We start from the raw sequence: 836232 nt of genomic DNA on the forward strand, positions 1-836232 counted from the left end.
TCGCATTGTCTTGGCTTAAAGTTTTTTTTTAGGGGAGTGGTAGGGGAGAGGGTGGGGGGATAGCCAAGCTGGCCAACAACTTGGGATGTTGCCTGAAAATATTACAGCGATTCCTACTTATGCCTCAATTCGTTTGCCTTGTCACGGCGAATGCACAAAAAGGGAGCGACAGGATGCGGAGGAGGCGCGAGCGAATGGAACTGAGGAGCGGGTGGTGCGACTGTGCGACATGACAAAGGGGCAACAAAAAGGACACCCGGCGCATCCTTGGACTCTCGTGCATCACAAAACATGACATGGCACGAGCCATTTCGTTTGTTTTTTCTATTCCCATTTTACAGCAGTCCCCATCCGTCCCTCCGTCCTTTTGGCCAAACAAATTTTTTTTTCTGCCCTGTTTTTTTCCCCACCGTTTTTCGCTGCGATCCTTGAGTAAAATATTATGTTACCCAGCAGGACAAAAGAAAAGGACGAAACTTTCAGCCGTTCGGCTATTGTTATTGCTCCTCCGCCTCAGGCCGCACAAAAAATGCTAAAATGAAATGAAATGAGTGCGGAATTTGAAACTTATTTAAATGCAATTTCTATAAACAAATTTAGCGAGCGTTATGCATATGCAGGGCGAGGAGCACACAAGCAATTCATTAAGCGCTCCCCGCCACACAAATCGCAAATACAAAATAGAAAATAGAAAATTACTGACAAAATGCTGTCCGACAGTTTACGAGCCGCAGACACTGTATAGAGGAGGCTACAGCGTCGACTGGCAGGAGCATATTTACAACTTTCAAATGCTTCATTTTATTGGTCTCGAAATGAACAAATGGCGCACAAGCCGCAAGCACTGAGAGAAATAAGAGTGGCAAGGAAATGTACAAAAAAAAGGTTCTATAATCAGTAATCTTTAATATATTTTCCCTCATAAACTGCACTTTGTTTATAAAAATATTTAACAAAGAAATAAATAAACTGATAACTCACGCTTATCATCTTCAAACATATACTCCAGTCACGTTGTCTGGAAATCGGGAACTGTATTTTTTCCCAGTGCCTTTTCCCAATTCGGTTGGGGGGAAAAAATTTTGCATAATTTATGTGAAAAACGAACGGCGGCCACACACGAAGAACTGGGTAGCTTGGAAGCCAGGCAAGGATAGAAAAAAACAACGCAGGAGCACACGGCCAACTGATTTAAATGCAATTGCATTGAAGTATCTAGTCGTCGGGTGGGGAGGGGGAAAGGAAAGGATATAGAGACATCCTGTGCACGTGCACTGGAGACCGAAGAAGGCAAGAACCGGCGGGCGACCTCAAGCCTCCCAGGGTAGGACAGGCAATTTCTTTTCATTTGGCCGAATAGGTGTTGAGATGCACCACCCGTCATGGCCAAAAGCCAGGAGCTTCTGGCCAGGCCAGGCCAGGCGGTGGTGGCTTCCTTGGCCACAAGTGTCGTCTATTTGTCGCCGGGGCGCCCAAAGTGGGGATGCCCAAAGACAAACAACCGACAAATTTAGTGTATTTTGTGCATTCTTGAAATTGTTCAAATTTATGTGACACGCTGCGCCAATTGATCAGATTAAATAAACATGAGTTGCCACAACGGAACGAGTTTGCTTTTCGGCCAGAAGACAATGCATGCGACAGTCTGTATTCAAATGGGAATCGCCTGACAGTGGCTCCTGGCTAAAAAGGACTATCCTGAGGAGAGGCAGTACAAGTTGATAATGGAACTTTGTATATTTCATCACATAAAAGTTAAAATATAGTTAAACAGGCTTACTAATAATAATGGTTCTTTATAGGCACTGTTTACTGTACTTTATAAAAGGACCAGGTAACCCAAGCCTCTTCCTAAAAGCTTCTCCTATTGATTGGTGAAACAAATACTTTTCAGACAATTCCATCTTCCATCGCAAACGTGATGTCCGGAAAGAACTTATACTGCATATGATATTATATTCTTGTCATGGCTTGACTTTTATTAAGATCAGGTTGTTATTAACTAGTTGTTACAAGCTCTTCCAAATAAACTATCATAATATACATATTATATACAAACACGTTTATTTTACCAGGTAGATCGCTTTTATAGATTATGCAGATGCGTTTAATGGTCGGTCGGTCTGTGGAGCTAGATAGGGGTGTGGGTCAGTGTAGCAATCTTTTCAGAAATTCCCGATCGCACTGCCATGTCAGATCGGAGCGGTCTGACGTTTGGGAAATTCTGAGCCATATCGCTGTAAACAAGATTGCCGGCCCGCTAATTTCATCGAAACCCCTGGGGCAATAAATGGCAAGCTGGCGCTACTGCGGTTTGTCAGTCGAAGCCGAGCTTTTTAATCGATCATAATGAAATCTTTCCTATTAATTGCCATCTCTGCTTGCGGATTGTTCTGCATTGGTGAGATTTTATAAATAATTTAAAAATAAAACTTGATTATATAAGTTCATTCATTAGCTGCGGATCCCCAACACACATATGATGGCCGAAATGGTCCTCACGTCTTCGGTTCACCTGGCAATCAGGTCTACATTAGGGGCCAAAACGAAGGCTCCTACTCGGTTCCCGGGGTGGGTGGTGTCTTCGAGAACTCAGGATCAAGGGGCGAGCATGTGTACACCGATGAGAGCGGGAACACCTTTGTAAACCGCAAGAATCCTGGTGAGAATCGCAAAACTTTTCAAAGGGTTTAAGTTTTAACTAAAAATATTATATTCCCATTCCAGCCTCTCACACTATTAGCGGCCCCCGATTTACGGCCCAAAACTTGGGTCCCGCCCGCACGGATGCTCCCTATGGAGGACCAGCAGGATCAACAGGTTCTCGTCCTCCCCGCAGCCCTCAATTCCACATAGAGCGTCCCGGTCGCACTGTGGATGTCGGCGATGGAGGATTCTACATTCAACGCAGTCGCCGTAGCCCCCAGATCGTTGTGCAGCGTCCGGATCGCGGAGTCATCATTGGCAACGGTGGCATCTACATTCATCGCAATCGCCGTAGCCCCCAGTTCCACGTAGAGCGTCCTGATCGTACTGTTGACTTTGGACCCGGAGGATTTGTGGTTCAGCGCAGCCGTCGCAGCCCTGCCCGCGTCCAGGGTGAAAACTTTGTGGCTCGGGATGATCAGGCTGGTGTGTGGAATAGCCAGGTTTCAGTTTGGAAACGTCCGGATGGCCGCACTGTTTCTGTGGACCAAAATGGAAATGCTATCGTCTCTGGGCGACGTGGTACTCAGCATGTAAGTACCCATAACCCGAAAAGAAATCGAATTCCCTTTTTAATGCTCTTTTTTTTCTTCTTTATAGTACTCCGGTTGATAGAATCGGTTGAAAAAACAAGGTGTCTAGACTATAAAGATTGTGTAAATACATACTACGTTCATAGCTACTTAAATCACATAAAGTCTAAATGTAATAAATTCCATAGAAAAACTAAGAGTATAGTTTTGGTTTTGCTTGCACGTAATAGCATCCTCAGAGCTTCAAACAAAGCACTCCTGGCCGGAGCAGCGAGTCAGATTATTGAGCCTCAATCCCAGCAAGGCTCTATCAATTGGCAGCAAATCATAGACACCGTTCGTCATTTGGTAACTGTCCAGGTCGAGATCATAGGCCTCTTGAAAGTTCTACAATAGAGAGCAATAAATAAAAGCGTAGCTTTTCTTTTAAAATATCATACCTCGTTATCCCGAAATTCGCAGTAAATACGATTCAACTCGTAGCGAACTTCCCGAATACAAGCGTACGTATTGTTCCACGCATCCTGGCAATGGCAATCCGCCTCCAGGGTGCACTCCGCCAAGCGATCTCTGTAAGATCCAGGGCATTTTGGATTGTAGGTTCTAAAGTTACCCTCACCCCAGTATTCGATTAGTAAGGAGCGCTCCACCAGCGGCACCTTCTGGGCAGGACCTTCCATGAGCATCTCGTGGAAGGTGTGGCCATCCATATACGATGGAATAGATACATTAGCCCAGGACAGAATGGTGGGCGCAATGTCCACTAGACTGACGGCACTATCAATGCGTCTACCGGGAGCGATTCCAGGTCCACGAATTAGCAATGGTATGTGAATATCCGTTTCGTACGGCTGACGTTTGTCGAATGGCTGTGCAAACTGCCCCACATGGTAGCCATTGTCCGATGAGAAGATGACGTACGTGTTGTCCAAGACGCCTGTCTGGTTTAGTTTGGTCACCACCTTCTCCACCAGTTCATCAACAGCTAGGAGCGTTTCCCAACGCTTGCGATAGTAGGAGTCAATGGTGTCGATGGTCTTGTCCTGCAGGGGCCAGGATGATCGCACCAACCAGTGTTTATCTGGAATTTTAAATAAGATTAATTAGTACAATCTTTAGAGACCTCTTGCCCCATTCCTACCATCCACTGGCTTATTAAAGCTGGGAGTTCGTAGAGCCTTTATTTTGTTGAAAACCCCGTCGTGACGCGGAGCTGGTGTGAATGGAGCATGCGCCGCCGGTGGAGTTATCATAGCAAAAAACGGTCTCTCAACCTCTTTGGATTTATTCGCAGATTGGGAAACACTTTCTAGAAAATCAACGGTCAGATCTCGTAACTTATCCGTTAGGTAGACTTCTTTGTAGTGAACATTGTTCTTATTTTCGCGCAGTGTATAGTTGTAGTAGCGTGAGTTTCCCTGTAGGCCATAGAAAGAATTCCATCCCACAGGCGTCTCTAATCCAGAATATTGATTCAAGTACTTTCCGGCAAAGAATGTGGTATAGCCCCGACGCTGCAGGTGCATCGCCAATGTTCTCGGCTCCAAGGACTCACGCCAGCGCGAGCCATAACAGCCTCCACTGACGGAATTGTTCCGGGTTCCATGATTATGGGCGTACATTCCGGTCAGGAGGCTGGCCCGGGCCGGACAGCAAATGGGCGTAGGTGTGTAGGCATGATAAAAAGCTGCACCTTCGAGACCGATCTTTTGTATGGTTTTAACCATCGGATGCATCCCGTACAGCTCCACATCCTGGTCGTCGGTGAGGATGAGCACGATATTGGGGAGATTTTCGGAAACCCCACAATGGAGCAAGACCACCAGACTAAGTGGGATTATGAAGAGTTGTAAGCCAATCTAAAAGCATACAAACTTTGATTAAAATATTAAAAAAGTTGAATATTGAACTTACCATGGAGCCGTTTTAAATTATTTAATGGTTTATCGTTAATCAATGAAGTAACACCGGCTCTGACGGCCAGTGTTGAAAATACCTTGATTATGGATCGTTTAGTGTTGAAAATTTAACGATATTTAAATTAAAGTCAAGCTTAAAAGCATATACGCAATGGGATTACTTTTATATGAGTATAATTATGAGACTATGGTTAGTAATAGGCTATAGTACTAAGCTACACGCCCAAAACAAGGCGCTGAAAATCTAAACAGGACTAGAAATATGCTTCTACTAGAAGAGGCTTACCAACTTTTTCGTCCACCACTGTTATAATAAGCTCGTCGCTGTTAAGTACATTTGACAGTCTCCGTGCTGTTAGGCGCACTGTTAAAAATGTTGGCGCCATAATACGAACTTTTATTATCCGTTAAGCTTTCTTGAAATCAATAGAAAACATTAAAAACATCCCTAAGATACGAGAAATATGATTTATTTTCTGTGAATATCAGTGGGTCAGTGACCGAAAAATACAGAATCTTTGACGACATCAATATGTTGTTGTTGTTGTTGTTTAATTCACAATATGTAATGCATATATGTAGGTACAAATGTTTACAGTTTACTTAGAGATAGATTTCCTTTTAAAAAACGAATGCAAGTCTCATTATCCGTATCACATAGCAGTGCCAAGGACAAGGATAAGATACAAATGACCAAATCAAATTTTAGCCTCTTTATAATATACTTTTTTTTTTGTTTATCGATTTTTCTACCATATTTTGCGATCTTACAAAATAAATAACAGCAAAGATAGAGAAATATATGCGATAATATTCAATGCTAGGTGAATTCTACAAAAAATGTTATTTTGTTACTTTTTTTATCGATCGAGTACTGAAGTTGTAAGACACGTAGAGAATAAATGTAGTGCGAGTTTTTTTGGCCTACCAGAATAGAGTGATTGCTGAGGTGCCTCTACTTCCTTCTGGCTAACACTAGAATCACTTAAATCAGCCATGGCCACGCCGTACCTTCGATATTTATAATTATAATTATATATATATAGTATGATGATGGTGTTCCGTTGAATTCGGGATTTCTATATACATTCGGCTCCTCGGCAGGTGAGATACGGATACCTGTTCCGACTAGTTGCCTTCGGGCTTTGGCAGATTCGTATCATAAGCACGTATGATAATGGACTGGGGCACAGCTCCACCCTCCTCCTGGGAAAATGCATAGCCATCTGACGGGGAAGGATAACAAGGACATGGATTAATATCATTTACGATCACCTATTCGGTGGTGTCAATGTGTGTATGGTGGATCTGTTGTTTGAGTGTGTCATGTGTGTTGTAGCGTGTATTGGTCGTGTCAACGTATCCTTCTGAAGGAGCCCCGGACCTATAGTAAGCCTCAAGTCCTAGCCTCACTAGACGCCTGGACGCCTGGAACTTAGTGGTACTCACGCGATAGTTCTAGCTCCGTTTCGACTCTCGTGTTGGAACGACGGGTAAAGACATTACGTAGCAGCCGGGCCGTTTCCGTCAATCTGTTGGGTTAATTTTTGAGCGGGTCGGATATTTTGGTTTTAGTAAAGGATATCAAATTTCTTTAGCGGGACATTGTTATTTTCTAGGAGCTAGGAGCTAGGTCTTTCCATTTTGAATTGTTAGCACTTTACACAGTTATACTTTACAATAATACACAAGATCAAGATCCGAATACTATCGGGGGTAGTAGGGTTGGACCAGGTCGGTTCGGTTCGGGTCGGATCATACATATATATATTTTGATGAAATATCAATTATTCAATTATTGGGATGAGCAACGAGGTGTGTACAGGTGTGTACCAAATTGAAAAGGGGCATGCAGAATACATACGTAATAAATGGAGTAGAGCCTACATACTTGGAAGTTGGCAAATAAAACGAATACGATGCGAGTCTCGATAATAATGTTATATATATAAAAAATATTACAACGAATCCTTTGACGCTACATACAAAATGGTAAATAAAAAGTCCATAAAGTGTAGAAGTTGTACAAGTTTGGGGTTCCCCCATATAGCAGTATTCTATCCCTGACATTATCCTTCTCAAACGATATTCATTTCCTCCCGAAAGTGACGTTGTGGTATGTGTGACAAAGTGGGTGTTGTGTTGTGGTGGTGTGTATGGTGGGTGTTCTTTTGTAATGAATTTTTCAGCTTTTTTTTTTTTGTGGTTTCTACGATTTCTACTTACACCGAATTATAGATCCCAGGGCATACGCGGTACTGCGCACACAGAAAATTGAAACATTATACGCAGAAAACGTTCAGAGAAATTTCAAATAAACATTTTTCAGAATTTTGCTGTTGACTCTTTGACTTTTTATTAAATTAATATATTGATTAGATATTGTATTTGGGTGTTTGGTTTTTGGTGTGTGGGTTGGTGTGTGGTGTGATCGGTTAAGTCGCATTTGAGTTTGAGGTGTCGAGTAATACAGAAATAAATTATAAAAGTAAGTACAAGTGCAGAGAGCAGATCGGATCAGTCGCTGATCAGATCGAACCAAATTAGCAGCCATTCAGTTAGTATTAATATATATTTCATTCATGGCCGGATAAGATTGCATGCGGGCTGTGGAGGACGGTGCGGGTTTACACAAATAGATACATATATTCAAAACAGATACATACGTATCGACTGGAGGGGGCTGGGTAGGGATAGTACCATCACATTCCATAAACGTTAACGTTGGGATGATTATGCATAGTTCGGTTGGTTAATCATTTTGCAATTTTTGGTTGATTTTTTTTTTTTAGTAGAAACGAACAGAACGGAACAGATTCGTGGGGGTGACACACTCTGAAGAGTTCTCGTTAACTTTTTCGCTTTTTTGTACAACCTTGGCAAGTCTCTTATTCAAAAGTCTAAACAATATTATACATCCAGCCATAGAAAAGAGATATAGCTAAGAACATATAGGTACATACGATTATAATAATTTGTGGGAATGATGTCATGTACACATGGCACTCACAAAAAAGCCATTCCCTGATTATTGGCCTATCCTACCATACATATACATATATATAGGTATATATGTGTCTATATATATCTGGCTAACTACTCCTTAGACACTATCACAGTTGGCAAAATAGTTTTGATTAGCACATACTAACTACCTAGAGACAGGGCTCCGCATATACTCATGGAGTTTTATGATTCGGTTTTTTTACGATATGAATTCGACTTTTCTTAGGAGGTACTCTGGGATGCGGATCGGGAAATAGTCCCGTGTCGGAATGCAGATTACAATACTTTACAATGCATACACACTCATCACACTTATCAGATACGAAATTACACTATTCAAATAATAATTCCATTTGATTTGCCTTCTTCGGGTGATTTCTTTGCCGGCTCACATGTGCAGAGTGCCGGTGAATGGCGAACTACCTGAGGGGGAGCTTTGGTTCCTGCTTGGCGATGACGGGCGTCCACCCCGCCACAACTGCCGCTGCCTGTCCCGCTGGGCTTCCTCGGTGTCCACCTCCATCTCCAGGTTAACCACCCGCAGCCTCGTCTCGTTGCCTATCAGACGGGGAGCGGGTCCTTTGAGTTCGCGATCGTTGGTGGGTCGTTGCTTTGAGCGGCGAAGTTTCCGATAAGATAGCAGGACCTCACTGGAACGTACTAGCTTGCTGAAGTTTCGTCCAAAGTTCGACTCTCTATAGAGGCGTCGTCGCATGAGTGCAGGGATATTGAATGGGGTTTTTGGAATGGATCAATTGAATGGTGAATGGTTGTGGCAAAGGTGGCGAACACATCGTCGTGGGGAATGCGGGTGATGCGGGATAAATAGGAAGACAGAGAGATTACATTTTAGGGATAGACATTCATTAGTTACTTGGCCTTGTGTTGTGGATGGAGGGCTAGTCCATTGATTCTGATACATGTTGCTTCAGTCTCGACTGAATTAAATTGTGTTTGTTTCTTTAAATGCGCTTTAAATGACAAAAAGCGAAAGGCGATAGTACCTCGACTCATGTTATCCAATTGTAGTTCCAATTTAAAAATTTTAATTGCATTCAAAATTGCTCAACAATGTCTACAAGATGCGTAACAAACTAGAGTAATACATAAATAGTAGTCTATAGTTAAACAGAAACAGGTATTTTACATATTCTAGGTGTGTGCACCGTTCTTTCTTTTGATTTCTAAATAGGTCACAATTATCACTCATCAGACGCAAATACCGCAACAACTTAACTTAGTTAAACTCTAATTCTATGTACACATTTATCCTCTAAGGACTATGTCAGTTTCCTTACTTCCTTTACAATTGAAAGTAGTTTTCATAACATTTTGTGTGTTCTGTTGTCTTTTATATCATCCTGTGTGCGTAGTCTTCTTCTAATTAGTTAAGTTTTGTAGGATTCGAGCAATTTTTTGTAGAATATATGCCAATAGAGCTAATAGTATACTTTGGTTTCACAAAATACAGCATTATAAGCAGCAACTACGAACATCAAAAGTTGAACAAACACAATTCGAGGAGGACGTGGCAGTGCGATTACGGAATGAACTTCATGGCATTTGAGTTTGGTTTAGTGGAACGCATAAAATGACCCAAAAACAAACGCTAGGCAAGGTAACTAAAACAACTACTCGTAGTATCAAAAATAGTATTTGTGCAACGTCTACAAAAAGCAGGATATACTGTGTGTGTTTGTGGGTGCAGGCACTTATGTTCAATCAGCCTTCGGTTCGGCGTTGATAGATATGATTACTGGGATAGATATATCAACGTCTTAGGGGTCTAGTTATTATATATAGATAGGTATATAGATAGTTCAGCAAATGCGCAACAATTCAAATTGAAAATATATAGTTTCGATTCTCGTTTTTGGACAAACAAAAACTAAATACATATATGGAGGTATGTATGGAGGCCTCCTGTCCGGAGGAGGTAAGCGTGACAACACGAGGTCTGGGAAGGCCCTGATTCGCTACTTACGAAGATCGCGGCTCGGCCATCACTTCTGAGACGTCGCTGCGTCGGATCTCCGTTTCCCGAACAGCCTCCGTCAGAGTCTTGAACACGGTGTTGTGTATCCTGTTTTAAACAATACATAATATTTAGTTATTAATTAATACAAATATAGCAGTTACTCACAGTTTGCATATCACATCCACCAGGAGTGTGGTAATGGGCACCAGAAAGAGTCCGAAATAAAAGACTGGCGTCGAAAGCAGCTGAATATCCATCCCGCGGAAGTTGCTGGCCAGGTTAAATGTGGGCCATACATGGCTATAAATCACCAGGAACACAAACCACATCACTATGGAGCCCCAAATGGCCAAGTGCGTTAGCCAGGTCCAGGAGTTGGTGATGAGTCCAGCCTTCAAGCAAACTGTTACAATAACGTACTGGAAAATAGAGGAAATATGTTAAACATAAGTCTTGATCTACAATGTATGGTAGTCCAACCGTGTACACCAGATTTCCCATCATTAGATAGTCACTGGTCAGCCCATCGCTCCAGATTACTTCTCCCGTAAAGGCCACCAGTGGCAGCCAGAAGAGGAACACCGAATGCAGCAGGGCGTTGAAGATCCAGATCCAGAAAACCTTCACATTGAAGAGTTTCGCTTTCTGGGACGTCTTGTAGAGCAGTGGATACCGCAGCATAGTATCCGCCGTGCAGAACTTCTCGAAGAGACCCATGGCAAATGGGGGCATAGCCGTGAAGAGGACATTGTACAGGCCAATGGTCCAGCGCTCGAAGAGGATCTGGCCCGACCAGCCGGAATAGACGGCGAACCAGAGCTCAATGACATACAGACACACGTTCTTGTAGAAGCTGTACAGGATCAGCTTGGAGATCCTGGCATAATTCCAGGCTCCATGCACCAACAGCAGCCGTTGCAGATACCTGAACTGGGCTATCGAGTAATCCGAGGCGCAGGCCGCCTGGAGACCCTCTACGCCGGAGATTCCAATGCCCACACTGGCCTTCTGGATCATGGCCACATCATTCGCTCCATCACCAATGGCCAAGGTAACAGCTTTTGTGTTGAGGGTCACCATCTCAACCACCTCGGCCTTTTGCATGGGCGAGACCCGGCAGCAGATAACCACGCGGCAGAGCAGGCAGAGTTCCTGAAAATCATTGCGCAGATCGCAGCTCAGGGCATACTTCAGGGTGGTGCCGTCAATCACCAGCGCCACGTTGGCGTCCTTGGCCATGGAGCTCTTGAACTCGCCATAGTGCCGCTGGATGACATCGCGAGTGGCCTAAAGAAAGTCATTCATTAATATCCGATATGAACTTCAAAGTTATCTACTTACGTCCAGACTCTCCTCATTGAGGATTATTATGTCCATGGAGTGCGATATCAGGCGACAGGAGTAGCCAATGTTAATGGCCGTCTCCTGTTTATCTCCCGTGAGCACCCAGATAAAGATGCCGGCGTCCAGCAGAGAAGCGATGGTTTCCGGCACGCCATCCTGCAGCCGATCCTCAATGGCAGTGGCTCCCAGGAGGCGCAGATTGTTCTCAATCAGATTGGCCGCATCCTCCAGTTTGCTTTCTCGATTCTGCAGTGCTGTGGAGGCCTTGTGGAAAGTCTGACGCCACTCCTCGTAGACATCCGGTCGGATTTCGGTCACCGCCAGACAGAGTGTCCTCAGGCCGTCAGATGCAAACTCCTCGAGGTGGCGGAGCGTCTTATCCCTGAAAGCTTGACCCTGTGGAGCCAGTCGTTCGTAGATCACCGTATCGGCGCCCTTGCAGAAGAGCTTGATCTTGTTGTCCGGGGTGCGGACAATCAAGGACATACGTTTCCGCGTCGAGGTGAACTCCAGGACATTCAGGACTTCATAACGCTTGCGCTCGCCCAGGGCATTGATCTCCACATACTCCGGGGTGCGGGTGTCAAAGATGTAGCCAAACTTCTGGGCACCCTCGACCAGGGCCCGTTCGTCCGGACTGGCAGCATGATAGATGATGGAGCCATCGTCCTTCCTCTCGGGTATCACCGTATGGCAAACGGATAGAAGTACCAGGAACTCCTCAATCACAGCGGCGGTCGGGTGCCGACTCAGAATGTTCTGCACCACCAGTGACTCCTCCGGAGTGCGTTTCGGCACATAGCTATGGCCCGCAATGGAGCACTTCTTGAACTCCATCACGTTCTGGGTGAGGGTGCCTGTTTTGTCCGAGAATATGTACTTGACCATGCCCAGTTCCTCGTTGAGATTCGAGGTCCTGGCCATGGCCGGCGTGTTGGACTCCTGGTGATACATTTCTATGTCATAATTGATGAAGATCGCCTGCAGGAAGCGGACCAGCTCGAGGGTCACCTGCAGCGAGATGGGTATCAGATTGTTGTACAGGATGAAGAAGGTCAGCAGGTTGTAGCCCAGGCTCATGCTCTTGAAGTCATTCAAGCCCAAATACCAATCCGTATCGGAGTGCTCCCGCGTCCAGAAGAGATTACACAGACCGCTGGTGATGCACAGCGAGATGAGGATCATGAAGAGCATCAGGATTTGGGTATTGGTCAGCTTGTCCACGGTGGAGCGTTTCAGTGGTGCCGAGGTAGAGTTCTTCATCAGCTTGGTCTCCTGGCCGGAGTAGACCACCACTCCGAATATCCACGCCGTGTTCCGCAGCATAGCACCACGCTGGAGCACCTGATCATTGCCCAAGGCCACGGTTCTGGAAAGACAAACGGAGATTAGCTTTTTTTTCAACAAAAAATAAATAATATGAATAACTTACGGCTTCCCTGTTTCCTTCAGCACTCCATTAAACTCGTACAAGTGCCGGTTGGGCAGCTCACACTCGACTTTGCCCTCCAGACGCAGCAGGTCCTTGGTCTCCAGCAGGCCAGCGGTAGCTGTGACGCCCTGCCGGATCTTCAGATTCGTTTCACCATCCAAGTTGGCCGTTTCAATGAAGCACATGGCTTGCGGTTCACTATTGAAATTATTAAAAAAGGTTAAAATTAATATAGATCGTGGAATTGAGATCAATTGATGGGCAGTGTACCTGGAGGAGAGCAATATCAGATCGGCGGGAAAGAATGTGTTGATGGTGACTTTGATGATATCGCCCACAGTGAGCTCCGACCATCGGACTGTGATCCAGGCGCCACTGTCCAGCCGTTCGATGCTTCGATGATTGATCTCATTATCCGCCCGATGGCGTTTCTGGAAGGGATTCAAATGTTATCTGTGACTCCTGTGACTTAACTATCTATGAAACACTCACAATATCCTCGATTATCTCCTTAATGGCGCTCACCGAGAGGATGAACATCAATGGCACCAGGGTGGTGTAGCGTCCCGTGGGCGATACTTCCGGAATTTGCTGCAACATGGCAATTAGCAGGAAAAAGCAGTTGGAGTACCGCCGGAACTGCTCGAATAGGAACGCGGGCAGAAAGCTAATGAAACTGTAAGCCAAGAGGATAATGGCAGGCTTTAGTGTTATCTTATCGGGGTGATGGGAGTTGGTAATTACCTATATTTGGCCGTCGTTATGCGATTATTGCAGTACTTGGTGGTCTGCGGCGCATTTAGATTTATGACACGTTTCTGTCCATCGTCCGGATCGTAGCCGGCCGAGGAGGTAAAGTCCTCATCATCTGGAAAGATAATTAAGGGGTTTACGATAAGGTCATTAGGTATAATAAGTGTGATAAGGTGGATACATGATGGATAGCCCAGTAATGAGTCTACAAAATCTTTTCAAAAAAGAGTATTTTTTTTAATAAAATCCAGAAACCCCCTGAAAATCACATAGTTTACAAGCCAACCTCCCCGGAGGCGAAAAGTGACGACCAGCCCCACTCCCACAGCGCACAAAAGAAATTACAGGCTATGGGATTCCCCAGAGCGTACTTCCGGGCGAACTCGGCGCAGTTGAAGTTCGCCCGAGATTCGGGATCGGGACTGGGTATGTCCTGTTCGTAAAAGTCCAACTCGAGGTACTGTTGGTAGGCCAGAAAGACGATTCGATGCACGGGGTCTCCCTCCTGGCCACGTAGATTGTTGTACGGCACCAGGGTTTGTCCCGGCACCACATCACAGCCCTGGATGTTGCCCACCATCCAGATGAGGTAGTCCTTCTTCATGGGTATGTCCAGATCAACCATGATCAGGGTGTAGTACTTCTCTGGATCGGCACGATACCGGATGATGGGCTCCTTGATCACCTCGCTGATGATGACCTGCATGCCGGTCTTAATCTCGGTGTTGCAGGGATACAAGAGGTCGATGACGCCCCGCGGCTTGCACTTCAAGAGGCGCGGAATGATTTTGTGCTTCTTGAGGAGGTAGTTCAAGGTGTTGACGGGGTCAATGGGCTTGCATTGGACAATCATTGTTTTTTGGGGGCGGGGGTCTTTTGAATTTTGAATACAAATTTTGATAGACCTGCTAGGGTTTCGAGAACTTACGACTCCAGCGAATGCGCATCGACTTGTAAACGTTGCGAAAGTCCATGTTGCCACGACGCAGTAGTTGCAAGAACCGGATCCGGAACCGATCTCCCGATGCTGTCCCCTCCTCTTCCGCTTCCTCCGCCTCCGCCAATCCGTCGGCTTCCTCTTCCCCGGGTCCGGGTAATTCGTCGGATCCAGAGTCGCAATCGCCAACGGGCACAAAGGCAATGCACTCGCCTGGGGACTCGTCCTGATTCCGCTTGGGAAAACCCAGGATGGACGGGACTTCTTTGACTCTTTGAGGGGATGGAGAGAGGCAGCCACAAGTGGGCGTGACAACTGGTATAAGAGTGTAAGAGTCCTGCGAAGGACGCCTGCGCTACCGTTTTCAATCAGTGCGTATAAGAAAACATATATTTTCCCTCCCTTTGGCGGGGCGGACTCTGTGGCACGCACATTAGCATATGTATACACACGACGATTAATGGGTTTTCTTTTCCACCAGGATTATAGCATATCCTTTATTATCCAGATAACTGCTGGAGAAGACATGGCTTCCGGGTGTGTCACCTGGGCAACGTGTTCAATTGTTTTCTGATATCGATTTGTCGCAAGTTCCTCCTCGGCTGCGTTTCCAGCACGTGACTGATTTATGGGACTTCTTTCGCAAGAACCGCATCCATTGGCACTCGATTTTATGGCCAACTGCTGCCAAGGATATGTAAGCACTTTCACAAAAAGGATCAAATAAAATATAACAATGGACACAGCTGCCGAGCCAGTTTTTATTGCGAACTTTTGGATACAACGTGCGCTCTCCTGAGCTCCGATACTACGACTGAAATAAATTCCTACGCGCCCCGAGGAACTCGCAAAGGACATCGGTGTGGCAAGGAGGATGGAAAAGGGAGGACAATGTGTGGCAGGGGGAGTGTTAGAGAGATAGCGGGGGGAAGGTGTCAATCGCCCAGGTTGGGAACCCCTTGAGTTTAGCCCACATCCCGCCCAAAGCTGCGTGGTGCATTCCAAGAGAAGCTCTCCGAAAGCCATGCGTAGTTATGGGTAAGGGGGTGGTTGCCCCAAGGGGGGCACGGCTTGTAAGTTGCAGGAACAAAAGCGAAAGCGAAAGCAGCGAGCAAAACAAAGACCGACAAAAGAGTGGGGCAGAGAGAGAGTAAACAAAAAGGACGACGCCTGCGCACTGAAAGTAAAAGCTTCCAAGTGCCACAACAAATCTTAAATGAGTATTTTCAGCTAATTATATACCCTAACTTTTAATATTAAAAATAAAAAAATAAATACACACTAAGCACCTTTTTTGTGTTTGCTCCTTTTGAGGCCCGTCTTGCTAAGCAGATACTTCAGTGAGATCTTGCTGTCCTTCGTGGTGGTGGCGGACAGTCGGCGGTGCTGGATGCTAGCATCCGTCTCCGTGACACCCGCTGCCTGCGGCTGCGGCTGCTGCTGGTGCTGTTCCGAGGGAGCCGCCGCCTCCCGGTCGGCATTCGGACCAGCCTGCGTCCCCTGGTCCACGCGCTGCGGCCTGTCCTCTCCGCCGGCCAGGCCCACCTCGGCCCGCGAAGGTCCTGTGGTGGCTGTCCGGCGCATAACTTCGCTCCTCATCCGCCGGATGCGGTCGCCCATCCACGACTGGACACTGGACCACAGTCGATAGCCATCATCATTGGCATTCCGATGAAACGCAGGTCGCTGGCCATGGCCGTTGTAGCCGTTCTGGGCGGGATTCTCGCCGCCCAGGTATCTGCCAGTCGGTGCCGGTGGTGCATTGTTCTTGCCGGAGTCCGCCATGTTAACATGGCTCCGCAACCCGACTAATTGCACTCACGTTCCAGATCTTATCTAGCGATTCGACACGATTCAATTAATTCTTGAATTTAATTTAATTTAAAAACCGCAAAAGGGTTTCGCGAAATTCTGTATTGCACTTTGGATTTGGCGTTGTGTCTGTCATTTTGCAATTTTCATCAATTTTTGGTTCGATTTTCAAATGCCTGCTCAGTTGGCTTGAAGTGCTGATGCATAATACTTATTTTTGAATAATATATTCATAGAAAAACTGCCTTGGAAACAGTGATTAATTTTCAAAATTGGTTTCACAATCGACTTTATTTCTAATCTCTAACCAAAACCACATGTCCCCAAAGTTATAAAAAAAAAGCCATAAACGAAGGCTTGTTCTTATTTAATCTTTTCTAAAAACTCCTCTGATTGAGCGTCCAAACAGCCAGCTCATAAAAATAGTCTGTACACTTCACTTTGGATTAATTAAGGCTGGACAACAGACTGGACCCTGGAGGGGTATCCTGGGGGACCTGGCACTCGTGCCGGCAAGGTAAACACGCCAGGTAGACCGTCATAAAGGAATTAAAATGTCATATTATTAAGAGTCAGGGAGGTGAGGAACGAGCAACGACCTCGGAACGAAATCCGGAAGCTAATGAAGCCCCTTTTTTGGGGCTGTCCGCGCTAAACTAGTGATAAAGACCAACATATTCAATATGCGTGCTATGCGACCATAAATACCATCCATCCACTGGTCGGTCACTCGATGGTACAAAAACAGAATACAAACATCAAGAAAATTATGGCAACCGCAGAGTCATTAAACCGGTCATTGGGGAACATGACAGTTAAAGGATTTTCCGGTTATCCACAGGGGGGACTGCCGGACTGGACTATAAATTCAATTTGAAATCCCAATGGCAAGGGAATGGCAAGTGCAAGGGAGACTCGAGTGAAGTTTATCGATTGCTCCAGTTTTTTATATTTTCTTGAAAAGCAAATGCCTTGCAGTCTGGGAACATGTGTACTATATGGTGGCCACCAACCGACAATCAAATCCTGATGGCCTTGGACAAACACACACGCACACCCACAATTACACCTAGGGGCTGGGGCTGGGGCTGGTGCTGGAAAATCGAAAAAAATTATATACTACATAGGATCAGAGGTAAACCGATTGCCGGTCGAGTGAAAAATTAGTCTTTAATATTTATAGGCAATGGGGCAGCACCAATAATTGCAACAATCCGGTATTATCAGGGATTGCAGGGACTATCCGGAACAGTATTACCCCACTATGGAGTCTGACGCAAGTTCGGATTTTTGTAAATATCTTTCAAAACATGGCCCATGTTGTATGTATATTCTGCGACGCTATAAAAATTTATTCCGCCGGACACGACGGCATCTAAAAATACCAGCATAGGAATAAGTATTTTGGATTCATTCCAAGCACATTTACTTATTTGTGGATTTTCATATAAATCCAAAACAAATTCCGTTGAAATGCCTAATAAAGTGAGTTCACAAGGGGAATTGGAACTGGTAGTTATAGTATTTGGATGTCTGGGTTTCTAAAATAAAACACTTGAACTGTTTTGGCACGCTGGGAAGTCGAGTTTTTCTGTCAAGTCACTCGATAATTATGAGAAAAAGATACAATGCATTGTATCTGTACTCGTAGGCACTCTGTACTCGTCTTATCTGTGAGATAGCGCGGGCATTAGCAAAAGGTAAACAGACACAGATACAGATACTTGGAGTGTAGGATCCACAAGAGAGTGCCTGACTGTGTCACCGATTTTGGGGGCGGGCCACTGCCACTGCCACTTCCACTGGTAGTCACATCCGCAAGACGACAGCTCAACAAAGACGTCCTCAGACAATTGAGAACCGAATCGATAGAAATTATTGGCAATCGACCAATAGTGGGTCGGCGGTCGGCGGTTGGAGCCCCTCGCAGATGTCATCGTTGAGGGCTACGTCCCCTTACCCCCCCACAGACGGAATCCATGAAACACCTCCTCCAAGTACAAATACGGGGAGTCTATAAAGTAATTCTAGGCTTGATTACCTCAGTTGGTGTGTTCTTATATAAGTGCCCTGGAGGTGGTTGGGGGAGAGGTGGATATAAATGCGAATTAGATGTGCATTCTAGTATGAAGTGGAACCCTACATGGAAGGCGCTCAGGGCGGCATGACGAAACTGTCAAGTCACTTTTCTTAATTTATGGGTATTTTTAGAGAAGCACGTTAGTATATCTCTCGCCCTTCGCCTGTCAATTAATGCATTTTCGTTTGGCAAATGAAAGAAAAAGTGACGAAAATTAATAAAAGATTGAAACAACTTTCTATAGCAGTTTTTGGCAGTTGGCAGTTGCCAGTTGCCAGTTGGCAGTTGGCAAGAAAAGTGTACAGATCAGCTGGGAATTTAGATATTAACTATACACACTATATAGTATGACTTTCTCACAGCGATGACGAATTGTTTACCTTCGGGCCTGTAGAGTCTGTATCTCTGGGGACTTGCAACACACCGAAGCAGTGGCATAATGCCTGGCACTAAATGGATCTCACTAACCGATCGGAGCAGCCCCCGCGATTTTTGTCAGCCGAGTGCAATTTAAGAGTGAATTGTTTCACACATGCACTCCCCACAGCGGCTAATGTCTGATAATATTCAATCTAAAAGGTAAAAGAGCCGCGAAAATTAACAGAAACAAAAAAAAATCAAATCAGAAAAAGCAATAAGAGAGCGGAACCGATGACGAAAACATTTTTTGTGTTTTGTGAAGAAAACCGGTCTAAACAGCATTTACATTGCAATTGCAATTGTAAACAGACTGAGATATAGGAGAAGACGGATCTTTTTCTCAAACTCTCTAGAGAGAGAGTGAGAATCGGAGATATAGAGATACTATAGCTGTAGAGACAACAGAGTTCCATAAACAGACAATGGCAATAAAGCGACCTCCTTATAGGCCTCTTGTTGGGGGGGATTGTGAAACCATATTTCTATAAATATTTTTATCATTTTTGGCAACTATTTCTCACTGTGCATGTACAAATTGTATACACGATTGTACAGCTGCTATTCTTCATTGAGCACAAGCATATAGCATAGCACATAGCACATGAAAATCAAACGATAAATTGACGCCGCGGCACCACTTGTCCAAGTCCATGCAGCAAATGTCCCACCTAGGCAGTCACCAGCAGTAGCGCAGTAGTGGTACCCAAAATAATTACATTTGACCTTTGGGGAAGTCGTTTCCCCATTAAACCACTCACTCACTCAGTCAGTCAGTCAGTCAGTCAGTTAGTCAGTTAGTCACTTATGTGTATCCGAAATAATGGATTTACGGATGACTGTGCATCGCATAACTGAACTGAGATCACCCGAAAAAACTTTAAATATTTGCTCCTCTGACTAAGTATTCAAATAGCCAGTATTTACTTTTGTCAGTAACGACGAATCGCGTTAACAGAGAACACGTCGACCTCGTTAACCGGTCGAGTCCAAAACGCCGCCCGCTCGCACGTCTTTTTGCTCGGCGATTCGAAAAGCGAATGAGCAAGCTGGCGGGCCAGCTAGCAAGCAACAGAGCGAACTGCCTGCCTGCCATCAAGTGTTTGTATTTACGTTTTGCGAGGCGTCCAGCAGTGGGTGGGTAGATGGGGGGTTAAATTTTGATTTTTATATCAACGTGGCGGGGTTGCCATACCGCAGCAGAGGTTTGTTGCCCCAAAAGAAATCAATTTTACCATGGAGTCACTATGCCCCCCCATGTCACTAGCTGCACGCCACATGCTAAACTTAGTCCCTACAACTAGCAATTAGTTATCAAGCATCTAACTTCTGTCACAGCAATGACACTATCAGACTGACAAATGAAGGATATGAAAGGACCTGACAATCCCAAGAAAAAGGACTATTAAAAAAATTAAAATAAAAAATTAAAGCTGGCCCATGAGGGGATCGAACCCGCGACCTTCGCGTTATTAGCACGACGCTCTAACCAACTGAGCTAATGGGCCTTGTTGACAGTTGGCGCCCAAACTGAATCCAGAATCTAGGCATGTGTCTAGATATTTTTATTTTTGTATTTATTTATTTTTATAAATATTACATAATAATATTTATTGTAAAGAAAATAAAAGAATAAAAATAAATAAATAAAATATAATAATCATTGTAAAATAGAACAAAAAATTTTGTCAGAAGTGGGATTCGAACCCACGCCCTCAGAGAGGACCAGAACGCTCACACACTTTCGTTCAGAAAGCAAGATTCTATATCTTGAGTCTGGCGCCTTAGACCGCTCGGCCATCCTGACATATGTTAGTTGTGCGTCCGAAGCGCTAGTTGTGTGAGCGCAACAGAATGTATAACAGTATTAACAGAGAACACTTCTGTTATACCACTGTTAAACATAACATAGAAGAGAAATGTTATAAATAACATAGAACTTCTACTGTTGCCTAACAGCTTTGTTCTAGTACCAATTTTGACCGCCAGTCTCACATGGCCCATTAGCTCAGTTGGTTAGAGCGTCGTGCTAATAACGCGAAGGTCGCGGGTTCGATCCCCTCATGGGCCAAGAACTACCTTTTTTTTGTCCCTTTTATTAAATTTCCTTTTTTTATCTGCACTTTGAAAATTAAAAAAGTGTCCATTTATTTAATGGCATCATATCGCGCAAACTTTCTCAAACAGACACAGACAAACTATTGCCAATTATGGGCCTGGTTAGCTAACTGGCTTCTAATGTTATCTCACGCCGTGCACGTCGGGATACCACCAAGTACCGAGATGATGTCACAAGGATGATCTAACTCGCTCTACTTCCTCCAAGCCAAGCAAAATGTCAATTTAGTTTGCAATCAAGGATGATTGAATTACCCATCCCCATCCCCATTCCCATGCCCCAAAATCCAACTGCGCGTGTGGGGTATCTTAATTTGCTGTGGCCATCACGCTAAACGGTTTATTGAGCGATCTTATCATCGCACGGAGCTGAAAATGGTTTTATAGACAATATAAACTGGCAGTTTATTGTTCCTTTTTTCCTGCCATTACTTAAGGCTGGCACTTTGGGCGGACGGATCTCAAGTGTCAGGATGGCCGAGCGGTCTAAGGCGCCAGACTCAAGATATAGAATCTTGCTTTCTGAACGAAAGTGCGAGTGAGCGTTCTGGTCCTCTCTGAGGGCGTGGGTTCGAATCCCACTTCTGACAAATCTTTTTCTCGAAATCTTTTCAAAACTTTTTGAAAATATTTAGAAACCAAATAGCCATTTTTTTCTAGTCATTATTATAAATTGTTAAGTTTCATTCAAACCCGAACTATCAATCTATATAAAGTTTAAAAAGATCTCTGCTGAATATATATTTTTTACAATTTTCTTATATTTTGCTACCAATTACAAGCATGTCTCAAGCGGAGTCAGAAACCTATTTGATAAAATCCATTCTTATTCTAAAGGGTAAGGAGGAGGGAGCACCAACAGCCGATGGAGGCGGAGATGAGGCTGCAAGGCCCAAGAAACGGGTGACCTTTAACCGGGTCGTGGAGTACTACACCTACTCGGAGAACCTGACCAGCTGGAGAAGACGGCTCTTGCCCGACACCGATTTGGTTAGTGGATGCGGGTTCATTTCTTGAATTATTTGACATTCCAAGGCCTTCTTTTAGCACCACGGCCTGCCCCAGGACCAAGAGACTTGCTTCGCCAAAGAGCAGAAGCCAAATTTATGACTCGTCCGCCATTTATACAGAAAGGGCCAGCGGAAGTTGTAAACCGAACGTGACACTTTTAACCTAATTGGGAGCAAATAAACTAGTGTCCTTGTGGACTGTCATTCGAGCTTAGTGGGACTGTCATTCGAGCTTAATGCACTTCCTATGGGCTGGGCGGAGAGGAAATTGAGTCCACGGACCAGCGGGCTATTCCATGATTTGTATTAATATATATATTAAACGTAGTATTCTATATTAAATTGTCATTACTTTGTTACGTGTATTTCGCCCTTGGATGCAATAGTGGTCTAGAAGTTTACAACGCCTTTTGTTTGGCGTTGACTGGGGCGGAAGGAGTAATCTGCATTTGAAATATTTACAATTGGGTAATTTCCAGGCAGGCGGAGAAGAAATGCGAGGATTATGGCCTTGGAGGGCCCCTGTACGTCAAAACAACACATTCTCGATAAGGCTAAGCTCTGCCACTGACCTATGCCACGAGATTTGGTCAGATAATACCTGCCAGCACCTGAAGACAATTGTCCGGCAATCAGCTCCAGATACGGTTTGTGATATACGACTCTTGTTATCCGCACGGGCCGAAAATTAATCGCCTGCCAGAAGGGTATAAAAGGCCCTCGATGGTCGGTAGTTGGCCATCGAGAGACTCCAAGCAAGACATCAAATGTTCCTCCTCCAGATAGCTGCTCTGCTGGCCACCCTGGCCCTGGGATATGGCGCCGCGATACCCACCGGCATGGAGCCACAATCGCCTCTGGGGGGCAGGATAGTAGGAGGAGTAGCAGCCACAATTGAGAACCATCCGTGGATGGTTTCCGTGCAGACATCGGGATCTCACCACTGTGGCGGCAGCATCATCAGCAACAACATCGTGGTGACCGCCGCCCACTGCCTCAAGTCTCCGATCACAGCGTCCGGGCTCCGGATTAGGGCTGGCTCCAGTCGACGTTCGTCCGGAGGAGTTCTCGTCCAGGTGGCGGCCTTCAAGGCGCACGAGGGCTACAACTCGGCGACGGAGGTGAACGACATTGCAGTCCTGCGCCTGCGGACGTCCCTGACCTTCGGCTCCACCATCAAGGCCATTCCGTTGGCCACCGTCAGTCCCGCCAATGGAGCAGCTGCCTCAGTTACGGGCTGGGGCAAGATCGGCTACAACAGCTACAGCTCCACCTCGACACTGCACTACATCGACACCCGGATAGTGTCACGCTCGCAGTGCGCCAGCTCCTCCTACAGCTACGGATCGAGGATCAAGGAGAGCATGATCTGCGCGGCGATGGCCAACAAGGACTCCTGCAATGGCGACTCTGGCGGGCCACTGGTATCTGGTGGCCAGCTGGTGGGAGTCGTCTCCTGGGGAGTGGAATGTGCCCTGGCCAACTACCCAGGCGTGTACGCCAATGTGGCCGAGCTGCGGGCTTGGATACTCCAGGCCCAGAAGACTGTCTAGAATCTAGGCAGGATCTATAAGAATATGTGCATTAAATTTAAACCCAAGTCGTGGCTGCAGTTGGTTTTATTTCGTTTCCGCTCATTTGAGTGCTCGACAGAAGGGACTTTTTGAATCCCCAATGCCACACATGCGGCAGCAGGACGTGCCCTTCCTGTGGGCCGTGCCACCCGAGAACATGCAATCTGGGTCAGTCCACCGGGGGTTAGAAGGCAGAAGGCCTAGGCTGGTTGGGTGGAGGGCTAAGCCAGTTTGCATACTCAGCTCGGTACTCGGCACTTGTCACATATGTATCTGAAAAGGGGCTTACATCTCTGACTTTTGAATTTCATTTGTTGAGGAGTTTATTTTGCATTACTTGCATTAAAGGTCAATCTGGTTTCAGGACTGGTTTCAAGTAGGTCATTTAAGTCTAAAATATAGAGTTATGATTCAACATACTACACGATGAAGAATATCCGACTTTAAGCTCTCGAAAATTAACAAAAAGTTCTACAAAATCTTTTCAAAAGGAAGAGTAAGACGAGTTCCTCCAAAACTTTGGCAGAAACTTGAAACTTTATTCTCTGGGAAGTCATGTCTCAGCCCCCACCTGCAAGATAATTATTATATTTTGGCACAAGTTCCAGCAACTTTTATATAAAATTCAAAGAAAGCAGTCTTCAAAGTTCAACTTAAACAGGTACATGATATTCCAAGCCGATAAAATACAAAATTACTTAAACAAATATTTATTTTTTGCTAAGAAAAAGTCTCTGAAAAGTAAACAAAACGTAGAACACCCCCCGGGGCTGTTGGCACTCGCTCCACCAATGTCCGGACTTCCTGGCGCCTGCTATATTGATTTAAAACGGATGTGGCGACACTCGCCACAGATGCTCGCCCCATGGATGCTCTCCCCCTGGCCACTAGCAATATCTACAGATGGTTGGGACTAGCCTAGAAAGAGGACTGACCACATCCCACTCACCTTCATACTCCGTGCGCTTCCTCCGCAAGAATGAGGCGGTCATTCGCAGGCCGCGATTCGCCAGCACGGAAACGCGACTCCTTCCGCTCTGACGCGACAGGATGGATCCTTTGGAGTCCTTGCGGTAGCCGGAGCGACGTCGCGAGGACAGAGTGCCAGCCGCCGATGTGGACACCGAGGCCGGGGCGGGCTGAAGCCCCGAAACGGGGGTCACTGGCGTGTTCGGGGTGTCCGAGTCGATGAAGCCCAGGTTGCTGTTGGCACTGTTCAGGTGGATGCTGGAGTGATCCGCGGTTCGTCCGCAGAGTGTTACGCTGCCGCCGCTGTGGACACTGTGGGACACGGAGGCCGCCAGCTGCTCGTCGAGGCCGTCGGAGACCCGGGGTGTCAAGTGTTCCAGTGACTCGAAGTCCCGGTTGATGGCTGGCGGCATGGAGTGCCGGAACCACGAGTCCTGGCGCTGCTGGGCCACACGTTGCTGGCGTCGCCGCTGGCTGGCCGTGGAGCCCAACAAGTTGCGGTCGCGGCCATCGGCATCATCCACCGAACCGGATCCGTTGTCCGGACTGCGAAGCTCCAGACTCTGGCGCTGGTAGTTCCCCGACATCTTAGCTAAGGCACTGCTTGGTCAGGATTCAATGTCTGGAGGCACTCGAAAGGCACATGTGGGCTGCTAACCGCTTTCCCTAATCTCGAATCTTGGTGCGGTTATGTAAGGCGCTTAACCTCTGACTTGGTGGGGGGTTTCATGGCCTCCGTTCTTCCGTCTTTCCTGCTTTCCGTCTATCCGCCTCTCGGTCTGTGTGGACTATTTCCGTTTCCCGAAATTCACATTCCCAATTGGTTGTGGGGGCCTTGACTCTGACAGGTGTTGAGAACCGGAACAACTGACGAGCCAGACGCTGCCATTAGTCAAGCGATTTTAAAGGACCTCACCGACTACCGACTGCGGAACATCAAAAATTCATTGCATTTTCTGACATTCAGGGGCAAAGGCTAATGGAGTTTGCTTGTCACGCATATGCAGCGGAGGAATATAAATACCAGCCACGATTTCCTCAAATCTGGTGATACCAAAATTTCAAGTAGCCCGAAAACACACGCCTTCGCCTTCGCCTTCGCCGTCGTCGCTACGAATCTGTGCCAGTTTAAATAATTAAGGGCTTTGTTTAAAGCGGAAACCTTCGAATTATCGAACTGGCACGACACTGCTAAACCGAGAGTTTACACCTCTTCAATTACGTCTACGCGGTGTAATTGCAAAAAAATGAAAAAACAAACACGCAAAAATGAAAGCTAGTCCTGGTCCTGGGAACTTGCCGCCTTTTAAACTGGCACTGGCAATGGCAATCTACTTGCCACCGCATCCGCATCCGCATCCGAATAACACGTCCTAACCGAACCGAAGCAAAAAGCCAACTGCGAATCCTATACAGTTATAAAAGGACAACTCTCAGCTCCCTGTTCCGTGCTGTCCTGTCCTGTCCCGTTCGCCTTTTTAGGTTCGTCACGAGCCGAAGCGGCAATCGCCAAGGATGGTGGCAACAAGGGTGAATCGGAAACGGGGCAGGAGACCGTGAAAAGTTTTCAAAAATCGTATATACATATGTCGTCGAGGAATACACGCGCATATGTAGGCCAGGCACTAAATAAACTGTCAGATAAATTGGCCCTCTATGAGAATGGGGAATGGGCGATTTAATATTAAATGTACCTTCCTTAAAAAAACCTGAAAAAGTATGCAACAAAGTTGGGGGACTGCTCCCAGAGCTAACTTAAAAAGCTTTTAAACGCAGCAGACCAACACGGCCCATTAGCTCAGCTGGTTAGAGCGTCGTGCTAATAACGCGAAGGTCGCGGGTTCGATCCCCTCATGGGCCAGTTTCTAACTTTTTTTTATTTATTTATTTTTTTCTATTTTTCCTTTTTTTTTATTAGCTACTGTTTCAGTATCCAGGTGTAGTAAACCCATATCTTATCTTTTTATTGAAACTGCCTAAGATTTAAAAATTCGTTTATCAATATTTGGAAAGCAGGTGGGTATTTTTAGAAGGCCCTTTCAGAATTCGAACAAAAAGTGGTTCACCAAACTGAAAGCCTAAAAAATTCAAGATTAAAATATGGAAGAAATAGATGACTAAGTCTACAGCTAACGGCTTAGTAATAACAGTTACTAACAAGTAAGAACTTAGAGGGCTTACAGGCTTACAGGGGCATTGAAAGAATACTCACAGGTGTTGAGAAGACCTGTTCCGGCGGCGTAGTCGTTGCGTCTAAAAGACAGACGAAGGCGTGATAGGGAGGGCATCGCTTCCAGGTGAGCAACTGGTGAACGAACATCCGAGACGGAGACAGCACCAAAGAAAGCGCGATTTGTTTGGCTTCTATTTTCACGCACTCGGTCTATACTCAGTTCGCGGAATGTGAATAAACATTTATGCGAGCAAACATAAATGCAACGCCCATAAACTCAAACACTATTAATGCACTAGAAATATGTACACCAATGTGTGTATATATTCTGATTGTGTTGATTCTATTTAAGCGCACAATGAATAATGGCCACAACTGATAAGCAAGTAAACAATACTGCAGCTTTTGCGATAAGAAACTATTCAAAACGAAACGCCTAGCCCGCTTTGAGCTTAGACTTTGAGTAAAATCTTATCTTCCAAAAGTAAACAAGCCTCAGTTGATAATGTTTACTTATTTTAAGCTTTGTTGTTTGCGACTATGCGGCACGGTTGCCATTTTATAAATAAATTGGAAGTGGTCTGGTATCTCTGCCAAAATCAGCTGTTTGCCGCTAAAAGCCGTTACACTTGGGGTTGCCACTTGGTAACAGCACACTGAGATAAATTATGGGGCTCATAAGTGACGTTCAATATTTGTTAGAGTTACAGTTGCGAAAAAAAAATAGCACCACTACATCACACTTCGATTGGGCTTTAAAAAAAATAGTAATAATGTTACCAATTTATTCAAATAAAATTTTTTTATGTAGAATGATATTCTTACTAAACAAAAAAAGAGTTATAGTTACTCAAATTCTTGTTTTAATATTTTTTTTTAATATTTTACTAAAAAAGATCGCAAAAGAAACGAAAATAAAAATAGCACCACTTTCCATCTCTAAAGAATTCACAAAGAAATGGTCACATTTCAGCGACTTAAAGCACGTGTTTTACAAATTTGTCTTCAATTTAATTATTTCAATTAAAAAAAAAAATTCAAATGGGTCGTGGAAAACACTGCACGGATGAAAAGCGTGACCTGATCAAAAAGTTGATCAAGGATGGAAAATCCTTTCGAGAAGTGGGTCGACTTGTTGGATGTTCAAATAAAATGATAAGGAACGCCATAACCTATAAGAAAAACCAGGAAACACGCGGTAGGAAGCCTTCTATGACCCCTCTAGAGGTCAAAAGGTTGGTTCGCCATAGCAAAAGGGAACCTTTCAAGCCTGCTACAGATCTAAAAAAGGACCTGAATATTGCCCACTTTTATCCACTTTTAAAAAAGGACCTGAATCCCACTTTTAAATGCCAGGCATATTGCTAACCGTATTAAGTTTGCTAAGGAGCATAAAAATTGGACCCCCCAGCAATGGAGGAATATTTTATGGTCCGATGAGAGCAAGGTGGTCATGTATGGTGGTAAAGGATCCCGATCGTATGTCAGACGTCCGAAGAATTCAGAATACAAGCCCCAGTACACCACAAAGACTATAAAGCATGGAGGATGCAGCGTCATGCTATGGGCGTGCTTTTCATATAATGGAGTAGGTCCTATACACTGGATAAAATCTATAATGGATCAACACGTCTATGTGGATATTTTGCAATCTGTAATGTTACCCTTCGCAGAAGATGATATGCCTCTTATTTGGGTCTTCCAGCAGGATAATCACCCAAAACACACAAGCAAAAAGGCAAAGGAGTGGTTCCTCAACAATGCTGTACAAGTTTTGGAGTGGCCTGCGCAGTCGCCGGATCTAAATCCAATTGAAAATCTGTGGTCCGACGTTAAGAAGGCAGTTGCTGATAGCAAACCAACGACTATCGATTGCCTTTGGGGTGTTATTAAGGAGTCCTGGACTAATATACCCAAAAAACGCTGCCAGGACTTAGTAGATTCAATGCCAAGACGTTGTGCAGCTGTTTTAGCCAACAAAGGATGCGCTACCAAATACTAATCAACGCATATAGATATATTTTTAATATATCAATATTGTTTACTAATGAATCTCTAACAAATTAGTCATTATTAGCATTTAAAATCCATTTTTGAAAAGTGGTGCTATTATTTTTTTCGTTTAATTTTATAGACTTTAATAAATTTTGTTAAATAACTTAAGAACATCTAAAAAACTTATGTTTTTTCGTTAATTTCTATTATCTTGAGGGTCTTCGATTTTGAAAAAAGTATAAATCGATTTCCTAAAGTTAAAAATATGATTATGATGGCAATTGAAAAATTTTGTCTGGTGGTGGTGCTATTTTTTTTTTCACAGCTGTATATGTAAATATTTCAAAAGTCAATACATTAACTTAAATATATTCATTAAGAAAATAATGAATATATAATGAATATATTCATATTCATTAAGAAAAGCCAATAAATGTTATGTCTGTATCTTGATCAATTTTCCGATTCGATTCCTAAGCGGAATACCTTAAACGATTTGTAAACAAAATATTTTTTAAATTATTTGTCAAATTTTGGGAAATTTGGGACAAAATGGGGAAAGTGCATGGGGAGGACTATATGGCCCGCTTCGATGGGTATATCTTTCCCAATTTCCACCCGATTCTTGAGCGGAATACCTTAATCGATTTGTGGATCGATTCTCCATCATTCTGCATCAAAATCTAACAACAAAATATTTTTTAAATTTTTTATCAAATTTTCTGGGCTATCCCCTTCAAAATGGGGATGTGCATGGGCAGGACTATATGGCCCGCTACAATGGATATATCTGGGTTAATTTTCATCTGATTCTTGAGCGGAATACCTTAAACGATTTATAGATCGATTCTCCATAATTCTGCATCAAAATCTAAGACCAACATTTTTTTAGATTTTTTTTAAATTTTTCTGGGGGATCCCCTTTTAAATCCATCGGATGTCAATAAAACCCCCAGCCATGGCTAAATCTTAATTTTCTGAAGGGGTCTTCTGAAGATTTCAATATAAGCTGGTCTACGCCGACCTATCTTTTTCGTTAGTCATTTAATTGTAACTTCAATGATTTCTAGATAATTTGTGAATAAGTATCAATAATTAAGATAGTTTTACATTTAATAAGGATCTTTCTTCAATTTTCTGGGTGCTCCTCTTAAAAAAATAAAAAAATGCCCCAGATAATGTTAACCATCCCCAGCTTGACCAACAAGAACCTTGTCCTTCCCCTCTTTCTAAAACATTTGGAATAATATTCAAAAAAATACGTATAAATGTATATTTAATTCTAACTAAATGTTTTATTCATTAAACGACAAAATACAAATGTCTTAAGTTCTAGGTCTTGGTTCTCCGGACACCGCACACTACTTTTTACACATTGTACAAGGGGGCTTTTGGATGGCAACGTGGTTAAACCATGGATCGTGGTGGGTAAATCAAACAATTATTTCAATATCCGTTTCGATGATAAACTGAAATCAGGGATTCAGAGCAGTTGAGCAGTAAGTTAATAAATTAAACAAGCAGCACGTGCACGGGAGACGGTAGTTACAAAAAAAATTAATGTTAAATGGACAAATGTGTTGTGGGAGTATGCTAACAGAATATGGATTAAAGTTTAGGTACTAAGAGGATATATATATATACAGTCTAATATACATATGTCATTCAATATGAATGATGGCGACAGGTAATTAGATCATGATTAGATACAGTTTGTCAGCACACTGTTTCATTGTTAACTTTATGCGATGGTGCTAAGAATAGGTGTGATATTTCGTTAATTGATTCAACGCACATTGGTGTGCTGGTTTTAATTCCCTAAAACAGTCTTCAGAAAATGCATGGGTATATTCCGTATTAAAACCTTCGTTGTTTACGTTCCGCTACAAACACAATGATTGGACAATAAATTAAGTTAGTAACGCGAGTAACAAAATACAAAGTTGACTGACAAAAAAAATATTAAAATGAAAATGGCAAGAACAGTGGAAGTAAGGTATATTAGCAAATCAGGATGTGGATAATGATGGCCTCTCAGGTTAATGCTGACTGATATGCTGGACGTCGTTTCAATTGTTATAACTCATTTTCCATGTTTGAGCGAACATTTCGCAGGACGTTGTGCGTTTTTAGTATTTGATTTTTGATGTCTTTCTCGACTTGTGCTTTTGCTTTGTTAGCCAGACGCAGTTTTTCGTAGGTGTCTTCGAATGCGCGCTTGGTGCGGATTAGTTTGCGCCTCAGTTCGGCATTTTCAAGATCTACCTTGGCACAGTCGTGGTCTGTGGTGGTAACAGTGCCCTTTCCCTCTGGAGAAGCATTTTCTGTTTTGGAAAAATATATTATTATCCTTCTTTGTTTAAAAATATAGCTGACTTACCTTCTGACTTGGTCTTCTCGCTCGTAAGTTCCACTGTCTTGAGCAGTGCTCGCTGGGCATTGGACAGTTCCACGCTGGAAATGCGTCCTGCATCACTTTCTATTCCCAAATCCGGGGATGAATTGTTCAGCCTCTGGGCCACCACAGCAGCGGCAGCTGGATTGGAAGCGGCACCCGCTTGGGCAGCTCCAAGAGCCCCCGCACCCATAGGCACGGCCACCTCCTCGGAGGTATACCCTGATTGGGAGACATCGCTGCTGTTGGAGCGCTTCTGCTGCTGCTGAAGGTTGCGTTGCTCCTCCTTGAGAGCCTCCAGCTGCTGTTTCAGTTCCTCGGAGCGCTTCTCCAACTGCAGCTTGTCGTTGTAGGCCTTGGTGCGCTCCATCACCGCCTTGGAGGCCTGCAGAGTGCTTTCGTCTAGCTGTTTCTTGAGAGCCCGTGTGGCCAGCTCATTCTCCACCAGAGTCTGCTTCAGCTCCTTCTCGTTCTCCTGGTGGTAGTCTAGGGAACGCTGCAACTCCAGCAACTGTTGAGCCTGCTCCTGATAGGTGCTCAGTGCCACCCAGTCGCGTTCGAGGGCCTCCTGGTGCAGGCGCTCGTGCTCCTCGAGCTGTTCAATTGCCTCCACCTTGTGCTTCTCCAGCTGGGTCTGCAACTGATCCACCGACTCAGAGTATTGTTGCTCCATCTCGTGGATCTGCTGCTGTGCCGCTTGTAGCTCCATATCGGTTATTTGGGCATCGGCTGTCAAAGTACTTTGGGCGAGCTTCAACTGATCGATCTGCTGACTCTTAACCTCCAGCAGCTTCTGTAGCTCCACCATTCGCTGGTCCTCGTGGGTTCCAATGGCTTGCAGATCTGCTTTGAGAGCTTCGTTGATGGCTCGAAGCTGCTCCAGTTGCTGGGTGAGTTCCATGCAGCGCAGTTGCTCTTGTTTGTATCGGTTGTCCAGATCCACTAGTTGGCACTGCACGTTAAGCATTCGTTCGTCCTTCTGGGCGATTTGCTCCTCCAGCTGAGCGATGCGCTCGCTGTTGCGGCTTCGGTCTTGGCGAGTCGAGCAGGCGCGTCCTTCGCTTTCGGACTCACTGCCAGGCTGCTCGGGTGCCGCCAAGCTATTGGAGTTCTCCTCCAAGCCGATGCGCGCCAAGGAAACCTTGCGATCTGGCTCCGACCAAGCCTCTGACTCGCTGTGGTTGTCCAACTGCTGGCTGGGAAGCGGCAGCGAACGGCGCTCCTTGCGCAGCTGCTGTTGACCATCGGTGGAGCGTCGCTTCTCCAGTTCCCGCTTGAGAGCCTTGTTCTCCGCCTTCAAGTTCTCCATTGTTGGACTCATTGAACTGGCGGCATGGATCTCTTCGTGGGAATTGAAAGTCTTTTGACTAAGGTCACCTTCGGTGTACAGAATCTCGGAGAGATTGCACAGCTGGGCCAGACTCTGGTCGGCCAGGGAGGTGCCCGTGATGTTAAGAGTCATGTTGAGGCTCTTGGACAGATCCAGACTGCGATCCACGGCCTTTCGCATGGCGTGACGACGATCTGCGGCAAGCACCCCTAGCACATCCTTGTGCTTCAGCAGGGAGTTGAGGAAACCGGCCAGTTCCTCCAGGCGATTGGTCAGCACACCGCAAACGTCGGCGCACTCCAGGCGCCACTTGTCCGCACTCTCCACATCCGCGTGGGCTTTCTTGAGCTCCATACGCAGTTGGCTTATAACAGCGGAATTCTGTTGATCATCGGTCAGCCGCTGGAAGAGTACGTCCACCTTACGTTGCAGCAGCTTGTTGCGTTCCACCGCACGCAAGTAGTCTGCCTCAGAGAATGACTGCTGGAGATCCGCGACAGCTTCACCGGAGGACTCCTCACCGATCTGAGGAAGCGACTTTTGTTGGTTCGCCAGAAGCTTGGTGAGGCGCTCCACCTCACGGTTCTTCTCCCAAAGCTCTCTGTTCACCAGGTTCTGCAGGTTGGTCGTCTTCTTTTTAACCTCTGCTTTCAGCTGCTTGATTAGTTCCTCCTGCTCGGAAATCTTAAGCTCGTAACGATCCTTCAAGCTCGAAGAGATGTCCGGGGAACAGACCTCGTTGTCGCTCAGGGATCGGCCAGTTGATGAGGGCGAAGCAATCGATTTGGCGGTGTCGTTCTAAGAGATTTTGTCTTGTAGTGATGGTTGGATAAAAAAAAATGCATTAACTCTTACCTCCTTGTTAACCGACTGCTCCTTCTGCTGCTGATTAAGCCGCTTGATCTCCTTCTCTTGGCTGCTCAGCTTCTGCATCAACTTCTGGATGGTGCGACAGGCCTGCTCGTGGATGCGCTCTCGCTCCTTCAGCTTCTCTTGGGCATCCTGCAGCTCGCACATCCTGTCGGCCAACTGGGCGTTCAGTTCTCGCTTAGCCTGAAAATAAGAGAAGGTAACTAAAGAGTTCCAAAACAAACCCAGACCAACACAGAGTAACTTAGGCTCATGCTATGGTTAGCATTTAATGGCGGATATATACAACAACATTGACTCAATTGGGACGTGGCCATAAAATTCGATCAAATTTAATACACCTTAACGAAAAATTTGTCGATGTCCCAGGGGAGTGACATCGTTTCGATGGAGTACAATGCGAAAAAATCTTTTGATCCGTCTACTTTTTTTTAACGATCAACGAAATTGAAAACAGGGAACGATAGGAGATAGCGTTCCCAGGTCAATTGGCAATCATGGGCTCATCCAGACGTGCAGTGCTGATCCTTCGACAGTTTGGACATAGCAGCGACGTCAGCACGATCTTGGCAGAGGCGGTAGTTGCCCCCTGGCAGTCCACATAGATCGGAGTTCCGGTGCTCAACAGGCAGGTGTGCAATCGCACCCACAAAAGGGTCAGTTTGAGGGCGAGGTGCCCCATCGCCAAAGGAACTGCCGGAACCCAGTCAAACTTGGCAGCGAGTAATTGTAAAAGGCCGTGCTGGGTGCAGCAACAGTTAGGAGCGCCGCATGTCCACCGGGGTATCGCTGCCTCCGGCTGCTGTGGATGCTCGTTGGTAGATGGGTCGGTTGCCTGTTCACTGGAAGCTGTTGCAATGGCTGAGGTTGTTGCTGATGCGTTTGACGCTGCTGCTGCTGCTGCTGTGGACGATGATTGGTGTTTAGGAGCTGGGCATCCGGGTCGGAAGAAAAGATCACCTGGGCGGCACTCCACTGGCAAAGACTTTCGCGTACAGGGCCCCGTCTGCCACATAAGACACTGAGCGATGAGAAGTTTGAGTTCAATGAGGTACTGCTCCCACTACGTTCAATACCAACCCCGGCATCCGCCACCGTGCGCATCGGCTGCACAATGGCCACGCGTTCGAGCCGCTGCATTTGCACCTTCTGCTGCAGATTTTCGGTGAGATCGCGGTAGTATTGAATCTCCTGTCGCAACGAATCCATCTCAGTGGTCTGCTTGGCTATCAGCGCCTCATAATCCAATACACTTCCCAACAGGCGGCTGTAATTGGCATCTTTGTGCTTGATATTGCCCTTAGGGTGTTATGGTTATATAGGCGAGATGAAGGATTTTGGTGTTGGTTGGGACAGACTCACTTCCATTAACTGGATGGCCTTTCGCTGGACGTCCAGCGTATCGGTGGCCTCCCTGATCGAATTGTTCTGACGCTTTAGCTCCGTCTCCGCCGCACTGACGGCGTTCGTCAGCCGTCCGTTCTCATCATGGCAACCCCCTAGTTCGGCCCTTAGCTTCACAATGGTCTCCTAAACGGGATGGGGTTTAGGGTATAGGGGATAGAAATCCCATTACTCCGCCCCTCCCCGGAACCACCAAAAGTCCAAGCTACTCTCAGGGTTAATAGATAATAGATACTTACATTGGCCGCTTCGCTGGATTCTGTATCCTTTTGGAGGCGTTCCACCAGCTCGGCATTCTTGATGGCGAGCTCCTCGATCTTGGCCTCGCAGGCCATCAGTGAGTCCAGGCGCTCGGCCAGCGCGAATTCCAACTGACTCTTAGCTGCCGTGTGACGCATATCGCCCTCCAGCAGTTCGTTCTCCAGCCTCTGGATCTCTTGCTCCAGCCGCCTGAGCTTCTCAGCGTCAATCACAGCACTTGGGTTGCCAGCTCTAGATGCAGCCTGTTCAGAAGGAATAAGGAATGAACTTTAATCTTTAATAGTTTATGTTTATCTCACCTGATAGCCGCGTATTTGTTCCTGCAGATGATCAATCATGGCCTGACTTTCCATATCCGCCTTGCGCTGTATCTCCTCGTGATGGGAAATGGCCCTGGCGGCATCCTTCAAGAGCTCCGTCTTCTCCTCCACCGTTTTGCGCAGCACCTCGACCTCAATCTTTGACTCAATCAGCTGCTTGGATGCGGATTCGCCGTTGTGATTGGAACGGGCACCTGGCTGGCCTTCCTCCATAAAGTAGATGCGCAGCTTCAGATTGAAGTTTTCCTTCCGAAGCGTCGACATTTGTTCCTCCAGTTCACGCACCGATCGACCCTGGACAGCCATCGGCGAGTGGCTGCCACCTGGTGGTCGAGATGGATCAAAACTGGCATCTATAAAATAAAAAAAGAGAGTTAATTCAAGTATAAGGGATATCCATCGTTCGACTGACTCCACTGAACATCGAAAGGGGAATTCAACGTAACCCGCTTCTGAGAGATCGACGAAGATGATCGATTTCTTCTCATGGCTTTGTTTTTAATCTCCTTGCCTATCGGGCATAACCATATATAAAATATATAAAGGCAAATTGATCGGCCAAATTGTTGTGGAAAACTCTTGGTGTGTGTTGCCAAAACGAAACCCTAATTGTCTATGATTTTCATTATTTATCTGACTACGGTTATCGCTACGAAATTTTATACACTGCCGACTGTGTTTGTTTCGAAAGTGTTTTCCAAACTTACATGAATTCTCCATGGTGACATCTTGCAAAGCCCCTGGACTGGTGCTGGAAAAAAACAAGAGAGGAAATCTGTTAATTGAAGCAACTTTTCAACGACCTCCGAGAACACAACCAATAAAAACGCAAACATCTCGAATATCAACGGTAATTATCATTTTAATTTTGCATAAAAAAATTCACATATTTCGGCAGTGATGACATAATTGGTAGCCTGACTATCTTCTAACAACCTCTGACCTCGTCGTCCGCCAGCTCGCTTGATTGCTCGCAATCTGTGGTATTGCATCCAGAGTTCCGTTGCAGAACTCCGAGTAAACAGACCAGGCCGACCAGCCCTGCCTCTTCTGGATGAGCCGGGCACATTTTACGGACATTGTAATGTCGTCGCTCAGCAGACTCGAGCAGTTCACATTGCAATCATTGAATGCGTAGTATTCCGTTTTGTTGGGCGGAGCACACCAGAAACGATCACTGATCTGGAAGATCCCATAGTCCCGGGAACCATCCGAGTTTCCCTGACCCACGACATGCGTGTTGAAACGGCTCTCGAAATCCGCAATACAGAGCCACAGAGGAAGCTCCGATTTGGGGACATCCAAGATGTAAAGTTGGCCGGCCAGTTCGCAGGGCTTCAGGCGAACGGCGAACAAGGAAATCCCCTGAAAGAGGAAGCCCAGCACGGCCAGCACTCTCACTTTCAATACCCCCGATGATCCGGCCATTCCAAGTTGAGTTCCAGTCACGAAATGCGACTCTCCAACTCCGACCATCAAGGTATCTACGTCTAATATCAAACATTCTGGCGGCTAGATTCTAGTCGCTTAATTCGATTCTGAAACCGGTTTACATTATTTGGCCCGAGTTATGACTTAAATTGGTAATAAAAATACTGGAAAATAGACGGACAATGCAACAAGGTATGGTGTTTTCAGTGCACTTTGCTCCGGGCATCTATCATTACTTAATGACATTTCTTCCTTATTTGAAAGTGAACTGGAACCCCGATCGTCGAATTCAAATCCAGAGGCTAATTAAGAAACTGTTCTCAGTCGGGCGTGAAAATGATAGATCTCTCGGTGGATTCTCAATGATTCTACATTTCAATTAAAGCTAAAGATTCTTCAAAGTAGAATCTTTCATTACAGGCACACCCAAAACATTCAACAAATCGGCAATTAACCTCTTTTTTGTTTTTGGCAAATCGATCTGTGAACTGAATTTCAGTTAAAGTCACACTCGAGCGATCGCACTTCCAAAAACCACAAGTCCAAATGGATGAGATTACACTTCCGCGCCTTAAATCCGCCGTGAAACGGGGAAGTGGGTGTAGCAATTAACCCACTATCCAGTATAGATTACATACAGTAGTCTCCCCCCCTTGAGCTGAGAACAGAGAACTTACCAGAAGGGTCCGTTGTGGGCGTTCAGTGAATAGCGTTTGAACGGCGAACCGATACCCGGAGTATCATTTGAGTTGTTCAGAGAGGTAGATCGAAATATCCCCGCCATTTCTTATCTTTCATTTACATTTACTTCAGACTCTAAATTTAAGAATTAATTAGTTGTTTTTAGTTTTAAATACGAGGCGGTGGACACGTCACCGCCGATGGCCGATGCACTTGTTTCTCTTGTTGTGGTTGTTGTTCTTGGCTTTATTCCCTAAATACTTTAGTGGCGCACGCCAGCCAGACTTCGTTACGTATCCGCCACGTCCTCCACGGGGCAGTCATGACTCATGATGGGTGGTGGGTCTGCCTCGTCGTACCGGCAAACGTGCAATCAGGAGCACTCAGCCGTAGAGCGGAAGAAGCTTCAAAGGGTCTGGGTATGGTATGGATGTGGCAAGGGGACAGACAGTGTCCCCGCTGCTGCACATCTTTTGAAGAAGAGACTGCAGAAGATTCGGCATGCAAACAAGCACACTCTAGATCTAGATATATTTTAATTTATTTTGGGAATTGAGCAAAACTGCAAAATCTGCGACCGCAATAGAAAATGCAAAAATGTAAACCGTCCACCACCGGGTGAGAATTTTCATACTGAAACCATTTGTTTTGGCTTTCGATATACGGTTACTATGGTGGTAATGAAAATCAATGGCTTACAGTTGAGGAACGCCAGCTGGCCCACAACAGGTGGATCATGGACTGCAGGCTGGAACATGTATGTACATTTCTACTTAACACCTGAACCCTGTTGTTTAGAGCCTTTGAGACTGCAGGTAAGCGCAGTAAACAGCCCATTTTCACTTCGCACTCGCTACTTAGGATCTACCTGGCCCAATTACCTGCCTGCTGGCGACCTGGCGCGCCTATAGTGGGTGTCAAACTATGGCCAATGACATACAGAGGCGCCTGCATTCGAGGCATTCAACAAGGAATTACAATAACAATAAACAGAAGTGCCCCGAATATACGGATATCGAGCGGGGCAAGTGCCATAAAGAGTGCCACAAAGAGGGAAATTCAATGAACAAATATAACAATCAGCCTTGTTCTTAATTTTGAAATTAATTGCAGCTGCCAATAATGTGTTGGGAAAAAGAATATGTTTATTGGGTTTCTATATTATCACCTGAAGTTCTTAAAACTTTACTCATTTATGAATTATTGAAAAAATTTCTAAAGGTCTATTCGTCCTAAAAAATAATTTTAAAATAATTACTAAGCTTTGAAGGAATCAGGGGACTATATGGCAATAAAACACGTTAAAAATTATTTAAAAACTACTAATTTATATAAAAAATTCTGTACTATTAAAGTAATTATTAAACTTTGAAGGAATCAGTGGTCTATTAGACATTAAACTACTTTAAAAATTATTCAAAAACCATTAAATTATATCAAAAATTCGGAAATATTTAAGTAAATAATAATTTTTGAAGGAATCACGGTTCTATAAAGCCCAAAACCACTTTAAAATTAATTAAAAAACCTCTTTAATTTATCAAAAACTCTGTAATATTCATAATAATTACTAATCTGTGAAGGAATTCGGTCTTTTTTAAGCCTTAAACCACTGAAAAATCATTTAAAAACCACTAAACTATATTAAAAATTCTGTAATATTTAAGTAATTACTAATCTTTGAAGGTTTCTGCATCATACTATGTGTAATAGTTAGATTAAATAAATTTTTAAAAAATTTATTTTAAATAAAACCCATTAACTCTTACTCCTTAGCCCCAAATACTTTAATAAAATATACATTTTAGATATAATTTTTACAAGATCAGCCGACACTGTACTTATCCAGACAGGATGCTTATTTTTGTTTCTTTTTTTCAGGGTTAGGGAGGAATGCAATTTTGTTAAGGCAACAAAGAGTGCTCCTGTTACCACCATAGGGGTTAATTTGGTGAGTAAATGACCCCCGACGTAGGCCTGCACGTGTGTGTGCCAGTGAGTGTGCTTCTATAAATCATAAAACAAATATGAGACATAACTGCAGTGTGATAAGACGAAGATAGCCCTCCTACTGGTTGGGATATTTGGAATTTATAATTTAATTGTGGAATTCTCTCTCTCTATATTCCACAACCAAATTAATTTCTATAGTGTTCCGCTACTAAAATTAGCCGCAGCATCGCTGGCGACATAGCCACACCACAGCGAACAACAACAACAATCACAACAAAAAAGAATATTATAGCGCACTAATACAGCCGTATTATTCCCAAGTATATATTACATTGTATAGTACATCCGAGCTATATACTATGTCTCTGTTCACTTGAGAACCACCAGCATCCTCAGAATCATTTATCCACACGTCCACCGTATGTACAGCAGCAAATCAATCTATCTTTCTATCACTTTTGTATCTTTGTATCTTCTATGGCAATATAAACAATTGCACTTATATATCTTAATGTTTATTGTACAATCACAAACACACGTCCGCCGCTTGACCCGCTGATTGCTTCTGCTATTTACATATGGGTATTTTTGTATGTGTGTGTGTGTATATGGCACGACTGATAGGCGAGAGGCAAGCAAAATAAACGGAAAATGCTCCTGATAGTACGTCCAAATAAACCGAAAGCCAGAACTTAACTGACTGAAAGTACGCCGTACAGCTGAGAAGAGGCAGACGAGAGCGAACGGAGGAAAACTCGGACTCATCTGCTCCGAAAGGAAAATGCGTTCGCTCACCAGATGTCGTCAAGCATTTTCCACTGCGGAATAAATGCTACACAGTACACAGTGAGAAATTGGCAAATTAATTTAGTTTTAAATTAATAATTCAACTAAATATCTCACTTATAAAGATTTGTCTTATACTACATATAATCAGGACTATCTTCTATATGATGTGGATTTCAGCTTGCAATCAGCTGGCTGTTGTTTATAGCAAATTTTTCTCAGTGCAGATGTCAGGCTACTGCTCTCCCAAAAACTTTTTGGGGTGGGTTAACAGCGTCGTACATCACCCATGAACATACATATGTACGGAGCTGTGTGCTTGTGAGCAGACCTCCCCCAATGAGGCAGAACGCTCGGATCTCCAGCCGCGGCGAACTCTTGCCGGAGAGCGTTTAGTCAAGATCACAGTGGGCACCATCGTAGTAGCATGTGCCCATCATCTGCTCGGCACTCGGGGAAAGTTGACAAAATTCGAGTTATTGTTTATTTATCTCTTATTGGTCAAGGAAATATACTTTATTTTCTACTCACTCGTCTATGCTCTTGGACAGAGCCTCGGCCAGTTTGCGGAGCACCTTCCTGTCAATTTCTGCTGCGCCATTCTCTTCCAGGAAGCTGGTCACGGTTTCGATCAAGGTTATCTCCCTCAAGGACGATGTGCAGGTTCCATTGCCATCGCCGCAATAGTCCCGCAGAACCTGTTTTGATTGGTCCATGCGTTTTACTTTCCTAATACACCTTGTTTAAGACAATTCTAAACAATTCACAAAAAACAATACTTTAAATAACAATTTCGTAAGGACGCGAACAATTGGAAAATGAAGCGCGCTTCGACAGCTGTTCTTAGCGTCAGTTATCGTTATGCAGCCCTGCGTCGTCACAGGGCTGCCAGACTGTTGGAAAGAGAAGGGTGTGGCGGTGTGGCAGCACTGTCAGCTCATATCAAAAGTTTACAAAATTTACATTTTTCTGATAAGCAACTAGCACACGGCGGACGGAGATAATCCGCAATGCTATAAACGCGCAGCGGGCACGTTTTAATTAGCCCCAAAAATAATTCAGTCGAACTCCCGCTATCGGGGGTTTCGGAAGAGCCAAACCAACTACCTCCAATTGGAAAAGCTACAGTGGGCGTGAAAATGTTTGCCACGCTGAAAAACAAAATCAAGGAGGAGACTGGCGAGGATGTGGCGACTACGGCGGCCCAACAACAGCAGCGCCATCCCATAAACAACAACAACAACTACCGGCTACGTAGCCGCCGTGTGAGCATTAATTCCAACTCGGCTGATGATGTGGGCGGTGGCGGTGTCGGTGGAATCTACAACGAGGTATGAAAACAAAACAGTCTGTGTATACATCTTTATTTAACACCTGTTTTCTTTCGTCGGCGCAGTCGGAGCAGCTTTGCCAGCTCCGTAGTCAGTGCAATGAGCTAAACACCAAAGTGTCCACCTTGACGCAGGGCCTCCAGCAGTTGCAGGAGGAGAAGTTGCGGGTGGACAAGACCAATGAGATCCTGCTGGAGAGCGTACGCGTGGCCCAGACGCAGAAGGACATGTACTGCGAGGAGCAGGAGAAGATCCAGAACCTGCAGCAGGTAGAGATCGACAAGCTGAAGAATCTGCTGAGCTTTCGGGAACAAGAGTCTGTAGATCGCATGGGCGCCATGCGGCAACAGAGCCACCAAATCGAGTCCCTCAGCGAGGAACTGGAACGCCTGCGACCCATGGAATCCGTTGCCGAAGATCTGCGGGACGAACTGGAAAGCCTACGGCATGCCACGCAGCAGGAGAAGAACCTGCTGACCACCACCCTGGCGGCAGTGCAGGAGGAGAACAACCACCTTAAAAAGCGCATGAAAATCGTCGAAGAGTCGCGCCTTGAATCCCTGTCCAAGCTCAGTGCTGAGCAGCAGGTGCAGGCTCTGATTCGCGAACACAAGCTGCTGGAACAGCACCTGGAGGAGGCGCACCTGCAACTCTCCGACATCAAGGGCTCCTGGAGTGGCCAGAACCTGGCGCTGGAGACTCAGGTTAGCCGACTATCAAAGCAGGTGGCCGAGGAGACGACTGAGAAGCGCAAGGCCCTCAAAGCACGCGACGATGCCATTGAAAGCCGCAAGCAGGTCACCTTCGAGCTGGAAAAGGCCCAGGACGAGGTCAAGCAGCGCAACGATAAGGTGGACTAATATTAATTTATAAAGAACCAAACTAACCCCTTGTATTCTCAGGTCAAATTGCTGGAGGAGGAGATCGATGAGCTGAATCTGGCGCTGAAGGAGTGCCGGGAGGAGAACGAGCAACAGATCCTTTTCGAACGCAATAAATCTGTGAGTATGCCTTCCGATGCGGACGATTTCCATTGGGACTTGTAACCCTAATTAACTCTACAATGCAGTACTAACAGTAATCACCTAAGTTCCTGGTTTATTTAACATTAGACTTGGTAATGAAATTTCCGAACCACACATACACACCTATTATGTATTTTTCGATTATAATTGTTTTTCTTTCTGTATTAAAATGATTTCCTAAATGATTGGTAACCTCTTTCCTTAAACAATGCATGAGCTTTCATAATTATATCCTTATTCGTATGGCGACTTTGTAAACAATAAACCGAATGTTCTCAGCAAAATCTGGAAACAGAGGTAAAAGATCTCAAGAACCGCCTCACGGCAGCGGACGACAGGTTCACCGAATACGCCACGAATGCGGATCAGGTGGCCCAGAAGCTGCGCACCCAAGTGTCCGAGAAGCAGGAGCAGCTGGAGGAGACCATTATGCAACTGGAGGTGGAACGGGAGGAGAAAATGACTGCAATACTTCGCAATGCGGAAATCTCGCAGAGCGAAGACATTCTGCGCCAGCAACTGCGTTTGGAGCGCAGCGAAGCCAACGACCTGCAGGATAGAAATAAGGAACTCGAAAAGGATATATCAGTGGCGCGACAAACCCTGCAGGAGGTGAATAGCACAGCGCAGGAAAACGCCCAAAAACTGGCCGACTACGAAGGGGTTCAGTTGGAAATAATGGAAAAGAATAAGGTGGGTAGCTCGCAGTAGATATGAATCACTTACTAATTTATTATTTCATTAATTAGACAATAAAAACATTGAATCAACGACTGGTCGACCTGAAGAAGACCATACAGAAGGAGCTGCGCAGTGCGCAGATCTCAACGGACAGTGAATCTCTAGCGACAACGATCTCGGCCCACAGGAATGCGAATACAACTCTCGAAACGTTTCCGGGCGGCGACAAAGGCAACTGCATCATAATGGACGAAGTGAACTTTCAGTATTTGAAGCATGTGATTGTAAAGTTCTTAACCAGTAGGGAGGTCTGTTAATGGTTTATTATTTGATAGGAAATTTAATATAAGTGATATAATTATTTGTAGGTCGAAGCCCGTCACTTGGTTCGGGCCGTCTCAACATTACTTCAGCTAACTGCCGAGGAGGAGAAGCTGCTGCATGACACCTTGAACTGGAAAATGAGTTGGTTCGGCGTGAAGCCGACCTAATCGAAGCCCCCGCAATAAATCACATTTGTATTTCTAGTTTTTAGTCAATTCATACAGTTCGTGTATATACCAATTACATGCGAAGCACTGTGTTATTTTGTTTACCAACCGACATTCCATTTTGTTAAATAGTATTTATTTCTACCGTTGTGATTTTTATAATAAAATACCTTTCTGTAAATCAGTGTAATTAATTCTGGAAAGGGTCTTCAGGAAAATGAAACACATTAGATATAGTTTTGTTAAAAATACTGCATTTTACATTTAAAAATATTTGTTGTATGGTTTTTGTTACAAAGTTCGCTCTCTAAAATTAACTATAAATATGATTTTACTTCCATTTAATTATTGCAAAACACTACTACGTACGCGTAACTAACTATTATTTGTATTATCTATGAATAAATGATATAGGAGAATTAAAGAATAAACAATAAAACACACGTATTACTGAGGCACTTTTTGGTGTTTATAACAATTAAGAAGACAGTTGAATTATTTGCAAATTTGTCAATATTGCTTGTTTTTTTTTGTTTTGTTTTTTTGTAAAAGAGAATTATCTATTTACATTTTAGAACTTAGTTTAAATCATGTCTAGATGTTAAATGCATTTTAAATCAATAATTTCCATACACTATAAGTAGGTATATAAGTAGGTTTAAATCAATGTGAAAAATGTGAATTTCTCTGTCTGGTCTGCTGTTTCGGTAAATTTGGCACACAGAATTACAAAAGACTTACGACTTATCGAATATTTGATAATTTACGACTAATTTAATTGCTAATAATTGCATTTCGCTTACAAAAATCTGCAGTCTATTACATATATGGTTGCCATGCATCGTACGGCTGCAATCTACATAATCGGGTATCTGTATCTTCTGGCAAAATGAAACTTAACGAGATCGAATTAGTCCGCCGGGCATGGACGCTCTCTCTTTACGAGCTACGATTAAAATTAGTTAAAGCCTTAAATGACCAATTAAACACACATACATATTTACAAATCAGTTTTAGAAATAAGAATTTTGACAAAAAAAAAATAATAATAATAAAAATCCGTAAAACGATCAACTCCCCAAGCGATGAAAACAAACAAAAGTATAATGATATGTTTCTTCCTTCCGCGCCCTTAGATATAAATCTCAAAATGTTACGTGAATCCCCGACTGGGCGATTGCACGGGCGATGGTGGCGGCGGAAGTGGCGAAAAGTACGTGGAGCTCCGCGAAGAGGGCGATGGGGGGCAGGAGGACTCCGGCACGATGCGCACATCGCTGTGGTAGTGAGAGCGCGGCGTCGGCGGCGGCGGATACGGCTCGCTGTCGTAGCCGTACTGGAGGCAGGCGGCCGCCGAGCTGGAAGAATGCTTTGTGGCGCCGCCGTTGCTGTTATTGCTGTTCGACTTGCTCGTGTAGTTCGAATCGGACTCATCGCAGATGTCCGTGGAACAGGGCGTCGGTGGCGGCGGCTGGTTGATGATCTTGTAGTGCCTGTACGGACGACGTGATCTGGTTGCCGGCGAAGGCGGCGGATTAATGGGATATGCCACCATGCTGCTGCCGTTCGTCGTCGAACTGGATGCGCCCGTAATGTGGTTCCGATCGTAGGAGTTCATGCTGTTGCGGGAGTTCAGAGTGGACATGCGGACAGCATCCGCCACGGAGGCTATCTTGGAAACACGCTGCGACTTGCTGAGCGTCGAAGGCGACAAAGGATCGGAGGCCTGGTCGTCCTTGGGCTCGGTCCTGCTGCGGCGGCAGAACTGCAGCAGATAGACAATGGAGAAGATGGTGATCATGGTGGCCCCGATCAGAATCATAAAAGCGCGCTTGTCCGAAGCGGGTGCCATGCGGCGTTGCAGGCAGATCTCCGAGGATTCGTCAGCTCCATCGGCACAGTTCTCCCAGCCATCGCAGAGCAATTCGGCGGATATACAAAGCTAAAGGATATGGGACATTAATGACTGATCCTTCCTAGAAGAAAGTCCATGGAACTCACCTTATTGATGGGACACTGGAACTCGCCAGGACGCTTGCAACAGTCCGCTTCGTCGTGGCCATTGGCGCAGTTGGTGGTGCCATCGCAGACCAGGGACTTGTCGATGCACTCGCCCGACTGGCAACTGAACTGATCCGCCCGGCAAGTAGGACAGCCCACTTCGTCGGACTTGTCCGGACAGTCCTTTTGGCCATCGCAGCGCCAGGATGCTGGTATGCAGTCCTTGTTCACCTCGCCGATGCCCGACACGGGAGCCGCGCACGTGAAGTGGTCTGGTCCGCAGGCCGGGAAGGCGCCACAGTTCTCCTTGTCCTCCAGCAACATGAGGTGCTTGGGGCAGGAGCAAATGTCCCTCGAGCGACCCATACCCTCGCCACTGGCAATGCAGATGTGGGAGCACTTGGTGCGACTTTGCAGGCAGGTGTGATTCCGCAGCACCCTGGGATCTGGTGTCCACACAGCCCGGATGTCGGTGATCTGGGGCAGGCGTTGCAACTCAGCAGAGCGACTGCCGCCATTGACGGTGATCCGCTCCACGCCAGTTTTGTCATCCAGCCAGTAGACGAAGCCACCCAGGGCGGCAATGTTGATCACCTGGGAGATGTGCATGGACACAAGGGTTTTTCTGAAAAAAGGACATGAAATGTTAGTTTATTTCACAAAAGAAAACCCAAGAACCTACTTATTTTTGCCGTTAATATCGATCACATCGATTCGCTTGCCGTGGGCGTAGTAGATCATGTCGGATTGCTGGTCCAGGGCCAGGGCAGTCACTCCCTCCAGCTTGTAGGCCAACTCCATGCGCTCGTTGCCGTCCACCCGGGCGCGAATAATAGCCTGGTGGCTGCCCACATCTGTCCAGAACAGAAGACGCTTCATGGCATGAACGGCAATGTTGCGGGGCTTCTCCGAGTCTCCAGTGTCTATAACTCCCACAGACTCTCCAAGGAAGCTAAACAAAAAAGGAGTTTAAAGTAAGGACATAATCATAATCTTTTGTGAAACCCACCTGGTAACATTAATGCTATTGGAATAGGAGCACGTCCAGAAGAGTAGCCGTCCAATGATATCGATGGCCAGGTCAAAGGGCTGCCCGGAATTGGCCAGCTGGCTCACCTTGGTTCCATTCACCAGAGACCGTTTAATGCTATGACTTCTGCCCTCAATCTGCAATAGAAACTATTAATATTCTCCTTCCAATTAAAGCTTCTTCTAATCCTACCCAGTAGATGTGATGAGTTATGGGATCATAGTCCACGGCTCGAATATTTTTGCCGGAAACTGGCAGCGGAATATTGGGACAGTCGGTGGTGTTGGGCAGCAATCTTCCAAAGCTGTTCCTCTGGCTGAAGATGATGTAGTTCTTGGGCGGAATGCAGGAGACGCCGTCCTTGGCCAGCTGGTAGTGGGTGGGGCAGGCACAGGTCATGCCACGCCTGCCGGGCTGGGCCAGGCACAGGTGCGAGCAGCCGCCGTTGTTGACCTTGCAGGGATTCACGCCCGTCTGCCGCTTGTCGTTGAAGACCAGCAGCGAGGTGATGTACGTCATGCCCGAATGGACCAAGCTTCGGTTCTGCCCGGTGGTCTTGTGCACCCGCTCTATGTCGCCGGTGTTCCAGTCACTCCAGTAGACGTAGTCCTGGTAGAGGGACACGGCATAGGGCTCGTCCGTGTCGCTGCCGACGAGAACCTGCCGCCTCTTGCCATCCCAGTCGGCGCACTCGATCTTGGCGGGCCGGGATTGGGTGGCCCAGTAGAGGCGCCTGGTCTCTTGGTCGAATGTCAGGCCTGCGGCATGATTGGCTCCCGTCACAATGGTCTGCAAATCGGATCCATCCATGGCGGCGCGACGAATAGAGTCCGTCGGAGACTCTGTCCAGTACATGTATCCCCGCTTCGGTTCCAGGACCAGAGATCGCGGCTCCTCCACCAGCTTCCAGAGCAGCACCTTGCGGCTACTGCCATCCAGACGGGCCACCTCGATGCGGTGCGCCTCGGCATCCGACCAGTAGATGTTGTTGCCCAGCCAGTCCACGGCAATGCCATCCGGACCGATGAGCCCCGAGTCCACGATCCTCTGAACATAGGAGCCGTTGAGGAAGGCGCGGAAGATGCACTTGCTCTTCTGATCCGTCCAGTAGATCCTCCGCTCGGCCACCGAGACATCCAGCGCATGGGCATCCCGCACATCCTTGAAGGGAATCCGTTCGTCGTTGTGATTGCCCTCGTTGTACTCGATGGAGATCCGACCGATGTGCTCCTGGCGGGAGAAGAGCAGGAAGGCGGCCGGCACCACGCAGGTGCGCTTGTCGTTAGCCAGCTCATAGTCGATGGCGCACCGGCAGACGTAGTCCCTGGGCCGGTTGAGGCACAAGTGGGAGCAGCCACCGTTCCGCACGGCGCAGGCATTCTGGCCGCGCACCTCCCTCAGGCGAGTGACCTTCAGGCCCATCAGATCCGGGTACTGGTCCACCACAACGATCCGGTTGTTGCCCGTAATCTTGTGGGCCCGGTCGATGGAGCGACGCTGCCAGTCCGTCCAGTACAGGTAGTCGTCCAGGATGCTCAGGCCAAAGAGGTGCTTCAGGTTCTCGCTGATCACCACCCTCCGCCCGGAGCCGTCCATGTTGGCCACCTCGATCTTGTCCGTCTTGCCGTCGCACCAGTATATGGCCTTGGCCTCGATGTCCAGGGCGATGCCGTTGGGCCAGCCCAGGTTCTCGGAGACCAGCACCACCCGCTCAGATCCGTCCAGGGAGGCGCGCTCCACCTTGGGCTTGCGCTCGTTCCAGTCGCTCCAGAACATCCAGCCCAGCGACGGGGCCACTGCGATGGCCCTCGGCTCCTCCAGGTGCTCGTAGATCAGCACCTTCCTGGCGGAGCCGTCCAACCGGCACACCTCTATGCGATCCGTCGACGTGTCCGTCCAATAGAGGTTGCGGGCCAGCCAGTCCAGCGCCAGGCCATCTGGATGTCGGACTTCGGAGGTCACAAAGTCGGTCACTCCCGTGCCGTCAGTGTGCGCCCGTCGGATCGTGAAGGTCTCCACGTCGGACCAGTAGATGTACTCCTCCACAGGGTCGTAGTCGATGGCGATGGCGTACTTCACTTTCCCCACCGACAGCGGGAATATCGTGTAGTCCGGCGAGTCCAGCGAGATCTTGCTGATCTGCGTCCGCTGCACCACGAAGAGCATCTCCTGGGAGCCGTTGGCGCAGGTGTTGGGCGACACCAGCTTGACGCCCGTGGGACAGGCGCAGCTGTAGCCCTGCGAGTTGGTGGCCAGCAGGCAGAGGTGCGAGCAGTTGCCGTTGTTGTGGGCACAGGGATTATCCTCGTAGGGCTGCAGCGAGGGATCCCAGGCTCTGACGGAGTTCGGAGCCTTCGGCGTGTCTATCAGCTCCTTCAGCTCGCGGGTTTTCAGGTCCAGGGCGTTGAGGGAACCCCTCTGCCAGTCCGTCCAGTACAGGCGGTTGTCGAAGAAGGTCACGCTGAACGGATACTTGAGGTTGTTGACGATCGTCCGCCGGTTACCGCCGTCCAGGCGCATCACGTCGATGAAGTGGTGCTTCCCGTCCGTCCAGTAGATCAGCTCGTTCTTCAGGTCCACCGCCAGGCCATTCGGCCAGAAGACGTTGTCCTTGACGAGGGTCATCCGCGACAACGGATCCCCGTCCATGCTGGCCCGCTCTATCTTCGGGTACTCGCCCCAGTCCGTCCAGATGAGCAGACGCCGCGCGGGCACCACGGCCACCGCTCGGGGTTGGTCAAGATCCGTCCAGAACAGTACCTTCTGGTAGCGTCCGTCCAGGGTGGCCACCTCGATCCGGTTCTTCTCGCCATCCGTCCAGTAGATCTTGTCCGTAAACCAGTCGATGGCCAGGCCCTCCGGCTTGTCCAGGCCCGTCGATATCACAGTTTGCTTCGGTGCCCGCGACAACGGCAGCAGCGAGGAGGCATTGGTGTGGGCACACTCGATTATCTCCCGGCCGCAATCCGTCCAGCAGACCAGGTTCTTGGCGTAGTAGAAGTCTATGGCCATGGCCTCGGCCAAATCCCGGACGATCACATCGATCTGGGGTCCGCCCGTGGGCCTGGTGATGTTCGCCACCTGGATGTCGTGCCGGGTGGTGAAGAGCAGGGTGGCCGGGGTGTTGACGAAAGCACTGGCGGGCGGGCTGGCGATCAGCGATGAGGAGCTGGGGCCATGAACTGCAAGGTAATCAGTAGATTAGTTGGGAAGTTAATAAACAGACTTAAAGCTAGCGATGTGATGTCAGTTTCTGATTCAAGCCGGCTCGAGAGCCCACTATTGTTGCTCCAGCACGGCTCAGTGCATGGTTCTAATGATTCCAATAGCAACTACGCCCCGGCTGGAAAAAAACCAACAACGGCATGGGCAGGTCTTTGTTTACCATTTATGTATGTGCACATACCCAAAAGGGGGGGCGGGGTGTGGGACGGTGCATTCAGCTAGGCCGGGTGGGTGGATGGCTTGGTGGCATGTGGGCCGAGCCAGTGGCACTCCACACCGAGCTGCTGCCCTCGTTGCTGATCTAATTGCGTATGAATAAGCGCATGGAGGCGCACCAGGTGGAACAAATGCGAGATGCCCCCCGACTATGTAGTAGTCGGGGGGCATCTCGCATTTGTTCCACCTGGTCGTGGATAAATACCCTAAAAAAGAATGTGATTCTTCCACCTCCAGTCTAATGGCTAATCTCCAAGTTCTCCTAGTTTTGTTTCAGATATTTCGGCTGGAATATATTCAAGGGAGATCCACTCTCAGTGGCAGAATGTTGACCCACAACAGGAGCTGCAGAGGCAGTGGCAGTGGCAGTGGCAGGCATTTGCAATATTTATGCAACTGGGCGGAGAGCTGGCTTTCGAGTAATCCATCAAGCAGAGAGAGGGAGGAGCAGGAGGAGCTTCCAGGTGGTATGGAAAACAAAAATGGTGACATTTTGCAAAGTGGGTTGGTTGGTTGCTTGCTTGGTTGCCTGCTCATATGTCACCAAGCGTGCACAAGCACACCACCGCTACTTGCAACCCTCCCACCAGCCACCATCCCCCAGCCACCAGCCACCTTCCGCCCACGTGGAAGTTGCCCCCGGGTGCTGCTGCAACAGGATTTATGTGCCAAGTGTGCAAATTCAACAGTATTTACATGGAAGCTACCCCCATCCTTCTAGGGAGGTAGGTTGGGAGGTAGATGGTACATATATACCCTCCACCATACGCGGTTAAGTGCGTTTAGTTCAAATATTTGCATAGAAGCTGTGGTCTCTGGTTCGATAATAGTGCTAATGCGGGAATCCTTGTGGCATTAAATTGAAAAAATGCCCCGTAATGCCCAGAGGCTGGCTCAGACAATCAGCTCAGATGACGTTGCAACCGGGCTTCTCCTCCTGCTCCTGCTACTGCTCCTGGGGAAGCACTTGACTGCAAATCCTTCTATATTATTCACATTGTTTATGCTCCTCCGCAGACGGCAGTGAAGCGTTAAGAAATCAACATCATTACCAACAAAAAAAAAAACATAAAAAATATGGAAAAAAAACAACGAAGCAACAGCAACAAGAACAACATAAGCAGACATGCTCATCAAGTCGAGTACCAGAGCCAAGAACAGGGTTACCATTCCTCCAAAAAGAAAAATACCAGCAACCCTATAAACCGGGAAGAAATAATATCTTAAAATAATACTCCATTAGAACAGTTCTATAATGAAAAATTAAATATAAAAATCATATTACTTCATAACTAGTTCTCTTTCCAACTCTCTACTTTAATAATTGAATAATAATTTGAAATAAAATTTCTTTCAGTGGAGGCACACACACTCGACCGAAATTGAAATGCAGACGAAGCCAGACCAGAGAGATGGAACCGTGGCGTAACCCGTTGATTCCTCCTGCCTGCACTTCATTCAAACTTGGGAAAATATTTTAATTATTAATGTATACAACTGGGGATGGGATCTGAAGCGGGACCAGAAGCGGGAGATCCCCCAGTCGTGGCTGGAAGTCAGGAAGCTATGGGAGCTATAGAAATGGGCAACGGATGCGCATGTGAATGATGCGGATTGCTAGTCTGGGTGGTGGAGGTGGAGGTGGCTTTGGTTTTGGTTTCTGTACGGACTCTGGATTTTTGCAACAAGCCCCACCACGCTGCTGGTGGCTGGTGGCCTGGTGGCTTGTGGCAAAATGGCATAATTCGGATGACCGAGTCGACAATTCCAACGCCAGGCGAGGCGGAGCAGTCCAGATCCTCAACTGCACTTAAATGGTAAATGAGTGCAAGTGCTGTTATTGTTAGCCATGGCAGGAAACTTTGCGAATCCGGGGTGCTAGAGGCTGGGGGCGGGCGATGGTAGAAAACTTTAAGTGAGCACTGGTTGGAGCTGGGGCTTCAGGCTTCAAGCAGGATGTTGCCACTCCGCTGCCTCCTCCATCCCAACACCGGGCAAGGCAGCACTCGAGTTGGGCTCTGGCGGGTGGCAAATGGCAGGTGGCAGGTTGCTAGGCCGGCGTACTAGTTGCAACGGAAGTTGCAGCTATTTAAATGTGTTGAAGAGTCGGCTGCTGAGTCTGCTGCTTAAGCAGCCACCGGGTGGCACCACCACCACCAGACCAGTTCACCAGTTGGCTGCCATCTTGTGGCATCTAGTCTCCAGTCTAAGTTTAGTTTTAGTTGCTCACATTTTGCATTTGCTCATTGTTGTTCTTGTTGCTGGTTAAGGACATCTCTCTCCGTGTCCTGCCTCCTTCCATAAATAATTTCATATTAAATATACAAAAAACCAGAGAGTCAGGACCTTCTGAATCCTTGCCAGGCGAATTCATAATCAAATCGCAACTGAATAAATAAACTGGAGGAGATCAAGAACCTGCCACTGACTCCTCTCGAGGAAGGCACTCGGAAATGTGGTGTTCAAGGACCCAAAGGACTGTACGTGCATTTTTTATACACACACACACACACACACACTCATACTCGTAATCGAGCCTGTTATCAACTGTCGTCCATTAGGGGTCCAAGCCAAGACGACACATACATCATGCCCTGCCTGCCTGGCTGCCTGTCGTGGAGTGCCGGCTGAATGCTCAATAAATTATATATGTAACATGCTTTTTATCAATTACTCGCACCTTCAAGGCAGCTCCTTCTGACGATGACAACGACATCAGGCAGCCATGTCCATGGCAAATTGCGAGACAAAACGTGGCAGAGACACAGGGCCAGGTCCAGAGGAGCCACTGGAGCGTCCAACTTTGAAACTTCGTTGGCAGCAAATGCAATTCCAGGCTGCCAGTAAATGGAGCTGCCAGCCATCCGAGTCCAAAGGCGTTAACAACTGTGGCAGGGACAAGAGGGTGGAGAGTCCAGGCCAGAAAACTGGACCAGCACCTCAGAGGGCTCCTGTTTCTGTTACTGCCTTGCTCTGGAACTCTCAGACCAGAGATTTGTTTAAACTTTAAACACAGAGTTTAATGTTTAAACTCGCTTAGAACTCTGCACTTTAATTAAAAGAGTGCCTGTGTCCTGTAGGACCCTGTTTAATATTCGCAACTTATTCATTGTTTCGTCAATCAGGCGTTGACATGCCAGTTCCGCCCTAATGGCCGAGCAACTGCATCTGGCCGAGGAGGCACTCTGCGAGGAGGAGGAGGAGCACCTGCCAGAAAAGCCAGCCACAAAGTTATTCAAGCAAAAAAAAGGAGTCTAGAGCCAAGCCAGGGCAGGGCAGGGCCGGCAAACAAAGCCAAAGAAAGAAAGCAATTTTGTGAAAATTTAAGATGTGTTGCGGGCAAACTTTGGCTGCCTTCTGCCACTGCCTCCTGCCTCTTGCCACTGCCTCCTGCCTCTTGCCACTGCCTGCCTGGTTGGCCCTGTTTTTTGTGCCCTCTGCATTTTACATACAACACGATGGAAACATGAGAACGAACAAGCCCACGAAAAAAAAGGTAAAAGATAAAAATGCGAAGATGCCAAAGGAGAGGTTTGAGGATGGGGATCCACAGGCAGGAAGGCAGTCGGGCTGGCTGGCAGGCATCCAAGCAGGAGTTCACTCATTTAAATTATCAACACGACGGTCCAGACCCAGGCCGGAGAGGCAGAATCCTCCAGCGAATCCACTTAACTTCAAGTTAACACATATGCTTGGTTGCCTGCGTACGATAATAATAATCACGGTCCTGATGATGAGGTTTGTACTTCTCTCCTTTCCTGTTTCTTTAGCATTTTGTTGTGCAGTTTACCAAATTGTTAATGGCTATCAAGGACGAGCAGGGGACTACTCCTTCTCCCTCTCCTCATCCTCCTGCAACCTGAGATCTCTCTCTCTCAGCCTCCAAAATGGCAGAGTTATTCTGGGACTTGGCTGCTGGTTTTTAATTTTGTTTCTGTCCTCCTTTCTGGATAAAAAAAAAGCTTTGAAACCAGAGACTATAGTTACAGAATTGCAAGACTCTTTTTTTTAAATTATTTTCAACAAAAAGTACAAGGTGGAATACTTCAACACTTCATCCATCCATCCCGTATCCGTCCAGTATCCAGCATCCGTGACAGCTTTAAATTAAAACCAAAAACCACTGACACGAAAATGTTCACACACCTACTTAAAATGTAATCGCCGCGTGTTGTGGCAAGCTGAGATGGGGCAGCAACGGGGTGTCGGTGTCTGCCAGCCAGCCAGCCAGCCAGCTCACCCGATATGACAACTGGCCATTAACGTTAAAATAAATACGCTGCGATGGCCCCGAACAGGCTGCGACTCTTGGACCATAATGATTATGTTGCCCGGCAGGAAGGGGGCATGTGGCATGGGGCAAGCGATGGAGCGTTGAATGAGAAAAATCAACAAACCACAAATCGTACGTAGAGTACGACGGATGCGGGAAAAATGCTTAATAATCTCTATACCAGGAGGAGGAGTCGCAGTAGGAGTCGGAGGAGGAGGTGGTGGCCACCAAGCACACACCAAAATGGAAATCGACTTGTCCTGGTCCTGTCCCAGGTCCGATAATGTGCATGAAAAATCACCAGCAACGAGTAGCCGGCAGCAGCGTGGCGAATTTTGATGGCCTGTCGTCCAGTGGAGCGGAGGAGGAACAGACAGGAATTGGCCAACAGCACCACCATCATGCCTGTCTGCCTGCCCACTCCCGGCTTAGGCCATGTTGGCATTAAAATGTAAAAACAAAATGAGAAACAAGTTAAACATAAACACGACTGACTGCATCCGGATGGGAGTCCACACATCCTCCTAGGAGTTTGTCGAGGCAGTTAACAAGCTGTCAGTTGGAGCTTCGAGCTAGAGCCTTAAGTTTATTATATTTTTGGGTTTAAAGCCCTCATAATTATTAAAACTATTACATTTTGGGGCCAGAACTGATGCAACAAATCATAAGAGAGTGTTGGAAACAGATTCGGGCCAGCTTGCCAGGCTCTTGATTGCATTAAAATTTATGCCACAAAAAAAAAGGGTAAAGATGCAGACCCGGAAAGGCAACAGCAACAGCATCTGCAGCTCTGATCATCATCATCATCAGCAGGAGCAGCAGCAGCAGCAGCCCATCCCAGCTCGTTGAAAATTGCCCAGAGCTCCTCCAGTCCCCAGTCCTGGGCCCACTTATCGGGCAAACATCATCAACCCGGCTGGCAGAAAAACAAAACAAAATTCACAAGGAGGATGTAGGATGGAGGAAGGAGGAACGAGGACGTAGAACACTCTCTGTGGATGCTGCAGCTGGCTGGCTAGGATGTTGTTATGGTTGCCAGTCGAAGCCAAAAGTGGAAATTGCAATTGTGCCCGAATCCCGAGACCATTTTTGCTCAGGCTCCATTGTTTTCCGTGTGGAAGGATTGAGGGGCAGGCAGAGAGGCATGCCTCATGTTTTATTTAAAAATCTTCAACATTATATTACAATGGACGATCCTCCATTTGCTTGATGGAATGGAGCATTTAAATATTATGCAGATGGATATGGGCTGGGATGGATGGATGGGAAGGTCGTTGCAACCAACCCCAAAAAAAAAACAAAACCGATTTCCATCTTCCGATGTGCCACTCTTCATAACTGAGGCAGTATGTGGCAAGGAAGCCATCACGAAGCTCCACAAGACGTGCCGGAATACAAGAAGAAAAAAAAAAAATAAAGTCATGAACTTTATTTTCTCTCAACTCGTTAGCATCAACACCCGGGCCATGGTAGACCATTCCGAATCCCCATCCACCCTCTGGGAAACGCCATTAACTCGCACAGCATGCAATTTGCGCGTTTGGAAGGGAAAGACTTTGCCAAAACTCCACTCGTTCACGCTTCGGGGGAGCGGCTGAAAAAGAAGAAGCTGGCCAGGCCACAGCTCCAGCTACAGAGAGAGAAATTAAGGGGGTTTCTATAGAGAAACATATAAGGATTTCAAGACAAAGAGCCTACACTTCCCCCAGTGCATATCCAAGAGCTATAACAACAACAACAACAACAGTATTCTGCAAATTGGTGGCACACTGAGAGAGATAGCGTGCCACAAAAACCAGCAACACAGGCAGACACAGAGGCAGAGGCACTGGCAGAGTACGAATCGTGCCAAAACTGTTGAAAATGTTGCACAAACGATTGGGTTTGTTATCTTTTCCAAACGGAAAACGTGCCATGCCCCCGAACTGGCAAACTGGCAAACAGACATGCTGCTGCAGCAGCAGCAGCAACAAACTGTGGCCACAACCGGGTCCGGGCCCAAAACGAGTCGGAACAAGGAGCATCTATCAGCCAAATCGGGGGCGGAGGCCTTCCTCTACTGTATTCTTTACATTTTTTCTTCGCCAGAGAATGTTTCCTCGGCTCATTGGTTAGAGTCGCCTGGAGGGTTAAAGGGGCCAGGCCACCAACTCGAAGCTCGAGTGGGCCAAGACGAAGCCGAGTCTGGGATTCTGCAAATGACAGTGGCCTCCAGTTTATACCGAAAAGGTGTGGAGAGGTCAGTTGCTGCTGCTTGTGGCTTCGATCCTGCCTCTAGACTACCTTTTTGGCCAACAAAATTTGCATCAATTTCGTGTCAAGGAAGACGAACTTCAACTTTGAGAAGAGGTCTTGGACTAAGAGCTCCTCGAGAAGAATATCTTTCGAATGCCAATTATCGTTTCACGATTGAAATAATACTCAGATTCATGAATAATATTCAGATTCAGATGCAGATTCAGATGCAGAGTCAGAGGCCTTCACTAAACGTTGTTGCCACAAAAAAAAAAACAAAAAAAAAGAAAAGAAAATATGTGAAAAGTGCTTACTTAAAGCGCTTACACGTAAGCACTTCCTAATTAAATACTTGTCCCAAATACGTGACAACGATGCCAGGACGAAATGCAGACGCAGCAGCAGGCACAGCACCAGCCAAGGATAGTCAGTGAGGACACCAGCCTAGTCAGCGAATAATGTGCTGCATCATTATCTGGTGGCAGGATGCACTGGGCTCTGGGCCAAAACGAAGGGGGGAAGCACAACAGCACTGTACCCACATGTCATCAGCAGTGCTGGGGACGACCTGGGATGGCCCAGTGGATGGGGGACATGACCATGTTCAATGTTCCTCCTCATAATCAAGCTGAGGTAGAAAATGGAGGTGCTACACCCCACCCCCAGACCTGCTACGCCCACACAGCCAGACCTGCCACCATCCAGCATCCCACCATCCACCATCTACTATCCCTCCATTCATATTATGATAACGATGTGGGCTGGTCAGAGGAACGGCAGCATCATTACACTTGAAGAAATTATAGAAGAAGACAGTCTATATTTTAGAATTCTATTCGCTTTGTTGGCTTTTACTCTCAGGGCGATGTGAACTTTAAACCTTTAATATTTTCTATACCTATGGCAGCCTCCTGGCACCGCACCACCCACTACCCACTCGTCCTGCCACCAACCAGCATCCGTTAATTTTATGGCAATATGCCCCTCGTACACGAGCATAGTTGCTGTAGTAGTTGCACTCAAGTGTTGCCCATCAAGATGGCGAGGCTGTGTGTGCCTCGCTGGGTATGAATTGCAACCAAACCGGAGCTCACAATGCAAGGGGCAGGGGCAGGGATCCGACAGGCAGGTGGGCGGGCTTGGAGCATGGCAGAAAAAAAAAAAAGAAAACTTTTAAATTTAATATTGCTGCGCGCCAGCACCATGATTTAAATTAATTTGCAGCCAGCTGAGCGCAAGCTCATTAAAATCATTACTCGGCAAGGGGAAACTGATAATGGCAATAATCCCATGGCAGTACGAAGCTTTTTATATCAAATTTTATTCTCAGCTCTTTCATAAAAGTTTCAACAATAAAATAAACAAAGAACGTTTTCTAATAAACTGAATTTATCTCTAAACTTCTTATCAGTGTAAAGATAAGTTTTCAAGGGGGTAAGCGACTTTAAAATTGATTTTTAAATATAAATATTTTTTATCGCCTTTTGTATCAACAATTTTTGTTCCAAAATGAAGTATAGAGTAGAATAATTGAAAAAGGTTTTAGTTTTTAGGGTTTGTTTTTTAGTAATTGTTGAAATCTTTAAATCACTCCCACTTAGCCCTGAATCAGCTCTGAATCACCCCTGAACCATCCCTGAAAGCTAGAGGAAACGGAACTGAATTTTGTATTTCAATTTGGGGAAAAGTCCTTCTGGACTTGATTAAAGTTAAAAAAATGAAACCAACCAATTTTAAAAAGAAAATTGAAGCTGAAACCGGTGTGATTCACGTCTGAAATTCTCTCCAGAATCGTAGAAAATTTTTTAATTTTTTTCTTAATTAACAAATAATAGTTTTAAATTCCATTTGAACTTTAAAGAATATGAGAGTTTTTTTTTGCCAAAAATCGTGTTTTCTTCTTTAAAGTGTTTCCAAAACTTGAAATTTCAAAAAAATCTCCTAGACTGTCCATTTTCTAGGCAGATAAATTATATAAAAGTATAATTTTTTATATTTCTCCATAAAATTGTCACACAATATTCTTTAATATTACTAGTTTCATCAAGAATTTTCCCATACATATTAACCCTATCCCCCCTTAATTTGATTAAATTTATAAAGGGGAGTCCTCCTTTTATCGAAGAACCCCAGCCAAAACCTGATAGCTATAATATTTATATTTGACTTTAAAAAAAAAAACCAAAATCTACTGCAGAAATGAGTAATGAATATTTATACAAGCAAGTTTCGCTGCAGTGGCTGGCCTGGCTTATAATTTAAGTTCAATATTGGGCTTGTAACCGGCAGTATGTTAATGCAGATGATGGAGTTTGGAGGCAGACGCGTCGCTCCCTGACAGGCATACGAAATGAGGAAATGAGTAACAACGTACAACATACAACATACAACATCCACAACATGTAACATCCCATGTCCTCCAAGAAGTAGGCTGCTGGCGTGGAAAGCAACAAACAAATTGACATTCAATTAGTTGCCCAGCCCAGCCAAGTCGGGTGTTCTCAAGTGGCGTTCCAACCCCCGCCCAAGCCCCAATCCCCTCCAGAGCTGTCAGAGGCAAACATTTGTGCAAAATAAAAATTTGTACACATGTCTGTACATTGTACATAAAAATACGAGAGAGAAAAAAACGAATCGACAACTACAAGTTCGAGTACAGAAGAGGCCCTGGAAACTGTGGGAGCTCAGGGCACTGCCAATTGAGACGACTGACTACTCCACTTGTGGCCATTAGCACCGCATGGCAGATGGAATTGATTTATATTGAATTATTGAACTGCCTGCCTGGCAGCCTGCTAGCCGCGGCACAAGTATTCGCACACTGATTGAAGTGAATTGGAATTGAAATTTCTGCAGTGCTACAGCAAGATTTACTTTTGGTTAATTGCCACATGCGGTCCAAAGTCTGGGCCATGTATGGAAATGTTGCCAGTTCTCTGGCCAACACTGTGCTGGCTGGTTATAAATTGCAGCATAAATTATACCGCGACGGGCCAGGGCCCGGGCCTGGACCTGGACCTGGACCAGGGTGTTGTAAAAGTAAATTGCCGGAGAGGAGGAGAGTCGAGTCGAGTCGAGCCAAGCCACAAGTCGCTGCAAACAAATCACTTTTGCAATTGGCCTCCACCAGGGCTCTAGACTTGGCCAAAAAGGAGCCCATGACGAGTTATTCGACTCTATGATACCCGGTACTACTTTCTTTCTCTTCTTGGCCTTGCCTTTAAGAAAGAAATGAAATTTGTTGCCTACTTCTGGGTGCTAAGAAAGAAGCCATCTAACAAGAAGACTAAAAAGCCTCCAACTCCTCTAAAAATGGTCAGATTTTTATGATTTTTTGTAGTCTCTGGCTAGAAAGACTCTCTCTTAACCAATATACCCTTCTACCTTCGAATACCTCTTATAATGATGGTCAAGTCTTGCAAATTGATATTTTATTGCCATTTACTTTTTGCCTCAGCAGCTGGACACACTCACGACGGCAATTTATAAATCAATTCCAGATTTATGCAGTCGACTCTGACAGAGGGTTCGAGCCGGAAAACTAATTGCTCTGTCAGCACAAATAACTAATAAATATGTTAATAAATCTATGAATTTTTATGGCATTACTTTGTGTGGCTAAAAAGCCTATTTAAAGTTGGCCAAGCCAAGCGTCAAATCCACAAAATTTATATCTTTAAGAGTCTTTTTAGCATAACAATCCCCATCTAAGCCCGACACCAATGGCTTTTCACATGCAAATAAAATTGGTAACAACAATGTTCGCATTCAGTTGACAAATTTTAGCATTTTTAATGGAGTTTTTGGGTGTTTCCAAAAGGTGTTCCTCCGCTATAGCCTCTATAGCCTCTCTGATCTCCTATTCAACTGCCAAAAACTGCTTCTGGCCCGCTTTTCTGGCCGCCTGATTTCATTTTAATTATTATACTCGCTTGTTACCCCCTACACGCTTTTATTTATACAAATTCTCTACGCCGGCCCGTTATCTTGTCTTTTTTTTTTGTATTTTTTTTTTTGTGTTTAGGGATAAAGCCACACAAACAAGCTTTCGGACTTGGCCGGGCTTTGTTGGCTGTCTCGACCGTAAAAACAGCTTGTTGTGTGGCGAGTGCGACTGCCTCGAGGCGTTTGCCGGGCACAGCCCAAAAAAAAAATCAACAATCTGATACTGGAGGTGGGGGCAGACCTCTTCTTAGACCGTCTAGTAACCTCAGGTAGAGCACTCCTGGTTCTGTTTTCAATATTCCCAGTGTAGGCCGGCCCGGGCACATCTTTCTGGCTCGTTAGCCATTCGGTTCTGAACGGAGTCTGGGGGTCTCGATAAATTTTGGGCCGTATTCTGGATAATGATTATGTTGGCATTGTTGTTCGTAGCCTCTTGTCTGGCTGGGTTTTGTTTTAAGAAAAGATCTCTCTACCTCTACCTCCTCGTCCAACTGGCTTGTAATCGGAGCTCTTGTGATAATGAAGTTGTTGTCTTTTTAGGGTGTAAGATTACTTTGGCAATACTCTCTTCCCAAATTTTTGGCAGCTCGTATATCAGTATATCAGCATAACGAAGTTGGACATTAATGGCGCAAACGCAACAGGTTATTTACTGTCAGCTGATTTGTTTAAAGTTTAAACTTAAATTTGAATTTTGTAGTCGCAAAACGTGTTTGGAGTTGATTCGGCGCCCCGACTTGACACCTTCCTATGCATATTAACCGGCTCTGGGGTCTAGCTCTTGCCATCCAATGGTTGTCACTTGGAGGTGTCATAAGAAAAATTTATAAGCCATCGTATCTTGTGTTCTCTTGTTTTCTTAACTCCAAAGATTAATCCATTTTTGTAGCGTGTTTTCGGGCCAAATTTCAATTACAGGCCACTCAATTGAACCGTATCGTTCCGCGTTCCGGTTTCTTGGCCAAAAGGAGAGCTGTCAACGGATGCCAAGCAAATCGAATGGCCAAGTGGAAACGGAAACTTGTGGGAGCAGCCCCACATCAACCGCCGGCTAAATAAGCTGTTGCTTGCCCCTCTTGGTGTGGCAGGCATGAATGCGAAATTAGTCAAGCGCGCAACTGCATTTACCATGAAGGTGAGTGAGTGAGTGAGTGAGTGAGTGATACACTCGAAAACCTCAACCAATTCAATTTGCAATATGTGGCAAATTATAACAATTGGCAAGATCCTTCAAAGAGCCAAACCACAGTCTCCCAGTGTATGGTAGTTCGTGTTCAGCACCAAAGTTATTACGCATACCAGAGGTAATAAGCTCAAGTCATGGAAATTGTTATCGCTTTTCTTGCCACGGCTGCCCCGGCTCCGGCTGCTGCTGCAAATTGTTGAAAATTTCCAGACTCTCCGGGCCAGGCCAGACCAGACCACAACAACATGCCACCATACACACACATCTCAGCTCTCAGCTCGATATATCTGGGTATTCATAAGCTTTTTGTTGAGGTATGTAAGAATGACATGCCAATGAAGATGAATCGCTCCACTCCTGTGTGTTGCATGTGGCAGGGGCAATTTAGTACCTTAACACGTTACAAATAAATGTCATTATTAAGATGGCATGTCATGCCGCAGCAGACCATTCCCTTCTACATATGAAATGATATACATATTTGTGGAAAGAAAGTGGAAAGAAGCGGATGCTGGGTCTGGTATCGTAATTCCCTCGTTTGCTGTTAATTAGCATCCATGAGAAGGGCATGCCGAGATGGAAATTAAACACAAACGGCAAACAATTTGTGTATCAACACATTAGAGAATGATTTGTTTTTGTTCTCAGGCCAGAGACCATCGACCATCGACCATAGCCCTTTGGCTAATTTCGTGCAATATGCCATTGGCCTCGACTGCCGGTCGCTTTGTAACAATTACAAATGCGGCTATTGATAGATTTACATTCACGCGCTGGTGGCAGCAACTTCAATGATTTGTTTGTAAGCTGGCTGCACAATTCCGGCACGGAACATGACACAAACAGTTTGATTACAGAGAGCGAAAAATATGGCTTTAAATTTTAGTTTTTATGGCTTTTCCAGCGAGTCTCAAGGCTTGAGGCACAGGTTCGACTCCCATTACCTACAAATAGAAAATAAATATATTTTTTATCTAGAATATAGTTATAAGATCTAGGAAAAATTCTTTTTAACACGTTCTTTTATATATTCTTTCACCTTAAAGATGAAAAAACAACTCAAGATCCCAAAAAATGCCATTTAAAACCGATTTTTTCTATGACAGCTATATGATATAGTGGTCCGATCTTAAAAATATTCTAACTTAATCTATCTGAAAGCTATTTCAGCCTTTGTTCAAAATCTCAACTCTATAGCTCTTAAACTAAGCGAGTAAACTACTTAAAAACATATAGCAATGCGGACAGACGGACACACGGACAAGGGCAGACTTTATTGTGTTAATAATACCCTTTTCTTTAAAGTTTAGATTAAGTTTTATTGGAATCAAGTTTACTGTACTTTGTAGCTCATAAAATAAGCGACTAAAATAAATAAAAACATAAAGAAAAGCGGACATACGGACAGGTTTGCACCTTATTAAGCCTTATTCCCTCAAAGTATAGATCAAGTTTTATTGAAATAAGTAAGTAATTGGAGAAGTAAGAAATTGGATATTTTATAGACAAAACACACCCTTTATGTTAATAAAAAGAAAAATACTAAAACTGTAAACCAATCCCCTTTTTCTTTCAGTGCAATTTCCACATTTGTGTTTACTTTATTGTAGGCTCACTTTGGCGTTGGCGTTGGCGGTGCAGTTTAATTTTGCACTGAGATTTTATATATGAATTTATGGCCGTCGCTTAATAAACAATTTACATTACAATTTCTTTACAGATTTACAGAATCGCAGAAGCACTGATTTCCAGTTAAATCTTGTATTTATTCCATTTATCGAAACTCTCTTCTTCGGCCATTCAGAGGCCATTAAACAAAAGCATGAACGATCTATGTGATAAATTAGTTTTTGTGGTTCGGTCTTGAGGTTCTCGACCTATAACTAATGATTCTTGATGAACCAGAGAGATTGCTGGAATCTGATGGTATTCGAAGATATTGTGGTTTAATTTATGCGTTAGCTGATGGGGTTTCTTCTTTTTTTGGGGGACTCTACAAGGCACTGTGGAAGGACCTACACGGCATACTCGATAAATATTTAAAGAGAAAGAGCCAAAATTAATTAAAAAATCAGCAAGGCATGGGCGTATTCGCCAGGGCCACAAATCATCCAAAGTGTCACTTGAATTATGGAGGAGGAATGAAGAACCTCTCGAGGGACATCCATCCAGTCCAACACACATAGAAAGGAGAGCCCCCGGACTTGGTCTACTCGACAAATTAGTATGCACAACAGGTTAAAAATTGACAAACGCCAGTCGAAGTCGGGCTTCGACTTGGTTGGAAGAAAAAAATGATACAAGCCAGAGGAAAAATGCCAAATATAGAGGGTATAAAATAATAAAAGCCATAAATAAACTTTAAATTGGTTTTTTTCTCTCTTTCTAGATAGGAAGAGGCACAAGATCGAAATAAATTAGCAGTCTGTGGAAGGCTAAGAAGGATCTGCCAACAAGCTGCGAATTAATGTTTCCTCTCAGCTGTATTAGATAACGAAACTGGAGACTTTTTGAGGCCATCAGAGCCATCGGGCCATCAGGCCATATGGAGGAATGGAAATCTTTCTCGGGAGCCAATGAAGTGAGAGATGATGGCCAGAATGGCCAGAAAGAACGGCCCGAACGGCAGTCAGAACAATTACATGAAAACAAAGAGCAGTCAAAAAGCCAAAACAAGCGAAAAAAAAAAGGAAAACATCGAAACGAAAACCAAAAAAAGGCTATAAGAGCTATAAGAGTGTGTGCGAGTGTGTGTTTCTGACCAGGTTTATACGGATATGTGGTGGCATGCTGGGTCTGGCCTCTAAATGACCGGCTTGGAAACCAGTCACAAGTTAGGAGCAGGAGGAGGTTAGCGGGGGAGCATTGGACCCCAAAAGGGTTCGGGTTTGGGTATGGGTTTGGACCTCGGTCTGGCTCTGGCCAGAGTCTTAACGATGTGCATGTTTATGCGCTGCTTCGCTGCGTTGCAAGTAACGCACGAACGCGCAGACATTTAAAGTAGTGGCAACAACAACATCAACTCCAAACAGGAAGGTGGACACCAACAACAACAACAGCAATAACAACAATAACAAAGAGAAAATAAAGTGCGGCAAGGTGGCAGGGTTAGGGAGCTTGTTAGCAAGCGAGATACGGCCAAGATGCTGCTCAGTGATGGCACTTGGCTCTAAGAAAAGTATCGGATCTTAGGAAACTATCGAGTCTCAGTAAACTATCGAGTTATAGACTAAATCTATAGACTCTTAGAAACTAAAATATATAAAAAAAATCTACAAACTATATTCTTTCAATCCACATACTATATTTGAATTAATATCCTATCTATACTTAAATAGTGACTATCAAATTTCAGAAAACTATAGATTTTTAGAACAATAAGGCTTCTTAGACAATCCCAATCCCAATAGTATCACTGGGTAGATAATGACTATCTATTCTTGAAAAACTACGGAATATTACAAAACTAAGAAACTAAATTTCATATCACTATTTAGATAATGATTATCTATTCTTGGAAAACTATCAACTCTAACAAAAAAACTATAAAATTTTACAAAACTATGGCCTCTGAGAAGCTAAAATATATAAAAAGAAACCCCCAAACTATATTTTTTCCTTCCTTATAGTATATCTGATTAAATATCGTATCATTATTTAAAAACTATCGGTTCTTAGAAACTAAAATAAGTAAAAAAAAAACCCCCCAAATTATATTCTTTTCTTCCACATAGTATCTATATTTAAATTTCTAATCACTACTGAGATGATGACTATCGAATCTTAGACTATATACTATCGAACTATCGTGTCAAAAAAAAACTATCGGCTCTTAGAAACTAAAATACAAGAATATAAAACTATATCCTTATATATCTATCAACTCTACCCCAAAACCATCTCCCATCTCTCAAAATCAGACTCCCCTTGTTATTCTTTCCGTTTCTCGACCAATTCGTTAGTTGGCCAAAACCAATGGCCACGTTAAGTGGCCTGCTCCACACAGATACACAGATGCACACACACACAGACAGACACTGACAAACAGGGTTGCCTGCGCGCCTCCAGATATGCAAATTGCATAAAAACTTAATTACTTGCTGACATGTTTCTGGCCTTAAATTGACTTTAAATTTAACTAAATGGTTGAATTATTTCCAATTTATAGTCTACACTGCGTTCCAAATACTGTCACAACCATAGGCTGTTGAAATAAATTCAAAATGGTTATGAAAACGTGTTGTTTCTACTTTCAACTTCAGAGGGGAGTGTTCTTCATAGGCTGTTTCTACATAGGAGTTGATATCTTCCGCCTGTGCTTTCACTTGATGGTCCTCTATTTTCCATTCGATTTTGGTAGATATTTCTAGTCACTACTTAGATACTATTACTACTATATTTTAGTCCATGCCTGGTACATCCCCCAACGCATTAGACGCCGCAGAAGTGAAGTGGTCTTCGAGCGCTACGAGGACGATGTCCAACAATTGGTCTCCACGACCCTCTACCGCAATCCCGCCCAAATAATAATCATCCTTTGTCTAGATCTTGTTACAGACTGCTTCATTATTATTGGAACCAAGCACTTTAATGTGAGAGGAGTTATTAGTTCTTTAAAATAGGTATCTAATCCTTAGTTCTGGATAGTTGGGAGTGATGGCTGTGGGAGTCTGGCTGCTGAAGGCGGTCTTCGTGTGTGTAGTCTATGCAGTGGTGGTCCTGGCACTGGCCTTTGTCTATATGCGTTGGATTCTGGTGATGGTGTTCTTTTGTGTCCTGGGTAAGTAGCTCTCCCTAATGTTTCTCCTATATAAGTACTCCTCTTCCAGTAATGGAAGTCTATTTCGTGGTGGTTGTGGCCGCCAAATTCGAATACTTGCGTCGAAAAAAGTATCGAAACGAGGGAAGCAATGAGTACGAGGATGTGGACGAGACCATCGTTTAGGCCCTAAACCCTTACCGTACAAGCCATTAAAGATAACCAGTAGCCAGGAATGCCTTTAGACTATCGATGTATCCCTTTTTGCAATTAACATTTGTGGAACACACGTAATTACAAGATTACGATAAGTGATAAACGTGTGCCAGGAGGATTAAAAAGCTGGTCGGACGAGTCTCCACAGTCAGTTGCATATTTGCTGGCTCTACACCGGGAGAAAAATAATTAAGAAGTAGCTTAAAAATGAGTATATTTTGTAATATTCATTTTCCTGTGCATCCATAACAGCCATCTGGCATATCAGAGGTCAGTGCCAGGTCAGATTGCTATGACGATGATGATGATGATGATGTTGCCCCTGCATGTTGCAAACAGGCAGGCACAATACCACACTGACCACACCACAACATTATTGTTTAAATTGCAAAGTGATACATCTGTGTCGAGTAGAGTGCGATGGTTTGTTGCCTTTGGTTTTAGCCGTTTGCATAGGGAATGTGTGGCTCCGGTTCCCCGAATGATTGGGTTAGTTAAAGCCCAATTGTGTTTGCGATGCATTTGGGTGTTTGGTTGGCCAGTTGTAACTTTAATGGGTGATGGGTCACTGAGAGTTTAACAGCGACAATGGAATAAAGTGTACTATGACTCTTTTGTGTTTATTTAATCATCATTTGGACAAACTCTCAACAAATTTGGACACTATTAAATGATAGCTGGGGCAATCTGGAGAAGTCTAAGCCAATGTCGGATGTTGGAAAGTGGAACTCACACATAAATGAAATCAAAATCAATGTCAACAACAGTGAAATGTTGAGTGTCCCGAGGGTGTGTAGCCATGAAGGATTCGGGTGGAGCGGCATGGAGCTGTGTGTCAAAGGCAGAGCCTTGCCTTTGAAGTACTCCCATTACTACTAAACTGGCGTACTACGGCGTAGTAAATAGAAGCTAAAGCAAATAGCATGGCATGGCTATGACGGGTGAACAGGACGGGGGAACAGGAATCCCCCTGAATGACAGCGTTGAAAAAAAAAGCGTTAGTAGCTGCAAAAAAGGACATGCTCCAAAGGCTCGAATAGGGGGCGCGGAGCAGGCAGAAACACTTTGTGCGCGCGTCAAAGTGTTAAAGAAAGTAAGCACACCCGTTAGTCCGTCCTCCTACGCCTCCTACACAGAGATTAAAATTTAAATACACACATTTTTTGATGACTAAAGGACTCAAGGATATCAGAGATCCGAGACCATCCACTCCTCCACCTTCAAGTCTCTGAATATCTGATTTTTTCCAGAATTTTCAATCCAATTATGTTGCCAGTGTATCCCACCCACCCAGTGCTGGAGAAGATGGAGAATTTTTTCAACCGAGCTTCGTGTACATATTTGATGCGCTTTTTTTTCCCCACTTTCCCGTCGTCCTGGCTCGACAAATTTAAGTTTTGGGTTTCCTTTTCGGAGCGGCACTTGCTTTGTGCCGCTCCGCCTTCTGGATGGAGTGTGCAGTGCACACCGGATCCCGGACTCTATCCAAGCTCCAGAAGGTCCTCTGACTCTGGGAGGAGGCTTATCTTTTTGCCAAACACTCGAGAGAGAGAGCCTGCACATTTTTTGGGGGCTTAACGATGCTCGTTCGGGCCTTTTGTCCATTTGCCATTTGCCATTTTCCATATTGACTTGACCTGACCCACACCCTCCAGGATCCAGGACTTTTTTTTTTTTTGAGCCTGGGTCAATGCTTTGTGCATTTGAAATTTTCCGGACCGGACCGAATCGGACCGGCAATTACCAGAGACCTTTTGCGATATTATAACTACTGAATTATTAGTGAGCTCTGGGGTACTTTTTCAGCTCATTAGCGTCGCATCTACGCGGAAAAGTGTTTTTGGTTTGAGGGAGGCAGGGGAAAAGGGTTCTTAGGGGGGGCAGGACACTAAATTATGCGCAGTGCAATCAAGTTGAGTGCGTACTACAGTCTAAATAAGTAGTAGTTGTTTATTCATAAAAGCATCGTGCCGAGAAATTGTCGGCCCAAAGGCTTTGACAAAAAAAGACGGAAAAGGGCTTAAAGGAAAGCGCCAAGCGCTGCAGGGGGAAGGCACAAAAGTGCAGTTAAAACCACATAAACAAATGGGAGAGAGAGGGGTTAAGGGGTGGTACTATACAGAAAGAAAATTGTAACTAAATGGGAGGAATATCAAGCTTGGCTCTAAGTCTTCAGCAAGAGCTTCAACCTTTAGTAGAACTTGGCAGCACTAGTCTTCAGTATTACTTGGCAGCACTAATCTCTAGCAGGACTTGGCAGCACTAGTCTTTAGCAGGACTTGGCAGCACTAATCTCTAGCAGGACTTGACGACACTAGTCTACAAAATAAAAATAAAATATTACTTTTTCTTATTAGATTTTCTCTCAGTGTAAATACCCCCTTTCTCCCCCCGGTCTCCTTTTTCTTTGTGCCCCTGTGTGTGTTAATGAACTTGTGCTTTGTCACAATTGCATCCTTTTGGCCATCAAAGGCTTTCCTTTTGGCGTTCAGAATGCAATTTCTGAAAGTGCGCCTTGTATTGGAAACTCACCTTGTTTGTACTGCCAACTGGCTGAGATGCCGAAGCAAATCAGTAGAAAGCCGCCGATCGCCAAGTGCCGTCCCACCGCCGCCGCATTGTTATAATTTGAGCATTTTCTCGTTTTTGTCACATTTGTTGCTTTGTATTGGCACTGAAATTGAGGTTCGATTGTGGTAGACTTTGTGTGTGGCTCGAGAGCCATCTTATTTTGGCCACAATCCCGTCGATTCTAAGACATTTGGCGCAAAAGGTGACGCGTACCGATATCTATACTGTCTTTTTTGGTGTTAATCGCACATAATTCACTAGGAAAGACTGCAAGGTGGAAAAAAACAGAGATACGAATTAAAAAACTAAACACTTTTTAAGCAAAAAATTTAAAAATTGTTTTTTGTTATTTATTTTACATTTTTGATTTACAGTTTTTTTATAAATATTTTTTTATTAAATTTTTATGTCCAATCTTTTGTTTTCTTTTGCTGAACAGTGTACGATCGGTGTGCGTGTGTTGTTGTTGCCGTTAAGTAGCGAGTGATAAGCAATTGTGCAACTGTATAGAGGAGGGTGACTCCTCCGCTCCTCCGCCCACCCAGCTCCCTCCACCTGGTTGCTAAATTGGAATACTGTAAACGATAAGGCGGCAACGGCGGACTTAGTAATTAATGTTCCTTTCCGCTTCTGACGACGCAACAAGCCGGCGATTGGCAGTGGCAGTGGCAGTGGCGGGTGCCTAGGTGCTGCTGCAACCCCGAAAGAAAAAAAGGCGCTCGCTGCACTTTCCACTGGAACGGCGACGTTCTACAACCAAAACAAATGCCGCTGGAAAATTAAACAACAACAACAAACAACAACAACACTCACAGGTACACACTCACACACACACACACAACAAAGAAGCACACGCACACACCACACACACATATCTTTCGGGCAGGCCGTAAATAAATGTACATAGATGCCCCGAACTCGGAATCGGATGGAATTACTCTACGCCAGCCTGCCGCCCCGTACTCTTGTTTTGTTTTTAGAACCATTTTAAACACACATTTACACATAAACGCCTCGCATGCTGCACAACAAACCCGAAAAACACGCCAAATCCGCGTTCTTGCCCGCTTTAAGTGCTCTACGAATGCCCGTTTGGTCGCAGTTTGTTTTTTAGTGCACGCAATTCGGCCCGGGAGTAGCCATTTTGTTGTAAATTGGTAAATATTTGTAAATATTTTATTTACTTCTCACACATTACACTCGCGCTGCGTTGCGTTGCGTCCGAAACAGTGTTGTCTTTTGTCATGTGGGTTCAAGACTAGAGGTGGAGAAACATCGAAGCTAACATCGATATCATCGATGTTTACGAAACATCGATAACATCGCTGCATAACTGGGCAACATCGATGTTTTTCCATCTCAAATTGATTACTGAGGAATATAGGCAAACAAATTGTAAACATACAAACAGTATATGTAATTGTATTCATATATTTTATCAGAAAATATTAATATCCTATTTATGTAGCTATGCTAAAGTTTATTTATTTCTTGGCTTACAGCCGCGCCAATGCGAACCAATGCAAGCGAGCCAATTAGAAAGGAATTTCTGCCTCAGGAAATTTTAAAACCTGTGGTGGTGGAGGAAGCGAATTGCCTCGGATTTAGGAGCTGGAGGAGCCCACGCCAGACCAGGCCAGGATGTTTTAATAAACACTTCGAGGTATGCCGATTGCATCCGAAAACAATGGAATACAATTGGTGTCCTCAGATCCAAACAAGTCCCTACATTGGCACTCACATGCTAGGATGACCAGGTGTGGTGGGCGTATGAAGTATGAAGGCCATTGGCCAGATGTTATAGTTGAGGGACGAATGCCGGGTATCGAGGAGGACCTGCATGTCAAATTTTCAGCAATCATCGCTTGCATGTTTCACTCGTAAAGAAGAACGAAGTGGAAAATCCTTTTTCGAAGTATATTAGTCAAATTTGTATTGCCAATTGGTTATAATCATAACATATTCATAAAGGAAACTGTTATTATATTTTTTATGTTACTATGTTGAGTAAGGTTCAAGGTTCAATTTTCTTTAAATCATATTTATTTTTTCAATCAGCCATCCAGTTGAGCGCCACGGCTTTTCGTAGGGTTGCCACAACACTTAAAATTTTTTCAATTTTGCAACACTAAACGGATGAGCTAATTGTACCTAGGTTTGTGTCTTCGCTTGAACTAAAATACGACTTAAACTAATTAAGAATGGGAGGCTTAATGGTCGATTATGAAAATGGCACCTTGTTTGGCAGAATTGCAAACTTCTTTTTAAGTATTTCTATGGTAATCCTCTGTGATTTTCATTCGAGTTTGCCCTCAGGTTGCTATCAAAACCAGAATTTGAAAATGACTTCAATTAAAAGCTTTAATTAAAATAAAAAATGTAAACTACAAATACGTTTATTCTAAAAACTAGGTATGATTGTCCATGAATTGCAGCTCCGACCACAGAAGCAGGGAATTCGGGGGCAGAGGTCGTGGTTGGGGCGAAAGAACCATGACAGCTTGTCTCTCCATGTCTACCTCGGTTCTGTGGATTAAAAAATGAATGATTAAAATAAGTTATTACTTGAGATCACTTTTAACATACACGCAGCAAAAGCCGGCTACATTGGAGCCAATTACATCGTCCTCCACGGATTCTGCAAAGCTAAGTGCCAGGATATGGTGAATGAGGGCGGGCGTGGGTGTAACTGCCACCACCTTGGTCTTGTTGTCTTCGGCCTTCATGCCGATGGGCATGCAGGAATCTGGCAGTGGCGGAGCTCCAATCTTGTAAAGCCGAAGGTCCTGGAACTTCACCTCGAAGCTGAACGGATAGAATGGGGCCCGTGGATTTCCGTAAAAGTACTCTTTCATGCGCAGATCCCGCGACTCGTGTCTCAGCTCCTTACTGCGCTCCACAACACCTCCGCTTTTCGGCAGCAACACCACATTCACGCCCTGGGGTACGTCCCTTAAGAGCTCATTGTAAAGACGCTCCTGATCCAGAACAAAGATGGCACAAGCCCCGTAGGCCTGGGCAGCATGCAGGAGATGCGCGTAGCCAGAGCCCTTGACCCAGCCGCAGGTATTGATAATGATGCCAGAGCTTTTTGCTGCAAAATGTGGATAATGAAATGTAAAGTTAATGGAAAATGTTATAAAACTCACTTCTTTTATTGCTATTCAGCGACTGCAGCGTTACCTCAGCCATTTTTGAGACGACCGAGTTGTAGAGGACACTGTTGCCGCCGGGCGATTTGTGTCCAAAGTGGTAGACGAGTGGCGCTGTCTTTGGAAAGCCATCTTCCACACTAGCTGGCCGCTCGATGAGGATTGTGGCCACGTTTCCCGATATAGCAATGGCACCCTGGCCCACGTCCAAGTCAGCATAGAGGGGTCGACGTCCGACACGCACCGCATAGTTGAGTAAAATGCGGCATAAGGTACTCTTTCCCACGTCCATGGGTCCCACGACCATGGCTACAGGACCACGTTGGTCCTTGTCCTCGGCATCTGTACGGAATTGTTCCAGGGCAGCATGGCAGTTCAAGTACTGGACCATCGGCGTCTCCTTGGAAATATAGCAGACATCCATTTTGCCAGAAACGTGGAGCACGCATCCCTGATATGTGAAAATGGCCACCTTGGCGCCCACGCCGAACTCGTACTTCTTTTTCTTTACCAGCTCTGTGCCAAAGAGCTCAGCAAATCCGCTGATCAACTAAAATAAAGTATTTTAATAATTTGTAAGTGGTTGTGGAATAAAACCTACGGTGACCAAAACTTTGGCATCCTTTTGTTCGATCTCGAAGCGCAGCTCAGAGTCGGACTCCAGAGTGTAGTCCTTGCCATGACTGAGTTCTTCCGACATTTCTTTGGCGTCTTAACACTCTGTTTTTGTTTTAAATTTCACAAGTCTACGATTTAGCAAATGTAAACAATTACTAGTGTTGTGTAATTATCACTAATCAGCTGGCGAGACAGTGTTTAAGGATGCGCTATAGCGTATCTTGAGGGTCTGGTCACACTGATAAAAAAAGCGGGACGCGTCGAACTAAAATTTTTCTGTTGGTTAATTTTGAGATTTGAAGAATTATACCAATTAGAAAAAAATATGAGACCCCCACCAAAGCGAGGTGAACGTAAACGTGCCGCAGCTCCACAGCCCTCACGAGAAGATACTGACTCCGAGCACTCGGACGATGAAAGTGCGTTCCGCTCGCCTGATAACGATGATGCCACAGACTACGGCTTGGAGTTCACGACGAGTCGCCTAAATTTACAGGATGTCAGCAATCGGCGCTGCTCAACGCTCCGCAAAGACACCTCCGCTACTCGCAAAAGATTGGCCGCCAATCAAAGCACATCCGAGGAGGAGGAGGAGGATGAAGAAAATCAGTCGCCGTCAACCAGATCACGGACGTCCCTCAGAGGAATAGCTCCGCAATCGTCTCAAGTAAGTTCAGCAGCAGAGTCACCTCAGAGGCGGGCAGGACCTCAAACGCCTCAGAGGAGATCAGCAGCTCCCCAGCCACCTCAGGGAAGACCAACCGCACAACCGCTTCAACGGAGCGCTCAAACAGCCGGTGCCGGCCGGCGGAAAGGGAGAAGGCCTCTGAATCGGGAGGCGAGAATGCAGAGAGAGATTCGCAACCTGCAGATGTTTACCGGCAATTTGATACCCCGGCTACCATTTTCGCGCCTTGTAAGGGAATTACTGTACTCAGAAGGAGCTCATCAGCCGTTTAAAATAACCGCCGGTGCCCTAGAGGCGTTGCAATCCTCCTCGGAGATCTACATGACCCAGCGGCTTCAGGATGCGTACTACCTGACTCTGCATCGTGGGCGCGTAACCCTAGATGTGCGGGACATGGTATTGATGGGCTATATTTGCGACAACTTGAGGCGTAATTAATGTTAATGTTATATTTAAATATTTAAAAGTTAATTAAGAATTCTTCGACATTGATATTGCATATTAGTTAAGTTTTTGTTCCATTTACCCTGTAAAATGTTACCATTGATTTTTGTAAGATTTTAAAAAGTATATAAAGATAAAGATGATCGTTAAAATGTATCAAACAATTAGTTTAGATCGTTTTTATTCTGCAGTTTTGTCTTCATTTTCGTCTTGTACAACATAAAACATAATTCATAATAGTTTAACTATAAAGTGGTTGGGCGAGCCAGATATACAATATACGTAGGTCTTTGTCTCCACCTAGGATGCATAGTCGCACCAAATTAATTATGGCCCTATGGTCAGGATAGGTAATGCGCTTTTTGAAATGAGTCACCATTAAGAATGTCGCGGCTAACAAACGCCCGATGAGTAGCAAACTAAGCACTAAATACGAGTAACACGAATTAATAAACGGGCTAAACTGAAAATTCCATTTCTGGCTATTTTCTCTTGTCATTTCATTTCTATTTTTAGCCAATAAGTCTTGTAACTTAAACGTAAAGTTGAGCTTCCTAGCGCCAAAAACGTATTTTCTATTGCTGGGCTTACTTTCTTTCTTTCTTTTTTTTTCTGTTTTGGCATTTTTGCACAAGTTTTTAAATTAGCACAGTAAAAATACTGCAATCTAGATTTATTACAACTTACACAATTATACAAAATATATTTATGTGTATATATTTTAGCCATTTAATTGATATCGGAGTCTGCCACCGACTTGTATCATTCTCCCTGCAGCCCTGCAGCCCTCTTCTAGCCATTCTCGTATTTTGCTACAACAAGTGTGTGTAGGAATCTAAATCTTAAAACGAACGAGCAATCCTTTGCTCTTTTTTCCTTTTTCTAATGGTTTTCAATAATTATTTGTTGGTTTCTTCATTGACGGTAAATTTTGTTGGGTTGTGTTAACAGTTTTTTGTTTTTTTGTATTTCTTGCCAGCTCCGCCCGCCCGCCTGCCTGCGCTCCTCCAACGAGTATCCCCCATCATTTCTAACGACGTTAAATTGTAAAATGAAAATTCTAGTTTAAATAGTGCGGAAGGAAACCACCTAGTGCGGTTTGCTCTTCGACTTTCGATGGGTGGTGCCGCCGTTCTTGTCCGCACTGCTACCAAAGTTGCTCTGACTGCTGACGGAGGCGGTGGCCGGATGGGAGGATGATGCTGCAGCTCCCTTCGGCGCGTACGGTATGCGGAAGAGATCGATGCGCAGGTGCTGGCAGATCTCGAGGCATACCTGGGCGCAGTAGCGCAACAGATCCTGTGTGCCCCAGATCAGGGTGAACCACAGCAGCCAGATCTCTGGCACGATGCAGTTGAAGTACTGATTGAGGAACAGCAGCGATGGGCCCAGCAGGGACCAGTCCAGATACTCCATTTCCGACTTAGTCATGTGCGCGATCTGTGGGGGAAGGAAAGGTTTTTAAAAAGCTTTAGACATGACCACCAATAGTAACTTACCACCAACTTGTTGGTGACCTTAGCGGCCACCATGCCGAAGGCCATGATGTACACCGACGCGTGCTCCGTAAAGATGTTCTGCGGCGACTTCTGGGCGATCATCAGAGCCGGTAGCACCACCAAGGTCAGCGGTATGCTGGGTGACAGCACACTAGTTCCCTACATCCACACAAACACACGAAGAAAAAATTCAATTAGTCGGGCGGGTTCAGTGAAGCTCGTTGCAATCTTGCAAAGTGTCACCGTTTGGCGGCGATGTGCTCTTTGGACTTTGAACTTTCAACTGAAGGCTATTGGTTAGTCAATTATAGTGTATAGTACGGCACATTTTGCAAAGGTCACAACTGTTCGAGTGCACAGAGAAGAGAGAGAACAAAAATTCTTTTGGCTTTTTGGGTGTTTTTAGGGTACACAGGCCATTGCCCCATCCGAGGCTCATCTCGAGTGGGGCAGCGGCTTTTGGTTTATTACATGTTTTTTTTTTTATTTACATGGTCTAGCGCTATATTGGGCGGGTGTGTGGGTGGGTGGGTTGGTTTTTGGGGTGGTGAGGTTGTGGGCTGGTTTCAAAATGCATATGTAAGTCAGAGTCAGAGTATATAAAAGCCAATTACCAAAACAAGCGAATACAAAACGACATGCCGACAAGCCAAAGAAAGTAACAAAGCATTCTTAAAAGCTAGGATTCCAACAACCATTGGACGTGCACATGGATCCGGATAAACATAGCATTACTGAACGTAAATAAAGGCAACGTTTCGGGCTCTCAGATCTCTCAGGACTACAGTGCGTTTAAAACGAAAATAAATCCAATTATCATTTAATAATTATTATAATTTTTGAAAATATTTTATAGACTAGTTTTGAAAACGCACTGCACACCAGGACAAGGACAAGAGTATCTCGGACAAGGAGTTGTTATTCTTACAGCAACCGATGATCCGTTCTTGCCACAACCCTCGGTCAGAATGCATTTCGAGTAGCGCACGGCTAGAATCGAATCAATTCCGCAGGCCACATAAATTGGCAAAAATCGAGTCTCACAGTCGAAGTACGGTAGCTGGTAATGTCAGATATTATTTTTCATATATCGTGTGATTTAATGTTTTTCAAAACGAAAAGAAAAGAACAGCGCGCATTATAATTTTTGTTTTAAATTTAATTCATCAATCAAGGTGCGGCTTAAAAACTTAAAAGAAAGTCTACTACGCTCTAATGTTGCCAAGAAATACTTAGATTATAAAATACTTAAAATGAGCTTTGGCGTGCAGAGTTATTAAATTAAAGATAAGAACCATGATGCCTCTCCGTTAAATGATTAAACTAAAATTAAACCCAATTAAGTATTAAACTAAAAATAGTAATACCCAAGCCGCAGCATGCTTCCATTCCAATGGGGGCACCATTCCAATGATAAGTTAGTTAGTCGATTAGATTAGTCGAATTAGCTATAGAGAGAGGCCCAAACCAAATTCCAGAGCCCTTCACCCAAAAACTGCAAACCAAATTCAACTTGAAATTCAAATTCAAATTCATATTCAAATTCAAATCCAAATCCAAGGCAAAGGAAAAAGTTAAATGCAAAAACCGATATTATTAGTATTTGAAACCAAAAGCAGACCAGGGAGACTAGATTAGAGATGTTATGGCTGGGGCTACGTTAGTTAGTCTGGTATTGTTTTTAATCATTTCTCTCATATATATATTATTTTATTTTTTATAGATTTTTTTTTTTGATAAAATTCCGTCTCGCTAGAGAGAAGGGTGCAATGCTTACAGCAACTGAAGAGCCGTTTTTGCCACTGCCGCCTTCAGTAAACATTTTTAAGAAATTGATTATATTCAATGTATAACCGAATGTGATAAATATTAATATTGTATAATTCCATGAAAGGCCCACGACTGGTATCTAGTAAAGATGAAAGATTGCAAGAAAACAATAAAATTTAGAATATTCTACATTCAAAAGGGATGGTATTATCATTTTTTGAATCAATTTCGAAAGAAAAACTCGTTCGAATGATACTCAGAGTCGGAGATAGTGAATATTCGACAATGAATACCCTTCCAATGCGTACTTACGATCTATCCTTAGGTGGAAAATACATAATAGTGTAATAATAGTAGGATTACTGGTAGTGTTAAAAAGATATAACTCCAATACCGGAAGACAATAGACATATAGGAGAGTATATAGTTGGGAGGAACTAAAATCTGGACACTTGGACATTGCAAATACATAGAATAAATATGGTGGGCTAATCGCTAATAATTAACTTAAATATTGCATTCAGCAGCCTCCAATAATTTGGTTATTGTCTGTGGGTGTATATATTTTTTAATATTTTTATTCAAGGCATGCTCGCGTCTTTCCTTTTTTTGTTTCAGTATTTCAGTAATATAAGAAAGCATTATTATTAAGCAGCTGGGCCGTTTAAACCAAAGACACATGAACAAGAATAAAAAAACGGCACAAATTAAATAGGCAAGCATTTTTGTTTTTTTTTTAGAGGGTTAAAGAATGGGATTGAGGGGGTTAAGGGGGTTATCCTCACGCCACGCACCTTCCTCGAAAATCAGTCAGGACGCAGTCAGGACTGCCAGTAAATGGAAAGGGATTCCTTTTCTTTTCTTAAAAAATTTCATGAAGGAGCCAAAATAGTTTTTGTTGTGTGTCTGTATAGTGTGTGTTTAGTATTGTTGTGTGTGTGTGTAGAGTGTGTGTTATAAGACTTACAGCAACTGTCGAGCCGTTCTTGCCAACACCACCGGCCTTAATGACGGAAAAGACATAAGTTAAGGAGAGGAGACCGCACACAATGGTCGTGAATGCCGGCCCATACCAAAGCTCTATGCTGCCAATGCCGATCTGTGTGTGTTTTGTGTGTGGTGTGGTGTGCGGAGGTGTGTGTATTTGTTTGTTAAGTGTTTTCGGCATTTATGTTCATTGTTTCGGCAGGTTTGTTTGCAAAGAGCGCGCGCAGTACGCAATTTAAGTACATAGAAGTAGAGTATTAGACATATACCATTACTATCATGGGGTTACAGTATCATAAGATAACTTATTGGAGACATATGTGACATATATGATATGTCTATTTATCGATCGACGAGTTGCGTGTTCCCTAAAATAACCTACACATTTCCCTCCCTTGGTATTCCATGCTGAATAAATTATAAATAAATGGGCTTTTTAAAGCTTAACTCAATACAAACTTGACCAGAACAGAACTCAACTGATCTCTAGCTTAATCCTAAGCATCCTACAACGAAACGCCAACTCTAAACTCTAATATAAACGTAACAATAACAGAATCTTAAATTACTCTTAGGGCTAATAATTCTCTAAATCACTGCTCCCTCTTGGAACCACTCCTACCTTCGTTAGCCAGAACTCGGGACCCAGCACAGCCGACACCAGGTGTATGGCTATGATGGAGAACTGAGCCTCGGTGACATCGATGCGTCCGAAGCGCATCGTTCCGGACACGTACGTCTGCCAGTGGGCGCAGTAGAACAGGGCTATAGCACAGAAGCACTGAAAGAAAAGCCAGACTATTTAAAATCTCTTTTGGTAGGAAAGAAACTGTTCCACTTACCTGGAAGAAGAGCCAGTTGGGATAGTGTCCCAGCTGGCAGGATATACAGGCTGACAGGGCCACGAACACGGTGGATATGGAGTCGCAGCCATGATCGAATAGCTCTCCTAAAGGCGACGAGGTGTTCGTCCGACGTGCCTGCTTCCCGTCAATGGAGTCCAGACTTTGGTAGATGAACAGTCCCAGGGCGCACAGCAAGCAGGTCCAGCGCGGGGGTGGCTCCACGCCATTGGGACTGTAGCTAAGGGGAGGGAATAAGAGAAGACTTGGGGTTACTAGGAATTCTTGCTAAAGTCCAACATATTTTGGGAGGAAGATAAGGAACCTGGAGGTTATTCAAACACATTTGTAGTGGCCTCTGTTGATAAGAGAGCCAAGAAATCCGTCTAGCTCTCTGAAGCAATGAGTTCTATCTGACGTCATGAAACATAAGATCGCCTGATGGGCAAAGTTCCCCAACGAATGCCTTAATTATCACTACTTTGCAGCTGCTCCGATAAGCAAGTACTGTCATTTTTTTTTTTTGGAAAATCAGCTGATGTTGCGGTTCCGGGTTGGAGGGATTTTGGAGCACGATCTCCGAAAGCCACAACTAGTCGCCGCACGCGATTCCAGCTGAATCATCAACCCCGTTCCGTTTGACAATAAACTTTATCGAATCCCACTGACCTAGACAGCTGAGTATTTCGCCAAAAAAAAATATTAAAACAAATACAGAAACAGAAAAAAGTGCAAACAAATGTAGAATATTAATGCGACGGGGAGTGCAAATAAAAACCGGTCCCCTTTTAAGCAAACTTTGAGCTTTTGTGAATGAACATACAGATGATCCTACAATATATACATATGTGAATTTATTTTTGCCTATAAATAAAATAACCAGACACGTGAGCAGCCACGAAGGTGAATCACAACTGGGGGCAAGTGAGTGGCATTTTGGGACTGTTTGATTGACACGACAGGGCTCTTCTCAAGCAATTATCCGTAACAGGCACGTGGGCTTGACCAATTGGGGCATCCACATGCCCCCAAAAAACGAATAATTCATAGTTAAGACCCGTTTGCCCCTTTTATTTTTCTTTAGTTATACTATAACTTGTAGATTTTTCCACATTTTAGTGAATTTCACGCCCCAGCCGAGTGAGAAATAACAAGAAGTATACCTATAAGCTGGTCATGGCCCAGAAAATTTGCAATTCAAGGTTTTCTCTTCGCCAGCCAGAGTGAAAGTTATGTTTCTAAAAATAATTCTTGTAATTACAGAATGTTTTTAAGAGAGATTTGTAGCCAAAATGCGGACTTTAGTCGGGGGGGGCGGGGGAAGACCCATAAAAAATCAATTTGAAATGCAAATTGCTATTCTAATTCAATCAAAGGTATATATATAAGGTCCAATTGAATGGCAAACAATTGGAAAATGGAAATGTGCCCCCGGGGGGTTAACTTGGTTGAACCCCCATGCCCCTAGACTAGTGGCTCCCAGCCAGGTGCCATGTTTCCATAGAATCCTCAATCCTCTTCTGCTTTTGATATTAGAACCTGAAGCTTTTGATCCAGCCAGATTAGCCAGCCGCCTGCCTTTGTTTATTTACTTATCGTCTAAAGTTGCAACGCCTCCGCTCCGGCAATGCGTCACAAGACGACGACGACGACAAGCGGCGATGATTGCGATTACTTATATTTCGCTCAGTTGTGCGAGTGTAATGGGGGAAAAAGTGGCGAGACGCCCTCGCTATCTTATCGCTGGCATAGTTTATGTCCAAGTACTTGAAAAGGGGGGTCCGAGGCATATATATATACGAGTATGGGTATGGGTATCCGGTCCACCTTGCCACCCACCCATTAGTTTAGTTGTTTAGCTACGCATTATGAAACGAATCGAGCGGGTCGCCTGATCCTCCTCCTACTCCTAACTCTTAGCCTTACCAGATTAATATTAGAGTAGTGACTACGTTCAGGATGAGGCCCACAATGGTGATGAGATTGGGGGCCAGCCAGAGCGGTGTTTGGGCCACCAGCCAGTTCCACCACGGCTGCAGGAGCGGATCCAGCAGCGAGGCACTGAAGCAGGAATACTTGTGTTCGCTCAGCTTCCGCAGCTGCTGGGCGCTGAGGATGTGCTTGTCCCGGTAGACCATCATTTTGCTTTGGCTGTCAAATCGGTATCCGAATCCCAGGGTGCCTGTCGCACGCGCTTTTCACTTTCCTCTGACCTAGCGCTTTTCAATCGCGCGCATTTGTGTACGTGTTCCTTGCGAGTGTGTTAATGTGTGTGTGTGTCTTATTGTGTTTCTGTGTATGTGTGTGTGTTCCTTGGATTTTCTTTTTTTCTTTCAGCGCCTTTTTTCCTCACGTGGAGCTTAATACTGGCGAAAGTAAGGATACCACCGTAACACTTTGCTGAACACTTGATTGCGGGTGGTAACGGGGGTATCTTATCGCGGTTGCCGACAGCGTGCTTGTATATTTACTTAGCAAAATTAACTTATTGGACCGAGCAGCAGCGCTGTGCTTATTTCTAATCGACTAGTGCCGCTGTTCAACACTGACCGGGCCACGTTGTTGATTACTGGCAGTTGTCATCGATAACAGTGGCTAAACTGGCCACACTAATTAAAGTTATCGGGCATCCTAGGGCGCTATTTTGAACTGGCAATGCTGCTACCGTTAAAAAAAACCGCCAAATCACAAAAATTCAAATTTATTTATATTATAGTTTATTAAATAAATCAGTTTTTTTTTTGCTTTTTACTTAAAAAACTACGTCCTCAACTTAACATATGTATCGTATGCAATGTTTCATTTGTGTATTCGCTTGTCAGTTAATATCTAAACCTTGTCATTTTGCCTGCTTTATTGTTACGATTAGAATTTAAGTTTAAATATGCGGCTACTACTGGTTCTGGGCCGAGAAATATTCGTTTGCCTAATCAACGCCAGCAAAATATGCTCAAAAAGTACAAAACTGTCGCGCGTCCAGCTGCCAGCCCGGTAAATTGTGGCTTATGTAAACTATGGCCTATCAAAAGTTATTTTTGATGTGTTCTTTTCATGAGGCATCGTCGTCGTCATCGTTCTCTTTTAGTTTTGGTGGATATTAGGAAAATTGATAATTATATATGGTTCGATATATGTATAATATATATATATAGATTAAAAAAATAGGCTTAAAATTTTTCGTTTTCTTTTGTTTTTTTTTTTTGTTTCGTATAAATTATTTTATATTGGCAACTCTCATTACATTTTGTTAATGCGTATAATTAGTTATGTAGTTGAAAAAATGCTTAAATGTGCAACAACTACTTCAGTTTCGCTGTCATCGCGCACAAGTTGTGATGAAACATAGGGTTATTACACAGCTCTCAACCAATTCTAAATAGTAGTAGGTATAATTTATAGCACAATGTGTATGATATTAGCAGCCAGCCGGTCGAAACTTTATACTTTATACACTGTTACAAACGATTCCCATTATTCGTATGATTTATTTCTCATTTATCCTTGGGGGTTGGGTGGTTGGATGGTCAGAAGGATACACATAATGGCAAAAACAGAAACAGAAAAACAGGAAGCTACTAAGCGACTAAGTTTTTTTTTTGACAAATGAGGGAACAAAATTTTTCACATAATCGCCGCAAGAGTGCATGGTCTAGGCCTAATATCATTGCATTTTTTTTTTGTTTTTTTTTTTCTGCATTATGGATATACATATTTAATTAGAGATGCGTGCGTATGTATGTATATATATATATAGTAACCAGCGATGCAAAAATTAATTTAATTTATGTGGTAGGCATTCACGATAATAATATAATATAAATGTAAATTTTGTTTTAATTGTCTTCAGCTTTGAGACATTTAGGCAAATGTTTTCATTTCATAGTGAATTTGTGTTGTTTCTCTATCAATTTTTTTTTTTTTTTTCAATTTAAGCAATAGGTTGGTTGGTAATTTGTTATTCGTAATAATATAAGTGCTTCTCGCGCGCTTCTAAAAAACATTAAACATAAACTAAAGAGCAATCAATACTCGTTTCGAAGCACAGGACAATTATTCTCTTAAATTATATATTTATATCAAAAATCCGCTTGTTTACAATAATAATAATAGTGCCATCTCGTATATAGATCCATTTGCAAGTGCCTATAGTTACAGTTTAGGTATTGGGCTGCAGCTATAGGCGCACAAATGAGTCTACAATTATTGTTTAGAGTGTAAGTGGATGTGGCTATAAAACGGCTCTGTAATGTGGTTCTTTCTGGTAATTCTTGTAATTCTTGTTTTTATCAAAATCACGTCAAAACGTAAAAAATGCATTCTCAACTTATATGCTTAGAGTTGTATACGTTGCTGTCTACAGAATTGATGTCATGTTTGTATATAAATATTTAAAATTTGTGTGTTTTTTTTTAGTTTTTCATCGGATGCTGCCTAATTATTATTGTTGTGTGTGTAGTTTTGGGAGAGATTTTGCGGTGTAGGGGGTGTGGAGTGTGGAGTGGCTTCCCTCCTTAGATGTTATCTTATTATGAATGATATGGCGTCACATAAGTTGCTGGGAAGATTCCTTTCCTATTGCCGATCTCGCCGTTCCACCAGTTCTCATCGGAGCGATCTGTGACTGTGATGACATCGCCGCGTCTAAAGTCCAATTCGCCGGATTCCTGTGGCACAAAATCGTACAACGCCTGCACAAGCATCTGCAACATAGAATAAGAGAGAAATGGTTTGAATACATGAATATATAATTTGGCCACGTTTGTTTATCGTTTGGATGGGAGTGGGCGTGGGTGTGGGCGTGTTGGGCGCGTTAGCATTGATGACCTCAATGAGTTTTGCGCGAAATATTCATTTTTAGATGAAATTTTTATCACCCTCAGCGTGGGGAGAAGTGAGAACGCACCTCTTCAGGTATCATATCACGCAATTTGACATCCTGCGACCGAGACACGCTCGCCGTCCGATGATATTCGACCAGTTCGTTGAGGGAGTTGAACTTCACCACCCAGAGGAAGAACTTGCTTTGGGCATCGCGCAGAACCTTGAAATGTTGAACACCATCCGGGCATCTGCAGGACAGAGAGATAGAGATATTAGTAAGGATTATAGATTATATTTTAATGACTTACTTGACTGATAAGGAGAAATCGCCGGGACTGGACTCACTGATGCGGATCAAGAAGGCTCCTTCGTGTTTGTTCGACAGCAGTTTCTCGGCATCTGCACGTGTGATGCGACCGTAGTACCAACTAGGAATTATTATATTTGCATAAAATTAAATATATATTTTAATTAAATAATTACTCGTGATTTTTCATTTCTATGTAATTGCTGGGTATGAGACCCTCCTTTCCGTCCAGCTCGGCACGATACCAGTTCGAGTCATCTTCCATATTTAATATCTGAAAGAAAAACATCGTTTTAAGTGATTTTCTTGTGTAATTAAAATAGTAATCAATTGGCAGAGTGGCAGACTAATTCCAATGAACTGAGTTATCCGACCCCCAAGTGTTTTTTTAAATGCCACACCCCTTTTATTATCGCAGCGACAGAGATAAAGGGGGGTGCTTCTCTGGAATCCATTTTCGATAAACAATTTTCAATTGAAATCCCAAACAAAGTGTGTCAGCGAGCAATCAGTGAAGATAGGCTTATGTGCCCTGGAAGGAGAAACACTTCCATTATCTCTCTCTGAACTATTCTCATATCTCATAGAGGTTCCCCTCTAAAAATAAACAGGCGGCATTATGGCCGACATGTGATAAGAATGTTAAGTGAAACGCGGCTCGAAATTTCACTTTTGTGGCTCTTTCTGGCATTTCGCATGCCAGTGACACAACTCATGGGGCTACGTAATCGCAGCACCCGACACCTTCATTTGATTTCATTTCAATGGCCCAGGCCAGTCAGTATTGAAAATTGTATATCTGAGCCAGGGAATTCCCATACTTTAAGGTGGCTTGGCTTGGCTTGGTTGCCAATGTCAGAGAGCTTTATTATTATTTTTTTGCGCTACTGTTTGCTTTTCTGATTCCCCCGCAAAGGTCAGGGGACTAGGCCCACGCAACAGAGTGACTCACAGCTACATTCCATAGGATTACAAGAGCCCCCCCTTAACTGGAAATATGAAATCCCACTGAGTCATGACCTAAACCCTTTTTTTGAACAATAATTCCTTGTTATAGATGTGTTCATTTATCTATTTTTAACAAAAAATCATAAATACTATCGCCTGCCAGTGGTTGGGAGTATTATTTTGACAATTTAGCACCTCCCAAAGGGGGTATAGCTTATGTAAAAGTCAATTATTGCTTTCCAGTTGGCGGCAAACAGGGCCCAGCCGAGTCGAGACTAATTGCCTCCGCTCTATAGCCGTATAGCCATATAGTTCTATAGTTCTAATCCACCCCCCCATGTCCCAATAACCAGGCCCGCATCTGTCACCCACCCGACACACACTGTTCATGGCATATTTATTTTATTTTTAGACTATTTTCAGTTTTCATTCATTGAATACATTAGAAAAGAGCAAAGCAGAGCAATAGCATGCCTAGGAATTCAACATTTTTCTCGCCAGTTCGCCAGTTTGCCAGTCTAGGGATAAGTATTTAAGTTCTAAGTATTTTCAGGCACGTCTGTAGTTTCCATGATTGTTATTATCATATTGTTTTGTATTTTTGTTTTGTGTACTATGCTTATGTAATTGGTTTTCATTGTTTTGCGGGGCAAGCGAAAGTAGATAGAACGTGGCTTTGTGGCACTTCTAACCGAATTCCACTTCGAATGGAAATTAAATGATTTTCAGAAACCAGTTTTGTGGATTCTGAAAATGTATGATGATTCACAAGGCAATCTATCTTTGTATCTGTGAGGTTGTGTATCTGTATCTGTTTTCTCCATCCCGGGAGGCACTATTATCTATCAGTTGTTTACCGACTGATAAGCCTTTGTGGACAGGAGCAATGCACACTCTTCTGACTTGACCTTCTGGTAGCCGCCGATAAGGAGAATGAAGAGAAGAAAGCTTCTTTGGCGAGTCATTGACACCATCAATCAGTACCAGTAGCTGGCTGGCACAGGGCCCTGGGTTCCTGCTGTGACTAACCTACGACAAGGTAGACAGTACCAGCCAGAAGAAGCAACTGCAGCCACAGCAATACAACGAAAATCAGCTTACAATACAGGGCTAGCTAGGGCGGCTCGAGTATCGGGGGAGGGGGCACTGGCAACAAGAAACCGGAAAATTCGCTGGCCAAAACAAAGGGTCTGCTGCCTGCCAGCCAGCCTGCCTGCCTGCCACTTGCATATGTACATATTTTCCCACAAAACTAGGATATAGATGACTTCCGCTCTGAAAACACTCATTAGAAGTATGAATAAGTCTCTAATCTCGAATGAATAATACAGCTATTAGAGAGTATTTGTGCTTCGGTGCATGAGTCATCGTGGTGGTAATCCTTTCGAGACTCTACCTGGGAATGCATGCACCTTTGAACCGATTCTAGCCCTCCGACTTGCCGACTTGGTATGTGGGTTAAGGCAACGACCTGGACCAGGGCGGGGAGTTATATAGCGAATTATGCATGCATACTCGTCCTGCCACTCCCCCCACTGAATAAATCTGCCGATTTTGAAGGCTCACTCACCTTTAGGGTCTGAGTTTTGCGAAAACTCAGCTCGTCGTCGGCAGTCGCTGAGAAGTCGTGCTTGGCGATTGCTTCCATCTTTTGGCAGCTGTTTTTTGTGCGTAATTCCAGATGATTGCGTTTAACTTAAGTTTAGTTTAGATTAGTATATATTTCTATTGCTATTCTGGTTTTTAATTTTTTTTTTTTGTCAGCCTTGTTGCACCTCACACACACACACACACGCGCGCATTCGGCATACACGGCAGGTTGCGATTCTCGGTGGCTATACCCGCTCTAGTGGTGCTGTGAATGTATAAACGATGCGCTATTAGTTTAGCCGCATTATATAAACAATAACTCGTGAATTCCACGGCGCGACGCGATTTTCTGACCGAAATTCTGGAACTTGGGCGAGGAAGCGACGAATTAAAAATACACCGACGACTTGCCCAGGCAGAGAGCAGTGTTACCAGATCTGGCCTTCTCCAAAATTCCCAGCCGCTCTCTCTCTCTCTCTCTATCACTCTCAAAATGGCGGGTGGGCGTGTGTGCTGCTGGCAATGCTGCCGCGGTGACGTTGTTGTTTGTTTTAAAATTACTGGGAAACAAAGTACTATTCCATGCTAAAACACACACGCTAGTCCATAAAGATAATACCGCTTTAAAATTAAAATTTACAATTTCGCCGGAACAATTAATATTAGCGATTAAGACAAACCTCCAACACACACCAAGAGTGTTATTTTTTTTCTCAATAAGTGTTGGGAAACGCAGTAAATTCAGCTGCTAGAGACGAGTATCGTCTAGACGCTGGCCTATCGATTATTAACTGATTTCCCAACACTGGCACTGACGCTTCAAACGCCTCAAAATTTCAATACACCGAGCGCGTCCAACGCTTCGCCATTTTCAAAAAAATAAGAGTGTCCCCAGCCCACTAACGGGTACGAGTAATTGCAGCAGCTCTGTAGTGCCTCATTGGAGTAGCTTCCGGCAAGATGCAGCGTTACAAGGAACTGTACAAGGAGCAGTCGCTGGCCCTGAGCCCGCGCAATCACTGCCAGTCAAATCGGGAACGGCAGCGGGCGGCGCGCGCCAAGCAGCGCGAGGATGTATTCCATAGCAATCGCATCATCAGCATTAGTCCCACTCCAATCAAGGCCAAGCAACCGCCTCCGCCGTCGCCACAAATAGTGGAGGTCAAGGAGAACCTGGTGCCCAAGCAGGAGAAGAGCGAGGAGGCGGAGCAAAAGGTGCCACAGCAGCCAATCTGCACTGAACCAGTCCAGAAGGAGTTGCCGGGGACTACCAAAACAGCCCGACACCAGCAGTTCCTCCAGCGATTCATGCAATGGAAAAATACCAGGAAGGAGGAACGCAAACAGCAGATCCAGGCGCGTCGAGGGGCTATCTCTGCCACAGCCGCCAATCAGACAACTACATTTCACCAATCGAAAGCATTCCAGGCACCCAAAAGCGTCGCAGCTCACCCCGAGGCGGAGGGCAAAAAGGATCCCCCTGTTTTTGTGCCTCCAAAGCGAGCCTCCATATATGTTATTGCCAATCCCACAACTAAAGGCAAAGCCAAGGAGCCCAGTGCAGTGAGATTGGAACCTATAAGAACCCAAAGAGTTGCCACAACGGCAGGAAGCAGGCCCAAGACTACTATACCCACTCCTTCCAGCAAACCGTCAGCCCAACAGCTTTCAAAAACTCCCGCTTTGCGTCAGCCAGTTGGTTTTGCAGCCAAACCACAATCTTTGGCCAAACAGCCACTCAAACCTACATCTGTAAGGCCTCCCACCAACACTTTGCGACCCAGAGTGCCATCGGGGACTGCAGTACGCACCACGATTCCCAAGCCGATGCCAGCTAGACCCGCCATAGTTAGACCGCGACCTCCGTCCGCCTTGCGGATCAAGTCCCAAGCACCTTCAGCGTTAAATGCTCCAGCGCCCGCTCCAAAGCTGGCCAACGTAAGGAACCAGCCGTTTGAAAGGCCCGCAGTAAACAGAGTTGCGGAAGTAAGGGGCGCCAAAATCACAAAACCACAGCCCATTCGTGGAGGTGGAGGGGCAGCTTCGAAATTCAAGGATTCAGCTGCGACAAAGCATATGGCAGTCAATAAGTCCACGAGGATGAAGGCCGGCGTTGAAAAGAAATCCTACATGAATCTTCAAAAGAAAGCGCGCCTAATGCCCGACCTCAAGTCGGAACTGATTGAGGCAGCAACCGTTGAATTACCCCCCAACACTCCGCTAGAGGACCACCATGGCGACAATCCCTTCCTGGCTCAGAATACTTCCACACAGTTTAGGACGCATAATGGCAACGCCAGTCTTGAGGCGGCGTTTGGGGACTTGACTTCTTTGAGTCCCCTGGCTCCGGCCAAAAGCGAAGGAGAGAATTCGGCAAAGAGGCAGTTGCTTCCAGCGGAGGAGGCAGTTCAGAAGCCACTGCCAGCCGCCAAGAAAAAGTTCGACTTTACACGTTACTCAGTGGCTAACACGCCGTTGGAGGATTCTCTAATTTTGGATCCACTTCCGCAAATGAGTAAGGGGATTAGAGGTTTCATAGATACATTATGATATTAACTTACTATTTTAATCCATTTCAGTTCAGGAAGATCAACCAGCAGCTGAGTCGGCGGCGGACAGTACTTTAATATTGAAATCCCAGAATAAATTGGGTGTGTATATGATACTTTTAGTTTTCTTCTCAACATCTCAAAATCAACAGCCTTTTTTTAATGAAATCTAAAAATATCTCAAAATTATTTGTTCCTCAGGAGACTCTGTAGATTCCACTCTAGTGCCTGCGATGGAGAAGACTCCGCCACGTCGCGATTCGTTGCCCAACTATCTGAGCCCGTTTGTTAGCGTTTCGCGAGGCAAGGTGAACTCCCGCAGCGAACGTGAAAAGCGGAATAGCATGTACCTGCCCGACGAGGATGCGCCAGTGGAAGTCCGGAGGGCCATCGAGTCCGTGCTGTACTTCCGTTTGCAGCTGGAAAACGAGGTCAAGAGGCTGCATTCGCTCTGCAGTGAATGGGAGGCTTATAGCCGGGAAAATGAAACTAGATTGATGGAGACGGGTGGCATGGACATGATTAACGTGACCATTGGCCAGACCCGACTACTGACTAGTAAGAAGATGATGCAGTTTAGCGGACTGATCGATCGCTGCGAGGAGGGCGCCACAGGAAAGAACCGAAAGCCGGATGACGGCAGCGAGGACACCAAGCCAGTCCAGCCCGAGGACTTGGAGGGATGGTGGGACATGTTGCGTCTCCAGAGCGAGAACGTTGACAAGCGATTCGATAATCTCAACCATTGGAAGGCAAACGACTGGATCGACCCTGATGCAGTTGTCGAGGAAGTGAAGGAAGCAAAGCCGGAACCCAAGGCAAAACCGAAACTAACGCGCAACATGAAGATCAAATCGAAAGCCAAACCCTCTAGCAGCTTGCAGCAGTTCCTTCGCAAGGCCCACGCCGACATGAAGAAAACTAAAGTGGAGGAAGTGCAGGAGACCAGTAATGCCCCATCCACACCTAAGCGTCGCAGTTCTCGAGTGTTTGTGGTACGCGATCGAAAATCCTTCTCCCCGGCTCGCACGGTCATCCGTATGTCCACTGGCGAGGGACGTACCTCTATCGCTCCCAACGCTCTACTAAAGACGGCGCTGATTGCGGCTGCGGAGCAAAATGTGGCCAATAAAACACCACCAAGGCCACGCGCCTCCATTTTAAAAACACCCGGCACTCTGAAGCGCCAAAATCGAGGAGTCATATTCAGTGCCAAGAAGAAGGTTCGCCGCTTCGAGTTCACCTATGATGAGGGCAACATCAGCGACGGTGGCATCGACAAGCTGGAGGACTGCGAAGAGGACATGTCGCTGGAGGAGCGACGATCCCTTGAAAAGAGAAACGAATCTGGCGAGGATTCTACGGCATCCGCGGGAGAAAACGGACGAACTCCGCGATCATATACGCTGCGCAACCGAAGAGTGCATCTGCGACCCTCATCCGAGTTTATGTAGTTTTTGTGTTAAAAATTTAAATTTCATGTGTTTATACTTTTTTAGTTTTGGATTGTTTGTTAAGAAAATTATAATTTCCAGTTGTGTTAGATTGTAGTAAATTATTAATCCCAAACTGCACCTGGAAGCTGATATGCTGAAAGAGCTTACATAATGAATCGGGATTTTTTTAAATGGTTTGATATTAAAATAAAAATGCATTAATATTATTGATAACAATTTAAAAATTCGATAATAAAGGCTGTTTTTGAATACAGACTAGGGCGGTCCTTTTTCAGCGCTTTCCAGCACTAAGGACAGATTTATTTGTGAATTCACCATATTTTCAATATAAACTTCCGATTTTTATTGAAATTACATTTTAATAATTTTTAAAATTAAAATTACATTCATAATCAATTTGCAGCACACATACAACTTTCTTAAAAACATTTTCGCGCCCCGATTGGCAGCCCCGTTTTCCAACACTACTGTTATCGCACTTTTCCGATAAGCACCGTTGCAACCTTGATTTTTCAACTTTGATAAATTTTATGTCTCATCAACATGCAGTGGCAGCGAGTGGAGTAAAATTTAAATTAAATTTTGAATTTGGTGTTCGAATTAAGTGCAATCACCTGGAAATAGGTGCCCAAATGAAAGCGCAATTAGGAGTGAGAGTGTCGTGCATGCATATACATTGATTAGCTGTGACCGCTTTGCCCGTGACGCCGAGAGTTCATTCGCATTTGTTATAGCACCGGAGAAATTTTCATTTTGTTTTGCCCTGCTGTGTGCGGAATCAAAACAAAGCTGCACGTTACCTTTGGACTAACGCCACTTTGAGTAATAAAAAACGCCAATAATATGGATACTGCTGATAGCAACTTGGGTAAGTCGTTTTAATTCGTATTTGAAATTGAATTTTCAAGTACAGCGTGTACCTAGCATGGCAGTTGGCCCACGTCCCCGGGCCACTGGCGCGCAAATGTTACCCTTCCTGCGCCTGCCCCTTAGCCGCGAAATTCACCCCTGGCAGGGTTTCAAATGACCACAATGATGTCTTATTTGGACGCATTGAGGGTTTTGACTTTGTCAATAAGCTATATTTATAGTTTTTTAAAAATATTCTTCGACCTGCTGACGAAACGAAAGTGCTTTTAACGAAGTGGGAACATCCCAATCAAATATCCCATCAAGCCTTGCCAGACTGTTGGACACATGGACGCTTCTATGTGTTTGTGTGGGTGTTTTGGTGGGGTACAGTCTTGAGGTCTGTTTTTGACTGCTCTATTTAAATGCCATAATTGTGATATTTATCGAGATATATTAAATATTTCGCACATGCGATTATGCAAGAGTTGCCAAATGCTAATTGGCTAAAGACGCAATTATGTTGGAAGCTGAGAAAAACGCGCACAAAATAATTTCCCTGGATAACGTCAGAAAGAGCTGCCAATGCGCTGCAAAACAGTGAACAGTGGGCTATCGATAAATTTAAGCTAGATGGCAACTCTGTCCGCAGCACATTTCAGGGTTTACGCAATTTCTAGCCGTGCTAAGATTTTCCTTCAAGACCTGTAAAAAGGCCCCACACTAAACTCGTAAGTGCCTTGGCGTTATATTGTTTTGCAACACCATCTTTAAAAGGCACTTTCCCAGTTAAAAGCACTACAGGAGAGCCAGCGGAAGCCCAGAACCATGTCACATGCATTTGCCGCCGCTGTCTGCCGGTCCGCCGCCCCCCTGGCTCTGCGATGCAGCCGGAGGACCATGAGCTCCTCCACGGCAAGAATGCTGCGCCTAGCTACGGTCACCACTGCTTCCTCCGCTGCCCACAAGAACTGGCACCGCCAGGGACTTCTCGCCGCCAACACCGGCAACCTGCAGCAGTACCTGCGCCAATACGCCAACGAGAAAAAGGTGTTCGAGCGCACCAAGCCTCACTGCAACGTGGGCACCATCGGCCATGTGGATCACGGCAAGACCACCCTGACAGCGGCCATCACCAAGGTACTGGCCGACAAGCAGCTGGCCGAGAGCAAAAAGTACAACGAGATCGACAATGCCCCGGAGGAGAAGGCGCGTGGTATCACCATTAATGTGGCCCACGTCGAGTACCAGACGGAGACCCGTCATTACGGACACACCGATTGCCCCGGTCATGCGGATTACATCAAGAACATGATCACTGGCACGGCCCAGATGGACGGCGCTATCCTGGTCGTAGCTGCCACCGATGGTGCTATGCCTCAAACCCGCGAACACATGCTGCTGGCCAAGCAGATCGGCATCGACCACATCGTGGTCTTCATCAACAAGGTGGATGCCGCCGATCAGGAGATGGTGGATCTGGTGGAAATGGAGATCCGTGAGCTGTTAACTGAGATGGGCTATGATGGTGATAAGATTCCGGTCGTCAAGGGTTCCGCCTTGTGCGCTTTGGAAGACAAGAGCCCTGAAATCGGCAAGGAGGCTATCCTGAAGCTGCTGCAGGAGGTGGACAGCTTCATCCCAACACCCGTTCGTGAGCTGGATAAACCTTTCCTGCTGCCCGTGGAGAATGTTTACTCGATTCCCGGACGAGGTACTGTTGTCACCGGTCGCCTGGAGCGCGGTGTGGTGAAGAAGGGCATGGAGTGCGAGTTCGTCGGTTACAACAAGGTGCTCAAGTCGACGGTGACTGGCGTGGAGATGTTCCATCAAATTCTGGAGGAGGCCCAGGCCGGCGACCAGCTGGGAGCTTTGGTGCGTGGCGTCAAACGCGACGATATCAAGCGCGGAATGGTCATGTGCAAGCCCGGCAGTGTCAAGGCTCTCGACCAGCTGGAGGCGCAGGTGTACATTTTGTCTAAGGACGAAGGTGGCCGCACCAAACCCTTCATGTCCTTCATCCAGCTTCAAATGTTCTCGCGTACGTGGGATTGCGCCGTCCAAGTGCAGATCCCCGACAAGGACATGGTCATGCCCGGCGAGGACACCAAGCTGATTCTGCGCCTCATCCGTCCCATGGTGCTGGAGCAGGGCCAGCGCTTCACACTGCGTGACGGTAACCTGACGCTGGGCACCGGTGTGGTCACCAAGATCATGCCCGGTCTGACAGAGACGCAGCGTTCCGAACTGACCGAAGGCAAGAAGGCGCGGGAGAAGAAGGTGGCCGCCAAGAAGTAGACATCCTTGCAAGCAGGACGCTGTCAGTCATTAATAAAATCATATTCTTAAGCGATTTTTATGCATATTGTATAAGTTTTGGGCGCTTCAATCACAGTCGAGATAATAAACCCCAACCCCAATCGAAGTTAGATATTTATTTTTCTTTATATCACCAAGTGTTATTTTAAAGTTGGCGCACTGTCAATCGAATTGTTTGAAAATTATCGATATTAATTCGTGATATCGTTAGATCCCCTGATAAAAACCCAGTGTTGATAAACGGCTCATTGCAACCGCCTCTACAGCAGCTGATGATAAAGAAAATTTTGAAATTGAATTGAAAAATTACAAAAAATGACAAGTAACCGCCTTAGCTATACCTCGGGTATAATGTAATATAATCAACTTATTGGCAATGTGAATAATATGACTTTTTTATTTCAGAATTCCTCGATGACAACACTCCCCTGCCCGAGCTGAGTTTTGAAGATTTAATGGAACCCACGGCGGAAAAGGGCGGTCAGCACATGGACAACGATGCGAGGGGCTCCGATGACAATGTCGTCGAAGGAGAAGATGACTCCCTGAATACACCACAGTTTAAAAAAACAGTTCCGGAAAAACGGAACCACACTCCCGGAGTGACCGTTCTGAAATCGCATGCCATTAAAGTGGTCACAGCAGGTTCGGGTTCCACGGTTGCCAGTGGATCAGCAACCACCTCATTAAATCCAAACAAACCACAAATAACGGACGTAAAGATCCTGAACAAATTGAAGCCGATCGTCACTAGCAATACACTTAAAATAGGAAGCACTACTATAGCCTCGACATCATCCACTGCTGGCGGGACATCCAAAACTCTGAGCAGCATGACACAAATCAAGACACCCGACGGAAGGGTGCTCTTTGTCCAGAAGTCTATTCCCGGCACACCGTCTACATCCGCGAAAACATTGGTGACCGGCTCACCAACCGGTAGCATTCGGCGTATTGTGGCTCCGACTGGAATTCAGAAGGCAGTTCTCTCCAAAGGCGTGGCCGTGGCTGGCACGGGTTTGGTTAAGGCTGCAGTGCCGGGCCGCCTGTCGAACTCTGGCATTACCCTTAAGGGTATTACTTCAGTGGCTGGGGGCAGTGCAAAGCCATCGCCCTCATCCACCGCCTCTCCCTCAACGACGGGTCAGCCCGCCAAATTTCAGGTTGTCCGGACGGCCGATGGGAAAATCATAAAAATCAATCAATCTGGTCCATCGGTGGTGCTGAATGCCAAGCCGCAGACGACAGTTGCGGCAGCTGCTCCATCTGTTAAGCCTACCACCACTGGCAATGTGGTGGTCAGTAAATCAGGAAGTCAAGTGGTGCTCAAGACGACACCTGCGCCCAAACAAGTGCTGACTGCCAGCCCGACTCCCACGACACCCAGCAAAATGGTGGTCCAGAGTGGAGGCAAACAAATTTTGGTGTCCAGCAAAAATATCATAAAGCTGTCACCGAAGTCACCGGGCACCAGCACAGCTTCCTCCGCAGGTAGTCCATCTGTGAGTGGTTTGCATGCCATTCAGTTGCCAGGAAAAGGTGGAGTACAGTATGTAAGGGTTCTGTCCAACAAGGGAGCCACAGCCGGAGCCACTGCAGCTACGACATCGAAGTCCACTCCTGGCGGGCAGAAGATCACCTTATTGCGATCACCGGCGGGAGCAGCTTCGACCTCTACCATATCGGCTTCTCCTGCTGCTACTTCGGTAGCTGGAAGCAAGGCAGGTCCTAGCCCGGCCAACAAGATTGTCGTGAAGTCCGCGGGAGGTAGTATTGTGCCATTGCCCTCCGTGCAGACATTCGTCTCCAAGGTGAGTAGATTTATTACCGATTTAATCGTAAATCTTCTAAATCTATGTATGCTTCTTGCAGCGTGCGCTGAGCGCCACTCCCAATGCAACCAAGGTGTCAACAACTGAGGTGAACCAGGATTCCATCCGAAAGCACCGGCTCACAGATCTCAACACACAGTTAAAACATATCTCCACGGGCAGCGATGCCAACGATACCAGCGACACGGGTCCGGACGCCAAGAAACCACGCTACGTGATTACCATGCAGCAGGGCAAACCCCAGTTGCAGACTACCACGCCATCGGGTTCGAATCTCGTTGGACGCTCGCCCGATAAAGAGAGCCCCAGTGCACCGAAGAAGATATACAATGTTATCAAGTCGGCGGGCGGCAATGGGGTGAAGTACATGATTCGTAATCCGCAGACGATGACACACGCCATGCGACGTGGGTACACGGGGTATATGGACAACAAAATGCGGACGTCATTGGCGGCAACCAAGCAACGCTTAAACCAGGCGAATCCCCAGCAGAAGAAGCAGCTTCAAGTGCAGGCGCAGGCCAAGCAAAGGATCAGGCAGCAGCAGCTGCAGAATCAGCAGGCCAAGGGCCAAGACTCCGGCTCACAAGGGCTACCAACACAAGGATCGCAGTACCTGAAGGTATTGGGGCCCACCAAGCCGCTCTACGATACTCTGAAACCACCGGCCACCGGTACAGGAGCGGCCATCGATGCGCTGGGTGGTCTGGGTGCGTCTCGGAGAAAGCATTGCAATTGCAGCAAGTCACAGTGCCTGAAGCTTTATTGCGACTGCTTTGCCAATGGAGAGTTCTGTCAGAACTGCACCTGCAAGGACTGCTTCAACAATCTTGACTACGAGGTGGAGCGAGAGCGAGCCATTCGGAGTTGTCTGGACCGTAATCCAAGCGCCTTCAAGTGAGTTATCTTGCAAACCTTTTTTTGATCGAGTTTAATGATTAATTTTCTTGTAGACCCAAAATCACGGCTCCGAATTCGGGGGATATGCGGCTGCATAACAAGGGCTGCAACTGTAAGAGATCTGGCTGCCTTAAAAACTACTGTGAATGCTACGAGGCAAAGATTCCTTGTACCAGCATATGCAAATGCGTGGGTAAGTACGACTAGCACTATTAATCTGATGACGAAACTAAACTTATGGCCTTTCAGGTTGTCGCAATATGGAAGATCGTCCGGATGTTGACATGGACTCATTGGACGGTGTGGTGGGTGCGCAGCAGAGCAAAGCCAAAGGTGCCAAGGATAAAAAGAAGATCGAAAATCGTTCGAATCTCTATCTCACGAACGACGTGATCGAGGCCACCATTATGTGCATGATATCGCGAATAGTGATGCATGAAAAACATAGTTTACCCATTGAGGACACCGAGCGCGAGGTGATGGAGGAGCTGGGCGAAAGTCTGAATCAAATTATTTTGTATGCCAAGGGGAAGCACGACACCTCCCAGCTGGATGACTCCAAGGCGACTGCTGAGGCATAACTCCTATTGTTTTAGATACACGTGAATTAGTTTAAGGTTTAAAACGTTCTTGACATTTTGCAAACTATCATTTTTCTGGCTTTCTAAAAGTTGACCCTATCGTGAACAATCTACGCATATACAAAATGTATATACCATACATAGCAAATTTCAGAATTAGGACTACTATATTATGCACTCATATATATATATATATACACGCCGGACTTTACCAAGGCGCTGCGAAATACCAATTGCTTAAGTTTGAAACATGTTCTATTGAATTCGATGTAAATATTAAGAAAACCACCACCCAATAAAGTTTAAATGTAAATTGTACAAAAGCTGTAAGTTGTTTCTCTGTCTCGTTTCAAAGAATAAAAAGAGTGGAATGTTTTGTAGCTTGTTTATTCACCAACAACTTCAGTTACATATTTGTATTTAGCATTTGCAATTGTTCCAATTTTGTATTTTTGTTTGTTTTTTGTTTTGTATGATGGGCGAGTATATAACTCAACGCAATTTCGTTTGGTTTTCCCGATATCGGTATCAGCTTAGTTAGCAATATCTCTTAGTTAGAAATAAACATGTTACGTCCAATGACTAGAACATAGGTATACATATATTTAACTTTTTTGGAATAGATTATCGTATTTAAATTTAAATGTTTGCAGTATATTCTACTTGGTCATCAATTTGTCGTTACAAATAGTAGGTTCGTGTTCTGGTTTCTCCCGGTTCTCACCCTATAAACATGGCATGGCATGACATGAGTAGCTTCAAGGTATTATTTTCGAGTAAAAATGTGATAATCGTCTAAGGACTATAGTACATACATATTCGTATTGGATTATAATATTTTAATATATTTAATAGTTAGATTATTTTTGACTAATATGCTCGCGCTAAACTATAGTTTTTGAATATTTGCGGTCATTCGAAGACGAACTTTTGAGAGAGAGTATGTGTGTGTGATTATCTTAGGTTGCAAATACATACAGTAATTAGTAATTATTTAAATATAGTTAGTATATAGTGTAAGAGTAGTGATTATTTTGAATACTGTGCACAAAACGCTTTGGTTAGTTAGTTTGTAGCATTGTTTGTTTGACCCCATACCAGCTTTTTTGGATTGTTTTTTGTAATTCGTATAACACTTATGCAACATTTGAACATAGTTAGGCAACAATAACGACTGGAATATTTGATATACTGATTAATAATACATAGGATAGTATTTATTTAAGTAGTCACTATAATTATACGCTATATTGTCTAATTCACACGTTTATATGGAATGCTGAGTCCCTCCATTTATGTCATCATGGCGGAGGACCAAAGCATAAACTTACACAACAATCTTTATGAAAACCGAACAAAACCATTTTTTTATTTTCGATATTGTATTTGGATACCTGTTGCTCACCCTGTACAATGTCATTTGTACTAAATATTAACTATTATGAGAAGAAGTGCTTTTTAAAGAGTTTCCATTAGCTAATTATATAAGAACGCGTGTTGCATGATTGAATTCGGCAATTCTTCGAAGCGTGTGGAAAGTCGTACGACACTCTTGTGTGCCATCTTTGGATTGAGATATTTTCTTTTAGGGATTAGGTATCTTTATAGGTCTTCTTCACAACAATGATAATCAGCAAGTATTTCAGCTATGCGTATGTACAATTTGTCAATATAACCTCATTGTATACCTGCGATTAACTACATTTTGTTGGCCTTTTTGTCTTTTGTGTGTCAACTGACCATTTCGGCCATTACAGAGTTTTTTCTTTTTCTTTAAATAATTTTAAATATTTAAGGCTGAAGTGTGCGAAATATTGTTTTTCTAAATGCCCAAAAACTGGCAGATTTTGCATTTAAAATTTAGGATTTTACACGAACTCGCAACGCGAAAGGACACTTGCAGCCATTCAAGTGACCCGCGATTATATCCTGAGGATCCAAAGCGATCTGAGCAAGTCCTGAAACAAAGTCAGTAATACTTATGAGGGAATATCCTTCGAATTGGGTGCGAAGCTTTGAAAATGTTGTCAGTTGACACTCGGAATATAAATTTCATTTTAAATCTCTATGATAATCTCAATTTAGCGACTTTGTTCCTTACTTTATAATGTTAAAAAATGAAAATGCAACTAAGGTCTCTATTACAATATTTTGCACACATACCTCTGCTAAGATTAGGCTTTGGAAAGGATTATGTTCCTGTTCCGACTATATAGCTTACGATTTAATTCCCTTATTTTGTCAGATAACTTGTGTGTGTGCTATTTTGGGCAACAAATGTTACAAGATTTTAGTTAGTTTTGATTAAATATTTAATATTTTAGTGAATAATTTGTATAACAACTTGAAATATGAAATTGATTTGATTAAGGAAGGTTGGAGGTCCCTCCCGCTAAGGAGATTAGAAATCCAATAATGTCATCCATTAGCTACGCCGTATTGCCAAAAAGTTTTAATGGTTTTGGGTTTTTAAGTCTAGAAAGTAGAACAGAATCGAGAACCGAGAACCAAAGTTGCCTGGGTTTTCGGTTCTAGATCTATGAATAAATTATTAAATCCCCCATTTTGGAATTGTTTTGAACGTTTTCTAAATAAAAAAAATCCACTTACATGGTTGCCACGCATCTTTCAAACGCGCAATCCCTTTGGCCGAACTTCATTGGAAAGACCAAAATTATCTGCCCCCCCAAATGAATCGTGTGTTGTGTAAGTCCTGATCCGATTTTCCCACTCGATTAATCCATTTTCTGTTTGTCAAAAAAAATAAATAATAAAGTGGGAGAATAAAGTAAGAGTAACTAATTCCCATGGCCTTCTTTTTGCTTTGGCTCTATCGTTCACAGGTCCATCGCGACGTCCATTGAGCGATGTCTTCCATGGCGACCCCTTCAAAATTCAATCGTATAACTTCCGGTATGCCGACAAGCCCGTCTACCACGTCCAGCACTACCAGCGACCACCGATTGTGTCGCCTCCTGTGGCGCCACCGCCCGCCAGGAAACCCTCCTTCGAGACATTCTACCTCAATCCGAAGTTTAATCGGGATTCGGAGTATACGCCGGTGAATAGGCCACCGCCGACCAGTTCGTTTAGCGAGTACCGACGCCGGCGATTCCTGCAGGACTTCAAGGCTGTGCCCTCGCATACGATGCGGCCACCCTTGATTACCATGCCGGATCGCCAGCGCAGTGTTCCGGTGGCACCGCAGCCCCGACGTCCACCCGTTTCGCCCACTGTTACGGATTCGCCTCTCCTGAGGACCTGCTGTTCGCGCGGCGAGTACCAGACCATGCGACGTGGCCAGAGCACTTGCTCGCTAAGGACCTGCCACAGCAATGGCGGCGGCGGTTGTCTGGTCGGGAATACTAGGAGCGCCTCCGCCACCACCTTCGATCGCGGCTCCAACGTCCAGCTGCAGAACAAGCGGAGTGCTTGCAGCGGCTGCGCCATCAACATAAACATCTGCAGCCTCGACCCGGAGTCGGAGGCGGACAACAATGTGAGCATCAAGATCGAGACGGATGCCTGCCTCCTCAACAACAAGGACATGGCCAGCTCGAAGTCGGGCAACAATCGCTCGGGTAGTGCTGCATCCCGAGCCACCGGCACATCCTTCGGCATTGACAAGCGCCTGTCCAAGTTCAACGTCAGCGAGACCAAGCCCCGGACCAGTCCGGACTGGGTGCGGCGTCAACGGCAACGGGAAGTGGAAACAAAGAGGGAGCAGGAGTTGGCTCGAGAGCGTCAACACCAGGAGAATCTGAAACTAGAGAGAGAGCGGGAGCTCGAACAGGAGCGGGCGTTCATAAGGCGCCGGGAGCAGGAGCGAGAGCATCTCCGTCAGCTGGAGCGGCAGCGGGAACGGGATCATCTTTTGGCCCTGGAGGCGGAGCGAGAGCGGCAGCGTCTGAGGGAACTGGAAAGGGAGACGCAGCGGCAAAGGGAGTACGATCGGCTGGTGGAACTCCAGGAGCAACTGCGTAGTCAGCACGAATTGCCACCGATGCGGGTGATGTCCACGACTCTCCCGGGTGTTCCATCGCCTTCTCGTGTTCCCATGACCTCCCACTTGTATACACGGACCTCGGATGATCGTTTGCCCGGAATGATGGCCTTTTGTGATGTGCCCTCACGTCGGGAGGCGAGAAGAGTGCTTCCGGTGCGCCATCAGGCCGCTGCTATTCCGCTACCACCGCCACCCGGCTGGACATCCACGCCCATTCGTTCTGCTTCACGGTCGTCCGTCGGACGGACTCCCGTGAACAGCTCTCGGAGTGGCACTCCTGTAAGGAATAGCAATCGTACTCCAACGCCTGTACGGAATAGCAGTCGAACTCCAACTCCCACCAGAAATGTACCTCCTACCCGGACTTCCACGCCCATTCGGAATCCCACTCCCAGAAATCCACTGGTTAGCCGAAATCACACCCCTACTCGGCAAATCGGAAACTCCTCCCGTAATCCCACGCCCACCCGGAGTGGCACTCCCTTGAGGAATTCCAGTCGATCTGTAACTCCCTTACGGACTGACACTCCTGATCGCTTCTCCAGTCGGAATTCGGGGCACCTGCAACGCAGTAGCTCCGGCACCTCCAATGGCAATGTCCATGTGTCCATGGCGACCACTCGGATCGTGTCCAATAGCCGCTTGAGCGAATCAAAGCAAATAAATGGAAATCCTGCGATTCTGACCCGGCTAAACAATGTCCCCATACGGATAACTACTTCGCGCTCTAGGGATCGGGATCTGGAGTTCTCCATGAATCATGTCACGATGGGGGAGCCACCGGCGGCGATGCCACAACCCATAACAGTGTTCCGGCGGCGCAGTTCCAGCAGTCAGTCTGGACAGGATGCCTGCCAGGTGAACATCAACGTGTATGCCGACAATCTGCGTAGGATGCGGATCTGAAGATGCGAAACTTGTGGAGTTCCACGAATGACTCTGCCCGGACAGATTTATTCCGGCCCTAAGCTGGAGTAGAACTGTCCTGGCAGTCATTTGCGTAATTCCATAATTCCTCTAAGTTTTTTTGAATTTTAAGTGTTTTTAAAAATAACTAAATCCTAAAAATAAAGAAAGTAAATTCTTAAAGAGGTAAACTGATGATTTCTTAACTTTCTTAGAGATTCTCCAATAGATTTTAATGATTTAAAAAATGTTGGATTAATTTTTTAAGAAAATATAAACCTTCTTTTTTAATTTTAATTATAAAATATTATTATTTTTTTTATTCTTAAAAACAAAACCATTAAATCAATGCAATTGCTGGCGCCTGCTTTTTGGAAAAATCATTAAACCTTCCCTGCTGGGAGTAGAGTGTTCCGAGGAACAACTCTTCGTAGCTCCGAGAGCTCTTCTTCTATACTTTCTTCCCAAAATCCGAAGATTTCTTCTAAGACTTCCTTTTGGATCATAAATTGCCTCCAACACGTAGTAGGGTTCTTTGGCTTTAGTTTTTCTAATCTTTTTAAATCTTTCCTAATGAAATTATATCATTTTACCCGTCAAATCGAACAAACTGCTCATCTTGAGAGCCTTAACTTTCCCAATCTATTTTTTTTTCAGTGTGCTATAGTGTAACGTGTGCAAATATTTCGAGGGGGAGGTGGTTTCTTGATATGGATCGGGGAGTTTATATTAAGACTATAGCATAACATTGAACAAGAATAACTTTTTAGTTTTCAATCGAAAATTCATATGATATTGCTGATATTGTTGGTTGTGGTTATGGTTACTTTTCTGCCTCTCTACTCCATATTTTTTTTTATTTTTATTTTTTAGTTATCTTTTTTTGTTCAATTTTTGGCCGCACTTTAAGGCGACATTGCATTTTTTTTTAATCGTTTCAATTCGTCGGTTTATTCGTCTTCATCGTAGTTCTGATAGGTGACATAACGTACCTGAGCCCGATCCCGTCCATAGATCAAGGACTGAAAGATAATTAAATTTATAAGGTTAGTTAGTTAATTAATTATAAAACAAAGATTACATGCTCAAGACAAATGAAACTCAGGCAGCGCTCTTAAATAAAATTATAAACTTTTATTACAAAATTAAGCAGAACTTAGTTCTCAGAAAAACAATGATAATGACTAATAATACGAGAAAAAATTATAAACTAAAATAGAAGCTAAGGAATGCCATTCTAGAGCCGCTCGCTCTCGTATCCCTCGTTCGTCCTGCCCGCCTCTGCATCCACATTCGCGGTGGTCGGTGGCAGGGATGTGCCATGCATGATGGCTGGGCAGGATGCCGTCACCTGGGAATCCTCTGCAGCGGCAGCAGCAGCAGCAGCAGCTTCGGCAGCGGCCGCTTCAGCCGCCTCCCGAGCCATACGTACCTTCTTTTCGTCACTGGTCGGCGGATTCTTGAGCAGGGTCAGCAGCGGGGCGTACATGAAGCACAGGATGGCGATTCCGAACAGCATCCACTCGAAGCCGATGCTCTTCACCAGCGATCCGGAGAGAGCCGGCCCTACGGCGAATCCCACACAGAAGGCCACGTCTCCGAGAGCGTACACACTGCCGTAGACGGCCGAGTGCCGGATGTCCACCAGGTAGCCCAGTTCCGGCATCATCGAGGAGTCCACCATGCCAATGGCAAAGCCCAGACCGGCATTCGGGATGATCAGATGGGTAATCGAGGTGGCCATGGGAATCTGTAGTGAAAGAAATATAAATAGGAAGGTTAGTTTTGGATGAAACCATGGCTTCTATACCCTGGAAGGTATCTATATCTTGAGGGAAGGATATAATCATTTCGAAACTTACAAATATCAAACATCCTCCGATGATAACCAGTCCCAGACAGGCGGCAAACCAGCGTCCAATCTTGTGTCCCAGGGGTCCGAAGAGGTTCGTGCCAATCAGGTAGCTGATGGAGGCGGGCAGAAAGGCCACGCCCTGTTCCCAACGAGTGGCACCCATGTTGTCCACCATCCACAGAGGCAACGAAGGCTCCAGCATAGCGATGCCCATGTTGGCGAAGGTGATGGCTCCGGCAGCAATCAGGATGTACGGATCACTGATCAGGCTCTTCAGGGATGGTGGCTCCGATTCGGCCTTCTGGATGGAAGGCTGCAACATGAACAGCTGGAGCAGGCCATCGCCCAAGGCCAGGGCAGCCAGGACCAAAAACGGAGCCGATTTTCCCACAAACTCGTACATGACGCCGCCAAAGGGTGGACCGATGAGGACGCCCAGGGCCAGGCCTCCGAGGGCTATGCCCATGGCGTTGCCACGCTCCTTGTCGTCGGTGAAGCGATCCGCCAGCATGCCCATGCCCGAGACCGAGGAGCAGGAGGACCCGATACCCTGCAGAGCCCGAGCCACAAACAGGACCAGGTAGGAGCGGCCAAAGGCAAAGACTAAGGAAGATCTTATTGGAGATGGGGATTTTTATTTCTTTAGGATGGGGAACTTACTCAAGGTGGAGAGAAACATAATCACGAAGCCAGCAAACATGGGGATACTATAGCCAATGCTGAAAGGTGGAAGGGATCATAAGGATGGCAATCATGGTGCTCCTAACCAAGTTAACTTTGTGCCAGAACCTGGCAATTACCAATCTTGCTTACCGGTGCGTCAGAGGTCCCACAATCGGATTAACCAGCAGCTGGACGAAGGCCTTGGAGGCAAAGAGCAGACCCACCTCCACCGTCTCCCCCACCAGCTCGTTGTGGCGCTCCTCCAGTTCGCGGTAGTAGGTCTCGTTTTCTGCCCCAGGAAAGGATTTCAAGGATTTTCGTCAGACTCTCTAATTATGGCGCGTTGGTGGGAATAACACTTACCCTCCGGACTCATTGTGGAGATCTCGAGCGGAGCTGCCTCGCTGCCATCTTTGTTGCAAGGACACGGCGTTGGCGGCGGTGGTGTGTTGAGGGTGAGCGGTGTGCGGGGGTAGCTGTCGAGCGGTGCGTCCGGATGTCGTATGTCGTACAGGAACTCGGGTATGATGGGCACTAAACGGGGTGGCACAAACATAATTTGATTGCAACAAAAGGCATTTGCTAACAATTAACCCAAAACGCTACGCTTTTCCCATTTTTTACCCTGAAGCAATTTTAAATGGGCTGCCGCCGCCATTTAATTGCGTTTGCCGAAGCTTCTGAGATTGTTGTTGCTGAAAAGTTTTGTAATTGCCTTGCCGTAGACGATGCCACCTAATTGAGTTGCAACAAAAATGGATGGGCTAGGAGTTGCTCCTGCTATCCTACAATAAAAAAATTGCGCATACGCCACGTTAACAACGATGCGTTTAATTGACTCTCCAACATGCAACATTGACCCATCCATACCACCACTCGCCTGGTTTCAAATTCAATTTGTTTATTGCATGCTTCGACTCTGTTTATATTTATTATCAACACCAACAAGAACCGGAGACTCGAACCGAAGAGCTCTAGTCTCTGGGTCCTGGTCTGGGTCCGTAATTGCATTTCCTGCCAAAGTGCTAGGCCAGGGTTACTTTTCAATTGAACAAAGTTGGTCGGCACTGGAGTGCCGGAGTGCTGGAGTTTTTCCAGTTTTGAGTTCAGGGAAGCGTAGTTTGAAGTATTGTTGGGGTAATTTGTTTGCTTGTGGACCCAGTTATTCGTGGTTATCAGACTGACAGCTCGTAACCATATATATGTACATTTATGGACTATACCAGGGGGGAGCCTAATGAGTGCCATTCATGTTGAGGAGTTCAACTGTGGCCGTGCCGCCACGTGCCTTTGCCAGAAAGTTCAGCGAAAGTGGAAGTCTCACCTGACCTGCAACCTCATTTAACTGTCACACATGTGTCATGTGGCCATGTGGCCATGTGGCATAACATCATGCCATTTGTTGGCCAAAAACCAACCCGCCAAATGACATGCAAGCGGAAATGTATGCAAATCCGAGAACATCAATTTAATTGGGGTTAACCACTTGGAATGCAACAGACCCCAGCGATTAACGAACGAGGAGGAGATTCCTATACACTTTTGTTGCCTTAGTAATTTCCAGTCCAGTCCCTCCTGCCAGCCACAACAACTCATTAAAATGTCTAACCTGGGCCTGTGACATACAAAAAAAATATAATTCCAAAAAAAAGCACGTGCAACCGGGGTCAGAGGGTTTGGGGCATGGTGGCATGGCAGCTTGGGGCTTGGGGCAAGCGCCGGTTTGGCTGCATTTCGCGTGTCGAAGACACTTAAGCCGCCGCAATGCCAAAACGAAGGCGACTCCGCCAGTCGGTAAACAAATAGTGATCCAGGGTTGCGGTAAAGCTTCGGGTTTCCGTATAATTTGGGACTTTTAGATTCATTTTTAAAGGCCATTTAAGAACATATATCACTCGGTAATATTATTGTAAGAGGACTTCAAAAACTGACTTTAAACTATCTTTGTTTTTTATATAATTTTTCCCCATTTTAGTTTCTGATTTATATATTTTATCTAAATTTTTCTGATCTCTGATCCTTTAAAGGGAATGTAAGAACTGTTTTTAAATTTGGTAAAATATAAAGACCTTTGGTTTTCTATACTTTTTAGAGGATTTTAAGATTTCTGATACTTTGAAGGGAATTCAAAAACTTGTACAGGTTGTAAACAGGATATAAAAATGGACTACTAACGGTCTGACTCTGTTTCTTTTATAGAATTCTGTTCCATTTAAGTTTATGATCTTTTATGCTACGATTTTTAAAGGGAATTATCTTTAGTGTTAGAACTACTATAGTGGTAGGTAAATTTTAAATAGGGGTTTTAAAGCTTATTATTCTTTTCTTTACTTTCTTTTCTAGAATTCTTCTAAGTATCTAATGGGATGTATTTTAGACATTAAACCGATTACACAGTGTAACAGTGATTCTGAACTTTTGAAGTGACATAGTAGGAATTGTTCATTGGGTCGAGTATATCACAAAACCATTTTTGAAATATTTCTAACACCCTCAAAATCTTGATTTATGGTTAAAAAACCGTTTTTCGGGACTTGTTTGCGCTTAAGAATTCCTGTACGCGTTTTTTTCAACCGATTTCAAAATGTTTGGTGTTTTTTAATAGTGAAATGTTGTAGCTTTTGAAAAAAAATATATCTTCGATTTTGTTAAACAAAAAGAACAAAAATTTTACATCTGAAACTGAAGTTTTCGACTTTTGTTCGTGTTTTTCGGCTTTTGATGCCAGTTTTTCGGTACAACTTACAAAAATTCGGCCGTTTTTGATACATATCAATGTTGTCTCATTAATTCTGAATAAAATGAGACAAATTTCATCAAAAAATAATGAAAATTGGTAAAGTTATAACGCTTTTCCCAAAAAGAGTCAATTCAACCTTGCGTGCGCTCCGGAGTACCTGTGTGTATAAGACAGGAATATGCTCTTCTTCTTATAGTGCTCCCATGGTTTTATTGACTTTTTTTGGGAAAAGCGTTATAACTTCAACAATTTGTATTATTTTTTAATGAAATTTGTCTCGTTTTATTCAGTATTAATGAGACAATATTAATATGTGGCATAAATGACAGAATTTTTGTCAGAAGAAAGCAATATACTCTTATTCTTATACACATTGTTAGTCCGGAGCGTCCGCTAGGTTGAATTGACTTTTTTTGGGAATAGCGTTATAACTTTACCAATTTTCATTATTTTTTGATGAAATTTGTCTCATTTTATTCAGAATTAATGAGACAACATTGGTATGTGGCAAAAATGACAGAATTTTTGTAAGTTGTACCGAAAAACTGGCATCAAAATCCGAAAAACACGAACAAAAGTCGAAAACTTCAGTTTCAGATGTAAAATTTTTGTTCTTTTTGTTTAACAAAATCGAAGATATATTTTTTTTCAAAAGCTACAACATTTCACTATTAAAAAACACCAAACATTTTGAAATCGGTTGAAAAAAACGCGTACAGGAATTCTTAAGCGCAAACAAGTCCCGAAAAACGGTTTTTTAACCATAAATCAAGATTTTGAGGGTGTTAGAAATATTTCAAAAATTGTTTTGTGATATACTCGACCCAATGAACAATTCCTACTATGTCACTTTAAAAGTTCATTCACTTTTGTCATTTTTGTAACACTGTGTTATCTTTCAAGTTCAAATTTATCTCCAAGTCAAGGTTGTGTTTTCAGTATCTATGGATCATGTTTTCCCCCGAAGGATTTCTAAATGTTTAATGTCTTAAATATAAATATTCTCTTGTGCCTTATAATGTGACACTTTTTCCTTTCCTGCAGCCCTGTGGCGTCCGCAGGTCACCCAGATACATCGATTCGCCTTCGATGCGGCGTCGGCGGCGTCGTCAAGCCAAACAGAAGCGGAAGCGGCAGTGAGGCGGCAACTGGCAAAGCAACCAGTCATCCACTGGCGACGACCAGGAAGAGGACGAGGACAAGCACGAGGAGAACGAGGACAACTCTTGTTTATTTGATTAATATGCAGAGGATTTAATTAGAAAGTGGAACGGTTAGAACTGGAGGAGCAGGGGAGAATGCGACCCATTTGGGAGTCGGCCAGCAGGCCGCTTTTCGTGCGTTCCGTGTGGCGGGAGGCGATCGGGAGACGCCACTTCATCCTCGACTACGAGCCGCGTCAGAGGCAGCGTTGGAAGCGCCAAAAGACGAGGTTGAAAGGTGGGTTCGAATCTCAAAGACTTCAAGCCGGAATATCCTTTAAGATATCTCATTCTTGTAGCCACCTATCAGCAGACGCAATCCTGCGAAATCTACCAAGAGTCCACTGAGGGCAGTGTCGAGTATCTGGACGAGTATCTTCTGCTGGACGCCACCAAGCTGACGCTGCAACAGCAACAGTCCTTGCCCCAAATGGGCGGTCAGAGCAGGCAGGGACAAGGTGTCGCCACGACAGGATCAGGCCGGGAGCATCGGCATCATAGCAATCGCCATTCCAAGAGACGGGCCTGGTTGCTAAGCCGAGGACGCACCTACAACCTGGACCATCATCTGACGGAGAATCCCTCCCGGCGCAGTTCTCTGCAAGATGCCAGCAGTGTCCTGCCCAGCACGGCCAACAATCCCGAAGAGCGTCTGGCGGAGAGAGTTCTCCATTGGCTGGATTTGGCTGGACGCACGGATATAGTGAAGGCAGCCGTTGAACCCCCAGTGCCTCCTGCCACAAGCAGTGCCCAGTTGGCCAGATCGGCTCAAAGGATGCAGAGGAACCATCATCGCAGTCTGAGCCTCAAACGGGTGGCCGCGTCGGCTGTGAATCATCACCAGCGATCGGTGGCCGTCAGGAAGCCCAGTGCCAAGCCAGCTCCTGCCCAGCCGGTGGCCACCAACTCGACTGCATCCACCTCCGCCTCCAATGCCAAGCCCATAACCATTATTTTCAACAAAGAGGGCGTGCCCGTCCGCCTCAATCGACCCGCCCGGAATATCGATCTGTGCGCCTTGAGCAGCAGTGCCAGTACCACGAGGAGATTGGCCGGGCAACTGGCCTCGGTTCGCCTGTACAGTGGAGCCTCGGCCTCGCCGCTGCCGGAGGAGACACGTACCCCGCCGCTCAGTAGCCGGGGCTTGGCTACCGCCGCCGCGGATAGCCGGAAGCAGTTGCACATCTTCATGCCCAGTCTGCCCAAGAAGGGTCTGCTGGGAACAGAGTCCGTCAGTGGTAGTGGCATTGGTTGCTCTGGCGAGGATGCCCTGAGCACCAGCTTCAGTGAGCTCTGTCAGCTTTAGTGGAAAGTTTAGTCCTCTCTTTTGTTAAAAATTATTCAAAAATAAAAAATAGTTGAAAGTATCCTTCAAGTTACTAAAAATGTAATATTTTATCTATTTAATTAAATATGTTTTAACTGAATTTATTCCAAGATTAAAAGCTTTGTCTTTCTTTTTTAATTACCAAAAGTTCAATGACACTTATGTGGTTCCTACTACTCCTATTATCCTCGAGTGTCCTTACAAAAGTCCCTAACTTTGTGCTAAGTTTGCCACACGCGTTTTATTTGAAGGCCACAAGTTGAAATATTCATAAAGTCACAAAAAATTATATATAATTAAAGGTACGGCAGAAATTAGATAGAAAGAAACCACCTTTTGATCTATTAATATTCCTAAAACTTCTTGGCCTCATACCATATTTATTATAATTAGTTAAGCCTTTTAGAAAATTGTATAAAATGTTTAATGCTCTGCAAATATATTTAAAATAACTTGACATACTTAATTTGACAAGGATTTAAATATAATGATTTTTGAAGCAAATCTTAAATAAAAGTTGTCATTTTGCAAAGAATCCCATGAATTTTAAGAAGCTTTCTTTAGAATTATGTCGCAAAGAACTACGGGCTTATGGTTTTAAATTATTCAAGACCTATACATATATTTAAGTTAAATATATTTCTCTTCAAAACTCGTATATACCCCTTATCCTTTGTAGTGTATTTATTGTCCTTTGGAGGACTACTTATTAATATCGTACAATCTTTTCTTGGGTTTATTGATTTTCGTTTTTGTTTCGTTGCCATTGAAAGTTTCTTTTGTTTTTTTTTTGGTGAGTTTATTTTTGGATTACTCCACAAAAAGAAGAACAAGTTGGCGGAATGTGCCACGCCCCTTTTCTTTTGTTTTGATTTTGGTTGTTGATTTTAAGGTTTTTTCTGTTTAGGATTTTTTTTTTGTGGGTGGGGTTACCAAGTGAAAGGAGCGTAATCAATGTAATTGTGGATATATTGCATGTTTGCCAAAAGAAGAAAGTTTGTGTTAAAGTTTTTACCTTAATGAGTGTGGCAATTTAGGCATGAAATTATAAGGATATTTTCTTTATAAAATAAAGACTTTAAAGGAAGTCCTTTTAGGCAAAAAAGTAACTTTGAGTTTCTAGAACTATTCCCTGGCAACTATTTTATTTTTTACAGACGAAACGTAAACAGCCGTAAAGTAATTATGGACATTACATATCCATCAGGATAATGGGACAACAAACTGTCAACCGTTGCGAGGGAGATTCCTTGGATATCCATCAAGCGGCATGCCATGCCATGCAACACTGCCGCCTGCCACACGTGGCAAGTTGTCATAGTCATCGTGTTATATTCTATGACTGACGCGTCGCGGCATTTAGATTCGTTTTCAATATCTATTCGTAATATAACCAAAGTATGTGAGTATCTCCATGCCAGGATACCAGGACATACCATATAGATGGTGGGGGATAAGCGAAAGGCTCAATGAGTCATTGCGTCTGGCATGACAGCAAACGACACCGAAAAGCCGCACGATTGTGACCTTTGACTAAATGGTAAATGGTAAATGGTAGATGGTAGTTGGTAGATGGTCTGGTAAACCCACCCATCCTTTGCCAGGAAAAACTTTTATTTTTCTGCCTTCAAGGCGAAAGACAAAAGGGGGAGCAATTACTATTTTGGAGGCAAAAACTTTTTGGCCGACGTCGATTCTGTTTTTTTCACTCTCCACAAAATGCGCAACAATATATACATTCGAGCCAAAAAATTGCACACATAACAGGCCAACATTTGGCTGCCGTGACTTATTCGCGTTTCTGCAACGGACGCGGCAGGTTCCTCTATCCGGGACTAGTTACTCCAAGTTACGACTTCCAAGTTCCAAGTTCCTAGTCAAAATAACAAGCAAAGTTTTCTCGCTTTCTGTTAAGACGCATTTTAATTATCCGGCCGTGGTATGTCCACCGATGAGGATTCTTTGGGCAGTCCCCTTAAGCGGGCCACGCCCACACCACCACCGGGCGAAAAGGAGCGGGAACGGCCAAGGGGCGGAAGGGCGGCGGAGCATTTGCGGCATCAGAAGAGCTTCGAGGCCAGGTACAGCGGCATCATCCAGAAGCAGATCTGGGAGACGAGCATCAACAAGGATGTCCTGGAGCGGCAAATGAATGCCTACTTTCCCTTCTCCCGAAGTGCATCGCTCTCGAAGGAAGGTGGCTCTGGAGGATTCGATCAGCTCCTTCCCTCTGCGGCGAGCGGCAGTCTGCTGAAGTCCCGTTCGGTGGGCACCACGCCCACCAGACGGCAAGGAGCCTGCCTGGATAAGCTGGACACTGTGGATGTGGCCATGACAGACATATCATCTCTGGGAAAATAGAGTCTCCTTAAATAAGGACGCTTCTGTATCCGAAGGATAAAGCAGATTTATTCATTGTGATGTCCGTAAGGTTGAGAGTGAATTTTAAACATTTTTAAATTTTTAGATTAAGCTAGGATAGGTTTAAAATTTGTCTATTTATTGTTTAACTAGTTTTTTGATCAATTTTGATTGGAAAAAGTCTCATTCATTTTAAACTATTATTTTTGTAAGAATATTAACTCATTTTCTTCTTAGTAAACCTTTAATTTTAATCTCTAAAAGTTATAATATAATATCTATTAAGAATGTTCTATAGTTTATTTTTATTAAGCTTAAAAATTTTGTAATATCCGTTTCTTAAAAGAAAGTGTCCAAAGAAAGCCTTTATATATCAACAAAAACATTTAAAAAATCCTCTTAAACAAACGTATCATAAAAACTAACCAAAACATACAATTTACAACCTTCAGTGTCTATTTTAAATATACATCTATTTGTATAAGTATTACTAAACATGTAAGCCCCAATCTCTGTTCCAAATTAAACAATCCAACACCATAAAGATTTATCCAAAGCACCCAACAATCAAATCTGCATAGTTCGGTGTCCATGTAAGAACACCCAATAAAATGGCCATAGAGCCAGGACTGGGGATGTTTCCAGGATCAAAGCTAAGCCCTATTTAAGCTACTATTATTCAATCTTCCTCAATAAAACAAAAGCTTATTGCATATTCAATTGAGTTTGGAATCGAGTCAGGGAACGGATAAGGCCATGACCCATATAAATAAATCTCCGCAGGATCCCTGGTTAAATCTAATTTATGGGAATATTATGCGATGGAAGGATAGAAGCGAAGAGGGTGACGACGTCCCAGAGTCGGGTCAGAGATCAAATGTAATAATCAAATGTATTTGCAGCAATTTTCGCTTCAGCACCTTGGGAAAGCACTTAACTGAAAATGCCTGAAGTCAGACGCTAAAAGCTCGGGACATTCCACCCCGACAGCTAGCGGAAAAGCAAAGAAAGGAACTTCTTCCTTGGAGCTAATAGTTTTCCCAGCTTTTCTTTCTTTTCCCTTTGACTTTCACTTCCGACCTCTCAACAAGTTGCTCGAGTGGTTCAGCTATTTTCCCTCAACGCATTTTTTCCTTTCGGGCCAACTTGTTGATTTAAATTCATGAACGTTTAACACAAAGGACATCTATTTTTTTTTCAGGTTTTGATTTTTCTTTTCCCACTGCTGTATTTGTCAGACTGAAGGATTTCCACTTAATGTCCATGTGTTTGGCCAGACACTTGACACAAGCACTTGGCCGTGGACACATCCCCCTGGATTCATTTGGTTTGGTTTTTCCCCTCGGTGGGTTTTAGTGTCAAACGCAGGACTTTGCTGGCCCAGCTCGGCCACCAGTGCGTGTCCATTTAATTGACTGTCGGACATCGACTGGAGCCACTTGGAGCTGCCCGGCTCAGTCTGGTCCATTGGCCATTGTTAATGCCTAAGCAGGCGGCACTTCAGCATTGATTAGTTGCTGGCCAGGACATGGTCTGGAATGGCCTATACCTCTGATATCTGAGTCCTAATGAGGATTCCTATAACAGGGTTACTTTAACAATTAAATCTCCATCTTTCCCTGTATTTTTTAGCCAAAGTATTGTTTCATTCTAGATGGCTACCCATCCTTAATAGAATGCCTCCCAGCACTCGAAGTGATGAGCTGTCAGAGAAAAAATCGCATTGACAGGAAAACGTTCATTAGCTTAAGTGGTGCTATGTGGTAATTTAATGGGCCCACTCCGCCAACCACAAACCAACCATCACCCACCCATTACTCCTTGGGGGAAATGGACAATTTCCAGGCGATTGGCTTGCCTGGCAAAGATAACCAGGACCCCGGGGAGATAAATGTTCATGAAATGCTAATAGTCTCCCGAGAAAATAGATTTATTCGAGAATGGGGAATAGAAATAAAAGGTAAGACTCACCCACGGTGGTCAACAGCATATTGTCCAGGAGCAGAGCTATGGCAACAATGACAAGGACGAGCCGGTTAGATCCACGCCAGCTAACCATCCAGGACTTGGCGGCGGACCAGGACCCGGCAGCGCGTGGATCCTCCTGCCTGTACTGATCCGCCGGCGGTGGCTGGCGTCCACCAAACGATTGCGACTGGTAAGTGGGTGGTGGTGGGGGCGGTGGCTTCTCCTTGCCAACGCCCAGAATCCCACAATCCTGCTCCATGTTGCCATTCTGTTGATTGCTGTCCAACTGTTGCTTGAAGGGATTTTTGCTGGGTGTATTGCTGCTGTCGCCGGAATGTGCTTGCTGCTGTTGTGGTTGATTGTTGGAGTTTATGGAAAAGGAGGTGGTTTCGCTAATCTCCGACTGCTGCTGCTGCTGCTGCTGTGCTGTGCTCTGCGTGTATTTTCTAGGTCCACCATTGCCCGCATCGGTCGATGATTGCATTGCGTCGTTAGCCGCTGGTTGCTATTCATAATCCAATAAAAATAAGGGGGAAAAAAATAAGAACAGAAGTCCCTGATTAATTCTAAGCCGATTGTCGTTTTTAAAATGTAATCAAATTGTAAGCAGCTTGCTTCCAGATCCCACGCTCGCTTTATGCCTCAATGATTTTCGCTAATTAAAAATAAATTGCATGTCTTGGGTGTTTAAATTAAAATGTTTCTTTCGCACGGCAACTGGCATCTAATTGAATCATACGTAATTTAAATATTTATTTAATTGCCAGTCACTCGACACCCCAACACCCATACACTCCCTCACTCCAAAGTCAACAGGGCGTATGCGCAATATTTGTGACTTTTGATTTTCCGTTGCCTACTGCCAGGCGCGTAAATTGAATTTCCCAAAACATAATTCGTTTAGGAAAAGGACTCTCCCAAACTTTGACTTCTTTAAGTTTCCGACTCGAAATGAAATTAGCCCACAATTAAAAGAGACAAAGAGGTTGGCCTTCCTTCTTGTAATTGAAGGAAGCGACAAAGATGAATCAAGTCTTCCGCCAAACTATAAAGAAATTGTAATTGATGCCTTGTCTTGGCGTAGCAATTGATTGTTTATGACGACAATACGTCTATGGATGACAATTTGTGCCTCACAAATAGATTGAAAGTGTTTGATAAATGGACGCTCGAATTCAAAAAGCCCGTCAGAAAACACAGTGCAGCTACGAATTTGTTATTTAAATTGATTTAATCAACTTGAATTAGCTTTAGTAGCTAAAAATTGTATCTTTTTAATTATTAGTTGTATTCAGTTAAGCGGTGGAAAATTAATGGGAGTTTTTTGTAAACTAAATGGATACAGCTGGGTATCTATTTTACCTGAAAACTTTACTTTATTGAAGGACTATATATTCTCTCCACTCTGTAGGTTAACCCTTCCACTGGAGTAACACTTGCACTAATGATCTGAAACCACCACCGGACCTTGAGTATTTATAGAACTCTGATACTATATATCGGATCATCAGCAGATATTTGTGCACTTTACGCCACAGAAATCTCAATTAGCCAGTGATTCAAAAGTCAAGTGTGTTTTGCATTCAGGAAGTAAATGATTTTATCTTTTAGATTGCACTTTCTCTCTCTGGCAACGAGATCACTGAATTGTATACTTTTTTTGGGGGGATTTTTTATTCCGCGATTTCCACCGACAAGTCGACAATCTCAATTCAAACTAAAAACAGTGGCCCACGGCCCGGGGTTTATTAAACAAATTCATCATATTTTTTCGCAAACTTTGCTAATTTTTTGTTTTTGCTCGGAGAGAGAATTCCCGGAGCGCTTTTCGTTAGACAATTTTTGCATTTCAAATGAATGCACAATGAAAAGTGTGTAAAATACATTTTAATAAATATTAATTAACAATTGGCATGCAATTTCGGATTTATGGCCGTGAGAGAAATCAAACTAAAACAAAAGCTTAGCTTTATAAATTATGCTAATAGATTTTCCTATCGGGCTGATTTCGTTTCTCGAATTTTTCCAAAAAGACACAAATTTTAATTTAAAATTTAACACTAGAACTGGCATTGCGTTTTCGTTATCTCTGTTATAATAAAATATCTAATGAATTATAGGTAGAGTTTGCTCTTTTGAGGTAGAAGCTCTAATACCCTAACAATTTTGCAATTAAAAGTGTAATTATTTCATATATAAATTGGAATTTAATGGGAAAATAGACAATGATTTGTTATGGTAAAGATATTGGTCATATTGTGAGTATAGTATATGGAATTCTTCGGATAGTTTAGACTGCCTCCCTGCAAGTGCGATGAGATGCGGCGAATGCGATTGTTTAATTCATTATTTATGCTCTCTCAGATATTTCTTTAGATTCTATTGTCGCTGCTAGTAATCTTTTTTTTTTGTTTTTCAATTGTTGACTTTGTGTTAATTGCACAAGATTTTTCAACTAACCGACGGTCAAAATTTGAGCAGCTTCTAAGCTGCTTCATCGACACGCAACTTTATTTAAATTGTGCTCATTTTTCAGATTTTTATTAATTAAAACCAAGCCCGAGCTTGAGCTTGAGCTTGACATTGAAGGCAGAAGATTGAGAAGAGACCTCCTCAGCTTGGATTGTTTATTGTTCCCATCAAGGCATATAAACTGGTTTTCCTATATAATCAGGCAGGAATTGAAGTCAAAGCCCTTCGGACTTGGTTTTTATTTTCAAATTCAATTTCCATTTCCATTTAATTGCTTTACAAATTTGCTGCCAACTGCCTGCAACCATTTACCGATTATTTTATTACCTATAATTGCAGTGTTTTTATTGCAATACGGTAGCTACTTTACAGATCCAGATACAAATGTATCTGAGGCGTGTAAATGAGACCCCCTTAAGCTAATTAGTTCAAATCGAGATGAAAAACTAGAACGTGTTCAAGTGGAGAACACTTGTGGAGGGCAAATCTTATGGGGTATAGATTTTTAAATTCCAAAAAGTATAGGTAACTCACCCAAATTATTTGCTATTATAGGTCCTGGCGTCCTGTTCCTTTTCTGTGGCAAGCTTTTTGGGGGTGGCGGTTTGGGAAGGACTTAGTGTCTGGGCCTGTTCGAAAAATCTATTGCAATTTTACGGTTGATGTTGCTAGGTGGTTGTTCCAGCCGGATTTTGTTGTATTATTATTATAATGTATTTTTATTTTGTTGGTGGGTGAGGTTGTGCGTTGTTGGAGTGTTCCTGCGGGCGAATTATACAGAGAAAAAATGAAGTCGTTTAAGTAAAGAAGCTTGAAGCAGATTTGTTATGTCTCCGGTGGCCCAGCGGTGGCCCGGTGGCCACTTGTGGCATTTGTGTTTCGTGATGCCACTAGACTGGGTTTCCTTTGTGGCGAGTGTTTGCTCTTCAGATGGCTGGAAGCAAGACAAAGGCAGGGATTTGGCCAAAGAAGCTATTAAAGAATACATTTTTAAAATTTATATTTTAACTAATGGCTTTTATTCCGCACAAGTTGGTAATGACTAAAAAAAAAGACTTTAAATACAACATTTAATCACAATTATATTTGTGCACAAGAGTCGGATAAAAAACTGAATGAGATTGCGGCTATTTGTCCAAAGTAAATAAAGAAAAGTAAATGGTATTTACATCAATATTTGTTAATACTTTTATTTGCTCTGTATTTTTTTTTTTGTTGTGCTTAACCACCATGTTGGTTGGATGTCCAACCAAGCAAGAAATATTGTATGTCCCCCGGGCTGGATTCAAATCGATTAATAAATAAATACATACGAAGGTATTCAAAAGTAAACAGGCTTTTTTGTAGCGGCTTTAAAATGCAAATTTCGATTGAAACTTGATTGATTTGCGGGGCAATAATGAGATAGAATGATTTGTATATTTTTAGATTGATAAATTGCGATTAAAATGAGGAAATTATTGAAAAAACTTACACCCTTTTCTCTTTAAAATTTTCACATATTTTTTGCTGGTTTTTGTTGGCTGTTTTGCTCCTTAAATTTCAACGATCTTGCAACACACGACGCACATTTATTAAAATTTGATTTTTTAATGGAATTTAGTTGAGAATTTGTTGCTCGACAAACCAAATTAAACTAAAGTAACGGTAACTGGTGGTAAGTGAGTAGGTGCCACAAGTGTCTGGTGCTGAGGCTGCACTGCGAGAGTGGGAATCGGCACGTCCATCAGCCACGAGATCTCATCTCGCACTGAACGCTGCCGGAGATGCGTTCGCATCAGCGGCGCACGAGGCAAGCCGGCGACGTCGACGGCGACAGCGACGGCTACCGACTGCGCCCAGGATGTGGATGTGCCAGTGGAAAGTGCCAAAGGAGTGCCACAGGCTCAACCAGAAGCAGAAACCGAACAAGAAGAAGAAGAAATCAGACGAAGAAGCAGGCGCGGCAATGACAGCATCAAGTGGCGCCGGCAGCGCAGTCACCAGAATGACTGCCACTTGTTGTCTGCTGCTGCCTGTTGCAGTATATCCTTTTACATAACAAAAAAAAATAAATATTTAAATTTGAAAAAAAATATTAAAAATATTTTATAAATAAACTAATAAATATATTTTTCATTAACTTTATCTATGGAATATATGTATGTATATAACCCCTTTAATTTCTCTCACTGCATTTATCCGTTCTCCCGTTATTTTTGCACTGTCTTCCCTTTCTCCATCTTCCTTTCTTCACACTTCCTCGCTCCATCTCTCTTCCTCTGCATATTGATGAAAACTGCCAACGGCAATGATTCTGCTCAATTGCCTTCATTGTGTTGGGCTTTCAGCCACACACACACACACATACACACACATATGTGGGTCCTTTACTGTTTGATTTTATTTTCACTGTCAATTGCGTTACGCCTGTAAGTATGCAACGCGTTTTGGGGTTGCCTCTCATGGAGAACATATTATGCCTAATTGATTTTCGCTTCTTAAGTGGCAATTTTTGGGGGGGGCGGGGTTTTGTGGCAGGGGTTGACTTTTCCCAAAAGTCCAATTTCCAATTTAAGACGTTGAATTTTCCATTTTCTAGGATTTTAAGGATTTTTTTTCTATTTGGGTATTCCTTTTTAAAGACTTCTGTAGGAAGATATACTTCGACTTTTGTTTAATAAAACTTATATAACTTCTATAGATCTTATTTTTTATGTATCTTTTTTAGATCTTAACCTCAAGAATGTATTATTTTAAACGATTTGCATCTTTAATTTGAGGGTCTAAAAGTTTTTAATACACACTTTATGTAATTTATGTAAATATATTTATATATCCATATGATTTTTGTCATAACGAGGTCACAATCTTATTATCCGCCAAATGTAACAGGTGTAACATACACCCCCAGGACATTGCCCTTAAAAAGGACGTGTTGTTGCACAGATTTTGCCAATTTCCGGTTGCCGGCAAGCCAAACCACCTGATGGAGTTTCGAGACAAACTTACTTCGAAGAAACTTTCAATTAATCCATTTCAGATGTTTTTTTCTCTTTTTTAGCACTCTGGAGACAAGAATGATATATAATTCAAGTACAAGATACAGATACCGAGATGCTGAGATACTGAGATACGAAAGGCTAAGAAACTCGGTTGGACCGCTGCGATTGGAAAACGACACGCGACTGAATCGAAGATAATATGCCAGAGACCGGAGTCACAAAACCGAGAGCAGAGGCCGGACCCAGAAATATTTATAAGCATTAACGATGATTGTGTAGCTTTGCGATCACGTCTAGGGCCTGAAATTTGCATATAGAAGTGAAGATATAAAACCAGAAGCAAAACGAAACAAAATTAAAAGAGTGGATGACAATATTGAAACATGAACAGGTTAACCGGATGAAAAAAAGTCAAAAGTGGGATGGGTTTCGACCTTGAAGGCACAGATGGAGAAACCTATATTCAAGGTACTATGAGAAGTCTAGAATTTATATCTCAGGTTTTATTATAAGTATTTTTTTAATATATTACTCAGAAACCAAAACCAGAGTCCTTCTAAAAAGTTCTCTTTGGAAAATTCTTTACGGAAACCTTCTAGAAAATATCCTAAAAGCCATAAAAAATAAAAGGAGGAGAGTTCCATTGAAGTGTTAAAGTGGCGACGCCAGAATAACTTCAAAGTTAATGGACTAGAAATCGCCCAGGACTGATGGCCTTAAATAATAAAATAAATGCAGGAATGCTTTTGTGCCACAGGATTAGGCCGGGGCTGGAAAAAGGCTCAAGTGGTCACAGTTTCCATTTCGATGTGGGGCTTGACAAATTGAATTTGCCACATATGACAGCTTAACTTCATATTCTGGGGGTTAAATCGATGACAAATGTGGTTGGATAAGCGTCCCCAAAAAAATTCAAAAAAATATCTGATGCGGGTCATTTCGATGACAATCTCTCCCCTCTGGGCTTCTGGTCAAGTCTTATCAGAGACATATGTGGGAAAACAGGGAAAAACAGAGTGGAAAACGGAAAACTCATTCGTCCGCAAATGTTTAATTTCCTTTTGTTTGAAATGCTACACACAATCCTCCAGAGCCAGAGCTGTCATTAGCATTTCGCAAAATCTATTTAAAATTTACGAGTGCGAGTTGGTCCCCCCTTTGGCCAAAAGCCAAAGTTCAAATGTCATACGTTTGTTGGTGGAAAGTATTTTTCATTTTCCACCCAGAGACACCACCGATAATCCCAGTTAGGGGGTGGCGGTTGTGTCGCATATTTGGTGGCATTCAATTGAAATATCAACACGTGCCACATCATCTTCAGCTCCTGCATAGTTGTGTTCGCCTTTTCCGCTTGGCATTTGTCTTAGCCAGGGCCATCATCCGGAGACTTCATTAAGAAATTCCGCAAATGTTTTGAATTTATTATTCCGTTTTTATATTTCAATGAAGAGAAGGGTCTTGAGATACAGGGAGAGTGTAAGTCACTAGATGACCGATGGGACTGGAAGGGGTTTTAAGTTAAACTTTCTTAAGTATCTGAAGGACTAAGGACTAGAACTTCTAGAATAGAAAGCCAAAGGAACTCCTCCTATTCCTATAATTCTAAAGTTTAATATTTGACCCGATTATAAAAGATTTTAGCAAGAATATAGACCAAAGCATGTCAAGCGGATTAGGAATAAAATAAAAATTAATTTAATGGGCTTTAAGCCATTTATTTCACTTTGCCAAAGTACTAACACATTCCAGGACCCATCACCAAACTGGACAGAGGACGCAGACCTGCGCAGTATCTGAAAAGTGGGCGGGACCTGGACCGGCCAATCATAGCTTTCGGATAGCACGCACTGTTTTTATCCGCCAGTCAGAGAAGGAAGCTGGGCTCGTGGCTCGGCTCAACTTGTTGCTTCGGAAAAGCGTGTGGAAAGCGTGAAAATTGATAATAAACGCACTTCGCACGTACATACGAGTATTTTCGCAATGAGAGGGTGTGAGAGAGGGTGGTGTTGGGCACTTCTAGTCACATTTATTGCCAGCTTTTATTTTATGATTTTGATTTATGAAGCGGCTTTTACACTTAAACAATTGTTCAAGTCACAGAACACAGAGCAGAGGAGGCTTAGGTTGTCCCTCTAATCCTAATCATTCACCATTTAATGAGAAGTGTTGCATACTTTTGGGATAATTCATTTAATTTATTTATAATTAAGTATTAATTAGTTATAATACATTTTATATGCACTCCTTTTATGATTAATTTCCACTCAATTGCCACAACATCCATCATCCCTGGCAGCTCAGTTGCCACTGATTCTCAGCCTTTGAAAGCCTGTCTCCCCCCGACTAAGTGCCTCTGTTCTGGCCACAATACCCCTGCCTAGTTTACCTAGTTAATTGCATTTTTATTTGCTCCGACCTGTTGCTCAACCGGCAAACAATAGAAACACAAGGCAAGTGGATTTTGTGGCGCTTTATGTAAATAATACAGTTTTTATTACCTCCATCGAATTGTACAGATAGCGCGAGTCTGCTTAAGTACCTAGCACTCGACGCGTTTAATCGTAGATTACATAATAATAAAAACTTAAGAGCTAGGCCTAAGCGGTTTTGTTCACAAGCAACAACGGAATTTGTCTAGCTTAAACAAACATTGCAATCGTATTCAATTAACATTTAACATTTTCAACTCAACCAAGCGATTTATGATAGTATATGTATATATATAATATAAAACAGAGTATTTTGCTACAATACTAAGCCTACGAAATTGCACACGAGCAAACCCTATGAGCTAAGATCTACAACTAGGCTAATTGGCCACGCTAACAAACTGCGAATGGGGAAGGGTCTGGTTCTGGGTCTGGGTTTCCTTTTGGGTTGGACTACTACGCATCATAGATCTTCAGATTGTCAAACTCGTCGAGTGTATCGTCCGATACCGAGGACGTCAGATCGGACAGCTCGTCGAGGCACTTCTGACGCTTGCGCACATTCCAGTGCAGTCCCTCCGCAAGAGAGTCGAACCAATCGGAGATCTGGTCTTGAGAACAAATGCTGGGCACAGGATAGATGGACGTGGTCACTCGCAGGCTGTCACCATGGTTCAGCTCCTGATCGTTGCGGCCGTCGAAGGAGACGCGTGAGGTGTTCCGACTATCGGGCGAAATGGATATCTGCAATGCGAAGATTATGAAATTAGTCATTTGAAGTATCTTGTAGATCGTGACTTGTTCGTTTTTGACACCTTTTTTTATTAAATCTATCATCGAAGCCCACTCACCTTCAGTTCCACACCGGCGGGCACCACAATCGGCCTGAAGCTGAGCGAATGCGGACAAATGGGCGTCACCAGAATGGCCGGCACTGATGGATGGATCATGGAGGCACCAGCTGCTGCCGCATATGCCGTGCTTCCCGTGGGAGTGGACACAATCAGGCCATCGCCCTGCACTGAAGTGATGTACTTGCCGTCCAGAAATATGTCAATGTTGCTCAAGTAGGGCGAGGGTCCCCGATTGATCACCACCTCGTTAAGTACCAAGATGCTGTTATTGGCATTGCAATTGTTATTGTTGCTCCCGGCCGAGTGGTTGACCTCCACATAGTTCAGTTGCCGTTGCAGGCTCGGCTTCAGCAGATTGCTGCTTCCAGCTGCCTGAAGGGATTCCTTGCGGCGTTCGCCCTTGCGGTGGATGGAGCAGCGCAGGCGGCTACGCAGTGTTAGAGCAGCATGACCCTCCAGGACATTGGTCACTTGATCCTGGAAGTTTTCGCACTGGAAGGGCGTGAGAAATCCGAGGGAGCCCAGGTAGAAGGCCATCACAGGTGGCACCGACTGCTGGAACAACTGGGAGGCGTACAGCAAGGTGCCATCGCCTCCAAGGCAGACGATAAAGTCAATGCGATCGGTCAGGTCATCGCGTCCATCTCTGCGGGTTTAGGAAATGGATTAAAGTTAAGTTTTAAAATATTTTGAAAGACATGTACTCACTTGAAGGTCACTAGCTTCTCGCGTAGTGCCAGGAAACGCTCTCTAACTCCGGCGTATTCGCCGTGCACCTGCCGGAACCTGGCGCTCTCCTGGTCCAGCTTAAAGTCATCCCGCAATAGCTTGTCCTCCAGCACGGCGGACTCCACCCAGACAACCATGTGCTTCTCCTGCACCAGCCACTCCACCAGTTGGACGAAGGGGAATAGCACCTTGGAGTCCTTCTTCTTAATGACCAGGACAGTGAGTGGTGGCTTATACCAGGTCAGACGCTGACTGGCCGGATCTTGGATCTGCATCACCATGGCGGAGTTTTTCATAATGCGTCCACATGGTCCGAATTGCTGGAAGGGCGATGGGGCATTCAGACTTCGAGTACGCCTGGAATAAAGCAAAGGATTTAAAGGATTAAAATATTATATATATTAAAATATTATTATATATGAATATTTTATTATAAAAATAAAACCTTAAAACACGGGCATCGGGTGCCACCACCTGGGCCACAGGTTCAGCACTCTCAGCTGCCACCTGCGGCTGCAAGGTCGCCGCTAGCTTCAACTTTTGGTGCTGCATTTCGACAGGTGAGTTCTCAAGCGCATAAAGGTGGGGATCGCTAGTTGGTCACGCCCTTTTTATTATTGCCGCTTATTAGGTTTCTGGCCAAAACGCAAAAAAAAAACAGAAACAAAAACAGACAACGACTTGTTGGAATTTTCGCTGCGAGCGCGACTGTTGCGCGTTCGAAGGTTACAAAATCACTGACAGGCCAATTTCGGTATTCGGAAACTCAAAATAAAGGTATATAACGTATTTATATTTTTGTTTTCATTACAAAAACAACAACAATATCAACAACAATAACACGAACAAATAAACTTGTTGAGTCTCAGGCGCAAACAAACAGGAATTGCACATGCTAACCCCAAGAAGTGGAAGTGAGATGGGCAATGCGAGAGAAGAAATCTTAACGGTGGGGAGCTCCACTCGAAGTGAGAGAAAGAGAGACAAGCCATTAGCCCCCACCTTTGTGGGGACTAGTGAGAGAGCGCGGCACTATTGATGCTGAATTTTAAATTGTGCGTGTGAGTGAGTGGGAGGCATCTCGTATGCTAACTAACGGGTTTGATTGATGTGCTAATGGGGCGATGAGTCAGCACTAAGAGCAACGGGAGAGAAGAGAATAGTTAACGAGCCATAAGATAGGCTATGCTTGATAGACTACAACAGTGGGACAAATAGAGCAAAATATGTATTAAAATTTTTGCGAAATTAATTTAGATTATTTTAAGAGGCGGAAACTGTTACTTCATTTATCAAATTCACTTTTTTCATTTCACCATTTAATTAAATACTCTCCACCCCACTGTATATCCGCGACTTGACTCACTTTAGTCACAAACTTGGCCGAAAGGATGACTCATAAATTCTGATGAATGGCAGGAAGATGCTTCGACACAATGTGATCTTGTTCTCCCATTGATACCGATTGCGATAAAGACTTGGGGGTTCCTGGGGATTCATTCATTCATTCACTTACACGACATTTATTCCGAGAACGCACTTCCTCGATCAGTTATAAAAAAACGACTAAACGGAAGGTTCGATTCGAGTAAGTACACAGAGTAAGAACGGAAAGTACTAGAGCTGTGGAGTACTAGATACCCAAGTGACGTGAGCATGACACTGCTTAATAGAGCTCGGAATTCATTGACTTTACGGCAAGAGTCGAAATTCAATTCGTGCTTGGATAGTATATAGTATAGTACACTGTGCTGTCTACCCAGAAATCTATAATATAGATTCCATATAATCGATTTAACGCCCCAGACAAGCCATGCAAATGCGGTTAAAGCCACCTGACCCGCACACCTTTGGATTTCGGCACGCCGCGAATCGGTGTCTGAATCCGATTCGAATATATTTCAATATGTGTTTACCTGTTGCTTTTTGGTTTATGGCCGGCGCCAAGCACAAACTGGCACCATTTTTTGTGAGAAACATAACTGGCATCTCAAGTTCTTCCAAACAAACCGTAAAAATAGTATCTTTAAGATACTAGATGAATAAAAAACTACACACTTTGGATGGCAATAAATTAACGGACGGCGCCAATATGCGAGGTGTTAACAAACTCGTTTTCAAATGGCCAAAAAAAAAGGTGTTTATTAAAGAAAACACGCCATAGACGCTGAACTATGCAGAAAGGTCAAGGACTCCACTGCTCCCCTGCTAATAGTGACTTGGAATTTTGAAAAAAAAAGAGGCCTCGCTAGACCCCCAAAAAAAAACAAATTTTTATTGATAATGGCAGTTTGCTCGATCATGCTGATAGGTGAGAACAAGTTATGAAATTGATACCAACGTTGAATACAATTAGCTGATATTATTTGATCTAAACAGTTGGCGCCTAAATGCACACTACACTGGACGATAAGCCGGTCGACAAGGTAAACACTTGATTACAAAACCGCGATTCCCTTATCTCTCAGACCACGAAGTATACAAATGTTCGGCGACCTGATAACTTTCAAACAAACCCTACAACCCAGATAAGGTCAGTTCGAACTACTTACGGCCAGGTGCCACTGCGCCTGCGACGCGTTGTGGAATCAAAGTACCCATCATCCGGTTCATCCTCCGACTTGACCTGCTGGCTATCCGGACTGCTGGCCAAGGACTCGCTGGCCTGGACGGGATTCGTTGATTGGATGGAGGCACTCGGCTTGTTCGGGATGATTCTCTGGCGCTTCAGGGAGGCGTTGTGGCGCATCAGGAGATCATTGTACTGGACCTGCTGGTGGCCAGTGCCGCTCCAGGCCAGCTTGTAGCTGAAGCGCTCCTCCAGACGGTGCTGGTGGAGGGTGGCCAAGTCAATGTCCGACAGGCAGGTCATTTCATTTATTTATTTTTTTTAAATTTCACTAAATATCACTCAGGAGATTCTTTTTTTTAAAACATTTTTTCTCTTAAAACCTCTGGAATTGGAGGGGAAACTTTTTAGCTTGGCATGACACTTTGCACTTGGCATGTCTGGGATGGTCGTGGAACCCCGCCCTACATGCTGGTTGGCCCTGAGGCGAGCCCCAAATACAATTAACCTTGCTCCCCTTTTGCTGGCCAAAGGTGTTAACCGTTTTGGTAACCAAAATGGTGGCCAAAAAGAATGCCCAGAGAGACAGGGGATACATAAAAAGGTAACAGCTCTGGCGCGTGGTAAAAGTTGATAAACAATACTTAACCGGTTTGTGTTTCTTTTGAAATTTGTGCAAAAATAAATTTGTTATTAGCAATCAGATAGTTTGTTTTGGTCGCTTTTTGGCTTTTTTATTTTTGGCCAACCTAACGGACCGGGCCTTAGTTCCGGCTTTGACGCAAAAGCCTCCCAAATAGAGCCCCCCAGCGGGACGAGTCTTAATATGCGTCATTGGCCAGCTTCCGTCAGTGGGGGGTTTAGACCTGGCCAAGTTTTTTTTTTTTGTTTTTTTGGCCAACCCATAACGATGTCAAGTACAAATCAATTGGCAAAAAAATACAAAGACAGTAAGCTTTAAAACAATAAAAGATAATTAATTTTTGTGGCGTTGGTCAACAACCTTTTAATAAGCAAAAAAAAAAAAAAAAAAAAAGCGAAACAACCCGAAAAACGTCCACTTAGACCACAATTTAAATGTTGATCAACTCCACTTTGGCATAACAGTATCGCCAGCCATTAATCTAGAAATCGTGAGCTGTTTCTGTAACGAGCTTGAATATTTTTTGGCTTTGAATTCAGTTCGAAAAGTGCCTCATAAACAGTTCAATAACAGAGGTCGTCTGAAGATTCTGTTGAGTGGCAGGTAGTAGTTTTAAGTCTTGCTTTCAAAATAAATTTTATAGACTATTGGAATAATTATAAAATAATTATCTATAGCCCCGCTGATCGCGTGATCAGCAAGACAGTGGCTCTTCTATTTTTATTCTCTACCGACATCAGGAAGCATCTACTAAAGTACAAGTCATTGAAAGTGTTTCTGTGTAAAGCGAACAAAGGCTTCTCTATAGCCATTGCAAAAGTTACGACAATAGTCGAGTGCATATTGCGAATTTTAAATGACTTTATGGCACAAAGAACGAAACGAAACGAAATTAATTAATCAATTAACGAGCAGCCAGGCGAAATGCGCAGTCCCAGCAACTAAGTTCTAAGTGATTATCATTGAATGGATCGGAATATGGACTAGGGTTCTGCTAACCCCATGGATCAGTAGAGCCACCCAAACACAACGTGCCTGGGCCGCACACGCCAGCTGTTACTACAACATATGATATAATTCGGAATGACGCCTTTTGTCAACAATTCAAAGGTTTAAAGACTATACTCTTGCTAATAATTTATAAATCACACCCCTGTTTGTCATTGCTGTTCGATAAGGTTTGTGGTTCTCCAATCTAGACACTTCTACCACCCCCCCCATTATATTCCGTTTATACTTTAATGTATTTCGCCAGTAATTCCTCGGTTTAATCCGATTGACGGATTGATTGCTGTGGCCACTGGCCATTGAGGGAAATCGAAATCGAAAGTGGGTTGGGGCCCAGACCCCACAAATGCCAAGTCATGTCTGCACTAGAAAAGCCAGCTAAGCTACTGAAGCTCGGCTCGCTATCAAAAGTACTCTAATTACACGTTATATAATCGCTTTTATTTTCTTTTTAGCACAGACGCGAGCCAAGGCTGGAATTTTTTTTGTGCCCCAGAAGTGCAACAACAAAATATTAAACCATATGCGGCTTAAAAAAACTGACCAGCAGCAGCAGCGATCGGAGGCAGGTAAACGACCGAAACGTAACGAAACCGTTTTCCGATCAACGGCAGAGATCGGGAACTGCTAACAACTGGAGCTCTGGAGCCGGGGGAGTGAGTATGAATGAGAGACCGCGAACACGACCGTGCTGTCCGGTAAACATGCGATAACTGAGCTGGACTGCCGAAAAGGTGATTAAATTGGACGATTTGTGCACGATTCCGTTTCGAAAATAAAAGTATGCGAGCGCCAACAGAGCGTATGAGCGATTGTAAACAAAATTGTACGATCGTGTCGCTTTTAGCTGGTTTCGTTTCTGCCACATACATGCATGCAAGTAGCTGTAGAAACAGCTGATTGGCGGCGGAGATCATCAAGCTCTCAAGCTCTCGGGAGAGTAAACATGCAATCAACAGGTGCTCCGAAACAATCTCAACAATCACTCTTATGTAAATGATTTGGCTTCTTAATGGCTAATATTCAACACCGAGATGATTGATTTATGGCCTTATCACTAAGCCACAGGCGCTGATCAGGCAATCAATTAATTAACAAAGTTATAAAAGAGGATTACGACTTAATCGCAGAACAAACATTTCAATTGTGAAGAGAGTTCTAAGAGTCTCTCTTGAAGGAGCCTCTTCTGATCTCCATTAATAATTGATTGTAAACACATTTGTCACACGTGTTAGCCAAGTTATTTAAACAGCAAGGCAGTACTATGACTATCACGTGTGTGGGATTGCAGGGTTCTGGGCCCAGAACCAACTAATTAATTGGCATCGGTGTGCTAAGTGCAGCGTGTAGAGACTGTGCTGTTTCGAAGGGGAAGTACACCGTTGAAAAGCCTCTACAAAAAAATAATATTTTATCTTTGTTTCAGGTTCTACTCTGTCCTACAAGGTGCTACTTACAAGCGAATGGGGGTTCTAAGTCTAGGGTCGACCCACTTACCACCACCAGCGCATATGCATGTCGTCGCCTGCTGAACCGTTATTGAGGCCAGGTCCTGGGGCCGAGGATGCTGCAGCAGCGTTGCCCAGCCTGGCACTGTTCACATGGAGCAGCTGATTGTCATGGTCATCGTAATAGGATTGTGACTCATTGGACAGGTTGCCCGCGGTGGAGGCGGAGGAACCGACACCTCCTGACGAAATGGTGGGCTTTGGTACCGTTTGGGCGGGTGACGGGGTGGCGTTGTAGGATTTCATTTCGGTGGTCACTTGTCGTTCCTGCTGCGCATGTGATGTGTGTTGTTGTTTTGGTGTATGAGTGTGTGCGAGTTTGTTTGTGGTCTGGCCTAGTTTGACCCACAAACGCGATGCACCTGTCGTCCTGCGTTCCACTGCCCCGATAAATACGCGGACTGGCTGGCAGACTATCTGCTACTTTGCGAATTCAAATACAAATAAACTAGCTCCACCAAAGCCATGTTATTTGTTTTTTCTTGCGATTTCTTGACGAGTTTCACAGCCGATTGCCAACTAGTGTTGATAACATATCAAATATCGACAACCATTTTATAAACTAGAGCGCGGGCGCTTTCTAACACTAATTAGAGTTGCCACCCAAATCGATTCAAAAGCTAACTGCTTTGAAACTCGAAAGCGGTTACTTTTTAAATTTTCAAGAAGGTTTCTCCGCTCAAGGACTTACCTAAATTGAGTTCGCTTTTCTAGCAAAGTCAGAGGTAATGCTTTTCTCAGCGGCGAAGGTGAACCTCCCGGCGACGATGCCTCCCAGTCGATAATTTGTTGGGCTCTTTGCATATCTTCTAGATTCATTTTGTATTTTCGAAATGATTCCTTTCCCACAGCAGCAATTAAACAAACACAACCGCACTCTGGCGATGTTCGCAGCCAACTATTGTGCGGCTTTATGCATTTCACACAACCAGATAGGCACGCACCGCACACCTGTCGCCAGTCGCCGGAGCAGCGCACACCTTGAATTCTGGCTGGCAAAAAAGGCAAAAACACACGGCACACAACACGATCGAAATTAAACGAACCACAATGGCACACATCTTTGCCATGTAATGAACATTGCTTGTACGCCTGAGGGCTAAAACGCGTTTTGGCAAACAGCGTTTGGTTTGCTCGACTTTGGCCCGAGCTTCACTTTCGATTTCGATGGGAACTAATTTTTTTTTTTTTTTGACAGGCCCAAGTGCGTGGCAGCCAAAAGACAGGCGCGAGGTGAGCCACAACATGCAACAGGCGATCGGGCAAGGCGGGCGGGTGCAAAAAAAAAAAACCAGTCTAACAATAAATACAATAAACTTACAGGCTATAATCTAAATTACAAGGTGTGTTTGGCGCCGCTAGGCTATTCAAATAATACAAGGCAATGTATTTTTTAAAAAACAATTCAATCAGTTTGCTTTATGCGTTTATCTTCGGAAGAACAAAGCAATATTTTGTACATCTACCTCTACAATAGCTTATAAGTAGTGTCTTTTTTCAATGTTACAAGTGCTGATACTTGGATTGGATTTCGCCAAAGGTGCTCAAAGGAATCAAAATTGGCAAATATTCGAGTTTCACGATTTTCACGATTTTAAAGACTATTTAAGAATGAGCTTTTCTACTGCTACAAGCCGTAAGCCTATTACAATTACCAACAGAGACTTACACACTAAACATCGTACAATTTCATGTTCTCGATCTCGTCCAGCGTGTCCTCCGATCCGGACGCCGTCAGATCCGACAGCTCGTCCAGGCACTTCTGCCGCTTGCGCACATTCCAGTGCAGGCCGTCGGCAAGGGAGGCGAACCAGTCCGAGATCTGGTCCTGGGCGCAGATACACGGCACCGGATAGATGGAGGTGGTCACACGGAGACTGTCGCCATGGAAGAGCTCCTGGCGATTGCGGCCGTCGAAGCTGACCCACGAAGTATTGCGGCTCTCTGGAGAAACGGAGATCTGTAGAGGATCAGGGTTAGTGCTAGTTTAAAGTCATAAAAGGAAAAAACCACTAACCTTAAGTTCCACTCCAGCAGGCACCACGATGGGTCGGAAGCTCAGGGAATGCGGGCAAATGGGAGTCACCATGATGGCAGGAACTGAAGGATGGATCATCGAAGCACCCGCTGCAGCCGCATACGCTGTGCTTCCGGTGGGCGTGGACACAATCAGGCCATCCCCCTGCACTGAAGTGATGTACTTTCCATCCAGGAACAGATCAATATTGCTGAGGTATGGCGAGGGTCCTCGATCGATGACCACCTCGTTTAGCACCAGGATGCTGTTGGCCGTCGGCCGGGCATCTGCCAAAGGATCCACCTGCTGCGTCTTGGACTCGTGCTTCCTGTCGCTCCGCCGGTGCATCACACAACGCAGCCGACTCCTCAGAGTCAGGGCGGCATGACCCTCGAGGACGCTGGTCAACTGGTCCTGGAAGTTGTCGAAGCGGAAGGGCGTCAGGAAGCCCAGTGATCCCAAATGAAAGGACATCACCGGGGGCACCGATTGCTGGAATAGCAGGGAGGCATATAATAAAGTGCCATCGCCTCCAAGGCAGACAATGAAGTCGATCCGATCGGTCAGGTCATCGCGGCCATCTCTGGGGTTATAGATTGTAGAGGTTAGTACTTGATTTAGGTTTAAATAAGAAGAAACCTACTTGAAGGTCACTAGCTTATCCCGTAAAGCATTGAATCGCACATCCTCGTTGAGCAGCGAGTCCTCCAATACAGCCGACTCGACCCACACCACCATGTTCTTCTCCTGGAGCAGCCAGTCCACCAGCTGGACAAATGGAGCCAACACCGAGGCATCGCTGACTTTTTTGATCACCAGTACGGTGAGAGGTGGCTTGTACCAGGTGAGTCTCTGGCTGGCAGGGTCCTGGATCTGCATCACCATGGCGGAGTTCTTCATGATGCGTCCACATGGTCCGAACTGCTGGACAGGCGATGGGGCATTCAGACTTCGAGTGCGCCTGGAAGGATTACGAATTAGAGTGAGTTAAAAATATTACTAAAGGATCTATAATATAGATATCTATTTCCGACCTTAGAGCAAAGGATCCACTCTTGGTTTTTACACCCGACTTTTGTTCAACAAAGTTATTATTGGAATCATTAATGTCCTCCCACTTAACATTATTAAACTCCTCGATACTCAGGGAACTGTGCAGAGGAAATAGATCATCCACCTGCGGTGTTTCGGGTCTAGTGGGAAACATTCCTTAATTTTTTATTCCTTTTTTAAGAAATAGGGTTTATTAATAGACTTTCTGGGCTTTAGAAGTCTTTAAAATAAAGACTAACTTTAACTGTTCAAGAACTTGAATGCAAATGGCGATAAAGAAGTGGAAAAAAAGGGAGAAAAATAAACAGAATCACAAAGATGCTCTATACACTGAGAAGATTTTTGAGATTTCTATATAATTATTTTTCAATAAAAAATATTTATCATTTTTATAGAATATTATCTGTAAGTTATTTTTAGGAAAAATACTATTAAAAACCCTATATTTAAGTGCGCTTGTTGCACCACCTTAAGACTTGATTTGGATTACAGATTCCCGTCATTAATGCCATCCCTCGCCTGCCACTTGCCACATCTTATCGCTAGGATAGCCTCTTCCGGCTGGTTGTCACTTACGGCCAGGTGCCGGAGCGTCGGCGTTGCATACCTGCCGCCAACTCCCCGCTCTCGGTGTGCCGGTGGTGCGCCCCATCCACCCGATTTCCATTTAGGTCGCTCTGCACCTTCTTCAGGAGATTGCGCTCCAGACAGAGACGCGTCATTGGACTGAATCCGTCGTGGTGGTGGTGATGGTGATAGACAGTGTGGTACATGGCCTCGTTGGGCAGGCCGTAGTGCCAGCGCTGCTCCAAGCGGCTCTGATGCAAGGTGGCCAAATCGATGTCCGAGAGGCAGGTCATAATTTTTCAGCCAAATAACCAAAACAAGCACGAAAAATATGCAACTGCAGTGCTGCAGTTTCGAACAATTTAATTTTGTGGAATGCCGTCTGACCACATTGTTTGGTTTTTTTGGGCAACCGACAAATAGGGACCCAAGGTTAGTTTTGTTTTCACAATAAATTTGTATTTTTTTGTTGTATTTATTTTCCTGCTTTTAAAAATAAAACACCCACGCACTAGCACTCTCTTGTGGTTCAGGCCAGAAATTATGAGGGAATCCAGAAATAATTCAACGAAAAAGAGAAAGTATTTCATCAGCCAACAAAAAAAAAAGGAAATAAAATAAAATAAACAAACGCGGGTAATTAGGAACACATTAAGTCTGAAGTCCAATAAACTGGTCTCTTAATTTTGCTTTCAAAGGCTGGGAAAGACAATTTTCCACAGTTCCAATTTCCACTTGATTACTTCGCAACAGTTGGCCGGAAAATTTCGAAAGACTGAAGAAACAGAAACAGAGGGCCCTGAGAAACTGTCAACCGGGCGATCGCGTGTTCGAACGACAACTGAACAACCGAGCTGACAAGGTTGGTCCAAAGCGGCTCAGTTTTTATTTCTTTTTCATTTTTTTTTTTTACTCTTTTCAGTTAAAAGTATCCCCTCGAAGCCTTGCCTTTCAATTAAGAGTGGAATTGATAACGCAAATCAATTGCCAAATTCAGATCACAACTCAATGAAAATCTATCAATGAGACAGACCATTGCTGGAGTGGAGTCATCAAGACCATTTGAAGAAGAGTTCAAACGGGTTCAAGATGGTCCATTCAACTGAGATAAGAGCTGGGACGGAGCGTGTGGCAGCTACACCTAAGGTTAACCCAATAGCCATGACAAGTTATTTTATAAGAGTTGATGACCTCTTAGAGGTGGCAAGGTATTAGCAATGAGGGGGAGACATACTTTTCAAACATTTAAATTTTAAAGGTTTCAGTTTTTTAAAAGAAAATTTATAAAGAATAAACTATAACTATAGTAACTATAGCATTCCATAGAAACTAAACTCTTACAACTATTTCTAAAGTTAGGATTGTAGTCTTGGATACATTTCTTTTCAAGATTATATATTCCATTTGGGTCAACGTTCTATATCAACTATTATAAACCATATATTTAGCATCAAGACTATATAAATTAGTTAAAAGGTTATCTTATAATCTACGTAGAAGCCTCTTGATAGGTTCTTCAAATAAAAGTTTAGACTTGATAGAGATATTCTTTAAAATTATCTGAAGAAACTTAAACAAAAACGTAATTAAACATTTCAAAACTTTTTTTGTTAAACTTTAAAACATCTGCTTTAAAAAAATCAAAAAATTTCTTATCATAGAGATAACAAATTCAAATCTATTTCACTTTTCGCATAATACAGTTATCTCCCTTCCCATCTCTAACACTTACCACCACCAACTGCTGCTCATGATAGCACCACCCCTGGTGAGGCCCCCGCCCAGACCTGGAGCCGAGGTAGACGCAGTGGCTTCTTCCGCCATTTCAAGGGCCGTGGCATGCAACAGTTGCCCCCCATCCGCGACGTCGTCCTTGTCGTGGCACGGAAATGCCTGCCCCTCCGAGTTCTTCCTCTGCGCCGGTGACGATGGTGCGGACATCTTTTTGTGGCAGCACTTGTTTCCCCAATGGGATTACGGCCACATTTGCGTCCCGGCAGCACACTTTGCTATCGGGTTGTCGCGGTAGATCAGACACAAAATTTCAACTTTTAACGCATTTTTTAATGCAGTTAGAGACCTCACAGTATTTGAGTCAAAAATAAAAGCTGCGCAAGTTATCGGGGAAATGTCAAGAGCTTGGACAGTGTTGGAAAGCGAGGGAAGGCTTACAAAAGAGATTCTCGCCAAAATTGCAAACAAATTATTATTACTTTAAAATTAACTTAATTCCTTACCAACTAGTGTTTTCTAAGGCTTAGTATGACGTTTGTTAAGTATAACCATATGGAGATTTAACCATATGGAGGTAGTATCTTTCTTTTAGTACTGGATAACATGGCAACAAGGCGGGCTTTTTCAAATATAATAAAAAAATATTTGGCGAATTACCCAGCTGCTCTGCCATTCACAAATCTGTTCGTCATTCATAATTACTTTCGACAAAAAAGTTCTTAAGAATAGCCATGCAAATGCAAATTGACATGACACGTGAAACAATGTTTATTTTTAAGCCAAATATACGCAAACAAGATATAGATATACTTAAAAGTATATATTTGCTCATGTGGCTACGTAGGTATGAGTGTTAGGTGTTTGGAATCACGTACTCAGAGAAAATAGAAAATTTTTGAGAGTTTTAAAGAGATAAAGCATTTTCTAACAATGATAAATCTTAAAAGGAGGTTATTTCTTTAAGAGGGAGCTTAAAATAGAGTTTCTCTTGATGTGTTTTAAGATTAAGGACCTATAAGCTTACCGAAATTGCTTACGCCTCTCACTTATATCCAGGACTCGTCTCAAAGGACGCGGAGAGTCTCCTGGAGATGAGATTCCCGCTCCATCGTTTTCCTCTTCCAAGGAACTGGACACTGAATTGGCCACCATTTGGCGGGCTAGCTGCAAATCCTCCTCGCGCATTTCAGATTTGTATTTTTTTTTTGGGCTAAGCCGGGATTCGACGATGACAACCTCGCTGTTCCGGTGGCGAGATCCAACTAAGTGACTGCTCATGTCTACTTTTCCAAAATATATACAATGCATGCGCATATGTAATACTCGCTGGTCGAGTGGGGAAGTTGTTCAATAGATATAAAAGATGCTGTGCCCGCCCCGTACTCGTACTTTGAATTCATTAAGAATCGCCTGAGATTTACATTTCCCGAGCAACTTTTACGAACGGTCTATATTTTGACGGCCCCTCGGCGGGCGGTACCGAACGATTTATAAGCTGTGCGTGGATTAATTGGCCAGCGGCAAGGTGTGGCAAGTACCTGAACAGTTCTTAATAATATATGCCAGAAGGTAGCGCCATGAAAATAGGCCTTATGCATGGATTATTACCGGTCGTTGAATTACCAAGTGGTCTCGACAATTTTGATCCATTTAAATATTTTATTTTTATACTATATGGACTGTCTGGCATATATTTAAGGAATATCAAATAGTTATATGACCATAAAATGAAAACAAACCAAAAATGCATATCAATTTTTGCACATTTGACCTTCTCTTTTCAAACTTGGTCAAATATTTCAAAAATATGTTTTTGAGCTTAAGGTTTCTATTTAGATATTATATAAGATCATATATAGTATATATTATATGCAGTAATTTGCGTAAAATATTATTTTGTAGAATGGTAGTAGCTTAGTTCTTTAAAAAACTTCTCATTTAAACATATATGGAAGACCTCTCCATTGGTAAACTTTGACTACTTATAATTATAATTAAAAAAATATATGAATTTATACGTTAATAACCATTATGTTAATAAATGTTTAGACCATAAAATTAATAAAACACAACAAAACTATATTCCAAAAACTGTTATCGTTTTGTAACGGTTTTTAACTCAACGCTTATTATGAGAAAAGAAAAACCTGTAGAAAAAATGGTCTTAAAAACTTTTATAGCTTTTATTTTACTAATAGAAAAGTAGAGATTTTTTGTTACATTAAGAATTAAAAATTGAACTAAAACTAAATAAGATATTTGATTATTTAAATTTGAAAATTTTAACTGAAATATGCAAAGAACAAAAGCGACACCTGGTGCTTGCGTTTGCATAGTCGCAGCATGGTCACACACAATATGGGATTCTTTATCTATCAAATTATGGTATTACAAAAAAGCAGGCCGGAACCAAAGTTTCAAAGCTAAGGCGATATAATTTTATTTGAACAAAAAGGACGATTAAAATGGCAGCTAAGGCAGCATTACCTGTGCAGATCTTTGGCCGACGATTCGGCCAATTAAGAGCAGCGGTCACAGCACAGAACGTGAGGTAAAACCGCTCCGAAAGCTTCTTCTTTTCTGTGACGTAATGAACGCACGTTTGTCGGCAATCTCTCAGAGATAGTCCGGTTCCGAAATATTGTTTCTGATTATGATTTGTATGTCCACAGCGCCCTGCGTCTTGCGAGTCAAAGGCTGTACACCACAGAAAAGCAGCCGGAGGAGGCAACTGGCCAGACGGCGGAACAGAAAGCCCCAGCTGGTGCGGCGTCGCCGGAAGTGGAGAAACTGACCAAGGACCTGGCCGCTGCTAAGGAGCAGAACGCTGAGCTGTTGGATAAGTACAAGCGAGCTCTGGCAGACAGCGAGAATATGCGAAACCGACTTAATAAGCAGATCAGCGACGCCAAAATCTTTGGCATCCAGAGCTTCTGCAAGGATCTGCTGGAAGTGGCGGATACTCTGGGCCACGCCACACAGGCGGTTCCCAAAGAAAAGGTAATCGATTGTTTAAATTACTTATAATTAAATAATAATCGCAATACCTTTTACAGCTCAGTGGCAATGCTGATTTGAAGAACCTTTACGAGGGTCTCAGCATGACCCGGGCCTCTCTCCTGCAGGTGTTTAAACGCCATGGCTTGGAGCCCCTGGATCCCATCAATCAGAAATTCGATCCCAATCTGCACGAGGCTCTCTTCCAAAAGGAGGACAAGACGGTGGAGGCCAATACCGTTGTGGAAGTCACCAAGCTAGGCTACAAACTGCACGAGCGCTGCATACGACCCGCCCTGGTCGGTGTGTCCAAGTGTTGATAGAAAGCCAAGCGACTGCCCAGAAGAGCGGCATGCTAGATCAGAAAATTCCCAGTCCCGAAAGATCATATTTTTACATGGCGTTGCGCTGAGTTGTTTGCAATTTAATTTCTTCTGCAAAATTTATGTATGTTAACCCCGTGTAAATACAAAACAAACCACCCCATTTGCATCCTTCGGGCAGCGCTTGCGAATTTAGAATTCCTCCTAGCTTCTAAGTAATCTGTGACGACTGGATTTGATGGCCACAATTTATCCCACACACGTGGCCATCAAGTGTTCCAATTTAAGGTTTAATTACGATAATAAAACATGTGTTAGTTTGTTGAAAAATTGTGTGTCCTTTCTTCCTATCCCTAAATCTGTATAGATCCCTCGGCAGTGAAGTTTTCATCCTGTTCCCTTCTGGTGCTCTTTGAGAAACACGAGAAACCCTCTTGAGAAACCATTTCTTTTGTCAACAGACTTGCAGGTAGCCGAAAAAAAAACACATTCTCGATGTGTAGGTGGGAAATTCAATGGAAATTTAAGATTTTCCAAGGCCCAGCAGGTAGCACGTTCTCGAGAATTCAGGGAAAACAAAGAATGGACTTCCATGAAACCAGATTGGCCACGGATTTTGGAGTTTAGTTCGAAAGGTGGTCGAGTTACTCCGAGTTAGTTGTCCTTTAACCTCCGAAGCGGGCAGAATGACCAGTTTTCTGTTGCGCTTTCTTTGGCCTTTGGCCCTGCTGCAGTGCATCCTGGCCCGTGTGCCGCAGAATTCGCGTTTTTATGGCCAGGATAGTGCAATTATAATCGACACCGACATGAAGATGCCCCCCAAAATGGGCTCCAAGCTGCAGAATGCTTTGTACTACAACCTACCCGTCTATAGGATGATAAAGCAAACTACAACTACGACTACTGCTGCTCCGGCTACCAATTTCCAGTATCCCAAGGATCTGGTTGACTTGGCTCGCAATCGGCTGGGCCTCAAGGTTCTGCCCAGTCTGGAGGAGTTGGAGGAGCTGATCGGGACAACCACTCGAGAGGAGACCATCAGTTACATTCGAAACTTGACCGCCGATGAGGCGGGAATCGCTCTAATGAAGGAGTACCTGGCTACGTTGAACTTTGAGGATCAGGAAGTGGCAGACGACAAGGATGCCGTGGACGAAGGGGATAGCGCTGACGACGATGACAACGCCATGGATAATGATGGTTACGAGGATGCCCCCAAGGAACCCCAGACGACTTCCAGTGTCACCACCACCAGTCCTGACCCCCAAAACAGTCTCTACCAGCGCTTCAGCGGATTCATGAAACAGTACAACCTGTGGTCCAGTGATTCAACCACCACTTCGGCTCCTGCCCCTGCCATACCTCCTCCGCCTGCCGTGGTCTTCAAGCCAGTTTTTGTGGCCCCCTCCGTGAACCGTTTGCGACCCCTTCTGGTCAGGCAGCCCCTTCCCTATCACTATCCCATTCCTCTGCGTCCCGTCATGATGCCCACCGTGAAGCCAACGGAAGTGCCCAGCACAACGGTGGCGCCCAAGCCGCATCTGAACACCCCGAAGAAGATTGAAGAGGTCCAGGAAGTCGAAGCCGAAGTCACATCGCCTCCCGTGCCTCCTCACATCCGTCAGCTGGCCGAGATGGCCAATATCTCGCCCCAGACTCTCGATCGGTTCCTCCAACAACAGCCCAAGCTGGCGCAACTGGCCAAAAGGGTGAGCACTCTGGCCCTGAGCCAGGAGCAGACCAAAGCCATGGATACCCAGGTGTTCATGGCCATCCAGAAGGCTCTGTCCCAGAACGAGGAGCTCAAGCGCCTGATTGAGGCGGCTCAAACTTTAAAGTAGATTAATCCCTAAAATAGCTTTAATATTTTTTCTAAGAAAATAATAAATCCTTTTTATAAAAACTAAATTTTGGTTTGAAAAATTAATTGTTGGGAAGGTTCTAGAATCTACATCTCTGGCCTCAATGGAATGATTTTAAAAAGATACAATGTAATAATTTTAAATGCAATGGTTTGCAAATACTGGTTTTCATATTATGGAAATTATATAAATTATTATGAAAGAAATATTGAAGTTTTAAAAAAACATGTTCAGGATACTTTTCATTTCAAAATGGCTGGTTTAAAATGCAGTTTGTAGGTGCTCCTTTGGGCAAAGCTGCATTTTTATCTGGATTTCCTTAACATTCTCATTATGGAGTCATTTAAAATTAATTTATTTATTAAAAACAAATCTAAATTCTATTGTCAGAATTAATTCTGTTTAAATAAAAACTGTGCTAGTACCTCAAAATGCGAAGATCAAAATCGATAGATTTGCCACCAACGCATTATTAAATACTACCAATTTTCTCTAGCGTTGCGTGCATAACACTAGCCTAATCATAAATCAGCCAACGTTTAATGTTTTGAACGCCTAAGTATTACATAAAATCATTAATATTTGTTCGACAATTTAATGAAAATGCCAAGCCAGAGAATAAGCAAAGCACTTTGGTAAGAAAGTCGATATAATATTTCTATATGTCCTTAAAAAAATAGCACTCGTTCGCCCTGGGAAAATAGGCAAACGAGCGTGCATAGGACAACACGTGGTTCCAGAAAATAAAAATTAAGCAAAGAAATCGACTTAATTTGTAAACGTTTGAAATAAAAGTGAAAAATGATGGAAACCGGAAGTGTGACCGCTTTTCAAAATGGCACTTATTACCTAAAATAGTGTTATTAATATTACTATTATTATTAGGTCTGGCAGCGCTAATATTTTAGACTTGCCAATTTAAAGTTTAGATATTTTTAAATAATAATTGGTAAATTTAAAAATTATTTAAGTTAGAGATTGAAATATATTTCATATATTGGTGGTATAAAGCTAATATTTTTTAAAGAGACATTGAGCATTGTATTTCCAATTTCGTAAGATTATTTTTTTACTGATAAATCATATTTAGTTATTATTTTAATTAATATAATTGCGCTTATATTTCATTTTTAGTTTATATGATTGCCAATAGAATTTGGGAATTTTGATGAACGAGAAATACATAAATTCAATAATACTGATGATGGAACAACCCAAGCAAAGCTGGCAAATCCCGCCAAAGGAAACTGTAATTTAACTAAATAACTACCAATAACAGATAAAAAACTTCAATTTTGGAATCATACCTATTAAATCCACCCAAGTGTAGAGCAAATTGGTTTTGTAGACCAGCATCGAGGGCTTTTTGAAGTAGACATTTAGCCACATTCCCATATTCTGGGTGGAGTTGCTTGGAATCCAAGGACTCTGGACACTTTTTCGCATATCCGTGACCAGGGTTAAGGACTTGCAATTGTGCAGGCACTCGCAGAGCAACCCAGAGTGATCCCGGTGGACGTACGGATGCTCCTCCGGCTGTTCAAAGTTCTGCAACAAATGGTTGTGGGCCGCCAAGCAGGGAAGATCGGTGGCCCGGCAGGCGGTATAATTCGATGGCGGATAGAAGAGATCCACAGTGCAGTTGCAGTACCGGAGGAGGTACCTCTGCTGGCACTCGGCCTGGCAGTTCTCCAACATGTACTTCTGACCCTCCAAGGTCTGGAAGTGCTCGCTATCTATCTCGTAATCCATCACACAGCGCCGCAAGCTGGAGGGCAGGCTCAAGGTGGTTTCGTCAAAATAATGATATACGGCCGAGACGGCCACGTTAGTACGGAAATGTGGCACTATATCGATGGGAAAGCTGAACCACACAGAGGCCTCCAAAATGGTTAACTGGTGAAAGGTGAAAGGGCATACTACTAGAAATTGTTATAATCCTTTAGAATACTAACCAAAAATCCCTTGGGAAACAAGCTCTCCGGAGCATGATCCTCTTTCCGCAGCAATAGCCGTAGCAGTAATCCCGTATTGATTCCCGTAGCCATCGTGGGCTTTCGCTGCTCCAGCTCATTGAAGGCCAAACATAATCCAAAAGGCAGGCGACGTGGTCGAAACAACTTGCAACAGTCCCGGCTTCGTGACTGCCAGATGCAGTCCGCCAGGATTTCATTACACCTCCAGGCCATCTCGGAAGCAATCTCTGTGAAATTATAGACATTCATGCTTTCCAGATCTTCCCCTCGAAGCGAATCAAAGACATTGAATTGGTGAAAACTCAGCCCGTCGTAGGCCGTGAGGATTTTCTCGAAGAGTTTCTGCTTATCCGCCGTAATGTTGTACTGTTGCTTGATCTCCGGAAGCCGGGACCAGTTCAGACGGTTCTTGTTGCAAATTACGACCACGGGAAAGGCTATGTGATTTATGGAGGCGTGCGAGTGGGCCACTATGGTCTGGAAGGGCTTGTTGTGGTAACGCTCTCCCAGTAAGTAGCTCACATAAATCAGCACGGAAAAGGCACAAGCCAAGGCCAAGGACCAAAGTAGTCTTTAAGGAAATATATATTTTTAAAATATAAATAATTTAGGAATAAGGTAGTATCCAACTCACCTCATTCTTCGACGCATGGTGGGCAGAAAAATTAAATATAAACCATGTACATGAGCTCTGGATATGTAGCCCTCTAGTAGTTTCATCCATTTTCTCTTATTTTCCAACTTAATTTTAGTCTGGAAAAGTTCCTTCCGGCCTTTCATATTTGTGGCCAACATTTTCTGTCAATTTCTTGGTAAAAATCATGGCTTTTATAGCTCCATTTTTGGGGTTACTCCTAATCTCTGTTTGCAAATCATTTGCATTTGTTTGAATTCAATTGAGTTTATTTTCAAGCCAATTACCTTCAATATGTCACTTGGGAATAATCAATTGATTGGCAGGACCTCAAGGGTATGTTTTGAATAGGGCTAGTCTTATTAAGCAAGTCCTTTAGGGGCTAGGCTATTTAAAGAAAATCCTAATCAAAATCTTATATCCCAGTATCCCTTCACTTTCCCTGCAGTCTCGGCCTGTCTCTCAAACTTTCGGTTTCAAAATTTTAACGTATTTATTGTTTAGGCCATCTTTTAGGGATATAAACCAAAAATGAGAAGAGAAATCTTACGGCCTATTCGTTGTCTGAACCATCTGAACCTCCACAGATCGTTCGCCAGTAAGTGCGGTGGAAAAAAGAGTGATGGAAAAAAGTCTGATGAAAAAAAGAAAAATGCGTTCAGTTCGTTGATGAAGCCAATAAAGGAATTCAAAAGAAAACCAGGCTTCAAGATCACCGTCGTGGGTGCCGGCCAGGTGGGACTGGCCTGTTGTGCGTTTCTGTTGCAGCGCCGGCTGGCCAAGGAACTGGTCATCATGGACATTCAATACGAAAGGGCCCAGGCCGAGGCTAGGGATTTCAATCATGCCGCTGTGTTTCTGACGGATCCCAAGATTACGGCCTGCGGCGATGGTGTGAACACCAAGGACTCGGACGTGGTGATCGTTACGGCGGGTGTTCGACCCGGAAAGAAGTCGCGCCTGGAGGTCATGCACGACACGATCAAGATATTCAAGGAACTCGTTCCCAAATTGGTTTCGTTCAGTCCAAATGCCATTTACCTGGTCGTGTCCAATCCAGCCGACGTGATGACTCATGCTTTCCAGAAGATCGGTAAAATTCCCAAACATCGCTGCTTCAGCACTGGCTGCCATTTGGATACGGCCCGGTTTCGGTACTTTATCGCCCAACGGCTCAAGGTGCCCACAACGGCGGTGAAGGGTTTTGTGATTGGCGAGCACGGCGACAGTGCTGTGCCCGTGTGGTCCGGTGTGCAAGTGGCCGGAGCGTGCCTTAAGGATATCGTCAAGAATCCGGGATGTGGCCCGGATCCGGAGAAGTGGGCGGAGATCAATAAGGAGGTGACTTGCGGCGGTTCATCGGTAAGCAGTGTCAAGGGTTATACCAACTGGGCCGTGGCTCTCACCGCCGTGGACGTAGTGGCGGCCATAGCTGGTCCCTACGGCAGGATCATGAGTATCGGCACGGACATGAAGGGCATTCATGACATCGAGGAGAACGTCGTCCTTTCCATGCCCTGCATGGTCACCCCCTCCGGCATCAGTCACATCTTCGAGATTCCACTCAGCCATGGGGAGTTCGAAATGTTACACAAATCCGCTAAAATTCTCTTCAAAGCCCAGTGCGAACTGGGACTTTAGACTTTCTTGGAATGGTGATTGGAAAGTTATTTATTTTTTAGGAATTTGCCGAGAATGTTCCTGCCTTCCCGTTTTTTTTTTTTTGGGAAGATAGCCAAGGTGCGAAAAAAGGTTTACTGAAATTATGTTTTATTTTTTTTTTAATTCCGTTTGACAATCAAAATTTATTTTTTCCAACTTATAATAATTATTAATCCAAAAAAAGCCTATTTAATTTTAGATACATACAAAAGATACATACATAATTAGATACTGCGCGGGGGCCCGCATTTTTTAAAATATTCGAAAATAAATGTTTGAAAGAGAGACTGGAAAAAGAAAGAAGAGAGATAGACAGCTAGAAAAAGCGGAACAGAGAGGGCCCTTTGCCCTTTCCACTTTCCACTTTCCAGCCAGAAATCTCACACACTCTTCTGTCTACAAAAATAAATTTCTTGTAATTTTACAAGAAAATATCATCCACTTGAACATTTCTGAGACCCTGTCCCAAAAACACGAAAATTTTTGTAATTTTCACTAAAAATTATGATTAATTTCTTTATGAGTGGGTTGACAATTATGGTATATGGTATGGGGGGATAGTGTGCCCCAAGGTCTTTGGGGCAGGTTGTCGTAGAAATCGAAAGTCAAAGGTCTTCGAATCGAACAGGTGAGCAGCTAAAAAAGCAAGCAAACAATGAGCTCCACAAAGAAATCAAACCCCACAATGTCTCAAGAAATATATTACGAGTTTCTCTAGGTTTTTGGGGAGGCCACTATCCGAAATTTTTGGAGCCAAGGTCTTGGATTGTAGCAGGCACTCAAAAAAAAGTAGCAGCGACTGCCTTTTCACTTTCTTGATTTTGGGAGGCGGTGGAGCGCAACAAGTGCATGACCCCTGGGGTTGTGTGATTGCAGCATCCCGCATGAAATGATCCGGAGTGTAGCCAAGTGTAACAGTGCACCAGGCGAACAGAGGTCGAGCAGCAGGTGCCCTCCATCCGAATATCCAAGACTGAGATTTTCAACGCCTGGCTGCATTGTCTGGGAAAATGTTCCGCTAGGTTTTTGGTTTTTCTATTTTTTTTTCTATTATAATTTTTTTTTTTAACTAAAAAGACACGATCACGCACTCGATGCCCTTTCCCTTAGAGCGGCCTACTCACATTTCCAATTTACTTGGAACACAAAGAAAATAATCGAACAATAGACCAATATTTATTCAACTAATTAAAATTCAATAGGCGCACAGTGCGTGCGGGCAGTAGACCCACACTCTACACTGCCTATCTTGCAGTTTTCGGCTGCGATTTCTTGTCTTTTAGTTTATGTTTCCCTGTTGAAATGCTTTAGTTTTTCCCCAAAAAATCAATATTTCTGAATTTCAAGAGAGAGCGACCCCCATGGAGCTTGGATCGGGATGTTTGTTTATATGTTTATTTTGTTTGTTTTGGTTCGGAAATTTCGAATAGGCCAGCAGCACTTCATGGGCAGTGACTTGGGTAATGACCTGCCAAGGGTGGCCTGTTTCTGACCCGCATCTAGTGGGAAGATCATTTGATGCTCTACTGATCCCAAAAATAGAATATATAAAGAGTTTGCTTGAGTTTCTGTTTTCCTGTTCGAATGCGTCGGTTGATCGCATTTTCGTTTCGTGGTCCGATGCGGATGACGATCTGCATTCATCAAAAATGTTCCCACAATCAATTCGGATGCATATGAACATGCAATCGGTGCATCCGACTGTGACCCTTCAACAGGCGAACAGCAAGGGCAGCCCGAAGACTCCGTTGCACTCGATGCACTCCACTGCAGTTTTTCTAGAGTTTTTCTCTCAGTGGAGGTGCAGGGCAAAATGCATGTGAGTTTTTGGGTTCGTTTCGTTGATTGCCTGCCCGGCTGGGTGCACTTTCAAAATTAGATGCTGGATGCACGTTTTCATCCTACTACGAATTTTGTCAGCCTGTTTGGCCTCGTCATGCTTCGGTGATTTTCTAAATGGGATTAGGAGAGATGATCCTCTCTTCTCCCTGGAAAAATTAATTTGAAGATTTCCATTTTTAGATAATTTCCCCTTCTGGCAACCTGTTCTACTGATCTACTTGGTCACGCTCCATTGATTTTCTTTAATTGATTTATAGAATATTGAAGATTTCTTCTCAAAAAGGAATTGAGCATCTTGTTTTGATGCTGCCCTATTAGTTAATCCGATTTGGTCACGACTCAATGATTTTTGAAAATTATTCTTGGGGATTATCTTTCTCTTTTTGGGAAAATAAGTGTTTCGTAACCTTCTAGAATACATGTGCCCTTGTTCGAATGCTTTAGTTTTGTGACCTCTGGCATTGTTGACAATTTTCTTTCTTCCAAGAAATCTTTGGACCAAGAACTGGTTTCTTTTCACCATCCTAAACATCAAATTTGGAGAAAAACATTTACCTGTTTGGACTCTGGGTGTTCTTTGAGGCATCATCTAGAAATTCTGTAGTCCTATTCGAGTGCTACAGTTTCAGAGTTTCCTATTACATAACATTATCCCAAAATCGCATATTTCTGAATAATAATTCTTGCTCTTTTAGTTTGGTAGATTTTTTAATATTTTTATATAATGTTTGTAGCTCTTGATGATAAAAAAAGAGTTGAAATGCTTTGAACTGTAACTTTGGAATAGGCCCACATAAGCCATAAGCAGGTTGTGGGAAAAACTGAACTTGGCTTTGAATGTGCGGTTTTCAGGTGAAGCTGCAGGTAAAGATTTTCTCTAAAAGATATTATTTTTTATAAAATAATTTACATGTGATATTTTCTGTGGATCTGTTACATTTTCAGTCCTTGTTTACACATCGATGATTTTGGTATTAATATTTAAATTTTATGAATAGCAAAGTGATTGAAAAAGTCAATATGAAAGGGTTGATAAATATGTAAACTGTAGCATTCGAATAGGTGATCATCAAAATGAGAAAGATTACCACAATAGTGTCTTGAAAATCTTAAGACATAGTTGAGCAGCTGCAGGTCCATTTTCTTTAGAAGGTTTTCACTTCACCTCCATCCTTACATATGTATAAGGTGTTACCACCTAAGGTGGCTTGAAGATCCAAAAAACCCATTTTCTTAGATGGCCTAAACCTGAGGCCTTATTCTTTTTTCAGATTTATGTAAGCCTGTTATATTTGTTGATCTTCGTTACATTCGAGTGATTTCCTTGGGAAATCCCACCCATTTTCCCACAAGATGATAAGAATAGTGTCTTATATTGGTGTACTCTTGTCTAGATATTAGGGATTCTGTGATCCTATTCGAATGTTACACTCCGTTGACTTTCAACGCGTGCTTCCATTTCAGTTAAATGGCAAAAGTCATGACATAACTTAAAAGGTTAATGGAGTTGTGGTTCCTGACATGCTATAACCTACAGAGATGCTGTAGTAAATTTTCCACTTGAAGGGTTTTCATGTACCTTCTATAAGTTTATGAAAGCCTCATATATTTGTCGATCTTCGTCGCACTCGGGTGATTTTGAGTATTCTTACTTACATTTCGAAAGGATGAAAAGGTTTTTCTGACAAATTAATATCGAAAAAAATTCGCGTCAAAAAAATCGGGTATATTCATAAGGATTCTATTTTATTTTGGCAACCATTACTGAAATGAAATGATTGAAATAGGAATCCCCCAAAGAAGGATAATTTGCCGATACATTTCCCATTTCATAATTTTTTATTTGGACGGTTTTTGTACCTCTTAAGAGATTCCTTCGAACCTGTTAGATTTTTGGATCTTTTCCACAGACGAGTGATTTTTCTAAATCGATTTTTCTAAATCTATTTTCAGGTCCTTTTTACCAAAATTATGAACATTGTATCCTTACACTTCTTGTGTTTAAGGATTGCGATCCTATTCGAATGATACACTTCGTTGACTTTTATCACGTGCTTCCATTTCAGGTATTAGAACACCTTGTAACATAACTCAAAAGGTAGGTCACCGAGGTCACTCAAAAGGTAAGTATTTGAGACATCTCAATTTCCGGATGCTGCAGGTCCTTTTTCTTTTGAGAGTTTTCTTGCCACCTTTTACACTTATGTAAGCCTGTTAGGTTTGTGAATCTTCGTCACGCTTTATTTATTTCCCCAAAATGATTTTCTGGGTATGATCTCATGGTATGATTTTGGAACGAACTTAGCGTTCTTTCTTTTTGTGAATCGGTGAATCGAAGATTCCATTTAACTTATTTTTGAACCTTTTCTTAAGGACTCTGTGCATCCTGTTCATATTTCCACTTCGATATTTTTTTCAAAAAGGGAAGATCATCCTTGGCAGGTATTTTTGTGAACCTCTTTAATACAGTACCTTTTTACACTTGATTGTTTTTCTTAAATGGAATTTCTAGGAAAGACCACATATTTTCCACTAACATTACTAAAATTATTACTATTTCATGTAATATGTTGTAGTATTTAAGGATTCTGTGAACCTATTCGAATGATACACTTCGTTAACCATTAACACGTGATTACATTTCAGTATACTGGCAAAGATCATGATTTTATCTTTATGTTAAAAAAAGGTTAAGGTAAGGTTCAGGTTTCCATTTCCCAGATGCTGCAGGTAATTTTCCTATTGAGAGATTTCCTTCCACCTTTCGATACTTATGTAAACCTGATAGAATTGTGAGTCTTCGTCACTCTTGAGTGGTTTTCCTAAATTATTTTTGCTTCAGGCTGTTGTTAAAGAAGGATATATTGCCTAAAAAAGATCAGCCTTCAGTTAAAGATCTTGAAATAATTGAAATAGGTGGAAGAGGTTCAGAATGACCTTTTCCATTGATGCTACAGGTCATTTTTCTTTGTTGAAGATTTCTGTAAACCTGTTAGATTTTAGCATCTTCGCCACACTTCAGGGATTTTCCTAAAGTAAATTTTCAGAATATATGTATACATTGTTTTCTACAAAAATATGAGGATTTCATTCTTAACCTAAGGACGCTGTGATCCTATTCGAATGCTACACTTTGTTGACCTTTGACACGTGTTTCCATTTCAGTTTATTGAAAAATCTCATAACAGAAATAAAGAAGGTTAAGGTAGTTGAGGGGACTCATTTTCCAGATGCTGCAGCATTTTTCTTTTAAGAGTTTTCTTGGCACCTTTTTTTCTTATGGAAACCTGTTAGAATTCAGCATCTTCGTCACGCTTCAGTGATTTCCCCTAATTGATCTTTTGGGGAAATATGATACATACATATGTAAGAAAATCAAGACTCTTATGTACTCTATGAACCAATTTGTTCGGGTATTATATACTTTTCTAATGGATGCTGTTCTTATGTCTTGTTCATATTTAACACTTCGGTAATCTTTCTTTAAAAAAGATCATACTTGATTTTTTCTTGAACCTTTCCAATATTTATGTAAACCTGTTCGAATTGAGCATCTTCGTCACGCTTCAGTGATTTCCCCTAATTGATCTTTTGGAGAAATATTAAAGATAGAATTCCATTTCCAAATGAGAAGAAAATGGATTCTTTTCAATAATTCTGTAAACCTGTTAGATTTGTGCATCTTCGTCACTCTCCAGTGATTTTTTTGAATAGAATTTCCAGGAAAATCCATAAATTTCCTCCACAATGATTACCTTTGTATCCCTACTTCGGGTATAAATTTGTGGTGTTTAAGGCTGCTTAATGCTTAAATGTTTCAAGAGGTCTTCAAAGAGGTGACTCATTTCTCAGATTCTGCAGGTAATTATTCTTATGTCCTTCCATCCTGTAAGCCTGTTAGATTATACATTCTCGTCACGCTTCAGTGATTTCTCCTAATTGATTTTCTTGGAATATCTCATAGATATATGAGTATCTTGACTTGAACTTCCCATTCAAATACCCCTACCCCTCGTCATGCTTCAGTGGTTGTCCCTAATTGATCTTTATGCGAAATATAATACAAGGACACCTACTTTTCCGGGTATTATTTACTTTTTAAGGATGCTGGAGTTTTCAAATGTTTCAGTTTTCAAAAGTATTTTTCAGTGATCTTTTTAAAAAGGAAAGAACGTCCTTAGCAGGTGGCTTTTCTTCAACCTTTTCAATACTCATGAAAACCTGTTAGATTTGTGCATCTTCGTCACTCTTGAGTGGTTTTCTTAAATAGAGTTTCTATGATTTTCATCCATATGATAAGCATCGTATCCTTGCACATTGTTTTGAGTGTTTAAGGCTGCTGTGATCCTATTCGAATGTTACACTTCGATGACCTTTGACACGTGCATAAAAAGAATCTCATGTCATGGTTAAGAAAGATAATGGATTCCAGATGCTGCAGGTTATTCCCTTTACGAGAAAATTCCTTCCACCTTTCAATACTTATGTAAACCTGTTCGATTTGGGCACTCTCGTCACGCTTCAATGATTTCCCCTAATCGATTTTCTTGGAAATGTGAGTATAACTTGAAACTCCCATTCAAATGCCCCCCGAAGGTTCATATGCCACACTTTGGTGATGTTTATCACCATTTAAATCACCATTTATCACCATAAAAAAGAAAGATCTTCCTTGGGAGGTGATTTTCCGTGAACCTATTCAACACCTGATATACAAATTTGTGCATCTTTGTCACGCTTTTGTGGTGTCCCCTAATTGATTTTCTCGTAAAACATTATAGAAGGTATTTTCTTTTGAACTCCTATCCCTACTTTTCGGCTATTATTTTCTAGTACTAAGGATGCTGTTGTCCTGTTCCTATTTTACACTCCGGTGATCTTTATCGGGCGTATGATGACTCTTGAAAAAGGCCACCACCTCCCATCCTGGGCAGGTGGTTCTCCGGTGATGTTTTAAAAATTATGCTATCCTGTCAAACTTGTTTATCTTTGTTATGCTTTAGAGGATTTTAGTTGTATTTATTCCCATTCCCTAATAGTTTTGTTTATTTCCTTTATCCCCATTGGGGTAAATATTTCCTGGCTTTTCTTTGGAGCAGCATCATCTTAAGGATGCTGAGTCCCTATTAGAGTGATACAGTTCGGTGATCTTTAACCCTTCCTTCGAAAAGTCAATTAAAGAAGCTATCTATAGTGGCTTCCTTTAATTGAACTTCTGGGAAAACCTTACAGATGGCATTTTCTTCTATCTCCTCCTATCTCCTAATTTTCGTCTATCATTTTCTAGTCCTTCGGATGCTGTAGTCCTGTTCTTATTTTGCACTTTTGTGATCTTTATCGGGTGTATGGTGATTGTTAAAGGAGGTCACCAACAGCAGGTCCTGTGCAGGTAATTTCCTGGCGTTTCCTTGGTTACCTACTCAAGGATGCTGAGTCCCTATTAAAGTGATACAGTTCGGTGATCTTTAACCTTCCTTCGAAAAGTCAATTAAAGCAGCTATAGAAAAGGGTTAGAAAGTATCAAAAGTATAGCAATCGAATAGGCGAACATAGAAATGAATAGATTCCAAATATACTAAAATATATTTCAAAGATGCTGTGTTGTGGATCTCTCCAAAAGTAATCTACCTGATTTTCATGAAAACCTGCTAGTTTTTGGTTTCGTTTTCGCTTGGATGATTTTCATCTCAATGTAGTTTTCCATAAATGATTTTCTTCTTTCTTCATTCATCTTGATTAAAAATATGTATATTTTAATTGAAAGTTATGTAAAATGTAGCATTCGAATAGGCGAACAACAAATTTAGAAAGTTAAAAGTAAACACTCAGACTATGTATATTTTTAGATGTGGATGCTGTAGAATTTTCCAACATAGAATTTCTTGTTTTCTGTTGAAAATTTTTAGATTTCCTAATAACCTGCTAGAAAATGCTGATGACCTGCTAGTTTTTGGGATTCTGGCTGTGGTCCATTGTTTTTCATTTTGAAATAAATATCTCTGACCCCCCACCCTATTCATGTTGTGGATTTTATGAGCCACATGCCACTTAATGAATTCCCTAATTTGTGGCATCATTTCTCCTGCTGCGTTCGTGTGTTCTGGGCCTGCGTGGTAACCAGTTCTTCGGTTAAATGCGATCGCGGTTGGATGATTTTTTCCCAGCCTGGGAAGATGCTGCTGCCGCCGTCTGCCATCCGCCCTTGGGCACTGTTTCTTCTCCTTGCCACAGTTATGTGGCATTTATGTTGCTGCTGCTGCGAACCTGTTCGAAAATTATGCATCGATGCGCATCAGTGGCAATCAAAAGAAGATAATGCTGATGCTGTTGATGAGGTTTTCGTCTCACCTGGCTGCTGGCCAATTCTGTTCACCTGTTCGTTTGCTACACTTTATGCATGGTTCGGCGGTTTTCTAATTATGATTTATGGCTGAATCTTGTGGGATTAGACAAACAATGGATGGGGCTCTTGGAGTTGGCCTGGTTCCCAGGAAGCCCTCATTGTGTCACACTCAAATCCCCAGCGAACAAAAAGCCTAAAGGCTTAAATCTATAGCATTCGAATAGGAGAACATAACTCGAAAATGAGAAAAAGAAATCTGTTTAGGGCCAGGTAGCTCAGGTAACCGAAGACGAATCTTAAATCTCAGCTTCTTGGGATACTGTTCCCCTGGTCTGAACGTTCGCCTTGATTGCACTTTAAACCGCAAGACCTGGACCCCGAGGGCACTCTCTGGCACTTTCCTGGAACCAACCAAAAAATAACAAAAGGTATTCATTTCTTTTGATGGATGGGTTTTTGTTTGTTTTGCTAATTGATTTTGACCAGGTTAACAGCACGAGGGTATAGGTTACTTTAGGATCTCCTGCCATTATCCTTTCGTGACGATCTCCTGCTCCTTAGCTTGGAGTTCTCAACCCCTGTCTGATGTGTTTGTTAATTGTTTATGATCGCTTCCTGTTTATTTTAATCTGGCGTGAAATCGAAACAGGCTCTCAGACTTTCGAAGAAGTGGCTTTCAGTATTTTTTCTCCACTTGAATGGTTCTTGCCCCAATCATCATTCAACTGGCAATTGTAATTCGATGCGTGCCAAAGACCATTATTATTATTATGAGGGTCTGGGCCTGGATGACGGCCTGGTGGTGTTTTCTTGGGCCCCTCGCTGTTTCTTTTCCCTGTGAGCCTATTCAAAAACATGAAATTATCGTGACAAACATCAGGGTTCATTAAGTCGTTTAAAAAATGTACTTACCACACACAGCATGTGCCGCCACTGATCGCTGCCACACGATCGTGTTTCCTGGAAAGGGGGCCCCCTCTCTCTCTGCTTTGGAGGGCGTGTCGCCCTGGGGGACCCCCTATAATTTTCCACTTGATAATCTCGCCTGATGATCGCTAATTGGCTGTCAAAGGGACAGGAACGCAGGCCGGGCCAGCAAGTAGCCTCTAAACGTTTCTCCAGGGTTGTTGCCGACCCGCTAGCCAGCCGGCTTCTGTGGCACGTGCCACATGCCACACACTTTCTTGGCTCACTCTTGCTTTCTTTTGTTTGTAATTTGATGCTTGTAAGTGTCTTGGGTCCGAACAGGCCACCAGAGTTTCCAGAAAGAAGAGAAGACTTTGAAGAAACAGCCTGTTTCTTGGCTGTTTTTTTTATGTTTTCTTCTTCTTGTTTAGTGTGTGCATCTTATTGGAAGTGGAATTTGAAATCTTAATGGAAGGTTGGAAGGAAATGGAGATTATAGAGGGTTATTTTCGTAATTTAATTATTTGCTAAAGTTATTTAAGAACAGTTTTTTTGTAAAGTGCATACTGTTCTTGCAACTTTAATTTATTATTCTAAAAAAAGATATCATAAAATAATAATCTTAATTTAAATAAAAAATTTTTTTTTATTTATATTCAATGATATATTTATATTCAAATAAATATTTATCTTAAATTTTAACAATAAAATTAACACACAACCCTTACACTAACAAAAAAAAGAATACAACCCAATACCAGGACTTGCTCGTCCTTACCTTCCAATTCGAGTATCTTTTCGAGTGTAAGATACATTTAACCACAAGATACAAGATACTTGCGCCTTGATGGTTACAAGCCATATAAGGAAACCTTCACTGGCTTTCTGTTTTCCTGGCCAAGATCACCGCTTGAGCATAAAAAGTTCTCACGATCAGTTCCCAGGCCGGGAGAGGAGTCTGTTTCTTGTAACGGCTAATGGCCAAGAATTTCCCACACGTTGTTGACACAAGCGAACCGAAACAAAACGAACCAGGCCTAAAACACAAAAAAAAACCCTCCACATGCTCAACAGCGGAGAAAAAGAACCAGCAACAACAACAACCACAACGAAAACAAGACATTCCAACACAGTCCACATCCGTTTAACGTAACGATCGAGGATCGGATCTCGTTTTTGGAAAGGGAAGTGGAGAGAGTGGCTGGCACTTTTTCCTGTTCTCCTGTTCCATATTCCAGTGTCTTGATTCCCAGTTCTCACGCAAGCACATGCCAAGCCTGGAGAAAGGGTGAGAGTGATGGAGGTAGTCATGGTGGTGGTTGGTGGTTGAGAAAACAATTAACAACTAATTTAAGCCTGTGGATGGTAATTCCAAGATCCCTTATCTGCCAGGAGCGGTGGGAACAAAATACGTTACATTCCTGGCCAGCCAGCCGGTTTTGGTATTTATTCCCACGCCATCCTCTCCACTTTCGTTTTTGTTTGTTTATTTTTTTTTGTTCGGTTTTGGGGTTTCGGTTTCTTATTTTTTTTATTTTTGTGGCTCTTTGTTCACACGCTTAGTGCGTGAAAAAAAAATAAGATACATACATATATACATGGATGTGTGGAGGAAAAAAGATGTGGCAAGAGATGCTGAAGGGAGGGATGCTGTTACCTTTTTCTGCTCGCCTGTTGAAAGATCAACACATTTTTATTAAAATTCTCACGCTCGAGGCAAGGAATTTTACCTGCCAAGAATAAGGATTACGCCCACATTTCTTGTGGGAATTTTTTCGTCGACTTAGCAGTCGTCTTCTTAAAAGATTCTCTTCTTGTATGGAAGCTCAGTGTGCTGAGATTTCTGTCAGCCGCTTATATGAGGTGATGCTTTCAACCCTCTGGGGTTTCACTTTTAATTTCATAATTGAAGATCTCAAGACTCCTTTAAGTTTTTCTGACTTCCTAATAAATTTGAAGATCAGACAGGTCTGGTTAGGGTTTTTTCAAAAGACTTCAACAAGTTGCTTTCTTAAAGATAGTCTTACTTTTCTGATTTCCTAATGAAACCCAAGACGTCGCTTTTTAAAGTAATTTTTTGAGAATAAATTCTCTTAGGATACCAAGGATAAGTCTCATACTCTTAATAACACGTTCTGGTTTCCTAATAAAACTGAAGACATTGCAAGACCCTTTTCTTTTTTTCTTTAAATTTCAAAAGAACAAGTCCCTTTTTAAAAACGGCACACTTTCTAGTTTTTTTGATAGCCTAATGAAAACGAAGACGTTCCACGAAATACCAATATTTTTCGGTTTCTTTAAGAAAACAACCCTCTTGAAAGAGTCTTACGTCTTATTGATATTTCTGTTAACCTAGTAAACTCCAAGACGCTAAGCAAATACAAAAATAAAGAGGCCTTTGTTTTCTTCTCTACTATTGTGCTTCAAAACAACCCTCATTTATAAGAAAAGTCCTTGAATCCTGAAGTAATCTTGGCTCTGTCTGAGATTTATGTTGTCCTGGTAACAGCCAAGACATTTTTGTTTGAATAACCAATGAATACGAGGGTTGAAAAACTTCTCAAAGAAACAGAAACTATTCAGTAGTTTTTGGTGGTAGTTTTTGCCATTTCTTACCTTGACTCGCAGGTAAAAAGGTAAAGGTAAGAAAGGTAAGATCTCCTAGCTGGCAAAACTGTTTCCCTGTTAGCAATTTTAATCAATTCCTGGATGGTTTGATGAAATTTGCATATAAAATTCCTCAACAGGATATCTTTCCAACAACCCAGCATTATCCTTGTTTCTCTGCCAGCCCAGTAACTAAAAATGTTGTATTCTGTAAATAGCACATTTTGTCACGCATTCTTTAAAAAGGAAACCATAAAGTTGGTGTCAAAAAATTCCTAAGGTTTCTCGAAACCCAAAAAAAAATATTCAATGCTCTAAAGATGCTGTGGACCTAGTAGAAAACGCCTAATTAAGCCAAACGATTCTCACGCCTCGAATTAAAATCTCATGTGGCATGTGTTCCGAGAAACTCGAAACCCTAAAAAGTGAACCCAATAAACATGTGTCGATTGAATAAATATTTATTTTTTAAAGGAACAGGAAGCTGGGACAGGAAATGGAAACTGTAAGATTCAAAATCAATTTCCGGTTACCGGAAATTATGTTTCAAGTGTTAACAAAACCCACATCCTGTTTGTTAATTAACATTTCCGAAGGAAATGATCTTGCTTCCGGTAATCCCTAAGATGATCTTTTTTTTTACAAGATCATGTGTTCTATTTCTATTGGTAGGGATTCGATTCCTAGGACACTTGCCAGTTACTCTGATATCCTATTAGCTAATTGTCATTTCAACCACCACTTGAATCTTTTTCCCACGAAGAAAATTCAGCGATCGTTTTCCATTCTATTGTTATGATTTTCCCAGAACTTGTTGCTCTTTTTCAGGCTTAGGTAGAATAGTTTTCCATTACTTTCATGGCCTAGTATTTCTGTTATCCTGGTAACCTATTCATTAAGTCTTTGAAAGAGTTACCACAATTTCACACGCTTAAGCATTTTCTCACTTTCTCATGGTAATTATTATAGACAAAGATATAAAGATAATTTTCCCAGACTATCAACGAGTAATATGACTTGTAGGTTTCTTTTTTCAAATATTTTTTTAAATAGCACCCCTACGCCCATTTCCACATCAATACCTTGGTTTCATTATCACACGAATTGAAGATCTCAAAAAATATCAATTTCCCACAGACATATTCAAAAAAACCTTTCATTTGGAAAATATTTTCGCCTCTTCATTAAGCCGGAAAATGGTAATGATCCTATCGTGTGCTCCTAGCCAGATGCATTTTCCCAGGTCCCGACAGCAGGTAGCATCCCTTACTTTTCTGGACAAATTTTCCTAGCTGGCTTTTCCTTTTTCTGTTCTCCTGTTCAGTCAGTTCTCTATTTTCATGATTAGAGGCAAATTTTCACACGATAAACTGCATTTTCCTGTGAAAATTTTCTCACAAATATTCTTGGAAAATATTCCCATGCAACAGGTTACAGGAAACCGTTTTATCTTGTGCTGCCTTTTCCCAGGACAAAAAAAATCGATCGACCTATTTCGAAAATCTATTAGAATAGAAAACTATTGAATTTTCTGGGAGAACCTTTTTTAATACCCAAAAATTATTTTCCCAATGGGCTGCATTTTCTCAGGATCCGTTAGCAGGTAGGGAAACCCCGTTTTCCATGAAAAATTCTGCATCTACCACTGTTAGTTATGTTATCCTGCTGCTTTGATTTTCCTTTTCGACGCTTGATGCGGAAAATTCACACGGTTTTGGCTCGAGGCCAAGGCAGTCATCTGTCTTTTTTCGATTTTCCCATATGCCTGAGATTGGAATGTAACAGGTTACAGGAAATCATTTAATCTTGTGCTCCCATCTAGCTGTATTCCCAAGGATAAAGAATAACATTTCAAAAATCCATAAAAAAACACTATTGAATTGTCTGGGAGAACCTTTTTAAAGGCCTTCCTATGCAACAAGTCCCTGGAAAATGAGCTGCATTTTCTCAGGATCCGTAAGCAGGTAGAAAATCACGATTCCCACGAAAATTCTTTTTTAGTTAGCATTGCTAATTCTTCTGTTATCCTGGTGGTAAAATTTTCCTTTTTATCGATCGACTCGGAAAATTCACACGGTTTTGGCTCGAGGCTAAGGCAGGCAGATGCCCCTTTTCAGATTTCCCCAGCTGGATGCTGGAATGGAATGCAACAAGTCGCAGGAAACTGTTTTATCTTGTGCTGCCATCCAGCTGAATTTTCCCAGGACAATGGTTCCCATTTCGAAAATTTTATAAAAAAAAACCTTTGTGTCGGAGAGAACCTTTTTTAAGGGTTTCACGCCGTTCCCATGCAACAAGTCCATGGAATTAGAGATGCATTTTCTCAGGATCCGATAGCAGGTAGGGAAACCCCGATTCCCATGGAAAATTCTGCACCTAGTACTGCTATTTATGCTGCTATCCTGGTTCTAAGATTTTCCTTTTGGACACTCGACTTGGAAAATTCACACGGTTTTGGCTTGAGGGCAACATAGGCAGATGCCCTTTTCCAGATTTTCTCAGCTGCCTGCTGTATTGGAATGCAACAGGTTACAGGCAATCTTGTGCCGCCATCCAGCTGCATTTTCCCAGGACAATGGATCCTATTTCGAAAAAATAGTAAAAAACAATACTATTGAATTGTCGGGGAGAACCTTTTTTAAGATCTAAAAAAATTATTTTCCCATGCAACACGTCCCTGGAAAATGAGCTGCATTTATTAAGGACCCGTTAGCAGGTAGGGAAACCCCGTTTTCCATGGAAAATTCTGCACCCAGCACTGCTATTTCTGCTGTTATCCTGGTAGTTAGATTTTCTTTTTCGACATATGGCTTGGAAAATTCACACGGTTTTGGCTCGAGGGCAACAGAGGCACTTTTCCACATTTTCTCAGCTGCCTGCTGGATTGGAATGCAACAGGTCTGGCCGGAAAATGAATTGCATTTTCACAGGATCCCTAAGCAGGTAGGAAAACTCGGTCACCCAAAGAAAACCCCGTAGTCCAGCTACTTTCAATTCTGTTGGCCTGGTAATTAAATTTTTAATTTTCTCAGATAGCTCGGAAAATTCACAAGATCCTAAAAAATGGATTGAAGACAGATGAAATCTTTCCCACAGCTTCTCCGGCTGCAATTCTATTGATGATGATTTCAAAAAAGGATCGTTTTTTTAAAGAAATGGGAGGAACCTTTACAAGCAACAGGTTTCCTGGAAAATAGTCTTTTTTATGGATTTTCAATTCCAGATGCATTTTCCCATGAACATGCAACAGGTAGAGGAAAATGTTGGAAAAACTACCCAATGTGCTGCACATTTTTCTGTTGGCTTGGTAGAAAAGTTTCGAATTTCCAGAAGAATTTTGGAAATTTCACACGATCGGTGATCAACAGGCAGCTGGAGAGATTTTCCCACAGCTGCTCCGGCTGCAGAATCAAATTCTTTAAGATTCTTAAAAAAACGATGTGGGCGGGAGACCATTTCCTTTGTTTGTCGAAAGTCAAAAGAATCGAATGCCTTTGATGAATCACAGGTCGCAGCTGCCCATTTTCCCAGACACCTGCCAACAGGTAGACTGTTCTGTAGACTATTCTCTAAATAAGCTGCTAAAATAGCTGATCACCTGGTCTATGAGTCTTCTGATATCACCACAAGCTACAAATGTTCACACGCTCCTGAGAAGATTAGGGATACACGGAACGGACTAAAGCCATTTTCCCACAGCTGCTCCGGCTGCAAGACATCCTTTTGTTCTTCGGCAACAGGTAGGTCCTGTGAAAATGTTGCATTTTCCGCTCCTCTCCTTTCTTATTTTCCTGTTCTCCTGTTGAAAAATCGATAATTGAGATAAACATTTTGGAAAGTCTCCCACGGTCGCATCTGCTTTTCTCACACAAAGGATCATTTTCCCAGAATTCCCATGCCGTTTTCCAAATTTTGTCTACCTGCTCGTGTCTATTTTTCCGAGTTTTCCGAATCACCTATGAGTTTTTCTGTTCTCCTAATCAATTTTTTCCATGGTTTCCCAAGCATCTGGAATATTTCACACGGTCAACCCGTGTCTGGAGATCTTCGGCCTTTTGGACGCACTTTTCTATTCATTTTTAAGATTGTAGCCTGTGCCTTTCTTCTCACGCATCTGCCATCAAGATAATGGAATGCGGGATCGGTAAAAACTATAATGAAAACCTCACACAAAGCAGATCCCGGCTTTCGGAATTCTTTGAATTCTGGGATTGGGTTCTCTCAGCGGCTCCCTTTGAGCATCTGCGTTCTTCTGAGCTCTTGCAGGTACCTGGTAAAGGTCCACTTATGTTTTTAGACCTCTAAGGTCTGATTCTGCTCTCCTGTTATATTTTAATTAAAATTTCCTGTTAAGATTATTTTTTTTATATTTTATTTGAACCTCAATTCCATACATCCCATATGCTTATTGCCTCCATGGAATGGATTTTTGATCGTAAGACTTTTAAAATCCCTTTCTCGGATATCTAAACGCATTTGGTTGGCGCATCGCGAAGTGCAGGACATTATGCCACAGGATCTCTGACCGGCAATACAGTCGTTAATAAGACGCATCGAGGATCCGAGATTATTGCTGGTTGTGTAAAGAGTATTGAAGGCACAAACCCAGGCCATTCGAATCCTCGTCTTGGCGCTGAAATCGGCCTCATCCAAATGTTTGTGAAAGGAGCTCCAGAGTCGGGAAATATCCATATCCAACGAGGAAATCTGCGAAAAGAATTATCATTAATTCTATTAGCCTTTAAATACTACTTCTATAACCTACCGATTTTTTGATACAATTATTATAATCAGCTTGGGATTTCCTATGGCCTATTTGGCAGCTTCGTTTGTGGTTCCCAAATGTGTGAGTTGCCTGGGACTTTATGGAGGAACAGATGTGTTTGGCACTACTTTCAATGCCATTAAAATAGGTGTTAGCAGTCATTAAACACTCTGTCATGGAGGCCCCGGCCTGATAGGTCGAAGGGATCACCGAACTGTAATTTCGGACACACTGTCGGTGCCAGGAGTCGATAAACTCGAAGGGCTTCAGCTGAGACCAGGCATCCTGCACGCGGCTTTTCAAAAGATCCTTTTGCAGATCGATACCACTGAGTTCCTTGGCAAATCCTTGCCGGAAGTCAGCTAGCATATCCTCACATTTTTTCACTTTCGCCTCATAGTTGGTCTGGTAAAGCTGCAGATACTCCACCATGGACTCGGTGACATCAAAGTCCCGATCCCGATGGGTTGACACTCCAACTGCCACAATTATAATCACACCAATCACAAGTTCTACTTTCTGCATCTTAAAGTTGATTGAAAAAAGTGGAGATTCAAGCGGTTTTTATAGCAACTTCAGTTCAATAGAAAAATGTTTACTGTTTTTTCAGTTGGCTTTAAGTAAATAATAAAGCTTCTTTGCTAAATAAATAATTGAATGAATATTTGCATTTAACTTAATTCGTCTTTGTTATTTTTTAGTCTGGAAAGCCGCAAAATATATATTTCTCTTATTTATTTAAATTTTTAAATCTTTAACTGGCATTTGTTGGCTTTAAAACAGATTATTTACTTCTCTTTAATTTATAAACCATTTAACATGCTTTCTTGATCTTTAAAATTTATTAATTCCACCTCAATTCCATACAACTTGGATGCTGGTCCGTGAATTTGAACGGATTCTTGAGGGTTTCGTTGCGTAGATCGAAGTCCTTAAGGCTCACTGTCTTTCGAAGGGGACAACCCTCATCGCACAAGTTCAACCCACACACATTTTTATTTTCAATGCAATCGCTGACAAGTCTTAGAGCCACTTCCACCTTGGAGGTGGTGGAGTAAACCTGGTTAAAGGCACATTGCCAGGAGGTTCTGATCTTTGCATCTGCGGTGCACTCGGCACTTTTCAGATATGTATTAAAGTTGTTCTGACTTGTCACTGTGTACTGGTTGGTGTCAGCGATCTAAAGAGAAAAATATTTAATAATATTTTAATATTTAAAAATGTGTTTGTTACTTACCACTTTTGTCACACATATAGTGTAGTTCAATAGGGCTGTTGTGTAAACCTTGTTACAATTGGCCAAGCCAGTCTTCAGAGTTTTGTCGTAATAGGTCTTCAGGGAGTTGTAGGTACTTTCCGCATTGTTCAAAACCCCAGTGATTGCCTCCGGACATTTGGCCATCGCTGTTCTCATGACAGTCACCGTTGGAATAGTGGAGGTATAGTTCTGGACACACTGCTTGTTCCATCCGTCGATCAGGGCGATGGGATCCCACTGGGCAGATGCCTGCTCCAGTTTTTGTTGCAACAAATCAGCTTGTACGTTTATCACCTCTTGTCTCTTGGAGAATAAAGTCCGAAAGCTGGCCAACTGATCTTCGAAGGACTTAACTTTGGCATCATATTGGCGTTGATTTTGCAAGATATAGCCGTCCAGGCTCGAAGATTGACTGGCGACTAAACTGAATAGTCCCAAGCTAATTAATAATACTTGCAGGCTTCGCATTTTGACTGACTGAAGGGAGAGAGCTTGGCAGAGCTCTTTTTATATACGATTTCTTATCACCATTGTGGTTCCCCGAACGAAAGCATTATCAGCTACGACCTTATAATATATTGCATTTTTAAAAAACAAACTTAAAATATTTCTCAGCTCGGCAAATGTTTACATTGGGTTTGTAGAAAACCTTTGGAGTTCTAAAGAATTTTTTAAGAAAGTGTGCTATCAGTATTTGCTCTAGAATCAAAGATAATATTTTTCTAAGAGTTGTTAACGAAATTATTTAACTGGGAGATATACCTTTTATTTTTTTTAAAGTGGGAAAGCCCATTAAGTTGGATTTTGTCTCAAAGTGAATTACACCAAACGTTATTGTAATCATTGAAATTAGTCATGGAATAGGCATTTTCTCCCAACAAATATTATAATTTAAGTTAAACGTTGCCAATCAGATTGAATTGTTTTCCTTATAAGGTCACTACACCGCCCACGCGACCCGAACTGTCGACTCGTTTCTGAAGGTGATCATTGCACAACGGAACTTTCTAGTATTTCCATATTTTATTTGCTATTTTTTTTTATTAAGTGTACAAATAAATATCATAAAAATTAATTAAAACGAACGCTTAGGTTAGGGGGAGAGAAGTACATAGGTACAATGCGAAACCAAAAGAACAAACACAACGTGAGCAATATTTGCAGGATTAGCTTGGACTGTGGTACAGGTACAGGATCACAAGGAGTACGAATCTCAGTTCTTGATCAGTTTGAAGCGAGAGGCCTCCGCGTAATCCCGAGGATCGGAGAAATTCCTTTCCGGCTTGATGCGAACATCGTTCGGGTCGGTGACGAACTCTCCACTCCATACGGGCGGCAAAATGGTAGGATCCGTATTGTAGTCGAAGTAATCCTGATCATCGGAACGATTGCGTTCCGGCTTGATGCGTGTCTCTCCGCTCTTGACGAAGGTGCCGTCCCACTCGGTGGGCAGGACAATGGGCTCCGTGTTGAAACCGTAAAAGTTGTTGGTATTAGTGACATTCTGGTTCTGGCGCCGGATCTTGGAGACGTTGTTCACAGCTCCCTCAGGATATTCGAACTTTCCGTTCCAGCCCTCGCACTTGATCGGGATATAATCATCTTTCCTGCGCAGTGGCATTTTGGATTATTTATGTTATTTAACTTTTTATTAACTTTTAGTTTTTAGAGGTGAGGATCTTGTCACTCCGCGTTCACAAACACGATTGAGTCGCTTTTGAGCTGGTCGTATTCTAAAATATGATTTCACCTTGTTTGAGCGAAAAAACTTGTCATGTAAATGATTGTTATTTGCCGCAGAGAGTCGACCCCCGCGATTTGCCTTTTCGAATAGGTATTTTGAATTGCTGACGTCAGGGGGGCAGCTTGGTGAGCGGTTTCTTCCGACAGCTTCAAACGGGTTCAGGCACTGAGAGAAATATTTTTCTTGTTTTAGGTTTAATTAAAAAAATGAATACATAAAGTATTTTTTTTAGTTTTAAAAATATTCCAAATAAAAATTACTCATACGCTTAGTTTTAAAGTCTGTTCTGTTTAAATATTTATTAATTATTTTTTGTTTTTAGTTACTTAATATATTAGTTTATAAGTTTTAAAGATAATAAAAAATATATATATTATGTTTATTTTGTTTATAATTTCATATTTCGAAAACTTCAAAAAATATTACGTATACGAAGAGTTGGCCATTTTTTCGAATAAAAGATTTAAAAATTGATTGTATAGTTCCTTGTTTAAAATTTATTTTAAGATTTCTTTAAACATTTAAACTAAATATAATAATAAAAACAATAACCAGATCAATAAAAACACTTTATGAATAATTTTAACAAAAAAAAGTATACGCCATGTGGGCCAGTGCTGTAAGCGGTTTTGTTAAGTGCTTTTGTTTGTTTTTATTTTTAGAGTATTTGGAGCCCTTATATCTATAAATATAGTATTTTTCGCAGTGTCATGCCAGGTAGCCTCCTCCGCAGGTTCGCACCTCGCTCGGTGGCAGACAATGGCGCGTCGATCGGCGCTTCGCCTTATAAAGTCATCGCGTCTGGCAGCTCAATGGTGGAGCACGGCTTCAAGCTCCGCCGGAGAGTTATGGTTGCTTTGCCTGTCATAGGTGTCTTATGTAAACATATGGATTATATCTTGATTGCCAGCAGATTAATATGATTCATTCGACCCGGCAGTGCATAAGATTTATTCTGGAGGCGTTCCACAATTAGAACTTGCCTCCCAGTGCCGCGTTCTGCTGATTTATTTTTGGATAATACACGTTAACCGATCTATATAGATATTGATATTGTTTACGTTTATGAGGAAAGCTGGCAGTGACCTTAGAAGGTATTGCATTAATTGGCTTTTTATTGCGCAGAGCCTTTAAAGGTCATTTGGCTGGCACGACTTCAGAAAGTGATCTCTGATTAGAAAGGGAGAAGGATTTTTTATTTAAAAAATTATAATATTGAAATTATCATATATTTAGTTATTATTAATCTTATTAATCATGAATACCGAAATTAGTTAATACTTTAAAATAATATATAAACTGTAGAGAATTATTTCAGAATAAATATATTTGGTTATATACAAAAATTATCTATTTTTAAATTTTAACAAATTTATACCTTAAATAAAATTAAGAAATTCTTAAAGACTTAAAAAATGATAATTGTTTTATTTTCATGTAGCTATTTATTCTTGCTGTGTAGCCAATAAATTCCTGACCCTACTCAACCCGGTTAAGCCCACAGACCCTTCCCCTCGACACACCTGCCAGCCATTAGTCATTTGTGGCGCTGGTTCGTGTCCATGCTAATTGCTCGACTCATCGGCGGTTGCCAATTAAGCATCGAGCACGGCCATGGCCATGGCCTTTTGCAAGAGGAAAGTGGTTCCCACATGGCCGTGGAACTCCTCCGGCTCTATCTCCATCGAGGCCATCGCGCTGCTATCAGCGCCTCCTGCCTCCTGCCGCCAGCCGTCCCATTCCCCCGCCTGCTCCACAATGGATGCGTGGTTGGCTTACCTGTGGATTGGACTCCCTCGCGGGTCTATCTTCCCATCTTTGTCTAGGCGGGGTAAGCCTCTCCCCCAGCTATCTCGCTTGCTCCTGCGGTCAGACTCCTGCGCCGCCGCCTCGTTAGAAGAAGCAACAGCAGCAGCAGCAGCAGCAACGGCAGCAGCGACGGTGACTGCGACTGCGACGGTTAGTTAAACTTTCTCATTTCGGCGCTGGAAGAGCAGAATGGCCTGGCTGGCTGGCTTGGCTGGCTGGGTTTTCTGTTCAGCGTCTGCACATTGCTGAGCGCCTAGTCGAAAATCCAACTAATTGCTTATTTTAACCCCTTGAAAACGGGGCGAGCACAGACACACGCACACACAATAGAGTCCGGGTCTCCGGGCTTTCATGTTTATTAATTAACAACACAAAACCCCCCCCCAAACCAACAAAAGGCCGTACACGCACACACACACACACTCGAATACCCAACACACACACCCATACCACACTCATACACACACACGTACAAGGCTAAATCCAAGAGCTGTCTCTGGCATTCATTAGTGTTCATTAGTGAAACAAAATGCTCATTTACTTAACTACTCCCGGAGACCATAACGAGAGTTTGGCCGCACAGCCCCAACCTCCTCCTCCAGCTCTACCTCTACCTCTACCTCTACCTCCTCCACGAGGCACCTACCACTTCCCATCTCTTCCGCTCACTCGCTGCACTTATCGGCACTCGGCAAGTCACTCGGCTCCTGCTTGTTTGGCCATCAGTGCCTCCCGACTGCCCCTTTAGGCCCCCACCAACTATACACTATTCGCTCTCCACCTCTCTCTCGTGTTGCCAATTAAAATTCCACTTATGCCAAGTTAACTCACTTGGCTCGTTAATTGTTGTGGCTTTTTAATTGGACCCTTTTTTTCTCCTGCGCCCAACTCTCCGATTCAATTGAACAACGAGAGAAACAACAACGTTTATAATGAATGGCACGGCATGGCCTGGCATGGCATGGCCAAAAAAAAAAATAAATAAAAAAAAACTTGTGGGTGCTATGCATCCATTTAAGCCAAAAAACCCCGGGCTACCCCCCTCTGACATGGCCCCAACCATCTTTTCAGCCTGGCCCAGAACCAACTCCTCGCTCACTGACCAGGTTTTCCTTTTCGTTTTTTCAATGTCCCATTTCGTGTGCATATCCATCGACAGGGTTGTCGATTTTGGCAATTGATATGGATATCTATTCAAAATAGAAATAGAATATAATTAATTACCTACTTAAATATAGAAATAATATAAATTAATTAACATTAATATACATTTTTTAAATATATTTATATAAAGATATTTTATAGTTAAAACTAAGAGTTAACGGTAGGCTTTATATAGTTATTCGGGATAATAAATTCATATTAATGCTTATATAGTATATATAATATATACTCATTAAACCATAGCTTTAATTTATTTTGTATTATTAACTAAAAGGTATCATCTCTTTAAACGAAATGAAACGAATTTAAACTATATTAAATATGGTTTCATAGTATAATATTATCAATATATTTATGGGTTCTTTTTAATATTATCATTTTTTTCGAAATGAAAATTGTAACCACAATTCTTTTTAATTCACTTTTTGCATATTCAATCCACGTACAAATTTTAATCAAAAAGTGAATTAAAAAGAATTGTGGTTACAATTTTCATTTCGAAAAAAATGATAATATTAAAAAGAATTCTTTTTACGAAACTAAGAATTGGAGACTGAATTTTTAATTATGGTTGTCATTAGCTTATACAATGTATATTATGTTTACTATAGTTTAATTATGTTTTTTTTTATAAAAATATATGCAACAAAAAATCAGTTTGTGAATTAAAACTTTTAAATCGAAAAAAAATTCAAACATTATCCAGATACCCTTTAATGAATCAACTACAAAAAATCAGTTGCAAAATGTAAACTTTTGAACTTATATAATTTTCAATAATCCTCAAATATTATCTAGATACCCCTTGTCTAGATCTCCCCAAATTTGGATACCCTTTCAAGCAGCCTGACAACCCTGTTCTGCTCTGGCTCCATTCAACTAATGAATGAAACCGCAAGCAGTCGAGCAGCGGCAACAACAACTTGAAACAAAAACCCAACAAAAACCCCTAATTAAAATGCATTTTCATTTGCGACGTCAGAGTGCCTCTCCCCCCGAGCCCCAGTCCCTGGCCCACCCCAGGTCCAACCCAACCACCCCTCCCGCAGCTTCCTCTTCCTTCGAATCCACTTGACAGGGGCGTCAGTCAAGAGGGATTTCTCATTGTCTGGGCTCATTAGTTGAGTGAAGTTGCCCGCTGGAGACGCCGCTGCCAGTCGTATGAACCGCTATGCCATTGTACACACTCACTCACACGTAGTTGGTTGGCGCCCCCCATTCCACATACCCCATCCTCCTGTGGCACCCGGGCACCCCCCACCACCACTGCCACTCTGAATGGCTGCGGGCATATTTAATTACAAAAGCTGCTAATTAGGAAACGTACACACCCACGTTGGTTAATTTGTTTGCAAACCAATTAACTCGGCGCATAGTAGCAGGCGCTCAGAAAACCACAGACAGTCGACAGGCAACTCGGACGTCGACCGAGGAGGACGGTGGTCGGGGGCAGGGGCATTGGAAGGGGCAGCAGCGGCGGTAACAGCAGCAGCAAAAGAAACGCGTCAGCAGCAGCAGCAGCAGCAGCACTAGCAGCAAATGGTATATCGGTCCCTCAGTTCGATGGGGGTCGTCGGAAGCCTTACATGGACTTGGTGGCAGAAGCCACCAGCAGCAGCAACAGCAGCAAAAGCAGCAACTGGATGGCTGGCAGAAGGTTCCTCCGCTCCCGGAAAGAAAGCAGAGAAAGAACTTTCCAATCAGCAATGTGTGCGTGTGTGTGTGTGTGTGTGTGTGCGGAAAATGGCAAACTTAACTGTTCAACTAACTAACAACTGTTAACGAACCCTGGCCACAAAAGATAAGCCAAGACATAGAAGAGGGGTGACATAGAACAGAGGGAGGTGGATGGTGGGAGGTGGAAGTGGGGGTGGAGGTGGCCATACCCTAGACGCAAACCCAGAAACGTCTAATAAATAAAAACGAAATTTTAATGAAAAAGTTTCGTTGCGTTAGGCTTGCGAGTGTAATTACACTGAGAGAAAGAAGGGCTAAAGTGATCTTAAAATAATAGAAGCAGTTATATACATGTATCTTATAGGTAGAGTATCTCCATCTTCTTGAAAAGTATCTCTGTCTACTAATTGGCTTTGTAATAACAATTGGTCACTTCCTTTTCTCTCAGTGCACTTTTGTTCTTAATAAATGAGCCAAAGTTGGTGCAAAAGTTTTTGCCGTTCGTTTATTGTTGTTTCTGGCCGGCTTCCGGACGGCACAGTGCGTGCTAATGAGTAATAAACGGGGGAGGGTTAGGCAACAACCACCCCCACCACCACCCCGCGGCCTAGACGAGCGCCAGACATGAATGTCAGGCGAACAGACCCGTCGAGCAGCATTCTCTGCCAAGAGTGAGAGAGCAAAAGCCCCATAGAGAGAGAAAGGTAGTGATGGAGACAGTGCCAGAGAAAGGGGGACTGTGCTGACTGGGGGGGCGTGGCAAAGGGAGAGACCACAACCTTCTGTTCCGGCTCGGCTTTCGCGTTAATTAGTTTTGAGCGCTTTCATTATGCAGCTACATGTGGCAAGCTGGAAGGTGGGGGGTGGGGCACTGATATGCCATCCTGTCATTATCTCTCTGCAGTTCCATCCGACTCCGCTAATGAGCTTTTTAGCTGATTCTCAAATGTGCCTCAATTAAATGTTTCAACTTAGCTGATTACATTTTAATGATTTCTTTTATAATTTTAATTGAAAATAAATTGGAATGTCAGAAGACATGGGAGTACTTTAATTCAAAATATAAATAAAATAAACTGAAACTTTTTAAAAATATATTTTATACCAAAAATAGCTCCTATAATTTTTTTTATTTTTAATTTCACTTTTAGGGTATATTTTAGCCTTAAATGTGGAGTAAGCCCCTATAAAAATGGAGTGCTGATAAGGCTAAATACGATTGCATCGCATTACAAATATTATATATGTATACCCAAACACGTAGCAGCCACCTATGCCCATTTGCTGGCTGCCCGGAACACTTCCCGATCCACCAACAACACTAGTACTAAGCCAACCTTATCACAAAAGAGGTAACAGGCCCCGAAAAGTCAATGTGCATGGCACGTCCACCAACCCCCCGCAGATCCCCTTACAATTCTACGGCACGTGTTTATTTTTTTTTGGGTTATCGCCACCCGTATTTGTTTATGGTAGAGAGAACTCTTTTTTTTCCAGCCACACTCCACCTGTTGCCGGTCGCTGAGCGCCTGATGCGCTGGCAAATAATCGATCGTCAGTTATTTATTGATTTCTGATTGATGGGCAGGCCCTCGATGCATGAGAGCCACCAAGTTCGATTAATGGGGGAAAAAGGGTGAGAACGTGGGATCTTCGAACCCGCTGGGGCGGATTAGCCAGCTTTGGGCATGCGGCAAGCAGCAACCAGCAATAGGCCGAGATCGCCGTCGCCGCCGCCGTGGAAATTTGAATAATATTACCAACCAAGCAGTTACAACAACAGGGGCGCGAGCGATAAGAGCTTAACTTATCAATGCATAAATTAATTTGTATTTTTTGTTAACTTTAGTTTATTCATTTTTGAAATGTCTATAACAGAAACCCAAGAAATTGTATGCAATATACGTATAACTTTTCTAAAACATAAACACTTAGGAGCCTACGAACCCCTTTTTTGGGGAAAAGGGTATTATGGATAATATTTTTTTTCTTTGTTTTTTTTTTTTGTTTTCCATTTTTTCAATTAGCAAAAAGAACTTATGTTTAGGTACGCCTTAGGTCTAGCAATATTATTGAATCGTTTGAAAGCCCAACACCCGAAAGTATGCTACGCCCGAGCGGTTAAGTACGATCGCCCGCCGAAAAGTAGGCAGCGCCCCGTCGACTCCTGCGACTGCCCTTGCGGACCAGTTGCTGGACAGCCTGCGCCGCCGCCAAAAAACTCCGTTCCCCGCCGCCGAAGCGGCTTGGCCAGTCCTAGGATTCGTAGAGCAACCGCTGATAGTGTGGTAGCACCTCATGCCGATGGACATGGAGACTGAATTCCAGCGCCACCAGCACTGCAAACTCCGAGGATATCAGCTCTTTGCGATTCAGCCGGAACACACTCTCCGTCTTCTCGATGAGGCTCTTGAGGGCCTCGCCCTTAACGTCGTTCATCTTGGCGCTGAGCAGCAGACAGGCGCCGGCGCACAGCTTGCGGTTGCTCTTGTTGATCAGGTTGGCCAGGATGAGCTTCTCGAAGTACACGTACGCCTGAGAGATGGTCACCAGGTCGATGCGCGAGTCCAGCTTGTTAATACGACGCATTTCTCGCTTGATGCTAGAAGAAATAATTTAATAATTAGTTTTAAGAATAAATATATTAAATATTCTAAGTCACCTCCTCAGCTTGCTCAACGTGAGCTGTATGGTGGGGAACTTTTCACGGAACTTGTCGTTCAGTTCCTTCTTCAGATCCGAAGGACGCACATAATCGATCACGGAGGTCATGTACGAGGTGAAGGTGAGCAGAGTGCGATGCTTGCCGGCAATTAGTTCAGGATCATCCAAGATGCTGGCGGAGTACTAATAAGATAACAGAAATATGAAATTAATATTCATTTTTAGAAATAGAAAAGAAGAACCTACCGCTTGACCCCTCGTTGAATCTCCCAGGATAACACTCTCTATGTCCATATCTAGCTTCAAGTCTGGAGTAGGACTTGCAGCACTATTCCGGTTATTGTTCTCATACGTAAAGCACCTAAGGAGTGTTGGAGATAATATTTAATATACTTTCAATAATTGTATCTCAGAAATTTTAGAGTAAAGCGTGAGAAGGCGGGTTGGGGTTAGTTGAAGCATCATCGTTGTTCGTTGGATGTGTGTGAAGTTGAGTGGGAGAGAGTGTGTGTGTTGTGGGATATGTGAGATATTGGTTAGTGGACTAAAAGCTTTATATATTTATTCTTTTTTTTTTATGTTTGCAACCAACCACGCTATGGATCTGAGTCTCAGTCGGAATCCATAGCGCGATTGACAGTAAATTATTTTGTCTTATTAGCTGTTTTTAAATTTACCATTTGCCTTGACGTTTGGTTATGGTTTTTGTGCTGAAACGAAGTAGTGCAAAGCGTTAAATGAATTAGCAAAAGTTAATGCCACATAATGTATTAAGGTATTTTGTATTTTGGGTCAACTATTACCGAACCAAAACAATGATAATAACTCAAAATCATATTACTACGAGTAGTATCTTCTGCCTACCAAGCAAATAAGCCGTATCTTACGATTTCTGTGTTATATAAAAGCCAAGAAATGTGCTGACCTAAAGATACTCTATTCGAAGATACTAATTGTTGGGTAATTATCGCAAGCCGCGGCTCTTGATGAGTCAGATTGGCATTCTGTTTGGTCAGCCAACTGGCCCCCAGAACAAGCTAGGCTCTCCAATTACCAGGTAATACGAGGAGCTAACAATGAAGCTTTATGTAAACACTTCGGCTTCGAATATCTGATTACAGTAGTATATTATAAACTTCCATAATACTCTCCATTAAGAGTCAAGTTATATATTAGAAATCGTTCGGTTATGAGATCTTAATGAATGATTCAAATGGCACATAATGGTCATAATGGATCTGGCTGAATGGGTAGTACAAAATGATACGAAATAGGTTCCGAATACGAAGACAAAGACAAATCCGACACCAACCTTGCAATGCCGTGGTTCTTGAGGGCGGCTGTACTCGTAATCTCCATTTGGTTCTCGAAGATGGAAGGATTTGTGGAAGCATTGCCGTGCTTCTTGCGTTCTTTCTCATACTGACGCGATGGTATCAGCAGGTGGCCATAGGATATATCCTGCAGGATGTAAAAAGTTGATTAAGAAAGGGTTTCCACTTTCAAGTTTCAAAAAGTAGACTCACCTGACCACTTTCCGCCTTTTGGATGCCCAACAAATCGAAAGGATCAAAGGGGGCATCGTTGATAGAGCTCAAGGGGCGTGAAGTGGAAGGATTCCGGCGACGACGATCCTCCTTCCGGAACTCGGCCCTAGAACAGAGAGTATTAGATATTATTTGCTTGTAAAGCCAGAGTATAACTCATCTTACCTTCCATTCTTGCCCTTGTAGTACGGCAATGCGGAGAAAATGAAAAAGGGCACTTTGCGAGACACTAAGACCATCCGCTCATCCCTGCCCTGACCCAATCCCAGTCCCTGGACTCCAGTTCCGCGTCTGCCATCACTGATCTGCACCGACTTGCTCAGGCTGTTCCGGAAACTGCCCGCAAAGTTGCCCGCCGGCGTCAGGCTCTCCGTGCTGCTGTCATCCGTAATGTGGCTGACACTCGATCCGCTCAGCACATAAGTACGCTTCAGGCCGCCTCCAACGGCGATGCTCGAATTGGAGCCCGCCCGCATTCCGGGCGCCGTGTTCAAACGGGCCCGCCTCTCCGGCAGCAGGTTCTGGTCGCTGGCCCCATTGCTAAAGGTTCTGTGGAAGGTACGAGCACAAAGACCAGAGATCAGTTAGAATCAAAACGATCTAAGGAGCAACAGGCGCTCAAAGATTCAAGTAGCGTGAAAAACACGCGCCGAGCGATACAAAAACGCGTTGGGCTGAACCTTGAAGGCTGCTTTTTTGATTTTTTTTCGCCTCTTAGTTGTTGCTTTTTTCGAAATACGTTTATTTCGGTGGTATTTATAAATTCAATGACAAATGCGAGCGAAGAGCCAGCCAAATGATGAGGTTTTAGCTACTTTTGGTTAGAGTTTCAGGTTCGAAACTCTATCAGATAATAGCTTATTTTTTTTTTTTTTTTAAATTTATTTGTATTAAAATGTTAATATAATTAAAATCTTTGCAGTACTAGTACTGGGTATCAAGTACTATTTTTATAATTACCAAACATTTATCTATAAGGTCTCTCATCTGCTACTTTTGGTTAAAGTTTCATGTTCGAAACTTAATCAAAATATATATTTTTTTAATATTTATTTTTATTACAATTTAAATAAAATTAAACACTAAGCAGTACTAGTACCGGGTATCAAGTACTATTTTTATAATTCATAAAAGCATCTATCTATAAGGTCTCTCATCTGCCATTTTGGGTTAAAGTTGCATTTTCGAAACTAAATTGAAAAATATTTTTTTAATATAATTAATTCTATCCATGGTACTGACTATTTTTATAATTTCTAAAAATCTTTCTATAAGTTCTCAAGTTCGAAAATTAATCAAAAAATATGTGTTTTTTTTTAATTTTATTTATAAAGCAGTTAAATATTAAGCAGTACAGTACCTGGGTATCAATAACTATTTTTTGATTATTCCAAAACTAATAGTTAAATAATTTGTTTTAACATTTTTTTTTTAAATTATAATATATTATATACATATAAAATAATAATGTATAATATAATTAATTTTAAACGTAGTACTGTAATACTAAAGTACTATTTTTATAATTCCTAAACATCTATCTATAATTTCCCTATTTTTTTTTTTCTAAAAACCAAGCTATTTTTGGAAGTGCCACCCCCATCCCTTGGCTGCCCAGCGGGAGGCCTCGTCACACCCCTCATGCAATGATCGATATTTTCACAGGGCACCAGAGCCGAGAAAAAGTCACCAGCACCGACTGCTACCACTCCAAGATTTTCCATTTGTGCGTATACGGCGGGGTCTAAGGGCGATCAAAACCGAGTGTGTGTCTGCCTTATCGCTTGTGCTGTTGGGCTGTTGTGCTGTGTGTGTTTGTGGTTGTTTTGTGTATTTTTGGAAATCAAACACAAAAACACACAAACATATGGAAGATGAAGGGCAAGCAGCCAGCAGTGAGCAGTCAGCCCAAGACAACAAATACAAATACGAGAAAAGCAGCATAAAATAGTCAATTAGCCAAGTGAAGTCGACGTCTCTGTGGTGGCTGAGCGCCTGGCCGATTACCTTGGGATAATTGGTCTAGGTCGAGGTTAAAACCGGAAAACTCACAAAGTGTGTGTGTGTGAGGGTGGGGGTAATCCTCGAGGTGACGATTTTGCGTTAATTAGTCGGACAAAGTGCAACCAGAGCCCCCAGTTGCCCCACTCTCTCTGAGTATTATTATGATGGAGGTGGTGGCGGCGCCTAGGCTGCCATAACCCGTTAATTAGTTGGAGCATTCTAACAGGCTCGCAGAGAACCGAAGCCAGAAGCTATTTTTACGTCCTAACCATTGTTGGAGGGGGAGGGGGCAGCAGCAGCAGCAGCAGCTGAAGAAGAAGAAGCAGCTACCAAGACTCCAAAATAAATGCGTTTGTTGCCTATGCCCCACTATATATATATGTATATATGTGTGTGTGTGTTTTTTTGTTTGTGTGAAAAAGGGCCGGGCAAACATTTACTTTCATGCGTTTGTTTTTGTTGCTTTTCCGTTCGTTGGTCTCTTATTGACTCGCTAATGAGCGTGATAGAGATGGAGTTTGCTTTCAGACATGTGTATGTGCGTGATAAGAGATAACAAGCGTGCGTGAGGGAAAGAGATAAGGGGCTGCACCCAAAAAAATAACAATGCAAGTGTGAGTGTTTTGTATTTCGGAGTTTTTTTTTTCCTATTTTCTATATCTTTTTGGGGGAAACTACATCCAAACGTAGCTGAGCTCCTGTGATAAAATAAACAATATTCAAATTCTTTCAATAACTTTGATGGATTTACAAAAATTCCTCTAAAAAAGTGTTGGAAAAGTGTGATACAATGCTAATTAAAGCAAGCAAAAACAAATTAACAAAAATTCCTCTAAAAAAGTGTTGGAAAACATGCAAGTTTGGCAGAAAAGTGTGATAAAATGCAAATTAAAGCAAGTTTTAAATAAATTCACAAAAGTTCCTCCTCTAATAAGTGTTGAAAAACTTTGCAAGTTTGGCAGAAAAGTGTGATAAAACACCCTTGAAACATGTTTTTTGATAACGAGACTTTAATAATAAACCCTTCTTATCAGCCCAGTAATTACAAAAGAAAACAGCCTTGTTCTAATTTTTATTTCCTTTTCTTGAGAAACCTACAAGATACTTTTGCCAGCTGTGATTTTGAGAGGTAGTCTATCTCTTTGATTCGCAAATATTGACCAAAAAAAACCTGCTACTAAACGCCTAAGTAAATAAATATGTATACTTTTCGCGTCTGCACACGAGAGCAAGCAAATAAATCGAAAATATTTTAATTGCGCTACCACCCCTCTCTCCCAGGCCGCCCCAAAACCCATCTCAGATCGTGTCAGAAAGCTTTCAAGACTAAACACTAGTGTGTGTAGTGTAGTGTGTTTATGTTTGTGTGTGGCAATCAAATCAACTGAGTCAATTTTGCTTTTATCAGCTGAACTGAACTGGCTTTTGTCATTGTTTATTGTTGTTTTTGCTGTTATCATCGTGGTCTATAAGCAAACAGATGTTAATGGAAGCCAACTCGTTTATATAACTTCCCATACCCATTTGAATAGATCACGTGCCCGGGGGCTTTTAAGTGGCCCATCAAAACAAATCAGAGAATCAATTGAAAAGTGAATAAATGAAATGTTACAGGAGCAATAGGTCTAAAAAAAACATTGTAAAATTATTAAGAGTCTAGGTTTCAGATCCCCTATAATATTTGGCGGAATGACGCACTTGGGGCCTTTTAATCAATCGAGCTTATTGCTCCCCTCACTTCGATCTCTCGATAACGGCCACAGTCCACCTTTGAAACAAAAAGCTGGCAGTGGAAAGCGGCAAACCAGCAAAAACAATAAATATAACAATAACAATAATCATGTTAGGAATAAAAGAATAAAACGCTGGTAAACAAACACCAAAAACAAAGGGGAATATCGAAAAACGGCCTCCAGCTACGGCTACGGCTACTCTTGTTTACACTTTTAGGCCCGAAAGCAATTACATAAGGCCATAATGTGTATTGGAAGGCTGGTCTACATTTCGCAATTAATTATTTGTTTGCTATGAAATGCTTTTGTTATTCGTTAGAAATATGCAGCGATTCTCTCAACTTTGCTATTTATGAAATCCACACTTCTTCCCCACAATCACAAAAGTCACAAAACAACTTGAGGGGGACTTAAATAAAATAGAAACAATAAATAAAACAAGAAAGGTAAGCTTACTTGAAGTGGGAGTAAGCTAAAGCTTATATACTCTTTTAGTTTATATTTTTTTATTTTTTCAGAAGTCAGAAGAATTGGGAGAAGAAGACGCATTCTAACGTCTTCCAAACTCTATCTATTCTCGGGTTCGACTTCTAACATCTACCTAAGAGAAAATAACTTTTTTCGCTTTTTTGTTGTCTTTTTTGAGATTTTGCTCTCTTATTTATTTTCCAAATCATGCCTGACTTGAAAAGCCCTTTAAAAGATCAGTTAACCGAATACTTTCTTTTTAAAAATGAAATCAAAAGTCAATATATTTAAAATATTAGATATTTTACCCGAAAGTTGCTACTGTTTTTAATTTTTATCTAGTCAACGTATTCTTTGATAGTTAAAATAAATATGCCATTTTGTTTTGAATTAAATACATAATCTTAAAAAGAATACATAATAGAAAAAAAAGACGTTAAGATTTACTTTCGCGTTTATGAGTTGCGAGCTCTTAAACATAAAATTTTGAACATATGTATTCTATAGTCCTCCAATTTAAAAAATGTTTCAACTTGATCCTAACTACAAACTGAAACTGAAAAATTCAAATGCTAAAAAATGAGAAGAATCTATTTATTGTATTTTTTATTGTATATTTATTGTATTATCTATTGTATTTTCTCCTCTTTTTAATCAATATTTCTTTCTAGTATATATTAATATTTTTTTAGCATCCTTTTGACCAAAACTAGAATACCCTTTGCCAGGGTATAACAATAAAATATATACATATGAAAACCCAACCAATCCGCTTTTGGCCGCTTTTTATAGCCGAATATAGTAGTGGCGAAAGCCACTGAAGCGGCAGACACAAAATTAATGAAAAATGGCCAGATATGATGGTCGGAAATCTGTATTGTTGGTCTAGACGAGCTCATATAGTCCAAACATATATGTCATCTATGCAAATAAAGTCGCAATTGTTGGCACGATAAGTGGCTTTGTTTTTTCATCCAACAAAGAAGTTGCAATAAATATACAATTGTGTTGGAAGAGTGGATTAGCGTGCGTGTGACTGTGGCATGTTTTTATCATCGTGGAGCTTATCGTGCCCCTCCTGATAGACAAGCGTGTAAAATGGAGCTTTACGGCAGTGTCTGTGTTGATTTTTCGCAATCCTTTCAAGACACACCCAACAAGTTAAACCAGCAGGGAGTTCTAGGGTTGCATTTTCTGAAGAAAAAAAAGTGCAAAACTGCATCCTGCAACTATTCGTACTACTGACACACATATCCTTCCGTCCTGTTTGGCCAAATCAACCCTTTTGCGGCACGACCTTGAACGCCTGTTTGTGAGGTTTCAGGATTAGAACCTTTCGCACAAGTAGTTGGATCACATCTCAGTATGTATAGTTTTGCGAAAACAAGAACGAGGGAAACCGGTTCTTATTACGTCGTCGATTGCATAAAACTCCGAGTCCAAGGTTACCCAGTTTTTGGACCCAAACAGGGGATGGGGGGTTCGGACAGGTTTGCAGCCTCGACATTGACATTGTCCTTGCCCCAGAGCAGGGAGGATGAATGGCAGGAAAGCTCGAACAGCTCAAGTTCAATGTCAAGCTTTGCCGGCGGCTTGCCCCTCTCAGTGGCACGGGCATTAAATCAAATTAAGTGGCATGACGCAACCTCTGTGGAAAAAAGGAAGCCGGCCCCTCCTCTCTTTCATGGAGGGATAAAAAAAATTGTTTACGTTTTCGTTAAAGTTTTTCTGTCCATTCTTCTCGGTTCTCTGCCATTCATTTGGGGGAACCAACTCCACGGCTCAGGTTTCAAAACAAAAACTGGACTGGAGTGGTTTGTTTTGGTTTTCGAATTGCGTCGCAATTTGTTTTCATCCGGCCCTTGGCGGGGGATTCGAGCATGCGCAGCACTTTGTGGCAGGAATCTCTCCCGTATCCGTATCGCATAACAAAATATTTGGCATTGCAACAATTTGCCTACTGAGGAGGAGGAGGATGTGCTGACTCTTGCTGCTCCATTCCGGAGCGGAAATAGTTAAGTAATATTAGAATTGTGGGTATGACAATGTTGGAATTCCCTTGTTTACAAAATGCTGAAGTTTCAAAGTTTGCTATTTTGTCAGAGAAACATTAGATTTGTGGGTAAATTACTTTGTGGGGATACCACTTAGAGGCTTGAGTTTCAATAGAATTTTATAGTTTTTTGATGACTTTTCTTCTTTGTTCTGTGAGACAGACTATAGCTTTGAAAAATGACTTGAAAAATAGAGAACTATAAGCCCATTATATCACCTGACATCAGTCACTAGTCGCCTTATCGATTTCTTAAATAATCTCACAAAAATACGATCAGTGCCACATGTTTTACCCCAAAGGAGATCGTCCGATATGGAATATCAAGATCTATTCAAAGCTATCTTATCAGGTGTCTTGCCTTATATATAATTGGCCATTCAGATCTGATAAGGTAACTAATTTGGCTTTCTTCTGGTGGTTAGCAAATTGGCCAACGGAAACATGATTTGCCAGAACAAATGCCCCTGACAGGCCGATGAAAAGCCAATTGGCCGGGCTCCAAGTGCATTTCGATGACAACAATAATAATGCATCAGGTCCCAGACCCTAGACCCAAAACGGGTTAGGCCACCAGTTGAGTGACACCCCAAATCCCCCCGAAAGAAATCGAAACCGAAATAAAACAAGTGGGCTGAGAGGAAAAACAAGAAAAAATGCCGAGACGTCAGCCGAGCGCGACTGAAAAATTGAAAATGCAAAGCTGCTCAGAAACAAGGTCAGTTTGTCAAAGCAACGAATGCAGCTGGCTAACGACTATCCGTGGGTTCAACGTAACTTGTTTTGGCATTGAGGTGAAAGCTCCTGGGGATGCACTCGCCTCGCCGAGAGCTTTTCGCGAAGAAATCGCGAAAGGAGGCCCCGCCGGAAGTTCAAGGAGGTTTACGTTCCATGCGATTTACGAGCGTTTTATTGGCGTTCTTGTTCGCTTTTTGCAGTTTGCGAATTGCGCAATTGTTGCGTGTACTTTGGCTAGGCTTTTGGCTATAGATAGATAATATCCATGATTCACTTGCCGCTTCAGACACTACAACACTCTAACAAAGCGATTGTAACGCTGACAGGTCATTTGAATGCGTGACACACCAGCGACGCCACAACAAAAGCTTCAGTTTGAGGGGGTAAATGGGTTTCACGGTTCAAGAATTAGACTTTTATCCATATAATATTTTTTAATAAATTGAAAAAAAATATATAACATTTTTAGATCAAACTTTATTATAAGAATGACATTTAACAAAGAGATTTCTGACTTCTAAAGTTTCTTTTTTTAAAAAAAAGGTAAAAAATTAAAAGAATTAAACATAAATACATCTTAGGTAAAGAATTTAAAGTAAATGGTTCCTTTGTGGTGTTAATTAATAATTAAAATACTTTGTTCTATAACTAGTTTATTGTATCTCGAAGATCTGTATGAAAATTCATCAAAATCAGTTGGTGTAACCGATTTGAAAATATTGTTTTTTGAAAAAAACCGACTAATAGAACTAAAAAAGAAGAGTTACTATTTATTTCGGTTATATCTTAGAAATTATTACTCCCAAAATCCCCAAAAAATATACTCGATTTCTTGCAGAAATGAAAAGGAAAAAATATATATTTTCTTATATTAATCAACTGCCTCCTTTTAAAAGACAGAGCGCGCTGGGGGCAGCGTGGCAATTGTTGTTTGAATTGGCTGGCTTTTTGCGGGGCACGCTCTCTAATTCACGTTAATTGAGCTGGCACACGTCGCTGAATGAATGAATCGAGCAGTTTAGCTCACCCCCCTTAAACAGTAGCTACAAATTTGAGGCTTATTTTTAGCATCAGCAGAGCAGCAACAGGCCCACTCTAATTATGACCAAGCAGGCGCCAAAAACGTGCAAAAATTGGAAACCCCTCGAAAAGAAAATGGTGGGGAAAATCTAGGGGACTTGGCAGTGTTTTATTTTCTTAAATATATCGAAAATAAAACAGTTTATAAATAAACCCTGCCAGTTGTTACTAAGTTCAGTTCATTGTTTCGGAATTCGCACGGATTTCTCAGTAGTATTTTCGATCGCTTTTGAGACTTTTGTAAGCAAATTAGAAACCAAGTGTCAATTGGCCGAAAGCCACAGCTTGTTGGCGGAAATCTCAATCAACTGGGGAGGCAGGTGGAAAATGGAGACCAATTATGACGACAAAATTAATTGAATTGAACTAGAATTCCGGGAGATCCAATCGTATGATTCATTCTTGGATATACGTCTTGGATGAGGAATATTTCTTTACAAAGAAAAGAATTTCCATTTTCAGGAAATGTACAAAAATTCTGACCACTTGACGTCAGTTGTCAATCAAGTGGGGGTTTTCTTCAGGTGTTTTGAGGATTTCTTCTTGGTTTTCTGATTAATTAAAAGATATGTTGGGTGTTTTTTCTTATATGTGGATTGGCGTCATAGAAAATTATGTATTTGCTTCCCACGCCCACAAGTTTCTATTTAAATTGGGGTATTTCTATTGAATAAGAGATACTTATTCAGATAAACCTAGAAGATAAAGATTCAGAAGCTTTGTGGTATAAGATACTTGAACTTATAGATAGTTAGATAGATAGATCAGGTAGATAGATAGTTAGATCGAAAGATAGACAGATAGATACATAGATAGATAGACACAAGTTTCTACTTTAATTATGGCATTTCTGTCGAGTAAAAGCTACTCTTTCAGATATACCTAGAAGATAAAGACTCAGAAGCTTTGTAGTGGAAGATAATAGAACATAAAAGATAGTTTATAGACCATATAGATAGATAGATAGTTTATAGACCATATATATAAATAGATGTATAAAAGTTTATATTTAAATTATGGCATTTCTATCTAAGAACTACCCTGTCATATATACCAAAAGATAAGGATAAACAAGCTATGTGATAGAAGATAATGGAAATTATACATAGTTTATAGACCTTATAGATAAATAGATAGAAAGATAGATGGATAAATAGTTAGATATATTGATAGATACAAGTACAAGCTACTCTTTCAGATATACCTAGAAGATAAAGATTCAGCAGCTTCTTAGTAGAAGATAAAATAAATTATATATAGTTTATAGATCATATAGAAAGAAAGATATTAAGATAGATAAATAGATACCTTATAGACCATAACCCCTGAAAATTCCACCACAATTCTTACGAATTTCAAATCTAATTTAATTTTATGAAGCCATAAAGTTTTATGAAATCACAATTAAATGATAAAAAAAAAAGATAATTTTTGTGACTCACCTTTCCCTTAGCGGTAATAGCTTTGCTCCCGCTCCTGCTCCTGCTCCTCCTCCGCCGGTGACGCCACCGCCGCTGCCCAGATTGGACACCTTGAGCGGTATCTTGACGCTGTCGGAATCGCTGCCACTCTCGGCACCCGATCCCCCACTGCCGGCGGTGCAGCCCCGTGCCTGCCGCTGTTGCAGCTGGTTCTGCTGCTTGCTGATCATATTGCCACTGCCCGGTGCCGGAGCACTTGCACCCTGATGGGTGGCCGGATGACGACCCGACGAGGTCGGTCGCTTTATGTTGCGTCGCTCAGCCGGCGCCGATTGGCCGGCTTTCGCTGGCAGGACATTCATCAGGTGGTGACCCATATTTTCAGTTTCACTAAAATGCCCGTCACCATCGCTGGCAGCGGCGGTGCCGGCTGTGGTGCAGTCCTCCAGGCTGAAGCCACCATCGATGCCCATATGGACATCGGCGCTGCAGAGGAGCGGCGAGCATGGAGCTCCTCCATTCTGCTGATGTTGTTGGTTTTGTTGATGATGTTGCTGCTGCTGCTGATGATGTTGTTGCTGCTGTTGTTGGTTCTGGTGGTGCGGATGCTGCTGCTGCTGCTGCCGCTTTTGGTGGTTGTGGTGCGTGGCCGAGTGGCTGCGCTGGTGGTGATGCTGCTGATAATGCGGATGATAGCCTCCTCCTGTGCCGAGTACCAGCGAGGTTGGATTCCTATTATGGTTGCTGCAGAGCAGGCTGCTGCCGAATGTTGCGCCAAATTTTGTGTCCCGGTGGGTGCCATCTAACGAGATATTCGATAGGAACGAGATCGCAGCCAGTCTGCGCCTGTGTCTCGTCTTGTTTAGCGAACTTGCCATTAGGCGATTAACCCTTTGAGTTACCAAGAAAGTTTAACCAAAGTGGTAGGTGGGTGGTGGTTGTCACACGAGTGTTGTTGTTGCTGTTGTGGTTTGGGTTTCAAAAGCAATCCCCCCGTCCGTCAAGTGGTGGAATGTGAAGTTGGCTTGCACTTTTCTGGAACAGTCTCTCTCTCTCTTTCTCTTTCTCCTTCCTTATTGCACTCACAAACAAATGGATTTTGTTTAAAAATTTTATTTATTTTTACTCTTTTTTTTAACTCTTTTTTTTTACTCTTTTAATTAAGTTTTTTAGTCTCTAAATTCTCCGACGAATTAAAAAACAAACTACTAATTCGCGCCATGATGACTGATTTTTTTTAACACTTTTTATTAACTTTAAAATTGAAAAATAAATTTAGATTTATGTTTTTTAAACACTTTTTTTTCGATTTTTTGAAGAATATGCGTTGTTGGCTGCAAGTAGAAACGGAAAAGAGGCAAAAAGTGAATCAATAAGTGTGGAAAAGCTGCTTTTTGGCCAAAAACCGAAGCTTTGGCAGGGTATTCGTGGGATACAGATGAAGTCTAAGTGGGTTGCCATGGCAGATGGATACTAATTTATCTGTTAGATACTTTTGCTTTAATATTTATTTGACTTATCAGAGCTGTTTCTTAAATAAATTATATTTTGAGAACAATTACTTATAACTAGTCTTAAATTAACTCTTTTTTTTATATTTTCTTTAAAAATAATCTGTGATTTTTTGCAAACTGTTCGTGGCAGCTGGAAAACTCTTCTTGGCCCAGAGACAAAGAAAGCTTTTGCTGCAAAAGCTGCACTTGAAGCGGCCCAAAGCTGTAGAGAGCCAGCTCTGGTCCCAGGCTCACTGTGTCACTCGGATGGCAGTCGGGGGCTGTAGGTGGTTGGAGGGAAACCGGCCTCTGATTTTCCTTCTCGAGGCGGCTTTAGGTCCTACTCTGTTTACATTAGAAGCCGCCCCGGCCCTCAGGGCCCTAATAAACCGGAAAAATTTCCGCTGCCAGGTCACAAGTGCGTGGAAAATTTTTGGGACTGGATATCAGCTGATCGAAGGGCACACCAGCAACAACAACAACAATAACAGCAAGCAAGGAGGCTGATTTTTCCGGGGGTTGGTTTTCCACTTCACCCGGAAAACTGAATCTAATTGGATTTTCTGGACCAATTGGAATTGCGGCCCAAACAAGTCTGAACCTGTCGCTTTCCCATAAAATTTTTTATTTTTTTTTTAATTTTAATTTAAAAAATGGAAAAAAATCAATGCAAAAATTTATTTATGACACACACACTGACACACTCACACCAGTGCAAAATGCGTATGACGTGTGCCGAACTGCTGCTTGTTCTTACCACTTAGGATATGCGTTTTTTAGCTGATTATTTAATTTTATTTATTAATTGATTTTCATTCTATGTTGAGAAATGTTTCAAGCGCGTCATATTGGGCTATTTTTAGGGGGCTCGCAACTAATTTCGAAAAAGACTTTGATTTTCGCCTCTTGGCTGCCAACTCGCCTGCGCCTCCACAGGCCCTCTCTCTCTCTTTCTCTCTTTTGCTTCTGTATCGGTCTTGGGTCTCGGTCGCACTCACGCAGCTGCCCCTTTCGTTGCGTAAATTATGCAAAATGCAGGCCAATTACGATATGTTTACAAAAAACTCCTTCACGGATCGGTGTTAGGTTGTTTGTCAATTATGCGAGCGCGGTACGTAGGCTGGGTGAAATTCGCGAACCAAATGAGAATCAGAAAATCCGCCGCAACGACGAAAACATCAGCAGACGGGCTTCCACAAAATTCACGAACGACTGACAGTGTGACCAGCTCGAATCAAAGTAATAGCTTAGTGGAAAATTACTTTCTTTAGTTATTATTTATTTATGTAATAACCACAAAAAAAATGTATTAAAATTATATAATTAATTTAGCAAATAAACATATTTTACCAATATAAATTGACCAATTGTTGTACGGTTTTGTTACGGGTTTAAATAAAAATAGCCAACAAGAAAAGCATATGTTTTATGGAAAATCTGAATATAAATGTATAAAATTATATATAATTAAGTTGAATTTAATTCATTTTTTATAGAAAAGGAATAATTATTCTTCAAGACAATAAAGGTTTGTCTTTGTTGGTTGGTGTTATAAGATTTTCTGGTATTTTTTACCCATCTGTTTTACCCATCTGGCATCACTGTTTGAAACAGCTGTTCTCGGCAGAGACGCGCATGAAAATTTGTTTGCGGCTTTCTCGTGTTGTGAAAATCAAAAATCGCCGAAAATGGCTGCGGTAACGAGTCAAGCACTCAATCTTGAAATCAAATTCGTAAGTATGATGCAAAACACGTAAGCTGACATAAATATAACATGTAATTTCTTTCCAGGACGAGGAAGATGTGCCGTACGAGGAGGAAATCCTCAGGAACGCTTACTCCGTAAAACACTGGCTGCGCTACATCGATCACAAGGCCAAGGCTCCGAATAATGGTGTGAACCAGGTCTATGAGAGGGCGCTGAAGGAACTGCCCGGCAGCTACAAAATCTGGCACAACTATTTGCGCACGAGGAGAAAGCAGGTGCGGGGCAAGATTCCCACGGATCCCATGTACGAGGAGGTCAACAGCGCCTTCGAACGGTCTCTGGTTTTTATGCACAAAATGCCCCGTATTTGGATGGACTACGGTGCCTTTATGACGTCTCAGTGCCGCATTACGCGCACTCGCCACGTATTTGACCGCGCCCTGAGAGCTCTTCCCGTCACACAGCACGCCAGAATCTGGCCCCTGTATCTGCAATTCGTCCGGCGCTTCGACATGACGGAAACAGCGCTGCGGGTTTACCGGCGCTACCTAAAACTCTGTCCCGAGGACGCCGAGGAGTACGTGGACTACCTGCAGGAGGCGGGACACCTGGACGAAGCCGCCCAGCAGCTGGCCAACATTGTGGACAACGAGAGCTTCGCCTCCAAGCACGGCAAGTCCAACCACCAGCTGTGGAACGAGCTGTGCGACCTCATCTCGAAGAATCCGCACAAAGTGCACTCCCTGAACGTGGACGCCATCATCCGTGGCGGTTTGCGGCGATACACGGACCAGCTGGGCCACCTGTGGAACTCCTTGGCGGACTACTACGTGCGCTCGGGTCTGTTCGATAGAGCGCGCGACATCTACGAGGAAGCCATCCAAACGGTTACCACTGTCAGAGACTTCACCCAGGTCTTCGATGAGTACGCCCAGTTCGAGGAGTTGTCCCTGAACAAGCGCATGGAGCAGGTCGCCCAGAACGAAACAGCCACCGAGGAGGATGACATCGATGTGGAGCTGCGGCTGTCGCGGTTCGAGTACCTCATGGAGCGACGGCTGCTGCTGCTTAATAGTGTCTTGCTGCGACAGAACCCCCACAATGTCCACGAGTGGCACAAGCGAGTGACTCTCTACGAGGACAAGCCAGCCGAAATCATTTCCACGTACACGGAGGCCGTGCAGACGGTGCAGCCCAAGCAGGCGGTGGGCAAGCTGCACACCCTCTGGGTGGAGTTCGCCAAGTTCTACGAGGCCAACGGCCAGGTGGAGGATGCCCGCGTTGTCTTCGAGCGCGGCACCGAAGTGGAGTACGTCAAGGTGGAGGATCTGGCCGCCGTGTGGTGCGAGTGGGCTGAGATGGAGCTGCGACAGCAGCAGTTCGAGGCTGCCCTGAAACTGATGCAGCGGGCCACGGCGATGCCCAAGCGAAAGATAGCCTATCACGATGATACGGAAACTGTGCAGGCGCGACTCCATCGCTCGCTGAAAGTGTGGTCCATGTACGCCGACTTGGAGGAGTCCTTCGGCACGTTCAAGACCTGCAAGGCCGTCTACGAGCGGATCATCGACCTGAAGATCTGTACGCCGCAAATCATCATCAACTACGGGATGTTCCTGGAGGAGCACAACTACTTCGAAGAAGCCTATCGCGCGTACGAGAAGGGAATCGCTCTGTTCAAGTGGCCCAACGTGTATGACATATGGAACTCTTACCTAACCAAGTTCCTGGAGCGGTACGGGGGCACTAAGCTGGAGCGGGCGAGGGATCTCTTCGAGCAGTGCCTGGACCAGTGTCCGCCGGAGCATGCCAAGTACTTTTATCTGCTGTACGCCAAGCTGGAGGAGCAGCATGGCCTGGCCAGGCACGCCATGTCGGTCTACGATCGGGCCACTGCCGCCGTGAAGGAGGACGAGATGTTCGACATGTACAACATCTTTGTGAAGAAGGCGGCAGAGATCTATGGCCTGCCGCGCACCCGGGAGATCTACGAGAAGGCTATCGAAGCGCTGCCGGAGCAGCACATGCGGCACATGTGCGTCAAGTTTGCGGAGCTGGAGACGAAGCTGGGTGAGGTGGATCGAGCCCGAGCCATCTACGCCCATTGTTCCCAGGTAAGGTTGCTCATTCTTCCCTCTTCAGAACCCATTAACCCGTAAACCCTCTCTTCTAGGTTTGTGATCCACGCATAACTGCAGACTTCTGGCAGACCTGGAAGGAGTTCGAGGTGCGACATGGCAACGAGGACACGATGCGGGAGATGTTGCGCATCAAGCGCTCCGTGCAGGCCACCTACAACACCCAGGTCAACATGATGGCGGCCCAGTTCCTGAACAACGGAGCGGCCGATGCCGGAGCTGGAAACGGAGCCGAGCCGGATGCCATGCGGCTGCTGGATGAGAAGACGCGCCAGGCGGCCGCCGAGGCCAAACAGAAGCCTGCCGAGAAGGCAGCCTCCAATATTATGTTTGTGCGCGGCGAAACCCAGGGCGGTGCCAAGAACAAGGAGAACACGGTGGTGAATCCCGACGAGATCGACATCGGCGACAGCGACGAGGACGAGGAGGAAGAGGAGGAGGATGACGACGCGGCGGAGGGAGGAAACGAGAACGACACCGAGGCGGCCACCAAAACCGATAGCGAGGGCCTGGTGATGAAGAAACTGCGCTTCGAGCAGAAGGCCATTCCGGCCAAGGTCTTCGGCAGCCTGAAGCACTCCAATCAAAAGGACTCTGACGAGGAGTAAGGATGCGTATCCTTGATTTATATTTAAGTTTTAAAAGTAAAATAAATTTAAAACTAATAGCGCGTTAGTTTTGAGAATAAAGTCAGAGGTGGAGAGACTGGAACACCTGTCAGTTGGTCCTCATCCAACAGCCAACTGAAACGGAGTCGGCGTTCCGAACAACGTCCCAATATATGGGATTCCGGTCATGTTAGTCTACCCTTCATCCTAACGAAGGAACACACTTTGTAATTTCATTCCAAAATTGTCAGGAACAACGTGGAAATAAATTTGGTTTATTTGTCTTCTTCAATAAACTCGACTGAATAGTTGGTCGAGAAGGCGTAACCCGTAACCAGAGAGCGTGTAATCCCAAATGGCATCCACTCGCATGATGAACGCCTTCCATCGAAACGTTAATCTGTATCGTAGGGTGCAGGGCACCAGGCCGGGTCCCCCATTGCCCGGCGGTGGACCATTATTGACCCAGGGTCTTCGCCCATATGACTATCACATCCTGAGCAGGGGACTGGCGGACAAGTGCGAGGGCAAGTCAGTGATCAAGGGCGTTGTGGTGGGTGTGTATGCCAAAGAGGGTGACAAGGACCCAAAGATGACGTCCAGCGGCGAAAAGTTCGATGACCGGGCATCGGGCAAGATCTCGGAGCTGATACGCGAAACTGGACTCAAGGGCGAACTGGCCCAGGGCAGGGTCTTCATGAACGTTGATGCCGAGTACCGGGCAGTGGCAGTGGTTGGTCTGGGCCAGGAGGGAGCCGGCTTCAATGACCTAGAGATGATTGACGAGGGAATGGAGAACGCCCGCGTTGCCGCTGGCGTTGGAGCTCGGTCACTGCAGCTCCAGGGCTGCACGGAGGTGCATGTGGACTCCATGGAGTACCCGGAGCAGGCGGCCGAGGGCAGTGCCCTGGCCATTTGGCGCTACAACACCAACAAGCGCAAACAGAATCGCACCCACATCCCCAAGCTGGATCTCTATGACTCGCCCGATGTGGATGCCTGGACGAGGGGTTTGTTTAAGGCTGAGTCCCAGAACTTGGCTCGGCGGCTGAGCGACTCCCCCGCCAACCAGATGACCCCCACCATCTTTGCCCAGTCGACGGTGGACGCTCTCTGCCCGTGCGGCGTCTCTGTGGAGGTGCGCTCCATGGACTGGATCGAGCAGCAGAGCCTGAACTCCTTTCTGATGGTGGCCAAGGGCAGCTGCGAGCCGCCCGTGGTCCTGGAGGTCAGCTACTGTGGCACCTCGCCGGAGGACAAGCCCATCCTCCTCCTGGGCAAGGGCCTGACCTACAACAGTGGTGGCCTGTGCCTGCGTCCCAAGAACTGCCTGCACATGTACCGCGGCTGTATGGCCGGGGCGGCGGTGTGCGTGGCTGCCATCCGGGCAGCGGCCGCCCTGTCGCTTCCGATCAACATCTCCGCCGTGCTGCCGCTGTGCGAGAACATGCCCTCCGGTATGGCCGTAAAGCCGGGCGACGTGGTCACTCTGCTGAATGGCAAGACCATGGGCATCGTGGACGTTAGCAAGGCCGGTGTGGTGGTGATGGCCGATCCGCTCCTCTTCGCCCAGACGACATTCAAGCCCCGGCTGGTGGTGGATCTGGCCACCGTGGGCTATGGCGTTTGTGCCGGACTCGGGGGAGCAGCCGCCGGAATGTTCAGCAACTCGAACTTCATTGCCAAGCAGATGGAGAAGGCCGGCGGACTGACTGGGGATCGGGTGTGGCGCCTGCCCCTGTGGCGCTACTTCAAGCAGCTGGTGACCCCGAATCTAACCTACGACATCAGCAATCGGGGTCGCGGTCCGGCCTCCAGCTGCATAGCCGCTGCCATTCTGCACGAGCTGGTGCCGTGCGTGGATTGGGCCCACATCGATATCCGGAATGTGGGCATGCTGACGCGACACAATCCGCTGCCGTACCTGCTGAAGGATCGCATGACCGGTAGGCCGACGCGTACGATCATCCAGTTTCTGTACCAGATGGCCTGTCCGGAGAGCAAGTGATCTCCCGGCCGGACGGGATCGCTGGGATGGGACATCTGGCTTCTGGCTTCTGGTCCGTAGCTTCAGTAACGCTAGTTTCCACGTCCTCAATGTTCTTTGTTCCGTTGTTCTCGTTACGTTTTTCGTATGACATTACGTTTTTTTGTATCTCTGTCCCCCATGTCCGTGTCCCGCGCGTTTTTTGTCCAAAATTTGTTGTTTAGTGTTCCCCTGTGCGGCCGGAGCTGCCTCACAGAATGGCACCTGGATCCGATGAATGGGGCTGGAACCGATGGAAAGGATGAAGGACAAAGGAGTAGGTTTTTACAGGCGACTACCTAAATTTTATTGTTCCAATGGAATCGACTTGAAGGCCTGTGAGTCGGCTCCCAGTTGCACAGAATAAAAGGCTTTAAAAAAAATTAATTTTTAAAGGATTCTGATTCATTAAGGATTAAGACCTTGGACCAGATTTGTGTAATAATTACTTTACCCTTATGCTACTGGAACCTGCTACTGAACCCTCCACACATCAAATGTCACTTGGGTCAGTTAATTGAGCGAAAGTCCAAAATGGCAGCAAGAAAGTGTTTTATATAACTTTAACGGTTCTGGCCTTTCTCCGCCCTCTGTCTCACTTTCTTTTTGGCCTGGCCCTTTTGTCGAGGGCGGCTTATTAGCCTAATTGCGTGAAGTTGGCTTTAATGAGTCGAAAAACGGTGCCAGCCAGGGCCCGGGCCAGAAAGCCACAAAGCAAAAGTGGCCCGTTGTTACTGTTACCCTGTTGTTGTGGCTTTGAATTTATGACACGGCTTTAATGGGTTAATGCTCATCCCTCAGCTCATCAACTATCCCACCAGCCCTCCAGCTTTGTGGTCCATTTGCATAGTTCTGGCTCTCTGGCTTAAATTTTTTTTGACAATTAAGCCAGGACAGGCCGGGACATTTGGGTCTCATCTTCATTTCTATTTCGGGGAATGGCTGCCACTCGAAGGATTCCCGTTCCCCCACTCTAGTCTATAAGTGTGGCAAGTATCTTAATACGAGGACATTTTGCACAAGTCATTAGGCTCTGAAAAATTATAATTTTTCTAGGATTTTTATAATTTGCAATTTAGAGAAATACTCTTTGCAATGTGAGTTATAAAAGGGCTTATTAGAATTACTTGATATTTAAAGATAGATATGTTTTAAATTAGTATTATATTTAATTTAATTAAATACCTACAACCCCCTCATTAAATTGTAAAAATGAGAGAATTTCTTGTTCGTCCTGTTAAGTATTTTCCTTCGGCACTTAATGCCTTCTAAACTGATAAGTCCCGGCACGTCCCCTTTGGGGCTGGAGTGCAGCCAAATGAATTCGCTAATGAGCAATCAGGCCTGAAAATATGCAAGTCAGTCGTCGGAGGCAGAGGGCACTTGGGCCATAAAGGCCTCATCCCAATGAAGACCTCCTGCAAACTAATCCTTAAAATCCCTTCAGTAGCGTTAATCATTTACAGCATCGGTTGTGCCGCCACACACCATCCACAAAAGTCCAAATTATGATTATTTAAAGGCAGCACGTGGAAATTAGCGTTGGCCATTCCCAGGGCAGATTCCAGGGCAGTTGCCAAGGCAGCCCATCGGTTTCGGCCTGGTTTGTTGGCTGGACACCATCCAAAAGGCGAAAAACCAAAAAAGGATGAATGAAAATGAAATCCTTTTTTTCGGCGACTGGTGTTGCGAGGGTGTTCGGGACTAGAAAGAATTGCAATTGTGATAAAATTCAGCGTAACTAATGCCGACCACAGCAAAATGCGATAAATCGCTGGTTGGGTTCATGCTAAATACCCTGTAACTGAAGGGTCCTTTGAGTTGGTTAGGGGTTTGAAGGGTTTCTTAAATTTAAGATGTTTTTTATTAAATAATATTCTATAATTATAACTAGGAATATAACATTTTATTTTTAGTTTTAGGCAAGTTTTCTAGAAGCTTGCCTTTAAAAAGCATGTTTTTTGGAAGAAATTAAAATTTAACATTCAAAGGACTTAAAATTTATCAAAATTTCATAACAATTTATCATATTTTGGTCAGTAAATATTCTTTTTATCTTTATACTCATATAGCTCTATTTAATTAGTGTTATCTTAACCACCATATCCCATAAAAATGTCCTTTCATTTCTGATATCCCAATAGAGCATCTTTCTTGCAGTCTAATGATTTAACAACTTTTTCTTGTTGTACGTTTTTGATGGCGCTGCGGAGCGATGGAGGAGGAGGCAACTGTTGGCCCTGTCTTGTGGTCGGCCTGGACGGTTTGTCCCCGTCTAAACTTTTGTCGACTTTTGCGCGGCTTTTCGTTCCCAGTGTTCGCTTCTTCCGTGTTCTTCCCTGGCACTTCCGTTCCACTCCCAGTGTACATTTTTCTAGCACCACCTTTTGTGTTTTTTTTTTATTCTGGGTGTGGAGTGCGGGGGAGATTTAGTTTCGCTGGAAATGATAATTTTCACTTGAGCGAACACGTGAAAATGGATCTGGAGGCGATGGAGGAGGCGTGGCTGCGGCGGCGGCTGTGGCTGGGTGGGGATAGCATCGCTATAAATTGCCAATTAACGGCAGAACCTTCTCTGTGGCGGATTTCATTTGCATTTCGATTTGAAAGCAATGCATGTGCGCATATAATGCATGGCCAAGAAGAAATGCCTTTTGCCACGCGGCGTATACTTGATATTGGCAGTGCTATTGCATACTTTTTGGGGCATCCGATGGCCACTGTGACAGTCGTGCCCACTTTTTGCCGCCATCTCGCCTCGACTGTCACGCTTCACTTGCCTGTCCGGCGGTATATTCAAATGCAGTCGATTCAGGATACCTACCCCTTCCCCCCAGAATCCTTCCCCGCCCTTGCCTCCCGCCGCTCCTTGTGTTTTTTGGTCAAGAATTGTGCTAAATTCGTTGCGGTTTTTGTGGTTTCCTTGGCCCGTTCTTGTTTTTGTCCCTCTACCAAAAAAAAATGGTGAAAATAAATATACACAGCAGAGCGGTTCATTTGAAAATTGCAATTGCATCGAAGGCGGAGGCGGAGAGCAAAAAAAGGCAACTAGAATGAATAATTAAGCGTGTGTGGTGAGTATGAATGAAGTATAAGGATATACTTCCTAGCTAGGAATTCATTTAATTTGAATTCGAGTTTTTGGCAATACATTCTGGCATTGTATCCGGGGATTAGACAAATGCCAAATCAAATCGCAAAACAATCAATTTCGAAACTCAACTTGTCTCCCATTCCATACCATTTTAGAGCTAATCACATTTCGGTTATCATCGGCTTTATTTTTGGGTATTGCTATTGCTGCTTGTTAAATAAGCAGCGAGACAGACAAATAAATTATGGTCGATCTAACTAGAAATTGCGTATACGAGGCGTTGGCTGCCACTGCCACTGCCTCTGACTCTGGCTCTGGCTCTGGCTCCGTATCTAACGGTACATAAAACTGTCTGGGCAAAATGCTAAACAAATAGCCAGCAACAACAACTTGGACAGTGCATAAACATGGCATAATATTAGGAGTACCCCCACCCACCCAATAGCACACCATAGCACACCATCCAATAAATTGGCAACAACAAATTATGTTTATTTATTTATTTTTAACACTGCTGCCCCTCTTCAGTCCAGTGGATGATAAGCCTGGCAATCGGATGATTCGCTTAATGCATATATACATGCATAAATCGAATATATTTGCCACAGGATATGTACAGTGCGTTTCACTCTTATAATCTAATCAAATCAATTGAAATTCAATGAAAATATAAATCTAGAAAGGCAGACTCCAAGAGCCACTTATTCCTTCAAAATTATTATAATTTTAAATAATTAAATATTATATTATAAGTATGTCATTTAACTTAATATCTAGCTTTATATTGGCTGCGATTTATGTATAAATAAAACTGCCAAATTAAAGTGGAAGACTGGAGCCTATTCATACAAACCCATAACCTATTCCCCAGCCTTCATAGCTCCATAGCTCAATTGCATTTTTGGCATTTTCGTTTATTGTGAAAATTGCATTATTATGCTGTTCCCAGATACGATTTCGTCAAGAGATACCAACTGATACAATTAATGCTCTTCGCCGAAAAAAGAGTCTCGATTGAGGAATTTTAATAAAATATTTTTGTTTTTACTTTATACATACGCCAATGAATGTGAGCCGACAGTTAAAGGTGGAAAAAAATATATATCGGGCTTTCAAGTGTTAATACACACATGCATAATGGCATAATTTACAAATGGCTGTTGCAGGTTTCGCCTGGACATTTTTTATTTTTTTGCATAAAAGAAGCCGCATATATACGGCAAAAATAAATATGCGAATATCTTGTGCATATCCAGTCCAGACCGGCATGGAGAGTATTCCAACCATATCGATACTCTATCCGACCCACACCACCCCAAAATTGTGCCGTTCTGTTCCCCTTTTTGCCAATCTGATGCTGCCATTTGCATCCCAATTGAGCCGCACTGCGTGCTCGGGCCACAATGGAAGGCATTAAAATTAGTTTATTTGAACCCGGCTGTGCCGATGGGCATTCCCAATCGGAAGAGACTACCCATCCTCTGGAGGAGTCTTTCTCTCATTCCGGTTTATATTTATCATACGCCGTGGGGCCCAGCAGGAGTCGGCTCTATTGTTGGTTTTCCGTTTGCTATTTATTTAAAGTATTCGATGATCAACAATTAAATCTGGCAAAGGCTTGTCTTTTTCAAGAGGATTTTATCATTGCAATTTTCAATTTAATGAACCTTAAATTGCTTCTTTTTTAAATTAGGTGAACTTTTCACTGACCCGCAAAAAGTCAAGTGTCATGGATTAAAAACGGGTGGAAAAAACAGAGACTATCTCTATCACTATAAAAAATGCCCGCCTTGATTTATTGGCAAAATTTTGTTTATTTATTTAACAAAACATACATCTGCGGAGGAATGCAAATTGCCCCGGCAGCGTCAGCAACGTCATTGTCATCATCCACATGCAATTGATTAATGGCCGAGCAAATAAATTATGGCAGTTTATTTAGCCACAAAAAGTGGCCATTAAAAAACCAAAAATAAACGCCCAGCCGCACATAAATTTCACAAAAACTTGTCAAAATCAAAAGCCCGGAAATGTCACATTACATTGCCAGTCAAAAGCATTGTTCAAAGTATTCGATATTTATTAAGCAATTGATAAGAGCCGATCAAACACAGCGCCCAGCCCATTACCAGTGTTGGTTTGTTGTTTGCAGATCCATTACAGGGTTGCAGTCCGACTCTAGAGGTGCAGACACAGGCCTCCACCTGCATGCCATTCTCCTTAGTCTGAGTGTAGCACCCGTTGGTTGTATTCACTTTGGCAGCCATGTATGTGATATTTTGGACTGAAAGAGTTACGGGATTATTGTGCGACAATTGTGGAACTATTGCGTACTAGACATATGGCACATGATAATTACACAGGCCGACAAAAAATTGTAACTGCTCCACCTTTAGGCTCCCCTGAAGCAAAGTATCTAGAACTGTTAAACTAACTATATAAAAATCAATAAAATTATTTCGAGTTGTATCTTAAATCCAAAATTAAAACACGGTATGATGTACTGATTTCAATAAGATAAAAAAAATTTTCAATAGGAAAAAAAATCATGGAATCAAAAAAATAAATGTAGAAAATGGGAGATCTCAAATTTGGATGAGTATTCCACAGATATGGTAACTGCCTAGATGTCATTTTTTAATTTAGTTGGTACACATACATTTAAAAAATGAAATTTACTAAAAGCAACGCAATTTCACGGCCTAAAGATGACAATATTTTGGTAAAATTTGCTAAATTTCTTCTCTTAGATGTACCGCGGAAAATGTGGACGATGGAACCTATGTTTGTTCTGAACTTTGGTTCAGGGGAGCCTAAAGGTGCACCTGAAGAAGGTGAAATTATGTGTGGAGATTTTTAGCTGTCGGCCTGTGTTATGTGAGGTACACTTACTGCCACCCTTGAAAATGTACGAGAACTTTACGCAAGAATACCCGGGAGACATCTGGCAGAGGAACTTTTCTCGGTCTTCTGTTTGATTTTGCCACAAGGCCTTGACATCCGGCACTGTGTCATCGGCTATAAAAATCAGGTGCTTCGATAAGCAGTTCTTTTATAATAAAATAGTATTAATAACCTACGTGTCACTACCAGAGGCATCGAACAGGGGATCTCATTAAAGTCTCCCACTCTTGTCTCACAGGTTTCCGATTGAACATTCGAGTGATTTTCATAGGCACCGATCCAAGTGAAACGAAAACATTGCGGAACTGAAATATACAGTCTGTAAGTCTATTTTTTTTTATAAAAAGTAACTAAAACAGCACTCACTATCCGCCATCAAGTGGCAACTGAACAGGAGCACAGGCAGCCAAATTATAGACAACTTCAGTGGCATGACAGATAAGATATTAAATTTCGGAGAATTTTTAAAGGGGAATGTCCGATCTTGCCCCTGCGAAAGACAAACTGATATTGATATGGGTGCGATGGCAATGAAAATGAACGATTCTTTGAGTCATATTGCGACTTATCAGGGTAAGTTTACAGACACTTATCATTCGCTTGTGAGTTCAGCTGAAGAGCAATAAAATAATTGATTTGATAGGTCAGTTCGAGTGATTAATTAGTCGCATTGCATGAATGATTAAATAAAGGAAACTTAGTTGTTTTTGGCCTTAAAAAAGTGGCTTTTCCCATGAACTATGAATGAAATAAATTGTAAACCCAACCAGAAATAAATGTAATTTTTTCCATTGTCAATTTTGAGCATTTTGATTGCTATCAACTATTGATAAGATTTCGTTATCTTGACTTGAAGACCTACCTCCCGTCATAAAACAAAGAAAGTGCAATAAATTATAAACAAAACCCTGTTTAATACAATGTCTTTTTCCAGTATCGGAAAAAGGAAAAAGCTAGCAAGCCGGAAGGAAGAATTTATGCAAATGACATTTAATTAAATCCTCACAATCGTGACGCACGCGGCAGCTAAGGGAAAATGAAACAATTAAACAGGAGCAGTTGCTAAAATTTTTAACTAAACTCTGAAAATTGTATTTGTTGTTAATTGTTCGACTGTCCTCTCCTGGTCTCTCCAGTGTCCTTTAGCGTCCTGTTTTGTACTGCCCTGTCCAACAGCCTTTGCTCTTCCAAAATGAGTTTGAAAACAAATAAAAATGTCAAACGAATGAATAAAAGTTGTCTAATTTAATTTGTTTAGCCGGAGCAGTAGAAGCACACACTCTCACGTAGTTTCAAAACATTTTCCCAAATTGAATAAGCACTGAACTATGTGTGTGTGTTTCTCATTTTTTGGATAGCGCTTGTTCCAAAGTATTTTTTAAATTTAATTTTTAATTGCTCAAAACAATTAAAATTTATTTGCAATTTTGTTTTTACGTGTGTTGCAACTTTTTCAGCCATGGAGATACGTGCTTCAGAAACTTTAGAGCTAGTGGTTAACTTTTTTAAATAAATAAAAAAATGTATATATTTTCACTTTAAGCTTTTTACTTTGTATGGAATAATATATATATCCCATATCCCATCCCATCCATCAAATTAAATGCATAATCTTTGAACTTTTCCAGTCAATTCACGGTTAAGCGTTACATGATAAGCGCATTTCCCAGACTTTTTCAGACTTTTCCACACATGATAGCCTCGGAAACCTTTTAGGGCCTTTGTCTACCTTGATGGATCACCTGCCTCATTGGCGGAGGCGTTTTGGATCAATCACAGGGCGGAAATTAGCGTTAGTTACCTTTACACTTTTTTTTCCCAAAAGCTCAATTGGTATTCTCAGACATGCGGAAAAAATGTCAAGTCAGTTAGGGTTTTTTGAAAATAAAATAGGTTCTTTGGGTTTAGGAGGAAGGATAAACTAGGAAGTAGTTTCAGCAAGGATATTAAGGCTCTAGGCTTCTCTAGGCATATTCCTGAAGGAACATACTTTATATACGATATTTTTGATCAATAAAGTTCTCAAGTAACTAATTTCTTTAGTTTCTTATTCTTGTAACTTCAATCCCCACCCACACAGCACTCATTAATTATGCAAATGTTTTGATTTTGGCCATGTTACTGGCTTTCTGGCCCAACAATACACCAAAAATTATGCTCCCAAAATGCAAATGTCCTGGCGGATGAGATTGGGTCGGAGGAGTAGGAGGAGGTCGTAATCATAAAGAGTGCCATGTGATTAGCAGAAGCCGTTAGAACGGCCTTCGAAATGGCCCAAAGTTGTTAACAAAACTAACACACTCTGTCGCCCCCCCTTGCTTTCTCCGGAAAAGTTATGTTACGAAAGCATAAAATTTGCATGCGATTAAAATTGATAAATTGCCGGATGGGATGTGTGAATGGGATTGGTTTGAGACCCTCCGTTCCCGGGGTAACCCTCTGAAATGGTCTGAAATTTTCAATTATTGCTAGCAAGTACCAAGAAACGCATTTTATCTGGATCTAGACATCTTTTTAGCCACCTGGTGGCAGCGACAAGTAGTGAACATTCGCCTACAAGTGTAAGTAAGAGCCTAATGTCTGTAAATTTAATAAGGCGTGCTGGCTGGCGGATGTCCTTTCTATTCCCGATGACTTGCTAAACCGATTTGCTAAATTACAAAGTCTCAGTGGTGTCTTTTGTCCGACTCCGTACACACTCCAGCTTCCGTCCTTCGTCCTACGTCGGCCTTAGTCCTCTCTGTGTCCCCCCTCTCTAATTATCTACGATTGCGAGGCGCTGGCGAGTCCGGATCATTATGTCACCTGTACGAAAAATGGCGCACGTAATCCGGAAACGAGGAAACGAGACTCCGGGGAGTCAGAGAGGCCAGCGGGGCCCAAAGCACCCGGTGAGGAGGAGCTCATTGTGCGGAAATCGCATTTGGGGCAGATAGCAGAGCCTAACTAACGACCAACCAACGAATACGATTAGTGTCATAATGCCGGGTCTCTTCACTCGCACTGGAGTACTGGATGCTGTTGCACAAGGCTGCCAACAAAACGTTTGAAATGTTGCAACAAACAATTTCATACTACAAGCCATTTATAAACATTAACATTTGAATTTAATACAAAATTGATTTGGTTAAGCAGAGTTAATCCCATCACTTGGAAATTTGATCTATTTTGATGCCATTTTGTCTTTGATGTTACTGATGATAGTTTTCAGATCGTAATACGAAAAACGATAATAGCTATAGTACTCCGGATTCTTGTAGACCTCCTTGCGTCCCGCCTTGGGCCCGATTTGTTCGTCGGGCTGGACGATTCGATACGTGGATGCTGGTATGAACTTCGGGGTCTTGAAGGCTTTCGTGATTAAAAACTGCGGTATACAGCCGATGGGGTGATCCCGGTTGTTTCGGGGACTTGTGCCCAAACGCTTGAAGGCATTCTTGGCCTGGCAGTGTGGACACTGGCAGTCAGGACCGCATTCACAGGACCCACCATCCTTTGTACAACCACACTTTTTACCATACTTCTTTACGTTACAACGGATCCTTAAACGCCAGACAGGTGGAGGTGTAATCTGAAGACAGCGGACCATGGTCTTGCCAGAAGGTCTCAGTCCAAAATAATTTCAAGCAATAACAGTCTATGGAATGGTAAGTTCTCAAAAAATAATTAAAGCTAACAAACGATTTGGAGATGACATTCAAAATGTGTAACAAACCGACTGGAGTCTCGAATAAAATGAAATTTTGAATTCCGTACCAAGCCTATTATTTTAAACTACAAATCCCAAAATCTGTTTCTCTTGGCAACCTTAAGCTTTGGGTAAAAGGACCTAGATAAATATGTTGGTTTTCCCACGCCAACCGGAATCTAAACCTGTCATAAACATACAATTGTTCCGCCGTAAGCCAAGACCATAAACCAGGCACCAAAGCCAAAACACAAAGGGCACACGTTGAATAATTTCGATCATTATACTTATTCCACTTAAAATCCATTCCGGGATTTGTCGAGTACAAAACTTTAAGGACAACGCCGTAGAGGCAGTGGTAGAGGTTGTGGAGGCGGAGATAAATGCCCCAACAACCAGAAATGTTAGCTCCCGGCAATCAGGCATCCACCACGAGACCCCAAGGCAGTGGTAAAGTTTTTGAAACTAACGTTAAACAACAAAAGCAACGATGGGCAATAAAAATCAGCAACAACCAGAGCCGGTGAAATAAACGCTCAAGTGCTGAAAATTGTCAGCTTGTGGCCAAAGGACAGGTAACACCAAGGCACCACGATACCAGTTTACCTGAACGCTTTTTAATACACTCTCTGCCAGACCCACGCATAGAAAAATATCCATAGTGATGTCCTTAAAGGGGAAGTGTTGAGTACAAAGTGTTGGGTACACAGGAACACGTGACTTAAATTTGTAACGAAGTTTATTAAAATATTTTACTTTATCTTATTAATTACTAAAACATTTAATTATTTAACGATTGTATAAAGTAAAACTCAAATTTATCAAATAAATAAACTCCTTATCGCGTTGAAATTCCAGTGACGAATGCACATCCCATCTAATATAAGAGTTAGTGACGAAAATCACCTTAATTATGTTAAAAAAATATGATTTTTTAAGCTTATAACCTACTCAGTTTCATGCAACCAGTTAATTTGCCACATCACATATTTTCCAAACACTCTCCGTTTAAAAGATGGTGAGTTAAAACTCCAGTGACGAATGCACACCATATCTACTATGTGTGTTAGTGACAAAAACCACCTAATTTATTTGAAAAAAAATATATATTTTTAAGCTAATAATATACTCAGGTACATGCAACCAGTTTATTTGACACATCACTGCCAAACAAACACATTCCGTTAAAAAGATGGCGCACATAACAGTGGCGTCTCCACTGCGGCCATGATTGTGGCTTGTAAATTTATAGTTTCACCAAGAAAATCGCGTTGGCAAACTTTTTACCAGGTCTCTTACCACACACACACAATCGTACTTGCAATTACATTTAACCCCCACCATTCAGCCCGCAGTTAACCCGCTCGTTTCAACTTCCTCTTGTGGTAACATCCACAATCCTAGATCCCAGATCCCAGCCAGCCAGTCAGCCAGTTGGCGACATCTAATTGCTTTTGTTTTCGGGCCAGGTTGGCAACGCCACTACAAGTGGCTTACAAGCGGGTACAGTTGTGCCCGAAAGGTTACACTTGCACATGGCGGAAGCCCTTTCGTTAAGGTAATTTTCCGCTATAATTTCTATGACTCTACGACTATATGTTGTCTTTGGTGTCCTGGCACTCCTGGCTGTCCTAGCTGTCCTGGCTGTCCTGGTGTGTGTGCAAAAGAAATCGTAGAAACTTTTTTTGGGCGCACCAAAGATTAAAGTTAAAAGAGCTGTTAAAGTTTATGGAACTGTGTTTGCTTTGCGTTTACATAAGGGTAAGTTCGTTGCCAAGGATACTGGGGGATAAATTGTGAAATTTTGTTGTAAAACAAGGCCTTTTGTTATTGAAGGAGCACGTGACTCTGTTTCTATTCAAAAAAAGCTCATGGTCTAATAAAAATGAAAGGATCTCATGAAACAAGATGTAGTTCATAAAATAAGGATTATTTAAGAATTGGATGTAAAATGAGGACAATTATAAGAGGGTACCCCCTATATAGGGTACTATAAGTTAAAAGCTATAAAAATTTAAAAAATGTGAATTGTAGTTTTTGATCAAATCATTATTATGTAGATCGTTGGGGATTATGAAAAGGTTTTCCGTTCAGGAAAAGTATTAACATTGGTCTTTATGGGCCTTTATTAATGAGGATGTGGAAGTAGATTGTTGAACAAAGGATTTATCTTCCTTTTCTTTACTATTATTTTAAGGTATTGCGATTAAAATTGTACAAATTATCTAAAAATTGACGAAGAAAGATATATCTCACATCAGAAATGTATAGTTAAATAAAAGTATCCGTCTTAAATACTTTTTGAAAATGAATATAAAATACTTTACTTTCCCAATTAGTCCGTGGAATTGGCTTTTCGTATCACACCATGTATGTAAATACTCGGTAGAACTAAATGTTTCATTTCCCATTTCCATAACATCTCGAACTTTGTTAACTCCTCAAGACACTCGGTTGACGTTTTGCGGCCGAAATCAAAAACCCCAGGGCGAAACAAAGCTGCAGCTGCATCCAAACTTTATGCAAATTGTACGCGAATTCTGCGAGTGCTGAGTGTTGATGAGTACGTTTTCTGGGTGGATTTTGTGCTATTTTTGTGAGGACAAAAAAACGGGGGCAGGACGGCAGGACGGCAAGGAACAACGAACAATCCGCAAGGAACAAACCAAAAACGAACAACGTCAACCGAAAAAAGCGAGGAGAACTATAGTTGTTACTGTTTCGGGTGCTTGCTTAATTAAAATGCGAAGGCAGTGCGAGCGCTTCATTTGGGCCGCTTAATCGCCTGCCACAGATTCGCATCGGCCCACAGGATGGTGGCACACGAAGGATACCGTTCCAGGAAGGATACGATACGAACTTCTCCTCGATGCCAACCTCTGCTTTCCATTTCGGTTTTTTGGGGACGATGTGTTGTTGTTCTTCTTGTTGCTTTGCATGTAAAGTGTCAAGTTTTTCATTATAATTTGCATATTTTTCGCCAACTTTTCCTCCGTGCCACCATGCTTCCAGGACCTACCGCCCTGCCATGCCATGCCGCCAAATGACAACAATAAGCATTATGGCATGTAGCCGAGCAAAATCCAGCTCGGCCAGGACCTAGGCAACATTCTATCGCCTAGCCAGTATCTGCTAGATACACAGTATGTATCTCTTAAGCTATTTTCAAGTTTAATTCCTTGACTTGGGCTCCTTCCTCATGGCTTGTGTTTGCCCAAAAACTCCACTCTCTCCACTTTGCTCCACGCCGGCTAGGATGGGGTCGAGCCGCGGCGCATAATCACGCAAAATCTGAAAACGTGTCTGGTATAATAATGAGCACTGATTATAACTTGAAATTGTGTGTGAAAGTACAGTTGTGTGCACAAGTTATGTTACATTTTGTAACAAAAAATAATAGAAAAATAGGCAATCTTTGAAACTTTTATGAGAAAACAAAGGCAAAGAAAGAAAGTTCTTTTTGCAAAAATGGCCCTAACAAAATGGCTTTATTCTGGACTTCCTTCTGGGCTTACCAATATCTCATAGCCTTTTATTAATTTTGAAAAATTTAAGACACATATTTTTGGGAGTCAGTGTTAGGCTAACAATGTCTCACCCATCATAGAATTTTCTTTATATTTTTAAACTTAAATGATGTCTTCTTAATCAACTAGCATGCTGCAATGTGGAGGAGGGATATCCTTGCTGGGGAAAGGGGTCAGAAAACTAAAGACCAGGCAATCCACCTCATTCACGTACTACGTCACACTCCCTTCCATCCACACGTATATATATTTTTTGTATTTTGTCCTCCGGCTCCGTTGTTATGTCGTATTGTGCCAACATGTCCTTCCTCCTCTAGCCGTACGTGTTGGGCGATTCGGGTGGGAGTGATGAGAGCCTGCAGGATATTATATAATGTGTAGTAATTTGAATTTGAAGTGTGTGGCATCGAATGAAGCTTATAAGCCGCAGACATCAGACAAAGGGGCTCGACGTGTGCCCCGTTGTCCTGTATGTCCTGTCTATCCTGTGTGCAGATATTCTCTCTCCCTCCATTTATTTTTTTTTTAACGTTCGGCAAAACATCAAAAATGTCCTCTTGCCTCGGGGGACGGATTAATAAGATTTTCTTTTATGGATTTATGATGATTATTCCGGCGTTATTAGTTTAGAAGCGTGACAGGCGATTCGACAGTTTGGTCGATTGCCATTTTAAAGTAATCCATTGATATACGACTTGCCGACGCGGGGTCCTTCGCAGAAGCCAGCTCAATTCAAAAGGCTTCCACTAAATCACAAAAATTGCATGAACCTCGCCCCATTAGCCCGACTTATTTATGGCAACGCGACATTCAATGACAATTCAATATATTTCTGGGATACACAACGGCCGATAAAAAATAACCAAAAAACAAGAAAGGAAAGCTAACTTCGGGCGGAGCCGAAGTTGATATACCCTTGCAGTTCAGTCGCAGTCCGCTAGGTGGCGCCACCCATCTTATTTTATTAGATATATAGCGGATCGTTTATAGTCGGCCGATCCTTATGAAAATTGGCAGATCAGATTGTTTTCCCCAAAATAGAATCTGTACCAAATCCCATCTTTCTAACTTAAAAAACACCAAAGTTATGCCAATTTCGATCGTTCTATGACAGCTATAGGATATAGTCGGCCGATCCTTACGAAATTTTGTACATAAGATATTTTGGTCAAATATAACATGTGTAGAAACTCCCAACCCTCTAACTTAAAAAACACCAAAGTTATGGCATTTCCGATCAATCAGTTATATGGCAGCTATAGGATATAGTCGACCGATCCCGGCCGTTCCGACTTATATACTGCCTGCAAAGGAAAGAAGGGTGTGTGCAAAGTTTCAACTCGATAGCTTTAAAACTGAGAGACTAGTTTGCGTAGAAACAGACAGACGGACAGACGGACAGACGGACAGACGGACAGACGGACCGACGGACAGACGGACAGACGGACAGACGGACAGACGGACATGCTCATATCGACTCAGGAGGTGATCCTGATCAAGAATATATATACTTTATAGGGTCGGAGATGTCTCCTTCACTGCGTTGCACACTTTTGACCAAAATTATAATACCCTCTGCAAGGGTATAAAAACAGAGGGGCTAGCCCCAAAACGAAATGAAACAAATTTTTGGTATCTGGTCGTTGGTCATTTTTGGTTGGATGGCTTGGCTTGACTTGGCTCGGCGGCTAGTCGGGTCGAACCATTTTGGCCTGGCCAAAAAAACAAAACTCCACAATCGCCGCACACAATAAACCATTACAGACGATTAATTTCATTATCCGCGGCGAGTGAAATCAAAAACAGCAACAGATTTATGCGTACGACCGCAGGATCTCCATTGAAAGCGAATGCAATTGCCCCATCTTGTATATATATAATTCCGAAATTTATTTTCATATTTTTTTAACCATTTTTTGAGGTTGGTCTATCCGGGGAATAAATGGATTGTATGATAAAACTGATGATGATTTGGTTTTGCGGTTTTATCACAAAACTTCTATTGTATTTTTTCGCCAGATTTAGAAAAAAAAAAGGATTTCAGATCCCGTCCCGAAACCATAAAATATTTTATAATTTATTTTGATTTGATGTGACCATTAAGTGTTTTGTTTTATGACCCGAAGAGATAAGTGTCATTTTTTGTAATAAAAGAAATATTTAAATGAGAATAGATTCTTGAAAGAGGGCATTTACGCGTTGAGGCAACTGTTGCAAAATGTCCCTCCCCTATGGAGCTTTCTTTTTTGTTTTCTTGATTCATCTCCCAGGGGTGCATTTAATTTTAATTGTTTCATTTGTTTGTTTTTTCGCTGTATCGCCCCACTTCCTTTTGTGGTGAAAAAAATAATAATAATGTTGATATACAAAAAAAAAAAAAACGAAAGCAAAATGAAGTATATAAATAGAAGATTCAATTCATTAAGCAAACATCAGCAGGTGGAACACCACAAAAACACTCATACCCACTCGCATGTATAGTGAAATTTCCATGCTGACGCATTTCCCCGCAATTTCGCTTCCGTTTCCGCTGCGAATGTGCTTCCCCTAGATACATTTTGACTTATTTCTATTTGTATTTGCCACGCTTTATTTTCGTGGTCGATGGCCGCCACAGGAGACATGAAAGGAGATTCTCTCGTTCAGCTCCTTTTAGTTTTTCCTTTTTTTTTTCTTTTTGTATTTTGTATTTCTCCATCTGTGTTTTGTCTGTGTATCTCTCTGTGTGTCTGTGTGTGTGTGTGTGTGGATCGCTGGGGGTCATGTTTAGCTTTTTCACCCCTTTTGAATTGCTTGGCTCTGGCAGCCGACCCTTGAGGGATTGAACGGCATCTCTATGGTCTCTATGGTCTCAATGGTGTCTATGGTGTTGCTGTTGCTGTTTCTGTTGCCACTGCCAGTGCCGCCTGTTTGTTTGTGTCTCATTGAGCGTGGATGCGAAACTGAGGCGACTTCTACACCGAGAACATACATCCAGAATCAGATCAAAGGGAAACTTTTAACAAGGTGTGCCATAAACAGCTTAAAAGCTATTATTTCGTAAAACAATTCTTTTTCGGTTGAATTTTGAGTTCAAAATAGGAGTGTTCTTCTCAGAATTTAACAATATTTTTAACTTAAAATATATTATTCTTTACCAAGAATCGGTAAAAGTTCTATATTCTATATAAAATCTATATCAAGTTCTATATAAAATATTTTTCAAAAATACTATTGTAACTCAGAGCCTTGTTTTGAGAATTGAAAATTGTAGAGACTTTCACGATTCTTGTAGTATTTTTTGCAGCTTAAATATCTAGAAATCTTAAATGAAATATAATTTACTATTATAGAAGTTCTAATATTATAGAAATGTATTTCTAATCTAAAAGATATTTTTAACAAACTGTGACCATATTTAAGGGGGGGTTAGGGTCTGAGCGAGCAAAAAAAGACACATTTTCATTTTTTTTTTTTGAGGATCTGGTAAACATCTATTTATTTAAACTATTTTTAGATTGAAGTACAACATTTGAAGAATGTTTTGTAAAATTTTCAGAAAAAAATAATAAGAACTACGGCAATGGCGACCATTATTAGCAGGCTCCTCGAAAAAAAGTTGCATTGCGGCCCCTCATATATCGGTTGTAGATTATCTGAAATCAAAAAATCAAAGTTCTATCGTTAGATAGACATTTTTCCCAGGTAACCCTGGGAGGGTTTTTAGAAGTTCCGATTTTTAAATTTTTGGGAACACTTTGAAGTGAAAAACGTGATTTTTGAGGAAAAAAATCGGCTAATTTGTTATTTATAAAATAGAAATTTAAACAAATTTGGGAAAAACTCTCCAGGGATACCTGGTCAATTATGTTGGCAAGAAGTGGTAAAAATTTCAAAACGATCGATTCAGTAGTTTTGAAGTTATGATGGGCACCGACTTTGAAAAAGTGAGTTTTGGGAAAAACGCTTTGAAGTTTTTCTCTCCGTTGGCCTGGCTCGGAGGTGGGGTTGCTAAAACCGCTGTATTTTTGTTAATAATGCACCTATCCATCTAAAATTTGGACACAGTATTCTTGAAAGGTTCTTTAATAAGAAAATAAAAAAAAAAAAAAAAAAATTTTAAAACCCTTAAGAAATCATTTTAGAAAAAAGTGTCTCAAATATATAAATTACCATTCCACTTGCTTTTTCAGAAATTCTACCACTTTCTCTGTCTTCACTTTTATAAAATATTATCTTTCAACTTAATTAAAAATTAATTTAATTAAGTGTGACCATATTTCAGAAAACATTTTAAAAAAAGTATCTCAATAGAAACTAACATTTCTCTTATTTTTTCAGGTTATCTACCTCTTGCTCTGACTTCACTTCTAAAAAATATTATCTCTAAACAATCTAGTAACCAAAATTTCTCTCAGTGCACCCACAAACTCATCGGGTGAAAGCAAAGGAAGGAGCAAGGAGTTTGCGGGTGGAATGGAAAACGTTTTCGGACGGATTTATTTGCTTAAACCCAAAGTAAAAAGTTCACTTTGGCTGCGTGGCACGCGGTAACTGTAATTGTCATTATGCCCCCAAGTTACTTACTAACCCCTTGCCACTGCCCCACTTCCCATGCCTCGTCCTTATGGCTTATAGCCTTCTTGCTTACTCACTGCCTGCCCTCGGAATGTTTGTCTTTGGCTTGGCAGCAAAGTGAAGGCGACTTGAATCATTTTTACCCCCTTTGGAGCCGACCCGCCAAGTGCCTTTCATATTTAGACGTGCTACTGACTTGGCCCCCCATACCCCCCAGGGCCATCCCACTCCCCCACCCCCATAAGCCATGCATTTTGCCATCATCTTCTTGGCCATAATAATCATTTAGAGGAAGTTCGCCTGAGTTACTTGGCACACTCAACAAAGTATCTATCAATATTTGCATTTAGAAGTTCTTTGCCTTCTGGCTTATTTGTTGAGTTATTAACTGGAATTAGGAAAATTGAAATGCGTTTTCCGCATAAGAGCGTGAAATTAAGGTTTTGCCCATCCATCCAATGGCCAACTTGGGTGTACTTCAGTGTCAGGCTATGGCTATGGACTTGGTCTTGGACTTAACTTTTCTAATTATGCGACACGATAATTAACTCAATTTTTTGTCATGCGACATTGAAGGCGACAACAACAATAAAATGTCAAAAATAACAAAACAAACATCACGAGTCAAAAGGCCAAGTGAAAACAAAGGGAAACGAAACTAAACAACGAAAATGTTTGAATATCTCTGTTGGATTTTTGGCTTCTGCAATGTGCAATGGCCATGGCCCGAAAAGCATTTTGGCAACTCGCCGAAAGGGGATACAAATTTTTTGGAGGAATGGGGGTGGAGGTGGATGGCCATTTGGGGCCGTGGAATTCTCAGGGGGGCGGAGTCGGTGGCGAAATGCCATAAAAACCGCCGAGTGATGCTGAAGTTTCCAAATTGCTGCTCGATGTGGTCGGTTGGAAAAGGAGGTTTTCATTTTCATTTTATTTTATTTATATTTTTTTGTTCTCATTTTTTTTTTTTGGCAGAAACTTAGCTGGGGAAAAACCAACACAACGATAGTCCCAAGGCAGTGTTGTTTAAATCCTTTTTGGCCAAGAGCAGCTAATATCGCGGCCAATGTCAATTTTGGAAAATGCTTTTGTTTGATTTCATTAGCTGGGGATGACTATACTATTTTTAATTTAAGTCATAAAGCTTTTAGACATTTAAAAAAAATACGAAATAATTTAGAGGATATAATAACAGATCGAATATAAAGCCTTTCTTTAGCTGCTTTAAATTTTAGGATTTTCTCAGGAGGTATTATAGTTTTAAGAGTCCTTACCCCATTTCTGATAAACATTTTAGATAATTTTGTATCTCTATTATCTCACATTTTTATTAATACTCCTTTTGTATTATCCTTACCCTCAAAATCCTAGAATTGTTAGCAACTAAGCCATCACTCTTAAGTCTTGCAAATAGGCTGTACAATCCCAGTACAATCACAACCCCACAGAAGCAAATGACATTCAAAGGTTAACCACAAGTGTCTGGCTTAAAGGACTCCCAAATGTGCGTTTTGTTCTCCAAAAAGGCAGAAGAAACCCCCGCAGGATCTGCTAGAGTAAATACAGAATTAGCCAAGTCACGGCGCCAGCTGAAGCTATTAAAAATTGTGAAATAATTTCCAAGCACGCTCCAATGGAGCAATCGGGATTGTCGCGGAGTGTGGCTGCAATTACTTTGATGGCGACTGCGACACTGATGATTATGATGATGACGCGCACGTTACGCGTAGCATGCAAATACCGAAAGCTATGAATCCTCCAAGGACGCACAATGCTTCCTTGCTTGGTTGGTCGGTTGAAAGTCAGCAGTCAGGATCAAGCCACCCTCTTAGGAATCCCAGGCCCTAATCCTCTATCAGCGGGGGGCGGGCTCTCGCTCTCTTATGATGAGAGCCTTTAATCAGGACGCATTATCAGCGAGCTATGATATATAGCTATTTGGCAGATGACTCTGGGGCTGGGTGTGTTTGAGCACATCTGGCGCGATAGCAGGTACTAGCCGAAGCTCTGACGAAGTCCTGCCAGAGTCCTTGCTGACAGGAGTGCTTGAGAAGTGCTCTCGGTGGTGCAAATGTGTGCCAAGGGTTGGTCAATGTCTTCTTTGTAATTAACTTTCAAGTTTTCGAGTTCATTTAGATATGTAAAGAGATCATTTGTTTTATTGTTTCCCTCATAATTTAATGCTTGAATTATGGCAATTGTAGCAATTGTAATTTTAAAATTTACACAGAATTAAATCAAATAGTTAAAAAGGATTTATTTGCATTTGTTGGATATTTATCTTAAGGGATAATAAATTTTGATTTTCTTCTGTGGGGACATCATAAAGTATTTTTAATGAATTCTTAAAGTCTACCTTTAAAAACCTTAAAATTGTCCTATAAATTTAGTGTGAGTTTCTTAAAAGGTTATATGGTTTTCTAAGGATTGAAGTTATTTTTTATTTGATTTTTTAATAAATTACTCTAAGATATTTTACGATATTGTCTCAAAAATTTTAGGGAGATCCGGGTAATACTTTTAAAGATACAGCCAAAACAAGAAGTGCTTGACAGTCGGGAGCTAGAGTTTAAAGTTTCATAGGTTTTGTTTTAAAACTTCAAAAATAGGCAATTTCAAACCTTAAATAAGAAACAAATTTGTTAATATAGCATCTTAAAAAACCCCATTTTAATTATATATTTTGTATAAAAGGTTAGAGCGAAATAATAAATTAGAACGAATGTCGATTATTTTGATACCGAAGTATTGTCTAGAGTCTCGGCGAGAGAATCGTCAAGAACAGGACTAAAGGTATACTACAAGTCCAAGTTACAAAAATAACCTTCACCCAATTATAAATAAAATGTATAAAAATTTCTTCGTGACTGTTTTCCGGCAACGTAACATTATCGAATGTCCGCCGTAATGTGTGTGTGGGAAAATCCGGGCTTGCATCGATAACACTAGTTTACAAATTTAAATGTAATCGAGTGAACCTTAAAATTGATGATTGTTTGAAAAACAATGATGATTGAATTTTGAAAATTTCAATTTTTCAATTGGTCGAAAATGACACTATTTTTGTACTTTGTTCGCTTGTGCATTACAGAGATTTGATTCAATCTGCACATATTATATATCCACGTAAACGTTACTTCAATACCTGTCAATCAATATCCTTTTTTTGTTTGTAAACAGTTTTTTTCATGAGATATTACCAAAAAACTGAAAAAGGACCTCAAAAACACGATTTTCAAAAATATCTCAAAAACGGTTCTTAAGAAAAATAAACGGATGTCATTTTCGTGTTCTCCGACCCCAAATTACTATAAAAAACACTTTTTTATGGAGGTTCATTTTTGGTGTAAACTAGTGTAATTATTGGCGCGTACTTTAAGACGCTTTAAGAAAACCCTACAAATATCGGATCACAAAGGAAAATCTTCTCGCACCCGGATTGCTGATAAGGGGCGTGGCAGTGGGTAGGTGGATGGGTGGATTGGTGGATAGGTGGGCAAAACCCCACCCCAAAGAAGCTGTCAAGCGTTGAATGTAAATGCCAGGCAGGCAAGAGATAAGCCGCCGCCAAAAACCCCGGGTACGGCAAACAAGCCAGAGAAGTGTCGTCGTCCGGGCGTATACTCAGCGTCCTCGGTCTCATTGTCCTTGCTTGCTTTTTTTTCTTCTTTTTTTTTTTACATTTTCGCGCGCGACTAAAATTAAAAAAAAAAAGAAAGAATATGATAAGGAATCGGTGCTGCCAACTTGACACAATGAACTTAATATTAATATGAAGTAAATAAAGGCACCGCCAAGTGTTGAAGTCGAAAGGACCTTTGGCATGGGAGTTGGACTGAAGTGAACTGAAGTGGATTGTGGATGGGAGTAGGAGTCGGGGAGATGAAGTGGCTTGCCGAAGTTAACTCTCGGAGAACAGAGTCGAGTATATTATTGGGTGGCTTGTGTTGTACTATGAATGTGTTGAAAAGATTTACGAGCCCGAAATTCGAACAAAACTTTAAGAGAGTGAGCCATAAATTAGCCGGGGGAAGAAGCGAAGGACCCGCCATCGAGCCCCGTCTTTTGAGTCCAGTGTTTTGACAGGAGCACCCAACCACGCCCCCATCCCACCACACCTCGATCCCTCTCAACAGTCTCTCAACCCCTTTCATCGTTATCCTCCCGGCATCCCAGCATCCCGGCATCCTGACATCCCTATCCCTTATCCTTTTATGGTTATTGTGTGCAATTCTCGTGGTGGCTTCACCTTTTTGTTTGGATTTTTTCATGCCTGCCTGGGGAAGCATCGCTTATTGTTATTGATGTTGTTATCAGGCGCAATTATTTTTTTGATTTACACAATTCGATGCTCGGTTGGTGACAATTTTCTCGCCTCGTTTTGCGGTTGGAGACAGAGTCGGGAAAAGCAGACCGAAAGGCAGGCTCATTTGGCATGGCTTAGTGCCGAAGCCTGTCCCTTTTTCAGTCTCAGGCTCTGCATTATTGACAGTTGTTGTGGAATAATCAGATTTAAAACGTTAAATGTCGTCGCTACTTGGGCGGTCTTTCGCACCCCCATACCCATGCCTCTGATCCTGTTTCCCAACTCATTTTCCATTCAAGGGTCCTGGCCATATTTTTTGGCCGCCATTGTCTTCAGCTTTTATCTTTTATTTTCTGTTTGGCTTATTTTTGGAATATTTGCCAACAAAAGAGATTGGCTTTGAATTTAAGTAGCAATTTCCTGTTTTGTTTGTGTCCTTGTTGTTCATGTCAGGCCATCATGAAAGTGAAAATATGTTAGGCTGTGTGTCGAAGGTGTCCTGGCAATTTGGTGAGGATATTGCATAGGTCTACCGTTGATAATTGGGATTTGAGGTGGCTTCTGAGGTAATAACAATTTTATAATGGTTATGGGGGAAGGGTTTAGAAGGTTTTTTAAAAATTAAACCCAAAACCCCAACACATGCCCATGCCTAGAACCTGATATTAATTGTCGATTAACTCGAAAATACTCCTAATTAACCCACAAAGCGAACCAATCCAACTCGTCCATGTAATGAAGTATGAAGATAATGTAATCCCCGGCAATAACACACTCGAGAGCATAATTACACTAGTATGTAGTCAAATTTCACGCAATCTCAGCCGGCAGCCAGCAGTTAGAAGCATAAGCCAAGTGAAGGTGTTGTCTTATTTCAGTTAAGCCGCTTACCGTTCCTCATCTATGTGGGTGGATCTCTTGGCTCCTACTGACTACCAGACTACCTACCCCCCATAGCCCCACATTACATAATATATAATGCATTTGACTTTGGCCGGGCCATCGAAGCTATTTGGCAAAGGGGCGGTCGATGTCTTCTGCCTCGTCCTTCCAAGGAAACACGAGGCACTCACGCATATACGTATACGTATATGTGTGTGTGTGACTATGTACACCCATACTCATGCATAATCAAATTCAATTGCTCATTCAAAACATTAAACTGTTTATTTTTGGATGGGCGCTGCAACAGGGGGCGGAGCGGGGTGGGGCCAAAAAGGAGGCGACGGCTCGAGTGGCAAGGCACTTCATCATGCCGCCTAATCATTTGACCCACTTGAGAGTTGTGCAAATACTTTTTACGTTCAAGCGAGAGTCCCTGCCACCCACTTTACAGTCCAAACACTGAAAGAAATTATATAAAATTTATGATTTTTTTTATTTTTGTATTATTTTATTTTATTTTATTTGAAAATTATTTTATATAAATTATAAATTATTTTATTTGAAAGGACTTGTAGTCCTACGAAAGACATGATTTATTATTTTTTAAGAATATCCTTTTTCTCTCCCTGTGCTACCGTTCTATTTCTCACACGACACAGGGACACATGAGCTGGTCTAATCCTTTCAACTGTCGGAGTCGCAGATGTAGACGGAGAAATAGACAGAGCAAGGGCGATATAGAGAGAGAGATAGAAGGGGCATAGAAAGTGAGACAGAGAAAGGGGCCATAACCGGAGACGGACGGAGATGGAGACGGAGTCCCTGGCAGTTTTGCATGCATGCAGCAATCATTGAGCCAAAGGCAGAAGGACGAAGGACTCTGAGGGGGGGGGGGGGGGGGGGGGAGGGGAGGCACAAGTGAAGACAAGGAATTTGGAAAATCTCAGCTCAGTGTCAGGTTGCACGTTGAAAATTTGTCGTCATCGTGTCTCGCACACAAAAATGGCGTTAAGCATAGAATTTTGCCGGGCAAAGGTAAGAGAGGAGGGAGGGAGTATGATGGGGGAATGAATGGATCCTTAAGGGGTTCGAGGACATGGAGGCGGGAGGGGAGCTACTACTAGGAGGAGTAGCAGGACCACGGACCCAGGCCAAAGACAAACACATCAGAGAAAAGGACAGGAGGCAAGGAGTAACAAGAGAGGGGCGGGGCGGCGGGTCGGCGATGCGCCTTGGCTGCGGCTCAAGGATAAGGCAAGAAATAATAAATTATATTTTCCGTGATTTGTGTTCGCTGTCTCTCTCTCTTTCTCTGTATCCTTCTATCTCTCCACCTAAAAAGGGGGGGAATTGTTGTGCAAAATTTACTTTTCGCCCCAAAAACCGGAAAAACAACAATAAAAAATTATTTAACTGCGAGTACTTTGAGGCTGAACTCGGTTTGAGTTTTGGTTTTTGAATGAAATCCTGCCAAGGGCCTTTATTGTTCGAAGAGCATGCATCCGCACTGGAAGCGTCCCTGGAAGGACGATGCGCAGAGAGAGCGTTCTAACGGTTTCTCTTTCGGCTCTTCCGTTTCAGGGTTGCCACCAACATCCGCAAACAAAATGATTTTCAATTAAACGATGATAAGTGTTGTGTGGCTGTAGGGTGCATCAGTTCGATTACCCCTCGGCTGCAATAGTTCCCATATTTCCACATGACTTGGCACTTTTGAAGACTTATTAGTTGCGCTTTTAAGAACGTTTAAAAGGCAAACGGACGTACGCCAGGGGTCAGAGTTCATTCATATGGCAGACAAACATCAACTCTTGGATAAACAATTTATTGTGCACTCGTTCTCGTCGTCGATCCAGACGCGTGGCAAATTTAATTTCAAATCTTTTTCAGCTACGTCATTGGGGTTTGGCATTTTTCCTCCGCCATCCTTGCAATCGCAATCGCAAGTCATTGTCAAAGCGAAACGTAAACAAAATTGCATTTCGTTGCGTTATAGGGACTTTACGTAAACTCTGCAATTCTCAAGCTTTTCTTTTCTTTTCTTTTATTTATTTTTTGTATATACATATATATTTTTTTGTGTTTGTTAGATGTAGAGATTGCGGATTAGCAGAGTGAATAGAAAAAAAAAAGAAATCGTATATATAAGTGGCAACAATTGTCAAGCAGATGCAGCGGCAGCATCAGCAACCCCCTGGAGTTGAACCCGAAAACGAACCCGAAGCCGCAACACCAGTAACAACAGCAACAACAACAACAACACAATGTGACACTGCAATGGCAATGACATTCTGCCACCACCCCTCTACATCCCTTCTTGGCTCATTTTTCACATATTTTTGCAAAAGTTGAAACTATTTTGGAATGAAGTGCCGGCCGGGGTAGGGGTTGGGCGTCGTCCTTTTGTTGGATTTTGGGCGACAGGCACTCGAAACCGTTAATTGGGTTTTATTTTTAATGATGTTTAGGTCTAGAGACAAGTCTAGTAACTCTAGGAGTGACACTATGCGATTGTACTCCCCGGGAGCCAGTGCCGGGCCCACACGCTCCCAACAATTATTTATGTAAATTCTGGGCGTCATTGCATTGACGTGATTTATGTCTTTGAATTTTATTTAGAGACTGGAGAGTCTGGGAGCTGGCTGTAAAAACAATTAAACTGCTAATTGACCGGCAGCCAAAGAAGTGCCAGGCTATTCCCGAGTCAATTGATTTCGCTGGCTCCCTTGGTAGCCAGATGAATGGTATTCCAAAGTGTTTTTAGAAAACAAAGTGCCGGAAGCGGGTCTTCGAACAAAATACTTGAAATGAAAATTTATTTTCGGAGCATCATTGAAAGATTTGGGCAACGGAAGGAGAAACATCTACATGTGTATATTTCCAATTTCTAAAAATAATATCCTGTCATATTAAATATTATTAAATTGAAAACTACACATTAAATCAATTTAATTCAATTACATGTCATGTGCATTACCCAACGCCCTTCGCTGTGCGCAGGAAGGACACCCTTTCACCTGCATTACAGGTGGCACAACAGGTGTGTCCTTGTCGTAGGGCGGACAAAAATCTGGCGTCGACGGAGCAACTCTGGTGGCAGCCAGTCCTCCACTCCGTCAGTCTGTCACTCTGTCAAGCCGTCAGTCAGCGATTCAGGGCACATTAACACGCCACGAAGACATAATTTATAAGCAAATGCATTTAAGTTTCCTCTGGAGAATCTCCAGAGTGCGGAACCCGGAGCCGGCACAACGATGCGAATCTCAGAAATGCCGCCAAACAAACCCAAAGCCGGTGAGAGAGTATCTGAGAGATACAGATGAGGGAGAGTACCATTCTCGCCGACTGGAAGGCGTATAACACTCGTATAACAGAGCAAAATGTTAAAAGAGAAGAGTTTGCAAGCCAGAGAGTTGATGGGAAATAAACCGTAAGTCTAACAGCAGCTGTTAAACTTTCTTTTGCTATTACAGTTATGTTGCACTTTCTCCACAGACTGTTAGCATTCTGTAGCATAGAACCCAGCGTGTTGTCAGAATCCTCGATGAGAGTATTTGCGAGAGTCGACGGAACCGGACGTGCGTCGGAAAACAATTCGTGAAAATAATTCGTGAAACAGAACGCGGCGTGCGTAAAAATCTGTGGAAACTACTCCTGGGAGGGGTGATGCCATTTTCGCAACAAAGAAAGTAAACCGAAAAATAACTGTTTGCAATTGGTGTCCTGGAGAGGTGTCCTTTTGTCGCTCGTTGCAACATCCCAGACATGTTAAATACTCGCAACAAACACGAAGGACAACAAGGCAAACATAATTAATTGCCGCTGGCACTGCCGCAGAGTGTGGCGCGTGAGAAGAGCACGTGTGTGTTCGATTCGTGTCCGATTTCGTTTAAAAACAAAAAAAAATAAATAAAAATCAAAATTAATTGCGTTTCAAGTATTTTTAAATACGCATCTCGGGGGCCGTGTCAAACGGCTGGATTATCTGCGGTTTTATTGGCCTGGCAAGCAGTATTAAAAACAACCAGAAAAGTATATAAAAAAAATTAAAATATAAAAACAAGCCGACTGGGTATAGTGGTAGTGAGTGCGTCCTGGGTTTCGGTCCTTGGTCGCTTGTTGTGCGCGCAATTTCCGGCTTCCGTTTCCGGCAAAGCGACGTCCGTGTCCGGCCGACTAGGCGCAGCCTTAATTTGCCAACGCGGAGAGTAATCACAGTTCACAGAAACCGAAACGCGAACGAGTTTTTTTGGGCAATCCCCGAAAGAAAAACAAGACAGCAGTCTCAAAGAGTTCTCAGTTAATAAGAACCTTTAATCCCCCAAAAAAAAGTTCGCCTACTTGAGAAAAATATTTTTAATTGAAAATCCCCGCTGTAATGCCTGATTATTAGCATCAGTAAGCAGGTTAGTGATGTTTATTTTACATATCAGATTTAAGAACAAAAGAAAATAGCTTTTTATCTAAAGAATCTTGCTTTTTGTGCCTCACATGCCTTTAAATATTGTGGTGGAATTTGTATCTCCCAGAGAGGGAAAACGAAACAAAAAATATACAAATTTTCTTTTACAACCGAAACCGTATCTGACTTGAAGGCTTTATATTTATTTTCGTAAATTTTTCCTACATTTAATTTCATGCCCGGCGCCCAAAAGTATGCAGCTAGCATATTTCAGGCGTGGCAGGTTGTTGGCACAAGAAAGGCAAAACGGAACCAAACGAAATGGAATGACAAAAGTCATGGCCCCATATAGCTCTCTCTCTCCCAGTGTGTGTGTGTGTGTGTGTTGCTGTGTGTTTTGGTGTGTGTTTGAGTGTGTAAGACAAGCAATAAAATGGCAAAGCGAGCGCCAAGTTTTTGCGCGCCAAAAAGCGTGCAACAACGCGAGTGGCAGCTATGTTTATGTGGCACATAAAACTAGCACCGCGCTCGGCTCTCGGCGCGCCGCGTCGCATTGTTGGCCAGGAATAAAATGGAACGGAGCGAGTAAAGAAGAAAAGATTGCCGAAAACCAGGCAGTGGCAGTAGTAGTAGCAGTCGCAGTCGCCAGGCAGTTTTATTTTATGGACTTTTATTATGATATTTGCCCTAACTTCTGGCCGTGTTTTCTTGCACCCTGGCTTTAGTAAACAATAATCATAATAATCGTAATCGCAGAGCAGAAAGCAGCAAACAGCAAAGCAGAAAGCATGCTTCTACTGCCTCCCGGAAAGCGGAGAGCATGGCAAACAATGAGCAAAAGTCGCTGGCCTTTTTGTGTTGCCTGTTTTTAGGCGCCGCATTCGCACGTGTTTGTTCGCACCTAGTCAAGCGCACACACACCAGTACAATTGCATTCACACACACACAAACATAGACATAGAACACATTGGAACAGGTAGGGGTGCTGGCTCCAGAAAGAGGCCCTTTTGTTGTCGTCCTGTCGCACTAAATTGCGCACAATTGAAAGCATACTTTCAGGCGCCCAAGCATTTAGTGTGCAGTTTTCTGCTGTTTTTGAGTGTTCACTGAGGGAAATCACAAGTCTGGGGATTACTTGTATATTCTTTTTAAAGGAAAAGGCTTAAAAATTATCCTTTTAAGGAAATCTTATGTTAAGGCGCCAAAAAGTATGCTATGAATTATATTAGTTCCTTTGAATTTACTTTTTAAGCATTATTTGACTCCTCAATTAAACTTTTCTCTATGTGTATTAACAACATTTGAATGCCCTGCACTCTTGGCTCAAATCCTGGCTTTATTTATCGCACTTCTCGCCTCCTTGGCCCATTGTACTTTCTTTCGGGCCTTTTTTGCCCGCTTAGCGATGCCCGGGGGACGTCTGTTGTTGGCCTTTTCCCATTCTACTTTCTTTTCCTTTTTTTTTTTTGGTGCAGCGTGTAAAAGGTTTTTTATTATTAAGTATGGCAGTGAGCATTAAATATTTCTTGGGCTCTGGCGCCCAGCTCTCCAGCTCCCTGGCTGTCAAGGTTTCGGTTGCGAGATTACCTCGGGGAATGCTTTTTTTTTTTTGGCTTTCGGTTCTCCTTAGATTGCCAATATACTTTATCCTTTGGGATTTGTCCCTCCTTTAACGTTCACTGGAAATTCATTTAAAAGACGCTCTTCTACATTCGGCTAATTGGGATTTTTGAAATTTCTCGCTTGCCAAAATTTCTCCAGCCCGAAGCCTCGACTAATTGACCTCAATTCGTCTAATCGATAATGCTCTCGAGAAGTGCATTGTGTGGAAGGCCAATCGGGCGACCCGGGGGGACCGTTGTTTCTTTGGCAAATAATTTCATTAGATTGGCCTCGTGTCTACCGAAAATGTTTTGGATGCTCTCTCTTCGTCTACGCAGCCCTAATTAGATTAATGAAAAATAGGATTAGGCCCAGTCAAAGGCGAAGAGCCCAGCCAAGCAGCTTAAATCAATTGCGTCTTGTGTGTGCCAGTACTTTCCTTAAAGAGTCTCCTTACTTTCAAGGGAGGGAGGGAGGCCTTGAGGCAAACCGCAGCCAGTCCCCAAGACTGTTAGCTTGAGTTCTCATTATGCATCGCTTAGCTGCCATTTGCCAGAAATGGCCTCCAAGAAAATACGAAAAAATTTCCATACTGAACGGAATAGCCTGGAAAACCCCAAGACTGGACGTGACACACAACAAATTCACGGCTATTCTGGCCAGCCACCCTGCTTCTCGCGCAGCTTTATATTTTCAAATTAATTTTTTGGGGCATGCCCCCTACTCCTGCCGAGTTTGGTTCCGTTTCGACATAATCTATTATAAGAGCTTCTCATAATTTCTGTTAAAGATTCTTTTCTGTTCCCGCCCCCGATGGGGAATGCTTTTAATTGTGGGCGTGTTAGGACTTAATGAGATCGCTAGAGAACCTTAAACAATGACCGTCGGGGGAGCGATTTCAAAAGTAAAAAAAAATATTAATTAATATTTGTAGGAAGTTGGGAAGCTCTCTCACACTCTCTACCCCCTAGATCCTTCACAAATGTGTGCCAATACGTCAGCCCCAATAAATCAAGAGCAGAAGCAGCTTTTGTAAAAAGTTACCTTCACCGAAAAATCCTGTGCGGCAACATCCGCCCACAACACACACGAACTTGCAACTTATGACAGTGACTTATTGTAGCATTTATATTCGTGTATATGGTTCGTCATAAATTTTATAAAACAAGAGTCAGAAGAGCTGTGAGTTTATGTCGGGATTAGGCTTCTGCTGGAGGTTAAGGGGGTGAGATGATGGATTTTTATCAAAATCAAAGACCCGGGGGGACTCCTGATGGGGTAATGGGTTCTAGTGTTTGGGGCTCTCTTGTGCGCAAAATCTAAATTTTAAATTAAATCAAAACTATGGCCCAACACTTGATATTTTCCCATAATTTACTTTTAAAGAAACTCTGATAGCCAGTATTTACTTAATATCTCTATTTATTTGGAAGCATCTACCGTATGGTAATATTTCCATTCAGTTTAGCAATTTTTCAAAATTATTTCTATCCAAAACACTCACCCTAACACACTATATACACACATACACATCTATCTAAATATTAGCATAGCAATATTTTTCAATATTTTTGCTAACGAAAACTAAAGTCTATTGTTGGCATATTTTTCGCAATTTCATTTGTTCAACCCCCGAACTTTAACAGAAAGCATCCCAGTCCAGAACAGCCACAATGGCCTTAATGCTTTTAGCTAGCTAGAAATTTTTCGGCAGTTTCGGTGCCAAAAAATGCAAATTTAAAATGCGTTGGCATGTCAAAAATCTGCACAAACACATCCACAAGCCCACAAATACTGGGCCAGGGTGCAATTGCAGACAGCGATGGAGTGGAGCGGTGGGGGATGAAAATCGATAAACGAGACAAGAGTGTGTGTGTGTGTGTGTGTGGGGTGTATCTGTGTGTGGGGTAAGCTTTTAGTATCTTTTGCAATGCAACGCCATACACGGTTTTTGGCAAACTCACAATGCAGAGAAACGAGAAGAGAGCCCGAGCGATAAAAGAGAGCCAGCAACAAATAGCTTAATAGGAAATAGCATAAAAGCATCCTCTTTTATCCTTGCCAGTCCACCCTCACCCTCCTCCTCCAAAAAAAAGGAAGAAAGTCCTGTGAAAAGAAAATCTTTGCACGTATCGTACTCAAAAAATCAGTAAACGCATTGGCATCTCCTCCAAGACATTGTTATTGTTGTTGCTGTTTGCTTGTAAGGGTTGACTCATCGAGGGGTTAAGGGTTGGAGAATGAGGGGGAGGGGGAGTGGGAGCCAACTCCTTGTGGGTGTCCTGTGGGTGGCCCCGACGCTCTGTCGTCTCTGAATATTTGGCATTAGTCAAATGCAAATTTTTATAGCTGCCTGTCTGTTTACTTGAAGCGCCGATAAGCCCGCGCATAAGCGTATATGCCAAATGGATTCTGGATGTGGCACATCGGAAGGGGTTATGGGGTTATGGGGGCTTCATGTGGCAGCCACCGCCCTGAATAGACTGTGTCTTGTGCCCCAACCAAATTACCGAAAATCTCTCAAATTCCCATAACAGTTTGAAGTCAAATTTAAAAGGATTTTGAAAGGAAATTAAATAAGGATTTAATAAGAAAAGGAGTGTTATGGATGAAGTGATTTTTAAAGCTACTTGCTTTTAGTATTTTTTCTTAAATTCTTTAGCTTTAATAATCTGGAAAGCAGGCACTTCTGTTGTACTACCTTTTTGGCGGAAGAAGCCTTGCCAAATGAACAGCATTTTCCTGCCTACTTGTTACTGCCACTGCCACACACATGCCGCGTATCTTTGCTTTCTGCCCCGACAAGTAGGCAATAAGCAGCGTGTTTATGTATGTGATACAAACATTTTAGCGTATTTTTATTACACACACACAGGCACACAGAGGCACAAACACACACACACACACATGCGTCGACAAGCTCATTGCTGAATTTATGAAAATTTCGCGGCGAGGGATGGGTGGGTGGATGGGTGGCAGGGAAAAACATTAGCACCCAATAGAGTTTAATGCGTGCGTGTTAGACCTTCGGTCTCGTCCTGCTTTTAGGGCCCCAACGGATGTGTATCCTGTCTGTCGAGGGGGAGGACTCAGCTGCGGGCCAACATCAAACAGCCACCCAACCATCTACCGACCCACTGCCACCGCCACTGCCACTGCCAATGCCAATTTGCGGCTTAGCATCTTTGAATTATTGAGGCGAGTCGAGGTCGCAGGCTCCACTGCCACTGCCACTGCCCCTGCCACTTTCAGTTGCGACCTCCTCCTGCTCCTCCGCTAACGAGAGCTACCCGCCCTCTTGGCTTTTGCGGGCTTTCGACCAAATTAAAATTTTATCAAAATGAAATTTGCGGTTTTTGTGTGTTTAGTTTCAAAATTTTCGAAGTGATTTCGGTGGCGTACTGTTGTCCTGGAATTTGGCGGAAATCACAAGCCGAGGTCCTTCGAAAGTGGCCAGCGGTTTTTTGGATACATATTTCATGTTTCTGCGGTCTATGCCGGCTCCCAAGGGATTTCAAATATGAAAGTGGAGGGCTGGAAAGTAAAAAGGAATAGTTTTGAAAACATCTCTGGGGGATTTTCTAAATATTTTTTTATTTAAAAAAAAAGGGGGAATAATACTTCCCAAAGCTTTTGGCATTTCAAAAGGAAGAGCATTTCGAAATAAAAGCTCCAGTGACATATTTTCTTATAATCTGCACTTTTATTGTCTCATCTCTCGGTGGCCTTTCAACCGTTTTTTACATCACTTGCTTTCTTTCTTACTTTCTCCGCTCTCCGCTCTGCCCCCAGCTTTCTCCTCCCGGCTCTTGTGTTTACATTACACTTTAACTAAGCCGTCGAAAATTATGCAATAAACTTTACTTGAACTCGCCCCGTCTCTTTCCATTGTCCTGCACTTGTCTCTTTCTGTCACTGGGATGCTATCTCTCTCTCTCTCTGCTCCTACATTTATTTATTTACTTTGCTGTTTTGTTCTGCTTTTTCTAGGTATTTCCTTTTTTTTTCCGCACTTATCCTTGCGATTTTTGATGTTCGCGCATTGTAGCTCGTTAGGGGGGTGGTGGCAGGATGCTACCCGGTTTTCTTTTTTTTTTTTGTATTTTTCCTCCTCTGATGGGGGGGCGGGGGCGTTGCAAATCTTATTTGATGATGCCACGGTAAATACTTTAATTTATGCAGTAATCCTATTACAATAACAGCGGCGGCGGCACAAGTAACAGCAACAACAACCGAATGAACAATGAGCAGGTCACAGGACTAAGGACTAAGGACGAAGGACGAGCGATGAGGACGCGGGGGAATGCCAACCATAAAACAGTAACAACAACAATGCATTTATTTCGCTCGTTGAAGCGATTTTCTTTTCTTTCCTGGGCCTCTGTACTTTTTTTTTATATTTTATTTTGTTTTCATTTCGTGGGTCGCCTACCTATATAGTACCAGGATATATATCCCCCAGACCCTCCATTTTCCGCCTTTTCCATCGATGTGACTCATTTGCATTTTCCTTCCCATTTTAGAGCTCCTTCGCCGTCGCTCGTCTTAGCAGCAATTCAATTTATTTTAATTTCTGCTTTTAACACAAAAAATTACCAATTCAATTTTATGACTTTATTCTCCCCGCCTTGCCGCACGTGGCATGCCTCACAGAACCAGCTGCTATTGGCGGAGGGAGGGAAATGTTGGCAGGAAAAATAGGGAATCCCAAAGATAGATCTGCACTTTCTTGACATCGAATCGAAATGGAATCTGCAAGGAGGCGCCGACAGGCGACAGTTTCCCCCAGCTATTTATACTATAGAGACGATTGAGAGAGGGGCCATATCCTACGACTTGCTTGCCAATTTTTGCACTGTCTTAGTTTTGCGCTGGGAAACAGCTTAGGCTTAGGCTGTGTCGGGATGTCTTGTTCCCCGGAATGCAAATCAGTTTATAAATAAGTTTCTTCTCAGCTTGGGTGGGAAAAGTGCTAATGGAATGGGTTCTCGATGGCCTAATCGATTTTAATTCGATGATGGCCTGGAATTTGTAATTTATGTATGGAATGTTAATAGTATCTATATGAAGCTTAAATATTTAATATAAAATACAAGTTTTTGTTTTGCTTTCAAATTCAACAAAACAGTGTGATTTTTAGAGGAGTTATAGACATTTGTATTCAGATTCCCTATTGGCTTGTTCCCTACCACCCAAAAGTATGCATCAAAAGTGCCTGGAAAATGGGAACAGGAAAGTAACGGGTATCACAATATGATAATAATACCCATTACTCGTAGCCATGTCACTATAAGAGATAGGCTATATGATTTAAAATATGTTTTAAAACCAAACCCTTATATAGGCCCATTTACCATCAGGCTATTTTTATCGGAGTTATGGACATGATTCCCTTATGGCTTATTCTGTAGCACCCAAAAATATACAGAAAAACGCAATAAAAGTGAGTAATGTAAAAGAAGAAAGTACCGGGTATCCCATAGTCGATAAACCCCACTGTCTTTTATCTCTCTAAGTAATACCCCTATTAACTTTCCTGGAAAAGTCCAAGTCGTTCAGCCAACCAATTCCCTGATAACATATATCTCATCCAATTTCGCTAGCATGTTGCCAACTAAGTAAATTTCATTGGCTTTGTGTTAGTTTTGGTCTTTTTTTCGGGTTTGTTTTCTGCGTCTGCCATAAAAAACAGATTGAACGCCGAGTCGGGACTGTTTTCCACAGATTTTGTGTCGCATAAAAATCGCAATCGACGAAAGCCCGTTGCTGTATCTGTATCTGGTATTTGTATCCAGAGCCAGACATTTAACGTAGATATAAAATTTACATTTTAACCGAAGGAAAGGTGGACTGGGACAAGAAGGGGAGTAACTGGATCGTTTAAAGACCAAGACTGAAATTGGTTTTTGGTTATTTTCTAACTCTGAGTCTTTCCTTCTGAGCTGTGAAAAAGGGTATATAGAGTGGAATCTATATCTTAGATTTTAGATAATTAAGACTTACTTTAGATACATCACCTATTTATTTAGTTATATCCTTTATAAAGAGCATCTACTAGCCATCTTGTAAATAATTCCTATTCTTGTTAGTTTGTCATGCGGACTTGTGTCGTCTTTTTCGTGAAAAGTGTTTGTCTGAACCATGTGGCAGCCAGCAGCCTTTTTGTTTTGTTTTGTTTTCGTTTGTTGGGGGTTCTTGGGGGCCCTGGCTCCCTGACCGCCTCTGGGCATATTCAATTTTCTTTATTATACATATTTCTCTCGCTGCCAGTGGGAGATGGGAAATACTCGGGGCGAGCTTTCAATTTTTATGACTTCTGGTTCATTTTTACTGCGTTGGCGGTCCCAGTGTCTCGTGTTACCCCGATAAACGTTGCAAGTTTCCCGGCCATTTCCCACAGTCGCCCGCCTCTTTGCTGAGCTTTCTGGCTTCGTTTTATGCCCCGGCATGCGTTTTTTGTTGCGTCTTCAATGAAATGTTTATTGCCATGTACTTTTATTCCCGACCCCAACTCCTATTGATTGAATGAAGAGGTCCTATAGGACTTGCCTGACTCCTGACGTTGCGATGCGATGTGTTTTTTGTGTGAAAAGAGCCACACGTTTAGGCCAAGTCAGTTTATCTGCCAGCGTGGGCTCTATTAATGTTTCATGTTAATGATCCGGATTTTGCGAGTTCCTTTGTAACGATTTTATTCAATCCGAGTGCTGTTCACGGCGATTAAGAAAGATAAATGGCAAATACTTGGCCATTGTGCTTATTTCTTTCAGGTCTAATTGGTGCTTTGATTCAAGTAGTTGCTTCCATTAAACAAAATCATTATTTTAAAGTTTTCTAGAGCTCAGGCTGTGCTGTTTGCTTAAGACTGATACTCTTGGAAGGCTTGTTGTTACTCCGAAAAGTACACTTTCTCTGTGTTTGGACAGAAACAGTGCTTTAATATTTGCTCTTAATTAAATTCAAGTTCTCTCGAGCGTAAAGCCAAGCTGACAAATAAAAAACAAAAATAGGAAGAATAATATAAGAATACGAATACGAATATCTTGCAAAAAGCATCCACTGGGCCAGTAGCTAGAGGATGGAGTGGAGTCCCCATGGCAAAAACCCACTTAATCCAATTTAAGAATGCAACCACTTGAGTGCATACAAACCCACTTACACTAACACAAACACTCACAAACACTCACACGAGCCAGTGGGGCTACAAATGTACTCTTTTTGGCTTAAAGGAACTGGTTTTTTGTATTACGGCTTAGCCGAATATTTGTTGAGCAGAAAAATGAATGCCATGAATACCAAAAAATTACTCTTTTTAAAAAATTAGCTCCTTCTGGCTGCACCACATATTTATTGTGCGTAACGTATGTGGGGTATTCTTCTCGCTTTTTTCTCATAAATTAGAGGCCATTTCTTTCCATTTTTTTCCGCATTTTATTTTTTTCTTGGCTTGGCCCAGGACCCAGAATCAGGACCCAGACCCCAGAATCCAGCATCCAGAACCCAGATAATGGCATACCCAACGACAATGAGGAATATATATTTTGCATGCTACCCCAACACCACACCATCCTCCTGGAAATCTTATCAGCAAGGGAGGTTGTGTAGCGCACCCGCTGGTTCCTTTGTTACGGGGCGGGATATCCCCATTCTCTCCTGCCTTCTGCCCAAGCTCTTGGCTAAAATTTATATATTAGGTCATTAGGTTTGTAATAATTTGCTGGGGCCTCATGTAAAATGGCAGTAGTGTGTGCTAGTTGTTACGGCTGCTTATTGGCATCATTGTTATGCGAGCCTAATAGGCCAATTGGGGGAAGAGGGCGTGTATGGTATGTGTGTGTGTGTATATCCTTGCAGTTGCTATCCCCCCAGCGACCTATTAAAGCGAAATTTCGTTTTAATTAAGCTTCGGATCCGACCAAAAATAGGCGTCATGCATTTTTAATGACCGCTTCGGCTCAATTAGCAATCTGCCCCCGAACTATGCAACACACAACTTTGCGATGCATTTTTCATAAGTTCTCTCTCCCAGTTAGCTAAACAATTTTCCAATTAAATCATTTTCAGGATAGCCAAAAAACAACCAGCAGCAGAAGGAGCAGAAGCGGCAGTAGTTGGGCGCCAAAAAGTATGCCCAACTATTTGTGCCAAATATTCAATAGTCCTTTCTTAGCCTCCCGGATCCTGTGCTCCATTCCTCCGAAGCTGCAGAACTACACTTAATTAAGTTTGTTGCGGAACTGGAATTGGGGGAAATTGAATTTTCAACTTTGACTCCGATTTTTGTTTTTTGCTCCGCTGGACTTGGAACTCTGGACCCTGGACTGGGTCGGTTTTTGGATTTCTGGTTAATTCGCATGCTAATTCCCCCGAAAGTGGGCAATAAAATTGGGCCAACCGATGGCCATGTCCTGGTTCTTTGGCTCGCTTATCCGGAGATTCAGGTTGGGCTTCTGTTTTCTGCCGGTCTCAGCACAAAATATCTGTGTCGAACGGAAATGTCTCAGTTTCGGTGCGTAATTTCCCCCAGAATACATCCACTCTACCCACTTTCCCACCCACCCTCACACACACTCTCATATATACACACACACACACACCATCGCAATCAACTGCCGCTGAATGTCTCTTCCTTTTGCTATTTACGCTCACATGTCCGTGAGCACATGACCTCCATATAAAATAAATTACTTTAGTTATCTAAATGCCATACATGTTTCTCTCGGTGTGTGTGCGCATGTCTTTGTGTGTGTGTGTGTGTGCCAGCTACGCCCTCTATTCCTTCCTCCGTCTCTGTTCGGCTCTCCTTACTCCCTATTCGTGGGTTCTTAATTTTTTTTTCTCTTGGCGGAATTGCTAGAAATACCCTAGAAATGGGGAGTATTGGCATTTAGAGATTTTGGAAAAATTATATAGATTTTTTAGATGCTGGAGAAACATAAAATTATATTTTTACATCGGCACACTTTCAGAAATTAACAATAATAATTATTAAAAAATTGTATTATTTATTAAACTTTCTCTTTAAAACAAAAAATCTTATGAGGCTTCTATATTTATTTATATTAAAATTAAATCTTAAATCTTAAGTGTATTATAAACTTTATAATAAAGTCTTTTAAATTTTAGAACTCTTTTTGTTATTATTAACGAAAAGCTTGTACCACCTACCATTCAAACGACCAAGAGTCGCTGCTGCATATTGTACGGATCTAAGAGCAGGGAGAGTTAGAGTGTTGCTCAGATAAACCCAAAGTATGGAAGACTGAATGTTAAAAATATATAGGCGCGATTTTATTGCAATAATTTTGAATAATACTATTTGTTTTTGTAATAAAAAGCCCTCTAAATTAATATTACACTTAAATTTCATTTTCTAATATAAAATATCCATTTTCATAAAAGAATCAACAGAATACTTACATAGATCTCTCTAAAAAAAGAGTATCCCAAAATCCTTAATAAAAATGTTCTTAATTTTAGCATTTCTTGGTCTTACGCCATGTTCGCCATCTTCGTCCTGTGTCCAACGTCCTTCGTCCTTGTGTGCTGGTCTTTTTGTGCTTTTTTCCTTTGCTTTTAGCCAAACAAATGATAACAATAAATTACACTCTCGAGATTTGGACGAGCTTAAGTATGAAGTGCAGCCAGTCGATGTCGATGCGCTGGTCCAAAATAATGAAGGCAACAGGAAGAGGGGGTGCTGGGGCAAGGACGATATTCGGGTTTCGTTAGATGCCACATCAAGTGGCAAACGCACTTGGGGGATTTTTTTCCTTTTCGCTTCGCTTCTCCACCCACAATGGGTTGTGTTTCTTTTTTCTTTTCTCTCTTTTTTTTTGGCAACGCCGGGGCAGCAAAAATAAATGTTCTAATTTAGCGACTCAATTTGTGTAGTAAATTTATCAAAGGGCGGCCAGTCCTGTCCGGGGCGTGGCGGGGCAGGGAGTGAGTGTGAGTGTGAGCCACACCCACTCTGGTGTATATATAGTCACACATAGACACTCGTCGTCTTACATTTCAGTTGCCATTTGTATATGCCTGGCCGGGCTCACCTGCCATGCCGGAGAGTGTGTCTGTTATTTGTATATTAATTTTTGGTCTGTTGCGGTCAGCAGGTGATAAATCTGCTGAGGTGATAATAAGTGCCATTGGCAGCGATTTGTTTAGTTTTTATTGCATGCGTTGGGGTCCTGGGCGTGGCTGGAAGTCGTTTTTGCCCACTTTCAGATACTTAAGTGCGATGCGATGCCGGAAAGCCATAAAGTTTCTCGGAATGAGGCTGATTAAATGGATCCCACAATGATTACCAGAGTGGTGGAGGGAGGGAGCTGCCTCCATGGCATAAAAACGAAACTTATTTATATCTTTAATTTTCTTGGACAATGGCCGAAAGTTTCGCTTGGTCCACTTAAGCAGCTCGCTTTTCGAGAAACTTTTAAGAAATATAAACCGGCTTGAGCGCCATAAAGTCGGCTTTAAAATATCCACACTAAATACACGTAAAATCAAGAGCCCCGGGAAAAGTTTATTTCAAACTTGCCACAGGCATCTAAAAAAAAATGAAAAATATCAAAATAAAGCGGAAAAATGAACTAGGCAGCTCAACAAGTGAACTTTGCCGCTGCTTAGCGCCTATTTGGCCGACTTTAAACATTTTTATGGCCCTTTTTACGGCCATAAAAGGCCGCCTGCCTCATGGCCTCAATAAAAGTTTTGTTTTGTGCGTTAATATTATTACGACATTACGTCAGCACTTGGTCCGGAATCCGGATGACCACAACGATTGCACCTCAAGTTGCGCTTTATGTTGCCCGTATCCGGTATTTGATCCACTCCCGTGGGTCTGGGTTTGGCCTAGTCCTGGACCTGCTCCTGGAAACTAAACTTTCATTTATAACTAGACCTGGGGCTCAAGCCCACTAAAGGATTATGCAAATTCAAGAAAAATGTTTTCAAAAGACCAGAAGCTTAGGGCTTGTTTTTTATGATTCAGTTTTGGGAACTAAAAGTTAAGTCATGATGGGATGGTTGGAAATATTAAGAGTTTTGATGATTTATTATTTAAAGAGCGTTTAAAAATTGTTCTCCTACCTAGATCCTTAATATTTTACTTGATTTCTGTAGTTTCAAGTTTTATTTCCCCAAAAATGCACTTCCATTGAAGCCTTTTTAGACCATTTTTGCACACACTATTAAGAATGCCCAGCAGTGCCATAATTTTTTATCCGCTGCCACTGATTCGAGCAGCCGAGCGTTAACTTAGCCAAGCTAATAAACTTTTCCACCGAACAGGACTATCTGGGTCAGTTCAGGAGATGTATATATATATCTCTATATATAGTAAATTGTAGAGCTGAAGAGCTGGCTCTACTGGCGCCCAGCATCCTCGGCCATTGTTCGCGGGGCCGCTTGGAGGAGCATGGACTTGCGGCATGGGCTTTGGCTTTGGCTTGGGCATTGGTAAACGCATTTTCGACAATCCCGGCTCATTGTTCCTTAGCCACGTCCTCGTCCTCGTCCTCGTCCTCGTTGCATCCTTCTCGATTTCTCGCTCCATGGATAAAATATTATTTTTATTTGCTTCGCTGAGCAGAGCACAACTGCAGCATCAGCGGTCGAAAGGCGAAAGGAAACTGCTGACTTCACCTTGATGCATGCGCTTTTCAATGCAATCCTCACTCCTGACACACACACATACTCCCTCACACATGCATGGCATTTTTCACATCCTTTTCATTTTTTTCTCTTTCCGATTTTTCCTTTTTTGGCAACGTTGGCAAAACATTTCCGCAACCCGCTCGCTTTCTGCTCCCAAAATCAATATGCTTTCGACGCCAGCTCTCTTTGCAAGTTAGCAAACTGCCACTGTTGCAGCAACTGTGGCAGCAACTGACTTCCCCCCCCCTCCCCCCCTCCCTCGACCATCCCAGTACCTTCAGTTTGAACCGCTTTTCCGACCTACTTGCTTCTGAAGCGAATTTTCTTGTCATATTTTCAATTTGTGTCGCCTCGCATTGGTTCGCAGAAAGAAAGCAAAAACGCTTGTAGGTGTCGGGATTCTCGGCTGCTTTATGGTCCCAGTTGACAATTGCAATAAAAATGTTGCCGGGGATTATAACAAGCGTATAATGTCAAGCCACGCCCCCGCCCATCAGCCAGAGGTCAGGGGGATGGCCTCGGTGCTGCCAGTCTGTATAGCTGTTGCAGCATCGAGTTTCACCTGTTCTTTCTGCTTTCTGATTTTTCATTTTTCGCTTTTTCGTTTCGGTTTTCCAGCTATGTTTCGACTTTCCCTTCGCTTTGCCATGTCATGTGCATAATGTCAATTGTGCTTAAGGGCAAAGGTATTTGATTTCAGTTTTAGTGTTTGCGGGGGTTAAATCAGTGCTTTTCTTTCTTCTTTAGGCAGCCCAAGCCCAAGACCTCTCTCTGTCCAACCCACTCCAAGACATTGTTAAGCGTTGATGCATGAGATTCCTTCTTCCACTTTTGTTTGCTTGCCTCGGCAAAGCAAAGCAGCAAAGTATCTTCCAGATACTAGATGCCAGATGAGAGTTCTTCAGGTTATTCCTGGCTCTATGTTTCGGATTAAAATCGTTTCGTTTATTTTGGCCAAAAGGTAAACTGTGTACTTTTGACAGCATGTTTAAGCTTCAAAAACACAAGTCCTTGTTTGAACAGGAGTTTTGAAATGGACTAGCAAAGTAATTAGCAAATTTTATATTTTTGGGTTTAAAAATTCAAAAGTTATTGACTTGGGTTCTTTTTAAAGGGTTATTTGGTTGAAATAAAATAGAACATTTTATAGAACATTTTCCCATTTTAAATCGTATTTACTTAAAAATGCTATGTTTTTAGTATGTGTCTTGGACGATCTGATACTTTTTTTGCTTGATGGAAAGACTATCGCTATAGATATTAGGTTTGTTTTTAAAATAGTTTAGCTTAGTCTTCTAGTCATTATTCTATTATTGTAATCTGTACTAATAAGTCGTCTCAGACAGGGCCAGTCTTATTGCTCCTATTGAGAGTAAGGACCTCTAGGGGAGAGTTTAAAAGGAATGCACTGGGCGCATGTGCAACCATCCTTATTCGGAAAGCTATTTGACTAGTTTCTGACTAGACACTGCATTAACTAGTTAGTTCTCATAATCTAATTATTCAATTTTAATGTAACCAGTGTATTGAATTTAATTTTTAGAACCTTAAAAATCCGGCTTATATAATCTGGGTCTAGAAACTCTGCTAGCTACACAAATAGACCCTATTAGGCCTAAATAGACCCTTCCAAAACCAATCCTTTCGACAATTATTTGAAATTGAACTCTGACACCCGCAAAAAACGAGAAAACCAAAGCGAAAGCGTCGGATAATAAACAGCTCATAGCCAAATGAACTTTTTTTGTTCGTTTCTGGATGGGCAGCCAAATGGGGCGAATTCCACGAGCTTTGCGTTTTGGCCAAATGAAGGCCGCTTGTGTGTGCAGGCGCCAAAGAAGAAGCACCATTGCCAAAAAGCAAAAACTGGGGAAAAAATTTAACAAGCCACGCACAAAATTAGAAACGTGCGTGGAACACAGACCGCACACACCCAAAGAGGAGTGGGGTGTGGGATGTGGGTGTGGGTGTGGAGGCGGTCGGACAGACAACTGAGCGCCATGTTTAGCCCGGCCAATACAATTACGACGGCTATAACCCTTTCGGCGTGTAATACGCACGTAGTGACCAACAGCCCCGCTGACCGCTGACCAACAGAGCCATCCCCATCTCACCCCATCTCCACTCGTAACCCCTTGGCTTTCCTACTTTTCCCATTTACCCGCCTCATTTGGCCAACACCCCGCCATCCTAGCCATCCCCAGTTCCACGGGCAAATACACACAATACGTGGTCAAATAAATTGACGCCAGCGACGACGCACCACAAAATTCAATTACACGTACAACTTTGGGGCACGGGACTCGGTTCGGTTGTTTTTTTTTTGTTTTTTCCGTCAAATATTCGAATATTGAGTCCAGCCATCCGTCAGATTCGAATTGGGATTCATGATTTCGATTCTGATTTTCGAGTCACTCTGTACAAGCTGGAATCTCAAGTGCGGCATGCAACTTGAGCTTAGAGAAGCCCCAGGTCCAGCCCCATCCCCATCCCCGACCTCGAGCTCAACTCAATTTAACCCTCGATGGAGTTGTGAGGGCGCATTGACCCCGGTAATGGGATTATGGCCAAAGCCGAAGCAGTTTTGGCCAACTGTTTGGCCCCCCGGCTGCTTGTTGCTGTTCCTGCCGTTGTTGTTTGTGAACTCTTCAGGCTTTGTTTGGCCAGCAGTGGGCAAATCCTGTTATTAATATTTTATGCGTTTCTTTCTATTGCTATTCCTCTAACCCTTCAAAACGCTCTAACGCTTAGTTGGGCTCACCGTTCCGTCCGTGTGGGCCGGCCGCCTGGCCAGAAGGGTTTTCTGGTCAGTCGGGTCTAGTTTGGGGCCAGGTCAGAACACCCACACGATTATGGAATCAGTGCATGCGCTTCAATTGCTCTCGACTCCATTATCCAGTTAGACACATAACCCATCCACGACTGACTGGGTCTAGTCCGGGCCGGGCCGGGCAGCAGAAGTATATTTATTTTTTTCCATTCGACGCTTTGTTCTGGCTTAAGTGTTGTGTGAAAATTGGTGGATTTCGATTTAGAAACAGCTTTAGCCATTTACCCCAGTAATCGCTCGGCAAAAAACAATCTATTTCTTCACAGGCTTCGAGTGCCAGAACTCTCTTGCTTATTTATACAATTTTATTTGCCATTTCAAACGCAAAATTAATGCCTGTTTTAAGAGTGGTTTTAATGTTTGGCCCGGCTTAAGTAAATTTACAGTGCGTGAGGGAGTGATTGTGCTGGACAAACAGTGAGCTGCATAAGTCTCTGGCCGCCCCCGGGCGTGTCATAAAACGCTGTTGTAATAAAAATTATTGTCTACATATATATTTCATTTGCTGCCAAATGAAAATCTCTGGCGCAGATGCCATTTTCCTAGAGGCAACAATTCAATTTTGTATTTCGTAATGGCACCTACCTACCAACCTAACTACGCAATGAAATTCGAAATATTTTAATTGGAAAAACTACAATCGGTTATCTAAATAAATGTGGCACAAACACACACACACACACACACCATAAAAGTGTGTGCCATAAAGTATGCGGCATGAAATTGTGTGCCTTGTGCAACAAAGCCGGAGCCAGAGCCACTTTCATACTGGGACAATGAAAGCCAATTTATGTGAATTTTATTTTTGGTTTTTCCAATTTCATTGCCGGCAATCAAAGGCAAATTATATGGATCCAAGTGCCGGGAAATAAATATATACATATATACTGATAGATGGACGAGTGGCACAAAGCCAAAGCCAAACAATCAAGAAAGGAAAACGAAAAAGCCCCTAACCAAATGCAATTTAAATAGGAAACCAATTAAATTTAAACACAAAAAAAGGTAAACAATGGTCCGGCTATGGGTTGTCCGAAAACTTTTACGAAAAGCACCCATAGAAGTGCATTGAATTGCATTTGCGTGTCGCTTGATTCGCCGTCATTTTGTTGTTTTTTAGGGGAGAACTTTGTTTGATTGTTTGCCTTTGTGGCTAAAATAGAATTGTGCACAGGGAGAAATTGTTCCAAATTAATTAAAACCTCTTTTTCCCATCCATATCCTTGTCTCGCCGTGTACACTAAAGCGTTTCTGGCTTTGTGCTGGCTTTTTGGGCCTCAAATAGTTTACCCGGCACGGATTTCATTTGCTAGCCACTGGTCATTAGATGGGGCTTACCATTCACGGGTTGATTATACGGCCCGCCAGTCGATGATGTGATTTCGTTTTCCGCACCGCTAAGTCTGTTGGCATAAAGTTCGCAGACTCCGTTTTTGGGTGACAGCCCTTTTCTGTGAGGTGACCTCCATCTGTTGGCTACATAAATTAATGGCTAAAAAGGCTCACAGGATGGCAGGCAGTCAGCCAACATGCATGCGCACTAGACTATAATTTCCATTTGGCAAAAGTATGCCAACAAACCAAAACAGAAAGCCAAACACATGCCAAACCAAAAATGCAAAAAGAACCCAAAGAAAGCCAACCATCAGTGGCTAAAAAAAAAACAAAAAAAAAAACCAGAGAAATGTATAAAAAACAAAAGCGAGGCGAAAAAAACACTGAAATCGTTGTCGAGCCATTGCTAATGGAACATATTTGCGTTGAAAAGGGTTCCCAGCCATGTCTTCCAGTGGGAGTTGGCAGGGCAGGGTGTGTGGCTTGAACTGAACTGAACTGTTGGCAAAACAATAACAAACAAAGGGGCGGCGGGTGGCCCGGGGTTGTGGACTGGCAAACTGGCAAAAAACTATGCGTCGCATTCCGCATGAATAAACCCCAGTGGAGAGGGTAGCCGGGCAGAGGACGTATGGAAAGGCTTGAAATATTTCGAGGCATTCATAAAAATGTCGCAAAAACAAAACGCAGCTGAAATAAAAAGAACTTTATGTGTCATTCATTCAAAACCATGTGAAAAGCATCAGCAGCAGAAAACGGATTGTGGGTCCCCGGGTTCGAGTACAGGCCAGAATCCGTAGTGTCTGGTCTGTCCAAAGTAGCCGCTGCCGAGCGCCAGAGCGCCGAGCGAGTTCAGCGACATAAAAATTCCGTGACAACCAGGAATTCTCACTTTTTGGGTGGCGAATAGAGTGTGAAATATATATATATACGAGTATTCATACATACATATATCTTTATCCACTCAGCCTGCTCCAGCCCCCAGCCCCTGCTGTGGTTATTGTTATCCTAGTCCATGACAATAGAATTTTTAATAAATTAAAAGTGTTTCCCGGGCAGGACGAGTGTGGCGAACAAAAGTATGCAATAATAAATTGATATTCCATTTGCATACGAGCGCTTCTTGCGGTTAGAGGGGGTCCAACCCCCCTGGTTGAAGAGCTTTTGGCCGAAAAATGTTTGCCATAAATAATATGTTAAAATTCGTATGTCTGCGCCTGGCACTCGCCCAGCTAACGAAATGAATATAATGAATTAGAGTCGCCGCCGATGTCAGTGGCAGAGGTTCGACTTCAAGGGTTATTCAAATGTGGGTCATACTGTGGGGCCAACAACCTAGTTCCAACCATGCCATGGGCTAATGTATTTCAATTAAAACACTCATTCCGACCGTAGAATAGCTTTATGCATCCATATCTCAATATTTGTATAATTTTTTTGCATTTGGAAATTGTGGAAAATATGGAAAATGCGAAATGAAACTGTGGCCATATAAATGCCATGACACATAATTGGGTTTTTGGGGGAAAAGTCGAAAACAAATACAATTTGTCTTATGCCGATGGCAAACAAGCGTGTTCCAATCACAACAAGAACAACTCAAACAACAATCTACAAACAACGCGTCGTATGCGCAATCAACGACAACATTTATTTAAATATTAAAATCGTCGCGTTCCCAACGAAAACTATGACATCAAAATAAATGCAGACTCACGTGTGTTTGTCCCTCTATATATACATCGGTACAATCTATATATATACTTGTATCTCTACAGAATGGTAGAGTGTGTCTGTTTGTAAGCCCTGGGATGGCTGGCTGGTTGTTTGGTTGAAATGTTTGGTTTTGTGCGCTATTCATACGATGAATTCACGCCATTTTCAACACGTGATTTTCACACCGCACCGGAATCAGCAACAAATCCGCACTCTCACAACATGCCAAATGTTTTCGCATACAATCAGGCGCTTAATTAATCATTTAAGCCCTTTTCCCGAGGCCCATTTCCCCATTGAGCCGGGGAATCAGTAAGCACAAAAGCAAATCACCAAAGGCATTGTCAATGCTCTTATTTGTTATTAAAATTGCTTAAAAAAATAATCAAAAAAATATATATATATATAAAGTATAAATTACCGAAAGCCTCTTACTAATATAGTATTATCCCTTCCTATTTTTTTCCAGGTGAGCGATGAGATGACTGTTGGCTTTGGACTTAAAACAACAATTTACGAATTAAAGTGTAACGTTATGTAATCCATTTTTGTTTATTTTCTGGCTAGATTAAAAAGGATACTTGTTTGCATTTTTATTTATGGAATGTCCTTTGGCACTTAGGGGAAATTAATTTGATTATCCACCATGCCTATCTAAGCCATCTAGGCGTTGGGCCCACGATTGCCGGCGACACCTCCTGATGGCATTGTCACATAATTAAGATGGCACACGCACTTGACCTGACCCCGGCACGCAATGTTCACACTCGTACGCCCCCCTCCAGCCAGAAAAAGAGCACGACAAACCATTTATGGCGCCAAATTGTAAATTATACTGGCAAACAACTAGAAACGAACATGCGCCCAGGTTAACTGCCAGGCAACTTGGCTAACAAAACCGGAAACGGAAGTTGCCATGTCGTGGTGCAAAGGGAAAAACTGAAGTCAGAATGTGGGAGTGTGGGTGGAGGAGGGTGTGGCTGTTCCAAGCAGCCAGCCTGTTGCCTGTTGTGTGCCATTTAAATATGTCATAATTTCATTTATGTGTACCCTCACACCCCAGCAGACACACACACACACTCTGGAACACTCTGGCAAAAAGTCAGACATGTCATGTATTTCTGTGCGGGTGTTGCTATCCGTCCGTGTGTTTGGGTTTTGGGTTATTTTTATGGCATGCACGAAATGTTGTTGAAACACCTGTCGCCGTTTGCCGCCTGCTTGCCGACTTGTTCTGCTGATGAGACGTCATATATCAGGAACCCCCGCCGCTTGGCGGAGCATATTAGCAGGCCTGTCGGCTTTGTGCCCAAAAATACTCACAGGGCATCGCCGATTCGAGGCTTGTTCGCCGAAGCTGCTCATTTTGTTGGGCTTTTTTCGCCGCCACCTTTAAACCACACGGCTGCAAAATTATTTAATTAAGTGGTACTCACCTTGCTAATTGTTTATTTACAGCCGCATATGGTGGGCCGCCAGCCAACCTACCTACCTGGCGTTCCATCGTTTTCCGCGGAAACTTTTAGCAAACTGTTATAATTGACAGCTCCAGCCGCCGACAAAGTCCCAGCCACCGCCAACCACCCATCCATCAAACGGCGGCCTGGTGTTTCCTGTTTACGAGTAGTTTGTCTTGGTTGCGGCGGCGGTAATTGCCGTGCTCACTTAGTCGCTCTTAGGCACAAAATGCCAGGTTACAGCGCAAGAAGTATTAAAGCTAAAGGACCTTGCAGCTAATTAAATAATGTCAATAAAAATAAACAGTATTTCTTCAGGAGATATTAATAAAAAATTGTATTGAATTTAAAGATATTAAATATTGATTTTAAATATTCCAAGTCCAAATTTTTTTAATTTAATAGAAATTTATTTGACCTCTTTATTTTGGTTTAAAGCAGGGATGCCCAGTCCCATTGCTCTCGTTCCTCCTTTGTTGTTGGATTGCTCTGTCATATGGGTAGAGCAAAATCATATACGTGTGCTGCTCCCAGTATAGGCAAGGCAAATTACAATAACAATTTTTCGTAGTTTAATAACACTTAAACAGTTTCAACACTTTTCTGGCATTTTGTTGTTGGATTGCCGAAAACTTTTCACTGCAAAAAATCACTTCTTGTTGTGGTTTTGGACAGAATGGTTGACTGTGGAACGATGCATTTTTTCTTTGTCGAAAATTTTCTTTGCGAGCAGCAATGTATTATATGTAATATAATAATAAGCGGAAACAAAAAAATTAATTTGGAAAGGCATTTTATTAAATGCTATGCTAAAGTATCTGCGTCACAAGCCGATATGGAAGCGCAGTAAAAAAAATTCGAAAAATAATTGAGCATATTGAAAATAATTATAATCCTAAAATTAATTCTCAATTATCCGAAAAAAAATTTTTTTTTTTTTTCTGTTGAAAATGTTACAAAAATTTTTTTCAGTGATACGATAGAAAAAAAAAAAAAACTATCGCTCATATGTATTTGTGCTTTTGTGCATAGGTATTGGAATTTGCTCTGTCATAAGCAGTGCTTGGGCACCCCTGGTTTAAAGCTTAAAGTTGATTAACAGGTCGTATACGTAATATTTTTCTTTCAAATTACGTATACGCCACGTTGATCAACTTCAAGCATCTGCTAATTTTGTCATTTAAGTTGGACTTCTGAGATAGAATGTATATTATACATTGTATAACAGCTTTTCTAGATGTAACAGACCATCAGTGCGTATACGTAACTTTAAGTTTCTAATATGACGTATACGACCCGTTAGTCTATCTATATAATTTTTGAGGCGTTTTGATTGAACTTTTTAACATTAAGCCCTTGATTTAATTTTTAATAAACTTTACTAAAATTTTCATTAATATCTAATTTAATTTTTAATTAGGCTAATAAGTAATATTGATTCTAATAAAGATTTAAAATTATAATTGTAATTTTATTAATTTTATAGAAAAAAACCTTTACTTTAACAAACTTTAAAGTCATCATAATAGCTACAAGCTGTGAAAATTCAAAAGAGCTGACCAGAACAAAATATTCATCGACCTAATTGATTCGAGCAAAGCCGAAAATCGAATTTTGTAATGGTGTTTCGATGCTATTAAAATGAATGCCGCATTTGGGGCAGAGTTTTTGTGGATCGTTTAATTAGCAAAGGCATAAATTAGTTGCCATGTAGCGCGGGCGAGTGCTCGATTTATTGATGTGTGTGCGGGCATCCAAAATTATGCAAAATGCAGTTTTATCTAATTAAAATGGACACGACCATGGCGCAGGAAGCGGATGCATCGGCGGGGGGCTCGCAGCTCACAGCTCTCAGCTCGACTCCTCTGGCGACTAAGCCTTTAATGAGCTTATATTTATAATTTTATGCTCACTGACCCCCGGCGGAGAGCGTAGTGTGTTCTAGTGTGGTTGGTGCATATTACGTGGCATAGTTCTGGGCGCGCTTTGCTTTTAATTAACCTCGATGGCGGGTTAAACGTTTTGAAAACAAATACGAGCCGGATCCAAACATAAATAAATTCGTGCCGTGCCATGCTCCCTGGCTATATTTTCATTTGGCACGCCACAAAAGCGTTGTAAAAAATAAAAGGATAAATATATAAAAATTTGTCTCTGGTCTTCTCGTTCCAGGAGATGTTGCTTCTCTGGTGTGCTTCGAGCTTGTATTTTATTTCTTGTCCTTTTTTTTACCTGATCCACTTAGCTTTATTAAAAAGCTCACCTCACAGCGACTCGGACTCGGTGTCACTTGCTAGGGTTTTGCCTTTCACTCATGAGCCTCACGTTACTCATTCAAATATGGGATGGAGGAAGGATAGTTCACTATGACATAAAGTGATTAAAATATGAAAAATAAAAATAAAGTAAAGGTTTGAAAAACATATTCTTTAGGCCTCTTCTTGAGTGTCTATAAGTTTGATTTATATAATTATTTCTTGTATTTTTTATTAGTGTAGAGTATAGCCTCGTCCTTAACTTCCTTTGAAAAACCATTGTATTTTTTTGTTGGCATATAGTTACTACATTTTCCGTTTTATACCTTGGCCCTGTGCCATATTCCCTCTTGTTTGGCCATAAACAATTTGCGTTGATATAGAATTTCCGGTATGAAGGAGATATGCGAATGAAATGCTTTTTTAAATGTCGACTGTTTCGATGTCGCCTAGTACTTTCTGTTCGGTGCCGCCTGCCACATGCGGCTGAGCGTCTCTGGTGGCTCTACGCCCTCGCATGGCGTGTGCCTTCATTTTGATTTTGCCGGTGACTTTTTGGCTTTCATCTTTGTCTCTGCTACCTGCCACATGCCACCTGCCTCTGGTCGCCTTGCCTCGTGTGTTGTGTTTGGCACGCAAACTTTACCGCTTGTATCGAGGGTCATGTTTCATGTGGCTTCCGCTCTTCTGGCCCAGTGTTGTTGTTTGAGTTTCCTACTTTCAGGTGGGTCAGCAGTCAACTCGGACGGTCCTTTTCCCTTTTCGCTTTTTTGGCTAGAAGTTCGTGTTCCACCTGAAATTTATGACGACAATCGCGTCTAAATGTCTGTCTGTTTGTCTGGGCCTGTTGCCACTAAGCGTTCGCTCGATAAAAATCACTCTGTAAGCATAAATTGCTTTAATTTTTGGGCCAGCATGTTTAAAGGTATAGAGGCGATATTGCCGAAATGGCAAACCAAAAATGGCCAACGCCTAATAGCCACAATCGAGGCCGAACAGGGAAACTCTCTTCCACCAAATTCCTGGCATTTTTGGCCTTGCTGCCATCACATTTCGATTTGCATCGCGGCCAGCGCCTAAAAGTGGCCTACAGGGAGTTTAATGCACTCCTCTCCCGGATAGAGGTACTCCATTATTTCGCGTCCAGCCGCTGAGTTGTTATTGATTAATCGCCATTCGCTACTCCCCATCCCAGTCTCCTTCTCCCTTTCCACGTTCATCTCTTTTGGGCACTCCACGCCTTCCTGAACTGCAATCAAGCCCCTCTTTTTGGGTGTGAACTCAAGTGTGCACGGAAGCGCTGATAGCTGACGTTGGCATGTGGGCTTTAAGGCAGCACTTAACTTAACCCATTAACGCCAGCCATAAAAAGTTTAATGCTTCTGTTCCCGACTGGAAATGAAACTTTAAGACCTTTCAAAAAGAGTTATTTGAAAAACAAACCAAACCAGAATTTTAATTGAAATACATTCCTAAATATTGAATATTTTGAGGTTGATTTTGAGCGTATTGATTTGAAAAAAACTCTCGAAAATCCTCAAATTTTTGGTTCAAATATTTTACTCTGAGTGATTGGCTTTCGAACTCATCGATTCATTATATTCCGTTTTCGATTCAGCCCAAAAAACCCCAAATTTAAATGTAAAACCCTCGTTTGTATGCAGATTTTCGATGGCAATCGAGAGGATCCTAAAAACTATGCGCCATGCATTTTTCACCAGCCGCAGAAACAATGATTGCTATTGTTCGCTGCCGGGCGAGTTGTTTTGTTGATTTACTACTGACCCGATTTTCGGGCATGTCAACACAATGGCCCACTGCCACGCCCCCTCTCTGTGCTGTGTCTTTTTGAAACACACACACACACCCACACACACAGACACGTGGCTAGCCGGGAATTTGTCGCTGCTGCTCGGGTATGTGCAACTAATAGTTACATTCTGTCACTCGCCCCTCCCACTAAGCCCGCAAAAGAGCCGGCGTGTTGTATAACTTTAGGCGCCACATATGCAGGCCATTGTTTCGGCGTGCAAGCAGCCATGCAACAGACATGCCACGCCCCGCCCAGCCCCGTAGAAGCCATTTTAAAGTTGAAGGCGCATGCCAAGCGCAGGAAAATGCCTAAAGTTATGCTCTGTAATTTTTTGTGCTGGCTGTCGCAGTTTTTTCCGAGGGATACAGGACCTCCTGGGGGTGGTCTAGTGGTGGTTGGATATTTTTTTGTACTGCCTCTGCTTCAAATTGTTGCATATTTTGTGGCACATGTGTTGCCGTAATTTGGTTACACGTCCACGACTTGACAGCCGGGCTAGGAGAATGTTTCGGCATTCGGTCCCCCGATTCGGCTTGCGTAATGGAACTTTAATTTGACTTTTGCCTTCGGATCTGCATTTTTCTCCAAGCCCAACTATTTCTCATTTCCTTGCCTTGACTTTCGACGGAATTGTGTCAATTTATATAGTCGTATACTCCCCCATCGGGGGACATCCCAGGCTATTATTTCTTTTCTAATAAAAAAGGACTCTCGCTCTCTCGGCTGCAGTTCTGCTGCCTTTGCATTCTGTGATTTTTCATTGTGCCAGGCCACCCAGCCCGGCCACCCAGCCACCCAGCCAGTCAGCTAGCTAGTCACTCACACACTCAAACACTCGCACCCATATTGAAGGTCCTTCAGCTCCCTCCTGTGTGATATTGAGTGCACTTTGTCAAAAGTTATTTTGCAACATTTGCTATTATGCGCTCGATAACAATTTTATAACATTTTTCCTTCAGCCCCCCTCCCAGTCAGGCATCAGCCCTTGCCCCATTCACAGCCTCATGAACCGTCCTTGCCCCAAAGTCGCTCTTCTTTTTTTTAGTTCTTGCGTTTCGCAATTTATTGTGTTACATATATTATTATTGTGTACTGAAAAATGCATTTTTCATGACATAACAACGACCCGTTTTGGCATTGGCAGCCCGAATTGGGCTGCCATCCACCCAACACCCCATCACCCATCTCCCCAAATATATGTATTTATTTATATATATTCCCATACACCATATTACACGTCTCTGCCCCGATCTGCCCCGGCAGCGGGAAAAGTTTTTGGGTTGAAAAATGGTTCTTGGCCTGGGTTCTGACCTGCTCCGGCTCCTGCTCCTGTTCCCAGCTCCACTCGAATCCACTCCAGGACATGCGTATAAATTGTTTGCGACAGTAATTGGAACACAATGTTAAAGCATGAAATTTTAATTTGATTTTCGATCGGGCCCTTCGAGTTTATTCAGGCTCTTTTTCAGATAAAAAACACCAACAAGGTGGCTCTCAACGATGTTTGGGATGAAAGTCGTTAAGCGAAGTTTCTGATGCGATGCAATGAATAAAGTAAACATGATGGAATATATTTTCAGTTTGAATTTATTGATAGTTTTGAGAGAGAATACACTTCTTGACTTCTTGGAAAAGTTGTCAGCCGTTAGCTGTTGACTTCAATTTATTGTGCTGATTGTTTTTCGACGCTTTTTTGGCTTCTGTCTGTGGCCTTCTTGGGCCAACCAACCAGACCGTATGCCATCGCCCTTTGTGGCTTCATATGTACTATATGGATGCCCCACTCTGTGGATAACCCAAATGGCAGCATGCCAGTCACCTGCTTGGCCATTGTCTTGGCTCGGCCTGTCTGCCGACTTAACTTGACTTGACTTGACCTGGCCATTGTTTGGCTTAAAGCTCCTTTGCTGGCCTTTAAATTCAACCAGACCCCTACCCCTACTCATAAGCCCCCAATTCTATTAATCACAAATCCCACTCTGAATGGGAGTTTACGGTAAGCTGGGATAGGAATATCAATCAAATGCTTCGAAGAATACATCAGGCATGCTTATCGATTACTACAAAAACCCAAACAACACATCCTTCGGTTCAAAAAATTCGATAAAAATTCATCCCGAAGCGGAAGCGAGTGCGTAGCTTATAAAAGCCGGGCGGAAACAATAAAAGCCAAAACAGTAGCACCAAAATTCGCATCATTAATTTTTTGCAACACGAATTTATCGCCTATGATTATACAGAAGAGGAGACAGCGGAAAATAGACCCGGAATAGAGGAGCTCCCGGAATAGACGGAGAACAAAGCGCAATGGTGGGAAAATGGGGGAAAAGCATTTCCAACTTTCCGTGGGGGCTCGTTTTTTCGCCTACCAATCATTATTCAATATGTTGACTTTTGTGCTTTCCACATTTGTTTCGCTCCAAGCCACATAAGTCATGTGGCAAGGGTGATGGGCATGAGGGAATGGGGCATAAAGGGGACACAGGACTCGGGACCTAGGACACAGGGGCGTGCAAAAGACAAAGAAAAATTTGTTCAAGTGGCTTGGAGGGGGTGGGCACAGCGCGTCGATGTGGAAATTGTGATAGTGAAGGGGGGTTTGGCAAATGGTGTTGCCCCGACCTCCCAGCCTCTCAACACCCAACACCCGCATGCCCCAACAATGAACTGTGCGGCAACACTGTCGAAGTTGTTTAACTTTGCATTTGTCGCCTTCCACGAAGGACACTCAGAGAAACCGAAACGACAGGGCTCCTCCTCTACTCTAAGGATAAAATCTGAATAGACATAAACGAGAAATATTCTCACAGTGTGTGTGAACCTTCAGCTCGCTTTTCAGCCAAAGCTGGAGCTTAGTGCTGCCTTTGATTAAGGCCACATAGAAGTGTCAGCTGGGCCAATGTTTTCGAATGGCTAATGGCGTTGTAAGGGAGCCAGGTGTTGATTTTCTGATGGCCAAATCGGATCAATGGGTTAAACTTTAAAGCATTCGATGCTATTTATTTTCCACGCTACATTCAATTCATCATAAATCGGGTTTAATCTACAATAATGGCAGTGCATTAGATGTACTATTTGCCGATGGCAAATGCAATTAAAAGTTGCGAAATTAAAAGCAAATAAAAGGACCGAAAAATTTAATTACGCTTATTAATTCAGCGTTGGCGGGGAATGAAATATTAAGACTATACAGCCTCGGCACTGTTTATCTTTTTTCTTTCAATTTTATTTTTCCCGCTTTTCCAGCTTTTCCATTTGCAATCAATAAAGCGACCGCAAATGGATGGAAAAGCAAAATCATTGTTTCAACCACCCACTCCTGGTCACTGCCACCCCCTACCGACCACTCCCACCAAATACCACCCACTCCCACCCACAGAAGGTGTCAATTATTTTGGCCACTTGTCAATGAAGCGGATTTTCAAGTCAGTAAAAATTCAAGCTGCAAATGAACCTGCCAATAAATGGCTTAGCTTGGTTTGTGAATTTAATTTGCATTTGGCCATTTGGTTTTCTCCTCCAAACCCTCTCCTGGTGCTGGTTCTAGTCCTGATCCTGGCTATGTCCTTGCCCTCAACCCCCCTGTTTCTATTGCTGCTGCTGTTTTGCGGTTAACCAAAATTGTTCGTATGCAACACATTGCTGCTTTGCAAAGCTCAACGAAATGATTTCGTCTGAATTTTTCAGCATCCACCCCCAACACCACCTCATTGGGGGCGGTCCAACTATTTCCAGGGATCGTTTGCATTGTTGCGGTAAATTGGTAAAATTTACATACCATTGGCTTTTATTGTTTATGTATCAGCAGCCATCATCATGATTTTCCCAATGATGCCTTTAAAATAGTTGCATCACAATGGGAAATAGTAGTTTTGCTTTCAGCCTAATTGGTTTGTTTGCAGATACTTTTAAAATAATGTAATGACTTAACTGCTCGCCCCAGACAGTTTATAAGATTTAAGTAATTGTTGGATATCCCACTTCGTCCCACTTTAAAGCCCATAAACCACGGCCCACTTCACTTTCTGACCATAAATAATAGACCGGGGGCTGCTCTTAAGTGTTTCGCTTGGGAAACGTGCGAGAAATGCGAAGAACTCTCCGCTCTACCACCTCTTGACAGCACCTGCCGCTAATGGTCGAGTTTCCTGCCATATGTCTGATTTATTTGGTTCAGAAAAGTCGGCTATTCCGCGGCGTGAGCAGTCTGAAAAGTCTGCAAAGTTCGCAAAGGAAGCCTTCGACGGCTTCTGAGGGGTCAACCTTAGAGCTTCTGTCAACATACACAATCGGCTTGTAATAGTTTGTCACTTTGGTTTTCTTCGCTTTGTTTCGGTATCGCTGTCGCTATCGTTGTTGCTGTTGTGTGTTGCTGTTGTGTGTTTCTGTTGCTGTTGTATAACGACAGCTGTGCGACATGTCATGGGATCCCATTGGCATAGAGTGGCAGCAACAGCAACAACACGGAATAGGTGGGGCATGGCTGGGGCCGGCGACATGCAGAGTCACATATTGATGATGTGCGTCAAATGTCGATGTTTCTGCTGTCAATTTTGTGGGCCACAATGCCAGGGGGTTGCCGCACCACCAGACCACACCGCACCGCACCACCCCCCAACTTGCAGCACCATCTAGTCAGTGTATTCACCCCCAGTGTATTGCAGCGGTTACTTCATTTATGTTGCTTAGTTGACCCCAGTTGTTGTTGGTGGTGGTAGTGTTGTCGCTGTGTCGCAGATGCTGCTTTTGTTGCTCCTGTGTTGGAGTTGAGCTTGTTTGACAAATTGATCGCGTGATATGTTTGCCCAATGCTGTCATTGTTGTTTCTGAGTGCTGGCCACATAGTTGCCGTTGCAGCTCCGACAACAATTGCTGTTGCAACAATAGGTTGCGATTTAACATCCACTGAAAGATTTTTATTTTAAAGGAGTTGCAAGATAACAACAGGACCTCTCTCAGGATATTACTGTTTCTCTTATAATGATGCAAATAAGATATCCTTCTTGGGCAGAAATTTTCCCTGTGCATATCCTCCAGATTGTCCAAAAATAGCTTTTCCAAAATTCCAATTCGATGTAAATCGAAACCTCTGTGTCCTGGCCATAGCCATAGTCCATTCACAAATTGGTAAGCTCTTGTTGGGCAACGGAATCTGCTATTTCCCAGTCCAGCCCAGTCCCTGACTTTATACTTAAGCTTACCATGGCCATGGTCCTTTGGCAGAAGGATTTCACATGCATAATCAAGGCCCAGTGGCCAAGGACAACGGGGAGCGAGAAGAGAGGTACGCCACCGGATTGTGACAGTTATGAGAAGGAGTTCGGAGGTCCTGGCAACGTCAATTCGTTAACAGCTACGTCAGCTTTGCTGCTAATTTTGTTTGCCCTGTGTCGTCACCCACACACGAACTGGTTGCATATACTACATAGTGTTTGAGAAAAGTACGCGCACGCTTTGTGTGGTCCAAGTGGTGGTCCAGGACCGAGCCCATCCACCTCCGTCTCTGGTGCTGCCTCTCGTCGGGTCGCTTTGTTTGCCGTGCACTCCAAACACTGCAGACAAAATGCTGTCGAAAATGTAGCCGACTGATGTCTCTATCCTCGCTCTCCACTCTCCAGTCTCCAGCAGGAATCCTGAATCCTGAATCCAGAATCCCTCATCCTCTAGCCAAAATCCTGCATCCTACTTTCAACATCCTACTGTGCTACTATGTATGCTTCGCCCAGTTAATCCGCCTTGCGTTATGCAACAAAGTTTTTGTGGAAAATTAATTAATTTCATGTGCAAACAGTTGTTAGATTTTTCCGTCTGGCCGAAAAAAGGTTAAGGTGGCTAGGCTACCGTTTAATTGGATTAAAACATTTTTCCACACTCGATGCTAATTAAACCATCCTTTTTTTCCAGCTCCTCCACTCCACAAAGCCCAAGAGCCCTGAAAAGCAACCAAAAAAAAAAAACAAAAAAAGTAAATAAAAGTACCCATGTGCCAATCTGAGAGCTGAGCGGTTTCGGAAGGAATATTGCCGCACAGGAAAATCCAAATACCAACGAATTTCTGGACAAGTGATGAAGTCATGAGACCGACATTCGATCGACGCCTCTGGATATTATTGTTCATTATTTCAGTACAATGTAAGTAGCAAAAAACTATTCAAAATAAGAAGAGAAAAGCTTACTCGCATATGTTTTTTACGCCATACCCTCCTGGCTCTATGTGCTGGATTTAGAAATGAATGGGCCAAGTGGCCTCAGCAGGCCAAGCAGCTCATATATTGCCAGGCCGAGAGAGAGAATGGACCACTTTGTATGCCGGCAACGTGTGAAAAATAGTTCACAGATAATCGCAGTCAGGCAGGTCACATTATTTATGCGCCAGCACACAATCCTCATCCTTGGATGCCTTGGGTTCGGCTCCTTGGATGGGTTCGGCTCCTTCGCAGCCCCGTCCCCTTATCAGCTTGATATTCTATGCCACATGCAGCAAACAAAGCCATTTCTTTTATTTGATGTGCGTTTCGGGAAAGAAAGCTGACCCAGGGCGTTTCCCAGCCCCTCTGTATGTGTCCAGCCCCCCGAAAAAAAACAAGGTCTGCATATCAATGGCTATCCCAAAAATCCTCTGCTCTTCCCTACCAACTCTTATTTCTAATGCAATGAGTAATATGCGATTGTCAATGTCTATTAGGAACATGTGGCGTATGAGTAATATTTTTGGATGAGAAGATGTACAGTTTTCTTGCAAATTAAGTCATATTCTTGTGAGGAAATCTCAGTAAATGGGTTACATGGCGTATGAGTAATATTTAAGGCAGAATATTAAGTATACGTAAGAGAAGCTGTAATTTCTTCAGTCCTTGAATCAAAATCTAGTAAATAGCTGACATTGAATTGCTGTTGTCATCGATACGATTTTTATTGAGTATTTCAGCCACGACACACAACTTTATTCAACTCGAGGTCACTGCAAGGTTGCAACTTGCAACTCGTAATCCGTGGTGCAAACTCACAGCCAGAGCGAAGTGGAAAATTCAAGCACCATCGCACCCTTGCAGGAGCCAAGTAAATGCCGGGCATATTCCCCAACACACACAGACACTCGCACACTCGCACACACAGAGGGAGAGTGAAACGGAAACGGAAATGCGCGTTCAAGAATTTTAATCTGCATGCGCAATTTCGCGTGTGAGCTGTATGCCAAAAATGGCGCGCACATGTCGGCCAACTGGCGACTGTGGCACCATACCTCTCACCATCCAACCATCCAACCACCCCCCAACCCATTGCCTGCTGGCTTTCGTTCAACCACATGCCCCACTGTGGTGCGCCTTGGAATTTCACGCGTTTATTTGCAAAGATTACGAAATGCGACCGGTTGCCGCTAAAGTTTTGTATGCGTTTCCTGCGAACTGCCGGCAGTGCCTTTTCCTTCTTGTCTGCCCGTGTCTGTGCGTGGGTTTCCCCTCTTCCCCTGCTCTCTACCCTATTGCTTTTTTATCCTTTTCGTCCTGTTTGCTTGTCCGTCCGCCTGTTCGCTTCGCTGACTTGTTATGCATGCAAAAGTCTGTGGCAAATACACAGACCAGGCTTCAACCCCGCAGATGGGAGTGACATGCAAAATATTTTTGCATAAAAATGTTTGCCCACCAACACGAAGACCATGAAGAGCCGAAGGAGGGGCAAGAGTCCTGGCAGAGTCCTTGCCGCATTCTGGCAGCTGCATCTTCCCCCCAATTTGATGTGTTTTTGTGCGGAGCATGGAGTGCGGAGTGGAGAAACGTTAAATTTTAAAGCATTTCAATTTCGAATTTTTGACACACGCAAGTTGAGCATGAAATTTTCTGGATATATATTTTAGGTATTCCTCCTTCTCGTTCCTGAAACTCCATTCTGTGGCAATCCACCTTGAAGAGAGCCAGGAGAGTAGCAGGATGGCCGAATGTATTTCTTTCTCCATCATCGTCCCAGGGGGATTTAATGTCCGGCATTTTATCTCCTGTATTTAAGCGTGCTGCGTTTGGTACGTGCCGGCCATGTTAAGGACTTTGGACTCCTTTCGATGGCAATGCATAATTCGAGTCGACAGCAGAAGTCGAGCATATTTCATATTTAATAAAGTGGGGTGGCCTTATGGGGAGGAGGTTCATCCGATGATGAAATCAGATGATGATCCTCCACATTCCGCGGATTATTGGAGTGTTTCATGGCCACTTTGTAGGTTGTTAGTCCGTGTATGACCACTTTTATAACAAAACGTAGTATTATTACTTTTGAATCTCTATCCTGGTGTTGCAATAATAAACAAAATATATTTCACAGAAATTCTCAAGAGTTTTAAAGCCACTTTCCCATGAAGTATCTGTGGTTTGCTCAGCCCTTGGCTTTTGCTGCAATGTTCTGGCTTTTTTCTGTGGCTCTTTTTGGTTGTTTAAATTTCTAGGGTTCCGAATTTCCGAAGAACACAGACCGCAACCAATATTTCTTGCTCTACAAATCGCCAGGACAAGTCAGCGGGAGTGGGAGGAGCGGCTCTTCAGCTAGGAGAACTGCAGTCCTGATGATGATGATGACGGGGACGACGACGATGAGGAGGGGGGCCGGGCTAGGAGATTCGAAGCCGGCGACTTAGTTAGCCACTTTTCTTTCATAGAAAATGCGCCTTTTGTGCCTCAAGTGGCGCCCCCGACTCTTCGCCTACCCGGTGGCCAACTTCCCAGTACTTCCGATCCACAGCCCGCCCTCATCCTCCTTGGAAGAGAAAGAAAAATAGAGCTGACTGCAAGTTTATTTTAAAACTCGACTTTTGTGCGCTCAAGTTTACTTTTGTGGGGAATTACTTTTCGGTTATTTTTGTGGCCCAGTCATCGCCTTTTCGTCCCTGGTATCTCTTAGCTGATTGTCTTGTTGCTCTGGTGGTGTCGATGCCCAAACTGCACTGGACGATGATTTTTCGACTCGGGGACGGATGGGGGAGTCCGCTTCGTCGCGGAGTTTATTAAGAGACTGGGGTGGTTGTTGCCGCTGCTCTTGTGCAAAATGCAATTATTAAAAGTTCTCCAAGTTGGCCGCTTCTTATGCATTTATTTTCCTTTCAGCACCGCTTTGTGTCGCACTCTGAAAATTATAGTCAGCGCTGTCCATTTTGCTATCCATAGTTTTCGTCTTAACCTTCTTCTGCCCCATCTTTTTTTCTTTCCTCTGTGTGTTAAACATGGCATAGCAAATGTAGTCCATTGAAAAGTTTTCGCCATGAAGTTCTGCCACTAACTTTTTCGTTAAAGACGTGCTGCAAAAATTGAACTTCATGCCATGCCATGCACCCTTAAAGAGTCTCGTTACTGGCCCTTTCTGTTACTTTTTTGTGTGTTGTTTTAGCCGGAAATGTGGACGGCTCGCGAAACGAGAGGCCAAAAATACCGAAAAAGCGGAAACGCAGCTAACAATAAAAGCCGAAAAGGGCAGAAAACGCGAGCTTCCGTTTAAAATTTCCTAACGTTTCAAGCTGTTCCTCTTCTCCGAATTCGTTTCTCCCATTTCCCAGGGAAACTTTCCAACTTCACCGTCATTCAACTGGGCACACACATGGCTCACACGCTTTGGGGGCCATCGTGTGGTCGAAAAAGTAGCAGACGCCCGACCTCCTCCATGGCCACTTCCTGTCCAGACCGACAAAAATTGGCCGCACACTAAATTGCACACCTGGGAATTAATGCGCCGGCCGCTCGAAAGGCGTTTTCCGAAATGGAGGCAAATGGTTGCGAGTTGCAACAACGGCCAGGACGTGAAGGTGTGAAAGCCGTAAGCGTAAGCGTTGCAACCTGCAGTCCCAGACAAATGCAAAGTCAAATGCTTCTCGGCCCGGCTAAAGCTGCTGCCAGTTGCTGGCCGGAGGCCTGCGGGCTTCGTCTTCTTTTCGGCCCTAAAACCGGACAGTGGGCCAGCAAAGTTTTGGCTGAGTTTTTGGCTTCGAAATACTTTGGCTTTGGAGCACATTGGCTTTCAAGAGAACAGAAATGGTAGAATTTATTTTCTCATATATTTTATCCTTAAAGTCTTGAGGGAAAAAATATTTATTTTAATCCCATAACTCTCTTATTTTCTTAATCCATTCGACTTTTTGATTTATTTGTTATATTTTTAAGAGTTCCCATACAAAATAAACATGAACGGCAACTTCATTGACCAACTGTGTCATGTAAAATTCCTTTTCGGGCTCAGACAAAGTTGCCTTTACCATCCGCCCGTCGCTGGTCCTTGCTGCCCCGCCCGGAGTCCAGAGTCCGGACCAGGCCTGGTCTCGCCGCCGTAAAAGCAAGTGAAAATAAATTAAGTGGAAGTAAGTCGTAACGAAGTGATACATAATTCTTTGTATTTTTTGTGCCTTTCTTCGTTTCGGGGCTTGTCTTTCGCCCGGGACTCCTTGTGGCGCCTCCGCCTTTGTGTGCCACAACAATTGAGTGCAGCTTGGGCGGTTGGCAGGGAGGGGCTGGCTGGGAATATTGAATAGCTTAAAGCTAGGGATTTTCCAAAAAGTCTGTTAATTAGCCAGAATATTAGCTGCCGCAAAGAAATTCCGAACAAAAATCGTTGAGAACTTTAACCGAAAACTCTCCTCAACTTTTCCCCTCAAACTTTTTTTTCGTCACAAAAGCCTGGAAAAGTCAGGTGTATTTTCGTCCCCGGCTAACGGTAAAGGTAACGGTAACCTAATATACCGTAATTTGGCTTTAATGACCAAGAGGGTGTCCACTTGGCGTCTAAATAGCCTAAATAACTTAATATCAACCTGAAACGCCGTGATTGAGAGCCGACGTATTTCGGGATGCCACTGCCGTGGAGTCAGGCTGGGTCCTTTTGGCAGCTTATTGCTACTTAACTAATCCAACGATATCATTTTATTACATGGCTCTTGGCCAGGACTGCCAGAGCTACCAGGACTTTGGCCAGGACTGCAAATTTCACTTTCCATCGAGCCCGGCTTTAACATAGCCCAGTAACCTCTCACCTTCTTCGCAAGCCGGCAGCACCCCCGAACGATGCCAACAGCTCTCGGAGGCCATTAACGTGTTTCGTTTCATTTAACTTTTACGCTCTGCTACCGCCCTCCGGAGCCCTGGCCCTTGGTCTGAGCAATGTATATACATCCCGCTATTTAGCACAGGTCCGGGATCCGCAGCTCGGAGACTCCGTTATGCCCTCCCTCGTGTATTTTCTGTGAAACTTTTACCTGCTGCACGCTTGACCCAACAAAGGCGGCGGCTGACAGGGAATTGGGAGGGGGCGCCTCGGCGTGGGTCGGTAGGTGGGTGGGTGGATGTTAGGTGGCGCCTCGGCGTTAGATGTGACCTTCGGCGCTGACAGCAGTCGTCATTAACCTTTCATGATGAGGGAGCCCCGAGAACAATCAAGCGGAACAGGTGGAACAACGTCGGTCGGTAGACGGCAGCCACCCACCGGAAGTTGACAACAACGAAACGGAAAACGGGAAACTGGAAACGTGAACTGCGAACTAGGAACCTGGCACTGGAAGCACTGGTTGGTAACTGGTAGTGTTTCTGGCCAAAAGCAAAAATCCAGCCAACAAGCAAAGTGAAACTAAAACTTTTACCAAGTGTTTAAGGCATGTAGTCCCTGTTGTTTGAACTTTGACTATTTTCTAGCAGCCAGGTAATTTCGCTTTAATGCGTCTGCTTTTCCTGGCTGTGATGACCCAGTTTTCAGTTTTCCTTCTATATTTTTTTTCAGTTTTTTTTTTTTTGGGCACATTTTCGTTTAACTAACCACATGCCACGCCCATGCGACCGCAATATAATTTGGCAACCACACTGCTTTGCATTTGGCAGTTCTGGCGGGGCGAAAATGTGTTTGCCAAAAACGAATTTGTGCGACAGCACAAATAGCCCAGAATCGGGGGCACCACCAACCAACTATATGTATGGCTATGATATTTGCAGCAAATAAATGAGCTCAAAACTGCAACATGTTTGTGTGTCCAAGGTTGCAAATAGAAATTCAAAGATATGCCTTAATATTGTAAAGCTTTTAAGCTGCTATTCGAACGACAGGATATGAAGGTGCACTGAGGAAAAATGAGTAGAGTTTAGTAGTGTTATGTGCCATGTCAGTGCAATGTCCGTGGAAAGCCCAAGGCCACACAGACTTGCACTTAGAATCGCATTCGAATGCATTCCTTGCGGGAAAATCAATAACCATTGCATTGTGCCACGTGAATCGTGCAACGTGTGAATCCTGAATGGAGGACGGTGAGTGGTGAGTGCTGGGTGGCTGTTAGGATGGCAACCTCGTCCTCAAAAACGTCATTCCATCGGACTAGTACAACCGCCGCTACATAATCATAAACGTAATCATGATGAAGCAGCTTCAGTGACGACAATGTCGACTGACTGCCCTCGAGTGTTTTATCCTTGACAAATCCTTGTGCAACAATCAGCAGAAACAGCAATAGCAGCTAGGAGGAGGAAAAAACTAGCACCGACATTGTGGAAATGTTACAAGAGCAGCCGAGAAGAAGGGTTCGGGAAGGAGGAAGCCAAGGACTGAGCGGTGGAGGGGCTAGTCTGTCGAGTAGTTGACAATGGCAAATGCGCAGCAAAATGTCTAAATGAGGCCGAGCACTGGCTGAGCCAACTCCGGCCGTAGAGCTCCCAGCTAAGCTACAACTACCAGTTTTCCCACCTAACCACAAATCGAGCCTTGAAGACTATATCCACCTTGGGGTGGAGCAGGAGTGGCAGGAGGTCCTGGCATGATGGATGACAATAAACAAGACAAGCGGGCACAATTGTTTGTCGCCCTCTTCCACTCTGTTTCATCATCATCATTGTCTCTCGCCCTGTACTTAGCGGATTCTGCCGCCGCTCCTCCCCAAGGAACAATAGCCCGCCCATCCGGCCTGGTCTTTAGCTTCTTGGCCAACTTTAAGATAAGACTTAATATTCTTACAGTTTATTTATGAAAGAAACCACCTAAAATTTAACAAAAAATATGTATCTTTTTTAATATTTTTCTAGCGGCGGCGTTAGTGGGCTTCGAATTTATCTCAATCTCATAATAAATTCCAATCGAGCTCAAGGAGTTCAAGGATTTGTTGTATGTCCAGATTAAAATTAAGTAACTCCCTGGATGCTCAAAAAATGTGTAAAATTAAATCCTCGGGCTCCTTTACTCCAAGGTCCTTGGCCCAGATTTTCGGGATAACCTCACTTATCTCCTTCCTTTTCTTTCTCAAAGGCCGATAAGTATCTGTCTCTGGTTTCGCTCCCACAACTCTTTTTGCCTTTCTCCTTCTTGCCTTTCTTTTTGTCATCCTTTTTGGAGCCTTTCCGAATGTCCTCCGAACATTTCTTGAGGCGCTCCGCTTCTTCTTTCTTCTTAGCCTCTTCTTCGCATTTCTTCTGCTCGTCTTTTTTTTTTTGGACTTCGGCTGCAGCGCATTTCTTCATCAGCTGGAGTTCTTCGCATTTCTTTTTCTTCGCCTCCTCTTCGCATTTCTTTTTTGCCGCTTCTTCCTCGCATTTCTTATTCTTAGCTTTCTCCCCGCATGCCTTCTCGTTCTTTTTCTTTTCTACGCACTGCTTTACTTTGGCCTTGTCTTCGCTGATCTGTTTCTTGGCATTTGCTATGCACTTCTTCAAGGCTGCCGCCTCTTCGCATTTCTTTTTCTCGGCTTCTTCCGCGGCCTTCTTTTTTTTGGCGGCTTCTTCGCATTTCTTTTTCTGGGCGGCTTCGTCGCACTTCTTTTGGAGGGCGGCTTCCTCGCATTTCTTTTTTTGGTCAGCCTCTTTGCTCTTTTCTTTTTTTCCACCATCGCCGCATTTCTTTTTCTTGTCAGCTTCTTCGCATTTCTTTTTTTGTGCTAGCTCATCGCATTTCTTTTTCAAGGCAGCTTCTTCGCATTTCTTTTTCTTGTCAGCTTCTCCGCATTTCTTTTTTTGGGCAAGCTCGTCACATTTCTTTTTCATGGCAGCTTCCTCGCACTTCTTTTTTTGATCAGCTTCTCCGCACTTCTTTTCTTTTTCGGGTTCACCGCATTTCCCTTTTTTTGCATTTGCGAATTCTTCGCATTTCTTTTTCTGGGCGGCTTCTTGGCACTTTTTAAGGAAGGCAGCTTCTTCGCATTTCTTCTTTGCGGCAGCTTCTTCTTCCTTCTTTTTCTTGGCAGCGTCTGCGCATTTCTTTTTCTCAAGAGCGTCCTGGCACTTCTTTCTCTGGAGAGCTTCTTCGCATTTCTTTCTGAGCGCGGCTTCTTCGCATTTCCTCTTTTTTTCGGCCTCTTCGCACTTCTTCCGCTCCGCCGCCTCCTTGCACTTTCTCTTCCGCTCCTCTTCCTCGCACTTCTTTCGCTCTTCGATCTCCTTCTCCATTTTCTTGCACTTCTCAGCCTTTGCAGCCGCCTTGCACTTCTTCCGCAGCTTGGCGTCCTTCGCCTTTGCCGCTCTCTTCTTGCACACCCCCGCCCAGTGATCCCGCTTGCACTTCTGCTGGATTTCCGCCAGCAGCTTCTTCAGCTTGGCCTCTTCCCGCTTCTTCTTCAGGGCCAGCATCTCCTTCTCGTTGGAGCCCACCTCTTCTTCCGCCATCTGCTTGCAGGTCTTCTTCTTGCCCTCCATTCTGGCCTTCTCCGCCTCGGCGGCAATGGCTGCCGCATTCTGCTTGGCGTCCTTCTGGGCGCAGATCTTCTTCTGGGCGTGGAGCAGGCAGCCCTTCTTAATGCCCTTCAGCATGCAGCGGACCAGCTTGTCCACGGCGGGGGGATCGTGCGAGAATTCCTTTTCTATGTTCTTCAGGTCCTTGCAAAGCGCCCGGTACTGCCGCTCCTCGCACTGCTTGATCTCGGCGCTTAGCTGGCAGGAAAATTTCAGTTCATCGACGGCCTCATCGAGACTTTGGACGGCGTTCGCCTCGGCCTTGGCCTTCTCCTCCGCCGCCTTCTTCTTCATGTCGTCCAGGTGTTTCCGCTTCCTAGCCATCCGGCACATCGGCGGCGGCTTGTTGTCCGGCTTGGCGTCTTCCAGGTTGGCACAGTCTTCGTCAGAGTCCTTATTGGACTTCCCAACCTCCTTGCTGAAGGATCTCTGCTGGTGGAGGGACATTCGGAGGAGGGATATATTGGATCGAAGCTTCTGCCAAAACGCGAATAGCTTCAGTTTACGAGGAACATCGTAAGTATCGACTGGCACAGGACTCGAATTTGTTTTGTGGAAGTGATTGTCGTGGCATCTCCTCAGAAAGGATCTCTTGTGGCGCTCGAGTTGGGAAAGGATGTGGGAACTCGCACAGGCCTTGCAGAGCAAATGATTCCACCTGGGATGCATTAGTTGGTATTGCACAGATCTTGAGAAACTTCGCCCTATCGCCGCCATATTTCCAAACGGAGTTTACAAATTTGAATACATAAAATTTTCATTAACTTGAGGCTTAGTGTTTGAAAAGACGACAGGCGAGTAAAAAGTAAGACTGAACGATTTTTCCCTGGCTGTTGTATCTGAGTTATATATCCTTAAGTTAGAGCCTCCTGCCTGCCGCTGGCCAACATAATAAAGCAATTAAAGTTTCACACGGCCATACCCACGGAGAAATTTCACTTTCTCCTGAGCGAGCCCCCATCCAGAGTCCTGGTCTGGGCAATAAAATGAGCATTTCCCTCGTTCGTGCCACACATGTGTGCAATTAAAATGTAAACGTGTCAAACACATGCCAGACTGCTCGGGCAGAGCTTTCGCTTAAAAATTAACAGCGACAATGCCGAACAAGTTGCAGAAATTAATGACAACATAAAGGAATTTAAATTCGCAATGAGGACAAGATGGTTGGGGCGGGAGGTGGCCAGGTGGGAGGGTTACCCGGTGGGTGGTACTCGTAATTGCGGCGCAAGTTTGTTACACCAGGCAGAAGGTTACTACACACACACACACACTCTTGTACGAGTGGCACACTGTGTTGCCAGGTAAGCGAGCCTGGCAGTGCCACTCGAACTCACCTGTCTGCCGCTGTCTGCTTGGCGGCGCATGAAGTGAAAATTAATTTCTAAATGCGGGAAATTAACAAATTACAAACAACGCAATAAGGGGGAGTGATGCGCTGGAAGGCGGAAGTAGACATGCCATAATTCACCGCACACACCACCCCCACACACACATGGAAACAAAGTTCGCAGAGCAACTTCCTTTTCAGCGGAATGAAGGAGGAGAGGTATGCCGGAGTGGGTAGCAAGGTGGTGAAGCACAGGTGAGGAACATTGTCTTGCCGTTGCCGGGGGGCATGTGCCCCCAACTTGGCACTCCCGCATACTCTGGCCGCACTTCAGTTCCCAGCTCGCCCCGCTGACAGTTGACAGGTTTGCTAATTTGAAGCAGCCCGCCGAAAATGAAGTTACCGTCTGTCAGCGTCTTCCGTGCTGATGACGGCTTCCTCCTGCTCCCGCTCCTACTCCCACTCAATCCCGCAACCCGGCAACCCTTCCACCCCTGCCACACACTTCGAATTCGCACCTTTGGTTGCCACAGACGCGCTGCGGTCGCGCTTTTAACATTTAATTAAGTTGTGCTCGATTTTATGTTCGACAAAATTGTTTGTCTGCGCTCCGCCTATTGCGAAAGGGATGTGGCAAGTAGCAAGTGCCAAGTGGCAAATGGTATTTGGAGGGGTGTGCCGGTATTCCCTGTCGTGGTTGCGGCTTTGCTGCGCTGTTGTCATTTCTGAGGTTTGTGCAAAGATTGGAAAATTGTTTTCGGTAACAGGTAGAGTGTAAAGTGAGTTTTTGAATTATAGGTGGCAAGTAGGCAAAGTCCTTCGCGGAGACAGGACTCCCCGAAGGAGCTATTTAACAGCAATAGCTTAAGAGGAGACTGGAGTCTAACCTAGTGTACTTTTCGTTTCTAATTCGTAGATTTTCATTTTTAATATGGCTTTTATATGTGTACACCCTTTTCACACAATTTCGGCTCTAGCCACCCAAATTTCGGAACTAAATTTCGTCCTATTCCTTTTATGACTCACACGACCCGCTAAATTCCAAAAGTTTGGACCAAAATTGAATCTGTCGTTTCGTGGGGGCTTGAAACGGGGACTGATTGACTCGAGAGTGTTATGTGCTCAAGACTTACCGGCAATGTGCTCACCCGGTTCTGCGGTCCCTCCACCCGGTACGTGGGTCTGGCCGTGCGACCCGTCACCGTGCTGGTCAAGTACCAGCTGCGGCACTTCAGCGAACCATCGCTGGAGATGAGTGGCGCCGTCTTCAAGAGGCAGCTGGCCGAGAGCCTGCGCGAGAAGAAGGCGGCCAAGCAGCGGAAGGAGGCCCAACGAGATGCCATCCGGATGAAGGACATGCTGTACAGTTGCATCGAACAGAGGACCAAGGTCCTGAGGGCGAGCATCGAGAGCATGTCGAAGGACGAGCAGGCGGCCATGGGCGGACTGATGAACTGCGTGATGGTCGGCATCAGGTCGGTCTGCATCAGGAGGGTCCTGATGAAGTTCTGCAAGGAGCAGATGATGAAGCGACGTTACGCCCAGTTGATCAAGGAGAAGAAGATCAGGTGTATAATGCAGCAGTGTGCGCAGGACGAACAGTTCTCGGCGGAAGAGGAGCAGCAGAAGAAGGAGGAGGCTCCAGGCGGGAATCTTGAAGTGGCATCCTTGAAGGAGAACAAAGTGGAGACCGATTGTCAAGTGTGCGAGGTTGCGGAAGAGATGAAGACGTATCTCAAGACAGCTGCTGAGATTTTGGAAAGGGAGTTGTACAAGGACCTCAAGCCACAGCCCGGAAACTTGGAAGAGAAATGCGAAGCTAAGGAGGCAGAAGAGAAGAAACCCGAAGAATCAACCCAAAAACAGGATAAAGATAGGCCTCCTGAAAATAATTGTTCACCTCCCAGAAGCAAGTATGAGGAGAAACTGAAGGAGTGCTTTGAAAACGAGTGGAAGGACATCTGCCAGGCTCAGAAGTACCTGAGTAGCAAAGAAAAGAAACAATTTCAGAGTATGGTGTCCTTCATTGAAGATATAATCAAAAAGTCCTGCCGCAAGAAGGTAATCAAAGAGATGTGTGAAGAAGCCTGGGGAGTACAAGAAGAGAAGAAAGATGAAAAAGGATATAAAAAGGAGGATGGCAAGAAAGAGAAGCAAAAAATAAGGAAGTTGTGGTGCAAAAACAATCCCGAAGCCAGGCTCAGACAACGCGTTCAAGAGAGATGGAATGAAGTCTGCCCCTATATCAAGGAACTGACCAAAGAGGATAATGTCGACTTTGGAGAAACAGCCGAAGATGTGAAGAAAATGATAAGGGATTCCTGTTTGAAGGAACAGCAAGTGGAAAGCCAGGAGATGCAACTAAAAGATGTGACCATAATAGCCAGAAAATGTGCGATTAAAGCTTTGAAGAAGAAATGCAAAGAATTCAACGAATCCCTGAAAAATGGACCCGGGCTGAAGCAAAACGAGGAGAACGAAAAGCTGCGAAAGCAATGTGCTGGGATCATAATGAATTCTTCCCAAATCCTTCAAGAAGAGAGTGCGGAGATGAATGCGAAACTTTCAATAAAAGAAGGGAAGCTGTTGAAGAAAGTAGCGGAGGCACGTCAGAAGCTTCATCCGAAAGAGTCAAGGAAAAAAAAAGAAGAGAAAATACAGCAAGAAAGAAGAGCAAACTATCAAAGTGTGATGAAGAAAGAAAGGGCAATTCTTCAAATGGAAGATCAAGAGGTGATAAGGAAAGAAGAGGAGGTACATCAGAATCTTACACTTAAAGAGCCAAGGAGAATAGAAGAGAAGAATGTACAGCAAGAAAGGAGAGAAAAGTATCAAAGTGGAATGAAGAAAGAATGTGAAAATCTTCAAACGGAAGACCAAGAAATCATAAAGAAGGAAGACGAGGAACACCAGAAGCTCATACAAGAAGAGCCAAGGAGAAGAGAAGAGAAGAAAGTGCAGCAAGAACATGATAAGCAAAAAGCAGAGATCAAGATGACAGGAAAGGATCAAAATTTAATGTTCGAATGCGAAATGAGGAAGCAAGGACAAGTAGAGATGGAGAAAGAAAATACAAATCTTCAAATGAAAGACCAAGCGATCGTAAAGAAAGAAGAGGAGGAACACCAGAACCTCATCCTTAAAGATCCAAGTAGAAGGGAGGACGATAAAGAGTGTGATATGAAGAAGCGAGGACAAATAAATATGGAGAAAGAAAGTTCAAATCTTCAAATGGAAGACCATGAGCTGATAAAGAAAGAAGAGGCGGAACACCAGAAGCTCATTCTTAAAGAATCAAGGAGAAGAGAGGAGGAGAAAGAATGTGAAATGAAGCAAGGACAAATAGAGGTGGAAAAAGAAAATGAAAATCTTCAAATGGAAGACCAAGAGCCGATAAAGAATGAAGAGGAGGAACATCCTATGGAAGCCCCTGAAGAACATGAGGAGCAAAGGAGAAAAGAAAAGGACAGCCAAAAAGAACTTGAAGAGCTTATGATAAGGACAAAGGTACAAAATATGCAAAAACTTAACGAAAATGACTTTAAGGAGTTAGCGAAAGAGGAACTAAAGTCAATAAACTCAAACTTTTATAAGATTTTAAGAGAAAACTATAATGGAAATCCTTTGAATGAAAAAAAACCAGAAAAAATAGGATTGCGAGTTAGATGCCAAAAGTTCGATCTTCAGGAAAAAGGCCAAGCTCTTCAAGCCAAGTCATCTAATACAAGGAACTCTCCTCTTCGAGTCCCTGCCATGCATATTTGTAATAAATTTAAGAAAAAATCTGAAGGAGATGGTTTCACCAACAAAAAGCAGAAGACTAATCCAAAGAAGACGGATGAAAAGAGGTCAGAAGATTCAGAAGAAGAAGATCAGAAACGAAAAGGACTTAAAGTGAAGAAAATGAAAAATAAGCATAATAAAGGACCAGAAAAAGGCTCTAAGGATTCTCCGAATAAGGTAACCCTTGCAAAGTGCAAGGGAACTGGCAAACCCGAAAAGGATAAGGCTGCCAAGGACTGTAAGTCTTCAAAAAAAGATAAGTCAAAAGGGAAAAAAGAGTCAAAGGAATGTCAAGAACGTGAAATATTCGGGCTTCGAGAGCTCAGCGAAGAAATGGCTCTTGAAAAAATATGCGAAAGAGCGGCTTGCGGAGAAAGTAAGCCCAAAGTGGAGTCGTTTAAGGATCTGTGCAAAAAGTATACGAAAAATAAGCCAGATGAGGCAGCCAAAAAGAAGGATAAAGGTAAGGATAGTATAGAAGAACAGTCCATAAACAAAAAGAAAAAAGAAGAGCCAAAGTGCCCGGAAGACGAGGAGCAGAAAAGAGTTTGTTCCCATAATTTGAAAGAACTCAGTGAAGAATTGTCTCTGGAAGAACGATGCAAAGAAGCCTCATGTAAAAAGAAAGGTAATGCTGTACAGGAACAGCTCGGGAATGTTAAGTCTACAAAGGACATCTGCAAAAAGTTTCAAAAAACTGAGAAGAAAGAAACTAAGGACGGGAAGTGTAAAGAGAAACCGAAACCTACTGATACAGTGATGCAAGATAAGTCTGAAGACCCCGAATCGTGGAAGGAATCCTTCAAAGAAGACATCAAGATTTGTCAAGAAATGGGTGTTAAAAAGAGCTGCGAGGACATGAAACTTCAAGGAGGAGACGTCGCTGGAATATCCTCAAAGACAATAGGAGATTCAACGGACGCAGGATCTTCTTCTGGCCAACCCAAAGCGGCTCTTGAAACGTTCAGTAACATGGGAGATTTTGAAGAAAGTATTCTACAATCGATTAACTTCAAGACAGACCAAGGGAAGAGCTGCACTCTCTGCCAAATAGAGGATGGAGACTCCACGCGCTTGATGTTGATTCAGTCGCAAGGATCTGGCGGGAATCCTGAAGTAACCGAATACGTGCTTGGTTCCATAAAGGACACGGGGGCGGACGAGTTGTCCCTGAAATGTGCGGAATTGAACAAAAAGCTATCAAATTTGAAACAACTTTTTGAAAAACCATCCATCAAAAATGAAAACTCAAATGCAAGAATTGTAAAAAAAAAAGATCAGGATAAAAAGGATCAGGATTAAACATATCCAGTTAGTAAGGCCGTGGTAGAAATCGAAGCTAAAAATCAAGATTTAGAAGAGGCTCAAGGATGGGAAAATATCTGTTTATTTTGCGGAAGGAGATTGTCGGAATAAGCCCGGAACTCCACCAATGAGGAACACTTCAAGGAAGAAAGCTGCCGTCACCGCTGCCATCTTTTCTAGAAGACTATAACGACCGATTATCGCGACAGAACTATAACGACAGGAATAGCTTTAACGTGGGGATTGTTCTGAGTAGTTATGAAGCAATCCAGCAAGATGACAACTTTGGCCCAGAAAATGGCAACGATCGTCAAGACCGCTAGACGCTAGTTGGTGCAGTTTAGCTTCCGGGTAATTTTCGTATTTTGAATAAGTTCTATTGAAGTCGATCGATTTGGGTATAGCGTTCCATATCGCACAGGCACCATGGACTGCATCAACTGGATGCCAGTTGTCTCGACGCTCGCTGCCATCGTCTGGGCCGTCCTGGTAGGTCATCATGTGATGTCGCTGTCGGTTATCGTTTGGTGTTCGGACTGATGATGTGTGTGGGCTGATGACGGAGAACCTTCTGATGCCAGGATACGGATACCTCACATCTCCCGCCCTGCCTGTCTGCCCGTCGACCTGTTTTGCTCCATTGCTTGAGATTGAATTCGGTTGTCATGTTGTCATGAGATTTCTATCATTTTGATTACTTTTATATTAAAATCTCCCGTAACTGCCCCCACGAAAACTTGGCCTTTTTGTTTTTGTTTTTAAGTGCAACCATCGAAATTGTTTGGCAATCGTAGCGCCCTGAAGGAATCACCCCCAGCCTTGGTGTCACCTCTCGGCATGCTCCGCCGGTGCATCGGCAGGCAGATGCAGTGTCTGCTGGCTTTTCCCCGACCTCCCCCTCTCATACAGGCCACCTCCTGTTGCCAGCGATACATATCGCGAGGGCCGTTCTTCGGTCCGAGCTTCTTTCAAGGTCAGATCAAGTGGATCGAGAAAAAGCGACCGCCCCTCGGTCCGCTGCAGTTTGACCCCCCGATGTCCTGCGACATCCTCTGCACGGATGTGAACGAGCCGGGTCCAAGCGGGGTTAGTAAGCAAGTCAGACAGGTCCAGCAGCGCGTATGCCTTGTCGGCCAAGTTCGTAGACTGAGTGACAAAGGACCTGCTGGTCCCAAAAAAGTCTCAGTCTGCATGTTTAGCCGAAAGGGTAAGCTGTACCACAAGGACAACGACAAGAAAACAATGGAAACCTGCCTGGACAAGCGGAACAAGTGCTTGTGCGACAAATGGCGGCCACGTCCCAGACCCAAAAAGCGCAAAAAGGAGAAGAACATAAGGAAGCGCTTGGAGGAACTAATGGAGGAGGGTCCAGAAAGATCTTTTGAAAACGAACATCTCAAGCTAACTGCCCCGAAAAATTCCAATGAAAGACATCCATCCAGGTCCCAGTCCGATGACAGCGATTCGTATTACGATTGTGAGGAGCCGAAGTTCACGATCAGTAATTTTATAAACATGCTCCGAGAAAAGTCCGAGGAGATTAAGGATCAACTGCGCGAGGGAAAACTGGCCGATCATCGAAGAAGAAACCAACAGGAAGATGAGCTTATTTTAAAATACAAGGACTTGTACGAAAAGGAAATGGCGAAAAAGGTCAGATCGTGTGATGGTTCGTCTGTTACGAATCCTCCACCTATACAGAAAGAACCACCTCAATCGGTGAGCAACCCAAACCTCGAAGAGCCCCCGAAGAGCCAAGCCTGTGAGACAGAAGAGCCAAGAGCTTGTGAGACAGAAGAGCCCAAATCGATCCTGAGGCCCACTTCACATCAATTCGAGACAAGAAAGCAGGTTAAATTAGACCAATTGGTTAATTACGTTAGGGAGAAGAACAAGGAAGCTATGAACAACCTAAAGGGATGTGACAAATTAATCAAGGAGTGCGAGTGCCAAGTTCAGGGACTGGCTTCCGCTCAAAATTCCAAAAAACCTGAGTGTCCTGAAGCAGCAAATAAAGAAGGTAAGCATCCCTATCCTAATTACGTAGTAAAATACGAACGTTATTGGCCAAAATCCAAAGCAGCGAATCATAAGCAGGAAAAGAATGAACCCTGTAACAACGATACTCCAAGGGCACAAATTTCCGACTCATCCAATAGTGAAAAATATAAAATCGATATGGCAGATTTCAAGGGAAAACTAGAGAGATGTGAGAGACTTCAGGTTCAGATAGCGGACATGGTATCCAAGTGCATCAGCCTGGTCATGGGAAACGTAGAGAAGGAGCCCCAAGCATCTTCCCCAAAGAAGAGTGCCAAGAAGGAAGATGATCATTCCTTCCGTTATCAGCGGAACTGCAATGAACCAATTCAGTCAACCGACGCTATTGGCACCACGAAAAGTTCCGACAAGAGACTCGGTGGCAAGGAGACCTCCATTCTAAAAAGCCCCGAAACGACTTCTTCCATCAAGAGGATCCACGCCAAGCTATATTCTTCTCAGAAGGTCGACAAACCTCCCTCACAATATCTGACGCAACAGGTCGATAATATAATCAGGCAGTGCGAGGACTTGAAAAATGAGTTCGAAATGAGGTTGCATTCGACCTTTTCGAAGAGTTCCGTACCAAACGCGGGTTCTAATAAAGCTTTCCGAAAACAAAGTCCTGTAGAAATGGAAATGAGAAGACGGTGCACATTGGACGCTTTGAAAAAGAAATGTGAAGACGCGGCAATAAAGAAAGAAGCGGGTAATGATGAAGAGGACGATGAAGTTGAAGTCTTGAGGAAGAAACAAGCCGAACTGAAAAAAAGACTGGAAAAAGCCAAGCTTAAAAAACAATGTGCTCTAATCCGTAAGGCGATCGAAGAGTCCGAAGACGACAATCTCCAAGGACCAAGTGAAGTGACATTTTTGGGAGAATGCAGAGCGGCACTCAAAAGTAGATTCGCAAGAGAGGATCAGAGAAGGAAATGGGCGGAAAGCTATTTAAGAGAAAAAATTGAAAAGATAAAAAGATTCGATCGCTCCCTTTCTTCGAAGAGGAGTCCCACGCAGCTCGGCTTTACCCAGAAATCTTCAATTGAACTTAAGAAGAATCAAGTAGATCCTGTGATGTCGAAGAAATGCGACGAAGAAGAGTTTATAAAGAAATCTGCTGAAGAAGACTTCAAAAAGAAAGTTGCCCAGAAAGACTTGAAGAAGAAATGCGCAGAGGAAGAGTTGAACAAGAAATGTGCCGAGGTAGAGTTGAAGGAGAAATGTGCCAAGGAAGAGTTGAAAAATGAATGTGCCAAAAAAGAGTTGAAGAAGACAGGTACCCGGGAAGAGTTGAAGAAGAAATGTGCAGAGGCAAAGTTGAAGAAGAAATGCGCTGAGGAAGAGTTGAAGAAGAAGTGTAGCGAGGAAGAGTTAAAAAAGAAATGTGCCGAGGAAGCTTTAAAGAAGAAATGCGCTAAGGAAGAATTGAAAAAGAAATGCGCAGAGGATGAGTTGAAAAGGAAATGCGCCGAAGAAAAGTTGAAGAAGAAATGCGCCGAGGACGAGTTGAAGAGGAAATGCGCCAAAGAAGAGTTGAAAAAGAAATGCGCTGAGGACGAGTTGAAGAAGAAATGCGCCGAGGAGAAGTTGAAAAAGAAATGCGCTGAGGACGAGTTGAAGAAGAAATGCGCCGAGGAAAAGTTGAAGAAGAAATGCGCCGAGGAAGCTTTGAAGAAGAAATGTAGCGAGGACGAGTTGAAGAAGAAGTGCGCTGAAGAAGAGTTGAAGAAGAAATGCTCGGAGGAAGATTTGAAAAAGAAATGTGCAGCAGACGAACGAAAAAGGAAAAATGAAGAGATGCAGTTGAGGTTAAAGTGCTTTGAAGCGAAACTAAAAAAGAAATGCGAAAAAATAAAGAATGATGAGCTGAAAGAGAAGAACACTGAAGAGAGCTTAAAAAACAAAGGTCGCGAAGAAGAACTTAAGAAAAAAGACAAAGAAAGTTCCCAAGAAAAACTAAAAACGAAATCTGCCAAAGACGAGAAAAAGAAGAGGGCAGAAGAGGAAAAAAAGAAACTCTACAAAGAAAAAGAAAATAATAAAAGCACCGAAAAAGACTTTAAAAAGAAATGTGACCAAGCAGCACTTAAAGAAAAATGCGCTGAAGAAGAATTGAAAAAGAAATGTGCCGAAGAAGAATTGAAAAAGGAATGTGAAGAAGAAGAAATGAAAAAGAAATGTGCAGAAGAAGAAATGAAAAAGAAATGTGCAGAAGAAGAATTGAAAGAGAAATGTGCAGAAGAAGAATTGAAAAAGAAATGTGCAAAAGAAGAACTGAAAAAGAAATGTGCAGAAGAAGAATTGAAAAATAAATGCGCAGAAGAGGAGAAAAAAAAGAAAAGAGCGGAAGAAGCACTGAAAAAGAAATGTGCCGAAGAAAAATTAAAAAAGAAATGCTCTGAAGAAATGAATAAGAAGAAACTTTCCGAAAAAGAGGTCAAAGAGAAATCTGACAAAGAGGAACTTAAGAAGAAAGGCAAAGAGGAAGACCTTAAGAAAGAATCAGAAGAAAAACCAAAGACCGCTGCACTAGGAATAAGAAACAAGGAAAATGATTGCAGTGAGATCTACAAAGATTCGCAAATTCAGGAGAATCGGTTGATGGGAGAACTGAAAAGATGGTGGGAGGAAGTTGACCGAAATACAAAGAATATCGGTGGCGTGCCGCTGAACGAACACGAAAGTGAGGAGATTCATAATTGGCTGAAGAGGCAAAAGGAGAAGGACACCCAGGCCGGCAAGGCCAAGCCAAGGTGCGCTGGTCCTAAGGACAAGGGCACCCTGAAGCTCCAGAGCCTGGACGGCATTTTTCTGACATCGGGCCTAACGAGCAACCGAGCGCCCTCGAGTCGCGGCCTGCTGGACGCCCTGTGCGATCCTTTGCCCAGGCTGAGAAAGAGGGTTCATCGAAACCCCTCCGGCTTCCCTCCTCTAACTGAAAATATCATTGGTTCTGGCTGTGGCCATGGCATCATACAACATCCCGAGCCTTGTCGGATTCCTTTGCTGGGGCCGAACATCTTTGTGCGCCAGATACTGCCACGTCTGAAGCCGCTGAGTATTAACGGCAACCTGAGGGTTTACTGGCTCGACGCGATGTTCTCGTCGACCACATTTAGCAGGAGAGGCTACACCAGGGACGAATCAGGTAGATATTCGTCCTTGGTGTGGCCCTATGCTACATTTGGTGGCACGAACTCCGACGACGAGTCTCAGAAATAATTCAAAAGTGCTTCGAACAACGCTCATTGCCAACGTCAAAAATTGCATTGTTTTACCTCAAAAAATGGAAACAAAAACACTTAAATTTAAATTAAAACTAAATAAAAGATATATTTTGTGGTAATCGTACAAGATTTTCCTTCTCATGTCTATTGGAAAATGTTATGAACTGAATATATTTTGATTCAGTATTTGCTCAAGAGTATATCCCAGGTATGAACTGGCAATGCAAACAATAGGACATCTCACAATATTGATGGCTCTGTTTTATTGATGAAATAATGAATATACATACCTCCTCGTCTGTCATTGCCTCGGTTATGTATTTTCCAAAACGATAACGAAACTTATCGGGCATCGGAGAGCAAACAAGCTTGAGGTGATGGTCTTGTATTTGATCAGGGACATCAGACATGGCAAGGATATGGAGGGGAGACTGCGGTGGGGCAGCCATTCCTTATTTGGTTTTCATTTCGTATTGATTCCGAGTTAGCCTTTGCTTTCATATTGGCAAAGCAAATTTACAGATGCCCCATGCCCCATGCCCGATGCCCAATGGCCGATGCCATGGCTCCGAGTCGCCCCCGGCTGGCCTTCATCAACAGCCATCCGTTTAAATTATTAACGTATGAGTAATTTTTATGACATATAAACAAAAGTCTGAGCTGGGGCCATGGCTGACTGGTTCCTTGGTTGTTGTTTCAGTTTCTGCTACAGCTATAGCTACAGCTCCAGCTCCAGCTTCTGTTGTTTGTCATGTGTCGATCGCCGCTGTCTCTTTTCGGGTTCCTATTTCCACATTTTCACATTTCCACCCAATATTTTCCAGGCCAGGATCGAAGAGTGGGGGCCTGGGCCTGGGCCTGCCACCGGGGTCGGGGTCGGGTCCCGTGTGGCACATTCGGGTGTTGTTTTTGTGTGCGGCAAATGAGATGTGTGTAATTAAGTTCGGGCTCACAGCACAGCAGACTCTTATTTTTCGATAGCTATCAGAGCTGCCTGGGGAATTCAAGCCGAAAATGGGTTTGATAAGTAGATTCTGGCTTTGGTTGGCCAAAACAGATTGTTGCTTTTATAAAGCCATTCCATAACATACACACTATATATTCAGGGGTTGATTGAACTATGCAATATGCCTTTCACTGAATACCAACTTTAAAAACCTAAAAAATTAACCAAGTATGCCTGAAAACTTGCTCTTTAGTACAAAGCACATTCCTGACAATTCAACAACTTTAATTAACACTTTTTTCCACATTTTTCTTGTCTATTTTTAGGTAAGTACCTAGAAGGAGCAAGCTCAATCACTAATCACGGAATAGAGATGCCCACAAAAACCGCAAAACTTTCGGTCAAAGCTTGTGCCTTTAATTTGAAAACTTTGGCATATCCAAAAATAAAATTTATATGTATGTATGTATAGTCCAGTTCAGTCCACACAAAAACCATGGCCCAAACAATTCGAACACTGCATTCCACGCAATGAGAGGGGCCAAAAATCAAAGCATACTTTCCAGCGTGCCCGACACAACCGCTAAAGTGGCCAGTCAGTCGAGTCAGCCGGATAGCCTTAGCCGTAGTAGCTGCCCGTCCGCCCGGCCAACCGTACCATTCCGTAGCCAACCCGGCCAGCGACATAGTTTAAACAAAGTTTTTTGTTCGAAAGCGTAGAACGTGCAGCGTAGAAAATAAAACAAACAAAAAAATAAAAAAAAAAATAACAAACAAAAAAATAATCATAAAACAAGAAAGGAAAGCTAACTTCGGGCGGAGCCGAAATTGATATACCCTTGCAGTTCAGTCGCAGTCCGCTAGGTGGCGCCACGCATCTTATATTATTAGATATATAGCGGATCGTATATAGTCGGCCGATCCTTATGAAATTTGGCATATCGAATTATTTTGCCAAAAGAATAATCTGTACCAAATCCCATCTTTCTAACTTAAAAAACACCAAAGTTATGCCAATTTCGATCGTTCTATGACAGCTATAGGATATAGTCGGCCGATCCTTATCAAATTTTGCACACAAGATATTTTGGTCAAATATAACATGTGTGGAAAGTCCCAACCCTCTAACTTAAAAAACACCAAAGTTATGGCATTTCCGATCAATCAGTTATATGGCAGCTATAGGATATAGTCGACCGATCCCGGCCGTTCCGACTTATATACTGCCTGCAAAGGAAAGAAGGGTGTGTGCAAAGTTTCAACTCGATAGCTTTAAAACTGAGAGACTAGTTTGCGTAGAAACGGACAGACGGACAGACGGACATGCTCATATCGACTCAGGAGGTGATCCTGATCAAGAATATATATACTTTATAGGGTCGGAGATGTCTCCTTCTCTGCGTTGCACACTTTTGACCAAAATTATAATACCCTCTGCAAGGGTATAAAAAAGAAGGAGCAGTATCCACTACTATAACATTAAAACAGAAAAATAATTGCAAAAATTTCTCAAAACTTTTTCAACTTTCTCTGCTAGCTGTTGGCTTGACTTTCTTTTTTTTTTCTCGGGCCTCTCCTCTTTTTTTCTATTTCTGGCTTGCTTTTTGTATGACGCACTTTGAATAGCCGGAATTGCGAAATTTGGTTGCCATTTGCCACGCCTCAATGGCGGAACTTTAAGACGCCCCCTGCCGACGTCGCTCATTACAACTAATAATGTTAATAATCATTAAAGAGTGGAATTTGGAAATAATTCGTTTCCATCACAGCCAGCCGCAGGGAGAGTTTCCATTTCCCAGATTCCTGCTTCCAATTCCCCCAAGATTTTATTCTTGGGGCGCCGCTTTCTTCTTGGGCCGCCGTGTGGCACTCAAATTGCAAAAATTAAAATACTTTTCCAAACTAATTAAAATTGTGTTGGATACTTCGGGGCCAGCAATCCGGAACGGTCTGTCGTCCCTTTTTCCATGTCCGTAAGCTAAGCCTTTCGGGACACCTTTTCCGTCCCAGTCCCCAGTTTCCTCCTCTCGGCCAAAAAGAAAGAAAATTAGCCAGGCAACCGAATCCTTCGACGTCCATCGCATCGATTATTGTGGCTTGTTTAATGGGCGGCCTCGGCCATTCTCTCGATTTCCGTTGAAAACTTTTGCCATTTTTCTCTCGTGTTTCCATTTGGCAAGGAGCGGGCAGCTCAATTGCAGATTCTGTGGTCTTCCCGATGTCTGAGCAGAATTAAAGCTTGGCGGTCGGCTGGTGAAACCCAATTATCCATCAGCTGACAGCGGGTTTTCACATCACTTGGCCGGATCCAAAAATACGAGAAGAGTCTCCCCAGTGGATTGTCGCCTTGTTGCCACAACGGCTTACCATATACGGAGGATGTTTTCTAGGCCCGCCCTGTTGTCACACTCGCAGCATGCATTAAACTTTATGAACAGACTGCGGGGGAGACTGGGAGGAGGAAGATAGTGGACTGGGAGGCTCCACATCTGAGCCACCATCAAACATCAAACGCGTTAAGCAACTCGAAAGCTCAGCCGAGTGCATGAAATGCGTCGCTTGCCCCGCACTAGGACGCCATTCAACACGCCACGACTTTTGCAGCCAAAGCAAATCAAAAGGAAATAATGGCGCACTGGCATGGCAAACATTGAAGGCGGGGGGAGGGGAAAGGGAGCAATACACTTGAAAAAAATACAAGGCAGATCCTTAAGACTTGACAAGACTAAGCATGAATCTCAATTTGTTATGTTTGATTTTGAGAAGTTTTTTTATATGAAAGATAATTTCCAATAAAATAATACCTATTTTACCCCTTAGTTTCTCTCAGTGCAGGCACACTCGCTAACTAAATGGCGCGCACGAAGTGCTCACATGCACCTGCCGGAGCTCAGTCGGAGCCTCTCTCCCCTGGCTCTGTTGGTGTACGGATGCCTCGACTCCTGAGCCCTGAGTCCTGGCTCTGAGTCCTGAATGCTGATGCCGATGCCGATGCCGGCAATTAATTAGGATTATGTGTGTCGTCTGAGCAGCGCCTAAAAGCATGCAACACATGTGAGTCGCCCGTTACGGAGACTCCGATCTGCCTCCTCCCATATTGCTCTCAACGATTCAGATGCAGCCGGAATGCCGAAGTCGTGGCAACAGCAGCCTGACTTCCGCTGCGTGACATCCACAAGGCTGGCTAAATAGTTTGATTAAGCAAATTTATGGCTCCGCGCTTCCAGGCGCATTTAATGGCAGCTGCCAGTGCATACAGAACCCAATCAATCATCAGAATCGCAGCTTGCATATTTTTAATGATGATGACGTCGACATCGGAGCCAAAGGAGTGGCTCATTAAAAGCCTTTCACTTCACTGGGTCTCCTTCTCTGTCCCTGTTTGCCTTCGGGTGTGGGTGACCACGTTTCTTTTGACCATCTCTAATGACTTTTTAAGTATTTACACACAATTTGGTCGGAGAAACTTTCAATGCCGACAGTCTTACAGACAGTCCTACTTAAGACTTTTAATTTCCAAATACGCGGAAATAATTTCCGAAAAGTCCTAGTTCTTACACTTCATTATCTTCAAGTTTTCCAGCCAAAGTGGTTTGTTCTTGATACCCTCCCACACATGTCCTGCGGCCTGTGGGCCTTGCTACTCATTTCATTTTAAGGACTGCCATGGCAGCCTGATAAGCCTGCGCCTGTCGCTCCAACAAACATTTCCTTGTCCTGGCTTCCTGCTCTCGCTGCAACGCCTCGAGGTGTGTCACCTGCAACCTGCAACTAGCATGCCCAGATTTTAGCAAAAACTTTCTGCATTTGACTTGCCTTTCACCGCTGGCGGCTGAATCTGAAATGCTTGCTTGCTTTGGTCAGGTGGCAGAGCCAAGTTCCAAGTTCCAGATTGCTGGGTGTTGCAGCAGTTTTCAAAAGGCATTCCCTCAAGTCTGCTTAATGTCTTGTTCACTTCCCCACAGAGACACACAGACAGACAGAAAGACAGCCAGAGAGACGGAGTTCGGACACCTCGTTCCACTCGAGTTCATCTTGGACAGGAAAAACATTGCTGATTGCTTACTTCGCAGCTTTTTCAGCTGCACTCGGTGCTCTGATCCAACAGGGGAGTCCCGGCAAATCGGCACGTGCCCCGTCTATGCAAACAGGACACCAGAACTATGTAGCTCTGGTCAAATCGACAGTTGTCTGGTAGGATATATACCCACTGAAGTCCTCCACCCCTTCTGGCTTAACATCAAAGTGAAAGTCACGCATTTACGTCTATTTGCCACTTTGTCTGGCTGTGTTCTTCTTTTTTTTTCAATAGAACCACTTGCATTCGCCAGAAACTGCAAAGCCAGAAAAGTCTGGCTGTCTGCCGCCTTTTTCCCCGTTCTAGCTTGTCTGCCTCATTATGTTTTTCTTGGGATACTCACACCCCCACAGCCAGTCATCGTCATCGTCATCGCCATCGTTTGTCGTGCTTCGTCTTGGCAATATTTTTATGTAAACAAGCCAAACAGACAGCGCCAGACGAAATTGGCAAATCATTGGATAGACAACGATACAAGGCCAGACGCCGGCAGATGCTCTAACGAAGCCAGGTCCTGGCTGTTTCCTCTCGGCTTTGAGCAATTATGATTAATCCGAAAGAGGACTCAGCTAGCTGGGCAAGCCAACAGGATACAGGATACAGTGTTGTCTGGCCACCAATTGGCGTTAAAGTCACATTGACCTTGATGACTATTTTTGGGATTAAGTTAAAGCGATTTATTGAAATTGTGAGCCCAGCCCGTCTTCCGGTTCAGTTTTGCATAAAATGCACATTAAATTTCGTTATATCCCCGACAAACCATAAAGTATGCTTTTCTGTATGCCATTCGTAGCTGGCAACGCCTTGGGCAAACACTCGATCGCAGGACTCGGAGTCAGGGAGTCCTTGCTGGCGTTTCCACTACTGCCAAGGCATTTGCTTCTCCGTTTGTTTATTTACGCACATGCGAAGGAAGGACTTATTTCATATTCATAGAAAAATCGCAAACACATGTGCTTGGCTGGGAAGGTCCTCGAACGGAGGTTGAGAACAATGGGAAAGAGAGCGGTATAGAGGATGGAAAAGAGACAGCCTGATTGCCGGCTGGATGGCAGGATGGCTCGGTGCTGGGTGGCTGTGCTGGAAGTAAATCAGCAGCTAAGTAAGTAAAATGCTTCATAAATTGCTTCAAGTGGTGCAGCTGGCTGTTAGCTGCTGGCAGCTTTTTGAGGCGCCATGTCCCGGACAAGGACTCCCCGGGCATCCAGGATATGTGGCCCAGAAAATCCTTATCTCTTTCTGCCGGCTTCCGCTTTAAAGCAAATCATCATGCATAAATCTAAATCAGAGCACAAATACAGAGAAACCCAAAACCGAGAATCAGACTCATCATGATGAATCCTTACACATCCCTACGCTTCTCCCTGATGCCTGATCCCTGCGTCCTGCCCCTCCTTTCTGGCTCCAGAGGAGCATAAAATTTACGCACTAAGAGACAGGACAAGAGCCTTTGCAAAATATTAGAACCGAAAATGTTTTCTGATTTTCAATGCTTAGCCGGAAATATTTTCACAATATTTTGCCTTGAACCCTTCTCCCACCCTTCGGGCATAATTCAAACAATTGCGACAGATTTCCGAAAGGATTTTGGGTTATGGGGTAGCAGAGGCAGGACATTTTCCTTATTTATGTGCTGGCAGTTAATAAGCGGAACGTGTTGATAATTTTTGCATTGGTTCTCGTTTCGGTGGCTTGTTCGGGTTAAATTGCTTGTAACATTTAATGGAAAATTAATAAGTTGAGAAATGTGCGCAGGAAGTTCGAACAATTTCATTTGAGGTCGTCCCAGGAACGGGTCACTGATTTTTGGTTGACCGAAAAATCAAAACGAATAAATTAATTTCTAGCCAGGAACTCAAGATAAGGACTGACATCAATTTTGGAGTAATTGGCGTGGATATTTATTGGTTTATTTGTTAACTGTAAGGCAAACATAGTCTGGAGTCTGGAGGCCGGAGGAGCGACGAAAAAGTGAGCCAAGTGAAATATATTCCAGCTTGACCGCAAATATAAACTTGATTACCCAAAAGTGGGTAATTATCGCACTGCTGGGAGTGTGGGCGGCGTGTTTGTACATCCCGGGTAACAGTGCATTGATCAACACTTGGTTGCAGTCTGTTATTACATAATTGCACCTAATGACATGCAACGAAATTACCTAAAATTCAATTTCCGCACTGCTAACCCAAGCCACAGCCAGAGCCAGAGCCAGAGCCAGAGCAAGAGCAGCAGGACACACAAAAGCCAAAATGGTATAATTATCCCTCTGACAGACCGACTGTCAGTCACTTGTTCTATTGAAGTCCTGGCGTTCACTTAGCCCCCTAATGGTTGTTTAATTTTGAGCTCCTACGGCCTGCAGTTCTGCCAAATTATGATATTTAAATTGAATGACTAGCCCACCGAGGGAGAGAGAGTTGAGTTTAGTTGAGTTGCACCTGCTTTGTGGTTTAATTAATCACCTGGCCAGCAACCGCAATTAGAGCGTCACTTGATTTATACTATTTTGCGGCAATTATTCAGAACGGAGTTGGGTGCCAAAAACCCGATGCCACAAATTGAAAACTGTGTCAGAAGAACCTAAGAAGAAGTGCCCAGCCAGGCATAAGGACAATGGACATGCGAAGAAAAACAGAACTTTCCTGGCGCCAGACATTCCAACCACTCTGTGTTATGCGCACATGATTTATTATTTTTCAGAGGAGTTTGTAAAAAAGACAGGACTGGACTGAACCCTCCCATCTATTTTTTTGTTCCAGCCCTCTCATTTCTAATGTGGAAAATGACCCACTGACAAATTGTGGAGCCAAGTTTTTGGCCCAAAAATGGGTCACAATTTGGAAAAAAAAAATCCCCTTTTTGGAGGGTAGGGATCCGGCTTAAATATACTCCCACTCGCGGCTTTCCCTGTGGCCTGTTTAACTAGACTTGTCGGCCAAAATTTATGGGGTGTTGCATTGAGATTTATGTCTGGCCATGGCAAAGGGGTTTAGGGCGTGGCTCTGGTGAACATCGATAAATTATTGACATTGTCGCTGGCTTGGCGCATAAATTAAATATGCGTTTCAGCTTCTGGGAAATCTTAAGCCATTCCTTTGGCCTAATGAACTTCAAATTCGTGATTCTTGTCTGGCCGGGATTCATAATGAGCTCATCCAGCAGATTTCAGATGATTCTGGGACTCAAACGTCTCGTTAAAAATCAATTTTCAGGCCGAAATCAAAAATTCATCTGTATATTTTGGAATTTTTCGCCGAACTTTTCATCGTAATTTGAATGCAAATACTTTTTGACGTCATTATTGAGAGCGTTGGCAGCCATTTAATCATGCTTTCCGCAGCTCAGCATAAAAATATGCAGATGGACCTCTCCATCCTCTCCTCCCTAGTCCATTTCGAAGGATCTGTTCCCTGGGCATCCTGGCCATGCTCGAGTCCTGGGCCGCAGCAATTTCTTTGGGCTGTCGAGCGCGGAATGCAAATTCCAAACAAAAGTAGTTTAGAATTTTTGTGGCCCGTTCGGGGGATGTTTGGCCAGGTTTGGCCAGGTTTGGCCCGGTCTGTGCCTTCTGTGGTTTGTGGGGTGGGCAGGACTGTGGCAGGACGATTTCCATCTATCCGGGAGGACTCTGTCGACATGGCATTAAAATTCAATATGTTAATGAGGAAACGGTCGTCAGGTGTTGGGTGGGTGTTTCCAGGAGATATAAAAGGATACAGGCAAGGTCAGACGAAAACGAGAACTTTGCTAAGCTGTCGGTTGATATTTAAATTTGTTCCTGGCATTCGATTGCTTGAATAATGATTCAACGATTCCTGCAGGATCTAACATCAATGGAAATGCGAATAACACGCCCATCACCTACGCCCCTTTTTGAATTATTCTCAATCCACATTTATGGTAATTGCATTATTTTCATAATTATGCCAGCTCTATTGGCTTATTTGGCATTTTTATACCCTTGCAGAGGGTATTATAATTTTGGTCAAAAGTGTGCAACGCAGTGAAGGAGACATCTCCGAACCTATAAAGTATATATATTCTTGATCAGGATCACCTCCTGAGTCGATATAAGCATGTCCGTCTGTCCGTCTGTCCGTCTGTCCGTCTGTCTGTCTGTCTGTCTGTCTGTCTGTCCGTCTGTCTGTCTGTCCGTCTGTCTGTCTGTTTCTACGCAAACTAGTCTCTCAGTTTTAAAGCTATCGAGTTGAAACTTTGCACACACCCTTCTTTCCTTTGCAGGTAGTACATAAGTCGGAACGGCCGGGATCGGTCGACTATATCCTATAGCTGCCATATAACTGATTGATCGGAAATGTCATAACTTCGTTGTTTTTCAAGTTAGAAGGTTGGGACTTTCTATGGATTCTTATTTGGTCCAACTTATACGATCTGCCAAATTTCATAAAGATCGGTCGACTATATCCTATAGCTGCCATATAACTGATGGATCGGAAATGGCATAACTTCGTTGTTTTTCAAGTTAGAAGGATGGGATTTTCAATGTATGCTTCTTTGGTCAAAATAATTCGATATGCCAAATTTCATAAGGATCGGCCGACTATATACGATCCGCTGTATATCTAATAATATAGATGCGTGGCGCCACCTATCGGACTGCGACTGAACTGCAAGGGTATATAAACTTCGGCTCCGCCCGAAGTTAGCTTTCCTTTCTTGTTTTGCTTAACATACTCGTGCATATCTGTAAATCAATTCGCGCCAGCTAATTGCCATTTCCAGTTCATTGGCGTCTAATATGCTTAATTAACAAGCGACATAAATTAAAATGTGACCAAGCAGGGCGAAATCAGAAAAACAATAAACGCAATCACGACTTTTAATTAAGTTATCAACAAGTTTTCGATGCTAAATGGCAAAAACACAAATAACAATTGAACATTTCGTACCGATTGAAGCAGAAAGCATCGAATTGAAAAGTCGAAAGCATAACCTGTCTCAAAAATTGATTTGCAATAAAAAGAAGTGTGCCATTTGGAAAAAGTTCAAAGAACGATATTGTTAAACGCATCCTCTCCACTAAAAAAAGTAAATAAATAAAATAGCAAGAGTCATAAACAAGCGTAACAAGCATTTTCACATTTCTCTCTATTCTGCTCTTATTACCATAAAACCGGTCGCGAAAAAAATAAAAACAAAGAACAACATTTGTCAGATGGAAGGAAAAAATTCACAAAATAAAATACAATTTAAAAAAAAACTTGCAACAAAAGTAGGAATCGAACCGTATCGAACTGAGGCTAGGCGGGACGATAGTAAAAAGTGCAATCTCTTTGAAATTTCTCTTTCCCACTCAATGGAGGTGGATCGGGGTCGGTTGCGGAAATGGCCTTTGGCGGAAATCCGTTTAATTTGCAAAATGCCAACAATGCCAGTGCAATAAATGTGACAAAAGCAGAGTCAAAGCACCAGAGAACCACAAAAAAAAACCAGACAAAAAATTGTGAAATCATCAGAAAACGAAGAGTTAAAGCATGGAAGAAGATTTAGGTTTCAATACATTTTCAATAAATAAATCAAAAAATTGTTTATCAATAAAATATTATAGCCACGAAAGCGGCAACCATTTTTTACACATCGTTAAGTATTACAACTTTAATGACAGTTGGAATTCTCCCCCTATTTGATCTTGAAAATATTTTTTAAATTATTTAGCACGTTTTTGCCTATGCTCTGGCCTCTTTAATAATTTAATTTAATTGCCAAATTTGAAGGTAAAAAATAAAGAAGCGTTATTGAACGCTTTGCCACTATTATTCATCAATAAATAAAAAATCGGACCAATCTGGGGGCTGGACCCGCTTTTGCCTTTGCTTTTTGCCAGCTGTTGTTCATTTTTAATGGCGGCAGAGGCAGACACAACTGCCACGCCCTCAGAGGCGAATGGGCGTGGCAGGATAAAGGAACACCACAGGACATTGCATCTTGTTTAATTTGTATGCCCACGCAGACAGTCACAATGCACATGCATAATATTTTATATGAGTTTCCTTACTCCTTTTTTTTTTGTTTGCATATATTTTTTGTCTTTTGTCCCTTACGTTTTTTTCTACTTTTTGTCGGTGCGAGAGTCCTGTGTCTGGTGTGTTGTTATTCCAGTGATTGTTCGTTGTTGTATGTAGTTCTTTTTATTGTTATATAAATAAGCTATAAATTTCGCCGCGAAAGCAATGCACACACTCTGCGGCGGACAGAGATATTTATAGAAAATTTTAATATTTTTTTACGGCCGGATTGCATTGCTCTGACAATGGCAGGCCTTCGGCATTTCGCATTCGTATTTGCCTTGGTAAATTGAACTCCAGACTCCTTTAAAGACTTATTTTCCCAAATGAATACAATTTTTTAACCGAAAAGCGACAAAATCCCAATTCTAACCCTTGAAACGGGTTCGGGTTCTTAATTTGATCATTTATGCCCAGACAACCATAAATCAAGCTGGGATAAATCAGAGTGTCATCCATGCAAAGGACATCCTCTGGCCAGGAACTGGCGATGGTGGTGGCGATGGTGCTGCTTCATAAGCCCGGAAAATCCTCCACATTAAATGCTTTGGCGTTTCCGTGCGCGTTGTGCAACTCAATTTTATGCTTAATGGCCAACGTTCCTCTCTCTCCCTCCTTCTCTCTACCTAATCCCGAATGTGTGTCCTGAAAGGACACCCTCACCTGACCCAAACCCGTTGCATTATGTAAGCAACACGTGGCAGCAACCAGCCAGAAACCAGGGGAAGCCTCACGACCTGCCCCCTCGTCCAACTTTCGCGCTAATAAAGGTAATTTTGCACATCAGCTTCCCCGGCAACCTTTCAATGTCAGCCGAGCTGTCAAGTCGCAAGGACATCGTGATTTGCATCACAAGGCAGCCAGTTTTCGGGGATGGAATGATCGGAACGAGTTCATTTGTTGGCTTTGACAGTTTCTAATTGCATGTGTCGGGTTCTATTGTTGATATTCGTGCAAGTACCTCTCCAAGTTCTATGACGGATATCCAACCTGTTAGTAGCTCCCCCTAGTGCACCCCAATAACTCGGCATTATTCATTATCCATACTGTCAACAAATTAAATTCCATTCAGGGGCTTTAATTTAATTTTAACTGTTTCCTTTTTTTAATATGATTATGACCATCCTTTTTTAATAAGTTAGCAACTTAATGCCAGTCAACTGGGGAATGTAAATAAAAATAAAACATTTATGGTTTACCATGTAAATTCCTTTCAAATAAACCGTTTTTAGTTCGCCCACTTTAATTGTTTCAAATGGAAATTAACATAGATATTAGCACCTTGGAAATAGGTATCTAAAGTTCGAAACACCCCAATTTAGTCACTTACTTCTTTTCATTGTTTTACGATATGCAAATAAAATATTTGTTCTGTTCGGGCTTCGTTTTTTTTCAGCCAGTTATGCCAGTGTTCTTCCATGTTAATTTTCTGCCATTGTTTGTGGCGGTGTGTATGGAATATTTTACGCAGAAAATTGAAATATATGGCAAATTCTCTTTCAGTTTTTGCTGTTTTTTATGCATTTTTACCCTCGCTCCTTTTCTGGCCGCAGCTTTATTGCATAAATGTGGCGATTTAATTAATATGCTTAATGAGTTGCAATTAAACGCACATAAATAGCTGCCAAGAACACATAGAGGCGAAAATATATGTATTTGTTGAATGAAAACGGAGCTCTGCTCGCCAAAGTAAACAAAGAAAATTAGCAAAAATTTTCAGCAAATTAAGAGAATAAACAAACAAAGATGAAAAACCTGAATCGAATCGGATCAAAGTTGGGGCCAAACAGGGTTGTTAATTAAATCAAAGTGAGTTTAAATAGCTCCGAGGCGAATAAATATATTAAATGCAAATATTGAATAATTGAATAAAGAGCCTGATGGAGATTTTGACTTGAAAAATGTGTTCTCCCAAAATGAAAAGAAAAAAATGATTCTCTGATTCGGAGAGTTGGACAACATCTGGATGAATCACCTTTTTCGGAGGCCACACCAAGTCGGAGTGGCTGTTGTGGCAGGCTTGTTTTCCACCAGAACTCCTATTTTTTTTGTCGACTGTGGTTTTTCGGGATTTCCGAAGCCGGGGAAGTTGCGTAAGTCGGCTTGGAAGCCTCCGCCATCAGCCAACTTTGCATTTGGCAATCAAAAAAATTGATTAGAACCAAAATGGCAATCGCTGGCGGCGGCTCACGCAGAGGTTTCCCAGGATTTTCTCCCAAACAGACCCACACACACTTCACAAACACAGATACTGGAAACGGGTGCAGCCAATTGGCAAAATGGTATTGGACCTCCTTTTTCCCTGGTCCAAGTCCTGGTCCTGGCAAGATGAAAAGAAAAAAAATTTGCCAGGCAAAATAAACTCCAACCGAAAAATCTGAACCCGTAACCAAACCGAAAAGCAAAAACTATGCACTCGATTGCAGTTCCAAGAAGGGAAAGGGAACAAGGCGAGGAATCCGGAGTCCTGGCAACCAAAACTATTTTTTGGGGTTTATTTTCTAGGCCCAGAAGCTGGGGCTACCCCATCTGGTACCCCGCCTGCACCACCGTCCACTGTCCACATCATCAATATGAAACAAGGGACATGCATAATCGGGCGGATGGCCAGCACGGGAGCCGGCCTGCATTTATGCGTTGTCCTGGTAGGAAATCCCGTCCAGACAGGAATTTTCAAAATTCCATAGTCATGGATGTTCAGCCAGCGATATTTGGGGACTCCATCCATGCTCCTCTATCCTGTTGTTTTCGGGGGAAAAAATAGCATAAATCCAATGGCCGGCCAGCCGGCTGTCTGACAAAACAATCAGGGAATGATAATAAAAATCAGATTAGCGGCAAGTGGCGGCTGTACATCATAGTTAGTTTATCAATTAGACTTTTTTCCAATGGCCAGCCATGTAATACTTGTTTATCATTGAAGCCCACAACCCAATCAAAACTTAATCTCGAAGATCCACTTTATTGGGCAAACGACTAACATTTGTTCTCATAAAGCCCGTCCTCGGGCCCAATTAAATCCACTCAAATCTGACGAGTGTGTGCCCCTGCCACTGCCCCTGCCACTGCCCCAACTCAATGGTGTACGTGACTATTAATTAGAGAAGTAAATATTATATCTGTTCGTGTGCGATTACATGTAGATGAGACCAAATCCGGCGACGCGAAATGTCGTGTCCCGCAAATGCCGCTGCGGTTGAATGGAGTATAATGATAATACGTTGTGGGCAGGCGATGGCGGAATTGTATTTATCCTGCACCAAGACAAATAAACAGTGCGTGTGTGTACTTAATGACTTGCGTGTGGGTGTTCGATTATGAATTGTGCTCCTGCCACCAATGACCTTTGAGCCTCCGAGTGTGACATCATGTGGATGATGGCAACGCACTCATAAAAACCAGTCTTATAATTACCATAAATTATATTTTAAGTTCAGATATTTAACAAACGACAATATCCTTTATCCTGAATGGGAGTTGGCAAATTTAATCTACCACTGTTGACTTTTGTCTGGAGTTTCGGTCTGATTGCATTAATTAAATGCTCTACACGCATCCACAAAGGACTCCACTCCACTCGCCCCAAAAATGCTGTGGCATTCTCCAATTTTGCCGTCAAAGATTTGGCAGAGTTTACAAAAAGTTAGCTACAACTTAACATGCCAAGATTTGACTACCAAAAACTTTTGTCATGCAGCACACACGCCAGAAAATAAGAGCCAGCAACGAAGTTGTAATCTTCCCTTTTCTTCTCTTGTCAAGTAACCCTCCTCGTTTGTTTTCTTGAGGCAATGAGTGGGCCGAGTTAATTATAAATACATCCATGCCTCGTAATGTGTCGCCCTGGGGCAGCATCAGGGCCAGAATCGATCGGCCTGGGCTGGGCGATTCAGTGTGAAGGAGCTTCCCCCTTCCCATACCGGCTAATGCTGACAAACTGCAGCTTTGGCACAAAATTGTTGCAGAAATTTATTATTGGCTTAGCGAAAAGATAGAGCTCGTAGCCGGTGGGGGCAGGACTGAGTGCACTTTGGTGCTGAAAAGCGTGAGTTATGCTCCCACTTTGGCCCCGTTCCGATTGCCCCCGTCTTGGCCTGGCCACCTGACTAGAGACTGCCGGCATCACCTCCATCTACGTGTCTCGAAAAATTCTATAGCCAGATCTGCGACATTATGCCGGCGGAAAAAAAGGATATGGTTTTATGTGGAGGATGAAGAAGCACGGAGAGAAATGGGACATATATAGGTACAAAAATATAAGAATTTCTGTATAAGATTTGAAAAAGGTAAAGCTATTCCTAATTTTTCTCTCTGCATTTCATACCGAACCATAAAATATAATTCGTGATGACATAAAGTCGAAGAGTAGCAGTCGTAGAGCAGCTCAAATACTAACTGATGGAGTTAATCTAGTAGAAATTGTGATATAGAAGATATAGAATTTAAGGGTCACAGGACTTATGTCATTTGAGGAAACACCTCCGAGAATCGCACTAAATGTCTCTAAGCCAATGTGATAAAATTTTCGAGCGAACTACAAGCTAGAAACTCGTGTTTTTAATTAAAAAAGCAATTAATAATTGCCAAATACGACAACAGATCGCCAATATGAGACAAGGCAACAGTAGCAATTAGCAAATTTCAGCACAAGCAGGATGGCACACACACGCTGCAAAATGTTAATAAAAGTGGCATCGTTGTTGTTGCAGCCATTGTTGGTGGCAAGTTGGCTGCTGGCGCCACTTTAGCCAGTGACTTGTCCAATTACTATAACAACAGAACAACGGCGAGGGGCAGCCCGGGCAATGTTGTGGAGCGGGGGCCGGTGGGGCGGTGTGGCATTCAAATGGCATGCCGCAGGCCACACACTCACACATGTCTGGGAGGATGCAGGTTTTCGAGCGACGGAAGCGCCAACTCAAAGTTTTTTCATATCCTGTGAAAATTATTATGCGCTTTTGTGAAATAGTCGAAGCCAGCGGCTAACACACACTGCCATAGACAGGGACATGTGGAAAATGTTTGTATTGCTGGTGCATTTTTGACCAAGAGACAAGGACAACGCACACAGTCTGGGATTCGACAGGATGGCATCCTTGGGTGGAGGGGCAAAACTTTTGTCAAATTAGTTTTTTCCTTTTCTCGATTCGCATCTCTCTGCTCCAGGTCCTCCAGTGCTCCAGTGCCACTACTGCCACTGTTGCTCGTCCTGCGGTTGCAACAGCTTGTGGACAACGATGTCAGCGTTAGTTTTAATCATTATCTGTCTCCGAGCAAGGGGGTTTCATTATAGTACTGTGTGTGCTTTGCCGAATGAAATACGGCAGACATTAAGAAGAACGCGCCAATGGAAATAATTTACAGATAATTAAATGGTCCAGCCGCACGAAAAAATTAATCACTTTCGCGGCCGAGTCTCATTCCCACTTTAATAATGATTTTAAACCAGAAAAGATTGCAATTAAATTAAAACCTCTTTTCAATTTCTTTACTTTCAGGTAAGTTCCATCCTTTTGTCACTCGATGCTGAAAACATTCTGTATTAAAGCTTGGTCGAAGGTCAGTAATATTGTCTTGTGACTTGGCTTAAACTATGGAAGATGGCCAGAAAGACTTTCGGCTTGTTGAAGGGGAGTTTTATCATTTTTCAAAATGCATTTAATTTCATTCCATTTTGTCGCATTTCACTTTTGGGTGCCCGGCGCCAGGGCCCGTCCCTTTGACAAATCAGACCGAGGAGGCAGAAGTTGCAGAACTTCATTTGTAAAAGTGCTACGTCATGCCGGGACGTAGTCTGCCACAGCCAAAAGGAGGGCGGCAGTGGGCGTGGTCTGGGTCTGCGACTGAGACTGAGACTGGGTCGTGTGAAGAGTGAAGGGCACGAGTTAGACAAGTCATCAAATAAATCCCTTTTAGGTATAAAGTTCTTTGCTTTACTTTACTCTTTCCAACTTTCCTTTCCGTCTCCTGCTGCTTGTTTTTTTTGTGCCTTCATGTCTCTTTCGCAAATTTTTTCACGCTCGAGCTGTTTGAGCGGAGAATTTAGCAAGTTTTTTCCGTTGTTTGACAAACGCCATGGACAATGACAGCCGATTGAAAGACAGAAGGACAATTGAGGCAAAAAAGCGGAGGGAGAGGGAGAGGGAAAGGATAAGACGAAATGCCAAAGGAAATAGAGCTCGATTTCCTTATACAAGTAGTCGCAGGACCTCCGCCAGATCCCCACTGATTATTAGGCAAACATGGCTGTGCAGCGGGAATGGCTAGATAATCATATCATGGCCTCTTTAAGCCCGTCATCAATCAGGCCATTACAGCCAATTGGGCCACCATTGTGAATTTGTCATGGTTAAAAATCGTTTTGTGCAATGACTTTTAATTGCCACCAACAGTGCCCCCTGCATCTCTACAGTTTCTGGTCTGTAATGGGCAATGGGCGGGTATCCTGGGATATCTCTTTCACGTTTTCCTGTCAATTTCCATTTGAGCGGATATTTGTCGAACAAACTCGATTGATTTCCCAGGCTTTAGGATCCAGGCAGTGGCAGTAGGATCCTGCTGGCTGGCTCCGCTCGCTTTCCCTTCACGGCTCATAAGCCACAAAATGCATTTCTAGCAATTTCCTTGTTTGGCCCATTTTTATGGCGCACGTTGCATACTTTACGGCGCCACAGACTACCACTGTATGTGTGTGAGACGAGTGTGTGTGTGTGAATGTAAACTTCCTTTAAGCCGCTCCCTCTTCATCTGCTTAGGTTTTCATCCAGTCTCAGCCTTGATGCAAGCTTTGCCGGAAATCATTGCACCCAGAACCGGATATACCCGCCCCCTTTTATCCTTGATACCTTACGCCCCCGTCCGCCCCCGTTTGCCTTCGCTTGCACTCCCTCCCAGCTCCCAGCTCCCAGCCAGCTGTCTTCGGCACTTCAGCCGACGCTTAAGTTGCACAAAATGTAATACATTTGATTGCACTCATGCTCAAGTTCTGTGGCCAAAGTGGCTGCTACTGCTGCTGCTTTTGCTTTCTGCTTCAAAAAAAAAAATAAAAATAAAAAGTAGGAGGGAAAAAGGCAAGATACTCGACTTGAACGGATGCAAGTCCATGGCCCAGAACCCCTCGCAGCTTCACTTGCCCTTTGGGTGTCGTGGCCGTCGTCAGGTTGCACGTCCTCGTTTCCTTGTCGGAGTGGTAAGTGAATACGGTCGGTCGTGTGAGTGCATGTGTATTGGCCTGAAAATGTTACAAATTGATAGATCCGCTGGCACACTGGCGGCCAAAACAGCAAGTAACAGCCAGTTGCAAACTATCTGTTTATTAGACCGAACATGATGGACGTAAAATATGCAGGATGGATGTGCTTTATGGCTAGAACTTATTAACTTCGCTCAAAGGATTATACCAATTAATCTACCTATTTCCTAAAGACTGGAAATCAAAAAGGAGATGTAAGATTACCTTTGTTGGCATCTATTCAGGGATTGAAGGCTTTTGCGAAATACTCGTACACACATCCTTTTATGTGCCATGAGCCTTTGGCATCCTTCTCCACCCGGAACCCCGTTTCATTAATACCCATTAAGGGAAATTTGTGAGCAGCCCTGTGAGTAGCGAACGTACATCATTCACAATTAAATCAGATTAGAGAGTCAGCAGGCCCATCAAGTTCAATCAAAACTGACATGCCAAGTGGCCCGAAGAGTCCAACTGTTGGACAATCCCGTTTGGCCAGCAAAAATGAATGCCTGTCGCCTTTTTCAAACTGCCCACTGGCCACTCTCCACCCCTCAAAAAAAGTGATTCAGCCTTTAGACCATGGCTAATAGCCATCCAACCGATGGCGGCCAGTTCCATCATTAGGCAGGAAAAAGCGGAATAAGGGGGGCATAGCGTGGCGTGGCGTGGCGTGGCGTGGCGAGGCGAGTCGAGGCATTCCGTGTTCAGGTTGGAGCATCGACATGCTAATAGCTTTGAACTTTCACAAATTGCAGTCACTGCGCTTCCGCCTATCCGCCCATTCGCCCACTCCCACTCACTCAAAACTGCAACTGCATTTGCGTTGGACTGTTAATTACCGTTATTGAACTTGTTTGATTGGCACAAGTTGAAAAGTTGGGAGAGCCAAGGCAAACGCCGGAGCTGACCGCCGAGCAGTCCGCTTAACCCACGGAAATCCGATTTCCCGGACATGCGGACATGCGGACACTATGTACGTGGTTGTTGTTTGTGTGAAAGCAAGTGCTACCTGCTCTACACTGCCCCACCCCTGCCACTTGGGGGCAATACAAATACAGGCTTCATGTATGCTTGCCACTTGGTGGGGCATGTACCAGTCGGGCAATACTTCCTGCATTTATCCGAGCTCTCTGCGCTTTTACTTTCTGACTGACTGAGTGCATCCGTACGGATTGGTTTATACACGAAATTAATTTCCATTCCACTATGATTGTAAGTAAGAATTAATGGCATTTCTGTGTAAAATATTGGAATAATATCTTTGATATTTAAAAAGGTTAAGCTGTGCGAGGTTTTAATAGGGAAATGTGGGTTTTAATTTAAGCTCAAGTTTCAGAAGAGATTTGAGAGCAAAGTTTTCTGAAGAATCATTCCAGTTTTCTCTCGAGAACTAGACAACAAATTCTGGTTCTGGCAATCGACAGACCATGGCCAATCCAAAGGGAAAACTGGTCAAAACAAGATGGCGGACAGTGTCCTTATTGTCCTTGTCAGTGCTGCGCTTTTCACGCTGTCATCTCCATGCGAGTGTGTGTGGTCTGAGTCTCAGTCTCCTCCGACTGTTTTCGTTGATTTCTCCCACTTGGCTTCGATGCCATATTGTTAACGCACCCTGTACGCTCCATCTTCGGATGCTAAAGTTGACTTTTTACTGATTTGAACTGAAAACTTTTGCCATAGTTTAGCACAAGCTGTAGTTGCTGTTGTTGTTGTGAGTTTTGTGGGGCAACCGAGGAGGGATTTATGGTGGCTCAAAGTGCTCCTCGCTGCTCAGCTCTCAGTTGCGGCTCCCTGGCCCGGGTGTGAAGTAAAAACTTTGTCCTGGCATAAGTACGATATATATAAGGGAATATATATATGTAATACATGTGTAGGTGTTCTGGCACTTGGGCGTAAACTTGCCAGAGTGGGCGTGTAATCAGTTTTAAGCCAACTGTAATACCAGCAGATGATATCGATTCAATTTCAGGTCCTTGAAGCTCACATCCCGAACAGTTCTCTGAGAGGTCAATTCGTTAATATTAGCAGCCAGAATCTGGTTCATAAAACTTGCCCGAGTGCCGGCAGCTTAATCCCGGATAGAAGGGCTTTCCGGGGAAATATATCAAGTGGGTTTGTTGCAGGCTAAAGCATTTTGCAGTTCCTTAATAGCAATCAGTTGGAAGAGCTGACATTAGGGGCTAAATTATATCCTTTTTCCCAGCGCCATTTCTACTGGTTGCTGGATTCAGTTTTGTAGCGACACATTTTCTGTTTGCATCAGGGTGCTGGGCTTGTGGACTCAGCAAATGCAAATTTTTCGGCAATTTATGGCCCTGCCGTTTCGAGAATTTATTGTTCTTGCATTAGTTGTGCACCCACAGTCGGGCAGCTGACTCCCCCATCAGGGACTTAAAGGATACCCCTAATTGTTTGCCCAAAATCTCGTATCTCACTGATGCTAATCAAACGGTTGTCCTTCGAGCTCATGTGGAAAAAGAAAAGTTTCCCCCGCCCCAGCTGCGACAATTTTTTATTTCTTTCGCCAGCCCGAATTCAATTTCTTCGCCCACATTTCGTTTTTTGTCTGCTTCCACTTTGCTTCAATTTATAAAATTGAATATTGGCGAGCGAAACTCGATTTGCCCGCCCATGGCCACACCCATTCCGGGAGCAGAGGATGTCAGGACGATAAGGCGACTAGCTACTAGCGACCTGCCCTTGTCTTCGGCAAGTTGCGTAAGTTGGCAAATTATCCAACGGAAAGCAGAGCATCTGAAAGCTACTTACCTTAGTAGCTAAGGAGTACAGTGGTACAAGAAATGATTATCTTTTCAATAAACTATTTCTAGATGGGCTCTGGATGGCCTAGACTATAGAGCTCTTAGATACCCTCTTTAGGAAAATATCCTTTTTCCAACTATTTAGATGTTTTTATATTTCAATATTTTTATTTTCAAGTCCCACTGTTAAATCGCTTAGTGCTTTACCTCCAGCAGATTTTATCGCCTGACAATTGCTTCATATCCTTTTTCCCAATGGCAGGCATTTCATTTAAATACACATGTGTGTGCCTCGGTGTGTGTGTAAAAATTGACTTTTTCCCCAGTGATTTTTATTGCTCTTGCCGCTTTTTCTTAGTGAGTCCTTTGTCCTTAATATTGGTTTTTCCCCTCTCACCCTCCCAGGGAGTCCCATTTTCCATCACTCTGAGAAACTCGTTGACAGTTTTACGTTTTGTGGGGCGCACAGTGACTTACATAAGTCGAGAAAGCCACCCACCTACACCCACACACATCCTGCCAACTGCTCCTTTGTGTGTCATTTAGCTTTTGTCTCACGCGTGCCAAGCCACCACTCCTTCTGCCGCCCCTCGCGGACTTGTTTGTGCTCTTAATTTTCTTGCCAAGTTTGCAGTTTTCGCAGCGTTCTTATATGACGTTTATACATACGTGATATATTTTTTTGATGCGCCCGTTCGCTTTTTATTATCGAAGGATACAGCCACCCCACAATCCACCACCATGAGTGCGTTTTTCGTCCTTTGTTCGAGCTTATTCAATTTTATTTATTGATTTTCCCGCTTATCTGCTATTTGCTGGAGGCGGCCTGTTTGATTCCAGTTTCTAATTCGATTTCATGAATGCAAACTGGCGGGGATGCAGGGCGATGTGCTGGTCCAGCTTGTTCCAGAACTCCATCAGGATGCCGCAGTCCAGGTGCCGCTCGTGCTGCGGCAGGCTGAGGATGTGCACCTGCAGGTTGTGCAGCTCCCGGGCCACCGGCGAGTTCTTGAAGTGCAGGTGAAAGGCGCAGACGCGATGGAATATATTGGCAGGATCCCCTCGCTGCGGCCAGCCCTTGAACTGCCAGTGGGGGCCCAGGGCGAACACGGCGGCCACTCGCTCCCACTCCTCGTTGGTCAGCCGGGAGACATTGTCGATCACCCGATAGCGCACGACTTGACCCTAAAAGAGAAGCACCTTAGAGCACAAATCTTCTTAGTTGAATAAAACCTTACCTGAACCTTCCTCTCTATGATTACTTCGTCGCTGGGCTGGACACCCGATTGACGGAGTTGCTCTACGGGCACATAGCGCATATCCTGCAGGAGTTGCTTGACGTTGTGCAAGGTCACCAGGCTCTTCACGGCCGCCGGCACCACGATTATGGGTTTCCGAGAGCGACGTTTCTTGGGATCCGACCTCCCCTGGTTCTGGGCATGATTGGCCTTGAGGTTGCTGCCCAAAGGATCGATACCGAACTCTGGCTTGTTCCGGTTGAAACGCTCTTGGCCATAGCGATTGTACTTGGAAGACGAGGCCTTGGGGTCTGAGGGCTCCAGTTGCGGTGGCACCACAGGCACTTCCCGCAGCTTACCAGGCATCGGAAGCGAGAGATCCACATCCGGCACCTTTGGTGGCCTCTCCTTCGACTTCAGGCGACGCTTGTGCGAGTCGTAGACACTGGCCAGGATGCGGAGGACGCCCGGCAGCTCCTTCTCGCCCAGCAGCTGCTCTTCGCGGTTGCGATGTTGGCGCTCCCGCTCCCTGGCCCGCCGGCACACCTCTGCCTGCTTCTCGTCCTCCTGGCGCTGCTGTTCCCGCAGCAAGCGCCTGGAGTTGCGTTGTTCATCGTCCACCTGGCCGCTTTTCATGGCCAGGCGCTTGGCCTTGATGGCCGCGATGGCCTCCACGGACATGGTCTGCGACAGACTGTGCAAGTTCTGATCCATTTTCGTTTATTTTCTAAAAATTAGTTTTAACTTTTTTGACAGTTAACTGACAACCACCTTTAAATGAGGAGTGATTGAAAGTGAACTATATTATTTTTATTTTGTAGATAAATTAATTGGAAATCTAAGAAGGGAGTTGCTTCCTCCAGCATTTCATTCCATCTTCCACCCTTTTTTTCTTGGCTTCTACTCAGCTTGGCACATAAAAAACTCATAAATATTCAAACTTTTTTCAGGCATCGTTTATTTTTTGTCAAAGCCATTATTTATTTTTATTACATTGCCTTGGTCAGTTGTTTTCCCTGCCAGGACCGCCCTGGTCCAGCCCAGCCCGACCCGGCCAGGATGATTTTTATTTTTCCGCCTCAAGTTGTTTTTATTTGTAAGCTATTTTTATTTGACAAAGTTTCACCCTCACCCCCGTGGGGAAGGCGATGGGGCGGCGACCAGAGGGAATTGTCCCCGGCTTTATGTTATTGACTTTAATAACATTTTAGCTGCAAGGCACGAAAATATTTTTATAAATTGTGTTTTTGTTTTCCTCGACCTCCCTTCTTTATTTTCTCCTTTCTTGCAATCCCTCCCCCTGTTTCTCCAGTTTGGTAAATATATCCTTATATAGACCGATATATAGAGGAGTCGAAGAAGTCTGAAATTGATTTGTGCGAGGGGTGCACTTGGGGGCTCCATTATAATTTATGCATCCATCGAGTCAGCCGGCAAGCCTCAAAACCTATTAGCTGACTTTGCCCGGCATCCTGGCTATGTCCCGGGGATGCCGGTAATTGCTAAAGCGAAATTTCATTACCAAAAAGCGAAAAGCGAGTCGGGCTGTGCCGTCGGATGGGGCGGGTGGCAGACGGGATATCGCGTGTGATAAATACCATAAAAGGTCGCCGCCGTCGCTGGCATCGCCATCGCCGTCTGTGGAATGAAATTTTCATCCAGACTCTTGTGGCAGCCATTTTGTAGTCGTTGCACTAGAAAAGCGGCAGAATGGCGGCTGTGGCAGTGGCAGTGGTAGTGGCAATGGTGTTGTTGTTGTCGCCATTTTTGTTTATGGCCGCATTTGTCACGGCAAATTGTATTGCCAACTGACGGGGCTTTTCCCCGGATCCTTTCTGTTCTCTTTTTCTTTATTTTTTTGTTGGCCCCTCTGGGCCATAAAAAATAGCGATGAACCGAAGGCTCACCTTTCGTCTAGGGTCTTTGGGCATGTTAATTAAGCTGACAGGATGGCAAGGATCATCTCAGTGCCCATTTAACTCTTCACTAATTAAGTTTTATGGAATTATGGCATACCATTACTGGAGATTAAAAGCAAAGACCAGTGCTTTCTGGGTCTAGTTCTGGCCTAAAGGATATTTCCGAAAAAATCATTTGACCAGAAGAAATAGAAAAAGCTGAAAAGCTTCGCAAACAATGCCAAGAATCGAAATTGGAAACAATGGCACACTGACACAGATATGGAATGCCTTTCTGCCAGATTTCAGATTTTCACTTTTGGACTCTTTTCGGCCAGATTCAGCGGAGCGTGCCACAGAATCGAGTGCATAACTCGAAATTTAATCAGTGAAGAATGCGACCACGCGTAGTCGTTTTGGGGCCACGAGGAAATGGAATCATCGTTGCACTAAAACGCATAGAATCGTAAAAAATCTGGCCAACAAAAAAGAGCTAGAGATGGAAAGAATTTGAGTTTAGTTTTCTGGGGCTTTTTTTTGAGTCTTCCACCAGAGCAGCCGCAGCTGGCGTCTAATTTTGCTTCAGTGACAAGACAAGGCCATCAGAAATTCCCCCAAAACGGACCTTCGCCAATTATTGTTTGTGGTTCTCGCATTTTATTACGTAGCCGCAGCATTGGCCCATTTACGGCACACGACCCTCTAAGGACGAACCGTTTAATGTGCTGGCTGTTGGGGTGTAAGAAGGGAAAAGAAGCACACCCAGAGAGAAAAACAATTTTGTCAGCTTATAAACAGTAAAAATAAAATGCCGGGCTAAACAAATACGATGAGCCGAGAGCCCAGGACGAAAAGGACCAACGACATCACAATAAAGCGCCATTGAGACACGGGCACATGTCGAGAACATGCCGTATATACGAACGAATACTATATACCTTTTATATATGCTGTGTGTGCTGTGCTGCCACCAAGGCTGCCTCTTTATTACTTTCCTTGGCGAATTATTTTCATTATGTTTTCAGATTCATGGAAGGCACGAGCCAGCCTGGCTGGCAATTCAATGGAAATGAGATTGGCCACGCTGCAATGGAGCCATTGGCAGGGAATGGAAATTCGCATTTTCCCTCTGCCCCTCTTAACCATAACAAATAAGCCCCGGGGCGAGGGTGGACAGGTCAGGTCAGTGGTGCAGGCAGGACGATCAATTTCAATGACCCACTTCTTGGTCGGTCTTGGGCGTTTAACTCGAAGTTCGATCGGCAAGGCCTTAAATTCCTGCAAAGTTTCAGAGAACGCCTCCATCTGGCGGTGACAGAACGGAGATGGACTGGGAGAGTGTGCATCATTGTCAGGCTGTTGTTGTGCCAGTTGATGAGCTTGTTTCGAGTGCCAGACACACAGCCACATCTATTCCCAGTTCGCTAACCTCTTTCGAGTTCTACAAAAACTCAACAACTGCAGTACTCGCTGCCAGTTTCTTCTGTGTCCTTTCGCTTCTGGTCTGTCCACTTGGCTGTCTCTCCTCCATCTCCAGCGTGTTTGCACATTTTGATGTCTGTTTGATGTGCAACAGTTGCACTTGAAGTGGCCATTCGAATGGCAGTTGCTGCCTGTCATCTCGTGGGTTGTGGGCTGTACGATGGGAAAGTCGGGGAAAGAAACCCTTTGCGCAATATCAAGCATTCGCCATGTGGTCCAACTCTGGCACTTCCGTCCCCGGAGGCCACTTGGCCGGCAAGAAAGTTTTTTATTCAATTTGATTTGCTCAAACTGCATCTGGCAACTGGCAACTGGCAACCGGCAACTTGCAACTAGCAACTGGCATCTGACACTGCAAGCAGCTGTTGCAACTTTCTCACAAAATTGAATCCAAAGGCGGAAGTCAGCAGACGAAATTAACCGGAAGCTCTGCAATTTGTTTCTAATGGTTTATATCAAGAATATTGATATTGATTTACTAAAGCGTAATGAGCTGACAAATGTCGCTGAACTTAAGTCGTGGATGTACATAGGGAATGTAGGCCAGATGGCACAACAGGCACAGTACATAACATGTGCCAGCATGTGTTTCTTGACTCGATTTCAGGCACTTATTTTTGCCAAGTTAACAAGCCTGAAGGGGCCTGAGGGGCTGCAATTGGCAGAACGCGGAGCAAGGATTTGCCATTAAGTCACTGGAATAAGAAAAAAGGACACTGCAAGAAAATAAAAGTATTTAGCTTAAAGATTTATTTAAAAGTAGTGTATTTTTTATAATTTATCCTTCTTAGAAGCAAGGATTCAACCTTGACGAACATGTGCCTCTGCAAGGTGGCAGGAAGTGCACTTCAACCGGAAATTGCGACACACATATTGCCTTCTTCCTTTGACAAGTATACGTAATTTTTCACTCCCTCTCTTTCTCTTTCTCTTTCTCTTTCTCTTTCTCAGACTGGTTCTGTTTCAGCTTTTGCTTTCAATGTTCCCACAGCTGCTTAACAATATGTGCACGTATGCTAATCTCTTGGCCGTCCCTCTCTGGCTGCTTTCCACCTGTCTATCTACCTGTTCCGAGCCCGGCCTGTACTAAGAGTTTTCTAAATTACCGTAATTTATTACAGCAAATGGATGGTGGGTGGGGCACTCTCCAGCTCAAATGCATTTCAATTGCAAAGTGTGTCAAAAGTTTCAACGCTTTTGGCATTGGCTTTGCCGGCTTTTCGCCATATACCTGCCAACTGTTGCCCTTACCTGCCTGTCTCTGTCTCTGTCTCTGTCTCTGGATCTGGTTCTGGCTCAGTTCTGTTTCAGTTTCTGTCTCTGTCTTGGCCTCGTACCCCTCTCTCTTTCTGGGTCTGGCCAAAAAGCTCATCACATTTGCCACTTAGTCAGCTTGTCAGCTTTTGTTGCAGGTGCATACCTTCGTGTGCAGCCTCATGCAAAAATATTTTTGGGGCGGTGTGTGCAGAAACTGTAAACTGTAAAATGCTACTAATTGTTTTGCCGCCAATTACGTGCACAACTGTGCATGTGTCTGAGTGGGAGTGAGAGTGAGAATGGGTGTGGGTGTGTGCCTGTTTTTGTGGCAACATCAGTCTGACTGCCGTTTGATGTATGCGCAGTGTTTATTAAAATTTATTTCACCCTAAAGTGCCACCCACTCCCCACCTTTTCTCGCTGTTAATTTTTGAATTTTCGCGAAACATTTAGCGAAATTTTCCACATTTTGTGGCAAGTACAACATATTTGCATTTATTTTTCAGAAAAAAAAGAAACAAATATTCCAACAAGCAAATTATTTGGAAAATATTTAAAACAAATCGAATTACCCATCATATTTCCTGGTAAATAAACTATAAAGCCGAGCCCCTCTGGCTGACCTGTTTCTTGAGGCCAAAACACACACCTCCGAAAAGGAAAAAGCCAATGCAACGAGGCGTTAAGCGAGAAGGCGTTTCCACCTCTTACGGCATAACGCGCATACGCACCGTTGTACACGTTTCAGAGGAACGTGGATGGGGCCTCCATTTGTAGCGAGCAAACATACACATAAAAGCAAACAATAAGTGAAAAAAATAAGCCAGAAACCAAGAACTTTTTTGTGAAAATAAATGATTATTTAATATTTATTTTTATGTTGCTTGACGAAGGGCCAGGCCGCCTTGCCGGGGCAGTGCATCATTTTTCATGGCACTTCGACGACCGGCCGCCATGCTGCCGTTCTAAGTGCCTCGCTGGGCCCGGCTATTAATGCCAGTTGATTGGTCAGCAGAGGGCCGAGAGGGCTCCAAGGAATCTCCAGACAATACACACACTCACATGTATTTATTATTTAGCCAACGTTTGTGATTATTTACGCCTGATAGGCCCCCGTTCTGGAGGGTGTAAAAATGATTGAATGAGTCGGACCGGAGCCGGGTTCGGAGAGTTTGGGGGAAATCGGAATTGGATGGGCTTTTTGTTGTCTCGTCGGAGTTTCAGTTGTTGGCCCATGTGTTTAGTTTCTGTGTATATCTATAAATTGAGTTTTTGGCCAGACTAACGAATTACTTGGTGCCAGGGTGATTTATTGCTTTAAACGAAAATAAAAAGGAAATACGAATCGTAAAAGGAAAGAATTCCATTTTTTAAGTGAGTAAATTGTGAGATGGAAGTAGAATTAATTTGTCTTCTAAAACCAAATATTAAATAATGGTAAGTTTAGGGGAATCTGTAAGGAATCCTGCTATCCATCATCTGCTTTTTGTGCTCAAAGTGCGAGACCCAAAGAAAAAAAGCCCACTGAACCGTAGAGACAATCAAAACTTACACCCACCCACTCGGATCACTCGAAGACAGAGAGGCTGGACAAAAAAATCCAGAACCCAGACACCCGCCCGGCCGGTTGGTCGGCTTGACGGCAGGTTTAATGAATTGGAAGGTAATAAGCAAAGTATTACGGCTATTTCTTCATCAGCCTCTCATCCACTTCGATTATTGATTTTTATTGAATGTGGAATCTTTTTTCTCTCCTGCTCGGCTGTGACCTGCTCGCCCATTCCTTTCGGGCTGTCTTATTGGATTTGTGTGTGCACGTAGAAAAAGAGCCGTGTCCTGCCAAAGTTAATAAGATTTGCCTTTTTGTGTTTCTGCTTAGCTCTTCTACTTCCACGCTGCCCTTGGGGCCAGTGGTCGTCCAGTGGGCGAATTAATTAAAGTACCTCACAAAAAAAAGAGACGGTCGAGTGCGAGGAATGCAATAAAGTCAACCAGGATTGGGAAATGAGAAGAATTGCTGGTTTTGGGGGGGGAGACGGAGGACCAGAGCCAGGAAAAACTTAGAGCGGCGAGCACGCATCATTTAAGCGCTAAATTATAGCTTATTTTTATGCGGCAGGTTATAATTCACGGTACGTGCGAAATGCAGTTGCAGCCCCGAAACCGATGCGGTGCTGCGATGGTGGTGCCACAGTGGAAAATTATCATTTTAATTGCGCATTTCCCAACACAACCCCAGCAAACAAAAAACATTTGCGAAAAATTGTCTGCAAACCGAAAGCGGCCAAAGTCAAAGCCCAAGTAAATAAATTATGCTGCAGACCAAACGGCAACAACAAGCGTTTTATTGCACGATGGTCTCTGTTTTATTTGCATTAATTTGCTACTGCAGAAGGGGAACTACTAAAAAACTCAACTCACATCTGCAAATAAAAAATTGTATAGTATGAATGCCACGCCCCTCTACCCCCTGCCGGCTACCGCCCCTTTTAAATGTGCACAAATTAAAAAGCCAACGCCGCGAAATGAAAACATGATAAAGTCGGTATGGCGCATCCCCATTGCCAACAAAGTTGCCATCGAAATTTGGTCACGTGCCGCCCCGCTTCCAGAAAACAAAAAAAAGAAAAAACAGAGACCCGAAGCTACCAAAACGCTGCTGCCACTGTGTGGAGTTATTTACGTGCCGTGCACATTTTTTGGCGCTTAATTTCTGCTCCGAAAAGCAGATGTAGACAGGGCCAGGGGGATAGATACAGGGGCGACCAGGCTGATGGGGAATGGGTGGCTCAAGTGAACAAACAAACAGCAAGAGGGACGCACAAACAAAATGGAACGAACTTCTTGCTCGCACAGAGAATCGTCAGGACACTGCTGGCATTTTGACTGCCCTCCCCCCTCTTACTGCCACCCTCTCTCTGATTGTTGTCCTGGCATTTGTTTGTTCGGACTCCGGCAGGACAACTGCAGCAAACTCGGAGGCTTCGGCGAGTCAACGTCGGTGGCGCAACGCGGCGTATACTTAATTTGCGGTTGGCTCTGGTCACAGCACGTAGCCGCTAAGTATGCTACGCCTAATGACCAGCAGAAGCGAATGCCACAAAGGCGAACTCATCTTCCACTAAAAGGAATCAAGGATACCCTATTGTGTTTTTTAAATTAAATCCTAGTAATACTATTAATCTTTTAAATAATTTAGGAACAGACTGCAGCTTCCTTTCATGATTCTTGAAGGAATCTAGTCCCTCGACTCCAGAATTTATGAATACCTGTGAAGAAAGTATCCCAACCTCTATCTGTTATCATTTATTTCTAGTTAATATTTTATAATTAATTTCTCTTTGGCTCGAGCCAAGTCTGTGCCCCATTTTCTTCACGAAACAGGGAAGCAACTCTTGCCAAGGCTGATGAAACAAAGTGGCGACCTTTTTGGCAGAGTCGCCGGGCGACATAAATAATACCAAAGAAGTCATGATGGCTAGAATAGGAGCAGCGAAGAAAAAAGGCCGAAAGGAAATGGCCAGATAGGGGCATTCTCGTCTTCTGCTTTTCCTTTTTTTACGTTTTATAGATGACCCTGTGAGAAATGACCCTGTCCCGGGCAACGAGGCTCTTGCACTTAATATACCAAGAGCCGTAATGTTTTATCTAATTTTTATAATGCCACGCGTACTGAAGTGAGAAATATGGCCGGAGAACGTGGTCGGTCAAGCTGCAGGTCCGGAGGCAGCTATCAATTCCTATTAGGCCCACTCGCACTCGCAAGTCGGTGGGGTTGGGGTCCTTTAAAAGTGCAGCCTGGCCTGGGAAGGCCAAATTGAAAGCAACTGGCAGAAAGGCCAGGTCCAGGCCAGAGCCTGCAAAAGGGGCCAAATAAAAGGGGACAAACTGGTAAAAACTGGCAACAAAACGTGGCATCAGTAGCTGTAGCAGCAGCAACGGCAGCAAAAATTGCTCTTAATTGGCGGCAGCCATTAAATGCAATTTATCAAACAGACGAGAGACAGCCGCACAAAGCACACAAGAGATGGCAATATGTGTGCCAGAAAGAGAGGGCCTACCGGGGAGGGAAAGAGACGGGGCAACGACAACAGTTGACAATTAATTTGACACAATTGCAAAGCAGAGCGCACAGTGCACACTGCAGAATATAGCAAACGCACCTGGCCAGAAGGTAGAAGGTCCTGCAGCCAGGACCTGTCCCCCCAGCCTCTACTCCGTCCACTTTCCCGAGCCTTTCCTGCCCGCACTGCAGTTTAGTTGACAGTGTGTACATGGCGCCGACATTGTCCTCGCCGTCCCGGCTGTTTGTGTTTGTGTGTGTAATGAAGTGGCAGGTTAGAGGAATGCAGTGATGTGTGTATGTGGCAAGGACTCGGAGCTAAGGCGTAGCCGCAAACATTAGTCCTGTGGCCTCGGAAGGTCAGAACTTTCCAGCTTGCATAATCATAAAAAAGACCACCACGCACTCACTCAGCTCACTCTGCTGTGCCGAAAAAAGTGCCAGGAAAAAGGATCACGTAGAGCATTTTAGCTGACAGGGCAACAACTACGAGCTTGACACAGGACTTACGGAATTTAACAAATAAAATGTGGGGATAATTTGTCATATACAAGTAACCTCTAGCCAGTTGAGGCTTTCGGGGCACTAATTAGTTGCGAATCAGCATTTTGCATTCATAAACGAAGCTCGCTCTATAAAATCCACTGAAGCTGACAAAATGTGGTGGAGCGTCAATTAATTTCCGAGAGCTGCCTTCGCCTCGAATAATTGAAGCATATGTGCTGGGCCATACCTAGGCATCTCTCGATTTGCACAATAATTTTGCGAGATCCTTCACAACCGATTAAGAGGCTTTTAGTTGCCAATGGCAGTAATGAGAGCGTAGGAGTCCCTCAAACTCTGCAGCAACGGCAGCTGCTCTGCTGCTGTTTGCTGGCTTGCCACAAAAGCCGCCACCACACACCAGGCAAAGTGCAGTCGGAGGCACCTCCTCCTCCTCTGTTAGGGACTGTGAACTCAGCGCTTGCATTAAGTGGCGGTTGCCAAAGTTGTCGACGTTGTGGAACTTAAACAATGCACAAGCCAGGCAACTAGATGCATGCAGCCAGCACTCCTGCCGTTGCCAGTGTTTTTCGTCCAGGTGCAAGTTGCACCACCACCCACTCACGCACACACTTGCGACCGCACCCACACTCTGGGAATGCCATAAGCTGCTCATGACTCGCAAGAGGGAAAGGAGTTGGCCATGAAGCCGGGGACTACCAGCTGTTCTTATGCCTTAAGGACATTAACCTAATCAACGCTCAGTGCAAGGCACGAATCTCACACTCGCACACCCATACGCTTGCCAGCATCCTTTCACAGGATGCGAGGCAAAGCAGGGAAGGCTGTTGGGGGTCTGTTGACAATTGGCTCATGAGGGAAAAGGGTTTAAAAAAAATGCTTCGAATTTTAAAGTCATAAATTTTAAAGGATATTCCACATGGCAGTCTCTGCTTGGTTCTTAAAAAGGAATGTCCTGAAAATAGGAATCAAAAATAAATTAAGAATCACCAAATTATTTCCCTCAGTGCTGCTGAAACTCAAGCAAGAGAACAAGGATAATGACTGCCCCTGCCAGTTATTGTTTAATGTTTGGACTTGGGAGCCGAATGGGGAGTCCTGAATCCAGAATCCAGAGTCATAGCAAAAAGTAAACACCCTGAATTGCAAATAGGCAGATGCAATGGGAACAAGAGTTAATTAGAACCGAGCCAACCGGAAACCGGACCATTTCCAGCTACCCATGTTCGACAGCCATGATTACACCGGATGTCACACCATATTTTCTTCTCGGCTATATTTTTGTTTGTCCGAGCGATTCGATGGGATCGGAATTCGTAAAAACATAATATTGTTAAAGACAACACAAACACGGAGATTGAAGTGCATTAATTTAATGTGGAAATGCATGCAAACAATAAAAAAAAATTGACGGCAAAAAAGTGCACGAAATTAAACTCAACTCGATGTCATTTACATGTTTGCCCCAACGAACGTGAAAAAATGCCGGAGCTGTGCGGCAAAAAAAAAAATGGGGGAAAGGGAAAATGTTGTGTGGAAATCGATGAAATTTTTGCCCGAGAACGCCGCCCCCACGACCGCGATGTGCCAGTAATCAGTATGGCAGTACGGATATATCCCAGATATATCTGGGATATGTTCCCGTGTACATTCAGACGCGTGTAAGTGCGTGTAATTATGTCAGCAATTCGATTGCCCGGCTCCGCCCTTAGGCGACAGGCAGCCGTTTCCATCGTTTTGTCAGTTTATAAAAGTACATGGCTTTTTTGCATATTGATAAGGCCTGACGCTCCATCGGATCGCCATAATTGTCATGTGGAGAGTGCCAGAAAAAATGCAAAAAAAAATGCATGGAGTGGAGGGGAAAATATATGCATTTATGCCAATAATTGCGTAAAACTGCCTGATTTATGTGGGCGTTGGCAAAAACCAATATTATGCCGCAAAATGTTTGAAAAACAATGCAATTAAGCAGCCCGACACATCGCATCGAATGAAATCGCATCGCATGGCATCGCCTCGAGCCGGGCAATCAATTACTGATGCAAAATTGAACCGGTTAAAAGTGCTTGGGCCTGGCTAATGAGCACGGAGCCACCACTGGAGTGGGCCAAAACACACGTTTGGCTGCTGGGAGTGGTGCCAACTGTCAACCCGCCCCCACCCACAGTTGCCATTGCGCCCAGGGAATTTATGCGGCACGGCAAATGCCGCAGAAAGTGCGCCAAGCTTGAAGCTCGAGCATGCTCGAGTGTTTGTGTGCATTTAAGAGTGTGCAATGTGTGTGTGTGTGGGTGTGTGTGGCAGCTTCATTAAATTTGCACGCACTTGTAGGGCTAGAGAGGGGGGCTGAGATGGCTGGCTTTGAGGCAACGTCAGTTCTCTGCAATTTCCGACGCAATCTTCATTTACAACTTAAGTTACAGCGCAAACAACTACAGCTGCATGCAAACAAACAAAGCACACACGCCCACTCACACACACACACAGACTGGGGAAAAGTGTAGCCGACTTTTAAGCTGTTGTGAAAACATTTTAGCGCTTCCCTCTAATACACGTACGAGTCTGTGTGTGTGTGGGGGGGGAGTTACGACTGCTCCATAACTAACCCCTCTCCTCGGGCCACCTCCCGCCTAAGTTATGCCTATGGCTCCCCCGAATAACAGGATATGCCAGGCTGAAATTTATTAGGCGCATTGCATACTTTTGTGCGTTCACTTGAAAAATGACAACTTTAATTTAGCAACGAACACACAAAGCCAGCAAAAAGCCAAGAGCCAAGCGAAAGAGATGAGTAACGCCCAGCTAACGAGAAAAGGGCTGGAAGACAAAAGCCCAAAGCCAGCCAGACAATGTACTCGGTCGGCAGGACGATGGAGGAAGGACGATGGCGACGGCGATGGCGACGAAGGAAAAGGAGTTTGAAAGAAAGAGCGGTCGGGCGACGAGACTATTCCCCGGCACTGACTCTGCTCTTGTCAGCTAACCACAGACATTGGCCATGCATTTTTACACAAAGAAAAAACAATATACAATATTTCGTTGAATAAGAGGAGATTTGAAATCTCCAAAACGGGTGTCTGAAAGTAGGCAATAAAAATGTATGTATAAAAATGTATAAATACCGACTCTTTTCTCAGTGCACTTTCGTAGCTGCCGGCTACAGTTGACTTTCGGATGAGAAACCTGGGTCCTGGAGCACGGGGCATGGGGCACTCAGTCTGCCAGTCGTTGTCTTTTGAGGGGCGGTGTCATACCCGAAACCCATCGCAACTCCCAGTCCTATTTGCACCACCGATCCCTCCATCCGCTGCCCTTGCATCCCTGCCTCAGATGAATATTAATTACCATTTGAAAGCTTGTCATACACTTGTGTAAATTTATCAACAACAACAGGAGTGCCAGCAGGAAAACAACAGCAATGCCAGGAGCATTCTGGAGGAAGGAGGCTCTGAATCCTGCAATAGACAATAAGCAGAGTTGTCAAAGAGCAACAAACGGAGGAGGAGCACTGCTAGTGGGAGTGCCGTAGTAGGCATGAAAATTGCTTTGAATGTGCAGCAGATTAGGCCAGGATTTGCATGCATAGAGAAAACATTTCGAAGGATGCCTGGCCCACAACGGCGACGACTAGACTGCTGCTCCTTCTTCGACTTTTCGATCGGCCCTGATGACTGGCCTGCCTACTGAAATGTCCTAAATAAATGCATGAGCCCTGAAAGCATTATGGCAGCAACAAGGCAATGTAATTGATACTCTTACTCCGGTATCAATTGCCCTTGCATAATTTCCCCCTCCCCAGACAAAGTTACTGACCAGAAGACCAGGCATTCCTTGTGTGGTTAGAGCCACAAATATCTATGTCATTTCTGTTTGATGTTTTATTTACGAATGTTTGTTGTTTAATTACAGGTACCACCTACACGCAACCACAGAATATCAATCCAGCCAAGTCAGTGCAAAAAACGAAGCCCGCCGACCGCCGAGAAGCCATCAGCAGCCAACACAGCAGCAGCAGCAGATGGCTGAGCATATCACCAGAATCGCTGGAGGAGCCAGTTGACCAACGGGGCAAGCCGGCCATCAAGTGCACTAAGAACTGCCAGAAGGCCAAGGCCAAGTGGGCCAAGTGGCGGACGCAGTTGAAGCCCCACCATCAGGTCCACCGGGCGGTCAAGCGGCGACAGCGACGGGAAACCGAAGAGGACTCCGACCTGGAGTCCAGTTCCACCAGCACCTCCACGGTAGCGGCCGCAGTCCTTAGCACAGTGCAGGCCACCAGCACCAGTAGTTCGGCCACCCGGGGCCTCCATGTCAACGAGACCAAGGCGAAGCGACCTCGGTCCACGGTCCACTTGGCACCCGAGGATCTGCAGCCGAAGGCCAAGGAGCCAGTGATCATCATCGACGATGTGGAGGAGTTCGATAGCGGGACCAGCACCCGGGATCTCTTCAACCGTAAGAGCCGCGAGGAGGCCGTCGATCCCGATGGCGAGGAAGACGAGGACGAGGGACCGCTGGAACCGAGGGTCCTGCCACTGCGGCCCGTGCCACCCAATCCCTACGAGGCGGAAGAAATGTCGGTGGTCTATGCGGAGCAGCACTCGGAAATCAAGCTGATGTGCGAGGTGGACCTGGACATTGCCACCAGCATGTGGTACAAAAACGGCCAGGTGAGCTAGCACCCAATCTGCATTTTCAGGCTCTACTTTAAGCCAGGCCGAGAGGACCTCTCAAGCTGTCAGGACTGCCAACTTGTGCTGACTTTAATTGCATTCTTAGCCTTTTGCATTCCTTGCCTTCCCACTTCTCCCCTCGTATCCTTTTCGCCCGTTTCTGTTTGTTCTTTGTCCGTCCGTCTGTCTGTCTGTCTGTCTGCCTGTCCGTCTGACTGCTCCTGGCTTTATTTTTATTCTGGCCGAGACGTCTCGAGTGGCTGGGTTTTTTCTCCTGGCTCTGCCTCTGTGTCTGTGTCAGTGTCTGGGTACTTGGTCCTTTGTCGTTTAACTGCCGCATTATGCAAATAGGATAATCGTTATTATTTGATAGTTTCTGATGTCAAAAGCCCTACCATCAAGCCAGCCTGCCAGCCAGAGAGCTCATCTTTCGAGGGTCGTGCTTTTTCCACGATTGCCTCATTATGCAGCATCTAGAAGAGCTTCTAATTACAGAGTTTTTGCCACGCCGGAACGCCCACAAGTACTCAACAAATGATGGCTCGAATGCAAATTGCCGTAACAAAAAAAAGCTGCCAACATGAGCACGAAATGCGAAACAAAAGTTGGCCCGGTCCGAAAGTTATTGAGTTGTAATTGCGAACGCAAACACAGGCCACACAAAAAACCTCTCGGCGTAATGCAATTATAACAGTTTTGCAAAGTGGTTGTTTGGCAAAAAACCAGTGGTGGCCGAGGTGGAGGGTGTAGGGTAGTGTGGAAGACACCAAAGTGAGATAAGGCCCCGGTGGCACGAAGTTGAAATGCCCCAGAAGCTCGCCACACTCGCACACCTTATGAACCCCGTTCAATTTGGCTTTCAAACCTCATCGCAAACTTGTTATGCACCTGGAATACCAGAATGTGTTTGGGGCAAATATGAGGAAGCGGGGCAAGGGGATCTGGAGTGGGGGGCATAACCAAAGCTCGCTCATCCACTCTTGTTGCTCTTGTGCAGGTGTAAATACAACAAGCCGGCAGGCCAAGTTGTTGATGGGCAAATAATAGTTGCAACTAACACAGTGCCAGCAGAGCAATGCAACTATGCAGCCAGTGGCACAAACACTACACACTACACACTACACATTGTATACCACCAGCACCACCGACACTTTGCGTCCGTGCTGTGTGTTCTCCACTCCTGATGGTGTTGCACTCTCGCAGCACAACATGCAACTCGGAAAAAGTGTTGCACACTTGCGGCCAGACAAGCAGACCAGGAAGCTGCAATTGTTTGTCTACTTGCTGCTATTTGCATTTGCATTCCATATTAGATTGCGTTTGAAGCCGCTAAATTGCCTGTCAGCAGCTGCAAGTCGCTATTGCATCCGACACGTCAGCAATCTGATTGCATTCGGATTCGCATCGGAGCAGATTGTTTGCTTTTATTTAACCTGAAATGTGTCGCCACATATTGTCAGTCAGCGAAAGCGAGTATCTGCAACATAAATGGAAGCTCTCTTCTTATTTTCGCCTTACAGATTTAAAAATGTTGCAATTTTTGTTGCAATTTGCTGGCCTTATAGTGTTGGCCATATTTTCTGATGGCGACAATGGCCGGATGTGAGACCTAGGAGCCTGGCCGGAGGGCAGAGGAGGAAAATAAAATAACAGGTTTATGGTTGCATCCTGCTAGCCTTGCTGCACGCTGTCAGTCTTGCCTTGTTTATGGATCCAGGGGCTCAGGTTTAAGGTCAACAAACCCCTCTTCTCTGTCCTCTTCTCTGGCCGTCTACGATGGCATAAATTTTATCCAGCGAGGCCAGATAAGCCTCCATTAGTCAATTAGGAGGGAAGCTAAGATGCAACATTAATAGACAAGTTGCACCCCCGACGCCATAATGCAACTAGGGTGCCGGAGTAAATCACATCAAGCTGGAAAATTAATCAGTCAGCCTCAGAGATCCCCGGCCCAAATAAAACAGAGCAACAATGCGGTGGCACTTAGTGGGGCAGTGGCTGGAGTGGTTGCTGGTTGCCCCACCACCAGGGGCAGAGCTGGCTGGAAAAGCGTAGCTTAAGTTGCTAACACGCCGCCTGCACCGCCTTGTACCTTTGACAAGTTTATTAAGTTAGTTACAATGTCGACGCTGTTCCTGGACCCAGTTCCCCGGCTCATTCTCCGGCTCTGACTCTGAGTGCTCCGATGGCAAATAAAATCAACGCCAATGCAGCAGCAACATCAGCAGCAGTAGCATCCACCATCTACGTCTGCCATCGCAGCACATTTCCCAGCGGTGCAATTGTATTAGTTGTGTTAAAACAAAAGCCAGCCATGTGTAAGAGCCGAGGAAGGACGAGATGAGCGGCAGGAGGCAGGACGATGAGCAGGAGGCTGGCGACTGGAGGCTGGGAGATAGAGCAACAGTAACGAGCCGGCTGCGGCAATTACAACAATGATGCGGCAACAATGTATGTAAGTTGCAGGAGTAGGAGGAAATTGTGGCAAAGTCAGAATGCCGCCAATTGAATGCCCTTTTTAATTTAGGGAAGGCCTGTCCAGGAACTAAAATATCATTAATTTAAGGAAATATTTTTAATTATAAATAACATATTAAAAGTATCCATTTCTTGTTGCCATTTAGAAAAGTCTATTTTTCAAAGAACTCTAGACTTTTTCCTGCCTGGACTAAACTCGAAATATATACATATATAGATTTCGTCATTATCCCCAGTTACTCCCCAAACTCCTTGCCACAGCGTTGCAGCTTGCTCCCATTGACTTTGGTCCTTTGAACGAGCTTCCCACACAAGGCTGCTACACTCTACTCCACTTTCCCCTCCTCGACTCCACTGCAACTGCGGCAATGACATGCGACAAGTGTTGCACTGACAGCTTGCAACATGAGCGACTTTTGTTGTACTTTCTAGAGCGTTGCACAATGCATTAGAGTCCCAGAGCGGGAACAGCGACTAAAGGAGTTCATCCCGAGCTGTAGGATTCAGGATCCCGGCTCGGATCCAGGCTCCAGCTACAGTCCTTTTCGCATCCTTTGTCTGCGAGTGTGAGTGCCAAGGAATTTATTGTTGGAAATTATCAAGAGGCTAATATATTTGCCGAAAGCAATTTCAAGTCAGTGGCTGGGGGTGGAGGGGCATGAGTGGCAAGGGTGGCATGGCGGCAGGGTGGCTGGGGGCGCGACAGTCAGTGAGCAATGTTGCCTGACAAGATTTTTGCAATTCCAAGCTAGTGATAGATATAAGTAGCTATTTTTCCTTCCCTCTTCCTTCGACTGCACTTGACGCGAACGAGAAAAATACAGAAAGGATCTGTTTGGAATGGTCGGAGCTGAAGGAATTCCTACTTTTTTCGAGCAAGAGCATGGAGCTAATTGTCGGGGAAATGTCAATAAAGTATCTGCTTAAAAGTCCCATTTATTACGATTCTCGGAATGAAAGAATGTTGCCAAAAATAAACAAATTCCAAATACAATTATTTTTTCCCCAATAATAATAATATTTCATTATTATTCATGCATAAGGCTGCGGGAGTGAGGTAGAAATGAAATGTAAATCGCCAAAAAGTTGGCCAACAATGCAATTAGATATTACAGAGCCAACGAACCAACATTTTGCAACAAGCCGATAACGGCGCCACAAATTATGCAAAGTTATGCGTGCAAGCCTTCAAATATTCAGCAATTTATGCGAATCGACGCAGCTGACAATACAGAACACAACAGAACTGAACAGAACATTCCCCCGCCAACATTCCGCGGTGAAAACAAAAGCCACCGAATTCATAATTACCTCGCTCGAAACAGAAGCGAGAAGATCGCCATTTGGCAGGACCAACAATGGTCGAGGACGAAAACAATCGAGCGTGTAATCCGGCAAACGCTCGACGCTGTAAACAAGGATTTGCCACGCTCATTTAACGCTTTTGTCCGGCGGCCATGTTGCCAAACCAGAAAAATCCAGCGACTCGCACACACGCATTCGTCCAGGTGCCAAAGGCTTTCAGACAGGACCTACAATCCGGCCCAGGACTCGCCGTGCGAGTGTGCGGCTGTGCGTGTGCAAAATGCAGTGGATGCCAAAAAGCCTCGGATCGCCATCGACCTCATAAATTTCCAACTGAATGCCCCGCTGCACAGCCACGCAAAATCCAGTTTCCACTTTGCCAGTTTGCCACTTGGCCATTTTGCCATCCAGTTTGCCAGCCAGTTTGCCATTTTGCCAGTTGCCAGTCAAATGCGTCGTTGGTTAATAAATTTTCAGCAAATGGCCGCTGCGGCGACTGCGGCAAATGCGCACCGGAAGTCGCCGCACGCACACCCATCCACCCATCCGACCATCCGCACACCCAATCACTCCGATCCAAAAAGGAGCAAAAAATGGGGGAAGCAGCATGGGGAAGTGAAATCCATATACGCATAAATATTTGCACTGCATTTGAAAAATATACACGAAAAGAATCTAAACTGAAACAAACACTACAAATGGCAAACGCACAAACGGAACCGGAAGTGCACCAAACAAAAATATTTTTTGTTTAGTTCCGCTTACATATTTTGCGCAGATTTTCTATAACAGGTCTGGCTAAATTTTTATTTTCTGAAGAGCAAGAGACATGAAAAATGTATTTAAAAGTTATTTAAGGACTCTTAGTTACTAAAAACACGGATTATATATTTATTTATTTGGGGGATAATTTTAATAAAAATCATCAATACCTATATCATAACAAAAATCTCCTTTAAATGTGAAGCAAATATGTTAATATTTTATGACATATTAATTAAAGTATTCCGGTATTCAAAGATACCAATAACATTACCATCCTAGGCCATACCTATGCATGGAGGTCCACTGGAAAAAATTAAAACAAAAATCTATAAAAAATGTTATTTTCAAGTATTTAATTTAGAAAGATGAAGAATTAATTTAAAATACAATTAAATTATAATCGGTCGCTTAAGAATTCATATGTCCTATTTAAGCTCCCATACAAGAACCTTTTCTCGACGCCTTCCAAAAAGCACTACTTTATCATAATCTATTGTTTCTGTATTTAAAGCAAATTAAGTTCAATTAAATATGAATTTCCCCCTTGAAACGGTTTATTGAACAAAAATTCTGTTTATTTAATTTCCGCTTTGTATTTAATATTAAAATCTATAACAAAGGGAAGAGGGATGCGTCAAATGTGGGCAGTCCTGCGCTTTCAAATCCTTCTCAGACAGCCCATTTTTTGTTCGCAGCGCCTTAATCCAAGCCCAAAAGTTAATCTCTTCTGCCTGGAAATGCAATTAAAATTGTGTTTCAGTTGCCGGCAGTTGCCTCGCCCCCGCCGACCGCGCTCTTTTTAGCCAGACATTTAATTGGCTCTTAAACGCATTAAGCGCCCGAAACATTTTCATATAAATACGTGTGGCATTTTTGCGTAATTTTTTGTTTTTGTGCTCTGCATTCCTCATAATTTTTATTATTGCTGTGCGGCCGAGGCATTTGAATACGCACATAAATATCCTTTTGCATTAAGCCCCGAACTGGCAGGCAGGCAGCTGGCCAACAACTATTGGTAACAGTTTTTAAGCCGGCAGTTCATTGTTGCCACATTACCAGTGGATAACATGCGGCATGCTGCAAAGTGGTTCCGAGCTTTCGATTCAGGATGGTGTGGCAGATTGATGGGTGGGTGGTTCGATGGTTCGGTGGATCGGTGGCTTGGTGGCTTCTGCCTGCCACTCCCAGCGTCCTCATTTAATTGTCATTATTGTGTTTGTTTGAAGCGAAATGTAATAAAATTCCAACGCAGCCAGGCCCAAGTGTAAATAAATGGATATGAAAACATTAAATGCAATTGTTTCGCATGCCAAAGTAGACAGAGACGGCCAGGGATAAGCAGAGGATGGCGGGGATATTGCATTTAAGGGAGGATTTATGAGTCTTTAATGCGCTGCATTAAAAGTTTCAAAAGGCGCTTTGCATAATTCCAACAGTGACATTAGTTTTTACGCCGCACAAACTTATCCGCATCTTCTTATTTTCACCTACCCGGGGAGTACACAGAGAGCAAATTAGCTAAAAGTTCTTGTTGGCCAAATACCTAATATTCTTTAGAAGAAAACGTCCTTTAACCATCTTGTTTTCTCTCTCTGCAGGTGGTGCACGCCATGGACCGCACCACCCGGGTCACCGACTATCGCTTCATCAAGGAGGCTAATGGCGCGCTAACCATCACCAACGTCATGCTGGAGGACGACGGCAAGTGGCAGTGCGAGGCGGAGAACACGCGCCGCTACACGGAGAATGCCCGGCCCGTCAAGCTGGTCGTCCTGGGTGAGTATCCTTGCAGTATCCTTGTCTAAGAGACGCCGTTGCAGTCACGACTTGGCTGAAAGCTTAGACAAATATTAAAAAGGTCGTTACATTTGCCAAATTAGCCGAGGACCCCATCCAAGTCGGGAATGTGGCCTTTAGTGTTAAGATGCAAAATGCTCGCCTTTATGGCCAGCTTAGCAAACAAAACTTTTTCCCGAAAATGGGATAACAACATGATCCTGCAAGGACTATAACCTAAATTATGCAACAACTTCTTCCACAGATCGCCCCAAGCCACCGTATCTGCTAATCGACGGCCGTCGCCTGGATGCCAGCAACCTCTTCGTGCCCGTGAAGGAGAACTCCGAGCTGAACCTGGCCTGTGTCAGCGAGGGCGGCAACCCCCGGCCGACCCTCACCTGGGAGGTGCTGCTCAGCCCCGGCGTGGACCGGCACGCCCAAAAGGTGTCCGCCGAGGTGCTCGAGCTGGAGGAGATCAAGGGCGAGAAGGTGAGGACAACCGAGGGATGGGAGGTTCAGAGACAATCGATGGAGTCGGCGGGTATATCCGTATCTATCACTATCCGGGCATGTTGTTGCCGCAGCCCAAGCCAGGGGAAAACCGCAGCAAACACATTAGGTGTGGCTAACAGCGGCTCCTGGCTCAAACAACGGAAGCCTTCCGGACGGCTGACTAGGCGGTGGGCGGCGAGTTGGGCGGATCGGGCGGGTGTGGTTGCTAACTGGGCCCGTTTGCGGTTAGGCCGAAATTTGTTTGTCTTGCACTCGAGCATAATGAAAAGCAGACATTTCGGTCAAGCAATGCAGAAGGCCCAGCAGACTGACTCAGTTGCCCCCTCCCCCCAGTCGTGCAACCTGTCAAGCACAGCCACACAAACACATCCTATTCCTTGTGTGTGTGCCGGAGAGTGTGGGTGTTTGTCGCTCGGACCCTAAATGCCACAAATTTGCGTGTTCGGCTGGTCGCATAGCCCCGCCAAGCCCCCGCCAAGACCGCCCGCCCGATGATTGATTGAAAATTGTGCCAACAAAATTTCCATGCAGAAGCCACACAGAGAGTGGGTCGGGGTTTTTTGGGTGGACTGAGGTGGTGGCGTAGCGGATGGGTGGCGTGGGTGGCCAGTGCCCTTGCCCTTGGACTTTAATTTAAATTAATGATGTCGCGCTGATAACAGGCCTGACTAATTGGCTGCCCAGGCCACCGCCATCGCCACCGCCACCGCCAGCAAACGGGGCCTGTCATTTTGGCCCAATTTGCCAGTGTTTAGTGTCAAATTGAAATGGCATTTTATCAGAGGCTCTTTCTTCCACTCCGCAGGATAAAAATGGCTACAAAATCAACAGCGGCTCGAAGAGCGAGGCTCGACTACCGGCCGTCTATAGAGCCCATCACAATGCCCGGATTCTGTGCGTCATGGAGCATCCCACGCTGAAGATACGACAGAATGCCTCCCTCCTCCTGGACGTGCAATGTAAGTTCGATTTAAATGTTAAGATTTAAAGCATCTTTCTGCTCGGTTTTTTATCCTTATTTAGTAATGACCTGCCAACCTTTCACCCCGTTTTTCCAACAAATCATAAATATCCCACTAAAATCCCATTTAAATCTCTCGCACAAAAACAAAACAAACTTTTTAATAAAAGTCAAACAATGCGAATATCTCACCTTGTTTAATTACCTTCAAGTTGGGCCTTGGCAGAAAACGAGAGTCGAGCGGCGATGTAAATAAAAGTGAAAACCAAAAAGTAAATGTTGATTGAAAAGTTAAATTGCCAAAGTTCCAGCCTCCAGCCGGCCAGCCAGGGCCAGAAGGAGGGCCAGGAGGGCCAGAAGCCGAGGAGCCAGAATCCCTGAATCAGAATCAGACTGCCAGGTAGCCGGGTCAGAAGTAAAAATAATGAATCACCGCAGCAGAAAATTATTATCCACCTGCAGCAAAGTCGCTGGAACAGGGAGCGCGAGGTGGAATTATATTAATTGAAAGTGCTGAAAAAATAAGAAAACAGACCGGGCGGAGAAAGAAAAATAAAATCAAATTGCAATGAAACTGCATGCCACTGGCGGAGGAGCTGAGGGAGAAATAATAAACGCGACATCCGAAAAAAGGACTCCCACGTCCAACAATTGAAGTGAAAAGAACAAAAGCTGCATAAAGGACGAATCAGGCCTCGACTCAAGGGGATCGCTGGGCTTTCAATTAGCTTAAAATTTAAGAAGGTGTCGGAAGGACTTTAAGGGACAGCACCATTCCCCAAATAGACTTCCCTTAATTACTCAATTATTGACTGTGGTGCCTATCGTCCTCTGATTTCAATGACAGTTTTGATTTCGGGCCTTGCCAACTGTATGCATCCCATGGTGGCCGTGTTAGCCACAACAAAACAGGCAAATAAAGATAGGAGTCCTGTTGGCACCGCAGAAGTGACGCAACTGGAAATGGAAATCAATGCCAGGCGACAATTGGAAGACTAGCACTAATTGGCAGCAAAAAGCCGCACACAAGTCCAGCCAGGACACCAGGTATCCCGGACTCTGAACGGGAGCTCCGGTCTCAATCAGCGTCAGGATCAGAGAGGGACCGCAGTTATTTGCTTTATTAATGTTCGTGAAGCCGCATAATGCCCTGACAAATGCCCAGGCATAGAGGATCCTGCGCTGTCGAGAGGCTCCTGAAAATGATTGGAAAATATAGAAAAGCCGTGCGGGATTTGCATGGCTGGGAGAGGTAGAGAGTCCTGGCCGACAGGCTGTGAGTGTGGAGGTGTGGCGGTGCTTTGGCCAGGCATGAAAATTGCAAAAACCGCAATAACAACAGCAAAAGGCCTCTAACAATAATAATAACAACAAGTCAGGACCAACCGCAATGTTTTCCGGTCTACAACAAAAGAAAGAACAAGTATCCCGTTTCTGATTCGTCCTGTTTTTCCTTTTATTATATCCCAGCCCAGCCCAGCCCAGCCCAGCACAGCCCATTCCAGCCGTGTGTCCTGCGCTCCTGGCTTGTATAAATTAAAATGCACACACATGAAAGCACTTGCTAAGGGCACAACTGTATCTGTATCTGTGTCCGTGTATCTGAATTCGCAGCATCCGCATCCGCATCCGTATCTGTAATGGTGGGTTGCGTTTAATTTGCGCATTTTTATGCAGACAGTTGAGAGACAAATCAAGGACAGCAGAATACCTGTCCACCCCTGGCTCACTTGATGACATATTTTGCAATTCAAACTGGAAGAAATTAAAGTAAACGAGCCAAAGGAAACATTTGGGTTTCCATTTAAATTAGGGCCTTTGCCATGGCAAAGGGAATTTCCTTTTAATTTGAGCAATTGCCAAGGATGTCAGTGTGCATTGTGCATATTTTGCAGCAGCTACAGAAGCTTTTTGTCCAAATACACTTTTGCACAATAATTGATTGAAGTTGGCCAGAAAACAATCTGCTTCGCTCTGGTGTGTTCGTGCTCTGGTCTGTTGACCATCCATCGGTCCGAGGCCAAGTTAAACAATTGTGTGTCTCGTCTCGGCCCCGGTTCGGTCCCAGGCCAGCCCTTTGTGGTGCACATTTTTAGCCAACAAATTGATGGACCAATGCTCCCTAAAAGGGAACAAATATACATATATATCTATATATTCTGTATATATTCTGTATGATGTCTGACGAGTGACGTCTGTCTGCATGTCACATACGAAAATCAACGAACGATGGGAGCCAGCCGGAGTATTGAATAGTTTGGCAAACAACCGACAAACAAATTTCATTTGTCCCCTGGCATCTGCAAACTCATTCCGGGTGCCTAATCAAATTGTATTAGTTACAAAAGGCCACAAAGGCCGGCTGATGCGCCGAAAAATTGAAAAGATTGAAATGAATGCAAGTGCCCCCCAACATATACTATTCGTTGGGGTAGCATATTTTTGCCGGACAGTGTTTTCTCCGCCGATGACTACTTCGACTGCCTGGCTAGCTGTTCCCATGAGCCAAATGGCCAGCACTAATTAAAAAACATTTGATTTATGCCCATGAATATGCATTGAATAGGACAGAGGGGCCCCCAAAAACCAAAAACAGAGAAAGTCTGGACGGATGGGATGCCCCTGCCATGCCGCATCAAAGTGGCGCAGATATGGGCTTTGGTGGGGCATTCCAATTATTTGCATTTACATTTAGATTTACATTTTGTCGATGGCTTTTTGACATGCTCTGAATGGATTTCTGATTGGCAGTTTGGGATTGAAATCGAAGTTGCGTTTTGAAACGTATATCGAATTACTTTGAAACCCGAATGGAATGGAATGGGCCAAAAGGGCCAAAAAGGGCCACAATGTTGGGGCCATTGTGAGCGAGAACTTGGCCAGAATGCACTTCTAATTGACATGTTTCGGCCACTGGTAATTAAATGCTGTCATCTCTAACTAAACCGAATTAATTCATCAGTCACTACTATTCTGAAAGTCAATTAGCAAAGTCAATTCGCACAGATTAGCTTGATATAACATATCCGTGGGTTCATAAATTATAAAACAATTATCTGAGGAGCCTTGTGGCTGAATTCCCATCCGGAAAACTTCAAAAGAATATTCTTTATCCTTTCATTTAAACAAACACCTTGGGGTAACAATTCGCGCTGCCTTATTTACCTTTTGCCTGTCCAGAACAGACAAGTCCCACCACTCTGAGCCTAACATTTGCATTTAGTTTAATTATAAAAGTTTCTCTTTCTTACGTTCAGTTTTAACCCCTTTTTTGCCCCTTTTCCCACCATTTTTTGAGTAATTTTTTAATTAAAAAACTATTTTGTTGATGTTGCCGGCAACCGACTAGACTTTCTCGGTCGGTCGGTCGGTTGGCAGTGAAGAGAAGACACCGAAAATCTGCAGCCAAAGTCAAACCAAAATAACCATCTGTCCCCGTTGCAGACACGCCCTCCTTCGCCATATCCCGCACACCTGGCTTTGGTTATCCGCTCCGCGAGGGCATCGAAGTTAGCCTCAAGTGCGACGTCGACTCCAATCCCCCGAGCACTCCTCGCTGGCAGAAGGACGATGGTGACACGCCGGTAAGTTTTTTTTGCGGTACACTAAGGGAAAATTTATTATTATTTCATCTGTTAAGTTTTTAATGAAGTCTTTTATTGCCAAGAAAAAATGCAAGAAAATCTTTAGGTTTATTTTCAAGAAAGTGTAAGAACATTACAATATTTTTATAGGAAGGATTTTCTACATTTTCCAAGAACTGGTTAACGAAGGTTTAAGATATCCAGCAAACTTAAGAAAATAAATTAAATCACAACAAAACATTATAGTTTTTAGAGCCCTTAATAAGTTCTTATTTCTATCTATATTGATCAATAAACTTTATGAAGGTTGCAAAAAATTCCATATATTTTTTGAGTATGTTTTTAGAACCTTACATCCTTCTAGTTTTTATTGGGATTATATTATAGCTAAGAGCTTAAGGTCCTTTAGAAGAATACAAAAATATTAACATTGTTCCAAAAAATTGAAATCAAAGGACAACATTAAGGCTATAAGAAATACGAAATCCACAAACATTATAGCTATAAGAAGACTTTTTTTTGTAATTAAATCTAAGACAATCTATAATCTCAGTGTAAAAGAAATAAAGGTGGGAAAATGCGTAAAATGGGATAAAAGCCTGCATACGTAGGCCGCCAAAATGAAGCTTCGGTCTTTTGTGTGATTTTTGGCTAAGGAGCAAGTTTTAAATGGATTTTCGTGCAGTTGTCGCTGCCTTGAGAGGCGAAGTTCCAAGGCAAGATGGAAACTTGTGCGAAACTATTTGCCTCGCCTTTCCTTAATTACCAAAAATTGTTTACGCATAACGAGCAAAGCCCTCATCATCCCCTTCTACCTTGATTCCATGTATATCTATATAATATAGACTATATATATTTTTTTACAGGTGCCTCAAACGGGCGACGGTTTCCTGAACTTCACGTCGATACGGCGGGAACATTCCGGGTGGTACAAGTGCACATCCCGCCACCTCAACTTCCAGTACTCGTCGATTGGCTATTACCTCAGTGTGCGATGTGAGTATTACGAGTGCCGGCGAAAATAAATGTATCCGTAAATTAGACCGCGTATGCGTGAAATTGCCTCAAAAAATGGCGCGTGATAATATTTCGCCCATTAGTTTGTGCCTGTAAAATTACGTACGTAACACTCTCCGGGGAAATGAACAAAAATCAGCGAATATTTTTACGACACTGGCACATGGCACACGACGATGTCATGGCAGAAGAGCTTCCTTCTTTTTTTTTTTATTTTTTTTTTGTTTTTTGTCGGGGGATGTTCTTCGAACAATTTGGCAAAGGAGCCTTGTGGCGCCACCCTGTGTCATATGCAAAATGTGGCAAATTTCATTGGTATTGGCAGTGGCATTGAGTGGGTGCTGAGAGCTTGTCAACCCCCTGTCTGTCCCACTCCGGTCCGGTCCGCTCCGCTCCTTACCAGCAGCACCACCTCATCCTTTTACTATTTACGCTTACGCGCCATTTTGCTGTCAATATTTTCTCGTTTGCGGGTTTTTCGGGTTTTTTCTTTATGCTCTCAGCGCGTGTTAATGCTTGTAAATATTTTTATTGAATTTACTTTGCCGACAGCCGCCACTTTGTTTGCAAATATGCCTAAAAGCTGCTCCACCAGACACAAAATCAAATTACCCGCCTAGAAACCTCTAGTCTAGAAAACTCATTTGCAGGCTCATTAGGCGGCAATTGCAATTCGAAGCCAATTCGGAGACAGGTCGAGATTTGTAGTGGAAAGTGCACTGCGGCCGGAAATCCATCTTCATCCCACTAAACTTGGCCATCAATCATGGCCGAAAACGTGGAAAACGCCAGCTAGACAAACGAATAGAAGAGCAAAACGGAAATAAAATATTGGTAATAACAACTTGACAAAGTGTTGCCACTTTTTTATGGCCCCGGGGGAGGGATTCTTTTTGCCACTCCTGACAGCCGCCTGTCGTTGCTCATTATGGGGAAAACAAATGCTTTATTAATAAAAACAGAGGGGCGAAAAAAAAAAAAACACACAAACACAAATCGAAAGGAGCCCAAAGAGGCCAAAAAGTGTGGCAGGGCATTTTAGCCCTATCGATATTATCGATGATTGATGGGGGACTCCGTAGCCGCTGCCGTTGCCGTTCCCGTTGCAAAGGAAGAAAAAACTTTTCCCTACCGATTTTCCAGCGAAATCTAATTGTGAGAGACGCGAGAGCTGAGCTGGCAACATGTTAAGCACATAAATCAATTTGTAAAACGTTTTATCGAACTCCGAGCAGAGGCACAAAACTGCCGAAATGGCGAAATCCGGGCGGCAACAGTCGGCATCTAAAATCCCATTTATGACAACAGGCGTTCTCTTCTCCTCTGTATGGACGTGCCAGTATATGTATCTGCAAGTCTGCGAGAATACCTATAAGATATAGTAGAAGGAAAGACACGACTCGCCCGTCATAAACTATAAAACAGCTGCCTCCTCAAACCATAATGATAAATGGCGTTTGGAAAAATATTTTTTGAGGAAGAATTGAAAAAAAAGACACAAAAATTTCAAGTTAGCGGGGAGGGCGAAAGAAAAAACTGATAAATCGCATTTAAGGAGGCAGATGGGAGGAAGACCGGAAAAAAAAGAACCAGCAATACCAAATCCCAGACAGACGTTTGAATGCCGGCTTAATTGCTGACGATATGTTTCCTCTCTGCTCCAATCTGGCCCGAAACGTTCAGCCATTGAGCTGGAAAATGGAAGCGAAAACAGGTAGTACACAGGTGGTGGCGGCATTGGCATCAGGGGCAGTGGTCCAGGCTGGAGAAGAAAAGTTTGCTGTCGACAACAAGGAGGCCACCTCGCTGACAAACTGCAATGAAAAAGCAATCAGCGATGCCAACCAAAAGAGCGGCAGGACCTGAATGGAGAAAGTGCGGGCAGCGAGCAGAGAAGGACTCTTTGGTACATGACGTCCCACAAAAGTAGGCAATTTGACGCAGTTGCTCAAAGTTTTCTGCGCCGGCCACTTTCGCGTGATTGATTCGCTTCGTCTGGAGGAGGGAGGACTCAGGACTCAGGACACACAGGACACGGCGAGCTTGTTAAAACGTCGCTAATTTGACACGTACGTCAACAGGAGAGCAGAGACGTGATGGCAAAAACAAAAAAAAAGCATCAGAGCTGAAGCAAAAAGCTGCAAAGGATCGAAGAACTTAACTCAAAGTCGAAGTGGGCCATTTCAGGTAGAAGCCATGGCCATTGACCAAGTTTCTGTTTGCCAGCATCATTAATGAGTTAAAGTTCTCATCGAGGCTAATTAATGCTGAGTGGCTTGCATGGCCTTTGCCCAAACAATGTGCAATTAGCAAAAGTTTTGGCTTAGATTCAGGCCAGGTCCTTCAGAAACTTCACATATCGTTTATCGTTTGGTTTGTAAATACCTTTCCTTTGGGAGATCCAGTCCCAACTTAAAACGAACAATTCCTCTTCCACTAGCCCAATGAAGTTGTCAAAAAAAAAACGTATCTATGAGTTAGTTACCCGAAACCCTAATTAGTTTATCAGCTAGAGTTAGAGTCACTGGACTGGAAGACGAATCGGTTCACTTCATGTCAGTCGGATCCCCCGGAGACACTTTTGCGGCCGGAACACCGCCCCGCAACGAAATCCATGTGCAAATTGCATTCGCTTCGCACTGAACTAATTTGGCCAACCAACTGTCGTGAAAATGCATCCCAGCTATCCCAGGACAACCACCACTGGCACCACTAGCCCGGCTGGCCCCACTACTGCCACTCCGCCACAAGCACTCTGCCGCATTTCCAACCACTTCACTCGCTCCGAAGGAGAAACAAACAGAAGTCTTCAACGACGAGTCCCTGTGGGCAGAGTGGGAATGTCCTGGCCAGGAAGAGGAGGAGGGCCAAAGCTGAAGGCGAATTACAATAAAATTTAATTCTACACGCTATCGTAAGCATTTTCATTGCCAACCATTTCTTGCGCCCCAAACCCAAAAAATCGGCAGAGTGTCCTGCGTCGGGGCCTGAGCCCATGCCCTGTTATCCATTATCCTTTGTCATGCTGGTTATCGCGGTTTAACTTTATTGTTTATTTTCCCCCTCCCCCCTCCGCTCTAATCCTTATGAGGATGTCCCATGTCCTGGCCGTTGTCCTTCGGCCAAGTTGAATTTCTGTGTTTATCGGCGCGCACGATTATTAGTTTTTTTGCCTTTGTTTTTATAGCAGGCGATTATGTTTCGGTATATGTTTGGATGTCTGAGGATTGAGGATTGGGGATTGAGGACTAAGGACTCAGGCTGGAGAACTGAGGGTCGCTCCAAAAAGATTTTCAATAAAATTTTATTTGTTCTTGCCTCAAATGAAACGCAAAACTCATTCGAATTGTGTCCCCTTGTGCTGGGAAACTTGGGAAAATATTAAAAACTCGTTGCGGGCAAATGCTTCGAGTGAAAATTTTTTATGATCGCAAACTTTTGCAGCATTTCCTTCGCTTCGATGAAGTGGACGTAAATTTGTCGAGAGCGATTATCCTTTATGGATATGAAGACAAAGTATCCTTCGGCTTGAGTTCACTTGGAGCTGAAGCGGAGGGTGGTCTCTAATTTGCATCTCTGCTCCTGAACACTGAGTCCTTAAATTAACCCATCATCGTCTCCTTTGAAATGTCTTGTTTTGCCCGGCGCATCACATCCATCCACTGCAATCATCTTCAATTTCAACTCATTGCAAATTAATCGCGCAACGAAAATTCTCGAGGACTCTTTTGGCTTTCGCCTGCCGGATGCTCCAAGCTGGCAGGAGGGAGGATAAAAATTAAAATTTATAACCAAGACACAAATGCAATCACAGCAACCCATCACATCGCCCAAGTTTACTCTCTGCTCTGCTCTGCTCTGCTTCCGCCGGCTGTTTATGCAGCTTGTAAGTTAAGCTGATTGTTGCCGCGATGCCTGCCAGGACGATGATGATGTTGCAACTCGTCGGCCTCCTTCATATTCATGACTAACTGCGAAAATGAAGAGCTGAAGCTGTAGCCGGGGCGGGGGCGATGGTACAAAAAACAAGAAAGGAAAGCTAACTTCGAGCGGAGCCGAAGTTTATATACCCTTGCAGTTCAGTCGCAGTCCGCTAGGTGGCGCCACGCATCTTATATTATTAGATATGTAGCGGATCGTATATAGTTGGCCGATCCTTATGAAATTTGGCATATCGAATTATTGTGCCAAAAGAGTAATCTGTACCAAATCCCATCTTTCTAACTTAAAAAACACCAAAGTTATGCCAATTTCGATCGTTCTATGACAGCTATAGGATATAGTCGGCCGATCCTTATGAAATTTTGCACACAAGATATTTTGGTCAAATATAACATGTGTGGAAAGTCCCAACCCTCTAACTTAAAAAACACCAAAGTTATGGCATTTCCGATCAATCAGTTATATGGCAGCTATAGGATATAGTCGACCGATCCCGGCCGTTCCGACTTATATACTGCCTGCAAAGGAAAGAAGGGTGTGTGCAAAGTTTCAACTCGATAGCTTTAAAACTGAGAGACTAGTTTGCGTAGAAACGGACAGACGGACAGACGGACAGACGGACAGACGGACATGCTCATATCGACTCAGGAGGTGATCCTGATCAAGAATATATATACTTTATAGGGTCGGAGATGTCTCCTTCACTGCGTTGCACACTTTTGACCAAAATTATAATACCCTCTGCAAGGGTATAAAAATGGAAATTAATCTTGGGTGGGCATGGAGTGCTAATGAAAATTGCAAAGGAAAAAAGAAAAGGATACCCCTTTGTAGTTACACTTTAAGAGGCAAGAAAACACTTTAAGAGTCACGATAGCCTCAAGTACCGGGTATCTAGCAGTCGTGAGGGGGAAAACAAATACCAGTTATCGGCGAAGGATTTATGGATCACACTCGCCCGTCATCTTCACACATTCTGGACAGGGGATAGACGCGTGTCGACACATTGGAAGCCACCTCGATACACTCCCGATTTCCGAGTACTCGAAAGTGCTCTTGGGGGCAACTGGATTCGAAACTGGATTCTGGAACTGGCCTGCAGTTGGCAGGTCCTTGGAGGCAAAACGCAAACTTGGATGGCTGGCGGGATGGCTGACTGGCTGGCGATGATGATGATGATGAGGCTTTATGATTAATGATTGGTGGGCTCTTCAGTCTCGCCCGGCATATTGATCCTTCTTGTTTGCATTGGTATTTGTTGTTTGCCCTTCACATTTGTTGTTGTTATGAGTTGGGATTTATTCGAGTGTGCGTCTTGCCGCCTCACCCACTCTACCCCCACGAAAATGATATGCCCCGGGAATCACTTTCGCCCTTTCGCCAGGACCTTTCGTTCTTTCCCTGTATCCCAATCTAATTCAGTGTCGCCATATGGGCGGTACTCGATGCCCATTTGTTTGCCTTTGTTTATTTGTTATTTTTGCTCTCCTCTCGTACATTCTTTTCTGGAGTTTTTGTGCTTTCCGGAGTGGGCGGACTCTTTTATGAATGGCCATTGAGTAAAATATGCGTGAAACAAGTGCTCAAAATTATGAATGTGTGTATTTTGGGAAAATGTGTTGAAGGAGTTTGTTAGTCCTTTCTCTTTTTGCCGGCAGGGTGGGAGTAAGTACTTCAAGAACTCGAAAAGTCTCAATATGTCGTTTAATATATTATATCTACCCCTGACATTTCGCAACTCGATGCCATCCGATCGCCAAAAAAATAAAGCTGACATGAAACCACAAATGGGAGTCGAATTCCTTTGATTATACGGCGTAAATTTAAAAACCATTTTGATTCAAAATTTATAAAGATAAATCTCCCGCTCATGCCGAAATTAATGAGAAATTTTCGAGGGGGATTTTCCTCGCTGTGTAGACGCTTATGGACACTTTTGTTATCGCATCGCCCCGAAACACGCCGCCAGCCATCGCCATCGCCAATGACAAATGTCTGTCAGTTGAGCCGAGACAAGCTGAGCTCATTAGACATTTTTGTGCGACAGGAGGACTCTGGGGCAGTTCTTATTTCTGTCAAAGCTGCAACCGAGTACCCCTCGCGACCGCCAACCCCCTTTTTGAAGTTGTCAATTTGTGCGACGCCGCCTTTGTCCGCCTTTGTGCTGTTGGGCAATAAAAAAATTTTTTAACTACGTGATTTTGACTAAGTAACACGCCCTCCCGGCTCCCGGCTCCCGGCTCAGAAGCCGAGGGGAAGACTTTTGCGCTATTGTCAGCAATAAAAACGCACGCCGAGGGGTGGCTATCCTGCCGGTTGATTGACATCCGACGAAGGGTCCTTTTGCGACAAAGCGAAAGGAGCTTACAATTAATTGTCGTCCAACCCGGGGAAATCTCAGTTTGGCGTGGTTTGGAGTGGTGGGCACTTCAAGGCCTTCGCCATCGATTAGAGAACTTGCTTGCTCTCCGCCGGTCCCCCCCATTCGGTAATTAGTAGTTTTTGTTAATTGTGCGGCTCACTTTTGGGTCTGCTAATTTGTCGGTTGGCCCCAAGGAGTGCTTCGAGGTGATTCTGCGGCTCTTTTGTCCTCAAAAAAAGTGTACACTTTCTTGTACAAAGATTTTTTCGTTGCCTGTTGACAGTGGCGGCGGGGGCTGTGGCAGGAGCAGGAGCAGTGAGGTCGCCATGTCGCCACTTGGCAACTTATTGTTATGATATCCGGTGGCAGACAAAGGCGAGGCGTTCTAGACGGTCGCATACTTTTAGGCACATGTCAGGGCAAATTGTTATTTATACCGTAATATGAACAGCGCCATAAAGTATACCGAACCACAAAGGCGGACTGAAATTTAAAGCCATCTCCCAGCCGCCCATCTCCGCCTGGCAAGGCAAGTGGAAAATATGCGAATGGGTGTGCTTCGCTCCTGCCTTCGTCCTTGCTCCGAAATTAGAATGAAGCATCGTTATGGGTTCTTCCTTCTTCCCACCACCACCCACAACCCACCATCTTCTCCATCCCACGGAAACAAGCATAAAATATATGTATTTATGAATTTTGCGGCAAAGAAGATTGCAGCTCAGGCAATTTTCCAGCTAGCTGCGCAACGATTTTCACTTTTAGTTGGCATCGGAACGGAAGTGACAACTCATTGCGGCTCGGGGAGTGACTCAGGTGTCGGCAACGCGTCAGCAATTTGTTTCCGACTCCTGTCATTGAAATATTGTCACATTTGACAATTGCCGACAGTTGTGGGATTTGCACAGAGAAAAAAAGGATACGGATACATCGAAGTAATCTTTTTAGCTGATTGAAATCATTGAGGCGTCCCAGCCATTCAAGAAGCCATTCTTGGCTACTGCTTTAAAATTCTACCATTTTACGCTCAGTGTGTGTATGTGCCACATGTGGCCTAAAATTTGCGGCTTTAACTTATGTAAGCTCTCTACCCCCCTCTTCTGTGCCATTTCAGACGATTCTGTGGACGTGACCTCGGAGCCGGATGATCAGGATGTTTCCGTGGCAGCTGCCTCGCACAATCCCAACAAGGGGCAGCTGGAAGTGCAGCTGGGTGGCGCCGTAACGTTGCAGTGTCCGCAAGGTAAGCTTCCCTTTTAGGTCTCCCTTTAAAGGCACTCTGGCAGATACAATCTTCAAAGGAACTTGGTCGGAGGAGTATCGGAATTCTTGGCTGACAAATGCGTCTGAGCTGTAATTACATTTTACATTTTACTTTCGTTCGATTTGGGGGAGCCTCTTCATTAATTAGCGCAATTGGAAATTAATTATGCGTGCAATTTACTTTGCCCACTTTCTCCGCCAAATACCAAAAATAGACAAATGGCTGGGCGGTTGGTAACGCGGGGGCGTGGACGTGGCCTTTTAACCGGCGACGCATCAATTAAAGAAATTAAAACTTGCGTGCCGAGTCCGGGACGACTCCCGGCCGACTCCTGACGACTCCTGACGACCCTCGACCCTGGACCCCCCCTTTGGAAGTCAATTAATTAAATTATGCAATGACTTTCATGTCTTTTAGGCTCTCTGGGCTGCTGGTCTCACTTGGATCCCATTTCGGCCCGTCTCCGGGGCCTGGGCTACGGCAGCAGCCAACCCACCGGCCAATTCTCGCTCAAGGACGTCATGTACCAGGATGCGGGCATGTACAAGTGCGTGGGCCAATCGCCAGCCAACAAGAAGAAGCTGGAGGTCCTGCAGAGTGTCACGGTCTCTGTGAAGGGTAAGTGGAAATCATTTTGGTCTTCAAGCATAATAGATTCTATCGGAGTTGATATATAAGGGAGTTTTAGTGTTAAAAGTGGCAGTAGACCCTCAAAAATTAGATGGAAATTAATTTAAAAAGCTAACAAGATTATAAATAATCAAAGGCCCATCATAGCTGACAATCTGTAGTCTCTGGAGCCAGTTCAGAGCTGTTCACACTTGCTGGATTTGTGTAGCCCCTGGTGGCCCAAAGCCCAGCATCCCAATCAAAGAAATGAAGCCACTACACCTTTGTGGCATGACCATTTTGGGTGTGGCCCAGTTTTTAACATGGTCGGAAGGGAGGAAGGTAGATTTCTTTTTTATTTCCAACTGGATGGCAACTCAGGTGACAGCGAGGAGTTAAAAACATTAAAAACTTTGACAGCAGTTTCGGGACACGCCAGAGCCAAGGAAAACAAATGAAAAGTTTTATTTTCTTGCTGTCAGAAGTTCGACATTTTACTTTGCATGTGATTTCCCATCTCCCTATCTACCTAGCCCCCCAATGCCTTTATTTTTTCCAGTCCCCCTCAGCTCCTCTTTTTCTGGCTTATATATATTCTTTTTTGGTTTATAGTCTGGCTTATCGCTCGTTTGCTTGTCGCATTGACACTTGTCAAAATCTTTGCCTGGGCGTGTGGAAAACGACGCATGATTGATGACATTGCAGAAGGCAATTCCAATCAGCTTTTGTGCCTCTCTCTCACTCTATCTTTCTGTCTTTGTCTCTGTGTCTGTCCCTGTCTCTTTCTGTGTCTCTGTCAGCTGGCAGATATATTAAGTATACGACAAGTGCAAGGGAATTCAAAAGAAAAATTGGAAATCATGCTGCCGGAAATTAAGGAAAATGCGTTAGCTTTGACTTCACATCAGCCACAGTAGAAGGACTCCTCCTCAGCTCCACTCCATTCCACCTCTTTGTGAGCCTTCTTTTTCCCTTTCCGGTGACGAAGCCTTCGTCCAGCGTATTAAGTTGTCTTGAGGCGAAAGCTAAGTGGACATTGAGACAATAAAACTTGCCAAGTAGTAGGAGTATCTGACAGATACAGGGAGCAGCGGAGATGAGGACTTGGCCAAGCTTACCCTCGAGTGCAATCCAAACATGAAGTTCCCAGTACTCCGGACTCCTCATTCCGGACTCCAGGACATGCCAAGCAATCAAACAAAGTCCTCCTGTGGGTGAAATGGGTGGCTAGCTGGGTTGTTGGGGGTGGAGGTGAAATGGAGACACTTATAATGCTCCCGCATGCAATTTCAAGGTAAGACAGTTTGTCATTAAAACTGCGAAATTGAGTGCTAGATAAACAAAATGTAAAGGGGTCCCCGGCACAGGACTCGGGACACACAGGACGAAGCGTGGCTGCTAACACTTAACGCAAATAAACAACGAAAAGCTAAAGGGATGACCACGGCATGGGCATGGGAGGGAAGCGTGAAATAGTCATATTTATCAAGTGGCAGACGCCAAAAGGATTCCCAGGCTTCCACTCACAGGACAGGCGACAGGATGCGGCAGGAGAGGAGAACACGAAAGAGAGATGGCTTAAAGGAAGTGGGAGTAAGATAGTTGGACAGACATACAATAGATTATATTCACAGGAGTTGGAAGCTAAAAAGAAGCCATGGGAGCCAGAATGGTTGGGGGCTAGTTACTCACTACTTGCTCTATTTGTGTTTGCTTGTAAAATTAAACAAAATACAAAGAGCAACTGCGAAAAGTTCGCTTCCTCTGTCTGCAAAGTTTCGCGTTTCTTTCGAGTGTATTCAGCCAGAAGAGGGCCCTGAAAGAACTACCAATCTGCTCGAGTTTGAGTTTCATTACAGGCATAAACCGATTGGCAAAGGATGGAATGTAATCGGAGCAACAATAAGGCCTCCTATCCAGGATTACCTGTCCATAATTACCAAGTCAAATGGCAGACCAAACCGAAAAAAAAAAGTCCTGAAAATGATGACAAAAGAATATTAGCAGTGGCCTCAATCATTTGCTTCGTTGACATTTTTGATTAGAGAGCCAGAGCCATAGCCAGGAACGGGAAAAGCTGAAAGGAAAGTAAAGCTTACTGTGCGATTCTTCATTATTCATATGAATTTCTTCGGCCCCCTTTGTTTTTTTCGTTCACTCCCCCACCCCCATGGACTTTCCTAATGAACTCGTGACTTAAAATTGCAGCCTGTGTTGCCTTTACGCTTCGTTTAAGTTTAGTAAAGAGCAGAGGTCGGAGGGCCAGGCAGACGTCAGGGTGCTGAGGTTGTGGCAGGGTGAAATTATGCAACAAATAAGCAGGCAAGATGCAGCACCAGCACCTACTTGCATATGCAGCTACTTGAGATGGCAGGGCGGTGCGCCCAAGAGGCTGCGAATAAAATAAATGTGCATATGAATTTTGAAGAAAGCCAAAAGGATTCGCGGCGCCCCCAAATGCAAAGTGCACTTACTTACCCACACACACACACACACTTACTGGCATCCTGCCGTCTTGCATGTGTGTGTGTGAGCCAAAAATTTATGCTTGTGTTAAAGTTTAGTGCGTGTGCTGGTCCTGGTCCTGGTCTTGGTCCTGGTCCTGGGCTGGGCAAAAAGTTTTGCAACAGGAACTTGAGCAACAGCAGCTGCAAAAATGTTCAGCACTCACACAAATTAAATAACAATTTTCTCTCAGAATTCTCCTCGTCCTTTCTCCGCTTTCTTTCTTTTTTTTATGCTTGTATATTTCGTTTCTTTTTTGCCCTCTTTCGCTGTCGTTAACTTTATGTGCGTGTGTGTGTGTGTGTGGGCGTTTTCTTGTTGACAGTGTGTGTGCATATGTGCGAGGCGGGGGTGTGTCAAGCCCTGCATATGTTAACTGCCAGTTGGCGAAAGTAGCTCAGTAGTAGACTCTGCCTTCTTGCCAGCGCTCTGCCCTCCTCGCCTCTTGTTATGCATTGCAATTTTTGTTTGCGTTTTATTTCAAGTAATTTAAACAAATGCAGCGCCAACTTGTGGCAAAAAGAAGTAATTTTTTTCCAAGGCTTCAAAGTGAATTTTGATGAAGATTACCAGGCGTTCAAGTCCACAAAAAATAAGCCATTTGTAAAGTAGACAAATACAAAATTTCCCCCTAAAAAGTATATGGCATTCCATTTAAAAAATTTCTCAAAGTAAATATTTGAGGGTTTTTTTTTCATTCTTAAAATTAGGAAAATATAGAAATGAAAGCTTACTTCGGGTAGAGCCGAAGCTTATATACCCTTTCAGTGTAAGATCCTTAGAAGAATTTTAGTATCAGTTATATTTGGGTTAATTTAAATTTTGAAAAAAAATCCCAATATCCCATCTGAAGCATCATCCGAAAAGTTTCCGATAGTATGAAGTTGGGAAACTTATGGAGCAGCTTTTAGAGCAATAGGATTTAGTCTCCAGATCCAGGAGAAATAAGCAGACTTGAGTGCTATCGACTCTAGAGGCGATCCGGATCTGCTTTGTACACTTTTGATGATTTCTAAAGACAGGACTCAGGATAGACCTTCTAGTAACTCTTCTAAGACATAATAGTCTTCCATATGGAAGGAAAACATTTACTTTCCTAAAGTAAATAACTCACAATGGAGACGCATTAAAAATTACAATAACTAGATTTAAAGCTTGGTATTATTAAGATTTCCAATGGCTGAACAGCAAACACTTTGCATTTACTTTGCTTTAATGGCGTCCCCCCTTTTCATTAGGCCTCCCATCCGAAACCCCACCGTAATGATTATTTGCGGAATTTTTATTACAATCCAAGGAACCGGGAAGCAGAAAGCCACGCCTACTGTAATAAAAACCAGGGCGCCCTGAAGAGTCCTGTTATTCGGCCTGGTTTTAATAAAAGCTTCTTCTCCACGCATATTCCACGCTTAATTTAGAACCAGAAACGCACCAAGAGGCCCTCCTCCCAGGCTCCCAGACTCCCAGACTCTCAAACATGCCAAGCTGAACACCCCTCGAGCGATACAGGAACATAAATATTGCTTTATGCGCCCGCACACTCGAATCGAGTTCCTTCCGCCCTCGCCCTCGCCAGGACCTTCTCAGCCAGGACTCTCCAGGACCTCCGCCCGTTGGCCATTTCCTTCTCGGCCTTGTTTTATGCATGCTAATTTGTAATATGCATGTAGCTCGCTTTTGATCAACATATGAGCCATGAGCCATGAGCCAAGAGCCGAACAAACCAAACCGAACCAGACCATCTCGGCCAGAACGAGGGAAGGAAATATTTTCGCATTTTTTCATTTTCCATGCGTAATTTTTCTCTTCTTGGCAAATTTGCTTTCGGAATTTGGCGCGTTTGCCAGCAAATATTGCTTTGTTTCTACTCATTAGGTTGGCTCGCAGTTCGGGGTTGGCAATTTTTTGTTCGCCCCTTCCGCCCCTCGACTGGGATGGGGTTTCCATTCCATTCCCATAAAATATGCGAAAGAATTTTATTTTTTTCCGTTGGGCTGCCTTTCATTTGTGCCTCATTTAAATGGCAATTTATTGTGCCCTGTGATAAGGCTTTAAAAACGAGGCAGTGAGGAATTTTTCACAGCAGCTGCGCTAAATTGCATGTTAAATGCTTCATAGTCCTCCCACTCCCCGAAAATAACAAATATCCTTGACGATCTTGAGCATTAGATAAGCGTTTTCCAAGGGGGGTTGAAAGCACACACACCAAATTGAAATGAAAATTAAACCCATAGTCGAATGCAACTTCAAAGTTACCAGGACTTCGTTTTTTTTTTTTTGTTTTCATCCTGCCCAAAAGGATACCCCAAGGGACTCTGGAGAAAATTGGTAAATAGTTTAACCACTGTCTGAGCAACATAGACGAGGGCCAAACACTTTGAAGTTCGATTTGGGATTTCAAAATAATTTGATTTCAGTTAGCCGGAATTTTCCGGAAACGGAAACGCACTCGTCGCACCCACTTCGATTTCCAATTGATTTGCTTTGTAAATATTCGAACTTTGCCTAATTATATGCTTTCTGGAACGTGGACTCACCACCCCCTATCTCTCTAAGCAAAAAAGGGATGTGCACTTTCCAATAATTTCTTTGGCAAGGCAAAGAAAAACATTTTCCGGAATGCAATGTCAAAACTTTCCCAGGCCCATACCACTCTTATTACTACCGAATGTCATGGGTGTCCTTTCTCGTGTCCTTTCTTCCTCTCTGTGTGTGTGTGTTGTCTTTTGCACAAAATGCACTCAAGCATTAATTTTTACGCTTCAATTTTCCTGCAAAACACACACACACCACCCACTCACCCACCCGCACACTCTCTGAGACAGACAAATAGCCAAAGAGACCCAAAAAATTGTTGACTAAATTATAATTTTCCATATGTGTGTAGCCATCTCTATTCCAATTTCTATCCACCTCTCTCTTACTGTCTTACTGCTCTGTCTCTGTCTAGAGTCGTTAGTTAAAATATGAAGTCAAAAACTTGTCATCAGAAACACCCCATGAAGCTAAAAAATGGCTACCAAGGCTGCCTGTAAAAACTTTTCAGACAGTTGCAGAAATCATTTTTGGCCACTCGCTTCAAAGGAGTGAGACGGATAGACCGGGTGCAAGTGAGACGGCAGCTGTCGGTGACATTGTGGGTGTTTGTGGGCTGTCTGCAGCTGCCTGCAGCGGAAATGAGCTGAAAAAGTTGTGCAAATAGACGCCAACAGGCGTCGCAATGTCGCCAGTGGTCCGTCCTGGCCGCCACACTACCCCCTTTTCTGTGAAGGCTACACAGGAAACAACATTTTAGGGTATTTTAATTTGTCACATTTAAGCCTTCAAACTGAATACTTTCTTTGGCAAGTCAAAAGTCAAAATGTATGTAGGAAAAGAGAAAGCCTTTTAGTTTTTGAAGGTGTCCTTGAGCCTCTGTGTTTTTCTCTGTACTTTTCCCCCAACCGGATGCTGGCAGTAAAACAAGCTCACAGCCTTGTGTGACCTCTCTCTCCCAGAAATCAAAACTAATTCCAGCCACTTGACCAGCTCGCACTTCAGCTGCAAAAATATTAGCAAAATGCATTTGATTTCCGTACTTGAGCATGCAAATTCCGCACCACAAGACGTCGTCGTTGCCGTCGAGCCAAGTGCTCGATGGGCGGTGGCTGGGGTGTTGAGTGGCTCGGCGAAGGGGTTGGGTTGTGCCGACTCGAGAGTGGCATGCCACCAATTGTGCCCAGCGGCAGCCGCATTTGCTGGTTTCTGCGACGAACTAATAAGCGGCTGGATGGCAACGTAACAATGTCAACCCCCCACCAGCTTTCCTCGAGTGGATTGCGACTGCGAGAAGTTTGCAACACAGTTTGCCAGCCCAGCCCAGTCCACCCCTTTAACCCTTTGGTGATGATCTTAATGGGTTAAGCAGACGTGGCTAGTTGTATTTTAATGCCCCATTTCATTCCGTTTAATTACTATCTGCATTCCCTTCAGCAGCAATGTTTTCCAGGATAATGAGGTGTCCATGCATATATGTGTGGCATATATCTTGTTTTTTTTTTGTTTTTTTTGGGAGTTCAATGCCCTGGCCTATAACTCAAATGCATATTTTAATTGCATTTCACAGGATGTGCCGGAAGTGCGCATATAAAAATGTCGGACATTGTTCGCAGCGTGCAAAGTAATTAAACGCCGTCGCCACAAAGCTAATAAAAATGTCAAATGTCAGACCATAAAGCATAGGCCCTCCACATAGCCACACACACACACACACACACACATGGGTGGGGCTGTCCTGGTCCTGGTCCTGTCTGGTTGGCATTCGCAATAACCGCAAACACCGCTCGACATGGGTTGCACATTTTATCAGGAGCCTATGCCAGGATCTAGTTCACAGAGGGGTCATGGGTCATGGGTGCAGGAGAGAGTTCAAAGGCTCCTTCTCCCTTTTTCAATTTTGAACACTTTGTTTGCCTTTGTCTGATTGACAGACAACGCGAAATCGGTGTTCAATTCTGTGGAAATGTCACACCCAGGTACTCTAATGGGATAAAATATATCAAAAAGCATCCAAGAATCAGGTCAAGACTTCTATAAGCCCCCAGAGTTTCCAATTAACTAGTTTGTTGCCAAGCCAGTGCACTCCAAGCACTCCATCGATGTGTGTGTGTAGAAGTAGAGTCTCCAAAAGTTGCAAGTGACATTGTTGCAATCTCAAAGTCATTTGCTGCACTTTCGAGTGCAAATATCGTTTGGCAGCACAAAATGAACCATCGATTCCATCAAAAGTTTTCTGGCATTTCTCGCAACTTCACTTTCGTCTTGTTTAACCATAATTTTGTGTGTTTACCAACATCACTTAAAAGTTTTTCAAACATCTCACTTTCACAGTAGGGCATAAACAAACAAAAAATGCAAAAATTTATTAAATTTACAAGTGGCAGGTATAGGTAGGTATGGAGGATGGGTATAGAGAGTCAAGAACTTGCCGTGGCAAGTTGGCAAAAAAGCAAAAACTGCAGTGGCAGGACAGAGCCGGGCCAAAAACCGAAAACTTTAAGTGGCACATGTGAAGCGATTTTTGGCAACTTGTGCAATTTGCAATAGCTAAGGGGCGAGGAGGTGGCTCTTCAGGGGAGGCACAGAGACTGTCTCAAATTGGGTTGCTGTTTCATACGATGCTTCTCCTGCTGCCGCTGCTGCTGCTGTTCATCCAAAGTTTAGTTCAGACACAGATCCACACACAAACACATGGCTACATGGATGGGAAACTTTTGCCGGGTCGGGTCGAGGCCGAAGTATCTGCGTATCCGTGTATCTGCAAGTTGCAATCTTGCTGCCAGGCAAAAGTTGCCAACCAGCCACTCATTTGATATTGAAAGTGAAAGAGCATATTTAAATACGTAAACTACGGTCGAAGGAGTACGGCGGAGCACGGGCATACGGGTTATGCATTCAGCTTTACAAGCCAGCTTAATTTGTGTTGACAACGTCTAAAATGGGAGAAACAAGAAGGTGGAATGGTGGCTTCGAGCTTCGAGCTGGTGGCTGTTCAGGGGCGTGCTTTGTAAATTTCCAAGATTTGGGTTAGAGATATTTGCACACTCATCCGAGCTGAAAAGTGCGAGCGAAGCTAGATATAGAAGCCCCGATAAAACCGGAGCAGACTAACAAGCACTCGAGTGTATATCAATCTTTTTGTCCTCCCCCTACTTGGAGGTCACCTCTCTCGGCCAGGTCTCGGCATCAAAGTTTGTTTGGTCCAGTTTGGGGTTCTGCTCGAAAGCAATGCATCTATCCCCAAGCAATTGACTTTGAAGTCGACGCACTCGAAGGGATTTCAATTAGGAAAAGTAAAGCCATGTATAGGTGTCCTCAAGCCGGTCTGAAGTGCGCTTATCCCGGGGTTCCAATTTCGAATTCTCTTCGCCGCCGACGGGGCGAGTGCGCGTTTTAAATCGCTGGCAAAACGCGTGCTCGGACTCGACAAAAACAAAAGCCCCATCCGAGCTAAGCAAAAGCAAAGCCAAGCCATGGAAACCACACAAAACCACAAGATGACTTTGTAAAGTTTTCCATCCTTTGGCCAAACACAAATACAACACACCCCCACTACACCCACTCATTAATTTTTGAGCAATTTGGACTGAGGAGGAGCATCGTTCCTAGCCTCTTTGTAGCAAGCCGGCGCCCCCAAAAAGTTACTAAACTTGAGATAAATGTTGAAAAGTCCGCCTCTTGCTTTTGGCCGAGTTAAGTTGTCATCGCGGTAATCAATAATTCAGCAACCACCTCGCTGACAATAAATTCAATTAAAATCGCCCCGGCCGGCAGGGCCCGAAAGGTGGCTCGGCCCGTTCGCAATTGGCAAGTGACAAACGGCCAACTAAAGCCAAAAAAAACAACCCGCTAATCCCTCTTTGATTGCTCAGCCAGGGCACGTAATTTCAATTTGAGCCTCCGACCCTTTAGTCTTTGTTTGGTTTTTGTTTCTGCCAACAGGACCATGATTTCAGGACACAACCAGTACACAGGCCATCCTGGCAGGAGTTTTTGTCTCGGCGGTTGGTAATTTTATTTGCAGCTTTTTGCATTAAGTGCACACAATGTTTATTAATTATTCAGTGGCATAATATGGAGCGTTGGCTCTCTTACTTCAGCTGCCCCGTCCACCGTTCCCATATCCGTGTCCGGATTCAGGATCCAGCTCCATTTGATACTCCTTCTGGCGGCGCGTTGCATAATTGAATATTATGATTGTTATTTTCACTTGCTGCCTGTCCGACGGCCTGTTATCTTATTTAAGTCTCTGGCACCATCTACGGCTCCGACTTCGACTCCGACTCTGGCCATGTTGCTCTGCATACTTAATGACGTTTGCCGGACTCTGAGCCGGAGCTGCCTTGGATCGCAGTCGCAACCCCCAAAGGCATGTTTCACAAGGTATTTACGTCTTCAAACACCGCTCACCTGTAATTGCTGGGCACTAATCTGAGAAGCTTTGCGTTTTGTGGCAAGTTTGGGAATTCAATGGTTCATAACAATTTTATTGTTATATTACTAAGGAGCAATGTTGTGAATATATGTTCAGATGCTTTGCTCGATCAATAAATATAAAAATCAAAAGTATTAAGTGCCTTTTAGTAAATTATTTGGCAACTTAATAGGCCTTTTTAAAATCATTTCTTTTAGAACTATAACCAAAGATCGGACCAAAAACGAAAAGTATAGTCTTTTTAAATTTTTGGGGAAAATGCTAAAAAACCTCTAGAAAATTTTCTACAAAAATCTATAATCTAGAAAGTTTCCTAATGATCTCTAGTGTAGCTTCTACAGAAATCACAAGTAGATTTAAACTGTAAATAAAGTCCTCTATTTCTGTAACTATTTTTTAGCATCTAAGAGCTTTTCAAAAAATATGTTACTAAATTTAGTTGGCTTAATGTAATTACATGTTGCTTTGGTCCATTGCCCGAAGAGTTGCTTTGGCGGTTCCTCTTTCCTCGTTGGCCCAATGAAATTTGCATGTTTTTGGCCACTTTCGGGGCTCTAGACAACTTTTGCCAGCGGGGGCATTTACAGCTGCAACAGCTGAGAATAAATATTTAAACAATAACAGCAACTTTGCATGTTCTACAATTGATGCAACAACAATGGGGGTGGCGAGGACTCTAAAGTCCTGCCAGTCCTGCCAGTCCTCCCAGTCGAAAATAATAAAGTTTTACGGCTGAAAATTACTCAATTCCCGTTGCCCGAAAAAGTTAACTTAATTTTTCGTAGTTGCCTTTTGTGCGAAAAACTTGGCAAAGAGGTGAGGCAGCACAACATTTTGCAACACTTTGACTGAAGAGGGGAGACTGTTGGAGGTTGTTGCAGGTTGGGTGATGGGTAATGGGTGTTGGGGCAAGGGAGGGTTAAACTGAGTTTGCCCCATTGATTGCACGTCCCTGAAAGCTGTTGTCCTTCCTCCAGCGGATGCACAGAATGCGTTTTCACTCCAAGGGGACACAACCCAGGGCACCCAGGACACTGTCCTCGACAAACACAAAACAAAAAAAAAATGACAACAAGGATGAGGAACAATAATGACCGAAAATAATTGAATTTTCGCATTCATTCGCGAGCTGCAATTACTTTCTGGGGGACTTGTCCCTCGGCCTTGTTATTGTTTTTCCTTGTCTTGGCTTGGCTTGGAGTCCCATCCTGCTCCTCTCTGTCCTTCTCTCATGCATGCTACTTTGAGTCATCGGATTGGCCGGGAATCTCAATTATTTATGTTTCAGCGACCCGAGCCAAAAGGATAAGCATGTTCCCCTTCAATTTGATTGCCTCCCAGCCCCCCAGCGCCGCCGTGCCGGCAATCCGAAACTCATTTGTATTTGGCGCCTCCGGGAAAAACACGGCGTGGAAATCAAATTAAAAGTCGCACCAATGACCAAAGCACTGACCTTGGGGGCATAGGCGGAAAAAACCATCCCTCCACCTGGTTGGCTCTCCGATCTCCCTCCTCCGGTCTCCGGGGATCTAAAATGCTGCCACACGGTTCACTGACTGCAAATCAAAATAGAATTTAAATCTCTTTGAGTGCCGCCCTGCCAGGGCTGCCTGCCTGGGTTGGATGGGCTGGATGGTCTGGTCGGGGCTCATGCAAAAATCATTTTTGCCTGTCAAATAAATTACACTTTTTCTGGATTTGGTTTGGGGTTTTTAGTGGCGGAGGGTGTCAGGGATTCTGGGATTCGAGGGGGATCGACAAAATGGCGTTGAGAACGCATAATTTGGCTGGCAGGCTCAACCCTGTCGCACTTGCTTTAATTGATTTTTCAGTTAGTCGCCCAGGTCCATGGATATTTCGTGTTCAAAATTTCAATGGCAAGGGTCGGAACTCCAGTTCTTCGATTTGTTTTTGTTTGTGTCTGCCCAATAGACCTCCCATCGCCCATCACCACCCATCGACACTCATTTGCACTTAACACTTTCCACCATTTTGTTTGCCTTCGGTGCGCCATTCCTCCGGAAAAGTTTAGTTTGTTGGCCCCGGACTCCTTTTCCTCCGAATCGCATCTATCGGTCTCTGTCTCAAGGCAATGATGGGGAAAATTGCAAAATTTCTAGCCTCTCGATAATTAAATATGCTTCTACAACAAAAACGGGGACTGATCCGATAGATACATTGGCCTGGCACATGTGTCTAATTGGATTGTCGTTTGGAGTGCCTGGTTCTGGCCAAGAAACATGGTCGGGAGATAATCTCCGTATCTCGGCTCACGGCCCATGGCCCACGGCCCACATAAGTTCCACAAAATTCGCTTTTGGCGCAAACTTTTTAATGAAGTTTCGCCGTTCTTGGGGCCAACTTTTCTGCTCTTGGCCCTACCAAAGCCAAGCCCCAGTTGCCACCCCAAAAACGACATGTTGTTCTCTATTTATTTTGATTTTTCCCACACCACATACCCTCGGCACAACACCGCTTACTTATTTTCCCATTTGCCGGAGGTGCCACTGCGGCGGCCTTGAGGTGGTGCTGGGAGCTGGGTGCTGGGTGCTGGGTGCTGGATGGTGGGGACTGGGTGTGTGGCAGCACTCTCTGTGGCAGTAAGTGGCACATTTGTCGGGTGATACGCTTTTAATTAGTGGCGATGGCGCTGGTAACGGTGGCAGTAAACTTTTCGCCCGGCTTTAATTGCAGCTGATGCGAAGGAGTACAGTTGCCCCGGAATTGGCTTAGCATGTGCGAATGCGAGAAGAGAGTGCGACGCAGCCGGCTTAGCAGCACAGAAGTTTGTTTAGAGAAAATCTGGGGGCGAAAAGTTAACGAGCAAGGACTGGCTCTGGCATCTGAATTGCAAAAGTTTCGCCACACTTTTAATCCACCGCCTCCACTCGTTTCCACTCACATCTAGATTATGGCCAAGATTTAGTTGCAAATGCAATGTATATTTTAGAAAAAATTATCCGCGGCGACCCTGTTAGTAGTCGTGATTTAAGACCTCTAGTTCTAAAATCTTCTATAATGTCTAAGCCATAACCTTTTTTTTTCCTTATAGGTGCCCCCACAGCAGTAGCCTTGAATGCCACTCCCATCGCCTATCCAGGATCGCCCCTACATCTCAATGTAGAGTTCTGTGCCAATCCGCCGGCCCATGCCGCCCGCTGGTTGCACGGTGATCGGGTCTTCACACCCGGAAACCAGTACGGTGCCACTGTCCTGGCCTATGCGGTCAAGGTAAGGGAATATAAATAAATAATATTTGAATTTTATTCAAGTTTTAAATAAATGACACTTTTCTGGTCAGGATCTACCCGTGCCCTTCTGCAAGGAGGCGCGACTCACCTATGTCAGCATGCACGAACGAGTGCCAAGGACCTTCTACTTTATTGTATCGTCGCCTGGCGGCGTGGCCGAGGCGGTCTTCAACGTGAACTTCACCAAACGCCACCGCCAGCTCTCCAACTCCATCGACGACGACGACGAGGAGGAGGAGCTCCATCGACCCGAGCAGATCCACTTCCCCATCTTCAACGGCAAGTCCTCCAGCGGACGCAGCCGGTGGGCGGTGGTGCCGGCCCTTTTAGTGGTTCTTGGCCTAATCAGCAGCCATTAGACCCGATCGAATGCGAGTGAGTGTGTGTCTCTGGGAGTGAATGCGTGAATGAGATTCCTTTTTGGGAGTGAGTGCCTAATGCGTTCTTTACACCAAAAAATGTTCTATGTAACCAAGCCCTAACTTGTATGGATCTACCCAATTACTCGACATTACAGCGTGGACTATGCTGCACGACTACTACTCTATATAGCTATATATGTATGTGTATCTGTAACCGATTTAGCCAAGTATCAAAAATTGCCCTAGGCTAAGATCCCAGGCCCCCCCCCAAAAAAAAAATTAGGACTTTTCAAAAACTTTCCAAAACAAAAAAATGAGGATACGAAAGCACTTTCGATCCCCGAAAACTATTCGAATAATTTTACTATAACCCCTAGCTGTAACTGTAACGGTAACTGTAACCTTATCGCTGTATGTCAATGTGTATGTGTGTGCGCTTAACTAAAATGCCAAAAAAAAACAAAAAACAAAAAAATACAATTCTTTTTTCGAAAAAATAAAACATTGTTACAAGTTGATTATTACGAATGTACTTTAAGTTCCTTTTCAAAAACGAAAAAAGCAAAGGAGAAATATGAAAGCGACTGATTTTGTTAAATATTTTGAAAATGTTTAGAGCTAAAAGGGCAGAAAGGACAAGGAGTATAACCTATAGTTTAAAATGTAAATGAGGATACGAATATCGGAGAAACACTTACCAGGCACGAACAAATTCCTTCCATTTCAAAAAAAAAACAAATGTTTGCCTTCGAGCAACAAAATTGTAAGATATTTTCGGAAATGAAATTAAGCGAAAGATCAAAAAGAGTTTTTAATATATGTAATTGAATTGCGTTTCCTTATTAAATCGCACATTATTGTTTCCAATGGTTTTCCAATCGTTTAAAAGGACCAAAACAAAAACAGGATATTTTTCAATTACTACGGATATTTTTGTAACACACGAACGAAAATCATTATATATCCCAACAAACAAAAAAATATATATGAGACCCTCCACATAAGCGATAATTGTACATACATGTTCAAGTAGCGAATTGCTCAACGAGAAACATAAAAAAAAAAACAATATTATATAAAAAGTGTTAAATGTTGTTTGAAAGTAAAACTGAAAAGCCATTAACGTGTCATAAGTAGCAGTTCCACTAGAGAATAAAACAATAAGAAGTGTAATATAACAGACTACGGTCACTTAACCAATTAAACATAATTATAATTATCAGCTATTGTAAAATATTTCAGTTTCAATATGGGAGAAGTGGAGAGGATGCCTGCAACATTTGTTTGCATGCCACAGGATTTTTTGTACAAAGCCAAAGCTTTTGTAATTTATTTCTTAGTTGATCTAAGCTTAAGATAACTCTACGTATCCTATGCGCAATACAGATACAGATATACAACTACTTATATCCGTAGGCTAAGGATCAGTGTAAAAACAAGAAATACTTAGAAGAACCTAACGCCAATTTAAGCCAGAGCAAAGGATGGGCAGAGCATTTGCAGCAGAGTTCCAAGAATTCGGGCATTGTAAAATGTAATAAGTTTAAATTGAGATTTAAATTGAAATGGAGATTAAATTAAAATTAATACGGAATATACATATACATTATTTGAGTACTACATAGGTACATACATATATGCCATACCGCATATCCGTAGCCCCAATGTAAAGTTGAGTTAAGTCATTTCAGTCCTTGGGTTAATTGTCAGCAAAACTTTGCAAATTGTATGAACAAGGCAACAAGGCAAACAAACACGTCGTCATGTTAACTAACAAAATAAATTACTAAACAAATGAATGCTCCAGTGCGTATTGTATTTATGATTCATTGCGTTGGTAATATTTACAAAATATTATTTAGAACGAAAGCCAACAAAGCAACAAAGCAAACGTATATTATACTAATAACAAAAATATTAGCTCCTAAGTGAAACACAAACCGAATGTGGCAAATTAATTTTAAACCAATGAGTAATTACGATACGAGGGACAGAATGTTCATCTGTCATCTGTAGTGCAAAGCGTGTTTTTTGTGGGGGAGGTCACTCACTAATAACCCATACAATTACAATTACAAATACAAAATACAACAATACGTGTTACAATAAGGAGAAACGGTTTACATATATAAGTCATAGGCCCAAGAGAAATGTAAGCAACCACCACCAACAACCACAAAACAAAACCAACACTTTTAGCCGTAAACTTTAGCCTCAAGCCAGGCCCAAACCAAAACACTTTCGAGAGGAGAAGAAACAGAACAACCAGGAGATAAAAGATATAGCAGCTAACAGAATCAAAAACTAACTCTTAAGCCCAGAAACGCAATAACGCTCTTGGCCAGAAAACTCTTACATGTAAGCCAAAATATCGCAAGGCAGGGCAGAGCAAGTGGCCTTTGGCCAGGTGAAGAGGTAAATAGGAGGGTCAGGGCTGAGGAAATCTACCAGTTTAAGTGACAAAGCAACAAAACAAAATAGCCAATTTAGCATAAAGTAAAAATAAAAACAAAACGAAACAAATGCCGAAAGAATGCAAATAAAATGCAGATAAAAATGAAAGGACCGAGCGAGCAGTCAGACAAAACAACAACTCACACACAACACAGACAGAAATGAAAATGAACATGAAATAAAATTTAAAGGCAGAGAAATGCATAAAAAAACAAACGACAAATTGCTTTAACTGGGCGGGTGGTCCCTCTCATGGAAGGGAAAACTGGGATGGGGAAAGGCGGAAAATACTGGAAATGTCGGAAGGCGCACACACAATCAATCAGCGCCGAGGAACGCCCATCATTAAGCTGCAATGTGAAAAAAAACCTCAGACAGTCGATGGAAGAGATACTCTTTACTCTAGGGACGCTGCCGCATATCGTACGGCTAGAATCTTTTGCAGCCAATTGCATAAAAAAATGCTTCACAAAAACTTTTCCCAAAGGTGGTCTTGAAACTATAAGTTATATTGTATTAAAGGTTCTTGAGGTTCTTTCCAATATCATTTAATTTTTATTATGAAATATGTGGCTTAAATATTTTCCAACAAAACTGAATAACTTTACAGCACTGAAGAAATCTTTCCCCACATTTATTTGTTTACATTCAATGAGAAGAAAAATGAGAAGATAAATTACTTCATTCGGAATAGCTCTCCCCACTACCTCGGAATACTTGGGATTCTGCAATTTTTGGTCAAACATTTGCTGCCCTCGAAAGGGTATGAAGGGTCACACAAATTGCCAGGTTGCACTCCGACCCGAGATGAATGCCAATGAAGACCTGGTCGCCCGGCAATTGTTGACATGCCGCATCGCATCGCAGCGGCAACTGCAGTGGCAGTGGCTGTTGGTGCTGCAGCTATAGTTGCAATTTCTGTTGCTGCTGCTGTTGCAACAGTTGCATCAATATCAATCAGGGGCCAACGAAAGGGAAAGGCCACCGAATGCTGAATGCCGAATGCAGCATTTGGGTGACCGCAGGCCCCCGGTTCATTTTGTGTGAAGGAGATTCCGGTTTACGGCTTTCAGCTCGGTATTGGTTTGACTGGGCCTGGTGCATTGGCCCAATCCCATCTCCATCACCTCATCCCAGTCCAAATCCCATTCCGATTCACTATCCCAATCCCAGAGCTGCGTTGTCACTGCAACTGAAACGGCAGAAAAATAGCTGGTGCGCTGCGGCGCTTGTTTATTAGTTGAAAATCAAAATCAAAAGTACAACGACACCGCAGGATTGCCAGTTGCTACACTTTTTGGCCCAAAAAGAGCGGAGCAACCTGTTTCTCGAACCGCAAAGAGTGCAGTGCCGTCCTGGCCACAATCATCGATAACCGGGCCGGTTTTCAGGGGCGCTAATGACAGTGAAATGCTAGAGATATGCCGAGGCGCCAATAAGATTATAGCCTAGCGGGGGCGTACCGTACAGTGAAGCTAATGGTTACATTAACACTAAAGCACTTAGGGAAATTGGGCGTATTGTTACTTATGATACTATAAAGACTAAACCATATGGCTTGAAGTACAAGTTCACTTTTTTTTAGAAATAGGTAATACTAGAAATTTTATACCTTCTAGAATCTAGATCTTATATCTACGAGTACTATAATTCCATTGTTTCATTTTTGTTTTTACTTTTTAGTATTATATAAATATTTTAGATCTGTTTTTGAAGTGTGCTTAAATAACGAGTGTAGGATAATTAAAGGATATATTTATTTTCTCTCTGAAAGCACATCAATTGTTGTGAATACCCTCCAATTTTAAACCCGATAAGTAAAGCCTTCTTGGCCATAATTTGTGCAGTGTAAATTATCAATCAAAATTCCCGAACAGTGATCGAGTGGAATAAACTTGTAAGTTGTCGCAGGCTCCACGGTGGCACAATGTGGCTCGGTTCGGTGAGTGTGCGAGTGCCGCATAATGTCGACGCACGCGCCACGGCGAAAGGTGCACCAACTAATGGGTGTCCCTGCCCCCTGGGGTAGCCCCCTCTAGCCCATCTGCAGATATCCGCAATCGCCAATTGGCATTACTGTGCGCATTTCGCTTTAATTGTTGCCTTGTTGGCCAAATCCAGAGCCGCATAGGAGAGTCACATAGGAGAGCACTACACACAGCCACCCCGAAAACCGGCTGCCAATTGAAGGCCTGCACCACTCCACGGAGCTGAAACCACACTCGGCCGCACCACACATACTATATTTCAATTTGCTTATGATAGGCGCCGTAGTCGGTTGAGGAACCGAAAACTCCGCAGGCCTATAACTCTGGCCATAAAATAGTTGGCTAAAAGCAGTCGGAAAATGGGCCTGATAAGTGGGTTTTACCAAATGCTGATAGCATATCCACTATATCTCAATCAATGGAGAAGAAAGTTCACGTTTTTGGTGAAACAATGGACTTTTGTCTTTACCTCATTATCATATCCTTTACAGGACGTTCCATCCTCCAGCTCTCCAGCTCAGTTGGCGACTTTAAACGAGCATAAAATGCTGACAATTAAAATCGTTTTCATTGCACATCGCTGGGCGTCAATAATTCCAGCCCAATACGCTTGTATGAAATTTCACAGTTCAATTAATGCATTTTAATTTTAACTTTATTTTCCAATTTACTTCACACAGTTAAAATGGTTGAAAGGCAAACGCAGCACCGAAGCCAAGAGCCTGGAAAAATATGAGGGACTCGGCAAGCGAAAAAAAAAGAAAAAAAACTGAAACACAGTTTAAGGCTGAAAATTGTTAACGCAAAATTAAAAATTGTTTTTGATTGATTGTTGCATGAAATTGGCTTTTGGTCTGAGGCTCCACCGCACCGATTGGTACCATTGATTGTAATTACATTTTTTTTTCTGCTGTCATATTTCATTTGCCCTGCGCACTTAATTAGCTGACTGCCGACTGTCGACTGCCCAGTGCCACGCCCCCTTTTCCCGCAGTACTCATCCCGGCCCGGCTTTTCCGGGCGAGTGCGCTTTTTCGGGAAAGTACAATGGGAAAATGTGAGCAGCCATACCGGGTCCGGTAAAGGCAACGAAATTAAGCGAATTGCTTTTAATAGATTTTTCCGCAATTTCTGCTGATTTTTTTCTTTGGTTATTATTATTGTACAATTTGGTTTGCGGTCAAGGCATCCCAAAGATTTCCTTTAGCCAACTTTTTTCGTTAAGGCCGAGTTGCAGTTTGGTTTCCCAGCGACAAGTTAGCTCAGGCGGAAGGAAGTCGATTGCCAGCTTACATTCGACTTTTGTTACACTTTTGCCAAATGCTGATCCGGCGAAAATTAGCCAATTCCAGGTGTTGGCCAGCCCGGTCATGGCAGTAGCGCCAATTTATGGCTCGCATTTCCTTTAGACCAAAAACCAACGCCTCCGATTATGCAATCTTGCCTAGGCTTTTCATCGTAATTGTCTCCGAGGTTTTTGGTGCGACTGGTGCGGAAAATGGCAGAGGAAATGCCAACCGAAAAAGCGATCTTGGCCCCAGCTCCAGCTCCAGTTCCAGCACCAGTTCCAGTTTCGGCTTCAGTGGTGAAAGTCACAAAAATGTGTGTGCATGAGGCATGCAACACGGCTTAAATGAGATGCAAACAGATAAAGAAGCTGAGCGATTAGGGTAAGTATAAGTCACACCCCTAATGACGTCCGGATTCATATCTCACTTTTGGCTAATTGAGCTTTTAGCTTTTTTTTTTTGTTTATTGGTAGAATGAATACTTTCCCCTCATTTCCATTTTTTTAAAGCAATATTTAAACAATTTTCATTCAGTTTTGTCGCCAGACATTAATACATTTCTTCAAAGACAAACGATTTCATTTAGTATGCAATAAATAAATTGAATTACCAAAGCATTAATAAAAAAGTCGCATTTTATTAAATCAGAGAGAAATAAAAACAAGTGCAGCGCCGTGGCGTCTCCCCGCAAACCGCATCCACATTAATCAATCAGCCGAAAACGTCATACGCTCCACAGCGGCGACGGCAACGGCAACGGCGATGCTGCCTCATTAAAAATGAATGAAAATGCCAGCGGGTTGCAGTGTCGAAGAGGAGAAGAACTGCGGTGGATAGTGGGGAGGGGGTGAACAATGCAGGCGAAGGTGATCGAACCGACAGGTGTAAAATAAATGCGATAATTGCATCAAGTGTTATGAGGCAAGGAAATGCGGCAAAAACAATAACACATTTATGTCAACGGGGGCAGGACAGAGTACAGAAGAGGAAGATGGCAGTAAAGGGAGTTTAGGCCATGACGAGGGCTTTCACTTGGCCAAGAGAAGGTAATAGAAAAGGTATGGCTCTTTTATGGCCTAAATGAGGTAAAAGGCATTGCCAAAACATTGCAACTGGGAGGTAAGATAAGTCTGTCTGAGTCTGTCTAAGAGCTTTCTTATCGTACCTCCCTCCAATTGGCCTAACGGCTCATTAAAGCTAACTAAAAACAGAAAATCCCTTACCTTAATTGATTAAATTTAAACTTGAATAGCAACCAAAAATACCAACCTCAAGACTCCCTCGTCAAACACATGCCTCAGCTCATTTCCACATAAATGCCTAGGCAAGAAACCTGTTGCCAAGTTTTCCCGCGCATGTTGCTGATTTTTTTTTACCAATTTTTTATTCGGCAGGGTCAATGCTGCCGCTGTTGCTGCCACGGCTGTAGAAAGCCATAAAAAACAAAAATGTCACTGCCACTAAGGAGCAAGCGAGATGGTTGAGGCTCTTGCGCAATCGCCGACTGGACAAGTTTTATGCTACACTTAAGGATCGCCAGCAGCAACATCGGCAACTTGCAACTTACTACTAACAACTTGCAACCAACAGCAGCGGCTGGGCAACACAGCAACTGAGCAACTTGCAACCCACGACGATGAAAAGAAAACGAAATGCTCGATCCCCGACGGTTTCACTTTCATTCGCAACGCGCACGCGCAACTGTCAGGGTCGCCAAAAAGAGCACCACCGCACCACTCAACCACCACGATATTCGAATGAAAAATATATTCAAATCCTGTAAAATAAATAACAATTGCGTGGCATTTCGGAGCTCAGAGAATAAACATTACAATTGTTTTAATCGAATAGAAAAGTGATTATAAGTGAGCTTTAATTGGAAGGCAATCAACATAAATAATTGAGTGTTTTCATTTCATTTCGCTGGATACCACCCTCGCACCCCATCCTCCGACAAAAAGACAAACCCATCGCGCAATACTTAATGGATGCAGGTAAATTGGCCAAAAGGAGCAAAAAAGCGGGCAAATAAAATAAACGAAGCATTTAAAATGCCCATTTAATAGTGGAAATTAATATTTTCTCTCTGGCCGCAGAGCGAATGTGAAAATTGAGTTAGTAGACCTTTGAAACGGACTGGTGATTGATTATTGAATGAAGGTCTTTTCAAAAGGTAGAAACCGAACTATTTTGCTGCATAAAATCAATCAATCATGAAGGATTTCCTTAGGCCATAGTATAGGTTTAATAGCTCAGTTCAGAGATCATTATCCATACGAGCAATTAAAGCCACAATTTCCCTACCAGAGCTCTCGGTAGCTCCACTTTCTTGCCAACGAGACAGCTAAGTGGGGGACCGGCTCCCAGGCACCTCGGGCGACTCGGGCGCCTCTTAGCCATGAATATTGCAGGTGAAATATGTTTTGGCATGCATATTTAATGCCTATCGAAATACAAGCATCAGCAGCAGCAGCAGCAGGAGTGCAGACCAAACTATGTGAAAACCCGTACGAACCATTTTAAACGCCATCAATTTCAATTTTCCAAATTAAATGCAAAAGAGCAGGCTTCAAGGCAGCACAAATTGGAGGACTCCGACTGGGAGAGGTTGTTTTTCGGGGCGATAATTAATAATTCATTACGTTGCCACTAGCAATGACATAAGCCCAAAGCAAACGCAGCCAAGTTCAACAACTTTCGACGACGTTTTAGGGAAAATCTCTCAGCGATAGAGAAAGAAAAACGCCAATGTGCCAAAGCAGTCGTTTAGGAAAAGTCATCATCATCATCATCCTCTTCCACGACGACGACGACGACGTATCGGTTGAAAATCAAACAGCCCGACAAGTGAGTGGCTATACTGGAGGCCATATAGTGGCCATAACGCAGATCGGAGCGCAGTACAGCGGGATTGGAGTGCCTTTTGGATACGGAGTGGGCCGAAACAGGCTTGACGACTCCGCGCCAGCATCCTCCGCCGAATGTTTTGTCGCTTGGAATTTTTCGTGGCTGCGGGGTTATTCACACCAGTCCCCCCACCCCCTTCCAATCAAGCCATCCTGGCAGAAACACAACTCTTTCCATTTTTGGACATTTCCGCAAACGTACACAGAGAGAAAAACAAGTTCCCTATTGATAGCTACTCTTGAGGATTAAATAAGCAATGATAAGCAATGACCTACAATTGTTTAAAACTTTAATATATTTTCTAAGCTAATATTAAAAAAAGAAGAATTTAATTAGAATCCCAACTCACCTCTTATTTCTCCCTGTGCCGCAGCAACTCCATGTGGCCCAAACACAAGCATCTGCTAACGGCGGCAGCGACGATCTGCTGTCTTTTGGCCATCATCCAACCGGCCCTTTTAGCCAATCCGCCAGATACCCAGGCCCCTCCCCCCCGCAATGACACAGAGGCATTCGACCATGGGGGCGTGGCGGCGGATGGAGGCATAAACTCCGGACTAAATGACAGCAGCGTCAAGGAGGTGAGTTTTTGGGGAGTTAAGTGAAAGATTTTGACAGGCAATGAGCGTCGCTTTTGACAACTTAATAAGCAGGCAGGCGGCGGACTTGAAAAGGAGGTCATCGAAGGTCTCGGCTCCAAGGAGGTCAGGGATCTGGACAAAGAAGTCTCCACCACCGGCGACAGAGATGCGGAGTTTGTGGGGTGAGGCATAATCTGTTTCTTTTTAATCAAGAAAATGCAATCTCTTTTGAATTAATGTTTCGCCTTTCAGAGTGCCCGGTTTTCTGCCAACGGTTCTGCCTCCCAAGGACACCACCAGTCCCACCAATGGCCATGGTTACATTCAGTTTGAGGTCGACGAGGAGCTGCCCGTGGAGGTGGTTCGCCGACAGAAACCCATCCAACAGACCCTCACTCGCTCCCGGACGGAAACTGTCAACGAAGTCCTCTCCAATCTGTTTCCCAATGGATTTTCCGATATCTTCCGGTACAGTGGCAAAGATGGCAACATGGAAACAGTTACCACAACCACTAACAAGGCGGTGGTGCGACCCACAGTGGATGTAACCAGCACCACCGAGGCAACAACCACTGAGCCGGAAACGGAAACTTCCACAAAGGCAGCCAATGATACGTATTACTCCTACCAGACCACAGTGACCAAGGAGTATCGCCGGGAATTGGGTCCAGGACACACGGAGATTGTGGTTGAGCAGATCCGGGAACCGGGCTTTAGAGATGGCAGCAACCACATTTCCAGGGACGATCTCCTGAGGATCAATCGCGCCGCGGTGGCAGCCCCTGTCCTGCCAAGTTTGTTGCTCCGTCCGGAGTCTGATCCCGACGACAGTGAGACTTTGGTGGCGGCGGAGAGTGCTCCCATTATTATCCTGGGTGAACATGAGTCGGACTTTGAAATGCCAGGGCAGGAGATTCAGGACAACCAAATAGCCGAGACACGGCATGTGAGCCGGGAGGCGTACCAGCAAAGACTGCCACCGCCCAGTTCCAGCAAACAGAACGGCATTGAGAGTTACACCAACCAGAAAGGTCCTGGCCAGGATCAGGAGATAAACGTTCACATCATCCATGATGAGACGCTGGGCAAGAATCAGGATAAATCAAAGGATAAGGCGGCCCAGGAGAAACCCCAACAGGCACTGGATCATTATCAAGCTCACAGCGAGCAGAGATTCCAGCAGAGGCATCAGAGTCACGAGGCACCTTCCAGGCAGTTCCTCAAGAGCTTCAAGCCCGTGGTCTCGGGCAGTGGCGACGGACCCATTCCCAAGGGCGCCTTCCACTACGAAGTGCAGACTCCGCCCCAGAAACAACCCCAACCGGAGAACCCACACTTTTTGCGGCCTGCCGCCCAGTTGGCGTACCAACGGGAACTTGGTCAGGTGCAAGTCCAGCATCCGCAGCCTCAGCAGCTTCCCCATCATCATCCGATAGAATCCCTGCACACCAAGGCCATCTCCTCTCCTCCATCCCCGGCTGTTCAGGACTACTCTGGTTATGCAAGACCCACTCCCGTATCCGTCACACCTAATAGTTTGGTTTTTGTTACCCTGAACACTCCTTCCCCACCTGCTGCCCCCCACTCCTCGCCCGCTCCTCACATCCCGCATACGCCCCTTGAGCCAGGAGTCCAAATCACCGTGAGTCATCCTCCCCCTCATAGCTATGTCCCGGAATCCGCTGCAGAATCCTCACAGCAACATGCCCAACATGCTCCAGCCCCTGCGAAGGCCCATTCCTCCCAGCCGAACGGCTACACCTTTGTGGAAGTTCAGAAGTCCGTGAATATCCACAACAAGTTGATTACGGAGAAGGATGGCCGCTTGGTGGAGCAACACGAGACCATTTACCATCAGCCTTATCTGCCGGCAAGTGCTTCTCCCGCTCCAGCGAAGAACTACGCATCTCTGGCCAAGAATCCCATTCATGTGGAGTACGATAGCTCGCCCCAGGAGGTGGCCATTTCACATGCGGCGGTTCACTTGGATACGGGACATAAAGGACACTCTGATAGCTCGAGTAGTGGTCACCAAATTCTGCATACTTCTGCCAGTTATTCGGTTAAGGGGCAGCCGGGGCAACACGATCAACATGTAGTGCACCATGATCAGAAAGGGCATCATGAAACACAGATACAACACGTGGTGCATCATCAGCAACCCATTCATCAGGTTCATCATGAAGAACCCATACAACATGTAGTACATCATGACCAACCAATTCATCAGGTACATCATCAACAACCCATTCACCATGAACAGCATATAGTACACCATGAACAGCCTATACACCAAGTACATCATGAGCAACAACAACATATAGTTCATCATGACCAGCCTATACATCACGAACAACCCATCCACCAAGAGCAACATGTAGTACAACATGAACAACAGGATAATCCAGTACATCACGATCATCAGATACACCACGAACATGAAGTCCATCACGAAGAACCCATCCACCACGAGCCATTAATCCATCATGAACATCACGAATCACACGACCACCATGAACCCCTTCATCACGAGCTTCACGAGCATCATCCTGTGAAGCAACATGTTGTGGAAAAACATATCCCTGTTCCATACGCCGTACCCCAGCCAGTGCCCGTACCCGTTCACGTGGAGCACTACGTCGATCGTCCGTATCCGGTAGAGACCATCGTGGAGCACGCCGTTCCATATCCCGTGGAGAAAGTTGTGGAGAAGATTGTGGAGAAACATGTGCCCGTGGAGGTGGAACGCATTGTGGAGAAGCCCGTGCCGGTGGAGAAGATTGTGGAGAAGTTCGTGGACCGGCCAATGGCCATTCCCATCCATGTTCCTGTTGCCATACACATGCCCATGCCACCGCCGGGCCACTCCGCTCTGCCCTTCTCCCATCCCAACGCATTGACCCCGTGGGGTCACCACTCGGTGGCTCACATCCCGCCGAAGGTGCTACAGAACTATTACAACCGGATGCTGAAGAAGCTGCTGCCGCAATTGGCGGCCAAAAGCCCGGCTCTCCAATCCCCGAAAGCCGTAAAGCTGAGCAAGCCCGTGGCTGCCCTGAAGCAGCCCGTGAAACCCGTTCGCGGAGAGGTGCCCAAAGTGGCCACTTTCAGCTTGGCGGACATGCGCTTCGACTTGCGACCCCCGCCACCGCCCCAAGGCTCTCCCTGGCTTCAGGGTGCCCGCTACATCTACAACACCCTACCCGCCGACCTGGCCACCGCCGCCGCCTCTGCTCCGGCCATGATAAAGTCCTACATTGGCTCCGTGCCCGCTGCCACCTCGGGAGGTGCTCCTCCAGGCGGAGACACTGCACTTGGCGACGATTTCGACGAGTTCCAGCGCTGGCGGAATGGGCACTCCCTCAAACGAAGCCCCGACTTTGGTCGCAATCTCCAGCTGGAGTACGGATTCAAGCCGCCTCTGGTGCCGTCCATGGAGATCGACGACAAGGGGAATCCCCTGAAGCAGGCGGAACAAGCGGAGACGCAATGAAAAACTTGAACGAATGCGTTGCGAAGAAAAAGCGTGCCAAAATATAATGCTATAGTTATTGTAACCTATTTATGTAACATATTTAAATCAATGAATGCATTTAATGAAATCTTATTAAACACACTCTTAATAAAGAATTAAATATTACCTAAGTACCTGAATTATTCCTTTAAAGAAGTATAGAAGCCACTGCCAACTCCAAGACAGGCACTTTGTATTATTGCTGACAATAATCCCTGAAGAAAAATACACATGTGTCTGCACATTACTGCCCTGGGCCCGGGTAATGTACATAGATGTGTGTGTGAACCCTGCTTAGGTGCAATATTAATTAAACAAATGACAGTGACAACCCTGGCAGTCAGTCGCTACGGCGCGGGTCTGTACTCAATTAAGAGGGAAAGACATGGCAGAAAAATATTATGAATTTCCTTAAGTAGCATTTATGTAAATGAAAAATTCACGCACTTGGGGGCAGAAGGGTTTTGGCCGCCAATCCCTTATCTGTGGAGAACAGGCGCCACCCCAAGGCCACGCCCCCCCAATCGGAGGCTCACACGTCCCGGCTAGCAAGCTGGATGGGTGCCCAAGTGCAAAGATTTATATGACAGCTAATAAATTTACAACACATGTAGCGCCCGGCAGATATTAGAAGATACGAGTATTTTTCGGTGACAACTCAAGGCCCTGCACGTCCCGAGTTTTGAATGTTATTGAGGCATGTTTTTGCGAAAGGAAAAATACAGCCTTGCAAAAATACAAACATGTGTGTATTCGAGAAGAGCACGTCGGTGCTGCTGCAGTTGACATCTGACGCTTCCAAGGGGGAACTGGGAACAGTTTAGAGCACGTATCGAACGGAAACGGAAACGAAAAACTCGGAAAAGGACAAAGGCTTCTTGAGAAAAAGAAACATGGCTATCACATCCATATTTGTTTCTCAAAAACACCAATAAATTATTCATTTGCTTGAGTTTTGTGAATAAATTATAAGCTTATTCATTAATAGCTCATTTGTTTGGACTATTATTTTTGGATATTTATTTCCACACCACGCTGAGCATTATTTATGCATTAAATTCAGACATAAATCTCGAGACACGTGAGGTCAGCAGAAGTCCTTCAATCTCTAATCTTTAAGCTCCACTGCCAGGTTTTTGTTTAACTTTTGCCAAAATCACAGAGCACAGAGCAGTAAATCATAAATTGTTGGAGATCCGACACGCCCACAGATATCAAAAATCAATTGAAAATGCAACTGAAAATGCAAATGCAATGGATATTCAGCATTTTGATAGACTCCTTGGGGTGGGAAGGTCAAAAGTAGCTGGTAGACCCCCCAAAAAAAGGGAGTAAGCCAACAAGAAAGATAAGCAAGGGAACAATTGAATAATTTATATGCAAATAAATAAAAGTACTTTCGACACAAAAGCCGTGCAGTTCAAAAAACAGTGTGTGTGAAATAAATTCTACGATCTGGCCACAAAAGGCGTGACACACGCTACAAGAGGCGATTCCAGGATGCTGATTTTTTTTAAAGGGGGGGACCCAATTCGAACCCCCCAAAAACACCCAATTGCCAACACCCCCAAAAAGCTGTCGGCCTTTTCTGGTTTGGCTGAACGCTCGCTGCATGTCATTGTCAGGGGCTGCCAACTCTGCATTTGATATACGATGTGTTGGCAAGCCGCCCAAGTTGGCGGCACTCCACCATCCGATGGGCGGAGGGCCGAGGGGTTCGAGGGCGTGGCATTGCGAGACAAATGCAGCTGAACCGAAAATTGCATTTCCGCTTTGGAAATTGCGCAAACTTCCGCAGCGAGAGGCTGGCGCGCAAAAAAAAAAAAAAATAACCAAAAAGGCAAAAAGCAAAAGCAAACATGGCAGGAAAAAAAATAGTCGGCTAACCACGAATACGTCGGATCGTCGCCAGACAATTGGCAAAAATTTTCTATAAAAGTGTGAAATAGGCCGTCACCCCTTGGCCCGTAAAGTTTTGGGGAAGGGAAGCGGGAGGCGCCACAGATGAAGCTGACACGCCGTAAAGTGGCCCCAGTGAACCACAGAAAACTTGTCACACTAAAATGAACGCAAAAATGTCAAAAGCACACAGAGATAAGGCCAGGAAAGTGGGGGGGCAGCGGGGTGGAAAATTCAGGAAACTCTTGGCTAAGAAAAAAAATAACTTGAACCATAAGAACCGAATGAATGAAATCTGAATTGCACTGCAAAGTGCCGGAAAACGTGGTCGAGTTGCACCTAACTCTTGGGCATTGAAAAGGGATTTTCTTTCTATTTCTTCACTAAAAATAAAAATATATTAAAACTATAAACAAACTCAAAGTTAATCTTAAACCTTGGAAATAAAAAACATATTTTATTTTATATTTATACTCCCACATACCCCCTTTTATAACCCATTCCCAGGTTACAGTTTGTTGACAAGGGTTAGTTCCGAGTCGCTTAACCCGCTAATGGGCGGAAACGGAAACTCCTGCGGCTGGTAAATTGATCTCCTAAGGACTACCAAATAGTCAAAGGTACTAGCTTAGAGGGTAAATATTTGGGAAAAACCCCCACACAAATGCCGCGATTTCGTCTAGACTTGGTTTTCCATCGGCAGCCCAGGAAAAAAAATATCCTGACACTTGCCAGGCGACAACCGAAAACAAACAGGAAACCAGCAAAAATTCTATTGAACCAGGCTGAGAAAAAAAGGTGAGGCGTCTGCACGTACTCGAAGTGCAAACAATCATAAGTTTGCCGCAAAGGAACATGAGCAAATATTTTAAAAAATATATTCAAAGAGTGAGGCTTTTTGCCGGCAAGCCTAAAAGTAGTCACTATCCTAATGTTTAGTTTGCGTAGATATTGTGTAAAAACTATCTAGTTTGATGTAACAATTGTGCAGCCTGAAAAAAACCATAAATTCATGATAAAATTCCTACCATTTGGCTTATGATTATTACCTTATTTTAGCCAAAGAAATCCTCGAGAATGCACAATGAAAGGGGAAGGATTTCATTGCGAGCCCTTAGCTCGAAGCTCACTGCTGGTCAACAATAAGAATACGCAATCAATGGCTCCCCCTTGGAATGAGCAAGTAAAAACTAATCAAAAACCTCAATTGCAATACTGGAATTAAGGCAGGAGCAAAATATTGCCAAGTCTGTGGGAGAAAGCTCGTCGGGCTTCTGTTGTATGGCCATTTCAATGGCCAGCCAAACAGGCAGCATCAATAATTAGAAACGGGTTCAGCTCGCAGGATGAATGCCCTCTCAAAAATGTTATTTTAAACAGAAAACAAGAAAATAATAGTTATTATTAGGGCATAATAATAATAAAATGTTAAGTAGCTACAACAATTTCAGCCATCATTAACCAAACAAGTAGAATATACTATCCTTGGCTATAATGCCACAAGAGGCAACACTGCAACTGACAAGAAGCAGCCCGCTGCGACGCAAGAGCCATATGATTCTGATAGTAATAACAATAACAATAGCTCTAATGAAAACTATCGAAGGGCCAAGTTCCGATCCTGAAGATGAAGCTGAAAATTATAAGCTGGCCGAGGAATTTCAATCAGTGGCGAAGACGACCGACTATGACGATGATGGTGGCAGCAACTTTGTGATTGCATAACTGCGTTGTGGCAAGAATTGTGGCAAGAGGCAGGTGGCACGAGTACCTGGCATCTTGGCTCTCGGCGGGAGATTTCTCCGCAACCGTTGCAACATTCTTCTCCGTGTGCATCCCACACACACACACACAAACAGGCGGTTGGCCAGCAATTTTCTGTCAAAAACAACGGCCCAGAACAACAAACTCCTGGCAGAAACTTTTTCCTCGGCCACAAAGTCACCGGAACAGTGCTGACAGATGAGCTATTTTCGAGACAAATAAGGATATATTGTAAGAAAATTTATAATTTGAGACTTAAGTTATTGGATTTTTTTAAAGTAACTAATAAGATAATTTTATATTACAATCATTAAGTCTTTTAATCCCAATCCTTTATCTCATTCATATCCTTTGAAATAAAATTATTGCATCATTTACTCACCTGGCAACACTTGACCGAACATTCCACACCATTTTGGGAGGTGCGGCCACACTTTTAGCATGCGTGTGGTTACCGTGCGTAGTGGTGCGGTCATCCGGTCGTGAAGGTGGTGCGAGAAAATGGCGATGGTGATGGCGATGGCGATGGCTGGTGGCTCCTAGTTCGGTTAAAAGTGCAAACTGCACAAACTGGCAACTGGAACTGCTGTCAGTATATTGGCAAAGTTTTCGTGTTCTGGACTCTGGAGAGTCTGAGGGGGCAAGTCCGAGTGTTTATTTTGCTAGTGTGTTGTACCATAAAAGCAGAGTGCTTGTTTGCTTGTGGCAAATTATTTAGATTGCAAAATCTCGGCCAAATGAAAAATAAAACTACGAAAAAATATATACGTAATGCGAGTATATTGAAGCAACTTTCAGTGTAGAGCAACTAATTCACTTTATGGCTTTTCCCTTGACTCAAAATCCGAACTTAATTCGCAGTCGTGCCCCAAGTTTTCCGGGGGTGCATTATCTCGATTCTCATTACCGGAATAATCTGCTTTGTGCGGGCGGACGAGGCAAATAGTTAAGTATTTAACGACCCTTCTCAAGTCGGGCGTGTCAAGTGCAGTGCTCCCCTAATCCGCAGGACTCACAAATCCCATCCCGGCAGCTACGAACTCCGCCAGCCAAAGCCAGCAATTGCTTTAAACTGTTTACACTTTAGGTCGCTGCTGCATTTGCCGCAAAGGAGAACTCTGAACCTCACATTTGCCAAGTAATTTTCACGTAAAAATCATTTCCATTTCCGCCGAAAAGCTCTACATGGTTGAGTGTGTCGTGTGTGGGTGTAGATGTGAGTGTTGGGGTAAGGGTAGCCATTTTGACACTTAATTATTTCAATTGAGGCTGAGTCCCATTTCTCGTTTTGGGGGCTTTTGTTTTTCGGATATCCAAAGCGAGGGTCCTGGCCCTGGGTCCTTTTATGGGAATACCTTTTACCTTTTTTGTCGCCCCCTTTTTCGCCCAGTATGTGTATCTCGTTAACAGCCCTTCATTTATATACGAATATTTATATGTGTGTTAGGGGGGAACGGCGCTTTGTTCCAATCTTGCCTTTGTCTGACGATTTTGTCGCAGTCTCATTTACAATATTTGCCTCCCTGCCAGCGGAGCAGAGGGCACAACAAATGAAATCAGCATTAGCTGCATTGGGCGCCCGGTTTCGGGTTCGGCACAAATCCCAGCCCGAAATCTAGATTCAGACTCAGATCCAGACCCAAAAACCAGAACCAGACCGAAGCCCAGACGACAGGCGACAGACGACATCGTACAATGCCCGAGGACCGCAAATGATAAAGCAAATCACTGCAAACCGTTCTCATTTCACTAAAATCTAGGAGCTCTATCTGGAGTTTTAGAAAAAATTTCAGATACTCTAAAATCTAGAGTCTAGATATAAGGCATTAAAATAAAAATTTATTTATGAATATAAAGAATAAAGAGTTGCCTAAAAACTAAATAATTTTATAAAGTTTTATTTATTATGAATATTTTTAATATTAAATAAAAGTTCAATAACCTTTCTCTGATACTCTTTCTTAGGGTATTTAAAATATCCACTTATGTTACCGCCACCCCACTGAGGTTTGGCAAGTGAGGGAAGCGGCATTTTAACAATTTTAAATAAAATTGGATGTGATTCCATTGGATTACACTTTGCGGCCGAACTTTGCCTCCTCCCTTGATCGGAATAAAGCTAGGTAAAGGCCGGAAGCTTTACGGGTAGAAAAAAAAATAGAAAATAGACGCCAAAATGGCAAATCACCAAGTTTCCGTTTCCCTTAAAATTGTCAACGAGAGTTTACAAGAACCCTGGCTGGCTCCCCTGCCACGTTTTCGAACCAAATTGAGGGCGTGGTCGCAGACAAAAGACAATTGAAGTTAATGTGAGCCCAAAACACTTGCCATGCCCACTGGAGAACCCAAGACCAGCCACGCCCACATCCAATACTGTTGGGGGAGGGGGCGTGGCACGAGTGGTGGGGCATGGCAGATGGCCATTTCGGATTCGGTATTTTACTTTGGGATTATTTTGTGATTTATGCGGTCTTCGAGTTGACATGCAGATTTAGATTAGGAGCCGGGCGAAGGACATCTCCTCTGAAGGATACGGGATCGGAGATGGAGATGGAATGCAGGACGCGCATAAATCTGCTCTAGGCCAAGACCAAACATGCTTCGGGAGCTAGTACGGATGGGCTGGGTCGGTGGCGTATGAGTGATATTTTAGTTTTGTCGTTTTGCGGCTGCCATTTTGTGTGCGGCATTAAAAGATTTCGGTTTCTCGTCTCCCACTGTCCTTGGAGCACATATAAAGTACAAGGATTTGCTATTAAAGGAAATTAAATGCCCCACCCCCAGCTCTCCCACTCCCTATCCCACTGGCGATAAAAGTTTAATTAATTATATGGTCACCAGCCAGCGGGGGTTTTTGGTTTATTGTATACGCATTTGATTAGCCGAGGGGCTAGCCCGTCCTGGCCCTGCTCGGTCCTTCCTGGCAAATGCATATTTATCACTTGGCCATTGGCTAATTAATTTCCTAATCAATCTGATGAGTGTTGTGTTGGCACTGCATTGACTTTGCATTTGCCCGGAGGCCGAGATATAGTTATAAATTTTGTTAAATTAAAGCATAAATTGTTTCTCAAATAGCCTGCACTGCCACTGCCACTGTAACTTAATTTTGACTCCCATTGTTGGAGTCAGTGTGTGGGTCTCGTTTTTCCTTCCAATGAAAAGCAATCATTCGCACAATTAGAAATCGTACTTAATATCAAATTGTTTGCAATTACAAAGCATTTTAGTGTGTGGACCAGAGGACATGGACACACAATAAATGGAACGACACATGAGGCTAGCACAGACACACACTCAAATTGCACCCTTTTGGCCACAACAACAACGATAACAGAATGTGGCAAAACAAGGGACTAGACCAGGCCAAGCTAGGCCACAGACATAGCCAGAGCCGGACACCAGTTCGGTTCAGAGGCAAGTCGAGAGTGAATTTGACTTAAAAATGGGCAAAAAATTGCGGCAATTAAAGTGGCAAATTGTCTCGAAGAGGCAGCTACGTTCGAACGAGTCTCTGACATTGTCATGCCACTCCCACAGCCCCAGACCCTACCCACCGCCCACCACCCATCCCCATTTCACATTGTGAAATGGAGCCTTAAATGAGTTTTCAGTTGACTTCGTATGGGTCGTCTTCCAGTCCATCTCCACTCTCCATCGGGTTTTGATTGAAAACCCCTTCGATTCCCCAAACAGAGTCATTAGCAGGAAAATGGGAGAATTACAAATAAAATGCAACGCATTTATATGGCTTATTTAAGAGCCTCCACAATCCGAAAACTATTTTCCCCGACAATAAAAGAAAACTCTTGCCAGAATTTATACGTTTGGGGGTCCAGTTCAGGGGTAGCCTGGCCACAGATTACCCATTTTGCATTTGGGCAGGACAACTCTTTTTCGTCCTTTTATCTGCTTAGCCGACCGCTTGCCGACCTGCCTCCTGGGGTTGATTTTTATGTGCATCTTCGGGCCGAGATAAGCCCTGAAATATGGCCAGAAATGGCCTGGTCAATGTCTTAAAGGGAATCGAATCGAATAACGACGAGGAGCAGCTGCACTCGGAGGCTATCAGCCACCGAATCTCAATTAACATAATTCACCTAGACCAAAGGTGGGACGCATCCGGAAGAGCCCGGACCACTCAACTACCAAACCCGCTCATAAACCAACAGTTGCGGGAGGAATTGTCGCTCCCAGATAGCAGCTTCCCTAAATAGGAGCCAAATATTAGTGCAAGATTGTTGTAGTTTTGGCCATTTTCTGGCAACACTTTTGGCTAGAAATAAAGGGCTTTTGAGAAGATGTATGCTTGAGGCTAAATATAAAATTGTATTCATTTATACTGAAATTATTTTTGAGAAAAAGCAGCTTACATTTGTGGAATTAGCATTCCAAGTAGTGTAGTTTATCTAATGAAAAAAACTACTACCTTCACTCATTTTTCTCATAACAACTTATACTACTACCCATCTCACCCCATTTTCAAGCCAAAAACAGTCCCATTATTGGCTTAGAAACCTGACATCACTTTGACCCGGACATGAGTTCAGTTTTCGGGATAAGGAGTACCGGGGAGCGGCAACTGGGGGCTCATCTGCTTCTGCTTGGAAGCCAGCTATCGGCGAAGTGCTGGAGTACTGGAAAGTTCGCTCATTGTCAAAGTGGAAATTGTGTTCATAAATCAGAAACTGTCGCACATGTGTGACACCCAGCCCCGAAACGAAGACCCCCGACCTCTGAACCCTCGGCTGTGGTCTCCTGTTTATTGTGTTGTCAATTTGCTGCGCTCGTTGGCTTTCTGGCTGGCGATGGTGATGGCAACGGCGACGGCGATGGCGATGGCGATGGCGTAATTAGATTTCGGCCTGGCCTGGTCTAGTCTGGTCGGTCGCCCCGGCCTGACTAAGATTCATGGGGATGGGAGATGGGTTTCCAGATGGGAAGCAAACCACGAAAACGGGAAGTGCCGGACAATTAAGGCAGTGCTGGCGACCAGGAGGCGACCGGAGATCCTGATCTGGCAAATGAAGGAAGCTGTGAACGAGTCAATTAAAACACTTGCTACCCCCCTCCTGCGATCGCAATCGATGCTGCCAAATGGCGTGGTAATTTCCTCAAAACCAAATGACCAACTGTCCAAGTTATAAGCAACAAAACAATTTAATGGCAATTAATTGGCTGGCTCGGCATTGTCAAAACTGGAACGTGTTGGCAAGCCGGTGGATCGATCCATCGAATCCATCGGGGCAACCAGTTCCCAAGATGAGCGGCTGGAAGTGTCAAGTCAACACACTTTTGGCCAGCAATTGTTGCCCCTGATTCCAAGTCACTTTGTTAGTTGGTTAAACTCCAACTTCCGCACCACACACTCTGGCGATGGAGATGTGGCGATGGAGCTGCATCCGCAATGCAACTTTCTGTGTGAGATTTCCGCCTATTGCAGCTGCAATTGCCGACGCATCTGGTGGGGCACTAACTGGCGGGAGGGGCAGGGCCGGATGGATTCTCCAGAAGATGTGCCAGACGACAGTGTCTGAATTTATTACGAGATTGTGAATCTCCACCGCGATTACAGCAATTATGTGGTGGCTTTCGGGAGGAGGTTGGCACATTGCCCGAAAGTAGAAACAAAACAGAGGTGTAGTCGGAAATAAATGGATAAAGGGGGGCTAGTATAATTATTACATAGAGGCTTGTGTGCATATTCCAAATATAAGGCAGAGAATATCAATAAGTTACCCCCTTTCCCCCATAATCCTCCAAACTACGCTCCTCTAAAGCTTTTCTCTAATAACTCAATTTCAACACCAGCCACTGTACCGCCCAGTCCCCGCCCAATCCTCCTAAAAAAACAAATGTGAAAGTGCCAAGACCTGCCCTCCTCCGCCGCCCCATTTTTTGGTAACCAACAATCATAGCCGAATAACAAAAAATCCGGCAATCGTCGCGGCATCAGACCAGGTTTGATGCACTCGGTTAGATAGTTCGACCTCAGGTCTGGGATCTCCTCGCCACAGCCACCACTGGAATATCTCATGGGTTGCAATAAAATAAAAATAATCTGTCAGATACTTCATCGGTGGAAGCGCGTGCGTGACAGTCGAAGAGCGCGTGCTGAAGTGGCAACGGCGGTTTGTGCCACCGCCTGTTGCATAATATCTGCAGTTGAACTTTCACATGGATCTCTGCTCCTCCCGCCTCCCGCCACCCCCTGTGGGATTGTTTTGGCATTCGGCCAGGTTCTTCCTATAAATCACATAATCAATCTGGTGGAAACTGGGATGGATGGAGGCTTGTAGGAAATGCGTGGAAGTGCATTTCACTTGCTTGCCATTAATAAATTAATTATACAACCATGACGGGGAGCAGAGAGCTAAGCCTGATCTCCCAGAGCTGCACGCACATGATACGCGTAAGCACAAGCGTACAAACTTAACTGTTTCTGTCATCTATTGCCAACAAGTTGATGGTCAAAAGTTGGTTGACGCCTTGGCCAAAGCCATGGCCAAAAAAGCAGCTCCCAAAGACAAACAAAAATCTGGTCTGAGACTGAATGTGAAATGGGGAATTTCGAATACACTTCCCAGCCAAGTCGAACTGAAATGCATTTCCCTAAAAAATGCATACCAAGTAGATGCAACTTCCTTCTGAGCGTTGCAAATTTAATCACTGGCTTAGCGATATGCCCACTAAAAACTAATATTAAAAATGCAGAGTCCCACCAACACCGCCGACTACACCACCTCCACCGCAATACAAGTCCCGGCTAAGACAGGGCTCAGTCGGGCCAAGAGAGAAGCCAAAACAACAAATGCGAAAACTGAAAACTGAAAAGCCAAAAGCAAAAAACAAACACAAAACTGGCTGTCGCCGTGAAAACTGCCAGGCCCCGAACACACACAAAACTCAAGTGGCGCGAAAATTCGAGGCACAGTTGCAGCAACAGCGCGCAAGCGTGCGGTTTTCCCTCCACCAGCTTTTCCAGCCAAAAGTAAACTGAAAACTTAAATTAAAACTTGCATTAAATAAATGAGAAATCAGCCACGAACAAGGACGAAAAGCGAGTTCAAACAAAATCCAGAGACAAAGTTTAAATCGAAATACCAAGATATGGGTTGTGTTTTCCACGAAAAGGATATTAAAATTCATTTAATTTGAAAAGAGTGTTAAGGAATATTAAATTTAAAAAACAAAGTGAATAGCTGAGAATTAAAATTTTTTTCCTTTGTTGTATTTTCAGAATTAAAATAAACAAATACCAAAGTCAAAATTTTGAAAGAAAAACACTTGCAGTTGAAAAATACCTGCCAGCTTGAGGAGAAGAATTCGTTGTGAAAGAATAATAAAAGTTAAACAACAATTACAAATTGAGCTGCCACTTTCGTGAAAACGCGCAACGTGCAACGTGCAACGTGCTACTTGACGCCTCATTTGGCCGAACTTCCGCCGACATCCCGACCGACCAGGCCCAAGGAAAATGGCTATCTGCGGTGCTGGCACCACCTTAATGGTAAGTGCAAAGGTTCATCATTCTGAAATTTTAACATAAATAACAGACAACTGCAGGGGCAACTGAGGCGTGAAAACAACAACCGCCAATGGAAGAGACACCACCTTCTCCTGCCCCCTTCTCCACCTCCTCCTCTGCCCAGTGCCTCTGGCCAAGGGAAAATTTTTGCAGCCATTGAAGCGATTTTCTGGCCAGGAAATGGACGATCCAGTCATTCCATATGGCTTGCAGCTTTTTAAACACATTTTGTTTTTTTCTCCACGCACATTTTGCGAATAATTTATTTTCATGTTCATGGGCTGGCACTTGAACTTCAATTAGCCAGGAAACATTAACGGCGGGGTCTTGGCCAGGCTTTTTCCACACCGCCTTTCCCACCACCACTCATTTAATTAACAGCCATAAAAAATCATAAACCGAATGCGAATATTTCAAATGCATTTTGTTGCATTTTGTTGCATTTTGTTCGGTTAAATTCATTACGCAACCGGCATTGGCTGTTTGTTGGCCGTTTGGGGTGTCTTATGGCATGCGGCATGTGGCATGAGGCATGGGGCGGTGGAAAGTGTGGAAAACTCTTTGGCTATTGAAGCCGATTTTATGACCTCGACTTCATAAAGGCCCGTAACCGTCTTGGTTATCTAACCGAATCGCAATCGCAATAGGAATCGGAATCCATATCCAACTGGTAGTCGAAACTGGAAATTTGCAATTTAAGTGGATGAGAGAAAAAGTTTGCGGCCATTTCTTGCATTTCTTTTGAGCCAAGTTTCCTTGTGGCCAAGGAAGTGTAGCTGCACCTACATACCCTCCCCACTCCCAAGTCCAGTCAAGTCTCCTATGTGCATTGAACTTGACTTTGCTTCGGGTTTCTGGCCAGGCCAAATAAGAAAAAACAGAAGACCTAAAACTGGTTCTGCTCTGCTGATGTTGCAGCTGCAGCCCAGGCCGCAAGCAGTTGGTAGCTTCCATGCACCACCCACCCACCACTCGCACTGCCAACAATTAGCCCAAGCTGTGCGCCTTTTTGCTGCTCCAATTTCTTTTGGTCGCCCGGCCCTCACAGTCTTGGCCAATTCTAGCCAGTGCTGCTGCTGCTCCGAGCCACGTTTTTCCGCCTTGTTGCATGCAACAACACAGCCAGTCAAGGAAGCCGTAAGCGCATATTGCAGGCAACAATTATACAAACTTGTGGCCAAACAGCAATTACAGAAACCATTTAATGAAGCAACCTGCCCCGACACGAAACAAAAAGGAAATGAAAAGGACACTAGGGAGTGGGCACTAGCCCCCAGTTGCTGGAAAAGGATGTATTGATTGCTTCTTTGGGGTATTTGATTCATTAGCCTTACAGTGCGGCCTTACTTTTGAATTTAATACCGGAGTAAATGCACATTTAATAGCTTGTGTCAATTTACAAAATGGCTTCTGATATTTTCAAACTGTAAGCAAAATCCTGGAATGCACAGATACAGATATATGCCTCAGAAAAGATCCAACTTTCATTTGAAATGAAATTCTTAGAGCCCGAGCTCTGGGAAAACACTCTTTTTATTTATTGTTATTTATTTTTGGGCAAGCTCTGGCAATTCCCTGGCAAGGAAAACTCGTAAATAAATATAAAGCCAAAGAAACCAAGGAGCAATAGTAAAATGTAATTTAATCAAACTTTAGCTGGCACAGCAAATATTAAAGTTTCAATTTGAATCTAATGTCAAAACAAACGAATGCCGAAAAACGAGAAACTTTTAGAGCGCCATCGCAGATAGATAGAGTTCTTGAAGTGGTGCGCGAGGACGGTTCCTTTTGGCTCTTAGCGGATCGTAAAAGAATTGTTAACTAGTTTTTCGCAGCACTTTTAAGGCCATAAAATCCGGCAGAGCAAACAGAAACAGAAACGCAAATAGCAACAATTTTTATCGCTGTTTTCTATTGAATTTTAAAACGAATCCAGCGCGTGTCCCAAACTGAAATGAAAAGACACATTTCCCCGAGACCTGGGGAGATGGAGAATCGGAGGAGGAGGAGGCCCAGCCGTTACAGGGGCATCCTGCATCCGGCAAAGTGTTAAATAGAAAGCACATAAAATTTTATGCAACCTACAGTTGGGTGCTCTTCCATATAAAAGTTGTCGGGGACGGGGCGGAGGGCACTGCAGAAAGTGCAGTTCTCGCCTCAGTCGGCCAGGTTACTAGGCCCAAGTGGGCGGAAAAAACGCCCCAAAGAGGGGGGACGGGGCATCAGTCTGATGTCCTTGCTATCCTTTAGCCCTCTGGTAGTGTGCGAGTGTGGCAAAGTTCATAAAAATTCACTCAGGCGCAGTTTTAACGGCCGTTAAATGTTTACGCGGTTGCATTTTTAACGACCGTTGACAGTTCATTTGGGCTTAGCTCGATGGGCTTAGTTAAATGGCTTCCAGCGGCGAGGCGCTAGAGAGACCCGCGAAAAGCCCTAGATCCCAAAATTGAGCCATTCCGTCCACGTTAAAATTGAATTATATTGCATTGAAGTTGGATAAGTTCCTGGTGGTGTCGTTGCCGCTTCTTATCGCAGTCCATCGCGAAATATAAGCCAATGATGCAGCTGGATCTGGTTGCATCACCGCACCAGTCGACTGCAATTGCAATCCCAGTACCAATACCACTATTATTACCAATACCATAATTGGTCTTACGTAAATCGAGAGTGGCAGAAAAGCAATTGAAATCGCCAATCGATGAGTTTAATGGCCATAAAAGCCAAGTTCAACATGTTGACGTGAAAGTGGTTGGCTCAATGAGCAGACCATGTGGCACCATGGCACCATCGCGCAGAATCACTGGCCACAATTGCCCCAAGTTGCACAGAGCGCGTGCTCAACTTGTTTTCTGTTTGCTGTAAATCAACAAGTCTGAGAATAAGCCAGCGTCCAGCCAGATTCCAGTCTGGCTTGGAGCTTCCGTCCAAATGTGGCAGCAACATCTTTGCTGGAAAGTGAAAGTGGGCAGGCGGCTACCAAGATGCAGGTGGACGGGTGGACATATTCGGCTTATTTATGGTTTCGGACGGCATTTCGTATGTAAACCAAAGTTGGTTCAACCCTCGCCGATTTATGAGTTTTTGTGCATTCATAAAAATGAAAATTATCAAACCACTTTGATCGCAAGCGGGTATGAGATCTCCATCATTGCCAGCTTTCCTTACTTGTTTATCGCAAAAATTGCAAAATAAACTGATTCAAAGAGTTTTTATATGAAGATATTACATTTTCGTTAAAGGTATATAACTTGAGAATGGACTGTACTTTAGAAAAGAGTGGTTTGTACCTCGGTTGTACACATAATCTTAGTGGAGCTCAATACTTCATTACCACAGAACTATTCAAGTTAACAAAGAAAACTTTCATTACATAAAATCTTTTAAAAAAAATGTATGGTGATCTTTCAAGCCGATGGGTAAAAATCGAATTTTGACGAAAATATAGTGGCTAAAATATTTTCCAAAATTGTCTTCTGAAAAATGCTTTCTTCTCTTTATTTTAGCTATGGTCTCTGACTGTAATTCTAACTTCTGGTGAAGCCACGGAGACATGGCAGAGGCTGCCTTCCCTGGAAACATTCTCCAGCTATGAGGTAAGGATACTCCATCAAAAACCATAAAAAAAGTAACCACCCAACCCTTGATTACTTGCAGGACATGCAGCGCTACTTTGATCAGCGGAACATGCGCAGCATGCGACACATCGACAATCCCACGGATGACAGCTACTTGGAAGCCTTCAACCAGTACAACGAGCAGCTGGCGGAGCAGTCCCATTCCAGGGTAAAAAGGGAACAAAGGGATGTGCCCACCGCTCCAAGGATGCTGCGCTTCGAGGTGGCAGATGCCGTGGAACCGAGTCCCGAATTGAAGCAGATCCTGCGTCAATATCATGCCAGGGCTCTGATGGAGAATCCTCCCAAGGTTTCGAGTAGCACCACCCAGGCGCCATCAGCGGCTAGTAGCACCACCGTGAAAAGTGTGCGAAACCGAAAACCCCGCCGCCAAAGACGATCCACATTCCCGGGACAGCAGCCGGCAGAGTTTAAAGTCCAAATGATTCCCTTCGAGGAGACTGATGCCCGGGAGCCGGATGCCCTGACAGCCCAGCTGATCAAGAAAGCCCGAACCTTGGACCTCCAAAGTCAGGCTACCAGATCCTCTTCCCTGGGCCAGCAAGTGAAGCCCCAGGTTGGGAAGAAGCAATCCTTTCAGGTAAGAATCCGGAAAACAAAGCGCTCCAAGCGATCGGCTCCTCCTCCGCAAATGATTAAGTTCGAGCTGGCAGATGCCAAGCCCCTGCCCCAGAGATCTGCGAAGCAACTCCATCTCCCAGAGGCACCCACTCTGCTGACCATGGAAACAGAGGCCAAGAACCAGACCCAGACCACCACGCCCTTGCCCCGTTTGGAGGAAAACGACATAATGACGGGAGAGGCCACGGCGGAGACCAAGAGGATGTATGTTTACAAAGAGGCTCCCCACAGTTCCGGGCACTTGAAGACCAAGAAGTCCCTCAGCACCCTCCCCCACGAAGTGCAGAAGGTAATCAGTCATCTGATGAAAGATGGCCATGGCGGAAAGGCCTACGTCAAGTATCTTCCAGCCCAAAAATCCGACTACGAACACTTCAAGGCCAAGTCAGTTCCCTATGGCATTAAGCCCTTGGGTAATTATGTGAAATATGTGAAGCCCACAGATCCGGCTCCAGCCCCCACACCGGCGGTGCAAGTCCACATCCAGCCAGTGCCCGTGGTGGAGCAGCTGCGATATGTCTACAAGCCAGTTTATGCCGTGCCTGCCCCCACCATCGCCCAGCCCATTGTGGTGCAAGATGCTCCGGCCACCAGCAGCGTGGTGGAGGAAGTGCATCACACCTACACGGCCGAGCTGGCGCCTCCGCCCACGCAATCCCTGGATGTCGTAGTGCCTCAGTTCCGACCCTCCAAGCCGGACCCCCTGCTGTCAGAAGCCCCAGCCATTTACGGAAAGCCAGCCGGCCAGGAGCCATACCAATACGAAATCCAACAGGAGGTCTCTCCCCTGATTAAAATCGAGTACCACGCCCCTGCGGACAGCATCAAGGAGCACTACAAGCAGCTGCCGGAGTTCCAGCAACTGTCCACGCTGATTGGCAAGTCGCCGGATGACCAAATCCACGGGCTAACCTACCTCTTGGCCAAGGAGATGCAGGCCAAGATGCAGCGACAGGGCAAGCAGTTGGTGGATCCCCGTCCCCAGGACAGCACTGCGCCCATTCTCTTCCATCCGGCGGTGCAGGCCCCTGCTATTTCGGTGGCACCCACTTTAAAGACTCTTCTGCAGGATCATGGCTCCCTGGGCGTTCAGCCGGGACGACTGATCGGCATGGCCAAGACCAAGCAGTACGTACCCATCATCGAGCCGGGAAACAACGATGTGAAGGAGTTACCGGCCGTTCCAGCCAAGCTGCCCACCCCCAGCTCTTACATCGACTACACCCACGGCCATGGCCTTTCCAACGGCTATGAGGGCGTGGCCGATGTGGAGGAGCCAGTGACCACGGTGGAGCATGTGGTGCACCATCCCACGGTGGCCACGCTGCATCCACATCCGCATCAGCACCACCTGCACGAGCCCAGCCACAATCTGGTGGCCACCGTCCTGCCGGCCGAGCTGGATGCCGACAAGGGTGTGAAAGGATTGCACTTTGTGCACGACCAGGACGATAAGTCGGTGAGTTTTTGGGAATCGTAGATTTAATCACGTTTTAATGGGCAGTACAGTTAGAACTCGATAAGAAGAACAAATTGAAGCAAGTCCTTCAAGAAGGACGTCCTCTCACCTGCCATCCAATTAAAGTCCATCTTATTGAATCCATACTGTGCTGGTTAATATTGGAAAGTGTTCCTGCCGCAGTCGGGTTGCGGGGGTGGAATATGCACTTAAATTAAAGCATACCTTGGGGCGCTCCACAGAAGGCTCGGTGCTCCCGAAAGCGTGCCCCATTGATTGGCATTGGCGTAGGCAAAAACACAATCAACATAAATAAGGGGGGAGACTTCTGCGCCCGTGGCAGAGGGGGGGCTGTTGCCACAATCACAATCACCAGCACAAGTACAAACTCAAACAAGCCGGGACGTGGATGCAGTAGACACTGCACGACACTGCCGCAGTCACAACAATAGAATACCCTGCAGCAGGACTTTCCCCCTTTTGGTCCTTTGGCACTGCCCCGCCTTCTGCCCTCCGCCCTCCCCCCGAAAACTTGGCTAGTCTGTGTGCAATTCAGTTTGATTGCCGATCCATGTCTCGCCGGTAATGCACTTAATCGAATAATTTTCAAGTTCGACAAGCATTTTCAATGTCGTTAGCCAGGCCCCGAGCACCCTCTACCTCCCTACTGCCCCATCCTGCTGGCTGAATGAGTATATAGTATATATCCTTATGCATGTACGTGTATATATTGAGTGTCTGAAGACCCTTGTGCCATATCGTCTGCTACCTGGCAACACAGCCACAAAAGCGATGCAAACGACTTCGCTTTTCATTACTATACTTCACCCATCCAGGACACAGAACGCAGGGATAGCTGGGATGGCGGTCTGTGTGTGCATTTTGGGGCGCTGTCTGGACCAATTGATATAGATATATAGTCGCATGGCAGCAGTGCCGATGCGATTCAATTCGATATAGATTCATTTGGCTAACCACAAGCACTTGGAGCGTGTGCCGAGAAAGTGCTTCACTCCATGCGTCTTGGAATTAACATTTTTTTACCTCCCATGGCTGGCTGGAAAAGAAAAAGTTTTCACCTTCGCGGGGGTGGTTCAAGGAGTCCTGCATTTAATTTATCTGTATTTCTTTAGCGAACCGCAAGGCAAAGAGTTTGGGAAGCGGCGGTTCTTTGTGCTCAGCCAGGCAAAAGGCCACAGGAAAGTATCTTCAAGACTGTCAAGGGGGTGTGGGTGTTTGGCTGGAAGCGACCAGACATACCTGGGGCGGGGAAATTAAAGGGAGTTAGCAAGGATAGAGGATAAAAACTTGCAACAAAGTATCACTTTTTTAAAAGCGAATATTTGTTAAATGTCATTAATATCTTAAAGCTCTAAAGTTACATAGGACTTGGGAATAGTTTCTTAAGAGATTGGCTAGAGTCTCAGAGCCTACTGGGCCAGTTATTTCATAATTTGATTTAAGCCCCAAAGAAATACAAGATACACCCTAGGATTACTAATACGCCGCGCATTATATTGTACTTATAAAAAATGAAAAATACAAATTACTCGTAAAACAACTTGGCTGCCGTGATGCAACCATCACGAGTACTCCTCTCACTTCATTTCGGGACAAGCTATTTGGTAGACGAACTGCACCAGAGTGCGCGTGGGCCGTCCGGTCATCCGTTTCGCGGTAAGATACGGCACCAGCCCGTACTTGGTGAGAAGCCCTGTGCCGCGGGTATCCAGATGAGCCCAATCCAAGCAGGGCACCAGCTCGTGAAGGATGGCAGCCGCCAGGCAGGATGAAGCCAGGCCGCGGCCATTGTTGCTCAAATCGAAGGAGCGCTCATCGGTGACCTGCTTCTTGTAGTAGTGCCACAGGGGAAGACGCCACAACCGATCGCCGGAGATGGCACCGGCGCGCTGGAACTGCTTCCAGATGTAGTGCGAGTTGGAGAAGATGCCAGTAGCACCGCCACCGAAGGCCTTCTTGACGCCGGTATTGAGGGTGGCGATATCGACGACCAGACGGGGCAAATAGGTCTTCTGCCCGTACAATAGGGCGTCGGCGAGCACCACCACGCCGGCCTTGTCCAGGTCACGCACGGCCATTGTTTTGCCATTGAGGAGCGTGATCACGTCGCCAGGCTTGGCCGACATGCCAGAGGGCATGTTCTCGCACAGGGGAATAACGCAAGTGACATTGATGGGCAGGGACAGGGCGGCGACGCAGCGCATCATGGCCACCACGGCGGCAGCGCCGGACATGGAGCCACGGTATTCGTCCATACCCTTGCAAGGGCGCAGGTTGATGGCGCCGGAATTGAAGGTGATTCCCTTGCCCACAAACAGGATGGGCTTGTCCTCGGGAACGGTGCCGCAGTAGCTGATCTCGAGGAATACCGGCGGCTCGCAACTGCCCTTGGCGATCATGAGGAAGGCGTTCAATCGCTGCGTCTCGATCCAGTCCATGGTGCGCACCTCGACACTGATGCCGCACGGGCAGAGGGCGTCCACCGCGGCCTGGGCGAACAGGGTGGGGGTCATGCAGTTGGAGGGGGCATCGCTGACGCGTCGGGCCAGGTTCTGGGCTTCGGCCTTGAAGATGCCGCGCGTCCAGCCCTCATTATCGGACGAGTCGAACAGCTCCAGTTGCGGTACCATGGGCTTGTTGGCCTTGGAGAGGTTATCGGGGAACCGCCAGACGGCCAGCTGAGAGCCTTCGGCCGCCTGTTCCGCATAGTCCATGCCATCAACCGAGACCAGACCAACGCCCTGGCGCTGCAGGGCCCGTGCACCCACTCCGGCCGCCACGCGGACAAACTCCATGCCCTCGTCAATCATTTCCAGCTCGTTGAAACCGATGCCTTCGAGACCCACTCCCACAACGGCCACCGAAGCAAATTCATTGTCGATGTTGCTGAAAACCTTGCCGCGTCCGAGGCGGCCGTCCAGGCGGGTCTCGCAGATCACCTGCATCAGCTTCCCGTCAGTTCGGTTGTCAATCTTTTGGCCGGCCGGAGTCAGCTTGGGGTCCTTGTCCCCCTCCTTCTGATAGAGACCGACCACCACGCCCTTGGTGAGGGCCGAATGCTCGCCACAGCCGCTGGTGAAACGTACGCCGATCTTTCCCAGGTTTTGGGGCTGGCACAGGACACGCACTGTCTTCAGAGAGCTCTGGAACTGACGTACCGACTTCATCCTGCTGCTAGTTGAGGTTTTGTGGCTATTTGCTTTTTATGTATGGGTTTTGCTGTTTGGCTATCGTACTTGACGCTTCGTTATTTCGTTAAAACACGGTATTACCTAATTTCGAGTCCAAAATACAATTTTTTTTACACGTACACTGAAAACTTATAAATTTTGTGGTAAAAACAAGTCCGTCTGATAGACTAATAAAAATTTATATTAATACCAAAAGTATAGTCAGTAAAGTACAAACGAAATAAAAAAAAAAAAAGTAGACGGATAATTTTTCTGGGGACTTTTTAAAACGAACTCTGTTCTTTACCGGCGTACGAATAAAATTATACTGAACATACCGGACCAGCTCCTCTACAAGTCGATCTGTCAGCTGTCAGATTTTGAGTTAACATTTCAAGGAGTACCTGATTGGGGTTTTAGGATGTAGAGTTTGTTAGAATTTTGTGAGTGATTCCCGGACTCTATATTAGTGGTAATTTAGCAAAGAGTACCCACTGCATATCATTTCTTTGATAACCCGAATCCTTTAGGTTTTTATTGCCAATACCATTGACGATGTGGAAAAATGTTTTCCAAAGACTTTGTATTTTGTATTTAAGAGGAAAACAACTTTATTTGCCAATAAGAAGAACAGCCTTTCTACCATTCACACTGTCAATCGCCTTAAAATTGTTTTCGATTTGAGGCAAAGTGTCTCGCTTTTTATTCGATTCTAAAACGAGAGACAGGGCCGAAGACGGGTGGATGGTGAAAAGCTGATTACATTTTATTTATTGGCGTCACCGAATTGCAATGGGCGGATGGAGGGCGGAGGGCGGAGGAGGATATCTGGCATCTCTCCGGTCAAGTATCCAAGTATCCGACTTTTGCGTTAATGCGCATTAAGCTCGTTTTCCGGAATGCAACAACGCCAGGCAAGGATCAGATCCGCCAAACAAGCAACCGACCAGCCGGCCATCCAACCAGCCAACCAACCAACCAGCCCAGTAAACAAGGAGCCAGTTGGAGAAACTGGAAATGGCCAGAACAGGGAGAGAGCCTGGTCGGAAGCTGGTGCTGAAGCACACATTGTTTTACTGCCGTTTAGCATGATTTTTAATAGGCTTTTGCCTTGTTCCTGTCGGAGTTGTCGTCATCGGACTAATCCTCCCCCTTGTGCTTCGGTCCGGTTTGTTAAGTCCCCCTCCCTTCATCCCCTTTCAAAGCGACGCCTGATGGTCCTGATGGCGGGTGAGAGCAGGATACCAGGATACAGGACATTGTTCGCCTGGTCCTCAGTGTGATGTCCCTGGTCCGTTCAACTCTGACAGCCAAACGACACTTGTTAGGCTCAAGTTTAGGTTTAGGTGGATGTTATGGCCGCTTTTGCAGCGCCGACAAGGGGGGATGCAGAGGGGCGTTGAAAATCCGCCCAAATGGGGGCCCAACATGCCGTTGCAATGCTCGTCATGGGACTTGTTTGACGGCATCTGCTGCTGCTCCTGCCCCTACACCACCGGCTACTGCTCGTGCTCTTTTTGGTCCTGTTCCTGTTCCTGCTCCTGGTGCTGGTGCTGCTCTTTCTAACGTGTGCGACATGGTCTGATTTTTCGGGCATTTGTCATTTTATTGTGGTCGAAATGGTTGGTAATGGTCGTCACTCAGTCCCGGAGAATCCAGACAGTCTTACATTGATATAAGGGATGACTTGGGGCATCTTTTAGTCTCAAACTTTTGGTTGAATCTTATTTTGAAAGCCACTTAGTTCTAAGTTGAAGTTACATCTAAGCCCCATCATTCATCAATTCCTCTTAAGGATGCCTCACTGTACTTGGTTTGCTTTATTTGTGTGTTTGCTTGCCATCTGCAGGTGCAATATTTTTGGGTTCCCACTCACATATTTTAATTTCATTTTTATATCAACCCTTTTCCCCCTCCGCCGGCTTGTTTTCTTAGCCCATCCCCCTCACTTCTTGGCCAAAAATGGTTTTGGGCGCCACAGCTACCATATAACATATATATATGTTTTTTTGGGCCAAGTGTTGAAAAGAGGCTGCCAGGGATTTAAGTTTCATTTAATGGAGCCCTCGAACATATGTTTTTGGGACTGTAAGTTCTGTGTTCCGGCATTGAAAATCACTTGGACTCAGCCAGAAGGTCCAAGGGTTTCTCTAGAAGCTTTTATGGCCTAAAAGGTTACCCTCCTGGTTCTTTGGGGCATGTGTTGCTAATGTGTTTCGGGTTTTCCTGTCGTGCAATTTATGGATTTTCACTTATTCTATTTTAAAATTTAAGAAAATTTGCAAGCCAGTTGAAAAATATATGTGTAAACTGGTTAGGGAGGTGCTGCCTCAGCACATCTGACCCGATAGTTGACTTTAAATTAGCTTCACTTCATTCGCTATCCATAATAAACCACATCCACCCAAGCCCACAACTCCAACAGCTAATATCGCAGAGAAAAAAGTGTATGTGGTAGGGCGTTCTGCCCATCCTGTTGGTGGGTCTGGGTCCTGTTCGTATCCCTATTCCTATTCGTATTGCCATTCGTATTCCTATTCCTATTCCAATGATGTTTGCAGCGTATTGACAGTCACATTCGCATAAAAATCACGTAGTTTGACATTTTTCTTGCTGCTCTGCCATTTCGTTAGATGGATTTTTTGTGCAGGTCCGATTCGCCCAGGCCAGGATGAAAGTGTAGGAGCACCCCAGCTCAGCCCAGCATAGTCGGGAGTAGAAGTAGCAGCAGCTGTCACGCAATCAGCCCGAGAGCAGAGCCAACAAACTGATAACTCAATTTTGGTTAGAGATGCCTGGCCAAGCTCTGAAACGAAAATTGCTAACAAGCGAGCCATAAAAAGTGTGGGTGCTGGTGTGGGTCCTGGTGGTTGCATTTAAAATTTTTACCCACTTTCCACTTTAGCCAGCGCATTTTCCGGCACTCACCTGTAAATTATACAACAATTTTCGTAGGAGGTCCGGTGGTCCGTTGGTCCGCAGGTCCGTTCCTCTAATCATCGTACTGCTCTTTTTCGAAACTGCTCCTCCAGGGCTGTCATAATTGCGTGGCCAAAAGTTTCATACACAGAAACAAAAAGCAACACTCAAAAAATATATATTTTTTTATAACAAAGGAATAGTCCGTAGGTAACCTTTTCCATTCAGATCTACCAGAGACTTTCCGCTTAAAATATATAAAAAATCTTGGCTAGCAAACTGATGATATTTTATTTTCAATGCACCTTCAATTGTGTCAATGGCTGCCGTGTGGCATCAACGAGCCCAGGACATTCATTTGCCTGACGAAAGCTGTTGAACACGTTCCATTTGAAGGGGATTCACACGCCTGCCAAAGCCTCTCCGCCTCCCAAAAAACACGCCCACCCAGCACAGACACCCACACATGAAAGTGAAGCCCTGAACGCATTACATTGTAAAATTGGTTTTTGTAAATTGTTTGGACACAACATTTATTTCCATTTAAATGCGATTTGCCTCGACTCGGTGCTGACCATCGCCAGCTCTCCCAACTCTTGTTCAATTTTAAATGAGCATGCAGCTGCAGCTGCCACATAAGCCTGCCTCCTTCCACAGTGCCGGACCGGACAGACCCCTTTGCCGCTTCTGCAGATTCTCTGGCTGGGTGTCCCTTGAGGTTTTTGGGTTTCGGTACGAGGTGTTTGCAGCGCTTAAACGAATTGTGTGAATAATAAACGCAACACACTGGGCAAAGGCATCTGGAGCTGGAATCGAGGCACACGAGACCATGGTTAGAGGGGGCATGCCAGCTTTAGTTACCCAACAAGGATTAGCGTTATGGCACTGGCGGGAAAGGGAGTCCGGGCTTCGGAATCCTGAATCCTTTCCGGCTGAGTGCAAATCATGAGCTAATTGAAGAGGGTAGCTAATGCAGCGCTTTGAATGGCTAAGAATCGGCTTAGCAGAGTTGGGAGTGGAATTTAATTTTTATAAATTTCTATACCTCACAGGGGTGATGGATGTAAAAACGATACACTTTCAAGGACATCAGAGTGCCAACAATTGTCTTGCCCAACCGCAAATGATCAACTCTTCCTTGACATTTGAACCGCAGAAGTATGACAGCCCGCAACAAATCGAATTATGTGGAAAATCACAACAAAATCAAGTCGGGCAATGATTGGAGACTCGCCCACCGCAGTTAATGAACTTCCTGACCCCCTCGGGTGGCCGCAGGGGTTAACCACAAGGGCTGTGGCAAGGTGGTGTAGGGAAGGGCATACTGTTTGAGGAGAATAGGGTTAAGGCCAGGCCAGCCCAACCAACACCAACACCTCCACCGCCGCGGGCTAAACAAAAGGCAAAAACATTTTAATGAGCGCGGATGAGATGACAAAGCCAAGGGGAAGCCGAGTGGTAGGAGGGAGGGGCGTTGAAAACAATGCTGATTACATGAAAATTAAAAGAAATAAAAGTCAGCCAACACCAACGCCTTGGATGTCCAATGTCAAAGGCATTGCTCGTTACGCCCCCAAGCCCCTTCAAGGAGCTTCCGCCGGGCCGAGAGTGCCATGAGCTGGGAGGGTTTTGGAGAATTTTCGCATTAAGTTACCAGAAGAGTTGTGCTCCCCCCGGGCTTATTGCTTTTAGCAATGAAAAGAAAGTTGTGAGCTGGCCGGCATGCCAATTCGGACATAGTTCGGCCATCGGATCGCTTCCTCCTCACAACTAAACGAACTCACGTACTTCTTGCCTCAAATTGCATTTTGCACTCGATTCGCTGCACAATCCGCTGAAAGCCAATGTCCTGGCGAAAATGCCTTAAATGCAAAAATAAAAAAGTGTCCCCCCCCCCCCACAAAAAAAGCACTTTTGTCATATTTGGCCAAGCTTTTACCTTCCCATTGACATCTATCTTATTTATCCATCCATCGAAGTCCAAATCCAATGGCGACGGGGCACAAAAAAATGGCCACGTCATCGGGACTCACGGTAGACTGTCCCGGGTCCTGTTCAATATGGTACGTGATCAGATTCGGGATTCCAGTCGGCTTGACTTGCCAGGACCGCCCTGGACGGGGCTCTCGATACTTTCAGTACAAACGTTTCCCAGAATCTGCATTGTAATTATGTGCACTTTAATCAAATCAAGTTGTAATGAAATTCCAAACTGCAGAGCCTTGCAGTAAATTTTTACATCTTGTCTGCAGAGCCACCAGGCACCAAATAATTTGCATATTCCCCCCACGGTTGCGGTTTATTTGAATTCTCTTTCTATATTTTTTCCCTTGATGTATGCTTCCTGGAGGGAGGGGAGACCCAGTCGGGTATATTGTTGCAATCTATTAACATTTTTTTTCTATAACCGCGCTGTTAATGAAGGACTCGGGACGCCCCCATCCGTCGGAACAATTCAGAAATATTTTTTGCATTTCATTAGTGAATGGAGAAAGGAGAAATTAAGTGCAAATGTTGGCAAATTGCTGGAGCAAAGAATTTATTAATTATGATTAACGCTGTGGCGGAAAGTAAATTGATTTTCATTTCAGTCAAAGGCAAGTGACTTCTTCCTGGGCCTGGCCTGCCCTTGCCTGGCAAGAACTTGGTAAAACAAATGTCAATCAGGCCTGTAATCAAAAGGAGCTAACACCACCTCGCCAAGTCTATAAATTTTCTAAAGCTCGCCGAAAACTTTTGTTCTGTCACACGGAATAACATTTCCCTTCGGCAAAGTGAAATCTAGTCAACAATGTAACTTAATTAAACTTAATTTACAACTCATTAACATATCAAAAAGTTTGCCACGCCCCCCACTTCTGGCACTCCGAGAGTGCCGGTACTTCTGGGCACAAATCTTCGGGCCAGGCCATAAAAACCGCAAAAGCAGCCCAAAACATGTAGCGAAAGTTGCCAACAATTGTCGTCGAAAGCGTCGGCAACGAGATCCTGAACATTTGAATGAGCGGAAACGGAAACGCACACCCCCAACCAACACACATCCCTACATACACACTTCCCCTAGAATTCCACTTATTTTATTTTATTTTTCATTTCGCTGCGAAATACTTACAATAAAAAGGCAAAACCAAAATTGTTCACGACACAACAAAACGAAATCTACGCTGCATACAGAATGTCACATTTGAATTTTGGGCGAGATGGGGGTAACTGATCAGGGGGCTTGGGACTTGTCAGGGGCGGGGGTGGCATTGTTGGAAATATATATATTTGTAAAGAAAAAGCTGCTCTTGTGCCATATATTGTTGCAAATTTCATTACGCACGCGCCTCCTGCCTCGATACAATTTACAATCGCATGCATAACAAACTGAGCCGTGCGAGTGACAGACAGGCAGGCGGGTAAGGATGGTGACCCCCTCCAAGTCAGCACCAATGCTTTGTTTTGGCCCCCTTTTTTGGTCTGATTCCCTTGCCCCACCCTCGGCCCTATCCACTGTCCAATCATCATCAGATACTCTGCCTTCGCCGAAACACTTCCACTTCCACTCGATTGCCTCGATTTCGAACTGATTTCCACGTATTGGGAAAGTAATGTTGAATTGAATTTTACAAATTTTTTCGACTTCGAGCTTAGACATTTTTTGTTTAATTTATCATTGTATTATATTGGTTCTAAGACAGCTATGTTTTGTTTCCATAAATTATAATAACTCCATTCAATTCTATGATTTTCTAAGCAGTTAAAGAGCAGTTACATGTTTCCCCAAAAACTCTGAAGAAATCTGCAGTAATGGCCCAGAAGTACCTAGAGTATACCCCATTTAACCAAATCAAACTCTATATTTTCATTTTGAGTTTGCCTGCAAGTGTCTCCTGGCAATGCAACATCGCATTTTCCAGTTGTCGCCGCCTTCTGTCTTCACTGTACATGACAGTGTGCTTAATGCATTTTGCAACGCATACTTTTCAGCATGCGCACGAATTCTCGGCGCCAGAAAATATGCATATGGGCGGGGGAGTGGGTTGGTTGACTGGCTGACTGGGTGGCTAGATGGGTGCTATGGCCAAAATCCGAATTGCAACATATCGGTTTAGTGAACAATCTAACGATAATATATACGAGTAACTTATTTACCAACTTTCCAATCTGCCTCCGGGTATTTCGTTGCAGCTGCAGGAGTATGCCTCAAAGTATGCGTTCGGTTATCGCATACGTGATTTCCATACCGGCAACGATTTTGGCCACAAGCAGAACCGGGACTTGCACGGCGTGACACGCGGCCAGTACCACATTTTATTGCCGGACGGACGGATCCAGAACGTGATATACCACGCCGACGACTCGGGCTTCCACGCGGATGTCAGCTTCGAGAGCGGCGCCAAGCACTGAGTCAGATGTTGGGAGATGTTGGGAATAAAAGTGCGACCTAATGTGCAATCTAGAGTCTAAGCCAGAATAGTTCAGTTTCGGCCAATCACAGTTCTTGTTAAAACACTAAACTTAGATGTAAGCAATTTCCATCTCATTTATGGTTATTGAGCGAGAGCTCAAATTAGTTTAAGCTCATAAAAAATGCAAATTTAAATTAAGAAACCAATGCAATAATGCATGCAAACAATGCCAACCAATGTGTTTAATCGATGTGCAATAAAGTGAAATCAATAAATTACATACAACATTGGCAGTCTCCGAACAGTCTCTGTCCGGCTGGGACTGGACGGCAGGAGGCCTCTGACAAATTGAGGCAACTTTCCACAAGGCAGCGTGTAAAATTCGAGATGAAACCTTCGAATTGGCAGATGAGCTCGACGTATTTTTTTGTTCCGTTCATTCCGTTTGCCTTTCGTCCATAATTGACTTTAAATGTTCGTTATTGTGCGTTTAACGCACAACCTGAGCAATTATTCAAGCCTTGCCAAGTGACCTTTCGCTTCCGCTTGGCCTTTTTCTGATTTCAGATGTCGGATTTCTGATTTCAGTTTCATTTTTTGTGGCTCCGTTTCGGTTATTGTTATTATTGCTCTTCTATGGCTCTTGTTTGGCTTTAATTAAAATTGTAGCAAAATTTCTTCTTGCGATCTTCGCCCATCCACTTATCCATTTATCATCGGACGAAGGTCAAGGTGTTGCTTGTGTTTCTTGTGGATCTGGCTCTGACTCTTGCTCTTGGCAATTTGTATTGGACTTGCACTCCAAAAATTGTACTTTAATTAATTTGCCTGGTTGGAAAATCGATCGCAATGATTTTTTTATGCCCCATCATCACCGTCATGATCATCAATGTTGGCTGTAATCATCACCCCGGCAACATCACGTACTTGGCCCGAGAGTCCGGGCCATTGGCTTCCAGTTTCGATGTCATCGCAGATACAGATACGCAGATGCAGATACAGGTTAGAAGGCGAAAAAAAACCGCAATCACATGTGCTACCTCTGCTACCATTTAAAGTTCAATGTTGCCAACAATTGTAGAAACAAATTCGAGTCTCAGTTACTTCTGTTGTTCAGGTTGTTTCTGTCGCTGTTGGCCAATTTGCTTGCCACTTTCCGGCTCCGCACCTTTAAATTGCTTTTGGCATTATTCTCTGTATTTGTTCTGTTTTTTTTTTTGTACATTTTGCTTTTGCATTTTTGTGTTTTTAAGGCTGTGCGGATTTTCATGACGAACTCATGCAGAGCTCATTAACTAATTTAAGTGGCAAGCTCCAACAGTGGGCGCCATCAGTTTTCGGCACTTCCAAAACGTATTCATAGTTTCCCCAGAAAAATGATTCCTTCTGCTGAATTAATCAAAAGAGCTTAACGAACTATTTGCGAGAATTTCTTATTATATATTCGGTGAGGGAGTGCCTCATTATCATAATTAATTCATCAACTTTTTGCTGCCACTATGCAATAAACAATTTGGAACATGATCTTTTTAAGCTTTTAATTTTTTCGATACTTTAATTGTTTTGACATTCAAAGGTATGAAAATGATTTGTTTTTTTCGAGTTCCGAGTCACTTTCAGAAGACCCAAAAAAAAAGATGTTGAGAAGAGACGTTCTCCTTCTAAGACATTTTGGCTTTTTGGATGGCCTGGCCAAGTTGGTGGGTAACTTGATTGACATTAATTGCCATCGCGACCGGGCCAAGAGATGCACACACATCGCTCACATCACTGCACTTGTTATGACTCTGTCTGATTTCTGTTTTTTTCTGTTTTTAATTCACTTGGCAATAAGGCAATTCGCGAGTTAATTAAAACAAAAGTTGAAAAGAATGCACAATTTTGACAAGATTTATGTGGGGTGACCTCAAAAATGGTATGAATTCGGTGGGGCAATCCATGAGAACGAAGTGCATTATAATTATGGTATTATATATAAATCAGCGCATTAGTCGTGGCAAAAAAGTCCAAAATAAAAGAAGAATCGTTGAGGGAAAATTATACTTCACGCCCACGCCCTCGCGAGTCGCGACTCTCGAAACTCTGAGACCAAGCCCATTCGCAATTCTCAGGCTGCATGTGAAGCCCAAAATAATAAGAAAAAAATAAAAACTAAAAAAAAAGATGGCCAAGAACTCGGGAGGCAGGAGGAACGAGCCGAGTTGAAGTTTTTGGCGACGATAATAAAATCCCATTTAAGTTTGACGATAAGTTTTGACCATTAGTCGCTTGCCAGAGGCTCTGCGGCTCTACGGCTCTACGGTTGTGAGTCTCCGAGGGGGCTGTCATTGCAAGTTAAATGCTTTGGATTTTCTCTTTACTTTTCAGTTTTTTTTTTCTCCTGGATTTCAGTTTTGGTAGCAGCAAGTTATGGAGCCAACTTGGTGCGCCTCACATTGCAATTGATAAGCGATGAGGGCTCTGCCTATGGGCGTGGCGCGGCTAATGCGTTGCCAGAACTTGGCTAAATGCTGTCGCCTACTGTTTTTGATAAATGTTCAACCGAATTTATCTCCTGGTGATCAAAGTGTGTGAACATTTGGCAGCCAAAATTCTGGCACGGAAGTTGCGGTTCAATTTCCACACGAGGAAGTGGTCGAGGAAGCTGATTTTTTAACAGTAATATTAACTTTTTAAATCAAATTTAACTTGATGCTTGAATTTATTTCCTATTAATAACTATTTTTTTTTACACAGCTTTAATCGTAATACATGGCGTATGATTGATTTTAATAACATGGCGTCAAAATGGCGTCTGATGGATTTTAATCAATCATACAGTACAGTATGCAGTTTTATAAATCACTGTTTTTCACAAAAGTATGTTTAAATATTTTTTAAACTTAGCCTTTACATGATTTTAATTTCAACCTTTTATATTTTAAGACAAAGAGGTGCACATATGTGGTATGATTAATATCTTTGAAGACTGTGATTAATCATACGCCCCGTTGCCATTTAAAATTCATTGATCCTCTGATATTCTAGTTTGAAATAAAAACTAATCTTGTTCAAAATGCAAATAAATTCCCCTTAATTATGTGAAATTATTTGCAATTAAATTGATTGTAAAACCTTTCTAAATAAGATGTAACCAGCGATAGTTGTTTTCTTGCATTTGGCCACCAAGGGAGCCTAGAATGTATCTGTATCTGTAGGTGCACCCTTTGCAGGACTTAGATAAGCAACAAGAAAAAAAAACATTAAACACGTAAACAAGTCAGTCCAGGTTACGGCTCAATCGCTCAAGATCCCGGGAGCAGAGGAATTTCCCTCTAGCTGGCTAAATAAAAATTAACAAGGATAAATGATGCGAGGATGTCAGACAATGCGGGTAATTGTTCAGCAACCTCCTCCACTGTCTCCCAGTGTGTGTGTGTGTGTGAGTGTAAATTGATTAAATGCGAAATTGGAATATGCAAATTCGAATGCAGCCCTGACATACACAAGCCCAGATACAAATATATATGTATCTGGGGGATACAAGAAACCGGGACTCGAAGTGGGCGTGGTCGAAAGACGGAGGGCGTGTGCTAGGATGTGATTTATGTTAGGTGCAAAGTTTTCCACAACTTTTTCCTCCACTTCGTCGCCAGCCTTATTATTTTTTGCACATTTCTTTCCCTTTTTGGGTGCAATGAACGGAAGTGCAAAAGATGACGATGACAATGAGAGGAGAGAGAGATGGATGCACAGCTCCAGAAAGAGACAGAAAAAAGGTGAGACGAGAGGCAAGGCCGGAGGAGGAGGAGAGGGTGCAAAAAATTCGCTTAATTTGTCTCAAGAAAAGCCAAGCGCATGAAAATTTCCATTAAGAAAAATGGTGGCAAGTGTGGCAAGTGACAGCGAAAGCTCGACGAAAGCTAGCCAGAAGAAAAACTTATCACAGTTCCGTGGCGGAATAATGAGAGCAATCAACAGGAAACTCCGGCAAAGAGATCAAATCAAATCAGGGGCAAGTGCCAAAGGAGATTGCAGTAATGAATGCAGCGCAAAAAAAGTTCCCAACTTGCAGAAATTATCATAAGGCAACAACTTTATTAATGAGAATCGCTCAAAGTAATCACCTGTCACCTGGTAAGGAATTTTCCCAGAGAACTATTTCCAGGCAACTACTCCATGTAAGTGGCCTGTCATTTTTCATCAAAATCGCACCAAAAGGCACGATCGCGGGGAAATGCCAAGCAAATCGAACGACATTTGATGCGCCTCCACCGCCGGTCTATCAGAAACTTTATTTAAGCCATCAGAAGTCCAAGACATTTACTCTATAAATAGCAAATAACAAAAAAAAAAAGATTCCGAAAAAAATGCAAATCATCCAGCGCGTCTGGACCCGAAATAAAACAAAAAAACACGATCGCCAAAACATCGACCACTTCTCACACCAAATCCAGCAACAAAACAAGCCACAGAGCCAACCAAAGCCACCGCAGCCACATCAGAAGCTGTAATAACACCAGTTTGCAACAATAGCTCTAGCTGCAACAGCAACAGCAACATTCATTGCTGGTGGCAATAAAATGCGGCAATTACATAGTTGGCTATTCTAATTCACTCATTTTTAGCTTGAAAGAGGTGCGCCTTTGCCGCGGCGTGGAATGTCTTTTGGTTCTACTCTGGTGCTGCAGCAGAATAACCTGCAACAGCAACAGCAGCAGCAGCAACCATCAACAGGTGATTCGCCTGAATGTTGCACGAAATGGGCAAAAAAAATTCGAAGAAAAATCATTTTAAATGCTTCTTCTGCTGCAGAATTTGAGTCTGTTCTTTTAAATGTTAATTTTTTTTCTTTGCATTTTGCATTTTGTTGTTTTTTGCTTTTTCTGTTGCCTGCAACAATTCAATAAACTGCAACAAAGCCAACTTTAAAATGTCAACAGCTATGAGCCAACGAAAAAAAAATTTAAATAAAATTTGAAGTATTGGAAGCCCACGAGATGTTTGAGTAAGTTTTGCTTCCGTTTCGCTTGAAGCTCTCAAGTGTCCACTTGATGAATTAGGCGGGAAATTTGCAAAACTTTATTGCCTTGGACATTTTGAAAAATGATCGAAAATTGAACAAAACTGAAAAGTGCAACAAACGGCAGCAACAGCAGCAGCAGCTGCCAAGGCGATGACAACGAAACAAAAGTTTTCGGCCACCAAATGTTGCCCAATTGATGTCAAGTTATATATTGTTGAAATGAATCAAAAGAAAATTTTGAAATATTACTTGCACTTGGGAATTATATAAAAATTCGCCCCATCATATTGCTCTAATTACTTTTTTTTTTTTTTTCATTTGGATGAAATATTTTCGTAATCGCAGCTACCAGCAAATGCACTTAATAAATTCAATAGCGGCTCAAAGAAATTTTAATGTGGATCGGAGTGTGGGACTCGAGTCTCGGTGGTGTGTTGCCCCCAATTGTTGATATTGTGGGGTATTATGTTGTTAAGACAGTTTTGACAGTACGAAGATGTGCGTGAATATGTGTGTGTAGTGTAGTGCACTTATACATGTTCACCGTTCAAGTGTCACGGAAATCAAAAGTTAAAAGTAACCAAAAAGTTGTTCAATTACTTTTCGTACACTGACGATCGATGGAGGTCCATGGGAAGCTGGCAGAAGCAGGTGTAAGATGGGTGATTTGATAGGGTACACATGTTTCGGTTGTTGGCAAGATACACTGGGAAAAATATTAATAAAAATATAAATAAATAAATAATAACGATATATAAGTAATTTTTTATAGATTACAATTTTTCTTATATGCTTATAATATTTATAACTAGAGAAAGTGTAGGCTTTTTAATCGGATTCTCTACTGACTTGTTTCAATGGCTTCTGAAAAAGTACCCAAAAGTATGCAACCAAATATTATTTAAAGAATATTAAAGTGGCAGTGAAGGGTACCGGGTATCATATGATCGAGAAACTCTAATAAAGATTTTCTTACTTGATTCCTCTTCAATCAAACCCTTAAATAATATTTCTCTCTCTGCATCTTTATATCTAATTTTAATATTCCGCACACGCACACACATCATCACCTCGAAAGTGGTCTATAAAAATGTGAAGAAACTTTGAAATCAGTCATCAAAAATAGATTGCTTTTAATTGTTATTTAATCTCGAAGTTCGGAGGGTAAAAAATATGATATTCCCAAGGTTAATTGGTTTGGGACTTTGATGTCTGACGGAAGGAAGGAGCCCAACCACAAGACCCTCGACACACGTCCGTGTTGTCGAGCCTTGTGCAACAACAACAACGGCGGCCAATACTTGGTAGATAAGTTTTAGGTTTTTCGGCTCTTTGGCATGAGCCTCACGTCATAGATTGCATTTTGGCCAAAAAGGTGGTGTGGTGGCAGTGGTGCCTGGTGGTTGTAGGAAATTGGGACGCCACATGAACACGTTTGCAGCTTGTGCAATTTTCACTGGCAGCCGCATCACGTTTTTCTCGCCTCTCCGAAAACTTATTCTTTGGGGTTCTTCTCGGCTGCTTTCCCAAAAAGCCAAACAGAAACCAAAAAAAGCAAAAAAAAATAAAAATATAAAAGAATAAATTTCAAAAAAAGGGCTCTTGATATCTTGGGGACCGAAAACTGAAACTATCTGACATTCCCAGTGACATTTTCGTCTCGATTTCAGCTGCATTGCCCGAGGGTCGAACTTCATAAGAAAAAAAATGAGAAACAACAAACAGAAACTTAAATATCAAATTTTGGCCGTCTTTTTTTGGCCAACTACAATATTTAATGAAGTCATTTGGGGCGTTGCAGAGTTGTGTTTTTTTTTGGCTGGAGGTCTTACATCCGCCTGAGACAACTAGCTTCATCATCTTGGCCGTTAAATTCATTTATCAACTTGTTGTTGTTCATCAACGTAATGATCGTGTTCAATTGTTTGCAGGTTGCCGCTTGGCGGCGATGATCTGCAACATTTTTCACTTCAACACTCTCGATTTCTAGAGAGCATCATCGACTCGACTCTCTCTCTGGGGGTCTCTGTTAACTTGGCCAATTCTGAGTGGAGAGTGGAGAGTGCAGAGTGGAGAGGCACAGAGGCAGATGATCTAGAAGTCAGGCCCCAGACTTGCCTCAATTGTTCAAACCACTTCGTTTTTTTTTTTGAGGTGCAGTTGGCAACGCGAGCGTTGCTGCCGCAGTCGCGGCTGGAGCCTCTGCCACAGCCACTGCCGCTGCCAGCGCTGACGTTAACGTGGCCAGCGTTTATTATAAAAAGCTGGCGCATCTCCATTGTCTAACCTAATTCAAAACGTTCGTGTACTTCGTGCGGTTGGCTTGGAAAATCAAACACCGAAAACTGAACATACAACTCCTCGAAAAGAGTCTCCCCCACCGGCCCAGGAATACACCACATCCATCCCCCCCTATTCCGAGAACAACATAAAGTGAGAGTCAATAAAATTTAAAGACCCCCCCTTAAGCCACAAGCCATCAAAGATAAAGGACTCCCCCACATCCAATACAGACTCAGTGCAAAAATCAATCCCAATAAACACTTGATCAATTCAAAAAAGCAAATCAAATTTGAAAAGCAAACATAAAATAAAAGCTCTCTAATAAATTTAATTCGATTTCAACTTCAGCCAGCCTTGTGGATACAATATTTTTGCCGTTTTGACTGAAATTGATTTGAACAAGAAATCGAAACTTAAACAACAAAATGATGTCCTTCAAGGCGTTCATGTTGCATGTAAGTATTTATAAAACATTTCCATTTTAAGACCGAGCAAACACCAAAAAAAAAAAGAATAGGATGAATCCTAAGCCTACATAAATCAGTTGGCAAAACAAATCATACGAGATTTGGCAAGCGTGTCCTTTGGCTAAAACGAAACTATGCGGAAAGGACAACAAGTTAAGCTGGTTATATGTCAAATTTGTTTATCGTCGGCGGGCGAAATGAGACCAAAGGACATGGTCACTTTGCGTGTGTGTCCTTTCCGACTCCAATGTCATTTTTCTTATGCGGCTTTCGCCCAGTCCGCTCATCAGGCACTTGTTTAGTGAACTTTAAATGGTTTTTTTTTTCTTGCCAAGGAAACTGGTAGTTTGAAGTGCCTGGCAAACAGCTCCACTTCCTTCAGAGCTACACTTGCCGTCAATGGCAACGAAAACGATTGCATAACTTGCCAGGATACAAATACAATATTTGGCAACATCTGTTCGTTGGAAGTGCCACGTAAAATACTATACCATACGCCCCCGAAATCTAGGCAGCGCCCAATATTCCTTGATTGTTTCGAGAAAGCCAGAGGACATGTGCTAGTAATATTTTTTTCATGTTCGCATTTAGGCCCTGTTCGAGTGCTGGCCCATATGTGCAGTAAATTGCAAACCTTTTCTCCCCCATCCTCCAGTAAACTAGAAGATCTGAAGTTCTTTAATGAAGGGTCTTGCTTTACAAGTAAAAATTTGAGAGTCTTAATAGCTTAAACCCGCAATCAACTGCTCACTTTCGACCTGCCAGGATACTTTCACTTTTGCTCCTTTGTTAAAGCTTTGAATCCTGTTTTCCGGTTACGCCCTCCAGCTGGCAACAAAATAAAACAGACGCGAGGTCCTGTGGCATCTACTGGTACTCCCTTCATTATTTTTTTGTTGTAACTGGGGCGTGTTAAATTGTTGGTGCGACACTCGGATGCAAGGCAGACCAGACATAAGTCCATACTGTCTGGTATCTACAAAGAGGTACTCTTCCCATAATTTCAAAAAAAGAAACACGGAAATGAACAATTTTATTTTAAAAACGAATCAGGCTCAGAATACTGTTCTTTGGAATTCAAGTAAGCCCTCAAAATGTGGGTTTTCAAACTCAGTTCTTGAATAGTTTTTCAAATCGTTGGTTTTTTCGAACCAAAGCCGGTCCAATCGCAAAGAATTCATGATTTATTCATAAGTTTTTTCTCTCTCTGCAATTTGCGTGTCTGGTCTACCAAGCAGATAACTGGAAAAAGGTATCCCAGACACCGAAAGAAGGACTCGGGTGGTCCTGCGAGCGAGAAAAAGAGAGTGCAGAACTCCAGCCAGACGCGTGTAATTTGCCGCTTGTAACTTTTTGACTCTTCACCAGCGATTCCTTTTCCCCAATGGACGTTTTTAGCCATTTCTGTTTTGGCCAGGCCCACGCCCCAAACAGACCAGGCCAAGTGGTGCCAAAAAAGCAAAAAAATATTAAAAATAGAATCAGGAAACCAGGGGCCACCAGACACTCGATAGACAAATGGCCGCTGGACAGTCGAGTGGCCGGGCTTTTGAGAACATCATGGCGAGCATGTTTTACATGTTAATTTCTGCAGTGCCCCTGCCCCCTATTGAGGCCGCCCACTCACCCACCCGGCGCATACCGCCCAAGCACCCCCAAGGCCGCAGATGCTGCATATTGATGGCCAGAAGATCCAGCTGCTCATTTTCGCACGCGAAAATACCAGAAATTCGCCAAAAAGTACGGAACAGAATGGCAAACTGAAGAAGTCTGACGTTTTGGGCACGCTTTTGAATTTCAAATGACAAACCTAAAATATTCACAGTCTGATATTTGACTTTGTTGCTGATGAGCTGGCAAATCTGAAAGCTGGCAGCTGAAACCGAAACGGCAATCGGCATTCTGCATTCTGTAAATGCTGAATTATTGCAATTTGGCCAATGCGAATCGTGAATGGGGCATGCAACGAGGCGCAACGTATGGCGGCTCAATGCTGCCCCAGCCTCTGTCTCTGCCTCTGCCTATTGTCTCTGATTAGAACCGCCTGATTACGGCCAATATATCGCATGCCTGGTCGAAACAAGACCCTTTCATTGGCTCTTTGCCGCCGCTGGCCGCTCGAATGCTGGCCAACTCGAGTGTGAGCAATTGCCCAATGAATGATGGATTTCTGCATAATCAGAGGGGTAAGGATGGCAAGGATATGAAGTTTAGGAAAAATTCAATAAATAATCTATAGTATAAGGAAGTCCAAATCATAAGTCATAGTTTCTATAATTCCACCATAGAACTTCATCTAACCTGCTGGAGAAGTGCATTCCCCATTCGTTTCTTTTCCAATTGCCTTACAAATTCTATTTTAATTGAAATAATTTGGCAGATCCAGCAGATTTCGTTTGTTGCCGATTGCCATTGCCTCAAAAGCTGATCTATGCTGAGGTAATTGAGCCTCGGGTCGGCCCATTCTTCTGACTTTGGGGAGGGGAGGTATGCGACTTTGTGGTTTTGCAGATATTCTCTGCATCTTTTTGCGGTTTTTATTGTCTTTGGCAATGGCTTGAATGCTAAGGGGGTAGCTTACACAAAAAGAAATAAAAAATGTAAAAATTCAAGCGAGGAAAACCCAAATAGCAAAAAAATTAATGACGCTTGAGCAAGCGGCAAGTGCAACGGCAGCCCAGCGCCAGCGCCACAAAATGAGATGTTGCAAAGTAACAAGGGTATTAGGGGGGATGGTAACCATCCAACCATTCCCGCTTTTGTGTGTGTGGTAATCTAATTAAATCGAAATTTCAGATGATTACAAAAGCCCAGCCTCCGCCTCCTCGGAATCTGAATCTGAATCCGTGTCCGAAGGCAGCGCCTCTAATTGCCCAACCAAAGCCAAAGCGTTAAACGCGGCGTATGCGCAATTTCCAAAATAGTTGGGGGGAGTTTTTAATTGCCGAGTCCTGGATATCCTATCCTAGAGGCCATCACAGATGGCAGTTAACTAGGCCTTTTAGGCAACTAATTATTTATAATTCAAATTAAACAACCAACTACTAATGGAAACTAGTCACTCTTTTTATAACATTTTAAGTAATTGTGGTTGAGCACAATTTTCAAATTCGTAGCTGGCCATAAACAACTACTTGAAGTACTCGATCGCAGTATATAATTTATAAGTTTTTTTTCTCGCCCATTATGGATATTTGAAAGGTTAATATCTTTATGGGGCCGCTGGCGGCTTTGAAGTAGAGAAGTGGGTGTGTGTGGCTCTTTTCGGGTTAAATAGGGTTAATGTGGTGTGGGGCGTAATTTACAATCTTGTCAAGATGACGGACGGAACAGGCTTTGGGTTAAATTGACTTATCACCCAGGAGTCCCCAAGGAGAAGCCCAAGTCGTGATCGCAGCTTGCCAGCCGACCTTTGATCTTTGGCATTGTCCTTGTCGCCAAGAGGCACGTGACAACGGGGAAATGTGCAACAAAAACTAAAGAAAAACTCGAAATTGTTGTGTACATTGGAAGTTACACAAAAGACACAAGACAAGGGAGAAAAAACAAATAAGGGGAGTTGATTGAAATCGGCTGGCAAGTTGCAAGTTGCAACGAAAGACTGAAACAACAAACTGCGAGCCGGCAATAAAAGTCATTTCCCATTGCAGACAGATCCCCCCGGGATCTCCCGTTCGGCTTGCCATTCACATGGCCCATTAACTTTTATTTTGCCAAATTTGCATTTCAATGCCCCAAACTAGAGGAGAGCAAAAAGCAAAAAATAGCGAAAAACTAAACACTGAACACTGAAAACCACACACAGCAACATGCAACATGCGATGCAACAGAGCGCGATGCAGATGGGAGATGGCGATGAAAAGGTCAACCAAATGTTTGTTGTTCTACTGAACGAAGTCGTGTCGTGTGTTGCAAGTGCATGTTAATCTAACATCTATGTAGGGGACTTTTTCTGTTCGGTTGTTACTTTGGTAATTGCTGGGAAACAGCTGCGGCTGCGGCTGCAATACGGTAACACAAATAAAAAATTTCAAATAAGCACAACACAAAAAAATGGCAGAAAATTCCATAAATTAAGACAGCAGTATGGCATCCATAAGTAGGAAGCCCGAAAACCAAACCTTGTTAAGCTTCATCATCATCGTGGGGCTTATATGTGGGCGTTGCAGAATGCTGCTGCTGCCGCTCTGTGGTCTGAGGTGCTGCCGCTCCAAAAAATGATGCAACCTGCAAAGAATCCATACATGCTTCCCGATGATGGCTTAATAACACAGTTCCCCTTAAATTCCAGCTGGAAAACAACAAGCTGATCAAACAAAATGCCATGGGAGAGACTCAGAAATCATAACTCCTCGCGCAGACAGCCGCCAATTAAATTAATTAAAATAAATGCAACTGGAAAACTGGATAGGCAACTGCACCGCATCTCCGTCTAGATTTTTATGAAGACATTTTGGCGTAAACATTTTTATTGCCACCATAAAGCGGTTGACTTGACTTGACTTGACCAAACCAATCCAATCCAAAGCAATCCCATCCAATCCGATATAAAAATCCGAAGCGAGATCCGATGCGATCGGCTTAGCATATTAAATGCTAAGCTTCCATAAATCACCTCCAGCGCCCCAGACACTCGCGTTTGCCATTTAAGCCGCATTCAAAATGCAATTGTCATAAATTCATCTTGGCGGATCTCTGCAATTTGGCATCGGACTCTGTTAACTGGGTCGTGATCTAATGTGAGCGGGGACTTGAATAGTTTCTTTTTTCTATAAATATCATATATGCAAAGCGGGATGAGACTCTGATTTATAATGTGGCATCTATGCAAACCCTTGGGCACAATTGATTTCGCTTAAAAAAAATATAGTCATAATAAAATATTTGATTATACAATTGCTGTTATTAGCGGACAATTCCCATAGCCTAATGGCCAGGCTTTGAAGATACTTTATCCGACAAATAGCAATCATCAAGTCGATCATCATATTTATCCTAAGCGGCTCACGTGTAATTAATGTAAGCCATCTCGGGCCAACCTTCGACTCGAATGGTCAGTAGCAAGTGGGCGGGTTCTGGCCACAAGCTACACGTCAAGACCTGAAGTACAAGCTCGAAAAACATTTTTTATGTTTTCGCCGGCGACTTCCGACAAACTTCGATGCTCAGTGATTAATTATGGAAATGCTTGAGCGAAACTTGTTGATTTAATCAAATAAATTCAATTATTCGCACAAAAAAAAACAAAAAGCAGTTGATGTAATTAAAAGAGACAGCGGCGTGAGCGCATCATAATAGATATTTAATAATAAGCCGGACAGAGCAAACAATTGTTAATTTATTAGATTGTGCGCGATTAATGATGCTTCAATGCGAGCCGGCTCGTGCCTCTGGAATTTACAATCTGCGTGCCGGGCACTTGCTCTTGCCTAGAAATCTTAATCACAGGCCTGTGTACTGGGGAGGCACTACTGTGGCAAGATCAATGTCTGCTGCTCAGACACCAAGTCAAGGCTGCGCTGGCCACAGACCATGGCAACCGCGGAGCCCACAAACCATGAAAAGCCAAGCCACAAAAATAAAGGCCTTCAGTCCTATGAACATTTTCTGACAATGAGAACAGAACTCGGATCCGGACCACATAGAAGTGCTCATTTATTGTGGTTTTGAGTCAAAAATATTCAAAGAAAAAATAAGGAAAAATATTATATAATGTTACTTAAATAGTACCTATAAAATCATACAAATTTGTATTCTTTAGGCACAGTTTTTTGTCTTAAACCACCAATTTTCTTACAGTCTTAGCCAACTGTATTTTTTGGCCAACTTCTTCGGCTGTCGTCAAGTTGCCGCAATTTATTTTGCGGCTCTCGTGTCTTTAATTTAATTTACACGCAAATTATTTGTAGTTTAGTGCTTTTATTTTTATTTGGGCTTCAAGCCGCATTTGTTGCAGTTACCAACCCGACTCCGGCTAACGGCTAACGGCCAACGGTAATTACATTTGTTTTACATGAAAAATTACCGTTGACATGCTCATTGGCCAGCACTTTTTTGGCCAAAGAACCCGAAGGTTAGGACCACCCAGCTAAGTAATTACGGAAACTTAAGTGAAGTTAATTAATTTAAATTTCAATTAAAGTGATGGGTGTCTGTACTGCAAACATGGCATGATGAAAAAAGATAAAAAGACGGGAAAGGAAGTCATTTTTGGGAAGTAGGAAAGTGAAAAAGTGTTTATTAGCCTTCATCTCAAGGAAAATGCTTTGGAAGCACTGAATATTAATTGAATTTATTTTATATATTTTTCACGATAATAGCTCCGTAGATAATAGCCATGAGAATCCCGCTTTCCTTGACCAAATACATTCCCAAGTGGCTCCACTTACACGTTCGACCCACATGGCGTATGTGTAATTAAATATTATAGATACTATACTATAGTTCTCATCGAACAGCTAATCAGCAAACAATGATGGCTTCTATAAGCTATAATATAGAATATTTCTAAATAGTGAGTAATTTAGTGCCTTCTGTTGCACTTCCGCAATCCGTTGCAGCATGTAAATTGAAAAGTTGGCTAGAAAAAAGCGATAAAAGCGATAAAAGCGAAAAAGTTACATACTAGCATGACAGGCAGAGATGGCCCGAAGCCCCTGGCTAGAAGCTGAAACTGAAGCTGGGCCAAGTGGTTATGGCAACTGGCTGACCGGCGGCTGTCAGCCCGCTGATGGATGGCTGCAATGTGGCTGCGTTGACGAGCTGCCGTCATCATCATAGTCGTCGTCGTCGTCGTCGTCGTGTGCATGTGTCAATTAGCCGTGTTTAAAGAGCGGACCGAGGCGGCTAAATCAACTGTAACCACTCGGCCTAACCTCCGCCATTTGATGCCCTTTTGCGGGCGATGAGCAAACGCCTTTCGGGCACGTTCTAAATAAATTGCAGCCGCCGCTTTTCGGTTACCCAGATAGATGCACCTGCTCCTCGCCACCTGAATGTCAGACGCGATCTTATCGCGACTTCTATTTCCATTTGCAACCGTTCACTTTTCAGTTCGCCCTCTTAATGTAACCTTTAAGCCATTGCTCTAATGTCCCACTAACTACCAGAAAAAAAAATAAATCTATAAAAGCTTAAAAGAATTACATACTAATTCGGAAGTCTGTCAAATTAATCTATCTTTTGGCATATCAACCTGACACGAGTTTATAAATACCAGATTAATAAAATTAATTGCTTTTAAGTAGTAAAGTTTATTATTAATAAAATCTTATAATACTTATTTGCAGAGCTTAACCCTCGCTGCCATCAGTGCCTATGTCTACGCCCAGATCGCTCCTGGATCCAATGCGTACCTTCCGCCCACAAAGAACGGATACGATTACTCCGAGCCCAACACCCCTTTCGTGAGTTTACCCCATTTATTTATATATGTATCCTCTTTTTTCCCAAGCCAACCGCCACAAATTGAATCCCAGTCAACGGACTAATTACGGTCATCATTTTGGTAGCCGTTTCAGCCGTTAAGGCAGCCAGACCAGGCCAGACCAGGCCGGGCCTGGCCGACTTCAGAGTCGGCGGCAGAGATTTGTCGCCACATTTATCACCCGGAATGTTTGTGGCCCAACTCAATAAATGCTGCCACGTCATGTTGCTGAATGTCGGCCCAAAATGATGGCAACATTTTTAATCGGTCGGTGAAGGGCTTTGGCAGTTGAAAATGACTGCAACTTAACCTTTTGGTAGATCTCTTAACTGAATGGAAGATCGTTGCGAAAAATAAAAGTGGGAAGTGCAGAGTTTCTATCAAAATTGGAGTTAAAACAAAATAAAAAATTTACTGACATTGCATTTTTGTTAGAAATCCTAAATCTTTAAAATTGTGGCTTATTTTTTTGTCTCATATTTTAGAAGCCCAGCCCACCTGGCCGACCTGCGCCTGGACCCCGCCCACCAGCACCACCTGGCACGCCCCGCAACATTCCCGGCCAGCCTGCCGATGTGAGTACTTGATAAGTTTAATGTCCCATTGAAAATTAAATATCAAAGATCATCGTTTATTAAAAAAATCAATTACCAAAAATAACTATTTTTATTTTAATTTCAGGACCATGTCCATGTTCCCGGCATGCCATACGACTTCGAGTACGCCGTCCAGGACCCGGAGACTGCCAACGACTACGCGCACAAGGCGTCCAGCGATGGTGATGTGGTGACCGGCGAGTACCGCGTCCAAATGCCCGACGGCAGGACCCAGATCGTCCGCTACACCGCCGACTGGAAGACGGGCTACCATGCGGACGTCACCTATGAGGGCGAGGCCCAGTTCCCCCAGGGACCGCAGCCGGGTGCCCGAGGCGGCGGTGGCGGTGGGGCCGGTGGTTACAAGTACTAGGCTTGGGTAGTGCTTCGACTGGGTCAGCTGGGGTCACATACTTTGCGCAACGTGTAAGCCTTACGATATACCAATAAAAAGTATTGATAAACTAAAGCGGCATCTGGTGTTTCATTTGGTCAAGTGTCCTTTTAAAATCACGGTTTAGGCACTCGGACGCACTCTATTGTTCAAGTTTGAAAGCTTTGTTTACCCTATTTTGATTTGAAACTTGAAGGGTGTGCTAGAATATAGGACTAAGTAGGCATTAGGACATAAGTGCTAGCAAAAAATTGTATTTAACAAAGATAATAAAACAATATAATAAAAATTTACCTTTTCCTGGCAAGAATCGTTTGAAATATAAGAAATAGGGATTCTCCTTCCTTCCTAAGCGTATGAAACTTAAACAAAATAAAGGTATGGCAGTAATCTAGGTACAACTGAGCATCCTTCTTTTTTATTACACTTGAAGGATTCTAAAAAGAAACCATACAATGCCTTAAAACATAAAAAAGATGCAAAGTCGCCCCTGGTGTGCATTCTAATAACTAAATTTTGAATGGAAAGTGTGCCAAAGTATTGGAAGCTCCTGGCGGGGAAAGCTTTCTCCAGGGCGAGCTTTTTTTCTGGTTAACTGTCAGCGAGCATCAGCTGAAGCAACAGATGTGCCCCCAGCTGGCAGAGGCAGCACGTAAACAAGGCGAGAGCGCCGACGCGGTGGCAGGTAAACAAACACCTGTGGGACTCCCGCGGAGGTAAACAAAGCCAGTGCGCCGAAGCGCCAAACGTCAGGACACGCGCACTGCCGCCCCAGAAGAGTGCGGCGAATGGCAATTAAGGTGGGAGCATGGAGGTCCCTTTCCGGCCAAGGGGCGTCCAATGGCGGAGCTTTAAGCTGCCCCAGAAACGTCACAGAAACGTCAAAACGGGCCACGACAGTGTAGAGAGAAAAGTTTTCGCTGGCCAACAACACACACACACCAAAAAGTGCTGGCTCGCGGAGAAAATTCCACCAAAAATTAAATATATTTATTAATAAAATCACAATTTAGTGGAAATTAATGAAATTGTGCATCCGGTTAGTGAGAGTGGCCTGTAAGAATGTGCCGTGAATGAGCGAGGTGGCGAGGAGAGGAGCTATTGAATTGATCCAGTGATTTTGTGACCCCGGGGGGAATATGTTTTCGGATGGCCAGGACAGGTGGCCAAAGCCGAGCTAACGGGATATGTGGAGCAAGTGCAAATGTTAGGCTATAAAAAAAACGGATCCGATTGGTATTTATGTCGCGCTCCCGCCCGATCGTCCTCCACCATCATCAGCAATTAGTACATAAGCAGCAGCAGCAGAAGGAGCAGCAGGATCATCAGGAGGAGTACCATGGCGTGGCCGAGGACGAGGACACTGGCCCATTGGTGGCGCCTCTGCCTGGGCCTTTTCTCCATCGTGGTCTGGCTGGTGCCGTGCGTCAACCTGCAGCCAGCCGAGAACATCAACTACAATCTGTGAGTGGCATTCGTTTAGTTTTCTAGATTTCTGCATCTCTTCCGGAGGACCCATTTTGAAGACCCATTTCCTAATCCTGGCCCATATTCCACATCTATGTGTCTCTACCTGCAGCGTTCATTCGTGGGCCGACAAACTGGGCATGGAGCTGTTTCATCTGGGCGATTTCATCACCAGGCGCAAGGAGGTGCAAGAGGTGAGCCACCAGCATTTTGTTTTATTGATTTTTCCGCCGCTTTCTATGTTTTCAGTTCAGTTTCTGTTTTCCTTTTTTCCCCTAGTTTTTTTTTTGTGAGCTCCTTGTTGACGTCTCTCAGCCTCAGCGACGTCAACTTCGGCTCCGTATGTGGGTTAAAGGCTAAGGGCTGCCCGAGCGGCAATTATAAAAAATGTAAAGCAAGATGGCCCAACTCTGTGTCAGTAGGTCGAACTAACAATGCTCTAGGAAAAAGCTGTTTGCCCAAACACTGGCCTGTTCACTACAACTAATTACAAAACAAGTGAGGGGAATAAATTACATGGAAACTAATTAGTTTTCCAATAAAGAAACTGAAGCATACTTTTTTGGGCCAAAAATATTAATTAATCTTGAACCTTTAGTTAAAGAGCTCTGAAAGTATATGAAGCAAGTGCACTTTAATATTAATATTTCTTTGCCAAAAACTACAATTATGTAAATATGATTAAGTACCATCCGCCTTTGTGTCTCCTCCATTATGAGGTCAGATTTTGCCGTCAGTATCCCCGGGACCAGGACCAGTCCCGGCTACTAAATTATTTTTAGGCATCGCAATTGGATTTGGAAATGGAATTGTTTTGGTGCCAACTGTTTATAATATGCCGTATGCATGTAAATGTGCTTGTCGATGGGTCCGCTGGGGCCTCTTAATGGGTCTTATGGGGTGGTTACCCTCGCCCATGCCCTGTTCCATGGCTGAAAGACAAAAATATATGGTATTTTTCAAGGGTTGGGGGCAAGCTGATAAATAAGTCTAGTCCAAGCTGAAGGCTTATAATTTTAAATTAAAAATTACAGAGCTTCAAGGAAGCCAAAGTTGTGTCGCGTAATGGCGCCTCCATTGTGGACTCGATGGCCAAGGAAATAGAAATGATGATGGATCTCAAAGTTAGCGCCGTAAGGGTAAGTAGTTCTTAAGGAAGAAACTCTTAATATTTAAATTTAAATATTTAAAAAAAATTTTTTTTTTTATAGCGCATTATGGATACCGCCGAGAATACCGCTCTGTCGCATCAAAACGATCTGGCGGACAAGATGTTCTCCTACTACAACGCCAAGGAGATGCTGGAGCCCGGCGATCCCTTTCCACCCATTCCCACCCCGGCCCCCGACATGGACAAGGACATCGGTGAGCCGCTCATCTACGTCCAGCCGAAGGTGGTGGTCCTGGAGAAGCGGCCGGAATTCCACAACACGCCCGTTAACTTCAGCGTCAGTTCGGTCCATGTGCCGGTGAATGTGTTCGATCGAGGTTTGAACCCACTAATGATCTTCATCATCATAATCCGTGTCTCTTCTCTCCGCTCTCCACCTGTATCTTTCTCTGACTCTATCTAACTCTCTCTCTCTCTTTTACTATATGTAATTGTAACTGTAATTGTACTTGTCGCCTGTGTGTGTTGTTGTCTCTGTCCAAGGCCATGGTTTTGAATTCTCATTTTTATTGAAAATGGCGTCCTGAGGTCCTTTTTGAGGTTAATAATTAAACAATTGAAGTTTAAAATTGAAAACATTACTTATTTAAAATGCATTTGGAATGTATTTGAAATCTGTTTTAGTTTTTAAATTAAATCCTTTAAATATCTCTTCCGCCAACTTCAATGAAAATCAGGATTTTAAATTCTGGCCTTTAAGTAATGCTTTTATGTAAAACACCAAAAAAAAAATCTACTCTAATCTAACACTTTGTGTCTCTGTCTAGCTGCAGAAAGTAGTTAAACCCAGAAATCGCATCTAAATCGCTCTTACTAACTCTCTCTCTATCTCTGTCGCTCGCTCGCTCGCTCACTCGCTCTTTAGCTGTTTGCTAGCTCGCTTGACCGTTACTATATATCCTTTTTTTGATATGCCATATTGAAAAAAAAAATATATATATCTTTAAAGAGTATGCCATATGCCGTACGCTGCGCCTCCTTATTTTTCAATTTTCAAACCGCTTGCGTCAATGCGTGTGTTTCCACGCGGGCACGTGTCATAACACCCATTGTGCCGCCCGGCCCGCCCGCTCTGTACCTAATGCCACTAATCCGCCGGAGTCTCCACCACTCCGGATCTAATGGGCCGTTGGCGGTGCAATGTGTACGTTGACTACGCGCCCGTGTTCCTTCTGAGAATGCGAATGCTCCACTGCCGACACACGCGGAATGCTTTGCCAAAAAACCGTACAACACCCAACTTGAGCCACCAAGCACACGTAAAATGAACTAACCCACTAACTATAAACAACCACCACCAACCACCAGTACAAGAGAGACACCTGTCACCCGTAAACACCTGTGCCTGCACTTCAGCGGAAGAGAACCCTAAAAAAAATAATAACAAAATATAGAAAAAAAAGTAAACCAAGTTTAAGACCAAAAACTAATTCGAATTTCTTACCAAATTTTTCCCATTTCTTTTGAAAAAAAAAAATAAAATAAACAACAAACTGCACAACACACAAACAACAAACACACATACTGTACACAGCACCGGATGTGATAAAAGCAATTCAGTGGTCGGAGAATTTGGATCAGATATTCCGCGACAATTACAAAAACGATCCGACATTGTCGTGGCAATTCTTTGGCAGTTCGACTGGCTTTATGCGTCAATTCCCTGCATCGAAGTGGAACAAGGACGTACCGGTTGATCTGTACGATTGCCGACTACGATCTTGGTACATGGAGGCGGCAACGAGTCCGAAGGATATTGTTATCCTGATGGATGGATCCGGTTCAATGTTGGGACAGAGGCTAGATATCGCAAAGCATGTTGTCAATACGATACTCGATACATTAGGTACAAATGACTTTGTGAACATCTTCACCTTTGCTAAGGAAGTGAGCCCAGTGGTCTCCTGTTTCGAGGATTTACTGATTCAAGTATATATCAATTTTCTTTCAAATACTATTACTTATTATTTATATTTATATTTATATTTAATTTTTGATTTATTATTTTATTTATTTTTGATTATTAATCATGATTGATTTTTCGTCTTTCCCCCGACCAAATTCTGAATACGAATATCATCACCAAAAAACCAACCCCAATTCGATGCAACAAAACAACAAACCCACAACAAAACAACAAATAACAAAACAACAAACAATACAAACACAACACTCTATCCCGAAAATTCAAACCAGGCGAATCTGGACAACATACGTGAACTGAAAGAAGGGATTGAATCGTTTAAACCCAAATCGATCGCCAATTACACCGCTGCATTGACATTCGCTTTCGAGTTATTGGAAGACACCAAGTCGTCTTCGCGCGGGGCGCAGTGCAATCAGGCGATCATGGTCATTGGCGACGGGGCGCCGGAGAATAATCGGGCGGTCTTCGAGCTACACAACTGGCGGGATCCGCCATACAAGCCGGTGCGTGTGTTCACCTACCTGATCGGCAAGGAGGTGGCCAATTGGGATGATATACGGTGGATGGCGTGCGAGAATCAGGGCTACTATGTCCACCTCAGCGACACCGCCGAGGTGCGCGAGATGGTCTTAAACTACATACCGGTGATGGCCAGGCCATTGGTATTGGGTAGACACGATCATCCGGTCATTTGGTCGCAGGTCTATGCGGATATCGAGGTGGGTAGCGCCATTATCTGGTGCGATACAAACTATACATATGGCTATTATTTGCCCCCAAACAACACGGTTTGCCAATCATTCAATCCAATTCCCAAAAATCCCCCCTATGATTCTCTGACACAGGACACCAAGCTATCCGACTACCTCTGGGAGATCAAGCAGTGCGAGGAGCAGAAGGCCGATGTCCTGGAGTACTGGCAGGTGCAGGACAGGATGCTGGAGCCCAGCGAGATGCACCGCCGCGAATACCGGCGTATGAAGGAGGTGAGTTTTGAATAAGACTTTCATAATGCATATCACTCATACGCCCCATATCTCTCTAATGCTAATGATAGACCTGGAACCAGCCCGTGGACTCGAATGTTTACCAGTTCATGACCACCGTCTCGATGCCCATTTACGATCGACGCGAGAATGCGGTAAGTGAAATCGACACAGAACCATCGTGCCCCGTGTGGCACGACCCATCGATCCAATAGCAATCGAACTCTATCAAGCGAGTTAGAACTGAAAAATTCTTAGCGGAAATCAATGAAAGAAAAGCAATTAAAAAGCAGCCGCCGATGCAGCGCCGAATTCATTTTATCCCCCAACTCATTTACGATCGAAGCAAGAAATCGAAATACAGCAAAAAAAATAAATAAATCCAATCCGAATCTATGTAACAACTCACTTTATACTACTACTACTACTACTACTACTACTGTATTAATAATTTATGCGTTATATATATAAAACACAACTACTACTACTACCTACTACCAAACTATACACAACTATACCACAGAATATCACCGAAGAAGTTTTAATAAATGAAGCACTCTGGGAATTGCAAACACGTGAGGTACAAACTATAATGCCAAATTCTAACAAATACCAAATCGAATTCAAACTTAAATTTAAATTTAAATAAATTTCGAACGAAATTTCTTTTGCGTAAAACGTACTCGTACATATTTGCTCTTGATAATAATAAAAGTTTTATATACGCCACAATTAATTGCATATCGTATTGAGCTCTACTATATACTCGTATATATATTACCTCTATATATATATATATATAAATATTAAAAAAAAAAAAAAGTAAACAATTTGTTATACTTTGCGCTACATACATGCATACCTAATCCATATTTAACCGATATATCGTATACTCTAACTAACTATACTATAACTCGTATATAAATCTAGCTAAACATGGTCTAGGACCATGGCATTCTTTAGCAACCTTTTGACATTATAGTTGACCACGTACCGGGTTTTCTAGTTCAAAATATATTCAATATTCGAATTGAAAATTTCAAATTGAATAGAAATTGTAAATCCAAAAGTATAATCTCATCTAACAACGAATTCAGTTCGCAATTGGACCAGTATTTAACGATATATAGATATTGTTTTCTTATTATATCTAAATACCTATAACCGTACTCGTATTATAACAAATTATCGAATTATAGCTATGCCTAGTTGATTAATTAACGTATAAATAGAACATTTTATCTAGCATTTTGAGTAGTAGAGTTAACCATTTGTTGTTTTAACTAAGAAAGATTGGGTTGAGCCGCGATCGACTAGACTATCTCCACTTTGTACGTATATATATAAACATAATAGTGCTAATTGGTAGCCCCGCCTCCTCCGATAAACCCCTAAAAGCCTAAGCCCCACTATTTCCCCTAAAGAATATGTGTTAGTGTAACAATTGATGTTTAGTAAGTACAATCATTGAATCAAAGCGAAAAGAAGGCCAATAATCGGAGAAACCTAGGCTACGGCTGAGGACCTATAGAGCACACAAGAACCATCATCACAACAGATCAACGATATACTCCAAAAAGATATCCAAAAGACACATCCAAACACCATTCAGATAATAGGCTACCAATGGAGTTTTTATACCCTTCGTCGGCTGGACAGGTACTAGTGTACTTTAGTGTGTGAGGAAGATCTGTTAGGGAAAGGACCCTTCTTAACGCACCCCGCCGCGCTTCCCGCCCACCCACACTGACACCGCCACGCCTTAAACTCCACCCGCCCATAGACTAATCCTACTTAAGTTGCTTCCGTTCCTAGCGATTGATTTATTAAAAACTACAAATACAAATTCACAGCTCATTAATCTAACGACCGATATAAATCCGGCTGCGAAAAGTATCCTCCAAGTTGTGAGTAAATTGTATCTAAATCCATACGAAAATACCAAAATTGCAAAATCTTATGCAACTGCCAACGCAAATCCCTGTTCCATTTTTTATGCAAAATTCTTAATATTTATTTTAATATTTTGATTCAAACCGCATGTGTGCCTTGATCGAAATTGTCTTTGGTTTTCAACTAATTTGGTTCTGAGCACCCTCAAGATTTAACTATTTGAATTATTTTTTGTTCAGTGTAATGCCACCCACCACCCCAGCCGCCCAAGGATATGATTTTTGATTTCTTAGCCAGTCCGCTCAAGTGCTTGGTACTAACCCGAATGATTTTTTTTAATCTAATCTGCAAACTAAAACTAAGATCTCACTCCGGCACTTTCTTCCTCTCTGTAAGCCTCTGTGTGTAAGCTTTCGCTGAAAGGACACTCCGTCGATCGGAAGATCGAAGATCCTATGTCTGTGCTCCTCTCTCTCTCTGTAACTCTCTGTAACTCACTTCTCTTGGCCAACGGTATCCTGTAGATACTTGGCCAAACCTAACCACAAAAGGGTATAAAAACTGTGAAAATCAACACCGAAACACCGTAACACCAACAACGCAAACACAGACATGCACAACTGTACTTTCTTTGCGGAGAAAGGTGTAACAGCTTTTTTCACATTTTCTGTTTAATTTTTGGTTGAAAACTTTCCGATTTTGTAAAGAATATATTGTAAAATACACTCTCAATTCAACTTACCTTCGAATTAATATTTTATTTTGAAAAAAGTGTCCTTTTTTCATGATTTTCGTTAACACTGCCTCCTAAAACTTAACGCTCTCATACGCTCTTAGTACAACTCTGCTAGCCATGTAATTAGCTGCTAAAATACAGATTAAAACGCTTAACAAAATTCCTTGTAAACATCAATACAAGAAACAAAAAATTAATAATAACAATAATTGCTAAATGAAAATAACTTTGAAATCGACTTTCTTGACTGTACTCGTAAGTTCTTGCGTAGTAACGATGCTTCTCATATTTGCATTCGACATTGTTTACTTTTTTGATTTACATCTTTCGTATTTTCCTTTGAGATGCCCTAAGGCGTTTTGTACTAGCAATGCCATTTATCGAATTCAAATTTCAAATTCATTCTTCAGTATTTGATTAACATGCAAAACCAAAAAACAATTAACTATCAATTCGTCTGTACTTGTAAACATTTAAAGTCCAACTTGTGTATATGTTTCGTTTTCACTCACTGTATTTGAAACAAAACCCATTTAAATGTAACCTCCAAACTTCTCACAGACAAGAATTGCGAATATCCTGGGCGTGGCTGGCACCGATGTGCCCATCAATGATATTAAAAAGCTGCTATCGCCATTTATGGTAGGTCTCCTTAACTCAATTTATTTTTTATTTAATTTTAATCCATTTTTTGTATGAAATTTTCAGCTTGGCGTGAATGGCTATGCGTTTATAGTAACCAACAATGGTTATATACTATTCCATCCAGACTTTCGTCCAATTGTAAGATATATAATATCTTAATATTTTATATTTATTTAATATTTGTTTAATTTTTGTATAGTTCCAAGGTTACATATTAAAACCATCATACAATAGCGTTGACATGATTGAAGTCGAACTATTGGATGACGACAAGGGCGCCAGAGACTTTAATCCAGTGCTGTTGACGGTAAAATTTATTTCAATTTTTAAATTAAATTTCATATTAATATTATGTTGTTTTTAAAACAGATAAGAGATTCCATAATCAATCAATCGACAGGCAGCAAATGGATGTTGGTCAAAAATCATTTCGATGAAATGGTAAGATTTCAAACAATTCTATAAAAGATAACTATAAATGACTTATTTTTTAACCAGAAACGGGTGATTCGCATTAAGCGGCAGTATTACTGGACAGCCATCAAAAAGACACCTTTTACTTTGGTCATCTCATACCCAGAGCAATACGGAGTGAGCCGGATGGACATAAGAACGGAGCAGGAGATCCATAGAGTTAATATCAAGGGCACAAATATACGCAGCTTCTTTGATGGCAAGCGTTGGAAAATACATCCCGATTGGTGAGTTTTACTATCTTCTACTCTTCAGGACAATTATTAAATAATTTGACTAAATTCCAGGCTATTCTGTAAGCACAGCAACCGGACATTCAAAACGCCAGAGATTGAACTTTTGTACTTTCTCGAGCGTATGTCCGAGCCTGGCTGGCGATGGCCGGGAAGTCGAAGCGCTATGCCCCCGGAGCACGCAGCTGCCATGTTCTGTAAGTATAGCCCCACTCATCCCACTATCCCATCCGAAATTTTGCCATTTTCGAAACTCGAATCCGATCGCTTCGATCCGATCGCTTCGCAAGTCGCTAAAGCTTTCCCAGAACTCTGTTATGCGTATTTGTGTTCGATGTTAGATGCGATTCAATTACGATTACGATTGCGATTTCAATGTTCATGCAAATTCACAGCTAACAACTCATCAACTGGCCGCTATCCATCAATCAATGAAAAAGAAAGCTACTATTGTGAGTAACGAAAGTCAAAAGTCATCAAAAGTCACTGTGTTGTGCACCCAATCATATTAATAATAGCACTCGGTAGCACAATTCCCATCAGCACATCCTGCACCGGATTAATTAAAACGATACTTAATCCAAAGAGAAATTAGGATATATACTTAACTATGGATAGATAAACCTATCCACCTTAAAAATAAAATATTTATATGATCCATCTGATTTGGCCTAAAAAGAGAAAACTTATTAAAAATTTACTATTGATGGAGTTGACTTAATAATAAGCTAAAAATATTTTAAACTCGTAGTTACTTGTAGCACTGTAGTTAGCTGAGGAATTTGCACTTTCTACGATGCATGCCTGAGAATATGTTTTGTTGTCTTTTCGAAATGACTCTTTTTTGGAATACAATGGGTTCACAAATAAGCTGCTACCATTACAATAAAATTTACTCAAATTTAAAACAAACTCAGACTTATTGGAACATGTATTTGAGCATTTATTTGAACTTGTCTTCCAGGTGATCGGCAGCTGATGCAAGCCTTGGTATTCGATGCCCGAGTCACCGGGTGGTTCTCCAACAAAACCAGCTGGCACTCCAAGGACGAAAAGGGGTAAGTGTTCGATCTATGGATCGAAGGGAATGATAGGCATTAGGCTTGACTTGATAGACACCCAAAAAAAAATGAATAAAAGTACAGTCAACGCCATGCACTCGCCCAACAAATACAATCGATCGATTTCCCGGAACCGGAAGCCAGCACATATTAACCGATTTTTATTTCTGTGTACACCCTTCTTTTTCTCACTTTTATTTGCATTTTATACGAATTCTTTGTGTCGTCCCTTTGTATCGCCGTTTTGTCGTTTAATGTCTTTCTCATATTGAATTTTTGCACCCACAACTCGTACTACAACAACTATGAACTATGTACTATGAATATGTATAATTACTTGTTGGAAAATCTTATGAACTTAATACCACAAAACATATTGCCTTTCCATTGTGAAATACCAAACCATTCACGAATCTAGCACAAGCGCATCAAGCCCAATAGCTGTTCTAATGGGTTTGCTGCCAAGGTAAACAACGAACAGTAAACTTCAATACTCCACCTATGATCTAGTCTAAAATCTAATTTATTTTTTGATTACAAAAATATAGTTTAAAAAACATATTGTGTTTTGGGTGATAACGATTCCCTTTCGTTTAAACAGGAACGAATTCAAGCAGCGCTTCGGCGTCACTTTGGCCTTTCTGGCCACCCACAGTGGCCTCACCCGCTGGCACGAGTTCCATTCCAACGGACTCGAGGATACTAGAATTGGGTACGTACTCTGCCCCTATGAGAGTGGTAATCTAACTAATTAAACTGGACACCTGCAGGGAGGCCTTTAGTCAGAACAACACGCGAGCCATCGATGAGATTTGGTACAAACGAGCCGTGGACCAACATTTTGTACGAGAAGAGAGCTTTGTTTACTCGGTGCCTTTCGATGCGGGTGGTAAGTTAGTCCTATTAACTATATTAAGCATAATATTAATAATTAATATTAATATGCAGAAAGCAAATCGGAGATTTTGGTAACCGCCAGTCATGCCATTTTTCATAACGAGGGCGGCAAGGCAGCTCCAGCAGCTGTCGTTGGCTTCCAGTTCCAGCACTCGGCTCTCTACAAGCTCTTCCACAACATCACCGGCAATGTAAGAAGGATTCAAGGATCCTAGCCCACTCTAACTCTAACTTAATCCTACTTAATCCTTAGGCCTGTGCGATGGACGACAAAGACTGTTATATTTTGGACAACAATGGCTACGTGGTCATCTCGACCCGGGTCCATGAGACGGGAAGGTTCTTTGGGGAGGTCAATGGAGCCATCATGAAGCGGCTGCTGGAGGAGAATGTGTACAAGAGGGTGATTGTCTACGACTACCAGGCAGTGTGCTTCAAGTCGAAGAACGACAACAATGCATCCAGCATGTTGCTATCGGTGAGAAGAGCTTCTACTTTAGATAGAAACTAATGCTAACCAAATGGATCTATAGCCTTTCATCCATGTTCTGCGTCTGGGCAAATGGCTGCTGCATACGGCGCTGTGGTATATTGTGCAACTGATGCAATGGGCGCCCGGAGTGTCCGCCCATTTTGCCGATATGCACGGCGACCTGAACGGCACCGAGCCGAGACCGCCGCCAGAACACCATGAAAGGAATGGCCATGGGAATGGGAAGAAGAAAAATGATGACACATGGCTGAGATATCTGACGTTGCACCGGACCAGGCTAAAAACGTGCGACATGCAACGCGAACTGTACACACTCTTTAACGAGAAGGACAACGTTGTCTACAATATGACAGCGCACGCATGCGAGCGGCCATTTGTCGTCCTGCCCATACCGAACAGCAATCTCATTTTGCTGGTAATTGACCAGCTGTGTCCCCGGGACGCCTCCCTCATCCTCACGGTGAATCCCCAGACGATCGACTACCACCTGCCGGTCAACGATTCCTTGGCCTGCTTCAAGCAGGCCAATGAGTTCAATCGCGTGCGGCCCCAGAGCTGTATTAGCCGGCATGCGAACGTAAGTACAGGTCCTTGGGCAAGGATATGAAGGAGTATGAAGGGGAGGGCTTAGTTTTCGTGTGAAATAAGTAGTAGTTCCTTTAAGTGGAATCTATACTTTTCATTCATTATTAACTTAAGTGTTGGTAAGATTACTCATACGCCCCGCAGCTCACTTATTTTTCGAATATTACTCATACGCCTAGTAACTAATTTAAACTCCCCATTCCAGGAGAGCGCCATCAAGCTGTGCGGCAAAGGATGTGCCGTGTACGCGAACCTGGGCCTGCTGCTACTCTGCCACATACTGAGTCGCTGGCTGTAACGGCGGCCGATGGGTTAGCTTAGATCTAGGCAATATTTTGTATTATATATGGAAGAGCGATCCGGAGGAGGGGATTCCGACAACATTTTTTACTCTAACGCTTGAGCGCAGTTCAATATTTTTGGTCACCTAGAGAGAAACTTTTCCAAATTAGTTGTTAAGTAGCTAAATATCCGTTTTGAGCTCCAACGTGAAGAACACGGACAGTGTGTGCTGCCTAAGACGGACGGACGGACGGACGAATGGACAGGCGGGCTTATTGTAGACCTTCCAGTAGATGACAGGAGCAAATGCGAGAAAACAAAAACTAAATTAATATATATATTTATTGCATATGTATAAACTGAAAAACCAAAAAGAAATTCCAACAACGGCCTTAAACGACTTGCAACCATCATATAAGCTGAACGCAAAGCGCCGTCGACTGGCGACAAAACTTATGGCACACACTGTTCCAATGCCGACTACTGCCCATGGTTATGCGTGTGAGTGTGAGTGTTAGTATGTGTGTGAGAGTGTCGAGTGTGACCGAATGCGTGTTTGAGTGTGTCTGAGTGATATTCCTAATCTAAGACGGCCACATTTGTAAGTAACACTTAGCTACAAGTTTATGTTTAATGAACGGATCAAGAAACCTATCGGTGAAGGTGGCGAATAACGGAACCATTTAATTATATATATATACACACACACACATATACCATAATACGATATATACCTACGAGTACGGCCCGGTACATGCTAATTAATTTAAGTAGCTTTTGTATATTTGCTTAGCTTAGCCCAAATGAGACAAACTAAACGAAAGAAAGTTCAGCCTTGGAAGTAACTACATAAAACTTTTATAGACATTCGTTAAATGATGATAAACATAAAAAAATAAAAGAAAATTGTAAGCCACTAAACAGAAACCAAAAAAACCAAAAAAACTAATACAAAAATTTAAAGGCATTGTTTTTTTATATACACTGATGACGATACCTAGCATTACCCACAAGTACCTACATATATTGACAAAAAAAATGAGAAAATGAGAAAAAAAAAACTTTTTATTACTAAACTACTTGATATGAGCCACAGAACTGAGCCGAGGACGAGATGATTGAGTAGAAGCAACAGCATCTAGCAACTAAATTATTATTAATACTACACTTAACATTGAACTAGTTGAAATTTACCAGAACAAGCTCCAATGACACAACCCACATACTATACTATACCATATATCTCTCTTGGCCGGAAGGCCGATCTCTGCTAAGCTTTAGCCCCCAACCCCCAACCCCCACCCCTCATGGTAGTGTAATCAACTTGTGCCATTCGAACTGCCTACAATTTGTTATTAACTATTTAATATTTAAATCATAAAAGCGTAACCAGATCTCTGTTATTCATCTTGAAGAGTCCTCTCGCAGGTTGTTTTAATCCTTAATCCTTAATCCTAATTTTGTATATTCCGATTGAGCCCACTTGAGTATAAGGCTAATACTAATTCCAAAACTAATACCAAGCTTGCATGCCACCACACCACAGGACATTAATCTCTGGCCCGATCTCTGCAACTCTCCTCGAAAACAAGAAAAAACAAGACACTCGCTGACTGCCACAATTGTACTACATACATAAACATATTTCAAATTCAATCAAATACAAGTAAAAACCATTTGTCTAATGTGCTAAAAGAAGAAACTGATAATAAACACAAAATAATTTCAAAAATAACATTAATTGTTTGTTCTATAAGATACTAGATACAGTTTTGGGGAATGATACTCATAGCCTTTTTTTTTAAATATTCTTTATGCTTAACAATTTATTTTAACACAAGTTTATATTATTTTACATAACTTTCATTGTATTACAAAAAGCCTTAACTCGATAATTAATTTCTAATTTAGCTAAATGACGAGTTTTTGTTGTTTTGTCCAAGTAATCTGTTATCTGTTTTTTTGTTTCAGCTATTCAGTTTTTGCCGTTTTTTTTATTAAAAAAAATCATAAATATGTAGTTGGATTTGGAGTTGAATTGAATCCGCGATGATCTCGATCATTACTTTGCAAGTATGCCGTCTTCTACATAGTCCAAGTCGTATGTAAGCAGTGACTTTCATAGAATTCGCGTAGCAAACAAAATGATAAACGTATTTTACAAGACGAATGGATAAAAAAATATAAAACAATTTAATATGATAGATTAGATTATTAGTTGAAGTCTCTCTCTGTTCTGAAATCTCAATTCACAAAAGTAAACGTCAGGAATTAACGATCGATATCGATATGAAAAAAATCATAAAGAGGGCAAGGATCGAGGGGCAAGGACTCTTCCTAAGTTGAATAATCGACGGCCCCGCTTCCGTTCTGTTGCATCCGAACCGATCGGCGACGCGTCAGGATGCGGCCTGGTGCCGCAGAAGCGGCATCACTAGCTTCGTTAGCTGCCCCAACTCCCACGCCCGTTTCCGCGCTTGTTCCCATCGCCGCAGCTGCAGCGGCCGCCTCCTCACTGGCCATGCCAGCCACTGCATTGTCTACAATCACTGGCATCACTGCCACTGGCGTTTGGAGTTCATCCTCCAGCTGGGAGTTGCGTCGCGTGGTGAGGCTTCGCAGCTTGGACTTCTTGGGCGGCAGAGTGCGTGGAGCAGTTACTTCCCTCAGCGGCGCCACCTCCTCCACATTGTAGGCCACCGGATTGGGAATTACGGCCGGAGTTGGTTCCTCCTCGTAGTTTCGTTTGCGAGCTAATCTGGCCGCATTGTCAGTACCGTTTCCGTTGCCATTCGTTCCATCCTCGGCGACTGGTGGGCTGACGCCAATCGGGTTCTGTTCGTTGTTGATTATGTTGCTTGCCGCGCCATTGAAGGCCTCCGGTTCCGGGGGATTTGTCGACAAGCACGCGTTCTCCTCAATGGTCTCCAGCTTGGATAGGGTCTTTGTGTTGGTGCTGCCGTTGGTGGCTGGCGTGGGCGGCACAGGCTCGTCCTTGGGGCTGTTGACCTGCTTCAGTTGGGCGTTCTCCTTCTCCAGCGTCTGGATCCGGTCCCGCGTAGTCTTCAGTTCCTGCTGCAAGAACAGTATAGTGCTCTGCATGCCCTCCACATCTTCGTCTAGTTCCTGCAAAAAGTCATCCAGTTCTGGGAAGGGAGGAGGTATAAGCATGTGGTTGAAAATATAGTAGATCCTTTGTCTTACCCGACTGAGACTTCTTGACCTCCTCGCTGAAGCTCTTCTGCATGGCCAGCTCGGTCTCCAGCTTGGCCAGCCTGCCGTTGGAGGTCATCTTGCCCAGCTCCTCGTTCTCCTGGTAGAGCAGCCGGCACTTGGCCATCAGACGCTTGCCTGTGTTCGAGTCCGGGGTGAACTTCCATGCCGAGAGCTCGTTCTGGGTCTCCTCCAGCTTGGACTTGGTGGCCTTCAGTTCCTTTTTGAGGCGCTCGAAGAGCAGATTGACGGCAGGATCGAGGAGGGCAGTGCGAAGAGCAAGGGCAGTGGGCGCCTGCTGGGCCTTGTACTCGGCTATTTGGCTCTGAAGGGAGAGAGTGATGAACTGGCATGCCAGGAGATATAACAAGAGAAGTACTTACCACATAGTCCTGGAATTCCTGCTCCTTGTTGGCCAGTCGCCGCATAAGAATCTTCTCCCTTCGCTGGGCATCGGCGCACTGCTGTCCCATTCGGATCTGCTCCAGCTTGAGATTCTCGATCTCATCTGTGAAACGAAGTAGAAATCGGATTAGTTATGGGATTCTGGATAGAAAGACGAGATATTCGAAGCTGAGTAAGCCATTCTATGCAACGATAAAGCAGCAGACGCAGTTCTATTGGATTGTCTCTGTTTGCACGATATATTACAAGTTCTTATGGGCAAAGTGTGGTTTAAGGTGGAACTTAATACGAAATCATACCAATGCGTTGCAATCATTCGTGTAAGTTCGTGACATGGTCGGTGGACGAGGCCGCATCCCGACGTCAGGCCGATCCTGTGGCAGATACGATGCGATGGTCACATAAACTATTACTTGAACACGATTTGGTTATCTCTCGCACTTGACTTGGCACAACACCACCCCCAGGCATTCTGCTCATACTGGGATTAATTAGCATTTCATGAATTTCATGGATTTCATGGATTTCTTGAACTGAACTGAATTGGAATTGCATTTCGAACTGAGAGATTGCGATTGCGACTTGCGACTTGCGATTGGATTCCGTTTCCGGTTCCGCTTTTTGGATATATATATATATTTATATATATATTATTATTGCTTGCTTTTGGCTTAAACACTGTGGGAATTGACAATATCAGATGATTTTGTGGCAAAACTGAAAATATTTTTGAAAAACACTTGCAAAAAACTCGACGCACACCACACACTGCGGCTCAAAGCTCTCGCGCTCTCTCTCTCTCTCTGCTCTGGCTCTCAGAGAGCTTTTGGAGAGTGAGCTTTTTGACATTTTGGGACATTTTCGAACACTCTTTCGTCTTACAAAAAGTTTATTGACTTCATATATTATTTTTTTTTTGTTGTGCAAACACCATAATTAGTTTACTCGGGTAATTATTTATTTATACAATATGAAATTGCTTTGGCGGCTCTGGCACTCGATTGTGTGTGTGTGTGTGGACTGGCCTGGCTAATAAACTAATTACAAAATAATAATAAACAATTAAGCGACAAAAGCTCTCTTATCTTATCACCAGGCCTCTCTCTCTCTCCCACACACGCACATTCTCCGCCATTTGGCGCCTTTTATTCCATTTATTTATTTGTTCTTTCTTTCTTTCACTTTTCGGCTTCAACACAAAACTTGAACATAAAAATAATTATATATATATATTTTTTTTTCTTAGTTATACACTTCACATTTTTATTTTCTTTTTTATTTCTTTTTTTTTTTTTTGCGTTTTTGTTATTTGTTGACGTCGACGCATGAGCATAAGAGCAGAACAGAGACATTGAGGGGGAGGGGGTCTGGGGGCCTGAGACACGTTGGCTCTCTGGCGCTCTCTCTTCCTCTCCGCCTGGCACGTAGGCAAGCGAAGAAGAGATGGTCGAAAAAAACGAAAAAACTGTACACCGAAGAAGTTTGGCGTTTTTTTTTTTTAATATTTTACATAAATTTTTTATTAATTTATTTGATTTATTAATTTTGTAATTAATTGTTCTGTTGCACAACACTGGGAGATCACTTTATGCTCTTTCAAGCACTTTTTTCAGGGAGTTCTTCTCTTTTCTTTTCTTTTATTTTTTTTAGATTTTCTTTTGACTTGCAGTTCATTATTTCGAAATCACTTTTCACAATGGGCCGATTTTTTTGGAGATTTAATTTTGTGTGGTTTTGAAAAAAATACAACTTAAAAGGTAAACAAATGTCCGAAGAGTGTTCGCTTCAACTTGGCACACACGTGGAGTTCTTTCGAGTGTTTTTCATAAACAATTTCTCGTTTTTTTTTTTTTTTCTTTTCTTTTTTTTTTTGCACAAAACCCAACTAAACCCAGAGATTAAGGCAACTAAAAAGGATACAGGATAACACAGGATATACATATGGTAACAACACTTTTTTTTTTCATCATTTCTTCATAGTATATGTGGTATATGTGGTATAGGGGCTATAGTATATAGGGTCTCTGATTAGCAGGTGTACCAAAATATGCAAAATACCTTCGAGCAACCGCTGGCGCTGTTCGGCTGCTGCAACAGCCTCTGCAACTGCATTTTGTTGTTGCTGCTGCTGCTGCTGTTGTTGTTGTTGCTGCTGTTGTTGCTGTTGTTGTTGTTGGTTCTGTTGATCCTGGCTCTGATTGTGAGGATGATGATGATGGTGGTGATGATGATGATGCTCCTCAGGACCGGATGGCGTGGGCGAGGCGGGTCCAGAGGGCGGGGGAGCTGACTGATTGGTGGCACCGGCACCCCCTACTCCCCCTCCTCCCCCACTGACACTGCCACTGCCACTGGCAGTGACGCCACTGCTGTTTAAAAGATTTAAATTTTGCTCGTATTTCGAGGTGGGCATTTTATCGTAACTGCTCATCAAGGGTCTTTGATCGTCCATAGTCATTGCAGCGACACTCATAACTCGATTTAAAAAACGCTCTAGTTACGATTCTTTGTTGTTCTTGTTGTTGTTCGTGTGGGTCCTTTGCTGGCGCTGTTGTTGTTGTTGTTTTTCATATGGAAAATGGGGGAAAGGGAAGAGAAGAAATACACACACACAAACACGCCGCTGCTGTGCGCGCTCTCACCAATACAATCACACCAATACCAATGCCCCTGCGCCACTATCAAATGGCGAGACGCGAAAGGCAAACTTTTTGCAGACGCTGATTTCGATTATATTTCGCGTTTTTTCAGCGCCCAATTAACAACTACGCCGTCGACTGTTCTTTCTTAAACACTTTTTCAATATTTTCGGTCGGTTTTGGACACTTTAACGGCGTTATTTTTGGATTTTTCGACGCTGCGAAGCGGCCAAGCTGAAATTTCTCGAATGGTGCTGCCAACTTTCTGTTACAGAATCCATCATGGCGATTTTAGTGTAACCGAGCTCGCCCGAAAATACCATGTCCAATTGCCATCAGTGGGACCAGGTTCAAATTGTGTAACTTTCTGTTGAGATGTGTTTGAAAACTATTTAGCCCGCTTTGGTGACCTACAATATTATATTCGTAGTCATTTTTTGACACTTTTTTTAACACCAAACATGCGGAACAGTTTTGTACGCATACTTTTTCTGGCAAGTGTACATGCGAGGGAAGTCTGCTGCTACTCAAACTTTCAAAATCAAAATCTTGTTTTAATATCTTATATTTCTAATATAGAACAAAACTTAATTTTAAACCAAAGAGAAGAGGAGCCATTAAAACAACACGTAAGCCCAAATAAATAACGGGATTTTCCCTTACTCATTGACTTAATTTCTTACTGGAATGCCAAAGATTGTCCGGATTAAAGAACCTTTGACATGAAAATCCTGAAACAACCTGGATATTGACTGACGAGATGGACGCGATCTCGTCCAGCCATCCAATCACCATTCCATAGGTTTTCAGGTTCATGAAACAAACGCGTTGCAACTTTTTATATGTTTTTTCTTAAAGGCGGTCTTAAAAGTTAAAAAGTCTGAAGAAAACTGAAAATTTGAAAAATCGCAAGTGTTGCCAAAAGAGAAAGTAAGACCTTAAATTGCCGTGGCGCTCCTGGTGGCGGAATAAAGAACTAAATTTTTTTACTAAGATGTAAAAATCAGCTGTTTTATCAGCTGCTTTTTGTGTTTTAGTTTGTTTTGAAGGTTTGTCTTATTTATTGTAAAATAAACTGCGAAGGAAATAAATATTTTTATTGCTAGTAGACTTTGTGCAAGCGGTTCTTAAATCTTGAAACAAAGCCAGGTATAAATCGGAGGTACACTCTTCACAGGATAGCTGCAACCATGGCGGAAGGTGATTCCTCGCAGGTGAGGGTGAAGTTGGAGCAGCAGAATATCAAGGAACGTCTTAATTTGCACGTCAAGCGGCGCCTCCAACAAGATCCGGACGTGCCTGGGGACAACTTTGATTTCCCGCCTGGAGACAACAACGGACCTACGAACCTGAAGCGCACCAAGGTTAAAGAAGCCCCAAAGCAACGAAAACCCTATCAGAAACGCACTGATAAGGCCAAAACTGACACTTTAAAGTGCAAGAAAGGTCTTAAAACCCTAATTAGTTTCAGTGACTTGATAGTAAAGTATTTAATTTATTTTAGGTGGACAACTTGGCAGCCCGGCAACAGATGTACCGGAACCCCTGGAGGAACAGGAGCTGGAGGGCGGATCTCCAGAGGCAGTGGAGGTTAAATCTTCCACTCGGGATCGCTACAAAAACGCAGATATACTGAACATGGTGCTGAGCGTTAAGAAGTGTGCTCTGATGCAGGATCCCGAGGTTCAGGCCTTTTGGTCGAAAGTTATGGCAGCCATCAAGAGCTAGGCTTACATAAGGATATAGTGCCATAAAGACATAAGGTTTAAGTAAATTTAATTTTAAGAATTTGATTTGTTTGTAAAGTACTATGTACAAAAATAGTTTTTGTTTATAAGCGTTATATTTATAAAGATTTATTCCAAATACTTGAAATATTTCTTCGAAAATATCTTATGGTTCTCCATGTCCAGTGCGCAATCTCTCTCCGGTGGTTGAGAATCTCTCCCGCTAGCCTGTGTCGCCGGCCGCTGGCGAAGCGGCCTCCGGACAGCTGCGGATTTCGAGGAGCGCTCAGAAAGAATTTCAACGTGTTTGGGGTTGCATCGCGTCGCGTGACCGCAGCAGAGTCCACAAAAAAAGGAAGCTCATTAAACTAAATACCGATTAGTGTCTCAAAAAAACAATAATTGTGAGAAACGCAAAGGTAGACGAGAGTAAAATTAAAAATCGTTGGATCTCGTGGCGATTTGGTGATTTGGTGGGGAAAATCGGACTATAAGGCCGTGTTAGATAATCCCGCTTTTGTGGCGCGGTTCACTATCGATTTAACTTTTTTCGCTTGGTTTCTCAAAGGGCGCTCTCTCTCTCTCTCTCGGACTCTGTCTCTACCACCCCCTGCTTTCACCGCCCGCTCAGGGTGACTGCCACTCTCTCTCTCTCTCTCGCTGTCTCCATCTCTCCTTCTGTGTGTTCTCTTTGACTTTGTTCTTCGTCCTTGCGTGAGAATTTGCACTGAAATCGCACTCACCTTCGTCCACAACCCCCTCCCCTGTGAGCCCTGTGAACCCCACCCCCACTTTCCCTGCACCCCTGTGAGCCCTTTTTCCTTGCATCCGCTTTTCTTTTCGCTTTCAACCGTTTTCGTTTCGATTCGTTCGTTCCGGGGCTTTCATTTGGACTTTGGTGTCATCAGCTCGAAATAGTTCGAGAGCCAGGAATATTTTGCATTCGCCAAGTGCGGTCGTCGTCGTCTCCCCTCTTACGTAAATAAATAATAGAAGTATCCTTTTGAAGCAAGGATTTGAGAAGTCCTTAAAGAAGTTCAGTCCTATCTAAAATAGTGGCTGGCTGGGCTAACTATTACATAACGGTTTGACGGCGAAAGTAAAAGTGAAAAGTGACTCCACAACAATGGAGAAGAAAGTGCCCAAGTGATTATAAAACCGATTGCGAAAGGAGAACGTTGAAAAAAGGACATCCCTTTAAAAAAAATATAATATATTCTGTTATAAACCAATTAGAGGAATGAAATCTTAACCCTTTAACCTTTTAGTTAGAATGACTAAGCCAAGTAGTTGAGCTACTAACTAATTTTAGATTTGAGAACATAATGTCCTTTAATCCTCGAGGTGCATTACACAACGAACAAGTGCAGACCCAGCCCCTACCTGGGGGCCGCTTACCTGAGTGACTTTTTCATACCACTTGTTCGGCTCATTTTTGTTCTTTCTGGTATTTTTTTTTTTTTTTTAATGGCTAAATCGATATGGCAGATTCGTGTTCTGCCAATTGCCTGACTATTACATAACAACACAAGAGCCAGCCCGCCGCTCAAAGGAAGCCCCATTCAGGAACCGAACTGAAACCCATTTCCCGCAGGAAATGCCACAAGACGGAGACGGTTGACAACAAAAAAATAAAGGAAAAACAGGAAAAAAACAACAAATACCTGGGGAGGGGAACTGAACTAGGTCAGTTATTGAATTTTCCGAGTGGGAGGAAAAAAGCATAAACCGGATGGAGAAGCACTGGAGACGGAGTGCTATACTGTCTGTCATGTAAAATGCAACCGATCCAAGACTGCACATCAAATATTTATGGGGGAAATAACATAAAATACTATAGACCCACTTAGCCTACACCCCCTCACCCCTGGAATGGCCTGTCAATTTCAACTCTTCTGCCTTGCCTGTCAGTTGGCCAAAACCAACAACAACAACACGAACATAGCCATTTTGTTGTGATTGAGTGGCCGACATGACAACGGCCCCTTGACTACCATATTGATTGGCTTTTCATTCGTTCGCTCAGTTTCAGCCATCTTACAGTGCACTGTGCCGTCTGTGTGTGCGAGTGTGCCAGAAACCCAAATTTTCTGACTACAACGGGGCGTATGCGTAATAATTCTTACTCTGATCTGTCTCCCCTGGTCTTCCTATTTGGCGAGTTGGAGTGGTCTCACCTGCACCTCTCTGCAATCGAGCACAATTGGTCAGGCTTCAGGGCATTGCACTTCGGGGGTTCCTCAGAAATGGCCAATAGAACGGCAGGGAGTCTGAAAAATGTTCAAAAGCCAATTACTTAAGTGCTTGGGTAATTGCATATTTAGGAATTTTAAGTGGGATTACTATCCAGATATGTCAAAGGATGGTTCTTGATTTTATTTAATATAATATACCATCTATAGTTATGAATTATAAGAAAATATTTCAAAGCAAGCAACTCTTGGAATACCTTTTTTTAATGGTCTATCTTAAGTCCTTGAGATAAGAAATTTTTAGAAGAAGAAACATTTAAAATACCTGTAATATTTTAATTTGTTATAGAAGTTTTAATACGAAAACTAAGCCTTTTTTATATTACAAATTTTGTTTTTTAATTAGACCTTACCTAAAAAAAGCTGGTCTAAAAATAAGATCAGATAATACAGACTTTTCTCTATTTGTTTGAAAGTGATTCATAATTCAAGTTAATCATTTTATCTACTTTATTTGTATTTATTGTGTTCAGTAGTCTAATTAAAGCATTTTCATATCGTAGTATAGTATATACCATGTTCCATTTCTTGGTCTTGGAATCAATACACTGTCTTCTATTGAATCTATTTTAATTTTTCGAAAAACTGTGTATAGAATTATGGAGTTATTACCAGAAATGTATGTTTGGCATATCTTCTGTTCAGTTTTTGCGAAAATATTTTCAGCAAAAGATTTTGGACTGTTGGGAACTTAATTCGATTGAGCCGGTCGATTTGAATCGAAATCCCTTAAGCCTGGCCTAAAAAAAAAGCCATCGAGTGCTCTTCCGGGCGGCAAATGAAAAATAAATTGCTCGGCCGTATTGAACCATCAACTGGCGAATCACTTGGCCGCAAATCGCAAAACGATGACAAAACTATTAAAAGCTTAAAGGCGAAGGAGGGTCGTGGTGGGGGAGCGTTGGTAATTTGTTACCTTAGCTACCGAATGTACCGCTAGCAATTGCTAACGGTCTCGTTGGGGAAAATCAATTGCCGGGCCCCGAAAGTGGGTGTGGGTGTGGGTGTGGGTGGGAGAAGATGGCGATGGCGTTTGAGCAATCATTGCAATCCAATTAAATGGACAGTCGAAGCCAAGAATACAGTGGGAAAGAGAAAAGGAACTAGTTTAGTTTCTAGGATATGGTTTAGACAAAGGAATACCTATTATACATAAATCATTGCCTAGTTTAGGGCTTTTAGAAGGAAATTTCTCAGTTCATGTCCCACAAATGTTAAAGGCTCAGAGGAACTGATCATAATTTACTATTAATTTCTAACTAAGGGATATAACGGTAAATATTCCCTGCATTCGATTAGATTCCACCCACTGTATCCGCTCTTGCGTTCCACAAGCCCACTAATTGGGTCGCCAGTTGGCATCCATACATGGAGCACGTCATCATGGGCCGCCAGAGAGCGAAAATGCAACGGCTGAGAGGATACACTGCGCCGTCGCCTACAAATTGCACTTGTTTTTCCCCACTTTTTTTTTTGGTTTTTCCTATTTGCGTCCCACTTTGTGCAGTCATTCTCCTTCTTCGTTCCCCCATTCAGTTTTGGGTTTATTTTTGCCAAGCAATGCGATTTTCACTTTTCATCGCAATGGGCCAGAGATGTTTCGCAATTCGCACACGGGTTATTGGCCAACATAAAATATAAGACAGTCTTTTTTTGATTTAATTACTTGACAAGATTTTGTTTCATTTCTCGATCGTTTCCAGGCTAACATGCTAATTTAGCATAGCAAAAAAAATATATAAGACACATCAATAAAATTGTCCAACGAAAGCGAAGCGCGTGTAACGCCAGCAAATTGTTGCTCCAGCCGCCGAGCAAAGAGCAGTGAGCCACACACAGCTGCATACATATTTAATTTCAATAAACCCAAATACATACAAAATGTCGCCTTTCATGGAGAAGACGCTGTTGTTGTTCGGCGTGCTTTGCTGCATACAAGGTAAGCGCCGAAGTTTATGCAACGCAAAAATGCAAAAATAGCCCCACACACACACACACGCACGAACACACTGACATTGCTGCGAGCCATGACATTTGGTGGCAGGTCCATTATGGTGTGCATAAGTGAAAGTGTTTGAAAATTTGTTTAAAAAAAACGCACAATTTAAGGGGTTACATGGTTTTCCTGGCATCAAAAATATATAGAAAATGATTGTTTAAATATTAAATTTTAATTTATTTTTGCTTTTCTTCATCCAATTACGTATTTTGCAGTTATGTATTTTGAAACCCGATGAACCTATTTTACTCTAAAAATAGACCGCTATTGAGCCGTGAAACTCATGTAACCCCTTAAATAAACCCGTTTCCGGAAATCTTTAAACTCCATTCCAAAGCAAGTTTGCCGCCATAATATTTGCATAAAATTAGCAAAATGAAGTATAAATACATACAATAAATAATGTTAAATTAATAGATAACTATATAAAAAGATGAAATATTATATTTAAAAGTTTGCAAAACTCTCAAGAAATTGTTTTTATTTTTAAATGGATTTAGAAGCGATAATCCCAAACCAATTTAATTATTTTTATTGAAACCTACACACTTGAAATCTCTTCATAAGATTTGAATAACTTTTAGGTCATCGATCAAGTTGTGTATTATCCGCTAATCATTTTTGCAAACTTAGACACATTTGAGTTAAGTTAAGAGACCACTAAAGGCTAGACCTTAAATCTACTTTGGCCATAAAAATCACAGCCGTAGACACGTTTCCCATCTTTTCGATTTATGTCTTTTGTTACACAAATATGTAGATTAATGGAATGGGTGGAGATGCCATTAATAAGGAGAAAAAACCAGACACCTGTTTGACGGCTTTTTTTTTCTTACAATTTTCGAAATCTTACATTGTAGTTACCACAAAATATTATGCTTTCTCTTAAAAATTTTTAAATAAATTACAGTCTCCACTGCCCTGATGTGCTATGATTGCAACAGTGAGTTTGATCCTCGCTGCGGCGATCCCTTCGAGCCATACTCCATTGGCCAGGTGAACTGCAGCAAACAGGAGCCGCTGGAGCACCTTAAGGACAAGTACAAGCCCACCCTGTGCCGCAAAACTGTTCAGAAGAGTGAGTTAATAAAATCATTAACTTTTAAAATTCAAAAATAATAATATTTATTATTTTTAGTTTATGGGAAGACCCGTATTGTACGTGGCTGCGGATATATTCCGGATGAGCGCACTGACGGCGAGTGCGTGAAGCGCTCGGGAACCCACGACGTGGCCGCCATATACTGCTCCTGCACCAAGGACCTGTGCAACGGAGCCACCACCCCGTTCGCCCAGTGGATGATGCTGCCCGTCGTCCTTGCCGCCGGAGTGGCGCTGATGCTGAACTCGAGGCACACAATACGATTCCAGAGCTCGTAAATCCAGCTCGATCTAGCATTTTTCATTGAGTTTATTTTTATCTATCATTTCCGATATGATTTTAAACTGTTTCCTGACTCAAATCAGAGAACAATGTTCATTTAGTTGCATAATTTCATTAATGTATAATTTAATGTGTTCGTAAGCGTTAAAATAATATATAAATAATAATGAGATCCGTTTATGAAAGCAAAAACAATAATACATATTTGGGGGCAGTAATAAAGACACATTTTTTAAAACCCTTGATTAAATAATAATTTTCAAAATACAAAAAAACTGCCAGAAAATGTCTCCGCCTAAAAAATTGTCTAACTTTGATCCTGGATCGATAGGAAATTATCAAGTTCTGCACTTTATAATCATTGATCTTTTCTTGTATTTTTATTAAATATTTTAAGATTTCTGATAAGCAAAATTCAACTTATTTCTCCACTTCTGATCAATGAAAATAGTGCTTCTGAATGCCACAGATATCGTTCCCTTACTAAAAAGTTTTATTGACTCAAAAATCATGTTTTTATGGTTATGGTTTGTTTATTTTTCTTTTCAAAAAGACAGCAATATGTTAATCACTTTCGAGAACACAAAAAACATAATTTTTGGGTTGAGATGATTTCTTAGAATGTGAACGATTTATGTTTTTTTTTGACTCAAACATGTTTCAAATACCATTTCCGCCATAATTCTTCCAATGTGATAATGCACCATCCATTAAAGAGAATTAAGATGGATTGGGATTGGGGACATGTCTTCTCAATAATATTTCTGACATTTCCTTTATATTTGGTTACAAATTAACTACCCAGTAAAAAATTAATAACTTAATTCAGAGGAAATATAGGAAACCCTTAGAAGGCCCAACCCTTCGTTAAACCTATGAGAAAATAAAATTCTAAAAAAGAACATCTATAGAGCATACAACTTGCAATAATTAGGATTCAAATCTCATACGAAAACAAAAAAATTGATTTATATAGAAAAAGAGAAAGTAAGAGAACCATATTAAAAATATATATATATACATAATTGAATAAATGGAAGAAACTATTTACAAACCAGCAGAGAATCCATTAAATATTAAAAATTAATAGGAAGAGGAGATATAACATTTGTCCATTTTAAGCTTCATACAGACAAAACAAATAAATCTTCCTAATATATTAGATGACAAAATAAATGCAAGTTTTGATTTCAATCTTTGATTTTAACAAAATACCCCGAAGAGAACAGAAACACAGCCACAAACCAAAAAGTACAGTCAACACAAAAAGCATGGCAGAATATTAATTAACGAGAACACTAGCCAACACATACCGAACAGTTACAAACACACATCATTTTGTGTAGAAAAAATTATATCTATACATCAGATAAATTGCATAAATTATATAACATATTTATTTAGTTAAATATTATTAAGAATTATACGGAAAGATAATAAAACCGACAGAAGCGTGAGCATATGTAGATAAACCTAACTAATTTAAATTTATAAAAAGATTAAAAAAATAAAAGAAAACAAGAACAAAACACTAGCCGTTGTATCGTAATTGAGACAAAGAAATTAAAAAACCAAAACACCAAAATACAAATAAAGCTATAAAGAAATTGCAAATCAATAAACCATTACCTATTCAAAATACTTACTTAAGATAACTGGGCAAAATCGAATCGAATCGTGGCTGGATTTTTTCAAAGCACTTACAACTTCACCAATTATTAATTAAACTCCAAGTACATCCTTTGAGAAAGACACCAAATCACGCAAATTAAAAATCCGACAACTATAGAAATAATTAATGAAAGAAAAAAAAATTCATGAAAATTTGCGGGAATCATATCATTGAGCTTTGCTTCACGGAAGAAACATTCTAAACTAAAACTCATCCAGAAACTAAACGCAGAATTCAACATATATTTCAAATTATATAAAGCAAATTGATATATAATAGAAGAATAAAACTAAAACCAATAAAACAAAGTTTCAAAAACCGTTGCTGAAACTTTCGAAAAAAGTTTCTCGAAATGAGCATGAAGACGCAGGAAGAAACTCCTGTTTATGTCTTCACCGAACGAGTCGCATACTCTATAAACATAATTATAATAAAAAAGGATATATCAATATCATTTCCATTTGTTTTTTATGTTTTTAAACCACTGCAATAAGAACAGCAACCAATATTGTATGCATAATATGCAAAATAAAACCTATAACAGAAAAAAGAAACCAGCAAAAAATAATAAAACAAAATCCATGAGCAAAAATAAAAAATGGCGAAAAAAACAAGAAAATATAATTATGTGAACTTGTTAATTTTTAGTACTTAAGTCTGTAAAGCTCCGCTTGTAGATGAAAAATCAATAAATAAACTAAATAACAAAGATAAATTCAATAAATCGAGAAGAGCTATTAAAATTTAAACAAATAAATACGTTTGGAGGGGAGTGTTTTAGTTAACATTAATTTTATTGATCGGATTTCTATAAAATAAAATAAAATTAGGCAATTACGCTGGGGAAGATGGCATTTTTGGCCAGGGGTTGGTTGTCCCTTCGGACAATCCTGATGTAGCCATTCTCGCCCCAGGTTGTGCCGAAGGAGTTCAGGCATCGCCAGTAGTCCAGATTGGTGTCCGCATCGTGGTCGAAACCCACAACCACCAGGAACTGGGAGCTCTTGGGATTGGTCAGGGCCGAGGTATCTTGCACATAGACGCCACTGGAGTACTGCATGAAGCCGAAGGTGGCCGGGTTGTATTCCACCACCACAGGGAATCCACTGGACACGTAGCGCATTAGGGAGACATCGTCGCCATCGGCTATGGTGGAATAATTGGTCAACCGCACGCCCACGCCCACGGACGGAGGGGGCTGGCACATGCCCTGGGACTTCCATGTATTGTTGTTCGGGTAGTCCACTTCCGGATACAAATACGAGTCCGAGTACTGAGTAAGGATATCCAGGGCTGCCTGGGGCACTTGGGTGGAGCAGCCGGTGCCCATGCCGGCACAGTCGATCAACTGCTGGGCGGATAGCGATGCAGGTGCTGCATTGGCAGCCTGTATGGCGTTGAAAATCTCCACCGACTTGGCCACGGCATAGGCCCAGCTGCTGCTGCAGTTCACGCCCTGATCCTCCACATTCACGGTCAAACCAAAGTCCGTGATCATGTCGAAGGTGGTGGACGATGCCTGGGTAGCCGGCGGGGTACTGGCATGAGAGGTCAGGGTATTCACTGCCCGAGGAAGGAGGGCAGCAAACTGGATCAGTCTGATGTCCGAGAACTGGTTAACCGCCTCCCTGTAGGTGGTGCGATTCCGATCCGCCAGAGCATTTTGCTGGGCCACCTGATTCCTGTTGTAGATGAAGTAGTAGTTGGCGAAGGAGCGGGCTGAGGTAGTTGGGTAAGTTTTATTAAAAGTTTCCTGAAAAGAAAACATTAGAGATTCATAGATTAGTTATGAATCATAGGGTTTATCCAAAAGTGTATCTTTGATTCGAAAACTCACCACATAGGCATTAAAGTCAATCAAGTCCTGGCCATGATTAAAGGCCCATGATCCTTGGCCGGCTGCCAGGAGGAGATAGGAGAAAACCAGTAACTTGAACATGTTGAAAAGCGAAAAACCTACACAAACTGATGCCACCAAGAACCATGGAACGGTCTTTTATAGGCGTTTGGGGACGGAACTCTTCTTCTGATTGAAAAAGCAAACAGAAGTTTACCATACCATACCGACTTACTTTCGCAAGAAAAGTGCAAATAGATTTCTATCAGGCCTTGGATTCGCACTTGGCCTAGAGCCGCGATAGAGGCGTCGGGTGAGTCGGCTCGATAAGCCCCCATTTAGAAGAAAAAGTCGGGGTGTGCTCTGTTTGTCCAATAAACTTGTCAAATGCGCTCTGTTTTGGATCGTTGCGATTCGTTAGGTTCTCGTATCTCTGTTAATTCGAAGTCCCCACTGGCCCAGAAATAAAACCTGTGGTAGCATCGTAAAAATATCTCTCTCTCTAATGCCAACTTACCCGTATCTTTGTAATCACGCCCCGGCAGTCGGCGTTTTGTCTTCGCCTCATGATTAATCACATTTATGAGGTGCCCATAAATATTGCAACACACTTGCAGGCTCGTTTGGAGTCTTTCCCAAATGATCATGTAAACGAAGTGCTAAATGACTTGTTGGGCAATTTCAATCGAAAGAGAAATAGTTGGAAAGTTACCTGATTTTCTTGAGATTCGATGAATCGGAGATCCATAATTGATATACCAGTCAATGAACTCTAAAGGTAATAATCCCCAAAAATCCATCCAAAAACTGTTAATTGAATGGCAAATAAATTTGGTGAGGCATCCCGGCACTATAAATTCGACAGCTTTCTGCACAATTTCATATTCAAAATCAACATTCAGAAACAGTTAGTTGCCACCTGATTGACTGATTATTTATGTGACAATATTTATTAAAAAATGGTCAAAGTTTTCCTATCAACCCTATACGAATGGGCCAACAAACAATTACCAAATTACTAAACATGCATAAAATTAAGGGATCCCTATTATAAGCCCATAAACCAGATAACCAAACCATGAATATTAAAACATTTTCATTATTTGTCTCGAAAATATGTAATACTGAGGGCCTATCTGGTTTTGGCCAGATGGCCAAATCCCAGGCCCGATCCCCAGCCGAAGATCGAACCCCGGACCCTATAAAACCGCGATGTACGTGTCGATCGCCGCTTATAACCCAGCCGGTCTTCGGGTCTGCACCATCTTCGCTGAGATTTTCGATCGCGGAAGATCCATCCCACAGATACTCGTTATAAAAGGTGATTGAGTCTAAACCCATGGCTTCCAACATGTGTCCATTGTGTCGTGTGTGCGTTTCGTGAAGAGAATCATTACGGGCAAATCGATTGCAATTGCAATTAAAGCCAAACATTCAAGTAGAAATCGGGAATCACGCAAACATTAGAAACCCGGATCGAGGGCCCGTGTTGTAAGAGGATCGCCTTTCACCCGGGCCCAGCATGTGATGAATATTTACAGCATCGAAAGTGAAATTGGCCAATTGGCTAATCTAGATTTATTTGGCCCTCGGCCATAAGACAAACCCACAAGATGATGAATATTCCGCCGAAATCCATCCCAAAGCATCGATATTGAGTGTGTCTTCTGTGTTTTAATTGGACGTTCGATAAAATTATGCTAAGCATATGCAAATGGGATTATTCAACCGATAGTTATTAGATGTCATCAAACACCGAATTGGCAAACACAATCGCTCTGCTTGTTCCAAAACCCAATGGGCTAATCCAAATGAAGATGGATCGGTCCAAGTGGTCCGAGTGGCCGGAGTGTAGGAACTGAGGTTGTGAAATTAAGACACTGGTTAACGCCAATGGGTTATTAATTACCAATTAATGTTTCCACTGACAGTTGGTAGATGATTTGCGGAATAGGTATTTTTGTTTACTGATCATTAAGATGTTTAGTTTTCACTTTTTAAAAAGCAAATAACATGCTGGTTAAACATAGATTAATTAGACCATTTTTTAGTTATTATTTTGATGGCATATGGGATATAGTTTCATGTCTTTATAGTTTCTCCTAAGAAAAGATAGTTTTGATTACAAAAAATCACCTGATTGCAACCATAAATTAATATTTATAGCGTGATTCCCCTTGAAAAGTATACAGATTGGGTATAAGTTATTCCACATGCCCCGATACGAGCCTCAGTTCGATTCGTGTCGGAGGTGAATGGACCAACTAAAGTTTAGTGCGATTAACGTTGACAGATGAGGCTGAACGAAGAGGGAAGACTTTGAGAGTTGGCCAAGTGGTTACTTAACACTTTCCACTATTTTCGTTTCTTTTTTCCCCCCACTGTGTTCCAGATGCGGATGTGCTCACCGATGTGGCTGCAGCTGGCCATGTGCCTCGTCTGCCTGGGTGCTGTGTCATTGCAGCAACTGCAATCGTTTCCCAAGCTCTGCGACATCCAAAACTTTGATGACTTTTTGCGGCAAACGGGCAAGGTGTATTCGGATGAGGAGCGGGTCTACCGTGAAAGTATCTTCGCCGCCAAGATGTCCCTCATCGCCTTGAGCAACAAGAACTCCGACAGTGGTATCTCCAGCTTCCAGCTGAGCGTCAATCCTCTGGCCGATATGACAAAGAAGGAAATCGCCACCCTGCTGGGATCCAAGATCTCGGATAATGGAGAGTGAGTATTTATAAACAAAGTTAGTTTCTTAGTTAGATTGATTTGTTTTTATTCTTGAATACTATAAAAGGGCTTAAGACGTATCAACTTTATTATATTAGGTCACATGTGATAAAATCTTGACGTAATCATTAAGGGGAAGTCCATGGAACTTGGATAAATTATCACCCGAATCCATAACTTTTAAACGGGTTTTTGTCTTTCTTTATTTTTGGTGCTAACCAAAAAGGTTGTAATCTTTATGCTGGAGATGTCACTTACCAGATTATGCTAAACCAGTTCATTCCAAGTATTTGAACATTAATAGCTATTCATTATCGCCCTGAAATGAATCATTGTTTTCGCAACTACACATATTTTTTATGAGTAAATTTTGGGAACGAACGATAATTAATTTATAGTTTTGTTAGTTTTGGGAGCAGCATTCTCATATTATTTGTTGAAACCATTAGACACCATATCGAAGAACTTATATCACCTCAGAAACCCTTACCTTTTATCAATGAAAACATTCTGAAATTGTTTTTATGGCAGTGAGTGATAAAAACATTTGATGTTTTGATGACTGGGAAGTATTTAAGAATCTTATCAGAATTTTTGAGGTGACAATTAGATGACGTAGGGGAAATTATAATTTTTTCCAAAGAATCCAAAACAGTAAAGTAAAATCTTAGGTCTATATCATTAAAAAGTAATATTTTGTTAATAACTCGGTTTTTTTTCTAGAAAATACACCAATGGCCACATTAACTTCTTGACTGGCCCGAGGACATCCAACGTAAATCTGCCCGAGAAATTCGACTGGAGGGAGAAGGGTGGAGTCACGCCCCCTGGTTTCCAGGGTGTGGGCTGTGGATCCTGTTGGTCTTTCGCCACCACCGGAGCCCTCGAGGGCCACATCTTCCGGCGCACGGGCATCCTGCCCTCGCTCTCGCAACAGAACCTGGTGGACTGCGCCGACGACTACGGAAACATGGGATGCGACGGCGGTTTCCAGGAGTACGCCTTCGAGTACATTCGCGATCATGGCATCACTCTTGCCAATAAATACCCGTACACCCAGACGGAGATGCAGTGCCGTCAGAACGAGACTGCTGGACGTCCACCACGTGAGAGCATCGTGAAGGTGCGGGACTATGCCAGCATTACACCCGGAGACGAGGAGAAGATGAAGGAGGTGATTGCCACTCTGGGTCCCCTGGCCTGCTCCATGAACGCCGACACCATATCCTTCGAGCAGTACGGCGGTGGCATCTACGAGGACGACGCCTGCAATGCGGGCGAGGTCAACCACTCGGTCACGGTTGTTGGTTATGGATCGGAGAACGGACGGGATTACTGGATCATCAAGAACTCGTATTCCCAGAACTGGGGCGAAGGCGGCTTCATGCGTCTGCCCCGAAATGCCGGCGGCTTCTGTGGAATCGCCAGCGAGTGCAGCTACCCCATCCTGTAGGCTCTCTACCAACTAAGCCTAGCTTTTAGTTTAGTCAATTACAAACCACGAATTTATAACTTTGTTACTCTAGTTTGTAGCTTTCCAGTAAATAAAGAAAAATGAGCCTGAAGTTGTACTTTCTTCTGGTTAGGTTACTTTCTTCCCGAAACTATAGCAATGAATAATGAATCTCTACTAGAGGAAGTACCATTTTTAGCAGTGGGATAAATGCAAACCAAATGTTGATATTATAAGATTATTATTTGCTTCATACTTGACATTCAAAAGAATTCTCAGTATGCGAAAAATCTTTGAAATGCGATCATCTCGTGAATTTGGTGCCGAATAAAATGGTTTTGAGGTACACCCATCCACTACTCTATAAAGGTCAATATTAAATATTGTGGTTTCTTTTAAATAGACTATTTTCTTTAAGATTATATCTTTTATACTATTCAACATGATATTAAAATCATAGTTTTTTAATAATGTTTTTACTTTAATCTTCAAGTATCCTCAAGAGTCATTTATATATCTTGAAATTCTTTCTCGAACAGAGTACTTGTAATACTGAGTAATAATAATTACTCAGTTCTTTGCGTCATAAGATCTAATCCCATTAAAAGCCATCAAGAGAGAGTATTTATATTTGCTATATAATTGGCATTACTGGGCATTCGCAGCTCAGTACTCGAATAATCTTCAAGATGCGTTCAACTCAAAGTGCTTTTGTGGTTCTTCTAGTTGTGAGCCTAATGGAAAGGGTCTGGAGTACGCCCACTAACTATACCACCCAGGCTAATAATGATATAGAAACAAAAGGGGCTTCCTCTCCAGACAGTGAAACCTTTGAACCTATAACTGAAACAACCGAATCGGAATCCTTAGAATCAACAACTGAAGATGAAAATGCAACCACCGATGAACCAACAACAGCGTTTATAGAAATTGAATTACAAATAGAAGCCGACTGGAAGAAGTTTTTGGTATGAGTTTTTAAGGAAAAAATAAAAAGGATTTAGATACATTTCAATATTATTTTAGACGGACTATAGCGTGACTTATAAGAATGAATCGGAGGCTGAAAAACATCGCAAAATATTCATTGATAACTGGATAATGATTCAGGATCACAACGAGCAATACGAACAAGGAAAACAGTCCTACAAAATGAAAATAAACCAATTTGCTGACTTAAATCGGGCAGATTGGAAGGCTACGTTGGGAAGTCATTGAAATGTATTCATGTATTTTTTTATCCAAATTAAAAAATAATATATATACATAATATAAATAAATACCGAGAGAGCAATTATCCCATTAAGAATTCATCACTGTGGAAGGCTGTATCTTCTATATATATATGTAAATGGCAGTTATGGTCAGTTCCATCTCAGTAACTAAAAAATTTTAAAAATAAAATACTCATCAAAGTGTTCTCTTAATCATGGGCTGTATAAAATAGATATGGAGGTCAAAAATGACAGATTTATTGCAAGTACCGGATATTATTGGCCCATCATTATAAGAAGTTCAGTGAAAGATAAATTCTTTTAATATGAATTAGGATTAATATAATTATTAATAATTATATTTATATAAACCAATAGAAATGCAAAATGAAAAAACGAGAAACGAAACTCATTAGGTTGGTTATAAAAAAAAATGTATGTATGTTTATTTTCGGGGTATCCAGTTTTAGGACTTTGTTCGAGGATCTTTTCTATTACAATAGTGTGTTGCAAATGCTGTAGCCTATTGTCGGCTGGGATCGCTATTTTGTATTCCACTGGCGGTTCGTTAGTGTTAATTAAATTGTTTCTTGAAATGAGTACATTTGGTTTTGTGTTATCTTTTTTTTCTATATTTTTAACGCACACGAATTCTACACGATTAATTTATATTTGTGTATATTTACTGAGAGCCCTATCTCATATACAATCCGTAATATATATAATATATAAGTATATATATAGTATTTAATTTAACAAATACATCTGTAGGTTATCGCAATTTGCTGCACTAAGTGAACATTTATGTAATCAATATGTTTACATTCATTGATATTTGAGTATTTCCAACAAGGAGCAATCGCAACCTGCTCAGAAAACTTGGAATTGTTGTAAGGATGCGACTGCCCCTTCGCACAATGCATAATGGGTATTGTACATATAGATTTTATTTATTTATTTATTCTTTTAGGTATTTATATATATACTATACAAATCTTTGGTTGGGAGGGGCAACAACAAGCCTGAACTGCGTTAATCCAGTTTAATTCCGGCAGCAATCTAATTTGCAATACTGTGTTTTAGTTATTTTTTTTAATTATATATTCACAACAAATTCAACGACTTGGAGTTTCTTACTGCTTAGAATTTACAAAAATTTTGGCGTTTTATTGTTGCGGTTGCTGTTGTTCTGTGTTAACGAAGCTTTCCGACCCTGGCCGCCAGTTTTGAATTTGTGGGTAGTTTTCCAAACGTATATCGGTTATTGGATATGTTGTTCATTGAGCAGTGTAATGGTTTCTGAGCCTCCAAGTTCTCCAGGCTGCCACCTCAACTATTTGCATTGCACGTGTGTGTAAATTTATCTAAAAAAAACCGTATGTTTCCCTCAATTGCAAACTATTGCCATTCGTATTAATCGAGTGTCGAGTTAAGAAGCTGATCAGGGAGACCAGGGCCCGGCATTGAATCCAAAAATAAATACAATTACGTACACATTAACACTAAATAACTAACAACGTTGAAAGCATACTTCGAATGGGTTAGCTATGCATGTATACATATACTCGTAATATAGGATATATTTATATATAACTATTTGTATATCTGTATAATATCTGTATAATATTGCAACAAATTTCACTACAAAAAACTGCACACTCAACTTAAAGGGCTAGCTTAAGAGTTATTCATACTTTTCCGACAAATACAAATTATGTATATCCTTATATATCCTTCTAACTGAGTTTGCCTTTTTGGTAGCTAAAGCTTGGAATTATATCCGAATGCTGCTGCTGCTTCTGCTTCTGCTTCATTGCTTGCTGGTTTTAGGTTTTTTGTATCAATTTTTTATTGTTTCTGTTACTTTTATTTATATGTACGACATCGGTGTATTCTGTTGTGTTGCTGTTTAGTCGTGTTTTTTAAACAAACAATTGTTTCAATTTGCCATTTGCACTGCAAAATCGAGGTGAGTGTGTGTGCGGACAACGGAGGAGCAGGTTGTGAAGAGTCCTTAATAGGTGGGCTGCTGGTACTCCATTCCAGATTGCTGCTGTTCCATTCCTGATTAACAAAATAATTAAAATATCTATTTAAATGAAAACAGAGCTCCTGAACTTACCCTGCTGTGGCTGACCGAAGGGCGAGGCGCTGTACTGATCATTGTCATTGTCCATGGAATAGCCATAGGCCTGTTGGTGAACCACGTTGGCCGGATCTGTCTCAAAGGCCGAGGTGAACTCATCGCCAGCTCCGATCAGGAAGCGTTTATAGGCCATCAAGGCACAGAGACCCTACATAAAAAATATAAAAAAATGTGTAGTAAAAAGGATAAAAGCAATAGTGATTAGTCATCCAAAGGATAATAAAAGATTGAATATAAAAAACGCCTTTTGTATAGTTACCCACCCAGGAGACTATCGAGAAGAGACAGAACCAAATGGCTGTCTTCATGCTGCCACCTCCAATTCCCAGCGGTGGTGGGGGCGCCGAGCTCCACTGCGACCACAAGTAGAAGAATGCCACAAAGTACATGAAGGCCCAGAAGGCTAAACAGAAAATAATAGATTTTCATCATCATCGGGCAAAGACAATGGCAGTATATAGAATGATTAAGACATACCCGAGAAGGCCATATCAGCCATGACGTAACGCTTTCTGCTCTTCACCGACGACATCCGCTCGAAGAGGAACTCACCGCCCATGAAACCCATGGAGGCCAGGAACCCGAAGACACCAACCATATTGCCATACTTGCAGGCCATTCCGTCCCCATTATAAAGGCAGTATTCCTTGCCCTCCTTCTCCGTCCATCCTTCCGAGGATATGCAGCCGAAGACCACCACTGAAAAGAGCTAAAAGGGGGTAGAGGGAGAAATTCCAATTGAGTGAAGACATGCCAGGCATTATTTTTATACCCTTGCAGAGGGTATTATAATTTTGGTCAAAAGTGTGCAACGCAGTGAAGGAGACATCTCCGACCCTATAAAGTATATATATTCTTGATCAGGATCACCTCCTGAGTCGATATGAGCATGTCCGTCTGTCCGTCTGTCCGTCTGTCCGTCTGTCCGTCGGTCCGTCTGTCCGTCTGTCCGTCTGTCCGTCTGTCCGTCTGTCTGTTTCTACGCAAACTAGTCTCTCAGTTTTAAAGCTATCGAGTTGAAACTTTGCACACACCCTTCTTTCCTTTGCAGGCAGTATATAAGTCGGAACGGCCGGGATCGGTCGACTATATCCTATAGCTGCCATATAACTGATTGATCGGAAATGCCATAACTTTGGTGTTTTTTAAGTTAGAGGGTTGGGAGTTTCTACACATGTTATATTTGACCAAAATATCTTATGTACAAAATTTCGTAAGGATCGGCCGACTATATCCTATAGCTGTCATAGAACGATCGAAATTGGCATAACTTTGGTGTTTTTTAAGTTAGAAAGATGGGATTTGGTACAGATTCTATTTTGGGGAAAACAATCTGATCTGCCAATTTTCATAAGGATCGGCCGACTATAAACGATCCGCTATATATCTAATAAAATAAGATGGGTGGCGCCACCTAGCGGACTGCGACTGAACTGCAAGGGTATATCAACTTCGGCTCCGCCCGAAGTTAGCTTTCCTTTCTTGTTATGGTTTTTTTTGCAAATGAAAGTGTGATTTTAAAAGGATTTGGCTAGCTAAGGATAATCCCCACTTCTTGACCATTTTTCCTTCACTATTAGCCAATAAGAATCGTAATAGATTATGTTTTTTTCGGCACACCCTACCCCTTCCTTACTCAGTTATTGATTTTCTCGAGCAGGTGCAACAAACCAGAAGTTCAAGTACACAGACAACGAGGCAGACACGTCCTTATGCTTCTGACCCAATTTGCGAAATGAAGGCCAAGTTTAGTTTGTTTGTCCAGGAAGGGGGTGGTAAAGTGGATGGGGGATGGGACTATAGAGTGACAGAGTCCTTGGTTAAGTGAGTGGGCAAATATTACGTATACGTATAAATGAAAAGCAAACTAAAAGCCAACCTCCTGGCCGCCCACGAAGGAATCCCATGGAACTTTTTCCACTTCGCTGGTGACGCACATCGCCCTTGGCTGGTATATATAATAAAGTTCTAAGCCTAGTGGCCAATTGCCCGAACACTTTATGACATTTAATTATAAGACCTTTACGAACGTGGGAGTTTTTATGGTCCTGCTGCAGCTGATCCATGTGTCCCCCCTTAAGGAGGAGCTACTTTAACTACGTCCCTGGCACTTGGGTAAACAAATCGGACACAATTTTTTATTTGCAAACGTTTATGGGGAGAGTTTTACGAAGTAATGAGTGGTATTATCATAAACTTTTCAAAAATAAACATTTAAAGCAAAGTTTTAAAGATAAAGGGGGTGTTGTTTTTAGGGCAAGTATAAAGTAAAATAATGTCAATTTTTCTCCAAGTGCTTAGTGAGTGACAATTCGAGTAAACAACGTGACAAATACGACTGACTGTATGTGCCCACAAAATCGCAGCAATTCCCAAAGCGATGCCCACACGTATTCTACTCCCGCCCTTAATAGAGGGAGCCCTGAAGGAGGAATTACTTACCCAGCAAAGGGCCCGGATGACCACTTGGGGCTTCATGGCAAATGTGAGGGGATCAAAGGCGCCGCCAGCCTTCCCGCCCCCGTAGGCGCCACCATTGTTGATGCTGAGTATCTGGTTGAGTGTGTCCATGTTTGATGGCTCTTAAGGTTTCAGTTTTCTCAGCTTAACAGTATATAGTTTTTCTCAGCTTTTCTCAGGCTATCAGACCGTTTCAGTTTTTCACGTCTTGTTGTGAAAAATCGAACGCTTCTCGGTGCCAAGGGCAAAAAGCGGGGGTGTGTGTATACCGTCAATGTGAGTGCGATTCTATATATCTGTCTTTGAGTGTGTGTGTGTTTGTGGGTCTTTGCAATTATGGATTACAACACATCAGACCCTGGCGAATGAAAAAATGAGATATATATATAGGTACACGTATTTATATCTCGCACTGTTAACGGTTTAATTTTGAAATTCACTTCCGTTAGGCTCCGAACCCTGTTTCCGTTAAATGTTTTGCGTTTCCGTTTGTGTTTTGTGTTAGCGTCTGCCTGAATCAATGCATAATTGATGAACAAATTTCAAGGGCCTGATTTTCACTTTTACTTTTTGCCAGCTTCGCTCTCAACGGACTGTCAACGCGCAGGACACTTTTCGAAAACGTGAAAAAAGTGCGCAAAGGTACAGCGAATATTACGGTGCGGCGAATTCGCCGCACTCTGTTACGTTAACAGTGTGCTGTTAAGCGCAATGACCGTTGTGCGTTGTGCTGTCGCAAAAGTGACATATACTTTGAAATTTAATTCAAATTCGGATTTCTGGTTTTGTGAATTAACTTAAATTGTTTGTATAGCGAATACTCGCGTATAAATTGACACGCTATGGCGTCGTTTAGAAAATGCAAATGTTGTTGGTCGCTTGGCCAATCCCAGCGTATGAAACAGGACCCCACCACTATTTTATGGAATTCGTCAATAACTCAGGTAACAATAAATTAAATATTTAATTGTGAACAGAGAATTTAAAAAAAATAAAAAAATTCATAGCTTACTTTTAATTTTTTTTTAAGTTTAATAGGAGTGTCTAATTTGTAAAGTTTTTATTTTTAGAACCCCCTACACGAATGCAATCGCAGGCAAATCACCCTTGAAGAGCTTTATAACACCTGTTGCCGTCCAAAATCCAAAATTAAAAAGGATGTAGTGCCTGAAGAAAAAGCAATTTTGAAAAATGTCCCCATTCCTGTCCGGTTACGAAAAACCGGATATCAAAACCCACCAACGACTCCAAAATGGCGGCAAATGCACGAAGAAAATGAAGCTCAGGATGAGGATCAAAAACAAGAGGAGGCCAAATGGCAGGATTGGATAAAAAAGCGACATGCTCTGGACCTTTTCCATCGCCTTTGGGAGAAAAATCGAAGAATTTCGGCACAAAGACGAAGAAAAATGGTTCAAGATGCCAAAGAGGAGGGTCGGGATCCAAGCCTGAAACCCTATGTACACTTAGACAAAAACACCCCAGATCCACGGAAATCTATAACGAAGCCGAAAAGAAAACTCATTGATGCCGAAAAAGCTGTCCAACAATTCTTTCCCACAAAGAAATGCAGTAAGACCTCCGTACTAGGCATACCTAAGGGTCAGATAATGTCAACGCCATTTGGAATTTATCGGGAGGCTAGGGAAAATAGACAAACCCGAATGATTATGCCAACTTTCGATCGAATGCTTAAAAATTTGAGTGTCCCAGAACATCATCAAACCCTCAAAAGCCGTCACCAAATAGACTCAACCCCCCGTTTTAAAAGAGATATTGAAATGGTTTACAAAAATGCCCCTCGGCCTTCCAAACATGTTGATTTTCATGAAAAAGAACAACTGGAATCATTTAGAAAGGAATTCACAAAAAGTACGGAGGAGTCACCAAAAAAAGGAGGGAAGACCGTAACTATAAAAGATGATCAACCACAGTTTTCAAAAGCGTTTGGAGAACTTCTAAAGAGCAAAAAGTTTAGAATTCCGGAACATCATACAGCCTTACGAAGTCACCATCACATAAAACTCAAGTCCGAAATAAGTGCAGAAAATTCCCAAATGACGACACGTTCGTCAGAACCGGATTGGAGTCTTTGGGCTCCAGAGCTGGCAAAACAAGCCCAAAGATCAAGCTTGAAAAAGCAACTGAGCTCCAAAAGTTTGTCCTCAAAACGTCGCAAATCAAGTGACAAAATTAAGAACGTAAAGCCGAAATTCACACAAGACTTTAGAAAAATGCTAAAGGGAGTAACCGTTCGAAAACCAGAACTTCATACAGCTCTAACAAGCTTACATAATTTAGTGGTCAACCCGAAAAAAGGCCATGAAAAACAACTGGGATCTGATGATGATAGCTTCTCCTCGGATGAAGTGGTACTCAAAACGGGCACGTCTAAAGTCTTTCCGGACAAAAAAAGTTCTATGAGCGGCGATGTGTCCTCGATAATTACAAATTCTTCATTACAAAGATCAAAAAGACTCAAGGGACATCTGAAAACATTTTCGGATTATATAAGGTATTCAAAGCCAGATTTGTTGCTCCATAGAAATAAGAACAAGGATACTAATCCTTCCTATCTGGCCGACACCTCGAGCTTACAAAGCAAAAGAGAATCTCGGGGTACTAAAAATAAGAGCCTGGAAAAGAGCTCCGATATAGGAAAAGAGGATTTCGATTCAGATAATTCAGTTTCGTCCGATAAGTCCGGCACGACTGAAAAGAGAGACGCGAAACGTACCACTTACAATGCCATGAAAATCAGTCTCAAGAAAATGGAATCTATAAGATCGGTGCTACTGGATCCCACTCTGCTCACCAGTCCTAGTAACGAAGCCGGAGATATGGACTTGGACGCAATCATACGCGAAAAACGGAAAGCTGTAATGGATAGTATTAAAAATTTTTCCAAAGTGGGAATAGCACGCGAGGACTACCGTCCACCAAGGGAGGAAAGAAACTTTATCCAGGAAAACATTGAGAATATCCGGAAAATGTCGAGAAAAATCACCGAAGCTTCTAAAGGGATACAGAAGGGTCCGGATGTATTCGCAACCCATTACTTTTATCTGCCATGGTATCAGAGCCCCAAACGAGATCAACTTGAAGAGAGCCAGTATGGTTTCTCTTTACAAAATATTACGGATAGTTGGGCACATCCTATAGTGGCATCGATGAAGCCCATGCGAATCCGTCGTTATTCACTCAATGGGTGGCGTAATCTCATGGAACAGTACTGGGAGAAAATCAAACTCCTGCGAAAAGACACATCTCCTGATGTGGGTGATGGCTTGCACAAAAAACCGGAGAAATGTGATTGCTGCGTATGCTATACTCTTGCTAAAGGTAAAATCTCATTCTTCCATGAAAATTGAAGAATCCTTAATATTTTTATTTTTTCAGGAACCGAACCAGACAGCGCACTCATTAAGAAAATCAAAACCCAGTGGCGTCGTATCGAGCTCAGAAACTTCTACTCTCAAATGCGTGAAAAGGAACGTTTAGATTCCAGTGACTGCCGGAAAGAATCAATTTTATATGCCCATAATCATACCTGCGATCAGTAAGATCAGGGGACTCAGAATAATAGTAAATTCATATATTGTTTTGAGTGTCCAGCGCTTACTGTCGTCTGTATGATTTTTAAGTTTTATGATCCATCACCATAAGTAATATCCGTTTTCTGTGGAGATCTTGTCAACACCATTTGGATATAGGTTAGTTCTGACATTTTTAATTTTATTTTTTGGTTTTAATACAAACAAATTTGGGTTTCTTTTATTAATATGCTAAGTGGACTGAAAATAGCGAAGCTTAATAGCGAGAACACCTGCACTTCGTACTACGACTTTCTCACCTGTGGGCCCGCCTACATGCAGTCTGTGATTTGCAAACCGGAACCTGTGCCGGCCAGGACTCAGCCGGAAAATGAATCGCCATCTGGTCTCCTTCGAAATGGGAAGAAATTCTACGGTGTGGAGGACACGGCGACGCAATGGTATGTCCACAAAAGGAGACCTCAGTACGCCAAGTGTCCCAAGCCGAGGATGTTCGGCTACAAGTTCCGCATGCCCATCCGGAATGCCCTGAAACATAAGAGTACTACGGCGCCTTATCGTTTTTCGGGGCGTAGAATTTCTCCGGAATTTTTGTGCCTTCTCAACCGACACCACGCCAGTCTGCCAGGAGTCAACCGGGTGTCCAAGCGGTATCTCGTCCAGAAGCCCAGCTTCTCCTACTACAAATTCGATGCGGAGGAAAAGAATCGCCCCATGCGTCCTGGCATTGAAACGGCAGCTCCTGTGACATTTCCCTGCTGGAGTATGGTCTGTCCTCGGCGGAAGCCGATCTACGATTGGTACGTTGCGAATGATCCGTATCAATGGAGGTCCCACGATCAAGAGTCACAAGACGACCAAGAGACGGCTAAGCCAAAGGAGAAGGATACACAGGATAAGAAATTCAAAGCAGTGGCCCAAGATGAAAGAAAGCAGGAAACTAAAAGAGATCGTAAAAGTTCTCCTGGAAGCGCTCACAGTTTACCGAAACCGCAAAAGATCCGGGAGCCCTTGCTACATGGACTTTATACCACCAAGGAACCAGAAGAGATCGAACCTGGAAAGAAACCTTCTAGACATAAGAGTACTAAGGCAGCAGAAAAGAAGTCGTCCAGCCTCAAAAGTACTATAACGGTAACTGAATCTTATTGTTATCCTGCCGAAAAGATTAAGGAACCTACTTCATCTCGGACATCCACAATGCGAGCGTCCAGTGAGCCTGCCTGCGCCGATCCCAAGAAGACAAGAGATCCTCGACGCATTGAGTTTGAGAATCAACCCTTCTTCCAGGCTCTTAAAGGATCCAACTATGATAGAGTTTCCCGCCAATCAAGTAAAGATTTGGTGACATGTTCGGCGCCAAGGATGCACAGCGTCAATTCCCAGGACGAGGACAACTGGGAAGTATCCCTGGAGAGGGAAGAACGCAGGGAGAAGGCGGATTACGAGCGAACCGGTTACCGAGTACGTCCAGAACCGGAGAACAACTTTTTCAAGTCCATGTGTTGTCCTCGCCAAGTCGGCGTCCAACGCTCGGAACGTCCCGATTTCTATGATGGGACTGATGTGGAAATGCCACCGGATCACCCATGGGGTTGCTGTGGCTATGGGTACGAGGGCTTCATCCACCGCTCTGAGTTTCAGGATCGCTATGAAAAGAAAACGAAACGAAAGAAACCCCCACCGTACTGCTACCTATGGTCTGCCGTGGATCCGAACATCCGGGAGGAGGAGAAGAAGCGTCTTGCGGAGATTAAGTGCCAGCACCGGAGGAAATCTCGTCACTCAAGTCCATATTTTTTCTACTGGTCCACCCCAAAGCAAAATGTCAGAACGGAGGCAAAAAGTCAATTGGAAGAAATGGATAGAGAGTCGGAGGAGGAACCTTATCCCCCGCCACCGTGTTTTCCGAACCCCAAGCCAAAATGTTCCCATGATCGATTCAATAGAGCTTCGGCCGTTAGCTTCGGAGAATCAGGTTTATGTGAATCGAGTGCTGAACGGACTAAACCGAAGAGATCAGACTCCTATTCCACGTGGAGCACTGGAAGAAAAGGACGCCTGTGGCGTGCCAGGAGTCACAGAAATACAGATGACAGTCCATTTCCGTGGGGGGAAGATCGAGACTCGCCAATAGAGGAGCATGGACGGAGTGATCACAGTGAAAGGCACATGTGGGGCGGTCCTTTGCCCACAGAGTTGGGCCGGGGTCTGCGGGAGAAACCGCGATTTCTGCCTCGGATTCATGCCTTCGCAAAGCGATTCCTGTTTCCTGGACCCACCGGCATGCCCTTGAAACCCAACTCTGATCGCCATTTTTCGGAGAGCGAGAGATCCAAGCCCTCCGCCAGCTGCAGAAAGATGGAAAATGAAACTCCCTACTGCATCCGAAGATCCAAGAAGGAAGCGGCACAATCTACCTTGGCATCGCCCTTGGAAACGATGAACAAAAATTTCCGAACACGCGCAAGTGAACAGCCCAGGATTCAGGATGTAAGAGGCACCAGGGATCCTAGCTATTGGGAAAGAGCCATGTCTATGAAAAGACAGGGAAGCTCATCTCCCAAACGAAATCGGGAAACTTTCTATAATCCATATGCTAACCAAAGACCCTCTACACTGTCCCCCAAAAGGGAGAAAGCCCGAAAAAAAAAGAAAAGGATCGAGCCAAGGAATCGAGCTTCGTCAGAAGGACCGTCTACATATCAGAACTATCAGAGCCCCCCACCCCCGACACCTACGGCACACACGAAGCACGTTAAGGAAACCAGTGACTTGGATGAGATGCCAGAAAGGAAAAGAGCCCCCAGTCCTACAAGCTTGAGTAGCGACTCCAGCGAGGACCAGTCGAAGAATACATGTAAGAAACGGGAGTCCAGAGCCCAGCGCGAATGGGAGGAACGCCGTCAGCGGAGAAAAGCCAAGAAGTGCAGGGAAGGATTTGCGAGGACCAGTAATGATTGGTTCCTAACCTCCCGCTCTCCAGACCAACGACACCCAGATCCTCCTCGAGCGGGAGTTCTAACCCTGCGCAACTGTGAATTTCCCAGAGAACCTAGTGACCCGGCATTGATTGAACCCAGAGGCGATCGATTTCAATTCCTCCAACACCGTGCCATGTGTGGACGAGGGCGGGCAGATAATCATCAATCTTCTACGAGTCACTGTAATTATGACAGAAGCAGAAGCAGAGCCCCCGAGCCAAGGATGCGAGGAGGAATTGATTGTCGAAAGGGCGACTACTCCCGACGAAGGAGACGTGGTGAAGAGGCTCATGGTTTTCCGACCGCGTTGCCGGTTCCGGTCAACAACAAGCGGGTGCATTACACGAATTCTTCAAATTTGCAAAAACATTGTTTTTGTTTCGATTAGGAATTAGGCCATGCAGCCTGGAGCCAGACTGCCAGGTGGATATTCCACAAGTGACAAAGTGGAATACCAACTGGCAGTCAGGCTGACATGCTGCATACTGTGCGTTTCAAATTATCACGATTAAATTTTTAATTGCGTAAAACAACATGGTACTTGTTACGAATATAAATGCAATGCTGGCTGGGAGGGATCTGGTTGGTATATCCGTCTTATTCATTGGTGAACTTGGCTGGACGCTTCTCGGCGAAGGCAGTCATTCCTTCCTTGCGATCGGCCTGAAAAATAAAGGAAAATTAATTAAAAAATAATATAACACTTCCAAGAAATGTGTAGCTTACGGTGGAGAAGGTGGCATGGAAGGTGCGACGCTCGTACTTGAGACCCTCCTGGAGAGTGGTCTCGTAGGCTGTGTTGACGGCCTCCTTGCACAGCTGCACGATCAGATTGGAGTGGGTGCCGATCTTCTCTCCCAGCTTGATTGCCTCGCAAACCAGCTGATCAGCGGGAACCACCTTGCTGGCCAGACCCAGCTTCTCCGCCTCCTGGGCGGTGATCATGTTACCGGTAAGGCACATCTCCATGGCCTTGGACTTGCCAACGACGCGGGTCAAACGCTGAGTGCCACCGGCTCCGGGAATGGTGCCCAGCGCGATCTCGGGCTGACCGAACTTGGCCTTATCGCCGGCATAGATGATGTCGCACATCATGGCCAGCTCGCAGCCACCGCCCAGAGCGTATCCATTAACGGCAGCAATGATGGGCTTCTGGGTGCGGGCCACCTCGGTCCAGTCGTTGAGGAAGTTGCCCTGGATGCACTGCGAGTAGGTGTTGGGCAGCATCTCCTTGATATCGGCTCCAGCAGCGAAAGCCTTCTCGCTTCCAGTCAGAACGATGGCAGCAATACTCTTATCCTTGCCAAAAGCCTGCAGGGCGGTGGACAGCTCCTTCATCAGGCCATTGCAAAGGGCGTTCAGAGCCTTGGGGCGGTTCAGCGTGATGACAGCCACGTTCTTGCCCTCGCCAGCAACTTCAGTCTTGATGAACTCCCAGTTACCAGCTGTGGGGGTGAGAAAGAGATGGCATTATGAGGTGATCGTGTGTTACGCAATCAATGTTTTTCGCCGGCAAGAGATCAGATATGTACATATATTCGACTAAATCAGCAAATTCTAGGCAATTTAAAGTGATTTAGGCAACGAAGAATGCTGCAGTTGGACTTTGATCTCTTGTAAATAGATTCTATACTTACAGGTGCTGGCAAAGCGGGTGGCCACCTGTGGCTGGCGGGCGGCTGTCAGCAGGACACACTGGGCACGGGAGGCGAAGAGCTTGGCAATGTTGGCCATTTTCAAGGTTTCTGGACCGGCTAGAAGGCATGATGTTATCTAATCGGTGCTCTGGAGGCCTGAGTGGGCGATACTTACTTGGAGAAGCACTGGAGCAATATTGGCGCACTTGAGCTGTGGTTAGTGTGACCGCACTTCCGATGGACCAGAATAACAGAGGACAGTGGCTTAGTTCCATTTTATAATTAAGTATTAAGGGGGGTTTGAATAGACCCAACATTTTTAAAATTTTAAAACAAATAGGTTTTTTTGTTGTTTTTATAAATTATTATTTTTGGTAAAATTATAATACATATCATATTATCACTTTTTTAATCACATATGAACCATCTCTAACAAGCATGTTGGGCCAAGCAGCCACCAAAAGGTGCATTTAAAATAATCATAAAATGCTAAGCTGCAGCTGTTGTTATCAGCATGTTTTCGTCTCTGTTTTGTCTCCCAGTTTCGCATGCGCTTTATTGTTATTTGTAGAGTATGCGCTTTGGGGAGCTTTGGTTGAGCTTCTGCGCAAGCTCTTAGGTTTTTATGACTTGTAATTCGGCATTGTTTTGGACCGGTCGCGGAATTTGTTTTGGGGTTAAATTGACCCATAATAAATTGATTTGTAAAATTGAACCTGGTCTATTAATTTGGCCGCTATCAAAACGCTGATAGCTCAACATTGGTGACCCCGACGTGATTTCATCCCGGTTTATTATTGTTATCAGCATTAAAAGTGCCAAGAAAACGCCCTTGTTGTTGTTGCTACAAGTTGCATTTTAATTGAAGAATGGAGTCTGGATCTGAGATTATTGGAGCTGCTGCCGCAAACCGGGAAAGGATGCTGCGGAGAAGAGCAGAGGTGGCCTGCCAAGAAATGGAGGCGCTGCATCATAAGGTGAAGGCTGCGGCGCGGACTGAGGATTCTTCCATTATGGCGCTGGAGTCGGTGGAGAAGCGTTTGCGTGAGCGGTTCACCGCGCTTCAAGAAGAGTTGGAGGAGCTTAATTTTAGCGAGATCGGGAGTGATCTGTATTGGAGATTCTCGCAGCTGGCGACTGATGTGGAAGTGGAAATTCAGTTGGAGGTTGCCAAGCGCTCCATTAGAATCGCTGCCCACTCCACACTTCTCGACGGTGCCAGTGTATCGCCAATGCCAAACAAGCTAGCCCCCTCCTTGCCACCGTTGCCGATGCCAACATTCAGCGGCGGCTATGCCGAGTGGCCGGATTTCTGCGCCCTTTTTAAGACCACGATCGACAGCCATCCTCATCTAACGAAAATGGAAAAGCTCCGGTGGCTCATTTCATGCCTGCGCGAGTCAGCCTTGGATACGGTGAGAGCTCTGGAAATTAATGACGCGAACTACGATGTGGCCCTTGACCTATTGCGCAATCGTTTTAGTAATCGGCGTTTAATATTTCAGTCTCACATTAATGAGATCCTGCAGCTTCGTGTGGTCGAGCCAGGATCTGTTACTACTTTGCGGGAGCTATCGGATCGGTTCAATGGGCATATGCGGGCTCTTATGAGTTCCGGATCAGCTGCCGAGATCCAAGGATGTTTGCTTATCCAGATTATCCTGCAGAAGTTGGATCCAGCCACAAGGGCCAAGTGGGAAGACACTCTCGCCGGAAGCAACGACAGCATTCCGTCTTGGGAGTCCATGGCACGATTCTTGGAGCAAAGGTGCCGGACTCTTGAATGCGTCGAGTTTTCTTTGGCGGCGTCTCCCCCAGCTAACCAAGTGGGCCGAGGTAGATCTTGGAATAACCGATCTTCGTGCATGGTTATTAACGCCCGTCCTGCTCTATGCGCCCTGTGTGGCATTTCGGAGCACGAGCTTCCTTCTTGTCCAAAATTTAGTGCTTTGACAACTGAGGAACGGTACGACGAAGTGCGGCGTCTGGCTCGATGTTTTGTTTGTCTGGAGGATGGCCATCTCGCTCGTGGATGCTCAGCTTCCCGCTGCTCGACGTGCAATCACCGTCATAATATTTTGTTGCACCCTCGCGGGCAGATTTCACCCGCACGAGTCTCCCGTCCCATCGGTGCCGTTACTGTTGCGCACCCATCCCGCTCAATCAACCCTGTTATGAACAAGGATCGCAATGCTGAGCTAGTGCTCCTGCCAACAGCCAATGTACTCGTTCGTGGTCGATCTGGAGCCTTCTTGCCTTGCCGAGTTTTATTGGATTCCGGCTCACAAGTGCACCTCATCTCGTCGCGGCTGGCGAATGAACTTCAGCTTGGCCGTTCCAAATGCTCCACTACGGTGGCAGGTTTCGGCGGCGCTGGGTTTGATACGGATGGAGCATCCGTCAATGTGTGCTTGAAGTCCCGCCTTAGCACGTACTCAGTGGAAATTGAGGCTGTTGTAGCTTCACATATAACGGACTATCAACCTAGCCAGGACATAGATGCTTCGCACTGGAAGATTCCTGGCAATTTGGATCTAGCTGACCCTAACTTCTACAAAACGCAGCGAGTGGACCTGTTGATTGGAGCCAGCTTATTCTTTGACCTATTGTCGGCTGGTCAAATCCAATTAGGTCACGGGCTTCCCATTGCCCAGAATACGCGATTTGGCTGGGTGATTTCTGGACGCGGTGAACTATCACGGGATGTGTCGTCGCTCTATGCTAGGAAAGACAACCCAAGGAATACCCACTGGAATGATGTGACTGCTGCCCCTTCCAACAGTGTTATTGAAGGCCCACCCTTCAATGGGGGGAGGATGTTGGGCCAAGCAGCCACCAAAAGGTGCATTTAAAATAATCATAAAATGCTAAGCTGCAGCTGTTGTTATCAGCATGTTTTCGTCTCTGTTTTGTCTCCCAGTTTCGCATGCGCTTTATTGTTATTTGTAGCGTATGCGCTTTGGGGAGCTTTGGTTGAGCTTCTGCGCAAGCTCTTAGGTTTTTATGACTTGTAATTCGGCATTGTTTTGGACCGGTCGCGGAATTTGTTTTGGGGTTAAATTGACCCATAATAAATTGATTTGTAAAATTGAACCTGGTCTATTAATTTGGCCGCTATCAAAACGCTGATAGCTCAACAAAGCACTTTTAAGTATTCCCTAAAATCCGTTACAATTTAAATTTAAAAACCTAACTTATATTCTTAGAATTTTGGTAGATTACTTTCCGAGGGTCGACTAGAACTTGTTTCTACCAACCAAATATTTTCCTCCCGTCGCCGTCTAGTTACACTGTCACGGCGCAGCCGCCACAGTAAGAAAACCAGGATCACCATCAGGAGGGAGAACAAGCATATTGTCAGATTGAAGAAGAAGGCGGTTGGAGCTGCTGGTAGAAATATTCGTTAAATAAGTATTTTGAAACATTATCAATTACTTACTTTCACAATATGGAAACTTTTGGATCCACATGGAACCATGGCAGGTATTGTGGGTCTCTCCTTTCAAGGTATGTTCCGCCGGGCAGTCATAGAAAATGGAAGTGCCATTGGGAATCCTTGTTCCGGCGTGGATAACAGCACTGTTTGAATATTTAATTATCACATTTGGCAAGTCCGGCACCAGGCATCCATCCTCCCTCTGGGTGGTGTTAGTTGATGGATCATGTTCTGTTTTTGTCACACCCTCGCACAATGTTGCATCTTCATCATCCCCATCGGTGCAATCCGCGGTGCCATCGCACAGCTTGGAGTATGGCATGCACTGGCCGGAGGAGCAATGCATTTCCCAGAGATCGCAGTTGGCCTCCAGCATCTGTGCCCGGCACAGCCACCGCTCTTCGTCCGAACCATCCACGCAATCCGTAGTGCCATCGCACACCGCCGCGCTGGCGATGCAGGCTCCGTAATTGCACCGGAAAGCGTAGCCCGGACACAAGACTTTCTGGCACAAGGCTTTAGTCTCGTCCGAGGCATCCTGGCAATGGGCAATGCCATCGCATAACCGGTCCAATGGGATGCACTCGCCGCTCGCACATCGATAGCCGCAGCCCGTAGTGCCAAGAAAACCCCAACTACCGGAGACGACCGTGGTGATCACAAGCAGCCGCAGGGAAAGATTCTGATGCGCGGTGAACATTCTCATCTGATCTCGTTGTAGAGACTGGCCCCTCCATGCCGTAACATGCAGTACAATTGCTACTCAGGCATATAAAAAACCCGTTTTATGATGATATGCCGATCTCTGAGAACATACTTATATCAGGGCTTTTCCTCAATTTGATTATTATTTTTAATATAAAGAGTCACTATTTAAGATTATTAAAATCAAAAACGTGCTGTTATCAAGTGTACTTTTTTCAAATCCATTTCACTTTATTTCCCATTCGGGGGTTATTTTTTATACTTAGGTTAGTACGAGTAAGGTGCTTCAGTTTATAATCGAATACATTAATTATAAAGAAAAACTACTCCTAAGCGGGGTTAGTTGGGTACAAATATAATAATTACAGCTCGAGAATGGCTGGCCGGAAACAAAAAAATGTAAATACTTGAAGTAAACTTAAGTAACACGTCAAAAGCTTTCAACAAGGAAAGTTATCTTATTTCTTGTGGGCAGAGGCTGGCGGTGTTCCGTAAAACTTTCGCTTTTTAATGGTGCCCTTGAAAGGAGTAGCTAAAGAAAAATAGGATAATAAATAATTGGATACATTTATTATAAATTATAATGCTCACCGTATAAGGACAGCAAGTCCTTGTTGCTGCTAGGTACTCGCTTCACCACTGTTGCTGGCGTCCGGGTATGATCTATGGCTATGTACTGCTCCCAGAAGGACACGGGCAACTCCAGGAGAGCCTTCATTACCTGCTTCTGGGTAAAGACCTCCGTGTAAATCGCATGCTGGTCTGGATCTGGCGTAGAGTATCCGACAATAGTTGGACCGAAGATGAGCGACAGATTGTCGATGGGCATCAGCACCTCGCGGCACTCTGCGATCCGCTGGAAATGAAGAATCAGGAAGGCCAACGTGTCCCGATTGGCTTGTGGCAGCTGCTTCACCGACTTGTACAGCATTTCCTGAGCATCTTTGGCGTCCGGATCCTGAACGGCGTTGGCAAAATCTTTCCACTGGCTGGTCGGAATAAGGGGCTCTGTGAGAGACCTGAGGAAATCCTTCACACAACAGCACAGCACATAGATATCTGTGTTGCCCAAATGTGGCGTAGCCTTTCCTCTTAAAAACTGTTCCTTAAGAGCCTTGTACTCCCGCTCCGAAGAAGACAACCTGTACAGTCCCACCTCCTTTAAGCCTCGGGCCTCAATCTCGTTCACACAGTGCACAATCAGAGCAGGAATCATGGGCGCTACCGAAGGTGCAAAGTCGCTGACATAGCCGGTCATGGTCTTAGCCGTGGGGGTTCCTGTCTGTGGCACACAGCTGACGGTGAGAAGATACCGACAGTCTATGTGGCAGCGCACAGGGCAGTCCCGACAGCGAAGGCCAACTGCTCCAAAGCGAATTCTGAAATGCAAGATGAGGTGTTAGTACCGTCCAGAGAACCCCTTCCATCCTACATACCGCTTCTGGCACTGAACGCAGTTGTCGCCGCGCAAGAAGGTCTTCTGGCTGAAAGTGTGCTGCCTCATCAGGGGACGGTGTTGAATCGGGGTGCCCGATTCAGCGGCCACATGCGGGGCCATTGCGTTTACTGGTGTCAGGGGCGGAGCAGTGGCCTCCTTCATGGCTGAGCGACGCGGCGTTGAGGACAGACCCTCGCCGATCCTCTCGTGACCACCGATCACCGGGAGCGACTCAATAGTTGACTCTGCTCGGATCACTCCTTGCCCGTCCTGGGGTATGGTGACCTTGGTGGTGGCGCAGAAGCGCTCAGCGCCCTGACCCACATCCACTGTGTGCTGCTCCACGCCAATGCCCAAGCCAGAGCGACGCGACTTGGTCGTCGTTGGAGTATTTGCTGACATGCTGCCATTAAGACCCGAGCTTAGCCGGGATCTCTTATTGCCCACACAGGGAATAGGATTCTTGGGCAACGATGGGCGGTGCTCTCGCCAGGATTTTGATCTGCGCACATCCAGAAAATCGTCCTCGGAGTGTGTGATGGATAGATCCGACAGCAGCGAGCCCGTCGAGTTGATATCCCCATAGGATTTGTCCTCCCTCACCGCGTTCAGTGACTTCCGCTTCCGGGAAGAGGGCAGTGTGTGAAGAAATGCCAACTTATCTCGGGTCTCGTTGTTCAGATTACGTTCGTGGCGCAGCAGATCGGCAACGGCCATGATCTTGCTCTCCATAGCATCACGTTCATGCTCGGCCTGGCGACGGGCCTTGATCTCCATATCAATGATACGGCGGGCGTGGAACAGCTTGCCCTCCAGATCGCCCATTTTGGTCAGCGACTTGTCCAATTCGCTTTGGATCCTCGCCGTTTCCGCCGCATATCCAGCACACTTTTCATAATACTGCTCGAATATTCGCAGAAAGCGCAGGAACTCTGGAAACAAACTCAAATAAAGCAAACATTTACCCATAAATATAAGCCTTTACTCACCCTCCTCGGCAGTTCCGTCGGTCAATACCTGCATGCAACGCCGAAGATCATCGAACGACGCCAAGGCAGAGAGCGCCATATTCAATTATTCTCTTTTTATCCGCTTATATATTTCACTTTACTCGTACTGCCTGGGCACTAAACTCTTCGTTCCAACACAATTTTCTATTGTAGATACGCTTTCCTCTGAATTATTCCACAATAAGCGCGATCGAAAGGAAGCACGCTGCAAAGGACGCTACAAATTTTCCGGTTATTTTCAATTTCGTTAGAGATGACACTATCGGTATAGGAACTGAAACCAGTGTTGCACAACTTGCCCGGGTTTCGGTACTAGTCAACACTACTGGCATTCTTGGATTTTGTATGACTGCGGCTCCAATAGTAAATAATGTCGGTCCATTCGCCTAATCCTGCTTTGATTTTGCAAAATAAGCGGTGGAACGGTCTGCGCAACGTTCTGGAGCGAGAAGGACCCTTCTGCAAAGATGACTTCTCCGCCTCGTCCGACAATCTGGAGTTTCTCCAGACCAATTGCAAGTTGTTGGTGATCGGAGCCGGCGGTCTTGGCTGTGAACTGCTCAAGGATCTGGCTTTGATGGGTTTCGGCAACCTGCACGTCATCGACATGGACACCATTGAACTGTCCAATCTTAACCGTCAGTTCCTCTTCCGTCGCACCGACATCGGCTCCTCAAAGGCCGAATGTGCTGCCCGGTTTATCAATGGAAGGGTGCCGACTTGCCGGGTGACGCCTCATTTCAAGAAGATCCAGGATTTTGACGAGACCTTCTACCAGCAATTCAACCTAATCGTGTGCGGCCTGGATTCGATTGTGGCCCGTCGATGGATCAACGGAATGCTGCTCTCCATGCTGCGCTACGAGGATGACGGCTCGATAGACACGACCTCCATTATTCCAATGATTGACGGCGGCACTGAGGGATTCAAGGGCAACGCCCGTGTGATCTTGCCTGGGTATACGGCCTGCATCGAATGCACATTGGATTTGTTCCCACCCCAGGTTAACTATCCACTGTGCACTATAGCCAATACGCCCCGTTTGCCGGAGCACTGCATCGAGTATGTGAAGATCATACAGTGGGACAAGGAGAGCCCCTTCGGAGTGCCGCTGGACGGTGATGATCCCCAGCACATTGGATGGGTCTACGAACGGGCCTTGGAGAGGGCCAACGAGTTCAACATCACCGGAGTCACCTATCGCCTCGTCCAGGGCGTCGTGAAGCACATCATTCCTGCCGTGGCAAGCACAAATGCAGTCATAGCAGCTGCGTGTGCTCTGGAGGTGTTTAAGCTGGCCACCAGCTGCTACGACTACATGTCCAACTACCTCAACTTTAACGATCTGGATGGTATTTACACTTACACCTACGAGGCGGAGAAGTCGGAGGGGTGCTTGGCCTGCAGCAACGTGCCGCAGACAGTGACCGTCGACGATCCCAACACCACAACGCTGGAGGATGTGATAAAACAGCTGTGCGACTCGCCTCGCTTCCAGCTAAAGAACCCATCGCTCACCACTGTGATGAAAGATGGCAAACAGAAAACCCTATACATGTCCACTGTAAAGAGCATCGAGGTTGCCACACGGAAGAACCTCACCCAATCGCTTGGCGAACTGGGGCTACAAGATGGCCAACAACTAACAGTCACCGATGTCACCTCGCCTTCGGCCATGATCGTACAGCTCAAGTTCCAAGGCAATGAAATCGAAATGGTTTAAGTTATATTTGATCACATTGGAAAACAATTTGTAAATAACAAATAAAGATACAGGCTCAGCCTGCACCTACTTGCTCATGTCCAAAATAAATTTCTTGCCCGTGAATCCTTTAAAGTTCAGGGCCGCTGCAGCCGCATCTTTGAACTTTTCCAGCGGCACCATCTCGTGCGCGGGAGCGACAAACTTTCCATTCTCCATCAGCCCAAAGATTTCCTTGAACATTTCCGATCGTTCGGGAGCATTGTAATTCTCCTTGGACCAGCGAGTCATCCAGAAGCCTCTAAACGCAATATCCTTAAAGATTAGGGGACCAGTAGCAACAGTTACGGGCTCCCGCGACATGCCACCGTAGGTGACGAGGATGCCTTTGTGGTCCAAATGGCGCGACACTTCCGTCGCACTCTTACCACCCACACAGTTGAAGGCCAGGCGCGGCTTTTTCACCTTTCCCGTTTTAAAAATGTCACTGGTACGGATCTCCGCCTCTGTCAGAATCTCAGTGGCTCCAAGGCACTTCAGCATCTCCTTCAGTTCGGCTATCTCCGGGCGATCCCTAACGATGCCAATGCTATTAATGCCCCATGCACGGCACAGCTGATGCACTGCCTGCCCCACTGCACTGTTGGCTCCGTTCTGGATGACCGTGTCGCCTGGACAGAGGTGAACAAAGTCCTTCAGCATACGGTAAGCAGTGCAGGGATTCACCGTCACTGTGGCCGCCTCCGCTAGGCCGACTTTCTTGGACACAGCCAGCAGCTGGTCCGCGTTGTAGACAGCATGAGTTGTCCATGTGCCGAGACCAGTAGCCAGTGGAATGACATGTTGACCCTCCTTCAGATCCTTTACATTTTCACCCACGCAGATCACTTCGCCCACAAACTCGTTGCCGGCAACGGCTGGAAACTTTGGTTTCACTGGATATTTTCCTGCAATGTCAAATTATGATTAGAATTCTTTGCAAAATTTGTATTTCTTACCTTGGATAGTGTTTATATCGGCTGGGTTGATAGGAGCAGCCAGGATCTTTACCAGGACCTGTTTGCCCTTTGGATCCGACAGTTCATCCTCAACCAGCTTGAGCACATCTTGCGGTTCGCCATGCTCTGTGTATTTTAGTGACTTGGCCACTACCGACATATGTCGGCTCCATAGGGCAGGGCTTAAACTTTGAATCCGCGATCTACGCAACATCTTTTACCGAAAATTTCCAGCCGTTCGAGAAACAAACTTGTCAAATTTTATAATATATTTGTATTAGAGTGACCAAAGTTTTTAATGAACAAAATATTAATATGACGAAAGGTTAAATGAAAGTCTTCATGGAATTAAGAAACGAATGAGACCTCCTAATTATCACAAAGTTAAAACATAACCAACAATCAATGACCTTGTTAATTTTTTTCTTATCAGATTTTGACAATTTCAAATTAACCGCCACTGCAACCAAAGTTATCGATTTGATAGTAGTAAGACCATTTATTGCCACCCCTTAGGTATTTTTTGGCCAACAGTACACGGCCGCAGTGTTTGTCGCAAAATTCAGGTCTCAAAATCGATTTTTTAAAACAAAACCTCACAAATACTCAAGTTTAGAACCGCACTGATAAAAAAAATGGATGCGTAAGTTAAAGAGCACACGAAACTCGATCACAACCAACAGGTGTTAACTATTGAGGTTTTTCACAGTTTGCAAGATGAGGTCGAGTCGCTGGAGGCAATACTTATGGAGGATGTTATCATTAAACGAACACCGAGGTATTTAGTTCTTTATCGAAAAGTCATTGAATTGTAAGGCTTAGCTTGATTTTTTTTGCACTTAAAGCGGCGAGGTTGACTTTATTGAGACTACTGTGCTCCCACTGACGGGTGAGGAGGAGGAGCAGCAGTACGTGTGTGTGACACTGCAGGTGTATCCCCCGCAAGGATATCCCGATGTTAGTCCTTTATTTAAGCTGCTAAAACCCAGGGGACTGGATGACTCCAGGCTAGAGTCCATCAGGAGCGCCTGCAATGCCAAGATCAAAGAGTCTCTTGGTTTCCCAGTCGTTTTCGACCTCATTGAAGTGGTGCGAGAGCACCTGACTGGCAGCAACCTACCCTGCGGGCAGTGCGTGATCTGTCTTTACGGCTTCGCCGAAGGCGACGAGTTCACGCGCACCGAGTGCTTCCACTACTTACACAGCTACTGCCTGGCCCGACATCTAAATGCCATGCGTCGTAATTACCAGGAGGAGTTCGAGAAACTGCCAGCTTGGCAGCAAAAGACCGCCGATCCCTTCCAGGCTCTCTGCCCCGTTTGCCGTGAACACATCGGTGATGATACCGACAGCCTGAAGTGCGCCATGCCGCCATCAGAGCTGACCAATGCCCCCGATTTTAAGGTTACCCAGGAGTTGCGGCAAATGCAGCAGCGGATGTCACAGCTCTATCTGCAGCAAAAGAGTCGCGGTGCCATTATTGATGTAAAGGCCGAAGGAGCAGCCGTTATTTCCATTGAGACCGAAGAAGATATTCGTCGGCGTCAGCGTCGAGAGGAGGCAGAGGCTGCCAAGAAGTTAGAGGGCCCGGCTAAGGAGGAGCCTCCCAAACCAACCACCAGCTCCACCTTTGCGCCGGTGGTGCAGGAGACACAACGCATTGCTCCGGAACCGACAAACAACAACTACCACCACAATAGGCGGCATTACAGAGGCGGACGTCGGCATCATCATCACCACGGCCACCATCATCGTGTTGAACGCGATCGTGAACAAAATTCGGGTGTTGCAACAGGATCGGCCAGCGGCGGAGGCTCCTCATCGAATACAGGAAGCGGCAAACAGGGAAAGGCCCAGTCAGCCAGCTCTGGGCTTGCCAGGTGACGATGGCTTCCAGAAGAGATGGGGATCCGGATACCCATTGCATTGCCATGCTGCTAATACACAATGAAGCACCATCCCAAAACGGCCCAGGTTTAGTTTTATGAGGCGGACTCGTTTCTGTGAATTCCTACTTTCTTATTAAAATATGTATTTATTTTTAGTTAGCTTTAGCGAGCCGGGTTAGCTAATTTTCGACGAACGATGATATTTAGTTGTACATTAACTATTGTATAATGATATTTGTAATGGTTTACAAAAGACTTGCGGCACCATGCCGAGACGATATTACGGTTACGAAGATGGTTTAGGGCTATAGGGCATTTAGTAGCTACCAATTAGCAGCATGTATTTAGCAGCACCAAATGGCAGCGCTGGCGTTGACGAGACCACACCATAATACACATTGGTGATCGGAGTAGAGATCACGACGGAGACGAAGACGAAGACGAAGACAACTACGATGATATTGATATCCAATTACGCATAATCTGAAACTGCACTTCAAACTATAGCATAAATATTTCTCTCTCAATGGACAGCCTGTAGCACAAAAGACAAGTAAAAGTGACAAGCTTAAAAACGAAATAAAGAATCGAAGTTGGAGCGCCATTTCTAGTCAGTGAGTGGAAGGATGGCAGTTGCTGAAGACGAAGACGAAGAACCCGATACAGGGCATTTGCATTAGCATGCATGCACACATATTTAAATATCACAATTAATTGAGTGTTTTGTGTAGAGACCCGACCCGAATAGTGATTCCTAATGGATCGACCATGGTATTATATAAACAATTCAATTTCAATGTGTCAAATAAATACTACGATTGAGAACTATACCGAATAAATCAAATTTCCAAATCAACAAAACACTATTTTTTACTTAAAATTATTTAAAAAAAAAAAAAATAAAGAATTAAGAAAAAGACTCATTTGTTTATGTTATTATTTTTTGTAAATTTTTATTTCGCATTTAAATTGTTTTAATTTAATTGAATTACAAAAAACGTGTTTTAATGCACTTCCTTCGTTTCGTACAACAAAATAATTTAGTATTAGTATTTTACAATATTTATATAAACGGGGGATCGATTGCATTCCGCCCTTCTGCATCGTAATTCATTCGCTGCTGCCATTGCATATAAAAAAACAAAATAATTATGCAATACAAAATCTGCGTGTTTTTGTAGCTTAACAGTTAAATATTAATTAAACTTATAGTAATGACTTTTAGTATATAATTAAATATTTTTTATGCGGCTTACAATTTTTCACTTTCCTATTAGTTTAATAACAGAACAAAATCAAATTTTTTTCTCTTTAACGGGTTTAGTTATTTTTTGGGTCGTACCACCCCTCTGCCACGCCCCGTTTCCTGGCCAGGTATCCACCAAACTGGCGATTCTGATGGAGTCCCCAGACACAAGATGGCTTGCAGCAAAGGTCACGACATTTCATTCGAATGTTTTATTTTTTTCTAAATATTTTTTTCGTTTTTAAGTTTTTTGTATTTTTTTTTTTGTTTGTTTAATTGCCTTAGAGCACTTGGAGTGTATTTTTCATTAATTTACGTTTGCTTTCCTCTTTAGAAGTATATACAAATCATAATTTTGGAAACGTGTATAACTAGTGAATAAAGGTAGTGGGCATTACAAATTAGTAGTAGCAAAAGGTAGTATTAGTATTAGTAGTACTCGTAAGTAGGTTGCTTGTCTGATCAACTTTGTGTGCTAGCTATATGTCTGCATTCCGTCTCTGATCTCATTTGTTGTGTGTGTGTGTGGTTGTCTTTTACAAAATATATATATATATAGTATAAACATCTATAAATTGTCTCGCTCTTAAACTCCTCTTTCCTTTTTATAGGGCACTTTAAAGTTAGTCTCTTTAGAACTGTGTGCTGATTCTGCTACATTTTTTTGCTAATGTAGACTTTTTTGGGGAGTTTTGGGGGTTTTGTTTAGAACTTCAGTGCGTAGTTAGTAAGTAGAGTTGAGTGTGGGGGATATAAGGGGTCCTTTCCAATATCATCCTTGACTTAAAGCCGGAACGGTTCGCGTTTTTCCGTGGGTGTGGTTCCGCGGGATGTGCGCCGCATTGTTGAGCTGAACGTTGGCTCCGCCGAGCTCTTCCTCGGCGTCTGCATGCCCGATGGGGTTGAGCTGCCGCTGATGTTCCGCCTAGACAGGGACATAGTTCAAAGGATTAGTATCTCTTCTTGGGATGAACGGCAAGAACAATCATATAACGTGGTAAAAATAACATAAATAATTGTATTATAATCTGATTATCAAACTTAGGGATTAGTCGAAAGCATTATGTTGCTTGTTTCTTTTCAAAAATTTGGTTTCATGGACAGATGCATGGACATGCACGGATCACAGAATTACATGCTAGGAAGGGTTCTTTTCAAACAAGGGAACAAATTATAACATTAGACGTTTATAAATCATAATTACTTGCTATAGACTGAGTGTTGGATATTGACTAGTTAATGTCTGTGGCTGATTGCTTATCAACTTTACCCCAAGCTGGTTGGATTCGTAGTCGAGCTGGTGGGCGATGTTGACTTGGAATCGAATGAGGGTATCTTAATCGGTATCCGTGATGGCCGGCTTTTTGGTAATGGGAGGGTAGTAAGTATACAATAGTTAGCATAAAGATTAAACCATAACCGCCCTGCCTACTCAGGATCTTAACTCTAGCCTACTCTTATGTATGTATGTAATATTATGTTTAGTGTTTTCCAACCAACTCGTGGATTGGTAGAGGTATTACCTAATTGGTTTGAAGCCGAAGCCTGTTAGTGCTGGTATACTGGATGATCTACTCATGCCTCCATTGCTATTTATTTTTATTTATTTTTTGGGAGGGATTTCAGGCACAAGATTAGTTGCATTTTTTTTTTAGTTGCGTTCAAGCAAATTTCAAAATGTTTTCAAATGCCAATACATATTGTTTGTTGTAAGTTAGCGTTTCATGATGTTGTTTGGTTGTGTGAGTTGGTGTTGATCAGTTATTAATGCGGTAAACCGAAAACATGGTGTGGAAAATAAAAATTAATAAATTATTAAGATTTTTCATAAATTTTTTTGTATTTTTAAATAGACCCCCGTTTCTTTCTTCTCTCCTCCTCTCTGATGAAGACTATCTGTAACCCAAAAACCTACCTTGTGGGTGCCGGACTGGCTGAGCCGGAGGCGGTCTTGCGGGTGATGGTGCTGGTGCCATTGAGGCGACTACCCGGCGTGGTGCTGGTCACCGAAAGACGAGCCGGACGCGGTGTGGTTCCACTAGTGGTGCTGGCCGTTGACGGTTTGCGTTGTGGAATGCGTGAGGGTGTATGGTCGTCTAAATGATAATAATTATATTAATTTAATTAAATTTATTATTTATTTTATTATGATTAACTCACCTGTGCTATCCAGCGATAGAGTGGAGCCTTGTCGCGACGGTGGCTTCGATCCTTGTCTGCTGAGCGGGCGCGAGTTGGGCTTGGAGCCGGCACGAGAGCCTCCTGGCGTGAGGCCTGTGCGCGTGCTCGTGTAGGTGACCTTGCGGGGCGTGTACCGGCCCGAGGGTCCTCCGTGGCTGCCCTCGTTGTCGCTCAGAGAGTCCGGAGTGCTGGCCGAGAGCGACGAGCGCGATGGTCTTGACATGGGAATAGAGCGTACCGAACGCTCGCGAACCTTTATTATTTTAAGAATAAAAATAAAGACATTGTTAACCAAGTTATTTGTAATTAAAAGACCCATGGTAACCCCTGAAAATGCAACCAATTTGGATGATATACTCCTGCTCCTGGGGCACTTCTCCGTCTGTTCAATTTTTTTGTCGTTCTGTTAGACTTACCCAGTGTGTTGTTGGATGACAATGCAGCACATGTGGACTCAGTGGGACCGAGCGGCTGGTATTGCAACGGACGAATACCGTACCGCCGGCGCCCATGTGAATGGGAAAGGCGCATGGAACCTGGTCTTGAGCACGGATCTTTTCAAAGATTGGCATTAGCTCGGCCAAGTGCTCGTCAGCTAAGGGGATTAATTTCGATACGTTTAACCAACAATGGACATTTGATATTCTCGCAATTTGTGGCAAACGGTATATGATCATTTAAGCCGTGGACAACAACCTAACCTGGCCTAATCGCTTCAAAAAAATCGCTCAACAAAATCACTGTGTGGGGTGTACTTTACTCTAGCAATAACTAAAAAATGGCACTCATAATAATACATCAAATAACATCGGTTCTCATGCAAATACTTGGAAAAATAAAGAGTCGGCGGCGCAGCAGCAAGAGCTATTCATTATTTTTTTTTTTTGTCAACAACACACACAACAAACCCATAAAAAAATATATAATATGGTACATAAGGAGAGCTTACCTCGTGCTCTTGGAGGATCTTTTGGATGGGATGGGTGGAATGGATGGATAGATGGGATGTGGGAGTCAGGAGTGGAGTAATAATTTGATGATACACGCTTATATTATAACTCCTTCTTGATGATTTCTTGTTCAAGTTGGTGGTTTGGAAAAATATTGAATTTTAATTTTTTGAAAATAGGATGTGTTTGGATTTAATTTTGAATAGTTTTTTAAACTCCAAGATGGTAAAATTGCAATATTATTTCCACCAAACTGTCAAGAATGATTATTTTGGGGAGTCCTGTTTTATTTTTGATTTCCCTTGAGATTGGCTGTTTGATTTACCTTGATGATGGGACCCTGTCCACTCATGTATGGCGGCAAGTTGGAGCTGCCGCCATTCTGGGCATTGGGTGAGGAGGAGGCAGTGGCTGCTGCATTGGGCGTGGAACGTCTGGGCGTGAATGCGGCCATGCTCTGGGAGACGCCATCGGCCAATATGAATTGCTCGCGTAGCTCAATGTTAGTGCGTCCCTTGGCTGCTCCCGAGTAACATTTTTGTGGCATATTGTATTTGTGGCAGCGTTTTGCAGGTGGTTGCAAGTATGCAATGGTATATGCCCCAATGCATATACAACACACAACATACAACATTGACCATTTTATGCAATGTTTTTTGTTTGTATTTTTTGTTTGGTTGTAGGGCGAACATATAAACAACAACAATAACAACAAAAGTATTTGTTACCGCAAAGTATTTGTCACAGTTTTTGTATCAGTTTTTTTTGTGTTGTTTTTTTTGGTTTAGTATTTGGTGTATTGTTTTTGGTTTTTTTTTTTTTTTTTTTTGTGGGCACAGGCGGGTGCATATCGGGCGTGGGCGTGGTCGTGGGCGTGGGCGTGGGCGTGGCGAGCGGGCAGCGCAAGCGCAGATTATACACAGATTATGTATAATATTCGGGATCGATTTTGTCAACATTTTCATTCAATATTCGGATTATAAAAGGAAACCATTTTTGAAAAAAAGAAAAAGGGGGAAAAACATAAAGTTTGATTAGTAAAAAACGAAAAAACAATAACACAAATTAATAACAAAAGTTTTTAATTCCAAATTTTGCAAATAGAGGACAACGTACAACGAAATTTGTGGAGCTTCAAACATAAAAGAGTGTGTGACATGAGGAGGAAGTACAGTCAGCAGGCCGCTGTTAGTTAACAGTGTCAGTTAACAGTGGCTGCTACTCTGTTACACAAATAAAGCAGGATGTTAAAAGAAAGGTTAGGTTAACAAAAAAGCATGCTAAATAGCCAAATTAGTTAATACAAGTACTAGTTGTTCTTACTACCACTAGGCTCTTGTTGCAACAACCTGGTTAATACTACAGATCACTAATTAAAGAGGTACAGTAGGTACAGGAGAGGAAGGATTCTTTTTTTGGTGGGCTTTTGGCGTATGTGTGTGTGTGTTTTTATGGACAAATATCAACTAATTGTTACGCAGTTAGATAAACGAAGCGACGAAAATGAGAATGAGTAGAGCAAATGGCAAACCCCTGACCAAGTTCGGGTCCTGGGGTTCATTGGGTTCCGCTGTTGATTTCTTATTTTTTTTTTATGGTTATTTTATGAGGCTCTGGCTGAATGGTAATTAAAAAAAAAATATTATGCGCTCTGTTAATTAGGCAGCTAGCTTTTGGACCAGAATTAATAATGAGGTTGAATTAAAGGTCAAAACTGGTTTAAGGTATCTCGTTTTATTTTCCGGGGATCTATTTTAGGCACAGTAGTTTATTGTTGGTTGGCTGGTTGTTTGTTGGTTTTTGGTTAAATGACCATATCCGTTTGGTATTATTAATATTTAGCATTATAGAGTAATTAGTTGTTAAGCACAACTGTACCTAGGTGTGATATGAATGCGTTTATTTTTGAATGAGATGATCGAACGATGCACAGCATCTCTGGGTATATAGACAAAATGCATGAGCTTGGGTGGAATGGAATTCTTAAGATGTGGACTACAAGATTACACTATATATAGTATATATTGTTTTAATATGCATGGATAATGTAATAATGTGACTTGGTACTTTGGTAATGGAATGGAAGAAGTCCAACATATTTCGAAAATGTGTTTTTTTTGTGTGTGTACGCAACACAACTAAATAAGTATGGTGTCTGGTTTATAGAATCAGATTAAATGGATTGACTTACCGCGGCAAGGATCGTTCTTCTGCAGGAATTCGTCCAGGGCTACCCAGCCGCCGCCCACACGCACCATGACAGTGCTGCGAAGGATGCGGACCAGGCGCAGTTTCTGGGAGTCTCCAAACTAGATGGGTTATTTTATTATTATATTTTTCAAAGAAATATTATTATTATTGTATAATCTTACTCTGTATTTGCCTTCGCCCACTTGGAACACTCGGAACTTCTGTCGGCAGGTGCAGAGCATAACCAGGCGCTTGACTTCGTCATGAATCTTATCCGAGTCGGTGGCAGGTTTGCGCTCCTGCCAGTCAGGACGCAGGGCGGCAATGAACTCCTGCCAGTCAATGAGACCCTCGCCATTGCGATCGAATAGATCGGCCACGGCCTTCATTTCCAAGCCAGAAGTGTCGAATTCTGAGAGATACAATAGAGTTAGTTTTTATAAACCAGAAAAATCAATAAAATCTTACTCGTGTTGAGAATGCCATCGATGAAGACATCGCGTGGAATCATGCCATTGTTGTCCTTGTCCATTTTGCGGAAGAGGTCCGTGAGACGAGACTTCTTGTGGTTCATGTACTTCAGGAACTATAAGGGGATTGTAAGAAATAAGTTTAGATATTCAGAATTTTTAGTTATGAGATACTTACGCGTTTGCGCCAATCATCCCAGCTGAAGTTGCGAGCACGCTCCACATCCTTCAGATACAGGAGATGATCGTAGAGCAGGCGCTGACGCTCCCATGAGAGCATCCAGACATCGCGCCACTTGGTCCACAGAAGCTTGGCGCGAGGCGAACGGAATTCCAGTTCGGGTCCAGCAGTGCTAAGGATCAGAAACAAAGAGTTATAAAGTGTCTCAAATACTAAGAGTAAACTATCCAAACTACGGACAAAACTTTTGGACATGCACAGCTTTGGAGATGATGATGATGGGAGTAGTGTGTTCTGGTCTAGGACTTACCTTGGCGAGAACCTGGGGCCGTAATGCGGCAGGCGATCTCTGTCGGGCGTGTCTCGAGTGGGTGTGACACGACTGCTCAGAGATGCGGTTTGTATATTGTTTATATTTTACAGAGAGTGGCAAATAAAGCGGCAAAATGCATATAGTTTTTGATATTCGAGCGGTATGAGCAACGTTTACGTAGTAGCGGAGTGTAGACAAGATGAAAGTAGATTCAAAAAGAGACAAAACAAAATGGTAAAGTAACGAACAAAATACGCAATACACAAAATATATATATACATATATAATAAACAGATAATATATAATAATTTATTTAAATTTCATTTGAATAGTTGTAGACGCAGCATTTCCAAAAAGTAGTTTGAAAAAGTTGAAAACAAAAGAGTTTCGATTTGAGAATTTCGAAGTACATGCGGAATCTATCTATTCTTGAGATTTGAGATCCTTTAGGATCCGCAACTTACCTTCCCTTGCGGGCGTTGAGTCCTTGATCCCGAGATCCCTTGAAGCTGTTGAGAGAAAACATAGTTTTAGTTAAAAATTTTTCAAAAATTCGTACGAAAAGCAAACAGTTTTTAGCAGCAATGATTAAGCAAGGTTCGAGAGTGCAGGATCGATGTGATTTGTGGGTTAGCTGCTACAGATTTTAGCGCTACGGGGGGGTATCATGGGTTTGTTTTTCGGGCGGGAGGATCAAATGTTAGACAATCCATTCGAGTGGAGTGAGTGTAAGCACAGTCGCCACAATGGGGCGGCGGGATGAGAGAGAGAGAGAGTATAAAGTTGCGGCCAAACCTTTGACGCCTCAGAGTGCCGTCGGGTGACGTCTCGCGCAGATCGTGACTGGAGCCACGACTGGTGGGATTCGTTGATTGGTTGTGTGGAGTTTTTTGGATAGGCAGAGAAAGTAGGTGTGCAATACGTTGCAGGGTATATTGGTATTTTTGGTTTTTTGGAATATTGTAGCAATAAGGTGGTGGATACAACAGAAAGTATATAAAAAAGAAAATGGCAAAAATAAATATACAAAATCAAAATACACAAAAGAAATATACAGTAGAGCTTCGTTCTGGCTTGAAGCTTCCACTTACACTGGTGTCTTGCCGCTACGGGATGGCTTGCGGGCTCCTGGGGGCAGTTGGCGTGGCTTGCAGGCGCGGTCCACCTCGTTCTGGCGACGAGCGGTGTTCTCCATGAACTCCTTGTGGTCCTCGATCAGCTTCTCCACCGGTGGAATCTCATCCGGCAGGCGCTCGTGCTTGAGGTCTAAAAAAAAGAGGTTTATTATAACTAATCCAAGCACTTTAAGGCAGAAAAACTTACTCAACAGAGTGCCCTCGAGTCCGCTGAGCCAGGCTAGCAGCTCCTCAATGGTATCGTCCAGATCCTTGAGCGACTGCAAGTGCTGCTCCAGCTTGGACTCACGGTTAATGGCCCACTGGCGCACTTCCTCCCAGCGCTGTTGGATAATCGACAGCCAGTTCTTGATGATGGGAATGGCGTCCGGATAGGCCTTGCCGATAATATCCTCGGCATATTCGAAGGTCTCGGTCTTCTCGCGCTCGCGGACCCGCAGATCCTTCATGAACTCCATGTGGATGTCCATCATTTCGCGCGACACCTTCTCATCGTCGGGGGCGTTCTTGGCGTAGCGCAGCTTGTGCTCGGCATGATCCAACCAGTCGAACAGGGCCTGGACGCGGGCATTCAGCTTCTCGGCATCGACCAGAGCCACCTGGAGGCGATCGCCGCGCTTGGCGACGGCATTCTTGACCTCCTCCCAAATGGACTGCATCTCATCCAGCTGGCGACCGACCTCCGGGTTGTTGCCCGAACGTTCCAGGTCGCGACCCGTCTTCAGGACGCCCTGCATTTGGGCAGCGCGCTTCTGCAGATCCTGCTCGATGTGTTTGTGGTGCTCGCAGAGTCCCTGGACCGTCTCCAGGTCGCCGTGCACCGGCCCGTTCTCGTTCAGACGGCTCTTGGCCTTCTTCAGCCAGTCGAGCAGCTCACCCAGAGCATCGCTGAACTGGCCGGACAGCAGCAGAGCCTCCTCCAGCTTGCGCTGGCGCTCGATGCTCTTTGACCAGACACGCGTCCATTGCTCCTTCAGCTCCAGCAGCATCTTGTCCAGAACCGGGCGATCGCCCTTCGGAGCACGCTCCATCAGGTTCTTGCCGGTGCGCATGGTGCCGTCGTAGACGGACTGCTTGGCGCCCAGCTGGCGGTGAGTTTCCTTCAGCTTGCCAATGTACTTCTTGATCTTCTGCGGCTCCTTGGAGGCGGTGGCCTCCTCGATGATCTGATCCAGAACCTGCTCGGTTTCCTGCAGGTACTGCATCATGCCGCTCCAGGCGTCGTTGAACTCGCGGGCCTCTTTGTAGCCATGGTCCAGAGCACGGGTGCGTTCCGCGGCCTTGCTCACCACTCGCTCCCAGCGATGCTGGACGGAGACGAGCAGGTTCTTGATGAGGATCACGTCCTGCTTCTGGCTGAAGTACTTCAGGTGCGTGCCCTTCTTGTCCAGCAACAGCATGGCCTCGCGATGTGTGCTCACATCCTTCTGCAGCACCTTGTGCTCCTCCATTTGGGCCTGGATGGTCTCCAACACCCGGGACACGGGCTCTGCATTGGACAGCAACTTCTCGGCTTGGGTCAGCCACTCCACGAAGGCCTGCAGGGTGTCGTGGAACTCGGTGGCTTCCTTGAGGGCAATCTCCAGCTTGATCTTCTTGTCGGAGGCCCGGGAAACCACAGCATCCCAGCGCTGCTTCAGCGTTCGCAGCGTGTGCTGCAGATTGCTGGACGAGACCTTCATTTGGTTCTGGCGCTTGATGTACTCCTGGCCCTGGGCCTGAATGGTCTCCACCTTGGGCCTGTTCTCCTCCAGCTCGTTGTACACTTCCATGAAGCGCTCCAGCTGCTCGGTGGCTGTTTCGGGCAGACCACCCACTGGCTTGCTGGCTCCAATAACGGCATCCACGTCGCCCAACCAGCCCAGAATATCCTGGACCTCGGCTATGTAACCGTGAGCCTCGCGCAGCGCCTCTTCCAGTTCGTGCTGGCGATCGCTGGCCTTCTGGAGCAACTGCTTCCACTCGTTGTTGAGCTTGCGCAGCTTCTCCTGTGTGGTGGAGGCCTCGAGGGAACCCTTCTCGGTTTCAATCAGCTGCCTGCCGGCGTCGTTGAGAGTATCCACGGAATTCTGATGGGCCTGGATGTCGTTGGCCAAAACCTTGAGCTTGGCCAGCTCGACCTCCAGCAGTTGGGGATCTCCAGGGATCTATATTAAGAGATTAGTTAGTATCCAGTAGTAGTAGTATAGTTCTGGTCTGTTTATAAAAACTTACTGGTTTCAACTGATCCAGAGTTCCATCGGTCTTGTTGATCCAGACCAGCAGTTCGTTGAGGGCGTGCTGGAATTGACCCAAGTGGAGCAGGGCGTGCTCCAGCTGCTTCTGCCTCTCGACCATGCCACGGAGTAGGGCCTCCCAGCGGCGGTTGACCACCGACAGGGGCTCCCGGATAGATGCCGCCTGCTCGGGTGAAGTGCGTTCCGTCAGTTCCACAGCTTGTCTGTAAGATTATCCAAAACAATGTTAGCCAAGAAGGATAAAGAAGTCCAATTCCAAGGAACAAGTGCTAACAGCAAGCGAAAATAATAATAATTTTTTGGCAAAAAGAGTGGGGCATGCAACCGGTTCGAGAACTGTGGCAACCGAAGGAAACAAAGAGAACATGCTGGCTCAGCTTTCAGCTTGGGGGAGATCTCCGAGAGAAATCCCACTGGAACAGCAGCAGGCAACAGGCACTTAACAATATTCAATATCACAACAATAACAACAACGAATCGGTTTAACAAATTTAACTTTTTTGGAACCATCTTGCCTTTGGAGACCTCTGCCAATTCACGAGTTGAGATGGAAGACACGACCCACGCGGAAACGGAATTGATTGGATTTAGAAAGTCGGATATATAATAGATCTTAGGGAGGATTATAGGACAGACATACCTGTTTAATGCTTCTACTTCAACCATGTGCGGATCGACTTCATCCTTGAAGGACTTCAACTGTTCAATCTGCCGCTTGACGGCATCAATGTCCGAGCCAACGGCGCCCAGGTGGGCGAACTTGTCCTCGGCCTTGGTGAGGAACTTCAGCAGGTTCTGCAGAGTCTCGTGGAACTCCATGGCCTTCTCCATGGCATCGATGAGGTTCTCCTCGCGCTTGGCGTACAGGGCGGTGATGTTGTCCCAAGCATTGTCCAGGTCCTCGATGTGCTTCTTGACCTCCGGCTTGTCGGGCTCGCCGCACATGTTCATCAGGTTGCTGCCATGGCGACGCACCTGCTCCACCTCGGGCTTGGTCTGGTCGATCTCGTGACGGATCTCCTGCAGGGCCACCTGCTGCTTCTTGATGTCCTGCGGCTGGGCCGCCGGTGGCTCCTGGCACGAGAGGGTCTCCTCCAGATCCTTCAGGGTCTTCATCACGCTGTTCAGCTGCTTCCAGAAGGGCTCGGCCACACTGAGGATGTCGTCCAATGAGCTGCCACGCTTCTTGGTGGCGTTCTGCACATCGTTCCACAGGTTGTTCAGCTTCTCCAGCTTGGCCTTGATGTCGCGCACGGCGGGATCGGACTTGTTGCCCGCCTTGGCAATGACATCGTTGGCCGCCCTTTGGACGGCACTGAAGGCATCCTGTCGCTTGTCCAGATCATCCATCAGCGCATCATTGTCCTCGATCTGCTCGCGGATCTTCTGGGGCAGAGCCGACAGAGGATCCAGTTGGTTCACCTGATCCACGGTATTGGCCAGGGCACGGAGCATGCCCTCCAGCTTGTCGGAGAACTGGCTGGACTCCTGGAGAGCACTCTCCAGGGCCTGTTGGCGTTCGCGCAACTCCAAACGGAGGGCGGCGTAGCGGGCATTGTCGGTGTCCAGAATCTCGTTGATCTTGGCACTGTCCTCGTCGGCCACCAGAGCACCCAGAGCCTCACCCGTCTTGTTCAGCTTGTCCAGGAGCGGTTTGTGCTCGGCAATCGATTGCAGGAGGCGCTCGTTCTTGTCCTGCTGCAGGGTGATCTGATCCGGACGAAGGGCAGGCATACTGAGGCGCGATATCTGCTGCTCCATGTCATCCAGCCAGGCTGTCAGTCCCTGGTGGGAGTCGGCAAAGTGCTCGGACAGGGGCAGAGCCTGCTCCAAGATGCCCAGACGCTCGCTGCACAGTTGGGCCACTGTGTCGACAATCTCCTTGAGGTCGTCCAGCTTCTCGCGCAGGGTAGCGGTGTTCTCACTCTGCGGCGACTCGCGCAGGACCTTCTTGGAAGCGGCAGTCACGTCGCGAACGCGTCCCTTCTGGCTGGAGATGTCGTCGTTGATGGAGCGATGCTCCTGCAACTGGGCACGCACCAGCTTGGGCTCCATGGCCGGGGGATCGGCCTCGCGCAGGGTGGTGTCCATTTCGCGGAACCATTCGAGCAGTTCATCGATGTCTCCAGTGACTTCCTTGGCGCGCTGGTTGCTCAGATGCAGGCGCTCGGCCTTTCGCTGGATTTGCTCCACAATGGAGTCGAAGCGGCGGTTGTCCCGGGTAACGATGCTCTCGATGGTGGCGGCACCTTCTCCCGGCGACAGCTGGCACAGCTGGGGTCCAATCAGATTGATGGTATCCAGGATGGGACGCATGTCGGCCAGCTCACCCTCCAGCCGGAGGACATCCGACTGGCGGGGCTCACTCGGGGCCAAGGCGGCCTCGGCGCTCTGCATCCATTCGACCAAACGGTTGTGGGCTTCATGGAACTGCTGCACCAAAGGCAGAGCGTTCTGGGCGCTCTTGAGCAGATCTCCACCACGGTTGGTCAGGTCTCCGTAGCGACGCTGCAGGGAGTCCAATTTATCCTTCAGCTGGATGGCCTCGTCGTTGGAAATGTGCTTCATGAGCTCAGCACCGGATTCCACGGTGGACTCCACATTGGAGGCATGGCCGGCAATGTTCTCGTTCAGCTCCAGCAGATGATCCATCTGCTCCAGCAGCTTCTCGGCGTAGACGGGCACGGACTTGAAGCGTTTCAGCTCCGCCTCCATGCTCTCCATCCAGGCCACCAGGTCCTGGTAGCTGAGGACCAAGTGACGCAGTCCCTGGCGGGACTCGGACAGCAGAGCTCCAATGTTGTCGCTGGCATCCACCAGGCCCGTGTACCGTTCCGTCACACCACGAACCTTCTCGCCAAGATTGACGGCCTCCTCGTCGCTGACCAAGTGCATCAGCTGGGCGGCCACGTCGGCGAGGTCGGTGAAGTCGGGCTTCTTGCCCAGAATCTCGTCGTGCAGGCGATCGTGTTCGCGGATGCGCTGCTGGATCTTCTCCTCGTCAGTGGGAATGAGTTCCATGGACTTCACCGCGCGCTCAGTGTTGTCGAGCCACAGTTCCAGGGGGCTGATCTTGTCGTGGAATCGCTTGGCCACCTCCATGGCCTCCTCCAGGTCCAGTTCACGCTGCTCGGCTCCGTCGGTGAGGGCATCGAATCGCTTCATCAGGTCGTTCAGTTGCTTCTCGATAGAGGCCCGTTCGGCGGGCTCGCAGTGGTTGGCCACCTCCTTGCCGAGATTGGCCAGAGAACCCATCGAGTTCTGGCGATCCAGGAGCATCTTCTTGAGGAACTTCTGTTCCTGCAACTGGGCCTTCACCACCTTGTAGTCGGAGCTGGGCGGCTTCTGGTTGGCCACCATCTCCTCGGTGTCGCTGAGCCACTTGGAGAGACCGGCCAGAGCTTCCTGGAACTTGCCAGACTGCAGCAGAGCCACATCCAGGCGGCGGTCCCGCTCGTTCATACGCTCCTTCAGGTCGTTCCAGCGGTCGTTCAGCTTCTCCAGATCCTTCTCAATGGCCGTGGTGGAGACACCACTGCCGGCGGATCGCACCAGATCCCGTCCGGCCACGTTGACCTTGTCCACGTTGACGGCCAGCGGCTCCACCTTGCGCTCCCTGAAGTTGCGGAAGTCCTCCTGCTGGCGGCGGATCTGATCCAGTTCCGAGCCCACAGGCTTCATGCGCTTGAACTCCTCGCTGACATCCTGAATGTCGTCCAGGGTGGTCGACTGGTTGTCGTAGAACTCGCGGAGAGCCTTCAGAGTGGCCTGCAGGTTGTCCTCGTGGTCGCGCACCCGGTTGTCCAGGCGTCCCAGAGTCTTGCGCAGCGTGGAGATCTGCTCGCGGGTCTGAGTGGTGTCCGCAGCGAATCCGGCATCTACAAGGACATCGGCGGCACGCTCGGCATCCTCCAGGCGACCCACCAGGCGATCCAGCTTGTGCTGAATCTTGCCCACATCGTCCAGCTGCTGTTGCACGATCTTGATTTCGCGTGCCGGCGGCGACAGCTTCTCGATCTCAGTTTCCAGGTCGTTCAGGTCGATGCCCAGGCTCTTCATTTGTTCGTTGAACTGGGAGACGGCAGTGGCGGCGGATTGCAGTTCTCCGCAACGGTCATCCAAGCGACCCTGCAACTCGGACATGCGATCGGCCAGGCCATCGACTTCGCTGGTCAGGTGGTCGGCGTCTCCGCCGGCGGCTCTCGCCTCGGCACTGATGTCCTTGGCCAGAGCCTTGAGGGACTGCAGAGGCTTGCTGAGATTGGTCAGCTCCTCGCGAATGGCCTTGACACGCTCCAGAAGCTTGGGATCCTTGGCAGCGCCACCCAAAGCGTCGTGGGCAGCAAGGCGATCCTCGCAACGACCCAGAGAATGGTCCAGGTTGCGGAGTTCATCATTGAAGTCGCCCAAGCGGCGGGAGCAGTTCTCAATCTCGTGAGCGCGGGCAATCAGGTCGTTGTTCAGGCGCTCCCAGCGGTCGCGAATGTCCTGCAGCTCCGCCTTGATGGGCTCCTTGTCGATGTCGCAGCTGGTGAGGAAGGTCTCACCCAGGCCCTTGGTGTTCTCGAACTCACCCGAGTGCTTCCACACTTCGCTGCGGAAGGTCTGCAGGTCGCGCAGACGAGTCTCCAGCTTGGCCTTGGACAGAACTCCGGGTGTCAGATCCGACAGCTTGTCCTCGGCGGTGCGCAGCCAGGCGAGGAACTGCTCCGAGGTCTGGGAATACTTCTTGCAATGCTCCATGCAGGTTTGCAGCCTGGTGTGACGGTCGACGGCCTCGCGGCGCAGTTTCTCCCACTGCTGCTGGATGCGGTCCAGGTCGCGTTTCACTCCACGGTCCTGCTGGCGGTCGGACAGATCCTTGCCCTTGTTGATCAGCATGATGACCTCGTGCTCGCGAGCCATCACCTCGCGGTAGATGGGTTCGTGGGTGTCGATCTGGTGCTGCAGGGTGGGCTTGTGCGCGGAAACCAGCAGGCGGTCGGTGAGATTGGAGAGCTCTCCTCCCAGCCAGCCCAGAGTCTTGGAGCAGTTCTCGGCAAAGTGGCGGCCATCGCGTAGCGAGGCCTCTGTCTCGGCCTTCTTGGTGTCCAGTTTCTTCTGGAGAGCCAGATACTGCTTCTCCAGGGCGGCCACGCGGGAGTTGACATCCGCACGAGAGGCGGGATCGCCCAGAATGTTGCACAAAGTGGCGGCGGACTGTTCCACGTCGGCCAGCAAAGGACGCTGACCCTCCAGCTGGCGCTCCAGGTTCTCGATCTTGCGCAAGTTCTCCTGGTGGTCACCATCCGTGGGCAGGGCATCCAGATTGTCGCTGATGTTCTGGAGGGCCTCTCGCAAACGGTTGACTGCCGCGTCGAATTCCTTGGAACTGTCAGCAGCGCCACCCAGACTGTTGGCCCGGTCGTCCAGTTTGCCAACCAGATCCTCCCACTTGCCCAGGATGTCCTTCAGCTTCACTTCGACAGCCTGGGCGTCGGGTGTGCCGGCCAGGTGGTCAACAACATCGTGTCCCAGCTCTTGGAAGTGCTTGAGTTGCGGTTGTTGGGTGCGGAACTCCTCGCGGAGCACCTGAACCTGTTGCACCTGGCTCTGGACCATACGGGGATCCGAAGAGATGGGTCCCAGCACCGTCAGCATGCGCTCCTTGCTGTCCAGCCAGCTCTTCAGGTTGCCGTGGGTGTCGAGGAAGTCGCGCAGCTTCTCGGAGAAGGCGATGCGGTTCTTGCAAATGTCGTTGAGATTCTTCCACTTCTCCTGGATGTTCTCGTTCTCCAGGCGTAGTTGCTCCGCTCCGGGAACATCCGACTTGCGACGCAGGATGTCCTTGATCTGGGCCTTGGTGGTGTCCAGAAGGCTCTGCTTCTCGTACATGTCCTCGAGTATTTTGCGCGCCTGCTTGATGCAGCGCTCGGCCTCGTCCTTGTTGGAAACGGACTCCTTGGGTACCTGGCGCTGGATGCGCTCCAGGAACTGGGCCAGTCCCTTGAGGTTGTCGTACTGCTTGCGCAGCTCTTCGCTGAGGTTGTCCAGCTCGTGCTGGCGGTCGTTCAGCCGGACGCCGATCAGGCCGTACCGGTTGTTGATCTCGCTCAGCTGCTGCTGTACCGGAGACAGCTCAGACAGCTGGAAACCGTCCTGGGAGGACCTGCGGCTACCGAATCCACTGGAACCAGTCGATAGTGGCGACAGGATGCCTCCCTTGGTGGGGCTGGGGCTTCTGGCGTCTCCGGACATGCGGCGCAGCGGGCTAGCTCGCTTGATCGGGCTGTAGGTGGACCTCTTCCTGGCCGGACTCTCCGGACGGATGAGAGCATCGTACTGGGCTCCAATATCGTTGATCTTATCGATAGTGGGGGCATAGTCGCGGTAGTCCTTGCAAATGGGCTTCAACTCATCGTGCTGCTGCTTAATCCTGTCCAGATCAATGGCCACCGGTGGCAGTCCATTGACGCGCGCCTCCGTGCTAGCTAGCCAGGAGAGCACCTGGTCCTTGAGTCCTTCGTAGGCCAGCTGCTGCTCGGCCTTCTGCTTGGAGAGCTTGGCCCGCTCGTCGATGCTGATGTTGATGTTGCGCCACTGCGACTCCAGGGCCTTGATGCGGTCACGCAGCACTCCGGTGTCGGTGACGTCGCGCAGACCAATCAGATCCTTGCCGTTGCGCACACAGTCCTCGAACTGCGGCGCCAGGTGGTCCTTTTCGCGCGACAGGTCGTTCATGCGGCGGGCCAGCTCCTCGGTGGACAGCAGGCTGGTCTCCCTGCTGTCGAGGGCTTCCTGCAGACTGGCCATGCGCTGCTCCACGTTGCTGATGTCATCCAGGTACCTTCCAAGGCGGTTGTAGACGTCGTCCAGGAACTCGCCTCGCTTGTTGGCCTTCTCGTAGAGCTTCTCGAACTTGCCGGTGACGTCGTTGAGGTTCGACTCCACCTTCTTGGCGATGCGGGCGTTCGAGGCACTGGCCAGCAGATGCTTGGCCGAGATCTGGACACTGTCGATGCTGGCCTGGTGAGACTGGAGATCGGCCAGCAGCACCTTGTGCTCGCGGATCTGCTCCTGCAGGCGCTCCTTGATCAGGGATGCCGGGCGGAGGTTGAGCTTGAACTTGTCCTCGGCCTGGTTGACCCATCCGACCAGACTGTCCAGGGCGTCCTGTACGCCCTGTGACTGCACCAGAGTCTTGTCCAGGTTCTTGCAGTGCTCGCCGAGATTATCCAGCAGCTGCTGGTAGTTGTTCTTCAGGTCGGCAATGGGCAGTTCCAGTTGGTTGATTTCCATCGGGCTCAGTTGGCCGCCCAGGCTGCGCAGCAAGTTATCCAGAGCCTGCTGGGCATTGTCCACCAAACGGCCGCTGGAGAGGAGTTCATTGTGCAAGGCCTTGGCCTCGTTCATCTGGTCCTGCACGCCCTTGGGATCCCCGGCAATGGGTTCGGCAATGATGCGCGATACCCGAGGGGCGATACTACGCAGCCACTCGTTGGCCTTGTCCAGGGCATCCTGGTACTCACGCTGGCGTCCGCCCAGCCCAGAAACACGATCCTGCAGAGCGTTGACACGGTTCAGCAGATCCTTGTACTGGGCCGACACCAAGGAGACCTCCTGGCGGATGGGACTCTCGGCACTGGACAACGGCTCCACATGGGGCAGACGCTCTGGCAGCGAGGTGCGGAAGTCATTGAGTATGGCCAGGAACTCCTTGCTCTCGTCCACGAACTTCTGGGCAGCCATCGTGATGAAACGAAGATCGGCCTGGTGTCCAATCACATCGCTAACGAACTCCCTCACCGAATCGGCCTGGGAGGGCAGACGGGTCAGATCGGACAAAGAGCGCTCCTTGTCCTCCAGGGTGCGACGTGCCACTTGCAGCCAGTCGGAGAAGACATCCAGTTCGCTGCGCAGCTTGGTCAGCTCATCCCGACCAGCCTCGAGGCGGCGGAGCAGGCGAACAGTGCGGTCGTTGACGCGATCCACACGAGAACGCAGCTCCCGGCCGGAGTTCTCCAGGGTGGTGACCTCGGGGGCGGACAAGACATCGCCGCCAGTAAGAACGATTTGACGGATCTGCTCCAGACAAGTGGCCACAGGTCGCTGTTGGGATTCAATCTCGTCCTTGATTTGCTGTTGGATTAAGAGTTATCTTGTTAATAATAGAATCTTTATGGATTTCCAGGGATAACCAACCTTGAGAGCATTGATCTGGTTGCGCAACTCATCGATCTTTTCACGTGGTCCGCCGACACTTGAGATTTTCTGTTCCACAGTGGTCACCCACTTGAGGAGGTCGTTGACGTTCTCCTCGCACATGTTGAACTTCTCGAATACTGCTTGCTATATTGGTAGAAGTCACCAGGGGAGAGGGCAAAATAGAGCCATTAGAATACTTTTAAAAGACACATTTCTTAGATTTTTAGCTCGTTACAGGTCGCTAAAGAGGATTCATATCATAGATATTGTTTTGTATTTTTAAGAGATAATATTTCAATAGATATAAATGGAACACAAAATATATATAATATTTAAAACACAAAATTGGCTGAAAGAACACATTTGTTGATTAAAGCAAGGCAGATAGACTTAAGCAAAAAGCGGAATTGTTTTCATTGGCAGGCAATATAAAAAGCATTAAACATAAACCAAAATTATAAAATCATAAAATAATAAAGACATCCAAGCACCAGAGTTTTTTTTACAACTACGGGGGGGAACGAGCACTACTTTGGGGACTAGCAACTACAAGTTGGTTTTACTTTTAGTACGAAACTAACTACGTTTTAATGGTTTTTTTCAGTTTGATTATTATTATTATTGTTCTTGTTTGTGGTTAGTGTTAGGGTTGGTTTCTGGTTTGTTTTTTATTTTGTTTTTCAAATCAAAACTGCAAACGAAATAATATATATTTGTTTAAAAAATGTATGCTGAAAAATAGGTAGAAAATTGGTATTTAAACAAAATGTAATGTGTACAAATAATAAGGACTAAAGCCTGGTTTGGAATAGGAAGTAGTACCTTAGTCCAAAACTTAGAGAGACTAGGAGATCTGATACTAGGAGAGTATCCTTAATCCTACAAACTAAACTGCCTAAAATAAGGGCTAGCTAGGATAGAACAGGGCGAAAGTATGGGGTGTGTGTGCAGAGTTCGAATGGAATATAGAAGAAAATCGTATGCTAGTGTTATAGACAAATCGATAGAGTATATATAGAGTATGCTGCATTGCTTCCTATTGCCGACGTCATTATGCGGAGGAGCTTATGAGACTCAGGAGCTGAGTCTGCGGCCTGAGAAAGCGCGATCGATGGAGTACGATAGTTATGGGATGCATGTTTGTTGGATGTGGATCAGTGATCTGTGATCTGTGGATGTACTTGCTGATGACTGATCTGATCGGATCGGATCTGATCTGATCTGATATTTTTATTTGGCTTCTGCCGCTTGAGAGCGAAAAATATATAGAACATAAAACTGAATGCCATGCGCTGCAATATAAAGAGATTTGCAAAATAATAATAAATATGATTTGCAAAGTTTTTGCCGAAATATTCTCACACATCTGAGCGGGTTAGTCTGAATGATAGAAAGTAATGGACTTTTTTAGATATAGAGATAGAGACAGAGAGATATAGATAGAGAGAGACAGCGCGCAGATCAAAAACTTCTCAACGAAAATCGAAATATAAATCGAATAATAAATAGAAAAATATGATAAAGTACCAAACATGCCACGAACAAAGCTTTTAATTTAGAATAATTTTGCTGAAATAGTTGCTTTTTGCATTCGAATTTTTGTAAATAAAATTTTGGATCGAAAGAAATCAAAGGAACGGACGGATCTGGTCTGAGACTTACCCTCTGTTCTGCCGGCAGGAGCAGGCCCTTCTCGGCGGCCTTCACCAGGTCGATGTTGTTCTTCGGGTCACTGGCGTCGGTCAGGCGACCCTCGGCGGCATCAATAAGCCCGCTGCCGATGGCAGCCGTCAGTGGGACGATGACCCCGCTGCTGGGATCACGCACCACCGTCGACGAGGGATCCACCAGACCCGAGCCAATGGCCTCCGCCAGCGTGAACTTCCGGCGGCGGATGATATCGGGATGCATTTGGAAGGGATCTACGAGGCATCCGTTGGTGGGATTGTACAGGTTGAAGGTGATGGCTTCAAGCAGGCCGAAGGAGCGCTTGGGTGTGCAGATCAGGCCACTTTCGTAGGCCTCCTGCAGGGTGCAGAGCTTCGAGGTCTGGGTGTTCAGCACGTTCGCCTTGTTGGCGTCCATCAGACCCTTGCGGAAGGCCTCCGGCAGGCGGACCAGCTTGGCCTTGGCCAGATCCTTGACCAGCGCCGAATCGGGATCCACAACCCCAGCACTGGCGGCCTCCTTGAGCGTGTATACCTTGGGCGTTTCGATGACAGTCAGTGAGTCGTTTGCACTATCATCGCCCGCTGGTGCGGATTCGTTGCCAGTTGCACTGGACACTGGGACATAGGTTAGGATTCCGGTCTGCAAGTCCAGGCACTTGGACTCGGCCGCCTGGTCAAAGGTTATCGGTTCGCGGACATAAACAATCAAGGTGGGATCGAAGGCAAAGTACAGGGCCTTCGGGTCCACGAGGGTGCGCTTGGTGGTGTCCACGAGACCGCGTTCCACTGCCACGGAGTACGGCAGGAACTTGAAGCTATCGAAATCGCGTACGAGCGCGGTCTTCGGATCGATTATATTGTACCGGATAGCCTCCTCGAGAGACATTTCGCGCGGCTTGCTGATCACAACGCTCACGGGCGTTTGTCCCAAAAGTTCGACGCTGTCCTGGCGACGGACCACCTCACTGCGATCGGTTAGAGGACGGGCGACGGTCACCAGGATGCCGCGCGCGAGTGCCACGTCGTAGTTGTAGGCCGATTTGGACTTGGGATCGAATACCCGACCCTTGGACACATCGATGTCCCCGTTCTCAATGGCCTCGCCCAGAGGCAGCTCCTTTCCGGTAAGCTGGTTCTTGAACACCGTGGTCGCGGGATCTATAAACCCTGAATGAATAGCCTCGATAAGGTCGAGGTACTCCCCGGTTGTTGGATCGCAGAACTTGCCCGTTTCGGGGCGGTAGAGTTGCTGGCGCAGCACCAGCTCCAGACTTAGCAGGCGGCGGTTGGAGACAATGAAGCCTCGTGCTCTGGCGGCCTGCAGGTCCAACTGTTCGTTACCCAAGTTATAGCAACCCCTGTTGTCATCGATCAACTGCTCCTTGATGGCATTGGCCAGGCGCAGATACTTGCCGGTCTCGTGGTGCTTGACCAGGCTGGAGGACAGGCTAACCACGTCCTCCACGCAGGCCTCGTTAAGATTCAGCTTGCGGTTGGTCACCGGATGGAGGACCTTGCGCGTGGGAGTGTCATAGAAGCCCATGGACAGAAGTTCGTAGAGCCCGAAGCCAGCGTTCTCTATGTCCACAATCAGGCCGAGACTCAGGGCCTCGCCCAGAGGCACAAAGCTACTGCTGCCCGGCTCCCGGAAGACGCCTTCGCGCCTGTTGATGATACCGTTCCTACAGGTCTCGCTGAGGGAATACATGGTTTCGGTTTGCTCATCGAAGTAGCAGGAGAGATGGGGATTGATGACGAAGCTGCGCATACCCTCGAGGAGAGTGATCTGGCGACCACTTCGCGGATCGCTGAGCTTGCCGGTCTTGTCGTCAAAGAGTCCCTGGTGGATGGCTCGCTGAATGCTAATCGGGGCATTGACATCCATGAGGATGCCAATGTCGAAGGCGTGCTTGAGGGTCATGGTCTGGTTGTTGTACAGCAACTTGGAGTTCTGGGCATCAATGACGCCAGAGTCCTTGGCGTGGGTCAGGTTAAGCTGCTTGTAAAGTCCCGTCTTGAAGTCCCTAATCTGGACACTGTGCTCGTCCAGCAGATTGGTGTTCAGGGCCTCGGCAAAGTTCAGTTTCTCGCCCGACTTGGGATCCACAAAGTGTCCGTCCACCTCGTCGTAGACATTCTTCACCACCGCCTCGATGAGACGAAGTGGTTTCTTGGCCTCCACCAGGACACCCCGGTCGAATGCCTCCTTAAAGTCAATCGATTTGTCGTCCTGGTCCTTCACCGTGCCCTGCCTACTGTCCACAATGCCCGTCTCTGTGGCCACCCCGAATGGTATGATCTGACCCGAACCCACATTGACGACCGTCGAATCGGGATCGAGGATGCCCCTGCGAATGGCACGTTCAGTTGTGAGCTTCTCGCGGGTCACCGTGTTGCTGAACTGACCCGTCTTCGGGTCGTAGAGACCCCGGTAGACTGCATCCGGCAGGCTGCGCTTGCGCTTGGGCGGAATGAGAATCCTGTTCTCCAGGGCTTCGTGGAGCGACAGCTTGGTGGAGGTGTATGGATTAATCACATACCCGCCGATCGGATCGAGATAGCCCTTGGCTATGGCCTCGGTGAGGGAAATAATGGACTCCGTTTTGGGGTCGAGCAGCACCAGCTCCTCGGGATTGATGAGCTTCTGGGCAATGGCGGACTTGAGGTCCAGCTGCTTGTCGTCGATGGTGAACTTGGCTGTCGACGGATCGTAGAGACCACGCAGCAGACAATCGACCAGGGACAGCGGCTTCTTGGTGCTGATCAGGTAGCCCTTGACGAAGGCCTCGTCGAGGCTAATGTTGGGCGAGCTCAGTGTGCCGCGCACCGTGTCCAGCAGACCCACCTTGGCCGCCTCCTTGCCCGGCACGATCTTGTCGTGGTCGGCGTCTTTCACCAGCGTAGTATCTAGCTCCACGAAACCCATCTCGATGGCCTGCTGGAGGAGAATCTCCTCACCGGTGACTGGATTCAGGACCTTGCCAGTGCTGGGCGTGTAGTACTCGCGCTGAAGCACCTCCGGCAGGCTCCAGGTCACACTGTCTGTCTTCACCAGACGCTGCTGTACACCCACATCGAACGGCACCAGGGTGTTGTTCTTGTTGTCCTTGATTTGGCCCGTGGAGGGCACCACCAGCTCATCCTCGATGGCGCAGTCCAGCTTGACCTCCTTCTTGGTAACCGTATCAACGATCAACGAAATCTTGGGGTCAACTAGACCGATCTCAATGGACTTTTGCACATCGACCTGGTTCTGACTCTCCGAGTCGAAAAGTTTTCCCGTCTCGGGGTCGTACAGACCCTTGCGAACAGCCGCCTCCAAGGAGATGGGTTTGCGAGCACCGGGCACCAGGAATCCCAGCTGGAAGGCCAGCTCCATGGGGATCTCTTTGAGAGTCTGGATATCGATCACCGTGCCCGCCTGCATGTCCACCACCCCCAACTCAATTGCCATACGCAGCGGAATCACTTCACCGCTGACTGGGTCGCGCACCGATATCGACTGGATGTCCAGCTTGCCACTGTTGATGGCCTCAACAATGGAGCAAACCCGACCATCGTCAAGTATCACCTGTCCGGTCTGTGGGTCAATGGTCACGTTCTCCATGCCCGTCGGTTTCTGTTCCTCCGGATCGGCACGGATTATCCACTGCCGTTCAATGCACTCAAAGAAGGGAATCTTCTTGCCCGTCTTGGGATCCACCATGTGACCTGTGTGCCTATCCAGCAGCGGACGCTCCAGGGCAGCTGTCAGTGTCTCGTACTTGCCCGTGCTGAAGTTCTTCACCAAAATGGTCTCTGGGTTGAAAATGTTCATGTCGAAGACCAGGGTCTGGAAGGAGATCTTCTGGCCAGTAGTTGGGTCGATGAAGTACTGATTCTCTGGATCGTAAATGTTCAACTCGCTGAGCTTTTCGGGCGTCAGTTCGGTGTCCACGTCCACCAGGTAGGATATCTGCTGGAGGATAATCAGTTTGTCGTCGATTATCTGCACTTCATCCAAGGGACTCAGCTGCTCCTCCTTGAGCAGAGTGGAGACAGTCTGCGATTGCTGCTCGCCGTCCACAATAACCTGGCACTCGTCCGGGCTGATGAGTTTCTGGGAAATGGCATCGCCAATGGGCAGAGTCTTGGGCACTTCCCGTTTGATTGTTGGTTCTGCCGACGAAATTGGAAGTTCCACAACATCGCGGGCCTCATCTTCGGGTGATCCCTCGCCGGTCGTGGTGGTGGTAGTGGTTGTGGTGGTCACCTTGGTCACAATTGTGCTGGTGGTGCGGGATATATCTGCTGGCAGCTCTTCCACGATTTCAGTAACCACATGGGTCGTGGGCTGACCAGTTTTCGTTGCCTTATCTGAAGTGAGGGCATCCACCAGAGCCTTGCCGGCCAGGACAGGAGCTCCCACAATGGCCAGTGCTCCCAATTTGGCTGCATCCTTAACATTCTGCAGGACCTTACTGCCTTCTGACGGTTGAGTGTTCTTTTCAGCCTGAATAAAGTCGACAACTGACTGGTGTTTGTTGGTTGAAGTTGGGGGCTGGACAATTTGTTCTAGATCTCCTGGCTGTTGGGGTTTCTCCTCCTGGATAATGGTTGTCGTTGTGGTCACTGTCTCTGTTGTCTGAGTAGGCTCAGTGATTGGTTGGCTTGCATCCTTGGCAGGCTCTTCCTTTACTAGCTCTTCCGTGACTACAGTCTTCTCTGGTTGAGGCGTATCCTTCTTAGGTTCCTCCTTGACTATCTCCGTGACCACTGTTTCTTGTGGTTGCTGTTCTTCGCTGGAAGTGGTAGTAGTGGTTGTGGTAATAGTGGTTGTTACTGTAGATTCTGTAATAGTTGGCTCTTCCACAGTGATCACCCTTTCTTCAACCACTATCGAGCTAGTTGGTTCTTCAGAGACTTCATCGAGAATCTCACTTGGCTTATCGTCCTTAATTGGTTCTTGGACGGCAGGTTTTTCCACTTCAACTTCCGTAATCTTTGCTGGCTCGGATTTGTCCACCTCAGTGACCTCCTTTGGCTGCTGATCGATTGTTGTCACTGTGGTCGTAATGGTAGTGATAGTTTCAGTGCTTGAGACTGGCTCTTGCACTTCAGTTGTTACTTCTGTGATCTTTGTCTCGGCTTTAGGTTCCTCGAATGGTGCCAAAGGAGCTGTGAAAGGTGGCTCAAAAGCTGGCACTTCCTCTTTAACAGCAGTTCTTGGTTGAGGTTCTGGCTTGGTTGGAACTTGAGCAGCTTCCCTGGGTGCTGGCTCAGGAGTTTTCTCTTTTTGAATCGGCTCAGGAGTTGGTTCCTTCGTTACTGGAGCTGGCGTTGTTTCCTTCGTTACTGGAGCTGGAGTTGTTTCCTTCTTGGCTGGCTTCTCCACTGGCTTCTTCTCCACAATCTTCTCAGGCGTGGGCTCTTTTGTGGTTGGCTTTTCTGGCTCCGAAATAGTTTCTTCTCTGGTCACCGTGGTGATGGTTTCAGTTACTTGAACATCCACTGGCTTGTCTTCTGGCTTCTTGGCAATCTCTGGCTCCACTGGAGTTGTCTCCACAGTGGTGGTAGTCTTGACATCCTCCACCACAACGGGTTCGGCATCTCCAGTCTCCGTGGTTGTCTTTGAGGTAGTAATTGTTGTGACTGTGGTGGTGGTCAGTGTGTTGGTGGATTCAACTTCCTGACGCGACACCTCCTGAGGCTTCTCCTGTTGCTGTTCATTTATGATGAAGTTGGCAGTTGTGGAGCTTATGAAATTCTCGGTTTCGTTGAGGAGATTATCCACCTCACTTGGCACTTGTTGTGGCTCTGGCACATTGCGGCGCTCCTGTTCTATGAAGCTGCTCTGAGGTTTCTCTGGTTTTTGGGTCGTAGTCTTGGCATCTTCTGCGGGAGACTTCACAGATTTGATAAGGCTCTTCACGCCGCTGACAAGGGCTCCTCCGGCCAGCACTGGAGCAGCAATTACTCCCAGTGCTCCCATCTTGGCAGCATCCTTTACATTTTGCAGAGTCTTTGATGGCTCCTTGCCGACCTTGGTCTCGGCTTCGCTTACAGTCGGAATAGCAGGATTTTCCTTGGTGGACTGCGTGGTGCTGATCACTTGCATCTCTTGCTTGTGCGTATCTGAGCTGACCACCACTGTCTGGGTGCGCTCCTCCACCACAACCGTCTGATCGCTGCTCGTGGGAAGATTCTGAACGGCTTCTGGGCTTTCTCCGGCCGCTGCCTTGGTTTCCCGGGTGGTTGATTCCTCGCGCAGGATACCAAGCTCCTTGGCCTCTTCCAGGCTGACCACCTCACCGGTGTTTACGTTCTGGACTTCGTTGTTCGAAATCAGTACATAGCCCTGCATCAGTTCAATGGTTTTCGTCGTCACTGTATGCACGGCTCGTACTGTTTCCATGATTTCTGTCTTGGGAATAGGCTTCTGGGTGACCACGAAGTCGGACAGTTGCTTCACTACCAGTACTCCATTCTCCATTGCCTGGCGGAGCGGCAAGCGCTCTCCCGTAGTTGGAACGGTGATGGTTTGGGCGGCCACGTCGATCAGATCTCGCTCCATAGCGGCCACCACTTCGATGGCGTCCTTTTTGGGGGCATATGGAATAGACATGATGAAGTTCTCGTCGATGGCTTGCTTGATGGGCAGAGCATTCTTGGTGCTCGGATGCAGGACCACTCGCTTCGACGGCTCCACAAGACTCTTCTCAACCGCCACTGGGAATATCATACCCACCGGAGGGATGTCCACCTTCGACTTTTGCTGATCGTAGCTCGGATCGAAGAGCCTGGCTTCGATGGCTTCGCTGATGTTGAGGTTCTTGTTCTTGTACTTGAAGATGGACTCATCCGCGTCCACGATGCCCTTCTTGATGGCCGCCTCCAGGGTGCACTTCTCAGGCTTGCGGAGTGTAGAGTGGGGGTCCAAGACCTCGCACACGATTGCCTCGTGAATGCTCAGCGGATAGCCACTCTCCGGATGAACAATGGTCTGAGTTTTCGGGTCAACTAGTCCCTGGGCAGCCAGTCGCGGCACCGACAGGCTCTTGGCCAGCGGCATGAGTATGTGATTGGTCTGCTCGGGATCGAGTATCTTCTGTTCCACGGCTTGTCGCAGGTTCAGCACACGGTTGCTCTGGGGATCGATGATCTTGCCACGACGCCCATCAATCATGCCCGTGTTCAAGGCCTCGGTTATGTTCACCACCTCTCCCTGAGGATTGGTAAAGTTGTTCGTGTCCTCGAGTATCTTGCAGGTCTCCTCATCAATGATTCCCTTGCGCAACGCGTCCTTCGGTTTCAGAATGATCTTTCGCATCCTCTGAAGCACCACAACCTTTTCCTCCACTGTTGTCGTCGATGGTTCGCTGTCGAAGGACCGTCCACGCTGGAGTTGATCTCGAGACACGATACCTCGTTCGTAGGCCACCTCCACTGGAATCTGTTCGCCTGTTCGTGGATCCGTGACAAAACGGACCGTTCGCAGGGCTCCCTCGGCAGCCACCAGAGGGGCTCCCACCACACTGAGCAGGCCCAGCTTGGTGGCGGTGATCAGATCGACAGGTTGTCCCTCCGCATCGAGTATGGTTTCTGTCTTGGGATCGTAAATGGAACGGGCTATCGCCTCTGTTACGGAAATGGGCTGCTTGGTTCTCGGGTCGACGATTTTGATGAGCTGCTCGTCTATGAGTCCCTGGCGGGCGGCATCGAAGATGTTCTCGGTCTCGCCGCTCTGGGTGAAGATGACCAGAGCCGTGGACGGATCGTAGATGGCGCCGGGAGCGATCTGCAGAGGCTCTGGTGAGGCGAGCTCACGTTGGCAGGTACTCACCTCCACGAACTTTGGCGGCGCATCCTTAAGGGGCGTAGAGACCTCCAGTACATCTGGCATGTTGTTGACCCTCGTGATCCGAAGGATTGTCTTCTGGCTGGAACCTCTAGTCGCCGGTACTGTCTCCAGAATGATCTTGCCCTCGTCAATGGCACTGCGCATGCCCAGGACCTGTTTCCGGCTGTTGGTGTAGTTGCCATAGCTGTCCAGAATATCACGCTCGAAGGCCGATTGCACAGAGATCTTGTCGCCGGTGCTGGGATCGATTATGGAAACCGACAGGTTGTTGATGATCTGCTTGTTGATGCACTCCTCGAAGTTAACCAAGCGATCCGTGCCCTGCACGTGGAACACTCCGGTATCCGGGTTGAAGATACGCTGCTCGATGGCATCCTTGAGACGCCATCCACCCGGAGGCAGTTCCATAATCTGTCGCTCCGTCACATTCTGCTCGATGTAGCTGCTCTTCTCCATGTTGATGAAGTCGGAGACCACTCGCTGTGGCTTGATCAGCTCCTGGGAAATGGGAATCTCCACAGACTTCTCCACGTACTTTGTGTGCTGGGTGTTCAGCTTGATGGGTTCTGCTTCTGGGATGATCTGCTTGGTCACAATGGTGATGGTGGACTTTGTCTTCTTCCTATTCGTTGGCTCTGGAACAGTCTGGTTGCTGTCGGGGACGAGCAGTCCGTAGTTGAGAGCCTGCTGCACTGAGTAGATGTTGCCCGTTTTGGGGTCCTTGAACAGCTGCCTTTCTTCGTCGATGAATCCCTGACGCACTGCCTCCGTAAATGTTAGCAGCACCTGGTCGCCTGGCTCCTGGGAACCCGCCCTGATTGTCACGTATCTGTTGATAGTCCTGGTCACAGTCTCAGTGGTCAAGGTGATGTTGAGCAAACTGCTCAGAAGCAGAGCTCCCTCGGCGGTGATAAACTTCCGCTCGATGGCGGTGTCCAAAGGAACTGTCTCACCTGTCTTGGGGTCCAAGAGGTAGCCTGTCTTCGGGTCAATCAGATTATGATAGACCAGATCGAAGACACTGAGCTCCTGGCCACTGGCGTTCTGTACCCCGATACCCCGATTGAACATCTCGTACACCTCTTGGCGCACCAGACCCTCGCCCACCGCCACCTCTAGGGGCACCAGACTATCCCTACCCGTTTCCAAGGCAAAGCCCGTGCTCTTGCGACGCAAAAGGTCACGCGAAAGGGCCACATTAAAGCTAACATAGTCGCTGCTCCTCAGGTCCTTGAACCCATCGATATCGAAAATCGACCGCTGCGCCACCGAACTAATCAGACCGCGCTCCACCGCCTCGGGTATGCTGATCAGTTCCCCGGTCATAAAGTCACGGTACTTGCATTCCGCCGGCAGAACGATACCGTCGGCGATGGCCTCCTGAAGGGTGACCAGTTCGCCCTTCCGTTTCGTGATGCATTTCAGATTATTGCCATCCAAAACGCCCGCCTCGATGGCCTGCATGATGCTCAGTTTCTCGCGGCGCATGGGACTCGTGATCTGGGCCTGCTTGTCGAGCAGGTTCAGATCGCAGATGTCCTTCAGCGTGTACGGCTTAACGATCAACTGACGGTTACGCGCCTCCGCGAATGTGAGCTTCTCCTTGGTCACCTCGTTAACGTACCGACCCGTCTTGGCATTCAGAACGCCCGACTGCAGTGCCTCCTGCAGTGTGATCTTCGTATCGCGTTTCGCGTCCACCACCTCGCGCACACCCGCGTCAATTAGCTGATTGGCAATGGCCGAGTCCAGCCGGAACTTGTCGCCGGAATTGCGATCCGCTATCCAGCCGGCGCCGTCGACCAGGCCATGGGCGATGGCATCGCTCAGGCACAGTGCATTCGACTTGATTGTCACCGACTCGTGCCGGATGAGGTAGCCCCGCTCGTAGGCCTCCGCCAGGCTGATCGTCTGGCCCGACTTGACGCGATACAGGCCCGTCTTGGTGTCCACACTCCCCGCAGTAATGGCGTCGGCAATGTTGCGCGGATTCTCCGGCGAACCGGTGCTCTCTACGGTCACCGTGCTGTTTACCTTAATCCTCTTCTCGGCCGTCTCGTAACCGGATTCCGCTTCGTTTATTTCACGCTGGATAACCTCCAGCAATGACAGCTCTCTTCCACTGGCATCTCGTCCGGCTCCGGGCTGGAGCAGCTGTCTGGCCAGCTGGGCATCGATTAGTCCCTGTTCGGCGGCCTGTTCCAGGCTGATGCGGCGGTCGCCCACCAGCATCTCTCCCGTTCGCACATCCAAAATGCGCAGCTGGATGGCCTCGCCAATCGTCAGGACGCGGCCCGTACGCGGATCACGTATTCCGGCAATATCCAGCACAGAGTTTCCGCCCAGCTGCTGGGAGCGCTTGAGCGTCCGAATTTCGTTGAACTGGATCTGAGAGGGGGGCAGGTTGGAGGTGATGACCTCCTGACTAGCGGCGTCCAAGCCATCGCTACTGTAGACGCTCTTCGTAGAGCTTTTCGTTGTCTTCGTTGAGCTGAATCTGTGGAGGGAGAAAGGGGAAATGAATATAAGAATGAACACTAATAAAGGAGTGAAAAGTGTTCATTTTAGAAAGTGAACAGATTCATTTTACAAGAAAGTGAACTAGATTCATTCTGCAAGAAGATGAACTAGATTCATTCTGCAAGAAGATGAATATTCATTTTAGAAGTGAACACTATTCATTCTATTATAACTGAAAACTGATACTCACTGTGTGGTGCTGTAGGTGGTGGTGTAGAGATCCTCCGGGCGTGCAGCGTAGCCATCGCCAGTTGGCACGCTGCCCGCACTGAAGTCAACCCTAAAGGTCTTGAGCGGTTTCTGTAGACTCTCAGCGTATTGCTAAATGCCGGAAACGAAAGCAAGTTAGTAAAAGTTGGTAACTACGATTAAATGTAAAATATCTTCAAATGCAAGTCGTTGGAATCTTTGCGAGGCAGAGTCGAGGGAAATAAAACACAAAAAAAGATAGAAGTGGTAGGAGATTTTGGAGCATTACCTGAAACTCGAACGCAAAGTCGTAGTCACTTTCCTCTGCCACTTGGACAGTCGTGGTTTGGGTTTTGGATTTGGTCGTCTTGCGACCCGATCTATGCTGAGGCATGTCTAAGGCTTTAGTTTCGTTCAGTTCAACAAAGTCATAGTCAGCAATTTGATTGGTTTGTTTCGTTGGCTTAGTAGGGGCTTCTTGAATGCACTGCGCGAGATTTAATTGTGACAATAGCCGATTAGAGATTACGATAGACGTGATTGGTTTTTATTTCTTGGACGCGTCACTTTGAAGTTAAGAGGGCCACAGTTGAGTTTTGTGGAATGTTTTGTTTATGGCATGCGTGAGAGTGATATGGCCCGAAAGATAAATACACCGGCGATAAAGCAAACAGAAATGGTAGAGCCTCCGAGTCTCCTTCACCTTCGGTTGTAACGAATCTCAGCTCGTAAGTCTGACTAAATCCACGTTGATTCACTCAAAACTCAGTCCATTCACTGGTCTCGGGCTGTGCACTTCGACTTGCCCCGTACCAGAAACAATTATTATTATCAACCCGTTCCAAAGCACACACAAGTCACATAAAGCACGCCAAAAAAATGGGGGAAAAAGTACGAATAACACAACCCAAAGCCTTTATGAAAATAGAAATGACGCTATATATGGAGAAGGCCTCAGTCGCTCTGCAAATATGTAGTCCAAACACTGACAAGGGCTCTATATGTGTTTTTTTCTTTTTATGAATCGGGTTATTACCCGGGAAGAGGTCTTTCCCTGTGCCGGTGGTATCCGGAGTGCATCTTATCTGGCAGATGGTAATTTATCTTTCCAGAGTATGTGGCATATGGTTGCAGGGCCATAACTTCAATATTAATTGCACTGACGTCACTATTAATTCCTACGAAAAGGCTGCAGAATCAATTACCAGATGAAGTCACTGCGAAAGTGATTGGTATTTTCGATTTGCATTTTTTAAATAAACAAAACAGCAAAAATTGCTAAATTGCTATTGCTATTCAAGGTTGACCTAGAGTAGGTAGAAGCAACAAATAAATTATAATTAACTAAAATACGCAACAACACCGACACAAAAAAACACAGAAATACGAGTACGGGTACGGGTACGGGAACAATGATGTCATCAGGCGATGAATATTTTTGATAATAAATGAAACAAGTTTTGTGCCGAAGCAGCAAACATAAATATATTATTCTCAATGATGTTTCCTCCGTAACATTCCCTAAGCAGATTAAAATGAATCTTGGCCCTAATCGACACTGATAACATGACTAATACGCCACGTTGTGCCGGCTGGTGGCTGATGGCGAGAGCGCAGTCGATACTGAGAGCGTTGGTGGCACATTCACAGAGAGAGGGATGGAAAGCTTTCTCAATGAGAACGTGCAGCATGCAGCAGGGAGGACATGCCTCGCCTATGCGGCATCACGAAAATAGGCGCCCACCTCGCCCCATCTTCTTAAGACTTGCAGTTGGAGGCAAAGACCCCGAAACACTCGCTTTCATTCCTGATTTATCGTGGCACCAAAATATGTTAGAATGCCACTAAAAATATACGTTTGTTTCTCAACATATATATATATATCTTTTTGGGTGTCCCAGCGTATCGAAGGCAAACAGGGCCAAACACACAAAAAAGCTACAGCTAAGGCGGCACGAGTATTAAATCGATAAAAGTCAGATGGGAAAGTGCAGGGCCGACGAAAAAATGGGAAACAAAAAGCCACAAACACACCCACTTTGTAAATCTTTTCAACTCTAAAATGTTACTAATTATTTTGTCTAATAAATATTCAAGTCTAATAAATATATTTTGTTTTCCAAGGAAGCTAGACTGTCAACAGAAAACTGATCGCTCAATCCCCTAGCAGCGTGCCTGATGGATTGCACCTCATAGATTAGATTGTAGCGCCAGCTTTCTGACTTTCCGGCGATCTGAGAGCGTTGATAGGAAGTCGTATTTCATGTCACTCATCACCGAAATAATTGAGTGAGAGATTCCACTAACGGCTTTCCCTTTAACTGCACTCCATAATGCTATAATTTTTGGTTTAGAGGCAACTTTTAACGAGCCAAGCACAACCCGTTTGACTCATGGCTGCTACTAGACTTTTATTTTATGATTTTAAGAGTGTTGCTGGGTTTTCATTAACACCCGACAGACCCGACAGTCGAAAATATAGAAGCCAAAGAGTCGAGTCAACATTCCGATTCTTGCGACATGTTCAAGGCTATATTAATAATGTATTTCTTTTATTTTCGTTTTCACACTCTTCACGATTCAGTTTTGTTTGCTTTTCGGTTGTTTACGGCAGTCTTTTTATTTAATTCTTAAGAGTCAGGCATCACTGAGGAGTGACTTCATTTTAGGGCTATAATAGAACTCTTATGGGGTGAAGCACTACTTTTTAAATTTAAATTTCTATTAGTGGAATAAAAGCGGGACGGGGGCAACGCGATTCGCATTTAATTGAAACGGCACCAAGACCAGTGCACGGACACACTTTCTATACGGCATTCAGGCCGTATGTGACATCACGTCTGCCCATGCGGCGTATGAGCAATATATTCCTGGCAGGTCAGGAACAAAAAAGATGAAGTAGCTACTATTTGGTTATTTATTTAACACCACTCTATTCTACGATAATTACACGTTCAATTCAAATACACTCCGACCAGCGATTCGGAGGGCTTTTGGCCTTTGTTTGGCTTTTCAAACACACCGGCAGCAGTTCACAGCAAACAGCGACACACGGAGCGTATACGTGATTACACAACCACGTCGCATTCGGAACTAAAATGCGAGAAGCGAAACAGAAACAGAAACCGAAACCGAAAGCATGCTACTCGCAAAAGCCGAGAGCGCTCTTTTTCTCAGAGAATATATTTTGTATTTTTTTTTAAGTTGGAGAACCGAAAGCAGCTATGCCGGCTAATAAAGAAAAAAAAGATACTTTCCAGCTGTTGCGCCAAAACACTTATAAACAATCCATTTACAATGGCTTGTCAGCTTAGGAGTCCCGGAGTTCTGGGCTCCACATTAAAGTCGAAAACAATACGCGGAAGTCAAAGAACAAAGTAACTCCAGCCGCCGTTCATCCGACTTGTTTGTCAAAAAGATACAAAAGCCCAAAACCAGTTTGCGAAGCGATCTAACCTTCTAAATAACTTACTTTGCGATCCAGTCTATTTAAGCCAACGGAGCTCTCGCTCGACCCGCCCCTGCTATGCATATCAAGTTGGCCCGAAGGCAAAAACATGGCAATGGTAATGGTAGCAGTTATGATGTCACTCTCCCAGCCCCGAAAAACACCTTTAAAAAAAGTGTAGATTCTGAAGATAATATTGGCAGGAGGAGCATACCAGAGATAGAAGTATCTCAGCCCTAGTCTAGGCCCTAATATTTGTCTTTTTTAAGAAAAAGATTCGAGGTACTTTGCCTATTCATTAAGGTAATTGCCAGTTAAATATTTACACGCCATTATTCAAACAGCAGGGAATACTTCTTGCCCAGAAATCCAACTATTAATTGAATTTCTTGGATCGCGAAACTCTAAACCAGTCTAACAAAAATAGTCAGATCGAGAATAACAAAAATTCGGAGGAGTTGACAGATGGCGACAAAGATGTTGATGACGTCCCCTGGCATTGAATTCGGACGGTCGTTCCTCATTAATATTTATAGAGTTCCCATCAGCGTCGTCATTCTTAATTCGAAATCTGTCTCCAATTTGCCTAATTGGTCAAGCGAGCTTATCTTTTTCATTTATTGTTTTCTTTGGCTATTCGATTTTTTTGTTATTTTTTTAATAGAAACTCTGGCCTGACATAATGCAATGTTTATTTTTAAAAATTAAACAAACTGCTCCATCAATTGTCAGCGCAGACAAACGACAGTCACGAATATAAAACGATGAAAATAGTTTAAATTTTTATAAATTAATCAAGCCGTGATTAATGGCAGCAACATTTCAAGCGCTGACACTCCACCATTGACGGAATTTTGTTACCCGATCCACTGACTGAATGACTGTGATGTCATTATAGAGTAGTATAGTACTGCCGCTGTACACCGATTCTGAAGGTTAATTTAATAATGCTAAACGGCCGCCGGTTAACAGATACACTGATACAGTTACAGATACACCACACATTCACGTTGAGATACAAAAGCACAGATGGAGATACAATGATACTGCCACTATGAGAGCTCGTATTTGCATTTGAAAACTTGGTGTTTGAAAAAAAATAAGAAACGAAAGCGCCAAACTCGTTTTCTGAACTTGAACCCCGCGACTCACGCGATTACGACACTGCCAATCGAGTACTTTAGAGCCTAACCTTTTGTCCGAGTATAGAGTCTGATGTCAGGGTACCTCGCAAAGATCCTTCATGGGAGGGATCTACTTTAGGGGGATTACTCACCAGACCGTCGCTGCCATTCACTTCGATGGCCGTCTTCAGCCTCTGCGACAGTTGTTCCAGCAACCTGTCGTACTTCGTATTGAGATTGTCCAAACGCTGGCTGTAATACTGTGTGGCACCCGGATCGCTATCCGCCGGACGAAGATCCCGTCGTGGCGGCGAGAACGAGGGCCGGGCCTCAAGGAGCCAGTCCACAAACCGTAGACATTTACTGTCGTAGATCTATATAGTCCCAAGTCCCACGATGTTTCGACGATTGTTTTTTTTGTTTGTTTGTTGATTGGTTGGTTAATTTCGGTTAAAGGTTAGTAATTTTTGTGTTAAACAAGTTGGTTTTTGTTTTTGGTTTTGTCGTTGGGGAGTAGAGGGGTTTATATATTTAGTGCTTTTTATTTTATTGATTAATCAATACGAATTACTTTTTTGGCTAAAAATTGCTTTTTAATTGGTTTGTTTGTTTGTTTGTGGTTTGTGTTTTTTGTTGGTTGGTCAGGCTGTTTTTTGTTTCTGTATCACCCAAGTGTTATTCACGCACCTTTAACCCTTTTCTAGTTTTTTGGTTTTTGGTTGGACTTCTTGAAAGTCCGTTAAAAAGCATTAAATATATTGGAAATAGATTTTGATAGAGAGGCAGAGAGAAACAGCTAAGAGGTGTTTATAGAGTAATATCTTTGGGATATCGTGTCTTTGGTCGAAAATATTCACAATCACACAGAGTAGAGGTGCTAACCTCTCATGACCTGACCTATCTCAACCGAACTCTTGGCCCAGTTGGGATGGATCGGTCCCTCATCTCAATCACACAATAGAACAGTCGTACTAATTTTTACCTTGGCTTCGCGTATGAGTCGTCCTCCAGCCACGTTGACATTTTCGATTTTTGGTTTTCGTTCGATTGCAGCTCCGAGCAGTTTCTATGGGGCATTTCGAGGGGCATTTGGTTTTTGTTTCATAGGATTTTCAATTTTTTTGGTTTCATTTATAGTTTGATCATTGTTTGTGTTCGTTTATAGTGTGTGATAATATTTGATTGTTGTGTAAAAAGTTCAAGTTTTGGTGAAAATACAAAAAATTAGACAAGAATACATATACGATTAGTTTTCAACTACAAATACGATAATACTGGGTGGATATATATAATGTGGGTGTACGTCCATGGGGATGTACGTTTATAGGTGCATCTTAGGATTACTTAGGGGGACAAAACTACAAACATAAAATCATAAAAGTAGTCGGGTTTCAAAACTACTACACGTATTTGGTATCAATTTACAGTGTGTGGAGGGACGAGGAACTACTTATATGGATAGTTCTGTGTGGGAGGTGGTCATGTAGCCACTTTTGGAGGTCTGGTCCAATGTGTATATATATGTACATATGGTATAGAGTGTGTGGGTGGGGTGGTCTATTGGATTAGACAAGAACTACTGCAGAACTGCGGACAAGGGACCATAGATATTGTTTCTTGGACAGTTAAACAAATGTAAATGGATCACAAAGACAAAAAACTAAGTATACACATAGAATAATAAATAAATAAATATTTAATAGAGTGTCCAACACCAGCGGTTTAGAACCCAAACTCTTGGCGGGTTTTTGGGGGAAGAGTCTAACTACTTTTTGGACAACTACTTGCTACGTATATATACTTTGTGTTTCCCCTGATTCGATTTCGACTGGGGGCTAGGGCTAGCAGCAGTCCTAGCAGACCTAGGAGAGACTGTACAAGGATCTGGGTAGAGATCTAAGGCTAGAGACTAATCAGAACGCTGATCGGAATGGAAATCAAGTCATTACAGGGGCGGGCGTCGTTCTACTCACGTCTAGTTCGTATGCCGAGGTGGCGGTGGGCATGGCCGACAGACGTTCGGTGGTGCCATCCACCCATGACTCCTCCACTTGCACGCTCGACTGGAGATTCTTCATTAGCCCGATAGCCGTTTCGCATGAGCGCATTCTGAAAGAGTATAATGACACGGCGTTAGCACAGCAGGTCTCCTCGTCCCAAAAAAGGCAGCCTTTTGGGGCGCAGGTTATGGGATCGCAGGTGTCGGGACTCACCTTTCAGCCAGCTGGTTGCAAACCGCACTCCAGCGTGTGTTCAGGCGCTCCACGTTCGAGTGCAGCCGCTTGAGGTCGCCCAGCACCTTGGTGGGCACTCCCATCCGTCCCAGCTGGTCGGCCGCGTCGTTCATCTTGTCCATCTGCGGCTGCTGCTGGGTAATGACGTCCTGCATGTGGGTCAGTTGCTTGAACACCTGCTGCAGGCCCTCGGCGGTCGAGGGCAGGTCCTGGTGCTTGGCCAGCTCGTTCTCCAGCTCGGAGATGACGTGCTCGTTGTCCTCCAGACCGGCCAGCGAGGCCTCCAGCAGCTTGAGTCGGTCCTTGTGCAGGCCGCTCTGGGTGTTCAGCTCCTTCCACAGCTCCATCAGGTTGTCCAGGCTCTTCTTCAGCACCGGGGTCTTCAGGGCGATCGTCCGGAATGTCTCCTGGAGGTGCTTCAGCTCCGGCTCCAGCAGATGCAGCCGGCGCTCGTAGTCCGCATGGATCTCGAGCACATGCTCCAACGAATCCAGATCACGGGGCAGTGGAGCCAGTATAATCTGGTCCAGCTCCCGAGCCATGTCCTCCAGCTTGCTCTTGATGGCAATGCATTCCTCCGTGAAGATGCGACTGGCCTGCTTGCTCTCCTCTGTGGGAAGTAATGAATTTTTATTAGAATTATGATCGGAATATGTATCCAGATAGTAGCCCTCATGGGTTACCCCTTGTTTTGACACTCGCGAACAGCTTCTTCATGGTTGACTAGGCCAGACAAGACTGAGTTTCTTTCTGGCTTCCTGCTCGCCACTTGCCACTTGCCACTCAGATCAAACTTGGGCATTAAATTCAATTAGCCTCCGTCAATTAACCGATTTGGACAGCTGGCGAGCGCCGTCAATTGAAAAGCGAGGATGGAACCCTCTCTTCCCTGGAATTCCTACCCACTCCCACACTCACCTTCGGCGCGGGCTCGCTTCTCGAACTCATCGAACAGCCGATTGACCTCGTCCATTTCGCGGCGCAGACGTCGCAGCTGCGGATCATTGGGATCGCCCTCGCTGAGCAATTTATCGGCGTCGTCGTTGAGAGCCCGCCGGATGGCGGTACGCTGCTCCGGACCCATGGCCAGGAACTGGTCAAAGTCCCAGCCCTTGACCACACGGATGGTGGCAAAGATCATGTTCTGGCGCAGACGCAGATGCTTCTTCTGCCAGAGGGCAACGGATCGGTCGAACAGGCGCTTCAGACGCTCGGCGGCATCGATGGCCTCCTGGTCCGGTGGCGGCAGCAGCAGGCAGGCTCCGGGTATGGAGCCCTCCTGACCCTTGGAAGTGCGCACACGCCACTTGACGCGTCCCGAGTTGTCCAGCAGTGTCACTGTCTCGCCCTTTTCGATTTGCAGCTGACCCTGTTGCTTGTAGGCGCAGATGGCCTGCACGGGACCCTGACGGTTCACCGGCTGGCGGCGCTTGTTCAGTGGCACCACGGTCTGTGCCCGCCGTTGCAGGGTAGCCACGGTCTCGCCGAAGGCATTCAGCTCCTCGCGCAGGTCCTGCATGCCGCGCAGCAGGGTCTCCCCCTGGTCCAGTCCGAAGTCGGACTGCGAGAATTTGCTATTGAGTATTTCATCGCGCTTGGCCAGCCACTGCTCGGCGTCCTTGATCTCGCCGAAGAACTGATGGTACTCGGTGGCGTGCTTGAGGTGCACCTCCAGGCAGAGTGTCAGCTGCAGGAGCCAGGCCCACTGCTGTTGCAGGGCCGTCAGATGGGCCTCGATGCACTTGGAGGCCGGGTGCTGTTGGTTTAACAGCGCCTCTCCGCGATCCAGGATGGTGGCAAAGTGCATCTCGCGCTTCTCCAGCTCGGACATAAGGTTCTAAAGGGTCAAGAATATAATTATTAGTAATGGATTAAAACATGAGCTACTCTTAAGTGCACTTGGTTGGTTGCATTTTTCAAAGAATAAATAATTTTGTTTCAAAGTAGTTTCAAAGGATAACCAATCTGGGGGTCTTACCTCGTCGCCATTACCAAATGCACGCTTGGAAACAAATAGAAGCACAACACGTATTGGAAGCTATTACTAGGCTAGCATCTAGGGACCACTTACCTCATAGTATCTGTGCACGGAGGGCAGATCGAGTTGTTTGTCCGCCCAGTCGCGCGAGATTTCCACCTGCTCCTTCTCGTTGAGCCACTGCAGCTCCGCCGAGGCCTGGCCAAGGAAGTGCTGCAGCGAGTCCAGATCCGAGAGCCTTTTCGTCGAGGTGCTGAGCAGCTCGGCGTAGACCTTCTGCAGCTGGTTGAGTCGCTGCTGGTACAAGGCCAGCTCGTCGCCGGAGAACTTGGTCTGCTGGCGCTCGTCGTTGAGAATTTTCGAGTGGAACTGGTCGATGATCTTGTGCTCGTGCTGTTGCCGGTCCAGTTCCTCCTTCACCGATGGCAAGTCGCTGCCATAGTCGGCGGCAAGCAATTGTTTCTACAATGATAATTGATTAGAGTTTCCAGGTTTTAAAAATTCAATAAATTTGTCTACAAGTTTGTGTCTCAACGCTTTTATTCCTAATTTATGGTTTCCGATTTGCATTCCCGGCTTGCAGCCATAAATTAGTTCCAGAAAACATCATAAAACTCATTATGGATGCAAGCTTGTGATGGAATCAAACCAGTTCCCACAATCTTTGGGGAGACTAATGGCATAACAGATCAGGGATTACTCACCAACTTATTCTGGCACCATTCAATGTGCTCCTGCAGATCGCGGAAGTGGGGATTCGTGTCGATCTGACGGGATTCGACCACCATGCGCGTTTGACGCGTCACCGTGGTCTCGTGGACGGGATACTTCAAACCGGACAGTTTCTGTACCAGGTTTGTGTGGAAATTGGTGCGCAGCTGGGCCCATCTCTGGTGCAGTTTGTTGACCTTCTTGTGCAGCTCGCTGACATGGGGATAGCGGCCCTCGTTGAGCACATGGCAGTCCTGGTTCATGTCCTGTATGGGCTCCTCCAGGTGACGGATCTCCGTTTCGAGGGCCTCCACAATGCTCTTGGCATCGACGGGATGCAGTCGCTCGATGCGTCGTCCCTCCTCGACGATGCGCGTCTCCAGATCGGTCAGCTTCTGGTCCACATGCTTGATTTCGCGCTGGACCTTGTCGGCCAACCGTTGGAGGCGCTCCAGTCGCTCGATCTCCTGCTGGAGGATCACTTCGCGATCCTGCAGCGCCGTATTCATGCGGTACCAGGCCTTCTCGATGGCATCCGGCCGGAGTTCCGCCTCCACGTCCACCTCGCCAACGGTCTCGAAGTAACGCTCCAGCTCCTTGTAGATCTGGATGAGCTTGGACTTCTCCCGTTTGCGGGCACTGACCTCCTCGCTGCGGAAGCGCTGCAGATCGCTCAGCAGCCGCTTCATCTCGATGAGGGTCGGCGGGAAGGAGCGCTCCTGCAAGTAGGCGGTCTTCTCTCGGCACCAGTAGATGAACTGCTGGGCCAGGTCGCGGTATTCATGGACCCGGCGTTGTGACTCCATATCGAACAACGGATGGATGGATGGTGGCTCCGGGAATACGTCGTACAGCGACGAGATGTACGTGATGAGAGACTTCTCATCCGGCTCATTGGTGTCCACATCTAGGGAGGGGAGAGAACCATAAATATAAGGACTACTTGTAGATCATCTTAAAGACATACCTTCTGGATCCAAGAGACGCGTAACTCCGTACTCCTTCTCCACAATGTGGAAGGCCGTCTCCAGGCGATCGCGGGGCCGATCGTTCCTTGCCTTTCGCCAGTCAAGCAAGTCCGGTCGGTTGCGATGCACCAGAGCCGAGAAGGCCAGTCCGTCGCGCCACGACGACGTAAAGTCATTGACACGCACGCCCGGATACCGAGCTGTCGAGCGGCGCGCCCACCGCAGCAGAGCCTCCCGAGCGGATACGTTGTCCTCCTTGCCCACAACAATATCGGAGATCTGGCGGAGAATACAACAAAATGGTTAGTAATGGATAGTAATGGAATGTAACCAATAGATAATCGTAATTATAATTCAAAGACACGTTTTGTTTAGTCAACAGATGATGACTAAGAATGTGATTTGTCACAGCTAGTATTCCCGGATTCATTGATTGAGCATTTGAAACAGAATCCCCCTAGAGCTCCCTAGACCTCATCCTTCCGCTTGATTACCTCTCTGCGGTGCGTGGATGACTCAATGGCCGGGGGGAGAGCACGACGGTACTCCAGCTCCGAGCTGCGTATCATCTTGGCCGGCGGGAGGAGATCCTCCGCTGGCTGGGCATTCTCCTCCGCCCGGCTCAGGGTGGTCACCTTGCGCACTATGTGCGTGGTCACCCGACGATGGCCATTGGGCGCCCGTTGCGACGTCTTGGTGCTCTCCACACTGGAGCCCAGCACCTCCGTCGAGATGCGCTTGTTCCGGGTGACTTGCTGGTAGTGCGCCGTCGAGGAGGAGCCACTGCCACTGGACGGGACCAGGGCACGGGTCTCGGAGATGCGACGACTGTTGCCAGCCGGGTCCTGGAAGGTCACCGTGCGCTCGATGTTGGTCCGCTCGTGGGGAACACTTCCCAGGGGCGACACACCCGGGTAGTCCGTGATGACAGCCTCCACGGTGCGCTCCCGCTTGGTCTCGTGCCGGTACCGCAAGCTGGAGTCATCGATGTTGGTGGTTATGGCAGGACCGCGCGAGGAGTGCACCACCTCGGAGCCGCTGCTCAGGACATCGCCCCGGCCCCCATTCGTCTGACGGACCAGCTGCTGGGTGCGCTTCAGCGTCGATTGCGAGCTGGAGTGCATGATGTTATCGCCGTGTTATCGGCCTTCTAATTTATCGCATTTATCGTTTGCTATCGTCGTTTTATGCTCTATATCGTTTATCGTTTGAAACTTGTTTCGTTTGAGAGTTCGTTAAGAAATGTATCTTTATTTTTTTCTTCGTTGACGCGTTTCTTTTCTGCCGATTTTCGTAATTCTGCGTGATTGTCAAAATAGGTTTAATTATTTGGCGCACTCTTCGTGCCGGTCCGCACAATTTGCGATTAATTAAGCCGGAGACCCGTAGCCGTAGCCATAGCTGATGCCATAGCTAAAGCCAAACCAAAGTCAAAAAGCTGAAATAAAATCCAAAGCCGGCACCGGCACCGGATGTCTTGGTCTATGGCATTGCCCTAGACATTGTTGGAAACCCCATCGAGAACTGAAGCAGTGCCCCAAAGTGGAGTGAAGTCTTAAGCTCCAGCTCCAACTCCATCGCCATCTCTAGCCCCCCATTGTTGTTGTGAATTATTTATTGTGTTGTACGTACACATAATTATCCCAACTGTCTATCTGTCTTGCTCTTGGCGCTATTTGTTGGCGCTTCTCTCTTCAGTTGCCGACGCTCGTCATTTTAATTTTTTGCAAAAAAACGAGAGAAAAAAAAATATATCCCCTACCTACACGTTGGCGGTAAAAAGTTAATGTACGCCTCTGATTCATGGGCTCTGGAGGGAGGGAGATTCATTAGTTTCAGAACACGCAAGCCTATTTTGCATAGAGGAAGAGCAGAGGGAACGTTTTGAAAATGGAACGAAATTCACCGCTAGCTTTAGGGCTGTAGTGCACTATGGAAGTGGACAGGAAGCTCATGAAAGTTGGCAAATATTTAAGGTCTAAGGTCTAAAGAACATCATCAAGGTACACAAAATTAATTGATTGAAAGCTTAGAATAGTTATAGAAAAAACAAACCTATTTTGCATAGAGGAAGTGCAGAGTGAACGTTTTGAAAATGGAACAGTATTCACCGCTAGCTTTAGGGCTGTTGTGCACTACGGAAGTGGACAGGAAGTCAAGGAAAGTTGGCAAATATTTGGGGTGTTGACTATTATCAAGGCAAAAAATATCAATTGATTGAAAGCTTAGACTTTTTTCAGGAAAAACAAACATATTCTGTCTAGAGGAAGTGCAGAGGGAACGTTTTGAAATAGAACAGTATTCACCGCTAGCTTAAGGGCTGTTAGGCACTACCTAAATAGACAGGAAGTTCATAAAGATGCAAAATATTAAGGGTATTGAACATCATCAAGGCAAACAAAATATATTGATGGAAAGTGACTAGTAAAGAGAGTTACTAGTTAGACTAGTTACAGAAAAAATATACCTATTTTGCATAGAGGAAGAGCAAAGGGAACGTTTTAAAAATGGAACAGCATTCACTGCTAGCTTTAGGGCTGTTTTGCCCTACTAACTAGACAGGAAGACCATGAAAGTTGGCAATAACCCCCATAAAATACAAACTTTCTGGGTCAATTAAGTCTCAATGCCTTGTTCTTACACCCAAGGCTGTTGAAATGGAAATCTCTAGACTAATCCACATCCATATGGCTCAAGATCAATAAAAACAGTTGGCCAGGCCAAAAAGAGCGCCCACTCGCCAATCAGCACGACAGAATGTTTGTTTTGCATTGGACATACATAGAAATTGAAATTGAAATGGAGACTGGGGACTGGGGACTGGGGACTGGACTAAACTAAAAACAAAAACAGTGAGATCTGGAGGTTGTGGACTGCGTTTTACGCCTGCGCATGAGCGTGACAAACAAACCCAAACCCATCCATATCCACACCAAAAATGCTAATTGCAGCATTTTAAGCACACTATAAACGATCAGCGTTGTTTTTATGTGATTATGCCAAAAACAAAATGATAGAGAAGACAAATACCTGGGGCTGCCAGCTTTCAAAAGTGTCTGTGGAGGCGTCTCTAAGAGGCGTTAATAGCTTGACATTCTCAATGACTTTTGTGAAGCGGCGGCGGCAGCTCTAGAGCTCTATTGCTCTATAGCTCTATAGCTCCATCTGGTCGTTGCCTATTTCGGTTTACTGGCTACTGTTGGCTGATTTAGCGACGTCTCAGATTCTCTTTTCAACCAGATGCCTGCCAATTTGCATTGCTCAACAGAGGAGAAGCATTAAATTGGGGATTTGTGGCCAAATAAATTAAAATTAATAAAGCATCAAAGACAGTAACAATGAAGCACTTGGGGTCCGGAGCGTTGAAAATTGCAAAATAACAAAATTGTGATTGTTTTTTTTTGTCTTTTGAGGCTCTGAACTGGAACTGGAACAAGTGACGAATAGGCTGAAGCCGAATAGGAAAAACGAGATGAAATCGGAGGAGATCGGAGGGAGTGCAATATGTCATTATTTTACAGCTGCTTGGGCATTTCTGTTTGTTTGAAAACAACAAACAAACGATCGAATTGAAACAAATCGAGGTCTGAACACTCTCCCCCCCCTAAGCACTTTGGTAATAAACTCGTCATAAAAAAATAATTGAGTACGGTTTGAAAGATTGAAATGGAACTCAATTGGCTGCAGCCGAATGAGATTGAAATCAATTGGAATTGGCGGCATTTAATAAATCAAAACGAAGCGATTATGTTCGTCTTTAGAGTCTTTCTTGATTCTGACATCATACAAATGCCGAATTAATTGGAGAACTTTGGCTTTGATTTGGCATGACGGCAGACCCCCTTTTAACACACTAGGCTTTAGAGATTTACAAAAGATTTTCCGGGTTTTCCACGCACACACACACAACACACACACACGTTTCAGAGTTCAGAGTTCCTATCGCGGAATCGGATCGGATCGGTGGGACGCATATATGCGATTTTCGAAAATTGTTATTTGGTTTGTCCAAGAAGAGAATGAGGGAGCGTCGTGAATGGTGTGGCGGCGGCGTCTCGACAACAACTAAAAGCGATCGGGCCAAGTTAAAACGCTTAAAGTGCGCCGCTTGGCCAGGTGTTGACGTCGCTGCCGCCGTCGACAGCTACGCTGGCAGAGCAGTCGCCTTCTTTATTTTTTTTTTACAGGTGAGAACACAACACACAAAATAGATACGTTGAAACAAAGTGGAATTGGCACATGACGAGCTGTGGCTGTTGCTTTTTTGCGTCGGCGTCACAAGTCGGACTTCTATATGGAACCGCGATCGTGCCGACAGCTGTGCGTGTGTGTAAGGTGTGTGTGTGTTTGTGTGTGTTGGTGTCTCTGCCATCCCCGTTATGGGTTGCTGGCTTCGCTGCCTTCGTTCCACCTGATTCTGCTGCTGGCGCTGGCTGCCCTGCCGCCGCTTTGATGACGTATTTGCAACCAACACCTGTGTTTGTTGCGGCAACCATGGCAACGCCAACGCCAGCGCAGCGCCAACGCCAGCAGCGACGCCTACGCCAACGCACAGGTAAGGCAGCAGCAGCAGCAACAAAAACAATTATAGCAAAAAATAATAACAATATACAGAGGTTGAAGAAACAGACCCTAAAACGTACCCTTTCCTAACAATAATTGATTGAAATAAAGTCCACTCTAAGCAGGGTCACGGTCGCCACAATTGTCACGGTCGCCATAAAGAAGGAACTCTCCAAAGTAAGCTTTTTGAGGATAAAAAACATTATTCTATGATTGTTTTTAACTCTCAAAAAACCCTTTCCTTAGGGTATCTGAAATACCATCACAACAGAGAAAAAAAGGTTTGCCAAACGGGTGGAGAGAGTCTGAATTACACAACACCGGCTTCGGGTCGAGTATTCCCTCTCTCATTAGTAATTTTGTTGTGGTAGCTCAGTGGCTCAGTTCTCGACCATCAGCTCTCAACCCCAAAACCCCAGAGCCCAGAGTGGGTACGTCATCGTCCGGCCGGGTACTGCTGAGTACAAGAATACCAAGCCAAGGTATAATAACAATGGGAATTAGAAACAGAAGAAAGAGCTGGCGAAGAACAGCTCAGAATAGATGAGGAAACCAGAAGAAGAACTTGGTAGTTGATGGCAGCCAACAGTAGTGGAATGTGAACAAGTTTTGATTAAAAAAAAAACCGAAAGGCCAGCTCAGCCAAAAGTAAGCAAAAATTAGTCAAAGTCTAAAGCGGAGAAGAGCGCTCTGGAGTGAACCCATGGTATTTCTGGGTCTTGGCAATTTGAATTTAAATCTCATAACACATCACGACCAAGTCATTACATTTTACAGAGTGACCCAAAAACCTGGCAAAAAAAAACAAAATGACCAATGATGCTAACAGGTTTACGACAAAGCAGAACAAAAAGGGCAACGACAGCGAAAGAAAGGGTGATTTTAGGGCATTAGAAGGTTAGGAAGTGGGGTATTCGCCATTCGAAGCAACTCTAGTCTCAGTTATGCAACTAATTATAGAAATATTTAAGGCAGGCAATAATTTTAATGCAAATTAGGGCTGCAATTACGGACACATTGCATGCTTTTCACTCATTAATTATCGTGCCAAATATGGCAGCTTAGAACTTGCACTTAGAAAGTCCAGTGGGTGTTTTGGAATCTGTATACGAGTGACTGGAGCTACTTAGACGGAAGTGGCTATTGCTTCCAGGTTCCACCAACTTTGAATGTGTACAAGATACAAACAAATCGCGCCCCGACACACTCGCTCGGTTACTGCCAAGCCAACATTGGTTAATTAGCATGTTACATGCCTTAAAGCCCCCGGACCTGATGCCCTATATGGAGTAAAAGGCAGTACGAGCATGATGGATATCTATACAGCTATAGCAGCTTTAACAACTGTTGTCCGGAATAAATACTCTCAGCTTTTAACGGCTGTCAGTTGTTTTTCGATTCACACACACTCTCGAATCGATACGGTCAACACAGATGATAGTAATGATGATGATGATGGTTATGATGGCGTTGCACGATGCCGAGAGGATGGTATGATGAGTTGTGGGTCAGACCCCACACCTTGAGGTATCAGATAGTATGTGTTTGCAACTGAATTGCAAATCTAATTAGCCGCTGTCATGGAAGAGAGGGTGGATGGCCAGCATTACAGGTATGCTTATTAATACTGATATGATGCAACCCAGCAAACAACTGCGGCTTATGTTTGCCACTATTCGTAATTTGAGCAGCGTTTTGCACTTGAAATGTGTTGTTTGTGGTGGGAAAACAAAGTGGAACCAGTAGCTATCACTTGCCAACCCTAATCCCCATCATTTTCTATTTATTTATAGGAATTTTTACAGACGAATAAATGATTCGAGTCTCGAATATCAGCGGGTCAAGTTTAATTATAAACTTCATTATTTCTTTAAAGCTTAGCCCTGACACTCCTCATGGTCATGGTTATTTTTATTAAGTTATTAAAACATTATTAATCTGCTTTGTGTTCTAGTTATTCCCCCGATTTAGACTTGTAGGAGTCATTAATTGCAGTGTAGGTGTCAGGTCCAAATACGTCTAACATTCCTTGGGATATCACAGAGTGTGGGCTCATCTCATCGGTCGGCGATATAGCTCGAATTATTTACCCAGACAACGCTTGTAATTCCATCTACACACTTGAAATGTATCTAGCTGCGGTGTGTTTTCATTCAAATTAATTACAATTCATTTGAAACACGCTAACGATAGCTAACGCGCTTGTAAACGCTTCTCGAGTGCAAACAACAACCATTTGCATACCAACAACCATTGAAAGAGATGGCAAGTCGATCAATGAAAGAGAAAGAAGCTGTGATAGCTGGATCTTTCCTTATTTGAACATGCCAGCCAAGTCGGTTGGTCGGTCAGCCATCGATTTTATTAATGAAACAATGTTTGTTTTTATCTCTAGCAGTTACCGATTGCTATAGATAGATTTCGAGATGTCGAGATTTCGATCTTGATCTCGGTCTGGGGCGAAGCATCCCACACACGACTCACCCCGAGAGTGGCTATTCAAAAATTCAGTCATCAATGTCATAAATTAAGACGAATAAGTGCATCAGTTGTTGTTAGCATTCTATTTTGGCCATTTGATACGCTCCACAGAGCCAGCTGGCAATCTGGTAGTAAGCGAGTTCGTTGCTTGCGTTGAAGTCTTTCGTTTTGGCTGATGTCATGGGCAGGGCTGCCAGAAATAAGACACACACATCGTGCTTCATTCCACCTGATTTTTATTATTATTATTTCGGTCTCTACATATAAGTAATTGTCTCTGGCTGGCTGGCTGGATGGCTGGCATTGACTTTATTGTAACACATACCGTGGCGTATTATAATAAATCAAGTGGAGAACGCCACAAACAAAACACAAATCCCAAAAATAATCATCTTTTCAACTTCGAACGATGACGTGAGAATCTCAAAAGACTTCAACTAGAGACCCATTGTGTCTGTCTTTTGGGTGCTTTCTTCCGAGGCGTTACTTTTCATGGCTGGGCGCCTTGGATAAACTATTCGGATAGTGACGGTTCTGCTATTTTGGCCAAATATAAGCGACTGCCACTAACGAGCAATGAAAAATGGCAAATTGTTCGGAAAATTATCAGATGCTCATAATGAAAACGTTTGTCAGAATAATTCGACACACACACAGAGAGAGATACCTATCCGATTTGGCACACACAGTCCCCTTGGGGGGAGCAGCGCGATTTATTATTTAAATTCCAGCAATTGAGCGGCTTAGGAAGTTTACGTGGCAGCCGCAAGGTTGCCTCAAGATTTGTGGCACTCGATACCTCACAAAAGGCCAACAAAAAGTGTAAGCCGCGCTACTAAACATTTTAAAAATTATAATAGAGCCAACAGATAATTTTTTAAAAAAGAAAAAAACAATATAATAATTTAATCTGATTTTTAAACCTGTCGATGATTTATTTCTTCACGCTTGTTAGCCATTATTAAGCTAAAAGGCGCTATAAATATGCACTAAAGTGCATTGTGTCTTAACAGACACTCGTTCCAACCACGTGTATATAGTCTCTCTGTAGTATCCCATAATATTTTATGTCCGAAGGTAAAGGTAAAGTCGCTGATTGACTGACGTGCTGTTGTGACTGCTGTCGGGGGTGGTTCATAGATCAAATCGATTTGCTTGCACAATTTATAACTTAATTACAAGCTAAGCAGCGTTACAATCTGCCCGCCAGCCAGTAGTGTTTCTGTTTAAAATCCATTTCCCCACTTTGACCCACAAAACAGTGCACATTAATTGAATAAATAACACGGCTACGCTCCGTCACACCCAGTTCAAAATAGGCATTATGTCATAATTGTAAAATGTCAGTTGTGATTTAGATTTGGATTCGGGTAACCTGAAAATTGGAGGAGACTGCGACGAGATCGCCAGTAAGGTGAGCAATTTTGTATGCAAAACAAGAAATATCCTTTTAAGTCGTACGGAATTTGCATATCTCGAGTGGAATAACGAATGACATCAGACATCAGACACCCGCAACTGCAACAGTCGGCACAACAATACACACCAAGTCCTTGGGGGCCGGCAGACAAGAAATAATGAATAAGACTCACAAAAAAAACAAGAATAAATCAACTAAAGCAAAATAAAGCGAATATAGTAAATGAAGCGCGATTGAGTTTCACATTGTCGAGTGATTTACAATTCGTTCGCCTCAATTGAATGAGCGCCATTTGGCAGCCTCATTGCTGCTGCCACTGTTGCCTCTGATGTTGCAGCTTGACTGCTACTTGTGTTGTTGTGTTGCCTCATGGTCGGTGAACTGGCAGCATCATTGAGCATTTATGCGCGCCATCGATCAAGTCGGAGTCAGGCAGTCAGTTGAAAATTCAACTGCGTTTGTAGCAAATTACGAAATAGCCAGGTTTGTATTTTATTGCATCTTGTTTGACACACATGCTGCGGAAATGTATCTCATTGATGAGTAATGATTTAAATTGAAGTATTTAAGTGAAATTTTAATGAATCATAAAAAGGGTAACCATGTCTTATGAATAATATTCCCCAAAAAGCCAAGTATTAGTCTAACTTGTATCTTTAAGAATGCTACCTTGTTGTGGTATATGTGTAGGTGGCCTAAACCACTCCTATCCCCCCATCCCCCTGGCTGGCTGAAAGCCGACTTTCGGCCTTGCTGTCTTGCTGTTGACGAACTGTAGCAGCAGCAGCAGCAGCAGCAGCAGCAAACATAACAACATTATGTGTGTCACTCATCGGCGGCGGCAAAGAGAAGGCAATCATGTTGCCTTAAATGGTAGCACCGCGTTCGCCAAAAAATTACGACAACATCTCAGCTCTTATAGCGTGTTAAGACTGTAGCTCGTTTGTAATGATGTGTGGGCTGGGGCCTGGTCCGGAGGGGTCACCTTCAGCGGATACCGAAAGAGCTGCGGATATGTGGGCGGTGCTTTGCTGTCTAGCTGACTTTGACTCTCTGCCCACCGGAGTGGCGCCCACAGCTTTGCTCCAATTGCTCAATCAATGAATTCATTTATTATTCAACACTGTTTTCATTCAGATATTAGACAGACTCAACTTGAAACTCACCTGGAAATGCAATATTATTGTCCAGATCAAGCCCAGTGTCAGCTTGGGATTGCCATCCACAATGTCCTCGGCCCGGATGTTGACCAGTTTGATCTTCTTGTAGCGCAGAAAGTCGAGTGCCATTTGTGCATTCTGCAGCATATGGAAACGCATTTTACCCTTCTCGCGTGGCTAAAATTTAGTAAAAAAAAATTGGTAAAAAATAAAATACAATAAAACGAGAGTGTTGGCGAGAGCGTGACAAAACTGGCAAAGAAATCAATTGAAAAACTTACCAGGTGTTCGCCAGATAGCACCTCCAGGAGTGAAAGTAAGTTGTGACCATCGCGCAGATCTTCAAACAAGTCCACCACACGACGATTGGCCTGCAGGTTGGTCGGTGTTGGGGGAGGCAACAGAAATCCGGTAAAAGGTGAGTTCAATATTCAATGAGTGGCCAATAAATTAGAGAGTAACCAACAAAATCACAAATAAATGAAATAAAACCAAGAAACATGCAAAAATACAGCCTCAGGATGAGCAGCAAAAATAAATAATCAAAAAATAACAAAAATTAACTATTTTTTCAAACAACTATTATTATTTCTTTGAAAAACTCGACTTACTGACTGAGAACAACAGGGTATGCCATTTGTGGTGACACAAACATGTAGCATAGTATAGGTCTGAAATCGGTATGGAGATCAGATCGACAAAGTTTTATTTTTCAAAATTAATTAGAAATGATTAAAAAGTTAATTATTACTGAGCAATACCTTAGCATACTTCCAGTGCTGCTTGTTTTTATTTCGGGGAATGGGAAAGGTTGAAATAATTAACTCTTATTGGCACTACTTTTCACTAAATTAGATTGCATTCCATGTTTCTAAGTAGAGCAGCTCATAGATAGCTCTGAAACTCACCTTTTTCAGATGTTTGTTAACCCATTTTGTGAAAGTCTTCTTCTGAATGGCATCGCGTTCATCTAAATTGGGGATTTAAATAAAAAGATAATCACATTAAAATATTTTAGATAAACTAGATCTCGGGTTAGTATGAGAAACAAAATCAAAATCATGCAATGCTTGGGAAGATTTGTGCCGAAAAGGGAGACTGCTCTAAGCCACTCTTGGAATGGCGTCATCTTTGGTTGAGAAATCCATAATTTATTTATGAAAAATGTTTAAAAAAATTTCAACGCCCACTATCAGTGCGGGCGTTGAATAATAGGCCTCAGGCCTTAAGCCTTAATTAACTTGTTTGAAGAAATGTTTCATCTTTTGGCCAATTAATCGATTTTTTATCGATTGCTGAAGCAAACTTTGGTCATTGTTTGACCTTGTCCTGATAGAAGCAACAACAGAAATCGATAAGAACCGAGCTAGAGGGCTGGTGGGTGGCAGAAACTTTGATTTTTTGGTCCAACACTGACACTGACACATGACGTGCTTCGTGTTTGTAGCCAGAATTGTTACCAGAACTGTGAATAACCCTCCTAAAGATAAGCTAATGGTAAGGTTATTCCCCAATTTCGGCACAAATATCAAGCATTTCTTGGCAATTAGTGAGGTAAACTCTTTGGGCTGATAACTCTCGTGCAGAAATGTGAAAAGCAAAGCAATGCAATAATTTATTTTGAACATCCTTTAGACCACAATCTTATCTCCCCAGAGCGGTTCTGGCAGGTCGTAAAACGCCATAAACCCTATAGGGTTCAAGTTGTAGAAAAGTACTGGCATTAAATCGGTTGATAAACCCGATAAATTCCAAGTGCCAAACAAATAAAGCAATAGACGTAGTAAAAAACGGCTGAAAACAATGAAAAAGCGAGTCATATAACGACGAACTCACACCAGAAGCTAAATAGCAAAACAAAAGCGTCGAAAGATAAAAAATACAAAGAGTAAAAAGTGAGTTGAGTGATCCCCACAACTCTGCTCTCTCTGGACTTGGCTTAAACGGAGAACTTATAACTAGAACCGAAGCTCCAATGCCCTTGGTTAGGGATTATCGCTAATCAGGTTGGTCTCTTAAGGGGTTGACTTCGAATGGGGACTCTTTTGGGGCGACAATAAGTCTAACAACTTGAAAATATTAACCTAGTTATGGCCAACAAGAGATAGGAGAATGGCCACAACCTAAAGACAAGCAAGTGATGGATGGGGGATGGCCTTTACTTTAGATACTTAGACTTATTCTTTCAGATACCCTTTCTTGAGAGCTTGAACTTGTTCCAATCACCTCTGAGTCACTCTCCATTGAGTTGGAGATTCATGATCGCCGACACTTACAGCACAGTGTACCCCCATTCATTGATGGATCTTGCCGCAAAATCTTTCTGCACGATTGCATGCCACAACACGGACTCTGCACCACACTAATCGGGCTTATTTTTATCTACCTTTTGGAGCCGACAACGGGGAGTAGTTCATAAATATTCACACAGGTAATGATTGTGCAAAAGGTGTGCACAAATACCACTCAGAATCACCACTATCATCAGAACTTGTTCCGATATAGTATGAGTGTGTTGTGTGTGTGGGACTTTTGAGGAGCGCGTGATGATGTCACGTTCTAAGTTGAATTCGTTTTCAACGATTAAACGTTCGTTAAGTTATTTTTTTCGATTCGGAGTTCGGAGAAGCTTATTTGATATTTGTTAATGTTTATTTTTGCATTTAGTCACTGTCATTGATTAGCACACTCGAAGAAATGTCACACACGCCGGCTATGTTGTTATTTTCTCTACATGAAGGACGTTTGGTTCATTCGAGTATTTCTGGACGATAAGAAACTCTAGGCACTCGCCCCGATATAAGCTATGAACTCACTGTTAAGGAAATGCACCCTAAATGGAATCTAAACTATTTCTGATTGCTATCTTGGCCAATGGCGCCAGCAAATTAGTGCCACAGCCATTCAAAACATATAACAATCAGCATAAAAAGCCAATATAAATATTTTACAAAATTCAATAAGCATAAACCCGTTTATTTCTCAGTTTTCTGTTCTGTTGGACAAATGAGTTCAGTTTGAAATTCGAGGAATTTTTGTTAATTTGCCAACAAAGTTTCGGGTGTCGGGGTGTCGGGATAACCAGTTTGGTCAAGTTTTTAAGCCACAATGCATCTATTTTGGCCATTATTTAGATCAATAAACAGTTAGTTGACCATCATTCCTTGCCATCAAGGCCGAAAAGCAACCCTCGCTTCCCTTTTATTTGACGAGCCAAGAAAGGTGCGAACTAATGTCTGCCAAACTGTTTGCCCAAGAAGTGTCAACAGTTTTTCTGGCGATTGTCGGAATTCGTAATATCATTTTCTGTCCCCCAGACAGATAAGGGCCTTGAAAAGTCATAAAGATATGAAAGTGCATTGCTAAAAAGTGAGGTAATTTCATAGTTTTTATGGCAAATATTTTCACAGTCCACCCTGTCCTTTTGGCTTTCAAATTTGTGCATAAATTCCGTATCCGCCGTAATCCCATAACCAGTTCAGAATATTAGCAGCTAGTAGTATCTAAAAAGAGGGTTTTAAGCTGAAAAAGTCACTAGAGCGACCTTGACCCTTTATAATTTGCTTCCAAGCTTCGTTTCCGGCATTCGTGGCAAATAAAAAACATGTTTTTCCAACTTTTGTTGCCATCTACTTGGGTGTATTTATGAAACCGCGACGGATTCATAATTGAAATCCGTACAAACGAGATACAAACGAGAATTTTTTGCGTAGAATTGACAAAAAAAACAGAGCCTGACTTGAAATGCAAATGATTTCCGCTCGAGCAATTAATAAATCTTTGTTGGACTTGGCAGGGAATACCTAAAAACTTAGTCGAAGTGGGGGAAGCTAAATGCGAAAATGGAATATGCTTCCAGGGGAGACATCAAGTCTTGAAGAAAGCTGCGGGTTCTTTCTTATTATACCCTTGAAGAGGGTACTATTATTTTATCCAAAAAGTGTGCCAAGCAGTATTCTAAATGAGGATCACACCCTTAGTCCTTATAAGCATGGTGGTCTGTCCGTCTATAGCTTACTAGTCTCTCAGTTTTAAAGCTATCGATTTCAGACTTGGTAGCAAGTAGGAACTAACTTCTTTTCTTTGTAGACAGTCTATAGTATAAGAAAGTAGTATCAGGATCGGTGGTCTATATCCCATAGCTCTCATATAACTGAAGCATCGGAAGGGTCATAACTTGGTGGTTCTTGAAGATTAAGAGTTGTGACTTGTTTCGAACTTCATATTTTCTAAGTAATAAGTCTAATACTGACATAAATATCATAAAGATCAGCCCACTATATCCTATATTTAAGGTATCTATATCTTCTTTATTAGATTTTATATAAAATTAATTAATAAATCACTGTTAGACTTGTCATAAAAGGGCATACAAACGAAGAAACAACATCAAACGAACTGGAAACTGACAACTGCCAACTGGTATCATGCCTTCTAGGAATCTCGCCCACTTACGCATTATGTCCCAATCTTCTATAAAATGATCCCAAATGGACATGCTACCTTTGAACTGGGTGAGGGCATCCTCGTAGCCACCCTGCGGCTGGGGCTGGGTGGATGAGTGTTTGGCCTTTTTGGGGGCCGCCGGACTGGACTCGTAGAGCGGCGAGGAGGTATTGCCAGAGGAGTGTCGATGGTGGTGCGACTGCTGCTGGTGGTGGTGACTGTGGTGGTGGTTGTTGCTGTACAGCTCCCGATCGCGTTGCTCCCGCTGGACTTGGTGGTACTCCAAGGTACCATTGTTACCCGGATTGCCGCCCGGAGACACAGAGATTCGGGCCGGGGACTGGCTGCTACTGGTGGTGGCATGATGGTAGCTCTGATGGTGGTGCGTTGTCTGTCGCGAAGAGCTCCTCTTCATTGAGTTGGAATTGGAATTGGAGTTGGAGGAATGGAGGTGCGAGTGCTCATTCTGCTGCTCGTTGGGATCGAAGCCCAGGCGGTCTTTATAGTAGGAATGCGATGTCATCTTGCGGGTGGTAATGGTGGCACATTAAGAGACTCGAACACACTCGAAACACACAAAACTTTCTTTGATCTTTTTCTTCTTTTTCAGATTTTTTTAGCACGTTTCAAAGTTGATGTTTGTTTTTCAAAAATGGCACTGCTGCTGGTCTTAAATTTTATAGCTCGTTCGCTTGACTGGAGATTGGAGGTTGGAGTTTAGAGTTTAGATTTAAATAGACTTCTTTTAAGACTAAAAAGTATCTGTCGCTATGGCGAGTGACTCAGACTCGTTCTTGAACGTGAAATTGTTGCAATTATTTAGAGATACCCGAGAACCATCTCACAATAAATGCAATTGAAAAGCAAATAAAAACCTAAAAACTAAAATTAAGTAAAAGTTCTCGTTCAGGAAGTGAGGTTGGTCCGACTAGCCGGCATTTTGTTCCAATTGGCCGATGGCCAAAAGAAAACGCAGACGTAGAAGTATCTAGCAGATACGAATACATGGTGCATTTTGTCGCCATGGGGCGAACGAACTGTATACAAGAGATACAGATACAGATACTCAGATACTAAGATACAGAGAAGAGAAGGGCGCGTCGAGATAGAGATCGCCGGCAGCCAAATTGAAATTTATAAAGATAAATTGAAGCTGAAATCAGTCGCAGCTGCACACACAAAGCATCCAAGTAAAAGCGGGCACTTGGATCTTTTTGTATCTGATGGCTTGACAAAACTGAGATACTTTCGTTTGCCAAAAAATAAATAAAATGAGGAACTCCAGTGCTCTGATTCGATTCATGAGGTCAGCTTGGACCTGAACAATGAACATTAGTTATAAAATATAAATAAATAAATGCTCTGACTCGCTGAGGCCAACAGCTGCGGGCCCAGGAGACGGGTTGTCGCTGTCGCTGTCGCTGCCTCTGATTAGATACGAATCCGAATATATATAACTATAATGCCTATATACTCAATGAGATATGAGAGCAGACACCATTTCTTTCTCTCTGACTGTCACTGTCTCTTTCTGTGTTTTAGTTTGTTTTGAATTTTTTAAGTTTTTTATGCAAACTGGTGGGGGGTACTTTGTATCTGTGAGTGCATATCATTGATATTTCGCTTCTTTCACTTTGCTGGCTGGCTGTCAGTGGCAGTGGCAGTTGTTTTTCAATAATTTTCACTCATATTTCAGCCGGTCTGTATTGTTTTTCTAGTTCCGTGTGCATATTTTTTCATTTTCCATTCACATGCAAAATTTCACACAATAATTCGCGGAAAATAGTTGCCACAGTTTGTTGCCTTGGCTTTGGACCTCTCTCTCTCTTGGCCTTTCTCCCCCGCCTAGTTAGTAATGGTTGTGGCACAGTTAGCTAGCAACATGTTGCACGATCTCTCTCTCTATCTCTCTCTATAAGCCGGAGAACTTGGAATTCCTGGCATGCGGCCAAGAAGGTAAGAATACAGGTAGGTAGTCACATAGGTAGCCTGGCCAGAGAGAGAGCCGTTGTTGCATGCGTTTGGCATGACTAATTTGTCTCAGACTGAGTCTCAGTATCTGTGGCAGTGGCAAGGGGCAAGTTTCTGTAGAAAAACCCAAACTTTTGTGCGTGCAGCGATCTGCGGGTATCAGAAACAGAGACCAGATTGCCCCTAAAGAGCATTTCAAGCTCACTAACCAAAAAAAAAAAATACGAAAAAAACTACAAAAAAATCTGACAAAAAACTGGTTATTGAATGAAAAGCCAGCCGACTTACAAAAAAAACAAGAAAGGAAAGCTAACTTCGGGCGGAGCCGAAGTTGATATACCCTTGCAGTTCAGTCGCAGTCCGCTAGGTGGCGCCACCCATCTTATTTTATTAGATATATAGCGGATCGTTTATAGTCGGCCGATCCTTATGAAAATTGGCAGATCAGATTGTTTTCCCCAAAATAGAATCTGTACCAAATCCCATCTTTCTAACTTAAAAAACACCAAAGTTATGCCAATTTCGATCGTTCTATGACAGCTATAGGATATAGTCGGCCGATCCTTACGAAATTTTGTACATAAGATATTTTGGTCAAATATAACATGTGTAGAAACTCCCAACCCTCTAACTTAAAAAACACCAAAGTTATGGCATTTCCGATCAATCAGTTATATGGCAGCTATAGGATATAGTCGACCGATCCCGGCCGTTCCGACTTATATACTGCCTGCAAAGGAAAGAAGGGTGTGTGCAAAGTTTCAACTCGATAGCTTTAAAACTGAGAGACTAGTTTGCGTAGAAACAGACAGACGGACAGACGGACAGACGGACAGACGGACAGACGGACCGACGGACAGACGGACAGACGGACAGACGGACATGCTCATATCGACTCAGGAGGTGATCCTGATCAAGAATATATATACTTTATAGGGTCGGAGATGTCTCCTTCACTGCGTTGCACACTTTTGACCAAAATTATAATACCCTCTGCAAGGGTATAAAAATGGCAAAAAAAACAACAAACGACGCACAACTAAAAAGAAGTTGGGAGAAGTTGAGATTTCTGGGACTCGGGACTGGCTTTGGGTTTTCTGATTTCAGTTTGTTTTTTTTTTTTTAAGACAAATATTTAAAAAATGCAAGACACAGCTGCTTCTTTTATGGACTGCCTCTGCCTGTAGTCTAAAGAGAACTTCTTTTCGATTCGTCAGAATTCGTTTTTTATTTGCATTTCCAGTCAAGCGAAGAGTTCTGGCGACGATAACAAGGCGCCTCCTTTATTCGAATTAGTTTTCTTTTTTTTTTTTTTTAGTTCCGATCGCTTTAGTCACTTGTTTTATTTTTAGTTTATAGTTTTTCGATGTCGGTTTAACACTAAAGATAAACACGCTTTTTACGGCTCTATTTTAGCCAAGTTAGCTTTGTTGTTCTCTCTTATAATTGGAACTTAATAAGCCAATAATTTAATTTTTTTTTTTATTTTTTGCACTCTACACTACGACAACTACAACACACTCACACACACACACACACACACGAGGGCTAGGAAAAAACTTAGTTTTGTTAATAAACTTCTTCTTCTTGCTCACGTTTAGGGCCAAGTTGGACAAACGCGCTGCGCTGCGTGAGTGTGTGCGTTAAAAAATTGTTTTTGTTGTTGTTGTTGTTGCCACACCACACACACACTACACACACATACACATACTCTTGAAACGGTACGGCACACACAAACACACACAGAGATACACTCTGGTAAGAGAATTTCGTACGTTCGTTCTTTGGAGGAGAAACGCCCAACCGCTCGGTATCGTGGTTCAAATTCGAATGAGCACTTTGCTCTGCAACGGCCTGGGTGCTCTGCTCACTACTAGTATCTGAGTGCCTAATGAGTGGGAGCTGGGCGAGAGCCGTGAGTGAGTGAGTGAGTGAGCACTGGCCCAGTCGAGTTACCTGAGCAGGTGAATTTGCCAGCAACTGATTGCGTGGCCGCCTTGTGTGTGGGAAGAGCGGTTCACAAAAGAGAGAGAAGGCGAGAGAGAGCCAGCGATCGAGAGAGTGGTCTCTCTTGAGGATTGGAGTAACTCTCAAGTTCGACTCAAGCTACACCAAGAGAAAATTTAAGATAAGAGTCAAGGCTGTTGAGAGATGGGAGTTTATCAAAGAAGCTTCCGGTTCTAATAGCCTTAAAAAATATTATATTTTAATTCTTAATATTATTTTCCAGCTTAAGTTTCAATATATTTCTTTCTCTGCCTTTTAAAATGAAAAGAAATTCTTCATATTTGGTCAAAAGCTGGCTCCTAAGCATGTGGGCTAAAGAAGAATAAAGAAGAGAATAAAATAAACCGCTAATGGTCATGGCCGTTAATAAACACAAAGCCCTAATTTGGCTCTCGTCTTTCTTGTGGTTTATTAACAAAAACAAAAAAAAAACCAAAGAAGAGGAGCTGCCATCGACACGCACTTGTAAACAAATTTGGGCACTACAGATAGTGCAGTTCGGGGAGACTTTCATAAACAGACCCAAATAGCTTAGTTAGCCAAGAATAAAGTGTGGAGGGAATGGGTAAAAATAGTAAAAAGAATCCATAAAAATGTAAAAATGCAAAAGATTAGAGAACAGACTAGTGATGAGCAGAAGAGAGCTTGAGTTTTCACTCTAAAAGAGGGGCAAGAGAGAGACAGAGAAGTGCTGCGATCAGCTGGGCGACGGTGCGTGAGAGCCAGGGCTCCCCCGGATGAACACTGCACTTTTGGGGTTGGTTTTTGACTTTTCTTTTTTATCTGTCGGATTGCCGGATTGTATCTCTGTTTTTGTTGGGCAATCACAAACGCGTTATGAAAATGGAAAGTGGAATTGCATTGCCAGGCGGTGTAAGCTGAGCTCCGGCCTCAGGGTGGCAGGTAACAAAAACAGCTGTTCAGCAGCCAACGGAAATGCTATGCTCGCGTACTATGAGATACTAAGATACACTCACTCATTCACTCAAAATATTCGATCACCGGCTGGTGTGAGTCAGAGTTTCGGGAATGTGACTAAGCCAGTGTCCATAAATGAGTATCGAATTTTTGGCGTAGGCTTAAATGCGACCAGGTTGGCTTTTTTCGGTTCTTGGTTGTCTATTTTGGCCAAAAATAACAGCGAATATAACAGAAATAGAAAAAACACTGAGAGAAAATAAGTGACTTGACTGACTTGAGTTATTTCAAAAGATATAATAAAATAAGTATATTTTAAATCTTAAATCCTCGTAAAACTCTCTCAAGCCTCTTATTTAAAACTAAATAAAATTTTATTTCAGTGTAGGACCCGCCTTCCCTCATTTGCATGTCTCAGTCACCGACTCAGTCGAGTGATTGCCCCATCTAGATACATAATCCAATCCGATCCAATCCCATCCAACACTTGGCAGCCGTCTTAGCTTCCCTCTTGGCCAGTCTGGCCCCAGCAGAGTGCAACCCACTTCCACTTCTACTTCCTCAAGTGGACACACCAAGATTGTCTCGGAATGGGAATCGATATATATTGAATTAAAAGCAACTGTTTATTTCATGCACTTGTTGGCTTTATTGTTGTTTTAATTAGTAATTGGAAATAGCACATCGTTGAGCGGATTTTGAATCGCCAGGGCCATTTGGAGTCAGGGAGGAGGAGGAGGAGGAGGCCCAGTTTAATTGCCAACTGATTGCGTTTTGAATTGCCTTCTGGCACGCCAAGGGTGGCAGATGAGTTGGCCAACAAAAAAGGGGTTTAGAAGCCACTAATTTGCGAGCCAATTTGCATGAAAAGGTAGGTTTGTGTTGTCTTTTAAAGGATAGCCATTTAGAGGTAACAAGGCCCATTAAACCATAGTCAAATCATGGCTATATCATGGCTATATCTAACAGGTAGAGTCACCCACTTAGTCACAGTGCTGAAGAAAAGTATACTGCTGCTGGGCAGCTGTCGCCTATTGCTTATTGGCTTTTGGAATTAGTAAACCCCGGCCCACGCTTACGCCCAAAGTCTTCGGAATTCCGCCTGTCACAGTCCACATCCGTCTCAAGGCACCGCCTCCCACTGCCCTCCACTGCATCTCACTCCAATAGTGAGCTCCAGCTCAGACACTCTTGCAGACAATTTCCCGTTTTCGCGGAGGAATGCCGGCAATTGCAATTGAAATCGAGGAGAACAGCGAACAGAGTCTTCAGAGAGAAGAGAGTCTTCGGAGAGTAGTGACAAAAAACAAAAAAATATTCACAAAAGTCATGTGCTCAACTCTGTCGATTAACTTTGCATAATTCGATTGATTTAAGATATAAGATATACTAAGCACACACTTTCAAGGCAGCAGCCTGATTGGATGAATTATTATAATGTATTTTAGCATTAGAGTGGCTATCTCCAAGATACGAGATGGTAATTGCATAAATTACAATCAATCTGTGCTTTTCTGTCTAAAAATAGATGTATTATGATACTCTTATTCGAATGACAATTCGAGGGAGGAGGTTTAAGGGGTTTCTACTACTGTATTAAAAATTTAAAAAAAAGAAATAATTTGAAGTTTTGAAGAAATTGTTTCTTAAGATTAAAGATAAAGAGATATATAGATATAAAGATACTGATATCTATACATATCTATGACCTTTATGGATACAATTTATATTAATTTTCGAGAAATACTTAATAAATTTGGAACTCATTTAGTACAAGTGATGTGCCTCCAAATAACTTTTTCTCAATTTTCTTAATTTTGATTCTAAATTTTGATTATATATTTCAAATAACATTGTCTTTGTAGGCAAATAAGTGCAACATTGACTTAAGTTATTAAGATTTATTAAATACTTAAGATTTTAATATTATTTATGGACAAATAATTGCCTATTTATTGTAAAAAATTAGCGTTTTACTTCAAATTATATAATAATTTGCATTTTTAAAATCCTTTTCAAAATTCTTTATATTCTAAACTTATATAAATGATAAAAAAAATTGTTATTTTTATTCCAGATTCTAACATCTCTTGCAAAAACAGTTCGAGAGTTTCCATTCTATTATATTTTGTTTTGAAAAAATATATACTTCTTGTCAATTTAAAAAATTTGTTTAAAATATCCATTAATATTTATACCGCCCTTTCATTTTTCTTCCATTAAATAAACATTTAAAAAGATCCCTTTATTTTGCAATGGCGCCAGACATTATTATTTTAAAGACTTTAACAGTGAAGTTACCCCTCAATGCGCTACGCTACCTGGCTGAAGGATGTCTGAGTGAGTACTTGTGGCATTAATTTCTGCAACTGACAAAATACCCAGAAGATATGTGTGTCAACGTGGCATTTGTTGGGAATTATTTTGAACAGTCAGAAAGTAAACAAGGCGGATTGGAATGCCGGCTAAGAGCCATCGACTGACTAACTGACTAATTGACTTCCCACCCGCCCCGAGTCGCTTTCGACTAAAATATATACAAATAAGTGAAAAGTAACATTTCCTTCCCTTTTTTGGACTCAGTTTCGGTATAATCCGCACTGTTGCTGTTCAAACAAAGGTGGCAGCGAAAACCGAGAAAAAACAATGGGTTTTGGGTTATGGAATATTCGTGTAAGTTCAGTTCACTTCCAAGGATGCCCTGCCCCCTCAATTGAATTGCTGACTGACCCACTGACGGCAGACGTTACCCAGTAGTTGGTTAACAGAGGGAGTACTTCCAACTTCCAACTCCCAACCCAAAAATAAAAATACAGAAACAGAAACAGGTTTACAATAACACCAACTGGTGGGCGGTTTCAGACTGAGACTCAGTTGGAGACTTGTGTTGTTTACTTTTATTTGCGTGTAATGTCATTTAAATGATTGCTCGATCGCTGACAAAGGCCAACTTGTTTCGCAGCAGTGACGTCATGGTCACTCCACCCACACACAGATACACAAACTGAGAGATACAATATATAGCAGGTCATAAATATCCATAAAGTGGCTATCGGCTGGAGCTGAGATCACTGCAATTTCTGTGAAAGTCTCGAAAAGCGATGGGGGAACGCCTTGAATGAAACTCCCACCAGGCTGAGAAAATAATGCCACTCCATCCAAACACACACACACAACACATCATATATTGCACAACCCCATATGCTTTTTATTTTTTTATTTTTCTTTAAAATAACTGAAAAGTTAAAGTATCTTGACCTCGCATTGCCAGAGGGTTTCGTTTGCTGGCAATTAGTAGCGTAATTAAATATTTGTGTACAAATAATTTCGGAACAACACACACACACACTCCACTCCATCCATACACCTTATTATTTTTTTTGATATTTTATAGATTTTATTTATATTCAAGTGGCTGGGTGGCGCGGTCCTTTGCTTTGATCCAAAGCCCAGAATGGCGTATTGTTTTGCTTTTTGGAGTTGACAAATTGACACACAAAATTGCTTATCTTAATGAGTCAGAAGAGGGGCTATAGGCTGTAGGCTGTAGGATCTGGGAAAGGTGCCATATGGCGCTATTCAGTGTGGTAGCCTTGATGGGGAGTTGGATACCAAGATATGTACTCCGCGTCCGTGTGAAAATGAATCACGAATGTCACCTGTCAGTCAAGTCAAGCTATGTACCATTTTTATTTTTTTTTGGTAATTTTTGGGTATAAAAAATAGCTATCATGCATACCAGACACGTGCCTCTTTGAATATATAATTAAATAATTAGAGATCTTTGAATTAAAACATAAACTTCTCCAACGACAACTTGATTAGAGACTTTAAATAAAACACTAATTTAAGAACAAAAATGCACATAAAAACCTCAACAATCTAGCAAACTACTAAGCCACTGATCATCGAGTCATCATTAGGTTCCAGAACACTTAAAAATGTCATAACTCGAGAGGAATAATTACCGAAAGCAGTCGCCCCACAAAAGGGGCAAGTCAGAGAGAGATATGGTACGAGTAGTCTGGAAACATGGCGAACGAGAAATGCAAATTGAATTGAAAACTAATTAGAGATATCTATGTATGCGAACGCCAGCACACCCCATTATTCAGATACAGATACGCAGCTGCAGAACGGCGATAGGGAGCGACATACATATCGAGACAATTAAAAGCCAAAAAAACTGAAGAATTGCTGAGAACTCTATGCCAGAGTCTCTGATATAGTATAGAAATTCAAAATATAAAGAAGACTGATTCAGAAACAGAAGCAATAACTGCCTGGAACAGAGAAACGGTTATCAGTTTTCAATTAACAACATCGTGTTGTGTCGGTAGGCGTATCTGTATCTTTCAGATACAATACCGAAATGCCGAAAATAAAAACAGACATTGCGATAAAATTACAACAAGATACGCTACTCTACTTTAGACTCTTCTCAGATTTTTTTAACTTCAAAGTTCATTGAAAAGCAATACTGTCCGGTGGCCACTTCCGGTGGCAGCCACCGCCTGTTGCCGTGTCTAATTTCCCCATTAATACCGATCGTGTCTAAGCGAGCTGTGTATTCTGTGCTCAGAATATCTAATAGATACACTCAGTATCCAGCAGATTTATTAATGAAAACCTGTACTGCCTTGCATTCGTGGGGGATTGGCGCCCCCACCCACACTAGCCAAGTCTTTGTTAGATGCGGTTTTTGGCCAAGCCTTGTCTTGGTCTGGCCTATGTTCTACCCCGATAACGATAACGATATTGCGATAATGGGCCCAAAGAATTATAGAAGACCCACACCACTTAAAAAGAGGCTTCAAAATGTCGATTAATGGTATAATGGGACAGGCCAGGCCGGGGCTGGGTGATAACATCCATCTAAAAATAAGAATGCTGTCGAACGGTGTCAAAATAATCCGAAATCGAAATCGAAAAAGGCTCGATACGATACGAATATTATAGCCACAAACACACCCACTCTACCCACTGGCCGAGCCAAAAAACCTGGCCAAAAACATCTAACCAAAATTGGTTCAATCTGCGCAGGCGTAGCCTCCGAGTCGAGAGCGATAGATTGAGTTTAAAAATATCCACAAAACAATTGCAAACAAGAGACTATCAGCCGTTAAAAAATATTATTTAATCGAAGCATTAACACGTCTTTCGGAATAAAAAACAAAAAAGTATATAGGTCTCAGCCCATTACTATTTTTTTGTAGCCAGTTTTAGCCAGTGGGGGCGTCTTGGCAACTGCCTTTATGTTGTGGGCTACTTTTCCGTTACATGCATTTGTTGGCCAAAAAAGTGTGTGGGCTAACTGGCTGTTCAGGGCTAATTAAAACTCCAAACCGTCTAAACAAAATGCCACAAAATGGGGGCCTGAAACTCCAAACTTTTCATTTCACACGCAAAATCGGATTGAAATCGGATTTCTGACTTGCCTCTGGAATGGGAACATGGGGGATACTGTGGAGGTGTCTCCCTCCGGGGGCCTTAATCCCAGACATCAATCTCAATTTATATAAATACTTGGAGCCGCAGCAGAGACACATTCGGGCTTGTTAAGGTAAAACGAGTTTTGTTTTCAGTTTCGCAGTTTTCAGTTTTCTGTTTTCAGTTTCATTGACGATCTTGGGCGTTTCGCTTATTGAATCAATTTCAATTGAAAGTAATTACAATTGTACAGAGTGCTGACGCATGTGCATTGTCATATCGGTCTCTTAGCGCTCGAAGCAAGATTAAGTTTTGTGCTTTTCCAGTTAAAGGGAGATATAGATATGGCCTAGGGGATATAGGGGAAAACCCCTTAATACTAGTTGTAATAAATCGATGAAAAGTTGTGTTGTTTATAGCAGTTAGTGGAGAAAGACAAGGGGAGTTCTACAAATGGTGGTATTTTTAGGATTTTAAGTTGTACCAGTTAGGACACTATTTAACTTATAAGGAGACATTTGTAGTGGTATAAAATTCAATATAAAATTCTTAAAATTGTCCTTAATTTTACAAGAGGTTATCCTACATTTTTACCCTTTAAATCATATAGATCCAAATGTTTGTATCAGTATTTAGGTTCAGATGGCTAGAGCAGAATAGAAATATCCTGGCTGAATGACTGGAAAAACTCATACAAATCGTTTAAGGTATTTAGCTTGAGAATCTGATTAAAATTGGATTAAATATAGACACGAATAGAAGATAATATCAATATCCAGTATTATACCTGTATTCTGAATATTTTTAAACTGATATTTTTTATTACAAAATTTAAAAAAATCCAAAATGTTCAGATATTTTAATATTTTAACAGAATCTTTAGAGAATCGTCTTAAAAAACTCTTCCACTCAGGTATTGGATTTTAGTTCCCTGAGAAATAGAAGTAGTAGGTCAGTAGTAGGTCATATCATATATGATTTTACAAGAGTTTCGCGAAATATGGAACAAAATCAATTCCAAATTGAATACGGGGATTTTGAAGAGAAATTCTTTGAGAATTGTCATACAAATCTTCAAGTATACTCCTTTCAAGGATAGATAATACGAAGGATATTAAGGTTTCATGGTTTCAAGGTCTAATTAAGTGTTCTCCTCTAATTTATAAATTTCTTCGCTTATTTTAGTCTTTTAAATAAAACATAAAAGCCTCATATTTTTCATATCCCCTCATATTTCAGGCTCTCTACTGGCTCTTCCTCAAGGAGTATCTTAAAGGATCGAATAATACGAAGGATGTACGGGTTTCAGGGATTCATAAAGTGTTCTGCTCTATTTTATTTATTTCTTCGCTAATTTTAATCCATGAATTTAAATTTAAAAGCCACATTTTATTTAATAATCCATATTTAAGGCTCTATCCTGGCTTTTCCCCAAGGAGTCTCCTCAAGGAAGGACTCCTCTTCTGGAACAATACGAAGGATATATGGGTTCAGGGTCTAATAAAGTGATCTATTTTCTATTGTATTTTATTTATATCTTCGCTAATTTTATTTTTTTAATTACAATTTAAATGCCACATTTTATTGAATAATCCATCTTGTCTCTTCTTGTCTCTTATTTAGTAATATTTTATTTATCCTTCCATCCTATCAATATAATCCAAATCCAAGTGACTTATTTTCAATCTTCAGATAAAAATTCCTGAGATCTAAACTATGCCGCTCTCCTGAAGATGGAAATGTAATTTATTTGTGTAGGCTTTGATGTGGCATTCAGTGAGTGGTGCAGCCCAATCCCTTGAACTCCTCACTGCCAGATACTGCCGTTTTTAATAGACACAGGCCGGGGCACAATGCGGCAGCTATTCAATAGACTTTTTATTTTTTTATTTTATTGTGCGGGACTGGGACTGGGATTGGGATGGGGGGGAACTACCAACAATGCCCTCGGGCTGCAACGGCGACATAAATTTCGATTTTTCTGTTCTGCACTGCAAAAAAAAAATAGATCTGGGGGTAAGGAAGGGGAGGACATTGTACGTACATAGACTCGTATAACTCGTAGTTCTGTGGGCCGCGAAAAACTCCGTTGGCGGAACAAAAATAGAATTACAAGTGACTGACAGACCGAAGTGCAGGGGTGGTAGGGGCCTGGGGCACACACTATACATGTTGCAAGTACAAATACAAATAAGAAGAAGCAGGGGGCAGGCAGCCTCCGCCCTACGCCCCGCTGCCACCGTTAGCGTGGAATTAGCGCATAATAACGCTGCGTTGATGTACAGTTTGGCAAGCACTGGGTGGGTGCAATGAACCACCGAGTGGGATGCCGGATGGCAGGGTGGCAGGGTGGGGTGTCTGGTGGGTTGGCCAAATATTTGCTCAGCATATTGCCATTTCAATGGAGTTATCAGCCACAGTGGTTGTGGTTTTATTTTAAAAACAAAAAATAAAATAAATTAATTTAAATAAAAATTCTTGATCCACCCACCTGCTATCCGGAGAACTGCACGATCCGCCGGATCCAGCTGCAGGATGCTGAGCGGCTTGTCCTTAGCCCATTCGCTAAGGGATTCGCGATCCATCATGATGTTGGCGGCACTCCCCGTGGACGCATAGAGGCGACTCCGGCGCTGGCAGAGCTGCTGCTCGGATTGATGCAACCGCGGCTGCAGCTGCAACGTGGGGCACGACGGCGATGGTGACGGAGAGGGTGAATGGTGATGATGGTGGTGGTGGTGGTGGTGGTGCTGCTGGTGGGACGCTCTACCGCCGAGGAGTGCCGCCGCCGCCTGGGGGGAGTGGGGCGACTGGGGGGTGGAGCGTGAGCGGACGTAGTTGCGCGGGGACGCCGTGTTTGCAGTTGTTGTGGCAAGCGTGGTGCCGGGACGGTTTCCGGATTATCCTTAATCCTTTTTTTATTGCACACTGTACCGTGGTTGTAAGCCGTGGCTTAACTTTTTAATTTTTTTAACTATCTAGAATTTGGCTAGCAACATATTTGCTAAATTTTAATACTTTAACTGTAAAAAAAAGGAGAGAAAATACAAGTTACTAAATATTAATTAAAATCACTTTCTTTTACAGTTTTAAAGTCCACACACGGAAATACACAATTATTATTGCCTACTTTTGGGCTGTTACAGTTTTCTTAATCAAGTCTTTTGTTTTATTCTTCGCTTTTTTTTTGCCTATTTAGTGGATTAACCGCAATTGTAGCAAGCAGAGGAACCAAGAGGAAGGGGAGGAGACTACCTTATCGTTGTTCTCTCGTTATTCGTACAGTAGGTCATTGGCAAATTAAACGGAAAACAATGAGCTATAAATGGCAAAAATATTTCTGATAATCCGTGTACAGTCTCAGAGCAATTGTGTCTCGGCTAAGACTTCACTGTGAATGGAAAGGTAATAAAATGCACAACGGAAACTAACAAACCGCAAGAGCAACAAAAACAACACAAAAGAAACCACAAAACAACAACAGTTGTTCGATTGAGAGCCACACCGTGTGGGAAGAAAGAGTGCAGCAAAATGTCAACAAAAACCGCAGAAAAAGGTGCAAAAACAGAGAGAGAAAGAAAGGAGAGCGACCGGTTTATGACCGTTAGAAAGAGTATACGCATGCGCAGAGTTTCTGTACCGGAAATAAAAAGAAAAAGGAATAAAAAGCTCAGAGAGAGAGCAAATCCTATAACTCTCTTTTAAGATCTCTCTCTTTGAAGAAAACCTAGTTACCTGCCCTCACCTGTTCTATAAATATAAGTGCCTTTCGGTTCGGCTTGATGGCCAATTATCGCTTTTTAAATAGTATTTGCTGGCTCGAGTGCCGCGTTTTTGTTTTTTTTTTTATTAGCTGCTGCCGGCACATAAACAAACTATAACTGTATAGCGTCAAATCGCTCCATAAATGCCAGCCAGGCGCCAAAATCGGCAAAATCGGAATATGGAGACTAATGATCCAACCTGTGGCTGTCAAACTGTTGACTGACGACTGCCACGAACGGCCTTTGAATAAAAAATAAAACCAAAAAAGGTCTTATCACAACGATAAAAAATAAAGGCCGTCCAACAGTGGAGGAGGAAAAAAAAGAGTTGTTGCTTTTTGGGTTTTTTTTGCCTTCTCCTCTCCATGTGCGTGAGTTGGGTTGCTTATCAGCTGATAAGCGAGTCCCACGAATACCGTTTGATTGCGCCCCTGGGGCTTACGAAACCGTGAGATTCTACACTACAAGTTTCTAAAACTATTATTGTATTATTGTATTATATTTGAACTCCAATAATACGTAATAGTCTACCTTCTCTCTACCTGCTAATGGAACCCTAAACACGCTGCTGATCTAATCGCGGGGGCCTTCTATCCAAACACTGATTTACGATTCCAACCTTCCGGTGTGTGTAAGACGGCGGCACATCCACATCTTCTAAAAAATTTCAGCTTTTATTTGAACAAAGTCAAAGTCGACCCCCGGTAGGCATTAAACTTGCAAATTAGCGACGCAAATCGAACAAAAAATGGCAAATGAAAACGAAATCGGAATCGGAATGAGACAGAAACCCAACAGATTCGAGTCAGAATCGCGGCAGTATCTCTGAGAGACACGACAGATCTCTAAACCAAATAAAATAGTGCCCACAGCCAGCTGTTGGGACAAAAAAAAGGCAAATAAATAGCAATCTATATGTATGTTAGTTGTTGAAGGCCAAGGGCTGGGACATTAAACTATTTAGCGAATGCGCCAAGTGTCTAGACTTGAAACAGAGACACGAGACTATAGACTGCAGGCTGCAGACATCTTTCTTTAAGGGGTTATATACAGTGAGGATTTTCCAAAAAATTTACACAAATTTTGACAAAATTTCAAGTTGATCCGACTAATATTTTCAACTCAGTGTAAGTTAATAAACAAATTAACTACATTTAAAGGTGCTTGCAAAACTCTAAACGCAAGAATTTTCAATCTACTAAATTATATAAATTATATAAATTAATTGAGTTATAAATTAATTAACCCATCCGATGAAAATTTCTATTTTTTTTAAACCATAAAAGAGCCAAGTTTTGTTCGAAAATTGAATTTTTAACTTTAAGTAACCTGCATTTTCTCAAAAATTTGTTTTTCCCTAATTCCTTTAATAAATTTAAAGATAATTTATTTTTTTAATGAAATTAAATTGTTTTTTTGCATTTCAAAGGATCCTGTTTAGAGTAATCCTGCTTACCGCAAGAGGCCTTTTGTTTTGTTAATAATATTTTGCAATAAAAAAAATATGGGAAAATAGTTAAGGGTTGACTTTAATATACATGCTAAGTTTTAAATCAATAAACTAAATAGTTGGCTCAGAACGAGTTATTGAAAAAAGCATTTTTTTTCCAAACTGTAACCCCTTAAAAAAGACCTTAAAAACAACTTGAATAATTATTAAAAATAGCACTCTTTTGGCCAATTAGACCCAGTACTCGTACTCCCCATTCTTCTCCCAGTCTTTATGAGTCTATAACACTCCGAGTTCCATTTGAATAGAGTCCCCAAAGTTGATATGAAAATAAAACCAGAGACCCTTGAGATAAGAGAGTAATTGAATTGTACCAGTTATGAGCCATATGAGACGCCATTCTTTTTAGAAGTTGGACGCCCTGTTGGTCATAACAGACACCTGTGGACTGAAGAGTTCTCACAGGGCATGATGGTCTGGAACTGGGCTGCTCCCCAGAACCAATGGAGAATTATTCCCGACACAAGGCAGTCAATTAAGCGACAGTTGAAAAGGCAATAAACAGGCAACCGCAAAACTCACAAAACAATAAACGTTCCAAATGATAAAAAAAAATGGGGAAAAAAAAGTACATCAGACCAGAGAATGAAACAAGTTTGACAACGTCATTGCTCGGAAATAGATGAAAACAAGAAAGGAAAGCTAACTTCGGGCGGAGCCGAAGTTGATATACCCTTGCAGTTCAGTCGCAGTCCGCTAGGTGGCGCCACCCATCTTATTTTATTAGATATATAGCGGATCGTTTATAGTCGGCCGATCCTTATGAAAATTGGCAGATCAGATTGTTTTCCCCAAAATAGAATCTGTACCAAATCCCATCTTTCTAACTTAAAAAACACCAAAGTTATGCCAATTTCGATCGTTCTATGACAGCTATAGGATATAGTCGGCCGATCCTTACGAAATTTTGTACATAAGATATTTTGGTCAAATATAACATGTGTAGAAACTCCCAACCCTCTAACTTAAAAAACACCAAAGTTATGGCATTTCCGATCAATCAGTTATATGGCAGCTATAGGATATAGTCGACCGATCCCGGCCGTTCCGACTTATATACTGCCTGCAAAGGAAAGAAGGGTGTGTGCAAAGTTTCAACTCGATAGCTTTAAAACTGAGAGACTAGTTTGCGTAGAAACAGACAGACGGACAGACGGACAGACGGACAGACGGACAGACGGACCGACGGACAGACGGACAGACGGACAGACGGACAGACGGACATGCTCATATCGACTCAGGAGGTGATCCTGATCAAGAATATATATACTTTATAGGGTCGGAGATGTCTCCTTCACTGCGTTGCACACTTTTGACCAAAATTATAATACCCTCTGCAAGGGTATAAAAATGGGTATGAGGGAGGGGTTGACTGGAAGTAGTGCCTCCATGGGAACAGCTAAAAATAATATATTTTTCAAATTATCAACAATAATGGATCAGCAAACGAGGGATTTATAAAATATAGAACTAAACCCCCCTGGGCTAGGCTCCGGAATGAAATCATACTCGAAATTGCATTGATTGCTCCATTAGATCATGGCTCCAGGCTGGGGCTGAGTTATGGGATTATGTCATGGCTATTAGAACTATCAGAAAATATAATTTGCATGTCAAATTGGTAAACGGGTTCAATTGATTTGATATTCGAGCGATTGAAGTGCCTGTTTGTGAGCTAGTCTGAGGCGCTCTGAAGGTTTCTGGACCTGCCCCTGTGCTTCATTAGTTGCCTAACTAATTGATAAATGGCCCGACGAGACGACGATCTCCGACTAATTAGGCATTCTAGCTTGGAGTTCTTTTTGTGGGCGTCGCCTGACGAGCGAGTGACTTTTAATTACCGGCTCGGAAGAAGGGCCAGAGTTCAGAGAGAGACCCTCTTGTGCCTCTTGTGAGGCAATTGTGCGGTTGATTGCATTGTGTTCCGCTTATCACAGATGCCACACAACCGATAGGGCATCTGCCACTCGCCCCCCTCCGACAGCGTGTCAGATACATTAGCTAATGGAGCGCAACAGAACTATCTAGATACTATCTCCTCTTAGGAGCCACTCTATAGGACCAACTACCCAGGTTTCTTTTTCAATTAAACCCAAACTAAATGGTAGAGGACACACCTCTCTTTGTGGCAACTAAAATACTAAAAAATAAACAGAACAGAACACCGGAGACATCAAGATTTCCACGGCCGATGGCCACTTTGTAGCACAATCGGAGTTCTTACAACAAAAATGCGAAGTTAGAAGCAACTAACGTGGCCCCCAGACTGCCAGACTGCCAGACCGCCAGACTGCCAAGTGCATGTCGCTGCCAATCGAGGGAAACACTACAAGAACATAAAACTTGTCAGACGGCCCAGTAAGTAATAAAAAACGCATTCAGAAGGGGAGGGAGCTGTAGGCCCCGAACGCTCGAGTGCATTTTCCAGGCCGACAAGCAGGCGGCAAACACTACCAGACAACTAACAAACTAAACAACAAAACAACTACTTCAACAGCCAACAAACACAACAATAATAACAATAATAGTTCTCTAAAGGCAACCACCCCTTTGTCGGAGATGTCGGAGATGCATTAGACAAGAAAGTTTCATTAAAAAAGGGTTCTTCGGAAGGAAACACTTTTTGAAACAAAGAGTACACCTGAAGTGGATTTCCCAGACTGTATATAAAGTGTATCTCATTACAATTAAACATCAAATTCTTTATTTTTGTAGGGCAGTAACCCAGTTTCCCAGGAAGATTGGGTTTCATTATAATTCAAAGTGCTGAAAAGTGTTCTAGGAAGTATGTGATATATGATGAAGACCTCTTGATAGAGTTTTTAGGGAAATAGTTCTTTAAAATTATATATTTTATCTGATTATTAAAGAAACTAAAGGATATCGAAGAGATGGATAAAAATAATTATTTAAAATTATATATTTTAGCTGATTTTTAGGCTAGACTAGAGGATATCTAAGGTATCTATCGGGTTTTATTCTATTTCGTAATTAATGTAATTATGTGATGTAAGAATAAAATCTCTTATCAGGGAGTTTCAAGGGAAATAATAGAGAAATATTAGTAAAATGACATATTTTAGTTATTTTTTACAATAAAATAAAGAATATCTGATAGAACCTAAGGGACATGTTTGAAGAAACTCTCTTTTTATGAAAATAATTCTTAAAAATTTTATATTTTAGCAGAATTTTTGGTACATCTAACTTAGATCTTAGGGATATCTAGAGGATAATAAACTAGATCACCCAATAGGGTGTTCTAATAAGAACATTGGAAGCTCAAGATTCTTTTTTAAAATGATGAAATTTGTTCTGGGACTTATGGGATATAATTCTTAACTCTGTTAAGATGTGTTTTTATGAAAAAGAAACTCTAAAATGTATGTATTTTGGCTGGACCCCAAAATAAAGGCTATCCAAGGGATAGTAGAAAAGATCACCATATTAGAAGATTGTAAGCTCAAGATTCTTTTCCAAAATTATGAAATTTGTAACTAAACCCTCTTAATGTTTCTATTATACAAATAATTCTTAAAAATGGACCCTTTAAACCGGTTATTAGGGTAAAATAAAGGTTATCTAAGGGTTGGTAGAGAAGAGAACCATATTATAAGGCTGGTTTTCATTTTATTCTAATATTTTTACAGTATATTTCTTTTTAATTATTATTATCTTATGAAAATGGGATACCTTAATGGGATAATTTATATATTTGTGCTGATTTTTAGGCTAAATTGAAAGATATCTAAGAGATGGTAGAATATACCCTATTGTGTTTTTATTCTTATTTGTTGTGCTCCCTAAGTAGTGTTTTTAGAGAAGTTCTCCTTTAAAGTTATATACCTTAGTTGGTTTTAAAACGAAACTAAAGGCTCTCCGAGGGATGATAGACACATCATAGATAGATCACCATATTATTGGATTATGTTTCACTCTTTTTTGGAATTTGTTTTTGGAATTCAATGTTATACAACACTAAACCAACCTAATATCCTTTTTTATGAAAACCAACCTTCAAAATTATGTATTTTAGCTGCTTTTTAATCTAAACTAAAAGTTATCTAAGGGATGGTAGAACAGATCACCATATAACCCCATAAAAAAAAATTGGGCATGCCGCCAATTCTGAATATTGGGGTTGGTTTCTAAAAAAATACAAAGAAAAAAAGAAAAACAAACAAAATTGTAAACAGAGCACCGACCGGCGAAAGGAGCAGAAGAGCAAAGAGAGAGAGAGAGTGGGAGAGGGAGTCAAAGGTGAGAGGAAAAGAGCTCTTGCTCTACCTGTGGTCAGTGTCAGGGCCTGTCGCTCACGCGTGGCCTGACATGAGAGGGTGTGCGTGCGTGCGAGTGAGTGAGTAATGCGGTGCGGACTGTCCGATTGAATGAATGATAAAAAAGGAACGGCACATGGTATGTGTCAGCCACCCACCACTCATAAAAACGTCAAGTTGACCACCCCCCTCTTGTATATTATTGATTTTTTTTATTTTCCACTTTTTTTTTAGCAGATCAGATGACAAAAAGTGTGGCATTATTGCTAATTAGAACAAGTATCTGATAAAGCGCAAGGGCGAGCATGTTAGCGAGATAAGATGAAGCGAGAGAAAAGAGATAGAGTGGACCAGATTGGCAGTGAGAAGCAGCGGAGAATGGAGAAAAGAAAATTATTGTACTGGATTTGCTTTGATTAGCCGGCCCGGCCAGCAACTAGGCTATACAGTGGAGCCTGCCTTATGGCAGACACAATAAGAATTCCAAAAAAAATACAACCGGAATTCATAAACAAAGTTTAACTGTAACTCTCTCTCCCAAATAGGGTGGTTCGGAAAACTTAAAGTTAACGGTAGATAAGAAGACATAGAAAAAGGTGTTTTGGGTTAGGGATGTTCGACTGTCGATGCCGCTACGTCATAGGAGGGAGCGGGTTGGCTCTGACACAGTTTATAAACAAATTATTTAATTTGTTTACCCGCCCCCGCCTCCACACTTCACAACATAAGGCCACGGCTGTTTAAAAATTCCACTCACACACTTGGCAGAACGAGGAAGGAGGAAGGAGGAGATAAAACGGTACACAATACCCGCGAATGTAGGGGCCAAAGGAACAAGTAACGCCTTTTATTTTATTTTTTTTTTTTATTTGGCATTTAGCACATTGCACTTTGCTGAGAAACTGCTGAGGCTGGCCAAATACCCGGTATTTGGTTACTTTAATGGCTGTTGGGGCACTGTCACCGCTTTTGCACAATTCTTCCTCTTATTTTACACGGGGTCCGCTGCCCTCGTTCGTGACTCATGAAAAGGAAGGAGCCACAGAGCGCTCCCAAAAGGGCACACCGCAACTGCAGTTGGACGAGAGCGGGAGCGGGATCGGGAGCGGAAGAGAGCGCATGTCAGGTTTCCTCTCACCGAGAGATGAGAAGAAAAAAAAAAAAATAACAAAAACCAGACAGGAAAAGGACGCGGCAAGAGGGTGGGTAGTGGGTACTGGGGTATACACTATAGTGTTTCTATGTGTGTGTGTGTGTGTAAGTGCAAGCAAACGTTTTTCATCGTCCTCCACTTCTTGTGGTTCCTCGGTTTGCTCTCTTTGTGTTGCGGCTGCTTTTCCACTATTTTCCTTCTTGGCTTTCCTCGCTGCTCCTGCTCTATGTTAATTTTCACAATTCACTGTTATATACACAGCTCGCACATTTTCCATTTTCCACAATTTGAGCGAGCGCTTTTCATTAGCCGTTACACCGTTTTTTCTTTCTCTCTTATTTTTCTTTCATCATTTTTAGTACGAGGCACGCAAAAGCTTATAACAATAATTTATGGCAATTTATTTCATGTGCTGTTGCTGTTTGAATGAACTGCACTTTTTCGCGAGTCTGGTTACGAGCTTTACATCACCCGATCCGGATCGCAATGTTGTGGTAGCTGCACTTCTTCAAAACCGTTACACTTGTGCAATTTACCAAAAGAACGGCGTACTTAATGACCCGTCTACAACACACACACACCAACACCAACACACGCACACGGGCTGCAGCCTGCAGACTGCAAGTGCAGCAGCCGCAACGACAACAAACAATTCACGTGGGGGAGAGCCCGATACGAAAATATTAAATATTTGCAGTTTGTTTCCTTTTTCACTCGTTTGTTGGTTAGTTCTGCGAAAATCCAGCCTATTTCCCAGTCCACAAGCGTTCCACTCGATCAGGACTCGCTCGAGTCGATCAGAACCAACACCTCCGCTTTTTAAACGCTTCGTATTCCCCAGTGTAGATCTAACTTTTGTTACTAATTAAGTAGTTTTAAACCCGGCAGATCGTTACCTCCGCTGAATTTCCCGATGGATTTGTCCGCGACCGAATCCGAACCGCGCGCCCTCTCTTTTTGTTTTGAGTCTCTTTCGGAGCAGTGCTGCCAGATGGTCAAGTTCATTCGGCTAGGGTTGACAATGTATCAAAATATAAACCCGGTTCATGCATTGCCAACCGATTCGGGGCTGCCATTGCCTATTTAAGCCATTTCTGGCAATAAAAAATATATAGTGGTTGCCGTAGACTATCTAATACTCTATTTATTTTCCTACATTTGTTATTATTTGTGGCTACATTTAGCTATTTTAAACTGACTATAAAATATTCTGAAAAAAGCTGTTAGCTAGAATTTCTGATTAGGAACGGGCACACTAACTGATTCAATTTGGGCGGCTTTTTTTAAATATAACCCTCTAAACTTTACGATAAAATATATAAACTATTGGTAATAATTGTTTTTCGTTTTAATATTCATCAACTCAAAGGATTCTTGAAATAGAAGTAAGAAAATATATTTTGATGAGTGTTTCGGGGATCAACTACCACATCAACTATCATAGTAACATATTGGCCCATCGTTTCTTCCCTTGCCTGGCCCACAATGGGGGTACTTGGATCCATAATAATAAATATTTTTAAATTCATTGCACCAAACCGATCCTAGGTTAGAAACCACAATGAACTATAACTCTCAAAATCTTTTTAATTCAGTCTGAAATTGATACGATTCGTTTCAAATCCCATTAAATGGATAATAAATTAAATGCAACAGAAATGTGTCGCTTCACATTTCATCAGCAGGGTTCTGTTGTTCTGACTTGGAAATCGGAAGGATCACTTTGCAGAATCACAACCTCTTTTGGAGTTGAGGATCTTGCCCGGCTCGCACCCTGTTCGAGTTGGTAGGTTCTTGGATCGACCACCATTCCCAGCAATTCCAACAACCAGTGGAATCATTGCGCCCAGAATAATAAATATTTTTAAATTCATTGCACTAAAGGTTGGAACCTCCTTAGGTTAGAAACAACAATGGGCTATGACTCTTGGAATCTATTTAATTCCATCTGAAATTGATTTGATTCGTTTCAAGACCCATTAAACTGGGTATCAGCAATCTTAAAATTTTATTTAAATAAATAAGTATTTGAAATTTTAGTATGATGAAATTGTTCGAGGAACACAGATTTCCTTCTGATTTCGGATAAATTGGCCGAGGACCCCAAGAACCACTGTCATTACTGGTCCAGAATTTAAACTAAAATAAATCCATTTTCCAGAACTCTTGAATTTATACAATAAAAAATAACTTGGCAGAACCAAATACTATTTTACGCTTTAATCAATTCTATTTTATGAATCATAAACAAGACATAAATATATAAACCAGTAATATTTAATTATTTACATTTATATTTTTATTCGTGACCCTTTTCGGGCGATCTCTACCATCCAAGACCATATTTTTCTGAATTACGAAGATAACTTAATTATTTTCCAGATGAACATTTACCTTTGGCGTTGAGGGTCTGGTCTGGCTCACATTTGGGGTACTTTGATCGACGATTCCACAGCGAAAGTCCAACAACCGATGAAATCAAAGCTCCAAAAATAATCAAAAATTTCAAATTATTAAAAATTTGAAAATTTAAAGGCTCTAACTATACAGATATATAGTATATATATTATATATTATCGTTATAAGCGATCCGTAACCATTTAACTTATCTCTTATCGTTCTTATCCTGTGAGAACATCGAGTAAACTATATACACTAAATAGATATTTAAGTCGATCTTTCAGTTTTTTTTGTTTCATTATTACTGCGCGCAGACCACAATAACTAAAGTTTGTATTAAAGCGTTTAGTTAATTTATTTAAAAATAATAAAAAATTATTATTAAACCTAAAAGCTTCTTCTGTATTGGTGTTTTATTTCATTGTGTCAGTGGTTCCTCCAATCGCCTGTCATCATTTCCATGAATTCTGAAACCAAATATACGGATCGGTATTTGAAAAGGAAAGTATAATATAAAATATTTAAAACCCACCATCAAAATCCACTGTTCCGGAGCCATCAATATCGATCTCAGCAATGATGCCGTCCAGATCGCTGGAGGAGAACTTGTCGTCCAGGACGGCGAGGATTTCCTTGAGGGTGGAGGTGGTGATGTAACCATTGCCCTCGCAATGGTACAGACGGAACGCCTCCTTCAGCTGCTTCTGAGTGGCCTCGGCGTCCTCCTCCTCGAGGAAATGGGCGGCAACGTTGCAGAAGCCATCAAAGTTCACTTTTTTTTTACAAAGAACCTCCACCACCTCAGCAGGATTCCACAGCATCCACAAAATTAGTACAGGAATACAGAATATCAACAACTCCTTTGAAAACGCACTTGGAGCCACGAACTGTTTTCAAAACCTTATGAAGTATGTGTCTGATTGGGCGAATGAGCCCATAATCCTCCACTTCCATTAAGTCTTCATCGTCATCTAGTTCGTCCAGAAACTGATCTATCTCCAACTCGTAATCCAGCTCAGAGGCTCATAGTCCAAGTCTTCATTCGATGGATCAGAGTCGGCCTGAGGTAAACAAATAAAAAGTTAAATAAAATAGTTTACAATAAGTAAAATAAAACATAAAGAATAAATAAAAACAAAAGAATTTTAATTAAATATGCAATAAAATAAATCACTCTTTTCCGCACCACCTTGGAGGTAGAGTGATAGGCGCGTTTTTTTTTAAGTGGTTTCCCCCGGAGGCCTAGTCCACTTTATACTTACCTGATCCTGTGCGTCAAGGGTCATCCTTCCTTCCTTCCTGTCATGTTTGGAGCTTGGGCCTCTTCGACGGCCCAGGAAGCTCTTCATCGTCCTTCAACACGAATTTAGTGAATGTATTTTGCCTGAAAGTAAAAATTTTTAATTAATAAAAAATTATAAACAATTCTTACAATAATACTTACAGTTTTCGTAGTTTGCTATGAATTATTTGAGACCTCACAGCAGCTAACGTTGCCATAAACGTCACTGCTTTATGTGGGTCATGAAGCTCTTTGAACTTCTCAAATGCTTCTTCCCCATCCGGATGAATGGACTGAGCGAGCTCTGCCCCAACACTTTCGAAGAGATTGGAGTTAATATGGCTCATCCTCAGTTTCTTTCCTGGGAAGGATTTGAATATTCTTCCCAGGAAGCATTCGATACTGAGAAGCTGAAATTATATAATTTGTATCAATATATATTTATTTAAATTAATTTCAAAAATACTTACTTCATCTTCATATCTTTGTTTCAACTCGATGGGAACATCCTCTCTCACAATACTTCTAGACATTTTCAAAATTTTCTGCATGTTGTCCCCAGAAATTGTGGGGTCAACGTAGAGGCGACAGAATATCTGATCTATATATCTGCCCCTCTGCAGAGTGTCTTGGAAGTGTTTCAAATCGTACAGAACAGGAATCCCCTGCATCTGTAGATATGAAATCGCCTTTAAATTGGCGGAACATTTGTTGGCCACTGCACCCGCCATCTTGTGGTGCAGTTTAGGCCTCTCTTTTATAAAAGAGTGCACAAATTGCACACACTCTTTTATAAAGTCGGAGCCCAATACTTGGACTCCAGTCGTCGTCTAAATAATGCAAAATTTTATAATTTATAACAATTTTTAATATATGTATATTAAAAATGACTTACTGTTTTCAAATAAACAATTTGCAAATCCCCCTGCAGATTTGCACAAGCAATGGAAAATATTTTCCACTTGCTGTTCTTAATTGGCGAATTCTGAAATATATATATATATATTTGTAAGATTTTCTATAAAATATTTATTCAATAAAATGTATGTTATTCAATAAACACGGGTCGTATGAGTAATGGGGACGCTGCCCCAAAATGTATGCTAACATTTCAATGATAAGAACATGAAAATTGTTTAAGAAAAGAAAGGAATTCTTTATATACCCTTGCAGTTAGGTAGCACCTGTATTATTATATATATTTTGGATCGTATATAGTTGGCCGATCCTTGTGCGAATTTCTCCATCGTATCAAGTTTTTAATAAAAATTTTGGAAACAGCCTCAAGCATCTTTAAAACTAACAAAGTTATGGCATTCCCGATCAATCAGTTATATGGCAGCTATAGGATATAGACGGCCGATCCTTATGAAATATACCAAATATACCATGTGTGCAAAATCCCAACCCTCTATCTTCAAAAACAAACAAGTTATGGCATTTTCGATCGGCCGATCCTTATGAAATTTTGCACATAAGATATTTTGGTCAAATATACCATATGTGGAAAATTCCAACCCTCTAACTTGAAAAACAACCAAGTTATGGCATTTCCGATCGTTCAGTTATATGGTAGCTATAGGATATAGTCGACCGATCCTGGCCGTTCCGACTTATACACTGCCGCCTGCAAGAAATGAAGCATGTTTGCAAAGTTCAGAACAAGAATTATTCACCCGCTCGAAAAAAGGGGCAACCCACTGTACGTATGAAAATTGGCGGGAATATTTTGCCCAAAATGGAATCTGTACCAAGTCCCATCTGTCTAATTTAAAACACTAAATTTATGCTGATTCTGATCGTTCTATGACAGCTATAGGATATAGTCGCAAATGAAATGAAATTTTAACTTACCTTAAAATTTTTGACGTGGAATTCGCCGAAAATTAAAAAAAATGGTTCTTCCACTGCATCCATTAATTGGAAATTACTGGAAAACAAGCAAGAGCCTGTTTCCAGATTTTCCTTCTTTTTCACAATCCACTCCTTCAACACCGCGGGAAGCCCACCTTCGAAACTTTTTAATTCACACACGAATTGCATTTTTATGTTTATGTCTTTCTCTGCACAAATCAAAAGTATTGGCGTGGTACCAATAGTGATGGAACTTTCAATAAAAAAGTGTTGCAATACGATTAAGGAAGTGAACAGCGTTGCCAATTATTTTTTAATCTCAAAAAGAACTTTAAGAAGGTATTGTGAAGGTGTATCAATTTTTTTTTTAAATTCATTGAAAGTAAAATATTCTTTTACAGTTCTTTCGTCTGCAATGATAACTCCCTGCAACATCCTAACAAGAAGTCCACTATGCGCAGCTGGGAGCTTTATTTAATGTGCGGAGTCTTGCCAGTTTCAGTTGTGAGTACTTAGTATATAAGATTTGTAATCTTTGAAATAAACTATTCAACTTTCTCCCACAGATTCTTGTTGTGCAGTTCTTTACTAGAATCTGTACAATGTGATTCCCATCAATGTGAATCTTCTTTTTGGAGCAGCCAGGGAGACTGCCCTCCTGCCCTTTACTTCAGCATGGAGCAAACCCGAATATAGTGACTAAGCCAGTGGAGGATCACAACGACCCCAAGTGCTGTGAGGAAATCTATGGCCTAAGCAATGTTCCCATTGCTGAAGCATGCAAACAGAGGTCCCTGGCAATGTTGGATCTCTTGCTGAAGCACGGCGACGACAATGGTTCGGGCTATTGGAATAGCAATCAGCGGCGGAGATGAAGAGGTTTCCTTGACAGTCATCACCCGCCATCATGTGCTCACTAAAGTTCCTCAAGAGCTGTTTCATCTGGTCAGTCTCAAGTAAGTTTGAATTTTTTAGATTTTGAAAGATTAGTTTTCAATTTGCTTCTCTATTTTCAGATATTTAAATATTGCTCAGAACAGGATCACTGATCTGCCAGCCCCAGTAGGAAAGAGCTATAGCTGCCCTGTTTTGGATGAGCATTTCCTCCAGGATAACCAGTTAACCAGCCTTCCCATGGCCATATTCCATTTGCCCGCTTTGACCATCCTGAATGTTTCGAATAACAAACTGCAAAAGTTGCCCTTCGATTTGTGGCGAGCTCCGAAGTTGCGGGAGCTTATGTGGCATTCAGTCCGTGCCATCCGTGCAAACCAGTAGTTCCCTGCTGAGTCTGGACAAACTGCAGCTGCAGACTTTTGAGGAGCCGCGATCGAACAAGCCCCGCAATGTGAACCAACAGTGTCTAACGCATCGAAATCTCTGGCCCGGCTCTCTGGAAATAACCGACAACGACCTTAAATGGCAACAGGATCCAGACTTGGGAGATGGCAAGACGGCAGGAACGGGATCCTCCCAGCTCAGCAGTCTCAACATAGCCAACAACCTGTTCACCAGCATTCCCTCAGCTCTACCTTGCTTGGCCGTTAATCTGACTAGGCTGAACATGTCCTAATAATTATTATTTTTTATATTTTCACATTATCAGCGGGGTTCTGTTGTTCTGACTTAGAAGTCGGAAGGATAACTTTGCAGAATCACAACCTCCTTTGAAGTTGAGGATCTTGCCCGGCTCACACCCTGTTCGAGTTGGTAGGTACTTGGATCGACCACCATTCCCAGGAATTCCAACAACCAGTGGAATCATTGCGCCCAGAATAATAAATATTTTTAAATTCATTACACTGAAGGTTAGAACCTCCTTAGGTTAAAACAAAAATTTATTCGTAAACTGTAAACTTGGAACTGTGATCCAAGACTATATTTTGGTCAATTACGTATATATCTTAATTATTTTCCAGATGAACATTTACCTTTGGCGTTGAGGGTCTGGTGTGGCTCACATTTGGGGTACTTTGATCGACGATTCCACAGCGAAAGTCCAACAACCGATGAAATCATAGCTCCAAAAATAATCAAAAATTTCAAATTCATTTCACAAACCCGATCCTCCTCAGGTTAGAAATAACAATGAACTATAACTCTTAAAATCTGTTATTTAATCGGATATTGATTCGATTCGTTTCAAATCTCATTAAATGTCAACATTGAAATTTTCTTTAAATAAATTATTCAGAGTTTGGACTATGATTAAATCATTTACATGAAAGCACCCTAATACTTTCAGGGTCAAGTTTAAACTCTGAAGATACAGTCTTTCGAAAGTATCCTTCTGAATCCTTTTCCTTGAAGTACAAATTAAAGTAATTTATTCGTAAATTAATGTGAAATTAATTCATAATTATTATTCATCAATATCAATCAATGCAATAAAAGAAAATGCGTTTAAGAATACTAAAAAGTTCATTAATCAGATTGCCTTGTATTTGTATTTTCTTATTCCCATACTGAATTGTTTTAATATTTTATAATTTAATAATTTAATTTTAAACGCTTGGATCTAAGAGACTATAAGAGATAGAGCTATCCGATTTCCAATATCTCCTTCAGGCGAATAGGAATATTTTTAGAGGCGAAAAGATGAGTACCGGGTATCATATAGTCGCAAAACTCGAATAAAGGCGTCCTTCCTTGTTTTTATTTAAGCTAATCTGTCAGAAACAAAATCTTCAGTGGTTTAATTTTTTGAGCGATGTCCTGCTTCCCAAACCACTGAATAGGGAGGTAAATTCCATTTTCATAATTCTATTAACTTCAGGAGACACATAATGTCCACTTCCAAAGCCCCAAATTACTGCCCAGTTTGAGAAATTTGGCTTTGTAAGAACCTGCTACCTGTTGTTGAAACTGAACTACAAACAACTCTAATAAGTAGGCATTTAAGAGTGCTGCAAAGTTCATTTATTCATTCATTTTATTTATATAATTGAATTATCTCAACCCAAAGGACAGAAGCATGGATAATCTTTTTGCTCAAAACAGCGCGATTTGCAATCGTCTTGGATTATAAAGAAAAATATCAAGTGTACGAAATTCCACCAGAAGAGCTTCATGGTGCTTTGGTTATAAAGATTCTGTGACAACAAGATCTCCCTTTTATAATAATTATTAATTGCATAACTGGAACCGTTTTAAATAAGATATATTATATTTTACTGTTCCGGTTAATTAAGGCTTGAAAGTGACTAACATCGGTTTGGCTACGTTCTTGGCTACCTCAGCTCCCAGCAGTTGCTCGACAATCTTCAGGGCGAAATCAAAAGATGTTCCAGGTCCTCGGCTAGTTATTAGATTTCCATCTTGAACCACACTCTGTTCGATATAGCTGAAATGAAAACATATTATTAAGGCTATTAGGCTGACAACTTACCAATACTTTTCCTCCAACTGGCGCTTCATATCCGGGTGAGATGTTAGTGCCTTTCCCTTCCCTATTCCGTGCTTGGCGAGAGCCGTGGGTGCGGCACATATGGCGGCAATTAGTCCGCCCTGAGACTCCTGCTGCCGCAGAAGTTCCCCCACATCGCAGGACTCCATCAGGGCCTTGTTGCCCGCCAAGCCACCAGGCAGGACTACCACATCATAGTTGCCTTGGCCCATTGCCTGCTCCAGGGAAGTATCGGGCACAATGACAACATCCCGGGAACACTTGATGGGCTCACAAGTGTCCAACCCAGCTATGGTGACATTGATCTATTTTTTAACAGTAAGAGACCTATTGTAAGACAAGTCCTTGCAGTGAACTCACCTTTGCTCTTCGAAGGACGTCAGCCGATATGGTAAACTCCATTTCCTCAGCTCCTGGTGCCAAAATAATCAAGGCCTTCTTGGCACTTTCGCCACATTTTTGGCTGGCCAAGAGATGTGGTTGGAAGGAGGAGCCAAGTCTGGCAACCGATCTGCCTAAACCTAACAACATATTTTGGGAGCGACCCCAAAAAAACCGAGTGGAAAGTCAACGGGAATTTTTAGTTAAATATTAGGACTGGACTTTGTGGAATATATACATAAATCAACTCATTTAAAAAGAGTTATTGCAAAATTGGCTGCTGAAGCTCATCACCTAATGAAAAAGGATTCCAAACCCTTGCTGCCCATAGAAGACCATATATATATAACTCATATATAATTTAAAATATTAATAATTAATAAAAATACTTGCAGCAGTATTGCATTGCCGCAGAGCGAATCGCAGAGCTCAGAGGATAATGACAACATTGAAACGGTCGTTAAAAAGAGCCAAGCTAGATTTGGATGCGAAGGAATGAGGTGAAGACCTCATTGAAGAATTGGGACTAGACTTCCTGGGGATACCACTTTAAAAAATGCCTACTACTGGTGGGGATAAAGAGTCATTTTGTAGGTATATTAGGTTGGCATAATCTTTATATTAAAGTCTTATGATTTTCAGATCATACCCAATGATCAAGATTTATAAATATGTATATCTATTCGAATTATAGGCTCTAGGACCTGTACTACCAGATGGTAGCGTCGATCCAGACGGTAAATTGGGAAAAAATTCCTGGGAACGGCTTCAGATCTAAAACCTAAATTGGAGGAGATCCCAAAGGACGATGCGAACATCAAGGAGCCCAAAAGAAAAAGTATTTAAAAAAGTATTGTACTTTGCAAAAAAAGTCCTAAATCCTTTTCTGCTTCTCAATTTCCGAAATGAAAAAGAAGAATAAAAGGAGAAGAATCTGCTTGGCCTAGGTGGGGCATGATCAGGATAGACATTTCCTTCACCCTCTATTAAGAAAGCTAATATCCATCACTATAGGTGGATAGCCACCGATCTTGTCAGTCTTTCCAGTCAATCTTGTATTTATTTATACGATATTCCTTAATTCTTCGAAATATCCTTAATTCGTCTATAATAGAAGGGAGGTCCTAAGCATAAACCTCTTCTCGGCCTCACTAGTTTTTGCAATCAAAAGCCCAACTGACCGAGGAGCGCTGTCGCATAACGTACGACTCGATCCGAGATAGATCCGTGATAGTTTTCTATCACGGTAGTAAGTATCAGGAGGAAGAGTGTTGCCAAGATAAAGGGTTAATTAAGGATAAAAGGTTTTAAGTTATACGTAGAGCATGCTGATAAGATATGGTAGAGACCATTGTAGTCCGAACAATGGTCCGATCCTAAAGGGATCGTGTTGGGCATCTAAGGGTCTTGGAAAAACACTCTTTCTCAGATATCTGTTCTTAGATAACTAGTATATAACTTCCATAAATGTTCTCTATTAGTAGACTGGAAAGCGGCTTGGTGAGATCATCTCCTCTTAAAATCTTAAAATACCTAAAAAATATTCCCTCAAAAACCAAGGTGAATTTTTAGTTAAATATATTTTTATTGAACAAAAATGAATTGTATATGCTGTTCTCTTATTTTAAACGTAAACTTTAATCGCTTTAGAGTTGAAATTGTTTTGGTTTTAATGTTTCAGATTTAGATATCCAATATTTAAAACTTATTTTTTGAAAACAAACCAAATAGTGATAAAAATAATTGTAATTTGTATAAAAACATATACATTTAAAGATATAATTGTTTTCTTTAACTTAATTGAGTTTGTTGTTTCATGTTTTTTGTTTTTTTTTTTTTATATAATTTGCTTTAAATGGTATTTGTATTGAAGCGCTTATGATTAATTGTTAGACAGCTTGACAGAAATTTATCGAAAAGATACACTCCATTCTCCATTTTTTATTTTTAATTTTTAATTTTTCATTGAATTGCATATATGTTTGTGGCAAACATATATTTCGTCTTGTTACATAAATTACAATATGTGGAAAAATGTTATTTTTTGTTTACGTCGTATTTTAAGTCACTTTTAAAACTGGTTTGATTTGTATTCGTCACTAAACTTGATTTTTATTTATTTTTTTTTTTTTGCCTTCACTAATAACATTTAAAAAGATCACCAAAGTTACAGATTTCCCATTTCTTACGTTGCTCATTTTTTAATTTTTATTTTTTATTTTTATCAATTATCAATATGTTGACGTGTTTTTGCTTTTAGTCAGCTTAAATTAAAACTAAAATTATGTATTTTATTGATTAATTACCCGGCATTTTGGTAAAGTAAGGGATGTACCAGATGATGATCTTTTGTTAGCGACAATATATATATTTTTTTTCATTGATTTTCTTCTTTTTAGACTTAATCACGATTATGTGTTATATATATACATAATCATATATATATATGTGTTAATCAGATAGATTTTTGCTAGTCGAATTTCAGCTAAAGGGTTATTCTGATTCGTATTTGGAACACTACGTCAAGAGAGAGAGTTGAGAAGTATATGGTGTGGTCTATGGGGGATTCTTGGGTCTAATTGGAAGAGTACACACATATCATAAGTCATTAGTTAGTTATTCAAATATAACGTACATAATTGCTTGGAGTTAGTCCATCATTTCATCTTGATTTCGTGGTAATTGTTGTTGTGGCATATCATTTTAATCGTTAGATTTAGATTTGTATTTTTTATTTCCTTTAGGAAGAGTTGTGCAAATTGCTGTTCTAGCTTCGATTTCGATCAGATTATATATCTATATCTATGTTTCTTGTATATAATTGTAGACATCTATAAACGGCACATTTATAAGTAATATTGTATGTAGAAACAATGCGATCCCAATGCTACTATATATCTTACTTGTCAATTTTTTTTATTAAAATATTTCTTGCATTATATCATTATTTATTATTTATTTTTTTTGTTTTGTATTATGCCTCGATCTATCTTTAGTTTAAAGCTCAATTTAATTTTGACAGATAAAAATGTAAGTTCCCATATAGATATCCGGCTTTTTGTCTTTCGTTTGGTTTTTGGGCCTCGACTCTCTGAGCAGAACATAGGTTGGAAATCATATCTAAGGCTTCACTTTCTTCCTTCCTTCCTACTTTCTCCTCAAACCTTTCTCCCAATATCATCATCATCATCATCATCTTCGTTAGCTGCACTACACTGAAGAAACCATTAAATTGTTGTGTGTTTTTTATGTTTTTTTTTAGGTGTGTATCTGGGGGAGTACTCTAGGATATAGAATTAGATTTAGATTTAGATTTATATATTAGGGACTTGGCTGTTGGCATTCTCAGTGATTAGTGTAGACTTCCCCGTCGATCTCACGCGTTTCTTCTTATTTGCGAGTAGTTTAAAGCTTTTGGACTCTTCTCATGTATTGTGTCGGTAAAGTAAATTATTGTTGAATATTTCGCTCAATCTACAACTACGAGATGCATTCATTGTCGGCACACATTTCAGCTTCAGCTTAAACTTATTGAATATATAATAAGGATCTCTCTGGCCGATATCAAATCGAGCCTCGAATCTCGAACCCTTTTGCATTGTTCTGTTTTTTTTGTTTTTTGTTTGTGGTGTTTTTTTTAGCTTAAAAACTAAAATTGGTTGATTTGTTTTTCTTGCTTGGGTTGGGTTGGGTTGGGTTAAGTTGGCGTTTAAGTAAACATTAGAAATAATTTTAAATTTTAATCCCTTGTGTTGAAACATTAACACACAAAACATATGGAAAATGAATAATTACAATTACAATTTAAGAAATCAACAGATACGACCCGCACATCAACTACCCAGGACCAGCAAAAGGATATTATTCAAAAAGGATGTGAAAACATCTATTAGATCCTTTGCCGGTTTGTGTAATATCCCCTCCTCCTTTTTATGGTTTTGGTTGATTTTTCTCTCGCTTGGATTACCAACTAATTTGTAAGTTTAATTAAAATGATTAAATATATAAGCATATAGATTTAAATATGTATTTTATAATGTTCACATAATGTATGATTGGCAAAACAGCTTGCAAACGTTGAAAACTAAATCTAAAGTAAAGGTTCTGTGATAGATGGTACACATTTTTTTGTTTTTTTTTTTTAAGATTTATAAATAAGGTTCGGCCCGGGGCGGCTGGAGAGCAAAATCACCACCCACTGGACCTTATAAATAACAACTGATTATAATGTTAACTTGAACTGTGTCCTCGATATAGTACAATTATTAAGCATAAGTTCCATCATATTAATATTGTTTGTTTGTTGCATGTTTGTTGGTTGCTTGGTTGGTTGCGAATTGCGAAACTAAAACTACGTTTTTGTAAAATATTGAAATGTAGTTGCCACCTCTCCTCCGCCGTGGACGCCGGACGTCGTTTTGGAGAAAAGTTGCCTAGTTTATATTACCCGTACACCACTTGGCTCTAAAGTTATTTAATACGCAAATTACAATTTATAGATCAGAGATGCCATTCGAAAAAAAATAACATAAAGAAATCAACTTTTGTTGTTCTAGAGCGTTTTTTAAAAAAAATTAAAAAGATATAAGAGTAACTAAGATGGTTAAGCTAATTTAGTAAATAGGTACATAAATAAGAAGGTCTTTGAGTGATATGCCTTGGACTTGGACTTGGGTTTTGGGTTTCTGGAGGGGAGTTAGCTTTGAGTGTGATTGTATTTGTGTGCATACAAGAGGTCAAAACTAAAGACTAAACATAAAATATCTGCACTACTAACGCACTGCTGTTAGCGTGTTATTTGCACTTTTGAATTTAAGTATTTCTCATTATGACTTTTGACTTTTGCATTTGTTTTTGTATTTTAAAAAAACACCTTTTAACTTTACTCCTATGCTAGGTATATATGTATACATATATATAACCACTCTGCTCCATAAGTATATATAGATATTGTTATGACCAAAAGTTTGTCCCTTGTTGAAATTGCAGTTCTCGGGTATATTATGCCGCGCTCTCATCTCACCCATAAATTTTTTTTTAATCTGCCTTTTTTTTGTTTTTTTGGTAGAGCCCAACTTACAAACTATTAAATGTCCTTGCTTGGTTTAATCTGCGCCTTAGTTATTGAAGTATTTTTCATTCTTTAGTACATGCTAACTTTCAATGTCGCTCGCTATATCCTGGCATCTGGCATTTTTTTAAAATATTTCTTTTTTTTAATTAATTTGTTTGGTGGTGGTCTTCGTTCACAGTACAGAGAATCCGAGTTATTGGTGTTGTTTGTTGTTGGTGTGTGTATTTGTTGTGTGTGAGTCGTTCGATCAGCAACTTATTAATTTTCTTTTTTTTTTTTTGTATACTAAAAACCTTTGGTTGTATGCATTCATTCATGTCTTCATTTCGTATCGTGTAAAAATATATTGTACAATGTAATCGTAATTTCTATTAGAAAAGTTGTCTCTCTCTCGTGTGTTTTGATGACGTGTTTTGTTTACTTAACTTTTTTTTTTTTGTTGTTGTTTTGTGTTGGTGTTGGTTGTTGCTGTCGTAGTTTTTTTTTTTTTGCTTCTTTGTTCCCTTAAGTTGATTTCTATTTACTTGCATTTGCATTTTGTTTGCTACGCTTTTTTTCTTCTTTCAATTTTCATGAGAATTTTCACGCCAACTTGTGCATAACATTCGATTCCTTCCCTACATACCTATAATTTCTCTCTGTGTTGCTATCCTTGCCTTTGTGTGTGTTGCATGTTGCGTGTGTCGCGAGTGTTGTGTATGTGTGTGGATGTGTCTTTGTGGGATTTCGTTTATCGGTTCACTAACAACTAATATATGCATGCAAGATCCTCGTGTTCTGTTTCCTTTCATAAAATAAATGTAACTTTTAACTTAATTTCTAAAAACATGCTTGGCTTTCTCATCCGCCTGCTGGATCTGAGGAGGGCTGGGATGTGCTTGGATGATGGTGTTTTTAGTTTTAGCTTATTCGAATCGAATTTCGAAACTGATTTTGTATTCCTTAGCTTTTTGGTGTTGGTGTTTTGTTTGTGTTTGTTGTTGGGGGTTTCGTGTTTCGCTTTGTGGGGGACGACCGGAGCGATACTTTTTAGGCAAAGTACATGACCTTCTTGGTGTCCGCATGCACAGTGATGGCCCTGGCCATGGCACCTGGTGTGCGATCCTCTGAGCAGCCGCTCTGGTGCGATCCCTCGCCCGAGTCGTGTTCCTTTTCAACAAGATGATATCTTTCCAAAAGAAAAGCAAGAGTATTAATTATATTTCTTAATTTAAATAAATATAAGCTCACCTGGCACGGAAGGCCACCAAGTGGGCATAGTACGCCGGCGCTGGTATACTGACGGATCGGGTGCAGCGCACATAGGTGTGACACAGCTGGTACGTGAGGCACTGCAGCTCGTCCGAGTCAAAGTGGTTGTCGTCCCAGAGCACATGGTAGTGCGAGGGACGACTGGTGCCCTGGATACCCTGGTGACTGCATAGGTAGAAGTCGAACTCGGTGGGATGGGTGATGCCCACATCGACGGTGGTGCCGGCGGGTATGTTGCCCGACTTGCCGCTCTGCTCCTTCTTCTCGGCACAGAAGAGACGCGTGTGGTGGCGTTTCTGCACCACAATGAACGTGATGCCCGGCCGATATTCCGGCTCCAGCTTGATGCACGCCTCCCGAATGGCGGTCAGCTCGTGCTGCAGAACGTGGGGGAACTGGCCTTCGGAGACGCCGTCGCGGTAGAGTATGATGCGGTGGGGCTTGTAGCCGCCCGTTGACTTGTAGAACATGATGAGCAACTCCCTCACCATGCTGCTCAACTCCTGGATGATCTCCTGGCGATGCTGCTGCACTCGCACGGTGGCCGCATACCGGGACGGATGAGCATCCATGGACCCAACGACTGCGGCAATCGATGGTTTCTTGTTGTCGCCAGCCGGCGGGTGAGTTACGTCCGCTCCCAGGAAGATAACCGGCTCGTTGAATACCTTCGGCCGAATGGAGGGCACCAGGATCGAATTGATGCCGCCCAGCTTGACGTTGATCTTGAGACAGAGATTGGACAGCGTCTGCGGCGATGTCTTGTTCACGTTCTTGGCCTGGACGCACTGGGTGGCCATGCCCAGGACAGTGTCGCCCACGCGCTTAACCTCGGCATAGACAGGTGTCTTGCCGGGAAGCACTACCACAACGAGTTGCAGTCCCGGGAAGGTGATCTTCAGGTAGCGGAACATCGGCTCGACCTGATCCGGTCCGGTGGCATATTTGCAGAAGCACGGCTGGCCGATAATGGGCATGCCGGCGTCATTGGAAATCTTCTGCAGCTGCTGAGTAAAGTTGCGCAGCGCATCCTCGCGCACAGTACGCTGCGGAGCAAAGCAGGCAATGGCCCAAATGCGGATCTCCACTCCGGTGAAGAACTGCTTGCCGCGCATATCCCAAACACCCTGGTTGGGCGACGCGAGACTCACTTTGTTCTGCGGCGGGAACAACTGCTGGCCAGTGATGCCCGTGGACACACGTCCGCCGTACTGCAGCTTGGGTGGTGGGAGGACGCGTCCGCGCACCTCCATCATCGAATTGGAGATGGTTAAGCCGAACTCCTGCACATAGGAGTCGTTGTTAAAGTCGGCGCGCTTCACCAGATTGTTGATTTCGCGCTCCCGATCGGGAGCCGAGCGGGCGGTGGCCTTGATCATCGTCGAAGTTTGCATATCGGTCAGTTTCTTGATGCAGCGCTGGCCGGCGACGATGTGGCACACCTCCAGGGGCAGATAGGTGTGCTTGTGCTCCTGGCCCACCTGGAGGCAGGGCAGATGCGGGTAGCGCAGCTTCATGCGGTACTTGTCCAGGAAATACTTGGCCACAGTGCACTCCACGGTCTGGCCGTTCTCCAGTTGCAATGGGAAGCTATAGGAGGGAGAATCAGTCAGTTAGAAAAATAATTAAATAGAAAAGAATATGACGTACGATTGCATCTGGGCTGGACGACGGGTGACGTTGCACACCCGGTACTTGCGACGCATCTGACCACAGTGGGTGATCTCGATCTTCAGGCCCTTGATCTCCTTGGTGAACTTGACGCGCTGGGAGTCGGTGAGCGGCTTGCGCTGTTCGTTGATGTCGCGAATGTCCAGCACCTCACACATGAAGTCAATCACGGGTTGGGACTTGTAGAAAGCAGTAGCCGATACTATTAGAGAAGGGAGATTAGTAAAGTAATCAAAAGAGGAGGAAACTAAACCCACCATCGATGTTGAGCATCATCTTCCACTGCGAAGGCCTCACACTCTGATGGAAACCGAACCACACCTCGCGACCACCGCCAAGAGGATGGTAGTAGCCGTCGGGTGAGCTGAAGAAACTGCGTCCCACTGGAGTGTACGTCATACTGGGCAGATGACGCATCACCACGTCGAGCGCCAAGATGGCGTCATAGGGTATCTGGCGGGTGCGACCCTCGAGCGCCTCCTCCAGGTTGAAGAGAGAGACCTGAGCCTGCCACTTGATCGTCACGCGAAAGATGCGATCCTTGCCCTCGCCGGGCAGGGTGACCTCCAGCTCCAGCCGTTCGTTGCCAATGGGCAAGGGGTCACGGGTGTACAAGTTATTCCGGCCATCGAACACGGGCTTCAGCACCCCGAAGATCTTGCTGTAGGCATGGACCATAGTCTCGATGATCTCGCGGTTGACCTTGCGCGGACACTTGTCCGGCTGGATGTTGATGTCGTAGTGGTGGACATAGCCACGGGGCATCGTCACCTGGAAGTGATTGGCACGGAGCACAATCGGACGACCTTCCCGGCCCAGATTCGGACGGCGGGGGCACGTGAAGACGGGCATGTCCGGTTGGGCGGCTGGCGTGGCGGTGGCAATGGCTGCCGACACGCTGCCGGTGGTTGAGCCAAGGGCGGAGGCGACCTGGGCGGCTGCTGCAGCAGCACCGGCCACAGTGGCTCCACCAGCTGCCACATTCTGGGCACTCGGGCTGGTGACCGCGGTGGGATTGACCGATGAGCCGGGCGCCGGTGGTGCTGCAATGTCATTTAGAAGTTAGAACTCGAACTGAACTGGATTTTAGGAATCAATTAAGTTTAAAACAAATTAAAGTAAAAACTAGCCAATATCTAAACGTTTAGTTTGAGGATAGTTGTGCAGGAGAATGGTTGTAGTCTCTTCTGCAGAACTCTCTTCAATTCTTCTTAATTCTACAAGCCAAAGAATCGACATGCATCGAGCTAAAAAACACAAACAAGGAATCAGAGTTGGAATCAGGTGTTTTTTTTTTTTTTTTTGGTTTTAGTTCCAAGTGCAGTTTACGAAACAAATAGTATTAATTATCAAGTGGGAGTTAGTAACAATACGACAAAAAAAACAGTAGTTAGTTTAGATTAGTTTAGTTTAGTTAGTGGGTTAGTGGATAGCGGATAGTGGAGGAGTTAGAACATCAACTAAAGAAGGTTAACAAACAACAAACAGTTTGTGGCAGTTGACGCATCAATCGAATCAATCAAATCGCATTAGGTAGGTTCTTAGTTAATTTTTTAGTAATAATTTAGTCGGTTTTGGAGAGAGATTTACATGTGAGCGTGTCGAAGCTAGTCTGCGCCTGAGAGGGACTCTGAGGCCGAGTGGGCGAGGGGGTCCACTGTGACTCTATAAAAAGAAAATGTAATCAAAAATAAACGAAAAAAAATAAATCAATGAAAAGGAACAGGTTCTCAAATCATAAATTGATAATGGATAATGAATAATGAATGGTATTTGTGGTAATGTCCAATTCGATGAATTCAAAATCAATAAAGGCGATCGGGAGGCGATAATGGAGAAAAAGAAAACAAAATTAGAGTGCGTTAATTAATATTTTTAGTTACAGTTTATATTTCATCATTTCATCATTGTAAGAGTGTGTAAGAGTGAGTAGTGTAAAGATCTGTTGCCACAAGTCTATCTGGTCAGTAACAAGGTGGTTTTGAGGTGGTTTGTGTGCTGGTTAGTCCACCATGGTGTTAAAAGTGTAGGTTATTGGTAGTATCCCTGGCCTGTTTAGCTTCCCAGACCCATCAATAAACATAACTTCAGTAGGAATATAATATTTCAACAATAATGTTTTGTTTATGCTTTTCTTATCATTAGAGGGAGCTATAACTCTATAAGGTATAGAATTTCAAAGCCTTTCTTGTTTATATTTAGTGAATATCTATTTCTGAACCTGAGATACTAGTATTTATCAGATATTTCTAAGAAATACGCACAAGTAGCCACAAAATGCGACGCAATTAGTGTGCTCTTGAATCTTGAGACTGTCTGTAGTCTGCTACAGATACTTTTGAATGAAGCCAAGAGCCGTAGTAGTCGGAAGAAGCCCCAAAGCTTAAAAATCAACCCCCAAGTGGCAACTATTGCGTCGCGACGGTCGTTGACCCAATTTTTTGCGCATTTTCAACTCTTTTTAAAGCACGTGTCTGTGTCTGTGACGCCATGGCCTATCAGACCTGGGCTCTTTGAAAGCCAATTGGCAGCAAAGACTACTAGGTTCCAATATGTAGTTGCAAGTAGAACCTCAAAAACCAGATTAGTAAGGGCCAAGGGGCCAGGGGGTCTTGGGGCAACATAAACTTGTGGCAACAGCTTCTGTCGTTCTTTTCTAGTGTCCTCCACTCTTGATCGCCTGCACTTACGTTGTCCAACTGGATACATGGCTTTTGCACTAATTTAGGTTTTTTTGTTTTGTATTTTTAGGAAAAAGAATTAATGTATAAAAAGGTTGGCTCGTGTTTCTCTCCTTGTTTATGTTCGTGTTTTTGGTGTAAAATATGTAATTGATTGATTGTTGTTGTTGTTTTTGTTTTTTGTGGATGTTTTTTTTTTTTTGTTGTTGCTTTTGGTTTCTACTAATTATTTTTAGTTTTGATTTCAGCCTTTTGCTTATCACACTTTAAAGTAGTTTTTAAAGTTTTATTCGTTTGGTTGATTTTTCATTTTTTTGTTGTTGTTTTTGCTGTTGTTGTTGTTGGTTGTTTTGTTGTTGCGCGTGGGCGTGGCGTAGGCGTATTTATAAATTGGAATAAGCACAGTTAAGTGCTCTCTCTCTCTCTTGCTCTCTCTTAAACTTGCATTTACTTTATTACCGTTATTGTTATTGTTGTGATTATTATTTTTTTTTTATTAATTTTAATATTGGAAAAGAACACAAATGTAGGCACAGCTTTCGTTTAATTATATGTATGTTTATGTACTATACACATAGGCGTGTATATATTATGTATATACTATATATGTTATATACTTATATATATGTATCTAATGCTCTTGTAATACAACTAAGAAAAAATTCTTCTTTATGCTCGCATTTCTCGTTCGCGTGTTGGTGTGCCTTTTCGGATGTGTGTGTTGGTGTTTGTGTTGTATTGTGGTTGTGTGTGTGTGTGTGTGAAAAACTGCTGCTCTGGCTGCTCCCGCTCTATACAGCGAGAAAATGCGTTTGTATGCGTTTTATATGGCAGCAAAAATGTGTGCACGTAGAATTCTTGATTTTCGAGACGTGGTTTTTGTGCACCAAACACGTTCGCGCCGCCCGCTTTCACGCACAAACCGTCGCCAGACAACTCAATTTTGATTTTCCACAACTTTTGTTAGCTTTTCACGTCGCGCATTATGCAAAAAGTGCAATTTTCATCAGCTTTTCCAACAGCAGCCACACACTGGTACACTACCACACTTAAATGAGGGCAAAGCACTCTAGCGCGTGCGAGTGAACGGGCCAGCTAGATACCATGCTCTTCGCAACCACTAGAGTGGAGGAATATCGATAAATATATCGAACACTGATGTTTATTAAATTTTTAATTACTGCACGATATTCTGAAGTAAGATCACCTATTTTTAGAGAATGACTATCAATATTTATTATATAATTTTTCCATTTTACTAAGAAACTTATTTCTTTTTCCTCAACAAATCAAAACCAGTTTCTAACTATCGAAACGAGCAAAGATGCTTCTCCACCTCAAACACTTAACCACACTTAATGAGGGCAAGCACTTATTGGGATGTGTGCAAGCGAGACACCTAGAGAAGCTAAGCCCCCAAATACCAGCACTATCTCCTATCGATTATTATCGAGTATTTGGCAACACCAAGTAATGTTTTCCAACACCGAAAAATCCTATTCCTAGAGATGGACCTCAAAATAGTTATCGACTGAGACAGCTGATAACTCACGTAGCGTGTTACGTGTTTACTTTTTGGCCGCAAGTTTTGCTGCAAATTATAAATTATAATTTACAATGTCGGTGCCATTTAGCGGGACACTGCGCCGTTCTGGCGGCATCGTCTCGGCCATTGGCAAGCAGCTGAAGAGCGTTAACCTGAAGGGCGTCAAACGCATCACCGTTCAATTCGATCCGTTCGCGGAAAACGTCAAGTCCACTCGGTAAGTTATTGGAAAAGCGCTTTTCTTTTTATCGATTCAGGGACATGCGCAGTTGACGCGATGGGAAAATTTTCTCGAAACTGAACCAAAAGTGCGTAAGCGTAAGCAAATTGGAGGAAAGGTAATATGTACGAAAAACTAAAAACAACAAACCGAAAAGGTGCAGTGAAATATTGTCTCATGAGAAGCTATTTGAGATTTGGATGAGGTGTGAATGGATGTGTGTGAACTCACCGTAGACCTTTCCAATGATGCCCACCGCGGAGGTGATCTGCAGGTCCGGGAACGTCAATGGCAACGTGTGCGGGTGGAGCTGAGCTGGCCCCCCGGGAGCCAGCTCGCGCTCCGTAGACATCTTGGTCGGTGTCGGCGTCAGTTTGAGGCTGCTCCGGCGCTACTCCTGCAAAGGAATAAAATCTATACTCAATATCAAGTACTAATTGGATAAAATTCTCCATTTTAGCGAATTCCTGTTCCTGCTTTCCACACCAAAAGTTGTCCAGACGAATCCCAAGTGCGTTGTCAAATCGGACATAGTTTGCGACCGGAAGCCGGCCTCCATTAAGTTTTCCCTCATAGATTCCGCACAAGGTGAGGATATAGCACATTTTCCTTTAAACTTTACTAATCAATAAACCCTTTTCCATAGAACAAGCCAAAGTCAAGGAGATTCGCTTCAACAGCGATAATCTGAACACCCTAGAGCTCCTGCAGCTGTGCAACAAACACGTATCGTCCCTGGCACCACCCGAAGAAGTAACCAACAAGGTTCTGACCAAGGCGGAGAAACAGAAGCTTGGAGGCGGAGCAGGCGGCGGCAAAAAGGCACCAAAAAAGAAGTAGAATCACGATGGTGAAGAAGCACAAAGGAACCCTGGCTGTGATCGAACAGATCTACCAGGATATACCGGCATTTTCCGACATATTCACCGAGGAGGGCTTCTACATGTTTGCCTTTTGCTTCGTGTGCGCCACCTTTCTGGTGGCCTTTATTCTCTCCCGTTTTATCACCATTAAGCCCGTTGACTTTTAAGCCAAAAGTTTGTCAAATTCTGCACACCACGTACATTAAAACAAAAATATATAAGCTTTAACATGTAACACTCGGCGTTGTCTTTTTGGGACGACTGTGCGAAAGGGCACCGTTCAACTTTGGTCCGTCAGCCTGTCGTTTTGGTGCTCGAAACCAGTTTTCGGGGCCCTGGCAAACCGGAAAATCATCTGCTCCTGCTGCGGCTGCTGATGTCAGCAGATGAGAGAGTTGCCTGCAAGGCAGAGCTTATAATCACAATGGGCGGGAGGAGTCGATGATAATTGGACCAGAGGAAGTCGACCAAATGTGCCAGAGATGTGCCATGCAAAGTGTATGTAGATGGGGTGGACCTAAAGTGATATATATTGGTTTCCTCAGACAGTAATTGGAATGAAATAATCTTAAATTGGCAATAGCTTGTAGGTGAGGTTGTTTTCTCTGTTCTTTAGATTCTTATCACCTTTGAAATGTTACCGCATTTATGATTAGATTATTATGGAACCCAATTTTGGGTATAAAAACGACCTAGGAAGGCAAAATCCCCTCCCAGGAGTTCAGGGAAAAGTGCAACAGGCAAGGAAAAGCTCCTCGACTTGCAAGACAGCTGTTTAGAGTTGGTTTTCCCGATTTTCTTTCCCCGAACTCCCACGCAGAAAAAGCAACATACCTGTGGGTGGAGAATAGCAGGAAGGCAGGGAAGAAGAAAAAAAAAACAAACAAAAAATTTAAGAAAATGCACTCGAAGCTTTGAGCTAAAGTTTTAAAATGGCGCGCGGCAAACGTGGATACAACATTTGCATATGTGTTGGTGGTCTGAGCATGTGTGTGTGTGTGTATCTGTATCTGTATTCGCGAAATCGATGAAATTGCTGCAACAAACAGCCGAAAATTGCACTCCAAGCCAAACAAACTGTTGAAGTATTTGCAACTGGCGATTTTTGGCGAAAGTTGAAAATTGAATGAAAAGCTGGTCCATAACAGTGGACACCCTCTCGTGTTAATATTAATCGAATTTAGAGGATACCAAGTTCAATGTCAGGAAAAGCTTTCTCCCATCCATATTGACTAGAATCCTTCCATAAACTTTCCCCACCCACCAGATGTTATGTATTTGAGAAGGTTACTTTACCGACAAGGATTGTTAAGGATTTTAATGAATTAAAATGCATATAAATTTAAAACAATTTTGAAAATATAGAAATGTTTAATATAGTGTCCTTTTTAAATAATGAATAATATAAAAAGTAAATAAATCATTTAATCACTTAAATATAACAACTACTACTTTTTTTACTTAAAAGTCCTTTTTTTAAATATTTTATGTTTTTTTTTCCCCCCAACTATATAGCAGGAACATCCTGACCCTTGGCAACCCTGCTCCTGACGTAATTCCCGTGGAGAAAGTTGCAATTGAAAGCTAAGGGATGTATTGTCTGTGCTTCGGTGACCTTTCTACCAAAACATAAACACAGACAGTCGGACACCGTGTGATGGTGGTGGTGATGAAATTTCCCACAGCATATGCTTGGGCGCCATATCTGTTTTGGCTTTTTTTCGCTCCTTTTTTTGAAGGATTTTCGCCAAAAAGGGGGGGTGGATGCCACCATTTTAGATGGGCAGCCAGGATTCGTGGGCGACCTCGAAGCGACACTGCAGCTGTTCTGGAACACTCGAGGCTGCTCCTCCGATGCTTCTTCTTGTGCAGCCGGCAAACCTCGAGGGCTCTCCCACCCAACCATGCACCCATTCTTCACCCTTTACCCCTAAGGGTATATCCCTCCCTACACCGTTGTTTACTTACCTTATCGCTGAAGTGCAGCTGACTTTATGGATTCTTTATCAGCTCCTATATCAGCGGCAAATCGAGCCTAGTTGTTCGTACAAGCTTATTTTGCGATTTTTTTGAGGGGCAATCATTAATACAGTGTTGGGTTTGCGTCTTCACTAAACCCTAGGCCGACAATTTCTGTTTTTTTAATTCAGTTTTTGTTGCTTTCAGCAGTAATTGTTATTGCACTTGTTTGATTACAGGTAATTTGTTGGAAAAAAACGACAATTAAAGGCGAAGGAAATCGAAATTGTCCAAAACGCAATTTCTTTCGTGGCTGGTGTTGTTGTTGGTGCTGCCAGATCGCCGCACACACACACACATACACATACACTGACAGCCTACAGCTCAGATATGGAAACAAAATTGCAAATTCCGTGAGCTTTTTGTTTATTTGTTATTTTGACAACACACAATTTTCGGCTGCTTCACTGTGGCTCTTATTTTATTTAAATTTTTTATATTTTTTAAGCTTCTTGGGCTCACGATGGGGCGGCGCATGTGTTGGTGTGGAAGTGAGTCAAAGTCAAAGGTTGTGTTTCCCACCTCTCTTTCTATCGCACTCTTCGGCTCTCGGCGCTCGGCGAATTGTTTTTGTTATTTTGTTTTTGGTTTTTTTGCAATTTTGTTATTGCCGCGGCTTTTAACTTTTATGCCAACAAACTTTGGAGGGAAAAGCTTTCCCCGAACAGTCAGTCATGCATTGGAAAAAAACATACAGACTGCCACAAAAAACAACACACAGCTATAGATGCGTATATAGAACCAACACACACACACACACACAAACTCACACACGCATCCGCCAAATACAAAACAACACAAGAATTGGCAAACCAAACGCCAAAATTATTACAATTACTGCTGAGATGCAGTGCCTTCGAGTCCTTGCTGAGAAAGAGATCGCCTGAGATCGTTATGGTTGGAGATAAAAGCCAACAAAAATGGCAAACGCGCGGGCAAAACACAACTTAAAGGCTGGCCGTTTTGGAATTGAATAAAATAAATATTGTTGCCGAGAGTTGCGAACGAAACTTGCTGAGAGAGTTTGCCAATTTGGAAATGTATGCGTGCCAGTGTTGTATCCGTGCGTGTTTGTGTATCTGTGTGAGTGCTGGCTTTTACATGTGGGTATCTGTGTGAGATGAGTCGAGAGAGCGGCGGCGCCGGAGAGCGCCCCCAAACACAGTGCCTACCAATCGTACACCACCACCACCGCCGTCCATACGTATATGCGATGGGAAAGTGAACAGAGCCGAGAGCTTTGGCGTTAGGGGAACACTGACACCCACACAACGACCTTGGAGAAAATATTACTGCCATTGCTTCCATAAATCAACCAGTTGGGGCTTAACGCTTCTACGATTCCCCGCCAATTTCACGAATCACGAAAGCTAAGGAAAAGTTTAATATTCGAGTTCAACTCAAAGGACTTTTTACATTCTTTGATATCTCTTGTGTTTTATGTAATTTTTTGTAAATGGTATTCTAAAACAAGAAAGGAAGGATAACTTCAAAAGGAGCCGAAGTTGATATACCCTTTCAGTTAGATATATCTGATATATATAGGATATAAATAGCAAATATGGGATATAGTTGGGAGATCCTTATGAAATATTATGATCGTTATAAGACCAATTTCTTTAAATACAAATTTTGGAAAAAAATCCAAGTTTTTATTTTTCAAAAGACAATTTAATGATATTTCCTATCTTACAATTACATGGAAGCTATAGGATATAGTCGGGCGATTCTTATGATAGTTTTTAAATCGGCTAAGTTGACCTGAAATAAAATAGATCATATAGAAAGTCCCAAATTTCTAACCTAAAAACTGCAAGTTATGGCCTTTCCGATCAATGAGTTATATGGCAGGATCCGAGTAATTTGTTAAACAAGGATAGTTTCAACCTTCTATTTCTACCTAAAATAACATCGAAGTTATGGTATCACCGATCGTTCAATTAAAATTCAGGTATAGGATATAGTCGACCAATATTGTCCTTTTCGATTTACATATATAATATGTGCTAAAGAATTAAAGATGTGAATAAAGTTTGGAGCCGATATCTTTAAAACTAAGACAGACAGACAAAAGGACATGCTTATATTGATTAAGAAGGTGATCGTGATCAGGAATATATATGCTTTATAGGCTCGGAGATGTATCCTACACTGCGTTTTACACTTTTGACAAAAATATAATATACCCTCTGCAAAGGTATAAAAATCAAGACCTTTTGATTTTGCATCATTACTTTTGAAGTTAAATTTTAACTTGGGTAATCATAAACCGACATAAACTACCAAACTTAACTTAAAATTAAAACAAAATAGGATTTAATGTTACGCATTTTATAATGCTAATTTGCCAATTTATTAAGAATCAAAAAACGTAAACTATTTTCCACCATAATCGGGGTGTTTATTGTTGTATCACCTGGAAAAGCTATTTTTGCTTCTCCTCTTGCTTATCGGCAGGATCGGTGTTCTCATCGCGGGCAACGGGGGCCTCAGCTTCGGCTTTCTTCTCACTGGATTCTGAAGTGGCCATGGTGGTTCCGGTGGGCAGACTCTTCTCCAGAGCACGCACAAAATCCTCCAGATTGCCGGAATAGGCGGCGGCCACGGCCTCGTTGGAGAGCTCGAACTGCTTGACCACTGGACCTAGCTGGGCAGATTGTAGGGCATTGGAGAACTGGGCCAGGGCCTGCTGGAACTGCGGGGAGGTGATGTGATCCTTGATCTGCTGCTTACGATCCTCATCGGCGTCCTCAGCTTCCGGCAGATGCACAATCAACGACTTGACGCGCTCCGGATCGGCAATGAGCGTGTTGATGGCTTCGGCGCCGGATAGTGCCGTGGATAGGTCGATGTTCAGAGAACGTCCTGCGCCATGTTCGGGGGAGAGATTGGATAAGTAGGCTTGGAATGGATTTGCATAGGCTCCGGTCGCTTCTGACGCCGTTGTGTTCGCTGTGGTTGTGTTCTTACCGGAGGCATCCGCATCTAGGGACGAGCCAGCACCGCCGGCGGCCTCAGCACCCTGTGAGTTGGCATTGCTGCGGCTACTGCCAGACTTGGATCCCCGAGATGGGGCAGACGGTGTACGGGGCACAGTCACATTCTCCGGAGTCTGCAAGGCTGAGGCGCCACCTCCAGACGACGAGGTATTGCGGGACGAGGGAGTCCGGGAGCTATAATTTAAAGTAAATTTATATTTTGGAGTGTGAAAAAGGAAAATTACGCCGAAAGCTTACTTCATTTGTCCCAGGAGGGAGCTAAGTCCTCCCATTTGACCCACACCGCCAAAGAGCTGCATCAGCTGCTGCTGGGACATGTTGTTGAGCATGTACTGCAGGTCGCCATCGTTGCTGCCGCCACCACCGCGCTGGTGAGCCGACGGCGGATTGTTGAGCAGCTCGTTGATACGCCGGCAGTGCTCGTCGTCCTTCTCGGTCTTCGGCTCCTGCATCCAAAAGAACATGCGGCGCGTCGAGGACTTGAACTTGAGCACAAAAACTCGTCCAGTTTTGCATTGATCAACACGCTTGTACTCAAAGTCATCGGGAAAGACAATCAGATCGTCCTCCACCTTGCCGGAGGTGCGGTCCTTCCAGCAGAAGTGCATCAGGCCGTCGTCGCTCTGAGTCATGTAGACCAGACCCTTGCGCGAATCCGGATGGACCATCTTGCCAACCATATTCATGCGTCCGGCGCGGAACTCCACCAGGTTGCTGCTGTTGCTGGAACTGCCCAGTCCACTTTGTCTGCCGAACATGATGCGGGAGCTTCGTGAGAGCTGCAAAGGATTAGCTTTTAGTACGGAGTAGTGGCGGGCTAATATGGGAGTATCTTTCCACGCATGAAGTAGACATTGTGGGCTCTTCATTTTCTAGGATATACTTACGGGATATATTATGCGTAAAATTTATAGGAGTTTTTTTGCCAACTTTTCCTGAAAATCGCCTGCTATTTGTGATGACGAGCAATTTTTATCTTCCTCTTCTGTCAATAGTGTGACCGCTCGTAATGAACAGGCAACTTGGTTTAGTATTTTAATACTATATCACTGATAAAGTATTTCTGGTTGTTATCAGAACCTTCTGGGATGTCCGCCTACGGCCACACAGCGAAGTTTCTTGGGAAACAATCTCGGTGATATTTTTATTGAACATCGAAAAGTCTAACAGAGCATAACTTAAATTGCGACTCAACAATTAGATCTGCTTGACTTGCACTTTTGAGCAACTGAGCCAGCATACAGTTTTATTATATAGTGCTAAGATCAGTGATTTTTCTGCATTTCCTGCTGCGCAGTTCTGAGTGGTAAGTGGAAGCCCCGATGCAGTTCCTAGAACGCAAAATAAATATTCCTGCCCTGCATTAACGAAAGTAAATGTTTATACTTGTCGATTGTTTATTCTAATTGCGTCATGCTTTTGTTTTTTTTTTAATTAATATTCAGCAAGAAGTTAGATTTATTTCAGCATTTCTACTCCGCGTCTTTGTTTAGTTATTTTTTTTATTGCTTAGGCGGCCATTTCTCTGTTGTTCTTTGTGACCCATTTTCGCGTTTTCTATTTTATCTCCAGCCATTTTATCACCTGCTAGTCCATATACGTATATATTTTCCCTAACACACATATAGGCATATAGTTAGATGAATCACCTTGAATTTCAAAACCCGTTTTCGCCCTCGAACTTGGCACAAATCGTTCGTATATCTACTATGTATTTCTGCAATCGCAGTAATAACAATCACATAATTTAAAAAATGCCCCTCACGTTTCAAAATGGGCGAACTAACATGGCAGACGCGACTCACCGAAGACGGAATCGAAAGAGGAATGGCCGATAAGATAACGCATCTGGCGATTTTGAAAACAAACAGCTAAAAAGAAATCACAAAGAGAGTACAATTAACGCCTTTCATTTAGTCATACATTAAAAATTAACAACTAAGCAGGGCTTTGCGGTAAAAAGTTTACTAAATATTCACTAGATAGATATATTTTATTTGTCATTTTGTCTTATTAATTGGGTGATTCCACTTTCCAGAAACCACAAATAGAATACTCACTAGATAGGCTTTAAAAATATGTTTTTAAATATTTTATTAATCATTCTATCTTAATAATTGGTTAATTCCAAAAACCACAAATAAAATACTCACTAGATAGGCTTTAAAATGTGTTTAAATATTTTATATTTTATTTGTCATTCTATCTTATTAATTGGGTGATTCCAATTTCCAGAAGCCACAAAAAGGATACTCACAAGATAGGGTTTAAATTTTAAAGTTTAAAACGATGATTTTAAATATTTTATATTTTATTTGTCATTATATCTTATTAATTGGGTGATTCCACTTTGCAGAAACCACAAAATGCGCACAGTATTCGTACTTCCCCTTCTGGCCCTGCTGGCGGTGGCCCAGGCCGTCTCCTTCGCCGATGTCGTCAAGGAGGAGTGGCAAACCTTCAAGGTGAGTGGTAGTCCCTGTTCCCGATTTGTCACCTAGGAAATCCGAATCCAACAACTGTTCTCGTTCTCCGGTGACAAGTGTAGCTGTAAGCGGTGATTAATCCATTATTTTTGGGCCTTTGTCTCGCGCAGACATTGTTTGCATAGTTGGGCTTTCGATGCATTCTTCCGTTTGTGACGCCGCCGATGTCGATTCCCTTCTCTGCTGCTGCTGCTGACTCACGAGTGAATGGACTGCGGATGCACCAGTAGGAGGCTTCCCGATAAGTCTAGGCTTCGGAGTCAGTCACATGCCGGCTCACATGACAGCCCGTCCGCGCTTAGAGTCGGTCCGTCCGTAAACATCGTTGTGTGGTCACCCACTCTGCCCATTTAGGGTCAGAATCCCTGATAAGAGGCTGCCTGCCGGCCAGTGCTGTGCAAGACTGGACTTGAGAACTTGAGACCAGCCAGCCGGTCAGTGATAAGCTTTGACTTGTACCACTTTTGCAATTGTTTCCTAATCGTCATGTGTTTAAAGCCGACTTTGGTTTATGCCCTAGTTTCTATTTTTTGCAATTCATCAATACTTTGGATTGCATTGTTCTTTGTGTTACAATTGTCTATATATTTCTTATCAGTGCTTCGAGAGTTGCCTGTTTTTGTTATTTGTTATAAAGTGGCGTGCCAAGCACCATTAGCCACGTATGGGGGCGTATAATTAGGGATTTTCGTGCAGATCTGTTTGATAAAACTCCCATACATGGGAGTTTTTTAATTTCCCCTGAAAAGGTTTATCTTGTTATTGGGTATTGAAGCTCTAGCAGTTTCAGAGCAAGAGAATAAACCCGCATTCCATGCTATATCATATCTATTATAAGGGATTCACATCCGCTTGAAATGAATAATTTCAAAAAATAAAATAATTATGACTGAACTTCAAATAGAGATAAAACACAATTTTATCCAAATATTCAAACCTTTTATATTTTTTTGTGCTATACATTATGATAAAGAATAATCAAATGTTCCTTATTGTTTTTAAAAAATTTTGTTTAAAAAACCCCAAGCTGAAAAACAAAAATTTCAAAAATGTACCAATCTAACGGTTTGTTTTTTACATACATTATTTTGACATGTAAAATACTTGTGTACTGCGGTCACACCAAAAGTGCTGCCCATAATGTAGAACCAAAAAAATGAACCCGCGCAATTCAAAACAATAAGTTGTTTACGTTCCGTTTCGAGTTCGTCTTGAGCAAGCGCGAAACTATAAATCTTAATCTCTTTGGAGAGTTCAAAGTGCCACAATCTGCGGTTGCATATTAGCAGCTGCAAATGTAGCTGTCAAGTTATTTCCCCCGCTGATAAGCGTTTATATCAATATAAATGCGTTTCCACCAGGCTCCCGCTTTCAACAAACAAACAAACGTACGATGTGGGAAAAATAGCAATAATAATAATAATAATACTAAACAAGGGGTAGGGGGTCGAGCATTTTAGAAGTGACGCGTGACGGATCACTTAGCAGCTTATCAAGTTGCCATTTGAATTTGGCGTATGAGTGCCGAAACCGCTCATTTCTGGTCACCGAGCTTTGTTTTTTTGTTTATTCAATTTCTTAGCAATTGAAAATCGCTCAAATACAAACAACAAGTGGCTGGGAAATATTCGCCTGACTTGCAAAAAAACCTGAGGATTTTTGATTTTTGATACCGCCTTCTCATGTTTGTGGATTTCTCCATTTTTTCTTGTTATGCTAACCGGTTAGGAATATTTGAATACATTGCCCGAAATCCTTATAAATCATTGGTCTTCAAAAAGAAAAAAACCGGTTAGTTTTAAACTGTTCCATAATGCGCACAATGCAAAAAAAAATAAAGAAAAAAAAAATAAACAGAATACTAAACAAGAAATATATAGAGTAGTACGCGCTTCCTCCAAATAGTTCGCCTACATAGGTTTCTCTCGGTACCGCCGGATCGTCGGAGAGATTCGGGTGAGTTCGGCTGAGCACCACCACCACCACCATTAGTACCAGCAGTACCAGCACCAACAGGCCACCACCAAAAGCGCGGTGTTATTTTTCTCTCAACGCTCAAGGCAGGCGGTCGGGTCGATACGCAAAAGTAAAAATATATACCGAGGGAGCGCCACATATCGCAGAGAAAAAAAGAAATAAAAGGAGCGCCCCCCTCCAGAACCCCGAAAGAAAAGCACACGCGTCATCCAAAAAAAACGTGCTACTAGTAGTAGTCCTTCCCCCCTCGAAGATATCCAACTGAAAGCGGGAAAATTACATAAAATTCAAAAAGGAGCATGGCCGATCCAAATAGCCTGAATGTGGCCGTGGATGTGGTGTGTCCCATCGCCATCGTTGTGGTCATGCTGTTCGTCAACGCCTTCATCTTGGTGTTCATCTTGAAGAAGCGGAAGGCGTACCAGAACCTTAAAGCTACCGAGGAGCAGCCCAGAACGTCCTATGCCGCCACCAGCACCCATGTGGTAGCCACTCCACAAGCGGAGACGGAGGACGACTGTGCCATCGAAATGGAACGGCTGTAGCAGGAGAGAAGGATAAGAAGTCAGCAGATATAAGTCCTAGATACTCAACCTCGTCCAAGCTCAAGCAGCAACGAATTTTCCTAACTGAAGATAACTAAACTATTACTAAACTGTTACTCAAAAGTAGCAAGATTTATTGCTCTCTGGTGGGGAAAAAGTCACGTCAAACTATAAAGTATATTTATACAAATTGTATACGTCGAGAGTGCCTAGACTGCACGTGCATTTAATAACTGTTTTTAAGCTGTTAATTATATATCACTATATTCATTTTCTATCAAAAATTATCGCCAAAATGTCAACAATAAAACGTGTGAAGTCTATCATGTTCCATCAAAAATGAGTCAGATTTTGTGGTAGAAAAATCAATAGGTCATTGGTGCAGACGGTTGCTTTCTAAAGGTTTCCCTCAATAGGGTCGGACATCGGACATCGGACATCATGATATGCTGCTATGCATGTCTTAAATTCGAATCAATTATGTCAATTATATGAGTGGACCCCCAGCATCCTCCCCTCGCCATCCGGTGGCCTGTTGGGGCGACAATTGTTGCTCTGTTCTGGGGAGCTGGTTCGTTAGTTCGTTCGGCTTTGGTGTCCAAAATAATTACATATTCATGTTTCTCACATGACTGACCAATATACGGGTTTATTGTTGGGTTTCAAATAGTTTATATATGTTTCTGTCCCATTTCTAGGAAACTCCAAGATTTCTCTTAACTCCTAACTCCCTGTCCAAGTTCTTGATTTATTTGAAAGAAAAATCCACCCCTGAATGGGATCAATGGATATCACCCAAGTCGCATACCTCGCCGGCCCTCCATTCTCTTTATAGCTATCATTTGTTTAGCGTTCGTGCTATTTCCGTACCAAGTCAATATGCGGGCCAAACAAACAACCCCAACGAATATTCCGGCATTGCATTCTAATCCGGGTCATAGATACAAAGATACTCTTACCTGTGATGGTGGCAACTACCTGGAAAACTATCAACGTTGCCTAATAGTTGTTGAAAAAAGTTTAACAATTTTATTGCCATGTTACGAGCTGTTTTATGGACCTTAGCTACCGTGACCAAGACTGCTTTTTGGTCAGGGAGAGAGAGAGAGAATAGCTCGTGCCAGGTTGAACATTTCGGTGATAAGGTTATCTCAGCACTAAGAACTTTTGATTGAGGTGTGATCGTAAATCTCTAGTTTACGTAAACGCTTCTAGAGATTTTCCAAAAAAATAATATGTTGATAGTGGAAATGCATTTGAATGCCAACTTCCCACTTGGTGGTGGTATCTAATCGAGGAAGCATGTACCATAGGTACTATAGATAAGAACAAATATAGATTACAGTCTGTGCATGGTAAAGAAGCAACCATTTTTTGTTGTCAACAGTTGGAACACCGCAAGAACTACCTGGATGAGACCGAGGAGCGCTTCCGCCTGAAGATCTTCAACGAGAACAAGCACAAGATCGCCAAGCACAACCAGCTATGGGCCTCCGGAAAGGTCAGCTACAAGTTGGCTGTCAACAAGTACGCCGACATGCTACACCACGAATTCCGCCAGCTAATGAACGGATTCAACTACACGCTCCACAAAGAGCTGCGGTAAGGAATCGATGATTCAATTTTTCTAAAAATAAACTCAAAACATCTTGTAATTTCGAAGAAAACGATCGTTTTCTCTGCTACATTCTTGATTTGTTGATTCTTTACTAATAATAATCCCATTACAGCGCCGCTGATGAATCCTTCAAGGGTGTGACCTTCATCTCCCCGGAGCATGTGACTCTGCCCAAGTCTGTGGACTGGCGTGACAAGGGCGCTGTGACTGGTGTCAAGGATCAGGGACACTGCGGCAGCTGCTGGGCCTTCTCCAGCACCGGTGCCCTTGAGGGACAGCACTACCGCAAGTCCGGCGTGTTGGTCTCCCTCTCCGAGCAGAACCTGGTCGATTGCTCCACCAAGTACGGCAACAACGGCTGCAACGGCGGTCTCATGGACAACGCTTTCCGGTACATCAAGGATAACGGCGGCATCGACACCGAGAAGTCCTATCCCTATGAGGCTCTTGACGATTCCTGCCACTTCAACAAGGGCACCATCGGAGCCACCGACCGCGGATTCGTTGACATTCCCCAGGGTAATGAGAAGAAGCTGGCCGAGGCTGTGGCCACCATTGGCCCTGTTTCCGTTGCCATCGATGCCTCCCACGAGTCCTTCCAGTTCTACTCGGAGGGTGTGTACGTTGAGCCTGCCTGCGATGCCCAGAACCTGGACCATGGTGTGCTGGTTGTTGGCTTTGGCACCGACGAGTCCGGCCAGGATTACTGGCTGGTGAAGAACTCCTGGGGCACCACCTGGGGTGACAAGGGCTTCATCAAAATGCTGCGCAACAAGGACAACCAGTGCGGTATCGCCAGCGCCTCCAGCTATCCCCTGGTCTAGTCCAGAACTGATTTCTGATGTATTTTAGCCACATAGCCTCCAAAAGATACAAACAAAAAGCAAACACGCATCTCAAATGAAACTTTAATAATTTAGCCAACTATTATTTTATCCCTTGATTCCGTACATTCATTTATATCTCTGCCATCACATACAATATTAAGAAAAGAACTGTGTTGATGTTTGTAGAAAAATAAATAAAAAAATAAAATTAATTTTGTTACTTTTAATTTTATGGAGTGGTAGGATTGAGGATTGATGAAAATTGGCAACAATATAAGCTTGGTTTTGGTCCGTTAATGAGTATCCTGGGTATTGAAGGTATAAGTGCAGATATTGCTGATGATCGTATATAATATAGCAAACATATTAAACTCGCATTTGTCATATTATCCTCCTTTTCGCATATTTTTAAACATTTTTCGAAAGAAACCTCAAAACAAGTAGTTTTTCAAGCAGTGTTTTAGCAAATACACAAACCTATACAAAATACCAACTTAAAAATATACCAACTGTTTCCGTTGGTATTATTTGAAATTGAGAACCTTAGCACACTTCTTGGATTGCTTAACAGCTGTTTTGTGTTATAATATGAAAAAAATATTATTTTAGTCGAGCCATCAGTTAAAATGCTATTGACACTTCGCGTCCCGGGGACGAGGCATTGCCTTCCTGCGTGCGCCAACGGTTTTCGCTTCCTGGCCAGCAGTGCAGCTGCTGAGAAGTCGGAGAAGGTGCCCCCATCCCCCGCGCAATCGCAGCTGGAGGTCAATGGGAGCACGTACGCCACCGATGGCTGGACTAATGTCACGCCCAAAATCCTATCCTACCTAGGAGCCAACAAACACCTGCAAAAGGATCACCCCTTGTCCATCATCCGCCAGCGCATTGTTAACTATTTTTACGGAGCATATCGCAACCAGCGCGGGAATCCCCTGTTCTCCGTCTATGACCAACTGAATCCAGTGGTTACCGTGCAGCAGAACTTTGACAACCTTCTAATTCCCGCGGACCATGTCAGTCGCCAGAAGTCAGACTGCTACTATGTCAACCAGCAACATTTGCTGCGCGCCCACACCACTGCCCATCAAGTGGAGCTGATCTCCGGTGGACTGGACAACTTTCTGGTGGTGGGCGAGGTCTATCGCCGCGACGAGATCGATAGCACCCACTATCCCGTATTCCACCAGGCCGACGCCGTTCGACTGGTGACTAAAGACAAACTCTTTGAGCGTAATCCCGGTCTGGAACTGTTTGAGGAAACGTGGTCGGGTCAGCTGGCTGATCCCAAGCTCATCCTGCCATCCTCCAAGTTTATGGACCAGACCAAGCAACCGTGCCATACGCTAGAGGCTGTTAAACTCATGGAGCACGAGATGAAGCACGTTCTGGTGGGCCTGACAAAGGATCTCTTTGGTCCACGCATCAAGTACCGCTGGGTGGACACATACTTCCCCTTCACACAACCATCGTGGGAGCTGGAGATCTACTTCAAGGACAACTGGCTGGAGGTTCTGGGCTGCGGCATTATGCGGCACGAGATTCTTCAGAAGGCCGGTGTCCATCAGTCGATTGGATACGCTTTTGGCGTGGGGCTGGAGCGTCTGGCAATGGTTTTGTTCGATATTCCTGACATCCGACTGTTTTGGTCCAACGACAGCGGCTTCCTGTCCCAGTTTAGCGAAAAGGACCTGCACAATCTGCCAAAGTACAAACCCATTTCCCACTATCCGCAGTGCACGAACGACCTGTCTTTCTGGCTGCCGGAGAACGTGGAAGTGGATGTCGGATTCTCGCCCAATGACTTTTACGACCTGGTACGCTCGCTCGCCGGGGATATGGTGGAGCAGGTGAGTTAGTGTGTTCTACAATCTGTTATTTATTTTAAAAATGTTCCATATACCATTACAGATCAGCCTGGTGGACAAGTTCAAGCACCCGAAGACGGGCCGGACCAGCTTGTGCTTCCGCATCGTTTACCGGCACATGGAGCGCACTCTCACCCAGGCGGAGGTCAACGAAATCCACAAGCACATCGCCAGTGCCAGTGTGGATAGTTTTAATGTGCAAATACGTTAGTCCCAATTGTTCCAATTTTAAAAACCAAAAAACCAGTAAATTAGCCATCTTTGTCAGGAAGTTTATATTGTCTTGAAGCATTTCACATTCTGTTCCACCCACTCGTTGGCGCTCTTGAACAGCTTTGGGTTGTCCACGAACTCCTGCTGGGGCTGGCTGGCTGTTTTCCCGCCGCTCCTCACAAATCCCGCCTCACCCTCTTTGAGTATTCCGACGGAGGCCATTTCGTGCATATTTACGGATTTGTTTTCCCGGAAACTCTTAATGCTTAAGTGGTCTAGAAGTGTGCTTAAGTCCTCCGGCTTGGGCGGGCATTCCAAGAACTCAGCAATACGATGAACTGCTCCTGGCAGATCCACCAGCATGTCTTCGTAGCGCAGGAAGAGCACATTGGGCAGGTGGGCATGTTCGCGAGCCTCCTTCACGTGACTGTAGTACGGCAGCCAAGGATCTAAAGGATGAGGAAGAGGGATTCTTTTTAGAGATTCTATTGGTTTGGTGTTCTTACTTAATCCCTGCTGGAAATAGCGCCAGTAGCGCTCGAAGTCTCCCACATAGCCCTGGGTGCGGAAGAGTCTGTTCAGGTGGTAATAGGAAACAGCCACATCCTTGGGATCGCGAACAACATAAATTATCTGAAATTCAACAAAAAAGATTATAAATATTTGGGTTTATATTTATATTTTAAAAAGTACCTTGCACTTGTTTTCCAAAACACTGGGAGGAAGTAGGGAAAATGGAAAATGAGTTTTTATAAAACGTCTTTGAGCTCGAGGAATTTCACTTAAAACCTCATAACCAGGCCGGGAAATCTTTTCAATGAACTCCAAAGCCCCTGTCGAGTTCTTGTTCAGCTCCTGCAACTCCTCCTTGATCTTGGGATGCATAAATACAGGAAATCTATAAGTTATTTTATAAAGTATTTAAATATTTATATTATTTTTTTGATATTAGACTCACTCAAAGAATGGAAATCGTTCAGTTAGCGGTCTATTTTGCGCCTCCTCGAAGTCCAGTTTGTTGGCCAACAACCAGATCAGCTCCTGTGTCCAAGTGGTGCCTGATCTGGGCACTGTTGCTATCCAAACATCATCTGGACGAGCCTCAAAATTATAATATCGCTCAGCCTCATCCTTGAATTTGTGCGGGAAGAAGTAGCCCTCGGGTCCAACCTGGACGAAGCCAGTTTTTTCACCTGGAGAGTTAGGATAAGCTTTGTAGATACTCTTTTTAGGAATGATGATTTCTAAACCAACCGTGGAAATAATCCATCAGTTCCGCGTTGGTGGACGCCTCCACATCGCGAATTTCGTGGGGAAATTGAAGAGGCGACTTTTCCATTGCTTGCACGACCAGTTGCCAGAGTTGACTGTGGATTTTGGCGACGTGAAAACGTCTTGACCCCGCTTTCGGGCCGCAGAGAAAGTGGTATTTACTGGCTGGGCTAGTCAGCCATTCCCTCTACTGCTTGGCTAAGCGCAATTTGAATATAACTTTGGACTTGCTGCCTTAATTTTATGTACTGGTTGGGCCACTTATGTAAGAGCACTGCCCCGCACTTATAGAAGTTGTAGCGGCCAAGGTTTCTGACTTGTTGTTTTTCGCCCTTTAGAGAGGGTGTGTCTGGGTGTGAGGGGGGCTATAAATAAAATGGAATATTATTGTAAAGCTTCTCTATTGGAATCTTACAAATTGATATTCTTCTCTTTCTTGAATAAAAGCTTTTTCTAGTTTTATTATTACAAAAATAAGATTGACCTTCTGAAAGTTTATTTTTATTATACCCGGTACTTGTAATACCTTACTGCTAAAGGTACTGAGATACAGGATGAAGTATACAATAAAGTAAGGATCCGACCCTTCTTGAGGAACCCTTCTTCAGTTACTATACTGAGGTCTGACTGAAGTACTATTTATTATACCCAGTACTCGTAGTGCCTTACTGGTACCGGTACTGATATACAAGAAAGATAAGACAGATAAAGTAGTCTATAAAGTACAGGATCCTTCTCTTCTTAATCAGGATCAACAGCGGAGTATATATATTTTATATATTATATATATTTAGCGCTATATCTATTAAGCTAGTTTAGTTTTGTAAACTTTTCTATCTTTTATAATAATAATAATAATAATATTATATATTATATAGTCTTTTACGTTTGCCTGTGCACCTGACTGAGGTACTTTAAAAGATAGACCCTATAACACCCCCAGTTTAACAGAATAGTAGATACTTGTAGAAAGGTTAGTTAAATTGTTAATATCCTTTATAGGAGGAAGGGAGTGGTGTGGAAGATCGGGTATTATAATAATCGAGAAACTCCACTTTGTAATTTTTTTAATCTGTCTTAAAAATATTCAAGCAAGGCACTTAAATATAAAAATAAAAGTCTAAGATGCTTTGAACTTAAAAATAACACTACATCTTACGATAATGGTACCGGTACTGAGATAAAAGATAAACTATTCCATGAAGTACAGGATCAGACCCTTCTTGATCAGGTACTATACTGAGGTCTGGCTGAAATACTATAATAGATACACCCTTTTTAACTTAACTTTAACTTTATTATTATAATAATTGAGGAACTCCACTTTTAAATCTTTTTAAGATATTTTTAAGAGCTTCAAGATCTAAGCGCTACTGTCTCATAAATTTTCCAACAAGGCTAAGGGTTTCCTAAAAATAAGTCTAATAATTAAAGTCTAATAATAGTTAAACTAAATAGTCTCTAAAAATAAGTCTCAAGACAGGTTGAACTTAAAAATAAGACTATCTTTTAGAATCGATGGAAATGAATGCAATATAATAATTATAATCCACAGCACCAGTACAAGTCTTTAAACACTTATAATTTGAAATATTATCCTCCTCCTCCGGGATAACAATTGATTTTGGGTTGAAGCCTTGAGAAGCTTCTCTAGCTATTACTCATTTAAGTCGACGTCGTCGAAGAGACTCATCAGCTCCTGCTCCTTGCGCCTGATTCTCTCCTGGATGTTGGTCACCGATTCGGATTTGGGAATCTCCCTCGAGAAGAAGTCATCCATGGACTTGAAGACGTTCTGGTACTGATTGTCGTAGGTGGAATATGTAATCGGTGGTGGCTTCTTGGGTGCCCGCTTGGTGACGGCATTCCGCTCGGAGTACTCCTTCAGCTCGTCCAAGTGCAGCTCCTCGTCCTGCTCGTGAGGTGCAAACCTCCGCACCGACTGCCGATCAATCTTGGCCTTCGTCTCGCGCCGCTCGCGTTCTATCTGCTCCAACAGTCGCCTCGAGGGAGTCACCATCTTGACGCTGCCGGTGAGAAGCTCGTGGTCTAGGATCTCGGCCTCGTTGGTTTGTACTCCCATCTCGAGCATTTCCTGGGCTGGCTCTTCGTTGTCCTCGCCCTCCCCCTCTCTCAGCATGGCCTCGTAGTCATCCAAGGATTTGGGTTCTTCGGCCACAGCCAGTTTCTCCTTGCGCAGATTGGAGGTGTGGGTGCTGCCACCCGCCGGCCTGGAGGGCCACAACCGTTCCCGGGCAGCCTGCTTGGCCGCAGCGGACATCACCCGACGTTTGGGTGGCTTTGCCGGGACATTTTCGTTGCTCTTGCCCCTGGAGAATGGGATTCGTGAAAGGATTCATGAATGGAAAGCGAAATGATAACCATACCCGGCAATGGTTCGTTCCAGCTGGGCATTGGGATGAGTTCCTCGTTGCTGGCGATTGTTGGTGGCCCTCAGCGATGAGGCTATGGTGGGCTGGGCCAGTCGGTGGATGGCGTTACCCTTACCTCCGGCACCGGCGCTGCTATTGCCGCCAAGACGGCGGCCTGTCTGCTTCCAAGCCGAGCCCGCACCGTCGACGGATCCTCCATCGCCCCCTCCGCCGTGAACAGTTTTGCGTGTTCCCGTCGTGTGCGTCGATAGAGGCGCCGTTAACTTGGAACGCAATGTGACCCCGGTGGCGGTGGCGTTGGAGATGGCCCGATTTCCGTTGGGAGCGGCATTGGCCCGATTGGGTCCCACGCCTCCTCGTCCGGTAGTCCTGCCGGTCGCCTGCATTGGGCACGCGGGTATAGCAACGGTTATATTAAGGCGAACTATATTGCCGAAACTGTATTGGTTTTTGAAATCAAAATGGTTGTTGTTTCTTATTTGATGGAATATATACAGTAATTTATACGAAATTTACTCAAAATTGGTTTTGTTTTGCTATTTGACTGGCTGGGAGCAGTAACGAAAAATATGTGTGCCTGGATTCGAATCGAGTGTTCTATCCCCGATAGAGGGATTGTTTCGACTTTCAACCGACCTACTACGAAATGAAAGTCTAGAATGAAAGAAACTTCTTTGATTTTTAATATAATATTGTCTTTTTATTTGAATCATTATGTTATTTATATTTTTTTTCGATAATAAACTGAACAAAGAGGTGCTTATTGCTTCCCATATCGCATCTTAAACTAAATAGAACATGGAGTATACTCTCAAAGCGTATATTTTTGGATGATTATTCTCTTACATGGATATGGAACAGTTGCAGAACTCTAATATACATGTTTTTTTTTTTGGGGAAATTGATCCTTTCTGAAGCTGATTCCCCTGGCATATTTATACATACTCTCTGAAACATCCAAAGACAAATCTAAACATATAACGACTGAAATCGCTTAAGGTTTACGATTTTCGTTATGAAAGTTAGTCCACTTGTACATATATAGGATAGGAGGACTAGCTTTCATAACATTAATCAGAAACCCTGGGCAATAGCAACTGAAATGTGTTCACTTTGAGATGTCCATGTCTATGCTCAAATCAATTACATTCGCAACTGACCGCCCAAGCGGGAGCTGCCGGCCAGGAGCCACACACATGGGTGTGGGTCCTCTGGTCCCGGCAGCTCCTATTCACGTGGACGCGCATCAAATGCGAATCTATTTGGTAAGGTGTTTTGCTGATTGGCGCATGGATGATCGCAGATCGCACAAATGCCAACAGCAAAGTCAAAAAAAGGACGTTACAGCCACTTGTTATGCCAAGCAGCTGCAACGTCCTCATAGATTGGAGATACGTCTCCGCGGAAGCCAAAATTATGAAATGACACACGTCGACTTCTTCTCCTTGGGTGGCGGCGTTGCTGGCCGCGGACTAAACGATGACGGCCTGCCAAAGTTATTCCAGCTGCCGTGATTCTCATAGAACGGCGGTGGACGTCGGTACTCCTCTGGCAAGGGTCTCGAATTCTCAAACCTCGAAGTGCCGGTGGGTACATAACTGTATGCCGTCGGCCTGGTAGCCTGGTAGCTACTGGACTCGTGCACTTCGCGGGCGAAAGGCACTCCATTCCCGTATCGGGCATTTTCCCGTCTGAACGATGAGGCATTCATCTCCGACGTATGCCTTAGAGTTGGATTATCGGCTGGCCGTGGAAGAGTACGGGGCACTGCCACTGGAACTGGACGTGATGGTGCAAGTGGAGCAGTGGCACGTGTAGTAACACTCACAGGTGCAGCCGTTACAGGATTAACCCGAGGCGCTGGAGTCGCCACAGATGGGGTAACTAATGCTACACGCTTCGGTGGCGCTACCGGTGTTGGTGCCACCTTCGGCATATGCTCCACCTTAAGATCCTTCATTTGCTTCGTTATCGAACGAACGGACTGGGAACCGTCGTCCAAGCACTTAGGCACCTTTGGCAGCTCGTCGAAGAACTTTTCCATCTCCGATTTCTCGTTCACCTTAACCTCCTTGCCCAGTTTAAGCAACTCTTCTTTGTTGTAGAAGAACCTGACCGCCTGGGCGGGATTCTTCTGAACGCCAGCTGAATTAAAAGATAAAGATAAAATGCTATCAATTAAGGACTCGTTTTGGGGCGGAACCCGCCAGAGAAACAACTCATCGGTGTCCGTACGGTACAAATTTTGGGAGTGCCGATTTATTTTTCAAATTCAGCAGCGGGTTGTTGTGGATTTTGAATTTTGGACTTGGTTCAAATCAATTTTTTTTGTCTGCAGACGATTATTGTTTCTCTGGAGGATTTGATTGGATCAATGGGTTTATTACTTCGTTTTAGGGTTTGCACCAAGCCGGTAGATGGCTGTTCCGCGACAGCACCTCGAACGCCGCCAGTCGTAGCTTTCGGAGGACTCTGCCCACACTGCCCGTTCTGCTTGCCGTTATTGTTCTCCTCACGGTAGTATGGAACTCCCACCAGTGTTTTCCGGTCACGGCACAACTCAATGATGCGCCGGAAGTCGTTGTTTTGGCTCAGGGTTCGGGGGTTGCCGATCAGAATGAGCAAGGACATCGGACGAGACAGCAAAACATTAAGGCGCTGGGTAGGATTAGTTCGAAAAAATTAATTAGAAGAGTATAGGAATAAGAACTGCTAATGAGATAACTTCTTTAAATGGTATACTTGTGTAGAATCCCAACTCACCCGTTCATTGTCCAGGAAGCCCAGCTTGGGTGTAAAGGATCGCACAAAAGATACGATGATAACCTGCTTCTCCTTGCCCTGGAACAGTTCAACCGAGCCGCAGTCTATCTGGGACCAACTGCGCATATTCAGCTGCTCCTGGATGCGCTGGTACTGGTTCTTGTACGGCGAGATGATTCCTATATCCGTTTGTGCTATCTTCTCCCCGTTCAGGCCAAAGTACATCAGATCCTTGACGTAGTCCATGACAGCATCGATCTCCTTGTTGTTGCACAAACTGTTTTGGAGAGTAATGCAATTATTGGTTATTCTAACTCCTCGATAAGTAACTCCTTACCTTACGGAGCTCTTCGTGTTCATCACGGTACCAAAGACCGAATGGAACATGATGGGAAAGTCCGGATTGGGCATGTGGAACCAGTTCCTGAATTTGCAAACACTATCTGCAATTGGAAAACATACATGTATGGCCATTTTTGAATTTCAAAAGAAAACCCTTACCCATTGGCGCCTTGGCCTTGAGCTTTCCACCGTAGTAGAGATCACTGTAGAGGGCGACGATCTCTGGATGGGATCGGAAGTTGCGGATAAGCCGTGTCTGCACGGCTTCGTTGTAGCTGCCGTCATCTTTCACCTGGTAGCAGTTCCTCTGGAGCAGGCGTTCGAATAGCGACAACGACAGACCCCATTGACTGGCGCGCTGCGACTGCAGCACCGGTCCCAGCTGCTTGTGGTCCCCGGAGAGGATCAGGTTGGTCGTGGGCGATATGGTGCAGGTGATGCCCATGAGGGCTTCCGCCTCCGTACTGGCCGCCGCCTCGTCAACGAACACGTGCGAGAACACATTGCCTTTCGCGAACCCACCGGTCGACAGCTTTCCCGCCAAGCTGAGCGTGCACACCACGATTCGGTACTGGTGCACAGCCTGCACGGCCGGATAAAAGTGCAGGGAGTACATATTGGAGTACTCCAGCAGCATGTCGTCTATGTTGTCAATACGCCGATCGCAGCTAGCGGCAAAGATGCGCGTGAGCGGGCGCGGGTGGCTCTCCGGAGCCTTGGCTATTGCCCGGAGCAGCCGCAGAGCTACTTCATCGCAAGCGGTATTGGAACCAGCCAGCACCAGGATATGTGTTTCCGGGCGTCTCACATACAGCTGATAGATTGCCTCGCAGATAGTGGCCGTCTTTCCGGTTCCGGGTGGTCCGACAATAATGTAGGGAGCTGGCAGTTTCTTCGACAGTGCTACTTGCCGCACCGCCTGCAATTGTTCCGGATTGCTGCCAATCAGCCGATTGTTCAGCTCCAAGATCCCAACTGGCTTCGATTGGGGGGGAAGCTCGCCCGGAAACAGAATCCGCTGCACATCGGTGCTGTTGGTGAGAGCTAGCTGCTGGAGAGCTCGGTACTGGTAGCGCATTACCGCCCGTACTGGACGAAATATCAACGTATAGGTGGTGTTATCCGGCAGCTGGCGCTCGCAAGTAATGTTCACACGCTGCGTAGAGACGCCCAGGATGCGGGCAAAGTAGACGCGAGGCTGCTTGTCCAGCTGACCGAACTGACCGTCGACTTTGCGAGCCCACTGAATGATGGAGTCGAAGTCCTTGAGGGCCAGCTCCATAACCAGATTGTTGCTCTCCAGCATCTGACGCACTCCCCCAGCGGTGCCTTGGGTGACGCGCTCGTTGATGATCAGAACATCGTCTCCGGGCGACAGCACATCCTCGACACTCATGCTGTTGCTGTCCAATTGCATCTTCACCGAGAGTTCCCGGCCGAACTGGTGCAGCTCCATCTTGGTCTGCTTGAGTCCGAGATAGTGCTGCAGCCGTTCGATATCCTCTACCTGGAGCAGAGTGCGTAGCGTTCCGCCCAGGTTCTCTTGGGTGAGCTCCTTGCCGAGCTCGCAATAGTTCCGATAATGCTTGTCATAGTCCGCCAGCCGGACCTGGGCATCCTCGTGCTTCAGTGCCCGGAAAACTTGCGTTGGCGGATTGGCCGGGGCCAGACCCTGACTCTTGAAGGTCTCGTTGTTCGACAAGCGATAGGGATTCACATTGAAGCTGGCCTTGGGCAGGGCCTCCGTCCTCATGAAGTGATGCTGCTCCACATAGCGCTTGCCACCGCTGGTGAATCCGATAACGATGGGCATTTCCCGGAGAATCATGAAAACGTGCGAGTCCACGAAGAAGACCAGTTCTCCGCTCTCAGAGACCTCCAGTGGCATACGAGCATTGTACACATAGTAGAACTGGCGTAACTGCACAATGATGAACTTGTCCACTACCAAGTCCTTGTGGTTGGTCTTCATCGTGAATCCAAAGTAGTGGCTGTTGACGCATGTTTGGTATGAGAGCGTCACCATGGGGCAGTTGCTACCAAGAGAGGAGAAATATAATCAGACGTGTCCCTAACTAATTAGAGGCATAAAACTTACAGTTTCTCCATTTTCTTTAGAGACTTGAAATCTGACTCATCTCCATGGTACTCCACATGCTCCTCATACTTCTCAATTGTCTCGAAGTTCACCTGGCAAATGTAACAGCCAAAGGAGTTCAGCTCGAAATCCCCCACTGGCTTCTGAACCTGTGTCTTCTGATACTTCAATGGCATGGCCACAGAGTTCTTATCAAGAACATATTCTAGAATAAATCCAAAGTACATTATAACATTATGATGTCAGGTAAGTGCTTGAGAACCACCTTCGATTATGGGTTTATTTCCTTCCGAAACAGCACCTGGAACTGAGGGGATGACCGACGATTCGCGATGCTTCTCATCGATCGCATTGAACTTCTCCTTACGGAACTCCATCAAGGCAAAGTTCTTGATGCGATAGTTAGGGTTCCCCCGCGGCGTATTGATCAAAAAGTTTGTCCGATGCAACAAAGATCCAATCTGTGATGATCCAAGAAAATAATCATTTGTTTATATTATCAATGGCTCTATTATCGCATCCGTTCGAGCAATATCAGAGTGTGTGGTCAACAACCTGACACGATGGAATTCGATAATGGTGCAGGCCATTGTTTTAATTGCGAAAAAAAAAATGAATAGGGGGAATCACATGATTCGTTTGTTTTAATTGTCATCTGCATCACATGCAAGGCTTGTCTTTTTTTTGTTTTATTTTAGATACACTGATGAGTATAATCCGGAATTTCCAAGATTAAAGGGGATAATGGGAATCACCTACCACTAACAGATGTTACTCTTCCACGACTAGAGCTTAACAACCAGGTGGTGATAATGGTTTGGGTTTTGGGATTTTTTGTAAAGTAATTAATAATAATTAATTACAAGGTACCTTAGTAATTTTTTTATTAAAGCAGTGAACTAATTTTTATTGCCATAAGTGGTGATAAGAATTGTTGTATTTCGATGACGCGAGCTTCTCAGAATTATCAATAAAATATAAGTTTGAAGTAATTATTCTTTGTTTTTATAATAAAAGATAGAAATAAATTATTTACTTTAATTTTTGGTTTATGCAAAACCCCAAAATCCCCCAAAAAGTAACCTAAACACTGCCTACAAACATTCAGAGATATGACTCATTAGCAATTGACGAACCAGACGTAACTTAGTCGTCGTCTAAATGGCAAAAATACAAAAAAAATTTGCAATACCGGCAAGCGGATTTGACTGTATTAGTGAGCTTTTGTTGATAATTTGTGGCGTCAACTGTTTGAAGCTCTCGCAACAAAAAAAAATAACAAAGGAAATCCACGTATTCTAGTCTCTTATCACCAGCTAAGAGGAAGCGGATTGAACGAAAGGGAGCTGACAGCAATGATACTCACATTCCAGGCTCCGTGGACGGAGAGCTTCAGGCGGACTTCTCCACCGTTTGGCAAGGAGGCCAGAAATAGGTTGAACATCTGACGAATCTTCTCCTTCTCCACATACCACTCCTTGCGGGCAGTGATCACCTGCTGATCGGCCATGTTCATCAGAAAGACTCCAATTAGCTCGCGCTCTGTCCGGAGATTAAGATGGAATTCAGTCTCAAATGGATGCACTTTTATGGATGAATATAACTCACCCCAGGGCACTGGCGGCTTGCGAATATTTCCATTGGCGAATGGACTGTTTTGTGGAGTCGTCTTCCCCACCAGCCCATTTGCTGGCGGCGTCAAGATAGTGTCCGGCAGATTCGTGGTGGTCTTCTGGGCAGCAGCCGCCTTCTTTTTTTGATTTTTGTTCTTCGTCATTTTGGTTCAATGGTCTTTTGAGTTACTCTATATTTTTTTTAGTTTTCTTGTTTTTAGCGATTTATTGCACTTTCACAAAGGTAAGGTTCGATATTGTTAGGCGAAAGAGGTTCGAGTTTCTAGAAGGTTTCAATAGTAATTAAATATTAGTTGTTTAACGTGAACACAAAGGCACAAATACACACAAGACGCTAGTGTAAAAAATTATCGGTAAATTATATATATATATAGTACTGGGTACGGAATCAACTGCTCGCGACGACGGTTGGTCAAGCAATAAAGAGAACGATTTTATTTTAGGATTTCGCCTGCATTTGACTGTATAGACAAGACTTCGGGTGCGCTGAGATTTCAAAAACGACCGAGTAAGTAAATCCCCCTCGGAATTTCCAAGGTATTTATCCAGAGATCTGGATGCACGATCTAATCTATAATTCGCAAGCGTTTCTCTCCCGGATAATGGATAAAAAAACAGACGAAAAACCAAGTAGACTTGGAAACTGGAACCTGGGGTGGCCTAAGAGATCCTTTCCTATAAAGCCCATGAGGATTAGGGCTAAAAGGGTTTCCATTAAACGAGAATGCATAGAAAATTCACTATTCCAAGAAAAGACAAAAATAGGCTGCAGCTTCTTGGCTTCGGCTGCTATTAAGTTAAAGATCGGCGAACCCCAGCCTCCATACTTACATACGTATAACTACAAATTTACGTGTTTTTTTTAATGGGTTAAGCTTAGTCGCTGGGGCGCGTTTTAATATGCCTAACCTTTTCAAAAGTTATTTTTTCCTGTGTGTGTGCGTGTGTTTTTGTATTGAAATTTTTGTGGCGTGTAACACTTTTTATAAAATTGAACTATGTTTAACGAATGTCTGACTTTAAATTCGTGGAAAGTACCGAAATTAAACTTCGATTGAGTTTGTTCAGTGTTACCAGGTGTTACTAGGAATGATCTTGAGTCTGTCACCCTCGCATTGACTCAAGATCAGTATTAAAAAAAAATATTCACACGATTTATTTTCTAATTTAAAATGTAACAGTTTTTATTTTTCCATAATTTTTATGAAAAAAGGAAGTTACATTTAAAATGAAAGGCAAGGTAACAAATAAATCCCTCCTATTATTTTTTTAAACAACAATTATTTTAGATAGAACTTATATATTTACGAAAAGTTAAACCTAATTATAAATAAATGTACATATTATTTCTTTGCCAGCTTAAGCTTCTCGGACCCGAAGATGACTCCAGTATCGCCCAGTTTACGCTTCATGGCAAACGGATTAACAGAATTCAAAGGAGTCCGTTGTTCGCCCGTCTTTCCAGAAAGAGGCTCTGGCTCCGACTCCCCAAAAATGTTCTCCTGCGTGTCTAGGGGCGAGTTCGGTATATCCGGAGTCGAAGGACGAGACGCTGCAGATGCTGCCTTGAACATATTTGGAGAGTTGCTAAAGCGTTTAAGGGCCCCCCGTTTGGCGGAGCTCAGCTCAATAGCTTTGGGTTTTGGTCCGCTGGTCTGGGTTGCTGAGGTGGGCGTCATGGGCAGGACAATAGTGGCTGCAATTCCACTGGCTCCCAGCAATGTCTGCTGCTTGCGCGCCTCCTGGATGGCCTCCAACTGCGGCAGCAGCTCGCAAAGTCGGTCGGAGAGATGGATCCGACCCCGCTTGGTTGCGTACTTCACCGCCAATTGGAGTAGCTCGGTGCAGGCAATCGATTCTATTAGCTCCCTGGCTCGTGTCTCGCACTCGCCGCTGCAGGCCAAGGCAAAAAGTTTAATAGCCGTCTCCTTTTGGATCTTCTCTGCGCCGTCAACTTGCATCAGGCTTGATCGAAGCAGGGCATCCTCCAGCTCCGACTTCTCCACTTCGATGTCGCACAGCGGGATCTGCATGCGTAGCTCATGGAGCATGGGTTTGGGATTGGTCATGGGGTACGAGGTGCCACGGCAAAGCACAGCCTGTATGATTTGTCGACGTTCCGAAACAGCCACCACGAAATAGTTGTTCGACACGCTGGAGCTCTGCTTCATGGTGTCGCAGATGGGGAACCAGGCGTTGCTACTCTTTCTGTAAAGTTGAACCAAGCCCATGTTATCCGCAAAACTAGGGGATCCCGTGTCACTGAAGCCAAGCCAAGACAGATGGCGACCGGGAGTGAGCGCCACTGGCAGATGCTCTAGCCGCAGGTTGAGTCCGTTTATGGTGACCAACATAGCGGCAAGATGTTGTTGCGTCTGGCTGGGGTGTGAGCTGTGATAGACCAGCATCAGGCAGTGCTCATGTCCAGCGAGAGCCACCACCGGTCCCGGAATGCTGAGAACCTCACGCTGGGTACCCATCACACTGAAAATCCGGAGGAAGCTGGAGCTGGTGGCTACAGCAACCAAGTGGCTGGTGGCCACTATAGCCTCCACACTCTCGCAATCTGGCAAGCTGAGCGACCACTCTTTGTTTCCGGCGGCTGCAAGGGCGATTACCACCAGCTTGCTGGACTCATTAGAAGCTAGGGCTAGGGCTCCACTGCTCAGGCTGGCCAAATTATGCTGATTGTAGTTGCTGATGTGCAAGGCATGGTGGAGGCTGGCATCGTGAAACTCCACGTCGATGGAGCCATCTCCCGAGGGTTCCACATGTCCCGTGACAATGCCCACATCATTCCAGGCCATGTAGCGGTGCTCCAGGTCACTGGGCGTTGAACTCGGCTGAAATGCAGCCTGTTGCTTGAAGAATTTGATCTGAGGAGCCGCGGGAACGGGCGCTGTACGGCTGCTGGCCAAAGACTGGTTGGACGTCTCGTCTACGTCTACATGATCGCCGAAATTCATTACCTTCCGCTTTAGTTGCTCCAAACTCACACCATCGCCATCATCCTGCGGGTTCTCCATATCATCGGCACCTTCAAATTCATAGCCCTCCAGTAGGTCATCCTGGGCCTCCTCGACTCCATCCTCTCCAACGATTTCGTTTCCATCACTTAGGAATACGGTTCCTAGCTGGCCAGTGGCATCGCAAAAAGCCACTTCCTCTTCGCCAGATCGGTTCCAAGCCAAACAAGTGATGGAGTTGCAGTCGTTTGGCGGCATCTCCACGGGAAGCGCTTTTCTCTTCTTAACGTCAAAGATGCTTAGCTCTCCTTTGGTGGTTCCGGCGGCCAAGCGATCACCATTCGGGGAAAACTGACAGCAGCTGTAGTTACTGGAAACCCTGTCGTCGCGCAGCTTAAAGGCCACCTCCCAGTTGGCCGTATTTAGAACCACAATTTCGTTGTCCGCAGCATAGGCCAGAAGTTCCCCGCTCTTGGGCTCAAATGTGGGTGTTCCATAGAGAGAGGCGCTCTCAAAGCTGTTTACTTTGGGCAAACCAGGTACGCTCTTCAGCTCCTTGCCCTCCTCGAAGTTCCAGACCTTTAATTGGCCATCTCCAGCAATGGACGCCAGAAGTTTGCGCTCAACAAACATGTCCAAGGACAAAACTGGACCCGTGTGCCCTTCTAAAACAATTTCATTGCCAGGAGTGTCACCTTTCAGCACCTTGATATTGGTGTCCTCGCTGCCTGCAGCTGTATAGTCCCCCACCACTCGGACACATGTGGCTGGAGCGGTGAAACGCATCAGAATGCCGTCGCTGTCCATGTCCGGAAAGGTGTAGGCGTGAACAGTGTTGCGATCCGTGGAGGCCAATAGCCTAGTCCCCGTGTGGGCGATGCACATGACAAATTCCCCCAGACAGCTGGATCGTGGGTCGTCATCGCTGATGGAGGTCCAGTGGCGGATGTCGCCGTCGGTGCCGCATGTGATGATGAATTCGCCGCGCGGTGTGTACAGGAGTCCAGTGTAGCCGTTGGTGTGGGCATAGCGCAAGGCACTACGCGAGAAGCTCATTTTTGTTGATTAAATTACAATTACAAGTTATAGATTCGCGTTGATCGTGCTACTTTTGGCGCCAAATATGTGATTAAGGGGCAGTGTTGGTAGCCACTGAAATCAGTTTGTTTTGTTTTGCCGGGAAAGTTGTCTCCTTATCAACACTAAACGAACAGCTGTTAATCAGCTGATTTGAAAATACCCTACTTATCATAAAGGGTAGCTATTTTAAAGATACTTGTTAAATATTAAAACATGGATTATTTTTTAATTTTTAGTTTTAACAAAAATAATATATAGTATCCTGGATAATAAAATAATTCAGTAGAGAAAACCATAATTTTTAACTGTAGGGTAGGAAATAGTCGGCTAAGACTTCACATTTTCATTCACTTGCCTATGCCGGTGGCTTATTACAGCATTGAAAACATCTCCACCGGATTATGTTGAGAAAATTAACTAAGTTATCGACCTTAAAGGTCAGATGTGAGCTGCGATCCCTTTCTTCACTTACACAGACCTCCCAAAACATATTTGACCGAAATGCCAAGCGATTGCAAAAGGAGCGTGCTGCCCTCAGGTGAGTTTTCTCTAATTTGTTGAAATCTGCCACTGAAATATAATATTTTCAGTGAAAATGTTGGACTTTATGATTACCTAAAAGAAGAGGTGGGCTTTCGACTGGCGGACCGAGTATTCGACATTAAACGAGAGTTTAAGGCAGCCGCTGACATTGGATGCAGTCGTGGGTACCTTTCGAAACACATCCTGGCGGAGAGCGTAGAGCATCTGACGCTGACGGACTCCAGTGCCAGCATGTTGGAGCAGGCCCAGGGCACTCCTGGCCTCAAAATGCGGAAGTTAGTGAAGGATGAAGAGACTTTAGATGTGAGTGAACCGCGAATATTCTTCCAGTCATTTTCTAAATGAAAGTATCCCCCAGTTTGAGGAGAACTCCCTGGACCTGGTAATCTCCAGTCTGAGTCTACATTGGGTAAATGACCTGCCCGGCTGTTTTGCCAACATTAAGCGCAGCCTAAAGCCTGATGGAGTCTTCATAGCTTCTATGTTTGGAGGAGACACGCTGTACGAACTGCGCTGTTCCCTTCAACTGGCGGAGTTGGAGCGAAAAGGAGGAATTTCCCCGCACATCTCGCCCTTTACCCAGATACGGGACATAGGTTCCCTGCTCAACCGCGCTGGCTTCACAATGCTAACCATAGATACGGACGAACTGGTTATCGGTTACCCCAGCATGTTCGAGTTAATGTGGGATCTCAAAGGAATGGCCGAGAATAATGCCGCCTTCAACAGGCCAGTACATCTTAGTCGGGAGACGATGCTGGCGGCGAGTGCCATATACCAGGAGCTGTACGCAAAACCCAATGAGAACGGTGTGCCCGCTACCTTTCAAATAATTTACTTTGTGGGCTGGAAACCGGGTCCCAATCAACCACAACCCTTGGCCCGAGGATCCGGAGAGGTGTCACTTAAGGATCTTGGGAATATCATCGAGAAGGGCGGCAAACTAGACACGAAGGCGGGGGACTAGTTTAGATTGAGTTGACAGTTTTATTTGAAACTTGCTTGAACATAAATTAAACTTAAATAAACATAATTCCTTTTTCTGAGTAACTTAAACTAATGATTCTGGTTTGTGTGAAGGTCCATAATGAAATGAATTATAAATACTCGTTTAACTTGTCAGTTGTTTGTCTTGCCGCGTACTGCTATGCTGTGTTATAACTATACATATACATAATATCTAGCGTAATTAATTCATACTGCTGCCTATAGCTTTCAAATAATATTTTTGGTTGTATGCTTTCGCTCTTTACATTCGATTTCATTCAATGGACGTAACTTTTTAACGTTGCTTTGTATTTTGTTCGGTACGTATATACAAGTACAAATTTACAACAATTTCTATAATATATATATTTGTTTGGGTTTAGGTTTAATTCAATTATGCAATTAATAGATTTCTAACCGATTTGTAGTTGTATTAGATACGATTTGCTCTTGCTTAAATATTGTTCCTTTAGCATTTAGCGTATTTAATTCTCGATTGCTTTTCATCAATTGTTTAACTCGTAACTGTTGTAAATTTAATTTGGCGCATCTATCCCAGAAACTGATTCCACTGTTCTTCAGAAGCATTTAGTATGTACAAAGGTGTTAGCTCTAGGTTCTTGGAAACTTGATGCCAGGCTGCTTCTAAAGGTGTACTAGACAAGTATTCCTAGTGGCTTCAGCGGTGGTAGAGCTACAAAGATAGTCGGCGACGGCGCTGACCAAGAACTAGGTGACTCCGCTCTGGTTGGCCGCCGCCGACTTTTGCTTTGCCAGTCATCCCAGCGACAGGGGCGATCTTGGTGGCACTGGCGGCGGTGTGGGTGTGGATCTTGGCGAAGAATTCGGGCTGACTCCCAAAGTTCTGGGACTAGTTCCTGCAGCTCTTCCCGTGTCCGCTGCGGGGCTAGTGGTGGCTGTGTGTGTGACTGATCCTGTGGTGTGTGTGTGGCGGTTTTCTGCAGCTGCCTGCGGCGTGGAAGTCGCAGGCGGCAGTTGACGTCAGGTGCCCAGCAGCATTTCCCGCTGCGGAGTGTTCTGTAGCATGTTGGCGGTTTTCAGGTGAATACTATATATTTAATAAGTTATTAGTTAGTTAATAATTTTAAGTGATTAATGCGATTTACTCACTTATTGTCCTCCAGCGACATGGTCTCCGACGAGCCGTGCGAGGCAACTGAAGTACCTGCAAGCGAACTTCGTATTGAGTGCGAGTCCTCGGGAACAGTAAGCGTAACTAATAAATGCCGATTGAAATTATTTGGAATTGGATTTTGGATTTTTGAATGTTTTGAGTTTGTCAACGCGTTTGATCCCAGAGTTCGTCGTATTGCCAATGCGTTTGAAAAAAAAGTTTGATTTTGGGAAAATTGCATTTAGTTTTCGATTGTGGCTGTGATGGTTGGTGGCAATGTGAGTTTTGGTTGTTAGCGGTGTTAGTGTTTTTGTTGGTTGTGAGGTGCAAATCGAATCGAATACTGCGGATAAATACTGGATTCTGAACCTGGAACAGTTCTTTGTCATACAATAATATGGAGGGATCGAATTGAAAATCAATCATGCTGGCAAGCAAGTAGCTTTTCAGTACAAAATCATTTTATTTGTGTGGTACTTTATCTATAGATATATCATATAATATTATAATTATTGGCTAATCAGATTACAGCTACTATTTCAATTTGGCTTTAACATAAACTAAAGTTGAGTTTCATCGTTAAGCAAAAACATAGTAAATGCAAAGGCAAAGCTTAAAGTACGTAGATAATAGATAGTAGGTGGCTGGTTTTAAGAAGTGTGGAAAGTAGTTAAGCGGATAACAATAAATATTAATCGTTGTACGTGGAAAAATCATTGGAATCTTAGGAGTTATCAGTTTTTCGTTGATTTCTTTTGGAATACAATAGTCTCTCGGGTGGGTAATATCAGAGAGTTTAAGGACATGAATGTATGCAGAATAAAAAAAAAAACATTCAATACAAAATTAATAAATGCTAGGAGCAAATGATAACAATTCAATTTTCCTGCTTGTTGGACACACAAAAAATTAAAGCTAAGTACGTGGATAATTACTATTTGAATGTTTAGAGTTGGCATATGCGTTATACAAAAACAGAGGAGGAAAAATTAACTACACAAAGAAAGATTACGGATCAACTATAACTAGAGGCGCGTATTCTCTACGCTCAGCGCATCATCATCATCATCATCAGCATCGTTCACTCCGTTCCGATCCGATGCCTCCTGGTGGTGACCGTTGTGGATGATATAGACCCCCTGGCTGCTGGGACTCTTTGTGTGCATGTGCAGTTGCTGTCGCTGGAGTGCTTCCAACGCCTGATCCAGATCGAGGCGATTGCGACTATCGCTTTCGCTGCTGAAGCTGTGCCGCATGTGCTGCAATCCGTTGGCCGGAGCATACGACTGCTGCTGGGCGGTGAGATAGCTGAGATTGTGGATACTCTGGCTGCGAGCATTGTCTTGGACACTCTCGGGAGTGGTCACCACATATCCGTTGCTGTACAGCGAGTAGCTGCTATTCGCCGGTGAGGTGGCTAGGCTAGTGATACTCTGATACGTTTTCATTGAGTATGCATCACCTAAGGACAAAATTACAGAAGCGATTGCGAATTAGGTCAGATCTGTTTTTGAGCGGGGACCGATTTGTAGCCGGGCAGACGCAGAAGCGGGCGGTGGCATGTGATCGTAACGGATATACATATGTACACGCAGCAGACAATGTTAGACAATGGTTACAGAATGGCTCTTCCGATTACACATGACATGAGAGTCGAGGGGCGTATTGAATAAGCATGATCTTTTGGTTATTGGCCGTTCGGCGTCCAGCCCTTAAACTCTAATACTTTACACATACAGTTAGTGCCCATTAGTAGTTCTAACATTAGGGGGATTCTCCTCCATCCCGAACCACTATACATTTAATCCTTTGCCGCTTTAAGACCCAATCATCATCACACTGTACAGAAATATAGAACTGTCGTTATCCCACCCCTCGGAACGTGCAAAGGTCAATATTAGCATATTATTGAATTAAATCGTTTGCGGCCAGGCGGATGACGCACTCCGATTGGATTGCTGCTGGAAAGTGGCTACGATTCGAACAACAAACTCAAAGAAAATCTAGACATTGCTACTCAAAATAAACAGAAAAATACATATGCCGTATCGGGTTCTATATCTAAACAGGACTTTGTACATAGGGATTACAGATCAATACAATTACAACTAAGAAAACACCAATAAAAGTTCGTTTTGGGGAACTGATTGTGTTTCTGTTTACATACAAATGTACATCGTATATACAGACAAATTGTGATTAACTTGCACCACACAATACAAAATAAATAAGAAATGTGAATTAAAATTGCACAGATTATAGTTACAGTCGGGGTAAGTTGGTTGTTTGAAAGCAAGCATTAGTATTAGTATTTAAAAAGAGTGTTAGGATGTGTGTAGATGTCATGACTCACCCGTGGCGCATTCCGAAGTCTCGTAGGACACTGTCGATTGTACCTCAATCGCGTTTTGTTCTTGTCTGGAAGACCAATCAAAAGTTATTAACTTTCATTCAATATTCTTTCAATACCCAACCTTGATATCACATCTGTTATGACTTGCTTTTCGGTATCCGTGTAATCGTTGCGCCTCCGACCGATCTTCTTCTCCATGTCAGCCTCCACAAAGTCGCCCAGGGTGCGCGTGGGAAACTCATTTGACTTGGCTGGCGGTGGGACGTCCAGCTTCAGATCCTTCAGCTTTTTCATGACGCGTTCCAGGGCCTGGATGGCGTCGTCGTCGTTGTAGCCAAAGTTCTTGTGCAACTTCACTTGCAAGTACTCGATGATGGCGTCCATGTCTTTGAGATGCAGCAGCTCATCCTTGTGGAGATAGAGGATCGTGATGGCCATGGAGAGTATAACCTTATCGCCATCCAATAGAAATATGTCCCACACACGCAGACTAAGGCTAAAGGGAACCTGAAAAACATTCAAGGTTTTAGTTGCAGAATTTTCATGAAATATTATCACGCTTACTCGTTCGACGAAGACCACAAAAAACCACTTGATGGCGTAGAGCAGTGCGTCGACGTTGTGTTTGGTAAAGTGCTTGTGGAGTTTGCGCATTATTTTGGACAGTATGCGATCGTGGTGGTCGATGAAGCGCGTCAGCTTGGGAAAGCCTTCAATGAACAGCCCGTGCATTCCGTATTTTTGGTCCGTAATTAGCGTGTTTAGCGCCCAGAAGGCCTGCTCCTCCTGCATGTAGAGCAGCAGGACGCCGGCGACACAGGCCATACCTTGGCAGTATCCCAGCTCCGAGTTGTAGATACTGTAGGCGTTGAGCACATTGAAAAGTGAACACTGCTTCACGCTGTAGCGCTCCCGGTAGGCAAGATTGTCCCGAAACTGCCGGTTAACGTCGGCATCGATCTGTCGCGTCTCCGTCGAGTACTTCTTGGCCAGCGTCAGCATGCGGTTGTACACATTTTTGTTATTCTCGATCGACTGTTCCACATTGAGCAATCTTAGCCAAGCCGGCCAGCGCATCCGATCGGGTATCCCTTTGTATATGCGCTTGTGTAGCTTGTCCGGCGGCGGTGGCCATGTTTCCAGCATCTTTACCCATTTCTTAACCCGTTCCACTTCGATTTTGGTGCGATGCACCTCCTGAGCGTCGCGGGTTTCCGGCAGGCGGGAGTCGTGCATGAAGCCATATCTGCGATGAGATACGTTATCAGTTTGTCAAGAATGGAATCAAGAATTTCATGGCTCTTAATTACTTGTCTGTTATGTGGTAGATCTCGAAGGTGGGATTCTCCCAGGAGTCCACCTTGTTGGTGGGGTCCAGGCCAAGCTCGTAGCGGCGAAAGATGCCCTCCCGCTCGTCCTCGGCCCGCTTGACCAGTGCCTCCTGCTGTTCGCCATCCGTCATCGTTGGCCGGAGCAGGGCAACCAGGAGGGGACTAGGAGGAGGAGGACGTGGTTGAGGATCAGGCTGAGGAGTAGACGGAGGAGCGGCAGTGGGAGCGGGAACTGGCGAGTCTGGGGAGCGGATGCTGCTTCTTAGCTCCCTTGGCGATAGCGCGAAACTTTGATAAAAGACAAAAGCGAAATTACAAACTGAGACCATCAGCGGTTACACTCATCTACGCTATATACTCCCAATATAAGCTATAATGTATGCAAACAGTCATACGCTTACGCACACACATGCACGAAAGGCCATACATAAATATGTATATGTATGTATGTATATACCGCGGAGTTTCTAACCCGATATTTAAATGCAATTGATCCGATTTCACTGGCCGATTTTGGTTGTTGGATTAATGCGGACCAATAAGCTGGCACTGGCAGTGACGTGATGGTCTCATGTTCCACCACAGCATCAAAACACGAACGAAACCATCAGCTAAAACATGACAGCTCACTGGACATCACATCAAAAACGCCCCCGTCTAGAGAGATAGAGGGAGAGGAGACTGCCCCGCCAAACTTATAGTTCAATCGGTGACTATGTGACTATGTGATGGGGGCTATAAGTGTTTTATTTTAATGCACTGCAAGTGCTCTTCATGTTTTATCTTTTACACACTTCCTGTTTTCGATTCGCTGCGATTTGTTGTATTTTTGTCAACACAGACTCGCACACACACACACACACCCGCCGTGGCGACGTTCTTTGGCTTTCACCGTCCGACGTCGGTAGCTAGTCAGTCGCCCCGCCTGCTAGCTTGTTGTTCCAACTGCCGTTTAATTACCATTTAATTCGTGTGTGTTTTCTTATTAACCGCTCGGCGCTGGAGTGTTGGATAAACTATTTTTTTTTTCACTATTTTAGCGCTGTTCGAGCTGCATTTCGAGCCAGTGTTGCTGCTTAAGCCATTTTATAGCAGTTTCTGGCCACATTGATAGTTACATTGCCGGACATTGATTTTTGGGCTGGCAATGCTGCTGGCAGGGCTGCCAGATGGCGGTTATATGCAGGTATATTTGAATTCGCAAACTGGTCACTCTAAACTTCGACCATTTTTTGCCACGGATTGTGTATGTAGTTTTAATTGTCTTGAAAAAAAGTGGGATAAAGTGGATGTCAGCGTTTAGTGGCTGCTTTGAAAAGTACCAAGTTTCCTGCTAGACACTGTGCGCCACCTTGTGCCGCGAAACAAACGATGCCAATGCAATAGTTCCATTTACGAAAACGGTACGAAGCCAGCTTCGATATTCAATTTTTGAAGTGCGTAGCAAATTTTTGAAAGAAATCTCTCACAACCGAAAAAAAAGCGACGAGACGCTCAATTGAACGCAAAGAGCAGAACGCTATCGTACTGTATATTGACGGAGTGTATTTAAGTAATGCTTGTTTCTTTGGGCACTTGCAGCTCTTCGTAGACGCTGGGACCTATTCTGTCCATTGCTGTGAGTGAAGCAAACGTCGCTTTCCTGGAAAGATGGTGTCCACCCGCCAAATGTGCGGCAGTGCCGCCAGCGGAGCTGGAACCAACTTTGCCCCGCCACTAGAGGCTGCCAGCACCTCTGGCTCCTCATCCTCCATGTCGTCGCCGAATGCGGTTTCGCAACAGGGAGCCCAGGATCCAGAGTCCACAGGCGCCCGTACATCCGTCCTGCGGCGCACGGCCAACTACAACAACAATCCATCGCAATCGCAATCGCAGCTCTCCTCACCGGCCACCCTGGCCTTCTCGGCCAGTGTGGTGACCCGCCACCACTCGTACAATATGCAGCTCCAGCGGACCACCAGCGATCGGATGCGACCTGCTGCTGCTGCTCCTGGTGGTCATGTCACCACCCCGACGACAAATCTGCTTGATCTGCCGAACGAGCTGATTGAAAAGACGCTCAGCTATTTGGACTACAAGAAAATCTCAAATCTCAGATTGGTAAGTGCCGCCATCTCCGCTCCCCCCTCGGTTGGGGGCTATTAAATCAATAAAAAGCAATTTGAAAAGTGCAAGAGCGTGGGAGGACGGGCGAAGAGAGTTGGTTGGTTTGGTTATCCAACAGCCAACTACCTGCACTTGTATGCCCTGTACATTGTTGTTGCTTCTTCTATTGCTATTGCTGTTCTGTTCCGTTCTGGTGTGTTATGTGCATTATTTTTGCCACTCAAAGCACCACGACATCGGTCGTCATCGGTCGGTCGGGCCTGGGCTGGTTGGTGCGTTCTTTTCCTTTGCAGGAGGCAATTAAAACTTTGTCACGAGGGCGCATGCACTTGTGATTGTTTATATTTAGCAGGACTGGGAGCTCTTGATCATGATTCCGGCCAAGAAAGAGACATGATTCACCAAGACATGATTGGCATGGCTTCTTCCCAAAAAAAGACCATGTTGTCCCATCGAAACCTTGGCTATAACATTTTTATTTATTCTTGTTAACTCATCTTAAAGAGGAATTCCACGACTCAAGGTCTTAGGGTATCTACACTTCGGTGTTTGTGTCTTGTTGGCATTTTATGCTGCTGCCTGCTGCCTGCACCTCGTCTACCCCTCCCATCACACCATCGAGTGTGTGTGTATGCATACCGCCGAGTGCCTGCATGTGTATGCGTCGTAGGTAGCGGCGACAAATGTAATCTGATATAATTTAATAACAGGCAAAACCACTACCTTGCATTGCCACTGGATGCGGGCTTAGCCCAGCAGCCGAAATCTTAGCCCAGTCCCGAACCAGTGAATCGTTTTCATCTGCCCCTTTAGCCAGGCCAGGCCAGGCCAGACCAGATCATCCCATATCTTATGCCCGCAATCTGACTCGCATTCCGGATATGCATATTTGCAGGTGTCGCATCGCTTCAACGACATTTCTATGGCCATGCTGAACGCAGCCTTCTCCAAGCAGATCAAGACTACGTTCAGCCGCTTCCAGTCGATCAAGGCCAGTATGCCACGGCGGGAATCGGCACGCCGTAACCATCCGTTGGCCTGCGAGTGCGACATCATTGAGACCTGCTACATGCGGCTCTCCTTGCTCCAGATGTCCATGGGTAAACACATTGAGCGGGGTCACTGCTGCTTCTTTCCAGGCGCCGTAAGTAGAGAACTATATCAGTGTTGGTATTCCGAAAAGCTAATTCTCTTCACTTTTCCCTTTTCAGATATTGGATGAAGTGCAAGCTATTCTAAACTATATCAGTATTACGCCCAGGCTGCAGCGACCCTATCGGGTGACCGATGAGCTCTTCGATCTCTCCACCATGGCCATGGAATATTTCAAGGACCGCATTGAGCCCACACTTCCGGGTCTGGCCTACTTCAACAAGGATTTCTACAAGTTGCCCACCACCACAAAACGACGTTAGTTAAGAAAGCGATTCTCAAGTCTATGAAAGTAACTCTTTTTCCTGCTCTTTTAGCCATTCTTGCCATCAGCTCAGATCTCGAGGACAGTGCCAGCAACTCGCCGCCACAGAATCATATGGTGCTCCGCAAGGGCATCCGGAAGATTAAACAGGGCATGAAGATGTACAACAACCAGCTGACGGTGCTGCGCACCGAATTGCGAACCTGCAAGCGGAAAGCCGCCGAGCAGAGTAAGCAGTTGGCTGAGCAGCAAAATCTCCTGGCGGAGCAGCAGAAACAGACGTTGGAGTACGCCAATCGGCTGGATGAGAATGACAAGAAAAACGAGGAGATGGCTCGCAAGTTCTCCACTCTTCTACAGGTAGGTTGGGTAACCTTTTCCACCATCCGATGGATTAAGACTTTGGTGTTCTTTCAGGAGCTCAACAAGTGCAAAACGGAGCTGCAGTTTTGGCGCTCCAAAAGTCCAGCCATTCCTGCCGTGTGCAGCTCGTGCAATCAAAAGGCAGCACCTGTGGTGCCACCAGAGGATTTCCAGGTGCTGGTCAACCAAGGTGTCGATCCGGAGCACTTCATCATCATTAGCGAGGATGCTGATGGGGATACCGAGAGTGATGTTAGCGTGGGCGAGCTAAAGGAGTTTGCCTCCCCGGATGAGTCTACTACAGCCAAGCTCCTGGCTGTGAGTTCGGCCGCAAGGAATCTCAAGCGGAAGCAGCCCTCGGATGTCCCATCCAATGCCATTGCGTCCACTTCGAAGGCGGCGGAGGCAGCCCAATCCAATCAGCAATTGCAGACAGCCGGTGGCTACTCGCCGAAGCTCTTTTATGGCAATCACCAGCGCAGCGGCGTTATAGTCAGTCCAGTTTCCATGAAGCTGGCGACTCCCTCACAGTCGGCTACGCAAACAGTGACCGTGGCGCCGGCCGGGGGCACCGAGGTTACCGAAGAACCGGAGGAGGCGAAGAAGGCACGTAGAGTACAAAAGACCAGCAGATATGTAAATACGGCTGGCAAACGAAGTAAATAAGGTTTAGAAATACGCATATACACTTTAAATATTTTGTACCACTTATTTACATAAAGAAAGCGCGTTCCCTCGGAATCGCCTAGCTCCCAGGGATGTGGGTTAGGGATCGGGGCATGCGCCGTAGTGTTAACGGAGGAATCAAATTAAATATACACACATATATCTATTAATGTCAAAATGCACTAGGCATTGCGAATATTATCATTATTATTATCGAGTACAACAAGAAACGTGTCTGTATGTTCTTCAGTTTTAACGCCCCACAAAAACAATTCAAGTTAACCAATCACACTACACGAACATACACACGACTCCCGTAGTTATTTGGCAGAGCAACAGATAATAATAATTTAAAAGCAAATTAATTTTAACTAAGGAAAACTTACAAAAAGAAACAAAAAAAAAAAACTGCAAAGAAATATTTTAAATAAAACTTTAAAAGCATTTAAATTTTGAATGAGTTTTGCGATTAGTCATTGGATAAATTACGTTTATTAACTGGGACAAGTGACAAAAGAGACTAAAGCTTCTGCGAGCGCTCCTTTCCAGCTGCTGGCTTGTTCCTTTCATCCCAGAGCGTAACTCCATCACAGGCACAGATTCTCTTAAAGTTCTCCAGGATACCAGCCGATCGTGCGATGATTCCACATGCAATCCTGAAAAAAAACACTTATTTTTTGAACTATTCTATACAAGAAATGAAATATTGTATTACCTGTCTCCCGAATTGCCGTCGACTAGACTTTGATCGTTGCCCCCTTGCCCCAGATCGTCCGGACTAGACGTTATGACTACAGATCTGCCAATGATGTCCCAAACCTCCAGAATGGGGTCTACGAATCGGAATGTGGCTCTACCGCTTTCATCCGCCCTTATGTTACCTAGATCCCCAGCATGTCGTTCCGCGGCCCCACCTGTGGGACTGCCGTGGGGCGATTGTCGCGGGTTGTAGTGAGCACCAACGGAAGCACAGCCAGCGGACGTGTCCCCGCACTCGTGAATGTGAAAGCCGTGCAATCCAGGTGCCAGTCCATCAACTACGCCATCGACCACTGCTCCCGGTTCCTTCGCTGTGATGGTCGTGAACCGTACCACTCCCTGGACAGGAGTTTTGTCCACCACGCTACCAGTTGTGTTGATAAGGGCCACCGCCGACTGGCCTCCAAATCCAGAGAGCACGGCTGTCAAACCAGTGGCTTCGATTTTGTCATGCACCTCTGACCAAGGTCGTTGGGTCTGGATGATCACCCGCCCCTGTTGCGGGTCTATTTCTACTTCGCCGAGGCCGGTTAGGGCCGCCTCCAGGGACTTGGCCTGCTCCAGGTCTCCCCTTCGCATTTTAACTGCAAATTCAATCTAATCTTTAACATGATAATCCAGTGCTCTTGTCACATATTTACCTTAATGGAACTCATCTTGAAAAACCCTGGAATCTTGTGGGGAAGCTCTGCTGAATAATAATGATAAACAGAGTACTTTGGCTCTTGACATGTTCCTGAGCTTGTTCAGTGTGACCAAAGCAGGGTTTGCTGGTTTGAGGCCCAAAAAAGCCCGCTGCTTAGCGGTAAGTTTGAATATCGATAACGATTGCTTTTTAAAAGCGGGATTTAAAATACTGGTCAGAGTTTAAATTTAGTCATTGTTTTAAGTTGGTTTCCGTTATTAAATTTGGGGGTATTTTAGAATTACATGTATTATGTTTTATTTTCAGAAGTCTTCATTAAGATTCATTACGATTTTTTTTAAGGTGAAAGTTTCTTGAAAGTTCTATTACCATCATATCGACCAAAAATTAAAATAAAACTCTCTTTAATTTCCATCCTATATTTTATAAATATTTATTTACAATAGCTCACAACTAAACTCTAAGGCTTAACTAAATATGTACTCAATAAGATCACACATGTTCATTTCTGTATTTTAAGCGCATACAAACGGAGATTTGTATGGCCCAGAGTGGCACCTGGTTTCAGTTCCAGTTCCAGGATTTGTCCTCAAACTGTTGTCTGTGTAGCTGGGGATGGAGTTGCAGGCGGCGCCGCCGTTGGCAGGATCTGTGCGGCACGGGATGTAGACGGCTGTACCGGTTCCATGGCGATAACTGTAGCTCCACTGGCATCCAAGTGGGGATCTGTTTCCGAGTACGGAGGAGCTGGAAGCGCTGGGATTCCAATGGGCCCGAGAGGCTCGGGGAGCGCTGACTGCGGCAGTGGCGCCGCCGCTGATGTGGGCGTGGTCAGGTTGCACATGCGCATCACCTCATCATAACTGGGCAGCTCTTTTTCATCCTTTTCCAGCTGCTCGCGAATGCGGTTCGCCTCCTCGCTGCCGGGCTCGATGAAGAATATGTCGCCATAGCGGTTGTGGGAACGTTCCTCCGGCACGGTGAACACATTACCTTGACGGTCTGGAAGAAATCAAAGAAGATAAAGTCAAAACAATGTGAGTACATCGAAGAGGAAAATCCAAAAAAAAACAAAAGCCATATCAGTTTCTTATTGGCACTTCCATAATTTCATCAATCAGTCGGGTTTGTTAACAAAAGAAAAAAAAACAAGCTAATCAATCAGGTAGGCTTGATTAGAGAACCATATCAATATCTATAAGATTTTCTACATCTGATGTACATATGGTTATTAATTATGAAATTATACGTTTTGCAAAGATTATTATAAAAGTCTATGGAGTGTTTCGTATTGTAGATTAGAAACCACGTCATGTTATTTTCAAAACCATAAACCACTTGTGATTTCTTTTGAAACTTTTCACTTTTTTAGAGGTCACAACAATGGGCTTAACCTGCTCTATGGGCCCGCTGTTCCCGTATTCTCCGAGTCCTAGAGTCGTGGATCCTTTTAGCCAGCTAATTGAACAAAAATTAACACCAATCCGAGTTAGTTGGAGAGTAATATTTACGAATATCAACTGGCTGACTATGAAAACGGCAAACACAAAGCCCAATGCCACGATCAAATTAGCCACCAGACTCATTCTGCGACTTCTCCGCCTCCAAGAAGACTGCGGCCCAAATAATCGCCCCCACATCCAAACGCAAAAACCAACGATTAGATAGCCTGTCACCCCGTTCACTTTTTGGCACACGTTACCAATTCCCATTCCGTATCCGATTCCAATGTCGTATCGTTGAGGCCTGATCCTCGGCTGACGGCGTCGACAGCTTCGCGGTGGACAGATCTTGGCCAGGGTTTTGCTCTCCACCCGAATGTAGTAGCAGGCCAGGGGGAGCAGGCAGAAAAATAGAAGCACCAGGGACAGGTAGATTGCGACATGGATGCCGAAGTCGCTATCCCAGTCCATCACAGGATCAGTACCGTGCATTTCAAAGCGTAATCAAAGCCAAACTACAGCCGCGATTGGCATTTTCTGGGCCCAAGTGCCGTCCATAGTTTTCCATTTGGTGGGACGGCCATTGATTGCTTGGCCAAGATTAGATTGTACGCCATGTTTGATGGCGGTAATACTATACGCCCCATAAAACTTGCTTCATATATCAGATATACACAAAGTGTACTCATATATTTGAATAGGATTGGTGTAGGTAGGTGGGTAGGTGCGAACAAAAGGCAGTGCAACTTACAACGCTCACTGGCAGAGCTCCGGCGTCTGGGGGAGCAGAAGAATCGCAAAATCCAAACGACGGCAAACTTTTAGATGGTTAAGAGAATCAATGTTAATTCGGAGAAGAATAATTCGGGCAGTAGAGGGCGTAGTTACCTGGAGGGCCGCATAGGCCGCAAAACCAATCAGGAGTAAAACAAGGAAAGTAACCAGAGGACTCGCACCCATTGTGCAACAAGCTTGCCAAAAGACTGACCCCCCTGGCTAAAACTGATTTGCAATATCTGCAAGGCGGCCCAGAAAGCCTTATCGCTACAAAGTCCACAATACGCAAACACTCCAGCCTTTATGGATTTATGGGAGCCACTTGATCATCAACCTCCCACCCTCCAACCACCCACCACCCACATTCTCACGTAGCCAGCATATCAATTTCAGTTTCATTTGATTTGGCTCCAAATAATACATACCAATGCCTACTAACTGGCTTCGAGGTTGACGTCGTCTCTGACGTCGTCCTGGCGATGGATTCTCAAAAGCCCGATGATTCGTTCCACAGCATACGTTAAGGAGTGCAAATAGCAAAAACTTCATGGAAATGAAGTTTTAAAGATTAAATCGGGCCAGAGGTGGCAGCGTGCCTCGCTTAACAATCTTTACGGCGTAATATTGCATCTTTTAGAAATGATATCACACGAAATAATTTACAATTTTCTAATATTTGAACAAGTTTTAGTTGGGACTTTTAATAAAAATAAAGGCAAACAGAGAACTCAAATAAAAACTAATCGGAGAAGCGTTGTTGAGCGAGGTGGACGCGAAGGAGGTTCGGCATTCCGGACAGATACCTGCATAACGAAATACACAATGGGCATGATCAGGAAGAAGATAATGAAACATCCCACATAGAGGATGAACAAATCCATATTGAAGAACTCCTTTTAGCCACTAAATACACAATCGAATCACTTGAGGGACAAGTTAAAACTGAGCTAAAACGGTCGAAACTCTACTTAATCTTATCTGGGCCAAGTTAACCGACTGATTGGTCAAGTGTGTATATAATATATCCGTCAAAAGATAGCCGCCAAAATTTGCGTTTTTAATTTGAGGCAGGATGGAGTGCAACCTACCACGACGTGGTCTCCGCATCCTCTGCCTCGGTTGTCTGGCCTCGAAACAGATCCAAATGCAGAATCTCAGGCAGCAGAAGGTAATCGCACAGGAGATGAAGGCCAGAAAGAAGAACACCACATAGGGCGGTATGTGGGAAGACATATTCGAGGTCGTGGTGAACGCGTCCGGAGCTACCGTAGTAGATTCACGTGGATGCGGGAAAACCGAGATAGATATTCGCTCCATGAAGAGGCCTTCCACCAACTGTCGCATCAGTCGACGCTTTTAGCCAGCCAGCGTTTTGGCCAAGACTTATCGGCGGCGGGAACGGGTAATAGGTAACAGGTGTGTCAAGGGCCGTGTGATAAGCGCACGGAGAACCAACATCGATAAGATACGGCCCGGAGTTCGCTCTCTGACGTTCTATTGCCATTACGGAATGTCTCTGTAGTCATGTGTGTGAGCGTCTAGCAGGTAATGTATCTATATCTGGCAGATATGCGCATAATTGCGTTTGGGATAATGCCGACAGAGCACGTGATTATTGCCAGTTTTAAAGGTCGTTCATTTAGAAAGGGATTTTCACGGTTTAAGGGGGTCTTAAAATGCGTTGTGTCTTGGATTTGTTTTTCATGACATACAGGTTTAAGTAGCATACTTAAAAATCAAATAGTACCTCTAATTAGAAGTGGACAAACAACACCTTAACTAAAAATTCGAAGCCAGTTTGTCCTAGTACCTTTTATCAATAAGCTTTCAGAAATCAAGGCAATTAACTAGTAACTATAAGATAACAAATATTTCAAATATTTCCTACCAACAATATCTGATTTCTAATAAAAACTTAACCTATTAGCTTTATAATTAAATCAGAAAAATACATTCCCTACATAGATAAGAAATATCCGTTGAATGAGAGCAAAACTATTCTCCCGCTAAGTTAAATGTCACCTGAACTGCTCACCTGTTGTCCAGCTTAAGTGACTAATACCATCTACCGGCGTGGACTGGCCGGAGGCATTGAATCCGCTTAAAGGTGGCAGAGGCACTGTTCTGGCTCGACGTTTCCGCTTTTCGGCCACACATCTCTGGAATAATCCGTTCGAGAATTTCTTTCCAAAAGAATGGAAATCATTCGATAAAAACAACTCACACTGATTGAAAAATAAAGGATCAGGAGGAAAAAGAGGAGCAAGACCCCGAACTCGCACCAAGGAAACTGATAGGCCATATTGCGGAATATGGAATTGTTACATAGCTCCTAGACATGCGACCGAACATCTGAATAAATTAATTTTACTGTCGACCATTTGTGGGTAGCCGGAATATAATCGAGACACCGAAAAAATATATATCGATAAGGGGAACAAAAGATAATGGAACCTTATCGGATGGAAGCACAACCAGTTGTGACTCATTTTCGGTTTACCTGGCTGCCTGGGGGCTGCATGTTCATCTGGGTCCACCCGACTAATACCCGAAGGATCTATTCGATAGCTTTCCAGGACACGTGCTGGGGCGTCGCTTCCGCTGCGACCAGGACCAGGTCCTCTGGAAGGACTCTGGCTGGCGCTGGACTCCGATTTGCGAGCGCAAAGGACACAGACCTAAAATTATCTTTGCCTCAACGAAGGATTTTAAATAGATTTTAGCTTCAACTCACTTTGATCAGAATTGCGACAATACAGATTATAATGAACCAACCAATTTGCACAATCTCATACGAGGACATTTTAAAAGAATTTGAAGGGAGGCCGATATACCACCGGAAAGAGTTATTTTTTGCACCGTTCGGAGCGCGCAAGAAACTCGGCTAAAATGGCAAAAGCCATGACAGTCATCGAAGCAGTTTAATCACCAACGAAACCCCACTCAACGCTGCTCTTATCAATCGGTGGACAAGTTACCGATTAAACCTCGACACACACATAATTTATATTATTTGTATTGTTTTTGTTTCCATATCGCAATCTATATGGAAACTGTAAAGGTACAGAAGCATTTACGCACCTGCGGACACACCCTCCGATACGGAGCCATCGGCATCGTACTCCCCGGACTCTATGTTTTTCCTGCTTTTGTAGCAAAGCTGTTAAGGCACAGATAAGGGTTAAAAATAAGTTTATACCCAAGAGGGTTATTTAAGGAAAAAGTCTTCTCATGATTGCGAATATATATTCTTGGTTAATTAGTTTATTTTCTGATATGCAAGATAAACAAACAAGTTTCAGTATCATTAGGTAATAAAAATTACTTTTTACACTTGAGATTATGTTTTAAAAATCATACAAAGAGTACAATCATTTCTAATTTACAACAATGTAAGTTCAAAAGGCTTTTAATTGTTATTATCAAACTGCAAAAGTAGTTTCGATTAGTTTTGTTGAACCATTAGATTACATACTTTAGATTACAAGCATTACAAAGTAGATTGTGTAAAACTTTTGGAAATTTTATATGAAAATACTTTATATAAAATATGTAGGATAATTTAAAGAGCCATTTAAGTAATTTTCAATTTTTCAAAATTAATCAAAAACACTATTCATGACCTTAGAACGACCTTTTCTTTTTAAGATCTTTTTCCTTAAACGATTAACTCACAAAGGCCACCAGCAAAAACATAAGGCTGATGTAGAATATAACCATCATCTGCATTCTGCCGATTGAGAAGTGAACCAAACTCAGACTGAGATGGATTAGGTTGGACTGGTTTTAAGAAAGTACGACGTAGAATGCCGGGAACAAGTTGTTCCATTTGCTATTTGCTGGCTTCCCCCATATCTTTAAAGTTCTCTGTTCTTTGATACTGTTGTTCACCCCCCAAAGAATCATTAAAAGCATTATCTTATCGACGGAGCTTTTGCGGCTTTTCATTCTTAAGATTTGTGCGCTTTTTTTGCAATAAACAATATGGGATGTGGGACATGGGATCTCTTACCCTCAATGGCCAACCGCAACATCACCTCGTGGCGCAAAAGGCGAGCATAGACCCTCATGTTCCATTCCTCGACCTTCAGCTTTATGAAAAGGTAGCATTCCTTGAGAAGGTTAATGGAAGGAGGTGAACAAGTATGATATCCAAATGGTTGGAAGAACCTACCCGGGCTATAAGGGACACAACGATCAGCACTATAATGCCAAAGAACCAAAATTCCACAACCATCGAACGTTTTTGAATCAAAAGTTAATTCTGACCTTTTAGGCAATGAATTTTAAGTTCCAAAATTAATATTTTCAACATTATAATTTTGGATATTATTTTTTGACAGATAGATGCGGGGTTACTTGTTTACAAAATCTCACTCACCCGCCGATTCCTGGCTATAACTGAGGCAGCAGATGCACTTCCACTTGTGATTTGGACACACATAGGCCTTCCGATAAATGAACCACAATTAGCCTTATGAGTCGCTTGAAATCAACCAACCCCACTCACCCTGATCAGTATGAGGAATATCAGGAAAAAGGATGTGAAATAGTAATACTCTACGAACTCCATTTCGCAGTGATGCCGGCAAATGGGGAAATCCAAATGAGGAAAGTGGAGAGCCACAGGAATATAAAAATATACCCCAGAGCTGGGGAGCTACGATAAAGCTGAATGCTATCTGATAAACAAAGATAAAGTTGACGTTGCATCACGTTGACTTGGGTAATTTTACCTGCCGGGTTACCTGATAAGCAAATCAGAGCTAATTATAGCGACAGGCGGTAAAAGATTCAGTTACGAGTCGGGGGAGTTGATAACCAACTAAATCCCTTAGCCTATTTGTTTATTTTACAGATCCATTCTCACCATTTCGCATGTTATGACTTCTTTCCAACCTGGCTGCCGTATTCCTCTCACATTCAGCCTGGCTGCTCTTTTTGTAGGCGTTCAAGAGATACTATTTTTGGGATATAAAATCACTACAATGTACTTCGGATATTGTGTCTTCCACTTACGACTATAACTAGGATTAATATGGCAAGGACTATGATATAAGTAAAGAAGGGAATCTCCATAACCATAACCACTCGGGAAAAGCTTTCTATGTGAACTGATTGGCTCTACCGGCAGTCGGACCGCCAAGGTTCTAACTGCATTATTATGGCCTTCGATGGCATATCTTATCGAGAATTCGTTTCAAAAATCCCAACTGCGAAATAAAAAATATTTTTGGCGAATGTTTCACAAAGAAATAATCTTCAAGAAACTAAATAGAAACAAAAATCTCCACAACTAACTATTGGTTGTTAAGATCTTTTAATAATTCTTTGCTATTATATCTTATCTTGGGTGACAAAAAATAAAAAACAAATCTGTTTAAATTCTAGACCTTGATTAAAATTAATTTCATTGACCATTTTTTTAAGGGGAGCTCTTATCAATCTACCATTAATCGAAATCATATTTTTGTTTACCATTTTCCATTCCATAGTTGCGATATCCCGGAATCCTGCGTTGTACTTTCTTGTAGGCATTTGCAAGAAACTTGTTTTTGTGTTTGGGAATAAAATGATATCCTTTAGAGCATATTCCTGTCAAACACTATTCCATTACTTACTATTATGATTAGGAAAAGGACCAGTAATACTATTGCAAAAGAACCAAATGCCGAGACCATGACTGAAGTAATCCAACTGTGACCACTCCTTCATCACAACTAACTGACTGACTATTGGCGGCTATTTCGGACCGCCAAGGTTCTAACTGCATTATTATGGCCTTCGATGGCATATCTTATCGAGAATTCGTTTCAAAAATCCCAACTGCGAAATAAAAAATATTTTTGGCGAATGTTTCACAAAGAAATAATCTTCAAGAAACTAAATAGAAACAAAAATCTCCACAACTAACTATTGGTTGTTAAGATCTTTTAATAATTCTTTGCTATTATATCTTATCTTGGGTGACAAAAAATAAAAAACAAATCTGTTTAAATTCTAGACCTTGATTAAAATTAATTTCATTGACCATTTTTTTAAGGGGAGCTCTTATCAATCTACCATTAATCGAAATCATATTTTTGTTTACCATTTTCCATTCCATAGTTGCGATATCCCGGAATCCTGCGTTGTACTTTCTTGTAGGCATTTGCAAGAAACTTGTTTTTGTGTTTGGGAATAAAATGATATCCTTTAGAGCATATTCCTGTCAAACACTATTCCATTACTTACTATTATGATTAGGAAAAGGACCAGTAATACTATTGCAAAAGAACCAAATGCCGAGACCATGACTGAAGTAATCCAACTGTGACCACTCCTTCATCACAACTAACTGACTGACTATTGGCGGCTATTTCGGAGCTTCTGACACGATTGGCTTTTATTACTCATATCTTATCTCAGTTTTATTATTGTAAAAACGATTTTTCGATCAAAAAACACTTACTCCTCCGTCTATGATTCCGGGACGCGAGCTGGGCAATCTGTCGAGGAAATGTTTGACTCAGTTAAGTGTCCTCTTCAAAATTGAAACTGTTTCGTAATTCACCTTCATGAAAACTCCGAGAGCTAGGACGAAGAACAGTACGCCGATGTACAGGCCGACAGCCATTTTCGATTCGATTGGGCTTGAATGGGCAACTGAATTCCCACTTCCCCAAATATGCCTGATGGCTAGGCGATCTTGGGCCAAAAACAAAAAAATACAGATAAAGTAGACAATGCCTGATTAGCTGGGTGGTTGCTTTAGACTTCTATATGGTCTTATCGGTTCGAATACCGAAGTAAGCAAACCGAAGCCTTAAATACTTGTTTTTGGTTAGGGACTATAAGATAGGGTTTATAATTATCTGAGATTTTAGACATAGATTTTAGTTTCAGGGTTTGCGAAAAATTGTCGCTTAGTTTCTAACTAGTTCCTGTGACTAAACTTGAATTTCTGTATGAGTGTTTTCAAAGCTGATATAAAAGTCAAAGAGTCTACTTCAAAGGCCGTAAGATTCTCAAGTACGGAAGCTCTTGGCTAATAGGAGAGGTGAACCACCGAAAAGTCTGTTGAAGCACTTTCTCAACAACCATTATGGATTGATAAGAACGTTTTTAGCCAAGAGTATAAGAGTTTAATCGAAGGTAAAATTTATTAGCAAGCCAGAAACTAGATAACAAGTATGGTGAAATATTTGTTTGTTTTTGCCATTTTCCAGAACTCTCCCACCTCAATTAAAAACCGCACCAACCCAGTTTAACCCAGAAAAAACCAATTCATGATCTCCATGTACCCTTGCATTGTATTTCAAATGGTCACCGCACAACAATTTCAATTTTCAAGTTCACAACCCAAAAAAAGAGCCGAAAACACAAAATACCAACTGCGACTGACCCATTTAATAAATCTGTGGTAATTAAAGTGAACCGCTCGGATAATTATAGGGCGGTTGGACTGAAGGAAAAAAAAAGCAGCAAGACACAAAACCAAGAAAAAACAAACAGACTCTGCTGAATTGTGATAATTAATAGTTGCCCTGGGAGTGTCCAAGGAGGGGAGAGATCTTGAACTGCACCCCAACACAATGAAAATTGTAACAAAATTGCGAATTTATTTTTGTGTGTTTCTAGTTTTTTTTTTATTTTCTCGCGTCTCCACTTCAAGTCTTTTTATTTTATTGTTACAAATCGGCGACGGAACGAGCGGGTTTACGTAAAATGATACGAGAGATGCCTTGAACTGAAATTAATGAGCCCGCTAGCCCCGAGTCAATCCACCAAGATCCCCCATCCCCGCCAGAAACATCCAAGTCCAAGTCCGAGTCAGCATTTCTTTTGTGGTGATCTCCATGGGATTGGTAACGCCGCCAAGCAGCCAGCCATGCCCAATTGCTTGGTCCGTATCGGAGTAGGAGATGGAAATGGGAATGGATTCGGAGGATTTCAACTGTCCATCGGCCGGTCCATCAGATCAGGTGCCCGTTCCATGGGCACGCTTCATGCTTCAAGTGCGCAACAATTGGACAAAAGCGGATTTGGTTTGCTTGGTTTTGGGTTTTTTTTTATGTATTTTTTGTTTTTTTTTTTTTGTTCATTCACACAAGTACAAGTAATCTTGTCCATTTCAATTTTCTTTGTTGGCACTTGATGTTTGAGGTTGGCGTGGATTGGTAATTTGTAAGACGGGGGCCAGTGCAATTGATTTCAATTCAATTACACACACCACCTTGTCGAGTGGTGGGAAGTATTTGGCATAGGTAGCGATTTCTCGGAAAACCAATTCTTAAGTGCCCTTTTCAAAAATGACACTTTAAAACCGTTTTCATTCTCCAACCAACATGGCTAAGAAAACTTCCTACAATAAATTGAGCTCCGATTTCTACTTCCTTCCGCCTAAAAGCTCTCACTATTCCAAAATAAATGGTGAGAATGGTCGAAAAAATTTACATTTCTTTGACTTCGGGGCACGCCCCCCCAATGTCAAGTTCAGACTCATTTCCGGAATAAAATGCACTGGCTTTGGAGTTGGTATTAACACGTAACTTCCACTAATCTGATCCGATCTGATCTTGATAGACACTGAAAAAATAAAAGGAAAAAAAAGGGAAAACAATCAACAATCCAGCTAAAACTTACAAATCATGTGGCGGGCAAGTTCCGGCTTTGGAGTTTTTGGCTTTATGGTCTAATACTTGCCCATTGTTGACTTGGCGTAAACGATGGTTATAACTTTTATGGCTCCGTGAATTAATCCCAACGGTTTGCGGACCCCAATTGTGGGTGTGGGTGAGGCTGCTGGTCGATGCTGGCTGGTGATGTCAGTTTCTGGCTCTTTAATCATCTATTAAATAATTTTAAGCACACTCGTAGCTAATGTGCTTCAATTAACTCCCAGAAATCCCAGGGAGTAATGGCTAGATATGATTTTTCATAAATTCGCCATATGGTTACTCTTTCACCTACAGTATGTCTTGGCATATCTATATCATGTAGTTAATTTTCATTCGATGTTTACCGGGATACTTTGAACAATTCTCGAGTGGATTTACAGATTTCATCTGACAGCCTCTTTTTCGATGGATATTTATCCAAATATTCTATACTATCCTCTGAAAACTACAAAACCCTATCTTCAAACTACACAACTCTTAGCAAGAGTATACAAATTACCTTAATATTTTCCCTCGGTTTCTTAAATTCAAACTTAATAAAGACACTCAAACCTAAACCCCTCGAACTGTCTGAACCAAATTACTCAATCATTTCGTGTGTGAATTAAACGAATTGCTAATCTAAAACAGATCCCAGCCCCAACCCAAGCTCATTAATGGAGCCCGGAGAACTTTTTGGGGCGCGTTCGATGTAATTAATTTCAATTCGCCACTCTTCGAATCCGGCCTTGAACTTCACGAGTGACGTGTCTATTAGAACGTTAATGGATAAGCGGCTGGAGCTGGGATTTACTTTCGCTTTTTATCGTTTCATCAAAAGTTAGAGCGCCATTCTTGTGAAATCCCAGATTGAGGGATTCGCAAGTGGAAATACCGTGACATAACCGAGAGGCTTACGCACTCACACTCCCATCTTGGTTGGAAAATATGTGGAGCATTAAGCATTAGGGCTAATTAGTTAATAAACCAAACAATGGACTATGGACACATGCGAAATGTTTCTCCATTCCAAGCCGATTTTTTTCCTTTTTTTTTTTGGTTTATTATTGTTTTTAGTTTTCTCTGCCTTTTTGATTTGAAGCCAAAGTCCGAGTGGTGGTCAATTCTCAATTGCAGCTGGGATGGTTGCACTGAAAAATACTTGCTTTACAGAAGGCAGTAAGGTTAATATTTAAATATAAATATTTACAGTCTTCAAGTTAACACATCAAATTGTCTAATTAAAAAAAAAAAGGTTTTGTGATGGTAATAAGTAGAGACATCTTTTTTTTAACAATTTTGGCCAAGTCTTGCCCAAGTTTGAATTCAGGCTTACAATGTTTTTTTCCAGTTTTGTTGTGGCTACAAAGTCTATAATTTTCCCCATTGAACCTGACCGTCGTGGCTGTCGTTGTCGCTGTCTTTACTATTACTATTGTTTTTTTTCTGTTTCGGTTTTTGTTGTAAAAGTATTTGTTGATGGGGCAGCAAACACAGTTATGATTATGAGAGGTTTTGTGACAATCAACTTCCTCAAAACGTGCCGCTTTGGAATGGCTTTGGCCTGCCTGGGGATGGCTTCGAATGGTCTTGGACTTTGCATAATGGCCAGGCAGTTGGCCAGTTAGCCAGTTAGCCTGTTAGTTCGTGTAATGAATTTTTACCCGTATTATTAGGGGCCAATCGCAGCGTAGAGTCACCGACATTGAGTTGGCTTAGTTGCAGGTGCATTATTTTGCTTTTCCCGTATTTGTTTGATTTTTTTGCTCTCTCATTTTTGGCAAGCCCCTTTTACACCCTTTGCTGACTAATCCGGTAAAACATTTATTAATTATGCATTATAATTGAGGCACCCGCCTGGGAACGTTGATTTTTGATTAGCTGCCTGCAATTAACCATCAAGTCATGAAGTTGTTTGTGACTGCTTTTGTTTTTGTTTGTCGCTGTTAATATGCATATAGTATGTATATTTATATGCATCTACTAACTTGAGTAGTGCAAGTATGTAATGTGGAATGGATAGTTGAAACAGGCAGCTGAAAACCAAAAAGAAAAGCCAGCAAATTATGTGAACTTGTTATATCACCTCGGCAGGCTTCAAACACTTTTCAACCAGCAATCATAACAAACACAACAACGGCCTGCACTTTCTTTGCGTTACGCTTCTTTGCATGCATTGCCAAATCGTTTATATATAAATGCAATATATATATATATAAATTGTATCCCCCCGATCTATGTTGTGGGTAACTGGCTGCGGTCAGTGTCCAGACATTGAACGCCAGGCAATTGAAATGCTTGAACGCTGCTCGCCCGAAAAGATAAAAAACAAAATAAAGATACAGTTGCAGATTCAGATACCGATTGAGATGCAGCAGCAACACCAGCGGCAGATGCAGATGCAAGTGCAACAGCAGCAGCAGTAACGGCACAGAAACGCAAAAGTTCAACAGACGCCAACGAGTTGGAGGCGTCGCCACCCCCTCACACCTCTTTTTGTAGGCGTCTGCTGTATTGTAAATTAATTCATATTAGCCAAACAAATGCATCCCTCGGCAAGTGTGTGTCTGTGTTTGTGTTGTATCTGTGTGTAGCTTTTAGCATTTCATTCGGCGGATGAGTTGCCGCACAGGTTTCTGCGGTCTGAAGTTCGTTGTGGGAGCATCGCAGCCTCGTTGAAGAAACCGGCGCAAATGATTTTTATTTCTTTTTTTTTTTTTCTTTACAACTCTAGCATTGCAACTGTTGTTGCCGTATTGAAAATAGCAAACATGCAAAATGCGCACCGAAGGCTGAGAAAATCAACAGCGAAAATGTTAATTACACTATATATCTGAGCAGCTTCTATCTGGCCGTTCGACGGCCACTTAAGTGTATCTGATGGACGCAAATGCAAATGTATGATGTGGAAGGCCTTTTTCGAAACCCAAAACAGTTACAGATCTTGATATATTTCACTGCATGAGTAATATCAATTGGTTTATGACTAATGGACGAGCCCAAATAAACTGTCAGACAGTGTCCAAGCAGAGAGAAAAATGATTAGCTATTAAATTTAACATATCTTATCTACAAAGGATATTTTATTACGATATATGAGTCTCACTAGACGTGTGACTTTTTTGTAGAAGTTGCTTTTACTTAATTTTTCTATATAAAGGCAAAAATTAAAACAATTTAATTATATTTATAAATTGTATTCGCATTTAATTAAATACACCCTTTTAAATCAATCAAAAGCAAAATTTTTCCCTTGTGCAAATCAAAAGACTTAAGAAACGAACTTCGGCTACAATGAGGAAAACTTCACTCAAGTCGCAGATACTTTTTTGAGTGGGTCTGTGAGAATTGTCTGAGAGTAGCCCCAGAGAGTGAGACAAGCAGAGAAACGGCCACAGTATCGTAGCCGGAGACTCTCTGGAAAAAAAACTCTCAATGGGCGGCTTTGGCTGTGAGGGGATTTTTGGTATAAAACATAAACAAGCCAAAGAAAGTCATTCATTTTGTTGTTCGAACTGGACGAGTGAACCGTTAGCAGCAGCAGCAGCTAAAAGAAATCGAAGAAGTTGTGGAGGAGGAGTGCTGCCCAGTGCAATCCAGTGATAATCAAGAATCAAACATTCAGTGACATCCAGTGATTAAGTGAGATCCAGCAGAACCAAAAGGATTAAAACATTTGATTTATTTAAATTGGATACCACAAAAGCATCCGACGCAGAATGCAGTAAGTTTTTATAGCCCCCACTTCACCCCACCCACCCATTGATCGACTCTGGAGACTATGAATCATAGTCCCAGATGCCATGGGGATTTGAACCTGGACTTGGTCTGCCCTCCGGCCACAAATTCGTGCTGCAGTCGCAGCCAATAATTAACATTTCGTTATTGTCTTGGTTTTGTTTGGTTTAGTTTTGTCTTTTTGGGGTTCTCTCGGTCCAGTTTTGTTTTTGTTTTTTTAACTGTGGGCTGCTTGGCAACCACAAAATATTCTTTTGGGCGATTTCAAAACCAGCCAACAAGATACATACGTAACAAAAACCGAAAACAGAAGCAACTACTTAGAGCTGCTCTGACTTTTCCTAACACACCGTAATACCTTTCCGTATTTCTGTGTTTGTTTTGTTTGGCGTGGGAGTTTTCGCTTTTGTCTGCTGGAACTGACAGCTCATTGAGGCAGCTGCAAGTCCCTCGGGGGGGATACTTGTTCGTGTACTTATTTTTATATATGTGGCTTTGGCTTGGCTGGATTACCCAATCCTATGGCTAATAACTTGGGTTTCCACTGCGGCTAGATCAATCGATTAGGAATTAATATTCATTTGATATTATATTGGTAGAAAAAAGATTTTAATCCCATTTTAATGGGAAGGAACTTTACACATTTTTGTCATGTGATTTATTATTTTATAGTCTATGACCTATTAAGACATTACTACGAAGGTATTGGGTGTTTTATCTTAGAGTTTCTAAACTCCTTAAATTAAATCCGAAAAAAATATCTAACAAATGTATTTCAGTGTAATATTTAAACTCCTAGCACGTGTTTACTTTATGCCAATCGAATGTCCGAGACTGACCACCGCGATCAATCGATTAGGACTTGGACTGGGTCACGCCTGCTGGATAGTGAGATCCAATCTCCGTGACAGATTGCATCATAAACCGAAGGGGGATACTGTTAGTGGTCCTTTCTAAAAAGTCGTATGGATTACTCATTCGCGGGCGTTATATAAGCCAACTGCAAATATGAACGGCAATTGTATCAAATGCACGCACTAGCGACGCACGAGGCGTATACGCAATATTTCATCGTTTGGAATTACAGCGACGCACAGAAATGCGCAATTGCCCAAGCGTGCTGCCAATTGCCACGCCTACCGCCTGCCATCTACCGCCGCCGCCACCTACCGCCCAAGGGAGTAATGACTTTCGATATTTTGGTCAGTTATTGAGGGGTGTGTTTGGGAGCAATTAATAAATTGCCATCGAATTGATTTCTTTCACTTTTTGTTTGGCTACAATTGTTGGATTTCGCCCGTCATTAAAACCACACCAAATCACACACCCACTTAAGGCAGCCCCCACGAAGGTCACAAATTTGTGAAAATTACCGCAGCATAACAATAAAAAAAAGCACACATACAAGAAAATAGCAAAAAAAAAAGAGACAAAAGCGAAAAACGGCTGAACATAAAATCCATTGCCAAGCCATTAGGGGGCCACATTATATCCAGATGCCCGAAATCAGGCAATCGTAAATTTCCAGTACATTTAAAATCAACCTTACTAACTGTACGCACATTAACAGAGTTTAATTTGTTACAAAAAAATAAAAATTTAAGAAAATAACAAGAAACAAAAATGTGGGCAAAGAAAAAAGTGAAAAATGAAATTAAAGCAGTGTAGTGTAATTTATTTTTGGGTTTTCATGTTTCACACAGTTTAATGGTTTCGGGAGTTGTGTGTTAACGAGCTTGTGTTTAATTAAGCACTTGAATAAAAAATAAAATAACTAGCATGCCCGTCTATTCACTGGAGCAAGTGAAAACAAAAGACTTAGGCAACAAACTTGACTTGACTGGGCAAAGGCAAAGGCACAGTCAAATGCAAACAAATTACATGCTAAAGAGCCGAAATGAAAATGGGAATGGGAATGGGAAGGCAGCTCTCCCTCCTTAAAACCAAAACAGCGGGCAGCCCGGTAATGGTAACCGCTAAGTGGTTGAAGCACTTCAAACTCTTAATTCTTTGCATACTGCCCAGGAAAATGCAGACAGTCCATCCAGCTAGTTATACAACAAAATTTACACTACAAAAATCAGCACACTTATCAAAATGCAGGTGGCTGTCTTCGACTCTCTAGCTGTGGCTCAGGCTGTGCCTCAAATATGTCGTAAGATCCAGACCCGAAACTGCAACTATTTGCGCGCTTATGTCACCCCAAAAATGCCCACCTAACATGACGCACACCCAACATTTAAGGAAATCAAAAGCAAATATAGTCCGAGTTCCATACGCAAGAAAACCCGGTGGCACACAAAAAAATCAACTCAGACTTTGAATGTATAACGAAACCGACAACGTCGGCCTCAAGACTCCAGACTTGTGGTTAGCCAGAAGTGGGTACGGGCGGAGATCGGGGATTGGACTGCATGCTGCATACTGACTATCGAGGATTGGGGACTGGGTTTGGGGGATTGGGGCCGATGAAAACCATCAACATCAAAACGCATCGCCTGTACATGTGCTGCTCCAATGCATGATGTAACTGCAGTGCGATAATGTCTGCATCTGGACCAGAGTCGATGCTGGAGACACACAAACACAGTGATCCCGGGACATGCAACCAATTCTCCATTTATGGCAGACATGCTTTGATCGCAAGTGGAGCAATCCGGGATGGAATACTCATCCAACGGAATGCCAGGAGCAATTTGCATTTGCAGGTGGGGAATCCATTTCCCTCGGGGGCTACCGCGGATTCCCATGGCCATTGCGCAAAAGGTTCGCTGACAGTGACAATGCAACAGGCAACGGTGGCAGTAGTCCCAGCCAGCACCGCTCCGCTTAAAGTTCAAAGGTGCAACTTGCAACTGCAACTTCAGATTCAGATTTAGCTTTAGCCTCAGCTGCCAAGCGACAGGCTGACAAATTGCCAGCTGGAAAATTCGATAGATACTTGCATAAGATGCTCTCCAGATTTATTGGTCGGTCTGGCCTCAAAAAAATAACAAAGAATCCGCCGTAATCGTAATGGGTTCAAAGTCACTCACTCAGCCGGACAGGCGATTGTTCGGTGTGAAAAGTAAAAGTCCACTGGCACTTTTTCTTTCATTCAATTGGCTCGCATATTTCACCTTGCCCAACTATTTGTGAGACTGTTACTCGGCCACAGACTTTATGGCCCCAATTAGATTCAAACACGTAACGTTGGTTAATTGGACTGCTGCCCAGCACCACCGTCATTTTTCCAGGCCAGGAATTCCCCAACCCTCCGCCACAGGGGTAGCTATATTTATGCGTATGAACAGCAGTTGACATTCAGCCAAGTCGAGTTTTGTGAGTGAGTGGGTCTCGGGTAAATGGCGTTCAAATTGAACCCGCCGCCAGCTGAGCATCTTCATTATACTCACTATTGTTGGGGTACATAAGCTATTAGATTGGGGTATTTAAAGTGGCTTAAAGATGCATCCCATTTCCCAATTGATCTTCACAGACTATGTGTTTTTTTCTCAATTTAGTCTTTAAGCAATCAAGTTTAAATAGTTTGATTTTATGTTATTGTTTTGAAGGGGATCTATTAGTTTAGATACTTGTCCAGAGTGTACTAGTGATCAGTGATTTCCAGAGCCTCCAGCTTTCCTAGCCTTCCCAGCTGCAGTTGCATCTTCATGTACTACCTCGAGATCTCCGTGGCCCGTTTCGATCTTGGGGACTTGCCGTGTTGCCTTATAACAAGTTTTCTGGCTTGGTCTGGTCTGGTCTGGCCTGGTCTCTTGCATAACTGGTCGCTGGGCTGCCGATGCCGATGCCGATGACGATCCAATGATGCTGCCTTCTTTGGCAGCAATTTGGCGGCATCTTCGCCGACGAGCGAAAAGGTTCGCACAAATATTTTCCCGCGTTTTTATATATATTCTCTTTTTGTTTGTGCTGGCCTGATTGTCTTCTTGCCAAAGAGTTTCCCATATCATAAAGCAGCCTGGCTCATCAATTGATTGGGTTTCCCATTGCAGCATCCATTCAGCCCTTCTGCTAGTCCTGGCTGTGGCCACTGGCCTTTGGGTCAGCAGTGTTGAGGCGGCAGCCACTGGTGCTGCCGCGGCCACGGCTACCACTTCCAAACCGAAGGGATTCGAGGCACGGTCGTTGGACGTGAATGCCAGCGGAGCCGAGGAGGAGGATGAGTTCGAGACGCAGGCCCAGACCCATCTGGCCTATCGCCAGCAGCCGCAGCAGCAGCGCCAGTTGTACGAATACAGCGAAGAGGAGCAGGAGGAGCCGCCGCGTCAGGTCTATGTCAACCGAAACGCCAAGCAACAGAGCAACTTCCTCAAGATCCAGGGCCAGCTTAAGAAGCCCCTGAGTGAAGAGAGCGAGGAGGAGGAGGAGGAAGTTGAGGAGCCCGATCGTCTGTCCACACTGCTGAGCAAGTCCTCTTTCAGCTGCAATGACAGGAACTCTGGGTAAGACTCCTGTCTTATAATACTTCCACAGTTTACTAACATTTCCTTTCAATAGTTACTATGCCGATGAATCGCTGAGCTGCGAAGTGTTCCACTATTGCCAGGATAGCCAGAAGCACTCTTGGATCTGCCCGGAGGGCTTCACCTTCCATCAGATCCACTTGATCTGCATGCCGCCCTCTCACGACAACATCTGCAAGCAGTCCTCCAAGTATCATATTGTGAACGATTACCTGTACAAGCCAATCAATCTTCAAGAGCACCAGAGCAAGCCCAATGTGACACTTCGCTACTCGGAGCGTTACTTCCCGGAGAACTACTACGAACACGAGCGTTACGATGATGAAGAGGAGGAGGAGCCCGCACCCAGGCCACGCATCCAGCCTCAGCAGCCGCAACAACAGCACCACCATCGAATTCAGCAGCAGCAGCAGCCCCAGCAGCAACATCGCCAAGTTGTGGCCTATCAGCAGCCGCAGCAACAGCCCCAAGTACGTGTCCAGTACCAGCAGCCCCAGCAAGTGCAGCACCAGACGGCTGCCCCACAGCCTCAAGTGGTGACGCAGATCCGCCACCAGCCGCAACCACAGCCCACGACATTGGCCTATAGGAAGCCACTGCCCGCCACGACCGTCCAGCCGCAGTTACAGTTCCACCAGCCGCAGCTGCAGCTCCACCAGCAGCGGCCACAAACGTTGGCGCCCACCGTGACGCCGGCGCCGTATCGTTTCTTCACCGCCGCCCCCCAGCTGCAACACTTGCAACAGCAGCAGCAACAGGTCTTCCGCACGCCCGAGGAGATCAATATCTCGCTCCAGCAGCGCCGGCCGCAGGTCTTCATCGCCACAACGCCGAGGTACTATGAGGATGAGTACCTCTACGAGCGGAGGAAGTAAGGCGGATGAGAAGATGGAGTGAGCAGAAAACAGTCTTGTCGTTGTCTCGTGTACATTTCGCCCCCTCCCCAAACTCTGTGCGTAACTCTGTTAGCTTTAAGCTCTCTTCCCTAGCTCCCTGGTAAATCCAAGCGCGAGTTTTGAGTACCTATTTGTAATATTTAATGTCCTGCTAGAAGAATCCGCCTTCTAACTCAATTCGTTAATAAAGGAAGCCACATAAGTTAAACAATTACTGTATGTCTATCTCCATGTACTGGTCGGCGTTAGACAGATGCACAGCCTGGCTGTGAGTGCCTTCCTCCACCACATAGTTGGGACCAATGATGCAATTCTTAAGAACAGAGCCAGTCTTCACTTGAGCTCGGTGTCCAATGATGCAGTTGTCTATGTTGCAGCCCTCCTCCACAACGGCGCTGGACATGATAATGGAGTTATTTACAATGTTCTTTGGATTGATGACACAGTTGGGGCCGAACACGCTGAAGTTGAGAGAGGTCTTCTCCGAGAGCTTGGCGTTGTCGGCAGCAATAATCTCCTTTGTTTGGGTGGACTTGACCAAAGCACCGGGTGAGATAAGAGGGTGGGACTCGCCGCACAAATCATTCCAGATGCCACTCAACTTCCGATTTATGGCCAGGAAGCTTAGTGTATTATTGACTCGCACTCCAAACGCGTCTTTGGGCGCCTGAATGGCATAGCAGCGCACCACATCGCCATGGTAGGGACCATGTGACAAAGATTGGTTGAACAGCGAAGTTTGCGAGATCTTCTGGTCAAGAATGGTGTGGGGAACGTACTACAAAAGACAAAGATTACTCAAATGACCTATGATTCTCTAAATTATAAAAGTCACTCACATGCAAAACATGGTCCTCATTCTTGGTTACAACACCCACTTCTGAGGTTGTATCCTGCACTGTTTTGGGTGGCCTTTTTGCATGCTGCTTCTTAATCAAATGCGGCAAAAACTCTCCCTTGAAAGTCGATATGTTTTCCTTCTGCAAATCGGAATTTTAGCAAAAAGTTTCCTCTGCAGTCATGCCAGAACTTACCCTGTGTAGATAGTCAATAACCCATTTCTTTAGGACATACAAATGCGCATCCACCAGTCGACTGTAAACATCCAAGCGACCACGGTTCTTTAACAAGTGTCTTTGGATGTTCAAGGTGTCTTCACAATCACTGGCGGCAGACACGAAAGCCAGCCTTTGCGTAGCTGCATGTATTCCAATGACATCTCTCTCAGGCTTGTGCTTGGTCTTCGGTCCCGGCATCACCACATCCGCCTCAAAACCGCTGGGAAAGAGGAGTAAAGCCAAAGAGGCGTCGTGTTCCCTGAACTTGTTGATCAGTGGGTACAAACTGACATTGCTGACTAGATCGCAGCTGATCACCAGAAAGTCAGACTTGATTTTGTCGTATATGTAGCGCAGACTGTCAGCGGTACCAAAGTCGCTGTCGCCGGGTATAGTAGCATAGTCCAATTTAAGCTTCAGGGGTGTGTTCTCCATTGCCGACTGTATCTCCAGCTTCTCCTGCTCCAGCACCACCACAATAACCTCTGTGGAGATCATGAGTCCTCATTACATTTAGAAAAATATTCGTGGCAACTGAATTACCTGAGAAATTGTGTTGTTGCAACAGATTTAGGGGATACCACAGTAGCGGATAAGGACCCACTGGAAGCAGACACTTGGGCGCATCGCCTAGCACCTCCGGAAGACGGGTGCCCCGCCCAGCCGCCAATACCACAGCCTGAAACTCTGCGTTGGTCATTTTCGTACAATAAATAAAAAAATATTCCGCTATAAGCGTGTCACAATCTGAAAAGCCAACAAGCGAACAGCTGATTGCCCGCGAGTAATAACAGTGAGCACTTCCCAACACTATTCCCAATCAGACATATGTTTGCTGTCATGTGACCTAATGTTTTTTTTGCTATTGTATAAAACAAGTCAGATGACCTTTTTTTCAACGAAAGATTCCTTTATTTTGATGCACTTTTTTGCAGGAATTACACACAATATGCTTTGTATGAAACAACAAGTTTTTAATGCATGATTTGCGCAGCTTACACTACACTACAAAATGGAATACATACTTTTTTCTTATTGGAATAGACTACAACACACTTGCTACATACGTACAATTAGTTTTGTGGCTTGCCTTTGCGATTTGCGAATTAAAATGGAAACAGAACAGTAGTTTAACAATAATATTGCTGGAATAAATCCAATACGGATAGAATACTTAAAACAGCACATCGTCATCGCCCTCATCCAGAATGTTGGCCTGCTCACGGACATCAATTCCCTGCTGCAAGAGCTCAGCCTTCTTTGCATCAGCCTTGGCCCTGGCCTCGCGCTTCTTGTCCTGGATCTTCTTCAGACGGTAGAACTCCTCACGCTCCAGCTCATCCAGCTCAGAGATGATGTATGCCAAGGTACGATCAATGCGTGGGATGATGACGTGCTCGATGGCGTTCACACGACGGTTGGTGATCTTGATGACCTCGTCCAGGGTGACGAAGGACGTCTGCAGAGAAGCCAGCTCCACGAGCAGCTTGACGGCGCTCTGGTAGTTCTTCTTAAGCTTAGCCAACTGCTGTCCACCACGGGCCAATCCGGCCAGCTCGTAGGTATCGGCTCCGTCCTGGTAGGACTCGAAAACGGGCAGCGTAACACCAGCAACGTTGTCTTTCTTGGTGCGGATCTTGATTTGGGCCTTGGTCACGTTCTGGAGAACCACCTGATTGATGTCGCCCGATGTGAACTTGGCCTCGGCCAGCGAGAAGGCGGCCTCTTTCATAACATCACCCATGAGGGTCTTGGTTTCGATGATCTTGCCCAGAATCATACGGAATCGCATTTGCAGGGCGTCAGCCTTCTTCTTGAGCAGTCCGTGACCCTTTTGGGCGCCCGCCAGACGTGCCTTCATCAACATCTGGGCACCACGGGACGGGAAAATCGGTAGCCTATCTTTTCCAGACATTTTTTTGTTTTTCTTTTCAGAGTATTTAGCTAAAACGATTTTCTGCTGCGCACCAAGAAAACTGCACCGTCGAAGAACACTAAAAAACTCCAACTGGAATGACTGGCACCAGTGTTGATAAGCGCATTCCATAAATCGATAACTTTAGGTGCTGCAAAACACATTTACTCCGAGTGCTGAGAAGTAGCAGCTGACTTTCGACAGATTCAAAAAAATAAACAAAAGTTAGGCCGGTTGTGGTGTCTTTTCTATAATGCTCCTGCAACGCCTTTGGCTACCGCATCTTAGCAACCACCTGCGGCAATACGCCAAAAAGTCCCCGGTTTACCTGAAGCCCAAAATGACCTCAAACAAGCGAATGGTCCACCAGGAAATCCTGCGTTATGTAAACCCATATGCCAGGATTAAAGTTGCATCGGATATATTCGTGCGCATCCAGCCGGCCGATGTGCATCAGTATACCAGCGGGGATGTGTTCATAGCCCAACTCCAAGGTGGTCAAGTCAAAAACTCAAATGTTTCCCTCGATGTTAAGGTAGAAAACGAAGACAAGGAGGTCAACGTTAAAATCAAGAAACTTACGGAAGAGCCAACGCAGTTTGAGTGCCACCTGCAGATCCCCGTCCGATCGGATGTTTGTGTAGAGGGCCAAGCCGGTGTACGGGTGGAAAACACGCAAAGCGAGCTTCTGAAGGTGAATGCTAAGGGCGGCATTATTACAAAGAACGTTAAGGCCACCAAAATTTCCCTATACAGCGAAAACGGTAACATCAACTGCCAGGGTACGCTCTTGGGCAAGATAACCGAGATAGAGACTCACAATGGTGTAAGATTCAAATAGGTGTAAGACCATGGCTTTGCCTATTGATATATCTTATTCTTTACAGAACATTTCAATGGACAAATTGCAGGGAGACAATCTGAATTGCTCTACCAAGGCTGGAAGTATTATAACAGACTGTTGCTACGTTGAAAAGTCAAAATTTCAAACTGAAACTGGACGCCTTGAGCTGAAGAACGTTCATAAGACAAGTGAGGTGCATGTTCACAAATCAGCAGAGCTTAACATGAGTGAGTAATTAAAAAAATGCAGAAGTCTTATTTAATACCTTTCCTATTTTTATAGCTGGTGTGCATGGCAATCTACAGGTGGTATCCAAGGGCGGCAGCTTGAATCTGCAGCTATCCGAGCTGGAGGGTCACAGCAAAATAGAGGCTAATAACTTAAAGGACGACGCAGTCATAAACATATCCCAGACTATTGAGCAGGATCTCAACATTGAAATCAGCGCCTCCAAAGTGAGCTTAGAAAAGGAATTGGAGCATGTGATGCATGCCTTGAGCGAGGACAAAAACAAATTCCTGCTGAGCAACGTAAACAAACATCGCCTGTTGATCAACAGCACGGGAGAGAAAGGTGTGCGCCTGGGAAAACAATCCTGGAGCGATATGATGCGTCAAAAGCTTCAAGCCATCGGGTCCGAAATACCATAGTTTCACAAATACAAACACCTTACTAAGTTACGAATTTATTGTGCTGTTCCAAGCTACAATCTCAGTCATTGTTTTTTTACCATTGTCGAGATAATCCTCAGGCTTGGCCTTGGCTTGTTTCGTTTTCCAAGACCTCATTTAGGACATCAAACGCGCTTGAGAAGATTGCATCCTCCTCGGCTTTCAGAGAGGACATGAACAGCTCAAGTTTTTCTTCGCCTATTCCTTGCAGGTCTATGCTGCCTGCTTTAATCAACATGCAAGCAAGAAGGCGCAGCACTTTGAATGCATTATCCACGTACTGTTCCTTGGGGACGTCTTCCTCCTCCTCGTCCTCAAATTCGTTGACATCTTCTTCATCGTTTTCTGTGTAGTTATCAATGTGCTTCTTTAGCCTAAACCAAACTTCCAACAGATTTGTGAACGCATCCGTTTGATAGAAGTACTTTATGCGCTGTAGGGAGAGAAATTAACTTTAAATTTTAATCTAAATCTGACAAATGTCAAACTCACGCTCCATATGTGAGCCAGATCCTCCAGATACTCCTCCTGCCGTTCCCCCATGGGAAAGAGTTGCAGGGGCTGTTGCAGAAACTGCAGTATCCGCGTGAGACAACTGACAATGTTGGGTGCATAATTGTCCATGGAATTCTGCGCCTCTGGTAACTGTACCAGAATGGTGCAAATGTTGAGGTAGGTTTGTATGATCTCCACATCACAGCTTATTTTCGGGGCACACGCCTCGTAGCCAACATCAGCATCTTCTCCGCCATCTGCCACGGGGGCTGGTACTTCTCCCTCCTCTGCACCGGCTTCCTCGTCCGACAACTTGGTGTGATCGTCTCGCATGAGCCGCAGAAAGGCAATATTAACTCCAGTGCAGAGTTCCTGCACCAGGAATACCTCCGAAAATGGTTTAAGATTCAAGGCAGAGTTGGAATTTTCCTCCTCCACCAAAGCGCAGCTTGCCAAAATGGCGTTTGTGGCTTTTAAAGCGGCTGTTAAGAGCTCGTCACTGACCGACTGCTGTAGGATTTTTCCAAGATTGGCTGCAGAGTTTTCGAAGGCAGAGAAACAAACGTACCAGTCCACTGCAAACTGCTCTTTCCCGCTCAGAACATGCGCCATGATGAATTGATACAGACGCATCAGCTGCACTAGCATTCCGGTGTCCATGCAGTTCGTCAACTTGAAGAGAGTCTCCATAAACTCCGGGTTGCTGGTCAACAGTACGGCGCAATCAACCTGGGCGCACAGATTGCCCAGGAGGCCGACAAGAATCTCGTAGAGGCGCACGTCCTCACATGCCGAAATGATGGTGTACATAATTGAGTCGACGGCGTCGTTGTCGAGTAGCATGGAGACCACCTCCGGAGAGGTGGACATATCCCAAACTTTACACAGGTCGTCCTCCAGTTGCTGATCCAGCTGGGAATCCGGCGTCAGTTGGCTAAGCTGCATCATGGTCTGCAGGATGAAGCGACTGCTGTACATGGTGTCGCCCACGGCATCAGCACGCATGCGATTCAACAGTTGCTCCTCATCCTCATCATCGCCTGCCTCCTGTTCCCCGCCATCTTCGCCATTATTCTCCTCTTCATGGGAGGGTGGGGGCGTGGTCGAAGCGCTGCTGGCGCTGGCTGAGACGCTTTTAACGGGTTCGGCTGGTGGCACCTCGTTCTCCTTGATCGCTCCTGTGGCCGGACCACTTCTCTCCGCATCCTCGTTGGGCATGGTTTATTCTTGGGTTCTTATAAATATTATATTTATACAGAAAATATTAGGCAGGACGCACAGACATTTTTTTGTCACAGAATATTTAAGAGAATACACCTTCGTTTCTTAATCTGTCTTTAAACTGCACCGAGGGCACTTGATAATAATTATTTCGAATAAATGCTCCCAGTTTTGAATTGTTTCAAATATATTTTGCAGGATCCACAAAAACTTTGGCGTGCTTTTGCCGACTTTAATTTTTTTGTGCCATACACTGCCTATCGAAGTTTATAGCAAGTTTATGGTTGTGAGGATTATCGCTGAAAGACATATGGTCACACTAATCAACCGTTGGGTGTATTTCGAATCTGGGACCACAAAGAAAAATGCATGATTTAAAATTTTTTTAAGCTAAATGTCTTATTATTTACTGACTTAGATGCAATATAATAAACGAGAGGTAATCACAGTTTATGATGCTTTGGACTTTGCCTGCCGTCGTAGCAGTAGACTCGAAAGATTGCTGTAGGGCAGCTCAAAAGCCAGCGAAAAAACTATGGATACGAGGTACACGATCAAGGCGAAACCGCAGCAGACCACACTCTACAAGAAATAAGTAAATAATCATTATAGTTATAGTTGGTTTTGAAATGTAAAGCACTTACCAGCATGAAGGGATCGGCGTGTGTGCTGGCACTGGTGAGACTGTAGACAAGAGCAATCACCAAAGGATTTAAAAGATAAATGGCGTAGGACAGACGATTCAAATGCTGGAAGCACTTGGCCTCCAGCAGGCGTGACCACCAGACTCCGCTTCCCGTGGCACTGCCCACGACCATCCAACAAACAGTAAGAGAAAATAGACCCCGTCCCAACACAAATAGTGATATGGTTATCAGGTGACCCAGATCCCGTTTCACCGTGGAGTATATGCATCCCAGAAACACCATACCACTAAAGTGCCAGAGCCACCGATTCTGCTGCTCTGTCAATTCGAACTGGAACCGCTGCTCCTGGAGACACCAGGCCGTAATGGCACCCACAATATAAGGCAGAATCCTGACGAAAGGACTCGTGTAGATTTGGGTTCCAGTTGCGTAGGTGGAGTCGAAGGAGAACTCAAACTTATAGTTGATGCCAATGCCATAGGACCAAGTAATGGTGGCAAGGAGTCCGGTCAAAGTTAATACTTTTGCGGTTTTGGGATGTCTAAGGTGGAGTATAAAATAATAAGAAGTTTATGGTTCTGCTCTCTTTTCCACTTACTTGGCGTAAACAAAGAGCATCAGATTAGCCAGGAGGAAAAACTGCATATCACAGGCTAGACTCCAACTCCAGTTCGCACAAAGTTCCCGGTGATCGAAGAGGTTCTGGATGAAGAGTAAGTTCCTCCACCAGTGTTGGGTGCACAGCTCGTCGAATCGTTCATTAATGTGATAAACGGAGACATCGCCGATGTAGGAGAAGGCCAGGTCCACACTACCCACAACCACTAGATAGAGAGGTCCTAATCTCAGATATCGGTGGAACAATAGTTTTCCGAAAAGTTTCACGTTTCCCCAAAGTCCATTACCACGAACTGCCTCGAGTTGCTTGGCGTTTCTCAAGAAGTTGTAAGTTTGCAAAAAGCCACTAAAGAGAGAATATTATTAATAAAAAAATTAAGTCTATCGACCATCTAGAAACCTCACCTGATGGTAAAGAATACATCCACCAGGAGCGGAGCTGTGGACACGTATTGAAACAAAGCCTTTTCCGCATAAGAAATCAGCACTGTTTTGTTATGGACAGTGAAGTACATGTACCACACAACATGGAATATGAGAATCCAATAGGCGCAGATGGATCTCAGGCCATTCATGATGGGTATCTCCCCGGGCTGGTTCTCCCTCATGGCGGAAATCCTTCTCCAATTGTTTACCACATCGAAGCAGGAGACAAAGTTCTGAAGAGGCTGCCACTTGAGCAGCGTGTCTAGAGTCTGCCAGATCTCAGATTCAACGGGAGCCAGGCCGGGATCGGGTTCATCGCCCCGCTTGGCCACTCGCAGCTGCTGGGCACACACCATAAGAGCTCCAGTGGCCAGGAGCGAGGCCACCACCAGCTTGAAGGTCAGCCGCTGATAGAAACGATCGCTCAGTTTCAGATCCTTCATGTAGAGCACTTCCGGTTGCATGTCAAAGATGTCATCTTCGGCGAATGTTCCACCAGCCACATAATCCCTCGCTATTTGCTTGACTTCCTCCGAATCGCAGGCGCTGGGCAGGCACAGACCTATGTGCAGAACTTGCTCGGACATCACCTTGATCTCCACTTGCCAGGGAGAACGGTGTCTCAAGTAGATCACCCGGTAGTCCATTGGAAAGGGGGCACTTTGGGTCAGGATGCTATAATGCATCTTGCGTTCATAATTCCGGGAGAGTGTAACCCCCACGGGTCGCTGGACGCCACGACAGGCCTCCCGACTGCCCAGCCAGTAGTTTTGGCCAAAAACGAATCCGGATGGCTTCGTTCCAGAAGCATCGAGTACTGGAAAGTGCATATATTTTCAATAAGTTGTTGAACCTTTCACAATGTTGCATAAAATATCGTGACAAAATATTGTCATTAACTATTATTTGGGAATATTAGATGTCTAAGGGTTGTGAGCTAAGTGGTTTCCCAAACCACAAGGGTGACCTAACCAAAGCCCGGTGAACTTTCAACAATACGGCAATATATTTCGCATTTACTCACGAAATGTTCTAATATATCTACGATTACTCACCTTTCATGGCCCAAGGCTGCTTGCTGAGAATGCCCCTCTGTACCTGTTGCAGGTGGGAGTAGCAACTGCGGCTCACCTGGCTGCTATTGGCCATCTTGGTCAGTCCAAATATTACCGAGCTGCGGATGAGGTGCGGCTCATGTTGCGAATGGATTATGGCCCGCGATTCATCTGATCCTCTGGTGATTTCCGGCGTGTAATCCAAGCTGGCGTTCAACAGTCCGTAGTTGAAGTGATGATGCCGCAAAGTTGACTCATTCACAGCCCCATGAGCCACTGGGATCAAGAGGCATAGTGCGAGAATCCCTCGCCAATTGGTTTCCATGACAGGGGAAGTTAGGCCGCTGGAGAAGGGAAGATTGTTTACCAATTAATATTAACAACAGAACTAGGCCCTTCGGCTAAATAACCACTCAGAGCTGGAGGTGCTTTTTTTTGTCAAAACTCCGTCAGTAGAAAGCAAATAATAACAAGTTGGTAAACATCCTACCGGAAGAATTCCGTAATTCCGAGTGCTTTGTGACTCAATATTTTACTTTAAATTTACAAAACTATTCCCAAAACAAAAGATTATAAATTTTAAGGAATCATTTTAAGATTAATCCATTGAAAGGACATTTCTGTGCCTTTTAGTTCAAGGTTGAAAGCCTCTCTGAAAGAGACTACTCCACATGTCCCTCAACCCATCACAGAACATGGAAGTAGTCGTATTAACGTAACCTAAGTGGTAGGTGGAGTTCCATTCAAATATCAATTAGCCGCATCCGCGGCCTGAGTGTTTTTCAATGTCAGGTTCATTGCAGCGGATTAGTTCGATGTTCGAATTCAAGCGAAAATTACTCGCAAAAATAGAGGTGTCTGTCGCACCTGAAGGTTTATGGGCTGCTGCCCAAAGGCAAAAAATAAAAACCTTATTCGAACTTGTCACTTGTGTTGACTCGTGAAGTTTCAAGTACTATTTATTGTTCAGATTTGTTACTTGTGGTATTATAATTTAATTGACAGAGGTCAACGACTAGAGAGTATGTCTTTTTCTGGTCCAGGGATTATGTTTGTAGTTCTTGGGACATGTGTTTGGAATGCTATACGACATAAATTAAATTTTTGCCACCCGAAACCCGCATACCCGAATACTTATCCCATTTCGGCAAATAATATTTGCTTAGGTCTCTCGGGCGGATCGACAGACTCTTTAGGTAGAAATTACGAGAATATTAGTGAGGCCCCCGGGCAGCTGCCTAATTTTGGCACAAAAAGTCCCTAGTTTCAATCAATGTTTTCTTTGCACTCGAAGATGTCTCCAAGAGAAGCAGTTGTAAGCTGCGATCGGGCAGTTTGCATTATATGGCAGCTAATGGCTTTTCGATGAAATGATTTCAAGGGTAAATCGTAAATCTGCGCTTGGCTTCGCATCGGCCACCGCATCTCTACATATTTGTTTTTATTTTTCCTCTGCTTTTATTTCTTTGGCTATGCAAATGAACCTTCACCTTAACTTTGCCAGCGAATCGGATCCCGGTCGCCCAGTTTTCGGACAAACGATGGTTTTGTAACTAATATTCGCAAACTGGCTTAGGTTTTGCCATGTTTGCTGTTGATTTTGCGTGTCTGTTCAAATAGTTTCCATTTTTTCTCTTTAATTATTAATGGAAATGGCATAAGCAAGCAGGAGATTTATTTTTTAATCCATTTTTTCGGGTGTCAAATGAGCTTTTTCAATCACGATTAGGGGTCAAGGCGTGGACTGGATTCGAGATCTATTTTAATCCCGGATTTGATCAAACACAAACTAATTAACTTTTCTGCTCGACCTACTTTCACGGCTGGTAAAGAACTGTGTTTGAAATCGAAACTGAACAAGGTTTTATTTTCCTTTGCGACACCATTTTATTGTCAGAGTTTCTGTTTTCAACCGAAAGTTTCAATTAAATGCAACTGGAAATTTAATTGTTATTGCTTGTTTCAAATATTATGCAACTTTTCCGAGTGAAGCCCTTGGGTTTTTAAGGGTTACACCTAAATTAGTATTTGAAAAACTCAGTAATTATAGTCACTTCATGAAACTTGATATACAACGCTTTAAAAACCAATTTTGTCTTAAATAACGTCCGGGACACACATATATTATTCAAACTAATATTTGTTTCAAGTATTTTTGAATAACAAAGCTTCGTTTTTTCTCCTTTCAGGGTAAATCCCGGTTTAATCAAATGCAAAAATATAAAAATTGGCGAATTGACCTACTTTCAGAGGCGAATCAAACAAATATCCAATCAATATAGAACTGTCCTTGAAAGCCACTTTTGTTTGTTTCCACTTGTGTTTGCTATAGTTTCGGGTGGTTTGTTTATTTTTGGTAATGTTTTTAATCAAAACCAAATTTGAAATCGTTGTTTGATTTTGAAGCGCGGCTCACGCAGCTTCGCGTCTTTCCGAGAAACTGTGCCGCCCTTCGGTGCGATTGAAACCTTTATAAACTCCGCCAGCGATGGACGCACGTGAACAGGTATCAAGCTGTCGATTAAAAAAAAAATAAAAAAGCAAGTCCGGCGTCAACAAAAACAAACTGAGCGATGAAAGCGAAACTGCTCTTCGTTGCTCGTGCGCTTACAAGCGGTGTTTATTTTTGAGGAAGCTGACGAGCGGCCCGCATTTCGGAGCTACTCTTATAATACGTCACAAAGCTGGGCTTGTAATTGTCGGTCTTGCAGTTCTTGTTTTTCTTTAAGTTTTTTTGTATTTTTTCTCTGAGGCGCGTTCATTGACTCTGTCGTGGCGATGAGGGGGCGGGCCACTGATTATGGGAAAGTCAAGGAGCGCCCTGATTTTAGGTTGAGCTTCAATAATAAAGCACATCTCATATCGTTGATCTTGTAATGTAACTGCTGTCTTGAAATTACAGTAATGTGACCTATTTGGGCTATAATTTCCGTGAGGGGATTCTAAATGTGCAGGATGCTATATAAATTGAAAAGTTGTTTCCTAAGAGACCCGGAAGTAGGCATTCAAAACCGGAAATGCTATTTTGCTACCTATAGGAATTCATCAAGGTTATTATGGCTTAAATTTTTAATTTCTGGAGATATCATCGAAGTTTTAGTTCAAGTTTAATAAGTAGCTCAAGTTGTTTAGGAATTTTTATAATATTTTTTACATTAAAGACTATAAATTACAAAATTAAATCCTCCATTTTGTTTAAAGTGGCGGTAATTTAATAGAATTGTTCTTAAGTATGACCGCATTTGTAAGTTCTTTTTTTTAACAAGAAGAAGAAACAAAAATTATCGATAAACCGCGATATTTTTGTTTATTAACATTTTCTTTTCTTAATGGACTTAAAGAATGAAATTCTACAAACTGAAACTGGCAAGCAACTCTCCGAATACCAGTTGAACTTGCTTAAAAAAAATGGTATTGAAACCATTTCTGACTTTTATGAAGAGGATGAGGACAAACTTAAAGAACTACTAGCCATAAGAATAGAAACATTGCGGGAGCTGAAGAGCGAGATGGCGCTGCTGACAAACCCATTTAATGAGGAATCTATCCTGGATATCAACTATGGAACTGGACTGGAAGAGTGAGTTATTCGGATGGTATTATATTGGCATAAACTAATAAAATTTTATTCAGATTAGACAAACTGCTTGTTAATGTGGAACAGCAGTTCAAGCCGGGCAGAGTTTGGGAAATATGCGGTCCAACGGGAGTTGGTAAAACTCAATTAATGTACACTCTGATGGTAAACTTTGTATGGAAGCACAATCTTCAAGCTCTGTTCATCGATCTTAAGAGGGATTTCTCCAGCAAAAGGATTGGGGATATGCTAGCTGCCCGCGAAACGGACAGTGGTAGCTGTGAGAGAGTACTGAAGGCCATCCGAGTGGCGGAAGCAACAACCAGCAGAGAACTAATTGAGATGCTGCAAAACTTTTACCAACAACTGGCTGCCAGTAACAAGGATGCCCAGCGAACAAAACTAGTTGTGATTGATTCGCTGCCAGAATGTTTCTATTCATTCCGGGGCAAAAAGATGGCTATGCTTCGGAAATCTTTGATCACAGAGCTGGCCTGCAGCATCAGGAAGCTATCGGTTCATGGAATAGCCTTCGTCGTGGGAAATATGTCCTTTTTTCAAAAAGAAGAAGGTATTATCTACATTTTACTTATGATTTTAATAAGCGCTACATCTATTATAATCTTTTACTCCTATCAGAAACTGTTAATGATGACGGCGAAGATGACGGTGGCAGAAACGAAGAGGTTCCAGTGAAGAGGCAGTTGGACCCCATGCTTGGCGATCACTGGGGTTCTGTGTGTACGTTGAGGCTTTCTGTGGAAATGCCAATTGTATGGTACGATGAGCAAGGCGCTGACCGTACCAGCCGTACAACCAGTAAGGACAATGGCATTCGCTTGGTAAATGTAATCTCAAACACATATGGCCCAGTGGGTGGGAGCTGCCGGCTACGGATCACAGAAGCAGGCGTAGTCTAGGGACGATGCTGTTTGTAGTTCTTTATAACCCTCTTCCCCGGCTCCAGGGTGTCGCCTAGCCCGGGGTGTTTGCGTTTTTTGCTGTTAGTCACTTCTCTGGACACACCAACGAAGGAAGCTGATGGATCCACCGGCTTATTTGCAGTCCCCGGTTCTTCCACACTTAAGTCCGAATCATGAGCATACTGGCAGCTGGTTCCAAAGCGGCAGCGTCCTCTGCGAAAGTTCCAACAGATTTTGAGGCCATTCTTCTGCTTGAGATGCTCATCGTTGGTAACCATTTTTACATGGCGCTCCAAAGAGGCGGTCTTGTTCAGCTCCGCCTCTAGGAATGGATTGCTGAACACATCACCTTTGCCAGTTTTCTGGCCGAGTACCTGGCTGGCACTGGGCAACTTGGAGGACGGCTTCTCGGCGGACGTGGGCGGCCTGCTTTAAATGAATATTTATAAAGTTCCCGAGTAATTGTTTTATTGAGCTTACGATGTGGCATCTTCGCTTTCGGACGATTGGCTGGTATTATCCTCATCAGATTCGGAAGAATCGCTATAATCTGCCACCAAAGACATTGATTATACTTTGTTTATTTTGCTCCAAACAGCTGGTGGGTGGTTGATAACAAAAATTTCCTAACGCGTTTTGATGGCAGAAAATACCAACAAAGAGTATTTTAAAAATTTAAATACTGAATACTTTTTAAATAAAACTTAAATGATTTAAATCTGTTATTTTTTAAACCTCTCAAAAATAAAAAAAGTCAGTAACTTCATTTGTAATGAATTGGCTTTATTCCATAATATGTATAATCACTTTATGCATGCTCTAGTTAGGTTGGTTTATGTTTTGTGTATAAGCTATTAACTAATTATTTTTACAAAATTCTCTTTATAAATATAAAAAATGAAACTTTGTTACAGTAATATGGTCGCCTCCCACTTTCACGTTGCGTGTGTAAGAAATATGCAAAAGTTTAATACAGTAATTGGAGGAGGAAACCCGTGAATGGTTCAGATTTCAGATTCCGTGGCAATCGAAGGCTTCAACTCAAAGGCCAGTCCTAGCCTTGGCTTTGGTCTGGCGGGGGATAATTCGCTAGTCGATGGGTGAACGGGCCGAAGGATCGTCACGATCGATGGGCGGTGGCGAGGTGAGCACTTCCACACTTTGAGCGGGTCCTGCCGTCAGATACCCAGCCGTGGGATTAACGCCTTTTGAAAAAAATTTCAAAAATAATTAAAATCTATAAAAAGTAATATATAATACTGCTTACCGGTTAGATAACCACGTATATTTGTATCAGTAATGAACAGATCGTGGCGCTGATCCTTGAACTCGGCCCATACTGGATGCTTGAGCAGGATTTGGGTGACCCGGTCGCCGTAGTTGAGATTGTGCGTCATGCCTTTGAGTGCGGCCACTATTTGTGCCTTTACCGCCGATGCATTATCCACGAACTCGAGACGACTGTCCAGGAGGCCAAGCAAAAATGGGATAAGGCCCACCTCCAGAGATTGACTGATGAGCGAATCCTAGCGAGAATGTTGTGTAGTAATTGTTGAACTAAATATCTTTTCTATACTCACATGCTGATGCTTGAATAGGCGACTCAGCGTTTCGCAGGCTTTCTCAATGCAGTCTCTGTTGTGCTCCATGCATTTCTTCAGCGGAGCTACGCACTCCGTCTGCGAAATGGCACTCACACAAAACTAAAAGAATAAGACCATCGAATTATTAGTCAACGAAAGGGGTATGCTAGTCCCACCTCAGAAATCGAGAGCTGGTGTAATACTGATAGCGTGTTCTTCGGCTGCACCGATAGAAGGTTGAACAACTTCGGTATGTGGCCCAGGACTGGGATATCATCTGCCAGGTTGGGCTGTGAGCGCAGCAACTCCACCAGCGCTGTGGTTGAGAGATCCAAAACATCCTGGTCGGAAGAGCTCTTGCCGATCTGTTCGACAACAAAGTCCAGGAGGTCGGAGAGGAACTGCTTGGGCTTGCGCAAGGTCCAGGCTGGATTGCTGACGAACAAGCGGAGGTATACACCGGCCACAACGATTTCGTTGGCCACAATGTCTTTAAGTATTTCAGGATCCTTCCAGACATGCCGTGAGTTGGACTTCTGGTGTTGATAGAATCTACAGGATGGACAGGCACATAAGACTAAACAGAAGAACTCTTAATTTTTCATCATTTACCTTTCACAAGCTTCAGCCACAGCATCGCAAACAGTCGATCGAGTAGAATCGTTCCATATCAGCTCCGGGTGCTCATGGATGGACTCAAAAAGCTGAATAGACGTGGCTGGGGATTCCACCATGGCGTCGATGAATAGCGTGGGCAGGAACTTTGATATGGTGATGCGAACCTTGGGTCCACTTAGACGATCTGCCGTCATCTTGGCCAGAATTTCGGCACACATTTCCCGAATCTGCGGGTTTCTCGAATTGCAGAACATGTCCAGGAGATAGATAACAGCACCCTTTGTCTGGGCTTCCTTGATCATCTCCTGCACATTCATAAGTCCTGACAGAGTCTCCAACACCTTCACCTGGCTGGCACGGAGTTCCGGATCTTTAAGCGCTACCAAGTAGTTACCCAAAATCTCGCAGGCTGCAACCTCAGAGACGCACTCTTTGTTGCGGGAAACCAGTGCAACGACTTCCAAGGCCACAGCCTTGACCGTGGAGCTCTAAAATAAAAAAAAAAGAGATAATCAAAACATCCAAGAAAGTCAGGTTCTAAGAACTTACATCTGGGAATATGTTGTTGGCCAGGAAACCAAAGATCATGTCGAAGTTTCCGATGCACTGGATCTCCACCTCCGCGTTCGCCTTGATCACTGCGATCAGCGCCCTAAGCACCATGGTGATATGCAGCTCCAACTTTCCATCGCTGGCAAAATCGTATTTGCTTTGCTGCAGGGCCTGTTGCTGCTCCGCCAGGGCATCCGTCTCCATCTTCTTTCGGCTCTTGGAGCGGTTGTATGCGCTCAGTACCTCATCGAAAGTGCTGCCAGGTTTTCCACCCGCCGTCGCCTGCTGTAGCTGGGGATGATTCGGCGCCAGTGTGGGCGTTAGTATGCCATCGGTGCCCATTTTTGGTGCAACAGGTGGAGCCGGGTTCTTCTTAAAATTCAGAAACTGATAAGCGTGCTTTAAGTACTCCAGCAGATCCATGATAAAGAGCTTGGGCTGAGCAATCGGATGGGTTGGCATGTCGTTGTAGATGCGGATAAAGATGCCTCCTATTTGCAGTTCATCCCTGCGAGAAATATAATTATAATTATTATTACCTGCTAAGTTAAGTCCATAAACTTACTTGTGAGCATCGAACTCAAACGTAGAGACCAGCTCCGAAACTTGGGCAATGTCCTCGTGCGTCTCCTTCGCCGAGACCGTACGCTGCTGCTCGAGGAAGTCCTTGAGCTGGGCACGGGTTCCATTGTCCCAAATGAGGTAGGGATTCCGCGTGTTTGCCGTGAGCAACTTCAGCACCTCGCTGTCCCGCGCCGTCGCCAGCTGGTTGGCAATGTGGCGGGTGAGGAGCCGGTCCAGGACCTGCTTTATCAGCGTGTTCTTCGCCTCACCCGTCACAATGTACTTCTGCTGGATGGCACTGGGCTGCTGCTGTTGCTCACTTTCCGTGGGAGTGGAGCTTGAGGTATCACTGCTTCCCGATGAACTCTCCGGCTCCTTTTCCTTGCCACTGGTGATGGCCAACTGCTTGCTTTGCAGCGGATTATGGGCATTCTGGGTGTAGGCCGTGTTTGTTTGGATTGGCTTGGGTTTGATGGCCGGTGGTGGCTTAGCCACCGGGGAATTGGCCTCACTGCCCGTGACTGGTTTCTGGCGCAGCTCCATGCTATAGCCCGCCAAGGCAATGCACCCGAGAACGGCCATCTTGGCCAGGTTGTTGGCCAGTTGCTGCTGGTTCGACTTGTCGCTGACCTCCACTCCGCTTTCGTCCAAAGTGTAGTCGTACTCGAAAATGAAGAGCAGCAGCGACCAAAGCACCCCGTTGCGGGATAGATCGCACTGCAGATCATAGTTGTTGGCCGCCAGACTGGTCACCAGACTCACCGACAGACTGTGCTTGAAGTAGACCACCCGACACACGTCGGATAAAAGCTGCGGCAACGTAATGATCTTCTGCTTGCACTTCTCGAAGTTGCAGGCCACCTCAAAGCAGCGTGTTACATTCGAAATAACCTGGTAGTGCAGTGAGTCCGGCTTAGAGTCCACTCCCAATATGGAAACACAGCGAGTGTAGGCCTCCAGGAGCGCCTCAATGCCTTCCTCCCGGCGCAGCTCTTCGGCGTTGAGCGCGGAGCAATGAACCGTGTGGTAACAGAGCTCGGAAGCAGCGGTCAGGAGCTGGGCCTCCTTGGAGAAGAGCTCGTCGTCGCGCGTCTCCAGGCGGATCGTTTTGATCAGTTGCGGATATCCCGCGTACTTGTAAGGCCGCAAAACTAGAGTTTTAAGAAGAAGTTACCAATGATCGTAAGGTGAAATATAATACAATCTTACCATCAGGATAGCGCTCGAAGAGAATGCTCTGGGTGCGGAGAATGAGCACAATATTATTGGGATCTGGTCCACCCGAACTCCACACATTCCTTGAACACAAGAACTCGTAGGCCTGATTGACCTTTTCGAATATTTCGCGACCGTTGGGATTCTTGTCCGGATGATACATCTGTGCCAGCTTGTAGTAGCTCTTGCGGATCATGGACTCGTCTGGCTTGGGCGTTTTCGTTAGATCGATACCGAGGTCTTGGTAGGCCTGCTGGATGGTCATCTGCGGTGGCTTCTTTTCCACTTCCTTGCGCCATGCATCCAATGTGTGCTTAAGAAGCTGAACGGGATCCGATATGGGCCAGTTGGGAAACTTCTGCGTGTCGCAAAGGTGGCGCAGATAATAAATATGACAGAAGAGCTCGTTTTCCAGCTGAGGATAACTAATCACTGGGATGGCCAGGTATGGGTATCTAGCCATTGTATGCCCCCGGAGTCGAGGCGTAAAATCAGCTATGTGGGCTGCAATCTTTTCGATGAGCAGTCGACGCATCTCCGAGCTCCAAATCACTTCGGGCGTGTCGAATTCGCCCAAAAAGATTTCCGCAAACTTCTCGGCGCTGTAATTTTCAAGGAAACAAACCATGGCCTCGGGCAAGAGTTGTCCCAGAATACTTCTGTGCATAATGCCGGACTGGGACGTCTGTAGAATGGAAATATATTGTAAGCTTATCCATTATATAAGTCGATAACTTACCTCTTCACTGCGGAAGCCCTGCTTCATGTGCGTCATCTTGAGGAAACGGGTAATGGGCAGAATGTTACTGCCCGTGTACATAAGCATAAAGTAGAAGACGCCCGTCAGGTAGACCTTGGGCATCTCTGGATTGTCTTCCATGATTTGGCAGAGCAATGTAGCTACACGTTCCAACAAGCCTGGATCGTGGGTAAGACACACTTGCACCACATGCGGCAGGCAGATGAACTCCGATAATTTTCGTGACAACTTGGGACCGGGTATCAGTACTGCCACCCCGTTCTGCGTGCGGCTTGGGAAGAAGCTCGTGCACTTGATCAGAATGTCGAGAATTTTGGAGGAGAGCTCCGTCTCGTCGTACAGAGGTGTTCCCTTGGCAATAAGGCACCATTTAAGCTGTGGAATTTGCTGCAGCGACCGCCAACCATCCATGCCGATAGCCCAGCATCGAGTCTTCGGAGTGATTAGTCCCTTTTGCCAGAGCTCCTTCAACTCGGAGTAGGTTATGGGTCCCTGCCGCTCCGGCTTCTGGCCATCCTTTTCGATGTTGTAGTACCAGTCCTTTTCTTCGTAGGCGGCCATGTTCGGACCGGCTTCGATGACATTGGTTTTGGTGTTCAGCTGGGCTCGACCTTTATGCAAATGGGCTAGCGTTATTAGATCAACCAGGCACTGGACATGATCGATAAGGGCGCGACAGTTGGATTTCTCCAGAACCAGGCACGATATTAGGTTGATTAGGGCATCGCGCATGGAAGGCGAGAGACACTAAAAAATATAATATTTAATAGTTGGAAACAAATTCTTAGAAAATTCATTGAAAAACCAACCCTATCGCTGAGCTGGAGGATGTAGGACATGTCGGCAAACTTGCCAATCTCCTTGTGGTAGCGCTTATACACTTTGGCCAAGGCTTGGAGCGAGAAGACGGTCATTTGGTCATCGTTCACCCGTTGCCGGCATAAGACTCTTCTGTACAATGCATTAAACAGCTCAACACTGCAAAAAAATTGGAACTTTAAATACATTTTGTTAAAATTTTTAAGGGAACACTTACGGATCCTTCACTAAATTCTGCGGCCAGTCATCCTTCTCCAAAATCAGGCGTATGTAGTAGTCGCCAATTTTTATTTCATCTGCTAGGCACTGGTAGGCCACCTCGAACTCTTGATAGTTCCAGGCCACAATCATCTGGCCCGCCAGGTCCCGATCGTTGAGGAACTGCCTTAGTTCGTTCTCCAAACACATACGCAGCTCCTCACGAGTCTGGGGAAAACAAAACAAATAAATATAAGGTATGATGAGACTGTACAGCCTCTATTTACCTTGTGATTCCAGATAAGGTTGGGCAGACTGTGGTCTTTGGCAAAACTGTAGAAGAAGTAAGGCAGATTCACAATCACATCGGATGTCTTTTTCTTCTGGCGACGGTTACGGAGAACCACTGGACGGTTTTTCAGCGCCTGGGCCGCTCCGTCCTGCTGCTCGATCAGGCTCATGCCCCAGTGCTTGATGCCTGCCAAATGCTTCTCTATCACATTTTTGCGCGTTCTATTGGAATGTTGAATTGCAAACTTGAGATTGTCACGAAAGTTTAGCTTGTCTTCTTCCACATCAGATTCGGGAACAGTTTCCTCCGATTCCAGGAAGGTCAAAAGACCAGCGGGCTGTGGAAATAAACAATAATATTAGCACATTTAAATTATTTTAATAGGATTAATAGAATCTCACAAAAATGCGCTTGAAGAGCTCCATGGCCTCCTCGCTGTCCGTTAACCACAATCCGATCAGATGTCGGGACAGCTGCCGATGTGTGGTCAGGGTGGGATCGTTTGAAGGTGTATATAAAGCTACTAGCAAGTGGCGGCAGAGAGCCGCCTCGTCTAAAGCCAAAGCCTGCATCTGCTGGGCCACATGCAACTCCCCCTCCTCGATTATGGCTCTTAAAACGAGGCCAGCTCCCTTGACAATAGCCAGGGAGGGGTGTTGGAATAGTTTGTACAGATAGCGACCACGATCGGCGACCAGCTCCAGCAAAATGTCGAACTGCTTGCCGTCGGTGGTCTCGCTGTAAGGCACGCACAACGCAAAGGTCATGAAGTCCAGCATAGCAGACAGAACAAGGGCACCGCTACCATGGCTCTGTAAGTTAAAAATTATAAAGCAAAGTCCTGGTAGATATACTTAACTTTCAAAATTACCACATGAGCTGTCCACATATTCAGCAATGTTTCCAGAAACGATTTAGACGACAAGATGGATGATTTGTTCAACTGCTCCTGCTTCAGGTCATGATCTGAGTTCACAGAATGCATCAAGGAATTGATCATGTCAATAGCAGAGTAAGTCACAGCCAGATCCTTGCGCCTGAGAGCAGCCACAACCTTGGTACCAATGATCTCACGAAAACTAGAAAGATTTCAATAATTAACTGCTGTTCAGAGAAATATTTAAAGTAACTAACCCCGGGAGATTGGTAAAGGCTGCGTAGCCCACCTTGCTGGCCAGTAGGCGGGTAAGGGCATGGAATATGGCCTCCAATTCCATGTTGGTCAGCTGCGCTGTGGGACTGTCCAGCTCCTTTTGAGCCAAAGCCTGCAGGGCGCTCAGTATAAGTTTTTCTTTGTTTTCCGCAAATAAACTCTAAAATTGAAAGTAATTCATGAAAATAGATTTTATAAAACTGTTAAATAAACTCACATCCTGGGTAACACTGTAGTTAAGGCCACTGTGCGGCACGTTCGCATTGAAGCGCTCTAGAATCTCGTAGCGCTTGGAGGGATTCTGGAAGTTATTGATTACCAGGCGCAACAGATTCGCCTCTGTCTCTTCGTCCACGGAACTACTTAGCGGGACATATCGCTTGCCTCTTGGCGTGTTTCCAATGCGGATATGTACATCCTGATTGCCGCTAGACCGCACCGCATCAAGCACAGTTGCCAGCAGCGAATCACGATCATTTGTACTGTAGCTGCGCACAATGCCGTTCTTGTACTCGATGCTGAAGCGCTGCAGGTTGTCTTTGTCGCGAACCAAGGCAAAAACATCAGCCAGTGGTCGCAGGGTGCAGATGCTGTAGGTTTGCGGATCTCGTTCGAGAAGAGTGGCCTCCGTAAGGCAAAGGGTGCGTTTCACGGGGTCTGGATGGCGCGGTGTTATCTTCTGGACAGTAAACTCGGTCATCGAAGTCTGAAATTGATCGCCACTGCAACGAAAAACGATATAGGTATTTAAATGTATTAGATTAGCTCCAAAGACTCACCTGAACTTGCCAAATCTCTGCCTTTCAAACTGCTCCAGTGTTATCTGGCTCTTGAGTATCTTCGTTTCGATGCCCAAAAACTGGGATGATTTCTGGGCTATATTCTGGACGATCTCGTGATGATTTAGAGCTTTGAACAGATGCAACCGACTGAATCCGCCATAGGCCATTACAATGCCGCCCTCATAATCCGATATGCCTGCTTAAAACGTGCGCAAACGTAAACAAAGACCAGAAAGATGAGTGCGGAAAGCAACGAAAAAGACAAAGCGTACACATTGAATTAAAATTGTGGCACATAGCGATAGAACGGGACACATGAATGGGAATGATGGCAGGCCGAGTCTATATAGCTACCTATTATTCCCTCGATGTCCTTGTACATGTAGCTGGCCAGTACGTCGTTTGTGGTGGGATCCAGCTGATCCAAGGAGCATGGTGTAACCTCCAGTACAGTAGGAAGGCTGATGCCCGACCAATGGTACTTGTACGCACTAAAACGCTGTAAAGAAAGGAATAACATTTAAAATTTCTTGAATTATTCCTTATTTGTAAGGAAATTTTACTTGAGCATGTTTGGGTTTGTCGGCAAACTCTTTGTAGTACTTTAATATCGAAGTGAGTATGTCGTTGCGGTACTCCGAGGATAACTTTATTGTGTCCAGCTTCTTATCCTTCTTGATGGTGAGCACAAACTCATTTGGAATCTGAATTAAAAGATTTCTTTAAAATATTTTGCTATTTTAGAGTTTCTTTACATACATTTGAGGTTTTTGAAGGTGCTGCTGCCACAATATCTGAGTAGGTCCACCGATTCGTCAGATCAAACCTATCTGGATTGTATGTCGAAATGCCGGCTGTGCCGATCGACAGGATCCGCTTGTACTTTCCCTTCCACGAGTGCTTGGTCACCAGAAAGCACTCCAGATCAACATTCTCCTTCGGCGGCAGCATTGTTTTTATCAGCAAATCCAATTAATTTCCACCTAGAAGGCCAGGAGAAAAAGAAAGTGTGGGAACCGCAATCCAAAACGGAGGCAGAGCTTTTCTGGCGCCCAGCTGATTCACTCACGACGTCAAAGTAGCCAATTGACTTGCCCCGGAGTCGGGGCACTGATTAATTAAGTTGACTCGCTGACCAAGCCACTTATCAGCAACAGACCAGCGGAGCACCAGAAGTGCCAACAAAGGCACCCAAAAAAGGGGAGTAAACGTGACGAGTATTGCGGCCCCTAAGGCGGATCCAATTGGAATCGCCTTCCGGAGGACTTTCTCGACTCTAAAATTGTCGCGGCTAATTACCTTGGAGATCTAATGCATGTCGTTGGATTTTATAACTATTTTTTCACGTACTATCTCCCGTTTGCGGATTTTTGCAACTTGCAATAAACAATATTTGTTGATAATTGTTAATGTATCGATATTTATATCGAAAGTATAATTTACATACTCGATATTTTTACCAGGTTAACTTTAGCGCCACAATAACTTTGTGAGTGAGTCATATTATTGGTTTTAATGAAAAATGAAAGAAAAGTAATTAGAATGAATCAAATCACATTTCATATTTGTCTTATTAAAAGTTCTCTGATTAAATTAAATGTCAGTTATTGTTACTACAAACTGTTACAATGTAAACTACTTTAAAGAAAACTTTCAATTATTCCAGTCATGCGGCTACCTTTTCTAAACTTATTTTATCTTAATTAAGTATTACATTTTATGAAAAGAACGGGATTAAAAAACATCATTAGATTCCAGTAGTTTTTTTTTAATATTTAGAAGTAAGATTATATCGTTTGGCAGTGGAAACAATATATCAAGCTTCGCGAAAAGCTTTCGGAATGTGGCCACACTTGTGGTCAGCTGATTTCACAATCAGTTGTTTACATTTTCAAACAAAGCCATTTTCAATCTAAACTTTGTTTACATAGCAGCCCACGCCAACCCAAACGCTGCTAAGGACCGCCTCAGCCTAGTGACTGGCGGGATGGACCCTCAATGTCGCTTTTTCACAACTTCATCGTTTAAAACGTTTCCATGCCCATAAGTTTCGGCTACTTGGTTGCATGGTGGTACGTTCTCATATCCACCGATCCATTCGTGCTCTCGCTGGTGAAGCCTGGAATCAGTGGTGACCGGCCTGTTCCGAACACAAAACAAATGGTTTACATGGATTTTCAGATATTATTATAATAATCTTCAATTATTAGAATGGTACATAAACCCAATGTAAACATTTCTTTTACATTTTTCAGAATTTTAGTATTCTAATCGGCGGATTATTATTTTGAGCGCATTACTTCTCCTCACACCACTCGTTTTCCTTGCGCACCTTCTCTTCCTCCTGAGGCGAGAAGTCGTTGCTGATGGTGAACGTGTCGCGAATCTCCTGCGGCGACTTGCCCTTGATCATATTGGCCACAGTCTTACAGGTGACATCCAACAGGCCCTGGATGTTCAAGTAATTGGCCGCTAAGATGAGCTCGAACAGAGTGCCCTGATCAACTTTTAGGAAATCAGCATCCCACGATGAAATGTCATCAGTACGCTTCTCCTTGTTTTCGTCTTCCTCTGTCACTTGCGGATCATCCTTGTGGTAGGTGGCCCAGTGGATGACCTTCTTCAGGATCACAGAGTTCACATTTGGCAGCGGTAGCACGCTATTATCACTCTCATCGCCCAGGTCCTCGAGCGCCGTGCGAATTGTCTCCGAGCACTTGGCAATCTCTTGTTCGATGTCGAAGATCTCCTTGTCGGAAGATTCAAGCCGAATGATAGGCATGCTGTAATGATGGACGCCTCCACTAACTATTCATAACTCCACTTTTTTTTTTGTATTTTTACTTACCTTTCAGCGCTTTGTTCTCTCGCTTTGATACTGTTTGATTTATTCGCAGTGGCGCAGCCGAAAAAATAAAATACTCGGGTGCCTTCTTAGCTCTGGCCTACTGTCTAAAAATAATATTCTCGTGCCTTCAAATGCCGGGTGCCTAGCAATCAAAGGGGCTGCTTTTCCGATAAAATATTTCTACTAGGGGTTCGAAGCATCCAAATCCTGACTCGACAAGGTGTGGGCGAGTAAGCATTATCGCGGCAACTTTGTTAACAACGACAACAACCTGGTGCGCCTCTCTTACAGCTTTTTCCACCATTGACGGTGCGACGAAGTAGTCTTGCTGGTCGAAGGGAGGTCCAACTGCAGCTGCATAAAAGAGGTGGATCTGAGAAAACAATAATTGAATAAAAATATTAACATAATGTTTGTAAAAAGGAATTTACTCTCAACGACCCACCATGATGTGCTGGACGACATTGGTGGACACAGCAGCTGTAATGTGAATGTCTACCTTTCTCAAGGATCCCTCCTGTAGCCTTTTAAGTTTTGTAAACCCTTCGAAAGTGAAACGCTTCGGAAAAAATTAGAAATATTGCGATCGGGAAAGCTTCATCTTATGAAGGTATTGATTCGTTTGGGACTTTCGTCGCCACAATTTGATTGACCTGCTGGCGGATCTATTCTTTTACCAACACAAAAAAAAAAACGATTTTCAATTTAAGATTACGTGTTTTTAAAAGTGTAGTTTTTCTTTACTTTTCCCGTTCAAGCGGGTTTTATTTTTTGGGTGGGTAAATAACCGGTATAAAACAGGTGCTTTATTATTTTTCTTTTTGCGCACCTGTTTTTTTAACTATTTTCCGTGAGTTCTGGAAGAAAATACTGTCAAAGACCGCGTTTGAGAAGCATAGAAAGGAGTGTAATATGGCCCCAAATACTTTTCCCAGCCCATATGTGCAAGAGCTTGCCGTTATGTTATTTAAATTTAACGGATATTATTTTAATGTTTATTTCGATGAAAATTTCTTCAAATAACAAATAACATCGATAAAAGGCCGTCGACTTTAAAAGCACGGTCTCACTTTAAAAGCTTAAAATGCATTCACAATATTAACAGCGATTTAACATTTGTATGGTGGAGGTTTGTTGTTGCTGTGCAGCCACTGTAAACTCTGATAAGAGTTGCCGGACCGAACCTATTGGCGTTTCGGTATTTCCAATCAGAATCCAGTATTAACAGTAACGTGTGCCTCGGCGGACGCAAGTGAAAAAAATCGCGTTCTGCGTGCGTTTAAAAATTAAAATGTAATTACAGTCAGACCGAGTAGCCAAACTCCAGTTACATTACAAAAATCATTAGAGATTTTTTCGCGTTCAGCCCCCTGTCGCCCCCCCGCTGCGCCACCCACTCCGATTGTGCAAGTGTATGTAAAAAAAATTAAAGAAAAAAAAAAAAGTAAAATGTGAGAGAGCAGGCAAAAAAAAAAACTACACTACGTGCGCGTAATAAAAAACGAGGCCGAAATGCACACGAGGAGAGTGAGAGGGGGTGGGCAGCGGTGGGCGGCAGGTGGTGGAAGGTGGAAGGTGGCGCCCTCCTCCCTACTCCCTGCCGCCACTAACCGAACCGAACGAAGCCAACCACCCACCGAAATACAATATACATACATACGAAAATCTACCTATCACTTTGGCTTGCGCGCTGCTTCGGCTCTTGGCCGTACTTGCTGCTTGTTGTTGTTGTTGTTTGATGCAAGGTTTTATTTGGAGGGGGGAGGGGGCGACAATCAATAAACACGAGGGGGGCTAGGATGATCTCCGAAGGGGTCGGCGGCGGCGACGGGAGAGAAAGGGGCCTGGCTCTGCGCAAGTGATTCAAATGCCGGTTTTGGAGCGCAGAGCAGAGCTCCAGCGGCAAGCGGCAAACGGCAAACCAGATGCGATCTCCGTATCTCTCTCGCGCAAATTACTTTCGCCTTATCATTTGATCGAATTAATTAACTAACCTCTAACATCGGCCAATTGCAATTACCAGTGATTAACACCTTCGAACCGGGTGGCTATATTTTTCTTAAACTCCACTGTGCCAGACAAGTGGCAGCTTCGATATCGAGAACGTCTGATTGGAAATTGGGTCACGGGCGCCCACTCTAAGCCAGCGGCTGCCAATCAGAATCGGCAAGTCGGCGCTTTTCTTGCCAAAATGCACTGTTGTGTGGGCCAGTGTAGGAGTCGGACGCAGGCAAAAAAAAAAAACAAAAAAATAAAAGTAAAAAATAAGCAAATAAACATGAAACACACGCACGTATGCATACCTTACTGAATTGCGATGGAAAAAATATCCAATATATATATGTATTTTGTATGTAGATGGGCTATGAAATGTTTATTTAAGCGAAAAATTATTTTGTAGGCGGGCCAGCGTACAATTAATTAAACAATTACACGGCAGAAAACGTGCAAGAAAGGGCGAATGTTTTATTTAAAAGAGGAAAAAGATAGAGGAGCTGTAGCTGTAGCTGGAGCGATGGAAATAAATCATTGATAAACATGCGCCGTACACAATTCCAATTAGCTTAATTACTTCTTTTTTTTTACTCCCGCGCCCTACAGCCTGTATAACGGTATAAACTAAGAATAAAAGTGTTGGAAAATGAAACAATTGTTTATTATTTTTTTCAGAAATTATTGGTATTTTTTTTTGAAATTTTTCGTTAACAGTTTGTTAACAGTGGTATTACAGTATAAAATATACTTTAGAGGGTGGCTAGGAGGGCGAATCATTAAAATCCCAGCAAATACGCTTTTCCCATCAAATTTAATAACGAATTTCTGTACTCGAAACATCAAAGTCACTGCTCGGAATATTAGAGTTGCCGCCGCAACAACAACAACAACAGCAATCAGCAAGAAGAGCGGCAACCATCCAACCTCCTCCTCCTCCCCATCCCTCCCCTCTCCATAAAAACAAAACCAAGAAAAAAAAAATAAGCAAAAAAAAAATCAAACAACGAGAGTAACAAATTAAATTTGGTTTTAGCCATAAAGAGCAAGAACAGTCAGAGGAGGAGAGGTAGCCACATAGCCATAGCCAGAAAGAAATAAACCAGAAAGAGAGTGCAGTAAGAGAAGGAGAATCGGAAGAAGAAGAAGAAGAATAAGGAGCAGCCCGAGGCAGGAACAGTAGCTGGTGGAAAAGGATATTCGCCCACCTACACCACCCAACAATAGTCAGCCACCAGCCAGGTGACAGCGAAAAGTCAGGTGAGTTGTACTTGAATTCCATGCCGAATCGAATCGACTCTCATTCTTTCCACCTCCACTTGGCACTCTGTTTGTCTCCCGACTCGCGATTAAATATTTCACGCGCTTATCAATTGCTCAAGGGTTGGCATTGGTTGATAAACAAACACAAACACAGCTCGAGAGCAAACAAAAAATTAAATAAGCCATCGGCCGGGCCAGGTGAAAGGGGTGGAGTCGCAGCCTGGTGCTGCCTCCGGAATCCAAACAGATATTCACAAATGAGCTGGCCAGAGGCACATTCTTGGCCCATAAACAGGGGGCCATAAAAAACAGAATACTGATTGTTAAAAAATAAATATAATTGTAAAATATCTTATCTCATTAAGAGACTTACAAGCACCTGCCGCAGCGCTACTTTCCTACTCGAGATTATCTTGGGATTTCGTTGATAAATAAATGCCAATCGCTTTCCTTCAAGACTCCTCCACTTCTAATTAATTCAGTTTTGTGTATTTGGCCAAAAGAAACAGACAGTAAAAAAAAAAAAACAGTCGAGAGACAACCGTCCATCCATCAACAGCAAAACACACACTTTTCCAATTCGATTCCAAGTTAGGAGGAGATGGCCCAAGGCGAGGACTTCCACGCCCACTACCCACTGCCTTTTATCCTGTCCATGACTTCCAGCCCATTCCCTTTCTGCATTGTCGTAGGACGACAGCAGATTCTTGTCATGTCCTCACGTTTCCTGGACCCGTGGAGCTTACGGCCCAGCTTAGTTTTTGCGCCGCTCCAGCTGGGATTCCTCGTTTATTGATTGATTTTTCCTCCTCTCCCCCAAGCTAGAAGCTCATTTCTGGCCTGGAAGAGCCATTAAAGGCCGGTTTCGGCTCACCAATAATATTTTCTAAAAAAAACTTCCAGAATAAAATAAAAAAGTTGCAACACGGCTTAAAGGGATTTTTATTGACAAGAGTCCTTCGCTTTCCTTTCATGTTGCTTCTGTTTTTTTTCGGGGGTTATTTTTTATATAGAGTTCTTGGTGTGTGTCCTGGCCAGGACCTGTCAGTGACAAGGGTGAATAACGGCACGTGAAAAACTCATCATAAAACTGAAAGGACAAAGGCGCCGAATAGCATTTCTTTATTGTCCGCCGGCCCGCTCTCCCTCTTTTATTTTCCTGGATTTTCCATTTTCCCATTTTTCCATTATGCCCAAACAATTGGCAGAGAAAATTGTTTTTCAATTCTGATTCGCAATTAATTTTGCAATTCAGAAATACGAAAATAGAAAGCAGAACGCATCGTGTAAACAACACGGTGTATGCGCAATATTTAAATGCCTACCTGACGGACGGCAGGAAAAACAGGGAAAACAGCTTAAAACTTTCCAAAAACTAAATCAAATCCAAATTGATGATATTAATTAATTAGTGGCGGGCTGTTGTCCGGATGTTGATAAATTATGTGTAAATAGGGGAGTCAAGTCCGAAAAGTGGGCCCAAAAGTGAGTCAGACGCTGGGGGTCTGAAGCTATTGCGCATAAAGTGGCCTGAATAAATAATCATAATTTCGACCAGACCCACTTCCCGCTCTCGGTTCCAATCAAAGAAAATAAAAAACGAGAAGCCCAATGAAAAGAAATATTCACACAGCAGAAATTTAATTGTTTGGCCAAAAAGGAAAGACGAAAATGGCCAATAAAAGCTACGACCTTCGATGTAGAATAGCAGGAAAGCAAAAAAAAAAAAGGTGGTCTTTATGTGCAAGTGTAGTAGGTGCCAAGGCGATTCCAGATTTCTATTCAGATGTGGGGCCCAGCTCTTCAATATCCCAAGCGATGCAATTAGACGAAGAAAATCGATTTGATACAGTAGACTGGCCTGAAGGCTATGCTATTTAAGTTCTGGGAGTTTTATATATAGTAGACTAATAGATCTGACTAATAGATCTATATAATACTAATACTAATACTATTACTAACTTAAACTTTAAAGTTCAAGTCTTACCAAACTGCCAATCTTCTCCCTCTTCCCGCTTCAGTTTCCTCTCCTCATTTGATTACACAAACTTGCTTGAAGTTTTCTTCTATTTATCCTTTTCCTTTTTTCTTTTTTTCTTACTATTATTTAGTTTTTTTGTTGCTGTTTTAGTTTGCTGGCTAAGACCTTTTCGAACTAATTAGGAGGGCAACCGCATTTTGCCTCGATGGCAGGGCCAAGGTTTCCATTGGCTTTTCCTGCCAAGCATTCTGTGTGGAAACTTATCTTGATTAAGTTTTATTTTTCCCACACATAACCATATATATACATATATATAGTATATATACGATAAAGTTGTGGAGCCAAGATAACCAGCAGCGGCACGTGAGGGAAAAAACTATTATTAGTTGACAGAGTTCAAAATAGATTAAGTATACGCAGCGTAAGCCAATTAAGCAACAATCTATCGGAGAATTAGTTTTCTGATTTCAGTTTCAGCTTGGCAGCTTGAGTTTCACTTCATTTCGCTTTTCCTCGAAAGTGTTGGCCTGTCAATATGCCAAAGTTGTTGTCGCCCCACTGGGGGGGGTGGTCTGGGCCTGATGACGCCTCCTGTCCACCGACAGAACCGACAAACTGAAATGTGTCATCGCCCGAAAGCGAACAATACTGGCCGCATTTTCATTTCATTTTCATTTCTCCGCTGGCTGCGGTTTATTAGTCGTAAATTTCGACTTGATACATTTCGCCTTCGCTTGCTTTGTGCTTTTGTGCGAAAAGTCATAAATTTTGGTGCTTCTCTGTCGGTGTTTCGTCTTAATATGCATAGCATTCTGGCATTCTGCAGTTCGGCGTTAAATCGAAAATGAGAAGCCTCCCACGCTTAGGATCTGCGAGGAAAATGATTAGATGTGGAACATGTGTTCCCATGTCACCAGAGTCTGTCTGGCATAGTCCATTCAAAATATTGCATTGTTTTTTATTTCGAGAGGAGAGTGAGAGGAGAGTTTATTGGTATTATTTATTAGATTATTATTAGTTCTATAAAGTGTTTTATAAAATATATAAAATTACACAGATCAGAGTATTAATATTTCCTTTATTTTATTATCATATATAGTATCCTAAACATAAAACTCAATACCTTTCTGGCTAGTTTGGAAAAATGCCAAACAAAAATGAGTGTGTTTTTCAAAGAGTATCAAGATACTATAGCTTTCATAAAGGCTTTTCTAAGTGGTAATATCTTATAGATACTATAGTTTTCATAAAAAAATATCAAGTAGCTAGTCAAGTATCTAATAATTATAATATTTCATCTTATTGTCATCGTATTGCCAATTTCCTAAGCTTAAGTCCTTGTTACTATGACTTTTAATAACTTTTGTCAAGAATCCCTGAAAATCTTCTATGTTTTCTCTGCTCTGTGCTCTAACAAAGAATAAGTAGAAACCCCTGAATATATAATATTGACCCAGTGAGTTAGTGCTCCCGTCTCGGGTCTGTCTCAATCTCAAATCCCCAGCGCCCGATAACTTATCGCCCGCTGACGCATTTCGCCTCGGACCGAGTTGTATCTAAAGTCTTGGCTTATCACCATATCTCATTCCCAAATATATATGGTATATATATTCAAAGTACGTGGATTATATGTGAATGCAAAATAAGTTTGATTTGATGACGCCTTGTGGCTCTTTGGCCTGCTGCTGATGACACCTGCGGTCCCCGAGTCTCTACTAATTAGAAAAACTTTTCTAGTACGTTGGTAACTTTTAACTTTTGTTGATTGCGAAACTTTGCTTTTTAGTACTATCGGTGTACTCGGGGCGTGGCAGTGGGGAATACATTGAAGTGGCAGTGGTAATGGAGGTGCGAGTGGCATGATTGACTGCCTGATGGGCAGTGGCATTATCTGGCTGCTGTGGTTTTCTTCCCAGTTACTCTATTTCACTTTCAGGCTGCCCTGCCTCTACCTCTGCGGCCCTCTCTACTGGAGTATCTCACAAAACTTTGACTTTAATCGATTTAACAATTTTTTACCCCCTTTACCTTTCGCTTACCCTTAACCCCCTGTTGCCCCAAGGCCAGTTTTTGTTGTTGTTGTTGTTGTATTGTGCCCACAGGCAAACATCAAAAGTCAAGCAGCTGCGTGACGTCAATTGGAGCTACAACAAACCGAAGGCCACCCACTCCAGTGGGCAGTGGGTGGCTGCCTCTTTTCTCTAGCTGCTTTTTTTTTTTTTGTCTTTTTTTATTGTTGTTTTTGTTTACCCAAGTCTTGTGGAGAGTGGTCAGAAAAAAAACACACACCACACACACTATACCCCTACCTACACACACCATTCGAATGGGGTATTACAGACCAAAACGGGGAGCGAATTACTTATATTTGCCCACGTAGTGTGTAATCTATTTTCAAGTTGACGAGTTACTCACTAGCAGGTTATATAATTACACATTCATGTTTGGCTGCCAATTGGATAATTGTTTAAAATTCGATTCTGGCCTATATATACCCAGCAAGTGCGGTGGTTATTTTCTATTTCATTTACGAGTATCTCGGGCAAAGGTAAAGCCAAATGTTAGACGGAGTGTGATTTTAGTACTGATACCCGGTACTTAATACTATACTACTTTTGTAGTAGAATGTATGGAGATAAAAGGAATAAAACTGAAACATAATAATTATAAAATAAATGTATAAGGCCAAAAGTGAGTTCATTTTAAGGAGCAAAGTTTAGTTAAAGAGATAGAATAAGTACCGAGTATCATATAGTCTTTTATATACATGTAGAATGTAATCTATATTGTATCTTTTCTACTATTTTACTCTATTTACATGTATATTGTATAATGTTTGTAAATAAAAAGTAAATGTTTTTTAAGTAATTAACAAAAGAGTAAATTTATTTGCTTAAAAAATAAGCTACCATCGTTATTTAGAACTGTTATTGTCGTTGAGACTAAAAGTGGATTCATTTTGCCTCCGAAATAACCTAAAAAAATCCAAAAATTATAGTTGAAAAGATAGTAGAAGATATAAGAATAAATTATAGCTTCATTAGGACCAAAAATAAACCAAAAAATACTCTCAAATAAGCTCCCTTGGAAATGGCAACTTTAAAGTCCTCTCCCTAATAATACTCCTCCCACCCTCCTCGTCTATGACAAACAGAATCCAGGCGCCCAAATTGATGAAATACTTGGGTGACCTTTTCTCTGGAATTTCGTTTGAATGACTGCCCACACATGTCAGACTCCTTGGGCCAGGGAGTATCCTAATTGATAATTTAAGGGCCTTCTGTCTAGCCCCGAACTTCTGTCTTCCAATTTTGCATCCCAAGTCTCTCTCTCCCAAGTTTGTTAAGCAAATTAAGCGTTGAGTCTTCATTTGAAGGGCCCAGAGCTTAATAAAGGTATACTCTATACTATGTACTGCAGTGGTCCAAGCCATGGCTGGCAATTTAATTATGAAATATTTATTTAGCTCGGAGATGTGAGCTTTGCTTTATTATTTAATCCTTTGGAGATGTGAACAATGTTTGCCGAAGCGAGAGACTCTTGGTCCGAGAAACGATAACTTCTTGTTGACATTATTTTTCCGAATAAAGCAAATTGTTTTCTTTTTATTTCTTTTTTTTTTTGTTATTTCTCCAAGATTATTTACTTAAATTGTGTCCCTTTGTTCGTCGCCATGTTCCATGTTTCTGGTATCAGTTCCCTTTTGTATTTCTTATTTTCTTTGTGTGTCGTCCTTTTTTTGGGGGCCCCAAAAGGACCTAGAACTTTTGATTCATTGTCAAGCGGCTTAAAAATGTAGCGACAGGCGAAACGTGTTTAAAGCGTGTTTTTGAATTTATCAAAAGTTTAACTTTGAAAGAGGTCAACTGGCAACTTTTCCAACTTTCCCAACATTCCCACCCACCTATCCGACACTTCGACGGACATTACTTTTTACCTAAAAAAGTTTTTTTTTTGAATATTCCGGCACGTGTAATGGCCATAAAGCACTTCCATGGCCAAGAGAATGCGATGAGCTAAGTAAATTTAATTTTTCATGCCAGTCCAGGAGTGGGGCGATGGAATATTTGCCTTTTTTCCAGAATAGAAGCGAAGGCTTCGAGCTTCGGGCTTCGGGCCATAAAAATCCCAGCTACATGTTGCGCTTTTGTGAGCTTCCCCTTAAAAAAAAAAATAGCACATACATATGGAGGAGTATATGTGCGAATATATAGTGCATATATGCAGACTTTACAGCTGCCACACCCACAAAAAGATACACATTGTGGCAGAAGCATATGCAACCCATAAATAAACATAAGTTGTCGCCTCTGCTCCCATTTCCCAGCTCTCTTTCTTTATGGCCGCCAAGCAACAGTCTATATTATATGTGTGTATAAAAAATATATATATTCATATTGGTATAGATATTCATGCATTTTTTATTCCATTTGGCCGAGTCTTGGCAGAGTCTGGCCATTGTTATTGCGGTCACAGGGCGAGTGTGTGTGGAATACAGAGTTTTCGGCTGGAAATTCGAGGTATTTTGGGAATCAAAAGAGTAATTAACATACTTAGCTCCATTAAAAACGAATTACATTTTAATGGGCTCTCGGTTTATTAGTCGATTGATTAATTTCGCTAATACACTTGTCGCTTAAACGATTCTTCAGCCAGCTCTATTAAATTTAGCTTCCGATTGGATATTAAATGCCAATTAAAATATTCTCTCTGTTAGCTCCCATTTGCCATTCAATTTTGACAATTTTTTGTCGCTGCCCTGACACTCGCCGCTAATTATGCAATTAATTTGCGGCCTTTGTCAATGGCTTGTGTCTAATCACTGGCCCATTTGTTGTCTGGGAAGCATAGCCGAAAAATTGTATAAATATTTTGAGATAAGCTGCGAACAAGTACGAGTACCCGAACCCATAAATTCTCGGTGGGAATGGCGAGAATTTCTGAACAATTTGAATATTTAAATATGCATATACTTGTACAGTGGATGGAGCTCGTTGTCGTTGTCGTCTAAATGGCCTTAGTTTTATTTATCGCACGACAAATGTCACTCGACCGTTTCAAATGCTTGTCATACTGACTTTTTTTGCATTTTTTTTTACATTTTTGCCTACTCTAACTATTATTTGGTCGTTTTTGCAAATACGTATTGTGGCAGTGCAATGACAGCACCCGTCACACGTCATCTGCTTATGAACTGCGGCACAGTTTTTGTTTTCTGTTTTTTGAAGTGGTCGAGTTCGATTGTTTTTAGTTTTTTTTTTTTTGGTTTGGTGGCAAACGAATCCGGGCTAATTCCAAGTGCATATTTAGCCTGGTCTAAAGCAGAGAACGAGCCCCAGACTAGGGCACTTGATGTCACAATCATTTGCGAAACTACTTTGCAGTCCGTACTGCACAGCCCCCAAGGCTGCAGTTTTTCGAGTCCACTTCCTGACACTCGGACTGGCAGTGGAACTTCTTTAAAAAGGATTTAAGGGAATATATTCTAGGGATTTTGTTTAAATAGAATTGAAAAGTAAGTTGTAGTAGTAGTATATCAAAATATTATATTTAAACTAGTATTTAAATGGAATACAACCATAGTTATACCCGGTACTTGTTGTCCTTTCTTTACATAAGTGTGCCTCAACACCTCTACTCCAGGATTAAGTAAACAAAATCCTTAGAAATGTCCACCTTACCGGGCTATGCCTGTAACTCTAAGTATATGCACATGACGTCATTGTCTCCTTGTTGGTTCTGGCCGCTTGGCGCTTAGCTCTTGGCTCTTGGGCTCTAAGTGATTTCCAATGCAGTCGTCGGCAATGCAGGCACAGTGGTGTATAAAAGTAATTTGCATAAATGTCGAGCCGAGCGGCCAGGCCAAGCGGTGGATAATAAACTGGAGAGTGTTTGTTGAGGCCATGAAACCTCATGCACTGCATATCATGGTGCCACCACATGGAGTCACAAAATTTGCGTTCGTTTAGCACATTTCGCACATTAACCCACATGCAAAAAAAAAAGGGGGACAGCCCAGGAAAGCCTTGTTTTGTCTATTGTTACCATACCATTTTCAAGGCAGAAAGGCCTTTCTCAAACAGCTTTTTGCATAATTATCCAGAAGGTAAAAAATGCAAACAAACAAGGCGACCAAGCGACCTGGTTGGAAACACAACGCGTGGAAGCGTTTATATTTTTAGATATTTTAGAAGCCGGGAATAAATTACAGAGCTGGCTTTGCTGAAACAACATTCAGTTTATTTAAGCGAGATTCCCTGTTTTGATGTCTAATTAATTGAATTGGGGCCTAATGACATTTGCCAAACGATACGCCCACCCATCAGACAGTCAGGATGCTTAACCTTAGGTTTGCGACTCAAATTTGCATTGTTAGGCGCCACAATGTATGCTACGATAATTACACAACTCTGGCGAAATTTGCCAACTTGCAAGAGCCGTTTGCAAATGCCGGCTCTCGTATTTGCCAGATAGGATTTCAACAATAGTCCCTCTAATGAGCAGCCGAGAGGATGAACTCTGAATATCGATTGAAATATTGGACGATTATTTGGGTGTGGGGCTTGAATATCTTTTTACTCAAATCACGCCATTAATTAAAATTTTTGGAATAAGGATTAAGTTAGTATTTATGTATATTTAAGGCAATCAGGCCAATAGTAAGATTTAAGATAAAATTAAAAGGATTTGGAGTAGAAGATATACTGGAAGAAGGACTCATTTCGGAAGCAATCTAGTTTGTATATATATTGCTGATCAGTCAGCCTTGTCTCTTTTATATATTGATATGTTCTAGATGTATATGAACAAAAATCATTTAAAAATTTAATATAGAAATGTCAGACGTCCAAGGCAAGGTCGAAGCATAAACCAAAATACGAGAAAATAAAAAAAAGGAGATAGGAACGAAGGACATCGAATCCATACCAATAATGATCAACTACAAATCATCGAATCATCGACATGTCTTCGAATAACATACAAGCACACATATATAATGGAACGAAGGGTTCTCGGGAAATGATATTAATGAAGTTTCATTAAAGAGTCCAATATTATTCGTCAAATGCATATTTGTCAAATGCACTTTGGACTTAATAAACATAAAACAAATTAAAAGAGTAAATAAGAGATAATAAAGTAAAAAGGCTTTGAGCTCAAAGTTGATTCAGAAAGAAAATTAAATTTTGCAAAAACAAATATATAATTAAATGGTAACTACATGCATATCCACATATGGCAGGGAAATCGTAGGTAATGAGAACCTCTATATAAAAAAATAAAAATCAGATGTCCTTTTGGTACAAGCAGAGTATAATAAAAGAAGAGGTATAAATCAGTTGTCCCTATGGTCATAGGATATAGTAGAATATAAGACAAGAAGGGGTTTTGTAGCTCACTGGCAAAATGGATGCTGGTAAACTAAACTCCAATGATCAAATTAATCAAGTATAAAAATAAATAAAATAAATAAGAAAATAAGAACAATCACATAGGTCATTGTGATTCAAAATAAATAAATAAAATATTTCATTAATTTGCTTTAAAAACAAAATAAAATTCAGAAAATGGAACTAAAGAGAGATGAACGATATCAAGAGACCAATGATAACAAAATAAGCTAAATTTTAATAAGAAACTCATCGGCAAAATGGATGCTGGTAAACTAAACTCCAATGATCAAATTAAACAAATAAAAAATAATAAAATAAATTTAAATATAAGAAACTCGGCGGCAAAATGGATGCTGGTAAACTAAACTCCAATGATCAAATTAATGAAGTATAAAAATAAATAAAATAAATAAGAAAATAAGAACAATCCCATCGTTGTGATGCAAAATAAAGAAATAAAATATTTAATTTTTTGCTTTAAAAACAAAATAAAATTCAGCCAATGAAACTGAAAAGAGATGAACGATCAGATGGTTTGAGGTTTAAAAGGAGATCTTTCTTGCCAATGGTCAGTATCAAGAGACCAATGGTGATAACAAAATAAGCTAAATTTTAATAAGAAACCCATCGGCAAAATGGATGCTGGTAAACTAAACTCCAATGATCAAATTAAAGAAGTATAAAAATAAATAAAATAAATAAGAAAATAAGAACAATCACATAGGTCATTGTGATTCAAAATGATTCTTGAAACAACCAATGGAACTGAAGAGAGATCAACGATCAGATGGGTTGAGGGATTAAAAGATGATCTTTCTTGCCAATGGTCGGTATCAAGAGACCAATGATGATCAAACAAAAGAAAAAATAAAATAAATATTAAAATCAGAAAACCACCAGGAAAATGAATGCTGGTAAACTAAACACCAAGGAAAATTAAAGATTTAAAATAAATATAAAAATAAGAATAGCTGGGGTTTTTAAAGTTAATACCATTTTTATGCTTGATCTTCATCCTGGCTGATATGTTCAACGTGATACAGATATTAAAAATAAAAAAAATGGTTAAAATTAAATAAAATAAAAGAGGGACCAGGAGCCTATCTACTGCAATTGCTTTGCTCTAGAGTCCAATGATAATCAGAATATATAATTATAAAAATAAAATAATAGAGAAAATCGAAGTTAGGTCGTTGCCGGAACCAGGGGTAGGATAGCGATTGCTTTGGTCGTATTAAATAAATATATATATAAAAAAAAAAATTGAAATAAGAGAATAAAATAAAAGCAGAAAACAGGTGGCTATCTACTGCGATTGCTTTGCTCTAAAGTCCAACGATGATCAGACTAAATAAATATTAAAAAAATATAAAAATAAATTAAAAATAAAATATTATAGAAAAGTAGAAACCAGTCCGATGGGGTCTGGATTCAGACTGACCCAGTAGTTCTGGCCCGTGCTCGTCTTATATACAATCCGAATGTGCTTTAGTGTTGACTAATTTCCAAAAAAATCGAGGACTCCTAGGACTGCCACCTGTCTAGGGCTGTCAGGTATATATTTATATTCTCTGTCAACTATCTATATGGTCTATTATATAGGTTTTTTAAGTCATAAGATCTAAACATTCTACAAACAAGTAATGAACTACGGTTTCAATTGCGAGGTATAGAGAGTAAATAATATATTTAAAAAAGACAGTATCCTTATGTAAGGACACTTGCATGTCTTATTAAAACACCCTAGTTTAAGTGATTAATTTGAATATCTTCTGGCATTTTGTCAAGTAAGTCTGAAGCAATCTCCGAGTCCCAATTGCCTATCAAGTTGTTAATTACGCTGCGAAACACTTTCAATTATCAGGCCAGTCGTAGAATTGTCCCAAAAAAGGCAGATAAAAGGCCTAAATACAAATTGGCCTGTTTGGCTGGTGCTGTTGGCCCGGCCCGGCTGTGTAATCCCCGTTTTTGGCCTTTTGGTTTATCGTCTTGAATGGGCCAACAACCAAAAAAACAAGAACGGGAATGGCAATCAATGCGCCAAACGAGCTGGAACAACAAAAAATGTTGCCACTTTCCGTTTGTTGTTATTTATCGTGTGTTTGTTTTTGTTTTTTATCTATACTGCCATGTTGTTAATTGCCGAAAAACTCGACTGTAAGTTTTTTCAGTGTTCACTGTTCATTTTTATTTTTCTGTTTTTTTGTTTTTTTCCCAGAGCTTGTTTGCTTTGAGCACGCGCCGTTTGAAACTGCCACGCGCAACAAATTTCGGGATATAGTCCGGGTCGGGATGTTGGGGTGTTGGGGTGTTGGGGTGCAGGTGGATGGAAGGAAAAATCGTGTTTAAAATTAAACTGAGAAAACGACAGGCAACGACGGCAAATAGAAACGTTTTTATGGGCCAAGAGCGCTGCGAGCCGAGCGGTGGCAGCAACAAATGTAGATAAACGTTTTGTTACAACACATAATCGCTTCTTCTGGGGTGGCTACAACAGATACAAGCACGTCCGCCAACATACGCACAAGCAGGTGGCACAGTAGGTACTACTAAGTGAAGGATATATCCCTTAGTAGGACAGGGAAACTGAAAAATTATCAAAATAAGTGAAAGTGAAGGGTTTTATCAAGAGTTTACTGACAGTATTTTGTTAAATAATTCCAATATAAGTACAGAAATAGTTTTTAAGTTAAAGTTTATAAAATTTTCAATTTACTTAATATCTTTTAAACTACATATATCCAATAATGTATTTTAAACTTGGTAATTAGCTATTTCTAGTTTACTTTCTTGCAAGAAACTGATTTTACAATACTCATTTTTTTATCTCTATGATTAATTAAATAAAACTAACAATTATTTGATATTTAAATTTAAAAAAATAATGGTAAAGACAACCAGTACTCACTGTACTTCTCTTACAAAGCAATAGATTTTTATGAATCCGCGAGTACCGCACCAAGCTGCCACCTTTAAAGTATCTGTATCTTTGCCTGCGAACGAGTATCTGTATCCGTTGGCCGCCTGAGCGAGCAGGCAACATAATTGCTCACTAATTTAACGCTAATGGACATCAATTTAAGCATCCATCCAGCAGTTTATCATTCTGGCCATAATCATAGGGCACTAGGGGGAGGGTCGCCTCTCGAGCGGTTGTGGCTTTGGGCCAAGAGGTGTGCCAAAGAGTTTGGCACAATAAACGTCTTAAAAGTGTGCGTAGGAAGTGTAGGTAGGAGGGCTAAGGGGAGTTGAACTATTTATAGACCGACAGATGATGGCAGGCAGGTCCTTGACAAGGTCTGCTCCTGACTGGCAGGATATTCGATAATGATTTGTGGGCGAAATATTAACCAGCGAGACTCGAACTTTTCAAGACTTAAAGTAGTCCTGTAGAGACTAGGCGGCTTCAAATCCAATAGATTAAAAAATAATTGAATCTGCTCCAGACTGAAAGGCGGAGGCCAAAGGTTAACTGACAAGTCGTTGTCTTACAGCCTCCACCGCTGAGCCCTCGTCCCTTTTTCGGTTTCAAATTGAATCCGAAAGACGTTGTATATAGAAGGAATACACATATATAAGTACAAGCTGGATGTATGTTCGAAATCCCTGGCGAATTTTCCTCTTTTCGCATCGCGTGGGCTGTAAAATTCCTTTTGACAGCTTTAAGCGTTCCATTTCCATTGTGCGAGGACCCCAATACATATGCTATATATCTGTACCTATATGTATGTACGGGTGTTTATGTAACAAAAGGCATTTTGGTGGAAATGCGTGAGTCAGCGGACCGCATTATGCCCTTTGTGCTGGTAATGCCACGCCTCCTCCTTTAGTAAGCGGGGCAGCAGGCTCTCATTACGCATACGACATGTGTTCTGGGGAGCGTTAATAAATCAATACCCAGGCGTCGTAGACAAATATTGTGAAGCTGATAACCTTTTTGCTTTAACGGAAAGGAAAAGGCATGTCCTGTGACAGGACAAGGGAGAGAGAGACATGGAGAGAGTCGAAGGCAGAAACAAATAAGAAATTCGCCATTAAAGTTGCGTGACGAAGTGAAATTTGCGTCAAATACTCGCGGGACTTTCTCCTCTCCCTCTTCTTGTTGTGTATGTGTGTGTTTTTGTGTGAAAAGTCCTGACATTTGAAGAAAACGACCCAAAAGCCTGAACCTCTCGTCATGTGGCGCATTTTGGGCTCAAGTGCCGGCGGCGCCCTGAAGTATGCCTTGAAATTGCTTTGATGTGGATGCGATATTTTGTTGTCAAAATACTAACGTGGAACATACATCTATATGCCATGCACATATATAATATATATATGCCCATATCGGTGTGTGCTTAGGGTGGGAGGAGTGGCAGAAATGTCAACGAAAATTAAGTGCTTTGCTCGCCGGCTCCTTACACTTTGTGTTGGCCCTCGTTTCTCGTATTTTTTTTTCGCGATTCGCCACTTTGACGCATTGACCGGAAAAAGAAAGCATTTCACCCGAGCGTGGAGATAGCAGAAAATTTAAATCGCGACATAAAGAGGGGGCAGGCCCTAAAGGGCATTTTTATTTAAATTTTAAAATATAAGGTAGCTTTGTAAGGCTTTGTTTAGTCTAAGTTTTAAAAAATAAGCTCTACATATGTGTTAGTTTCTGAATCACAAAGAAAGTCTACCTTTTCTGTGAATGAACGCCAAATGCCATATCACTTTACTCCTGAATGAATAAAATTCATAATTGAGACCATTGTTGGCTCGTTTTTTGGGTCATTCCTTTGAAGTAAAACGCATCTCCTTTGTTGTTGAATATCCGAACCGACAATAATTCTGCACTTGAGCTCTGTGGCCTCGCTGGGAAATGTATGTATTTCCTAAAGATTTTTCCCCAAGACCTCTAGACGTATGCCGTTCTGGCCAGCATTCTACTCGACCATTTGCCGTTAACACTTAACCCAATTGGGATTCTATAGGAAGGAAGGTCAAGCTGGGTCTGAGGTGGTGGGGCACTTTCAATCCGAACTGCCAATGACAAGGACAGACCTCGATATATGGTCATGGGACATGCATAATAATTAGGGCGCCTCGAGTGCTTCTTTGTTTGAGGTCTTCCAACTGTTGAATCCACGACAACTGACCATCAAATTTTAGACATTTCCAGGCAGCTGGGCTAATTAAGTTTACACACACACACACATTGCACCCAAGTGTGTGTTCAAAGCTGGCCGTTCCTTAATGAAGTCATTTAGAGCAGTTGCTGTTTGTGGTTGAGGTGGAGGTGGAGGTTTCGGCTGCTCTTGAACCAGAAACCCAAAAAAAAAACGAGAAAATAATAAACCCACGCACAGGTGTCCCATTTCTGACCTGTTGACGTAATCCGATAGGCCAACTGACACAGAATTCCGCTAAAGGATCCTATCCTGCCAACAGGTTAGTAAACAACGGCAGTTGGTCCTTGATTTTTCGTGGCATCTGTGGCCTTTAGGATCCCAGGAATCTTCAAGGTTGTTTCAAGGCATCTTTTTTTAGAGGCTTATTTTGATTATTTTGTTATTTGATATGTTTGAAGTATTTTTTATAGTTGCTATAGGGGTTAGATGAAATTTAATTAACCAGAAAATGTATGAGATCTCTTAGAAAATTTAATTATATAATTTAAATAAAAATTATTATTAAGCAACCAACTTTCTTTTTAAAAGCAAATAAACTACTATATTTATGTCTTTAATATTTAATTATTTATATATTAAATTAAAACTATTTTTTGACCTTATATCCTTTTAAAAAATATTGAATAAATCTGCAAAAAATTGAAAACCATTTCCAGTTTTAAATGCAATTTTAAATTTGAATTCGATTTTGTTGCCAAAGTGCCAAACTTAATTTTGCAAAAGAGCAAATAACCGAGTTGGCTTTTAGTTTGGTTCGAGCCGGGGCGGAGGGGGAAAATGATGGATATTACCATAACACCCACACCCACACACACAGACACACTAGAACATTTCGAAATTTCCCGAGGCAATGTGGGTGTGTGAGTGGGTGCGGTTAGGTGCTTCCACATTTCAGCACTCCACCTGCAGCAGCTGCAGTAAAAATGACATTAAAATGGAAGTCATATGCACATGGTTAACTCGCCACGCATAACCCCCAGCCGTAATCATTTCGATGGCAGTCAAAGGGGGCAAGGTTGCAAGGTGGTACGGTGGCTAGCGGGCCATAAGCTTCGGGCCATGGTAGTAGCTGCTCTGGTGGTAAAATTAGTTTGCCTTAATCCCATAAAAAGGCAGCCACCACCTAGTTCATGGATGGTAATGACGATGATGATGCTGATGGTGCTGTGGAAATTTCATTAAAGGAATGGGAATCGGAGAGCGAATGCCAAACATAAAACTAAAATCAAAATTACAAACTGAAACCGCACTAAACTAAATAGAAATTTTAATTAGAGGGGACTGTTTTGTTAAAAAAATCAATATGGAAATTTTAGATAGAACCCTATATTTTATAAATAATATTATTTGTGATTATAGATTCGGTATTCTCTTTTCCACCTTTTGTAATCAGCTTTCATAGCCTCAAAATCGTCAAAATTCGCTTACCACAGTCAGGTCCTTAACAGTCAGGTCTTAAAGTCCTTGTTGCTATTTTATAACTGAGTCCTTTCCCTAGCAGATACATTTTATATACTATATGCTCCTTGCCATTCAACTGCCGTGCATTTTTTCCTCTCTAGCTGCCGATTTTCTATCCGGCAGCTGGCGGAAATTGTGAGGAAATGAAAATGGTTTAACTTTTCTTTCTTCTGGTGTGTGTTCTGGCTTCCAACCATCCTATCCTCTCCATCCAAATCCTTGACTGATGGTCGGAAAATGAGTGGGGCATGGGGGCATGGGGGCAGCTAGACATTGCTTCAGTCTCCCATTACTTGAGCCGGGCTATTTATAGTATTTTTTTTCTTCTAATAGCTCTGTAGTTTTCAGTTGTTTGTGCAATTGCGTTTCGTTTGCTTGGACGGCGGTGCGTTGAGTGAACCACCTTGACCCACTCTAATTGCAACGTCTAATACCGTCTGACAACAACAACAACAACCGTCCGACAGAATTGGCTTTTTACTTTTTTTTAACACATTTTTTGTATTTTTTTAGTCGGTCAGCCAATCAGCAATAACAACACTTAAACGCTCAATTGGATATCGAGTCGAGAGATTTTTCGATTAAATTTTCATCGAGGTTTTTGGTTTTGTGGAAACCTTTATTAGTTTTAAATATTTATATTTGTTCCGCCCGGCCGCAGGGCAAGTTGAATATTAATGAAGTTAATTGAAAAAGTTTGCTAACCAACCGCGGGGATAACAAAAACAATCAGCACTCACTGGCACAATATCCTGCCAGGCATTGCCAGCCATTCCCAGGCCTTCCCAGGCAGCAGCCAAAAATTAATTTTCCAAATTAGGCCAAATAAAATGTTGCGGCCCAGAAGACGCCAGAAGAAAAGTACTTTCCTCAAAATGCCGCCCTCGCAAAACATTATTCCACCCACACCCCACCACCCTCAGAGAGCCGAGTCTCAATATGCAATTTACATAATTACGCATATTTCGAGCAAAACTTATAAATATTTATGTGAATGCTTCAAAAATTAAGTTGTTTGCTGGTGATTTTTGGGAAAAATAAGAATCTATTTAAAATAAGTCAGAAGCACTTCTAGAGTGAAGGTTTTCGACTAAGTGATACCTGGTACTCTTCTCTTTTGACTTAATTTATTTTTATAAAGATTGTTTTTATTTCAACTAATCTTTCAAAAAATATGTTCTCAAAATGATTCAATTCTCTTAAAAAATGTTGATTCATATTTTTGCAAAGAAACAAGCCAAATAAAAGGTCTATAGCTCCCAAAAAAGCTATCTTATGGTATGGAGATCTCTACGATCGTATAGTTGGACAGAGAGACCTTAATTATTCACACTGTGAAAGACCAAATTGGATGCTTGTAAAAAGACAGCTCCCCAATTGCCCTCTAAGGCAAGCCAAACTTCTAGGCTTTCCAAGACTCTCATTCACTTTTCTTTTTGTGTTTTTTTTTATTTTGTAAGTATTTAATAATTAATAGATTTAAGGTTTGTTTTATGCTCTAAAGTACCCATATTGTGATATATTACACATTGCTGCACAGGTTCTTCTTACTTAAATAAATAAATAATAAAACAACAAAAAATTTATTGGGTAGGAGATGATGCTTTCTCGCAGTGTTCTCTTTAACTACCTGATGTAAAAAATAATAAGATAATAAGATCTATATAAATCAGATGTCCCTGTGGTCATAGACAAGAAGGGGTTTTGTAGCTCACTGGCAAAATGGATGCTGGTAAACTAAACTCCATTGATCAAATTAAAGTATAAAATAAATAAAATAAAGAAGAAAATAAATTGTGATGCAAAATAAATAAATAAGTTATTTCATTATTTTGCTTCAAAAACAAAATAAAATTCAGCCAATGGAACTAAAGAGAGCAACGATCAGATGGGTTGAAAAGATGATCTTTCTTGTCAATGGTCGGTATCAAGAGACCAATGATGATCAAACTAAAAAAAAAAACAAAATAAAATAAATATTAATATTAAAAAGCCACTAGGGGTTTTGTAGCTCACTGGCAAAATGGATGCTGGTAAACTAAATTCCAATAATCAAATTAAAGAAGTATAAAATAATAAAATAAATTTTAATAAGAAACTCATCAGCAAAATGGATGCTGGTAAACTAAACTCCAATGATCAAATTAAACAAATAAAAAATAATAAAATAAATTTAAATATAAGAAACTCGGCGGCAAAATGGATGCTGGTAAACTAAACTCCAATGATTAAATTAATGAACTATAAAAAAAAATAAAATAAATAAGAAAATAAGAACAATCCCATCATTGTGATGCAAAATAAAGAAATAAAATATTTCATTTTTTTGCTTTAAAAACAAAATAAAATTCAGCCAATGAAACTGAAAAGAGATGAACGATCAGATGGTTTGAGGTTTAAAAGGAGATCTTTCTTGCCAATGGTCGGTATCAAGAGACCAATGGTGATAACAAAATAAGTTAAATTTTAATAAGTAACTCATCGGCAAAATGGATGCTGGTAAACTAAACTCCAATGATCAAATTAAAGAAGTATAAAAATAAATAAAATAAATAAGAAAATAAGAACAATCCCATAGGTCATTGTGATTCAAAATAAATAAATAATTTATTTCATTAATTTTTTTTAAAAACAAAATAAAATTCAGCCAATGGAACTGAAAAGAGATCAACGATCAGATTGGTTGAGGGATAAAAAGATGATCTTTCTTGCCAATGGTCGGTATCAAGAGGCCAATGATGATCAAACAAAAGAAAAAATAAAATAAATATTAAAATCAGAAAACCACCAGGAAAATGAATGCTGGTAAACTAAACACCATGGAAAATTAAAGAATCAAAATAAATATAAAAATAAGAAAAGCTGGGGTTTTTAAAGGTAATACCATTTTTATGCTTGATCTTCATCCTGGCTGATATGTTCAACGTGATACAGATATTAAAAATAAAAAAAAATGGTTAAAATTAAATAAGAGGGACCAGGAGCCTATCTACTGCAATTGCTTTGCTCTAGAGTCCAATGATAATCGGAATATATAATTATAAAAATAAAATAATAGAGAAAATCGAAGTTAGGTCGTTGCCGGAACCAGGGGTAGGATAGCTATTGCTTTGGTCGTATTAAATAAATATTTAAATAAAAAAAAATTGAAATAAGAGAATAAAATAAAAGCAGGAAACAGGTGGCTATCTACTGCGATTGCTTTGCTCTAAAGTCCAACGATGATCAGACTAAATAAATATTAAAAAAATATAAAAATAAATTAAAAATAAAGTATTATAGAAAAGTAGAAACCAGTCCGATGGGGTCTGGATTCAGACTGACCCAGTAGTTCTGGCCCGTGCTCGTCTTATATACAACCCGAATGTGCTTTAGTGTTGACTAATGCCCAGAAAAGAACTTTCAGGATTTCCAGGACTACCATAAATAAGCTCTAAAGGGCTGCCAGGTATTCGTTTGTGTCTATCTGTTATATATAGAAAGTCCTTCTCGGTTCATTCATACCATTAAATAATAGGATGTAAATGTTTTAAAAACTTAAAAGATTAACTATAAATAAAATTGAAAGAATAGAGCAAAGAGACGACCATCTATATATGGATTTTATTTATTTCCCATTATATTTTTAACTGCATTGCACTCTTTTGAGATAAAATATAACCACCTTCAAGGGTATAAATGTCGTTTTCTGAAAAAGTTCCTTATAAAACTATTGGCATTAGTGTTTTGTTAAAATTAAATATAAAAAATACGCCCCTTGGGAGTTTGGTAAACTTGGATTTTTTTTAAATTAGTGTATAAAACATCTTAGAATCTCTACAAGATATTTTCGAAGTCTTGGCTATTTAATTCGAATTATTTTAGTGAATCATAAAATGTTCTCGACTGTTTATCGGTTCAGAAGTAGTTTATTATCACGTTTTTGAATGCATCACTCTGTGACCTCATACACCCCTGTGTGTTGTCAAATTTAACAAAAAGACAATGCCAACGAAATGAATTTCTATAAAAAAAATATGGAAACTTAGGAGAATTACCCTTACCCGTAAATCAAATTGCAAACATTTTTAACATGAATCTCACGTATGTCGTTTTCGACGAACGACCGACCCAGCCAGCCCAAAATCCGAAAACTCAAATTGTGCAATGTTGAATCATGACGATGGATGACGATGTCAGGTAGTGACAGCCACAACCACAGAGGGCGACATCGTGCAACAACCATCTATGTAACTATATGTGTGTGGACGAACAACGCCATCAGCTGCGGTGACAACAATGACAACAACGAGTCGCTGATGGCGATGGATTGGCGGTGATTCCGCGGGGCGGTAATTGCCAACTAAATGACCGACAGGCGGCAGGTGACCGCCGGGTACCAGGGTCTAACCCAGTCCCACCTCTTGCTGAACCTTTGGACACATTTCGGGTGTTATATTGCACCGCATGTGGTGCCTGGTGGGGAGTCTATAATCGCGCATTCGAAGTTTGTATTTTGTAATCACTTTTTGGCGGAAATATTTTCAGCAATTTCGTGATATGTGATTTACAGAAATATGAGAGAAATAAAATAATAAAAAATATAGCTTTTATGGGCTTTGAGGCATTGTCTTTTCCTTAAAATAAATATAAACTTGATTTACCTTTCAATATTAATATAAAATTGTATTTATTTTCAGCACAAATATGTCGAGCGATTCGAGTCGAAGGATCCAGGTGCCCGATGAGCTGAAGGAGGTCCTGTTGCAGTTTTCGATCGCCTTTCTGGTCGAACAGCCCCCGGATGTGATCGACTATGCCGTCGAATACTTCACCAAACTGCAAGCCGACCGTCCCAGTGTCCTCAACACGGATCAGAGTACCGATGATCAGGTTAGCGTCAACTCACAGGATGCCGATGGTGAGTGCTTTTCGCTTTAGTCCTTTGTTTCAGGGTGCTGTCTCCCCTCTGGTTCGAGGTTCGAGGATGAAGGAAGAAATTCGATTGCGTGTCCTGTCATCTTTGGGTTCTTGGGGCCAAGTAGTTGGCATTTTCTAGCTGCCGCGTGTTGTAAAATTCTAGCTAGAGTTATTTTTAGTCTCCTAGTTTTTTCCTTTTATTTCTTTTATGAGTTTTTGCGTTATTTCCGTCATGCAATTTGCTGTAAACTTTCGCTGTAAACCTCTGACGTCAGCAGTGTCAGTTTTTGGGGAAAGGAAAATCTGCTCATGAATTCCCCGGACAGTTTCTGTTCTGACCAGAAGCTACATATATCAAGAGCCAAATCAAGATTTATTCTGTCTTGTAATGTTTTTCGGCAAAAATTGAAAAGTTTGTGGCGAGAAGGGCAGTCGTCTCTGGCGTTTGGCACGTGTTCAGATAATTAGCCCTGCCACCACGCATATGGCCATAAATCTTTGGCGCCCATCGCACCACGAGCATACAAAATACCAAATTAAATAATGATGGTGATGAAGCTTTAGCCAGAGTTCAATTTGTTTCCACCTCCATCCCATCCCATCTGCCTTGGATGGGGCCTTTGTTCACAGCTTCCTTTTGCGTGTTTATCTTCCGGTTAATCAAACACGCAGCCCTCGAGGGATGCCATGTCAAGTGGTTGGACAGAGACCGACTGAGATTCCCCGAAAGAGACGGGGCATAAAATACAAAATGTGAGAAAGAGAGAGCGAGAGCGAGGTGAAATGGGGCAAACTGGTCCTGTCATTAAAAATCTATTAATTGTGCACACAGCAGCCCCAGAGGAGGGCTCAGTCAACATGACTGCAGCTGGCAATCCTTTCTCCGCTCCATAGTTTGTGTATGGATGCCATGTACAGTTTTCATTCCATAATGCCAACAAAAGGCAGTAATTAATATTGGATTGGTTATTTAAAGAAGGTTTTATATAAAGATATTATATATTATTGGCTTTATTAGTAGTTCAATCAGTTTAACTGGTACACTATGGTCATTCCTTATCCAATCGAACAATAAATGATAAGATTTAGTTTTGAAACTAAGAAGGAAACTTAAATACAAGTATTTTATATTCTATTTAAGATTTTTGTGGATACTTATTTAATACAAATATGTGTTTATGGAACTGTTTATTTTAAAACCTGTAGTTCTAATTTACTTTCTACTAATGTATGTACTTCTAATACTTTGTTTCTATTTAAATGAAAACTACTTGTTTCTGATACTTTTTTTATAGAACCACTAAACAACTTCCAAATTTTTAGACATAATGTTGGGAAGTATTTAAACTTTCAAGTTTTGAGAATAACTATAAATTTCTAAAAATAATTTTCATCATAAATCCAATGAAATAATGGTTTTCGTTCTAAAAAACACATTTTTCAAATAAAGAACTTAAAAAACAACGCAAAAAACTTTAAGATTTTAGTCCTTAAACTATTATATAATCCTTCTAACTAAAATCATCAACTATAAAGCCTATATACAGATTTTTAAAAGCAGCGATTTATCCTTTAGAATTTTTTTAGTCAGAAGTCTGGCCTGACATTTTATTGGATTTGTCTCACTATTTTAATCCCGGCGGGATCTCTTGTTCTGTGATGGCCATACCGGATGGCCAGAAATGCCTTCGGGCCGGGTAGCCTCCACTGGAGCGAAAGCGTCACGCAAATAGCCACTGGCCCCGCCTACAACCATGCCAGTGCCAGGCCCGCCCCTGTTCCGCCTACCAGCTCCCACCTCCCACCTCCACTTGCACCTGCCACACTTTTTAGACTATCCCGACCGCGTTTCATCGATCGGTGTCTGTATTTTTGTGCTTTGATGTCTATTTGTGGCAGAAAAAAGAAAAACCTTGCCGCGCCACAAAGTCCTTGCTTAAATCAGAGAGAGCAAGAGCGAGAGCTTTAAAGTCCTAAAGCGTGTGCCACGAATATTGCGTATACGCAGCGTGAGCCTAACAACGTGGCTTAATGGGGACCCTTTATTTTTTCTGCTGCCAACTAAAAGGTGTACAACGGTATGCCCTGCTGACCAAACAAGGTACATTTTATTAACGCTCATATTGGCCACAGAGTCATCCAGCCAGGGAGCGGGAGGCGTCGGCTTGGCAGGACCACTTGGTCCACTGGAGCATACTGATGAACAGCTCAGCAGCCGCATTCGCTTCATCGGGCACACAGGGCGCATGACACGCCGCCGGGGGGGTGCCACCATTTGCGAGGCAGGGCGGGGCGGTGTGGCAGCGAGCTACATTTCAACATTATTGACATGCCAGCGGCGATTGTGGAAGGACTCTAGGCCCAGGCCCAGGACCAGGCCCAGGCACTGGCACTGGCAAACCTGAACGGAAATACTTGTCGCTCCAGCCAGCTGTCTCTTATTTTATATATATCTATTTTTTTCATTTATCTCCCCTCTCAGCCTCACTCTCAGGGTCCTGTCGCCGTCTGTCCCACCCTCCTGTTGCGCTTAATAATAATGTGTATATGAATGCTTATGTGAGGAGCTGAGGGAATGCTCATGTTAATCAAGACAAAGGAACTGTGGGTGCTATTTATAATCGCACTGAGCATAAAAAGTGGGGGTGTTGCTGCAATTTTAATGAATTTAATGAGTTTTTGTAATAAGCACAAGGATTTTTCTTTCCAGTCCACATTCTTTCCTTGTAATACTTCAGATATCAATTTTTTTGGTTTCTAGAAACATACAGGTTTTTGAAAAAGTAACTATTTTTGTATTATTATTATTATCTCAAAGATAATTAAATAGGATCATAAATATTTTATCCTTAGGATGTATATACATTATCCTTAGAAAATATATGAAGATTTGGTTGAGAAAAACCTTTCAAAAATCTATGAAACAAACATTAATTTCATAAATATTTAAATAAAATACCTATGACATACATATTTTCTTTTCTGTAAATTTCTTAACTTTAAATATGTATATATTTATAATCAAAAAATAAGTAAATGATAAGCCTAATAGAGAATCTGTTCTTTTCCCTAAAAGACAATACAAAAAATAGGCATTTTGTATAAGAAATATGATTCAAAGTGTTTAAAACTATCTAATTAGAAACAAAAATGGTCAAATTATCATAGACCATTTTATATTTTAGATTGTTTATTAGTCTTGTTATTGATAAATTATTATAAACCGAGAGACCAATCTAGGTAAAAGCTTATGAGTTTTTGGCCAACTTCTAAGGCCTAAAGAATGGTCTATTTCCACCTATAAAACCCCTATTTTGTTGACTGTACAGTGAACAAGGCTCTGCCGACAGACAACTCGACTGACACCCATACAGAGGCGATTCCGTATAAATAGACAGCCGACATTCAGTGGTCCGCTTGAGTGGCGTGTTCTGCTGCCTACTTACAGGCACTATTTCCGCCTTGGTTTGACGTTTGGCTGTCAACGGCGGGCGACTCCGGAGCCTGTTTCTGGTTGCTGGTTGGTGCTACAGATGGCACAGATGCTGCTGCTGGTGGTGCGGATGCTGCGGCACTCTTGTGGCACCAACATTGGCACTTTCAGTCGCTCGGCAGACGTCACAACGACAGCACGCACATAAACTCGCATCCGCACCAAGAAGCGCCTTTCATCGAGCCAGTGAGCCAAGCCGGGCTCCTGCCGTTGGCCATTCATACTACGGTTACCTCGTCAACTAGCTGACTGTCATCGTGTGATTGTCAGCCCGTCAGTGTCTGTTTGTCAGTCAGGCTGTCGATCTCCACCCTGTCATCGTCACTCGCACTGGCACTCGTCCTGGCTGTCGTCCTGGCACTCGTCCTTGTCTGAGACTGCTAATGAAATTAATGCAGTCAACTTTTTATTTGTCATCCTTAATTGAATTCGCAAGCTTATTTGCAAGTGTGCATGTGTGTTTGTGGAGCAGGCAACTTACTTTAATTGAAATACTTTCGGTGCATCATTTGCCAAATGATATTCAAAGTTTTGTGAGACACCAGTTGGTGGCGTCAGTTGAATCAACTATTTGAGGGACTTGACACAAAACTTTAAGAGTCTTTAGGAAGACAATCCAGATGCAATTTGCAGTTGATATTTCATTCATCAGTTTGTAAATCAAAAATTTCAAATGTCAAAAGCAAGACAATTGACTTGAGATTTTCCCCATGGCCTGAGTTTGAGAATTTCCATGAATGATTTCAAAAGTGTTTCATTTTCCCCACCAAATAAAGTGATTGCCAACCTATCACAGCAATCATAAATCCTGACAAAAAATACTTGAAAATTTCAACCTCGGATGGAATCAAGTGCAAAATCAGAGGCTGTAATAAAAAAAATAACAAGTGTAGAGCACGACGGCAATTTCTGTCCAAGTTACGGGTACGTGTCGGTGTTGTTTTACAGTTACGGGCACACAAAGCAAACAGCCGGACGGACTTGGACAAATACTTGCCAGCAACCGCACCCGCCGGAGACAGAGAGGAGAACACATAGACATGGTGGTGCTGCACTTTGCCATTTGGCTGTGACTTGGCTTACTTGGATTTTTGTGGCCCAACTTGGGTAAGGAGGTGGCTGGCTGGTGGAAAAGCTGGTGGAAAATTGAGAGTGCGTGGCTGTGTGGATGTAATTGCATCATTAAGTTGACACTCTGCCTGCCAACTTGACACGACGACGACGTGGACGAGTGGAAAACTGCGGGCAGTGCAGTGTGCAAACAATTTGCCAAATCCGAAACTCGATTCGAGTGATTCTGGTTCTGATTTCTGATTTCTGATTCCTGAGAGATATACACAAAATATATGTAAACACAAACACTCTCGAAATCGACTGACTTGCTGAAGGCTTCGCCAAACATTCGAGTGCATAAATATTTATTACGCATACGCAGCGTGTGACGGGAAAGCTAAGCCAGTTCCAGTGCCAGTGTTTGCCTTTAAAACATCACTCACCTTGAGTTACATACACTCTCTTATAACAAAATTGTATATATTGCAATACAGATATTTTTGTTTCTAGTTATTTTTTCAAACGTGTTCATGCTTAACAGGTTTTTGTTCAATTTCAAATCGTTACTAAATTCGGCGACACGCACAAAAACCAAATCACCAACCAACAACAGCAGCCACTGCAATTGAAAATGTCTACTCAGGTGTCTGGTAATTTATTGGCTGGTAAGCTCACAGCTCGACTGAAGCAGAAATTACATTTTGTTGACCATATTGTACAAAAAAATATACTCAAAGGCATCAAGCTCACTTTAGGTGTTGCGGCTGTGGGTTCGACTTGAATTTATAATTGCAGCAATTGGCGCAGCGGCTTAAAATAAGGGGAAAAGCATTTAAAAAGCAGCTCAAATTGTTGTAAAATGATGAGCGCTGATTGCTTCGAAAGCCCCGGCTAGTAGCGCAAGTAGCTTTCAAGGGAAATCTCAGATGAAGAATGCTTTGAATTCTCCAGGAAATAAAATCTACAAGATAGCTTTAAAACAAAAGATAGCAGAACACTAAGAAAAATAGTGCTAAGCCTTAAAATAAATACATTTTGGTGGGTTTCTATTAAAAGTCTTAAATTTTATGTTTTATTTTATTTATATAATTTTAAATTATTTATTTTTTTGTGCATAAAAAGTATATAGTACTTGTTAGAGAATTCCATTAGATTATGCTGTCTCTCGTTGATATACGAGCTCCTCCTCGGATGCAGTTTCATTTGAAATGCAATTGAAATACCAGCAGGGGATCTGCCAGAGTGGCAAATTCCACTCAGATGGTACACATTTCAAGGCATTTTCAGGTCGTTACATAACCAGAAGATGATGGTTTTTTTGTTCAAAAAGATAACTGAAACTTTTAATATAGTTGTATTAACATTAATGTGATTTATGCCCTTATTTCATCCCACAGAACCACCAGTTATGGCCACTTCTCGCCGCAAATCAGTCTTCGCGGAGGCCTACGACCCGGAGGCAGATGATGACGATGATGGTGCCACTGCCGTATTCCCCAAGACAGATGACCAGCGGGCCCGACTTGTCGAATCGGTGAAGAACGTCCTTCTCTTCCGTTCCCTCGAAAAGGAGCAGGTTCGTGGCAGTTGTCTATTCCACTACATAAATCATAAATCCCCAGGCAGGCGGGTTGACAGGCAGGCACACATACTGCCTGCGGTTTACTTTTTGGCATCGCGTGTGCCAGGATTATCCCCTTTTGGTTGCCCTCCTCTTCATTGTATCCTTTTGTAACCGATTTGTTTTTGCAGATGAACCAGGTCCTGGATGCGATGTTCGAGCGAAAGGTTCAGCCAGGCGATTATATCATTCGCCAGGGCGACGACGGCGATAACTTTTATGTTATTGAATCGTAAGTAAAACAAAACAAATTTCCAATCAAACTTCATGAATAATGCTTGCCAGTCATGATTGTCTTATTCTTTTTTCTTTTTTGAAGGAAAAAGTTTTGTATTTCGGTATAGACATATATAGGCATTAAAAAAAGTTAATATATTACGTAAATCAATGGTTTTGTGAATGGGAAAAATGTAACTGAAAAGATTATTTATTTTCAAGTTCAATCTACTTGTAAGTTAGATAGATAGTGGGTTATAAATATAAGCTCATATAGTCCAAATATTTAAATTGAAATAATAGAGAACAGCTAGGATTTTAATAAAATATTTAAAATAAAGAAAACACAATAAAAATTCCACATTTTCAGCAACAATAACTGCAACCGCTTCAATTTGCATTTCTTTCTGCAATTTAAACAATTTTCTAAGAATTATTACCGCATAATCGCTCAGGCATACCGACAAGAGCACCATTCATTTATTTGCGGCCTAATTAATGTGTATTTGAATTGGAATTTATATTTGATATGGCAATTAATAGGCATTTACATATTGATGAGCAAACATGTACCGCATCAATTATAAATTGCAATCAATTAAACGTGCATTTTTCTCTCTTCTCTCCCTCTCTGTCTGTTTTTGAAACTGAACCTTAACCCTCAACCGTCAAATCCCCAACCGCTACAGTGGCATCTACAAAGTGTATATTAATGACAAGCACATTAACACCTACAATCACACTGGACTCTTTGGTGAATTAGCGCTGCTCTACAACATGCCCAGGTATGTGATGCGAACTAGCCCCCACGAAACATGGTATTTGATTGATTCATTATGCCAAATTTTCCGCGGTGTCTGAGCCACAATTACAACGTGTTAATAGGCTTATAAATAGACTTTACTGATAATCAAATATCTAATTCGGATATCCAGAGCTGCCACCGTCCAGGCGGAAACGAACGGATTGCTGTGGGCCATGGATCGCCAGACCTTCCGGCGCATCCTATTGAAGTCCGCATTCAGAAAGCGGAAAATGTACGAGGAGCTGTTGAACAGTGTGCCGATGCTGAAGGCTTTGCAGGTGGGTAGCCACGCCTTTCGCCCTAAATCATTCTCCCCAACCATATCTAATGGCTTGTGCTTTCCAGAACTATGAACGCATGAATCTGGCAGATGCTTTGGTTTCAAAGAGCTACGATAACGGAGCACGCATCATCAAGCAGGGTAAGTCTCAGAAAATGATACATAAATGGAGTTCTTATAAATATTAGTTTATGAAACTCTTGAAAACGTTGAAATATTTTACCCACAAGTTCAGTTTTTGCTTCCCAAAGGACACTCTTTCTAAAAAGCATCGATTTCTCTTACCTTTCCCCAGGTGACGCCGCCGATGGCATGTACTTCATCGAGGAGGGCACCGTGTCCGTCCGCATGGACCAGGAGGACGCCGAGGTGGAGATCTCGCAGCTGGGCAAGGGCCAGTACTTTGGCGAGCTGGCTCTGGTGACACATCGGCCACGTGCCGCCTCCGTTTATGCCACGGGTGGTCCCGTCAAGCTAGCATGTGAGTGTCCTGCCAACTGTCTGGCCCGTGTGTGCCCCATGTGCCCCATGTGCCCCGCGGCGGCGACACGGAATGCCTTTCAGTTACAGTTGATCTCTCCCAGACACCAGTTCCATTCCGTCGCACTATATTGCTTGGCCTAATCCCTAATGCTTTTGTTTATTTGTTTTTTGTATTTTTTCCACCACCACCCTCTCCCACACACCACCCCCACTATCCTCCCCCTATGTATGTGATGTATTTGTTGTGCGCCTCTGTGTGTATCCGTAGTCTTGGATGTAATTTGCTTCGAGCGCCTCATGGGAAAGTGCAGCGGGGGCATCCAGCGTAGTATCAGCGAGTATCGCTATTTGGAACAGGACCTGCGCGAATACTTCGATAACTTGAATTTGATTTAATCTTAGTTAGGAGACTAGATTGCGACCTCTTTTGGACGAGTTTTTGGAGGAAAATTATAACTAAGTTAATTAAAAGTGGTCTTTTGTTTAGAAAATGTTTAAATGTCATTTCTATGAGATAACTAGCTTACAAGTTAAGAATTTTGTTTAAGTTTTGATCCTTTTCATAATTATTATAGTAATTATCGTAATAGACCACAACGAATCTCCTCCTAACCTCCTAAAAAAGTCCAAATGAGAGCGTTTAAATAACTTTTTCCTCTAACATCTATTTATAACAATTCCTAATTTAAAACCTGAAACTCCGTCCAGTCCTAGACACCGAGGCCTTTGAACGCATTATGGGCTTCCTGACCGATGTCCTTAAGCGCAATATCGTGATCTACGAGCAAATGTTCACCGACATGGCCCGCCGCAACACCAATTTGTGAATGAGTCAAGTTTATATAATTATTTTGATTATCTTTCGTGTTTCGCATTACCTTTCGGATTGTTCAACAAAATTCTCAAATGTAGAGCCAACAGTTTTCCGGAAATTCTTGCAGAAACATTCCAAATTTTTTATTTTCTTTAATATAAAAAAAATTATTAAAAAGAAGAAAGGAGTTTTTTTTTCCCCTACACACAATCGCCTTCAAAAACATGTCCTATCATCGTTCCCCCAAAAATAAATGAAGAATGAAAAACAGCTCAATGAATACTGAAAACGCCTGAAGATGACACAGGCATCAATGGGTTAATGGATCGGTAAGACTCGGCTATATAGAAGCTATAAGGGGCCTGTGGTGATCAAGAGATCGAGAATGAGTAAATGGATGGAAGGATTTGGGTTTCGGAGCGTGTGCTAACCAGTTGTTTTGATTAAGAATTACTAAACCCCTGTTCCCAGAGAAGTCCTTGTTTCCCGGCATGCACTATGTGTTTTTTATTCAACTAAAAATGTCAACAAACAATTAATAAAAAATTTCTCTTTCGATTCAGTCCTGGATGTTAAGGCGTTTGAGCGTTTGCTGGGTCCCTGCATGGATATTATGAAGCGCAACATTGACGACTACGAGTCGCAGTTGGTGAAGATATTTGGCAGCAAAAACAATATCACCGATACACGATAAAAAGTCTGAACAACAACCAACAAAAACCACCATCAAGAAAGCTACAACAAACAGCAACTGCAACAGAAAAGCAACAACGGTCACTTGCAGGCTTATTTAGGATTTTATTTTGTATGTTTTTTCTTTCAAATTGAGCAATACAACAGACAACAAACAAACCAACAAACAAACAAGCAACAAACAAGGCACAAATACCAAACAAACAATACACACACAAGGACACAACAAATCATTTAAACTTAATCTTGAATATTTGATAATTGAAATTAATCTATAATACTAAAATAATGATGACGATGTTGATCATGAGAAGAAGCTTAGCAATGTTTCTTAAATCTAAAAAAATCTAAAACAAAAAAATAATGAAAAAAGCAAAAAGCAAGTTATTGTATTGTATGTATTTAGCAATTGTAATTTGTAATGTAATTAATTGGGCAAAAATGAATTCAAATGCAATCAGCAAACAAAAACTCTAAAAAAAAGTAAAAAACAAGAAAGAAAGGAAGATTGGCTCAACGGGAATGTTAAAAATTTACTAATTTAAGTTTTGTTTTATATGATATATCCTTTTTGTTATTCATTGATTTATTCATAGTTTGTTTCATTGGCTGCTAATTATACGATAAGCGAAAAAACAAAAGAAGCGAAAGCTATAATTAAATATATATCAAGTAAGAGCAAATTGAACCACACACATCAGCAAGCTAAGAGTTTCCAAACCCACACATATATCGGACAAAATACTTACACACAAATTAAAAACTAAAAACTGAAAGAGTAAAAAAGTAAAAAACTTGCATAATGAGAAATTAATTTAATATTGAATCTAACAAAAGAACAACACAACCAATCAATGTATGTACTAGTCTATACAGCTGGACAGGCACTTCAGCCAGCGAGTTAGGGAGGCGATTCAAGGATATCTGATTTTCAAATCCATTTCCCAAAAAAACACGATAACGAAAGCGATTCGGAGCGATCTCATGAGCAAGTGCTATAATATCAGTTCGGTTCTCGGAGAGGAGGAGGATGCGTTGGGATTTAATCGGAAATAGCAGAGGTAGAAGCTAAAGGCACAATCAATATGTTGCATGGGATCAACTTAGAAAACTTTGAGCAAAAACTAGGGAAAAAACAAAAAAACGAAATTTAGCAGAGAGAAAGGGCGGGAGACCTAGACAGAGTAGTAGAGAGAAAGTGAATGGGAAAGTTGTGTGTTTCAAACGCTTTAGATTGTTCTCCTTACGATGTGTATATTGGGTATGTCTTTTATTGTCGCGGGCCCTAGGGTATCTGGTTAGGTGAACCAATCAAAGCAATATCGACCTGAACGGAGATCGGCCTGGATGTGGATAAGATGTGTACTTAGTATATTCCCGTTTTTGTTGCTGTTCAATACCTGTACTACCCTATATCTACATCTATTTATATATATATATCTTAATATATATATCTATTTATATAACTGAATGAGCTTAAACTATGGTAAAGCCTAAAAACCTAATACCTAAACCGAATCCAACTACTTTGTATGTGAATGTGTAACCCCATTGTTTTGAACAAACTGCGTAACTAAACAAATCTTAGATGAATAATTATAATCAGTGAACATGCATATATAAATATATAAATAGGTATAATATTAAATTAAATCAATTCAACTGGCATACCAACAGTCAAGAGGTGTTCAAAGCTAAAAGAAACTACATATAATACAAGAAACGGAGAAAATATCATATATGTAATTACATATAATTGCTGCCCGACAGTTCGCACTGTCGGTGCGAAAAATAATAAAATTATAATATATACAAATATGTTTTTAATCTTAATTGGTGTCTAGTCTATGTTCAAGACTTTAAAGCAAACAAATTCTTGCAAATTTTCAAAACAAGAACATAAAAAGAGAAAGATAAACCTTAATATATATCGAACGAGTAATGATCTAGAAACTAATTAAGAACCAGAAAGTGCTGGCCATTTTCTTCCACATACCAACTACAACTACACACGCACACACCATACGCACACACACACACACAAAACACACTCAAGCCATACATAATAAAAGCTCAATAAAAAAAAAAAAATAAAAATAAATACGAGAACCTATAGAGTCCTTCAGAAATTATGAATTCTTAACGCGCAAATTTCAAACTTCACCGAAAAAAGAATAAATTTAAAGAAGAAAAAATAGTAAGAGCTATTCGTATTTTAACTGTTGTGTTGTAATTATGCATAAAGCGTATTAAATTATGTATGTGTAACAAGATATGAATAAAAACAAAAAAACAAAAAAAACAAATACAAACGAAAGAAATAAAAAAAATAAGAATGCATTAAGTATAAAATATTTGACACTGAATATTTGTAGACACTGAAAAAAAAACTTTATTTACATTAATCGCCGAAGAAGCTGCAACTACCAACAAAAAAAAATGCAAATCAAGTATATCCTGCTTTCGCCATATACATACAACCCTAATTTTAATTTTGTTTCGTTTACCGATGCCAAAATATTGATTTTAAATAACCTGCAGCTAAATGAATGGCATAGAAAGTTAATTTGTAAGACCGAAGCGATGATGATTATTAAGATATGGGAGAAATCAACTAACTTCATATTAAGATGTCCTTGTTATGTCGCAAACAATTTATGAAAATAAAAGCAAAAAAATGGAAACATGAAAAGCAAGCATGACGAATGATGAATATGTCGGCGCATTGAGACTGCGTGGCTGCGGATATATGTGTGTGTGTGTGTGTGTGCGAATACACATTTCGGGTATTTCACCAGAGTGATAGTATTGCATCAGCCTCTTGCGCTGTGAGTGTGTGGTTGCCAGGCAACCGTTGCTGGGATTTTGTCGCTTTACAAAGTACCGTTGTAGCGAGGCGACAGCGTTGTGTCGCTGTCGCCGATCGAGGTTTGGTAGTATGCACAGTTGGTAGACAGTTGGACGCCGGCAGTTGCGTACCAGAACTGGAACAGTGTGCAGGGCTGAAACTCGATGCGCCACAATGGAGAACAGCAACAACAATAACAACAACAACGGTCAGGACTTGACATCAGAAGTGGGATCTGGCCACCAGCCTTCAGCACTAGATGGACCATGGCGTGCCCTGATGGAGCTACAAAATAAAAATTTAATTGAACTAGTGAAAGCCATAAAAACAACTGTACCTGATGCAGGGCAGAACAAAACTGTGCAACTACCCAAATTCAACCCAGACAAATCAGGCGCCAACGCATCATCGTGGTGCACAACGGTGGAAGTGATTTTACAAGAAAACACGTTGAGAAGCAGTGCATTGGTTATGGCCTTGAGTTCGGCTTTAGAAGGAAGTGCTTCGCAATGGCTTTCGCAAGTGTGCTATGCTGAAATTACTTGGCCTGAGTTTAAAGAATTGTTTATACAACGCTTCGATACTATAGAAACACCAGCCGCTATGTTTCTTAATATGCTATCAAATCGACCGACTGATGGCGAGAGTCTGGCTGTTCATGCAAGTCGCATGGTTACCGAACTTACAACAAAATGGCGTCAAATGGATAACGAAGAGATTGCTGTGTCTGTGACCCTTGCGCTGCTGGCAAGCTTCGATCACCGATTGCAGCGTTTAAGTTTCACATCAAATGTTCGAACCAGAGTCGATCTACAGTCCGAATTAAAAGCATTCACTTTTATTAAAAGGAAAAGCGGCGCTATGGAGCATCAGGCTGAAACTTATTCTAAACGGCAAAAACAATCACCGATGGAGTGCCATTTCTGCGGAAAAGTGGGCCATAAAATGGCTGAATGCAGATTCAGGAAACAACAGAATCAATTCGCGACTGATAAAATCCAACATGGCAGGCATGATGTTCATCACCGTGGAAAATCAAATTTAACTTGCTACAAGTGCGGAGAATTGGGTCACATATCCACCCAATGTACAAAGAAGGAAGTCGATAGGAACAAGGCATTCAATCGGGAGAAGCGAGTGGAACAGTGCAGTATTGCAGTACCAAAGGGATGTCTGAACCATAGAGGCCAAATTTTCGAAATCACCTTCGATTCGGGATCGGAATGCTCGTTGATAAAAGAAAAGCTAAGTACCAAATTTTCTGGTAAAAGATTCAATAATATTGTTATGTTAAAAGGTATCGGCAGCAATGGAATATGTAGTACTGTACAAATATTAAGCAATGTAAAAATTGACGATTACTGTATTGAAATTTTGTTTCACGTTATAGGCGATGATGATATGCAGAACGACATTGTAATTGGCCGTGAGATATTAAATCAGGGTCTTGATATTGTCATTTCATCAAACCAATTTAGGATCTCAAAGACCAAAGTAGTTAATTTGTGTACCGGCAATGAGCCAGCCGATATTGATACTGAGCTTGAGGGACAAGATAAAATAAAACTACATTCACTGTTGGCAAAGTACTCAAATTCATTTATAACTGGGATCCCAAGTACTAAAGTCAGAATTGGCGAAATGAAAATTAGGTTGATTGATCCAACAAAAACCGTACAGAGAAGGCCATATCGTTTAAGTCCATGCGAGCGAGATTTGGTTAGGGACAAAATTAATGAACTGCTAAAATGCAATATAATTAGGCCAAGCTGCTCACCTTATGCAAGCCCTATATTGTTAGTGAAAAAAAAAATGGTACGGACAGACTTTGTGTTGACTTTAGAGAGCTGAATTCAAATACGGTCGCTGATAAATACCCTTTACCACTTATACAAGATCAAATCAATAGGCTTGGGGGAGTTAATTACTTTACATGTCTAGACATGGCCAGCGGATATTACCAAATTCCTTTACATTCAGATTCTATCGAGTACACGGCGTTTGTGACTCCGGATGGTCAATACGAGTTCCTGTCCATGCCATTTGGACTCAAAAACGCACCTTCTGTTTTTCAACGATTAGTAATACAGGCGCTAGGGGATCTAGCAAATTCCTTTGTCATCGTCTATATGGATGATATCATGATAGCCGCCTCAACAAAATGCGAGGCCCTAGAAAGATTACAGATCGTTCTAGATGTTTTGACAAAGGCTGGATTTTCATTCAATCTTACAAAGTGCTCATTCTTGAAAACATCGGTTCAATATTTGGGTTACAATATAAGTGCGGGTGAGATTCGTCCAAACCCACAGAAAGTTGTAGCGTTGACTGCTCTTCCGCCTCCACAGTCAGTCACTTCACTTAGACAATTCATTGGGCTAGCATCCTATTTCCGACAGTTTATTAAGGGATTTTCACAATTAATGAAACCGTTATATTTCTTAACTGCAGATAAAAACAAATTTATTTGGAAAACAGAGCATGAACAGATACGGAAAAAGGTTATTGCCACTCTTACCGACAAACCAGTCCTTGTTATTTTTGACCCTTCTTATCCAATCGAATTGCACACAGACGCCAGTTGCAGTGGGTACGGTGCAATTTTATTACACAAAATTAATAACAAACCCCAGGTAATAGAATACTATAGCAAAACTACTTCACCGGCAGAATCAAGATATCACTCGTACGAGTTGGAAACCTTAGCTGTCGTGAACGCCATTAAGCATTTTCGACATTATTTGCTGGGCAGGAACTTTTTAGTTTATACTGACTGCAACTCGCTTAAGGCGGCGAGAAATAAACGAGATTTAACCCCCAGAGCACAGCGTTGGTGGGGTTATTTGCAGCAATTCACATTCGATATTCAGTATAGAGAAGGGAAAAGGATGGCACACGTTGACTTTTTATCGAGAAATCCCCTTTCAAAAAAGTCTACTACAACCGCAAAAATAGTCGAAGAGAAAAGAGTAAATTTAGCTGAAATTTCAAGCAACTGGCTTATTGCTGAACAACGTAGAGATGTGGACATAGTCGAAATTGTTAAACATTTTAAAAACTCTTCTCTTCCTGAAGATATTGCGAAAACCTATGAATTAAGGGCAGAAGTTCTTCATCGAAAGATACAAAGAAATGGGAGAACACGTTGCTTACCAGTGGTGCCACGAGCTTTCAGATGGTCTGTCATAAATCAAGTGCATGAGTCCATAATGCATCTAGGTTTCGAAAAGACATTAGATAAAACTTACGATTTCTACTGGTTTGACAATATGTCAAAATACGTAAAAAAATTTGTCGACAACTGCATCACTTGCAAAATGTCAAAATCCACTTCAGGAAAAATACAGGCGGAATTACATCCAATACCAAAAGTCACTATTCCTTGGCACACTATCCACATCGATATCACAGGAAAATTAAGTGGCAAGAGTGATCAGAAGGAGTACGTTATTGTTCAGATAGACGCGTTTACCAAATATGTCTATCTTAGTCATAGTCTTAAATTAGACAGTGAGAGTTGTATAAGGGCCGTTCAATCTGCCGTTTCATTGTTTGGAGTACCAAACCGAATAATAGCTGACCAGGGAAGGTGTTTTACAGGCGCAAAGTTCAGTCAATTTTGTTCAGATCAAAAAATAAAATTGCATTTGATAGCCACTGGTGCAAGTCGAGCTAATGGCCAAGTGGAGCGAACTATGAGCACGTTGAAGAATATGTTAACGGCGGTTGAAACGGGAACACAATCTTGGCAGGATGCGTTGGGAGAGGTACAGTTGGCAATTAATTGTACAACCAATCGCACTACGAAAGCAAGTCCTTTAGAAATGTTATTGGGAAAGGTAGCACGCCCATTGGGATTACTTCCACCTAGTGATGTAGAAAATGTTATTGACTTGCCAAACGTAAGAGCGCAAGCTGCAAAGAATGTATTAGCCAGTGCAGCTTATGATAAAGAACGATTTGATAGAAATAAGGCAAAAATAAAAAGGCACAAAATTGGAGATTTCGTATTACTTAAGAGCGAAGAAAGACACCAGACCAAGCTAAGTCCAAAATTTAGGGGACCTTTTGAAATAGTAAAAGTTCTAGAAGGTGACAGGTACATTTTAAAGTCTTTAACTAGTAAAAGAAATTATAAATATGCACATGAGGATTTAAGAAAATTACCAGAGGGGCAAGTTCCCGAAGAGCTAAATGTGTACGATGATTATAATAATTTAGATGAAAGAAACGTAACCGCTACAGAAGAGAGTGAAAATGAAAATATTGAGAGTATTGAAGAAAAGAGTGAAAATGAAAATATTGAGAGTATTGAAGAAAAGAGTGAAGATGAAAATACTGAGAGTATTGAAGAAGAAAATGAAGTACACCAATAAGGGTGAAAAAGTTGTACTGCTGGCCAATGAAAATGGCAGAGTACTGAGTCCATAAAATATAATGCAAGCACAAGTGCAAAACATATTGTTTGTTTTGATCATGGCGTGTGGGGTATTTGATTATGCGACTATAGGAGTGAATAATGAAGAAGAATGGATTATATAAAAGAAGAAGTAAAACAAAGAAATGAAAAGAAAGAAAGAAAAAGTTGAATTGAATTGATAAAAAAAATTATAGTTATGGAACTGAATACTGTTTTGTGAAACAGTCAATACGATAATTTGTTTAAGTTAAGATAAGAAAATTGGATGAAACTATTTAATGTTCAGTCTAATAAAGTAAGGAAATTCGAATGCTGCTATTTTCTACACGAGGTCGTGTTAGAGTCAGGATGGCCGTGTCGGCGCATTGAGACTGCGTGGCTGCGGATATATGTGTGTGTGTGTGTGTGTGCGAATACACATTTCGGGTATTTCACCAGAGTGATAGTATTGCATCAGCCTCTTGCGCTGTGAGTGTGTGGTTGCCAGGCAACCGTTGCTGGGATTTTGTCGCTTTACAAAGTACCGTTGTAGCGAGGCGACAGCGTTGTGTCGCTGTCGCCGATCGAGGTTTGGTAGTATGCACAGTTGGTAGACAGTTGGACGCCGGCAGTTGCGTACCAGAACTGGAACAGTGTGCAGGGCTGAAACTCGATGCGCCACAATGGAGAACAGCAACAACAATAACAACAACAACGGTCAGGACTTGACAAATACAAGTTTAATAAATGCGATAAAACAAACGTGACTTTATTTTTTGAATGGAAGGGGCTGAAAACAAATTATTATAATAAATTATGAAAAATACTTCAGTCAACTTTATTCGAACCAAGTAGTATTAGTAGTTATACCGCTTAATAAGTGTTAAGCTTTAATTCTCCAACATTTAAAAGTTAAATATTTTTTTTTATCTATCTTCAATATTTTTAATTTAATCTTTAATCTATAAATCTTTTTTTATTAAATAACAGCTAAAGGTTACTAAATACTAAACGAATCAGTTTTTTTGCTTACTAATATGGGAGTACTTCGATTAAAATTCGATTTTAGATGGATAATATAAAATGGGTCCTTCGGGATAGTGTCTAGTCTACCACATATTAAAAACACAAATTTTTTATTCTCAATAAAAGTCAGAAGAAACTTTAAGAAACACAAGCGTTTGGAAGAAGACGGAATGAAAATTCCAACTCGAATGTTACAAGAATTTTCTTTTTATACCCTTGCAGAGGGTATTGCAATTTTGGTCAAAAGTGTGCAACGCAGTGAAGGAGACATCTCCGACCCTATAAAGTATATATATTCTTGATCAGGATCACCTCCTGAGTTGATATGAGCATGTCCGTCTGTCCGTCTGTTCGTCTGTCTGTCGGTTTCTACGCAAACTAGTCTCTCAGTTTTGGAGCTATCGAAATGAAACTTCGCACACACCCTTCTTTCCTTTGCAGGTAGTATATAAGTCGGAACGGCCGGGATCGGTCGACTCTATCCTATAGCTGCCATATAACTGATTGATCGGAAATGCCATAACTTTTGTTTTTTAAGTTAGAGGGTTGGGACTTTCCACACATGTTATATTTGACCAAAATATCTTGTGTACAAAATTTCATAAGGATCGGCCGACTATATCCTATAGCTGTCATAGAACGATCGAAATTGGCATAACTTTTTGTTTTTTAAGTTAGAAAGATGGGATTTGGTACAGATTCTATTTTGGGAAAAATAATTCAATATGCCAAATTTCATAAGAATCGGCCGACTATATACGATCCGCTACATATCTAATAATATAAGATGCGTGGCGCCACCTAGCGGACTGCGACTGAACTGCAAGGGTATATCAACTTCGGCTCCGCCCGAAGTAAGCTTTCCTTTCTTGTTTTTTTTCCCATGGAATCCAAATCGAATATTCAGATAAGATCCTTCTTTCCGGAATAACTATGAGTAGTTTAGTTACCATTTACTAGCCAAGTATTCCATGTAATTTTATTAATAATATTCAGAAGTATTTAAAAACAAGAAATAAAAGCTGTCTTGGGGCGAAGATTTGACTGATCAAATTTCACTATGCTATATAAAAGACACGGGTATCTATAAGCAAGATAGCTTGTGCAATTTTATTTACTAGTAAGGATGACTTGGAGCTTTCTCGCTAGGATACAGTGTCCAAGCCGTGTGTGCTGGGTTTCTTTTTGCAATACCAGGGAGGTCCATAAAGATTCTGGTAAGCCTTTCGGAGAGTTCGCAGAATCATCCACTGAAGGATGATCCTTCCCGGCTTGGGCAGCTGGCATTGTTAAATTTTTTTTAATATTTATTAAAAACAAGAACGGAAAGCTAACTTCGAGCTAAGTCAAAGTTGTTATACCCTTGCAGATAAGTGGCAGTATACATCTTAAAATTTAAATACATATATATTTTGTAGTGGATATATGTCGGATATATCATTATGAAGTCGATTTCTTATATTACTAACTTTAATTTCCAGCCTTCTATCTTCAAAAACACCAAAGTTTTGTCATTTTTATCCATTACGATTGGATTAGTTGGGCCAAAGTCTAGAATGTTCAACCCATCTAAATTAAATAAGCAACAAAGTGATGGCATTAACGATCTATAAGATATGGCTTCTATAAGATATTGTCGGCCGATTCCGGACTTTCCGACTTATATACTGCGTGCAAAGGATAAAATAAGTATAAGAAATTTAACGTTGCTAGGACATGCTTATATCGACTGGGGAGGTGACTCTGATTAAGAATTAAACACATATTCTATATAGTATACTGTATTATCGTACAGCCTTTCGACCAAAGCATACAAACCCCTCTGGTAGGGTATAGAAATTGTCTAAATGAAAGAGAAAATATTGAATTTATAATTTTTATTCACTTAAAAACGTAGCTCCAAATACACTTATAATTTTACGGTGTTTAATATATGTATTTATCTTTAAATGTATGTGTGTATGTGTATCGTTTATAATTATGTTTATAGAAACTCATATCGGAGCCACTCTACCGACAATGCACGAATGATAAGTGTGAGGCGTAGTTTGGGATTCGCCAATTGATGTGGTTCCGGATTAGTCTGGCCTAATCCAAAATAAGGTTACTATCTTGCCTTGACCAAGACCAGTGTTCGTATCAAAATGATGATTATTGTATAATTGGTTTTGGGTATATATTAATCCGATTCCTTTGCCGGCTGAATGTCTTAGCCATGGGTTGGTTGCTGCCTCCAGGATGCGAATGTAATTTGTTTGCTTGCTCGGTTTTCTTTTCTTTTCTATTTCTCTTCTTTTTTTCTTTCTGGGAAAAATTCATTTAAAAAGTTTCTGCTTTTTGTTTTGTTTTTTTTTCGTATTTTCTTTTGTGGTTTTGTAGCAGTGTAAAAACTAGAAATCTAACTGTAAAGATCATCGTCGCCATTGTCTCCTGGCGAGTTAACTGGCATGTTGTTGCCAGACCCTGAGGTGTTGGCGGCTTGACCCGGGAATCTATATTTTCAAAAAAATTAAATACAAAATCATAAATGAGCTCTCAATATTTAAGTTGAATCTTACCTGAAGTTCTGTCCAAAACCACGAGACTGCTGCAGAGTTTGAGCAAACATCTCGTATTTCCTGATGTCGTTGTCGGACACCGAACGGCGAGCAAACTTCATTGCCTCCTCGAAGTGAGCGCTAGTGATCTCCGGCACTGGATCGTCCTCGTCCATCTGGGATAACGGGGGAAAAAGTCAAAAATAGATGTTCATTTTCCTTAAACTAACGCGCAACTTACGTCCATCGCGGAGTTCTGGTTCTCGGAGCGCTCCTTCTCGCGACGAATCTCCGCCTCGATGGCCTGGCGAATGGCCAGTTTGCAGGCGCGCTGGCAAATCTCAGTAAGATCGGCACCCGAAAATCCCTGTGTCACCTTGGCGATGTAGGTCAGATCGACCTCCTTGGCCAGCGGCGACTTGCGCAGGTTGGCCTTCAGGATAGCCTCACGCGACTTGTCGTCGGGCAGCGGGATGTAGATCAGCTGATCCAGACGACCAGGACGCAGGATGGCCGGATCGATGATGTCGGGCCGATTGGTGGCGCCGATGATGAACACATTCTTCTTGGCACCCATGCCGTCCATCTCAGTGAGGATCTGGTTGATCACACGATCAGCAGCACCACCAGCATCGCCCATGTTGCCGCCACGGGCCTTGGCGATCGAGTCCAGCTCATCGAAGAAGAGCACGCACGGAGCCGCCGAGCGGGCCTTGTCGAAGATGTCGCGCACATTGGCCTCCGACTCACCGAACCACATGGTCAGCAGCTCGGGACCCTTCACCGAGATGAAGTTCGCCTGGCACTCGTTGGCGATGGCCTTGGCCAAAAGGGTCTTACCGCAACCAGGGGGTCCGTAGAACAGGACACCACGGCTGGGCTGCATGCCGAATTTCAAGAACTTGTCGGGATGCTCCACAGGGTACTGGACAAGCTCCTGCAGCTCCTTCTTCACGCTCTCGAGGCCACCGATGTCCGACCAGGTGGTATTCGGCACCTCAACCACCGTCTCACGCAGTGCCGATGGACTGGACTTGGTCATGGCATACCGGAAGTTCTCCATGGTCACGGCCAGAGAGGCCAGCACCTCGGCGTCGATCTTGTCGTCCTCCAAGTCGATGAGGTCCATCTTCTCACGGATCTGCTGGAGAGCTGCCTCCGAGCACAGAGAGGCCAGATCAGCGCCCACATGGCCGTGGGTTTCGGCGGCAATCTGCTCCAGGTCGACGTCCTCGTGCAGCTTCATGTTCTTGGTATGAATTCGCAGGACTTCCAAGCGTCCGGTAGCATCGGGAATGCCAATGTCGATCTCACGATCGAAGCGTCCAAAGCGACGCAGGGCCGGGTCGATGGAATTGGGCCTGTTGGTGGCCGCCATCACGATCAGGTGAGAGCTCTTCTTCATGCCGTCCATCAGGGTCAGCAGCTGCGAAACGATGCGTCGCTCCACCTCGCCGTGGGTCTTGTCACGCTTCGGAGCAATGGCATCGATCTCGTCAATGAAGATGATGGCCGGCGAGTTCTTCTCGGCCTCCTCGAAAGCTTTGCGCAAATTGGACTCTGACTCGCCGGCCAGTTTGGACATGATCTCGGGTCCGTTGATCAGGAAGAAAAAGGCGCCCGTCTCGTTGGCCACGGCCCGAGCGATCAGGGTCTTGCCCGTACCGGGAGGACCGTACATGAGGATGCCGCGCGGCGGCTTCACGCCAATAGCCTTGAACAGCGAGGGATGACGCAGGGGCAGCTCCACCATCTCTTTGATCTGGGCCAACTGCTTGCGGCAGCCACCGATGTCATCGTAGCCCACTGCATTCAGGGACTCTTCCTCCTCCTCACGCTTGATGGGATCACCATCGCAGAAGATCACCGTCTCGGGGGCGACAATGCAGTACGGCTCTGGGTCGGTGAGCACCACCTTGAACTCAATGGGACGCATGGCGGCGCGCACAATGAAGTTGTCGCCCATGTGGATGGGCCGGTAGGCCTCGAGGAAGTAGGGCTTCAGATAGATCTCGAAAAGGTTGCCGGTAACGCCCTCGGTGGTGTCATCGATGGGCAGAATACGGACCCTTTTGCCGTACTTGACATCCGGGCAGGACTGTACCGACACAACATCGGACAGATGGACGCACAGATTGTTGCGCACCACCCGGTTCATGCGGATCTTCTCATCGGGGCAGGTGTCGTCCGAGAGCACGATGCAGACTGTCTCCTTGCGGCGTTTGCCCTTCAGAATTACGGTGTCGCCACGGAAGAGCTGCAGCTCGTCCATCTTCGCCTGGAAGAGAGACAGCCGACCCGGTCAGTAGTAACCTGAAACATGATGACGTGGCCCAACCGAAAGAGCCACCTGAACAACTTACCTGCGACAGCGACACCACGGAGTTGTCATCGTTCTGGGCCTCCTCCACAATCAAACGGTTGGGACGGTCCTTACGCTTCAGAATCGCCGTAGCCAGATCATCACTGTGAACGGAAACAAAAGTAACGTTTGATTAGAAACGTCTCTGCTCGATTCCCAACGTTTCCCAATTCGAACCGCTTCTCAGAAGAGGCTTGCGGCTTCATCTTCTCGTCCTGCTCGCTGCGATACCCCTGCATAAAGTTTCTGGTGTCATCGTTGCCGTTCGACATTCTGCCTTTTTTTTTTTTAAATATGCTTGGGAACCCCCTTTATGCTATTCTGTAATTTTTTTTGTTCTATTTTTTGTTGGTCTCGATCAAGTTTTTTTTTTAAACTACTACCACGCAAAGACAAACAATGGAACTAAAACTCAAAGTAGCTCCACTGCCCGAATGGTTATGCCCGGCAAACTATGATTAGTTCCTAGAACATTTTTATTTCAACGCTGTGCAGTTACTGACAGCCATGTTTTGTTGCCAGCCACCTTCCAGAAACACGTCATGTTTCGCAAAGTTTCGAAATTCTACTACATATTCTGGCAGTGCAAATCAGGATGTGTTCCGTAGGAGTAATTGTATTTTGTTCTGAATCATATAGATTAATAGATAAGAGTTTAGGGGCGATTCAGCTTCGAGATTAGTGAGTTAACCATAAATAAAATAAAATACACGTTGGTTAGGTGGTAGGTTTCTCCTAAAACGGAAAATCAAAAATATTTCGTCTCATTTCCCCCCATTTTCTTGGAAAACAAAGAAGAGGTCTCAAGCACCACCAACAACAACAACTCCCAAAGTAACAGCGGCGGCACCAAAAACAACAACAACAACAGCGAGACAACACCAAAGAGCGCACTGCAATGGCGATTTTCTTTTCGGGTTTTCGGGCTGCTTGGCCTAGTTTTGCAATTGGTGCATCGGAAAAGCGGCGCAAGGATTACTAAGTAAGAGATGGATGTTGATTAAGACTTTTTCAAAATAGTGCGCTATCAACATATACTCGCATTGTCTGCGATGTGGCCCTCGCACTCATTTTCCCCCAGTTTTCGGGCCAATGACTGCGCAAAATTTAAGAGCTACGGCAGCAAATTCAGAGCCGCTTTGTCGGCGCCCATTTTCGGGGCTAGTACACTCACCCCTTTGAATCTGCCATGGTAAACTAGTAGTGGTTGAACTTTGTAACTTAAACGTAGAAATCGGCGAATTGGAAACTAGGGGTTCGGCTGCAATGCTTTCTGAAAAATCGGTCCAAAATCGCAAAATCACCAAAAGACGAGTTAGCGGTGGATGAGCTTCGATAGGTTGAACTTCAGTGTTGTAGCTGTAAAAAGTTTTTAAATTTAGTGTTGCAAAACAGTCGGTTATATCACATTTTGCCCCATCACTGAAATCTTGGGTGGTTGATAACACTAAAAACGGTGGACCACGTAGGTGACGAGTGGCACTCGTTATGTGCTTCTATTAAAATCCGAAAGATACATGAATTAAATTGTGCATTTTGTATTACATACTATTTATTTTAGACAAAATAGTAACGATTCTTTTGTACAAAGTGACAATTTTTTTTTATAAATTATTCAGTGTTGAGAAACATTGTAATGCAATTAGAACCGCTTTGGCGGCTAATTTAAACGGCAGCTTAAGAAAACAAACATCAGTATTTTTGATTCAAGGAAGAATCTTTATTCAACGCTTTGTGCAATACACTTATATAAATAAATATATATTGAATACAAAATATGCGTCTCTTTGTGTGGTTGTGTGTTAGTGTAAAACACCATGTTGCACAAATACTCAGAAATAAATGTCACGAAAAAGATAAACAAATTTAAAATGCGTTTATTTTTTAATTATTTTTGAAGTATTTGATTGTTTTAGATTTCAATTATTACGTTTTTTGTTAATTTTTTAAAATTTTTTTCACGGGTTGTGGATATGATTTGGTTTGCTTTTTTTGTAACTTTCTAGCCAGCATGCACAGACTGAAATAAAGAGAAAGGAATCAATATTCGTAAATCAAAGAATAACAGAAGTGTCTACCATAAAGTCTGGCAATCAACCATTTGATTTTTAATTGGATTCGGGGTCGTCTCCACCATCCGCTTCTTAAGTTTTTTTCGCTACGCTATCTCGTCAAGCGCTTCAATTCAAAGTTAGATAAATTCTGAATTTGAATTTGACCGTACAATTACACCGCCTCAGCCAGCCAACGACAGCTTGCAACACTGTTTTAGTACTATAATATTTAGTACTCAAAACTCTCGAAGGTTATTGGCGGTTTGAAACATGGATAAGAAAGGGAAGTAAAAAACCCGAAATATTTAAGCACTTTTAATATTAAATTAGTTTCTTGCGACAGATTTTACATTTTTATACCATTATTTGGTGTATGGTGAAGAAGAAATTTTTCATCAGCCGATATAAGCATATCCGTCTGCCTTTCTGAGTAAAGAATGATTCTTTACAAAAAATCAAGAATGATTCTTTAAGAATCTAATCACGATAAAAAAAATATAATGAATTATAATGAATTGTATTCTTTCAGATGCAAAACTTTATTTATTCACTATATGAACATATTACTAATCATTTATATGTATTTATAATATTTAAATCATTAATTGTTAAGTTTTCAATGGAAAATGGCGCTGTATGGATAACTATGGTATTCATAAGATGTCCATAATCTGGTCGATCCAAGGGCGCATAATGGCGACATTGATGTACACGGCCGGAATGCCCTCGAGACCACAATGCACGCCCCAGTTTACGATACCGGCTAGCTCGAACCGGGAAGGATCATCAAGCAGTGGGCAGGCAAGGGGTCCACCACCGTCTCCCAAGCAGGAGTCTTTGTCCTTCTCTCCGCCGGCGCAGAGCAGGCTCTCGTGCAAGCTAAACGGCGACCCAATAGCCCTACTTATCTTTTGCTCACAGATCCCAGCAGGAACCACTGGCACTTCGATTTTCTTCATGACATGCACGTTATCTGTGTCCTCAAACTTTTCCCGACCCCACCCGTTGGTGATGCAGCGGGATAAGTCGAATCTCTGATCCGGCGACGGCAGGCAAACGGGATATACGTGAGGCAAGCGCGATAATGGATGCTGGAGTAGCAGTATGGCAATGTTGTATTGAGGATTTATTTTGTCAAATTTTTTATGGGGTATGATCAGCTGGATGCCAGCCTCCACACTGGCGTATTTCTCGGTATTGGTCGCCATATCCCATTCGCCGGCACGTACCTTCAGTGAGTTCTGGTTTTCTCCGATCACATTGGAGGCGGCCGTGATCACCAAGTTGTCGGCGATCAGGGATCCGGCGCCCTTGTAAGTATTGTTAAGAGTCATCAGGGCGACCACCCAAGGAAACTCGCCTTCATGGGCGTAGGTTTCGGAATCGATGTAGAATGTCAGACCATTAGGGTTTCGTTGTCCGCATTTAGTGGGTACTGGCACAGTCTTCTTAGTTTCTTTCGTCTGAAAAGACTCGTATTACTGATAAGCCAAAATTTTTAGCTGATGCTCAATTCTTACAATTTTATCATTGGGGCAACAAATTTGGGTGCTGGAGCACTCTAATTTACTGCTATGCTCTTGATACACTCCGACGTACTTTCCAGAAGCCTGATGGACCTCCCCGTAATTGCACAAAGAACGATCAACACACGACTTTTCGGATGAGCCGTCGCAGAACTTTAGGCGACCTGCCTGGGCACCGGCCAGAAAAAGGCACATGATCGAAACGAGAACGGAGCGAGCCATGTTCACTAGTTAATAACTTTGCACAGACTGTCTTGCTCATATAGCTTTATATAGCTATATAAATTGACTCATGGATCGGCTGCCATTACACTATGGGGCATTTGACCACTTTTTGTGGCATTAATTAATAACTTAAAAAGTAACCAACATTTTTAAATTCTGTTTTTGGAATTAAGTTTATGATAATAAAAGGAAGATATTTAAAAAAAAAGAGGAGTGGTCTCGCCTTTTTTTAACAAATTAAAAATTTTTTATTTTTTATTTTTTAAAATAAAATTTTTTTTTTTTTAAATTATAAAGTTTATTGAAAAATAATGTAATTTTAAAGAAATGGGCGTGGTCCCACCATTTTTGTTCGCTGGATAACTTCTAAAAGAATATTTTCCAGCTATTGTTCTTGGTCTTCGTTTTCCAACGCCATATTCCACAAATGTCCGATTTTTCCATGATTCAAAAAATTTTTTATGGTTTTAAGTTCTTTATCTGATCTTTTAAGTACTTATTTTCTTTATTTATCAAATCCTTAGATTCCTTTATGAACTCTAACTTGCTGTTTCACAATGTGAGGTTGGGACCTAAAAAGTTAAATTTCAGAGAAAGTGCGCAAAAGTGCACTTCTATTTTAACAGAGTATAAGAAGAATACAATGCTCTACGACATGTAACAAATTCTAGAGGTGCAAAGTGCTGCAATCACTTTGTTGCTCTATTTAAAAATTTAATTTCACTACCGGATTTTAGTTTTTTTAGGTTACAACTTACACAAGATTATTTGGACGTCACAATCAACACATATTAAAAACCACGATTATTGGACTCCATTCCAAAAACAGCACTTAAATTGCAAATTTTCAAACTTTTTCCACTTTGAACCTGAACGACAATTTTTCACTTTTGCAACTCGCTTTTTTATTGGGAGAAACAGCTGAATTCAACAGCTGATTGTTAATTAGTGGCGCCATCTATTACATTTATATTTATGAAACATTAAAGATTGGCCATTTTTCTATACATTCCAATTAAAAAAAAGGAATATTTTTAACTTTTAAAAAATGGGTTTTGGCCAGAAAAAGTGGTCAAATGCCCCATAGTGCATTATGAGTGTATTGGTGAAAATTTCACAGAATTGCCCTAAAGAGAAGTAATAACATAATATTTTAATCGCATTGCTACAATTTATTCAAATTAAAAACCTTACAATAATATTTCTAAGAATATATATATATATAATAATTCTATAATAATATAATTCTAAGAATATATATATTATAAGAATTTTTTTTGCGTGTCCCATTTAGTCCTAATTTAGTGAACCATATTTTTTTACTTTCACCCAAATTGTTCCCAAACTTTAATGATTTTTGCTAAATTTCTTGAGAAAATGATATAATTAAATTCTTCGGCTATATAGTAGTGCCGAAATTTCTTCGGCCACGCTACGTAGGTTCGTCACCTATTTAGACACTCAAGTTATAGAAATTGATGAAGCCTGCTCGTCAGAAATCGTCAGAAAATAAAGTTCGACGTCAGTTAAAAGGAGCCACAATAATACCACAAATAAAGGAAATAAAGGAACTTACATGAAAGTCTTTAGTCTAAGATGTTAAAACTACTTATCAGCTAGATCAATACATGGCACCCCAGCCTTCCATGTGACCCTTTGAGGGCGATAAGTACGCATTCTCAAGTTAGGCTTCAAGGGATCGGTCGTACACTACATTATTTATTTCTCTATGAGGGTTCGATCACTTAAAACTCTATCTTTAAGTATTTTTTTTGTGTTTAATGATTGTAATATTTGCACAAATTATAAAATATATGAAAAAAGACATGAGTCGGTTGGTAGTCGGCATATCCCATAGTCCTTGAATTCCATGTAGAATGTCAGACCACTATCCTAGATGAGCCTTCTGGCTTTATTTGCAATTAAAAACAAGAAAGGAAAGCTAACTTCGGGTGAAGCCGAAGTTGATATACCCTTGAAGTTGTGCCATTTCCGATCGTTCAGTTATATGGCGGCTATTGGATATAGTTAGCCGATCCTTATGAAATTTGGCAAATCAGATTATTTTGTCCATAGTAGAATCTTTGTTACCTTGTCCCATCTTTGTAACTTAAAAAACACCATAGTTATGCCAATTCCGATCGTTCTATGACAGCTATAGGATATAGTCGGCCGATCCTTATGAAATTTTGTAAGATATTTTGGTCAAATATAACATGTGTGGAAAGTCCCAACCCCCTAACTTAAAAAACACCAAAGTTATGGCATTTCCGATCAATCAGTTATATGGCAGCTATAGGATATAGTCGACCAATCCCGGCCGTTCCGACTTATGTACTACCTGCAAGAAAAAGAAGGATGTTTCAACTCGATAGCTCTAAAACTGAGAGACTTGTTTGCAAAGAAACGAACAGACAGACGGACATGCTTATATCGACTCAGGAGGTGATCCTGATCAAGAATATATACACTTTATAGGGTCGGAGATGTCTCCTTCACTGCGTTGCACACTTTTGACCAAAATTATAATACCCTCTGCAAGGGTATAATTAGTTTTTAGATTTTTTGAATACATACCCTCCTTTATCTTGAAAATATGTCCTTCCAAATAAAGAACACAAAAAATTAATCCAAATAATTTTTTAATTTTAGATCAAAGTTTAAAGCCTGCCGGATGATGCTCTGTTCCTTTTACTAGATTACCTGGATCGTGGAACTCAGCTCAAGATGATGCGAGTGCATTCGCATTTTTTGAATATAGTCCACAGTTTTGGCGTTTCAACTGAAAAAATATGTTGATAGTAGAGCCAATTGTTCTCGAAGACTTAATTTTGATTTTGAAAGAATCAGAACAGAACAAACAATCAAACAGAGAAAACTTCGTGGAAAAATATATATATGTAACCCAATTTCAATGATCAGCGGCTGGCCACCCGAAACTTTCAATTAAAGGACTCGAATGTGATAAAACTAGATCAGTCTTTGCCCAATGTGAGTTTGCCTCTGGTAGGTTTAACTAATCTGGAGTTACTTCACTGCGACAGCTCAGAAATTAGTGCTTGGTTTCTTGACAAAATACATTTTCTGGTCAACCGCAGAGAACTCAACATAAGTGACTATTTGCATGAAAACGTAGCCAGAGATCTACTTGATTCCCCATCAGTAATTAAATTAATTCAATCATTGGCTTTAGCTTCTTATTGTACGATTCGACTTGGGTATGTCATTATTGTACACACAGATATCCCAAATACTAAGAGACTTTATTTAAAGAGCTGCGTGATCAGAAGCCAAAATGATTTCTATTCGCAAATAAAAGCATTAAAAACAACAGAATTTATATGCTTTGATTGCTGTCAGTTTGGGTTTTATGTCTTCAGGTAAAGACATTGCCTAGGATCGCATTGCCAAACTAAATCTGTATATAATTGAGATCAAAGTCCTAGTATTCCTATAATCATATGAAGTAAGTTATGGGGTAGGTCTATCGGTATTATCATTAACTGAAGCAAATTGTTTTATTTTTTATGATAGCTGCCAAGTTGATTGGAAAGTGGTGAACTTCCAAAGGAGCTGAAAGTCGAGTACAATCATGAGCCTTTCCTCATTCAGTTTGAATAAAAATCAATAATACCTACGCTTGTTAACCTGACATAGAATTAAATAAAAGACGCATCCATTGTCTCTTGCATGAAAGTTGAATTTTTATTTAATTTGCAGCCAATGAATTCAATAGTAATTTCGGTAGATTAACTTATGCTGTTTGATTTTCCAACTCCCACACCATCCTCAAATACCAGGCAATAATTCTTTCTTGAAATGCGCGCGCCAATATGTTTGAAGGGAAAATAATTTCTAAACGAACTATGAACCAAAAACTGTAATTATCCTTGGCAAATTTTGCTCAATTAAATAGAGTGTGTGTGTGTGCTACTTCGAATTATTGCGAGGTATTCGGGATAGTTCAGAGTCGATTTAATTCTATTGGTATTTATTGGTAGACACATCTGAAAACACTTAGTAACTAGGTATTGATGTCGGCTTTAAGATTTCGTAGAGTTTTTGATTTTGGTTTTCGAATAGTTCGATTGTTAGTTTTATGGAAGTAAAATATTGTGATATCTGTGTACAATAGTTATTCGCCTCTTATCTTAACCAATGTATGTCATTATCGTTAATCGTTTGCATTTTTTTCATTTAAGTTTAGCTAATTACTTTTTACCCATTTTTCCCGAAAGTAGTTTGCTCTTCAAATGTTACATTTTGTCCGCATTTTGGTGGCGAACGTTTTTTGCTTAGATTTTATATAATATGCCAGCTTATTCAAAGAAATCCTCGATACATAATAACCGATAATAGTACAACAGTTTTATTAATTTGCGTTTCATTAATATAATTATTTTTTACGTTGTTTACCTAGTTGGGGAGGGGCTTTAACAATTAAAGTTTAAATTTAATTTAAACCGTCTTCCTTCTGCTCTCTGATAAGTTACCATGCAGTATTGAATCTATGAATATTACAGCTTAATACGATGCTCAACAAATGTGCTTAAGCCTAGTTAATATGCATAGCCGATAGCTAATCCTTACACACACATTAAATGTCGCCAGATAGCTTAAATATTAAATATACAATACGATGATCGAGTACTTGCTTCAGTTATAACGATTCCAATGTCTTGGTTCCCAAATCCCAAATCCCAAACGCCCAATCTTGACCCCCCAAACTCGAATCCATTCTTGAAGCTGAAGAGAGCGATAGAGAAATGGAGCTCTAACACCTAACATATGTACATAGCTATGAGTTATACGTTAATAAGTCAATTCACGTCAAGTTGGAAAACACATTAAAAGTATTGGTAGTAGATTGCTCTATATGCGTATTATCCTAGTTATGTCTGGCTTAACATCTAGTTATTTTGATTAGATACTTTTGTATTTGTATTGTTGGTGGCATCGACATCTCACTATTTGCCACAATGCAACACTTCACTTTGCTTCTAAAAACAGTCTCCACTTGGCTCTATAAATTTAGCTATGACTAATACGTAGAATACATTAGCATTTGGGTTAACATAAATTCAATCCCCTATTTACAACTGCTTATCGGCTATGGCTTATAGACTAGAGCGCCTTGTCATGATCATTGTCCTTAAACGTCCTTGGAGTTTTATTCACTGGGCTTCTTTGGTATACAATTGCGTTAATCCTCCTGCTCCCAATCTGGTGGTATAGCCGAAGAGGTTAGATCAACATCCGCTTGTTGGCTTAGCAGAAGCGTCTGCAAAAATAATCCAATTTACAAGATTCATTAGCAGTGCCGAGGAGCAAACTTTTTGCATTCACGGAAAAGTTCATTGAGATGCTAAGGCGGCCAAACTAAGTAGAAATTTTCGAAATTAATGTTACTTAATTTAACTTTCATGTTGCCTTTGGTAATGGAAATGAAAATGAAAATGAATGAATGGCAAAGATTTAACTGCTGCCACATGCAGATGTGGAGGAGCTCCTCCGTCCTCCATTCTTCATCCTCCATCCATCCATCCATCCCGCCCTCTAAATGCATTGCAAATGGTAACTATTCAAAACTTGTGCGCCCGTCTTTGTAGATAAAATCCAGTTTGGGTTTTGGTTTTGGCTTTTCGGGGGGGCGTTTAATTCTAATGGCCCATCTGGCTGCATTGACCGAAATCAGGGCATGCAGATGACAGGTCCGATAAAGGTCTGATAAAACTTTTCCTTTTGAGTGCCCCCCAAAGTTTTTCTCCCGCTTAGCGGCTGACGTATTGTTTCCAGTCATCAGAGAGTGTTTGGCTCAAAAAACATAAAAAACCGAAACAGAAACAGAAACAGAAACTCCTTCTAAAGCTGCACTTGCGACCTCTTCACTCAGCTCAAGCAATATCCATTTCGGTTCGGGGCTAAGGGCTCGGTGCTTTTAACCCAGAACTGGGAACTCGTGTATTGAAAATTGAAACTTGCCAGCCAGACAATAACATAAAAGAGAATTTGCAATTGCGTGTGCGTCAAATCGATTTGATTCAAGAGGTTTCCCATTGCCCACGGCCACCGGCCGATCCGGATAACACAATAACAATAACAGTGATGCACTCGGAAAAGAACCATGGCAGAACGGACGGATACTTTTTTTTTGCACATAGTAGGTTAGGACTCAAGGATCATAGTCCTTATTTGTTTTTTAATTGTTTATGATTTCTGTATTCATGTTAGATTCTTTTTGGGAGATGACCTTCGGTGCTTTGCAGACTTTTGACCAAAATTATAATACTTATAAAAGCTAATAAATGAAAAGAAAATGCCAAAAATCATTAATATTGTTCTGGCTCTAGTTCAAAAGACCAACCTTCGCCTCTTCGCATGCACTATCTAGAGTTTCCCGCTGCGGTAGTGGACTGGTCGGTGGCCGCCGAAGAGGATGCGCTTGAAGGCCTGCCGGAACTCCGGGCTGAAAATGGTGTAGATGACCTGAAAGAATAGAAAGTAAATATCATTATATTAAGCTATAAAAAGGAATTTATACAACATTTCCTACAGAATAGGTGTGTGTTCCACAACAGTTAACCCTTTGAGTCTAGACTTACGAATTTGGTTTTAATGGATCAGTTATTTTAAGCAAATTTATTGTTTTACGAGTGATTTAATGACTAAAAGTAATTTGGTAAAAAGTGATGCGATTATGTTAAAAATCGATTAACGTCGGGGTCAATAAAAGCATAGCTGGATTAGTTTTGAACATGGCACGTTTGTGGGTAGTTTGCCTCGGAACCTGCCTTTTGTGGAGTGTGGTACGTACGTTTGGATTGAAAAGCTCTAATTTTAACTATCCATCTTTCCCCCAAGTGCGAATGCCAGTTGGTGTACAAGCTAAAAAACCTTGCCTGTGAGCCCAACCCAAAGTTTGTGTCGAATGCCAGTTGCAAGTTAAGGGCTATTAATTGGAACAAGTCGGTGGCGAATGTGTCTTGTTTTTTGCACGAAAAAATCTATCCAACTGTACGCTATTGGAATCAACAATTTGAGCTGTAGCTCCTAACTGAGACTCTATGTTCTATAGGTTCAAGTGCAGTTTTTTAAGAAGGACTATACCAATCAGTTTAAGCCTTTTTTGGTCGACGTGAAGATGAACATTTGCGATGTGATTCAAAAGAAGAGTTACTTTACCTATGGAGTTATCCTCTGGAAAATTTTCAAAAAATTTTCTAAAACCGAACACATTTGTCCGTTCTATGTAAGTTTAACAAATTGTTTTAAGAAATAACTTAAATTGACCGAATTTTTATTTTCAAGGATGATGTTGTAGTTCAACAAGGCTATTTAGAGTCCGACCTAATCCCACCACTTCCCAAAGGAATCTTCCAATGTAGTCTAACATTCTGGAGCAACGCAACTACTCCTGAGAATTGGGGCTCAGTGAAGATCTCATTGGAATCAATGGATATGGTAAAGACCAAAAAGAAATCAAGATTATAGGAGACATATTTACTAGAAAAGCACAAACAGTTTTTCGTCTAATGGTTTCTGGTGCACATTAAATACCTATAAACACTTAATGGCTTGTGACCCACAGAAGCTTTGTTTTGAATTAATCTTTTTAATCTAAAAAAATTTAAAAAACTTCCCTAAACGCGTCCCATTTTAATTTAAAATATGTTGTAATGTTATGTCATTGGACCGTTTAATTAATAAACGTTTATTTGATATGAGAAAAATGTTGTATGACAGTCATTATAAAAAAAAACGATTAGAGATTTAGTGTATTTTTTCCATATTCCCAAAAAAAATTTTGCTTAGTTGGTTGAAACAATATGTAAGAATTTGAATAAAGATCTATTTTTTCGAAATTAAGTCCAAAGTGGTCAGCATAAAATGTTTCCAGTGTCGAAAGACTTACCGGGTTGAGGGTGGAGTTGAAGTATCCCAACCAGAGGAAGAGCGACGCCACGCTGTCGCTAATCTGACAGGCAGCACAGAGGGGCATCGTTAGGGCCATAACGAAGAAGGGAAGCCAGCAGACCACAAAGGCACCTGTGATGATGGCCAGCGTCTTGGCCGCCTTTCTTTCCCGCTTCGCCTCCAGAGTCTCCTTGCGCTTGTTCACCTTTTGCATGGGATTGGCGATGCTGGACAGCTGATGCTGCTGTTGCTGATGCGGATGTGGCAGTTGCTGCTGCTGCTGCAGCTGCTTAGGGCGTGACTCTGGGGTTAGGGGGGCAGGACTGGTGGATTCGCAGAGCGGATGCGCCTGGTTGCAGCTCGTCAGCGTGCTGGTTTTAGCCGTCATCGGACCGGCGGAGGGGACCACTGTAGCCATCGGAGCCACTGGCGGTGAGGTGGGCGTCTGCGGCGACAGAGCCGATATCGACGTAATTGTGGTAGCATTCGACGTACTGGCCCCGCCACCACCCCCGGCTTTGGCCGATTTCTGCAACTGCTGCACTTGTTCGAGCTGCTGTTGCAGCTGCGGGTCCTCCAACACCTCCACCCCGTTGGTCTTGCACTGGTCCTCCACCTCCATGTCGTCATGCTCCTCGCCGCCTTCGGTGTCATTTGGTGTTGGCATTGCTGATGTTGCGGTTGTGGCTGCCATGCCCTCCTGGTCCAGTTCCTCGTTCGCCTTACCATTCTGCTTGCCCGAACTACCAGCCGCTCCATTGACAGCGGACGCAGACTTGGCGGTGGCAGTGGCGGCGACGCCTGAGGACGACGAAGCGGAGGCCTTGCCCTGCTGTTTGGCCAGGGCAACCAGGTGCGAGACAGTGGCTATCTGGCTGCCGGAAGTGCTCGGCACCTGCAACGAAACCAATGAGGGCTGTCATTAGCTAGCCTCGGCTAAGAGCGATAATTAAAATGGACTTTGAATTAGCTTAACATTTTAAATACTTTTCTAGTGCTTTTATGAAAACCTTCTTTTTAGCATAATTTAGGGCATATGGAACTCATTAAATTTATTTTTTTATTTGAATATCTAAACTTATAGCCTCTTATAATCAACATACAAAGAGGCACTGCCTTATTGCGTACCACTCGAGGGAGATAATTTGGTTCTTACTTTAACAAGTGGTTAAGAATAGTTAATTTAAGGTTAGAGGAAGAACACTGTGAAAAAATATGATAGAGGCTATTGAAATTCGAGCATAATACTCTAAAAATTGGACCACGTTGATCTTAAATCGAAATAAAGGGCAAGAGTTTTCAGAGAGCCTATATGAAACGTAAAAATTTGCTTTTTCTGCCAACTCTCGAAATCCAGAATTTTTTCATTTTTCAATTCAAGACAAAACTAACACTACTTAAAAATTGGTGTATGTATATAAGGTAAGTTCTACCCTTCACTACCAAGTCATTTTGATCCACTCCCAGCTCCAAAAATAGCATCTTTCTGTAGCATCAGTTTAGCAATTTTTTTGAAAAAGGACCAACTATTCCAAAGGCCAATTTATATTTAGAAAACTCCAGGAGAGGAGTTATAGGAATTTGTATTAAGGTTGTCTGCTGACTGTTTTCAGTGACATGTTTCGATGCAGCAAAAATATGCAACATTTTCATAATCTTGTTTAGGAATTTACTTTATGAATGTGCCAAATAAACTAACAGATTCGAAATAGAATCTATAGTGGTATGAGGATAGAAGAGAAGGCTACCAGGTATCATTCTGACTTGTAATCTCCACAGTAGTCGTCCTTTGATGTTTTATTTTTATGAAGGCTGCCCCTTAGAATTTTTTTTCCTATGAGTGCTTTTTTTCTTCAAGAGAATTCTCTATCCGAGCTGAGCTAAGTTCGGGTTGTATTTACCAAGTATACCTCCTAATATACTGTTTCACCTTTCACTTCACATAGCTATTACTTTACAATTTGAATACCTTTGGCGCCAAAGACCTATTGTATTTTTCAAACTAAGATCCAAATTCTGTACGGCCGGAAAAAATTTCTGATACTTCTGGTTCTCAATTACAACCTCAAAATGATTACAGTACAACGGGTTTTGGTCGGCTTCATTGAATTGCTTCCTCTGAATTAGCATTTTAAATCAGTAGCAATAGCAGCATTGCATTCATAAATTTATATACTGCTCGTCAATTTTGATGGCGTTGGGGCCATAAATTTTGGTAAATGAATAAAATCAGTGTGTAAATATTTACTTTCGTTAAGCTCGTTGGCCATTTGGTGGTTCTTGCCCCTCCCAACCGCCAAGCGTTCCCCATTACCGTCATTTTTATCAGACCTTAGCCAGTCGGAAAGGCTGCTAGTCTGCTGGCCAATTTGTCGGATGTACCTTGTTCATACATTTTTGGGCAGGAGCCGGGTCCTGCTAACGGCTTGTCTAGCACTAAAATTCCCATAATCACCTGTAATTTGAGCCGGGCCGTAGGTGTGCTCCGAGCGGAAGTGGCCGCAAAGTGCTAAACTGAACTTTACGTGTGATAAATTGTGTCTACTTTGCAGCTGCCGCTATTTCTGGGGGCATAAAGCTAGGGATGGGCTGGAGAGCAGAATGCGATAGTTCGCTTTTATTCGCTGGATCCTTAATTTTTCGTTATTTATTTGATATTTCTCACTGTCACGAATTTAATCTTTTACTTTTTTATAGCCTTTTACTTTGGGCCATCGCCTTTTTCGGGAAAAATAAGCCAAGTTCAATTAATGGGCTGACCAAATGAATTTTATGACTGTAATGCTGCCATAAATTATGAAACATATTGTGGGGGGAGCGCATGTAATTTGTGTCTCAGTAAGGACATTCAAATTCGACAATGTAAAAACCCGTAGCCATTCCGGTTACGGGAACAAAGGACAATGCAGGATAAATCTCCGTAAGGAGAGCCAAGCTCCTATCAAATTCAATGGACTTTGGCCAATTGTGCAGAAATACAAAGTAACAAAAGAGTGACCACTGTGCAGTGGACACGTGTGTGGATGGGCGGGTGTCTTTGTCATGGCCCAAATCCAAACAAACAATTCGATTTTGATTCAATTCCTGCCCCCAGCATTTTTAATATTATGTTGCGAGGAGCCAGGCAGGCATCCAACGAGAAAAAAGCAAAGCAAATTGAAGCCAAACCGAAAGACACATCAACAACAAAGCAAAGGGAGGTAGTTTAATTTATTTGAGGAACAAGTACTGTAGTTTCATTTAGATACCTCCGGAACAATGGCGAAATATAGATAAAAGTTGAAAGGGAAAGTATTTCCTCTCTGATTGCAATTCGAGAGGTATTTCACTTTCTTTTTTTTTCAATTTGCACCCGGTGGAAATATTATTTTTCCCTCTTGTTTCGCTTCAGTAATTATACAGGTGCCAACAATATACTACAATCCCTACCTTTGTTGAATAGTTTCAGTTTCGCCATTTTGTATTCTCTCTTCTTGTGTATTTATACCCGGCACTCGTAAATGGAGTAAAAGGATCCGTGCGAATTTATAAAGGGTAGAATGATAAACTTATACATATCTTATATATAACTTATATATATAAACTTATATTTTTTGAAATATTTGTGAAATTAAAGCGTTTTTAGTTATAATATTTGGCAGAAGTTTGAACAACATATGTATTTTATATAAATTGGAAATTGAAAATATAAAAACTTTGCGGGAATTCGAAATATTCTTCATCAGCATCAACAAGTAGACATCAAGTAGATATAGCTACCGTAGATATAAGTCCGTCAGTCCGTTTGTCTATAAGATTGAGAGGATATCATTGACTATGTATAAGAGATAGAGGTATGAGATTTTGTATGAGAACTTCTATTATTTTTAGTTTTTAGAATGAATTTTTTTTTTTTAAAAGAAAGTTTTATGAAATAAAAGCTTTGTGAAGTGCAAGAATAGAGTACCGAGTATCATAAAGTTGGAAAACTAGCCGGAGCCAGGAAAGAAATGCTATTTTCCTATGCTTTTTTCAATATATTCTTATGTATGATATTTTATTTTTCTGTTTGAATAAGCTGGGGACTTTCTGGTCATATTTAACGCACACACAACTACAATAATAAATTTATATATTTGCTTGGGGGCTTGCGTGCGAGTGAGTGTGAGTGCGGGTGTGTCGGTGTTTGTTTATTTATTTGGCTGTCCACTTATTTGCCCAGGAGTGACTGGAAGGGGCAGTGGCCCAAAGAAGAAAAAAAGGAAGCACTGGAGGTGTGTGTGTGTGTGGTAGCCATTCCCGAGTAAATATTTAATCTCGGAGCCAAGACTGCGAGAAGCCTTTTTGGAGCGGGAGGATTCTGGCCAAGCGAATGGAAACGAAAGCTGTTAGCCATAAGCCATCAACATATTTTCCTCAATTACTCAAGCGTATTGAGTGCCTTGTTAGGCGGCCCAGAATCTGAATCTGAATCGCAATTGGAATCCACGGGTCAAGAAGCCAAAGGCCCCAAGCCCGACCTCATACACTCCTGTTGCTGTTTTGTTTTCATATCCTTACAGAAAGTATCTTGTTTCATCGAATCAGTTTTTCATATTATTCTTTTTTTTAATATTATTATTATCCTTGAATTGGTTGAAAAAAGTGAGATAAAAGTATAAATTAAACAACAAAAAATATCAAGGATAGAGCATTTGCTACTTCGGTTACTATCCGACCATTTCCTGTTTTCATTTGAATCTCTCTCCGCCGAATTCCCTTTGCTTTTGTCTCCTGTCGGGGGAAAACGAAAGCGTATCCTTGTCACAGCTTATATTTGACTTTGCTATTACTTAACCGGCACGAACCTGGCGATTTCGCCTGGCACGCCTCCTTTGACCTCTGTCTCTGATTCTGTTTCTGTTTCTGTTTCCAGTCCTTCCCTTGCGCCGGTCCCCCGTGACCTTTGACCAATCGAGTCGCCTGTGCTTTGCCACCTCGTTTCGACTAGTAGTCCAAAAGGTATTGGCCCCGGCCTGTAGCAATGCAAACAAAACGCTGAAGCGATTTATTCGGTCTCTGCTCTTTTATGACTTGCTTTCGCCCCTTCGCTTTAATGTGTGTTATTATTGAATGTGTGGCCCAGCTCGGATTATTTTTCAGCCATAAAATCGCTGGCCGAAAATTGAAGTACATAAAATGCGGCTAAATACAAATTTTGGAGCTTGGTTTCCCCTCTTCGGCCGCTTTGCCATTTAGGCCTTTCCTCCCCCAATAAACCGTAAGCTTTGCCTGCACTTTATCGCTGACATTTGGTCGAGTCGAGGGTAATTCTCCAGGATTGCCTGGATTTATCCTTGAGGGCGCCGGTTTCTTAGTCCAGCACTCAAGGCGGCCGTTACAATTACCAATTGGACATTAATTTCCTAATTGATAGGTTTATGAAGAGGTGTTATTCGGATATTTGAATGCCAATTAAAAATTAAAATTTAAAGAATGATGAATTCCACTGCTGGGTGAGTATAAAGGATTATCTTCCGAGACTGTTCAATCTCTTGCCTAGATGTCTGCATAATTTAAGCACACCTCCAGAAGTTCGTCCCAGAAAGTCGGAGAAAAGGTATTTCCGCACCCTCAAGGCCTGGGGTCATTATCAACAAATGTCGCCCCAGGAATTCTCAAGTGCATATTGCTGCGATGCCAGCTGGCCTAATGAGACATTAGCCGGGAAAAAGAAAGGGGAACGGGATGCTGGAGAATGGCCCTGAAAACAACACTCTGAAAAGGTAGCCAAGAGGAAAAATCATTTCAAAATCCCCAAAGGTGAGAGTCTGGCAAAGGGCATATGGTAGTGGGAGTTTCATAATAAAGAGGGAAATGAGCTGAACTCTACGGTTGGGTTTATTTCTGGTCAGCCTATCTGCTCTCCAGTATCCGGATTCGTATCTGTCCGTATTTTCGAGTGTGCCGGGGCTGGTGGGGCTGCTGGGGCTGCCGGAGTGCGTGTGCATTCAGGGAACAGGAAGCAAAGCCTCGGCTCAGATCGTTGGGCACATGTCAGGCGTTATGAAATTTGGTTTAAACCCAAAAATGCGCATTGTTGGTTCAAAAGGTGCACTTCAAGAAACTTTTCACTTTTCCGTTTTTGGTGTCTAGGGGGACAAGAGCTGTGGTGTTTATAGGAATGGTTTCAAAGCATGTTTTTAATATTCAATATTAAACTAATGAATTAATCCCAACAGTTTAATTTAATCTTTAGTGTGATTTTTACTTTATCACAAATTTGTGATAAATATAAGACATATTTTTAAATAAATATTTACTTATTAAGTAATGTATACTGTTGTATTATTTTATAAAGTAATCAATTTGGAAGGTGTTTTTTGTAAATATAAAAATTTGTATACGAACAAAGGGACAACTTTTAAAAATTAAATTATGCAATTTAACTTTTAATTAAAACTTTTTCTTTTGATGCAGACACATACCTCGATGCCGGCCCGACTCTTGCTGTCCACATTCGAGCTGCTGAACTCGGTGTCCTCGACGGTGTTGACCGTGTTTGTTGAGTTGCCGTCGACGAGGCCCAGAGCCCTGCCCCCGGATCCGGCTCCAGCACCGGCACCGGCTCCGGCTCCACCAGTGCTTCCGGCCTTGGTCTTGGCCGTGGAGAATCTGCCAAGGCGTAGACGCAGTCGATTAAGTTTCGTATCTGTTGCCGCACCTCCGTCCGGCTGAAAGAGAGAGACAGATGCAAACGGGAAGAGTGAGAGGTGGCTAGAGTATCTGGGCGATAAAGTTTTCTAGTTGTATCTGCATTGATTTTTCGCCTTTGACCCGTGTGCATGGCTTCGAATTAAATTCATACTTCTTCGCACAGCATTAAAATGAATAACAAAGGCCGGCCGGCCAGAGCCGAACCAAAATTTACATTTTCGACTTTTTGTGCTGCCTTACGCTTCAATAAACCGCAATTTGTACGCATATCTAAAAAAAAAATTGGGGCAAAAAAAACGGGAAAGTTGAAGTCGAACCGAAGGATCCCATCCGATCCGATCCTCTTTTTTGTGTCCGCATTATTGTTCTCTTGCTACCATATGCATATGTAAGTGGGTTGCGTCCCGTAAATAAATTGTGTGTATTTGTAACAGTCACCCAGTCAGCCAGTCACCCAGGAGCAAGTATCCTGCCACCCACGAGGCTATCCTGCCGGCAGACTCAAAATAAATTTCACGTTTGACTGCTCCCAGCGCTTGACCCCTTTGATTTTTTGTTCTCAGCCGCGTATCCTTTTTTTTAAGTATCCTGTAAGGGTAGTGTATTCAGTTTGTATTTTTTTGGAGGACGATGAACTTTCTATTTTGGGAATAAATCAAAAGAAAAAATAAAAAATATTCTTGGAACAAAAGGACATGTCTTTAGATATTTGTCTCTTTTTTTAAATTATTTTATAATTAGCTAATTTTTTTTTAGAATTTATACCACCCATTGACAGTGTAGGCCAAGTTCGATGTTTTTCCAATGTTTTTTTGGGTATTTTGTCGCCTTCAATCCCACCAAATTAAAGTAATTGAGTAGTCGAACCCTTTGCCATCCGCCTTGCCTCGTCATCTTTGTCGACTGCTGACCCTTCGGCAAGTCGATATTGCTTTAAATAAATAAAATTATGCTGATTTGGCCCTCGTGTGCGGAAAAAGGGTTCGACGCTCGAACCGGCACTACAAAATGGTGTGAATATTTGCGCAAATAGTATTAAATGGGTTTACAGCTCCCACGCATGCCTGACCTTCATTTTGCAGGAAAGTTCTTCTCAAGTATCCTGCGGGTTGACGAAGCACCACTGGATGCCACCAGTACTAGTAGTTTGCTTTGAGGGCCAGCGTGTCGGTCAGATGGCTTATTAAATATTAAAGAGTTTAAGCTTAATTAGACGCACCATCAAAGCGGAGGGGTTGGCAGGGGGGTGGCCAGTGAAATGAGATATCCCCCGCGGGAGGGAAACTGAAGTCTGTCCGAAATTAATAAATAACAGACCACCGGCGCTAGCCGAGATATTCTGCTGAATTTTCTTAACCGGAAACTCTGTCTAACCTGGGTGGTGTGAAATTTCAATTGCTCCTTGTTCCATTGATTTTCCGCACAAACATAGAGTGTATATCCTGTAGGTATAATCTAGGCCAGGGAAAAACCATTATTGTCGATGCCTTGAAAGGAGCATTAGGGAAACAATTGCCTGGCAACTTTTCCACGGGGAATTGCTGTCACTCGAAGTCGGAAAAAAACTAAAGTATCTGGTACTCACTTAAATACCAAGGACTCGCTCGCTCTCTTTTCAGCAGCTTGGCAATAACGATAAGGATATGGATAACCTCAGCTCAATGCGAATTTTATGCAGATGTGCTGTCAGCCAAGTTTCTTTTGGCCCGTTTCCGTTTTGGCCGCCTCAGTTTCAGTTTTTGCTTTTGCGCCAGTGTGTATTTAAGCGCTCGCATAAACGATACACTCAGCCTGTCTGCCCTCGTCCTTTTAGCCATTTCTGGCACTTTGGCTAATTTATGTAAATTGTTTTCTTATTTAATTGTTTTTCTTGCCAGGACATGTGTTCAGCTTCCGAAAAAGAACGCACGAGTGTCTGCGTGTATGGTTGTGTGTGTGTGTGTGTATTCAATAATGTGTTTTCATGCGATTTATGTTGGTCCTGAGTGTGACAAGAATGTCCTGGTATTAACTACACTGGGCAGCAAAATTTATGGCTAGAACAGGCCATAGGGCCCATGGCACCACTGGCTTCAGGGTGCCTGTGAGGCTAAAATTAAAATAAATCCGCCATAAATAAACTCAAATCAAATACACAAACTGAAAATCATTAATGGCCCTAATATACATAGACTACATTTGATTCTTGGCAATGAGCATAAATTAAGTTTTAGCTTTAAATAAGCTTTAAAATATTATGTGTGGCTGTGTATGCACAGATTAGATTTTATTTGCCATATCTTTGTCGTTACTTTGTTGTCTAGTTTTCCGACCATAGTGGCAGGAGCTTTCTTTTTCGAGAAGGACAAACACGTCTCCTTGAGTCGCAGATGGCGAGTTGGCCAAATATGCTTTTCACTCAAGCCGCCTTCTCGAATGTTTTGTCTTATGTTTGGCCATGAAAATAGTGTCAATATCTGGCGCAATCAATTCGAGATGTTGTTGTGAATGTAATTGTGATGGTGGTCCACTGAATTCAGAGCCTGTTCATGTATGTATGGCGCTCTGTATGGAGCCGCAGGCATTTGGGTGTCCTTCGATGTTGGACTATTAATAACATTTGTTCGCCAACAAGCTGTTCATAATGCCAATATCCGAATTTTTATACCTGCTTCCTTTAATTGCATTTCCTTCCCCGTCATTAATTGCACAATCAATGGATTGTTAATCGCCCCCAATTACTAAATATCTCTTTAAAATACTACCAGAATTTCAATAATTTAACCCACATTATTTTTTCCAATGGCAATTTGGCAATTTGTCCACCATAAATGGGGAATTCAAATACAATTATTATTATTATTGCGATTATATTCGCTGGTGAAATCCCTATAAAAAAAAACAGTCCAGATCCAGATCCACAGCGGGATGGGAAGGAAAGGATACCTTTCCATGCACCCTCGTCAAGGAGCCGGAAAGCAATTTTCAATGTGAAAAGCATTTAGTTTTCAAAGAAGAAATAATATAAGCCAATGAATAGCAACGAGAGTTGTGTGGTTTTCCCAGAAAAAGTCGATGAAATTATTCTCTTACTATTTTAATCCTGAAAATCATTTTATTCATTAAAGTACAATTTTCCCAATTAAATAAAGGTTTCCCTCCACGTGACTCTGATTAGAAAAATCTCAGGGGAGTTTAAAAAATAGCTTTAACTCGATCCTCTAGTTCGCAGGACTGGTGTAAAGGATATTTCAAATGAGAGTCAGTGTGTGTGTGTGCTGGGTAAATATATTCTAAAATCAACAAGCAGGTCAGGGAGTGAGTGCGACTAAATGGATGTGGAGCCGTGGATGTGGGCCTGGGAGTGAGGTGATGGGTAATGGGTGTTCGGTGTTGGGTGTTTGGTGTGTGCGCCTCAGTGTGCGGGTAAGTGTGTTGACATGTAACTAAAGCACGCATGTGAGGCTAGATTGGGCCGGACATCGGAGCAGGACATCAGAGAGAAGGATATCAGGACAGGACATCGGGGCAGGACATGGGCCGGGACATGTGTACGATTGGCAAATAGTGGACAACTTGTCTTGTTTGCGCATTGAATTTGTGATTCCAATGACTTTTTGCCAGCTTCTACACACACGTGTCTCCACACAGTTGCGGTCGCAATAACATTGGTGAGTGGAATATTAATTGATTTTGAAGTTGAAGAGGATTTTAGAAGATATTTTCTAAGAATTACCTAAGAATGATTTTGGTTTTTTTTTAGAGTAGAGTAGAGTAACTATTATTGTAGCCACAAGTGTGTCTCAAAAAGCTCACATGTGTTGGTAAGTGGTTGCAAACATTTCTACGTCAAATGGTCATTTTCAATTTAGTAAGTACTAAGCTTAAGTTAAGTAGCAACTTTCCGGCAGGTCAGGCCCAGATTCGAAAAAGAAAATATACACACATGGGGGTGTATAAAAAGCCTGGATTAAGTGAAGAAAAACAAGGGAAAGGTGGATAAAATACGGAGTTACATCAAGTTATTGGTACTCTATCACGAAATTAGAGAAGGAAAAGTTACGTGCGAGATTCTTTGAGAAAGAATTAGTTTTTAATTTCGTTGATAAACAACTTTTTCCAAAAAATAAAAACGGAGACAAGAAAATGGCAATTTGTCCAGGCTTTTCGAGGAAACATCCTGTGTGTTTTAGTTTGACCAGCTGCCACATTAGGGGAGAAACTTATTCTAACAGAAAGCTTCAAACATACGATACACACAAAGAGACAGGCGAGTTAGGACAAGCTGATGCTTCCAGGACGGCCACTTATCGCTCAGCTTTCAGACAAAAAGGCTTTAATGTCCACGTGGCGTATGCTTTACGTAAGCCATCTTCTACTTGACCTTCCTGCTCGGATAGGTAGGAATACCAAATATCCTTTGCAATGCATATTTCATCACATCGGATGATACAACTTAATTACACAGACCAATCCCTTTTGGTCGTGAGGTCATGTTATGCATATTTAAATTGGACCCCATAATTTCCAACGGCCTCAAGTCATGTGCATAGACATTTTCGAAAACGTTGCCTGCGGTTTGGCCTTTGACTGACTGACCCTTGTCTCTGGCTGAGAACTTGTGGTGGGGTTTTGGGTGGACCTGGCCGAGGGTCAGGGTTCAAGAGGCGCAGTGTGTGGTTTGTTGGTCACGGAGAGGCGTATTCCATTCGAGTGCATAATTGCATTGGTCGTCGATATTTGGATGGGGGATGTGAGATGATACGGGGGTAATGTAGGGTGTATTCTATTAACATTGTCTTAGTATTTAATTAGTTACTTTAAGGTTTTGCTGCAACTAGTAAAATTAATATTTTTTACTATTTTTTATTAATAGGTAAATATTAAATTCAAGGCCATGACGAAATTTAAATAAGTCCTTATGGAAGTTAAAAGCAAAATATTAGCAATATTTCGATTGTCTTTTTAAGAGTTCTGTTGAGAAATTTCATTCACTTCTAATGACCCACCTGATTATTGTTGACCGCTCCATCGACGGGCCGCGGACGACGACGGTGGATGCGCTTCCGGGCCGTTTGGTAGATTTTCCAGTAAAGCGCCAGTATGACCAACAGTGGCACATAAAAAGTGCAACAAGTGGCAAACACCTGTGACCGAAAGTATGAACTTTCCGTTTGATATAGAATCAATAGATGGTCTCACCTGATAAGAGACATCCTGGGAGACCATGCACTTCTGCTGCTCGATTCGTTGTAAATAGTCAGGATCCTTCCAGCCAAACTGTGGCGCCAAGGATACAATCACTGCCGCAGTCCAAACGCAGAAAATCATCATAAAGACACGATTGCTGGTCCTTGAATGGATGTAGTCAATATTGGTCACTGCCCAGTAACTGGAATTCAAATAAATAAAAAATGTAATAAATTAATTAATGAAATATTCAATATATTGTATATATATTACTAATTTCGTTTTGAGTTTTTATCAGTTTTTTTTTTAGAAATTCTGCTATTCTTAGAAAAGTATTTTCATAGTTTTTGTAGTTTTTATTCTAAAGACCATTAGACCATATTAATTCAGTTTCAAAGGAATTCGCTCTTATCAATATATTAGAATAAGAATAACATAATAATGGACAGAGCCGAAGCTTATCATCATGTCCACGTAAATTGAACCTTACGAAAGTAAATTGATCTTAATAAATTTAACACCAATAGAAAGGTAACATTAGATCATCTAAGGGATCCAAAAATTAGGCGAACTAACTCTGGGCGAATTTTGAGTATAATGAAAAATGTATTTTGATTCATAAAATTGGTTTCATAAAAGCGGAAAACCAAATTAAAATATATTCTTATTCGGCACGCGCAAGAATAACAATATAACGAAGATTCTTTGTGAAACGTAACGTGGTAGAATATTTTGTAACGTGTACTTTTGTTACTTATATAATATTATTTTCGTCACCAAAATGAATATCAGATAGCCGATGGGTAAAATGTAATGTCGGTAGCTTCAAAAAAGAAAAATTAGTTTTGTTAGAAACAAAGAAACGGACAGGCGGTCATGGAGTATAAATTTGAACGAAAATGGAGCACCTTTAGTAAGATTGTAATGAATAATTTTGTAATCAGTTCAATAGAATCTCTCTCCACTCTCCGCTTAAATTCTGAGGAATCTTCCTAAGCGGCTCTTATCAGCATTAGCGGCAACCAACCGCATTTTATGAAATTTCGCATTTCTTAGAGAACCCATGCCACGCATTGACCGCAAAGTGAAGTGTCATCCACAATGCTTTAAAGTTTAAAATGAAGCCGTGGCTGGGGCAGGCATGTGTTTATGTATTAATTAAATGCAATTTGCATAAACAAATATTATTTTGGCTTGTCGAGGAGGTCGAGTCTGGTAGAGTCCGTGTGTGCCTGTGTGTTGTTGTGTAAGATGAAATCAACAATTAAATGAGTTGACAAAGCACTCGAAATGAGCCATGGTTGGATAGATAGTATCTATGTATGTATGCACAGAGTCGTGGCGGAGATGTGGCAAGAGGCAAGTGGCATGTGGTATGTGGCAAGGGTAAACCGATGCCAAGTGCCATTGCGGCCATAGAGCATAATTTAATTTGTCTACAATTGGGCACTTAAACGACAGCTTTATAAATATTTGGCTATGCGTGAGTGAAACCAATCAAGTGTCACTTAATAAAAGCCGCTTAAAACCACGCTTTGGACCTGTTTAGTTCCGATCGGACTGACTGAGTGTCTCCACGCTTATCACGCATACGCCATGGGGTCATGCCACATAATGAATTATAGTGCAATTCACTATAATGGACTGTTGGATGGACCAACTACCTCACCGTAAAATACATATATATATAAGCTTGCTCCTCATCTAGAAGTCAGCCTAAGGGTCATTAGCATAATATAATCGACTTCAAGTTGCCTATTTTGATTGACTGCTTAAAATTAATGGAATTTTGTGATTTCGCTGTCACTGCTCCGCGAAAATGTACATACATACATATATACGTATTTGAATACATTACATATTTATTTACTGAATAGACCTTTTGAAAGGACACGGTGCTGCGTGCATACGCAATGAAAAATCCATGCAAATTAATAGCGAAACCTAATAAAATGTCTGTCATGCTTTTGTCAAAGCCTGGTCGGGTCTGCAATTTATATGACTCATACGATACGAACGGATAATAATATTTTATATAGGATGAAATATTCCAGGCTCCGGCTCATGGTCTCTCTGCCATTAAAATTCAATTCAATTGAAGTCAATCAATTTGCGACAAGAGTGTCTGGCGCTGTTCGTCACCGAGTTGGCCTGAGTGATGAATTATAACAATTTATTTGTGAGCCCAACAATTTAAATGCGATTTTTCCATTATGCCCCTCCACTGAGCTCTACCATGTCTAAGGGTGTGTGTGATAAATGTGCGGCACTCGAGTGTAACACTTTTTAATGCATTTCAAAAATTCGCGCCTAGCTCACAAAAAAGTCATTACTCTTTCAATTTAAAAGAGAAAAGTTGAACAAAAATCTATCTAAAAAGACTGGGTGTTGTCAAGTGAAGCACTCCCAGCTTTTTGCTAGGAATATGCTTCATTATTTTAAGTGTCATGCTTTTTCCCGTGATTATCATGTGGCTTTCAAATAATTATCTACTTAATCCTTTATAACTTTTCAATCTTTTTGTGGCATAATGCCACTTAAAAATGGCCGCAAATGCAATTAGAACAATAGCTACTAAATTGCTATTTTAAGGTGTTCATAATAAATAAAAATTATCATTTATTGTCATGTGGTGACAGTCAATATTTATCTACACATTGGATTGGCCTTAGTTTATCTTTTTTTTATTTACAATTCAATGCATTTTTAATGCCTGTTTTCAGCTATGCGTGTTTTATGGTTTTATTGTGTAGACAAATACCTTTGTTTAATTAAAAATAGCCTTATAGAACAGTGGTCCTTACTTGTTATACCCCTGAAAACCCCTGAAGGAGACATCTCCACATATTCTTGATCTGGACCACCTTTCGACCCTATGTGGGCATATCTGTCTATCCATCTGTTTGTCTCTACTCGAACTAGTATCTTAGTCTCTTTAAAGCTGAAAAAATCGGAAGAATCATAACTTTATTGTTTCAGAAGGACCACACGATCCATTACAGTATGAATCGCCTTTAAACTGCAAAGGTATATGTATGTATAAACTTCGTCTCCGCCCCTAATTAAGCTTTCTCTTCTTGGGCTTACTCGCAGTTAAGAAAAATAAATTTCGAAGCTTTTATTACTTATACGGAATTGCCGGTTCGGGGGAATGCCGATGCGATCAGAAATCATAATGGCAACTGACCCATGAGTTTAATTTCTTATCGCTAATTTATATAAAGCAAAATTCATCTGTAAGCAAGACAGTCTGTGAAGAACTATTTATAAGTTAGGATGGCTCGTTCCAATGTCGTTTTTATGCTGTGCCTCGTTCTGGCGCTCGCCGTTGTCCAGGCACGTCGCTCCAAGCCCTGCGGCAACAGTTCCTTCAAGTCGTGTGTGGCGCGATTTAGGTGCAATACCGGGGAGGTCCATAAGGCTTCTGGTAATTTGAAGGGAGTGTTTAGAATGAGTAATAGTACATTAGAGTGCTCCAGCACTCAAATTTGTTGCCCCAATGATAAAATTGTAAGAATCGAGCTTCCTTTAAAAATGTTGGCTTATCAGTAATACGAGTCTTTTCAGACGAATGAAACTAAGAAGACTGTGGCAGTACCCACTAAATGCGGACAACGAAACCCTCATGGTCTGACATTCTACACCGAATCCGAAACCTTCGCCCAGGAGGGCGAGTTTCCATGGGTCGTCGCTCTGATGAGTTTAATGAACACTTACAAAGGCGCCGGATCCTTGATCGCCGACAACATGGTGCTCACGGGCGCCTACAAAGTGAGCGGAGAAAACCAGAACTCGCTGAAGGTACGTGCTGGCGAATGGGATATGAAGACCAATAGCGAGCAGTATGCAAATGTGGACGCTCGCATTCGACGTATCGTTAGCCATCCGAATTTCGAACCTGAGAATGGAAATCCAGAATACAATATTGCTATACTTCTCCTCGATCGTCCATTTTCGCTAACGCCTCATGTTTATCCCATTTGCCTGCCGTCGCCGGAACGGAGCTTTGACTTAGCCCGCTGCATTACTAACGGCTGGGGTCAGGAAAAGTTTGAGGTCGGAATTAACGCACATGTAATGAAGAAGGTCGAAGTTCCGATGGTTCCTGGCAGAATCTGTGAGCAAAAGATAAGTAGGGCTATTGGGTCGCCGTTTAGCTTGCACGAGAGCCTGCTCTGCGCCGGCGGAGAGAAGGGAAAGGACTCTTGCTTGGGAGACGGCGGCGGACCCCTTGCCTGCCCACTGCTCGATGATCCTTCCCGGTTCGAGCTAGCCGGTATCGTAAACTGGGGCGTGGATTGCGGTCTCGAGAACATGCCGGCCGTGTACACCAATGTCGCCAACATGCGCCCCTGGATCGACGAGATTATGGACGACCTTGCAACAAAAAAACCTCCTACTCCTCGTCCCCCTCGTAAACGTCCAATCCCTATTGAGACAACCACCAACAAAATAATTTTTGTAGCACCGCCTACACCGCCACCACCAGAGAACCCAACGACTGAACCAACCGATGAAAAAGATAATGGAAATGGTAGTAGTGAGGAGGATGACATCGTATTCGATAATTCATAACTGCTATTTACTAAAGTAATTAACATAAATGCGAAACAAAATATTAACAAAAAAAAAATTTTTAAATGGAAACAACAGAGAATTATTAATGCAATTTTCACTTTATAAAAAAAAAGATTTCTAAAATTGTAAAATACTTAATTATTTGTTTGTTTGTACTAAATAAATTATACCAATTCCAATATTTATTCAAAATCACCAATTTTATAAAAATAGGAAAGAAAAGTTACTTTCAGCGGAGCAGAAGACTACACCCTTGCAGATAGGGGCTCATATCGCTGTAAATGCTTAAAGGACGTGATCCTGATCAAGAATATATATTCTTTACATGGAAGGCTGGGGTGCCATGTATTGATCTAGCTGATAAGTAGTTTTAACATCTTAGACTAAAGACTTTCATGTAAGTTCCTTTATTTCCTTTATTTGTGGTATTATTGTGGCTCCTTTTAACTGGCGTCGGACTTTATGCATTTCTGACGAGCAGGCTTCATCAGTTTCTATAACTTGAGTGTCTAAATAGGTGACGAACCTACGTAGCGTGCGCGAAGAAACTACTATACAGTCGAAGAATTTAATTATATCATTTTCTCAAAAAATTTGGCAAAAATCATTAAAGTTAGGGAAAAATTTGGGTGAAAGTAAAAAAAATATGGTTCACTAAAGTGGGGCTAAAGGGGGAAACACAAAATAAAATTCTTATAATATATATATATTCTTAGAATAATATTATTATAGAATTATATATATGTTCTTAGAAATATATATATATATATATACATACAGGGTGCTCCATCTATTATGTCGGTATGTAAACATGGAATAACTTTGAGAAACAATTGCATTTCTGCAACGAAAATTCCCGGGACTTCTGGTGTCAAAAAGAGGCGACATTGATTGGCCACCCAGATCACCTGATTTAACCCCCCCGGACTTCCTTTTGTAGGGTTATCTGAAAAGCAAGGTTTACGCAAACCACCCTCAGACTATTGACGAGCTCAAGGCAAACATTCGTGCTGAAATCGACGCTACAACAACCGAGATGCTAGGAAAGGTAATGGAAAACGCAGAAAAAAGGAGTCATTTTGTAATTGCTAATAAAGGTGGCCACTTAATTGATATTGTTTTCAAAAACAAGCCCAAAAAAATTGTAAGGAACCAAACTGAATAAAAATACATTACTTATAGAAATCGGTTGTTTTTTCTCAAAGTTATTCCATGTTTACATACCGACATAAAAGATGGAGCACCCTGTATATATTCTTATAAATATTATTATAAGGTTTTTAATTTGATTAAATTGTGTCAATGCGATTAAAATGTTATGTAGCATAAATTGAAAAAAAATAATTCCTAAAGAATTTATTTCTTTTTAGGGCAATTCTGTGAAATTTTCACCAATACACTCATAATGGCAGCCGATGAGTCAATTTCTTATCTCTCAGCTATATAAAGCTATATGAGCAAGACAGTCTGTGCAAAGTTATTAACTAGTGAGCATGGCTCGTTCCGTTCTCGTTTCGATCATGTGCCTTTTTCTGGCCGGTGCCCAGGCAGGTCGCCTAAAGCCCTGCGGCGGCACATCCGAAAAGTCGTGTGTTGATCGTTCTTTGTGCAATCAGGCTTCTGGAAAGTACGTCGGAGTGTTTCGAGAGCAAAATAGTACATTAGAGTGCTCCAGCACCCAAATTTGTTGCCCCAATGATAAAATTGTAAGAATCGAGCATCCGCTAAAAAATTTTGGCTTATCAGTAATACGAGTCTTTTCAGACGAAAGAAACTAAGAAGACTGTGGAAGTACCCACTAAATGCGGACACCGAAACGCTTATGGTCTGACATTCTACACCGATTCTAATAACTACGCCCAGGAAGGCGAGTTTCCTTGGGTGGTCGCCCTGATGACTCTTAACAATACTTACAAGGGCGCCGGATCCCTGATCGCCGACAACTTGGTGCTCACGGCCGCCTCCAAAGTGATCGGAGAAAACCAGAACTCACTGAAGGTACGTGCCGGCGAATGGGATATGGCGACCAATACCGAGAAATACGCCAGTGTGGAGGCTGGCATCCAGCTGATCATACCCCATAAACAATTTGACAAAATAAATCCTCAATACAACATTGCCATACTGCTACTCCAAGATCCATTATCGCGCTTGCCTCATGTATATCCCATTTGCCTGCCGTCGCCGGATCAGAGATTCGACTTATCCCGCTGCATCACCAACGGGTGGGGTCGGGAAAAGTTAGAGGACACAGATAACGTGCATGTCATGAAGAAAATCGAAGTGCCAGTGGTTCCTGCTGGGATCTGCGAACAAAAGCTGACTTCGATTTTTGAGGAACCGTTTACATTACACGACAGCCTGCTCTGCGCTGGAGGAGAGAAGGACAAAGACTCCTGCTTGGGAGACGGTGGCGGACCCCTTGCCTGTCCACTGGCGGGAGATCCCTCGCGGTTCGAGCTGGCCGGTATCGTTAACTGGAGCGCGGACGGCTGCGGCGTCGAGGGAACTCCGTCCATTTACACCAATGTCGCAAACATGCGCCCATGGATCGACCCGATTATGAATGGCTTTGCATTTATAGACGAATCCAGCACCGATATTGCAATCACTACTCCACTTTCGATTCCACTTCCACTCGCCAATTCTCCCGAGCTTGACGCAGAGAAAATAACGTTTTTGCCGGTAATACGTAAGAAATCATGAATTAAAAAGGACAGCTACTCTACTTGGCGCCAAAACTTTGGGGGCTGGAAGCGAGTATGAAGTACAAGGTATTAGTGCTACTACAACTCCAGGATATATGCGACTTTGTTCACTTGATGATACATTATTCATGGTGATGAGTACAATCCCTTTTAATAATATAATGTGTATGAAAAAGTTTTTATTTTAACATCAAATAAATACGAAGAATTCGTAAGGTTGTGTTTTTTTTATCAAAAATTCTTAAAAATTTTAAATGTTTCATATATAATATCTGGGGATTTACTTTCAAGAAATTAGCCCATTAGATAGGCTTAACTTCTAAGTATGATTCTGTCTGTTTTAACATGTACATAGATCTTAAAAAATATCTCAGCGATCTTTCCACGTAGTTAGTTTCGAAGGACTTCACCCAAAAGTATGCAACAAAATTGTATTTTAAGGATAAATTAATTGTATACGTTTTTGAATTTAAAATAACCTTTAGGAAGGAAAGGACATTGTATGAAAGAGAAGAGTACTGGGTGTCGTGTAGTCCAGAAGTCCGTGTTTGATTTTTGTATAACTCTTACGCTCTAATAGCAGTCGAGCTTGTGTATCTAAAATTTTTCTAACAAAGGGAATAATAAAATTCGTATAATAAAATTGTGTATTGCGTTGATTATGAAGAATATAATGATTTTTGAGGACTCAGATTTGTGGTCTCGTTGTTTATTTTTTAGGTACACAATGCGTCAGTAATGGTTACAACGAAATTCAATTTAAAACGTGTTGGCCCGTCCAACTTTCAAGGAAATCGCCCAGACGGCATTACAGCACTTTGCTTCTCGAGTGTCCTTTTTTGTTTTTATTTCTTGTTCAAAACAAGAGGCTAGAGGCTGATTTTTATAGAAACATAGTTTATAGTTTTGCAGATACATTCAGTATCTTATTTCGCTTCCTGCGACTCCTTTGAATAGGGAAATTTTGCTTCATTTTTTTGTGAAACATACGTTGTTCTGGGCTCCTTGTATCATTTTAATAAACGTAACAAGAATTATCCATAAAACATTGTGCCGAGTCTTTGTAAAAGTTTTCTAGTTGCCGCACAGCTGGTGCAGGATGCGCCTTTTTTTGATTACAGGACCTTTGCTGTGGGCCAAGTGGGTGCACAGTGGCGGTGCGAGTGTTGTGAACTTTAAAAACGTTCTTGTCTTGATCTCTCAACTGTTTACGAGAGTCTAATAAAATGGCTTAGAAACTACTGCTTGGCCCTGCTTAGAAACTACTCTGTTCTAAGGTAATATTAGTTTTGGACCTATTTGGTTGCCCTCGGCTGTGGATTTCAGTGTGTACGAGTTGCGTGCGTAGCCTGCAGGATGCGTGCCCCAAAGGGAGGCTAGCAATTGTAATTTACGACTGGCGCTTACAAAACGGCGGAGGCAAAGAGGTGGGCCGTCGGTGGAGGTGGATGGCGGCGGAGGTGCATGGAAAACTTATGTAAATTACAAGCAGAAAACAAAAGATGGGCAAAGTCTGCTGGCTGCTGTTCCCCGAAAAGAAAAAACTGTGGACTCCCGCCCCGTCCCGCCCCTTGACATACAGCCGTATCCTTATGATCCTTGTGGCGTGCAGCCGAGTGTGCTGATTACTGTCTGGCTGCCCTGCTGCGCTTCCTGCAAGTCCTTATGCGTGTCTGCATCCCTGCGTGCCTGCGTTATATTTTCGTCTGTCTAGCTATGTTCGGCCGCTTTAGAACTCAATGAGAAATACCCGGCAAATCATGGCACGGCAGGTAGAAGCTCTTCTGAGTAAGTCCTTACAGCTTGTCCTATATTCGGTGGAAATCAATTTTTGGAAGTGCATAATTTTTTAAGCTGAATAAAAACAATCACGGGGTCTTTAAATATTCAAGCGATTTCCATAATTGCGGTGGAGATGGAGGCGAGGACGGCAGGGGGCCTCCACCTAAGGACATCGGCTAGCCGCCACTTAATTATATTTAATAAGCTAAGTCGTCGACGTTGCCTGAATCCGGTTTGCATAATTATGCAGCAATTTGCATGTTGCATGTTGCACTCGCCGCAAAAAACAAGGTGGAACTAAACAAAACAAAATTAATGGCGAACCCAGAGCGCAACAGCCCCAAGTCTACGGAGATGGTAAAGTAATCTTTAATTAGAAAATGATTTCCCCAGGCCCAATCCAGAGACAAAAGTCCTGACAAAGTGGATTTCCATGTTTCCTTCGGGGATCAGCCAGCTAAGATGGTCTGGTTTAAGGGGGAGTGCTTTCGGAGCCGGTGGTATTCTTTGGCATTTCGTGTTCAAGGGGCAAAAATGGATTAACCAGTTGGCTTGTTGGCTATTTGCCTCCAAGTTTTCTCCAAGCCCGGGACACGGTTCTTTCCGGCTTTGTCCCTGCGGTTTCGGGTAAAGTTTTTCGCGCTCCCACCTTCCACCCACCACCACCAGCCGACATAGCCGGCAAGCCGACCATTAATCACATGGCTAGCTGGGCAAACTGGGCTAAACTCAAAAATAAATACACACAGAGAGTTACTTATGGCTTAATAGAACCGCAAACTTTTCAATGCAAGCGCCCAAGTAATATGCGGCCTTTGGAAAATGCACTTACTCTCCAGTTGGCCTTTTAATTTAACTGAAAATTTTAATTTATCTTCGGGTTGCTCCCGTCTTGTTTTTATTTCGTCTTTCATATTATATGCTGGGATTTGATTTATTCGAAATTCAATTTACTCTTCGCACCCTTGATTAATCATCCCAGGGCAGCCATTATTTTGATTTATGCGCCGAAACAGAACGGGGCGAGAACGAACTTGGCCAAATTGAAATTACGCACTTTTGGGGTTAGCCGCACTGTGACAGTTATAGAATTGTAATTCATCTTGGCTGCGGTTTCTTTCTGCCTCTGTCTCTGTCCCTTTACCATTTGTTTTCTCTTTTCCCGGGTTTTGGTCACCCCCAGCCTCCATCTCTATCTGTTTCTCCCATTTAGGGTTCGTGGTTTGCCAATTTAAATGGAAATATTCATAAAATTGCTGAAAGCACACACTGACAGATCCTGCGGTCTCCTGCAGTTTGTCTTCTAATTGCTTTGACATTTCATTTTCATTTGAAAAGTTTTGAAGAAGGTCGGGGATGGCCAGGATGCAGAATCGATTAGATTGGGGAAATCCCATCCAAAGTCGAAACTTGGCAAATGAACTCTCGATAAGCTGCGAATCACTTCTATCCTTTGGGGCTACGAAAGGTGGACTCTGGCCCGTAATTAAGGACTCGGTCGAGTGTTTGAGGCGTGTGTGTTAGTGCTATTGATTCGGGCATTTTGTGATGTTGCCACTCAAATGCATAAATCATTAGAATTATGTCTACTAATCGAGATTGAATAAGCCTGTAATTTACAAACGGACAGGCGAGCACACAAGCCCCAATACACACACGTACGGACACGGATGTGTGTACTCCGATGGCAGCACTTAAAGCCATTTCAGTTTGTTTGTTTTATGAACTTGACTCTGTTGGCCAAGTTAATCGGGTGGTCGGCGGGAGACCGACCGTAGGGGGCTGGCAGGGAAAGCTTTAAATGTAACAAACACCTCATTGCAAATGTCGTTGTAACTATTACTTTTTGGGAACAAATACACATTTCTACACGGAATGCACAAAGAAATATATTTATTTAGTTATTGGTTAGTAAGACTATTATCGTACAATGCTCTATATTTTAATGAACTGGTACAGAATTTCTCATATAATAATTACAATTTTCAAATTTTAAAAAATATCCAGACCCACTGATTGTTTCTCTCTGTGCACCTGTGTGGATTTGGGATCGTTTTAGTGTCGGAGGCATTAGAAGATAACATAAATGTCTTAGTAACATATCCGGTTTTATTGCTCGGTTGCTTTTCCGTTTGTTTGCTTTGGTTTTGGCCGCTTTTGGGGCCTCTCCTCCTCTCTGGCTCCTCGGCTGTGTCGTCGCAGTCTGTTGCCACTTTGTCTCATTAAACATTTGAAAACACACACGCAGACACACCAGCCAGGACATTAAATCAAATGTGTAAACCAAATGAAGCGTAGTCGGTGTATGTAGCTTTTGGTCGTGTGCCAGGAAAACTAATTATACTGTTAAATGCGTTTGTTTAACTGCCAATTTAATTAAGGTTATGCTTTTGTTCTGGCCAATCCCTAATCTGCCAGCTGGGCCGGTACAGGTTGCACCTCCTGCCGGCTCTCCCCAAAAATTTGTTCCAGCATTTGTGCAATTACCCAAGTTCCCCTCGGAACTCCCCTCGGCATGGAGCCGCCGCCCACACGAAAGTTGCGGCAATGCGGTTGCAAGAGTTTAAAGGGCCAAGGGTCGGTTGGTTGGTTGGTTGGTGGCAGGCATTTGGCTAAAACGCAACGCGACAGAATGAAAATTATGTAAAATAAGTACAATGTGCATTTGCCATTAGCCGAGCCTGCACAGTGGGGGCCAAAAGTTTTCTCATTTGCGCTAAGTGAATCAAAATATTAGCCACAGAATTCCACATGGCTACCTTTGCGAGGATATTTCATCAAGTGTTTGCTCAAAAGCCAATAAAGGGCTTAAAAGGGCTTACAAGCACTTAAGTCGAAGCAGCAAATTTAATTATAAAATTGGGAACTTCCCAGGAAGCGTCTAAAATTGAATATACCTTTGCGTTTAACAAACTGGTGTGTTCTGCTCATGGATTTTTTTACACTTTCCATTGTTGTATTCCTCGCTACACAGTAGTTGGCTTCCGATTAAGCTGAAATACAAAATACCCAAAAAAAAAATTCGGATGACAACAGCAATTACAATTACACATGGCACAGAGCACATGGGACGCAGTGGTCGCAGTTCCCTTTTGTTTCACTGTAGTTGCTGTCATGTAGTTGCGGTTACGCCAACAGAGAAAATAAAATAAAAGAGCAAGGACGAGTTTTTCGACCATACTATATGATACCTGGTACTTTTCCCGCATTAAAGGTTTAGTGGGATATTGTCAGATATAATAATTAGTATGAAACTTTTTCTCTTTTATACTAGAAGTGTCTGTTTATCAATGACTTGAAGGAGAGGATATCACTCCACTTTGCTAGTTACAAACCAAAATATTAAATGGATATATACCCCTTGAGGTTGTAAAGTACCGGGTAGGACTAGTACTGCCGACACTGAACATCGATGATGACAACGAATATGAACATGTAATTACGCTTTAAGTGCTAAATTGTAAAATATTTACGAAAAACTATTTTAACTTAATTGAAATTTAATTGAATATGACGTAAAAGTGTGAAGCGAGGCAAGTGGCGTTGCAGCTGCAGCAGGATATCAGGATATGGGATGCCAACAAACTGGATGGCCAATGTGGCTACCAGTTGGCCATCAGGAGAGGAAGGGTCAGAGGCCTGCAAATGGGAATGCCAATCCGAGATCCGGAGGCTATGCGCCTAGCAGACCAGGCCCAAAACTTGGCTTTTAAATGGTTTTGCCCACAGCCGCGAGGCATTTATCATTCAGGGTGGCCGCTGCCGTTGTATTTGCCACTAATAATGACGTCAGCGGCATGCAGACCATGAAATTTATGCACAACATTGGTGTGTGTGTGATTGGTTGAGTGTGTGTTTGGGTGTTTGTGTGGGCCTGCTCTATATGTGCATATATTCCAGAAGCCAACAGCATTCGACAGAATCAGCCGAAGCATTGGGTCAGTGCCATGAAGATTAATGTCCAGGCGCCATTTGTTGGTGCCGCTGGGCTAAAGTTTTTCGGTTCTTTTTTATGCACAGCGAAAAAAACTTTACTCTGTATATTTTGAAATTCTATTAGCATATGATTTGCTATTTTTATCCTAATATTATTAAGCCTAAATCTCAAGGCTTATATCACTGAAAATAATATTACATCACTATCAAATAATATGCAACATTTTAAAATAAAATAAAATAGTAACTTATCATAGGGATTAAGATCTAGAATTATTATTTGGAAAGGTATATTCAACAAGAAATCTATTCCTTTGACATCATAAATCTATCATTTTGACATCATAGGTTAATGAAAAGAACCCCATTTTAATGAAGTAAGTTTTTAAGATTAATATTATATTTGAAGGTAAGATATAGCAATGACTTTTACGACAATATAAAAAAATTACTAAAAGTTTCAAGACCTGTCCGAAATTTCATCAAGATCGGTAAAACCATTCTCGAGAAATAGATTTTCGATTTAAAAAACCAAGTTTTAAGAATGCGATTTAAGTTTTGAGAAAAGCAATGGATCTAGACTAGAAGTGCTATTTCTTTTAACTTTATCTCCAAAGGGACTATATAGTTACAATTATATTCTAGATTTTGTTAGAAATCGCAAAGGTAAACTTTGTAAGTAATTTTATTCAGCTACTAATAAAAAATGAGGAATATGATTTTAATGAAAATTAGTTTGAAATCTTTAATAGATCAATACCAGAGAAGAGAAAAACTTCTGAAACTTCTGAAACAAAAAACTGCGTACAATTGAAAATGATGTGATTGTTTTTTTTTCAATGTATAGGCTTTTTATTGTACTGGCGCAAATAGGAATGGGAAAATCCTCTGGCAAGGATGCTCAGTTCATTCGCTCCTCGTTTTCGTTTGCCTTTCGGGTCCTTTGTTTTATTTGCTGCCCTGTCCTCCTCGACCTTCGAATCGCCAGTTGCTGTAAATACTGTTGGCACTTTGTCTTAATTGCTTAAAAATTACTGACATGGAAAATGAACTCGGAAAATGTTAACCATGCCCCGTACCCCATGCCACATGCCCCATGCCGCACGATTTGGCTGCTGCCCCTAACGACAAATACTTGCAAATATTATTGTAGCCGAATGTCGGCAACTATTTATCATTCCGAGTTCCAGAGTCGGGGATCATTTGACAAACTTAATTTATTAATGCACTCGGCCCGAGTCGGTCCTTTTCATCCTGGTCGTCCTGGCCCGGCCTGATGCTTGCTTAAAAGCACATTAATTTTCATTTCACTTGGCGATAAAACAAAGACTTTCCATTTTAAATATCTAGTGACAACTAACAAATAAAATGTGCCAGCCCCCAACTCGGCTGGCTCCGGGGTAATTGTTTTCCCTTGCCCGTGGCAGGTCCTTTGAGTCCTTGGAGATATGTATAAGCCGGACGGGAGCTCTTATCATGAGGATGACGATGATGTGCCATTCGGACGAATCATCATCGCTGTCATGCCTCGTCATTTGCATACTTCCCGCCAGAAATGGAATTGAATGAAATGGAAATGCCTTCGCATTGCTTCATTTCTCAAATTACAATCATAATATGAAGTAGGACTCGCCATGCCGCCACTCGCCATGGGTCCCTTCTATTTTTGTGGCTCGGGAGTCCAGCTGACAGGCGAGTGGCATTCGTGAGGTGCCAACAGATAGGGAAGAATGTTAAGGCCCCGGCTTCACGCTGATTGATATGCATGCGAAATCTAAGCATCACTTGGCTTTGTTTATTGACAGGCAATTTGCGGAGCCAGCGTTTCAATTTGCCATTTGACAGCCACATCACACGACGGCATCACTGCCTCCTGGTCTATCTCCTCCCTGGCAAATAGTTGTCTTCCCTCCTCGGAGCCATTTTCAAAATCCCCAATTTTGTGGCATTTCTCTAAAAATTCCCCATGTCATACGGCGGTCGACTTCATATTTTTCAAGCTCGAAACGTTTCAATGCATTAATTAGATCCAAAAACAAATAACAATTTAGCACATTTCATGGATACACAGTAACAATTACTCACCGACTAGTTAAAATAATATTTTTATGAGTAATTATTTACTAAATTTAGTTATATGCTTTTTAACCGTAAATTAATACTAAAAATTAATCTTAATCGCTGAAGCCTTCTTTAGTTTATAATTTGTAACCTTATATGTCAATAAAGTATGATAACCTCCCATATTTCTCTCAGCGTGAAATCGCAGTGCAATTTTAATGGGCATACACCCGCATATTGCGTATACGCCGTGCTGTGCAGCGACAAAGAAAACGATTTGCATTATTTATGGGACGGATGGCCGTATGGGTGGCCGTATGGGCCGCCTGGTCGGTCGTTGGGTCGTTCGGTCGGTTCTAATTGAAACCGCGAAATAATTGGCCCGCATCGACCTGCAGCTTAGCCAATTAATGCTGCCATATAATTTCAGCTCATCCGGGAATTGGCCAACGGCAGTTAGCAGTTGGAAACTCGATTCGCGTTTTGGGTCACAGTTCCTAATAAAATGAAATTACCCGGTCAAGTGCAGAAAACATTTTGGGAAATTACAATGCGACCGAGGAGGTGGCAGGGCGGGGCGGGGCAGGGCCATGGCCTGGGCATTCGAGTGTTCATTAAAGCCACAACAGGCGGGAAAAGTGTCACGAGCATTCTGGGTTGGCGATGCATTACGTATACGCCATGCAGGCCATACAGGCTATGCAGCCATACAGGCAGATTGGAAAATTGCACCAATCTTGCAGCTAAGTGGCCATAAAACTGCTATCCAGGGGCAAATATATTTCCCGCCACGGTCTCCGTACTCGATTCTCGATGGTCGATGATCGCAAAAGCATTGTCGTTGGCGGAAAGTGCGCGAAAATTAGCTGGCACTGGATGCTTGACAATAAAATTGACATTCAGTTCGACAACTAGTTCGCTGCCAAAAGCCCCCTCGCCCCCATCCAAGTGAATAATGCAATTCGTTTTTCATTGCCCCGCTCTTCTCGCCCTCTGCCACGCTCACTGTCCCTTTGTTGTTTGCCGTTTTGCGTTCTGTTTTTTAATCGATTGATTGAAATGTTTGCTGCAAATTGATTGATGGCATGCAGCCAGCCGTTTCCCATGTTCCTCGCAGGGTGGCCCATATGCCATGGCTCGGAAAAATATATGTGTGTGTGGATTCAAAATTGATATAGCCATCAGCAGACAGTCGGCAGCAGCAGTTGGGATGAGTTCTGGGGAATGGTAGAAACAAACCGCACAGAAGCCCCATGAACCAGAGTCTGTGAACTAGAAGGGTATTCGAAATATCTCCGTTCCGATTACAGGGCATTTCCCAGTCTATTTCTGCGGTGTGTTTACAAGATGTTTGCCAGCGCCTGGGTTTTCATTCTTTTTCAAACCTTACTGGATTTGTTGGGAGATTTGACATGTTAAAAACTTGATTGATTGATTCGCTTAGCCAGACACATACCTAAACACATATCTGTATTAGAGGGGGACTGGTGGATTTGTCTTACACGCCACTTACAAGCCGAGCTCCGGGGGCAATTTATCAAGCTTCCGGATGGGTGGGTGCTCTAAGTAATTACTTACCGATCCATGGCAATGGCCACCAAATGCAAAATCGAGGCCGTGCAGCAGAGGACGTCGCAGGAGGTCCAAATATCGCACAGTTCCGGCCCAAGTATCCAACCTTGGCTGATCTGTGGGCATTAAAAATGTGGAAAAAAGAGGGAGGTTGGGGGTTGGCCATAAAGTTGGTTAGTCAAATAGACAATAAAAGTTGATGGCTTATTAAATTTGATGCTTCCGCCCCAGCGGCAGTCCAAAAGTGTTGAGTGTCGAGTGTAAAATGTAATGGCTTCTAATAACAAAGCAAACAAGGATTGTAAGGATTTCAGGGCCTTATAAGGGTCGCTTCTGGCCAAAAGGGTTACAGTGAAAGGCCAGACCATGTGGTGGCGTCTCTACCTAGTAAGTTTTCTCCTGCTCGGCCTCGTGGCGAAAAGCCAAATGAGTGTTCCAGTGCCAGACGACACTGACGAAGATTTGAACAAATCTATTAATCAGCTACTGAGCGTAGCTAATAGGTCGCAGGAGGTCTTCGATTTCCAAAACATCATCGTCTATTCGGACTTTCCCCACATAAGACCATCGGTTCAACAGCGACTGTGGGAAACTGCGAAAAAACCCATCTTTGCGGTCTCAGACTTCCGTGAAGGGCCACCCAGCGACCAATACACATTCGGAGAAAATATCATCGTCGTTTTATTTTCCAAAGTCGATGATCCCATAATGAGTGCGGTAGGCCACAACGAACGGGTGAACATGAACCGAAAAACTTTCATATTTGTATATGTTCCGCCGATGGCAGAGGACAAGCCGGGACGTAACGACACGATCCAAGGTGTTTTCGAGTTTTGTCGGACCCGCGGCTATGATTTGATGCTCTTATTGTACCAAGGCGAAATTTGGACCTTTCAATATTTTCGCGAGACGACCTTTACAAGATTGCCTCATAACAAAAATCATATTGACTTTCTCCGGAGCCTGCATTTAAAGTATCTCGTGCAGGTGGCTGTAGACCCTCCCATTAGCTTCTGGGTAAGTTTATTCTCAGTTAAAATCTTAATACTTGGCTAATAGTACATGGGCTTTCCAGGCCAACTCTACGGAGCAGTCGGCAGTGACCGGAGGTGGAAACTTGAGTCTGTACGGCCCCATAGGATTTTTGGTGGTGGAATTCATACGAATATTGAACGGCACCATGGAGATACTGCCCATGGAGTACAAGCCGAACTTGCAGTACTGGATCAATAAGGATTCAATAAACAGTGGAGACGTGGACTTAGTAGCCAATCTAGTGTATTACAACACCTCGGTGGACCAATCGATGATGATGGACTCACAGATTTGCCTTCTGCTTCCCCGATACCGATTGCAACCAATGTTTCAATATTTGTCTGGAAGCTGGTGTGGCAGTGTCCTTTATTTATTATTTTTTGCGCTATTCTGTGTTTTTTTGATCAAATATTTCTCGTACCGTCCGCGTAGCCCATTGAATGCTTTTTTTAACACTATCCGGTTCCACTGCAATATTCCGATACCAGACGCAGAAATGCGGTTAATGGGTTTGCCAGACAAATGCATACACTTGCTCTCCTCCTTTGGGATGACACTATTTTACGGAGTATCTCTGTCTGTTCTTGCCACAAGGTTTACCACAGGCTGTTTTTATCCCCTTATCACGGATGCAGAATCATTCAAGGCCAGTGGCCTACGCATCATAACTGATGATCCGGCCGTTCTGAATCTCTTCGAAGAGAATCAGTTGCCCAGGTCCCTTAAGGATAAGGTTACCATCGTGGACATCAAGACATTGAAAGATAGCTTTAAAAGTCTCAACGATAGCGTTGCCTATGTGGCAAAGTCGACGACTTGGGCCGGCGCCCAAATGTACCAGGAACGCCTGACGAGACCCCGTCTTTGGATAGCCGATGATAAGCTGTGCTCTAGGCCCCGAAGTCTCAACATACCCATTTACCCCCACTCTCCGATGATGAAAATTTTCCCCGATTTTTACATGCGGATCTTTGAGTCCGGCTTGATGCAAAAGTGGTACAGATCGGGCTATAGAAAGTACCGGACGCTGACTGGAATACTTACGTTACCTACCGACCCTGAGATATACAGTCCTGTGACCTTATATTTATATAAAAACGTTATCTGGATCTATGTTTGTGGTATGGGTATGGCTACATTGACGTTTGTAATCGAGTTGCTTTACAACAGATTCTGGCCCATGAATAATTGAAGGAATTCGATCCTGAAAATCTTTTTATTTTTGTAACTTTGTACCAGTTTTTAATCTCAGTCTCAGTGTGTTAGAAGCTTACATTTTAAGAATCAAACCTGTGTAAGGTGTTTGTGTAATTGAGTTTTGAAAAATAAATACTGCACTGCTTGGGCTTTGTATTGCTGCACCAAACTTACCTCGTAAACGGCTCCCAGGGGCATCACCAAACAGGCCACAAATAGATCGGCTACCGCCAGGGAGGCCACCAAGTAGTTGGCCACATTTTGCAGATTCCGTTCCAGGATAATGGCCGCGATGACAAAGACATTGCCTGCAAAAACGGACAGAACTTCAATTAGACGATGAACGTGTTGGGAATTGTGTGTGTAACATAGAGCTTTCAGCGGTCTAATTGCGAAAATTGACTGGAGACCGAAAAGTTTTGAATCGAATTAAGAGCTGCAGTCGAATTCGGGCTTCAGTTGATGACTGAAAGCGAAAACTGAAAACCGAAAACTAGGAGAACTTGAACCCTAGAACCCAAAACCGAACACCGAAAGCCGAAAACCGCAGCGGAACAGATAAAGTTTCCGGGAATTGGCAAACTACTTTGGACACCAGAAACCCGTGGCCCCCAAATGAAATGGGAATCTTATTAAGCTTGCCACCCGACATTGCACTGTTGCAATGCCACTTGCATTGCAATATCCTTTCGCCTCGTCTTCCTCGTCCTTTCACTGGGACTTCAAACAAAGACAAAGTTCACAAAAGCCAAAATAAACGACATGAGCTAATCGCGCTGTCGTAAACTTTGGCAAAAGCCCCAGATCTGGATTGCAGCTCGGGAGGATTGGACTGGTGGGGGTGAGAAATTGACGTGGGACCCAGGTGGTTTTTGGGAGACTCGACCACCTTTGATGTCTGCCGGTGCACTTATTTTTCTCGACTTTTCCCCTGCATACTTTCGACGCGCATTCCATGTACTTGCCACCTCCTCCTCCTTTCTATCCGCCATCCCACTGTCACTGACTACTTGTGGCACACTTGAGGCAGCAAAAGAAAGCCAACCACTACAGGTGCGAGACATGCAATTTGTGGCATTGAATCAGCCGACAGGTGACGGCAGGAGTCATGCCACACAGCCAGCCACACAGCCACTTCCCCTTAGAGATGCACAAACACAGTGCCACACTGACACACACGGGGCACATGCAATTAGATACTTGAGTGTCAAAGTGAAGGCGGGTAGACAAGCCTCATGCCTGCCAGCAGTTTTCTTTTTTTTTTTTTATTTTCCCAGTCAGCAGTGGCAGTGTCCTCGCAGCGGGGGTGGCTTTAGAAATTCCCACAAGCTAAGAAAGTTTACTCTAATAATTGGCTCATCGAATCACAGTACTCAACTTAAATCCTTAAAAAAGCAATTAGGATGGTTGTTTTTTACCAAAGGCTAAGATATTATGGCCGAATTACATCGAAGTAGGTCAGAAATGCCCTCTTTTAAATGCGCATTCAATGATTCCAACTGACCCGCCGCCTCGTCCGTTCTGGCCTTTTCATTTCGCAGGACGAAAGCGTGAAACAATTTAGCTAAAATTAGCATTAAAACTCATTAGCATTTTCTTTTTAAATGCTAAATGCTGCTGCCGTCCCACTTGGACGGCGACGAAAACTGCAAAAGTTCAAAAGCGAGGCTAGAAGAAAAGAAAACTATGTGGGGCAAGGGACGAGGGGAAGGAAAAGCCAGCGGAAGAGGAAAAACTAAATAAACACAAATTAGTCGAAATCAAAATGAAAACAAGCAGAAGCAGAGGGAGAATAAAGCGAGACATGTGAATGGCTTTTTGGATCCTTCTGGAAGTGACGTTGAAAATCGTAGCATTTATTTGCCTCCTGACTTTTGTGCGCTGCCGTTTTAAGCGAAATGAAATGAAATGAAATCTACTTAAATTAATGAAATCAATTTCAGCTGACTGCCCGCCTACTTATTTGCCTCACCCAGCAGTCCAACCCCCTACCTCGAACACCATTTTCATTTGTTACTCTGCTTGATTTTTATATATTTTGTTTTCCGGATTTTACAACATGAACATAAAGTTTTGCTTTGGAATTTAGAATTGAGAACTGGGGCTGATGATGGTGATGGTTGGTTTGGATTGGATTGGGGCAGCGTGATTGATTGATTGACTGTCAATTTTAATGCGGCGTGTCCTTGCCTAGATGGATGCCAGTTTGTTTGCCATCGGATTTATGGCTAAATGCGTGTAATGAATGTTGCCAACAACAATAGAAGCCTCGTCCTGCTTCCTGTGTCTCATTCCCATTCCCATTCCCAGTTTCGTTCCTCGTCATTGAGCTGCCTTATTAATAACTGAGACTGAGACTGAGCTGATGCCAGTGGTGCTGCTTCAGCATCTGCTACTGCAGCCTCCAGAGCCGTAATAACAACAATAATAAATAATATAAAATGCTCTGCCAGTATCATAAATATCAGTTACGCGTATTTTATTATCTACAACTGGAAGCCAAGGCCCCTCCAAGTCTTAGGCCTCTCTTCTTAGGTACCCTTGCTCCCTCGCTCCCTCGTCCTTATTGAATTGTTTGCCGTTTTCCCCATGGATTTGGAGGCAACCAAGAGGCGCGTGCCTGAGACTGGCATTCGAGGAATTTATTTTGGGTGGCATGGGGCTGTGCTGGGACTGCGACTGAAATAATTATGTCTATGTTTGGGCTTTGGCTTACACTCAGAGCTAAAGAGAGTTGATTTTTTTTTGTTTATAGGGACTTTCCCATTCTGTTGGCCTATTTTGCTCTTTTATCTTCTATTTCCTAACCTTTATAATTTCATTTACAAATCTGTACTAATTTCTTCAAGTTGAGACTTCTTCAGTATTCGGTCGAGTACTTACCAATTATGGTAACCAGTATCATCAGTCCCAGCAGCACCGAAGTCACGGCCATTCGCAGGAGCTCTGTGAAGTCGTCCTCGGCCACTTTGCTGGTGGTCACGTTGATCCCCGCACTGCCGTTGCCCAGGTCCAGAGGACCGCTCCGGTTGAGCATCATCTCGCCGAAGAGACTGGAGTCGTTGCCCTCCAGGAGCAGGGTGTCGTTGAGCAGCATGGCCCCCAGACCGACGGCCACGTTGGTGTAGTTATTGTCCATGTCGATGAGCTGGAGGACTGGGGGCGCCGCCGATGCCGCCGGCTGGTCCGCCTTGGTGGTCAGAGCCCGGTGTGCTGCCTTGGCCGTTATCCTGGCGGCGGCGGCTGCCACCGAGGCACTTGCGGCAGCAGCGGCCAGGGCGGCGGTGGCCAGAGGGGATCCTGCGGCGGCCGTACCGTTCGCATCGGTGGGCGGGGTGGGAGGGTTCAAAGCCAAGGAGCTGGCGACCTTCTGACGCCGCTTCCCAGAACTATAGTTTTTCTTTTTGCTTTTTCTGATGTAGCTGTTGCTATTGTTGTTGTTGCGATCTCCCTCCCCGGACTGATACTGTCCGGACATCTCTTCCTCCAGCTGGTCATCCTCCAGCTCCGCCTCCTGCTCCTGTGGATCGGAGCTCTGCAGTTCGGGATGTGGCTCGGCTATCAGGAAGGCCCTTTCATTAACGCTGTTCGCGATGTAGATATAGTCCAGGGCATCTAAAACGGGAAAAGGCGAAAATTTGATAGCTAATTCGAAGTAGAAAATAATTGGAGATGGAGTGAGCAAATTGGCTTAACAAAACATCGTTATCATTAAATTTAAATGTAAAGTTTTAGTTTTAAAAAGACAAAAAGAGTTGTTATTCAATAAAGAAATAGTATAAAAATTTAATAATTTCTTTGTCCAATAAAAGCAACTTTGTATTTATAAGCTTTTTAATCATAGAATTGAGAATAAATCAACTAATCTCCAACTAATGTGCTCGACTCTGAACTATAAACCCTAAATAGAAGCCGAAATTAAGCCATTTTGTGTTTAAAAATGTATAAATTATATTAAAATGTGATTAAGCTGGCAGTTATTGTTTGTTACCCACCATTAAAGCTGGTCTTGTGAGCCATTTTGAGGATTTTCCAGCTGTTTTTTTTATTGAGGGTGCTTTGCTCCGCTTAATTGCAGCCGCAGCGGAAATGAGGATTAGACGGAAGCGGAAACGCGACTATGCAACGGTGGCAGTGGCACTGGCACTGGCACTAACACTGGCAATGGCAATGGCCTGCTTTTGCTCTTGCTGTTCTAGTTGTTGTTGGAGGGGATGGGGGTGCCGTAGGTGGTGTTGGTGGTTCTCGTGTGTGTCTGTTGTGTAGGTGGGTGGGCTCTCAAGGTGGTGGTGCTGATCCTGCTGGTGCGGGAGATGATGGCCACTCAGACAGGCGGGGCGGCACATGGTGACACAGGGATACGCCACTTCCCCGTCGAGTCGCACTTTCCTTTCTGTTTTTGTGCCGGCGTGTGCTCGGTGCCGGGCAGGATGTATTATCCTAACGAGCTTTCAAGTGTTTACATGGAGCGTTTACAATTTCGGCTTTCGGCTTTTGGCTTTCACTTTTCTTTCTTTCCGACTTCCTGCGCTCTCTCTCCCGTTTTAGTCCTTTACTTTATTTTTTTGCTGATTATTTTTTCGTTTATTTTTTTTAGAATTTCTTGTGGCAGTGTTGCTTTTGTGTGCTGTTGATTGTTGCCAACTGCTTTTGTTGCTGCTGTTTCAGTTTCAGTTACTGTTTCTTGGTGTTGTTGCTGTTTTGTACTCTTTTTTTTTTTGGTTTACTTAAGCTCTTCCGTTTGCCGTCGTGTGTTTATGGCCCATTTGATTGGCTATTTTCATATCCTTGGAGTTGATTTCGCATCCGATTGCTGTCGTTTGGGGCGCCGACGCATTCTGCAATAAAAATTCAATTAGTCAATAAATATTCGCTTTAACTAATGTTTTTAAGCGGAAAATTGAATTTCGAGTGGGCGAGTGGGTGTGTGGGTGTGTCTCCATCATGAGATATATGACCCCGCCACAGTTGTGTGTGTTTTGGTGGAAAATAATTTCCTGTGGGTTTTCGAAATATTCTCCTGCAAAATTTATTGTATTCAATTTCCTTTCACATTGTGCGTAAAGTGTAAATGAATTTGAAATGCTGCTGCCACTGCCACTGCTTTTCCGCTTTTTCCCCAATGTCCCCTCGTCCTTTGCCCCTCATCCTTCATCCCTCGCCCATCGCCCGCCCGCTTGTTAAATAATTTAACGCAATTTCTGCAATTACACAGAATCACTTGGCACGATAAATAAATATGAAGACTGGCAAGCCAAGCGTTGTTTTCCTTTCTTTTCCATGTTATTTTTTTACTTGCTCCAGGCTTGCCACTCACACACACACACTCGCATGCATGGGCATGCATGTACACAAAGGATATGTGTACGCTCATGTGCTGGGCTATGCGTGTGTCTGTGGCTGGCGGAAGTTTTGCGTGCGTGCGACAGGCGCCATTGCTAGCGGCTCCTTTCGCCTCCTCCTGCCACTGCCACTGCCCCGTCCCTCGTCCTTTACCCAATGTTGCGACAGCGCCAGCAAAATAAATTTAAAACGCATAAAAACGAAAGCAAAAGAAGCAAAATACCCTAAGCGAGGAGCCGGTTTTGCAGAATGTCATCACATGTGTGAGAGCAAACGCTCGAGGTCAAGAAACTAGCCTCTAGAAGGATTTTTATATAGTAAAATAAAATAAATTTATCTATTAAGCCTTTCACAATGGGTTTCAAATAAAGGGCTCTTACAAATTCATGAATTATGTATAATTGAGTAGCTTTTTGAGAAAACATTGAAATTTAATCCATAATTATTTGAAAAATTACGTTAAATAGGTGATGTTTTTAAATATATATTAAAAATGTGCATATATTGTAAATACTTTGAGTGGAAAATTCAAAAGCTTGATAATGCCTTCTTAGCATAATTTATTGTTAAAAATTTATTGAATTATTCAGTACGTTACTCTGAATAAAATGGCATCTATTTAAAATTAATATGCATGATATAAATATTCATTTTCACTTATATTTAAAACCAAGAAAAAACCCTAGATAAGTTATTCTTCTCATATTATTCCTTTTCTACTAATGTATATGTTTCATTGAAAATATCTCTCTTGTAAGCCAGTATCCTTGAATGTGCATGCGGTTGGTCTGCATGTGTGGGACACACTGCGGTGCCATAAAACCCAAAAGCGTGAATGTTGCATGTTTAATGCCCGGCAAGTTTACAATCTAGGCTAGCGGATGGCACTCCACCATATATAGTGGCCAACTTGCTGATATGATATGTACTGGTCTTACGGCGGAACCAACTCGCATAGATAAGGAAGGGATCTGGTAGTATTTATTGGATCTTTAATTTCCAGATAGTGCCTGCTACCTTAGCACTCGCTTCTAGTTCCACAAAGTATGGAGTATTATTAGATAAACTTGTAAAACGCACAAGAGTCCTTATATACGGGCATGCATTAAAGGAGCACACGCTGGCATTTCGTTGCAAGTTTCCAAGTTGCACCTAGACAACCTTCAAATGCCATCCTGTGCACCTGATTGTGTGTGTGTGGAGTGGGCTGGTCATGTAGCTAACGTTTTCAAGTTCAAAGTCGATTTAATGCGGAAGTTTATGCCAGCCAGTAGTGTTGAAGGCAACCACAGTCGATATTCCCAGCTACGAACGAAGTTAGTTATAAATTAAGTTAGCGTACGGAAGTCGGGGTACTTTTACTATAAAAATTAAAGAGATTCTTTGCCTAAAGCTTTTTAAATTTCAATGAAATAATTGTTAATCGCTCTAGGGAAGTATCATTGTACTAAAGGACTTTGGCAGGAGCTCAGAGTGAACTGGGAACGTGTGCTGGGCTCGTTTGAAGTGCAGTTGAGTGTGAAGACGACACATGTCGCTTAAATGCACACACCCGGCCGCACCTGCCCGCGTCCTTGCCCCCTGCTACCTCAACCCACACTGCCCCCTTGCCTCCATGCACTTCTGGTCTATTTCGCAGTGGCGAGTGCACTTGTTGCGGCTCGCAACTTGTCCTGCAGCAGCCTGCATATATTATGCAAGTGTATGCCAACTGTTTTTGTATCTATGTGAGCCGCCTCTGTGGAGTGCGCGTGTATGTGGGTCTATGGGAATGTCACTTGCTTTTTATAGTCGAGCTTATCGCATATTTATGCAGTGTGTCCTTTGAAGCAGCGGCCCAGGACGCACACGGCTATAAATCAACTTTGGTTCACCGCACTCTGCTCTTGGCCATTTCTGCCCACCCACCGCAGCGCCTCACAGGTCCCCGTCCATTCCAATTCGCATCCGCATCCGCATCGCAGCAATTACGAAAATTGCCTATCTATGCAATAGTTTTGGTGTGGTATAGTTGCCGCTTTTTATTTTCCTGCTTGTTTACCCTCCAAAGCCATAAATCAAGACAATAACTAAAAAGAGGTTCGTAATTGTTACTGTTGGAACCTGAAACCTAAGGAAAAATATTTTATTTTAAATGAAAAATTGTGCTTTCTTTTCGGAGAATATTCTTAAGATTATAATGGTTCTTTTATGTTCCGGTTGTTGCATAGATTTTTCAGAATAGAATCCTTGAAAAATATTGAAGACTGAAGCATTTAAAATAGTAATTCGGCGATGGAACTTTATATTTAAAAAAAAATGGCTCTTTATCAATTTATTAAAATGATAAAGGAATTGAAAGTGTATGTCTGAGCGAGCTACATATACAAACTTTTAAACCGATTCTGAAAATAATGGCTATGGTCACCCTATTTTTTTTATTCTTGTAGAGGATATTATAATATAGTCCAAAATATATATAGTCCAAGAAATATTGCTATGTAGTGAAGGAGATACTAGGTATATTCATTTGGATTACTTTCAAGTCTATATGATCATTGTCGTTCGTCTGTCCTATTTTACCTTTTTTATATCTAGTTCTTAGTTAAATGTTGTTTATAAAACGCATAGATCCTATGAGTTCAATGAATCGTTTGGGACTATCGAATTTGACAGATTACCCTGGCAGCCCTAGATTTTGTGGCATCCTGGAAATCCTGAAAATTTGTTTTCCGATTTAGTCAACACTGCAACTCATTTCTTTTGTATATAAGACGAGTACGAGCCAGAACTTCTGGGTCAGTCTGATTAAAGACCCCATCGGATTGGTTTCTCCTTTTCTGTTATATTTTTTATTTTATTTTAATATTTATTTAATTTTTTCAATCATCATAAAACTAAAGCAATATTTGGTTTTATGCTGTCCTTGCTATCCTACCCCTGCTTCCTGCTTCGACATTACGTCAGTTTTGTATTTTATTTTGAAATTTATTTAGTCTGATCATCATTGGACTCTAGAGCAAAGCAATTACGGTAGATAGCCTCCAGTTTCCTGATTTTATTTTTTTTATCTTATTACATCTTATTTATTTATTTAATCATCATCATTTTACTAATCATTATCATAAGACCAAAGCAATCGCTATCCTACCCCTGGTTCCGGCATCGACCTAACTCGATTTTATCAATTTTATTTTGATATTTATTTAGTCTGATCTTCATTGGTCTTTAGAGCAAAGCAATTACAGTAGATAGCCTCCTGCTCCCTGCTTTTATTTTAATGAAATTTATCTATTTTTTATTTTTAGTATCCGTATAACTTTGATGAAATCTGCTTTTCTTATTTTAATATTTATTATTTTATTTTTATATTTGTTTAATTTGATCATTAGTTTAGTTTATCAGCATTCATTTTCCCAGTGAGTTTCTTATATTAATTTTCATTTTTTATACCCTTGCAGAGGGTATTATAATTTTGGTCAAAAGTGTGCAACGCAGTGAAGGAGACATCTCCGACCCTATAAAGTATATATATTCTTGATCAGGATCACCTCCTGAGTCGATATGAGCATGTCCGTCTGTCCGTCTGTCCGTCGGTCCGTCTGTCCGTCTGTCCGTCTGTCTGTTTCTACGCAAACTAGTCTCTCAGTTTTAAAGCTATCGAGTTGAAACTTTGCACACACCCTTCTTTCTGTTGCAGGCAGTATATAAGTCGGAACGGCCGGGATCGGTCGACTATATCCTATAGCTGCCATATAACTGATTGATCGGAAATGCCATAACTTTGGTGTTTTTTAAGTTAGAGGGTTGGGACTTTCCACACATGTTATATTTGACCAAAATTTCTTATGTACAAAATTTCGTAAGGATCGGCCGACTATATCCTATAGCTGTCATAGAACGATCGAAATTGGCATAACTTTGGTGTTTTTTAAGTTAGATAGATGGGATTTGGTACAGATTCAATTTTGGGAAAAAAAATCTGATTTGTCGAATTTCATAAGGATCGGCCAACTATATCCTATAGCTGTCATATAACTGATTGATCGGAAATGCTATAACTTCGTTGTTTTTCAAGTTAAAAGCATGGGAGTTTCAATGGATTCCTCTTTTGGCAAAATAATTCGATATGCCAAATTTCATAAGGATCGGCCGACTATATACGATCTTTTATATATCTAATAATATAAGATGCGTGGCGCCACCTAGCGGACTGCGACTCAACTGCAAGGGTATATCAACTTCGGCTCCGCCCGAAGTTAGCTTTCCTTTCTTGTTTTAATTTGATCATTGGGGTTTAGTTTACCAGACTTTAGTTTAGCCATTTTCCCAGTGAGTTTCTTATTGCTATTTAGCTTTTTTTATTTGAAATTTTATTAAATTTTATCGCCATGGTGTTTAGTTTATCAGAATCCATTTTCCCAGTGAATTTCTAATATTAATATTTATTTTTTATTTGTTTAATTTGATCATTGGAGTTTATCAGACTTAGTTAGCCTTTTTTTTCACTGAGGTTCTTATTAATATTTAGATTTTTTTTATTTTAAATTTTATTTGGTGTTAGTGTTAGTTAGTTAGCATGGTGTTAGTTTATCAGCATCAATTTTCCCAGCGAGTTTTTTATAGTAATATTTATTATTTTATTTTTATATTTGTTTAATTTGCTCATTGGAGTTTAGTTCATTAGCATTCATTTTCCCAGCGAGTTTCTTATATTAATATTTATTTTTTATTTGTTTAATTTGATTAACCTTTTCTTATATTCTGTTATATCGCTGTACCTCATCTTAAGTTTATTTATTTATTTTAGAGGTTTTAAGAACTATGGTTTCTGTGTAGCCTGTGAAACTGTTTGTATTGTTGTTGTTAATAATTCCCACAGTATCTATTTCATTTATAAAAATTATTTATTTTTTATGGTTTTCTATTTATGTTTTCCAAATGTTTGTTATGCATTGAAGGAATAGTCTGAGATCCTTTAAAGAACCATTACCAGAATTACCTTCTGATAACTCTCTCGCAGTATACATATATTCATGTATTGTAGTCCAAAATAGTTCGATAGTTTAGTTATATAAACGAAAAAGATGAGATATAGATGATATATACTGCGGAGATATGAATAGATCGTTGTGAAGAGACAAGAGATAGAAAATTAAATTATTAAAATCTTTTTTTTTAAGATCTCAATTGTTTTCATTTGCCATAAGAACCGACCATATCCTGTCCTGCCAAATAGCTGCCATCCAGCATTCAAGTCTGTAACCTGCCGCTCGAAACTTGTCAACCCCACCACCGAGCGCATAGATGACACCATTGTTTAGATGTCTTTGTATCCTTTTAGGGGCTTACGTGCACGTGTGTGTGTGAGTGGGTGGTTTGGTTGGTTGGTTGGTAGGCCATCAAAGTGCAGTTTGCCGTGTACAAGCCAAAGAAATGTCTCATTGTTTGCCCCTTTGCCAATGCCAGCTGTTTTCTGTAAATGGCACAAAAAAAGCGGGCTTTTGGGGATGGCATAGGAGAGAGGGAAACTGCAGGGCAAACTAAAATAAAGTAAAATAAATGGCATGCATTTTTCATGCGACGCTCGATTTCATTCACCACACACACACACACACATAGACACAAGGAAGGACTCGCAAATACACACACACATACACTGAGGCGATATGCACAGACAGGACCAGACATTTATCAGTTGTTCGCATGCATTCAAAAGATACTAATGTACATATTAGTTCAGCTCAGTAAGTGGCTGCCGAGCGCCTCTTTTCCGCCTTCCTCCACTCTCCCCGAATAGTTCCACTTCCGGTTGCCTCTCACTCGCTTGTTGCGGCTTTCCCCCCGCCCTGGCCACTGTTCTTTTTTTTTCACCATTTCCGCTTCATTTCATGCGCCATTTTTCTCTATCTTTGCAGTCGAGTGTTTGCGCCTTGTTCCCATGTCCTGAACGGCCTTTCATTGGCTTGGTCTTCGTTTTGCCTCACACACCAGCACACTAGCACACCAGAACACTAGCACACACATGGACATGGACTTTTGCGGTTGCAGCTGTTATGTATACAGCTTCAGTTGGATTGCTTGCCCGGTTTTGTTTCCCATTTTCCCATTTTCCATTTTCATTTTCCTCCGTCGGCCGCCTCTTCTGCCGCTTCTGCAATTGCTTTTGCCAATCAGTCTGCTGCAAATAATTTATATCGCACGAGTCTGTGTTGGCACCTTGGTTAACTCCTTTCCCCCTCTTGCTCACTTTCTCTCGCACATCCTTACTGGCATGTTTTATGGAAGAAGAAGGGCTGGCGGTCGAGCGAGCGTGCGTGTCCCATAAATATCACCCATACGCAGTGTGGGCCAACGAGAATTGCATTTTCAGCTTAGTTTTGTAGCTATTATCGCCGCATTTGTTGTGGAGGGCCCTTCGCTAATTGCTCATTAATATTCAATGGCCAGCAGCTTTTGTTCAATTATTCAAGCGAAAAACTTTCCGGCAAAGCGAAACAAATGATAAACTCGTAATTGTACACATATCCTTATATTGTTCCGCCCCAACCTCCTTCTCCTCCTCCTCCTCGTTCATCTGACTGTGTGTGTAAAACAATGCAAATAAAAACGGACATAGAAAGTATGCAAATATTTAAATTTCAGATTATTTCGCTTTCGGAGAGCGCGGGCGTGAAATAAATAACATTCAATGCATTTTGTATCCGCTCAAAGGCGAGAATGCAAAAAAATGCAAAAAGCCAATCGAGTTGGCAAAACTAATTTAGAGTCGAATTTTTAAGCACCCTGTGCGCTGTTTCTGAATTGGCCATCACTTAGGCTTATTACATTTCAGTTTCTAGTGGCCTGCGTTCGAATATCCCATCCTTTGGCTGCAATTGATGAAGGCTTATTCCATTATTCCGTTTTATGGGCCAACTTTTTTTGAGAGCCAAAAAATGCAACTATGCAGAACACTAGCAAATAGCCAAAAAACAAATGTTGGCCATGTCGGGGATTATTCAGAATTGTAATTCGATTTAATATTTTGATACATCCAGAGGTTTCTGATGCATGGCATGCCACCGCCACCGCCGCAAATCGCATCGAATATTTAAGCCCCGGCTTTCGATCAAAACTTATAGACTCTGCGGAGAGCAAATTGAAAGATTTAAGGGAATTTCAATTGACATTTACATGCCAGCCAGACGGCTGTGTTCGGGCCATAATAAAATATATGGCCCGGAATTGTTGGCTTTTAATTACTTTCGAGCATCGTTGTCTGAGAGTCTGAAAGTCTGGCATTCTGACAACCCGCTACGTGGCCCGTTTACCATATATATCTCAATATTTTCTTTAATGTCAGTCCAGCATGATAATAAATTTCCTCATACAATATCCTGCATTTAAATAACACTTCCTGCACCATGTCTAGGCCAAGGCATCCGATCCGTCCTCGTCCTTGTCCAAGCGTCAGCCCGGCGTTTCCCGACAGTGAAGTGAATTTATTTGCCGATGGTGGCCAGGACAACGGCAAAAACTCGGCTGTAACTGGAACTGAAGCTGAAGCTGAAACAGGAACAAAAACAGGACCCACTGCACTCCAGTTCTCGACCAGTTGATTTCTCCGCCGAATGGCGAATGGCGTGCCAAGGTACTTTGCTTCATTACTTTGTGTATCCTGCGCTCCCTCCCAACATCCTAGATATCCTGCGCCCCCCCCATCATATTGCGCGCCCAAAAGAGTTCTGGGGATTTTGTTTATTTTTTTTGTGCGCCGGACGCCAAAAGCCAAATGAAGAATGTGGCATGGGCGTACGGGGGCAGTCACTGTGGCAGCCAGCCGAGCGGTGGGGGTGGTGCGGTGAGGCCCCTCTTACCACACAATAAAAATTTATGAGCCATGTGCGTGTGCCAGTAGTCAGCCCCTCTGCTTTTTGGCCGATAGAGGAGCGTGCCAGGGGAAGGAAGTGAAAGTCTGGCATAAATTTTATATGTGCCACAGCTTGACATGCTTTTTGTGCTGCACCTCCCCCATTGTCTCTGCAGAGGAGGCAGGTAATGCAGCTTCGCTTTTCGGCATTATGATGCAACATGCCGCCTAATGACGATGTGGCAGCCACTTTGCGCTCTCCTCTCGATTAATTAGTCACAAAATGAAAGGCAAAAGGATTTATGCTAGTTTCCTACACAGGACACTAACCATAAGTTATGGCATGTGAAAGCCATTTGCCACAAAAATGGCTTCATAATTTCATTCAATTAATTTCATTTAACAAACAATTTTCGTAAAATTTAAAAACTTAACGAGTACTCATCACTCTTCCCGAAAATACCTTGTAAGGAAAGTATTTTATGGATGGATACTGATACTCCTTCAAAGGCAATGCGAGCACACTTCTAAAAGCGAGACAGACAGGATGAAGGTTGCGTTATAAAGATGATTTTACGGTTTTGCGCACAATTTACGAAAATTAAAAAAGGATATGGGTATACATATGAATGTGTGTATGTACACCTGTGTATGTAAAGGTAGCGGTTGCTCAAAGATTTGTGTGTCGGCCACGTGTGCGACGTGATTTCTTTCTCATGCAAATAAACGTGTAACAAATGGCGTAAGAGAAATCGTGGCGAGAACCCACCAGGGCGACCTTGTGTTCAATCCACATTCAAGCCCCATAAACTTAGCTGCATACGCTAAAAGTGGCAACTTAAAGTGTATCATTTTTTAGAGCAATTAGGCCGCACTTTTAATTATCTTGACCGAACACCTTCGGGTTCTCGAGGTCCTTGCACCTGTCAGCCGCAGATCCGCATATCCGCAGAACAGCTTTGAGGCAACACCGCAGACCACTTCACACAGGTTGACGCCTCGGCAAGGGCTTTGATTAAAAATTTATTAATATTAAACTTTACGCAACCGGCAGGGCAGCAGCAGGCCATCAGACCATCAGGCCGGCAATCGGGCCAAAATATATACAACAACGATATCCAACTAGCAGCTACTTTGCATAATTGCAAAAATAATCGCCACACAGAGAGGGGGCAGAAGCAATGGTGCAAGCTTTAATTAAGTTGTTAATATTAATGAGGAAAATTTTTGCCTTCGGCAGTCTGATGTTTGATTTTCATTTCGCTATTAATCAGCCTTTAATATATTTAATTAAGTTTTCTCTTCCCGTCAGAGCCACGGCCGCTGGACGGCCCGCTAAATATGTTGAATATTTCAATAAACCGTTCCGAGGCCAAAAAGCGGAGATTCCTGGGATGCGGCTAATAATCGTTATTGAAAATAGCAATCCACCAGATTAAGCGAAACAACAGCAGGGCTTTGGGATTTGGATTGGGATTGGACTAGAGCTTGGTCTTGGATTTGGCTTCGGGCCACTGTTCGGCACTTGCCACTCAGATCCGGCGGCGGGGCCGGGGATAAATACTATTACCATAGCGTCCAACAAACTTTTATCGACATTTAAAGCAGAGCCCAAAGTTTTTCCCGAAAATGGAATGGCAAACTTTTTGCAGCTTCTAAAGAATTTTTTTCAATTTGCTATTGGGGCAACATTTTTATTTTCTTCGCTTCTTGGTGCGTTGTGTGTTTGTATGTAGTACACGGTTCTGGTAGATATCAAGGGTATACTTGGCGAAAATATTCCTTAAGGGGAGTTGATTCTGTTCTGGGAAGTATCGGGTATCATGTAGTCCACATAATGAACTAAAGCCTGCTTCTCTTGTCTATTTAATATCCATGAGTCTATCAGTACCTCTAGGACATAAAGGAGCTGTAAGAGATAGACTCTTTTGTCAGAAGAGAATGGCAGAAGTACCGGGTATCATTTAGTCGAAAAACGCAAGTGTCCTTCCTCACTGTTATTAGGTTCTTCATTGGCATAACGCTCGGGGCGTGCTGGCTCCATCCCACGCTGCCTCATATGTTTGACACTAACAGATGGCGTGGGGCAGCTGCGTTTTGCCGGCCCCTCGACCGTGGCCCTCGATCATGGACGGTCACTTGTCATCTTGAGTGGTCGCTCATTTGTCTGCACAGCTTTTGGAAATTCGCACTTTATTTACGCAACATGCTGTCCCGGGTCCTTTCGCCCGCCGTACCTCCTGCTGCCCCCACCTCCTTTGACCAATTCAATTTTTCATTTTTCCCTGGCCTCCCTGGCAGACCGTTTATCTTTTGATTTGTGTTTTGGCTTCTGTGCTGGGCCAGCAGACTGCCACCCCCACGGCCAACGGCCCCACCCCTCCTTTTTGCCAAGTGTTTACAAACGATTTGCTGTCTTGCTTGTTATACTTTCTGCCATGGATTTCAGGTTCAGGTTCAGGTTAAGGTTTTTCTTTTCCATTTTTCCACTCAGATTTTTTTGTTGTTTGGTTTTCTTTGTTTTGGCTTTGGGTGAGGAAGCCCCAAAATGACTCGAGTGAGTTGCGCTTCCGGCAGTTTTGCAGCTTGTTGGCTCCGAAACGTTTCAATTGAATTGACTGACTGGAAGGTGCGAAGACGGCCCATGCCGGCAGGCAAATCACCCGAAACAGACTCGCCCAGAGCACCCAACTCATTTGCATTTGCGATCAAAATTGAAAATCGGTGTCGGGCCCCGCTCTTTAAAGTCTTTAAGGACATCTAGCCGGCGGGCGGGCGGTCGGCCCTTTCAGTGCCAATCGTTTTGGGATCCAGGCCAAAAATCGAGTCCCTTTCCGACTGTTCGAAGATTGCCAAATCGTAACCAGCGAAAATTGAGGCCCTACGAGTTTAGTGGTGTCTGTCCTTGGCTCAGTTCCAGCCATTGTCAACTCATTTTGTCTCTACAGTGAGAGAAAACTTGTTTTCTATGAGGATTTCTTACAAAAAGTTAATTAAGAGTAGGTCAAAATATTTTTTAAAGAAATCTAATTCTAAATTTAACAAAATATTCTATACTAGTCAGAAAAAAACTTGGTCCGACTGTCCTTAAATATCATTATCCTTTCTCTGTTTCCTTAAATTATAAAAGCAAGCGAGTAAGTATCTTGTATCTATCTAAGTATCAAATTGAAGTTTTGGAAAGAAAGTATTGGAAGAATACAAGTGCATGGCTCCAAAGTGTGGGGCCTCTTCGTCTATTGTCCTCTTCAATTACTTTAATGTTAGTCTTTTCTAATGATTTTCCAATTTACTAATGGTCCAATTTTTCTTTAAAATATATTTACTTTTTAGAACCAGTAATGTAAGTTATACAATGCCTAATTTTCTCTCCGTGCACGTCCGGCGGGACATCTTCGTTGAGCTGCTTAATGTGTGTGCGCTCATGTCGACGGAGGCGATAGTCGGTCTGCTTTGAATCTGGCGCCCGGCGCTCGTAAAACCAGAATATTGGGTGTACAATGTGGGGGTGGGATTGTTATTTTTCGGAGGGAGGGCTGGGGAGAGGGACAGTAATGGTGGGGTTGTGGTTTTTGAGCCGGCGGGGGAGTGCATTTTGTGGCTGTGTGCAATTAAATAAAATCGACTTGTGCAGCCAGCTCGTACGACCACCCACCCACTGCCTCCCAGTGGACGGCCTTGTCGCAGTCATTGTTTGCTTACTTGCTGGCTGTTCCTGCTCACTGATGCCCACTGTAGCTGGCCTTGTTGTTGCCAAGCTGCACTCAATGTTTATGAACAGTTGCGCTCGGCAATTGTCGTTTTTACTGCCAATGCCATGAAGTTTTAAGAGGCAGCCATTTGGATGGTGCTTCATGTTCTCCTTTCCAGCAAACAGGAACAAAAAGCTCTGGATACTGAAGCATATGCAAATCAATCGCTTGAACACTGGTCCGACAATCACTTGGCCCCAGCTTATTTTCCCAAAGAAGTCAGCTCCCGGAGTGGGTGTGTTGACCAACAAATGGCAGCATAAGTGTTTGGCCCAAAAGCGAGTGGCCAGGAGGAGGCGGTGGCACTGGCCGGGTGGCAAAACACAGAACGCTCTCATTCACAATTTCAGGGTCGAGGGGGGATTGAAAAGTTACTAATAAATATTTTTGTTAAATTCTTCTAAAAGGTAATTCGATTTTTTAAATTATTTATTTATTTCTTTGGAAATAGTTGAATTTGTATTCCATTTGCTTTAGATAGTCCCGGAACTCCTCTCGAAAAAATTCCAATGCAGGTCCTGGCATTTTATGTGCCAAACAATACCACCAACACACTGACACACTCTCACGGATACGAGCTCACACACACACACACTGAAACACAGGGAAGCAGCAAAGCCATAACAAATGAAAAGCAAACTTGTGGCTTGACATTGATGAATGCACGATGAGATTTATGCTCTGTATCTGTGTGAGTATCTGTGTCTGTGTGTGTATCTGTGTGTTTTGGCCCGCCACTCACGCTCTCACAGAGACTGGCACATACAGTCTGTCTGGCAGAAATAAATGTTAAGTATACGCATAATAAGCGCCGCACTAGGTTGTTGTTTCTCCTGTGCACCTTTTATTCTGTTATTTTTTTTTGCCAAAGTGTATGTGCCACGGGGTGTGTGAGGGTGGCAGTGTGTGTCTCACTCATTTACGCACTTTAAGTCGCTGGCTCAACACGTTCACCTGCTTATGGGGGTCCCTGTGTGAGTTGGCACTTTTCTGTTTACCTGCGAAGCGAGAGCGAAAAATAATTGCAACGAGAAAGTGAAACAGTCTAGGACAGGTGACTCTGAAATCTTTGTAGTTTAAAAGGTATACATTTTCTATAACTAGTCTCTTTATTATTTATTTAAACATTTACCAACAACCCAACCATAATTACCTCTGATAATTAGAAATTTATAAAAACACAACCAACGAAAATCCCTTTTAGCCTCTTTAATAGATAATTCTCACGTCGTGGCCAAGTTCTCTGCTCTGAGTAGTTTCTGGCGCTTTTATTTTTAATTGTTTGTTTATCTGTCCGACGTGGCCAAGAGCCCCACGAACGGCCAGAGTGCCCCCTTCTCATTGTTGTTTTCTGAGCTTAGGGTGGCTTTGCCGACCTCTGGTGTCTATGTACAGCCACGGCCTTAGTTTCGGACTCGGACTGGGGGCCCTGATTCACCTGAATACGTAAATGACTGTTTCAACTGTGCAACTGTTGCTCGAGCACTTGACCTGGCCGTTTTAATCGCATTATTATGCGAGGGGGGATGGATAGCAGGATAATGAATGTCAAATGCCGGGACCTTGACCAGAAACCCAAGTCCAAGTGCAAGACCACTGGCAAATGAACTTCATTGTGTTCGACCAGTCGGCAGAGTTATTCGAATATGTCAAATGTCAGCTTTGGTTTCAGCTTTTGGCCAAGACTCATCTGGTGCTCGCATTCCAGTTGGCCTGATTCTGGGCCGTTGGGTGCCATGGCCGAGCCAGGTGGGTGCATTGAGAGCGGCAGCTTGTTACCTGTCCAGAGCAATTAACGCTCCAGATGCAGTAATTACATATGCAATATGCAGACGCCGGAGTGGCAAGGAGCTGAAATTAATTAAAATGCAATTAATTCTCCCCCTTCTCATACCATGACCACTTCAGCTTGTTTCGTGTTAATGGTTTATTTTATAAAATGCCAGACTTGAGTATCTTGCCAGCACACAAAAAATGCCACAAGAACTCGTATGAAACAAGATGAAGGAGCAAAAAAAGGAATGGCTTTTATATTGCGTATACGCCGTGTATGCTTCAGCTCGTTGCTAAAGTTTCGCCACATTTATTTGCATTACTCTTTCGAGTCTGCCCGCCGCTCTCCAGCCTCCAGCAGCCTTTTCCCCGCCCTGTCGAGTGCACTTTGCTTAATTGATTATGCTCGAAAGGGGCAGGGGAGCAGAAAGTGCGCAGTAAAAATGCTAAAAAACAGTCAATGCCCGTCCAGGCCGCCGGGTCTTCGCTAAAAAGATGACAAAGATGAAGAGCTACTTGCAGGCCCGCAAGAACTTCCTTTGGCTTGGGCATTTTTAAGCCAATCAATGCTGGATTCACTTTTTAAAACCCTCGAATAAGTTAGAAACTCCATTTTTATTTCCCATTTACCTCTTGGCTTTTTAAAGCCGATCTTTAGCCCCGCCCTGTGTGGCGAAAAAAAAAATATAATAATTTCAGCTTTCCGACGCATTAAAGGCTTAATGCGTAAGCTGTCTGTCCTGCTGTGGGAATTCCACCGTACTTTCAGTTTAATTGCAGCTGCCCCAAAGCGGCTCCCAAAGCGCTCAGAAGCCAAATCCTTCAAAAGCCGAACACAACAAATCATTTGAATCACACACACACTCTGTGAGAGACGGAAAGGGTTGTTGGCAAATCCGGAGTGGGCTTCTGGATTGGGGTTTGGGTCTGCGGGCTGGGGCTTCCATCATAAACAAGCCGATGCCGATGCCCATTCCACTCGCCATTCGCTTTCAAGAGGCGAGTGGGCGTGGCACAGTTTTTTTGGGCATTCATCCTTTTGTGCTACGAGTATTATTAAAATGTTTGGCTCCTCGTCCTTTTCATCTCTGTGTGTGTCTCTTTTTTATTTGGTTTAACTTCTGCGTTTATGCCAGGCAAACATGCTTTATGTCTTCTTCGGCTCATGTGTATAAGGCATATAGATATGTGTTCTAACTCATACTGGGTGTGTGCGGGAATCTGTGCCTTTGTGTGCATTACGAGTGCGCGTATTTTGCGTAAACAATTCGAGTTGAGAGTCCTTTTCCCTTTTTTTATTGTATTTTTTGGAGGCTGTTCTCTAGGGAATCTGCTCTGTTTGTTTCCCAGTGCTTTTCATATCCTTCCAAAGGGTATTCACTCACTTTACATACATCTTTTTTTCCGGTTGACCATCTTCCATAGATGCCTTGAAACTAAACACTTGGGAATCTTATTTTCCAAGATAGAAAGTTGGAACTCTCTACGTATTATATTTTTAGTCCCTATGACTGTAGTCCATAGCTTCCTAGTTACTAAATGATTTGAAATGCCTTAACTTTCATGATTTTTATAAGTAGCATAAGAAGAGAAATCTTATTACAGTCTAGTACTAAAAATTTCCATTGGGATCTGCCAACTATATCCTATTTCTATATATTTAAATCATACATTAGAAACCTATTACTTTAGATAGGGTATATAAATATCGACTGCTTTCAAAGTTGACTTTCCTCTTTTGTTGATATTATATTTTATTTTTGAGGCTTCCTTTGATTATGTGTCCTGTGAGTTCGGTTGGCTGATGTTTGTTCTCGGTTATGGATTATGTGACCGTGGGGACATGGGGTGAGCCTCGGTGAGTTCGAATGCTCACTTTTCACTTCTCGAGTGGAAATACTTATGGTTGGGAAGCTCTTATAATTAAAAACAAGGAAATTCCGAACGTAAAATATTCGAAACACTTGACACAACATTTCGACGAGTCAGCGGCGGCGACATCTCGGAATGCAGGAGAGCCGCACCTTGGCTCCGGCGGAGGTCCTCCCTAAGGACCATAAAACGCAATAATAACGCGCATGAAGCATATTTTACACATGTCTTTGTCGCATTTATCACAATCAGCACGGGCTGCCCGTAGAAGGTCCTTCTCCGCCTTCCTGCCCCAGCTCCCGCACAGGTGCCTGAAAAATACTTAAGCAAACACGTCGCATTTTGTGAACTTTTATTACATTTTTTTGTGCGATGCTACCAAAATGTGTTTGCCAATTGTTTGTCCTCAGCTGGCAGGCATCCGAGCCACCTTGCCATCCTTAACATACCCCCACTTTTCCGCCGGTAATGTGGAAAAGTTTTAATAACTTGGCCTCTGTGTTCATGCACAGGTGAATAATAAACATGTTGACAGTCATAACGTTCTTAGGGGAACACTGGTTCAACACATGTCAACATGTGACGCCAAGCGATGTCCTCAGGTGCGTATTGAAGGCGGGTGGAGAAGGCGAGGACAAAGTCAATAACCAAATGGCTTCTGGCTAATCGCAACCGCAAACATAATGAATTTATGCCCGGATGATGCGATGGATGGGAATTGCTTATGAATGGGATGGCAAATAATTGGGGCTCCTCATGCCATCAAAAATGGAACAAGTCGGCAATCACTCCTTCAATTATCCTCACATTTCAAATGCATTTGTGCTCAGAAATTCTTGATCGCATTATTGGCAGACTCATGGGGGCACACGTGGCTTGAGAAATGTGCATAACACATTCCCAGCCATGATTGAAGCGCAAAGTGCCGTTCGCACCTCCTTGCACTCAATAACTGCGAAATCAATTGCAATTGCACTGGGGAGGCAGTAAGGACACTTTCGCACGCACAGGTGCAAAGACATTGCGCATACGCCTCGTGTTACAGCCTGGCGACAAACGCAATTTGCAAACGGTCTGGCCTGCAGGATGAATCTCAGATTGATTATTTGCGTTGCCTGGCTACTGGCCCCTACTACAGTATGGGGGATAGCTGGTAGTGGGGGCGTGGTTGGTTAGAAACAGGCACAAATACGAAAAATAAAGGGAGTGTGCATGTGAATGGTGAAAGCACTTGGAACGCGTAAAGCAATTAACACGCAATTACCATTTCCACTTTGCCATGTCACAGTGTTGACATTTCTCACGATTCATTCTCGTTTTTCCGCCGATACCCCTTCTCGCTCCCGTTCCTCTGGACGCCCACCTCTTCCACCTATCTATCGTGCATATGCGGAGTGTGTGTGTGGGCCGGGGAGTGGGTGTGGGTGTGCGTGGGTATAATTGGCAATGTGTCTGCGCGCGAAAACACTGCGGCCACGTTGTCGCCATACAATGAACGGAACAGGCCAACAAAAAATGCGAAAAATTCAGGTGGCCAAGAGGAATTGAATAATTAAATACTCTATAACAGGGGTAACTTAAAAATGCTTAAAAAAAAACATTTTTAATAAAGAAATTCAGGGGTCAGAACTTTAAATGAAGTGGGAAAACAATTTATTTTGAAAAGGATATGGTACTTGGCTTGAAACCTCTCTTAATATTATATATTTAAATTTTATTTTAAACCTAAGATGTTTAATTAATATTTTTATAACACCTTTATAAAAAACCATGATACCCTCTGGCAGAGTAAAAAAGAGTAGCCTGAAACGCTGGTTTTTGGAATGAGGAAAAATGCTTTTGGTTGTAGCTATATGTCAAAGTGAACAGATAACAAATGACAGGACACTTTTCTCCCCACTTCTGCCCCTCTCCCTCTGCCCCTTCCCAACAACCATCACCCTTCCCGCGTCCAAAGCCGAAAAGTGTTGGTCAAAATGATTTGCTGGCAGGACTTGGCCAGCTTCGCCGGCTGCGTCAGTGCTTCTGATTGTTTTTGCTGCTCGCAGTTTGTTTTCTGGCTTGTCCTCCGACTGAAATCACTCAAATTGTCACTTGCCTCAATAATTAACATTAATGCGTGTCCCGACCCAAAAAAAACCAGAGAGACTAGGGCCAGAGGACTTGCTGCTGCCGTCTGCCAACATAAATAAGTTAAGAAAAAGACGCTTCGCATCTCCGGCAACTGGCATGGCTGGTATGGATTGTGTGTGTGGGTACTCAGTGTGCTTCTGGCTGAGTATCATCAGCGAAATGTTTGCTTTTTAATTACTTTGTTTATTCGCAGCCAAATCGAGGCATAATTAACTGAAATGTCTCTCTGCCAGCCCGCCTGGCAGCGCAATTAAAGCAAAACTTTGTCATTTCAGTTCGTGATGGCGGTGATTCACTTTGAAGTCCAATGGACAACTTTACCTGATCTCAAGTTTAAGGCCATCAATTTTGATTGCATTTATCATACCTCGTTCTGGTTGAGGGTTTTCCGGATTTTCTTAAAGATTAGCTTTCAAGAAATGTTGATTTGTGACTGAAGTTTTCCCACTATATGATACGCGGTACTCCTTTCTTAAAATTTTACTCTAAGAGTGTCACGTTTAATAGCTTTACTGAAAACCGGGTAAAAGATGGTACATTATTCTGAATTAAGAGTTTTAAACTCTATCAAATAATAGTTATTAAAAGCAGTTAATAAATAAATAAATAGGTAGATAGATGGTCTATATGTGGCTCCCCCTTCCAGCCCTTCCTGATAAATCAGCCATAATTCAGCTGGCAGGCCATAAAAAAGTAAAACTTTTGTTGACCATAAAACAGCGCAGCGAAAGTTGTGCACATTTATGGCTAGGACTCACTGCGGATCGTCCTGACAAGCCCGGGATGGAGCATCGACAATGCTAAACTCGGATAAATGCCACGGAATATGTCAGTCACTATGCTGTTGCTGTAATTTGGCTTTTAGTTTTGTTAATTTTATGGCTCCTTCAGTCCTTTTGACTCCTTCTTTGTCTGCCAATGAGTGTGTGAGTGTGCTAGTGCAAGTGTGTGTGTGTGTGTGTGTGTGTGTGTGTGGCGACCATTAAATTTTGACATATGCTGCAGGCAGACAGAGAGCCCTCACTCGCTTTCATTAGCACTCACTCCGGCTCGCTCGCACTCGTCTCCCTCGGCGGATTGCAATTTACGAGCTTTTTTGCTTTTTGGCCATTTTACATTTGGTAAAACAAACACGTTTCCATTAAAAAGTCTGCGTTTGATGGCAAGCCAAGAAATTTGTTGTATGACGATGATGATGATGATGATGGCGGCGATGGCGGCAGTGCCGGGGGTGCCGGCAAAAAGGGCGTTTGCCTTTCAATAGGCGTGGCCCCTCCAATCTGACGTATATATAGTGTGTGTACACACATAGTGCCACAAGCCCAAGGCTGTAAGCTTGAGCCAAATTAAAGGTAAGACGGGTCGGGGCGGGCCAAGAGGGCCGTCTGCAAAAAAAAAAACGCTTTTTGCATTTTTGATATGCTGTCAGCGTGTGCAGCAGCACTGTTTTGTGTCCCGAAAATTGATGATGGAAACTGCAATGGTCTCAAATACAGAGCGAGAAAGCAGAACAACCCGAACGCCCCCCCCACTGCCGGCCAAGCCAATTGCCAGGACATCGGGCGACACGAAAAGCCCGCATTGATACAAGCAATTACCTTTTGGCTACAATTAGACTCGGATTTGTAATGACCCTGGTCGATGTGCACCTGTTACAGCAGCCCGGCAATTAAGCAAATCAATTATATATATATCTACACGGGGCTAATTGGCCTGGCTTTGGCTTTGGCTCTGGCTGCGGCTTTGGATGTGTCCAAGATGTCGAACAGTGGATATTCCTTAAAGGCCCGGGCTGAGAGCCACCTCCCGAAAAGTAGGCAACGCTTTAAATTATGCATGAGGTGGAAAACACACACACACACACACACTCTCGCAACGAAAATACTCACAAATGCGAATGCAAATTTCTTGGCAAGCAGGTGAAAAGAAGAGGGGTCGGAGGTGGGGCGTGGCGGCTGGGGGGTAAAAGCCGAGACGTTGGCCAAGTTCAAATCGCAGCAGATCCGTTTTGGAATCTCGTTTTGCAGAGCTTTCACTTTGGCATGCTCTCGTTTTGTTGTTGGCCGGAAAATTGGGCACGAAGCGAAGTGAATTTATTTTGTCATTTTGCATTTGTGTGTGTCCTGGGCTGTGTGCCGTGTGCGTGGGCTTGCTTAAAGGAGGATGATAGCATCCTTAGAAGGACTCGGTCGCATTAGAAGCGAGTTAAATATTTTTCCCAACCTAAAATATTCTTATCAAAGAAATTGGACAAATTTTTGCCAGAGTGCCTCTCACTGAATACATGTATAAGAAAATGTACCGAAAAGAGTCAAGTGCCATCCTTCAGGTCCGATGCATAAGGATATTTTTAAACGAGAAATCTTGGAAAACCGGAAATTCCTTAAGACTCTTGACTGTGGTTTCGCCTTTTCTAATTTTTCACAAAGCTAGGTCGCTCTGTCTGCGGTTAGGCGGTGGCACTTTCCATTTTCGCTGGAAAAATTACACAAAATTAGAAAATTGAATACGTCTCCGGCCAATGTCAGGCGACAGAGGCGGCAGAATAAAAAGTAAAACCCGGAGCAGAAGCCGAAGAAAATATGGCTCAAGAATGGGCGTTGCGAATTGGAAAATTTAATTTGCAATGGCCGAAGAAGTTTCCCCAGAAACGGGCACAAAAAACTCTATATATATTTCTTGAATAAAAAAAAAAAAAAGCTGAAATAAAACGAATAAAAAGAAACAACAAAATCAACTGACAAATCTGCACACAATGCGAGGACATTGTCATCCAGCTCATGCCCGCCCTCTGCAGGCATTTTCCCCCCGAATTTTATCTTCCTGGCTAAGAGAGAGCCCCGGCTGCTCGGCTGCCCGGCTTGGCTTATTGCTCGAGGTTTTCCCTCTTTCCTTTCCTTTTCTTTTGCGGTTTTTTAAAGACCCTAGCCGTCTTAGCCGTCGCTCGCTTTCGGCCATCTTGCGCTGTCTACGGCTGCTCTTTTTGTTTTGGCATTCGTTCTCATTTGGCCAATTCGCCTTTTTTTCTCCCCGTAACTGTAATTTTTCCATTTTTGGATGGCCAAGCTTTTTTTTCCCAATCTCCCACCCAAAACCCACCATAGCCGTTCTTGCTGTTGCTGTGGCAGCTCTGCGCTAAACCAAATTTCAATTATTTTGTTTGTTGCCATTTTCATTACGTTTCGCTTTCATAGTCGCCGCCTGTCAGCGTGCAACAAAGCGCCAAGCGAATCCTCAAGACCAGAGCCGAAAAATGAAACGAAAAATGGAAAATTGCTTATAATGCAAACACACACACACACATACACACACCACCCAACAGTCACAAGCACACAAGCACAATGTGGAGCGGCCATTGTCCGCAGCGAGAACCCTTGCGGCAGCCTGGGGCACCCATGCTACTACCTCCCTGCTCTGCCCCATTTTGTGGCTTTGTTTCGCGCTGTTTTGCGGCAACAGCGCCCCTTTAAGCGACATTAAACTGTTCTAGTGGCATAATGAACTGGCCGCTGGACGCTGCACGGCGCAAAAATGTCACTGAAGGTGTGCCTAATTAACTATGATTTAATTAAAAATAAAAATTAGGAAATAAATATATTGGTTTGCCCGATTAATCGTTTATTTTGTCACACTATTGAAGCAAAGATTTATTAAAATAATAATAACAAATAATTATGTGCAGTTCTTAATGAGTTCTGCTAACAATTAAAATTAATTCCTTTAATATCATAGATAAATAAATGAAAGAAAAGCGTTTATTGTTTGCTATTAATAGGAATTAATTTATATGTTTACTGTTCACTATCATCTGGCCCAATAAAAAAGTGTTTTATTGGAAGTTTTTCAATTAATCTTGAATCAACAATTGGAAAAACTTTGCCAATAATATTTAATATATTTTATTTTGGGTGTAGTTGCTGGGGGTACATGTTGCAGGAACAGGAGCGGGAGCATCGATGCGTGTAGCCTGTGCTTTGATGTGTGCCAGGGTTGCCAGGCTGCCTGGCTGGGCTAGGAGCCTGCCTGCCTTCATGTGGAGTCCATGTCCATGTCGTGAAACCGGGCTACTGCCCCCTGTCAAATGCAGTCTTTTGTGTACATTTCGCTGGCTTTGCTGCCATTTCCCCATCCCCATCCCCATCCCCATCCCCATCCCCATGCCCTTTCCTTTTCCTTTCCAGTATTTGGTTGTTTTTCAATTTCTCCTTTTAACGCTTTTGTCCTGCCTGTTGTCCTAGTCCCACACACCCACACCCACTCACACATACACTCGTTTGGCTTTTAGGCCAATTCAGTTCGAGCAGCAATGCTTAAAATTCCAGACACTCCTCGGAGTTGTTTTCAAATTGAAACTTGATTAGGTACTCAGAGGCACTGCCTGCGATAGAAACAGAGACATATCTCTGGCCCTCGGGCATTATCCTGGCATCTATAGTTTGGGTTGTCGGAGGTCCTGGGCCGAGCCTTGTCCAGGCCCCTATTCCCGAGTCAACGCGCTCCACTGCATTGTAAATATTTTCTTAGCCGCGCTTTCACACCAGCTGACACGCAAACGCCATGCAGAAATTTAAATAAGTCCTCCTGTCGCTCCGATAAACTAAGCTTTTGACATCTATCCTTGTATACGGATATATATACGGGTGCTCTTTAAAGTCAATTTAAATAAAAGAGATTGGGTTTGCCTAAGAAGCATACAATTTTGTTTCTACTTAGTTGTTTTGCTTAGAAAAATTATCTTCAGAAGAGTTTATTTAATGTGCATTTTTATTTCAGAGATTTTTTAGAAAAAAATTTAAAAATTATGCCATTTGTTATCAATTTAAAATCAATCCTTAAATAATTTTAAATATATATTTTTTACTTATGTATGTATGTTGAAACATAAGTATATTTTATTTCAGACAAGATACAATTTTTATAAACTATTCAGTCAAAGAGTAACTAGAATTCCAATTTTCCTAGAACAGTCGCGGTCTAAACAAATATGTCCTGCATCGATATCGCTCGGATCGGAATTTAATATTGTTCTCACCACTTATGGTCGGGTCGAATACGAAATTCGCATTCTGGAGTCAGTTTAGTTTGTTTTGCCCTGCGCCCGCCAGGCTGACAGCTGCCTTTCAAATGCAAAGTATTTCTACCATTTTCCTATTTGTACTCTTGCAGGATTTTTTCGTCCTTATATTTATTGGTTGCGCTGCAGTTGGGCTGCTTGGCTGACTGGCGGGATGGAGTTGGGCGAAAACATTTGTGCAGGAAATGTGTTTTTAATGAAGCCTTTAACCAGCCAGCCAGTTTCATACCCGAAAGCCCTTCATCAGACCCACCTTTTGGAAGGGACTTTTCTTGGTCGTCAACTCGTCGTCGTCAGGTCGTCAGAGTTCTTAGCTTTGGTTTTGCTTTTGTTCGCCTTTCCCCTGAATTTTCGTTTTTTATGGGTTTTTGCCGTTTGCTGCCGTTTGCTTTTCCCTTTTCAATAAATCGCAAATGGCAATGTGTCCTCCCAGCCCATCCCTTCCCCCCTCCTCGGATACAGGACTGCGGGAATACAAGGGTAAGAAGGCGAATCCTTGACGGGCCAAGTTTATGCAAAGTAGCTTTTAATATGTTTACGACTAAACATTTTTCGGCTGCTGCCGGTTTCGCATCAGGTTAATGTCTGCTCTTCGTCTCGCTTCACCCGTCACTCGCTGTCGTCCTTCTGTCGCTCAGTCGCTCAGTCCTCTCAGCCAGTTCCCCCTTTATTACACAATTTTTTAATAATTCCTCCCTTTTTTAAAGGCAGAAATATTAAACTTTACTGCTGCGGCCGCACATTTCCCTGGCTGGCACAACCATTTGATTGTAATTTATTTCGCCGTGGCCGCCTCAAAGTTGAAGTGGTTCCCAAATTTAAATGGAGCTCCGGCGAAAATTAAATGTTAATGGAGTCGGATGGTACAGGACACAAATACATAGATATATACATAAGTACATACCTAAATGTTGTGTATATGAAGAAATATCATTTTGTACCCCGACCCGACCTCCGTGGAAACCGTGACAGTTCCATTGCCATTTGCCATTCCTTTAGAAAAGTTCTGCGAATGTTGTTGCTCTTTCAAATTAATTAACATTTAAGCTGCTTAAAAGTTTCTGGGTCAGAGCGGAATTTAATATTAAACAATTCTAAGCCTGGCCAAGACTCTAGCCCGTCACTGTCGGCGAGCCATCGCCTCCAGCTATCTCGGATTTGTCTCTGCGGCCGACGGGGCGTATGCGTAATTCACGCAATTCATCGCTGGTCAAGCATGGCCAGCTTGGAGTGCTGGCAATTGTTTAATTTATGCCACAGCACGTTGCGCGATGGCCATTTGATGGCTGCAGGGGATTAATGCAGCTCACCGACTGACTCGTAAAATTCGGCTCATTGCCGCAGCCGACGCCCAAATGTAGGCAATAAAAAATTTTAAACCCTAAATTATGCACAGCGAGAGGAGCAACTGGGAGCACTCGGCCCCAGGGCCTATGCATTAGATTTGCGACCCAAAAGCCAGCCAAAGTTTCAAACATTGTTCGCATAATATAGGAAAAGTTGCACATAAAGGCCCTCGGTGGGTGGGTGGAAGGCGTAGATGGAGCTATAGGCTGAAGCTGAAGCTGAACCTGAAGAGCGGAACGTGCCACTTTGCCACTTGATGATGAATGAAACACCTCGGGCATGTGTGTGCTTGTGTATGGCCCGGGCTTGGCTTTGGGTTGAGGTCTCCCTCTCTGCTCTATGCGTTTTATGGGAGCCACTACTTTGAGCCAAGGATTCGGTGGCAACGTTAATCTTATTTGCCACGGGGAGAAGTAATGCACGGAGAAAAACAAACAATTTGTTTTGTGAAATAATACAGTTTACTGCTTAAAATAAAATACAATCTATGGCGAACATAGCAACACCTTTGATGACCCATCGACTGGCCATATGAAAATCTATAAAAATGTTTTCCTAATCCCCAGTACGCAGACTGATAATTTTCGGGAAAAATAGATAAGATAACAGTTTCTGATTTAATAGGAGCACTTGACACAGATTTTTTTCTCCGTGCTGGCGTTGCGTGTGCGTAAATAAAAGTAACAAATGTCGCACAGAAAAACTTAACGCCAGAGGCGCATATTTTGTCTACTAAAGGCATGCCGGGGATTTGGCCAACGCGCTGCCAGTTGACTCAAGAACCAGAGTTTTCGGATCGCATGTGTGTATGGGGGGGCCAATGTGTTAGCCAAGTTTTGGTGCGTGAATTGAATGCAAAACTGGAAAGTTAAATATTGCACGCTCCGCAGGCAGACAGTCTGCTTTTTTTTGTCAGTCTCTTAAATTTAATTAAAGAGACAGCCCAAGCAAATGCGATTACATCACAGAGAACAGAAAACTTTCAACTTTCTCCGGCCGGGAACTGCCAAAAGTGATTTGCACAGTTTGAAGGATTAGCAGGAAGAGCAGCTTAGGGGGCCTCCGTCGCACCGTCGCACATCCTTAGCCGCCACAATCCCGCCTATGCCCCGAATCTGAATCAGAATCTTTGCCTGCAGCTGTCACTGGCTCACATAAATCTAAACATTCTGATGTTCTACACGATACGTGGATGGCTGGCTGCCTGCCCTGGATGCCTGGCTCGGCATGTCAGAAGCCGAGTCCTCAGCCAGCGACTCAGGTGAGTGACTGCCCTGGCCCCTCCACCTGGCGACCCGAGAGATCCAGGTGGATAGATAGCCCGGGTAGCTGGTTGGAACAACATATCTTTGCATACTTGATGGCGCATAATGGTGCAAAAAATTGTTTACATGCATAGAGCAACACAAAATGTTTGCATTTACATAATTTTTGACTTTTCAAGTCGCAGCGCGCATTTTTCATAATTTCCCCATGTTGCCTCTGCAATTTCTTCTGAACCGAGAGAGAATAATGGAAAAATTCCGTGGAATGAATTATCCGGACGCCTCTTCCCAGACACCGTCGCCCTCGACTGTCAATCAAATATGCATGGAAAATTTTCCCTTCAGCCAGATGGAATTAGAACTAGAAATCGTAAAAAGAATTCATGTTTTTCCGGCAACTACTTACTCTTCTGTTTTGTGTTTCATTCCCCTTTTAAAATTTCTGGTGTGTGGCTATAAATTTCGCTCTTGGCAATTTTGTGTCAAAGTGCGGTTTTGGCATCAATTGGAAAAGCCGCCAAAACCATGCTGTTGCCGTTGTTGTTTTTTTCACTAAGCTCATGCTTCACACGCGCGCTGATAAGAGCGTTTAAAGTTGGCCCAAAACGAACACACCCGCACGCGCGCACTCACACAGACACACAGTCACTGGCCCAGTCACAGTCACAGTCGCCGTCACACACACAGGAAGTCCACACGGCTGATGAAGCTGTGGGAAGCGCGAGTTGGTCAGGTCGGGGTCTCGGCCGCTGGTGCGAGAGTACGTCCAGTTGCGCGCTGTGCCATCGACAAACTGATGATAAACGAAAACTGTTTATCAGCAGCAAGCGTCCGCAGTCGCCGCCGCTGCCGCTGTCGGTGTCGCTGCCACGTCGCAGCCGGCAGCGCGGCGGCTGAAGCGGTGACTACGTCATAGCCAAGGCATCGGCCCGGCCCGAAGGACCCGTCGGCGGTTCCTGGCCAGCACGAGGTCCTGCACGGGCGCTCTCTTCGCCAAGTGGAGACTTTTCCGCTGCCCAAGAGAGCGGGCTGGTAAGAGAGCGCCGCCTGGCGGTCGGGTCTCTTCGCCCGCTTATCAGATGTTGGGATAGGCTCGACTTCTCAGGCACTGACACTTTTGGCAGGAATATAGGCAACTGATAAGCTCCTGGAAAATATGTATGGGGAGGGATAATAGGAATAATAGGCGTTTTTTATTTCTAAGAGCTTTTGTTTGGAAGACAAGGCTTCTATACCCTCACTCCAGGCCTAACAATAAAATTTCATATACATTTTACTTTATTTATTTCATAGATAATAAAATAGTCCTAATAAAAGAATTATTCAGTTGGATGAACGGTGTAAAAACATTTATTTATACGCATAAGTAGGAATTAAAAAAAGGCAACATGTCGCATACGTAATTTTAGGGTTTTAAGTTTTCTATTGCTTCTACAAAAAAAAAACACAACAATATAAAAACAAACAATACAAACAAAATAAATAACTAAACAATAAATAACCAAAAAAAAACTTGTCTTTCACGATGAGTTTAAATAAATACCTTTTAATGCTAAGTACGTTTAATGCTAAGAATAATATTAAATTATAATATTTTTAATAAAAATTTTCCGATTTATTATTCTTAAAAATGTAAATAAATCACTTTAAAATAGTATGTGGAATTAATTCCAAGTCACCATATCGTATACGTAATTTTGAAGGCATTGTGTTATTTTATTGTTTCCTGAAACTAAAGAAATAAACGAATTTCTGGACGCAAACAAAAACTACAATAGAAGCTATTGTTCTATGCTGATTTAAGACAAAAATAAATAAAGACTTTCTGGTTGGCTCTCTATCATCCTGTCATGTTTAAAATAAAATAAAAATAAATCAATTTTTAAAATTTATTATAGAAAGCATGGGATACTCAAATCAATAGGCGATAGGCCATAAATCTTTAGTAAACATAAAACATATGAGTATGTATATAATAAATACTTTTTATTCCACTAAAATATACTTTTCATTTATATTCACTTTTGACACTCACTGTGTAATTGAGTTGAGAGGCAGACTCTATCTGTGGCACTGTATTTGGCTTCCGCTACCAGCTTCCCTCCTTTTTTTACGCTTTTTATTTTCCCTTTGAGCTAATGGCCAATAACTAATTCATAATTATGCATTTCCCATTTTTCGCTTTTATCTCTTGCCTCGTTTATTTGGCACTCCCCGCACCCCACCACTCTTTTTATGGCCAAAACACACAACGCTAAAGAAAAATAGTTTTTTGAGTTTTTTTCGAGAGCAAGCCGAAAAAAAAATAGAAATAAGAAAAATGAAATGCAAGGCGGCGTGCTGCCAGCTTGCTTGCTTGCCACTGATGGCGATGATGATGATTAATCAATTATGGGAAACTGTCAGAAAATCGCAACAGAAACAACAGCAAGAAATTTAATCACAATTTCAGTGCCGGCAGTTCCAATAACAAATAACAAGTCGAGGGCCAAGCCAAATAATGAATAATATTCGCCGCTTTTCATCTGTTCAATATCTGTTCAGAGCGCTTAACCGATTGCCCGCCCAGCTCATTGGCCATTACGGGGGATTTTGACACAAATTGCATTTGGCTCTGTCATAAGAGAGGGAGAGGGAAAATGTGCGAGTGAATAGCATATAGCAGAAGCTGACCATTTAAAATATGCATAATCACCTGTCTCGCGGCCAAAGAGCAAGTTGGGAAAATTTAATTTGTTGTAATTTGTTGCTGCACTGACAGTGACGATGGAAAGCGGTGGCACTGAAGGTACTAAAGGAAAAACAGACTGGACTGGAAAATATGCGGACGAAAATTAAACTGCGAGGGAGAGGCATCTCCGGCCAGGCATCCTTATGAAAGACAAATTAAAATGCACTTAGTGCACGAAAAAAGCCGGGGAAAAAAGCGGAAGAAAGTTGCCAGCCAAGTTCCTGAACCTGCCTGTGGTCATCAGAATGGCAAAAAAAAAAAAGATTATAAAGTAAAATAAAATAAGGAAGAGTGGCAGGACTGGGTTACGTGGCAGCTTAAGTCGCGTTGTCCTGGCAACTGCTTGACATATTTTCTTATTGAGTTTCTCAACATTTAAAGGAAAGAAATGCTGGCAGGCACTGAAAGATTTTTCTCCGTCTCGGCCTTTATCGGAGCAGAGCCCCCAAACCAAGGTGACAATCTGCTAATCTCTACTCCAAGGAGAGGTGAAAAAAGCACCTGGGAGAGCTCATTACGCCGGCGAAATGAGAAATTAGAGTGGAAGGCCACTTTCCCCGACACTCCTGCCAGTTGTCCTGCCGGCCAAGTGCTAAATTTTCATTGTGTGAATATTAATAACAATCATTTCTAATAAACAATAAAGATTCTGCTTATCTCGAGCTCGAAGACAACTTTACTTTATTCGCATTTAAATGTTTCTGCCATTGTCTCTGGCGTTCTGGCCAAGGGAGGATTGCGAGAAGGTGGGTGGCCAAGGAGGGACTAAGCCAGTCAATGGTATTATTGTCCCCAGCTTGGCTGCTACAGTAAATAATGCTTAAGCACTGATCCCTGTTTACGCATGCAAATCGTGAAACTTTCCCCCGATCGACTCCATTAAGTATGATGCGTCCAATATGCTTTGGGTTTCGATAGCTTCTTATTTCGGGGGCTCTTAGGTGGCGCCCACTGTGCCCTGTAATTGCTATGGAAAATTGAATTTCCACGGAGACAACGCCCTGACAACACTGTGGTCATCTAGAAGCCGGCTCTTATTCCTCCTGATTCCCTTCGTTCTTCGCTCTTAGCCTCCCCGGCTTGTCCTGGCATTAGGATTAATCAGTAGACTTGACATTTAATTGTTGCTCTCAAAGGGCGGCCGTCGAAAAAGGGCAAAAGGGGGTCCTCGAGGGCCCAGCTGGGTAGTTCATCATTTTCAGGGAGCAGAAGCGTCGACTAAAGTACATCTTGGCTGGTGGGAATTACTAAAAAGTGGACTTGGAAAGTAGTAATTTTTAACAATGCGGTTTAATGATAAAAAATTGTCCACTTTTGGTTTATTATAAAAAATATTAAGTGCAGAGTAATATTTTGACAGTGTTTAATTATCTTATGTCTTTTATTAAATATTTTTTTATACCAATTTTAGATTAAGAATACACCTTAATGGCAAAAGGGTACTAAAAGCTTTATATGAACCGGTTATCATATATGATTCTGTTATTATTTTGCAGTATATTTGAAATAACTATAATACGTGTGTTATAAATACAGTAAGTATAGTAAATGTATAGTTAGTTACTAATAATTAATAGTAACTATAGTTAAAAAATTTATGAATAAATAAATTATTTTTAAAAAATCCGTAGAAAAATAAGTCAAATAGAAGTAACATTAAAGGTTCTTACCTCTCAATTAGCAAGCTGTTTAAAAATGAAATTACCTTATATATTATATATTAGAAGAACCATTTTCAACAGTGTAATTGTGGGTGTTTTGGGAATTCGTTACTGAACGATGGCCTGTGCATTCGGCAGTCTTGGGCTTTATGTGCACTCTGTGTGCGCATGTTAATTGCATGGGATCGAGGCGAGGCAACGACAGCAGGCCCGCAGCAACATCTTTCAATTTGTCTTTTACAATGTGATGTATATGCTAACAGGGAGTGGCCAATTTGTTGTAGTCGAAGGAAGTTTTTCCATCCATTGTTCTTGTTATCCTGGCTGCTGCCCGTTTCAAGTTGAAGGCATTTTTTTAGGTGTTTGATTGTGTGAGTGGATGAGTGTGTGACTATATGAGTGTTGGGGTTTTCCGGTTTTGTTTTCGTTTGCCGTGGTACGGGTATTTGTTCGACTGCTGCGTGTGCATGCAAATGACTTGTCAGCTGACAAGCAAAATTGCTGACCATGTAGCAGAGTGTATATACCATACGAATGTGTCTCTGTGGGAATTGTGTATCTTGCCAAACCAAAAATTTGCACATAAAGTATCTCTGACAGCAAAGTTTTCACTTGTAAACTTGCACGCAACACCCCCTTTGTCCGATTCTCCGGCACTGTGTCTTTCTGGTGTTTTTGCGGTTTTCCCTGCAAATGCGTTGAAATAAATTTGACTTAGGAAACAACAGTAATAGCAATGACTCAATTAAACACGCACAGGCACACAGACACTTTAAGGACACGCTTGCTGTCTGCTGCTCCTTCCCCCAGCTCCTGCTGACATCTATTTTTTACTTCCTTCTGGCATCATTTCTCACTCGGTTGTTGACAATTTAAATCGACTTTTCTTGCATTTAAGCCGCTCTCTGATGGCACACACGCCCTATCCGAAGTTGTTTATTTGTTTATTTTGTTTGATTTCCATCAACCAGCCAGCCAACGAACCATCCAACCGCCGAGCCAGCCCGATCATCTCACGGTATTTTTATCGACACTTTGCCAAGCAAAATAATCAACGTGGACGTTTTTTCTGCCATTTTCCCTGTCACTTGGCGCCGTCTCTTTCTGCGTGTGGCCTGCAATTGGAGGTGACACTGAAATTTGCATAATTCTGTTGTCACATGTCGCATACGCCATGTATGATAGCCGCAAGGGGTAATCGAAAAAAAAATAAAATACAAAAATATACGCTACAGAGACGGACCTATCGACACAGCGTTGGGGCAGTCATCGAAAGGTCTTTAAAAATATAGTAAAAGTACTCATTGCCTTAAAGTTTCAAGCTTCTATGTTACATGAAATAAAAATATTATTATATCCTCTTGAGAAATTCTATGTATGTAATAAAAGATACTATTTGCTTTATTTGAAAGTAAATGAGCTTGTTTTCCTGGAAAAAATGATGTCTCTCCTCGGGCATCTCTCCTCCCCAGTGCCCCAGTGGCTTTAATGGCCTTTTAAATTCGTAGGCCGCCAGACCCATTATTAAATTCTACTTTATAGATACACGATACCCATAACTTTTGCTGACTCAACAGTTCAATTGAATTTTATGTTGTTGCTTCAAGTTGGCCGCACTTGTCGCCTTCGCTGCCTTCATGGCTTTTGACTATGAAATCTAGATTACAACTTTTGGCAACAACTTGTGGCAAACATAATTACAAGCTGCCAAATGACAACCATAACATTAACAGCCACCAACAACAACACCAAGAGTAAGAGCAAGAAAAGAACCAAGGATGTCGACAGACGACTGACTGACTCAGTGACTGACTGGCAGGATGACCGACAGAAGAGTGGCAATGTCCTGGCATCGCTCGTCTTTGTTGTCCTGTTCCCATAATGAAGCCATAAATTTCAAAAGCAAAGGAGATTAGCGAAAGTAGTCGCCGTCTGTCAGCCAGTCCCGAATGTCTCTGCCAAGTATGTATTTATTTATATTGCCACCGAATTTAAGGCAATTATTTAGACGTCACTGGGCGTTGGCAATGGGAAACTATGGCAAAAGTTAATGCACTTTCGATGCTGACAGGACCTTGGTTGTTGTGTGGAATAGCACTTGCCAGCATTTATTATTTACTCTTGTAAATAAATATGGCTGTTTGGATGTGTGAGCATCGGAGGGGCCTGGCCTGGTCACTTGCCAGCGAGAATTGCACATACATTCGCATTTACACTCCAGTTAACACCCCAGGGACACTTTCCTGGCAGTGGCAATTTTGCACAGAGAAAGAAAATCAGTCTGTTCTCAAAGTTTTATCTGAATCAGAAACAACTTGATTACATTGTAGACTTCTGACTCAAGCTGGCACATTAATTTAGTTTCCATACTTTAAAAGCTAATACTTGTAGTTTTAATGGTTACTGATGGATTTGTAAAATGTTTTATCGATAATGAACATAATTATACTATGGGTACTGTTAAGTGCTGCGCATCAGCAAAACTAACCATGTTTGAATGAAGTGAATCTGCCTATCAGACTCAAATCACATAATTTTTCTTGAGAGTAGGAATCTATAAAATAAGAATACATTTGAATAATTTTTTTCTACTATAAATAATTTTTCCTTCCTTTCAAATACTTTTCAAAACGCTTATAATTTTTAGCTAACAATTATTTCTTGATAAAATGAAAATTAGGAAGACATATTAAAAGAGCTTCATGAAATAAAATCAGATTCATATGAAAGAATAAACCAAGTCAATATTACTAAGATACAGATTTCTTTTTTTGAAAGACTAAGCCGTTTAATTTCTTTGGCATTAAATTCTTAAAAAGGTAAGTCAAAACCTTAAAGGGGTCCTTATAATGGGTCTGTTAAACTTTTCTGTGTAGGTCCTTTTTTATATTTGATGAAAGTAAATTAAGTAGCATTTTATAAAATACCCTATTTTAGATTAAATAGGTATATGTAGTAGTACTTCTTCATTCTCTTTTGCAATAAAATCAATTTAAATATATTTTCCGTGTACTTCTTTCTGGCAAAGCATCTACGCAATTTTACAAATGCCACGTTGCACTTTTCCGCCTCACACATGTAGATGTACTGGCACTCTTGTGCAGTTTATATAGATTATATACTTGGATTTGTAAAGCAAATTTGTATTTATGTTGATGGCAAGGCACCCATGACATTCGCTCTGGCCCTGGGACTTGGGGCTTGTGGGAGTCTCAGTTTTCCGATCTACTGACTCCTTCCGACCACCGACTACCGGGTGCCGGGTACTGGGTAGTGACTCCTGACTCGCAGCACATTATGTGCCCCATTTAATGCCAGTGTATGTGCCACACACAGTACAACACCCACTTGCACGCCCACTGAACGTCAAGTGGCAATTTACATTAGTTTTATTGTATACGAAATTAGCAGCATTTAGCATTTAGCAGAAGATTCAGTTCAGTTCCAGAGCCTGCCCTTCCCTGCCCTGTCAGAAGTTTTGCCTTTCGGCTTTTCGTGTGTGTGCGAGATTTGTTTGCTCCTTTGACTGCACTGTCGCACTCGGCATATCAATTTTCTTCCTGCCCACCACCTAGCCCACCAATCCCCTTCAGAACATTCCAAGGTGGGCGGCTGGCTGGCTGGCTGGCAATAGCAAATCGATTTTGTTAATGAAAACGAAGGAAAACTTCAAGGGAAAACCAATACAAGCCCCTGGGAGTGGCAGGGGAGTGGTCGGCAGGATATAGATTGTAGCGAAAGTTTGATGTTTGTTGGAGAGTGTAACAATGGCCAATCTGCATGGTAATGGCATTCCCGAAGGTTTATTATGCAACCAAAGAGATTTCTCCTTATTCCAAGGTTATTATACCCTTGCAGAGGGTATTATAATTTTGGTCAAAAGTGTGCAACGCAGTGAAGGAGACCTCTCCGACCCTATAAAGTATATATATTCTTGATCAGGATCACCTCCTGAGTCGATATGAGCATGTCCGTCTGTCCGTCGGTCCGTCTGTCCGTCTGTCTGTTTCTACGCAAACTAGTCTCTCAATTTTAAAGCTATCGAGTTGAAACTTTGCACACACCCTTCTTTCCTTTGCAGGCAGTATATAAGTCGGAACGGCCGGGATCGGTCGACTATATCCTATAGCTGCCATATAACTGATTGATCGGAAATGCCATAACTTTGGTGTTTTTTAAGTTAGAGGGTTGGGACTTTACACACATGTTATGTTTGACCAAAATATCTTATGTACAAAATTTCATAAGGATCGGCCGACAATATCCTATAGCTGTCATAGAACGATCGAAATTGGCATAACTTTGTTGGTTTTTAAGTTAGAAAGATGGGATTTGGTAGAGATTCTATTTTGGGAAAAACAATCTGATTTGTCGAATTTCATAAGGATCGGCCAACTATATCCTATAGCTGCCATATAACTGATTGATCGGAAATGCTATAACTTCGTTGTTTTTCAAGTTAGAAGGATGGGAGTTTCAATGGATTCCTCTTTTGGCAAAATAATTTGATTTGCCAAGTTTCATAAGGATCGGCCAACTATATACGATCCGCTATATATCTAATAATATAAGATGCGTGGCGCCACATAGCGGACTGCGACTCAACTGCAAGGGTATATAAACTTCGGCTCCGCCCGAAGTTAGCTTTCCTTTCTTGTTTTTTCTATAAAACTGGGTCTTAGGATCCTCATCGTGCTTTTTAAAGACATTGGATTGTGTGTTTGTTATTTTTATTACTTATAAATCCCCTCCAAAAGTTGTGTACATGAAAAACTAGAAAATGAAAATGGAGAACTTCAACATCAATATGGTTAACAATTTAAGCCTAAGCGTGCCTAATGGTGTTCATAATTCTTGTCGAGGTGTAACTGAAGAAAACCTAACAATTTAGAGAAACCTTTGATCGAAAAAAAAATTGTCTAATGGCGAAAACCCTATATAACCCATAGTATAACCCTCCCTAACCTAGACCACATGACATTCGTTAACCAGAACCACCTCGTCGTCGACCATCTCTCCATTACGGTTCGGATGAATTTCATGGTGAATGGGGCAGCTGACCAGCAGCTCGTCCTGCGGCTCGTTCGGGATGAACAGGTCCTGCTTGGATGCCTCCTTGTTCTTCTTTCCATTCTTATCCTTAGCATTTCTCTTTGGTTCCATATCTTTCTCGTGCTCGAGTTCCAGGTGGTCCCCCAGAAGGTGCTCCAGGACCAGATCCTGGTTGTTGCGCAAGTCCATGGCTCCGTCAAGGAACTGGTACAGGGGCGAGTTCATCCTATGACGTGGTTCCTTCGGTGGCTCCACAACGCTGTTGCCCTCAAAGGTCGGCTGCAAAAGTTGCTGCAACATGTAGAGCATGGGCGGCAGGGCCGGCGAGGACTTGTGCTTGTGGTGGTGCTTCGAGCCGCCCGAGTGGGCGTGTGGTACGTTATCTGCTGCATTCAGCAACAGCACACCGGCCAGCTCCGGCGGCAGCATCTCCGGTCCATAGTTCAGTTCCTGTTGGACACTCTCGATCACCATGTTGGGGGCCAGCAGCTCGAATTCCTTGACCTCGTGCTTGCCGTCCGGCGAGATCATCTTGTTGTAATAGACAAAGGGCGGTGGGGCCTGAGATGGGGGCATCGGCGCAGCCAGGGGGGCAACAATTGGGGTGGAATGCGATTGTGTGGCGGCGACTGGGTCTGCCACTCCCTGGTGGCGGTGCTTGTGGTGCGGCTTGCGTGGCTCATCCAGCTCCATGCGGCGCTTGGCACGACGCAGCTCCACTGGATCCCCCTTTCCAGGTGCCTTGGGCTTCTCAGTAAGAGTGATATCGATCGGGACCACTGTGGTTGTCTTCGAGGTAGTGCAGTTTTCGTCCTTGGCTCTGATGGTGGTAGTGGTTGAGTTCAAAGCAACCACTGTAGTGGACTCGACTTTCGGTGGCTCTGTGGCAAAAGCGGCAGTGGTTTGGTTGCTTGTGGTTCCAGTCTGAGAACGCTTCATTCTCAGGCACTGGCCGGGCTGTGGCTGCATCAAGGCCATGATGACACCTGTCAGGAAAATAAATCCAGGATATGGAATGGCATTTGAATAATATACTTACAACCAAAAATCAGGAATAAATTCATCTTGGTCATTGTCAAAGGACTATGATAGTGCGGTTTAGTTGCTTGTTGAAAGGCTTCTGGAAGGCAGTACTCTGCAGGATCAAAATTGAAAAGGTTAACCGAAAATTGACAAAAACTATTTGCACATTTTTCACTTTTTACTCTTCACTTTTTATATTTCACTTTTTATTTTCGGATTTTTTATTTTTCGATTATTTGAACTTACTTTTTTTGGAGGGGGATGTGTGCTCGGCACAAGGTTTCTAGCAGGAATGACTGGAAACGTTTCCGGCCTTAGGGCTAGGCTTTGACAGACAGCTGGGAGTTGGCAAAAGGTTACTATGACCCGGGCTACAAAAAATGGTATTTCAATATTTTTCTGATTGGAAATTTACCATGCACACTCACACCCACACTCACAGCTGTGGCGACCTTTTCAAGTGCTGCAAATGGCAGCCACAAAAAACCGCACACCAAACCAAACCAACGAAAAAAAAGTTTGTTTCGTGAGCCGCAAACAAAAGCAAACAGTGGAAAAAGTTTAGCTTATAAATTTCCAATCAATTTTTCGTGCAAAAATCAAGAGCTCCGCCGCTACCTCCCACCACCGATCACCCCACCACCCACCAATAATAACGACACACACGCACACCCACATATCGGTCGAGAGACTCAAGTGTTCGATAGCTATTACTTGATTAATAAATATTAGCAGCAAAAATTGGAAAACTCTCAGCGAAGCGTAAAAGTGCAAACACTGAAACGGAAAGCGGGAAACGGAAATGCGATACATTTGCGAAAAGGCTGAAGAATTTTCCAAATGAACCGAGACACCTGTCCCACACTAACATATTCGTGCATACGCTCTTGTAAACACTCTGGAATCCCCCAAAACGCTGTCTAATTTTGATACCCAGTAGTGATCTGGGGTGGGGTTTATTGTAAGAAACTTAACAAACTAAGTAGGCGTTTTCAGGGAAGAAAAACAGCGGGTCACTATGATGGTATTTTAAAAATTATTCAAGCTATTGAAACGCCTACTTTATAATCTTTACTTGATCCACATAGGTCCACATGGTCCGCAGAGTTTTTTTTTACCATTTAGGCATTAAATATGAACATTCATACGATTTTTCTCAAGAGAAGTGAGATTATCTCACCCCAATCAAGGGATACTATATCGTCGAATCCCTCTAATTTGGCCCTGATTTTTTCGCTTTTCCAGCCGCCCTCGGCCTCTGGCATTAATAATGTAAAGTGCGTGCGTCAAATGTAAATTCCTGGCTGGCAGCTCACGCCATTTCATAAATTTGCGACATTTTGAACAAACATTTTTTTCCGCCGCACCGCGCCACTCTGTCGATACGTGTGGCATACTTCAAGGCGACTTAACGCTCAGGTGAGAGGCGGCAGGCGGGAACCCAACCAGGCCAAGCAACTGGAGGGGCGAGGGCACTTTTGCTTATCAGCTTAAATGTAAATGCCAAGTGAGTGCAGCAAGGAGCTGGGGCAAGGAATTGGAGGGTCTAAGAGACTGCGGCACGGGACAGGGACAGCAGCTGTTGCTGCATTGGGGATTTGCACATTTATACTCGCATATTGCTGGAGCTCCCGCCCCCACTCCCATTCCACTCTCTGACCATCCTCTTATCTCGATTCCCGATTTTTTCGAGTTGATTTTCCAAGTGTATTGAATAAAAGTCGATTTTCCCCCACTGGCTTTGCGCGTTCGACAAGCGGCTTAAATACGTTTGGGTAATATACACACACATGTCCTGTATCCTTTTGCATATGTCTGGGCTATGACTCCCTCATGTGTGTGTGCGTGTCTCATTTCGCCTTTGATGTAAAGGTCGCGGCTTTTTAAGGGTCCGAACCCTTCTCCGGAGTGCATCACCATCATCTCGGTGGGATTTACACGCAGAGACGAGGATCCCCAGACGATAGACTACAATTGAACCCAAACCGTTTAGAATGCTACCCATAGTTCCCAAACAATAATGGGCACTGTAACAAAAAATTTAATATATATTTGGTAATCCAATATCTCGTATTTGTAATCTATAGTAAACATTTAAAAGTTTCATTCCAGGTACATATTTTTGCACCATAACTTAATTTGAGAAAGACTCGAGGAAAAATAATTATTAGTACCAGTTTTAAGAATTAAATTTAAAATAAGTAACTGAAATAAGGTTTTTTTTAAACCAACAAATAGGTAAATAAGGTAAATAAAAAAATCAGATAATCCACAAGAAGAATGATTGGTTTCAAGAGGCCAATGAGAGTAGAATTAAAAATATAAGAACGAAATATGAAGGATAAATGCATATAAAAAATTAAGATCAGAAAATCAGCACACAGTGTCCTTTGTTCTGGCCCAGCATGTGATTGAACAAATGCAAAAAAAAAAACACAAAAATTAAATAATTAAAAAAAATAGATAAATGCTGTTGTGTATATTTTTATTAACTGACAATATTCTATCAACTTCCAGGAATCCATAGAAAAATTAAATGAGTAAGAGCTGTACAAATAAATATCAGGATATGATATCATATAAAAAAGAATAAGGAATATTTTTCTCAGCCCATAGAAACTATCAAGCTTCCAATGATGATCAAGTAAAAATTAAAATAGAAAATTAATATAAGAAAAGCAGTTCCGAGTCTTTCATTCTGGTCTGGTACATTATTTCAAAATAAGAGCCACATTAATATAAGTTGGTAGTAAATAATCATTAAAATATTAAAAAAGTAAAAAATAAATTGGAGGAACTAGACCTCCTACCAGAAGGGGCCCAGAATCAGACTGGACAATTGTACTATTCCGAATTCGCCTTATATACAATTTTTCTAGTGTTTGTTAATGCCCATAAAACGAAACTTTTAGTATTGCTAGGACTGCCACCAAAACTAGGGATGCCAGGTACATTTTCATTCTCATTCATTTGTTAATTTATTTAAAAATGTTACCTACATATATTGTACTTTAGAAATTCATGAATTTTCTTCGCCTTTTCACATACTACTCTAAAGACTCTTATCACGCTCCTTTTTCAAGATTAAAAATTAAAGTGGTGTTAAAAATAAATTGTTTAAAATATAACATAATATAATATAAAACATATAAAACATAACAAGCTCAAATGCCAAATGAATGATAAACTTAAATTTTAATTTTTGTTTAAATAATACAAATTATTAAAAAAATAATCATTATTATTTTCTCAGTGCATTTGAGTAGTGAGTGGCTTTGACTCCTCTAGTTTTGAATTTGATTTGGTTTTGCAGACTGGCTTTAGCCAGGATTGTTGGACTTTGATCTTGGCCAAAATCAGAAACAAAGGCGCTTATTAAATGTTTCGCTTTCGATGCGAATGGAATTTGGGAAAAGGTGGAAAATTGGAGGGAAACACCGTGGTGGAGCAAGTACCTTTGTAAAGTTTCATTAGTTGGCTCGTTAATATTCCAATTGTTGACACACAAAAGGAGGGCGATGGAGGTTACTGGCTTAACCTGTGTATAAAGGAATTTAATTAATAACGTCCTTGGTCCTTTTGCGTGTGCAGTGCGGCGTAAACTTAATTAAATGCGCGAGTGGCAAGTAGCGAGTGGCAAATGACAAGTGGCGATGCAGGAACCGGAGCCAAGGAGCCAAGGAAACTCAGCTCAAAAAGTGGCAACACCTGGCCCGGTTCGAGCCAAGTTACCAGCGTCGGTATAGTAGTTTCAATCGTAAAAAACTCCGTCCTGTGTCACATGTCAAAAATTTTATTGGCCCAAACGTTTGACTGCTGCTCTGGCACTTTTACGGGCCCAGTTAATAGTGAAAAATGATGCAACAAAAGTAGAAATGATGGCCGACGCTTAGACAAAACCAGATGGAATTGGGGGTCGGAGTTTCGAGAGTTTGCATAGTTCCGAGAGGTCTCGAGAGGTGAGTGGCTTGAGCTCCCTTTTTGGCCATAAAACAACGAGTTGTGGTTCAGCGACTTTAACGCTTTTTCATGTTTACGAGTTTAGTGCGCCGGGTTTATAACCTGTAACCGGGAGTGCGGGGGTTTATGAAGTTCTTGCCAAGTGCATCAAATATGCAAAACCGCTAGACTTAATCATATTCCTTAGATCATCGACGGTATATAAATATTTTTTAAGTTTATTCTACGGTTATTGCTATTAAGAGGATTAGTAATGCGTCTGTGCGGTTAGTCTTGACGGATTTTATGAGTTTGATTAAAAAAGAGGTTGGTTTTTAAATTGTGAATGAAGGTTCTAAGTTTGCCAAATGTTAAAAATAGTGTTTACATTATTCAAGGGCACTTCATAGATAATTATAACAATTTTTTGTACCAGATATTTTTTTGAAAACGTCACATTTGGCGCAGAAGAAAACAACATATTTTCGAGGGTAAATGTTGTTCTGAAAACCTATCTTATAACACACATGGAGCATGGAGCATCATATTGGTATGTATGTCGTTTTAAAAACGACCTATGTATGTAGCTCCGAGCGGGCTTATGTACAATGTCTCGATGACTTTTGCATGCCCTGCATGTGAAATATCTAACTTATGGCTTCGGGGGCCAAACTTTAGTCGAGGGACTGGGCAATCGATGAAATGCACTGACGTTTCAGACACTTTCCCCGGTACGCTCTTGATAGACGACAAAAGGCAGCCACGCCCCGCTCAACCCGAAATTCTAAATCAATTTCAGTCGAACGCCTTTCGCCGTCCTCGGCCGCCTGGCCCAGTCATTGATTTATAATCCACGTCCAAACAACATACAAGTGTAAGTGGAAAAGCCGAAATTCGGGCGAATTATATTTCAATTTGGCAGCGAAAATGAAACAGAGCAATACAAAAGGGGCTGGCTGCCGAGTGGATGGGGCGTGGCGGTGGCCGAGTTAAAAACTTTTTTGACAATTGACTTAAAAAGTTTTCTCAAGCTGGCAGAAATTGACTGCCTTTTGTATACAAATAGGCCGAAATCAGACACTCACACACACACATACACGTAGTGGATGGAAGGGGAATGGCTGAGGGGTGGAGAGGGGCGGTGGGCCATGGAGCGGAAGTAAACACATAAAACGGAAATGAAAATTCAATTATTTCGTTACGATTGTTCAACTTTTTGTTGTTTTCGGGACGAGAGTGTGCGAGCGAGTGTGTGGTCCCGTTTCGAAGGGCAGAAAAAGTTTAAAATTAAGTTAACGTGCAACTCGCTTCGTGGGTCAGCGCATGCAACTTTTGCCCGTTTTGGCCAAATTCAATTTCTGCCGCCTGCCTGCTTGCCACATGTATTTTTTGTTCCTCTCTTTCCATTTTGACATATGACTGGAACCGAAGCGGAAGCGCCGCACATTTAAATGCGATTCTCAACAGTTTTGGTTCACGCACAATTGGCCTGTCGAATCGATTTTGCCAAAAACTAGAGGGGATGCAGAGGAGTTAGTCGACTGGGTGATACCTGGTAATTGGATGAAAGGGGGACCCTACACTATACTACTATACTACCCTACACTACTTCCTAAAGGTACGCTTTAAACTTTCCTGTCATTGTCACTCATGAAACGTATACTCCTTCCATCTTTCGTACCCTGCAATTACCGTTTAAAAAATGCCTTCACTCCCAATCCAGTTAGTTAGATGCCGCCATGGCCAACACAGAAACTGTATTTCTCGCCCTCACGGCCGGAATGGGAATTCTGGTGACTCTCGTCACACATTACAGGCTCTATCAGGACCTGGAGACTATGCGTTGGCGCTTAAAGGTATTATCCCTGACGGTGAAGGACACTTTTGGACAGCCCATAAGCTTAAACCAATTCGCGGGCCAAGTCCTGCTGGTCGTGAATATAGCTTCCAGGTGGATGCGATGCGAAATTATATTTTAAACTCAAATAGTAATAGCCATTCTATCAGATGCGGTCTCACCTCTTCCCAATATGCTGGCCTACACGAACTAAGGGAAAAATATGAGGAACGTGGCCTGAGCATCCTGAACTTTCCTTGCAACCAATTCGGAGCACAGATGCCAGAGTCGGATGGCCGGGAAATACTGGAGCATCTCCGCCAAAAGAAGGCTAATATAGGCCATATTTTTGCAAAAATCAAAGTAAATGGCCGCAATGCAGATCCCCTGTACAAGCTACTCACCCGAAAAGCTCCGCGGATAGAGTGGAATTTTGTCAAGTTTCTGATCGATCGGAAGGGAAATATCTATGGCCGGTATGGCGCAGAAAAGAAGCCAGCTGTCCTGGTAAATGACATTGAGAGGTTGCTGCTGGAAGCCAAATAAATATGAGAAACACCAGCATTTTTACTCCCACACACGCTGCCATAAATGTGACAACGTCATGCGTTATCATTGGGGATTACTGGTGATGGTCGCGGGGCATGTCAGGCGATTCCTTTGCAAAACTCTTACCTGTGTTTCGACTCTTCTGTTTCATCGCCTCACCTGTCACCTCGCCGCTGACTCCTGTCAGTTGCAAATGGCCAAATGACCTTTTGGTCTGCTGCACTTGTCACTTCGCTTTATCAAAATGCAGTTACCACTGCTGCTTGGCTCACGTCACATCCAGCATCCGCCCCGTGGACCATGGCGGCCAACCAGGTCCTGAAAGCCAATCGAATGCGTTGTGTCCTTGGCTGGTCCCTCTGCAGGAATCTCAGAACAGACGAAAAACCATTACAATTTCTTTGAGACGATTCTCCTTTTTTGTTTCCCAGTTGAACGTGATCTGAAAACCTGTTGAGAGTCAGAAAAGTTCTCCTTTTGAGAGGAAATTCTTCAGACATTGGTAATTCTAATGAATGGTAACTGAATTTTAAGAAAAGTTAGAACAAAAGGACCCAAAACTGAAATACTTCTCGGGCAACGCGGCGTATGAGTAATTTTTGTTCGATACTTCTATGAGAATTGGCAGTTTCTTAATTCATTTTTAAGCTTTATCTATAAATTGAATTTAAATACTGAAATTACTAAGAATAATTATTCTACAAAATATTATTATTTCAAATTAAAAACTCTCTAAAGTAAAAAGTAGCTTAAATTTCTAAATACCTAAATCCTTATCTCAAAAATGCAAAATAGTTTCCAGAAAAAAAAACAAAAACACAGAAAATATGTGTGTTAAAATGCCAAAAATTGTGGAAACTCGGAATGCAGTTAGCCCAGGTTGAAACGGAATTGGGCTAGCCAGGACAACTTCCTGCTGCATTCCCCCGGCTCGACTCGACATGGCTATGCCCTCCTTCCGTTTGCTAAAACCGCAAAGGATCCTGACTCCGGGCGAGTGGTGGCTTCTGTTTCTGGCTCGGTTCCTGCTATTCTCAGTTTTCTGTTTTGGTAGCCACTCCTTGTTGGCATGCAAACAAGCCTTCTGCCTCCTCCGGTTCCTCTGGCTCTGCTCTAACTGTTCTGGCTCCTCGGCCTGGCTGCTTGCAACATAAAAACGTGCCTGCACATTTGCCACATGCCTCTGTATTAGTGTGGGTGTGCGTGTGCGAGGGCGTTCAACGTTGACAGTAACCGAAATTGCCACAATTTGCGGCTGTGTACAATTTGGCCACTCATCAATCTGTGCGCATGTTAAACAAAAAACCATTACAAACAAGTCTGACAATATCATGAAAAGAGTGGCAAGAAAGGGGCGCGATGCAGAGCGGTGCGGTCCAGGGGGCGGTTGAGGGGCGTTCAGCATACACTTCCGGTTACGCACACATTTTCTTTCCGTTTTTTGCTCTCCGCATGAAATAGTTTTTTTCCCCCTGGTTTTTATTTAAGAGGCAGCATCAGTTGGGTAATTTTATTTGATGAGCACATTACTTTTGCATTTTGCATGCCGGCTGCGGCTGCCGGTTGCCGGTTGCCGACTGGCTTCAAGTCTACTGGCTGCTGGCTGACGCGGCGTATGCGTAATAAGCTTCAAATGGCAAAGCCCTCGACCAATTTAATTTTTCAAGAGAAACAGGTTCCCCATCCCCGTCAGCGTCGCTGTCGCCGATGTCGAGGGCGGGAAGGAGAACCCTTCGCGAAAAAGTTGGTTTGTTAGTTGGTTTGGCATTTCGGTTCGGTTGCCTGAGTTGAAACTTAATTAACATTTGATTGATAAAGGTAGCACACCCGCAAGTGTGTGTGTGAGTGTGTGTTGTCTGCATGCAAATGAAAATTTTCAATGCCGACGGCGCATTCTCCATTCTCCGGCGATTATTAATGCCTGTGTGTGTGCGAGTGCGTGCTCCAAATTTTAATTAGTATTATAAATTATTGCCAACGGTGTAGTAATTAAATGTGTGCGGCACCGGGGTAGATAAAGCTAAATATTAGCCAATTTAACTTGTATGACAGACAGGAGATCTACACCACCCCTTTCTACACCCACTGGCTCCCCGCCAGATGGGTCTGACTAGGGGGCAACTGGCAAAATATTTCGTTTAAATTTGCATGCTGAAATCACCGAAATTTAGTGGCATTTCCCATTGATTCGCTTTTGATTTGATTTGGTCAACGTCAATTGAATTTGGCGACTTGGTCCTTTTCGCCTCAGCCCGGTTAAGCAGCTTAGTCCCGTCCTGTAACGCCCCCTTTGTCGCATATGAGTCTGCTGGTGCTGTAGTGGGAATTGCATTTTTCTTATCGCCTCGACAGTCCTTTTTTGTGCTTTTTTTTTTTGCATGCTAGTCAGATGCAAATGGCAAATCGCAAATGGCAGATGGCAGAGAGCGTACAAAAAAGGGAGCTCGGATGGCACAAAGGCCACAAGAAAGCCATGGAGAACTGAATTCAATTTGTGCACTGAAAATACTGCAAAATGAACAAAGTCTCGGCTCGGAAGGGGATGGTGAAAGTGAAAAAGAAAGTGGGAAAGAAAAAACCAGAATGGAGACAAAGGGACAAGCCAACCTGATCTGGATAAGCAATGTGAATTCAAGGCTCGATTTCAATCATCATTTGACTCACTTTATCATATTAAAAATTTATTGATATTCGCCCATAAGACCCATAAAATACTTCAACACATTTTCCCCTTAACACAAAAAAAAAAACAGAAAACCCAAAATCGAAGCTGAGGGAAAAAAAGCCAAACGTAGAAGAAGAAAATTCAATAAATTGCTTGGCTCGACATAAAATAATGCTGCATTATAGACTTAGCCGCTCGAGGGCAAGTAACCGCCAAATGTTGCCCTGGAGAGCAACCAGCAAACACAACAATAATGACAACAACAATGGCTACAACAACCGTGACAGAAAGTACAACGGGAAATCGTAAAACATACAACAACCTTGACTGTCTATATCAGGGATGCCCAGTCCCATTGCTCTCGTTCCTCCTTTGTTGTTGGATTGCTCTGTCATATGGGTAGAGCAAAATCATATACGTGTGCTGCTCCCAGTATAGGCAAGGCAAATTACAATAACAATTTTTCGTAGTTTAATAACACTTAAACAGTTTCAACACTTTTCTGGCATTTTGTTGTTGGATTGCCGAAAACTTTTCACTGCAAAAAATCACTTCTTGTTGTGGTTTTGGACAGAATGGTTGACTGTGGAACGATGCATTTTTTCTTTGTCGAAAATTTTCTTTGCGAGCAGCAATGTATTATATGTAATATAATAATAAGCGGAAACAAAAAAATTAATTTGGAAAGGCATTTTATTAAATGCTATGCTAAAGTATCTGCGTCACAAGCCGATATGGAAGCGCAGTAAAAAAAATTCGAAAAATAATTGAGCATATTGAAAATAATTATAATCCTAAAATTAATTCTCAATTATCCGAAAAAAAATTTTTTTTTTTTTTCTGTTGAAAATGTTACAAAAATTTTTTTCAGTGATACGATAGAAAAAAAAAAAAAAACTATCGCTCATATGTATTTGTGCTTTTGTGCATAGGTATTGGAATTTGCTCTGTCATAAGCAGTGCTTGGGCACCCCTGGTCTATATCCTTGAGAAGGATACATGCGAGCGCCGTTGACGTTGCTACCTATGTCATTGTGTTTATTTCATTTTTTCACAACAAACTTAATTTATAAAAAAATGTCTAAAAGAATAATAATTATTTTGAATAAATATTTTAGACAAAAAATAATTAAAAAGTAGAAACCAAATACTAAATAAGCTGTTTAAATAATAAAATGATGCATGAAATACAAACATTTGCATAATTATTCTGCAAAAAAACCTACAAATTATGGCTTCATTTCAAAAGCAAATATTTTTAGTAAATATATAATCACGTATGTATGTGTATTTATGTTTAGACTAATTTGGCTGCCAGGCCAAAAAAGAATCATGCTGCGAATTTATTTAAACAAATTCGGGGAAATATCTATTCGATTTTTTGTTTACTTATCGTTGGGGGAACGCCCGAGAATTGTCTGAAATTTCTGCGAATCAGAAAGAGTATGCCAGAATCGAGATAGAGCCCGCGAATTGGGATTCGGAGGCTTTATCTCTGCCAAGGGTAATTCAAATTGTCGCCGACGAAACAATGAGTGTGCGGGAAGGTATGCGGGAAGCGAAGGCAGTGACAGTGGCAGTGCCGCCGACTTGAGGGACCCCCGACTTGAGGGACGAATCGATTGCTATTTATGTTTTATGAGACGTAAAATGATTGAGCCAAACGGAAGGCGGCAATCCAAAAAATGCCAAATAAAAGACGGCTGGTATGGGAGTGGCGGGTTGGTGGAGATAGGAGGCTGAACTGGGCCCGAGACAGCTGCAAAAGTTTATCGCCAAGGCAGACCGCATTAAATGCGGGACACACGCTCATTCACGCACTTTACGTTTGTCCGCATCTTGACGTAAGATAAAGGCGTATTGCGTATACGCCTAGTGTGCACTGCTCGGGGAGGATGTCCGCTATCAGGAAAAGCGTTTGTCTGACGTTGATGTGGGACAGAGCGAGGGGCAGGAGCGGGGAGCCTGGCTGGAGGGAAAAGCGTGTAAATTACAGCCGCCATACAGCTACACAGCCATACAGCCATCCAGTTCCCCGCTTTTTTCGGCCTGTATTCTCTCCTTTTTTTCGGCTGCCTTTGTGTATCTTGAAAAGTTTGGCGTGTGTTGTTGTCATGACGGCTATCATCTTAACTTGATGTGGTGTTAAGCATTGTTGGTGTTGTTGTTGCACTTGAAATGATGAACTGACAGATTTCAGAGTGCCCCTCCTGCCTCCTGCCTCCTGTCTCAATCCCCCATCCTTCATGAAGTGTGTGTTCTTCTTTAAGTTGCTTTAAGACTGGCCCGTGTCCGTGCCCGAAATCGTAATTGAAAATTCCGTTTCACTAATTAATCTTAATTAGTACACTCCGTCATGTCCACTGCCATCGATCAAACAAATTCCATGCACACGCCTAGTGGGTTATTGTAACGCTAATGACTAAATAATTGATCGGAAAGTAATCCCGGCTGAGAAGCGTTTTAATTTTTTCTAGACCAAAAATTGCGCTAAGCGGCTTATGGGCTCGCATGCGAATGTCCTTGTGTGTGAATGTCCTTATGTATGTATGTCGGCTGGGCTAAGTGAATAAAAATCTTTTTGCACAATTCATTAAACGCAAATTATGCCCCAGGGATGTTCCCCACTGTGATGGTACTGCATTGTAGCTGTCTTTGTTCCTTTTTTCGCATTTGTTTGCCCGACACACGCGAGCCATGCGAAATTAATATCCACTCCACAGTCCCAAAAAGGATTCACACACACATACTTGTACAGCCACACAATGTCCTTTGATAGAAGCAGAGGCAAAGAGAGACAATGAACCTGAAGGGCAGCAAAAAAGCATGCCACCGCACCAAGGTAATAAAGCGGGCCTCCTTTTTTCGCCAACACCTGCCACTTTCCACTCGCCACTCACCACTCACCACACGATGTTGTTGGTGTTGTGGAGGCGCCTAACAAAACTTTCACCCGCCGGGACAGGAAATGGTCACGATATAGATAAATACAAGTTGACGGCACAATTTATTGTTACACTTAGCGCCCAGGCGAAATGCCATTGTTATGTAAAAGAGCCGGAGCGAATTGCGGGGTGGACTACGGGGCGGATACTTTCTGGCAATGCGTATACGCAACGTTGGCAGCCACATCGAAACGCATTCGCATTGACGTCACATGCACTGGCTGTTTGCGTAAGTGTTTGTGAGTGTGAGGGTGCGTGTTTCAATGTATGTGAGTGGATTTGCGTTTAAAACTACACTCTAAAGTTTACTTAGAAAATACTTCTTTCAATTTAAAATTGATAAATCCAATATAATATTCCAATAAATGGTTCATCAAAATATAAAATAAAATAAAAAGTATATAGGTATGGGTTTCATTGTAGTCCTTTTAGATACATATCTATAAATGTCAAATTTACTAACCTAATTAGATTAACTTTAAGGTTTTACCTGAAAACTTAACTATTTAAATTTTAAAATTTATTATTTTTACAAGCTGAAACTAATCTAAACCTATACTTAGGAGAATAAAATATATTTTAAATGTTTTAAATCTTTCCTTGCCTTAAAAAATTACATATCCTTCTTCAAAACATTCCTTCTTAAAATACACACTTTAATATTCTTAAAAGAAATAAATTTATTATATTTCCCCATCAAATTTCAGTTGGGAGCGTCTAACTGCTTAAAAAATCAAACCTAGATAAATTTAAAAATTTTAATGTAAAAGCAATTAAAGAAATTTAAAATTTTTCTCGGTGCTTCAATTCTTTTGCCAAGCTGTCATTGTTCCCGGCGTGCAGTGGGCACGTGCTAGGATAAGCAGTCGGCCGTTGTCTGAAGGACACGCAGCTCCTGCTCCTGCTCCTGGTTCTGGTTTTGGTCTTTTTCGGTGTGAGTGTGTGGGTAAGTGCGTTGGGAATGGAAATGGTTTTATTGCAGCCTGGCCATGCAATATGTATAAGCTGATTGCCGGCAAAAAAGAGCCGAGGAACAAACAACCGACACAATTACGGCGGCAATCTTAAACGATCATTGACAGCCTCCGGACTACGGACTGTGGAAAGCAGACTGCGGACAGTAGACTGTGGACTCCGGAACACTCCTATGGCCCCTGGGGCAGAGCCGTAACTATTTTTCAACAGGTAGAACTCACCACGTCCCGCTCCCCGCCATTGTTGTCTTTGCATGTCAAAGGCCTGGCCCAAAGATAAAAGCTCAAATTGAAATTCCAATCGGGTGCTCTCCACTCGGGATATGGCCGTTCTATGGGTTCTTCGGTTTGCTTTTTATTCGCCTTTTGTTGCCCCAGTCGTCAGTCGTTGTTCTTGTTTATTGAAACAACGGAGCAACAATAAATTTTGCAGCGCATACTTCAGATGTCAAATGCGGCAGCGATAAAAATTTCTTTATTGTGCCACAGCCAAGCGCCCACACACATGCCACACCCATGTGCCACAAGTAGTCAAGTGTGTGTGTGTGGCTATAGGAATTGCTTTGGCTCACTGCATTCCCCCTTTTGGCCAGCTCGAACTCGGACTTTTCAAACCGTTTTGGCTTTGACAGTTTTTTTTTTACAATTTATATTTATTTCAAGGACTGCACAAACCACCCGATACGCATAAGTAATCCCCAGAACCGTCCATCCCGTTCCGTCCCGATCCTGACCCTGCATAAATTAAGATAATCGCGTTTACTCCTAGTTTCCTTCAGTCCAAGTTTCGGTCTCAGTTTCGATTTCGGCTCCGGCTGTCAGATCCTCGAATGCATAATTTATGGTGCCACGAAGTGGCGGAACCTTTCAACCATCCGGGACTTTAATTTTGTGTAATTGAACTCCAGCTGCGGTATTCCCATAATCAATGTCGACAACTTCAATGGGTTGATGATGTCGAGCTGTCCGCTTAATGAGTTAATGGCCTAGCCGCCTGTTGGCCAAGTTCGCTGCTTTCTACACTGAGCACAATGGTTTACCAAAAATTAAATGTATATTCTGAGGGGGCTGAAGGCTCAGCGATATTACGAAATCTGGCAAGCATTAGCTCTCTTTTAGTTCCCTTATTTCCATTAAACTCTTGTTTTACTTAAAGGACCCAACTGTTTTGCCTGGTGTCCTTCTAATCTAGGTCAGCGGTTGACAGGAAATTAAATCGACTGGCCATTAAAGCCCGTTGGCTCTCTGGAACTGGCCTCTCCCTGGGAGCCCTGTCGTTCGATCATTGAATTGCAATTCCAATATGGAACTTCCCGACTAGAACCGGACCGGAGCTGTAAGGGATTATTTGCATAAGTATGTTGCAGGGGCCCGACGAAGAAGTCTATTGGAGCACGTGCTGTCCATGCTTAAGCACACATTGTGGCCAGCCTCCCAGAAAACCCTCTGACCTTTGGCCAAAACATGTCGGACCTTGGTCTGGACTGGTTATTATTTTAATGGCTATCCGAAGTGGCTGCTGCTGTTACTGCTATTGGCAATGACCAGGCCATGATTTTAATGCCAATTTAATATAATTTTTATGCTCGGCCCTTGACCAGGCTCTAAATACGTGCCGACTGGAACCAAATCGAATGGCACCCAAATTGCCACAATGATTTGGCATATTTACTCGTGAGCCCCGAGAAAATGTCGGCATAATATGTCGGAGATATTAAACGGAAATCGATCGATGGGACTCAAAATGAAATGAAGCTGAGACTGCTTTCTCACATTTTCATTTGGGCCACAAATAAAGGCGAATAATTTATGCCGGAAAATATAATTTCTTGCGACCACAAGGCTGGAATAATTATTGAAGTCCAATATAAGTTGGACCTTTTTCCATGCTAATTAAAGGCGGCTAAAAAACATTGTCCCTCCTCAAGAAGCTGAGTGCAAATTGACAAACTTTTCCCAAAACTTTTCGAGTGGCAAATGGCAACTGGTGGTGGCGGAGGCAACATGTGGATGGAGCGTTTTTTAATTAAAAATTTCTCACATAAGAGTACAGGCAGTTTCCGGTTCCCTGAGCCAGTGCCACTCGTAGTTAGTTTCCACTGTAATTAGCCGAGTTGCTACTCAAATCCAGCCACAATGTTCCCCCTCCACTAATTAACATATCCATTCCGCCAATTACCGCCTCAAACTTCTTCTGTCTGAGGAGTTTATTTCAGCAGAAAGTTACTCACTTAGAAAGCCAGTCGTTTTTCATCGGCTCTCCCAATCGAACAGGTTCAGTTGATATTCCCAATTGTGTTTTGACTCAGAGACTCTGAGCCAGGGCTTATGCTCACAAATAACAATGCCTTCCATTATAATCTGCATGGAATAATAAAATACCTTTGTCTATGGCGGGTTGATAATCCATTTTTAGGAAACATAAATTTAGTTTCATGAAGCTTCATTTATTTCGACTTCTTTCGTTAAGTTTTTAAATTATTTCTCACCTATCTAGTCAGAGTAACCGATAAAGGACAAATTTTTTATACCACTACCACTTTTAGATTCTTGGCTTCTTTGGGGAACTCCCCTTCCTTAACTCCATCCGACTCATAAGGAGGTGGTTTGCTGCTAGTGACATCCTCTGAATGTTCTTTGGTCATCCTGAAGTTAATACTATAGATCCACAACATCATCCCAATGTGGAGGACGGCTGGAGTAATATTTTGAGTAATTCAAATTTTGAAATACAAATTAATAAATAACACCTACTTGTGTAGGCTACAGTTCGTTTAAGATCTGTATCGTACCAATGGGCACCAACCATGTTCATCATTGTGGCCAAAAAGACAACTGATGCCAGGAGCCAAACAATTTGAATCTGGATCCTGTGTTCTTTTCTGGCCGACATTGCTCCGAATGCCAATAAAGCAGACGCCGGAGCCAGTAGAACTCTGCCAAACTTGGCTGAGGCTTCCTCCTCTGTAAAGGTAAAGTATTTCAAAAGCCAGAACCAAAGCAAGCGACTTATCTTACGCTGTCCCCATACAAGACCACCTCCAATAGAACCGACCAAGACCACAAGGCCAATGGCCACTACTACAATCTTGTCTTTGTCCAACATTACTCTGAAGCAGATCGATCGCAACTGAATCGATTCATAGATTCTCCTTCATCCCAAGAATTCAATTCTCAAAAAATAAACTCGCTACGGTTCTCTGTAAACAAAAGCCCTTGTGTATACATTAAACGAAAATACATTTTAGAAGAAGAACCAATTCGGTTTGTGAACTCGAATGTCGTAGGGCAACTAAATGAATGAATAACTAATTTGAATATATATTCACATACACGCACTCAGAAACGCATTCATGTTTATTTGATGGATGAACTTTTCGACACTTTGTGCATTAGAAAGTTTTCCTAGTTTGGACTTTAGTGGCAATTATATTTACATTCAGCCAACTCTCTGGTCCTGGCTAAGGCTCCGACTATGACTCTCTGACTCTTTGGCTCGGAGCACTTAAGTTGTTCGGCTTTGACGCCTCGACCCGGCTTAAACAGGTGCCAAACAGGTTTGCGAAGATTACTGGCCCAAAAACTTTTCCAACTTTGAGTTTTTAATTAGAATTTGTTTCCACCAACGGAAACCGGAAGGAATGCTCTAACATTGCCACGGAACATCCTCAGATGCAAGTTATCCATAAATAACGCACTTCTCAGCACATTCCTTACGAGTGGATAATTTATGAATATTTTCTAATTAACAGGCCAGAAATTTATCATAAATTTCCATATAATTGGATTTTTTATGGCATCAAGTTTTTGGCCATCCCTCATCAAAGCCATTATAAATAAACGTGACTTTTTGGAGGATGGGTGGACATATAAGGAAGTCAGTAAGTCAGTTAGTTTCTCGAGCTTTATACTTTGTACTAAGTAGTAATAGGTATCTCCAAGTCGATTTTCTGAAAACTCTCCAAACTTGTTTATTTGTAAACAGTGTATTTTCCGGTGGGCTCTCGGATTTTTTTGGGGGCTCTCTGTTTGTCTGTGGCCTGATTGTATATTAATTTGGTAGTTTATTGGCCGTGAATATGAAAATTGCAACGAACTTTGGCCATTAGGTGCGCAGTTATTCGTCTTTTGGATGATTCATGGCGTCAGGAGTTGAGGCAACGCCCTTTTTTCCGCGAAACTGATTCCAAAACTTGGCCTTGTGGCCCTGACTCTGTGGCACAGTGCTCTTGTGGGCCTGTGGCAATCAAAGCCGTGGAAGTACAGTGTCAAGCTGAGTGCGGTGAAATGTTGCTCATTTATTTCATTTAAATGCGCATTTAAATCTATTTAAAACTCCACATGAGCCAGCCAGGCAGTCGCTCAGTCAGTCAGCCCCAAAAGCCGCACAGTACGGGCAACAAAAAATGGGAACATAAAGGGCAAATAAAAGGCAACTGACAAGAGGTCTGTCTCCAGTTGAGGGATTCTCTCGCTCGCCCTTCGTCCTGTGTCCTTACCGCTCAGCATGATTTAACGATAATGAAGGTATTTACGAGTTTAGCCTTAGCCTGGGAACACCCAGCCAGTGAGTCCTGTGCAGAAGCCAAAGCCAACGCCAAAGCTAAAGCCAAAGCGAAGGCAAAAGCAAAACTCATCATAATCCAGAGCCGGCAAAAGGTTATCCCGAAAAAAAATCAGAGGCACACATTCGGGCCCTGACTTGTTGTATCTACGTGTGTCCTGGCACTTGCGAGATGTTCCTGGCAAACTTTTCTGTTGACGCCGTTGATAAGGACACCAAAAACAACGACAACTACTCAAAGCCAGCTCAGATCCAAAGCCAAAGCCAAAGCCAAAGCCGGAGCCCCACTCCAAGCCAGAACCTGAATCCAAATCTGAGCCGTAGGCTCTATATACGTGTATTTATGGATACATGATATGAAGCATTCTGGCATGATGTACGAGCCAGGGCCAGGCAGAGCACATTGCTTGCCAATAAAACTCAATTTGCCATAAAATTGTTTCACAGTCAACATAATTACAACAGCAGCGGCATAAATTTGATTTTCCAATTTACGATTAGACGTCGCACAATTTTCAGTGCCTTTTAATATTCGAGCTGCGAGTTACTGGCTTCTGAATACCAAAATATACCCAAAAATATTAATATCTAAGCCAGTCAAATTTAATTTTATTTCTGGAGGCAAACACCTTTCGTTCATCACCTCCTTGCAGCCTCGTTTCCACTCACCTACATGCAATTTTTATTACACTCCTGGTCCTGTTCCTGCCACTGCTCCTGCTGCTTTTCTTCTTCGCCCCACGGAGATCCACCTGACAGTGCGCGGATTTTATTGTCCTGCCAAGGCTGAAGGACTCGGCCAATGCCACCTGGAAGGGAGATGCTGGGCCACGGAGCTTACTGCTAGTTAGCGGGGAAAAAAGCAACTTAACCTGGCCAAAATCGCCTTATGCGGTGGCCGACCTTCACTGCGAGGGGTTGTCTTTTACACAAAGAGAAATGGTTATAATATATTATATATTAATTGATATAAAAATTAGGAAGTATTTTAAACAGGCAAAAGCTTTACTATGTACCATTTGAAAAGTTTTGGCTAAAGCCATATGGCCCAAAGAGAGTACAAGTTACAGTGTCCTTCCATTCACTGCCATCAAGTGCATTTCGTCACAAAATTTGTCGCTGGGGAAAAGTTTGGAATTATGAAAATGAACGAAAGTGGGTGGCAAGTTAATTGCACGGCCTTGGAACGCTCTCAGAATCGAAGTAGAGGGCTGGGGGCTCAAAAAAGTGGAAAACAAATGAAATGGAAACACCAACCAGCCCTCAAAGACAATGGCTTACTTACGGTTCGTTTTAACATGGCTGAAACGGCTCTTGGCTCTTGGTATTTTGGCTGGTGGCCAGAATGCATCTGGGTGAGGAAATCCCCAGCTGATTGCCGCTTTGCTTTGAGGCGTTGCATTATCCGAATAATCGCAATCACCAGAAAAGCACCGGCATAAGTTGCGTATACGCAATGTTATCCCTGCAATGGCTTCCAGGCATTTCTCAGTGCGTTTTCCCAGTTCGCCTCGTTTGTGTTGCACATTTTCAATTATAATTATTAACGGATTGTTGTTCGACTTTGTTTGAGTGGGATGCTGGGGAGGGAGGGGTTTCTGGGTGTTGTGGGAATTGTTTGCATTTGCATTTGTTTTTTTTTTCTGTTGCCTCGGTTTGGCGAAATCACCTGAGTAATGCACTTGATGCTTGCGCAATTTCCCTTTCTGAATTGTCCTTGCGCGTTCTTCATTTATTTGTATTTTTTTTTATATTATTTTTGTATATATTTTTTTGTACTTTAGCAACCTGCCCGTTGCTTGTCGATGGGTTTTTGTTGTTTTAAGTGGTTGTAGCCGAGGCTGGGCACTTGTAGTTGCGATTGCTGTTCTCCCTACAGTCCGCCAGAGGCAACTTTTAACATTTAATGATGCTGCTTTGTATTTTAATACGCTTTGCTTGCTTGGCATGCTCATGCTCATGCTCTTCCTGCTGCCTGCCACCTGCCACCCACCGGAGCACCCTTTCTCCACCCCCACCAGCCTTGTCTCTCCAGCCAGCACGTGCCATAAGCAGCGCTTTGAAAACTTTTAAGTAGACAAGCAATGTCCCCATTCCCTCACTGCCTTTCTCCCTGTCTTTACCTTTCTTTACTACTTTCTCTCTTTCAACATCTTCTATTACTCGTCCTGCCTTTTGCGCTTTAAGCTGTCGGTTCAGTTCCAATCTTTCCACCAGCCTGCCAAGGTGTTTGAAGCAATTTGTGTCGCCCGTCTCATGTTGCACAGTTTCTCCTACCCTTTTTCCTCTCTCTCTATATCTCTCTCTTACTCCCGTGTCCGGTTGTCCTAGCCGCCACGTCCTTGACAACAAGTCCTACACCTCCTGGCATCCACAGAGTCCTGCTGCTCTTCACCGGCTTTGATCCTTAGTGGCGTGCGGTGTGCAGATTGCGCCAATTTCAACCTGTTGCCAGAGGAAGCTGACAATAAAAATGCATGGAAATTACTCGAAAAACCATTCTCAATATTATATATAAAATTTTTTAACAATAAATTGTGGTAAATTTAGAAATATTGAAGATTATTTAATGGTATTTGGAACAATGTATAAGATACTTTACATACATAGATAGGTTATGACTATTATTATTATTTTTATACCTAGATACACTCATAAATTAGATAAAAATGTAAGTAGGGATAGTTTTAAGTTACTACATAGTAGTTTAAATTTTAATGAAAAAACTTAAGCTTTTTTAATATATGATTCAAACAGTAAATGTCAAACTTGATTAAAATCGTAACATTTCCATAACTTTAAAGTTTAATCTAATAGTAATGGGTTTTGAAAAAGCATTACATTGTGAAAAAGTAGTTCTAAGATTTCTCTTAATATAATTTAATTTCTATATATTTCCTCTATTTCTTTCAGTGCCATTGGAATCAAATGAGAAAAGTTTCACGGTGGTTTCTGTGCTGGGGCCCTAAATTTTTAGGAGGCCGGCCGCCTTGCTTCTGGCCAAGTATTTTTGCACCGAGCCACAAATGAGCTGCATGTTGCGAGCCTGCCTGCCTTTAATGCAATTCCAATTTAACTTGGCCGCAGCTCAAATGCATTTTGAATCGCACTCGCATCCCGCATCGTAACGTTGCAGAAATAAAATCAGTGAAAAGTTTGCACCATTTTCAAAATCAAAGTAATTGCAATTCGAGCTGCAAGAATTTGCGAACAATTTACGAAATTAAGTTTCGGACAAAGTTCCCGAAAGGTTTAATGTGCCCGCTGACTGAGTATTGGGCGTGGGTTGGGCGTTGGAGGCGTGGTCGTTGGAAACTTTTTGGAAAAAGGCCCTCGGAAGTAAGGAGCAAAGTTCCTGTGTTCCTGAACCGTTTAAACCGATTGCCATTTTCGTGCTGGGGTCAATCAGCATCACGCTAGAAAATGCACCAAGCCCCGGAGTCGGCAAGACGGGGCCAGGATGAAAATGCAAATGACAGTGCATGGAACACATAGTCATTACAAATTAATTTCACACGTGAGTAAGTCGCACTGGCAGCAGATGAGCCATCAGCCCCGGCAGAGGAAAATCAGCCAAGACATGAAGAGCAGCAGGAACAGCCGGAAAGCTGGAGGAAGCGTTGAGGGAAAGCTGGGAAATTGGGAGCTGCTATGGCATTCCATCGCACATCGCACATTGGGCATAGTGTCAGTCATATGACATTCAATTAGGAAAGTTGTTGCATCTTGATGAGTAAATGTGCCATATAATGTAAGCCAAGCTACCCACCTAACCATCCTCTCCCCAGAACATATCCACTTCCATCGACTTCAGGTCGATGACGTGGATGCCGAGAGAATTACTTGCACTCAAATGAAAACATGGTAGCTCGAATTAAAAAAAATAATATAATGTATTATGAAAAGTGTCTTAATGAACTTCAGATACACATATGTTTATTTCTTATCATTTTGTTTTCTTTATTAAATATCAAGAATCTATACAGTTATCAAGAAATATTTCCAAATTCCCTTAACTCTTGCCTTATATCCAGTTAATAACATTAGCTATTGTTTTTAAAATAGGAACTTTCGATATTTGAAAAATTTATACAATTACCTGGCAACCCTAGTTTTTTTGGCAATCCTAGAAATCCGAAAAGCTTTGTATTATGAGAATTAATCAATACTGAAACACATTCGTTTTGTATATAAGAGGAGTACGGGACAGTACTAGTGGGGCAGTCTGATTTTAGATCCCATCGGGCGGACTACTTTTATTTTAATTTTCTATTTTATTTCTTTTATATTTCTCTTGATTATCATTGACTGGAAGCAATTCTTAGCCAGTTTATTATATACAAAAATGGATAATGAATCTAATTTTCTTTTAATGTTTTGCAATTTAATATTTATTCAATTGTATCAAACATAGTCACTGTGACCTCTTCGAGAGTGATTTCGTAGCCTGCTTTTCTGCTTTTAATTTTTTTTTTTTAAATATTTAATTTAATCACAGTTTGACCATACAACTAAATCAATTACAGTGGCCTATAAGTGATTTCTTCAAGGGTTTACCCGAAGCCTCCTTTTCTTCTTAAAATATTTTTTATTTAAAAATTTATTTAATTTTATTATCATTGAACTATAAAATAAAGAAAAATAACTGTGGCATTAACTGTTTTAACTGAGTAAAACAAAGACATTATTGATCAATGTTTATTCTGATCCTGATATAGTCATTTTTATAATTTCTTTTTTGAGGCCATATTTAAAAGTAATAGTTTTTCCAGGATTTTTTAATGGCTGATTCATTATCACTCTATTGCCCGTGGGATAATGGAATCTGCTTTTCGTTATGTTCTTTTTTTTGTGTTTATTTTGGACAAGCTTAGTCAATTTCTACTTTTCTGTTATGCTATATTTTTTCGGACTACTACCGCTTGATATCTAATTTAATCTCTAATTTTTTAACTCAAACTTCTGTCAGTGCATTCTGATGCAAGAAGGAAGAACCCAAAGCTGTGACATAAGTCACGCAGGGAGCCATATGGTTATACTTTGAGCCAGTTCCCAGAGCTGAGTTATCGCATCCCTGGTCGCACTTCCGCACCTGCTTTTGGCCTGGAACAGGTGGTGCAAGTGGTGAGGGAGGAAGTGTGGCTGGGAACAAAGGCTGTGCACTGGCCAGCGGTAAATCTGTTTCACTCACCTAAATTGCAGCTGCAACAAAGCACCGATGTCCTCCTGCCCCATCCGCTCAGAGTTGCAAGCCATCACAATGGCAATGTGGATGTGGTGGTCAGGATGGGTGTCCTTGCTGAAATTTAATTGTTGCATTTGGTCAGGGACATGGAGAAGTGCGTGAGTTGATGGCCAGACACCTGCTTAGCTGGCACTTCATTTATCCTGTGCAATATCCCATTGCTTTTCCTCGGCGCTTCGGGTCCTGGGCTTCTGGCTCAATCAACTGGCAATTTTTTGTGCACTCTGCTGATGCTGATGCTGCTGAAGGGCTGGGGATTTTCGGGCGAAATGAAAATGCCAAGAATATATCCCCTCGTTAAATATTACACATCAGTAGCAGCAGCAGTAGCATCACAAGCAAAAGCAGAAGCAGTTTCAGCTTCAGTTTCCTGTAGAAAATGGGCAAAAAAAAGTAGGAGACCGAGCAGCTTTCGGAGCTATGAAAACAACGCGAATCGTTTTTATTAAAAATTTCATTTTCATTTGCAAAAGCGAAAATGTGGCAAATATGAAATATGAGCAATAAATGGGCGAACGTCCATCAAAGTCCTTGAGCCCGATCCACTCACTTCATCCAACGACCACCATCCGCCATCCTCTATATATTTGCCGATTTCCCCGAGTGCGACTGGACAGCACTTGCAATAATGCTCTTTTCGCCGCCGGCGAGAAATAAAATACAAAAATAAGCGAGCCAAATATTAAAAAACAAAAATATCCGAAAGAAAATGAAGACAAATAAGCGGCCGAGTTCGAGGAATTAAAATTACACAGAACAGTCGATGGGGAAAAGTATGCGAAAGTCAAGGCAAACGGAACAGAACGGAACCAAACAAACTAAAGAAAATATAGAGCTCGGAAAATTATTTTGGCCAGCAGGAAGTGCCCCTGGATTGTATTGGAGTCCACGGGCCATAAGGATTCGCACGAAATTAAATGGAAAAAATTCGAAATGGAAACACGGATCCACAGAGCCAAAAAGGAAAGGTCACTTTGCACTGCAAAAGGATATACGAATTTATTATTATATAAAAAATAATTAATGTGATTTAAATTAAAAAAATTACATAATCTTAAATAACTACCTTGATAAAAACATATTTTTCATTTTAATTTCATCAATTTTTGTTATCCTTTTCCTAAAGAGCAGCTCGCCTTCAAAAATGTCTGACAGCCAAGCAAAATGGCAGAAAATTTTTTGATTAATTTAGAGCCGCGGGCAAGGCTCAATTTCCGCTGCTACCCCAATAACACACACACACTCACCACCCTACCAGCACACACTCTGGCACACCCACACCAGCGTGAAAAAAGTGGCGGATGAAACTCGAGTGAGCTCGAAGCGGCAAGGACCGCATTCTGAGCGCAATTAGCCTCACAATGGCCAGCGCGTCGAGTGACTGACTGACTGACTGACTCTTTGGCAGCCTGGTTAACTGGCTGGCGGGACGTCGCCAACAGGTAGCAGCTGCATCAGCCCCTGCACCCGGAACCCAAACCCAAAACCCACAGCACATACTCGGGCAGCACTTAAAATTTAAAGCGTTTCGAGTGTAATTGCGCGGTTGCCGTTAACGAGCCGCTTGTTAAAGTCCAGCGATGCCAAAAAAAGAGGCAAGAAAACCCCATGAGAAGGTAAAAAAAATTGGATGGATACTACATGGAATTCGGGAATACTCTTGGAAGAAAAAAAAAAGGAATTCTTAGACAAATTAAGTCGGTAGGAGCTACTTTTTATTTAATTTTCAGGTGTGGCCAAGGAGAGTCTGCAGGTTATTATGACAAAGAATTTAGGGGATAACCAGAAATTTGGCGTATCCTTCCACAGTAAGTAGAAAGTATTATATATATAATTAAAATCTTTTAATGAGAAATTCTAGACTGACAACATTTCTGAAACTGAAAAACAAAAACTCCATATGACCTATAAAAATATTTTTTTTATGAATTTGATCTTCAGATTAACAAAAAAGTTTAGTTTTTAAAGTTAGTCCTGAAAGGGTATGAGGCGGTCTGGAAATTGCTGAGCCAAGCCAAAGCCTCCAAGCAGAAGGCGGATCCGTAAAATTTTAAACGCACTGATGAAGATGAAGCTAAAAAAATCGGATTGGAGCCGCAGTTGCGGAAGCTGTTGCTGCCCCGCTGCGATGAAAGCTGTGGCACAAAAACGCATCAAACAAGAACCTGCATCAGCATCAGCATCAGCAGCCACATTCAGGTTCGACAACAGAATCCTCTGAAGCTTGCCAGTGACCAAGGCATTATTCGAGGCTCGACCTGCAAGTCCTGCCGGCTGCCTGGGCATTAATTAACATTTCAATGGGCCACCGAGGTGGAAGAATAATTTCATTGCATTTAACTCAACGACCTTAAAGGGTTCTGGGAAATGGCTGTGGCAGTGGCAGTTGCACTTTTTTTTTGTTTACGTCAGGGAGATCTCGAGGGGCAGGACGAGGCAGGGAGAGTGTGCAATTTCGACGAAATTAAAGCAGGAAGCCGGCATAAAAAAATCTGCATCTCGCGTTTACCGTGAGCGCAAACCGCAGAATGTGTTGCCGTGTGTCTGGTCGGAGTTTGGCAGGCGTAGGAGACAACATCTGGGCAAATTATTCGCAAATTGGAGCGGCTAATTGACACCTGGCCACAGTGCCGGGGCCGGAGACGAAAGCAATTGGGCTCGAAGCCATCGGTCAGTCAGCAAAATGGCCGCAGGACCGCACCCTAAACAAACAGAAGGGGGAGCCGCAGACATCCCAGAGATACAAAGACAGCAAGGGCAAGGGTTTCGTTAGGGATACAAAAAAAAAATGTGTAAAAAAATATGTACAATGTGCAACTGGCTCAAAGGGTGCAAATGGAAAATAAACACGGATTATACTGAATCAACAAGGACTAAGGGCCGGCTTAAGTTCTGGGCCACGGCTTCGATCTGCCTTTTTTTGTTTTTTGCGTGGAGCTCTCTTTTTTTTCAGACCAAACTGATTGATAGCCTTATTGATAGATGGTCCAAGGGAAGTCATTTTATAGCCGGCCATTTCGACGGAGCGTAATTAATATTTACCTCGCTGAGCGAGGTAGCGATTGTTCTCCAAGGGCTTTTCTTTCCACTTAGCCGAGCGGCTTTCTTTTCTTTCTTCAACTTACAAATTACGCACTAATTAAGCAGCTTTTGCCCGTTGCCATTTTTCAAAGTCATCCGCGCACTTTGCCGGACTTGGGTCACTCATTCAGTGTCCCGGAATCGGTCCCGAGTCCGTCGCTCACCTTCCCAGTGGCAGCGCATTAAGCGGCAAAAGTTAATGTGCATAATTAATTCGCTTTTGCACTTTGCCGACTCCTCATTTTGTTAGCGGTTGCCTTTGTTTGTTTCCCCCACTTTTGCATATAAATCAAGCCGAACCGTCAACTGCCACTCGACAGTACTCAAGGTCACGCCCATCTATCCAAAAACCCACCCACCCAAGAAAACAGAAACAACCAGAAGAGGAACCAAAAATATTCATCATACGACCTGTGTAATGTTTTTTAATTGCCTGCCAAAGGAAATTGTATTTTTCTGTTGCTGTCCTCGCACCTTACACAGGGGAAAAGGATAGTCTTCGAGGAGTTTGAGTTTCAAATTCAATTGGCCTAGCATCAGGCACAATAAACAACTTAATTTGCAATATTTACTGCCAGATAATTGAATTGTTTTTGGCAAAGATGCCAAAATGGGAGCTACATTGCACTGAAAAAATTATAGATTTTTATAGACATTCATACTTAACTATGCATGAATAAAATGTTTAAGAACTTGCAGGTATCTGTCATTTTGTATAAATATATCATATCATATCAAATAATACAACAAACTCCCCCTTACTTCTCGCAGTGTATGGATGTTGATCTGCCAAGTATTAGGGGGACTTCTTCTGTTTGTCTAGAGGGGGCTTTCAGCGGGTATCGTGGGCTCACATGCGCGACAGAACTCGTCTAACATGCAAATGCCAAATTCAATAAGCCCGATGGCAGACAACAAATAGACCAAATTATTACATAAACGCACGCACAAATACACGTAGAAAGGGAGTGGGGTCGGTTAAGCAGTATGGCCCCCATTGAGCCGCAACCGCTGAGCTACTTAGCCGGAGCCGAAAAAAAGTAGAAAAAATGGCCCTGCCAAGGAGAAAACAAGATCCTTTCGACCGAAATTGAACGACAAAAATGCGTGCAATTGGCAGCCGTATTGCGCAACCACCCAGTCACACACTCACACCCAACCATCCCACCACTCACCCACTGAGTGGAATATACTTCCACTTATTTTGGCCATAAGTCGCCGGGTCGTATGCGTGATATGAGTGTAAGTTAAACAGAATTCCGGTCCCCCTGAAAAAAAAAATGGGAGAACCGTATTCCCTCTTAAACTGCAGGGCCCTTGGGAATCCCCGACTCGTTTCTTGGCCAACAAAAATTCATTTTGGCCTCAACATGCATATGCCAAGCCACTTGGCCAAGTTAAATTTCTGCATTTCAAACATGAATATTCCACAACTTCACTTTGTTTTATTTTCCAGATTGCTTTTGTTTTTGTTTGCCGTTTTTTAGCTCGGGCCAGGGGCTGTGCCTCGTCCCGGGCTATTAATAAATTTTTCATCTGGGAATTAACATTTACAGTTAGCTGACCGAACAACTTGGCCAAACAAACTTCAATTGCGTCGCATTTGTCAAATGGCGAGGCGGAGACCCTCGGATGTCGTCGGACGTTTAAGCGCCGCCTGGGGAATTGGATATTTGGGAATTGGAAATGGGCCGTCCCTCCATCCCAATTCGCCTCTGTTATTGTTTTTGTTTATATTTTTATGCCTCTTATTTTTTTCTGGTTGCAGATAACTTGCAGATAAGTTTTGAGACTTTTTGACTCTCAAACTAAGTGATTTGTTTCATGAAGAATGAGGTGATAAATCGAAACGTACATATGGTTTATACTTACATATATGTAAATCTAAAGAGAATTTAATATATAACGTAATCTAAGAGAACAATGTACCTATAGACATTTAATGAACTAAACCATATACGATTAAAATTTTATATCAGAAATAATATACAAAATTATTTTAGGGTTTCTGCGAATAATTTTAAAATCGATTTTTGTGGAAGACTTTCTTTTTGGTACTGTGGTATATGTATATATGAAATATATATTTAAGAAAAGCCTATCCTATTAAATTCATCCTGAATTTAAGGCCAATTTTTACCAAATATATAGAGTTGTTAGGTAAGAGTTATAGATAAAGTTTTCTAATTAAACGACATAAAGGCAACATTATATTATTATTATTATTAACCATATTAAAATGGTTTCGTCAAATGCAATTCTTAAAATTACAATAAGTAACATTTAATATAAACTATAGCTTCATTATTTAATGCAATTTAGAATGAAAAATGAAAAGCTAAATAAAAACTTTAATTTGTATTTCTGGGTCACTTGTTTTTTAGCTACATTTTTGCATATTTAAAATTAAAGTAGCCAAATGAAGAGTTTTAAAACTTTAAGTTGCATGCCAGTTTCGGTGGCAGCTCATAAATAATTCAAATAATTTACACACTTACTGCGAGCGCAGCGTGCGTGTGTGTTTGTGTTTTGTTTTCCGCCTGTGTGTGTGTGCAGGGGAGGTGGGTGCGTGTGTGTTTGTGTGGGGGTGAGCCGCATTATGTGGTTCATTGGTTTGGGCCAAAAAGTGCAGAAACTGCAAGCTGTAAGCAGCGCCAGAGCAATCAACTGCGTACGAGGGACTGCTGCTGCTGCTGCTGCTTCTGCTGCAGTTAACTAAACTGAACTCAACTAAACTTTTCACTGCTCTCACACACATGCAACAACCACACCAACACAAACAGCCATACAGGACTCTTGGTGGTTACTGCGGTTTGCATTTTCATATCGTTCCCTCTAATATTTCACAACAAAATTTCTGTTGTTGCTGCTGTTGCTGCTGTGGCACATAAAAAGGCGAAGCTGCTGCATTTTATGTTGTCACGTTGGCTTCAAGTGCCCCAAAGGGGAGAGCTCTTTCACACACACATGCACACACACCCACTCCCCAATATCAGCACCCCAGTGCAGCACATACAAGTTTATGGATTAAGTAAACACAAAGAGCGCAAATGAACTTTCCTGACTCGGGCTCGGGCACAAAATGTTTCAGTTTTAATTTTTGATTTCACTCGAAAGTCAATAAAGAAACTTGCATGCGCATTAGGGTGGCAATTCCGGATTATATTTCTATAAATTTTTTCCGGTCAACAACTGCCTTTTTAATTTCATTCATATTTCATGCTGACAAACGTGGCTTAAACTCCAAGCTAGAGGGAAAAATAATTTGGAAATAAATTGCGGTAGCTAGTCCACCTCAATGGCCCAGAAAGCTACAGCTATGGGATTTCCTGGATCACTTCATATATATTACGAACTGGCGATAACGAATTTCTCAATAAACTGGCAGTTCCAGCTCGCCTTGAGCCTCCTCCGGCAGTCCGTCGGAGGCGTTCAAACAAAATGGATGGAGCTTATTTGAAGTTCATGATGTGCCAGTGCCTCCTGAATCGAGCGGACTGGGGCCTGGCCATCGGATGCACCAACTGTGTCCTGTCGTTCTGCCTGTTCCATTTCTGGCTGGTGGAGCTGGTCAAGTCGATGGAGAGTACGCTCGAATGGCATTCAACTAATTCCGGAATGATTTTAAACACATTTCTGTAGATTACGCTGTGAAGTGGGTGGTCCTCTACGGCTGCAATGTCATGTTCAACGTAATAACCATGATGCGGATTGTGAAGAGGGAGAGCATCTCGGTCTTCTATTGGTTTTGTGGCACAGTGGCTGTTTTGATTTTCCGGATTCATTACTTGTACGTGGATGAAGACGATTTTTGGCTGGCCAAGAGGGATATGTACAAAGTCTGCAATATTGTGACGGACGGTGAGTGGAGTAACTTACTTGCAAAGGCATTCGTTTTCTAATCAAAGTCTAGTGTACATTTTTGTGTCCCTCTTGGTGATGATTTATGTGATGTGGGGCCTGCACTTGGAGCCAGACAGACTGTATCCCAAAGAAGAAATGGTCAATAATTGTAAACACGATCCGAAAGAGGGTCAAGAGGATAATGAGATGGAAAAGGAGGAACAGCAGCAGGATATCGATATGGAAATGGATGAACTTAATGAGAAGGCCAACCAGAAATTGGCAAGTATAGTGGAGCTGGAGGAGTCATTCCAAGATCGACAAAGTATAGCTCCCACAGCTCCAGAGGACTATGGTTTCGAGGAAGTTTGTGAGCCGAGCGCTCCCCCGGAAAGCAACTTCTCCCTCGAGATCGACTTTAATGATCAAATAATGGACGATTCCTGGCCAGAATAGATAGCTGTGAAGTTTAGTTTGTAAGCAGATTCCACTTGGCTGGCAACATAAACAATCTAAATGAAAGTAAATAACATTTTCACTTGACCCCCACAAGTCTGGCCGCAACTTTTTGGTAACAAAACCCCGAAACAGAGAAACAACAAACAAACAAATGGAGGAAAAACTTGACTTGACTTTGATATGGACATGGGCATGGGATAAGGGGTACAGTATGGAGTAAGGGAGATTAAAGGGGGTAGGTTTTGTTGGAAAAGGGATTACGATCAAAGCGTTCGATTGAGTGTGTCAATAAATTCCTGCCAGTCGACCGAGTGTAGAACATTTGTCCGGCATCGGCGATAAATAGTTGCCACACGCTCTTGCTCACGAAATGGCCAAAAGCTACAAAGAGTAAGAGAAAGGGGGAGAGATCCCTTTTGGCCGGAAAGTTTCGTGTGAATTTAGTGCGGCTCATTAAGCCGGCCAGTGTCAGTCATGTGTGCGAGTGTCCTGGCTACTGTCCTCGCTGTCTGCTCCAATGGCTTTTTGTTCAAACTTCATTAAGTTGGAAGTGATGAAGATTAGGCGACATTGGGGGGTTGGGCTCGGGGGGAGCGGAAATTGACAATGGGCCAACCATTGTCATTCGCACTGTCATTGCAGTATAATAATGGTCTGCCAGACATTTGTCAACTGGATGCTTTTTCCTCTTCAACCGGCAAGCGGCAACTGGCTGCTGGCAACTAGAGCCTGGCAGCTACTAGGCTTTAAATGGGTGCGCTCATTAAGAAAATTAATGTTTGGGATTCATTAAAAGTGTCAAAGTGCGCACATTAAAAATATATAAAACGGCGAAAGGCAGCAGGCTGTTAGCTCTTGGCTGGTGGCTGCTGGCTGCTGGCTTCTAGCTGGGGAATAATGTTAGCCTGGTAACGAAGCCAACGTCTTGGTCCTTGCCAATTTTATTAACAAACAAAACATTAAAGGCGCATAAAATGTTGACACAGCAGAGGGCGTGGCTACGCGGCTTTGTTCTTGGCTGCTCATAAAAGTGTCTCATATTGACGGCTCAGGAACTGCCACAAAATCCAGACATCACACACACATGAGCCCTCGAAGACATACATATATATTGTTTATCTTGTCGGGGCATCTCATAAAACTAAACCGCAATTCATCAGTAAATTCCTTTCTGCTCTTTTCTCCTCATTTTTTACGTCTCTGCTCTATCCCCCACGTCTCTGCGCCGCAGAATATGCTACAATTTTATGCGCTCATAAAATGCGTAAAAATTGTTTTTATTATAATTATTATGTTATGCATGGTGACATGGAAAGTTTATTGCCCCGGCCCATAAAACTCGACTTCAAAACCGACCTCAACCTACTATAATATATATGAGGTGGCGATGGCTTCGAACTTTAGCTTCCACTTCGACTACTATTTGGTTTCCCCTCGAAAAGCACGCTTATCTCCGTGCCATTTATAATGGCAAATTATTTGAGATTTTCGCTTAACTTTTAGCCATTTGTAGCCATTTGAAACAATGACACACGCATCGAGCCAAGTCAACAACCTTCCGGGCTTCAGCTGCAGAGTGTCCTTGCATTATCCTGCCACAGATGCACAGAGAAAATATATATAATCTTTAAAATAATACAAATAATACAAATATAGTTTCTATTAAATTTTAGACTCTAACATGGCTTCAAGTCTGTGACTCACATTTTTCTCTCAGTGTGCTGATTCAGCTTCGTGGGGCATGCTGCATGTCACGCACTGGAAACTGCTCAACGCTCCCCAACGGAAGAGGGGACACACTCTAAGGTCCTTTTACGTGATGGCAGCTGCCAAGGACATCGCAGCATTTTCAGTTAAAGTTTCTGGCTCATTAGTATGATGCTTAAAAATGTTAAATGTGAGCAACTAGAGGGTCTGGTGAGCGCACAAAGATAGCTCCTTAAGCGCACATTAAGATAGTTTTTATTTAGAGATACTGCTTTGTTGCACCCTATGCTTTGGTGCGGTTTCAACGATCGAAGCGAAGGGAATGTTTCAATTACAGCCCACACGTCGTATGCGCAATGCTGACCGAGAAATTGCCGAGCAATTGCAACAATCAATGTTTTATTGTCGGTTGGATGGCTGGGAAACCACAAGTTAAAAGACAATCGATGGGGAAAACCAGTCAGTACCAGCGGCGACGAGGAACAGCCGAGCAGGCAAATAAATGAAGGCCGTAATTATTGTTGAGGCCAATGCTGGAACTCCGGAACGGGGCCAAAATGTCACGTACTGGCAATAAACCGCTGCTAATTTACGATGTCCCGGACTGGCCAGGGTCCGTGTCTCGGTCTTAGGTCCTGGTCTTAGTAGTAGTCCAGCTCCTGGTCCTGGTCCTCGGCGCTTGGTCCTTGGTCCTTGCCAACTTCTGATCCAGTAACAAAAGACGGCGGAAGTCAAAAGGCAAACGCCTAAGCAGTTTGACCAACTCGAAAAGTTGTTAGCCGGAATACTTCGCATTACGGCCGTTGCATAGAAATGGCCATCAAATTGACGACCAGTGGCAGTGGCGGGCAGTGACGGGATCTATCGAAAATGCCAATGGCCAAAGGACCGAGGCCTAATGCGCATTAGCCGAGTGTCCTGGTGGGACGTGCATTAGATATATTAAACCTGTTCCGGGTCCCGACTCTCGAATGCTGCATTGTCCCGCTGTTTGCATCCATTAGCCGCGGAAAGCCACTGGGCCAGAACAAAATATTTCCTAAATTCCACCCAAAAAAAACCCCGTCTAAAGCAAACAATTGGGCTGAAAACTCAACAGGCAGGCCGAAGAGAGTGCCGTTCGAAAATCAAAATCTTTGTAGATTCGAGTTCGAAAAGGGGCTCTCTTAAATTGGCGCCGCTTGGAGACTTGCCACACGGAGACCGTATAAGAGAGCGGCGGGAGGGCGCCTGCGTCGCTTTGGGGCAAGTCTACAAGAAATCAGCTGGTGGCTCGGCGAGTCCACCTACTTGAAACGGCCACATTGAAGCAGTTTGTCAATAGTTACGCTCAAGACGCGACGCGTCTGCCGACCGATTAAAGCCAAATAATTGAGATATTTAAACTCGAGCCAAAGACTGACAGCCGCCGCAGAATCAAGTCGAAACGCCGAACATTTAAGTGCATCAGCGGGCAAACTTCCTTTTTTTGGCCTGAATAATTAAATAATTACCTGAAAAAAAGTGTCAGGATCCCGCATAATTAGAAGGAAAACAGGACAAAAACGAGAGGCTGGAAACAAAATCAAAAAAAGATAAACACAAATCACCCATCGACATCCACACACACACACGCTGCCAAACAAACCAAAGGGGGGAGGCTGTCTGTGAACGCGCGACTGTGTACGGTGTGTGTGTGTGTGTGTGTGTGTGAGAGAGGTCCTGAGAAACATCATAATCACCGTAATCATCAGCAGGAGCAGCGTCCGTAGCCGTTGTCACAGCGCGGCATAAATATTTATGTTGACGAATTTACCTGCGGCAGAGCGGCGCTAATGAAGCGAGAAAAATGAAAATGAAAGGACATAATTATGCTTATGTGTGAGTATAATGAATACGAATTTCATTTCCCAAGGTCAGGCAGTTTTCAAGCACTTCCCTCACCACCTCACCGGCAGCTGCACTTTTTTCAGGCTCGTTTTTTGTTCCGTTTGTTCTGTTTGTTGCATGCAACCCGCCAGAGAAATGCTTATTTTATGTATTTTTTATGCTTCCAAAGGGCAGCTAATACACTGTTGAAAGTTTAAGACTAAAATAATTATTATTTAACTGGGATGTATATAGGCATTATTAAGAAAGGTATAATATGGTTTATAAAATAATTAATCATAGTGAAAAATTATTAGGAAATATTAAATTTCTTATCTTTTCTTAACCATTTCTTGTAGTGTAGAGTTCTAGTGCCACTGCCCTTCAAAAGCAATTAACTTTCATTTAAATATCAATTATTATAAATATTGATTCATAATGATTACTTTAATAATTAATACCTTTTTTTTACACATTTTTTATGCACAACTCTCATTATTTTTCTCAATGTGTAGCATGCTTTTGTTGCTGACCAGGATGCCTTGCGGCATCGAGTTGTTTGGCTGCCATTGTGCACTCAACTAATGGAAAATTGCATTGCGACTGCCAGCAATCGGTCCGAGACTTGGAGCAAGTTTTATTGGCTCGCCATGTGGCTGGCAACTTGATTAGTTCGATAGCTGGCAGCCCAGGGTCCAGGGTCCGTTGGGAGTCCGTTGTGGCAAGTGCCATGGGGCGAGGGATGGGCGATGGCGCAACCTGTGCGAGTCGTGGCAATTAGGCGACTGCATTAGTGAAAAGTTTCAACGAGCTTCGACCTGAGTGCAAATTGCTGTCGTTCAATTATCTTCATAAACTGGCCCAAAACAAAAAAAGACGTTAACCCAGTTATAACTCCCTTTGTCCGTACTACTATTCCGTATTTTATATTCTTGCCCGGCTAATTGGGATATTGTAGCACTGCACTGGCCAGACTAAATGGAATTAGAAAATGGGACTCTGAATCAAAACGAAAGGGCTGCTAAAAGATTACGCTGACACAGCACCAGCACCAGCACCAGCCCCAGCACCAGCAGCAACAGAAACAGCAACAAAGAAAGCAATGCCAACAGCAGACATTCAACAGAACTTTTTGTATATTTATTAGAGTATGAATTATAATTCCAGCAATTGTATGGGTGTGTGTGGCGAGCTGGGAAAGAGTTAAGCCTTCGGGGCAGATTCTGATTCAGATTCACGAAAGCAGTGGCCAGGGGATGGGCGGTTCAGGAGCAACCGCAGACCAGCGCGATTTTCCTTCTTTCTGCCACTTTTTTTTTTCGACTATCCCCTAAGGCGAATTTTGTTGCAAACGTTAGCACATTTTTTTTTGCACTCCACCCACTGCGTGTGGCGTGTGTAATTCATGTACACGGCCTTGGCATATAACGCAAAAAATATATGCATGCATGTGCCACAAACGAAGGCAACAACTCGCTTTTCATAATTAAAAAGCTGCGAGACGCTGGGCCATGTAGCGACCTTAAGATACCCAGTTGTATTCTCAAGAAGAGTGCGATTATTCGCACAAAACGATTGATTTTCAAAAGGTTCGTTGATCTTGCTGGCACTCGGTGCTGAAATATTCAAGAGTTGCACAAGGCCATAAGGACACGGGAAATGTGGTGAGGCAGCATCCTTGAACTCCAACGACTTGAAACATTTTTAGTGCCTTTATTAATAGCAGCTTCCACAGGGACGGATGACGATTACCTTGACTATGAAAATATTTCTCACACATGAGCTGCTTGGCTTTGGTTCTAGCCACTCCTGCCTTCCATTTCCGGCGCCACTCATTAGCATTTCAGGCAAAAGCCGAATCCAAAAGCAACGACGAAAGACGATTAAGCGAGGGCAGCCACAGGACTTCCTGCCGGGCTGCCGCTGACGTGGAGCGCTGGGAGCTGCACGCTTCCGGCACGATGCATTTCATGTGGCAGCCTTCGCGATGCCTCAGACTGGTTAACTGCCTGCACCTGGGGACACCTTGGCAAACACACATTGACAAAGGTCAGGCAGTGTGTCGGGCGCACAAAGGCCAAGTGGCAATACCACTCGCCCGGCGACACCCAGTCACCCCACCTGGCAACCTGGCACCCCAGCACCCTGCCACTTTGCCACTCACACCGCCCTTTGTGAGTGAATTAAGCGAGAATGCAAATGTTCCAGCTTTTCGCTGCTTTATTGTTTCTGCCACTACATTTTCAACCGAAAAAGGGCGGAGATCTCAGATCCGATCGAAATTCCTTCGGCGCCTCGTAAGGAAGTCGGCGCGAGTCCTGGCGATAGGAGGCGGTCCTTTCATACAGTTGAGAGTTTCCAGGATGCGCCAGCAGCAGCATCAGTAGCGAGGACAGCAAAAGCACGAGATGCATCTGAAAGCCAAGTGTTGGCAGCCACATTTCGAATGAAACTGAGCAAACTTAGAAAACTGAGCTTATATAGTAAATAGACGATTTAAACTGGAAATGAATATGCAAACAAAGTCTACACAGAGAAAAGTATTCAGTACTTAGAGTACTAATTCATAAATTTATATGAAGAGACTATATGATTACTATAGAAACTACTGCAGTAGTATACAATAGTTCTTAGAATATGCTAATGTAGTGCCTTGTAATAGTTTGAATATATGTATATTATTATTATATATTATTAAGAATTTTTAATAATTTTTAGCCGGAAATCGTAAATTCTAATTTCCATTTAAAAATGAATATAATTTTTTTACTGTTTGGGGACTTTCCCATCCGAAAGTCAGATAAGGAACTGGAGGTCACTGGGGAGGTGAGACCCACAGTGGGCTGGGGGCTCGTAAAAAACTTGTGGAAGAGTTCGCTCGATTGAAATGATTAATTAATTGGGAGATTCGAGGTAAACGGAGCCAGAGCCAGACGAGATGACCATCATTTATCACTATGTGAACTTAATTTGAAGCACTTCAGCTTCACTGGAGGGGAATAAAAAGGGAAATTGTGTTATTTTGGGGCGCAACATTATGATATTCGCCTAAACGGAGCAAGGATTTTATTTCTTGTTTGTTTCATGGCATCTACTATACGGTTTTTTCTACAGATTTTGTGTTTTTTGCTTTTCTAAATTTGCCTCTATGTACTCTGTGTGCTGTATATGTGTTTTGCCATTCATCTCTGACTCCCCATTGACTCTCGAACCGCCCTGTATTTTGCAGTTTACGTGTTAAGTGCTTGGCAAGCACGATTAAGGCGCTTTATCACCCGCAACAACGGCAGCAACACGAACGGCAGGCACGCCAGCAACAGCAACACCAGAAACGGCAGCAACGACAACAGCAACAGCTGCGACAGCAACACCAGCAACACAAGCAGCAGCAGCAGCAACACCAAATGCTTTAGACTAACACACACACTCTGACACGCCCCAAAAAAACGGAAAAGCATTTATACACACAAAACCATACACACAGACATATACACGAGACATGCTTAAAGCAGCAGCAACATTGTCCACCATGGCTGAGGGAAATGTGAATGTGAATCTGGATGTGGATGTGGATATGGATGTCGACGTCCCAGCGAGCATTTTGGAAATAGAACTGCCAGCCATTTTGCTCAACGACAGCCTCTTCATCGAGCTGAATGGCAATCTCACCCAGCTGGAGGACACCATCGGCACCAATCTCAGCCAAATCATCTGGAATCGCAGCAGCAGCAACAGCAACATAAACACCAATAGCAGCATTCTCGATTTGGAAGCCGAGCAGCGGGCGGCCATGGAGTTCTGGCTGCTGGTCAAGATGATCGTCATGGCCGTCGTTCTGGGCCTCATGATACTCGTCACCATCATAGGCAAGTACTTAATCAAAATCAAATCCAAATTTAAATTACACCACTCCACCCAAAAATAATAATAAAAAAAATGGGCGGAGGAAGTGCCAGCGGGTAGGAGCTGGGAACTGGGTACTGGGATAGGCATTAAATTATTCTCAAATTTATGCCGTCGGGATGTATAACCGGGACTGAGGTCCCGGGACTGGGGATGTGGAAAAAGTTTCCATATCGCCGCCAAACTGAACTGTAAATGAAGTGAAATTTATGATGCAGAAGATTTTTATTGCGCCCTCTTGGAAGATTTTATTGATTTTTGGGCTTACGAAGATGATTTGCTACCGCCGGCTCTAAGCGCTAAAAATGGAAAATTAGAAGTGCGAACTGGGTGGAGGGGTGTAGGAGTGGCGCTTTGGGTGTCTGCTCCTTAGGGGTGGCTGATTGTTTTGCTTGGCTGGGTGATGTACGAGGAGTCCTTTGAGCTTAAACGCCGCAAACGCAAAAGGCGGCCAAGAGCAAGCAAAAGTTTCCAAAAATGTTTGCCGCGGCACGTGAAAAGCTATTAAAACCGCGCCAAGGCGTCAAATGCAAATTACAATAAACACACTGCCAAACTCCCACATATCAGACACAATTTTTAGGCACCAATACACACAGAGAAATTTATGGCATAAAAAAATAAAAAAAATTAAGTCAAATAAGTAATGGCTTTCAGAAGTAAAACATACTAGTCGTATACGCAATATTTTGGTTTACCTGTTAGAAATAATTCAATATAATTAATGAATTTTGCTATTAAGTCTAATAAGATCCAAATAAAACATAAAATCTCTTAAGTAGAATATTTTTGGTGCACCCTCAGCCGGTGTATGGTACCACACGTCGTATGCGCAACATTTCGCCGGCAAAGACATATGCAAATGCACTTTCTGGCCCCGGCCGAGCGACGACAAAACGTTGTGACAACCCTGTCCTCGCTGTCTCGGCAGCCGCCACTGGGGTGGGAGAGGGGGAGGGGGTGTGTGGCAGGATGCTGGGATGGAGTGGAGGTGAGTCGAGGTGGCACTGCGGCAATTACAATTTGCCAAGTTGCATGCGCTTAATCAAAGCAAGCAACGACAATGATGATGGCTACGAGCTAGCTGCCAGCCAGTTCTCATTTGCATCCCACAGGGAGACAGGAAAGAAAGGAGAAAGCACCTTTGATGGTGTGTGAGTGGGTGAGTGTGTGCTTGTAGAAAGTGGAAAGTGAGAGGGGTGCTGGGTGACTGGGTGACTGGGCGACTGAAAGGTGTAACGTGTAACGAATACCCGGCTGGATGATATTTCCCCGATTTGACCCGCACGTTAACTGTTCCGGCTCTGGCTCGTCGGTGGCGTGGTGTTTGGGGTTTTGGCCAAAATAAAGGGGTGCCTTGTCAGGAATGAAAATTATTTAATTTAAGAAACGTGCGTACTAATAATGACGAGATAAGCTACCGGACGAGCTAGACTGTGAACTGTGACAAACTACCAACAAAGAACAGAAAAAAACAGGAAGACACAAATTTGCAAAGTTGGTCGGATCGCTCCTTGATGTAATAGGAGCTAGTGTCGCCCTCCCTACCGTGATCATGCTTCTCCTAAATACCGGTTTTCCCATGATCCCTTCTTCGGCAAGCGCTACTGAGGCGGGTTTACGAAATCAAAAAATTTTGTTTTTAAACAAACATTATAAAATTATTTATTACCGCTAAAATGGACTTGATATAGTATTGGAGGTTATAAATTTCATGTGCATAATTAAACTACAGATTAATAAAATAATAAAAATATTTAAATTAAAAGAAAGGAATTCGAAAAAATTATCTCAAAAAAAAAAATATATTAATCCTAGGGTTCAATTGCTAACCATGGTAAAGCGTGGTCGCTTAGCAAAAATTAATTAAGAGTAATAAAAAAAAAGGTTACTTCAATTTAATATGGCTCTCATTATCATTATTATCATTATCTGACACTTTTATAATTATAGATGAAAAATCTCACTCACTCTTTTTATTACGCCATCCACCGTCGAAAGCTTTCTAAGGCTGCTGCGCTGTGAATAAAAATGATCATCGCACACCAAAAATAATAATAATAATTCTAGAATTCGATCAGCACATAATATGGGTTTTTTTTTTTCCCCGAATTAGGGACTTTTGCCGTTTTTTCACTTTTTCCTTACTTTACCATAATTAAAATTAATCCCTAAATTTAAAATATTACTTTACTAGTTTACAATAACAAAATCACTTATCCTAAGCTCAACTCAGCTGTTCAACACCCTGATATTACTCTCTCACTCTCCGCTCTACCAAAGTTCAATGACCCCAGTGGACCATTGGGGAGCTATGCTCTATCCCTCACTCTCCACTGGGATGCACCGCGTGTTCTCGCCTTCTCGCTTTTTGGCGAAACCGCAACGGCTCCCTTGCACCTTCGTCTGTCTCCCTTACTCCTACATCTAGTCTCGGAGTGTCATATGAGACGATTGGAGCTTTTTCTTTAGTTTCTTTTTCGTTGCGTTTGGGGCTTTGACGAGCATAGGGAGAGGGGCTTTTTGGCAGCGGTTACTTTTTTTGAGCCTATTTAAAACTGCATGACTTAGGCACAATATTAATAATTAATAATAATTATGAATTCACAATATTAACTACTTAAACTACACTTAAGCACTACAAATCACGCCGAATTTAGGGTTTTTTTTTTTCCTCTTTTCCTTTCCCCTCGCGTAATCAGCGGAAGGTGTAAAAGTCGCCGACTGGGACGGTTCGCCAATTAGAAGATTTCGCGACGAGCCCCCGCACCAGGGACCACGATAATTCCGGAATCACGCCGACTCCGTGGGCTTGAGAACGCGAACTGCTCCAGTCCCGAAGCTTTGCTTCTTCGTCTAGGGTTCCTGACTTAGGGAGCGGTGTTCACTCCAACCTAAGCAAAGTACGCGGCGTTAAAACCTCCTCTCTTATAATAGCTAATTCCTCCCCCGCACGCTTACCTCTCGACTCTGCGCCAACCACAGAAATTATTATTGATTCGCACTAGTTTAATAGTTCACACTTTTCTTAGGCAAACGCTTTTAACTTTTCTTTACACAAATGCCTTTACACAAAGACCTTTTATTTCACTTTTCTTCTGGGGTTTTAAGCTACCTTTCTGGATGAGGTCCGGATGGGAAAAGAAAGGGCTTCCAGCCGCGAGCTACGAGGAACCCCGTGCCCGCTATTCGGAAGATTTTACCTAGTTTACCCGGTCCTAAATTTCTCCACCCATTTCTCTCGCTGGGGAGCAGCGCTGCCACTAAAAACCTGCCCGTTTCGCTAGAAAGTTTGACAATCAGTCGCTCCCAAACCTCCTAGGCAAAACTAGTTGCTACAAGCCTATTACAAAATCCCCCCCGACCAAAATCAGACTTGGGGTTGCATTTAAACTTCTCAACCCACAAGGCTGATCGCTTGTAGCTAAGCCTGACGAATATCTTTGCCATGGTACCGACCGACAAGCTTTCCATTCAAATCCTCTAGTTCGTAAATTGAGTCCCCTATTTTCCTTCTCACTCTAGCCTTTACAAATAAGGGAGCCAGCTTAGCATTGTAACCTGCTTGGAAACAGCTCTGTTTAAAATTCCTCCGATATACTTCCTGGCCAACCTTGTAAGATACTTCTCGCGCCCTAAGGTTGTAATGTCGTTCATTCCTCTCATGCTGTTTACCCAATGTTTCAGCTGCTTTCTTCCTGATTACTTCTAGAGAGTCCTCACGGCTAAAATTAGCTGCTTTGTCCTCTAGCATAGCCAACTTCCTCAATAAGGAGTATGTTGCCCCAGATGTAATCATCTGCTGTCCAAAAACCATATAGTAAGGTGTGGATCCCAGACCGGAATGAGTTGCAGACCTCAGCGCACAGCTGATTTTACTAAGATTTTCATCCCAGTCCTTTTGGTCGCTACGAATATAAGCACGAATGCCAGCAATCACAGAGCGATTTACCCGCTCCGAAGCATTAGCCTGAGGAGCGTGCACCGCAGTTAAAGTGTGCGTGATACGATGACTCCTAAGCATACCTTGAAATTTCTCGGATCTAAACTGCGACCCATTATCGGAAACAATGCTCTCAGGAAAACCAAAGGTGTGAAAAAGATCCTCTTCTAAATACTTTAGTACAACCTCCGCTGTAAGTTTCTTCACGGCTCTAAGAAAAACGAATTTGGAATAATGGTCAAGCACAATAAAAATGCCTATATTCCCACTACGAGACCTAGGATAAGGGCCTAAAAAATCAATGTAGAGACGCTGGAAAAACCTCTGCGACTCGACTGCCTTTCCCATCGGTGGCCTCAACGCCCTATTCGGTGCTTTAGTCATCCTACAACTTTCACAGGCTGCAATGTAGTCCTTCACGTCATTCACCATTCCTGGCCAGAAATAATATCGTCGAATTCTCTCCAACGTTTTATGAACACCCCCGTGAGACGCTAATGGATCGTCATGCGATTTCTTTAGCACCTCCTGAATCATAGACTTCGGTATCCACAATTTCCACGCATACGCATCATTGAGCAGTTCGCCTTTCGAATGTTCGGTGCGTCGATATACCAAGGCATCCACGATTCTCAGATCCGGAAAGTTATCCAAATTACTTTTAATTCCCTCCATTAACTGTATATACTCAGCGGACTTAAAATGTTCTGAGTCGATATCCACCAGCAACCCGTTCTTAAAATCTATTGCCGCTATCTGTTCATGCTCAACTCTAGACAAAGCATCAGGAACAACATTTAGCGTGCCCTTACGATGCTGGATTGCAAATCGAAACCCTTGTAACTTTAAAGCCCACCGTGCCAATCTAGTATTTAGATCATTCTGCGACATCAGCCACTTCAAGGACGCGTGATCCGTGATGACGGTAAATTCAAGTCCTTCGACATAAGCTCGGAATTTTTTAATGCTTACTAAAGCCGCAAGGCACTCCTGTTCTGTAACTGTGTAATTCCTTTGCGCTTTATTCAATTTCTTAGATACAAAGGCTATAGGTAATTCGTCCCCACTAATAGACTTCTGCACTAGGACCCCTCCTACTCCAGTCTTACTAGCATCACAATGTATGAAAAAGGGTCTCTCAAAGTCTGGGGTCTGTAATACCGGCGCACTTCCTAACATAGCCTTCAACTTCTCAAATGCCTCTTTACCTTCTTGGGTCATCACAAATTTACGTTTGTTTTGTAAAAGATCGGTCAAAGGAGCCGATACTGACGCAAAATTGTTTATAAATTTCCTGTACCAACCGGCTAATCCCAAAAAGCTTCTTAACGCCTTGAGTGATGTTGGTAACGGAAAATTTGTAATGGCCGAGACTTTGTCAGGGTCCGTTCGAATACCACCCTCACCTATTATGTGGCCCAAATATTTTACGGTTCTCCTACAGAACTTGCTCTTCTCCACATTCAAGGTTAAGTTAGCTTCTCGGATCCGTTTCGCTACAGTCTCCAAAACTTCCAAATGCTTATCAAACGTATCGGAGATAACCAATAAATCGTCCAGGTATACAAAAACTTCGTTTCTGAGTGATGCCGGTATTACCTTGTCCATTAACCTCGTCATGGTTTGTGGAGCGTTGCAGAGGCCAAAAGGCATAACTTTATAATGATACAAAGGCCTCCCTGGTATAGTGAATGCAGTTTTCGCTTTCGATAGAGGATCCAAAGGGATTTGCCAAAACGCGTCTTTTAAGTCAAGGCTACTTATAAAATTTGCCCTAGGTAACCGGCTAAGTATGCCATCGATCTGAGGAAGCGGATATGCATCCTTTTCCGTCACTGCGTTAACCTTTCTGCTATCGAGACATACTCTTACTTTGCCTGGCTTTTGGACCAGTACTACTGGCGAAGACCACGGACTGTCGGACTCCTCAATAACCCCAAGTTTTAGCATCCTATCTACCTCGGCATATAGCAATTTTTCAATGGCCGGCGATACTGGGAAATGCCGTTGCTTAATGGGCTTCGCTGACCCCGTGTCTATTGCATGGCTTAAAACGGAGGTCCTACCCAGTCCCGATATCGCAAATGATGGAAAGCTTTTAATAACTTTTTCTAATTTAAGTTGCTGCCATCTTGATATCGAGTGCTGTTCCGCATCTCCTGAGATCTCGGAGATAGCTAGGGTTGGCGGCAACAGCTCATAAGCTGTCCAAAAATCTATTCCTAAATAAATATCTTGCCTTAGAGAGGGGATTATATGAAATTCTAATTCCCTTTTAATTCCTTTATATTCTATCTCTGTCTTAAATTTACCTATTATTTGTTGCTTGTTTCCATCGGCAGTACATGCACCAGCTAAAACCTTTTTAAAAGGCTTTCTACTGCATATATACTCCTCAGCCAGCTGCCCACCTATACAAGATATAGCAGCGCCTGTATCTAACAACCCTCTTCTTTTCTTTTCTAGTAAATTAACTTCTGCGTAAGGCCTATTGTCGCCATAATTTCTCCTAATGCTAGCGATTTCTTTTACTGTCTTCCAGTAATTCCTTTGTCGCTGACTGTTTCGCGAGACAGATCTGCCCTCGTTCTTCAGCATTGGCAGGTGTAATCTTCGGAACTTTTCCAGCTTAGTATGCCAGACTTGCAATCCCGCATCTCCGGAAGGGGAATTTTCTACCCTAAGCGCTCCACCCCCACTAACTACTGCTGGTCCTCCAAGCCTGTCTGTCGGTTGGGAACACTTGCTTTGGAACGCGGTGTTGCAGTGTTCCTGCGGGAGTTTTTTGTGCATCTTTCACAAGAGGGTTTATAAGCATTTGGAAGCCCACAACCATAACAAAAGATTTTCCTTTTTGAGGCGCAATCTTGGTATCTATGCCCTTCCTTTCTACAGTTCCAACAGACCAAAGCAAAGGCACTTATTTCTTCTTGAAGTTCTTCTTCCCCAAATTCTTCGGCATCGTCGGCTTCCACCTCCTCGCAAAGTTCACTGATCGGTTTTCTTAAGGGAAGTGGTTTTTGGTACCCGTGATGTTTGCGCATCTCTTCTATAAATAATTCCCTTTTTCTAACCGTATCCCTTAAATTCTCCATGGACTCGAAGCTTAAATTCAGAATCTCGTGCTGTATTTCTGGACGTAAATTTCGCCGTACTATTTCCACTAGTGTTTCTTCAGATATGGGCTGGCTAAGTCGGTCAGTAAGCTTTAAAATGGAATCATAAAAGCTTTCAAATGATTCCTTATCTCTCTGCTTTCTGTCCCTTATCATTTGACGGATATCTACATCTGTTCTTGAATCCCTGAATTGCTTCCTTAAGGCTGCACAAAGCTCTTGCCATCGCACCACTCCAACAGCCTTATGATGACGCCAAAAGAAATCTGAGGCCTTTCCTTCGAATAGCATGTTCGCATTTCCGCATAAGAGTGAGAAATTTCCCTCTAATGTCTGGTGTGTCAGAGCCTCGACTCTGTAGATAAAACTATCTACTCCTATAGTATCTGACGATCCCGAAAACCTTAATTTCCAGTTTGATAATATATGCCCCACTTTGTCGGGTCTCTGTGCTAAATCCGAGTTTAGGGATCTGGAGCTAGAGGGTCTCTGTGGAACTGTATACTGCTCTGTGGGTGGCATATTAATTCCCAAAACCTGCTCTAGGGAGGAATTCCTACTTGTATTAGGATTTACCGTGGCTCTTTGCTGGTCTATATTGCTCATTTGCGCTTCAACATTTGTCTGTATTAGGTTGGCCATCCTCTCAGTGAGCTGAGTTAGTAGCTCGTTTTGCATTGCCTTTACGGCTGCAGAAATTTCTGTTGTGATTTGACTCATTTCTTCTACTGGTGTATTACAGACTGTAATCTGATCCTGCCTAGACCGCTCCTGACTGGTAGAAGCTGTCAAGTCCAACTCGCTTCCACTACGCGAAATTGTTTCTAGCCTTGTACGCTGCCTAGTTTGAATTGCTGAAGTCGGAGGCTGTGAAATACGTTGATCGATACAAATTGACTCACAAATCGGACAAGTTCTTTTGACTGCTAAATGTGTCCTAAAGCACGCTTTATGAAATACATGCTGACACTTGGTTTTATAGCTATCAGCTGCCCTGATCTCAGAGTTACACAATTTACACTCAGAACTAGGAGGATGTCCCTCTTTTTGAGGCGATCGATCTAGACCCATTAATGTCTACGTTTACTTATTTTTAAATTCCAACTTCTACCAAAAATGAATAAGGTAATACTAAAAGGGTAAATAATAATATAAGATAAATAAATATAATAAATAATAATTAATTAAATAAATATATAAAATAATATGAGTTGAATATGATTAAAATTTTTGATACTTGTAATTTAAACGTAATTTTGATTTCCTTCAACCTACGCACTCTGAAACGCTGCCAGCTATCGACCGTCTTCACAAAAATGTAAATAAAATAAGAAAGTAGACTGAAAACAAACAATGATTTGTGGACATGAAAACATATGTGTAATATGACTCCTCATGTTCTCCATGCAAATCAATCGCTCGTTTATACCTAAAGAATTGGTTTTCAACAGAGCTTTTATCCGTGGTCACGAGCTCTACTTTGAAGTAAAGTCAACGTGCATTCCAAGCGTCTTATATAGCTCTTCAAGAATAACCAAAGATTAGTTATGAAAAGAGGAAAAGAAAAATAAACAAAGAAATGGGGAGCTATTACTGAGACTAAGTGGTCAGTAGCCAGCTGCTAGCAGCTTAGCAACTGAATCCCAATCCTATGTCTCAGTTAGCCCTCTACTTTTTTCTCCTCCAGTCGTCACTTTTGAACCCACATGTCACTGGACAGGATATCTGCCTTAGGCTGATCATCCTGTTTTCCAAATGACGATCCAGGAACCAAAAATGACAAAAGGACGTGCAAGAAACTAGATAGATGCCGCTAAGTAAGGTGATGTCTCCCCCACCTAACTTTTGACAACTGACCCAATTTAGTCGTTGAGGAGAAATTAAAGTTAGTTAAATTTTGATTATAGCAAGAAACAGTTACGGTCTAAATTTTAGTGAGTTTCCTAGACTTAATATTCTTTAAAACTTTTCCAAAAAAAAATCTAGCTTCACGATTGGGCGCCAAAATAATAATTATTCCTACATAATTATGATTCATTACTGTAACGTGTAACGAATACCCGGCTGGATGATATTTCCCCGATTTGACCCGCACGTTAACTGTTCCGGCTCTGGCTCGTCGGTGGCGTGGTGTTTGGGGTTTTGGCCAAAATAAAGGGGTGCCTTGTCAGGAATGAAAATTATTTAATTTAAGAAACGTGCGTACTAATAATGACGAGATAAGCTACCGGACGAGCTAGACTGTGAACTGTGACAAACTACCAACAAAGAACAGAAAAAAACAGGAAGACACAAATTTGCAAAGTTGGTCGGATCGCTCCTTGATGTAATAGGAGCTAGTGTCGCCCTCCCTACCGTGATCATGCTTCTCCTAAATACCGGTTTTCCCATGATCCCTTCTTCGGCAAGCGCTACTGAGGCGGGTTTACGAAATCAAAAAATTTTGTTTTTAAACAAACATTATAAAATTATTTATTACCGCTAAAATGGACTTGATATAGTATTGGAGGTTATAAATTTCATGTGCATAATTAAACTACAGATTAATAAAATAATAAAAATATTTAAATTAAAAGAAAGGAATTCGAAAAAATTATCTCAAAAAAAAAAATATATTAATCCTAGGGTTCAATTGCTAACCATGGTAAAGCGTGGTCGCTTAGCAAAAATTAATTAAGAGTAATAAAAAAAAAGGTTACTTCAATTTAATATGGCTCTCATTATCATTATTATCATTATCTGACACTTTTATAATTATAGATGAAAAATCTCACTCACTCTTTTTATTACGCCATCCACCGTCGAAAGCTTTCTAAGGCTGCTGCGCTGTGAATAAAAATGATCATCGCACACCAAAAATAATAATAATAATTCTAGAATTCGATCAGCACATAATATGGGTTTTTTTTTTTCCCCGAATTAGGGACTTTTGCCGTTTTTTCACTTTTTCCTTACTTTACCATAATTAAAATTAATCCCTAAATTTAAAATATTACTTTACTAGTTTACAATAACAAAATCACTTATCCTAAGCTCAACTCAGCTGTTCAACACCCTGATATTACTCTCTCACTCTCCGCTCTACCAAAGTTCAATGACCCCAGTGGACCATTGGGGAGCTATGCTCTATCCCTCACTCTCCACTGGGATGCACCGCGTGTTCTCGCCTTCTCGCTTTTTGGCGAAACCGCAACGGCTCCCTTGCACCTTCGTCTGTCTCCCTTACTCCTACATCTAGTCTCGGAGTGTCATATGAGACGATTGGAGCTTTTTCTTTAGTTTCTTTTTCGTTGCGTTTGGGGCTTTGACGAGCATAGGGAGAGGGGCTTTTTGGCAGCGGTTACTTTTTTTGAGCCTATTTAAAACTGCATGACTTAGGCACAATATTAATAATTAATAATAATTATGAATTCACAATATTAACTACTTAAACTACACTTAAGCACTACAAATCACGCCGAATTTAGGGTTTTTTTTTTTCCTCTTTTCCTTTCCCCTCGCGTAATCAGCGGAAGGTGTAAAAGTCGCCGACTGGGACGGTTCGCCAATTAGAAGATTTCGCGACGAGCCCCCGCACCAGGGACCACGATAATTCCGGAATCACGCCGACTCCGTGGGCTTGAGAACGCGAACTGCTCCAGTCCCGAAGCTTTGCTTCTTCGTCTAGGGTTCCTGACTTAGGGAGCGGTGTTCACTCCAACCTAAGCAAAGTACGCGGCGTTAAAACCTCCTCTCTTATAATAGCTAATTCCTCCCCCGCACGCTTACCTCTCGACTCTGCGCCAACCACAGAAATTATTATTGATTCGCACTAGTTTAATAGTTCACACTTTTCTTAGGCAAACGCTTTTAACTTTTCTTTACACAAATGCCTTTACACAAAGACCTTTTATTTCACTTTTCTTCTGGGGTTTTAAGCTACCTTTCTGGATGAGGTCCGGATGGGAAAAGAAAGGGCTTCCAGCCGCGAGCTACGAGGAACCCCGTGCCCGCTATTCGGAAGATTTTACCTAGTTTACCCGGTCCTAAATTTCTCCACCCATTTCTCTCGCTGGGGAGCAGCGCTGCCACTAAAAACCTGCCCGTTTCGCTAGAAAGTTTGACAATCAGTCGCTCCCAAACCTCCTAGGCAAAACTAGTTGCTACAAGCCTATTACAAAGGCACATGCACGATTGCCTGCAATTAGGCTGGAAAATGAAAACTCCTTTGACACGAAGCCTTTGCCACTGATTGATTTTGCCCAACTTCATTGAAAGTTTGCCTTCTCAGTCCAAAAAGGACACTCTCACAAACACACACCCGAAGAGTTAATGGCTTCCATTCCAGTTTCCAATTAACTGCCCTCGACAAACCACTTAGTGATTCAATGGAAAATTAAATGACCCATCACATAATATAAAATTTATCAATTTGCATTCATCATGGCTTTCCGTTGTTGCAGGCAACGTCTTTGTAATTGCCGCCATTATCCTGGAGAGGAACTTGCAGAACGTTGCCAATTACTTGGTTGCATCTCTGGCAGTGGCTGATTTATTTGTTGCCTGTCTTGTCATGCCACTTGGCGCCGTTTACGAGGTAAGTCTGTTAGTGTCTTTGCTCCGCTCACTAAGCTCACTGAGAGAAGGTAATGGTTCAAGCTGGATATCTGTAGAAAATACTATTTAAAAGAGATAAGCCAAGTCCTTTCGCTTAAAAGCATTCATTTGATTTCCAATCAATGCCAGTTCAGAGGGCAACTGGCACTTGGCTTAAATATTTTGAGCAACAATGTCGAGTCCGGTATTCAGTGAGCTATAAACACAATTTCAACTTCAACCGGCTGCCTTTTTTCTCCGTCTGCTGTTATTGTCCTTGCCGTTGCTCAACTAACTCGATTACCCTAATGGAAACTTGAGCAGGAATGCCGGCAAATGAAATTAGGCGCCAAAGAGTTGACACTTTCGCCGAGGCCGAGCTGCCTCGCTGGGCCGTGCTAATTGTTTCAATTGCATCATCACTGGCAAACAATGTGTTGCTCAAGGTCTCGTCCTTTCCGCTGCTCATCGTCTTGTGCAAAATCTCTTTCAGATAATCAGATATCTCTTTTCAGATAAGTAATGGCTGGATATTGGGCCCGGAACTGTGTGACATTTGGACGTCTTGCGATGTCCTCTGCTGCACGGCATCCATCCTGCACTTGGTGGCTATCGCAGCAGACAGGTGAGTCTAGTAAAAAAAAAACAAGGACTTCCTCTATTGCTTCCTTTCTGACAGATATTGGACGGTGACCAACATCGACTACAACAATCTGCGAACTCCGCGGCGCGTCTTCCTCATGATTTTCTGCGTCTGGTTCGCGGCACTGATTGTCTCCCTTGCTCCGCAGTTCGGCTGGAAGGATCCGGACTACATGAAACGCATCGAGGAGCAGCACTGCATGGTGTCACAGGATGTGGCCTATCAGGTAACCAAGACGGATGCCCCCAAGCCCAGGACTCGGATCTAACTCTTACTCGCTTCTTATTTCTCTCCAATTGACAGATCTTTGCCACCTGTTGCACCTTCTACGTGCCGCTACTGGTGATTCTGTTCCTTTATTGGAAAATCTATATAATTGCCAGGAAGCGCATTCAGCGGCGCGCCCAGAAGTCCTTCAACGTCACTCTCACCGAGACAGATGTAAGTAAATCAATAAAGTCAAGTGATAAATGCCAAGTGGCCACTTAGGGCCGACCTCCGACTTATCGCTCATACGCCCCATATGCCCGGTTGAGCCATTAATGAAATTCCACAAGTATTCTAATATTCTATTCTTCTATGCTCCTATTTCCCTCACTTTCACTTCCACATCTACATCCACATCCACTCCCATTTCCCAGTGTTTGTATTTTTTTTCGGGGCTCTATCGAGTGGATGTTGATGCTGCTCGAGAAGTGTATTTGCTTGCCTGCCATAATGAGTATGTCATTAACAGAAACAATAATGCGAATGGGTATGGCTATGGCTCTGGGAAGTGGCTATGACTATGGCTATGGCTATGTGGTTTCTGCCCGTGCCGTTGCTGGGGGAAGTCCTCGTCCCGGCTGCTCATTAGCATGCCCAAGTGAGCACTCGAAGCGAGCGGCTGCGGCGAAAGCCAAACAAATGCCAGCCGAGATTTATGATCGCCCCGATGTGTGGCCCTGTGTCAGGGGCAGATTGCTGCACTGAAAAACAATAACTGAAAAACTCTTAGTGAAATTAAAATTAATTTTAAACTAAAAAGGCTTCATATTATTAACAGAATAGGATTCAAATTTAATCTTATGTCTCAATTATAAAATATAAAACTGATTTCTCTCTCCCAAAAGATTTGTTCTCAGTGCTCCCAAAAGAATAATTAGAGCAATATGCGAAGGTCAGAGTAATTTCCATTTCGCATTTGATTTGTTTTTGTTCCGTTGACAAGACACAAGCCAAATGTGCCTCCCAACCGCTTTCATCAAGTTCATAAACAAGCCGTTGCCCATTAACAACTCGGCTAACACCTTTCGGCCACTTTCCGTTTTTTGTTTCGACCGACAGTGCGATTCCACGGTGCGGGAGCTGAAGAAGGAGCGGGGCAAGCGGCGGGCCCTGCGGAAGCGCCAGGAGGCGGAGGAGCAGCGCGGGCCCGGCGGAGAAGCCAGCGAGTCCCAGCTGCAGCGGCGACCACGGAAAAGGATGCGCATCTGCTTCGGGCGCAACACCAACACGGCCAACATCTGCGCGGGATCGGAGGGAGCGGTGGCCAGGTCGGTGGCCGCCATCGCCGTTGACTTCGCCAGCCTGGCCATCACCCGCGAGGAGACAGAGTTCAGCACCAGCAACTACGACAACAAGAGCCACGCGGGCACCGAACTGACCACCGTATCCAGCGATGCTGATGATGTAAGTTTGGCCTCTAATTCGGCCAGAAAGTTATCTCAACGCCCAGGCGCACCGTACTATATTACCTCATTATCTTTATTCGCTCGCCCTTTGTTCTGTGACTAATTAACCCTTGACCCGCCTCTGGCATCCCTTTCCCCATTAGTACCGAACCAGCAACGCAAACGAAATCATCACCCTGTCGCAGCAGGTGGCACATGCCACACAGCACCACCTGATAGCCTCGCATTTGAACGCCATCACGCCACTGGCCCAGTCCATCGCCATGGGCGGTGGCTGCTTGACACCGGCCACGCCCTCCGATGGTGGAGTGAGCGAGGGCACTGGCGGAGGACTCGAGACGGCCGGCGGGGGAGGTCCGGAAGGCAGTAGTCCGGGCAAGAACGCTGGCGTGGGCATTGGCGGGGTGCTGGCCAGCATCGCCAATCCACACCAGAAATTGGCCAAGAGGCGACAGCTCCTGGAGGCGAAGCGGGAGCGGAAGGCGGCCCAGACACTAGCCATAATCACCGGCGCCTTCGTCATCTGCTGGCTGCCATTCTTCGTCATGGCCCTGACAATGAGCCTGTGCAAGGAGTGCGAGATCCACACGGCGGTAGCCTCGCTTTTCCTCTGGCTGGGATACTTCAACTCGACCCTGAATCCGGTGGGTAAACCTATAAACATTTTAATTAAACATAACATAAATTAAAAACAATTAGTAAACAAAAGCTGCTTTAAATATATTAATTTTAATCACCAATTATTTTAAACACAAACAGTCAAAAATAATAATTGAATCGGCGCAGTAATAAAATATATTAAAGCAAAATAACAATGCTAATATAAAGTATCTATTAAGTGATTCAAAAAGTAGCGTAAAGTTTAACAATGACAAGCAATAATTGTTTTGATTGCTGAATATTAATATTTAAATTAATATTATAGTTTTGTTCAAAAAAATAGCATTCATATCCATAAATTGAGGTATTAAGGGGTTAAGTGGTTTAGTGACTAAACTTTAGTCCATTAGGAAGGTTTTTTCTAAAGGTTAGTTAGCGGTAGGAGAAAATGATTTTGGAAATTAGATTTTTGGCAGACCTCGTAATACCTCAATTTGTTAAAGTTAAAATTGACTCTAGATTTTATTTAGAAAGCGTTTGTATGGGAAATAGAAAAGATTTTTTTTTAGGGTTTTTCCGGCACGTATTAAATTTTTTCTCGCCTTTTAAACCTTCCTTAGACCTTCACGAACATTTCAAGATTAAGATAAGAATCCGTTCAGCCGTTCTCGATTTTAAGAGAGTCTAACGAACAGCAATTTATTTATATATATATAAATTAGATATATATACATATATAGATATAGATATAGATCCTTTTAAAGATATTTATTACAAGAATTTTTGCAATTTATCCATTAGAATATTTTTAAGAATTTAAACTCCAAAGCTCCAAAGGAAATTATAAATAATTAATTATGAATATAAAATATAAACATCCTTTGAAATCCTTAGTTAAAAAGAAAACCTCTTTAATTTCTATTTTTGGTTTTCAAAGATTTCTTTTTCAGTAACTCATAAAGAAATCCTTTCCACAGGTCATCTACACCATTTTCAATCCAGAATTTCGAAGAGCATTCAAGAGGATCCTTTTCGGACGGAAACATGCGGCCCGGGCCCGCAGCGCAAAAATTTGATTTCAACTAAAGGATAACGAGGACCAGTATCTGTAATAGCGGGCCGGGGCTTAAGGATCTGAGGCTGAAGTTATCCGCTACTGAAACAACATGCTACTGGAATATGCTACGGAATTGGCATTGCATTACGAGAAACTAGCAAGTAGAGGCGATGTTTTTAGCAGAGACAATCCTAAATAGTTTTAAAAAACTAACTACAACTCCTCACCACACACACGTGCCCCAAAAGACAACCAAAAAGATAAATATCTATAAAGCCCAGAGATTTTTAAGCGCTTAAAAGAAAACAAAATACGGGAATACGGAATTAAATATCTGTTAGCTGATACTCACTAGGGCTAAGTTATGTATGTACGCCATTTATGATTAGATTTCTAAAGTCTTCCCTGTGTCTTAAAGAAAACCACGATAGTACGAGTAGATACCCTAGAGTCCTAAGAGTGTTGGATGAATAGCGATCGGAGATCGATACAAGAAGGCTGGGTCCAAAGAAATTCTTACGCTTTCATCTTCTGTGTTAGTTTCGTTTTTAGTAGCTTAGGCAGCGGAAAATGCTCAATTATTTCAACATAATCTGCATGCGAGTACCAACTAAAAGTTAAAAATGAAAAATATAAACAAACAAGTCAATGTATTAAAATTTAAACGAATTTACACCGAAGCGCAAGAGAAAGAAGCGTAAATCCAAAATGTTATTTCACGGCTAATTAGGCAAGTTAACCAAGCTACGAGTACGTTCAGTAAAATTAGCATAAATTCAAAACGGAAAGCAGAACTTTTGTTGGCAATTTTGGGCTCCTCCACCCTCGGACAGAAACTGCAAACCAGGAAACCGCAACAAAAAGTTTAAGCCATGAAATATGATATCCACACATGCATTCGTTATATATATACATATATGTGTGTCTATTTGGTATATTTATGGTTCAATTTTTGAAAAGTTTTCTTGTAAATAAATGGACTTACAGTTTTAGAAAATAGCAACCACCAAGCAGCAACAACTATAGAAATAACCACTCGACAAAAAAGAACTACTAAACTACTATATTGCATATAGGGTATACCGTGTTGGGTATACTTGTGTGTGTATCAGGACCTTATGGCTATTAAGTCGAAATGCTGCAGTTGAAATCTAATACGCTTCAGCATGCACATACATACATGCTGGCATATGTATGGTGTGTGTTTTTGTGTACAGTGTGTGTCTGTGTTTATGCAACTTCTCGATGTGTACTTGATGTCAAAGTTATTAAAATTGTGTTTTATCAAAAGCATACGCCTGCACTCTATATTTTATTCATGGATGTTGGGTTGGGGCCCGGCACTTTCGGAAGAGTGGGGCTTAGAGGAGGCTATTTTGGCCCTCAACTCGAAATTGACAAACTTTTCAGGCCAATGCCGACCGACCGACCGACCAACCAACCGACCGCACGCACGCTCCAATTGTATCTAGCTAAGCAAAATGTCAGCGCAATGAAATGTCAAAGTTCAAGTGCACTCACAACACGCACAAGGTGAAGTGGGCTGGCCGTGTTTTCGGGGCGTGGTCGACAGCAACAGCAACAGAAAACAACAACCAACAGAAGCAGAGGAGATGGATTACGCATCGGCATTATCAACGCCGGAACAGGCGAAAGCCGACAAATGGCCTAGAATGAACGGCTGCCTGCAAAAAAATCAATACATCGTGCAGGATCCGGGTCTATCGGCCGGGGAATTGGTGTAATACATTTGGGTTCTCTCGGCACACAACCCACCCCCTTAAAGACCCCCCTTAAAGCCCACCAAAAGTGCTTCCAATAGACGTCTCTGGCTGCAAGTAAGCTTATTAAAAGTACCACTACCTTCCGCAGATGAAAAATCAAATGTTGAGCACACGTTGCGTGTTCAAGAATCGACAGTTTAGCCTCGAAAGTCATCGAATTATAGTGTGTAACCTTGGCTAAAAATCAGTCATCAGTCATTAAAAATATATGAATTAATATATAATAATATTCTTTTTTTTTAATTTAAGTTTCAAATCAAATCAAATAAGAATGAAAAACAATCATTTTATGACAAAATGTATAAAATCTTTTTTTAAGCTGACAATAGTATATGTTTTATTCCAAAATAGATTTAGATTTGGATATACTTTTTCGAATATTTTTTATTTAGAAATACCTTTATTATACCCTTGCAGAGGGTATTATAATTTTGGTCAAAAGTGTGCAACGCAGTGAAGGAGACATCTCCGACCCTATAAAGTATATATATTCTTGATCAGGATCACCTCCTGAGTCGATATGAGCATGTCCGTCTGTCCGTTTCTACGCAAACTAGTCTCTCAGTTTTAAAGCTATCGAGTTGAAACTTTGCACACACCCTTCTTTCTTTTGCAGGCAGTATATAAGTCGGAACGGCCGGGATCGGTCGACTATATCCTATAGCTGCCATATAACTGATTGATCGGAAATGCCATAACTTCGTTGTTTTTTAAGATAGAGGGTTGAGACTTTCCACACATGTTATATTTGACCAACGTATCTTATTTTCAAAATTTCATAAGGATCGGCCGACTATATCCTATAGCTGTCATACAACGATCGGAATTGGCATAACTTTGGTGTTTTTTAAGTTAGAAAGATGGGACTTGGTACAGATTCTATTTTGGACAAAATAATCTGATTTGCCAAATTTCATAAGGATCGGCCGACTATATACGATCTTCTATATATCTAATAATATAAGATGCGTGGCGCCACCTAGCGGACTGCGACTGAACTGCAAGGGTATATCAACTTCGGCTCCGCCCGAAGTTAGCTTTCCTTTCTTGTTTTATTATAAAATATTATTGTAAATTTTATGCAAACTCTATGTTTGCAGGATAGATACAAAAGACCGAATAGATTTTAATAAAATAAAATAACATATTTTTGAACCCTAAATAGCTTTATATAATTTCAATCTCTTATAATTTTTACCCGACTCCTGCACCTTTGAAGCCCACTGTGCAGCCAAACACACTCACACACTTGCAGGCAAAATAATATTTACCAACACTTTTAATTTCCTGTTGGCCTCAAAGGAAATGCCCCTGCGGCCGAGTCATAATAAAGGCAGAAAGAATTACAAAATCGGCTCGCAATGAAGTTGAATTTTCAGCTCGGAGTCAGTTTCATAATAATGACAAATTAAATAGCACAAACTTGGTAGCGGCCATGCAAATGCAAATAATAATAAATCCACTCGACAAACTTTTCAATTTTCAACGTAAAAGGACAAATGAAGCGGGAGGACGAGCCCAAAGGACGAGTGTGCCCAAAAGTGTCACATCATCGATATCCATACACGCATATCCATTCTCCTACACACACGCATACGGACTTGTGCGGAGGTGCGTGCCTGTGTGTTCGTCCTTTATTAGCCTAGTAGCATTATTAATTTCCTCTCAGGCACACAGCAATGGCAATAGCTGCAGGATAATGCCAATAAAATTCGTTTTATTAAAAAATTCTTTTGCCAAAAAATTCCATAAATCGAATAAATATCGAGTGCCACTCCAGTACAAACGGTACAAGGATAAGGCAGCCGACAGAGGACCAGGATCTGTGGCAGGAGCAGTTAATATGCCACATGAGGGGCGGAGTGGGAGCGCAGGACCCTTCCTCCCGGAAAGAGAAAAAAATATCCAGCTCTGTTTGCTTGGGCATCAATTTTTGAAGGCTCCTTGAGCCGCACGGAGCAAACTTTGTGGCAAGCAATTCAAAAGGTATTAAAAGTATTAAAACAGAAATGAGTATGGACAAAGTATCTATCAGAGGTCCGTATTAGGGATTTGGTCCTTGGGGGTGGGGGTAACTTTTAATTGAATTGCATTGGAAGTGTGCAAATAGCTTGAAATGATTAAGGGCTTAGGCCCTGTGGCCAAGAGACACACATCTTGGCTCGAAGGACAAACAAAATGGGAAGTGCATTTACCTTATAGACTTTTAAACAATTAGGACTATAGAGGAAAGGACTACAGAGACCTATAGATATTATATTTTTTCTTCTAAGTTCTAAGCTCCTTTTAGAAAATCCCTTTACTATTCTATGTTTTTATGTAATATCACTACTTTACAGGATTTTATTCCCACCATTACAGAGCTGTTAGAAGCTGGTCTTCTATTCATTAAACTGCTGCAGGTAAGACAGCTCGTAAAAACGCGTTAGTATCACAGAAGTGACCAGAATGGACGAGGCAAAATATTTACAGGTCCTGGCCGAAGGCAAACTCATTGCCAAGTTGTTGACACCATCGCGGTTGCGTGGTTCGGTGGTTGGCCATTCTATTCCCATTCAATAGCCCAAGTCCCGGACACAAAAGGACGAGAGCCGAGTACTCGGACCAAGCAACTTGGTGACTTGGCTTGGAAAACTTCGACTTGCAGAGACTTTTTGCAAATTGCGGCCAAGTGCACTTTTCGTTGCCTTCGAATCTGATGCCGCATTGTGGTGGTGCCTGCTCTTTCGACTCCAGACAGTTGACAGAAGCAGTTAGAGGGGGCTCTGGCGAAGGCGACTGTGATGGTTTCTGGCAGCTAATAATACTTTCCTGAAAGGCCAGGTGAGCTCTGCATTTTCCTCGGCTGCAGCCAGTCTGCACTAATTACAAAATAATTGAAATAATTACGCAGAACGAGTGCAAGCGAGTTAAAGTTCTCTGTCTTAGGTTTCAGTTAATGAAAGTCAGTGCCCCACCGGGTAGTCTCTCGATATTTCAGCAAATTGTGGCGCGAAAAATAAAAATAAGCGAGGAAGCTATAGTTTCAAGAAGTTGGTTTCTTCGAGCAGCTGTCGTGGCAGCAATTGAGAGGAGATTCCAACAACAGCTCACTTAATCTATTTCGAACAGTATTGGCTATTTAAAACAAACATTGTGTAAGACCTTAAAAAATTATAATTTTTATTGCTTAAATACATTATGACATACGTAAAAAAATACTTTCAATCATAACCTTTATCTTTAAATTCAAAACAACAATTTATTGTGACAATCAAAGTCTTTCATACCGGATATCCTACTGTAGAGGGGCGTGGCCAAAAGAAGTTTCAAGTTCGCTATCGTGTCTGTGCAGCTTATTCTTTTGGCCAGCAGCTTTTGGCGCTGACAACTAGCGCAAAATGCCAAAAAGGACACGTACGTAACGAACACAAACACGTACGCCGGAGCGGCAGGACTTGGCCCAGAGATAGGGCCGTGCAAGACTTGGCCGGGCTTAAAGTTTCAGCTGGCGAAAGTTGCAACAACGCTGCACACCCATCTGAGGCTGATGAGGCAGATGAGGCGAGTGGCAGCCCTCGGCTGAGCACGAACGGCGGAAGAAAAAACTCAAACTTGCTTGGCAAAAGTTTTGCACTTGCATTTGTTGCTATTGTTGTCCTCATCCGAAGGGTGTCCAGGATGACTGGGGAATGGTTGAGGGTCCTCCCCAACTGTCCTGCCTTGGGTGGGGAACCAGCAGCAAGGGGGGTTTCGAGGATGTGCAGCCGGCGTGAAGCTCAACGCCCAGCGGAAGTTGCCGTTCGTCCTGTCGACTGTTGCATTTTGGGAAACTGCTAAAAGTTGCAACTGGGAATTGCAAGTTGCACCGGAAATAATTAATGGTTCATTCAAATTTTATTTAAATTTTTTGTTGATAACGTCATTAAGCTGAAAGATAAAAGCTGAAAGATCTTAAAAGAGCAGCTTCATGAAAAATATTACTTTATTGCCCAATAGCCGTTTTTTCCAGTGTATAAGTTAGAAAATGCTTGGCATGTAGTTGTTTCTGTTGCCGCTGGCATTGTTGCTGTCCTTCTTGTTGCCAGTTACAAGTGCCGTTTGCTTAATTTTTATGCACTCGCAAGTGTGCGTGTGTATCTTGGCAAGAGCAGTTATTGCTCTTGTTGGTTTTCTGCATATTTACTTGGATCGTGGAGGATATACGCTTACACATACACACTGGGCCACCGGTGGGGGAGGTGAGTGAAAGGACTTGCGTAAACGTGGCTGGGAACCGCCAAGTTTCGCACAGTTGAAGGGTAAACTTTCCGCCCTGCCGGGCTTCCTTGGCGGCCTTGGCTAAGTTCAGGCACTGACATTGTGACTTCCGTGCCAGCCGCCCACAGCCACGATAAATGAACCCGAAATTGAAATTTAATGTGTATGTAGCATCATCATCAGCTGCAACAAAAACGAAAGCACTCGCAACACATCTGCCTGCCGCACGATTTGCATATGCCAGCCGCCGGGACTTATTGCAATTTACCATCGCGCCGGATTTGATGATGTGGGAATTAATACTTTCATCGAACTGATTTTACAACTTTTGCCCTTTAACATTTTACATCAAGTGGCAGGTGTTTATGATGCATTTTTTAAATTATTTAATAAACAAGTAAACACATTAATTGTCTTTCTTGTTGCCCATAAGCACTTAATTTTAAGACCACTGGATTTTCATTTGCACCTTAAGCCTAAGCACTAAAACTGCCTTTAGTGATGTAAACAAAAAAAAATAAAATAAGCAAATAAAAGCATAACCCATTTACTTATTAAAGATTTCAATTAGTTTACCGAACTAAATAAATTTGTCATTTTACCACAAATTGATGTGATCAAAAAAATTAAATTAAAATGAAATAAAATTAGGAACACAAATGAATTCAGGACAATCCATTGCCATTTTCGGGCATTTCCATGAAAAATTGAATTAAAAAAATATAGTTTTCAAATCAAATAGTAGTCTATTGACTTCAAGACTCCATAGAATAAATATAAGTATAATAAATAAATATAAAACAAGAAAAAGTTAGCGGTAAAAATAAATAGTTAAAATAAAAAGTCACAGCATCACAAACCGGACGAGAAAGAGTTCAAAGGACCAATAAAAATTGACTTAAAAAACCAATTTAAAAAAATTGAAAATAAGAAAAATAAATATCAAAAGTACCCGAAGAAAGTGGAAGATAAGGAAGGCTTTTTGGCAATGAGAGAGCTAACATGAGACCAAGGATAATCAGGAGATAAAAATAAATAAAATAAAAATTTAAATCGAATAAACCGAAATCAATACAACGTGATCGTCCAATAGAAAATGGTCGCAAAACATGACCGAAAATTTCAATAATCTATACAAACATCAAAAGCTTCCCAAGAAAAGAATAAGAAAGAAGGCTTTCTGGCAACGACAGACCCACTGAGAGACTAATGATAATAAGGTTATAAAAAAAATAAATAAATAAGTAAAAGAATTCCCAGGAGCTACTTCAGCCTGGACAAATTAGAGCCATCTCGTTGGTGCTAAATAAATAAATTAAAAAATAATATATTAATTGGTTGAATGTATTTTTATGAAATGATAATAGTCTATTAACTTCAAAGGCTCATTACAATAAATAATAGTTTAAAATCAGAGCCACAAAATTCAGTAGAGAAAAATAAATAAAAATTAAAAATTCACACGAGGAAAAAAAAGAAGTCTCTTATCCTACCAGTAAAAGACCAATAATAATCGTTGGCATTCAAAAATAATTAAAAACAAAAATAAATACTTATTAAGAGAAACCAGACCCCATTGAGGTCTAGAATTAGACTAGAATAGACCTGGCTCCAACTCGCTTTATATAGTGTTTTTTACTTGCTTTAGTGTTGAATAATTCCCATAAATGGAAACTCATTATTTCTAAGGTTGTCATCAAAGAACCAGGGTTTCCAGGTACTTATCTAATTAATTTTGATATAAGTACCTTATTGTTTCATTGATATTAAGAGATTTAAGATTTTACAAACTAAAATTGATAAAATAGGTAAAAAACTACAAGAATAACAAAGCCTGGCAGCGGCCTTCCAGCTTATATCGACTTGGGAGATGATCCTGATCAAGAAAGTTTATATATAATGGGCATACTTTTGGGTTATCATTCTTTTTTTGGACAAAATCATTAGAAACAAAAAATGTTTAAATGTTTAAAAAGCTAAAACAACAGGAAAAATGTAATATTGGTTTTATATGATTAATTTTGCTTGGCAACTTCTGAAGTGTTTTTGCATTTCATTGCAATATAATTTATTAAATTTCAACAAAAATTATGCAAATCAATCATTTGCAAAAAAAGAGCCCATATTAAATCAAAGCTAATTCCATTATGGCCGAGCCTCGTGAATCTGGGAATGATCTCATTGAGTAAGTAATTGTTTGCGTTAGTGGCCCTTATCGGATGGAGAATTGTTGGTGGAAGTCCTGTCGGAGGTCCTTGCATGTTGAAGCCGCCACAGGCACTTGCCACCGCCATCCTACCACGCCTTTTTCGCACCTTTCTGGCTTTACGCGCCGTTTGCGTGTTTGTTACAGTTACAGTTAGGTTTTTTGTTTTCGTTTTCGCCTCGATTTTGGTTTCGGTTTCGGCCGCCTTCTTGCCTTTTTTTCCAAACTGGCCGTTTCCCAAATGAAAGTCTACACGCGCCCGAAGAGAACTCTTTCGTGAATTAAAGCGCTGATTTTCTGTTTGCCTTAGAAAGTGAAAATGAACGGGACTCTTATACGAGTTGGTCTCTTATACTACGCGAACATCACGTATACGCAGCGTGGCCGTGTGGAATTGGACCAATCTTATCAGCCCTATTATGGGGAAAATGGGTAAAAGGGTGGGGGAAGGAGGGCGGGGGTATTGCATTTGCCGGTAACCTCGTGCTGTCACGTACCTTTTGGCAGCGACTGTAACCAGTTTCCCTCATTATTATGAACTCTTTTCCCACCAACTTCCTCAGCTCGTTTATCTGCTACCACTTCGCCCCTCGACACCCCGAAACTGCCACGGTTGCCACACAACGTGGCAACAAGCACTGTGGCAAATAAACAAAATCGAAATAACCGATGCACCGAAACACTGTACACTTTACGGCCCTCTGCTCGCGCCGGCATCCGGTGGACCTTAATTAGCAGTTATCATATTTCTGCCCCAGTGCAGCTCCTATTTAAGGTGCAACTGCCACGGCACTTGTTTTCAGTTTTTGTTGGAATTTATGGCGTGCCACGCCAATCGAAATGGAAAGCCAGCTGGCACGCCAACTCCAAATTCAAGCTCTGCACTACTGGCATTTCCGGCCAGGTCCTGTCCGAAAAGGACCTCGCCCTTATTCCTTGGCCCCTCCCCGGCTTGGGCTTGGGCCGGGGCGTTGCGTGCCATTTAGCCGCAAGCTGTCATTTTATTGTTAGCCAAATACAAATCAAAGTGCGCTAATAACAGTCAACAGCAGCCACAGGACTCTTCTTTGGCAGTGGGCGTGGCAGCAGGCCACCATGCCACCATACCACTGTTCCACTTGGCCATGGCATGCAAGGCGAAAGTTGACACCTACCGCCCACTCGAAAGCGGTGGGCGGAGCTGGGGTCCGGGCTCCAAAGGCGACTCGCCCGACTGGATGGAGTGGAGGCTAATTCCCACTGATTGCAGTGCAAAAGTGTGAAATTAAAATTCAACGCGTGCGAATCCTTTGGGCCAAACAATAGTTTTCTGTGAGTGGTTGCACTGGATAAAAATACAGAAATTTTGGTATTAATTTTACAAAAACTATTAAATTAGTTTAAATAATAATAAAAGTAGCTATGTATATCTTCCACTCCTGTTAATTTCGTTAGAAAACTAACATCACTCTTTATGAAAGTCTCTATATTATTTTCTTTCTGTGCACTTGTTTTTGTTTATGCTGCGCCGTCGCTGGTGTTTTGACCATTTTCATGGATTTTGTTAATTTCTGGCACGTCTCTGAGCTGCCTCGCTGCATTCATCTCTTCATTGGCAGAGAAGTGCTGGCCATGTTAATGAAGTGACTAATGGCCGGCACGGGCAGCTCAAAATGGCAAACAGCCAGAATGGAGAGATTTTGCAGCAACACGACAACAGTGGCTTTAAGTGGTGAATCTGCCACAGTGCCACATGTGGCAGACCTCACTCTAAGGACTCAAAGGACTTGAACGCCGGCAATTACACATGCTGGAAAAGCACAGAAAGGAAACCAAATCCCCGCCGAAACGGCTAGAGTTACAAAGGAATCCGCATGTTGCAGCTGTCGAGAGGTCTCCCTGCCAATATATCAAATGTCAGTCCGGCTTTGGCAGCATTTGAAATGTCCGGCGAGTCCTCTGCGTCCTGCTCTTCCAGACAGGCGAGCCGGAGAACATAAATTTTATCTGCAACTACACACCAGCTCAACCCCCAGTCGATAGCCTTGCGTTTGGTTGCCAGGGGGGTCCTGTGTGATTGTGATGAATGCCAACAGCAGGTATCAAAGTACGGAAAAACGGATATACGGACACGTGGACACGGGGGTATCATGTGTGCCAGTCAGGCGGCCAGTCGGGCAAAGGCAAAACAAATAGACGCAAAATCCCAAATTAATTTGCAGTGACCGAGCGGCCACAACAGGCACATTTCTTGCACAATCAGCAGGCATAACAAATGGCGGTGCATATATCAGAGCCACACTACAAGACCCGGCCATTACACGGCCCAACCTTGGGGAGAAACCCCAACCCCACAGAGAGAAGGGCCAAACCGAGGCAGCAACTCTGGCTAATAAAATGCCCTCATTATGCAGGTAAACGAAGCAGAGCCATTTGATGTTTTTATGCCAAAGCATTTAATATCAATTTTCAGCTCGGACATGCAACAGGACCCGGTACCTGAACATGAACCGGAACTGACCCACCAACTGACCTCATCTAACCTCCCCCCAGTAACCAATCTGAGTTGGCTTTCGTGTGTCTAATCGCTAAATGGCCACAACAAAATAACAAAAACACGAGAAAAAAGCAGCACAAAATAATGTCTGCTCCAATTGTTGCACGCCACATGCAACTCCAGTTCTATATACACATTACACCAACTGGCCACGCCCCCAAATTGCATGCTCTCACGATAATAGCTTACTTTGCATACAAATTGTTGGCAGCGCCTCCACCACAAACCAAAGACCTGCACTTAGGGAAAGGATTTGAGCTTTGTAGTTCGTGAAATTGGAGGAATAGGGCCTATTCCATAAATTTATGATAATCTTTTAAAGACAAATAAATTAAAGCAGTTTGCAATATTATATTTGATATATCAATACCAGACAAGAAACTAAAGTGATGATTTGAGGCTAAATGATACCCGATACTTGCCTTGTCAGCTCTTCTAAATATAAACCATTTAAAGCATACTTCTAGGCTTATTTCTTTTCTTGTTTTGCTGGAAAAGTATAAAGAATATTAAATATTTTATTATGACTCTTCAAATATAATAGACTTTATAGTCATTTCTTTACTTAAGTATTCCTACTTACTCACCATTTTCCCTCTGTGCAATTCGGACGTGGCTCAAAATAGCAACGTCTCGTGTCAAAGTTGGCCATAAATTTGTTATACTTGCCAAAAGGCGAGCAAGCTGGGCGGTTTCGGCCAAGCCCCCATACACAAGTCCGAAACAGGACAACGGAGAACGAGTTAACAAAGCCACCACCTTGGAGAATTTATTGTGCTCGACCATAAATTATGTCTGCCGCACAAAATAAAATTCTTTTGGCCCTGCTGGCCCATAACCGGCAAACCAAAATATTGACAAGAGCTCGAACTACTCGAACAAATTTTAATTGCCATGCAGCCACAGCCACAGCCAGAGCCAGAGAAGGCGAGACCTGAGCCGTCAAGCAAAACCAATAGGATTTGCGTATGGCTAAAGAGGTCTTTAACTTGGAGCCTTTTGGGCCGTGACCGCAGTGGGCCTGGCCGGGACTCTACTGAAGGAACACAATGGGGAATTTCAATTTAACACCAAAGGACGCTCTATGATAAATTGCGCCAGCGGTTGGCATCGATACAAAGAGTTATGAACACGAGGTGACCCCAATAGGCATTTAAATATAAATCAAATGGCCGCAATGAACCCTCCACAGCCAGACAAACGACCATTGTCAAGGTCAACAGATATCCAGATACCCACAGCCACAGCTAGGATGCCCCAGTGAGTCCTTCCTGTTGCCTGTTATTCTGCCCTTGTCTGTTTTTATTAACATACTTGCGAGGTGGGGGAGTGGGGCGTGTGATGCCGCTTTGATGAATCGGGCCCCGAACCCAAATAGGAATAATATCAATGCGATTTCTCTGCTGATTTGCCACGTCTTTGTTTTTGTGCAACATCGCAAGGAATAAGGATTGGAAATGGGCAATGGAATGGGGATTCCTTGATAAATGGATTTCACGTGGCGCATGATAAATGTTAATTCGTCAACAAAAGCCAAGCAGCTGCTGATTCTGTTTCTGCTTTTATTTTCTGCCGGCCTGGCCGAGACATTGACCTTTTCCTGATGCCCGATGCCACTTTCATGGGCCTAAGCACATATGGCTTATATCCTATATCCTTACATCCTTATGGCATTGTGTATCCGAAGGACACAGGCAAAACAAACTTGACCTCAGGTGAGGTGGGGTGGTCGAGCAATCAAGGTAATTACTTAATGCAGGTCCTGAAAACACCGCCTTTGATTGCCCAACTGCAATTTAATTAAGTTAACAAGCATCTGAATCAATTGCCTAACAATTGAAAGCGTCTTTCCTAAAAATATTGGCTCATGTTTGATTTGAACATGTAAGCTTAAATAATCGTGCTATTTAGTTTTCTCGAATTTCTTTGAAATTGGAAATACTTGTGCAGAGTTTTTCCCATTTAATCCGATCATTATGCATACACCTTTCGGAAGAAAACGCTCTTGCCTGAGCAAACATCCAGAAATAGGGCCATTGAATGTGAAAATCCATTTGGAGCTCCATGCAAACTGTAAGCAGCTTTCGGCTTGAAGTTTAATTTTCTCTCACTTTGATTTACGAAAACTAAAAAGCACTTCACAACGTGCAACGTGCCCCTCCGGAATGAGGGGTACTTACTCTATTTATTCAGCACTCTCAACAAAAGTTTCTGGATGCGAGTGTGCCCTTCTATCAGTTGCAGTGGTATTTGCACAGGTTTCTCTGAGCCGGCTCAGAGTCCTTGCATTCAGGATATGCCTGTCGCCTGGCAGACTTCGTCTAC

At 43.2% G+C, this 836232-nt stretch overlaps 102 protein-coding genes, 8 long non-coding RNA genes and 5 other non-coding genes across 267 annotated transcripts; 59 read left to right on the plus strand and 56 right to left on the minus strand.

Annotated features, from left to right (window-relative positions):
• Window positions 1-1958: 1958 nt before the first annotated feature.
• Window positions 1959-3436, plus strand: LOC6496527 (immune-induced peptides). The gene is made up of 4 exons (XM_001961039.4): window positions 1959-2401; window positions 2459-2662; window positions 2728-3239; window positions 3307-3436. Exons 1-4 carry the CDS (start codon window positions 2350-2352, stop codon window positions 3316-3318), a joined length of 780 nt encoding a protein of 259 aa, XP_001961075.1. The 5' UTR covers window positions 1959-2349; the 3' UTR covers window positions 3319-3436.
• LOC6494052 (N-acetylglucosamine-6-sulfatase) lies at window positions 3285-5295 on the minus strand. The gene is made up of 4 exons (XM_001961040.4): window positions 5154-5295; window positions 4381-5098; window positions 3680-4320; window positions 3285-3626 (listed from the first exon to the last, which is right to left on the minus strand). Exons 1-4 carry the CDS (start codon window positions 5154-5156, stop codon window positions 3483-3485), a joined length of 1506 nt encoding a protein of 501 aa, XP_001961076.1. The 5' UTR covers window positions 5157-5295; the 3' UTR covers window positions 3285-3482.
• A 396-nt stretch (window positions 5296-5691) lies between these two features.
• On the minus strand, window positions 5692-27318 carry LOC6494051 (phospholipid-transporting ATPase IA). Of its 13 annotated transcripts, none has more exons than XM_014907130.3 (11): window positions 26801-27317; window positions 13663-13786; window positions 13411-13594; window positions 13189-13349; window positions 12919-13116; window positions 11484-12855; window positions 10623-11429; window positions 10308-10561; window positions 10149-10247; window positions 6608-6690; window positions 5692-6384 (listed from the first exon to the last, which is right to left on the minus strand). In XM_014907130.3, exons 1-11 carry the CDS (start codon window positions 26874-26876, stop codon window positions 6287-6289), a joined length of 3456 nt encoding a protein of 1151 aa, XP_014762616.1. In that variant the 5' UTR covers window positions 26877-27317; the 3' UTR covers window positions 5692-6286. The 13 variants fall into 13 exon arrangements, 12 of the variants coding, with proteins under 12 accessions (XP_014762616.1, XP_032306242.1, XP_032306243.1 ...); XM_032450351.2 differs by lacking the exon at window positions 26801-27317 and adding an exon at window positions 24569-26275; XM_032450352.2 differs by lacking the exons at window positions 6608-6690; window positions 26801-27317 and adding exons at window positions 7385-7416; window positions 24569-26275.
• On the minus strand, window positions 13887-14593 carry LOC26514687 (protein D2). The gene has a single exon (XM_014908554.3). The coding sequence runs from the start codon at window positions 14522-14524 to the stop codon at window positions 13946-13948; it is 579 nt and encodes a 192-aa protein (XP_014764040.1). The 5' UTR covers window positions 14525-14593; the 3' UTR covers window positions 13887-13945.
• Trnai-aau lies at window positions 20352-20425 on the minus strand. Its single transcript has one exon. It is a non-coding gene; the product is annotated as a tRNA-Ile (tRNA).
• Window positions 20604-20724, minus strand: Trnal-caa. Its single transcript has 2 exons — window positions 20687-20724; window positions 20604-20648 (listed from the first exon to the last, which is right to left on the minus strand). It is a non-coding gene; the product is annotated as a tRNA-Leu (tRNA).
• On the plus strand, window positions 20915-20988 carry Trnai-aau. The gene has a single exon. It is a non-coding gene; the product is annotated as a tRNA-Ile (tRNA).
• On the plus strand, window positions 21503-21625 carry Trnal-caa. The gene is made up of 2 exons: window positions 21503-21540; window positions 21581-21625. It is a non-coding gene; the product is annotated as a tRNA-Leu (tRNA).
• LOC6496528 lies at window positions 21727-22410 on the plus strand. Its single transcript, XM_001961042.4, has 2 exons — window positions 21727-22025; window positions 22083-22410. Exons 1-2 carry the CDS (start codon window positions 21819-21821, stop codon window positions 22143-22145), a joined length of 270 nt encoding a protein of 89 aa, XP_001961078.1. The 5' UTR covers window positions 21727-21818; the 3' UTR covers window positions 22146-22410.
• Window positions 22778-23651, plus strand: LOC6496529 (trypsin alpha-3). The gene has a single exon (XM_001961043.4). The coding sequence runs from the start codon at window positions 22813-22815 to the stop codon at window positions 23596-23598; it is 786 nt and encodes a 261-aa protein (XP_001961079.1). The 5' UTR covers window positions 22778-22812; the 3' UTR covers window positions 23599-23651.
• Window positions 26376-26449, plus strand: Trnai-aau. Its single transcript has one exon. It is a non-coding gene; the product is annotated as a tRNA-Ile (tRNA).
• A 2709-nt stretch (window positions 27319-30027) lies between the features above and the next one.
• LOC6494049 (centrosomin) lies at window positions 30028-41030 on the minus strand. 12 transcript variants are annotated; one of them, XM_014907123.3, is made up of 10 exons: window positions 40719-41030; window positions 36044-36087; window positions 35316-35689; window positions 34995-35258; window positions 34714-34881; window positions 34432-34650; window positions 33953-34372; window positions 33337-33534; window positions 31137-33279; window positions 30028-31080 (listed from the first exon to the last, which is right to left on the minus strand). In XM_014907123.3, exons 1-10 carry the CDS (start codon window positions 40901-40903, stop codon window positions 30833-30835), a joined length of 4263 nt encoding a protein of 1420 aa, XP_014762609.1. In that variant the 5' UTR covers window positions 40904-41030; the 3' UTR covers window positions 30028-30832. The 12 variants fall into 12 exon arrangements, with proteins under 12 accessions (XP_014762609.1, XP_001961081.1, XP_014762613.1 ...); XM_001961045.4 differs by lacking the exons at window positions 33953-34372; window positions 34432-34650; window positions 34714-34881; window positions 40719-41030 and adding exons at window positions 37445-37583; window positions 39733-40132; XM_014907127.2 differs by lacking the exons at window positions 33953-34372; window positions 34432-34650; window positions 34714-34881; window positions 40719-41030 and adding an exon at window positions 36280-36827 and having other exon boundaries at window positions 30028-30225; window positions 31022-31080.
• On the plus strand, window positions 39336-40081 carry LOC123257270. The gene is made up of 2 exons (XR_006507291.1): window positions 39336-39399; window positions 39600-40081. It is a non-coding gene; the product is annotated as an uncharacterized LOC123257270 (long non-coding RNA).
• A 24-nt stretch (window positions 41031-41054) lies between the features above and the next one.
• Window positions 41055-43896, plus strand: LOC6496531 (golgin subfamily A member 1). Of its 2 annotated transcripts, XM_001961047.4 has the most exons (6): window positions 41055-41518; window positions 41584-42369; window positions 42421-42519; window positions 42823-43236; window positions 43293-43532; window positions 43593-43896. In XM_001961047.4, exons 1-6 carry the CDS (start codon window positions 41327-41329, stop codon window positions 43713-43715), a joined length of 1854 nt encoding a protein of 617 aa, XP_001961083.1. In that variant the 5' UTR covers window positions 41055-41326; the 3' UTR covers window positions 43716-43896. The 2 variants fall into 2 exon arrangements, with proteins under 2 accessions (XP_001961083.1, XP_014763869.1); XM_014908383.3 differs by lacking the exons at window positions 42823-43236; window positions 43293-43532; window positions 43593-43896 and adding an exon at window positions 42588-42728.
• A 51-nt stretch (window positions 43897-43947) lies between these two features.
• Window positions 43948-70652, minus strand: LOC6494047 (low-density lipoprotein receptor-related protein 6). Of its 3 annotated transcripts, none has more exons than XM_014907119.3 (7): window positions 70407-70652; window positions 69334-69639; window positions 46939-49928; window positions 46726-46883; window positions 46399-46668; window positions 45717-46341; window positions 43948-45657 (listed from the first exon to the last, which is right to left on the minus strand). In XM_014907119.3, the coding sequence occupies exons 2-7, from the start codon at window positions 69524-69526 to the stop codon at window positions 44869-44871; spliced, it is 5025 nt and encodes a 1674-aa protein (XP_014762605.1). In that variant the 5' UTR covers window positions 69527-69639; window positions 70407-70652; the 3' UTR covers window positions 43948-44868. The 3 variants fall into 3 exon arrangements, with proteins under 3 accessions (XP_014762605.1, XP_001961084.1, XP_014762604.1); XM_001961048.4 differs by having other exon boundaries at window positions 70370-70652; XM_014907118.3 differs by having other exon boundaries at window positions 70557-70651.
• LOC6496532 lies at window positions 66012-67416 on the plus strand. The gene is made up of 4 exons (XM_001961049.4): window positions 66012-66182; window positions 66231-66418; window positions 66474-66606; window positions 66656-67416. The coding sequence occupies exons 1-4, from the start codon at window positions 66050-66052 to the stop codon at window positions 66769-66771; spliced, it is 570 nt and encodes a 189-aa protein (XP_001961085.4). The 5' UTR covers window positions 66012-66049; the 3' UTR covers window positions 66772-67416.
• Window positions 66382-66925, minus strand: LOC123257269. The gene is made up of 2 exons (XR_006507290.1): window positions 66787-66925; window positions 66382-66701 (listed from the first exon to the last, which is right to left on the minus strand). It is a non-coding gene; the product is annotated as an uncharacterized LOC123257269 (long non-coding RNA).
• On the plus strand, window positions 70653-71358 carry LOC26514199. Its single transcript, XR_001408786.3, has 2 exons — window positions 70653-70788; window positions 70875-71358. It is a non-coding gene; the product is annotated as an uncharacterized LOC26514199 (long non-coding RNA).
• Window positions 71359-71703: 345 nt separating this feature from the next.
• On the minus strand, window positions 71704-73320 carry LOC6494046 (protein CLP1 homolog). The gene is made up of 4 exons (XM_001961050.4): window positions 73126-73320; window positions 72522-73074; window positions 71959-72466; window positions 71704-71898 (listed from the first exon to the last, which is right to left on the minus strand). The coding sequence occupies exons 1-4, from the start codon at window positions 73222-73224 to the stop codon at window positions 71781-71783; spliced, it is 1278 nt and encodes a 425-aa protein (XP_001961086.1). The 5' UTR covers window positions 73225-73320; the 3' UTR covers window positions 71704-71780.
• Window positions 73321-73339: 19 nt separating this feature from the next.
• On the plus strand, window positions 73340-74441 carry LOC6507963 (histone H3-like centromeric protein cid). The gene has a single exon (XM_001961051.4). The coding sequence runs from the start codon at window positions 73468-73470 to the stop codon at window positions 74266-74268; it is 801 nt and encodes a 266-aa protein (XP_001961087.1). The 5' UTR covers window positions 73340-73467; the 3' UTR covers window positions 74269-74441.
• On the minus strand, window positions 74421-81950 carry LOC6494045 (cholinephosphotransferase 1). 3 transcript variants are annotated; one of them, XM_014907117.3, is made up of 6 exons: window positions 81299-81950; window positions 79373-79613; window positions 79153-79311; window positions 76702-76833; window positions 75774-75932; window positions 74421-75714 (listed from the first exon to the last, which is right to left on the minus strand). In XM_014907117.3, exons 1-6 carry the CDS (start codon window positions 81511-81513, stop codon window positions 75364-75366), a joined length of 1257 nt encoding a protein of 418 aa, XP_014762603.1. In that variant the 5' UTR covers window positions 81514-81950; the 3' UTR covers window positions 74421-75363. The 3 variants fall into 3 exon arrangements, with proteins under 3 accessions (XP_014762603.1, XP_014762602.1, XP_001961088.2); XM_014907116.3 differs by lacking the exon at window positions 76702-76833 and adding an exon at window positions 77551-77682; XM_001961052.4 differs by lacking the exon at window positions 76702-76833 and adding an exon at window positions 78511-78642.
• A 1702-nt stretch (window positions 81951-83652) lies between these two features.
• On the minus strand, window positions 83653-87792 carry LOC6494044 (growth factor receptor-bound protein 2). The gene is made up of 6 exons (XM_032450361.1): window positions 87719-87792; window positions 87019-87303; window positions 84677-84774; window positions 84502-84621; window positions 84276-84441; window positions 83653-84072 (listed from the first exon to the last, which is right to left on the minus strand). The coding sequence occupies exons 2-6, from the start codon at window positions 87094-87096 to the stop codon at window positions 83899-83901; spliced, it is 636 nt and encodes a 211-aa protein (XP_032306252.1). The 5' UTR covers window positions 87097-87303; window positions 87719-87792; the 3' UTR covers window positions 83653-83898.
• A 52-nt stretch (window positions 87793-87844) lies between these two features.
• Window positions 87845-91268, plus strand: LOC6496533 (guanylate kinase-associated protein mars). The gene is made up of 3 exons (XM_001961054.4): window positions 87845-89553; window positions 89618-89689; window positions 89789-91268. The coding sequence occupies exons 1-3, from the start codon at window positions 87999-88001 to the stop codon at window positions 91039-91041; spliced, it is 2880 nt and encodes a 959-aa protein (XP_001961090.1). The 5' UTR covers window positions 87845-87998; the 3' UTR covers window positions 91042-91268.
• Window positions 91269-91528: 260 nt separating this feature from the next.
• On the plus strand, window positions 91529-99294 carry LOC6496535 (protein lin-54 homolog). 2 transcript variants are annotated; one of them, XM_014908384.3, is made up of 5 exons: window positions 91529-91912; window positions 94618-96023; window positions 96085-96941; window positions 96998-97137; window positions 97194-99294. In XM_014908384.3, the coding sequence occupies exons 1-5, from the start codon at window positions 91888-91890 to the stop codon at window positions 97523-97525; spliced, it is 2760 nt and encodes a 919-aa protein (XP_014763870.1). In that variant the 5' UTR covers window positions 91529-91887; the 3' UTR covers window positions 97526-99294. The 2 variants fall into 2 exon arrangements, with proteins under 2 accessions (XP_014763870.1, XP_001961092.1); XM_001961056.4 differs by lacking the exon at window positions 91529-91912 and adding an exon at window positions 94440-94558.
• LOC6496534 (elongation factor Tu) lies at window positions 92476-94318 on the plus strand. The gene is made up of 2 exons (XM_001961055.4): window positions 92476-92624; window positions 92683-94318. The coding sequence occupies exon 2, from the start codon at window positions 92722-92724 to the stop codon at window positions 94189-94191; it is 1470 nt and encodes a 489-aa protein (XP_001961091.1). The 5' UTR covers window positions 92476-92624; window positions 92683-92721; the 3' UTR covers window positions 94192-94318.
• Window positions 99295-100020: 726 nt separating the features above from the next.
• On the plus strand, window positions 100021-102622 carry LOC6496536 (serine/arginine repetitive matrix protein 2). The gene is made up of 2 exons (XM_001961057.4): window positions 100021-100231; window positions 100369-102622. Exons 1-2 carry the CDS (start codon window positions 100216-100218, stop codon window positions 102435-102437), a joined length of 2085 nt encoding a protein of 694 aa, XP_001961093.1. The 5' UTR covers window positions 100021-100215; the 3' UTR covers window positions 102438-102622.
• LOC6494043 (synaptic vesicular amine transporter) lies at window positions 102391-120224 on the minus strand. 4 transcript variants are annotated; one of them, XM_001961058.4, is made up of 9 exons: window positions 118500-118885; window positions 117560-117786; window positions 114557-115058; window positions 105319-105489; window positions 105106-105244; window positions 104953-105011; window positions 104300-104895; window positions 103870-104187; window positions 102391-103459 (listed from the first exon to the last, which is right to left on the minus strand). In XM_001961058.4, exons 3-9 carry the CDS (start codon window positions 115035-115037, stop codon window positions 103388-103390), a joined length of 1836 nt encoding a protein of 611 aa, XP_001961094.1. In that variant the 5' UTR covers window positions 115038-115058; window positions 117560-117786; window positions 118500-118885; the 3' UTR covers window positions 102391-103387. The 4 variants fall into 4 exon arrangements, with proteins under 4 accessions (XP_001961094.1, XP_032307009.1, XP_014762601.1 ...); XM_032451118.2 differs by lacking the exons at window positions 102391-103459; window positions 118500-118885 and adding an exon at window positions 120017-120224 and having other exon boundaries at window positions 103550-104187; XM_014907115.3 differs by lacking the exon at window positions 102391-103459 and having other exon boundaries at window positions 103550-104187.
• On the plus strand, window positions 108562-111627 carry LOC6496537. 2 transcript variants are annotated; one of them, XM_001961059.4, is made up of 3 exons: window positions 108562-108621; window positions 108740-109135; window positions 109197-111627. In XM_001961059.4, exons 2-3 carry the CDS (start codon window positions 108994-108996, stop codon window positions 110201-110203), a joined length of 1149 nt encoding a protein of 382 aa, XP_001961095.1. In that variant the 5' UTR covers window positions 108562-108621; window positions 108740-108993; the 3' UTR covers window positions 110204-111627. The 2 variants fall into 2 exon arrangements, with proteins under 2 accessions (XP_001961095.1, XP_044571665.1); XM_044715730.1 differs by having other exon boundaries at window positions 108574-108680.
• LOC6496538 lies at window positions 111758-113402 on the plus strand. The gene has a single exon (XM_032451121.2). It carries the CDS (start codon window positions 112166-112168, stop codon window positions 112583-112585), a length of 420 nt encoding a protein of 139 aa, XP_032307012.1. The 5' UTR covers window positions 111758-112165; the 3' UTR covers window positions 112586-113402.
• Window positions 120225-122464: 2240 nt separating the features above from the next.
• Window positions 122465-130583, minus strand: LOC6494042 (NAD kinase). 4 transcript variants are annotated; one of them, XM_001961061.4, is made up of 5 exons: window positions 128786-128925; window positions 126574-126975; window positions 124001-124378; window positions 123290-123938; window positions 122465-123182 (listed from the first exon to the last, which is right to left on the minus strand). In XM_001961061.4, the coding sequence occupies exons 2-5, from the start codon at window positions 126891-126893 to the stop codon at window positions 122895-122897; spliced, it is 1635 nt and encodes a 544-aa protein (XP_001961097.1). In that variant the 5' UTR covers window positions 126894-126975; window positions 128786-128925; the 3' UTR covers window positions 122465-122894. The 4 variants fall into 4 exon arrangements, with proteins under 4 accessions (XP_001961097.1, XP_032306015.1, XP_014762599.1 ...); XM_032450124.1 differs by lacking the exons at window positions 126574-126975; window positions 128786-128925 and adding an exon at window positions 130441-130583; XM_014907113.3 differs by lacking the exons at window positions 126574-126975; window positions 128786-128925 and adding an exon at window positions 129739-130314.
• Window positions 130584-131136: 553 nt separating this feature from the next.
• Window positions 131137-136368, minus strand: LOC6494040 (NAD kinase). Of its 4 annotated transcripts, none has more exons than XM_014907108.3 (4): window positions 136145-136368; window positions 132410-132727; window positions 131767-132349; window positions 131137-131709 (listed from the first exon to the last, which is right to left on the minus strand). In XM_014907108.3, exons 1-4 carry the CDS (start codon window positions 136303-136305, stop codon window positions 131422-131424), a joined length of 1350 nt encoding a protein of 449 aa, XP_014762594.1. In that variant the 5' UTR covers window positions 136306-136368; the 3' UTR covers window positions 131137-131421. The 4 variants fall into 4 exon arrangements, with proteins under 4 accessions (XP_014762594.1, XP_014762595.1, XP_001961099.2 ...); XM_014907109.3 differs by lacking the exon at window positions 136145-136368 and adding an exon at window positions 135119-135517; XM_001961063.4 differs by lacking the exon at window positions 136145-136368 and adding an exon at window positions 133396-134214.
• A 1115-nt stretch (window positions 136369-137483) lies between these two features.
• Window positions 137484-138770, plus strand: LOC6496539 (grpE protein homolog, mitochondrial). The gene is made up of 3 exons (XM_001961066.3): window positions 137484-137671; window positions 137793-138120; window positions 138177-138770. The coding sequence occupies exons 1-3, from the start codon at window positions 137586-137588 to the stop codon at window positions 138435-138437; spliced, it is 675 nt and encodes a 224-aa protein (XP_001961102.1). The 5' UTR covers window positions 137484-137585; the 3' UTR covers window positions 138438-138770.
• A 306-nt stretch (window positions 138771-139076) lies between these two features.
• LOC6496540 lies at window positions 139077-140348 on the plus strand. Its single transcript, XM_001961067.3, has one exon. The coding sequence runs from the start codon at window positions 139127-139129 to the stop codon at window positions 140279-140281; it is 1155 nt and encodes a 384-aa protein (XP_001961103.1). The 5' UTR covers window positions 139077-139126; the 3' UTR covers window positions 140282-140348.
• Window positions 140349-141400: 1052 nt separating this feature from the next.
• Window positions 141401-143313, minus strand: LOC6494037 (pickpocket protein 19). The gene is made up of 4 exons (XM_032450112.2): window positions 142913-143313; window positions 142258-142849; window positions 141610-142198; window positions 141401-141549 (listed from the first exon to the last, which is right to left on the minus strand). The coding sequence occupies exons 1-4, from the start codon at window positions 143071-143073 to the stop codon at window positions 141401-141403; spliced, it is 1491 nt and encodes a 496-aa protein (XP_032306003.1). The 5' UTR covers window positions 143074-143313.
• Window positions 143314-143339: 26 nt separating this feature from the next.
• LOC6496541 (L-lactate dehydrogenase B chain) lies at window positions 143340-144747 on the plus strand. The gene has a single exon (XM_001961069.4). It carries the CDS (start codon window positions 143444-143446, stop codon window positions 144551-144553), a length of 1110 nt encoding a protein of 369 aa, XP_001961105.1. The 5' UTR covers window positions 143340-143443; the 3' UTR covers window positions 144554-144747.
• A 15874-nt stretch (window positions 144748-160621) lies between these two features.
• Window positions 160622-161609, minus strand: LOC6494036. Its single transcript, XM_001961070.4, has 2 exons — window positions 161038-161609; window positions 160622-160979 (listed from the first exon to the last, which is right to left on the minus strand). The coding sequence occupies exons 1-2, from the start codon at window positions 161560-161562 to the stop codon at window positions 160644-160646; spliced, it is 861 nt and encodes a 286-aa protein (XP_001961106.2). The 5' UTR covers window positions 161563-161609; the 3' UTR covers window positions 160622-160643.
• Window positions 161610-161757: 148 nt separating this feature from the next.
• Window positions 161758-162789, minus strand: LOC6494035. The gene is made up of 2 exons (XM_001961071.4): window positions 162275-162789; window positions 161758-162217 (listed from the first exon to the last, which is right to left on the minus strand). Exons 1-2 carry the CDS (start codon window positions 162761-162763, stop codon window positions 161882-161884), a joined length of 825 nt encoding a protein of 274 aa, XP_001961107.1. The 5' UTR covers window positions 162764-162789; the 3' UTR covers window positions 161758-161881.
• Window positions 162790-163303: 514 nt separating this feature from the next.
• LOC6494034 lies at window positions 163304-164019 on the minus strand. The gene has a single exon (XM_001961072.4). The coding sequence runs from the start codon at window positions 163914-163916 to the stop codon at window positions 163509-163511; it is 408 nt and encodes a 135-aa protein (XP_001961108.1). The 5' UTR covers window positions 163917-164019; the 3' UTR covers window positions 163304-163508.
• Window positions 164020-168165: 4146 nt separating this feature from the next.
• LOC123257305 lies at window positions 168166-170613 on the plus strand. Its single transcript, XR_006507345.1, has 2 exons — window positions 168166-168722; window positions 169841-170613. It is a non-coding gene; the product is annotated as an uncharacterized LOC123257305 (long non-coding RNA).
• A 52-nt stretch (window positions 170614-170665) lies between these two features.
• On the minus strand, window positions 170666-185136 carry LOC6494033 (CDK5 and ABL1 enzyme substrate 1). 2 transcript variants are annotated; one of them, XM_001961073.4, is made up of 9 exons: window positions 184648-185136; window positions 182419-183731; window positions 173066-173449; window positions 172880-173006; window positions 172666-172814; window positions 172031-172063; window positions 171600-171714; window positions 171352-171536; window positions 170666-171291 (listed from the first exon to the last, which is right to left on the minus strand). In XM_001961073.4, exons 2-9 carry the CDS (start codon window positions 183273-183275, stop codon window positions 170946-170948), a joined length of 2196 nt encoding a protein of 731 aa, XP_001961109.2. In that variant the 5' UTR covers window positions 183276-183731; window positions 184648-185136; the 3' UTR covers window positions 170666-170945. The 2 variants fall into 2 exon arrangements, with proteins under 2 accessions (XP_001961109.2, XP_032306297.1); XM_032450406.2 differs by lacking the exon at window positions 172031-172063.
• Window positions 185137-185479: 343 nt separating this feature from the next.
• Window positions 185480-188640, plus strand: LOC6496542 (pre-mRNA-splicing factor syf1 homolog). Its single transcript, XM_001961074.4, has 3 exons — window positions 185480-185623; window positions 185682-187712; window positions 187772-188640. The coding sequence occupies exons 1-3, from the start codon at window positions 185579-185581 to the stop codon at window positions 188342-188344; spliced, it is 2649 nt and encodes an 882-aa protein (XP_001961110.1). The 5' UTR covers window positions 185480-185578; the 3' UTR covers window positions 188345-188640.
• On the plus strand, window positions 188350-190757 carry LOC6496543 (cytosol aminopeptidase). Its single transcript, XM_001961075.4, has one exon. It carries the CDS (start codon window positions 188700-188702, stop codon window positions 190350-190352), a length of 1653 nt encoding a protein of 550 aa, XP_001961111.1. The 5' UTR covers window positions 188350-188699; the 3' UTR covers window positions 190353-190757.
• A 4740-nt stretch (window positions 190758-195497) lies between these two features.
• LOC26515203 lies at window positions 195498-196894 on the minus strand. The gene is made up of 4 exons (XM_014908617.3): window positions 196735-196894; window positions 196545-196673; window positions 196357-196482; window positions 195498-195748 (listed from the first exon to the last, which is right to left on the minus strand). The coding sequence occupies exons 1-4, from the start codon at window positions 196799-196801 to the stop codon at window positions 195528-195530; spliced, it is 543 nt and encodes a 180-aa protein (XP_014764103.1). The 5' UTR covers window positions 196802-196894; the 3' UTR covers window positions 195498-195527.
• A 2465-nt stretch (window positions 196895-199359) lies between these two features.
• Window positions 199360-200122, minus strand: LOC6494032. Its single transcript, XM_001961076.4, has one exon. It carries the CDS (start codon window positions 199955-199957, stop codon window positions 199532-199534), a length of 426 nt encoding a protein of 141 aa, XP_001961112.1. The 5' UTR covers window positions 199958-200122; the 3' UTR covers window positions 199360-199531.
• A 16727-nt stretch (window positions 200123-216849) lies between these two features.
• On the plus strand, window positions 216850-339077 carry LOC6496544. Its single transcript, XM_001961077.4, has 12 exons — window positions 216850-217737; window positions 248304-248531; window positions 304145-304905; window positions 311055-311232; window positions 311498-311724; window positions 312554-312707; window positions 316154-316293; window positions 317160-317289; window positions 324726-324854; window positions 325293-325493; window positions 338015-338193; window positions 338264-339077. The coding sequence occupies exons 2-12, from the start codon at window positions 248474-248476 to the stop codon at window positions 338570-338572; spliced, it is 2466 nt and encodes an 821-aa protein (XP_001961113.1). The 5' UTR covers window positions 216850-217737; window positions 248304-248473; the 3' UTR covers window positions 338573-339077.
• LOC6494031 (axoneme-associated protein mst101(2)) lies at window positions 255347-257882 on the minus strand. The gene has a single exon (XM_001961078.4). The coding sequence runs from the start codon at window positions 257777-257779 to the stop codon at window positions 255617-255619; it is 2163 nt and encodes a 720-aa protein (XP_001961114.1). The 5' UTR covers window positions 257780-257882; the 3' UTR covers window positions 255347-255616.
• On the plus strand, window positions 259314-268863 carry LOC26514594 (axoneme-associated protein mst101(2)). Of its 5 annotated transcripts, none has more exons than XM_014908544.3 (3): window positions 263486-263828; window positions 263882-267061; window positions 267116-268863. In XM_014908544.3, exons 2-3 carry the CDS (start codon window positions 264315-264317, stop codon window positions 268737-268739), a joined length of 4371 nt encoding a protein of 1456 aa, XP_014764030.1. In that variant the 5' UTR covers window positions 263486-263828; window positions 263882-264314; the 3' UTR covers window positions 268740-268863. The 5 variants fall into 5 exon arrangements, 4 of the variants coding, with proteins under 4 accessions (XP_014764030.1, XP_014764029.1, XP_032306971.1 ...); XM_014908543.3 differs by having other exon boundaries at window positions 263882-265497; window positions 265558-268863; XM_032451080.2 differs by having other exon boundaries at window positions 263882-265497; window positions 265561-268863.
• Window positions 289959-291772, minus strand: LOC6494030 (parafibromin). The gene is made up of 2 exons (XM_001961079.4): window positions 291029-291772; window positions 289959-290975 (listed from the first exon to the last, which is right to left on the minus strand). The coding sequence occupies exons 1-2, from the start codon at window positions 291740-291742 to the stop codon at window positions 290634-290636; spliced, it is 1056 nt and encodes a 351-aa protein (XP_001961115.1). The 5' UTR covers window positions 291743-291772; the 3' UTR covers window positions 289959-290633.
• Window positions 312785-314290, plus strand: LOC116654750. Its single transcript, XR_004309959.1, has 2 exons — window positions 312785-312957; window positions 313015-314290. It is a non-coding gene; the product is annotated as an uncharacterized LOC116654750 (long non-coding RNA).
• Window positions 339078-345957: 6880 nt separating the features above from the next.
• On the plus strand, window positions 345958-351433 carry LOC26514078 (titin). 2 transcript variants are annotated; one of them, XM_032451264.2, is made up of 4 exons: window positions 345958-346300; window positions 347587-347794; window positions 347864-347976; window positions 348047-351433. In XM_032451264.2, the coding sequence occupies exons 2-4, from the start codon at window positions 347594-347596 to the stop codon at window positions 351285-351287; spliced, it is 3555 nt and encodes a 1184-aa protein (XP_032307155.1). In that variant the 5' UTR covers window positions 345958-346300; window positions 347587-347593; the 3' UTR covers window positions 351288-351433. The 2 variants fall into 2 exon arrangements, with proteins under 2 accessions (XP_032307155.1, XP_032307156.1); XM_032451265.2 differs by having other exon boundaries at window positions 345959-346300; window positions 347867-347976.
• A 10796-nt stretch (window positions 351434-362229) lies between these two features.
• LOC6496545 lies at window positions 362230-378982 on the plus strand. Its single transcript, XM_032450734.2, has 4 exons — window positions 362230-362481; window positions 366003-366092; window positions 366154-368214; window positions 378498-378982. Exons 1-4 carry the CDS (start codon window positions 362449-362451, stop codon window positions 378714-378716), a joined length of 2403 nt encoding a protein of 800 aa, XP_032306625.1. The 5' UTR covers window positions 362230-362448; the 3' UTR covers window positions 378717-378982.
• Window positions 369709-371744, minus strand: LOC6494029 (cytosol aminopeptidase). Its single transcript, XM_001961081.4, has one exon. It carries the CDS (start codon window positions 371400-371402, stop codon window positions 369813-369815), a length of 1590 nt encoding a protein of 529 aa, XP_001961117.1. The 5' UTR covers window positions 371403-371744; the 3' UTR covers window positions 369709-369812.
• A 6989-nt stretch (window positions 378983-385971) lies between the features above and the next one.
• Window positions 385972-394960, plus strand: LOC6496546 (pro-resilin). The gene is made up of 5 exons (XM_001961082.4): window positions 385972-386156; window positions 386355-386461; window positions 393763-393879; window positions 394385-394474; window positions 394581-394960. The coding sequence occupies exons 2-5, from the start codon at window positions 386432-386434 to the stop codon at window positions 394866-394868; spliced, it is 525 nt and encodes a 174-aa protein (XP_001961118.1). The 5' UTR covers window positions 385972-386156; window positions 386355-386431; the 3' UTR covers window positions 394869-394960.
• A 361-nt stretch (window positions 394961-395321) lies between these two features.
• On the plus strand, window positions 395322-409340 carry LOC6496547 (voltage-dependent calcium channel subunit alpha-2/delta-3). Of its 8 annotated transcripts, none has more exons than XM_044715508.1 (24): window positions 395322-396353; window positions 396469-396550; window positions 397391-397495; window positions 397568-397844; window positions 399062-399456; window positions 399724-400173; window positions 400300-400440; window positions 400512-400595; window positions 400964-401020; window positions 403631-403711; window positions 403778-403852; window positions 403914-404021; window positions 404084-404155; window positions 404213-404415; window positions 404476-404618; window positions 404817-404873; window positions 405386-405479; window positions 405901-405948; window positions 406084-406194; window positions 406253-406371; window positions 406431-406570; window positions 406633-406857; window positions 406913-407449; window positions 407663-409340. In XM_044715508.1, the coding sequence occupies exons 1-24, from the start codon at window positions 396229-396231 to the stop codon at window positions 407753-407755; spliced, it is 3822 nt and encodes a 1273-aa protein (XP_044571443.1). In that variant the 5' UTR covers window positions 395322-396228; the 3' UTR covers window positions 407756-409340. The 8 variants fall into 8 exon arrangements, with proteins under 8 accessions (XP_044571443.1, XP_044571444.1, XP_014763874.1 ...); XM_044715509.1 differs by lacking the exon at window positions 400964-401020 and adding an exon at window positions 402294-402347; XM_014908388.3 differs by lacking the exon at window positions 405901-405948.
• A 403-nt stretch (window positions 409341-409743) lies between these two features.
• On the minus strand, window positions 409744-414302 carry LOC6494028 (pre-mRNA-splicing regulator female-lethal(2)D). 2 transcript variants are annotated; one of them, XM_032451213.2, is made up of 5 exons: window positions 414000-414302; window positions 413416-413905; window positions 411336-411460; window positions 410944-411277; window positions 409744-410885 (listed from the first exon to the last, which is right to left on the minus strand). In XM_032451213.2, exons 2-5 carry the CDS (start codon window positions 413828-413830, stop codon window positions 410077-410079), a joined length of 1683 nt encoding a protein of 560 aa, XP_032307104.1. In that variant the 5' UTR covers window positions 413831-413905; window positions 414000-414302; the 3' UTR covers window positions 409744-410076. The 2 variants fall into 2 exon arrangements, with proteins under 2 accessions (XP_032307104.1, XP_001961120.2); XM_001961084.4 differs by lacking the exons at window positions 413416-413905; window positions 414000-414302 and adding an exon at window positions 411657-412035.
• A 611-nt stretch (window positions 414303-414913) lies between these two features.
• LOC6496548 lies at window positions 414914-415866 on the plus strand. 3 transcript variants are annotated; one of them, XM_001961085.4, is made up of 3 exons: window positions 414914-415045; window positions 415106-415442; window positions 415501-415866. In XM_001961085.4, the coding sequence occupies exons 2-3, from the start codon at window positions 415187-415189 to the stop codon at window positions 415722-415724; spliced, it is 480 nt and encodes a 159-aa protein (XP_001961121.1). In that variant the 5' UTR covers window positions 414914-415045; window positions 415106-415186; the 3' UTR covers window positions 415725-415866. The 3 variants fall into 3 exon arrangements, with proteins under 3 accessions (XP_001961121.1, XP_032307106.1, XP_032307105.1); XM_032451215.2 differs by having other exon boundaries at window positions 414927-415045; window positions 415174-415442; XM_032451214.2 differs by having other exon boundaries at window positions 414989-415045; window positions 415103-415442.
• A 130-nt stretch (window positions 415867-415996) lies between these two features.
• Window positions 415997-423754, plus strand: LOC6496549. Of its 2 annotated transcripts, none has more exons than XM_014908389.3 (4): window positions 415997-416142; window positions 419679-419914; window positions 420885-421052; window positions 421113-423754. In XM_014908389.3, the coding sequence occupies exons 2-4, from the start codon at window positions 419857-419859 to the stop codon at window positions 421352-421354; spliced, it is 468 nt and encodes a 155-aa protein (XP_014763875.1). In that variant the 5' UTR covers window positions 415997-416142; window positions 419679-419856; the 3' UTR covers window positions 421355-423754. The 2 variants fall into 2 exon arrangements, with proteins under 2 accessions (XP_014763875.1, XP_001961122.1); XM_001961086.4 differs by lacking the exon at window positions 415997-416142 and adding an exon at window positions 416609-416701.
• Window positions 423755-423803: 49 nt separating this feature from the next.
• Window positions 423804-425028, minus strand: LOC6494027 (zingipain-1). The gene is made up of 2 exons (XM_001961087.4): window positions 424868-425028; window positions 423804-424783 (listed from the first exon to the last, which is right to left on the minus strand). Exons 1-2 carry the CDS (start codon window positions 424967-424969, stop codon window positions 423857-423859), a joined length of 1029 nt encoding a protein of 342 aa, XP_001961123.1. The 5' UTR covers window positions 424970-425028; the 3' UTR covers window positions 423804-423856.
• A 1019-nt stretch (window positions 425029-426047) lies between these two features.
• On the plus strand, window positions 426048-429641 carry LOC6496550 (procathepsin L). Its single transcript, XM_001961088.4, has 3 exons — window positions 426048-426188; window positions 427260-427588; window positions 428315-429641. Exons 2-3 carry the CDS (start codon window positions 427260-427262, stop codon window positions 429042-429044), a joined length of 1059 nt encoding a protein of 352 aa, XP_001961124.1. The 5' UTR covers window positions 426048-426188; the 3' UTR covers window positions 429045-429641.
• Window positions 429642-429703: 62 nt separating this feature from the next.
• On the plus strand, window positions 429704-430450 carry LOC26515092 (cathepsin L). Its single transcript, XM_014908604.3, has 2 exons — window positions 429704-430012; window positions 430071-430450. The coding sequence occupies exons 1-2, from the start codon at window positions 429734-429736 to the stop codon at window positions 430260-430262; spliced, it is 471 nt and encodes a 156-aa protein (XP_014764090.1). The 5' UTR covers window positions 429704-429733; the 3' UTR covers window positions 430263-430450.
• Window positions 430451-430675: 225 nt separating this feature from the next.
• Window positions 430676-435498, minus strand: LOC6494026 (synaptogyrin). Its single transcript, XM_001961089.4, has 5 exons — window positions 434847-435498; window positions 432882-433113; window positions 432668-432807; window positions 432381-432552; window positions 430676-432322 (listed from the first exon to the last, which is right to left on the minus strand). The coding sequence occupies exons 1-5, from the start codon at window positions 434973-434975 to the stop codon at window positions 432273-432275; spliced, it is 723 nt and encodes a 240-aa protein (XP_001961125.1). The 5' UTR covers window positions 434976-435498; the 3' UTR covers window positions 430676-432272.
• Window positions 435499-435604: 106 nt separating this feature from the next.
• Window positions 435605-438790, plus strand: LOC6496551. Its single transcript, XM_001961090.4, has 4 exons — window positions 435605-435808; window positions 435935-438206; window positions 438264-438577; window positions 438655-438790. Exons 1-3 carry the CDS (start codon window positions 435707-435709, stop codon window positions 438425-438427), a joined length of 2538 nt encoding a protein of 845 aa, XP_001961126.4. The 5' UTR covers window positions 435605-435706; the 3' UTR covers window positions 438428-438577; window positions 438655-438790.
• On the plus strand, window positions 438647-441935 carry LOC123256966 (serine/arginine repetitive matrix protein 1). Its single transcript, XM_001961091.4, has one exon. The coding sequence runs from the start codon at window positions 438647-438649 to the stop codon at window positions 441788-441790; it is 3144 nt and encodes a 1047-aa protein (XP_001961127.3). The 3' UTR covers window positions 441791-441935.
• LOC6494025 (probable enoyl-CoA hydratase, mitochondrial) lies at window positions 441895-443313 on the minus strand. Its single transcript, XM_001961092.4, has 4 exons — window positions 443215-443313; window positions 443040-443156; window positions 442129-442847; window positions 441895-442065 (listed from the first exon to the last, which is right to left on the minus strand). Exons 2-4 carry the CDS (start codon window positions 443134-443136, stop codon window positions 442000-442002), a joined length of 882 nt encoding a protein of 293 aa, XP_001961128.3. The 5' UTR covers window positions 443137-443156; window positions 443215-443313; the 3' UTR covers window positions 441895-441999.
• A 2828-nt stretch (window positions 443314-446141) lies between these two features.
• On the minus strand, window positions 446142-447256 carry LOC6494024 (low-density lipoprotein receptor). Of its 2 annotated transcripts, none has more exons than XM_044715330.1 (2): window positions 446479-447256; window positions 446142-446426 (listed from the first exon to the last, which is right to left on the minus strand). In XM_044715330.1, exons 1-2 carry the CDS (start codon window positions 447179-447181, stop codon window positions 446242-446244), a joined length of 888 nt encoding a protein of 295 aa, XP_044571265.1. In that variant the 5' UTR covers window positions 447182-447256; the 3' UTR covers window positions 446142-446241. The 2 variants fall into 2 exon arrangements, with proteins under 2 accessions (XP_044571265.1, XP_001961129.2); XM_001961093.4 differs by having other exon boundaries at window positions 446142-446423; window positions 446479-447245.
• Window positions 447257-447387: 131 nt separating this feature from the next.
• Window positions 447388-449892, minus strand: LOC6494023 (rac GTPase-activating protein 1). Its single transcript, XM_001961094.4, has 4 exons — window positions 449608-449892; window positions 448617-449550; window positions 447772-448559; window positions 447388-447712 (listed from the first exon to the last, which is right to left on the minus strand). Exons 1-4 carry the CDS (start codon window positions 449684-449686, stop codon window positions 447639-447641), a joined length of 1875 nt encoding a protein of 624 aa, XP_001961130.1. The 5' UTR covers window positions 449687-449892; the 3' UTR covers window positions 447388-447638.
• Window positions 449893-449998: 106 nt separating this feature from the next.
• On the plus strand, window positions 449999-451441 carry LOC6496553 (nedd8-activating enzyme E1 catalytic subunit). The gene has a single exon (XM_001961095.4). It carries the CDS (start codon window positions 449999-450001, stop codon window positions 451349-451351), a length of 1353 nt encoding a protein of 450 aa, XP_001961131.1. The 3' UTR covers window positions 451352-451441.
• On the minus strand, window positions 451338-452626 carry LOC6494022 (enoyl-[acyl-carrier-protein] reductase, mitochondrial). Its single transcript, XM_001961096.4, has 2 exons — window positions 452329-452626; window positions 451338-452277 (listed from the first exon to the last, which is right to left on the minus strand). The coding sequence occupies exons 1-2, from the start codon at window positions 452540-452542 to the stop codon at window positions 451418-451420; spliced, it is 1074 nt and encodes a 357-aa protein (XP_001961132.2). The 5' UTR covers window positions 452543-452626; the 3' UTR covers window positions 451338-451417.
• A 196-nt stretch (window positions 452627-452822) lies between these two features.
• LOC6496554 (E3 ubiquitin-protein ligase RNF25) lies at window positions 452823-455363 on the plus strand. The gene is made up of 3 exons (XM_001961097.4): window positions 452823-452971; window positions 453038-453106; window positions 453174-455363. Exons 1-3 carry the CDS (start codon window positions 452964-452966, stop codon window positions 454210-454212), a joined length of 1116 nt encoding a protein of 371 aa, XP_001961133.1. The 5' UTR covers window positions 452823-452963; the 3' UTR covers window positions 454213-455363.
• On the minus strand, window positions 455145-532087 carry LOC6494021 (dystonin). 50 transcript variants are annotated; one of them, XM_032450981.2, is made up of 35 exons: window positions 531984-532087; window positions 522875-523406; window positions 506520-506581; window positions 506373-506390; window positions 506223-506282; window positions 505893-505982; window positions 505618-505788; window positions 495987-496266; window positions 495013-495926; window positions 494402-494770; window positions 493249-494167; window positions 492310-492940; window positions 492070-492205; window positions 491079-491162; window positions 490249-490470; window positions 485526-485656; window positions 474968-485312; window positions 473303-473449; window positions 465762-473239; window positions 465637-465648; window positions 465099-465324; window positions 463072-465031; window positions 462840-463014; window positions 462544-462603; window positions 462213-462257; window positions 461746-461817; window positions 461433-461607; window positions 461253-461370; window positions 460967-461196; window positions 460786-460903; window positions 458920-459113; window positions 457624-457897; window positions 457379-457559; window positions 456734-456823; window positions 455145-456388 (listed from the first exon to the last, which is right to left on the minus strand). In XM_032450981.2, exons 2-35 carry the CDS (start codon window positions 522969-522971, stop codon window positions 456247-456249), a joined length of 26226 nt encoding a protein of 8741 aa, XP_032306872.1. In that variant the 5' UTR covers window positions 522972-523406; window positions 531984-532087; the 3' UTR covers window positions 455145-456246. The 50 variants fall into 50 exon arrangements, with proteins under 50 accessions (XP_032306872.1, XP_032306873.1, XP_032306862.1 ...); XM_032450982.2 differs by lacking the exon at window positions 531984-532087 and adding an exon at window positions 531554-531932; XM_032450971.2 differs by lacking the exons at window positions 522875-523406; window positions 531984-532087 and adding exons at window positions 510115-510753; window positions 513804-513905.
• A 1642-nt stretch (window positions 532088-533729) lies between these two features.
• Window positions 533730-534537, minus strand: LOC6494019 (troponin C, isoallergen Bla g 6.0201). Its single transcript, XM_032451277.2, has one exon. It carries the CDS (start codon window positions 534306-534308, stop codon window positions 534009-534011), a length of 300 nt encoding a protein of 99 aa, XP_032307168.1. The 5' UTR covers window positions 534309-534537; the 3' UTR covers window positions 533730-534008.
• Window positions 534538-534668: 131 nt separating this feature from the next.
• Window positions 534669-535593, minus strand: LOC116654779. The gene is made up of 3 exons (XM_032451276.1): window positions 535240-535593; window positions 534932-535179; window positions 534669-534871 (listed from the first exon to the last, which is right to left on the minus strand). The coding sequence occupies exons 1-3, from the start codon at window positions 535498-535500 to the stop codon at window positions 534790-534792; spliced, it is 591 nt and encodes a 196-aa protein (XP_032307167.1). The 5' UTR covers window positions 535501-535593; the 3' UTR covers window positions 534669-534789.
• Window positions 535594-537007: 1414 nt separating this feature from the next.
• Window positions 537008-538460, plus strand: LOC6496555 (leucine-rich repeat-containing protein 39-like). Its single transcript, XM_032451191.2, has 3 exons — window positions 537008-537127; window positions 537190-537579; window positions 537640-538460. The coding sequence occupies exons 2-3, from the start codon at window positions 537458-537460 to the stop codon at window positions 537899-537901; spliced, it is 384 nt and encodes a 127-aa protein (XP_032307082.1). The 5' UTR covers window positions 537008-537127; window positions 537190-537457; the 3' UTR covers window positions 537902-538460.
• LOC6494018 (protein DJ-1alpha) lies at window positions 538417-540701 on the minus strand. Of its 3 annotated transcripts, none has more exons than XM_014907058.3 (3): window positions 540390-540701; window positions 540018-540334; window positions 538417-539966 (listed from the first exon to the last, which is right to left on the minus strand). In XM_014907058.3, the coding sequence occupies exons 1-3, from the start codon at window positions 540558-540560 to the stop codon at window positions 539810-539812; spliced, it is 645 nt and encodes a 214-aa protein (XP_014762544.1). In that variant the 5' UTR covers window positions 540561-540701; the 3' UTR covers window positions 538417-539809. The 3 variants fall into 3 exon arrangements, with proteins under 3 accessions (XP_014762544.1, XP_001961138.2, XP_032307074.1); XM_001961102.4 differs by having other exon boundaries at window positions 540012-540334; window positions 540390-540695; XM_032451183.2 differs by having other exon boundaries at window positions 539759-539953; window positions 540012-540334; window positions 540390-540700.
• Window positions 540702-540767: 66 nt separating this feature from the next.
• Window positions 540768-541673, plus strand: LOC123257287. The gene is made up of 2 exons (XR_006507317.1): window positions 540768-541000; window positions 541053-541673. It is a non-coding gene; the product is annotated as an uncharacterized LOC123257287 (long non-coding RNA).
• A 2750-nt stretch (window positions 541674-544423) lies between these two features.
• On the minus strand, window positions 544424-556716 carry LOC6494017 (protein argonaute-2). 6 transcript variants are annotated; one of them, XM_044715845.1, is made up of 8 exons: window positions 556568-556716; window positions 555685-555899; window positions 553085-553250; window positions 549997-550071; window positions 548664-549449; window positions 548386-548608; window positions 546715-548325; window positions 544424-546652 (listed from the first exon to the last, which is right to left on the minus strand). In XM_044715845.1, the coding sequence occupies exons 3-8, from the start codon at window positions 553203-553205 to the stop codon at window positions 546514-546516; spliced, it is 2955 nt and encodes a 984-aa protein (XP_044571780.1). In that variant the 5' UTR covers window positions 553206-553250; window positions 555685-555899; window positions 556568-556716; the 3' UTR covers window positions 544424-546513. The 6 variants fall into 6 exon arrangements, with proteins under 6 accessions (XP_044571780.1, XP_044571781.1, XP_001961139.1 ...); XM_044715846.1 differs by lacking the exon at window positions 555685-555899; XM_001961103.4 differs by having other exon boundaries at window positions 555685-556716.
• LOC6496556 lies at window positions 552705-553951 on the plus strand. Its single transcript, XM_001961104.4, has 3 exons — window positions 552705-552850; window positions 553314-553441; window positions 553500-553951. Exons 1-3 carry the CDS (start codon window positions 552705-552707, stop codon window positions 553691-553693), a joined length of 468 nt encoding a protein of 155 aa, XP_001961140.1. The 3' UTR covers window positions 553694-553951.
• On the plus strand, window positions 553701-553951 carry LOC6496557. The gene has a single exon (XM_001961105.4). The coding sequence runs from the start codon at window positions 553701-553703 to the stop codon at window positions 553881-553883; it is 183 nt and encodes a 60-aa protein (XP_001961141.1). The 3' UTR covers window positions 553884-553951.
• Window positions 556717-558050: 1334 nt separating the features above from the next.
• LOC6494016 (proteasomal ubiquitin receptor ADRM1 homolog) lies at window positions 558051-559764 on the minus strand. Of its 2 annotated transcripts, XM_001961106.4 has the most exons (4): window positions 559622-559763; window positions 558972-559513; window positions 558706-558908; window positions 558051-558600 (listed from the first exon to the last, which is right to left on the minus strand). In XM_001961106.4, exons 2-4 carry the CDS (start codon window positions 559490-559492, stop codon window positions 558161-558163), a joined length of 1164 nt encoding a protein of 387 aa, XP_001961142.1. In that variant the 5' UTR covers window positions 559493-559513; window positions 559622-559763; the 3' UTR covers window positions 558051-558160. The 2 variants fall into 2 exon arrangements, with proteins under 2 accessions (XP_001961142.1, XP_014762540.1); XM_014907054.3 differs by having other exon boundaries at window positions 558051-558908; window positions 559622-559764.
• A 59-nt stretch (window positions 559765-559823) lies between these two features.
• Window positions 559824-566399, plus strand: LOC6496558 (cathepsin L). Its single transcript, XM_001961107.4, has 4 exons — window positions 559824-560040; window positions 561091-561199; window positions 565130-565344; window positions 565473-566399. The coding sequence occupies exons 2-4, from the start codon at window positions 561101-561103 to the stop codon at window positions 566182-566184; spliced, it is 1026 nt and encodes a 341-aa protein (XP_001961143.2). The 5' UTR covers window positions 559824-560040; window positions 561091-561100; the 3' UTR covers window positions 566185-566399.
• LOC26514400 lies at window positions 561224-565171 on the plus strand. Its single transcript, XM_014908529.3, has one exon. The coding sequence runs from the start codon at window positions 563497-563499 to the stop codon at window positions 563740-563742; it is 246 nt and encodes an 81-aa protein (XP_014764015.1). The 5' UTR covers window positions 561224-563496; the 3' UTR covers window positions 563743-565171.
• A 296-nt stretch (window positions 566400-566695) lies between the features above and the next one.
• On the plus strand, window positions 566696-568323 carry LOC6496559 (probable phenylalanine--tRNA ligase, mitochondrial). The gene is made up of 2 exons (XM_001961108.4): window positions 566696-568034; window positions 568096-568323. Exons 1-2 carry the CDS (start codon window positions 566814-566816, stop codon window positions 568261-568263), a joined length of 1389 nt encoding a protein of 462 aa, XP_001961144.1. The 5' UTR covers window positions 566696-566813; the 3' UTR covers window positions 568264-568323.
• Window positions 568304-569855, minus strand: LOC6494015 (sulfotransferase family cytosolic 1B member 1). The gene is made up of 5 exons (XM_001961109.4): window positions 569520-569855; window positions 569224-569458; window positions 568959-569163; window positions 568772-568898; window positions 568304-568714 (listed from the first exon to the last, which is right to left on the minus strand). Exons 1-5 carry the CDS (start codon window positions 569602-569604, stop codon window positions 568326-568328), a joined length of 1041 nt encoding a protein of 346 aa, XP_001961145.1. The 5' UTR covers window positions 569605-569855; the 3' UTR covers window positions 568304-568325.
• A 1189-nt stretch (window positions 569856-571044) lies between these two features.
• LOC6494014 lies at window positions 571045-572569 on the minus strand. The gene is made up of 2 exons (XM_001961110.4): window positions 571925-572569; window positions 571045-571867 (listed from the first exon to the last, which is right to left on the minus strand). The coding sequence occupies exons 1-2, from the start codon at window positions 572314-572316 to the stop codon at window positions 571195-571197; spliced, it is 1065 nt and encodes a 354-aa protein (XP_001961146.1). The 5' UTR covers window positions 572317-572569; the 3' UTR covers window positions 571045-571194.
• Window positions 572570-572608: 39 nt separating this feature from the next.
• On the minus strand, window positions 572609-579736 carry LOC6494013 (DNA-binding protein SMUBP-2). Of its 4 annotated transcripts, none has more exons than XM_014907053.3 (10): window positions 579677-579736; window positions 578742-579029; window positions 578500-578675; window positions 577399-577594; window positions 577134-577338; window positions 575195-577071; window positions 575031-575136; window positions 574694-574970; window positions 574318-574588; window positions 572609-574075 (listed from the first exon to the last, which is right to left on the minus strand). In XM_014907053.3, the coding sequence occupies exons 2-10, from the start codon at window positions 578908-578910 to the stop codon at window positions 573345-573347; spliced, it is 4008 nt and encodes a 1335-aa protein (XP_014762539.1). In that variant the 5' UTR covers window positions 578911-579029; window positions 579677-579736; the 3' UTR covers window positions 572609-573344. The 4 variants fall into 4 exon arrangements, with proteins under 4 accessions (XP_014762539.1, XP_001961147.1, XP_032306622.1 ...); XM_001961111.4 differs by lacking the exon at window positions 579677-579736 and adding an exon at window positions 579599-579614; XM_032450731.2 differs by lacking the exon at window positions 579677-579736 and adding an exon at window positions 579145-579182.
• A 314-nt stretch (window positions 579737-580050) lies between these two features.
• Window positions 580051-582890, minus strand: LOC6494012 (WD repeat and HMG-box DNA-binding protein 1). Its single transcript, XM_001961112.4, has one exon. The coding sequence runs from the start codon at window positions 582787-582789 to the stop codon at window positions 580111-580113; it is 2679 nt and encodes an 892-aa protein (XP_001961148.1). The 5' UTR covers window positions 582790-582890; the 3' UTR covers window positions 580051-580110.
• Window positions 582891-583113: 223 nt separating this feature from the next.
• Window positions 583114-584412, plus strand: LOC6496560 (arginine-hydroxylase NDUFAF5, mitochondrial). The gene is made up of 3 exons (XM_001961113.4): window positions 583114-583351; window positions 583404-583659; window positions 583715-584412. Exons 1-3 carry the CDS (start codon window positions 583215-583217, stop codon window positions 584321-584323), a joined length of 1002 nt encoding a protein of 333 aa, XP_001961149.1. The 5' UTR covers window positions 583114-583214; the 3' UTR covers window positions 584324-584412.
• Window positions 584324-590291, minus strand: LOC6494011 (USP6 N-terminal-like protein). 3 transcript variants are annotated; one of them, XM_032451062.2, is made up of 7 exons: window positions 590123-590288; window positions 589142-589450; window positions 588396-589077; window positions 587953-588338; window positions 587832-587896; window positions 585475-585580; window positions 584324-585412 (listed from the first exon to the last, which is right to left on the minus strand). In XM_032451062.2, the coding sequence occupies exons 2-7, from the start codon at window positions 589291-589293 to the stop codon at window positions 585346-585348; spliced, it is 1458 nt and encodes a 485-aa protein (XP_032306953.1). In that variant the 5' UTR covers window positions 589294-589450; window positions 590123-590288; the 3' UTR covers window positions 584324-585345. The 3 variants fall into 3 exon arrangements, with proteins under 3 accessions (XP_032306953.1, XP_014762538.1, XP_001961150.1); XM_014907052.3 differs by lacking the exons at window positions 584324-585412; window positions 585475-585580 and adding an exon at window positions 585885-586940 and having other exon boundaries at window positions 590123-590291; XM_001961114.4 differs by lacking the exons at window positions 584324-585412; window positions 585475-585580; window positions 590123-590288 and adding exons at window positions 585885-586940; window positions 589957-590094.
• Window positions 590292-590336: 45 nt separating this feature from the next.
• LOC6496561 lies at window positions 590337-594164 on the plus strand. Of its 3 annotated transcripts, none has more exons than XM_032451061.2 (6): window positions 590337-590408; window positions 590744-591262; window positions 592164-592412; window positions 592480-592678; window positions 592738-593045; window positions 593103-594164. In XM_032451061.2, exons 2-6 carry the CDS (start codon window positions 590813-590815, stop codon window positions 593712-593714), a joined length of 1818 nt encoding a protein of 605 aa, XP_032306952.1. In that variant the 5' UTR covers window positions 590337-590408; window positions 590744-590812; the 3' UTR covers window positions 593715-594164. The 3 variants fall into 3 exon arrangements, with proteins under 3 accessions (XP_032306952.1, XP_001961151.1, XP_014763876.1); XM_001961115.4 differs by having other exon boundaries at window positions 590359-590565; XM_014908390.3 differs by having other exon boundaries at window positions 590365-590598.
• Window positions 594165-594171: 7 nt separating this feature from the next.
• On the minus strand, window positions 594172-595253 carry LOC6494010 (copper chaperone for superoxide dismutase). 2 transcript variants are annotated; one of them, XM_001961116.4, is made up of 3 exons: window positions 595115-595253; window positions 594430-595070; window positions 594172-594370 (listed from the first exon to the last, which is right to left on the minus strand). In XM_001961116.4, exons 1-3 carry the CDS (start codon window positions 595127-595129, stop codon window positions 594235-594237), a joined length of 792 nt encoding a protein of 263 aa, XP_001961152.1. In that variant the 5' UTR covers window positions 595130-595253; the 3' UTR covers window positions 594172-594234. The 2 variants fall into 2 exon arrangements, with proteins under 2 accessions (XP_001961152.1, XP_014762537.1); XM_014907051.3 differs by having other exon boundaries at window positions 594430-595057; window positions 595115-595246.
• A 274-nt stretch (window positions 595254-595527) lies between these two features.
• LOC6494009 lies at window positions 595528-603978 on the minus strand. Of its 16 annotated transcripts, XM_032451064.2 has the most exons (4): window positions 602960-603105; window positions 602817-602886; window positions 602209-602299; window positions 595528-596121 (listed from the first exon to the last, which is right to left on the minus strand). In XM_032451064.2, the coding sequence occupies exons 2-4, from the start codon at window positions 602874-602876 to the stop codon at window positions 595709-595711; spliced, it is 564 nt and encodes a 187-aa protein (XP_032306955.1). In that variant the 5' UTR covers window positions 602877-602886; window positions 602960-603105; the 3' UTR covers window positions 595528-595708. The 16 variants fall into 16 exon arrangements, with proteins under 16 accessions (XP_032306955.1, XP_014762530.1, XP_014762534.1 ...); XM_014907044.3 differs by lacking the exons at window positions 602209-602299; window positions 602817-602886; window positions 602960-603105 and adding exons at window positions 603790-603826; window positions 603892-603978; XM_014907048.3 differs by lacking the exons at window positions 602209-602299; window positions 602817-602886; window positions 602960-603105 and adding exons at window positions 603430-603499; window positions 603573-603723.
• Window positions 603979-609447: 5469 nt separating this feature from the next.
• LOC6496562 (putative mediator of RNA polymerase II transcription subunit 26) lies at window positions 609448-615291 on the plus strand. Its single transcript, XM_001961118.4, has 3 exons — window positions 609448-609701; window positions 613714-614163; window positions 614219-615291. Exons 1-3 carry the CDS (start codon window positions 609697-609699, stop codon window positions 615057-615059), a joined length of 1296 nt encoding a protein of 431 aa, XP_001961154.1. The 5' UTR covers window positions 609448-609696; the 3' UTR covers window positions 615060-615291.
• Window positions 615198-616932, minus strand: LOC6494008 (translation initiation factor eIF-2B subunit gamma). The gene is made up of 4 exons (XM_001961119.4): window positions 616682-616932; window positions 616115-616623; window positions 615920-616060; window positions 615198-615858 (listed from the first exon to the last, which is right to left on the minus strand). Exons 1-4 carry the CDS (start codon window positions 616836-616838, stop codon window positions 615292-615294), a joined length of 1374 nt encoding a protein of 457 aa, XP_001961155.1. The 5' UTR covers window positions 616839-616932; the 3' UTR covers window positions 615198-615291.
• Window positions 616933-617027: 95 nt separating this feature from the next.
• On the minus strand, window positions 617028-618159 carry LOC6494007 (V-type proton ATPase subunit D 1). Its single transcript, XM_001961120.4, has one exon. It carries the CDS (start codon window positions 618051-618053, stop codon window positions 617313-617315), a length of 741 nt encoding a protein of 246 aa, XP_001961156.3. The 5' UTR covers window positions 618054-618159; the 3' UTR covers window positions 617028-617312.
• Window positions 618160-618203: 44 nt separating this feature from the next.
• Window positions 618204-619577, plus strand: LOC6496563. Its single transcript, XM_001961121.4, has 3 exons — window positions 618204-618879; window positions 618941-619124; window positions 619180-619577. The coding sequence occupies exons 1-3, from the start codon at window positions 618307-618309 to the stop codon at window positions 619545-619547; spliced, it is 1125 nt and encodes a 374-aa protein (XP_001961157.1). The 5' UTR covers window positions 618204-618306; the 3' UTR covers window positions 619548-619577.
• Window positions 619567-621567, minus strand: LOC6494006. The gene is made up of 2 exons (XM_001961122.4): window positions 620061-621567; window positions 619567-620001 (listed from the first exon to the last, which is right to left on the minus strand). Exons 1-2 carry the CDS (start codon window positions 621279-621281, stop codon window positions 619645-619647), a joined length of 1578 nt encoding a protein of 525 aa, XP_001961158.1. The 5' UTR covers window positions 621282-621567; the 3' UTR covers window positions 619567-619644.
• A 90-nt stretch (window positions 621568-621657) lies between these two features.
• Window positions 621658-626473, minus strand: LOC6494004 (nose resistant to fluoxetine protein 6). Of its 2 annotated transcripts, none has more exons than XM_001961123.4 (6): window positions 626275-626473; window positions 624031-624374; window positions 622955-623792; window positions 622530-622895; window positions 621929-622472; window positions 621658-621866 (listed from the first exon to the last, which is right to left on the minus strand). In XM_001961123.4, exons 2-6 carry the CDS (start codon window positions 624353-624355, stop codon window positions 621735-621737), a joined length of 2205 nt encoding a protein of 734 aa, XP_001961159.1. In that variant the 5' UTR covers window positions 624356-624374; window positions 626275-626473; the 3' UTR covers window positions 621658-621734. The 2 variants fall into 2 exon arrangements, with proteins under 2 accessions (XP_001961159.1, XP_032305981.1); XM_032450090.2 differs by lacking the exon at window positions 626275-626473 and adding an exon at window positions 625521-625860.
• An 825-nt stretch (window positions 626474-627298) lies between these two features.
• LOC6496564 (DNA repair protein RAD51 homolog 4) lies at window positions 627299-628527 on the plus strand. Its single transcript, XM_001961124.4, has 3 exons — window positions 627299-627610; window positions 627664-628178; window positions 628247-628527. Exons 1-3 carry the CDS (start codon window positions 627360-627362, stop codon window positions 628525-628527), a joined length of 1047 nt encoding a protein of 348 aa, XP_001961160.2. The 5' UTR covers window positions 627299-627359.
• LOC6494003 lies at window positions 628187-629152 on the minus strand. 2 transcript variants are annotated; one of them, XM_014907037.2, is made up of 2 exons: window positions 629011-629152; window positions 628187-628956 (listed from the first exon to the last, which is right to left on the minus strand). In XM_014907037.2, exons 1-2 carry the CDS (start codon window positions 629094-629096, stop codon window positions 628524-628526), a joined length of 519 nt encoding a protein of 172 aa, XP_014762523.1. In that variant the 5' UTR covers window positions 629097-629152; the 3' UTR covers window positions 628187-628523. The 2 variants fall into 2 exon arrangements, with proteins under 2 accessions (XP_014762523.1, XP_001961161.1); XM_001961125.4 differs by having other exon boundaries at window positions 628187-628959; window positions 629011-629125.
• Window positions 629153-629292: 140 nt separating this feature from the next.
• On the minus strand, window positions 629293-638493 carry LOC6494002 (dnaJ homolog subfamily C member 13). Of its 3 annotated transcripts, none has more exons than XM_032450229.2 (21): window positions 638366-638493; window positions 637826-638049; window positions 637630-637770; window positions 637421-637565; window positions 637064-637262; window positions 636502-637006; window positions 636266-636444; window positions 636003-636210; window positions 635533-635943; window positions 635127-635468; window positions 634859-635067; window positions 634632-634800; window positions 633802-634569; window positions 633057-633747; window positions 631849-632998; window positions 631281-631791; window positions 630726-631219; window positions 630290-630665; window positions 630111-630233; window positions 629798-630056; window positions 629293-629735 (listed from the first exon to the last, which is right to left on the minus strand). In XM_032450229.2, exons 2-21 carry the CDS (start codon window positions 638015-638017, stop codon window positions 629620-629622), a joined length of 7188 nt encoding a protein of 2395 aa, XP_032306120.1. In that variant the 5' UTR covers window positions 638018-638049; window positions 638366-638493; the 3' UTR covers window positions 629293-629619. The 3 variants fall into 3 exon arrangements, with proteins under 3 accessions (XP_032306120.1, XP_014762522.1, XP_032306118.1); XM_014907036.3 differs by having other exon boundaries at window positions 637064-637265; XM_032450227.2 differs by lacking the exon at window positions 638366-638493 and adding an exon at window positions 638136-638240 and having other exon boundaries at window positions 637064-637265.
• A 743-nt stretch (window positions 638494-639236) lies between these two features.
• Window positions 639237-640062, minus strand: LOC6494001 (S-phase kinase-associated protein 1). 2 transcript variants are annotated; one of them, XM_001961127.4, is made up of 2 exons: window positions 639915-640062; window positions 639237-639849 (listed from the first exon to the last, which is right to left on the minus strand). In XM_001961127.4, exon 2 carries the CDS (start codon window positions 639846-639848, stop codon window positions 639363-639365), a length of 486 nt encoding a protein of 161 aa, XP_001961163.1. In that variant the 5' UTR covers window position 639849; window positions 639915-640062; the 3' UTR covers window positions 639237-639362. The 2 variants fall into 2 exon arrangements, with proteins under 2 accessions (XP_001961163.1, XP_014762521.1); XM_014907035.3 differs by having other exon boundaries at window positions 639237-639865; window positions 639915-640011.
• Window positions 639994-640702, plus strand: LOC123257288. 2 transcript variants are annotated; one of them, XR_006507319.1, is made up of 3 exons: window positions 639994-640134; window positions 640206-640281; window positions 640338-640700. It is a non-coding gene; the product is annotated as an uncharacterized LOC123257288 (long non-coding RNA). The 2 variants fall into 2 exon arrangements; XR_006507318.1 differs by having other exon boundaries at window positions 640063-640144; window positions 640338-640702.
• Window positions 640703-641051: 349 nt separating this feature from the next.
• Window positions 641052-681524, plus strand: LOC6496565 (cAMP-dependent protein kinase type II regulatory subunit). 3 transcript variants are annotated; one of them, XM_001961128.4, is made up of 10 exons: window positions 641052-641207; window positions 642943-643166; window positions 663838-664058; window positions 670001-670179; window positions 670356-670456; window positions 671130-671225; window positions 671376-671523; window positions 671591-671666; window positions 671821-672006; window positions 673386-681524. In XM_001961128.4, the coding sequence occupies exons 3-10, from the start codon at window positions 663845-663847 to the stop codon at window positions 673514-673516; spliced, it is 1131 nt and encodes a 376-aa protein (XP_001961164.1). In that variant the 5' UTR covers window positions 641052-641207; window positions 642943-643166; window positions 663838-663844; the 3' UTR covers window positions 673517-681524. The 3 variants fall into 3 exon arrangements, with proteins under 3 accessions (XP_001961164.1, XP_032305985.1, XP_044571784.1); XM_032450094.2 differs by lacking the exon at window positions 673386-681524 and adding an exon at window positions 672717-672995; XM_044715849.1 differs by lacking the exon at window positions 673386-681524 and adding an exon at window positions 672277-672993.
• Window positions 681525-683650: 2126 nt separating this feature from the next.
• On the minus strand, window positions 683651-688045 carry LOC6494000 (transitional endoplasmic reticulum ATPase TER94). 3 transcript variants are annotated; one of them, XM_001961129.4, is made up of 5 exons: window positions 687862-688045; window positions 686689-686791; window positions 684567-686603; window positions 684347-684501; window positions 683651-684280 (listed from the first exon to the last, which is right to left on the minus strand). In XM_001961129.4, the coding sequence occupies exons 1-5, from the start codon at window positions 687876-687878 to the stop codon at window positions 684187-684189; spliced, it is 2406 nt and encodes an 801-aa protein (XP_001961165.1). In that variant the 5' UTR covers window positions 687879-688045; the 3' UTR covers window positions 683651-684186. The 3 variants fall into 3 exon arrangements, with proteins under 3 accessions (XP_001961165.1, XP_014762520.1, XP_014762519.1); XM_014907034.3 differs by lacking the exon at window positions 687862-688045 and adding an exon at window positions 686865-687098 and having other exon boundaries at window positions 684347-684498; XM_014907033.3 differs by lacking the exon at window positions 687862-688045 and adding an exon at window positions 686865-687097.
• LOC6502586 lies at window positions 687253-698216 on the plus strand. Of its 3 annotated transcripts, none has more exons than XR_006507313.1 (5): window positions 687253-687669; window positions 693145-697302; window positions 697354-697506; window positions 697568-697741; window positions 697801-698216. XR_006507313.1 is itself a non-coding variant. In XM_032450087.2 (5 exons), the coding sequence occupies exons 2-5, from the start codon at window positions 697248-697250 to the stop codon at window positions 697981-697983; spliced, it is 561 nt and encodes a 186-aa protein (XP_032305978.1). In that variant the 5' UTR covers window positions 696853-696993; window positions 697048-697247; the 3' UTR covers window positions 697984-698216. The 3 variants fall into 3 exon arrangements, 2 of the variants coding, with proteins under 2 accessions (XP_032305978.1, XP_044571774.1); XM_032450087.2 differs by lacking the exon at window positions 687253-687669 and having other exon boundaries at window positions 696853-696993; window positions 697048-697298; XM_044715839.1 differs by lacking the exon at window positions 687253-687669 and having other exon boundaries at window positions 696973-697298.
• On the minus strand, window positions 689265-690531 carry LOC6493999 (phenoloxidase-activating factor 2). Its single transcript, XM_001961130.3, has 2 exons — window positions 690262-690531; window positions 689265-690204 (listed from the first exon to the last, which is right to left on the minus strand). The coding sequence occupies exons 1-2, from the start codon at window positions 690487-690489 to the stop codon at window positions 689395-689397; spliced, it is 1038 nt and encodes a 345-aa protein (XP_001961166.1). The 5' UTR covers window positions 690490-690531; the 3' UTR covers window positions 689265-689394.
• Window positions 694172-760329, minus strand: LOC6493998 (5-hydroxytryptamine receptor 2A). The gene is made up of 11 exons (XM_001961131.4): window positions 759916-760329; window positions 733115-733957; window positions 732003-732734; window positions 729294-729427; window positions 726894-727003; window positions 710263-710452; window positions 710070-710207; window positions 704853-705098; window positions 698405-699301; window positions 696857-696978; window positions 694172-695773 (listed from the first exon to the last, which is right to left on the minus strand). Exons 2-10 carry the CDS (start codon window positions 733137-733139, stop codon window positions 696880-696882), a joined length of 2571 nt encoding a protein of 856 aa, XP_001961167.1. The 5' UTR covers window positions 733140-733957; window positions 759916-760329; the 3' UTR covers window positions 694172-695773; window positions 696857-696879.
• LOC26513987 lies at window positions 699717-705294 on the plus strand. 2 transcript variants are annotated; one of them, XR_006507314.1, is made up of 4 exons: window positions 699717-699828; window positions 703802-703880; window positions 703960-704187; window positions 704845-705294. It is a non-coding gene; the product is annotated as an uncharacterized LOC26513987 (long non-coding RNA). The 2 variants fall into 2 exon arrangements; XR_001408791.3 differs by having other exon boundaries at window positions 699721-699828; window positions 703957-704187.
• On the plus strand, window positions 713477-715020 carry LOC123257286 (phenoloxidase-activating factor 2-like). Its single transcript, XM_044715838.1, has 2 exons — window positions 713477-713760; window positions 713818-715020. Exons 1-2 carry the CDS (start codon window positions 713527-713529, stop codon window positions 714823-714825), a joined length of 1242 nt encoding a protein of 413 aa, XP_044571773.1. The 5' UTR covers window positions 713477-713526; the 3' UTR covers window positions 714826-715020.
• Window positions 716290-717751, plus strand: LOC6496566 (phenoloxidase-activating factor 2). Its single transcript, XM_001961133.4, has 2 exons — window positions 716290-716534; window positions 716593-717751. The coding sequence occupies exons 1-2, from the start codon at window positions 716322-716324 to the stop codon at window positions 717532-717534; spliced, it is 1155 nt and encodes a 384-aa protein (XP_001961169.2). The 5' UTR covers window positions 716290-716321; the 3' UTR covers window positions 717535-717751.
• Window positions 760330-768614: 8285 nt separating the features above from the next.
• LOC6493996 lies at window positions 768615-770347 on the minus strand. Its single transcript, XM_001961136.4, has 3 exons — window positions 770223-770347; window positions 769993-770088; window positions 768615-769939 (listed from the first exon to the last, which is right to left on the minus strand). Exons 2-3 carry the CDS (start codon window positions 770024-770026, stop codon window positions 768867-768869), a joined length of 1107 nt encoding a protein of 368 aa, XP_001961172.2. The 5' UTR covers window positions 770027-770088; window positions 770223-770347; the 3' UTR covers window positions 768615-768866.
• Window positions 770348-775627: 5280 nt separating this feature from the next.
• On the plus strand, window positions 775628-776322 carry LOC6496568 (probable phospholipid hydroperoxide glutathione peroxidase). The gene is made up of 2 exons (XM_001961137.4): window positions 775628-775866; window positions 775923-776322. Exons 1-2 carry the CDS (start codon window positions 775655-775657, stop codon window positions 776296-776298), a joined length of 588 nt encoding a protein of 195 aa, XP_001961173.1. The 5' UTR covers window positions 775628-775654; the 3' UTR covers window positions 776299-776322.
• Window positions 776323-785311: 8989 nt separating this feature from the next.
• LOC116654710 lies at window positions 785312-786021 on the minus strand. 2 transcript variants are annotated; one of them, XM_032450682.2, is made up of 3 exons: window positions 785904-786021; window positions 785640-785849; window positions 785312-785580 (listed from the first exon to the last, which is right to left on the minus strand). In XM_032450682.2, exons 1-3 carry the CDS (start codon window positions 785989-785991, stop codon window positions 785411-785413), a joined length of 468 nt encoding a protein of 155 aa, XP_032306573.1. In that variant the 5' UTR covers window positions 785992-786021; the 3' UTR covers window positions 785312-785410. The 2 variants fall into 2 exon arrangements, with proteins under 2 accessions (XP_032306573.1, XP_044571188.1); XM_044715253.1 differs by having other exon boundaries at window positions 785678-785849; window positions 785904-786016.
• A 12941-nt stretch (window positions 786022-798962) lies between these two features.
• On the plus strand, window positions 798963-800229 carry LOC6496569. Its single transcript, XM_001961138.4, has 3 exons — window positions 798963-799361; window positions 799418-799636; window positions 799689-800229. The coding sequence occupies exons 1-3, from the start codon at window positions 799217-799219 to the stop codon at window positions 800072-800074; spliced, it is 750 nt and encodes a 249-aa protein (XP_001961174.1). The 5' UTR covers window positions 798963-799216; the 3' UTR covers window positions 800075-800229.
• Window positions 800230-803062: 2833 nt separating this feature from the next.
• On the plus strand, window positions 803063-824437 carry LOC6496570 (5-hydroxytryptamine receptor 2B). Of its 2 annotated transcripts, XM_001961139.4 has the most exons (9): window positions 803063-803644; window positions 806862-807498; window positions 819037-819170; window positions 819685-819794; window positions 819849-820038; window positions 820116-820253; window positions 821139-821483; window positions 821629-822129; window positions 823063-824437. In XM_001961139.4, the coding sequence occupies exons 2-9, from the start codon at window positions 807132-807134 to the stop codon at window positions 823159-823161; spliced, it is 1884 nt and encodes a 627-aa protein (XP_001961175.3). In that variant the 5' UTR covers window positions 803063-803644; window positions 806862-807131; the 3' UTR covers window positions 823162-824437. The 2 variants fall into 2 exon arrangements, with proteins under 2 accessions (XP_001961175.3, XP_032306514.1); XM_032450623.2 differs by lacking the exons at window positions 803063-803644; window positions 806862-807498; window positions 819037-819170 and adding an exon at window positions 819256-819615.
• The last annotated feature ends 11795 nt before the right edge of the window (window positions 824438-836232 follow it).

This window comes from Drosophila ananassae, chromosome 3L (assembly GCF_017639315.1).
Source record: "Drosophila ananassae strain 14024-0371.13 chromosome 3L, ASM1763931v2, whole genome shotgun sequence".
NCBI classification, from domain to species: Eukaryota; Metazoa; Arthropoda; class Insecta; order Diptera; family Drosophilidae; genus Drosophila; species Drosophila ananassae.

Coding starts and splice junctions, on each gene's coding strand:
- LOC6496527 (XM_001961039.4), top strand. CDS start 2,350: ATGAAATCTTTCCTATTAATTGCCATCTCTGCTTGCGGATTGTTCTGC. Junction 2,402..2,458: donor TTGCGGATTGTTCTGCATTG/GTGAGATTTTAT, acceptor TTCATTCATTAG/CTGCGGATCCCCAACACACA. Junction 2,663..2,727: donor TGTAAACCGCAAGAATCCTG/GTGAGAATCGCA, acceptor TTCCCATTCCAG/CCTCTCACACTATTAGCGGC.
- LOC6494052 (XM_001961040.4), bottom strand. Junction 4,321..4,380: donor CTTTAATAAGCCAGTGGATG/GTAGGAATGGGG, acceptor TTAAAATTCCAG/ATAAACACTGGTTGGTGCGA. Junction 3,627..3,679: donor GCGAATTTCGGGATAACGAG/GTATGATATTTT, acceptor TCTCTATTGTAG/AACTTTCAAGAGGCCTATGA.
- LOC26514687 (XM_014908554.3), bottom strand. CDS start 14,524: ATGATTGTCCAATGCAAGCCCATTGACCCCGTCAACACCTTGAACTAC.
- LOC6496528 (XM_001961042.4), top strand. CDS start 21,819: ATGTCTCAAGCGGAGTCAGAAACCTATTTGATAAAATCCATTCTTATT. Junction 22,026..22,082: donor TCTTGCCCGACACCGATTTG/GTTAGTGGATGC, acceptor GCCTTCTTTTAG/CACCACGGCCTGCCCCAGGA.
- LOC6496529 (XM_001961043.4), top strand. CDS start 22,813: ATGTTCCTCCTCCAGATAGCTGCTCTGCTGGCCACCCTGGCCCTGGGA.
- LOC6494051 (XM_032450348.2), bottom strand. CDS start 25,175: ATGTCGGGGAACTACCAGCGCCAGAGTCTGGAGCTTCGCAGTCCGGAC. Junction 13,787..24,568: donor GAAGCGCACGGAGTATGAAG/GTGAGTGGGATG, acceptor TTATCTTTCCAG/ATGATGAGGACTTTACCTCC. Junction 12,856..12,918: donor CTGAAGGAAACAGGGAAGCC/GTAAGTTATTCA, acceptor TTGTCTTTCCAG/AACCGTGGCCTTGGGCAATG.
- LOC6494049 (XM_014907123.3), bottom strand. CDS start 40,903: ATGGACCAATCAAAACAGGTTCTGCGGGACTATTGCGGCGATGGCAAT. Junction 35,259..35,315: donor AACAAATACGCGGCTATCAG/GTGAGATAAACA, acceptor CCTTCTGAACAG/GCTGCATCTAGAGCTGGCAA. Junction 33,535..33,952: donor GCACCGGAACTCCGATCTAT/GTGGACTGCCAG, acceptor TCTTATTTTCAG/GCTAAGCGAGAACTGAACGC.
- LOC6496531 (XM_001961047.4), top strand. CDS start 41,327: ATGTTTGCCACGCTGAAAAACAAAATCAAGGAGGAGACTGGCGAGGAT. Junction 42,520..42,822: donor TTTTCGAACGCAATAAATCT/GTGAGTATGCCT, acceptor GAATGTTCTCAG/CAAAATCTGGAAACAGAGGT. Junction 43,533..43,592: donor AGTTCTTAACCAGTAGGGAG/GTCTGTTAATGG, acceptor AATTATTTGTAG/GTCGAAGCCCGTCACTTGGT.
- LOC6496532 (XM_001961049.4), top strand. CDS start 66,050: ATGGTTATGAAAACGTGTTGTTTCTACTTTCAACTTCAGAGGGGAGTG. Junction 66,183..66,230: donor CTATTTTCCATTCGATTTTG/GTAGATATTTCT, acceptor ACTATATTTTAG/TCCATGCCTGGTACATCCCC. Junction 66,419..66,473: donor TTGGAACCAAGCACTTTAAT/GTGAGAGGAGTT, acceptor AGTTCTGGATAG/TTGGGAGTGATGGCTGTGGG.
- LOC6494047 (XM_014907119.3), bottom strand. CDS start 69,526: ATGGCTCTCGAGCCACACACAAAGTCTACCACAATCGAACCTCAATTT. Junction 49,929..69,333: donor CAGTTGGCAGTACAAACAAG/GTGAGTTTCCAA, acceptor ATTACCTTGCAG/TTCATGGCCCCAGCTCCTCA. Junction 46,669..46,725: donor AATAGCATTAATGTTACCAG/GTGGGTTTCACA, acceptor TTTTTTGTTTAG/CTTCCTTGGAGAGTCTGTGG.
- LOC6494046 (XM_001961050.4), bottom strand. CDS start 73,224: ATGTCGGAAGAACTCAGTCATGGCAAGGACTACACTCTGGAGTCCGAC. Junction 73,075..73,125: donor ATGCCAAAGTTTTGGTCACC/GTAGGTTTTATT, acceptor ACTTTATTTTAG/TTGATCAGCGGATTTGCTGA. Junction 71,899..71,958: donor GTAGCCGGCTTTTGCTGCGT/GTATGTTAAAAG, acceptor TTTAATCCACAG/AACCGAGGTAGACATGGAGA.
- LOC6507963 (XM_001961051.4), top strand. CDS start 73,468: ATGAGACCCCCACCAAAGCGAGGTGAACGTAAACGTGCCGCAGCTCCA.
- LOC6494045 (XM_014907117.3), bottom strand. CDS start 81,513: ATGATGGTCTACCGGGACAAGCACATCCTCAGCGCCCAGCAGCTGCGG. Junction 76,834..79,152: donor CCGAGTTCTGGCTAACGAAG/GTAGGAGTGGTT, acceptor TGACATTACCAG/CTACCGTACTTCGACTGTGA. Junction 75,715..75,773: donor AGGTCACCAACAAGTTGGTG/GTAAGTTACTAT, acceptor CTTCCCCCACAG/ATCGCGCACATGACTAAGTC.
- LOC6494044 (XM_032450361.1), bottom strand. CDS start 87,096: ATGGAAGCAATCGCCAAGCACGACTTCTCAGCGACTGCCGACGACGAG. Junction 84,442..84,501: donor GATTTCTCCTTATCAGTCAA/GTAAGTCATTAA, acceptor TCTGTCCTGCAG/ATGCCCGGATGGTGTTCAAC. Junction 84,073..84,275: donor GTGATATGATACCTGAAGAG/GTGCGTTCTCAC, acceptor TCTATGTTGCAG/ATGCTTGTGCAGGCGTTGTA.
- LOC6496533 (XM_001961054.4), top strand. CDS start 87,999: ATGCAGCGTTACAAGGAACTGTACAAGGAGCAGTCGCTGGCCCTGAGC. Junction 89,554..89,617: donor GGATCCACTTCCGCAAATGA/GTAAGGGGATTA, acceptor AATCCATTTCAG/TTCAGGAAGATCAACCAGCA. Junction 89,690..89,788: donor GAAATCCCAGAATAAATTGG/GTGTGTATATGA, acceptor TTTGTTCCTCAG/GAGACTCTGTAGATTCCACT.
- LOC6496534 (XM_001961055.4), top strand. CDS start 92,722: ATGTCACATGCATTTGCCGCCGCTGTCTGCCGGTCCGCCGCCCCCCTG.
- LOC6496535 (XM_001961056.4), top strand. CDS start 94,528: ATGACAAGTAACCGCCTTAGCTATACCTCGG. Junction 94,559..94,617: donor CCGCCTTAGCTATACCTCGG/GTATAATGTAAT, acceptor TTTTTATTTCAG/AATTCCTCGATGACAACACT. Junction 97,138..97,193: donor CAGCATATGCAAATGCGTGG/GTAAGTACGACT, acceptor ATGGCCTTTCAG/GTTGTCGCAATATGGAAGAT.
- LOC6496537 (XM_001961059.4), top strand. CDS start 108,994: ATGCGACCCATTTGGGAGTCGGCCAGCAGGCCGCTTTTCGTGCGTTCC. Junction 109,136..109,196: donor CCAAAAGACGAGGTTGAAAG/GTGGGTTCGAAT, acceptor TCATTCTTGTAG/CCACCTATCAGCAGACGCAA.
- LOC6496538 (XM_032451121.2), top strand. CDS start 112,166: ATGTCCACCGATGAGGATTCTTTGGGCAGTCCCCTTAAGCGGGCCACG.
- LOC6494043 (XM_032451118.2), bottom strand. CDS start 115,037: ATGCAATCATCGACCGATGCGGGCAATGGTGGACCTAGAAAATACACG. Junction 105,245..105,318: donor CTCCACAATGAGTCCGGAGG/GTAAGTGTTATT, acceptor TTCCTGGGGCAG/AAAACGAGACCTACTACCGC. Junction 104,188..104,299: donor TCGGAGGATGTTTGATATTT/GTAAGTTTCGAA, acceptor CTTTCACTACAG/ATTCCCATGGCCACCTCGAT.
- LOC6494042 (XM_001961061.4), bottom strand. CDS start 126,893: ATGACCTGCCTGTCGGACATTGACTTGGCCACCCTCCACCAGCACCGT. Junction 124,379..126,573: donor AGGCGCAGTGGCACCTGGCC/GTAAGTAGTTCG, acceptor GCTTTATTCCAG/GCGTACTCGAAGTCTGAATG. Junction 123,183..123,289: donor CCGCCGGTGTGGAACTGAAG/GTGAGTGGGCTT, acceptor TTCGCATTGCAG/ATATCCATTTCGCCCGATAG.
- LOC6494040 (XM_001961063.4), bottom strand. CDS start 133,679: ATGACCTGCCTCTCGGACATCGATTTGGCCACCTTGCATCAGAGCCGC. Junction 132,350..132,409: donor GATAAGCTAGTGACCTTCAA/GTAGGTTTCTTC, acceptor CTATAACCCCAG/AGATGGCCGCGATGACCTGA. Junction 131,710..131,766: donor CTGCTGGAGTGGAACTTAAG/GTTAGTGGTTTT, acceptor GATCCTCTACAG/ATCTCCGTTTCTCCAGAGAG.
- LOC6496539 (XM_001961066.3), top strand. CDS start 137,586: ATGGCAGCTAAGGCAGCATTACCTGTGCAGATCTTTGGCCGACGATTC. Junction 137,672..137,792: donor GTCACAGCACAGAACGTGAG/GTAAAACCGCTC, acceptor GTATGTCCACAG/CGCCCTGCGTCTTGCGAGTC. Junction 138,121..138,176: donor AGGCGGTTCCCAAAGAAAAG/GTAATCGATTGT, acceptor TACCTTTTACAG/CTCAGTGGCAATGCTGATTT.
- LOC6496540 (XM_001961067.3), top strand. CDS start 139,127: ATGACCAGTTTTCTGTTGCGCTTTCTTTGGCCTTTGGCCCTGCTGCAG.
- LOC6494037 (XM_032450112.2), bottom strand. CDS start 143,073: ATGTTGGCCACAAATATGAAAGGCCGGAAGGAACTTTTCCAGACTAAA. Junction 142,199..142,257: donor TGTTTCCCAAGGGATTTTTG/GTTAGTATTCTA, acceptor ACCTTTCACCAG/TTAACCATTTTGGAGGCCTC. Junction 141,550..141,609: donor CACTTGGGTGGATTTAATAG/GTATGATTCCAA, acceptor GTTAAATTACAG/TTTCCTTTGGCGGGATTTGC.
- LOC6496541 (XM_001961069.4), top strand. CDS start 143,444: ATGAGAAGAGAAATCTTACGGCCTATTCGTTGTCTGAACCATCTGAAC.
- LOC6494036 (XM_001961070.4), bottom strand. CDS start 161,562: ATGCAGAAAGTAGAACTTGTGATTGGTGTGATTATAATTGTGGCAGTT. Junction 160,980..161,037: donor ATAATTGTATCAAAAAATCG/GTAGGTTATAGA, acceptor TTCTTTTCGCAG/ATTTCCTCGTTGGATATGGA.
- LOC6494035 (XM_001961071.4), bottom strand. CDS start 162,763: ATGCGAAGCCTGCAAGTATTATTAATTAGCTTGGGACTATTCAGTTTA. Junction 162,218..162,274: donor CTATATGTGTGACAAAAGTG/GTAAGTAACAAA, acceptor TTTTCTCTTTAG/ATCGCTGACACCAACCAGTA.
- LOC6494034 (XM_001961072.4), bottom strand. CDS start 163,916: ATGCCACTGCGCAGGAAAGATGATTATATCCCGATCAAGTGCGAGGGC.
- LOC6494033 (XM_001961073.4), bottom strand. CDS start 183,275: ATGGCAAGTTCGCTAAACAAGACGAGACACAGGCGCAGACTGGCTGCG. Junction 173,007..173,065: donor TACAAGGGCAAGAATGGAAG/GTAAGATGAGTT, acceptor TCTCTGTTCTAG/GGCCGAGTTCCGGAAGGAGG. Junction 171,292..171,351: donor ACGTTGAGCAAGCTGAGGAG/GTGACTTAGAAT, acceptor TATTTCTTCTAG/CATCAAGCGAGAAATGCGTC.
- LOC6496542 (XM_001961074.4), top strand. CDS start 185,579: ATGGCTGCGGTAACGAGTCAAGCACTCAATCTTGAAATCAAATTC. Junction 185,624..185,681: donor TCAATCTTGAAATCAAATTC/GTAAGTATGATG, acceptor ATTTCTTTCCAG/GACGAGGAAGATGTGCCGTA. Junction 187,713..187,771: donor TCTACGCCCATTGTTCCCAG/GTAAGGTTGCTC, acceptor CCTCTCTTCTAG/GTTTGTGATCCACGCATAAC.
- LOC6496543 (XM_001961075.4), top strand. CDS start 188,700: ATGGCATCCACTCGCATGATGAACGCCTTCCATCGAAACGTTAATCTG.
- LOC26515203 (XM_014908617.3), bottom strand. CDS start 196,801: ATGCCACTGAAGTTGTCTATAATTTGGCTGCCTGTGCTCCTGTTCAGT. Junction 196,483..196,544: donor GATGCCTCTGGTAGTGACAC/GTAGGTTATTAA, acceptor TGATTTTTATAG/CCGATGACACAGTGCCGGAT. Junction 195,749..196,356: donor GTACATTTTCAAGGGTGGCA/GTAAGTGTACCT, acceptor TAACTCTTTCAG/TCCAAAATATCACATACATG.
- LOC6494032 (XM_001961076.4), bottom strand. CDS start 199,957: ATGGTCCGCTGTCTTCAGATTACACCTCCACCTGTCTGGCGTTTAAGG.
- LOC6496544 (XM_001961077.4), top strand. CDS start 248,474: ATGAGACCGACATTCGATCGACGCCTCTGGATATTATTGTTCATTATT. Junction 304,906..311,054: donor TGTGGTACAAAAACGGCCAG/GTGAGCTAGCAC, acceptor CTCTCTCTGCAG/GTGGTGCACGCCATGGACCG. Junction 324,855..325,292: donor AACGTTGCAGTGTCCGCAAG/GTAAGCTTCCCT, acceptor CATGTCTTTTAG/GCTCTCTGGGCTGCTGGTCT.
- LOC6494031 (XM_001961078.4), bottom strand. CDS start 257,779: ATGGCGGCGATAGGGCGAAGTTTCTCAAGATCTGTGCAATACCAACTA.
- LOC26514594 (XM_044715547.1), top strand. CDS start 264,315: ATGCTCCGCCGGTGCATCGGCAGGCAGATGCAGTGTCTGCTGGCTTTT.
- LOC6494030 (XM_001961079.4), bottom strand. CDS start 291,742: ATGGATCAGAACTTGCACAGTCTGTCGCAGACCATGTCCGTGGAGGCC. Junction 290,976..291,028: donor TCATAGAGAGGAAGGTTCAG/GTAAGGTTTTAT, acceptor CTTCTCTTTTAG/GGTCAAGTCGTGCGCTATCG.
- LOC26514078 (XM_032451264.2), top strand. CDS start 347,594: ATGTGGCCCAAACACAAGCATCTGCTAACGGCGGCAGCGACGATCTGC. Junction 347,795..347,863: donor ATGACAGCAGCGTCAAGGAG/GTGAGTTTTTGG, acceptor CAACTTAATAAG/CAGGCAGGCGGCGGACTTGA. Junction 347,977..348,046: donor AGAGATGCGGAGTTTGTGGG/GTGAGGCATAAT, acceptor TTCGCCTTTCAG/AGTGCCCGGTTTTCTGCCAA.
- LOC6496545 (XM_032450734.2), top strand. CDS start 362,449: ATGGCTATCTGCGGTGCTGGCACCACCTTAATG. Junction 366,093..366,153: donor AAACATTCTCCAGCTATGAG/GTAAGGATACTC, acceptor GATTACTTGCAG/GACATGCAGCGCTACTTTGA. Junction 368,215..378,497: donor ACGACCAGGACGATAAGTCG/GTGAGTTTTTGG, acceptor ATTTCGTTGCAG/CTGCAGGAGTATGCCTCAAA.
- LOC6494029 (XM_001961081.4), bottom strand. CDS start 371,402: ATGAAGTCGGTACGTCAGTTCCAGAGCTCTCTGAAGACAGTGCGTGTC.
- LOC6496546 (XM_001961082.4), top strand. CDS start 386,432: ATGATGTCCTTCAAGGCGTTCATGTTGCAT. Junction 386,462..393,762: donor TCAAGGCGTTCATGTTGCAT/GTAAGTATTTAT, acceptor ACTTATTTGCAG/AGCTTAACCCTCGCTGCCAT. Junction 393,880..394,384: donor CCGAGCCCAACACCCCTTTC/GTGAGTTTACCC, acceptor CTCATATTTTAG/AAGCCCAGCCCACCTGGCCG.
- LOC6496547 (XM_044715508.1), top strand. CDS start 396,229: ATGGCGTGGCCGAGGACGAGGACACTGGCCCATTGGTGGCGCCTCTGC. Junction 399,457..399,723: donor TCGAGGATTTACTGATTCAA/GTATATATCAAT, acceptor AATTCAAACCAG/GCGAATCTGGACAACATACG. Junction 405,480..405,900: donor CACTCCAAGGACGAAAAGGG/GTAAGTGTTCGA, acceptor TCACGAATCTAG/CACAAGCGCATCAAGCCCAA.
- LOC6494028 (XM_032451213.2), bottom strand. CDS start 413,830: ATGAGTGTCGCTGCAATGACTATGGACGATCAAAGACCCTTGATGAGC. Junction 411,278..411,335: donor AGGAATTCCAGGACTATGTG/GTAAGTACTTCT, acceptor CTCTCCCTTCAG/AGCCAAATAGCCGAGTACAA. Junction 410,886..410,943: donor GGTCAAGAAGTCTCAGTCGG/GTAAGACAAAGG, acceptor CTCCCTTCCCAG/AACTGGATGACTTTTTGCAG.
- LOC6496548 (XM_001961085.4), top strand. CDS start 415,187: ATGGCGGAAGGTGATTCCTCGCAGGTGAGGGTGAAGTTGGAGCAGCAG. Junction 415,443..415,500: donor CACTTTAAAGTGCAAGAAAG/GTCTTAAAACCC, acceptor AATTTATTTTAG/GTGGACAACTTGGCAGCCCG.
- LOC6496549 (XM_014908389.3), top strand. CDS start 419,857: ATGTCGCCTTTCATGGAGAAGACGCTGTTGTTGTTCGGCGTGCTTTGC. Junction 419,915..420,884: donor CGTGCTTTGCTGCATACAAG/GTAAGCGCCGAA, acceptor AATAAATTACAG/TCTCCACTGCCCTGATGTGC. Junction 421,053..421,112: donor CCGCAAAACTGTTCAGAAGA/GTGAGTTAATAA, acceptor TATTATTTTTAG/TTTATGGGAAGACCCGTATT.
- LOC6494027 (XM_001961087.4), bottom strand. CDS start 424,969: ATGTTCAAGTTACTGGTTTTCTCCTATCTCCTCCTGGCAGCCGGCCAA. Junction 424,784..424,867: donor TTGACTTTAATGCCTATGTG/GTGAGTTTTCGA, acceptor TTTTCTTTTCAG/GAAACTTTTAATAAAACTTA.
- LOC6496550 (XM_001961088.4), top strand. CDS start 427,260: ATGCGGATGTGCTCACCGATGTGGCTGCAGCTGGCCATGTGCCTCGTC. Junction 427,589..428,314: donor AAGATCTCGGATAATGGAGA/GTGAGTATTTAT, acceptor TTTTTTTTCTAG/AAAATACACCAATGGCCACA.
- LOC26515092 (XM_014908604.3), top strand. CDS start 429,734: ATGCGTTCAACTCAAAGTGCTTTTGTGGTTCTTCTAGTTGTGAGCCTA. Junction 430,013..430,070: donor CCGACTGGAAGAAGTTTTTG/GTATGAGTTTTT, acceptor ATATTATTTTAG/ACGGACTATAGCGTGACTTA.
- LOC6494026 (XM_001961089.4), bottom strand. CDS start 434,975: ATGGACACACTCAACCAGATACTCAGCATCAACAATGGTGGCGCCTAC. Junction 432,553..432,667: donor TCTTCTCGATAGTCTCCTGG/GTGGGTAACTAT, acceptor TTTTTTATGTAG/GGTCTCTGTGCCTTGATGGC. Junction 432,323..432,380: donor CTTCGGTCAGCCACAGCAGG/GTAAGTTCAGGA, acceptor TTTGTTAATCAG/GAATGGAACAGCAGCAATCT.
- LOC6496551 (XM_001961090.4), top strand. CDS start 435,707: ATGGCGTCGTTTAGAAAATGCAAATGTTGTTGGTCGCTTGGCCAATCC. Junction 435,809..435,934: donor GGAATTCGTCAATAACTCAG/GTAACAATAAAT, acceptor TTTTATTTTTAG/AACCCCCTACACGAATGCAA. Junction 438,207..438,263: donor ATGCTATACTCTTGCTAAAG/GTAAAATCTCAT, acceptor TTATTTTTTCAG/GAACCGAACCAGACAGCGCA.
- LOC123256966 (XM_001961091.4), top strand. CDS start 438,647: ATGCTAAGTGGACTGAAAATAGCGAAGCTTAATAGCGAGAACACCTGC.
- LOC6494025 (XM_001961092.4), bottom strand. CDS start 443,136: ATGGCCAACATTGCCAAGCTCTTCGCCTCCCGTGCCCAGTGTGTCCTG. Junction 442,848..443,039: donor CACCCGCTTTGCCAGCACCT/GTAAGTATAGAA, acceptor TCACCCCCACAG/CTGGTAACTGGGAGTTCATC. Junction 442,066..442,128: donor TCCATGCCACCTTCTCCACC/GTAAGCTACACA, acceptor TTTATTTTTCAG/GCCGATCGCAAGGAAGGAAT.
- LOC6494024 (XM_044715330.1), bottom strand. CDS start 447,181: ATGAGAATGTTCACCGCGCATCAGAATCTTTCCCTGCGGCTGCTTGTG. Junction 446,427..446,478: donor AAAGTTTCCATATTGTGAAA/GTAAGTAATTGA, acceptor TATTTCTACCAG/CAGCTCCAACCGCCTTCTTC.
- LOC6494023 (XM_001961094.4), bottom strand. CDS start 449,686: ATGGCGCTCTCTGCCTTGGCGTCGTTCGATGATCTTCGGCGTTGCATG. Junction 449,551..449,607: donor CGACGGAACTGCCGAGGAGG/GTGAGTAAAGGC, acceptor GTTTGTTTCCAG/AGTTCCTGCGCTTTCTGCGA. Junction 448,560..448,616: donor TGCGTTCAGTGCCAGAAGCG/GTATGTAGGATG, acceptor CTTGCATTTCAG/AATTCGCTTTGGAGCAGTTG.
- LOC6496553 (XM_001961095.4), top strand. CDS start 449,999: ATGTCGGTCCATTCGCCTAATCCTGCTTTGATTTTGCAAAATAAGCGG.
- LOC6494022 (XM_001961096.4), bottom strand. CDS start 452,542: ATGTTGCGTAGATCGCGGATTCAAAGTTTAAGCCCTGCCCTATGGAGC. Junction 452,278..452,328: donor CGATATAAACACTATCCAAG/GTAAGAAATACA, acceptor TTGACATTGCAG/GAAAATATCCAGTGAAACCA.
- LOC6496554 (XM_001961097.4), top strand. Junction 453,107..453,173: donor ATCATTAAACGAACACCGAG/GTATTTAGTTCT, acceptor TTGCACTTAAAG/CGGCGAGGTTGACTTTATTG.
- LOC6494021 (XM_032450963.2), bottom strand. CDS start 510,580: ATGACATCGCATTCCTACTATAAAGACCGCCTGGGCTTCGATCCCAAC. Junction 461,197..461,252: donor CGATGGCATTCTCAACACGA/GTAAGATTTTAT, acceptor TGTATCTCTCAG/AATTCGACACTTCTGGCTTG. Junction 456,389..456,733: donor ACGAATCCAACCAGCTTGGG/GTAAAGTTGATA, acceptor GTCCCTGTCTAG/GCGGAACATCAGCGGCAGCT.
- LOC6494019 (XM_032451277.2), bottom strand. CDS start 534,308: ATGCTGTGGAATCCTGCTGAGGTGGTGGAGGTTCTTTGTAAAAAAAAA.
- LOC116654779 (XM_032451276.1), bottom strand. CDS start 535,500: ATGGCGGGTGCAGTGGCCAACAAATGTTCCGCCAATTTAAAGGCGATT. Junction 535,180..535,239: donor AACAAAGATATGAAGATGAA/GTAAGTATTTTT, acceptor ATATAATTTCAG/CTTCTCAGTATCGAATGCTT. Junction 534,872..534,931: donor CATAGCAAACTACGAAAACT/GTAAGTATTATT, acceptor TTTTACTTTCAG/GCAAAATACATTCACTAAAT.
- LOC6496555 (XM_032451191.2), top strand. CDS start 537,458: ATGGTTCGGGCTATTGGAATAGCAATCAGCGGCGGAGATGAAGAGGTT. Junction 537,580..537,639: donor TTTCATCTGGTCAGTCTCAA/GTAAGTTTGAAT, acceptor CTCTATTTTCAG/ATATTTAAATATTGCTCAGA.
- LOC6494018 (XM_001961102.4), bottom strand. CDS start 540,560: ATGTTGTTAGGTTTAGGCAGATCGGTTGCCAGACTTGGCTCCTCCTTC. Junction 540,335..540,389: donor ACGTCCTTCGAAGAGCAAAG/GTGAGTTCACTG, acceptor GTTAAAAAATAG/ATCAATGTCACCATAGCTGG. Junction 539,967..540,011: donor CAGTTGGAGGAAAAGTATTG/GTAAGTTGTCAG, acceptor TTTTCATTTCAG/CTATATCGAACAGAGTGTGG.
- LOC6496556 (XM_001961104.4), top strand. CDS start 552,705: ATGTCGGTGCCATTTAGCGGGACACTGCGCCGTTCTGGCGGCATCGTC. Junction 552,851..553,313: donor GAAAACGTCAAGTCCACTCG/GTAAGTTATTGG, acceptor TCTCCATTTTAG/CGAATTCCTGTTCCTGCTTT. Junction 553,442..553,499: donor CCTCATAGATTCCGCACAAG/GTGAGGATATAG, acceptor CCTTTTCCATAG/AACAAGCCAAAGTCAAGGAG.
- LOC6494017 (XM_044715846.1), bottom strand. CDS start 553,205: ATGTCTACGGAGCGCGAGCTGGCTCCCGGGGGGCCAGCTCAGCTCCAC. Junction 550,072..553,084: donor CATCATTGGAAAGGTCTACG/GTGAGTTCACAC, acceptor TTCTTTTTATAG/AGTCACAGTGGACCCCCTCG. Junction 549,450..549,996: donor TAGCTTCGACACGCTCACAT/GTAAATCTCTCT, acceptor ATGACATTGCAG/CACCACCGGCGCCCGGCTCA.
- LOC6496557 (XM_001961105.4), top strand. CDS start 553,701: ATGGTGAAGAAGCACAAAGGAACCCTGGCTGTGATCGAACAGATCTAC.
- LOC6494016 (XM_014907054.3), bottom strand. CDS start 559,492: ATGTTCGGCAGACAAAGTGGACTGGGCAGTTCCAGCAACAGCAGCAAC. Junction 558,909..558,971: donor TCCCTCCTGGGACAAATGAA/GTAAGCTTTCGG, acceptor TTTAAATTATAG/CTCCCGGACTCCCTCGTCCC.
- LOC6496558 (XM_001961107.4), top strand. CDS start 561,101: ATGCGCACAGTATTCGTACTTCCCCTTCTGGCCCTGCTGGCGGTGGCC. Junction 561,200..565,129: donor AGGAGTGGCAAACCTTCAAG/GTGAGTGGTAGT, acceptor TGTTGTCAACAG/TTGGAACACCGCAAGAACTA. Junction 565,345..565,472: donor ACGCTCCACAAAGAGCTGCG/GTAAGGAATCGA, acceptor ATCCCATTACAG/CGCCGCTGATGAATCCTTCA.
- LOC26514400 (XM_014908529.3), top strand. CDS start 563,497: ATGGCCGATCCAAATAGCCTGAATGTGGCCGTGGATGTGGTGTGTCCC.
- LOC6496559 (XM_001961108.4), top strand. CDS start 566,814: ATGCTATTGACACTTCGCGTCCCGGGGACGAGGCATTGCCTTCCTGCG. Junction 568,035..568,095: donor CCGGGGATATGGTGGAGCAG/GTGAGTTAGTGT, acceptor ATACCATTACAG/ATCAGCCTGGTGGACAAGTT.
- LOC6494015 (XM_001961109.4), bottom strand. CDS start 569,604: ATGGAAAAGTCGCCTCTTCAATTTCCCCACGAAATTCGCGATGTGGAG. Junction 569,459..569,519: donor ACTGATGGATTATTTCCACG/GTTGGTTTAGAA, acceptor CTAACTCTCCAG/GTGAAAAAACTGGCTTCGTC. Junction 568,715..568,771: donor CTATTTCCAGCAGGGATTAA/GTAAGAACACCA, acceptor CTCATCCTTTAG/ATCCTTGGCTGCCGTACTAC.
- LOC6494014 (XM_001961110.4), bottom strand. CDS start 572,316: ATGCAGGCGACCGGCAGGACTACCGGACGAGGAGGCGTGGGACCCAAT. Junction 571,868..571,924: donor CTGGAACGAACCATTGCCGG/GTATGGTTATCA, acceptor CCCATTCTCCAG/GGGCAAGAGCAACGAAAATG.
- LOC6494013 (XM_014907053.3), bottom strand. CDS start 578,910: ATGACGAAGAACAAAAATCAAAAAAAGAAGGCGGCTGCTGCCCAGAAG. Junction 577,595..578,499: donor CCGTCCACGGAGCCTGGAAT/GTGAGTATCATT, acceptor GGATCATCACAG/ATTGGATCTTTGTTGCATCG. Junction 574,589..574,693: donor GCTTCCTGGACAATGAACGG/GTGAGTTGGGAT, acceptor AATCCTACCCAG/CGCCTTAATGTTTTGCTGTC.
- LOC6494012 (XM_001961112.4), bottom strand. CDS start 582,789: ATGAGCTTCTCGCGTAGTGCCTTGCGCTATGCCCACACCAACGGCTAC.
- LOC6496560 (XM_001961113.4), top strand. CDS start 583,215: ATGTTGAGAAAATTAACTAAGTTATCGACCTTAAAGGTCAGATGTGAG. Junction 583,352..583,403: donor AAGGAGCGTGCTGCCCTCAG/GTGAGTTTTCTC, acceptor TAATATTTTCAG/TGAAAATGTTGGACTTTATG. Junction 583,660..583,714: donor AGGATGAAGAGACTTTAGAT/GTGAGTGAACCG, acceptor AGTATCCCCCAG/TTTGAGGAGAACTCCCTGGA.
- LOC6494011 (XM_014907052.3), bottom strand. CDS start 589,293: ATGACGGATGGCGAACAGCAGGAGGCACTGGTCAAGCGGGCCGAGGAC. Junction 587,897..587,952: donor ATAACAGATGTGATATCAAG/GTTGGGTATTGA, acceptor TTGGTCTTCCAG/ACAAGAACAAAACGCGATTG. Junction 586,941..587,831: donor GACTTCGGAATGCGCCACGG/GTGAGTCATGAC, acceptor TTTTGTCCTTAG/GTGATGCATACTCAATGAAA.
- LOC6496561 (XM_032451061.2), top strand. CDS start 590,813: ATGGTGTCCACCCGCCAAATGTGCGGCAGTGCCGCCAGCGGAGCTGGA. Junction 592,413..592,479: donor GCTGCTTCTTTCCAGGCGCC/GTAAGTAGAGAA, acceptor TTCCCTTTTCAG/ATATTGGATGAAGTGCAAGC. Junction 593,046..593,102: donor AGTTCTCCACTCTTCTACAG/GTAGGTTGGGTA, acceptor GTGTTCTTTCAG/GAGCTCAACAAGTGCAAAAC.
- LOC6494010 (XM_001961116.4), bottom strand. Junction 594,371..594,429: donor GACGGCAATTCGGGAGACAG/GTAATACAATAT, acceptor GTTTTTTTTCAG/GATTGCATGTGGAATCATCG.
- LOC6494009 (XM_014907050.3), bottom strand. CDS start 598,682: ATGCGACAGTTGGTGGAAGGCCTCTTCATGGAGCGAATATCTATCTCG. Junction 596,122..598,426: donor GATGCGGAGACCACGTCGTG/GTAGGTTGCACT, acceptor GATTTCTTCCAG/ACCGTCAAGGTAATGTGTTC.
- LOC6496562 (XM_001961118.4), top strand. Junction 614,164..614,218: donor TGCAATGACAGGAACTCTGG/GTAAGACTCCTG, acceptor TCCTTTCAATAG/TTACTATGCCGATGAATCGC.
- LOC6494008 (XM_001961119.4), bottom strand. CDS start 616,838: ATGACCAACGCAGAGTTTCAGGCTGTGGTATTGGCGGCTGGGCGGGGC. Junction 616,624..616,681: donor GCAACAACACAATTTCTCAG/GTAATTCAGTTG, acceptor TGATCTCCACAG/AGGTTATTGTGGTGGTGCTG. Junction 616,061..616,114: donor TTATTGACTATCTACACAGG/GTAAGTTCTGGC, acceptor TCCGATTTGCAG/AAGGAAAACATATCGACTTT.
- LOC6494007 (XM_001961120.4), bottom strand. CDS start 618,053: ATGTCTGGAAAAGATAGGCTACCGATTTTCCCGTCCCGTGGTGCCCAG.
- LOC6496563 (XM_001961121.4), top strand. CDS start 618,307: ATGCTCCTGCAACGCCTTTGGCTACCGCATCTTAGCAACCACCTGCGG. Junction 618,880..618,940: donor AGATAGAGACTCACAATGGT/GTAAGATTCAAA, acceptor TATTCTTTACAG/AACATTTCAATGGACAAATT. Junction 619,125..619,179: donor ATCAGCAGAGCTTAACATGA/GTGAGTAATTAA, acceptor CTATTTTTATAG/CTGGTGTGCATGGCAATCTA.
- LOC6494006 (XM_001961122.4), bottom strand. CDS start 621,281: ATGCCCAACGAGGATGCGGAGAGAAGTGGTCCGGCCACAGGAGCGATC. Junction 620,002..620,060: donor ATCTGGCTCACATATGGAGC/GTGAGTTTGACA, acceptor CTCTCCCTACAG/CGCATAAAGTACTTCTATCA.
- LOC6494004 (XM_001961123.4), bottom strand. CDS start 624,355: ATGGAAACCAATTGGCGAGGGATTCTCGCACTATGCCTCTTGATCCCA. Junction 622,896..622,954: donor GATGTATTCTTTACCATCAG/GTGAGGTTTCTA, acceptor TTCTCTCTTTAG/TGGCTTTTTGCAAACTTACA. Junction 622,473..622,529: donor ATGCTCTTTGTTTACGCCAA/GTAAGTGGAAAA, acceptor ACTCCACCTTAG/ACATCCCAAAACCGCAAAAG.
- LOC6496564 (XM_001961124.4), top strand. CDS start 627,360: ATGGACTTAAAGAATGAAATTCTACAAACTGAAACTGGCAAGCAACTC. Junction 627,611..627,663: donor TATGGAACTGGACTGGAAGA/GTGAGTTATTCG, acceptor AATTTTATTCAG/ATTAGACAAACTGCTTGTTA. Junction 628,179..628,246: donor CTTTTTTCAAAAAGAAGAAG/GTATTATCTACA, acceptor TACTCCTATCAG/AAACTGTTAATGATGACGGC.
- LOC6494003 (XM_001961125.4), bottom strand. CDS start 629,096: ATGTCTTTGGTGGCAGATTATAGCGATTCTTCCGAATCTGATGAGGAT. Junction 628,960..629,010: donor GAAAGCGAAGATGCCACATC/GTAAGCTCAATA, acceptor ATTCATTTAAAG/CAGGCCGCCCACGTCCGCCG.
- LOC6494002 (XM_014907036.3), bottom strand. CDS start 638,017: ATGCTGCCGCCGAAGGAGAATGTTGATCTGGAGTGCTTTCTGGTGACC. Junction 637,771..637,825: donor CACCTTCAAAAACCTCAAAT/GTATGTAAAGAA, acceptor CTTTTAATTCAG/ATTCCAAATGAGTTTGTGCT. Junction 634,801..634,858: donor CAGAATTTAGTGAAGGATCC/GTAAGTGTTCCC, acceptor ATTTTTTTGCAG/TGTTGAGCTGTTTAATGCAT.
- LOC6494001 (XM_001961127.4), bottom strand. CDS start 639,848: ATGCCTATCATTCGGCTTGAATCTTCCGACAAGGAGATCTTCGACATC.
- LOC6496565 (XM_001961128.4), top strand. CDS start 663,845: ATGTCGAGCGATTCGAGTCGAAGGATCCAGGTGCCCGATGAGCTGAAG. Junction 670,457..671,129: donor AACTTTTATGTTATTGAATC/GTAAGTAAAACA, acceptor CAACCGCTACAG/TGGCATCTACAAAGTGTATA. Junction 672,007..673,385: donor TGGTCCCGTCAAGCTAGCAT/GTGAGTGTCCTG, acceptor CTTTCGATTCAG/TCCTGGATGTTAAGGCGTTT.
- LOC6494000 (XM_014907033.3), bottom strand. CDS start 686,959: ATGTCGAACGGCAACGATGACACCAGAAACTTTATGCAGGGGTATCGC. Junction 684,502..684,566: donor ACCAGAACTCCGCGATGGAC/GTAAGTTGCGCG, acceptor CCGTTATCCCAG/ATGGACGAGGACGATCCAGT. Junction 684,281..684,346: donor GGTTTTGGACAGAACTTCAG/GTAAGATTCAAC, acceptor TTGAAAATATAG/ATTCCCGGGTCAAGCCGCCA.
- LOC6493999 (XM_001961130.3), bottom strand. CDS start 690,489: ATGGCTCGCTCCGTTCTCGTTTCGATCATGTGCCTTTTTCTGGCCGGT. Junction 690,205..690,261: donor GTTGCCCCAATGATAAAATT/GTAAGAATTGAG, acceptor GAGTCTTTTCAG/ACGAAAGAAACTAAGAAGAC.
- LOC6502586 (XM_032450087.2), top strand. CDS start 697,248: ATGGCACGTTTGTGGGTAGTTTGCCTCGGAACCTGCCTTTTGTGGAGT. Junction 697,299..697,353: donor CCTGCCTTTTGTGGAGTGTG/GTACGTACGTTT, acceptor CTTTCCCCCAAG/TGCGAATGCCAGTTGGTGTA. Junction 697,507..697,567: donor ACGAAAAAATCTATCCAACT/GTACGCTATTGG, acceptor TATGTTCTATAG/GTTCAAGTGCAGTTTTTTAA.
- LOC123257286 (XM_044715838.1), top strand. CDS start 713,527: ATGGCTCGTTCCAATGTCGTTTTTATGCTGTGCCTCGTTCTGGCGCTC. Junction 713,761..713,817: donor GTTGCCCCAATGATAAAATT/GTAAGAATCGAG, acceptor GAGTCTTTTCAG/ACGAATGAAACTAAGAAGAC.
- LOC6496566 (XM_001961133.4), top strand. CDS start 716,322: ATGGCTCGTTCCGTTCTCGTTTCGATCATGTGCCTTTTTCTGGCCGGT. Junction 716,535..716,592: donor GTTGCCCCAATGATAAAATT/GTAAGAATCGAG, acceptor GAGTCTTTTCAG/ACGAAAGAAACTAAGAAGAC.
- LOC6493998 (XM_001961131.4), bottom strand. CDS start 733,139: ATGGCTCACAAGACCAGCTTTAATG. Junction 710,208..710,262: donor CCCAGGATGTCTCTTATCAG/GTGAGACCATCT, acceptor TTTCGGTCACAG/GTGTTTGCCACTTGTTGCAC. Junction 696,979..698,404: donor TCAACTCCACCCTCAACCCG/GTAAGTCTTTCG, acceptor CTATTCTTTCAG/GTCATCTACACCATTTTCAG.
- LOC6493996 (XM_001961136.4), bottom strand. CDS start 770,026: ATGACCAAGATGAATTTATTCCTGATTTTTGGTT. Junction 769,940..769,992: donor TTTATTCCTGATTTTTGGTT/GTAAGTATATTA, acceptor TTTTCCTGACAG/GTGTCATCATGGCCTTGATG.
- LOC6496568 (XM_001961137.4), top strand. CDS start 775,655: ATGGCCAACACAGAAACTGTATTTCTCGCCCTCACGGCCGGAATGGGA. Junction 775,867..775,922: donor GTCGTGAATATAGCTTCCAG/GTGGATGCGATG, acceptor CCATTCTATCAG/ATGCGGTCTCACCTCTTCCC.
- LOC116654710 (XM_032450682.2), bottom strand. CDS start 785,991: ATGTTGGACAAAGACAAGATTGTAGTAGTGGCCATTGGCCTTGTGGTC. Junction 785,850..785,903: donor TGGTCTTGTATGGGGACAGC/GTAAGATAAGTC, acceptor TTACCTTTACAG/AGGAGGAAGCCTCAGCCAAG. Junction 785,581..785,639: donor ACGAACTGTAGCCTACACAA/GTAGGTGTTATT, acceptor ATATTACTCCAG/CCGTCCTCCACATTGGGATG.
- LOC6496569 (XM_001961138.4), top strand. CDS start 799,217: ATGGATGGAGCTTATTTGAAGTTCATGATGTGCCAGTGCCTCCTGAAT. Junction 799,362..799,417: donor GCTGGTCAAGTCGATGGAGA/GTACGCTCGAAT, acceptor ACATTTCTGTAG/ATTACGCTGTGAAGTGGGTG. Junction 799,637..799,688: donor CTGCAATATTGTGACGGACG/GTGAGTGGAGTA, acceptor ATCAAAGTCTAG/TGTACATTTTTGTGTCCCTC.
- LOC6496570 (XM_001961139.4), top strand. CDS start 807,132: ATGCTTAAAGCAGCAGCAACATTGTCCACCATGGCTGAGGGAAATGTG. Junction 819,795..819,848: donor GTGGCTATCGCAGCAGACAG/GTGAGTCTAGTA, acceptor CCTTTCTGACAG/ATATTGGACGGTGACCAACA. Junction 821,484..821,628: donor TATCCAGCGATGCTGATGAT/GTAAGTTTGGCC, acceptor TTTCCCCATTAG/TACCGAACCAGCAACGCAAA.